This window comes from Micrasema longulum, unplaced genomic scaffold, assembly GCF_059751315.1.
Source record: "Micrasema longulum isolate JH-2025_06_02 unplaced genomic scaffold, ASM5975131v1 h1tg000163l, whole genome shotgun sequence".
Taxonomy (NCBI): domain Eukaryota; kingdom Metazoa; phylum Arthropoda; class Insecta; order Trichoptera; family Brachycentridae; genus Micrasema; species Micrasema longulum.
The window spans coordinates 2,022,574-3,016,307 of NW_028277368.1; the positions used below are offsets into that span (position 1 = coordinate 2,022,574).

The 993,734-nt window shown below is 31.6% G+C and overlaps 7 protein-coding genes and 2 long non-coding RNA genes across 41 annotated transcripts; 5 read left to right on the plus strand and 4 right to left on the minus strand.

The window, feature by feature from the left end:
- Positions 1-117,300: 117,300 nt before the first annotated feature.
- Positions 117,301-190,414, minus strand: mask (multiple ankyrin repeats single KH domain). 24 transcript variants are annotated; one of them, XM_088242763.1, is made up of 47 exons: positions 190,077-190,414; positions 189,125-189,166; positions 185,117-185,258; positions 178,566-178,722; positions 177,572-177,746; positions 172,837-172,984; positions 171,418-171,569; positions 167,286-167,510; positions 166,279-166,386; positions 163,283-163,441; positions 162,654-162,920; positions 162,035-162,356; positions 160,285-160,452; positions 158,684-159,030; positions 157,455-157,574; positions 156,923-157,043; positions 156,376-156,617; positions 155,339-155,653; positions 153,651-153,794; positions 150,944-151,055; positions 150,028-150,209; positions 148,547-148,727; positions 147,399-147,638; positions 145,998-146,554; positions 145,107-145,410; positions 144,715-144,869; positions 144,446-144,621; positions 144,225-144,357; positions 143,828-144,145; positions 142,980-143,500; positions 142,717-142,899; positions 142,082-142,204; positions 139,762-139,911; positions 138,993-139,146; positions 137,840-138,029; positions 134,402-134,625; positions 130,948-131,187; positions 128,180-128,467; positions 127,290-127,415; positions 126,204-126,348; positions 125,997-126,101; positions 125,442-125,533; positions 122,194-122,346; positions 121,717-121,872; positions 120,545-120,829; positions 118,782-118,907; positions 117,301-118,707 (listed from the first exon to the last, which is right to left on the minus strand). In XM_088242763.1, exons 1-47 carry the CDS (start codon positions 190,263-190,265, stop codon positions 118,681-118,683), a joined length of 9,189 nt encoding a protein of 3,062 aa, XP_088098889.1. In that variant the 5' UTR covers positions 190,266-190,414; the 3' UTR covers positions 117,301-118,680. The 24 variants fall into 24 exon arrangements, with proteins under 24 accessions (XP_088098889.1, XP_088098886.1, XP_088098888.1 ...); XM_088242760.1 differs by having other exon boundaries at positions 143,816-144,145; XM_088242762.1 differs by having other exon boundaries at positions 157,455-157,577.
- Positions 190,415-191,828: 1,414 nt separating this feature from the next.
- LOC148284055 (solute carrier family 35 member F3) lies at positions 191,829-210,566 on the plus strand. 3 transcript variants are annotated; one of them, XM_088242784.1, is made up of 12 exons: positions 191,858-192,264; positions 194,112-194,239; positions 196,866-197,030; positions 197,494-197,659; positions 198,306-198,484; positions 198,884-199,012; positions 200,002-200,191; positions 200,560-200,649; positions 201,810-201,939; positions 203,542-203,571; positions 206,783-206,869; positions 209,588-210,566. In XM_088242784.1, the coding sequence occupies exons 1-11, from the start codon at positions 192,126-192,128 to the stop codon at positions 206,841-206,843; spliced, it is 1,407 nt and encodes a 468-aa protein (XP_088098910.1). In that variant the 5' UTR covers positions 191,858-192,125; the 3' UTR covers positions 206,844-206,869; positions 209,588-210,566. The 3 variants fall into 3 exon arrangements, with proteins under 3 accessions (XP_088098911.1, XP_088098910.1, XP_088098909.1); XM_088242785.1 differs by lacking the exons at positions 203,542-203,571; positions 209,588-210,566 and having other exon boundaries at positions 191,829-192,264; positions 206,708-207,762; XM_088242783.1 differs by lacking the exons at positions 203,542-203,571; positions 206,783-206,869 and having other exon boundaries at positions 209,588-209,833.
- LOC148284056 (uncharacterized) lies at positions 206,863-209,357 on the minus strand. The gene is made up of 2 exons (XR_015825429.1): positions 209,236-209,357; positions 206,863-206,965 (listed from the first exon to the last, which is right to left on the minus strand). It is a non-coding gene; the product is annotated as an uncharacterized LOC148284056 (long non-coding RNA).
- Positions 210,567-219,775: 9,209 nt separating the features above from the next.
- Positions 219,776-246,230, minus strand: prtp (thioredoxin domain-containing protein pretaporter). Of its 2 annotated transcripts, none has more exons than XM_088242788.1 (8): positions 246,202-246,230; positions 234,070-234,209; positions 232,125-232,243; positions 229,004-229,147; positions 228,333-228,488; positions 224,855-225,057; positions 222,593-222,725; positions 219,776-220,167 (listed from the first exon to the last, which is right to left on the minus strand). In XM_088242788.1, the coding sequence occupies exons 1-8, from the start codon at positions 246,213-246,215 to the stop codon at positions 220,036-220,038; spliced, it is 1,041 nt and encodes a 346-aa protein (XP_088098914.1). In that variant the 5' UTR covers positions 246,216-246,230; the 3' UTR covers positions 219,776-220,035. The 2 variants fall into 2 exon arrangements, with proteins under 2 accessions (XP_088098914.1, XP_088098913.1); XM_088242787.1 differs by lacking the exon at positions 246,202-246,230 and adding an exon at positions 236,448-236,691.
- Positions 239,728-260,736, plus strand: LOC148284058 (uncharacterized). 2 transcript variants are annotated; one of them, XM_088242786.1, is made up of 7 exons: positions 239,728-240,198; positions 240,326-240,700; positions 253,113-253,268; positions 253,588-253,689; positions 254,260-254,604; positions 254,687-254,869; positions 258,639-260,736. In XM_088242786.1, the coding sequence occupies exons 1-7, from the start codon at positions 239,980-239,982 to the stop codon at positions 259,500-259,502; spliced, it is 2,244 nt and encodes a 747-aa protein (XP_088098912.1). In that variant the 5' UTR covers positions 239,728-239,979; the 3' UTR covers positions 259,503-260,736. The 2 variants fall into 2 exon arrangements, 1 of the variants encoding a protein (XP_088098912.1); XR_015825431.1 differs by lacking the exons at positions 239,728-240,198; positions 240,326-240,700 and adding an exon at positions 249,192-249,836 and having other exon boundaries at positions 258,639-259,383.
- Positions 260,737-300,326: 39,590 nt separating this feature from the next.
- Positions 300,327-309,112, plus strand: LOC148284059 (uncharacterized). Its single transcript, XM_088242789.1, has 3 exons — positions 300,327-300,468; positions 306,958-307,078; positions 307,801-309,112. The coding sequence occupies exons 1-3, from the start codon at positions 300,397-300,399 to the stop codon at positions 308,070-308,072; spliced, it is 465 nt and encodes a 154-aa protein (XP_088098915.1). The 5' UTR covers positions 300,327-300,396; the 3' UTR covers positions 308,073-309,112.
- A 30,924-nt stretch (positions 309,113-340,036) lies between these two features.
- On the plus strand, positions 340,037-433,755 carry Kal1 (anosmin-1 Kallmann syndrome 1). 5 transcript variants are annotated; one of them, XM_088242791.1, is made up of 10 exons: positions 340,037-340,322; positions 349,653-349,810; positions 349,921-350,179; positions 423,285-423,471; positions 425,534-425,726; positions 427,331-427,661; positions 428,641-428,782; positions 429,440-429,593; positions 432,449-432,518; positions 433,378-433,755. In XM_088242791.1, exons 3-10 carry the CDS (start codon positions 350,009-350,011, stop codon positions 433,543-433,545), a joined length of 1,416 nt encoding a protein of 471 aa, XP_088098917.1. In that variant the 5' UTR covers positions 340,037-340,322; positions 349,653-349,810; positions 349,921-350,008; the 3' UTR covers positions 433,546-433,755. The 5 variants fall into 5 exon arrangements, 3 of the variants coding, with proteins under 3 accessions (XP_088098917.1, XP_088098916.1, XP_088098918.1); XR_015825434.1 differs by having other exon boundaries at positions 340,043-340,322; positions 429,440-429,499; XM_088242792.1 differs by having other exon boundaries at positions 340,043-340,322; positions 349,926-350,179.
- LOC148284061 (uncharacterized) lies at positions 427,520-436,284 on the minus strand. The gene is made up of 3 exons (XR_015825435.1): positions 436,158-436,284; positions 433,402-433,489; positions 427,520-427,650 (listed from the first exon to the last, which is right to left on the minus strand). It is a non-coding gene; the product is annotated as an uncharacterized LOC148284061 (long non-coding RNA).
- A 661-nt stretch (positions 436,285-436,945) lies between these two features.
- Positions 436,946-868,485, plus strand: LOC148284062 (peripheral plasma membrane protein CASK-like). Of its 2 annotated transcripts, none has more exons than XM_088242793.1 (11): positions 436,946-437,078; positions 460,550-460,662; positions 577,131-577,236; positions 579,798-579,875; positions 625,916-626,097; positions 675,020-675,195; positions 678,893-679,015; positions 679,929-680,121; positions 684,342-684,457; positions 698,071-698,220; positions 866,352-868,485. In XM_088242793.1, exons 1-11 carry the CDS (start codon positions 437,020-437,022, stop codon positions 866,391-866,393), a joined length of 1,338 nt encoding a protein of 445 aa, XP_088098919.1. In that variant the 5' UTR covers positions 436,946-437,019; the 3' UTR covers positions 866,394-868,485. The 2 variants fall into 2 exon arrangements, with proteins under 2 accessions (XP_088098919.1, XP_088098920.1); XM_088242794.1 differs by lacking the exon at positions 866,352-868,485 and adding an exon at positions 760,107-760,457.
- The last annotated feature ends 125,249 nt before the right edge of the window (positions 868,486-993,734 follow it).

A 993,734-nucleotide genomic window follows, 5' to 3' on the forward strand; every position in this document is an offset into this window, starting at 1 on the left:
TTGATTTTAAAAGGCTAACTCGTTTATTGTCAAAAAACGTTGGTTTTTTGTATGTAGTGCAACCGATTGGAAGACCTACGATCTCGGATATTTAGAAAAATGTACTTTCAGTGAGTAGGTAGGTTGAACCGATCTCAAAATTTACAAGGTGTTTTGCCCAAAGATCTCAGTCTTTGAGCTAGTTACTCTACTTCCTTAAAATCAATTGATAACAAAACCCCCACAAATAGCCTCGAATATCGGCATCTCTCTTACTATACATTTCGTATATGATTAAATGTTAGCTTTTGATTGAATTATCGATTTTGTTTGTATTAAACCTCAAGAAACTTTGTGTAAATCATTATGCTAAAAATATGATGATTTGTGCATTGTCTGGATACCAAAAAGGGTAAAAATTTTACATGCTTTTGTAATATTTCATTCCAAACATCGTCCATTTTAGCTAGTCAAAAGTTAACTCTCATAGTCTAGAAATAGTCATGATAACAATAATTTGAGTATACGCAAAAGGTAAAAAATAAATGGAAATAAAAAACGAGTGACGAATAATTTTTTTTTAAAAAAAGTAACTAAAAATTTTCGCAAATGTTTTAAAAATTACTGGATATTTCTATCTTGGGAATTTATCAGATTTGTAGAAGTCACAACAGAGATGAAGAGAGGAAATAAATGAGTATTTTAATAGTGATCGGCGCATTTGCCTTTCATGCAAGAAGTTTTATATTTATCTAAAAAAATGTTTTTACTCTTGAATATTTTTTTTCATAGTACCTAGACTGCCACCTGAAGCGTGAGACTGATTATATTATCTTCATGTAATAAAAAAAATAATAAAATACGCTGCGATTGATGTACCGATGCAGTGCCCTATGCGCCATTATGTGTGGAAGGATGATGCTGATTTCAGTTGTTACACAAACTTTTCAAAAGGGCAATCACAACCTTAACCAAGGTTTCTTTTTCTTTACACTATGGTCAGTGCGTTTTCCTACCATGCAGTGGTCTCGGATTCGATTCTCGAAACCTTCATGTAACAAAAGTGATCAAGATACGCTGCGATTGGTGTACCATACAGCGTCCTATGTACCATTGGTGCGGAAGGGAATGACAATGATGACAATATTGATATTAATCCTAAAGGAAAAAAAACGAAAATTCATTTACAAAGTTTTGGATTTTTTATTTATTTCAAATACAATCAAATAAACAGGTTAAATGATTATAAAAAGGAACAATAAAAAATGTAAATATAAAAATAATAGGGCCTGCCATCCAATAATATAATTAATTAATCACTCAATTATGTTCAAATAAAGAAACGATGGTATAAATAATAAATATACAACAATATTTTGAGTTTGTCTAAATTTTTGTAGACAAGGACTGGATATAACTCCCTGGGGAACTGTTAACATTAACATATTACCTTCTCTTAAATGTTCTTAATCTCTGTTGTAATATGTTAATGTTAACAGCTCCCCAGGGAGTTGAATCCAGTCCTTGTCTACAAAAATTTGGACAAACTCAAAATATTGTTGATAAATCCACCTGGTCCATGAAGAAATATAGAAATTGAAAAAAAAAAAAAATTCAGGCATTGCTTAATATGTAGGTGAAATAATTCAATTAGATGAATCTCACCCGCATAAATAAAAGTTTTAGCTCTTTAACTTTACAAACATCAACAGATGAAAGAGTTGAAGGAATATAGATGTTCAAATATGGGCAGAATGGTGAATGGGGCACAGTGTGTAAAGTGGCCACTTAAACCAGCCAATGACAGGTCATAAGCCCTGTAGATGCCTAGACTTCTATTTTACCTTCTCTTAAATTTTCTTCTTCTCTGTTGTAATTTTCAATAGAAAATAACCATGTTAATTATACAATATGTTAAAACAAACGAAATATGGAAAAAACAAGGAGATAGAAGAAAGGAAAAGAAGGAAATTGATGAGGAGTGGTGAAGAAACAATGAAGGAAAGTAAGAATGGAAAAATTACACCCAAAACATGGTTGAATTGTCTTTCCCCGTTAAAATATCGATTAAACTTTTTTGTTTTCGCGTAACGGAGATACAACGTGCTAACGTGCACTTTCCTAATGTATCGCGCTCTATAGTAATAGTCATGATAGACGTTGAGCTGATGGAACTTTAGAGTTTTCTTTGTGCATTCTTCCTGCGTCCGCGTCCCCTAAGATGGATGGCGATGGCGGTGGTACTGGCCATTGTAGGTGACCGTAAATAAGTCGCATGCGCACGCGAAATGTTAATGGGGAGATACGGAATAATGGTACTTAACGACATTCCATACAACCCAAGACGGGGACTTTAAGAATGCACATACGAGTACATATTTATTAGGTCTTAATATAGGTTGTTTTCGTTTTTTTACAAATTTAAAAATGGGCACCAAAAATAAAAATATATGACAAAGGTTGTGTAGCGCGAGCGTAGCGGCGATGATGGGTTGAAGAGACTGCACATGAACTACATACTGGAGTTGAGTGACTTCACCTTGTCGTGCTGGACTGAAGTGAACTGAGCTTGTTGGGCTGACTGACTGGCGTTGCGTCTTGTGTTTTCTTTATAGGCCACGTTCCTTTAAAGTTCATTTTTTCATAGTAGGGATGATGTAAATTTACTGCAGAACGATGATCCCGATTTGATATGCAATACGGTTTGAGTTGCATTTTAATTTTGTACTGGATCATCGATTATGAACTTTGAACCTTACGCCTTTAATGCGATGAGGATGCTCTTTAATATCGATGGACTAGGTGATGATAGTTCACTGTAAATTATTATATTTAACGATTTATTATAATTACTTTTACAACAGCGCATGACGATTCCATGACTTCATATTAATTTTATGCAATGACAAAGGTTAAATGTCATTTTTTTTTAAAAAGTGTTTTACAAGACATTTATTATTTTATTTTTTTACACTTTATATACACTACTTCTGCCACTATTCCATGTCCGCTCCCTAGTTGGAACATATGGTGTCCACATAGATCCTCCAAGTATTTCTGTTGGCTGCCAACTCCTGTGCATCCGCATACGTCAGGTTCGCGTCCCGTAGTTCTGACACGAACAGTCAGCAGCGAACGTCTAGGACGCCGAGAAGCTGATGCCTTGTAAAGTAGGCGAGCGTGGTTAAAGCTCTCAGGAGGCATCCGCAGCACGCGGCCAAGCCAACCGTATCGCCTCCGCTTGATGACAGTTATCACCGAAGTTTGCTACGTTCGTTCTCTTATTACTTCATTCCTCACAAAGTCAAACCTCCACACACTTAAGATTCTTCTAAGACACCTATTCTCAAAATTCAAAATATTGCTGCTTAAGGCATTAGTGAGGTGCCACGATTCGCACCCGTATAGGAGAATTGTTATGCAGGCGTTATGTAGGCGACATTTAGTTTTCATTGAGTAAATATCCGATCCGCACAACTCGCTCGTTGATAGTTTGTGTTTGGCACTCTCATACGTTATTATTGTTGTGTGGAGAGGCACTAAGCGAATTGGAAATACTAGATTAGTGCATTTAAATTACCTATTGCATTTGAAGCGTCAGATTGATCACCTTACCTTCATGTAACAAATTAATAGAGATACGCAATACATGATGTTCTAACGCAGTGCCCTATGCAACATCGGGTGCATACAGTATGATTAAAAGTTTAGTTCATGTTTTTACTATATTTCAAAATTCATACAAAAAATATGAATTTAATGGCAAAATGATAATAAAATGTTGTATCTGAGCAAAAGTCGTATGAGTTTTGGGTACGACATAATTCGTACTCAGATTTTTTTTGCTGAGATCTCTCCTTATTGTTCGATAAGAAATGTGTAAATGCTTCTTTTAGGTACAGTTGTCTCATATTCAGCCCCGTCATGTATTGGAACAACTGTTCTGATGTTGGAAGGCTCCGGAATATTATTTAAAATAATAATTTCTGTAAATTAAGGGAGGTTTTAAGATGAAAACCGCACAGCCGCTCCAGCCAACTATTACATAGGTCGCAGATTGAAACAGAGCAAAGTACACATTTCTAAGATTGCCAATATAGATATAAATATAGATAATAGATCGGATTGTGGTCCCGTGAATAGTGTCTCGGACTCATGGACCAAAGGTCCGTGGTTCGAATCCCACTCTACCCCAACTTAATTCCATTTTCTAATAGTGAGTTATTTACAACTCGTTGAAAATGGCCCTCAAAATTAAATATTTGGGTAAATCATAAAAACACAAATATTTATTTAAAAAAAAAAAAAATTAAAAAATATCCGGAATTTCCCTTATATTCTATCTATCTTAGCTCTCAAGATGTTAGGAATCAACTTAATAAAGTATTAATTAATACATTTTCCCTTCTGACAAGGTTATGTTTCTCTGCTGAAAGTATCTATCTATCATATATAATTTATTTCTTTTAAAAAATAAAAGGGATAGCGTTTTTTTTGTTGTTTTCAAAAGGTCGCTTACTGAATAAAACCAAATGATTATTACATTATTAGTCAGCAGCCGACATCTCAAATAAGATGTTAGATCTAAACAGTAGTAGGTCAAAGTTCATAAGTTGAAATTTCTTAATCTTACTATCATTCTTTGTATTCTCTGAACTTTCCGCTGATCTCTTGTAGAGATATTGTAACATTATTGATTGTCTAAATATACGACTGTTGGTAAAATTGAAGAAGATTGAATAAGAAATTAATACAGAATTGGTTGCAACAAAGAAAAAAAACATTAATGAGAAAGGATTATAGAAGTCTAGGCATTTACAGGGCTTATGACCCGTCGCTGGCTGTTTATTTAAAATGTATTTTTTCCGTTTTTTTTTTAAATTTTTATATGTACATTACATTACAAAAAACACATTTTTATACATAGATTTAATATGTATTTGTATTTACTTCAAAAAATTAAAACTGGGGTGGAATCCAGTATTTTGTATACAAACATTTGAACAAACTCAAAATATTGTTTTCCATTACGTAAAAAAATAAATGTATTTAATTTATTTATTTAATGCACAAAATACACAATTTTACATAGACACAATTATATGTTTTTTATGTCCCGACTTGTTAGAAAATTCCGTGTTAAGTCGGGACTCTTCGATATATAAATCAAAAATATTTATTTACATACTGAAACAATATACAGGTAATCAAAACAATATGCAAAATAATCAAAACCAATATACAAAATAATAATAGAAAAATATACAAAATAATGATAGAAAAATAAAAATAATATAAATTTATAATACATGTCGAAAATGGAATCAAAAATAAATAATAATACGTATGACAGTGATGATATACACATATACGATATACGTATATGGATAATAATGAAAACAGCAGCGATGTTATGCATTTATTCCCGAAGCAATCTCATACAGTGGTCTCACCCCTCGATACAATCCAATTATGGATCTTCATCTTAAATATAGACGTTGTTTTGGGGAATAATTCTTCTGTACATATTTATTTAACATTTTTGAACATTATTTAAATTGTGCATTGCCGAATTTATTGCCAAATCTCCGCTTTAGTTTATTTTTGTTCAACATACAATTTTTAACGGAATTGAGTTCAGTATAAAGGAGTTCTGAGAAAGCCTTCATTTATAAAATTAAAATGAAAAAAATATGTTTTCCAAATTGTTTATTGAGTTTTTCAACGGATTTCGTCTTAAGTTGTGTTCATTATTTATCCCTACTTCGTAAAAAAAACTTTATTGCTCTATTTTTGCAGATTTATGTTTTAATATGTTGGACAAAAACAAACTGAAGCAACAACAAGTAAACACAGTTTTTGCTCCCATTCGTGTTTGCAATATCGTCACGAGGAAGAGTGACAATATCCGATAAAGGTCCTCCATACAATTTTTCAATTTCTAATTTCAGACAAAAAAACATTGTATTTTTGTACGAGTGAAATCAATAGGAAGACTTACGGTTTTGCAAACGATTTTCGGATATGTGGAGGAAATATTTTCACTGCAATGTTTTACTGTTCCTGTACTGACCTGACTGATCACTTTATTTTCCTGTAACACATGATCGAGATACATTGCATGTACCTTTTCAGTGGAGTGCCCTATGCAGAATGAGGTACGAATTAGGGTTTATTTATTTATTTTACAGAAACAAACAGTCGACAATAATAAAGTAACATAAAAAAGATACGGTTTAAGGACAGACCAGCGAAGTTTCTAAATAAAATTCATACATTATAAAATGTGGTACAACAAAAGGGTGTGTTTATGTGTATTTGTATGTTAGTAAGTGTATAGGTATGTCTGTGTATATGTGGGAGTAGGTGTTGTAGGTGTGAGCATCATTAAATAGCAAGTGGGATCGTATCGCAGCCTGAAAGAATCAGTCTTCATTTATTTTAAAATAAATTAAGGAGCGTGTTAAATATATCAATAGATGAAAAAAAATCATTATAGTTAGAGCAAGAACTATAAAGGAAAGAGTGTTGTGCATAGTTAGTGCTACGGACTGGCAAACGTAATAAATACTTATTTCTTGTCGGGGACATTAAGATTAATTTTGGAGAGTAGGTTAAAAGAGACTACTTTATTATTTAATAGTTTATATAAATAGCATAATTCAGATATAGTGCGTCTATTTTCAAGTGAAAAATATCAATTTTGTTTGGCAGATTGGCTTTTTTATTTTATTTTTTTTATATGGGAGTTACTTTATTATTTACCTCGCTTAGAATATACAAAAAGGTGGATTTTTCTGCAATTAAACTTCTTTAAATTTATCTAAACTATTAGGATCAGGAGGGATATACTTTTGTGGACCAACCGGGAACTTCTGAGCATTTGCTCATGTGGAGAGGAAACCACTTAAAACTCTTTAACAGGGAGGGTCCGATGTCTTGCAGGGTACCCGCTGGCACAGCGCGGGTTTAAACTGTGTAACTCGGTTATAAACTTAGACTATACCCTGTCTGCGTAATCTATAAGTGTGAAAGCACTACAATTAATGATATGAATCATTCACGTATAAAACATGTGAGTCGAGGTCCTGTAGCAGATTGGCTGTAAGTGCAAAGCGTTTTATTGTTTTTGTAATCTAGGTTTGATGATGATGATCATATTTTGTTTTTCTATTTACAAATGAGGTAAAGAAAATTGAAGTGAAGCTCTGGCATACCTGTTGCTTGGAACTTGGAATTATCAAGCGCAAAATATTTAATATCATCTATTACAGGTATATGTAATTTGAAACAGTTTATACTTAAATTGGTAGCGTTATATCTGTTTCCAATATTGATCGATAGATTTTATTTCTTTGAATCACTATTATTAGCATGTTACGTGATTACTATCGGCCCCCAATTACTTGGGTGGTCCTAATAAAAAATACTATGTTTTTAAACTACTAAGGTAGGCTTCGCTAACACACACATATAAACTGAATATATATCTACGGGGGAAATGTGTTGTATTAGTGGCTTACTTCCCTCCCATATAAGTAAAGAAATAACACAAATAAGAGGTAACGGTCCGAATAAACGACACATTTTATTTATAGAGTTGATGTTTATTTTAACAACACCGTGTTTGAACTTAACATTCAATCAAACATTGTTTTTAATTTTTGCATTGTCCTAATAAGGCAAAACAATTGTCTTATTTTATAAAAAAAATCACATAGATTTAAAATCAGTGTTTAATTTTATATTACGTTCCTTTTAGTTAGTTTATTTTTTATGATTGCTGTAATACAAAAGAGAGCTTTTTAACTATTGCTTTAAATTATCAATATTGTCACATGACTTGGAATTTTTTGGGATAGATCTTCCGGCTTTTCGTAGATCTCTTTGCGACTAAACAGTGTGGGATGACGTTGGATTGGCATGGTTTAGCTCAAAGTTTTTGGTCTTTCGTTTTTTTGAATATATTGTGTACAATTATTGTTTTGCTTTTGTTTGTTTGTAAATAGTTTTATGTTCTTTTTGTTCAGTTTCTTGCATTTATGTTTCTTCATGTAACTGTTGTAATTGGCTTAGGCCGTATATATTTAATAAATAAATAAATAAATATTAATGGTCCCGTCCCCGATGCATGGGAGCAAAGTATGGACGAAAAACAGGGATGAAAGTAGGCTGAATGCTGTTGAAATACGATCTCTTAGGCAAATGTGTGGTAAAACTATGTACGATAGATGCACAAATGTTGAGATCCGTACTTCATGTAAGGCTGAGACAAGCATTATCGACAAAATAAAGAAATGGCGCTCTGCGCTGGTTCGGACATGTAGAACGAATGGACAGTGAAAGAACGCCTAAGAATATTTACAATACGAATGCTGATGGATGCAGAAATAGAGGAAGACCGAGAAAGACATGGCATGACCAAATCCAACAAATACTTGAAGATGGACATGTCAAAAGTCGGAAAAAAGCATGTCAGTGGGTAACTGTCGTCCTGAGTAGCGCCGCAGTCACACAATTCATTTAGCATTTAGTGCTGTCATAGATTATTTGTATATATATACACTTATTACACAACTGTAATGAAGATGCATATTTTGAAAAAAGCGAAAAAATAATGTAAGAAAATGAATATTTATTTATTGTATTGAATACGTTTTGTAACTAAAATAATATAAATAAAACTTTTGTTTTATTGGTTAGTTGGAAGAAATTGCCATTTGGCAATAAGCCCGCTAATATACAATTTATCATAAAATTGTGAAAAATCACCCGAACGACTGTGTTTATAGTAAGACTAATTTTGTAGCTAACCTTAACCTTTTGGTTTGATTGAAATATCACTTAAAAATATTTTCTTAAGTCTGTTCATTATTACAAGAATTTTCGAATAAACAAACCAGCCGCTTGATACCTAACGGAGAACAGCCTATTTCACACATATCATCTTAATCTAAACGGCATGGTAAAATTATATTGGATTGACATTTATTCGATTCGTTAGTACCTATTTAAATTAGATAATATGTATGTTTTACGTTTTTTTTATAAAACTCCATAGTTAATGCCTTTAATTAAAATATCAATAAAAACGCCTTGGTTTGTATATATATATTTTTTAAATTGGTAGATATAAAGTATCTAATAAAAACACGCTAACCTAATCATCTTTATTTTAATGATATTTTTAAAGGTTTTCGATATTTTTCAAGAATATTGAGAAATTTCGCATGATTTTCATAACACAATATACCTTTATTTAAACAAATGTAAGAAAAAATGTTTTTTTTGCGCGATGCTAGCATAAATTCCTCAAACGGTGAATAGTTGAGCTGGATTCTTTATTTGCGCAAAATATCTCGGTAATTGGCTCACTTGCCTTAGTTGGTATAAAGATCAGCGATAAGGAAGACAAAAGCGCAGTTCAAGCGTCTTGTAAAAATTAAATTAACTAAACTCAAAATAATACGTTGGTAAAAAAATGGATGGCAAAAATAGATTGATGGCTTCCGGATCATGAGTTCGATCGCTTGTTGTAACATTGCCGACAAGTTATTTTTCATGTGTATCGCTAGATTTTTTTCCAAGAATTATTTGCATGCAATTTATTTAGTTTACCGGTCTGTTGTAACGAAATTAGAATTAAACTCGTTTTTTTCATCCTGTTAAAATTATATTTAATTCATCTCATCAATTTCTCTCTCAAATCAACTTGTCTTGTCGGGGGATAATGATCACGCTGTGACTCCAGGTATGCCTCACCTGTGGACAATATTACTTCAAACGGTCCTGCGCTGCTCTGTAAGTAGTTGTAAATACAAATTAATTCGCAAATTCGTTTTTTTCTTGATCCAGTTATTCATTTTTTTGCCTATCATGTAAAGCTGTAAAGTTTTTTTCCAATATTTTTTTGTGCTTTAGTTTGTTTTTACGGATCCTTCTTTCATTAATTTTTATCACCGGGGTTCTCAAAATATACTTACGCAGTGACCTCGTTTCTTATGAATTCCTATGTAATTTTTGAAATTCGGGCCATACTGCCCCTATATTTGCCTGCAAATTAACCGCTCGGCATCAAACTTAGTCAAATTTGAATTTGAGTTCTATCAAAAGTTATATATCTCGTTTATCTTTTAACGAAAAACGTTATCATTAGGTGTACAACTTTACTTCCGCGGTTTTTATGTAGACGATTTTAGCGGAAAGTAGTGCTTAAAATAAATAGATCATAAACTACATGCAATAAATTTGGTCAACTCTCAACATAACCTAATAGAAATATTAGTCAAATTATATCTACTTTTGTAAAATCATTACTACTACCATTCTAAATTACGCTGATGTTTCCATGACTGATTTAAGCTGTGAGCAACTCGATAAACTTGAACGACTTCAGAATACATGCATAAGGTACATTTTTGTCTTAGGAAATATGTCCACATTTCTGATTATCGTAGGCAACTGAAATGGCTCAAAATTAGACAGCGGAGAGACTATTACTCCCTCTCACTTCCGTTCAATGTACTTCATAGTCCTAACGCTTCTTTATACCTGCGTGGAAAATTTCAACGCTTATCAATTTGTGGTTTACCTCTTCGTTCTTATTCTCAATACACACTCCTAAAACCCATCCACAATTCCTCTTTCTTTTCTAGTTCATATAGTGTCCATGCGGCTCGACTGTGGAATCATCTCCCATCCACCACCAAAGATGTTACTACATTATCTCTATTTAAATCACGTCTGAAGAAACATCTCCTTTCTCTTCCTTAATCTCTCCTCCTTTCCTCTTTCCTCTCTTTTTCTATTCCCCATTGAGTAATAGTTTTTATTATGGTAATTTATAAACAAACACAATTTTTTCTATTTTATATATATTTACCTATTAAATTTTATTTTCTATTAAATATGTTCTGTAACTTGAATTATAAAAATAAACCTATTATATTATTGGTTGGTTGGAATAAATTGCCATTTGGCAATAAACCCGCCAATGTAAAAATAATATTAAGTATAAAAAGTTAAATAAATAAGTATATTTTAAAGTTATACTAGATTGAAAATGTCAGTTTACAAGCCAGATTTTCGATAATGCAGAATTGGAGGTATTACTTAATGAGGACTTGATGAAGAATTTCACTCGTCCATGCACTTTGTAGCTGCAAGACGATTAGTAATCTAGCTTCAATAGATATATGTTATATAAATTAGGGCTATCAAATATCCTAATTTAGTAAATGAGGTCCAGAATTCCAACCGTCCATGCGCTCAGTAGCTGCAAGACTTGTTGAAATCTTACTTCTATTTTTACAAATTGTTTTTTTTTTTTTAAATATCACTAAATCTCTAAACTTTATTGTCAAATAAAAAATCTAAATAGGGGCTAGATTTCTTATTCTCTATGCGCTCTGTAGCTGCAAGACGTGCTGTAATCTAGCTCCTGTTTATCATAATTGGAGAGACCGTCCATGCGCTCTGTAGCTGCAAGACGTAGTGGGATATTTATTTATTGTACAGCGCTCTTGAGGTGATTTTCACAAAAACGACGCTGTATAAATTATCCAAATATAAATAAATAAATAAATAAGACTTGTGTCAAAGTCAAGAAGAATTAACACGATCGAGAGATGTTGAACGGTGTTTGTTTGCTTGTGAACAGTTGCTAAAAGGCAAAGACGATAGGGATTTTTTTAACGCATTGTGACTGGGGATAAAAAATGGGTCCATTACAACAACTCCAAGCGAACAAAATCCTGAGGATTTTATTTTTTTAATTTTATTAATGATGATGATAAAATTATAAATAAACTTATCAATGAATCTTCTTGGTTTAGATTTACTTTTTATTATTTTGACCAACGAGCGCTTTCGCTTGTTTCGTTGATAGGTTTATTTATAATTTTATCATCATCATTAACTATGGAGTTTTATCAAGAAATTTCAACAAAAAAATCAATATTTTATTTTATTGATTGGGGAAATCAACAGTAATACATGTGAAAAAATATAGCAAACATAATATAAGAGGACAAAACCAATGGCAGATATCCACAGAAATACATGAAATATACATAAATCGGTTTCTTTTCGTGTGTAAAATATGTTTAAAAAATTTGTTGTGAAGGTCACTATATTTGGGTGAGTGTCAGTGTGTGAGAGGGTGGATGAGTGGCTGTTATAATTTAATGAGGGTGGACATGTGTGTGATTATATTTCCCGGCCAAGCTTCCAGGTCGACGGCCAAACCGAATGCTCACGGCTCTAAGGTCATGCTCTGTACATTTTAACCGTTGTTACGTTTCCTCCTAGATTTAAATGTTTCGAAATAAGCAACACTAAAAAAAATCTGAAAAAAAAGATGTTTTTTTTCAAATTAAAAGATGAAAAATATTATCACCAAATATTTAATGTAATGTTTTTACTATTGCGGGCATCGTGTATCGGTAGAACATTTAACGTTATTTGATTTACACATTTTTAATACCTAATTGCTTTTTAATTTGTATAAGTAATAATGATCAATTCATACATGTGAATTTCGAATATTTTTTTAATTTTTTTTTTTATTTATTTTATTTTGTTCTATGATTAACATAGTCTAATATATATTTACAACACAATATTTACATCTCTACTCATTCTAACATTATTTATCACTATTATACACTTAATATCCTAATTTATAATATTAACTGTTTCAAATGTACATTTTCATTAATTATATTTACTATTTTCACTATATACTACCTAATCTTTTTCACATATATACTTTTTACATTTAATTTTAAATATATTTACATTAATTTCATTTTTTATGCTTTCTGGCATTTCCTCAAATAGTTGTATTCCCTTGTACATAAGTCAGTTCTGGGACATTGCTTTTGATTTCTTTTCCAGTCTTTTTTAGATCCTCTTGTTGCATAGTTATGAAAGAACTCATTATTTTTTTAGTCTTTTTTGAAAATATCTCGGAACTATTCCTTTAATAATATTGTTTATTTCATTGGCAACATTGAATTTGATTCTTTGATCAATTGTCATGATATCTAGAAGTTGAATCATTTTCTTAACTTTTGTTCGTCTCCCACATCTTAATATTATCCTCATTGCTTTGTTTTGTATTATTTGGAGTCTCTTTAGATCTCCTTCATTACTTAAATATAAAATACTTGAGCAATAATCAATGTGGGGAACGATAATACTTTTAAATATCAGCAGAGAGGTTTTAATGTCTAATTTATTCCTTATCCTTCCTGACAGGGATACCTTCTTTGCGATTTTCTTACTCGTATAGTCTACATTTTTTGAAAAAGATAATTTAGAGTCAATCCAAACTCCTAGATATTTTATGCTTTCAACATTCTCAAGAACTTCTCCATCTAATTCAACACTGTGATCACTGTTAAAACAGCGTTTCTTACCCATTATCATACATTTTGTTTTTCCTACATTTAGTTTTAGCTTATTTGCTTTAAGCCATTTGGAGACTGTTTTTAATTCTGCATTTATTTTTCTTATTGCTGAATCATATTCGTTATCAGCTACATAAATTAAGGTATCATCTGCAAAAAGTCGAACTTGGCAATCAGACAATGTTAAAGTCTTTAACTTAACTTGTTAATACAGACCTACAGCAGTATAATGATTCGTCATAGCCATAAGGATCATAATTATATTAATAGTTTTACAAGGCGTTGAATTTATGCCAGAAAGTTTTTATGCCCCTTTACTCATTCCACCGCACCGCGCCGCGGCCGATTCTAAGGAAAATTTCAAGTACCTGAGCATCGAATGTTGTACTCAACGAGCGGAAAAGAACGAAAATTTATTTATTTATTTATTATGTATATATACGGCCTAAGCCAATTACAACAGTTACATGAAGAAACATAAATGCAAGAAACTGAACAAAAAGAACATAAAACTATTTAGCAAAGACAAACAAGGGCAAAACAATAATTGTATACAATATATTCAAAAAAATGAAAGACCAAAAACTTTGAGCTAAACCATGCCAATCCAACTTCATCCCACACTGTTTAGTCGCGAAGAGATCTACGAAAGGCCGGAAGATCTATCCCAATATTAATAACAATAATATTAATGATAATATTAATAATTTAAAGCAATAGTTAAAAAGCTCTCTTTTGTATTACAGCAATCATAAAAAAAAACTAACTGAAAGGAACGTAATATAAAATTAAACACTGATTTTAAATCTATGTGATTTTTAAAAATATAAAAAGTCTAAGTATAAATAAAGTCATGTGATGAATTGACTAATCTACACATTCTGGACATTGGGGCATAAAAACCAAAGTTGCTCTTAGAAGATTTTATAAATAGCAGATTTTGACTTCTGGTGACACGGTTGGGAACATGAAAAGAAATTGATTGCAATTTATGAAAGAAAAATCATTCATTTTCATTATTATTTAATGTATTTATGTAATAATGTTTTTAATAATGAGGCTTTCGATTGAATTTCAATAACTATTTTATTAGTTAATTTAAATAGCGTTATGTTATGCCTACATCTTATATTTTCTATTATTTTTCTTAATGATTTGGAACTGCCGGTTAAAAATATAAAAATTTCGTTTTTTTACAAAATTTTTAAAAATCTTTTCTCAAATTCCTAATTTCACAATTTTACTTCTACACTAATAACAAAGTTTCATTTTCATAATTATTTATGCAAAAATGTTTGAAATAATGTTTATTTTTATTATCATTGCCTTTCCTCACCTAATGGTACATGAGGAACTGCATTAGTATACCAATCACAGCCATATGAACTGCATTAATATAACATCGCACCATATCTTAATCATTTTTGTTACATGAAGGTAAGATGATCAGTCTTACGCCCAAAGTAACAGTCCGGGGACTATAAAATATTCTAGGGTGAACACAATTTTTTATCAACAATGTTTTGTGTATGCCCAAATGTTTTTAATTTTCAGGCTGGATTTCCTCCCTGGGGAGTAACTTAGAACTTAATATGTTCCAACAGAGAGGGAAAACTTTTTGAGAAGAGAATATGGAAGTCTAGGCGTTTACAGGGCTTATGACCTGTTATTTACTGGTTTAAGTGGCCACTTTACACACTGTGTAACATTCACTATTCTGCCTATGTCAGGTCATATGTCATCATTTGCTAATTATTAGCAGCATAAAAAACATTTTTAAATTTGTAATCTTGAATTCCCGCGAAAACGATTATTCCATTGGCCACCTCCTAATTCGTCACGATTCGTGTTAATTTGTTCCTGGCCATTCAAATTTGTTAAGAACATGATGACAAATCTTGACGTCACAACAACCAGGGCCAAACACGTCGCGTTTTTCTAGCCACGTATTTTTATTAAATTTATTTTTTACATTTATGTATGAAAACATATCTCCACTGTATCCATATTGATTTTTAAAATACAACTATTTATTCTTAATCCATTTCATTTATTTTTATCGGTATTTGTATTAGGTATGTGATATTTCATTATTAATGGCATGTTTGTTTTCAATCATTTATTGAACTATCTCTCTCTGCCTTTATCGGCTTGTTCACACCATGAATTATTTGCTTTTTAAGTTGGTAGTCCACTCGAATATTTAAAATTAATGATTTCTGATCATGCAAATGAACGTTTATGTGAATCACTATTGTTTTAAGAAATGACATTGTCGAAATGTTACCAATTATTGCCATCGATAAAAAAAGTTCGATACGTGTACCTATTTAGACATGTATTAAGATTACGTTTATCGCAACCTACTTTTCTCTGTTATTTCTTTTATCACGTGATAATCACTATTTATTTAATTAATTATAATTTTAATTAAGTCATAGTTGGGCATTTGGGCAGTTTTTTATGGCGGTACAAAGTATGTATTAATTTATTATCCCTTCACGGCACAATATTGCAAATGGCAAGACTCTAGTAGATTTGTCTCAGGTGTGTGAGAACCAGCTAGATACATATTAGTATGATGGAATAATAATTAACATTAGCATCGAAAAATCATTGTTCATTTTAATCTCAAAAGCAAATGCTAATAGTACCTACTGAATACAAATAACAAGAGATATCCAAATTTGCCTATTCAATAATATTTTTTTACCAAATTTTTTTGTGATTTACAAAATAAAATAGTTTCGTTATTGTTTCATGGTGACATTTTGTTACTTTTTGATTTTTTTATACTTTTTTTTAATTTTACTTTTTATTGTTTTTTTTTTAATCACTCTTTATTCACATCAAGCAAATTTTTTCGATGAATATTAATTTTGTTTTATTTTTATTATTTTTTATATTTTTTTGATATTTTTTTCTCAATATGTATATCGCAGGCTGAGACGTTTATTTTGGTAGACCAGTTTGGTCATTTATCCGACATCGTCAGTAAACATAATTTATATTATTTCATTTAAATTATTTATTGACAATTCGCTAATTAGTCAAAATAAATAAGTGGAAGTGTACCAAGTATTTTTTAAATTAATAACTTATATGTAAATATAAGTTATAACATCATTATTTATATTGTTAACAATGGATTTATATTTCATTAGTTAATATTCAATAATATCAATATTAACAATATTTTGTGTTTGTCCAAATTTTTGTAGACAAGGACTGGATTCAACTCCCTGGGGAACTGTTATCTGTGGAAATCAAACAAAAATATGATTTTCAGGTGTTGCCTGGTAAAAAAAAAAGGTTTCAGCTCTTCATGTTCAAATATGGGCAGAATGGTGAATGTTACATAGTATGTAAAGTGGCCACTTAAACCAGCCAATGACAGGTCATAAGCCCTGAAGGTGCCTAGACTTCTTTGTTTGCTTCTCTAAAATGTTCTTCATCTCTGTTGTAATTTGTTAATAACAATATTATTTCGAAATATCCCTCCCCCCTCCCCCCCCCAGATACTTAAATTTTACATCCCATATACAATTTAAACTTTTTTTTAATCGATACTAGTCGTGAGAGTAATGAAACCAGTTGTTGGTCTATCAAGTGGATTAAAGTATCAACCTGTCGATCATTTAAAAAAAATGGTGTTCATCAATATCCCTTTTTCACACAGTGTTGCAATTAGCAGAGTTGTTCAATCATTTATGACAATTATAAAAGATACTTTTTTTTACATTAATGAACCTTTTTATATTTTAGTTTTTTTTTAATGTATTTTTACAGTAGCTAAAATCCCACTGAAACACTTTCTGTGGCTTCATCAGTCTTACTCTTCAGAAGCCAGTCCAAAAACAATCACTGGTATAGTTTAAAATAGGTTTAAGGTCTTGGATTAGCATGGAAGGAGCAGACAGACAAATTCTTTAAAAAAAAAAAGAAAATAAATGCTTTCCTTTTCCTTTCTTTTCTTTCCTTTCTTTTCTTTTCATAGTTATATCATACCATTAATAATTGCTATAATTTGTTCAATAATTAAAAAAGAAATGGCTCACGCTCAGACGCTGTAGTCTTTGTGGGCATTTTTTCCAATTCATGTTATAGCTTAATTTTAAGATGTATTTTTCTAAAATGTATTTTTGTAATTTTATTTCAATGTAAATAATATATGTATTGAAAAATAAACAAATAAAACAAAAATATTCAAAAATCCCTCACAATAAATATTTCACGTCCACTACGATAGGAATTTAACCCAAGACCTCAAGAATGGTAATCGAACACGTCAACCGCTATACAACGAAGCGAACTTATTTTCACACGATTTCCTCATTCGAAACTTTTACCTGAGAGCACCCATCGAAAATTCTATTATAACTAGTTAAAAATGGTCCGGTCTGTCTATTAAAATATTTCATTAAATCATAAGTACACTTTTTTTAATAGCGTTTCACACGCTATTGCTTCACGTGCTAATACAATCACATAAAAATAGCAGTAATTGCCATCACTCGTACTCAGCCACCTGGTCTGATATGAATGGAGGCTTGGGTGAACGGCTTTGATGGTTTTTTGTGGTCAAACATTGCCTTGAACCGCTGAAATAATCAGTCAAAAACCAAGCCGAAACTTTTTTACTTGTACATAAATACCTACATCCAAACGAACACAATATAAAGAAGGCCAACTTAAAACATGACTGTATTTTATCGAGTTTTTATAACCAGGGACATCTGGATATGTAAGTACTTCGTTTTGCTAAAAACAAACTAAGTCACTAGCTGATTTTTAAACCGTATTTTCAAATCTTTTGTATTCAGCGGCAATCTTGTTCTATTCTAATTTTAATCGTCATTGGCATTCCCTTATCCCAACTCCTCTCCTATCTATCGATAAAGGAAGCAATTTGAATGTAAATTGAGGCAAAAAGATCATACTTACGCTTCAGGTGCCAGATCTGGGGCTTTGAATTATTGCCGAGCATTATTTTATTTTATTTATTCAGTTAACAAACTGATAAACTGGTTAAATGTGTATACATAGAGACTTTTATTATATATATATTTATATTTAAAGTAGGGCCTGCCATCCAATTACATGTATTTATTTATTTCATACATAAGTTTATTGTACATTATTTGAGAAATATGTCTTAACTCTATGGGACTAAAAGTCCTGTGTTGAGATGGAACGAGCAATTATATGACACAGACACATGAGTATATCAGAACGCGCGCCGATTATTTAAACTTTTAACATGTCTAACATCAAGTATTTGTTGAATTTGGTCATACCATGTCTTTCTCGGTCTTCCTCTATTTCTGCATCCATCAACATTCGCATTGTAAATATTTTTGACGTACTTTTGCTGTCTCTTTCTTGATTTTGTCGATAATGCTTATCTCAGTCTTACATGATGTACGGATCTCAAGATGTGTGCATCTATCGTGCATAGTTTTACCACACATTTGCCTGAGAGATCGCATTTCACGGCCTACTTTCATCCCTGTTTTTAGTCCATACTTCGCTCCCATATATCAAGTTCGAGACCAGGACTCCATTGCGAACTGCTTATTTTGCCTCTTGCGACAAACATTTATTTGCTAAGGTTTATTTAAGTGCTCTGTTCACTCTGTTCCCGGCACTAACCCGCCTTTTAATATTTTTCTTAGTCATTCCATCCTAAGTTACACACTTATTAGATACACAAATTCCTCTACTACTCATTTTCCGTCGCTTAAAATTAATAATTAAGACTTAGAAACAGAATTTGAACTAATCAATATTATGGTTCATTAATGTTCTGTATGTAAAATAAAATCAGATATCTGCACGAGTATTTTTCATTTGAGTAGTTTTGGCGTTTGCCTACCATGATGAGATTTAGGGTCCGTTTTCTACAAGGAGGACGTAAAATATTAGTTTTCAAGATGGTTTTAAAATGCAATATTTAATTTTGCAGGACTTGGACTTTCTGCGTAAGACGCCTTACCGTCTATGTTATAAAAATGAAGTATTTTATATGTTTTGTTTCATGGTAACATATTTTAATTTATAATTCATTCGGGTTGTGGTCCTGTGGCTAGTGTCTCGGACACACGGACCAAAAGTCTGTGGTTCGAATCCCACTCTACCCCAACTTGATTCCATTTTCTAATAGTAAGTTATTTACAACTCGTTAAAATGGCCCTCAAAATGGAATATTTTGGTAAATCATAAGAACGCAAATATTTCTTTTTATTATTATTTTTTTTTTTTAATGAATAATAATAATAATATTCGAAATCAAACACTGATTTGAGTCTACTGAATACTTTATTTTATTTTTACAAATATAAAAACAAAAATTTCGACACGATTGTTTCGCCTTGTTAGGGCATTTTCAAACGAATTTGAAGATTAGATGGATTGAATGTCTTTATATAGTTATATAATGCAAGGTACTTAAGTAGAAAATAAAAATAATCTTATGAACGATAGCATGTACATTAATCATAAGTGAGGGAAAAACCAATGGTTAAGGGCGAGACTACGTGTTTAATAGGTAATGGGGAATTTAGGTATTTATATTTGAATTTCGGGAAAAATATAACAAAGTAAGTATTTATTGACATACATGTATGTATTGTGAGATAATTAATTAAGCTTTATAGTTTAATAACTTAAGATAATTGTTGTCAAAAATATATCAATATAAAAATGTATAATAGGTTCTTGTCCATTTTAATTTTAAAACATGATTGAAATATTATAAATCAATTTATAGAAACGTAAATGTATTATACGATAGTTCTATTTTTAAGAATTTCTTAAGACGACCACGGTATCTGCCTTTCTAGATAAGCTGCAATTGTAGTGTCAATGCAGTGCCTTGTGTACCACTGTGTGGGGATTCCCCTATCATTTGATTATCTTGGAATATTTTCCTCAGTTCAATATATTCGGGAGTTGCGCGCGCACCCAATAATTAGGTAGGCATAACATGAGAAGCGGCGTATTGCATAAGAGCATGATTTGCAAAGTACAGGAATAGATAAATCTGGTATACCTGATAGCGCTTCCATAGCCGCGGGCGCTGTGGAGCGGCCGGCTTCACAGCCAGGCCTACACACCTATACTAGGACTCCTCTATACTGAGACCCAGTAAACTTCATTGTGATGAAAACACATCGAAACATCCAACAAATGAACGTTGTAGATAACCTAACTGGGCCCGTATTTTAATAAAAAGTTACCACAGTTATCTTTAGTTCAGTGACGAAAATCGGCATTTATTTCAGTAAATAATGCAATGTTTTCAAAACAGTGAAAAGGATACAATGGGTACGAACATATTAGACACTGTCTATCCTCACTAGGTATAGTTAATACCTGTTCTGAGGTAGGCCGCATTTTTTAAATATAATAGAGTGTATTTAGTCTTAGTATTTTCTAGAGATGATTTAATTATTAAAATCTTATAAAAAAGGAAATAATAAAATATGAAATTCAGAAAAAAATAATGTAACTAAAAAAATCAAAACTGCACTGAAAAAATCATCATCATCAGTGGCGCTTCAGCCCGTTGTGGACCCTGGCCTCCTCCAGAATCTTTCTCCATTCCTCCCTGCACACCCTGCCGCTCTTCTCCAGTTCATCAGGCCAATTGCTCTAATGTCACTTTCCACACTATCCAGCCATCTTAATTTTTGTCTGCCTGCCGGAGTAGTATAAAGAATCTTTACGATTATCATTCATTCTGTGCACATAGCCCAACCATTGTAATTTTCTTATTTTTATACATTGCGCAATGTTGGGTTCACCATACAGTGCCTCTTATTCATGACTAAACCGTCTCCTCCACACTCCGTTTTGGTTGACAGCACCAAATATCTTCCTTAATATTTTTCTTTAAAATACCAGTACCTTGTTTTCATCTATTTTGGTCATGACCCAGCATTCGGTACCATATGCAATGTCCGGTCAGAGGAGAGTTTTGTAAATAATTGTCTCAGTTTTTCTAGTGAGCAGTTTGGGACCCAGATGTTTAAACAAGCTATAGCTATAGCTATAATAAAATGCCAATAGCCATGCTCTCATCTCGGTACTATAATTGTTATCATAAGTTATTTCAGTACCTAAATATTTAAAGGAATTGACACTATGTATGTGGTGTGACACAACATCAATTGCCTGGTGTGCATAGTTTATTTGTGACTTTTTTGCTATCGAAGATTTATTTTAAATGTATTTATTTTAAGACCCATGTCACTTACAGCCACTTCTATCTTAAGGACATCATTTTTGATCCTTCTTGTTTCCACTCTTGCATCTATTATAGATTTTTCTAGAGCAATATTGTGTTTTAGACATTATCTTTTTAGTAAGTTGTATTAGCTTTTTATGAATGAAAAATATTTTTTTTTATTAATAAATTTTATATACATGTTTTTCTTAAATTCTAAACATATCTACTTTTACACATCTAGTAAATGTTATCACTGTAACTCTCTAAAAAAAGAGACTAACTCTTTTGCTTGGAGAGTGACTTACACTGTTTTAGTTGTTTATTTATGAGAGTTTATATAAATTTATATTATAAAAGATTATATTTAAAACAAATTATTTAGTTTAATTTTAATGTAAAAATCAAATACTGATTGGAGTAAACATTTTAAAACGAATAATGATTTGAAACAACACGTTTGTTTGAAAATACCCTGACAAGCAGGCAAAACGATCGTCTGTTTTTTTTCTTTTTATTATAAAAAATAAAACAAAACAAATAAGTAGACTCAAATTAGTGTTTGAGTTTAGTATAAAAATTATGTTATAGAGTTCTACAAAATAAACACCAAGTCAACAAATAATTCAATTTAATCTTACTTACAAATATGAAAGTTTGTTTATTTTTTTCAACAAACTTTATATTATTTCAGTTGTGTATGTACTTCGACATTTTATTTTCTCTTATTAAAAAATCAATTAATCCCGGGTTTCTGAATGTACCGTTGGTGATATTTACTCCTTCTTTTAAAAATAAAATTTTAAGTAGGAAAATTTTATATTTCAGGCTCGAATTAAAAGTTTTCTCCCGTCTCCGGAAAGGGTAAAACTAATATATGATGATTGAGGTTCATAGTTAAATGTTTAAGATCCAGTGTATACATAAAAAAAATAATCAAAGCTTCGCTTTTGTGGTCAAACATTTAAATAAATATTATTGTATATATCAGTAGGTTCGCAGTGAGTCACATCTTGCTGGAGGGTGGGATTCTATAAAATGCCGCGAACGCCCAGTTGCATTCCACTGGCAACACAACTGACTAGTCCAACTCGTTAGCGTCCACGTCGCGAACCCCGGGCAATGGGATCACATTCGTAACGGTGTGATCACAGCAGATGACGAGAGGATGAAAGGCGAGTTTCTGGCCCATCCAAACCAGAACCAACTAGCTAAGGGAAGGTTACCCCGACAGAAAAATCTACCAGAAAAGGCAATGGAAAACCACTCTAGTCATATTTTCCCAGGAATTACCATGGCAAGTACATCCAATGGGCAGTTGTCCTGGCTGCGGAATATAAGAGTAGCGCAGGATCGAGATGCTTTCGCTGCAGTGATCGCCAACGTCGGGCGGACCCGATCAGGCTTCGCAAGAAGAAGATATAACCACTTACCGATTTTTCACGGCGTACTCAACAGGACGTTAATTACACTTAGATGCACACTAAATAGCTTACTATAGCGTGTGTCCTGTAAGCACGTTGATTTTGTTTTTTCTGCAACTACTATGGTGAACATGTGGAATGGAATTTGCATATTAGTGTCTTGATAAAGAGACGGTTACTTCCTGGTACCGGTAAACATGTTAAAGTTGGAATTTAGCTATGGAATTGTTTGAGATCCGTTTATACTCGTATGTTCCACCAAAATTTGAAATAGTGAGCATAAATAACTACTGACATTTTAATATAATATACAAATTAATTAAGTCAACTGGGTTCAATCTAAACGATGAGGCCTGATAAAATTTAAGGGCAACTTAGCTTACACTTTGTACGATCGTACAAAGTGCAGGGAGCAGTGTGGAAATTATAGGCCTCTAATAAAAATGCCATAACAGGAAAACGTTAGATTTTTTAAAGCATTATATAACGTAATTTTCCCTCTTAAAAAACAAGTTTCAAATTTGTATTCAGTTATTTATCATAAACCGTCGTTGATAAGAATATATTTGTTTGTTTATTCAACGGCCTATACCTCAAAAAAACAAAATATTTAAAAAATAATCATAAAAACAAAACACAAAACAATTGGGTATATAAACAAAATGAACAAAAAGTAAACTTGTAATTAAACAGTGGTATATATAGAAATTACGACAAAAAAATCATAAACATTTAAACCCATTACTTAGTCATGCATAGCAAAAAAACAGAAGATTAAAAAAAAATGTGTTTCAGTTATTCAATATTTATTGCTTTATATTAAAGTAATTAGCACTAGACACTGTACTACACATATATTTTGGAAAATAAATGCTCAAAAGGTATCGATTTTTATTTGAAGAAGGATACACGAAATAAATTTACACTTCCATCTAAAATATAAAATAAATATGATTAACTTTTTTTTTATTCTCCATAGAAAAAAAATTGACAATCATCATCATCGTCAGCGTATCTTGATCGCCTGTTACCATATTTTTAAAAAATTTATAGAGCCCTCCAAATTTTTCAAACATACCGATGCGCAACAAATTGCGCATCTAAAAATCATATTTTTCCATTCTTAATTTCGAACGTGCCATAGTGTAACGTACCTTTTAAGGGACAGTTTTGAAAAAGAGCAACAATTAAAATGCATTCATTTTTAATCATATTAAAACAAAGCATTTTTTAACACATCTTATGTATGTAAACGAATTGGTTATCTTACTGGACACAAAGTGAACTCAATCATCATCATTCTCTTTTCGCACCTAGTGGGGCATAAGTACACCAATCTCAGCGTATCTTGAACATTTTAGTCTTATGAAGGTAACATAATCACTCACACACTTAAGGTACCAGTCCAGCGACTGTAAAATATTCTAGTGTGAAAACACCCTTTTTAAAATTTACTTTCACCCATTTATTTATTTATTTATTCATATACACGGCACGCAGTGCCTTTTACCTCAAAAATATACATATAATAAATAAACATTTCAATATAATGTGAAAAACTTAAAATTAAATACAAAAGTATTATTTTACATAAATACTATATATATAACATACGAGTAGCAGTTTTGTATAAAGAATATATTAAGATATAAAAAAATAATTAAACAATGTGTGCAGATAAAATTTTAAAAGGAAAAGAATTTATATACATTTTTATTGAAAAGTATATTAAATAAAAAATAATTCTTTAGTCTCAAAAAAAAATAAAATAGTTATAATAATGACAATTGAAGTTATAATAATGACAATAACGGGAATTGAACCCGAGACCTCTTGCATGGTGGGCAAACGCGCTGACAAGTACACCACTGGGCCGAATAATGGTACGCAAATATTAAACTTATTAAAATATTTAACTTATATTTTGTACGAGTCAATATCATGCTCGAATTTACTCAAAAATATCTGTTATACGCCGCGTTCGGTAACATGCAGCAGATTTTTGGCCAAAAAGATGTGATAAATAAAACAAAATAAGGGTAGGAATAAGAACCAAAACTGATTTTAGTTGTAAATGGGAAAATATAATTTTTGCCTTATTGCAAATTACCCACCGCCCCCTAGACTGCCTTAATGCCCCCCGATTTTCTCTGGGCCTAATAATTACCACGTCGTCATACACTGTATGTTACGCATTCCGATATATCTCTAAAGATGTTTAACCACTCAAGTAATTTCGACAACAAATTATAAAATAACAATATGACATTAAACCCTAATTATTTTGTTCTCGAATGTAACCAGTTAGCAAAAACCACAAAGCGTCTGTCTCATTTCTTAATTAAAACATTAAGGCATGTTGGCAAGTACTCTTAATTATCTTTTGGGATATTTAGACATATCATCGTACATAAAAATGTTACGTTTTTTATAGTAATGTAATGGTATTGTGTATAAAATTATTTAACAATGGGCGTGTGAGTTTATCTTTGTTATCAAATTTGACTGGCCGGTTAAGTAAAAAAAAGTTTAAAGAAGAGTTTCCGTCAAAATATAATGAGTTCTAAGAATGTTTCGAGTTTGTCCAAATTTTGGTAAACAAGGACTGGATTCCACCCCTTAGAAAACTGTTTCAGTTTCAGTGCTGCAGAGCAGCGTTTATTTTATAATTAAAACATACATATAAGAATTTGTTACCCACTAAATCCAAAGAGTTTTCGGTTGGACACATTTTTTTATATTTTTTATGACAGGTTTATATTACATTTATTTTATTTATATTTTACAGATTTATTTATAAACAGGCACTATAAAGTATCTAGAAAATATTACTTCAGTTCTTTTTTTTTCATTTGAAGATTTTTCATGTTAATGATGGTTTGTGAGATCATTGAAGAATCTTGGAACAACGCAATTTAATGTTCGCTCTCCGGAGTAATTTGTAATTCGGGGAACAAACAGGGAGCCCTTAGTTTTTAATCTAGTGTTGTGAGTGTGGGAAACTCTTTTTTATATTCCGGATCAACAAAATGATCTACAATCAATTTGTCGTCACAAAGTTGTTTTACCGGCAGGACATTACAGAATTTAAAATATACACATTCGCCCGTATGTTTCCGATATCTATCTATACAATCCCCCCCAACAGTCTCACCTATTAATATTAACATTTTACAACAGAGATAAGGAGCATTTAACAGAAAATAATTAAGAAGTCTAGGATCTACAGGACTTATAACCGGTCGTTATTTAAGATTACAACAGAGATGAAGAGCAGTTTAGAGAAGGTAATATAGAAGTCTAGGTATCTACAGGGCTTATGACCTGTCATTGGCTGGTTTAAGTGGCCACTTTACACACTGTGTAAAATCCACCATTCTGCCCATATTTCAACACCTATATTCCTTAATTTTTTTATCTGTTAATGTTTGTGAAGTTAAAGAGCTGAAACCTTTCTTTATGCGGGTGAGATCCTAATAATCTTATTTTTGTTCAATTTCTATACTTCTTCATGGGCCAGGTAGATTTATCAATAATATTTTGAGTTTGTCTAAATTTTTGTAGACTAAGACTGCATTCAACTCCTTGGAGAGCTCTTAATATTAACACATTACAACAGAGATGAAAAGCATTTTAAAGAAGGTAATATAGATATCTAGGCATCTACAGGGCTTATGACCTGTCATTGGCTGGTTTAAGTGACCACTTTACACACTGTGTAACATTTACCATTCTGCTCATATTTGAACATCTATATTCCTTCAATTTTTTTATCTGTTGATGTTTGTGACGTTAAAGAGCTGAAGCCTTCATTTATGCGGGTGCGATTCATCTAATTGAATTATTTCATCTACATACTAGGCAACGCCTGATAATCTTATTTTTATTCAATTTCTATGCTTCTTCATAGACCAGGTGGATTTATCAATAATATTTTGAGTTTGTCTAAATTTTTGTAGACTAGGACTGGATTCAACTCCTTGGGGAGCTGTTAATATTAACAGATTACAATGTTAATATTAACAGATTACAACAGAGATGAAAAGAATTTTAGAGACGGTAATATAGATGTATAGGCATCTACAGGGCTTATGACCTGTCATACTTTTATATTACTTTATCTAAAATTCTCTTCATCTCTGTTGTATTCTTTTAATTTTATTTTTATTTTATTTTCATTTTATTTATTTGGATAACCAACAGCTATAATTATTTCATATTTATATAACAAATAAGCCAATTACAGGTTTTCACAAGTAGCATCACAGTAAGTTAAAAAAGATTCTCGAACATAAAATGAATAGTAATTAAATGTAAATTTAAAAGAAAAGAAAAAAATACTACGAGTTATTTCGAAAGCAAACGCCGCACGTTATTAAGATTATTTTCAAATAAATCTATGTTAAATGATTTATTTATTACATTAAAATTATTAAAAGTTCGCCATAAATATGAATTTTGCCTTTAATTAGATGAAACAAGAGGTATGTGAAGAAGAGGGTTATTTCTTAAAACTTTGGAAGGAACATTGATAGAAAGTTTGCAAAGTAGTTCGGGACAGTCAATTGAACCAGAGGCAATTTTAAGTAAATAAATTAAATCCGCTATTTCACGACGTTTTTGCAGAGGCAGTAGGTGATGTTTTTTACAAATATGAATATACTGGTCAGATTTAAACTCAAGTTTCAACCGGAAACACATGAACTTTACGAATTTTTTTTGAGTATTTTTAATGCGTGATATCTGCACATTGTACATAGGATTCCATATATGTGATGCATATTCTAAGTTGCTTCGCACTAATGTACAGTAAAGGATTTTAAGTGTATAAGTAAATATTAACAGTGTATTCTTAATCGGAATTTTAACCGAAAATTATTAAGTTGGGTTTTAATTCCAGGATGCTTAGAGCATTTGAATAATGAATAACGTCTGTTTTGATTTGATTAACGATGAAGTTTGTTACATATATGTAAGGCTCATTGACGCAAAAATCTCCTCGGAATGTCATCTAATTATATCGTGCTGATGACCGGAAATCACAAATCATCGATTCTGAGAAACTGCAGCGAGAACATTTTATAGTAATGGGCACCGAATACTCCAAATGTCTTTCTTTTCCGAGAACTCAAAAACTCTAATTAACTAGTAAAAAATATTCGCGGTAAACCCACCGCAGGAGTAGATCATGGGTCTTAAGCTCGTATTACATGGGTCAGAAATGGAACAAAATCTTGAGGAGTTTCTTGTTAATAATTATTGTGCCAAATCTTGGGCCATTTTATTTACTGCTCTACTTGGAGCAGTTTCTCGGATTGAAAATTGCGTGTAAGCATGCGCAGTACGTTGATATTTTTGGTGCATGACAGATAACGGGCAGTTTCACATTTGACAAAACAAGCTTTCTTGTGACGACGCAACTACTGACAACCAACAATATATTATTCTGTTAAATCATGTACATAATATTATACATATAAATGATTCTGACAAAAATATACAAGATAATGCCACTAACGTCTTAATCTCTATTTCTCAGCTATCGTTAACATCAAACTAATTTTATCTTTAGATTCAGTAGATATTATCACTAACAAATAAACAGAGAGAGAGAGTGAACCTTTCTGTGTTTTTGTCCAAAAAACTGTTCTTCCTTACTCATATTTTTCATTAAATGTCATCCAACTTGGCAAATTTTTGTATTTTTTTAATATCATCAATATCACACCTTGTGCGGGAATAAAATCTTTAGACCAAAACTGCGTATTTGTACAATTTGTCGACTTTTTAGCGGCAAACACTTTTATGGATGATAATCGTTTGAAAACTCGTGGGTTTAAATTGTTTATTCATTTCATATGGTCTTTTGCATGGGTCTGGTCAGAGGTATTCCTTAAAAAAAGACTCATGAGAAGATAATTTTAAATGATGAATTGCTAAATGACACTGGGAAAATTCTGAAATCTCGCAGACCATCGAGAAAGGTGACTTTGTCTGTCGATCAAAAAATTTTTTGGGTTCCCACCCAAACAGTCGTTCTATTTTTCCAAGGACAGATTCTACGAAAGAAAATATTCGCTTTTTATTCGACAATAGATGTTGAACAATACATGTACCCAACAATTCTTTGTTTTTCGTGTTATTGGTTGTAGATATGGACACGCCAAGACAATTAAGACATCCACCATCAAAGATGTTACTACATTATCTCTGTTTAAATCACGACTGAAGAAACATCTCCTTTTTCTTCCTTAATCTCTCCTCCTTTCCTTTTTCCTCTTTCCGCTTTTTTCCTTTTTCCCATTGAGTAATAGTTTTGATTTAAGGTAATTTATAAACAAATACGTTTATTTCTATTTTTATATATTTTTAACTTTTTTTTTTTTTTTCTATTGAATATGTTCTTTAACTTGAATTATAAAAATAAAACTTTATTTTATTGGTTGGAAGAAATTGCCATTTGGCAATAAGCCCGCCAATGTACAAATAACATTATGTACAAAAAGTTAAATAAATAAATTAGTAGTTCTAAACTTAGATGTTTTACGTGTGGATTGGAGCATCTGAAAAAGACTTAAGAAGTTGAAATTCAAAATGCCATATGTTTCAACTGTTCAGAAAATCATTTAGCTACAAACAGAAACTATTCACTATTATCCTAAGACTTATATTCATCCTAAGACAAAATATCATCAAAAAGTAGATGACAGAGCAAAATATTTTTTATGGTGAACCAGCTAAATTCCCATTCAGCAAAGGAAAATCATACGCTGATGTTGTATGGTCTTCCTCTTCTTTACAATCCAGCAATACCCAACAACAATTTTCTCGTCCACAGTCTTCGTCCACAATCTTCGTCAAATCAACATCAGGTTTCTGAAATAACGTGTTTCGTAAACCTTATTTAAATTAAAATTTTTTCAGATAAGGAAGACTTACGTGAAGTGCAAAAATGCAGTGAAACAAATAAGACTTAGTGCAAATAAAGTTATATAAGCAGCAACAGATACGCGTAGACAGTTGGAATTGCAAGTTAACATACAGTATTACTGGCGCAGGTCTTGGTCTAAATGTTGGTCTAAAAATAGGATGTGTTCTTATTTTGCTGAAATTGACAACTGAGTTTTAGTCCCCGTAGAGTTTTAGTGCACAATAGAGTTTTAGTCCCAACACTTACGTATGGAACGGACAGAGTAAGGATAAAAACAGAGAAAATGCGTTTTTTTTTATTGGACCACAAATTGCTTCCAATTATTGTATTACATGACACAATATTTAAATCTTTAAAAAAAATCGTATCATTTTTTGATCCGTGAAATACAAGCTTTAGTTAAAATACTGACATTATTCGTTTATTGTTTCACATATTTACAATAATTTATTTGTTGAGGGGCTAAAATTGTAAGAGTTGTTAAATAAATAAATAATACTCCAGTTTTATTTATTTTTGTATCTGAGTGGATTAAGAATACAGGCATATACATAAAATAGAACCAAATCCCTGGACGAGTGTTTCCGACTCGATAGCCGGCTGCTCTCAGGTAAAAATTCTAAAAAAAATAATTTAAGTGGAGATAATTTTGCCTGGTAGTGTAGTGGTTGACGCGTTCATCTACCCCACTTGAGGTTCTAGGTTCAATTCCTGACAGGGTGGACATTTAATATTGTTTATTTTTGTGGTTCTACAATATTTAATAATTCCTGATTACAAGCGTAACACTAAAATATTGATCAGCTTACCTTCAATGTAAAAACAAAGAAATTATTGTGATTATTTTCTCAAATCTCGATCCGGGTTGTTGTCCCGTGGCTGGTTTCGCGGACTCGCGGTCCGAGGTTTGCACCCCGCACTACTAAAAGCTGGTTCTCGTTTTCTAATATCGATTTATTCACAACTCGTTGAAAATGGCTCCCAAAATTAAAACATGCAGGTAAACCATAAGAACGTAAATATTTATTTTTTTATTTAATAAACAATATAATGAATGGTGGTATTAAATGTAATATATTGAATGGTACCTAAGTGTAACGTCGAAAGCTTAATTATCTCAACTTGCTACGGTTACGGCTTTATTTAAGTATAGTAATATGGGTTGAAATTGTTTTAGTTTAATTTTGTTGTTAAAGAAGTTGTTTTGAAAGTTGTTGTTAAAGTTGTTTTGTTTTAAATAAAACAAAAAAAAATATTTTATCCAAATATTTCAATTTTAGGAGGCATTTTTAGTGAATTGTATATAACTCCTTATTATTATTGTGAATTAAGTTAGGGTAAAGCCGGATTCGGACCTTGGACCAAAGATTCTCAAGTCTCAACACTAACCACGGGACCAAAGCCCGGTTCATTCTAATTTATTTTGTTTAATCAATAAATATGATAAATTTTAAACATTTAAATCAATCAGTCAATAACAGGTCATAAGCTCTGTTGGCGTTGCCTAGTATGCATGTGAAATAATTCAATTAGATGAATTTCACTCGCATAAATAAAGGTTTCAGCTCTTTAACTTCACAAACATCAACAGATGAAAGAATTGAAGGAATATAGATGTTCAAATATAGGCAGAATGGTGAATGTTACACGGTGTGTAAAGTTGCCACTCAAACCAGCTATTGACAGGTCATAAGCCCTGTAGATGCCTAGACTTCTATATTACCTTCTCTTAAATGTTCTTTATCTCTGTTGTAATATGTTAATTAATAATAATTGTCTATGTATAAATGTGTCCATAAAAATGTCCACTGGGCGTATATATTAATAAATATTTTTTTTTTAAATACCTTATTATTGTATTTTGAACTTATCTATTTGAAATCAATAGAAGTTATTTATTTACTTATTTTTAAATATGATTACCAGACGCTCAATGACTGATGGTTTATACTAACACAAAAAAGTGCTTACGTACATGCAACGTTATTTATTTTACAACCCTCAAAATAATATTTTTTGACTTACTGTACTTCAGTAGTTAACATGAAACATTGTTGTTCGACATCACATTAATAATTATTTCTGAAATAATTATTTTACAGGGGATAATAAAAGGTAATAAAACTCATCAAGTTCCGGTATCATTATGATGCTCATTTATAAGGGCTAAAACGATTATAAATCAACCATCTTAAGTGCTTTTGTAGTATCAATATTGAATGTACAAAATATATACAATAATTATTTTTCGGGTACATAGTATGAACGTCTACATTGTTGTGTAGTAATTGGCAAGCACATTTCATTTATTTATTTTCATTTTCATTTATTTATTCAGATAATTAGAACATTAAAGAGAAAAGACCCAACTCATTCTAAATGCAATAAAAGATTACAAATTAGAGTACATAGTTATGTTATTAAAATAATATAACAAAATGTAAAAGGAAAAATTAAAAGTTAGAAAGTGCTTTTCTAAGGGAAGATCCATTGTCGTGAAATATGGCGACATCCGAGACGATGCGGTTAAGTAGCAAGATTGCTTTACCAACCGGCATAACCTTTGGCAGGTTGGTTCTGCATCGTGGTAGGTAAAACAATCGATGCTGTCTTTGTCGAAGATAGTTATCTGGTACGAACAGACCTACATCCATCGGAATTTCTGAGTTATGTATGCGACCACCAATCACCTGGAAAAAGTGAACACCCAAATGAACGTCCCTCCTCCTCCATATTGACTGATTTCCTAGTAAAAAGTCGGTTGTGAAGAGCCAAGAATAATGTCCACACTCTCTTAGGTACAGATGGCGCAGAACTTCAAACGATTTCTTACCGAGGAATTTTACTATGTCCTCATAATCTGAGTGTAAGAAAATATCTTAGCATTTCTAAGAACTAAACCAAGCATTTTAAGGGAGTCATATCATAGATAAACATTTGCTACCGTGCGTAAAATTTCGAGTTCCCTAATCCCGAGTAAGTTTGACATGAAATAATTATAAAAACAGAAGTAATTTTTAATTAAGCTGATAACAGCGTTACACCTTTTTTTCTTTTGAAATAAAAAAGTAAATTTCGAACACGCATAATTTTTTTTTATTTTAGTCGTAAAAAACTGTGTTAGAAAATGGGAAATTATGGTAGGACTTAATTTTATCCGTGTCGATATGCGCGTTTGCCTACCATGCGAGAGGTCCCGGGTTCGATTTCTAACATGGTTTTTTAATATTTTTTATAAAATAGTTGCTTTATTTTTTACCTTGCTTATAATATACAAGGTTTATATTTCAAAAGTGGATTTTTCTGCAATTAAATTTCTTTAAATTTATCTAAACTGTTGGGAACAGGAGGGATATACTAATGTGGGCCAATCGGGAACTTCTCAGCATTTGCTCTTGAGGAGAGGAAACCACTCAAAACTCTTCAGAAGAAGTCGGCCTGTTGGCAGCAGTCAACAGGCCTTCCGTTCCACTAGAGGAGTGTTTGGCATTTTCTTCCCTACTTTGGTTTATTTTACCAATTGCCTGCACTATATTGACCATGTATAATACTACCTCTCGTGTGAGTTCTTTATTACCGATGGGATGTCGCATAGATCTTCACCCGAGCTTCTGCATCGCGCCTCCAGCTGTTGTCTTTGAAAGCTAAAAAGGGGGCAATGCATCAACAAGTGAGGGACATCTTGAGGAGTTTCATCGTCGCATGGGCAGCTGTCGATCTCGGAGAGCTTGAAGCGATGTCCTAAGATGGTTGACATGCAATCTTTTTTTTCAAGGTGTTTATACACTGGAATATTATTCAGGGTATCTGGACTCTCACCAGTAGCTTGAGGCTACTACTTAGACTACATTACTGAACAATGACAAATGTAACACCAGAGCAGCTCAGAACTCTCCATTAGGAAGAGCAATAATTAGTCATTTTCAGAAGATGTACGATCTTGACTTATTTAACGACTCAGCTACAAACGAAAGCTTTTTATAGAGTCATATTGTCAACAATCATATTTAGCCTTTCATTTTTAGCCACAATTAATAACATTTTGCCTCTTTTTTTAAAAAAAAAAAGGATAAAAACAAAGATAAAGTATACCTTATCTCCTATACATATAAAACAAACCCACATTTTACACACATCACTCCATGAGCCACACTCCTTATTCTTAACCATGGAGATACCAACACAAATAGTCACGTGTTATTCATATCCTTGTCATATTTTGTTGTCCTGTTCAGAAGTTGTATTATATTATATTGTGTTGTGTACGTAATAAGTGCTGTGTTGGGTTCATGTTTTTTTTATAATAATATTGCTGTTTAATACCAATTAAGCACTGTGTAACAATACATATAAACAAATAAATAAATAAAAAAAATGTATTTAATAAATGTTGCAATTGACAACAAGGGGAGATCCTTAAGCCCACCATCCGCCCGCAGCTGTTATAGAGTCCTGGGGGACTCTCTATTAGCTGCGCATAGATGAAAGTTATTATAAATATTCCTAAGGAATACAAAATCTATGCAGATTAAGGATGAGGGAGGAGGACGTATGGACAGAGGCCAACACGTCGTCTCCACCCCTCAGGATCTCCTCAACGCCTCTGTTTTTTTTATTCAAAAAATATGTACGGAAACAATTTACATAACTAAACGTATCCAAATATACAAAAACAATTTCTTAAAACTATAGTAACATAACAAATATAACTTACCCAAAAACATAAGTAAAAACACGGATATTTACAATAAAAGAACGGCTTTGAATAAAGAAGGACTTCCTGGGTGGTCAGATGCAGAGGATCCAAATTCCAAAACAAAAGGACAAAACAAAAGAACGTGTGCGTTTCGCTCGGAAGGAAGCACAGTCCCAACTGAATGAGCATCCCACAGGAACAGTTGGAATTGACAGTGCTCTACGCACCACTATAAGTGGAAAAGGGAATGATCATTATCATATACGTATGAACATAAATGTGATATTATAGTGACAGGCGCCGTGGCGCAGTTGGTCAAACGCCTTACTATGAAACTGTCGACGCGGGTTCGATTCCCACCAGTTGTAAGAAAAAATCTATGAAAGATTTGTTCTCAATTGGTTTGGGTATTGTGGTGCATTTTTCATAATTTCCTTGCAGTTCCTTTACTTCCTATTTTCTAACAAATAGAGGCATAGCGGGTTACTCCTTCAAAAATATGCCTATAATATAAATAAACATAAATTAATAATACTTAATTTAAAAAAATTGACGCACTAAGGTTATGTCTTATATGTCATACATATTCAATTTAATAATAAAAAAATATTTATAAAAAATCATATATACGTTACAGAACTAAAATTCAAGAGGTACATATTATAAAAGGACAAAAAATACTTAAATAAACTCTCGTTAAAATAGTAACAATATCCAGAGCGATGTTGTTCCGCATAGCGGTAGCCCTTCCAACAGGCAGAACCAGCGGCAGGTTGGTCCTGTATATCGGAATATGAAACAATCTATGCTGACGCCGTCTTAGGTAATTATCAGGAACATACAAACCAATGCTCATCATAATTTCAAAATTATCAACCATAGCGCGCAACAATCGATAAAAACGTGTAGTCAAATACACATTTCTTCTAGTCTCTAAACTGTTGTGGCCAAGCATACCCTGGAAAAACTTGGTCGAGTAGAGCTAAGGATAATACCCGCACTGTCTCATGTAGAGATATCTCAGAAACTTGTTGGGTTTCCTCTATCATAAGAGAGTACTTCAGTTCATGTATTCGTCCCAACTCATCGCAAGACTTTGGTTCCACGGAGTCGGGATTTGTGTCTTAATAAATGTTACTTAAATATATTGTGAATAAAATGAAATAATAAAATCGCCAGTGGAAATGAAAAATTTACTAAACGACATGTAACCAATTTTACAGAAAAGACAATTATTGAAAAAAGAATAATAAGAAACAGGGGTTCGAACTGTCAGTAGGGTCGCAGTGAGTCACATCTTGCTGGAGGGTGGGATTCTATAAAATGCTGCAAACGCCCACTTGCATTCCACCGGCAACACTACTGACTAGTCCTACTCGTTAGCATCCACGTCGCGAACCCCGGGCAATGGGATCACACTCAAAACGGTGTAATCACACCGGATAACGAGGGGATGAAAGGCGAGTTTTTAGCGCCTCAAAACCAAAACCAACCGGCTAAGGGAAGGTAACCCCGATAGAAAATCCACCAGAGAAGGCAACGGAAAACCACTCTGGTCATCTTTTCCCAGGAATTACTACGGCGAGTACATCAATGAGCAGTCGTCCTGGCTGCGAAATGCAAAATTAGGGCAGGACAAATACATATGCTTTCGCTGTAGTGATCGCTGACGTCGGGGGAATCCGGCAAGGCACTAGAAGAAGAAGAAGAAGAAATATCATATTCAAATTTGTTAAGTAAATAACAGCATTTATCAATGTTTTTCTTGGCCAATAACCTTTCCCCCGCCCTTTCATGACCCATCCTTACCTAATATCAAGATAGAAGAAATACAAAATTGGATGATTTGGATTTGGAATAAAACAATATTACATTTTGACACTTCACATTCAATTGCATAAATAGTTCTTGAATCGTCGCGCGTCGTTGTAAACATCGTTACATTTCACGTGCATTTCGTCATCCAGTGCCCGAAATTGAACAACATTCACATCATATCAAAGGTAGGTGTCCATTTCATGTTCCTACCCTTTCTTCAAATATACTCAACCTATCACAAAACTGAATGAATTTCGATTTTTCCATTACAGTCCGCCTTTTCGTTAGCAAAATATTTTTTTTTAATTACGTAGGAATTACGCCAATACACGTAATACGTGTACGAGTTTTTTTTATTTATTCAAATAAAACTTTAATTGGCTCCTCTGTAATGTTGCTAGTGAATTCTGCCTTTCCACCGTCATTGTATTCATGAAATTGGATTGATACAGCGATATTAATTTCATAAATCAAGAACATTTTTGAGACGCGATAGATATGATTTCAATCCGTGATCTAGACACGACGCGCGTCGTTAGTACCGGCCTCACGCAAAGTAAGTAAAGCATCATGAACCTCACGAATAGTGGTAAATACAATCAACTCGAAGTGCGTTTCATATTTAGGCTGTCATAAATCATTCTAGAGAGCTCGAACATTGTTGTGTGGAACAGGTGGTAGGCGATAATATAGACCTACTCCATATAAAATGGCCATTTACCTAATTTCCACAAATGCACTTAACTGCACGACCGATATGACGTGTTTTATAATGACTGTGCACTTTGCTTTATTTTATAATACTCCTATGTTTATGTAGATTCGTAGGAATTTGAGCTTGACACGCACATGCGATACTTAGTCAAATAATTGTGCATATAAATTTAACATTGTGCATATAAATATTACAACAGTGATGAAGAACACTTTAGAGGACGTAGTATAGAAGTCTTGGCATCTACAGGGCTTACGACCTGTCAACGGCTGGTTTAAGTGACCACTTTACACACTGTGTAACATTCACCATTCTGACCATATTCGAACACCTATATTCCTTCAATTCTTTCATCCGTTGATGTTTGTGGAGTTAAAGAGCTAAACTCTTATGAGAGAAACCCTGGTGAGATTCATCTAATTGAATTATTTCACCTACATACTAGGCAACGCCTGAACGACTTAGGTTTTCTACATACTTAAATACAATTGATATAATATTTTATTTATTTATTTATAAATTTTATCATATATACATTTTTTTGTAAACTTTGCTAACAGAGGTCCATACCCCGTTCTAAGCTAAGCAATTGCATTTTAATCCATAACAATAATTTACAGTTTAATGGAACGAACAGACAAATAAAATATCAACCTACTAGTATACTCATATTAATATATACATATATACATTCATACAAATACATATATATATATATATATGTCTAAATACTGTCATGGAATTGGATACCGATATTTTTTTCAAATTTTCGACAGAAATTGTTATCCAAGCATTAGAAATATATATTTGTGCAAGGTGTTTGAAGTATTTTTGATATAAAATGTTATTTTCATTCAAATGTCATAAACGTATGAAATTTTGTACAGTCGGGGTCTACGTTCAGGCGCGCGAAAGTAATGCAGTAGTACATTAAAATTTAATTGTTGAAACGGTACTCTTGTTTATTAATTGCAAATACATTAAAATGCATACATGTAAGTGGAATTATAAGTAAAATGCAGTTTTTAAAACAATGGACTTGTTATTTACAAATTAAGAAGTAAAAAAAAAGATACGCACCATTAAAATTTCATTGCCTGTTATAAAAATATTGATAAAAAATAAAATATTTGGTCATTGAAATATTTTAAACTAGTAAAAAAACAAATAAAGCAATGTATGTTAATAAATAGATAAAATTAATTTTGAATAACATTAAAAGATTTTTAAAAATATGTATTATTATTTGAAACTATTACTTAGGTAACTAGTATAAATATACATAAAAATACATACTGATATTTAAAAATTGTTAAAAAAATTATTATGTACTCATAAATTAAATCAAGGAAAGAAAAGACAAAAATAAAATCAAAAAATTTTTTTTTACATGTATTTTATTATTGGTAGGTTGGAAGAAATTGTCATTTGGCTATAAGCACGCAGTATGTACAAAACGTTCGGTAAATTTAAAAAACGCAACAATTTAAATCTTGTAGGGAATCAAACCTAGGACCTCCTGAATGGTAGTCAAACACGCTAACCAAAAATTGTAAAAGTTTTGTAACCTGCTATAAAATTAACTCTTATTTCATTTTGTTATGGGTATCTTTATTTCTTAACAACTGAATGTCGTAGTTTTTTTTAAAAATAATATGCGTTCATCTTATTAGTATGCTAGGAATTTCTGATTAATGGCGTTTTTTGAAAAAACATCTTTGCGGGGTACCATTAGGAAACACTACCTACTCTAGTGTATGATTATATGAACACCAATAATTTACGAATACGAATAAATAAATCTCTATCTTGGACTTTAAAGCAAATTTCATAAATAAAAAAACGCTTAGAAAATTTTGTTCCGGGATATCATTATTTATAGGTATTTACGCACACAATAAATTTATATAAACATATGACTGATTGTACGTATGTGCATATATCCAAATAGCAGGGGCGAATCGTGTATAGAAGCGATTATGCGCAGCGTACCATTATATTTGACTATCCATAATAATGTTTTAATTAACTTTATTTACAGAAAAACAAACAAATAATTACTACTTCTTGTAAATCATTGCCATTATTTGTAGTTTTTCCCAAATATTAATAAAGCGCGCCCAACGTTTGCAATGAGCTAAGGAACTAGCCGATTACTCCAGCTTATTTCTGAATACAAATAAGTGTATTATATTTTAAACACCTTAAACCCAATTGCGGAATTTTTCTCCCAGAGTATACTTTCAGATTACACAAATTCTTTGAAGATTCTCGATTTGGAAAGCAATATTTCAAACATTATTTCTTAAGGACTGTTTTTCTTTGAGATGATACTTTTGACATATGACTCGCAACACATGTGGCTCTCGACGCAGCCGTTTTTGGCATTATTTATTTCCAGAACAAATCGGCCAGTTGACATTTCAATCGTTATGTTAATAGATAATACTGACTGAATTAATTGTGTTATTATTTATAAACTTTTTTGTTAAGTTATGTGTTAAATTAGTGGATTACATTATAGCTACACAATATAATAGATCACGAAGTAACGTCGTTTGAGTTGATTTCATAGATGAGAATTGTTGTATTACACAGAACCACAGAAAAAAATAAAAACATTTATTTACACCTACATAGTAGGTACAAATAAATGTTTTTTTTATTGCTTACCTGTAAACAAAATCACCGTTCGTCACTGCCAAATAGTCTATAAATGATCGAAACGTACCATCAAAATTGACAGTGTTGTTTTAAGAGTATTTCCTCATTCTTAAAAAGTGTTTTTGGATTGTTAAAAATATTTGGAACGCATGTCATAGACATTACCAAACTTACTGACACTCTCCCATTTTTGGTCATACCGTAATATGGGATCGCAAAAACGGTGCTTCAAATCATAAATAAAAACTCTCTCACTAATATTGACCATACCGTCAATTGTGACAATCGGTAAAACCAAGAAATAATATTTCTAAAACCAATTAATACAGTCAACCAATCCTGCCATAATCTTATATAGTTGTAGTTAGTCCGTAAACATTCTGCGGTATTGAATTTAAAAAATATATATTTTTGGTATGTATTAAAAAAAACAACCTGCACTTTTTAAAGGCATGTCAGCATGTGGCAAAGAGAGGATTTGGCACGAAGTTATGAAAAACATACCACAAAACCCAGACTAATTGAGAAAATCTTTCTTTGATTTTTTTCTTGCAATTGGCGGGAATCAAACACATAAAGCCTGTTTCACAGTTGGCCTTCTAATCAACTGCGCCACGGCGCCTGTCTCACTTAAATATCTTTTTACTCTACCGATTACATGTGCGCCTTCATTTTCAGATCGGAATTCAATTGCCTAGTTGCGTTTGCGGTCAACGCGGTGCATTGATTAGCGGACAGACTTGTTTTATAGGGGAATTCAGTACGTACATCAGTGGGGCACCATGCCATCATGCTCCATGGAGTCTCCTACATCGCGTGCCGCTACTCCTAGTGAAGGGGCTGACTGCTCAGTCTTGGTCCAATGGCCACCGCATCCGATACACCAGGACTTATTGAGTTCTGCGGAAACCGGGCCAAGCTTCAAGCGTAATATGGTGAGAAATTGTGAAATAAGATAGAGAAATCAAATCTAATATAGGTCCTATTTGATCTCAGAGTAATAATGCGCGACCCGCGTATAAATATGACATTTCACTTTATTTGCATACAATAAAAGTATTTCCAATTTTTTATTTAGTTTTTGGTTTAACGACAGGCATGTAACGGACGGTTTTATCGATGTGCTTGCAATTTTCGAGTTGAGTACCTACGGACCATTGTTTTGCTGCAAACTGAAGCTAACTTCGTGATTGATAATCCTAGAATAGTTTTTGTCCGTATGGAGGGCTCTACAAGCGGTAGAGCGTTATTACTCCGAGTATTTAATACGTACTTACAATTTTAAAAAAAAACATTTCCTGGGAAGATTAAAGACTAGTATGTTTATATATATCATGTAAAACAATCATATACTTATTTGTAAATTACCGTTTATCGATACTTTTTTTAAGTATTGAAGAGGAAATAAATATAATCAACCCTCCTATAACGCGATTATTTTTACCGTGTTATATGGAATCCTCGCTATAAGAAACCCTGAATTAATACTTATCAGATTATTCACACCGCACTTTATAATAAACCACTGCCGCGTTTTATGAAAGCCGCGGTATAAGAAACTAAAAATTTGTAAAAATTAATTATTCGTACTGCGTTATAAAAAAAACCACGTTAATTGAATTTCAGAAATAATGAAATTGTTTATAAATCAGAAAAATGTGTTTTGGATTACGTACATATAAAAAAATTCATTCTCAATGTCAAAGTTTTGAAAAATACGTTTTCTAAATAAAATGACAACAAATATTTATAAATGTACATATTTGAGTGTAGGTTTATAGAACATACAAACATTTCTTTAATTTATTTATTTATTTAACACTTCATAAGCATATACAATTTATATACATATAAGGGCGGGCGGGCATGTTGCCTCATCGCAATTTCTTCCTACCTACCCAAAACGTTCAGTTGAGGAAATTACAAGTACACGAACATGTTGACTCTTACAATTATTGACAAAAATTAAAGACAAAGATTAAGAAAATAAAAATCCATAAAAAAGCACTTTACTATGAAGAGTGGAGAGGGGATGGGAAGGAAAGATGAAGGATAAAGGAAAAACTTAAATATTTTGATAGTAACATTTCAATCTTGACATAAATGTAAATAAAGAAGGGGCGTCTCTAACATTAGTGGGTAGATTATTCCACAGTCGAACAGCTACTACTGTGAAAGAGGAGGCAAGAAAATTAGAGCGATGAAAGGGTATTACAAGAATTCTCTCGTCACTAGAACATTGTTCATTTAATAAAATTATAAACAAATACATTTGTTTCAAATGTTTTTTTCAATTGGCTTCAAAAGAATACGAGTAGATATGATTTTTTGTGTAATTTTCATGTAATTATCATGTGATTTCACATTATATAAATAATAAACAATATTTTGAGTTTGTCCAAATTTTTGTAGATGAGGACTGGATTCAACTCCCTGGGGAGCTGCTTATATTAACATATTACAACAGAGATGAAGAACATTTAAGAAAAGGTAATATAGAAGTCTAGGCATCTACAGGGCTTATGACCTGTCAATGGCTGGTTTTAGTGGCCACTTTACACACTGTGTAACATTCACCATTCTGCCTTTATTTGAACATTTATATTCCTTCAATTCTTTCACCTGTTGATGTTTGTGAAGTTAAAGAGCTGAAACCTTTATTTATGCGGGTGAGATTCATCTAATTGAATTATTTCACCTATATACTAGGCAACGCCTGAAAATGTTATTTTTTCAATTTCTGTACTTCTTCATGGACCAGGTAATTTATCAACAATATTTTGAACATTTAATAATAAAATAAGTCATAAGCCCTGTAGATGCCTAGACTTCTATATTACCTTTTCTTAAATGTTCTTCATCTCTGTTGTAATATGTTAATATAAATAATATGTTACGTATTTTTGCACAAAAACGTGATTTCTTTTGCTCAAGATGCCCATCATTCCTTATTGCAGGGGAAATCTAGAGTTATTCCTCGTTATACACGAAAACAGTTTATCTGCAGATACGAGTTGGATTTTCACTTTATTAACAAAATCAAGAGTATTATGAACACAACTAACAACTAACATTATTATGACCTACTCACATACTTTGATTCGACCTACTACTTTCAACGCGTATAACTGATCTATTACTTTTGTGAACAGAATTTTAAGTTTTACTATGTGGAAGTTCCGTGGTTTTTTTTATTTATTAATTGACAATTAAACTTAGCCAAAACTTTTTTTTTTTTTAATTATTTAAAGTTTTGTATTTTTTAAATTACTTCGCGTGAGATGTCTCATTCACCTTCTTGATGAGTTCGGTGATTTGTCAGTTCACTTACCGTAAAACTAAAAGATATCACAGCTTTCTTATCATTGGTTGTTTCGGGTGAACTAGTGACGTCATCCAAAGTAAAACGATTAAATTAAAAATCATAAAATTTATTTTTTTTAATTTTTTTTTAATTTTTACCGCGCGTAAGAATACATTTTTTTACATCCAATTTCTCGAAGCGGTGAATTTTCTTATTATTTTAACAAATCTATTGCTACTGTCACTATTTTTACCCAGAGAAAAAAAAAATATCTACCCTCATATTTCAATACTACGGCTAGTAGCTTGAAGAAATAAAAATAAAAAAATGGATTTTTTTAAATGTGTATTACAACAGACGTGAAAAACATTTTACAGAAGGAATATAGAAACCTAGGCATTAACAGGGCATGTGACTTGTCATTAGCTGGTCTTAGTGGCCACTTTACACACTGTTTAATACTAACCATTCTGCCCATGTTTAATCATCTACATGTTCTCAATTCTTCCGCCTGTAAAATTTTGCGAAGTAAAAGAGCTGAAACCTTTATAATATGGGTGAGATTTCTCCGGCTGAACCAATTCACCTACTAGACAACGCTCAGAAACGATTTCTTAATTTTTATACTTGTTAGTTTAATCAGCAATGTTTCGAGTATGTCCAAAGTTTGAAGATACCTAGACTTCTATATTCCTTTCTCAAGAATCTTTTCCCACTCTGTTACAACAAATTTAGATCTAATTAACTCCCTAGGGAGGAAATCAAGCCTGTCTGAAATACTCGAAACATTGTTGATCAAACAAATTAAGTTCAAGCCTTTTTTATTTCAGCTTCAGTACCGTAATGGAATTGCAATTATTAAAAAATCGTCTCAAGCCTGCCTTCCTATATCGGGAAGAAAAAGAAGAGGAAGAGGAAAAAAGTACAGGTCCTCCCACGGCTACAACGACAACCATAACCAGGTCAGGTCGAAAAATTCATTTTCCGGACCGCTAAAGACCTTAGCTAATACAGAATTCTGGAGACCACTCCCACTCTTCTTCCATGGCGTTATCGCTTGGGAGGGAAGTGTGTGGGGACCAAAAAGTTGTTGTCTATGGCCACAGTGCCCAATGGACCTATATAAGGGCGCGTAACACGTCACTCGCCCTTCTCTGTCTTCACCAGTATTCAAATTCACTCTAAAATATTATGTCTGTAATCTTTGTATTTTCGTGTGTAATAAACCAAAAATTGTAAGTAACTTGAATTATTTTATTTATTTATTCCTTGAGGTTAAATCCATTTAATCATAATATGTTTTACATGAACTAACAAATAGCTACTATCAAGTACAGTATAATAATAAATTCTCTACAATAATGAGATTTTTCTTAAAATTAATTACAATTCTACATATATATTTGTACTGTGTTTAATATTATGTGTGCCTATAACTGTGCTAATACTTTTTATCAAAAAAACATAAAATGTCTTGCTCTCATTACTAGGTGCATTACCATATGTTTCACTGACGTACGTAATGTTATATACTACGTCCATATAGGTACTCTCGCATTGTACATCCTCAGTACTTCGTAGTGGCTAATAGCATTATCTACGCAATGATAACGGTTTCTTCATAAGCTTATTAACACTTTGTACCCATATATTATTCAGAACGCCCTTCAAGACATACATGTACATTTTAGAAATAATATCCAAAAAATCAACTTTTTAACATCAATGGCACGTATCTCCAAAAACGTAAAAAATAAAAAAGTTCACTATTTTCTTTTTGTGGTTCTGCTTAAAAGTTAATGTTGGCTATTTATTTATTTATTCATTTAAAATTTCACTTGTTTAAATATTAATGAACTTATTAAGGCTTTTTAGGCTATGCCCATGTCAAGCCACAATAAAAATACATAGTTTACAAATAAACAAAATAAGAGTATCATTGAAATCAACAGAAAAAGAATAACGCTATCATCTGTACATCAGTAAGGATGGAGCTAATGTGAAATCATTATTTTATGTTTTTAAGCCAAAATACATATTGCCAAACTGTATAGGTACAGACAAAGGCGCCTTTTTTCTGTACTGGACCAATTTTTGCTCTTTAAAATACATCACGCTATGAAACCATTTTTTTTCCATACATATATTTTCATAATTTTTTTATTACATTAATACATCTTAAAATTAAGCTAAAACATTATTTGGAAAAAATGCTTACAACGGCTTCAGCGTCTGAGCGTGGGCCATTCCTTTTTGAATAATTTTGAAAGTTTATGGCCCATAAATATGGTATGACATAACCATTAAAAAAACTCAAGATTAACATATGCTGATATCACAAAAACAGAATTTATTTACAGTACGTATTTTATTTTGATTTTTTTTTCAATTGTGTCTATCTGTTCTTGTACCAGTGATTTAATGTTTTGTCATTCCTTAGGTAAAAGATTAAAGGATCTTGGACCAATATGTAAGAGTGCCTCTGTGCGAACTTAGTTCTGCATCCTGGAACTGACAGTACACTATCGGATCTATTGCTAATCCGATTTAAATTATTGCAAAATAATTTCCTATTTAAGCAAACATATTTCGGGCACTGAAATAAATATAATCTTCTGAAACTAAGGAATCCACTCTCTACGTATAGTTTATTACTAGTAATAGAACTAATATAGAACAATCTGTACTGGTACCTATAATATATTTATCACGCATGTATATAAAGAACTCCGTAGGTTTTTATTTATTTATTTTATTTAGAAAACATACAGTCATTCAAAATAAGTACTAAAAACAAAAAAATTTTAACATAAAAAGACCAATTAAGTTTTCATAAATTAAAAAGATATAAACGTTAAATGTGACAAAAAATAAAAAATGAATGAGAATTTTAAGTGAGAAAAGGATAATTGTTGACATTTGCGTTTTCCATGGAGGTAATAAATTAAAATAAATAAAAATACCGAATGTACACTCCGAGCCATCCACGCACACACATGAACGCACATTTAAAACATACACAAACATATACATTACATGCGGCACATATACATAGCATAAACCACTCAAGATGTACATTCAGCAACTATCCCAAATAATCGACCCCATGAAGAAATTTTCTGTACAAATGCAACGTGCAGTTAAAAATGTCTACATCAATACTGAGTCCGTTATAATTTCTACAGGTACGTCTAATGAATGAATTCGAGGTATAATTGTTTTTACAAGTTTATTGTATATATGATAAAATTATATTTTTAAAAAGTAAATTAATCAATTTATTTAATTTAATATAAGCTATTAAAATAATTTTTTGCATACTGTATGTAAATTAAACTGGTTTTGTTTATTAAAATATATTAAGAAATGTGATTGATTTACTAAAAGCTAACCAAAATGTTATTTTAATCAGAAACATGACTTTTATTTAAGCATTTAATGAGTTTGGTACACTAGCAGTTATACAATTTAATATATATGCATTATTTAAATATTATTAATTCATACATAACTATGCAATTGCAACAAAACAAAAATAACCACTTCTAGTAAGCACCCTAACTTATCATATCTAAACCAAAACCTATTCTAACTAGCAGAATCGCTGTTACATTCTTTGCTCTTATGTATTTTGCTAAAATATTTTGACGCTAAGTGAATTTCAACTCAGATATTTTCCGTATTGAGTGTGTTTTTTATTTATAGAGCAATCTGATGTCCATTGCGGAACAACTTTGTTCTGTTTTTGCAGTTTAGCAATATGCAGTAAGGATATCTGCAGTCTTCTCCTTAATCTGCGTTAATTTTTTCTTGTAATATAAAACTTTAACTTTAATATACTACTTTTTACTCATGGCTTATGTATATACCTATTTACTGTTTTTCCATTTTTTCTTTTTTTAATAAATGCAATGTGGAGATTACTTCATATGATTCTGCGTTGAATTCAGTTTTGGTGTATTTTAACGGGAATTTTATGGTGTATATTTCAGACCATAACTAATTAATTACCTAAGTCCCTTTTACTATAATTCGTCATTATTATTTATTATCCGAATTATCTATTTGTTTTTGCGTCAAGCATAAAAAATATATGTTTTTATGTGCATAATTTGTGTATTAGATATTTTTTTCGTTTAATTGCCTTTAAAAGCCTTATAATTAACGGTTTTTACTTTTATAAACCTTTAAATGAGAAATATTTTATCTTAATTGTGTTAAAATTAACTGTTTAACTCTTATCAATATGCGATATGACTGTCTTGCCACTTACAAGGCATAAATCATATCAATAGCTGTTTTGACTGTATTTTTTTAAAGTTTTTTTTTAAATGTATGTATAGAAACATTTCTCCACAATAACCATATTTATTTTGAAAATACAATTAATTATTCCTAGTCCATTTCATATATTTTTATCGTTATTCGTAGTATGTGATATTTCCCTATTTAAGATAACTCTTTTTTTTACCAAAGCATTTTACTCTGCTTTCTAGCCCATGGTCTAACTTAATGAGAAAGTGAATTTTTTTGTTGTTATTAGACTAACAAACTATGCAAAAAAAATATTTTTGCTATGTATGGCATTATCAACGTTACGACGTTTTTAAGTTTTTGTAATTTTTTAGTTACTTCCAGCGTGACGTCACTAGTTTTTTTCGGTGAGTTGTCCTGATTCTGTCCTGAAATCTAACACAACACCACCATTCGTTATTTTAAAAGAACTTGTGACGTCATTTAAAATAATTTGTTTTTATTAAAATAATTTTTCTTTCCGTATATTTAAGAGAAACTTTGACGTACAATGAAAGCCTTGCGGGAAATCGGATGCAATAAATGTTTTCTTACGCGTGGTAAAAATTTAAGCTTTAAATTGTACCAAAAAATTCCTGAAAACGTACGAAAAAAATAATAACAAACATTTTAATAAAAACGGACTACTTTGAACGACATCACTGGTTCATATAAATCAACCAATGAAAAGACAGTTGTGGGAGGTTTTCGGTTTGCTTGCCGTGAATCGACCAATGGGCAGAACTGATCGAGAATAAGCGAAAGAGAGCCTTTGACGTCACGAGCGGAGTTATTTTAGAAACAAGAAATTTCAAAAATCGTAGCGCTAATAATACGGTATTTAAAAATTGGAAAAAAAATGCCTTCATTTAATTTTTTTTTAATAAACCACAGAACTTACTCATAAAATGCTTTAATTTTCACTATCTGTAAGTTTTTTTTTGTTATATCCAATTACTCATAGCACTCAACTTCCTCATGAAGAAAAGCACATGTATGTAACTCACAGTTGCGCTCAGGGCCCAAATTTCAATGGAATGTTAACAGAGTTATCTTTGACTGTCCATAAAGAAAAATCAATATTTGTGTATGAAAATGAGTATATTTGAATAAACATTGGAAATATCTTCATCGGTAACCTAAAATTAAACATTTTTAAAAGAAAAAATTGTATGCATATTCTGCGTTTCATACAAAAACTTAATTTAACTTTGTAGATAAAAATTGAAGATAAATGTTGACTTCCCATTGGAATTGTCTGTCTCCGCTCCCAAGGGATGATGGCTTCCTTTTTTTATTCAATTGAATGATCACTGTACTATGTACGTGTGCAAAATCTATGGTACAATTTAAAAATCGTAACCTGCTCTAGAATCTTCGTTTTCGTATATTATGAAAACATTAAAGAAAAGTACTTAGCTTCTGAGTACGGTGATTTTGTAATTCGAGTAACGAACGAGAAGTGAGACAACGATATACAGTGCGTGAATGTGTTATAAAAATGACTTTTCGCGAGAGTGAGCGGGACGCAGGGAGGCGGGAGCCTGTGTGCGAGACAGATACAAATAAAGTTCATCGACACTAAGGTTAGTGATTGCCATACACTTGACATTGGCGTATACAATCAATTTATTTTAGGCGCTGTCTGTTCATAAAACGACGCTTTTTAAATGAGTTTATTTACTAAAACTTAAATTGGGCCTCACTCATGAACTAGATATAAAGTTACGCCTAGTCATAGCGGAAGAATTAGGATGTAAATAACATCTTTTTTCTACCACTATAGTATGCCTAGTAGGCGTAACTTTATACCAGGTTTATAAATCGAGGCTTTACTGACAATGCAACACTAAGTCATGAAAACAAGTTGCCGGATAAACGCATTTAAAGATCTTTTTTCTTTCAACGCATTTTTTCTTCCACAATTCTCTTTTATTTAATTTTTTACAAATTTTTAATATAGTCATCTTTATTTCCAAATTTTCGCAACAGAGAGGGAAAACATTTTTGAGAAGGGAATATGGAAGTCTAGGTATTTAAGCTTATAACCTGTCATTGGCTGGTTTAAGTGGCCACTTCACACACTGTGTAACATTCACCATTCTGCCTATGTTTGAACATCCACATTTCATCAACTCATCTCCAATCCAATATCAAAGATGTCTATGTTATGTGGTCTCTACGGTATCTCTATACAAATCATGTCCAAGGAAACATCTTCATTCTCTTCCTTAATATATCCTCCTTTCGTCTTTCCTTTTAATTCCCATTTAGTATTAGTATTGATTTAAGGTTATTTATATACAAATATTATTACTTCTATATTTGTGTATTTTAAGTTTTTTTACATTTTATTTTCCATTGAAAAAACAAAAAGAAAAATTGAATTTTAAAATCCCTTTAAAATCAATATTTTACGTTCACCCTGCCAGAAATTAAACCCATCACCTCAAAGAATTTTTGGCAAATGCGTTGACCAATACACAATTAAGCATCATCAAAATTACCATCATTTATTTATTTATTTATTCATATTTTTCGCTTACAAACTATAATTAATAATAAAAATAATGTGACCTCACTGGGGTTTCCCGTGCCGAGGACACTTAACAATTTAGTTTTTTGAAATTGCATTTAAGAATAAACAAAGAAGACTAACATAAAAAACAAACATAGTTAACAAATATTCAGACTGTTTTAAAAACAAGGTATTTATATACATCTATATTATTTATATTACAAAACACACAATGAAAAAAACAAAAACCTAACATAAGCTATACAGTTGTGGAGCAGTTGAATCAGTATTGGTATGGGCGAATGAGACAATCCATTTTACTTCTACCTAGCTCCACTATCCATTTTTAATAGCTTTTTTAAACATTTTCTCATTACTAATTGCTTTAATAGATAGTGGAAGTAGGTTATAGATTTTCATTGAATAATACTCAAAATCCCTTTGTCCGAAAGTGGTATTAGTTTGTATTTGTTTAAGTTGTCTATGTGTTGAGGATCTAGTGATTATATTATTTGTATGTGATGTATTGTGGGGGTTATGTCTTTCATTTGAGTAAGAGTAGTTTTTGAATCTATAAGTGAGTATTGTTTTAGCGTATAATTGTTAACTAATGCAGTGCACTATGTACCACTTGGTGCGACAAGGTGAATAATGATAATAATAATTAAGACTTACCTTTCTTATTTTTGTTTGGTGATTTAGCCTTCTGTATTTTTTTAATAAAAAGACAAATAGTCTCACATTAATTATATCAACTATTTTTCAAGCACTGTCGTCAAAGTGATTTATTTCAGTGAATCAAGTATACCTTTCTTCAAAGACGGCGACGTCACTACCTAATTTCATTAATAAATATAGCCTTTATTATTTATTTATTCATAAAGGTTTTAGAGATGTGGCTCATAAATAAATTCAGCAGTGATGAATTGACTTTTATTTTGACTTTAAAGTGATACACCTGTTATATTGTATGTAAATAGGTTCAAAGAAATAGTGCGTATAATCAAATCAGCTTTAGTTGAGGCCAACGCACACGTAGCATTTTACTTGTATTAGTTTATTTGTTTAAAACTTTAAGTACAAAGACATAAGTACTTTCGCGGACTTATTTCTAAAAGCAATATCTTCCAGCCAACCAATAAACAGACTGATCAAAAGAAGAGATTGGTTAAAGTTTTGTACTAAAAAACCATAAATATACATCAAAAGATACATACATATGCTAAAATAAAATCTTTAAAAAACCTAATTAATTAAAAATAACTGCTGTTTTTTTAATTAGTAGATAAGGCTTGCAAATATGAACATAAAAAAAAAGTACGTTCTATTATACGTATTATAAATTATGAGAAAATGTGGAATCAGATAATGAGTTTGGAAGGAGAGAAACAGAGGGACCTGGAAAAAAAAAGGATAAAAAAATCATTTGAGGAAAAAAGAAGCAGTAAAAACTCAAGAAGCTCAGGATTCTGGGGATATGTAATAATTAACAAATAACAACAGGGATGGAGAATACCTTAAATAAGGGAATATGGAAGTCTAGGCATTTACAGGGCTTATGACCTGTCATTGGCTGGTTCAAGTGGCCACTTTACACGCTGTGTAACATTCACCATTTTGCCTATGTTTGAACATCCAAATTTCTTCAATTCTTCCATCTTTTGATTTAAGTAAAATTAAAGAGCTGAAACCTTTATTGTTGGGAAAAGATTCATCTGACTGAATTATTTCACATAATAGGCAACGCCTAAAAACAAATTTCCAATTTTTAAACTTCTTCTTGGACCAGTTGGTTTCATTACAATATTTGAGTTTGTCCAAATGTTCGTAGACAAAAGACTGGATTTCTCCCCTTCGGGAGTCATTAAGATTAACAAATTACAACAGGGATGGAGAATACCTTAAATAAGGGAATATGGTAATCTAGGTATTAGTATGTGAAATAATTCAGTCAGATGAATCTCTTCGCAACAATAAAGGTTTAAGCTCTTTAACTTCACTAAAATCAACAGATGGGAGAATTGAAGAAATATGGATGTTCAAACATAGGCAAAATGGTGAATGTTACACAGTGTGTAAAGTGGCCACTTAAACCAGCCAATGACAGGTCATAAGCCCTGTAAATGCCTTGACTTCCATATTCCCTTATTTAAGGTATCCTCCATCCCTGTTGTAATTTGTTAAACTTAATGACTCCCGAGGGGGTGAAATCCAGTCTTTTGTCTACGAACATTTGGACAAACTCAAATATTGTGATATGTAATAATGTTTCAGGCGTTTCTTGAAAGTGGCTAGTTATGTTAGCTAATTTATATTTTTATACGTTCCGCAGCGTACAAAAGTGTGTTTTTATTGAACATGTAGGCCCAATTTACACGTATCGTTGAAATCCACACAGGACGGTAAAATTAAATTGGATTGACATTTATTATATAACTCAGTATATATTTATTTTATTTATGCTTTATTAAGTTAGTTCATAACATTTTCAGAACTAATATATACTTTTAATAACATTTCAATTTTTTATCAAAATTTCTCAAAAACATATTTTTTCAAATCAATTTTGAATATCTCAATGCTTTTTTTTCTTTTATTTCTTCTAATACCTCATTGTGCGGCTTTACATAGCTTCAAATACATGCGTTCAAAAAGAGATGAGTCAGCTTCATGCGTTTGCCTGACGTTAAAAAATATATGTAATTTTAAAAAATAATTAGAATACTATAAATATCAATCCACCCTCTTTTATATTATTGTGCCGTAAATAAAAATATTTCATAAACATTTAATTGAATAAACATCTGGACAACACGCTTAATGGTATATAAATCTATGCAATATCTCGCAGCAGCCTCCTGCAATGGTTTCTTCCCTTAGACAAAATTCAAGCTTGTTTATTTCTCCTGAAATTGGTTTTCGTTTTGCAGAATTCAATATGTTCATTGATTCCCGTATTCATACACATAACTCAATGTAAGGAATGTACATTTTAATCTCAGTTGCATAGAATAGCTTTCATGTACGGATTGCAGAATGCACTTCACCCATCATGAGGTTTGTCCATGAATACAGGCATAAATTAATTCAAACATAAATTTAATAGCTTGATTACTAATGCAATTAATATGTTATGAATTAAGAAAGGCCATTGGACATGTTAGTTAAATAATAAATCGTCTCTATAGAACGATTGCCGCTTCATTCGTCTCTCTAAAAACAGAATATTAAATTTTAAATCGGAGCATTTATAATATTTATTACGAAATCGAATACTATTGGTCCTCATTATTCTTTCATGACAACCATATAAGTTGTATACCACTTAATAAAAATCCTCCCACAATAAACGCTCTCGTTTGATTCAGCCAGATAAAATTAATCACTTGGTATTCCTAGAAACAAAAAAATCTATTTAGAAAATTAACGTATCGCTGTCGGCCAATCGATGCCTACCTTTTATTGCAAATGTATGATTTATATAACGTGTCCATCTTCAACTATTTGAAAATAAAGACTCTTATTTATTTATCAGTGCTTTATTATGTTAGTTCACAACATCTAAAGAACTGATACAAACTTTTAATCACATTACAATTTTTCAAAAAAAATAATCAAAAACTTATTTTTTCAATTTTTTTTTGGCAGCCTCAATCGTGCGGATTGGTTTGCAGCAAAGTCCTGCATCTCGTCCTCTATTTGTCTCTATTTTCTACAGCCCTCTTCAGCTCGACATATTTGTTATTTGCCCCCTCAGCCACTCCCTCTATTATGTCATGCAGGAGACCCTCATGGCGTAAAATGTAGCTAATCCATTAGGCTCGCCTCTCTAAGATGGCTTTGGTTAGGTGCTTCTCTTCTTCGATTCTGCTGAGAACTCGTTTTTAGTGATGTGGTCTATGTTTCCAATATTTTTCTGTAGCACCACATCTCATAGACTTCTAGTTTATTTTTTCTGTAAGCCACCATGTCTCACAATCATACATCAATATGCTCCATACATATATCTTGGCAAGTTGCTTGCGGAGTTTTAGATTTATATTATTTGTTTGTTTATAAATTTGTATAAACCACTTTAATTTTTTTAATTACACTTCGACCGGTTACGAGGTTACTACCTCATCGTCAGGAATTTAACCAACTTATAATTACACGCGTTGCTATTTATATAATAAAATATTGTACGAAAGAGACAGAAAATTGAAAGAAAGAGAGAGAAAAAAGATAAAATAAATCATAACGGGAATAGTTTTAAAAGAGGACTCGAAGTTAAATTTAATTGATTATTTATTATTTGAAGTTTTTGATTAATGGCTTTTAAAATTTATTATTACTCAGACATCTTATATGTTCTTTGATTCTAACTTTAAATTTACGTGAAGTTTTTCCAATATAGAAATTTGGACCATTTAAACAATTTAATTTATAAATTCCCGAATGATTTAATTTATCATCCTTATCTTTACAATTTGTTAATATTTTACCTATGTTATTATTAGTATAAAAAGCTGGCCTAATGTTGTTAGGAAAAATTTGTGCTATATTATTAGAAAATGAATTGATGTACAAAATTCTACGCCAGTTCTCATTTTTATTGGAAATATTTTGGGAACTGTATAAGTATTTTTTCCTATAGTTTAATTTAAGTTTTTTATTCAAAATATTGTAAATTAAATTTAGTTCACAGCCATTATTGAAAGCAATACTCTTTATAGTATTTAATTCTAAGTCAAAATTATTTTTATTTAGTGGTATTGAAGTAAGCCGATGTATCATAGAATGGAAAGCAGTGTTTATGTGATAAATAATGATTAGAAGATTTATGGATGACCGTATCTGTATATGTCGGTTTTCTAAATATTTAAAATTCAGTTTTATTTTTTGTATTAATTAAAGTTAAATCTAAAAAGTTAAGTTGCGAATTTGATTCAATTTCTAGTAAAAAAAAACTGAATAAATTTTCATGCTCACTATTTACCAAAAAAAAAAATATGCAAATAATGAGATATGTACGTAAAAAAGAAAGCTCATAATTTATACAATAAACATAAGTTTTTAAAGATGTGTGGAGAACGCTGAAAATCAGGTATCAGGATTGCCTACTATTTTCTTGTACAAACTAGAAATTTAATAATTATTAAAGAAGCTTAGGCATAAAACGTATATTTCATTTTGAAATATGTCCATTATTTTTCTTAAAATTCGTTACAGAATTGAAATGCAACCAAATGTGTACAACCTAGATAAAAATAAGATAAGCTGTACCACATGATATAATTTGCGATTCTGTGAAATTAACCTAATTAAAGATTGTTTTTATACTTCCACTTTTCTTTATTTAACTACCAGTGAAATAACTTGTTTGCTTTTTTAAAATTGGAGATTGATAGCGTCTATAAATATGATTAAAATTGAAAGTAGGGCGTTTTTTAAAACAATTTTCGAAACGTTTTTTAGGCAAGTAAAATCGCCTTAAACGATATTCGTTAATTAAGCTAATGGAGTTTTAGAAGAAAATGGGCATCTTTGCAGATACGGAGACATGTGGTCACACCTGACACATTACAAGATGTGGGGTAAGACGGACATATGTGCAAGATCATCACAGCAGATAAGTGGAGGCACTTTATCCGTTATTCTAGAAGTAGTCGATTGTTGAATTCATGATTAAATTCCATGATTTTGTTACACGCGCAAGAGACTATTAATTATTTGCCGATGTCAATTTAAATGTTCCAAAGGCTATTTACTTTTTTTTGTGCCACAACAGACTTCGAACTTCCTAAACTCTCCAGTATTTTATTGTTTTTTAAATATTTTTTTTTATCCCTTTACTTTCTTTGGTTCCTTTCTTTCTCTCTTTCCAAACTCATTATCTGCTCTGGTATTCCGAACGCAATTATGGCACGGTATTGCGCGTTTTTACTTACTAAATAGGCGTTAATGCGTTTGGAATATCATTCTTCATCCTTTAATACGTATAACATAACGTATTTTTTTTAAAGTTAATATGTGCAAGCCTTATTCCCTTTAGAAAACAGCTGTTATTTTTAATTAATTAGTTTTTGTTTCATGTATGTATCTTTTAACATATACGAGTATTTTTGTTTTTTAGTACATATTGAACTTTTTCGAAGATGGTGAATTGTAATTATATTTATTTATTCATGCATTTCATAATATATACAGTTTTTTGTTCACTTTGCCCAGCTGTATGAAACAGTACTTATGTTTTTCTTGTTGTATTACTGTAGATGTTTTATTATTTAAACTTTCTACTGAATATGCTGTATAATTTTTAGGTTAATTTTTTTAAATATAAATCTTGTATAATGTTTAGGTTAATTTTTTTTTATAAATCTTAGGTATTAGGAAATTTATGTTTTTTTTTAAATAAAAATAAATATTAAGCCAAATATGTTAGTATTATAAATGTTTGTAAAAGGCAGATTTGCCGTTTATGTTAATAAAATAAATAAAATATTTTTGGCCAATTCTTCTTTGAGCTGTCTGTTTTTTGGTTGGCTGGAAGATTTTGCTTTTAGCAATAAGTCCGCTAAAGTATTTACCTGTTCTTTGTACTAGAAGATTTAAATAAATAAATTATGAATACCACAGCACAGAATACCCAGGTTTAAGAAAAATCACATTTAATTATTAAAATATCACCGTTTATTCGTACGCAAAGCAGGCTTTTTATCTATTTCACCAAAAGGGGCCTTTAATTTTTCATTATTTAGGATTAGCTGGTCAAACCTGAAAAAGATCTTTCGCGGAAAATTCGGTTCGTAGAATAATTATGTGTATTTTATTTTTGCATTATTTATAAAAATCTGGAAGTCTATATTCTGGTGGTCAAAGAATACAGTTCGTGCAATAGAATCAGAATCATAGACGAGTGCTTTTGACGCCATGGCTACTCTCGGTTATATAACCTGAAAAAAAAATCGAACAAAGAAAAGTCCGCCTCATGGGGGTTAGTACGTTTGCCTGCCATTAAATAAATAAAAATAATGATAATACAAAACAACTTATCTGATTTTATTTATTTATTTATTCAAATATAAAAACTCAGTTACATTGGGTTGATCATATTTCAATTCTTTGGGTAAAAACCTTTGGTGAGCTAAAATGTATTATTTTATTTATTTTATTTTATCAACATAAACTGCAAATCTGCCTTTTACAAACATTTATAATACTAACATATTTAGCTTTTTTTTTTTTTAATTGAAAATGTAAAAATTAAATATGATATAATACTAAACATGTTATATCAGATATTCTATATAATAATGACAAATTATAATTATGAAAACGTTGTTTAAGATTGTACGTTTTTTTGTTTCTTTATTTATATCTACATTCATTTATTAAGTACCTTTGTCTTTACACAGTTTATAGTTACACAACCAGGAACGACCCATTCTTGGCCCAAAATTGTTTAAAAATTCGTGTTGAGTCAGAGACTTGTAATGCATCCATAAAAATACATTTCCATTTTAACATACCAGATTACCGATTCAGCAAGTTAAAGGTTCTTGGACTTACCACTAAAAAACACCTCTTAGCCAAATTTGTTCTGCTTTCGGTAAATAGTAATTTTTACTAGATGAATATCTCCTTATTATTCGTTAAATAGCACTAGTCTTGCTGCCGACCCTCATGTATGGGAGCGAAGTGTGAAATTGGAAGAACAGGGATAAACGTAGGCTGAGATAAGCATCATCGACAAAATAAAAAAAGGAGTTCAGCGTTGGTTTGAACATTTAGAGCGAATGGACAGCGAAAAAAGGGCTAAAAAGGTTGACGATGCGAATGTTGATGGATGCAGAATTGAGAAAGACCGAGAAAGATATCATCATCATCATTCCCTTTTCGCACTTAATGGTGCATAGGACATTCATTGGTACACCAATCGCTACGAATATTGATCTTTTTTTTGGTTACATGAAGATAAGATGATCAGTCTTACGCTTCAGGTACCAGTCCAGGGACTATGAAATATTCTAGTGTGAAAACACCCTTTTAAATAAATATTTTAAATCAATCATGTCGGGAATCGAACCCGAGACATCTTGCATGGTAGGCAAACGCGCTGACCATTACACCACGAGGCCGACAAGATATGGCATGACCAAATCCAATAAATGCTTGAAAATGGACATGTCAAAAGTTCTAATAATCGGTACGCGTTATGACCTTCTATCCTCTCTACCTACCCTTGCGGAGAAACAACGTGTTGTTTTGTTGTTTGTTTTCTAAATATAAATATAACTCACTCGAGTTCGTTTTCTCGGATTTCCATCTGAGAGTAAAATTAAAAAGAATACCATAAAAATTAATCCTCTTTAACAGTCCCATGTCGTGTGGATTTCTACTTACGATCTTTGTGAAAACGATCATTCGTGATGTTTTCATTTATTAAAATTATTTACAAGTATGCGTAGAAGCGTAATAACAGTTTTACCCATGTGAATATTAAACGTACAGTAGTAAAATTATATCATAATCGTGTCCCGTTATAAAACGAATCATTTTGTTTTATTTAAATTTAATTATGTATTTTTTTTTGACAAAATAAATAAGCAGACATTTTCTCACAGTCGTTTCGTCAAGTATTTTTCTTTAATTCTTATTATTTTGTGTTTTTCCTGAGCTTGATTCTCGGCAAGATGGATGTCAAATATTTATGCCGATCCTTTCAAACCCGAATGACGAAGTTCATTGCAACGGGAAATTGGACATAAAAATTGTTCAACAAATTACAACAGAGATAGAGAACATTTTAGAGAAGGGAATATGAATGAAAAAAACTGAAAATGCCTAAACTTTCATATTCCTTTCTCTAAAATGTTCTCCGTCTCTTTTGTAATTTGTATTTTGTCTACAAGCATTCGGACAAACACAAAATATTGTTTTTTTTTCTTACGCGCGGTAAAAATTAGAGCATTTCCCGGTGAAGTTTCTCGAAAATACATGAAAAAAATAATCAAAATAATTTTGATTAAAATAAACTACTTTGAACGACGTCACTAATTTTCCAAAATCAGGACAAGTCACCATAGAGAACTTGAAACGTCACAGGCGGAGTGATTTCGAAATCAGACAATTTACAAAAATCACATTGCTGATAACACTAACTGCAAGTTTAGTTCCGGAACTTAAGTTGAATAGAATACACGACGGGTGCTTAGTGCTGCATCTAGTGTTCACTTTATAGTATTAATGCAACTAACAGAGCTTAATGGAAGTTCAAAAGAGAATTCGACGTACAAAACTTATGAACTGAGATGTGGACTTTGAAAAAATATATACCTTTCAGATGCATTTTAATTTATACAATTGGCAAATACAAATTTCGGTAATCACTTAATATTGTGCAACTAATAGAAACGAAATCTTTATAAAAAATATTCCATTTAAATGTAACCTATAATAAACTTATAAACAAAGAAATGTTTGATCATTGTAAGGCAAACATACATGACAGATTATCGTGAGGAATCCGTTGGCGATGTTCCGCGACGAGAGTGCCTATAGCAATAACGTGATATTGCCATGCCTTATTTCGTGATAACATTCATATAAACATCATAATATCGTGATATTTTTGTCACGTACTTTTCGAATCCCGCAACTACAATGTATGAAAAGACAAAATACCAAACACGCATTACAAAACAGGTCCTGTCTAAACACGAGAAATTCTTAGCTAGCCGGGACCTCGAACTAAGAACCTTTGTATATTGCAAAAACAATAAATAAATTAAATTTTATTTAAAATACTTTTACAAATTATTTTCAATATGTTAACATCGATAAATCTCTTGTCGTCTTTGTGATACGGCCTCTATTGTCTAAGAAAATTTATTTTAGAAACTTAAATTATAATGGACTCAGTATTGATGTAGACATTTTTAACTGCATGTACAGAAAATTTCTGCATGGGGTCGATTATTTGGAACAGTTGCCGAATGTGCATCTTGAGTGGTTTATGCTATGTATATGTGCCGCATATAATGTATATGTTTGTGTATGTTTTATATGTGCGTTCATGTGTGTGCGTGGATGGCTCGGAGTGTACATTCGGTATTTTTATTTATTTTAATTTATTACCTCCATGGAAAACGCAAATGTCAACAATTATCCTTTTCTCACTTAAAATTCTTATTTATTTTTTATTTTTTGTCACATTTAATGTTTATATCTTTTGCATAATTTATGAAAACTTAATTGGTATTTTTATGTTAAAAAAATGTTGTTTTTAATACTTATTATGTACGACTGTATGTTTTCTGAATAAAATAAAAATAAATAAATAAATAAAATAAAAATTTCAATGTGTTACCGTATTATTTTATTAATTTCCTGCTTCATTCAACTAATACAATGCATTTTTAAAAATAAACAATACTGTATTTTCGCTTTCTGAACATCTTTATATTGACATGATTATGTTCTTCTAATAAAATATTTTTCTTCAAAACAAAGGTAAATTATTCGACAGAGTTACTCCGTTCGGATTCTTCGCTGTATTAAAAAGCGATTTCAGAATACAATAGAATAATGGTTATCTCACAGCCAATTATTTACGAAAAATGCCCTTAATTATGACATAAATTCAGTTTAAAGTTACTCCGAGATTACAGTAAATCATAACTCGGAAATAACGAACACAGAAACCCGTGGCCAATTTATAAATTGAGAGTTTCATTGTTTTTCGATCATTTGTTTTGTTTTGTTAATTTTTTGCACGTCTGAAATCAAGAATATAAAAACTACGAACCAACGCAACGCACTGTATTAATGAATATATTATCAAATAAAACATCAGTTTGTTTTTTTAATAACAGTGTTTCAGTGTTATATTTATTGACTTGGTATATTTATTTATGCATCTTTTTTCCACGGACAACAATAATTGATAGTAAAAATAATGTAACCTCACTGGGGTAACCCGTGCCGAAGACACTTAAACTTAACAATACTTTTTTTTCAATATTTTTACATTTGACAACATACGAAGAAGACCTTATAATATACAGAGATAATTGACAAGAATATGTTTATTATTTAATGTAATTATATTTTTTTACTCTCTCTCTTTCTACTGTTTAAAAATTTATCTGATTTTGGTGAGTTTTTTCTTTTTCCTAATACTATTTTTTTTATTTTTCAAAGCATTAAAACTAAATGAACATGTGTTAATTATTTTATACGTTTACAATATTATGTCTGTAATCTTTTATTTGAATCTTATTTAAAACTAATGTCTGAGCACCGGATGACACACCATTATTAAAAAATTTACCTCGACAAAAATAAAGTATGTTTTAATACTTCGTGTTTTTCTTTTTATAATGTACAAATATTGTAACAACTGTGTATTTTATTCAACAAAGACTCTAGAATATATTATACAGATATGTGTTATTTAAATAAACATAAAAAAATTATAAAAACCATAAATATCGGTCGAGAGGCCCGGCCCACACATTATTTAATACGTTAATTGTTTACTACAAATTGCGAGTGTTAAGGTGCGGAGAAAATTTGTTTCGCTGTTTTTTTTTTCGTTTTTTTACTTTTTTCAAACAAAGGCATCGTAAAAATATAAATAATCATAGCGTATTTTAAATATTTGTATTTTTTTAATGATTTAAAATTTTCTGAGCGTTAAAAAATTCCTTTAAAAAAAAAGTGATGTACAGATCTGGGTATGTAAATGTTAGGATATCTTGAAATTCTGAAACGTTGCTTAGTTTCTTTAACAACTTATCGTATTGAGCTTCCTTAAAATACATCATCAACTTTTATTTTTATTTTATTTTATTTTATTTGGGATTTTTACAGCTATTACATAAACAAAATAAGTAGAAAAATCTTAACAATGCTAGAGCCAATTTAAAAAATCCACTGTAAATATAATGACACATAATATATAAGAAAAGAAGTTTAGTAATTGTATTTGTGTGACGTTTGTATTCATGTGTATGTGAATGTGTGTATGCGTGAATGCATGAGGGAGAGGATACATGTGCGTGTGGGAATGAATGAGGGAGAGGGTGCGTGTATGTGGGTGTGGGTGCGTAAGTATAAAAAAATAATTGTTCAAAACTTGTAATTGTATTAAAAATGGCACAATAAAGAGCTTAGTAAAAAGTTAGAAACCTTTTTGTTAAAATGCAAATCAAGAAATGATATAAATTGTATTTTTTTTTAAAGTATGTTAAATTTCAAAACCGTATTCTGAAAAAAAAAAAGCATTTATTTTAAAATTTAACTGATACACATCGAATGAATAATGTGCGACGGGTCCTATACAATACGGTAGGTAACCACAAAATGCAGTAAATACGAAATAATGACAACAATAAAATAAGGTTTCCAATTTTCGATTACCTTCTTTTGGAAGGATATATTGTACAATAGCATGATAAACATTGTTTAATTTGTAAGAGTTTTGCGAAGTCTTATCAAAATATAATTGAGTATCAGAATACTCAATTATAAGAATCAAAATTCTTTTAAAAAACAAATTATTGCAATCTTCTCTGCATGTTTTTGTATCACAAAACCCAATATAATGTCGCAATATAAGTTATCCAAGACTGAAACACATTTTTATTTTGAAACAGCTATGTCAATATATAACTTCTATGTACAATGGACACACGCCTCTTATTAGGAAACTTATTTCCCAATACGGCATAAGTCAAAGATCTTAAGCATTTTCATGTGTTTGCTTTTCTAGTTATGCGTTTTGGACCTGCCAATGCAACAATGCGGTGAAACGGCAAAACGTAAAGAATTTATATACTGTTAAATGTTTGAACAATCAAAGGAAACTCTTATACGGGAATCGTCGTGTCATCATCATTTCCATATAGGTGCATAGGGCACTAAATTGTCACTTCAATTGTGGCGTATCTAGATCACTTTTATCAGCCTTACGTTTCAGATGCCTGTCCAGGAACAATAAAATTGAAATTGAACCATCGTTAAAACGAGTGTTTCAAGTCCATCCCCCAGGAATCGATCTCAGGACCTTTTAAAATACGCATATTCTTAGTAACCGGAAAACAAGACGATTCGCGCCCTATGAGACAAACGGCACGTATTACGTTAGCGCGTCATTCTCGTACGCAATTTTTGTTAGAAGCTTACTCTGCGGGCATGAAGTGTGACGTCAAAATGACATGACGCCAACTGCAATCCGTTTAGTATTAGCTCGTTTTTAAACCAGTAATTATCAATGAAATCTTATTTTTCATACATTGATAGCTATACTGTTAGACTTGTAAAAATCCGCTCAAAAATATGTGTATATTCAAGTTTATTCCCAATTTATGATAATACTTTATTGAGAATTAAAAATTGTTGCCGTTATCTATCGTGGAAACCCATCTTATACGCTATATATTTTTTTAAATATTTTTCTACGCCTTCAAGATCTAGACTCTCACCGTCGCTACCTCAAAGAATGATTGAAGATATTGAAAATATTGAAGCATTTGAAACGTGGTATAGAAGCATGCTTAAATTATCGTGAGTAGACGCAGCTCACAATGAACAAGTTTTAGTATGAAAACGCTAGAAAAAAATAAGAATAGTAAATAAATTTGAGAAAACAAAGGTAGAATAGATAGAGTAGAGTAGGTAGAGAATAAAATGACTCGCCTACATTCTGCTTTCAATGCCGCAGCGAGACTGATTTTCGGAATCTCTAAGTTCAATCATATCACTCCACTACTTCGGGATTTACACTGGCCACGTTTTCCACAGAAGGTGGAATACAAACTCTGTTGCCTTATGTAAAAGTCACTGCACTGCAATAATTGGATGGGGTGCAGAATTTAACAATCATGTCCAACCTTTAATTATATTACAAAAACTAATAGTAAAAATTATGCTTAAAAAAAATAAAACATATCCCTCTATCCGATTATTTCAAGAAGCCAAACTTTTAAATATAAGACAATCGTATTGTCTCCAATGTCTAAAATTTGTTGCGAACCGTCAGTACTTGTTTCCTCAAAACCCAAACCGCCATAGTCAAAGAAGGAAGCAAGAGCTGGAGATTCCGTTTCATAAATCAACACTAGGACAGAGGTATGCAAATGTCCTTGCCCCTAAACTGTATTACTCATACTTTATATACACAACGGAAAATGATAAATTAAGCCTCTCTTCTACTTATAATTCATTTATAAACTAGGTCAAAAATAGAAATGTCAATGTTTTCTTTTCCTGATAAACTTATAATTTGCTCTCCTATTTTTTCCTAATTTAATTATCAACTATAAATTCTTATTTTTTTGTTCTACATGTAGTCTTTATCTTTTCTTTTTCTTATATTAAGATTCTAAATTTAAAAAAAAAACTATTATTCAATTTTTACTTATGGGTTTTTTTTAAAAATGTAATATGCATTTACACCATAGATTTACGTATTCTAGATCAAGTATATCCACGCACAGGCTATGCCCATGTGGGATTTTTTTCTGTTTTCATGTATGTTGTAAAGTTATATATTGTGCAATAAAAAATGTACCAAATGTAAACGAAAAAAATTGCAAATATAATTTTAAAAATTAGAAAAAGACAAAATGAAAATTGCCATGATGAAAACCTACCCCCATTGTAGAGTGACACAATAAAAAATAGGTGGTAAAATCTTGGGTTTATCTACAAACATTTTTACAATCTCAAAATTCTTTTGTAACTCCATGGTTCCTATCACTTACTGCTTTTTTAAAATTCAATCAATTAATTGATTTGATCTTCAAACAGTGCTCCTAACGCGGTATTTATTTACGTGTAGAACTGTGGGTATACCAATAAGCTAAATATAATTCATGTTCGCCTAAGGACAATTCACTGGACATCAATCATGTATACCTAATGTAACAGGTTCTTGGCAAGTATTCAAGGCGGCCGTCGTCTGTTAAACATTAGTGAACACTAAATAGTCATGTATATAATTCATTCATTCCAACAGCTAATCCCTTTGAAAGAAACAGTTTTTTAATTGACATAAATGCGCAAACTATTTTATTTTATGTTATTTAGGAAACCGACAGCTTTACATACATATTTATAGTAAACAAACAGATATAGAGTATAAACTCGGAACTAATAACGGATTTCCACAAAGTATACAAAGTTAGTAAAGAAAATACATTACATATTAAATAAATACATATAAGTTATACATATAAAAATGTTATTTTCATGTACTCGTAAATATTTTTCAATGATCAAATTTATATATATTTTTTTTTAGAACAGAAAGTTATTGTAAATTGTGCGGGATTAGACAAGGATGCTTGATGAGAGGATAAGGAGGGGAAGGGAGAGTACATATTTATTATTATAATGTCTACCAAGTTACATAACGCATTTTAGCACCGAAATGTCACCTCTTTGCTTGGAAGGCTAACACACTGACCATTAGGCCACAAAACGAACGAAAAAATAATATAATCTAGGACTCAAAATGCCGACCAGTCTTCTGGTGGAACGGAAGGCCTGTCGATGACTGTCAACAGACCGGCTTCTTCTGAAGAGTTTGTTCTGTTGACTTCTGGAAATACTGAGACCACCATAAGGACATAAAGTATGATTATTTATTTTATTTCATATAACTTATTTTTTATATATTTTTTTTTTTTATTTCAATTAAAGTTCATTTTTTTATTCATTTCTGTTTTGTGCTTTTTTTTATTTTTATTTATTTACAATTTTAAAAAACCCGTTAGGGTTACATTAGAAATTTAATATTGTCTAGTCATTTTATGTCTCGTCTAGTCTAGTTAGTTCAGTCATCATGTGCTTTTTCAGATTGATTTTAAATTTGTCTCCATTAAAAGTTTTCAAGTAGTAAGGTAGGTCGTTGTAGTGTTTAAGTCCATTATGTAGTATTTTTGACTGTCCTGTGTTTGTCTTTGCTTTTTCAATATGATAGTGTTTTTGTTGTCTGGTGTTATATTTATGTATGTCAGCATTTTTGACTAATATTATGTCGTCGTCTTGTATGTTTCCCAGTGTTAAGTGCTTAAGTTTAAATTTTAAGTTGATTTAAAAAAAAAGAAGAAATATTTGCTGTCTTATAATTTACCCATTTATTTTATTTTAATGGCCATTTTCAACAAAGTTGTAAGTAACTCACTACTAGAAAATTAAAAGCAAGTTGGGGTAGTAGGATTCGAACCACAGACCTATGATCTGTGAGTCCAAGACACTAGCCACGGGACAACAATCCGGTTTGGGTAAAATTGGCTCTGCACTATCTAGCCATTTTGTTGGATTTAAAAAAAAAATATTATTAAGTAGTTTCCTCTTCTTCTTCTTCTTCTTCGTTTTTTCATGGCCTTTTCACATCTCAATTCGGGTGTTCTGGCCAGTGTCGAGTATTTTTGTTTTTTACATATATACACATGTTTTAGTAATATAATATGTACAAGTTAGTATGTTAGTATTTAATTTAATATATACATATAATAATAAAACACATTTACAACTTTACACCATTTACAACTAGATATTTACATAAGATTTTAGATACACGTTTATTAGGTGGGGACAGGAGAGTTAGAATATGAATAGGGAATGGGATATTAATATCAGAGAGGTCGGATAGGAAATCAGGATAACAATCATTTGTCCAAAAGATTAATAGATTAATAGATTAACTAATCCAAAAATAATATGGTTTAAATCTTCCTCATCTTGCTGACATTCGCAAATGGCAGAGTCCCGGACATGGATTCTGAACAGGGGAGAACCATTGCAGCAGTGCCCAATGCGCATTCTGCATATGGAGGATGTCTCAAACTTGTTCAGAATTACTTTGGAAAACCAAGGCTTTTCTGTTACATTTGGTTTCAGTTTGAAAAGATGTTTACCCTTGTAGTTTCCTCTTCACTAAAACAAATGCTAGAGATGTTCCTGATTGGCTCACTATAGAATATACCTCCTGATCCCTACACTCATAAAATAGAAGCTTATTAAAAGCGGATGAATCCACTTTTATGCATTATAAACCTTGTACAAAACAATCAAGGTAAATAATGTATGCAACTTCCATATAAAAAATAAAAATAAGACTACAATCCGCTACACATGACAACGCATTTGGGGGCGTTGGGTCACCGTGTGGGGTCACCAATTAGGTACTCCTGTCACCTAACTCTTCTGGCCAGTAACGGTTATCCGCGCGACAAGCGACAACCGACAACCGACAACTTCTTGTGTCTAGCTAGCGGCACCGTGAGAAATGTATGGACAATGTTTGACTTTCTTCTGAGGTGCATTCATCGTAAAACCATTTATAGGCGTGGGTGAATTCTCTTTGTATATCTATTTACAACTGGGGTCAAAAGTCGCGGGGTTTCTTTGGCATCGTATCAGCAGTGCGCGTAACTGATTGGCAATCGAATGAGATATTGTGAGAATATTGGGTAATCGAATAACTGACGTGTTAACACTCATAGGCTCAGATCAAAGGTCCATAGGATAATTAGTTATGCCAAATTTTAATATGCACTCACACCATAGCTATTTATTGAACAGCGTTAGGTACAAGAGGGAAAACTTAAACCACTTTATTTTAAAATACTTTGAGATCGGATATTTACTCAGTGAAAACCAAATGCCACCTCTTCCCCTCTACGGATGCGAATCGTGGCACCTCACTAGGGCTCGAAACAGCAAAATTCAAAGTTTTGAGAATAGGTGTCTCAGAAGAATCTCGGGTATGCGGTAGTTTGGCTTTGTGAGGGATGAGGTAATAAGAGAACGGACGCAGCAAACTCTGCTGACCACTGTTGTCAAGCATAGACGATACGGTTGGCTAGGTCATATACTGCGGATGCCTCCTGGGAGTCTTAACCAAGCTTGCCTATTGTACAAGGTATCAGGTTCTCGACGTCCTGGACGTCCACTGCAGACTGTTTGTCGGCAGTTTATGTCAGAACTTCGGGACGAGAACCTGACTTGGGAGGTCACAATGGAGTTGGCAGCCGACACAGATGCATGGAAGCTCTTTGTAGATACCATATGCTCAATCTTGCAAGCGAACATGGAATGATGATGATGGTTTTAATAATTAAATCAGCCGAGAGATATTTCTTTCTCTTAAATATCCTAAAAATATAGCTGATTTAACCAACTGGTTGAAGAAGAAGCATAAGAAAATCAGATGAATCTCACCCACGTAAATAAATGTTTCAGCTCTTTAACTTCTCAAAAATTGACAGTTTTTTTTAATTTTTTTATTTTATTTTATTTTATTTAGAAAACATACAGTCATACAAAATCAGTATTAAAAACAACAATTTTTTAACATAAAAAGACCAATTAAGTTTTCATAAATTAAAAAGATATAAACATTAAATGTGACAAAAAATAAAAAATAAATAAGAATTTTAAGTGAAAAAAAGATAATTGTTGACATTTGCGTTTTCCATGGAGGTAATAAATTAAAATAAATAAAAATACCGAATGTACACTCCGAGCCATCCACGCACACACATGAACGCACATATAAAACATACACAAACATATACATTACATGCGGCACATATGCATAGCATAAACCACTCAAGATGTACATTCAGCAACTATCCCAAATAATCGACCCCATGAAGAAATTTTCTGTACAAATGCAACGTGCAGTTAAAAATGGCTACATCAATACTGAGTCCGTTATAATTTCTACAGGTGCGTCTAATGAATGAATTCGAGGTATAATTGTTTTTACAAGTTGGTACATAAAAAAGGGAATTTAATCTAGTATAGCGAAGAGGACAACGGAAACCAATATTTTGTAAAAGATACGGCGAATCAACTATGTTATTGAGAATTTTGAAAAGAAAAATTAAATCATATCTAAGGCGCCTTTTTTGTAGTGATTCTATATTAAAATTGATCAAAGATGCGCCGTAATCATTTTCAATGTTACCAAAACGATATTCCAGGCTCCTTATAAATTTCTTTTGAATGTTTTCAATTTGATTAATATATACATTATATTGAGGGGACCATACTAATGAAGCGAATTCGAGTTGACTTCGCACATAAGTATAGTAAAGAAGTTTTAATGTATTTGGTGATGAGAATGGCTTGGAGATTCGTAAGATAAACCCTAGAAGTCTGTACGCCTTATCTACTATTGTATTTATGTGATCTCTAAATAAAAGCTTATCATCCATCAGTACACCCAAATCTCTCGCTTTCATTGAACGATTGACAATTTTCCCAGATAGTTTGTAGTCAAATAGTATACTTTTTTTCTTTCGAGTAAATGACATGACAAGACATTTATCAGAATTCAATAATAACTGATTGTCCTTGCAATAGCAACAGATTCTATCTAAGTCAGCTTGAAGAACTTCGCAATCATTTATTGAAGACACAATTTTAAATACTTTATTGTCATCAGCGTATAGCAAAAAATTTGAGTTTTGAATGCATAAACTTATATCATTGATATAAATAATAAAAAATAAGGGTCCAAGATGCGAACCTTGAGGGACACCTGATGGGATTGGTTTAAATGATGAATTAAATCCCTTTTGAACATCAGTATTTTAAAAGTTAGAAGAATTTATAAAATACTGATGTTCAAACGTAGGCATAATGGTGAATGTTACACTGTGTGTAAAGTGGAACACCTGAAATGACCCTTTCGATTTGGAATATGAAAAATTATCCTCATTCTTTTAATAAAAAATCTTTAATTAACTTACCTGCGAAATTCGCTTTATGGCGCATTAGTAATTTGACATTTTCACTATCGATATATATTGATAGTATAAATTAGCTTTTTATTTACCTTTTAGTGATACTCCGTACGCACGAATAGTCATTTGTACGTGTACAATCCACAAGTGCAGACACATTTGTCTAATGGGCATTGTTTGTTCCGTGGACAGACATTGATGTTCACTCACTGCTTTTCTGGACCCGCAATACAATAAGACGATAAAACAATCCGTTAGGACACAATAATAAATTACATTAATTTGATTTGAAAAACGTTGCAAAATGGTCCAAAGAAAACATATACCCCAAGTATACGATATTAACACTTCTGGGCGCGATTACATTGGGAAGTTAACAGAGTTATATTCGACTGTCTATAAAGAAAAACCGATATTTGTGTATATATACCGATATTGAAGATGAATGTTAACTTCTCATTGTTATCAGGTCCCTGATAAGGCTTTATTTTGTGGGTAGTATAAAACACCTCGGAGTGTATTTAAATAGAAAATTAAATTTTTAAACAAATTTCCAATACGTGATAATTTCTTTTCAATATATAATTTATGGCTAGATGAAAGATACAAACAATAGAATACTTTTATATCTGATAAAATTAATACACCCACACTTTAATCAGGAAGTTCAGCCCTACAGGAAATCGGATATAAAAATATATTATTAAATATTACGTAAAAAGTACTGCGTAGTATGTCGAAAATGTATGGAAAAACTCATAAAAATGATTTTACCAAAAACGAACTAATTTGAACGACGTCATTAGATCATCCAAATTAACCAACGATAAGAGATTTGTGAAAAATTTCCGGTTTACGGTAAGTCAACTGACCAATCAGCAGATCTTACTGAGAAGAAGGAAAAGAGAATTTGAGACGTCACACACGGAGTAATTAAAAAAAAAAAAACACTTTATAAAAGCACAGCACTGATTTTTTTTTTTAATTTTGGGTCAGTTTAATTTTAATTAACAAATGAAAAAAAAAAAACCACTGAACTTCCTCATTAGTGGCCTTTGATACTATTTTATCTGATGATGGTGAGAATGAACAGTAACGTAGGACGCGGACGACCAAAGGAGACGTGAAATGATCAGAAAAACCAAAATCTTAAGTCTGGTATGACAAGATGTATGAGTGTGGAAGAAGCTAGGAATGCATATCAGGATGGACGTGTGTGGCAGTCTATCTTCTCTGCCTACCTCAACAGTGAAATGGTGTGATGGTAGCAGTAATAGAAGAGGAAATAAAAAACATTCAAACTCTGCAAAATTAGCAGAAATTAGCTTTCTTGCTGTAAAGCAATATACGAAATATTATAATGTGACAATTGTCGTTAATAATATAATTAAATCTAAAACAAATATAAAAACATAATTTCATTTTAAAAACAATTTCAAATGAAACTAGAAATATTAAATTACAATTCAGGAAAAAATAAGTGCGTCAAATCTCATTGTTCAGGAGTTTTAAATAAATTAAAACTTTACTTTACTTTACTAAACCTCATCAGGATTTTTTTTTTTTTAAAGAAATATTAGCGTTCTTATTATTGACCCAAATACTTCGATTTTGGTGACCATCTTCAACGAGTTCCTAACTCACTATTGGAAAATGGAAACCAAGTTGGGTTAGAGTGGAATTCGAACCTCGGACCTCTGATCCGTGAGTCCGCAACCCTATCCACGGGACCACAACCCGATTCACGCCAGAACCTCGAGCATGATAAGCAAACGCGCCTATCACTACGCTACACGTCGGACTCATCGCCACTCAATTTCCTTTTCCAAGTTTTTTTTCTGAGAGCAGCCATCGAGTAGAAAACACTCGTCCAGGGTTCTTGTTCTATTAACAGGTTAAGTTTCTTAACTAACATTTCTCGGTGATAGGGAAAATAGTTTATTTAGTTTTAAATATCGCAAATACGGAATTATAAATCTGGCTCTATTTTATACACAGAACTGTATTTTTTATCCGCCTACACACGAATAAAACTTTATCGACAAATGCCGGTAAATCTTTTACCGTATCTTTGAAATAGAGGCCCTGGTACGTAATAGAATTGCAGTAGTTGGATGATCTTCAGGAATGACACAATCCTACGCATTTCCGGCCACAAGAGACAAGTACAAATTAAAGTACCTACACAGCTGGAAAATTAATTACAAAATATAGAAACATGCATTCGTTTATATCTGTTTTCTTTTAATTAGCGGATTAAAACTATAAACATGGAAACACAGTTTTTAAAATTACGCGTGTATTAGTACTTACCTGCATACATTTTCATGAGAAAATATACAATTATAATGTAAAAGTAAACCATTATAATAACACGACGAAAGGAATACGATGTAAAAACTGTAAATATTAAATAAATCATTTAATTCATCATGAGGGTAAAACTGAATTTTAGTATTCATTTATTTAAACGCCATGTAGGCTTTTACATTTTTTACGTATATTTATATTTAAAGAACAGACATATATTTTACACAAAAGTAGCAAAAAAACGAAAATAAAGTAATTAGAAAAAGAAAATAAAAATAAAAAAGAGATAATAAATTGATACACTGCCTTTTAAAATTCAAAAGTGTTGTATTAAATATATCTATTTCATTTGCGTATTCATTTGCAAACACATGAATTCTCTTTATAGGCGAGTGTGCACTGTAGTTTGTTGTATATGCATTTATATAGAAGAGTTTATTAAATCGAGTAATCCGGCCGGGCACTCGCAAGTTAATTAGTTTTAACAGTTCGGCACAGTCAAATATTGAATTAAATATTTTAAATAAAAATAACGAATCATTTAATTTTCCTTTAGTTTCTAATGTGTGTAAATTTAAATATTTATTTAAGTATGTTTAATTAATATGTTCAACTGGAATACCTAATTAAAAATTAACGAAACGTAAAAATTCATGTTGAATTCTTAGGATATAATTTATATGCACTTTATAATATGGTGACCATATAACCGGATTGTATTCAAGTTGGCTACGTACTAAAGTAACATATAAAGTTTTCATTACATAGACTGAGTCAAGGTCTCTAATCTTTCGCGACAGATATCCGAGAGTTTTCATGCTTTTATTAGTCATGATCTGTATATGTTTAATGAAGTTTAATTTTTCATCAAATAAAATACCAATATCAGTCATTTCAGTCACTTGCTCTAAATTTATAGAATTGAAAGTATAAGTTGAAAACAATTGGGTTCTTATTTCGGCAAAAAATCAAAACTTTGCATTTGTCAACATTAAGGAATAAATTGTTCTTTCCACACCATACATTCAAACACTATAAGTTAGATTGCAGATTTTCGCAATGACCTGTTTGTTAGCTCTCTATAAGTTTTAATATCATCAGCAAACAGCAAAATTTCAGCATTTCGGAAACATAGTATAAATATATTACAACAGAGATGAAGAACGTTTTAAAGAAGGTAATTAAGAATTATATTTTATTTATTTGATTTTTTGTTCATAATTTTAATAGTACATTGGCAGCCTTATTGCCAAATGGCAATTTCTTCCAACTAACCAATAAAATAAACGTTTTATTTGTTTTATTTATTTATTTACACTCTTTATCAAAATGCAATTCCATGTTCACTTTGCCCAGCTAACAAGGGTACATACCCCGTTCCAAGCTAGGCAATTACATTTTAATATATTATAATAGTTAACTAATTAATATAGAGCACAGACAAACAAAATATAAACTTATTCGTATACACATTTTGATACATATACATACAGACATACACATATATATATATATACATATATACACATGTACATACACACACACGTACATACACCCATGCGCATACACATACATACATTCATAAAAACATATGTGTGTAACCACTACCATTCTCAATATATATTGTTGAATCATATTCAGTACTCTGAATTCTTTGAAGAGCGAGTTATTTTTATAATTCAAGTTAAAACATATTCAAAAGAAAAAAAAAAAAAAAAAACTAAAGATATTTTTAAAAAAAAATGAATGTATTTTTATATAAATTACATTTAATCAATACTATTACTCAATGGGAAAAAGGAAAAAAGATGAAAGAGGAAAGGAGGAGCGATTAAGGAAGAGAAAGGAGATATTTCTTGCGACGTGATTCAAACCGAGATAACGTGGTAACGTCTTTGATGGTGGAGGGGAGATGATTTCACAGTCAAGCGGCATGGACACTATATGAATTAGAGAAGAAAGAGGAATTGTGGATAGGTATTAAAAGAGTGTCTTGAAAAGTAGAACGAAGAGGTAAACCATAAACTGATAAGCGTTAAAAAAATTCACGCAGGTATACCTATAGGAGCGTTAGGACAATGAAGTACATTGAACAGAAGTGAGAGGGAGTGATAGTCTCTCCGCTGTCTAATTTTGAGCCATTACAGTTGCCTACGATAATAAGAAATGTGGTCATATTTCCTATGTAAGTCTAGGCATCTACAGGGCTTATGACCTGTCATTGGCTGGTTTAAGTGGCCACTATACTTACATACTGTGTAACATTCACCATTCTGCTCATATTTGAACATTTATTTTCTATTTCTTCGATTATTTCATTTTTTGATTTTTGTGAAGTCAAAGAGCTGAAACCTTTATTTATGCGGGTGAGATTCCTCTAATCGAACTATGTCACCTACATACTGGGCAAAGCCTGAAAAAAAATTTTTTTCCATTTCTATATTTCTTCCATTCCATTGCTATACTGTTGATAAATTCACCTGGTCCATGAAGAAGTATTGAAATGGAAAAAAATAACATTTTCAGGCGTTGCAATGTTGATGAAATAATTCGATTATATGAATCTCACCCGCATAAATGAAGGTTTAAGCTCTTCACAAACATCAACAGATGAAAGAATTGAAGGAATATAAATGTTCAAATATAGGTAGAATGGTGAATGTTACAGTGTGTAAAGTGGCCACTAAACCAGCCAATGACAGGTCATAAGCCCTGTAGATGCCTAGACTTCTATATAACCTTCTCTAAAATGTTCTTCATCTCTGTTGTAATATGTTAATGTTAACAGCTCCCCAGGGAGTTGAATCCAGTCCTTGTCTACAAAAATTTGGACAAACTCAAAATATTGTTGAATTTTAATAGTCAGGAATTTTCTTTCATTTTATTACCCGGTGTCTTTTTTTTTTTTTTAAATCATTCTGTGAAAGAAAACGATACAGTAATGTTTTAGTTCAAGAGTTTTTCTCACGATTTATTGTGAATCTCAGCATTGTTTTTTTATCCACGCCTTTCAGAAAAGCATGAGACTCTTGAAATGGGTAAAACAAAAATGTGTAATGTGTAATGAGTAGAACTCCATATAAGGGAGACTAAGTAATGTAAGCCCGAACCGTCAAATAATACACAAAACTTGTCAAATTTGAAAGAAAACGTGTAACAATTCAAAACAGAAAACAAAACTTAGCGTTAAAGCTAGTTCTTTTCTCGGTGGTAGGATTTGGTCTCCTCGACGCGTGTTTTTCATCGACTACTGTCTCTGGCCATTTTTCTCCAGTTTCTGGTCCCTCTAGTTCTCTTTCACACGATATATAAATATCTTCCTTGATCTGTCGCTACCATTGGGGTACGCGCATATTGAATCGTCCGACCCGTTGCAATATTGGCGCTTTAAGAATCACAAAATTATTTCAACCTTTACAAAATTTCAAATCTCGATTAGAAGACATTATGCTATGTGCTGATGAGGTCATACACTTCTTCTTCTTGCAGTGCCTTGTCAGGTACTCCCGATGTTGACGATCACTACAGCGAAAGCATCTCGGTCCAGTGCTACTCTTATATTCCGCAGCCAGGCGACTGCTTATTGGATGTACTCGTCATGGTGATTCCTATGAAAAGATGACCAGAGGCGTTTCCCGTTACCTTCTCTGGTGGGTTTTCCTGCCGGGGTTACCTTCCCTTAGCTGGTTGGTTTTGGTTTTGAAGTGCCAGATACTCGCCTTCATCTTCCCGTTATCTGCTGTGATCACACCACTATGAGAGTAATCCCATTGCCCGGAGTTCGCGACATGGACGCCAACGAGTTGGACTACTCATTAGATTTTATAGAATCACACCCTACAGCATATGACTCACTGTGGTACTACTTACAGTTCGAGCCCCGGGTCGCACACAGATGGATTCATCGTCGTCGACTCTATCAATTGATAAGACGAAAAACAATTTTACTATATTATTTATTGTTTCCATATTTACTTTGTCTAAAAACATTTTGAATTTATTTAAAAAGAAACACAAAGTAATTTTTACTACAAAAGAGTTTATCAACAATATTTTGAGTTTGTCCAAATTTTTGTTGACTAGGACTGGATTCGACTCCTGGGGAGCTGATAACATTAACATATAACAACAGAGATGAAGAACATTTCAGAAAAGGTGATATAGAAGTCTAAGCATCTACAGGGCTTATGACCTGTCATTGGCTGGTTTATTTATTTATTAATGAAATCATACAGTCTTTATATAAAACAAGTTACAAAAGAACAATTAAAAAAAGTAAGACCAATTACAGATTTCACACTAATGAATGCAGGAGGAGAGGGGAAAAATAATTTAATTCTAAAAAAGTAAAAATAAAAATATTTCATAAAAAGTTCATGAGTTTAAGTGGCCACTTTACACACTGTGTAACATTCATCATTCTGCCCATATTTGAACATCTATACTCCTTTAATTCTTTCATATCTTTATGTTTGTGAAGTTAAATTAAAAAATGATAAATTCACCTGGTCCATGAAGAAGTATTTGAATTGAAAAAATAAATTTTTCAGGCGTTGCCTAGTATGTAGGTGAAATAATTCAATCACACGAGTCTCACCCGCATAAATAAAGGTTTTAGCTCTTTAACTTCACAAACATCAACAGATGAAAGAATTGAAGGAATATAGATGTTCAAATATGGGCAGAATGGTGAATGTTACACAGTGTGTAAAGTGGCCACTTAAACCAGCCAATGACAGATCATAAGCCCTGTAGATGCCACACAGTGTGTAAAGTGGCCACTTAAACCAGCCAATGACAGGTCATAAGCCCTGTAGATGCCTAGCCTTCTATACGACCTTTTCTGAAATGTTCTTCATCTCTGTTGTAATATGTTAACAAAAGCAATATGTTAACCAAATACATGAAAACTTCTTTACTATACTTATGTGCGAAGTCAACTCGAATTCGCTTCATTAGTATGGTCCCTCAATATAATGTATATATTAATCAAATTGAAAACATTTAAAAGAAATTTATAAGGAGCCTGGAATATCGTTTTGGCAACATTGAAAATGATTACGGCGCATCTTTGATCAATTTTAATATCGAATCACTACAAAAAAGGCGCCTTACATATGATTTAATTTTTCTTTTCAAAATTCTCAATAATATAGTTGATTCGCCGTACCTTTTACAAAATATTGGTTTCCGTTGTCCTCTTCGCTATACTAGATTAAATTCCCTTTTTTATGTACCAACTTGTAAAAACAATTATACCTCGAATTCATTCATTAGACGTACCTGTAGAAATTATAACGGACTCAGTATTGATGTAGACATTTTTAACTGCACGTTGCATTTGTACAGAAAATTTCTTCATGGGGTCGATTATTTGGGATAGTTGCTGAAAGTGCATCTTGAGTGGTTTATGCTATGTATATGTGCCGCATGTAATGTATATGTTTGTGTATGTTTTATATGTGCGTTCATGTGTGTGCGTGGATGGCTCGGAGTGTACATTCGGAATTTTTATTTATTTTAGTTTATTACCTCCATGGAAAACGCAAATGTTTAACTATTCTTTTCTCACTTAAAATTCTTATTTATTTAATTTTTTTGTCACATTTAATTATTATATCTTTTTAATTTATGAAAACTTAATTGGTCTTTTTATGTTTAAAAAAATGTTTTTTTGTTTTTAATACTTATTTTGTATGACTGTATGTTTTCTGAATTCTGAAAATTCTTATTTATTTAAATTTTTTTTGTCACATTTAATGTTCATATCTTTTTAATTTATGAAAACTTAATTGGTCTTTTTATGTTAAAAAAAATGTTGTTTTTAATACTTATTTTGTATGACTGTATGTTTTCTGAATAAAATAAAAAAATAAAAAAGAGTTTAGTACATTATAACACAACTAGTTTCAGGTATTCTGAATTACCTATCACCAGGTGTAAATCATCATGTAAATCATCAGTTTATATTTACAAGTGATGATGGCTAATTGGACGTAGTTATGTAGAAAGCGTCCAACCCTTAAAATGATAAAAATTATCAATTGGCTATTTCGATAGCAGAGTACGATAGCTTTATGTGCTGTAAACGTTCAAGCTCCAAGTGATATACTTTTTTTGTCAATTAAAAAATTTTCTAACCCACATCATGGCTACCGCTATTATATTAACTTTAAAAACGTCCAACTGGTTTGACTATTTTCTGCGGTTCTTTTTTTTTTTAATTTCTTTAATCGGCAAAAAAAGGATAGCACTTTGAGCTTGGACGTTTTCAGAACATAAAGAGATCGTAGTATGCTGTCGAAATCGCCATTAAACTCATTTTTAGCATTTTGAGGGTTGGACGCTTTCTGCATATCTAAGTCCAATTCAGAATACCTGAAACTATGATGATGGGTAATTCAGAATACCTGAAACTGGTTGTGTTATAAAATATTAAACTCTTATGTGGAAAAATTACAAAGTGCATTTTAAATAAACAATTTTAGTACGCTTGAAAGCCAGCGTATTTCTAAGGAAGTTTAAAAACTAAATGTAACGTCATACTGACGTAGTAACCGCAAAATATTACATTTCTAATTGCCTCCAGGGACTCGCGTATGGAATTGCATATTGCAGTTTTGAGTCCTTATGGAGATAGGTTGATTGGATGCCATTAGTGGCTATTTTTTAGTAGAAGCACCGGATTATAGAATTAAAAATACACTATTGGTATATCTAATAATCTAAAATAAATATTCCCATAAGGAAATGCTTTAATTTACCAAGTGGCTAAATGCTATGTGCATCTGATTATTAGATACTTTTCATCATGTAGGGAACGTTATTTTTTACCACGTGGTAATTCAACTCAATCCAATTCAATTCATTTATTTTAAATATTACATATACGTTACAAAAATATATTCAATACGTACATATTATAAAAAAGATAAAAAATACACGAAAGAGACTCATGTCAAAGTAGTAGAAGAATCCTGCTCCGGAAAACCCCTTCGGATACATGGAACAAATCAATATCCAGAGCGATGTTGTTCAGCATAGCGGTAGCCCTTCCAACAGGCATAACCATAGGAAAGTTGGTCCTGAATATCGGAATATGAAACAATCCATGCTGACGCTGTTTTAGGTAATTATCAGGAACATACAAACCAATGCTAATCATAATTTCAGAATTATCGATCATACCGCGCAACAATCGATAAAAATGTGTAGTCAAATACACATTCCTTCTAGTCTCTGAACTGTTGTAGCCAAGCATACCCTGGAGAAACTCGGTCGGGTAAAGCCAAGGATAATTTATTAATTATTATCTTTTTCTGAAATTAATGTATCAAATATTTTTGTTTACCAGATATTATGTTAATATCTTATATATACTTACTGTAAACTAATTTTTATCATTTGTTTTTAACAATAAGTTGTTAATACCATTTTTTTTAGACGTATAAGTATATGTAAATGTATATATTTTTTCTTCAAATTATTTACAAGTTATTTGCAATTTGCTTTTTAATTCAATTACTTTTCTTATATCCATATTTTTTTTTTCTTTTTTACTATGAAAAGTTTCACTTTTTATTTTGCATGGCAGTGTGCTTTTTATCATTTCTACATGTATACAAAAAAGCGTTGTTTATCTTTTAAATTATTACTATGTTTGTACTTACCTGTTTATTTTTTTGTAAATGGCCCTTGGGCGTATTGTAAAATTAAATAAATAAAAAATAAATAAATAATACCCGCATGTAGAGATATCTCAGAAACTTCTTTTGGATTTTCTCTATCATAAGAGAGTACTTCAGTTCATGTGGCCCCCAAATCATCGAGCCACTCTCGAGTCTACTTCGCACCAAAGAGTTGTGAAGAGTTCTCAGTGCGCGGGTATTTTCGAAAACCCCGGCAGTACGCAGAACAAATCCTAACATCTTCAATGCATTACCACTGATTGTCTCTATGTGTTCATGAAATGTCAGAGTGTTCACAAATCTAATCAAATGCAATATGTTCATACATATCAAAGCTAAATCCATTACTATTTCGACTTTTGTTTTCGTATTACAAGACTGTCATTTTTTTGCATTTTCGATAGTTACTTTAGTTTTCTATGATACATTTTGTATGTTTGTGTTTGACATTTTTTAATTTGATAATTATGAGAAAGCCTGTAATTTTACTTTTATGGTATATTTTATCAATAAAAAAACGTATGTTTCTTGGCCATCCAGTATAAAATAATAAAAATAATATAAAGATCTCGCCTAAAAACTTCCCCTGAAAAAACAAGGATGTATCTGTGTTGAAAATTGTACCAGTGTAACTTTTTCCAATCGAGTAATAAAACTTCCTGCCGCAGACCCAGGAACGATCTGTCTTATTATTGCTGATACGCAGGGGGGTTATTTGAACCGAGGTGCATTGGATCTGTGCATTTGTGGAGCTCAAAAGATGGCCCATCATCGGCAAGCTGCAATGACCAGCTATTGGCGAACAGCAGAGTGACGGTGCGAGTTGCCTGTCCCTGGGCAAATGCCTATAATATGGCTGAGCAAAGAGGATACCCCAAACTGCTATCCGTGTAGCTTAAATGAATTTAGTATTGTATATGTGGGCACATCAAACGGATTTTTGGTTTTTTTATTTTGTTTGTCAATAGCCATGGCTTGTATAAATGCGGGCTGCATATAGAGTACACTTCAAGATACCACCACCGCAAGTGCTTCGTGTAGAGGCAATAATTGTTACTAGTATTTAGAAGAGTACAATGCGCAACAATGATAATTAAATGGTTTCCTAGAAGCATTAGGAACTCAATGGAAAACATTACCTCCTTCTACTCCAGCACTAAAACAATATATCGCGCGTATTCAGTTTTATGACTGCGCAATAACTCCATTTTAACGCTTTTACTATATTAGATACTTTTTGAACTTAAGTGAACCAACAATAGTCGGGTTATTGTCTCGTATCCAGGAGGATGAAGAACACAGTTCTGTCTGTGAAATAGAACCAAAACCCGGGACGAATATTTTCGACTCTATTACTATTCTCAGAAAATCCGAAAACGGGAATGATAAAGTATTAAAAATCGGTCCACCTTGTTATGCCGTGGTTGGCGTCTTTGCCTACCATTCTTAAGGACCTGAGTTCGATTCCTAACAGGGTCAATGTGAAATATTGATTTTTAATTTCAAAAATATTTTTTATTTGTGGTATGATATTTTACACTATTTGTTTTAAAAATTTGTATAAACCACTTTAATTTTTAGTCATTCGTCAACCTGTCTCGAGGTTACTTCCTCATCATCAGGACTTAAACTAACTTAGAATTACTCGCGTTTCTATTTATATTATAAACTATTCTTATAAAATACATGACATTGGTCGTAATGAGTCGGAGCGGTTGATGCATTCCGTGGATTGGAGATTCTTACTGGATGGTGAAAATAAAATATAAAAATAAATAATAATAAAAAAAATACTAGGGTGCAGAAAAGGGAATGATGATGATATGATTCCTGTTGACTCCTGATCATAAGTCCGAGGTTAGATTTCCATTTTACGGCAATTTAATTTCCATAATCCAACACGCTTATTTACCTAGTACTAACTGAAAGTATCTACAAAATATAAATATTTGGTCAATTGAAAAAATTCAATAATTAATGGAACCTGAATTTCTTACAATCTTAAAGATATCGTCCCATCGGCTCAGATGATAAATGCTGCTAACCCCTTAAAAACATCTACAAAAAGTGCTACAAACACAATGCATAACAACCCAAAAGAACATCAGTAGAAAAATTTGTGAAATTAATTTAGATTAAATAATATTTACAATATTTTGTTGAGTTTGTCCAAACGTTTGTAGACAAAATACTGGATTTCACCCTCTTATGATTCATTAAGATTAAAAAAATACAGCTGAGATGGCGAACATTTTAGAGAAGATAATATGGAATTCTAGGCATTTACCAGGCTTATGACATATCGTTGGCTAGTTTAAGTGGCCACTTTACACCCCGTGTAATGTTATCAATTTTGTCTATAAAAAAAACTGAAATTCGCAATTTATTATTTTTACAATTTTTATTATTTCTTCTTCCTTTTCATTTTCTTCTTCAACCTTGTTCTCTCCACTGCTGGATAAAGACTTCTTTCAAACGTCCATTCTCCATTCCTTCCTATCACCCGCTTTTGTCATCCATGTTTTACCGGCTATCGAGGCAATGCCATCGACGACTCATCTTTTTTGTGGCTTTCAAACACTTCTTTTGTTTGCATTTTTATTATTTGTGTTAGTTTTTTATATTTTTTATTAATATTCGTATGAAACTATGTGCAAGCGATCGTTGCTTTCTCATACACACTTGATTGTATAATTTAAAACAAAGAAAAAATCATTAAATAAAGCTTTTAAGAAATATACGCTTAAATCAAAATGGTAAGCAATAAATAAACATTATATCCTGGATTGTGATAACCGAAAATTTTATAGAATCATCGACCATATGAATTACGCCTTTGTGAAAACCAAAACTAAATACCGTTATTAATCAAAATTAGTTGAATTTACAACATTGAGTTAAAAGGTCGTATCTCAAATTTGACTTTTGCCATTAATTTATAGTTTCCTTATGAGGGCAGTAATCAACTAATCGTTTTAACTACGTGGTATGAGCTTTAAAGACGGTAAACTGTGCAATTTTCGTAGAATCGAAACAAGTACATATGTTAAATATTAAGGCTCTGTGTGGAATTGAGTCCTAGACCTTCCCACAGAGATATAGTAATTATCTAGTCCCATGAATGATATGTCTGTACGAGTCTCCTAGAATCGTAGGGCTAGGGCGCTGCCCTATTTTCCTAATGTCTTATGACGTCTCTAAACATATTGATTTTTTTCACTATTGTTCAAAGGGGAGGGATTTTCAGCTGTGGACCTTTAACTTCTCCGCATTTGGCTAATGAAGAAAAACTCACAGAAAACTTATTTAAATTATGCCGGACTATTGATAATCATCAGTAGGCCTTCCGTTACACGTGGAGAGATCACTGCATTTTGTGTCCAGTTATTATTTATTTATAATCATTGGTGGTGATCTAAGGCACATGTACACTGGATCAGTATCAGGCATAGAAGAAACATTCACATTCTATCACTTCTTCACAGTATTAAAAATAACCCCACTTCGCCTGTTTATCTGAGAAAGCTCATCCAACCTCTTTCACATTACGGACTATCTCTTCGTTCTAGTAACGAGAGAACCTTTTTAATACCCTGTCATCGCTCTAATTGTCTTGCCTCCTCTTTCACAGTAGTAGCCGCTCGATTGTGGAATGTTAGAGACGCCCCTTCTTCATTTACATTTAAGTCAAGATTGAAATGTCACTATCTAAATATTTAAATTGTTCCTTTATCCTTCTTCTTTCCTTCTCATCCCCTCTCCTCTCTTCATAGTATAGTGTTAATTTATTTTATTTATTTTTATTTTGTTAATCATTGTTTTTAATTTTTGTATAAAATTGTAAGATTTAATATGTCCGTGTATTTATAATTTTCTCGAACTGAACGGTTTGGGTAGGTAGGAAGAAATGGCCTTAGGGCAATATGCCCGCCCTTATATGTATATATATTGTATATGTATATTAAGTGTCAAATAAAATAAATAAATAAATATTCTGTAATTAGTTGCATTGACTTATAACAAGAGGTAGGTAGTATCTTAGATGATTAGAACAGTAATGAAAACGTGGGAACCAGAGAGTGAGAGACGAGGATGTGTTGTTGTCTATGGCCGCAGTGCCCTGGACCTATATAAGGGCGCGTAACACGTCACTCGCCCTTCTCTGCCTCCACCAGTATTCAAATTCATTTTAAAGTATTCTTTGTTTAATTTCCTTATTTTCGTGTGTAATGAACCAAAATTGTGAGTAACTTAAATTATTAAGGAAAAATACGAAACTAGTCTTAAATAGGAAAAAGGAATAAAATGAGAGACATAAAGTGTTTAAAGAAAAAGAATGGTTTCTTCGGGCGTGGTTTAAATGTATTCGCTGTCCCTTGAAGCCAACATTTTTTCAATGTTGATTTCTTTATTTGTAACTACAATCATAGTAATGTATTATATAAATAAAAGACGAGTGATTCTTTAATCCACAATTTTTTTGGATTAAATTATCACTCATCTTTTATTTATATAATAAATTACAATAAACTTCAATCAAGAATTTTCACTTACAAACTTAAATCATAGTAATTAATCAATTGTTATTATTATGTCACATCGATTATACAATAACACTTCAATCTATGCATCATATTAAAATGAACATATTACAACAGAGATGAAGAACATTCAAGAGAATGTAACATAGAAGTCTAGGCATCTACCTGTCATTGGCTGGTTAAATTTGGAAAAAACTCAAAATATTGTTGATTAATCAACCTGGTCCACGAAGATGAATTGAAATTGAAAAAATAAAATTTTTAGGCGTTGCCTAGTATTTAGGTGAAATAATTCAATTTGATGAACCTCACCCGTATAGATAAGGTTTCAGCTCTTTAACTTCACAAACATCAACAGATGAAAAAATGGAATAAATATAGATGTTGAAATATGGGCAGAATGGTGAATGTTACACAGCGTGTAAAGTGGCCACTTAAACCAGCCAATGACAGGTCATAAGCCCAGTAGATGCCTAGACTTCTATATTACCTTCTCTTAAATTTTCTCCATCTCTGTTGTAATATGTTAATGTTAACAGCTCTCCGGGGAGTTGAATCCAGTCCCTGTCTACAAAAATTTGGATAAACTCAAAATATAGTTGATTTAATAATTTCACCTACATACTAGGCAATGCCCGTAATTTTTTATTTTTTTAAATTTCTATACTTCTTCATGGGCCAGGTGGATTTATCAACAATATTTTAAGTTTGTCCAAACTTTTGTAGACAAGATCTGGTCATAAGGTCATAAACCCTGTAGATGCCTAGACTTCTATATCACCTTCTATAAAGTGTTCTTCATCTGTGTAATATGTTAATTTATATTTCACAATAAATCGATTGACTAAACTTAATTATAAATTGTTTTCAAAATTTAAGACCTAAAGCGTAATTCAAAAAAGATGTAATTAAATACAAAGTCAAACATACAAACAATTTAATGTTCATTCTAAGATTACCACATTTTAATAATTTGAATTATTTATTCAATTTATGCATCTTGTTTCTAGTGAATTATTACGGACATGGCTCACTATCATCCTGGAGCCATATCAATAATTTAGAAAAATTTAACGTACGTACCTAACAAATTTATTGGACTTATTAAAATCACGTGAATATGTAATTTGTACTTGAACTATAGAGGAAACTGGGAATTGTTGAATAATAATTTGTGAAGAAGTTCAGTTCTACGGAAAATCGGATTGGTAGAAATAAAAAACTGGGTAAAAATAAAAGCATTTTATTCTCCGGCGCAGTTTCTTAAAAATGTACGAAAAAAGTGATAAAAATAAACTACTTTACTTTCAGCGCTGCGGAGCATTGTTTATTCATTACATTTTTTAGTCAGCCTCCGTGGTGTGATGGTTAAGACGCATGACTCACGCACGGAAGGTTTCGGGTTTGATTCCCGGCGAGAACACAAAATTAAATGTGATTTTTCTCAAGCCTGGGTGTTCTGTGCTGTAATTTTCTACTACAATTGGGCCACCTGGCTTGTTGTATTGTATAATCGTAGCGTTGTTATGTTGTTGAGATAGATTTCCGGTTCTAGCCTGTTTTTCGATGTTTTGCTTATTTTGACATTTAGTCAGTACAAATTAGCGTCATAAATGTCAGAAAAACTTATTGAATTGATCTCGTGACGTTTTGTCACGGGCGGTATATTTTTAAAGTTTTGATAGGAATTTAAAAAAAAAACTATTGAAATACTAATTATTTAATCAATTAAATACGACATGTTTATCTTTTTTTTAAAATTATTTTTTGCTTTAAAATGAAACCAAGAAAACGTATTTATAAGAGACAACTTAACTCCCTCGTGTCATTTTCTTTAAATATTTTTTCAAATCTTTAGTATCAAAAAATAATAATAATAGTTATATTATAACAAGCAAATGATAAATTATTTTATTTTCATTTTGTTTTATAATATTTAAGGTCATTGATACAGGAAACTCCTACCTCAGTTGGAAATGACAGTAAAAAAATTACGTTTTGCTTCGATGTGCATTAATTACGTATTGAATAATTTAACAGAATCGGAAATAACTAATTAAGGGTTCTACTGCTTTTATAAAAATGTCCAGTGTTGTCTTTACTTCCGAGGGGAGAATCGAGGTCATCTTCTATTTCCCTCGCTGTTAGCAATTTGATAACCGTGATACCAAACAAAATGTGATTTTCACAACCTAATGTGTTCTTGGATGAAATTGATCATTTGATTTGATAGCGGCGTTAAAAAGTGGAGAAATGTTCCCTGATTTCCCCAATTATTTTGGATTGGTAGACACCGGTAAAAAGACCCGCGCCAAGGGGTCACGTAATCTCCAATCACTTGGGAAGGTACTTTATGGTAAATTTATTGTTATTGCTTATGGTGCCCGCACCATAGATATTCAATAATAATACTACTTAAATACCATGGCGCTTACTTCTGGGAGAGTACTCCTCTGTCAGTACGAAGCTGTGGCCCATTCCAGACGGATCGGATCGGATCGTAGAAATCCACACGGCACCGTGGATTTATTTTTACTGTACCGTTATTTATCTTCTTCATATGTGTATATTGATGTGCCATACGAGATACCTTTTTTGTGTTTCTGATATATTTGTGGTAATATACTCATGTGTCTGTGTCAACTAATTGCTCGTCCTATCTCAACACAGGACTTTCAGTTCCATAGAGTTGGGACTAATGTTTCAAATAATGTGTAATAAACTACACGCATGTAAATAAACAAATACATATTTTATATTTACCTAATAATAATATAATAATAATTAGCATATTTCATACCCATGAATTTTGTTTTTATGTTTTAATGTAAAATATATTTTTTTCTTTAGAATCAATTTTTATTCTAAATTTTAATATAATATATTATTTTTTCCTTATAACATTTTTTAAATGCTTTTTACAGTATTATATTATGTTTGTAGGTACTAACCAATAATGTGTATGTTATTTATCTTATTATTGATTTGAGTTTCACTTTTTGTTTGAATTACAGCATACTTTTTTGGTCCTAAGTTGTTACAAACGTTTTTTAACTTATTATGTTATTTTTTTAATTGTTGAAATACCAGATCTGTAAATCTGACAGGTTATTTAAAAAGGTCAGAGATTGAAGCGAGAAACTCCATTCGATATTTATAGAAAAAGAAATAAAAAATATTTAGCAGCTTGTCCACCACATACCGCACACCGCATCTGAGGGCATAAGTCTCACTACATACACAGAAAATTTGCTCGTTGCCGAACGAGAAAAACTGCCCGAAGGAGCTCTCTGTAATCTGGTAGCTTTAGCATATTTGTGCTGAAAGCAGGTAATCCAGAAGAACATAATATGCACTTCATTGGATTGAGAAAAGGGGGAAATGAATTTTTAACTGGCTGGGATTAAATTGACTGGACAAGATCAATTCGCTGAAATAATTACAAAACTTTTTAAAAGCTTCGAAATTCTTTTTGGAAGCCACCAGATCTGCATATCTGACAGGACACATAGCAGGGCCACGGATAGTAGCGAGAAGCTCCATCCGGTAATCATAGAGAAGGAGAAAGGGACAAGACTACAAAATGTGTTCAGAAGATAACAATTAATAATTGAGGGTACTACTTGCAAACCCGGCAAAATTCATCTTTCTTTATTTTGAACAAATCACAAAAAACTGATAACTTCAACTTTTTTTTAAACTTATTTTTTTTTATTAAAATCAGTAAATCTTTTATACGTAAGCAGTGATGACATAAGCATGATTATGTCAAAAAACAGTAGTGAGATAGTAAATTTAACTTTATACATTGCCAACTTTGCAATATTTAAGTAGAGGTTGCCATGTTTGCAACAAAGCCGATAATTTAAAAGCTAAGTCTTACAAATTAAGCCATATTTTTAACTGACAATGTTAAAAGTATTGTAAAAAATTGTATTTTGAATAAGTTATAATTAATATCTCTTTTTTTTTAATTTTGGATTTTGCCGGGTTTGCAAGTAGTACCCTCAATTAGCAACAAAAATTTTAAAAAATCTACCTTGTATCTTTATGATAATTTACCCATCTGAACTCAGTGATGCACAAGGCGCTGCTTGAGTACTCCGACCGGAGCGTATCTGGATTATTTTCGTTACAAGGAAGGTAAGGCGATTAGTCATACGCTTCAGATGACAATCCAGGAACAATGAAATATCGTAGTGTAGAACCTCATTTCAAACCAATATCTCACATCTACCTTGTCAGAAATCGAACCCAGAACTTTAAGCATGGTAGGCGATAGCGCCACTACATTACGAGACGGACTATCTCCATTCGATTTACTTTTTCATGATTTTTGCCTGTGAGTAGCCATCGAGTCAAAAACGCTCGTCCAGAGTTCTTGTTTTAATTTCACACACCGAACTGTTTCGGACTAAATTTAAGTTGCTTTTGGATCTATTGAATCAACTTTAATTCTAAATAATCTATTGTCTAAATAAGATCACGAATGAGAAACTAAAATCGGATATCGATGGATCAGTAAAACAAGTTAAAGTACTGATTGTTATAGGTTCCTTAGAACAAAGCCGACAACCCGCGGGTTAAATAAGGAGCGATAAACCACCACGTTGTATGTAGATGTGTTATTAACTTAACAACCACATTCAGTATTCAGTACTGGCTAAAGCTTCGGGTAGAGAGAATTATTTATTAAGGCACATTATGTGTCCGAGTTAGTTTTGTGGTCGACACAACTCAACTTCATCAAGAGAAGAAAATTAATGCTAATAATTACAATTTCAAAATTAATTATTGGCATAACATTGTCATGTGGAATCCTCACGCCACAAGAAGAGGCTTGAAACTATATTCATACAGTTTTAAAAAATAGCAGGGTGAAAATTGAATCCACTATGCTGGGTAAACCAATAACCGGTTTCATCGCTCTCGCGACATCGTCTGACAGATATTGTTTTTAAATACTTTAACTCTAAGCAGGGTAGCCAGACACTCGAGGTAAAAATAAATAAAAATAATAATAGTTAAATAAAGGTCAGTCATATTTAGTAAAATTTCGTTTTCGGGATAATATCGACGCTGGAAAAATAATAAGTTACCAAGTGATCTAAAACATTTAAGTTTGTAAGTGAAAATTCTTGATCGAACTTCATTGTAATTTATTATCATACATACATAGCAGACATACCGGTCACTGGATATTCCAAATTTGTGGATTAAAGTATCACTCGTGTTTTATTTATATAATAAGTTACCAAGTGACATGTAACAATTTTACGGAAGAGCCAATTAAAGATTTTTGAAATTTGTTTTATTATTTTTTTTAATTTTAAAGTATTTAGTATATATTTTTTATTTTGATTATGTAGGAATCACGCCAAAGTAATACGTAGGGTAAACCAGAGTATTGTCGGCACCCCCCAGTAATTGGCACTCTCTTATTCAAACTAGGTTATTAATTTTAGTATTGAAAACGGAGTACTTAAATTTATCTAGTTTAATTGTATTCTTGAATACTGGCCACAATTAATCGTAGTTATTATTTTGATATTCCTATTTAAAACCACAAGTCAATGTGTTCTTCTAAAACGTGCGAGAAATCGAGAGTTTCTTAAAAATGTTTTAATAATAGAGCTGTGTTGAACTTTAATTTTTAGCAAGGTTAATACAAAACTTAACTACATCATGTTTACCAATGATTGAAAACATGTTTATTAAGCTATTTTTGTATCAAGTGTGATTATTTTACTAAGAAATTATGTTTTTTAATAGTTGCCAACTATACATTTTTTTTTTTACAAAATCAGAGATTGGTACTGTGCCAAAAACTAACATGTTGTAGTGTTATTCGTTAATATTTGAATTATTGGCACATGCCAATCAGTATTTTACATGCATTATTGATAGTTTGTTTGTTTGTTACTTGCGACAAATAGAGTTAATTATTTTAGCATTTAGTACAAAAAGGATTGGCTTATATATAAAAAGAAATACTCCGAAGAATTTTTTTTAAGACAAATTTTTAAATAGAAAGAGCGTTGCTATCTTCATCTGATTCAGATTGAATTATACAACAACAACAAACCATCATTTCTTTTCCCCGTGGGGGTAGGCAGAGAGGATAGAACCCCATATCACTCTGTCTTTGCATACAGACATCACTTCGTCTACATTTATACATCTTCTCATGCACGCACGCCGATTATTACTACTCTTGACATGTCCATCTTCAAGTATTTGATGGACTTGATCGTGCCATGTCTTTTTCGGTTTTTCTCGTTTTCTGCATCCATCAACATTAAGATTGAGTTATATTTTGTCTTTTTGTAATAATATTAAATCCATTCAATAATTATAAAAAATACCTCGTCTTTTATTTTTTTCCATATACACGGAAATTTTAAAGGTGTCAATAACTGACAAAATTCCTGTACCAATAAATGGCTGAAATAGTATATTTTCAATCATCTTTATTTATCTTAAAAAATTAAAAGATTATCTTAATATCAATAAAAAGTTTAAAACCAACTAACATTTGTTGATGAGAAAAAAAATGTTTACTTTACCCAAAATATTTTTTTTACTGGATTTTTACTTCATTTTCCGTAATTATAAAGTATTAAATGTAATGTACCTTTTTAGAAAATAGGTCATGTCACTAACGGAAGTATTTTTTATTTATTAAGAAGATAATGTTCCTTAACAAGCGTGTCTGAGATTCGTCAGAACCGCCAGATCAGTTTTAGTTTATTTTTCTTCAAAGCAAATGCACAAAAAAAAATAATACAAAACAGTTAATCCAAATATAAACGAAATTACAAAATAAGCATATCATCATTCCATATCCGCTCCCTATTTGGAGCATATGATATCCAAAAAGCGCCTCCGTGCATCTCCATTAGCTGCCAACTCTTTTGCGTCCTCCCAAGTCAGGTTTCCGGCCCAAAGTTCTGACATAAACTCCCAACGAACAGTCAGCAGTGGACATCTAGGACGTCGAGTGAGTAAATATCCGATCTCCAGACAACCTTCATACTGTTGAATGTGGCATCTGCTACTCCTAACCGCGCTCGAAGTTCTTTTTGAATGCTACCATTTTCTGTTACGTATACTCCCAGGTATTTGAAACACTCGACCCTTTCGATGATTTGGTTTGACAGAGTCAGAGGAGTTTAAGCATCAATGCACTGAATACTACATGGTACATTGTTTTTCGCATTATTTATTTTTAAACCCATGCCTGTGGAGTACCAATTTAGCTTATCTACAGTGACCTGAAGACCCCCGACTGAATCGTCAACTATAACCGAATCATCGGCATACGCATAGTTTTTTGGAGGGGGAGATGACTATTCCTCGATCAAGTGGAAAGCTAAGGGTGAAGACCAAAAGGATTATAAAAAAGAACGGTGCAAGGACGCAACCTTGGCGAACTCCGTAATCAGTATATAATGCATCGTAAAATCCAAATATGTATCGCACATCCGATTAAATAGTTTTTTTTTGCTTTTTCCAGACCACTGACCACTGTCAAAAGAAAAAAAGGCCTCATGCTTTGATCACATATTTTGGCTTGAGATATATGCCCTTCTTTAACTTATTATGGAAGTAAAGATAGAAGCCAGGTGGGGTACGGAACGGAAAAGAGCAGCATGGCTCAGAGATCTCAGACAGTGGTGCGGTGTGCCGGATGCAGCAGCGTTGATTAGACTGACCCAGGAACGAGACGTATTCGTTATGATGGTCGTCAACCTTACCTCCGACGCCTTTCGTACAAGTCGCCAAAAGATAAAACTCGATAATAGGGAAATATCACCTTTTTTAAGATTTTTAAAGTAATAAGGTCTATTAAATACTGTCCAGTAAAAAAAAAATATTATAATTATTAGTAGCATAAAAAATACACTTTAAATTTGTAATTATCACGAATCTTGACGTCACAACAATAAGGCCAAACACGTCGCATTTTTCTAGCAACGTATTTTTATTAAATTTATTTTTTACATATAAGTATAAAAACATTTCTCCACAATATCCATATTGATTTTGAAAATACAATTAATTATTCTCAATCCATTTTTTTTTTTTCGGTATTCGTAGTATGGGATATTTCCCTATTGGGATTAAGTCCTGGTAGTTTTTTTATTTATTATTATTTAAAAGATAAGAAAATAATATACGGAAGAATACAATAGAGTAACAGAATGGAAAATATACTTTTAGCAAATTAACTTAGCGCAATACCTTGATTTTATAAAGTGAAACTAAACCAGGAAGTTTTACGGATAATTTTATCTAAATCATGGGTACAGTGAAATGCAGTTAAAATTGCGATATTCGAAATTGAAATTTTAAAAAGATTAATTCGTTTATTGACAAAAAACATTGTTTTTTTGTATAAGTGAAACCGATAGGATGACCCACGGTCTTTAAAACGGTTTCGAGTATGTGGAAGAAGTACTTTCACCAAACGAATAGGTTACATCAAATTTCATCATCATCTAATGAATCGTATATAATGTCTGGGTAGGTGATAATTTCATACGAAATTGTCAGAACTGTATTTTATTACTGTAAAAGAATTAATTACACTTGATACACGTCTTCAATAAATAATTGAATTTCATAAAGCACTTAAGATTGTTATCATAAAATTGATGTAGGTATGTTGACAGCCCTGTTGCGCATTGTATGAAGACATCACACGAGGGATAAACTTCTAACTCCCAAAGAGAAACAATACTTCTGATACACTATGTTCAATTGGCTAACATATGTACGGCCGGAATTTAAATTAAACAACTGGACAAATAATTTTAATATTTTTCCCAACAATTTTTCATACCTTTGATTTCAGGAAAACGCAGCAAGTCGGCTAGGAACGGACTCGAATACTCACGCATAGCTATATCTTTACCGCTTGAAGCTCTCAGAAATCAACAGCTGTCCATGTGATGACGATACACCCCAAGATGTCCCTCATTTGTTGATGTATGGTCCCTTTTTCAGCTTAGAGCGCACGCAGCTAGAGACGCGATGTAGAAGTTTGAATGAGGACCTGATAGATATCGCAACCGCAATAAGTCATAAGGACTTAGCACATGAATGAATATCATATAATATGGTAAATAGGAAAGATAATTGTCAAAATAAATAAAAATAGGACACAAAATGCCGAACCAGTGTTCAAAGTGGTACGGAAGGCCTGTTGATGTCTGTCAATAGACCGTCTTTTCCCGAATGATTTTTCTATGGTTTCCTCTTCAGCAAGCAAATGCGGAAAAGTTCCTTAACAAGGCAGCAGCCGAGTATCTCGCCAGATCCTCATACAATAGTCGGAGCAGTTAGAAAGAACATATCTCTCGCAGTAATTAAAAGCTTTGTACATAATACGCAAAGAAAAATTGAGCAACTCCCATTTAAAAAACAATTAAAAAATACCGACAGCATGTTCATTGTCTCTGGACTGAAACCTGAAATGCCTTATGCATTATTTGTTTTATAATGCCTCATTTGGTGAGAACAAGGATATGATAATGCCTTTTAAAAAGTTTGCAAAAAATGTTTGTAATATTATTACCTACTTTTCTCGTGTCTAGGCAAAAAATGAAAACAGTTTTGCGTGTGGAATAGAACCAGAATCATGAACCAGTACTTCGACTCGATTACCCTCAGGAAAAATCCTGAGAAAATCGCGTAAAGATAAATCCGTCTTGTGGTGTAGTGATTGGCGCGTTCCCCTACCTTGTCCTGGATTCGATTCCTGTTAAGGTCAACATGAAATATTGGTTTAAAATGTGGTTTCACAATGAAATATTTCAGTTTCTACTCTGTCTTATTTATTTCTGGTTTAATATTTAAGAAATTTTGTTATTAATTATTTTATATACAGAATGTTGGCTTAAAATTTCGCACTGTTTTATTCTGTAGAATTTGAATGCTTTAATTTCCCCTTCATTATATAAAAAAAGTATCGACAAACAGTAGATATTTTATAAATGTGTATAAAATTATTTTATAGGTAATAGTGCGAGTAGTTTTATTTATCATGTTTCCTAATCTACCCATGAATAGTATTTATTTTATTATTAAAATTAATTAGGTACCTATTAGGAATGTGAGTGCTATGAGATATTTAATTTCACAAAACTTATAATATTGTATCCTTGTGGTATATTTTATCTCCGAATATTGATGATGCATTAATAAAGCTTATGAGCTGTCATTGACAGGTTAAAGTGATTAATTTCCATACTGTAACACTCGTCTCTATGTTCGTGGTTTTAACACAGGATAATGATCCTATCCGTTTTTATTACAATATTTGAGTTTGTCTAAATATTCGTCGACAAAAAACTGGATTTCTCCTCCTCGGGAGTCATTAAGATTAACAAATTACGACAGGGATGGAGAATACCTTAAATAAGGGAATATGGAAGTCTAGGCGTTTACAGGGCTTATGACCTGTCATTGGCCGGTTTAAGTGGTCACTTTACACACTGTGTAACATTCACCATTTTGCCTATGTTTGAACATCCATATTTCTTCAATTCTTCCATTTGTTGATTTAAGTGAAGTTAAAGAGCTGAAACCTTTATTGTTGTGAAGAGATTCATCTGACTGAATTATTTCACATACTAGGCAACGCCTGAAAACCATTTTTCAATTTTTAAACTTCTACTTGGACCAGCTGGTTTCATTACAATATTTGAGTTTGTCCAAATGTTCGTAGACAAAAGACTGGATTTCACCCCCTCGGGAATCATTAAGATTAACAAATTACGACAGGGATGGAGAGCCAATGACAGGTCATAAGCCCTGTAAATGCCTAGACTTCCATATTTCCTTATTTAAGGTATTCTCCATCCTTGTCGTAATTTGTTCATCTGTTTTTAAGTTAAAAAGTTGACCCCTTACTTTGAGTGCTGCAATACGGTGTTATTTTAAATAATTAGTTACTTTTTACAATTTTAGTTACTCACTAGGTCTACGGACTTTTAGATGGAACGCAATTATTAGCATGTCTAGCCTTCGTTTCGTATGTTCGTTCGTCTGCCATACACTTTTCTCACTTTAGTACTATCAAAATCATTTTTCGCTCTCATTTTAGCTACGATACGAACGAACACTCTGTGATGGGCTAACTACTCAAGAAATCTTTATTGCTTATTCAAAATATTGCGCAAAAACCCGTGTGGGCGTTAACAGAAAAATTAATAAATAATTTGAACAAAATATATGTGAATCCATTTGACCCATTGACCCGAAGTGGGAACTCTAATGATAATCAGTAATTTCTGGTCAGAATATAATGAAATAATCAGTTCCTAGTTCCGTTGCTTGTTGGTTGAGTTGTTAGCTCGAGGTATGATGAGTATGTAGGTTAATGCATCGACAGTAAAGCTGTTAACTCAGCAATCTTTTTACTTAATATGCAATGTGTTAGACACGATAATGTACGCGCATGCGTCTTTATTAGCTTTTCTTTTTACCTGTGTCACTGAACTCGATGCTCGACTAACGATTTATTCTGAAAAAACACATTTTTTAAAAGTAATAATCGGCTAAGTCTCTAATTTGAAGGCTTGTCACAAGGTACGAAAGAGAATATATGGAAGGAAGTTATGAAAAATACACCATAAGACCCAGACTAATTCAGAAAAACTCAAACTGGCGGGAATCGCACTCGGACAGTTGGCCGTCTAACCAATTGCACCACGGTGCCCGTCAAGCTTACAATTCGTATTTTTCATAATTAATATTACTCTAACCATTTCAAACAACAATTTCAATTTAAAAAAAATTACGTGTTAGATAAAATTGCTAAACTACGTAAACTTCTAACGTAGATAATTAATAAATAATATATGCAGGTACTAAAGTCCGCCTCGCGGTCAAATGGTCAGCACGTTTGCATACCATGCAAGAGGTCCCGACATGGTTAATTAAAAATATTTATTTTAAAAGCTGCTGTACCTTAATCGTAAGAGTGATAATATGACCTTCGTGTTACAAAAATGATCAAGACACGGTGCGTTTTGTGTACCAATGGAGTGCCTTATGCACTATAAGGTACGCAAAAGAAATTATAATTATCACCATAAAAAACCGAATCAACTATTCATGAGGATGTTTACAGCTACCTAAAATTGTTTTTAAAAAATCAAAACGCACTAACTAGTAAACCGCGGGCCGACTAATATCCACTCGATTTCCTGTTTCAAGATTTTTACCTGAGAGTAGCCATCGAATAAAAAAAACTAATTCTTTGGTTCTATCGAGTTGCCAAAAGAAATTAGGGATGCTGGATCTATCGCATCGTTTCGTGGGATGGCGATGGTTTTCGTTAAAAACAAACATCCATATGGCTAGTCATTAGAAAGCGTCTGAATAAATTAAATTTAAAAAATTGTTTTGTATTTTGCAAATTTATTTATTTACTTACAGTTTATTACACGTTTTTTGAGACACAAGTCCCAACCCAATGGTATGAAAAGTTCTATGTTGCATTGGGATGATTAATCAGTTAGAACAGACATATATCACCACAAATATTATATAGTTTCGAAAATATAATAAAATTTTTAAAAGAAATATATGGCACAAACATTCGTTTTAAGTTGAACAAAAAAGAGAGATAAATGTATTCGAAAAATCATCAAAGAGTTTCCTACCAAATCCCTCATAGATAAATGAGACAATATTTATTTGCTAAGGAATAACTGATTGTTAAAATTAATTTTGTACAACTATCTACATAACAATCAACTCCCAGGAATCGAACGAATCTCAACTTTTATGCTTCTTATGCCGGTTGTTTTAATCAACAATATTATAAATGTTTATAGTTTGGGACTGGATTCTACCCTCTAGGGAGTTATCGAGATGTATGTTTATTGCAACAGAGATGGAAAAAGTCGTGTTTTATAATAAACTGCATTGTTAGAATTGGCTGCGTCATATGGAATAATTGGATGAGGTGGTTGTTTCTAGTCGATTTCAAAACCATTGGCCATTCTCCAAAAAACACAATTGAAAATAATCCTAAAACTGCCACGCACCTACCTCTCATATTTTATTTTAAAGAACATATTTACGGTCAGACGGTTTTATGTTAGGGAGGTTCTAAGAAGTATAACTTCTAGTCATCAGTAAAAAAATAGGGGTCCGTCAGTAAGGTCGTAATGAGTCACATCTCGCTAGAGGATGTGATTCTATAAAATGCAGCGAACGCCTAGTTGACACTACTGACTAGTCCAACTCGTTAGCGTCCACATCGCAAACCCTGGGCAATGGGATCACAATAACGAGAGGATGAAAGTCGGGCTTTTCACGCCTTAAAACCAAAACAAACCAGCTAAGAGAAGGTAATCCCGACAGAAAATCCACCAGAGAAGGCAACGAGAAACCACTCTGGTCATCTTTTCCCAGGAATCACTACGGCGGGTACATCAATAAGCAGTCGTCCTGGCTGCGAAATGTAGAATTAGGGCAGGACAGATACATATGCTTTCCCTGTAGTGATCGCCAACGTCGGGGGGACCCGACAAGGCACTAGATGAAGACAAAAAATAGAACCCTACAAAATATGAATACAAGATGTGCAATATCATGAACTTTAGGGTACAAAGCAGAACTGCCTTTTTTCAAAAGCATTTTATAGTATTGGGCCCCAGGGTTTTTAAAATGTTGGACCCTGGCATAAAGTGATCTGTCAGCTACAATGTTTATAAGATGATTGGGTTGTGGTCCTGTGGCTAGTGTCTCGGACTCACGGACCAAAGGTCTGTGGTTCGAATCCCACTTTACCCCAACTTGATTCCATTTTCTAATAGTGAGTTATTTACAACTCGTTGAAAATGGCCCTCAAAATTAAATATTTGGGTAAATCATAAGAACGCAAATATTTCTTTTTTAAAAAAAAAAAAAAAAAAAAAAGATGACGGTAAACATGTGGATAAGGAGTAGATCTTTTTATATCCTGTTAATTATTTCTATGTTTATAATTTTTCAATATCTCATTGTTCTTTTTATTTATATTTATTTATGTTTTATAATTTACGTTTGTTTTAGTTTTCTCATTATTATTAATTTTTACATTTGGGGTTTTTTTTATTATTAACGGTATATTTTCTCATTTATATTTATGCTTCAATTATTATCGGTATTTTTTCTAATTCACGTTAATTTTTAATTTTTCAATTTTATTATCATTGATTTGAATTGATTAAGCATCATTTAATTAACAAACACATGTAAAAAAAAAAGGTCCTTCCTAAACACAGAAAAATTCCCAGCTAGTCGGGACTTGAAACAAAGAATCTCTGTGCATTTTAAAACTGCTAAATAAATAAATGAAGACATTGTAAAAAATAACAAATAAGTAAAACGTGTCTGAGTACGCCATAAGCCACAGATTCCGGAGTGTCCTTACTCTGCTCCCAGTCAGGTACTAATATGGATAATCATATACTACCGCGCAGTGGTTCTTTATGTACAGTTATACAATATTCTACAAGTTCACTATTCACCTGCGTACCATAATATAACTAGTCGTATAGTAGATTCTTAAACAATCAAAACAATGCAATAAATGAAGATGATTCCAATGGTCCAGCATAGTCGACCACAGGGTCGACTATGCTGGGAAGTCTGAGGTTTAAAAGACTGTGAGGAAAGCAGCTACCTACTACCTACTGGAGACAGCTCCAGCAGAAAGTGGGAAAATAATGAGAAGGAAATATGGAAATCTAAGCATATACATGGCTTATGACCTCTCAAGACAAGCCTTGTCTAAAAATATTTGGACAAAATTAAAATATTTTTTATTCAACTTACTGATATAAGAAGTATTAAAATTAAAAAGTATTTTCAGGCCTTGTCTATCAGGGGACATAATTTCACCAGATGAATCTCAACTACATCAATAAACATTAACAAATTACAACAGGGATGGAAAACATTTTGGAGAAGGGGATATAGAAGTCTAGGCATTTACAGAGCTTATAACCTGTCATTGGTTGGTGTTATGCCCTATGGTGGTATGTGAAGTTCAATAATAAGACTTATTGTAGTTGACTGTGGTTTATTCTGAATGCTTATTATATTGTGGTAAGAGAGCGACTGTTTGCTAGGAGAGACAAATCTAGAATGACTTGCCAAGCTGTGTGGGTATGCAGACGACTGTAGACTGTAGATATATTGTTGTCACCAACAATAAACCTACATTCCTTACATATGAAGAAAAACTTTTCAGTCATTGAAAACCAAATGTCGCCTATATACCGCCTCCATAACACCTATTATCCTGTACGGATGCGAATCATGGTACCTCACTAGGGCCTAAAACAGCAAAATTCTGAATTTCATTAATAGATGTCTCAGAAGAATCTCGGGTGCGCGGTGGCTTGACTTGGTAAGAAATTAAAGAAGTTCTCTAACGGACGCGGACGAAACAAACTCCGGTGACAACTGTCATCAAGCGGAAGCGATACGGACGCGGACGGAACAAACTCCGGTAACAACTGTCATCAAGCGGAAGCGATACGGACGCGGACGGAACAAACTCCGGTAACAACTGTCATCAAGCGGAAGCGATACGGACGCGGACGGAACAAACTCCTGTGACAACTGTCATCAAGCGGAAGCGATACGGGGAAATTCGCGAAAAATGTGAATTCCGTATTGGTGGATTATATTGTAACAATCGCTCTAGTCTTTTCCATCAGATCAAAACCAACCAACGAAACTCTCGCTAAAATATAGTTAATAAATAGTTGGAATGGTTGCTAGATTAGTCCCAAAGTGTAAAGATCGATAGGTCTTCACAGAGACGAGTCGACTCACAATTTCGATAACTGTCCGATGATGATATTGGCCATTGGCCCATTTTAGACGACCGCGAAAATCCATGCGGCACGATAAACTTCCGTAGGGTGGATTCATTTTCATTGTATCATTTTGATTTATTAAATTGTTTATTTTATTTAGATTCAGCGCGATTCTTACCATCCTACCATGCAAGAGGTTTCGAGCTCGATTTCCGACATGTTTGTTATTTGATCAAATTATTTTTTTGATCATCTTACCTTCATGTAATAAAAAACATCAAGATACGCTACGGTTGGTCTACCAATGCAGTGCCCTAAACACCATAATTGTTTCGGTGGATAGAGAATATAGTATTGTGTGTAAAATAGAACCAAAACCCTGGATGAGTGTTTTCGTCCAACTGATCTTCACTTGATTTCTCTCTGCAGGATTTTCGAATGTAAATCGCTACTACATATTTTTTTGAAAATATTTATTGTAATTAACAACAGATTGAAACTTAAATCTACTTATTTTGATAAACAAATAACCGGTTTCATTGCGTTTGCGTCATTATCAGACTGGTGTGGTTTTTAAGTTCAAACTATATAAAAGGCTTTGAACTTTAATATGCGTGGAAAAAAACACTTTTATCCACCTTGATCTGAATTAATTACTCTGGATATAAAAAATATTTTTATTCCGTAAGGAATTTTTTGATATTTTTAATGATTTTTATCTTTTATACAAAAGAATTTCTTCAACGTTAATTTTTCAAAATCAATTGGTCTCAAACTGATAATTAACTGACAATATTCATTTCATATGTGTTATTATCTTACAGTATATATTTTTATTGAATTTTACAGAAATATGTTTTAAACTTGTCTTACAAATTTATAAGGGCGACAGAAATTCGCTCCGAAACAAACAAACCAGCCAGAATACAGATGTCAGATACATAAGTTAAAAACGATTACCGACGCGACGTATACAAAAAAAATAGAAAAATACGTAAGAGTTTAAAAAAAAAAATCGGTTCAGTTTTGAGGCGCGGACATCGGGACAGTGAAACGTCGATTTTGTCGATTTCAACCAGCCAAAATCAGTCGGTCGCGTCGCGCATTTGTCTTTTTCGCGTTGTATCGGGGAGGCAACTGCGAGAAAGTGACAAAAAGATCATGTTCAAATACGTATTCGCCAAAATTCTTACCTACCGCCTTTCCTCTTAACTCAAAAACGACAACTTTGAACTTGTTTCATGGTTATTATTAATAAGGTGCGAAATAAACAATATACGTATGTATCTATTAAATATATTTGAAAAATATCTGTACTGTTAAGAGGATACGCGATCTGAATTTTCTTCAAACAAACGTATTTTCTCCCGTGTTCATGCGGTACTAAAGCGATGATTTTCTTACAAACTACCTTCACGTAACAGCTGATTGAACTACGCTTCATTTGGGAGTGGAAATAGGATGATGATAATGATGATGAATTGTGTCGTGTCGCGTATCGCGTGTCGTGTGGATTCGTTCGGCCGACCGGTGTGAAGTCGGTCACCGGCTAGAGTGCTAGAGGCTAGCGGCTAGTGGCTAGTGGCTAGTGGCTAGTGGCTAGTGTCCACCTGGCCGGCGCGGTGCCGCGGGGAGGAGTGTCGGGAGTGCAGCCGACCCTACAAGGGCCGACTGGACCGGACGGGACGGTTCCCAGAAGGCTTCTGCCACTTTTTGCACCTCAGCCTTGCTCCTCGCAACTGTCCCGTAACGCCAACGCCACTGGCCCCCGCCACGGCCATCGACATAAAATAATGTATAAGTACGGGCGGGGTGGCGCGTAATTGATAAACCCATCATTTTATTTACAGATAAAAACGAGCGGAAGCACTGGCTTAGTGTTGACTACATAATTTATATACCACCATTTTTGTGAAAATTCCCTCAAGGGCGCTGTACAATAAACAAATATCCCAGCACGTCTTGCGTAGTTGAGATTCTTCTTCCTCGTCTCTAATTGAGTTAATAAATATCAAACCTTCAGGGCCTTCCTTGTCATTATTATCTAACAGACTTTCGTCGTGATCAGCCATGACGCTACGCAGAAAAACGTCGTCGTGTGTGATAAGAAAATGTTTCAATTTCGTTGCACTTATTAAAAACAGAACAGATAGTTACTCAATTCTTTGTTTCATTATTAACAAGTGGACCTGACAGACGTTGTCCTGCCCAAACGTTAGCTTGCCTGCTATTAGCTGGCTAAACAAACATTTTTTTCGTAATTAATTACACACGTTATTTATTTTGGACTTTTTTAAGCTATTTATATATTCATAATAAGGGTTAGTTTTTCGTTTTATCTCCTCATGCGATTGGCTAAGAGGCCTCGTCGCGCTCAAATCAAAATCATGCAAAAATCACTACTCTAGTACCAATAATCTATAGAGAAAATACAGGAATATGTGTTAATTAAGAAAATTGAGCCCTCTAAAATTATGGCCTTCAACCCATGCCTAACGCAAATTTAATCATTTATTATTTCATTTGTACCTGTATTTAGTATAAGAAAATGTTTTTACCATTCTTGGAATGGACTGTATAAGCCCGTCAATAAATAAATAAATAATAATAAAAGAAAAATGACTGTATCGTGAAAATGTGCAAAAACTTTCCGGAAAAAAGGAAAAATACTTTTCATTGATATGTAGGTACCTAAGTACTTGTTTATGATTGAATTCCAAAACTAAACATTTTTAATATTCAAATATTGGATTTAATTACATAGGTAGGTACCTTGGTACTTGTTTGTGATTGAATTCCAAAACATGAAATAATAATTTTTCAAATAAAGAATTCTTTTTGCAAATGTCAATTTCTACGCTACTTACCGGCAATGGTGGATTCTGTGTTAGAATTCGTTTTTCAAAAATGTCTAGAATGTCGGTTAAAATTTTTTACACATTACTTAAAATCCAACAAAAATATGTTAACATGTAGAAATTGTTAGGAAATTATTCAATTCAGTATCAATTGAAAATAACCGATGTTTGTAAACGTTAAAATATAAACTTTTTTAATTTCCAAAAAAATTACATTTTCCAATTTTTTTGGAATATGCATTTCAGTCGAATGCAACCCTGGAAAATTGATGAAAACACATATATGCTTCCAACATTTTTTCTACTCAATATATTGAAGATGTTATTATTTGTAAACCTTCAGTGCGTGAATTAGAAAGTTTTGCAAAAAACCGCATGTATCTGTCTAGCCATTTTCGAGTTTTTGCGAGACACAACACGGCGATTCATTTTTATATATTTAGATTATTTTTTTATTCATCTAAACCAACTGACATGTTATTTAATTATTTATAAATCTAATATAATAATAATAATAAAACTTTATCAACCATAATATAAACAATCTGATAAATACAAAAAAAAATATTTATTCTTAAATAAAACAAAAGCATACACTGTTAAATGGCGGACTTATTGCCACTAGCAATTTCTTACGAGGACAAAAAATTATACATATAGTATATGGCAGCCGTCCGTCTTCGGAATATGGTTGTGATGTATCACTTAATTTGAAAACTGAGAAAAACAGCTTTTTCCTTCACTAAATAGTCCTATACGGGAACAGCACAGTCGGCCAAAGCTCTCACATTTACTGTAGATAGCTGATTTCCTCGCAGTCTTTTAAGCCTTAGACTTTCCAGCCGAAGGTCGTCGTGTGCCGCTTTTCCCTCCTTTACGGCTCCTCTCCACACGTATCTATCCCTGGCGAGATCTTCCCAATGATCAGTGTCAATGCAAAAAGGCTTCATATCACGTTTACAGGCATCATCGCAATCGCGGACCACCGTGGGATCTTTTAGCATCACAAAGTTCTCCGTACATAATGTTTTTCGGTATTCGGCCATCTTCCATTCGACTTGTAGGGTCCACAGTCCATAGTCGATGACACACACGTGTTAAATTAGTTCACCTGAAGTAGACTAATGACCGACGATGCAATGTCATCATTTTCTATCGAATCCAATACAACTTGTATTACAACTCTAGCAATATTGCACATAAAGACGGGATCGTCGCCCTGCAGTACATTCACATCATCCCCACTATGAAGAAATGAACTACAAAGGAATATGGTCTATAAAGAGACCACAGGACGCAGACAATATCAGTCAGCTCATTCAATCAGCCTAACAAGATCAGTGGAGTTCACTCAGTTCCAGCATGTAGTTCAAGTGCAGTTACTTCTACCTATCATCGCCGCTACGCTCGCGCTATACAACCAAGTGCTGTATCTTATTCGCCATGTAATAAATACGCATTGAACACCAACCTCGTGTCTTCTCTGTCAATCTCTAACTGGGGTAGGAACTCCAACCAAACCCTCAGCAGCCTGTTCCTACATTGGTGACCCAGACTCACAAGACCGAGCCATCGCAGGCGTCTTTCTTTTCAGATCGCCATCGCTGAACACATCTAAATGCGGATTAGTACATCTGCATTTGTAACTCAGCCAAATGAAAAGCGCTGATTTTATTTATTCGGTATCTGTAAGTTGGCCAGGTTTGACCCGCAGTACAGGAGCGCGCTGAGCACACAGGATTATCATTTTTCCAAACTCTAATATTACTGTGCGTCTAGATTAGGCAGGCCATGCCTAATCTAGACGCACAATAATATTAAGTAAGCCCGTGGAACGCACAAAGTTGGCCTCTTAGTCGAAATAAAAACTCGGTCAAATTGCGATATTTCAATTATTCAATTAATCTAGTCATATATCTTCTACTATGTCGTATCTCATGACTGAGGAACGTGACCGGCATGTCGTATTCTCGAGACTGCAGTTCTCCACTTGTCTCTGCACCCCGCATTTCGGAGAGCTGCCACAAACAAAGTGCCTGTTGCAGTTTTTATCTGATCGAACCGACGCGTGCCGCGTGACTTCCCTCTGCGCTGCCGACCACAACAAACTTCTCCGGGCAATCTTCCTATCTCCTTGCGAGGTGACCAAAATATCTGAGAACTCGTCTGAGGCACGCGGTCGAGAGTTTGTTTATCATCTTCAGTACCTGAAGAATAGAGGCATTAGTGCGTCTGGCTATCGAGGATATTCTTAGCATACGTCTCCAGCACAACATCTCAACGGCATTTATAATGTTGCATTTTTTTTCTCTTTTTGACCAGATATATAACTTTTTAATATATATTTCTTCACGAAGAAATCGAAGCTTGCCCACCACACACCGCATCTGAGGACATGTCTCCTTGGCGGTGCCCACAAACACGGAAAAGTTGCTCGTTGCCGAACGAGAAAAGCTACCCGAAGGAGCTCTCTGTAATCCGGTAGCCTTAGCATATTTTTGCTGAAAGAAGGTAATCCAGAATAATAATATATTATCATATATAATATGCACTTCATTGGATCGATAAAAAAGGGAAGTGAATTCTTCACTGACTGGAATTCAACTGATTAGACTTAATCAATCCGCCGAAATGATTAAAAAACTTTTTAAAAGCCTTGAAATTCTTTTTGGAAGCCACCAGATCTGTATATCCAACAGGACCTATAAGGGGTCCACGGATAGTAGCGAGATCTTTCCATTCGGTTATCATAGAGAGGAGGAAAGGAAATCGATATATAGCTGCAAACCATCTACAAATACATTCTATCTAATATTGTGTATAGCACATTATTGTAGAGTTAGTACTCGTAAAATGTGCGACCGGCCACTAAATTCATCAAGAGAAACTGGCGCTTTGCGACAAAATTGTGAAATTGAACTTGGACCGGCCTATTCAAGATAATATATCCATATTTTCCCCACAAATGATCTCCATTAATTTTGGATTACAAGGTCTATAATATTCTTAAAAGGTTGCTAAAAGCTTTATTTCAAAGGATTTCTGTATCTTTTTTCCTGTTTTTTTCTTTTTACGTCTTAATTTATTGCGTTTAAAAAGGGCCTTCAAACGTATATGCATCGTACATAACAATGTAAAAATAGATATAAAATTAGTAAAAATTTAATTCTACCACGTAGCCAATAAATAAAAATATTGCTGTTAACGCTTAAGAGTTGCTGGCCACTCTGTGCATCTATTGGCAATGGTCAGTCCATACAACATGCAGTATAATGTATAATACGAATATATGTAATATGTACATTACACACACGCACAGTGAACATTCCTTGCCAATATAGTACGCTATTAGAGGAATCTCACTATGGTACAAGCGCGGTGTGAATCTGCACCGCGAGGTGATGGAAAATCGGACCCGAAGGAACTTCGCTTGTTTTAGAATATTCACTCACTGAACTTTATATATTATAATAGGGAAATATTACTTTTTTTACATTTTTAAAGTTATAAAGGTTTATGAAAAAGTTTTTTTTTTTAATTTTGAATTCCCGCAAAAACGGTCTTTCCATTGGCCACGCCTCTAATACGTCACGATTCATGTTTATTTGTTCCTGGCCATTAAAATTAATTTCGAACTTTATCACGAATCTTGAAGTTACAACAACCAAGGTCAAACACGTTGCATTTTTCTAGCAACGCATTTTTAGTAAATTTATTTTTTACTTTTATGTATGAAAACCTTTCTCCACAATATCCATATTGATTATCCAGATTGATTTGAAAATACAATTAATTATTGTAAATACATTTTAATCGGTATTCGTAGTATGTGATATTTCCCTATTGTATGTGTGTCCAGTCATATTGATAATATTTGTAGTTCTATGCTATTCGTCACTGCATCGTGTATCAATTATTTTTTATTACATGAATGTAAGACGACCTGTCTTACGCTTGGTGCCAGTCCGGGGACTGTAAAATATTGCAGTGAGGGGATCGAAAAGCCAACCGACAAAAATATTTCCAAGGAATACAATCTCAGTCTCGATAGCTGTCCAGGATTAGGGGGAGGAGGATGTATGGTCACTGGCCAACCCGTCGCGTCATTCCCACCCCTCAGGTCCCCCTAATGCCTCTTTTTTTTATTCAATAAAAATTATTCTTCTTCCCTTCCCATCCTTCATAGAACCTGTGGTGTAGATTTTTATTTTCGTTCGAAATTAATTTTAATGGCCAGGAACAAATAAACATGAATCGTGGCGTATTAGGGGCGTGACCAATGGAATGACCGTTTTTGCGGGAATTCAAAATAGCAAATTTAAAAGTATTTTTTATGCCACTAATGATTAGCAAAAATTTTTTTTTTGTTGGACAGTATTTCATAGACCTTTATTACTTTAAAAATGTTTTTAATAAAGCGATATTTCCCTATTGACTTGGTTTATCTATGGTTAGTTTGGTTTGCTTTTCGTTTTGATTTTGCTGTGGGATTTTGGATTTGTGAACAGAATAACGATGCTACATCGCCATAGACTAACGGATCGTCATATTTTTTTCATACTGATAGAGACCGGTAATAGAAAGAAGCTACTTTCTATCACGGAAAAATATTTTTTTCCATCCGGAACTTTTTTATTGATAAACAACAAAACTAAATTATTACCTCACTCATTTCTCCTTAATACCATGCGAGGTAAAAACTAGTACACGATTAAAGAAATAAACAATTAAATGAATACAAAAAAAACATTGCGGTTTGAAAGATTACAGTATAAGAACACCTTTTTAAATACATATTTCGTGTCAACCTTTCAGGGCACTGAACCTTCTGAGATCACTTGCACGGCACGCAAACGCTCTGACCAGTGGACTACGAGGCGAGAAAAAAATATAAACAGACAAGACTATCTCATTGAACTAGGGGGCGTAGGTAGGTATGAGTTAGTAATCAGAGATCGACCGAAACCAAGATTTTAAATAGTGTATAGATGTTTTTTGTAGATATTTCTGGATAAAACTCCATAGTTAATGATTTAGATAAAATTACTCGTATCATTAAAAGTTCTTGGTTTGGTTTTACTTTTTATTTAATTTTGACCAACGAGCGCTTTCGCCCACGAAGGCATCTTTAGGACTGGAGTGCTCCTTGGCCAAAATTAAATAAAAAGTTAAACTAAACAAAGAAGTTTTATTGATTATTTTATTTATAATTTTGTCTAAATCATTATTTAAATAGGTTAAAAGTCAGTACGCCCAAAATTAGGCATTTTTATTGGTAAACTTGACGAGTTCATTAATATAAGTGTTAAATAAAATGCGCAATTAAATAAAAGGCATAAATTTCATGAAAAAAAAATGTTTATTTTTAGCGCTTTTTGGTTTGTTATTTACGCATATAACTTATATGTAACAACAATGTTTTGAGTTTGTTCAATTTTTTATGGACAAGAACTGGATTCAACCCCCTAGGGAGCTGTTAATATTAATGTCTTCGTGAGAAGAAGAACGTGTGTTCTTCGAGTCTGTTGTAATATGTCAATATTACAACAGACACTTTCTAGGGGGTTGAATCCAGTCCTTGTCCACAAAAATTTGGACAAACTCAGGCGTGAGGCTAATCAAAGTACCTTCCTGTAACAGATGATCGAGATACGCTTCGTTTTATTTAACAATTGAGTGCCCTATGCACCATCTGCTGCGAATAAGGGTCAGGTGATGATGATGATTATCTGTGAGTAGCCATCGAGTCGTTGACCTTAAACACTGAACTAAACTTGTACACTTTAAAAATGAATGATTTAATACAATATTTTTTTCTGAATTCTATCCACAGTAGTTTATTAAGAAATAAACAAAATTTCTTTATAAACTTTATAGAAACAAAAATACATATGATACCTGATAAATCAGATAAAACATTGTAAAACAAACATCATTTGACGTAAGCGTGTAAAATAAGGTTTTTTAGTAATAATATTTGACGAATAGAGATATCGGTTTTATCTGCATCGCTTCGATCTTCTAAGCATATTTTTTAATTAGCAGTTAACCTGGTTCCGCGGAAACACGTAGATAATTCAAAATTATGATATGGGTGTCGAATTACGTGCCGTACAGCTTTCGTAACATTTCTTATGCAACTAATAAACTCATTTTGTACATCAAAAGTGCCGAGGTACTAAACTTGAAGAAGCTCGTAAGTACAACAGTACACTTGTATATTTTATCTCTTTAGCTGTTCTAGAGTTAGTTTGAAACACGGCTTACTTTATCGCGTGAAATGGCGTTTATGGTAACTGTCAGATGGTCTTTGAAGATAAGTTTTACCTAAGTATTTTATGATAAAGCATTGTTCGACGTGGGAAGTTTTCATATTCAATTGCTGCATTTCTTAAACGGAACTAAATAGTATTGTGGAAAAGGTAGGAAATAGACATTTTATCGCTATTCGAACATTCAGTAGCAGTTTACGCGCGTGACGCTTTTCCTACCGTTCAAAACCATTTACATCCCAGTCATTTATTTTACGTGTCAACGTCAAAAATCTGAATAGATTTTTAAAATCTTTTACATTTTTCCTTCATCCTGTATCAATTCAAAATGAAACAAAAACCATTTTTTTTTTATTTAGATAGGTTTTTTTCTAATCAAAACGTGATTTTGTTGACAGTGACTCGAGTGACTCATGGGTATTTTTTTCTTATTTTAGGTTATATTTTGTTTATTAAAATTCGGACTTTTTTTTAAAAAAAAAAGGAATAACCCGCTAAGCCTCTATTTTAAAGGTTTGTCAGCAGATGGAAAAGAAAGGATATGGAAGAAAATTATGAATAATACACCACAACACCCAGACCAATTTAGCAACTGCAACTGACGGGAATCGAACCCGCGACGTCAGTTTCACAGTTGGCCATTAAATCAACTGCGCTAAGTCGCCTGTCGACGAACAAACTAGTCCTAGATTCAAGGACTACAGCGTACAATGAAAATAAAAAGGAATTGTTTTGTGGTATTTTCTTATATTTGAGAGATGCCTATCATCTTTGCCTCCTAAGTTATAAGAAACCCTAAAAAATATGTTAAAGACAATAATTAATCTAAGAATATAGGGACTTAATGGAGGCAAATAAATTATTACTAAAATAATTTATAAAACATTTAAGTTTGTAAGTGAAAATTCTTGATGGAAGTTCATTATAATTTATTATATAAATAAACGATGAGTGATAATTTAATCCACAAATTTGGAATATCCAGTGACCGGTGTCATCGCTTTCGCGACATCTTCGAGACTGGTATCTTTATTAAGGAGTTCAATGTATTTATACAAAACAGAGGTAAGGATAGATAATTCAAAGTTATATGAAAGTAAATTAAATGGAGTTATTTTTATCTTAAGGATCATTATCAACATTTTTTCGGGTTAACTAATGAGGTGATATAATGCTATTTTAATGAGTTTAAGTATTTTATTTTATTCCAAATTTGTAGATTAAAGCATCACTCGTCTTTTATTTATATAATAAAATAATTTATACTTTAATACTTTACGAATGTAATAACCGATTTAAGTTTTGCACACAGCTGTGTGTTTCAAACGTGTGCACAGTTTGAAATTTAGTAATTGTCTATTCAAAATATATTTGTTAGGTAACCTACCCGCCAACTAAAGTATTTACCTTTAACATAATTTATATAATAAGTTTGTCAGTTTGTTTAAAGTTTTTTTTTGCGATTGTAAATAAGTCGATAAGATTAATTTAATTCGATTTTGTTACAGTGGGGGAGAAGTAGATTTGACCGGATAAATACATTAAATTATTGTTTACCGTTCCGTTCCATGGTCAACTGGGATGGAGTTAGCTTTCTTACTAATTTCTACAATTTACGTCGGCAACGATGTGTTTTACCAATACAATCCAATGTTAATATTTATTTTACTTATTTAATTGTATAAACAACATAAACAGAAATATGACTGATACAACGTGAATTGCGAGATAAATAATAAATCAAATCGTATAGCTAGATCACAAACAAAATATTTTTCCCTTATGTCACCCGGAACGAAGAGAGGCGCGGGTGGGGAGTGTTATATTGCAAGCACGTATTACACGTCGTACTCTCAACATACTGACTCCAAATAAATAATTATATTTTTAAGTACTATTATTTAGTGAACATTGACAGCAATGTTAGTTTTTATAGTTTCGCATAGTTACAAAACAAGTTTCATATTGTTATTATTTCAAATAAACGGCACTGTATGCCTTTTATATGTACGAAGAAAAATAAAATTTAAAATATGCATACAAAGAAGATTGTTAACAATTTTCGAATAGGTACTCAAAAAGTGTAAAAAACAAATGAATCAAATTCAAATGGAAATAAAGGGAAAAAGTTAAATGATCAATAATTTGAAAACACTCAGGAAGTGTGAACACATAAATAAAAAAAAGGATAAAGAAAAATATTTACCAAAGAAAAAATATATATAGGCAAATTGAGCGCCTACCTGCCATCTGGCTAGTGGCGCGATCATATTTGTTAAGTTTACATTTATCTCAATGTATTATTAGGGAATAACTTATATTTTCGTACAAGTCATAGATTGAAATACTTTGTACACTTCCAATAATTTAGTTGACCAATAAGCGTTTTCACCCTCTAACGGGCATCTTCAGGCTGGTCTGAAGTCACCAGTAATAAATTAATGGAAGTTTACAGAGTGTTTTCATTAAAAAATATATGGTATTGCCTAATTCAATGGAATTTCATTAAAAATGATAATGAATAATATAAATCTAATAAATGCATTATGTTATAAAAAATTAAATGAAAACAATAAAACTAACCTAACCCGAAATATGTACTGCCCTCTACAACCGAAATGTGAAAGTTTTCAAATTGAAATTTGTTGGTTAGTGTCACAATTAACGATAGAGGTCGTTAGTTTGAGTACGATTTATAAAATCGTAAATTTCCACTAGATATTGTGGCACCGTCGCGCTTTGGCAAAGTAAAAAACTTCATTAGCGCGTATTATTATGGTTGTCTCATACCCGTTTAATTTTTAAATGTATTTTGATTATCATACAACTATTAGAAACAATCAGGGATGACATTCATTTTGCATTGATATCGTTGATAATTTACTTTTGTTTTTTAAAATAATTTTTCAAATTGATTTAACAAAACTTTATAGGTACCTGCACAAACTGTTTAATTAGAGAAAATTCTGAATTTTAATAAAATTGTGTGTTCAAAAGGTTCTTTGTTAAGAATTGTTGTATTTTTATTATTGCAAAATAATGATTGAATCCTTGTTTTGTTTTTATTATATTAAGGAGTTCTAGTGCCAACTCTAATGTATGGGAGCGAAGTATATGGAATTGGAAAAATGATGATGAAAGTAGGTTAAATGCTATCGAAATGCGATCCCTCAGGCGAATATGTGGTAAAACGATGCATGATAGGTGCACAAATGTCGAGATCCGTGAACTGTGTAAGGCTGAGACGTGCATTATTGACAGAATCAAGAAAGGGGTGCTGCGTTGGTTTGGACATGTAGACCGAATGGACGACGAAAGAACAGATAAAAGGATGGATGCAGAAAACGAGAAAGGCCGAAAAGTCCATTAAATACTTGAAGATGGACATGTCAAAAGTAGAAAGAATCGGTGTGCATGCATGAGAAGATGTACGAATGTAGAGGAAGCGAGGTCTGTATGCAAAGGTAGAGTGATATGGCGTTCTATCCTCTCTGCCTATCCCTACGGGGAAATGGCGTGATGGTTTGTTTGTTTGTGCCCATTGTAATATTTTTGCCATTTTTTTTATATTTTTCGCATATATATAAAATACGAAAATGTTGCTATTGTCCCTTGGTCTTTTTTATTTTTAGGTCACATAAGATCCGGTTTGTAGAGTTTTGTTATAATCTAGTTTCTGATAAGTTTTCTTTATTTGTTATTTATTATAAGAATCCTTTTTAATGTTAAATAGGCAATATCAGAGTTTTCATAGATTTTTTCTTATTTTTTTCATGTTTTGTTAAAATTGTATACGTGGATTATGAGTACATTTGAGTATAACCTACTTTTTTGTTTTATTCTTGAATGAATATTTTATCATTATGTCCGTATTGTTGTCATTTAAGTGTTAATTGCAGTCTTTTTTGTTTAGTTTTGTTGTCTACATAATACACTTTTAATTTTTAATTGCATATATATGAATTTGTAAATATGTAACATATATTTCGGCTGATATTACAATGTTTTGATAAAACAACCTCAATAAATTATGCTTTTGATTTATTTAATTCTTACAGAATGTAAAATTTTCTTATATTTTTTAATATATTTTTAAAAAAAAATTTAAAATAAATATTTGCATTCTTATAATTTTTCCCAAATATTTCATTTTGAGGGCCATTTTCAATGAGTTGTAAATAACTCACAACTCATTATTAAAAAATGGAATCAAGTTGGGGTAGAGTGGGATTCGAACCACAGACCTTTGGTCCGTGAGTCCATATCATTTCTACAAGTGATAAATCATAACCTCAGTAAATATTTTCACTTCTAAATGCCAGTGTCGAGAATCGAACCTAGAAACTCATTATTTATTTCATTATCCTGGATAATTTTTTGAGAAAATCACCAGGCGGCTCCAATTATGTTAAATTTTAATAATATAAATACTACAGGAGCTAAACCACATCTCTCGCAAGATAACAGAGCGCATAGGCGATTAGAAATCTAGCCCTTATTTATACTTAACAATAAAAATGACTAAGTATTTTTAATTAAAAAAATATTGTTTAAAGAAATCATCTAGATTAAAACATGTTAAAAAAAAAAAAAGGCACTGATTGCGACACCACAAATATCTTACTGCTGGTTATTTAATTTATACAAATTAAACAATCGTTTTTAGCTTTGACCACTTTTTGTATTTATTCCTCAATGACTTCCGGTTCTCATCCAGTTTGATTTATAACCATGAATTTTTTTTAATAGATAGGTACTTACACTTTTACTCACATTTCCTTGTTTTGAGTTTTCCATACCGTTTTCCAATTGCAGAAAAATATGTTGTTAGTTTACGAGGAAAAGTTACATTTTAGTTCTATTTTTGTAGATGCTGGTAATGCAAGATTTTCCAGTTTGTTTTTTTTAAATCTTTGTTCATTATCAAAAACATGTTAGTCAGTAAAAAATAGTTGGTGCAAAATTCAGAAATTAAATATAAATACGAACATAAGTTAAGTGTTTCATCTATTGGTATATTTAACATGCCTCTTATATTATTTTGAAATAAAATAAGACTCATTCTTTCTGGCTGCGATATGCTCCCACTTGCTATTTAATTATGCTCACGCTTACACACACTTGAACACTTACTCTCACACAAATACAACTCTACACTTACTCTCATACAAAATACATACAAATACACACAAACACACCCTTTTGTTGCACCACAATTTAATATGTATGATTTTTATTTAGAAACTTAGCTGATCTGTCTGTAAACCGCATCTTTTTTATGTTATTATATTCATTGTTGACTGTTTGTTTCTATAAAATAAATAGAGATATAGATAATAAATAAAAAAATAGATAATAAATAAATAATATTGATATGCATATAAATAAATAAATGAGAATAGTAAATCGTCATTTTAATTCATTATGGATTGGTACTTATGTGTTATACTAATGCGAATGAGGAACTTCAGCCCTACGGGAAATTGGATACAAAAAATGTTTTCTTACGCGGGGTAAAAATTAGAGCATTAAATTGTACAGCAAAGTTTCTTGAAAATGTACAGAAAAAATAATAAAAAATATTTTGATAAAAACGCACTACTTTAAATGACGTCACTGGTTCATGTGAATCAACCTATGATCTGAGAGCTATGGAAGATTTCTGGTCTGCTTGTCGCTTTTGGACCAATAGGAAGAACTGAATGAGAATAAGCGGAAATGAACCTCTGACGTTACACGCGGAGTTATTTCAGAAATACAAAACTTTGAAAAATCGTAGCGCCGATAATACGATATATAAAAATTTAAAAAAAAAATTTTTGACTTAGTTTAACAGTCTATTAACAAATAAAAAAATTTAAAAAAACGACTGAACTTCCTCATTATGCGGGGGCAAGAGTGGCATCAACCACACTAGTGTCAGATCACAAACTCTGGACAGGGATGGAATGGGTGGAACCAAAAACTATACGATGCATGTGAAGGCCTTCGGCAACTGAGGTCCAGATTTGGCGCGATCAAACGCAGGTTATGGTTCCAGATTTAGAGGCAGTTAATTATTACGGACACCTGAGCAGTAGCGCAACCCAATGTTAAAGACTACCTCCCCGGCCCTTGCAAGAGCGTGTAAGACCTGCTCGATGGAAGCACTCTCAGTTCTAACAGGCTTTTCCCCTTTGAAACTAGTCCAGCAACAATCCGCAACAAAATAGAAAGAAAGCATTCCTCTGTGGTTTGTTACATTTGTCTTTAAATTTCAGCCCCGGGCTCACTGCTCGTTATTCCTACTTAGTGCAAACTACATATTAATACAATACTTCTAATCCAATGATGTCAGTTGCTTTCCAGCAACTGACATGCGCAAACATGATTACTTGTACCCATGCATACACAGAAGGCAATACGACAACCTTAACCCTCAGAACTCCTTTGACGGCAGCCAACCGCTGGAAATAAAAAAACGCTACAGCTTCAATGCCGGGAGACACCTGTCCCGAGCGAATTGTCATGTAAAAAACGCGGTATCTAAGTTTCTTATTTTTTCACATAAAATGATACTACATATTACTACCATCTATTGGTGAAAAATAAACCTTAAAAATACAGAGCAAAATAAATAAAAAATTTACAACTTTTATTTTAACGGTTGAAAAATACATGTCATGTCAGAACCGAAGATGTATGAATGTGGAAGAAGCTAGGAATATATGCCAGGATAGACGTCTGTGGCGGTCTATTCTCTCTGCCTACCCCTACGGAAAATGGCGTGATGGTAGTAGTAGTAGTATTTGAACGAGAATGTATGGAACAAAATGGGACCTAAACACTTCGACGAAAAAAGCAGGAAAACGTAAAATTGATGAACGTAAAACCGTAATGTTGACAAGTACTCGGCATATTTTTATACATCATCATCAGTGGCGCTACAGCCCGTTGCGGGCCCTGGCCTCCTCCAGAATATGTCTCCATTCCTCCCTGCACCCTGCGGCTCTTCTCCAATTCGTCAGGCCAATTGCTCTAATGTCACTTTCCACATTTTCGAGCCATCTTAATTTTTGTCTGCCTCTGCCTCGTCTGCCTTCCCGGAGTGGTATTTTTTGGTGTAGGATTATCATTCATTCTGTGGACATGGCCCGACCATTGTAATCTTCTTACATACGATTACGATACAATTCAGAAAAATTGCCCCATGCGCGCCGTCAAAACCTCTCGGTCTCTATTGTCATCAGTCTGAAAGAGATACGAATTCCTTATGGAATGAGCTTATATTTTCTCATCCTCATTCAAAAATTCTTATATTCGCAAGATTGAAATGAGCTTTGTTAATTATTATTATATTGTTCTCTCGTATGATAAATCTTTTTGCATGCAGCAAAGAAAGAAAAATAGATTTAATTTCCAAAAAGCCTTAAAAAAAACTGTGTTAAATATTCAATAATAAGTATCTAACATAAATTAATGGTTATTAAGTCCAACAATTCATTTAATTAATATTTTATGAATTTGTGTAACACATTGGAAACATCTATAAAGACAAAGTAACTGCCTCCTATAGATATATTTTTATTCGAATTTTTAATGTGAAAATTATTGTGAAATACACATGTAGACTTCGTAAAAAAAAAAAGATTCTCCCATTCTTAACCCCTTCAGCCGCGACTGTGCGCATATAAATTAAACAATATAGTAATAATTAAACTTAAATATTATGGAGGTATGGGAGAATGCAAAGAAAAAAACACACCTAAAAATAGGGAAATGTGTAAAGTTGTGACCATGGGTCTATCAACAGTGGCCTCCGTGGTGTAACGGCTAAAACGCTTGACGCGCGGAAGGCTTTAAGTTCAATTTCCGGTGAAAAAACAAATATTAAATGTGATTTTCCTCAAGTCTGGATGTTCTGTTCTGCGTATTTTGATGAGAAAAAAAAGAAAAAATATACAGAAATATGATAAGTGTAAATATACTTTTTAACTGTTCATTATATCAAATATATATTTATCTATACATATATATTGTTTTCCAGTAGAAGTACTCGACTAGATCGCTGGATGAAAAAATAAAAGATCAAATACGGTGCATAAAGTTTTATATGATATAATAGTCTTCATGTACAAGCAGAGTAATATTACATTCGAAATTGTCATCATCTAGATCTTCTCAAAACCGACTCATTATTATGCAAATATTTATTCTAAAATAATGAATAGAGCATTAGGGGCCGGGGGCGTGTGTCCGCACAGCAGCACATGCGGGCACACCGCTCGTCACCCCTGCTCCTCCCATTTCCAGTCTAAACCCGAAACATTCCCATTCAGCTAACACGTGAAATGCCAGCATCAAGTGCGAATCGCCTCAAGTTGTAAGTAGAACATCGCAACTTCTGTCTCTCGCGGTCTAGCCGCATGTCGCTAGACGCAGCGACTTAGATAGTAGTCCGTATAAAACAACAACGGGAAGTGTATATTATCCTTAACAACATCACCCTCGGCGCAAAACATACTATAAGGGCGAACCGTTAACGTATCGGCCTGAAAAATTATATCAAAATCTAATGAAAAATAAAGGCTCGTCTAAATAGATCTCTAAAAGCCGAACGTCTTTAGCGGTCTGAAAATATTCCGCCGGAACAAATAATCCTAACATACTGGGCTATATGGTCTCAGATCAGGAAACTCAATAAGGATTGCATTAGGGAGAACTATTCCGCAACACCTCTTCTATAGCGGGGTGTCCTAATAGCGCGCCTCAGTACGCAGCACTCCCACCACCCACCTCGGTGGGAGTAGACCGTAGACCGCCTTCCAATAATAGATATCTTTGTATATAACAACAAAATCCTTTTCCATAATAACTATGACCACTGTATTAAATAAAAACAGTGTAAATAAGATTCAATAATGCCATCTTTAATATTTTTATCCATATAATATCTTCCTATTTTCTACACCTCCTTCATAGCGAAAGGACCCTTTAGAATTCAATAACCGAAGCGTGCCGACCACTTCTAGGAATTATATAAAGTTAAAAAAACAACAAACGGTCGACAACGCCTCCACCAACTAACCTCCGTGGCCGGATGGTGTGGATCCTAACATTACATGACTAAAGTCGGTTATATTAATCCGTTCATTATGTTTGGCGAGCAAACATTGGCAGTGAATAGTGTCGGTAGAGGAACTAGTCTCTCCGGGCTGAGGCCACACGTAATAAGCGGAGTAGTCTATTCGCGTCGTGTACACACACTCGACGTGACTAACTCGGTAACAAAATTCATCTAGTAAAGCATCCAAAGAAACTCTCCATAAACGGATACATAAAGCATGTTGAAATGCAAAAATTGCCATTTAATGGAATAGGTTTTAAAATCCGGTGAAGCGACGTGAAGTAATCAAATGTAGGGCGTGTCAGCGGAGGTTGGAACCCGAGTCCTCAGGCTGAGCCCGGTACTGCTAGTGGCTCCACTTGCTCTGCCAACCCTGTGAACAAGTGAACGGTGTTAGTGAGGATTGTACCGGCGGTGGGAAGGAGAGTGTGAAAGAGTGGGGTGTACCTGTGGTTTCTCCGAAGTGTGGTGGTGCGGCGGTACAGACTCCCAGGGTGGAGGGAGCTGGTTGGTGGGGATGTAGGGGAGGTGGGGCATGGACAGCCCACTCGCACCAAATGCATCCATCTGGGTCTGTAAAATGTCATGTATGTTTATTATGAATACCATAAATGAGTCATAGAGTTACGAAACACAAAAAAAAATTGGGTGAGTTACAAAACTTACAGATAGCGACAATAAAAGGTCCGCACTTAAAATTCAATAATTATAATTTTTCCTGGAATTGACTATTGAACCCCCGGATCGAGGCTTTAACAGAGCATATTCCAGAAATAATATGATGATTCTGCACCTTGCCACTGAGCGCGTGCTGTGAGTTGTATTATTTATTTTGCTTAGTTCTATTGCTATTTTTTGTTTACTAATTTTAATAATATTAGATTCTAATAAGATTTTTTTTTTCAGATCACTGACTATAAAGAATCTTTAGGGATTAAGTCTCTCGCATGGCCTGGGAAATGTCCCCAATTTAAATTTGATCGAGAATCTATGGGCCATTATGAAGAGGAAAATGAAAATGAAACCTAGAAAAAATACTACTGATATGAAAGCTCTAATTATGGATATATGGGATAATGAAATATCATTGAATTTATTAAAAAACTTATATTCATCAATGCCCAAAAGAATTTCAGCTGTTATAAAAGCCAAGGGGGAACAACAAAATACTGATTTATTTTATTTTATGTATCATATGCACAAATTATTCGTTTTAATCTTTTTTATATAATATTAAATCATTTTCAAATAAAAAATTGTTTTAATAACTTTTTTCAGGTATAATATGAACTTCGAACATTTAGTGAAATCGTCAAATTCTTTTTGATGGTCAAATAGTGTTCCATTTTAATAAATAAAATAAAAAAACAAAAAGATTAATTAGGTAAAACATGTACCTAGGTATAATTTTAAAATACTAATTTTAAAAAAATATGTTGCATTAAGAGTACAAATCGAATTTTATAAGATTTTATGGATGCGGACTTTTTTTGTTACTCACTGTATAATAAATTGTTTTTTATCATTTACTTAAAAGCATAAAAAACTTCCGGAGCGGATTAGCTCTAAACAAGATAGATGGTTTTTTAGAATAATTCAGTTATAAAAAGAACAGATTGACATACAGGTGGAAGCAATAAAAATATTTCAATCCTATCCATTAATAACTATATGATGTTTTCCCACACATTCACCCGAGAGATTGCATTAAGGTTATAATTGAAATAAGGTTATGAAAAAATTCTAAATTTCACTATAATTTACAGGAATACAATTGAATCGTTTTTGAAGTCATAAGTGCCGATTATAGATTTTTATCTTTGTGATTAAAATTAGGAAATATAAAAAAAAAGTTGACTAAAAAATAATAATGGTGGATCCTTGTATAAAAATTATTTTTGGATTTAAAAAAAATAAAAAATATATTGTTTGTGATCCCAAAGATAAAAAATATTTTAACCATAAAATTTACATGGCTACACTTACACTCTTTAGCCATAAACTTATAAAGACATGTATTTTCAAATGTCAAAAATTATAACATAAACTTTGCAATTCGATATTAAGTATTATTCTGTCCATCTTTTTGTTTGCGGGCGCCTAAAATATAGGTCACGAGCTACCAGGTGCCCACGAACTACCGGTTGGACACCACTGCTCTATTGGATATTCTAGTAATAATGAACAGACAGAAGTCAAAAATGTCCCACCTGATACCGATCCATGTCGTCGTAGTGCTGGTGATGGGGAGGGGGCTGGTGGTGCGCGGGGGGCGGCTGATGCAGCAATGGCGGCGGCCCCGAGAACGAACCCCAGTCCTCGGCCATGTGCTGCTTCCAGGCGCGTTCCGTACCTATGGGGCGTGGTTTGCGCTCCTCCCCGTTGGCCTGCGGAGTCTCTCCGTCCGGCGAGCCCTGGAACCCGCCCCCGAAGGACGTCCAGCGGCTCATGCTGGACAGGCCACCCATGCCGCCAGACATCTGATTACGAGCCGGCTGAAAAATGTTACTACTGATTATACACCATTTAATGAGGAAGATCAGTGCTACGGAAAATCATACATAAAAAAAGGTTTTCTAACATGTGGTAAAAATTGGAGCATTTAATTGTAAGGTGAAGTTTCTCAAAAATGAATATAAAAGTAAAAAAGAAACAGATTTCCAGATTCCGGAGTAGCCATGTTTTTTGATGTTTAGCATGTTTGGGGTACAAATTATAATTGCATGGGGATTAACTTTTAAATATCAGAAAACTAATCCGATCATGTCTGTGCCTGCGATTGTACAATAAACGTCGGCGGATTGTACAATAAACGTCGGTTAAACCCGTGTTTTCATTTCTTCTTGAAAATTATGTTTCACGGTTTAGATGTGTTTTTTTGTTTTCCGACTAATAGAAAATTACCCAAAATTTAAATATTTGGGTAAATTATTAGACTGCAAATACATATTGTTTCTAAGAATTTAAGGAAAAAATAATAATTAGTGTCCTTAGTCCTTATTAAAATACACGAACATTGAGGTTTTTTAATTGAAATACTCATCCAAATTAACTACATTTTTAAGTTATTTATAAAAAAAATTAAACTTGCCTCAATACCAAAATTTGTACAAGTATAGACAAGAGTGAAAATAATAATAAATACAATATTTTATATTTTGTGAACATGCAGATTATTTTTAATTCTATAATGGTCACCATTTAAAAGGACTTGAAAGTCCCAGTTGTTTGATCATTATTACTATGTAGTTAAAAATCTACAATCCAACAACCAGCATTTAACACAGAAACTTTCCAAATAATTAAAGAGAAGAGTGGGAAAAGGGGTGGTTTAAAATACTAAAAAATAAAAATTGGAAGAGCATCAATTGGTAGTACTTACACTGACTTGGTGGAAAGTTGGTGGTGGTTGGTGGTGCTTGGGGGGTGGCGTGGAAGGAGGTGGGGGACGGTGGCTGTTGTATGCAGACGCCAGAAGCAACGCATGCAGCGGTCCCACTTCCACACCCCCGGGGTACGCAGATGGGAACATGGCATTCTGAAACAGACAGATTTGAAGATTAATCAGCTGCATATGTATAACGATGACAGCAACACAGTATTTCCTCGATTATAACATGCACGTTTTTTTCCTAATTTGGTGTTTCTGAATTCTAGGTGCGTCTTTTAATTGATGGCATCTTACGATCGGTGTAAAATTTCGTAGTGGAGATGAATCATCAAATGATTAAACACGTTTGAGTAAGAATAAAAATTTATATATCGAGGAAGACATCATTTAATTTTATTCTTTGTCAGTTTGTATAAAAAATGTTTATAGATTCATTAGCACTAAAGCATTGCGAATTCCTAGTGTTACCTGGGCAGAATGTTGCATGAGGTTGTTTTGCGGTGGTTGGCTGAAGTCGGGGGCACGGGGGTTCAGTCTCGAGGGCCCCCCGGGTAGGTTAGGGAATCCCACTAGGCCCCCGCTTGTCTCATACACATTACCCATGGACATTGGAACTTGTTGCTGTAATGACAATATTTAAATTACTATTGTGAATTGCGAACAATAAAAAATGCGTTTGAGATAATGACACACCAGCAAGAGCAGTTTGCTCAGAGTAATAACACGCTACCTCTATAGAGCCGGAAAAGCATTCTAGAACAATTATCAACCACGAATTAGCTATAGTTTAACACAAAATAACGGGCCGTAGGTACTTAGGTCGAGAATCGCAAGCACAGAGAAAAAACCATCGATTACAAAATTTGCTGTCAAATAAAAAAAAATTGTTTTATGCAATAGAGCAAAATGGCATCTCTATATCTATAGCGCATTATTACGTTAAGGCCATTTGCCTAAAATTGAGTACAATTATAATCATAAAAAATTATTGGTTTAATAAAAAATAATAATGAAAAACCTGTATCAAATTTGCTTGTTAGCACATAAATCTATATATACAGAGTGGCCGGAGAAGTGACGTCCAAAGAAAAAAATTTGTTGCCTCGTGTTAAAGGGTATTTGAATCACCCATATATATGGTTACGCGATATTGCATAGTTTTAGAGTTATGATTTTTTAAATTGGTTTTTGAAAATTTTCGACCGGATCGGTTTTAATATTTTTTTTTTAATTTGTAGGTTTTTTTGAAATTTTTTTTTGACAATTCCTTATAATTTCTACCCATTTATTTCTTTTTACTGGATTTTTGGTAAAACAAAAATAATATTAACTGCCATTCAACACATTTTTGAAAATCACATTCCTAAAAAAAGTGCACCTGTTGGTGAGCAGAGCAGAGTTTGACATTTGCAAGCAGAACTCTATATTTGAAAATTAGTTACCTGTATGTTTTGGAATTTAAACATAAATAAGTACTTAGGTACCTACTTATCAACAAAAAGTTACACCATTAAAGAAAACCGAACCTGTTTCTTTGGTTACGTCAACGCATCATGAATCAATCTTTGTATATATACTTAATAATGTTTTATCTTGAGAGGAAACGCAGTCTGAATTTTCTTAATACGAACGTATTTTTACCCTGGGTTATGGCACTATAAATATTTACCATCGGCGTGTCTCAATAGTTTTGTTTTATAGATTAATAGTTTATTATAAGAACTAGAACCATCCAAAAATCCATCAAAACGTCCAGTTTTATCAATTATTACAAACACACATTATAACTATTTTTGAAAAACATATAACGTACCAATTCAGAAAATTTAATTCTGATACTCTGTTTTAAAAAAATGATAAAATCGGTTTAGTTTTGCGGTGCGGTAAATGGGACAACAAAACATAGATTTTGTTTTTTTAGTTAAGCAAAAAAGGTCCGAAATGCAGTTGTTTTGTGCAGTTTTTACTGAATTTTTAGAAGTACTAAAATAATATTAACTGACATTCAACACATTTTTGATAATCGTATTCTTAAGAAGAGCAGAGTTTGACATTTGCAAAAAGAATTCTATATATGAAAATGAATTATTTTAAGTTTTGGAATTTAACCATAAACAAGTGCCTAACGGTTTTTGCACACTTTCACGAACCATCAGGTATTTTGGTTTCAAATTAACGTCAAGCTCACGTCAATACCCGGCTGGGGGTTAAAGAACGATGAAATATGCGTTAGGCATGACTGAGTGTTTGGGCATGAGTTAAGTGTCATAATTTTAGAGTGCTCGGGGTGCGTGTGCATTAATATGTCGATGGTTTTATTTAAGAATACCGAACATGTTGATATGGTTAAGTAAAAGTAAAGTTTAACATTAACGTTAACTTAATTCCATAAATTTTTGGTTGTGTTCATTTAATCTATATACGGGTCAAATCAAATCTAGCAATAGCAAAACTTTGCCGGGTTCAGCTCGTATATTATACAATTGATGACACAGGTGGAAGATGACCCAATGTCCATTAAGTCGTTTATCCGGCCAAAACATATTTGGTTTACTGCATGCCTTAGCTATCACCGCACAAAAAATGGTCACTCTAGGTTGTAAACAGATGCCTGGTTTTGGTATAGAAAATGTACAACTTGACTCATTATTACTCATGGGATGTAAGAACGCTTAAGACATTGACTCATTCAAGGGGCCATATTAACATGACCATATGCAAATATATAAATTTTTTTTACCTCATCAAATAGCTGAATAGCAAATACAATTTTATAAAAAAACAAAATATTTTTTGAAATTCCAATCACCGGTTGAAAACACTTAAAAAACTTTAACAGTGATTATCTCAAAACTCACTTTTGTGGGTTAGGTTGTTCATCCACCTGTGTCCTCAATTATAGAAATAAAAGACGAGTGATACTTAAACCCACAAATTGGGTCAGACTGTATACGAATAAATATTTGAAGATAGTATTTTGGACTCTTTTGTATAAATAATAATAGTTTAAAAAACCCAATCTTGCGCTGTTCCCTTATTACTGAGAACCGCAAACAACATTGATAGCTTCAAATCTTGTCAGCTTTACTTCTTCAGTTGACTAGGCGGATGGCGAAGAGCCTGTTTCAGTCCTGATTTGGTAAGTCCAACAAGATGGTGCTCTTCCTCACCAAACAACCAGGACAACTCTCCCAAGACTTCCTGATTAAGGTGCCCATAGAATTGAAGGTTATGCTTTAAACAGATAATGGAGTCTGCCTTTTTGTTAAATCTATTCCAGGATCGAGACATTTTTACATCTGGCCATCCATGAAATTCTCAGAATCACATTTCAAGTCTCCTGTCTGCTGCTGGTCCATGTTTCAGCAGTATACAAACAGAAATTACTAAATAGTATTAATCAACTGAATCAATTATTAAATAGATTTTATTAACATCAATGCTTTCGGCTCTGTTACACAAATACTTTTTTTCTTTGAACTTAACTCTCCTGTAGAATTAAAAAGAAGATAAAAATGTGTTTCTTACCAATTCCTTCCAACAGATCTTGAATGATGAAAAATATTCCCTTCACAGAAACTATTGTCAAGACTGATTAATTCATAACTAAATCAAGTCTCAACAATAGCTCCTGAGAGAAGAACAATCTCAAGTATGATATCTATAAAACAAATAAAAATGAAAATAAATTATAATTTATCCTAGTTATGACTCACCATCAAGTTGTGATTATTTCTGGGCACTTCGGATTGGTAGATTTGTCCATTACGCACCATGTTCCCCATGTCCACGGATCCTATTCCATTCCCTAAAACAAAAACATCCTATTTGATGAGAATGAGTAAACAAAAGGAGACAATAGGAATTTCGGAGCTAGATTTGTATCCATATAATGGCAACAGTGTATATCTGTGGTCAAACGCAAACCTATTGAACCTATTAATCCTACTAATTGGCCATCGTCGGCCTCTATACATATTACAGAAGAAGGAATAGTACTGAAACATTGCGTAATAATTTGACAATAATTATGTATATTTTGTATGCGAATGTCGGAAAAATTTGTGCTGGTAAATATATTTTTAGCATATAAAAAATATTTTTTTTTTAAATACAAATTATTTTACAACAAGAATCACAATAATTAGTTGTTCCCTAAACAACTAATTAACAATAACCCTGCTGATCTATAAAGATGAGTGAAAAAACAAAAATTGAGAAATATCAATGTCATTTATTTCAAAGACCACATTTTAAAACTGAAAACTCACCAGCAGCAGAGTTAGGCATTCTGATTGCCCCAATTGAAGAAGCTCCTTGTACTAAGTTGCCACCTATAGATACTAGCCCTGCACTCCGAATTCCCACTTGGGAGCCTGCAATTATTTGAAATCTCATTAATTAAGATAACGCTCCTTTGTAGTATTACGATGCAACAGCGAGTGACCATGTGTTAACGTTAGGATGAGAGCAATTACCGGGAGGCAGGTCGGAGTACTGGGCCATATAGGTAGGGCCGGGAGGGCCGGGGGGACTGCTGCTGTGGGAGGAGGTCCGAGAAGAGTGAGACACGGGGGAGCATCCGGCGGTACCTCTGTAACCGGGGGCCTTCGAAGCATCCACCTAAAACCAATAAGACGGTCAATAACTCCAAACATTCTTAAAAAATCATTTGAATCCAAGAAATAAATCAAACTTGATAATAAAAATTTATAATATAAGAATTTTTTGTTATTTTTAACATTTCAAATAACAACTTTTCCTTATGAAACTTAAAATGTCAGCTTAAGATAGCGGCGTAATTTATTGTTTGGCATTTAAAAATGTGAAGAAATTAAAAGACCCAATCAGAAGGTGACAAAAATCATGTCATTGAAAATTTTTGGCATTAAATTTGAGTGTTTATACAAAGTATGATAAAATTAATTGTAACCGCTAAAAATGAATGTTGAATTACGGGAATTTAAAGAGAGGTTTCACTGTAAATAAGTTACACATTTACTGTTATTTATATATAACAATGTTTTTCATTTGTAGGTTATATTACTTAGACTTACAAAAACCTATAAACAACCAGAAAAATTAACATTTTTTAATGATGCTATATTTGTGAAATGCTCTGTAGTGAGAGTGCAAATATGCAGTTTTTAAAAAAAAATGCAGTTTTGTGATGCAGCCTTTGTTTTGTCTGTTTTAAGTACAAAATTTTTGTTATTACTCTAAGAATGTTGTGCTCTTTTCCAATATGGGCATTATTGCAGAGATATAAAGAGGCCAACCAAGAATTGAAATCTATCAGCAATTACGCTCGGTTTTTACATGAAAATTCTCTAAAAAAAGTCTAAAAACGCGAAATGCACGGCAGTTGAGGTAATTTTATTTCCACATAAAAAATTAAAGTCGAGCAACAAAAAAAAAACTTCAAAAATATACATATTATTCGGCATCTACTGTGATGGAATAATCAGTTACTTCTTGCACTAAACTTCAGGATTGATTGCTGGTGTAATCGCAATAAATAATAAATGTGTTTTTTTCATGTACATAAACATAAAATATGTTACCTGAATGGGAGGGTTGGGATTGGTGTTCTGACTGTTTTCGGAGACTTCTGAATTTCCCCACATCATTCCACGAGAGAAATTCTTGAACAATGAGTATTCCAGTGTCGCACCACCACCTAAGTTTGGCTGGAAAAAAATATGCTTTGGATTAAAATCTAAATTACTTTCAAGATAATATGCATTTAAAAAATCTACCATTTCTACCAATTCAGTACCACAAAATGGTAGATAAACAAAACAAATTTATGTTTATATGATTCCACTAACCATAAATACAGTAAGTTATGGGTGGATTTCTATAGGTGTAATATCTAGTCGTATTAATTAATAAATTTATTTATTTTTTATGAAACAACTAGAAACATTAAATATTTATTGTAAAGTAATGACTTGACACCGAGTAAGGTGTTCATCTATAACAAACAAATTCAATATGTATAAAATAATTAACAAAGACCAAAACCACCTATCAATTGATCAATTCACTGATCAATCATAATAAGATATAACTTCTGGCTACAATTATTTACTAAAATAATGTTTTTTTAATATTTTTATTTTACTTTTTGTACATAATGTTAATTGTACATTGGTGGGCTTATAGCTAAATGGCAATTTCTTCCAACCAATCAATAAAACAAAAGTTTTATTTTTGTAATTCAAGTTACAAAACATATTCAATATAAAATAAAAACAAAAAATCTAAAAATATATAAAAATATAAATAACTACATTTGTAAATAAAAATAACCTTAAATTAGCCTTACAGTCTGAGAAAAGTACTAAAAAAAATGCTCATAGCATACCTCTCAAAAAAAAAATTGAGAATGTCATCTATGTTTTAACACGCCCCAATTGTCAAGCATAAGAGCGAAAATATTTTTTCTTACTTGATTGGAATATGGAGTAGAGGTGTTGATGGACAGTTGAGTGTTATGGTGCATCAGCTGCTGCATCATTTGCTGCTCTTGCTGCGAAGGTAGCTGTTGCTGTTGCTGGGGGGGTTGGGGGGGCGCCTGCTGGGGGGCAAACAGCGCTGGCGGCGACGGCACAGGGGCTGCCCTGCCGGGGGGAGGAAGGCAGCTGGTGGGGGGCGCGGGGATGGGGCTGAAAGACACCGGGGGCTCCTGGGCGGGAAGCACGGGGACCTGGGTCGGCTGAGGAACACTCACTGGACTCTGTTAACAAACAAAACAAACATACATTTAAGTTATATTGTACACTCCATATAGGCATTTAAGCATTGCCTACTGCCTACCTTACATAAATCTGTGATTTGGATGTGATCGCAATATTACAGGAGATTAATTTTTCTGGCGTTTTGTGGCGTTATAATGAACTGTTTGACGTGTTTGATAATGAATGTTAATAAAAAAACATTAACACCTATCAAGTTTAGTTCCATATGACAAATAAGTAAAAAAATTGAAGTTTTGAATTACATTTACATTAACATATTAAAAAAGCACTCTTTTTCAATTCTACAAAGGTACAAATCTTAATAATTATTGGTTTTCTTTTGTTAGACATATATTTTCATCAGGAAATAAATAAACTTAACAACCTCTCAGCTCCATAACTAATTAAAACGAGATCATTTGCATAACACCTTTAATCCTAAAACTAGTAACCATTGTTTACATGGTGCACGCACATATGTGTATACTTCACTTAAGGTGACATCAAAAAATATTTCTTACAAATTCATTTATTAGATGTGTCAAAACTTTGGTCAGCCATTTCTTAAAAATAATCATTTTTACTTATAGCTCTATGAAACTGAACCATCGATATGTATATAGAATAGTTATTTTTTTAATTGCATCGACCCTCTACAAAATGTTGACAAGAAAAAAACCCCTACCTTACCTAAGGTTTTAGACCCTACTCAACCAATCAACCAACCAATGAGGAACTTCAGCCCTACGGGAAATTGGATACAAAAAATGTTTTCTTACGCGGGGTAAAAATTAGAGCATTAAATTGTACAGCAAAGTTTCTTGAAAATGTACAGAAAAAATAATAAAAAATATTTTGATAAAAAAGCACTACTTTAAATGACGTCACTGGTTCATGTGAATCAATCTATGATCTGAGAACTATGGAAGATTTCCGGTCTGCTTGTCGCTTCTGGACCAATAGGAAGAACTGAATGAGAATAAGCGGAAATGAACCTTTGACGTCACACGCGCAGTTATTTCAGAAATACAAAACTTTAAAAAATCGTAGCGCCGATAATACGATATGTAAAAATTTTTAAAAAAAATTTTTGACTTAGTTTAACAGTCTATTAACAAATAAAAAAATTGAAAAAAACCACTGAACTTCCTCATTGGGATGTATTATTTTTATTATAAATCATTATTTTGGTATGGACGTTGTCCTAAAATCAGATTTGATAACAAATTTTGGCATCATTGATCTCAATAAAAAAGTTACTATGGTAACGTCATCTCAATTTTTTCTGTCCTCTTGCTTTATTTGCAGACTCTGTGACAAGTTTGACGCAGCTTTCAACAGCTTGAGTATGGCATGAAAAATAGAGAAAAATCAAACCAGTAGAGTTTTATCTTGCAAAACTGATCAAAATTTGTCGAAAAAGTCATAAAAGTTCTAACAGACAGTTCGTTCGTAAGACTTATTTGTGAATTGAATAACCATAAGACCCAGTTTGCACAAGCAAGCCATCGAAAGTGACTGAGGGGACCAGGTTCTCTTGCAGCCAGATCCGGAGCATATTGTCCCGCCTGAATTGTTCTGTTAATGTCCAGAAAGTACTGTCAGTCGTAACTTAGATAAGTTTTATTTATATTAATATCATCTAATATAATTTATTTAGTATTTAAAATAGGTAATTTCTCACAATCAGGCAGTTGTTCGGTAATTTTCCCAGAGAATGACGCTGGTCCCGTCGTCTCTTCAACTAAGTATTTGAATAAGTGTCTGAATGGTAGCTCATTAAAGTGAAGTAAGTAAATGAACCACTGCAATGGGGTGCCGAATTTAAACCCCTTTAATATTCATATTTCACTATAGCTATTACAGAAATAATTCATTCAAACCAACTGGAGATACTTGTAAACTACATTATGAAGACATATGAAATATGGTCCTAAACATTGATTGTTCAAACATCGATACATTTGCCATACAATATAAAAAGAATTATTGTCCCGTGATTAAGAGAAACACATTTTTCTGTCACATAGAGAACATGTCGATGGCTATGATAGAAGACAACACATACAAGAGTCGAGTTATTGAAGAGAACTTAAAGCAAGAACTCAAAATCCAAAGAGAAAGTCTTGTTAAAATTTTTACAACTCAATTTTCTATGCCATAAGTCGAAAGATGAGCCAAACTTAACACACGTCTGATCATGATGAAAGACCGTTAGAGAATGAAGACGTGGAAGGCGAATTGAAATGCTATCTTCCTTGCGCTAGTAATGTGTCTGTTTAGCCAGTCTAATTAGCCAGGTAAGAATAAGAAAGTTTTTTGTCAAATTAAAAATGCAGGATTTTTTCCCTGGTTATATTTTATCACTTGGTGTGACAGCAACTTCGCCGTACAAGTTAATGATCAACTCAAACTCTTATCAAGTGCCTACCTGATTTGAATGATTTCTATTTAGACCTATATTTTTAATAAAATGTACCTGGTGGGGGTGTATCTGCGCGACGGGCTTCCTCTCCTCCATCGGGGGAGGGGGTGCGATAGGGGTGGGAGCAGGCGCAGGGGCGGACTGGAGGGGGGCGGGCACAGGGGCAGGGGGCGCCTGCGATCCGGGGCCGACCAGCACAGAGCCAACGCTACTGGGAGGACTGTTGCTGGAGTTGCTGGTGGTGCTAGTGTTAGCACCGGTGCCGTTGTTGCTGTTGCCGCTGGTGCTCACCCACTGAAAAAAGTAATCATGTATTGATATGGAATTACAGTAAAACATTGTTTTTACGTTCCTCGATTTTACGTTTTCCCGCTTTTTACGCCGAAATGTTAAGGTCCCATTTTTTTCCATGCATTCTCATTCAAATTAATGTTTTTGTGTTTATCATAAGCCCCGGTTTTACGTTGAAATTTTTTCAAAACTCATTCAATCTGTCAAAAGATGTCGAGCCGCGCGCCGCCGCATGAATGGAGAATAAAATAGAGGCAAATAAAAAAATGTGTAAATTTTTGTTTAAAACTAAATTTAAAAGTAGGTGCAGTGTAATTGACCATTTTGTTGAAGTGTCTAATTTTGACATTTTACTAAATTGTGACATGCAGTTGACGCATGTTTAGGAAGAATAAAATATTTACATCAATTAATTATGGTGCAGAAAGTTTAAAAATTTGGTAACAGAAATATTATTTGAAGTTATAAACCTAATGTGAAAAGATGATATTTTAACAGCTAATTCTGTGGTACCATACTAAGAAAAGTGATACCTTATAAATAAAATTTCCCAATATTTAGGGAAAAAATAGTTGTATGCATTTTATGCAAATTAAAACTTTTATTTTCGTGTTTTTAAGGTTAAGTACCTATATAAAATTGGATTGTTTGTTTATTTTCACAAGTTCTTTTTTTAATTCAATAAAAAAAAACCAATATAGTATTGATTAAAAAAAAATTCAAAACATTGTTAATGAAATCATAGGTAAATATCAATAATCCCCAATTATGGCACTTTTTCAGCAGTAAATTTAGTATAGTCTAGTACAATAAATATATTTTCATGTAATTTCTTTTTTTCATACATTTTTCATTTCCTCACTTTAGCGTTTTCTTGGGTTTTACACTTTTTCTGTGGCTCCCTTGAAAAACATAAAACGGGGGTTTTACTGTATTTACCATATACGGGCAGAATAGAAAATATGGTTCTGAACAAATAAGGTTTTCTACTCAGTAACTACTAGCAGGTAAAAAATTATCAATTTATTCGCAATTTCATTTCTCAACTCAATCGGCAACAAAATATACATTTTACAACAGAGATGAAGAACATTTTAGAGAAGGTAATATAGAAGTCTAAACATCTACAGGGCTTATGACCTGTCATTGGCTGGTTTAAGTGGCCACTTTACACACTGAAACATTCACCATTCTGCCCATATTTGAACAACATTTCATCTCTGTTGTAATATGTTAATATTAACAGCTCCCCAGGAACAAACCCAAAATATTGTTGACGAAATATACATTTTAGTTCCTAAAATGCCCTTTTGAGGCAAAGACAAATGTATGCTAGGAACCATTGAATCACTCCTCATATTTTCACGAGCAGTATATGATGTTTGCGTTAAAGTTTTATTGCACTCTAGGTATTTAAATTAAGCTTATATTTACATTAGATAAATTTATGTTCTTCACATAGGTAAAAACAATCCTATGAATACTTGAGCATTAAAAATATCTCCGCATAATCATATCAATGGATTTAAAATGGGATGTTGAAATTATATCGCCACAAAAGCCAAGCTACACTAAAAAAATCAATCTACAGGGAAAAGTCCAAAAATGTACTACGAAAATACCCAAATTACTCTTGAAAGGGTGGCCTATCACGGTAGATTAAAAAAGCGGGCTATGTATAGCGTGTGAGCTCGCCAATATATGACAGTAAAATTTTTATTGTCTTTGAATTTCCTAGAGTTTTAACCATCGAAAAAAAAGAAGATTGCAAATAAAATCAACAGACAATGGAAATTTGATGTGTATTATTTTAATAGATTGTTTAGAACAGAAAAATACATAGAGAAATATGCATTTTTATTTTTTGTAATAAAAACAGTCTAGTAAATTCGAATAAATAAAAATACGCTTTATATTAACAATATTAATTAAAATGCAAAAATAACATTGAATACTTGAAAAATAAATATTACTGAGTGTTACAAATATAATTTAAAAAACGGATAGCGATTAAAAGTAAAAACTATCTTTAGTTTAATTCTTATAGCGATAAATACATAAACATTATAAAACAGGAGTTATACAAATACAAAAATAATATTGTAACTAGGCGGCTACCTACACGGTTAAATTTCGAAACACCACGCAATTTCTTATCTCGGCTACGCTATGTAAAATGAAAAAAATATTTAAATTAATAATTTCATCACGTCATGAAGTCACCCCTGGGTAGCGCCTGCTAACGTCAATCAACAAAAACATCCTCGTTTTAATTACAATATTTCGGCTACGCCATAAATCTCTTTTTTTAAATAATTTCTCACGTCACAAAGTCGCCCCTGGGTAGCGCCTGCTAACGTCAATCAACAAAAACATCCTCGTTTTAATTACAATATTTCGGCTACGCCATAAATCTCTTTTTTTAAATAATTTCTCACGTCACAAAGTCGCCCCTGGGTAGCGCCTGCTAACGTCAATCAACAAAAACATCCTCGTTTTTATAACAGTATTTCGGCTACGCCATGAATTTCTTTTAAAAAATGTCAAAACGTCACAAAGCCACTCTCTGAGTGTCGCTACTGACATCATTTACAAAAACATAATTATTTGTGCTTTTTTCAGGTACGCAACATTTTTTTTAAATACACCTACCTAACCAATAAAATACTATTAGTAATTAAACCAAGGTGTGCTTTAAAGTTCCGTATGGCCAAATAATATTATTTATTATTAGAATATTATTGACATGTAGTTCAAGCATTGCTGCATTCACGTTGCTTTACTTCTGAGAGCTCAACTGCTATGTTTTTCTATGGTTATGTTAATGTCATCTGTCATGTATTGGCGAGCTCACAGGCTATACTTACGCCAAAAAAGCACTAGGACTTATTTAATTGGAAAAATGACGGAAATTTAAATTAGAAAGAAAAAAAAGATACTAAATTTTTACGTAACACCAATTTACAGCATCCTAACTGGAAGCTCTAAAGTCCTCAATTACACCTCAATCCCAAAAAAAACATTCCTTTTCTGCAGGGTGGTCTCAGACTGGAATAAATTGCCAAGCCTGATTGTGTATTCTATTTCGGTCAACCAGTTCAAAAGCCGTTTGGATACTTTTTTGAAAAAAGAAGAATGCAGACAAAGAGCAGTACACGAGATATAGGCACACCAGCAAAGGCTGCCTGCCAATAACAAATAAAAATAATAAACTGACTGTTGACTGCTGTTTAGAAGGGCGGGTGTTCGTGGCTGGATCTGCAGATGCGAGCTTAGCAGCAAATGTACCCTGCTGCTGTTGTTGCTGCTGCTGCAGCTGCTGCTGGCGACCAGAGGCCATGATGGCCGAGGTGTAAGACATGGTGGTCTTGGTGGACAGCGGAGGGCCCGGGGGTTGGCTGGTCGGGGGAGCGCTGGCACTAGCAGCAGCGCGCTTTTCTGCTAAAATAAAAATTACCATATTCAGTAAACTTAGTATGCTTAAAATCGTGGTACGATTTGAAATATTGTAATATTTATTTAAAGGGAGATTTTTCACAAAAATATTTCAAAGTTACCCCTGGATTGGCATATAAGATATATATATGTATTAATCATCATTGAATCTTAAGACTGATAATATTGCTTTCATATATTATAATAAATCAAGATACGCTGAAATTTGTGTATTAATGCAGTGCCCTTTGCACCATATTAAAAATGTAAGTGACAGTGGCATATCTTAAGTTACATTTTGTATTTTTAGTACTTGCAGGGTTGTTTTTTCCGGTTAGTAAAAATATACTTATTGGAATCAAGTCAAACTTAAATTGCCGACAGTTTTTAAATATTTGACTATTTTTGTGGATTAATATTACCATATTTCAAAATCATTATTTACTATTTATGCAACAATAAGCTAAGAAACACAATCACAGTGGTGAATTACAGAACAAACCGACTGACAAATATAAACTTTTAATGTTCAATGCCAAATATTATTTGTGCATTTTTAATTTTTATTATTTATTTATTTATTTATTTTAAGAAAGGATTACAGGTAGGACAAAACACAGCAACCTCGGAACAAGATGTAGTCTATTTTAGTGATATTGTTTAAATCTAGAAAAACTTTCACCAAAAAAGCCCAGATTATCTCTCAAGTTTAAAATACGGCAGAGTCGGAACATTGGTGAATGCAAGCCATAGTTTATGCTGTGCTGATCGAGGAACAGCAAATCATTACATCACAACCGGTAGATCAGAACATTGAATGACACTCGATTCAGTAATAATGGTACTTAATAATGGGTATAACATAGGTATAATATAGAGTCAATATTGTTTTGACGTTTTTATGGACTTGAGATTTTTAGCACTGACTCCATATCTCAATAAGTGTAGTCTCCCCTCTCTAGGACTCGAGGCCAATCATCCATGCCATTTTTTTAGCATACAATGTTGCACCGATTCAACATGATTTATCCATTCAATTTTATTCTTGTATATTTATAACGTAAATAAAAACTTATTTATTGTGCATGCAGACAATTGGTAGAATTCCATATTTCATTTAGTAATGTATCCAAAATAAAACAAGTTTATTGGATTGTAATTCTACTTTATTTTTTATAAAATATACAAAACAAAGTTTTGTTTGAAAATGTCCTAACAAGACGAAACGCGTCACAATATACCCTTTGTATATTTTATAAAAAATAAAGTAGAATTATAATCCAATAAACTTGTTTTATTTTGGATACATTACCAAATTAAATAAAAACTGTTCTTCGTCCAGAAAAAAACATGTAAAATGTATTCCTCAGCGTGGGATTATTAATCCATCCAGTCAACAATGCAGTATAATTATTACTACTACTAGTATCACGCCACTTCGGTAGGCAGAGAGGATGGACCGCCACACACGCATATCCCGACATACCTTCCTAGCCTCTTTCATATTCATGCATGCCCTTTAGCTGTGTCTGCTTTTAACATGACCAGAATTTAGATTTTGGTTTAACTGATCATGTCACGTCTTTCTTGGTCATCCTCGTCCTATGTTATCATTCATTCTCACCATATACATTTGTTTTACTATTCTTTCGTCATCCATTCGTTCTACGTGATGATCATCATTATTATCAATCGATCAAAAAAGTTGATTGAGGATTATCTCAGTAACACTTTCTTAATCTCAATTATACCTGTCTCAGAATTGCACTCATTCATCATTCATAACCCTGTCGTACATCGATTTTTTAATTTAGAAAGTTTTAATATCAATAAATTGCGATTATTATTATTATGGATACCTTATATAGCGCCATTTTCGTAACAAAATACCTCAAGGGCGCTTTACATAGTGATTCTTTTAAATTTGTAATTTAATTAAAATAATTTATTTTGTTGTCACATGCTACGGATTTATTCAAATGATTTAGAGAACAAGTGAGTTTTAAGTTTTTTCCGAAAAATCACTTCACTTTCACAGCCTCGCACCTCTGCTGGGAGAGCATTCCATGCCATAGGGCCTGCGACCGCAAATGGGCGTTCACTAAATTTAGTGCGCTGTTTGCGTAGAGGTATAATAACTTTTCCTCTCGCCGTAGACGTAGCTGATCTAAGCGTTAGACGCCTGTCAGCTAGTTCATCTGGAATGCATAGTTCCCTTAGATATTCCGGAGCAGAGTTGTGCAGTGACTTATACATAAGCCAACAGAGTTTGTATTCGACCCTCTGTGGGAAGCGTAGCCAGTGTAGTTCCCGAAGTAGTGGAGTGATATGACTGAACTTAGAGATTCCGAAAATAAGTCTCGCTGCGGCATTCAATACAGATTGTAGGCGAGTCATTTTATTCATTGGTAGACCTGCATAGATACCATTACAATAATCGACTCTAGACACTACAAACGCATTTATTAATTGACGGGCGGCATCAACCGGCAAATTTTTGCGTATGCATTTAATTTGTCTCAGCATGAACTTATCGTTCTACTAGTTTGAGCAAGATGTTTAAAGCATAACAGTAGAAATATTTAGAGTTATAAAAAGGATGGTTTGAAAAGTTGTCATAAAAGTGTGAAACAATTTTGCAGCGATCTATATGACAATTGTTTTTAGTGATGCCATATAAATAAAATTTTCCAACATTTAGGGGAAAAACTATTGCAGGTTATTTTATGCAAATTCAAAATTTTATTTTTGTTTTATTTTTATTTACACATAAAATAATTTTAACATGCTGTTTTTAAATCAAAAACAGATTACATACTATTGTTTGAAAAATACAAAATATAAAAATATTTTTAGTGAAATCATTGAAAATGGTCAAAAAAATATTAACAATCCCCTACTATCACTGTTTTTACAACTTTTCTGGAAGTATATGTACAATTTAGTGTAGCAAATTATTTTTATGTAATTTCTATTTTATCCATACATTTTTCATTTCCTCACTTTATCATTTCCTTAGTTTTTTTTTTCTTGCTCCCTTTAAAAATGTAAAAAGGGAGTTTTACTGTAGTTTGTTTTTATGAAAATATATTTTTTTTTTTTGTACATTTTTAAAGCTCTAATTTTTACCGCGCGTAAGAAAACACTTTTGGCTGAAGTTCCTCATTAAAGAGGCATGTGTCTCGGCCACTACCCTATGGGTGGGGCTCTAGATGTTTACCTTGTGCTACGAGTCTGGGCGCTGTGGCAGCGCGGACCGTGTGGTGCGGGAGGGGGAACTGCTGGGCAGGGGCAGGGGCCTTAGGGGGCGCGGCAGGCGGGGGAGCAGGGTTGGCAGGCGCGGGCTTGGTCACCAGCGTCAGCAGACCCGGTACCTTGCCACCCACTGCCAGCTTTGTTTTCGTATTCAGCTGAAAAAAAACATTTGTTAATTCGGATATTGGATTAAAAAAGTAAACAGTGGTGAGAAATGAATTGTTTACAGGGATCAGAAAACTGAACAAAATTTGTGATACATGAAGGAAAATACTAAGAGCGCATTGGGTGCCTGTAAAACTAATCGAGCTTATCAAAGCCCTTCACTCGAATAGCGAAGACGGAATCAGAATTAAAGATATTATCACAGACCGGTTAAAGGTCAACACTGGAGTTTGTCAAGGTTACGCCATTGCGCCGTTCCTTTTTATAATCCTTATGGACTTCATTCTAAGAAAATCAATTTCACTAGATCGAGTAATATCCATCTCCACCTCCCAAAACTCTGCAACCTGCAGTATGCCGATGATGAGTTATAGTTCAAGATTCAGTCAGGGGTTTTCAAGTTTCTATTGATAGGCTAAATAAATAAGTACTCCACGTTCATGGGTTTAAAAACCAATACTGCAAAAACTCATGAGCTGTGTAACAGCTCATACCTTGATGCCCAAAATCCCCTGACTCCGTCAAAAGGGTCGAGAGTTTTAAGTACTATTGAGTATCGAGGTTCGATTTCACTCTACCATAACTTGATTTCCAATTTCTAAAAGTGAGTTATTTACTTACTCGTTACAAATGACCCCAAAAGTTTTAATATTTGGGTAAATCATAAACATGCAAATATTTCATTTTCAAGTATTAAGTTTATACATATGAATTTCAATTTACGGTGGGTGGATTTCAGTGTTTTTGTAAAAATTAATAATCAATAAGTTAAAACTCTTACAAAAATCACTTATATTTTCGCAACCAAAAATATGGCGTATTCAAAAATCTCATTAATGCAAAACATTAGAAACTACACCTTTACGAACATTTCATTCAGAATTAGTTTTTGTGTTTTCTTTTAATTTTCAATTTCTTTGGGCATATGAAAGCAAGATTTGTAGGATACTTACAGAGAGCTGGTGGGTTTTATCCCACACCGAAGACGGAGCAATGGGAACAACAGGTTTGGAGGTCCGAGGTAACATCTGCATGATGTCCACATCGGGGTCACGAATCATAGTCGCTATTAAAACATGTGCCTGCTTTGTTGCTTCTGCTGAGCCTCTGATAAAAGAAAAACAATGTGAATAAAACATTAAATTACATTTCACAGCATTGTAAAAATGAATGCAGTGGAAACTAGACTCAAATTCCATAGACTTTTATCCAATATTGATAACAGCATTTTTTCTCAGACCTGTAGGTATATGAAATTTTTAAAAAAACAGGTAATTTTTTTTTTAAAAACGGGTAAAATTTAAAACAGGTAGAAAATGACAAAAAACTTGAGCCGGGTTGTGATCCCGTGGTAGTTTAGTGGACTTACGGTTTAGAGGTCCAAGATTTGAACCCCACTCTTGACAAGTTGAATCCCATTTTCTAATATTAAGTTCATTACAACTAATTAAAAATGGCTTCAAAAATTTTAATATTATTATAAAAACACATCATTCTTTTTTAATTGAAAAAATATATATCCTGCCAAGAACAAGAAAATTCCTCAAGTTTTATTTGAATCAAAGAAAAAAATTAAATGCTTGTAAATGTGCTAAGCAAATTTTGTATGTTCTAAGAATGGAGTACCTATTTACTTGGCATTGTGCTTTGACAATGGTTGTTTGGAAATCGTCAGGAATAAATTTGTTGTTTTAGTGAATTAAATTGATATAAATAATTTACTTGATGGTGATTGTTCTCTCCCCTTGTCCCTTGCTCTGCTTCTCCACCTCAATGTGAGCTCCGGTGGCAGCTCGGATGGCGTTAATATTGCTGCCAGCTCGACCAATCACGCGAGAGATGGCGTGCAGCGGCACAGATACTTTTTTACACCTTAATTTGAAATATATACACTTTTATTCAGACATTTTGTTAGATAATTGTTTCAGAACACCACTGTTCCTTTGTTCAATTCGTAATGAAAAAAAATAATTGCTTGCTTGTATGAGTGAATCCGAAGAAAGACATTTAGTCTTTAAAACGGATTCAGGTATGTGGTGGATGCTTTCAATGTTCCTTTGTTAACTTTTTTATAAATAAATTTATTTATATTTACAAAATATATCTTTTAAATGGGGGATAAGTAGTAATGATTGCTGGTTTTGACAAAAAGCTATTGTTTTAACATGTCGTCTATTTAAGTTCAATACCGCGGATAAACCATTAAAAAATTTGTGAAAATGTTCGAGAGGGACAAAAAACCTTGTGATTTTGTAAAAAAAACAAAGATAAAAATAAATGTCAATGCAGTTAATTTTGTGTTGTTGATTTATATTAGAAACCTATTTTTATTACAGTATGCGTCTATGCGACATTAATTGTGGCAGTTGCGTATGGCTTATTCGCTATATTGCCTTTAAGTAAATCGAGTATGTCTTATCGCTGTATGAGATTTAGGGATATACACAGTACTACTGTTTTGCTTCTTTAGTAGGAAGGAATCATTCGCAGAACTAAATTTAATCGAAGCAGTTTATTAGTCAATTTTGAAATTCAAATATACCAATCAATACGGCTTGTCCATTCAATTTAAAATGCCAAAAAAAACCTATTTTGATATTGAACTTATATAGACGATGTTACAATATTAGTATATTGAAGTACAGTAAAACCTCGTTTTTACGTTTTCCTGCTTTTTACACCGAAATGTTCAAGACCCATTTTTCTTCATACATTATCATACAAATATTCCCCGCAATGAACGTTTTTTACATTTTTCATAACCCCGGTTTTACGCTTAAAATTTTTCGGAATTCATTTGATGTGTCAAAAAAGCCCAAATTATGTCATAATAATGATGCCGCGGCCCGCGCAACCACCTAAGAATAAAAACAGGTAAACAACTAATAAAAGATAAATTAATGTCTTAAACCAAATTCAAAGCAGGTACAGAGTAATTGACCTTTTTGTTTGAGTGTCTTCCTTTAGGGTTAGTCTTAGTTTTCATTCGAACAAAAACGTCATATTGACTTGTACAAATCATGGTACGCAGTTGACAAATGTTTAGAAACAATAAAGTTGTAATATCATCAAATTGCGATGTTTAAAACATAATAGAAATATTTAAAGTTGTAAAAAAGATGTTTTAAAAAGTTGTCATAAAAGTGGAAATAATTTTGCCGCGATCTATGACAGTTGTTTATAGTGGTGCCATAGAAAAAAAAGTGATACCATATAAATAAATTTCCCAACATTTATGGGGAAAATTATTTTAGGTTATTTTTATGCAAATTCAAAATTCTATTTTCGTTTTTTTTTTACACATAAAATAATTTTAACATGCTGTTTTTAAATAAAATTCAAAAAAAACAGATTAAGTAATATTGTTTGAAAAAATATAAAAATATTTTAGTGAAATCATTGAAAACAGGTGAAAAGAATATTGATAATTTCCACTTATCACCGTTTTTACAACTTTTCTGGAAGTATATGTACACTATAGTGTGATAAATCAATTTAATTTTTATGTAAATCCTATTTTTTCCATACATTTTTCATTTCCTCACTTAAGAGTTTTCTTCAGTTTTACACTTTTTTTCTTGCTCCCTTTAAAAACGAAAAATTATCTAAAAACGTAAAAAGGGGGTTTTACTGTTTTATTTTTTAAGAGGAATAACCCACTAGTCTTATATTTTTAAGAAGCTTGTCAGCAGGTGGGAAGAGAAGATATGAAAGCAAGTTATGAAAAATACACCACAACACCCAGACTAACTGAGAAATAATATTTCTTGGATTTTTTTATCGCTATTGGCGGGAATCGAACCTGCGACACTAGTTTCACAGTTAGCTATCTAACCAACTGCGCCACGACGCCTGCCTATAAAACAGATTTTGTTTTTTTTTCAACAAGCCACAAAGATATGGAACGGGGTAATATAATGGATTTTATGGCATTTTTATTTAAGTGTAAGATTAAAAAAAAACCATTAGGCTAAATGAATACACGATATACAAATACATAGTTTAGCAAGGTTCTATGCAAGGTAATAAAATATTTATTTACCCTGGATCAACTGAGGAGACTTGAACGCTAGATTTACGTACAACTTCCTTCCAGCCTTCTTCCCTTTTACCACTTTGCTTAGGACTTTGCACTTTTGTTGTGTTTACTATGTCATTCTCATAGCTGGAAAAAATAATTATCTTGAGGTAGAAAAACTTATAATACATTCAATTGTGAAAGGTCATAAATTCAAATGTTTACAATAAAGAACTGCAGTAAAATATGAATAATGTTTATGTATTTTTTTACACATTTTTTTTATACATATATATATATATATATACTTACAATAGAAATTGTAGGAAAAAAAATTAAAAGTGTATTTTTATATCTTTCAATCCTATATTTACTCACTTTTTAAAATACAAAATGAGAATTGACAATTAATCTCTATTATTACAAATTGCAAATTATTTTCTCTTATTAGGTAAGGCCTGGCCAAATTAAATTTATGCTCTTTACGAATATGTATGTACAAAAATATTTTTACAAGTTTTTAGTCGAGATATTGTTAGTAGAGGAGTAATATTATTAGTGAACAAATTATAGACCAGGATTTTTTAATATTAAGGTTAGTGTAATCTGATGAAAAAGTAAATCATTCTGGATATAAAAATAATATTTCAGATACTCACTGGTAAGCGACAACATTTTGCATTTTCTTTCCTTTGGAATTTGGCGATGTAAATAGATTTTCATTTCCAGTTGCTTCAAAATCTTCTCTGTCCGCAGGATGCCCGCTAGATTCGAAGAAATTTACTTTCCAATGGACATTGGCGTTGCTTTTCAATTTGGATTTCAGATCATCTTCTTCTTTCCTGTAAATACACAGCGTGAAAATCAATTCTCGACACAAGGGGTAAAAGGCGTTCAAGATTCCGGAATGCAGCATACTTACTTTTCGCTTTTTTCACATTTGTTTTGGGCCCAACTAAGAGCCAAGTCGCTGGATTTAGCCTGTTTTTCTTTGGGGAGTTTGCTCCGGACATCGTTCACTACTGCGTAGGCAACCGGGGCGACATTCTCTTTCTCCTGTTTAGTGTTTTTAGGTCCCTCGTTAGAAGTCACACCGATAACTTTGTCCACCTTTATTATCTTGCTGGGGACTTTGGTTTCAACATGTTTGGTATTTGAAGGCGCGGAAATTGCAGTGACGGGCGAAACTGCCTTCTTCTTCTTCTTATTCTTGGTCTTGTCTTGCGCCTTGACGTCACTGGAGGAGCAGGAGCCCTGAGAATTGGCGTCGATGCCCGAATCTCCTTCTTCCTTGTCATGTGGAGCGGGGGAAGGGGAAGGGTTGGGTCCCTTGAGACCGACCCGACTGACCACCTCATCTCTGTCACTATCTTCCTCCTCGACTTCGTTCTTTTCACTATATTCATTGGCTTCATTTTCTTCGTGGAATTTACGTTTTTCCTCCTAGAAATAAAACATTTTGAAATAAGATGCCATATTATGTTACGATTGATATTGAATAACCTGACAAACACAAATCATAATGTCTTTATTTCGCAATAAGAAAGGGCTGAATGATATAAGCTAGGTGCTGGATATAGAAGCCACAATCTCAAACTGGACAAAATCCAATGCGATCTAAACCTACAAACGTATATCCTGAGCAAGAGGGTTGTTTATAATTGGAACAAACTGACACAAGAACTGTTGATGATAATAAAAATGAACTGCTCAGTAAAATAATTATAATAAAACAATAAACAGAATAATCATACATACACTGATGTTTACCTTCTTTTCTAATTTCTTCTTCTTTTTGCGCTCTCTCCTTCGAGCAGCGGCGAGTCGCTTGGTCTCTTCCCGCGAGCGCTCCTGGTCCAGCTCCTCTAGGAGTATGGAGGCGTTCTTGTTGGCTCGAGCGGCTTGGGTCTCCTTGGCCGCGCGGATGGCGCGCACACACTCGTGGCACTTTTCTAGCAAATCCTTGTCCGACAGAGTACATATATACCTAGTCATTTCTTGGTCCGAGGGGAACTGCGTCACTACTCCCACCATCCATTTTACCGTCTTGACGTGACCTTTTCGGAATGCTGCCATTAAACAGGAAACCTAAAATTAAAAGTGATTATAGAACACGCATTCACGGACATAAATGTTCTTATGATCCAATATTCCACGTTTTTCTAACCTTCCTATTGTCTTGAGAGTCGATGTCTGCTCCCGCATTGTAAAGCATTTCAACTACACTGAGGTGTCCCCCATTGGCAGCTAACCACAGGGGAGAATTTCCTTTCTTATTTTTAACTTCAACTGCTGCACCCCTGAAATTAAAAAAAAAAATGAAGTCATCAACCACTGAATGTTCAAATAACAACCACAATTTATCAAAATTTAGGAGGAGATAATTACCTTTGCAACAAAAGTTCGACAAATCTAGAGTGGCCTTTATCAGCGGCAATGGTAAGGGCTGTATCCCTAGAGGAAGGAACCGGTGTGGCATTAACATCAGCTCCCTTCTCCATTAAAACTCTTCCAACTTCTACATAACCTCCCGACGCTGCTTCCATCAAAGGGGTAAGTCCAGTCTGTTAACAAAATTATCAGAATCAGCGAATACGGTTTAAGATTTGAATGGTATGCTTTCGTAAATAGCATTTTGCAAAAGGGTTTTGATTTACCTTGGCCCGATGCTCGACGTTAGCTTTTCTATCGAGCAACAAGCTAACTACTTCGTGTCGACCTTGAAAGCAGGCCAGGGTAAGGGCGGTATTTCGGTTAGTTTCTATCTGGGCGTTAATGTCGGATCCCATATCTAGAAGAAGTCTTACGGCGGCTAGAAATTTAAAAAAATACATTCATGAAGTTATAAAATAAATTAACACGCATTTGTGAAACTTAAAATTTAAATTAATTTACTAAAACCAATTTGTTAATACCCATTAGGAGAGAAATTACTTGTCTGTAATCTATTGAATAATTGCAGATAATAGAATATTTTATAATTGTTTCTTAACATCATTTCTAATGGTTAAAAATAATTGCAAATTGCTAAATTTAGATGAAGACTCACCGGTATGGCCGTTCATGGCGGCGAGCATGAGCGGCGAGATGCCGAGCTTGCTCCCGGTGCGGGAATTTATCTCAGCCTGGTAGTTGAGCAGCAGTCGGATGATGTTGACATAGCCTCCGCTGGCAGCCAGCGAAAGAGGTGTGTAGTCAGACACATTGCGGTGTTCCTTGTTGGCCCCCCGGTTGAGCACCAACTCCACCACCTCGTATCGCCCCCCGGAGCACGCCAAGGAGAGGGGAGTGTCCTTGGTACGCTCCGACTGTGCTTCCATGTCTGCGCCATGGTTCAGTAAAATATCCACCACCTAGAATATTATATTTTAACTTGAGATAAAATTCATATATGATAGAAGAAAATGGAATACAAAGTATGAACAAATAAATAACAAGATTTCATTATTTATTTGTTACAAATGACCAAATCTGACATACTTGAAGATGGACGTGTCAAAAGTCGGAACAATCGGGGCCTATGCATGAGAAGATGTATGAATGCAGGTGAAGTGGAGATCTTACACAAAGACAGAGTGATGTAACATTCTATCCTCTCAGCCTCCCCCTATGGGGAAACGCCGTGATGGTTTGTTGTTGTTGTAACAAATAATCTTATAACTCCTGCAGAATTGAGAGCATGCAATTCATTATCAGGTTCTTTTCTATTTTTTCGGTTGCTAAAACTATTTAAGATCTACTCGGTTCGTAATACGGTAAGAAATTAGATGTGTTTATGAGATGGATCTCCTAATAACTTCCCCTGAGGAGACAAGAATATAAACTGATAATGCAGAAACACTCGCGTAAAGATGTGCATCACTTGGCAAAGACTTATTATGCTGTAAACACGGAAAAGGAGAATGATCAAATGTAATTAGTATGATAAAAAAATCTTTACCTTATCGTGACCTGCTGTGGCAGCCAGGATAAGGGGCGTAAATCCCTTCTTGTCTCGGTGCTCAATGTCAGCCCCTCTAGACAGAAGTAGATCAACTAGCTCATCATGCCCACCGGCGCAAGCCAAGGTCAGTGCTGTATCGTGGTTGGAGTCTGTCTCGCTATCCACGTCCATGCATGACGTTGGTTGCTGCTGCTGTTGCTGATTTTGCTGTTGGTTTTGCTGCTGAATCTGCTGCTGTTGAATTTGTTGTTGTTGGGGTAGTTGCTGCTGCTGCTGCTGCTGCTGCTGCTGCTGCTGCTGCGGTTGCTGCTGTTGTTGCTGTTGCTGCTGTTGTTGCTGTTGCTGCTGTTGCTGCTGCTGTTGTTGCTGTTGTTGCTGTTGTTGCTGTTGTTGCTGTTGTTGCTGTTGTTGCTGTTGTTGTTGTTGCTGCTGCTGCTGGTGTGGTTGCTGCAGTTGTTGCTGCTGCTGGTGTTGAGGGTGTTGTTGTTGCTGCTGAGGGTGTGGCTGACTGGTACCTGCTGGTACATATGGCGTGTTGCTTAAATATTGTTGGGCTGAAAATAAATACAAAATATGAAACAGCAGGCAAACGTAAAAAATTTAATGTAATAGTTTAGGCTCCACTGTATCCACTGAAGAAAACAGGGATTATGGTTATCAAACATAGTTACACAAAATCCTAGCAGTTTGATGTGATGTACTAAGATTTAAACCAATATTCTATGAACAAGTAAGGTGATCAATACAATTTTATTTTGTAAGGGTAGGCAGAGAGGATAGAATGCCGTATCACTCTGTCTTTACACACAGATCTCGCTTCCTCTACATTCATACATCTTCTCATGCGTGTGCACAGATTATTATGACTTTTAACATGCCCAATTAAACCAATCCCATCAGGTGTCCCTCAAGGTTCGCATCTTGGACTCTTATTTTTTATTATTTATATCAATGATATAAGTTTATGCATTCAAAACTCAAATTTTTTGCTATACGCTGATGACAATAAAGTATTTAAAATTGTGTCTTCAATAAATGATTGCGAAGTTCTTCAAGCTGACTTAGATAGAATCTGTTGCTATTGCCAATCAAGGATGCCAATAAAGGACAATCAGTTATTATTGAATTCTGATAAATGTATTGTCATGTCATTAACTCCAATTTCCCGATGCACTGAACTTCCTCGTTAAACATGATGATAAACATTGAAAATGGATATCTCAAAAGCCAGAATAATCGGTGCGTGCACATGAGAAAATGTAAAAATGTAGAAGAAACAAGGTCTGTATGTGAAGACAAAGTAATAAAATAGTGTTCTATCAAGGTGCCTACCCATACGGTGAAGTACTTTACTTAGATGCATCAGTTACAACCTGTTTAGAGATAAAGAAGGCTCACCCTGCATGAGGTGATGCGCCGGATGCTGCTTGGAATCCAGCACCAGGTCGCACAGGCCGGGCTCCTCGTGTAGCCGCTTGAGGACAGACACGGGATGCAGGTGGTGGCGAGGGAGCGCCAGGAAGTCCGCCAGCTCCAGGGACGAGCAGTCAGCCCCGTCCAGAGCCTCCAGGGGTCCCATAGCCTCCAGGGCCTCCTCCAGACTAGCGCCCTCCAGCTTCTGCTCCGCCGCTGCCACCGCTGTAAAACAATAACATTTTGTTTAAAAAAACAGTCGCTAGTCTACCTGATAAATTACATTACAATTTTTAGAATTGAGACACTGCAAAATCCGCCTTTATATTCAACCTTAAGAAGTGTTAATTTGTTTAGTAATCAATTAGATGGTCAATAAAAGAACTAATTTAATAGATTTATGTTATTTATTGACAATTCTTGGTGGAATTCCATTGTTATTATATGATAACTCATATTTTAATCTACATTTTAAGGGTAATAGCGCTAATTGGTCTAATAAATTAGAGGAGGTGTTAAAAGTATTTTTAATTTATAACTTCAAGTTAAAACTAATTTTTCATTATTTAAAATCAAGTGCATTAGCTATTCACAAATAAATTCAATATTATTGTTCACCTCGTGGTCTAGTGGTTAGCGCACCTGCTTTCCATGCACGAGATCCGGGTTCGATTCCCGACAAGGTTAAAAAATATTATTTAAAATGGTGTCTCGGCCGCAATGTTTCAGTCTGGCACCTGAAAAGTTACACTGCATATGCACTACCATCATCATCGTTCTTCCTTTTCCGCACCTAACGGTGTATGCCTGCCCCTATGTTTCTCCGTGGGGGTAGGCGGAGAGCATAGAACGCAGAGGATAGAACACAGAGAGGATCACTCTGCCTTTGCATATAGATCTCGCTTTCTCTACATTAGTACATCTTCTCATGCACGCCAGCCATTATTCTGAGTTTTGTCATATCCATCTTAAAGTATTTGTTGGATTTGGCCACGCCATATCTTCCTCGGTCTTCTCTGTTTTCTGCACCTGTCAGAATTCGCCTCAAAAATCTTCAAAAATGTCCAAACCAATGCAGAAATCCTTTCGAGATTTGTTGGATTTCTCTAATAAAATTAAGTGAATGCAGTTACCGGTAGCGACGTCATCCAAGCTGAAGGGCTCGTCGGTGGCGGAGAGGGCCTGCAGGGCGGGGAGGGGGGCAGGGGGACTCCAGTCCGAGGCTGCCAAGGCCGCTAGAGCCTCCTCAGCAGCAGCAGCTATGAGCTGACAGCGCGCCTGCTGCTCCGCCAGGCTCACGCCGCCCATACTGCACTGTGAACATGATATTGGCCGTATATTACGGGTGAGCATACAGCATCGGCTGTAGAACAATTCAGACAAGTTATAGAGAAACTAGTGGGTGAGGATCACGGGTCCTCTCTAATACGCAAAATTAGAAAGTAAAAAACTTATGTTCTGAAACCATATCTCATAAATGGGTATGTATACAAGACTTTATGTTACTAATAAATTTGACATAGGATTGCCGAAACTGAATGTGACTCCAACATTTTTGTAATTAATCCCCAAATTGATCCCTTCGGTCCTAAACTCCTGAAAGATTAACAGATTATTGTTCCTGTAATTTTTATTTATTAATTTACTACACATTTTTTGGGATATATGTCCCAACTCCATGATGAGTAATTAGTCAACCCAGACATACGAGTATATCACCACAAATATAATATTGTATGAGAAACATAATTTTTTTTTTAAATAAATATATGGCACATTAATATGGTAACAGCAAACTCAAACATTCGGAAAATCATCAAGGAATTTCTCACTCAAATCCCTCCCACTAAGGAAAATCTAGTCCTTAACTCCTGTGCTGTATGTTGATCTTTGTAAAAGATCAATTATCTATATTAAAAGTTTAATAGTTTTGTAATGTAGGGAACTTATACTGTCATCATAGGAAAAAAGAACATGATTACGTCGAAGTAAATTCTGAGGAAATTAGCTTTTGTCAAAGCTAAAGATTTGAACTTGTGGTCGCTTTGTGGACAAAGATACTTCTTTTTTAACACTTGGAAAAACATATGAATCGGGTTGTGGTCCTGTGGCTAGTGTCTCGGACTCACGTATCAAATGTATGTGGTTCGAATCCCACTCTACCCCAACTTGATTCCCATTTTCTAATAGTGAGTTATTTACAACTCGTTGAAAATGGCCCTCAAAATTAAATATTTGGGTAAATCATAAGAACGCAAATAATTCTTTTACAAAAAAAATAAAATAATATATGCTAAATATTTTTTACTCCATTTCTTTTTATTGCAAGTTTTCCCTTTCATTTCTGTAGAAAAAAATATGGAATTGGTTTAACTGTGGTTTACAGTTTGGATTTTAAAAAAATATTGCCTTTTTTGGTCACATACCACTGACTGCGTCCCTATGGAAAATTGAAATATTTTTATTATCGTCAAACATTAGGAGTTCTCTGGCTGTTTCATTGTGGCCCCAAAATTAAATAAATAACTGTCCTTCCATTCTAAACTACGGTAACGATAACCTAAACTAAAATGCAAAAAAGGAGAAATTTTATATATTGCCAAACAGCACTTACTTTCTCCTGCAAGATCTCGTGGCTCTTCTGCTGCATGATGAGTAGCACAAGACTCCGCAGCTGAAGGGGGGGCATGTTCACAAGGGAGGGGACCTTCTTCTGCAGGTATGCTATCACATTGTTCAGATAGGGGATGTTGGACAAGGCATTGTTGTTGTTATTGTTGCCTGCATTCACCATCGCTACACAAGTGTACATAAAACAACTTTGAAATAAACAGACAAAAAAAAAATGTACAGTCAAACTTGGTTATTACGAGGAAGACAGTACTGACTGAATTTGCTTGTTATAAGCATTACTCGTTATACCAGAGAAAGGTTTAAGCAAATCCAATCGCCATTGCATATTGTCACATCGATGACTAAATGAAAAATATTATATTACATATTCAATTTAATTACAGCAAAAACCTCGGGAGCAACAAAAAAGTGTAAAACAGAAAAATTAAGTGAGGAAATAAAAAATGTAAGGAAAAAGAGGGAATTACAAAAAAAATTATGAATGATCTGGACCAGGGCTGTCCAAAACACAGTCCGCGTCTTATATTCGAGCAACCTGCGATGTTTTTTTTTATCTACAAACTAAAAATTTTATTTTCGTGTTTAAAATTATTCAAGCACGTTTTTTTTTAAATTTAATAATAATAAAAAAACACATTGTGGTATTAATTTTAAAAATTCAAAATAATTTTAATGAAATCATAGGTAAATATAAATAATCCCCAATTATGACCGTTTTTACAATTTTTCTGCAGTTTTTAATTTCCTCACTTTAGCGTTTTGTTTGTTTCTGCGGCCCTCGAATCTATTTAGTTATTTGGATTGGCCCGGGATCGTATCTGGTTTGGACACCCCTGATCTGGACTATAGGCCAGTAAAAAAGTAAATATTTCAGAGTTACAAGAAAACCGCCTTACCAGACTGGTTTTGCTGCTTGGTAGTCTGCAATGGTGCTGCGGCAATATTGGTGATGACGCTGACTTGTTGGGCGTGTGCTGCTGCTGGTGTCATCATATGCGCCCCGCCATGCTACAAGAGAAAACACGTTCTTCAAATCAAACTACTGCATATTGCACTTCTAAATGTAGATGCACGCAGTGGAATATCAATTTGAAATAAAGGCTTCAGCTCTTTAACTTCATTAAAATCAACAGATGGAAGGATTGAAAAAATATGGATATTCAAATATAGGCAGAAACGGGGAGATTCACATTGATTCATAAATTGAAAATAGTTATGCAGAAAGCAGCCAGCCATAGAAAAGTGAAACTGAGATAATAGCACGTTTGTGACGAGTGAATAATCTAATCTACTCGACAGTTTTTGTGATCGACACTATTTTAAGAAGGTGATTATTACAGTTTCTTGTATGAGAGCAGCCTGGCTGTTTTTAAAAGAATGTAGAACTTACCTTACTGCACCTAATAACACCAATATCTTATTTTTTTCAAAATTGTGGACTGGCTGCTTAATGCATAATTATGCATAATTATGTTCAATTAAATATTTTATTTTTTTCTTCATTAAAAATACAAATAACTTAAGTTCAATTATCCATCAATATTTATTTTGTCCCCTTGAAATATTCACCATTAGAGGCAATACACATATTACCAATGTTTTTCACATATTACCAATCTTCATGTCACTTCTTGTAGCCCGTAAAAATGCTCGACGCAGAGTGGTAATTTGAGTTTAGGGAACAAGAAAAAGTCACACAGCCAAATCTGGTGAATACGGTGCTTGGGGAATGACTTTTATATTGTTTTTGGCCAAATAATCGCGTACAAGGAGATATACATATGTGAGACAGCCAATATATGTGATACAAAAACCATGAGTCATCATTACATAAATCTGTCCTTTTTTTATGAATATTCCCCCTCAAAGGCTTCAATACGCCTAAATATATTTTTTTATCGACTGTCTGGCATGTAGGAAGGAACTCAGAAACTCGGAACTCGAAGGAAACCGTCAACATCATCTTTATTTTTGAGTGACTTTGGCGTGTTTTTTTGGGTTTTGGCTCAGTTGGCAAGAGCCACTCCGAAGATTGACAACATGCATACGAAATATCCCTTCAGTGACAGATTTGCGTTGATAATTTTGTAATCTTAGCACAAGTCGCCCCGCAACATGTCTCATGTTCAAAACATGGTGTATAATGCTGTGCGCTGATCCAGTTGATATCTCAAGGTTGGCAGCTAACTCTCTTATAATCACTGGACGATCTTCAAGCACTATTTTCTTTTCTTTTTTTATGTTTTCTTCCAAAATTGATGTGGTCGGATGAGGCAAGTCTTCAACCACTTCTCACGAAATTTCGTTGGAAAGAAAGTTTAAGGCAAATTTTTTGCTTAAGTAATTTTAACACACCAAAGATCGACTTGCTTACACAGCTGCCAGAAACAAACTACATGACAGATCATGCTAAAAATTGACACGCATGTCTATAACAGTCCTACAAACCTTTTGTCATTATCTTGAGTGCGGTTCTTTTAAATGACAAATTCCGGGTCATATTTGAACATAACAGTTTGTAAAATAGGTTAATTTTTTTACTAAAATTTCACTAAAATTAATTACTAAAATTAATAATAAATTTGAACTGCATGAAAGAACTGAAAGATTTAAGAATGGGAGAAAAAAATGAGTGGTATAATTGTTAACTGTCTTCTGTATGCAGATGATACCGTGTTTCTTGCTAGCAGCAAAGAAGACTGTAATTCTTGGTAACAAAAGTCTACGATGTAAGCAAGAAAAGCGATTTGCTTATGAATGTTGATAAATCGAAAGTGATGGTTTTTGAAAGGGATGAAAATATAATTAAATGTGAGATCGGTGTGAACGGAGATATTCTGAATCAGGTAGAAGAATTTTTGTATCTGGGAAGTATGTTTGTTTACTAGGGGGTGGAAAGACCGAGAAAGATATTGAAAGACGGGTGAGTGCCGGGAACAGTGTGAACGGTGCACTGAAATCTACTTTGGAAAAACAAATGTTTATCGCAGGAGGCTAAACTAGCAGTTCACAATGGAGTTCTAGTGCCAACTCTAATGTATGAGAGGAAAAGTATGGAATTGTAAAAATGATGATGAAAGTAGGTTAAATGTTGTCGAAATGCGATCCCTCAGGCGAATGTGTGGTAAAACGATGTATGATAGGTGCACAAATGTCGAGATCCGTGAACTGTGTAAGGCTGAGACATGCATTATCGACAGAATCAAGAAAGGGGTGCTGCGTTGGTTCGAATATGTACAGCGAATTGACAGCGAAAGAACGGCTAAAAGGATCTACGATGCGAATGTTGATGGGTGCAGAAAACAAGGAAGACTGAAAATGACATGGCACGATCAAGTCCATCAAATACTTGCAAAGATAGAGTGATATGGCGTTCTATCCTCTCTGCCTACCCCTACGGTGAAACGGCGTGATGGTTTGTTTGTTTGTTTGAAAATTTCACTGCTTTTCATTAGTAAAAGTGTGACAATATTATTGCAATGGGACTTTTTTCATGTAAGAACAAACACAGATATTGACATAAACACATTTCATTACTTATTTATGCCTTGACTGGTTCTATCCCCGGGATTCCCTAAATTATAAGAATAATATTGTAGTCACCATTTGTTGGTCTTCGAGCAGGGCTTGTTGATGGAGCATGAGGGCATTCCGCTGTTCCATCATCTGCTGTTGGTGCATGGCAAGGAGCTGTTGCTGTTGCTGCTGGATGGGCTGCTGTTGCAGTCCAGGGGGTGCCGAGATGTGCTGAGAGGGAAAATATCATAACAACAATTCTCACATTTATTTGGGGTAAAACAAAACTATCTCTGATGATGAAAACTAATATTCCATTTTCATAAAATGTTCTTATTTCGTTTTTGTCATCTTTACATCAAAGAAACAGATACTGCGTGAACCTGGTTTAGTTTTAAAATTCTACATTTTAACATCTTCAAACTAACCTTTAAACACAATAAGGAAATATCACATATTAGGAATACTGATAAAAATATAGGAAATGCATTCAGAAAAATTAATTGTATTTTCAAAATCAATATGGATATTGTGGAGAAATGTTTTCATACATAACTTTTAAAAATAAATTATTTAAAAATATTTCCCTACAAAATCGCGAAATGTTTGGCCTTGATAATGAGGAACTTCAGCCCTAAGGGAAATTGGATACAATAAATGTTTTCTTGTGCATGGTAAAAATTGGAGCATTAAATTGTATGGCAGTTTCCTGAAAATGTAGGAAAAAAATAATAAAAGACATTTTAATAAAAACGGCCTACTTTGAATGACGTCACTGGTTTATATGAATCAACCTATGATATGAGATTGACGTCACACGCTGATTTATTTCAGAAATACAAAACTTTTAAAAATTGTAGCACTATAATGCGATATATAAAAATTTAAAGCAAAAATTTTTGGCTTTGTTTGATAGTATATTAACAAATAAAAAAAAAAATACTGAACTTCCTTATTGTGACGCCAAGATATGTGATGATGTACTATTTAAATTTAAACTGTCACAAACAATGTTCAAAGTTTACACAAATCGTGACGTATTAGGGGCGCGGCCAATGCAATGGAGAGTTTACGTGGGAATTCTAAATTCTAAATTTAAAAAAAATAAAAATTATGCTACTAATAAGTAGTAAAAGAAAATTTTTTTTACTCAACAGTATTTAAAAAAAGTAACAGTGATATTTCCCTATTGAGTACTTGGTATTCATTTTATAATATAAAAAAATATTCTAAGGAATTTTACGGAGAGATCGGGCGATGAAAGTAAATCGAAAAAGAAACAAGGAAAAATTAAGATCAAGTATAATATATAATATGTATATATAATTAATAATTTACTCTATCTGAATAGAGCACAATCTACTGTACATTAAAAATAAAAATCATGAAAGAAAATAAAGGATTTTATAAGGGTATCTAGGTAACATTTTGAAATGTATTTATCAACATTTGGAAAATTAAATATGCAAAAATAAACCAAATTTTACTATTTGAATCCGAGATTTGGTAGAGAATCATAGTTTAGATTTAGAATTTTTAATAAAAATTAATTGCTTAGAAAAACTATGGTGCACCTTTAGAGGGGTCAAGATTGTCTGGGAAGGTAAGAACGTTTCTCGAAAATTTACAGAAAATTTTATAAAAAAGGTTAGTGATACACCTAATATTATTATGGGATTATAGGCAAGTGGTATTTGCTCAGAAACCTCTATCTTGTGCACTTTATGTATTTTTTCTTTCGTGTTTTAAATGAAATAATGAATGAGTCTACATACCTTGAGGGTCCGGGGTGGTTGCGGAAGTTGGTGCTGTAACTGCAGTTGCAACTGTTGTTGGGGATGAATTTGAGGTTGTTGGGCTAACTGCTGCTGCTGCTGCTGCTGCTGCTGCTGCTGCTGCTGCTGCTGCTGCTGCTGCTGCTGCTGCTGCAACAGTTGCTGCTGCTGTTGGTGCGTGGCATCGTGCGTGTGTTGCTGCTGCTGCGACACTGGTGGCACGACGCCCGGTGTTGGGTTACTCACCTTTCTTCCATTCTTTCCTTCCTTCTTCGATACTGGTTTCGCTTTCGGTCGATCTTGGATGGCTGTATTCTGTATGGAAGAAAAGACATGAACAGAATATTGCATGAAGTAAAAAATAATAATGCTCTACTACCGCAGAGGAAAACTGATGATAACGGAGGCTCATGAGCCAATCAATTCAATTTTGAATACTTTGATGTTTGTTATCGCATACTCCATCGCTTGCCAAATGCATTGAAGAAAATAATGGTTCAACAATATTATGACATACTCAAAATATTGTTGCTTATGCCAATTTATTGGTCTAGGATGAAGTATAAAAAATCTTAACAAGTATTATATGAGGCGCTAAGAGCCATAGGAGCTTGAACGACAATTGACATAAATTTAATCAAGTATGTAGGTTAGATAAAAAAAAAACATAAGTTTTAAGGCACACTAACTCAAGCGCCAAAAATATTAAATCAGGAATCTGGATAAACAAAATAAAAACTGTATGGCTAAATTTAAGTTGCAAAAAAATGCTAGACAAACAAATATAACCGCCAAATTTGTATGAGCTGTCAATAATGTATTTCCTTTTCATTTGTGTTAAGAAAAAATTGTAACATTAACAGTAGTTCTGTCATTTTATATATAAAAAAAAAAACAAAAGTCATAAATGTTTGGAACCTATTTTGCCAAAAACTATGAAAAAAAAAATGTCTCTTCAGTTTCCCTGGCTCTCAGTGCCTCATAAACTGATAAACAAATATATAAATTGGATTAACGTAAAGAGTGGTTGTATTTACCTGGCTAACTTGGCTGGCAGAGTTGGGTGTGGTGTGGTGGGGAGGGTGGTGTTGCTGCTGCTGCTGGAAAAGCTGCTGCTGCTGGAGTTGCTGCTGCTGCTGCGAGGTCGGGGGCTGCGGCGCTGGCTGCTGCTGCTGCAGGGCCTGCTGCTGCTGTTGCTGTTGCGTGTACTGTTGCTGCTGCTGGGGTATTTGGAATGCATTCGAGTACTGTCGCGCCAACTGCCTTCCCACTTTCAAACCTGGATAGACAAACAGGTATGTTTTAATAGAACACTCAACTTCATATTGATTGAACTGAGTCCTTTCAAATGAAAGTATTGTATCACATAACGGTGACCAATTTTATCCATGTTTACAAATTCCCCGAGAGGTTCACTTTTGATGGCTGTCAAATAAATACTAAACAACGCAGCGTCTTGAAACTTCAAACTTAAGCTTTTTAAGGTTAGTACTTTTTTTCAAAGAACGACTACAATCCCTCGAAGAATGAACAGATCAATGTGAGACCAAAAATCGAGATTGTAATTTGCTAAATGTGACATACCTTGTTGTTTGAGTGTAAGGTCCAACAGCGGGATGGGGGGTGTAATGGGCTCCAGTTGGTTATTCATGAGAGACATGGAACCACTGGGTAGCCCCTTTAAGGTTAACTCTCTCTCCACCCTCTGAGAAAAAATTCAGTTTATTTATTTACACATATGCAGCGAACTTTTTAAAACTTTTAAACAAAGAGGTTAAGTTAACTTAAAACTAGTTTAGATTTTTTTTCTGAGGATGATAACAATACCAACATTCAATTAGAAGGTGAAAAATATCTAAAAATTGCAACAAAAAAAATCATTTTAAATACATCCGCCCATTAGGAAAAAAACTACATAGATAAACAAGGTAACACACTGTGACATCAGGAGTAAAAACAAAAGCAGATTCATTAAAATATAATCATTGTGCCAAAATAACACTAAATTACAAGTAAATAAAAAAAATTACGTATTTTAATTTTTAAAAAACACATAACTGCCTTTTTATGAAATTTTTAGGAGGCTTAAGAGGTCAGAAATGAAATTTCAAATTACCTTCAATTCTTCTAATATTTGTTGTTTCTGGAATATTTGCTCCTCTCTAGATGGCTTCTTATCTTGCGTAGGGGCTGCTACTGACTCACTTTCGTTACCCATTGGATGCATTCGGACAACCTTCTGGAACATTTCATGTATTAGCATCACACTTACTAATATAGGTCTAAATATTGAAGAAGACGATAAATGAATAAAGGACAATTGACTATGCATAAAAGAATTAAGGAATCCATTAGTCGTTAAAGTAATGCGTGAAAAATAAGGTACAGTTAGCAAATATAAATAAATATCCCGTATTTATGATTTTATGAAAGTAATAATGCTGTGACTGAAAGAAATGTGCTGGAGAAGGGACAAGCATTAGACTTAGAATAGAAATTTAGCTAATCCAAAGTCTTAAAATAACATTTATGACCGTTAATATATTCTTGACAGACCACGAAAACTACTTAGTTTTAAAAAGATTACCCTAAAAAAATACATGAGATATTTCTCACGATCGAAACTCAGTGTGCCGATTGCCGAACGATACGGGTCGCACAGTCCGGTCAAATAAATGTATGGTTCACCGAAACACCACTAACACGCTGAGTCAGCTGACCTGATATTAAATTTTCTGTAAATCGTCGTATACACGTACGATGCAAACGAAACTCACAATATACCATTGTGAGCTGTGAGCCGCCTATTAGTAATTTGAGCAGCAGCTCAACAGCTAGCTCTAAGCGTTTGAATTGTATTTTTTAACTGGTTCAAAATTGAGTTACCCATGCCTAATACATTATGACACTGAATTGGTTCAATTTAAATATACATTGGACGTCTGTTTCACACTGATTTTTTTTATGTTTCAAGATAACGTGGTGCAAAAAAAAAGATTTTTCAGATTTAATAATGCAACGGCAATACTAAATATTTGTTTTTGATCTTTTCTATACCCCTTGCATATACTTACTACTCAGTGGGCAAGCTCAGTAGCGAGATATGCAGAAGGTTCTGGAAATCTCAAGAGATGAAATCTATGTTGTACCTATCTACCATTATTATATATTATAAGTATACTCTTTTTAATACGATATTTAATGGAACCATGGTGAGTCCAGCGTACTTAAAGTACCAGTTACGTATTTAAACCCTTCTGTTAAACAAATATTTTTGTAAATTTGTTTTGACGTTACAGGTAACATATAGAAATTGTTCAACATGTAACGTAATAAGATTGTTACCTGCGTCAAGTCAGGCGGAGGGGGGAGGTGGTGGTCCTGCGGGGGCGCCGCAGGCGGCAGGGACAGGCGGGACTTGCGCACCACCATCTTGTGCTTCCCTCCCGCACTGCCCCCGCCCGCCGCCTGCTGCTGTTGCTGGAGCTGCTGCAGCTGCTGCAACTGCTGCTGCTGGAGCTGCTGCTGCGCGAGCTGCTGCTGCTGTTGCTGCTGCAGCTGGAGCTGCTGCTGCTGCTGCTGAGGCGTCAGCTGCGGGGGGGGCTGCGGGGGCTGGGCGCCACCCGCCGCGGGAGGGGAATCCGGCCCTTCGTTCTGAGGGGAGGATAGGTAGAGGAAGCCGTCGTTCCATCCTGAAAAAAAACATTTTTAATCGCTTTTGCTTTTTTTTCCAGTTGAAAATGTGAGAGGGTTACAAACGTCCTGTCCACGATCACTGTTTTTGGGAAAACCATCAGCGAAAAGACTATTTCTTTAATTTGCAAATTGAACTTAAAGGAAATCGTTTTTTCGCCACTGGTTTTGTTGGTTTTCCCAAAAACAGTGACCGTGGACAGTAGCGTTTTTGCTTTTAACCCCATCATCAATACGCTTGGAAGTCTTGGAAAAAAGATACTCACCTTACCTAATCTTACAATTATCTTATAAATTATGATATAATTTACTCATTATTGCTAAAGTTAAACCTAAAACACATATGGAACTTGGCATCTTAACATTTTTACAACATATATTCCTAATATTCAATGAATATTGTTTAAAGTTTTTTAATCAAATTATAGAATACAATAATAATTTAAAAATAACTATCCTATGAAAATAATAGTTGTTGTTTACACAAAGGTGTAAAAGGTGTAAAAGAAAAATTATATTTTGATATCAAAACTCTAATATAAGAGTCGAAATGTGATGAAAAATTGTATGTACTGGTCAGAATGCTGCATGCGTGACTGAAAAGGAAATGTAATGAGGAAGTTCAGTGCTACGGGAAATCGGACATAAAAAATATTTTCTTACATGTGGTAAAAATGAAATATAAAGTTTGAGAAACTACACTTACGAATCGTTAATTTTGAAAATGACCAAGGCAAAAATTTATAATATCTATCAAAACCACATTGGAAGGTACAAATTAAGTCCGTGCAAGTCAAACTAGTTTTATTTTTATGGTTTTGACAATTAATTTTTTTATCAGGAGTATGTTTTTTCTTTCCCCTGTAAAATAATTGATTTTATTCTTTGGTATTAATGAAAAGAAATTATAGTGTTGTCATGTGTTGTAGCAACCGGCAACAGATTTCCGGTTTTCAGGGTAGCTGTGTTTTTTGACGTTTGGCGTGTTTTTACTTTTCGAGGGTACAAATAATTTGTTTTTAGAATTGTAAGCGGTTTTACTTTTAAATGTCAGAAAAACTCACGGAATTGAACTTGTGACGTCGCGGGCGGTATAATTATGATGTTTCAGCGGGAATTTTAAAAATTTCAAAACAAAAAAATCGTGGCGATGATAATATTTGTATTTATTTTTGCTTAGTTTGGGTCCAAACTTCCTCATCGGGGCGAATGGGAGGAGTATGTTGAGAGGAAGAGATCGGCGGTAGTCCTACCTTCCACATAGTACTGAGCTTCCTCGGGGTTCATGGGTAGCAGGTGTTGGGGGATCGGCACTAGGGGCTGCAGCGAGCGGGGGAAGCCCATGGGAGAGTACAGCCCTCCGCCAGCCGCCCCCGCACCGTCCTCACTACCTGCCGCCACTCCGCCACCCACATCCACCACTGGAAACATTTCAAGCTTATAACATCCTACACGTACAGCCGATAAACAAGAAAATGCTTATTATGTAAATACGATTTACACAAATATTTTAATTTGGTGAGCATTTTCAATTAGTCACAAATAACCGTGTTCGAAAGTTTTGGGAGAGAGTAAAGAAACTTCGACCTTACTCTCTCCTATCTCAGATCTGACCAAGGGAAACACTAAATTTTCCAAATTTTCATTCTGCCTTGTACTTATCTCAAATTTTATAAATAAATGACAAAATTAACAATTTACGTAAATAGTCAAGTAAGAGTTAACCAGATAAACATAAGCATATATAATTGAAGAGCGTATATGACAAAATTTATTAAAATATGGAAAAGGCCATGATTCCATTTGAAAATAAACACGTGTGATGTTACATGTAAAAGTAGTAGTAAGGAAAATAGTTTTTTTAAGAAACGCCTTCATTTCTAAGACAGAGGACATTTGAATAACAAAGTTTTAAATAATGTTACTACTGAGTCTGATTGCATTTCACTTACACACTTGACAACGCAAGAAAAATATAAAAATGGTGTATATACAAAGCGTTTACATGATTTTCACCCTGAGTATTTGTGGCACTCTGTATAACACAACAAGTAACATACTTACATATAAAAAATATTTACTTCGTTACAATTATTAAATTTAATTAAATTTAGGAATGTAATGCCGGGTTTATAAATATTAACATGCCAAGTTATTTTTGTTATTTCCATTGTAAAATTATCGTAATTAAATTGGTTTATTATTTACCATCCAGCTATAATAAGCTTTCTGAATGTTAAAAAGTAATTCCTCCTCCGTTGTGTTGGATAGGCCGAGCCAAACAAGGGGATTACGAGGCAGTCGCCAATAGACCTGAGGCTTCAGAAGCATAGGGCTGAACCTTAATCAGAAAAATGCTTCAGATACTGGTATCTTTTAAACCAGACTAGATAGGAAAGATTTGAAGACAATTGTTATTGCTACATGTTCAGTCAAGTAGTGTTCACACGAGGACTGGACAATATTATCCTGTCCCAGCATGCGACCTGTTGTCCTCGTGAACAGACATTTGGAGGATAGGACAGTGGACTGAGACAATACTCTAGAGATAGACGGGCAGGCTATCTCCGCAGGACAATGGATAACCCCCACGACTAGGCGTGGCCGCATGTCCCCGAGCACGAATAAGACAGTAGGAAAGTAGTAAATTACCTAGAGTGTGCGTATCACTCGTACGCAAATGTCGGCATAAAAAATGCCTTTTTAGTATTTAGTTTGTCCTCTAACAGTTCCAATATTTCTTGATATAAAAGAAATCATATCCAATACATCTAGGTATAAGAGAAATCGCCCTGTCGTGCACGGTGACTGATCATTGAGCTGGGACAGGACAATATCATATTATGATTTAAATGCATCACACGTCTGTTTGTAGCATTCATGGAGGAGGGTTTTTTAATGGTTAACTCAAAAATACTGATTTAGAAGATACCTAACCTAGTTGTAGTGATTACCCTACGATATTTTCCTGTCTATTGTATTGTCCTTTAGGGAGTGACTTACCAGCTTGCTGCTGGATGATCTGCAGGGGCGGCGGAGGCGGCAGGGGGGCGGGCGCCATCATGATGGAGTGCGGGAAGTCCAGCAGACACTGTACCACGGCCGTGTGGCCGCCCTTGGCCGCCTCGATGAGCATGGTGCTGTTGTCCTTGAGCTTGTGAAAGGGGTCGGCAGAGTGCGCCAACAGGAACTTGACGGTCTCATGATGGCCGCCCGCGCACGCCAGCGACAGGGGGGTGTGGTCATTGTTACTGGTGCCGCGGTTCACGTTCGCCCGCTTGCCCACCAGAAACTGGACTGTGCACAGGTGACCCGCTCGACAAGCCTAAAATGTTTAATTTATCCGATTATTAAAAGACTTAACTAATCACCGGAATGAATTCTAGAAGCCTTATGGTCTCTTTACGGATCCACACTAACAAATTTTTAAGCTACATACAATACATGTATATTTTTTTCAATCTGACTTAAATAAGGTCTCTGGCAAGTCATCAGTCGTCCTGTTACCATTTACTCTCGACATATCTATCATCGTTTTTTTTTTTTTCATTTCTATATGAACATTCTTTATCCGCATTGGCAGGGAGAAAATAACAAGAAATTAAATTGTTATTATTATTACCTTCATGAGCGGCGTGCGGCCACCCTCAGACTCGTGCTCGAGGTCAGCACCGTACTGCAGCAGCAGGTCCGCCACGTCCGTGTGGCCATTCTCCGCCGCGTACGTGAGCGCCGTGTCACCTGACTGCGTCTGCGCATGCACATCCGCGCCACCCGCCTCCAGCAGGTAGCGCACCAGCTCCAGATGACCCTCCTGCGAGGCCTCCATGAGCGGCGTGGAAGCGCCAAGCTCCATGTCGGCGCCTGCCTTGATCAAAAAGTCAGCCACCTGTGGGAACGGACAAACTGTAGCTACAATCAATGCCTTAAAAGGAACACTTTGTGTTCCCAAACCGGTTGGCATGTAAATTTTTAATTTATAAAATATTTTTTGCTTTTTAGAGTAAATGTTACAAATGAGGTGGCTCACAAACATGCAGAACTGAGATAATCGCATTCAAAGTTTAGCTATGTACATGACCCTGAGTACGAACGGGTAACGGTATGAAACAAATTTTCAATGGTGTAGGCAAGGTTCATAAAGTTAGCACTTCATTAACAAAACTGGTTTATTACTAAAGAATATTTTATTTAAAATTTTACTTCTAACATTTTGCACAAGATAAAATCTAATAAAACAGTATTGTTTACCTCGAGAAAGCCTCCGCAGCAGGCCAGGGTAAGTGCAGTCTCCTGCGTCTCCTCAGTTTGAGCGTTGATGTTGGCTCCTTGACTGAGTAGCAGAGCTACCATTTCTTCGTGCCCTTCGCGAGCGGCTTCCATCAGTGGGGTATACCCCTCATCATTCACCTGTAGGATAAAAAGAAACCGTTCAAAGAAAATTCACCCGAGTAGATGATAGGCGTGTAATCACTATTGCTGTTACAAAGTGTATAGAATTATGATAAAATCAAAACAATGTCGGCCTCGTGATGTAGTGGTCAGCGTGTTTGCCTACCATGCGCAACATTGTTGATATGAAATATTAGTCCCTGGACTGGTACCTGAAGCGTAAGATTGATCATGTAACAAAAATGATCAAGATACGCTGCGATCGTTGTACCAATGCAGTCCCAATGCACCATTAAGTGCAGAAAGGGAATGATGATGATAAAATATGTTGAAAATGGTATGTTTAACTTGGTTTGTATCGTTTATAATGTATCCAGAATGAAGTGTCAAAATGTTACATCGTTAAAACCTACTGTTAGGGAGGAACCCTAGAAACAATATTTTTTTTTTGTTTTGTACTATACACAATAAGAAAAGTTTATTTATTTATTTTTAAAGCACTGACTTAATAGTCAAACATTTGACTAATATTTATTTACATTAGTTGAATAAAGTATATGATAGATTTTACAATCAAAACAGATTATTTTTTTGAAAGGGAAATATGGAAGTCTGTGTCCAGGGGAACGAAGAATACAGATGTGTGTGTGTGAAATAGAACCTGAGCCCTGGATGAGTGTTTTCGACTCCGTGGCTACTTTTAGGTAAAAATCCTGAAATGGCAAATCGAGTGAAGAACAATACGTTCCGTAGTGCAGTGGGTAGCCTTCGCCTACTATGCTCGAGGCCCTAGGTTCTATTCCCGGCAGGGGAGATGAGACTGACGCTTGAAGCATAATACTGATCACCTTATCTTCTATGTAATAAGTTAATTTAATACTTAACCATTTTCTGCAATATGGTAAAAGTATTACATTTTGAAATACAATTCAATTCGAAATAAAGTACTCCGAAATTGACGATACACAACGCAGCATAATTTTTCAAGTTTATACAGCTGCCAGTTATAGTAAGGAAACACACTTGATAAGAAACTCGTGTCTACATTGACCTCCTTCCCAGCCAAGCTTAAAATCGCTCCTTGCACTTGTCACACTAAATTGATGCAATTAGTCACTGCAGCTAATAAATTCTGTGGAATATTTTTCTTACACAATGCATACATTCATTTTGCACCGAGTAAAACACATTTTATCGGCCTCTTGGTGCAGTGGTCGGCGCGTTTACCTACCATGCAACAGGTCTTGGGTTCGATTCCCGACATAATTGGCATGAAATATTTATTTTTGAAGGTTTTATATTTATTAGAATATTTCGTGGGTATACTGGCAAAAAACTTTAACTCCCTGATCCCTGTTTTGAGAATCCGTGTTTTGAGAATTTAAGCATTTAAGTTTTGTTCTAATTTTACTCTATTAACATCTTATTTAAATATAGTAAGATTGTGTTTTTAATTTATCTGTTTCTTAATTTTATATTGTTATTTAAGGCTTTTAGCCTGAATAAAATGCCCGGTATACAACTTAACCTTAAATTTATTTTTAAAACTACAGATATGTGAAATTTAATATGACTTAGTGTACTTTGCCAATTTATAGAGCGTTAAAAACATTACAAAACTGCATCATTAAGTCAAATGTGCATAATTTAAAGTTAACGTTTTGTGCCAGTATACCCATGATTTGATAGTCCCTGGACACCTGAGGCATAAGACTAATCATCTTGCCTTTACGTTACAAAAAATTAACAAGATACGCGGCGATTGGTGTATCAATTCAGTGTCCTATGCACCGTTAAGTGCGGAAAGGGAATGATGATGATTATGAAAAAACATTTTCCTTTTTTTTTAAATAGCTATATTTGTATTGCAAACCAAATATTTTTATAATAAAAACTTATATTTCCATTCGACTTTAAGCCCCCACAAATCATAAGCCCTCGGTTGATACTCCATAAATAAATCGAGCCAGAAACACTAATCCTTAAGAGATCTATGTTCATTAAAGTAATGTAATGCAAACAATTTATTTATGAAAAACATTATTTGTGGAATTTATTAAGAGTATAGATAGATACCCTGAATACACATCTGCGTGTTGCATTTTGTCGACTAAACAAACAATCAATTTAGATACACGAAAACACCCACTACACTTGACAGACATTACCATATGAATTTCTTCAGACTGAATCACATAACATTCTAACAAAACATAGTAGGCATTAATAATATTCCTTTAAAACACTAATTAACATCACTTTGTGAAGAAAAAACTAACAATATATGAGTAGTGTAGAATCAATACTCGCATTTTACAAAAAATAAGTTTTGAGAAAAATGCAAAAAACCTTTGTATTACAGAAATGATTTGATAATTAGATTGCATTTAATTTATATATTTAAATATGTATAATAATGTTTATATAAAGAAATAAGGACAGTTTCAAAAATGGGTAGCGTGAGTTTTGATCCCAAGTTTTGGTGTAATGTATATAGTGAAGACAAGGAAAAATAAGGTTCTGATAATAATGTCATATATGTCGCCGCCAAATAGTAAACTCGGCCATTTAAGCAGCTTGTTCATAACGCCACATTTTGACCGTTATAAAAGTAACAGTGGCATATTTTTCTCAATTTATGCATATTTTCCAAATTTGAGCTTAGATTCTTCACTACTCAAATATCAATATCAAATAATTAGTAGATATGTTTCTTCGATTTTTTTATTTTCCATTTTAAATTTTAAAAAAATGTAATGTTTTAAAATTCATATCCAAATAAATTTGTATATTGCTGTAAATTATAAATTTCTAATAAAGCATTAATAATCTGATTAAATAACATCGTAATTTACCTCTTCGATGTTTGCTCCCCTTTCGATGAGTAACATCGCCAACTCCACGTGACCTCCACAAGCGGCCAGGGTTAGTGGACTCTCGAAGCTGTCAGTGGGCATATTAACCTGAAAGAAAATATGGAATCATACTCATTCTTCGAGACTAGATTTTATTGTATGGTTATTTGTTTTGTTTTATTTATTTATATTGAAACAGTGGAAACTCTCGTGGTTTTATAACTGTGCTCATGTTCAAACTGCTTAAAAATGTGTTTATTTGTGACTATTCCGAACAATATCCAATATCAATATAAATAAATTTTAAGTAGCACAATGCTACTTATCTAGGTTTATTTAAAAATACAAATAACACTTTTTTTCCTGTATCACATAAAATTACTTGAATACGAAAAATAATACACACATTTATCAAAAATATAAATGAATGTAAAATAATTAGAATCAGAAATTTCGAGCGGGAAACTTGTTTTTTAAATGGACAAGAAACGGGCGGATCCTTCAGAACCTACACACATCTGCATCTACCATCTCCCAGGAAGCAAGCAGCTATGAGCCAAATGTTTTATATTTACTAGGCAGAATATAACGGACACTGAACACCTAATATACCTGCCATGCGCTCTGTAGCTGCAGGATATGTAATCTGGATTTGTAAACTATTAATTATAAATTAAAAGCACTACTTAGTAAAAAAAAATATGCAGTGTAAATGGGGGGGGGCTAGATTTTTAAACGTCCGTGTGCTCTGTAGCTGCAAGATGTGATGTAATCTAGCTCCTTGGTGACTATTGAAATTTAATCTTATTAGAAAGGGGACTAGAATCCCAACCGCATATGCGCTCCATAGCTGCAAGGTGTGTTGGAATGTTTATTGTACAGAGCCCGTGAGGTGATTTTCACAAAAATGACACTACATAAATAGCATTGAAGTTCCTCATTTGTGCTTAGCTTTTAAGGAAGGAATTTCCTAATGGGAATGGACGAGGAAGTTGTTATTATATTACCTGTGCCCCGCTGTCCAGTAGCAAGCGAGCCACCTCCACATGACCGTCCATGGAAGCCTCCATGAGTGCCGTGTGCATCTCATCAGTCTTGTGCTCCTGGTCAGCACCGGCCGCCAGCAGAAAGCGAACCATGTCCAGGTGCCCCTTGTAACAAGCCAGCGTCAGAGCTGACTCCTTGAACTCATTCGAGTGGGTGTTGATCCCTGCACCATTATTCAGTAAGATCTGAAAACATTTCATGAAGTGTTGAAACTCTTTTCAGGTTTAAAAAAAAGCATGTGCAAAAAGAAAATATCTTGCATCTTAAGATCGAATAAGCCGTAAAAAAATTCAAAATATTCTCCAAAAAAAACTAGTAGTGGTGAGGTAGATGAACCATTGCCACATGAAAAATTTTAAATGGGTGCAATGTAATTTATCTTTTTGATGTGCTGACCGATTTTCTTGAAAACTTCTTTGCATTGAATTTTGACACATTTTTAAAACTCACTATAGTGAAATTATTATTTATGTTTCAATAACATCTTTTCTAACCTAATACTGTTAAGAGCTAGCTGTAAGAGCTGTTATGATGCAGAAAATTCTTGAAGGTGTCAGTAGAAACATTATAGGAGATAACGACATACTGTGAAAAGGGAAAGCTTAAAAAAATCACAAAAATACCTGAGAAACTAATTTGCTGCCACCACAATAATAGGCTCATTGTAATTTAAGATATATTTAGTGAAACGATCATAAAGTGATACTACCATGCAGATAAAATTTCCCATCTTTTAAGAAAAAACCACCGTAATTCATATTTTTTGTGCAATTTGCAGTCCCCTGAATGAATTTTCATAGTAAATTCTACTGTTCATTCGCAAAACTATGTATTTCGTAAAGTTATTCGTAAAAATAAAAGGGTTTAATGAAATCTAAGAATTCTAAACTTATGGTTGGCAACTCCTTAAAATTTCATTATGATGTTTTATTTTGACTAAAGAATGCAGCCTGTGTGAAATATTCGAAGTTAAACAATGTCCTTATCTGGAACCTAAAAACTGTCACTACATGTTGTTCCTTTGTTTTTTTACAAAATTTTTCCACTAAGTGTCGCAAGGTAAAAGCATAAGTTCGAATTAATTGTTAAAAATGAAATTACGTCAACCCATAAATGTGAGCGAGACATCTAAAGTCTACGTAAACATGTGCTGGCCACTCCATACTGCATTATCGTAAAATGTAAAAGGTTGCAGCCCACGCGCAAGACTGATGACGAAACAATGTAAAAAGGGTACATTCAAAATACGAATATCAGTATTTGGTCATGTGTCATTTTTTACATTTTTACAAAGTAGTAAATATTCCTCATTTCACTGTTTCAACTTCAAGACAAAATTCACACCAAGGTACATGGCAAAAAACACATTCAATAATGCGTATAAGGTAAAAGGGCATTTTCTAAACTCGTTTTACGAATTCTGGTAAGGCTGCACTTAAACTTTTTTACAAAATTCACTAGTTTCCATAATACGATCTTTGAATTTACAGATAACATTTTTTTGTCGAAAGGTAGAACAGTTACGGAATTGAAAATATATTTGCACTATTTTTAGTAATGTTATTTTTAACCTTTTCATATGCATGCATATTTTATCTTCCAAATTTAATTCCTAATTATGAGAGGACACGGAAGAGGGATGGTTTTAGCTAGATTTTTATTGTATGTTTTTGTTATTGAAAAGACATATATTATTCTAAGTCTATAAGATCTCAGTTCTTTGTTGACATTCTCGAGAATAATCACATTTTTTTCTTTAATCTTTCATAAAATCATTTGTGAATCTTAGCATATAATACCGTTTGCACGCCATATTCGTATTTTGGATATTAAAAAGATAAACCCTATTTTGCTGAAATGTAATTTTTAAGTGTTTTTGTGCATTTTTCTGTTTTTTTGCGAGGTATTATATTATTGTTATTGTTTGCATATTAGTAACTTAAGATATTTTGTGATTTTACTGTCATATAGCAAATATGCCATCGTAACTGCCAGTGTAACCGCCACAATTAACTTCGTATCGATAGTAAAAATAGATTTTCAAAAATAAATCAACAACACAAAATAAACTGCGTTCAAATTTATTTTTTGTTTTTTTTACAAAATTGCAAGGTTTTTTGTCCTCCTAAACATATTGACAAATGATTCTTCCGCAGTATTGAACATAGACAATATTGTATTTAAAGATATATATATATTTAAAGGAGGAAAATATTTTATATTTTGACGGTTTTAACAATTGTAATTTCTCTAGCAGAGGTATCTATCTGATTTTCAAAAGTTTAAAAAAAAATTATGTCTTATTCATACAAAAAATAATGACTAATTTGAATAAAATTCTTTATTTATTTGCCTTATTGAACCTTTATTTATTTGCCTTATTGTTTTACAATGTACGAAGTAAAATAGGTAACTAATGTTTCATTTTAAAAATTACCATAGCACAATCTACTTCTAAAATACATATAACGAATTATATATATATTTTGTAATATTAATGTTACAATATATATAATTTTATATAGCTTATATTGTATAGGTACATAAAAGTAACTAATGCAGATTTTATGCTCTTGTATCTGAACCTTTCTAACAGTGTCCTTGAATAAATTTACTACGTATAAATAATTGCTGGTTCTGAATAATAATAATCTATTACTTTTCTTTATAATACAAACACTGGTTTTGTGAAAAAAAAAAAACACATTCAAAAATGTTTTATTTAAAAATTCTCAGAAATAAATTCCTGCGATCATTTCTTGAACATGGAATTCACATTAGGTATGAATCGGTGTAAGATAACATTTAGAAGGGTTATCTTTAAAAATGTAATTAAACACCATACATAACAAGTCATATCGCCTTTCATGAAATACTGTATAAAAGCCATTAAGAGTTCCCATGAATGTGGATATAATTTTCTGAACTGAACATTTTGTGCACATTCGCTTTAGAATATCTCAAAATAAATAATGAATGTGTGGAATTTACGAAAGATAGTCCCTTATAAACAGTTCTGGGAAACTGCAGGCGGTCGACACTTTCTCTATAGTAACTCATTTCTAAGCAAAATATCTACATACATGAACGTGGTGCAATTTTATTTTATTAAAACCCGCTTTATGGCTACTACATTTGGCTACCATGCAAAAGGTCCCAGGTGAGATTCCCGGAGTATTAACATGAAATATGTGTTTAAATATATTTTTTCACAGCAATATTTCATACATAGCATAATCTCACCTTCATACATGAAATGATTAAGATATATCATCGCCTTGAATACAATAATAACTTTACAGGAGAGAATAAAAACTTCATAAATCAGAGTTTTGTATGAAACTTAGGTGTTTTATTTTTAACCAAATATTTTGTAGGTATACATGATTATTAAGTGTTTTGTACAAACAAATATCAACTACTGACTTACTGTGTATTCCAAGATATGATTTTTAATTTTATCTTTCAATTTTAACTTTTTAATTTTAATTCTTAATTTTAACTTTTAATTTAAACTTTTAACTGAATTTTAATTTAAACTTTTCATTTTAACTTTAACTTTAACTTTTAATTTTAATCTTAACTTTTGATTTCCACTCTTAATTTATACTTACTTCCATCTACCACCTGTATCTAATAATTTATTGTTGGTTGTGATTTTTTACAAATAAATTTAAATGTTCATGGAAGCAGAGAGAGAGGGAGGAAAGTAGAGTAGCTATACAATGTCTTCTCCTTTTTATGTACTTTTTATGTAATATTTTTATTTTTACTTTTTTTAAAACACAATTATTTTTCCCCTCTCCTCCTGCATTCATAATAATTAGTGTGAAATCTGTAATTGGTCTTACTTTTTTTAATTGTTCTTTTGTACTTTGTTTTATATAAAGACTGTATGATTTCATTAATAAATAAATAATTATGCATTTTCTTTGAGATACACGTTACTTTGATTGTAATGTATTTTATATCTTTTCTGTCAACAATTTCTTCATTTAAATGACAGAGATAGATGCTAGGGAAGAAAGGGAAAGGAAAAGAATAGTTAATTCAAGGAGTGAGGAATATACTCTGTATGTATGTTTCTGTTACCTTTGCAACGGGGACATGGCCTGCAGAAGCAGCTTCCATGAGGGGGGTGTGGCCATTCTCATTGTGGTCCTCCACATTAGCTCCGGCCTCCAAGAGTGCGGCCACCACTCCTTCGTGGCCGCCGGCACATCCGTACATCAGGGGGGTGTTGCCTGCGCACATTTCTTCCGTTGTGACTTATTAACATTTATTTACTAATGATTTGACATACGAGTTCAAAAATATATATATTTATATATATATTGCTATTCTACTTTGGGGTTTCATGTGTAAACAGATCTATTTAAACTGTGCAATATGCATTATAAGAAAAACGGCAGAGGTGTAAGAAATATTTTTAGTTTAAATTAAAATATATTTATTTGCACTCATATATAAAAAAAAAATTTTACTTAGATTCTTTCCTCTATAAGAAAATTATCAATATGCGATATTTAAGGAAAGGTGTATATTTTTATCATTGAATATTGCAGTTAGTACAATTTAAATACACGTATGCATGCTAACAAGAAGTATTTAGAGAAAACAAAAGAAGTATATAGAGATCCAAAAATTAATGGTGAATTGGGGTAGGTACGTATGGAAGTGTTTTCATAACTACAGTTTTACAATTTTTTTAATTAATAAGATTTCATTGTTAAGATTGTCTTTTTCAGGTAAAATATTTTTTTTGAAATACACAAAAAACAAATAATCAAAAAAAAAGTCAACATCACGGTTCTTTTTAAAAATATTAAAGTGAATACCATTAACTGCACATACCTTTTTTCTACTAGAACGAGGACATTTATATATTTTTTTGGACCAGTTTCAAAATAACAAATATTACACATTATTTAGATACCCGAAACATATGAGAAAGTATTTATAGGTAAAATACCCAGTAGCAATTTATTCCCAATATAAGTGTAATAAAGGTTATAATAACATTTTCTGTGATTATAAGAACTTTGTACTAAATAACAATTTCCGAAAATAATATCTATACCCATTTATTTTACTATGGAAAAATCTAAATTTAAATATAAGTGTGCGTGCGAAACCATTAATTGGCCTAAGGAAAAAACAAGTATGTATACTCGGAACATGACTTTTCTTTTCAAGATATTCGTCTAACAATCAGAATAACCAAGCGGGTATTATTTTGAAAAAATGTTTAGTTTTTTTTTTTTAAGATTAAAGATACAAAAGAATATTGCATAGAACAAACCAAAATAAAAGGGTGGCCTTTTAGTATACATAACGTTGGGGCAGTGATATATCCATACATAGTGATTATGACATCTATGTATTATGAGAATTATAATTTTCTTTATTCCGATCACAAATAAAAAAATACGTTTATGTTACTGATTGGCTCCAGTTTTTATATTTTTGGTTTCCAGTGAATAAACAGTATTTATAATGAAAGATAGTTACCAGATGAGGATTGTGCATTGACATCAGCGCCGTGTGCGATGAGCAGCCTCACAATATCTTGGTGACCAGCACTGGCTGCCTCCATCAAGGGAGTACAGTCCCCCTTGATGCCACGGTCTTCTACGTTAGCGTGCATTGCTAGTAACACCTGTATAAATCACCAACAATTTATTTACTGCGCTTTACTAAATTCTAGGAGTCTACGGAAATCCTAAAATTATACATAAAATTATATAAGATAAATAAAATACTATAAGATACATAAAAAATGTTTAATTTTGTTCACAATTTGATTCAGAAGAATCTCTACATGAACAAATGTCTAAAAAATATAACAATATATGTCAGCTCTTAAAAAAACAGATGGAATAATTTTTAAAATATTTTTTATTTATTTTAACATACTATGTGAAAAAACTTCTTAAAGTCCCTGTGTGGTAACCTAAGGTTACCCATAATAAATACATTTTTCTTAGCCTTTAAAGTAAAATAATTGTGAAATCACCTTTACATACTCTTAGATTATAACCTTAATCATCATAATTATTCATTTTGTATTAGAAAACACCTAAAATATAGCATTAAAATGCAAATTATAACGCAATCGTCATAAAACAATATTTCAAGTGACAATTCGCACAGAGCGATATCTGCGAACTGCGTATTGTAGTGACCAATTCCTTATCTCTCGGACTCTCCGCAGAATAGAAATAATAACTTCTTGAACACTGTACAGCCGTTAAAAAATGTTGTCCAATTTTTTTTTAAAGTTTAATGACATCATCTTATTTAAGATTATTTTTTTATGGAAAGGGTCTTGTCTCAAGTGTAATGACATTATTGTTTATGTTTACAAAACACAACACTACAGAATAATAAAACTACTTGAGCGACGATTGATTTACTCTCCCAATGGAATCCCACAAAAAAAATATTCCTGCTTGAAATTCATTTAGGATAATAATGCTCAGTTCATTAACCTTCTTATAGACATTAATTATGTTAAAACTAACAATCTTCTTGCTCATGGTTATTTCGAGGTTTAAAAATAAGTTTATGAGATGTTCTTCAAACGAATTAGAATATTTAACTGAATCTTATTATTCAATAAAATACAAAATTTATATTTTTTAGTACCTATACGATATCGATCTTACTATTTTATTCCTCGGAAAATAAAACTAAAAATGGTACATGAATACACAACATATTTTTTTAAATAACAGTAATCAACAATACACCTTTTTAAATAACATATTACAACAGAGATGAAGAACACTTTAGAAGGTTATAGAGAAGCCTAGGCATCTGTAGGGCTTATGACCTGTCATTGGCTGGCTTAAGTGGCCACTTTACACACTGTGTACCATTCACCATTCTGCCCATATTTGAACATATATATCCATTCAATTCTTTCATCTGTTGATGTTTGTGTAGTTAAAGAGCTGAAACCTTACTTCTCTAAAATGTTCTTCATCTCTGTTGTAATATGTTAATATTAACAGCTCCCTAGGGAGTTAAATCCAATCCTTGTCTACAAAAATTTTAAAATACTCAAATTATTGTTGATAAATCCACCTGGTCAATGAAAAAGTAAAGAAATTGAAAAAATAAACATTTTCCGGCATTTCCTAGTATGTTGGTGAAATAATTCAATTAAACAAATCTCACCCACATAACTAATGGTTTCAGAGTACTTGACATTTTGTCATTTTCAGAGATCACGATGGACAAAATATTTCATTTAAAATTATCTAATAAACCTAAAAATATGATATCATTTGTTTCTGGTGCGTAAAAAAATCACTTGAAGATGACAAAAAATTTCATTGTTATATTCAAAGTAGTTGACGGGATATTAATTAATTAAGTGCAATTTGCAACGCCGGTTACATCATAGGAACGGGCGGGTTAATAAACCCCTAGAAGGCTCTTACGATATACAGTTAAAAGTACATAAAGCATTATTGAAAATAAAATCATAACTAAATATACACTAAATATCTAATTCATTCTAAAAAGAAGAAAAGGGAAATAAAGTGAAGATGAGTTGAGAAACATATTAAAAAGCGGAGAATTGAGGGATGGCTATTCGATGGATAGGATAGCTGACTCGATTGCAGCAGGAGTGGTGTGGAGCAAGTCCAACAGCTCAGCATAATTATTAGCAGTTCTGGGGATGCTCACTAGGGCAGGGGAGAGTGGTGGGTGAAGTTTGTCCTCTTGTATACACACTGGAACATGTGTTGGAGTCTAATGGTCCGCGTGGGTACACGAAGTTTATCAGAGACAGTAATTTTGGGCAATCTATTAGGGTGCATATAACTTTTTGCATTATAGTGAGGTCAGCAATGTTCCTTCTGGTGGAGAGTTGGTGTTTGGTATTGGTGGTATTAGTGGTATTGGTGGTGGTGTTGGTGGTGGTATTGGTGGTGGTATTGGTGGTGGTACTGGTGGTGGTATTCGTGGTGGTACTGCCCTTGTTTCTATTTGCTACGTAGTTTTATTTTCTTGTTGTTCAGTTTCTTGTATACGTTTCTTCATGTAACTGTTGTCATGGCTAAGGCCGTATATTTAATAAATAAATAAATTACCCACCTTTGTACCTGATAAGATACCAATTTATCTTTATAGAATACCCTCGAGGGTTCAATTAAGTAATAGTCTATTGTAACATACTTAAAATAATTATTGCTATTTCATATTTGTATGCATCAAATACATCCAATAATCTAAATTTCTACTGAAAATAAATTACTGATTTTATTTTCTATAAAAGTAAATAATAGTGTGGGCAGAGTGATTAAACACACTATTTTAGCAAATATAATTCGTGCAAATCAGAATTAATTTATATTAATCTTTGAATGGAAGAATTTCACAGATGAATATATTGTTTTGTGTTTATTTGTGAAGTCATAACATAGCTAATGCATTTATAGAGATAAGATAAATATTTACGAGATCAAACTGGATTAATATAGTGTAAAAGGTGCAAGAGAGCAACTTAAGTGATTATAAATTGGTATTTTATTTTATGCTAAATTTTTTCAGTGATATTTCTTTAAAAGATATGGACAACGGATAATAGACTAAATAATGAGACTGTTTCAATGTTAGAGGTAATTCAACTAACGAACACGGTGATACTGCAATACCGCGTAACTAACTATATAGGATTTTTAGGCAGGGGTTAAAAAGCATACTGTTAATATAATAATAAGAAAGCACGAAATTAAAGATCTTGGGATTGTTTTAGACTCGAAACTACTTTTTGAATCGCATATCAATAAAATTACCTCCAAAGCATTGAGCATGTTAGGTTTCATAATTCGAATGAGTAAACACTTTGATAATTTAAAGGCTCTAATTTCATTATATTATACGTTTGTCAGTAGCCATTTGGAATACGCATCTCAGATATGGAATCCCCAGTATGCCACATATATAACAGGAATAGAAAATATTCAAAACAAATTTATAAAGTACCTAAAATACAAAACCGGTATTTCTTATGTATCAACTCTCACTGCCTCCACCTTCCATGGAATCACTTCTCTACAATACCGAGTGTGTGCGGACCAACTACTGCTTCACAAAATTATGACAGAAATAGTTGACTGTACAGAACTACTTAGTTTAATAACAATACATGTACCAGCCAGGATTTGTAGACGGTACCACCTGTTTCATGTACCAATAAGAAAAACATTGTACGTTAAAAATACTTTTTTTTCGTAGGACTTTTTCAGTGTACAATACAAAATTAAAAGACATTACATTACAGATTACACAAACATCACTCTGTCAGAATAAAAATTTACACTAAAAATGAATTATGTAACTTGGTAGACATTATAATAATAAATATGTACATCTCCTTTCCCCTCCTTATCCTCTCTTCGAGCATTCTTGTTCTAATCCCGCCCGATTTTCAATAACTTACTGTTCTTCAAAAAATAAATCTTTTGATTATTGAAAAATATTTACGAGTATGAGTACATATTAAATAAATACATATGAAAATAACATTTTTATATGTATTTATTTAATATGTAATATATTTTCTTTACTAACTTTGTATACTTTGTGGAAATCTGTTATTAGTTCTGAGTTTATACACTATATCTGTTTGTTTACTATAAATATGTATGTAGAACTGTTGGTTTCCCAAATAAAATAAATGTATTACTTGTGATTTTAATGAACCAAAAATACCGCTGGAGTATAAGAAAAACTATAATTATTTTGAATAAAAAGAGTAATAATGAAAAACTAACATCTCTTAGTCCCTATAAAGAATTTTTTGCAGTAAAATATTTTTTGCAAAAAAAACAGGTTACGCGGTATTGTAGCATTACTGATGACATATTGAAAGAAGGCTATTCTTAAAGTTTCATAATGGAAATACATCAGAATACCCATAAAAATAGTTTTTGCATGCTCGAATATGACTGTAGGAAAAATTTATTAGAAGCTAAAGGAAATAAGTTCAGTTTTGTCAAACAAATATAAGGTAATCAGATGAACACCAAAATTCCTAACAGCTTATGCAGCCACAAATTGAATGTACCTAACTACTTATGAAAAACATCAAAAATTGAAATGTACTAATCAATTGAATATTAACAGCCTGATACCCGTTGATAAGAGTGGTGAAATTCCTGGATCAATACTGGCTCGTTTAGTATTAAACCAGTATTCAAAATGTGTGGTAAAAATGAATTAATTTAACCTGTGCCAGTTCGTAATATCCAGCGCTGCAGGCAAGAGACAGTAGACTCTCCCCTTCCTCTGTAGTCTCGTGTACCGATCTTCCCTCTGTGAGGAGTTTTCGTACTGTGCCAACGTCTCCGTCAGAACACGCTTCTGCTAAACTGGGAGCACACTCGCTGCTTCCACCTCCCCCACTAAAATAGCAAAGTATTTTATACATTTATTTGTACAATAATAAAATATTGAAAAGTAACAAAAGTAGATAAATTGGATGTTAAGATTTAATGATTCATTTGATCATATTTTATGTATTTAATATTAGAAAAGGTGCTATAATCAATTTCGAAAAGTATATGCATTTTTTCTATTCATTTCACTTGATTGTATAATGTTAACGATTTGTGGCGCGAATCTCATTTATTTATTAGGTGTCGGTACAACTTTGTTTCTGTTGTTTTTTTCCCAAAATTCGAGGCCTTATTGTAACAAACTGGGTATATATTTATGATTCAAAAAATTGTCCATTGCTAGCCACTACTTTCTCTCATCTTGCAGGCAGCGTACGAATCTCGCATTAAAAAAACTGGTCATCTTTTGAAGCGATCCACGAATCGATCTAATTTTTTACTTCTTCATAAGACCAGAAGTGCTGGTCGGCCAGGCCGTGTGCCATTGATCGAAACAAGTGATAGTCAGAGGAAGCAACGTCTGGATAATACAGCGGGTGGGGTAAGACTTCCCATTTCAATGTTCCAAGTATGTCTTAATCACTTTCGCAACATGGGGTCGAGCATTGTCATGCTGCAAAACCACTTTATTGTGTCTCTCGTTGTATTGTGGCTGTTTGTCATTCAATGCTCTTTATCTATTTATTTTGACTACTGATTACCGCTGAAGCCATCTACAGGAAAACGGCAAAAGAAAAGTTGAACACCTAATTTTTTAAATAATTATTATATTATCTTAATTGTAAATTTAGCATAACATTGTTTTTTATAGATTGGATGAGTTACCCTTTATCAGTGTTGGTGTTGCGCGGCTGGTCAGTGCGCATGCGCGTGAGAGCTGCTGCGGCCTCGTCCAAGGCACAAGACACTGAGGAGGTCAGGCGCCGCAGGACCTCGGGGTCTGCCAGGTGCTTGCCTTCCCCTTGGGACAACTTGCTGATACCTGTGCCAACAAAATATACATATTTATATCATGGATCAATAAAAAAAAGTAATCCAGAAAACTTATGGCATAAATAATGTATTCTGCGTGTCTTTGAAGGACACATTTTATATTCACAAAATGAGACAGAAAAAGGCGGATATTTTTCTTGTCTTCTCTACCACTCGTCATAATAACACTTTTTTATTTTTTAATGTATAGTATTAAGTTCCGTGCAGTAATTAAATTCTTCAGGTGTTGATAACATTTTGAAAGAAATTGGCAGCAGTTTGTGGAGAATTTATCCTGATAAAATGACGGAGTACAAATGGAACCAGTTATTAAGGCAAAGTATAGTCACTCAAAGGCGACGAGCATCCTGGAAGGCCAAACAACGCCACAACACATTAACACGTTCGGTGCGTCGGACACGACTTCTGTGTCCATGCGAAAATTGTAGCCCCGCATTGGTCAAGGGAGCCGTGTCATGTTGGTGCTTTCAGGGTTCCCAACCAAATATTCTACAGCATGTCTACAATTGCTGTTTTTTAGTAAAAAAAAAAAGTAGCACTGTAAAAAATCTGTCAGTGTTAGTAAGTTCTTGTCACAGTTCGGCTGTTTCGGGACATTTCATTGAAACTCTCACATAAAGGCATGTTCACACTAGTGTATTTGAAATATGTTCATCAAACGACTTATTATATTTTTAATTTATTTCAACAGAGGGAAAACATTTTTGAGAAGGGATATGGAAGTCTAGGCATTTACAGGGCTTATGACCTGTCATTGGCTGGTTTAAGTGGCCATTTTACACACTGTAACATTCACCATTCTTCCCATGTTTGAACATCCACATTTCCTCTTTTTTACTTCACAAAAGTCAACAGATGGAAGAGTTGAGGAAATGTGGATGTAGCCACTCTCTTATTTTGCTCTTGTTACATTGTGGGTTAAATTTAAGTTCTTTTGGCATCAAATTAAAAATGCCAGGTATTAAATAATTGAGTTAGTTAAAAATGAAAATAGGATAAGTGGTAGAAATGTCCATCACTTTCTATCTCATTTTGGGAATATAAAAGAACACCCCTCGTAGATATTTCAACAGCAAAAGACATCAAATGGCTGGAATTTTCAGATACTCACACATGAATGAATAAATAAATAAATAAATACGGATGTTCAACATAACGAATGCTAGACAGAGAAAATGATTGCTTGAAACAGTTAATAGGGTTTGACTAGTGTTTTCCAACTAGTAGGTCGCGACCCCCCAAGGGATCACGACCCACAAGTTAGTGCCAGATCTTTTAAGATTTGGCACTATCCCCCCCTTAGGACCTTAAAATTATTTAACTTTGACATATTAAAAAAACTTTAAACTCATTTCTTTAGACTTCGATATTCCAACATGTTACATAAAAACAACATGTAAAACATTCGAATTGATAGCAATAAAAGAAGGGAAGATATATTTTAAACAACCAGTGACCACTTTCATAGTTTCTGCGAAATCTGAAGGTTTAACTATTATTTCAACCATTTTGGAGAGCATCAATTTGATGTTCTCGATGGATATCTCAGACAGCTTCAGCACAGACTGTTGTAATTCTGGCTTCCAGAACCAACCTACCTCTGATTATGCCAATTGAAAAAGCAGTCAGGCGGCTGAATATGATCACTTTGGAGGTCAACATCTTTCACATCAGTGAAACTGTTTAAGATTATAAAGATATTATTTATGTTTAAGAGGAAAATACTCTTGCTATTGGAGAGTATTGTGCTTTTATAATTTCAAGCCATTACTCGAGGGTTGTTTTATTTGTAATGTTATTTGATCCAACAAAAATGCATTTCAATTATTGTTGTTGGCTATTTCATTAAAAATCCCTTAGATAAGAAGGAAAGGTTTTAGCTCTTTTATTTCACAAAAGTCAACAGATGGAAGAGTTTAGGAAATGTGGATGTTCAAACATAAGCAGAATGGTGCATATTACAGTGTGTAAAGTGGCCACTTCAACCAGCCAAAGACAGGTCGTAAGCCCTGTAAATGCCTAGGTTTCCATATCCTTTTTCAAAAATGTTTTTCCTCTCTGTTGCAACAAATTTAGGAAATCTTTCACTTGGAAAAGAGATACAAGTGGAAGAAAAACAAAAGAGTAGTGGGTGATAAATACGAGCCCGTGGACAGGATTATAGAATAAAGCCCAACACCTGCTCTCGGGCATGATACAGTAGAAGGAAAAGTACTGAAGTTTAAATACTTCAGGATTTGGAATATCTTGTTGGCACATACTGATACACTCATAACGGCGTTTCATAATAATTTCATAAATATATATATAGTTAATTTGCTTTAACAAATGAGCCTGTCACGCTGACACACCACTGCGCAAAACTGAACTAAAGAATGTACTCTTTACTAAAATGGCTGACATAGATATCATTTTACATCGTTTCTTATAATCAAAATTATTTTTATTATACTGTCAGTTTTCTAGTAGTCTGACTCAACACAAATGCCAGTTATATTTTGATGAGCTGTCCAACTCCAGTAAATACAGATATATTCTGATTATTAATTTTATAATAGTTTATGATATCATAAACAATACATTTTCCTCACTTATAATTACATATTTTTAGTTACTTTAGTTCCTAATTAATCAAAACGTTTTATATGAGCCCAATAATATAATTAATCTAATATTCTTAAACAACAATGTAATTGATGTACAAATATGATTGACTGGCAACAAAATTAATAATTTGACGAGAGTAAAATTTGTATGTTCTAAGTTTTATCATAAAAGAAAATGTATTTTTTCAAGGGATAACCCGCTAAGATTTTAGACTTGTCAGCAGAGAGAATACGGAAGGAAGTAATGAAAAATACACAACATCCAGACCAATAAAGAAAAATCTTAACTGATTTTTTTTTCTTGCAACTGGCGGGAATCGAACCCGCAACGCCAGTTTTACCAGCCACCTAACTAACTGCGCCATTTTACCAACTAACATACCAATTTGAACTTGCAACTGAACCTTTATGGTATGCAAATTAATCAACAGGAAGACAAATAATAAATCTAAATTAATGGATGGTGTACCAAAAAAGGTTTTTTTCTAAAGCTTTTATATTTTTTTCACAACGGACCAATATTTTTTATATTTTTATATTTTGGACACTTGTGCAATAATTATTTACACACATGTCCACCCTCATTCCATAAAAACAACCACTCACCCACCCTCTCACACACTTACACTAACACAAACCCACTTGCATGTATTGTACGAGTATTTGATGTATTTCTGTGGATATCTGTTATTGGTTTTATTCTCTGTATATTTTATTCGTTATATTTTTTTCACATGTATTACTGTTGATATCCTAATAAATAAAATTTAAAAAATATTAAAAGAGTCCAGTTACATCACAAAACGTCAAGGTTTGAGAAAAAAATACAGTCAATAATATGATCTTACAAGAAACCAAACCCAGAAATGTTTAAATCAAGTGTTAATTAAATTTTTAAAAAACAAATGTACTACTACATATTCTATCTTTGGGTTGAAATTATTAAATTATACATTGAATTGGGTTGTGGTCCCGTGGCTAGTGTTGCAGACTCACGGATCAGAGGTCCGAGGTTTGAACCCCACTCTACCTTGACTTGATTTCCATTTTCTAATAGTGAGTTATTTACAACTGGTTGAAAACGGCCACCACAATTGAAATATTCGGGTAAATTATAAGAACGCTAATTTCTTTTTCCTTAAAAAAAGTCTTATAAATGAGTTATTGTTGAGGCAATAAAACCTAATAATATGCAGTAATGGTGAGTGAAATGGCGGATTGGCTCAGACACCTCAAGGATTCACTGTCATTATGCATACCAAATCAAATACATCCACACATTCATTAACTGCTCAAGTTTCAGTTGTTAAGAATACAGAAAGTTTTATTAAATAACTCAGCCAATGATATTTTACCACAATATTTGGTGACTTCAGACCATAAGAATATGACTTTGATAATAATAATAAGGATAACATCTTAATATTTGTCAAGTTCAACATATTAAAAATGTTTCCATATTAAATCCTTTTTTGGATTTAGAAATTCCAAATAAAATTAATGCTAGAAGCACATCAGATTAAGATGGTTTTGCTAACTAAAATTACACGGTAAAACTAGAAGTAAGATTATTAAAATTAAATAATGATTCTTGGTAGAACTTTATTAATATTTAAAAAAATATAAATGAATAACAATGGATAACTCTATGCAACATTAGTACTCATATTATATTATAATAAATTTTATAATTAAATTTCTAATACAGAAAAAAATCACTGTTTTAATATATTGTCTACTTAAAAATCATGGCCTTTGCAGTTGCAAGACATGTACCTGCATGTTTTATAATTAATAAATAAATTTGTCCTCTATACATATTTTTTTATCAAAAGACTTGCTAGCGAAAACATAATTTAAAATGTAAATAGAAAGCAAAAATTTCAACCGGCCATGGGCTCTGTAGCTGCAAGACGTGTTGGGATAATAATAATTGTAAAGCGCCTTTGTGGTGATTTTTACGATAATGGCACTATATGAATCATTGTACTTTATAATAATGATAATAATCTAAAACACTATATTGGTATCATAAGTTCAACTTTAAATATGGGGTTGATAGAAAAAATATGCATTAAAAAAAAAGGTTTTTGCTAACACAATATAATACTTGATTAACATGAATGTTTAATTAGCATAGAACTGAGATAAAAAAAACTAATGTTATATGTATTATCATAAAAAAATTATCATATTTCAAACAGTTATTAGGTCAACATAAAATTCTTAAACAGAGTGACAAAGTTTTTTTACAAAGTGGTACTAAATTATGATAGATGTGTATGCAAGAAGTGATTGGATGGTTCCATAATGGCACAAACTGGATGGTATGATCAATGCCAAGACAGTAGCGAAACACTATATTATATAGTATGCATGTAGGTACATCACAGTGCACTTTACATAGAATAAGCTGTGACCTTATTTTTTAATCAAACAATGAAATGTGACAAGATTAATAAGAATATCTAGGTGGGGGGGTAAGTATTGAGTTCTTAAAAATTACTAAACAGCTGTTTTTTTTGTAAAATTGTGATGAATAATTTACATAAAATGAAATACCATTATTTAAGTATTTAACTGCCATGCTACTATTTATATTAGCTAACAGCGTTGTAATATTGTGCAAGTTTTCATAGGAACATTATAGGTTTTGTCGGGACAGACGGCACAATAACAATAACAGTGTCAGTCCCGATATATCCAGACGGATGGCGACCCTAGTCATAGGTATTTCATCCCGAAAAAAAATATCACTCCCTCGGGAAAATTAGTGGACAAATCTAATTATTATTTCACCCCACAAAGGAGCAACGTGGCACAAGCTACTTTTTATCCGGAAAAAAAACATTCCTGTGGAAAAATTCTTAGTGGAAAAATTAATTAATATTAAAACAGACTATCGATGCTACATTGCCATAAACTGACGAATGGTTGTGTTTTTTTTGCATAGCAATAGTTTAAGGACTAGCGTGATACAGGCTACATTTCATTCAGAAAAAATATATCATTCTATCTTGAAATTTTTTTATTGTTAAATATCAAAACAAATTCATTTACTAATTTCTCCCTAATACCAGATGAGCGAAGCCACAGGTAAAAGCTAGTATATTATAAATTTTGAATATTTTGAATATCTTACAATTTTGTAAGATTGGATCATCATAGATAAATCTACAATTCAAATTAAATTCCTTAATTCATTGTATTTTTGGCAAACTATTCATATTTTGGTTGAAATAATTCGCGTATAATTTAATAACTTCAGTATCATATTGGTCTAATTTTAATTAAATCAGCTTATATCTTAAATCACATGATAAAATTGGTTCTGAATGTAGGAAAATGTAAGCGAACAGATACCATATTTAATAAATTTAGTAGACATTCACATTTATTAAACATAGTGACATAAAGATCAATTTATTCCAAATGTTTATATAAGTTATCCATTTGATGTGCCTGAAGACTAGATATAAATTGCACTTTCTTATAGGTCAATGATCTATTTTATTATTTTTGTATTTTCTTTAGAACCCAGATAGTCTACATGTATAGCACTTATTTCATTTTACAAAACATACAGCAAATACAAAATCGTAGCAAGAGTATATAAAAAAGTACAGACCAACTATTTTTAAACGTAATTGAATTTACTGTTTTTCTATTTCATTTAGATTCATAACTAAAAGTGAACAATTTAAATGGGATTTAGAAAAGTGTTCTCGAATCAGATAGTTGTAATTAAAGACAGCTAAGTCTACAGTAAATAAATACCTGCTGCTTCCAATAAGGCCTCTAGTCGAGCTTGGGTCTCAGGATCGACAGTTCTTTCTGAATCATCGTGGGAAAGTAGAAAATTGGAGTTGTCACCGGTGGCGCCACTTTCTGACCCTTCCCCGTCCTCATCAAGTTCACCCTGGCAATACAGAAATCAAATGTTAGCATAATTCTAGGATACAATTAATTTTTTTATAGCCACAATAAAAGAAATGTCAGAAAAATTATCAATTATAAAAAATGAATATTATTTTAAGAATGTGATTTAAGACACAGTTGGCCAAACTTTTAAGAATTTCGACAAGAAAACCTAAATGTTAATCCTTTAGCAAGAAACATAGTTTTTTTCATATTTTTAAGATTTTTTTTCAAAATCATACCCCACACAGTTAATCTACTTATTTCCCATGCAAAATTTCAATACAAATTGTGTTCATGAATTAAAACGTATTCTCACTCTATATTTTTTGGAAAAGTAATGGATTTATTTTTAAATATATTATTAAATTTAACTTTGTTTCCTGGAATACGTGATTTTTTATTTCTTTATTTTAACATGTTAGAGATAATTTAAATTGTACATTGGTGGATTTATTGCCAAATGGCAACTTCTTCCGACCAACTGATGATGATGACTTCACCAAACAAAGGTATTTTTTATTTCATTTAAGTTCTTTTTATTTATTTTTTTATTGCTCTAAATAACTTATAATTTTTAAAACACTAATATTGTATTAATTTTTTTATTATTATTATCTAGTTATTCTCAACATAACTGTTATATTTATGTTTAGAACATAAGATTTTCTCATGGTTATTGTTATATTTTATTTAGGGATGTTATGTTTATTTTTTACTTTTTTGGTTTTTGTATTATATGTTCACTAAATTGTTTAGTTTTAATTATTCTATTATTTCATATTATGTACTACATTATTATAGTGCACTGCTGTGTTTATTTCTGTTCTATTATTTCTGTAAATATTTTTTTTGTAAAAGGTTCTTTGAACCCTTGATGTATAAAAATAAATAATTTTTTTTTTTTGGTTTAGCTAATTCAGTATCAACAAACACATTGAGCATTTTCATACATCTCATAAGCCAAAAGACAGCAATATATATAATTAACAACTGCAGTGTGGATTTCATAATAGTAGCATGCCAGAAAAATACAATAAACATGAATCATTTCGTCTTTAAACTGTATCTTTTTTACGTTATATCATTGTCGACTGTTTGTTTCTGTAAAATAAATAAACACAAATATCATAATCCTCGTGGAAGATTACAAAATAAAATCTGTAGATTGATAATAGTTTAAAAAAAAAACAAATGTTCAGTGGTATAAATTCCGTGACAAAAGAATTTTTTGCAGTCAATTTATGTTTATAGATATAAATAAGTTGACAATTTTCAAGACATGACACAATTTAGCTACAGACACTGTTGTAAGATTAAATGTTTTGTAATAGTTGCAAGAAAGTTATTGAAAGGCGAGTCTAAAATCTAATTTCGTTTTATTTAAATATTACCACTTCAATATTGCAATCTTTGTTATCGATGCTTCTACTGAAAATGTTCATAGAAGTTTAATGTTCAAACTTTCGGGTATTTTTAAAGGCCATCACAAATTATGCAATAATCATTTTAGTTAGCATCAAAATACAAATTTCAATTTTGTTTATTAAATCCAGATACTTTAAAATATTTTTTTTTATTCTGATAATATATGATACTATTTGGATGGTGTTTTGCAATAACCGACTAAGCAACAAAACACTGTTTTTTTATCGGTTTTTAAGTTTAACCGTAAGATTAATATGAATTTTTCATTCTGTAATAAACAGTTAAAGTTTTTTTAAACAAAGGTAAAACGCATATATATATACACATATTTATGTAAAAAACTAACCGTTTATTACAGAATGAAACATTCATATTAATCTTAAAGTTAAACTTAAAAATTGAAAAACAGCATTATGTTGCTTAATGGATTATTGCATAACACCGTCCAAATAGCATATTTTATTTACTTTAGTAATGTAGAATGTTACTAAAAGAAGAATAATTGAACTTATAATAGATATTCATGTTACAATTGAAATTTAATAAACCTAAAAACTAGGGGAATACCACCGTATATGTTTGAACTCCACATATAACTAATATGTTTTTTTTTTAAACAAGCACAGCAGAAAATCAATCATTATTATTTAATGATAAGAGTTGAACAAGTAAAAATTTATCAAAACATTTTTGTAGATAGACTGTCAAAAACGTTAAAACAACAAATATTAATTACAAACATTTATGCGAAAATGTTAATCATTTAATTTATTAGTTCATATTTTTATTTAGTTAATAGTTGAGCCTATTGACAACCTAATAAAAACTAGATTAGTTCAAGAAAAATGGTATAGGACTTTACAAAAATACAATTTCTGTATAGAATACAGAGAAAAGGCAAATGATATTACCAATCTCAAATGAAAATTTATTCAGTTTTGATAACCAATCAGCTCCATAGGGGTAAGTGAGGTTTGGATAAGTAGGCTGTTAGGTTATGTTAGATAACAAGAAGACATGTGCTTTTGACAAAACTACACCATATTTTTGTCGGTACAGTTTACTAATCTTGGTTGACCTATTTATGGATTGTGTATTCAATTTGCACAATTTTAGGCAACCATGCATGTTTTTATAAAGACAACTGTAATATTTGTTGTGAGTAAATTATCCAACTGTCATCTTATGAGTGCAATAATTTATTTGTTACTTTTGTCAAATCAATACTGACTATTATAGTAACAAAAAAGAATTTATTTCAGTATTTTTCAGCCACAACTAACAAGTTTTATTTAGAGGATTATCAATTAGGTTACTGGCAAAATGGGAGTATAAATATTTTGCGGAACAATAGCATAAATTATTGTTTATGCTTAAATGTTATATTATATGTTTGTAAAAGGAAAAAGAAGATGAGTGTATCGATAATCTCATGAATAGACAACCCAAGGTGAGTATTTGTATAAATACAAGGCCACATGATGTCAACTTCAAAAGTAATTCAAATCAATTTTTCTCGCTGCAAATCATTATCAATGTGACAAAAAAAAAATTACCAAAATCTTACAAGAGATATTTATTTTCAAAAATATACAGGCAAACATATATTATTTTTTAAAAATTCAACCTCATGAGTATGATTGCTTTGGAATATTTTTTATTAAAAATAAATTTTCCGAAGAAACAACACTTCTGCATTTGAAATGCGTAACTGTTTTTATTCCCCAATAAAATTTAATAAATCTCATATAAGTTGTAGTATCTGTGACAGTAGAAATCCTCGATTAAGTGGAACCTCGAAATGTGTTTTTTTACTTATCTCCCTTTTCCTTCACTTACAAATATTTCAGTATAAATTCATTTGGTCGCCATAAAAATAATGCAATAATATATAAGCAAACAACAGCCATAAAAAATAATATGTATAAATTCTTTACATGCATTTTCAAACCATGAAGAAAGACCAGATCAGAATGATTATTCAAAAAATACTGTTTTATTAAGTAACGGATTCTACGATAAGGCACCACCATTAGTTGAATCCACAACATTTGTATGGGAACAGCTATCGGGGAATACTATACAACTTCAGTCACAAATATTATTTGGGCAGACACGAAATGTATATTTGCCAAGAGGACACACAAAAATGTAGATTGTTAAAATGCACAATGCGTTGTTAACTTTGAAATCGCTACACTTCAAGAGGGAACAAATCCAATGTGTTAAAACAACCGGGTAATGTAAGAGAAAGAAACTCAAAATAAAACCTGTCTGTGCCCTTATTGAACAATTGAAAACACAAAATAGCTATGACATTTCCAAGTATTTAAATTTGGAACTGGTGAGCACAAACAAATATTATCCGAGAGTAGATTATTTAGCTTATTAGAGATGACAGTAGCGAGATTGAGTGTGAGAGGAGCCTCCGTCACTTACCAACAGGTCTGGCCTGCTAAGGCACAAACAAGCCAGCAAGATCTACAAACATCAGAACAAACATTACAACTTTGTCGGAGACAGTCAACGGTGCCAGCTATAGTCATATTGGTATTGGAAACATTTTCCCTGTGACAGTGCCGTGAGTTCAATAGACAAATCCTAATTTTTATTAAGTAGATCATCTTGGCAAACATACAATTAATTCAAAGAAATAAAAAATATCGAACACATTGGATGTCGGAAAATTTGATCGATTTTTTGTGCAAATAAACGTGCAAGTGCAAAGATACGTCGAATATTGCGCTACAAGGACGACATTACCACCTGCATAAGAAATGGAAACAGAAAATCCCAGCAATAAACGTCCTTTGTTCGGAATATTTTTCTAGTCTACTGACGTGTTGGTCACTTAACAAAAGTGACAGCTTGTCACGAATGAAGGAAATGATGTGTTTAAATACTTTCATCGAACTTTATTCTAGGTACGCTGTCATACGTAAAGTTCTATTCACGCCGAATAATGTCCATCGACTTATATAATGTGTGCATTATGAATGCATTTAAGCGACTTATTTGCCCGATACAAGGGTCAGCACTTTCCAGCGGCGACGTATCGTCGTAAAAATAATTAATTATACGATCATTCTCGGCATCCGCGGTACTGACGGTGTTATTCTGCCAGAATACCGAATTGTGCCATTACGACGTCGGACGGCTATCTAGATCTTTTGAGGGCATGAGATAATAAAATGGTCTTTATTCTGCCATAATTAGCCACACGCTACACTGCGCTATGAAAGTATTTATATTTAACCAGGTAAAAATAGTTACGTTGCAAGAAAAGTATTCACAGAACAGACAACATGTACGCAAGATGTCTCTCACTCAGCGGTACCAATATTTTTCGATAATTGTTAGTGGCTATATCCGTTAAACTAATTAGAATTACCTCAGAAACGGAATCTTCCTCACTTTCCGACGAATCCGTCATGAATCTGGGCTGTAATTCTGAAAAAGTCTCCGTTTCGGACTTGGCCGGACTCGACGTAAAACTTTGGGGAGTCGACGATTTAACTACATCAAGTTGCACATTCACCTTATCACGATTTTGATTTTCAGATTGTCCAACATTCTGCATTTTTCAACCTAAGAATAACTACAAAAAATCCTTTGGGAATAGACAATACTATTTCACAATAACACCACTTTAATATATTCGGTTAAACAAATCATTCTCCGTCATTTAGCCAGGTTGATGCCCGCCATGTCTACCACAATGTCCACTATGGCGAGTTCCCGGATGCTTCAAGTGGGCTGAGAACAAATTCGCTCTGGTGATAAAAAATAGTACTAGAAAGCGGTTCTCCTGCACTCTAGTGGTAATATATGGCGGCGGAAATATTTAGTATTGGGTGAGTAAAAAAATCACGATTCATATCAAGAGCCCAAGGGCATCGGATTTATTTTCTACTATTTACTGTGTAACCGTACCTACTATTTTATCATATGTATTTATACAAGTAGAAATAGTATAGTTTCAGGAAGAAAACATGCATGGCATTATTTGAAACAAAGAAAGTGCATAGGTACCTATTGTTTTTTTTTATTACTCTCATTCTATTATTTTTTAATTTTTTTAATTCATTAAATTATAATTAAATCTGATGTTTAAAATTATCGTTCATCTAATTTTCTCTATTTTCACTTAAAACCCATAGAGGAATATTGATTGTCTTAATTTATTTTCTTTTTTTAAAAGAGAGACACAAAAATATGTTTGTATGTTTACTGTACACACTTGTATATATAATTGTCTTAGAACCATAATTTATTCGGAAAATCTTTATTTGTTGGGTATACACCATGCCTTAGATGTACGGGATTTTGCCACTTAGATTTTTCAAAATTTATTTTAGCGTAATCTGTATCAGAATACGCGTTTAATTATTTAAAGAAAAAAAAATCTTGTATGAGTTTTCGAAGTACAAAAATTTTTGGTTGATTTTTTATCACATTTTAAATACCTTTGAGTAACCCTAGAAAATGATTGAAATCCAAACTCATTTATTCGTGTAATTTTTAACATTTCATTTTTCCTTACGTTTTGGATTTCTTTCTTTTTCTATTTCGTTGTTTTAAAAAAATAAATATATTTTTCTTTTTTACTTTTTAAACTTTCTTACTTTTTTATAACTTACTGTACAGAAGTTTCAACAATTTAAAATGATTTTGATCTTTAGAAGTCTTCGTAACAGCTTTTCATGACATTTTAGATAATATACTAATGTAATTTTATATCGTTTACGAGAATAGTTATTAATAATGAAAGCAATGATTTTTTTCTAAAAGAAATGGTAATACGTAAATAAAGACTAACTTAAACAAATCAAAATCGTTTTACTCAAACAATGCATCGTAAATTTCCTCAATATAGTAACTTTGCATACTTGATAGCTAATGAAACGCATTCACGAAATAGTACTCAGTGCACATTACTTTATCTAGTTAACGTTATAAATAGTTTATTATTTTATTTAAAATTTCTATTAATTTGATTTATTTGTGAGAAATTACACATAAATTTAAAAAAAGTACATTTACAAAAAACTCAATGATTATTGCATGATTTTCACATCCGGCACATCCCTATCAATCATATGGGTCGCCAACTAATGCTAACTTCATGCTATTCTTTTGTGACATAGAAAAAAATCTTGAAAATTTTATCTTACGCAAAACAAGAAATGAATAAAAGAGTTGATAATTAACGTTTTTATCAACATTTTATTGTGACAGATGATTATTTTATTTGGCTTCGTTTATAAATGTTGAATGTGGAACAGTGATATAAATCAGGTTATATATTTGTAAATATGTTAGCTTTATTTATTATAAAAGTAATGTAAATTGAACACTGGCCTTGATGCATTCATTAATATCGTTAGAGTGCTCGCATAATGATTTCTTTTCGTGTCTTTAAATACCAATTTACTTAAAAATGACGCGGGATGGTGATATTCCAACTATTTTTAATCCTAAAAGAGTGAGAGCACCTTCAGTGGTTGTTACCAGCGATTCAGATGGCAGAATAAATGGACCATTTGCGAATATTGCACAAATTCATCACGCTGATTCAGGTAATCTTGATAATAATCCACTATTTTATTTGCGCACACTAAATTTCCTTCTCGTATAATGTTATTTTGATGATTTTGTTTACTCTCCCCTAGCAAGTCTTAGTAATATTACTAGAGAATGTCATAATTTCACCGTTTGAAAATGCATACCTACTTAGTTTTTAAAATCAATAATTTTAAATTTATTACCATTTACACTTTATTGAACTATAAATTGTGAGTATTTTACTAAAGATTCTTATTGGATCAAAGATCCTCGAATTGATTTAGTGTCTGTGATTTAATTTGCCTTACATTTTTAACAAATCAACAAACGGATGTATGCATTTTGAACTGGATTGTGGTCTCGTGGCAAGTGTTGGGGACTCATGGATAAGAGATCTGAGGTTCAAATCCTGCTTTAACACAATTTGGTTCCCATTTTCTAATAGTGTGTTATTTACAACTCTTTGAAAATGGCCTCCAAAATTTAAATGTGGGGATAAATAAAAGGAATGCAAATATTTACTTAAAAAAAATATATGAATCTTCAAACATAAGTGAGATTTATCTTACTGAATTATAATACCAATATTTTTCAATGTATTTATATACTTCTTGGAGTAGTTGGTTGAATCAAACTTCCATATTTCCTTCTAAAAAATACTCCCCATATCTGTTTTAATAATATAAGTTAATGTATCTTCATTGAAAAATAAGCATAAAATCATTTTATATTATTTTTTACACTTATCAAACACAAGCCTGACTCGTTTTTGGCAAGTTCACCCTGAATTGTTATTTTATCTTTACATATGTTTTGATGTTAAATAAAGGTTTTTTATAAAAAATAAAATCATGTATGTAGTACTATTAATTTATTTATAAACAGTTTATTATACATTTTTTGAGATATAAGTACCAACTCCATGGGACTAAAAGTTCTGTGTTGAGTTGGGACGAGTAATTAGTTAATTACACTATGTGGAAAGTGGCCACTTAAACCAGCCAATATATAGTGACGGTGGAAAGGAAAAAGTTACCAAGCGACAGTAGCAACTTTCTCAGAAGGGTCGATCGTTTATTTTTTCAATTATTGAAAAAACTTAAATTTTAATTATGTTATGCCAAAATAATAGGTAAATATGAGATTTTTTTCCATTTAAAAAATACAAAAAAACTTTAATTGGCTCTTTTGTAAAGTTGCTACATGACGCTTAGTAACTTTTTCCTTTCCGACGTCAATATATATACATATACAGGATGTTCTTTAAACCCTGTCACATCCGAAACCAAGATGATCAGTATGGGCAAGAAGACATATTAGCATATTTAGAATGAAGAAAATTAAAAAAAAATAATATTTAAATAAAACAAATGGTTGCTTACCTCTGCAGGGGAGAAGCGAGGGGGCGCGGCCATGCCGTTAACGGTGTATCATACTCCCTCCTCGTTTCTCCCCTGCAGAAGTAAGCAACCATTTGTTTTTTTTCTATATTTTATTTTTTAAGATTTTAGTCATTCTAAAAAATATTTTAATGTGCCAATATGTCTTCTTGCCCATACTGATCATCCTGGTTTCGGATGTGACAGGGTTTAAAGAACACCCTGTATATATATGTCGATACAATAATCAACGTATGTGCATGAGAAGATTTGTAAATGTCGAAGAAGCTATGTCTGTTTGCAAAGACAGAGTGATGTGGAGTTCTATCCACTTTGCCTATCCCTCTGGAGAAACAGCATGATAGTGTGTTTGTTTGTAATTTGAAATAACAGTTTCTACTATTATTTATACTGTTGTTTAGACATAATAGAATTGGACTTGGTTACTGTATTTCTTGAAAATAAAGTTTTTTTTTTGTTAGTTGCTAGCAGTCAGCATGATGCGAGCGAGTGTCAAACTGATGTCCCCGACCAGCCGGGAAGTAATGGAGGAGTTCGGCACCAGTTTCAACTTTGCCGGAAATCGTGCTGCTCAGAACTCGCTCAAAAAGTAAATATTAGTTCATTAAAAAAGTAATACAATTTTACTTTGTCAAAAATAAATAAACAAATACTGGATCGAACCTTGGACGCTTAACCCTTTAATGCGCAAATGGTAAATGTGGTCACTTGAGATCACCTAAATCTTAAATCTTAAACTGATCGATGAATGTGTGGAAAATATGAGTATTGATGCAATGTGGGAATGTTTGAAAAATGGTATGTGTGAATCTGCTATGGAAATATGCGGTATAACGAAACAAGGAAGAAAGAAAGGTGATGCTTGGTGGGACGATGGAATAAAAAAACTAGTGCAAGAAAAGAAGGAAGCATGGTTAAATCTGCTGACAGTGAATAAAGCGATTGGTAATAGGTATGCAGAATTAAAAAGCATATATAATGAATGTAAGAAGAGAGTGAAACAAGGTGTGTGTGAACGAAAAAAATTGTTGAAAAAAAAAGAGGGAATCAAAATGACCGAGAACTTCCAAGAAAATATAAAGATATTCTGGAAAGCGGTGAAAAATTCCCGAAACAGTAATGAAAGTGGATGTATGACAGCTATAAAAGGAAAAGATGGGAAAATGGTGACAAATGATAGTGGAATAAAAACAAGATAGAAGGAATACTTTGAGGAGGTGTATGAAACACATACAGGAAATATAAGCACTGCAGCACCTCCTCAGGTAAGTTTAAATGCATATGATGGTACGACAGAGATAAGAATGGAAGAAATAAGAATTGCTGCCAAATATATGAAGAATGGAAAAGCGCAAGGTTTTGATAATGTTGCTACAGAATTTATAAAGGCGGGCGGTGAAATAATTTTTGTATGGCTGCACAAACTTTTCAACCGATGTTTAGAGGAGGAATACACTCCTCCAGACTGGAGAAGGGCTGTTGTTATGCCTCTATACAAGGGAAAAGGTTCAAGAGTAGAATGCGGAAATTATAGAGCAATCAGCCTTTTGAGCGCTGTTGGCAAAATGTATGGAAGAATACTGATTGATAGAGTAAGAAAAGTTACAAAGGATAGAGTGTGGGATATTCAGAGCGGTTTTATGAATGGAAGAGGATGTATGGATCAAATATTTGCTTTACGAAACATGACAGAAAAATTTCTTGCTAAAAACCAAAAGCTTTTCTGCGCATTTGTCGATCTGCAAAAAGCGTTTGATAGAGTTGACAGAGAAAAATTATGGAAGGTGTTATCGGAGTACGGAGTAAGCGTAAATCTAACACGTGCTATTGCTTCTCTGTATAAAGACAGCACAGCATGTGTTAGGGTAAATGGATCATACACATCGTGGTTTGACATTCATAAAGGAGTGAAGCAGGGATGTGTTATGTCACCATGGCTGTTCAACGTGTATATCGATAACTGCATGAAAGAACTGAAAGGCTTAAGAATGGGAGCAAAAATGGGTGATTTAAAAGTCAATTGTCTTTTGTATGCTGACGATGCTGTACTCCTTGCTAATAACAAAGAGGAACTGCAATTCTTGGTAACAAAGGTCTACGATGTATGCAAGAGAAGCGATTTGCTGATGAATGTCGATAAATCGAATGTGATGGTTTTTGAAAGAAATGAAATGACTAAATGTGAAATCACTGTGAATGGAGTTATACTAAAACAAGTAGAGGAATTTGTGTATCTGGGAAGTATGTTCACTAGGGATGGAATGACTGAGAAAGATATTGAAAGGAGGGTGAGTGCCGGGAACAGAGTGAACGGTGCACTTAAATCGACCTTGGAAAATAAATGGTTGTCACAAGAGGCAAAATTGGCAGTTCACAACGGAGTCCTGGTCCCATCCCTGATGTATGGGAGCGAAGTATGGACTTGGAAAAACAGGGATGAAAGTAAGCTGAATGCTGTCAAAATGCGATCTCTCAGGCGAATGTGTGGTAAAACTATGTACGATAGATGCACAAATGTTGAGATCCGTACATTATGTAAGGCTGAGACAAGCATTATCGACAAAATCAAGAAAGGAGCTCTGCGCTGGTTTGGACATGTAGAACGAATGGACAGCGAGAGAACAGCTAAGAATATTTACAATGCGAATGTTGATGGATGCAGAAATAGAGGAAGACCGAGAAAGACATGGCATGACCAAATCCAACAAATATTTAAAGATGGACATGTCAAAAGTCGGAATAATCGGCGCGCGTGCATGAGAAGATGTATGAATGTAGAGGAAGCGAGATCTGTGTGCAAAGATAGTGTTGTGGCGTTCTATCCTCTCTGCCTACCCTTACGGGGAAACGGCGTGATGGTTTGTTTGTTTGTTTGTTTGTTTTGAGATCACCTATTAAGCCTATATCTCATGTAATATTGTATTAAACTTGGTCCTTATTACTCATTTTTCTATAGATGACTCGGATAAAAAAAACTAAATTTCAAACCCCCTCTGCACAACTCGATCCCCATTTGTCTAGCATAAGAATGGACTACGTCTGTTAATAAATAAATAATATGTAATTTAGAAAATGGTCTTAAAATCTAAATATTTAAGTAAATAATATGAGAGAAAATATTTCTCTTCAAAAAAAATGTAACAAAATCTTTGTTAATCTGAGAGTACTCTAAAATGTGAACAATTATTTGTTAAAGTATGTTTAATTTATTTCAGATGTACTTTGGTATTTGTGTGACTGTTTTGCTAACGGCATCGTGGGTGGGCTCCACTCATTGCATTAAATATTTATACTTGAGACTCATAACATCTCGCAGTTTGGGTATTCCTGAGAACAAAAACCAATCCGTATACAACAGCAATCCACACCCTCTGCAATATGTAAGTACTTTGAGAATTGAAATACAAAATCCAATAAAAATTCAATATCAAATTTAACTTAATTTGAATTGACGCTTACACCCGCCCTTTTTTTTCCACTTCATGGTCAGTGTGTTTGCTTACCATTCAAGAATTCTCGGGTTCGATTCTTCGGGTTGAGATGAAATATTTAATTCAAAATGTGTTTTTGCACTGCAATATTTCATAGTCCCTGGTTGGTACCAGAAGTTTAAGACTGATCATCTTACATTTATGTAATAAAAAAAATATCTAGATACACTGCCATTGATATACTAATGCAGCGCCCTATTTACCTTTAGGTGCTGAAGGGGAAATGATTGATGGATTAAAAAAAGTTTGATATGTAATAATTTTAAAAAAAAATTTGGGTCCCATATATTTGTATACGATAAATAAAACTAAATGATATCCATAGATGTTAGATATATTTTTTACTTTGTAGAGTCCTTATAATGCGCCGTTCTTCACTACCTGGTTCTGTACCAACTTCAGTATATTATTTTTTCCCATCTATGTTATTGGAAGGATGATAAGGAATAGGTGTGATTCTCCCAGTGAAATTATATCAGAGAGTTTAAGGAATTTCCGAGACAAGGGATTTACTGCAGGTAATGTAACAAAACATTGCTTAACTTAAGTAGCAGAGAATTGAACATTTTTATTAAATGGTCAATGCCGAGAGGAGATGTGAAAGGCAGAGCGATTTTAAAAATTAATTTACTCTTAGTATCTACTATGGCAGACCTGATGTACAGGAAGAAAAATGAGGTTGAAAAACAATTTAATAAATTTGGTTATAACTTTATAATTCAAAATATAATATATCACCTAATTACAATAGAATTTCATCTAGAATGGCAAATATTTGTTTTGTTTTTTCATATTTAAAAAAAATATATATTTAGTGCCGTTAATTTACAATTAAATAAATATATAAAATTGCACTAAACATAATGATTTATTGTGGCTTTTTAAAAAAATAGGTATATTTTTAAAAAGCTAAGCTAACCTATGAGTTGAAAACTCTTTACTATTCGATTAGCGTAAATTGTACAAAATCTAATGGTATAAAACAGTATAAGCAATAAAAAATAAAAGATATAGCAGGTCCAAGTAGCATGAGTACAACATGAGTTGTGTGTAAAAAGAATAATAGGAACATTTGATTTTTAAATGCATGTTTTTGCTGCGGAAACAATATAATTTATAGATTTATCATATAATTGTCATTATTATGTTTAAATTTTCTTCTAGCACGGTTTTTGACAAGATGCAGTCTATTCTGTCTCCTTTGGGTAGCGACTACATACATGTACTTACATTCATTGCGTATCCTGTTAGCCACAGATGCGATGGCATTATTTGCCACAAATGTCTCCTGCGTCTATATGCTCTCCTGGGTCATTCTTCATGAACAATTTGTCGGTGTGCGGGTGAGTTGTGGATTATTATACACGCCTTTAAAAACCCTTGATCCTATGTCCAGGTGGAATCAAGAATACAGTTCTGCGTGTGAAATAGAACCGGAACTCTGGACTAATGTTTTTGGCTCGATGGCCACTCTTAGATTGGTTAATAATTGAGTAGAGATTAGTTTGCATTGTGATTGAAGTTTGTAGCTTAATTCCTTAGAAGATCGACATAAAATATTTATTTAAAGGTGGTTTTGCACTGCAACAATTCATAGTCCTTTGTTAATTATTTTACCTTCGTGTAACAAATTATAGAAATACACCATCAGGAACAGAAAAAGAAATGATGATGACGATTGAAAAACTTTAGCATTAAGTATAATTGAATTCTATCTATTATTGAGCACATTTTGTTTACAGATTGTTGCCGTTATTTTGTGTGACACCGGTATAGCCCTCTTGGCATATATGGACGGTATTACAAGCAGTCCTACCCTGGGTGGAGTTGTGATGGCAACATCCGCAGCTGCTGGTTATGCAGTATATAAGGTAAGTAATAATTTTAACCAATATTTACCCTAGCCGGACCGAAGGGGGGATTCAAATCTCTCATAGACTGATTTTAATTCGATAACTCAAATATTATTAAAGCTACGAGTATTTGCCCTATATTTTTTGTAATCTTGAAAATAATAGAAAGAAGCATTTTCCTGTTTTTGTTTTTAAATTTTCAAAGTTTTTTTTTTTTTTTAATATTCCAAAAAAAACCTAAATAATACACGGGTCAATTTCACTTTATGTACATAAGCATTCGGCAAACTAACAAAATTGAATAAAATACACAAATTAGTAAAATATTTGTACGTAAAAACATGAATAAATTATTACACGATCATAAACAGTTCCAACGTTTTATTCTCCTGTAAGTAGGCGCTGGGGTCGTTTGGTCCCCCCTGTTCGGATCATGTGTAATTTTTAGATGCTTAGTGAGGGAAAGGTTAATCGTGACTTATCACTCCTACAAAACACCAATATTATTTGTAATTAATTATTTTACTTAGTTTAAAACAAATTTTGTATAACTTGTCACTTTTCTGCATCAAATCAAATGTTGTAAGAAAATTACAATTACCATTTATTTAATCATTATTTAAACGCCAACATCATTAATATTCAATGAAGCCAAAAAGTAATTCACTCTAAAATTAATATCAAGTTTAGTGATATAATCTCTTTGAGAAGTGAAATTGAATTGAAGTGAAAAATTCCTTCTTGATAAAATCTTTTCCTATCCTATAAATATAACATCACTCTTCTCCTTCCTTGATCTTAAAATTAACCACCACATAGGAAACGTCTTGTGTGAGAATGGAGTCAAATTTGAGACCTTAGTCTTTTTCATAATTCTTTGAAGTAGGTGTTCTTCGTATGATTAATTGTCTACGAGTTGCGAACACAATACATTTATTTTGTAGCATAAATCATCCTTTTAGGATAGATTGCCTATCGTTGAAAATCTATTCTCGTTATCATTTTAGGTTTTGTTCCGGAAGGTTATTGGAGATGCTACATACGGGCAGGTGTCACTATTTTTCTCTATCATGGGACTACTGAATGCTTGGCTAATGTGGCCCCTTTGTCTCACTCTATACTTGACAGGTGTGGAGACACTATCTTGGGAAAGACTATCGTGGCCCATATTATTAGCAGCCAGTGGAATGTTGCTCGGTAGGATGTCCATATTTACCATATTATTTACCACTTTTCCTAATCAAAAATATATTGGAATTATCTCTTGTAAAACACCATGCTTTGAAGACTGAGAGACAAGTTTAGCATTATATGATTAGTCAAATTAATTGCTTAATTTGTTGGATATTGTTTTCTTAATATAATATCATCGTAGAAGTCTATAAAGTCTTTAACTTTATTTTATGATAGGTTTACCCAAAGCTGTGACAATGTAGCTAAATAGGAAATTATCTCATTCTCCCAGTCTCATTGCGTAATTCACATTGATATTTAAAAAATGAATTTCTTTTTTTTTTTTATTGTTCATTAACTACACATAACACAATTTTTTTCATTTCTTCCAGCTTTTAATTTACTCAGCCTTTTTGGAAAAGCCGTAACCTACGATCTCTTTATTACTCTAGGTCTTATTACAGCAGTTCCAGTATCCGCAGGTATTTTGAAAGCACTAGTATATGTAATTTTTTCTAATAGCTAACTGTCATAAAAATTGTACTTCATAATGATGTCATTGCATAGCTTAAGCAAATTATTTATATTATGTCATGCTATATGAGTTTGCTTTTAAAAGATTTTTACTTCATACATCGAGATGATGTAAATGAGACAAGGACAGTCGAGACTTATAAACCGTGGACTGAAATTAAACAGTAAACTACCGGACCAAATTAAACAAAACACTCGAAACAACCTATACAAAAGATGTTTGAAATATTATCATTAAAAATAGAGAATGAATTTAAAATAATATTTTTTTTGTTAAATTAATGTAATAATCAGTAAGGTTTTTAAACGTATATATTTTTTAAATATGAAATTTTTAAATTTATCATATGGATGTAATCAATATGCATTAAAAAATGTAATCGATATCCTTTTTTTTATACAATGCCCTAGTACAATATACATGGATGCAAAATCTGATTTGATTTAAAACTGTTAGTTTATCTCAATTTGTTGCAACAGAGAGAGAAAACATTTTTGAGAAAGGAATATGGAAGTCTAGGCATTTACAGGGCTTATGACCTGTCATTCGCCACTTTACACACTGTGTAACATTCACCATTCCCTCAACTCTTCTATCTGTTGACTTTTGTGAAGTAAAAGAGCTGAAACCTTTATCATGTGTGTGAGATTCATCCGGCTGAACCGATTCACCTACTAGGCAATGCCTGAAAACAATTTTTATACTTCTTCTTTTATCAGTTAGTTAATTCGACAAATTTAGATCTAAATAACTCCCTGGGGAGGAAATCCAGCCAGTCTGCAAGCATTTTGACACACCCAAAAGATTGGATCTATTCATCGAGAAGACAAAAAACCCCTAGTTAAATTAAACAGTGTTACATTAGAACAGTGTTTCTTCAGAAAGGGTCTTTCTTTAAAAACGGTGATTTTTTAGAACGCTTTTTCTTTAGAATGGTGTTTATTTAGATGTAATGATTGTTTCTTTGTTTTTTTTCAATTTGTTCTAATGAGGAAATTGAAAATCATAATTATAAAAGTATTATAAATTTTTACTAAACAAATATTTTAGGTTTTTAAATTTTCTTTTTAATAATAAACATTCTTATATAATTGTGTATATTTCCAGCATTGGATGTGGTGTTGTATGGTGCTAATTTCGCCGGCATGAAATTGGCGGGGATTATCCTTATAGCGGTTGGATTTTTTTTGGTCATGTTTCCAGATAATTGGCCAGACTATATTACGAGGCTGCTAAGGTATGTTTAATTATTAGATATAAAAATTATGATGACTTTTCTTCAGAAATATTAACATTTTCCAGCAATTAAAAGTTTTGGAAGGACCTAAACCATTATTTTATAAAAGAGAACAATCTTAATAAATATTCCATCATATTTTTATCATTGTTCAATGCTGAAATGGTCAAATTTCATTTATTCATAATTTCAACATGCGGTCTAATATTTCACTGTCACAGTACGTATTGATGAGTTTCATACCATACCATGTATTAAACAACCCCCTGTTGTAAATAATAGCTTAGTATGACTAGTTTCACAAGAGTTGTGTAAACTGCACAAAATATGTAGAGTAAGTTTGATATCTGCCAATGTAAAAAAAGCAATAACATTACAATTCTGAAAACAATTCACCCTTTACCTGAATATACCCTTTCAATTAATTATTGAAAAGAACAACATTCAATCCCAAATAAGTCTTTGAAGAGTAAACTTTGTATTCTAAAGCTTATCTCAATATCAAATACAATTTTAATAAATACAATAAAAAAAAACATTAAATTTTCGAAAATTATTTCATTTTTCTATTTTATAAGTTCTTTTATAATGAATCATTAAATTTTTGTGATGTCTTGGGTTTATTTATAGAAATGAATGAGTTTTATTTATTTATAAACATTACATTTTAGACATGCATTATTACAATAATTCCCTAATAACTTTTCTGTCTATTTTACACTATATTAATGATGGTCTATATTACTAGAGTTGGAACCCATGCTCTGTGACTAAATTTAATATCCCATTATAATTTTTTTGTAAATTACATATTATGTTACATATGTAAATTAATAATTGTATAAAAAAGTTTAAATTTGTAATATTTCAACTAAAGCATAGTATGGTTCATAAATATAAATATACAATACATATAAATATACCTCAAGCATCATCAAAAGCAGTGTATAATATATAAAACATACACATAATTTAATATTCCTCTTGTTTTATGTTAATATAAAAATGCTTTAAAATTTAGCTTCTAACCTCCAGATTTAAAAAAAAACTTTCTGATGTTTATTAGGATAACACATTTTTTAATAATTTTACTCTGCATTTATGAATGCAGGCAAACGTCAGATTTAATACTGCTAGACATGCTAGTGATAGCTTTAGTTGTCATCAATAGAATTACTTCATTTTTATTATCAAGTCAAACATCAGTTCTATTGTTCGGAAGGGAACAGCAAAATCGTTGTTTTGTCATCAGATTTAACATACTACATTATTATAATATTAATGAATACTATCATTAACCACTGCTTCACAATGTATATGTCTAAAAATTACTTTCTTGATTGAATGAAACTTGTTTTCTGTATTATTTATGAGGATATCATAAGGATTCTGGATATCCCCTTCGGAATAGAAAAAGTCAACATTATGAATTGTGAAATGATTTATAAATCTGACATGGCATTTGCATGACCCGAATAAGTCCCTGAATTTGTATTCTACCTCTAGTAATGTTATCCATCTGTTCTACTTGACCCATTCAACACTAACATTATTTCTGTTCTCATTTATTTTCAACTCCATTCTGAAAATAAATTGTTCCAGAAATATCATCATGTTGAGCCACAGTGCAAGGTGAGATAACAAAATTGATTTCGGCTATAGTTGTTTTTAAAATCTTATAGCTCAAAATTAAGAAGTCTAAGTGATGTACATAGTCAATTATAATAATCAAATCATTTAATTATTTAGATAGCTAATTTATTTGATTATCTTCATAATTGATCTAGTCACAACTCACAACAGATTATTCAGTTGGGAAACCTTGTATGAAAGGAACTCAAATAGTAAAAATAATTAATTAGATACTAATAAACGCCATGTATATTTGAATCTTTGATAAAATTTGGCTAGTAAAAACAGAAACAATAAAAATAATATATCAAAATAAATTAATCTTAAAGTATAGTTTTGGAAATAAAGGTCCTTTATGATAGGAATTATAGCCACTTAGAAATCAATTAGTTAACCTTTGTTCTTCACATATTATGATGTAGTTTGTTTATGAATATTGCATAATACAGCAACATCATCAGAACACTGCTATTCTGAATCTTCAAATATAGTACATATTTATATTTTTATGAGAAGAATGCGGGATAAAATAAAATAGGAGTAAATTTTTTTATTATTTGTAATTTTTTGGAGTTTCGATACAAATGTAAGTAAATACTTATCAAGTGTTTAGAAATTATCAATGTCGACGCCAACACAAAATAATTTTTAAATTATTTGATTATATTTATCAATAATTGGCCATGTACATCTTTAGAAATAAGTATATATTTATCAAAGACCATATAAATTCTAAACATGGGTAATTAATATTACTCAAGTGTTTTTTTAAGAAACATGTGTATTAGATAAATTATATTTTTTAAATCTTCAACGTACAAACTGTCTTAAACAATGAAGTGCACAGTAATTTCTTATCAACCAAATACATTTTGTGTATATTTTTACATACATATGAATACCTGATCCACTATACATTGGCGGTTTTATTTATAACAATTTAAATATTGTTTGTCTAATTTATGAAACTAAGATGTAAAATCATGTTTTTTACCCTGTCTAAAATTATGGCACTACTGCATCATAGTATTCCTTAATAACATACCCTAGTCTGGTACGTAAAATAGATATTTATTTAATTATATATATAATACTAATACTGTTGTTCCGACCAATGTGCTCTATGTTCTATTGTAAGCAGAAAATCTAAAAAATATAAACCAACAATCTTTTTAATTTTTTAAAATTAAAAACAGTTATTCTTTCTTCATTTTTCCCCTAACCATTTTTTTAATTCTGTGACCCCAGTGTTTTACTGTAAATTAAAATTCCTGCATCATTAAATCACTTAAAATAAAAAATAAATTAAAAAACACATTTTTTAATGCCTTGAAACAAATGGTTGACTTGAAATTACTGTAATTGAAGTTAAATCAGTTTTTATCAAAATCCCTATTTCTTTATATATGTAAATGTTAAAAGAATAATAATTTATTTTTGTCGTTACAGTTTAAAAAATATGTGATTATATTGAAGGCCTTTTATTTTTGTATTACCTCATCAAGCATGAACTTATAATTTAACATTTTTATTTTTAGTTTTCATCAAAAAACTAAATAAATATATTCATTGATACCACATCAATGTGTTCATTATATTAGTCTATTCACACTGAACAACATATATAATTATACATACTATTACATATTTATCCTAAAAGTATTATAAACTTATAATATTAGAAATCAAACACTGATTTGAGTCTACTGAACACTTGAATGAATTTTCAAATGAATTTTCAAACATTTGTTTGAAAATGCCCTAACAAGGCGAAACAATTGTCACGAAGTTTTTATTTTTATATGTTTATATTTGTAAAAATAAAATAAAGTGTTCAGTAGACTCAAATCAGTGTTTGATTTCTAATATTATAAGTTTAAATATGGAGTTCTACAAAATAAACACCAAATCAATCAATAAAAGTATTATGCATATGATACCACACAAATAATTATCACAAAGTAAACACCAGTTTCTTATTTTTGTAAAATTATTGTTTTTAATGCAGTCTTTAATTGTGCTTCTGATAAATAAATAAAAAGTATAGTGAATAAATAAAAAAATATAACCCTAATTGTGAAATGATTAATGTATGTAATGTTCACTTACACATTAAACTTACATAGAAAGCATTTTTGTGGGTATTACATTTACAAGAACATAAAAGTACTAGTAGTTTTCTATGATAGTTTAATTTTAAAAAATGTGATCCATCCTCGCAAGGATGATTTGTGCCATATTGGTATAACATTCCATTTTTTAAACTGTTTCTTGGGTTAAAAAATTATATCATTCAGAATAATAAATTTGAAAATGCCAAATAACCTCTGGCGAAAATGTTGAAGGAGTATGGGATGAATTTAAAGAAATAGGGAGATTTAATTTAAAATAAAGGGGGTATGGTTCCCAAATATCACAATAAATGCATAATTTTATGTATATATTATGATAATAAATAAATAAATAACCAAATACATTTATATGAATATTTGATTCATTTTAATTGTATTTTAACACATTCTTAAAAACGTTTTTTTTATTTTATTAAATTAAACATACAACACATGCGAATACATGAACACGTTATTTAAAATTTAAAGTATTGCACACCCATACGCACACCAAAACATCATAATATATATAATAAATATATTTTTTAATATAAAAAAGCAATTATGCTATAATTAGATAAAAAGTATTCAAATTTTATTTAAGAGCCCTCCTCACTAGGATAATGTGTTGAGGAGTTCTATATAGTTTTAAAAATTTTATTCACATGTTCAAATTTTTATTTTTATTTCTTTTTTGATACTTGTTTATTTCTAGTAACTTATCATTTTAGGAAGCATATTTATACAGTTTGGTAGAAAAGTAATCCTAGTCGTAAAAGGGAGGAATATTTACATGAATATTATTTGTTGTCCTTGTTATATATCATGTTTTATAACCATGTCCCTGAGCAGGGGATGATGAAACAAAAAATAAAGATACGAACACTTTATTTAGAATGAAATATATTTCTGTGGTATTGTTTTTAATTTATAGATATCATTTTGTTAATCGTAGAGCTTGCCCGATCATATTTTAGTTGCTTGCGTAGTGTTTTTAGTTTTGTGTTTTGATTTGGCCTTGTTAGATTGGGGTGATGCTTTGTCCTGTTCACTGACAGTACCGTTTTTGCTCCAACCATTGGTTGCCTTGGACTCGCAAGGCCGGCGTTCTTTCATCACCGAGACATACACCTGCCTGCTCAGGATCCATTCCCAAGCTAGTTTAGTTCAGCCACACCTCGTCACCAGTAAGTAATCATAGTCTCGTATTGTCTATGCTGCTGCAATATTTTAATATCAAAATTTGCTTTCAAACTGCGCTCGACCCATTCCATAAATGAAGCCTGCAAAATTACTTTTATATCATCTTTATTATACTGACTACTCTTTGTTAAAAATATTGAAAAATGAAATCAAGCGGGAATAACTAGTAGTGCAGTGGTTGGCACATCCGCCTACCATTCTTGAGGTCTCAGTCGAAGCCTGGCAGGGTCGATGTGAAATATTAGTTTTAATGGTGGTTTAACACTACAATATTTTGCTGTCCTTGGACTGGTACCTAAAGCCTGAGACTGATCACCTTACCCGCAATTTTAACAGCCATACTTAACCTGCGGCCCACCAAGTTTCTATTTGTGACCCGAAACGCATTCATTATCTTTAGATACGCATAGGGATATCGCTGCGAACTGACTGGAACTGACTGGAACTGACGCTGGCGGCACTTACCTACCCTTCCCGGACCTCGCGCTCAACCAGAGTATTGTACTCATAAGGTTTTTATTTGTTTAGCGCCGGTTGTTTAAAATTGCTTAAACGAGTTTAAAAGACAAACCCTGTCTAAAATAGTAAAAACATGATCTCGGTATAATTAATCGGAATTATTTTAAGCAAACACTCGAAAAAAAAATCATGTAGAGAAATACGTTATTGTTTGAGCTGGAATTGGCTGGTATGCTGATAAGCGATGGGTATTATCATCATTCTGTTTTAGTTAAAAAATATACTTGTTGATTTATCAAGTGGCGGCGCCCCAATCTTGAATGAAACGGGTTTCAACCAATATTGATTTTTTCAATCATATCAGTATAATATTGCGGCCTGCATAACATAATATGTATATGGCCCAAAGAAAAAAAAATATGTCTGGATCAGAATGCCAATTCAGTACCCTATGCATCACTGGGTGTAGATAGGGAAATGATTATGATGTTTTGCAAAACCGAAACATTTATGTACATTGTCCACCCCTCATTCATTCAATTAAAGTAGCATTATACATTCAATATTTTTTAAATGATGGCGCTTTGTAGTTTTCATTTTTAAAGACTAACCAACCATCAGCTTGTAGATAATTTTTACTAATATAACAAATTTTCCGTAATAATTATTGTGCAATAAGCTTCCGAAGAAAGTTGTCTTGTTAATCTCATGTAAAAAATTCAATAGATAAAATTAATTTCTATTGCCTATTTTACTACACATATATTTCAATATTGCAGCTGCATTGACATAATATTAACCCTCAAAAAATGTATAGCACATAATAGGAACTACATTGTATAACTCACTAATATTAGATTGTTATGTTTGTGAAATAATGATGAAAAAAATATTTGCTCAATGCATAACATAAGTTGGATTCATCACCACCGCTAGAATATAAAAACGTTTGATTAAATTTATTTTGTTTGCGTTTTAGCATTTTATCAATTAAATTAGGGTCATATTAATTATTATGGATAATAAGTTTAATAATGTTTAATTCCGTTTGGAAGTTGGAATGGCTCAGTGGAATATTGATCAACGGGTTAAGCATTGAGTGGAAGCTGGCCAATTTATGTTGCATAGGGTGTGAAGATGAAGCCGGAATGACAGAATCTTTATAAGTGGGTTTTCCGTAAATACTAAATGCAATTGTATTACTCTCTATTTTTAAAGTCAAATTGAGAAAGTTTATGGAATTGTCTTCCTTAGATTCTAGGGTGACCCTTAGACATGATTAATAATAAATAAATTTATGCATTGTCTTTCAGCAGTGTCCTGCAATGGTCTCCTGGAATGGCCTCTTCCCCTAGACAAAGTTGAATTTTGAATGTCACTTTTTTTTTAAACTACAAATTATTTATCTGTGAACCTTCCCACAATAATTATTGTAAGATATAAAATGACCGCGACATTTCAAGAAATTCTGATTTTTGTAAGTGCAGATAGAATTGTGGTTCAAGTAATAGAGAATATTATAGTGAATTATTGAAATCAACAGTTCTACATCTTTCATATTATTATTTTTTTACAAATAAATATTTACATTGCTATAACAGTGGGCCCTAAATAGGCAAATGAATGCCTATATTAAAAAATATTGCATGCACACATAATCAAAAGTCTTAAGTGTTATCAATGTCAACTTGGAGTACCAGCTATAGTTTTCTTATCCTTGTCTTTAAATAGACTTTTCATTTTAGTAATGTGAAAGAAAACCCAAAGTATTATCTTCGAAAACCAAGAGACCGCAGAACCTCCAAGATGGTCCAACTAGGTCAAGCAACACACGTCATGAAAGGCATTTATCATCACTTAAATGTATAAAAAACTCATCTGTTTTTCCTACCAAATATTCTATGCGGAGTATTAAACAGATTTCTTTTCTTTCTTTATTATGTGCGGCAATCTTTATATATAAGATCTGGATGCGGTTATATTCTGGTAAATGTTGACACATTATCATGTGGTGATATTGGCAGATATATTGATAAATCAAAAACAAAATGCGGATTGGAAGATTTTAAAATATAAATGGAATTTATAAAATATTGCACGGTAGGTACTGCAGGTTTCTCAGGTTCCTACTCCTTAAGGTAAAGCCGACAACCATCATAAATAGATGGCGGCAAACATTTACATATTGTATATTATAATAATTGAATGTAGATAGTATTTTGAGCTTAACGTAATGTTTTCAGGTGGTCGTTGCGTCGCCACGTTAGAACCTGCAGCAGCCGAAGAGAACTGATTGACTACAGAACCGGATACATTCGCTCCCACCTCCGCTCTCCTAGTGGGACGGTCCGGTGACCCTTCCTACCTCCCGCTACTCCAGTTTAATCCCTCCTCATCACCTTCACATTCAGGAAGAAAACAACGGGAGCAGTTGAGAAATCTCTATTGAGAATTATAAAGGTCGATCATTGTCAGAAAATGCACGGATAGCTATGGGAAAGGTTCAGTCTGTTCAAATATCTATGGAATTTTCACTGATATAGTTATGAATTAGTGTAACATTAAATTTCTTTAATTTTCTCAGCCATTCAGATGCAGTATGCTTATTGCGTCGTGTGGCTTTCTCATTCTTTTCCGGCGTTCGGAATCCCATTGCAGCATTCATCATCAGGTTTGACGTACATAATTTATGTTGGTATTTATGTAACCTTATGTACTTTGGACTTGTACTGAGTCGCAGTTATTATTTATATGCAGCTTATGATTTTAAAAACTGTTTCATATTACAGTGTATATCTTTCTATAATGTATCTATTACTCCGTGATTATAATCGCATTTCATCACACAAATACATCGACTCTGATGATGGGCGCTGCTGTGCCATCCGGAATGCTAGCAAAAAGTTTGAATAACACAAAAACTCGGAAAAACTGTATGGGTATTCACTATTACTAACACTCCATATTTGTTTTATTATTATTATTATGGATAACTTATAAAGCGCCATTTTCGTAATATAATACCTCAAGGGCGCTTTACATAGTGATTCTATAGTTATTTTTTTTTTTTATTGAAGCTTTTAAATTCGTAATTTAAACAATTTATTTTGTTGACACATGCTACGGATTTATTCAAATGATTGGTGCAAGATATAGGTCTCTTCCACTTCTGCCGATCCTGCGCTCTCCTAATTCATTGTCTTCTATCGCAGTAGTTAAAAACATAAATTAACTGTCTGTTATCAGTTTCATTGTCATAGTGGTGAGAATTTGAAATAAATCGGCAATCCAGTAGGACCACCATTCCCAAACTCTTTCCGTGCATATTTTTTCAATGGTCTATCTATAATAAATTAGGACATTTATAGCATATTGTCACATTCTTGCCAAAACTTTCAATGTATGTATGTATGTATTATATTATGTATTTTACATAATATATTTAGTGTTTTTTTTAAACAAATGCAATCTTCTGTACCATTGGGGCCTTACTTATAAACCTGGTATAAAGTTACGCCTAGGCATAGTGGTAGAATAAGGATGGTATTCTACCACTTTAATAAGGACGATATTCCCATCCGTATTCTACCCTATGCCTAGGCGAAGATGTTATACCATGTTTATATGTAAGGTCCTTGGTGTTTCAAATTTAAATTCAAATCCATTTGTTTTACCAAAATAACATTACAAATAACAAAATATTTTAGGCTTTATATTGGGACAACATATCAAACCAGGAACCCTTGAGCGATGGCTCGACATTATTAAGGTATAGAGGAGGCAGGTTGGTTCCGGAAGCCTGAGGTAAAACAGTATGTGCTGACGCTGTTGGAGATAACCATGAAGAACATAAAATTGATACTCTTAAATCGCTGAGTTCTCAATAAAACCAAGAGGTCATCAGTCTAAAAAAATGGGTCAATGTGAACCCATTCCTTCTAAATTGCAAACTGTTGGTCCCAAGCATGCCCGAGAGGAATGCAGTGGGATAGAGCCACGGACAACTACCATACTCGCTCATATAGATATACCTCAGAATTTTTTTTTTAACCCTCTCCAACATGAGGGAATATCTCGCCTCGTGCGGACTCCATATCACTCAAGCCTGGTCCAAACCAATGTTGGTACATTATCTTGAATCTGTGTCTGATTGTATTTTTATTTAAATTTTATGGGAAACTTTCATTAATTTTTTATTGCATTTTTTCTGACAAACTTATAAAGTTTTTTTTTTTAGTTATAATTTTTGAAAAGCTGTTTACATAAACATATTTTAAGGTCAAGTCATGTTTTACCTCGTCTGGTTAGTGTAGTCAATGTAATGATCGTGTGATTTTTAAGGTTGATTGTAAAGTTGTCTCCAATGTAATTTTTCAAGTAAGTAAACTAAGTCATTTTAATTTTTAAAAAAAACTTTATAGGCAAATTTTATCCATAGTATATATTTCATATTATAAATTAATTTAAAAAGAAACCCAAAAATGACTTTAAAAACTCCACTATCTACACGGCATAATTAAGTGCTTTGTTTTTATGGTACATCTTAAATGTGAAATTTTGGCCTGAATGTGACAGTATTCATTTCATTGCCAAATGCTAAAGTTCTTATGTTATACATCATTTTTCACTGTTGGGTAAAAAAAATCAGTTTTTGAAGTATTAAGCGTGTTTTTACAATAAGAAATGAACTGAAAACACGCTTAAAATATATTTTTGACTGTATAAATAATTATGTACATGTCCACGTATTCAAACAATATTCTTAAACCTACTGTACCTATAGGCTTCTTACTGTTAATCCTCCAATTCCCCATAGTATACATTCTCTTATAACTTAATCATGCTACAACCTACCACAGTATGCATATGTCTGCATCGATAGATTTTGTGCAAACTATCTTAAAATATTTACAGAAATACTTTCTGTAGTAACCAAAAAAGCCTGGCAGATCTTGTAAATGGTCATAAAAGGCAGTTATGTATTCTATTTTTTATTGTTGTTATTTTATCTGGTGTTTGCCCTTTTAAAATCTTTTCATTATAAATTTTAAGATCCTTGTTTATTTATTTTTTATTTTTCTTCAAAAAATCAATCAATTTTGATTTTATTATTCCTGAAGACTAAATACTGAGAACCATCTTTAATGTATTCGGTTCGAGTATACGCAGATTAGAAATATCAAAATTTTCGAGGATTCCTTACTCTCTACTATGTAAGTTTGCAATTATCGTATCTTCTCGTACATTATATGGAAATGAATATTCCAGAGCATCTGACTTTACCATTTCCTAAATATTAGGTACTATTTCTCACTTAGCTGTGCAATATTTCGACTAATTTTGGTAATTTAACACCCCAAACATAAGAATTTCCAATATGAACCACTTTTCATGGCGCTTGGTAAATGAAAACATGAAATCTTTAAGACAAAAGTGCTCATAAATAAACAAGGTAATTTGTTGCCTTGGGTCATTATGATGATGAATTATATTGACTTTAAGGTTACATCAAAGCCTGACTTAAATATTTCATACTTCACATTCCATTCACATTTATTTCAAAAAATTGTAGGCACTTTTATTTAAAGTTGTCTTTTATAATCTCGATGTTTCCTATTTACGACATTAATATAAAGTATTATAAGAATGTATTATCATAGTAGAAACATATATATTACACTGTTTCATTCAATATTCATTGCAATATGGGGTGACCTGAAGTTGGCTACTTTATTTTAAATTCCATATGTTTTTAATGAGCTCAATTTTCGGATCAATGAGACTGTTACAGTGGGTACTGCATACAGTAAATGTCTTATGCTTATTTTATAGCTTGGCAAGGTCGATTATTGGAATCATGCAGAAGTTTTATTCAAATTTGTTACTTCTACTGAAAATTGTGATATTTAAACTCTCTCACCTGTCTTCGAACCAATTGATTTAATATGATTAAGTTTCTCCTAATTCATTTCACGGCATATTGCGGTTAACATTGGTTTCATAATATAATATGGGATGTATGATCTAATTCTGTTTATCCCTTGTCCAAACCCTTTTCATACAGATGGGTAGAAATTGTTGTTGTGAACGTAAATTATCTAGTCATATTAGCTGTGAATTATTATTAAGATTTTTATTTAATTTACAATTGAAATACCAATTACATGTCTTTCTTCCAAGAATAATAACTTAAAGGCTATTTTTTTTCATTTAATATCTGTAAATCATGATATTTTTATTGTAGAAATGTAGATCATGTTATTTTTTAAAAAGTGGAAGAAGTTAAACTTACAAATTGATAGTTATCGAATTTTTGTATCTACTGCGAGAATTCAAATTCATGTTTTGTTTCTTCATTATAATCACCCAGATATCTCCTAAACATTATTTTTCTTACTGTTTTATATGTGCTTTTAATAATTTTAAACAAAAGCTTTTTACTCACTTCTTGTTTTTAAAAACTAGACACTGAAAATTTTGTAAAACAGTACATAATTTTATTTAAAAAAAAGTTTCCTTACCAGTATCTAACATAATTTACATATTTTTGTCAATCATTGATCGTCAAGACCTATGTCAAAGTAGTGAAACTGCATATCTGTCGGTTTAAATATGTATTAAACAAATAATTCACTACCACAAGAGCAAATATAAGTTTTTTCAACAAGACAAGATGTTTTGTTGTTGTGTGACATAATATTATGTTGTACGCAACTGGTTTAGTACAATTTGAATAATATATTTATTAATACATAGTTATAAGTTTTTGCAGATTCTTAATTTTATGCATTGACCCAACCTTTAAAACAATACAAAATATAGGTACTTTTAACTGTTGCTATAGTACGTAAACTTTCAATTATTATTTATAATCGAGTTGTGAAAATGCAGTTGATTAAAATAATTATTCACCCAAGTATTGAGTCATTATATTATAATATATTACTATAAATATCTAGTATCTACCTACACTGTTGCTAGAATCATATCGTGGGGTAATTACTACAAGTTGGCAACTTCAAAATCAGGATTCTTCAGTTAACCATTAATGTGTATCTTCCTCTATGGACGCTGCAGATAGACAAGTCATGATGCATTAAAATAATGTTATGATGATTTCAATGCACAACTCGTCTATTTGTAGCATCCATGGAGGATACCAAATTGTGTTTGAGTGGTTAACTCGAAAATGCTGATTTTAAAGTTACCTAGTTGTAGTAATTATCCCATGATATTACTTCATAATTATCCATTTTAAATGTATCTTAGATTGTTTTATACAAAACATAGTTATTCTAGTAAACGTTGCATCCATCTTTATGGATTTAAAAAAAGACTTAAAATGAGAATTTATTTTATTATTGTATCTAATACTTTAGTATGAATCATGAGTACAATGAAATTATACTCATTTTAATAAATTATTTTCAAACTTGTGATATATTATTTTTATATTACAAAATTATTAAGTGCATATTAAAAAAAAGATTAATTATTTTCTTTTAATAATTTAAGTTTATCCTTCTTTTTTATTTATTAAGTATTTCAGGTTATAAACATATTTATTGTGTATGCAGATAATTGGTAGAATTAAATCCAATAAAAGTATTTTATTTTGGATACCTTCCCAAATTTTTATAAACAAATATTGTTTATGATCGGTACATACATGTATGTACATATTATATCTCTTTATTGATCTAAATATTCCCTACCTCCATACCCATCTCGAGTCTCCCCTCGCTTCCCCCTATTCCTAGCGTAACTCCACGCTGCGATAATTATGCTTGCGGGTGCCTGACAGAGCTTTCAGTCTCTAGCACCCGTCTAACATTACCTGAGCGAAGTGCTCCTAACACATGTTCAAACGAAGCTGTGCCGGCATCCACCTTGACTGCCAGCTTCCCTCCAAGCAATCCAGCATCAGGTCACGCCTCAACACTACAGCAGGTTAGTGGAGTTGCGCAACCTTCCTTTCAACAATTAAGTCCACTCTCTAAATTCCTGGGACGAGATGTTTTTATACAACTCAATATTCAAACAGTACAACTAATCAAACACCGATTCGGGTCTATTAAAAATATAAAAAAATCGGACAATTCTTTCGCCTTTCAAACAAATGACAAAATAAAATTAATATGTTTTATTTAAAATTAAGATCCTAATATGGAGCCTAACAAAATAAACCTCAGCTGATTTAATTTTTCTGTACATCTCGTCCACCCCTCATTTTATAAAATAACATACATGAGTACTATTATTTCATAAATATGCTAAAAGTATATGTTATAAAAGATAATGTGTTTTTGTTTAGCTTTTCCTACATGTTTTTAAAATATTTTTGATAAGATTTAAGCATATTTTATTTTTAAATTCCATTAGCCTATCCATAGTAAGCCTCATTGAGTATTTCTCTATGTAGGATATTTATTTATTTACACCTTTTATCAAAAATACAATTTTACGTTCACTTTTCCCAGCTAACAAGGGTACATACCCCGTTCCAAGCTAGGAAATTACATTCTAATATATGATAATAGTTAACAAATTAATATGAAATATTACAAATGTTTCATTTGACCTAATATTTACATACTTACATAATAATTATTCCCTCTTGTAACTCCATATTATTATGAGTTTGGCTAGTAAGAGTTTTTTATTTAGCTATGTGATTTAGTATATTGTGACATATGAACTAGTTATTAATAGAAAAAAATCCTTTAAGTCTGTATTTACACTGGTTGAAAATTTTTAGTCATAATGCATTTTTTGTTTAGGACTCACGTATGTAATGCAAATGTAACATGCAAATGGTTATAATTGGGATATTATTTTTCAGATTTATGTCCATTTGCAACGACATGTATTCAATGTATCGTATTCAGGAGAAAGTAACATATTTTAATGGAGACTAGCATAAGAACTCATAGTCATTAGGATGGTGTAATTTAACTCTAGCCGAGGGATATGGTCCAGTTACCAAATGGAAACATTCAAACCAACCATTAAAGAATTCTTATTTATATTAAAATGTCAAATTTGATGTGTAATGAATATTTGAAGAACGCACTTTTGTTTTGTTTATTTAAATCACTTCAATAAATAACTAGTGCCAATCGGTTTCAGAACCACAACCTGTTCCTTTGCCGAGACAAATAAATAAATTGCTCCATGTAGTTAAGTAGGTACATAATATATATATAACCTCATGATTGTAGAACAACGATGCGTGTAATTTTCTTAAACTTTACACGAGAATGGTTTAATTTTTTTTTGACACTTAATGTCGACTCGATAAGTACAAAAGTTATATCCTTTGATACTTGGGTTAGTTATGTATATTTTCCAAGCCTGGAATATAAAGCTTTTATATACCTTTTCAAGGTTAAATATAAAAGGAAGTCAATGTCGCATTTTTCCCACATCTGTCTTTGTTCTACGATCATGTCTATCTTCATAATATTATGTGCTCAGAGTAATAACTCGCGACCCGCTTATAGAGTCTCCCGATTATCAATCACAAAGTTAGCTACAACTTACAGCAAAACAACAGGCTGTGGGTACTCAGGTTGAGAATTGCAAGCGCAGATACGAAACCGACCGTTACAAGTTTATTGTTAAACCAAACCATAAATGTGCAACGCTTTGTTCTATGCAAAAGAGTGTCTCTATAAGCGGATTGCGATTTATTACTCTGAAATTGTGTGTATGTTTTTTGTATTAAACTCAATAAATTTTCTTGGAATGGATAAATCAGGGTTCATTAAATAATGAAAAACATTTTAAATAATGTACAGTAAGAATACATTTTTAGATTTTCGCAGCCTTTACAATTCAGTTAGCATTTATATTAATGATTTTCTGTAGAGCAGGAGATCTTTTTACAGTGAAATGTTTTAAATTAGGTTGTTCAATTTGACATAGTTATGCAGAAAGCGTCCAACCCTCTAAATGCTAAAAATGAGTTCAATGCCAATTTTGATAGCATATTACAATGTCTTTATGTGCTGATAACATCCAAGCTCCAAGTGCTATACTTTTTTGACAATTAAAGAAATAAAAAATAAAAAAAAGAGCTGCAGAAAACAGTCAAACCACTTAGACGTTTTTAAAGTTATAGCAGTGATGTGGGTTAAAAATTTCTTTAATTGGCAAAAAAAGTATAGCACTTTGAGCTTGGACGTTTTCAGCACAAATATATCATAGTATGCTATTGAATCCGCCATTACTCATTTTTAACATTTTGAGGGTTGGACGCTTTCTGCATAACTACGTCAAATTTAATAGCAGTATTCAACTAGCAATTTATTATTCGTTGTATACGTGTTTATTGTAAGATTATATCATTATTTAGGTGTAGTCAGTAAACTGCAGAGTTTTTATTACCATATGTTGATGTTGGAAAAATATTCATTTGGTTAGTGAAATTAGACTTTAGTTTATATAAATGCAAAGAAATCACATGTTTGTCATTCTACAAATTACATCACCCTAATGAATATAAGTTCTGTTTGTCCATTGTATTAACTCAGCACCTGTTAAATTATATAATAAACAATATTTATCTTAAATACTTATTGATCCACATTTTTATATCTTGTTGTATAGTTTATAAATAGATTTAACACAAATGTATTACAAGGTAGGTTGTTAAGGCCACCAATAAGTGTTTAACTTTTCTTATATGTAATAATATTCCAACCCCTAACAACGTATGACTAACGATGGCATAATAGAGAAGCATATAAAATGTTATTCCCTTTATTTTTTTACTTAATAAGTTGTAGAGTAAATGCTAAAATTGTATACACATGCCCTATGCAAAATTATGCTTTGGAGCTCTAATTTCTCAAACGTAAACAAACATCACCATTTTATTTTACTTTAAATCAAAAAGTACAAAATGTTTATTATTGTTTCATTGCAATGGTGTATTTTTTATTCCAGAAATAATATAATGTAATCATTGAGGTACATTTTTAAAAGTATGTGTTTAAAAAGCGCAAGCAAAATAATAAAAAATGTTATTGTGTTATATATTTTTTTAAATATGTTTAAATGCTGCGCACAATTGGAAAAAAATATGCTTGGAAAATGTTACTAATATTTTTTTTAAATATGTTTAAATAATGTACATATTATAAATATTTTTTGTTGATCTAACAATGAGTTTGAATTATTTCCTGCAGCTAAAGCTTAAGTCCAATTTAGCACCAAATTTAATTAGATTATTTTGTATTTTGGTTCTTTTTTGTTTTTGGCCTTAAAATTTTTAATTCAGTCTACACAATTTTGAGAATCCTATGGTTTAAACAATACAGTTAACAAATTAACCTATGCTATGCATTGTAGGAGTTGTATTTCAAGAATATGTTTTCTATAAACAAAGTAGTCTAACGAAATTGTGATATTGAACCTAGTCGTTATTTCGGTGTTTTTAAATATTAGATTAGTATAAATTGTATACACTAAATTGTAATATATATATATATATGTGATAATCCTTGATAAAAATAAAAACCCTTCATTGAAGATTTTTGATTTCATTGCTCGCAATTTTAACATATTTATGAACATTTGAGATCGCCTCTGCAACAACACAGTATGCACATACATTTTGTAATGCTGTTCTCTTCCTGGACATAGATGTATTGAACTTGGACATTAATAAATCAAAAAAACTACTGTTTAAAAAAAAAGGTCAAACCAGTGCAGTGTACTAAAACTATTTGAACTTCAATAAAACGTTTTATTTACTCTATCAAACATTTGTCAAAATCAAATTGTTCCTGGACTGGCGTCAGAAGTGTAGAATTGAGCACCTGTCTTACCGTCATGTAAACGATGATTGAAATACACTGCATTTGGTTTACCCATGCCGTGCCCTATGTACTACTGGGTGCAGAAAGGGGTATGATAATGATGATAAGTACAAGAATACCTTCTTATTTAGAATAGGTCTTATTTATTGTCATACAAAATATGATCAAATAATTGAGAACTGTTTTTTCAAAGCTTCTCTTGAAACATAATTTTTCAGGAGAATGAAAAAATTACATCTTACATTTAAGCCTGAAGGTAATCTAATTTATAAATAGTTATAAAATAAATAGTCATTTTCTTATATATTTCATTAGCACCCAATATATATTATTGAAATTAGGGATCAATCAATATTATAAATATTATCAATCATACACAACAAAATATTTGTTTTGAAAAACAATTAGACTGATATTTTTCAAGCCAGTTTTTAGCATGTTTTTTGCAGGTTATCGATGTTTCTCAATACTGGCTTTAAATTATAAAAAAAACCCAAATCGCTATGTAGGGTAAACATTGTGTTTTGAAAAAACAAACTTCGATTGTCAATAGTAGCAGGATTCGTAAAAATTATATTAAAAATCTGTAGAAATAAAATAACCAGGTAAAATTCAATGATGTATTCATTTGATTCCGATACATAAAATTTAATAAAGACAAAAGTATATTTATATTTGTATGGAAAATGTAGACAAAAATCCTTGTTTCCTATTTGGTCTAAAATTCAGAATAATTATTTAGAGTTGGTGGTAATGGAATGAAAAGTAAGTACACAAAACATAAGAAAAAATACTGTAAAAATATAAAAATGTCTTTGTATAATGAATGCTCGGAAGCTCTAATCAGTACAATAATTATTAACTGGCTATAACTCATCGCGAGATTTTTCCATTTGTTCTATCACAAATTCGTAGAGATCATCCAGGGACCTGGTTCCCTCGTACTCTGAAATTTTGTCACCATTTCTGAATAGAATCAAAGAAGGGAAACTCTCAACCTAAAAAAAATAAAAAAATATTCGAGTTACATGTGAAAACATGCAGAAAAAAAGTGTGCAAGTATAGCAGAATTCAAAATAATGCTATGGGTTTGTGCTAGAGAAATGATACTGTTTATGTGCCGCTTCACAGTATTTTTCTGATTTTTTTCCCAAAATAAATAGGTAATAAATATATTAAAGTTAACTAGTCCAACTCCTTAGCGTTCACATCGCGAACGCCGGGCAGTGGGATTACACTCATAACGGTGTGAACACAGCAGATAACGAGAAGATGAATGGTTAGTTTCTGGCGCATCCAAACCAGAACTAACCAGCTAAGGGAAGGTAACCCCGACAGAAAAATCCACCAGAGAAAGAAACGGGAAACCACTCTGGTCATCTCCCAGGAATCACTACGGTGAGTACATCAATAAGCAGTCGTCCTGGCTGTGGAATATAATAGTGCAGGACAAAAATGCTTTCTCTGCAGTGATCACTAACTTTGGGGAGACCCGACAAGGCACCGTAAGATGAAGAATGTCAAGTTCTAAAAGAAGCTAAAAAATCCAACATTTTACCAATGAAAACTGTATATCCTTATTGCATATATCTAATATCCACAATTATTTGCCAGCACGGGGCGCAAAACATTATGATTATGGCAGCATTTTCTTCTCATTCAAATTTATAATAATTATATGGCATAGACATACTTTACCGATACAAAATTACGATCTTCTCTCTTACTTAGGGACAAACTACATATATGGAAAAAATATTGAATCATCAAATCTAGATTTGTCTGTGAATATTTTTATTTGTTGTTTCTTCTCTTCTTTCCAATAATACCGAAGGGGTTACTTTGTCAATTCGGCAATTGAAATGATTGGACACGTTCATTACATTCATGCAGAAACAATGAAACGACAAAACTAAAGTCGCATTTTACTCTCGGAATTACGATCTGTTATATGGCAATGGGCGCATTGTTTTCTCAAATAAATCATTATCATCTAAAGTGCTGTGATTTTTCTCAAGCCTGGGTGTTCTTATGTAGTTTAGAAATCGAATTAGGCCTGTAGTATTTTTTTTAAAATGTATTAGGTGTACAACTTTGCTTCAATATTTTTTTTTTTTACAAAATTCGAGGCCATATTATAAAAAACTTGTTATACATTTATGATTCAAAGTATTGTCCACCGTCGACCATTACTTTTACCCATCTTTCGGGCAGCATACAAATCCCGCATCGAAAAAACTGGTCATCTTTTGAAGCGATCCACAAATTGATTCAATTTAAGCTAAGCTAAGCATAAGCTATTGATTGAAACAAGTGATAGAGAAACGTCCGGAGAATACCGCGGGTAGGATAGGACTTCCCGTTTCTAAGTATGTATTTACTGCTTTCGCAATATGGGGTCGAGCATTGTCTTGCTGCAAAATCACTTTATCGTGTCTCTTGTTGTATTGCGGCCGTTTGGCTTTCAATGCTCGGCTCAAACGCATTAATTGCGGCCGATAACGATCACCTGTGATTGTTCCACTCGGTTTTAATAGCTCATAATACACTACGCCGAGCTGGCCCCACCAAATATAGAGCATGACCTTAGAGCCGTGAATATTCGGTTTGGCCGTCGACCTGGAAGCGCTTGGGGTTATAGTAATGGATCAATTTTTCTTCCCTAGGCATAATGCAATGCAGAAATTCTTTCCGTCTTTGGCCTTTCAAGCGTACACAAGGAAACAAATGCCATTCAACATCTCTCGGTTTCAACGCATACGGCACCCAATTTCCTTGCTTCTGAATCATTCCAATGGTTTTGAGGCGTTTCGAAATTGCTTGTTGAGTCACTCCCAATGATCTTGCCAATTCTTCTTGACTATGACACGAGTCTTCATCAATTAATATATCCAATTCTGCATCTTTGAAAATCATGTCTCTTTCATCGCTATGACTGCTTTGACGTGTAAATCATCTTTCTTGAAGTGTTGAAACCACTTACGACATGTTCTATCACCAATAGCGGCGTCACCATAAGTATTCGAGAGCATTCGATGAGCCTAAGCCGCAGATTTCTTAATATTGAAGCAGAAAATTAAAACCTCCCGCAAATTACGAGAATTTGACTCGTAAACTGACATTTTCAATTGAGAAAAACTTAATGATGCAGACACAAATCGACTAATGTTTCTATGAGGTTATGTTGACAGATGCCCAAGTTTATTGCACGACACCTAATAGTATAAAATTTACTAAGTTTATCACAAAAAGAAAATGAACTCAATTGTAAGATATTTTTAGTTTATTATTAGGTTGATTAATTACCTAAAAATTAATCGACTGATAACTAAACATTATGCTTATGTATACAATACACAAGACAGATATAGTAGTTTGTTGATTCAGTTTTATTACAAGGTTAATAAAGTAACATTTACTCACATTCTCGTTGGTGCACAGTTTCTTGTTTGTTTCCAACGTACAGTCAACTTTAGCAATGACTACTCTACCATCTCCCACAAACTTGCGACCCAACTCTTCCCAAGTTGGTGCTAAAGCCTTACAATGACCACACCTGCAATATAAAAAAACATATTCACATTTTGACCATACCGTCTAAAGAATCATTTGAACGTACTTAATATGTAGCACTTTTGTGAAGAGTGAATAATCAAATATACACAGCAGTTGGAATGTTTTTTACATTGACAAATAGTAAATAATGCGTACATTCGTTTTTTTTAATAATACTAAAAGGATTTAATTATGTATTTGACCACTTTAAATGATTTTTCAAATTTTGGCTGACCACATAACCTAAGATGTGTATTTTGCAGAAAACACCCAGTTCTAGTAAAACTATGATGTATGTTGTGTCATAATGTATTGAACATATTATTTTGTATTAGGGGGTACTTAATTGTCAAGAATTACTTAATTTATTTATTATTAATCTAAATTTAAATTTATTGCAACAGAAAGGGAAAACACTATTGAGAAGGGATATGGGAGTCTAGGCATTTAGAGGGCTTATGACTTGTCATTGGCTGGTTTAAGTGGCCACTTTACACACTGGGAAACATTCACCATTCTGCCCATATTTAAACATCCACATTTCCTCAACTCTTACATCTGTTGACTTTTGTGAAGTAATATGAATAACTCCCTAGGGAGGAAATCCAGCCAGTCTGCAAGCATTTGGACATACTCAAACATTGTTGAATTAATCTAAATAGTTATTACTCTAAAAATAATTTTATCATGTGTTAAAGGAATTTTAGTTATTTTTTAAGTCTGGCTGACCACACAACCTAAAATAAGGATTTTGCAGAAAACAGACAGATTTAATATTGAATGACACCTTATACAAAATCTGAATGTATGCGGTGACATTCTGTTTTAAAATACAAAAAATTATTACAGGTATTTTTAAATTAATGGATTTATAAAATTAAAATACGTATGTATTAATCTACTTTAAATTATTTAACAGAACTAGATTTCTGGAGACATTAATCCTCCCATCAGCAAGTTTAAATATTTTTTGACACCTCGTAGAATTTTATTTTTTCAGGGTTGGCTCCCAAAACTCGTAGTCCCTTAAAAATAATGTCAAGTGCCTCTTTTGTTTCATAATCTAAGTCAATTTTGAAACAAAAGAGGGTTTTTATAGTCACTATAATATTAAAACAAATAAAGTTTTCTACTTTGTTTCTACGACAGGCATAATGTTGAAAACAACCAATAATTGTGGATGTTTTCTGCTGATAATAAAAATTGTTGTAATTTAAGCTTTATTGCTGATGTTGAAAGGTTGTTTTGAATGTGTTATTAATAACCATCCATACCGTAAGATGTTTCTAGTGCTGTGGGTGTTTTCTGCAAATTGAGAAATGCCATTTTTGCGATCAACACTATTTTCAGAAAGTGAGTATTCAGATTCAGATTTTTCAATAGTTTAAAAAATTACAAAAGAAGTGTCACTAAAACCACTGTAACTTGTGAACTAAACGTCAGATTTTTATGAAATTTGGACACATTTTATTTGAAAGCTGGTACTTCCTAAAAATTATATGGGTTTTTGAATAGAGGCGCCAGCTATTTGTCAACTTATTTAGTGATGTATTAAGTACATTAATTTTTTTCTTTTCGACATCCGCTCCTAAATGGAGCATGTGGACATCACTAAATGCCTCCAGGAGATCCTATCGCCAGCCAGCACTCCTCCCGTGTCAATCCCGCCTCCCTCAGTTCTGCTGAATAAAACCGAAAGATCGTCATCGACGGTCTTCCAGGATGGCGGGAGCCTGTAGGTGCGAAGAAGGGGAAGTTGTGTATGCCACCATCCTCAGTTGTGTGAACTCCCAAGTATTTAAAGCTGTCAACTTTCTTGATCCTCTGCCCATTATCAAAGAGATGCTAATCAAGGTCAGGACAGGATTTTGTGAGCATAATCGTGTATTTTTGGTATTAATATTAAGATTCAGACAAGCTGAGTTTTCCTGCAGTCTGTCAACAATATCCTGAAGATCACCAATAGACTTTTCAAGAAAAACCTTATATCTTATTTTTTAAATTTATTTAAAATTACAATTAAACGAAAAATAACACAGTTTCCTGGAGCCATTTGATTTTGTCTACACAGCCCACTTAAAAGCAAATATAGAAAAAAAAAATATGGACATAACCTATGCACCTACTTACCAAGGAACAAAGAACTTTACGAAGACATGGCCCTTTGTAATGGCGTTTTCAAAGTTGTCATATGTGATGGTGATAACAGCATTAGAATCTGCTTCTGGTTTTTCTTTTTTTACTCTATCACCGGAACCATCTGCTCCAGTAATCATCTTATCAACGTAGGCCTTGAGAGTTTCGTGAGAGCGTTGGCCTGTATACTTCTCAATCTACAAAACAATAAAGACATTATATTATGCATGAAGAACTGCTTAAAATCTTAAAAATATAATTATTATTTTACCGTTATCACATTTAAATATAAATAACTAATACTGTCCTTCAATGTGCTAGTCGATTGTCGAGTGCTGGCGCGTTAACAAAACTTACACAAATGTATTGAGTAGTATCTGTGAATAAGCGTATGGTATGACATCACACGGCATACGCATTATGAAAATAATCTCTGTCTCTCTCGCGCTCAGATGTGCTTATGAGCACGACAGACAACTATTGTTTTGTTAGTTGCTAATGATATGGTAATAAAATATACATAGGAGGGATGCTTCTGCGTTCGTCTGAATTTCGCTGTGACTTTTAACAGTAAAAATATAATAATATGGATTTAATGTATGGGTATTAAGCTATGGATTACAAACATCGGTTTATAAATATGCACAATAAGTTTTTCTGGGTTATTATGCCGTGTGTCGTTCGTACTCTCTACCGACGTTTCGGATCGCGTTACAGCGTCCATCATCAGGGTTGATGTTATTTGTGTATAAATATGTGTTACGTTAGGTACTTAGAATTTTTACCGTGTCGTAGTCGTTTTTGTGTGATGTTATGTATTTGGGACTTGTACCGTGTCGTAGTCGTTTAGATTAATGTGTACCATTATGTACTTAGGATCTATACTGTATCACAAATCTGTGTTACATTGCAATCTTTATGCGATTTCTTTATGACTGGGTACCAGGATGTTTTTAATCGCATCCCATCATCTCTGTTTATGTTGTCGGGATGTTTGTAAATCTCAATTGCTTCTTTTACTAGTCGTGTTTGGTGGTTCTTTGGCCTCCCTAAGATTATCGGCTCAAAGGAAAACTTATGCCCCGTTTCTATGTGGTGCTCGGCCAAGGCCGATTTTTCGGGGTAGCCGAGCCTGCATGCACTCATGTGCTCCTTTACTCTCTTTGTTATATTTCTGGCAGTCTGCCCGATGTAAACCTTAGGGCAGTTTTTACAATCCAGTTTGTAAATGCCGTCGGTTTCGAGAGGATCCCGGTCCTTTGCTGATTTAAGAAAATCTCTTATTTTTGCCGACGTGCCGAAAACAGTTTTAATCTGGTGTTTTTTAAGGATTTTGGAAATTCTATCCGTAATATTCTTTACATATGGTAAACAAGCTATCCCTTTATAGTCATCGTTATTGCTGTCATACGTCTTGTTTGTGTTTGATATAGAAGCTATTCTAGCCAAAATCTCTTTCTTTTTGTATCCGTTTCCTTCCAGCGCGTTTGTTAATATGTTCAATTCAGTTTCTAAACTTGTTTCTTCACAAATACGAGTCGCCCTTCTGGCAAGTGTATTTATGAGACCCAGTTTTTGGGACGGATGATGGTGAGAGGTAGCATGAAGATACCGATTAGTATGAGTCGGCTTTCTATACACTTTATGGCCCAGGCTCCCGTCTTGTTTTCTCATAATTTCGACATCAAGGAATGGAAGGACCCGTTTTTGTTCTTTTTCCATTGTAAACTGTATAGAAGGATGCAGGCTATTCAGGTGTTCTAGGAACACTTTGAGTTTATCTGCTCCATGATCCCATATCGCAAAAACATCATCAACGTAACGCCGCCAGACTTTGGGGACGAAGGGAGCAGTATCCAAAGCGGTAATTTCAAAGCTCTCCATGAAAAAATTTGCTATTACGGGTGAAAGTGGATTACCCATAGCTACTCCTTCTATCTGTTTATAAATTTCCTTTTCAAAAGAGAAATATCCATTTGTCAAACAGTATTCAAATAAGGCACACATGTCCTTATCAAAAATCTCTCTTAAAAGGGCCATTGAGTCAGTTATTGGGACATTAGTAAACAATGATACTACATCGAAACTGACAAGGATGTCTCCTTCTGAGACATTTAATTCTTTTATTATGCTTACAAAGTGCGGTGAGTCCTTTATAAAGGACGACGTCTTTCCTGTGTGCACTTGTAAAAGGCCCGCTCGGCTACCCCGAAAAATCGGCCTTGGCCGAGCACCACATAGAAACGGGGCATAAGTTTTCCTTTGAGCCGATAATCTTAGGGAGGCCAAAGAACCACCAAACACGACTAGTAAAAGAAGCAATTGAGATTTACAAACATCCCGACAACATAAACAGAGATGATGGGATGCGATTAAAAACATCCTGGTACCCAGTCATAAAGAAATCGCATAAAGATTGCAATGTAACACAGATTTGTGATACAGTATAGATCCTAAGTACATAATGGTACACATTAATCTAAACGACTACGACACGGTACAAGTCCCAAATACATAACATCACACAAAAACGACTACGACACGGTAAAAATTCTAAGTACCTAACGTAACACATATTTATACACAAATAACATCAACCCTGATGATGGACGCTGTAACGCGATCCGAAACGTCGGTAGAGAGTACGAACGACACACGGCATAATAACCCAGAAAAACTTATTGTGCATCTTAACGGCCGTGAAAATCTAAGAGGTTTATAAATATATTTTTTCATTTAATCTAATCATGTACAGGTCGATTATCTAGTGCTGGCGCGTTTGCAAAACTTACACAGACACATTTTTAATGTACAGAATGTTTATTTAAAAAAACCTTAATATGAAATTTTAACCAAATGTGGTATCATTTCTTAAAATCTAAAAAGGGTTTATAACCTTTTTAAAATCAACATTTTGCAGATTTTGGATGCGTTTGTATAAGTTTTGCGAACACGCCAGCACTAGCTAATCGACCAGTACTCTATGTGAAATGTTCATCAGTAAAAGTTGAACCGGGTTGTGGTCTCGCGGTAGTATTGTGGACTCAGGGACCAAAGGTCTGAGGTTCAAATTCCACTCTACCACAACTCGATTTCCATTTTTCCAGCATAAGTTACGACTTTTAGGAAATGGTCTGAAAATTTAAATATTTGAGTAAATAATAAGAACTCAATGATTTCTCTCTTTTTTTGAAGAATAATTATTTCTGTATTTTTACTCATTTTCAGGCCAAAAATCAGACACAGGGAGTTAAAAAGCCACTGCACTCACTAGGCAAGGTCAAACTTGTAGTGTAGAGGATAATTCAATTTTGTAATATAAAAAATATAGTGATGATGCTCATAACGTTAGATTCAATAAATGCATGTATGTTGTCTTGGCTGGAAATTAAAATAATCGACACATTAAAAAAAAAATTATCATACAGAGCATTTCTATTATAAGACAGCCATAAAGATAAAAATAAATCACCTTTTTTCCATCTTCAATCCACAGGAGAGTCGGATATCCCTTGACTTCAAACTCGCTACAAACTGACCGATGTAGAGTACAATCGATCTTGCTAATTGAAACAGATTTATCATGATTCAGACTATTTGCGAGTTCTTCCCAAGTTACAGCAAGTTTCTGAAAATAATCATAAAAACCATTTATCTCCACACCAAACATTTCCTTTAAAAATATAGATAATAGCTAAATAAAAATTAACAATATTTAAAATTAAATTATTTATTTATGTGGAATTGTATTACATTTTGAAAATAAACTAATAAGATTTTTTATAAACCAAAAAGACAACATTTTTTACAAAGAGTACATCATACATGATGGTTTAAAATGATGTATTATTCGTAATAAATACACCTACCACATGAGTGAAGGAGAAACCATTAGAGTATATGCGGAAACCTCAACTGGAGTAATGCCGCATACTACGACAGCGTTATGTAGAGAGGATGGAACAACATAATGTCTATCTTAGCTTCTTTTAATAACATTTTAAAATGCATAGTGAAATTCCTAATTGGTTTAAAAATGTTTAATGCATCTTTTCAAGAGCCAGTTTGAATCGGATTTAATATGCATTGTTTATTGGGTAATGCTGCAAACCAAACAAGAGGTTAAGAGACAGGAAGACATACCTGACAGTGTCCACACCAAGGAGCGTAGAATTTAACAAAGTGATTTCCGCTAGAAACATGTTTGTTGAAGGTATCTTCCGTGAGGTCCACTAGACCATTTAATACTTGTAATTTCGGGAAAAGATCATCATCATCATCATCATTCTAAAAACAAAATATCAATCTATATTTATAACCTTGTCATTGAACATCTCATATGGACTTTCCACAGGCAGAATGGTAACATGTTACATAATTTATGGTTCAAGGAAGTTATTGACTGGTCACAAGTCTTTTTTAAATTTATTTTTTATACTGGAGTTGCTTTATTATTTACCTTACTTATAATATACAAGGTTTATATTTCAAAAGTGGATTTTTCTGCAATTAAATTTCTTTAAATTTATCTAAACCGTTGGGATCGGGAGGGATATACTAATGTGGGAAATCAGGAACTTCTCAGCATTTGCTCATGTGGAGAAGAAACCACTTAAAACTTTTAAGGAGAAGCCGGCCTGTTGGCAGTAGTAAACAGGCCTTCCGTTCCACTAGAGCAGTGTTCGGCATTTTGTTCCCTACTTTGGTTTATTTTACCAATTGCCTGCACTATATTGACCTTGTATGATACTACCTATCATGTGAATTCTTTATTACCTATAACACAAGCCTAGACTTCTACATTACAATCTCAAAACTTTTTTGTCTTCGATAAGATTTCTAGAACATAACATTTATAAATAATCTTTCAGGGCCCAATATAGTAATTGAAAAAAAATAAAATCAAATTTATATTTTTAAAAAACTGTTTTCAATGAGGTAGTAATGTAATTATAAAAATTATGCAAATTATACCAATTGTAGTGTAACTAAGATAACATGTTCTAATGTAAATTGTAAATGCATACAAGATAACATACTAGTTCAACATTTGTTTTATGCGAGTTATTATATTATGTATATTTAGGTGTTTATCTGCAATTAAAGAAAAAAAAACCCGCAAAGACATTATTAATCTTCGTGAATACATTTTCAAAACAAATGAAAATGAACACTAGCTGTAGGAATACTTATTTTTGTAGCTAGATAAAATACAACAATATTGTCAACTCAACTGTAAAAATCTCTCTTTCTCTCTTCATCTTCAACCTCCTTACAGTGCTCTTCTTTTGTTTTCTTATATTATCTTTCGTTTTTCCTCCTTCAACTATGTAATATCTCCTAAATTATCAGTTATTTTTTAATGAAATTTCGAACACACATTCACCATTTACTGCATCATGTAAGAGGAAGTAGAAGTCAAATATATTTATAACACGTCGTAAATAAATATATAGGTATTTGTCTATATTGGCATTCGCAGAACGGTGAATTAACAACAATCCATATTTTAAAAAATACAATCCGAAAATATCGCCTATCTGCTCACCAATCATATAAAAGTAATGTGGGAAAAGAATAATTTACTATTTGTTGACTAAATAAGTCATCTTACACACAAGCTCTCATATTTCTCATAAGAGCTATGCAAGAATATGCGTGTACGTAAATTAAACGACAGCTTGTCTTATTTTTTTATAGATGTCTGTCGAATCTTGAGGCATTTCCTTAAAATACTCAAATGAAATATTCGAGTAGATCTACCTCTCCTGTCTTTATAGTGGCGCTGGTATTTCTACCAATGATCACCAGTCGGCCGCGCGAGTAGACCTACTTTTCCCGCATAAAATGTGTTAATATAAGGTATATTGTTCTCCTAAAAAAATATGTAAATATTCCATTCGAAGCGTAAAATTATGTTATTGAAGAGGCAAACGTTACCAATATAACTTAGTTGGAAAAAAGTTACAAAAATCTGAAATATTTGTTTTTTACTATTTGTTTTCGTTTAAACATAAAAAAAAACATTTTAAAAAATATTTCTTTAAATAAAAAATAATTTTTAAACATGTTATAAATAATTATTTTTAATATTTCCTTGATTTAACTAATTTTTATAGTTTGCATTGTCCATATTATAACCAAGCAAAAGTTACTTAACCAAACCTTGACTCATTAAAAACCTTACAGATATTTTTTTATGTGATCAAAGAAATTTATTAAAAAGACGTGTGTACATAAAACATTATGTTGTGTACACAAAACCTCCAAAACACAAAAACCCGATTTTTCCTCTTGAAAATTGATCTCCAAACTTACAAATTGTGATTTCTTAAATTTGTGTTTTTTAGGTTAGCGACTTTTGCCTAAACGGAGATGATATATACCTAATAAAAACAAAATGCGTCCTTGACTTACGTGGTCTCTACTTACGCGGTTGGAAGTTTAGAAAAATGAGATCTGTTACATATACCAATGCGATAGAGTTGCGCGTGCTGTCGACATCCGGGGCCACAATTACAATTGGAGGTTAAGGATGTCATACCCTAACCATGACGGTGTAGTTGAAGATAAATTCTCCCGAGCGATTACGAAGATACACTACCGACTCTCTATCGGCGGCCACTGTGGTATAGTGGTCAAGACACTTGACTCACGCACGGAAGGTTCCGGGTTCGATTCCCGGTGAGAACGCAAAAATTGAAATGTGATTTTTCTCAAGCCTGGGTGCTTTGTGATGTAATTCACAACTGTAATTGGGCCTCCTGGCCTGTTGTGGTGCAAAAAAGAAAAAAAAAACTGTCAATCTTAAAGATTTGGGTAGGTTCATCAAATACAAAAGAGAAATGTAAATTTTGAAGTCGAATTAAATTCTGACATAACTGTTAATTTTGAAACCGAGCGTCTAGATACTGTTATAGCAGCAAGACGCGGGAAGCAGTCGACGCAGAAAACTGGAACATTCAGCTTGATTATAAAAACTAAATATTCTTTACATTAAGAATAAATTATTATATAATTTTTATTTCAATTTTAACCTAGTGTATGCATAAAAGAAGATGTCATGAACTTTATTTTAGGTATCATTTGGATGTTTGGGGGAATATATTTATATTAAAATAAGTATTCCTCTACTTATGCGATTTTCGACTTACGCGATTTTTTTTGGAACGAATTAACCGTGTAAGTCAAGGACCCACTGTACAAAAAATGTGCAGTACTTGTTCAAACAAAAAATAAAATCATATTACATAAAGATACTAACAGATGGTACTTCACCAAGTTGCTCATTGATAAAGTTGGTAAGGGCGGAGAGATCTCTAATGCCACGGAATTTGACTCCCTCAGCTTCGCCAACTTTGAAGAATTTAAGTGTGGGATAACCTGTGTAAAATAATATATTATGATATAGGTATGAACATAATATACTGCAAATAATTATTTTTGGAAGAATCAGTTTAGACGAGGTATGGCAATTAAAAAACGAGACTGGTGTGAGATATGGGATTTATTGCAAATAAACTTATATTTAATTTTTATCCCTTTTATACTCTCTTCGCCTATCTTTACACCGTTGCATATGTGTATTCCATTGTTTAAAATAATGCTGTAGCTCAGGGAACAGGTAGAAGTCACACAGTACGAGATCTGCCAAATACGGGGGATGATCAAGCACAGGAATGCTCTTGTCTGCTAAACACTGATTGTCTTTCTGTTCTTGAGTGATGTTTTTCGGCACCATTTTTGCAAAAAAACTTTTGTTGTTTAATTCATCATGAAAAATTTGTCTTACCGTCTCTTTGTTAGTGTCTACCATGTAGGCCACCATCCGAATGCTCAAATGTCGGATAGATTAGGGGTAGAACGGCCCACATAATCAGCCCAAAACATCGGGGCAGTAAGGCAGTCTTTTTTGCGATCTGCTCGGTGCTCTACATGCAAGCATGCAGCTGCTCTTGGAACTTCTGATCGTTCTGTGCGACGAATTTTTCATGATGACTTCCACTTTTATCTATACAAGTTGGCTATGATACGATAACTCACTGTATTTTTCTGCTTGGCAAAATGCACATGAAGCGTTTCTTTTCTTCAGTGGCCGCTCAATTGAGTTAATGATTTAACTATTTAGGGGCAACATATATACTGTTATGTAGAGTAAAGACCCACGCTCAAGATGTTTGTATTTTTTTCTTTTTAAGGTTGGTATAGGACTGTCATACAAATATGTGTTAATTTTTAGCGTGATATGTCATGTAGTTAGTTTATGACAGCAGTGTAAACAAGTCGATCTTTGGTGTATTCTGCGAATTTCGCTTAATTTTCTTCTAAAAGATCAACGCAAATCTGTCCCTGAAGGGTGCTTCCTATGGACGATACCATTCAGCACATCATTACAAACAAATCGACAATCTTCAAAGTGGCGCTTGCCAACTGAGCCAAAACCTCAAAAACCACACCAAAGACGCTTAAAAATCAATGATGTTGACTGTTTTCTTAAAATTTTATGATGTTGCGCACTCGGAGTTCATTCCTGTAGTCATAAGCAGTTCGCAGATGTTCTATTGCATTGTGTGAGTTGTCAATTGAAATATTGTTTTATGACAGTAGCGTTACAATTTGCATTTTAATGCTTTATTTTAGGTGTTTTCCAATACAAAATAAATAGTTATGATAAATAAGGTTATAATCTAAGAGTATGTGAAGGTTATTTCCCAATTATTATACTTTAAAGGCTAGGAAATACGAATTTAGTATGGGTAACCTTAGGCTACCACTCAGGGACTTTAGGAAGTTTTTTCGCCTAGTATGTTAAAGGTTAAGTACCAAATAAAATAACACAAAAGAAAACAAAATCTTACCGTTACAACAAAAGTAGAAAATCCAACTTTTGTTAACTCGTTACTGAGTAGGCCCATATACTTGGCGATATCAGTTTTTGGTACATAATCATAATTTACTCAATTATCCTAAGCTTTTGTAATTTCATTTTGACTTGTTTTTGTAACTAAATAAACTAATATGTTAATTATATCATTTTACAAAATAAGTTTTTTTTGTGTAATTTTACGACTTTATCATTAAAAAAAAAATACTATTAAATATAGTAATTAAGGTTTCTTTGAAATGTGGGTTTTTTATTGATCACAACTGTATATAAATACATTTTTCTCTTTTTATGTATAGATTTAATTAAATGAAATATTAGTAACCTGTGACATCATTTTCATTGCAAATGTCTTTTTCTTGTGTGCAGTCTACTTTTGCAACAGTTACCTTAGATTCCTCACCAACGTTTAAAAGTTCAGCTAATTGTCCCCAAGTTGGTGAAAGTCTTTGGCAGTGACCACACCTTTAACAGAAAATGAACGGAATATAAAATAAAGTAGTTAGGTAATACATATTTTAATTAAATATAAGCTATAAATTATTTGACAAATCACGGGTTCCATTAGGCTTGGATTAAGATGGGCCGGATATTATTATTATTATATTTATTTTAAATTAGCAGCTTAAAGCTGATAAGCTTAAATCTATTTTAAAGAAAGTTAGCTGTTGGCGCACTTCAACTTTTCAGAAAAAAATCTTATCCATTTTTGAACCCATTGAGACTACACATCAGCTCTTGTGGCAGCTTATTCCAACTATCAACAACCCTATTGCTCAGGAAATGCTTCCATGGATTTAGATTGAATCTCGTTTTCTCCTGCCTGAGACTGCGGCCTCGAAGACGAGCATCTTGTTTAAACTTGAACATGGGATCCGGATTTGGGCAGCTATAGTGACTGTCGAGTGAGTATCTTGCATTTCTCTATCAGGTCACCCCTTTCTCTCCGTTCCTGCAGCGTTGTGAGACTGAGGGTTTCCAGTCTCTTCACATATGGAAGCCGTTTTAGGCTCGGCAACAACTTTGTAGCTCGTCTTTGGACTCTTTCCAACAAGTTGATTTCCTTAACAAAATATTCAAGAGTGGATCTGATATAGGTTTAGTATATTTTTAGTAGCATATTCAGTGTTATGTATTAAGGTTTTTTTTAACAAGCAGATAATTGAATTGGATTTTTTGTTATGTTTAATATGTGACATTCCCATTTTAAATCATCCGTTATGGGTATGTTACAGCGACTGCCCGATTCACACGTCCCTAAAGCGGACACCCGGGTGGAAGGAAATAAGTGGGAAAACCCTGGCTGAGATGTGAGGATAAAGTGAGAAAGGATGCAGCGCAGCTTCTCCAAGTCGCAAATCGGAAGATGCCGGCTGAGGACGGATGGAGTTGGAGGAGGACGGAAGGAGGCCAAAGATTGATAAGGGCTGTAGCGCCATCAGAAAGAGAGTGGTCCCATGGCTAGTGCCGCAGGCTCACAGGTCCAAGGTTCAAACCCGTTATATCTAAACTTGACATTATTTTCTAATGCGAGTTATTTAGGATTTTATGAAAATGGGTCCAAAATTTTAATACTTGGGTAAATCATGATATATAATGTAAAATGCCTGGCTTTATGCGGTGAAAAAAAAAACATTTAGGTACATATTTCCTTAGTTCATATTGTTTTACAATTTGTTACTATAGCAACGACACTGACTGTCAGTGTATTATTTATGATGAAAGCATTCCAAATTTTGGTTTGGTTTTTAGTTTTACAACAAACAGGTTTCGGTTTGTGCTTGCAATTCTGGACACGAGTACTTACGAACCATTGTATTGCTGTTATCTGTAGCTAACTCCGTAATTAATAATCATAGTATGGTTTTTCTCCGTATTGGCGACTAGCCAATGGCGTGTTATTGCTCTAAAGGTTGTATGTACGTAAATCTATTAAACGTATTTAAGACTCACACACGGAAGGTTCCAGGTTCGATTCCCGGTGAGAACATAAAAAAGTGTGAATTTTTTTCAAGCCTGGGTGTTTTGCGCTGTACTTCTCCGCTGTAATTAGGCCTCCTGGCCTGTTGTGGTGGGAAAAAAAGAAAACTGTTTTTCACAGTTGCAGTGCAATAATTAAAGCATTTTCTCATCACACCCGATGACATCTTTCTGTGTAGCATCACTTCTAATCACGAAGACAATTACTCGAAAATTAAAATGCCATTTTCTTTGCTCTTGTAATGTATCCACAATGTGTATTTTCAATTACACGTCATTGGTAAAAACTGCAGAAGAATCACACATAAATTTCTATAGAAATGTCAAAAGACTAAAAACAAAAATACATGAAAATTTGAATAAATTCGATCTTTGGTTTTTGAAGGCATGAAAACTACTTATCTACCTAGATAGTAGATAGGTACCTACTAGATTTTGTAATCTAAATTTTCAAGCAAAATATTGTTTTGAAATTCAAAGATAGGTACATCACCTTATTATGGGGGCGGAAACCTATCACATGAAAAATTGATATCACAATAATAATAAAATAAACGTTTGAATTAAACGACGGCACTGTTAACCTATTTTACGAGAATACCTAGATAAATATAATACTGTCTTAGATTTGGTATTTTTCGAAGGTAAAGCGATGATATTTTTAGATGAGAAAGAAGAAATATGATATAAACCCAGTCTGCAAAATATCGATAAATAACTTACCAGGGAGCAAAGAACATCACAAAGTGATTCTTTTTTGGGACCTCAGATCTAAACAACTCGGACGTGTAATCAATTGTAAAAGGGTCATCATCGACACAAAATACGGATCCAAATAAAAGAAATGGAAGTAAAATAAAAATTGAATACATTCTGAAAATAATATAAGAGTCGTTTAAAAAACGCCTTTAATTCCGCCGGCACTCACACTTGGTCGCACTTCGCCGGCTGATAAAATATTAATGACATTTCGATTTCATCTTCCGGGCTTTTCACTATTCGTGATTACATGCTAATAATAATTCATTAGCACTTTGAAATCGTAATAAATTTGAGTATCATTTGCTAATTATTTTTCTATTAATGCAAAATTGATTAAATTATATGTTAAAATTTCATCAAAAAATATTTCATTAAATAACCAGTTTATAGGGGCATAGATTTTCTCAGTTCCTGTAATCATTATCTTCAGGATGTTTGCTGGGTCAACCCGTGTGGAATAAAATTGTTTCGAGTTTCGACCTCCGTTGCAGGGGTGTTGCTGAAACGGACCTTGAAACGTCGGAACCTCTGCACAATTTACCCGAAAACATTCCATATGTTGATGTGTTGATATTTTCTCGCAAATACATTCAATTGCCTTTCAATATGTTAAACCTTCGTCATCACTAATAGATTCTTAATGACATATTTAAATACAACACCCAAAGTTTCGGAATAAAAAAATACAAATTATGTTTAAAATATCTTACTTATACCTATTAAAACAATATTCTTAAAACGCGTTTATTAAAACACAATAAAAAAATCTAATTAATTCACCAGTATATTTTTAACTGCGATTGCGATAAAAAAAACCGAGAAATAACATGACCTGACCTTTTAATTTGTATCTATAACCCTAAAAGGTTGTTAAAATTATAAATAAATAAATATTTAAAAATATTAAAAAAAACTTGCAAAATTCAAACAGTTTATCAAAGTTGCGAGAGTAAGGAAACAGGTTATAAGTCTACAAAACTAATTGGGCTAAAGTATGATTTAAAAAAATAAAAAGACTGCCGAGATCCGAGAAATTTAATTAATTGGAATACATTAAATGCCGAGTAATTTCAACGTAGGTTCACTGTTATAAAATTATAAATAGCACATGCCATGTTATATGGCGAACTTTCCGACCAAAATTCCGGAAAATAATTTAGCAATAACATCCAACGCGTTATGCTATTTAGGTTAGCATGCAGTTAATTCCGCGTGTTGAACTAAAAAATAATATTTGTTCATGACACTTTAATTTTCAGGCCTGCGCTTGCAACCTTGCGCATGCGCAACAAAAGATAGGTAGCAGTGTTGCAATAATGTTTTTTTTTTTATCTGAACACACTAAAATATTATGAGTGGGCCAAAAGAAAAAGCTAACATCTCGGATGTGATTATAGGTAGGTACACATTGTTTGTTAACCTCATTATTCCCCTTCCGCACCTAATGGTGCATAGGGCACTGCATGGGTCCACCAATCGTAGTGTATCTTGATCTTTTTTGTTACATGAAGGTAAGATGATCAGTCCTACGCTTCAGATACCAGTACAGAAACTATGAAATATTCTAATGTAAAAACACCTCTTTAAATAGAAATTTCACGTCAACCATGTCCGGAATCGAACCTGAGACCTCTTGCATGATAGGCAAACACGTGCACTGACCATTACACTACGAGGCTGACTGTTGTTAACCTCTCAGAGCAATAATTATTTAGGAAGCCATTAAGCTCTATTGAATAGAACAAAAGCGTTCCAAAAAAAATTGGCTTGGTTTTAATGGACGGTTTCGGTTAGTGCTCGCAATTCTCAATTCAAGTACCCACGGCCCGTTGTATTACTGTAATATGTAGCTAAGTTTGAGGTCAATAATCATATAATTGTTTTTCTCCGTAAGGGCGACTCTATTAGGTTATAGCTCTAAGGTTAATCTCTTGATTACAATTATAATTTTGTATTACAGTAATAAATATATTTTAGATTAAAAAAAAAAAAAATAGTTAAAAAACGTTAATAAATATTTGTATTTAACCACTTACCGACTTTTTCATGTCTACCGGTTTCAAGACGTACCCGTTACTTCGTCAGGACACTCACTACACCAACAGGCGAATACTATTCTCCACATTCACCTTTACCATCACCACGCGTAGTATACAAAGTATTTACGAAAAATACATACATAAATTAAGTGTAAAGTTCAACTCCTAAGCTCCGCCCCTCTGTAATCCTCATCCCCATAAACATATCGCAGAATATTAACTTAATTTTAGTGCATGTGGACATGGTAGTGTTTGCATCCCTTTTAACTCTGCATGAATATGTAATTTATGTATTTTTTCGTCAATACTTTTTGTATACTATGATGATGGTAAAGGTGAATGTGTATTTTAGTATTTGCATGTTGGTGTAGTCAGTGTCCTGACAAAGAGACGGGTACGTCTCGAAAACGGTAGACATAAAAAAGTCGGCAAGTGGTTAAATCCAAATATTTACTAACATTGATTAATTAAAAATGTTTGACCACAAATTTAATGCTTTGAACATAAATAAAAAGCTGTTATTTAAAAAAAAAAACAAATCGAATTTTACGATATATAATTTTTGAATTAAGCTTTTGTTCAGGCGAATACATGTATTGATATTTGGTAAGGCATCCAAAATAAAACTCTTTATTGGATTTAATTAAATAAATATATGTGACGCGTTTTATCTTGTAAGGAAATTATCAATCTCTTAGCCGAGTTGGACAATGTCCTAACTAGACGAAACGCGTCAAATATGTTTTTTTTTAAAAAGTAAAATTAAATAAGTCTATGAAGACGTAGCATTGTTTTTCTGCTACAATATTAATTATTTTTTGCTAAGAATTCATTTTCCACTAAGAATTTTCAAAAAAGATTTTTTTTAGAATGATAAGTAGCCGGTGCCACTTCTTACCTCTCCGGCTATCCTTATTTTAAATTGATTATTAATCTCTTTATTATGTTTGTAATGCTAATATCTTATATCCTCCTTGCAATGTCAATAGTGTAAATACATCAATGCACATATTTTGGTACGGTTTTTTCCACAGATCTACCGCAATTTTTGCCTCTCTGTTTACTGACGTTCTTTTAGCTTAGTAGGTCTCTCTTTCGTCTTTCGTACCCTTATACTCTAAGTTTGTACCTCTTTCATTTAGTCGAGATGACTTTAGTCTATGGACATATTATCATTATTTATAATCTCTATTATTATTTTTAATCTATGGTCCTCAATTGACAGATTGACACGCATTTGGCATGAGCGTTTTTGATTTGAACAATGAAAAATAAAATTAAAAACGATTGTGTTGCATTGTGTTCGGTGATTGTGTTTATCTTACCGATTGTTGGTTTAATTTTAAGTGGTCGTTCTCGACAGTGTTTTTTATAAGCGCCGTCTAAACTGCATAATTTCATAATTATTTGTTTGGTTAGCCACCAGTAACTCGTTTAGTAATCAATTTATTACGATGGCTCCTAAGTCAGAAAGAAGCCGTTTCTCTGGAAAGAGAAAGGTTTGCTGTGTTCTTGTTTGTGAAAATACGTCTGTAAAAACACCGAACAAGATTTTTTTTGTCTGTCCACGGGATGATCGAAGGCAAAAATGGTTTAATGCAATAAAATTTTATAAAAATAATATTAATACCAATTCTAAAAACACATTTTACGTATGTGAAGACCATTTCAATGTAAGTTTAGGAACGTGTTTATAATTTCCAAACATTATATTATTTTCATTCTAATTACGATAAAACAGTTTTGTTATTTTGTTCACACAAAGTTTTCAATACAGTTAACATCAATACTTGTTTACAGCTTGAAGAAGATGCTCATAATTTTTTGATGTATAAATTTATCGGAACCAAACTTCGTCTTAAGCGGGACATTGTCCCCCACATATTTAAGGAGCAAAGCGGCAAGCCGAATGAACCAAAAACATTTGTGGAATATCTTCCCTACAAAATGGATTCTATTTTTCCAAATTGTAATTTATCTTCTATTAGAATACTTAAGTTTCGCAAATGCGTAGTACCGATGTGCGAAAATTCCACTAAATATGCACCTGATAAATTATTCATATTCATTCCAAGAAATGAGGAACTCAGGGAGAAATGGTCGATTGCTATGGGACTAGTAGCTTCGCCATGGTCAACTGAAAGCGTTCTGTTTATATGTGAAGATCATTTTGATGTAAGTAAAATAATATTTCGCTTAACAATATTTTGAAATCTTTGTAGACAGGTACTGGATTCAACCCTCTCGACTCTAGCTCTAGGGTAGGAAAAGGCAGCCCAGTACCTGAGGTTGAAGTGTTCGCGAAGCTGTTTTAATACTTAACAATAATTTTTGCTACTTTTTTCTTAATTTTTGTCTTCATGGTTAAATGGACGAAATACTAGCTTCTCTTGAGTTGGATTGTTGTTAAATTGCAACAAGTAAAATCCGATTTCTTTTCAAACCTGAACGCTGTTAACCAGTAGCGTGCCTAGGGTTTACCAGTAAGGCAAGCCCATATTTATACAGCTAAATGTCGATTTACTCCAATTTACAATTACGCCGGGCAGGGTCGGCATGGGATTCCCCGGTTCGGCCGACACTAGACGACAGTAGGCGCCGCGATTCTAATAGCAGACACACTTTTACACATTGTTTTATTATACTACCGTGTACACGAGCAGCTTATTGTGTGTGTGAAATTGTTTCCGAGCTTGTTTTCGTTTAGTTTTTAATAAAAATCAAAAGGTATGATTATATTTTTTATTTTATTATTATTAAAATTCAAATAATATTCAAATATTTGTAGTTTATACTATTATTCTGCAAGAAAGGAAGCAACAATCAAAATAAATGAAATTGGATGCTTTTTAAAAAAAAGTGTGAGAATTTAATTTAGTACCGATGAACTGGTGAGTAAGTATTTATTATGAAAAAAAAAACATTATTTATATCAAGAGATTATTATTTATTTTGTAAACGAATTTAAACTGAATTTATTAAACACATTTATAATTTATTTTGAATATGTATATGATATGTATTAAATAAACATGTTAGATTGTTCTTAGAATTTTGACACGGAACCTAACCTTCCTAACCTAAATCTTCCATTATATTTGTGTTCATTTTATGCAGATTTTTTTTGCGCTGGTGTCTCTCGGAACGGAACCCCGGGGTAAAACGACGTTTGCCTGTATTTTTAACTAACTTGTGGTGTAAATCAACCGTCGGCTTTGTGGTATAGTGGTTAGCGCGTTTGCCTACTGTGCAATAGGTCTAGGGTTTGATTCCCTACACGGTTGTCATGAAATATTTATTTATAAGGTGTTTTTACACTAGAATATTTCATAGCCCCTAGACTGGTACCTGAAGTGTAATACTGATCAACAAATATGATCAAGATACACTGCAATTGGTATACCAATGCAGTGCCCTATGCACCATTAGGTGCGGAAAGGGAATGATGATGAATTCACTTGTGTGACAACATGATGTATGCTTTTTTCACTACAGTAGTACAGTCTACAAAGCATCCAGAAGGCATATTATGACGAATAACAATACTTTATGAAAATATGCACAGGATAATCTTTCAGAGTTTGTTTAAAAAAATGAAACAAAGAAAACACAATATTATTTTATATAAAAGTTGTTCCTCAGATATCAACCATTACCAATAAGTAACATCAATATAATAAAGGATGCGTAGAGTTAAATAATAGTCATCGGAACCCATAGATACATAAATATAATAATGATAAATTATTATTGATATAGGAAAAGGCTAATTGTAGATACGCAAATAAAAAGGGAACTTCGGCCATCTCTGAACTCATTTGATATATTTGGTTTACGCAAATATGCTATTAAATTATTATAAATCTCAATCAGTACAGGTGTTTAATCAATTTAGAGAAAAATAACCGTTTCAAATTATCGAATTCCGTTAAAAAGACCATAATAAATAATCGTAAATTACGTTCGATATAACATGCGAGAGGCGCTCTCTGCTAACTTCACCCCAAAGAAGCTGGCTTCAAATCCTCATATAAAACACAACATATACTGACCAACATTTTATGAGTTTACTGTTTGCATCACATGCAAATTGTGCCATGACAAAAGCCCCATAAGAAGCCCACATGAGTGAGCGAGATAAGAAGACATGTCGTAGCGTTCTTTTTTAATATATATTTGGACCCCTGTATTTAGTAGCCTTACGTGTCATGTACAAGGCTAAGGTACTCAGAAAAAATCCTTTTTGTTTGTCTTGGAAATGGGGTTTTGATCACTGATTTTGGTTTATTACCTTTATGAGTCCAATCACCATTGTTGCAAAGTTCAAGAACAATGGCATGTGATAACTACTTTTAACTACAGTGTGGATATCTGTTAAGGATTTTCCATCTTTTCTGCATTCTGCTTCAAGATTATGGCGTTGTAAACTGAAAAATGGGCACTGAAATAACAGATGTTCGATACTCTGTGAAGAAATATCATCGTATGGACAATAGTCATCATTCCTTAATTTAAACCTATATAGGTAACTTCTCATAGCTCTGTGTCCGGTAAAAATTTGGGTCATTTCAAAAGTACTTTGGTGATGACGACGGAAGTTTGCTGCATCAGCCAGCGTTGGGAAAAACATTTTAGTGATTTTACCTGTAGAAGAAGCGCGGTAATGATCCTCCTAACGCTGTTGCGTATTTTGTTTTATACAGCATTTAGCAAAGCTAAGGGGAAATTCTGAGAAGAAAGGTGCCGTTCTTTTACAAGTTGCGGCTCTTGCTCGTTCATCCGCTCTCTCATTTCCTACGATACCAGCATATCCTCTTATCCAGCATATTTGATTAATCATCCCTCTGATTTTTAGATGCTTAATTTTACTCTGAATATCTACAATTAATGGATTTACCGACCGAGTATCAGTTATAGCTTGAATGCCCGAACGACAATCTGATAATATTTTTACGTCGTAGCGTTCGCGCACATGGATTTCCTGTAGTTCGGATCTCGGGATGCGAACAGTAGGAACGTCGAATAGGTCTCTAATTCTTATGCGGCGCGAAATTTAAACAATGAAATGAATTCTTTTTAAGCGTTTGGTCCATATTTGGTAATTTTTAAATGAAATTGTTAGGCAAGCCCGTGCCTTCTATGCTATGGGCTTCTATGGAAATACCGCCACTGCTGTTAACCTATATATTGTTGGTGTGTTGTATTAAGGGCGAATAAGCTATTTTTAGGAAAGGAAAATGAGATAAAAGGCAAAACATTCTCCTGTCACAGATTATTATATTTTTGAAATTTATATTTTAACATTAACTTTGTGGTTATTCGTTATAGTAAAATACATAAATAAAAAACGATTCATTGATTGTAATGATTGCGATTCAATCTACATTGGAAAAATTAAAAACAACTTAGTATTAGAGTAAAACAACACTTAGGTGCCTAAATGATAATAATTTTTCTGAATTCGCAAACCGTCTGATAGAAAATAATAATAATTTCAATGAATACACCGGATTACATGTTCTTCACATTGAAAATAAAATATCAAATTAGACAACTTGGAAATCTTAGAAATTAAAAAAGCGATTCATAATAAGAAAAAAATAACCAAAAAAAATAAATAAAGATTTCCATATTACATTCTTTAAGGTGTTAATAAATAACCAAACCGTACATTCACGGAGACTAAACCGCTGTGCACGTGCAAACCACGAGCCCACTGTGTGATATCACACGATTGGCCCATTTCACACCACGGAAAAAAACTACCCGGCATGATAAAATACAATACGGTGGATTGATATTTAGTTTTACAGTTAATTATTTATTTAATGCCTGGCAAATGCAATAACCAGTACACCATAAGACCGATTAATCTGCAGTCGATTTCCTTTTGCAGGATTTTTACCTGAGAGTACTTGCTAAATTTCAATAATGATTTTGATAAAATTATCATTAAAATCTCTTTTGTTAAGTTTTACTATATTATTTGAACCGGGTTGTGGTCCCGTGGCTAGTGTTGCGAACTCACGGATCACAAGGTTCGAACCCTACTCTACCCTTACTTGATTTCCATTTTCTAATAGTTAGTTATTTAGAACTCGTTGAAAATGGTCACCAAAATTGAAATATTTGGGCAAATTAAATTATAAGAACGCTAATATGTATTTTTTTTTTTAAATAATATATTATCCGAGGCGTTTTTATTCATAATTTTATTAAAATCATTTACTATAGAGTTTTATAAAAAAAAAAACAAAAATATAAATATTTTAAAATTTGAATAGGTACAAACGAATCTAATAAATGTCAATCCACAATTTTACCGTGCCGTCAATAGGCTATTCTCCATCGGATATCACGCGGTTGGTTTGTTTATTTGGAAATTCTTGTAAAAATGAACAGACTTTAGTTTTAAATATCGTATCCATCTCACTTCCTATCTTTGCAAGAACAACATGACAAAAAGACTTGACTTATTAGCTCCATATGTTTTAAAATGAAATAAAATAGGATAAGATTCATCAATTAATTATTATGCCTTGAAAAAAAAAAGTGGTTAAAAACAAAGTTGCTTTGTATTTATTTTATTATTATATTTATATTTTTTAGATGTTCAATGGCAAGAATTATGCCTAGACTATAATGTGAAAATGAACTTATTTTTGGCATTATGTAGCTCAAAAAATGATTGGAAAAGTTAAAAATGTTTCTTCTGTAAAATTGACATTTGGTTCATTTGCCCTTTCTATTAAACACCAACGATATGTAGGCTATTTGGCCTATTGAATTGTAAAATAAATAGAATAAAAGTTATTGTGTTCCATGTTGTTCATGCATTTCGATGAAGAACCTTTTTAATAAGGGGATATCGTCGCCTTAACTTGCAAATCCACAAATGGTCAAAAATGATAATTTAGAGTTTTCTTTTAGGACTTAAAATAATCTATATATGTGCAAAACTTGTATATCCATACAGTATTGCATTATTTTTTAAAAAATATATAAAAAAAACTATTTTGCTACCATTCACTACTGAAGCAAAAACATTTGATTTACGAGTTTTACAAGTTAGGCCGATGATATGATAGCTTATGCATTTATAGTGAATCTGTCATGAGCTCTGTAATGTAATGTAACATGGCGTTAGACATAGGTTAAGAAGGAATACATAAGTGAAGAATAAAATGTAGGTAAAAAAGTAATAACATATAGGGAAATTGTTAAATTTCTATTAACACACAAATTAAATAACTGTAGTGACTTTTTATTACATATTAGTCTAAAATATAAATTTTAAGGTATGCATTATAAAAAACCTTGAATTTTTATTCACCTGACTTTTTTTTTGCATTTTAAATAAATATTTGCGTTCTTTTAATTTACCCAAATGTTCAATTTTAGGGGGCGCTTTTAACGAGTTATAAATAATTCACTATTAGAAAACAGGAATCGAGTTGGGGTAGAGTGGGGTTCGAACCTCGGACCTTTGCCACTTAGGCACGGAACCACAACTCGATTCCCTTCAGTTTTATGATTTTGTAACTAAGTAATTACATGTATTGTTTGATTTTAATCGATTTGTACAAGTATGGTGTCATTATATTGAGTTATATGCAGAGGAATACCAAATACAAAACAGGTTTAATATTAGGTTTGAATTATTTATCTAATCTTACCTATAAGTTAACATTTTTTTTTGTTGCCATCTCATTTTTCTAAAATATGTAAATAGACAAGAATTTGGTTTTGTCATTCGATACAGCATTTTGTTGGTATACTCATAAGATATTTTATTGATAGCTTGACCTTTTATTATAATTGTATTAAACGTTGTCTGGCAAACAACAACAGGATAACCAAAACAATATACAATGTTATAAAAATAGTAATGTACAAGACAACACAAACTCCTAATTTGGACATGTCTAGATTTTTTGTTTTTTCACATTTATTAATTCACATTTATAGCAGGTAGGGACAGATATGTAGGAGCCATAAAACAAAAGAAACTGCAAACAGTTAACATTATTGTGTAGCCTAATATTATAATTGAGAATATTGTATTAGGAGGTTCATCTATTTATTTTGTGAAATACATTGATTCAACAAATAATGCCGGTTGATAGATACTGTGATAAAGCGTATAAAAATATAATTAAACTAGCAGGTTGTTGAAAAAAATAACAAAAGTGTAAAATTTCTAAACATAATTTTTGAGTGGAGAAAGGGGTCAATTGAGAATTTAAAAAATTAAATAATAGTAATAATATTAAAACACGCAATTAGGTGCAAACTGTTTGTAATTATATGTGTAATTTAATTACTATTTCAATCAATAAAATTTAAAAAAACATAAAAATTTTACCTACATTAGTTTTATAAAATTTAGTGAAAACAATATTTAGGCCATAGAATTAAGAATAGTCCAGAAGAAGCGTAGAATCATATTTTAATACATCGGACTGTGTCCAAAAATCCCCCCACTATGCTCCACTTTCGCCGCGCGCATTCGTGATGTCGCCGCGTAATGTTGCACGATGGGAAAAAATATAATCTTATCACAAATGTAAGGTTAAAAAAATGCAATCTGTTAATTTCTCTAATTTTTTTTTGTGCACGCGGAAATATTGATTGATACAACAGAGTAGATGAGTAAAGGGTCATTTAAAAAGAGAAATTTAATTAATGAACTTTAAACTTAAAATATAAAACAAATTTTATTTTACATAAAACGGATATTTTTATATCATGTTAAATAATAATTTATGTTTTAAAGATAATGTCGGTCAAATGTCCACCACAGAATTGTTTAATCCGAGGTCCAACTTTCATTAGTTCTCTCATTAGATGATCAAAAGTAGGGTAAAAAAAATACTACCCTGGCAACAATAACGAAATGTCTAACGAAATTTTGTTTCTTCGACAATCTGACAGATGGAATAATAATTTAATTTTTAAGTAATGCATTTGCTACTTACACATTCATTTGATAATTACTCATGAAATGTGATCCCATCCTGTTTCTTTGAGATCCTAGCAGTATTTCTACACTTTAAAAAGACACAACACGGTATAGTTAAAGACGTCTACAAAGAAACTAATGGGTCAAAACGTAAACCTACTCATTTATGAGTAGTTTAGTCGCCTTGTGTTTGATGTGCGTATGCGGTTTCTGGACTATTCTTAATTCTATGATTTAGGCATATTGGCGCAATTAAGTTTTTCAAATAAATTCAAATTACTCGATCAAGACACGCACAGTGACGTTACCTGTAAAAAAGAAAATTGGGATTTTAAATATATAAATCTTTAAAATATCACAGTCATAGAATTAAGAATAGTCCAGAAACCGCATACGCACATCAAATAGAAGGCGACTCAACTACTCATAAATGAGTAGGTTTATGTTTTGACCCATTAGTTTCTTTGTAGACGTCGCTCAGTACGCAACTCCTGCTTAGAATTTAACCATGCCGTGTTGTGTCCTTTTAAAGTGTAGAAATACTGCTAGGATCTTAAAGAAACAGGATGCAATCACATTTCACGTGTAATTATTAAATGAATGTATATGTCACAAATGCATTACTTAAAAATTTAATTATTTTTCCATCTGTCAGATTGTCGGAGAAACAAAATGGAAATTTCGTTAGTGTTGCCAGGGAAGTAATTTTTTTACCCTACTTTACTCGTATAATAAGAGAAATAATGAAAATTGAACCTCGGATTAAACAACGCCGTGGTGGACGTTTGACCGAAATTATCTTTAAAACATCAAATATTATTTAACATGATATTAAAATATCCATTTTATGTAATATAAAATTTGTTTTATATATTTAAGTTCAAAGTTCATTCATTCAATTAATCTTATTAAATGACCCTTTACTTATCTACTCTGTTGTGCCAATCAAAGTTTCCGAGTGCACAATAAAATTTCTGAAAAATTAACAAATAGTTTTTTTTTCACCTTACATTTGTGTTATGGTTATATTCTTCGCGATCTGGCAATATTACGCGGTCACTTCAAGTATGCGCGCGGCGAAAGTGTGTCTAAGTGGAGGAATTATTGGACACAGTCCGATGTATTCAAATATGATTCTACGCTCCTTCTGGACTATTCTTAATTCTATGAACACAGTAGTGTCAAAATAATATGGAAAAAATTAGAAATATAGTTTTGGTGTTTTGGCTTTGTAATATTTCGAAATATACTAATGACCCCCTCTCCCTCTTGGTCGGCTCGCCTCTCACCATTCCGCGGCTATTGACAGTTGACAGATCCATGCAATCGGCAATCGTTGCTTGCCAGCAGATATATTGATCGAATCAATTCAATAATCGAACTATTTAATATTCGATTGATGCAATGGGGAACGTTAGCTCTACGGGAAATTTGATACAATAAACGTTTTCTTGCGCGCGGTAAAAAATTGGAGCGTTTAATCGTACGGCAGAGTTTCGAAAGTGTACGAAAAAAAAGGCGGAGTTATAGTAGAGAATAATACGATATATAAAAATTGAAAAAAAATATTGTTGGTTCAGTTTAATAGTCTATTAACAAATAATTAAATAAAATAAGAAAAACCACCGATCTTCCTCATTCGTCGATTCGGTGTGAAGTTGAACTGATACAATAATCGAATTTATTCGAAATTCGAATGACCATCTCTACATCATGACCAGTGACGTCATACGCAGCGAGACCGCGTCTTCCGTTTTCGCTGGGAGTGAAGTGTCGAGGTTTACACAAAAAAATAATAGATTTACCGAATAACTTTACAGATTGTTTTTATTAAATAAAAAAAAAAACATTTTATTAGCCAATAAAAAATGAAATAAGTCTCGCAGTAGTGTAATTTGTGAGTGTCTTGAGTTTTTGTATATAGTTCTACATTATCTCGGTCTTGTATAGGTTTGTGACTTCATGGCGCGCTGTGCTCATTGGTTATGGCCATTTTCGTCATTTTGACTTCTAGTTTTTAGCTGTGGTTTCTATTTTTTTTAAATGTAACTTATAAATCACTAAACCAGTCAGAGAAATCAGTTTGACACTTGGTTTTCGTGTGGTCGATCGTTAAATTGACATTTTTTAATGAACTCGCTTATGATGACTTCAGTAATACGATACAAATATTGTTTAGTACCTTTGTGTAAAAATACTACATTTCGGACACCAAATAAAATATTTTTACCCTATCCCACAAATGAAATATTACGAAGTAATTGGTGTCTTGCTATGAAAAGAAACCTACCAAAATATAAAATTTTATCTCCAAGAAGTCGTCTTTATGTATGTGAAGATCATTTTAATGTAAGTACTCTTGTTTTAGCATGTGTAAAATAATAACTAGTAGCAATGAATCACTTCCCCATAGTCATTTCATCATCAGAGGGGATACGGTTGGCTTGACCAACTTCATGTTTTCTCTCACTGTACATTCACTCTACATGTCCTAACCGTGTGGGATTTTAGTTCTCTATCTAACTGTGGCTTAAAATTAAAAATATGTTTTGAATAATTAAAAAAAAACATTAAGTTAGTGTGTATAAGCTGTCAATGTGTACATATATTTTGGACAAAAAGTGAAAAAAGAAAACTGTTTGTTTTAAAGCATTGTTTTAGATAGTATATTATCATTGACGCTTTATTCCAAACCAAAATATGTGAAGAATTGTGTCATTTTAATTTAAATTCATGACTGTGCCGGATGCAGAAGTGCCTAAATTTAACTATCTGGAATACTACCTCTCATAATAAATTTATATAACAGTACAATACATCGAGAACAGTGTAATTTAAGTAAACATACTAACGTTTATTCATAAATACATAACATTCACAATGATAAAAAAAATACAATCAGAAATTTTGGGCGGGTTCCATTCTACTCTAGAGTTGCATCTCAAAATGGACGCAAAGCCCATGGAACAAAAGGCTTCATCCAACATGTGCATCTTTCTATCTACTAAGAATTAACTGAAAACTTATGGCTAATATCTTTTCGGTTACCAAGCCGAGGGTGTCGTACGCGGGACTACCTACCCCTCGGAGATCGGTAGTTGCTTTGATCTTGTGAGCAATAATATAATATGTAAAAACAGTGCTTTAGTTGTTTATTGATTTAGTTGCTTATTGTTTACCTTTTATTGTGTCAATGCGCTTTGTAGCTGCGAGACATTCGTTAAACTAGCTTCTGTGTGTAAATGTCATAAACTATCAAATTATTTCAAACTTAAAATTCAAAATTAGAGTCAAGAATTTCAACCGTCTGCAGGATGTGTTGTAATCCAGCTCTGATTTGTAAACAATTTTGAAAAAATAATTAGAAACACCAAAATTCAATTTTAAAAAATGTAAATGGGGGCTATGTAAATATCGTCCATGCGCTCTGTAGCTGCAAGACATGCTGTAATCTAGTTCTTATCTGTTGTTAAATTTTATTATAATTGGAATCAAGGAACTAAAATACCAACCGTCTATGCGCTATGTATCTGCAAGACGTGTTGGGACATTTATTGTACGGCGCCCTTGAGGTGATATATACATCTTCTCATGCACGCGCGCCGATTATTCCAACTTTTAACATGTCCATTTTCAAGTATTTGTTGGATTTGGTCATGCCATGTCTTTCTCGGTCTTCCTCTAATTCTGCATCCATCAACATTCGCATTATAAATACTTTTAGCTGTTCTTTCGCTGTCCATTCGCTCTACATGTCCAAACCAACGCAGAGCTGCTTTCTTGATTTTGTCGACAATGCTTATCTCAGCCTTACATAATGTACAGATTTCAACATTTGTGCATCTATCATACATAGTTTTACCACACATTCACCCGAGAGATCGCATTTCGACAGCATTCAGCCTACTTTCATCCCTGTTTCAAGTCCATACTTCACTCCCATACATCAAGGTCGGGACCAGGACTCCATTGTGAACTGCTAATTTTGTCTTTTGTGACAAACATTTATTTGCCACGGTTGATTTCAGTGCACCGTTCACTCTGTTCCCGGCACTCACCCTCCTTTCAATATCTTTCTCAGTCGTTCCATCCCTAGTAAACATACTTCCCAGGTACACAAATTCCTCTACCTGTTTTAGTATTCACAGTGATTTCACATTTAGTTATGCTTTCATTTCTTTCAAAAACCATCGCATTCGATTTATTGACATTCACCAGGAAATCGCTTGCCTCGCATACATCATAGACTGTATATAAACTATCCAAAATAATAATAATGTTGTGAAGAATGTTTACCAGTAATTTGGGAATTTCAGCAAGACAAAAAGCGGTTAATAGATAATTCTGTCACTGTGATCGATTGGTCATTGTGATCTCAACCCTATTGATAATTTATAGAATAATGTAAAATTAAAATTATGAAAAAAAAATTGTAGTAATTTAAATTGTTGTTTGAGAATAGAAAAAATATCTTTAACAATATTCCAGTTGAAAGATGCCAGAAGCTAATTAAATCAATGCCCAGAAGATGTATGTCAGTTTTAAAGGTAAAAGGGTACCATACTAAATATCAATTAAGAAATTAGAATAGGGTTTATTTTTAGTTTTTTATGAGAAAATATTCTTGTCCCTATTTAAATACTCTTAAGTAATGGTCATTATAAAACTATTATTAAAATAAATATATTTTAATTTACATGTTGCTTTATTTAATATCCAGTTGCATTACTAAAAAAATACTATGTACTGTAGATGATTTTATAGTTTTTGTACAAGTGTCCCTATTCCCGTGCTCGCCACTGCATATAGTTAATTTATAGTTTAACACCAGTGATAGACCGAAATAAGATTTTCAGCTAAAACTGAAACCGAATTTCGGCTTCTGTTCTAGTTTTGGCCGAAATCGAAACTTATTAAAATAAGTAAAAAGTCACTTCAAAATGCCCAAAATTAGGTGTTTTTTATTGTTGAACATTAGGAGTTCATTAAAATATGTATTAAATAAATTACACAATGAAATAAAAGACAAGTTTAATGTGACAAATAACAACACTCACTGGTCAAAAGACAAAACAAACTAAAAGTCGCAAGTCACGCGGCCGAATAACGAGCCATTATATGCTCTAGAGTACAACCGAATGTAATCCGGCGCATCTTGACCGCAGGTTTCGGCTGAGTCGAAAAACGTAAAAGCGTAAGCCTTAAAAACGAAACCGGCGGCCAAAATCAATTTTATTATCCGAAACTGAACCTTTGGTCGTTTACTATTTAACACAACATATAATTTTACTGCCATATATAAAATTTTAATTTTGAATTTGCATTTTTTCTAAATGGGAGTCTGATTTTTAGCTTTTCTCTTGTATTATGATCATGTTCAAGTTGGTTTTGATATTTTTTTTTCCATAAATTCTGTGTTTTTTTTAGAATTAATAAATTTATACACAAATATCGTTGTATTGTAAAATATTCATGATAGTATTTTTAATTGATTTAACATCAACTTGACCATTGTGTATATGTTTTTTTTTCAAAATAATTCTTTAGGCTTTGTTTTTATAGTATGGTTAATTTGCGTAATTAAAAATATATATATGTTTTAAAAATAGTTAATTTATATTACAGCTTGAAGAAGATACAAGAAACTACATGCAAGTAAAGTTAATGGGTGGTGCATTGTCTTTGAAAAAAGATGTTGTACCACATAAATTTGACTGCCAAAAAAACACCGATTCCAAACTAGAAATTAAACAACTGCTCCATAACAAGTCGGAAGCTACGGTAAGTGTTATTTAATTTAAAATTGATTCAACGGCAAAAATTATTTAACAAAAAATGCACTTTTTGTAGTTTAAATTTTTTTTGAGCCTTTATAAAATAAAGTCATAATTTTTGCAAGTTAAATGGAATGTAACAAATGCTTCAGTAGCGGTTTTGCATTTTCAAGCGACACTGCTCTGCAAGTGCATAACTCGTCACTTCGGGTTCAGTAATCTGATCTGTTTCTATTTGTATTTTCCACACATAAAACAAAACAAACAACAACAAACCACGTCTTAAGTAGAATCTGCTCCCTCTAAAAATTTTTTTGTGTCCACAGGATGGTCGAAGAACGAAATGGTTTGTAGCAAAAAAAAATCTTAAAAAAAAAAAGATTACTAAAACTAAAAACACCGACTACACACATAAAGAACGATTCAATGTAAGTAAAGTGATATTTTAAATGTGTATGCTGACATAGTTTTATGTTTTTATTTAATTTCTTTCACAAAGTAAATGTTTTATTTTCATTAATCATTTAATGCGTTCGCTATTTTATCGTAGGATGGACACATTACGTATAATATTATCATAACTTTATAATTATTTTGAATATTTCACTTCCAACTGAACCGTAGTTGATGGTTTAAAGGAAATCTTATTTGATTAACATACCGGGACACTTATGTTACTGAATAGAGACACAATATCTCTTACTACCATACAATTACTTCAGTTTCACGTAGGCTATAGCCAACTTTTCACTACCAATGTCTTTTGGACTGATTGCTATAGCCATCATTTCCTAAAAGAGAGACACGGTTGTAACGGCGATTGCCGGCATAGCCGCGAATGTGTTAATCACAGTTGTTTATGGAGAAAGGTAACCTCCATCAGTGCATGTTTGACAGTTTTAATAAGAAAATGTCGAAAATAAATAAACCTTTAATGTAACTTTGAATAGTTTTTAACATAGTTAATGTCAATATAATAATTCAGTGCTTGTTTTCAGCTTGAAGAGAATACTAATACTTTTATAGTGAATAAATCAATTAGAAACAAATTGGAAGTCAAGTCGGTCATTCTTCCGCACATACTACAAGAAGAATCGAGAATACCCATGGAATCTTCTCCCTCCAATATTGATTGTATTTCTTCACCTGCGAATTTATCTTCTCCTGGACTTAAGAAATGCCTAGTACCAATGTGCAATAATACCACTAGAAATGCGCCTAATAAAATATTTACATTAGTTCCAAGAAATACGGCTCTGAGGAAGAGGTGGGCGATTGCTGCGGGACTAGACTCGCCTTGGTCAATTAGCAGAACTCTGTTTATATGTCAAGATCATTTTGATGTGAGTAAAATAAGACAATGGTCTTGTGGTTACATACAGCATTTTTTAGTAAAATAATAAAATAATTCATGTAATGTTACAGCTTGAAAAAGACGCAAAAAACTACATGCAAGTAAAGTTAATGGGTGGTGCAATTTTATTTAAGCAAAATGTTATACCACATAAATTTGACTGCCAGAAGAATTTTAATTCCCCGTTAAAGTTAGGAGTCAAACAACAACTCCATAGCAAGTCGAGAAGCAAAGCAAGCAAGTCCAAAGTCATTGTAAGTGGCATTGAATTAATTTGTAGAAAAATATTTTATTTTAACATAAAAAGTGGTCAATAATGGTTTAAAATGGTTTGTATGTTTTGTTTATTCTTCGTAAAAAGGTTTATTTTAATAATGGCTGGTTTATTTATTGCCTCGAGGCAATTTCTTATTACCCAACCGAACAGTGGGACTTTCTGTGTTTTGCTTGAAATCAGTAGAGACGACCACCATTACAACCAGCTCCTGGTACCACTTAAAAATAAAGTCAATATGATTTCTTACAATTTTGATTGTGAGCTGGTGATTTCCATTTATGTAGTCTTCTTTTAGGAAATTTAAACATTATATCGGTGATAAACTTAGTTCTTCTTCTTGACAGAACGGAAAAAGTCTATCTCCTCTTTCATTTCTATCACCAAACTCGAAATGTCCAGTAATTCCTTTGGTTTCTTGTGTTCCTACTTTGTAATTGAAATCTCCCATAGTTATGATCTCATGTTTTTCTGTCTATCCCAAAATCCCCTGACTTTGTCAAACCAAATCATCGAAAGGGTCGAGAGTTTCAAATACCTGGGAGTATATGTTCCGGGAAATGGCAGCTTTCTAAAAAAACTGGGAGTGTGGCTAGGAATAGTAGGCGCCACATTCAACAGTACGAAGGCTGTCTGGAGATCGGATATTTACTTAGTGAAAAACAAATACCGACTATATAACGCCTGCATAATAATAATAATAATAATGTTTGGATAATTTATATAGCGCCATTTTTGTGAAAATCACCTCAAGGGCGCTGTACTATAAATAAATATCCCAACACGTCTTGCAGCTACTGAGCGCATGGACGGTTGGATTCTAGTTCCTCGTCTCCAATTACGATATATTACAATTATGATATATATGAGCTAGATAACAGAACGTCTTGCAGCTACAGAGCGCATGGACAATAAGAAATCTAGCCCCTATTTACATTTTTATTTTTAAATTTTTTATTTGACAATGAAGTTTAGAGTTTAAGTGATATTTTAAAAACGAAATAAAAAGCAGATTTATAAAATTAGAATTTAGATAGCAACAAGTCTTGCAGCTACTGAGCGCATGGACGGTTGAAATTCTAGACCCCATTTACTAAATTTAGATATTTGATAGTTGATAACATTTACATAATATGATAGCTAACATCACAAAAAGTCTTGCAGCTTCAAAACGCATCGAAAAATGGAATTTCAACAACATAAGAATGATTTTAAAAAGTTAATGATAAAAAATAATTTTAAGAAACGCAATAATAATACATTGAGCAAAGAACTAGTAAGTATGGCAATTAAGTGAACATGTAACAGCACAAAAAGTAAAATATAAAAAAGTAAACAAAGATAGCATTCCTTAACTTATTATTAGGGTTAACAAGACAATAGACGATATCCAAACTCAAACTCGTCCCTATTTTATTTTCGCATGCAGTAAACAGGATCTATTGTCTTTTTCCTAGTAAATAACTGTATAAACACTTGGTTCACATTTGGCTGTTCCCTGGGAGATGATAGTAGAAACGCATCTGCGTAGTGTAGAGTGTAGGTACCAAGGAATATATCCGCTTCTTTTTAGTTTTGTTTGTTATTACGCATGTTTCCCGCCTAAAATTTCTGATTATTATTATTTTACTTTGATTAAGATGTCAGATAAACTTGTGTATTACTTTTGATATTCAAGTAATTTTACCTGATTTTTCGAGGAAAAAAGGTATCATTTGTATTTTTAAATGAACATAGAGAGGTAGCACTATATCATACAGAAATTGTTTTATAATAAATAGTTAAATTTCGGCACTTGATCTTCACAAATAAACACTTTTTTTAAACAGTTTTAACAGAAGCACAGTTATACATCATAACAGCTATTCTTCTCTATAGATGCGAATCGTGGCACCTCAGTAGGGCTCCAAAAAGCAAAATACTGAGTTTTGAGAATAGGTGTCTCAGAAGAATCTTGGGTGTGCGGTGGTTTGACTTTGTGCGGAATGAAGTAATAAGAGGATGGACGCAGCAAACTCCGGTGACAATTGTCATCAAGCGGAGGCGATACGGTTGGCTTAGCCATGTACTGCGGATGCCTCCTGGGAGCCTTAACCACGCTTGCCTACTTTACAAGGCTCTGACCTCGTAATAATAATATAATAGGATTAAAATGCACGGTGACCATATTAGCTGATTATGTCACACTCCCTCAACGTGAATTTGAGGAGGAATTCTCTTCTTACCTTATTTTTGTACCTAATTGTGATGGGTTTTCTTCACGAATTGCATCAAATCTCGATAATTTGTTTTGTAAAGAGGTCTAGTCTACTACGCTACTACGCTACTAGTCCAAGGAAATTATCAAATTATAGTGAAACACTATTTCTACAGATTTTTGACCTTGTTATTCTTAATTATTGAAATTGTACCCGGGATCTCGCACATTTAAAAAATGTGTTAATCACACACAACAAGGTGGAGAATTATTATGATCATAAAAATTCTTGAATTTTCTATAGAAAAACATTCACAAGGAATTACAAATTTGTGCCTACCCATTTTTGTTCACAAAGTTTTTTTTTTACTAAATAGGTACATGTGTATTTCACGATAATTTTTACACATTTTTTTTTTGAAAAATACATAAATGTATCTGTGTATATAGATTTTTCTAATATGGTACACAAATTTACAAAATACCTAACGTAGCGAGTGTACTTTATCTTGGCTCATAGAGTTTCTTAAAAAGGCCTTAATTCGCTTTAGCGTAGAAAAATATCTTTCGATCTCAACAGTACAGGATTTAAATTCTACGAGTCAATATGAGTCTAGTGCATACGAAACAGGACCGTAACAAACACTAGGTAATTGGACATGTGCAAAAAACAATATATTATAATAATATTCATTCACAAAGCTCATTTCAATCTTGTAAAAAGGGACGAGAAAATATAAACTTATGATAATCTTTTCCATTAAGAATTCGTCCTTTTTAAGTGTAGGTATGTAAAATACATAGGAATTCATTTATCATCGTACCTCTTCCAGTATGTCTATACCAATGATATGATATTATTATTATCAATCTTATTCTTATCTTCCTTGTTTCATGTTGTTATTTTTACCGGGACAATGCCCGCGTTCGAATGAATTTTGGGTGAAATGTTCCGATGTTCATGTACGCACGGGACGTTTCATCTCTTTCTTTCTCATGAGAAAATTTAGAGATAAGCCATAAGCTTTGGGACAGTTGCAGAAATGACCCGTGCATTTGACATAACATGAATATTTGATGGCGCACATGCTTAATAGTATTCTAGATTACATCTATAAAAACATCAAGATAAATAGGTCCTTATATATATTTGAATGAATGATTTTGAAAAAAATATTACAAAACCTAATTGCATTTTATTATATACTTTCTTTATAATGTATTTTTAGTAAATTATTTTAATTGGTGGCAAATTTTGGGGGGTCATTTACCCAATGGACATAAGGGAAAGCTGCCACTGGTGTTAAGTGTATACAAGCGTTTTAATTTAATTAAAATGTTTACCCTGATTCTTATTGTGTTGTGTGTATGAAATAGGCTAAGCCAGTTAGTTACACAACATACAAAAATAAGACAAATCTTCTATGTAAACGTTTTGAAATTAAGGTTTACGTCTATCAATTCGGGAGTTAATTGGTACCTGAAATTGTTAGATATAAACTTTTTTATGTGGCAATGAATATAAAATTTAAACTTCTTTTTTGTTTTACAGAAAGAGTCCCCAGAATTAAACAGAAATAAGCCAGCAGAAGATGAAGTTTATATAAAAGAAGAAATTATTCCTCACTTAAATTCTGATGTTAATAATTATCGAGGTCCAGATATAAATATCAAGAAAGAAATTATTGAAAATTTGGATATGAAAATAAATCATTTAGATGTACATCATGAAAGAGATAGCCTATGTCATGATATTAAAAAAGAAATTCTCGATAATTACAATAGTGAAAGCGATTTACTTAATTTAAATGTACCTGAATATGAACACGCTATTGTCCAAAAAGAAGTTTACGAGTATTCCGCTGATGAACTGGAATATGATCCTTTAGATGTCAGATTAGAAAATAAAAAAAAAGAGTCAAAATCTCTTTACAAATGTTTGTTTTGTAATAGAATATTTAAAAAAGTTTCGTTCTTAAAAAAACATCTCATATCTCACTCTCAGGGAGGTTTAGCGGTATCTAATAAGTTATTGGGTTATTTAACACCTAACGATGGATTTTATACTTGTGACTGCGGAAAAAGATTTCGCTCACTTAAATTCTTTAGTTCTTGTGTAAAAAAGCATTCCACAAACAATGATAATTTAGACATAAAATATTTAACAAACATATGCTGCTTAAGAACTAAAGAGAGGAATGTGGCTTTAATGCACTGTGAATTTTGCAATTTCAGTTGTAAGAGTGCAAAAAATATGATCAAACATATGCATAATTGTAATCATAAAAGAAAAGAAATTGTCAATTTAGATACTGCAATATATTATAATAATTCAAATGAACCCGAATGTCAAAATTATAATGTAAAAAGGGAGCTTATTGGGTATTCTGATTTACAAATAGAATATGATCCTTAATATTTCAGATCAAAAACCAACAAACCAATACGCCGTTTCCCCGTAGTGGTAGGCAGAGAGGATAGAATGTTGTATCACTCGGTTTTTGCATACAGACCTTGATTTCTCTACCCTCGTACATCTTATGCAAGCACAGCAATTATTTCGACTTTTGACATGTCCATCTTCAAGTATTCAATTTCCGATCAGAATACAAAAAAATGAGTAATACAAATTAATAAAGCATTTACATATCTTTAATTTGTAATAGATTATATAAAAAAAACTTTCTTTAATAAATATCAGAAATTTCAGTCAAGTTATATAATTATTTTACAAGAGCAAAAGGTGGCCTCCATTGCGTAATAGCTATGACTACGTTTCCGGGTATCCCGGTGAGACTGCAATAATTAAATGTGACTTTTTCAAGCTTTGGTATTTTGTTCTATAATTCACCACTGTAATTGGGCTTCTTTGTTTGTTGTGGTGCAAAAATAAATACAAATATTTGTTAATGGTAAAAGGATTTAATTTACATATCCGTTTTATTTCTCACTTAAAAAATAATTATTTGATAGAAAAAAGTTTAAAAATATTTTTATCTAAGTTTGTAAACCACCACACGATTACGTATTGCTCAAAATATTTCACACATATTGTTTGTACATTCATTTGGTTTGTTCAGTTTTTTCTCAACTATATCTGACATTTATTTTTATGGTAAATTATCAATAGTTTACAAGAAAATAACAATATCAAAAAGAAGAAAGATTAACAAACAAATAATTTATTTGGATACTGTAACAATAAAAAAAAAAAACAATGATTTACCATTTCTTATGTAATATCAGCTTGTTCTGCATATAGCGGCAGCAGTATTTACAATTTTGCTATTTCACCTTTATTTTGAAATATTTTAATTGATTCCATTTTTGTATCTCATCATTTTCACAATGGTTGATAGTAGTTATAAAATATACACATTTCAATTGAGATCCATACTACATTAAACAGTACATTGTATTTTTTTTTACACATATGTATATATTTTTTGCATAGTGAAAACAAAAAAGTCCCACATAGATGTTGCCTGTGCAGTGTATACATACCACATTTATATTGTGAATTGAACATTTTTTATTTATTTTTTAAATGCATGTATTAGGTGTTAACATACGTCGTGTCCGTTTTTTTCCAAATTTAAAAATGAGTACCAAAAGTTTAAAGTAATGGTAAAGGTCATTCAAAAGAAAAATTTTTGCTTCACAAAAGATAGTGTTTGATTTTACATTACCAATATTATTTTATTTGATTACAAGCCTTCAAAATGGAATGTCAGGTAGATGAAAGTGAGCATTTTCGATCTTTTCTGGTCGCATGAAATCAAGGGAATAAAGCTGCCAAAGCTGCTTGCAATATTTGCGCAGTGTACGGTGAATATGCTGTGAATTATTGATTAGTTCGTTGGGAAATAATGAAGGAGAATATACTAATGGCTAATTTTATATTATTAATAATCACATTATTGAAAAATGTAATTTTTTGAATAGTGACATTTTTCTTCCGGACCAGCAATATGTTCTTGTATGTGCATAACATAAAATACACAAGGCACATGTGTATACATTAAAAAAATATTATTAAAATAAAAAACAAAATATTTAAATTTTTTATCAATGACTTTGTTTTTTTTAAAAATATGTATTATTTTATTTAAATGTTTTTATTTTATCATTTATAAATTGTTATTTTTTCATGTGCGTGTACACAATTATAAAATTTAGGTATTTATTAATCAATTAATATTTAAAAAAAATATTGTATTAGAATCTTGTATTGGTGCAACATTTTATCAAATTATATTCTTAATGGTACAAATATGTAAAGCATCGATATAATTTCAACCTTATATAAATATGTATTATTTTGCAGTTTTATGTATTTGTATTTTTTATAATAAAAAAAATATGTAGCAAATAATAAAAATAATATTTGTTAATAATTTAAAATGAATGTTAATAATACACAAACCATTATTGTATTTAAAATTATTACAATATATAAATATTACAATACATATTATAACAATATTTTTATTGTACTGTCGAAGGTGTATTTGATTTCGGCTTTCCTAGAAAATCTCAGGCTACTGGTGGGAGGCGATATCCGAAGTGGCTGCCTGGGAATATTGTTAGAGACATACATACTAAGCATTTCTATCATAAACAATGGAAAGTTCTGGTTGTAGCGGTTATTATGAGATGTTTGGGTGTTGCAGATCTGTCGTAAGACGTAGAATTCGATTGGCGTACCGGGAATTCATTTCCAGCATGGAAAACAATATTTTTCAAGATCCAAATACCTTTTGGGACCACATAAAGTCGCAAAAGGCAGTTGGCGGGAAAGTTGACTCCATGACATGGGGTGAAAAAATGGTTCGGGCTGCAAACATAGCCGAGGTGTTTGCAGGTCATTTTAAAACAGTTTATAGTAATGAACCTCTGCTTCATGACAACTTCTGACGATTTTTGTCTTCTCGAGCGGATAAATCTGAATGGGGAAGGCGAAACAAACTTAGGTTTAATGTTTCCAAGCATTCGGTCACGTCCTTCACTAGGGCCTAAAACATTCTGTTTTTTCACTACAAAATGAATAACCGGAGTCTGTTAAGGATCTGTGCGTTAGATTTGTGAGCACTCTGACATTTAATGAATATATAGAGACAATCAGTGGTAAGTTTGGGGGCCACATGAACTGAAGTACTCTCTTATGATAGAGAAAATCCAAAAGAAGATTCTGATATATCTCTACATGAGAGAGTGTGGGTATTATCCTTGGCTCTACCTGACCGAGTTTCTCCAGGGTATGCTTGGCTACAACAGTTTAAAGACTAGAAAGAATGTGTATTTGACTACACATTTTTATCGATTGTTGCGTATGTATGGTAAGTATGGTCAATAATTCTGAAATTATGATGAGCATTGATTTGTATGTTCCTGATAACCCAAGACAGCGTCAGCATATATTGTCTCACATTCCGAAATACAAGACCAACCTGCCGATGGTTATGTCCGTTGGAAGGGCTACTGCTATGCTGAACAACATCGCTCTGGATGTTGATCTGTTCCATGTATCCGAATTCTCCTACTATTTTGACGAGTCTCTATGTATTTTTTTGTCCTTTTTAATAAGTACGTCTTGAATTTTAGTTTGTAATGTACGTATTATTTTTAATAAATGAATTGAATTGATGTTGTGTGTATTATTAACATTCATTTTGATGGTTCAGTTCCATAAAGCTATAATTAAAAATGACTTGTTTTGAGAAATGTCATGTCAAAGTTTTGACTAATCTTAATTGATTTGTAAAAACTATTTATATCACACATATATTATATATATATATTCATGTGAAATATGTACACAATAATTAATAGTTTTAAGAGATTAATTTAGTTGAGAGATTGTTAAGTTTATTTATTTCTATATGAAAATATTTGTCCAACAAGAGAAAACTGACAATTTTTAAGATTTATACCTTTGTAGAACTAAAAAGGAGTGTTCTTTTAATATAATAGGTAATATATTCTCATATTAATATACTCATATTCTCATATTAATATTAATATACTCATATCAATTTTAACTTTTTAATTTTAATTATTAATTTTAACTTTTAATTTAAACCTTTAACTTAATTTTTTTTTTTTTTTTTAAGAAAAGAAATATTTGCGTTCTTATGATTTACCCAAATATTTAATTTTAAGGGGCCATTCTCAACGAGTTGTAAATAACTCACTATTAGAAAATGGAATCAAGTTGGGGTAGAGTGGGATTCGAACCTTTGGTCCGTGAGTCCGAGACACTAGCCACGGGACCACAACCCGATTTTAATTTAAACTTTTCATTTTAACTTTAACTTTTGATTTTAATTTTAACTTTTGATTTCAACTCTTAATTTATACTTACTTACATCTACTACCTGCATCTAATAATTTATTGTTGGTTGTGATTTTTTAACAAATAAATTTAAATGTTCATGGAAGCAGAGAGAGAGGGAGGAAAGTAGAGTAGCTATACAATGTCTTCTCCTTTTAATGTACTTTTAATGTAATATTTTTTTTTTACTTTTTTAGAATTCAATTATTTTTCCCCTCTCCTGCATTCATAATAAATTAGTGTGAAATCTGTAATTGGTCTTACTTTTTTTAATTGTTCTTTTGTACCTTGTTTTATATAAAGACTGTATGATTTCATCAATAAATAAATTACCCATTATATTTTTTTTAATTAGATACTCGCCATTCTATGGAACTGAGCCATTTATCCAAATATGTATTATTTATTTTTTGATAAGTTAATGGTTCTTGACTAAATTGTAAAAATGAAAGCAACAAAGTTACAAAACTTTAATTGTGATATATTTTCTACAATAAAAAAAACAACCCGCATTAGAAAATAGTTACAAATTTTCTTTAACATTACCTACATAAAATTACATTTCCATGACATTTTGTGTTTAGTTGCATTATTGACATGAAACATAGTTTAATTTCACTTTGTTTTTAACCACTTCTTTTTTATTTGAATTAAAAATAATTAATAACAAGAAAAAAAAAAAATAACCAAGCAAACAATATTTCCCTTAACACACTCGTGTCTAGTTTTAAAAATTATATCCACCTCACTCCACACCTCCCAGCTTTACAAGAACATGACAAAAAGACATGACTATAATATGTTTAGATTTAATATTTAGTGAACACTGTTAAAATAAAATAAGATAAGATTCATTAGCAAATTAACAATTAGTAATAACCACCAAGTTAAAGTGCTTCAAATATATATATGAGTACATATTTTTTTTACATAATATTTATATTAAAAAAGATAAATTAAGCAATTGATTGACTTGAAAAAACTGATTTGTGAACACTACCAATAATAAGTGACCATACTAAGAGTTTTCTAAGAATGGTCTTAACTATGAAATTTGTTGCTTCATGGTTGATAGTGATGTGAACATTTTTGTTGCGACACTTAAATCAATCTTTTTTGTAAATTTAAAAAAAAAATGATTTCAGTAATTTTCTTTTGTTATGAAATTATTTTTTAAATATTTGAAATTCTGAGTACCAAACAATTATGTGTACTTATACAAGCAGCCCAATGTTTTCCAAAAATATTTACAGAACTGAAATCTACTTTTCTTGGATGCCATTTGGGGTCATTTCTAAATGTGTAGAACTGCTGGACTCCCGTTCTATTATAAATATTTTGCCCCCTTATAAAATCAGAGCTTCTTAAAATTAATGCTATTTAGGCATGTGTGGCATTAGTAACATTACTTATAAAAGTACTGTTTCCCAACACGCCACTTGTCTTATGGGGGTCAGCTTGCATCAGTAAAACCGTATACGTAGCTACTGCACCAACCAAGGAGAGGACAAATGTCATATCAAAGGGAAAGAAATTACTAGCTGTTACAAACACTTCCCTAACTGATAGCAGTTGAATGAAGTTCTCAATGAGTTCACTATTCTTGGAATCTGGAAATGGATACAAGAATAAATCCGTGTGTTTTGCTATTTTGAGATACTTTAAGAAAGAAAATGTATAAAAATTTGGATTAGGTATACATAATAAAGAAATACTTTAAGTTCAAGATGCATATCGTGGGGTAATTACTACAACTACGTAGGTAACTTCAATCCTTCTCCATGAATGATACAAATAAACAAGTCGTATATTCAAATCATCATAATATTATTGGAATGCATCATGACCTGTCTATTTGTAGTATTTATGGAGGAAGAAACAAAGATGTGTTTTAGGGGTAAACTTAAAATCCTTATTTTGAAGTTACCTAGTTGTAGTAATTACCCCACGATATTAAGAAAATGACAAGTAATATATTATTTTGATGGTAAAAAGGCTAAACCACTTGCTGAAATTGGGTTATATACACCCTTTTTTTCAGAATTTTCAACGGCATCATATTAGCCGACACCCATGGATAATGGACGTAAATTTTGGTGTTTACATGGGAAACCCGCTTGTAAATATTAAAATCTGTTTTTGGTATTTATCCTACAAAACACCCGTACCTATTTTTATTACACTATTTTTTAATGTATTAGTAATATTTATAACAAATCTGCTTTTTTTTAAAATTTAATTACATCAGTCATTTGGTCTTACCGTCAATATGTTGAGACACTGCTAAAATATTTAATTAACACCCAGACCAATGGGAAGTTCAATGTTTTTTTTAAAAAACATTTGTTAATGGACTATTCAACTAATCCAAAATATTTTTTAATGCATCGTATTATCAGCACTATGATTTTTTTAGTTTTGTATTTTTAAAGTTACATTGTGTCTGACGTCTCAAATTCTCTTTCTCTTCTTCTCGATAAGTTCTGCTGATTGGTTAGTTGACTTACTGTAAACTGGAAACCTATAATGACTATCTTATCATTGGTTCATTCGGAAGAACTATTGACGTTGTGCGAAGTAATTCGTTTTTATTATTTTTTTTTTCTTTCATACATTTTCAAGAAACTCCACCGCACAATTTATTGCTCTAATTTTTACCACGCGTAAGAATACATTTTTTATATCCAATTTCCCGTATGGCTGAATTTCCTCACTGGGAAAAATCTTTCCTGGATTTTATTCATGCAACTGGCGGGAATCGAAACCGCGACGCATAGCACAGTTGGCCGTCTAACTGGTACAAAAAAGATGTAAATTAAAATACCATTTTCTGAATTAATGCTGAGTTTGTCAATGTAACTGTTAGTTTTTTCCACTTCATTTTTCATCGATTCGCTGATGTATGCTGCTGTCACTAAATACACGGTGTCAGGTAAGCACCAACCAATTATGTAAAGGTATGTGTGACTACTCTGAAAATTGAATGTTTTTTTTTATAATTAGCACTCGAATAGACTATTTGACTATTTAAATAATTCATTAAATTAACATAAATAAAATTATTGTCGATTCACTTACGTCTATAATAGATAAGTCTTCAAACATAATCAAACCATTTACTGTGGAGATTATGTACAAGAATGTTGACGTTGAAGCAAACAGAATCTGAAATATTCTCAACATGATTTAAAAAAATATATTTTGGCAATCACTCGACGACAGGGTGTTTTTTGCCAATATTATTGATAATGTATGTCTATGATTAATTTATTCAAAAGTTGCTTTTGTTATGCATTTTAATAATTTTTAAATTTAGGTACATACAAACAGTCGTATATTGATTACATAGTAAACATGATAGTTTGAGTTTAGCTTAATATAAAAATTTTATCTACAGGTTGCCTTTTGTCAAAATTTAAAAAAATTGCCTACAAGTAATACTTACTGAAAGCCCAAAACATGAACTGATTATATTAGCAATATCGGCAAGCTCGTCAAAAATTTTCATAAGTCTCATCATGTTTTCTGATATATTTTTTTGATTATATTTAATTTGTTGAAGCGGATTTGTCCTTATGAAAAAATCTGAAACCTTGTTAGGTTTATCAGAAGGAATGGATAGTTCACTATTAAATGGCGTTTCTAAGTCATTTTCATCACTGATTAGTGTAGACAATTGTGTATTGAATAATTTAAAGCGAGTTACGATAATCCAAATGAGTGTGCCAAAATCTAACCACTGCGTGTAAACAATAAAGTCTACTAGGTGCATTATTACAGTGCGCCCGTTTATGCTCCACTTATGAACGTTGATATATAATTCATATGCAAGGTGTATTATACTAAATGTTACGAGTATTGACTGTGCAATCATAATTCGCCTTTTTAAATAATTGTAATTCAGAGTTCCGACTATGCCTAGTTTCTCATCGATGGAGTCAAACCCTTGTAAAGCTCTCAACATGAACGGAGAAACTAGAAATGCAGAAATGAGAATTGAAACACACGTTGTTATAGTGATGCAGATATTTGACAGCATGTCCATGACATTCATGATAGGTGGTTCTACTTCTGATTTTTCTTTTAAATCTCTTAGTAGAAAGCAATTTTGGGTAATCAAAAGGGCTATTAATATAAAGGCGTATGTTTTTACCACCCAGCCCACCGGTTTGATATTTTTGCCTTCGTACGTAAGTTTTTGTAAACCAAATACTTTATTGAAAATATTATTTCCTCTGTATACATGACACATATTATATTCCTTTTCTGAGTTTGAACTTTTATTACTTTTCCTCTCATCTAAATTTAATGCAGATAATGCGGATATTTTTTTTGTCATTTTAGCCGTCAAAACAGACCTGTCTTATGACGATGCTAAGCCTTTACTATATTACTAAACTCTGACATTATTCATGCAATCAATTACTGGCAAATGTTAGGTAAAACATTAAATAAATAACTGTCTTTTATGATTGAAAAGGATAAGCTCAAAATAAATATTTCCCTAATGTATGTACTAAGTTTCTTTTGTGACAAATTGACACGAAGGTACATAATAATACATCATATTATTTAAAAAGCAATGAAAGTGGTATGTCAATGATTGTTCAAAATGAAATTTGAGATAATATTAATATGAGCAGGTAATATAAACTACTTTACATGGTGTGTCCAGAAAGTAATGTCAGTGATTTTTTTTGACGCGGCTGTACGTCGAAGCACGTGCGGACCGGTTGGGAGTGGTAGTGGGGAAGTCAGCTAACGAACGCTGGGTCGCTCAGTCTTTCAGACCATCCGGAGAGTGAGGACAGGCGTTTCCGCGGTAGTTGTTTTGTGCCCTTGTATAAGTCAAAATGCAGCACTTGGTAGAGTAAAGGATGATGATCAAGTTTTGCGTCAAACTTGGCATTACTGGGGCGACAACTGTTGAAATGATCAAGACAGCCTTTAAAGAAGAAGCCCTGTTGGATCGGCAAATCGGCATCCCCTCGCCCCAAGAAGGCCAGGATGAGCAGATCCAAAATCAAGACAATGCTCATTGCGTTTTTTTATATTAAAGGATTGGTCCATCATGAATTTGTACCACCTGGTACAACTGTAAACGGTAAATTTTACATCGAAGTGCTAAAAAGACTGAAACACAGGATTCAACGCGTCCGGTCAGACATCCCCATTTCTCCGGATTCCCCAGCCCTCCTACAGTCCTGGTGATCAATCCGGTTCCTCTCGACTTCCTTTTGTTTATACGCTTAAAAGGAAAGCATTCTGAGACTATCAAGGGGATCCAAGCTGCTGGTACCACGGCCTTAAAGAATCTTCCAGAGGAGGTCTACCGTGGCGCATTCGATGCCTGGAATAATCACTGGGGCCAACGCATTAATGCCGGAGGAGCCTATTTTGAAGAATTTTGATGTGTTGTAAGGAAAAGTTCAATAAATCCTTTGTAATCGACTCACTGACATTACTTTCTGGTTTTACCATGTACATCTGCAATATTTTGAATATGTCCAAATGTTTGAAAACAATTTTTTTAGTAGGAGTATGAAAGTCCAGGCATTTACATTTCCTGTCATAAGCCGGTTTGTGTTATTACTTTACATACTGTATAACATCCACAATTCTGCCTATTTGAACATCCACATTTCCTCAACTCTTCCACCTGTTGACTTTTGACAATTCATCATCAATTCACCCACATCAATACTTTACAAAGGTCACACAGGCAATGTTACACGTCATACAGTGAAAAGGTATTAAATCTTACAGCAGTTGAATATTTTTTTTTTTTATGATTCAATCAACTCAATAAGTTAACACTTATTTGTTTATAAATTTGTATAAACCACTTTAATTTTTTTAATTACACTTTGACCGGTTTTGAGGTAACTACCTCATCGTCAGGAATTTAACTAACTTATAATTACACGCGTTGCTATTCCTGACGATGAGGTAGTTACCTCGAAACCGGTCGAAGTGTAATTTAAAAAATTAAAGCGGTTTATACAAATTTATAAACAAATAAGTGTAAAATGTCATACCACAAAGTGAAAAATGTTTTTGATAACAATAATCAATAAGTTAAGTTTATTTGGATATTCTTTGCTTGTGGACTTGAAATAGTATTAAAGTGTATGAAACAATTGCACTAATGAGAGTCCACAGAAAGGAAAAGTCGTAGAAGAAGAAATTATTTGCTGTCACAGTGATATTTCTTTCATTCAGCAAATCTGAAAAACACTTCAAGACTTCAATGTCGGCATCACCTGCAAAATAATATATCTACCTATTTAAATTTGCTGTCAAATTTTGAATTTTTTACACAGCTCTCTAAATTAATCCCAAAAACACCATAAACATCTCAAACAATATATATTCATAACATAGTAATCCATAGGGGGGTTTAGAGTCCTATTAAGGGTTTAGAGTCCTCATGCACATTTAATTTGACTTATTTTTTATAATCATTTTTAGCAATAAATATGTCTTACTTACCAATAAACGGTTTTAATAATAACTTATTTATCGAGGTAGAGAGTTTGCTTACACTCTTATTTAATTTTTCACATACACATGCTCCAAAGATGAAAACAACGCATAATGGTAAAAATGCTACCAAAAGTGAAAGCGCCGTTGTATTTGGCTAAAATTATATAAAACAAGTTGGCATACCTATACATAGGTACATAAATTATCATATTTGTTTTTCAAACTTACATAAAGTTCATTTATTCGGTCAATCCAAATCAGACCGTTCACAACTAACAAGGTGTAGATAAATGTTGTGAGTGCGGTGAAAAGAAGCTAGAAAAAAGGTTTGTTTTACTAAGGTAGTGTACCTATGTGGGTTACTAATGCCTATCAAAAAGAGTAGAAATCAGTACAAATTAGAAGTACAACTCTGGCATCACTAAATTACTTTTATATTGTTAATGGAATACTTTCAATTTTTTTTCCATTTTTCTGTAATATTATTGAATTATTTTCTAATCTTTTAACGGACTATCGTGTTAGTTTGATAGATGTTAGATAATATCCACTTACAGAAATCCCAAACACGTTATTAATAATATCAATATTGTCTGCCAGTATATCAAACATATTAAGGCACATAAGGATGTCTTCATGAAATGATTTCTTTAGAAACTCTTTATTTCCTTGTACTGAATGATGAGTTACAATTTTGAAATCTTCTCTCAAGAGTTTGGCGGAAGGAGTTTCAATATTAATGTTGCTGTTTTTTTCAAGCCAAAATACAAATATTGTTTTTATTTCTTCCATTTTAATTATATTAATCCAAAGAACGCAAACAAAATCTAACATTTGTAGCGCAAGAATGATTTCAGATGTCGAGTTTATAATTTTTAAAAACAAATCGACAAAATGTTTATAATCTTCGTAGGAATAAACAATTTTTCCTAAAATCACTAAAATAATACACATTTCAAAACAACACAGCGAAAATTGTGTATCAATATACTCCTTTCTCTTATTTTTGACCAATTTTTGATTTAGAGTGTTAAAATTATTCATCATCTTTGAGTATTGATTTCCTGAACAGATGGATGTATATATTGCAATAAAAGATGTAACAACTAATGAGATAATCATTAGAATATCCATAATGTAAATAATAGGAGGTAAAATTTTGTCGTTATTCTGGTATTTTTTATTAATGTACAATATATTGGTAATTAGTATTACAATGAAAACTACTATGGACCAAAGTATAGATAAGTTGTTAGGTTTTACTGCCTCTTTTTCGGTAAAAGAACACTTATTGAGACCATAGCAAAACAACAGTATTTTAATAGGCCCGTATATTTTTGAAATATTGAATTGTTCTCCTGGATTCTGTTGCTTCATTGTTGCTATTTTATTATTTATGAGCAGATGCAATGAAAAGAGAAAAGTACACGGTGCTAACAACCCTCACTACAAATTGTCTAAAAGTGTTCAACTGATTAATTACTTTTGTAATATATAGAAACAACCACATTCAATTTAGAAAAAAAAACAATTATACTAATGGATACAAAATACTCAGTTACAATAATACACATTATACCTACTAAATAAAAAATAACATGGGCGTTGAAAAGGAAAAAGTTCCTAAGAGACATGTAGCCAACATCATAGAAGAGCCAATGAAAAATAAAAAATTATTTAAAAATTAAATCAATAAAAATCTCATTTTAAATTTTTATTTAAATTATGGAGGAATCATGCCAAAAAATTGGAGATATATGAGACTTTAATTGGCTCTTTTGTAAAGCTGCTACATGTCGCTTAGGAACTTTTTCCTTTCCATCTTTGATATAATATATAGGTATTCCAGGAATATTGCATTAAATTTTTAACAAAAAATATTTCATCATGATAATATTCCTGTCCGCAATCAATGATGTGTAGGGCACTAAATTGGTAGAACAAATGCAGCGTATTTTGTTTTTTTTTTTGTTACACTGAAGTAAGATGACCAGTCTTATGTTTTGGGTTTCAGTCCAGGATCTATGAAATAATATTCTAGTGTGAAAACACTTTAAATAAATATTTCATGTCAACCATGTCAGGAATCGTCAATAAATCAAAATGTTCAAATCTAAATTTGTTGCAACTGAGAGGGAAAACATTTTTGAGAAGGGAATATAGAAGGCATTTACAGGGCTTGTGACCTGTCATTGGTTGGTTTAAGTGGCCACTTTGTAACATTAATCATTCAGCCCATATTTAAACATCCACATTTTCCTAACTCTTCCATCTGTTGCTGAAACCTTTATCATGTGGGTGAGATGGCTGAGCAATTTTACCTACTAGGTAATGTTTAAAAAACATTTTTTTATACTTATACCAGTTAGTTTAATCAACAATGTTGAAGAAGAGACATAAAAATTGAAAAATGGTTTTCAGGAGTTGCCTAGTTGGTGAAATGGTTCTGCAGGATGAATCTCACCCACATGAAAAGGGTTTCTGAAATCTACTTTGGCAAACAAATGTTTATCGCAGGAGGAAAAACTAGTAGTTCACAATGGAGTTCAAGTGCCAACTCTAATGTATGGGAGCGAAGTATGGAATTGGAAAAATAATTATGAAACTAGGTTAAATTCTGTCAAAATCCAATCCCCCAGGCGAATGTGTGGTAAAACGATGTATGATAGGTGCACAAATGTTGAGATCCGTGAACTGTGTAAGGCTGAGACATGCATTATCGACAGAGTCAAGAAAGGGGTGATGCGTTGGTTTGGATATGTAGAGCAAATGAACAGCGAAAGAACGGCTAAAAGGATCTACGATGCGAATGTTGATGGATGCGGAAAATGAGGAAGACCGAGAAAGACATGGCATGATCAAGTCCATCAAATACTTGAAGATGGACATGTCAAGAGTAAGAATAATCGGCTTGCGTACATGAGAAGATGTATGAAAGTGGAGGAAGAGAGGTCTGTATGCAAAGATAGAGTTATATGACCTTCTATCCTCTCTGCTTATCCCTACGGAGAAACGGCGTGATGGTTTGTTGTTGTTGTTGTACTTTAAAAATGTCGACAAGGCTGGTATTCCAAACGCTCTTGCGGCCGTAGTATCTCGTGTATCTACATACAAAATACTCGAAAAAAACTGTTTTCTCGTGCCGCGAGAGTGGTTCAGAATAGCACCTCAGATAATAACGATGAGGAAATGTGGATGTTTACCATAGGCAGAATGGTGAATGTTACACAGTGTGTAAAGCGGCCACTTGAACTAGCCAATGACAAGTCATAAGCCCTCTAAATACTTATTCCCTTCTCTAAAATATTTTCCCTCTCCGATGCAACAAATTTAACTAATAATTTAATAACTCTCTAGGGAGGAAATCCAGCCGGTCTTATAACATTTGGACATACTCGAAACATTATTGATCAAAATATTCAATACCAAAAATTGTAATTTCCTTAATATACAATTAAGTCATTTACATCTAAATGTTCATAAAGTGACTACATACATAATATAAAAATAGACTATTCAAACAAAATAGAAATATAAGTGTTAGTTAATTATTTCACTAATTACATGGATGAATTCATTTTATTTTACTTTCTGACTAGAAAATTGCTATAAAAACAAAACAATGATTATTGTCCTTAATGGTATCTACCCAATACTTTGATATTCCACGCAAAGGTGTGAATGTAGTTGTTAATGGTTCTTATGCATTATTATTTGTATCATCAAAAATGTATTTCCTTTGCCCATTTGTAGGACATTAATGTATTATTTGATAGATTAGTTAAATTAATATTTTCAATTGACAGACATACAAATAACAAATACCTACTTGATGTTTATGTATGTAGATGATATACATATAAGATAATAATTATATTGAAATACTTTTCCCTTTTAATTGATGAGTTATTACTCGTATATTGACATTATTTTGTATTCTTTACATGTTACTAAAATATAACTATCATTTATACATTTTTGATATGTATTTTTTCATTGCAATATTTTGTAATTGAATATGACGAAGGGCCAGTTTCCGAAGTTAAGTAAAAAGATTTTTCACATTAAAAAAACCTTAAAAAATGATATTCCCGATAATCAAATAACTTTTCAGTACAGCCCTCTTTTTGAATTAAAAATTAACCCAACAATGTTTTGAGTATGTTCAAATGCTTGCAGACTGGCTGGATTTTCTTCCTAGGGAGTTGTTCATATTTTAATTTGTTGCAACAGAGAGGGAAAACATTTTTGAGGGGAATATGGGGGTCTAGGCATTTACAGGGCTTATGATCTGTCATTGGCTAGTTTAAGTGGCCACTTTACACACTGTTACACAGTGTGTGAATGTTACACAGTGTGTAAAGTGGCCACTTAAACTAGCCAATGACAGGCCCTGTAAATGCCTAGACTCCCATATTCCCTTCAAAAATGTTTTTCCGGTCAGTTGCAACAAATTAAAATAAAATTTAACCAATCGGGTAACCTCACCTCTACCCCCCCTTCCTCTCAACTCCCCACCAATACTTCAATACTTTAATCGTAGTTAAATGTAATTTTTATTTAAGCTTGGTGCATGTTTAGACATGGTGGTGTTCGCATCTCTATAAATCTGCATGTGGTTGATGTATTTTTGGAAATACTTTACATATACTACTGTGATGGTGAAGGTGGAGGTGTATTTTAGTATTTGCATGTTGGTGTAGTGAGTGTCCTGACGATTAGACAGGTACGTCTCGAAATCGGTAGACTAAAAAAGTCGGTAAGTGGTTATATACTAACATTTACTAACATTAGTTACGTAAATAAAAGCTTAAAGTTAAATAATTATTGCGTTTTTGTCAAAATGGCCAAGGCTGGTTGTTTTATCTTTTTTTGCATGAATTTATTTTGGTTCATTTTTACGAAAACGCAAAAATTGTGAATTTAACTTTAAACTTTTGTTAACTCAACTTTTTTTGGTGCAACTGGCTCTTAGCTATTAGTATCTTGTCCCCATGTACCTAATGGTGAATTTTTTTAAGCTGGCGCGTTTGCAATTAACGCAAACGCATTGTGTAGTATTTGTGAATAAGCCATGGTATGACATCGCACGGCATACGCATTATGAAAATAAGCTCTGTCTCTCTCGCGCTCAGACGCGCTTATGTGCGTGACATAGACAACTATTGCTTTGTTAGTCGCTAATGTGGTAATAAAATATATTTATTTATTTATTTAACTTTTTGTACATAATGATTATTTGTACATTGGCGGGCTTATTGCCAAATGGCAATTTCTTCCAACCAACCAATAAAATAAAAGTTTTATTTTTATAATTCAAGTTACAGTACATATTCAATAGAAAAAAAAAAAAGATTAAAAATTTAAAGATATATAAAAATAGAAATAAACGTATTTGTTTATAAATTACCTTAATATACACAGGATGTTTCTGCATTCGTCTGAATTTCGCTGCGATTCTTAATAGTCAAAATATAACAATATGTATTCGATGTATATTTATTAAGCTATGGATTAAAAACACTGGTTTATACATACATATTTTTATTTAATCAAATCATGTATAGGCCGATTATATAGTTCTGGCGCTTTCGCAAAACTTACACAAAAACATTTTTAATGGATACAATACTGATTTTAAAATCTTGATATTATATTAAATGTTTTAAAAAATGTCTTTTGGATTAGAGCGAAAATAAAGCAATCACTTAAGGAAATGTCTTAATTATTTTTAAACAATCATGTTTTTTATTTATTATTTTGTTTTTATTATATATTTTATTTTTTTGTTATTAAAACGCACAGTAGAAATTATATTGGAGAATATATGCATACACACTTATTGAGAAACATTTAATGTAACCTTTTTTAAATCAACATCCTGTAGATTTTAAACGCGTTTGTGTGAGTTTTGCGAACGCGCCAGCTTTAATTAAACAGCCAGTACTCGTAACAAACACTCAAATATCGCAGCAGATTGTTTATATTGCTTTTGTTTTTTATTTTTTTTTTATTTAAATTTTTTTGTTGTTTACAATAAACATAATAATAAAACAGAGTATTAAAAAAATAAAGCATAATTACATATCAATGAAATACATAGTAATAGAAAAATAGTAAACAAAAAATCCCACAAAGGCATGGCCTGTTCGTGGGTATACATGATTTTTTGCTCCTATAATAAATAATGGACAGTTATAATATTTTTGTGTAACATAAGAAAGAAAAAATAAAATATTCTGTAAAAGATAATATAGTATTTTTTTTATAGTAATTAAAAAAGGAAATAAAAAATATTACAGAAAACACTAAAATATTCCTTATTATTAAAGGGCAACAAAATAAATCACAGAAAAAAGAGTTTTATTTGTCCCAAATCAATACAAGACTTAAGTCCCACGGAGTTGAAATTAAAAAATTATTGGGTTATAAATAAATACATAGAATTAATGAAAAATGATAGGAGCATTATTATAACATTTCATACGTATTGTTTAAATATATTTTATTAGTTTATAAGATTATAAAAAAAGACTAATATGGTGAAACCACTTACGCGGCCTCCGTGGTGTAATGGCTGAGACACTTGACTCACGCCGGAAGGTTACGGGTTCGATTCCCGGTGAGAGCATAATCTACGAAATTCGTTCTAATTACGATGGAACAAAAATCAAGTCAGTATTAATAATGTTAAATAATAAATATAGGTACAATAGAATAGTGTGTGTCGTTAACAGACTAATACTCGTGTTGATTTAATTGATTTTTTTTCTATCGGGTTGTGGTCCTGTGGCTAGTGTCTCGAACTCACGGACCAAAGGTCTGTGGTTCAAATCCCACCCTACCCCAACTTGATTCCATTTCCTAATAGTGAGTTATTTATAACTCGTTGAAAATGGCTCTCAAAATTAAATATTTGAGTAAATAATAAGAACGCAAATAATTATTTAAAAATAAAAAAAAGCCCTAAAAATAACTTTGAAATATGTCAATATTTGATTTTTTAATCCTCGCCTCGTGACGACCATGTTAGGATTCGAATCTTGCAGGATAAAAGGCTTTTTATCACAATGGATGTTTGATGACATTCACATAGCGTCTCCTAGAGAGGATTCCTCTTATAAATGTACATGTTTAATGCAACGCGTCAAACTTTGCATTTACCTTCCTCGTGAAAAGCTTTAACACATTGAAACCGGGGTGAAAACAACAATTAGGATCTATCAATTCATATAATTTGTTAGAATTTTAATTAAATTTAATAAAAAAATTCTCAAACCTGGGTGCTCTGTGCCGTAATGAGGAATCCCACTGTTTTCTTTAATTTTTTTTTCTATTAGCGTACTATTTAACTAAGCAAAAAAATTTTTTTTTGTGCGTTATTTACAAAGATATGTTTTTTTTAAAGTTTTATTTATCAAATATCGCGCCAAATGACTGTAATCAGTGTGTCACTTTTCAGTAGTGACGTCATGAAACGGTTGGCGTTCTTACTTTCACTGACCTGAATCTATGGAATATTGCTTTGATAACTTCATTTAGTTGATCGCAATTTGCTCATTTCTATGTTATGGTTGTTTTTACGAACGTTTCGATTTATAAAAACATAAAAAGTTGACATAATTTCTGGTTGAAATGTCAAATTATACGTTTTTTTTCTATGGTCAAAACGTTCCTTACAAGGTGCGGGGGCTTTAAAGCGGAAACCGCAAATACTACACGTAGATATAAGGACTGACGTCATTATTTACGATTTTAAAATGAATACTATTTTTAACATTTTTTATTTATTTTTGCGTGCGTTTTTGAGATATTTTATCCTGCTTCAAAATTTTTAAATATTCACGTGTACACGAAAACCTTTTTAAAATTTAATTCCGGGTTGGGCTGGAATTCCTCATTCACCACTGTAATTGGGCCTTTGGCCTGTTGCGGTGCAAAAACAGTAAAAATATACAAATGCAATGCCCTATGTATCATCAGGTGTGGACAAGAGAATGATGATGGCGGTAATAAAATAAAATCATACTAACCTAGAGTTGTAAATACTAGATATTAGGTAATGATGTTTTTTCTCTTATACGGATTTTTCATATTTTTGCGATATTTGCTTCACAACAATAGTGTAGGAGACGATGGTACCGATCAGAGAGTACAACAGATTGTAGTTGAGGGAAAATAAATTCTGGGCCTTTATCCTGAGGTCTCTGTGCTGCAACAGCTTGGCAAATCTCTCCAGAAGTTCTGTATCAGAATCTAAAACATAAATGCATACTCTAACGAATGCGCGCAGTGCAATCTTAAGCAGTAGTGGCGTTAGGGTAGGGCGCCAGATATAAGCCCATTTTATCCTCTCGCTCATCGAGCGAGTCCAAATTACTCGTAAATTTCCTAAATCTAGCGACAAACTCGTTATAGTGGCCCATGATGAGCCTATAACTTCTCTAAAAAAGAAATTTTAATTTTTCTACAGCCTTTTGGACACTACCTTTATTTCACTCAATGAAAGATTTGAAAAGCTAAATGAGTACTCGTGGTCTTTTCTGTTCAATATAAAAAAAGATTCCGAAAAAACCAGACCTTCTCAAACTCTGTGGTAATTTCCAATTGAAATCAACAGTAGATTGTAAATCCGATGTAGATGATTGTATGTTGTGTGATGAACTCACAAGTCTGAAATTATTTTTGCCTGATCAGAATGTCGTTAATCCTGTCATTGTTTTGAATTTTATCAAAGATCGTAACTTACAAGAACTGTATCCAAATGTATGGATAGCGTTGCGAATATTGATCACTATACCTGTAACGGTTGCTAGTGGGGAAAGGAGTTTTTCTAAGCTTAAACTGATAAAAACTTATCTACGATCGACAATATATCAATCTAGATTGACAAACTTGGCATCTTTGCAATCGAAAACGAAATTTCGGAAGACATAAACTTAAGTATTTAAATAAAAGAGTTCGTTGATAGAAAGACTAGAAAAGTACAAGTTTATTAGTATTTTTTTAAATAAATGGTTATTTCATTATAAACCTTGCTTTTTTTCGTATTGGTTTAAAAGGGTGGAAGATAGGGGGCGCCGTAGAAATCCCCCCCCAGGGCGCTGGTACTGCTAAAACCGGCCCCGATTTTAGGAAACTTGGAGGTTATTAACGCACATTACTGCATTTATGTAAAAACTGACTTCTAGATTTATAATAATATTAATTTTAAGCCACCAGTTTAAAGCTATTATGCTTAAATTTATTTTAACAAATGTCAGTTGTCAGCGTGTTTTAACATTTCCAACACAAATCTAGCCCATTTTTTAAGTTGTAGAGACTACAAGTTGAGACCAGATCTTCTGGCAGCTTAATGATTTATTTATGCTTTATTAAGTTAGTTTATAACATCTTAAGAACTAATATAAACTTTTAATAATATTACAATTTTTTTATCGAAATTTCTCACAAACATATTTTTTCCAATTAATTTGAAATATTTCCATCTTTTCTATCTCCTTTATTTCTTCAGTCAACTCATTGTACAGCTTCAATCCCTTGTACAATGAGTTTTGGGATTCTGTTTTTCTCCTCATTGGTAATCTTGTCTTTTTTTTATCCCTTGTTTCATATGTATGACATTTTATTATTGTTTTTATTTTATTCATCCTCTTAGTTATTTTATGTATAAAAATTGCTACATTATATTTAATTTGCTGCTTTACTGGGAGGAAGCCAATTTCTTTGTGCATTCTTTGTACATTAGAACAGATATTTATTTTGAGTATAATCCTCATCGCCTTATTTGGAAGAATTGGTATATTTTTAATTTCTTCTTCATTACATGAAAAAATAATGGAAGAACAGTAATTTATGTGTGGACATATTATTGTTTTAAATATATAAGAACTGTTGGATGCTCGATACCTTCGACCTCGGGACTGTAAACAAGGCCTGCCCTCTCGCGATACGCGTGTTCGCAGAAAACAGAGAACGTTTGATTTTAGGTAAACAAACTAATTGACGTTACGGTTTTGAGTGTCAATCCTGGAATTAATGAAAGGAGTAAGGACTTACGATTTCCTCCCTTTGGCACTGGTCCAGAAAGACACCGTTATCGATTGCACTGGTCACTTTGATCGTTTTCTTGTATGTTGGAGATTCGAAATCACTGTCACGCTGGCGGTACGGTTTTCCTTGTGTGTTTTTTATTGTTTTTTTCACGCGTTGCTTTCTTGACTCGCCGTCAGGGAGAAGTAGGTACATTAGGATTTAAAACAAGGACCACCGGAATAAAAGGAAGGAATGGCTTGACACTTGAATAAAGATAATGAATCCGAAACAAGAACACTACTCTTTAAATCTATTACATTTCGCAATCTTCCCATAAATGATTTAAAATTTTTTTTTTTTTTTGTTACATATTGAGAATGTGTTTTGAAATTCAAATATCTATCCAAGTAAACCCCGAGATACTTTATTTCGTCCACAGAATTTATATTTAAATTATCAATATTAATATTGTATCCCTGGGGTATATTTTTTCTCTCAATATGAATATATTTTGGTTTTGAGATATTTAATTTTAACCAACCATCCAACCATTAACAACTCTATTGCTCAGAAAATGCTTCCGTGGGTTTAGGTTAAATCTGGTTTTCTCCTCCAGCTTGAGACAAATGCACACGTCAAAAATGAAATAGACCACTTAATCCTATAATCCAAAAATGAAATAGACCTATGACAGTTCATAAGCCCTGCAAATGCCTAGACTTCCATATACCATTTTCAAAAGTGCTATTCCTCTCTATTGGGCTAAATAAAAAATTGTTTTATGTGAATTGAAATCGTAGTAGATTAAATAATTATATATTTGATCCAGAGAAATCTATTACCTAAGTGTATATGTAGTAGATAAAGTAATTGTTATTTTGTTAATAAACTACGATTATTATTATTATTATTATTATTTAAAATAAATTTGCATACTCGTACATACCTACAGCAGAAGATGTCAGTAATTTGTTAATAATTACTCCCGTTTGAAAAGTCTCGTGCTGAAGTATTTCGCAACTAGTAGCTGTTATAAAGATTATCGATGCATTGTGAAGCACCCATGACAAAAACGCTAAGATTTTCATATACTCCTAGAAAGAAAGAATCGATTATATCAGAAAAAAAAAATTATTAAAATATTTATTGGTTTCTGAGAAAATAACGTTTCAAGAATTACCGAACTTTAAGAGACCTAACTCATATCAAAACAAAATCAAGAAAATAATTGATAAATTATTATAATATTTTTTAAGCCACATTGGTAGGTACTTACCTACGTTGGTAATACCAATTTTGAAAAATAAACGCTCAATCAAATACTTTTATTAGTTTTAACGCTGTTACTATATTATTTGAGTAATTAAAAAAAAAATAGAATTCCAAACGTCTATTCGTTTTGTAGCTGCAAAACGTGGTTGGGTATTTGAAATACAACTGTCTTAATGTGAGTTTCACGAAAACGACGCTTTATAAACCATTCTAAATAAAAATAATAAATGGTTACTGAATTTTTTCGTAACAATGTACGGGACAAAATTTACCCAAGGAAAAAAAAGTAAAACATATTGTTGACAAATTACAACAGGGATGGAGAATACCTTAAATAAGAGAATATGGAAGTCTAGGCATTCACAGGGCTTATGACTTGTCATTGGATGGTTTAAGTGGCCACTTTACACACTGTGTAACATTCACCATTTTGCCCATGTTTAAACATCCAAATTTCTTAAATTCTTCCATTTGTTGATTTTAGTGAAGTTAAAGAGCTGAAATCTTTATTATTGTTAATCTTATGACTCCCGAGGGGGTGAAATCTAGTCTTTTGTCTACGAACATTTGGACAAACTCAAATATTGTAAAAAAACATATTGGTTCAATATCAAATGGACTTTTTATTAATTAAGTTAAATTTTAATAATTTATTAAGTTTAATTATATTTCCAGTTTTTAGGCAAAGCAACAAAATATATATTTATTTATTTATTTGGTCCACCTTAGAATATGATCAGGCATGTCAAATAAGAGTGGCCAATGTAAAATAAACCGTCATGACAAATAAGATTTTTTAAAAGAAAAAAAATAATGATTTCATTCCTATGATTTGCATAAATATTTATTTGAAATTTTATGTCTACGTCCGACTATAATAGTCGGAAATACGTAGAAAATTGGAACTAATGTAAAACATTTTAATAAAAGTTTATTGTTAATTTAATGATCTATTTTGTGGTAGATGTTGGTGTAGGTACTCACAATAAGAGAGTTGTCTTGTAAAACAGCTATATTGATTGTCGATAATGAGTTCAAAAATCCATGGATTATTATGCACAAAACCTGAAAAATAGACTGATAATTAATTTGGAAAATATGAAATAAGACATTATTGTCAACTAAAATTTATTAAAGAAACTATTTCAACTAAAATTGCTTACCGCCAGTCCAAAGCATTTGTTTAATTTTTCAACGATACCAGAAAGCTCATTATAAACTATCAAAAGCTCTTCAATTTCACTTTGAGCGCTCGTATACGTTTTGTCTTCCGTTTTATTCGACTGATCATGCTTAAATTCTCGCTTTCCCCAAAGATTCATCAGAATGCCGAAGTTTCTTTCAAATTTCACAGCATTTTTTGGATTTAATTCCTCTTCGCTTAAGGTTAATTTGACGTTCTTAAGACGCAAGTTCAATAGTTGGAATCGTCTCGCAAGGACTGCAATATACACCGAGAACTGGAGTGCGCTAATTGCCATAATATAGGACTGAGCGCAGGTAAAAATACTGATCAAATCATCTTCCCAAAAACAAACAAAAGCGATTAAAATTATTAGTTCAATCAACAAGTTTGTCAGATGAAGAAGTATGGTACCGAATTTAAACGCTTTTAAATCGACTCGCTTCTTGGGGTATAACATTTTATCCACTGTGACAAAAGATTCGTGGATAGCGAGATATATTTTAGGGCTTACGAGTGAACTTTGTAGAATAATAGCCCAAGATGCAAATGATGAAACAGAAATTTGCAAAGCACTCGTCAGAGACACTGGTGGAGGAATATTTCCCAATAAATGATATTCTCGGGCCATTCCAAAAATGGGGAAAACTATCATGCAAACTAATATAAACATAGCGTACCATTTATACGCAGTGTTTATTACAGAAACCTTTTCTTTAGAAAATCTAAGCTTTCGGAGTCCCAAACATGAGCCGAAAATCGAGTATAGTTTCACTAGAAAAACTATATCTGACGTTTCTTTCAATATTTGATTTGTTCCGGTATTTGGCGAAATCTGGTGGCTTCCCATGATTCGTTGAAACATAGATCGTTTTTTATCAGCAAAAAAATAATTGTTATCTAACGTTTTCATATTGCGTTGTTTTTACAATAATTACGTGTTTAATAAAGGCTGAAGCCCTTAGCATTGAAAAAATAATCCACTGTTACCGCTATTTTTGTAACGCGAAATACAGGGTTGTAAAGAAATCACTAATCATGAATATCAAAAACAATCTAGTTATTTTTAAGCTTTTTCTCGTTTGCGAGTAATTACGGAATAATGGTATTTTATTAGAATAAATGTTAATAACTAAGGTAATTTCATTTCATTTGAAATAAATTGAAAAATTGAAAAATTGAAATTGAATTTCGTTAGATATAAAAGTTCTCCGATAAAATAAAGTCATAACTAAAAAAAATAGTTTTTGCGTAAAGTATCCAGAATAAATTGTAATAAAAATTCTCATTTGCTTGAAATATAGACAACTCTGGATTAACGATTTAACCGCTTGATGGCTTTATGACACGCTAACACTTATTTGAACGCGACTGTTATCAAACAGTGTCATATTATGTATGTTCGAACATAGGCATAATGATGAATGTTACAAAATGTGTAAATTGGTCACTCAAACCAGCCAATGACAGGTCATAAGATCTGTAAATTCCCAGCCATCCATTTTTCTCTCATGCGTCAATAAAGGTTTAGCTCTTTTATTTCATGAAAATCAACAAATGGAAGAATTTTAGAAATATAAATGTTTAAATTTTCAAAAAGGCAGAATGGTAAATAGTACACAGTATGTAAAGTGGTCACTTAAACTAGCCAATAACAGGTCATAGGCCCTGTTAATGCCTGTAGAGACATCTAATCCCTTTTCTAAAATGTTCATTGTCTGTTTTGAAGAAGATATTATATATTTTTTAATTTAAAAAAAAAACATCAACATTAAATTTTATTTTATTATATAAATAAAACACGAGTGATACTTTAATCCACAAATTTGGAATATCCAGTGACCGGTTTCATCGCTTTCGCGACATCTTCGAGACTGGTATCTTTATTAGAGAGTTAAATGTATTTATACAGAACAGAGGTAAGGATAGATAATTCAAAGTTATATGTAAGTAAATTAAATTAAGTTATTTTTATCTTAAGGATCATTATCAACAAATTTTCTTTGGGTTATATAATCCATATAATCTTTTACAGAACATTTTAATTTCTCTTTCTTATTATGTTACAAAAAATATTATAATTGTCTATTTATTATAGGAGCAAAAATTCACTAACATGAACAGGCCATGCCTTTGTAGATTTTTTGTTTACTATTTTTACTATTAATATGTATTTCATTGCTATGTAATTATCCTTTATTTTTTGAATACTTTGTTTTACCTCTTATGTATATTGTAAAAAAACAAAAAAAATAAAACAAAAAAAATGAATTAGTAATAAATTATAACACTCTGTAACCTCGAGAATTCAGAGAAGTGGGTTAGTTAATTACAAATTCAATATGCTGTCGCGTCCCTTTGTTTATTTAGTCACACAAGTATCATTAAACGGAAAATGTTAAGAGGGAAGTTCGCTTGCATTTTGTGACGTATCTATTCGTTATTTTTAAGGAAATATGGAAGACTAGTTGAAGCGATCACTTTACAATGTACATCTTTACATATATAATTTTTCTGTACGTGTGATATCACTGAACTCCCCCTAAACGGCTTAATCGATATAGAAAAAAAATTCTTCTAATGATAAAGAATTACTTAAAATATTAAATAATTTCTTCTAATAATAAAGAATGAAATAAAATATGATTTACGTGCGGTTTTCAGCGAAATGTAGATCTTTGCTCTGCGCGTGTTCGCAGATATTAAAATTTTCAATCGAATCTGTAAAAAAATGTTAGAACAATAAATCTTTTTTTCATCGACCTACCAGACGAGAATGCATGTACAAAAAAATGTAAGGATGTTGTTTTTTGTGTTTAAAAAAGGTTTGCGTTTTAATGTTTACAAACAACATTCGCTTTTTATGGATCCCAATCAGATTAAAACATACTAAAATAATATTAAGTGTCATTTTTTATAACAATACATTTTTAATAAACGTATTCATGAATAAAGAGGTCCCCGGTGGTGAGAAGAGCAGAGTTTGACATTTGCAAAAAATCTATATTTGAAAATGAATTATTTTATGTTTTGGAGTTCAACCATAAACAAGAACCTAGGTACCTACATAAATTCAATATTTGAACATTCATAATTTTTAGTATCGGAATTTAATCATAAACAAGTACCTCGGTACCTACTTATCAATGAAAAGTCTTTTTTCCAAGGTAATAGCAGGCAACCCAACGCTCGGGCAAGACAACGTCTGTCGGGTCAGCTAGTAATATATATATTTAGAGACTTTATATGCATGTACAGTTTAAATACTTATGCATAAGGGCGGGCATATTGCCTTAAGGCAATTTCTTTTTGCCTACCCAAACCGTTTAATTTGAGAAAATCAGTGGTATATGAACATATTCTTTATATATTTTAATATTTTCATTATAAAACAAAATATCAAAAACATATATATTTTTCAGAAATAAAAATAGACTAAATATGTACACTATACTATGAAGAGAGGAGGGGGTAAAGAGGGATGAAAAGAGGGAGGAGAAATGAAAAACTCAAATACTCAGGAAGTGACATTTCATACGTGATTTAAATGTAAATAAAGAAGGGGCGTCTCTGACATTAGTGGGAAGATTATTCCATAACCGAGCAGCTATAAATGTGAAAGAGGAGGTAAATAAATTCGAGCGGTGAGTGGATATTGAAAGGGTTTTCTCGTTACTAGAACGAAGAGATAGCCCATGCTGTAAATGGAGAAAAATCATATTTTAAAAATGATTTTCTATAAGAAAGAACAGCAAAATGACGAGACTCTCAAAAAGCAGACAGTTACAGGGGCAGTTGAGGGAAAACAAGCGAGAGAACGGTCTACTACAAGATGGAGAGACCAAATTTAATAAAATAACGAATAGAAGGTATGGGGTTTTTTTTTATTTTTTTATTTTTTTTTTATTTAAATCTTAAAGTAGGGCACACATATCATACATATTGTTATGTGTGTTCTAATAATAACATTGAAAATATATTTAATTTATAAATTGTTTATCACATATGTCTTGACCATTATTTTAAATTTTGATATGTTTTTTTCTTCATAAATATTTTTTTCCATTTCGTAATACTTTTTAATTGCTTTAAATAAAATTGAATTTTGTGACTTTGCCTTTTTCCTAAATGGAAGTCTAATTTTGTTCTTTTCTCTAGTATTGTGATCGTGTTCATGCTGGTTCCGATCAATTTTTTTCCAAAATTCTGTTTTTTTATTAGAGTTTATAATTTTATGAACAAATATCATTGTATTGTAAAATATTCTTTGTTTATATGTTAATAATTTCATTTCATTTACCATCGACTTTACCCTCGTATATCTGTTTTTTAAAAAAATGATTCTAAAGGCTTTATTTTGTAAAACAGTTAGTTTATCTATGTTTTCTTTGTTTGATAAAAATAGAATGCTACTACAGTAGTTAACGTGTGGTTCAATAATTGCTTTGTAAATAGTTTTGCAGGAGTCCTTATCAATAAATCTTCTGATCCTTCCCAAAATTGATATTTTTTTTGCAATCTTATTTATTACCATCTTAGCGTTATGGTGAAATGTAAGTTTTGAATCCAACATTACACCTAAATATTTAATTTCAGTGACTTCATTAAGTTTTTCATTTTCTATTACAATTGATGGTGTAATTTCTATTCTTTTGTTTCCTATATTCATATATTTAGTTTTGTTAACATTTAATTTTAATTTATTAATTTTTAGCCACAGTGATACACTATTAAGATCATGATTTAGTCTGTCCATAATTGTTTTATAATTTTCTCCCGATATATATATTAAGGCATCGTCTGCAAAGAGTCTTATTTTTGAATATTTTAATGTTTCGACAATATCATTTATGTATATAATAAACAAAACCGGTCCGAGAACCGATCCTTGTGGTACTCCCAATGAAATTTTGAGGGGCTCGGAAATTTCATCATTCACCTTCGTTATTTGGTATCTATCGCCAAGGTACTCTTCAAACCATTTTATAGTTTTTCCTTTTATTCCTATTTTTTTCAATTTTTTAATAATTATTTCTCGGTCTATTGTTTCGAAGGCTCTTTTAAAATCCAAAAAAACTGCAATTACGAACATGTTCTTATCGGTTTCCTCTTTCCAATCTTCTAAAACCAAGTTAATAGCCATTTCACAAGATTGATTGGTTCGAAATCCACATTGTTCTTTGCATAATACTTTCCATTGTTCCAAAAAATTAACTAACTCATTCTTTACAATATATTCCAATAATTGTTCATATTTTGGAAGGGTGTTTATGGGCCTGTATTCTTCACACTTCACTGAATTTTTTATTTTTGCTATTGAAATGACACATGATGTTTTCCATGATTTCGGGAAGACTCCATGCAATAACGATTCATTTATAATATCCAATAAGTAATTTCCTATGATGGGTAGAGTCTTTTCCAATAATTTAATTGTAATTCCACAGTCCAGAGACTAGGTTTTGCTTTAATTGTTTTAATTATTGCTTAAAGATCTTTTTGTGTTAATTTTTTGAATGTTAATTTTGTTTCCTGTTCTTCATCTAAGTTAAAATTATAATTTATCTCTTCCACGCTTCTTATAAAATATTTGTTAAATTTATTAGATATATTAGATCCCTCTATTCCATTAGGAAATTGTATGTTTTCATTTATTTGTTTTTCTTTACTTTTTAACAATGATTTAATTGTATTCCACATTTTTTTTGGATTCTCCTTTTCAGCTTCAATTTTTGTTTTAAAGTATTCATTTTTTGTCTTTTTTAATTCAATTAGGTATTTGTTTCTTTGCGATTTAAATTTATTCCAGTCTTCATTATTTTGAGTTCTTTTTGCTATTTTATATAGTCTGTCCCTTTCGAACTGCATATTTTTTAATTTATTATTGTACCATTTGTTATGTATACTGTTAATTTTTATTTGTTTTATTGGTACAATGCTATCAAGAGTAAGTTTTATATTTTCAATAAATTTTTCTACTTTTAAATTAAATTCTAATTGTGTTATTTAATCCCATTTACACTGTTCTAATTTATACTTAAGTTCCTTCTCATCATATTGATTATAATTTCTGTATACTTTAGAATATGATACAGTAGATTTCTCTGTATTAAGTTTCTTTAACAAAATTTGTATGATAGTATGGTCCGTAATTTTTGGAGTGTCAAGTAGATTTATTCTTAATTCAAATACATTTGTTATGACCAGATCTATTAATGTTTTTGACGTTTGAGTTACTCTTGTAGATTCTTGGACAAGTTGTTTCATTCCGTTTGCATTTATAATATCTGTCAGCTTTTTGGTATAAATATCATTATTACTATGCATATTAATATTAAAATCACCGACTATAATATTAGCTTCCTTCTCCCTGATGTTTTCTGTGCACCATCTTTCGAAATATGTTAAAAATCCACTTATACTTGTGCTTGGTGATCTATATAGTACAGATAAAAGCCCCTTTGTAAACCCTTTTTTAATATGAATTGCCAAATTCCAAGCTATTTTCTCATGTTGTTCATTTGTGACTATTTTATATACAATAAAATCTCTTATTAATATAATAACTCCTCCCGTGTGTCGACTGTGTGAGTTGCAGCGTATAGTTTTGTAGTTTGGAAAACTAATTTCGCAGTCTTCTATATTCTCCGTGATGTGGGTTTCGCTAAATATCATAATTTTAGGTTTATTCTTTTCCAAAAGTATTTCTATTTCTTCTTTGTGCGCAAGTAAGCTTTGTATATTTAGGTATATAATGTCATCAATTTGAGTTTTTTTCAAAAAAATGATATCTTTCCTTTTTCGATTACCATTTTTCTTTTATATACTGGACACTCATAACTCCGAACCCTACTCTACCCCAACTTGATTTCCATTTTCTAATAGTGAGTTATTTACAACTCGTTGAAAATGGTCACTAAAATTGAATTATTTAGGTACATTTTAAGAATTTTTGTCTATTGGCCTAATTTTTTGGACTTTTTTTGCCTCTAATTTATTTGTGTTTGTGATTTTTGTGTAAAAGATATTTTGCTTTATTATTCACAACCCTAAAACTGCAGTTTACTGAACCGAATGGGTCGTAGTAGACGATTGAGAGTTTTAAATTGAAATAAATTCGTAAAAAATATTTTTTTTAGATATATAGATTTCGCAGATAAATTTAAAAAATATCTATGTTTTATCAGCTATCCAACAAGGTATAACAAGCTAGGGTATTATCAGAATTCTTAGAAAAAAACTTTGATGAAAGGCTCCCAGTGCCTCGATTATGAACGCTATCTTCATCTGTAGAGCATTCCAGCTGGGAGAGCATTCCATGCCATAGGGCCTGCGACCGCAAATGCGCGTTCACTAAATTCAGTGCGCTGTTTGCGTAGAGGTATAATAACTTTTCCTCTCGCCGTAGACGTAGCTGATCTAAGCGTGAGACGCCTGTCAGCTAGTTCATCTGGAATGCATAGTTCCCTTAGATATTCCAGAGCAGAGTTGTGCAGTGACTTATACATAAGCCAACAGAGTTTGTATTCGACCCTCTGTGGAAAACGTAGCCAGTGTAGTTCCTGAAGTAGTGGAGTGATATGACTGAACTTAGAGATTCCGAAAATAAGTCTCGCTGCGGCATTCAATACAGATTGTAGGCGAGTCATTTTGTTCATTGGTAGACCTGCATAGATACCATTACAATAATCGACTCTAGACACTACAAACGCATTTATTAATTGACGGGTGGCATCAACCGGCAAATTTTTGCGTATGCATTTAATTTGTCTCAGCTGGTAGAAGCATGAAGTTATCGTTCTACTAATTTGAGCATCAAGAGATAGGTCAGAATTGAGTAAAACTCCCAGTTGTTTAACGGTGGGTAAAGCGGTACTCCCTACATTGGGTAGAGCCGTATCCTGGATCAAATTCTATCGTCTGGCTGAAGCCACCCACAGTTTTTCAGTTTTTTAAGGGTTTAATGTTAGTCTGTTTTCAGCCATCCAGTTTCCTATTTTCTTGATGCATCCATCAATTAAGTTGACAAGCACACTTCTCTCGCCTGGTTTGCAATAAAAATAAATCTGCGTATCATCTGCATAGCAGTGAGACCACAATCCACATTCTTTGATAATGCTCTCTATATCTTTAGTGTAAAGGAGATAGAGAAGTGGTCCGAGTACTGACCCTTGAGGCACTCCTGTAGACACCCGAGAGTTGGTTGAGCTTTTACCCTGGAACACAACTGCATTTTCTCTTTTATTAAGATATGAACTGAACCACATATGTGCCTGATCACGGATACCATAAGTTTTCTCCAGACGTTCAAGCAAAATATTATGGTCTACAGTATCGAATGCAGCACTCATGTCCAGAAGAGCCATCAACACCAGATTACCAGAGTCCACCGCCGTTATAATGTCAGACAGTACTCTTATCACTCCCGTCTTCGTGGAATGAAAACGTCGGTATGCCGATTGCCTTACCGAAAATAAAGAATTCCGCTCGATATAGTTAACGAGCCTATGAGAAGATTTGAAATAGTATTTTTTTCTAGTATTTTTGATACGATGAGAAGATTTGAAATAGGGCGAAAACTGGAAAGATCTTCCACATCTAGTTGTGAATTTTTTAAAAGTGGAGTTACATTTGCTTTCTTTATGGCTCTCGGAACAATGCTGCGCTCCATGGATGTATAAAATAAATCTGTTAAAAATGGAGCTAATACGTTAATGCATTTTTTCAAAAGCCACGTTGGCATCGGATCTAATATCTATCTGTATCTTACCTCGGTATATTCTACCTATTTGTCATATCGACATCATATGATCAAAACAATTAGTTGGCGTTCCTTACGTCATTAATATTAAAAATAGTTCTCATTTATATTTTAAATAGGTTTCTGTAATAAAAAGTGCTTACTTCAAAGCGATTATAAACTCCAATAAATCCGAATTCAAGCAAAAAATGATCGCTTGAACATTAATTTTGCATGACTTTTGAAAATCACCTATATGGTAGTATCTACCGATCGACTACAAAGCCGGCTCGTATAACGCCTCGACACATACACTCGGAAAGATAGTAAAACAAATGGAAAACATATAATAATTAAAATATTTTTTTAGAGTGGTAACTTTCTGACGCATATAATCTGTGTCTGACGCCTAGATACTCTTACTTGTTGATAGGACAGAACATAGCGACATTATTTTCACATCTAGGCGTTCGTTTTATTATAGTGACAGTTATGTCGGAATTTAATTCGACTTAAAAACTTACTTATTTATCTCTCATATTTTTAATAGACTTTTAAGAAAAAAAGTGCCAATCTCAAAACGATTAAAATTTTTAATAAATCATAATTAAAGGAAAAATTACTCGGTGGAATAAAATTTTTGACACTTTTAATGCGTAGATAAACGTATCGAGGGGTTCTAAAACCGGGTCTAGACCCGTCGGTATAAAATGATGTACTAACATCAACACTTAATGGTGGGGGGTATCGGTACTATACGTTTGTAGTCGGTCGGGAGACTTTTATCTTTAACTATGACGTCATACTATTGCTATGTCATTTTAGAGCGTAGATATGTGTACCGTGACGCACGCATCTCCTTGATTTATATCGATGTACCTACCCAAAACTAATCTAGACCCATAACTTGTCTAGACATTTACTGATTCAGACAATTATTACTAAATCTTTGTAGACAAGTTTTGGATGTGAGATAAATATCACTACGAAAACGGAGAGATTCTTTGAGAAGGGAAATTTCTTTATAGTTTACACAGCTTTGATTTAATTTATACTGATAACGTGACTACGTTAAACTTAAAATAATTACAGTACAAGAAATTCAAATAATTAGAACGATTAAATAATATTTAATGAATGCTCGATTTTTGGTCTATTAATTATTAAAATGGTCAGGTGATGTTTTTTTCGGTAAATAATGATGCATTGCAATTAAATTTGAAACAAAGAGGACAATTTGAAATCATTAAATATTCCATTTAGTCATTAAGAAAGATTGACGGTTATGAAGGAAAAGTATCACTGACATATTACTCTGCATCGGGATGCAGTGCCTTATGCACACCAATTGCACCCGATTTTGATAAATTATTGCAATTTATTTTGGACTACTTGTAACTAACCGTATTATATTTTATTAAATTTATTTTACAGAAACGTACAGTCAGCAATGATTAAATGACATAATAAAAAAAAAGTTTAAAGACAGACCAGCAGGTGATTTGGTTCAGCCGGATGAATCTCACTCACGTGATAATGGTTTCAGATCTTTTACTTCACAAATGTCAACAGATGAAAGAGTTGAGGAACCGTGGATGTTTAAACATGGGCAGAATGGTGAATGTTACGCATTACGTAAAGTGGCCACTGAAAACAGCCAATTACAGGTAAATGCCTAGGCTTCTATATTCCCTTCTCAAAAATGTTTTCCCTCTCTGTTGAAATAAATTTGAATATGAATAACTAGCTAGGGAGGAAATCCAGCCAGTCTGCAAGCATTTGGACTTACTCAAACATTGTAAAAAATCTCCCATTTTTTTGCGTGTGTATTGAATACATGGCACCGTAACGCGCGGATATTTTTGGCCCAGTAAAGGAAGGATTAAAACAACTCCTGTTGAAAAAAAGTTAACTTCCTAATGTAATCGAGGCTCGGGGGATTTCCAATAGTTTAGGTTCGAGTATTGGTCATATCAATAATAATTTCAGTGTTATGGTTTTCTAAATGTATGTCAGCTTTATTTTATGGATAACTTTCAACAGCAAAATTAGATTCGAGGTAACTTAGTTGCGCTGAGACAATAACGTGTTATCACTACAAATATGTACCTGTGAACGCAATGTTTGAAATCTATTCAATGTCATATTTAATGTAACTGTTATATTGTAAATATAATAAAAAAGTAAATGTATTTGAAAACTATATGGCTATAATACCGCCGTCATAAGAAAGAAGGACGTTTCTACATAAAACAAAAAAATGAGAAAATAAATATTTTGTAACTCGGAGATTGAAAAATTCGCTGTGTGAAAAATACTACAAAAAATAAGTATATTATTATGCGATAGTATGTATTATGATTTGTCCTAACGGAATATATGTATTAATTTTAATAAATTTTATGTTGTATATTTAAAAATTAACATTTTCATCTTCTTTTTAGTAAAAAAAATACAAGAAAATATGTTATACTTTAATAAAAATACGTTTCTAGCTAGAAACGCCCTTTTTATTTAGTAATCAAGTAAACGTTTTTCTTTTTTAGTGATTGATTCTACTCTCTACTCAACTTAATGAAATAGACATTACTGGCCATTTACTGCTTTTCAAACTAGTAACGCCGACCTAATAATCAATTTACTTCGAAATTACCAGCAGATCTTAAATTTTATTGAAAACGAGTAGGTACATCCATTTCAGATGTTTTTAAAAACGGAATAAAAAAATAAATAAGTATGTTAATCAGTCTTTAATAATTATATAAGCCAGAACAGCCTTTTATATTTAGTAAACTTCAAGACTTTTTGCAGTTTAGTCTTATTTATTAGTGAAAATAATAGGGTTTTGGTTTTTTTAGAAAGATAGCTATATTTTTAGTAGATGCGTATTTTTTTCCTGATTCCAAATATGTATTTAATTCATTTTCCAAAAAAATGTTTGTCATGTTGAAATAAATAAAAAAAACGAAGTTAATTACTATGTACAATCATATTTAAAAAAATAAAAAGGAATATTTGCGTTCTCGTGATTTACCCGAATATTTCATTTTAAGGGCCATTTTCAACGAGTTGTAAATAACTCACTATTAGAACATGGGAATCAATGGAGTAAGATTCGAATCACGGACCTTTGATCCGTAAGTCCGAGAACTAGCCGTGGCTACCACAACCTGATTCTTATAATTGTAATCATCATACCCCCTATTCCATGTTTTAGTAGTGCATAGGGCACTACTAAAATATCTATTTCAGCGTTTCTGGATCATTTTTGTTCCATGGAAGGTAAAGTCATCAGTCTTACGCTTTAGGTGCAGTAACTATGAAATATTGCTGCATATAACTTTCTTTAAATCAAATATTTTAAGTTCCATTGCATCTGCTATGAATTGAATATTTTACATCTGCTATGAATTGAATATTTTACATCTGCTATGAATTGAACGTCGAACTACTACGAGACGTTCTTATCTCCATTTGATATTCTTTTTCAGGATTTTTATCAGAGAGAAGTCTGCAAGTCGAAAACGTCGTCCACAATTCAAACTATAGTTATCACAAACAATTTTTTTATTCATTTGCCCTGACACAGAAAAATCAGTGGCTTGGGTCTAAAAGGGCCGGGCCACCGTCGAATTTAATTTTCTTCTTGCCAACATTTTGTAGAGGGTTGATATCAATTAAAAAATATAAATATCAATTTTATATACACACACACATGGGGTAGTGTTTTTCTATTGGTAATAGTTTCAAACAGTTTATTATAACGTTAAAAAAAACCTTCAATTATTCTTCTGTAATGTTGTGATTTACGAAATTGGCCCTTATTTGACCCAACCCACAGAAAATACTCGTTAAATCAATTATTTATGCTAATGCTTGATATATTTTTAAAATTTAAAAGTCGAAAACACTCGTTCAGGGTTCTGTTTCAATAAAACTCATAGAACTGTATTCTCCATACGCCCAGATACAGAAAAAAGGCCGAAATAAAAACAGTATTTTACCCACAGCTTGATAAAAAAAAATCATTCTTGTTTTAAAGATTCGCAAATGAATAAAATGCTATCATCATTATTCCTATTGGCAAATAAATAATATTTTTATATTATACATAAAACATGTTATAATTTCTACGAAAATATAAATTACAATAACAATTGAATGGCGAAATCAAGAACAATAAAGACATATGTCAACAAAATTCTAATTTAGTAAGTAGTAATAAAAACAGCGCATCGATTACCTTTTACTTAACATTGAAATGAGTTCCGCTGACTTTGAACATTTGTCCAATACGAAACTTCCACGTAATTAATTAAAATATTTCAGTATATTACGATTGATTAAAAAATATTTTGATAACCTTACTCGGTTTTTGTGACGTAATTGCGTTTAATTGAAAAATGAATTTTAAATTTTAATTTAAAAAAAAAACACAGTAAAAGGGGCTGATAAATTACGGTTAAAATGCCTGTCCAAAATAAAATGTAATACTTATTATCTATCTAATCCCAGATATATATATATCGGAATCGTTGAACAATAACGGATGTGCGAAAAATAGGACATTGACTTTCTTTTATATTTGATGGTGAAAAAGTAATATTAAGTCTTTTTTTCCAGGTTTGAAAATATATATAACTTACCCAAGTATCAAATGTTATACTTTTGCACTTATCAAGTCGTGACGTAAGGCGTCAAAAAAATAATTCAAACATCTCTAACGTAAAGTTCAAGAAAATCACATGCGTCGTTGTTCTACGATCCCGACGATATGTATTTATTTATTTATTTCGAAGGCTTACGCCTTTAACAAAAAAAAAATAAAAATAAATTATAGCAAAGGTATGCAGCACATTAACAATAAATAAAGTTTTACAAATTACTACAGGCATAAAGAATACCTTAAAGAAGTTAATCTTAATGACTCCTGAGGGGGTGAAATTCAGCCTTTTGTCTACAAACATTTGGATAAACTCAAATATTGTGATAAAACCAACTGGTCGAAGAAGAAGTTTTAAAATTGAAAGATTGTTTTCCGGCATTTTAGTATGTGGAATAATTCGTTCAGATGAATCTCTTCACAACAATAAAGGTTTCAGCTCTTTTACTTCACTAAAATCAACAAATGGAAGAATTTGAGAAATATAGATGTTCAAACATAGGCAAAATGGTGAATGTTACACAGTGTGTAAAGTGGCTACTTAAACCAACCAATGACAGGTCATAAGCCCTACAAATGCTTAGACTTCCATATTCCCTCGTTTAAGGTATTCTCCATCTCTGTTGTAATTTGTTAATCTTAATGACTCCCCAGGGGGTGAAATCCAGTATTTTGTCTATAAACATTTGGATAAGCTCAAATTTTGTAATAAATAAAGAGTTTAAATATAAAAAGGATTGAAGTAACAGAGATATGTGCACATGTTGATAATTTAACTTAATATGTATACCAGTTTTCAAAACAATTTGTCTGTGGTATTATATGTACGTAAATGATAATTTTAAATAGAGTAGAACTCCGTTTATCCGAACTCCAGTCATCCAGATTACCAAATTATCAGGAAATAAAAAATAAAGAATCCTTAGTTCCTCTTTCTTTTTCCTTCCGAATTCATTACCCGACTCCTTTAATATGTACAGTATAATGTGTTTTTTTAAAAGTTAATATGCGCAAGATTTATCTCACCATTAAAACAACAGCGGTTATTTTGAAATAATAAGGTTTTTTCGTGTATGTATCTTTTCATCCAGATTTTGTTTTATAGAACAAATTTTTGACCAGTCTGTCTTTTGGTTGCCTGGAAGATATTGCTTTTAGCAATATCTTCCAGACAACCAAAGTACCTATTCTTTATACTTGAAGATTCAAATATAAAATACAATAAAAGGGCGCTGGCGGCCGGCGTGTTTCTTCGTCAAAGCAATTAACTTTGCTGTAAGTTTTTATGTGATAACGTCTAGCACTTGTTAATCATAATAATTGGCGTTTTATTGTTTTTACTGATTTATTTCGATGCATTTTTTTTATTGGGTTGAGTGCATTTCAGCTCTTTGTCCAAAAATCCGCGTTGAGTGGAAAAATAAAAGAGAATAACTAAATAAATATGATATGAGTTACTGAGATATTTGCAAAAAACTTTGAAAAAAAATAGTGATATTTCTAATTATGCTTCATTAACTCACTGGAGAATGCTAAGTTTGCGGTGTCAAATTGTATAATTGAAATCGGTTTTTTGCAAGATTTAGAGACGGTTTTGAATTACGCTATTTTTTTGGTAGGTAGGTTTTTATGCATAGTTTATTTTAGCATCAATAATGCTTCTTATACCCTACCCTCATATACCGTAAATATAATTGACCCATTTAGTCAACAATGTTTTCAGTATGTCCAAATGTTTGAAGATTGGCTGGATTTCCTTCCTTGGGAGTTTTTAAGATCTTTATTTGTTTCAACAGAGAGATATTTTTTTTTTGAGAAAGGAATATGGATGTCTAGGCGTTTACAGGGCTAACGACTTGTCATTAGCTGGTTTGACCACTTTAAACACTATGTAACATAAAAAAATTGTTGATTAATCTAACTGGTATGTATACGAAAATCAAATAACTGTTTTCAGGCGTTCCCTAGTAGGTGAAATAATTCAGCCAGATGAATCTCACCTACATCAATACAAAGGTTTCGGGTCTTTTACTTAAAAAAAGTCAACAGATGGAAGAGTTAAAGAAATGTAGATATTTAAACAGAAGGGTGAATGTTACACAGTGTCACTTAAACCAGCCAACGACAGGTCATAAGTCTTGTAAAGTATAGTTTTTTTTTTATGAAAACAGTAATACTTGAGTTCTGACTATTTACTCAAATATTAAAATTTTTAGACCATTTCCCAAAAGTTGTAAATAACTTGCGCTGGAAAAATGAAAATCGAGTTGTGGTAGAGTAGGTTTTGAACCGCAGACTTTTGGCCCGTGAGTCCACAATACTACCGCGGGACCATAGCATGATTTTATATCCATAAATACCCTTCTCCAAAATGTTTTCCCTCTCTGTTGCAACAAATTGAAATATTTATTTTGATTAGACTTCAAATTTGTAAGATCTTTCAACAAAAAAAATATTCTGCCATTACGGAAAAATTAAAATTTTGCTAAAAAAATATCACTCGAAACCTATTTGAAAATGAAAAAAATGCATCAAGAAGATAAATTATGAAGAACTATTATCTTTGTCTTTGTTAATTTGTTGTCTTATTATTGATAATTAGAGAAGATAATTTATGCCCATCTGTATTACAATTATACGATAAAATAATACCGATGTGTGTCGATAAAGTAAACATGAATTTTCTATATGACAATATGAATGATTGAATGAAATAGTCGTTTTCATATCGTGAAAATTGAAAAGTTAGAAACTACGAGACCAATTACCAATTTCATGTATTTACGTACATCATATAATTTACAAAAATGTTTAGTCAGTCGGCGTCTGAGATCGCCTAGTACCTACCTTATATCTTCCAACTTTTACAAACAATATGGCATATTAAATTTCAATGCTTTTTCAATAATATATATATACATATGTATATTAACAAATTACAACAGGGATGGAAAACATTTTTGAGAAGAGAATATGGAAGTCTAGTCATTTACGGGGCTTATGACCTGTCGTTGGCTGGTTTAAGTGGCCACTTTACACACTGTGTAACGTTCATTATTTTGCCTATTTTGCTATTTAACTTCACTAAAATCAACAGATAGAAGAAATGAAGAAATATTGATGTTTAAACATAGGCAAATGGTTAATATTACACAGTGTGTAAAGTGGCCACTTAAACCAGCCAACGACATGTTATTAGTTAAAACAACTGTAGTGATCTAAATCGATTTGATAATACGATCTCGTGAGACATTTTTCCATAAACAAGTCAACGCCATGTTTGACACTTTCAGCGAAGGTTGCTAGAGTAAAACTAAAAATACGCTGAAATGAAAGCATTGTTTTGTAGGTAAATTGAGACTATGTCTCAAATTAGGTGCATAAGTCTCAATTATTTAGTCTCAAATTATCTCAAAACTCTACTGATAGTTATATTTAAAATTAAGGAGAAAATTACATTATTTTATAATTAGGTACGACTACAGTAGTTATTTTATTACATAAAAGTACAGAATGTGAAGATAGTTTATACATTTTAATACATGTCTCAAATTACACACAGTCTCAATTTCGAGTTTTGAATTTTAAAAAATTACGATTTTTAAAAGAGATTCAATTTTGTTTTGTTTGGATTTTTTTATTTGATAACGTAATCGTTTCAAATTATTGCAAGCTTTTTAATGCTGAAAATTTGTTTTATTTAATTTATCAAATTGCGCATGACATATTTACAATATTATTCGTGGAAACGGAACATTTAAAAAAAAAATGTCTCATGGTTAAAGCAGTAAAATACTTAATTTTTTTATTTTTTTTAATCTATATTTAGACCCCTCTATTAAGTAGCTTCACGTGTCATGTACAAGGCTAAGATACTTTTTAAAATAGTTTTTGTTTGTCTTGGAAATGGGATGTTCGGTCACTGATTTTGGTTTATTACCTTTATGAGTCCAATCACAATTGTTGCAAAGTTCAAGAACAATGGCGCGTGATAACTACTTTTAACGACAATGTGGATATCTGTCAAAAAAAAAGTAAAATGTTACATGGGAAATTACGACTTTCCTATTGGGTCTCATGTTTGCAACATTTGCAGGTAAATTGGGACAACAACAAAAAAAAAGAAAAAAGGAATTGAAGTATATTAATATGTCCACAAATGTGGTATGCTTCTGTAACCTAAAACATAGAGTCAAATTTGTGTTAAAATTGGAATAGCGTAATATTAAATATATAAAAATATATAAAGTCAGTTGAAGTTAAAAACTGTCTCTAGTTGTATGCTTTTACGGTACTGAAAATATTTGTTTTTACACATTAAAAAATGTATCGTTAAACTTCGATAATTATTTCATCGTCGTATTGTAATTGATGCTTTAGACGTCTTATCGTCACTATGGAAATGCGTATTTACACAAGTTACCAAATGCCTTATTGTTTATGGTTTATTTCGCGTGTGTATTAGTGTAGGTGCGTAAATAAATGTGCTATGAAATAGCTTAAAAGCCGAACAAAAAATATTTTAATATTAGTAGTGATAACTGAGTGCAGCAAGAACCTACAATCAAGATTCATATTTTTTATCTCAACCGTGAAAATGTTGGCCAAAAGTTTGATAATTTTTCTTGCTTTGGGGGTGATCACCAAAAACGGAATTGTCCTCTCAAAGGTAATTCATTATTTTATTGTGACTATTTTAATTTTATCCTGGATAATGTTTACATCCCTGTTTTTATAAAAATCGCCCCAAGGGCGCTTTACAATAAAATATCAAAATTATTGGTCTAGCAGCCACAGAGCGGTAGTGATTCTAGTTGCTCTTTTCTAATTATGGTAAAATTCAATAATACATAGGAGCTAGATTACAATACTTCTTGCAGCTAGCTATAAAGCCCCATTTTCATTTTCCAAAAAAATGCTTAAGTGTTCTGATTGAAATTTGTTGCAATAGAGAGGGAAAACATTTTTGAGAAGAGAATATGAAAGTCTTAGCATATACAGGGCTTATGACCTGTGGCTAGTTTAAGTGGCCACTTTACGCACTGTGTAACATTCGCCATTCCCTCAACTCTTCTATCTGTTGACTTTTGTCAAATAAAAGAGCTGAAACCTTTACCATTTGGGTGAGATTCATCCGGCTGAACCAATTCACTTACTAGGCAACGCCTGAAAACTATTTTCCGATTTGTACATTTCTTCTTTTACCAGTTAGTTGATTCAAAAATGTTTTGAGTATGTCCAAATGTTTGCAGACAGGCTGGATTTCCTTAGAGGGAGTTATTCAGGTCTAAATTTGTTGAAACAGAGAGTGAAAACATTTTTTGAGAAAATGATATGTAAGTCTAGGCATTTACAGGACTTATGACATGTCATTGGCTGGTTTCAGTGGCCTCTTAACACACTGTGTAACATTCACCACTATGTTTAAGCATCCACATTTTCGCAACTCTTCCATCTGTTGACTTTTGTGAAGTAATAGAGCTGAAACCTTTATCATGTCGGGGAGATTCATCCGGCGGAACCGATTCAGCTACTAGGCAACGCCTGAAAAATTTTGACAACGCCTGAAATTGCCGGGTTCAGCAAACGAGCTGAACTCGGCAATGCTTTGCTATTGCTAGATTTGGGTTCATACTCGTATATATATATTAAATGAACACAATCGAAAGTTTGGTATCAATTATTGTATTTAGTTAAAAATAGATATGTACATGTGCATTATTATTTATGTGTTTTGGATTACATAAATTGTGAGAATATGCAGTGACGGGGTATTGTGATAAATAGGTATTTGAGCATTGTCTTCCTGTTACTGTCTTGAAGATGCCTCCCCGATGCCGTGCAAAAAAGACTGCATTTTGGACGCTTTGTTGTCATAAAAAAAAATGGTATAACTTTTCGTCTATTTCGATAATTAGTAACCTAGGTACTTATTTATGATTGAATTCCAAAAAATATATATAACTAATTTTCAAATATAGAATTCTGATTGCAAATATCAAACTCTGCTTTTCTCACCAACAGGGGTGCATTTTTTTAGAAATGCGATTTTCAAAAATGTATTGAATGTCAGTTAATATTATTTTAGAATTACCAAAAAATTAAATAAAATAAATAAATGGGTAGAAATTATAAGGAATTTAAGGAAATAATCTGATTGGGATTCATAAAAAATGGAAGTTTTTTGTAAATATTCAACAACAAACTTTTTGACCTGGTTAACCAGTTTTAGTAAGGGTATACGGAGGTTGACCTGGTTGACCAGTTTTAATAAAGGTATAGGGAGGTCGACCAGTTTTAGTAAGTGTATAGGGAAGTTGACCTAATTGACCAGTTTAAATAAGGGCATAGGGAAGTTGACCTGGTTGACCAGTTTTAGTAATTGTATAGAGAAGTTGACCTAATTGACCAGTTTAAATAAGGGCATAGGGAAGTTGACCTGGTTGACCCGTTTTAGTAATTGTATAGGGAAGTTGACCTAATTGACCAGTTTAAATAAGGGCATAGGGAAGTTGACCTGGTTGACCAGTTTTAATAAGTATATAGGAAAGTTGAATTGGCTGACCAAGCTGACAAGAGCATAGAGAACTTGACCAATTAGAGCATTGAGCTCATTAAATAAATTGTACTTGATTCCTTGACAAATATTGGATAAGTGATAAAGAACTTTTAAAAGTAAAGTAAACATGGAAGTCTAGGCATTTACAGTGCATATAACCTGCCATTGGCTGATTTAACCGGTTCTACAATGACGATAAGTCCACTAGGGTATCGATTACAATACGACGATAAAAAAAAAAAAAAAGATTTATCGACCTATGCATAAAAAAAGTGTACGTACAAAAATAATAATTTTCAAGATTGACACTCAATTGTAAATTTACAATATAAATTTCCAATGCAGTAGAAAAATCAGAACTGGTTAAGTCGAATTACATATATTTTACTTCTACTTCTACCTGCATTAATTATATTTTTTATAGCCTTTTAAAATATTTTTTCTTTACTTACATGGAATCAGATTAAAGGTTATTACTAAGAACTCAAAGTTGATTTGACTAAAAGTGGTTTAGACTTTTTAAATTGATTTTATTTCACATAAAACGTTTTTTATTTTTTATATGAACACCTCACAGGGCATTACCCGTGTCGAAGCTTTCATTTACATGACTTTATTTTATGTTATGGTTCGGTTTATTTTTGTTTGATTTGTTTGTACGTCGAGGATCTTGTGATTGGTTTGAGACGTGTTTTTGATGATTTCAGTCATGATTTCATTGTATATTATTTAATTGCAGTTTATATCAGGTCTTGGTAAATTTATTAAAAAAACATTTGTTTTAAATATTGTTGATTCCCCTTCGTGCTGCTTCGGATATCCTAATCAGTCTTCTGAACACATCCTGAGGTCTTGTCCCTTTCCCCCTCTCTATGATTACCGAATGGAGCTTCTCGCTACTATCCGTGGCCCTGTTAAAGGTTCTGTCGGATATACAGATCTGGTGGCTTCCAAAAAGAATTTCAAGGCTTTTAAAAAGTTTTGTAATTATTTCGGCGAATTGATCATGTTCAATCAATTTAATCTCAGTCAGTGAAGAATTCACTTTCTTCTGTTCTCAATCTAATGAAGTGCATATAATGTAATTCTGGATGACTTTCTTTTAGCACAATGATGCTAAAGCTACCAGATTACAGAGAGCTCCCTCGGACAGCTTTTCTCGTTCAGCAACGAGCAAATTTTCCGTGTTTGTGTGCAACGCCAAGGAGACTTATGTCCTCAGATGCGGTGTGCGGTATGTGGCGAGCAAGCTGTATTTTATTTATTTTTATTTATTTACTTACAGCTTGTTGTACATTTTTTGAGACATAAGTCCCAACTCCGTGGGACCAAAGTCCGCTGATGATTTGGGATAAAGCTTTAAGTATAATTTAGTTAGTTATTTTTAATTATGGAAAGTTCCTTTCCAGTTTTTTTTCTTTTTCATAAAGATAAACTTAATTTTAAAACTTTCCATTTATTACTTCGTAACTGTTATTTTGTTTAATTTGGGTCCCGTTTTATTATAAAAAAAGTAAATATTTGTATTTTGGACAGATAATAAATATATTTATCTTATATTAATACTTTTTATCAATTTAAACTTTTTGATGATTTTGATTTTTTAAAAACCGTCATTTTTGTTGTCATTTTTTGTTGTATATTTAATTGAATAAGGACTATGAAAAAACATGTAAAAAAAATGTAATCAAAAACAAACTGGCGGAAAACTTGTCAAAATTTTAACTTATTTATTCCATATATTATATTGATTCCACCAAAGATTGTTAATTTAACTAACTGTAATAAAAATAAGTACATTTTTTTCCGGCGTTGCTTAGTAGATGAAATAAGCCAGCCAGATGAATTTCACACAGATCAATGAAGGTTTCAGGTCTTGCACTTTACAAAAGTCAACAGTTAGTAAAGATGAGGAAATATGGATATTATCTATAGGTAGCAATGGTGAATAAAGTGAGTGAAGTGGCCACTTTATCCAGTGAATGACAGATCATACGCCCAGTAAATGCCTAGACTTCCATATTCCCTTCTCTGAAATGTTCTCCATCTCTGTTCTCATAAATCATCGGGTTTCAGGCTCAAGTTTGTAACTAACACTTCACCAAGGGTGATATTCCAAACGCTCTCACGGCCGTAGAAAACACTTTTATGTCGCGTATTTACATACAAAATACGCGATATAAAAGTACTTTCTACGGCCGCGAGAGTGTTTCGGAATGGCCGCAGCTGTGAGATATTGCATCATTAAAGTTACTCGTAAAAGCTCATCCCAAATCAACAATTTAAATAAAACCACAAGTAAAATAATCTAAAACCTTATTTTTTGTCGGGTTGTGGTCTAGTGTCTAGTGTTGCGGACTCACGGATCAGAGATCCGAGGTTCGAACCCCACTATACCCCAACTTGATTTCAATTTTCTAATAGTGAGTAATTTAGAGCTCGTTGAAAATGGCCACCAAAATTTAAATATTTGGGTAAATTATAAGAACGCTAATATTTCTTTTCTTTTGAAAAATCAATAAAAAAATAAATCGATATTTATTTTTATTTTTAGAAAAGTTAATTTAACTTTGTAGATAAAAATGAAGATTAGTTTTAACTTCCTATTAGAATACGAGCCTTGGAGGGGCTTTGTTGACCGCATTGAAGATACAATGGGATGTTAATGTTTATCTTCAATTTCGTCTAAAAACAAAATTAAGTTTCTGTATGAAAAATTGAATGAGTATATATATTGGTAAACATGTTGAATTACAGGTTGCCGATGAAGATACTTTAAATTTTCATTCAAATAAACACATTTTCATACATACATATCGATTTTACTTTATACCGTATCGATATGTACCGATGAATAATGCGTTTGTATTTGCCCCCTAGGGGTGAAACTAAGTCTTTGTATACAAAATAAAAAAAAACACAAAATATATTAATTCAATGTCATATTTACAGTTTCATGTAAATAAAAAGATCTGGCGGAAGTTTAGTTATTAATAATAATGGAATTACAAACGATCTTCAAAAATATAATGACACAAGTGTTTTGTAAGTAATTAATCATTGTATGTCTATTTGCGTTAACACTATGCAAATTGATTGACTGTTAAATTGAATTCATATTTTTATTCTAAAGTAAATACATCAGATAATATTTATCCAATAAAATATAAGTCTGTAAACCCAGAATTCATCATCGGCATCATCATTTATCTATCTGAATACAGTGGTGCTTAGGGCACCGCGTAACACCGAATGCAGCGTATCTCAGTCATATTATAAGTTTCTTTAAGATAAATAGATATTTCATTTCAATCATATACACATTAAGAACTTTTACCGCAGAGTACAGAGTATTGAGTCAAAAATACTGACCCAGGATTGTAGCTCTTTTCTCACTCATAACTGTATTCTGACACAGACAAACCCAGAAAAATAAATTTCAATTACCTTAAGTATTTTTAACAAACATTAAACATGCTAAGCAATCAAAAAAACCTCGTCGACGATATTTTGAGTTTATCAAAATTTTTAAATACTAGAACTGGATTCAACTTATGCTCATTGTACATTTACTAATATTGGATAGGGTAGATAATGTTAAATACTTACTTTACATTCACGGAGACTGGACCGCTGTGCACGTGCAAACCACGAGCCCCCTGCGTGATATCACATGGTTGGTCCATTTCACACCACGGCAAACATATACACGGCACGATAAAATAAATACAATACAGTGGGTCGATATTTTTTGTTTGACAATAATATATTTATTTAATCCCTGGCGAGCGCAATAACCAGTACACCATAAGACCGACTAATCTTCAGTCGATTTCCTCTTGCAGGATTTTTACTTGAGAGTATTTGCTAAATTTAAATAATGATTTTGATCAAATTATAGACAACTTACAACAAATACAAACTAATACCACTTTCGGACTAAAGGATTTAGATTATTATGCAATTAAAATCTATAACCTACTTCAATTGTCCATCAAAACAATTATTAGTAACTAGCAAATGTTCAAAAAGGCTATAAAAATGGATAGTGGAGCTGGGTAGAAGTAAAATGGATTATCGCATTCGCCAAAACCAATATTGAATCGACTGCTCCACAAATGTATAGTTTTTCTGGTGTTTTTGTTATTTTATTGCTCGTTTTTTATATTAATAATAAAGGTATACATAAATATATATATGTATAACCAAGTACAACCAATAAAAAGTATAACCAAGATGAAAAACATTATTTTGAAGGGAAAGTGGCCACTTAAACCAGCCAATGACAAAAGCCCTGTAAATGCCCAGACTTCAATATTCCTTTCAAAAAGGTTTTTTATCTCTGATGTAATATATTAAAAAAATATTTCTTTAGACATTTAGAGAATTTTTAAGAAGGGAATTTGGAAGTCTACACATTATAGGGTTTATGACCTATCTCTGGCTGGTTTAAGCGATCACTTTATACACTGTGTAACATTCATCACTCTGCCTATATTTGAACATCCATAATCTTTTAATTCCTTCTTTTTTTGTAAAAAAAATACGATTTCTAAATTTTATTTGATATTTGATATTATATAAAATATTATGTTTCAGCCATGTTTTGGTATTCAAGCCCTGATAGAAAGCATGTTTGAAGAGGATTCTGAAGAAGACAGCAAGCCTGATGAGAAGCCTCCAGCTACTGTCCTCCCACCGAAGATCACAGTTTTGCTAAGTGAGAATGTTTTTTACACGACAGTTATGAATCTCAACAGAAACGGAAAATTGTGGACATTTACGGCCTTTTTATTACCCAGCCCATCTCTAAGTTTGGACTGAACCAAACCAAAGGATAAAAATGATCTCTTTAGAGCTGCTGTTGAGCATATTATTCGCCTTGCTCTTGGTAAAATGATATTTAAGTCCACAGCACATGCAACAAACGCGATTTTATGGTGACCGAGGAATCTCAGTAAGGAAACTCTGAGAAATGCGGAATTGTCTGTAAAAACAAACACACCCAACAAATTGTAAATATCATTGATCAGCAAAAAACATCATGATGTATATCGCGATATGTATCAGTGATATACATGCATAGCCTCGGCCTCGTGGTGCAGTGGTCAGCGCGTTTGCCTACGTTGCAAGAGGTCTCGGGTTCGATTCCCAGCTTTGTTAACATGAAATATTTATTTAAAAATGTGATTTATACTAGAATATTTCAAAGTGTCTGGTCTGGCACCTAAAGCGTAAGACTAATCATCTTACAAAAAACGATGTTATTAGTGTACCAATGCAGTGCCTTATGCACCATTAGGTGCGGAAAGGGAAATGACGATGGCATCCTTCGAACCCTGATTAAGATCATATAAACAGATAAACGAGTTTGATCAAGATTTTTTTTATCACAACATGAAGATGAGATGAAAATTTTTCAAACCTTATTTTCTATTGCAGCCCCCGTAGCGGATATCAGCAGTCTTCAATCCATGATCCAATCTTCCAATGGCAGCATCTTCCTGCTGCCCAGCCTGTTCCCGCTGGGCGCGAGCGTGCCCGCCAGCACGCCCAGCACGCCCGTCACGCCCAGCACGGCTAGCACGACCACGCCCGCGAGCACGACTGCCGCCGCCGCCACCACCGCTTCCACTACCACGGCCGCTCCCGCCAACGGCACGGCAACCACCCCCGCGGGAGCCGCCACACCCGCTCCCGCTGCCGCCGGATAATAAAAGAAAAGAAATAAAAAATAAATAAAAACAATTGGTCGCGAATAATTTTAAAAATCATTGACAGTATATACCGACCGTTGTAAGATGCTCGAAAATAGGTAGTAAAAAATAATAAATTAAAAAAGTTAACGTGAACAAATCAAACGAATTGAACACTTCAATTCAGTCCTTAAAAATTGGCCTCGATTATTAATATTACATTGGAAAGTATAAGAGTTATATCTAATAGTCTATAAAGTAAATCGAATTTAAATATGTATGAAAATATGTATAAATATTTGTATAAAAAATTGAAGCATTTACGTCGCTAACCTTGTAATAATTGAACACGTTAAAAAAAAGGACATTCAATTTCTTATACATCAATTTTGATTCTATTTTAGACAATTAAAGATAATTCTGTTAACCTCTCATCGTAATACGGGGCCCTGCAGTGCGATTCTTAACCCTCTCTAGGGTATAGAGAAAGGTTAATTTATTACGAAAAGTATTATGGTGGTTTATTAGTTGTCCTAAAGACGAGGACTATGTAAACCTGCTTTTACCACGTTTTGCAATTAATAAGTCCAAAAACTTAAGTAAAATATTATAAAGGTAACGCAGAGCTGCCGCGATTACAGTTTTCTTTGTTGATAGCCAGGCGAATATTATTTTTCTACCTATTTCGGCGCAACTTTTTACAATGGTCGACCTGTAGTATTTTTCATTTTTTCAAAAAATATAAAAAAATACCTATCACAAAAAAATCAGTAGCAAAACAAACAAATAATGGGATAGGGATACCTTGTATAAGAAAATACATATTTTTTATATTTCAAGTACACCATATTTTTATTTAAAAAGTATTTACAGATTTGCTTTTTTTCAAATTGGTAAGTTACGTCATACAAAAAGCACTTACTTATAAGCAGCTCAAGAACCTTATAAGTTTTAAGTGGACATTACCATGGTTGTATTGAAAATTATTTTATGAATTGAATTATATTTTTGTAGCTGTTTTTGTCAAATAAATAAAAAAAAACATGAAATGGTATCAATATCCCGTTTTTTCATTTGGAACAATTTATTGATGCGTCATGACTAAAGGTACGGAATTTTCGTAAATAAAAAATCGAAAATTCGGATAACAGCATTTTATTATTATTCCACAAGTTGTCCTTAACATTATGATCCTTATTTCGGTTTATTGATTGAAGCATTAGGCGTTGAAAGTGAGTATACCCATCAATGAGCTCATTTTGAGAAGGTAGGTACTCTGAAGAAAGCAATTTTTGAGAAGCTTTCGAGTAATGCATTTTGATTTAAGATGGTCATACTTGCCACCACAGATGGGCCAAATTAATTTATAAAAAACTAATATGAAATCAGGCTTTATTTCTTGTATTTAATCTCACGTGCGGAAAAAGATTATTAAAACTTTTTCCACATCTGTCATCTTAGATGATTCATCACTCTACCATTTTCCGCCCTGATTCATCTCTCAATATGATTAATATTTTTCGTAAAGAAAACACAAATTGGAATATTTTGCGTCTATTTCGTAAAAATAGAAAATTCCGTACCTTTAATCGTGATGCAATAATTCATAAAATCATTTTGGAAGGTTAGGTTATCGCAAAATAGAAACATGAAAATTACGATTTTAAACATTTTATAAAAAGTTTTTTTTTTTTTTTTGTTGAAACATTATTTTTTTTTCAAATCACTCAGCGTTAAATTTTGTAAATGTAATTACTTTTGACGATTTGCTTTGTTTTGATTTCTTTTGATTTATTTTAATGGTTGCTATAAAAGCATAGGTACAAAGCCGAATTGATAAGTTCCTCCATCTTCTTTTAAACGTGTTTATCATGGATAAAAAAACGGTTATCGGGAAAATCTACGCACCCATGTATAAAACTGTTCAAAAAACGGAAAATAAACGAATACGGTTTGGTCAATGCAATCTAATTAAGAGTTTTGGGTAATGCTTTAAGGTCGCAATAATGTTCTAAATAAAAATCACCATGTTTGATTTCAAGTGTTAAGCAAAAAGCAAAATGTAAACGCATGAAAAAAATAAAAATCTCCAAATTAATAATTTTTTAGGGGGTACAGATGATTCAGAATAGAAAATAGACGCTATGTACAGCGCACGGGCATAATACCACAGAAAATCTTCATCAAATTATCTTGTTACAATAAAATTAATTAACTACTCTCACAAAAAAAGGTTGTCTTTGTGTTTTTTAAATAAAGATAATAAATCGATCCTTTAGTGTCGTTATCGATAAGTAGGTTTCTATGTTAAGTGTCAGTACTTTACTAATGTATGTTTACTACCAATGTTTTAATGGACTTTTGAGGCTATTTTAACTTTTATGGTTATATAAACATGTTTTGTGTTTAACAATATAACAAATTATGTAATATTAGATGTTTATGTGTTATAAAACTTATAAATAGTTCAATGTTTTGTTGATAACATTAACTGTGTTTTTTATTGAGAATTTTGTAATAAGATAAAAATATTTTTGTAAAATCTATGTTGTCTGTCATGTGTTCGTATGTTTTGCATGGTTGGTTGGTATTTGTGTTTTTTAAAAATTATTTACCACGTTTATTCATTTGGTTTTGGAAAAATAACAGAATACCAGTAACACAAACAAAACAAAATATTACTGGGCCAGTAATCCAGCAATTTCTTCTGAATAGGACATGTGGACATCACCAGACGCCTCCAAGAGACCCTATCGCCAACCAGCACTATCCCGTGTCTCTGTGTTCCTCCGAATACAATCGAAATATTGAAATGCAAGGGAAGAAGAGAGTGGTTGAGGAGTGTTGAAGAGAGTGGCTTTCTTCAGGCACCGGCCCATTAAATAAACGATAAAATAACAAAGGGTGGATCGATTTATTGTTTTAGAATTATTTATGATACATGACAACAGTGATGAAAATCATTTTAAATAAGCAAATACAGGAATCTAGGCATTTATTGACTGAATTATAGGCGTTGCCTAGTACGGTGGTGATATAATTTAGTCGTTCAGATGTTTAAACATAGGTAGAATTGTGAATGTTACACAATCTGTAAACTGGCCACTTTAACGAGCCAATGACTTAACGCGTGAAACATAATGTACTTCAAAAAATAAAATATTATTTTTAATACGTGCAAGCCTTATCTCCCAATTAAAAAATGTTTTTCAACTCTGTTGTAATTCTTTGCAGTCTCAATCCTGGGGATTGTTTTGCAGCAAACTCCTGCATCTCGTCCTCCATTGGTCTCTATTTTCTGCAGCCCTCTTCAGCTCCACATAAGAGGCGCAGTTAAAATCTTCGCACACTTGCTCTAAATATTCCCGTCGGGGGCGCCCTCTATAATTTGTCCCCTCGGCCATTCCCCCTATGATGTCGTGCAAGAGACCCTCATGGCGCATAATGTGGCCGATCCATCGGGCTCGCCTCTCTGAGATGGTTTTGATTAGGTGCCTACCTTCTTCGATTTTATTGAGATGTTGTAATATATTAGTATTATTAGCTCTCAAGGGTGTAGAATTTAGCCCTTGTCTACTTGGATAAACTCGAAATATTTTGATAATTTGTTTTTTTTTAATGTCAGGCAAATGCAATAACCAGTACACCATGAGGTCGAATAATCTCCACTAGATTTCTATTTGTAGGATTTTTACCCGAGAAGTCACTGAATAATTTTTAAATAAATACAAAATAATAGAATAGAAAAAGAAGAAGAATAGAAGAAGAATAGAAAAAGTCAATTCCTAACTTGACCTAGCCGAGAAAATAAACCCAAGTAGGGAACAAAATGCCGAACACTCTTCTGAAGGAACGCAAGGCCTTTCGACTACTGCCAACAGGCCGGCTTCTCCTGAAGAGCTTTAAGTGGTTTCCTCTCCACGTGAGCAAATGCTGAGAAGTCCCTGATTGGCTCACTTTACTATATCCTTCTTGATCCCAACAGTTTAGCTAAATTTAAAGTAATATCCACCTATAAACCTTGTATCTTATAAGCAAGGTAAAAAATAAAGCAACTCCAATATAAAAAAAAAGATTTGGACGATGCCGATACGTGTGAAATGGGTCATCCGCAGCATGTGTCGTCACCACCATTTTCAAAAAAAAAAAATACAAGGATAACTTTACCGGTATAATGTTATCATCGTCATCATCATATCTTTATCGTTACCAAATGCAGCGTACCTTGTTCATCTGTTACACATTTTACATAAACTTTATAACATCCGGTTTAATATTCTTGCACAAATAATATCTAACTATATAGATGGCCATGATATATTTGCTCGGATTATCCTTAATGTACCAATGCTGTCTTTGCTGTGGGAAATTTTAGAACCAACGTCAGATTCTTTTCTCCTCTGCCAAGGATCCTCAGAACAGTCAACAAAATCACACCAAACAGTACTGCCGTCCTTACGATGAGTGCAGTATATAGCATTTTTGACGAAATTTTGTTAAATACACATTCGGAGTCACAAAGAAAATATCTCAATTTAAGTCTTACTCACGTGTCAATATTCCTTCAGGAAACATAATAATCCAGGAAGCAAAACTACAGTAACCAGGTTTTCCGTTCATAATCTTTAATTCAGTTTTATTTAAGTTTAATTTATCTTCTAATTTAAAATATGAATTTTAATATGAAAACTATAACATTATTTTCTTTCACCGCGTTTTCCTCAGACATATTGAGGAATATTTTTTTTTTCTCTGTTGTTCATCAGTTTTGACGGTCGTGAACGTTGGTACTCTCCCCAGCCATTCCATTGGCAATGCGTTTCCACCCTTGACGGCTTTGCGCCCTCTCCATAGCTCCCTGTAGAGTCGCCCGTGACATTGTTTTCACCTGGCCGTAGAACTGCAGAATACGTTGACAGCATACGGCTGATAGGCGAACTTTCACGTTGAGTTCCTTTAGTATGGAGACGTTTGTTTTTCTGGCTGTTCACAGGATTGTCAGCATGCGACGCCAACACGATAATTAAGATTCACTAATTCTTTAGTTTTCAATGATCAAATCTATAATGTTTTAGTAACTATAGTGATATTAAAAAAATAAGGTGATAATTAAAAAAATGTGCATTTTGATGGCAGTTTAAAAAAAATATACATTTAAGTTTATTTTGTTGAAACCAAATCGTTTAACCTTAAATTAAAAATACTTTTGAAAAAGAAAAATCACAAAACAGGACCCCGATTACAATGAAAAGTTAACAGAGTTATCTTCGGTTGTCCATACAGAAAAACCAAAATTTGTGTACGAAAATGACAAATTTGCATGAATATTTCAAGTATCTTCGTCGGTAACCTATATTTGAATATGTTTAGAAGAAAAAATTGTATGCATATTCTTCTTTTCATACAGAAAACTTAATTTAACTTTGTAGATAAAATTTAAAATTAAGGTTAACATTCCGTTGTAATCGGAGCCCGAATATAGCCGGCGCAACGACGATATAAAAATAAATTGATATCGACACTACTCTTTAATAGGAAAAGAAAATAAAAAGATAGGAAAATAGGATAGGTTAAAGAAGAGAAAAGAAAAGAAACATATTTTGTGGAAAATAATTGATAATTGACGTATACAGCAACAGTGATGAAGCACATTATTGAGAAATTAATGTAGAGGTCTAGGCATTTACTGGGCTTATGACCTGTCAATGGGTAGTTTAAGTGTTTGCTTTACACAAAATTAAAAGCGTTTTTAGGATGTTAATGCATAGGAAGAATGGTGAATGTTACAGTACGGAAAATGATCATAAAAACAGACCATAAGCGCTGTAAATGCGGAGTGTTCCATATTCCCTTCTCGAAAGTCTGCTCCATCACTGTTGTAATTTCTTGCAATATAATATTGCAACGTAATTTGATACTACTAGAGACATCTATGTATCGAAAGTCTTTTCAATTTGTAAACTTGATATGAAGTTTAGTTCCACGGTTTTCCGAGTACGTTTTCTAAAATGAACATAATATTTAATTTAAATTTATATAATAAAACGAAACAAACGTATACATATTTATTTATTGTTGTACGCGCAGTAGGTATTACGTTGGAATGAGGAAGTTCAGTGCTACGGGAAATTGGATTAAAAAATGTTTTCTTATGTGTGGTACATATGAGTGCGTTTGATCGCGAGTGAATTTTGACTTAAGTTAAGGTCGTTATTTATGCCTATTTCGCAAAAAAAAAAAAACTTTTATTTCTGCAGATTTGGGTTTCAGTCGTTGGACAAAAACGAACTGAAGCGACGTATTATTGACAGTTTATGTTAGTTTATTATTCCTGACTATTAATATTTTATTTTAATACTATAAGGATGTGATAAAGGCCTAATCCATAATCCACAATGGACACCAATCGCAGCGTATCTTGATCATTTTTGTTACATAAAGGTAAGGTGATCAGTCTTCTGCTTCAGGCTCAGTCCAAGGACTTTGAAATATTCCAGTGTATAAACACACTTTTTAATAAATATTTCGAATCAACCACGTCGGGAATCGAAAGCGAGACCTCTCGCATGGTAGGCAAAAAGGCCGACTTTATTATCTACTATGTCAACTATTACTACAAAGAGTGTCAATTACTGAAACTGAACGACACACGGCATAATAACCAAGAAATTAGTTGTGCACCATTACAATATTTTTTTCCCTTATTTCTATTTTATATATGTTGAAATACGCTTAAAAACATCCAATAGTATGTCGCGTTATTTAAAATAATAATTATTATAAGAGTGATACGTAAAGTGATCCAAACAGATATGCGAAGTTGTAAGGATAATATCATACTTTGTATTATAAAGCTGTTCGAAAGGGGGTGATTTATTCCTTCGTTTCCTACAAAAAAGTTAGTTGGTTTCATATCTAGTTGGCTGAACATAGACACAAGTTAATAGCTAGAAGACTATAGGCAATGAAATAATTATAAAGGGTTCATTTATTGACCCTTTGTCGTGGAGGGAACTGCAGTTTTATGGTAATGGCCGTGAACGTTCACTAGAAAATTATCATGAAATCAATAATATTTGTTATTTTTTGTGTGTGAATGTCTGTCTTATAGGGTAAAAGACTCACTAAGCCCGCTGAGGGTGTATGGAAAAAAACTTAAAGAGAATGGTTCCACTGTAGTAAAGCAGGTGTGGACAAATAAATAAAAAAAACATGATGTTAATCAACCTCCGCCACGGAGTGGCACAAGAAGTTCTTCTTCTTCTCATAGTTTAGCTCAATGGTGAGGGTTATGGTCTTTAGGGGGTGTCAGGCACTAAGAGCCTAGCTTATAAATCCTGTAAAAAGTTATGCATAGGCATAGTGGTAGACTTTTCCAACACTATTTCAAGGCATAGCTTTATAGCAGGTTTATAAGCAAGGCCCTAAGTTTATGATATGCCTCCATTCCTCGCAGTCTTGAACTAAGTTGAAGACAGGGTCTAACTCTCCCTTCCCGGTGATGTGAAGCCAGAACGCATTGCATCTGATAACTTTTATATCTCTGTTGACGTAATAGGGGTGGCGATTATAATTTTGCGTGGGTATTATTAGACTGAATCGTTTATTTGTGTTAATATTTGCGGGGTGAGAAAAGATGCGTTTGCGCGATGACGGCAGATGCAATAAATAACAGTATGTGGCCAAACAAACTACAGCAGACAAAAATCCTACCTTTGAGAAGTCAGGAAAAGGGACCAGGGACAGGAATCCGGTTGCTATCTCAAAGTCCTGGCTTCTGGGTAGTATTTCTCGTTTTCGGTGAACACAGCACTTTCACTATAGTTATTCGGGAAATATAAAGATGAATGTGGTGGCGCGGCGGTCAGAAAATGTAAAAGTGTTCAGATGCGGGCAGATGATTAAAGGACGAGAGGATGCGGGCAGATAAAATTATGAATAGGCGGTAGTTGACAATACAAATTGTCAAGAAGAAAAAATGTGATTGTTGATGTTCGTTGCTATGGATATGGAAAATTATTCTCATTGCAACCGTATTTACCCATGGCCATAGAGACGAGGAAAATAAAAAAAACATTGAAAGTTGTGATATCACAGGATGGGTAGGATAGGTGGATCTTCATTCACTGGTGGTCCATCCAGTCACAAACCACTCAATCCCACCAACCACTCGCTTAACCAGATACTAAGCTAAGATTTCCAGGATGCTTTCACTATGCATTTATGTATCGATTGAAATAATTTATTATTAAATAATAAATACTTATTGAGTGCAGAAAAAGCATCTTATCAAAAAATTAAGATAAATCACCTATGCAATCAAATGCTAACCGATACCGAAGCTTACAAAAAAATGACCAAATTCATTAAGCGATCCTTGAAACAGCTGTTTAGGATTGCATAATTTGACGAACAGATTTGCAAGAGTTTGTTGAAAAATATAGAACTTAGTGACATAAAGTCATTTTGAATTTTTTATATACTTTTTTAATGATTTTAAAATGGAGTAAATCTACAATTTTTTAAACTAGCATCCCTTCTGCAAACCCCTACCCCTCCCCGACAAAAAAAAGCGATAAAAACGTATTTGACCAACAAAGCGATACGCACCAGACGAGGACAAGGAAAGCGACTGGGTAGGAGATGGGTAGGGGTTATGGTGGGACTGCTTGTTCGAGAAATTAAGGATTCACTTCATTTTGAGATCACGTTTTTTAAAATTTATTTATTTATTTTTCGAGAAAAATTATTGAGATTTTTTTTAAAGCTTACTATGAGGAATGTTTGTCTGAAGTTTCGCGGTCTGGTCCTGAAAAACCATGTATGTAGGTGAAACAAATATTTATTTTTATTTTAACAATTTGGTAAAAAAAAATTTCAACCTACGGGTAAATATGAAATATTATTGTTTTGAATGAAAAATAATTAATTTTGCCTACTCCGTGGTGTCACAGCTTAGACTTTTGACTCGCGCATGGAGGGTTACAGATTCGAATTCTGATGAGATGACTAAAAACTTACATGTCTCATGTCTCGTTATTACGTGCTGTTTTTATTCAACAATATTATTGGACCTTCTGGTCTTAAGTGGTGCTAATAAAATACATAAATAAATAAAGAGACGTTTTTCTAATGGGCGTCTACAATGACTTTGTTGCACGCTATTTTCGGCTTCTGAGAATAAGATATTTATGGCTAGCTTGCTAAAATTTCGGTGGCGCCTTCTGTGTATACATATTTGGTTTCGTGGAACCTACGTAAATTAATATATAAGTTTCATGTTATATGTAAAAGGGAAACCTGGAGTGAAAGGGTACAATTTTATAATATTTTTTAGAAATATAAATATACACCGTGTTTCAGGGCCATACCGCGAAACTTCAGAGGAACATTTCTCATGGTAAACTTGAAAGAAAATGTAATAATTTTTTTTTCAACTCATTTTTTATTATGAAAAAAAAAACATTATTATAATTTGAAAATTGTGTCAATCCTTTGGTCAATTGCGTTTTTAGTCTTAGTTAGTTTTTTTTTTAAGCATTTTTCCCCAAAAATCGTTAAGATATTTTTTAAAGTATTTATTTGTTTATTTATTTAATGCACAAAATACACAATTTTATCATAGAGCACAATTATATTTTTTTGTGTCCTGGCTTGTTAGAAAATTCCGTCTTTAGTCGGGACACTTCTATACATAAATCAAAAACACTTATTAACATAATAAACAATATGCAAAATATTTAAATTTATTTCAACAGAGAGGGAAAAAAAAATTGAGAAGGAATATGGAAGTCTAGGCATTTACAGGGCTTATGACCTGTCATTGGCTGGTTTAAGTGGCCACTTTACACACTGTGTAACATTCACCATTCTGCCCATGTTTGAACGTCCACATTTCCTCAACTCTTCCATCTGTTGACTTTCGTGAAGTAAAAGAGCTGAAACCTTTATCAAGCCGGTGTGATTCATCCGGCTGAACCAAATCACCTACTAGGCAACGCTTGAAAACAATTTTCAAATTTTTATACTTCTTTTACCAGGTAGTTAATTCAACAATGTTTGAGTATGTCCGAATGCTTGCAGACTGGCTGGTTTTCCTCCCTAGGGAGATACAAAATAATCAAAACAATATACAAAATAATGATAGAAAAATATAAATAGTAAAAATTTATACATGTCGAAAAATGGAATGCAGAAAAGTTATATAATAATAATACATGGCAAATTTGTTATTAATAATTTAAAGTAATTTATGGTAAATCACAAAAAATGTTACCCTGAAGCGCGGCAATATTAAAGCTTTATTAGTTTTAAATATATTTGAAATACGCATATATCTTAAATTATCTGAAAACGAGATGTTTCACGCCCTACGGGACCAACGGGACGCATAACGTTACTGCGCAATACTCTACGCAATGTTTGTTAGAATGCAAATGATTTGACGCCAACTGCAAGCCGTTTTGCATGTGTTTTTTAATCCCGAAAATAATGAATTAAAACTCGTTTTTATCGTCAATTGTGACCTAAATAGAATATTAATACTATGTACATAGATAATAGGGAAGTTGAAGAAGATGTGAGGGATATGGAAAAGGTTATAGTTGAACGTGGTTCAATAAATAGTGATTGCGAGAATGTAAAAAGATTGTTACAAGGAAAGCCATTGTTTTATTATTTTAAATATTTATGCTTTCAGGTATCTCATCACGCGTTTTTATTCAGGCATACAGTAATTGCCAATACTAAATTGAAAACTAGAAAACATTTTCCGAAGAATTTGAAGGCGGAAGAAGAAAGAAGATCGCATAGCTGCAATCGATTTTGGTTTTATTGTCTTGCTGAGAGCCCTCTATTTTAGCTCCTGACTAATAGGGGAATATCACATACTACAAATACCGATAAAAATATATGAAATGGATTTAGAAAAAAAAATTGTATATTCAAAATCAATATGGATATTGTGGAGACATGTTTTCATAAATAAATATAAAAAAGAAATTTAAAAAAAAATACGTTCGTTGAAAAACGCGACGTGTTTGGCTTCTTCAAATTTTAACAGCTACGAACAAATAAACATGAATCGTGACGTATTAGGGGCGTGGCCAACGGAATCACAGTTTTTGCGGGAATACAAAATTACAAGTTTAGAAGTATTTTTTATGCTACTAATAATTTTCAAAAAAATATCATTTTTACTGGACAGTATTTTATAGACCTTTAGTTCTTAAAAAATGTAAACAAAAAAATACGTGATATTTCCATATTCTGCGCATTTTTGTTGGTCGGTAGAAATGAACGAATTGCTTTAAAAAACTGTTTATTGTTAGCAGTGTTTTGAATTGGTTTATTAAACTTTTTGTACTGTATGATATTGATATGCTAGTGCGGATTATAAAGATTAAAAATATGAGATTTGAAATATTTATTACTAGAAGTTACACAATAGATCAATATATAATATTTATCAAAAGGAATTTACAATATAGTTAAAATTTCCGAGGGCCTTGAGTGCAGGTAACACAAAAGATCGAAAAGAAATGCAGCGAACGACGCCTTTCAAGTGTCAAATAGAACCTCGTATAGAGTGAAGTTAGGTTCGTATCAGGTTTGAAAAAAGCGTTTCAGTGTTGGCAACCTAATAATGTTTATTCAAGTACTTCGCTCTCCGCTACAGTTCTCCATATTTGTACATTGGCGGGCTTATTGACAATTGGGAATTTCTACCAACCAACATTAAAATTTAATGTGTTATTAACATGATCATAGTTTTAAAACGCACGGGAGATTAAAAATACAGAAATAGAACTAGAAATATGTGTATATACACCCTCGGCAACATAAATAGCCGAGCCCGTAAAACATAGAACTTAGATGTTTATTTGTTTTTTCTGTTCCATTCTAACACATTTTCCAATTCTATGCTTATGCGTATACTTTACACCAATGAAACACTAATTTTGACATTTAAAAAAAAGTTTTGAGACTTTTTCTATTCGAGACAAAAAACATTAAAAAAATTAATAAAAAAATCTTCTTTAATTGTTATGCTTTAAATTCTTGAAACTGGTATATTGAACTTTAAAAACATCTATTTTGTAAATAAAACACCCTAAAGTATTACAATATTTGAGTTTGTCCAAATGTTTGTAGACAGAAGACCGGATTTCACCCCCTCGGGAGTCATTAAGATTAACAAATTACAACGGGGATGGAGAATACCTTAAATAAGGGAATATGGATGTCTTAAACCAGCCAATGACAGGTCATAAGCCCCGTAAATGCCTTGACTTCCATATTCCCTTATTTAAGGTATTCCCCATACCTGTTGTAATTTTTGAACCCTAAAGTATCTTAATTTTTTTAAAATTATTTGATTAGAACGACATTAATGTTTTTTATGACCGACTTTGGCCTTTATCACGATTATTATTTGTCTTGGCATGAATTTGTACAGCTTACTCAAAAATTCTGCGGACATTTTTTCATACCATATTTATTCTATTACTTTTTTTAACTCCTGCACCGTTTTCGGAGATTTCTTCCAAATTTTTTTTCCCATTTTGGCCCATAGATTTTCTTTTATGTTCAAATCTGGGTTATTTCCTTGCCATGAAAGGGAATTAATTCTCGATGATTCTTTGAGCTGCGATATCTGATGAAGAAAAACACCAAAATTAGTCTCAAAAATGTTAAATGCAATAAGGTAAACCATCAAGACGCATTTTAAAAAATTGCACACTCACAGAACGAGCCCGATGGCAAGGCGCAGAATCATCCCGAAATACATGGTCATCAATTTCTTAAGTTATGTTCTCAATTGTTGCCACAACACTCTCTAAAATTAATTCATTTTATTTTTCGGCATTCACCGACATTTACCGACATTTCTATCATTATTAAATTACTAGCACCCAATTTTGTGATGCATCCCCACACAATGATATAAAGCGAATGTTTAACTGTGGGTGCAAGACATTTGTCACTATATCGTTCTCCAGCTCGGCGGCGATCTGTCTGCAAACCGTCTGGACCAATCAAATTAAATTTTGATTAATTACAAAATACAACCTTTTCCCAATCATTCTCTGTCCATTTTTTTTTCTTTCGCCCATTCCAAACGATTTTTTTTTATTTTCTGTTTCAATTGAGGTTTTTTTTCGATGTACTGCATTTGCCTTGCTATATCACAATTAAAAAAGTATTTCTTAGATAACGCAACAATAACAGATTTTTTTAAAACGAAAGTTAAGGTCTGTAGACATTTTGCTTAAATAAGTTTAGGGCTTTCCAGGTTCGTAAGTAGCTATCAATTATTCCTGGAAGTGAAAACACATTACTCAAACCTAGGGTTCAATTGCTTTGAACACCTAACGGAAATCTTTGTATTTAATTAGTTATTCGGCTGTTTATGTTAATTAGTTATTCGGCTATTTATGTTGCCGGGGTGTAAATGAATTCATATCAATATTAGTCTTTAATTGGAAAATAGGAATAAAGATAGAAAAAAAAATAGATAAAGAAAGGGAAAGGGGATGTTCATGTGGGATGGTCAAGGCGGGATTTAAACAGAGTTACTGTAGAAAAATCTTTAATAATGTATGGTAGATAATTCTACAGTCGGCAACATGGACATATTGGACACTATACAATGTGTTTCATAAGGGCCAGACCGCGAAATTTATCTAATATATATTTTTTTAAAAATCCATATTTTAAAATTTGTTTTTAATTTTTTAGAGTAAATCCTCAATTTTTTGGACTAGCATCCCTTTCACAAACCCCTACCTCTCTCCTACCTTTCGCTTTCCTTGTCCGCGTACGATGCGTATCGCTTCTTTGATCATTTTTTTGTCTCGATGTTTCTTGTTGGGGTTGGGAAGGGGTTTGTAGAAGGAATGCTAGTCCGAGAGATTAAAGATTTATTATATTTTCAAATTATAAAAAAAATGTATAAAAAATTTTTTTTGGAAAAAAATACTAGGATTCAAAAACAAGATTATCATAAGAAATGTTCCTTGGAAGTTTCGCGGTCTGGCGCTGAAACACCGAGCATAAGCAGAAGAAGAAAGTGTAAGAGTAATGAATTTCAAAATATGTTATTATTCCATGCTCTTAGATCTTTTCTCAATCCAATGAAGTGCATATTATGAACTTCTGAATCACCTTATTTCAGTACAAAGATGCTTAGGCTACCAGCTTACAGAGAGCTCCTTCGGGCAGATTTTCTCGTTCGGCAACGAGTAAATTTTCCGTGTATGTGGGCACCGCCAAGGAGACTTACGAAAAATATGAATTTTAGTAAGTGTATTGAAACTTGTTACGTGAACGAATTTATCATTGACACGAAAAACCAAAGCTTATCGAAAATAAAACATTTCTCTTCAAATAGCTTGAGGTCCATTTCCTTAAATAAATCAAGATGAAAATGTATTTATTTACAAGAACAATGATGGAATGAATTAATTCTGATTGAACTTTATTTCAATTAAAGACACTGGCAGAATAATAAAATCAATTCAAGATTTATATCCGCATTCAAACAGAAAAGTAAATTACAAGTTAGTACTTCTTTCTTTTCAATTAAGGACCTCGCGTAGGTAGCGGATCTAAAAATACCTTAAATAACAAGGAAATGCCTTCATAAAAGTGTCATGAAAGTATTCGCATGTCAATTCCTCAGTAATTACAGTACTTCCTACAACTGAGTACACATTTTGTAGTTAAACCAAAACGTAAAGTGATTCTCATAATATTAAAAAAAAAACATTATAAATTCATTTATATCAATAGGTTCACACTTTTTAATATTGAATTTGTTTTATTACCTACTCATTTTATTTTAATACATATTTTTACTAAATTACAACAGGAGAATATCTTAAAAAAGGGAATACGGAAGTCTAGGCATTTACAGGGCTTATGACCAGTCATTGGCTGGTTTAAGTGGCCACTTTATACACTGTGTAACATTTTGCCTATATTTGAACATCCATATTTTTTCAATTCTTCCATTTGTTGATTTTAGTGAAGTTAAAGAGCTGAAACCTTTATTATTGTGAAGAGATTCATCTGACTGAATTATTTCACATATTAGGCAACGCCTAAAAATACATTTTCCAATTTTAGAACTTCACATATTTTTACAATTATTGGTTTAGCAGTAAGTAGATATTTATATAAGTAAAGTGCGTTCGAATGTTTAATAAGTCTATATATTTTTTAATTAGGACGTTTCATTATTGTTTACTTTGCTTACAAATTACATAGTTACTCCAAAGGGGTAGTTTTTTTATCTGTTTACTTAAAAAAATAACATACTTCTATATCTACTTCGAAGTAAAACTTTATAAAGTTTTTATATTTACAATATGCAAGGAACGGGTGGAATGTCTCGACTGTGGCCCGTTTTAGGAGCTTTTCCGCATTTGCTCTAATGACTAGGAAAGCACAGAAAACTCGTCAGGAAAAGGTGGACTTATGTTGTTCGTAGAACAGACCTTCAGATCCTCTTGAAGGGGTTTCGGCATTTAGTGTCCAGCTATCATTGACTTTTTATTGTCTTAAGGCTGTCGTCCGGTAAAATGCACGAAAAATGAGGAAATCATATGATTTTTTCCATTTTTAAAACGAATGTTTTTTTAAAATTGCGCAATAATAGTAATTAAAATAACGTAAATAAGATAAAAACATTAATTAAAAAGCGTTTCAATTAAAAAAACATACTTACAAGTTTTATCCTCGTATAACTGAAATATAATTACTTTTTGACCGGCAGATTACGCCATTTCAAATTTAAACTAAGCTAAGGGGCCTCGATTCTCCTATAAAAACTAATACCCGTATGCAGAGACAAAACTCAAGGTGAGGAAAGTACATTCTATTGTCTTCACCTTTGGGTTATTCTCCGCATTTGAGATTAGAATGTACTTTCCTTACCTTAAGTTTTGTCTCTGCATACGGGTATAAGTATTGAACTAATTTTTTTTATGTTGCGTATGTTGATGTGTTAATTCCAGTCGGTGAACCTAGAAAACATACATTTTTTGTTATATTAAGCACGCATATTTTAATGATTTATATCCATAAACTATTGCGTTATAACAAACCTAAATCAGTCCGTTTTTTTAATCGCGTTTATATAAACATATTATATAAAATAAAACAAAATATGTGAAGCCCCATTTCGAGGATTCAAGGTGGTTTGACTATATACTACTGTCTTAAAAAGACAATAAATCATTTCTAATTCTTAGAACTAGGCGACTCTGGTCAAGTATTATACAAATTTCAGAATAACTCTAACCCTTTTACTACAAAATTATTAGCAATACAAAATGTTAATATTAAACATTTGTAATCGTTATATTTTGAATTACGTTTTCATTAAAATTATTTTTTAGGATACTAATTTAACGAGCTCGTTCCATGATAATATGCCATTAACCGCTGATAATTGAACTAATTATTATTCATAAAATTGAAGAATTTAAAATGTGCCAACCTACTTTAGTAAAAACGGTTCTTTGCCCAAAATGCAAAATGGTAAAATGATCCAAGTAAGATAATAAAAATAACCATAATAATAATACATTAAGAGTTAAAAACGTCACATTTTTTATCTACCTGTGTTACCCGAAACATTGTTCTAAAACATACACATATAAAAAAACAATTAAGAGGTTCTATTAGTTAGCGAATACCTTATGAAAAAATCACAGTAATCAAACTTAACATTATGTGTACGTACGATGTACTCTGGATTTTAATAATTTTCTTGATAAATAATTGCAGTTCTAGTCTAGTAAAATCATATTAAACAGTTCACATACTGATGCGCCCTGTGGCTCTTAGTTAAAAACTGAATCTTGTAACTATTAAACATGATGTGGTATCTTTTTACGATAATTACAAACGATAATTTATGAAGGACTGTTTTCGTAAAAATTACCCAAGCTCGCTAAAAATGCTATTTGCCTAGGTATTATGAAAAAAAAAACATTGAATAAATCATACAATCGTTCGATGTATTGAGTGTATGAACAATTAAACGTAGTTATGCAGAAAACAGCCTGCCCACAATTACAATTAAAAAAAAAGAGATATTGGTATTACCGAGTGCAGTAAGGTCAATTCTATGTTTTGTTAAAAACAGCAAGACCGTTTTCACAAGAAAAACTGTAATAATAACCTTTTGAAAATAGTGTTGATCACAAAAACGGTATTTATCAATTTGCCGAAAACTCCCACAGCGCTAAAATCTCTTAAGGCACTGACGCTAATGGGAAGATTAATGCCCCCGGGTATTTAATTTGCTTAAAATAAAAATGGATGAAAATATTAGTATTTTTTTAATGAATTTAAACATACCTGTAGTCAAATTATATGTTTTAATACAGAATGTCACCTCATACATTCTATGTTTGAATAAGGTATCATTCAATATTAGGTGTGGCAGTTGTCTGCATATTTTAGATTGTGCGGTCAGTCAGACTTAAAAAAATAACAAAAAATCATTTAAGATAATTAAAAAAAATTATAACAAAGCGTTTCATAACAATTAAGTACCCTAATAAAAATATGAAATAATATATTCAATACATAATGACACAACATACATCAAAGTTTTAGTGGGGTTGGCTGTTTCCTGTAAATGTATATCTCGGGTTGTGTGGTCACCTAGACTTTAAAACTGATTAAAACTGGTCAAATGCATAATTCAATTCTTTTTTGTATTATAATAAAAACGAATGTATGCATTATTCATCGTTTGTCAAAGTAAAAAAAAACATTCCAATTATTACGTTGATTTAATTATTATGTCTTTTCACATAAGTGCTATTTTCTCAGTGCCAATTTTCTATGGCTGACTGCTTTCTGCCCAATTTTGGTACGATCAAAACCCCACATTTCACGGGGCCGCGGCCGGCTCAAAACGTCCTACAGACCAAACATCGAGAATATCCCTAACGTTAGATTTTGTTTTACAGCTAGTCATGAATGGTCCATCATTTTTGGTTAATGGGACAGCTTTAATTTACTGATATTTAAAAAAAATAATATTTAAAAAGTCTTCAGCCACAGAAAAAAACCTTTTCAATTGACGACTATTTGTTTCAACAATACGGGCTATGATTTAGAAAAACATATTCCTTTAAAAAATCGCCTCCTACGTATAGTGATCTTGTAATATAATTTCTTCCAAAAAAAACAAAATATGTTCATTAAACATTCGAAAAAAAAAAAAAAATTAGAAATTATGTTGAAGCGGGTTGTGGTCTTGTGGTAGTATTGTGGACTCACGGGCCAAAGGTCCGAGGTTCAAATCCCACTCTTCCACAACTCGATCTCTCAAGAACTAAAGTATTGATCTTTTTTACTTAAAAAAAAAGTTTTTAGGTAGCGAAGGGTTAACGTGATTATATTGTGTATTTTTGTCTTATTAAGTTAGTTCAAAACACCTTAGGAACTAATTTTAACTTTTAATACCATTACAGTTTTTTAATAAAATTTCTCAAGAACAATTTTTTTCAAATTAATTTGAAATATTTCAATGCTTTCTATTTCTTTAGGTAACTCATTGTACAGCTTCAATCCCTTGTACAATGAGTTTTGAGACTCTGTTTTTCTCCTCATTAATAATCTTATTTTTTTAATCCCTAGTTTCATATGTATGACATTGTTGGTTAAATATGACTACATTTTTAATTTTATTTTTCCCCTTAATGATTTTTTGTATAAAATGATATATGTATTCTATAAATAAAATATTTCGAAAAGATCAAATGCTAATTTCATTCTTTATTGTCTTATACATTAGTTATTGGCACTCAGGTGCCAATCCAGAAACAATTAAATATTTTAGAGTTGAACTATATTTAAACTTAAATTTATTTCAACAGAGAGGGAATTTTTTTTTTGAGAAGGGAATATGGAAGTCTGGGCATTTACAGGGCTTATGACCTGTCATTGGCTGGTTTAAGTGGCCACTTTACACACTGTATAACATTCACCATTCTGCCCATGTTTGAACATCCACATTTCCTAAATTCTTCCATCTGTAATTGTTGAATTACTACCTGGTAAAAGAAGAAGTATAAAAATTGGAAAATTGTTTTCAGGCGTTGCCTAGTAGGTGATTTGGTTCAGCCGGATGAATCTCACCCACGTGATAAAGGTTTCAGCTCTTTTACTTCACAAAAGTCAACAGATGGAAGAGTTTAAGAAATGTGGATGTTCAAACATGGGCAGAATGGTGAATGTTACACCGTGTGTGTGTAAAGTGGCCACTTAAACCAGCCAATGACAGGTTATAAGCCCTGTAAAAGCCTAGACTTCCATATTCCCTTCTCAGAATTTTTTTCCCTCTCTGTTGAAATAAATTTAAGTATGAACAACTCCCTAGGGAGGAAATCCAGCCAGGCTGCAAGCATTTGGACATAATCAAACATTGTTGAACTATATTTAAAACCATCCAGCAAGGCATCGAACACAGGGCCTCAAGAATGGTAAACGAAAGCAACAACCACTACTGAACAATGCTAATTTATCTCCTCTCTCCACTCAATTTCCTTTTTTAAGATTTTTACCCAAAAGTAGCCATCGAGTCAACAATACTCGTCCAGGGTTTTGGTAGTACTTTGAAGACTGAACTGTATTCTTCACCCACCGGGACACAGAATGATAAGCATGTTTTTAAGGGAGAAAAGAACTACGTGATAAATTTTGGAAATTTAATACTTAAATTGTTTCTGTTATATCTTTGTTTATACTATCGTTTTTATGTGTTCAATAATACTTTTTCTTTCATAATATCCTTCTTAATGTATTATTGTATTAAATAATATTATATCTCAATAAACATCAAAATAAACGGCGAGTGAACTTCTGATATTATGGTTTTACAAAATTGTTATTAAATTTCTTTCTACGGAGTGTATAATGAAACTGATGGGTTGTTTAATAGATATGTGGGTGTTCAAAACAGGCAGTGCCGTAGAGTGAACCGTAGAACAACTCAGGTAAAAAGCAAGAACTTTATATTATTGACTGAATCGGCAGTAACTTTGTGAAATAACATGATTAAATATATAATAATAAAAAAAACTTAGCTGTTAGACCACTTGGGTTTATGTTGAAGCACTATTAGATTCAGAAAGCACAGATCTTTCCATCTACACGTGATGTTTTAAAGTAAACATAAATATGAAACGATGGTATTGATAGGGGTAAGAAGAGGTAACAAAGAAGAGGAGGTTTTAGATAGTGAGAATATTGTTTGTAATGGTGAGGGATTTTTAAATATAGTATAATTTATTAACGTTTTTTCCAAATTAAAATTCATTATTTGGCCTTTACTTGTTATACATGAAGGAGTTTGAATTTGCTTTTCCATAATAGTAAGTTATTTACAACTCTTTAAAAATGTCCACAAAATTGGAAGATTTTAGTAGATCATAAGAAGGCAAATATATCTTTAAAAAAATATATATATGTATTTGAAATATATACTACTGTTATAAGTAGGTGTATCGTCTTAATGGTACTGGAACTAGGCAGTCTTGTTTATCGAAATGTAGAAGAACACTTTTAATTAAACATTCCTTTATTTCTCTCACAAATTTAAAAGTACAACAGAAACGAACAGGTAAATATCGACTGCGAAGATAAGGCGTTAGAAAGTAGAGGAAGCGAGGTCCATATACACAGACAGAGTAATACGGCGTTCTATCCTCTCCGCCTAACCCTGCGGGGGAACGGCGCGAATACCACTCTCCACTGGTCTAACTAACTGTTCCACTGTCTCTTAATTCTGACTCTGATTTCGATACGTTCGCCTTTTATATAGGAGAACAATTAGTTTTTTTACAAAGTAAATGACCGGTGGCGGCGCCAGGACGCGCCAGTTAAAATTAAAGTCTCCTAAACAAACGACATAATTCTAAAACATGAAATAAGTAGGTGTTTCTTTAAAAAATATAACCGGGTAGCAAATATACATATTTAAGTGCTTTCTTATTCGTTACAAAACAGTCTTAAAATAATATTTAGATAAAAATACATCTTTACAACATCCAAATTAAAATACAAGTATAAGGAATATGTTAGTATTAACTATATTATACAAAAAATATCCATATGCATACGCGATAAGACATTATCAGAATATTCTAGTAGGCCAAATTCAAAAATTATATATGTCTAGAAATCTACACATAAAAGGTCTAAATAGTAGGTATATCATAATATACACAAAGAAATTTATGACATCTAAAAAATTGATGTCATCAACTTGTTACAAAAACAACTAAGTCATAACAAAAAGTTACTACTAAGATTTAAATTTAATAGTCAATAAATAAATACATAATTATAAATATAATAAAAACATTGTATCTGGTGAACAATTATGCATGCATTATAAAAAAAGGAAAAAACAGTCGTTACATACTAGGAAATTTGGCCCTCCGCCTCATTTCATATTTTCCGAGGAAGTGAGGTGTTTTTTCGGAACGAAAAGTATTATAAAATATATTTCAGCTCTTTGACTATTTCTATGCAAAATATCTCGTCAATCAGTCGCTCCGCTGTTGCGTGAAAGAAACACAAACAAGTATACAAACACACATTCGCATTTATAATATTAGTGTAGATTATGCTTGGTTACATTTAATTTACAAATTTTCTAATTTTCCTTTGAAAATATGATTTTATGTATGTGAATAATAATAATAAAAATATTTTTATTTATGTTCAAAGCGTTAACTCTGTGGTCAAACATTTTAATAAATGTTAGTAAATATTAGTATATAACCACTAACTTGTAACTGTCAACCTCCTGCCCCTCCTCTTCTTAAACCCCACCTCCAGACATTCTGCAACATATCACTAAATATTATTAACCAAATTTTAGTGCATGTTCGGACATGGTGGTGTTCGCAATAATACTTTATATGCTATGGTGATAGTGAAGGTGAAAGTGTATTTTAGAAAGTGTGAATGATCTGATGAAGAGACGGGCACGTCTCAACAATATTATGAGTTTGTCCAAATTTTTGTAGACAAGGACTGGATTCAACTCCCTGGGGAGCTGTTTATATTAACGTATTACAACAGAGATGAAGAACATTTAAGATAATTAACATATTACAACAGAGATGAAGAACATTTAAGATACGATTATATAAGATTACAAAAATTTGGACAAACTCAAAATATTGTTGACAAATTACCTGGTCCATGAAAAAGTATAGAAATTGAAAAAAAAATATTTTTAGGCGTTGCCTAGTATGTAGGTGAAATAATTCAATTAGATGAATCTCATCCGCATAAATAAAGGTTTCAGCTCTTTAATTTCACAAACATCAACAGATGAAAGAATTGGAGGAATATAGATGTTAAAATATAAGCAGAATGGTGAATGTTACACAGTGTGTAAAGTGGCCACTTAAACCAGCCATTGACAGGTCATAAGCCCTGTAGATGCCTAGACTTCTAAATTACCTTATCTTAAATGTTCTTCATCTCTGTTGTAATATGTTACTAAAATTAATTAAAATATTTTTTCTTGTTTCAGGGTAATATTAACTGTATCAAAAACATTTTTCACTTTGTGGTATGACATTTTACACTTATTTGTTTATAAATTTGTATAAACCACTTAATTTTTTTTTTTTTTTTTAATTACACTTCGACCGGTTTCGAGGTTACTACCTCATCGTCAGGAATTTAACTAACTTATAATTACACGCGTTGCTATTTATATAATAAAATATTGTATGAAAGAGACAGAAAATTGAAATCTCATCATCTTTCATACAATATTTTATTATATAAATAGCAACGCGTGTAATTATAAGTTAGTTAAATTCCTGACGATGAGGTAGTAACCTCGAAACCAGTAGAAGCGTAATTAAAAAAAATTAAGTGGTTTATACAAATTTATAAACAAATAAGTGTAATACTAACTGCGCCATTGGTGTTCCTGTATTAAAAAAAATACTCAGTGGTTACATTTTGTAAAACGATTCTGAAATGTTAAGCTTTGATGTCTTGTATAAACGCAGTTAAATTACGCAGACAATTTCGGCGTGAATTGTATTTGGCACTCAAAGCCGCAAAACGCAAAGTTTCTTTAGAATGGAAAAAGCAGAATAAACGAAATTTTCCATATTCCGAGAAAATGAAGAAATGAGCATCTACATTTCTCATGTTTTAAGTGATGTAACTATACAGTACACTATTACTAATGCTCGGTTGTATTTAATCTCTGATGACATGACTACAGCTATACCCATTCAGCCGTTTTAACAAAGACAAAATCCACACTATACTATGAAGAGAGGAGGCGGTAAAGAGGGGAGGAAAGAGGAAAGGAAAGAGGGAGGAGAAAGGAAAAACTCAAATATTCAGAAAGTGGCATTTCACACGTGATTTGAATGTGAATAAAGAAGGTTGCTGATGTATGCAGAAATCGAGGAAGACCGAGAAAGACATGGCATGACAAAAAGTCGGAATAATCGGCGCGCGTGCATGATAGGATGTATGAATGTAGAGGAACCGAGATCTGTATGCAAAACAGCGTGATATTGCGTTCTATCCTCTCTGCCCACCCTTATAGAGAAACGGCGTGAAGGTGTGTTGTTGTTGTTGTGCATTTATGATTTGCAATGAAAAACATTTATTTCCATTTTTTTTAAACAACAACAATAGACATTTATTACATAATTAAAAAATATTGAGAACTATAAACTTTTAAAGTCAACTTTTTGTAATAATTTTTAATACTAAGAATGTTAGAAATCATTTTTTCAAAATCACTTTTGCTTTAAACCTTTTTTAACCTCAGAAAGATAGCCAAATTGTATTGAACATTGAAGATAATCATACGTTACTTCGACGCACTTTGACGTACAAAAGTAGTGTCGGCATAGGTGTCTCCCGCAAGCTCTGTGAGTCGACTGAGTTGGTATTCGACGATTCTCAGTCAATTACCTTTCATTGAGTTCTCATTCTGTGCTGTGAAGTTGCTTTTATTTTTAAACGTGATAAACATAATACAATAGTAAAATACATAATTAATTACTATCAAATTCGCACCTAATGGTGCATAGGATACTGGATTGGTACACCACTGCAGGTATATTGATCAATTACAGTAGTTAGTAGTAGTAACTAATATTTACAAACATTAGTTAAATGTTTGTAAATTATCGATAATATTTCGTTGAATAAAGATAAGATTATTAGTTTTACGCATCAGGTGCCAGTCCAGAGACTATACAAGACAGTATTCTAGTATAAAAACACCTTTGTAAATAAATATATCATATCAACCTTGCCGGGAATCGAATCCCAGACCAGTTGCATGGTAGGCACGACCATCGGATAGTTAATGAAGTTCTATCCTCTATGTCTTTCATGGATTGGTAATAAATTTAAGCACACTAACAATAAAATAACAATCACACGCAGGTACACAAAATCACACATCTATTTTTTATATACTAAAAGGACTATAATACTTAGTGGATAAATCTTTGATGGGCGGACATAATAGAATAACTGCAAAAGGGCAATTTTTCGGGAGTGCAAAAAAACGTTATTATGTACCCAATTATTTAGCTAGAGAACTCATATTTTGCAAAATGGGTTATTAATAACAAATAATTTCATTTGTTTAACAACATTTGAGTAATTTGAACAAATAACAGAAATATTCCAGTTATACTACTTAAACGATTAAAGATGGGACAGAAAAGAGTCTACTTATATTACTCAGACCATTTTGTACTATTTGTGCCAATTAAAATATAACTCAAATGTGCATACTTATTTTTTAAAACTAAAACTTAATAAGCACAAAGTTGTTTATTTATGTTTTGAGTAGTCATAGAAATGTACTGTTAATACCATTGATGCAGGCATATACAAGGAACATTTTCGCATATAAATCACAAAATGAACAAAAACGCAGTTACACTATTATGTCCGCCTAGTCATCACATCACGCCCATGAAAGAAATTTAATTGGCTTCCGTTTTGATACAAGCAAATCATATCTTTGATGGGCGGACATAAGAGTGTAACTGCACTATTGTTCATTTTATGATTCATATGAGAAAATATTCCTTTTGTATGCCTGCATTTATGGTATTTTTTTAATTTTATTTTATTTTTATTTTATTTTATTTCATTGGAAAGCCAACAGACATTTATACATTTATAAGAATCAATTATACCATAAATACATATCATAAAGTCCAATTAGAGGCTTCCACATAATATTGTTATTGTAAATGTTGTCACATAAAAATTATACATAACATAAAATAACTAATCATACAAAACTTATAATATTACTAGAAATATAAATGAATATTGGTCACACAGTTGCACATTACAATAAATAATACAACTATAGTTGACCATACAGTGTTCATTTATTATGTGCCTACATACATAACTGCACATCACCTGCATAATATAGGCTGCGGATTCAAGGCGCAACATCATAACTTGAATTATTTTTGGAAATTTTACTTTTAAAGGAAGTTAAAGATATGTTATTAATATCAATACAATTTAATTTTTGATTACACATTTGGCAGGTACTATTTTTTCTTCTTGTTTTATTTGTTAATAGAATATTTAACTTAGCCAATTCTATTTTTAATTTTTTTATATATGGTATTATCAGCGCTATGATTTTTTAAAGTTTTGTATTTCTGAAATAACTCCACATTTTCAGAGGTTGTTCTCTGACAGTTCTTCCGATTGGTATGTTTACGGTGACCAAACCGGATGTCCTTCAAAGCCCTCATATTATTGGATGGTTTATATGAACCAGTGAAATCTTTCAAAGTAGTGCGTTTTTATTGAAATATGTATAAAAAAAATTGGTACATTTTCAAGAAATTTTGACGTACAATTTAATGCTCTTTTTTTTACCGCGCGCAAGAAAACATTTTTTGTATCCAATTTCCCGTAGGGCTGAAGTTCCTCATTGAGTTTCTAGTATTTTCATTTGTTTTTAATACACATTTTTTTATTTTAAATTGTATTTTTTAATCGTTAAGTGTTTATAACCACTGAGAGCCCAATTAGAGGCTTTCTCTTAATTTAAATAATTGTCTTATAAATATAATAGGCGGCTCGAAGGATCATGTTAAGGAGTGGACGAGGTGTTAAGAATACGAGTATCTTCTCATGGGAAAAGGAAAATTCAGTACGTGGACTGTATTGTTAGGAAGGAAGGAATGTTGTACAACTCCACTAACCTGCTGATGATGAGGCGTGACGTGTGCTGGAACCTGGCTGGTGAAGTTGGCGGTCGTGAGACGCTGAAACAGCTTGTATGGAGCTGGCGGTCTAAAAAGACGCAGGCACAGCTCGCTTGAAGAAAGATTAGTTGAGCACTTCACTTGTTTGATGTTAGTTTAGTACTGATAGTATAATGTTTATTCCCGCACTCACGCGTATAATTATTGTTACATGGAGTGCGCTAGGAAATAGGAAGGACTGGTAGGTAGGTATAGATTAGTTTGAGAATTGGTCCAAACACATATTGTTAAATAACTTATCGTACTCGTAATATTATTTATATGTAAAAGTAACACATATTTGAAAAAAATAAAAAAAACATATTAATCTATACTCGAATATCGGTTGCACAGTTGCACATTATAATATGTATTATGAATATAAATGACCATACAGTGTAATCTTATTATGTGCCCACATACAGTTAAGTACAACACATCATAATCTCCATCTTAGAACAGGCTAAGCCATGTTAGATGGAGATTACCATAAACAGAGAACACTCTGTTTTCATTTTATATTAATTAGTTTTATATAGATTAACTGTTATTAAATATGTATACTAATTTTATGCAATAAATTTATAAAATAAAAAATATGTATAAAGGCTCCGGATTCAAGGCACAGCATCGTAACCTGAATTTGTTTTATAAATTTCATTTTTATATGTGCAACAACTATAGTGAAGGTGTGTAGCGTAAGAGCTGGGTACGTCCCAAAAACCAATAGATATATTTATTTATTTATTTATTTATTCCTATTTTTCGCTTACAAACTATAAATTAATAATAAAAATAATGTGACCTCACTGGGGTTTCCCGTGCCGAGGACACTTAACAATTTAGTTTTTTTTATCACATTTGAGAATAAACAAAGAAGACTCACTTAAAAAACAAACATAATTAACAAATATTCCGACAGTTTTAAAAACAAGGTATTTATATACATCTATATTATTTATATTACAAAACACACAATGAAAACAACAAAAACCTAACATAAGCCATACAGTTGTGGAACAGTTGATTCAGCATTGGTAGGGGCGAATGAGACAATCCATTTTACTTCTACCTAGCTCCACTATCCATTTTTTTATAGCCTTTTTAAACATTTTCTCATTACTAATTGCTTTAATAGATAGTGGAAGTAGGTTATAGATTTAAATTGAATAATACTCAAAATCCCTTTGTCTGAAAGTGGTATTAGTTTGTATTTGTTTAAGTTGTTTATGTGTTGAGGATCTAGTGATTATATTATTTGTATGTGATGTATTGTGGGGGTTTTGTCTTTCATTTGAGTAAGAGTAGTGTTTGAATCTATAAGTGAGTATTGTTTTAGCGTATAATTGTTTTGGTGTCATAAGTTGTGGGTAAGTGGTTATTAACATATATTTAGTAATTTAACAACTTACAACAACACATGCTCAAGCCTTCAAGGCGTTTAAATCAATATGCAGGTATAATTAATTTAGAAATAAGTTATAAGAATGTTTATATTTTCGAATATCTTTATTTATTTCGTTAACCATAATGTTGAAACAGTGCTCTATTCCTCAATTTTTTTACTGTCTACTTTTTAGCACGAACGCTTGACAAATTATCTTCTCAGCTCAATGTTTATTTTCTGTAAATTTAATGGCACAATTTTAAGTCGCTAGAATTCCACTCGTCTGTGCGCTTTGTAGCGGCAAGACGATCGATAATCTCGCTTCAATATGTAAATGTGATCAACGATAATATACTTAAATTTTGTGAATGGGGTCTGGAATTTCAACAGTGCATGCGCTTAGTAGCTGCAAGACTTGTTATAATCAAACTGCTATTTTTTAAATTATTAATTATTTTTATATCATTCAAACATTAAAATTCACGGTCAAATTGTAACACAATGTTAATGGGGGCTAGATTACTTAACATCCATGTGCTTTGTAGCTGCAAGACGTGCTGGGAAATTTATTTATTGTACAGCGCCCTTGAGGTGATTTTCACAAAAATGGTATTATATAAATTATCCAACTATAATAATAATAATTATGATTAACATTTAACAAACTTTGGTTATTTCATGTTTCTGATCCAATTCATTCATAAAATTTCTACGATTCTCAGAAATTTTATGAATGAAACACAAATTTTCCGCGCGAATTTTTTTACGAATAAAGATGTTAAATATTTTAGAAAACCAGCGTTATTTCGGCATCTCTTTTAAATTTAATCAAAACTTTATGTATTACTTCTGCAGGAAGTCGGAAAAATATGAAAGAATAAATTGATTTAATATTTTTGACATTTTGAACTAAAAGGGATAATGTGTGAGTAAAGCTTTTGCGTTCAGTGATAATTTGATTAATGATTTATTACAAAAAAGAAGAAAACAAAGGTTAAATAGTGTTAATGTTTTTACTAATAATAATATAAATGATAATACTTTTTTCCATTTCTCCTTTTTCTTTTCCATTTTTATTCCCATTTTCCCTTTTATCTTTTTTTCTCCATTCTCCATTCTCTGTTCTTTTTTCAAATTTTATGTTTACTCTTTACTCTTTGTTTTTTGCTTTTTCTTCTTTATTTTCCCCCTCTTCCCCATTTTCCTTTATCCTCTTTCCCTGTTCCGTTTCCTCTTTTAATTTTCATATATCCTTTACTCTTCCTCCTTACTTTTTTATATTTCCATTCCTCTATCCTGTTTCCCTTTGTCCGTTTTCCCTTTTCCTCTTCCCCTTAACCTCGTTAGTATTTGTTTACCCTTTACTCTTTCTCCTTTTTTAAAACCTGTTTCCTTTTCTCTTTACACTCTTACTCCTTTTCCCTTTATTGTTTCGTTCCGTTGTTCCTTTTCCCTTTTATTATTCCCTTTCCTTACCAATTTCCCTTTTTCTTTGTTCCTTTTTATTATGATTGTTTCTTTTCTTTCTCTTTTCTTCTTGATCTAATTTCTCCACTATCTTTTTCTTTCTCTGTTCTCTCTTTTCCATTTTTACTATTTCCATTTCCCAATTTTCCTTTTCTTCTTATCGTTTTTAGATTTATATTTGAAATTTTTCTCCGTATCTTTTTTTTGCTTTACAGTAATGTTGTAAAAACACATTTTTGCAAAAGGTTATTTACCAATTAAAAAAAGTATAATAAATGCAATTTCCATATTGTTTTTTTTAGTGTCAAGTTTAATGAACTATGTAGGTACAGTAGTTGTAAAAATACTTCTAAAAACATTTAATATTAATACAAACAATGTAACAATTCTTGTGACAACTATCATCAAGCGTAGGCAATACAGCTGGCTGCGTCAATACTGGTACTGTGGATGCCTCCCAAGAGCCTTATAAACTGTTGCCTACTTTACATTTACATCATGTCATTAGGTCCTAGTCGTCCACAGCTGACAATTTGACGACACTTCACATCTGAAATATGGGACTCAAACCTGACTATGGAGTTAAGAGAGAATTTGTAGATACCATATGCTCCAACTAGGAAGGGGTCATGGATTACGTATGTAAATATAAATCAAATCGTAATATTATTATTTTTTATTTGAAGCACAACCTTTGTGGTTATTCTTTATAATAAAACCATATATAAAACGACTTTGTATTTAACCACAAATTTTGAATTTTTTCTAACTATCTAAATTCATTGTATATAAAAATAAAATTTTCTTGACTTGTCTTTAGCAATAAAAAACAAAAAAAATTGATTTCAGTATCTACCGTAGACCAACATATACAGACAATGATTCATAATTCCTCAAATCATACAATTTCCCATAAACATTCCGAATTACATTTAAAATCACAAAGATAAAGTCTATACACATAATAAATCTGATAAATATCAATAAAATTGTAATGTAAATAAATTTTAAAAGGAATGGAGAACATTTTAAAGAAGGGAGTATGGAAGTCTAGGCGTTTACAGGGTTTATGACCTGTCATTGGCTGGTCTGAGTGGCCACAATGTGTAAAATATTTCTTCAATTCGGTTTTAATTTGTTAATTTTAACGAGTTCCTAGGGGGTGAAATCCAGTCTTTTGTCTACAAACATTTGGACAAACTCAAACTACTGTAAAATTGTAATGATTGCTATTCAATTTTAATTGGAAAAACTAAAAGAAACTTTAATAATAGAGTACAGATGCCTAAATAATAATACTTTTTATGAATTCGCAAAACAATAAAAACACTGGATTAAAATTTCTTCATGCTGAAAATAAAATATTAAAATTAGACAACTTGGAAATCATAGAAATTAAAATGCGATTTATAATGAGAAAAAAATAATAAACAATGTTTTTAATGTTAACTGTAAAGTGTTTTGCTTAAAAACTTGTTCATTAGTTAAATTATAAAAAATAAAAGTGGCACATACAAAAAAAAAGTTATTTTATTGTAATATATTCTACAACAATATTTTCTTTGGTCCACTCTTGTCTAGTTTTTAAGATCGTATTTATCTCAATCCATACCTCCAATCTTTACAAGAACAACACCACAAAAAGACTGGACTTATTAGTTCCATATTTGTAGATTTAATATTAAGTAAATATTGTTTAAATATTATATACATGTATATAATAAAATAGGATAATATTAATTAGAAAATTATACCTAGATAAAGAAGCATGTGAAGCTTTGAAAACGGCCGGTAGAAAAAAAATGCCTAAAAACAAAGTTGTTTTATATTTATTTTATTTTTATTTCACAAAAATTAAAACGTTTTGTTTAAAATTGAACGTAGTTATGCAGAAAGCAGCCAGCCATAGAAGAGTGAAACTGAATAGCACCTTTGTGAAAAGAGTGAAAAAACAAATCTACACTACAGTTGCAATGTTTTTGACTTGAAATGATAAACAAGGAATATATATCAGATTTTTTTTTGTATTACAAACAAGATTTTAATCATGTATTTGACAAGTTTTAATGATTTTTAAAATTCGTTAAGATTTTTCTCGTGCTGTGGGTGTTTTCTGAAAATTGAGAAATGCCGTTTTTGTGATAGACACCATTTTCAGAAGGTAATTAAAACAATGTTTTGTATGAAAGCGGTCTAGCTGTTTTAAGCAGAACATAGAATTGACCTTACTGCTCCCGATAACATCAATATCTCATTTTTTCAAAACTGTGGACTGGCTGCTTTCTGCATAACTACGTTCAGTTTGAGGACACGAAAATTTGAAGCCTGCGAGCATACAATAAAAATTAATGACATGGCACAAAATGTATTCAATGTATCAGTTAGATTTTCACGACAAAATTTATTCTTAACTTCGAGAATTCTAAATATGCACCAAGAATGTACAAAACAATCTGCATTCTACCTACCTACGAAGAATGTATAAGGATTGTTATCAGGAGATCAGCAATGTGAGAAGGTCTATTGTTTTACCTCCCACAGTGACACGTTATATTTTCATACGAAATGCAATATTCTACCAGATACTTGACCACCGAATTAAAAAAACTTAATCACATTTGTTTGGGCGCGAAAACCACGGGCACAAAATCTTAGCAACACGTTGCTTACAAAAAAGTGAATAACTCACCTTGAATAGATTTGGAGAACATATCAATATGGAGATATTTTCTACACGGTGATTTTAATTTACCTGTTCTTCAAGAAAGCATGATCCTCTATAATAGTAGCGTTTGACTTTGAGACGAGAGACCAGTGGCCGTTCGCCTTTCGCACGGGAAGCACGGAAGCAGCCTTCGGAATAAATCACGTTAACGGTTCGCGCCAAAATTTTCGCGCAATTTTCATTCAAGGTTCAATCCAAGAAAAAGTTTTTTACAACGCCAAAAACAAAAGTTATAATTCAAAATAATTACATTAAATTTACGTTTCTTGTTTATCATTTAAGTTCTATTATCTTATTAAAACATATATAATTTGATTTGTTTTCAAAGTTTTTGTGCTGTTTTGTTTTGATTTTCAATTAACAGAGAGGTAAATACAATTGCTTTTAATTAAAGCTAGTATATTTTGAAAATTATACACTTTTTGTTTTAAAATAACTCTTTTATATGTATTTCTTTTGTTAATTTGATACCTTTAAACTGCATCGAAAAATTCATAATAGTGTTTTTAATAACTCAATAGTTAAATTGAGTAATTTAAAAATTAATGCGGTATTTTACGATGTTAACCTTTAGGTATTTATAGCATTAGTTTTCCATTTAAGGCCTCAAAAAAGCAAAATTTGCACCTCAATATCAGGGTATCGGAGGTCAAAAACATAAATTATTTATATAAAATTATAAGTGTAATGACAAAAAAGCTGTAGTACGTCATAATAAAAACATTTTTAAGGGAAATTATTTATATATCTAATAAAAAAAAAAAATTGATATTTTAATTTTAATTATATGATAAATAATAATGTTTGTAAAAATAAGTATAAGTTCGTACTTTTAATACTAATATTTACTAACATTAGTAAAAATGTTTGACCACAAAGGTAATACTTTAAGCATACATAATATTAATTAAATAACCACAATTTTAACGCTTTGAATATAAAAAAATTTATTTACAAATGTTTTATTTATTTATGCTTTATTGTTAGTTCATACACCTGAAGAAATAATATAAACTTTTATAAACTTTACTATTTTTTTCAAAATTTCTCAAGAACGTATTTTTCAAATTAATTTTAAATAATTCAATTCCTTCTATTTCTTTTATTTCTTGAGGTAACTCATTGTAGAGATTTGATCCCTGGTACAATGAGTTTTGAGATTCTGTTTTTCTCTTTATTGGTAATCTTATCTTTTTTTATCCCTTGTTTCATAAATATGCATGACATTGTTCGCTAAATTTTATTATTGTTTTTATTTTATTCATCCCCTTAATTATTTTATGTTAAAAAACTGCTACATTATTTTTTATTTTCTGCTTCACTGAGAGCAAGCCAATTTTTTTTTCATTCTTTCTATATTAGAATACATATTTCTTTTGAGTATAATCCCCATCGCCTTATATCGAAGAATTTGTATATTTTTAATTTCCTCTTCATTGAATAAAAAAAGAATGGAAGAACAGTAATTTATGTGTGGATATATGATTGTTTTATAGATAAGAACACTACTCTTTATATCTATTACATTTCGTTATTTAGATATTTTTATATCCTTTTCTATTTTTATTGGTTTTTCTTTGAGAAACGATTTAATGGCATATTTACCAAAAATAGATTTGGCATAATTTATGATATAAAAAAACGAGAGTCAAATTAATACTATGGCACTAAAAAGTAAATATAATAATACTTTTCCATGCAGAAATTTACATTGATGTTTTGATACTCAAACTCCTTTTTTCACGAGAGAGAAAAATAATTTTAAATCCGAAAGAATAGTATTTTTGAAATTATGCTGAAAATCATAATGAATATGTTATTTATGTGATCAAAACGAGATTAAATTATTTATACTTGAATTTAATATTACTGTTTGTCGTTTTGTAGTACTTGAAAAGATATTTATTAAGTTATACGTGGAATCGGAATATCAATGTAATTTTTAAACACATAATGCGTTTTAAACATCGAAAATATTTAAAAACAAAATTTATTTAATTTCTACAAAAATAAAATGATCAACTATATTTTGAGTTTATAAAAAAGCGGGATTCAATACTCTTGGGATCCTCATTACTCAATAGGTTTATTTTTATAAAGCTACGAAACGACAAATAATATTAAATTCAACAATGAATATTTTATTCCTAAGGGGGTTGAATCCAGTTCTTGTCTACAAAAATTTAGATAGACTCAAAATATTGTTGATATAATCAGCTGGTCTAAGAAGCATAAAAATTGAAATTTTTTTTAATGCGTTTTCTAGTATGCAGGTGAAATCATTCGGTGAGAATGTCACCCGCATAAACAAGGGTTTCGCCTCTTTAACTTCACAAATATCAACAGATGGAAGAATTGAAGGATATAGATGTTCAGACACGGGCAGAATGGTGAATGTTACACAGTGTGTAAAATGGTTTCTCAAACCAGCCAATGACAGGTTATAAATCCTGGCAATGCTATAATGCCTGCTAAATGCCTAAAATTCTATATTTCCTTCTATCAAATGTTCTTCATCTCTATTGTCATACGTTATCTTTATTTATTTTTAATTTCATTTTGATTACATTTAAATTAAGTACGAATATTATTCAAATAAAATTATTTGTCAACTCTCCCTTTCCTGTGATGTGTAGCTAGTACACATTGCATATAATCATCATAGCGCGAGTATAATTTGTGCAACGCGGTTACGCTTTTACCATACATACTCAATGTAATCTATTAGTGTAAAATCACTTCACCTAATGAAATAAATCATGAACGTATAAGATCACGTGCGAAAAAATTAAAGAAATATGGACGTTCAATTCTAGGTAAAATGGTGAATGTTACACAATGTGTTTCAACCACTTAATGACAGGTCGTAATCCCCATAAATGTATTGACTTTCATATTTATTCAAAAAAACCTATTTTTTTTGCTTCTGTGGGTTTCGATTATCTCCCTGGTCCCCACCCAATAAACAGATATTTAAAATTTTATATAAATATGTAGTTATAAATGGAATTAAGTTGTAAATAAGTTATACATTATGTAAAGTGTATGTAATATCAAATACTAACCACAAGATATCTTAAACTCGACACTGGCTAGAACACCCCAGTTAAGGGTGAAAAAAGCCAAAAAAACTAAGAAGAAGAAGATTATGTCCCTGAATTTTGACATTCAGAACATATCTACAAACCTTTGAAGATAATTGAAATGTTGTTAAATTATACACAATGTCTTGTCATATTTGTGAGATTATTATTTTTCGTATCATTATTTTTTCCTCGAAACGTCGGATAAATTTTCTTCAATGGTTAAAAATACGCATATTTTTAATTACCCGAAAACGAGATGTTTTGCGCCTTATTAGACAAACAGGGTGGGGTGTATTACGTGGAAGTGACGTGACGCCAACTGCGAGCCGTTTAGTATTTACTCAAATTTGAACCCGAGAATTATAAAAGTTATTTTTTATTGAAATAATTAAGGTTGGTGGGCTCACATACCATTCTCGAGGTCCCGGGTTCAGTTTCAGACAGAATAGACGTGAAACATTGATTTTATCGTGTCTCTGTATGTGAAATTGAACCAAAACCCTGGATAAATATTTTTGACTAGATAGCTGCTCTAGGTAAAAATCCTGAAAAAGAAAATCGAATGAATATATCTTGGGTATACTGGCAAAAAACTTTAACTCGAAAATATGCGGATTTGACTTAATGATGCAGTTTTGTAAAGTTTTTTACGCTCTACATACTGGCAAAATACAGTCATATTAAATGTCATATATCTGTATTTTAAAAAATAAATTTCAGGTTTACTCGGTATTTTATTCAGGCTAAAAGCTTTAAATAACTTAATATTTACTAAATATAAGATTAAGAAACGGACAAATTAAAAACATGTTCTTAAATAAGCACTTAACATCTTACATATTTAAATAAGATATAAAATAGTAAAAAAAACTTAAATGCTTGATTTCTCAAAACAGGGATTTGAGAGTTAAAGCTTTTTGCCAGTATACCCACGATATGTCCGCCGTGTTGTATGGTGGTTCGTGCGAACGCTTACCATTCTTAAGGTTCTGGGTTCAATTCCTGGCAGGTAGGACGTAAAACATTGATTTCAAAGGTTGTTTAAACGAAAATACTCTATTGTTCATGGACTGGTACTTGAAGCGTGAGACCAATCATTTTACCTTCATGTAACATATGATCAAATTACGCTATATTTGATTTGACAATGCAGTGCCTTATGTATCACAAGATTCAGAAAGGAAAATGATGATGATGATGATTAATTTGACATTATTTCAAATTGCCATTTTAGGCGCAATTTGACATATATATTGGCGCTCCAACTTATCTGCTTACATCTGCGGAGAAACGGTGTGAAAGTAGCAGTCATAAGAGATAAATCAAAAACATTTTAAATTTATTTCGTAATCACTTTATGTAAAAAAAGATATTAGAATGTTTTAAGACGCACAAGTAATAGTACCGATAAAAAAGAAGAAAGATTAACTGGTTTACGTAATTTTATCGATCATTTTTTTTATTAGCTGTAGCTTATCATTTTAACTCTACGGTCACTAAGAAAACAGTTATAAGTCGAAAAGAGTACATTTAAATTAATCTTATTTCGAAATTAAGAACATACCGTATAAGTCCGAATATAACGCGATACCGAATATAACACTTGTTTTATATAACTTTAAGATTAGTGGATTTTTTCTTTCATTACTGCTCAAAATATATAGGTCACGTTATATTCGAAGCTGCGTTATATTCGGGCAAATACGTTACTTTTTACTTATTGATGATAATTAATAATCAACATGAAAAACAATAATAACACTAGCACAAATAAAATCATCTGATCTTATTACATCTTGTTAGTCTGTTTAGACATTTGTATTATACGTATATTGTGTTGTGGCCTGCGTCCTTCTTTGTAAGATTTTTTCTTGTTATATTACACCAACACAGAACTGTGTGCACAATAATATAAAGTAAATAAAAAAATATTCTTGGCAGAATCAAAACGATATTTCCTCTAAAATAGGTTATCAACCTCATCAAGCCACTTCTTGTGGCTTAAATATGATTTTATTTTTATTTTATGTATGCGTTATAAATTTGTGCCATATTTTATTAATAAATAAAATATGTTTGATATTTTGTTTGGTTAAAGGTCTATTAAAAAACCAACAATTCATAAACACTTACTCGCAATGTGTATCAAATTATATCTAGAAACTTAACTAACAAAAATATTTATATGGTCAAACTAAGCAGAACTTTCTTTTAATCTGAATTTTAACTTTCAAAATTATTAACAACAATAGCTTTCAAACCGGGAAACTATTTTCTTTATCTGAATTTTTCCCGTAGTGTGTTTTTGATGTTCAGTGATAGTTTTAGAGGTTTTAATTTTTATTTGATCTATTTAAGAATTTTTTGCTATGGTTTGTCTTTTACTATTTCAAAATAAATATTGTACTATCACAAAAAAACAACAATAAGTTATTGCATGTAAAAAAAACGGTGACCTCCGTATCGTAATGGCTAAAACGCTTAACTCACTCATTTATTTTTTTTACTTATATCGGTTTTCGTTAGACACAGTTGACACATATTAGCCCATTTCCGACGACCTTAAAAATCCCCACGGCACGATAATACGACATACAGTGGTTCAATTTTTATTGTATTTTAATATTTTTTTTATTGTTTTTATTTATTTAATTCCAGGCTAATGCACTAACCTGTACACCATGAGACCGACTAGCCTTAACTCTATTTCCTTTAGCAGGATTTTTACCTGAGAGTAGTCGCTGAATATACTTTTAAAAATACAAATCATGAATATACACTATAATTGAACGTAGTTATGCATAAAGCAGCCAGTTCACAATAAAAAAAAATGAGTTATTCGTCAAGTAGTAATGAGTCAATTCGATGTTCTGCTATAAACAACCAGACCGCTTTCATACAAAAGAAATGATTAAATCACTTTCTGAAAATAGCGTCCATCACAGAAACGGCATTTCTCAATTTCTAGAAAACCCCTAAAGCACTAGAAAATCTTAACGAATTAAAAAAATCATTAAAACTGGTCAAATACATAATCCAATTCTTGTGTGGAACGTAAAAAAAAACTAATTCATTCCTTGTTTATCATTTGTTAAAGTCAAAAACATTCCAACTGTTGTGGAGATTTGTTCATTCACTCTTTTCACAAAGGTGCTATTATCTCAGTTTCATTTTTCTATGGCTGGCTGCTTTCTGAATAACTAAGTTCAATTTATTGTCAATCCCTAATTTTACCGTGCCGCGTTAATTTGGACGGTATGTGTGAAATGGGCCGTTGAAATACTGACATACATACACATTCGTATTTTTTTATAATTTTAACACGATATCACTATTTAAATTCTAATATTACTAAAATAAATGCAGTGTGAGATTAGATACGTCAATCAAATAATTATGCAAATAAATTTAGCGACAACTTGTATCGACAATGATTCTTATCTCGTCACTTTTTAATATAAAAGGAATTCTACTTGTAATATAATATTACCTACATGTTAGATTAAAATGAGGTCGGGCTTTTAAACTTTGATTTTTTTATATTAGGATTAAAGTCAACATGCATCGCATAATGACGCAATAAAATATGATCAATAGATAACCCACATAAATTATGTTATATTATAACTGGTGGAATTTCCTCCCCAGGGAGTAATTTAGATCCACATTTATTGCAACATAGAGGAAAAACACTTTCGAGAAGAAAATATGGAAGTCAAGGCATTATCAGGGGTTATGACCTGTCACTGGCTGGTTTAAGCGATAAATTAAAGCATTTCAGTTTGTAAGTGAAAATTATTGATGGAAGTATATTGTTATTTATTTTAGAAATAAAAGACGAGTGATACTCTAACCCACAAATTTAGAATATCCAGAGACCGGTTTCATCGCTTTCACGACATCTTCGAGACTGGCACCTTCATTAAGAAGTTCAATGTATTTATACTAAACAGAGGTAAGGATAGAGAATTCAACATTACTACCGGTGACTGGATATTTCAAATTTGTGGATTAAAGTAGTACTCGTCTTTTATTTCTATAATAAATTAAAGATTTACTCCATTTTAGAATTATAATAAAAACCATTACAAAAGACGAGTGTCTGAAAAAAAAAAGTTTTTTTTTAAAGTTTGCAGCAAAAATTAAACAGCTACTGAGCGCATGGACGGTTGAAATTCTAGACCCATTTACTAAATTAAGATATTTGATAACATTTACATAACATGATAAATATAATATGATAGCTAACATCACAAAAAGTCTTGCAGCTACAAAACGCATCGACGAGTGGAATTTCAACAATATAAGAAAGATATTAAAAAGTTAACAATAAAAAAAACTAAAAAAAAACACAATAATAATACATCGAGCAAAGAACTAGTAAGTATGGCAATTAAGTGAACATGTAACAGCACAAAAAGTAAAATATAAAAACCTAAACAAAAAAACTTATTATTAAGGTTAACAAGATGATAGACGATACTCGAACTCGAAGGGTCGCTGTTTTATTTTGGTATGCAGTTTACAGGATCTATTAACCTTTTCCTAGTAAATAACTGTAAAAACATTTGGTTCACATTTGGCTGTTCCCTGGTAGATGATAATAGATGTGCACCTGTGTGCGTAGTGTAGGTACCAAGGGATCTATTCGCTTCTTGTTAATTTTGTTATTTTAAAACGCATGTTTCCCGCTTAAAATTTTATTAAATATAAACAAATTACAACAGGGATGGAGAACACTTAAGAGAAGTAAATATGGATGTCTAGGCATTTACAGGGCTTATGACCTGTCATTGGCTGGTTAAGTGGCCATTTTACACATTGTGTAACATTCACTATTTTACCTTTTTTTGAACATCCGTATTTCTTTAATTCTTCCACCTATTGTTTTGAGTTATGTTAAAGAGCTGAAACCTTTATTGTTGTGAAGAGATTCATCTAAACGAATTATTTCACGTACTTGGCAACGCTTGAAAACACTATTCCAATTTTCAAACTTCTTTCTGGACAAGTTGGTTTCGTTACAATATTTCCAGTTTGTCTAAACGTTTGTAGACAAAAGACTTGATTTCCCCTCCTAGGAAGTCATAAAGATGATCAAATTACAACAGGTATGGATAACACTTTTGAGAAGATAATATGTAAGTCTAGAAATATAGATATTCAAACATGGGAAAAATGGTGAATGTTACACAGTGTGTAAAGTGGCCACTTAAACCAGCTGATGACAGGTCATAAGCCCTGTAAATGCCTAGACTTCTATTTTTACTTCTCCAAAGTGTGCTCTATCCCTGTGGTAATTTGTTAATGATTTTAATGACTCCCTAGGGGGTGAAATCCAGTCTTTTGTCTACAAACGTTTGAACAAACTCAAAATATTGTAATTACGAGTATTATATATTATTATAAATGGTGACGAGGTCGTATCTTTGACATTTTTGTATAAACAATTGTTTGATATATTTTTTTATTATCACAAGATGTGTTTGTTTTTTTAAGACTATTGGGTGGTTAGATAACTTTACAAATACATTATGCCGAAGGCTCTCAAGCTGTTCAATCCAATTAATTAATTTATTTTTACACTTTATGTACAATTTGTATACACATAAGGGCGGGCATTTGGCCTTTGGCCAATTTCTTCCAACCTACCCAAACCGTTCAGTTTGAGAAAATTACAAGTAGACTTACATATTTTAACAGAATACAATTTTTTATAACCAATGTAAAACAGAAATGAGCTAAAAAAATTATACTGAACTATAAAGAAAGGAGAGGAAGGGTGATAGGTTGGAAAGAAGAAGGAGAAACAAACAACTCAAATATTTAAATCTTGATTTAAATGTAAATAAAGAAGGGCGTCTCTAACATTAGTAGGAGTCTTACATTTAATGTATAGTAAAAAAGAACTTAATCATTTTTTTCATCATTCCCGTTCCGCATCTAATGGTGCATAGGGAATTTTGGAAGGTAAGGTGGTCAGTCTTACGCTTCAGGTACCAGTTCAGGGACTATGAAATATTCTAGTGTGAAAACACCCTTTTAAATAAATATTTTACATCAACCATGACGGGAATCGAACCCGAGACCTCTTGTATAGTAGGCAAATGCGCCGACCATTACTCAGCGAGACCGAGAAAGGACTTTATGTATTGTGTTTTTTTATAAATTCTTTTTTTTTTATGAAATAAAAACGTATTTGAAAAACCTTTATATTACGATGAAATTATTACAATTGTTTTTATTGTTTCAATTACTTGATATTCATTTTTCAGTCGGCCTCGTGGTGTAATGGTCAGCGCGTTTGCCTATCATGTAAGAAGTCTCGGGTTCGATTCCCGACATGGTCATGAAATATTTATTTACATATGTGTTTTCACACCGTAATATTTCATAGTCCCTGGACTGGTACTTAAAGCGTAAGACTAATCATTTTACCTTAATGTAGCAAAAATAATCAAGATACGCTGCAATTGGTGAACCAATGCAGTGCTCTATGGACCATTAGGTGGGGAAAGGGAACGATGATATTTTTTTATATTTATTACAAGTTATTTATTTATCTCAGGTATCTAATTATACTAATTTAATAAAGATTTTTTCTTTTTTCAGTAAATGGAATCCCACTGTACATGAAAAAAAAAGATTGGAAAAGAGATCTCGGAAAGAGTTTTTAAATTTAATATTAGAGCATTCATTTTAAGTTAACGTGTTAAATATTGGTTTAAACTATTGGCAGTATCTACTTTGAAACCACCTTTATTAGATCGGTAATGAATAAAGGCATATTTAAATTATATTTAAAACAAATTTAATCAGTAAAACATTAAAATAAATATAATTTGGAGAATCTGTTTTATGATGTCTACGCTACCCCTAGATTAGAGTCGGTCCCGAAGACTTGATAAGACACGATTAGAATCCAGACCACCGACGAGAGCTTTAGACCATCTACGTCACAGCACAAGATGGCGGATGGCGACGCGTCGCACAAGATGTTGTCATTGCTCGTGGTTTTCGCGCTGGGTGTGCACGGCGTGCAATGCGGCCGCAGGATCATGCGCGAACAGCACGACGCGCTGAGGCTTGCGCACTGCGACGCTAAGTGCTGGAATTTGCAGAAGCCGGAGAAAGGAGAGGTGAGTTAAATCAATTTAATTATGAATCCTTATTTTTTGTGCACATTTTTAAAGAGGATATGCGGCGTTATTTCAGTATGGTTTTTCTGTCATTTTTTCGCAGGTGCCTTTCCAAATAATGTGGGAAAAAGACAACTGCACGTTGGACTGATTATGCATTGCTAAAGTTGTCAAAATTGAGATCTCGCATTCTCGTTTTCCGTAACCTAAAATTGAAAAGGTTTTTTTTTAAAGAAAGTATCAAAAATATTTTTACTGTGTCGACAAGATTTGGTTTTTGTTAAAAATAGCTATCATATTTGTATACTGCGCTTCTGAGACGGGAGATAAAACTGGGCGCTTTTAAGGGTTTTTGATTTAAAAGATAATTTTTTATTATTTGAAAAAAGCAAACAATAAAGACACGCCAATTGTGGATATTTAAGGTGTTTAATTATTTATTTATTAATTTACACGCCCTACGGGCTTTTACATATATTAGAAATCACATTCAAGTGCAGCAATGAAACATAAGTAAAATTAAAGATAACATAAGAAAAACATTAGTTAAAATTAAAGATAACATAAGAAAAACTAAAAGATACAATCACAAGTAAAAATAAGAAAATGTACCAACATAGGTATAGGGTACATAGAAAAATATTTAATAAATTTGCATATTAAAACATACACACATACATATAAGTTTATACATTATTATAGAGATACATGAGAAAAAAAAATTAAATAAAGAACAATATTAAGAAATTTTTTACAAATTAATTTATAACCTTTTGAATACTTAACCTATATTTGTATAAAGACAGACGAAATATATCAACTTCACCATACTCGTTACCTCGCCGGTGTAGTCTAGGTACTGGTGAATTGTAATAATAATTGTGACTGCCAGGAGATTAAAAAAATAACGTTAGCTGCCGAGTATTTCGAACAGGTACTTTTAAGCTGATAACACTAGTCAATTCCGGGACGTCCAATACGCCATTTGCTATTTTATATAAATTTAATAAATCATTTATAATTCTTCTTTTACAAAGAGTTGACATATTTAGTGTACATAATAAATTATCGTAATCAATATTTTCAGTGGGTATATTAAGTTTGTAATTGATGAATCTAAGGAATTTACGTTGTACTCTTTCTAACTTTAAAACGTTTACAAAATATATCGCTATTGTGCCATAATCCAGGGAAAAAATCCGAGAGTACATTTGTATGACAAAAAGTCACACCGTGCATCCTTTTTGATGACTGTAATACGTCTATTGATATAGTCAACGAAAATCTTAATATTTGTATGAAATTTTGAGTGTTTTGTCCCAGCAAATATTTTCTAATGTTTATATGTAAAATACTAGACAACTAGGTTATCGTAAATTATGATAAATCTTTTATCTTGTTTGTTTCAAATACAGAAGACCCGGAATATGGTACAATTTATGGAAAACGAAATATTGCCCTTGATCTTTCCAGGAATCGAACCTGGAACCTCAAGCATGGTAGACAAACGCGCACTACAAAACTACAAGGTGGAATTAGGTTGCGAATCGGGTTGTGGCCCTGTTGTTAGTGTCTCGGACTCACGGACCAAAGGTCCGTGGTTCGAATCCTACTCTACCCCTACTCGATTCCCATTTTCTAATAGTGAGTTATTTACAACTCGTTGAAAATGGCCCTCAAAATTAAATATTTGGGTAAATCATAAGAACGCAAATATTTCTTTTTATTTAAAAAAATAAATAAAAAATTAACTGTACTCGATTCCTTTTTATGATTTTTCTGCTAGTAACCATCGAGCCGGAATCACTTATTACCATCACACACCCAAAAACTAATTTAAAAACAGTCTAACCGTACCATTTTACGAGTGTCCTGAATTTTTAATAAACATGATAAATTTATTTATCAATCGGTAATCGATAATTCAATTATCTGGCATTTTATTTTGTTAATTTATTCAAAACGCCAAGTACAAGAATAAGTGCTCATTGGCGTGCTTATTGCTAAAAGTAAAAAAGTAAAAAGCTAAAAATATCTTCAGGAAAAAAAACAGATTTGTGAAAAGAAAAGTTAGTAAAAATTTGTCCATTAAAACATATAATAAATGATCATAATTATTTTTGAATTATAGCCGTTTTTTGGGCAGATTGAGCTTACACAAATAAAGATAACAATTCTTAAGGAGTACACGTGTCATTATCTATATGATAAGGACAGTAAGATGTGGTAATGAGTTTAGAAGGAGACCTGCAGCACAATCACAAATGACTATCGACGTGCTAATTAGCGGCGTGATAACAATTTTTCACCGTGGTTGTTTATCGTATGCGCGGTCACAATGAAACATCCGTGGAAGTTATCGATCGGGATTATTATATTTTTTTTAATATTGTTATACTTCAATTTGATGCTTGGCAACACCTAATATTAAATGTCAAAATTCAAAATATTTACGTTTTGCAACGCATAATCAATCACATATTTGAATTTTACCCTTGTAAATATGGAGAATATTCCTAAACTGTAAGTAAAATAATTTAGTTTTATTTTTTGTTCACAATTTATTATGCTATTTATTTGTTTTGAATCAAATTGAGAAAGCTATTAAAAGAAACAATTGTTGAAGGCGTTTGGCGTTTTGCAACGCGATCGCGATAACTTCAGCGTGTTCATAATTGTTCGTTGTGATCGCTCAAATACTTAGCACGTTTTTTAGCACATCGATAGTCATTTGTGATTGAGCCCCTGAGGTATTGATTACCATGGGAAGTTAACAGAGTTATCTTTAATAGTCTATAATCGTAGAATCGAAATTTTCTATACGAAGGACGAAAAATTAAAGTATTTTTATCAGAAATCTGTAATGAAACTCAATTATTTAATTATTTCTAATTACGAATATTCTATTTTTAATATCGAAAAATCTATTTTACTCTATAAACAATTGAAGATAACACTGTTAAATTACCATTGTGATTGGGGCTCAAGAAAGAAACGGAATTGATAAAAGTAGGGATAAAAAATGCGTATAAATTTTGGAATATGTTTGTTGGGACAAAAAACACGAAATTTCAAACAAATATTTACATTTTAGTTAACTAAATCCATTCACGTGTTTCAGTCTCCATTAAGGCCAAAAAGTCACAATAATTTGTGAATGAGAATATTTTTGTATTTATGCATTCCTTGGCATTGAAATTCTGTATGTTGTTTTTAGCGTACTCGGAGAGATAATACACTTATTAGTATCGCTAATTATTTCTGTATGAGAGTGTGCATTGTACGTTGACTCCTAGAACGTGTAACGGAATAAATTTAGGAAGAATAGTATATGGTAGGTATACAGTCAAGACAAAAAAATATGCTTTAAGAGCATTTTCATAGCAATTTCGGCAGCTTACGAGGCGACAAACATGAAATAATAATTATAAACACCGAAACAAAAGTAGTCCTGATCATAGTCTTTGGCTTCGTTCTTCTCAGGAAAGAAAACATTTATTACTCGACATAGCACATCATTTTTCAGTCATTTTTCTACATGTAAAAAATGCACCTACTCCGGCCACCTTAAAAAAACATCTAAAACATTACTATAAATCCTTAGAACTCTAACCTCTCTTCATTTTTTTTTTTCCTTTTCTTTCCCGGTTCTTTTTGCTCTCTCATTCCAAACTCATTATCTGATTACAAATTCCTTTCTCCATTCTCCATACTGTACTTTTATTAAGTTGATGTATGCAAACTTTATGTCCCCATTAAAAACAGCTGTTATTTTTAATTAATTAGGTTTTTTCATATGTGTATCTATTGATATATATTTGTTGTTTTAGTGAAAAAATTTACTAACTCTTCTTTTAACCAGATTATGTTTAGGTTGGCTGGAAGATATTGCTTTTAACAACAAGTCCGCTAAAAAACTTATTTTTTGTACTTGCAAATAAATAATTATATAGGTTGAACTAAAATTATATTTTCAGTGCAAAAACACGGCGTTTATTGACAAAAATGATTCATAGTGCATACTTGCAATACATTGCGTTTGAAATGTAAAATTGTAAGGAAATATTTCTGGTACGAAACTTTTTTTCCTCCTAGGCCATTTAAAACGCGTAGCTGGTTTTTGACAGATAAACTAAGACTCGTTTTTGTGTGATCGGCAAATTTAAAAGATTATTCCAGAGTGAAAATGACAGACGCTTACTTACGCCTCACGGCTTGTTAGCGACTTTGTGACAAAAAAACAGATCGTATTGATGCAGCAGCCACGGTATTCACCGGACTTGGCACCTTGCTTTTTTCTGATCCCAAAAATGATAAGAACAATAAAAGGACGACTAAAAGCTAGTATAAAAGGTTTTGAAGAAACGGAAAACAACGATATTATATAATAATAAAACCCCATGGGTACATACGTATTAAACATACATAAAATCTGTGTCTTGGGTCTAAAAGAGCCAATATCGGTTTTTTTTCTTCTAGATAACATTTCATAGAGGATTGGTTGGCAATTAATGAAAACAAGTATTAAAAAATATAAATACAAACATATGTTGTACCGTACATTCACGAAGACTAGACCGCTGTGCACGTGCAAACCACGAGCCCATTGCGTGATATCGCATAATTGGTCCATTTCACACTACTACAAAAATCTACACGGCATGATAAAATACAATACGGTGGTTCGATATTTATTGTTTTATAATTATTTATTTATTTAATGCCGGGCAAACACAATAACCAGTACACCATGAGACCGACTAATCTCCAGTCGATTTTCTTTTGCAGGATTTATACCTCAAAATACTAGCTAAATTTTAATGATGATTTTGACAAAATTTTATTAAAATCTCTTTTGTTAAGTTTTGCAATATTATTTGAATCGAGTTGTGGTCCCGTGGCTAGTTGTGCGGACTCACAGATCAGAGGTCCGAGGTTTGAACCCTACTCTACCCCAACTTTTTTTATAGGAAGTAATTGTAATTGAAATATTTGGTTTAATCATAAGAACGCTAATAATAAAAAAATAAAATTAACGTAGGCGTTTTTATTTATATTCTTATTAAAGTCATTAACAATGGAGTTTAAAAAAAATAAAAATATATCAAATTTAAATAGGTACTAACGAATCTAATAACTGTTAATCCACGATAATTCTACCGTGCCGAGATTAATATGATAATGTGTAAAATATGCTATTTTTCGTCACGTCGGATATCACTCGGCTGGTTTGTTTATTTGGAAGTTCTTGTAATAATGAACCGGCTTTAGCGTATTTTTATTGAAAATAGTTTCAAACACCTCAAACAGTTTATTATAACGTTACAAAATTGCTTTAAAGTTAATCTGCCGTAATGTGCTTTACAACGTTGGCCCTTTTAGACCCAAGCCACAGAAATTTTAGTTGAGATTGAATATCTCTTTCCTTCGTGAAACAAAATTACAGTAAACAGTGTTTTACCCACCTAAATTGGATCAATTATTTTCAAACTGAACAACGATTTTTTTATTCTAAATTTTGTGTCGTTAAAATTTACGAGCGTTAATTTGATTCGATTAGAAAGAGTGGATGTTGCGTACATTTTGTTGAGTTACATAAAATAGTAGCACAATAATTTGGAAGCATTGGATCAAGGAGCTAGAATGGACCTTAGTGATATTAGGTTATAATTATAGCAACAATTTAATCAAATAAGTATATATAACGCAGATCCAATTTTACAGAATAAAAAATATTATCATTTAAATTATAATTTTTTAATATTGTTATAATTAATTAGTTTAAAAATCTCAACTTTAAAAAAATATTATTAGGTGTTAACATAAGTTGCGTCCGTTTTTTTCCACATCCAAAAGTGAACACAAAAGTAAAACAAAATGGTTATGGCTATACGGCATTCCAATGAAAATTATCTGCTCTACAAGACATTGTATTTGCTTTTACGTTACATGTATTATTTTATTTGATTACAATCATTCAAGCAAAATATGTTATTTAAGTGTAGTCAAGTAAAATTCAAAAAATCAGAGTGCTGTAAGTTATTTTTAATCTAAAAACCGAGATTGGAAAGTGAAACGTATTAAGTTCTCTATACTCGTTTCCGCGCCGGTGTAGTCTGACGATTGGAGAATTCACAAAATTATTCCGCTCATCAGACGCCACAACAAAGGTAGACTGCAATCTTGTACATCTATTTGGGACATTGTTACTTTTCGGTTTCGTTAAATCAAGGACGTCCAGTGTGCCATTCACCATTTTATAAAATTGATTGCATCATTAAGAATTCTTTGCTTAGGAAGGGATGACAAATTTAAAAGGTTAAGTAAAAATTAAAGTCAGTCAGTTCAGGTGTAAAATTAAGTTTAAAGTTGATGAACTCAAGAAATATAAAAACATTACATGGAAATTGTAAAAATATACTATAGATGCACAAATAATACTTCGGACAGTCCATTACGCTGTTGTCAAAATACGTATTAATAATGTTATAGTATGTAGAGTCAGCCTCGTGGTGTAGTAGTCAGCGCATTTACCTACCATGCAAGAGGTCCCGTTGGATTTCCGACATGGTTGATATGAAATATTTATTTAAAAACGTGTTTTCACACCAGAATATTTCATAGTCCCTGGACTGGTACTTGAAGCGTAAGGCTGATTCTTTTACCGTCATGTAACAAAAATGATCCAGATACACTGCGATTGGTGTACCAATGCAGTGCCCTATGCACCATTAAATGCGGAAAGGGAATGATGATGATGTGTTTTGTTTTGAATGCTGGGAAGGTTTTTAATTAATAAATAAAATATAATACGATAAAAATAATCCGATCAACGGTAATTTCAAACACATTCAAAATAAAATCAATGCGTTAAATCATTGCTCAAGAATTTTCCAATGCTTACATTGGTCAAAACAAATAATGATTTTTTATTTTTTGTTATAAAAATGAATCAAATCAATTTAACTATTTATAGCCGTGGGTATAAATACGGTTTTAGAAACGTATACTGAAAGCCGGCAGAGACATTAGATATAAATTATCATAATTAAGCGGATTGCTTGTTTTAAAACGCTTTTAGCGTGTTAATTACTTAACAGGGTAAACAGTATTTTGAGTATTTCTAAATGTTTGCAGACAAGAACTCTTTAAATCATACCGGCTATCGCGGTGTCGGTTGTGACAGGGCTTAATTACTGACTCTTTAAATAGATTAACGTATTACAACAGAGATGAAGAACATTTCAAAGAAGGGAATATAGAAGTCCAGACATCTATAGGGCCTATGACCTGTCATTGGTTGGTTTAAGTGGTCACTTTAAACACTGTGTAACATTTACCACTCTGCGAATATTTGAACTCATGCGAGGGGTCAACACTGTTCTGGCATCGAGACAACACTATAACGTAGGCAAAAAGGTCCATAACCTTTTGCCAGAATCGTGGAAAGACGGGAGTGTTGTCAAGTTACGGAAGGTGTTGACCTCGTTCTTTCATGACATTGGTCGTAGGGAGTCAGAAAAGTTGATGCATGCCACGGATTGGAGAACCTTACTGGATGTCAAAAATAAAATATAAAAAAATAAGGAATAATTTAAAAAATATATATTTATACATACATAAATTGTCTATGTTTTTATAAATGTATGTACGTGTATGCGCATGGGCGTATGTACGTGTGTGTGTATATGTACATGTGTATATATGTGTATATTTACATATACATGTGTGTATATATGTGTATGTCTGTATGTATATGAATCAAAATATGTATCCGAATAAGTTTAATTTTGTTTGTCTGTGTTCTATATTAATTTGTTAAGTATTATAATATATTAAAATGTAATTGCCTAGCTTGGAACGGGGTATGTACCCTTGTTAGCTGGGCAAAGTGAATATGGAATTGTATTTTGATAAAGAGTGTGAATAAATAAAATAAAAAAATAAAATAATTGAAGGAATATAAATGTTCAAATATAGCACTATAGATCTTTTCAATGAAATAAAATTTTGTTTTATAAAACATATCATAATTCCGATAAAGACGTCGTATGTTGTCTGCGTACATTTATTAGGTAGAATATTACACAGTGTGCAAAGTGGCCACTTAAACCGGCTCATGAAAGGTAGATCTAGTAAAAATTAAAATTAAAAAGTAAAAATTATAAGGAATTTACGAAAAGAACGTGATTGGGATCCATTAAAAACGAATGTTGTTTGTAAACATTTAAAAAAAAACTTTTTTTGTACAAAAAAATAACATTTTCCCACTTTTTTAGGATATGCATTCTCGTTGAATGTAGCCCTGGTTGGTCGACGAATAAAACATTTACGCCCCAACTTTTTTCCATATATTACTCAACTACTACTACTAACTACACCATCACGCCATTTCCCCGTAGGGATAGGCAGAGAGAATGAACCGCTATACACTTCTATCCTGGCATACATTCCTAGCTTTTTCCACATTCATAGATCTTGTCATACATGCCCTTCGGTTCTGTCTGCTTTTGAGATAACCAGATTTTCGTTTATCTGATCATGCCACGTCTTCCTTGATCGTCCTCCTCTCAGGTTACCGTTCATTTTCGCCATATTTACTTGTTTTACCATTCTTACGTCGTCCATTCGTTCTACGTGACCAAACCATCTTAGAGACCCTTTTTTAATCTTATCAATTATACTTGCCTCAGATTTACACTCTCGCTTGATTTCATCATTCGTAACCCTGTCATACATTGATTTCCCACACATTCCTCTAAGAGATCGCATTTCAACCGCGTTTATTCGGCTTTTATCCTTCCTCTGCTAGTTCCATGTTTCACTTCCATTCATACGTGTTGGGACTAAAACTCCGTTGTGCACTGCCAGTTTAGCTTCGATTGAAATATTTTTATTAGCAACTACTGTGCTTAGTGCTCCGGTTATTTTGTTGCCCGCATTCACTCTCCTTTCAAAATCTTTTTATACTCTTCTATCTCTTGAACACATGCTTCCTAGATACACAAATTCCTCTACTTGTTCAAGACATTCGTTGTTTACATTTATTATGCAGTCAGTAACCTCACTTCCCCTTTCAAATACCATCGCTTTTGACTTACTTTCATTCATCACCAGTTCGCTCTCCAGGCATACAATTGACGATTTTAAGAGCTATAAAAATACCCAGCGCAAATATAATAATTTTGAAAAAAAACGCACGCAAATCGGCCAGTAGTTATTTAATCTATCGAGGACACACATTAAAACATTGCCATGTATATATATAAAAATATATGTGTGTATAAATATTAATTGGCTTCTATATTCCATACTCTAAAATGATGTTCTTCATCTCTGTTGTAATTTTTTAATAAAGTTTTTCTCTGTTTTTGATGTGTATTATTATCTTTTTCTGAAATTAATGTATCAAATATTTTTGTGTACCAGATATTATGTTATTATCTTATATATACTTACTGTAAACTAATTTTTATTATTTGTTTTTAACAATTATTTGTTGATACCATTTTTTTATATACGTATGAGTATATGTAAAAATATATTTTTTTGTTTAAATACTTTACAAGTTATTTACAATTTGCTTTTTAATTCAATTACTTTTCTTATATCCATATATATTTTTTTCTTTTTTACTATGTAAAGTTTCACTTTTTATTTTGCATGGCAGTATGCTTTTTATTGTTTCTACATGTATACAAAAAAGCGTTGTTTATCTTTTAAATTATTACTTACTATGTTTGTAATTACCCGTATATTTTTTGTGAATGCCCCTTGGGCGTATTGTAAAATTAATAAAAAAAAAAAAAAATTGTATTAAAAACTCCCTAGAGGATTGAATCCAGTCCCTGTCTACAAACATTTGGACAAACTCAAAATAGTGTTTAAATAGATACCTAAATTTTCGATCATTAAGTCACCACCTTGACTCACATTTGACAATTGTTTTTTTCCATAATTTCTTTCTGTGTCTGGGCGGATGAAAAATAAAGTTCTAAATGTGAAATAGAACCAGAGACATCCTTATTCTACCACTATAATAAGGATAATAGTATTGGCAAATACGCATTTCATAGATACATGTTTTTATTTCTTATTTTTTCGTGATAATATATGCTTGCTTGTTTATTAACTTAACTTAAAAATGTCTTTCTTGCTTACCGTAACACTTTATTTATTTTTTTGCTTTACAGAATTTATTTCATAAGCTTACATCTTTGCATTTTTTGTTTATATGCTTACTGTTTTTTCTTGCATACCTTTGTTATTATTGTTTTTTTTTTTTTTTTGTAAAACTTTTTATCATATCCTTTTTAACTAATTTCACAATTTTTTCTGTATATTCTGTTTATTATTTAGCATGTTAGCCTGTATTTTTTTTTTTGTAAATGCCTTTTGAGCGTTAATGAACAAAATAAATAAACAAATAAATAAATAATAAGCCCATCCGAATCATACCACAATACTTAGGCGTAACTTTACGCCAAGTTTATGAGTAAGGCCCAGTGTATACATGGTATACGTACAAACCGTATAAGGACTTTCAGTGTACTTAATCTTCAAAATCGTTTTAAAATAAAATTAGAATTCAAATCAGTGTTTGATTTCAATATTAAGATTTTTACGTTAGTAGATTCTTATTTAACTTGGTTCAGAGGTGTGGAGGTACCATAAAAGGACTTCGTCTTGTCTCGTTACCAATTTATAAGCAGATAACTTTAATTTTGTATCAAAGCAGATTACGCCGCCATCTTGTGGCATTTAAATCGTTTGCGTTTTCAATATTCATATTATGGGATTGAAGAGCGTCATTGAAATACTTTTATCGCATCTATTTACTCCTCGTGACCTTTCCCGAGAATCTCATTACGCTTTCGGGGATTATAATATCTAAATCCTTCCTTATTGGTATTAACGTCATTCGAGAACGCGCGATAAATTCCACGGAATCTGTATTGAGCTTACGAATCGTTTCATATTATCGGGAAATAATTTATTGAATCTTGACCACATGAAACATAAATGTCGATATTCGAAGTCTAAATTAATTATAAGACTTAAAATAATGAATTTATTATTTTAAACAACAGCATTACAGAAAATATTTCCATATTATATAATAATTTTATGAGCCATTTGTAGTTTTCCATTTGCAGATAAAAAAATAAACACTATGAATTATGTAAACTAGAAATTTAACACACAAAAGAAATAGCAACATTATTCAGTCTTTTTTCAATAATTAAAAACTTTGTTCCAAAAACAGAAAATTTCTTATGCACGAAGCCAGTGTCAAATCTAAAATATGTTATATGCAATATCCATGATGAACTGGAAACCAAGATGACATAAACAGACTACAAGGACAGCAAAGTAAAATATTGAAGCTATTATATGATATACACAAACTAAAAAACTTTTTTAAAACACTAAACAATCAAATGTTAATGAAGCTTTTAAAAGAGAAACTAACATTAAAGAACAAATAAGTTCTTAAATCTTCTTAATAAAAAAATCCATCCAAGTGTTATACTATTTCTTCTGTACCTATAAGTCATAACTTTGGCTAAAGGCGAAAGTTTTAGCAATCTTCGCAAATGTACAAAATGCTCTCAAGTTGCGTAAAACTTACATACATTCGCTTTTCTACAACACTCACATTACTTATATGGTTTGAGAACTATTTTAAAATCTACCATTGTAAAGGTGGTCCAAAAACCTAGATTATTAAAAAAAATGTTGAATATATTTACAATTTTTGAGTTTGTCCAAATGTTCGTAGACAAAAGACTGGATTTCACCCCCTCGAGAGTCATTAAGATATTTATTTTTATAATCCAATATGTAAAACTTTTTAGCTCGAAAGCTAAATACATTATTTAATTAAACGGATTTAGTGTAAAAAACCATAACAAAACCTTATCAATACACTTGAATAGCTTCTACCGTAAATTCACGGACACTGGACCGCAGTGCACGTGCAACCACGAGCCCACTGTGTGATATCGCATGATTGGCCCATTTCACACTGCGAAAATCTACACGGCATGATAAAATACAATACGGTGGATCGATATTTATTAACATATTACAACAGAGATGAAGAACATTTAAGAAAAGGTAATATAGAAGTCTAGGCATCTACAGGGCTTATAACCTGTCAATGGCTGGTTTTAAGTGGTCACTTGAAACACTGTGTAACATTTACATTCTGCCGCTATTTGAACATTTATATTCTTTCAATTCTTTCATCTGTTGATGTTTGTGAAGTTAAACCAGCCATTGACAGGTCATAAGCCTGTAGATGCCTATACTTCTATTTTAACTTTTCCTTTAATGTTCTTCATCTCTGTTGTGATATGTTAATATAAACGGCTCTCCAGGGAGTTGAATCCAGTCCTTGTATACAAAATCTGGACAAACTCAAAATATTGTCGATATTTATTGTTTCAAAGGATGATTTACACTAGAATATTTCATAGTCCTAAACCTAGTACCTGAAGCGTAAGACTGATCACCTTACTTTCATGTAACAACAACAATTAAGATACGCTGCGAGTGGTGTACTAATTCAGTGCTCTATGCACCATTAGGTGGGGAAAGGGAAGGATGATGATGAATAGCGAGTTATTTACAACTCGTTGAAAATGTCACTTAAATTGAATTATTTGTACAAAATAATAAAAAGTACCTAATTATGAATTTTTTTTAAATAAAAAAACAAAACAAAACATATGAAGTGTCTTCACAATAACAATTTCTACGAATTCGCAAATCACCTAATCAATTTTAATCATTACTTTATAAAAATACACGAGTTAAAATCTTACATACAAATAATAAAGGGTTAAAAGTAAATAATATGGAAATATTTCACATTAGGAAAGCTTAAAAAAAATGTTCCTTTGATCGGAATTATTGATTTGACAGGCGCCTTGGGCAGTTGGTTGGACGGCTAACTGTGAAACTGGCGTCGCGGGTTCGATTCCCGCCAGTTGCAAGAAAGATTTTTTCTCAATTGGTCTGGGTGTTGTGGTACATTTTTCATAGCCTCTTTCCATATCAAGCCTTTAAATAGAGGCTTAGCGGGGTTAATCCTTTAAAAGAAAAAAATAATCAAACAATCTTTCAATTTAGCCCGTTGTACGATGTTCCATTATAATTGTCACCCTAAACCTACTTAACTCAAGCCCCTCCTTCCATCCTCTCCCCCTTTTTAAAACTATTTCTCAAACAACATAAAATAATTTTCATAATCTACTCAGTGCATGTTCTTATTAAAATGCATGTCGTGTTTGTTTTATATTTTTGTGCAACAACTATGGTGAAGGTGTATAGTGGGTTTTGCATGTTGGTTTAATTGGTGTCCTAATGAAGAGGCGTGTACGTCTCGAAATCAATAGACATAGAAAAGTCGGTAAGTGGTTATATACAAATATTTCATAAAATTTAGTAAAAAAAATAATTGGCTCTTTTGCAAAGCTGCTACACGTCGCTTAGGAACTTTTTCCTTTCCACCGTCGAGATACAAATAATAAAAAAAGTAAATAAAATTAAATACATATAAAAAAACACGTAGGTATACATAATATCTTAAGAACAACAGGCGCCGTGGCGCAGTTGATTGGACGGCTAACTGTGAAACCGGCGTCGCAAGGTCTATTCCCACCAGTTGTAAGAAAAATCTTAAGTCTGGTCATGTCAAAAGCAGACAGAACCGAAGGGCATGTATGACAAGACGTATGAATGTGGAAGGAGCTAAGAATGTATGCCAGGATAGACGTGTGTGGCGGTCCTTTCTCTCTGCCTACCCCTAAGAGGAAATGGCGTGATGATAGTAATCTTGTAACGAAAACTCCCTCAGAGCCGCGAAATTAGTATTGAAGGTGGACTGTCTGACCTGCCTGTAGTCTTGACTCTTGACAGACTGTCGCTGGACTGGGATCTAAAGCGTAAGACATAACACCCTTTCATCGTGTAAAGATGATTTACATATGTTGAATTTAGTTTAGCGATGCATTGACCTATGCACTACTGGACGCAGATAGAAGAGCGATGAAAAAAAAGCTTCCGGAATAAAATAAAATTGAAGCAACATAAACTAAGTGGATTTCAAATGATTTCTGCAAGTGTATCTTATTGTATGAATGAGCATTACAGTAATGTTGCGAAGACAAGTTTTAGGTAACATTAGCGCGCAAAACGAGGTAACTTATTAAGGTAATTCGGACGATATTCTACGAAAGTTTTTTGTGCTTCCGGCAACGAAAAGTGCCATTTTGGCCGTAAAACTACACCCAAAATGGAAGAAACTTTGTTATTTCATTTCGCCAGCCGCCTTTATTTGGTAACTGACCTTCCCGGAAATGTACACTTGATCCTTGACAGAAATTTTATTTAATTTCGCGTCCTGAATCCTGACGTCAGAACTAAGTTTGGTAACTTACGCACGTACCTATATTTCTCGTAAATATACGCTCACGATGAATGTTTACTTATAATACGTAAGATTGAATGAAAAAAGTTTTGCATGTAAAACAGAACCAGAATTGATTGTAGAAATAATGGACGAGTGATACTTAAATCCACAAATTTTAAATAACAAGCGACCGGTTTCATCGCTTTCGCGACGTCATCGAGATTGATTGGTATCTTTATTATAAAATTAAATATATTATATATATTTTTTTAAATATCTAAATGACCTTTTAACAAAGTGCCAAGTGTTATTTACTGGGTTAAACACATACGTTTATTATTTTAGTTGTTTTATTTTTAAATCTTGAAGGGGTCAACACTGTTCTGGCATCGAGACAACACTATAACGTAGGCAAAAAGGTCCATAACCTTTTGCCAGAATCGTGGAAAGACGGGAGTGTTGTCAAGTTACGGAAGGTGTTGACCTCGCTCTTTCATGACATTGGTCGTAGGGAGTCAGAAAAGTTGATGCATGCCACGGATTGGAGAACCTTACTGGATGTCAAAAATAAAATATAAAAAAATAAGGAATAATTTAAAAAATATATATTTATACATACATAAATTGTCTATGTTTTTATGAATGTATGTACGTGTATGCGCATGGGCGTATGTACGTGTGTGTGTATGTACATGTATATATGTGTATATTTACATATACATGTGTGTATATATGTGTATGTCTGTATGTATATGAATCAAAATATGTATCCGAATAAGTTTAATTTTGTTTGTCTGTGTTCTATATTAATTTGTTAAGTATTATAATATATTAAAATGTAATTGCCTAGCTTGGAACGGGGTATGTACCCTTGTTAGCTGGGCAAAGTGAATATGGAATTGTATTGTAATAAATAAATAAAAAAAAAAAAATAAAAAAAAAAAATAAAAAAAAAGCACACTTAAATATATTATGTGTGCCCTCATAATAAAAATGTACATATATTTAATTTATAAGTTGTTTAACACATATCTCTTAACCTTCAGTTTACATTTTTATATATATTTTTTCCCACATCGAAATTTTTTTTTGCTGCCGGTTACATTTATAATTATTTTTTGTAAAGCACTGATTAAAAACACCGTTAATGAATTTTTTTGTAATTTATATTTGATCCTAAAATATTAATAGTTCAATACGTCACTCCCCATTATGTACACAAGAATTGTTTTTTCTTTTACGTAATGCGAAACGTTAATGTAAATATATGTATTTAATTAATATAAAAATTGCAATTAGTAGTAATATTGTTTACGCATATTTGCTATCCGAATTAAATAAATAAAATATATTTATATAAGTAATAAAATTCCAAAGAAAACAACGTCAAAAAATTATCAGATATAAAGATAAATTATACAAATTTAGCTACATGTCGGCCTCGTGGTGTAATGGTCAGCGCGTTTGCCTACCTAGGGAACTCTGCATTCCAGATGAACTAGCTGACATACGTCTTACGCTTAAATCAGCTACATCAACGTCGAAAGGAAAAGTTATTATACCTTTACGCAAACAGCGCACTAAATTTGGCGAACGCGCATTTGCGGTCGCAGGCCCTACGGCATGGAATGCTTCCCAGCAGAGGTCCGAAACAGTGAGAGTGAAGTGATGTTTCTGAAGAAACTTTAAACCCACTTGTTCTCTAAATCATTTGAATAAATTCTTAGCATGTGGTGACAAAGTACATTATTTTTCTTAAATTAAAAAGTCAAAATTAAATTTATATCTTTATATAATCACTTTGTAAAGCGCCCTTGAGTTATTATATTATGAAAATGGCGCTGTTTAAGTTATCCATAATTGTTGTTATTATTATTATTATTATTATTATCGCCTTTTTTCAAAATAGGAGTCCAATATGTTACCTTTTCTCAGTTATTGTGATCATGTTCATGTTCGATAATTTTTTTTTCAGGTAATAATATTGTTATTTTGAGTTTGTCTAATATAAACAGCTCCCCAAGGAGTTGAATCCAGTCCTTGTCTACAAAAATTTGGATAAACTCAAAATATTGTTGATAAATTACCTGGTCCATGAAAAAGTATAGAAATAGAAAAAATAATATTTTCAGGCGTTGCCTAGTATGTAGGTGAAATAATTCAATTAGATGAATCTCACCCGCATAAATAAAGGTTTCAGCTCTTTAACTTCACAAACATCAACAGGTGAAAGAATCGAAGGAATATAGATGTTCAAATATAGGCAGAATGGTGAATGTTACACAGTGTGTAAAGTGGCCACTTAAACCAGCCATTGACAGGTCATAAGCCCTGTAGATTCCTGGACTTCTATATTACCTTCTCTTAAATGTTCTTCATCTCTGTTGTAATGTGTTAACATATAAATTGAAAAAAAATGAATAAACGGTGTTTTCAATCAGTGCTTCACAAAAAAAATTATAATTGTAACTTTTTACTTTTTTCTTAAATATGTTGTATTCCTGACTACACTTTTTATTTTCTTTGTTAATAATAATTATTTTTTCTGAACGTATCATTCTATCGTATCACATGCTATTTTAATTGAATTAATTTTACTATTATTTTTAACTGCTTAGCGCGGGCAAAGTCTAAAAAGCCTTAATAAATTCATGATTTTGTAAACAAGTGTAATTTTGAATTAATTATTAATTTTTTTGAACCACAACAGGCCAGAAGGCCCAATTTTAGGGGTGAATTACATCATAGAACACCCAGGCTTAAGAAAAATCGCATGAGATTTTTTTTATTCTCACCGGGAATCGAGCCCCGTACCTTCCATGTGTGAGTCAATCGTCTTAACCACTACACCACGAAAGCCATTTTAAAAAGTCACCTTTCATGTGATAAAATTGATCCAGACACTCTGCATTTCATACAAATAAGGTACATTTCAGTCTCAGAAAATATTCAATTATGTTGTTTTTCCACTCAAACAAAGAGACAATTTTTTTCGCTCGGAGAGGGACTTTGAATCGGATTACCAATGAAGTGCCTTATGCACTATTACGTGCAAGTAGGGAAATGATGATGATGATGGTAATGTATTACAAACGAAGCCATTTTAGATGATGGGGCTTAATGATTCGATGGACAAAGTGTGTTGATTTAGTTTATTTATTGATTTAATAAGAAAAGGGTGAAACTTGATATGGTGGAAAGGAGATCCGCCGCCGTGAGGAGGTCGAGGGTGTTTGTAGTTGTAAAACGATCTCGGAGAAGAAATAATACACCACGGGCATGGTGCACATAAGAAACACATAGATATGCATAAAGAGGTGTCGAACGAAGCCTTATGACGGAAAAAAATCGCCAATTAAAATGTAGAACGAGTAATAACGGATGGTTTTTTTTATTTACTTCTTTATTTTTAAGAGTACGTAATATTCTAAATTTGTTGCAACAGAGCGTGAAAATATTTTTTAAAAGTAAATATGGAAGCCTAGGCATTTGCGGGGTTTATGACCTGTCATTAGCTGGTTTAAGTGGCCACTTTACACACATTAATCATTCTAACGTTTATCATTATGTCCATGTTTAAACATCCAAATCTCCTCAACTCTTCCATCTGCTGACTTTTGTGGAGTAAAATGTCAGACCAGAGACAAGTCATAGCCCTTGTCAACGCCTAGACTTCCATATTCCCATATCGAAAATGTTTTCCCTCTCTGTTGCAATAAATTTACATGTTAATTTTATTTAGATTGTTATTATTAATTTGAATATTGCATCATTTGTAGTTATCATTTATTTTAAGTTATGTGTGAAGCCTCTTCGTTGTACGAAAAAAAAATGTTAAAAAAAATAATGAAAAATACTAATTTTCATACAACGAAGTTAACAGACTTTGATCAAATTAATATGTTGGTATCTTCTTCCAAGTCGGTCCCCTCAATGCTGAGGACCGTGATCACCATGAACACTTCTAATTAGTCTGTTCCACTCCAGTCTGTCCTCAGCCCGACGAACTGATTCATCAAATTTTAGCCCCGTAGCCAGCTTTATTTGTTCAGTCCACCATACGGGATTCTACCCCGGCTTCTCCTACCTTCAAGTCGGCCAGACATTATTGCCTTTTCTAGATTGTCTGGCTCACGCCTAGCAATATGTCAAAAGAAAGACAGTATCCTCCTCAGACACACCATTGACAGACGAGTTGTAATATGGAGTTCTTCCAGTATCGATGCATTTGTCCTTCTGGGTGTCCAAGGCACACGCAGCAGCCTTTTCCAACACCACATCTCGAATGCATCGATCCTCTTTCTCTCGTTTGCACGCATTGTCCACGTTTGAGTCTCATTTAGGAAAACAAAGAATACCTTCCATCAACCGCTTTTTTGTTGGTATAAAGTAGGTAAAATTTACACATAACATGAAATTGTCCAAATTTCAGTTAACATGTTTTGACCTGATACCATCAATATGTATTTGATATTATGATATAATTATGTTTAATAAGGCATGATTCAAAATTATATAAAATGTCTCCCTCGCCCCAGGAACATTATCATTAATGTAAAGAAGTAATACACAAATTGTAAAAGAACAAATAAATAAATAACACTTAAGAGAACAAGAGGATACTGTGAAAAAAAAAATCTTTTGGCGCTCATTTATGTAAATTTGGAAAAAAACGGGCACAGCTTACGTTAACACTTAATATTGAACAAAAAACACATGCACCGAATACTGAATATTACAGTGTGTATTTATTTATTTGAGATAATTTATATAGCGCTGTTTTTGTGTAACGTGGCCATTAAAATCACACAATGATAGGTTACACAACATGTAAATGGCTAGACTTCCATATTACCTTCTCAAAAATGTTCTCCACCTCTGTTGTAATATGTTGAATTTAATAGCTCACTAAGAGGCTTAATTTAGTCCTTGTTTACAAAAATTTGTACGAACTCAAAATTGTGTTGCAAAATTCATTAATATTTTTTTTTTACAAACAGAACTGCATTCTTCACCCGCCGGGACACTGACATCTAACAATACGGTGAAAGCACTCTTTTCACATACCCAAAAACTGTATTAAAGACCTTAAGTCAACCTAACGGTTTACAAAAAAAAAAAATTCTGTCAATAAACGATTACTATTAAAAAAATCTGATTCCATTGCTCCTTCCACTCTGAGTTTGGAAAATTATACACAGAGATTATGTCAAATATTGTCATTCTTCCTCATGACCATGTTGCAAACACGAATGGGTAGCAAAAACTGTGTTTACTTGTATTAAATTCGGTGACAAAAAATATTTCCATTTCGGTTTTTTTTATAAATTTAATAATATCAATTTAGATTATTATTATCATTATATTGAAAATAATATTGAATTTTAAATTTTGAATTATTATTTTTTCATTAAAAAATATAGTGAAAAGAATCTGACAGTACGTTTTAAATACCGTATCTGTGTCATTTTTGCATAACAAATAGGATTTATGTTTTGTTAGGCGCGTTGTTCTTGCGGCCGCGGCCGTGGCGCGGCGCCGCGAATGGGTGGCGGCGCGTAAGGTGAAAACAAAGCCGCGATCCCGGGACCCGGAGTCGGGAGCCGGGAGCCGGGAACCCTCCGCACGCACACTGAGCTAACCGCTTCTCGGAAGTTCATTACGGAGCGTCAATACATAAAACGAACGCTCGGACTTTTGCGGTGAGCGGCTATTTCGCCGACTTTATACGCGCTGTGGGTGTAGTCGCGGCCGCCCGCTGCGAAAAAAAACAATATACCCACGAGAATATATATTTTCAATGGATAGCTCAATAAACTAGAAAGGAACCTGAGTAATATGTCTCATTCTCTGATCTATGATTCTTCATCAAGCTTTATAATTTTTAAAATATTTTTTATTGACAAAAATATATAATAGCTTTTATTCGTCGCTTCGTCCGCATGGTATTAGTGAGAAATTAGGTAGGTGATTAATTTAGTCTTTTATCAATAAAAAAATCCCGATGGAAGTATATAATATAAATATATTTTTTCGTGTTAGAAAGTAGCTTGCATCGATTGCCGGTTCTCCAACTATGATTACAAAAAAAATGACGATCCATTAGTCTATGGCGGCGTAGCATGGTTATTCTGTTCACAATTCCAAAATCCTACTACAAAACCAAAACGAAACGCAAATCAAACTAAGCATAGATAAAGAAAATCAATAATCTAAATTTGAAGAGTAAACTTAAATTTTATATTTGAAGCACTACCTTTGTGGTTATTTACTACAACAGCTAGCCACATACCGCACACCGCATCTGAGGACATAAGTCTCCTTGGCGGTGCCAAAAATAAAAAAAATACATCAAATCGTATTACCCTTCAGATAACATACGGGTATAAAATTGACATATTTCATTTTTTTCCATTTTTTTTGCATTGTATTTACTTGTATACAGAAAACTATAATAGACCTATAATTTTTGTTTTATTTGTAAATATTGTATTTTTATTGTTACATTAGCTGTTTTCTTTTAATAAGTAAAATAAAGTTTTTAGAGATTCTTTAATGTATTTTGAAATTTGTTACATAATTTTTAGAAAAGAAAGTATTGGACGCAGTATTTACTTGAATTCGCAAAACAATAATTTTGACTCCACCACTGTTTGTTTATGTTACCGAAGTGGTCCATTTCAGTAGGTAAATTTTTATGATTTAAATGTTTTGAAACTTAATCTTCTATTAAATAATAATAAATGTTTTATTCATTATCTGTTACTTTTTCGGAAAGATCGGAAATTAATAAACGAAAAAAAAATGGAATATAACCATTAACTATTTTGTTTGATTTTCTAATATAAATACATTTTTTTTTGTATTTTGTAAAAGTCACAACTATGATATGTATTTTGTGCAATGGTAATTATAGTATTCTAGTACAGTATATTATGCTAAAGTGGAATACTTAGAGATACTCTGTGTCCGGGCGCAATGAAGATAACATTTCTGTGAAATCATAATCCTGGACGAATGTTTTTGGCTCGATTGCTACTCTCAGGATAAAAGCGAGTCAATACGTTTTTTTCCTTTTCACCTGAAGCGCACGACTGATCACGTTTCTATCTTGAATCAGATTACATCAAAAAAAAAATAACCTATGGAAGTTATGAAAAAATATACCACAGCACCCAGACCAATTGATAAAAACTTTTTTGAAAATAAAAATTCTTCCAATTTTTTTGTTTGTTTTTGTTACTATTTTCCGATTAAGTATTCTTCTTTTTCTATATTTTGTAATAAATTTGTATTTTAATTTAAACAGCCATAAAGGATTTTTGTCCCAATATTGATTGTTTGGATGGTTTTGTGATACAAACATTTTTTACTTTTAGGGTCAGGTTATTTATTTTTGCAAAAGTAATTTCTCGATTTTATTACTTATGATGTATTAAGTTGGTATATAACATTTTAAGAACTAATGTAAACTTTGAACGAACATTACATTGTATGAAAATGTATCAAATACGTATTTTTGATAGTAATTTTAAATATTATTGTTTAGAAGGCAAATAATCATACATTTTCTGGGTACGTAGTCGTCGCTAGATAAAAATATCTACGTTCACATAGTGACCACAGTGTAAAAAATGTGCTAGCGTAGACATTCTTAGCTAGCGATAACTTTACGTTTTTAATTGATAAACGTAGCTATTTTAAATTAAGCGCCCAGATTTATAGAATTAAATGATAACAATTATAATTATAATAATCATCTACTCATACATATCTGTATATTTCTTTAAGATAATATTTTCTCTGTTTTAATTATATGTTGTCAATTTTTATTTTTATTTTTTAAATAATGTTATTTGTACATTGGCGGGCTTATTGTCAAATGGCAATTTCTTCCAACCAACCAATAAAATAATATTTTATTTTTATAATTCTAGTTACAAAACCTATTCAATACAAAATAAACAAAAAAAGGCTTAAGATATTTAAAAATATAAATAACTGTATTTGCATATAAGTAATATTAAATCAATACTATTTATTTATTTATTCATTCAAAATTACAAATATTTATGAACTTATTAAGGCTTTTTAGGCTATGCCCGTGTCAAGCCACAATAAATAACAATAAAAATACGTAGTAAAATTAATTAGATCAAATTATAATGACATAGAATCACAATCTAGAAAAAAAGGTAAATGTAATAAATAATCAAATTCCAAAGAATACAATGCAAAAAAGATAATCAGAAATAATTTTTAAAATATAAATTATACAAATTAAGAATCACACATAATCAAATATACAAAATAGTGGTATCATAAAAATCAACAAAATAATAGTAAAATATAGTAGTTTTAAAAAAATACAAAATAAGAGCAGCATTTAAATCAACAGAAAAAGAATATATATATATAAAAGCATAATTGAAATGATAATTGAGTTATGCTTTCTAGAAATTCACTCAATTATAGTAAGAAATGGGATGAGTTATTAATTATTGATTTGAATTATTTTAACATAATCGTTGTTCTTATTTTTATCATTTTTATTAAATGCTCTAATTTTTACCGCGGGTAAGAAAACATTTTTCATATCCAATTTCCCGTTACACTGAACTTCCTCATTATAGCGTAGTTTCCAAGTAGCCATTTTTTCAACGTTTAGTGTATTTTAGTAGCTACGGGGTTCTACTTTTATTTTATTTTATTTTTATTTATTTCAAAAGAGAAATACTTTAGTACTTATTATTTACTAAAAAAAAATCAGACCATTTCTTAAAAGTCGTAAATAACTTGTGCTGGAAAAATGAAAATCGAGTTGTGGTAGAGTGAGATTTGAACCTTTGGTCCCCGAGTCTACAATACTACCACAGAACCACAACCCGGTTCATGGTAGCACAACTCACTGACGACAACTTGTGACGTCACGAGAGGGGCAATTAAAAATAACAAAACAATAAGTAACCAACAATGATAATACGATACATAAAATATATTTGTAACGATAACTGTATGAAAGAGCTGAAAGATTTAAGAATGGGAGCAAAAATGAGTGATATAACTGTTAACTGTCTTCTGTGTGCTGATGATGCCGTGCTTCTTGCTAGCAGCAAAGAAGACTGCAATTTTTGGTAGCAAAAGTCTACGATGTATGCAAGAAAAGAGATTCGCTTATAAATGTTGATAAATCGAAAGTGATGGTTTTTGAAAGGGATGAAAATATAAGTAAACATGAGATCAGGGTGAACGGAGATATTCTGATCAGGTAGAAGAATTTTTGTATCTGGGAAGTATGTTTACTAGTAAAGTTAGTAGTTTCTTAGTCTTTCCATCCCTAGGGATGGAAAGACTAAGAAAGATATTGAAAGGAGGGTGAGGGCCGGGAACAGGGTGAATGGTGCACTGAAATCTACTTCAGCAAACAAATGTTTATCGCAGGAGGCAAAACTAGCAGTTCACAATGGAGTTCTAGTGCCAACTCTAATGTACGGAAGCGAAGTATGGAATTGGAAAAATAATGATGAAAGTAGGTTAAATGCTGTCGAGATGCAATCCCTCAGGCGAATGTGTGGTAAAACGATGTATGATAGGTGCACAAATGTCGAGATCCGTGAACTGTGTAAGGCTGGGGGATGCATTATCGACAGAATCAAGAAATGGGTGCTGCGTTGGTTTGGACAATAGAGCGCATGGAAAGCGAAAGACCGGTCAAAAGGATCTACCATGCGAATGATCATTGTTATGATCGGGTTGTGGTCCCGTGGCTAGTGTCTCGAACTCAAGGCTCAAAGGTCCGTGGTTCGGATCCCACTCTACCCCAACTTGATCCCATTTTCTGAAAGTGATTTATTTACAATTCGTTGAAAATGGCCCTCAAAATGAAATATTTGGGTAAATCATAAGAACGCAAATATTTCTTTTTTTAAGAAAAAAATAATTTGATGGATGCAGAAAACGAGGAAGACCGAGAAAGGCATGGCACGATCGATTCCATCAAATACTTGAAGATGGACATGTCGAGAGTAGGAATAATCGGCGTGCGTGCATGAGAAGATGTATGAATGTATAAGAAGCGAGGGCTGTATGCAAAGACAGAGTACGGAGAAACAGCGTGATGGTTTGTTTGTTTGTTTTTAGTTTGTTAGTCAATAAACAACTTTTTTTTTAAAACCACTTAACTTTCTCATTCGATTAACCTAATGTACTTATTAAAGTTTATTGACATTATTTGGTTAATTTTATTTTCTGCTTTTAATTTCAATTGACATCATTGCTTTGCTATCTAATATTGACAATCAATAAACAGAATAATGTGAAAAAAGTTTTATCGAATCTACCGGAAGTTGAATTTAGGACATTCTTTATTTAAAACCGTCGATTTTCATTAAAATACATAAACAGCATTACGCTGAGCTTTCCGCCAAACTATTTTTCATTTACAACTAGAGGCGTTTTGTTATTGTGTAAATTTCATTCAGCGTGAACTAAGAACCTTCCTATATGGAGTAAAGAATAAAATTAGTTCCTTGTAGACCAACAATGACTTATATGTCATTGTTTTCAATATCCAAGGTAACAAATAATAAATCCTAACGGTAATTCATGGTGTAACGGAATAATATATGACATTAATTTCATGATTTTAACAGCGCGGCGAGAGTTTTTTTCATTCCAAATTTAGATCTTGAACGTCTTGGAGTCATCTTGGAGTCATGGAAGCACATAGTCGCTCAGAAAAAAATGTACAGAGAAGCATAATCACGATCATATACAAAAAACATAGACTATTTCCTAGTAATAAACTTTACATAGAAAGTGGACTCCTTAGTATAAAGTTATTAATATATTACAACAGATATAAAGAACATTTTAGAGAAGGTAATATAGAAGTCTAAACATCCACAGGGCTTATGACCTGTCAATGGCAATATCTATAATATCTGGTAACACACTGCTCTACTCGCGCAATTAATCGCGACGCTCCGCACTTGTCATTTATCTTTCTATATAATGGACGATGAAACTGTGACAGCGTGCGCCCTATGCATTTTTAGTATGGCTAATTATATCAATGTCAATATCAAGAAATATACATCATTCAAAAATGACTCGTGCTTCTTGTGTGAGCGCTCGATGCGTACTGAAACCGCGTGATTATGTGGCCAACCACTCGCGCTCATATTGCCGGTCCTTTGACTCGCGCTCAAAAACCGACAAAATAGGGAGCGGTGGGCACGACGAGGAGCATGACGTACGGCATGACGAGTAATGTTGCCACACTACGTCTTTGCCTCCTTTCCTAGCTACTTCCCATGCCACTTGTTGAGTGGTGGCAGGCCCATTATAAATATATGATTAAGATAGGCTGCGGTTCATTCTGAGAAATATGGTTATATAAAGAGCATGAAACAAAAAATATAATTTTAAAGTTTTCAGAAACTTTCGGAATATCGATATGGAAAAATGTTTACAAATGTCTTCATTGGAGAACGGAGTTGGACCGTATATGTATTTTTAAAATACTGAGCCCAATAAATAATGTCCTTTCTTTGTTACAAACATACTCTTTCCACGTTTCCTCCCGTGTCACTGGAAACAATAATCTTTTGCATATCAAATCTTCCAAATCTAATTATAGATTTCAATCCTCAATGTCGAAAATGTGTAAACCCTTCCAGTGACTTTGATTTTCTTAGGCTGGATCTCTTGTTAATGTCAATAAGAGTGTGGAGGGCTGTCACGGCTAAACTTAGCTACTGTAAGACTATTTTTCAATACCTCTGTTCTAATTTACTGTCCTTATTCTCTGTCTTTAGCTTAAGCATTATTTTCTATATTTATAAATTCTTTTTTATTCAAATAACATGTATTTAAACTGTGCAAATTGGCTTAGGCCGTTAGTAAATAAAAAAATAAACAAATATCTAGATTTTTTTTAGAATAGCTCATATTCTGAAATCTCTTATACTTTTAGAGTATATAGTATTGAAAATTCATGCTAGAGTTTTTATAAAGGACTTGAAACATTGCAAATCACTTACAAAGTAAAAATGTTTTTTTAAATGATTCATTGATAAATGAGAGTTAAAAAGTAGTCAAAGCGAAATTCAATCAACGAAAGATGAATATCGTGTTCAAATAACCTGAGTCGTTTCCTTCCAACACCCTTCGCGATGGATATTGAATAAGACGAGATTGTAAAAAACAGTAAAAGCAAAATATTAGCTTTGAAGTCGTGTCGGCGTTTACCACAAAATGCCGGAGAGTGCATCACAACATAAATTTCAGCAAATAACTTAAAATGTAATTGACTTACCGGCGGACAGAAAACCAAACATGACTGACGACCCTTGCAACATTGTATGGCTAATATCCAAACCGAAATGTGTCGATGGATTCCGCAAGAAAAAGCTCTGAAATCAAAGGCAAATTTTAACATCCGTGTAAAAAAAACAACCGAAAGAACCTTCATAAAACAGACTGAGTGAAATGTTTTCTCCTTTTCTAAGAAAATTCGATTATGGGTAATATATTATCTGTCAATATTTGAAGCAGGATGGATTATTTACAGTAAAATTAAACCCCGATGTAATAAAAAGTTAATCATTTCTCCTTTTTTAATTTGACTCGACGAGGTTTTGCGTATTTTTTCAAACAAGTTCTTTCAGATTGAAATATTACTTAAGTGTTGTTATTTACGGTTGTAGACTTGATTTTCCCGTCAGTTGGTAATGGTAATTAAGAAAGATAACCACGGACGTTCGTCTCTTTGTTTGATTAATTCAATGAAGGTTCTCTCACCCAACATTCTGGCGGTGTAAGGTAATCACGAAGCACATTTTTACTGCTGCTACAGTCCAGAGTATGTGCTTCTTCCGCATACTATTTGCCAATTTTCTGTCGCTGTGCTTATTATTTTGAGACACGACCTTACATCATACGAGCTTATGTACAAATAAAATAAATATTTTATTTTATTAGGAACACAGGCAGATGTACAGGTTATAATACTTATTTATTTATTTATTTATTAATAAAACATATAAGACATGAATATCATGATATTATATTCCCAGGAGTTGTACGAGAAAACTCATTTGGGACGGTACATAAAAAAATAGTACATTTCTTGTAACAATACATAGTATACATTTAAACAATAAAAATTTAAACAAATTTTAACAATCTATGAACTTAATATTAAAAAAGGAAAGAAAACATTTAAACAATCTGTGAACTTAATATTAAAGAAGAAAATAAAAACATTCAAACAATCTGTGAACTTAATACTAAAAAAGAAAAGAAAAACATTTAAACATTCTGTGAAATTAATATTAAAAAAGAAAATAAAAACATTTAAACATTCTGTGAACTTAATATTAAAAAAAAAAAAGAAAAACATTTAAACCTAAAACCCAATATATAGACTATTCACAGAAACTGAGCTAAAAACTATCACTTTCAAAAAGATTCAAGAAATAGGTCTTCATTTCTGGTCTTTGAGATTTACCACTCGACATTTCATTTTTAAGGTCATCAGGCAGTTTATTAAATTGTATACGACCAATGTATTCCAGAGACCTTTTGCCGAACTTCGTGGAACAAAATTTAGAAATGTGAAGATTTTTTGCATGTCGTGTATTATAGTTGTGAATTTCATGATTAAATGTAAGTTTTAAATTTGTGTGAGCAGAAAAGTTTATGATGTTTGAAATAGTGTTAGTGATGTCATACAGTGCCATTACCTTGAAAGGAAGTATTTTTGTGTTACGATAAATATCCTTGACATGGGAATCCCATTTCAAACCAAGAATGCTTCTCAGAGCTCGGTTTTGAAGAACTTGAATCTCAGAAATCTGGTTTCATGGAAAAACAAATTTAGAATTCATAATGAGCCCCGCCATCCAATTAGATGCATTCTAATAATAGTTACTATATAAGACGACTATTTAAACAATATAAACAATGAATAATAAGTAATTAAAACAATATTCTCTATAACAAATGAAAAAACGGAAATACCTAATGAAACAACCGAATAATTTACATAACAAATAATAATATAGAAGGATTTAAAAAACACGAAAATAATAGAGAAGTGTTTAAGCTTACAGAAAAATTAAATTAGTATAAAAAATATACAGAGAGAATAATTACATTTATTGGAGGATTGGATGAAAACCTATAACTTAATTTAATTTTTTATTAAAAGGAAATATTTGCGTTCTGATGATTTACCCAAATATTTAGAATTATGGGGCCATTTTCAATGAGTTGTAAATAACTCACCATTACAAAATCAAGTTCGGATAGAGTGGGGTTCGAACCTCGGACCTCTGAGCCGTGCGTCCGAAACCCTAGCCACAGGAAACACAATCTGATTATTCCTTAAAAATACAAATAATGTAAAGATTAAAAGGAGACATTGAAGGTCACTAAACGTTTTTTAAAAATCCTTGGTAATGATTTAAAATATACACCCATAAAATTAAAATATAAAAGTAACATAATAATAAAATAAAAAAGTGAGAATACTATAGCTCGTGTAATATAATAATGAATAAAGACGAATCAGGTAGAAATATTAATTACTTATATATATTGAATAAATTCCGATATGAAAATAGAAAATGCGAAAGTAAATAATATAACTTATGAAATATTAATAACAGTTTGATACAATATTATACGTGAGTTAGAGTTGTATCATGGGAAATAAAAAACTTAAGTATTATTTTTTATGGTCTTCTAGAAGGCCGAGGCCATGGTCCAGGGTATCCATGTTTTTTTAAAAATATAGAATAGGGGAGATTCTGGTTTCTTCCTAAGTTTGCATATACATGTATTAACTGTGAAACGTAGACAAAATTAAAGTTTCGGTAAAAATAATTGTGAGATTTTAAAATACACGATCTGACAAAATAAATATGAACACTGTTTGTCGTAATGTACTTATTGCAGATAAAGTGAACTAACTGATAAAATTGTCAAACTTTTTTATTCAAAGTTTTATCTCCGAGCTTTTAGCCTAATTTTTTTCACAAAACTGATTTAATTCACAAATAACTACATATGTGGAGAACATCAACCGTTATTTTTGTGAAGAGATTCATCTGAATTATTTCACATACTACACAACGCCTGAAAACTATTTAATATTTTTTGTAATTTGCCTTGGATCAGCTTTTTTTCTTTAATAAAATCAACGGTTGGAAGAATGGAAGAAATGTGATGTTCAAATATAGGCAAAATAGCGAATGGTACATAGTGTGTAATGAGCCCACTTAAACCAGTTTTCCATATTTCCAAATGGCACGATGCTCTCGAACAGTGGGGCGCGCTTCACTCGGGGGGCGTAGAGTAACCCACAGAGAACCTGCATATTAAAAATTATGCCATTTGTCCTATTGTCGGCAAAGAAGCACTGCGTGACCTTTTGCCATTTTCATCTACCTGTCTTTGTGAACGTGGTTTTTCAACTCTGTTGGGAAATAAATAAAACAATGACATAGACTACATGTTGAAAACGATCTCCGCCATGCACTGACTCATATGAAGCCAAGGACCTACCAATTAAAATGATGGGAGTGGATTATTGATCTGTTATTTGATTAAAAATAAATTCAAAAACATTTGGACATACTTAAAACATTGTTGAATTAAATAACTGGTAAAATAAGAAGTATAAAAGTTGCCTAGTAGGTGAATTGGTTAAGCCGGATGAATCTCACCCACATGATAAAGGTTTCAGCTCATTTACTTCACAAAAGTCAACAGATGGAAGAGTTAAGGAAATGCGGATGTTCAAACATAGGCCAAATGGTAAATGATACATCGTGAACTTTGAGCCCACTTAAACCAACCAATGACAGGTCATAATCTAGGTAAATGTTTAGACTTCCATATTCCCTTCTCATTTTTCCCCCTCTGTTGTATAAATATTGCGATAAAAATAAATACGCCCGGTATTATTCAATCATTTGATTAGTTCTATTAAAATTAAGAATGTAGGCGGGGAGAGTGGGACGTTGCGATTTTAGGAGAAAATTGCGGGGGGCACGCATGGTAAAAGGTTGGAAACAGCTGCCTTATATGAAGTGTTTTCCATCTCTGTTGTTATTTGTTTTTCTTAATAACTTCCTAAGGGGTGAAATTCAGACAAACCCAAAATAAACCGTTTTGATGTTTTTATTTAACACGAACGTTTTGTTCATAAAAAAACAAGGAAAAAAATATTTTTAAATTGATTTTTAATTTATTTCACGTAATTTTTTATATTTTTTCTTTTCTATATAAATACCTCACTGAGCATAGCCCATGTCAAGGCATTCATCTCTCCCACAGAATAAAGGTTTCACTTTTTTACTTCTCAAAAGTCAACAGATGGAAGAGTCGGTAAAATATGGATGTTCAAACATAGGCAGAATGGTGAGTCTAAGACAGTGTTTAAAGTGACCACCAAAACCAGCCAATGGCAGGTCATAAGCCCTGTAAATGCCTAAACTCCATATTCCATTCTCAAAGGAGTTTTTCCTTTTCGTTGCATCAAATTTAGATCCAAATATTTTACGTTTACCCTGGCAGGAATCGATCTCGGGACCTCAAGTATGGTAAGTTACGCGCCAACCACTACACAACGAGGCGAATCGCTTTTTGATGGTTTTAACTGAGGGTAGCCATCGAGTCGTAAACACTAGTCCATGGTTCGGGTTCCATTTCACAGAAATGTTTGTATTTTTTTCCGCCCGGACACAGAATTACAAGTTATAAATCTGCAATGTATTTAATAACGAAAAAACGTTCTACAATTGCTTATTTTTTTATATATTTATTTACAATTTTAAAAAACCCGTTAGGGTTACATTAGAAATTAAATATTGTCTAGTCATTTATGTCTCGTCTAGTCTAGTTATAGTTCAGTCATCATGTGCTTTTTCAGATTGATTTTAAATTTGTTTCCAGTAAAAGTTTTCAAGTAGTAAGGTAGGTCGTTGTAGTATTTAAGTCCATTATGTAGTATTTTTGACTGTCCTGTGTTTGTCTTTGCTTTTTCAATATGATAGTGTTGTTGTTGTCTGGTGTTATATTTGTGTATGTCAGCATTTTTGACTAATATTATGTCGTCGTCTTGTATGTTTCCCAGTGTTATTTTGTGCACAATTTTTAAGGTCTCAATTTTAGTCAAGTAGTTTATGTCAAACTGGTGTGTTTTTTTGTACAGTTCAGTCAAAGAGGTCAGGTAGGGTAGGTTGTATGTAAGTTTAAGAAATTTATTTTGTTGTCTTTGTATTCTTGTTATGTCTGTCTTGTTACCAGTTGCCCAGAAGGCGATCATATAACTCAATTTACTTTTGACATAGGCTTCGTACATCATAATTTTTTCCTTTCTCGGTATAAAATCTTTAATTTTGTAGAAGAGGCTATGTAGTGATGCCATTACTTTAGTGAGTCCGTCTATGTGTTTTGTCCATTTTAATTGTCTGTCCATTGTGAGTCCTAGGTAAGTCACATGTTCTAGTTCTTTAAGAGTTTCGTTGTTTATTTTTATGTTCATGTTATGGTTCTTCTTTTGTGTTTCGAAATGTATTATATTGCATTTCTTGGCATTTAGTGTTAAGAAGTTTGTTTAATTTATTTAGGAATATTCATAAGAATATGTTTAATTATTCAGAATAATACTCTCTAGTATTGGTTTTTGTAATGTTTGTAAAATCTACATTTATTAAAAACAAATGCGTTCTTAGACTTCCTGTCAGATTTGTGGCTTGATACCAATATCAATTCTTTGAATATTGGTGAAAAACACAATATTCTCTCTGTATTGTCGTATAATTTATAAATATCATCGACGCAAGAAAAAATAAATAGCTCCACGTTCCATATAATAAGAAATCCGATAGTTTCTCCAAAAACATAAGAAGAAATAATTACCCATAAGCCATTATCATGGGTTATTTATTATAACAAGTCCCACGCTGATTTCATCGACACTCGTGTCTTGTGTCGTGTGTTCAATATAGGTGATAATATACTCGGGATCTGGTGGCAAAGGCGAAACTTTTATGTCTCCTTTGAAGAGGAACAATGGACAAAAAGCTCCCACTCGATAGCAAATGTTTAATAAAATTCACTAAAAAAGCTCGACGTATTGGCGACAGAGGCGTGCCGTATTTCGTTATAGAACTTAAATCTTAAATAATTACTTTGTTTATTTGTAGTGTTAGTTATATGATAAACGTACGAGTCGAAGTAAAATTTCATTAGGTACCTAGGGCATGAATTAAAACTATGTAAAATGTTTCGCACCACATTATTAAAAATACAAAAAATTGTTATAGAATAAATATTATATTACATTAACCTTTTTGAGAACAGAATATATTATGACTAAGGGTATGAAATTTTCGTTTTTACGAAATCGACGCGAATTTATGCGAAATATTCTTATATTTGCGAGTTGAATCAAAATATACCATTTTGTGTCTTTTTTACGAAAATGGTGGGGAGAGACGAATCATCTAAGATGACCCATCCGAAAAAAATAACGCTTCTAGTAACAATTTTTCGATTAATTTTAAACCTTTTTTTTTATATTTAGTCAACCTATATGCATGTTTGAAGATGTACTTGTTCTTACTTTTTATTTTTTATATACACTTACTTATCGATTTAGAAACTGCTTTGTTCTAATATATGTTTATGTAAAAAAAAAAAATGTGGCACAATGTTGGCACGGCGTGCTGTATATATTTAATCATCATCATCGTTACCTCCCGCACCTAATGGTGCATAGGGCACTGTATTGGTACACCAATCGCAGCGTATCTTGATCATTTTTTTTTACATAAAGGTAAGGTGATCTACGGTACGCTTCAGGTCCCAGTTTTTATATACACTTGAAATGAAAAATGAAATATTCTAGTGTAAAAACACCTTTTTAAATAATATTTCATATCAACCATGTCGGGAATCAAACCCGACACCTCTTGCATATTAGCCAAATGCGCTGAACATTACACCACGAGGCCGATGAAAACAATTTTCAATTTTTTATACTTCTTCGTATCCCAGTTGGTTTAATCAACAATATTTTGAGTAAAACAGTTTCAGGCGTTGCCTGGTAGGTAAATTGGTTCAGCTGAATTTCTCCCACACGATAAAGGTTTCAGCTGTTTCACTTCACAAAAGTCAATAGGTGGAAGAGTTGGAAAATGTGGATGTTTAAACACACCCAGAATGGTGAAAAGTGTGTAAACTGGCCACTTAAACCTGCCAATGACAGGTTATAAACCCTGTAAAGGCCTAGACTTTAATATTCCCTTCTCAAAAATATTTTCCCTCTGTTGTAACAAATAAATATTTATGTTTTAAAAATAAATGTTTCCTGTAATATAGTAAGAAGTTAATTTCAATTCTATCTACAAAGTGAAATTATGTTTTCTGTATCAAAAAAAGAAAATATCGTTCACATTTTTTGTTCTAAGTAAGTTTGATTACAGGTTACCGACGAAGATACTTGTAATTTTTGTACAAATATGTATAAGTTCGTACATAAATATCTATTTTAATTTAAAACGTCTCGATATGTACCGATAAAGATAGCGTTTGTAATCGCGGCTGTCGCCTTATTCAGGAAATCTTAGCCTGTTTCTCTTCAAGGATGCGGTTTTTTTCTTTTCATAATTCAATAAACTCTAGATTGCTTCTGTAAAAAGTCCTCGCACGCCCCTGGGCGCCAGTTTTCATTGAGACGCGTGCTCTGAATCGATCTCTGATTAAAATCATAAATAATTTATATATAATAAATAAATAGTTCTTGTATCAAAGGGTTAATCGTTCGGCACTTGAAGGTAGGGCAGTAATGATTTAAGTGAATGTCCGTTCATTACTTTAGCGCGAGGGTGGGTGGAGAGGAAGGGGTAAAGGTTCTCAGAAATGCCGCAAACGAGAAAAAGTGGTCATGGGGTCCTTTCAACACTTATTGACTGACAAGTAGGTGTTGAGAGATATCCTGGCGGGGTAAAACGAAAATTGCTTCTCGGAAACACGACTATTTTTTATGGAATACGATTTATCTTATGTTTTAATTGGGATGCTTAACACTGAAGAAGATCTCATTCAGAACATTTATTTATCTAAGACATTTATTTGCAAAGACTTTTATATTTCTCTGTGGCCGGGCGGATTAACAATACAGTTATGTGTGTGAAATAGTTTAAATTCATAGATCAAATTATATTGTCCCAAAATGCATTTTGTATAAAACTCATTAAGAAAACTAAGAGTATAATATGCCATATAATATTATAAATATATGTATAATATTATATGGCATATTATACTCTTAGTTTTATTAATGAGTTTTATACAAAATGCATTTTGGGACAATATAATTTGATCTATGAATTTAAACTATTTCACACACATAACTGTATTGTTAATCCGCCCGGCCACAGAGAAATATAAAAGTCTTTGCAAATAAATGTCTTAGATAAATAAATGTTCTGAATGAGATCTTCTTCAGTGTTAAGCATCCCAATTAAAACATAAGATAAATCGTATTCCATAAATATAAATCATCACTGTATTGATTTGCAAGTCGCTGCATGTGAATAATTAGTAAATATACGAGTATGTACACAATCTGTGTCTTTGGTCTAAAAGCGCCAATATCGGATTTCTTTTTACGATGTTAATTAAAAATAAATAATATAAATAACACACATATTTGGTTGTGTTTTTTAATTGAACATAGTTTCATACACCTCAAAACAGTTCATTACAACGTCACAAAATTACTGTAAAATTATTTATTTATTTACCACTTTATATACATGTACAGTATATATATATATATTAACATATAAGGGCGGGCATATTGCCTTAAGGCAATTTCTACGTACCTACCAAACCGTTCAGTTTGAGAAAATTATAACTACATGGACATATTCAATCTTACAATTTTATACAAAAATTAAAAACAAAGATTAACAAAATAAAAATACATTAAAAAATAACACTATACTATGAAGAGAGGAGAGGAGATGGGAAGGAAAGAAGAATGATAAAGGAACAATTTAAATATTTAGATAGTGACATTTCAATCTTGACTTAAATGTAAATAAAGAAGGGGCGTCTCTAACATGAGTGGGTAGATTATTCCACAATCGAGCGGCTACTACTGTGAAAGAGAATTATTCTGCCGTAATGATTTGCTTTTACGAAATTGACCCTTTTAGACCACGGATATATGATATAACTATACACGTACTATATTTTAATATGCCTTTCTGATAAAAAAAAAATAGAACCAGAATCTAGGACTTCGACTAGATGTCTGCTCTCACGTGAAAATCCGGGATAATAAAATCGAGAGGAGGTAGTAATTGGCGCATTCACCTACAATTCTTAAGGTCCTGGGTTCGATTCTTAGCAGGGTGGGCGTAAAATATTGATATTTTTTTGTTCCTGGACTGGCACATGAAGTGTAGGATTGATCACCTTACCTTTGTTTTACATATCGAAATACGCTGCATTTCCTTTTCACATGCAGTTCTCTATGCACCACTGGGTGGAATAAGGAGAATGCTGATGACGATTCCGTGATTGTGAATCTATTTTTCAATGTAAAAACTAGACTTCAAAATGATTTTTTTAATACAAAACTCAACTTACTGCTTCATTCGACAAGCTTTTAAATTTGTTTAATAAAAAAAAAACTTGTTTTTTGACTAGCTTTGAAAAATGCATTTTTTTTTATTTTCAATAAAAAAAAATAAAAGCGTTATCTACAAAAATTATCATTTTAGAAAAATCATCATTTCTCTTCCCCACCCAGTGGTGCATAGGGAATCGCATTGGAAAAGCAAATGCAGATTATTTGGATCATCATCAAAGGTAAAATGATCAGTCCAGAAACAATGGAATTTTGCAGTACAAACCACTTTTAAAATCAATATTTACGTCCACCCTGCCAAGATTCGATGTCAGGATCTCAAGAAAGGTAGACGAACGCGTTAACTATATTACAACGAGGCGGACTTATCTGAAAAAAAGACCTAAAATGATCTATTTGAAAAATCAATTAGAAGTTACTTGATCGATAGCAAGGCGATTTTAGAACACCAATCTTATTATTAAGGTTTAAGAAATCAAATTATATTTTACTGCTCCTTAAAGCAAAATTAATACATTTTTTCGTTATCCATAAGAAAATAAATAATTTATCATATTTGATGTTTGAAGTACGTTTTATTTGTAATTATTTGGATTATTATATGGCATTTCTCATTTAAGTCGTGAAAGATAAAACGCCGATATTTTGTTTGTAATATGAATTAAATTATGGCGAAATCAAGTTCCGATAAATATTGTTGATTTAAAGTTCATAAAACGACCCTAAATGACTATGCAACTCATATACGAGTATTTTTTATACATTCTTTGAAATTTGCCAGCATAAACACATTACAGTAAATCGTGTACACTTTTATAAACAAATTGTGGATTATTTTGATTAGGAATAAAATCTGTGACATTATTTTAAATACTCCTAATACACAAGTAGTGTATAAACAATATTTCATTGCAGACGATTATTTATTTTAACCAACCTATGTTACTTTAAATAAATATATTTTACTTCTTGTACATATATATATTGTGAGAAATAAAACAAACAGAATGGAACTAGCAATGTGAGTATGTTATTTATTTTTCTTAGTAGTAACATTTCTACCAAATCTCAAAGGTCACGTGATCATTACGCATTCGCTGTAATTACCCCTAGCTATCAAATTGAATTACTAGACGCTGTGTTGGAATTTGATTCCTTCAATGAAATTTTAAAATGAACTCAGTTCTCTTTCGAATTTTTAGTAGACTTTTGAGGGAACAGGAAATCAAAATGACATAAACAGACTACAAAGACAGCAAAACAAAATATTAAATCTAGTAAATGACCTACCCTATCTAACAGCAACTAAAGAACTTTTTAAACAAACTAAACAATTAAATGTAACAGAACTCTTTAAACTAGAACCCTTAAAAATTATTAATAAATTAGCCACTGATGTAATTGTAGACGAAGAATTAAAACTTGAAAAAAACTGTAGTAAACATGAATACAATACGAGAATATCAGAATAATATCATATACATTACATTTTTTTTTACATTTTTTTTTTTGCACCACAACAGGCCAGGAGGCCTAATTACAGTGGTAAATTACATCACAGAGCACCCAGGCTTGAGAAAATTTACATTTTAATTTTTATGTTCTCACCGGGAATCGAACCCGGAACCTTCCGTGCGTGAATCAAGCGTCTTGACCACTACACCACGGAGGCCGCCTTCTACCTTCTATACAACTTTCTAAAACGAAAAAAGGACAATCGAGACTAATAATCCATGGACTGAAATTATACAATAAACTACCAGGCAAAACTAAACAAAAGACTTAGACAACCTTTACAAAAGATGTTGAAAATATTATTATTAACAGTAGAATATGAATTATAAAAGTAAAAATATTTTGTTGAATGCATGTAACCGGTAAGGGTTTATCAATGAAAAAAAATTATATATTTTTTTAATTTTTTTAAAGTAGCCACCGAGGGGTTGGTAGTATATCTTCGTGATCGCTCGAGAGAATTTATTTTCAACTATACTATCACGGTGAAGATATGACTTCCGTATCTTCCGATTGTAATTGCCCCCTGCCCCTAGTGAGATTTAAACAAATATATTGTTTTGCTTTATTGTGCACGATCGTTTTCACTTATTTTTAAATACAAAAAAAAAACAGTCAAATCGCTCTCTTTTCCAAGCTGACAGCCTCCCTAGAAATACGCTTAACCTTTAAAGCTCTTGATTAAAAATTATTATTGCCATTGTAAACTCAGTGAAACATAAATCTTATATACGTTTTTTTTCATCGCGTATCATGGTATAATCAAGACTAACATAATACAAAATAACTGTAGGTACTAATATAAATTGGGAGAACCTTGTAATGGATCATATTCCAACAAATACATATAAAAAGTACAAATGACACGATGAAATAAAAATTAAAAACCTATTTGTACTTTTCATCACAGACGAGTTTATGAACCAAACAAAACTAGGTTTGGATAGTTAAGTCCATACACCTTCATATGTAAATTCGGCCCCTAAGAGTCAGAGAAATGTAACATGATTTTGCCTACTTTACAGGAGATACAAATACAAAAAAAAACAGGTTAATAAAATGGTAAAAATTTTACCTGTTTTTAAACACTCGACATTTTTTCAAAACTGAAGTCTCATTAGTTTTTTATTTGTTTGAAAACAAGTAAAAAATTTACTGCTTTTTAAACCTGTTTTTGATCTCTCCTATAAAGTAGGCAAAATCGAGATACGTTGCTCTAATTCTATGGGGTTGAATTTAAACTAACAAAATAGATAAATAATGTAATAAGGTATAGAAGTGGGTGGAGCTAAATGTGGAGGGTGTACGGAATAAGGTGGGATATTTTGGAAAATTTTAATTATTGAGGGTAGAGTTGAAGCATTTTGAAATAGGTAGTTACTCAATTAACGTTAGTAAGTATTTGTATGTATATAACCATTTAACGACTTATGTCTATCGGTTTTAAGACATACCTGTCTCTTCATCAGGACACTAACTACACTAACATGCAAATCCCACTTTATCCCTACACCATAGTAGTTGCACAAAAATTAAACCAACATTCTGATAGGACGCATGTCTAGTAAAAAGCCATTTATACATGAGAAGTTGAATGAATGTAGAAGAAACGAGGTCTGAATGCAAAGAAAGGATGATATAGCGTTCTGTCTTCTCTGCCTTTTTCTTCTTCTTCAGCCTTCTGTCCTCCACTGCTGAATATAGGCCTCTTCCATATCCTTCCATTTTTTTCGTTTGGTTGCTACTTGCAGCCAATTTTTACCCCCCACAGCAGCTATGTCATCGGACCTTCTTTTTTGAGGTCTTCCGTCGCCTCGCTTCTTCTCCCAAGGTCTCCATCTTAAAATTTTCGGGGTCCATCTTGTCTCGCAACATGTCCTGCCCATTGCCACTTCAGTGCTGCTACGTGAGATGAGTTTAAGTTTTAACATTGATTAAAATAATAATAAATGGAAACATTTTGATGATGGGTGAATTCGGGACCAACCAGTCCCTGCAGTGTTGGTCTCTTTAGTACGTACGCGAGGATTTGCCAGCGATTATTAGCGTGACAGTCACACGATACGGAAAATGTCATGGGAAAATTGCGCCGTGGACCATTTGAACCGGTAAATTGCGCGGCTGGACTCGAGACTCGAGACGAGTCGAGTCGAGAGTCGAGTGTTGGAGAGTAGTGAAGAGACGAGACTGGAGATTTTGTACTAAGCCTAACTCGGATTAGCTACTGCTCTGATCGAGACGGCCTTAATTTTATTTTATTTGCTTTTATTTCATTTTACTATCACATATATTTATTTATTTGGTTTACAAAAAATGATGAGAAAAAAAAACATAAAAATAATAAAAACACACTACTTATTTATCATCAATTACATGTAAACACTTTTAAAATACATATTTAAATAAAATTAACAATATAAATGATAAATTATTAAAATTAAATTATTGTAAAAATTGATTTACTAATAAAACAGAACTTATAAACACATGTTGACATAATTAAAATACACATTGAAATGTTTAAAAAAAAAAAAAAATATTTCAGCAGAGAGGGAAAATATTTTTGAGTAAGGAATATGGAAGTCTAGGCATTTACTTTACAAAAGACAACAGATGGAAGAGTTGAGGAAATGTGGATGTTCAAACATGGGCAGAATGGTGAATGTTACACAGTGTGTAAAGTGGCCACTTAAACCAGCCAATGACAGGTCGTAAGCCCTGTAAATGCCTAGATTTCCATATTCCCTTCTCAAAAATGTTTTCCCGCTCTGTTGAAATAAATATAAATAACAACTTAGGGAGGAAATCCAGCCAGTCTCCAAGCATTTGGACATACTCAAACAATGCTGTTTTTTTTTTTTGTATTTATTTTTATTTAAGAAGTTAAACACGAAGAGAACATATAAGATGAAAATGAATGAAACCCGCTAAACCAGCTTGCCAGAGGTTTCTTATTTTTTCTTTACAAAGAAAAAAGTTAAAGAAATTATATTATATATTTATTAACGGACAATGTCCATTTATACAATTTACAGGGTTTAAATATTACAATAAAAGAATAGTTAAAAACATTTATGAAAAAAAAGAAGCATTGGCAAACATAAGGGACACCAAGAGAAGATCTGGACTATTTATTTAGTGCTTGGTTGAATCGCTGTGAACCTAAACCAAAAAAGTCCAGATCTTGTCTTGAGTTAACAATACGACAAAGACGTAAAAAAAGTCATATAAACATTATTAAAAACTAAAAGCATCCGTATTTTTCACACTAAGTATATTTACAAAATTTTATATTAAATTTAAAGCATAAATTATTAAAATTAAATTAATGTAAAAATTAATTAATTATTATAAAAGTAATCATCATCATCATTCCCTTTCCACATAAGACACTGCACTAGTATACCAATCGTAGCGTATCTTAATATTTTTTTGTTACATGAAGGTAAGATGATCAGTCTCACGCTTCAGGTACCAGTCCAGGGACTATGAAATATTCTAAGTAAAAACACCCTTTTAAACAAATATTTCATAACAACTATGTCGAGAATCGAACCCAAGATCTCTCGCATGGTAGGCAAACTCACGAACCATTACGCCATGCGGCCGACGAGACGATATAAAACTAATAAAAACAATAAATAAAAGACTAATATAATACGCATAGAAATAAAACTAGCGATGCAAATGATCAACTTAATTATTACCTTATCTTCCATGTAACTGAAATGATTTAAATACGCTACAATTTTGGCACCAATGCAGTGCCCTATGCACCACTGGGTGCAGATAGTGAAATTATAGAGATTAAAAGTTTATATTAAAAATAATGCTTCACAAAAATTGCACTTTTCCCTCTTTCGAAATGTTCCAAGAAACAAAACTTTTAGACATAAGACAAATATATTGTTTTCAATGTTTAAAATATATATTTTAAAACCAAAATTTATTTACAAGTAATTCAAATAGATCAAGTCAGAGAAAGAATCGTGTGTTAGAAATACTACATTGCAAAACATGACATACATATTTTATAGGCCCAAAAATTTTAAATTATTTTTTACTGGTAACATTTCATTGATTCCAAACTTTCAATTTTTTCCTTCTTTTAAAAAATACGCACTATCCTGGATTCAAACTAACGATATGAATAATTTTTTTCTATGATATATTTTGTTGCCCTTTAATAATAAGGAATATTTTTATGTTTTAGATTTTTTATTTCCTTTTAATTACTATAAAAAAAATACTCTATAATCTTTTACATAACATTTTATTTTCTCTTTCTTATGTTACACAAAAATATTATAACTGTATATTTATTATAGGAGAGAAAATTCATTAACATTTTCTTGTATACCCACGAACAGGCCATGCCTTTGTGGGATTGTTTGTTTACTATTTTTACTATTAAAATGTATTTCATTGCCATGTAACTATCCTCTATTTTTGAATACTCTGTTTTACCTCTATGTATATTGTAAAAAAAAAAAACAATTTATTTTATAAAAATATTTAAAAAAATTACAGTACCTAGTTTGCAGTCATGTTTTTGTAAATTATTTAACGTTAAATATTTCATATCAAACGCTAGAAGCACGGTTGACTAAATTTTACTTAAGATGATCGATGGTCAGTTTTACTACTACAAAAACAGGTCCGTAGTAAAATAAACAAGTAATAATTGTTGTTGTATTTAATTAACGGTAAAAGTAATTATTCCAAGTCAATTTCTATAAACAATAAATCACTTCATCGGTAATATAAATAGGAATCTCAACCACTCTACGCCTAGAACAACATTTATCAGAAGAAATATTTTTTCTAAAGGAAAACCAGTCGTAGCACGTGAAGATATTTACTAGTGATGCGCGTATTCGATTGATGTGAACAACCGGTTATGGAAACACCTAACTGATTGGTTTCTAGATTACAGTTACAAACTAGGGATGTGTCATATCTACCGAAACATCTCTGCATTCAGATCGATGGAGATGTTTAAAGTAAAAAAATCTTTTTTTTTTCATGGTCAATTTTAAAAGAAAAAACATATTATAAAGTTTTTTTTAGAAAATTATAAAACATATATTAATTATAATAAACCACTTTTCAAGTTCAAATATAAGTTGAATTTAAGTTAACGGACACAAATGCAAAAAGTGCAAGGTAAAAAAATATCTTATTTTTCTTTTTTTGCTCCTACCGGAAGTTGGTGACCATAATTTTGAATTCACCACGATCCTTGGCCAGTCTAATTAGCGCTGCTGCATCCAGCACACTGAACCACTGTCTAAGATTCATTTATTTATCAAAAGAAAACAACAGCCATTACAACAAAAAAAATATTTACAAATAAACCAAAATTATAGGCCAATTATAGTTTTCTATACATTACTAAATACAATGTCAAATAAAGTCGTACACTGAAATAGCCACTCCGTATCATTCCGCACGTAAAAAATAAATAAAATATTACAATAATAATGAAATAATAAAAAATAAAAAATATTTTTTTTGTTTAATCGAACTTTAAAATCCTTTCGCCGGCGGATCCATACGGAGTAATACGGAGCTATGAGTCTTCCCTTCTTTCAGCTTTCAAACAAGAGAAAATAATTACAGTATTAAAGTGCACAAAAAAACAAAATATTAGGTAGGTACAGTTAGATTAAATTATAATTACTGTTTTTAATTAGGGTTCTAGAATTTTCTTTAAATTTGTTTAAAGTGAGGAAATATATATTTATTTCAGCAAAAAACGTGTTATAATTATTTAAAATTCTAGTCAAAGATGCATTCTTATTATTATTCGTGTTTGAAATACCAACATGAAATAATTGTTGCAGCCGAGTTGTACGTTGAGGAATACGAATTTTAATTTTTTCAAGTAGTTGAGGGCAATCTCATTTCTAAGTTATGATGTTTTTTCTTATCCCATACCCGGCCTGCCCTCTATCTTTCCTTCCATAATAAGTTCAACAAGGGTATACCTCTCTTTGCGGAATATGTATATGATCAAAGTATGAGGTTTTTCTTCTTGTGACAGTGATTAAAGTAGAAGAATGTGTGTATCTCGGAAGCACGATTTCAAGAGATGGAAGAGTAGAAAAAGATGTTGAAAGGAGAGTGAATGCGGGCAACAAAATGAACGGAGCACTAAGCACAGTAATTGCTAATAAAAATATGTCAATCGAAGCTAAACTTGCTGTGCATAACGGAGTTTTAGTCTCAAAACTTATGTATGGAAGTGAAACATGGAACTGGCAGAGGAAGGATGAAAGCCGAGTGAACGCGATTGAAATGCGATCTCTCTCTCTTCTGAGTCAAGTATAATTGATAAGATTAAGAAAGGGTCTCTGAGATGGTTTGGTCACGTAGAACGAATGTACGACGAAAAAATGGTGAAACAAGTTTATATGGCGAGAATGAACGGTAACGTAAGACGAGAATGATCAAGGAAGATGTGGCATGATCAGATAAACCAAAATCTTAAGTCTGATCATGTCAAAAGCAGACAGAACCGAAGAGTACGTATGACAAGATGTATGAATGTAGAAGAAGCTAGGAATATATGCCAGGATAGACGTGTGTGGCGGTCTATTCTCTCTGCCTACCTCTACAGCGAAATGACGTGATGATAGTAGTAGTAGACAGTGGTCAGTAACTACATCTCTTTGTTGATGCTTAAAATTGTTTCATTGGAGACACGATCAGTCCATGCAGTTAGATGCATTTTTCTGCACCACCGAAGTTCGAAGACCTGAATTTCGTTCATCTTCGAGACTTTGAAAGTCCAATCCTTCACTCCATACAGCAACACTGGCAATACATAGGCATTTATTTCTCTCCACCTTGTGATTAGTATCAGATCTCGGTTGCATGAGAGTTTCTGCATTTCATAGTAGGTTGATCTTGCAAAACCAACTCTGGTCTCCTGAATCCGAGCGGTATCCGGATTTAAAAAATAAATTATACACATAAAATCAAAAGGATAAAAGAAAGATATATACATGTCTTCTAAACTTATCATCTAGGTACAAGTAGCGAAATAAAAAGTTTTAAAAAATGCAAATCAGTACAAAAAAAATCTCTCTCCTGACTCATGAGGAAGTTCAGTGGCTTGAAGGGAAATTTGTCATTTACTGTCGAACTAAGCCATTTATTTATTTTTATGTATCGTATTATCATCGCTTTGATCTTTTAAAATTTCGTAATTACTCCACCCGTGACGTAACAAATTGCCGTTGGTAAGTTGTCTTGATATTTAAAAAGTGAACCCCGCACGTATGAAAACACGCTGAACACGGCTTTTCTGAAACCGGAAATAGGTATATCAAACACATAATTGATAAGCTATTCTAAACAGCTGTTCACTAAAACTTGTGACGCTAAGTAATTCATTTTTAATGAAACATATTTTTATGAATTTTTTCATACATTTTGATTAAATTTTCTAATAAAAAAAAAAAGCATTTATATACAATTTCTCACAGAAATGAGCTTCTTCATTACGCAACTTAGGTATCCAACATTTTATTTAACTCTGGACAACTTTTTGAATCATTTGGCAACATATTTAACATTTTAGGTACGATGTGCTCTAATGTTCTTTGACCATATTAATCTTTAAATTTAGGTATTAAATATGCCCTATGCACCATCGGATGCGGATAGGATGATAATGATTATTATTTTCATGGACAAATAACTCAATCGATTTTTTCCTTCAACAATATTTTTAATTTTGTCCAAATTGTTAAAGACAAGGATTAGACTTAACCCCCTAGAGAGTTATAAAAATTAAAATATTATAACAGTGGTGAAGAGGTCTAGGCATTTACAGAGCTTACGACCTCTCATTGGCTGGTTTAAGTGGCCACTTTACATACTGTGTAACTGTAAAGATTTCTTCTAATATTACTGTAGCTGTGGACGGTCATCAAAGGCGTCGCTACTCTGTATATCATTTTTCTAGGAAGTTTGAAATTTAAAATTTAATTCGGGTTGTGGTCCCGTGGCTAGTGTTGCGGACTCACGACTCAGAGATCCAAGGTTCGAACACCATTGTACCCCAACTTGATTCACATGTTTTAAAAGTGCGTTATTTTCAACTCGATGACCTCAAAAAATGAAATATTTGGGTAAATCATAAGAACGCAAAGATTTATAATTTTAAAAAATCAGGACAGCTCTGGTAATGCAGGGACTTGCAAACATGGGATCAATGAACAGTTCTGTTGTTTCGGTAGCTAGGCAAGCAAGGCAGGAGCTGGAGCTGGAGCGAGGAACAGAACCTTTTTAACGGCCTTATATAGCCGCTGTGGTAGCTCAGCATATAAACCAAAATATGCATCTAATGCACTGGAACCTTCCCACACAGGAGCAATAAATCTTATTCACATTTCTTTAATTTTACCAACTGTTGATTTTGTGAAATTAAAGATATGGCCTTTATTGCTGCAGATGAGATTCTAATTGCTATAATTTATGCAACAGAACCCTAAATCTACACAGTAACATTCATCATAATGCCCATGTTTGATCATTCACATTTCTTTAATTTTCCCAACTCTTGAATTTGTGAAATTAAAGAAATTAACTTATTTGATGCGGATGAGATTCTAATTTATATAACAGGGAAAGTGAAAATAGTTTTTGGTTCAGTATATCACATACTTCGAATACCGGTAAAAATATATGAAACGGATTAAGAATAATTAATTATATTTTCAAAATCAATATGGATATTGTGGAGAAATGTTTTCATATATATTTTTTTTTAAATACGTCACTAGAAAAACGCGACCTGTTTGGCCTTGATAGTTGTGACGTCAAGATTCACGACAATGTTCTAAACAAATATACAAGTTTTGCACACATATGGATTACTTGAAGTCCTAAAAGAGAATGCCAAAATATAATTTTTGACCATTTGTGGACATACAAGTTTTACAAGTTAGGGTGAAGATATGTGATTATTTTTTTTATCGTAATAGTATGTTATACATAAAATGAATACTAATAATGATTTATATTTGTTCATTTGATGATATATCTTTCACAAATAAATTGATAGTATAAATCAGCGTAACCATAATACCATTTCTTAGTTTATTTTTCATAAAAAAATGCGAATTTAAAGCCAAGCACGCGAAGGTGTCATTACTTTGATTTATTTTATTGCCTTTTACTATATAGGTACATATTACATATTATTTCCACAAGAATATAATTCATCTTGTGTCCAGAATATTGCTAATTTATTTTATGTTTTGCATCGAATTTATTATTGATCTTCATTTGTATTAAACAGGTTCATTTGACTAAATGAGAACGTTTTGAGGGTTTGATCCTACCTATATTGATTCAGGAAAAAAGAGTAATGGTCATATAAATAATTAGATTGAATAGGGTATTATCATAAACAGGGAATAAGATTTTAAATATATTGAGTATTTAAATAATATTTTTATGACTGCGAGCATTTTACTATAAACATCTGAAACTTATGTTTTCATTTAAAATTGTCCAACAGGTTGATGACGTCACGCGTGACTTACAAATTCTACGTTCAATCAAATCCTATTCGGAGATCGTCTGACGCGGGCGGCTTGTGGCTTTTTATTTGTTTTTATAGCTAAATTTTGTATTTTCCGTCGATTTTTTATAAGTTTTCATGTATAAGCTTCCATAGCATTACGTCTGACATTGGTTGTTTTCAAGGAAAATCTGATAAGTTGCCCAAAAAAAAAAATCATGATGGCTATTTTTTTCCATCCACTACAAACTTTTTAAGTTCCGAGTATGGAAACGGAAAGGCCGCAAGGTAAGGAAATATTTTATATTTGCTTCCAGAATGTATCCATTTAAATAATTGTGTTATTTGAATGTACTATAAATATATTGGTTCGCGTACATTGAATGCAAAAGAGAAGTAACGTGACTTTGACACAACGTAACATATAATACCATTCCTACCACATCTCGTTTCATAACGTTCAACCATTTTAACGCATTTATTCATTATTAGGAATTTATTAAAAAGACATTTATAAATTATGTTGTGTACATAAAACCTCCAAAACACAAACATCTTTTTTTCGCTTGGTCTCCAATCTTTCAAATTGCAATTTCTTAAAATTATATTTTTGGGTTAGTGACTTTTGTCTGAACGGCGACGGTTTGCACTCTTTTGGCGGGTTTGTAATATGTCAAGAAATCTGACGTAAAACAACGCTTGTTCTAATGTGGCGTGGTCCATTGTTTACTGGAGGCTGTAGTGTGTAATGGGCCATGGACAGTGGAGTAGAAGACAGAAGGCAGTGAAAACGGGGACACTCAAGGCCTAAGGTGGAAAACATATGCGACTATTTTTATCCAGTGGCGTCGTATTTAATGTGCATGCAAATTTTTGTAATAGAGATTTTGACGTTGATAATAATGGCCAATGGTCAGTGTATCATACAAGAGGTCTCGGGTTAGATTAAATATTAATTTTAAAATATGTTTTTACCGACCTTAATGTATGGGAGCAAAGTGTGGATTTGAAAAATGATAAAAGTAGGTTGATAGCTGTAAAAATGCGATGTCTCAGGCGAATGTGTGGTAAAACGATGTATGATAGGTGCACTAATGTCGAGAACCGTGCATTATGTAAGGCTGAGACAAGCATCGACTAAATCAAGAAAGGAACGCTGCGTTGGTTTGAACATGGAGAGCGAATGGACGGCGAAAGAATAACTAAAATGATTCACGATGCAAATGTTGATGGGATGCTGAAAATAGGAAGACTTAAAAAGACATGGCACGATCAAACCCAACAAATACTTGAGGATGGACATGTCATGAGTAGGAATAATCGGAGTGCGAGCATAAGAAGATGTATGAATGTAGAGGAAACCAGATCTGTATGGAAAGACAGAGTGATTTGGCGTTTTATCATCTAAGACTACTCCTACGGGGAAACGGCGTGATAGTTTATTGTTGTTTGTAGTTGTTTTTACTGGGCAATATTTCGTAGTTTGTGAACTGGCACGTGAAGCGTAGGACTGGTTATTGTTCATCATACCTTCATGTATTAATAAATATTATTTGTTTAAATACTTTATGTACATATTATCTACTCTTTCATCCCTTGAAATTCTTGAAATTCTTCTACTTATTAAATACATTCGTTGTTTACATTTATTATGCAATCAGTAACCTCATTTCCCCTTTCAAATACAATCACTTTTGACTTAATTTCGTTCATCACCAATTCGCTCTCAAATCCTACTTGCAGCCTGCTAAAAGAACTGCACCATCTTTTTTCATAGTTTCTAAAACGAAAGATGGCGCCTGAGAAGTACGAGCGCCACTGCGCATCTTATCCGCGGGTAGCCAATATTGCCGTAATGGACGTCAATAAATCTTCATATAGTAGGAATGAAAGAGGGAACAACATTGTTTTCGATATATTTATCGATGCAGTCCCGCGCATAAATCAGTCTTGGGCATGTACGGTGGGCGAGGGGCAGGGAGAGGAGAGGGCACGGGGGAGAGAAGACGTTCATTATCGACTCCATGGAGGTTCAAATTGGAGTACGCTATGCTTTGCTCGTTCCGCGAAGGTCAGTTTTACATGCACACAAGAAGCTAGTTAAGGGACTTAGCCAAGTATCGATTTACATATTGATCACTTCCAGGGGTATCGAGATCTCTTTCGGCTCGTAAAATCCACCCATCATATTTTAATTGCCCGACATTCATTACGCATATTCAGTTCTATCAATCCTAGAAGCACGACATGTTTATTTATTTATTCATTCAAAATTACTCTAGTTTAAATATTTATGCTATGCTATAAAAATACGTAGTAAACTTAATAAATTATAATGACATAGAATAACAATCTAGAAAAAAAAGGTAAATGTAATAAATAATACAATTCCAAAGAATATAATGCAAAAAAGATAATCAGAAATAATTTTTAAAATATAAATTATATAAATTATACAAATTAAGAATCACACATAATCAAATATAAAAAATAGTGGTATCATAAAATCAACAAAATAATAGTAAAATATAGTAGTATAAAAAAAAAACTATTTTTATAATATTTTACTTAATGTTTTTTTATATTTTTTATTTCAAAATACAAAAATGTAATAAACATAATTGTATTCCCATGAGTTAGAAACTCATTCTGGGATAGATACAATTAAAGATTATCAGATAAAAATACATTTAGTTGAACGTAATTAAAACAAAAATGGACAAATCTCGGAGATCTTTTTAAAACAAATTATAATATATTATTTAACATTAACTTACATAGGTCAAGGGATATCGAGAAATAATTTAAAGAAACAATTTTTATTGTTATTTGATTTCCATTCGTAGACTGGTAAGAAATTGATTTAAGATGAATAGGTTATGTTGAGAAGAGGCAATGTAGAGGAGTGACCTCAATCCGAATTTAGAGGAGTTTAAAGTGTACAGGGGGTAAATGTAGACAGTTATGAGATCGTGTGCGATGGTTATGTATATCACTTGTGTGTAAGCGCTAAATTTGAGTTTAATTTATGTTGTAATATGTGTAAAAAAGTGTTAGTTATTTCATATGAAGGTAAAATACTAAATGGAATTATGTTTGTCTCGGAATATATCTCTTTTACGTTGATTGATGATGATGTATTTTATGTACCAGATCAAATTTTTTGCTAAATTTTTCTAAATTTCTTATGATTTTTGTAACTCGCATACTGTGGGTAGCAAGTTTTTTGTTACAAAGAATTACTGGCCCAGTTACAATTTTTTTTGTATGGTTGCAAGTAATTTGTGAATGTTTCAATAAAATTATCAAAATACAATGATTAACAAATTACAACAGATACGGAGAACATTAAAGTTAAGGGAATATGGAAGTCTAGGCATTTACATAGCTGATGACCTGTCATTGACTGGTTTAAGTAGCCACTTTACACACTGTATGATATTCATCGTTTCGCCTATGTTAAAATCCAGCCTTTTGTCTGCAAACATTTAGACAAACTTAAAATATTATAATAAAACTGGTCCAAGACAAAGTTTGAATATTGGAAAATTGTTCTCATCTGATGAACTAATCTGATTGAAGTATGTGAAATACTTCAATCACATGAGTTTCTTTGCAACAATAAAGTTTTTAGCTCTGTTTTTTTATTTAGTCTAAAAATAGTACAAACATAATACACGAATGTTCTAACATTTATTTATCTATTTATATATACGCCCAATGGGCATTTTTAAGGACATATTTATACAAAAAAAAATATAAAGGAAGAAATACACAATGGTATATAGTATACTTGGTGGGAGTGGAAGCGGGAGAGAGGTGATTATAATTGAATTTGATTCAGTGATCATTTGAAAGAAGACAACTTGTTATCAAAGAAATCAAGACTGGTATGTTTGTTGGCAGACCTAAGAATTCTTCAGAATTCTTCTATGTTCACATAGGAGAATGAAAACATAGTTCTATGGTTATTAGTATGAAAGAGTAAGTTTTGTCTGAGGTTTCTAGTTAGGATATTAATTTTTATTGAGCTCAGTAGTTCAGGCGCATCAAAGAGTGAGTTGAGAATTTTAAGTAGGACTAGAAGGTCGGATTTATTTCGACGGTCTTGAAGAGAAGATATATTTAAGCTAGTTTCAAACTCATTATACGTATATTGGTCTCTGGATAAGCCCAACCTCAAGCCTGTTTTGTTAAAAATCGATGTTGAACTGATTCAATATTTTTGATGTGAACATCATAATATTGAGACCAGATAACAAAAGAATACTTTAGGTGCGGGTGAACTAGGGAACAAAAGAGAGTTTTAAGGGTCTAGATATTTTTGAAGTCAGTTGTGCATCTGTTAATAAATCCAAGAAGTTTTAAGGATTTATTGATAACATGTTCTATATGAATTGAAAAAGAAAGTTTAGTGTCAAGTATAATACCTAAATCTCGAATACATACGTAAATTATATCTAATTATCATTGAAATATGTACTAATTTTTAACATTTCCAAACGATATACGTAAACTTGAAAGCTATAACGAAAAATATTGCTGAGAAAAAAATATTTTTAATTAAAAATTTGGAAAGAACCAGAAGATTTGTTGATATGGGCTCATGAAAAATCACCTTTAACCTAATCACTGAACCACTCACTCATCACCGCAGCAGCACATTATCCTATCATCCAAGACAAATTTGAAACAAATTCACCATACTACAAAAAAAAACGACGAGAAAAAATACAGAAGAGTAGTCGATGCTAAATTACTTAATTAAAGTTCTTTCATTGTAAACAAACAAAATCCTTCAATACAATGATTTTCGTTCAAAAAAACAACATTCACTCATAATTTTGGAAAACCTTAACTTCACTTAAATCAACAGAGGGGAGAATTGAAGGAATATGAATGATCAAACTAAGACAAAAAGGTGAACGCTATACAGTGTGTCAAGTGGCCATTTAAATCAGCCAATTGCAGGTCATAAGCCCTGTAAATGTCTAGACTTCCATATTCCCTTTTCTAAAATGTTGTTCATATCTGTCGTGATTAAATTATTATTACTAGATTATCAAATTTTGTTAATCTTAATGACTCCCTAGGGAGTGAAATCCAGCTTTTTGCCTGCAAACATTTGACAAACCTAAAATTTTGTTATAATTTTATATTGAAATAAAATCCGCGATTCTTTCAAAACCAAGTTGATTTGTTGTTTTACTGTGCGTACGTCATTCTCTGAAACTCGGTACAGAAGTGTAATTTAACTTTCTCGGTGGGCAGATGGCAAAATACATTTTGGATCACCTTTAAACTTTGTAAGTCAAGAAAGTCAAACTAAAGTGCACGTTTACCGAGTACATTGAACAAATCTACTTTAAATTACTTTGATTATGGCTCACCGCAAAACTTTGTAAAAAACAAAAAAACACCACGCAAAAAATGGTATCCATTTGACTACATCGTGGTCTAAGGCTAAGCGCTTTTGCGCACAATGCAAGAGGTCTCGGCTATTGTTCTAGACAAGATTACCTAAACTCAAATTCCCGACAGATATTTTATAGTATATGCTGTAGGTTTGTTTCCATACACCGTGGACTTAACGTAGCTCCCGAGAGTGACATAATCGAGTGTCTTTATTGAAGGAGAAGCTCATTAGAGATCGAGGCTCGTCGCCAACAAAAATATAGATAAAATTAACACATTGGAGTTAAAAAAACAAAAGTCCCGTAGCGCGCGGATAAGGCGCTCCGCTCACTGCGCAGTGTTGAGACCCCGAGAAGGACCGCTGCGCTGGCGCGGCAGCATCTAGCCGGCTACGAGCTACCGCCACGCAGTGCATAGGCCCTATCCTGGGACGTCCAGCGCGCGGCGCCAAATTCAGCGAATTCAAACAACAATTAATAAATAAAAATGAACAATATGAAACAAATCATCAAATTAAACAAAATAAGAAACCACGAATCTACTCCAAGCTGTATTGTCTTGGAAATACTCTGCGACAACCCCCTTTAAATAGCCCGTGGTTGACAAAATCCTTAAATGTCTTAGTTGACAAAGCCCGAATAGTAAAAGGTAATTTATTATGGAATCGTATGCAGTTTGGGACAAACGAATTATTTATTTTTTTACATTCTAGTGCTGGGCATTTTTAGTCAGTCTAAACTTCAGAGAAAAACTGTTTTTTATGAAGTTTTGAATGAAATGTGTATATGCGTCTTCCTGAAATTAAAAAATCTAGCTCATATCGTATTTGTTTATAATTTACATTTATTTTTTATTAAACATTGATTTCTTAACTGAATGAAGCGCGTTTTAAGTCCTGTCACATCCGCCATTAACCTGACTTGTGCGGTTTCTCAAATGACTGATTCAATTTTTAGAAAGTTTTAAGAAGGACTGTAAAGGGTTGTCAGCCACCAGCTTTGGTGAATCTGAGAATAGTACTCGTATAGTTATTGCAAGCCACAGAGCTCTTCGTTCGGGGCGTTTTATAGCGCAGCGATGTCCGATACATGTCATTATTATTATGTGAATGTCTAGAATTATATGTACTCACTATAAAAAGGTTATCTATTTCAGTTTCAAAATCTATTTACTCCATTTTCAAGTGTTTTTAAGCCTTACCTCAGGTGTAACTTCCTAGAATTCAAAAAGTCCGAATTTATTTTTTACCTTTGGATTTCAAGTGATTTATTTTTATTCGGTTGGTCCATACAGAATTTTCCCATACTATCGCCTCGAGGGATGCAATAATGATTGTAAAATGATGCAAAGGAAAGGATCTAATCGTGGTCCGAGGGCGTACCTTAATGAGTTCAACCATTTCCATAATTAGATACTTTTTATCTGAAAGGAGGTTTAAATAAACTTTGATGCCTACAGAATATTTCCCCACGAATTTTGACTTAACAAATATAAAAATACCCTGTAAAGATCTGAAAGTATTTAAAGAATTCCCGGAAGATATCAAAACATTAAAGAGTAATACCGGAAGATATTTACTTTAAAAAAAATTTAAAAAATACATTTTTTAAATGTGAATAAGTTTTTTAATAAGGATAAAACCACCTCCCTTCATTTCCCTTTCCTATTTGAAGACCTATCTATATCAAATAATTAGGAAACAAATTTTGTTAGTTAGATTTTCTATCCATTTAAAAAAAATATCTGGCATAAACATTAAAAAAAATAAAACTTTTTATTTTATTGCTTAGTTGGAATAAATTTCCATTTTGCAATAAACCCGTTCATGTACAGCAACTATAAAATAATTCCGCGTCGTAGACTATTGGTCAGCGCGTTTGCCTACCGTGTAAGGGGTCTCAGGCTCGATTTTTGACGTGGTTGACACGAAATAATTATTTGAAAATTTGTTTTTCACTGGAATATTTTATAATCCCTGGACTGGTACCCGAAGCGCAAGACTGATTATCTTACCTTAAAAAATTATCAAGATACATTTCATTTCATTTCATTTATTTATTCAGATATTTAGAACATTACAGAAAAAAGACCCAATTCATTCTAAATACAATAATAGATCACAAATTACAGTAGATAGTTATGTTTTTAAAATAATATAACAAAATGTAAAAAGAAAAATTAAAAGTTAGAAAGTGCTTTCCTGAAGGAAGGCCCACTGTCGTGAAATATGTCGACATCCGAGGCGATGCGATTAAGTAGCAAGATTGCTCTACCAACCGGCATAACCATTGGCAGGTTGGTTCTGCATCGCGGTAAGTAAAACAATCGATGCTGTCTTTGTCGAAGATAGTTATCAGGTACGAACAGACCTACATCCATCAGAATTTCTGAGTTATGTATGCGACCACCAATCACCTGGAAAAAGTGAACACCCAAATGAACGTCCCTCCTCCTCCATAATGACTGATAGCCTAGCATCCCCAGTAAAAAGTCGGTTGGGTTATACGCTGTAGTTGGCGTACCAATGGAGTACCCATTGGACTAATATGTGCGGAAAGGGAACGACGATAGTGACAGATTTTTTTGTATCGCTAAATGCACCAAAGTAAGTTGATTACACATGTTTTCGGTACCAGTCCTTGGTTATTATGTACAACAAAATAATAATGAAAAAAAAATCATGTTTACTCGATCCCAGGGCCTCGATTATGAACGCTATCTTCATCTGAACATTGAGACGGTATACTTAACTTCTGTACTATCTGTATCTTCCTCGGTATGTTCTACCTACTTGTCATTTCGACATCATATGATCGAAATCAACCAATAATTATTATTTTTTCTTTTTTTACTTATTTTTTTTTGTTTTTTTACAATAAACATAAATGATAAAACAGAGTATTAAAAAAAAAGCATAATTATGTAAGAATGAAATACATATTAATAGTAAAAATAGTAAACAAAAAATCCCACAAAGGCATGGCCTGTTCGTGGGTATACAAGAAAATATTGATGAAATTTTGCTCCTATAATAAATAATGGAGAGTTATAATATTGTTGTGTAACAGAGAGAAAAAATAAGATATTCTGTAAAAGATAATATGGTATTTTTTTTATAGTAATTAAAAAATGAAATAAAAAATATTTTTAAAAAACACAAAAATATTCCTTATTATTAAAGGGCAACAAAATAAATCATAGAAAAAAAGAGTTCGTATTTTTAGTTTGAATCCAGGATAGTGCATGTTTTTTAAAAGAAGGAAAATTTCGAAAGTTTGTTATCAATGAAAAAAAGAATTAAAAATTTTTGGGCCTATAAAATATGCATGTCTCTGTACGAGCCTGTGAATGACCTCAAAGATTTAGTCCACGTTCCTTACTTCATTAAAATTTAAAATAGTTCTTATTTATATTTTAAATAGGCTTCTGTGATAAAAATTGCCCACTTCAAAGCGATTATAAACTCCAATAGATCCCAGTTCAGGCAAAAAATGCTCGATTGAACATAATTTTTGTACGACTTTTGACAATTACCAAGACGGTTTGCTTAACGATCGTTTGTATCGGTCTACTGAGCGATTACAAGGCCGTTTTCGATACATTCACTCAGAAAGATAGTAAAACAGATGGAAAAACTATAATAACCAAATTATTTTTTCAGAGTGGTAACTTTCTGAAGCATATAATCTGTGTCTGACGCCTAGATACTCTTATTTGTTAATAGGAGAGAACCTAGCGACATTATTTCCACATCTAGGCATTCGTTTTATTAAAGTGACAGTTTTTTTTACATTTTTTACAGTGGTAACATTTGAACCTATTTACATACAGGAGCATCTAGCCTTAAATTAAATAAACTTATAAATATAAAGGAACCTGCAAAATGTAAACAGCCTATTCTGTTTGACACCATTTTTTTATGTTAAGGATTACAAGGGAGTAACTACAAAAATGCGTATAGTAAGTTAAGCTTAGATTCAGTAATATCATAATCACATTTCGGGGTTTAGGATCACAAGGGGGTTACTACAAAAATATAAATTTGTGACAAATACAAATATAGATTTTGAGCCTACGAAACTCAGCAAATATTATTATTTGGTAAGGTATCCAAAATAAAAATAAAACACCTTTACTGGATAGTATATGTGACGCGTTTCCTCTTGTTAGGACGTTATCAAACTGACTTAAATATTTACAAAGCATCCTTATACAAGGTGTTCATTAAACCCTGTCACATCCGAAACCACGATGATCAGTATGAGCAAAAAGACATATTGGCACATTAAAAAAAGTTTTTAAAACGAATAATTTTTTTAAAAATAAAATGTCAAAAAACCAAATGGTTGCTTACTTCTGCAGGGGAGTAACGAGAAGGGGGGAGGGGGGAGTTTGATACGCCGACAACCGTGCGTCCGCGCTCCCCTCGCTTCTCCCCTGCAGAAGTAAGCAACCATTTGTTTTTTTAAATATTTTTTTTTTTAAATTCTTTGTTCTATTTTTTTTTTTAAATATGCTAATATGTCTTCTTGCCCATACTGATCATCGTGATTTAGGGTTTGACAGGGTTTAAAAAACACCTGTATATTAACAATAATTGCTGTATAATGATACAGGTGTATAATAGTGCCAGTAGTTTATGGGGGTATTTAACAAGTATTGAGGATTTTTATGTAGACCAAGAAAAGTAATGTAATTAAAAATCAATTAAGGTATACTAAGTGCATTTTATTGGGTACATTATGGGTTTATTTGGATAGCCTATCCATTATTTAAAATATTTGTAGGGGTACAGATTTAAAGTTAATATAATAATTAGATTTTAATATTGATTTAATTACTTTACTTTTCTAGGTCTATATAAAAATCTTCTATACTTGTTAAATACCCCTATAAACTACAAGCACTAGTATATACCTATATCATTAAACAGTAATTATTGTTAGTATACAAGGATACTTTGTAAATATTTAAATCAATTTGATGTCGTAACAAGACGAAAAGCGTCAAATTTATTTAAAAATAATAAAAGTAGAATTAAATCCAATAAAAGTGTTTTATTTTTATTTTGGGTACCTTCCGAATTTCATTATAGAATTCTACCAATTATCTGAATACACAATTAATATTATTGTCGGCTTCGTGGTGTAATGGTTAGCGCGTTTGCCTACCATGCAAGAGGTCTCGTTCGATTCGTGACATGGTTGACATGAAATATTAATTTAAAACGATGTTTTTACACTAGAATATTTCATAGTCCCTGGACTGGTACCTGAAGCGTAAGACCGATCGCCTTACCTTCATGTAACAAAATTGATCAAGATATGTTGCGATTGGTGTACCAATCCAGTGCCCTGTGCACCATTAGGTGCGGAAAGGGAATGATGATGATGGCATTACTGAAATTGAGCTTAAGTAAAAATTCTTATCGCCAAACTATCTAAACTAGGAATAAGTGGTCCTATGATTAAATGGTTTCAAAGCTACTTGACTGATAGAACATTAACGGTAAAAATTTGTGACACTTTGTCCCAAACTTTCTGTGCTACTAGTGGAGTTCCACAGGGCTCCCATTTGGGCCCAATACTTTTCATCATCTTTGTTAATGATGTAATGGATGTATTTGATGATGTGGAGATATTGCTGTTTGCCGATGACATGAAGATTTTTAAAATAATCAATACTGTAAATGATTGTAATATTCTGCAGCGTAATTTAGATAAAATGTTTCAGTGGTGCTCTGCTAATAAACTGCAATTGAATATTAAAAAATGCCAGGTAATGAGATTTTTTAGAATAAAAAATCCCATATTATTCGATTATCTGATGGGAAATACTCAATTAATCTCAACTTCTGAGGTGCGCGACTTAGGCGTCATTTTCGACCAAAAATTATCCTTCATTAGTCACATTAACAACATAACTAGTAAATCTCTGAAAATGTTGGGATTCGTGTTACGTGTGACTAATGAATTCAAAAACATAGGCACTTTGAAGTTGATGTATACTTCTTTAGTGAGAAGTCAGTTAGAGTACAACTCGACAATTTGGACTCCTTACTACAATTGTCATCAAAATTCTCTGGAAAGGGTCCAAAAAAAATTCTTAAGATACATAAATTTTAAACTTGGAATTAGTCATGAATTTTTAAATTACGATTTTTTATTAAAAACATTAAATTTGCTTAAACTTAACGATAGAAGAAAAATTATAGACCTGTTAAATTTGTATAAAATTGTGCATTCTATATGGGATTGCCCAGAACTTTTGTCACTCGTCAACTTCAGGGTACCTGGAAGGATAACTAGGCGGGTGCCACCGTTTTGCAGTAATAACTCACGCACAGTATATAATTGTAATGCCGTATTAAGCCGACTTCATGAACTCGGCAATAGTTGTTCCCACACATCGGATATATTTAATGTGGGGTATTGTTCTTATAGAACAAACCTTATAAACTTTTTCAAAGATGAGCAGTAATCATATTTAATGTAGTTACTTCATATATGATTTTCTGTTTTTTTTTTTATATATATTTTTATTATAAACCTTATTATGTTTAAAATTTGATTTACTTTTTATATTAATTTTTAAAGTTCTCGTATACTTTTTAATTCAAACTTTTGTTTTATTTAAACTTTTTTTTTTTTTAAATATTATGTTATATAATTTTTAGGCTTGATTATTGTTCCTTAGTTTTGAGTGCAAATATGTAGTTAAAAAAATATCAAACCTTACATGTTTATATTATAAATTTGTAAAAGGCAATTATGCCGTGTATGTTAATAAAAAAAAAAAAATTAAAAAAAAAAAATCGATTTTTTGTAGTTATCCACTATAATCCAAAACCCGAGTAAAATGGTTATCATTAATTTAACTGACTTTATCCACTGTATGCATGTTTTTTTCTTGTTCAATTATCCTGGAAAGTAGAGCCTTTATGTCAAATTGTACTAACAGAAATGTAGGACATGTAAACTGACGTCAGATGCAATTATTAGTTTAAAACACATTAAAAATGACATTTATTTTTTTATATAAATTAAAAGCGTTTTTTTAAATATATTTATTCTGCTTGTGTAAGAAAAGGTTTTTGGCGTATATATTGTTGTGCTATATTTAGTTAACTTGCTTTGTTTCTTTGTTGTTCTCATTATGTGTTATTTTCTAAATGTTAATATTATTTAGGTCCCGAATTGAGTTGTTGTAACTCCTGGGAATGTAATTCAACGTATTATACTGGTAAAATACTTTGTGTTAAATGATTTATAAAAAAAATATATTGTACCCTTCACATGTTATTTACTAAACCACGAGCCTGACAATTTAAAGTCATAAATAAGACCTTAATATATCGCAATATTTCGCATTACATTTTAACGAAGGAGATTGAGATACATTTTGTTATAAAATCGGTTTAATTAATTACTAAAATGATTTATTATTATCAGTCCACACCTTGCTGTCTATCCCGCCAACAATATCATGATGATTAAATTAAGATCTTTTCATCAAACATCGCATCACTTTTTACTCTACTAACAAGTCAATTAATCGCGGTAAAATTGCTTTTAGGGCATCCAACCTGAGACGGTTTTACATATAAATTAGCAATATTTTAATCGGCTTTGTTGCGTGTCGATCAAATCGTAAGGCGACGAGAGTTCGTAAAGGACTTTCGTCTTTAAAACAGCGGGAATTAGAGGTGTATTCGAGTGGATTGTAAATTGAAGGAGGAATGGGTTGAAATGTTGGCCAAATGGTTATTGTTTATACGCTTATTATAAAGTCTGTTCACACAAGGCAGACCGCCCACATCGACGGAGGCCTAATTGCATATTGCTATTGCACTATTTATTTTTCACTTAGTAAAATGGGGAACAACATTGCGTGGGGGCAAAAGAAACATAATTACTCGAATTCTTGTTACTTTCGCAGGTAAAGATATTTAAAAATAAGTACTTAAGGCCGTAGTCTGATAAAAAGTAAGGAAATCACATGATTAAGCCGTTTTAAAACGCTGTTTTTTTAAAATAGCGCATTTAAAAAAATAAAAAAATCATTTCATAAAAAAACAAAGGTATTTTTGGAAAAAATATTTTTAAAAGTTTTAAATAACTAAAATATAATCACTTTTCAACTAGCAGATTAAATTTAGACCAAACTTTGGTACGTTGATACTCATGTGAAGACTCTGCTTTAAATACAAACATTTTAATAAAATAAATAAAAGTACTTTGTTTTTAACCACTACTTTTTTTTTCCACCGACCGGTTTCAAAGCAAACAAGCTTCTTCGTCAAAGTTTACGTAACTAATAAATGAATGCCTATTTTATTTTTATCGTGTTCACTAAATACTACACGTGGACCAAATAAATCAAATTGTTTAAGAAAAAAATCATTAACAACCAAATAAACAATATATCTTTTAGTCCTCTTCTGTCTAGCTTCAAAAATATTGATATCAAATTACCACCCTTGTAAGGAAAAAACGACTTGATTTATTGGGTCCACGTGTAGTATTTAATGAACATGATAAAAATAAAATTAGAATTAATTCATTAGGTACGTAAACCTTGACGAAGAAGGTTGATTGCTTTGAAACCGGTCGCTGAAAAAAAAATTAGTTTAAAACAAAGTTGTTTTATTTATTTTATCATAATGAATAACCACAAAGTTAGTGCTTCAAATATAAACAAACGTTTTAAATTACATACATTTTGTGTCATATTTCTTTGATTCTACGTAAAATTATGACTTCAATAATCATTTTTAAAAAATAAAACAATTATAATATTTGAGATCATACCCTTTTTTATGCAAATATATTGTGCATTTTTTTTAAAGAAGAAGGTTTCAGTTGTAAATATTTCATTTCTACATTATGTTTTAAGTTATTTTGAAGGACATACGACGGCCGATGTGAACATTAATATTTTGTTGACAACTTACCGTAGAAATTAAAAACCGTACCACCAAAACATTTTTCTAAGAAACAATTAAAAATATGTAATTCCATAAATCAGTTAAAAACTAAAATATTTCTACTAATTTGCTTTTTTAAAACGATTATTGAAGGCATAATTGCAGGTAGAATAAAAAAAAATACCAAGAGATTTATGTATTTTAAATGTTTGTATTTCTTTTCGAAAACAAACATTTTAGATTTTGTGAAAACAACTCTATTGTTCAACTAATTATTTTTAAATAACTTTGGTCTAAATTTTAAGAGGCCTAATCTGCTAATATTTTTTTGTATACATTCATAACATCATGGGGTAGGATTACGCAGTTAAGCAGAAATTTTTCCAATTCCATACTTCGCTCCCATACATTAGAGTTGGAACTAGAACTCCGTTGTGAACTGCTAGTTTAGCCTCCTGCGATAAACATTTGTTTGCCAAAGTAGATTTTAGTGCACCGTGAAAATATAACAATAATAAATATGATAATGATTGGTTTAAGAAAACTAGTTTTTAAAATTATTTTTGTTTATGTTTCTGCGAAATACAAGCAGAGCCCCGGACAAAAGTTTTTGACACGATTGCTACACTCAGGTTACAATCCTGAAATAGGAAATCGAGTGGGGATTAATCAGTCTAGTATTTTCCAGTATTTTTAGTAGGCTCCGGTTCTATTCCTGGCGGAAATAATGTAATAATTTTTTAAAGGGTGGTTTTAAGATTTCAATATGTCACTGTTCCTGAACTGCGGGTGTAAAGTATCTAAAGCGTAAAACTGATTACATTACCTTAATTTAACAGATGATCAAAATAAGCTGCATTCGGTGTTCCAATGTAGTGCTCGATGCACTATTGGGCGTTGAAGGGTGTAGGATGTTGATAAAATAACAAGAACTCAAATATTTATTTCATGTAAAAAATGATGATAAACAGGTATCAAGGTTGAATGGATATAGGACCTCAATCTCGAGAGTCATAAAAACTACTTTGAGACCACAACCCGACTCAGTAATTGGGTAGTTTATTACCCGAGAATGCTTTCTACGTTTTAGAAATGGAATTTGAATGCACAAATATGCAGTTAATTAAAATACAAACCGGTAATCATAAATTAACGTTTAGCATAATTTGAATACTAAATAGTTACTGGTTCATCAACCCGCGGCAAGCCCTTGAAACGTCATCAACTGCCATCATGCTTATTAATAGTTGTAGTTATCTGGATGCTGTACAGGGTCAGAACATAAAATTATACAATTTTTCAACAATATTTTAAGTATGTCGAAATTTTTGTAGACCCTTAAGGACTGGATTCAACCCCCCGGGGAGTTAAGATGAACGTATTATAAAAGACAAGAAAAACATTTTTGAGAAGAGAATATCAAATGCAAGGCATTTACAGGCCACTTTACGCTCTGTATACAATTCACCACAAATATATAATATTTTTTGTTCAAATAAAGAGTTTTATTTGAACAAAAAATAATAATCATAATGCAATAATGGATTGTCTCATTTATCCAAGCCAATATTGAATCAACTGCTCCACAAATGTATAGCTTATGTTATGTTTTTGTTCTTTCATTGCGCGTTTTGTAATATACATATGATAAACATAAATGAATTATAAACATAAATACGTAGTGTTTAAATCTGTCTGAACATTTTGTTAATTATCTCTATTAAGTCTTTGTATATTGTTAAGTGTCCTCGGCACGGGTAACCACAGTGAGGTCACATTTTTTTTTGTCATCACAGTTTATAACGCAAAAAATGAATAAATAAATAAAAATAACAATAAATTAATCAATAATATATTCGCCGTTGCTGTTCACGACCTGTTCCCACCTCTCAACCAATTGGTTGATCCCATTCCGCCAAAATTCACCCAGCCAACCTCTTTGTCGATGAAGGTGATGCTTCTCATTTGGTTCGACATTGAGCGGAACAGGTGGTAATCGCTTAGCGCCAGATCCGGAGAGTACGGCGGATGCTGAAGAACCTTCCACTCGAACTCTTAGAGTGCGGCTTCGACGACTTGTGCAACATGGGGCCCGGCTTTGTCTTGAAGGAGAATGGTTCGGCCTTTTCGAATGGGTTATTTAAATTGAATTGCCTCATTTACGCGGCGCAGTTGGGATGTTACATGTAAGGATTTGTTCTGCGTACTGCCAGGGTTTTCGAAAATACCCGCGTACTGAGAACTCACAACTCCTTGGTGCGAAGTAGACTCGAGAGTGGCTCGAAGATTTGGGGGCCACATGAACTGAAGTTCTCTATTATGATAAATAAAATCCAAAAGAAGTTTCCGATATATCTCTACATGAGAGATTGCGGGTATTGTCCTAGGCTCTACCCGACCGAGTTTCTCCAGGGTTGCTTGGCTACAATTGTTAAAAGACTAGAAGGAATGTGTATTTGACTACATATTTTTATCGATTGTTGCGCGGTATGATCGATAATTCTGAGATTATGATGATCATTGGTTTGTATGTTTCTGATAGTTACCTAAGACAGCGTCAGCATAGATTGTTTCATATTCCAATATATAGGATCAACCTGCCTATGGTTATGCTTGTTGGAAAGGCTACCGCTATGCTGAACAACATCGCTCTGGATATTGATATGTTCCATCTATCCGAAGGGGTTTTACGGAACAAGATTCTCCTACTATTTTGACACGAGTCTTTCATGTATTTTTTCTTTTTTATAATATGTACGTATTGAATATATGTTTGTAATGTATATGTTATATTTAAAATAAATTAATTGAATTGAAAAAAAAAAAAAAAAGTTCCTTGTTTTTTCTCATTTTCCGTGACGATTCGGTACAAAAAACGTTCCTGGCGTCCGCGTGTTGCAAGATGTTGAGAAGCAATTTGAAGACGACTTTTTTGTTTGTCTAGGTCAGCTCACGGGGCACCCAGGCTCCCAATTTTTCTGAAAATCCCATTGAATGAAGATGATTGAGAATTGTCTTCTGATCGAAGTTAATTTTTTTGGCCAATTCACGACTTGTTTGGCAACCGTCCTCCTTCAAAGGTACTTTGAAACGAAAACATAAAACGCAACGAACTTATTCCTTAACCCAATCCATTCACGGGATCAGCCCTTAGCTCCCTGGAGGTACATATTTGTCTAGGAGCAAAATAACTCATAGACCTCTTATTTGAGAATGCATTTGATATAACTAATCACTGTGGGTACATATTTGGACATTTTTTAGTAATTTCGGCCATTTTGGAGTAGTTATGTAGTTCCAAAAAATGACTCCTGGTGACTAGTTTTGCGTAGAGCTGTCATCCGTTTGGTAGTGTAAAATAACTACTCTTTTACAAACCTAAATATTATAATTATGATAGCAAGTAAGTTATTAAAAAAAAAACATTTTTGTTGGTCGGGTTGAAAAACAGGTTGATCGGGGAATATAATAAAAATTACAAAAATATATATCATATATTTTTGTATTTTTTTTATTTATCTTAAAGGAAAAAATAACAACTGAAGGTACACATTTATGCAACTATTTATTTTTCATATAAAGAGTTGCGCAAGAAAAATACGTAATCGTGTTCAAGCTGTAAATAACATAATTCAAAAAGAAAAAGTTTGAAAACTCTACTAAATGTGTGTTCAAGGAACAAAGGGTTAAACCAGCAAATGACAGATTATAAAGCCCTGTTAATGCCTAGGTTTCCAAAGGACCTTATTAAAATGTTATCCACTTCTGTTGAAATATGTTAGTCTTAATATCTCTCGAGGCTCTAGGGGGTTAAATCTAGTCTTTGTTGTTAAATATTGATTTCTGGATTTTATTTACGATTACGAACTAAATAACGAACGATTCGGTCCTGGTATTACCTGCAATGTTCATACACTGGGCACTGGACACTGGAACGATGGACATTCCAGGCTACTCCATCGTAAAATGATGCTGATTCATTTATTGCGGAGGATAATCTTGCGTAGTAAATGCAAAAACACGAAGTGACATACAGGAAGAATAAAAACATTTATATTCTATCACTTCTTCACAACATTTTAAATAATCCCACTCCGCCTGTTTATCTGTGAGAGCTCATCCAACCTCTTTCACAACACGGACTATCTCTTTGTTCTAGTAACGAGAGAACCCTTTTAATACCCTGTAATAGCTCTAATTTTCTTGCCTCCTCTTTCACAGTAGTAGCTGCTCGATTGTGGAATAATCTACCCACTAATGTTAGAGACCCCTTCTTTATTTACATTTAACTATCTAAATATTTAAATTGTTCCTTTATCCTCCTTCTTTCCTTCCCATCCCCTCTTCTCTCTTCATAGTATAGTGTATTTTTTTTATATATTTTTATTTTGTTAATCTCTGTTTTTAATTTTTGTATAAAATTGTAAGATTCAATATGTCTATGTATTTATAATTTTCTCAAACTGAACGGTTTGGGTAGGTAGGGAGAAATTGCCTTAAGGCAATATGCCCGCCCTTATATGTATATATATATATATATATATAAATATATATTGTATATGTATATAAAGTGTCAAATAAATAAAGAAAGGGCTTCTCTGACATAAATGGGCAGATTATTCCAAAATCGAGCGGCGACAACTGTGAAAGAGGAGGCTAAAAAAATAGAGCGGTGAATGGGTATTGAAAGGGTTCTCTCGTTACTAGAACGAAGAGATGCTGTGATAGAGGAAGAGCGCTCTCAGATAAACAGGGAATTTATCCCAATCGCAGAGAATTTAAGACGCAAATATTGTCATCCTAACTTGTAAAGCTCGTATGTCTACCAATGGTTAAAAATGACATTTTGCCGTTTTCTGTTAGGATTTCAAATTATTTTTTATGTGTCTAAAACTCGTATATTCGTAATATTCCGTGATTTTTTTAATATCGAACAAAAAATTTTTGCCGCCATTCGCTACAGAAATAAAAACTGTTTTTACTTTCCCCTGAACAAAGGTATGCTTGGGATTTTGTAAGTTAGGCCGACGATATTTATCGTATTGTATTAATATGTATTATATCGTATCGCATACCGCGTTTACGTAATAACGCTCGTCATCGCGACGCGAAGACTAATAAAGCGAAGCGGCATATTGGCATTTATATTTTATAGCAAAACGCACCGATGGCGTATTCCTTTGCAGTACCAGGGCCAGCACTAATCACGTGAAGGCTTGTTAACGTTTGCCCGCGGCCGAAGTTACCTTCCTACGTCACAGGCTCCACCCTTTGCATGTCCAGTCGGCAAAACTATCTTATTAATTATTTCAGCGTTTCTTGGAAAGCCACAAACCCTTCTACCGCCTCATGGCAGCCTGCACCGACCGACTCGGGCAGCTATACAAACTATAACACACATCTAGGAAGACATTTTGAAAATGAAATACATCGACAGACAATCATATATTTCTGAATGAGGAAAGCACGCGGACGGTCTGCCGATGTTCCCAGACCACACTGGAATCCTGAATTAGTTAAAAACCGTAGAAATTTCAGATTGTTTACTCAGTTTGTTGGCTCTTGGGTTGAGGAATGGGAGATTCTCAGGGATGCCCCGTAATGTAGCGACCGATACTTGCGAAATACTCGCCTTTAAAAGAACGTGCAGAATGGTTGGTAATTTAAATTTTACATGCCCAATGTCTCTCTGTATGAATTGAACTAATATTTTGAGCCATACCCATCAAAGGGAAGTAGTTTTGCTAACCTTTGGTGGTGAAATTGTCAAACGTAGTACCTACCTATTAACAATCCTTTTACTATGTCTGGATTAAATTGATGTAGTTAATAACCTTTAAATAAGTCACATGTATAATCATAGAATTTACTTTTTTGTGCCTAATATGAAGGGCCTCGAAGTTGAGAAATTTTAAAATAAAGATAATTATAATTAAATCTAACGTCTTAATTTTTTTAAAATTACTATCATAGAAAAAGGCTATTGTCTTACAAGTAAATACAGTTTTTGCTCAGTTTACTCGTCTTTGCAATATGGTGATGAGGATGAATGACAATATCCGACAAAAGCCCTCCATATGATTTACACAAATTCACTGTAAAATAGTGAAAGTTGTAGATTTAAATTCAATTAAAATCGCGATATACGAAATTGAAAACTTTAAAACAGTAACTCGTTTATTGACAAAATAAAACTGCTTTTTTGTATGAGTGAAACCGATACAGATACCGATATACAGATCTACCGTCTTTAAAACGGTTTCGGGTATGTGGAGGAATATACTTTTAAATCATTTGTATTTTATTAAGTGAGTTCGATAGAGCCATGTTAGGATTTTACAAGTATTGTTTTGATAATTTGATGCTCTTGTGTACTTTGGATTACGACTTGTTTTTCTTTTGGTGTTTGAGTGCGTGTTGTATTGGGCGAATTCTTTGAATGTTTTCTTGATGTATATAGGTTTTGTGTTGTATTTTATCTTATTTTTATTACTACGTTCTTTTTCCTTTCAAAGTGGAATCTGGGAAGTAAAGCAGCGGTCCCAATTTGGAATTAATGCCGTGTTCTTTCACTGTCGTACAGGGAAACTATAATAAGGTGAATGCGTGTTGAATGTGTGTTTGATTGATCACAAATTGACAATACTGCAAGGAAAGGTACAACGAAAGCTTAAGATTCTATCTGTTTGGCCAGACATTTTCATTTACAATAATAAAATCGAAGTGGTTGATATATATCAAGGACATAAATTCAAACTTGGTAAAGATTACCAGACAGCAAAGTTGCCAAGAAGAACAGGGCTAAGTTGGGATGCTTTTGGCAAGTAGTAAGTATTTTTGAAAATAAACAAGTCTCTTTATACTTAAAACGACAAGAAACCATGTCCTTAACATGGCAAAAGAAAACAATCAGAAAAATAGCCTGAAACTAAATTGCACGAACGATCCATTGAAAGACAGATGCTCGGTGTATGTCTAAGAGACAGAATAAGAAATGAAGAAATAAGGTGCCGAATCGGAGTTGTGGATATCATGGATCGTGTAGCAAAGTTAAAATGGCAGTGAGTAGGACTCTTGGCGAGGTAAAATGATGGCAAGTGGACACCCAGAATAATAAACTGGAGACCATGGGTAAACAAAAGAAGTGTTGGACGGTCGCAGAAAAGATGGGTCGATGACATTGCCTCGATTGCCGGTAAAATATGTATGATGAAAGCGGGTGATAGGAAGGAATAGAGATGTTCGGAAGAGGTTTTTATCTAAGCAGTGGAGAGAAAAAGGTTGAAGAAGAAGAAGAAGATTCGAATTCATAGAGACTTGAGTTAAAAATGTCGATATGAGAGGTACAGTCATTCCGGGCAACATTGGAATTCAATATAACGTTGGACAAAAACCTGACTTACTCGTATATATGACTGATTACTTTCTTACTTTTACTAAAAGAATAAAAAAAGCTTTATCAAAATATTTTTTTTATTTGTGTGGTACCACCGCTCAAGCCCAAGAGTAAGTATGTTTGGGGTAATGGACACAAATTCATGTTTCTTTAAAAATGCTTAAGATCAGAAGAGTATTTTATATCAAAAAAATATAGTTCAATGTTACCCGGAGAGATGTTTTAGTAAAAAATCAAGAAATTCGTTCATCGAAAGTACTAAGGACACAAATTCATGTTTCTTTAAAAATGCTTAAGATCAGAAGAGTATTTTATATCAAAAAAATATAGTTCAATGTTACCCGGAGAGATGTTTTAGTAAAAAATCAAGAAATTCGTTCATCGAAAGTACTTAAGTCTAAAGTTACCCAAATATCAATATAACATTGGACCACCCATAAAAACATCATTACAGTTATGTTTTCATGTAATTTTATAAATTTTGTGGTTAAATTTAGTTATATGGAGCATTCAGAACACCAAATAATTCATAAATTTGCAGCTGGCTCAATCCAATAAAAAAAATATTAGGAAAAACTTGTTGAAGTGGTCCAATGTTACCCAAAATGGCTGTACATTCATTTTTGTATAAAAAATACCATCTCTTTTGCCATGGATGTATGCAGATATTTTGTAATATTTATTATGTATTTGTCAGCTTTAGCTAGTGAGTTATTATACACAACACCTTTTATTTTATTGGTTGGTCGGAAAAAATACCATTTTGGCAAATGCACAAATATGTACGTATCAGGCGCGTGCGGTGAATATTATCAGTAGGGATGCTGACAACAAATAATCATATTATTACTTTTAGTAAGTATGATAGTAGATATAGGTACACATCTAATTGAAATCGATATTGCATAGAATCACTTTTGTTAAGCGCGCTTTAGGTATTATATTACGAATATGGTGCTTTATAAGTTTTCCATTTTAATAACAACAATTCATAGATGATCTTTTATAAACTAACGGAGCACAGCAGCAGGCGTGTCTAGCGGTGAAACAGTAAACATTACGACAATACTTAAAACTTAAGATGTTCCTAAATGTAGGCCATTTAGAATAAAACAAAAAAAATAATAATATAATAATAATAATAATACGCTATTTGAAATTTTATGCAATACGTTATTAGGGTATTGTTTTCTTCGCATTACACGAGTTGGATGCTCTTATCTCTATGAGTCTCGTAGAACAATACCACAACGTTATGAACCTTAATACGCGTGCGCGGAAATTCGAACATGTGTAATACGACTGGACTCAAAATGAAGAGCAGTATCTAGATTTCAGCGTATATAACAAATACTATCAAGGCTAAGGTACCTTGATATTCGGAACATCGATATGGAAAATAAGCCTACATAAATACATATAGGTAGGTTTGTATACTTAAAGTATTATTTAAATTTGTAAATCACACGCGCATAAACATTTTCGGCAATAATTTTAGTAATATTTGTAGATTATTATTTTTATATTTATATTATAAAAATACGTGTAATTATTTTCAAATATTTAAGGGACGCGCCGCATCCACAGTATGTATGGGCGGAACGCGCCTGGTACGCATGTATAAACAGTTAAATAAATAAATAATATTATTTTTCAAAACTACGCATCGTTGTCCGTTGAATAAAGGCGTTATCAGCTGAAAATGTTTTCCGTTGTAAAATTTCCAATACAGGGACCTAATAAAGATAATAGATTTCACATTAAAAACAATTAAACGGAATTAATTAAAGTTTGCACTTACACATTTGATCAAAAGCTCATCTCATCACTTCTTGAACACCAATTAATCACGTATTATCGCATGGCTAATATTCTCTATAATGGCCAATTAATTGCACGACGTAAAATAAATTAAAACCATACAAATATAATATAACCCAACAATTCAATTAAAAAAAACACTGGCAAAAAACACCCTCGTGTTATGTGATTCCCAAAACAAAATTAATTAAAAATAACAATTAAATAAGTCAAATGAGGAACAAAAACGAAGTCGTACGGTTAATTGCTAGCCATAGAATTAAGAGTCAATTCTATGTTGCTAGCCTTCATACTTATTTGTGTTTATTCTGGAAAATATTGTTGCAATTATTGTCGTAATTATCGCAAAACCTACCTAATAATAATATTTATTATTTTTCAAGCTCCATAGATTATTTTATTTTTATTTTTTACTTTTATTTTTATTTTATTCAGAAAACATACAGTCATACATAAAAAGTATCAAAAACAAAGTATGTTATTATGATAGAATTAAGAATAGTCCAGAAACCGCATACGCACATCAAATGAAAGATATGAACTATTTTTTTCTATGATTTATTTTGTTGCCCTTTAAAAAAATAAGGAATATTTTGTGTTTTTCTTAATATTTTTTATTTCCTTTTTTAATTACTAAAAAAATACCATTTTATCTTTTCCAGAATATTTTTTTTTCTTATGTTACACAAAAATATTATAGCTGTCCATTATTTATTATAGGAGCAAAAATTTATTAACATTTTCTTGTATACCCACGAACAGGCCATGCCTTTGTAGGATATTTTTGTTTACTATTTTTACTATTAACATGTATTTCATTGCTGTGTAATTATGCTTTATTTTTTTAATACTCTGTTTTATCACTTATGTTTATTGTAAAAAACCAAAAAAAAAAAAAAAAGGAGTTGCGTACTGAGCGACGTCTACAAAGAAACTAATGGGTCAAAACGTAAACTTACTCATTTATGAGTAGTTGAGTCGCCTTCTGTTTGATGTGCGTATGCGGTTTCTGGACTAATCTTAATTCTATAGTTTCTTCTGTAATGCCAACAAAGTGCGTGCTTAAACAGCAGAATATATGCGTCTTCGCTCTCGATTTAAACTAGAAATTCTTTGAATGGGCGACGATAAAAAGCTTGAGCTGAAATTGTTATAACAATATTTATCATTTAAATATTTCTTCTGGAAATGTCTGCGCACGAAGCGGTTCTTGATGAATGATGCAATGGCAAAGAAGAAGGTATCTCGTGATTAATTTTCGACTTCAAAATATTTAAAAAAAACATTTTGTCCCATCTGCATCATTAATACAATTTCATAATGTTTTTCCATGCATTTAATGATAGCATTTGCAATATCCTCGCCACATGTTGGCCAGTGGCAATAATCCTGAAAGTTCTTCTTTAGAACCGGTCGACGAAATAAACAGAATAAAGGTGAGAATTGCGCAGTGTGAGCCACGTTCAAGTGGTTAAAGAGCCGCATGTGGCTCGCGAGCCGCAGTTTGCCGACCCAGAGTTGAAGAAATTGTCAAAAATGAAAGGAAAAAAAACGACCAATGTACAAAAACTTATTTTATTTATGTATTATTTTGTATCATTTTCCTTATTTAGTCATAAAAAATACACCCTTATGAACAATAATTAATACGACTTTAATTTACCATTATGTGGCTATGGTGTCACAAGAGTCTGCATGGAAAATAAGAATTGATACAGGTATCTCTTATGTTTTTAAAAGTCCTATTTTACCATAGTGTTCGGACCAAATCTATACCTACCTACCCGTCCTTCCCATTTCCTAGCGCACTCCATGTAACGATAATACTACGTGTGAGTGCCGGTGACAACATTAAAAATCAGTACAAAATCTAACATGAACGAGTGAAGTACTCAACTAATCTATCATCAAGCGAACTGTGCCAGCGTCCTTTTAGACCGCCAGCTCTATACACACTGTGCCAGCGTCTCACGACCGCCAGCTTCACCAGCTAGGTTCCAGCACTCATTATGCCTCATCATCAGCAGGTTAGTGGAGTTGCGCAACCTTCCTTCCTAACAACACAGTCCACTCTAAATTTTCCTTCTCCTAGGACGAGGTATTCTTCACACCTCGTCCACTCCTCAACACAAAGTAAGGCTTAAAATTATCAGACTATTTTTATACATTATGACAATGCATTAAATTTTCATTTTTAAAAAGCTGTATTTCAAATCATTGGTTTTTTTGCATGCAACCCGGCGTTACCTCACCGATTCCAGAGGTTTTTGGGACAGTCTTTTAAGAGTTGAATAAAAATCACAATTTATCCTAGACAGATCGTAAATAAAGACCAACTCCCTTTTATAGATATTTGTGCTATTTTTGGGTAATTTCCGTAAACTATTTTTTTCTAGTGCGTGTCCCGCTGTTTGTCCTCGCACCAGAAGGCCGGACGGTGCGCGCGCACGGAGCTGAGCGCGTGGGACACGGCGTGCGTGCGCGCGTGCGAGCACGACTCGGGCTGCCCGGGCGTGTCCAAGTGCTGCCGGCACGACTGCGGCGCGACGTGCCAGCTGCCGCGAGGGTTGGACGACGCCCCTGGTGACAAGATTTTATATAAATTTATTACAAATAACTCGATCCACCAATTTCACATATGTTTCATTGTTCCTGTTATCTTCAACTGTCTATAAAGTAAGATATAAATTTCTGTACTAAAATATGTATGTTTGTATAATTGTAACAGTAACCTGTAATTGAACATGGTTAAAAAAAAAACTCTACACGGTTTCCAGGGCCATACCACGAAACCTCAGATGAACATTTTTTATGATGTACTTAAAAAAATATAAAAAAATTGACCAACGAAACAATACGCACAGGATGCGGACTAGGGAAGCGGTCAGGTAGGGGAGGGGTGGGGGTTTGTGTAAGAGATGCTAGTCTGAGACATAAAGGATTTTTTCAATGTTCAAATCATAATAATTAATAAATGAGTTTCTGAAAAAAATCATTAGGGTTTTATAAAAAAGTTTACCCTGAGGCCCTGAGGAGTTTTCATCTGAAGTTTCGCAGTCTGGCCCTGAAACACCATGTATACATTTTCGTAAGGAAAATTGAAATAATATGTGGGATGAAGATGGATTGGCATGGGTAAGCTCAAAGTCTTATATGTTGATTGTGTTTTTGAATATATCGTATGCTATTATTTTATTGCCCTTGTTTTTCTTTGTATTATTTTGGTTCAGTTTTTTGTACGTGTTTTTTCATGTAACTATTATAATTTAATAACTAGATAAATATTAGATTAATAACTTAATAACTTAACTTAAATGGAAAATAATTAGATTAATAACTTAATAGAATTATTTTCAATTGTCTATAATGTAAAATCGAATTTTCTGTACGAAAATATGAAGGTGTAATATTGCAATAAATATATTATGCAAACTATGTTGAGAATCGTACCGGTGACCTTTTTCGCGGCAGGCAAACGGTACGGTACATATGAACACCAATTATTATTATCTTTATAAATCATAACTAAAATAATTTTAGTCTAGATTTCCAAAAAAGTTACTGCCATCTATAGGCAAATAGCTGAAACATGTTAGTGAATATGGCTCTGATCCAAACAATAATAAATAATTTAGATAAATAATACTATTATCTAAAAAATTAGATACCTTCATTAATTTATTGAAAAGTTATACAAAATATGAATTGTATGATTTTGGGAACTGTTAAAAGGGTTGTAAATGATAAAGTTAAATATGTTTTTTGGTTTTGACGATTTTTATTTATTTAGAATTGTTCATCAGTAACCAGGTTTCTTCGCAACCTAGATCTCTAGATCTAGGTTGCGAAGAGGTTGCGTCTAGAGGGCTCTAGCCCTCCTTACGTTAGATTTAGTTAGCATAACGTACTAAGCACTTGCTTACAAGGGAGGGAAGAATAATATGCTCCTATTAATTTACAAATGTGTATATTCCCGTCCCTTTTCAGTAAGTGACGGAGAGCTAGATCCAGGGCTTTCAAGGTCCTCAGACTGATAGGAGACTGAAAAAAACCTATTTTACTCATCATATAGATCATATTTTAATACTAATTAGGGTTAGGACAGTGTTTTTTGCACATAATAAGTTGCCATTTCTTAACAAATGTGGGCTCCCGCCGTCCTATAAGGCCTTCAATAAACGATCTTTCGGCTTTATTTGGTGGAACCAAGAGATGCAGAATTGATATAGGAGGAGGCAATAGTGCTGGCTGGTGAAAGGGTCGGGTCTCCTGGAGGTATCTGGTGATACCCACATACTCTTATTATTAGCGGATGTGAAAAAAAAATATATAGATCATCTTAAACTCACCTTTTGATATTATTCTATACATGTTTATGAGTTTCTTTCTCAATATTTGTGTTATTTTTATTTTTATGCTTCATTTCTTATCCTTCTTATAATTCTTGTATCTTGCAAGCTGTGGATTAGGATTACATACCCAGTTATATTTTACTTGTATGTATGTAAATGTAACTGATATTTTTTTACAGTTAAAAAAGTTAATAAATTGTAATTAAAATGAATTTCCACCAAACAGTAAAGCTTCAACTAAAAACTGTCATTAATGAAAATCAATAATAAATGGGTATTTTATTTGTTTGTAGGCTTGCCAAGTATACCCAAGAACATCACAGTTTGGGAGAGGAGGCGAGGTCGTGCGGTACGTGTCCGTTGGTCATACTCGACAGCGTATGATTCCTTACCATTACTGTTTGTCATTGAAGAACGACATCATGTTGGGAAACATTTCACGGAGTCTAGAATGGGAGAGTGGACACCGAGGCAACGCTCACAAAGGTATGATGTATTATGTACTTTTGATTAGACTTAAATCATCTTAGGATTCAGATATATCAACCTAAATTTTAAATATCTGTTATGTTAAATAAATTCAATTATGAATAACAACATAAAAGATGACACAGAAATGAAATACGTTAGGTAGTAATTTAAATACAACATGAGAAAAAACATACTTGATCTATAATACTTATAGTTTAGTTAGCAATAATTAGTATTAGATAAATACCGACTCTAAAATATTTACTTACAACCCATATAAATTGACTTGGTGAGTCTTGTAATTAACATTATATTCGTTATTGTATTTATATATGTTTTAAATAAAATAAAATAATTTGCAGCAAAACAATGGGTCGTAAGTAATCAGGTCGAGAATCGGTATAATTTGCATTGCAATGACTTTTTAAAATTTTGAAAAAAGAAACATTGCTATCAGTTCTCATGTAATGGTAAATAAAATTAATTGATTTATTTATTTTACAGAAACAAACAGCCAACAATGATGTAATAACAAATAAAAAAGATATGGTTTCAAGACAGACCAGTAAAGTTTCTAAATAAAAATCATACATATTAAATTGTGGTACAAAAAAGGGTGTGTTTGTGTATATTTGTATGATAGTAAGTGTAGAGGTATATTTGTGTAGGAGTAAGGGAGTGTTCAGGTATGTGTAAACGTGAGCATCATTAAATAGCAAGCGGGAGCGTATCACAGGCAGAAAGAATGATTCTTAATTTATTTTAAAATAAATTAAAGGGCATGTTAACTATATCAAAAGATTAAAAAAAACATTATGGTTTGAGCAAGAACGATAGAGGAAAGATTGTTGTGTAACGATAGAGAAAGGAGTTCTACAGACTGGCAGATGGAATAAATACTTATTACTGACATAATTTGACGGAATTTAATGTTATATCACATAATTGGACATAAAAGATTATGAATTTGATAATTAACCTCCCCAAAACCTTTTTTAATTTTTTTGAAAGTTTTTTTTGTTTTTTTACAATATACATAAGAGGTAAAACAGAGTATTCAAAAAATAAAGGATAATTACATAGCAATAAAATACATATTAATAGTAAACAAAAAAATCCCACAAAGGTATGGCCTGTTCGTGGGTATACAAGAAAATGTTAATGAATTTTTCCCCTTATAATAAATAGACAGTTATAATATTTTTGTGTAACATAAAAAAGAGAAAATAAAATATTCTGTAAAAGATTATATGGTTTTTTTATAGTAATTAAAAAAGGAAATAAAAAATATTAAAAAAAAAACAGAAATATTCCTTATTATTAAACGGCAACAAAATATATGATAGAAAAAAAGAGTTTATATCTAAACAATTGTGTATTTACTTAAAACAGTTAAATTGTTAAACAATGTTTATTTTTATTTGTTATTATTATGTATATTTATTTATTATTTTTTTTAAAAGATAGTGTTTGCATAATTTATTTTCTTTTATTACTATAAACAATAACTTACCAGTAAAAATAATGAAGTTTAAATCTAACAATCTATAAATCAAAAGTAAAAATATCTGTATTTATGCTGATTATGATATTAATAAAAATGTTGTTTTTTAATACAGGTCTAATATTTCCTTGAAGAATGTCGTAAAACCAGGACGATGGTATCAGTTTCGTGTTGCTGCTGTCAATGAAAATGGAACCAGGGGTTTCTCCAAACCAACAATTCCCTTCACCACGTCTCATGGTCCTCGACCTCCAGGCAGTCCCAAGGAGTTGGCAGTAGATGCACTGAGATATGTGAATGGATCTCTCGGAGGGACATTAAGATGGAAGGCTCCAGCATTCTCAGACCTTCCTGTTCACAAGTATAAAGTGTACTGGAGTAGACGACTCAAAGGAGTAGAGGATCTGTTAGATTCAGTTCTTGTTCGTCATCAAACTGTTGGGAAGGTAAAAAAAACATATTAAATTAAATTTAGACACTTTAAAAGAGCGAATTAAAAAAAAATTGCATAAAATTGACAAAAAGTATGTTACCTGTAGAATGCAAACAAATAATATGTGAATTCCGTTTGAACAATGTAATGGGCGCTATCATCTTTATTTTTACTTTAAGATATGATTTATTCACTGGTAAGTTAGAAAATGTTTTCCCCAAGTTTAAACAGACTTGTTTTTTTTGCATAATCAGTACATACACATTGTAAGAGAGCACAAAGTAAGAATCTTTAGATTCTTCTAAAGGTGTATTTATTGAAATGTTTTAAAACTTTAATCCATTAAATATATTAGCTCAGAATAACTAAAAATTAAGCTGCTTTATTAATTTACTTAGGTATGTTTAATCATTTTATTTCAAATATTCTTACACTGCTATAACAGTATGTGCATCTTCACTCAATTTATTGGCACAATAATGAATTATCTTAGAAGCAGTTTAAAAATGCTTATTGAGTGGTGAAAGCAATAAATAAAATATATGTTACAGTGTGCCTCAGAAATAATGGTTTAAAATGCAACAATTCAACGTTGTTATTGTATTTTCAATAATTGCATCAATCATTGGAAACATTACTACACCAATAGCATAATAGGAGGGTGGGTGCCATATAGTAATTAGACACTCTAAATCTAAAAGTCAAAAATATGTAAATGAATTTATCTCCACCAACAAAATAAATACATTTTTGTGTTTTTTTTTTAAATGAACGCATTACTTCTTTTTTTCCATTAGATTCAGAGTGTCTAATTACTTAAGCATGTTCAATTACTATAGCACCCACCTGTATAAATAAAGTTATCAACTTTTAACTGTGTTAACAGGATTCATTTCTGATGGTATTTAATTATGTTCTAATGATGAAATAAATACAAATAAGCAATGGTTTGTTGATGCATTGCATTAATTAATGGAATAACTGTTTTTTAGGACCAGACCATGTTTGATTTGACTGATCTCCAGCCACGATCACTTTACTTTCTGCAAGTTCAAGCATTGGCTCAGTTTGGAACTACAAGACTGAAAAGTGAGAAGTCAGCGATAGTCCTAAATACAACTAATTACGCAAACGGTATGTAGACCTAAAAAAAGTAGTGAAAATATGCAGTAATATTGTATGTTTAAGCAAGTATGGCTTGTCATTTTTGATTTTACTGACAAATAACATTATATCACAAGATAATACATTTGTTGCAATTCAACTCTTTTAGTGAATCCTTAAATAAAAAGTCAGTTTGCCTGTGTGTAATTGTATAGTCTAGGTAGAATGCAACTATCTTGTCTCTAAAGCAGGCATTATACGTGAAATAAGATGCTGAACTTTGTAGGGTCTGTCGGGTATTACAATTATGTACCTACATAGTTAAAATATAATTTAGTAAAAATTACTTATACGAAGAGGGCAATTTTGGTGAAAAATAACTTAAGTTGTATTAATTATAATATATAATAACCAGAAATAGTAAATACGAATTCAACATTATTACTTTTGAAACAAAATACATGTCTTCTCGAATTTATTTTAAGGGGAAGCATCATGTTCTTTTCAAAGCAATGTTTATGACTATTCAATATAAATAAAAAACGTATCCGAATTTTCAGTTTTTTAGAATACTAACACCATGAATACTAAAAGTAATTATATAAATCATTGATATACAAAAACTATGTTAAAATTGTGATTTTCAATAATTTTATTAATGTTATATAAGACATACTTTTGTTTTAGAATCTGCTGTTCATACAGACGGAAGCAGTTCCAAGAGGAGTGCAGAAACACGAATAGAAGGTCTTTATCTACAGGATTTGTATTGGCAAAATGATCAGCTGGTGGCTTATATAGCTTGGAGGCCAGTTCGTGCTAGACCAGGAAGACAAGAAAAGTAAAAAGAGAACAGACACTATTTCGATGTTATCAATTTTGATTGAAATTATTCCTTATTTACAAATATATACAGCTTATAGATTGTAGATGGGGAAGTTTAAATACGAGTAATAATTGAGACAACAATGAATGGACAAAAATAACTTTCTAAAACCAAAGTATTTGTTACATGTCTTCTGTTATTTCTAAATCTGATAACAGTATTTTAAAGTATTCTAAAACTCTAATTTTTTTATTGCAATAATCCTAATTGTGATGAGTCATTTTATATATTTAAAAAAAGTATGGAATCAAAACTAAATATGTTTTTGTTTGGGAAAATAATATTTGACAAATGAAACAAGAATACCATAAATATATGGTTAAATATGAGTAGCAAATTGTTTTCACCAAAAACATTCAACAAAAAATAATATTGAAGTTTTAAATTATGGGAGTATTTAACACCTATTTATTATTTTACTGTAGAATGCATGGTAATAAAGTTAGGGCAGTTAAAAAAAAACATTTCATTAATAATACAAAAGTAATTTAAAAACGAGCATATATTATATAGTTTTTCAAAATATTTTACTTTATGCATGCGCAGGGTACCTGAATTTATTTTAATGCATTTTTATGCAGTATGTACTCTTTATGCTGTGTGTGTATATATGTACATAATTTTATATGTGTATGCATTAAGCATGATTCATATCTTAAAATTGAATTAATCAATGGGTTTATTTTATTATAATGATGACATATTTACTTTGAAAAGTAAAGTTAAATGATATTTATACTGTTTTGAGTTCAGTTCAGTGCAGAAATACTGCATTTATTGGCAAAAAAATATATTGTTTTAAAACCATTGATTGATTTAATTAGCCTGAAGTGAAGGTTTGTAGAAAGTTTGCTGTTGTTAACAAATTAACTTTGATTATTTATCTAATTTCTAAATTGTAATTAATTTATTTAATTAATATTTGCTTTTCAATAAATAATGATGTATTTTTTATCTTTGTTAGTAAGTGTACTTTGTATGTGGATTGTTAATATTTGTGTTTCTTAACATGATACTAATATTTTTTTTACATTTATAATATATTTCATGCGACAAGTAAATATTATTATTAAATTATGTGAAATATTATTGCTTGCTTCATAAATGTGAATTTATTTTTCATATAATAAACAGCGCCCAAAAGGGCACCGAAGTGATTCTGCCATATAAATACACGAGGACAAATGCACAGATATTAGAAAATAGTCATTTTTACATGTAACACCTTTTGAATTCTATCCCTTTATCACTACTTATCATCACTCAGAAATCCACCTCCACACTCGTTCATTATCATTACATTATTATGTTTCAGTTTCATATATTGTTTAGAAATGGCGTCATCACCTCCACAACAACTAGCACAAAAATTGTAATATGTAAATCTTTAAATACAAAATAATCTGTTGCTACTCTTGAATTTTTATGGTGGCAAAAACGAATGTAGGTTGTGTTATCTTACAAGCGATATTCTTTTGTTTTTTGTTATGCTTTTGCTTTGAAATGCAGCTAAACTTATCATTGTGATCACAGAACAACAACGGATGTGCAAAAATGCGACACTAGCTTTTTAAAAAATATTTGATCTTGAAATAGTTTTATGAAGGCCCGGCTTGAAAAAAATAAAATCTATTTAACTAACCCGAGTATCAAAGGATATACTTTGTACTTATCGAGTTAACATAAAGTGTCGACAATTAAACCGCTCTCATGAAAAGTTGAAATAAATCACATGCGTTGGAGTTCTATGATCATGACGATATTTCATGAGTTTATTAATTTGTATGTTTTTTCTTTATTCAATAACAGTCTCTGTTTACTAAGGGAAACTTTGATCTAGATATATTTTAACAATTTTATGTAGGTGTATTTAAACTTTTGTTTTCATTAATTTTATACATTCCTAATTCTCATATAATTATACTATATACTAGTTCTTTATTGATTTATTTTGAATCATGAAATAGGGCACACATTAATATATTCTTATGTGTGCTTTAATAAAAAAAGCACAAATATTTCATAAAAGAAAAGAAAAATTATAATTTGGAAATGAAGCTGAATCAGAAATATACAGATTAAGGTGATTTCAAACCAAAATATGAAACTTATTATTCATAGATGGCGCTTTTATATTTTTTTATTGAAAAATGACATTTTTACATTTATTTTCAATGGAAATTAAAAAAAACTTGGCATGCGGAAACTTAACGCTATATTTATTGTAACAAATACCATAACAATATAATTTAGGTGCTTTTCACAAAATGGTGTACAAAACGAAAAATAAGATAACTTATGTTTTGAAAAATGATAAAAGCGCCATCTATGAATAATTTGTTTCATATTTTCGTTTTGAATCCCATTATGATTTTAGTCTAATAAACACTATTCAAATGGAATAAAAAAATATATACATAAAGAAATCACTTTCAGTTAGGTATTTTAATGTAATATATAATTTTATTATGGGTGGGAAACAAGTTATTATAACCATGCTCAAATTTTGTAAGACTTGCTTAACTTTTTTTGAATGAAAATGATTGTTATACCCGTATGCAGAGACAAAACTTAAGGTGAGGAAAGTAAATTCTAATTTTATATGCAGAGAATAACCCGAAGGTGACGAGAATAGAATGTACTTTCCTCACCTTAAGGTTTGTCTCTGCATACGGGTATTAGAATTTCCATAAAATAAAATAACTAATCAATACAATAAAAGAAAGCAGTAATTTTTATAGACATGTGTGGGCAACAATAATTTCAGTTTTGCTACATTACTAATCAATATGTTTTATATTTTAATCCAGATACTTAGTTCAATGGTGGCCAGGGCAGTGTGAGAGTGGTAGCAAAGCTAATTTGGGTGCTACATCCAATGTAAGTATAAACTGATAAGTAAATATTTTAACATACGTTTCATACAAAGTATAAGTATAATAACCTGCATACGAATTTCATATTGTCTTTACTAAGATAACCAGTTCTGAGGAGGAGTGTACAAGGTTCAATTATGATTTCTTGTTTACAAGACACTCAAAACATTTTTTAAGTTTCTCAGATTGAGTCAAACTTTTATTCCTTTATTGAAAACTTCTTTACTATCCATTTAATTAACCCTTCTGGTGCCACAAGTGAGCTATTTTGCACGTAGTACAGTGTAACATAAACATTTGTACGTATATATCTAGAATATGTTTTACCGCCAATTTAACACACAGCCTAAAATGAATAGAGATACCATTCCAGTTTTGACTCAGGATGATATCCTTTAGAAAAACTTATACCCATTGACAGTATTTTTCCTTCCTATGCTTATAAGCATTCCAAAATCTGTTGAATGTGTCTTGACATTTATACAGTTAATTATAAGGGAAAGCATTATGAATAATTTTGCAGAAAAATAATCCTCGTGTCACGGACAAAATGACGTTGAAAAGGAACATAAAGATGCCATAAATAGTGGCATATGCATTATTACTTGATTCTGTTATAAATAAACATATTTAATAAAATCTTTAAATTTCAAGAAAACTTGGCTCAGCAGCTTGGTACAGGTAGCTGTTTAGAATCTTGGAAAGACACAAAACATAATTATTATTTTCAAAATATTGACTTGTGATCATACCAACCGAGTTCCACTCAAATTGTTTCAACCACTGAAGATATTTCCTCCTAATCTTAAATATAGAACACCATTGGATATTAAAACAAAATTTGTATTTTACTTTATTTACAGGTCCCAAGATTTAAATTAATTTACCTGAATTTCGGATGCAAATACTTGGTTCGTGTAGCTTGGATTGGTGATAAAATTAACAGGCATGCTTCCGAGTTGTCTTTCAAGTCACCTTCGTGCGAACAATTCCAGAAAAAAACAAAAAGGCAGAAGATTAAATGTACTTAAACAGCCCTCAATGTTTTATGTTGTTATCTTGTTGTTTTATATTATGTGTTATTTTAGTATTAGTTTCTGAGTTACTGTAATGAATTATTTGTAAGGTAATTTTAAGCTAATGTAATGTTTGTGATTGCCATTGAAATTTTAAGTTTAAATTAGTTTTTTTGTAAAATAAATATCTCTGTACACAAAGCCACTGTTGCTTCAGAATAAGAAGATTGTGTTTTGATTACCTCCCCATTATTTAAAAATATAATTTAAAAAAAAAATTATAAACACAGAGAAATTTGATGTCTGATATTTACAAAACGTGTATTTGAATTCAAAATATTCGTAACCATTGAACGTAGTTATGTAGAAAGAAGCCAGTCCACAATTGTGAAAAAATGAGATATTGGTGATATCAGGTGCAGTAAGATCAATTCTATGTTTTGCTAAAAATAGCCAAACCGCTTTCATACAAAGAACTGTAATAATCACCTTCTGAAAATAGTGTAGTGAATTTCTCAATTTGCAGAAAACACCCACAGAACTAGAAAAATCTTATGGTACTTTAAAATTCATTAACACTGTTCAAATATATAAGAAGATTCTTGTTTGTAATATCAAAAAAACTAATGTGTTTATTGTTCATCATTTGTCAAAGTCAAAAATATTCCAACTGTTGTGTAGGTTTGATTATTTACTCTTCGCACAAAGGTGCTATTATCTCTGTTTCACTTTTCTATGGCTGGCTACTTTCTGCATAAATACGTTCAATTGATACCACAGTTAAATTTTGAGTTTTAATAATGAAATACCTATAGATGGGGTCTACATTCAAGAAGGAATGCGGTAATGTGTTTTGACGCTACCCAATTGAGTTTTGATAAAAAATAGTGTCGATATTTGCAAATATATTACATTCTATAATATCGATGAGCCAATTTTTATCATCACTGCGTTCTTTTCTCTTTCTCTTCCTAGAAAATAAGTCTTGTGGGGCACGAAATTCAAATCTTGCCAGAGGCGCTCATGACCCTAGCTGTTACGCTACAAGAGGTTTGGCTGCTTCGTAAATCTATGTAGTTTAAATTAAAAGTCATTATGAAATACTACTATTTTAATAATGAACACAGTATTGCTTATTCATTTTATTTGTTTATGAACATTTCGATACATGTACATATTATACATATTGTACACTTTTAACATTAAAATTTTTACAAAAACTAATATCTCACAAAGCCACTTTCTGTGGCTTGTTCAAGTTGTGGTTCTGTGGCTAGTGTCACAGACATATAAATCAAAGGTCAGAGGCTCGAACCCCACTCGAACACAACTCGGTTCCCATTTTCTAATAGCAAGTTATTTACAATTCGTTGAAGCGGTCCTTAAATTTAAAAGTTTGGGTAAATCACAAAAACGCAAATATTTTTGTTTAAAATAGAAAAAGGGATTTTTCGTTAATTTTGGGAACAGAGTTCAGGTTCAGATTCAGAATTTTAGTTCCGAAATAAAACAGTATTTATTGGTTAAAATACATACAAGCAATGAGGAACATCAGCTCTACCGGAAATTGTAAACAATAAATGTTTTCTTACGCGGAATAGAGCCTTGAGACGTCACACATGGAATAATTTCAGAAATACAAAACTTCTCATTGAGCTTATAATACGATACACAAAAGTTAATAAAAAAAAATTGTCTTAGTTTAAGAGTCTATTAACAAATAAAAAAAAAAACAGCTAAACTGTCTCATTTACAATGCAATATTTTTTGGTAGAAAATAATATAAAAAATAAAAAAGCTTCATGTATAATACAAATAAATTATTGATTACTTCAGATACCTGCAATTGGAGTAGCTACCGATTTCGTGCCTTACGGAAAAGGGAATAATGGTAATAAATAGGATGCGAGATGTGAGCTAAACATCCCTCATATCAAATAGCAAAGTAGTCGGAGTACTCTATGTACAAATAGAAGAAGTAAAAACGAGAACACTTTAGGTGCGCGTCATTGATAACGCGCAAGCTGTATATTAACAAAAGATGGCGCTAATATTTTTCTAAAAAAAACAAAAAAACAAAATAAACTTTTAGATAAAAAACATAAATATTTAAGTACAAAGGTATTTATGATAATGAAAATTAAGAAAAAAATTGCTTCATAAAAACACCTTTACTAAGCATTCATTTTTATTAAATACGTTACAAATAATAATTGAATACGGTTTTAGTTTGGAAAAAAAAGAAGAAATTTATCATAGGAAGTACATGAGTATTAAAAATGAGTAAATTAGAAACAGCTTGAAATATGCAGAATCTTAAAGATAACACAAGTAAATTTCATTAGCTAGATTTGGTTAGTAGGATTATCAGTTTAATTAATTTCATTAAAAAATATATTGAAAAAATCGACAAGAAACAATAAAAGAGATACGAGTATTGAATTTAAGTACGTATTTATTATTTTTCTCTGAACTCAGTGAACGTATTAATTACTTATGCTATCGTAACTAAACAAGCGAAGACGTATTATGAAAACAATAAAAAATTAACTATATAATATTTAAAAAGTCCATATATATTTATGAATCTACCATTTGCAAAGAAAAGCAGAAAGAAACCATTTTACCTTGACACAAATTTTGGGGGTGCAGATTATTGGAATCGTTGCAGTTCTCTTAAGAATACGTCTAGATTTAGTTTAATCTTCCGTGTCCTAGATAGGTCCTGGATTATAATAAAATTATGTACGGCGGCATGTACGTACAGTCATAAATACATAACCGAGGACCAAACCTTCCAGCTCACACGTGCATTTGCGCATACCTATTGCGCAATATACCTAGGCCCAACCGCAACTAACTTCACGTAGCTCCAATGTCATTTCTCAGTTTCGTCGGCGGTGGAGTATAGTTTCGCCTTTTAATGTTTCGCCGTGATGAAATTCCGACCCGCGGGTATGTCTATGTAATTAGAAAAAAACAAACACGTTTATAGCGATCTCAGTGTGATAATTTCGTGTCATAAACCGCGCAATGTTTTGGTGAAACAGTGAAGTGACAGCGCAGCCATGTTAGCGATTGAACCGGGCTCGCTCGTCGAGCTGCAATAGACGGGATTTCTAGTAGATCGACACGCCCCACCCCACCGCCCTATTCGTACATAACAAACGTCAAAATATACTTTTGACAGATAATTTCAGCACATAGTTCAACACAATATTCAGCTTATTCTCACCATTTACACTTAACACGTAGCTAGCACTAATGACACAGTTAAGATACCAATAAGATTCTTGTTAGAAACACTATTATATCGATTCTATTTAGATTTGACAACATATTTGCGTGGGCGTAACCTAACCTATAAAGTGCGGCTAATCGTTATCACGCGACTGTGTTTTTGTTTGTTGTGAGTGGCAAAGTGATACTTGGTAGTGAAATAGTGAATATTTGTGAATTTTTTATCAATTGTTGATAAAATTTGTGATAATGGCCGACGATGAAGTTTTGTTTGACGATGTTTACGAGTTGTGTGAAATTATTGGAAAGTAAGTAAATAATCAGTTTTTTGTAATGGAAATTTAAAATTGAGGGTCTTTATCACGGGTTACTGTATTGAAAGTATACGCTATTTTTAGATGTTATTTTTTAAATTGTTGAATTGAAGAATATTTTGAATAATAAGAAACTAAAACCATAAATAAAAATTAACAACAAAAATAATGTTATTAAATATGCCTAATACAAAGAAATATAGAGAACAACAGTTATTTAAAAAATCTTATAAACATATACTCGTATATTACCTTTATATAAACATAGAAAATGTTTTAACAAAGAACGGAACAAAATGCCTACAAAATTCCCCACGCTAAAAACATTCAACAGTTTTTTTTCATTATAAATATAATATTTATTTATTTAACAATGAGGAAGTTCAGTCGCTTTTTATTGTTATAGTTGTTTTTATACTTGTTATGAGACATGAGACTAAGCCAAAAAAGTTTTTTTTATTTTTTTTATTTATCGTATTTTAAAAATTTTGTACGTATTGTATTTTTTTAAAATTTCAATATATTTACATAAATACCTATACATTTTTACACTTGAATTGTTTAATCATTTATTTTTATTAGTAACCTACTAAGCCACTTTCTGTGGCTTGTTGGTGTTGTGATATAAAATATTATTTAGAAACTTCCACATTACCTTCATTAAAATATCTGAATTGCTAACATATTACAACAGAGATAAATAACATTTTACAGAAGCTAATATAGACGTCTAGGCATTTACAAGGCTTATGACCTGTCATTGGCTGGTTTAAGTGGCCACTTTACACTCTGTAACATTCACCATTCTGCCTATATTTGAACATCTAAATTCCTTCAATTCTTTTACCAGTTGATGTTTGTGAAGTGAAAGAGCTAAAACCTTTATCTATATTACCATCTGTAAAATGTTCTTCACCTCTGTTGTAATATGTTAATATTAACAGCTGCCCAGGGAGTTGAATCCAGATCTTGTCTGCAAAAATTTGGACAAACTCAAAATATTGTTGATCTGACTTTCTATTGAAATGACTATTAAGAATATCATTGTATACAATGTATTTCTCACTGGGACGTCCCGTGCCTAGGAACAATACATTTTACAATGTAAAAAGAATAGTGATGCTCAAATTCTTACAAATATTTTTATCCAAATTTTTGCTGTTACACAATTTATCAAATACTTGTAATAGTATAATATGCAATTATTACACGGAGTGCATTTCAGTAAAGTATTATTTGTGTGCTAGTTATTTCATTAACATAAGTTCAGATTGTGTTATAAATATATTAAACAACAGAAATGGAATGATTTTTTTATTGTAACCATACATTCATCCAAATTAAGCAATACATTCAAAGTTACAATAAATAACCTATACCAATTACGGGTTTTACATTAAACGGGAACAATAATATTAAAAAAACCCTAACATATTTAACAAGCAGTTCAACAGGAGGTGTCGAAAATGCTCATTTTTGTCTGTTTGATATTCCATTTTAAAGGCTTGCAATATAATACAATATCTGTACCTACCAGGAGCGTGCGGTGACTATTGCTGGGAGGCTCACTGACAGTATTTATTTTAAAAATATTAAGATTTTTATTAATTTACGTGTTTCTTATCTAAATACTTGTCACCGTGAAATGAAGAAATCATAAAAATAAATAAATGATTTTTTTAATTACCTGTAAGTACGAGTAAATCCATCTATTTGAACTTCAGATTGAACCGACGTTCTTTCTTCGAAAAATCGTCGATCACTCGATCATTAAAAAAAAAATTCCTTTATATAACATAAATTCTTTCTCAATAGAAACAATAACGAGAGATGAAAGCCTGTCCTCACCAACTGTACTGCGATTGTATGTTTTCACTCTTTTCATTGTTGAAAATGAGCGCTCAGTTGATGCACTTGTTGCGGGAACGATTATAATAAGATTTAACAATCTGTACACTTCGAGGAGAACCTCTTTTCGCTCATTTTATAACTACTTAACAAAATAATGAGAAAAAACACAACCGTTATAGATTCATCTTAGACAGAATTACTGATAAAGGACAAGGACAAGACAACTAATAACTAGGTACATAATATAACAAAACAAAACACACGATGTCCAAGATAACTTACCGAATTTAAATAATAAGCAATTTCACACTTTATGCCAATTTATAATTGAGTCGAGTTTTCATTGCGTTACGCAAAATTGGATGCTATAATTCCTGGCGAGTCTTGTAGATCAAATAAACAAGATATTGAACTTAATACGCATGCGCGGGATCGGATTTTGAAGTAAAGAATCAGACTCAATTTTAACTGCAGAATCCAGCTTATCTTAAAATACAAGGCGACTGTTAGTATAGCGGGTATAGAAATTGCGTGTTCGCGTACATACCTAAGTAGTAAATAAACAGTGAAATTATTGTTCGAGTTTGGGAATCGTTCGATTTAAATTTATATCAAGGATATTTCGAGGACTTTTTCCCTTTCAATCTAATTTATTTAAAAACAGATATACATTATTCTACATATTTTTCAAGGGATGCGCCGCATCCACAGTATCTATAGACAGAACGCGCCTGGTACCTACCTCAGTGGTAGACGGATGCAAATCCAGGATTTGGTGAAATGACATTTCGATTTTCGTATCCAGTTTATGATCGTGTCCATTGATTTTGAAGAAATGTAAGTCTTATAATGAAAGAACCAATGTATTGAGATACTGAACATACAAATTAATGTTCGAGTTATTAGAAATCACTTAGAGAAAGTATATTCTTTAGGCTATTGTTGAACGTTTGACGTTTGGATTTGCATCCGTCTGCCTCTGAGGTTCAGATATATTATGTAACGTAAAAGCAAACACAATTCCTTGGACAAAATAAATTTTTCTTTCGAATGTCGCATAACCTTGGTGCTCATTTTTAAATTTGAAAAAAAGGACGTAACTTATATTAACACCCAATATTTAGTTTCACTGAAAAGGTCCATTATACAAAAAGTATTGTTATATGACGAAAAATTCTGGTTCTGAAAAATGGGGGGTCAGTGATTATAGGGTCCCGACGCTACTGCGACCTGTGTTGATATTTTTTGACGAGCATATCAGATTAATTTGTTATCTTAAATATTGTACTTAATTTGTGTAAGGGCCATTTGCACCAAAAAAGTTAAGTTAAAAAAAAGTAAAATAAGTTAACCCATTTACCCATTAGTCATTTAACTGGTACTTTTTTAAATTTGGGTGTTCCAATCTCTCTCTCTGGTTTCAACCCTCTCATATAGATTGGTTTGCAGCAAAGCTCTGCATCTCTTCTGCCATTCTCGTTCAGAAAGAGGTTCTAAAGTGAGGGAAGGAGCTGGCGGGAGAGTTCTCCGAGGAGGGCATAAAGAAGCTTGTACCACGGCTTACCACATGCGTTGAAAGTGATGGCGATTATGTGGATAAATAGTCAATCTGTTTTTTTTTCAAATACACCCTTTATAAAAAAATATAAAAATCTAGTTTACTTACTTTCTGAACATGCCTCGTATGTTAGTAGATTTGTGGCTTCCGTGGTGTAGTGGTCAAGACGCTTGACTCACGCACGGAAGGTTCCGGGTTCGATTCCCGGTGAGAACACAAAAATTAAAATGTGATTTTTCTCAAGCCTGGTTGTTCTGTAATGTAATTCACCACTGTAATTGGGCCTCTTGGTCTGTTGTGGTGTAAAAAAAGTGCAAGTGCAAGTAGGTAATAGGTAACTATTATGTGTGTGAATAAGAACCAAAACCCTGGACGAGCGTTTTCGATTCGTTAGCTACTTTCAGATAAATATCTCGAAAAGGAAATCGAGGGGAGATAAGTCCTCTTCGAGGTGTAAAGGTTGGTGCCTTCGCAAACCATCATTGACGTCCTAGGTTAGATCCCTGGCAGGATTAACGTAAATTATTTATTTTTATGGTGATTCACTGCAATATTTTACTATATCTGAAGTGGTACCTGAAGCGTATGACCGATCACCTTGCCTTTATGTAATAAATTATCGAAATACTCTGCATTATTAGTGTACGATTGCAGTGCCCTATGCACCACTGGGCGTGGAAAGGAAAATTATGATGAGGTATATTATTAAAGTTTTTTAAAAAAGACAGAAAATATTAGCGTTTTTATAATAAACCCAAAAAATTCAATTTTGGTGGTCATTTTCAATTAATTGTAAATAACTCACTATTGGAACATGGAATCAAGTTGGGGTAGAGCGGGCTCGAATCTCGGACCTCTGATCCGTGAGTCCACAACACTAACCACGGGATCACAACCCGATTAACAAAATATGTGTTTTAAAAGTGACTTTGAATTTTGAATTTGCTCTGAAAAATATTTTTAAATCATGAAAATTATTTCGTTTTTCTCAAGTAATTTCATCACGAAAAATGAATAGAAAAGCCCGAATAATCTCTTAGATTCTTCTTAAAATATTCATATCCACGAACAAATTTAAATCTTTTCGTTTCAAAGGAAGAAAATATGGTTTTTAAGACCATCTAAAAAATGTAGGGTTGAATAATTTACTATTGAAATAGGTTACATTTATTAAATTATGTCGGGCAAGTACCGAAGAACAATTAAAATTGTAAGTAAGGTATACATATTAATAGGTGTATATATATATATATAAATAAGAATTGGATACTTTCAATACATATTAATAATATATATAGATATATATATATACATATATATATATATATATAAATAAGAATTGGATACTTTAAAATGTACGTAATTTCTTATTTATAAGTATTAAATAATATTTTTTCTCTACAAATATCGACCGAAACGTAAGTTAAAAAAAATGAAACAACACATGTACATACTCGTATCTAAAAACAAAAAACGAAAAAAATACAATGGATACAAAAGGGTAAAGTTGGTTTGAAATGAATTTAAAATATTGACAGAATGACAAAAAAATGATATTTGTGTATAAAATTATTGACTCTAAAAAAAACACCAAATTTTGTTATTTTTCCTGCCAAAGCCTCCTAGAACATGATCATAATACCAGAGATAAGGACTTTATTCACAGACGGAAGGTTCCGGGTTCGATTCCCGGTGAGAACACAAATATTAAATTTGATTTTTCTCCAGCCTGGGTGTTCTGTGATGTAATTCACTACTGTAATTAAGCCTCCTCGCCTATTGTGGTGAAAAACAAAAAACAGACTCCCATTAAAAAAATGCTAAGTCACAAAATACAATTTTATATAACGCAATGAAAAAAAAAATATGTGAAAAAAGATTTATGAAAAAAAAAATCTAAATTCAAACATAAGGTTAAGACATATGTGTTATGTTTATATTAAAAATATATAGATTCATTCATAATGTACATATGTACAATAAGGTGGTTCGATTTCTTATTTTTTGGAAATTCAAAACGGCACTATGCGGAAAAGATGTTCTATGACCTACAGATTAAGGGAAAAAGATACAAAAAAACATATTTTCATGACAATATTTGCCGCTAGGCTGTTGATATTTAGGTTTTTTCGCATTAACATGGTAGTATTAAAGGGTTTTTTTGAGTTAGCAAATTTTTAAGACAAAACATAAGGAAAATGGATACATTTAAAAACAATTTATTTCTTAAAATCACATCAAAATTACAGTTGACGGTTATTACTAGTGTTAAACACAGGCAATAATTTTCTTGATTTTTGCCGTTTTTGTATAAACCTGTTTCTTTTTTGGTTTCTGCAGACAGAAACTGACGCTTTCTTAAGTATTTTTACAATTCCTTTGGCTTGACTGTGACAGGAAAACCCCTTTATGAAAGGTAGTATGGTTTCCTGAATAATTAATGTGTCTCCGAATGCTTCTGAAATCTTCATATATGTAAATTGTTTAATCATTCGAGGCTGTGTTAGATTATCTCACTTAATCAAATCCACATAATCTGTTGAACAAGTATCTCTTTCTGTAATTAGAATATTTGGATACTTGTTGCAATTGCAGTCCGTTTTATTTTGCAGGTTCTCGGAATTCTCCTTTTCAGCATTTTTCTTACGGTTTTTCTAACGTGTCTTCTCTCGTCAGCTAGCACTGATGAAATAGCATTCTAAGGATACGAAGTCAGTTTTTTTTATTAACAGGGTAACAATAATTAATCATTAAATTCCACTTTTCGTTTCCCTGTCTCAACGTATGATTCCTTATCTTGCCTCCGTGAAACAAATGAATGAAAACCTTTGCAATTAATGTATCATTGTGGTGCCCTATTTACCATTATATGCGAGTAAGTCGAAGAAGGTAACGTAGTCAAAGTATCAACCTGTTTTTACAAAAGCAAATTTGTCTGTTAGTATTAATTTTGTACTTTTAATACTTGCTTACTTTTTGACTATGTTGATTTTTTTCATCAGTACTTTTATGTATCAGTTTCTCATTTCTCATTTATTTTTCTGTAACCATGGCAACGTGATTCTTTACCCTTTATCGATAGTACAGTTACTTCGAAATCAGCCAATTAAATGGGAAAATTTACATTAAACCCTTTTCAAAGCCTCAAAAATAAACGTAGATTTACACTCTTTACTTCAAAAAATTAATCTGTCAATATTTTCCCAATATTTTGGCACAAGGTTTTAATCCGAATGGAAAATTGTTTTCCCGTTTCCGCTCAAAGGAAGAAAATTCAAAAGAAAATTTCAAAGTTAACGCCACTGTATCGACTCGGTGTTTAAGAATTTAAAGGTGACTTCATTTTATATTTAAAATATTGATTGACTATGCGGAGGAATTTTAACTGTATGTAAACTCTTGATAGAGGCTCGCGTTAAAAGAAAATTTAAAAAATGTTTGTACCCCACTTAAAATAGTTTTAAAGACCAAAATGATAAACGTTTTGTTTTGAAGTAGCTATGTGATTAAATTATTTAAGGTTCTCTACACTGACATTTAAGGCGAATTTGCATTTCCATTGTTTTTTTAATATATTATGGTTTTGGGTATATATTTTTTTTATGTTTTTGTACTTTTATCGTGTACTTTGTTTTTACTGCGTATTTTACTGAGTTTTTGAATATGTTTTTTACTATATCTTTTACTACATTTTTTGATATGTATTTTGCTTTGAATTTACTATGTTTTTCAATATGTATTGATTACTGTTTTTAAATTTTTTTTTACTGTTTTAGAACTGGATAAATAACCTTAGTGAGACAGTCAAAGCAATTTTGTATAAATATATAATTTTATGTATGATAATAAATAAATAATAATACTATACTGCTTTTTTTTCATCAATTCATATATATAACACGCCCCTTCATTTATTTAAAAATAAATTAAGACTCATTCTTTCTGGCTGCGATACGATCCTACTTGCTATTTAATGATGCTCACACTTACACACACCTGAACACTTAATTCCACACAAATACACACACACACACCTTTACACTTACTCTCATACAAATACACATAAACACACCTTTGTGTTGTACCTATGGTCTCACTGCTATGCAGATGATACGCAGATTTATTTTTATTGCAAACTAGGCGAGAGAAGTGTGCTTGTCAATTTAATTGATGGATGCATCAAGAAAATAGGAAACTGGATGGCTGAAAACAGACTAACATTAAACCCATCAAAAACTGAACAACTGTCTGTGGTTTCAGCCAGACGACAGAATTTGATCCAGGATACGGCTATACCCAATGTAGGGAGTACCGCTTTACCCACCGTTAAACTACTGGGAGTTTTACTCAATTCTGACCTATCTCTTGACGCTCAAATTAGTAGAACGATAAGTTCATGCTTCTACCAGCTGAGACAAATTAAATGCATACGCAAAAAATTGCCGGTTGATGCCACCCGTCAATTAATAAATGCGTTTGTAGTGTCTAGAGTCGATTATTGTAATGGTATCTACGCAGGTCTACCAATGAACAAAATGACTCGCCTACAATCTGTATTGAATGCCGCAGCGAGACTTATTTTCGGAATCTCTAAGTTCAGTCATATCACTCCACTACTTCAGGAACTACACTGGCTACGTTTTCCACAGAGGGTCGAATACAAACTCTGTTGGCTTATGTATAAGTCACTGCACAACTCTGCTCCGGAATATCTAAGGGAACTATGCATTCCAGATGAACTAGCTGACAGGCGTCTCACGCTTAGATCAGCTACGTCTACGGCGAGAGGAAAAGTTATTATACCTCTACGCAAACAGCGCACTAAATTTAGTGAACGCGCATTTGCGGTCGCAGGCCCTATGGCATGGAATGCTCTCCCAGCAGAGGTGCGAGGCTGTGAAAGTGAAGTGATGTTTCGGAAAAAACTTAAAACCCACTTGTTCTCTAAATCATTTGAATAAATCCGTAGCACGTGACAACAAAATAAATTGTTTTAATTAAATCACAAATTTAAATTTAACAATAGAATCACTATGTAAAGCGCCCTTGAGGTATTTTATTACGAAAATGGCTCTATATAAGTTATCCATAATAATAATAAGTACCACAATTTAATATGTATTATTTTTATTTAGAAACTTCGCTGGTCTGTCTTTTAACCGTATCTTTTTTATGTTATTACATCAATGTCGACTGTTTCTGTAAAATGAATAAATAATAATATTTTTTTATTTCCATTATGACACATTTCCCAAAATCTTATATTTGTTTGTTTTTAAATCTGTTTTTGAATTATCATTGCTTCCCTAATTAGATATAACTGTGCAGGCATTAAAAATAATATAATTATAATATGTCGCAGTAGGATTCTCATTTTAGCCGGAATACATAGTGACTCACCATTACTACATTGAATATTTACTAACATTTATTAGAATGTTTGGTATTTGTATATTTTTTACACCTCAACAGGCTAAGAGGTCCAATCACAGTGGTGAATTACAGCACAGAACCAGGCTTCAGAAAAAACATATTGAATTTTTGTGTTCTCTCCGGGAATCGAACCCGGAACCTTCCGTGCGTGGATCAAGTATTAGTAGTTAATATTAAATACTAACTGATAAAAGTTAGATTTAAAAATGTTTTTTTTTTCTGTTTGTCTTTAAAATGAATTTAAATAATCATCTTCGTTTGAGTCTTAAATTTATAGTTTACATGTTCTTTCAATTTCACTGTCGCGATCGGTAAAAATATCGCTGATACTTTTCTACTTGGCAAAAGTTGGTGTGATGCATCCCTATGCAAAGCCATTTTGGGAGATTTACAATTAATTATAATGATACATAATTAAAAATAAATACGCGTAGGCATGCAATTCGATATAAACAAATTATGTAGTGGACAACTCCCGGAAATATTTAAGGACAAATTAGCATAACATTATGCTAATTACACTAGCATAAGTCAAGGGTTATCGAAAAACAGTTTCACGGCTCAGATTACAATGGGAAGTTAACAGAGTTATCTCCAGTTGTCTATCATGTAAAATATAATTAGGTAATTTGTGATTGAACATGTTTTAAAACATACTTTATATGAATATTCAATTGTTTGTAGAGAAAATTTGATTTTATTTTATAGAAAATTAAATATATAACTCCATTAACTTCCCATTGCAATCCGGGCCCTGAAAATATTTTTTAATGGGACAAGATGATTATTTTTAGATAATATCTAAGTTTGTTTGAAATTAATAGGCAGAAGGTTCTATTTAGTAGACGCATTGACATATAAATATGCATAGACATACCCTGAGCCCTCAAAAATTTTGACACTTAACTCACGCCAAAACGCTTAGTCATGCCCAACGCGTATTTAGTCGTTTTTCGTCCGCCGGCCTGGCGTGATGTTTATAATCGAAACCAAAATGCCCGCTTGTGTCATAAAAGCGTGTAAAAACCTTTCGGATTAACATTGTAAAAAGGATCGTGTAACTTTTCATTGGTAAATATTGGTTCATGATTGATTAACAAAGCTTAAAACAATTAATATTCAAATTTAAATATTGTTTTTTGTAAACGTCAAACTACGCCTAGCAGCGCAATCGTGAAGCTCTTAGTTACAGGGATGCACTGAGAAAAATACGTTTTTTAAGTTCCCTAAAATCCAGTATAAAGAAATAGATGGGTCGAAATTGTATGGAATTTAAGGAAAGAACCTGATTGGAATTTTTATTTACGAAAAATGAGTATCCTCCAATTTTTTGTGGTATATGCATGATCGTTGAATGCAGCCCTGGTATAAATAAAGAAACTAAGTAACTAGAGATACGTTTTCGTATCACTACTTAAAAAAACATTTTACTCTATAGGGCGGGTGTATGTATTAATATGTCAATGAGCAAACGCAATGTATAGGAGTGACCTTAATCCGAATTTAGCCTAATTTCGCTCAAAATGGAGTTGCAAAAGAAAGACTAAAACAGGTTAATCATTTTTCCCAAGATCATCAACAATGGTAATTTGGATCTGAACCTGCCCGGGTAGGACAAAAAGCCCATGCTTTCTGGTTTCAGATTAATTGTCAGGGACTTCAAAATGTTAGAACTGTGATTCAAAGCAACAATGAGTTTTAAGGACTATCAAAAACAAGGAAACTCCTCAGTTATTCGTTCGTGATTTTGTCCTTGTAATTGGCACTGTAAAGTTTGGGCGTCAAAGAAAAACATTTATTTCTGATATTAAACTCACTTTATGTCAAGTCTTTAAACCGTTGGTATTGTGTGAATAATGATTGTTAAAAACAGGATAAAACATTTGAAAGCAAATTGAATTTACTGCTTATTAACAGGAACATTACGTATTTTTTAAATAGCTGTAAAAATCATCGAAAAAGGGTCGACACTTACATAAATGAATAAGGCATTAGTATCGTATCAAAGTATCGGATTAAAACGTAGGGAAAGTATTGACTTTTGAGAATAAGTGCCTTAGGAGAATACTGGGTGGACGCGGACCTAACTTGGGAGGACACACAAGAGTTGACCTGGATAGATTTCGTGGATTCCATATCCTTCTGTTAGGGAGTAGACATGGGTTAACTAACTAATCACATTAAATAAGCTAAGACAAACGCAGGACTGTCAAAAATAATATACAACGGATTTAAACACTACAGTGACTTACCTTACCACTTGAAAAATTACACGGAGACAAATTTAAAATGAACCTAAAAAAGCACACGATGACTACACTAAACAGAAGAGACATAATGTGACTAGATCTTATAAAATTTTTCAAACAACCCTAACGGGTTTTAGAAATAATAAATAAACCGATAAAAAAAATAAAAAAATCCTATAAGAAATTGAAATCTCAATTTTATCTTATTTAATAATAAAATAATACAAAAATTACTCAACAACAATATATTTTCGAGCGCGCGTACTGTTTATTTAGCTCCGAAACATTTACACGCAAAATGTTTTTTTTTCTCATACTATTTAATGTTATGTTTGTATGTATGCTATGTAAAATTTAAATTTCCAAAATCGTTAATATTTAGAATTGGATCAAATACTTTCATAATCAACTATTATGATCGTCTAAAGAACTTTCATATCTTTAGTTTAGAATTCAGAAGGATTTTGGCTGGTTTGATATTCTTGCTCAAATGAATATCTAACTGTATAGATGCCCATGTTATCCTTGCTCAGATAAACATTAATGTACCTCGCCGTAACTTGCGTACCAATCCTGCCTTTGCCGTGGGAAATTATAAAGCTAACATCGGATTCTTTTCCCCTCTGCCAAGGATCCTCAGAACAGTGAACGAAATCTCACTAAACGGCACTGTCGATGTGTTCCTACAGCAAGGGCAGGCATTTAAGAAGCAAGCGGTGTTGTCTCTCCTGACTCGCGATGTCACACTTGCCATTTCCGCCTAGATTATGCTATATACATACCTTTTGTCAATTAAACACTTTGTTAATTTAAGTAGATTTTAAGAATGCTTAGATTAAGTATTACTCATTAATGCCAATCTATTAGGGCTTACTTAAGCCTGTTGATTGGCTTAAAAATATATATATAAGCAAAAAATCTATGAATAAATAATGCAAATTGTCGTAGGTATTTATTTTACTTATTTTTTTATACTGTTCATTTTATTTTTATGTCAGGTGGCCATAGAGAGTAGTGAACGTATATGAATTCACCATGAAATGAAGATTTCCATTCTGATACAATTAGGCTTCTAATAATAACCTAAGGCGTGAACAATAATAATAGACTTTAAATGAAAGGTGTTTTTCAGAGATCACATTACAATAGGAAGGGTCTGATGAAAAAATTATATACCTAAATACCATAAGTTAATACTTTATTTATTTATTATATTAACGGCCTAAGCCAATTTATTTATTTATTTATACGTTTACATTGTTTGTATTCTTTTTTTATACAGAATAATGTTTCCTCACTGGAGTGTCCCGTGCCGAGGGAAACATTTTACAAAATGTGAAAATGCCTTTAATTAGCTATTTAACAAAGTTCACATAATAATAACAATAAAAAAAACGTAATTGATCCAATCAACCTGATTATCATTAACATAATAAACAATATAAATTAAAATAATCATAAAAAACATAACCAATTTATATAGACCGATAGAACAAATTTCATGAACAGTACGCACATTTTACCTATTTGGCTTGATCCACTTATCTATCCGTGTGCAACCCACCTCCACTATCCATTTCTTAATAAAAAAATATATTGTGAGAACTTACTAATGGTCCTTATGGATAATGGAAGTAGATTGTACACTTTAACCGAGTAGTAGGCCAATCGTCTTTGACCGAAGGCTGTATATTTTTTTGCAGCATCAGGGTGGAGTATTAAGTAACTCTTGTATTTGTAACGGAAGGTAGAGAATAATGTTTACGTGCGTATAGTAACAGAGCTTTTACATAAAGTTGTTTTATAGATTTTACATGAAGATTTTCAAATATACCGAGGGAGTTAGTTCTGATTGGGACTCTTAAGATCATTTTTATTCAAGCTTTTTGTGCAATTATTATTTGCTTGATCAGTGTGTCATTTGCACATCAATTATCAATTTTTAATTACACCAATTATCCCATATTCCAAAACTGATTGAGTTATTGCGTTATTTATTTTTACAAGTTCTTTTAGGCTAATTATATTTCTTATAGTTTTAAAAAAGTAAATTTGCTTTTTCAATTTATTGTTAATATGTTCAATTTGATTAGTCCATCTTAAATTCCCATTCATATAAATTCCTAAATATTTAATTAAGTCTACTCTGTCCAACGATTTACAAATACATTTAATATTTGGAATTTGGTTATTGTAATTACAGCAGTTATATGAAGAAACATATTATGAACAAGAAACTGAATAAAAGAACATTAAACTATGTAGCAAAGACAAACAAGGGCAAAAAAATAATGTTAAACAATAAATACGATCAACATATAAAACTTTAAGCTAACCCACACCAATTCATCTTTACCCCACATTGTGTTAATGGCGAAGAGATCTACGAAAAGCCGGAAGATCTATCCCAAAGAATTCCAAGTTGTGTGACGAATTGACTAATCTACCCATTCTGAACATTGAAACATAAAAACAAAAGTTGCCCTTAGAAGATTTGGTAAATATCAGATTTTTACTTCTGGTGACACGGTTGGGAATATAAAAATAAATTGATTGCAATTATTCAAATAATGCGTATAAGGTCCATCTCCGTTCTACGTTTCTCAGAATAAGACAAATAGAGAGAATCCAAGTTTAACGATATTATCACTTTAAACATGATTACACAAATGAACATTGTTTATGTAAAGATTTTGCGGGAGTTTTCTAAAAGTAAAATGATATTTGTCGGCCTCGTGGTGTCGTAGTCAGCGCGTTTGCCTAGCACGGAAGAGTTTGGGCGTTGATGTTGGCTCCTTGACTGAGTAGCAGAGCTACCATCTCTTCGTGCCCTTCACGAGCGGCTTCCATCAGTGGAGTATACCCCTCATCGTTCACCCGTAGGATAAAAAGAAACCGCTCAAAGAAAATTCACCCGAGTAGATGATAGGCGTGTAATCACTATTGCCGTTACAAAATATACAGAAGAATGATAAAATTAAAAAAATGTCGGCCTCGTGGTGTAATGGTCAGCGCGTTTGCCTACCATGGGAGAGGTCTCAGGTTCGATTCCTGGCATGGTCGACATGAAATATTGGTTTTAAAAAATGTGTTTTTACACTAGAATATTTCATAGCCCCTGGACTGGTACCTGAAGCGTAAGACTTATCATCTTACCTTTATATAACAAAAGTGATCAAGATACACTGCGATGGATGTACCAATGCAGCGCCCTATGTACCATTACGTACGGAAAGGGAATGATGATAATGAAAATTATATTTAAAGAAAAATTTTAACTTTCAAATTTATTTTCTCCGTATTTGCGAGTTTCAATGCTAAATCCACGTATTTAATCTTGAAAAATAAACATTTTTAAAAACCTGCGCTTAAGGGTTTGTAGAAATATTAAAATTTTAGAAAGGGTAGTCTTCTTTTGATGTCTCATAGTACATATTTTAGGAAGCCAGTCGGCTTGAAATATAACAAACATATATTTGTGTACAGAAAAATATTTCGCTTTTCCCAAGGAATATAAAACACAAAAGTATGCATCATATAATGTATATAAACATACTATCAAATAATGTAATTTTTGTATTCATAAATTGTGTAGTATTAATATAATTGGTTATTTACGTTCAAAATGACTAGTTCAAATTTTATTTTAACCTAGGTACTTTTTTTTACAAAATTCGTAATATAAGTATTATTACCTTCATCCCCCTTTCCGTACCCAGTGGTGCATAGGGCATAACACGAGTAAACCAAATGCAGCGTAGTTCGATTATTTGTAACAAGTAGGTAAGGTAGAGCCAATCTTACGCATCAGGTGCCAGTCCAGGAAGAATGACATATTGCTGTTCAAAAAAACCTTTAAAATCAACATTTTACGTTCACTCTACCAGGAATCGAACCAAGGACCTTAAGAATGGTACTATGGTAGGCGGACACGTATAATTTATCTTAGGTAGACCTTACTTCCAAATTTAAGTATGTCCGAATCTTTGTAGTCCCAAAAAGGATTATCTGTCTCTGTTAAGATATCGACTTGCCTTCATTGAAGAAGTAATAGAATCGGTCATTTTATCAAAAAAACAACTCGTTTCAAAATTATGACTGAAATATTTATATTTAACTTATGTAAAGAAGTAGCTTATAGACTGTTCTATTATTCAATTTTTCGATAAAATTGTCAGTCTCGTGGTGTAATGGTCAGGGCGAATGCCTACCATGCAAGAGGTCTCGGGTTCGATTCCCGATATGGTTGATATGAAATATTTATTAAAAGGGTGTTTTCACACTAGAATATTTCATAGTCCCTGAACTGGTACCTGAAGCGTAAGACTAATCATCTTACCTTCATTTAACAAAAAACGATCATGATACGCTGAAATTGGTGTACCAATGCAGTGTCCTATGCACCATTAGGTGAGGAAACGGAATGATAATGATGATGATTTTTCGATAAATCATTGGTGTGCATTTTAAATTAAAGTCACATCTTCCGAAAACCTGACTTATGGGGTATCTCAAATGACCTCTTTCCAATTGTTTCAAGAAGCTAATCTTGTAGACATAAGACAAATATATTGTTTTAAATGTTTAAAATATATACTTTAGAAGCAAAATTTATTTACAAGTAATTCAAATAGATCAAGTCAAAGAAGGAATCGTGTGTTAGAAATACCAAATTGTAAAACGAGGCTCGCACAGAGATATGCATATTTTATAGGCCCAAAATTTTTAAATTTAAATTATTTTTTTTACTGGTATTTCATTGATTCCAAACTTTCAAAATTTTTCTTCTTTTAAAAAACACGCACTATCCTGGATTTAAACTAAAGATATGAACCATTTTTTCTATGATATATTTTGTTGCCGTTTAATTATAATGAATATTTTTATGTTTTATTTCCCTTTTTAATCACTATAAAAAAAAAAAAATATGTAATCTTTTACAGAATATTTTATTTTATCTTTCTTATGTTACACAAAAATACTATAACTGTCTATTTATTATAGGAACAAAAATTCATTAACATTTTTTTGGATACCCACGAACAGACCATGCCTTTGTGGGATTTTTTGTTTACTATTTTTACTATTAATATGTATTTCATTGCTATCTAATTATCTTTTATTTTTTTAACACTCTGTTTTACCTTTAACGTATATTGTAAAATAAAAAACAAAAAAAAAAAAAATAAAAAATAAAAAAGATTAAGCTAACTTTCCGATTCCTAAAATAGTTGTTAAAATGTGTAAAATTAATCTGAACTGCGCATATTGACAGGTGTTTTGACTATCACCTGGTTAAATACTCTTGTATTTTGAAATAAATCGCAGTTAGAAATGGATTTATTTTATTTATTTCACACAAAACTTTATATTTTTTTCTTTTCTATATGAACACCTCACTGGACATAACCCGTGTCCAGGTATTCTTCTACATAATTTTGATATTATGTTCTAGTTACAGTAGTTGGTAGTTTTATTAATATATGCGCATACATACACAAAAATGTATGCATGGTACAAAAACATATATAAGTAAACAGTAACATTGATAATAATAATAACAAAAAATCATAAAAGTAGTGATTAAATACACATAGGTTCTATGCAGTTATTTGGCCGAGAAGCATGCTACCGTCGGCGTCGCGGGCTATTAGGCTCCTCTACACCGGCCAGCTGCCGGTCCTCCAACATCCGCACAAATACCTATATACATATACGACAGTGTTTAATATGATAATCAAAAACATAAATTATTAATAGCAATATATTGCAACAGAGGGGAAACACATTTTAGAGAAGGAAATATAGAAGTCTAAGCATTTACAGGGCTTATGACCTGTTATTGGCTGGTTTATGTGGCCGCATTGCGCGCCTCCATTACATCCTCAAACTTTCTATCTGTTGACTTTTGTGAGTCTGAGTACGAATTGGACACATATTTTGTGCCGTCCTTGACCATCAAAGGGAAGTAGTATTGCCAACCCTTGGTGTTGAAATTTTCAAACGTAGTACCTATCTACTAACAACCCTTTCACTGTGACTTGATTAAATTGACATAGTTAATAATCTTTAAATAAGATACATGCATGATAACGATTATAAAGGGCGTTGGAGGTAGGAAATTTAAAAATAATGATTATAATCTAATCTAACGTCATTAAATTTATTAAATTTATTAAATTAAAGCTTTTCTCATACAAGTAAATACATTTTTTGCTATCACTCGTCTTTGCAATATGGTCATGAGGATGATTTTTTATGACAATGTATGTAAATTTAGGTCAAAAATCATAGAAATATTGAGAGAAGCAGATATTTTTTCATTATATACATATTTTTTCATTTCTTTTCTTTTACATTTGTTATATGTAACACGATTAAAATTATTGTATTAAGTGTAAACATTTTTTTTGGTGTGTGCATGAGTGTCATACACTAATATACAAAGAAATGGTCAATATTAGAGTACATACTGTTTGTTTTCCTAATAAAATATATAAATAAAAATAAAAAATGAGGATGAATGACAATATCCGACAAAAGCCCTCCATATAATTAGCCAAATTCACTGTAAAATGGGCAGTGAAAGTAGTAGATTTAAATAAAATAAAAATCGCGATACTTAGAAGAAATTGAAAATTTTAAAAGAGTGACTCGTTTGTTGAAAAAAAAACATTGCTTTTTCGTATGAGGGTAATCGATAGGAAGATTCACGGTCTTTTAAAGGATTTCGGGTTTGTGGAGGAATGTACTTACACTCTAGATTTTTTTGAAGTAAAAGAGCTGGAACCTTTATTGGTGTGGGTGAGTTTCTTTGTTTTTTTAAAATTATTTTTTTTAAGATCAACTATTTTTTGTTATTGTTTGTACTTATTTCTTTAAGCGCGAACTTGTTAATAACTAGCGAAAATTTCGTGTATTGTATAATTCACGAAGGTTTCGGCGTAATCTATAAACTTTTGAAACAATCTATGAAGTTTGGAATACATTATAAAGTTGTACTAAGCTATGATGTAATGATAATATCGTCGGGTCAATGCCAAAGTCGCGAATCTGCGTTTTTGCCAGGTTTGAGTTAAATATACCATGAAAGTTCATTTCAAATGGATCACACTCCATAAGCATAAAATTTTGAGAATTGTCATATAAAAATCATGTTGAAGTGAACATTTTTTGCTTTAACAGCAATTTAGTTAAATTGTAAATCATTTTAAAGGCGCTACTATTTATCACAGAAGCCTATTTAAAATACGAAAAAAAAAACTTTAATTTTAATTTAGCATTGAAACACGAAGTAAAGTTTCTGCTGCATAAGATGTCTGAGATGACGTAATGAAAACACGTATCGACATGTCGGTAGATCAACTAGTAGTATGTAGTCGGTAGATCTCTACCAAAACAGCGAATTTGAAATTGTGTAACAGGACTGAAATCTGACCACCTACCGTTTCACCAATCTGACTAAATACCCATCTATGCAATGCCAAATTGGCGAATATTTCTTTCGAGACTTTGGCACTGAATACATTTTACCCATTTGCCTAATTTATTACGTTACAATTACGAATTTGGTGGATTCGCGATTTCAGTGCCTTTTACTGAATGTTATCTATAACACGTTGTTCTTTCCCTTTTTAGTAAAAAATAAACATTTAAATGATTTTAAAACAATAATTATTAATAATACATTGGTATACTTGTTATTTAAGATTTATTAATATATCTAAGTCAAATTCCCATATTAATTCTCTGTTTCCAAAAATACATTATTTCAGGAACAAACACACTCATGACCAAAAAATAGATGTATTTGCAACATTATCAAATTTCAAGAGTCAATTATTATTAATTAAAAAAAAAAAGAGTTTCTAGTTTTTTCATTTGTTTTTATATATAAATATATTTACATATTTTTCATTTTAAATTGTATTTTTATAAATGTAAATTGTTTATAACCTCTGTATATGTAAAAGCCCCTTGAGCGTTAGTAAATAAATAATGTTAGTAAAATAAAACAAAAATATTCTTTTAAAAAACATTTAAAACCCCATACGAAAACTCCGCAAAAAAAAAAATTAATTTCCACCAAATGTTAATTAATATAATTTTTAAAAAGTCATCTTAATTAATTGCCTTTAAACTTTTGAACCGGTTAATTTATAATCCCAAAATTTTGGAGCGCATGAAATTATATGTACCGACGTACCGAGCAACTATTTAAGAGCTAGGCAACACAGACCATTTGTTCTTCCTGAATGTAGGACAAATTTACCGTTGATGATGCCTGTGCGGATGATGATTGGTCTGAACAGCCTTCCGAGAAAGGTATAGACTCTTCCTCCATATAATCTATTGTTTTTTTTTAAAGCATGTTTTTTAACTAATCAATGTACATTGTAATTGGCAGTCATGCTGTATTGTATAATGGATTTATATAAAATAAATAAATAAAAAATTTATTTAACTTTTAATTATTATAAAGCTAGTTTAGTTATATAATAATAATAATAACAATATATCTTTATTAACCTTAATATACAATGTCATAGATACAAAAATAATTCTCAAAATGATGTTTTTGCACATTCGCGATTTTGGCATTGGCCCGACGATATATAGTACTGGCGTATCTAAGGGGACTACCACTACACAGCCGAGTAGGTAAACATGACCAGCCTAAATAAATCTGCGGTTGAACTATACGAGTTGAAATAGTAATTATACAGAACATGAACTTTTGAAATTGAAACTCGTACGTATTTCAATTTTATCAAATCAAAACAAAAACCTCTCTTAGCTAAATTATTAAACGTATTGCGGTGGGAAAACGAATTCCCACGCGGGTGCCGGGCGCAAATTAGCGGGTCGAAGCCTTAAGCTAGGGTTTCCTAGGACAGCGGTGCCCGTATTTTAACGGCCGTAGTGAACGGTGATGCAGTAGACAGCCCTTCGTAAAGGTGATTAGAGAGTGGTTTCCTAGGAAAACGGTGTTAAATGATGTTGATAACACCGTTTTCCTAGAAAACCACACTCTAGTCACCTTTAAGACGGCTGTCCACTGCATCACCGTTCACTACGGCCGTTAAAATACGGGCACCGCTGTCGTAGGAAACCCTAGCTTTAGGGTTTCTACAATATTATTGAGCAGAGTGGACTGTTATCAAATTTAATGTAGTGTAGTGATGAGAACAAGTGTAAATTTATAAATAAAGTTGATGATATACAATATTATGGAGTAATCATAGATTCGCATTTAGACTGGGCTGCTCAAATTGACAATTTAACGACAAAAATTTTAAAAAACTTGTGTTTGTTTTCAACTCTCTAAGAAACATTCTGGACAAAAAAACATCGAAAAAAGTGTATTTCTCATTATGTCAAAGTCTTATTGAGTATGGTATTATTTCGTGGGGTGGGGCCAGGAAAAATGCTATTCAAGCATTAGAAATTGCATAAAAGTGTGTTCTCAAGACTATACTCGGGGTCCCTACCAGGACACCTACAGCTGAAGTGTGAACAAGTAGGTGTTCTGAACGTCAGGCAACTGTATGCTAAGGCACTTCTCGTTCACACTCATAAGCACGGTGGAAATAAAATTTATAATACTAGCTATGAAACGCGTCTTAAAAGAAAACAGCTATACATGACACCTAAAATGACAACATCATTTGGTTAAAGTCGTCAAATATACCCCGGACCAAGTATATATAACAATATACCATTTGCCACAAAAGCAGATAAAACTCTTGAGAAATTTAAACTATTTGTAAAAAAATGGCTACTTGATTTGGGTCCCGAGAACTGTCTTGAGATGGTCACCCCACCAAAGCAGTAAACTTGTTAATATATAATTCTTTTTGCTTTTCGTGTTTTGTATTTGTATCCACACAGTGTCCATATGAATATATATCATATACTCGTAAATTTGGCATTTGTGCGGATGTTGGGCCACCGGGAGCTGACAGTAGCTTGTTACTTGACCTAATGTCTGCACTGTAGTTAAATGTGTGAGCTGTACTAATAATATAATGTTGTTTTCTTTTTCTTTCATTTTTAATTTTTTTTTCTCTCTCTTACTGTTAAATATGTATATATATCTGTGTGGATTTAAATGTGAATATGTAAAATTTTATATGTGTTTTATATTATTTTTTTATACACTATAGGTAATAAAATATATTAAGTCATGTAAATAAATGCCTCGACACGGGTTGTGCCCAGTGAGGTATTCATATTTTTTAAAAAGTTTTATGTAAAACGTGAAATAATAAATAAATAAAAAAATATAAATATAAATGAAATTAAGTAAGTATCCTCGATGCAGTGTCAATCGGTCACAAACCTAGCAAATGAGATGGATTAGGAAGGGATGCCACAAACCTGGTTCTCGTTTTTGATGGACTTGTCGGATCCGACTTGACACTTGTGGCGGCGCTAATACGAAGGCAGGCCCCGATCTGGAGCTCAACACTGGTGGTTGGTGGAAATAAAGTTTTATAATGCGGCACACACGTTCAACTAAATAAACGCACAATGTACGACACGAGGTATTAATGTGGCGGGATCAAAAGACACTAAAGTGGGAAGTGAACGGTGGTTGTGGGTAAAATGATGTATAAGTTGTGACAATACTTGACCCATGCATACCCACATAATTCGCAACCATATTGTTTTATTAGATTTTGAACCTTTTTAGTATAAGCCTACATTTTTTGTGATAATTATTTCGGTTTTATTTGAAATTTCACACCAACATTTCATGTTATATCCCAAAGGTCTTTAAATAAATGGATTTGGTAAAGTAACTTAACTCTTGTATGGCTGTGATGTCACATAATATACCAATGTAAGTCTACATATAATACATAGCGTCATGATTGTAGAACAACATATATGAGAGCGATTTATTTATTTTTTAAATAAAAAATAAATATATGCAAAAGTATACTGTTTGATACTTTGGATAGTTATACATATTAAATTTTTTCAAACCTGGGCCCCGATTACTATGGGAAGTTAACAGAGTTATCTTCGACTGTCTATAAATAAAAATCGATATTTGTACACGAAAATGAGTATATTTGCATAAACATTTAAACTATCTTCACCGGTAACCTATGATTGAATATGTTTAGAAGAAAAAATTGAATGCATATTCTCCTTATGATACAGAAAACTTAATTTTACTTTGTAGATAAAATTGAAGATACATGTTAACTTCCCATCGTAATTGGGACCCTGAAATATAAAGCCTTTATAAATCCTTTTCAAGATCAAATATAAAATAAAGTCAATGTTGCATTTTTCGCACATCCGTCTTTGTTCTACGATTACAACTATATATCTCTCTCATTAAAAGAAAATGCAATTGTATTTTTCTATAACAGTCCGAAACTACCTATATAGGAAGTATTTTTTTTTAAATAATGGAAAAAAGATGATTTAATAATAAAAGGATGTTAAATTTTGGTTTTTGAATACCTGTATTTCAAAATACGAGTATATCGTCTTTTACTTAATGTAACACGATGTTACAGCACCGTTTGCAGAGGGATTTTTTAGCACAGTCTTTTAACGCTCTAATTTAATAATAAAGCGGTGTCGTTATATAGCGGCCATGATATTCCTGATGTGGTGGGCGTAACAAGACGGCCGTCTGAACGGCCACCATAGATATCAACTTAGAAAGAGAAGTGCCGTTATAAAGCGGCCGTCGTCATCTAATTTTATTAACTGATCAACTAATTTCACTGACTTATTTTTTATAAAAGGTCAATCGAGACGTTTTTGGCATTATTAGTATGTATATTTAAAATCGGGTTGTGATCCTGTGGCAAGTGTCTCGGACTCACGGACCAAAGGTCTGTGGTTTGAATCCCACTATACCCCAACTTGATTCAATTTTCTAACAGTGAGTTATTTACAACTAGTTGAAAATGGCCCTCAAAATTGAATTTTGGGTAAATCATAAGAACGCAAATATTTCTTTTTTACAAAAAATGAATAAAAATATTTGAAAGATAAGGGGTCAACGGAAGCCAAAAACTATTGTTTGGAAAAGAGTGAGATGCTACAGAGTGTGCATTTTAAGGTTTAGGGAAAATGTCTAATTTTTCATGATTTTCTTACTTTTTCAATTTCATCATTTTTGGTAGTTTTAATTTAATTACATGTTACCGTCGAAGATACTTAAAATTTCCGTACAAACACTTACATTTTCGTACATAAATTTCGATTTTCCTTTATAGACAGTCGAGTATAATTCTGTTACCTTCCCACTGTAATCGGGGCCCAGGTCCCGTATTACAGCGAAAGAAACGAAATATTTATTTAATGTTCAAATGTCTTATAAATATTATTTTTTTCATGTCAAGGGGCCCATTCAGCCTCGTGAGGAGATGCATCCACCGCCAGACTCAGCAGCAGTTTGCTGTGAAGATAGTGGACGTAGCCAAATTCACAGCCAGCCCTGGACTTAGCACCTCTGGTAAGAAAAACATTTATTTAATTTATTTATTAAGAGTGTGTATAAGTACCACCATAAATCGAAACGTAATGATACCTGGCTTTTAGCGCATATGAAATTGTCTGCCAATGGTTTCGTTATCTTTCGATTTGTATGCATTGACGTATAAAAAATATACACGTTACTTCTATACTAGCCACATTTAATATATAACAAATTTTGCGTTGCCCTCAACAATTTTTATTTTTTTATATATTTATTTAAACGCCTTGTAGGCTTTTACATATTTTACGTATATACGTATAAATTAAGACATGTTTTTTATGAAAATGTAGCAATTAAAAATGAATGAAAAAGAATACGAAAAATGAAAAACAAAAACTTGCAAATTGGTAAAAAAATATATGGCAATACATATAATAAATACACACTTTATATTGCAGTGGAGAGAAAAAAGTGCATTTTTTCCCTCCAGTTATATTAAAATAATCTTAAAATTAGAAGAAGTTAGAAAAATAATAATTTATAATACAGATATAAGTTAATGAAAGTAACAAAATTAAAGTCAACCTAGTATTACATATGTATTTAAATTTTAAGATAGTAAATTGATGCATTGTATTTTTAAATTCATAAGTGTTTAAAAAATATATCTACATCATTTGCGTATTCATTTGCAAACGCATGAATTCTCATTATTGGCGAGTGTGCACTGTAGCTTGTTGTAGTTACATTAACAAAGAAGAGTTTATTTAATCAGGTAACGTGGCCAGGCACTCGCAAGTTGATTATTTGTAAAAGTTGGGAAATATCAAACATTGAATTTAATATTTTAAATAAAATAACGAATCATTTAGTTTCTTCTATTTTCTAATGTTTGTAACTTAAATATTTATTTGAGAATGTATAATTAATATATTCCACTGGAATGCCTAATTTAAAATTAACGAAACGTAAAAAATTATGTTGAACTCTTTCGATATTATTTATATGCACTTTATAATATGGTGACCATATAACCGAGTTGTATCCAAGTTGGCTACGTACTAAGGCGAAATATGAAATTTAAATTACATAGACTTAGTCAGAATCTCTAATCGTTCGCAACAGAAATTCCAGAGGTTTCATGCTTCAATTTGAAAAAAAAAGAGATTGCAAATCACTACACACTTGCAATTTTTCACGTAAGAAAGAGATAAACATTCTTCGGTTCATATTATTTTTGTGTTTCGTAACGATTAATATGGCAATAGCTGGGACCTGCCAAATTTTGAATAATATATAGAATTATCTACTTATTCCATAAATTGAATTGTATTTACTAATGAAACGACGCATCTGTTTCGTTTTTCACAGTTTTTTTACAGTGCAATTAAAGCATTTTTTCATCACGCGCGACGGCATATTTCCGAGTCGCATCACGTCTGACCACGATGAAAGTCCGTTAAAGTATGAAGGCACGGAAGGCAATTACCCACGAATTGAAATACAATTTTCTTTACGCTAGTGTGAGACGTATTGTCGGGGCCACCAGTTGTGTTGGTCGCCAATTTGTCGACTCTACTATTGTCTCTGTAGGTAGGTCGACCAGCGTGTATACGCTACACGGAGATGTTTTTATTCCTGCACTGCAGGATAAAATGTGGTAAAAGAAATCGTCTGAAGTCCTACATCCAACATCTCACGGGTGGTCCTCACTTTGCTCTTCAAAAGGTTCCTTCAAACTTCGTATATAAAAGGAAGTCAGTACTTACACGAGTTTTAAACACTATTTATTAAGGCTGTAGTCTGGTAAAATGAACGCCAAATTAAGAAATCATACGACTTTCGAACCTGCCCTTATCGTTTTCGGTAAGAGCCGGTACGAAGGTCATAAAAACTTAAATAAGATGTTGTTTTAAATAAAATATTACAACCAGAATTATCTTTTTCTTTCAAAAAAAGAGAATACAATTCTATAAAAAAATGTTTCAACTAAAAGATATTTTTTTAAAGTATTACCGAAGGCATAATTTTGTGTAGAAATTAAGAAAATGTCACAAAAATGTATGTGATTTAAAATGCTTGTATTTCTTTTCAAAATAAAAAAAAAAAAAAATTAGCTTCGGCCACTTTCATGTTCAAAGTATTTGTTCAATACTTAGTCTTTATTGAGATCCCAGATACCTAAGTTTAGTCTTAATTTGAAATGGCGTAATCTGTCGGTCTAAAAGAAATTATATTTCAGTTACGTAAAACATTTAAGTATACTTTTTAACAGAAATACCTTTAATAAATATTGTTTTTATGTAATTTATGTTTTTTATTTTTTTATTATTGCGCGATTAAAAAAAAACATTAGTTTTTAAAATGGCAAAATCGTATGATTTCCTAATTTTGCGTTCGTTTTACCAGACTACAGCCTTAAAGCCAAAATAAAATACAATATAATGAACGAAATATGTTATAGGATATTTAACTAATAAAATTGAACACTGAAGTTAAGATTATACGAATATTTTCTACTACGCGGTTGACAATAATTTCGGAAGACGTAGATCTTGGATCTTGGTAGTAGGTGGCGGGCTGCAGAGGTAGAGAAGGAAGAGCGATCAGTGCGTCGGTGCTTTTATATGCTTATCTACGTCACCGATCCTCTGTGTTGTCTATGCTCGACGGTTGGCAGCAGGGCCGGTTTTAGCACTACCAGCGCCCTGACCGGGATTTCTGCGGCGCCCCCTATCTTCCACCCCTTAAACCCATACGAAAAAAGGCAAGGTTTATAAAGAAATAACCATTTATTTAAAAAAAAAGAATAAAATTTTACTTTTCTAGCATTTCTACCGACAAACTCTTTTATTAAAATACTAAAGTTTAGGTTTTCCGCAATTTCGTTTTCGAATGACAAAGATGCTAAGTTTGTCAATCTAGATTGAGATATTGTCGATCGTAGATAATTTTTTCTTCAGTTAAAGCTTCCCGAGATTATCACACCTCAAACATGTGAACAAACAAACAAAACAAATGTTACCTCTTTACTATACTAAGTACATATAGTAAGATAAAGTTGTACGTACCTAATTAATCGATCCGGAAAAAAATTGCCTTTGCACTATTTATAATTCAACGTTTTATAAAAAAAATCGATTAACGTTTCTCAATCGCAATTCGCAACGTAGCGCGGATAATCACTGTCTGTTTGTTAATTTTACTATAATTCGAATGTCATAAGTTTGTGCACCGGTTAATGAATGAGTTATGCGTTCCAATTCGTAAAAAATAACGCCAACTCAGTTTCTACCTCAAATGTCGAAAAGAGATAGATGATGTGTTTTGTTTATGGTCGGAGATTCCCGGTAAAATGAACAGCAGACACTACGTTAAGAGACATTTAGCGTTTCCACTATTACGAGTTTGTCGTTAGATTTAAGAAATTTGCGAGTTAGTTGGACTCGGTCGATGAGTGAGAGGATAAAATGGGACGCCTGCAGCGCCCCTTTATATCTGGCGCCCTGGGCGGTCGCCCAACCACGCCCTACCCTAACGCCGCTACTGGTTGGCAGGACCTATTTCTGAGGCGCTACGCTAGCAACGTGTGTATTTAATTATACGTTATTGTTTGTATGACACTACCGCGATATCACGTTATTTTCTCAAGCAATGCTGAGTCTGCTAGATACGAGTACATTTCACAATATTCAAAACCTTAAAGGCAGACGCATTACTTATCGCAAAACCGTATCGGCTGTCCGTTAATAATTTATTGAAAACATTTTACACCGGATATCTGTTAACAGAATTCGTCACCGTGCACTTTGCCGCGTACCATTTTACTAAGAACTATATGAAAAATACTGTTCCTGAGTGCTTACAATGAGTGTGTGAGGACGATCACCAGTTCTGGCGATGGGTTGTATTCAGTATCAGGTATCAAGGCCACCGGCTTGTGGGACCCGTACCTCGTGGAGTTACCAGTGCGTGGTGTCCACTGTTTCACGGCGTTACCATACGCTTCGTATGCATGACTTTATCGTGCGTGCTTGGCACTCTCGCGCGGATGCGTTTAGTCTGATTTACAAACTAAACACGATATACAATTACATCGAACAAATGGTGAAAAAACTAAGATGCTTTTTCCAAAACTTTAGAGGATCTAAAACAAAACTACATAATTTTAGAAATGAAATTTATTTATTTTATTTTTATTTATTTTTATTTTATTAATTTTTCACGCCCATAAGGCTTTTACATACATGAAAGTTATATAAAATATGAATATATAAACAACATTAAATTGAAAAAATACAATATAAAGCAACAAAATATAGAACAGTGTTTAGAAGTAAAGTTGGTATAAAAAAAAGAAGATGAGTATATATATATGTATGTATATGTATGTGTGTATGTTTTCATATGTAAATTTATTAAATTTTTTTCTATGTACTCTATACCTATGTTGGTACATTTCCTTATTTTTACTTATTATTGTATCTTTTAGCTTTTCTTATGTTATCTTTAATTTTAACTAAATTTACATACTTATGTTTCACTGCTGCACTTGAATGTAATTTCTAATATATGTAAAAGCCCGTAGGGCGTGTAAATTAATAATTAAATAAATAAAATAAATAAACAACATAAATTAAAATAAATACAATATAAAGTGATAAAATATAGAACTGTGTTTAGAAGTTAAGTTGATTTAAAAAAAATAAAAATAAAAACTAAAGAAATGCAGTTAAAGGTTTAAAGCAGCTAGGTACATAATGTTATAAAATACAATATGAACAGAATATTAAGTTCTATTTGATATGGAACATATACATTGATATTTAAAATTTACAAGACTCACGTTAAAGACATCGATGTTGTTAGCATATTGGTTCGCGAGTACATGCATGCGCATTACTTACATTACTCATTATTCTCTCGATCGTGATATTATATTTCTAACAGAAACATGGTTGGTTAGTAAAATAGCCTTAAATGAGTTAGGACCTACTAACTTTATAATATACCGATTTGACTAAAACCCGAGTACCAGTTTAAAATCAAGGGAAGGTTGAGTGATTATTAGTATAAATAAAAGTTTTGCGTATAAAAAAAATCCGAGTAAAAAAACAAATTATTGAACATGTGGACATCTCTCTAAAATAAAGTTATTACACTATTATTCTAGGATGTGTTTATATTCCACTGTCGTCGGATGTAAAGAAATATGGAGAACATTGTTACGTGGTGACGGTTTTGTGAATTTAATACCCCTAAGCTAAATTTGTAATAGTGGGAGATTACAATATTCCAGAAGTGATGTGGTCGTCGGATGAATCTTGAAATTCTTGAATCGATGCAGAGAAAAATTCTAAGATACATTAACTATAGGTACAGTAGAACGCCAATTATCCTAACTTCGATTATACGAATCGCTTTCAGAATTTCTGAAAAAAAAATGAAGACGGGAAAGTACCGTGATTCGCAAAATAGCGATGACGACAGTCAAACAGCTTACTTTAACCGAGATGTTTAGCAAACAATGACTTGCAATTACAGTACTGTACGTACATACTGTACTAATGTACAGCACTTGTAACTACGCAAGTGCTGTACATGCAAGTGTAACTATATGTAAAAGTTTTGCCTTTTCATTTAATTTATTAAAAGCTCATTTTATATCATTCATTTTAAACACACATACGGCAATAAATTATAAAATAACCTTTTTTTGAAAAAAGAAAAACAATTATTCGAATTTTAAATTATCCGAATTTATTTATTGAACACTTTATATACATAAACAATATATACACATTTAAGGGCGGGCATATTGCCTTAAAGCAATTTCTTCCTACCTACCCAAACCGTTCAGTTTCAGAAAATTACAAATACATAGACATATTGAATCTTACAATTTTATACAAAAATTAAAAACAAAGATTAACAAAATAAAAATATATTTAAAAAATATCACTATACTATGAAGAAAGGAGAGGCGATGAAAAGGAAAGAAGAAGGATTAAGGAACAATTTTAATATTTAGATAGTGACATTTTTAACTTGACTTCAATGTAAATAAAGGGGGCGTCTCTAACATTAGTGGGTAGAATATTCCACAATCGAGTGGCTATTACTGTGAAAGAGCAGGCAAGAAAATTAGAGCGATGACATGGTATTAAAAGTTCTGGGTTCGATCCCAATTGATTCGGATAATTGGAGTTCTACTGTAAAAGCTTAATATCCCAATACATATGATTAACTTTAAAGAATTACAAGCAGAACTAAAACTACCTTCATTATATAATAGAAGAGAAATGTATAGTTCAATGGTACTAAATAAAATAATCAACTCTCGGTTTGATTGCCCAGAAATTGTACAATCAATAAGGTTTAATGTGTCACAAAAATGTACAAGGCAACAAATGTTATTTCTGGAAGAAAATTGCCGAACCATCGTTCGTCGTAATAAATTTGAAAATATTGCTGAAATTTTAAACATGAGTATTCACAAATCAAAAATGTCTAGAAAATCACTTTTTACTTTAAATTTACGTTAATTATGTTTCGTTTTCTCTTTATATACAAATGTATCTTTATTTTGTTTTTTTTTTTAAATTTTATACTCCAATTGTATTTGCTTTATTCTCCAATTTTTAATGTAATTATTTTTATTTTATCATCATGTAGTAATAAATTAATGCTTTAATTTTTACCGCGCGCAAGAAAACATTTTTTGTATCCAATTTCCCGTAGGGCTGAAATTCCTCATTACAAACAAATTAGATGCTAATGAAAATATTGTTTGATTTGTCAATTTTGCACATGCTAATGGCCCAAGAACTGAGAAGTTTCATGGCTAGTCAATTTACTTGATTATTTAATCAACGCCTATTAACGCTTATTATAATTGATTCCACGAAGAGAAATCACCTTCAACGTTTATGATTATTAGACAAATTTGCATACATTTAGACATAATTTCAATCGAGTAATTCAAATTACAATTTTTTGAAGACAAAAGAAGTGTCCTACGAAATACTAACTCAATGTTCGTACGCAATATGTAAGTATGTAACTTTCTATGCAATTAATTGTTTGTTTGTTTCAATTGATGATTTTTCCGTTTATTACGCTATTCATACTTTTAAATTAATTAACTATACCAACAGGAACGCATGCTGGTACTTTTGATGTTTGTACGCTCGTAAAGTACTGTAAATACTAACAGCTTAGTGTAGGGAACAAATGCCGTACTTTATTGTCGTAGGCGCCGGAGCTTTGATTTATCGAATATTTCACTATCGAGTGATAAAATCAACATTGTACATATATTCACCATCGAGTGAATATCGATTTATTTTGTGTGTGTTCATTATGGAAATGTACTGCGATTTGCAAATTACGACGGATGATGACAGTCAAATAGCTTACTTTGACTGAGATGTTTTTTTTTTAACTTTTTTTTTTTTTTTGCACCACAACAGGCCAGGCGGCCTAATTACAGTGGTGAATTACATCACAGAGCACCCAGGCTTAAGAAAAATCACATTTTAATTTTTGTGTTCTCACCGGGAATCGAACCCGGAACCTTCCGTGCGAGAATCAAGCGTCTTGACCACTACACCACGGAGTTCGTAATACTGTTCATTCAATTAATCGCGCTCCCGCGTTTATCTATTGAAATTGCCCGTATGTTCTACGCGCAATTAAAAACAGTTTGTAAAATAAAATATAATGCACTATTTTGCGTGCTCCTATTTCTTACTATAGTATTGAGTGAGTTTTTAGAAAACATATCTCAATTATAATTTTAATTATGTTTTTATGTATATATATATTCTTTTTCTGTTGATTTAAATGATACTCTCATTTTGTTTTTTTAATACTACTATATTTTACTATTATTTTGTTGATTTTAATGATACCATTATTATGTATATTTTATTATGTGTGATTCTTAATTTGTATAATTTATATTTTAAAAATTATTTCTGATTATCTTTGCATTGTATTATTTGGAATTTTATTATTTATTACATTTACCTTTTTTTCTAGATTGTTATTCTATGTCATTATAATTTGATCTAATTAATTTTACTATGTATTTTTATTGTGGCTTGACACGGGCATAGCCTAAAAAGCCTTAATAAGTTCATTAATATTTAAACTAGTGTAATTTTGAATGAATAAATAAATAAATATATATATATATATATATATAATTTAATTTAGCATGTTAAAAGATAACACCCCGAGTTGATCGAAATAAATTATATTTCGATAACAGATTCACTGTTTATTACTTTTTGATAATTTATTTATTTATTTATACTTTTACATTGTTTGTTTTCTTTTTTTTTACTGTTACTATCTTTGTCTACCTTTATTATTGTAGATGGCGTATAACTTTTTATTTTGTATTCTTTTTGTCTTATCTTATATTTATATATCTTGTTGAATGACCAAAAAGAATAAACTACTTCTTAAATACAGTAATACTCCAATTATCTGGATGAATGAGCGCCAGAAGTTACCCGGATACGCATTTGGATTAAACATTAAATTAAGGCAATGTTTTGAAAGAAAACGCAAAATTTAAACACGTTTTTACTGCTTTTGATACAATACCACGAATTGGAATAAAAACACCGATGCACTGATCGCTCTTCCGTCTCTGCTTCTGCAGCCCGCCACCTACGACCAAGATCCAAGATCTACGTCTTCCGAAATTATTGTCAACCGCGTAGTAGAAAATATTGATATAATTTTAACTTCAGTCTGTCTGACGGGAAATAGTCTAAAATGGAAAAAATTATGTCGAAAGTCGAATGAATTAAAAATGCCACATTGTTGTAATCTATCGAATGCCACCATATGTTACCGGTGGTATAGGTACCATTAATATTTTTTTTCATTACAAATTCAGTTTTTGCGTAACGTTTGTTTTAAATACCATTTTATTTGTACCAGCAGGAAGTTGTCAAGTTTGACTTAATTAATATCACGTTATAATCTCAGTTGCGCAATCAAAAAGGACATTATTTTTTATGATACTTTTATACGCTGACATAACTTATATCTCATTAAAAAAAACATGCAACGTGAACGTTGAATACATCTATAATTATTATTATTTGTGTGTATCATAATTCTATCATTATATTCAATTTGATATCATCATCATTATTTTCTTATTCGCACCTTGAGGTGCGGTGCATATGGCACATCATTTTTGGTGCATGGAAGGTAAGGTGACAGTCTTACGTTTCAGATGCCAGTCCAGGAACATCGAAGTATTGCAGTGTAGAACCACCTTTAAAACCAATATTTCATGCCTTGCCAGTAAAAGAACCCGGGATCTGAAAAGTTGACGAGCTCACCAACCTCTACACTATAAAGCGAACTTATATCCACTCTCTTTCCTTTTTCGTGATATTTACCTGAGGTTCTGGTTCTATTTCACACACAGTATTGTATTTTTTATCAGGCTGAATGCAAATAAGCAAAAAACCCCTACTAGGTTTTGAATGCGACCTTTGATTGGTCAAAAAACTCTTAGTGAGCTTTGTCACGAACTGCAACTCCGAGGGTAGAATTTGTATGCACGCTTTCGCGGTTGATTTTGTCTAAGAACAAAAACTGCGCTAGTGGATACTGTAAAGTCGCCCCTAAGAAGCGCCTACTAACGTCACTCAACAAAAATATCATAGTTTTTATTGAAGTATTTCGGCTACACCATAAATTTCCTCACTACCACGCGGTCTCTTCTTGGTGGAGACTCGATAATCGCGCGAAGAGAGTCGTAGATTAACCAATCAGAGGTCGTATTCAAAACTCGGTTGGTGGATTTTGCTTATATATGCCGCCCGGACAAGGAAAAATAAGAAGGCTTACAATATATATATGCATATACATATTTTTTTTAAATGATCTTGAACAATTTAAGTATTTAATTTGATGTGTTCAAATGTGTTTAAAATGTTACGAACCATCCAGTTTTTAGTCTACAAACATTTGGACAAATTAAAAATATTGTAATAAAACCAACTGGTCCAAGAAGAAGTTAAAAATTTTTAAATTGTTTTCAGGCGTTGCCTATAGTCCTGAAAATGTAAGATGATTAGAATGACAGTTGTCAGAAAAACTGACGACATAACTTTGTAGTAATGTCTAAGGAGTGATTTATATTGACACACGAAAAAAAATTGTTTGATAATGTTCACGAAAAAAGTATAAATGTCTTATTTTTGGTGAATAAGTATATCCAATACACTATAGGCTCGTTTTTGCGTTTTTTTAATAAATTTTCGGAAACAGAGTTTCATGTTTGCATGAAAAAACTGATAAAATCGGTTTGATCGGTACATGATCAGTGATCAGTAATTTCCCATCGTTATTGATTTGAGTCTGACAGCTGTCATTCTAATCATCTTCCATTTTAAGGACTATAGTACCTGATATAATTCAATCAAATGAATCTCTTACAACAATAGAGGTTTCAGCTCTTTAACTTCAATAAATCAACAGATGGAAGAATTGAAGAAATATGGATGTTCAAACATTAGGAAAATGGTGAATGTTACAGAGTGTATGAAGTCGCCACTTAAACCAGCCAACGACAGGTCATACGTCCTCTAAATGCCTAGACTTCCATATTCCCTTTTCTAAAATGTTCTCCATCTCTGCTGTAATTTGTTAATGTTATGAATCAACTTAGTAAATCATAAACAAATAAGTAAATAAAAAAACATTAAATTATCTTTTTGTTTTATAAAGTTTATATTTGAAGCACTAACTTTGTGGTTATTTATTATATTAAACATAAATAAAACAACTTTGTTTTTAATCGCTAATTTTTATTTTTCACCGACCAGTTTCAAAGCAAACAAGCTTCTTTGTCAAGGTTTACGTAACTAATGAATTGATTCCTTTTTATTTTATTTCTATCATATTCACTAAATACTACACGTGGACCCAATAAATCAAGTGTTTTTTTCCTTACACGGGTGGTAATCTGATATCATTATTTTCGAAGTAAGCCGGGAGAGGACTAAAAGAAATATTGTTTAGTTAGTTATTAATTATTGTTTTCTTATTATTAATCGCTTTTTTAATTTCTAAAATTTCTAAGTTGTCTAATTTTAATATTTTATTTTCATCACGAAGTACTTTTAATCCAGTGTCTTTATTGAAGTTATGATTATTTTCTATCAGATGATTTGCGAATTCAGAAAAATTATTATTATTTAAGCATCTTAAGTGTTCTTTTACTCTAATATTAAAGTTTCTTTTAGTTTTTTTTGGGTCCACGTGTAGTATTTAGTGAACATGATAGAAATAAAATAAAAAGGAATCAATTCATTAGTTACGTAAACCTTGACAAAAAAGCTTGTTTGCTTTGAAACTGGTCGGTGAAAAATAAAAAATAGTATTTAAAAACAAAGTTGTTTTATTTATTTTATTATCTTTGTTGTTTGGGCGACCCTTGTCCACTCACAAACATGTATACGTATATTACATACATTTATGTATAAGCATGTGGGTTATGTAATGAGGATACCTATGAAGGGTAGTATTTGATAACGGTTGGATGGTTCCCTTTTCTCTGATAATGAAGACAGATTCACATTTCACCCCGATATATATGTCCGCACTAGTCCGCGGTATACCGCAAATACGCACGCGTATGTCAGCTGAAAGTGGCTCTGAAAACATGGCCAGTGCCTCGAATAAATGGTCAAGAAAATCCAATAACAACGTTTATAAAAACCGAACTGGTCAGTTATATTTTACTTCTTTTTAGACCAGTTGATTTTATTAAAAATAAATGTTTTTTACAAACACTACGTATCTTCAAGACCGTCGAAATAAATCCGACCTTCTAGTCCTGTTTAAAATTCTTAACTCGCTTTTTGATGCGCCGGAACTACTGAGCTCAATAAAATGAAATATCTCAACTATAAACCTCAGACAAAACATACTTTTCATACCGATAACTATAGAACTAACCATGGTTTTCATTTCCTTATGCCCAGAATTCTTAGGTCTGCCAACAAACATACTTACCAGTCTTGATTTCTTTGATAACAAGTTGTCTTCTTTCAAACGATCACTGAATCAAATTCAATTATAAACACCTCTCTCCCGCTTCCACTCCCACCGAGTCTACTATATACCATTGTGTCTTTCTACTTTCTTTTATAATAATTTTCTTTATATTCATATATCCTTAAAAATGCTTCTTGGGCGTATAAATATTATTTTAATAAAATAAGTCAAATAATAATAATCTGCTAACACGTTTTCCCGGAAGATTAAATGCTAACTAACGAAAAAACCAATAAATTAGAAACAAAACGCTATTAAAAGATAACACCAACGTCCATTGCTTAGATTATTTTTTTTGCTTTTTCCGACTGTTGTTCTCACGAGATTAAACATTTTTTACTATAATCAGTGAACGTTGGTGTTAGCTTCTAATAGCATGTGTATTAACAGCACGTTGGTTTTATATTTTCTTTGCATCTACTATGGTAAAGACGCGTAGGTAGATAAGCATGTTAGTGTGATTAGTGTCCTGACGAAAATACGTGTACGCCTCGAAACCGGTAGACATAGAAAAGTCTTTGAATATTTATTTAGAATATAAACATATGTATAGGTTAAATGATCAAAAATAAAAACTATATGTATAGGTTAAATGATCAAAAATAAAAACTCAAAAAATAAATATATAGAACGTAGAACTGAGATGGACCTTATATGCATTTTCAAAATACTTAATGCTTTAAGTGATGTCCCATCTCTGTTGCAATCAATTTCTTTTCATGTTCCCAACCGTGTCACCAGAAGTCAAAATCTGCCATTTATAAAATCTTCTAAGAACAACTTTGGTTTTTATGCCCCAATGTCCAGAATGTGAAGATAAGTCAATTCATCACACGACATGGAATTTTTTGGGATAGATCTTCCGGCTTTTCGTAGATCTCTTCGCGACTAAACAGTGTGGGTGAAGTTGGATTGGCATGGTTTAGCTCAAAGTTTTAGGTCTTTCGTTTTTTTGAATATATTGTATACAATTATTGTTTTGCCCTTGTTTGTCTTTGCTAAATAGTTTTACGTTCTTTTTGTTCAGTTTATTGCATTTATGTTTCTTCATGTAACTGTTGTAATTGGCTTAGGCAGTATGTCTATAATAAATAAATAAATATATTTATATAAATAGTGGGGCCTGACATCCAATAACATGTATTCACTTAATTATGCCAAAATAAAGCAACGACAGTTTAAACTATATAAAAAATACATACACTATAAATAAAAGAAATATGGACAATATAAGGAGATAGTGGGAAGGAAATTGATGAGTGGTAGAGGATGAATGAAGGAAAGTAGGAGTGGAAAAAATCATTTGATTTTAATGGAAAATATGCTTTTATGTATGTATAATACATTTGAATAAAAAAATATGAACGTGAAACGCAAAAAATGTATTTTTAAATTTGGAAAAATAATGCGCGGAATATTAAAGGGAAATATTAACCTTACCTAACATAACGATTTTCCCCTTTTACTTAAAGCGATGAGCGCCAATACCACGTTTTCATCATAATCTGAGTTCGGAATCTTAATCAATAAATTCGATTAAGTATCAGAATGCTTAAGGCAGGTATCAAGATCACCTGAAGATAAAACTTTCCCTAGTTGTAAGAGGAATATTAGTGAAAATGATACTCGTCGTCCATTCACACTTGGCCATAAAATACTTAGGTAAGGCATTTAGATGCCCTAAGAAATATAAGAGAGATTTTAGCAAAGGGTTGCTTAAATGATAATGAAATTAAATATAAATTGTCTGTAAGATCTCAAGAAGTTAAAAAATATATGCATATTTAGACGGTATATTTTATTTTATAAGGTTATTCAACAAACATACATACTAGAAAACATACAATTTGAAGGGTTTTCGTCGTTACAATTTCACATGCATATATGTAAATGTGTATGTATATCTTCAATTAAAGAATTCTACAAAATAGATAGAATTACATTTATTGTTTTTTTTTTTTTTTAATTTCATATACAGTACACAATACAATGAAAAAAAAGTTGTACGTGTGTACTTACGACTATTAACTCAGATTTCATAAGGCAGAGGTCCCTAAACTTTTTTGTCGCGTTCGTCACTTGCTGATTTTTTCTATTTTGGGTAGACCTTTTTAAAAATTTATTAGCTTTAAATATTTTTTTAAGCTGACACAGATTATTGATAACTTATAAACTGGTTTATCAAAGATGGACGCTAATTTCGTTCATCGTCGTGCACAGTATCACGAACTTCATTGAACTAAATTAAATCATGTCCTCACCGTTGTTGATAAATGTGGACTGGTTTAATGTTCTTCGCATTAAGGAAACGGGCCTTATTTCACAAGTGGCGGTTTTTTTTTTTTTTTGGCATTTCAAACAAGCTCTATGAAGCTCACACAACAGTCAGCAAACATATAATTGCATCAAATCTTTCTAATTAAGTCAGCGTAAATACCACCCAAGCGCGAAATTGCCACCACAACGGCAGCGCTGCGATTGCAAGAAATACAAATGGAACTTGGGCCTCCTGGCCTGTTGTGGTGCAAAAATAAAATAAAATAAAAATAAAAAACTTACTTTCTGGATATACTGGTAGATACAAAGTTTATATGTCTGTTTTAAGAAAGTTTAACGTAAATACTTATATAGGTACTATCCTCAGAGTAATTATTCGCTCCCGCTTATAGAGATGCCCTTTTCCAAACACATTCTGTTGTCTTGTATTTTTCCCTCTCTCTACGATAGCTGAATGGAGCTTCTCGCTACTACCCATGTCCCTTTTATAGGTCCCTTTGGATACACAGACTGGTGGTACTGGTGGCTTCCAAAAAGAATTCCTAAAAATTAAAAAAAAGTTTTGTAATCATTCACTTCCCTCTTTTTCTCTATTCATTGAAGCTCATGTTATGTATTTCTGGATTAACTTCGTTCAACATAAGGATGCCAAGGCTACTGGATTAAAAATAGCTACTTCAGGCAGCTTCTCTTGTCTGGCATTTTTTTTCTTATATGTGGGCACCGCCAAGGAGACTTAAGTCTTCAGATGCTGTGTGGTATGTGGTGGGCAAGCATATATTTTTTTCAATTGGTTGAGGTCAACGCAATATTGGCATATCTTAGATGTAGCTAGTAAAGGAATAGCATGTATTTTCAAACGCACTTTATTATCTATTATCGTTGACCTGGCGGTTGAAAATTAATTGGGTAGATCATTCTCGAGAATTCACTTTATCATGGTGTAAATGTCGTAACCTACTTAGTAGAAAATAGCTTATTTCTTGACCGTCAATTTTACAGACTTTGCGCAAAAAGACATTCCTTCAGTGCTCATTATTAAGGAACGGTCATACAATCAGTTGGGTATTTTGCGCAAGGTGGCGTTGATTCGATCGCTGTTGGAGATTTACCTACTCCCGGAGGTGTAAATGACGGTGTTTGACGTCACTATCATTTATTGTAATGTGTGTCCAGGCGGGAGAAGTATACATTTCTGTGTCTGAAATAGAGCCAGAACCTTGAACTAGTATTTTTACTCGATGACTACTCTCAGGTTACAAAATCTGAAAAAGGAAATCTAGTAGAGGTTGGTAGATTCCTGGCAGTGGACGTAAAATATTGGTTTTAAAAGTGATTTTACGCTGCAGTATTTCATATCCTAATTTTCTTTTAAAAACACTGATACATATATGATTCATATTAAACAATTTGAAATGCAAATATTTGGTGTATTAATTTATTATTGGTTTAAACTTAATATAAAGACGACCGTTTTTTTATAATTTTCGTTTATTTACATGTAAAATGTATATTTACTCATATACTTTTTTTTGTTTACCAGCTTAAATAAATGCAAAGAATAAATAAAAAAATACAGTCAAAATGTAAAATTTGGCCAAAACTATGAAATATGCGTAAGCTGAAAAAAAAATTAGACAGATTTTGGTTAATGTTAGTAAAATACCGATTGTTTTAACCGGTCGATGACCTCTATTAAAAAAAATAAATATGTAAAATCAACATTATTTTATTCTGCGGACATTCTGGTTTAATATGGTGGTATTTGTAGTGTAAACAAAACAGTATCAACGTATTAACCATCTTTGATATTATATTTTCTGTTTATTATATACCTTGTTTCATGTCTATTTGCCTTTTACAACGATCAATTACGTCGGCAGTTTTATAATTACTCTCAATATCATTCGCGCGTGTTGCTAATCATGAACAGTGTTTTTCAACCTTTTTGAATACGTGACCCCTTTAAGAGTAAAAAAAACTGGCGACCCCCCAGGATTTTAATTTAATGGTACTACTCTTATATTCGCAAATTCAACAACAACGTATTTATTATTTTTTCTTTTGAGACCAGGGTGAGTGCTATAGTTATTGGACGCTCTAATTCAGGTGAAAAATAAGTAAACATAAAAATTTGTCTCCACCATAAAATATACACTTTTTTGTGTGGTCTTTCTTATAATAAACGCATTACTGCATTGCTGATATTGAGAGTAATTATGGCGGCCTCCGTGGTGTAGTGGTCAAGACGCTTGACTCACAGACGGAAGGTTCCGGGTTCGATTCACGGTGAGAACACAAAAATTAAAAATGTGATTTTTTTCAAGCCTGGGTGTTCTGTGATGTAATTCACCGCTGTAATTGGGCCTCCTGGCCTGTTGTGGTGCAAAAATAAAATAAATAAATAAATTACATTTATTTATTTTTAGCCATTAGATTTAAAATTTTCAACTACTGTAGCATGTCTAATTACTATAGCACCCACCCAATACAATTATGAATGAGGAAGTTTAGTGTTACGGGAAATAATACGAGTATAAAAAAAAAATCTTACACGCGGTAAAATTAGAGCTTTTAATATTGTATGGCGTAGTTTCTCGAAAATGTACGAATAAAAAAATTAACTACTTCGAACTACGTCACATGTTCTTCCAAATCAAACAATGATAGAGTGTTGTGATGAATTTCCGGTTTCTGAGAAGCTAACTCACCAATCAGCAGAAAGTATTTTAACGCATAAAAAAAGTGTGTATTTTTAAAGCCATCTCGTAAATAATTGTATTCTTTCTAACAAAACACATCACTCCCTTTCCGTACCTAATTGTGCATAGGGCACTGCATTGGTACACCAATCGCAGCGTATCTTGACCATTTTTGTTACATGAAGGTAAGATGATCAGTCTCACGCTTCAGGGACTATACAATATTCTGGTGTGAAAACACCCTTTTTAAGAAATATTTATATCAACCATGTCGGGAATCAAACCCGAGACCTCTCGCATAATAGGTAAACGCGCTGACCATCACACAACGAGGGCAACAAAACACTTTTGCTAGATGCTTTTTTGCTTAGAACGGCAGTATAAATTTCATATGTGGATTCTGCCGCTGACGCGTGCTTAAAATGGAATTTAGTTCGCACAAAATTGTATTTTTTTGGACGAAGAGAAAAAATAATATCTTGAGCTGGCAAAGGAAGCTTTGAAATTGCCTGCCATTTACCACATCCTACCTATCTGAACTAACGTAGGTTATTTGCGTCTCCAAAATTGAACTACGATTCGACAAATTGTTAAAAAACATGAACAGGCACAGCTTTTTCACCGAAATGATTGTTTTTTTGTTATAGCGTAAGACATAAGACTCTTGCCTTTTACTTTTACCTTATTTGCGACCGCAACTCCTCAAGCAAGGCTTTGAAAAACACTGATAGAATATTGAGCGTTTATCTGCCGCATAGCGTGATGGATTTGTTGGCATTTCATTTGATATTCAAATGTTGACGACCCCGATAAAAAAGTTATTATTGTGAACAAATTACAACAGAGATGGAAAACATTTGAGCGAAGGAACACGAATGTCTATATAGTCATTAACAGGACTTATTACCTGTGATTGGCCGGTTTAAATGGCCACTGTACATATTGTTTAACATTATTTTTAGGTAGCATGAGTTAGTGAAATAATCTCAGAGTAATAATGCGCCAAGCTATAGAGGAGCTCAAACGTAGGAAAACCATTCTATGAATATTGGGTATTAAGTTAGCTACAGTTCGCAGCAAAACAATGGGCCAGGTCGAGAACTGTTAAAGATATATTAATTTGCATTGTAAATACTTTTAAATATGTACCTGTGTATTTATTATTGCAGGGTTATTCCAATTTATTTTTCTATAATTCGCCTATATTTATTTTATAAAACTGAAAATATATGTGTGTGTTTATTTTTTTATTTATTCACTTTATTCACAATATACTAATGTTACATTTATTGAGACATAAATCCCAACTCGATGGAACCAAAGTCCTGTGTTGAGTTTGTTTGTTTGTCCATCACATCTCCGTAACGGCGAGTCGTAGCGGCCCAAAATTTAGACAAGTCATTTTAGATTTTAGATGCGATTTCAAGGTTAATGTTGCTGTTTTCGAGGAAAATTTGAATCGACCTCTACTTGATAAAGACTCAAACTTTATATGGATGCCTAGTGCGGCCCCGACATATTGCCCGTAATCAACTGTCATTTCAACAGTAAACATACTTTAATTCACAAATGTATCCCCTAAATTGAGAAAAAATAGTACCTGAAGAAAATATGTTGATATAAAAAAGGTTTAAGGCAACACAATACACGTTTCAGGACAATAAATGCCAATAATCAATGTAAATCATCGGAAAATTTTCGAAATCAATTGCCTGTGAAAACTGACTCCTTAACACCTTTGACGCTCCTGTTGTAACCAAACATACTGCAAGTCACCATTGTCGATGTTTATTTATTATAACGTAAATATCCAAGTTATTTACAAACAAAACCAAGCACAGCGACAAAAGCATCCGATTAAACCGTTATGTTTATGTTATCAAATTAATCAAAATGGTCGCCAATTTGTTGCTAACAAACATCGCTTGCGTTCTATGAAACACAGTAATAGGGCTTCTCTGTTGTCGCATTATTACTCTAAAGAAATAACCCATTTTTACCAATAAACCAGTCCCTAAAATCTAAAAACATCACACAGGTTTTAACAATGCTTAAACTACAGTATGTACTTAGTACTTACATATAGACTTTTTCACTTTCTTGTTAAACGATTTCTTACAGGGTGAACATGGCATTTTGATTTTAAAGGTGGTTTTACTCTGCAATGTTTCGTAGTTTCTGGACGGGCGCGTGAGCAGCTATTACAAACGCTATCTTCATCGGTAAATATCGAGACGGTATACACTAACACCGATGTTTATGTACGAAAACGTATATATTTGTATGGAAATTCAAAATATCTTCGTCGGTAACTTGTAACTGAACATTTTTAGAAAAATAAGTTTGAAAAATCTTCTATTTTTTATACAGAAATCTTCAATTTGATGATACATTTTAACATCTTATTAGAATACAATCCCTGACGTGATTACCTTTCCTTCTATGTAACAAAATAATCGAGTTTACCCTGCAATTCAAGCACCTACTTAGTGCTTTATGCACCAATGGGTAATGAAGATATGTTCATATAAGTTTTTATTCCATGACAACTAATATCTTTATTACAATATTTGAGTTTGTACAAAAGACTGGTGAAGACATAGGCAAAATAGTTAATGTTACACAGTGTGTAAAGTGATTACCTAAACCAGCCATTGACAGGTCATAAGCCCCTTAGACTTCCATATTCCCTTCTTTAAGATATTCTCCATCCCTGTTGTAATTTGTTAATCTTAACGACTCCCGAGGGGGTGAAATCCAGTCTTGTGTCAACAAACATTTGAACAAACTCAAATATTGTAATAAAACCAACTGGTCCAAGAAGAAGTTTAAAAATTTGAAAATTGTTTTCAGGCGTTGCCTAGTATGTGAAATAATTCAGTCAAATAAATCTCTTCACAACAATAAAGGTTTCAGCTCTTCAACTTCACTAAAATCAACTAATGGAAGAATTGAAGAAATATGGATGTTAAACATAGGCAAAATGGTGAATGTTACACAGTGTGTAAAGTGGCCATTTAAACCAGCCATTGACAGGTCATAAATGCCTAGACTTCCATATTCCCTTCTTTAAGGTATGCTCCATCCCTGTTGTAATTTGTTAATATCTTTGTAGTAAGCTTTTTTTTGTTGGTTTATATCTTGTTTTTTTAGTTGGTTTCATATATTTTGAGTTGGTTTATATCTTGATTTTTAGTTGATTTATATCTTGTATTTTTAGTTCGTTTATATTTTGTATTTTTGGTTGGTTTATATCTTGTATTTTTAATTGGTTTATATCTTGTTTTTTAGTTGGATTCATATATTTTAAGTTGGTTTATATCTTGTATTTTTACTTGGTTTATATTTTGTAATTTAAGTTGGTTTATATTTAGTTTATAAACACATTTTTAAAAACTCTAGTGGAAATATTGTACTCTCAATTAAAACAAAGTTATTTTGCAATAATTGAGTATTTCCGGTTTTTTTCAGTCTTTTTGTTAAATTATTAACGCCTATAGGGCTTTTACGTAAATAATGTAGGTACTATGTATACCTACTGTACAAATAATAATAAAAAAATACAACAGTAAGTTATGATACGCTCTATATGATTTTTTTTGCTAAAATGGCAGTTACGCAGTATTCGCACAGACCTTACGATATAATGGGCGCTCTGCACGCCACTCCAGTGCACTCTAAAACCTGAATTGTTGAAACTTGGCCGGGGGAGCAACCTTTATGCTTACAGTCGGTCAATTTTTGAGGGTTTTCGTTTTTATAATAATTTATGGTGCGCGGATTTGTTTGCAAGTGGAAACGACATCAATTGATTGGCAAATAGCCGAAATGGAACTGGAAACTCATTCAGCATATTTATTTATGAAGTATGTATAAACGGGGTCTACGTTCAAGGCGCATGGAAGGAATCGATAATGTGTTTTGACGCTGACTGGTTGAGTTTCGATAATCATCGGTACGTCGGTATTCAAGAGTATAATGTATTCGTGAGTATTGTAGAGCTAATTTTTATCTAAACTCAACCAGACAGTCTCAACACACTACTGCATCCCTTCCGTGCGCCTTGAACGTAGACCCGATATTATAGTTATAAATCAAAGTGAATACCACCTTAATTATTCCCCTTTCCGCACCCAGTGGTGCATAGGGCACTGCATTAGTAAACCAAAGTTACTAAAGGTATACAAAGTGAAATACTCGAAAGTTAATTAAAATTGTAAAATTATTTGTTTAAATCAATGTAACATATTTGATAAAAAATCGAAACCCGCTTATCCGTACCTGGGGTGATATTCCAAACGTTCTCGCGGTCGTTGAAAACACTTTTGTCTCGCGTATTTTGTATGTAAATGCGCGAGATAAAAGTGTTTTCCACGGCCGCGAGAGCGATTCAGAGTAGGCACCGCTGGTAGCGCATACGACACTACGTTGGTACACCACGTTTGAAATCAATACTTCATGTCAAACCTGCCAGAAACCGAATCCGTGACCTCGAGCTTTGGCAAATGCTCCAAACAACATTGGTTGGCCATGGCGCAGTTTGTCAGACGGCCAACTGTGAAACTGGCGTCACGGGTTCGATTCCCGCCAGTTGCAAGAAAAAATCCAAAAAAGGTTTTTTTCCTCAATAAGTCTGAGTGCTGTGTTGTATTTTCCATAACCTTCTTCCATATCCACTCATTCCTAACTGTCAACAAGCTTTTAAAATAGAAACTTAGCAGGTTAAAAAAAAAAAAAAAAATACAAAGCTGACTTATCTTCACCCAATTTTTTTTATTGAGATTTTTATAGTAAATTATATTAATAAAATATAGATATTCAAATACGAAAAATATTAATCAGGATTAAAAAAAGTAATTCTAATTATTTAAAAAAATCTCTTTATGTTTTAGTAGAGGTAATTATTAAGAATAAACTAAAAATACCAAATACACCCACCGCCGCGCCGTCTACAAATAATAATAAAAATAATAGAATAAACATTGAGTTTGTATTATATACTTTTTTTAATTTTATTTATATTGAAATTGTATCTGTAAGAGAGCTCAGAGGCAGACGGATGCAAAAATTTGATGAAATGACATTTCGATTTACTTATCCAGTTTATGAGCATCTCCATTGATTTTGAAAAATTATAAGTTTTATAATGAAAGAACCAATGTATTAAGACACTGAACATACAAATTGATGCTATAAATTATTATAAATCACTTAGATCAGTGTTTCCCAAGGTGGGGCATAACGCCTCAGAGGTGGGGCACAACGCATCAGAGGTGGGGCACCAGGCCTCAGAGATGAACACGTCGGCATTCCACATATAAAGGGGAATACTCATCGGTCATACAAAAAAAACGCCTAATGCTGTTTAAGTATTTATGTTGATTTTTAAAAATTCTGTTTTTATTTATTTTTTAAAAATTAAATGTTGAATTTAATGTTTTGACTATGATGATTTATTTAATAATTACATGATCTTTTAAACCTTTTTTATTTTACATCAAGGTTTACTTTCTCGTGAAATACCCCAATTACCTTCATACATATATCTAAATAAACAATTATTGTATTAAATCACATCATTTTGAAATCTCAAATTACACTTTTAGACCAAAGACATGGATATTATTGGAATAATATGGATGACAATAATAAGGGTAGGACTTCTCATGTTGAATTATTATGCCCCTTTCACCCGAAGGGGCTTCCATTCATCCCACATTAAACATTGTGTGAAATTGATTCAACATTTTGTGGTCGGCTAGATTCAACTTTATCCGACCTACCAATATTTCTGACACGAATCCAACATCATTGTGTTTGAGGTTGAGGTAACAGTAATTGTTTATCCTCTCTTAATTGTGGATCTCGGTAAAGTCGATTTCCTCCATCGATTAATTATTTAATTACATTCAGCGTGTTGTGTGTACGAGTAAAAACAAATATTTATTTTTAAATTTATTTCAACAGAGAGGGAAAACATTTTTGAGAAGGGAATCTGGAAGTCTAGGCGTTTACAGGGCTTATGACCTGTCATTGGCTGGTTTAAGTGGCCACTTTACACACTGTAACATTCACCATTTTGCCCATGTTTGAACATCCACATTTCGTCAACTCTTCCATCTGTTGACTTTTGTAAAGTAAAAGAGCTGAAACCTTTATCACGTGGGTGAGATTCATCCGGCTGAACCAAATCACCTACTAGGCAACGCCTGAAAACAATTCCAATTTTTATACCTCTTCTTTTACCAGGTAGTAATTCAACAATGTTTGAGTATGTCCAAATGCTTGCAGACTGGCTGGATTTCCTCCCTAGGGAGTTGTTCATATTGAAATTTATTTCAACAGAGAGGGAAAACATTTTTGAGAAGGGAATATCAAACATTGACAAATATTTATAATCGAAATTGGCTTTATTGTTTTTCAAAATATTTTCCTTGATGATCAATACACCTTTGCATTGGTTCTACTAATTTTCGAAGCACTTTTTTCTGTCTGATTGAGGTACCTCTAAAACATATGATTTGAACGCATCAACCGCTTCTTCAGGAGTCGAAAAACGTTGACCTCGCAATTTAAATCATTGGGTGTCAAATAAGGACTGTACGGAAGATGACCCATCAATTCAATTTGAATGCTAAAAAATTCACTATTTTGAGCTGATGTGTGACAGCTTGCATTGTCGTAGAACGATTCGTCTTCTGCAATTGATTTCCCTTATTTTTAATTCTATGGATATTAATACCTGAATTCGGGGTTAAACAATCTGTATGCTTGCAATTTTTGTTATCAATTCGTTTTTATTTTGAATTGTTTGTTTTACAACCCTCTCCCCTCTCCCCATCCCCATCCCCTCACCCCTCTTCATAGTATAGTGTTATTTTTTTTAATGTATTTTTTTTTATTTTGTTAATCTTTGTTTTTAATTTTTGTATAAAATTGTAAGATTCAATATGTCCATGTATTCATAATTTTCTCAAACTGAACGGTTTGGGAAGGTAGGAAGAAATCGCCTTAAGTCAATATGCCCGCCCTTTTATGTCTCTCTTCAATCCGTGCCTCATGTCTGAGGATGGTGATTACGCCTGACTCCAGGCATGGCTCGTCTGTGGAGAGTCTCCCTCCATCTGGAACGGTGTTGTGCTCTTCTATGGGCATTCGTCAGTGATGATTCTGATAACTCAGTGACTGTACCGCTCCATCTTGTCGGTTGACGTCCACGCGACCTTGTCCCTTCGACACTTCCCAGGAGAATAGTTTTCTCCAAACTATCAGAATCTCCCCTGGAAATATGCCCAAAGAACTGCAGGATTCTTTTCTCGCACATGGATATCAGTCTTTCTCCTATGTCCAGTTCCTGGAGAATAGATGCATTCGTACGTCTGGCCGTCCACGAAATCTGCAGCACTCACCGCCAACACCACATCTCGAAAGCTTCGATTTTTTTCTTTTCAGATTCCCTCAGTGTCCAACACTCCACACCATACATGAACACTGAGAAAACCAAGGCCTTCGCCAGTCTCTTTTTGGTGTTAATGGTTATACTGCGATTCTTCCAGATCTTCACCAGCCGACTCATAGCACTTTTGGCAACACCAACACGTCGCCGTATTTCACCTTCACACCCACCGCCATCGCTAATGAGAGAACCTAGATAAATGAAATTGTTGACTCTTTCTAAGTTGCCCTTTTATGTATATATATTGAATATGTATATAAAGTGTCAAATAAATAAATAAAGCCTTTAATAACCCTATGTTAATGTGGTGACAGATCATTTACAAATAAAATATTATAATGAGCCTACTAACACAAAATAAATTAGTATGTCTGTTTGGTTGACTAACTCGTAAACATAGAGTTATAAAACATTCGAACGCGCCACAAATTCTTGTAAAAAAAAGGTGGCAGCCACATTTGCACCTCAAGTACTGTGAACGTCTCGCTTTGTGTTTCAAAAGTGAATCTTGTAAAATTTATTTTGTTGCAGAAGGATACCTATCAATGATTAAAGTTTTTGTAAACATTTTGTCACGACCCGACTCTATGGCGGATACCGTCCGCTTATCGCATTGTGTATTCCTGACACGATGTGACGCGATTGGTTACGTGTCCCAACCGTCAATATTCATTTGCCATTTTGTCGATTTACATTTTTCAAGAGGGCTATAGACCCTTCCTTTCTTGGATGGTGTTATGCAAAAATGTGTTAAGCCACACTAACCTCAAACTGAGATAATTGATGTTTAACATCAGGCGCATTTTTCATTATTTAGCTTGGCTGTGAAGTGTAATATGTAAAAAAGGATTTTATAGAACATAAAAAGTTGATAAATTTTTTATATTTATTATTTTTTACTATAAAAATTTAATGAAAAAGTTAGAGAACACATTTTTACAGAACACATTAAAAACTATTACCCATAAAATTTCAATAGTCCAGAATCCGTGTACTCGCATCAAACTGAACCCGACTTAACTACTCTTAAATGGGTAGTTTTACGTTTAGGATATTAGTTACTCTAAAGGCGTCTCTTGTACGCAACTGCCGATTTAAATTCAACTATGCCGTGTGTCGTTTTTCAGTGCCAAAATACTGCTGAGATTAAATGGGGATAGGGTGGGATCACATTTATGTGTGAGTAGCGAATTCACAAATAATATTATTTAAGAATTAGATTATTTTACTGTCTGTCAGATTTTGAAATAGAACAAAGTGGACATTTTGTTAGTATTGCCAAGGTAGTCGATTTTTTTACCAGGCTTTCTATTAATAAGCCTTTGTATAATATTAAAAGGCATTGACTTAATTACTAAATTGTTATTTTTTTTACGTTTGCCTAATTAATGTACATGTTTTTTTTTTATAGTCCAGTTAGTAAAATATTGTTTGTGATAAAACACAACATGACATAACACAAAATTGTCTTATATTTGTGCTATGATAATATTTTGTTCGCGGTCTGGCAACATTACGCGGCCACTTTACGCATGCGCGCAGATGGGATGTCGTGCAGGAGGGGGTAGTTAAAAAAAAATTAGACCCAGTGCAATGTACGCAAACTTGGTTTTACGCGCCTTCTGGTATATTATAGGTAATTTTATGCTATTTATTACTTTTATAATAACAATTACGCAAAAATGATTTTAACTATTTTACTTCACAAAAAAAAAAAAATTAAAACTTCATGTTCTAAACCAGACGATAAAATACATTGGGATTTACTTGCAACATGAATCCTCAAATTATTATATTTACTGCTGCCATTTGTAATAAACAAAACTTGTCGGCAATTCTGGCAAAGAAAGCGTCTTTTGCGGGGTTTAAAAATTTTTGCAATATTATTATCATGTTAGCCACATATTGATCTTAATTCGCAACAATACGCCAAGCATTTTTAAGCACTGTTACATTGTTTTAAATCCAGTTGCATGGATTTAGGTTAACACATCAAGGTATATGTGGTATTTTTTCAAAGTATGAATATTATTTTTGGATCATGATTCTGACATTATTATTTTTTTCAATTTTTTAGCTTGAAAATTTTTTGCATAACACCATCAAGTTGTATTTTAGAAAATGTTGGACAAAGAAACGTTAAAATAGGTACGACCTGATAATTACATTTTTATATCAAACGCTATGAATGGTGAAAACTTGTGTGTCAATATTATATCGATTGTTGATTACGCGTGAATGTTTTATTGGCGTAAGTATAGCCTGTGAGCTCGCCAATACATGACAGATGACATTAACATAACCATAGAAAAACATAACAGTTTAGCTCTCAGAAGTAAAGCAACGTGAATGCAGCAATACTTGAACTACATGTCAATAATATTCTAATAATAAATAATATTATTTGGCCATACGGAACTTTAAAGCACACCTTGGTTTAATTACTAATAGTATTTTATCGGTTAGGTAAGTGTATTTGAAAAAAATGTTACGTACCTGAAAAAAGCACAAATAATTATGTTTTTGTAAATGATGTCAGTAGCGACACTCAGAGAGTGGCTTTGTGACGTTTTGACATTTTTTATAAGAAATTCATGGCGTAGCCGAAATACTGTTATAAAAACGAGGATGTTTTTGTTGATTGACGTTAGCAGGCGCTACCCAGGGGCGACTTTGTGACGTGAGAAATTATTAAAAAAAAGAGATTCATGGCGTAGCCGAAATATTGTAATTAAAACGAGGATGTTTTTGTTGATTGACGTTAGCAGGCGCTACCCAGGGGCGACTTTGTGACGTGAGAAATTATTTAAAAAAATAGATTTATGGCGTAGCCGAAATATTTTAATTAAAACGAGGATGTTTTTGTTGATTGACGTTAGCAGGCGCTACCCAGGGGCGACTTCATGACGTGATGAAATTATTAATTTAAATATTTTTTTTCATTTTACATAGCGTAGCCGAAATAAAAAATTGCGTGGTGTTTCGAAATTTAACCGTGTAGGTAGCCGCCTAGTTACAATATTATTTTTGTATTTGTATAACTCCTGTTTTATAATGTTTATGTATTTATCGCTATAAGAATTAAACTAAAGATAGTTTTTACTTTTAATCGCTATCCGTTTTTTAAATTATGTTTGTAACACTCAGTAATATTTATTTTTCAAGTATTCAATGTTATTTTTGCATTTTAATTAATATTGTTAATATAAAGCGTATTTTTATTTATTCGAATTTACTAGACTGTTTTTATTACAAAAAATAAAAATGCATATTTCTCTATGTATTTTTCTGTTATAAACAATCTATTAAAATAATATACATCAAATTTCCATTGTCTGTTGATTTTATTTGCAATCTTCTTTTTTTTCGATGGTTAAAACTCTAGGAAATTCAAAGACAATAAAAATTTTACTGTCATATATTGGCGAGCTCACACGCTATACATAGCCCGTTTTATTATCATAATTATCCTCTTTCCGCACCCAGTGGCGCAAAGGGCACGGCATTAAAAAACCAAATGTGTGTGAAATAGAACCAGGACCCTGGACGGGTGTTTCCGACCTAATATCGATGGTTCAATTCTCAGGTAAAATCCTGATTAAGGAAATCGAAAGGAGATACGCCCGCCTCGTCGTGTCGTAGTGGTGGTGCGTTCGCCTACCATTCTTGGAGTCTTAGGTTCGATTCCCACCATGGTTGATGTGAAATATTGATTTCAAAGCGTTTAAACTGCAGCATTTCATTGTTCCTGGACTGGCATCTAAAGCGCCGCACTGAATACTCTGCAATGTTTTGAGTATATCCACATGTTTGTAGACAGGCTGGATATAAGATGTGTGAAAATTGTTTTCAGGTGTTGCCTAGTAGGTGAAATGGTTCAGTCGGATAAATATCTCCCACTTGATAAAGTTTCAGATCTTTCACTTCACAAAATCAACGGATGGAAGAGTTGAGGAAATTTAGACGTTTAAACATAGGCAGAATAGTAAATGTTACACAGTGTGTTAAGTGGTCACTTAAACAAACATGGACAGGAGGTTAGGACTAACAATAGACAGACAATTGACATGGACAACTCATATCAATAATGTAATTAGCAAAACAGCTAAATTATCGAGTCTTTTTTAAAAAATGAAAAACTTTGTTCCAAAAACGGAAAAAAATATTATGTATGAAGCTTATGTCTAATCTAAAATATGTTATATGCAACAACTACATAATATGGGGAACAGGAAACCAAAATGACATGAACAGATTACAACGAAAGCAAAAAAATATTGAAGCTAGTATATGACATCCTTTATTTAACACCAAATAAATAACTCTTTAAAAACACTAAACAAATAAGTGTTAATGAACTTTTTCAACTAGAATCTTTAAAATTTATTAGTAAGTTAGCCACTGATATCATTGTAGACAAAAAACTAAAGCTTGAAAAAAATTGTAATAAACATGGACAAAATACAAGAATATCAGAACAATATCACATACAACATTCCAAAACGAGACGAGGACAATCGAGACTAACAAATCAGGGACTGAAATTATACAATAAACTACCGGACAAAACTAAACAAAAGACTCAAACAATTTTTTTAATGATGTAAAAAACATTATTATCAACAACAGAATATGAATAAAAAATTATGTTTAATTTTTATAAAATAAATATAATAATCCGTAAGGGTTAATAAATACATTTTTTAATATAAAAAAAACAGCCAATGACAGGTAATAAGCCCTGTAAATGCTTAGACTTACATATTTCACTCTTAAACATGTTTTCCCTCTCTGTTGCAAAAACTTTGTAGACAAAAGATTGATGGTATTCAATTTTCCACAATGTTTAGAACTATATTACAAATCCCAACATCTTAGAAATATAACGACTCTGGACTTTAAACAAAAATTTTGATCGAAATACTCTGCATTTGGTTTACCGATGCAGTTCCTTATGCACCGCTGGGTGCGAAAAGGGGAATTACGATGATGATGATGTTTTGCTCATTGTATTGTTAGCTGAACTAAATGTATTTTAATCAAACAACCCAAATTGTATTACAGCTATTAAGCTAAAATTGAAAGGTATTTTTTGTAATGTATAGATTTTTTATTTATTTATTTGTTTAATGCACAAAATACACAATTTTATCATAGAGCACAATTATATTTTTTTTATGTCCCGACTTGTTGGAAAATTCCGTGTTAAGTCGGGACTCTTCTAAATATAAAACAAAAACACTTATTAACATATTAAACAATATACAAAATAATCAGAACAATATATAAAATAACAATAGAAAAATATATATTATAAAAAGATAAAAGAACTTTGTTTTTTATTTTTTTCTACCAACCGGTTTCAAAGCTACACAAGCTTATATATCAAAGTATACTATTAGTTGAATATACCTCGATTAGAAAGCTCAGGTAGCTTTGAAATCGGTCGGTATAAAATCTAAAAATTAAGTTGTTGAATACAAAGTTGTTTTTTATTTATTTTATTATAATGAATAACCACAAAGTTAATACTTCAAATATTTTTGTTTGTTTTATCCAAAACGTACATCTTATAGTAGGTAATAGGACTTCAGAATACATCCATAAGGTACATTTTTGGTCTTAGAGAATATGACCACATTTCTGATTATCGTAGGCAACTGAAATGGCTCAAAATTAGACAGCGGAGAGATTATCTCTCCCTCTCACTTCTGTTCGATGTACTCCATAGTCCTAACGCTCCTATATACCTGCGTGAAAAATTTCAACGCTTATCAATTCATGGTTTACCTCTTCGTTCTAATTCTCAAAGCACTCTCTTAATACCCATCCACAATTCCTTCTTCTTCTCTTACTCATACAGTGTCCATGCGGCTCGACTGTGGAATCATCTCCCACCCCCCATCAAAGATGTTACCACAGTATCTCTGTTTAAATCACGTCAGAAAAAAGATCTCCTTTCTCTTCTTCAATCTCTCCTCCTTTCCTCTTTCCTCTTTTTTCCCTTTTCCCATTGAGTAATAGTTTTGATTTAAGTTAATTTATAAACGAAAACGTTTATTTCTTTTTTTCTTTTATATATCTTTAGCTTGTTAATCATTATTTTCTATTGAATGTGTTCTGTAACTTGAATTATAGAAATGAAACTATTATTTTATTGGTTGGTTGGAAGAAATTGCCATTTGGCAATAAGCCCGCCAATGTACAAATAACATTATGTACAAAAAGTTAAATAAAATAAAAAAATAAAAAAAAATATCCCTCCTCAAAGCACTTTAAAGTAATCTGGTTCTAGTCTGGGATCGGCAATTAGGGGTAATAGCCTTAATTTCGTACATCCCCATGATTGTCCTCACTACACACGAAGACAAAAACCATGCAGACTATAAAGTGCCGATAATGTACCATTTACCTTAATTAAAAGTATTCGACACGCTTCCCCTCCCTTAAGTGAATTGACGTAGGTAGCAACTGCCCCCAGTGATTTAAACTTCCACTGACCGGGGAATGTGAACCATGATTGCCTCCAAACAGGGTTGGCATGATTTAAAGCCTTAAAGTAGGGATGCATCGGTACGCACTTTTCCCAATTTCAATTTTCAATTTATTTATTTAATACGTTTATGTACATTACAAAAATATATTCAAGGCATACAAAACACGAGAAAAAAAATTACCCACACAAATTAAATGTGATAAAATGGTAAAATAATATTACCCAGTAATTAGAGTAAAAGGAAGCTATGTTCTTTAAACTTTCTTTCAGTAACACGAAAGATGTTGATATCCGAAGAGATTCAGTTGAGTAGACATTGCTCTTCCTACTGGCATTAACGTTGGCAGGCTGGTTCTGCAAGCAGGAAGATAAAACTGCTTAAACTGCCTATTATTGTTAATTGAATCGGCTTTCACTTGAGGGGACCATACTAATGAAGCGAATTCGAGTTGACTTCGCACATAAGTATAGTAAAGAAGTTTTGAAGTTTTATAAAACTTCTTTACTATAAAACTTCAAAACTTCTTTACTATACTTATGTGCGAAGTCAACTCGAATTCGCTTCATTAGTATGGTCCCCTCAATATAATGTATATATTAATCAAATTGAAAACATTCAAAAGAAATTTATAAGGAGCCTGGAATATCGTTTTGGTAACATTGAAAATGATTACGGCGCATCTTTGATCAATTTTAATATAGAATCACTACAAAAAAGGCGCCTTAGATATGATTTAATTTTTCTTTTCAAAATTCTCAATAACATAGTTGATTCGCCGTATCTTTTACAGAATATTGGTTTCCGTTGTCCTCTTCGCTATACTAGATTAAATTCCCTTTTTTATGTACCAACTTGTAAAAACAATTATACCTCGAATTCATTCATTAGACGTAGCTGTAGAAATTATAACGGACTCAGTATTGATGTAGACATTTTTAACTGCACGTTGCATTTGTACAGAAAATTTCTTCATGGGGTCGATTATTTGGGATAGTTGCTGAATGTACATCTTGAGTGGTTTATGCTATGTATATGTGCCGCATGTAATGTATATGTTTGTGTATGTTTTATATGTGCGTTCATGTGTGTGCGTGGATGGCTCGGAGTGTACATTCGGTATTTTTATTTATTTTAATTTATTACCTCCATGGAAAACGCAAATGTCAACAATTATCCTTTTTTCACTTAAAATTCTTATTTATTTTTTATTTTTTGTCACATTTAATGTTTATATCTTTTCAATTTATGAAAACTTAATTGGTCTTTTTATGTTAAAAAATTGTTGTTTTTAATACTGATTTTGTATGACTGTATGTTTTCTAAATAAAATAAAATAAAAATAAAATAAACACTTCATTATAAATTATTAAAAAAATAAAACTTTGTCATTAGTGTTACACAATTTTTATTCTTTTACCAGAACACTACTATAGTTTCGGGAGAGCACTACTGCTCTAAACTCACTGATTGATTTGTTTATTTTTTGTTTAAATTCTATGATATTGTGAACTTTTGTGTTTACTATACTTGTTTTATATCACCCGTCGATGGGATAAGTTTTCTCCCGAAACTGTAGTAGTGTTTAAGGATAAAAATTGTATAACACTAAAAACAAAGTGTTATTTTCATAATAATTTAAGCTGCCTATGTCTAAGGTAGTTATAAGGACAATGAAGAAAAATACTCTGCATTACACCTAAGTTGATCGTAATATCACAGATCAATCGGAAGAAACACATAAGCAAATATGCATTTCTTTTTTTCTCCGAACTGCTGTAGCCAAGTATACCCAGTATGAAATCCGACGAGTACAACCACGGATAGTATTTAACTTCTTTATACTATTTTATTATTGCGTTTTGAAAAAAAAACTAAATATTTATTACGTTTATAAACTTAAGAACATTTACTGTGTTAGAGGTATAAATGCCTCGCATATTTTTTGTTAGTTAATTTCTTGATTTGTTTTGTAAACAATTTTTATCAGAGTTCTTAGATTCTCACGGCTGTTTAGATGCAGAATATGTTTTTCTGGATTATTATGCCGTGTGTCGTTCGTACTAAAAAAATGAAAGTAAAGCAATTGCTGCTTTTTTGTCGAAATGGTCAAAACTGGTCGTTTAATTTTATTTTTTTAAAAAACAATCGTGACATTTCCGTCAATATAGGTTGTAAGAAAAAAGTTGAAATGCAACCAGTTTTACCAAAAATGCGAAGATTATTCAACCAAAAAAATTGCGACGGCGCAAATTTATGACTCCACACATGACTAGTTATGGCATGGCATTCATTCGCTTTTGCCCGGAAAGCTCAGGCTGGTAAATACTTTTCACAATCTTACAATATATTTTTTAATAATTTCTAGCAAAATATTCCAACCCTGCTTTCATCCTCACACTCCCCTCCTCTCATGCGTGTACACGACGATTTCGAGTTTACCACTTTCACCCTAATATTTATATTGAAAAAAATATACGTATTTTGTATTTTGTGAACTGAAGCAAGGGTCAGTAGGTGCTTAAAACAGTTACGGTTTAAGAGGAGGGGTTTAACTATTTAGTACCTTCCTGAGTTTACCTGCATAGTTAAATATTGCAACACTAGCTTTTTTGAACAAATATTTTCATAGTTTCTAATGTCGTTTATTTGTGGTAGAATTTCTGATTGATTCGAATGATTTTTTAAAAGTAAACTAATAAAATATTTGTCATTTAATTTGAATAATAAAACAAGATTTTTTTCTATTGATTCAGGATAAAAAATAAGCTCTCGTCCGATGTTCGAAGTCTAAAAAAAAACATAGTGTTTATAGGGGGAATCTTAAAAAGTATCCGGTGTGTGTTAAAAAAATCAGCGACATACTAATATTATTTATATTTATATACATTTAAGTCAAGATTGAAATGTCACTATCTAAATATTAAAATTTTTCCTTTATCCTTCTTCTTTCCTTCCCATCCCCTTTCCTCTCTTCATAGTATAGTGTTATTTTTTTATATAAATTATTTATTTTTGTTAATCTTTGCTTTTAATTTTTGTATAAAATTGTAAGATTCAATATGTCCATGTATTTTTAATTTTCTCAAACTGAACGGTTTGGGTAGGTAGGAAGAAATTGCCTAAAGGCAATATGCCCGCCCTTATATGTATATTTATTGTGTATGTATATAAAGTGTCAAATAAATAATATTTCAGTAGAAATTTTCGGTGTTGATTAAAAATATTTTTACTGTAGTAAAATTTTCTTAAAATATTATTATATATTTTGTTATCGGTACAAAGCGTTTAATATATCATATTATGTACGTTTTACGGAATACGAAGCAACGTAAATTTTTATTGATTTTAACTGATAAATGGTAGAATTTATAATTCAGATATTAAAGTGAATTTGATCTAAATAAGGACAGAGACAAAACAGGTTGTTTTGTCTACTACAATGCAGAACCAACCCGCCAATGGGTGTGCTGGTGGTAAAGCAATCCTGTTATTTGTTGTATCGCCTCAAATGTCGATATATTTCATGACATTGGGATTTCTCTTCGAAAGCAATTTTTATATTGTAATGTAAGTTAAATATACATGAATTTCTTTTTCTTTAATTTATCTGTTTTGTATATTTTGTAATGTTTTGATAATGAATTTGATGTATATTCTGTATGTTCACAATAGTGTTGTTAAAAATAAATTAAATGAAATAGAGTCAGTTCGCGTGCGGGAGTTTATTTCAATTAACTTTTTCACGCAAGACGTGAGTTTGTACAGGGAAAACACGGCTTATCGTATGTTGACGGTAAACACCTATTTATAAATAGACTTTTAACAGTTTTTAAGCATATCTCGCGATAATCGCTAAAAACATAAAAAAAGCCGAAGGTAATTTTTTTCAATTGTGAATTGAATTTACCAGGAAAAAGGTTCACATAGAAATACAGAATCATCATTTTAATTCGATTTAGTATTCCTTTTCTTAAGGTGTAGGGACTCATATCATCATCGTCATTCCCTTTCCGTACCTAATGGTGCATAGAGAACTGTATTGGTAAACTGATTGCAACGTATCTTAATCATTTTTTGTTACATGAAGGTAAGATGATCAACACCAGTATCGTATCAGGCACCGGTCCATGGACTTTGAAATAGTCTAGTGTAATAACACCCTTTTAAATAAATATTTTATATGGAATCGAACCCGAGACCTCTTGCATGATAGGAGAACGCGCTGACAATTACGCCACGAGGCCGGTACCATTACCATTCAAATAACATTAAAATATTTAATCATATGCCACATGCAAATATAATATATACTTCTTGTTGTAAAGTAGCAAATAAGTAAATATATGATTATTATTGTGTTCGAAAGCCTACAATATTCTTTGTAAGATGCTTTTCAATATTATTATCTCTCGGATAGCCATTTGATTTTATGCCATGACTCGAGACTTTTCATAAAACATGTTAGAAAAAATATCGCATAGTTACTTATTCATATTTTAATGACAACCTCGCCCTTAACCGTCAGTAAAAATGATTTAACTAAATAATAAATAATATATGTATTTTTTTTGAACCATCAACAATCTAATTATCAACCGCATTTTTTAAAACTTTTCTAGTGTACAGAGAAACAGTAGTTTTTAAATGAATAAATATGACCAATTAACCCTATTTTTTACATCTAAAATAAGTAAAAAATGATTTACAAAAACTTAGTTTGAAAATTTGTGTAAAAAAAAAGAGGGTGTTAGTACAGAAAATATAGTCATTAATGTGTTCTGAGGATGTATGTAATATGAACAATGTAATACCATTAATTCAAATGAAATATGTATGTTCATTGTGATGGATGTCTCGGATAATACCAAACACACATAAAATATACTTCGTGTGTTGTATAATTCTAGTTATCCCGAATAATTGGTCTTGAAAAGTTCCAGAAAACTTTTAATTAAAATCAATATCCGGAAATAAATGCTCCGAGTAATCCTTTGAATAAAACAAACTTTGTGACTAGGTAGGTCCTGATTCTGCTTCTGATGCGGAGTATTTTTAGCCAAATATAATTTTCGTTCAAATTGAATCGACTTTTAATTTATTGTGGGCCTTACTTATAAACCTGGAATAAACTTACGCCTAGACGAAGTGGTAAAATAAGGATCGGAATACCATCATTATTCTACCACTGTAATATTGATTTATTTTTTAACGGCCGTAGCCATTTTGTACAAATTATTAATATAATGCATTTTAAGTTTATAAATTTAACATACATATTATTTAAATACAATTAAGGCAACTAATAACGAACAATATTTCAAAAGAGAAATCAAAATCCGGCTAGAGAAAATTACGACAAAAGAAATAAAAAAAATATTCGAATGACGCAATTTGATTCTTGGTTTAAAAGTAAGACCTTGTATATAATGAATTTGTAAACTATTTTAATTTAATAATGATTAACGTTATTTTCCATTTGAATATGAGTATTTTGTATGGAAAATGAAACATTTAAATAGTACTAGCCTAAAACATTTTTTGACCTTTCAAATATGACGTTTTGGTTTCTGAACCCCGATGATGGGTGCTGTAGTGCTATCCAAATTGTCGGAAAAGAATGCAAACGATACATAGCATAATTTTAAAAAAATGTTAGGATTCTCAACGGCCATGAAATTATAAGAAATTCAATTATTGCTGTAATTTCACCACTTCCCTTAAAATTTTCACTAGTCCCAAATGTTGCAATAACATTTTATTATTTTTTTAATTAAAATTATCCAACAAAATAAATATGAATATTTATAAGGCTTACAAAAAAATACATACGTATATAAAACATTTACATTTTTTTTGTTGATGTAGCCACTCCTCTGTCCCCGTAGACACGTTTTGGAGTGTCGGCGTATGATTTATTTTATATATATATAAGAGATTTTCGCATCAATTATAGTTATAGTCTATGGTCTATGGTATTGGTTATGTTTTTGGTTATGTTTGGTTATGATTATTTTAGTTTATATTGCTCATTATGTTAATGAAAATCAGGTTTAAAAGATTAATTACGTTTTTTTAAAATTATTATGTTGACTTTGTTAAATAACTAATTTAAGGCATGTTTCACTTTTTGTAAAATGTTTCCCTCGGCACGGGACACCCCCGTGAGGGAACATTATTCTGTATAAAAAAAGAATACAAACATTGTAAAAGTATAAATAAATAAATAAAATAGTTTAAATTTTAAAAATTAAAAGTGATCAGAAAATTAATTTTTAAAATACGCACATGAAATTAAAATAGAAAAAAAGAGAAAAGAATCGCATATGTTTACATTTCGTTCGTGGCATACTGTAGGTTCAGTTCAATATAACTTATTAGGTTTTCTTACTCTGCAGTAAATATTCATAGCAAATACGTATATTATGATTGCGGTATGAATTTCCATATAATTTGCATGATTTGATACGTATGTATGAAGAGAAGACAAGAAACAAGCTTCTATAATCGTTGGGCTCTTTTTCAAAGTTGACTATTTCCAAAATATCACACCATATAGATTTGGGGACGCAAAACATGTCAAAATATATTATTTTCACCAAAACGAATTAATTTTGGGTTGATTTGTTGTTTTCAAAACGAACTGTTTTCGTAATCTGAGAAATTTATTTAAAATCTTAAAAATTTGATTATCGATATGGACATTAAAATATTGTTTTTAAATAGGAGTGACCCGCTTAGTTTCTATTGTAGAGGCTTCTCAGCAGCTGAAGGGGATATGAAAGAAAGATTTGAAAAATAACACCAAGATCCTTAGACCAATTGAGAACAAATCTTCCTTAGATTTTGTTCTTGCAACTGGCAGGAGTCGAACCTGCGATACCAATTCAATAATTAGTCGTCTTACCAACTGCGCTATGGCGCCTTTAAAAAATATTATCAGGAAACTGAAAAATTCAAACAAAAACATGATATTTCAAATATTTATCGGTGTGTTTTGCGGATCTGCGTATTTTCTGTATCATAATAATAAAAAATACCGATTCGTTAAACAGTGAACCACTGGAACAATTATAGAAATAGCCAATTTCGGAAACGAGCTCCCCAGTTAAAACTAAAGATAATATAGAGCGTGACAATGGCTTAAAAGATTTATTACTTTATAATTATTACATTTTGCTTGTATTCAAAATGGATTGATATTTTTTAAGAAAAGGGAGTAAAGATATGTTAGCATTTACAGGCTAATGACATGTTATCAGCTGGTTTAAATGACCACTTAACACACATTTAATGTTTTCCACCTCATGTTAATGTTGTAATATTTTGAACTTAAAAATTCTCTAGGGAGTTAAATCTAGTAATAAAATAAATGCAATAAATGAAATAAATAATAAAAAAATAAAAATAATAATAAAAATAAAATAATCATAAATAATAATATTAATAAAATTAATTCAATAAATGAAATAAATAAAAAAAAAACAAATAAAAAAAAAAAAATAAAAAAAAATAAATAATAAAATAAATAAAATAAATAAAATAAATAAAATAAATAAAATAAATAAAATAAATAAAATAAATAAAATAAATAAAGTAAATAAAGTAAATAAAATAAATAAAATAAATAAAATAAATAAAATAAATTAAATAAATTAAATAAATTAAATAAATAAAATAAATAAAATAAATAAAATAAATAAAATAAATAAAATAAATAAAATAAATTAAATAAATTAAATAAATTAAATAAATAAAATAAATAAAATGAATAAAATGAATAAAATAAAAATAATTTTATATATTTCAAAATTATATAAACTTTAATAAATAAATAACTATAATAGTGAAAGTCACTCTCCAAGCACAAGAGTTAGTCTCTTTTTTTGGAGAGTTACAGTTACAACATTTACTAGATGTATTAAAGTAGATTTGTATACAATTTAAAAAAAACCTGTACTATTTATGAAATTTATTAACACTTTGTATCGCGAAGCCGTGTAAACACGTTATCATATAACCACGCGTCGTGTCCTGGTCCCGTGTTTTCACGTGATTTACCAGCTGTTCAAAAAAGTGGATTTTATTGACATCTGGTGACTTTTATTAGGTAACTTGTATTATGACACGTTTAAGAAACTCTTCACAAAGCATGAAATTTCACAAAAATGGACCGGGCACAGAGAAAATTCAATGTGTACTCGGCCGGTGTTCAAAGTGTTAATAAAAAATATAAAAAATCAAAGAAATAAAATATATAAAATAAATTGAATCAAACGAATAAAAAAAATAAAAATAAAATGAAATGAACTGAATAAATAACAATCCAGTTTTATAAAAAAGTAGGAAAACGATTTTCCCTAATTCTTTTTTTTGCAGAAATTTTGGGCAATGTCTGTGCGACTCAATTTTGCGATATTCGATGCCATATGCCGTTTTCTGATAGCGAGGAAAGAATGTACAATGATCGCGCCTATTACATTTTTTGTCTCTAAATATTCGGGTTTCCAATATTCTCTAAGGGAAAAAAATGTCTCTGGTTGAATATTGAATTCGATAAAGAGCCATTGTTTTTACCTTTGATATAAAAAAAACTTATTATCGTAGTCGACAGGTTTTTCAGCCTTTGAGTTTATTGAAATTCTTGAATAATATTTTATCTGTGGCCTGGCGGATGAGTAACAGATATGACGCAAAAGATAACCAGAAATCTAGATGGGTGACATGGGCTACTCTCAGGTAAAAATCCTCAAAAAGGGAATCGAGTGGAGAGATGTAATGTCAGCCTACAAGCGTAGTGGCTGGCGCGTTTGCCTACCATGCTTGAGGTCCTAGGTTCTATTCCTAGGAGGATGAACTGCAATTAGGGAATGCGATCCCGTAAGATAATTTCAATCCAGGTATTTGCGGGGCCGAGCCATCTTTGTCCCGCTGGATTTAGGTATTAGCGGGATCCAGCAGTGTGAACCACGTGTGAACTTAGACCTCGGAAATCAATCGTAATAAAGACCTAATAGACCTCGTTTTCGTGGTTTTAATTTTAACCAAAATCAAACAAAGTTTTTGGTACATCTTAAGTGGTTTATTAATACTTTTAGACATAAAGATTAAATTGACGTGAATAAAATAACGCACAGGGAATAAATTGACATTACAATATAAACATTAAAAAACTTAAAAATAAGTGTATATCGATGGCCATAAGTTGACAGCTCGTAGCTGACATTTCAGAAATAAAGCTACCGACATTATTGTCACTAGTCAATAAACAATATAAAAAACCTAGAATGTTCAGTTTACTTTGATTTATCTAAAACAATGAATATTCAATAAATAAATCACTGCGTTGCGTCATAATTACCAGTTGTAAAGCTAGGGTTTCCTAGGACAGCGGTGCCCGTATCTTAACAGCCGTAGTGAACGGTGATGCGGTGGACAGCCGTCGCAACGGTGACTAGAGACTAGAGAGTGGTTTACTAGGAAAATGGTGTTGATAACATTAACGGCCGTTAAGATACCGGCACCGCTGTCCTAGAAAACCCTAGATTTAGCCAGTCCACGGGCCACCGCGTGCAGAGTAACGCGCATGATTCACGCTTCTCTGTAATCCTGCCAGTCCAGCGGGATCCCGCTAAAATTTCGACCGAGATTAGCCCCGCAAAATGTTGCAGGACCCCGGTATTTCGGGATCCCGGAATACCGGGATTGCATTCCCTAACTGCAATATTTCGTTACTAATTTTTATAAAATTCACGATCTCGCCACTCGGCGTATCATGTTGGATATGAGCTTTCTGTATAAAATTGTTAATAACCTAATCGATACCCCACAAATTGTTGAAAACATTTCATATGGAGTCCCTGTCCGTAGAACTCATTCTGTACTCTTCGACATCCCGCGCTCACAGACTTATTATATGAAACAAAGCACCTTCGAAGAATACAGACTACCTATAATGACAGTTTCAGTCACATCAACATATTACACTGTAAATACTATAGTAATATCAGGTCTGTTAAATACATTTTAAATTGATCTTCTAATTAACTTTTACCTATACCTACTGTATACTACCTGTATCTAATAAATTGTTAAGATGTGAAATTTTAGTTATAAATATAAGTGTTTATGGAAATAGAGAAAAAGAAGAGGAGAGTAGGGACGGCACTATACCATGTCTTCTCCCTTTTATGTACTTTTTATTGAATTTTTAACCATGTAATTTTTTTAAAGTATTGTTTATTTTTTCCCCTCTCCTTCTGTATTCATAATAAATCATAATCATTCCCTTTCTGCACCTAATGGTGTATCGGGCACTGGATTGGTACACCAATTGCAGCATATCTCGATCAATTTTGTTACATAAAGTTAAGGTGATCAGTCTCACGCTACAGGTACCAGTCCAGGGACTATGAAATATTCTCATGTGAAAACACCCTTTTAAATAAATATTTCATATCAACCATGTCGAATATCGAACTAGAGATCTCTTGCATGGTAGACAAATGCGCTGACCATTAAACCACGAGGCCGACATAATAAATATGAATGTGAAATCTGTAATAGGTCTTACTTTTTTAATTGTTAACTTATACCGTATGATTTCCATAATAAATAAATAAATTACTTCACCAATATTTTGTGCCGTCTTATCGTATCAAAGGGACGTAGTGTTGCTAACCCTTGGTATTGAAATTGTCAAACGTAGTACATACGTACTGACAATTCTTTCACTGTGACTTGATTAAATTTATGTAGTTAATAACCTTTAAATAATCGGTGCTAAATACATGACTATGGGATTTATCTTTTTGTGACTCACATGAAAAGCGCGTTAAGAAATTTTAAATTAGTGACAATAATCTAATCTGACGTTATTAAATTTATAGAAATACTATAATGGACGTAATCTATTGTGATACAAGTAAATATAGTTTTTGCTACCATTAATGTTTGCAATATGGTCGTGGGGATGAATGACAATACGCGACAAAGGCCCTCCATATAATTTGCCAATCACACAGTGAAAGTAGTATAGTTAAATTAAATTAAAATCGCGATAAATGAAATCCTCATTTTTAAAAGGGTGACTTGTTAATTGTGCAATATTTTATTGTTAGGGAAGACCGAGGAGAGTTGTAACAGAGGAGAGTTGAAACAATGACGATTTCGAGAAATATATGATCGATGGCAAACTGGCAATATTGCACATTTATTGTTTTTTCTACGTGCCACTTGATGGAGTCGGCAACAGCAGTCTACAAGGAGTGATTGTGTGTATACGACATCTGGACGGAAAAAAATACCAAAAGTAAGTTTTTGGCCAGTATTTTAATAGCCTATTATTCGATACGTATTAAGTTAACGCCTACGTGATATTATTTCCAATATGCACTGACTATTCAAGTTTCAAAGCGTGATATTGTTTTTTATAGCTCGCCTCTAGTTTAAAGGTAAAAAGCCATTTTTCTGAACAAGGCCTGATTTTTTGGCCCTAGGAGAGTTGGAAAACCTTATTTCAACTCTCCTCTGTTATTTATTTTATTACTATAATGTTTTGTGGTGTAAATTTGAACACCGAATTGTTAATTGTTCTTGTTTCAGAATGCCTTATAAATATGTACGAAATACTTTATTGCTATAATTTATGAATACTGCACGATAAAGCCTAACCAATATATTTTTATTGACAAACATAGCAACGGTTGATTACAGCAGTTAAATTTGTTTCACGCGTATTTTTCTAAATAAATTATCTTATTTTTTAAAACAGAATTGTTTTTATTTAAAAAATAATTATAATCCCCAAATACCAAACTGTTACAACTTACCTTAACCTCTGTTTCAACTTACCTCGGTACTAGGAGAGTTGTAACGTAGGGAGTTTTATCAGTTTTAGCTGATTTTCTCATTGACCCCGATTATTTTTTCCTGTTAGTTTGTTAAGATTATAAAATATATAAAATTGGCTACGTTAAGATGTAAAGTTCATTGAGGCAGGTTTATTTTAGGCTGAGATATACTAGGTAACGTGAAAATCTATTTTAACTCTCCTCGGTCTCCCCTACTGAACCGGCACTCAAAGCACAAGACCGATCACCTCACTTTCCATGTAACAGAAATAATGATGGCACAATAATAACATATTTTACGTAGCGTAATCAGTATCTACTAAACAAATTATCTTCATATCATATCCTCTTATGTCACATTCTCGACCAAAACATAAAAATGTTATTGGTTATAGATACTTTCCTCTATCTTTTATTGACTTTGCGAACAAATAACAACGTTTCTCCCTAAACTTAATAATTCTGTTATTATTGTACAGTTCATATTATCAGGCCTTCGAGCAGGAGCATGTTGTGACGTAAGTGAGTTGTCCTGTGTTAATGTTAGTATGTACCTATATACAGGGTAGCCAGATACTCCGGGTGTAGTGATAAAACACCCTTAGACATGTAAAATAAATGTTAATCATGTTCAGTAAAAAGTTTACAGTTTTTGGAATATTAAAATTTTATTGTTTTTTCCCTTGGTTTCGCTTAAGTTACCTACAATTATATTTAAGTTTACTTGACTTTTTCTTTATTTATAATATTAATGTATCAAATTGTATTTCATGTACATAATAGTTCCAGCTGTTTTTTTTTTTATCTTGGGATTGTTCTAAATTGTTCTAGATTGTTTTTTAAAGGAATAAATAAAATTACTTTTTTATGAACCAATTTTTTTTACTGTCATAACCGACTAGTTTCTGCAACTCACGTTGCCTTCTACAGGGTTATATAATAAATTTTTCTTATATATTTGGGGGTTTTTTTTAGACATTACTACAAAAAACTTGGGTTTGACAATTTAAATACATTCTCCCTCCTAACTTCTAGTTTTTACGCCTCGCTAACGCGTAGTGAGAATTAAAATCAATGCTGTTCAACGTTTTTCTAAGAGAGCAACGCGAGTCATATAGTACCCTCTCGCAACAGTATTTTATGATAAAATGTATGAATTTCGCAGAAAACTCGAAATACCAAGGAACCGTTTTATAAACATTGCTACGACAATCATAATGACTTCTTTTTTTTACAGTTGTACATATAGCATTTTAACTGGGGTATTCCTGGGCCGGGTTATGAACGGCTATCTTCATCGGTATGTAATGAGACAGTATACACTAATATCTATATTTATGTACGAAAGTGTGTCTATTTGTATGAAAATTCAAAGTTCCTTCGTCTGTAACCGCTAATTGAACATGTTTAGAAAAAACAAATTGAAAACATTTTCTATTTTTCATACTGAAAACTTAATTTTACTTTGCAGATAAAATTGAAGATAAATTTTAACTTCCCATCATACTTTTAGGCTCGAAAACAAAATAGTTTTTTTTGGTAGGTGTTATTAGTATATTTATCTTTTTGAAATACCAAGAACATATTTTTTAAATAACAAGATCTAAAAATATTTTTTAAAATCTCCGACACGCTTGTCGAGGAACACTTTTTTCACACTTAGCCACCAAACTTCTGGGTTTTGAGAATAAGTGTTAAGGAGAATATTAGGCATAAAGTGGTTCAATTTCATTACTAACATTGAAGTCCGAGAACGGACGCAGCCGCCTCCCATAACAAACGTCTTAAGGATGCGACGGTAGACCTGGCATGGACACGTGCTGCGCTTACCTCAGCTAACCTAAACCCGAGTTTCCTCTTCTTTACATTTGCGGGCTCCCGTCGTCCTGGAAGGCCTTCGATCTTTCGACTTTGTTCGGTGGAACTAAAGGACGCGGGACTAAGACGCGAACCACCACCGTTTATATCTTCCTGTAAAAAAATATCTATAAAGTGCGCCCAGCGCCCAGCCCAGCTCGTTCTCAGTGAACGATGAAACTAGCCGATTACCTCAGCTTATTCCCTCATACAAAAAAACTACACTATATTTTATATATTTAACCCAGTCGCGGTTTTTTAGTATTAAAACAAGCTTGCAGATTACAAATATTATTTAATGATTCTCTATTTAGAAACTAGTATTTTGAACATTATTTCCGAAGTACTTTCTTTTTTTTATATGATACCGTTGAGATATTATTATGTATCACACAGGACATGTGGCGTTCGAAGTGACCATTTTTGGTATTACTCATTTTAAAAAGAATTGGCGAGTACTCAGTGTTGACATTTCAATCATAATGGAAATATCTTTTGAATGTCATTGTGGTATTTTTGAATAAACTTTTGTACAAGTGTTGTATTAAAATGGTGTAGACTAAAGTTATGTATATCGCGACGTTCATAAACATTGTTGTTTGAGTTGATTTTTATAGAACCACAGAAAAAAATGCCAATAATAATTATATAACTTATGTATTATGTATTTATATGTAGGTACAAATTAAGGAATATTTTTTGTAGCTTTCCTATAAAATAAATAACCGCTCGCCACTGCTATATCTAAACGGTTAACATTTTAGTTAATATAATTTACCAATTTTTTACAGGTCTAAAGATGTTCTATATCCACATTTTTTTTTCACCTCGAATGTCTGACCATCCTGTATGTGTCTAAGTATCTGCATACATCATATGCCAAATTTTCTTTCGAGAACTTTACACACTGACGGGTCTTCGGAAGGGAAATTCTGGCTGTTGAATAACTCCAGCCTATTAAACTTCCTAACTCACTTGTGCTTTCAAATTAAACAAAAGCTGCCTAGTTTCCTGTTCGTCGTGTATTTTTAGCTGAATAATGCTACTAGTTATTTTAGGATCGTATGCTTTAGATCGGAGATACTTAGTAAAAAAATATCTGAAGTTAATGGTAATTATGTTACAAAAAAATATCAAATCAGAATGATGTCAAGTACCTTCTTGAATTGATTCAAGTATTAATTTTGTCTTTTCCGTCAATTAAAAATTGTCCCAATAAAAATGACTGATTTAAATTAAAAAATAATTCATTGCTTTGACTTTACTAGTCTCGATGTCATTTCATTAAATGAAAAAATGTTTAAATATTAAAAAATAAATAAAGTTATTATATTACAACAGAGATGAATAACATTTTATAGAAGGAAATATATAAGTTTACGCATTTACTGTCATTGGCTGGACTGGTCACTTCTATGACTTCAAATGTTCTTCATCTCTGTTGAAATATATTAATGTTAATAACTCCCGAGGGCGTTGAATTCAGTTCTTGTCTACGAAAATTTGGACTAACTCTAAATATTATTGAATTAAATATTTGCGATGATTCCATCATCACCATAGTTTTCCTATCTGACTCCAGTGGTGCATATGGCACAATTGCAGCGTATCTGGATAAATTAATTACATGGATGGTAAGGTGATCAGTTTTACGTTTCAGGGGCCGGTCCTGTGTAATATGTAATGGCTAATGTAATATTGCAGTTTGAAGAGAATTTGAAATCAACATTTCACTTCTACATCCCAGCAATTGAACCCAAGACCTCAAAAATAGTAGCTAGGTAGGTCGCGCCAGTCACAACATAACGAAGTGGATTTATATCCGAGTCGAAAACACTCGTTCGCGGCTCTGGGCTGGTATTCTGGACGGAATTGCGTTCGAAGAGATCGCTTTGTTAGCGTGTGTTTAGTACGTAAATATGCGTTTTTTCTTTTTTTTTTTCTTACAAAATACATAATTGTATTCTTATGAGTTAGAAAACTCATTCTGAGATATGTATAATTACAGAATATTAGATAAAAAATATTTAGTTAAACATGAATGGACAAATCTCAGAAACCTTTTTAAAAACAAATTATAATATATTATTTAACATTTACTTACAAAAGTCAAGGGTTATCGAGAAACAATTTAAGGTTTTTGTGATTCCCTTCATCGCTCTTTTCTTTTCTAGGCGTGCATTGTACAATGTTAATTATTGCGAATAATCTTTGTTTGGATTTTTTATAGTATTTTGTGTCATGTTATATTTATCTATGTTGATGGATGCAGGAAACGAGAAAGACCGAGAAAGACATGGCATGACCTTTCTTCTTTCAAACAAGAGAAAATAAGTATAATGTAATGTAATATGAAAGTATACAAAAACATGAAGCATGTGAAACCTTTTTAAATAGGTACAGTTAGATTATATTATAATTAGTATTTGCAATTGAACGTAGTTATGCAGAAAGCAGCCAGCCATAGAAAAATGAAACTGAGATTATAGCACCTCTGTAAAAAGAGTGAATGAACAAATCTCAACAACAGTTGAAATGTTTTTGAATTTAACAAATGATAAACAAGGAAATTAGTTTTTTTTTACATTACACACAAGAATTAAATTATGTATTTGACCAGTTTGAATGATTTTTAAAATTCGTTAAGATTTTCTAGTGCTTTACTTGTTTTCTGGAAATTGAGAAATGCCGTTTCTGTGATGGACGCCATTTTCAGAAGGTGGTTTAAACATTTTTTGTATAAAAGCGGTCTGGCTGTTTTTAGAGGACATGTAATTTACCTTACTGCACCCGATAACATCAATATCTCATTTTTCCAAAATTGTGGACTGGCTGCTTTCTGCATAACTATGTTCAATTAAGGTTCTAGCATTTTCTTTATAGTTGTTTAGAGTGAGGAAATATGATAAATATTGATATCAGAAAAAAATGCAGATTCTAGTAAAAGATCCTTTAGTAAATGACTCACTAGAACAAGAAAAGAAGCGTACACTTTATTTACGGTAGCCAAACCTGCGTAAACCACTCCACCGCGAGACGGATAGAATAATCCGTAAAATACGTGCTGTAATCACTTTATAGGGACAACACGGCATTGCTAGCATCGCCCGTCGGCGTCGTTGAGAATCCCTGCCGCACTATAGGTATGGAATATAGAACACACCCTTCGAGGGAAACTTTGAAACCCTTCTACCCCGTCCGCGTCTCTGGGATACCGCTAGTCGCACACATTTAATAAAGTTCCCGCCGTTTTATGTCACTTTGTTTTACAGTAACCTCTTGAATTTCCACCGCAAGTATTACTTTACACGCGAAAATGTGAAAAAATATCATGAAGTCTCCGGAGTAAATGTTTCAAAATGTGGCGAAGAAAAAAACCCGGATGTTTTTATCAATTTGTAAAGTGTGAACATACGGTCGCCAGTCGCTACGAGAACATTTTGCTAATAAATTTTCGCACATAAAACCCTTTTAATGAAGTAAAAGGTTAAATTTACCCGGTGAAAAGGCTCTTTTAGTTTGAGCAAAATTTTCAGCCATTACGCTCTAAAAATATTTATTTTGGATAGCCAAAGGCCGGTGAAGTTTATTAAGTATTATTATACAAATCGACCTTTATCGACCTTGTTTGACAGTTTATGAAGTAAAGACTCGAAATAACATACCAAAATTAGTCACTGATACCTGACGATGTTTATTTAACTATTGGAACCCTTTGAAAACAAAATAAGTTAAATAATATTAAGCAACCTAATCAAAATGGAATTACTCTTATTTATATATTTTAAAAAATATGACAAATTATGTTATTAACTTATCAATTTAAAAAATATTTTTTATTTTTCATAAATTCCTTACGCCGAAAATCAACCTGTAGCTCAATAACAAATAACTATCGAGGTGCTTAAATCGTGAGCGATCACAATGTACAATAATGAACATGCTTAAGTTATCGCAGTCATAAGTCAACGCGTGTGTAATCTCTAAATCAACGCTCGTGTCGGTTTGTTATTTTGTTTTCCTCGTAAATTCATTGGCGAAAAATCGGCGTTTGCTATAAAAAATAATACAATATATTGCATTTGCAAAATAATAAGGAGTATCTAATACAAAAAAGTAAAAATTAAATTACAATTACTATGGCGGCTGCTTTTCTTGACATTTGGCTTGCCAACCGCCGCACACTGGAGCCGAATTACGAATTGTCGGAATAAATTATTTTAGTGGTATTTTAAATATGAAATAAATAAAACAATGTATATAAATTGTTATAAAGTAGTTTTAAAAAGAAAAACATGATTTTTTAAAACTTTATTCACTATCTGAAGAATTTTCGGCTTCGTTTTCACCGATTGTGGATTGCGTGGAAGCGTCGGACGTTATAATATTAGGTGGAGCTAATAAATCCAAAGTATCCTTTTCAAAATTTACGTCTTACTTTACAGGTACTTTTCGCAAACTGGTAATAAGAGGGTCCGAAGATATTAAAAGTAAATTTAAAACATCTTCATTAGTTTTGATACGAGACATTTTTCGCGAGAAGCATTCTCTGTATCTATTGAACTCTTTGTTCCTTGCTTCTTGTGCCTCTTCACTTAGCTGGCCTATAGGTAATAAAGCATGTTTTATTATTTCTGGTTCGTGAATTAAAACTTTGTGAACAGGTGGAGGTATCGGGTACCACGCATATTTTTCAGCAAAGAGTTTTGCAGTTTCCATGGCGTATATCCGAAACTTATTCACGTTTATTTCATGGCCACTGGAAATTATTTGTAAGACAATTTTGAATCTCCTAATTATTTCTTTGTCTATTTCAGTAATACAAGCAGCAACTTCCGGATTACTGAAAAAACGCCTGGATGTATTGCCATCATTTCTATTTCCAAAACCGGGTTTTGGTTTGTCGACAGGCAAACCCATTTCGGTCTTAAATTTATCTTGAATATTTTTTTTTGTTACCGCAACCATTTTCTTGTCATCGTCTCCACGCGCTTACCCCTTCTTAAGAGGTATTTTATAACTAAGAGGTAACAAACATTCATTCATTAAAGGTACTAAAGACGATATAAAATATTATTATCCTTAGAATTTGGATCGTTACTAAACATTTGTTTGTATTCTGACTATGCAGATCCGTCTAAGCCTCATTTGCATATAAGGGTCATATTTTTTATATTTTTAGATTTCTGACCTTCTAAAATTTCTTTATGAGCTTCTAAAAGATGAATGGCAGTATGGTCAAGTAAACTTTGCAGTTTAATTTCAGCAAAAGTATCTGTGACTACAATGCTTTCCTTTAGAGGGTAACATTCCTTTTTCGCCCGTTGTATTTTTTTGTAAGATGGAAATAGGAATTTGTCATGTTCTCGAATTATATTATATTGATGTGTGGTGAGTTTTGCTTCAATAAACATTGAAAGAGCTTCTCTTCCTGTAAGCTGCTTTTTTTAGAGATGTTAAATTTCTTGTATGCATTTCTGTATGTGGCAGATCTTGTGGGCAAAGTTGTCGTAACTTCCTTCAAAACTTTGGGTGCATCTACTTGACCAGCAGCTCGCAAACTTACCTGTGCTGCGAATGACAATTTCTTAGGAGAGTGCTTTGATCTCAAAGATTTAGTCTTTTGGCGTTTAGCTCTATCACAAGATTCTTCAAAATTTGTTTGAGGGCGACCCACTTTTTTACTTAGGACAACATAATAGTTATGAAAACCTATTGAAGTATCTAGCCAGTCATTATTACAAACCGAGAATCTGTTTTCTCTTCTATTGGCCTTTTGCCACCTCTTCTTAAAATCAGACACAAAAAGTGATTTTTTTTATGAAGGCTTAGTAATTGGTCTTTTGGACATTTAGTACGTGTTTCGACAATTTTTTTCAATCATGATATTTGATCAGCCAATTTAACGTGGCCAGATTGTTTCATTTGATCAAATAAGGTACGTCTACTTATAAAAATATTAGTTGTACCTGATCCTTAAACAAAAAATTATGATGGAAATTAATGAATAAATGCTTACTTTTTACTATGTTTCCACATCCTTGACAAAAGTGACGCTTTATGTGAAAAAGCGCAAACATGCGCAAGATGTTTTTTGTATTTCCTTAAGAACAGTGAATACGTAAACAAATAAGCTAAAAACTATAGACATGATATGAACTGATATCAACTAAAACTTTACATATAAAATCAATAAACTAAAAAAAAGCAAATATATTCCCCAGTAATTTAAAAACCCCTTTAAAATATTTCAATTCAAAATATCCGAACGAAATTTTCAAAAAAACAATAGTCTAACCTGTGAGTAATAACGCCATATAAAAATAATAACAAAATTTGGAAGCACCATAAAGTAATTACAATTAACACAAGGAGACTTTTCATATTAAAATCGCAGACGGCCCAAGTTTCACCAATGACGGACAAGTTTCGACTGAAACAGGGATAAAAGTTGACTTGCACCGTGACTTTAGACTACTGAGCTGTATGCCAGGTATATTCAACTATCGATTCCAGGAATTATTTGTGAACTAATATTATTTTTCAAAAAAGGGTTTATTCCAACTATTCGTGATTCGGCTTCAGTGTGCGCCGGCTGAATGCAATGGATAGCATGATAAATAATAAATATAAAAACAAACATAGCAGTTTTGGAATATTTTTCATATTTACACCGGTGAAATTCAAATACGTGATTGCTCAACAGGATTAAACGTCGCAAAACGTAAATATTTTGACATTTAATATTCGGTGTTCACTGATGTTCCATTGTGATCGCGAATACGATAAATAACCATGGTGAGAAACTGTTATCACGTCGCTTATTACCACGCTGATAGTTATTTGTGTTTGAGTTACTGGATCCCATAATATTTGTCTATTATATTTACTTGTTTTCGCTTTATATTTTTCTTTTCTCGTTTCTTTTTTCTTTTTACATTACTGTGCATAATATGATCATTGTCGTTTTCGTTATAACCTATTTTTATAATTGGCTTTGTTCATAAACTTTTTAAAATAAAAACAAAATAAACAACTTTAATTTTTCCTACCATAAGATTATGTTAAATACTGTCATAACAAACGCGTTTTCAAAATGTTTTAAATTTTACATTTTCTCAGTACACAATACATGTAATATTAGATCTGTAATGAACTTTGTGTACTAACACAATATTATGTATCGTCAAACATCCTAATCCTTAAGATTAGTAAAAGCTGACAAAGTTCTTCTAGGCTAATCCTTCGTAAAAAGGATTTATCACTTAAAACCGCGTCGTATATATGATTTGTCTTTTAAAATTTATTTTTTTTGCGGGTTCCGTGAATGTGGCGAATTTTTATCACGGTTTTGTCACAAAATGTAACCATTTTGTCACTGAAACATTACGATGTTATAAATCCAGTGAGTATTTAAAGAAAATATTGAAATAAACCTGCATGTAGAATAATTATTTCGATGTTATATAAGCCTTCAAACTATTTTTTTTATATTTATTTTTTTAAAGAAATATTTGCCATCCTTTGATTTAACCAAATATTTGATTTTGAGGGCAATTTTCAACGAGTTGTAAATAACTCACTATTAGAAAATGGGAATCAAGTTAGGATAGAGTAGGATTCGAATCACGGACCTTTGGTCCGTGAGTCCGAAACACTAGCCACAGGACCACAACCCGATTCCCATCCATTCCTCTATTCGGTCGGTCATCTTGTAGGTGATCGTCCGCGTTTTATTTCAACTGTACATGTAACTACCACTTTTCGAGGCTGTTTGGTGGGAAAACGAATTCCCACGCGGATGCGGGGCGAGAAATTACAGGGGCAAAGCCCTAGGGCTTCTATGATATTATTTAGCAGAGTGGACTGTATTTTTAATTTTAATGAAATAAATGAATATCCTCGATATGCGATATGCAGTGTCAATCGGTCACAACCTCAACGAATGAGATGGATTAGGAATGGATGCCACTAACCGGGTTCGTTCTTGATGGAATTGCGGTGGTCCGACTGGTCGATTGCGAGCGGCACCAACACTAAGACAGGCCCCTGATCTGGAGCTAAACACTGGTGGTTGGTAGAAACCAAGTCTATGATGCGGCACAAGTTCAACAAAATAAACGCGCGATTCACTACACGAGGTCTTATTGTGGCGGATGATCAAAGGATACTAAGGTGGGAAGTGAACAGTGGCTGCGGGTAAAAGGATGTTGAAGTTGTGACAATAAGCATTATTAACAATGCGTACCCACATAATTCGCCACCAATGTTTATTGATAATTTCTGACGTAAATATGTTTGTGCGTCTTGCGCAGCTCTGATATAAAATATATTATTATTGCTTGTGGTTCTGTCTATATCTGAGCGTATAAAGATTACAATTGTGTGTGTGAAATAAACCCTGACATTTTCATTGACCCTGGACTGGCACCCGAAGCGTAAGACTGATCACCTTGCCTTCATGTAACAGATGATCAAATTTAGATGCATTTGGTTGACCAATACAGTACCCTATGCATTAATTGGTGCGGAAACGGGGATGATGATGACGACGATGTGTAAATCTTTAACTGTTTAATTTTCTTCCCTTTTTGTTGTTTTTTTTTTTGTTAGAGTGAATAGCAATAAACCTACTAAGGTACTTGGTACAAAAGTTTTAAATAAATGTTAGATAAAGAATTGCGAATGCGTTAAAATAAATGGATTTTTTCCCAATGCTTGTTAATATTGGTAGAGCAAATAAAAGTCGTCTGAACCCTTTAAATCTATACCCATCCCTTAAATAAATCCGCTGCCGTTGACTGTAATATTTTCTTACGGTCAAGAGCTATTTAATTTTTGAATTCGGTGAGATAAAATGGGTATTTTTAAAGGGTAAAATAAAAATCTCCTCTATTAACGTTATGTTGGCTTATTTTTAGCATGAAATGTTCTAAAAATGAATTTATTTATATACGCGGTTTATGTACGTCCAATATCTCTGTTGAGATATCAGTTTATTTGGATGAATCCCTTTATTAGTCTGTAAATATTTGACTCTACGTAAAATATTATTGATAATATGTGGTCAGCAAGGGATATTTAACATATTGTAAAAAAATAATTAAAAATCTTTCAGACATACTGAAATAGTAGACACTATTCATTTGACAACGTATTAAATTATGTGAAAGCACGCTTGTAGCTCAATCACAAATCTATCAAAGTGCTTAAAAACATGCTATGCATTTGAGCGATCACAGGAACAATAATTTTTTTTTTATTTTTTTTATTTATTTCTTAAGTTACCTTATATTAAAACTAATATAAACTATTATGTACATTTACATCATCTATATATATATTTACATTTCCTTACAGTAACTGATACATTTATTTTTAAATTCTTTCAGACACTTTTCATTCTTCATACATTCAGGCATCTCATCATACATTTTTAAACCCTTATACATCAAACAATTTTGCGACTCAGCTCTTTTCAATAATGGTAGTCTTATTTTATCCTTTTGTCTAGTAGCATATTCATGACAATTTTTGTTTAAGACAACTTTATCCTTAAAATATTTTGGTAATTTATCGTGAAAAAATTTATGTATAAATATCAACATATTAAATTTAAGTCTCCTTCTTACAGATAACCATTTTAGTTCATCTCTCATTTTTTTTTACATTGTTATATTTATTTTTCTTAAGAACTATTCTCATCGCTTTATTTTGTAAAATTTCTAGTTTATTTATAATGAACATGCTTTAGTTATCGCTGTCATAAGTCAACGCGTGTGTAATCTCTAAGTCAACGCTCGTGTCGGTTTGTTTTTTGTTTTCCTTGTTAATAAATACAGTTCATTGGCGAAAAATCGGCGATTACTTTAAAAAATAATATAATGTATTGCATTTGCAAAATAGTGAGTAGTATCTTATAGAAAAAAGTAATAATTAAATTACAATTACTATGACGACTGCTTTTCTTGACATTTGGCTTGCCAACCGCCGGCTAAATGCAATAAATAGCGTGATAAATAAATACAAATAGCAGTTTTTGAATATTTTCTATATTAACACCGGCGAAATTCAAATATGTGATTACGCAGCAGGATTATACGTCGCAAAATGTAAATTTTTTGACATTTAATATTCGGTGTTCACGGATGTTCCATTGTGATCGCGAATACGATAAACAACCATGGTTAGAAATTGTTATCACGTCGCTTATTAGCACGTCTATAGTTATTTGTGATTGAGCTACTGCTTTGAGAAGTTATTTACAACTATTGGGAGGTGTCAAACTCACAAACATTGCTAAAAGACAAATAAAGTTGGCAAATTAATGTATTGTCTTTCAAAATGAGCTGCACAGTAACAGAATGTTCATCATACAAGGGTTTAATGAAACAGCAAAGTCACATCTTATTATTAATAAAATTAAAGAGCTTGCCGAAAAAAATGCTCGATTTGTAAAAAAAATGCGACGATAACATGGAAAATTAGCGAGCGGATGAATAACCGAAAAAGCCTCCAAAATAAAAACTCCCCTTGCCTATGACCATATTCCCATGTGATATGATAAATAAATGGTGCGAGAAAAAGACATATAATACTTGGAACAAAAAATATTTAGCTCGTCTTGGTGATACAGGCAAAATAACAATATTGATTTTAAAATTTTTAAAATATGCTAAAATATTGAATACTTTCGGACGGACATACGAGCTAACACAAATGGTGTCGGTCATGGTGCTTTAAAAAAAAGATAATCTCTTTCAAGTTCAAAAAAAGAGATGCTGTCCTTGCGATGGACGAATGTCACAGAACGTCCTCCATGTTCGACGCCGAGAGGTTGAACTGCAAATAAATGTGTGGCACACAATAAGGTACACAGCATGGCGTATTTTTTGACTATCCAGAAGAAATACAGAGAAAGTCAAATTACCCGGATTAATGAGTACCAGATTATATGCTTTTGAAATAATACAGCGAATTGAAATCACATTCAAAATTTACTTAAACATGTGCAGCAAAGATAGTTGCAAAATTAAAATATTTTCCTTTATTTTTATTTCCCGACAAAGATCTGGATATTTAGCGATTCGGATGACTGGAGTTCCGATAAACGGAGTTCTACTTTAATAAGAAACGAGACCGCTGCGGGAAGATATTGCGACTTTTTGAGGACTCTAGTGATAGCATAAAAATAATAATAAAAGAACGTGAAAACTAATTGAAGTACAAAAAAAAAATAGAAAAAGACATTGTATTTACGTACGTATTTAATTAAAGTTAAGGCAAACGTTAGGCAGAATGGCCAATGTTACACGGTTCGTTAAGTAATTACCTAGATATTAACATTCCACAATTGAAGACATGAGTGGATGAAGGTGTTATGTCGTAAATTCTTAAAAATGTAGTTTTTTACACAAACGAAAATTTTATTTACAGCCCTTTCTCATAAAACCAATTACACCATCAAAAAGTAGCAGAATAATAATTTTGAGAGCGAATGAAGGTGTTATTTTACTGTGTTGGTGTTCAAAAATTCTCACCTCAGTCTAGGTTTTCCAATTATTCTTTTACCCGTTGGTTGTCCAGTCGTGACTCTCTTAGTTACTCGCGCATCAGCCGTTCTTTGTATGTGTCCCGTCCATCTCAACCTGAGCAGGTTTATGTGCGTTGAGATACTAGAGGCTTCATATTTACTGTACTATTCGGCATTTTACCCAGTGCGCTACTCTCGAAGAACTCTCCTTAAGAACTTTAAGAACTCCGAAGAACCTTACTGTCAGGGTCAGTGCCTCGCATCCATACGCCAATACCGTCCTAATAATGGTCTTATCTTGGTTATCTTAGTTTTTTTTTTATGTACTTTTTTACACAAATGATCATTTTATTTACAGCCCTTTCTCATAAAACCAACTACACCATCAAAAAGTAGCAGAAGTAACGAAGGTGTTATTTTTACTAAAAATTGTATTGGTGTTCAAAATTTAAGACCCAGATATCTGTATTTTGTTTTGGTCATATAATACCTTTATCAACCCATGTCTTCAATTATTCCTTTGTATTGTCGCCTGGCGGTTATTAAACTTTGCCGGTTTTCGGCCAGGCAGACTAACACCCTCATTTCGTTTCAATATCTCTCAAAGTAATTTTAATTTCTTTACATATTTAATTTTTCAAAAAAGTGTATAACACGACACAGCCTTTTTGAGTCCAAACCGGATCAGTTGTTACGGACATAAGGGGAGAGAGGGTAGTATGTATGAACATACGTACCGTGTACATGGACAAGAGTGATACTGATATGCAACTTAGCTTTTGCTTTAGGGATGCCTGAAATAAAATAACCCTTTTACCACCGACATACGGTTTTCTCGATCGATTTATTGGAGGCGATATTCATTTACCAGGCAACGTTTTGCGAGGCAATAAACTTTTTACTATTAGGTTCTCGGTTTTCAGGAAATTGATTTTCGTAAAGTTGACCCCGAAAAAGTAAGCAGAAACACTTAAAATTTATTTACTCGTGTAAACATAAACTTTTGAAAGTTAGATTAAATTATTTTTTTTATATTAAATACATTTTTCACTTTATGGTATGACATTATATATTTATTTCTTCATAAATATGTTTGTAAATTGTTTATAAAAAAAAGATTTTATAACGATTCTATTTTCAGTTTTACGTCGACCTGTTTTGAGGTTACTACCTCATCACGAGAACTTGTACTAACTTATAACAAAATATTTATGAAATATTGTAAGAAAAGAAAACAGGATAATTAAAGAATTTTAAAAAAAAGAAGATAATATGAATCTAAACAGGGATATTTTTAGAAGAAGACGCTAAGTTAAATTTAATATGAAATTTTTTTGTGGAAAGTTATTGAGTAATAGATTTACTTGTTCCTAATCTTTCAAGATTGTCTAAACTAGCATCACATTTATTAATATGTAAAATTTCTTTGCCCTTTTCTTGATCAAATTTGGATATCGTCTTCTAAAAATGTTCCACTCATAATTCATATTATCTTCTCATATTCTTTTGTTTTTTTCTTACAATATTTCATAATAAAAAAATAACGAAAGGGATTCTTAGTTAGTATAAGTCCTAATGATGAGTTAGTTATCTCGAAACCGATCGACGTATAACTAAAATTTAAATAAAATAAAAATTATGGTGAATTCGGGGACGATTACAAAGCTTTAACTTGTAATTAATTAGTCGGTTTACGTGATGACTTAATAATATGTGTGTTGCAAAGGATATAAACAGATATCAGAGCTTGATTTTAAAGCAATGATTTTAAATCATTATTTTTATAAAATAAATATTTGCGTTCTTATGATTTACCAAATATTTAATTTTTAAGGCCATTTTTAACTAGTTGTAAATAACTTACAATCGGAAAATGGGAATCGATTTGGGGCAGGGTGGGATTTGAATCACGGACCTTTGATCCATTAGTCCGAATTTATATGGTACCCTTTTTACAAAATTCACATAAATAATGCTGAAAGAGTCCAACGAATTTTTTTAAAGATTTATCAATTTCAATCTGCATATTCATATACAACAAATTCACTACATGTCTTTGTCAAATTTTTTGAATTAGCCTACTCTGGAAGATCGCAGGAAAATAACTGACCTAATATTTTGATATAAAATCATTTATTCTAAATTCGATTGTTGCAAACTACTGGATTTAATAAATTTTAATATACCAACACGTAGAACTAGACAAAATAGCCCATATTATTTTAACCCTTCTCAAACCAACTATCTTTGTCACTCACCTATACCGCGTATACACAGATGAGAAATGAATATATGTACCTCTCATATCGACATTTTTAATTCAAGTCTGTGAATTTAAATCATCTCTTTATAAATATTTTATGATTTTCTTTAGTAACAATTTACGAATTATTAGCAAAAGCTACATATGCTAATGATCTGGTGTTAATTCATTCAATATTTTTTATATCTTTTGTATGCTGACATACATACATGTATGTACCAGTGACGAATGGTGATTTTATATACAAGTAAGCTATAAAAAAATATCATATATGTGTACCTACATCGAAGGTACATAATATAATGTAAGTAACATATAAAATAAATTGATATTTTCTGTGGTTCTGTGTGATACAACAACTCTCATCCATTAAATCAACTCAAACGACGTAACTTCGTTATTTATTGTATTATATAGATAAATTAATATAAATTATTTTCATACATAACTCATTAAAAAATAAATAAAAAATAGCACTATCAATTTAGTCGATATTAGGTGAGGGATCATTATTCTGTATAAAAAAAATACAAACAATGTAAATGTATAAATAAATTGAAATGTCAACTGGCCGAATTATTGTTCTAGAAATTAATAGTGCTGAAAACGGCCACGACGAGCGCCATATGTCCTGTAATATGATGCATGAAAGTAATTATGGTCCTATGTCAAAAGTACCATCTCAAAGAAAAGTAGGCCTTACGAAAAAAGGTTTGAAATACAGTTTTCCAAGTCAAGAATCTTTAAATAATTTGTATAATCTGCAAGTTTAATCTAAGAGAAATAACCCGCACTGGGGTTAAGACATTCAAAATATAGTATACTTATTTGTATGAAAAAATAAGCTGGAATAATTGGCTAATTTCTTAGCTCACCGCAGGCGCTGGGCGCGCTTTGTTAATATTAATATTTATATTAGGATAAAAATACAAAGGGTGGAAATTATTTAAAATGAATAGTAATTATTTATTTGTTTTTCTTTAAATAAAGTTACATTAAAACATTGATGGTTAGTCAAATATAATGGTAAGCTGAGCATAATCGCTTCTATACACGGTTTGCCCCTTGTATGTACATATTTTTCTTGTTATATTTTTTTTTTTACCCATGTTTGAATATTGTTTTTTAGTTTTTTGTATATCTAACTAACTCATTATATTGTAAAAGGCACTTGTGCCGTATAGTAAATAAATAAATAAAATAATAAATAAATACCAATATCCTAGCGTCCATTGTAATAAGTTTGATCTGCATGATTCCTCGTCTGTTAGAGCGCATGCGCACGGTGGAAAATGTATCCACAAACTAAAAGTCTCACTTAATGAAGTTAATTGTAGCTGTTTCCTAGTAGTAACATTCATTCGGGGACTGCTTTCACAGCGCCAAATCATTGAATTTTACATGAGTTCCCGAAAATGTTTTCGAACATAGACATGCAAATACGCAAAAACATACCTACATTTAATTAAGTTGTAAATTTACACGAAAAAAAATTACAGTAAAGTAAAGTGGAGATTAAATTGTTTTTATTAATTAAATACTGTTAATTTCAGCCCAAATATTAGATAATTTTTTTGTACTGTGTACCTACATAATAAGAGTATTATCATTATTTACTATCTATATGTTAAAGTGTACAATCTACTTCCATTATCCATAAGGACAATTAGCAAGTACTCACAATATAAAATAGCTATTAAGAACTGGATAGTGGAGGTGGGTTGCGCACGGATCGATGAGTGGATCAAGCCAAATAGGTAAAAATTTGTGTACTGTTTATGGAAATTGGTCTACAGGTCTACTTATATAAATTGGTCATGTTTTTTGTGATTATTTTAGTTTATATTACTTATTATTATAATGACATTAAGGTAAATAAGATTAATTGCGTTTTTTTTTATTATTATGTTAACTTTGTTAAAAAACTAATTTAAGGCATGTTTCACTTATTGTAAAATGTTTCCCTCGGCACGGGACACCCCACCCCAGTGAGGAACATTATTCTGTTTAATAAAAGGATACAAACATTGTAAAATTATAAATAAATATTTATTTATTTATTGATTTACACGCCCAATGGGCTTTTACATATTTTAGAAATTACATTTAAGTGCAGCAGTGAAACATAAGTATGTAAATTTGGTAAAAATAAAAGATAACATAAGAAAAGCTAAAAGATACAATAATAAGTAAAAATCAGGAAATGTACCAACATAGGTATATGGTACATAGAAAAATATTTAAAAAATTTACATATGAAAACATACACGCATACATATACATACATTTAAGTTTATACATTATTAAAGAGATACATGAGAAAAAGAAATAGTAAAAAAAGAAAAATATTAAGAAATTTTACATAAATTAATTTATAACCTTTTGAATACTTAACCTATATTTATATAAAGACAGACAAAATATATCAACTTCACCATACTCGTTACCTAGCCGGTGTAGTCTAGGTATTGGTGAATTGTAATAATAATTGTGACTGCCAGGAGATTCAAAGAATAACGTTAGCTGCCGAGTATTTCGAAGAGGTACTTTCAAGCTGATAACACTAGTTAATTCCGGGACGTCCAATACGCCATTCGCTATTTTATATAAATTTAATAAGTCATTTATAATTCTTCTTTTACATAGAGTTGACATATTTAGTGTACATAATAAATTATCATAATCAATATTTTCAGCGGGTATATTAAGTTTGTAATTGATGAATCTAAGGAATTTACGTTGTACTCTTTCTAACTTTAAAATATGAACATTGTAATAAGGTGACCAAATTGTTGAATTGAATTCTAAATTACTTCTAACCAAGGCAGTAAATAGCACTTTAAGGGTAGTGATGGAATTAAAATCCTTTACGGTTCGCTGCAAATATCCAAGACATTTCATTGCCTTATTAGTGATGGTATCAATGTGAGGAATAAATGTCAATTTTTCGTCAAAAACTATCCCCAAATCCTTTATTTGTGTAACTCTTCCCAGATTGATATTATTGATGTTGTAATCGAATATTATGGGTTTTTTACTTCTTGTAAATGATATTACACAACACTTGTCGACATTTAAATAAAGTTCATTTTTCTGGCACCAGTTGTACAGCCTTACTAAATTAGACTGAAGAACTCCACAATCGGTATCAGAGGTAACAGTTTTTGAAATTTTAAGATCGTCGGCAAAGAGAAGAATGTCTACTTTCTCAAATATAAGTACTGGTCCCAGGTGGGAGCCTTGGGGTACCCCACTAGATGCCTCAAACTGATACGAGTTATAACCGAATACTTTTACTAAGATTTTCCTTGATGACAGGTAGCTTTTAAACCATTCCAAGATATTACCAGTAATTCCCAATGAACTAAGTTTGTGTATTAAAATTGTATGAGAAACCTTGTCGAACGCTTTACTAAAGTCAGTATAAATTGTATCAGTCTGATGACGTCTCTCCATTGATGTGATCAACCGATTCTGATGCAACATAAGGTTTGTAAGAGTTGATCTACCAGTTATGAAACCATGTTGTAACGGAGTGATAACTTTACTAATTTCATTGGTGAACTTAGTTAGCAAAACAGATTCCAGTAACTTTGGAATGGCTGACTGAATACAAATGGGTCGGTAATTGGAGACGTCAGTTTTATCTCCTTTTTTATAAATGGGGGTTAAGTATGAGATCTTCCATTTCTTGGGAAAGTTTCCAGTTTTCAAGGACAAGTTAAAAATTTTTGTAAGTGGACCAGTTAAAGAGGGACAACATTGTATAAGAAGAAGTGTAGGGATATTGTCTGGCCCAGCGCTTTTTTTTGGATCTAAGGCACAAATCCCCTTTTTTACATCAGAATCAGTAAATACACAGTCGTTAAAATCAATTAAATCTGTATTATCAATACTGTGTAACCTAGAATTAGAAGTAGAACTATAAACACTGCTAAAGTAATCAGCAAATAAATTGGCAACTTCCTGTGGTGTGTCTGCCATTTTGCGTTTGTAATACACTGTGGACGGAATTCCAGATTCCCTACTGTTAAGAATCTTGGAAAATTTAAAAATATGTTGCGGCTTAGATGCAGCATCGACTTCAAATTTACTTACACAGTCTTGATAACAGGTTTTAGAAAGCTGCTTAGACAAAATTCTCAATTTCGAAAATTCTTCATAATCTTTAATGTCTCGAGACCTTTTAAAATTACTATGAGCAATCTTTTTATGTAGTGTAACTTCAATAAGTTTTTTACTAAACCATTTAGGAAAATGACTTGCTATGAATTTAGTTTTAGGCACAGATGACTCAATGGCAGTATCAAGGATATGATAAAATTGTGCAATTATATCGTCTACATTTAAATTTTGATTTAAAAAGTTCCAATCACTGCTAAGGATAAATGAGTTAATGGCAGGAAAATCAGCTTTAAAAAAATTTAATCTAACATATAAATATACGCCCAGATGGCTTTCATATGACGCTTATGACCTGTTATTGGCTGGTTTATGTGGCCACTTTACACACTGTGTAACATTTACAATTCTGCCTATATTTAAACATCTACGAGTGTATTTCTTCTATTCTTCCATCTGTTGAAGTTTTTGAAGTTAGAGAGCTGAAATCTTTATTGTTACGGGTGAGATTCAGCTTATTGATTTAATTCACCTACACACTAGGCAACGCCTGAAAATATTTCAAAATTATTATACTTCTTCTTGGACCAGGTGGATTTATCAACAATGTTTTGAGTTTGTCCAAATCCAAGTAAACAAGAAAATAAGGCATTGTTGGTAAATATAATTTTACTTAGAAAACAAAGGATTTACAGGCTTCACGATCTATGCATTATTATGCTAATTTTTGAACATTCATATTTGCTATATTTTCGTAACTTTAATTTAAGTACAAATAATACACGTGCGAGTTTCTACTGACATCTGTTCAATAATAATAAAAAAAGAATATTGTTTTTTTTTTTGTTGTTATTAATATTTGGTTGAGGGATTAAAAGATCGGTCTTCGTTTCGAAGTTTAGACAAACTGCTAACCGTGGAAGTCTAGGACATGTCCCAGTAAGCCGTATTGCCTCAGCTTAATGACAGTTGCTGCGTCCATTTTCTTATTTCAACATTCTTAACAAAGTAAAACATTAGGTATATCGAATTCACAAGTGAATAAAATATCTTTGTACCCTTTTTTCTCCCCCAGTAGTGCACAGAGCACTGCATTGGTAAACCAAATGCAGTGTATTTCGATCGTCTGTTACATGCAGGTAAGGTGATCAGTATTGCTCTTCCGGTACCAATCCAGCAACAATAAAATATTGCAGTTTAAACAAATATTTTAATTTAATATTTCGCATCCACTATATCGGGAATCGAACCGAGGACCTCAAAACGCTAGGCGAAGACGTCATCCACTGCACAAGGCGGACTTATCTCTACTAGATTTTCTTATTCATAACTTTTACCCGAGAGTAGCCATCAAGTCGAAAATACTCGTTCTCGGCTCTGATTCTACGTCGCATACAGAACTGTATTTTTTATCCGTCTGGGCACAGAGCAAACAAAACTTATGACGTTAAAAATATTTATCAACAGTGGAAAGGCAAAATTAACCAAGCGACATTTAGCAACTTTACAGAAAAGCGATTTTTTTTTGTTTTGTTATTTATTTAATTATTAAAAATATTCTCATGTGGTATTCTTAGCGCACCACTTGTTTGTTGGCAAATGAACGTTCAAAATGGTCTGGTTCGCGGAATGCGTTATCTTTATCTACTTTGCCACCGAACCCTAAAACAATGAATGCAATTACCTTCCTTGTACTGGGACGTTGGCACCGTATTGTTTGGAACTTCTCTCCCCGCAGTCAGGATCAGATAAGATCAGATCCTGTGGTCAGGAAGAAGGGGTGCTTGACGTTGTTTCTTGATTATTATATGCGATTAAACTACACAGTAGATTAAATGAGTTGTTTATCGCAAAGATAACTTATTCGCGATCGCGGTGAGAGAATTAAAGGCACATGCACACATATAGACAGTTAAGTTGTTATTATAGAGCCGGGACAATATTGGTACTAACGGTAGGCATTGTAACATCTCAACCAAGGCCCAGTAGGTAGCATATAAATTTGAACGCCTCAACCAAGTAAATGTGATATCCCTGCATATAATAAATGTGGCGTAACTACCGACGTTTTATACTCGCATTATTTTCACATTATTTCAAATAAAAAATCATTTGATATATGAGATTTTTATAAATTAAAAAAAAATAAAAAAATATTTGCTCTCCTGTAAAGTTGGCTTCACGTCACTTAGTAAATTTTCCCCTTCCACCTTCGGTATGCGCTTAATTGTTTTAGGTTCTTTTTTCCTTGATTACCTACGCTATATTTAACATATTTACGTCAAATGCTGTATCGAAAGCACCTAACGGCTGGCAAAATGTGACCTAAAGCTTATACGAGTGTTGTTGCGCTCCTTTCCACCCCACACCCCCTTCGGTAGTACTACACCACACCCCTCTATCGACCGCCCCCTTCCCCGACCCGCGCTCCTCGTCATTCCTACCATCTCTCACACCATCCCTGTCGAACGCTTGTATAGATATCTGAAGCAGTGACTGAAGAACTAACGTGTATTCTAGGTGTTACATCTAAGATGTAGAACATTTTACAAATAATGTTGTAAATGTGTTTTTGCGAATATTACGAACCCCCAGAAGTGCACTTTTGTATTTCTTAACGGGTCATTTTGCGGGAGAGCAAAACAAAAAAACCTTTATAAACTATTTAATGCTTGTAACAGTCGTAATCTAATGTAAATACGAGTATATTGACATTGCAATGCACTGTGGTATTTGGTCATTTCGTCATGATCGCAGAACAACGACGCATGTGATTTTCTTAAGCTTTACATGAGAGCGCTAGCGACTTAATTTTTTTTGACACTGTCACAACTTGCTAAGTACAAAAGTAAATAATTTGATACTTGGGTTCATCATCATCATCATCATCCTTTGCTGCACCTAATGGTGCATAAAGCACTGAATTGGTAAACCAATCGCAGCGTATCTTAATCATTTTTGTTACTTGAAGGTAAGATGATCAGTCGTACGCATCAGGTACCAGTCCAGGGACTATGAAATATTTTAGTGTAAAAACTTAGTAAGATACTTGGGTTAGTAATATGTTTATTTTTTTAATCGCATTGTCGCATTTTTCGTATATCCGTCGTTGTTTTACGATCACGATGATTAGACTGTTAGAATATGAGAATAACACTGTTAGTTGCAGTATTCTTTTCGAAATTTTACTCAATGAGGAAGTAAAGTAGGTTGAAAAAAAAATTTGACTATCAAACAATGCTAAAATTAAATTATCCGATCTTTAAAAATTTTGTAATTTTGCAAAGACTGTGCACGTGACGTCACAAGCTCGCGTCGGGGAGTTTTGCTGATTGGTGAGTTGGCTTCCTGGAAACCGGAAATGTTTTGTTGGTTTATTTGAATGAACTTATGACGTAGCTCTTTTTTTATACGTTTTCGAGAAACTTCACTCTAGGGGAGGGGAGGGCTAGTTGTTACAAAAAGATAAAAAGTTGAATATCTGACAACTGTTTATTTTGAGACACATCATATTGATTATATCTTAATGTACATATATTAAAATATAGTCAAACAATTTACATGTGTTCATACAAAGTCCACAAAAATAATTGTATCATTTAAAAAAATATGTTAAAACTGTAACAATGTGCCCCACACAGGGGCAAGTTGTTACAAGATGGGGGCATGTTGTTACGAACTAAAAAAAACAAACATGTTTGTAATTGTTGACAATAATATCTAGAATAAATATAATAACATGTAATGATATAATAGCATAAGCTTTTGTATGCTGTAAGCTCCTTTTCCTGATCGACAGAAAATATTTGCTAAGGTTTGTTGTAACCCACTATGTTAGATGTGGTTGGACCATTCTCTTGACGTTTTATGTAACGATGTAATGTCATAAAATTTACTTTGTATGTTACGGCAGCTCTTCGAATAGATATTTTTTTTGTTACTTCTTTAGCCGCTCTTTTGTAGGTCTCCTCAGAAATTTCACCTCTATTTTTTTTTTACATAATAATAATTTTATATAAATATGCCATTTGAAGTAAAAGGGTAACGTCGTGGAACTAATTGTTACAGTAACAACTTGCCCCCTCATTGTTGTAACAACTAGCCCCTCTGACCCAAAATAAATTGTTATAGCATTAACACGGAAAGTGTTATAATTTCAATATATTATCTAAATGTAAGCAGAGAATGTTGAAAAAAAAATAGCAGAACATGTCGGAGTAAACATTTTTTAGACCTGTTTAAAACGCAAAATCTAAAGTGATATTCGAAATCATTTTTCATTATTTAAAAATTAATTTTCTAAGACAAAACATTAAACAATAATGCCTGGTAGTTGTCGAGGAACTCCTTGCTATCGATATGAAGATAAAGGCTCGCCCATAAAAAAGCTTCCATTGTCGGCTAGACATGTAGAGTTTTACCAATTTACTTTAAATCAACTTACCTTTTATAGTTGGTGAACAATCAATCTTCAAAATCAATCAACGAAAGTTACTTTCAGATACGAAATACACTATAATCGATTTTATTTGAATTACGCACGACTGGCAAGAGTGTCGTTCCGTCGAGTATTGCGGACACTATACCTAGACATGCTGTGCGACACGCACGTCACAGAACCTAGTGGTGAAGGAATTATTTAGATTGTAACAACTTGCCCCCGTAACAACTAGCCCCGCCTTCCCCTACAATGAAACGTTCTAATTTTTACCAAGAGTAAAAAAGCTTTTTTTTTTTAATTTCCCCTAGAACTGAACTTCCTAATTCATTTAAACGAATACTGAAGTTTGTGGTATATTCCATTAAAAAAAGTAAATATACGCGAGTATTCTTCTCCTTAGAAAAAAATAGGTTAATTTACATTCATAATTCAAAACAGCCAGGGCGCAGGGGTGCTATTGATCTTCACGCGGGTGAGAGTGGTTAATTTTTGGATTTGTTATTTTTTGCATGCGACTACACTTTGTTTCATATATGGCCTCACTGACGATTAAACGTCGAATGACGTAAAATAAACAGCTTTACATCTCATATATCATTCTTAGTTCGACATTATAAAACGGTTTTAAAAACGGAATAAAATGAATGCGGTTTGATCAATTTAACCTAATTTAGTGATTTGGGTAATGCTTAAGGTACGCACCCACATGTCAGCATCTGACGGATTGTATCAAACGGATTTTAGATTTTTTTATAAAGTCATACAAGTGCGTCCACTGATTCGTATCGGACGGACCGCACTTATATGATGAACTATTTAAAGAATAGGGTCTTTTCTTGTTTTTTTATTATTTCTTTTTTTAAATAAGCAAAAAATCGATTGTAACGGTATTAATATTTTTTTCGTGCGACGACGAATAAGTTTTTTTATTTTTTTATTTATTTATTTAACTTTTTGTACATAATATTATTTGTACATTGGAGGGCTTATTGCCAAATGGCAATTTCTTCCAACCAACCAATAAAATAAAAGTTTTATTTTTATAATTGAAGTTACAGAACATATTCAATAGAAAAATAGATTAAAAAGCTAAAGATATATAAAAATAGAAAAACGCATTTGTTTATAAATTACCTCAAATCAAAACTATTACTCAATGGGAAAAAGGAAAAAAGAGGAAAGAGGAAAAGGGAAAGGAGGAGAGATTAAGGAAGAGAAAGGAGATGTTTCTTCAGACGTGATTTAAACAGAGATAATGTAGTAACATCTTTGATGGTGGATGGGAGATGATTCCACAGTCGAGCCGCATGGACACTATATGAGCAAGAGAAAAAAGAGGAATTGTGGATGGGTATTAAGATAGTGCCTTGAGAATTAGAACGAAGAGGTGAACCATGAACTGATAAGCGTTGAAGTTTTCTACAAAGGTTTAAAATATGCATATTATGAATTACCCGAAAACGAGATGTTACGCGCCCTGTGGGACAAACGGCACGTTTGACGTGTTGGCGCCAAACTTACGTAAACTTTTACGTGCTCGTATTTATCTGACGTTTAATCATCAGTATGGCCATATACGTAGCAAAGAGTAGTCGCGTGCAAAAAAATAAAATTCTCAAATGTCTTTCTTCTGTACCACCGCGAGAAGATTCAGAATAGCACCCCGGGGGTGCAATTATGAATTAAGGGCGTATATTGCGCGCGAAGAGATCGCTCTGTGAGCATGTACGAGTATTTAGTACGTAAATGCGCGTTAAATGCGTTTTCTACGCGCGCTTTTGCATTCATAATACGACCCCGGGGTTTTGCCTTAATTTACACACAGAACTTTATTCCTTATTCGCCCGGCATGACAAAATTAGTATTATTGCTTCGTACAATAAATTTGTTATTCATATTTATTATTCACACACAAATTTCTTTTGCTTATTAAAAACTGCTTTACTTCGAGGGCAAACGTTGAGTCCTTATTTTTTATTTCATCGGGTGAAGCATTGTACAGCATAATTCCCTGCTTTGTAAATCTTGTTTGTCCGTGACTTGATTTTGAACATACATTCCAGTCATTTTTGTAATACGTAAATGTCTACTACTATTTTTTGTCATATATTTTTGTAAATCTTACAAATTATACATATGAATTACATTCCTTGTAGTTACTACAACTAAATTCGGGACTTAATATTACTAAATATATTTTTTTCAATAAGCACATGTTCAGAACACCAAAGAACCGAAGCAAGTTTAACACCTTTATAAATAAATATAACACAGCAATATTTATATATGGCTTATGCCAAAAGTTTTTCTTACAAAAATAATCAATATCAACCCTTTTAAGAATGGAGAAAGTGGTAAATCTGAAACAAAGGGAGATCAAGTCGTAATATAATTTAATCAGGAATCTGTCATTTAATTCTCAAATTAATACTTAAGTTCTAATAAACATAGTAATATATCTCACTCCGAGAAGTACTGTCACAAGTCTTAATTTGGCTGTTTTGATTTATGAATGCAGTTTACTACATTTAATTTTCTCTTTCTTGTGAAAACACTGACGTATGCCGATTTTATTTGAGCGAGATGTACCATAAACTTCAGTATTCTTAGAAATCAATTAAATAAAATATCAAGAAGATCACTGCAGTAACTATGAAGTTACACTATTATTCTTATGTTTTTAGTCAAATGAGTAAATACTAAAAAATAACTGGGCACAATACTGTTTATATACTATAAGTTACGAGTTTATAAAAAAAAATTGTTTTTGGTCTCCTACTAAATGGCTAATTTAGACATACCACAGTGCACTTTTGGGGATGTTATGTGTATGTTGTATTTATTTGTTCCCCCCGACTTATCTATTAGTCGGAGCTAGTCTTCTTATCTAGCTAGTCGGAGCAAGTTCACAGGCATGGGTCGTTCCTGATTGTGTCACTATAAACTCTGTCTCAGATTTTCACAGAAATAGCGCTATATAAATTATTCATAATATATATATATACATTGAGGTGATTTTCACAAAAATGGTGCTTTATAAATTATCCAAATACATATATGTATGTAAAATGTTATTAATAAATAAATAAAAAAGTTGTAAAAGCATGCAGTCAAAATGGATTAAACTATATAATAAATATACGATTGAAATACAGAGCAGTGATGTTTCTAAATAATAATCTTACATATTAAATTATGGTTTCATTCTTAAATGTGTGCGTGCGTATATACTCGTACATATTATTTTTATTTATTTATTTTATTTTATTTTTATAAACATAAACGGCAAATCTGCCTTTTACAAACAATTTTAATATTAACATATTTGGCTTAGTATTTTTTTTTTAAACATGAATTACCTTATACCCAAGATTTATAAAAAAAAAAAATAAACCAAAAATTATACAAGATTTATATAAAAAAAAAATAACCTAAAAATTATACAGCATATTCAGTAGAAAGTTTAAATAATAAAACATTCTACAGTAAAACAACAAGAAAATCGTAAGTACTGTTTCACACAGCTAGGCAAAGTGAACAAAAAACTGTATACATATATATATTATGAAATGCATGTATAAGCAAATATAATTACCATTCACCATCTTTGAAAAAGTTCAAAAGGTTTGTTCTATAGGAACAATACCCTACACTAAATATATCAGATACGTGGGAATAACTATTGGCGAGTTCATGAAGTCTATTTAATACGGCATTGCAAGTATACACTGTCCGTGAATTGTTGCTACAAAACGGTGGCACCTGTCTAGTCATTCTTCCATGCACCCTGAAGTTGATGAGAGACAATAGTTCAGGGCAATCCCATATTGAATTTACAATTTTGAATAAATTTAAAAGGTCTATAATTTTTCTTCTATCGACAAGTTTTAACAAATTTAATGTTTTTAGTAAAAAATCGTAATTTAAAAATTCAAGACTAATTCTAAGTTTAAAATTTATATACCGTAAGAATTTTTTTTGGACTCTTTCAAGAGAATTTTGGTGACAGTTGTAGTAAGGAGTCCATATTGTAGAGTTATACTCTAACTGGCTTCTTACTAATGAAGTATACCTCAACTTCAAAGTGCCTATGTTTTTGAATTCCTTAGTTTTTGAAGCCTAACATTTTTAGAGATTTACTAGTTATATTATTTATGTGCCTAATAAAGGATAATGTTTTATCAAAAACGATACCCATTATATACCCACTAATGATTCAAATCACGTATGAAATGTCACTTCCTGAATATTTCAGTTTTTCCTTCTTCCTCCCTCTTTTCTCTCCTCCTTACTCATTTCTCTTCATAGTATAGTGTAGATATTTAGTAAATTTTTACTTCTGAAAAATATGTATTTTTAACAATATTTTGTTCTATAAAGAAATTATTAATAAACCAACAATATCTTTATGTACCATTGATTCTCTCGAATTTAACGGTTTGAGTAAGTAGGAAAAAATTGCTTTAATGCAATATGCCCGCCCTTATGAACGTGTATGCAAATTGTATATGTATATAAAGCGTTTAGATAAATAAATATGTGCGATGGTGTGCTCGTGTCTTTTTGTATGAGAGTAAGCGTTCAGGTGTGTGTAAGCGTGTGCATCATTAAACAGCAAGTGGGAATGTGTCGCAGCCAGATAGAATGTGTTGTAATTTATTTTATAATTAGTGGCATGTTAAATATGTCAATAGATGAAAACGTGTCTGCATGTTTTTGTTTCTTAAATAAAATGAAAATTAAATAATCAATTAAAGTATGGCGTGCCCTACATTTTTAAAGTCATTGATCCGCCCTAATGAATCCTCGCTACTTACATACTAACCGTATACCTAGTATTGGCTCAGGCGGTCAAGGATTGTAAGACAATAGCTCAAGTTTTCTCCGGAGAGTTCGTTTTTCCTTCTGCATGTTAAATTGTTCGGCAGAACTACGGAAATATGATATTTTAACGATTTTCAATAAGTGATCAAAACTTTGTATTAGCCGAGTTATGTGTATTTTATCATAGACAAATACTTATTTTCCGCAGAAATGGAGAATTTCCTCCTAATAGAGAAAGGTGCTAATATGGAAGTTCGTTTTACAATCTTCAAGAAATGTATTTCTGTGATTTAGGATGGAAAAATAGCTGGATTTCAGCATCTCAGGAATTATCCTCTAGCCGATAACAGGTCAACTGATCTTGTCAAAAAATCATGTCAAATTTGTAAATCAAGCATCATTGTTCGTGGGACGAATTTTTACACAGCCGAAATGCCCAAATTTTTTTCTTTTTTGCGATGGAAGATTCTTTCTGACAGTGGCGAGCGTAGAGTTTTTAGATTGCTAAGCTTCGAAAATTCTGATAAAATGTCCATAGCGGTAGTATGGGACATCCAAAAAAATGACTATTATATATTTGATAAATAATCAAAAGCAAATGGCGCTCGCGGCTAAAAGTTTTAGTAAAAATATTTTCTAATTTAACATAAACATTTTATTAACAAAAAAGCATAAAAAATACGTAATTGCAAAAAACTAGAACCTGCGGGGACTCGAACCCTAACTTAAGTTACAAGGAAGCTAAAGATTCACCCGCACGGCTATTTCATGTACTTACGCAGCTGTCGAAGAAGTGATTAATAAAATTGTATTATTCATTAGCGCACCGATATATCTGTGTCTATACACTTTTACTTAGTGAATAATGATAAAAACTTAATTATTTTAAAGTATTCATTACCCAGTATTAAAGTTCACTAGACAAACAAAAAATTGCCCTTTTAGAATCATTCTTTTATCAATTTTTATATTACTTTAATTTTCACAAATCGATGTAACTTATACTTTATATAATTCTTTACATATATTTACCCTTAACACTATTCGCTATACTAATTCACTAGTAACGTTTTAAAACATTATTTTTAAAGTTCAAATAGGTACTGAAGTGGGTAGGTAATAGGAAGGAAGGAGAAGCATTTTATAACTTACGTATATTTTGTTTGGCGAATCTTTGTTTTTTCAAAACCCACCAAAGGATTTATACTGATACGCTGATATTAAGGATTAGAATATCAGTTTGAAATATTATTTATTTTACAATAAATTCAGTTTCAAACCACCGAAAAGGACTAGCCAAGTATTATTATTATCTTACTTCTTTGTTAAGGCATAATATATTCGTTATCTATTTCTCACAAATAACCGGTGCGTATAATGCTTCCTCCCTTGCACGGTCTTAAGTCAAACAGTTTTATTTTAAAGAATAATAGCCCTTATGAAGAAGTGTTGAAAGACTAAATTTCATTTCGGAAAACTGCAAGATTTAACAATAATCGTAAGTGTAATTTTTCTAAATAAATTTTCTTAATAAGTTATAATAAAAGAAGTAAATCTAAAATTTTTGATTAAAGGACGAAATAAAATTCATGTTTTTTCTTTGGCCGTGCAAGCTCGTGTTATCCAGTAGTAATCATTTTCGCCGATAGAGGCGCACTGGCTCGCTGTATGGACTGAAGTTTCAAACTAAATATGATTATATACTAACGCAAGAAATGCAAAAGATGGCTTGTGACGTATTTTTTCCAATAATAATGTAACATAAACTATTACTTTCGATGTCATAAAAATATGGTAAGCTGCAAATAATCGGTTATTAGGAGAATTCGCCCCTGCTATCTTACCTCTAGAACATTTTGTATTTTTGGATTCATTTAAAAGTCGTGCTGCGTGGTGATATTATTTTGGGATAACGCGCTATGTCACGTTAATTTCTCAATTCAATGTCTTTTTATGATTGAATAAAGTAAAATTTTACTACAGTCTCGCAGTGGTTTAAGACTAATAACATAAAATTGACTGTTGCGAGATAATTAGTTAGACACTAAATTGAGTTGATCCAAAATTGACAAAAGCGGCGCGGCTATTTTATATATTATAGACATATAACTATATGTTATTTAATTAATGTTTCGGTTCTAAAATTTCTGTTTTACATTAATTTCCCTCCAGATTACAAAGATACAGTGATACATTCAAAATTATTAATTTAATCAAATTGTTCGCTGATTCTAAACACTACGTAATCCAAATATAATCAGATTAAACGCTGTCTGTATTAATTATAATTTTGTAGAATAATTGAACAGTCACGAGCTTTAAGTTTTCATTAAGGCATTGTGAAATTTCCACATTTAGATTATGTTTTAACGCATTATAATTTGAAACTCAGTAAGCTCAAATTATTTTCGGATTTTCTATATTACATAAATAATACCATGTCATATTCCATTAAAGTAAATTGGCTTCTCAGAACTAATGCAGTTATTAATTCTTTATTCCCAAGACCACTTTCTTGGGAATGTGCATACTATAGATATCGATTTATTCAACTCTGCTTCGCGGCAATTTAAAAAGCAACATAATTTATTTTTTTTACAAATTTATCACAGCTGTGTTTTTATTTGTCGTTTTGAATAAAAACCAACTTCTTGTTAATTTTTTTATTTTTATTTTTAATTGTAGATATAACTATCAAGGGTTTGTTTTACAGGGTGTTCTTTAAACCCTGTCACATCCGAAACCTGGATGATCAGTATGGGCAAGAAGACATATTAGCATATTAAAAAAAAAATTATAACAAAGTAAATTAAAAAAAAAATATATTCAAAAAAACAAATGGTTGCTAACTTCTGCAGGGGAGAAGCGAGGGGGGCACGGTCGCGCGGTTGATGGTGTATCAGACTCCGCCTCCCCCCTCCTCGTTTCTCCCCTGCAGAAGTAAGCAACCATTTGTTTTTTTAAAATTTTTCAAGATTTTAGTTTATCGGGACAAATATGTTTTAGTACTTTATGTTTTTATTTTAATATTGTAATAACATGTGTGTTTTATTGAATAAAGACTTTTATTTATTGTATAGGGTAAAAGAACAGTATGAACATAAATATATAGTCAATTTCTTTTTATATTCGCGTAGGACACTCATGCACACACCAAAAAAATATTTACACTTTAGACAATAATTAAAATTAAGTGAAATATAGAATAGATGAGATATATAATAGATGTAAAAGATAAGAAATGAAAAATATGAAAATAATAATAAAATTAATTATATATCTGCTTAATAATCACATTCATGTGTGAAATTTGTATAAAATTGTATTTTGTAGTAATTATTTGTTTCTGAATAATAAAAATAACTTAAATTAATAATAATAAAATTATTTATTTTATATTTTTTTTTACCTATAATCCTAGCAGAAATGTTGAACTTACAAATTACGTAAACCAACTTATACTCTAAGTTTAGCTGAGTCTATAATAAATACATCCTGTAATTTGACAAAACTTAATTTAATATGTTACAACCGAGATGAAGAAATTGTTATTGTATCTGCTGGCCTTCCTTAAAGTAAACAAATATAATAGGTTGAAAAATAACGCAATATGAAGGCAACTCTTTATCCTCATCCTTCTCTATCCTGTTTTTCCTTCGGGAATACCGTTTGTTTTATTTTGTCTTATTGTTGTTTCTGAAGGGATTACGGAAATAATCTGTCCTCTTGTATTTCTGGCCCCGGCCCTTGGCTCCCGGTACTTTTCGTTTAATACTACATATTCTGCCCCGCTAAGCCAAAAAGCCGTAACAAAAAAAATCGTTTTTTGTTTTCTTTTATAAAAGATAAAAATATTTCGCTGATATGATTCCAAACCATAACACCAGAAGTCAAAATTTTGATGTTTTTTAAATCTTCTAAGAGCAACTTTTGTTTTTAAATCCCTTTGTCCAGAATGTGTAGATAAGTCAAATTGTCACACTACTTTGATCTCTTGGAGATAGATCTTTCGGCTTTTCGTAGATCTTTTCGCTATTTTTATTTTTTTTATTTTTATATATATTTGAACCCATGTATTCAGTAGCCTTACGTGTCATGTACAAGGCTAAGGTACTCGGAAAAAAACGTTTTTGTTTGTCTTGGAAATGGGATGTTCGATCACTGATTTTGGGTTATGAGTCCAATCACCATTGTTGCAAAGTTCAAGAACAATGGCGCGTGATAACTACTTTGAACTACAGTGTGGATATCTGTTAGGATATTCCATCTATCCTGCATTCTGCTTCAAGATTATGGCGTTGTAAACTGAAATAACAGATGTTCGGTACTCTGTGAAGAAATATCATCGCATGGACAACAGTCATCATTCCTTAATTTAAACCTTTATAAGTAACTTTTCATAGTTCAGTGTCCGGTAAAAACTTGGGTAGTTTCGAAAATACTTAGGTGATGACGACGGAAGTTTGCTGCATCAGCCAGCGTTGGGAAAAACAATTTTACCTGTAGAAGAAGCGCGGTAATGATCCTCCCAACGCTGTTGCGTGTTTTGTTTTATACAGTGTTTAGCAAAGCTTCGAGGAAATTCTGAGAAAAAAGGTGCCGTTCTTTTACAAGTTGCGTCTCTTGCTCGTTCATCCGCTCTCTCATTTCCTAAGATACTCACTTGTCCTCTTATCCAGCATATGTGAATAATCATCCCTCTGATTTTTAGATGCTTTATTTTACTCTGAATATCTACAATTAATGGATTTACCGACCGAGTATCGGTTATAGATTGAACGCCCGAACGACAATCTGATAATATTTTTGCAATAACCCACCTCTATGGTGGTTTTTTTAAAAACCAATCTAGAGTAGTTCAGCCTGAAAACCTGAGCAAAAGTTGTCTAATTCAAATGTTCTGCCTGGCAATTCTTTATCACCCTCAAAAGGAACGAATGCCGCTCTCACTTTGCCGTCGAGCAGGCTACCATCCGTAAAGATTCTTATTTCATTGGGAGCATAAGGAGGTATATCTTTGTCAAGTAAAAGAATACTTTCGGGAGTTCTTTCGAACGGGTGAGGTAAATCGAAAGACTTTGCAGTTTCTTGATACTTGCAATCATCTGGAATGGAATACAGCTTACCAAATTTCTTGACATTATAAATGTCCATCCTTTCTTGAATTTTAAGGTCTAACAGTGTAAACCCTGTTAGGGCTTGAGCTGAGATGCGTGAAATTAATCGGTATCCTCTACAAGATCTCATGGTAAATTGTCTTTGTAAGCTGTCGAGTTTTTTTTTATTGCATTATTTTCGCCATTAACACAGTGTGGGATGAGGATGGATTGGCATGAGCTAGCTTGAAGTTTTATATGATACCGTTATTTTATTGCCCTTGTTTGTATTTGCTACATAGTTTTATGTTATTTTTGTTCAGTTTCTTGTACATATGTTTCTTCATATAACTGTTGTAGTTGGTTAAGGCCGTATTTACAGTAAGTAAATTTAAAAAAAATGTACTTATATAAAGCGTCATTTTTGTCAAACATCACCTCAAAGGCGTTTAACAGATTTGTACGTAAACTTACATTCTAACTAAGCTAAAGTAACACATTATATTATCTGATTTAAAATTGAGGGTATGATAAACGGAAGAATTTAGATTTTTATTTGAAATCTGAACAGACTGTGACTGGGACTGCCGATGATTCGCAAGTGTGAAGGCAATTGGTTCCAGGCAAAGGGGCCGGAAACGGCAAAAACACAATCTCCGAACCTCGTGTCTCGCGAGCACCGGATTACGACAAGTTTTCCTCTGCCCAAATCAAATGTTGACCTAAGAGTAGATTTTTTTTGACATGTATTTTCCCTAATACATAGGTCTGTTTTGTATATTGGAGCCATTTCATGAAGGGATTTGAATACTGTCCAGCAAAGCTTGTATTTTAGTCTCTCTGGGCTTTTTAACCAGTGCAAATCTCGAAGATTAAGTCAATGTGAGAATATTTTTTTACTCCCTTAATAAGTCTTGCTACTGCATTAGAAAAAAAATGTGTATTTACTTAAAGACAGTTTCTTACACATTATTTGAGACATAAGTCACAACTCCATGGAACTAAAAGTCCTGTGTTGAGTTGGGACGAGCAATTAGTTGACACAGACACATGAGTATATCATAATAATTACCTAAGACAGTGTGAGCATAGATTTTTCATATTCTGATATACAGGACCAATCTGCCGATGGTTATGCTTGTTGGAAGGGCTACCGCTATACTGAACAACATCGCTCTGGATATTAATCTGTTCCATGTATCCGAAGGGGTTTTATGGAGCAGGATTCTCCTACTACTTTGACATGAATCCCTTTCATGTATTTTTTTTTCTTTTTTATAATACGTACGTATTGAATGTATGGTTGGAATGCATGTGTTATATTTAAATAAATGAATTTAATCGAATTGGAGTAGATAAATTAATTGAGTCACAAACACTTTATAGGACCAGAAACACAAAAATAATAATAACAATAAAAAAACAAGTATATGGCATATCAATATGGTAAACAGTAAACTAAAACATTCGAAAAATCATCAAGGAGTTTCTTACTCAAATCCCTCCCACTAAGGAAAATCCAGTCCTTAACTCCTCTCTTGAAAACAGTTTTTGTCCTCGAGAGCTTTATACGCCCTTCCAAAATATTGGAACACTCTCGGTGCGATAAAGGAGACATGTCTCTGAGCAAAAGAGAGCATTGAAAACAGATTGAAGTTTATCTGTTTGGTATTTTGGGAGATTTGCGTTTATTCCAATACAGTAATCTAGACGCGGAACGACATAATAATAGATATTCGATAGCCTCACATTTTTACCAAACGAACATATCGCACCTTTAGGACGAAAACGACTCAACTCAAAAAATTTACTTTTTGGGAAATTGCAAAAAAAAAGTGAATTGTGACACCTTCGTATTCTTTCGTCGATTGTTTCGTATTTTTCGAAGTAAGACCCAAATTTTGAGTAAAAAATTATACCGTAGGCTGTCAGCACGAATCCTTGAAAAAAAGCTTATTAAAAATAAATTATTATAAGTTTAAACGAGACATTTATTTAATGAGTCATTATTATAATGAAAAAAAACAAACAAAAGGACTTTGATAAATAAGATAAAAACATATTTTTTATAGGGTTGGATCAGGTCACCAAACACATGTTTTTATTTATTTACAAAATGATATTAACGTGATTTAAGTCAGTAAGATTATAGATAATTTAAATAATAAAATGACATTAACTTAAGTAAGTCACCAAGATTATCGGCAAGTCAGAACGAAACAATCACAAAGCTATATTGGTCGCTATAATATTTAAAAAAAAAGAAAACATGCCATTTGTATTGGAATGAAATCGACTCAACCGGCTTTCGGTCACTATATGTTTGTCTGCGTTGTGTCCTTCACAGAGCAATGTAAACACAACACTAATTGCGTCGCTTCCCTACTGACACGGAATCTAAATTCTCCGAGTAATAAAGAGACCAATGTAACGGTTTTGTCCTATTCCCACCTAAATGTTGCGTTTTTTTTAATGCGGAAAGATGGATAGTGTTCGTCTTTTTATGATTTTAAATAATTTTAAGCTTTTTTGAGTGAAGTCGTTTTCGTTCTAAAGGTGCAATATGTCATTTCTGCTTCTCTTATAAGATAAAAAAAGATGATAGAAAAAAAGAAATCAGGTCGGCAAAGCATTAAACTGTCATCTAATGTAAATTTTGCAATTCAGCAGATACGGCTTTTAGCCTTTGTTGGGCAGTATATTTATTTATTTAAACACTTTAAATACTAATACAGTTTACATATATATGCATAGGGGCGGGCATATTGCCTCGAGGCAATTTCTTCCCACCCACCCAAACCGTTCAATTTGAGAAAATAAGTGGTATATGAACATATTATTTGTATATTCTAATAGCGTCTGGCATGTTGTTTTGTACCCAAATCGGCGTTTGGAGAATACTCCCGCAACTGGCGACTTACCATTTGGGGAATATCAAATCAATCTGTATTCCCTGTTTTAAAATCAGGTGGTTTTCTGAATTTAAAGCACGAACATACCATTGAAGAAACACGCCGTACGGTAACACAATATTATTTTAAGGTTTACGTACCGATTCCGACCAAGTTTTCAATGATTTTATGTATGTACATACGATTAATTTGGTATTCTAATTTATCAAAAATATCATAAATCTAAGAATTTTTGACGTTCTGCCCTAAAAACGCATTTGGTATGTTTTGTTTTAAATTTATGTTGAAAACGGTTGACATGAAACATTCATTTAAAAAGGTGTTTTTACCTGCAGCGTAAGATTGATCATCTTACCGTCATGTAAAAAAAATATATAAAAAATGAAAAAAATATCAAAATACACTGCGGTTGGTGCACCGATGCAGTGCCCTATGCACCATTAGGTGTGGAATGATAATGATGATGAAATATATTTTTGAAAAAAGCAAGTTATTCCTTTAATAAGTGCAGAATAAAAAATATTTTTTGTACCCACTATTCATTTTTAAGGTGGTTTATTTTCTGTCGAGGATGTTTTGAAAATTCAGCAAATGGTTCGCTGTCCAGGATTTACTCCACCCGTGCTGCAGATGGACAGAGTTATTACTTGAATACTTACATGAATATGTATTCCACGATCCCCTCCCAATGCTTTGGATAAAGTTTATTTTATTTATAGCAGCGAGTACACATCACACCCGACTTCTGTGCTCAAACAGAATATTGGTTTGGTTCGTGTTACATGAAATAAATATCATATTCTATTGTGCACGAACTCCTACTTGATATTATTCACATATACAGTCAAATCGTTTTAGAGAATAAATATTATTCTAAAAACATGAAGGATATGAAACGTTTCAAATGCTTTTAACGTTTTGGCAAACATTTAAAGATAAAAGAAATCGAAGTGAAATTTATTTATTTATTTATACAAATATATATAGGTGCTACAAAAAAAAACGTATCCCTAACTCTATGAGGCTTAGAGCCATGTGTCAGTGGCGAATGGTGATTTTATTTACAGGTAAGCTATAAAAAAATATCATATATTTGTACCTACACAGAAGGTACATAATTTAATTATAACGGACTCAGTATTGATGTAGACATTTTTAACTGCACGTTGCATTTGTACAAAAAATTTCTTCATGGGGTCAATTATTTGGGATTGTTGCTGAATGTGCATCTTGAGTGGTTTATGCTATGTATATGTGCCGCATGTAATGTATATGTTTGTGTATGTTTTATATGTGCGTTCATGTGTGTGCGTGGATGGCTCGGAGTGTACATTCGGTATTTTTATTTATTTTAATTTATTACCTCCATGGAAAACGCAAATGTCAACAATTATTCTTTTCTCACTGAAAATTCTTATTTATTTTTTATTTTTTGTCACATTTAATGTTTATATCTTTTTAATTTATGAAAACTTAATTGGTCTTTTTATGTTAAAAAAATGTTGTTTTTAATACTTATTTTGTATGACTGTATGTTTTCTAATAAAATAAAATAAAAATAAACAATAATGTAAGTAATATATACCATAAATTGATATTTTTCTGTGGTTCTGTTCAACTCTCATCCATGAAATCAACTCAAACGACGTAACTTCGTGATGTATGATATTATATAGATATATTATCCATTACATTAATACATAACTCATTTAAAAAAAAGCGCTATGAATTCAGTCGATATTAGGTATTCAATTAAAATGTCAACTGGCCGAATTATTGTTCTAGAAATTAATAGTGCTAAAAACGGCCGCGTCGAGCGCCATATGTCTTGCAATATGACGCGTGAAAGTAATTATGGTCTTATGTCAAAAGTACCATCTCAAAGAAAAATAGGCCTTAAGAAAAAATGTTTTAAATGCTGTTTTCCAAGGCAAGAATTTTCAAATAATTTGTGTAATCTGCAAGTTTAATCTAAGAGAAAAAACCCGCATTGGGGTTAAGACATTCAAAATATAGTATACTTATTTGTATGAAAAAATATGCTGGAATAATCGGCCAATTTCTGCAGGCGCTGGGCGCGCTTTGTTAATATTAATATTTATATTAGGATAAAAATACAAAGGGTGGAAATGATTAAAAAGAAATAGTAATTATTTATTTGTTTTTCTTTATATAAAGTTACAGTAAAACATTATTATGGTTAGTCAAATATAATGGTAAGCTGCGCATAATCGCCACATGAGGCTCGACACTATTTGATGGTTGGGAGAGTGCAGAAAAAACTTCTGCGCTATCTGTACCTAAAATAGTGTGGATATTATCCTTAGCTCTTCCCAACCGACTTTTTACTGGGGATTCTAGGCTAGACATGTTGTCGTCCGTGGCTAGTATCGTTGACTCACGGATTACTGGTCCGAGGTAGTGACATAATAGTGAGTTATTTATAATCCTTTGAAAATGGCCACCAGAATTGGAAAACGTAAGAACCCAAATGTTTTTTTTTCCAAAGAGCATCCATGCATATCTATCGGCAGCTAGCTCTTGTGCGTCCTCCCAAGTCAGGTTCGCGTCCCGGGGTTCTGGCATAAACTACGGACGAATAGTCAGCAGTGGATGTCAAGGACGTCAAGAATCTAATGCCTTGTTAAGTAGGCAAGCGTGGTTAAGGCTCTCTGTTGTGGTATTTTGAAACTTTTCAACACCTTATAAAGTGGTTAATTTGGAGGTTTTTATTTTTTGCATGCGTTTATACTTTGCTTTATATCTGGCCACGCTGATTAAACGTCAAATAAATATAAACACGTAAAATCAAACATGATGATTTTCATTTTGAACATTATTGCGACCTTGAGCACTAAATAGGTTTAATTGACCACACCGTATTCGTTTTTTGAAAAGTTTTATACATCATTTGATGTTTAACCATCAGTGTGGCCACATATGAAGTAAAGTTTATTCGCATGCAAAAAACGAAAATCCCTAAATTTATTTATTTTCTACCCCCACGATAAAATTCATAATAGTACCCCAAGAGGCATTCACAATACATGGTCCTGGCAACGGTATCCATACAAGCCTTTCTTAGTTATTTAAAAATCACCACCAGGGTATAATTGTTTGATAATATTTGAAACAAAAAGTCAGTTGCACGTGTTCTGTCGAAAGTGTAATTTAGCTAAACATCAAATAGTGATTTCTTAAGTTTATTTTCAAATATTTGAAGGTATAATTGTTTTCACAACTTTCATTATTATATAAAAGATATTGATTAAAAACGTTATTTTATATTTTCCTTGTGTTTTTGTATTTTCTAACCTTTCATGCTCTATGTAGTTGTATTATAGTATTGTCTACGTACCTAAAATAGGAAAATATTTTCCGGATCTAACTAAAAATAATAATAATAAGAACTAAAGTATTTTCCTTTTTATTTGAATAAAAAATATCGTCATCCGTGCATTATGTAAGACTGAGACAAGTATTACTGAGTAAATCAAGAAAAGAGGACGCGTTGGTTTGAACATGCAGAGCGAATGGACTGCGAAAGAACGGCTAAAAGGATTTACAATGCGAATGTTGATGGATGCATAAAACGTGGAAGTGAAACGTGCATTTATATCATTTAAGTTTTAAAGTAAAACATTAAAAAAACTATGGCTCAACAAAAATTGAAATTAACATATTACAACAGAGATGAAGAACATTTAAGAAAAGGATATATAGAAGTCTAGGCATCTACAGGGCTTATGACCTCTCAATGACTGGTTTAAGTGGCCACTTTACACACTGTGTAACATTCACCATTCTGCCCATATTTGAACTTCTATATTCCTTCAATTCTTTCACCTGTTGATGTTTGTGATGTTAAAGAGTTGTAACATGTTAATATAAACAGCTCCCCGGGGAGTTGAATCCAGTCCTTGTCTACAAAAAATTCTCATAAAACTAAATTTTCAAATATTTGAAGGTATAATTGTTTTCACAACTTTCATTATTATATAAAAGATATTGATTAAAAACGTTATTTTATATTTTCCTTGTGTTTTTGTATTTTCTAACCTTTCATGCTCTATGTAGTTGTATTATAGTATTGTCTACGTACCTAAAATAGGAAAATATTTTCCGGATCTAACTAAAAAAAAAACTTGAATAAATATATATTTTTAGTTAGAATTGGAAGTGGTTTGATTGTTTATATTATTAAAATATTACTTAAGACCCGACCGTTACTTTGAGAGGCAAACCTTTTACGATAGTAAAACAAATTTTGCATTGAAAGCTACATTGTGATGCTAAACATAAAACCAGAATAAGAAAATCCATAGAGAATCGTAGAGATCCATTCCATTCTTTCTTAAGACGCATATTGGTTGGTTGGAAGAAATTGCCATTTGGCAATAAGCCCGCCAATGTACAAATAACATTATGTACAAAAAGTTAAATAAAATAAATATTATTCGCTATTAAATTATGTATAGATAAAAAAAATACGAATTATATATTTTAACCTATTTTATTGTCTCATGTTTGGAATTAATATAAACTGTAATGATAATATTATTTGAACAGGCTAAGCCATGTTAGATGGAGTCTATCCTAACCAGAGGATGCTCCGTATTTATTTTCTAATTCACTAGTTTTATTATATTTTAGAATCCTTGGTATTAAATATTTATACTTATTTATGCCATAAATTTATACAATAAATATTAAATCGTAAATATTTAGGCTGAAATATACTATCAAAATATAAATGAACTGTCTTAGTTTTTTGTGTACGTTTTATACTAGTTTCAATATGTTGTTTTTGCTACATCATACTCAGTTTCTTGTATTTATTTAGTGTAAAATCCATCAATAAAAATGTATCCTTTCAATGATAATTTAACTTTGCAAATGTTTTTCCAGCACTTGGCTTTAGAAATCTTTTCACAAATTCAACTACCAGATTATTTCCTCAAAGATCATAATAAATTGAATCTTCGCTCCCTCGTTTACATAAAGTTTTATGACCAAAGCTTTTTTTATTTTATTTGACAACCGAATTGTTTATGGGATGATGAAATATTATAGACTTCTCTTTATTTTCCGTTTATTTAGTCGTCTTTTTAAAAAAAAAGTGCTGGGGTTATTGGCGATTTATTTTTTACTCACACTTCAATAGATATGGAGAACCCCATTATATATTTGCAATTACTATGATTTACTAAAATATTTTCATTTTGCGGGCATTTTTCACGAGTTGTAAAAAACTCCTTGAAATCATGAACTGTAGGATTTTGGTTTTTGAGGGTTGGTGAAGCTCCTACCCCAGTAAGAAATTGACAGAAGACACGAGGTTGCAGTTTAATGCGTATTTATCAGATGGCAAATAAATAATGAATTGTGTCGCGTAAGTGTTACGGCGATGAGGAGCTGAAGTAACTGCACTTGAACTACGTGCTGGAAATGAGCGACTGATGCTAGGTGACTGGCTGACTGAACTGACTGAATTTCAATGGACTGGGCGTTGACTGCGCCCTGTGGTCTCTTTATTTTCCACGTTCACGCGACCACGTTCCTTTGTTCTTCATATTTACATGGTAGGAACGATGTTAATATACTCCAGGACGTTGATCTCTTCAATAACTGTGACTTTCTTCTTGGAGTGGTAACTATATTTCAGGTGAAATTATTTGACACGTGTGTGTCATCGATCTTGGACTATGAACCCCACAGAACTGTATTACTTATTCGACTAGACACAGGTTAAATTAATAATACGGGGTATTTGTTAATACAAATTTTATATTATTAATAACGAAGTTCATGTGCTCATTATTACACAAACTCATCATGCATACGGTGATCGTACGCTAAGAACTGTATAGCAAGTTTCTGTGCGAGATAAACTTTATTTAAAACAGAAGATAAACATTTCCCCTTTTAATAAAATATAATAAACCTCAAAGCAGACTAGAAGCAGTTCATTCAACACATAAATATAAAGCATATAATGTCTTAATTAAATGCGGCGTTTTTATGGCTCGGAAGATATTAGGCCTTCCATCGCCATTTAAGAAAATGGCTTTATTTAGATTTCTTTGTTACCGGAATACTCTAATTTACACCTTAATTTTAATTAAAATGAAGGTTCTACAATCAAAAACATTTATTTTGTTTCTTTAGATTTATTCTCACCAGAATCACCTTGAATTAAATCATTAAAAATAATAAAACGAATCAAGAAACACCTGTTATGAATTTTACGATTTAGATTTTCATTTACCCGAGTAATCGAGTTTTCCACTACTACACTAAAAAAAATTTTTGTTGATGTTAAGAATGTTTTTTTAAACTTTTACCATCTAAAAACAATATCCAAATTAGGAATACGTATTAATCGTATACTTTTATCAACAAAAATGTCACGCGAAATAAAATAATTTAGAGAATCCCAAATTAGTATAATATTAAAACTCAAACTTTATATGGATGCCTAGTGCGGCCCCGACATATTGCCCGTAATCAACTGTCATTATCATCAGTAATCATACTTTAATTCACAAATTTATCCCTTAAATTGAGAAAAAATAGTATCTGAAGTAAATATGTTGATATAAGGAAAGTTTTTAAGCAACATAATACACGTGTCGGGACAATAAATGCCAAAAATCAATGTAAATCATGGGAAAATATTTGAAATCAATTACCTGTTAAAACTGACTCCTTTAGCACCTTTGACGCTCCTATTTCTGCAACCAAACACACTGCAATTCACCATAGCTACTGAATGCCACATTTTCCGATCAAGGCGATGATCGCGTTTGAATGATTACCAATTTTATAAAAATTAATTATCTTTTATTAAACTTGAGTTTTCATGGCGCAGTTTCTTTTTACTTGTTCAGTATTGTTAATTAAAAATATTATTTTACCCCTATTTTCTATAAGTAATATTTAAGACTAGTTGAATATTTTAAGACACTGTTTAAATCAAAATATTTTTAAAAAGTCAACACAAAAAATAAATTTAATGTGTATGTTAAAATATAGGCAGAATATGTCAAGTTTAGTCCAACAGTTAAGGGCCAACCCAAAAATACGTTATTATTAAAAATTCTGCAAGGCCGACGAGCTCGTACAAAGCGCATGGTCGAATTAAATTCTAGCAACATAAACATGACTATCGGAAGGTTACAAATAACAAAGTATATCCGTTACTATGTTTTTTAAATTTGGTTAGGTTAATTCAATGTATGGAACATAATTTATGCCAATTAATAAGTGTTTTCATAAGCCCGTTGATTGGCTTAAAAAATATAGTTATAATGGATTTTAATAAAACTTAGTAAAAAAATATCTCTCTAAGTTTATTTGATGTCCAAATACATTTTTATCCTTCTCTCCCATTAAATCTCAATAATCTGTATCTATTTGATTTCTTTCCTCGTTGAAACGAAACTTTTTGTTTAATGTTGTTACATGTAGATATTTAACTTACTGTTTTATTTCAAAATTTATGTTGAAAAATATGAACTTAGATGTTATTCAATTTAACATGATTACTACGAAGAAAACACGTATTTTCATGATTTTGTATTGTTATCGTAAATATAATAATCGGGTTGTGGTCCCGTGGTTGTATTGTGGACTCACGTCACGAGCCAAAGGTCCGAGGTTTAAATTCTACTCAGCCACAACTCGATTTCCGTTTTTCCGACATTTAGGAAATGGTCCGAAGAATGAAATATTTGAGTTAATAATAAGAACTAAAGTATTTTCCTTTTTATTTGAATAAAAAATATCGTCATCCGTGCATTATGTAAGACTGAGACAAGTATTACTGAGTAAATCAAGAAAAGAGGACGCGTTGGTTTGAACATGCAGAGCGAATGGACTGCGAAAGAACGGCTAAAAGGATTTACAATGCGAATGTTGATGGATGCATAAAACGTGGAAGTGAAACGTGCATTTATATCATTTAAGTTTTAAAGTAAAACATTAAAAAAACTATGGCTCAACAAAAATTGAAATTAACATATTACAACAGAGATGAAGAACATTTAAGAAAAGGATATATAGAAGTCTAGGCATCTACAGGGCTTATGACCTCTCAATGACTGGTTTAAGTGGCCACTTTACACACTGTGTAACATTCACCATTCTGCCCATATTTGAACTTCTATATTCCTTCAATTCTTTCACCTGTTGATGTTTGTGATGTTAAAGAGTTGTAACATGTTAATATAAACAGCTCCCCGGGGAGTTGAATCCAGTCCTTGTCTACAAAAAATTCTCATAAAACTAAAAAAACTCGAAATATTGTTGAAAAATAGAAATAAAAATATTTGTATCCATATTATCTTATACGTTATGAATACAAGAACTCAATGGGAAAAAAAAGGTGATTAGATTAAGGAATAGTATGTGCGTGTGTGCTCTATTTAAGATTTTTTAAAGAAACCTTTGTTGATGCGGGTGAGATTCACTATTGGATGCTGATAAAGGCCTTAATATGGTATGATTGTTAAATATTTTTTATAAAGTCGATGACATAGAATATATTTAATATAATTGCAGAAAATATTTAAAATCCTTGCTGTCAATGCTTTGAAATATATTAATTGAAGCCCTAGGCTTTTTATCTTTGCCTACAGGGTAGACGTAAAGCCAGGAAATCTAGGCTGTTGTTTTGTTGGCATAATCGTTTATACTAGGGGTTGATTATTCTTCCGTAGTCGATTGCTAACTGAGCTACAAATTTAGTTAACTATGTCCACAGAGTTGTTGTGACAAAGATGGAGTCAAATATTTGAATTAAGTTACGATTCTTTATTTCAAACTTTTGAAATCAATTTCAAATAGACTATTTGCTCAGAGGTTTCAACTTAGATACGATTTTTCATATAATTTCGATCAAGACATCTTCCCTCGCCACGATTTGAAGCCGTAGATGTGAATTATGAATTGTTCCTCAATCAGCACGTCACAAACTATGGCTTGCAAGCACCGATGTCCCGATCGTGTCGTATTGTAAATTCAAGACAGGATCTGGACTTTTTTGAAGATTTTTTCTAATTTTAAGAATCTCTGGATCACTAAAATATCAGATAAGATCTTATCGCGAGTTAGTTGTTTTCTTTCTTCATAGTATAATTTATTTTAATCTGTACATGAATATCAAAAATTATAATGTATTTTATTTTAACTAGATAAAATTAATGAGTTCATGAAAAAAAAAATAAAAAAATAATTACAATGATTTATTATAAAATATAATAATACGATGATAGGAATGCTATCTCAAAAACGTTATTGAGTGATTTTGAAAGAATAAATTTGTAGCACTAACAAAAAACATTTTTTTGTGTTTTATTATAATTTATTATAAAGTGTAACTAAGGTCGGGTAATTGTATTAGTTAAAAATCAAAAGCAATACTAAAGTTTTTAAAAGTATTCCCCTTTCCATTAAAAAAAGATCATGTTTTAAAATTGTTACTATTACTTTCAATTTTTAACTATTAGAGCATTATCATAGTTGCGAGAATTTTGCAGCGCTAAGCGGGCGCGGTACACGGCGCCTTGCCGGGCCCGCGCGGTCTTTATGGACGCTACTCTTGTTACCATATGTTTGAGTTTACCGTATCCGCGCCGCGCCGCAAAACGCTCGCCATTATGGCCAAGCACTAGCCAATGATCAAACAACCTGGCCTTAGTAAATACCGATTTAATTACTAAGAATAATTGCAAGAATCCAATGTTTCCAAATTTAAATTCTGGAGAGAAAAAAAATATTGTGTTAAAAGAATTAAAAATTTTTGTTTCTCAATATATGAGAGTATATATTTGTTTATTTTCAGTTACCGAATCTTCTGCGTCTATCGGTTTCGAGACGTACCCATCTCTTCCTCAGGACACTAATTACGCTAACATTCAAATCCTTTTTACACCTTTATCATAGTAGTTGTACAAAAATTTAAAACCTTAATTAAAAAACTACCATGGCGAAGGTATATCAGCATTAAATCACCTGCTCCACAAAAGTAAAGTTTATGTTATGTTTTTGGTATTTTATTGTGCGTTTCACTATATAAATAATATAGATGTACATAAATGAATTATACACATAAATACGTAGTGTTTAAAACTGTATTAACATTTTGTTATTTCTTTGTATATTAAGTCTTCTTTGTATATTCTGACATGTAAAAATAATTGAAAAAGTATGTTGTTAAGTGTCCTTGGCATGGGTGACCTCAGCGAGGTCACATTATTTTTATTATGAGTCATTGTTTATAATGTGAAAAAAAATATTTTAAAAAAAATGAATAAATATAGGGGGTTTTGCATTTTTTTTTGCACTACAACAGACCAGGAGGACCAATTGCAGTAGTGAATTACATCACAGAACACCCAGGATTGAGAAAAATCATATTTTTATTTATTTTTGTGTTCTCCTTGGGAATCGAACCCGGAATCTACCGCGCGGGAGTCAAGCGCCTTGACCACTACACCACGGAGGCCGCCATCACTTTTACATTTTACTGTAATATATGTCCTAACGAAGAGACAGGTACGTCTCGGAATCGGTAGACATAGAAATGTCGGTGAGCGATGTACAATTATAAACAAACATTTAAATTACAATAGCTTGCATAAAGTTTCCAACATTTGGCGAGTCAGTGTTTATCAAGGCGTAAATCTACCCCTTAGCTGGTTAGGCAAGAATCTACGTAAATAACTCTAATAAGCATACTTGATGTGGACTTAAAAATAAACTAGCAATTGGTGCTGTGTATACATTATGTATCGGGCTGTAAATGTAGAAGTCTCATCATTTATTCAGGCGCTTGCCTCTCAAACGCCGACAGAAAGATGACACAAGCTACGCTAATGCCCGTATTCAGCACAAAACTCGATGTGAGGAAAGCACATTTTACTATCCCCATCTTCCAGTTATTCTCTGCTTATGAGATTAGAATATAGTGTATTAAGAGGGAACGCGGTCTGACTACTTCATACAATGGTCCAGTCTGCACACGTGCGTTTCCAGAAATTATCAAGCAGCCAGTGGGCCACATGGTGACGGTATCTACCTACTGTCTACAAAAGATTCTCTTCGGAAATCTATCTCCCTTTGTTAACCATGGAGTTGATACAGTGCTTTATTTATTTAGTTTTTTATTGCTTACTTCTTGGCATGAACACTTGACAAACATACTACTATGCTCTATTTTTGTAAATTTATTGATATCATTTTAACTTTTCTAGAATTCCACTCGTCCATGCGCTTTGTAGCCGCACGATGATTGGTTATCTAGCTTTCATATATCAAATTTAAAATACCTTAATTTTGTAAATGGGGTCTAGAATTCCAATCGTCTATGCGCTTAGTAGCTGCAAGACGTGTTGTAATCTTACTCCTTTTTATTATTCATATTATCATTTTTTTTAATATCATTAAAACACTAAATTTATTTGTCAATTTTTAAAATGTGTAAATGGGGGCTAAATTTCTAACTGTCTATGCGCTCTGTAGCTGCAAGACGTCCTGTAATCTAGCTCCTATCTGTTATAATTTTTGATTGATCTTAATTGAAAACGAGGAACTAGAATCCCAACCGTCCATGCGCTCTGTAGCTGCAAGACGTACTGGGATATTTATCAATTCTACAGCGCCCTTAAGGTGATTTTCACAAAAATGGCACTATATAAATTATCCAACTATATATATATACATATAAAGGTATTCACGCATTTTCTCTCTGGATTATGGCACTAGAGAAGCGATTTTTTTACACGCTATAGATATCGGCACATTTGGCGAATATATGGCGTAACGAAACGAAACGAAAATGCAGACTGTGATGGAAAAACGAATTGCATTCAGTTTTGTGACAGGTTGGGAATATTTGAAACAGTGGCGTGAAACAGGGATGTGTAATGTCACCATGGGTATTTAATCTATACACGGACAACTGTATGAAAGAGATAGAATGTATGGGTATTAGAGCAACAATTGATAATTTTTCAGTAAGCTGCTTGTTGTGTGCTGATGATGCAGTTCTGTTAGCAAGCAGCAAGGATGATTTGCAACAAATAGTCTCTAGAATGTATGATGCATGCCTTGAGAGTGAATTGGCGATGAACGAATGTAAGTCAAAAGTGATGGTATTTGAAAGGGGAAGTGAGGTTACTGACTGCATAATAAATGTAAACAACGAATGTCTCGAACAAGTAGAAGAATTCGTGTATCTGGGAAGCATGTTTTCAAGAGATGGAAGAGTGGAAAAAGATGTTAAAAGGAAAGTGAATGCGGGCAAAAAAATGAACGGAGCACTAAGCACAGTAATTGCTAATAAGAATATGTTAATCGAAGCTAAACTCGCAGTGCACAATGGAGTTTTAGTCCCAATACTTATGTATGGAAGTGAAACATGGAACTGGCAGAGGAAGGATGAAAGCCGAGTGGACGCGTTTGAAATGCGATCTCTTACACGAATGTGTGGGAAATCAATGTATGACAGGGTTACGAATGATGAAATCAGACGAGAGTGTAAATCTGAGTTTAGTATAATTGATAAGATTAAGAAAGGGTCTCTGAGATGGTTTGGTCACGCATAACGAATGGACGACGAAAGAAGTGTAAAACAAGTATAAATGGCGAAAATGAACGGTAACGTGAGATGAGGACGACCAAGGAAGACGTGGCATGATCAGATAAACCAAAATCTTAAGTCTGGTCATGTCAAAAGCAGACATAACCGAAGGGCATGTATGACAAGATGTATGAATGTGGAAGAAGCTAGGAATTTATGCCAGGATAGACGTGTCTGGCGGTCCATTCTCTGCCTATCCCTACGGGGAAATGGCGTGATGGTAGTAGTAGTAGTGGGTATATTTGAAAAAAGGCTAGTAACATGGAATTGACACCTACCTTTGATATGATGTGAATGTTCTTCAATTTCGGGCACTGGATGACGAAATGCACGTGAAATGTAACGATGTTCACAACGACGCGCGACGAATTCAAGAACTTTTATGCAATGTAATATACTGTCAATAATAATGTTTTGTTTTGTTCTTATTCCAAATCTTCTAATTTTGAATATCTTCCATCTTGATGTTAGGTAGGCACCATAAAGATGGGTCAAGGGAAGGATGGAAAAGAAAGGTAATTGGCCAGCGAAAACATTGATGAATGCTGTTATTAACTTAACAGGCGTGTCTCTATCGTTTTGCTTTTTTGATAATTATTTCTTACGAGAGCTCGGATCATCCAAAAACCCATAATAGCACCCGGTTTTATCTGCCGTCTTCGGACGTACGATTTACAAATATGATAAATAATTTAGAAAAACGGTTAAAAAAATGTAAAATCGTGTTAATTTACTGGTGCGAAAAACGGGACAAAGAAACGTCGATTTTGTTAATTTTCGTTGCTAGGCATAATCAGCCCGACTAACAGTTGTCTTGTTCGCACATTATCAAAGAGACATTAGCGAGAGAGTGAAAAACGATGTTCAAATACATATTTATCAAAATTGTCCGGCAGCGGATATCTTCTTAAATGACCACTAATAAATAGAGTAATTCCTGCTTCGATACAGGGTTACCTAGTGAGGGACGTAATTAGAAAATAAAATGTTGAGCTGCAAAAAAACAATTTCCTGAGCCAAACTGTTGTTTCCGGCTGTACTGTTTTCGGTTGATAAGAATTCAACATGTTTTTACTTTAAAGTATCTAATAATAAAATACCTTAAATGAAAACGTGTATTGATGTTTTTTTACACTGTAATATTTTAGTTCTTACACTGGCACCTGAAGCGAAAGACACATTATTCTACCTTCATGAAACAAAAAGATGATCAAACGCTGCTGTTGGTGAATTAATGTAGTGCCCTATACACCATTCGATACGGACAGAAAATTATGATAATGATTAGATGTGGTATTTTCAGTTTTTAGTAATACAAAAGTGTTTTGTTTTCAGTTGATAGTAACAAAGATTGTGTTATTTTTATCAATTTTGGAGATTACCTATTAGCAAACATGTGCTTAAAATTTTGTTTATTATAATACAGGCTTAACTATTTTACGTTATAATTTAAGACATGGCCTCCGTGGAGTAGTGGTCAGGACGCTTGACTCACACACGGAAGGTTCCGGGTTCGATACCCGGTGAGAACACATAAATTAAATGTGATTTTCATCAAGCCTGTGTGTTCTGTGATGTAATTCATCACTGTTATTGGGCTACCTGGCCTGTTATGGTGCAAAAAAAAATTAAAATCAAATATAATAAAAAAAAAATAAAAAATATTTTTGTTTTAAGGTACAAATTAAAAATGATAAATGACACTACAGATGAAGAACATTATAGATAAAGAAATATGGAAGTCGAGGCGTTTACAAGGCTCGTGACCTGTCATTGGCTTAATTAAATAATTTCACACTATCAGCTACGCAGGAAGGCTACCGGGTTGATACTGTATACAAGAATTTCACTATGACCTTTGACAAAATAAATTACAGTATCTTGATTTAAAAGGTATGGGAAATGGGCATTCGGGGTGATTCCGTATAGGTGACTTATTTCTTACGTCAAGCGCAGAAGCCAAGCAGTATTCGTTCAGGGATTCATATCAAATTACATTTTGATTTTCTTTGGGGTCCCCCAAGGTTCTCATCTGGGGCTATTGTTGTTCGTGATATATATCAATGATATTGATTTATTGATTGATTTGGTGTTTATTTTGCGTTTATGCGTTACAAAAGTTTATATATAGATCTAATAAATATGTATCTAATAAATAATTTATTTTTTAAGTATCGAATTATTTTATAAATATACATAAATACATATACAATATTAAATACAAGTAGGTAGGTACATAATTAAATATTTAAAAATAATATAGCAGTTAAATGCAAAAAAAAGTAATATAAGTGTAGATAAGTAAATACAAGAAGTAATTGATTTTAACAGCATTTAAATAAAGTTATTTTAATTTTATCGCCGTAAGAATTTTAAATCTAAAAACTGATAGTGGAAATCGGAACATATCAATTTCTCCATGTTGGTTTCCGAGCCAGTGTAGTCTGACGATTGGAGAATTTACAAAATAATTCTGTCTACCAGATGCCACAACAAAGGTAGACTGCATTCTTGTACGTCTATTTGGTACTTTGATACTATTTTTTATTTAAAAAATCAAAATAATAATATTAAAAATAAATGAATACTGCAAATAAATCATGTTTTCGTAATATCGGTATATGTTAATTTCTTTTTTCTTTTCTTTTCATGGTCATGTCATACCATATTTATATTCTATAAACTTTTTAATAATTAAAAAAGGAATGGCCCACGCTCAGACGCTGAAGTGTTTGAGGGCATTTTTTCCAATTTATGTTATAGCTTAATTTTAAGATGTATTTTTTTAAAGTGTATTTTTGTAATTATATTTCTATGTAAATAATATATGTATGGAAAAATAAACAAATAATATAAAAAATAAAAATAATAATAATAATTATTATTACATCTAACCAAATTTTCATATGTTTGCTGATGATACGTTGTTTTGTTATATAAGTTGTTTCTAAAAATCAAGTCTTTAGACGATTGTTTGAAATTGCAAAGTGACCTTGATAATTTAGTAAAAGATTATAATTGTACTTGAACAAAAAAGATTTTTACGTAATATGCGATTTGCGGTTATAACTAATACAGGTTATATTGTTTTTGTTAGTATAGGAGATGATTAACATACAGGCTGTCTTATTTTTGTTCATAGTTAATTAATTGGTAAAAACCGTGACTACGCTTTTTTTCGTGACTTATTTTGATGCAACTGACTTCGCATAGTTTATTTTACGCGAAAATGATTTTCTCTCCTACTAAAAGAGTACAATGTAGTTACCTAAATTGTGTACCTAATATTACATACCTTATTTTGTAGCTTAAGACCATTTTAGTTTTAGTAATCCCCTCGCGATTCTGTATAATGGAATCTCGAAAAGATATGACACTTGTTTAAACAATTTCGTCCATTTAAAATGTCGAGATTTATTAATGCATGCGTTTTGTTAGTTCAAAGTAATAGGAATTCATTACGACCCTAGAGCTTTTTACTCTCGTAAAGCGTCCTTTCCTCTTAAAACTTATTTAACGAGTATCCTTTGTTAAAATGAGTTATTTTCACAACTTTTGCAGTGCTTTGAAGGTACAATTTTTAAAACGGGACATCGAAGTTAAATTAATTAAATAAAACACTTTGTTATGAGATCATATGAATTTTTTTTGAGCGTTACTAGAATGTTTCGGAAAGCGCAGATTTTTCTTTCTACAGGTGTAAAAATCTAGGTCCTGACAGGAATGAAAGGAGCTTATTTTAATTAGGGGGGGTGGGTTTTTTTAATGAGAATACTGTGAGTAATGGTGAGGGAATTTTAAATTTAATATTATAATGCATTTAAGATTTGTTTGAATGTAAATAATAAAAACTGGTGTTAATTATATGATTTGATGAAGTTTTTCTTTTATTTCTCTGAAGAAGAAGAAACTTTTTTATTTCCATAATTATATAAAATCATGATTTACAACCCCTGCTTGCACTTGTATATAACATATATATAATTCAACAATATTTTACAAAATCTACAAAAATTTGGACAAATTCAAAATATTGTTGATAAATTCACCTGGTCCATGAAGAAGTATAGAAATTGAAAAAATAATATTTTCAGGCGTTGCCTAGTATGTAGGTAAAATAAATTAATTAGATGAACCTCACCCGCATTAGTAAAGGTTTCAGCTCTTTAACTTCACAAACATCAACAGATGAAATAATCGAAGAAATAGAAAATAGATGTTCAAATCTAGGCAGAATGGTGAATGTTTCACAGTGTGTAAAGTGGCCACTTAAACCAGCTATTGACAGGTCATAAACCCTGTAGATGCCTAGACTTCTATATTACCTTTTCTTGAATGTTCTTCATCTCTGTTGTAATATGTTAATAATTCATATATTAAAGGCGAGTAGAGGAGTGCAATACTCAGCTTTCCATGGATGTTTTTTTGTTCGTGACAGAATTTCTTAGGGAATGTTAGCAAGTACAAAAATTTCAATTATGAATTCAGCCATATTTTACACTGTTAGAATCAGAAGAAAAAATAAAGCAGCCTTACCGTCCCGGAACATTTACCTGGGCCGCAATTATAAACGCTATTTTCATCGGTACATTTCGAGACGGTATAAAGTAATATTGATATTTATATACGAAAATGTGTGTATTTGTTGTAAAATTTAAAGTATCTTCATCGCTTATCCATTATTTTCGGAAAAAACCTGGGCTTTTATTTTGAACGCTTTTTTAGCACGGTATAGAGCGTATTTAGTACGTAAATAAGCGATATACCGCGCTACACAAGCGTTCAGAATATCAGCCCTGATGATATTTTCTTAAATAACCCATTATTTTTCCAAATTGCCTTATGATATTTTCTTAAAATACCCAGCATTTTCTGAAAAAAAAACGAAGGATGTTCTAGATATTTAAAACAATTTTTTTATCTATATCATTAGCGTATTTAATGTAATCGGGTTGTGGTCCTGTGGCTAGTGTCTCGGACTCATGGACCAAAGTTCCGTGGTTCGAATCCCACTTTACCCCAACTTGATTCCATTTTCTAATAGTGAGTTATTTACAACCTTATTTACAACTCGTTGAAAATGGCCCTCAAAATTAAATATTTGCGTTAATCATAAGACATAAATATTTTTTTTAAATAAAAAAATAAATAAAATGTCTATGATTTGAGAGTCATCTGTTTTTCTCGCTAGAATTTTTTTGTTCTTAAACCAAACAAATTCATACTTTTTATCTTTTCACGTTATCTTTGTTTTCCAGAAAAGTTTCTTGTTATACTTAGTTTTTGCATCATTTATAAAAAAAATGGTGTAATCTGCACTATTTGTGGATTGGTTTTTTTTATTCATTAACTTCATTTTGAAACCTGATAATTATGTGAAGAGGTTTATTAGCAATCTTTTTTTCAAATATATTATATTTTTCATACAGAAAACTTAATTTTACTTTGTTGATAAAATTAAAGATAAATTTTTACTTTCCACTAGAATTCGAGCCCTGGACCCCGATAACAATGCAAAGTTAAAAGAGTTATCATTGATTATATATAAAGTTAAATCAAATTGTATGTACGAAAATGTGTATATTTGTAGGAAAATTTAAAGTATTTTTGTCTGTTACCTGTAATAAAACATGTTTTGTTTTTTTATGGATATTAAATTCTTCATACAGGAAATTTGAATTTTCTTTAAGGACATTGTAAGTTGCAATTTCTGAACGAAAATATGTAAAAATATTTGTAACAAATATTATAGTATTTTCGTCCCTAACCTGTAACGGAATTTTATTCACACAGAACAGAAGCGTGTAAATGCACATTTTTGTACAAAAAGTTTTTTTTTTACTTTATAAAAGATTGTGAACACCCAATAACTCCCCATTGTAATCGGGGTTCATACAGTTTGATGAGCTGTCTCTAAGCGTAATGTAACTAATCATTTTTATGCAACTATTTTATAACAACAGTACATATTTTATGTTTCTTTTGTTTCGAAACTACTCTGGTGATCCAGCTGACTTCCTAACTGCGGTTTTTAATCGACAAACTGGCGTAGATCTCGATCAGTAAATGTTATTTATTTTTCTCATTTTCATGTCTTTTTCTTCTTCAGATAAATGCTTAATATAAATGTAATCAATAAAAAATATTATGTTTCAAATATTTCAATTCCGAAATTATCTGAAGATAATTATTATCATTCATTATCGTATCCTGATTTTCTCGGTATTGAGAATAATACCTAATGTTGTTTGAATTTTTCATTTAATTTGTATGGATTTCATAAAATTACACTGACGATTGTTGTGAAGTAACCTGATTTGCCATTTTCTCTTTCCTTTAGTCATTTACATCGGAAGAAAATTGCGTGATGTCGCATTAAGTTAGTCGAAACCGGCCGATGTACAATAAATCTGTCAAGAAATAATAGGGGGCGGTAAAATATTATTAAGCTCTGCATTATTCCGTTGTAAAAGTATATTTACCATTACCGATTAAAGTAGGTTGATAATTCTCTAAACAAGTTGCATTGTTCATTTTCTAAAGAAATACTCGTCCATAGTTTATCACTTTTGTTTTCTTCTTCAAACTCTAGGAATCTACCTTGTCTACCATATTTCCTGTTTCCTAGGCCTTTTAAGGTATTAATAATTATGAGTTTATAACAAAAAACATATGTTTTAAGTTGTTAATGGAAATAAAAAACGAGTGAGATAGTTAAATCGTCACATTAAAACTATTTATTAAACCCAGTAGGATAGAAATTCGAAATTATATTTTTGTTTACGGGATATTTTTAGAAAGTGTGACTTTGTAAATTCAATCTTCCTTATTAAAGGACACTGTATTTGTAAACCAAATGTAGCGTAGTTTGATCGTCCTTAACATGAAAGTAAAATTATCAGTCTTACGCTTTAGGTGCCAGTCCTGAACAATGAAATATTGCGGTTCAAAAAACCCTTTAAATCAATATTTTATCTCAAGAATGGGAGGCGAATCACCCCCCTAATACTTCAAAATTGAAATCAGCTTGTTTTTATTTAAATATTGAATTTATGGCTGCTTTACAACCTAAATCATTAGGTTTGTTCATAGTAATTTATAAAATAAATATTTATATTATTATTGTGAAGGAATGTAGATTTTGATATATCTTCCGTTAAATCTTTTAATGATAGAAATAGTAGTCTTTAAGTCTTACAGTTACAATAACTAAATATGTATATATTGTTTATACTTTGCCGTTGCGCGTCGTGACAGTTTCGTCCATTTTACGGCATTATCTTGAAGCGGGTTTTAAGCTCTGGGAAAGAAAAATTCTTACGTTGTCAAGGTTTTTTTTGCAGCTTATATATAAATCTAGATGGAAAGGTCGGCAAGTAAACTAACGCCGCAGATAAGAGGTGTCATTTACTTCAATGGAAAATAAATGAGAATAATAGTTACGACAAATCTTTTTGGCGAGGAGCCGTTTGCTCAGGCTTTATGGCCCCTTTGTACGGTGGAAAATGTATCAGTATCAATTATTTTGGAGTACCTTCTTTGCGCTGTCGCTTTTGAAAAAAATATTTTTTCTTTTTAAAATGATTATTTAGTTAGTGGAAACGCTTTTCTTCACACAAACGTATGGCTCTAGAGCAATGATTTTTTACACACTGTTGATATTTACCATTGGTGTGTCCCTATTGTTTTGTTTTTCATTTTATTTCATAATGCTTCTATAAGCTAGAACCACCAAAAAACCATTAAAAGTGCCCAGTTTTTTCTGCCGTCTTTGCGACCGAAAACTTCTCTATCTTATAAAAAAAAAACATTTTTTTAAATAACGCCTATTAAACAGCAGCAAATAAATTTAAATGGAATAATATTTATCCACTTTAAAAAATGTAATTATTTCATGTTTTTGTGATTCCTTATATTATTTCTGTTTAGACGTATATTTTAACTAACTAACTAACTAACCATCACGCCATTTGTCCGGAGGGGTAGGCAGAGAGGATAGAACGCCACACCACTCTGTCCTGGCACACTTCCTTTGATTCCTTCACATTCATACATCTTCTCATGCACGCACGTCGATTATTCCGACTTTTCACATGACCACTTTCAAGAATTTGTTGTACTTGATCATGCCATGTCTTTCTCGGCCTTCCTCGACTTCTACAACCAGACACATTCTCATCATAAATCTTTTTAGCCGTTCTTTCATCATTCATTCGCTCCACATGACCGAACCATCGCAAAAGACCTTTCTTAATTTTGTCGATAATGCTTAACTCAGCCTTGCATTCTGCTCTAATTTCGACATTAGGGCACCTATCATACATTGTTTTTCCGCACATTCGCCTGAGGGATCGCATTTCAACAGCATTCAGTCTACTTTCGTCCCTTTTTTTCCAACTATATTTTATGTATAAGATACTTTTTATTTATGTATTAATTAATTATTTATTAATTACATTATACGTACATTTGTTAAGGACAGAGACACAGTTTATAGCGACACAATCAGGAACGACCCATGTCTGTGAACTTTCTCCGACTCGCTAGAAAATCCGTGTTGAGTCGGGGCACTTGTTATGCATTCTTAACCATACATTCACACACATATATACATATATATTCGCACATATATATTTTTATATTTTATAACTGTAACTGAGTAAGATATTTTTATACGTTTAGCCAGCTGGAAATTAAACTTTAAATCATTGCACAAACCACAAAAGTATTCAAGTTATTTTTTAAGTTAAATGATTTATTTATTCATATTTTTTTTGTTGTGCACACAGTTGATATAATAAAATAAAATAAATTTTAAAAAAAACATAAACCTTTCACAGCATCAATTACGTACACAACACAATATATAATACAATTTTCTTAACAGGACTACGAGATATAACGAGAATGTGTATACGTGATTTTATTTGTGTTGGTGTTTTTATTGTTGTGAATATGGAGTGAGGTGTGGAGTGATGTGTGTAAATTGTGGGGCTTATGTTATGTATATTATAGAAGTAGGTTTAGTTTATTTTATTTTTTTAAGAGGTTAAATATTATTATTGTCAATGATACTCAGCTTCCGTTTGTAGCGGAGAGCTGAGTCGTATAAAAATTGAACATCTTCTCATATTTTCTGTTCCTTGGGAGAATTCTGAGCTTTTCTGGATATATAATAATAATGTCTACTAGGACGTTCAATTAACGGACTTGAATGCTTAAGATGCACGTATATATTCGATTTCCCGGACTTCAATGATTTCGAATGCCATATCAATTCCTGTCACATTCCAATCTACCAGAACCGTAGTTTGATATACACACAATGACTAGCAGCTCTCAGTTTGCATCTAAACCCCCACTTAGACGTCAAAAGAAATTCGGCACGGAACTCGACAGGCAAAATGTCGAACGAAAATTGGCTAATTCTCAAAGGCGACCCGACGAAAGAACGAGAGGGAAACAAATCAATTTAACTTTATTTTAGATGAAATTTTTACACGTGAAAAGCTTCCGCCTGCATCCAAAGTTTCAGTATTACTACTGTTTTCTTAACTTTGTTCGTATTTCTGGCTTCTGTATTTTTGCCTAACGTCAGCTAAAAAAAATAAAAATGAATTTGTTCCCTGTGTTACGATATTAAAGCGGAAGTCTTAGCAAAAACTCATATATTAGCAGAAATCAGTCACATTTTTAAAATCTAGAAATCGTTGTTTTTAACTCTGGATACGACGAAACACTACGTGGTTTTGGTATTTTTAAACTGCACACTGTATTCAATCACGAGCTTTGAGACGGTTTGAGTAAAACATACATTATTTTAATAGTTAGTTTTTACTGACTAAAATTAATTTAACATTTTAAAACGGAGATGAAGAACATTTTTTAGAAGGTAATATAGAAGTCTAGGCATCTACATGGCTTACGGTTTGTCATTGGCCGGTTTATGTAACTACTTTACACACTGTGTAACATTCACCATTCCGCCCATATTTGAACATCTATTTTCTATTTCTTCGATTATTTCATCTGTTGATGTTGATGTTTTTGAAGTTAAAGGGCTGAAACCTTTATTTATGCGGGTGAGATTCATCTAATTGAATTATTTCACCTGCATACTAGACAACGCCTTAATTTTATTTTTTCAATTTCATTACTTCTTCATGGACCAGGTAGATTTATCAACATTTAACCAGCCAATGACAGGTCGTAAGCCCTGTAGATGCCTAAACTTCTATATTACCTTCTCCAAAATGTTATTTATCTCTGTTGTAATATGTCAATATTAACACCTCCCCAGGGAGTTGAGTCCAGTCCTTGTCTACAAACTCAAAATATTGTCGATAGAATTAATTTACTGATTAGACTAGAAAGGGTCCAACAAAAATTATTTAAACCGGTTGACTACCGGTTAATTTTAACGTATCTAAGTATGCTGAAAGTATTCAGTACCAAGAAATAAATTCTCTGTAAAATCGAAGAATAATCTTAGACCAAATACCTAATTTTAATCAAATTGATAAACCTTAAAATTGATTCTCTTAAACTTTTCGAAAGTATTCCATTCCATGTGCCATCTAGACAGACATGACAAACTCTTCTGTTCTACACTGACAATGCTTCAACAGACTATTTAAAACAATCTTCCAATACCTTAAATATTTATTTATACTTTTACATTGTTTTTATTCTTTTTTTTACAGAATAATTTTCCCTCACTGTTAATGTGTACAATCTACTTCCATTATCTATAAGGACAATTAGTAAGTACTCACAGTATAAAATTGCTATTAAGAAATGGATAGTAGAGGTGGGTTGCACACGGATCGATGAGTGGATCATGCCAAATAGGTAAAATGTGTGTACTGTTTATGAAATTTGGTCTATTGGTCTATATAAACTGGTTATGTTTTTTATGATTATTTTACTTTATATTGTTTATTATGTTTATGATAATTGGGTTATTAGATTAATTACCTTTTTTTATAATTATTATTACTATTTATTTATTTATTATATAAATATATAAATATACGGCCTAAGCCAATTACAACAGTTACATGAAGAAACATAAATGCAAGAAACTGAACAAAAAAACCAAATAACTATTTAGCAAAGACAAACATGGGCAAAACAATAATAGTATACAATATATAAAAAAAAACGTAAGACCAAAAACATTGAGCTAAACCATGCCAATCCAACTTCATCCCACACTGTTTAGTCGCGAAGAGATCTACGAAAAGCCGAAAGATCTATCCCAAAAAATTCCAAGTCGTGTGATGAATTGACTAATCTACACATTCTGGACATTGGGGCATAAAAACCAAAGTTGCTCTTAGAAGATTTTATAAATAGCAGATTTTGACTTCTGGTGACACGGTTGGGAACATGAAAAGAATTTGATTGCGACAGAGATGGGACATTACTTAAAGCATTAAGTATTTTGAAAATGCATATAAGGCCCACCTCAGTTCTACGTACTATGCTAACTTTGTTAAATAAATAATTTCAGGCATGTTCCACATTTTGTAAAATGTTTCCCTCAGCACGGGACACCCCGGTAAGGGAACATTATTCTGTATAAAAAAATACAAACAATGTAAAAGTATAAATAAATAAATATAAAATATATTAGTGTAGGTCACCCAAATACATTTAATATATTTTGTGTATACTGTTCGTTGACGCAAAAAAAAAGTTTTTAGGGATGCAAATTAACATTTTTAAACAGCATCGCAACCTCTCCTGGCTCTTATACAGAGTCCTTGTACATATTTCTAATAAATGTTTTTATTATTCTATAAATGTTGCCCTTTCCACTATTTTCCCGTTAAAGCTATAAGGTTTTTGCTTCATTCAGCTGTATTATCGTTCATAATGTGTGCTCGTAAGTTATTCAGCTATTTTTCATTTCATTCCAAAATATTCCCTCAGCATACTTTACTTTGACAAGGATAAAAATATTCGCTGGAGCATAAATGCTAGACAGATGATAGAACTTCTAAATGATCCCTTTGATTGTGAGAGTTTAGGACTTGAATGTTCTAACCCCTCTTGTCCTTAGCATTCCGGATAGGTCGTGCTGCGCTAGAATAGGTACGAGTAGTTCTAAGGTCCTACAAACGTGTGCCGACCTAGTCCAGTATACGGAGATAAAGATTTTCCACACCCACGTTTATTTTATTTTTATGTTTCCGTATTTTCCTATTCAACAGCGCCTTTTTCTTTTACATCGCAAATAATTGATTTATTTTAATATTTTTTGTTTACATTTGTTACATTTTTTATAGCATAATATTATGTGAGCAACTCGATAAACTTGAGTGACTTCTGAATACATGCATTAGGTACATTTTTGGTCTTAAGAAATATTACTACATTTCTGATTATCGTAGGCAACTGATATGGCTCAAAATTAGACAGCGGAGAGACTATCACTCCCTCTCACTTCTGTTCAATGAACTTCATCGTCATAACGCTCCTATATACCTGCGAGAAAAAATTCAACGCTTATCAGTTCATGGTTTACCTCTTCGTTCTAATTCTCAAACCGCTCTCTTAATACCCATCTACAATTCCTCTTTCTTCTCTAACTCATATAGTGTCCATACGGCTCGACTGTGGAATCATCTCCCATCTACCATCAAAGATGTTGCTACAGTATCGTTGTTTAAATCACGCCTGAAGAAATATCTCCTTTCTCTTCCTTAATTTCTCATTTTTTCCTCTTTCCTTTTTTTCCCTTTTCTTTTTGATTATTAGTATTGATCGAAGGTAATTTATAAACAAATACATTTATTTGTATTTTTATATATCTTGAGCTTTTTACTCTTTATTTTCTATTGAATATGTTTTGTAACTTGAATTATAAAAATAAAACTATTATTTTATTGGTGGGTTGGAAGAAATTGCTATTTGACACGAAGGCCGCCAATGTAAAAATAACATTATGTACAAAAAGTCAAATAAATTTTTAAAATAACTAAAATAAATAATAATCTAATAATAAAATGAATAAAAATAACACTTTATCTATAAAAACAAAAAAATCCCACATAGACATGGCCCGTGCTTGGGTATAATAAATCTCTATGACATTATATAATCTAAGGTGTAGATGCCTTTATAAATACTTTTGAAAAGATTTTTATTGTAAATATGAGTAAGTAGAAAATATGAAATAGAAAAAATAAAAAAAATACATGAAGAGTAAAAATAATTAAATTATAGTTATATAATTTAATTGAGAAAAAATACGAAAGCAAATAAAAAGTTAACCTGGAAAAGAAAACTTGGACAACAATAACAAACTATCACGCCGCTTCCCCGAAAGGGTAGGCAGTGAAGAAAGAACGCCACATCACTCTATCCTTGCATATAGATCTCGCTTCCTCTACATTCCGATATTTTTACATGCGCGCGCGCCGATTATTCTGACTTTTAACAAGTCCATATTCAAGTATTTATTTAGATTTAGATTTGGTCATGCCATGTCTTTATCAGTCTTCCTGTATTTCTGCATCCATCAACATTCGCATTGTAAATATTTTAGCCGTTCTTTCGCTGTCCATTCGCTTTACATGTCCAAACCAACGCAGAGCTCCTTTCTTGATTTTGTCGATAATGCTTACCTCCTCCGCCTTGCATAATGTACGGATCTCTACATTTGACACATTTTGACCCAGTTTATAAATGATTTATTAGAAGAAGAGAGGCTTAAATAATCATTTTACGTTGTGTCTTAAATCGCATTTCTATTTTTCAGTTTTTAATAGATATTTTTTTTGTTACTATGCCGTGTCTCAATTAGACGCCGCGCCGGTTGGCTAGAACACCCAGTTGGGAGGTAAAAAAGCAAATAACTAAGAAGACCAATTAGAAGCCGATGTTTCAGTCTTAATTGCATCGTCCATGATCTAAGTTAATGCAGTATGAAAATTAAAATAACATTTGTAAAAATAAATGGTTTATTAAAAAAAAAAGTTTTTTAAATAAATTACCCTGGTATTTTTAATATCGTTTTAAAGTAGTAGAAAAAAAAACATGTGCGGTTTAATTGTGCGCGATTTTTTATCACTCTCTTAATTAATAAATTAAATATAGTAATCATTAAATTTATCAGAACAGGTATATCTTTATACTTTATTAAATTTGCCATTGACTTTTCGCTTAAAATTCAATATTGTAATATTTTAATTCGAATTGCCAGTGTACCTACCTGTTATTCTATTAAGTTCAGAGGAAAAGCGTAATTTTTTTTATCTTCCTCTTTTTCTTGTCCTATCGGAGAGTAGGCGACCATCACTTGAAACTTCTCTCGATCCTAAGATAAAGTTAAAGACTCTTTAACTTCATAAACATCAACAGATGAAAGAATTGAAGGAATATATATCTGCCCAAATTTGAACAAATATATAAATGTTCAAATTTGCGCAGAATGGTGAATGTTACACGTTGTGTAAAGTGGTCTTTTAAACCAGCCAATGACAGATCATAAGCCCTGTAGATGCCTAGACTTATATATTACCTTCTCTAAAATGTTCTTTATCTCTGTTGTAATATGTTAATATTAACAGCTTCCCAGGGAGTTGAATCCAGTCCTTGTCTACAAAAATTTGGACAAACTCAAAATATTGTTGTCAAATATTGTAATAACTAGATATGTTATTTATTTTACGTTTTCTATTCTCTCTTAAACTATTTATAATTTCTTCTGTCTTCCAGCATTTTCAAATTTCCGTCGAGCGAAGCGACGTAATTTTTTTTATGGAATGAGACCTGTGTTTGGTAGCCTTTCACATATTATTTTCAGAATTTTTAAAATTATTTTATAAATTTATTTTACGTTAAAGTATTTCGAAAAGTATAAAGATTGATCTCTTAAGTATCTCTCTTCTAACTTTCGTGTGTGGTGAGATCGATCCGCCATTATACGACTGAGCCGTGTGATTTCATAAATGCCATAGTGATTTATTTAAATATTGAAAATTATATTTAAAGCTCTAAATTAGTGGTAATTGATTATGTTATTAAAATTAAAGTAAAACACTTTTAACCGCTTATTATTTATTTAATTACCGAGCAGTTTCCAAGGTACGCGTACTCAATTTACAAAGTAAAAACTAAACGAAACTAGAGTAAATTAACACTTCAGGGGCGCGATTATGAACGGCTATCTTCATCGGTATATACTGAGATGGTATTTATTTTTATTTTTTATTTTCTTTTATTCAGGAAACATACAGTACAGTTACAAAGTTTAATATTTTACACAATTGGACTTAATTCTAATGGACCAGTAAAGTTTCCATATTAAAAAGCAATTAAATCTAATGTTAATTATGAAAGTATAAAAAAGAGAAGGAAAAAGAAAACATAAATGAAAGTTGTTTAAAAATTTAAATTTAAGTGAAAAAAATATATTTTAAGGTTTGTAGTTTGTAATGAGTATTTACAAATGGAAATAATATTAAAAATGAAGAAAATTTGTAAGAGTAATTAAGAATTAAGAATGGAAATAAAGAATGAAAAACATGCTCAGATGTAAAAATAAAATAAAATACCAAAAACATTTTTTTTTAAAAAAGGAAAAACATAAACACATATTTATTTTAAGGGATTCAAAGAAACGATGAGAAGAATCTTTAAGTGAAATATAAGACAGTAAATTTAAATTTAGGTCAATTTAAAAAACATCTTCAAAATTAATGACACATTATAGTAAGAGCAGCAATATATTGATTTTATTAACAAATATAATATAAGTAATTAAAAGTAGTTTAAAAGTATAAAAAGAATAAAAACATGCCAATGGCAGCAGAGAAAAAAGAAAAAATAAAGAAGGAATAACAAGTATGGCAAGTAATCATTTAAAATTTGAAAAAACAATGGTATAAACTAATATCGATATTTATGTACGAAAGTGTGTATTTTTATATGAAAATTTAAAGTATCTAAAATAAATTTTAAATAACCGACGACGGTTACCGGTAATTGAACATGTTTAGAAAAAAAAAAACATATTTTATTTTTCATATAGAAAACATAAATTTACTTTGTTGATGAAATTGAAGATAAATTTTAACTTCCCATCAGAATACGTACCGAGGTGTCTTAATAACCAAACCATCTACAATTATAATTTTAAGAAGACCCTTGATTAAAAGGTCTACATGTTGAAAATAAAACAATAAAATCAGACAACTTAGAAATCTTAGAAATTAAAGAAGCTTTAAATAATAAAATAAACAATTTGTCATATTGTCCACTCCTATCTGTTGTGCCGAGTACATGTGTGAATGATCGAAATCAATCCTCCGTACTTCCACAAACACAAAATACATACTGTGCACTTGTAGCTCTAAATCCGGCTGGTAATGAAGTAATTAATAAGTGGTTGAAAACAAATAGTTTTTATTTGAACTTTAAACCCTGCTTTATATTTTTTTAATCAAATAGTTGTATATTTTATTGCTCAGTTGTAATGAAATATCACGCTATTTTCCAAATACTTCAATTTTAAGTCGAGTGCCAAGTCCCCTCCCCTACTCACGATTTTCGTCGGGTTTGTAGTTTCCTCGCGGAGGAAGTACGCACCGGAAAAGGAGTATTAAAACATCCTTCGACCTTACAGCTTTAATACCACCTTCCGATCTTTACAATGGCTAAAGGAACAATGTTGAAAAGATTTATCGCGCAAATTTATACAAAGTTGAAGCGAATAAATTACGGAGCTCGTCCGAGAAATACGTCACCTGGTAGATCACATTCCTTCATTTGCCTTAAAATTGAGCCTTTTGAGTCGAGATTTCTTTTTGATTCATTTTATTAAACAATATTTTTTCGCCTTTTAATGTAAGTTATTATTTGTGAAATAGCTTATAAGCAAAAAAAATGTGTTAAATGTATTTATATCTTAAGTTGTTATCACACGTATTTTCTTCAAATCTATAAGGTTTGGTAGTAAAAATAGCTTAATTCAAAACATTTAAGTTTGTAAGTAAAAATTATTGATGGAAGTTCATTGTGTACACAAAATACGAGTGATACTTTAAACCACAAGTTCGGAATATCCAGTGACCGGTTTCATCGCTTTCGCGACACCTTAGAGACTGGTATCTTTATTAAGGAGTTCAATGTATTTATACAAAACAGAGGTAAGGATAGATAATTCAAAGTTATATGAAAGTAAATTTAATAAAGTTATTTTTATCTTAAAGATCATTATCAAAAATTTTTCGGGTTAACGAATGCGTTGATAAAATGCTATTTTAATGAGTTTAAGTATTTTATTTTTGTATTATTTTAGTATTTGGATATTCCAAATTTGTGAATTAAAGTATATCGTCTTTTATTTAAATAATAATATAGATTAATTCGTTGATATTTTCAATACGTATTTGGGTAATAATTAAAAAGATAGATGTAAGATCTTTTAAAATAACGTATTTTATTTAAAATAAGGTATTTGTTGTTTGTTTTTAAAGTACTAAATGTATTTTTAATTATTTAAATAACACACAACGCATTCAAGTCATATTATTAATGAATCACCACCTGTCTATTTGTAGCATTCATGGTGGAGGCTGTGTGTTTAGTAATCAACTCTAAAATGCTGATTTTGAAGTTACCTATGTAGCTGTAGTAATTATCTTGCGATAATAATAATAATAATACTAATGTTTGGATAATTTATAAAGCGCCATTTTTGTGAAAATCACCCCAAGGGCGCTGATATCTGATGGATGCAAAAATTCAGAGTACCTCATTTTTTGTTTACATTCTACTGTTCACACATTGCTTTTGTGTGGGATTATTGGATAGGGAGGAGCGTATAATAGTATAATAAACTCCTTAAAAGTAGTAAGGAAAACAATTCTGCAAGTTAAATAAAAAAAAAAACATATTTCTCAACAAAAACACTATATTAATTATTCCATGTTCCCAACGTAGATAATTTTTATTAAAAAACATAATTATTCAGTCGACCAAAGAATACAAAAAAAAAATTTTTAACACTTTCACACCCATCTTTGAGATATGCAAATATTATAAGTTTACCAAAATAACTACTAACCGGTCCAAGCAAACTAACATATTATATATTTAGGTAAAAAAAACTTTAATAGCCGCACCCGTCACACGAATCTCTTTTCCATGTACCTACAGTTCGCACCAACTATGCACAGAACTCTCCTCTGATTCGCTTGACGCGTAATTATATTTTTTTTTCAATAACATAGACAAATTTAACTGCAGTACATTAACTTTTAAAACAAAAATGAAAAAACTATTATATGTTTATCCCGTTAATTATTGTTTTCATCCTGGTAAAATAGTATGTTTTAAAAAAAACTTATAACTTTTAACTATTTTTTATATTATTTAGCATTGGTCTCATTCTTCATATACGAATATATCCTGAAGTATAGAACTACACCATCTTTTATAAATTATATAAAATAATTATGTAGCTTAATTAAATATATTTAATTCATAAAAGAGATTATAAGATAATATGCAAATGCTAAAAAAAAAGAAATCTCATAAATAAATAAAAATTACATTTTTAGATGCTTTTTTTTTCTAAAATTCAACTATTTGTAAAATCTTCTTTTATTTACTTTTAACGCCATGTTTTATATATTTTCTATGTAGTTGTAGGTATGTGTTACTACGAATATGTATTTACATATTTCCTTCAAAAGGAATGTTTCAGTAAAAGAAAACATTTCTGGAAAAAGAAATCAACCCTTTCGGGGCAGTGGGGTGAGTAGTTGTGTGTCGGTAAGCAACCCTCACGTGTTCACTGGTGCGCTATTTGTGAGCGGATGGATTATTTGGTGGTCACGTGCGGACATAAGATCGAATGTACTTAGGTTCATTTGTACGAAACGTATACTTAACAAAGCAAAACACATTTTCTAAATTTTATTCGCTAAAACCACGTGCGGAATATATTTTGCGTCGTTTTATGCATACACGTGTTATGTTTTCATGTACAGATGCTAGTTTTACGAAGTTAGAAAAGTGAGATATTGGAAAAGAGGTGATTTTTTTTGACGAACGAACGGCCTAGCAATGTAGTCAAATGCCGGGGTTTAATGAACAGTTGAGTGGCTGAATTAACTATTATACGGCGGCGACAGATAAACCTACTCAAAACACGTTGAAAACTTTGTTATTTTTGTTACAAACGTGAGGTAACTTTTTTTGCTACAATAATTTATCACGAAGTGTTACGGAATGCCCAATCAATCAATTAAAAATCGATTTTTGTTTTTTTTTATATCTTAATTTAATAAAATACATTTATTTGTACATATATTTTGTTAATGAAGTAGTTCAGCGCCACGGAAAATTGGATATAATAAAGGTTTTCTTCCGCGCGGTAAAAATTAGAGCATTGAATTTCATGAAGAAGTTTTTTTAAAAAGTATGAAAAAAATCATTAAAACGATTTTAACTCTTAAAAGACTGTGGTAAATAATCCCTTTGCGCGCGGTGATGTAACATCGTGATACCACGAGTAAAATACAGAATATTCTAAAGCTCAGATATTTAAAAAAACAAAAAAAAAACATGAGGACATACAGTTTAAATATTCCTTTTCCATATCTATGCAAACAAAAATATAATTTAGCCCTATTGTAGCCAGTCTTCTTATCAGTTGTATCTTCGTGTTCTCTCTTATACAGATGTGTTGTTGAATTAGCGGACATTTATTCTTCTCGTAGCAAGGATAAATATTTTTTGGATTAACATCCAGCATAATAATACAAATTTTTCTTTTCAAATCTGGTGCGAAAATGTCCATTTGAAAATTTGAAAAAATACAAGTTCATCATTTAAAAAATAAGAGAGATATATCAAGTCTTGTGTCCTATGTCGACTAGTGTGACATCACAGCCACAAAAGAGTTAATAAAAACAAACGCCATCACTCAGTCTTCCAAATCAACTAATGATAGAGTGTTGGGATTTATTTCCGGCTAATAGGAAGCTGATTCACAAATTAGCAGAAGACACCGAAAAGAACTTATTTATTTATTAACGGACATTGTCCATGTATACAATTTATAAGGTATAAAAATATTACAACAAAAGAATAGTTTAAAACATAAAAAAAAAAGAAAGAAGCATTGACAAACATAAGGGACATCGAGACAAGATCTGGACTATTTATTTAGTGCTCGTTTAAATCGTTGTAAACTTAAACCAAAAAAGTCCAGATCTTGTCTTGAGTTAACAATACGACAAAGGCGGGTCATTGGAGAATTTAGGCCATAGTTGTAACTTTTAACTTTTTGGCGGCGACATATCCAAAACATAATATATCGTTCAGCAATTCTGCCGTCATGAGAAAGGAGGACGTTTCTACATAAGACATAAAACGGAGAAAATATATAATTGTAACTAGGAAATTGAAAAAATTCTCTGTGTGAAAAATACTACAAAAATTATGTTTATCATTAGGCGACAGTATGTATTATGGTTTGCTCTAACAGAATATATATATATTCATTTTAATAAATTAAAATTTTTTTAGATCTTAAATTTAATTGAATACGAGTAGAAACATTCATTTCAAATGTTTTTAAAAACGGAATAGAAGAAAAAACAATTATTTCAATCAGTTTTTTATAATAATAAGTCAGAACAGCCTTTTACATTTAGTAATCTTCAAGACTTTTTTGCAATTAAGTCTCATTTATTAGTGAAAATAATAGGGTTGTGGTTATTTTAGGAAGATAATTTAAGTACCAGTAGATGCGTATTTTTTCCTGATTCCGAATATGTATTTAAGGCTGTAGTCTGGTAAAACGCACGCAAAATTAAGAAATCATACAATTTTGCTGTTTTAAATCTAAGGTTTTTTTTTAATTGCGCAATAATAAAAAAATAAAAAAACATAAATTAGATAAAAACAATCTTCATTAAAGTTTTTCTGTTAAAAAATATACTTAAAAGTTTTATGTTACTAAACTATAATTACTTTTAGACCGACAGATTACGCCATTTCAAATTAAGATATCTGGGATCTCAATAAAGACTAAGTATCAAACTAAAATTTGTTGTAATAATTTAAAGATAACAAATTAAACATGAAAGTGGCCGAAGCCAAATTGTAATTTTTTGATTTAAAAAAAAATTAAAGCATTTTAAATCACATAAATTTTTGTCATTTTCTTTTATTTCTACGTAAAATTGTGCCTTCGGTAATACAAAAAAAAATTAAGTTGAAAATTTTTTTTGGGAAATTTGTACGTCTTTTTCTTCAAAAATGTTTTTTTCAAAATCATTTCTTCTAAATCAAGGGAGAGTTATCACTAGAGCCTTTAAAGCCCTCTGTTAATGCCAAATAATGAATAACAAAAAAACGAAAGAACATTAATTAATAATATTATATTTAAAAATCCCTCGCCATTATACAATATTCCCGTTATATAACCCCCTCCCCTCCTTTAATAGTTCCTCCCACCCCTGTCGGTACTTAGATTTTTAATTTCTGTATATTTATGTTAATGTTTAGTTTATGATAACACCTGTAGATGGAAGCCTCCCGAAACTAGACATATTTTGAAATAAACTCAAGAGGTATAAACATAGTGTTTTATTAATTATTATATACTCGTATTTGGTCTTAACCACGGACGCCACTTTGAATTATAATTGTACCATGCTTTTAATAAGTATGGTTTTAATATAAAATAAAAGGATGTTATGAAATCAAGTAAACCAAAAAGAGAAATAAAATAAAGATATTTTCATAACGTTTCTTGTTTCCTCTTTTTAACGGAGAAAATTGACATCTGTTCTGAGGTTAAGTTAATTAATTTTCCAAGAACTTAGACCGCTTACTCTGTTCCCTTGATTAAATACGCAAGCAATAGGGAGTTTTATTGTAATTGTATAAGACTAACTAATATATATTATAGTTGTTTCTGCCAAAGAAGAAGTGCTGTATTAACGACTATCTTCATCGAAAAGAAAAGCGAAATATGGAAGAAGAGAAAACGCGTTTAACGCTTAAAATATTGTGGTGAATAGTGATAAATAATTTAGTCCTCGAATTTTCTATCGTAGATATTTTTTTTTCATCATAAATTGTGCTCGAAATGTCATAGTTTTATAAGTCAAGGTTTTCCGTAATGCTAATAGCTATAACTTAACGTATCTGAATGGGGAAGACGAAATAAATAATTTTTCATTATATTCAAATGCTCAGTTATGTTTTTCACCAGGGTTTGTATTCTGAATCTTCTCTACCCCTAGAAAGTGGTTAATTTGGGGATGTTTATTTTATAAATGCGACGACACATTACTTCATAAAATGACCACACTGATGATTGAACGTCAAATGATGTATAAAACTGTTAAAAAAATGGAAAAAAACAAATACGGTTTGGTCAATTTGGGTAATGCTTAAGGTCGCAATAATGGTCTTAATGAAATTTTTCATATTTCATTCCATGTGTGCGTATTTTTTTGACGTTTATTCATCAGTGTGGCCATAAATGAAGCAAATTTTAGGTGCATGCAAAAAAAAAATCTCCAAATTAACCACTCTCTAGGGGATATAAAAGATTCAGAATACCACCACTGGGCCCACAAAATTCTTTTTTTCCGATTTAGAATAAATGAACAGAATCTTATTCGAACTGCTTACTTTCGTTAGGTTCCTGACATTTCGTGATCAGATCGAAACAGTTTGTAGTAGTTCGTTGAAGATGTTAGGATTTGTCCTGTGAACTTCCAGGGTTTTGGTAATACACGAATACTGAGAATTCTTTATAACTCGTTGGTGCGATATAGACTCGAGAGTGGCTCAATGATTTGGGGACCGAGTGAAGTACTCTCTTATGGTGGAGAGGGTTCAGAAGAAATTCCTTCGGTTTCTCTGTATGAGGAAGTGCGGACATTATCCATGGCTTTACCCACTGAGTTTCTCCAGGGTACGCTTGGTTTTAACAGTTTGAAGACCAGAAGGAATGTGTATTTAACTACGCATTTCTGTTGATTGTTGCGCGGTATTATTGACAACCCTGAAATTATGCGGAGCATTAGCTTTTATGTTCCGGACCTTAGACAGCGCCAACAAAGACTGTTCCACATTCCAATCTACAGGACCAACGTTACGCCAATGTATATGCCTGTTGGAAGGACTATCTTTATGTTGAACAATATGTATTTTTTAATTTAATTTTTTTATTTATTGATAGCATTGTTCATACACTTATAAGTCACAGAGACACAGTTTATAGCGACACAATCAGGAACGACTCATACCTGTAAGCATGCTTCGACTCGCTAGTAAATCTGAGTTGGGTAGGGGCCCTTTGGATATTAACATTTTTAACGTCTCTGAGGGAGTTTTTCGTTAGAAGATTCTCTTACTTTTGTAACATTTTATTCTCAAGAAATTATGTTTAGCTACGAGTTATTTTCATATAAACCTAATTTTATTGACTTTTTTAAAAATTATTTCTAAATAAATGAATTACGATACTCTGTTTTGTAAATAAAGTTAAGCCTATATTTTTTCAATAAAAGTTGCCGTTTTCGTTGAAAATTTAATGATCATAATTGTTCTCTCTAACAATTTTCTTGTAGCTTTTATAATTTTCCTAAAACATTTAACATGGACATATCGTCGGTGGCACTGTAATATCGCATAACTATCAATTGTTTTTTTTTTGGTAGGGGACTCTAAAAAGCGTACTGTATCAGAATATCAGAAAAACTATCATTAGGTATCATTTCACACTAGTTTTGAAACATTATTACTTCCCCATACATTGCATGCACTAAATGAATAAAGAGACGACTCATATTTTGATTTGTCAATTCGCCTTCAAATTTAAGTTGGTGGATTTTTTTTATTTGCCACCGGGTAAGGTCTACCTTTTACTGATTTTTGTAATGTTTTTTCAGATCTCAAAAGAGAAGCCACAATATGTCACATGTTGAAACACCCACATATAGTAGAGCTGTTAGAAACATATAGCTCTGAAGGAATGCTGTACATGGTGTTCGAATAGTAAGTACAACAAACCCATTATTTTTGGTTTGTTCTGTATCCCAGCGGATCAAGAACACAGTTATGTATGTGATATAAAACCAAAACTCTGGACACGAGCTTTCGATTTGATTGACTTTCAGGTAAAAATCCTGGAAAAGAAATCGAGCGGAGATAAGTCCGCCTCGTGGTGCAGTGGTTAATGCACCCGTCCACCGTGCTTTAGGTCCGAGGTTCGATTCCTGGCAGAGTGGATGTTGAATTATATGTTTAAATTGTGACTTTACAAAGAATGCACTCCCACCACATAGCCGAAAATCATTTTTAGCTATTGGTTTTGCTTATACTAAAAATGTTTTTTTTTGAAAAGGGCAAAAAAGCAGTTTAACTCGCTTTCGCTTATACTAAAAATGTTTTTTAGTATATGCGAGTTACTTTGCTTTTTAATTTCCGTTTTATAAACCGTGATTTTTATTGAATTTAATTCAACTGCTTTCTTGTCCTTTTCACTGTGGGTTTGCCAAATAATATGAAGGGCTTATGTCGCATTCGTTTTAAAATGCCGCAATAAGATGAAACAATTCCTAATAATAAAAATTGGTGACCTCAAATCATTTTTTTTATTTAATGTATTTATTTCAGTGCATTATAAATCATTTAATGAATAAACACGTGGGAAAAAAAAATCCTGCCTAACACAGGTAATTTCAAGCTAGTCCTGAAACAAATACCTCTGTACATTGCAAAACATAATAAGTAAGGGAAAATAATTGCGTTTTTTTTGTGCTATAAGCAAAGTTTTCTATTCATAAATATTTGAATTAGTCTAATGGACCAAAGAGGTAGGTTTATCTAGGATCTACGCGAGGGGAAGAAATTTGAAAGTTTTTCCAAGTACTAGGTATATTAAGGGTTGGGGCGTGTCTAAAGTACTTAAACTTCTACTTTATTTCTACATAAAAAAGCCTTGGAAAACTCTTCTCTTTGATACTTTTATGAATGCAAAAAATATAATATTTCAAATTAAATGTAGTGTTTTTAAAATAAAACACTTTGCATATATGGACCACACACGAGTTAAATGTTACAACAAAACTATTTTCAGGTATTCTTATTACCCATCATCAGTTCCAACTATTAACTAAACCTAAGTACAGAATGCAGAATATAAATGAGGTACTGATAGGGTTGGTTGGAGGGGGTAAGGCAGGGTGGGGTTAAGGCGGTAAGGCAGAGTTGGCAGAGAGGGTAAAGCATGGTGGGTTTTTCTATTTATTGGAAATATTGAAAGCTGCTGTGAAGAATTTTGGAATACCGTATTATTAATTAAAGTTTTGTCAGAATTGATATTTTTTTGGATTTTTTTATTTTCTAAATTATTATTTATTATACTTTTATTTGTAACATAATACAAAAGCTTAATTTTATCAACAATATTTTGAGTTTGTCCAAATTTTTGTAGACAAGGACTGGATTCAACTCCCTGGGGAGCTATGTGGAGTAATATGAACAGCTCCCCAGGGAGTTGAATCCAGTCCTTGTCTACAAAAATTTGGACAAACTCAAAATATTGTTGATAAATTACCTGGTCCATGAAGAAGTATAGAAATTGAATAAACAATATTTTCAGGCGTTGCCTAGTATGTAGGTGAAATAATTCAATTAGATGAATCTCACCCGCATAAATAAAGGTTTCAGCTCTTTAACTTCACAAACATCAACAGATGAAAGAATTGAAGGAATATAGATGTTCAAATATAGGCAGAATGGTGAATGTTACACAGTTTGTAAAGTGGCCACTTAAACCAGCCATTGACAGGTCATAAGCCCTGTAGATGCCTAGACTTCCATATTATAACCTTCTCCTCAATGTTCTTCATCTCTGTTGTAATATGCTTAATTTTATTTGAATGAAAATAGTGATTCGTATCTTAAATATGATTTGTGAATTCAGAGAAATTGTGTTATAATATAAAACTCGTGTGTGATCTAAAATATAAGAATAATAATAGTAATAATTTAATAATTCTTCATTACCCATAATAAATCAAATGTGATTAATACAAAAATAAATAAATAATTTGTTTTACTTCAAATATATATCTGAAATGTTATTCTACAAAGTAAATGCTGAAACATAAATAGTATTACTTTGAAAGTAGTTCATACAAGTATTTCATTTTGTATTTTTTTGGTAAAAGTAAACAATAATAATGTGAAATCTGTTTAAATATTTTTAACCATTTGGATATTAGATCTTAATCATCATTTTTTCTAGTATTTTAATCGACAATAGAAGCCTATCTCAAAAGATAAATTATATGTAGAAAGTCTACGCAATTTCAATTTAATTTAATGGTTTTAACAGATATAAAAACAAAAATTCCACATAGTTCAAACAAGGGCAGAATGGTGAATTTTAAAAATCAATGCTATATATTGTATCTTTATCATCAGAATCGTCATTATTATCATCATCATCATCATCATCATTGGCTAGTTTACATATATGTGTCATTTTTAGCATTGATGAAGTTCTTTAAAATATTCAATGTGCTCTAATAATTGTCTCCAATTTTCAGTATGGATGGATCAGACCTTTGTTTCGAGGTGGTCAGAAGAGCGATGGCTGGTTTTGTTTATAGCGAAGCTGTAGCTTGGTGAGTAAAATACTATTGTTATTGTCCTTACTTGTTAGTATATATGTATGTATAAGATCCATCAATGATTTTACTCATCCACATTTTGATTATCATTTTGTTCACACATGATTCTTATACATATGAAATATGATATGATATGAAAAAATATACATAGATTCTTTACGTAGAAAATTATGTAAAAAAAAAACCGGCTTGTGGTCCCGTACTTGTGTCGCGGACTCGCGAATAAGAGGTCCGAGGCTCAAACCCCACTTTAACAAAAACAAGTTACAGTTTATGAATAAAATAGTTTTATAAATTAGTTTTTCGACGGCTTAGCTGGTACATGAAATAGTCGCGTAGGTGAATCGTTCGTTTTCTAGCGATTGAGGTTGGGGTTCGAGTCCTCAAGATTTCCGCTTTTTTTGCAATTACCTTTTTGTAATGCATTTTTTTGTTTATCAAATGTTTGTATTAAATTATAGAATATTTCAACTGAAACTTTTAGTCGTTAGTGCCATTTGCCATGGATTATTTATAAAATATAAAATAGACCTTTTTTGGGCCGCCATACTGCTCTCGCCATCTTGCACCAAATACTACGGACGGATCATAGACGTATTAAATTTCATTTATTATAACTGTATGCGAGAGGTAAACTACAGTATCTCCAAAGATCCAAATTTTCAGCAGAGAAAAATGAGTGATTGTTTATACTTTAAACATCTAGTATTTTTAAATGAGAGGCTTTGATTAAATTTGTTACAGAAAAAAAAAAGAATCTTTGTAATTATTAAAATTAGGAGTTAATGCTATTGACCTTGTAATAGAGGACGAAAAATTTGGTTTCTGTATACCGCATGCAGACCTTTGTTCAAAGCCAAGTTTTGGACAAATAATGAATACTAAGGGAAAAAAAGGAACCTTTTTAATAATTAACGTTATAATTTCACCGAACATACATATTCTATGTTTTAAATACATCCTTTTTAGTAGGTTGTCAACATTTTTCAGTTGTTTCCGAAACGTTACAGTGATAATACTGATAATGATGTATCTTTTTAACTAACGGTGTTAAAATATAATAAAAAGCATTATTTTTCTCTTTTTTTATCTATTAAAACGTTGATGTTTTGTTTTGAAAATACTGATTCTACGCACACATACATAAGAAAGTTAAATTTTTTAATTCATTTGAAAAATCGAAATAACAGATTGTTAATACAACTGCGTCTACGAAAATTGGTTTGCGCTTAGCTAATTTTTCGGTAATTTTTTTAAAATACTGATTTCAAATGAAAAGTTTTTGTAAATACAAAGATTTGTACAACTGAAATTTGTATGGGCAAACACCGTTTCGTTTAACCTTAACTGTTTTACATAGGAACGGTAAAAAAATGTTTTGTTTTTAATTTTGGCATGTTTAAATTATTCTCGTGTTTTAATCCATGTGCTGAAATCGTGTCGTTGCCAACGTGTTAAAATATTTTACGTCGATATTGAAAATAAATGGGAAATCGTCAAAAAAGGTGGCCTGTTTTAATTGATTCCGTCACAAGAAAAGCGAATAGGAAAATTGAATTTCCTTTTAAAACTCACAGTAGCTGTTGCCATGTTAAAAAAGATGAAGTGTAACGAACTTGTCAGTAATTCAATTACAATATTTCAATCTTTCTTTTAGTGTTTTGTAAAATTATGCAGAGGAGAAAATTATTTTCAATGTATTTATTTTATGTCCATTGTTCATCTTATGAAGAATAATAAACGGAATGGTTAAAATTGTTTTTAGAATTTAAATAATATTTTTTTTTTTTATATTTGATATTTTTTGTACTTAAAACAAACATGTATTTCAATGTATAAACGCTGCATAAAAAAATAAGCTTTCTAACGGTAAAATGACAAATAAAGTATCATCAGCATCGTCATTCCCTTTCCGCAATTAATGGTGCATAGATACACTAATCGCAGCGTATCTCGATCTTATTTTTTTTCCGCATTAAGGTTAGGTGATCAGTGTTATGTTTCAGGTGCCAGTTCATGGACTATGAAATATTATAATCCAAAAACACCCCTTTTAAATAAATATTTCATGTAAACCATGGAGGGAATCGAACTCGAGACCTCTTATATGGTAGCCAAACGCGCGGACCATTACATGACGAGGCGGACAAAATAAAATAGAATGTTGCAATTTTCATTGAATAATAAAGGGGTTGAATTGAATAAAAAATCATTAAAATTTAACCAGCAATGCCATGCATGTAAAACTAAAGATAAAAAAGGTATGATTATAAATGGGAAAAAAACTGAGACTCAAAACTCATTGTACGCTTGAAGAAATGAAAGAAATTGATAGCTATGAAATACTAAAATAATGTATTTTTAATATTTTTGATATTTTTTAATATTAAATGTAATGTTATTTTTTATTTTATTTAAAAAAAAAATAATACGCCTCCACTCGTTTGCGAGTGATCTTATATTTTTCGTTTTTTTTTTATTGAAAAAAAAATATTTTAAAAGAAATACATATTTAAAAAAAATATTTTTTCCAAATTTAAAAAAAATATTTATTTATGTACTTTACTATGTTTTTCGCTATATTTCCACTATGTCTACTACCTTTATTATTGTTTCTATGTATTTAATACTTTTTTATTTATATATATTTGACCGGCTTAGAACGGGGTAGATAACCCTAGTCAAAGCAACTTTATTAAATGTAAAATTTTATGTTTCTAAAATAATAATAAATAAATATGTTTTTAAATTATCATTTAAATAATTAATCTTAAAATTGAAGTCTGAATTGGGTGCAACTCGTCAGCAGTTTCTTTTATAGTTTATAATAATTAATAAGACGTTATGCACTAACTCGATACAGGAGCATAAATAAATTTATACCAACAAACTGACGCCGGATTGGTCTGCCAATGTCAGTCTCAATCAAATCGATCTGGAATTTCTAGAACTATAAATAAATTAAAATACTTAAATATACAGATTCGAAAATCACGCGTTATTATATTTCATTCAAAAACCTTTCAATGTGGCAGAAAAAAATAATAGCATGGAAAATTGAAAATTATTTCTAATGAAATATACATTAATAAATTAAAAATGTTTATTAATTATCTTGTATCATAATATTCACGTAGATTAAAAAGATCAGTAATAATAAAAATACGTGTTAATTAACATAACAAAAATTCCTATAATCTACTACATTTTTGCGGCAATGGATTGTGTAGTCTGCATTACCAGGTAAAACTTGTTTTAAGGCAGACATTTTCATATGCAGTGCAACATAATAATAAACTTATTGTATATTTATTGTAAAAGATTTATAATCCACCCTTTTATTTATTAATATGTTTAATTCATTCTTCCCACTTCTGTCAACCCAAATCCACATTTTTTTGCAAATTTATTCAATCGAATCCGGGTCATGGTTTTTTTTATTTTTTTTTATTTAAATCTTAAAGTAGTAGTACATATCATACATATTGTTATGTGTGTTCTAATAATAACACTGCAAATATATTTAATTTATAAATTGTTTATCACATATGTCTTGACCATTATTTTAAATTTTGATATGTTTTTTTCTTCATAAATATTTTTTTCCATTTCGTAATACTTTTTAATTGCTTTAAATAAAATTGAATTTTGTGACTTTGCCTTTTTCCTAAATGGAAGTCTAATTTTGTTCTTTTCTCTAGTATTGTGATCGTGTTCATGCTGGTTCCGATCAATTTTTTTTCCAAAATTCTGTTTTTTTATTAGAGTTTATAATTTTATGAACAAATATCATTGTATTGTAAAATATTCTTTGTTTATAAGTTTTGCAATATAAGTTTATATTATGATTTTTTCTTTCTTTATTATTTTTGTTTTTTTAAGTTAACTTTTTTGATCGATTATAAAAGAGTATATTTCTTCTCCAAACAACAATTAATTAAGTCATTTTCGCTATGTTTTTTTGCACTGAAATTATAACGGAAACTGTATAAAAAGATCGATTAGAACAATACCGAACAAAATAATGATTAACCTTTTCATTAAAGCCGGATCACTATCATAAACAGGGTTTCGCGTGATGTGGTAATAAATATTTGAAAACAAAAATCGAACATGTGAGGTTTCCTACAAAGAAACTTTAGCATTGTGCTCCTTCAATACTGATTCATTCTATTGTTATGAATTTCAGGCTTCAAACAACACCCTAATAATTTTCTTCGTTCGCTTAAGAAACAAACGCGCAACGTATAGAAACAGACAAACAGGTTGTTTATTTATTAACTTTTACGATTGCGAAGATACACTACCGACCCCACCTTCAAGTTTTGGATTGGTGCATCGATATGAAACAAGGAAAGCGTACATCACGGTACACATATCTACGCATTGCAATAATATAGCTTCAGTATGACGTCATAGTTAAAGATAAAAGTCTCCCGACCGACTACTAAGATACACCGCCGATCGCCCCCCATCAAATTTTTGATGTTAGTACATCGGTTTATACCGACGACGGGTCTAGAACCTCTCGATATGTTTATCTACGCATTAAAAGTGACAAAAATTTTCTTCCACCTGGCAATTTTTTCTTTAACTACGATTTACTTAAATTTTAAATCGTTTTGAGGTTGGCGCTTTTTTTCTTAAGAGCCTATTTGAAATATAAGAGAAAAATAAGTAAATTTTGTAGTCGAATTAATTTCTGACATAACTGTCAGTTTCCGAAATGAGTGGCTAGATGCAAAAAGCCGGCTTTATAGTCGCTCGATAGATAAATACAGACGATCGTTAAGCATATCGTCTTGGCAAGTGTCAACAGTCTTAAAAATCATGTTCAAGCGAGCATTTTTTGCTTGAATTGGGATTTATTGGAGTTTATAATCGCTTTAAAGTGGGCTCTTTTTATCACAGAAGCCTATTTCAAATATAAATGAGAACTATTTTAAATGTTAAATAAGTAAGGAACGCGGACTAATAGTTTGCGGTCATTCATTGGTTCGTTTCGATCATATGATGTCGAGATGACAAGAAGGTAGAACATACCGAAAAAGATACAGATAGTACAGAAATTAAGTATACCGTCTCGATATGTACAGATAAAGGCAGCGTTCATAATTTAGCCCCCAGCATTTTATAATAAACTTCCCCTGAAGTAAAAGCAAAATTAACTCTCAAATCTCTCTTGAAGATGTAATTGACTCAACAAAAGTATTTTCCGGTCTTTCTTACTCATATTTTGCTCATGATACCATTTTAATTCCTGTAAATTGTTTCATTGGTTAATTTTTTTTTTAAATATCCGGTAAATGCACTGAGATATAATTAAATAGGCATTATGCTTCATAGAACGATAGTTAGAAAACAATAACGATAGTTTGAAAAATTAGCGTTGTCGCGTCAAATGTTGCCGTGCAAGACGCGTAGTAGAGTAAAAAAGACTGACTGTCTATGCCAGTTTTCTGTGAATTCAAAACTGTATGTCGCACCTTTTTACGCTGCTTCACATTTACTGACTTCAAGTTAAATTCCGGAACTTAAGTTGAATGGAACACAAGACAGGTGCTTAGAGCTGCATCTAGAGTAAACATACGTCAATGGGTAAATGGAACGATTTTTAAAAGTTTTTTAATGTTGAAATTACACCGCCCGTGACGTCACGTGTTCAAGTCGGTAAGTTTTCTGACGTTTAAAAAAAGATACCTTGCCCTTCAAAACACGCCAAACATGGCTACCCGGAAAGCGGAAATCTATCACAACACATAATTGATCGGCTATTCTTAATACATATACACCTGAATCTGTGACGTTTCAATGTAGCTCAATTTTATCAAAACGTATTTTTATTATTTTTTCTTTCATTTTTGAGAAACTAAAAAACCCGTACAATTCAATGCTCATATTTTTACCGCGCATATGAAAACATTTTTTATATCTAATGTCCCGTAGCTCTGATCTTTCCCATTATTTGCTTTGTTTTTTAAAAATGATTTATTAATTTAGTTTACAAACAATGAAAAATAATAAATAAAATAGTAAAAAACAAACAAATAATATTAATAAAATATTGTTTGTTATTGCACTAATTTTTAATTTATTAAGAAACATCCTTTACTTATATTTCGTTTCTTAATATTGAGTGGTGTATCAATAACGAATGGTTTCCTATGCCGACCGCAGTCTGGATTTACCCTCAATGTAGAAAAGTCGGTTAACTGTAACAGACAGTCATTCCCTGTCGAGCTCATGGTCTGTGGTTTAACGGGTCAAATAGACTAAACCGGGTTTAAAATAGAGTCCTCCCCTCACGTATGCCTAAGATCTATAAATATATTTATCGTCTTGTGGTGTCTTTGCACCGACTGCGACTGATTATACAGGGTTTTGTAAATAAATAGAATTACCGATTGATGATTAATTAAAAGGTGATGGGACACCCCTTTGAGAGAGGATTATGGCAGATTAATAATCTGTACGTCTAGTGACCTGTCATTTGATAGTTAACGTAATCATTTTACACCCTCTGTAAAATGAACTATTTTGCTTTTGTTCGAGCCAACAACAGGTCATAAGCTCTGTTAATACCTAGACATTTGTATACTCTTCTCAAAAAGATTTTTTATAACCATTTAAGTATCTATCAATCTTGATTGAAACACACTAGAGGGTTTAATTCAGTATTTTTCTACACGTATCTCAGCATGATTGATAAAGTTTCCATATAAGTAAAATATACAATTAATATATAACAATTTTCCTAACTAAAGAGTTCTGTAAACCTCAAATAATATTAATATTGGTTTGAGTTAAATGTCCCTAAGACTTCATGTCGAACTTTAATTTATTCTGATTTTCTATCTATTATGTTCTATTACCTGTTTATACATATAAATTTAATTTAATACCTCTTGAAATCATCGTCATCATAATCTTTCTGCACTTGATGGTGCTTAGGGCACTGCATTAGTACACCAATTGCAGCGTATCTGTTATATTTTTGTAACATGAAGGTAAGATGATCAGTCTTACGCTCCGGGTGCCAGTCCAGAGACTATGAAATATTTTAGTGTAAAAACACATTTAAATAAATATTTCAAGTCAACCATGTCGGGTGTCGAACCCAAGATCTCTTGCATAGTAGGCAAACGTGTTGACTATTACACCACGAGATCGGCCTCTTGGCATAGTGTAAATTAATTTTGTGAGAGATATGAACATGTCTATACCACCTTTATAATTATAATGTATTAACTTTTTTTATATTTTTTTTAGGTAACTAACTGTACCTGAACATTTAATAAAATGTAAGAACGGTCAACAGAGGGCACTGTCAAAACGTTATAAATCGAGAACACAAAAGAAACCGCTCTCTTTTCCATGCCAACAGCCTCTGAACGGATACGTGACGCTAAATCTTTAAAGTTCTTGATTAAAAATTATCACTATAACTATAAATCTCATTTAAGTAATCTTCATCGCGTATTATTTAATAATCATGAACCTCATAATTCTAAATAACTATATATATATATATATATATACAAAGTTTTAGGTCTTTCGTTTTTTTTAATATATTGTATACAATTTTTGTTTTGGCCTTGTTTGTCTTTGCTAAATAGTTTTATGTTCTTTTTGTTCAGTTTCATGCATTTATGTTTCTTCATGTAACTGTAGTATTTAGCTTTTTTTTTTTTTTTTTTTAATTTTTTTTTTAAAATTATTAGCTTAGGCCGTATATATAATAAATAAATAAATTAAAAAGGATTAACCCACTACACCTCTATTTAGAGGTTTGTCAGCAGGTGAGAAAGGAAATATGGAAAATGAAAATACCACAACACCCAAAACAATTAATGGAACTTGCAACTGGCGGGAATCGAACCCACGACACCAGTTTCACTGTTGGCCGTCTTACTAACTGCGCCATGGCGCCTGCCATATAATATATATATGATATACAAATAATAAATATTCCAATGGATTCACATACCAACCAGAGGCGGTTCCTTAATATGTGCATACTGCACTACGCTTTCAACTTAAATATGTGTCCAAAAATTATTAAAAATGAATTAAATTGTTATACCAAAAAAACAGGGGTTTAATGCAACATTACACTTGTAAAACATTACATTCAATACTAGCGCCAAAAGATCTAACAAGATCGACTCTTGAGGATGATTTTCCCATCTAGTCTACGCAAGCGCAGTCGTCACCGTGCGTATTTTGTTTTGCATCTTTCACCCTGAATTTGTTTGAAATCTGCTAAAACCGTAATTTGAGCGAGATAGACAACGCTTCATACACCGCTGAATCGTGCGTTAGAGTGAGAAGGCAATACTCGGGGCATTGCCAACGCATGCGCAGATTTTAAACGTGGAGTTCATTAATTTGTTACGCCACTTCGACCATGCGTAGTGACATAATATCGAGATGCAAATCCAGAATAAGATGAAATGACATTTCGACTTTTATATCCAGTTTATGATCATGTTCATTGATTTTGATGACATGTAAGTCTTAAAATGAAAGAACCAATGTATTCAGATACTGAAAATAAAAGTAAATGATCAATCTAATATCATTTTCATCCGACATTTAGGCATCTGTTAGCAAGGCTTACAGAAACTTGGGCTTTATCATACGCAACATAAAGTTATTTAAAACTACAGCTTCACTTAAAACTTTGTAAAACTCCTATGTTCGAAGCCATCTTGAATTTGGTTCTGTCGTATGGAATCCTCAATATCTTACCTACATAAATCAATTAGTTCGAATCCAAATAAATTCTTGAAAGTTCTCAACTGTAAAGCACGTGTAACAGTCGATTCGTATGATGACTCTTCCTCTTTCCATAATCTGACTTCTCTCACCAAACGAAGAACTGTTTCTGACTTGTGCTTCTTTTTACTATCTTGAATAATATATTTGAGAGTACTTATCTCTAAGAATACATCAATCTAAACTGCCTTACCAGATTTACCAGACAAGTCCGACTATTTTACAATCCGGTACCAACCAATAACTTCGCTCAAAATTTCTTCATGAACTGTAGCTGCACAGAATATAACAAAGTTGAATTCTCCCTTGATATAGGCATTTGATTCAAAACTTTCTCATTTAAAAAAAATATAAATAAGAACTACTCAAATAAATATGTATTACTATCACGTTATTCTCCTGCCTCAATTCTTTATAGGCGTTTTAAGGGTAATCTCCTCAACAGAACAGAATCTCTCCCTCCTTTTTCCTATTTTATCCTATTTTTTTTTTATCCTTTTCATCCCTCCTAACGCTTTGGGAACGAAATAATTATCATTTAATTTAAGTATCTCGTATGATATTCTTTAAGTATTATTATATAATAATATAATAATATACGAGTATATACTCGTCCATATATTTATTTTTTTATCTGTTTATTAGTACGTATACAAAAAGTATTATAAGTTTTAACTTTAACTTTAATTGGACCCATACACTATATCGTGGGTACACTGGCAAAAAACGTTAAAATATGCGGATTTGACTTAATGATGCAGTTTTGTAAACAATTTGTTTATTAAATAGGTGCGAAGGTTTTCATGGTCACTGTTTCTTTTTTGGGTGATACCGTGTGTGTTGGATTTATTCCGACGTTTCGGCTACCATTACAGTGGCTCCTTCAAAGCCACCTTCAAAGTAAGCTAAGCATTTTGTAGAAAAAAGTGTGTGTTTAAGTACTAGTAATTTGTACTGTGTCGCAGTCGGCAGTAGGCACATTTGTATTCGTTTTTGTAGAATGTAGTGCTGGAAACCATATTGAGTTTAATTTAAGCACGTCGTCTTTGTTAATGTTATTTGGGTGTCTGTGTATTTTAATTGCCTCTTTTATTATTCGTGCACTGTAATTACTGGGTTTATGCGAAATTTTCAGTTCAAATGCGAAAAAATGTCCGGTGTCTATAAAGTGTTCCGCCGTCGCAGATTTGTCAGGATGCCCAAGTTTACAAGATCTTTTGTGTTCGTCAATCCTTTTCTTTGCTGTGCGCCCTGTTTGCCCTATGTACACTTTATCACATCCTTGGCAACTTAGTTTATAAACAGCTACCGTTTCCAGGGGATTCTTATCTTTTGGGCTCAATAAATGGTTCTTTTACCGAAAAATTGAAGAATAATCTTTACATATTTTAATATTTACTTAATATAAAATTAAGAAACAAAAAAATAAAAACTTGTTCTTAAATGAGCACTTAACATCTTACTTTATTTAAATAAAATATGAAAGAGTAAAATTGGAACAAAACTTAAATACTTGAATTTTCAAAACAGAGATTTGAGAGTTAAAGTTTTTTGCCAGTATACCCACGATATTACAGTATGAATTGTTTGCAAATTTACTGTTGTTTTTCCAAATAAATATTTAAAAAAATATGAGAAATCACTTAGAGAAAGAAGATTCTTTGGGCTTTTTTTGGAACATTTAACGTTAGGATTTGCATCCGTCTGCCTCTGAGGTACATATTATACTAGTACGAATTTAGTTACGTAAAATGTGCGAATGATGTTAGTGGATATAAAGCAGTATGCAAACAAAAACAATGGCGAATTAGCGTTCCTTGTTCCGATGCGCGGGCTGTCATAATATATTTATAAATATAGAGATATTTTTAAAAATATAAATTAACTTATTACAAGGCCTCTTAGGCTATGCCCGTGTCAAGTCATAATAATTAACAATAAAAATGCATAGTAAAATTAATTAGATTGAATTATAACGACATGTGATGCAATAGAATAACAATCTAGAAAAAAAAGTATAAGTAATAAATAATAAAATTTCGAAGAATACAATGCAAAAAAGATAATCAGAAATAATTTTTAAAATATAAATTATACAAATTAAGATTAACACATAATCAAATAAACAAAATAATGGTATCATTCAAATCAACAAAACAATAGTAAAATATAGTAGTTTTAAAAAAAAACAGAATAATAGTATCATTGAAATCAACAGAAAAATAATGGATATATAAAAACATAATTGAAATAATAATTGAGATATTTTTTCTAGAAACTCACTCATTACTATAGTAAGAAAAAAATAAATAGGTGTAATAAATAATATGCCAAATAATACTACATACAAAATTAAATAATACAAAAATACATAATGAAAAAACACAAAAATATCAAGATATATAAATATAATATTATCGCTCGTTTGCCACGTCAGGCTTATCATATTGTTATAATCTCGTATTATTAAACTTAATACAGATATAAGTTGTCAATATTTAAAGAAATGCACTGCCAAGGATTTTGGTCAGGATCCGCCAGTGATACCAACACAAGCAAATAAAATAAAATACGCTCGCGGCTATCTGAAATCGTATGTACACAATGTATGGCAAACAAGGTGGGTAAAAAGCATAGCTGAACGAGCCGTTCGAACGAATATAATATTCGAGACGATTTATTTGCGTAATTTATTCTCAATCACGTATTGCCGCCCGTTCTTCTTTCTCCACATCTTGACGTTATTTGATAACTGTAGTAAGTGGTACAATTTCTTGTAACTGATTTATTATTTCCCCGCCTTGCGAATTTATTTGTATTGCCGTTATCGGCGATCCGTTTTTACTTTACTTCAAATAAAAACACATGTTAGAACATCGATCTATGTTTTGAGTTTGAGTCTGACGTTTTCAAAACACGCAACATCCATTTTTGACTAAAGTTTATAATTTATTTACGCGCGAGAAAATGACAACAATATTTGCGAAAACGAAGCTAAGTCAGGCATTGCTCTAATAAAATATGATCACAACTAAAACATAAACATACGTTTAAAGTCGGCCGGAAGAAAGCATTTTTTTTACAGAAAATTAACGGCATCGTTAATGCTTACTTTCTTGAACGAATAATTATAGGTTAACTGATCGTGTTTTTTGCATCAAAGCGCAGCGGTCAATTTCAGCACTGATAACCTACCCAACCCAGGCTTTAAAAAAATCACGTTTGATGTTGTGTTTTTACTGTAAATCGAACATGTAACGTAATTTATTAAAAATGTTTTCTTTTAAATATTTATGAATAAATATTTAAATTGATTATCATCATCATTATTCAATGTCCGCTCCCTAGTTGGAGCATATGGTGTCCACAAAAATCCTTCAGGCATTTCTTTCGGCAGCCAGCTCCTGTACATCCTCCCAAGTCAGTTTTGCGTCCCGTAGTTCTGACATGAACTGCCGACAAACAGTCAGCAGTGAACGTCGAGAACCTGATGCCTTGTAAAGTAGGCAAGCGTGGTTTAGGCTCTCAGGAGGCATCTGCAGTACATGGCCAAGCCAACCGTATCGTCTCCGCTTGGTGACAGTTGTCACCGAAGTTTGCTGTGTCCGTTCTCTTATTACTTCATTCTGCACAAAATAAAACCATCACTTACCCAAGATTCTTCTGAGACACCTAATCTCAAAACTCAGTATATTGCTGTTTTGGGCCCTAGTGAGGTGCCACGATTCGTATCCATTGAGGAAAATAGGTGTTATGCAGGCGTTATATACATAGGTGGCATTTGGTTTTCACTGAGTAAATCCGATCTCCAGACAGCCTTCATACTGTTGAGTGCGGCGCCTGCTATTCGTAGCCGCCCTCCCAGTATTTTTGCTGCCTTTTTTCTTAACATATACTCCCAGGTATTTGAAACTCTCGACACTTTGGATGACTTGGTTTGGCAGAGTCAGGGGATTTTGGGATTGATTAACTAACCTGTTTTTAATTAACAATTGTAGGTTATTTGGCTTTCAAAATAAAATCACGTATCATTTGACTGATGTTTAATTTCACATATATGAAATGGTAACTGTAAATTAATATTATTTTTACTTATGGGAAAAATATTTGATACACATATTTACCGCAACAAATCAGACATTTGGCCATATATAATCCGATTGCAACTTTAGGCATACTAATATTTCTTGCTTTCCGAACCTTTCATAAATTGAGCCTACTCCTATTACAAGATAAAATTGTCAGAGTGTTTTTTGTGCCATTTTATCTAATAGGTATGAAATGTATGTATTAATAAATAAATGAAAATAATAATCCCTTTCCACTATCTCTTATGTTTGTCTTGCAAAACACGTCAGAGTTTTGCAATTGTGTTTTTTTCAACTTATAAATTTTATTAAAAAATGGATGAGGCTTCTTTTGCGAATAGACCCTCCAGTAACGACGTGATTAGAATAATAATTTATAAGTTCCTAAACACGTACGCGAGTAGCCTCACGGAAGAACTTTTCTAAATGTATCATATAAAGATATATATGTATATATTTTTTATTTATTTTAATCAATGATGCATGTTTTTAATTTTTTCAATTCCAATCTACTTAAAATTGTTTATGTTATAACTAACTTTCCAAAAAAAGAGATTTAATTATTTATTTTATGTATATACGGCCTAAGCCAATTACAACAGTTACATGAAGAAACATATGTAAATACAAGAAACTGAACAAAAAGAATACAAAACTTTGTAGCAAAGACAAACAAAGGCAATAAAATAATGGCATATAATACGATCAACATATAAGACTTCTAGCTAAACCATGCTAATCCATCTTGATCATATATAATATATATGAAAACATATCGAAGAATGACTAGACAGGCGCCACCTATTTGTAGCAATAATTCACGGACAGTGTATACTTGTAATGCAGTATTAAATAGACTTCATGAACTCGGCAATAGTTGTTCCCACGTATCTGATATATTTATAGTAGGGTATTGTTCCTATAGAACAAACCTTTTGACCTTTTTCAAAGATGGTGAATGGTAATTATATTTATTTATTCATGCATTTAATATACAGTTTTTTGTTCACTTTGCCTAGCTGTGTGAAACAATACTTATGATTTTCTTGTTGTTTTATTGTAGAATGTTTTATTATTTAAACTTTCTATTGAATATGCTGTATAATTTTTAGGTTAATTTTTAAATATAAATCTTGTATAATTTTTGGTTTAATTTTTTTTAATAAATCTTGGGTATAAGGTAATTCATGTTTAAAAAAAAAATATTAAGCCAAATATGTTCATATTATAAATGTTTGTAAAAGGCGGATTTGCCGTTTATGTTAATAAAATAAAATAAAATAAAATATCGCATTACTTTCTTGATCATATTTTCTTTAAATTTCATATCCTTGTCGGCTATTTTATATTGTAGTGTTCGTCATTTTTCATGACTTCACTGACTTTTTACGAGTTGATCTTTTCATTTCGTTCAAAATATTTTATAAAGGCAGCCAATTTTATATGTAGGAAATGTTAAAATTGTAGGAAATGCTAAATTTGTAGGAAATGTTAAATTTTATGTTTAGAAAGGCTTTGGAATAGGAGCAAAAATGGGTGATTTAAATGTCAATTGTCTTTTGTATGCTGATAATGCCGTGCTTTTTCTTACAACAAAGAGGAACTGCAATTCTTGGTAATAAAGGTCTACGATGTATGCAAGGGAAGCGATTTGCTGTTGATAAATCGAATGTGATAGTTTTTGAAAGAAATTAAAGTATAAATGTTATACTAAACAATTAGAGGAATTTGTGTATCTGGGAATTAGGTTTACTAGAGATGGAATCACTGAAAAAGATATTTAAAAGAGAGTGAGTGCCGGGAACAGAGTGAACAGTGCACTTAAATCAACCTTGGTAAAGTCCTGGTCCCGACCCTGATGTGTGGGAGCGAAGTATGAACTTGGAAAAACAGGGATGAAAGGAGGCTGAATGCTGTCGAAATGCGATCTCTCAGGCGAATGTGTGGTAAAACTATCTATGATGCACAAATGTTACATCCGTACATTATATAAGGCTGAGATAAGCATTATTGACAAAATAAAAAAAGGAGCTCTGCGCTGATTTGGACATGTAGGGTGAATGGACAGCAAAAAAAAAACGGTTAAGAATATTTACAATGCGAATGTTGATGGATGCAGAAATAAAGGAAGGCCGAGAAAGATATGGAATGACTAAATACAACAAGTACTTGAAGATGGTCATGTCAAAATTCGGAATAATCGGCGCGCGTGCATAAGAAGATGTATGAATGTAGAGGAAGCGAGATCTGTATGCAAAGATAGAGTGATGTAGCGTTCTATTCTCTCTGCTTACCCTTATACGAAAACAGCGCCTAGGTTTGTTATTTTTAGGCATCTCATTTCTATTAAATTTTCCTTTGTCTTCTACCGGGTTTACGAGTTTTCATTTCTTCCTCTGTGGACATCGTTTTGAATGATTTATTTGTTTATCCCGCGGGTGGTACTTTAAATAAACCGAGTCTAATAAATGTTGTACGGCTAGAACCAATACGGCACCTACCCTTATACGTCAACCCTAATACGACTTTATGTCTTGCGCCGGTAGCGATTAAGTCCAAAATTGTCCACATTTTTTACAGGACTATAAATTATTCCTAACGTTTGAGGATACTACAAAAAAATAGTTTTATTTATTTCATAAGGAGGATTGTCTATGGCTTACTTTGGTGACGGTTGTTTTTGTGTCGTAGAAAATTATAATTTTATGTTTTTGATTAAAAGATCATCATCATCAGCATAGGTCTCTGTTCCAGACCTTCAAAGTTTTTGGTCTATCGCAAGTCTGTGCTGTTCGCGCCCTGCCACCTTCTTAATATCCTGCCTGCCTTGGTTTCTGTAGCCGGTTTTCGGTCGCCATTCCGGGTCCGTTTGTTAATCTATCATCTGTGGTTCTTATACAGCCCTGGTTACCCCAGTTCCACTTAAATGGGGCTGTTTTGTTTTCTACGTCTGGAACCCTAGTTTTTACTCTAATAATTATTTCCATTTTTTGTCCCGCAAACTAATATTCGACATCCTCTTTTTTCCTTCGTTTTTGCTTTGTGCGTTTTGTAAAGGTGTTGGGTTTAAAACCAAATATCAATATTGGGAATATGCAAATTTCAAATATTTTTTTCTTTCAATAGTTTGCAAAACGTTTGGACTTGAAAATATAGGACAGCTTTTCAAATGCAGCCCATGCCAGACCTCTCCTGCGTTCTATCTCCGCCTCTTGGTTGTCCCTGCAAAATTTTAGTGTATTGCCAAGGAAAAGATATTAATCTACATACAATAATATTCCTGTTTCGTAAAACTAATATGTAAAAATTAATAAAATAAAAAAATAACACACTAATTCGACAAGGCAGAAGTGTCTCACAGATTTAGTAAAGTTATCAAGGCTCAGCGACTGAATTACAGATACAGTCATGGTGATGAAATTGAATAGAAGTTCCAACCATTGAGTCCAAAGCTTTACCTTACCATATTTTTCAAATTTATATAATGTGTCCCTCCCCGCAGAACTCTACGTGTTCCTTACTATCCAGTGTTTAAATGCTGTAATTTAGTTTAGTATTGGTAACAGATCATCACCTTAATTCCATCTTAATCTGGAAATAAAATCCGATCGTACATGCCAGATTTTAAAAACTGCTGAGTACATTAAGTATCTGGGAATAATCTTTGACATCTACGATGGAAGGTTCAGGTCCAATCACTGGTTTCCATATAAAGAAAACTGTTTCATGTATTTTGCTCACTTAGGAACATCTTGGACATTGGTACTCTCAGAACTGTGTATTTTGTTATTTTTCAATCAGCGGCACCCTATGGTATAGTGGGCTGGGGAGGTTGCACTACGTCTGTCATGAACCCCCTAATAAACGTTTAAAAATTAATTCTAAGAGTGACGCTGCGTTGTCCCCCCACTTTCCCACCTGAGACATTGTTCAAATTTATGAAGGTACTGGATATTAGACAATTTAAAGAAAAAGAGTCATTGACACCTTTTTGGTCATGCGGTTACAGAAGTAGATCCCAGCAGAATACTCGTACAAGGTTTTCCTGTAATTTGAACTATTAAATTCCAAAAACACGTATGACCTTTGCTCAGAGGAATTTACCTTTTGTGGCCCCAAGAGTGTTCAATGTCCTGTTTGAACATATTAAGTTCTCCAAAACGAAACTTTTTTAGGAGGAGTGTATAAGTCTGGATTTTGTCTTAGGGAAGAGACCATTGCAAGAGATTGCTGCGAGATAGATTAATATACTAAAGATGCCCTTTGAAATATATGTATGTTTATGCAATAATATTTAATTTATATTTTTTGGTTATTATTTAATTATATAAGTGCTTCCACTTTTCATTGTGTTGTATCCCAACTCAACACAGGGCCCTTGGTCTCATAGAGTTTGGAATACGTTATTATTGTTTTTTTTGTAATATGTATGTATTTGTATGAATGAATAAAAAATAAATTTTGGGCATACGAATACTGTCTGCATATCCCTTGCTTGCTGCTACAAATGTGACTCCTCTTACAATACGGAGTCCTGCGCGGTAATGGTAGAAGACTTAAAATGTCCTAATTGTTCAGGTAACCTCTTTTCCACATCAAGATGTGCCCCTTAGCTAAAAAGGCAACAAAATATTAAACAAATGACTGTTGAAAGATAGGTGAAAAGCATACCGTACATAAAACCTTCTTAAATATTCAGAACAGCGAAAATTTCTTTTGCAGAAATCGCTTCTAAAAAAAAAGCTGAAAACGAGTGTTCAACCCTCCGTGCAAGAGAAAATCTAGGTCTAGAAATTTAATTGCAAATTTATTGTAGATAGTGTAAATTAGATATTATAATTCTTACTTGTATATCGTCGTTGCACATCAAATATAGGCCATGTGACTCGGAGCACATTCTGTAAAAATCGATAAAAACGATTTAAAAAAAAAACTAAACCGAAAATAACACTTCTGTGTATGGACGAAGTAGGAAAAATACATAGAAAAAATACATAATTCAATAAAGTTATATATTCAATTAAAATATTAATTACTTTATGCCAAAAAGTGGCACGATTTTATCAGAATGTGCTCCGAGTAACATGGCCCATATTTGATGTGCAACGACGATATGTAACTTAATACTATAAACATGCGTAAATATTAAAAAAAAAAAACACAACATGCATTGGCTCTAAAACATCCCAGTAGTGAGGTGAATAAAACCACCATAACAGAAATAAGAAGGATATGATATTTATTAATTAACGGACATTGTCTATTCTTACAATTTATAGGGTTTTTATATTACAATATAAGAACAAATAAAAACATTTTTTTAAAAAGGAAAGAAGCATTGACAAACGTAAGGGACGACATCAAGACAGGATCTGGACTATTTATTTAGTGCACGTTTAAATTGCTGTAAACCGAAACCAAAAAAGTCCAGATCTTGTCTTGAGTTAACAATATGACAAATAATTAATTAATTATTATTATTCACTGGAGAATTAAGGCCATATTTTGTTCTATATCAACCTAAGAGTCGGAATATGGAATTTCACTTGACACAGCAATGATGGCACATCGATTATACAATTAATCAATTAACTTTTTTGTATTAAAAAAAACTGGCGTTTTTACTCTTAAAATTCCACCCCATCCAATATTTATCTCTATTAGCACATATTTTCAATTTTCTTTGCAGTGAAAGCTGTGGAAAAAATAATAGTTAAAACGGTAACAAAACAAAGAAAAGAGAAGTCTTATGTTTTACTTGGTTTTTTATTATTATTTCACTTTACAGATACTTTTTATTTATTTTTCATATATTTAATTTCATTCCCATATTTTAAAAATATTCCTTTACAAATCATAAAATTTATTTTTTATTTCTTCGTTAAAAACTGCGTGGTTTCTATAAAGCATACTTTGTCTTTTTTTTTGGCAAATATAGCGGTAAAAATTCCGTTTTTTCTCAAACAAATGTTAAATATTTAATAAATCGTTGTCTGAACAAATTTAATAAATTTGAAATTTGTACAGCGAAAGGTTGAGGAATGAAATGTCGTCCCTATGGCGACCTTTCTCAGCTGTAAGTTATAAATTATTTATCACGTTCTCCTGTTCAGGTTTTGTACATCTATCTACCTTAGTTAGATCGTCCCGTATTACAATGGGAAGTTAACATTTATCTTCAATTTTATCTACAAAGCAAAATTAAGTTTTCTTATTGAAAATTGAACTTGCATTAAAATTTTCTAAACATGTTAATTACACAATGTTTGAGTATGTCCAAATGCTTGCAGTCTGGCTAGATTTCCTCCCTAGAGATTTATTCATATTTTAATTTATATCAACAGAGAAGGAACGAGTAGGGAATATGGACGTCTAGGCATTGCCTAGTAGGTGATTCGGTTCAGCCGGATGAATCTCACCCACGTGATAAAGGTTTCAGCTCTTTTACTTCACAAAAGTCAACAGATAGAAGAGTTGAGGAAATGTGGATGTTCAAACATGGGTAGAATGGTGAATGTTACACAGTGTTTAAAGTGGCCACTTAAACCAGCCAATGACAAGTCATAAGCCCTGTAAATGCCTAGACGTCCATATTCCCTTCTCAAAAATGTTTTCCCTCCCTGTTGAAATAAATTTAAATATGTTAATTACAGGTTACCGACGGATGTGCTTGAAATTTTCATATAAATACACACATTTTCGTACATAAATCTCGATTTTACCGTATAGACAGTCGAAGATAACTCTATTAACTGCCTATTGTAATGAGGAACTTCAGCCCTACGGGAAATGGGATGCAAAAAATGTTTTCTTGCGCGCGGTAAAAATTAGAGCATTAAATGGTGCGGCAAAGTTTCTTGAAAATTAACGAAAAAAATAATAAAAACGCACTACTTTGATTGATGTCACTGGTTCATATGAACTAACAAATGATGTGACAGCTGTGTAAGCGGACCAATGGGTAGAACTAACAGTGAACAACCTCTGACGTCACACGCGGAGTTTTCTTCAGAAATACAAAACTTTAAAAAATCATAGCGCTGACAATACGATATGTAAAAAATAAATTTTTTTTGGCTTAGTTTTATAGTCTATTAAAGAATAAAAAAATTTAAAAAATGAGACTGAACTTCTTCATTGCTCCCCTAAATTAAGGAATACAACAAACATCATTTATACGGGAAACATTAAATTTATTTGAACTAAATCGAACGGGTATACGATATACGCGATGAAGTCTCTGTAAACTAAAATTTACAAACATAACGCATGTTTTCTGGATATTGTTAAGCGCCATTTTTATAAATATCACCTCAAAGGCGTTTTACAATAAACATCCCAAAATGTCTTCTATCAGCTATAGAGCGCGTAGGCGGTTGAAATTGTAGTTCCCCGTCTCCAATCATGTTAAATTTATATAATACATAAGAGCTAGAATCCGCATGTCTTGCAGATGCAGAGTGCAAGGACGGTTAAAAATCTAGCTCCTATGTACATTTATTTGCTTATATAACATACGCACAAAAAACGTGGATATTGCAGTTGTTAAGGATTATTTTGTCACCTTGTATTGCTATTAAAAAATAATTTAAATATTTCATTTCTAACATCTTTTAAAATAAGTTATGTTGTATTATTGACGCCTCTTTACTCGATATTTTGATATTTACAGTTTACAATTGTTTTAAACCACATAAATTTTCACAACTTGATTTTTGGTTTTCGTGCCGTTTAGGTTGTTTTGTTCGGATTGCATTGCTGAATCCATAATTGACCCCGTAAACACCACAGACACATGCCACAATACCCCAGAAAAACTCAATCTGTATTTAAAAGGCCATGAAATTTATGAGATTTAATAGGAAAGAAAATACCGGAAGAAGGAATAATGGAAAAATACATGTTATAAAACGATGTTAAAAATGTTTTTTAAATTTTGATTCTTTCTTTTTCTTTACATTTATTTCTTTATTTTTCCTGCACCTTAATTTGTCAAGCCTCTTTGCATATAAATTTAACATAAAAATAAAATATAATAAATTACATGAACTTAATATGTATATAATGGGTTTCAAAAACCTAACAATATAATGTTATAAATTCGAGGAACACACTTTCTTTATTTAAACACCAAATTTGAATCTGTTGAAAAATATATTCAAGAATGATTTCTGTAACTATCGCTTTGTTCAGATTTCATTTGTATAAAGTTCCCACGACTTCTGAGTCACAACTTGATTAATTGACGAGACAAAAAACACCCGTTTTAACATAAATTCATCTCTGGACGATTAACTCTTACTTCTGTATAATTAAACAGGTGCCTACCTGGTTGGAATGGGGCTTTAAAATAAACATAAATGTATCAAACGTAAAATTTCAGAACGGGGAAAATAAATTTGTAATATTGTATAATGCTTTTTCAACGCGCGTTTCTCGGCAATGTATTTTTAACGTTTTGTTTGTGGAAATAAGTTTTCTGTGAAAATTTTGTAAAACGTGGTGGAGAGAGCAAAAAATGATTTACCCAAGATTTTCATCCCCCTTTCCCCCATCCTTCAGCCCTCCACTAAAGAAGACCCTCGGGCGCCGCGCCGCGCAGTGTTTCGTTTCATACAAGCTAGATGCCAAAAACTCTAAAAGGTTTCGAAACCCACTTATGTAATGTATTTCATCCTGCCATGATGAAAAATTGTGTTAAGTATGATGATTGTTTGAAAAAAAAAACACAAACGATAGTTAACTGAAACAGACATATTAAATTCTTAAGAATTTGAAATCTACGTGAAAATATGTGTTTAAATCGTAATATATTTGATCCTCGGTGGTCTTCCGGGCAGACAGAAAACGACCGGGATTTGTAGGCAATGGTATAGGGAATTTCAGAGCTGTCCATTAATGGAATTATTGACGTTATCTCTCCATAATATATTTACTATGCACTGGGTATCGCAAATCCGTCTAACTTCTTGACTCTAGATTCTGCTTCTTTTGGGTTTCCCTGCGATTGCCTTTAGTACTTTCATCTCTGACGTTCTGAGCAGTTATTTGGTTTTTCTATTTAGTTTTTCTATTTCGTTTTTCTACTTGGTTTTTCGTAATTTTTTTTCTCTGTATCTATCCTCGCCTCTGTTGTATACACCATGATTTGGTCTGACACACGTTTTGTACATCCGAATTATGTTTCCAATAATCGTGTGTTCATTGTACTATACGACTTTTCTTAGGCACCCAGATGTTTACTTACCGAGATGGATATGTTCTCATCATCACTATGGCAGAATCATCTGCATGGCATGTGATGTTAATGACCTTATCTCTCTTAGTTGATTCACTACTTTTTTTTCTTAAAAGCGTTTTTTTAAATATATTTATTCTGCTTGTGTAAGAAAAGGTTTTAGGCGTATATATTGTTGTGCTATATTTAGTTATAAAGGTGCTAAACTTGCTTTGTTTCTTTGTTAATATTATTTATGTCCCGAATTGAGTTGTTGTAACTCCTGGGAATGTAATTCAACGTATTATACTTGTAAAATACTTTGTGTAACCTTTACACTGCCACAAACTTGTCTTGCTTCAATTATCTCTTTCGTGTTAAAAAAAACCTCTTATCTGAAAGTCGTGTACGTAGTGTTTAAAAAAATAAACTTGATTCGAGGTAGGTGCGAAGGTTTTCACGGTCACTGTTATCAATATGTTTATTTTTTGGGTAATACCGTGTGTGTTGGATTTGTTCCGACGTTTCGGCCATCATTGCAGGAAAAACTAAAAGAATGTGGCCACTGCCGACTGCGACACGGTAGAAATTACTTATACTTAAACACATATTTTTGTCCACAAAACATTTAGTTTACCCTGAAGATGGCTCCTGCAATGGTAGCCGAAACGTCGGATCAAATTCAACACACCCGGTATCACCCAAAAATGAAACACATTGATGATTCGAGGTTTTGCGAAAAAAAAACGACAACAATTTAAATTGAACATTTATTAGTCGCTTTATATTACACAACATTTTAAAAAATACAATTATTGAAGTTTTCGAGAAAAACTCTCGGAAAGTCAAGAAACAAATAAATACGTACTTTAAATGAAAAATTACAGTAGTTACCACGTTTCAAAATAAAATATGAGAGAAAACTGTAGTACATCCTTTTCGAAGCAATATTTTTTTCTGATCAAAAATAAACACTTTAAACTAAAAATACAACCTTGACCGTAGCGCGATAATGAGCGAATGAACGCAACCACGTAAACACAAATAAATATATGTACTTTAGGATGCAATTATTAGTAAAGGCATAAATTAGTGTAGACTTATTAAGCATGCATTTGTCAAGCTGATTATCCTGGAATACTTTCATGACGTCAACTTTTAAAAATCTAAAGTGAATTTTAGCGCCTAGCTTGTATGAATCGACACAGTGTGCGCTGGTAGGGGTCTTCTCGCTTTGCCTTTTTAACGCAATTTTTACACGGTGTCTCCTCACGTTGCGAGAATTACAATGTGCCATATCTACGTACATAACAGGCTCGATGATTTATTTGTTGTGTTGTTTAGGTAGCAAAACTGCGTAAGTATTGAGGAATTTTCCAAAGTAAACTTTTAAATTATTGTTTATATCTGCGTAGGTACTATACTCACATGAGTTCTAAAACTAAATAATAACTATCATCACATCCTTATCCACACCCGGTGGTGCATAGGGCACTGCATTGTTAAATCAAATGCCGCGTATCTCGATCACCTGTTACAAGAAAGTTAAGTGATCAATTTTGCGCTTCAGGTGCCAGTCCAGGGACAGTAAAATTCTTTAGTGGAAAACCACAAATATAACAAATATTTTATGTGAACCTTTCCAGGAATCGAACTTGGGACCTGGTTGCATGGTTGGTAAACGTGCTAACTACTAACTTACACGTTTACTATAAAAAATAATATAATATATTACATTTGCTAAATAGTAAGGATTATCTAATACAAAAAGAGAAAATTAAATTCCTATTATTATGGTGACTGCTTTTCTTGACATTTGGCTTGCCAACCGCCGTCGCCGGCTAAATCCAATAAATAGCTTCATAAATAATAAGTAAATAAATAAAAATAGCAGTTTTGGAACATTTTCCATATTTACACCGGTGAAATTCAAATACGTGATTGCGTAGCAGGATTATACGCCGCGATACGTAAATATTTTGACATCTAATATTAGGTGTTCACGGATGTTCCACTGTGATGGCGAAAACGATGAATTATTAGCACGTCGATAGTTATTTGTGATTAAGCTACAGGTGAAATTATTATTCGCCTTTGTAATGCACATCTATGGTCGAGGCATCCACGAACGTAGATTAAAATTTATTGTATTTTTAAAATCTTGCAAAATATCTCGCTTGACTTAGAACCAACTGTTTTTCATTTACTCAACATCAGGTGAAGACCGTATAGAAATACAACCGTACACAAAGTGTCGTATATTTTTTACGGTGATACATGGAAAATATCTTATCGTCACTTTACAAATTTGAGTAGCTTTATACAAAGTATCAGATATTTCTGCGCTCAGCCACCTAAAAATGACTTGTTTATCAGGGTTTCTGTGGATATATGGAGACTTACCACTTTAATATATGTCATGTACGTTGTAAGCTGAAAAATTTATTTTTATTTAAGGTGTAAACGCAATTCGGTAAGATAGGGTATCTATCATTATTATGTAGTGTCTCATAAGGTGGCTCATAACATTCTTATCATGCTCCTATGTATGTGATCAATATTTCAAAGTTTTAAAATAAATAAATAAGGATGTACATGGTACATTTCAATTATTTTTCTTTTTCAATCCATAGATATTTAAATAAGTAATTGAGGCACTGTTGCAACCAGTATTTTTAGTTTAAAAAAATATGTTTTAAATTTAGTTAAATAGTTAAGTCCCAAACAGACAAAAAATGCCGTTATTCTAAAAGCCTCATTTTACGGAGTCACGTTTGCATTAAAATTGATATTTTATTTAATTCACTCAGAGATTATATGAAAATTACTTTTGAGCTTGGGGTAAAAACTTTTTCATTAAAAAATCAGACAGTGAAATGCGAAGTTAAACGCGAAGTAATTTGATATAAAACAGCAACAAAATATACATTCGTGCAAAATTAACCTTCTTTTTCTTCTTCTTATGATGCCTCTCCCCGATGGAGGTTGGAAATCATCATTGCGATTCTTACTTTATTGGCAGCTGCCCTGAACAAGGACTGAGTGCTGCAATGGAACTAGTCGCGCAAGTTCTTAAGCCAAGAGATGCGCCTTCTACCTGCACTGCGTCTCCCTTCAATCCCTGTAGAACGACTTGTAAAAATATATATTTTTCGCCTCTCATCACATGCCCAAAGTACTCAAGTTTTTTTTTCTTTATGGTCTTCAGTACCTCTTTATCATTTTCCATCCGTCGGAGAACATCATCGTTTCGGACTCTATCCACCCAGGAGATTTTCAATATCCTCCTGTAGCACCACATTTCCAAGGCTTCGATCTTTTTTGAAGTGTTTTGGGTGCGTGTCCACGTTTCGACACCGTAAAAAAGTACTGAGAAGACGTAACATCGAGTAATGCGCATTCGGAGGTCTAAATATAAGTCTCTACTGCAAAGAAGGTCACGCATCCTGAAAAAGCAGTCTCGCGCCACCTATATTCTGACTTTGATCTCTTGCGAGTGATCCCATTTATCATTCAGCCATCATCCTAAATATTTATAAAGATGAACTTGCTCAATTAACTGCGCTCCAAGTTTTAAAGTCATTGGGAAAGTTTGTGGCTTTTTCCGAATAACCATTAATTTAGTCTTGGAAATATTCATCTCTAGCCCTTTATTCAAACTTGCCGTGTAAACTTTGTCCAATAATAGTTGCAGGCTTTCCATACTATCTGCTAGAAGGACAGTATCATCCGCGTATCGGATATTGTTTTTAATTTGTCCATTTATGTTAATGCCGTTTGTTAGTTCATTTAGTGCATTTCTAAAAATGGCTTCCGAGTACGTATTAAAAAGGAGAGGAGACAGAATGCATCCTTGCCGGACTCCTCGACATATGTCTATATCCAAAATTAACAAAATTAACCAGTCACAAAAAATAAGTTTTAGTAGTAAACGTAAAATTTATTATTTATTTATTTATTTGCAATTTTTTGCAAACTTTAGTACATTTTTTATTATAATCAAAGTATGTGTTTAAGTATATACAGCCTTTGTAAACATGTTTTAAACTTTATTTATTTATTTTAAAAGAACATAATACGTAAACTTATTGAGATCAGAGATGCAGAATGGTTATTTTTTAAGGGTTTAACCCTTAAAACGGTTAACTTTAAATATGAAAAATTATTGTTTACGGCATGGAGTAATCTATAGATGAGCGACTAATTTTGAAAAATCTTTCAAAGTATTTAATTAAATTAATGTAAACAGTTGAAAAAAATTTTTACCTCAGTTTTATTTTTAAAATTATTATTCTACTCTTAATATTCTTTATTCAAAAAAATATAATACAGAAAAACAATATTGTCTACATTTTGGCTTCCTTTCATGTAAAATTAAAAAATTATGTTTTGAACAATAATAAACATCTTACAATAATACGGTCCTTTTTATTATCCTTTTAAAACTGCACTCAAAATTACAAATATTTATTAAATACAACGGGGATGGAGAATACCCTAAATAAGGGAATATGGAAATCTAGGCATTTACAGGGCTTATGACCTGTCAATGGCTGGTTTAGGTGGCCTCAAATAACTTAAATATTGTAATGAAACCAACTGCCAGAAACTCAAATATTGTAATGAAACCAACTGGTCAAAAAAAAGTTTAAAATTTGAAAAGTTGTTTTCAGGCGTTGCCTAGTATGTGAAATAATTCAGACATATGAATCTCTTCACAACAGTAAAGGTTGCAGCTCTTTAACTTCACTAAAATCAACAAATGGAAGAATTGAAGAAATATGGATGTTAAAACATAGGCACAATGGTGAATGTTACACAGTGTGTAAAGTGGCCACTTAAACCAGCCAATGACTGGTCATAAGCCCTGTAAATGCCTTGACTTCTATATTCCCTTTTTGAAGATATTCTCCATCCCTGTTGTAATTTATTGAAAATATGTATTAAAATAAAATGAGTAGGTTATAAAACAAATTCAATATTAAAAAGTGTGAACCTATTGTTATAAATGCATTTATAATGTTTTTTTTTTTAATATTGTGAGAATTACTTTACGTTTCGGATTAACTACAAAATGTGTACTCAGTTGCTGGAAGTACTGTAATTACTGAGGAATTGACATGCAAATACTTTCATGACACTTTTATGAAGGCATTTCCTTGTTATTTAAGGTATTTTTGGATCCGCTACCTAAATGGTGAATGTTACACAGTGTGTAAAGTAGCCACTTAAACCAACCAATGACAGATCATAGGCCCCGTAAATGCCTAGACTTCCATATTCCCTTATTTAAGGTATTCTCATCCCTGTTGTAATTTGTTTATATAAATATCATGCCTGTATTTTTTTGGTAATTTAATTTATTTCGTCGAATAAAAATAGTTCTTTATTTTTCGTGAACCTCAGAGTCAAGTGACACCGTGTACTGACAATACGAAGGTAAAGCGTTTATTTACTAGAATTATCCCAGGGTAAAATATGCTTTCGGGTTGACGACTTGCTAATTTTCATCCACCCAACCGACTGTGTTCCCTTTTAGATGATGCGATATCTTCAAATTAAATTACCAGCGTCAACCATTTATTTCCCGCTCTTTCTGTACCAAAAACTGCCGCTAAAATTGCGTTAAGTCAAATAAACTAATATTTTGGAAAAATGACAGTCGGCACACAAAAAAGAATATGAAACAAACAATTTTTTTAATATTGTTCTTACAGCTATTCCCTTTGCGAATTGTCAATCAAAGTCATGATTTTTTATTGTTTTTAGTAGGGTTCTACTGCCATTTCTAATGTATGGGAACAAAGTATGGAATTGGAAAAATAATTATGATAGTAGGTTAAATTCTGTCGAAATGCGATCCCTCAGGCGAATGTGTGGTAAAACGACGCATGGTAGGTGCACAAATGTCGAGATCCGTACATCATGTAAGGCTGAGACCTGCATTATCGACAGAATCAAGAAGGGGGTGCTGCGTTGGTTTGGACATGTAGAGTCAATGGACAGCGAAAGAACGGCTAAAAGGATCTACGATGCGAGTGTTGATGGAATGAAAGTAGGTAAAATTCTGTTTAAATGCGATCCTCCAGGCAAGTGTGGTAAAACTATGCGTGATAGGTGCACACATGTAGAGATTCGTGAACTATGTAAGGCTGAGACCTACATTATCGACATAATCAAGAAGGTTGTGCTGCGTTGGTTTGGACATGTAGAGCGAATGGACAGCGAGAGAACGGCTAAAAGGATCTACGATTCGAATGTTGATGGATGCAGAAAAAGAGGAAGACCGAGAAAGACATGACACGATCAAGTCCAACAAATACTTGAATATGGATATGTCAAAGTAGGAATAAGGAGGCAAGGTCTGTATGCAAAGGCGTTCTATTTTCTCTGCCAACCGTGACAGGCGCCGTGGCGCAGTTGGTTAGACAGCTAACTGTGAGACTGGCGTCGCGGGTTCGATTTCCGTCAGTTGCAAGAAAGAAAGTATTTTTTTTCAATTGTTCTGGGTGTTGTGGTGTATTTTTTATTGCTTCCTTCCATATCCTCTCTTTCCTATCTGCTGACAAGCCTTTGAAATAGAGGCTTAGCGGGTTACTCCTTTAAAAAATACAAAAAAAAACCCTAAACCGATCATGAAGAAAAGTCAGAAACGCATCCTGGGTATATTTGCTACGATTCCTCACTAGAATCATTATTGTTGGAGATGCTACAAATAGTGATTCCGCTGAATACCGAATATTCGGCAGCCAAATGTTCGGCAAAAGGTGTGTGCATTTCGCGCGTAACGGGGCGGGCGTATTCGTTTCATTTGCGAGTAGGATAATGTCGCGACACGCGTTATTCGTTTAATATTTTACTTCGTGTTACTAATGGTCTTTATTACAATTCAGACAATGTAATTAGGTACTTTTGACAGATTACAATGGTGTTGTGACAGTCTTTTTTCATTCGATTTTGAATTATTTTTCGTCAGATGGGGTAAATAAAAACAGGTTTTCATCACTAAATAGCTTAATACATAATAGTTCAACGGTGAAATTATCGTTGATTAATTTTAATCAATCCTATTGCGAACTGTTTAAAATGAATACGCACAATATAATTCAATATTCAAAATAAAGTCGATATAGTGGATCGATAGCGAAGTTTTCTGTAGCTCAATCACAAATAATTATCAACGTGCTTAAAAACATGCTAAGCATTTGAGCAATCACAATGAACAATAATGAACATGCTTAAGTTATCGCAGTCATAAGTCAACGCGTGTGTAATCTCTAAGTCAACGCTCTTGTCGGTTTGTTTTTGGTTTTCCGTGTAAATGAATACAGTTTATTGGCGAAAAACCCGCGTTTTCTATAAAAAATAATACAATATACTAGACATAAGACATATACATCAAGACAATTTTAAGACATTTCTTTCAAAATCCTGACAGACATAATGACGGACAACAAATTTACGACACTAGGCAAAGACAAAAAACAATACTTCTGCTCCCAAAGAAAAAAAAAATTACGGACAAAGGCATTATACTTTTCTGGTCCCTAAGCTATACAACTTTTTTTAGCAAGGACATATTGGTGAACAAAATTAAGAACAATATTTTCAAAGCTCGAGTCCATAAATGGATTGCTAAAATGACTAGACAGGAAGCTGAGGAATATGTTTCATATATAAGAATATAATTTTAGTTTCTTGAAAGTCCTTTCTCGTTTTATTGATGAAGGTATGTTTTAGTTTTTTTTTTTATTTCTTTTGAATTTTTACACAACAATTGATGTGAAAGTATGTACAATTATGTATAAAATACATAATACACTGACACTCCGCAACGTGCCTGTGGGCCAGCGGAGTGGCTACATCTATAAATAAATAAAAAAAATATATTTAATGTACCTATTGTATAAATATTTTCATTTGTAAACTATGTATTTGTATTTTATATTGGACTAAATAAATAAATTTTAAAAAAAATGCATTTGCAAAATAGTAGGAAGTACCTTATACAAAAAAGGGGAAATTAAATTAGAATTACTATGGCGACTGCTTTTTTTTTACATTTGGATTGCCAACCGCCGGCTAAATGCAACTTATAGCATGATAAATAATAAATAAAAATAGCAGTTTTGGAATATTTTCCATATTTACACCGGTGAAATTCAAATATGTGATTACGCAGCAGGATTATACGTCGCGAAACGTAAATATTTTGACATTTAATATTCGGTGTTCACGGATGTTCCATTGTAATACGATAAACAACCACGGTGAGAAGTTGTTATCACGTCGCTTATTGGCACATCGATAGTTATTTGTGATTGAAACTCAACAATGAAGTACGGTATTTGTTTTCTACACTTAACTGTCAATATTCACAGAACTTCATATGCGTGCTAATGCCAAAAGTCTTTTCCTAAGTTGACTGTAGAATAGTAACAATTATGTGTTCATTGTACATCATGGCACCATTCAATAAAAAATCGCCTATTTGGGAATGTTATGACATTCTCACTGCCTCCACCTTCCATGGAATCACTTCTCTACAATGCCGCAGAGTGTGTGCGGACCAACTACTGCTTTACAAAATTATGACAGGAATGGTTGACTGTACAGAGCTGCTTGGTTTAATAACAATACATGTGCCAGCCAGGATTTGTAGACGGTACCACCTGTTTCATGTACCAATAAACAAAACATCGTATGTTAAAAATGCTTTTTTTCGTAGGACTTTTTCAATGTACAATACAAAATTTAAAAATATAGATTACACAAACATCACTCTGTTAGATTTGAAATTTACACTAAAAATGCATTATGTAACTTAGTAGACATTATAATAACAAATATGTACATCTCCCCTCCCCTCCTTATCCTCTCTTCAAGCATTCTTGTCCTTATCCCGCCCAATTTACAGAAACTTAATGTTCTTAAAATAAATATTTAAAAAATCTTTGATTATTGAGTACATATAAATAATATTGTTATATGTATAAATTGTATGTATTTATTTGATATGTAATATATTTTCTTTACTAACTTTGTATAATATGTGGAAATCTGTTATTAGTTCTGAGTTTATACACTATTTTTGTTTGTTTACTATAAATATGTACGTAGAACTGTTGATTATCCAAATAAAAAAAATAAAAAAAAAATATAAAAAAAAAAATAATAATAAAAATAAATTTGTGGCAAAGATAAAAAACTGGCTGTGTTTGATGTGTAACACCAAGATCTCGTGAGGTATTATCTATGAGGAAAAGCGCAATCGTTTGCTACCAACAAATCCTTCATCACAACTTACCTCTGAGCATAAAAATAATAATTTGTGATTTTAAACAGATACATTTTTTAGTAATATTTGCGTTTTTTTTATGATTTGGTATTCGGTATTCGACGGAATACCGAATATTTAAGAAAGTAGCCGAATACAGAAAAGTTGCTGAATATTCGTGACATAATCTTCTTTTTACTAATCTTATTTGCTATTCATTATTTAGATACGATTCCAGATAGCCCTGAGCGTATTTTTTTTAATTGTGGTATGTAAATCCGTTAGAAGATTACCCTGATTTAATATTATTTTATTATAATTATTATGAATTATGTAGGTCATGATTATTTAATGATACGCGATGAAGAATACTTATATGAGATTACCAATGGTAGTAATTACTTCTAATCGAGAGCTTTAGTCATTATATGTCACATATTTGTTCAGCGGCTGTCGGCGTGGAAAGGAGAAAAAAGTAGCCGAACCGGCCGAATACCGAATAGTAGGCAAATATTTGTGGCATCTCTAATTATTATGCTTCTTGGCCTGGTGTGTTGGATTTTTTCTCTTCTCAAATCGTTAATTCTCAATTCACCCTCATTTAATTCTTAATTTGAGAATCGTTTTTGTAAAAGACCGAACCAGAATAACAATGTTGAGGTAAAAAAACTGTTCTTCGAAGAAAAGTAATTTTCTCTTCTGTAAACAATGAAGCTTCGAAAAAAACACTTTAAAAATCAGTTAAGCGCCGTACCTTTGAACGAAACTTTGTATTGAGTTACGTGGGTACCTAATTTTGTCGATACTGTCGCTTGATTCGTAATTGCATAACACGGTCCAGTTACTCGTCGATTAACTTGGGGAATTAAGGGTCTAACATTATTTAAAAGTTTGTTCGAGATCGGCAGATAATTCAGTATTTTTTTGAAAAAGTAATACATAAAGCCAGGCATTTATACGAACTACATATTTATTTATTTAAACGCCTTGTAGGCTTTTACATGTTTTACATATATTTATATATAAATAACAGACATATATTTTACACAGAAGTAGCAAAAAATTGAAAATAAGTAATAAGAAAAAGAAAATTAAAAATTATAAAAACTAATCTTACATATAGTACATACATACATATGTATATGTATTCCAGTAGAGAAAGCAGAGGTTCATTTTTTCCCATCAGTTATATTAAAAGAATCTTAAAATTAGAAGAATGTAGAAAAATAATAATTAAGAATACAGATATAAGTTAATAATAGGTATACAATTTATAAAACAACATAGTTTTATTTAAGTATTTTAATTTGGAGATAATAAATTGATACACTGCCTTTTAAAATTCAAAAGTGTTGTATTGAATATATCTATATCATTTGCGTATTCATATGCAAACACATGAATTCTCCTTATAGGCGAGTGTGCACTGTAGTTAGTTGTAGATACATTTATATGGAAGAGTTTATTAAATCGAGCAATCCGGCCAGGCACTCTCAAGTTAATTAGTTTTTACAGTTCGGAACAGTCAAATATTGAATTTAATACTCTAAATAAAAATAACAAATCATTTCATTTTCTTTTAGCTTCTAATGTGTGTAAATTTAAATATTTATTTAAGTATGTATAATTAATATGTTCAACTGGAATACCTAATTTAAAATTAACGAAACGTAAAAGTTTTATGTTAAATTCTTTTTTTTTTTTTTTAATTTTTTTTTTATAAAAATAAATATTTGCGTTCTTATAATTTACCGAAATATTTAATTTTGAGGGCCATTTTAAACGAGTTGTAAATAACTCACTATTAGAAAATGGAATCAAGTTGAGGTAAAGTGGGATTCGAACCACGGAACTTTGGTCCGTGAGTCCGAGACACTAGCCACAGGACCACAACCCGATCATAAATATGATTTATTTGCACTTTATTATTTGGTGACCATATAACCGAGTTGTATTCAAGTTGGCTACGTACTAAATCAACATATAAAATTTTCATTAGATAGACGAAGTCAAAGTCTAATCGTTCGCAACAGAAATCCGAGAGTTTTCATGATTTTTATTAGTTATTCTCTGTATATGTTTGATGAAGTAGAATTTTTCATCAAATATAATACCAAGATCAGTCATTTCGGTTACTCGCTCTAAATTTATAGAGTAGGTGAAAGCAATTGGGTTATTATTTCGGCAAAAAGTCAAAACTTTGCATTTGTCAACATTAAGGAATAAATTGTTCTTATCACACCATACATTCAAACACTTTAAGTTAGATTGCTGATTTTAGCAATGACCTATGTTCGCAATAACTTTGACCTGTCTTTAGCTGTTTTGTGATTTTAATAAATTAAAATCATCACCTATCATCTATCGGCTGGAAGCTTCTGTGCGTCCTTCCAAGTCAGGTTCGCGTCCCGTAGTTCTGACATAAACTTCCGACGAACATTCAGCAGCGGACGTCCAGGACGACGAGAACCTGATGCCTAACAAGGCATCAGGTAGGCAAGCGTGGTTAAGGCTATCAGGAGGCATTTGCAGTATATGGCACAGCCAACCGAATCGCTATAATAATATCGCCAGTAATCATTCATAAGAACTTATCGCGTGAGGTTATATCATGCATGGTAAAACAGTTGAGGTCATTGTTGAAATAAATAAAAAATAGGACACAAAATGCCGAACACTCTCAAAGTGGAACGGAAGGTCTGTTGATACCTGTTAATAGTCCGGCTTCTCCTGAATAAGTTTTCTGTGGTTTCCTGCTTTGAAACTAAATGCGAAGAAGTTTTTTATCAAGGCCACAGCCGTTAATTCCTTCAGGTCCTTACACTATAGCAAGAGTAATTATAAGGAACATACCTTTTGAAATATAAGCCTTGTACATAATTAGCGAGGCAAAAAGAAAAGCAACTCCCATTAAAAAAAAATATCGAGTCGCTTCTGCTTGACAACAGTTGTCACCGGATACATTAGTATACTCAAATAATATGAATAAATAATGTTTTAAAAGTATACCCAAATGTTGGTAGACAATGCTGGATTTCACTGCATGGGGGTTTGTAAAAATTGAAATTTATTGCAACAGAGAGAGAAAACATTTTCGAGAAGGGGATATGGAAGTCAATTCATTTACAGGGCTTATGAACAATCATCAGCTGGTATTATTGACCACTTCTCACACTGTGTAACATAACACGGCAAACAATTATTTGTCGTCTTCTATAGATTTGTAATCATAATCATTCCTTTTCCGCACCTAATGGTGGCATTGGTACACCGATCGCGGTGTATCTTGATCATTTTTGTTACATGAAGGTAAGATGATCAGTCTTACGCTTCGGGTACCAGTCCAGGGACTATGAAGTATTCTAGTGTAAAACATATTTTTGAATAAATATTTCGTGTCAACCATGTCGGGAATCGAATCCGAGACCTCTTACTTTGCAGGCAAACGCGCTGACCACGACACCACGGGGCTGACAAATAGATTTATAAAATAATAAAAATAATAATAATAATAATACTTAAAATTTTTATTCCAGCTCAATTAGGCAGATAATGTAATACTCAACCAGCCATATAACTATACCAACAAAAACAACAACAAACCATCACGCCGTTTCCCCGTAAGGGTAGGCAGAGAGGAGAGAATGCCACATCACTCTATATTTTCATACAAATCTAGCTTCCTCTATATTCATACATCTTCTTATGCACGCGCGCCGATTATTCCGACTCTTGACATGTCTATCTTCAAGTATTTGTTGCATTTGGTCATGCCATGTCTTTCTCGATCTTTCTCTATTTTTGCAGCCATCAACATTCGCATTCTAAATATTTTTAACCGTTCTTTCGCTGTCCATTCGCTCTGCATGTCCAAAGCAATGTAGAGCTCCTTTCTTGACTTTGACGGTAATGCTTATCTTAGCTTTGCATAATGTGGGGATCTCAACATTTGTGCGTTTATCGTATGTACGGGTAGTTTACCACAGCATTATCATTCGATTATTAATGAGTTATTTAGTAAATAAATAGAGTTTCATATTATAAAATGGTTTATCAATTGAAAGCCGGGTAAAAAATCGACTACCCTGGCAATAATAATAAGCTGTCTACCTTGTTTTATTTAACAATCTGACAGATGGTAAAATACTCGAACTCTTAAATAATATTATTTGTGAATTTGCTAGTTCCACATGAAATGTGATCCCACCCTATTCTCTTCTAATACCAGCAGTCTATTGACACTAACAAACGACACAACACGGCATAATTGAATTTAAATCGGCAGTTGTGTACTTAGTGACGTTTATAGAGTAATTAATATCTGAAACCTTTAGATAAGGTCAGGACACAGTAAAATATAAAGATGCGATAATCGGGAAGGATCAATTACCTTGGCCCTACCACTCACTCAAAGCTAGCTCAACTTCCTGGCTCCTAAATTTTTTTATCAACTTCCGGCAGCCACAAAAATCTCCACAATTGCCAATGTATTTAAGAAAAGTGTTTGCGATTAGTTGCTGCACGTCGATAGGGACGAGGTTGTCAATCTTTTTAAAGTCCGAGATTAGCGAAAATTGACTAATCTGCTGTTCTTCCATACTTTTATTTGCCTTTTTATAAATCTTGATATTTTATGTTTTTTCACTATGTATTTTTGTATTATTTAACTAAATATGTACTCACTGTTATTTTGCATATTATTTATTACCCTAATTTCTTTCTAAAGTACAGAATGAGCTTCTAGAAACCATTTCTCAATTATCATTTCAATTATGTTTTTGTATTGATTTCAATGATACTATTATTTTGTATATTTGATTATGTATGAATCTAAATTTGTATAATTTATATTTTAATACTTATATTTGATTAGGTTTTTATGTTGTCTTCTTTGGAATTTTATTATTTATTATTTATACCTTATTTTTCTGGATTATTATTATACTATTGCATCACATGTCATTAAAGTTTAATTGAATTAATTTTGTAAAGTATTTTTTAATGTTATTTTTTTTTTCTAATATTTTTATATTTTTAAACTAATATACAAAAGTAAACAAAATCTTGATCTTTTTGATGAGGAAATCCTTCAAAAGTTTGCTTTTTTGCTGCAAACTGGTAGAGTTCTTTACCTCGGCAGGAAGCTTATTAAATAGCTTTGGTACAATGTATTCTGTCGTCCTGCTTCTATAGAAGTTTTGTGCTCTAGACTCTACCAGGTTCATAGCTGTTATCGATCTTGTTCCATGTTGGTGACTGAGCAGGGTTTTTCCCTCATCAAAATGCTTTATTATTAGCTTAAAGTGGTAAAGTTGCTTCACCGGAAGTACCTCACAATGCTTAAATAGGATTGTGTCATCTTCTTTTCAAATCTTTTAGATTTCGCCATTTTCTATCATTATTTTGAGAAATATATTCTAAAGATTGTAAATTCTATCAACGTATGACTTGTGAGTTCCTCCCGACTGAATTCCGTATGATTAATTGATTCTGCAAGACTTATGTAAACTAACTGAAGTAATTTAAAAGGTAATATTTTCTTCAGCTGATGAATTGTTATGGCTTAACACGGGCACAGCCTAAAAAGTCTTAATAGGTTCATTAATATTTCTTTATTTGCAGTTTAAATCTTGAGGATTGGTTTATAGCAAAGTCCCGCATCTCGTCCTCCATTGGTCTCTATTCTCTGCAGCCCTCTTCAACTTGGTATATGAGCCGCAGGTTAAATCCTCTCACACTTGCTCTAAATACTCCCATGGGGAGTATGTTAATATTTAAACGAGTGTAATTTTGAATGAACCCCCGACTCGAGTATAATAATATTTAAAAGAGTGTAACTTTGAATAAGTTAATAAATAAATAATGGCCAAAACGTAAAACTTCTCGTTTATGAGTAGTTCAGTCGGCTTCAGGTTGATGCGCGTACGCGGTTTCTGAACTATTAAAATTCTATGTTTTTATGTATATTTTTTACACGGTTCTATGCATAACGTATCCCCCGTGAAAAAAGAGGTTCCAGTATGTACACCTTTTTTACTGTATCCTGTTTATCTTTTAATTAATCTGTTTCTACCGGTTAATCTATCCGATATTCGACATAGCGTAGGACAACGAACATTATTTTTTTAAAAATCAATCGAGACACTTTGTTCTATGTATTTATTGCTTTTGGTATCGCGATTCCGAATGAAGTATTTATAAAGAGGATCTCACATACATGCCAGCTCCTACTCTGGGATGAATTTATAAGGATTTCCAGTGAATTGTGGGATTTAAATGGATGTCCCTGGGCGAGGAACAAACCCTACTAATTCTGAATAACTAAAATGTTGACAAACTTGTGGATGTCCGGCCATCCGCAATCCAGAATAAATATACAAAGTTTACAACCTACCCACCCTTATTTTGTATTCGCGTTATGTTCTCAGTGACGTCTCTCGTGTCCTTATTTGCCCTTTTCCCATTTTTTTCCAGGACATTCACGTTTCTATCTTAAAACAGGCTGAGCCATGTTAGGAGACTAACCTAACCGGAGGATGTTATCTTCATGTTAGAAGACTAGTGTTTTATGGATTTTCTGGTAATAATGGCAATAAATTCATGAATGTGTGATAAATTAATAAAAAAAATGGAAAAATAAATACTAAAATATAGACTGAACAAATCCGAAAAATCCCTATTTATTTTCTGTTCGCAAACAGTAAAATATATCACAATATATATACAATTCATAAAATACGGTATTGCGCTTGGTCGCTTCAGTCGTGAACTATCGTGCGTCGAGTATGGAGGTCTCAAAAGAAGAAATTCGCCATATTTTACATTTTTACTATCTGAAAGGAAAACACGCGTCGAAAGCGACCAAAAGCGGCCGATATGCTTTCTGTTTGTGCTGCACAACAGTGGTTCGGGCGATTTTGTTCTGGTGTAGTGAATGTGAATGATGCACCACGCTCTTGCAGGCCTGTCCTCGAAAATGTCGATAAAATCATGGGAAATATTGAGATAGACCGCCTCGTTAGCAGTCGTAGCATTGCTCAAAAGCTGAATATTGATCTTTAAACCGTTTCGAACCATTTGCAGAAGGCTGAATAAAAAAAAAGCGCATTGTTGGGTGCCACGCAAGTTGACGCGAAAAAACCTTATGAACTGAATTTCCATCCTCGAATCGCAACAAAACCGACCCATTTCTGAAGCGGATGGTGACTTCTGATGAAAAGTGGGTCACTTACGACAATGTCAAGCGACAGAGATTGTGGTTGAAAGCCAACGAAGCGGCCCGGACCGTGGACAAGCCAGGACTGACGGCCAGGAAGGTGTTGCTGTGTGTGTGGGATTAACAAGGAATACTCTACTATAAGCTGCTTCCCTATGGCCAAACGCTCAATTCTGCCCTCTAAGGTGAAAAACTCGACTGTTTGAAGCTGGCGATCGAACAGAAGTGGCCAACATTTTTTTATTTTTTTTATAAAAAAAGAAATATTTGCGTTCTTATGATTTACCCTAATATTAAATTTTGAGGGCCATTTTCAACGAGCTGTAAATAACTCACTATTAGAAAATGGAATCAAGTTGGGGTAAAGTGGGATTCGAACCACAGACCTTTGGTCCGTGAGTCCGAGACACTAGCCACAGGACGACAACCCAATCTAAATTGGTGAATAGGAGAGGAATCGTGTTTCATCAGGACAATGCCAGGCCACACACATCTTTGATGAAGCGCCAGAAGCTCCGGGAGATCGGATGAGAAGTTCTAATGCATCTACCCTATAGTCCTAATCTGGCACCAAGTGACTACCACCTGTTCCTTTCTATGGCCAACGCGCTTGAGGATACAAATTTGGCCTCAATAGAGGCCTGTGAAAATTGGTTGTCCGAGTTTTTTGCCAATAGGGTCAAGGGCTTTTGCGAGAGGGACACTATAAAGTTAGATTCTTATTGGCAACGAGTAATCGAACAGAACGGCGCATATTCGACTTAAATCGGATGATTGTAACACTTTTTATAAAGCGTTGAAATAAAGCGAAAAATACGAATTTACTTTTTTCCCAACCTATTATTAATAATTAATAAACTGTCTTGTCATAATCCTAAGTTTTTTAAATGTATATTAAAACAATAGTAATAATAGTTACAAAAAATTTAAAAGATGAAGAAACCATAAATTATATAAAATTGATAAAAGGTATTGAACAATTCGAAACAAAAGCACGAAACATAATATTAGAGGAATAACAAATTACAACAGGATGAAGAATACCTTGAATGAGGGAATATGGAAGTATAGGCATTTTCAGGGCTTACGATCTGTCATTAGCTGGTTTAAGTGGCCACGTAGAGGAATAGTTGAATTTTTTTATTAAAGAAATTTTTATATTTGTGTGAACCATCACTACCTTAAGACGCAATTTTCTGGTGCCTCCAAACCAGAATCGACCAGCCAAGGGAAGATTATTCCGACAGAAAAATCCACCAGAGTAGGCAACGGGAAACCACTCTGGTCATTTCCCAGGAATCACTACAGCGAGTACATCAGTAAGCAGTCGTCTTGGCTGCGGAATATACAAGTAGCGCGGGACAAAAATGCTTTCGCTGGAGTGATCGCCAACGTCGGGGAGATTCGACAAGGCACCGAAAGAAGATTAAACCTTTTTTCAAATGTCTATTTCCCTTTAAATTCATATAAGGTAAATTACACTTTTTAATATACACGATTTTTCAGGGCCAGACCGCGAAACTTCAGAGGAGCATTCCTCTTGGTAAGCTTTAAAAAAAATCCTTACAAAATTTTTCCAAAAAGTCAGTATTTTTTTTAAAAAAGTGATCTCAAAATGTAGTAAATCTTTGATTTATCGTATAAGCATTCCTTCCGTAAACCTCTACCCCTCTCCGATAAAAAAAAATTGCGAAAAAAACGTATTTAAATTTAACCAACGAAGCAATACGCATTAGACGCCGTCAAAGGAAGCGGCTGGGTAGGAGAGGGGTGAGGGTTTGTGTAGGGACTGATTGTTCGAGAAATTAAGAGCTTACTACATTTTGAGATTACCATTTTTTTTTTAAATGACTGGAAAATTTTTATTAAGATTTTTTTTCAAAGCTTACCATGAGGAATGTTCCTCCGAAGTTTTGCGGTTTGGGCCTGAAAACCGTGTATATCGGATGTTTTGATATTTATATAAATATCATGATATTTTCTAACCCTGCCATAAACCGTTGGAAACGATGCGCACCGTTGATTCAAAGACCTGTAAAACATAAGTACTGAAAGATCCCCGAATTCCCTGTGTCCTAGTACCGACATGCGTATTTTTTAAGTAATGTATCGAGAAGCTTGTATTGAAATTCGTCAGATCGGAAAACTCGTTTCCGTTCTTTCAAAACAAAATGTTGGATCTCAGTCATGCGAAAAGTTATTCAAATTTTGGGTAAAAAGTTACAAGGGGCCTCTTACGTACGTACCTACTTACCTAATGTGTTATTTTTTTTAAACGCACACCCGATAAAATAGTCATAACTCAAAAAAGCTAAACTTTTCGACTATCCAAAAAATTAAATTAACGCGTTGTTCTAAAACTCATTGAGTTTTTAAATTTTATTTTCACCCTACAGACTTTAGAGTGTTTAGAGCAATGTCGATATGCCATAAATGTTATTCTAATTGACTTAAAAATGCTAAAATATTTTTTGGTTAAACTCTCGGCTGTCATTAACCTTTCCCTCCCAAAAAATACATATGATCCGAACGGGGGGACTAAACGACCCCAGCGCCAAATCGTATATGGCATCAGGAGAATAAAACATTAGAAGTGTTTATGACCGTGCAATAATTTATTCATGTTTTCGTGTACACATATTTTACTCATTCGTATATTTTATTCATTTTTGTTGTTTGCCGAATGCTTATGTACATAAAGTGAAATTGACCAAATCAGTCTATGGGAGATTTGAATCCTCCTCTTTGGTCCGGCTAGGTTAAGAAAACAGTTAAAATATGACACTGTTCGAGAACGGCGGCGTTCAAATAATGATTAGCAAATTTTCGCTATCAAGCGGGTAAATCGTAAAACTAGATTTATGTCAATTTTTAAGCATATGAAAGTTTCTTTTATAATTTATTCTGTGCGCTTAGATTTTTTTTTCCAAAAAATGTTAATTGATTTAAAAAAAAGTAAGTATAAAATTACAAATGTGTCGTACATAGTACATAATTAATAATAACGTTTTGGTTTGAGTAAAAGCTCGTGTTTAGAGGAGTTCGTTTTACGTTAATTTTTATTTATTTATATATTATATTTTATTTACATTTCATTTTTATTATCAAAAACTGGTTCCTTAAAATGAGATATTATATTTCAAAAGATACACATCTTTCTACTCTGTGGAGTTTTTTTAAAATTTATTTAAATATGAAAGTTTTTTTTCCAATATTTGAAAAATGATTTAAAGCTGCAGTTGAATTGCATCTACAAGGGCGGATTGAAAATAAAGTTACCTTAGTAGGAAAAAAACTTTTTTTTTCCAAAAACCATTTATTTCTCGACATAGTCTCCTTTTACTTCGACACACTTAGTAAGACGATATTCCAACTTTTTTATACCATCTGAATATTACGATTTCGGGAACCTCTCAAAATACGCGTTAGTTTCGGTAATCACTTCTTCGTTTGAGCTGAATCTTTTTCCTGCGAGCCAATTTTTCCAAGTTTGGAAACAGGAAAAAGTCACTAGGAGCTAAATCTGGACTATAAGGTAGATGATAAACTAATTCGAAGTGTATTTCACGTAATTTTAGCATAGTAACTAATGCTGTGTGAACCGGTGCGTTGTCTGGAAGAAAGATAACTTTTTTCTTCATTAAATGTGCTCGTTTTTCCTTGATTGCATCATTCAGTTGATCCAATAATGCACGATAATACTTTCTTGTGATTGTGGATCCTTTTTCAAGATAATCGATGAGCAATATTCCAAAATAAATTGGTTTTAACCTTGCCAGCCGAGTTTACTGCCTTTGCCTTCTTTGGAGCACTTCCACCAGCTTCCGACCATTGTTTTGATTGATTTTCGGTTTTAGGTGTATAGTGGTGCACTCACGTTTCATCAACAGTTATTAATCGACGCCAAAAATCAACAGGATTACTATTTATTATGTCCAAACACCGCTGTGAAGTGGTCTCTCGAACTCGTTTTTGTTCGACACTGAGCAAACGTGGCACCCATCTTGCCGATAGCTTTTTTATATTCAAATGTTCATACAAAATGTTGAACACACGTTTATATGAGATGTTTACCATTTTAACAATCTTACGCAACTCCACTCGGCGATCATTCATAACTATATCGAGGATTTTCTTGATATTTTCTTCAGTAACCACCTCTTTTGGCCTTCCTGTTGATGGTATTGTTGCAGTGCTTGTTCGGCCGCGTTTAAATTCAGCAATCCAATATTTTAACATGTTATATGACGGAGCAGACTCACCGTAATGTTTATCGAGCTTTTCTTTTGTCTCTTTTGCCGTTTTCTCTTTCAAATAAAAGTGTTTAATCACTGCACGAAATTCGCTTTTTTCCATTTTTCAAGAAACACAAAAGTTGTTTACTTCAAACGACTACAACAAATAAACTTATCGATGAATTTAGGTGAAATTTTAACAGCTGCCGTTTGACAGATCGCTATTTGGAAAAAAAAAATTGTTTGTGCTCCCATCTAGCGCTAGGTAGCTTCATTATCAATCCGCCCTCGTATGTGAAATTAAATTATTTGGAAATCTAGAGTTTCGAGAATTTTGTAAATTAGTGCGTTTTTTTAGTGACGACTAGATTTTATCGAATGTGCGAAAAGTGAATTGTACCTGTACAAAAACGTACCTATAAAAAATCCTGAGTGTTTTCGATTCTATGGTAACTTCCAAGTAAAATTCCTGAATTTATGATTAATCCGCCCCGTCGTAAAGCGGTTGGCGTGTTCGTCTACCATCCTTAAGGATTCCTGTCACGGTGGACGTGAAATTTTTGTTTTAAAAGTTATTCTCAACTGCAATATTTCTTAAGATTACCAAATTACAACACAGATGGAGAACATTTTAGAAAAGGAAATATAGAAGTTGAGGAATTTACGGGGCATATGACCTGTCATTGGTTGGATTAAATGGCCATTTTAAACACTGTGTAACAATCACCATTTTGGCTATATTTGAACATTCGCATTTGTTCAATACTTGCATTTGTTGATTTAAGCAAAGTTATAGTGTGTTAAGTGACCACTTAAACCAGCCAACAAAATTTAAATGCCTAGATTTCCATATTTTCTTCTCTAAAACTGTTCATCATCTCTGTTGTTATTTATTAATCTTAATATCTGTCCCAAGCGTTTGGACAAAATATTGCTATGTTTTTTTCTATTTTTGCTAACTGTGTAGTATTTACTACTTAAGTCTCAAAAGGATGATATCTACGATATATAATAAATAAATAAACAATGATAACCCTTGATAAGATATGCGGCCGAAGAGTGATTTGAAGGATAGGTACTTATTAAAATATAGTCTTTCTTTTACAGTTTCGCAGACGCCTCCTAGAACTTTGTGTGAAAAAGACAGCTCCGTGTCTGATTGATCATGTCTTACTTAAATCATTAAAATCGAGATCTCGCACTCCCGTTCTCCGCATCCCAAAACTAAACGGTTTTTTTTTAAAGAGTAGGGATCAAAAGTGTAAATTTTATCTTTAAAGCACTAACTTTGTGGTTATTCATTATAATTAAATAACGAAAGCAACTTTGTTTTTAACTACTTATTTAAAATTCAAATTAATATTAAAATTAGTGGTTCAAATCAAAATTGTTTTATTTATTTTATTATTTAGTTTCAGAAGTATATTTTTTTTATTAATTAATATAGTTACATAAAATGCTACATGTTTTTCTATTACAATCTACCTTTATAAAGGGTGTTCATTAAACCCTGTCACATCCGAAACTACGTGACTGATCAGTATGAGGAAAAAGACATATCGGCACATTAAAATAATTTTTTAGAATGAATAAAATTTAAAAACATTAAATATCAAAAAAAGCAAATGGTTGCTTGCTTCTTATCATTAAAACTATAACCTTCCAAAAAAGGGACTATCGATATAATTTCGAATTTACACGAGAATAAAAATAAAGAAAATATACGAAATAAATAGCAAAAGAGAAAATATTAACACAATAATACTAATTAAAATAGAATGCTGTATTTACTCGGGTTCAAAAGATTTCTTTAAATTTGCTTTGGATTTATTTAGTGAAATAATAGTTTTAATAGTTTATTGTTCATTGGGGAGATTGTTGTAATTTTTTATTCCTTTGAAAAAAAAACTATTTTGACCATAACAAGTGTGGAATTTAATTAAATGAATACAAAATTAAAAAAAGTTATCATATTTGTATACCGTACTTCCAGATAAAATGAGGCGCTTTTGAGGGTTTTTTGATGGCCCCTAGCTCCAATAATAGATATATATATATATATCATGCGTGGTCCGTTCATAGAACGCATGGAACTATTGGTTCCTTTACATTTTGGCAAATAATGTTTATAAAATAGCATATTTAATAAATTAATTATCAGTCATAATACCTAACGTTAATATTACTATAAACAAATTATGTAATAATAATTTTATTGATAATCGCGATAAATCGTGAAGGAATTTTACCATCGCCTTAAATAAAAAAACGTTAAAAAGCAACGTCGCCTCCGGCATAACCATTTACCAGCGCAGTCAAGAGCGTACTGATCGGCAAGTACTTGCTACTAACTGACTGGGTATCGATTTAAAGAACGATCGCGATGGAAGCAAATTCGAAATTCCGTTCCAGCGCCGTAATGAACGCGCAGTTCAGGCGCAGGCGCAGACTTAAATCCTCACTAGGCAATGGAAGCAATCGAAGCATAACAATACATTATTTTCCATGTGATGCAAACGCAATACCGCGCCGCGCCGCACAGCACAGAGGTGCGATTTTGGTATTTTGGTGCAGGACATAATACTTTAATAATTATTTTGTGGTAGATTAGGAATACAAAATTAAATCTAGAATTTAATTCAAACATAACATCAATATTATGTTGATTTGTTATAAGAAAAAAGTTTATAATCTACTATATATATTGATTTTTCGGGTTTAAATAATGACCAATTATTTTTCGTTGAAAAGCTTACAAGATAATATTTATTTTGGTTTCACTGCATTTTAGTCAAATAAAATATAATACGACAAAATACTTCGCAGTTTTTTACTATAGTATATATAGTAAAAAACAAAGTTGGTTAATTTGATATTACAATTTATTACTAGATATGTAAAATTATTGTTTTTATTTCTAATCATATGTATAAAGTATTAAGTTTGTCTTTAATTTTTTAAGGGCAGTGTATATTATTATGTACCAATTACTTGTATATTAATTGCTTCCCTAATCAAAAACCCCACCGCACGCCCCTGATATATATAAATAGATTATATATATATATATAAATATATAGTGGGTAAAAAACCATTGCCCTAGTGCCCTAGTGCCATAATACAGGAAGAAAATATTAAAATATGTTTGTATGACGAAAAGTCAGATTGCGCATTCTGTTAATGGAAAAAAAAAATATTTTTTAAATTTTGTTTTCGTTCGCAGTCACTACATGCGTCAGATCCTGGAGGCTCTGCGGTACTGTCACGAGAACGACATCATCCACCGGGACGTGAAGCCACACTGCGTGCTGCTCGCCAGTAGGGAGAACTCCGCCCCTGTTAAGCTGGGTGGCTTCGGTGTCGCCATCCAGCTGGCTGGGGGGCAGGCGGCTGCGGGACCACCAGGTAAGATAGTAAAAAAAAATTGAAATGACCCCTATTAGTTTTCCCACGCACCCGTGTATTGACAAATTTGTTAACATTTTGTTTAATAAAATTGCATTTAATATTCTTGACACTCAAGGCTATTTAGGTACGTATAAGAGTAAAATATAATATTTTTTCAGTTGTATGATAAAATAGTAAAATGTAACCTTAACAAGCTTAGAATCAAATCACATCACCTGAAAAACAACCTTATTTTAGTACTAAGTACATAATTTCAGATATATTTTTTTCTTTATACTAGTTTTTTTAAAAACAAATTTGTTTTTTTTTTTTAAACCATAAAGATATTTTGTGTAAGTACCGATAAATCGCTTTTTAATCAGCAATTTATCATTGGGTGCTTAAAAAGTAACATTAATGTTTTGCTAAAAACTAATAAAAAATTTATACAAAAGCTAAAATTGCAAGATATACACAATAATAAAAATATGAGTGGTGTACCTTAAAACCTTTTTGTTCTTCGCGTTTATTTTCTGTTCTTGTATGTTAACAAATATATATATATATTTTTATTCCTGTTTCAGATTTATAATTTATTGCCTAAAGCTAACTAATTTTTAAAATGCTAGAAATGGTACCCATTTAATTTTAAAGCGATAAAAAAAAAAATGTTTTTGACCACAGGTGAGTCACATATGAGTCTGTGGACATGTAGAGAAAAAAATAGTTTTAAACTTAACAGAAACAATATATTTTTTTTAAAACAATGTTTCGAATCGTGCATTGTCATGAAAGATTACACATATAAAACAATGTATAGGTAACCAGGTGCATTAAAAAAGTAAAAAAACGAATGACCTAGAATCTTTATTTTGGATGTGGGCATAATTTATAAAAGTACTCGGGGTACCCACTTATTTTGTTCTATAATATTTAAAAAAACTTTAATTAAAAAAAAATAATAAAAAAAGGGTCGCTACCAAATTTGAACTTTTAAAATAATTAAAAATATTGTAATTTTTTTAGTATCCCCTATTCTATTTCGTTTTTATTAATTACTTTTCTATTTAAATAATACTATTGTTAAACATAAATATGACCCACATCTTTATTCAATATAATTTTCTTTGCAATTTAACTATTAATTCCTACTCTTTCCCAACTTGCCCCTACCCATAAAATCAAAGGTTTAAAAGAAAGCTAGATCCACAGACATGCCTTTTATAAATACCATTATGGCTACAAACTTTAATTATTTTTTATTTGTGATTATATGTACATTTTTTTTTTAATTATGCAGAATGTATTTGGAATTATGATTTTGTTTTTGTAAATAGGTAGTACTTTAAAATTGTAGCTAGTGGAAATTAAATAAAATTATCAGTTTTAATAAGAGTAATAAAAAAAAGGTGCTATAAAACAGAGACATTAATTAAGTTTGTCAATATTCACATTGTTTATATTTGATTAATTGTTAATTTATTTATGTAATTTGGATATGGTCATATTTGTCACACAGCTTTAAATGTTGCATGCTTTTGCTTTGCTTAGTAAAATGTTTTTATTTTCCTTATATTGGTGCATATTGTTATTATATAAATATTTGGTCACGCATTGCTATGGATACATTTGGTGTAACAGATTTGTCATATTGATTTCAAAAGCATATTGGTATTTGGAATAATAAAGGATTTTAATAACACTTTAATTAAAATACATCTATTTTATAACGTAGGTGTATTGCTCACAAATTGTATTTCTCACAAATGCAAATATCCGTGTCGGGGCGGATGTCCTGGATGAGTGTTTATGACTCGATGGTTACTCTAAGGTAAACACCCTGAAAAAAATAATCGTGTGGAGAACAGTCCGCCTCGTAGTGTAGTGGTCGGTGCATTCTCGTGCCATTCTTGACGTTTTTGGTTTGATTCCTGCGCCGCAATTATGAACGCTATCTTCATCGGTAAATATTGAGACGGTATAAACTAACATCGATATTTATGTACGAAAATGTGTATATTTGTATAAAACCTCAAAGTGTTTTCTTTGGTAATCTGAAATCGAACATGTTAAAAAAAATTGCAAATATATTATATTTCTCTTACAGAAAACTTAATTTTTCTTAGAAGATGAAATTAAAGATAAATTTTAACTTCCCACTAGAATACGAACCCTGAAAAAGCGGACGTGATATGTGGTCAACATTGTTTCAAGTATCTCTAAATGTTTATAGACAGGCTAGTTTTCTCCCTAGGGAGTTATTAGGATCTAAATTTGTTGCAGCAGAGAGGGAAAACGTTTTTGCGAACGGAATATGAAAGTCTAGTCATTACAGCGCTTATGACCTCTCATTTACCATTTTGCCGATGTTTAAACATCCACATTTCCTCAACTCTTCATTCTGTTGACGTTTTTGGAATAAAAGAACTGAAACCTTTATCGTGTGGGTGAGATTGTTCCGGCTGAACCATATATTACTGACTTTTAGGTACTGAATTACATACGCTAAATCTTAAATTGATGATCGGCGTTTTATACATTTTGAACACGCGTAAGCGTTTCATACTTTATCAGTCAGTCGGTTTTTTTTATTTGTTTTAATATTAATCAACGCTAAGAATAGGTTTTCACAAAAGTACGTAGATCGTTCGTAAACGATGCCTGTCACCCAAAATGTCTTGGCCTGTCATAGGCTACCCATTACTGGCATAGAATGTGTATAGGTGTTTTATCACCTGCACTGCAGAACCTACATCTAGATCAATTTGTTTCTTATTTGGGTGATACTGTTGTGTTGGATTTGTTCCGACGTTTCGGCTACCATTGCAGGAGCTATCTTCAGGGTAAACTGAGTGTTTTGTAGAAAAAAATATGCGTTTAAGTACTAGTAAATTGTACCGTGTCGCAGTTGGCAGTAGGCACATTTCTAGACATCGTAAAAATTACTAGTACTTAAACACATCCTTTTTTTCTACAAAACACTCAGTTTACCCTGAAGATGACTCATGCAATGGTAGCCAAAACACCGGAAAATATCCAACACATACGGTATCACCCAAATAAGAAACAAATTAATAACAGTGACTGTAAAAACTTTCGCTTCTATCTACATCTAGATGTTTCAGAAAGACGTTATTTTCAGTTTGATTTATTTACTTAATTGTTGTAAATGGTAATATTAATTTATGTTAGAAAATTAGTAAATCGTGTAAAAAGTGCCTGCGTAAATCTCTCTTCGAAGATTCACACGACACTTCGGAAGTCGATAGACTCAATGACTAATCATGATACGTCCCCTTTTCTTCTTCCCCATAGCCGCCCCTTCTACGGCGCCCCCTTTAATTGATCGACTTCCATTAGAACTTGTAGCTCTAGTAGTTTCTTAGTCAATTTATTTTGTCGCGTCGTATTGCCAATTTGTTCGCGAACTTAATAGTTTCCGGTCGCCCTATTCTGAACTAGCGATAACGATACCATTAAAAAATGAAAGTGTGCCAAAAATACATCCAAATGTTTGGACAAAGCTCTGTGATAATTTTTTTGTTTTATCTCATTAAATATTTAAAAAATAAAATCGTTTTAATAGGTAACCGCTGTAGAAAAAAAAACACAATAGCTCAATGTATGTGTATGGGTGAATAAAAATAGTAATTTAAAAAAAGATGTTATGTTTATTGTAATAAACTTTAAACTTTTCATTTAACTTTTACTTTTGATTTTAATTTTAACTTTTGATTTCTACTCTTAATTTATACTTATACAATTGTACATCTACTACCTGTATCTAATTAATTATTGTTGGTTGTGAATTTTTACAAAGAAAAATAAATGTTCATGGAAGCAGAGAGCGAGGGAGGAAAGTAGAGTTGGAGCTATATAATGTCTTCTCCCTCTTATCTACTTTTTATTTAATATTCACATTTCAACTTTTTTAGAATTCATTTATTTTTCCCCTCTCCTCCGGCATTCATAGTAAATTAGTGTAAAATTTGTAATTGGTCTTACTTTTTTTATGATTTAAGACTGTATGATTTCCTTAATAATAAGTGAATAAATAATAATATTTACTGGACATTAAGCAAAAAATCACCTTTACATATTAAATATAATATTAATACAATGACATTAAAAAATATTTATAAATAATCCCTAAGATTACAAAGTTGTCTGTATATTTCCGAAATTATTTTTTTGTTGCATCTATCTTTGTATATAAAGATTTTAAAAGTCTGGCTGGCCACACAACCTTAAATGTTTATTTTGTAGAAAACAGCCAGCCCTAGTATTGAGGTATGTTGTGTTATTATGTATTGAACACATTGTTTTATATAAGGGTATTTAATTGTTAATAATCACATAGTTATTTTTTTATAATAACTTTTAAAAGAATTTAATTATGAGTTTAAAAAAATTCGGTGATATTTTTTTTTGTCTTACTGACAACGCAAGGTTAAAATATGCATTTTGCAAATAACAGCCAGATCTAATATTGAATAATACCTAATTCAAACTTTGAATGTATGACGTGACATTCTGTATTAAAGCATGTTTTTTGAATGCAGGTATTTTCAATTAATGTATTTGAAAAGTTAAAATATTCGTGTGTTTATCAATTTTAATTAATAAACGAGAACTTTATTTCTGGAGGCTTTGATCTTCCCATCCGCTTCTAAACCGTAAGATTTTTCTAGTGCTGTGGGTATTTTTTGCAAATTGAGATATGCCGTTTATATGATCAATACTATTTGAAGAAGGTTATTATTGCAGTTTTTTTGTATGAAAGCGGCCTAGCTGTTTTAAGCAGAACATAGAATTGACCCTGCTGCACCTGATAACATTAATATCAGTCTTCTTAAAAAAAAATGTAAACTGGTTGCTTTCTGCAGTACGACTTTCGATTATGCCTTGAATAGGAGCGCGCAGTAGCTCAAAAACCAGTCAGTAAAAAATAATAAGTGGTTAAAGCAAGGCGTTTTTAATTAAATTTTATTATTTTGCACTGAAAAATATTCTTAGTTTAAACATCAAATAACTTTCTACAGCATATTTTTTTATTGAATATTTAAGTTTACACGAAAATAGTACATATCGTATTAAAAAAAAATAGGTATACATTGCTCGTATATTTTTTGGGCCTTCTCCAAATAAAAAATAGGATATTCTTATGAAAACTCTCTTGATAATATTAAACACTTTTTTTTTCTTTTATTTTTAAACATATTTTTTAAGAAATGTTTTATAAATTATTTATTTATTTTTTGCACCACAACAGGCCATGAGAACCAATTACGGTGATGGATTACACTACAAAACACCTAGGCTTGAGAAAATCACATTTAAAATTTTTGTTTTCTCACCGGGAATCGAACCCGGAACCTTCCGTGCGTGACTCAAGCATCTTAATCACTACTCCACGGAGGCCGCTTTTTTATTTTTTTGATAATATCAGAATAAGATTTCTCTTATCTGGTTCAGATAGATAAGATGGCATCTTAAAACCGGCACCCTTAAGGGCCGCATTATTTAAGTTCGGCAAATATTTGACACCGGCCTTGTCAAGTGGAATAAAACTTTTTCAGCATAAACGTAGACATTTTGTCAATGTCGTTACTCTTATTGACACGAAAACTAGAGCCTTTTCTTTTAAACACCATCAAATCCATTAAACAAATAATATTGTTCTAGATCTAGGTGGATGTTTATACATAGGCATAATATAAATTTTAAACAGTGTGTATGTACATTTCAGTTGATTTTATTCGAAACGTTTATGTTATATGCATTAGTTTCGTTGAACGGAGCACTAAGCACAGTAATTCCTAATAAAAATATGTCAATCGAAGCTAAACTGGCAGTGCAGTTTTAGTTCCAATACTTATGTATGGAAGTGAAACATGGAACCGTAAGAGGAAGGATGAAAGCCGAGTGAACGCGGTTGAAATACGATCTCTTAGACGAATGTGTGGGAATCAATGTATGACAGGGTTACAAATGATAAAATCAGGCGAGAGTGTAAATCTGAGTCAAGTATAATTGATACGATTAAGAAAGGGTCTCTGAGATGGTTTGGTCACGTAGAACGAATGGACGACGAAAAAATGGTAAAACAAGTATATATGGCGAAAATGAACGACAACGTAAGACGAGAACGACCAAGGAAGACGTGGCATGATCAGATAAACCAAAATCTTAAATCTGGTCATGTCAAAAGCAGACAGAAAAGAAGGGCATGTATGACAAGATGTATGAATGTAGAAAAAGCTAGGAATGTTTGCCAGGATAGACGTGTGTGGCGGTCCATTCTCTCTGCCTACCCCTACGGGAAAATGGCGTGATGGTAGTAGTAGTAGTTTCATTAATGCAGTTAGCTGTAGAATTCGACTTTAATTTTAATGGTTAAGTATTCAGAATTATATTTCGCTAGATAAAGTTATACATTTATTTTTGAATAAACAAAAGCGGCCTCCGTGGTATAATGTGTAAGACTCACGCATCGAAGGCTCCGGGTTCGATTCCCAGTGAGAACACAAAACTTAAATATTATTTTTCTCAAGTCTGGGTTTTTGTCAAGTCATTAATACGCAACCGTAATTGGACCTTCTGGCCTATAGGGATGTAAAAAAAGAAACATAAAAAAACAATTATAATGTGAGACGTTTTGAATTATAAGGAAATATTATCATACTTTTGAGTAAAAAAACTAGAGTTTAATAATGTCCTAATAAGTCGAAACGCGTCACATTGTCCTTGTATATTAATAAATAAATGAAGAATTTAGTCGAATGAAATTTTATTTTGGACGCGTTACCAATAATATACATTTTAAGGTTTACACAGAACATGAAAAAATGTAAACAATACATTTAACAATACGTTATTATTTTTTATGATATGTATCTTTGTATGAATAAAAATAAATGTTTGAATGTAAAATTAATTAAAATAAAAATTTCCAGTAATAAGAGTAAAGAAAAGCTCTCGTCTCTGAACTTTCTTAATTCTTAATTCTTAATTTCTTAATTCTTCTTACTGAACACAAAATTCAAAGAGATAAAGACATTGATTTTTCTTCTAAAATGACCACTAAAACTAGCCAATGAGAAGTCATAAACTCTAGACTTCCATTATCTTTATAAATTATTAATAATTCATTTATAATATATTTAACATACCAAATATTATTTTGTTAAACAAGATAAGGTATTTTGTTATTATTTTATATGCGCAATATAATAAATATGTGGTTTTCTGTGTCCAGGCGTGTGAGAAATACAGTTCTGTATGTGAAATAGAACCAGAAGCCCGGACAAGTGTTTGAGACTCGATGGGTGCTCTCAGGTAAAAATCCCGAATAAGCTATTTGAGTGGAGATCAGTCCGCTTCGTTCTGTAGTTGTTGGCGCATTCGTCTACTATTTTCGAGGTTGTGACGAATAAATCAAGATAGGTATTTCATCACTTCGTTTTGTAGATTGTTTTGAGAAATCGTATTGTAGATTTTTTCGCTTGTATTTTTAAAATACAGAAGTGTTTTTAACGGTTTTTTAGATTGATTAAAGAAATATTTTTTGTTAGAACCATTATATCTACATTTAGTCTATATTATTCAAATTAGAGTTAACTATTATATTAAAATGATTCAATCTAAAAAGGTCTTGCTTCTGGAGCTATATATATTATATGTTAGATCAAGGTGTTTATAAAGATAGTAAAAGGACAGCAGAACTTTAAAGTTAAATTAAATCTCTTTAGGCAACATTTATTTATAAACATTTTTTATATTATAGTGTTCCTACGTGTATTATCTCAACCGAGAATGTATTATAGCTTTAAAATTTTGATACATCGTTACCATATTTTGTCTCAAGCAGAGTTTATATTTCATGATGATTCTTCTTCTTCTTCACGTGTCATGTCGGGTCCCCCCGACTTTGACGATCACTTGGGAGAAAGCTTCCCTATCCTGAGCAGTGCGAAACAGCTCCTCCACAGTCCTAATCCTGGTCCATGCTCGGATGTTTAAGATGATTAGAATAAACAAATGATGAATTCGAAAAATGTGTTTTTATTCGAGGATTCGTGTGGTGCATAGGTCACATGAGATGGAGGGGATTTGCTTTGGTAAAAGGTTTTATTGCTCTCATGTTTTACTTGGCCCATCTGGTCGGTTGATGGGAAAGTTCGGGTGCGTGCTTCGTCCCCGGAATTTCTTCACCGTAAGGTCCTGGGTTCAATTTCTAGCAGAGTGGACGTGAATTATTGATTTTAAAGATTGTTCAAACTGCGGTATTTCATTGTTTCTGGATTGAGACCTGTAGCGTAAAACTGATCAGTTTACCTAAGTGTAACACATGATCTAAATACGATGTATTTGGTTTACAAATGCAGTGCTATTTGCACTGCTGGGTGCGGAAAAGGATACGATGATGACTATATTGTGCAACAAAACTATTAAGAGGTCTTTGCAATTATAATACCTTAATTATTGTTAGGTCCAGTTACAAAACTGAGGAATTTCCAGGTTTTTTCTTCTCTTATCTGAAATCCATGGGTTTTGCGTTTCAGCAGCTCAATTAAAATGGCCGCACTTGTCGGTAATTACCGACGCGATAAAAAATTCTTGTGGATAAGTTTTCATTGACGTGATAAAAATCTTGATTGAGCACTGCGTGCTGATTGAGCTGCAAGAGAGAATCGTATGAAAGAACCTTACTGTCCTGAAACGTTTCTGTTGCGCAAAAGCGTCAGTGTCTATGTAAGTTGTACACTCGGTCACGCTATCGATTTCCAATTTGATATGAAATATTGATATGTATTCCCGGAATCTAACCCGGGACCAACATTGTAGGCAAATGCACCAATCAATACAAGAGACGGACGTTTATTGATAATTAATTATAACAAGTACATATGGAGTCATTGACACATTTCTGGTCATGCGGTTACAAAAGGAAATTGCAACAAAATTACCTTACTGGGTTTTCCTGTAATTTGAATGACTTAATACTAAAAACACGTACACTTTTTGCTCAGAAAAATTTCTCTTTTGAGGCCCCAAAAGTGTTAAATATCCTAGATGAGTATATTAATTCTCCAAAACGAAAGGCATTTTCCGGTGAAGTGTACAATTTTCGATTTTGTCTAAGGTAAGAGACCATTGCAGGATACTGTTGCGAGATATTGCATAGATTCATGTACTATTAAGTGTGCTGTCCAGATTTTTATTTAAATATCTGTTTATGTTATAACTTTTCGTTTTTATTTTTGGTATTCATTTATTAAAAGACAACAACAACCATTACAATAAAATACAATATTTACAAATAAATCAAAATTATAGGCCAATTATACTTTTCTATATATTACTCAATACAATGCCAAAAAATAAGAAAAAAAGCGTACCTTTGAAAAGACATTCCGTATCATTCCACTCGTTTTTTTTATTATTTCAATACTAATCAAATTAAAAAAGTAACTAAAAGAAAAAGTTTTTTGTTTACTCGGTCTTTAAAATCTTTGTTTAATAATATGCCTACTTCCACATGTTGTATCCCCAACACACAGGGCTCTTGGCCTCATAAAGTTAGGGATACGTTATTGTTTTTTTGTAGTACATATATTTGTATGAATAATCAAATAAATATACATATACACATATATTCACCTTGTATATTATAAGCAAGGTAAATAATAAAGCAACTCCCATATAAAAAAAAAATATTAAAAAAATATATACACACCATTTGGTTGCTCTCAGATAAAAAAAGGATTATTCCTATGACATATTGAATACTTTATATTTATTTATTTTGTACGCCCAGAAGGCGTTTTTACATAACAGGTACAAAATTACAATTCATGCGATTTTTGGTATTGCAAGTCAATATGTTGGTCTATGAGACTGATCGCTTAAGACAGGATTATATGTTACATAAATAGGCTGAAATATGCAACTTAAAATAAATAAAAAAATACTTTAATTGTTTTTTTATTAGGAAAAATTCAAACAATCTTTATTTTTATTTTTGTTTTTGTAGCTATTATGTATTTTCTAAATTTTCTTTTGTAAGGTTGCGCTTTCTATCCGTCAATTTTTTTTTAAATTTAGGATTCATGAACGTTTGGTCGTTTTCACACCTCAGAAAAAATCCACCCCGCCGGAATTCATTTTTAAATGATTTTATTCATTAATTGTCAGGTAAACGCACGAACCAGTACACCATGTAGCCGACTAATCTCCCCTCGCTTCTCATCCCTCTAGACGTTCTCCATATATTACGCACTTGTCCTGTGTTTGACTCCGAGAATTTTAACGGCAAACAAATGTGCGCACAATACGGCCAATTTTTTCAAAACCCAGAGGAAATTTTTAAAAATCAAGCCACTGTGGAAAAATACATTGACTTTCTGAAAACCTTAAATATTAAAATGAAAAAAATAATGAAGGTACGGACCCAGACCCGTGAAAAAAAAACTATTGTACGATTTATACATACTAGGAAATAAAGCTTTTATGCATAAGCAAAGCAATGAATAACCGGAACAAGGGAAAAAAATCTCCACTCGATTTCCTTTAGCAAAAGTTTTACTCACGAGTAGAAACTAAAGTTTAATGTTAAATGTTGAATGTGAAATGTTTAAAACGTATATTTAAGAACCAAAAATTATTTACAAGTAATTCAAATAGATCAAATCAAAGAAGGAATCGTGTGTTAGAAATACCACATTGTAAAACGAGGCTCGCACAGAGACATGTATATTTTATAGGCCCAAAAATGTTTAATTCTTTTTAGTGATAATATTTCATTGATTCCAAACTTTCAAAATTTTCCTTCTTTTAAAAAACAAGCACTATCCTGGATCCAAACTAAAGATATGAACTCTTTTTTTCAATGATAAATTTTGTTGCTCTTTAATAATTAGGAATATTTTTGTGTTTTTTAAAATATTTTTAATTACTATAAAAAAATACCGTAAAATATTTTACAGAAAATTTTAATTTTTCTTTCTTATGTTACACAAAAATATTATAACTGTCCATTATTTATTAAAGGAGCAAAAATTCATTAACATTTTTTTGTATACCTACAAACAGCCCATGCCCTTGTGGAATTTTTTTGCTTACTATTTTCACTATTAATATGTATTTCATTGCTATGTTATTATGCTTAATTTTTTTTATACTCTGTTTTATCACTTATGTTTATTGTAAAAAAAAAAAAAAAAACAATAACTATCAACTCACCTTAATTTTACCCGGCCGGGTGAGTTGGCACGATACATGTAAAATGGACCTTTCCCGTCCGCCTTGGTTATCGGGCAGTGCTTGAACTTAGATGATAATTAGTGCATATTGTTTTAGGGCGAAATTTCACCCGTGTTATTAATTTGACACAAGGTTCGAAGCTAGGGTTGTTTTTTAAAATGTTTTCAAACTTTTCTTCAAGCTTACAACAACTAACTGTATTTAGGAAAAAGCCGCGCGGCTGCTAAGACCGCTCTAGGGCTTATATGAGTCGTGTTTTCATTGTTTAGGTCGGTTACAATGCCCTGGAAAGGCTAAAAGCCGTATCTGCCGAATTGCAAATTTTATAGGAGATTACTGTTTTATGCTTTGCCGATCAGATTTCGTCTTTTCTTAAATTGTTTTTTTAAAGATAATATCTCACATTTGGGAAGCAGAAATGACTTTTTGGCTTATTAAATATGTGAGGTTATCAAATATCAATTTAAAAAAAATAATAATCAAAATGAACTTTTTTTCAGTTAAAACTTTTAGGGTGTACAAATATTAGGATCTATCAGCAAGTTTTCAGTAAGATATGCTTTACGCCGGAAATGTCAAGTGATTTTCTTTATTTAAGGTCTTTTTAAGATTTCACAATTTTGTTTCAAAAAAATATACTTAATCATAGTAAAATAAATAATAACACTTTGTTTTTAACCACTAATTTTTATTTTTCACCGACAGAGTTTTAAAGCATACAAGCTTCTTCGTCAAGGTTTACGTAACTAATGAATTGATTCCTTTTTTATTTTTATCGTGTTCATTAAATACTACGCGTGGACCCAATAAATCAAGTCGTTTTTTCCTTACACGGGTGGTAATTTGATATCATTATTTTTGAAGTTAGACATGTTATCAATATCCTTAAAACTCCGTGGATTTATTAACAGAAGGAGAACTGACTTCAAAAAAATCAATACCTTAAAAACTCTCTTCTGTTCCCTAGTTTGACCGCACCTAGAGTATTCCTGTGTTATCTGTTCTCCATATTATGATGTTCACATAAAACATATTGAATTAGTTCAACATCGGTTTTTAAGAAAGATAGGCTGAAAGTTGAGCTTATTCAGAGACCAATATACGTATGAGATAGAAACTAGCTTCAATATATTTTCTCTTCAAGACCGTCGAGAATCCGACCTTCTAGTCCTTTTTTAATTTCTTAACTCACTCTTTGATGCGCCTGAACTACTGAGCTTAGTAAAATAAAATATCCCAACTAGAAACCCCAGACAAAACTTACTCTTTCATACCAATAATTATAGAACTAACTATGGTTTTCATTCCCCCATGCCCAAAATTCTTAGGTCTGCCAACAAACATTCTAGTCTTGATTTCTTTGATAGCAAGTTGTCTTCTTTCAAACGATCACTGAATCAAATTCAATTATAAACACATCTCCCCCGCTTCCACTCCCACCAAGTCTACTCTATACCATTGTGTCTTTCTACTTTTCTTTATAATAATTTTCTATTTCTAAAAATTTTATATTTATAAATATGTCTTTAAAAATGCCCATTGGGAGTTTATGTAAATAAATAAATACATTTGTAAATTTTGTTTATCAATACGGTGCTCTGTGCACTTTTAAGTACGGATAGCGGTATGAAAATGATGAAATTATAATATCATCATCTCACTGCGAAAGCTGACAAGTAACACGGTGACTTAGTCATAGTTAGTTTCTAGTTGATTAGTTACTCACTTTGGTTATATTATATCTTATAATGTATATACGTAATCTTTAGAAATGAAAAAGTAAGAAGTTTGGCAAACTAACTTTATTCTTTGAAACGGTTGAAGTTTGACAAAATTATCTTAACAAGTTATTGTATAATAATGTTGACTCTCTCACCTTGTCCACCGCAGATTTAAACTTTAATAATACTCGTATAAGACATTTCTCAACCCTTTTCCACTGAGTGTCCCTTTGAAGCATCCTGAGATATAAATAAATATGAGATATTTTTTTCTACAAAAATATACCCGTTTTTAGTCGTACTTCTAATATAACTCGTTTGTGTTTTACAATAGGGAAATATCACATAATACGAATACCGATTAAATATATGAAATGGAATTAGAAAAATTAATTGTATTTTCAAAATCAAAATAATTCTTGTGGAGAAATAGTTTCTTACGTAACGTTGAAATATATATTTTTTTAATATGTCCTTACCAAAACGCGACATCTTTGGTCTTGATTATTGTGAAGTAAAGATTCGTGAGGATGTTCTATTTAAATTTATTTGGTCACAAACAAAATTAAAAATTTACACGAATCGTGAAGTATTAGGGGCGTGGCCAATGCGATGGACCGGTTTCGTGGGAATTTAAAATTATAAATTTAAAAATATTTTTTATGCTAATAATAAGAAGTAAAAAAAAAATTTTACTCGATTGTATTACACAGATCTTTCTTTTTTAAATTGTAAAAAAATGCATTTCAGTATTCAAATACATTTTTTTAGATTTATTGCAACAGAGAGGGAAAATATTTTTGAGAAGGGAATATGGGAGTCTAGGCATTTACATGACTTATGAACTGTCATTGGCTGGTTTAAGTGGCCACTTTACACACGGTCTAACATTCACCATTCTGCATATGTTTGAACATCCACATTTCCACAACTCTTCCATCTGTTGAGTTTTGTGAAGTAAAAGAGCTGAAACCTTTATCATGTGGTTGAGATTCATCCGGCTGAACCAATTCACCTACTAGGCAACGCCTAAAAGCAATTTTCCAATTTTTTATACTTCTTCTTTTACCAGGTTGTTAATTCAACAATATTTTGATTATGTCCAAATGCTTGCAGACTCGCTCGATTTTCTCCCTTGGGAGTTGTTCATATTGAAATTTATTGCAACAAAGAGGGAAAACATTTTTGAGAAGAAAGAGTAAGAAACGTGACCAAGGAGAAAGTATGGGATGTACAGAGTGGATTTATGAATGGTAGAGGATGTATGGATCAAATATTTGCATTACGCAATATGACAGTAAAGTTTTTGGCGAAAAACCAGAAGCTTTTTTGCGCTTTTGTTGATTTGCAAAAAGCATTTGATCGAGTTGATAGGAAAAAATTGTGGATGGTTCTATCGGAGTATGGAGTGAGTGACAACCTTGTCCGCGCTATTGCTTCCTTGTACAAAGATAGTGTAGCGTGTGTAAGGGTAAATGGGTCATTAACTTCCTGGTTTGACATCCCTAAAGGAGTCAAACAGGGATGTGTAATGTCACCGTGGTTATTCAACATATACATGGATAAATGTATGAAAGAATTGAAAAGTATGGATGTGGGAGCGAAAATGAGTAATTTAACTGTTAGTTGCCTTCTGTACGCCGATGACGCAGTCCTCCTAGCTGACAGCGAAGAGAAACTGCAATCCTTGGTTACAAAGGTTTACGAAGTGTGCAAGGAGAGTGATTTGCTAATGAATGTGCAAAAGTCGAACGTCATGGTCTTTGAAAGAAATGTAACTATGACTGAATGTAAGATTATAGTAAATGGAGATAGTTTGAAACAGGTCGAAGAATTTGTATATCTGGGTAGTATGTTTACTAGAGATGGAAATATGGACAAGGATATTGAAAGGAGGGTTAGTGCCGGTAACAGAGTTAATGGTGCCTTAAAGTCTGTCGTAGCAAATAAGTGTCTATCGCAAGAGGCTAAATTAGCAGTTCATAATGGAGTTCTGGTACCAACCCTAATGTATGGAAGCGAAGCATGGAGTTGGAAAAAAAGGGACGAAAGTAGACTGAATGCTGTTGAAATGCGATCCCTCAGGCGAATGTGCGGAAAAACAATGTATGATAGGTGCCCTAATGTCGAAATTAGAGCAGAATGCAAGGCTGAGTTAAGCATTATCGACAAAATTAAGAAAGGTCTTTTGCGATGGTTCGGTCATGTGGAGCGAATGAATGATGAAAGAACGGCTAAAAAGATTTATGATGCGAATGTGTCTGGTTGTAGAAGTCGAGGAAGGCCGAGAAAGACATGGCATGATCAAGTACAACAAATTCTTGAAAGTGGTCATGTGAAAAGTCGGAATAATCGACGTGCGTGCATGAGAAGATGTATGAATGTGAAGGAAGCAAAGGAAGTGCGCCAGGACAGAAAGGTGTGGCGTTCTATCCTCTCTGCCTACCCCTCTGGGGAAATGGCGTGATGGTTAGTTAGTTAGTTAGTTAGTTAGTTAGTTAGTTAGGAATAAAGTGGCCACTTAAACCAGCCAATGGCAGGTTATCAAGCCCTGAAAATGTCTACATTTCCATATTCCTTTTTCCCAATTTTTTCTACCTCTGTTGTTTGTTAAAATATTTTATTCAGAATAACTATGGGCCGTATTCATAAACTTGGCATGAAGTGTAACAATGATCATTCTGTCTTTATTTGAACATTCATATTTCTTGTGTCATGTATTATGAAGGTGAAATAATTTAGTCAAATAAATATTATCTAAATGTTATTAAATATTTGTACATAACCACTTACCGACTTTTCTATGTCTACCGGTTTCGAGACGTACCCGTCTCTTCGTCAGGACACCAATTAAACCAACTGCTGGGATATTTATTTATTGTAGAGCGCCCTGGAGGTGATGTTAGTTTGACATCAGTGTGATTGTACTCTAGAAAATAGATGATCGTTTGATGACAGATCAACTATTTTGAGAAGGGAATATAGAAGTGTACTACAGCAAAGAACCTTTTCTTTTCATGATTATGATAAAATTATAAATAAACTTATCAATGAAACTTCTTGGTTTAGTTTTACTTTTTATTATTTTGACCAACGAGCGCTTTCGCTAAGGTAGGCATCTTCAAGACTGGTGAATTGTTAACAACATTTACAGTTTTTATACTATGCTCAAAATATTAGGCGGCCTCCGTGGTGTAGTGGTCAAGACGCTTGACTCACACATGAAAGGCTCCGGGTTCGATTACCGGTGAGAACACAAAAAAATAAAATGTGATTTTTCTCAAGCTTGGGTGTTCTGTGATGTAATTCACCACTGTAATTGGGCCTCCTGGCCTGTTGTGGTGAAAAATAAATAAATATTTTGGAGATAAGATCAAATAAGTATTTTAACAGGAGACCTTAGAGCCTTAGAGATTTCATCAAAATCATTAACTATGGAGTTTTTTTAAGAAATATCAACAAAAAACATCAATATTATTTTCTTTTCATATTTATTAATTTTTTAATTTTTTTTTAAAGATGGAAAAATACTTGAATTCTTATTATTTACTCAAACATTTAAATTTTCAGACCATTTCCTGAAAGTCGTAAATAACTTGTGGCGGAAAAATGGAAATCGAGTTGTGGTAGAGTGGGTTTTGAACCTCGAACCTTTAGCCCGCGAGTCCACAATACTACAACGGGACCACAACCCGGTTCGATACTATTGATTTATTTTTTTACAAGTGTAGTTGTTTGGTCAGCTCAATGCCTTTCAGGCATTGTACACTGCTAACAGCGGGAATTAGAATTCAGTGGACTGTATGGAAATTGTTACTCACATGTAAAGTTCTTCCGATTGTTTCTTTTATGGAGCACTTTACTATTGCTGCAGCACGGATACCGGCGTGTAGATCAGTGTTTCCCAGCCTTTTTTATTCCATTCCCCTCCATAGTCTTTTCAAAAGTCAGTTGTCCCACCGGCATCTTTTTAAATTAAACAGCATGTAAATTTTCAAATCATATTGTAATATGTCTGTAAACATATGAACCCCTAATGAAATCAAATAAAACCTATTCTAATACATATATAATAAGTGACATTATTACAAAACACAAATTGAAAATGTAATTAAGTAGAATTCAATAAAAATGAAAACAATAATAAAACTCAAGTGAAAATTGAAATTGAGTACAAACACACACATATCTCGACGCCCAATTCACGATTAAATTCAGTTACGCTCGATACAAAGAAATTTGATGTCCGGATCTAACTTGGTTATTTCAGTCTTAGGTCCCGTTTATACCTCTATTAGTTATATCCAATCGATTTAGTTTTTAAATGAGTAAATCGCGTAGGGAGCTAAAACCACATTCCACCAAATAAGATGAGGGAAAGGGTAATAATCATTTTCTGGCATGCAAAGTAATATTAGGATATTTTGTGTTAGTTTTTTCGCAAGCAAATCCATGCCATTTTTCGTTTTATATTCAATAAATTCGTAATCGAATCATCATTTTGCATGTCTGAAAGTTTTTCTTGATACAGTTGTTCATTTGAAATATCTACCAGCATTGGTTGTGTCAACCGAGCTGGAAAAAATATTTCCTTTAAATCAGCACGTCGTTCTTTAAAATCAGTTAATTAAGTTTGCAGATGGTCGAAAACAACAAGTTTAGCATTATCAGTCACTTCACAAGTACAATGAGGCGTATATTTCAATTTTGTACATCTCAGGCATTTTTTTGTATGACCGATGAGTAAATATGTGGGATGCCGACCTGTCTCATTTCTGAAACGTGGTGCCCCCCCTCTAAGGCGCTATGCCCCACCGGTGGGGCGTACGCCCCACCAAGGGGAAACACTGGTGTAGATGATGATGAACTGTACAGTTTAGGCTGTTTATACAACACTAAACTCCACTTTGTACGATATATGCTGACGCAGGATATTATAAAAATTTATCAGAGACAACTTTTCACTTGTAAACGTTGTATTTTTGTTGCAATGGTTGTAGTTTTCTTGAAACAAAAAATAATAATTAATCCATGCAATCTCTTTCAGTATCTACTTTGAAAATTAACTGCACTGAAATATAATTTCCTTAAAATATTATTCTTATAGCTATCTTTGTGTAAGTATTTTAAGGATTGAATCTCGTACACAAGTAAGAATATTGCCGCGCCGTCTGCTTCTGTGTTCTCTGCTGATTTAAACTTTGCCTTAAACTCACTCCGGTAATAGTTTGGAGCGAAAATCACGAATTGCCGAATCACGACGTTTTCAAGAATAAAACTAACCGGGAGATATTTCGAGAACTTAGTTTGAATCCGAATATAAGTGACAGAGTATTGAACGCAAAGTTTTCAGCGACATTGCCGATATTAATCCAAGTCCTGGGAGGATATTTGGAGACGGAAGTATTCGGAAACAATGGCGGAAACTTCTTTTCTTTTTCTCTTTATGGCTTGTCGATATCGTCTGCCTGGGAATATTCCCCGCTAAAATATAACTCATTGGCTGTCAGCCACTGGAAGCCTATTGGCCATTGAAGACTTTCCCGGTCTCTTTTTGTAAAGTGTAGATATAATTCCGTTTAATGATGCCGATCTTTTATTTAACCAATATGGAAGATTTGTCAAAGTAAACCTTTTAGAAAATCTGGTCTTTTTTGGTAAACCCTTGTACATATAGCTATGATTAACATATTATAACAGATATGAAGAACATTTAAAAGAAGGTAATATAGAAGTCTAGGCATCTACAGGGCTTATGACCTGTCAAAGGTTTCAGCTCTTTAACTTCACAAACATCAACATATGAAAGTTGAAGGAATATAGATGTTCAAATATGGGCAGAATGGTGAATATTACACAGTGTGTAAAGTAGCCACTTAAACCAGCCATTGACAGGTCATAAGCCCTGTAGATACCTAGACTTCTATATTACCTTCTCTTAAATGTTCTTCATCTCTGTTGTAATATGTTAATATAAACAGCTTCCCAGGGAGTTGATTCCAGTCCTTGTCTACAAAAATTTGGACAAACTCAAAATATATAACTATGATGTTACAAGTCTATTAAAGACTTGTAACATCATAGCGAGTACAAGACTGATATATCTTTATTCTTTTTTATAACAATAAAAACGTATTTTGCTATAACACTTCTAAATATTATTATATGATAAAAATAATGGAAAACAGATTATTGCTTATGTTAAATTTTGATTTTTAAATACCGGTATTAAATAAATCCCGTGTTTTGAGTTATGTTACACGACGTTACAACACCGTTTGCAAATGAATTTTTCCAGGTCTACGCCTAGGTATTCCCATCGTTATTCTACCACTATGCTTGGGCGTAACTTTATACCAAGTTTAAAAGTAAGGCTCACAGTCTTTCAAGGGTTAAACGAAACTGAAAAAGTAATCTCCCAGTAAATATATATATAGGAGTATGCAGACGATGCGGTTCTTCTTGGAAAGTGTGTTGGTGATTTTCAGGAAATTGTTGATAAACTGCAGGAAAACTCTAAATATTTAACCATAAAGACTCAGATTATGCGGATGTAGAAAAGAAAAAGAAAAAATATTTTTTTAAATATCAATGTACTTTGCACCCCAGAAATAATCATAAATTTAATGAATAACAAATATATTTCAAAATTGTAAATGTAATTCATAAATATTTTTAATGAAGAGTGTCGCAACAATTGAATGAAAAAAAAAACAGAATAATCTTCTCTGGTTTCAATTCTCTGGATTGGTTTGCAGCAAATCCTTACATCTTCTCTGCCACTCCAGTATGTCCTGTGCCGGCCTCTTCAGGTCTTATATGACTTGCAACCAGCGTTGCCAACTTCCATTAAACTAAAATCGCTAGATTCAGAAAAATAAACTGTTATTTAGGATACAGTTTCAGGATTTTGCCACAATACTCTAAAAACTACTTCTGGGGGGCTCAAAACAAAAACCATAGGTGCCAGGGGGAAGGGGTGCATAAATCCTCGAGGTTTTCCCGGCAAGGGCGCACCCTGTAATGTATCCTCTCCAACATTCCCTCTATTACCTCATGTGGTAGACCCCAATGACACACTATGTCAATCACATCATAATAATCATGTCTTGCAGCCACACATTACATAGCATCAAAACACTTCATACATAGGTCTTGAATATAATCATTTACTCTCGATAACAATAAAACCGTATTACTATATAGCTATCAGGTAATAGGGAAATATCACATGCTACGAATACAGATAAAAATATATGAAATGAATTTCGAATAATAAATTGTATTTTTAATATCAATATGGATATAGTGGAGAAATGTTTTCATGCATAAATTATAAAAGGAGCTTAAAAAAAATAAGTCACTAGAAAAACGCAACATGTTTGGCGTTGACGGTTGTTACGTCAAGATTTGTGACAATATTCTAAACAAATTTGAATGACCTGGAACAAATAAACATGAATCGTTACGTATTGGGGGCGTGGCCAATGGAATGACAGTTTCTGCGGGAATTCAAAATTACAAATTTGAAATTAATTTTTATGGTACTAATAATATGCAATTTTTTTTTTACTGTACAGTATTTCATAGGCCTCTATCACTTTAAAATTTAAAAAAAAACCCCGATATATCCGTATTGCATTCATTTATAGAATAACCTAAAAATTTACTCAATTTAAAAAAAATATCTTTACGAATTATAATATTTTGCTGACATCTAGGAAATACGTAATATTAGTATAAAGGTTTATACCATTTTTAAAACCGGATTCCGGTTCCGTGTTTAGAAAGTGGGTTTAAGTTTATGCCTTATTTTTAAAGCTTCAGAAAGAAATCTGCGACGCATATACTCATCTTGTTTTGGCGATAAATATCTTTGTTTATGTATCGTACAAATTTATCCATAGCCTGTGTGACCTAGAATAATCTGTCCTTTGTAGATAATTAGACTTTTATTCTTTCTTGATTTTGTTTAACCCATTTAATTTAGTAAATATTATTTTTTCTTTTCTTTTTTCAGATTAACACTCTCCATCATTTTTCAAATTCGTAGAAAATTCAAGAAATTACCATGAAAACTTTCAAACAATAAAACGTTGTTTTTAAAAAATGAAAACAACGTTATTAAATTAATCCTTGTTTTAAATTAATTTTCATTTGTTTTGTGTAAATAACTTTAGTTCTACCTTTCTGTTTTTAAATTACTTATTTGTTTTTTTTAAATTATCTTTATGAATCAAATTTACATTTGTTTTAACGCACCTTGTTATTTACAAATTATTATAACCTGACGCAGAAGTTTGCCTTGTAGCGTGAGCCTTTACTTCTGCGTCAATATGTTTTTTACATTAAAAAAATACCCCGAAAATCACCGCATGCCGCTTATATTTTTGATGTAAATATTTTTAAAATAAATATTTCTTTTTAAATGTGTTTTATTTGTTTGCTTTTGGTTCTGGGAATTAAAAATATTATGTTGATAATTGTGTTTATTATTAATATGTATTTGGCTTTCGATGAAATAGGGAAGCTTTAAGGTGAATATAAACTAAACATTTAGGGAAATGGTATTAAAATGCTTAGTCCTAAGTGCCGTGATCATTCTGATTTATATTTTATCTTACTACTACATAATGTTTTGAGTTGGTGTTATGTTTTTGGTTTCTGGTAAATGAAATATAACAATTTTTATGCTTATTTATATTTGAAGCATTAACTCGGTGATTATAAAAATAAATTTTTGGTTAGTTTCCACAGACTATGGTCTTAATGTAACCCTGTTGGAAATAATCCAATGGCTTCAAATCACAGGATCATAGAGGCCAATCAATAGGGCCATTTCTGAAAATAATGCTATCGCCAAACTTTTCACTCTGTAAATTCGTTGTTTCGCGAAGAGCCCTATACGTTTGTCGAACCGAACACTGATTTTAAAATTTGATTTCTACAATATTCAAGCGTTGTTTGAGTGTGAGGCGTTTCATTATTAATTTGAGAATTGTTACAGAGCACAACTGTACAATAAAAGTCACCCGTTTTAAAATTATTTACCCGTATTTTATCGACTCTCAATGGTGATGGCTTTTATTAGACCTTTATAATTTTGTTCATATTTAAACGCTAGGTTGTGGTTCCGTGGTAGTGTCGCGGACTTACGGACCAGAGGTCCGAGGTTTTAACCCTGCCCTGCTACAAGTCGATTCCCATTTTTTATCACAGTTGTTGATAAATTTTATGGTCACAATTCTCGCAATTGAAATATTTTGGTTAATAATTAGAATGCAAATTTTTTACTTTAATATATAAGTAGAATGAAGTTCTATAGCTTGTTTTTAAAAGGGTTAATGTCGTCAATCGGAACTATACAAGAAAGTTATATATAGAAAAATAATAATCCGTTGACGTTATTTCATGTATTTATTTTTCATTATTGAATCAACGGTAGCACTTGTTAAGCGTTTAAAAAACGAAATCTGATATTGGCCCTTTTACATAGATCCATGCCACATAATTATTTGTCTTATTTGTAACTTGTCCATTTACAAGCCCGTTGATTTATTTGTATCAATTGAATATTCATTGGCGATATGATTTTTTAAATATCCATTTATAATTTTTAATCACCTGCATGAATCTGGTGATGTTCACATGATACATTTATGAGCCAACGTAAAAAAACATTAATTTTAGATTTAAATTTATTTTCATTATTAAATTCAAATTATACTAACATACATTATTTTTCTTTTTAAATTAGAAAATGTACAAATGTACATACAAATAAAAATAAACCATTTTATCTTTACCTTTGAGATATTTCCTTATACAGTGGGAATCGATTTATATTTTTAATATCGCATTCTGAATTTTGTATTTGAAGAATTGTCGATCAAGGGCAGAAAATATTCATAAGCCTCAGGCAGTTAAGAATGTTCGAGGCACTAAAGTGGTTTATAATATTCAAAATTTTCCCAACTTTCTGAATCTCGAACAAAGTAAAAAAGCAACAAAACATGTAAATTTCTTCGCCATATTCTAACTCACTTTCTAATAATTTTCATAAAGAGCGCTCACAAAAAACAAGAAAAATGCTGAAAAAGGTTTCCGTTTGTTTTTACATTATAGAGTACCAGATAAATATTATTTTACGATCATGTACGTAAAATTATTTATGTATCTACTTTATGTTTTTACTCTACGATTAAAAAAACTGCTGTATCGTTAGTTTTTTAACCCTTATTAATGTTAAAATAATCTAGTGTATCAAAGATTTAAAAGATAAAATATTTGCAAAAAAAATATTTAAAAAATAAACATATCGTAGACTGTGCTATGATCATCGTGTAATTATATGTTTGGAAGATCAAACACCAAATCTGCGCATTTGTTGATTTGCGAAAATCGTTTGCTAGAGTTGGCAATCTGATACGGGCTATTGCGTATCTGTATAATGACAGCACAGCATGTGTTAGGGGAAATGGATCATACACATCGTGGTTTGATATTTCTAAAGGAGTCAAACAAGAATGTGTGATGTCACCGTGGCTGTTCAACGTACATATCGATAACATTATGAAAGAAATTAAATGTGTTAGAACGGGAGCGAAAATGGGTGATATAACTGTCAATTGTCCTTTTCCCCAACAATGAGATCTGCAATTCTTGGTAACGAAGTATGCAAGAGGAGCGCTGATGAATGTTGATAAATCGAATGTGGTGGGTTTTTAAAGAAATGAAAGTATGACTTCATCTGAAATAACCGTAAATGGGGAAACATGTAGAGGAGTTTGTGTATCTTGGCAGAGGGATGGAAATACTGAGAAAGATATTGAAAGGAGGGTGAGTGCCGGAAGCAGGCTGAGCGGTGCATTAAAATCAACCTTGGCAAATAAATGTTTGTCCCATGAGGCGAAATAAGCCGTTCACTCAATATATTATTGAGACAATACCCTCTAAGTATTTTATCTAAAGATACTAATATTTCAATAAAGACGAAGGAAATAACTATTTGGTAAATGTCAGCCAATATGGAATATTTATTGGAATATGCGAATATCTAGGCATTTGCAGGGCCTATGAAATGTCGTTGGCTGGTTGAATCGATTACTTTACACACTGGTTAATATCCCGCCTAATGTTTGTGATTTCCATATCTAAAAAATCACTTAAAACATAAGAATACTATTATTAATATTTAAAGCATTAATTTTGTGGTCAAACATTTTATTAAATGTTAAACATTATTTGTATATAACCACTTATCGACTTTTCTATGTCTACCGGTTTCGAGACGTACCCGTCTCTTCGTCAGGACGCCAATTAAACCAACATGCACTAAGACGGTGACTGAGTGATGATGACTAAACGATAAGACGGGTACGTCTCGAAACCGGTAGACATCGAAAAGTTGGTAAGTGGTTATTTACAAATATTTAATAACATTTAGCATAAGAATACTGTTAAAATTTATTGCTTTATAATATTTATTCAATGACGAATAATAAATAGACACGTTATTTATATACTAGCTACGTCAGACTAAGCAAAAATACTGCGTTTCCCTTATAATTTGATAACTATTCACGATATACATGAAAACATTAATGTGAGAGAGATATATACTCGTATGTTCATATTTTAAAATTCATGCTTACATTTGTGTTATAAGTTATCATAAAAACGACAGAATCCAGCATTTGGCAGTATTTTTATTTATGTACTTCATGAAATGGCGAAAAATGGTCCAAAACTAATTATCTACTTATTCTTTAAATTGGATTGTATTTATGAACAAAACGATATATGTGCTGTTTATTTATAGTTAAAGTGTAAGTAAAGCATTTTATCATAACACTTCGCGGCAGTATTCTTCATAGCGTCACGTCTGATTAGGACGTAAGTCCCTTATGGAATGGAGGCGAGGAAGATACCCACGAATTGAAATGCCACTTTCTTTGGGATTGCAACGTGTCTATTTCATTATACGTTATTGGCTTTATTACCTTGTAGTACACTGAAACTTTTTTTTGCACGGGTGATGCGCTTCGCTCCACCCAGTACCAGATTACCGAAGTATCGAAGTAGTATAATAATAATAAAAAAAGATTTTTAGCATTATAACATCACATTAAGTACATTTAATAATTTGACTATCACTATCATATCTTTGATGGGACATAAAAGTTTAACTGCTAAAATGTAATTTTTTTTATGAAAGCATAAAAACATTATTGTGTACCGCTAAACCTTATTATTATTTAGTGTTACAAATAATTTCATCAATGTTACCACATTCGTGTAATTTGTACAAATAACAGGAATATTTTGCATATACTACTTTTTTAACATTTTTTTTTGCACCTCAACAGGCCAGGAGGCCTAGTTACAGTGGTGAATTAAATCACAGAGCACCCAGGCTTGAAAAAAATCACATAATATTTTTTTGTGTTCTCACCGTGAATCGAACCCGGAACCTTCCGTGCGTGAGTCAAGCGTCTTGGCCACTACACCACGGAGGCCGCCAAAACCGCCCTACAATGCCCAACGTAGACGATCTGCTACATACCGATAATTGGTGTATAAAAGCGATTTCAAACATGTTTATCACTCGGCGACTAGTTGTTTACATACTCGCTATTAAAACTTATTTTAAAAAGTCACCACCGGGATAAAATTTTTCGATAAAATTAGAAACAAAAAATCAGTTGCACATGTTCTATCAAAAATGTAATTTCGCTAAAGTTTAAAGGGGGATTTCTTTGTTTTTCTTAAATATTTGAAGTTATATTGTCTCCGAAACTTTCATTATTATATAAAAAGATCTTTATAAAAATCGTTAATTCTTTTTTTCCTTTCATTTTTGTATTTTTTAACCTTTTAATGCCCGATGTAGCATATTGTCCACATCAACTAAAATATGAAATTAAAATTGAAAAAAATTAACTTTTTTTTTTATTATTCAAAAGTGAGAATTAGAAAAATTGGGCATTAAAAGGTCAAAGATGTCACAAAAAGATCTTTTTGCTTCTCTAATATGATATATTGTCTTGTTAAAAAAAAAACTAATTGGGAAAGCATAAAACAGTAATGCTCTGTAAAATTTTCAATTGAGCAGATACGACTTTTAGACTTAGTGTAGTGTTGGGCATTCCAATAACGAAAAGTTTAATTTTATTTTTTCTACACATTTTAAAATAAATATTTTTTAAAAATCTGTTCTTGGACTGTGTTATTTCAAAACCATGTAAAACGAACTTTCAGAGTATAATGTAGACAATATTTACAAATATTTTTATTTTTTTGTTCTAGCTTTAATTTTATCTAGGTGTATTTTATTTCATTTGTACTTGTATTTATTATAAGAAAATGTATTTACTATTGTTATGAATGGACTGTATAAGTCCGTCAATAAATAAATAAATATGTAATCAAATATCAAAATAGATTGTTTTGTCGGTCTCAGAGCTGGTGTCCGACTGCAGGCCGGTACTAAGCGCCAAGGGTCAGCTATACATCAAGTCTGACGGTGAGGGTAAGGATAATGATTGGATCCTCAATCCTCACAGCATCCAAACCACACCAGTCACCCGTATTCTTTATGTTTATCACCACCAAAAGTATCTTACACCACACCTTACACCAATTCTCTGAACCCTCATGGATCACCTTTGGCTGAGTTGCATCCGCTTGTATCGCTTCATTGCATCATCATCATCATGGTAGTGCCATATTCTACGTATTTCTAAATTTTCAAATAAAATTTTGAGTTTGTCCAAATTTTTGTAGACTAGGACTGGATTTCACCCCCTAGAAAGTTGTAAAGATTGACCTATTACAAAAGACGGAGAACGTCAAAAAAAAGGGAATGTGGAAGTCTAAGCATTTACATGGCTTATGATCTCTTATTGACTGTTTTTTTATTTATAATTTTAAATACCCCTTTGGATTATAAACTTATCGTCGCTTTTGTTTAGTTTTGTCTCACATACCATTTTTAATCAAATTGAGTTAAGCGCACAAGAGTTTTGAGAAAGCCTTTATTTATAGATTTCAAATGAAAAAATATATATTTTGAAAATTGTTTAAGGGGTTTTTTTTAATGAATTTTGTCTCAAGTTGTTGTCACTATTTATTTAGTAAAAAAAACTTTAAAGTTTTATTTCTGAAGATTTGCGTTTTGGTCTGTTGGACAAAAACGAACTGAAGCGACGATATTATATTCTGTGTGTAAAAAAAACATGCAGATTCCCGGACGACTGTTTTTAATCGATGGCTTGTTAAAAAATCTAAAAATGAAAATCAAGAATTAACTATCCAAGGGAGATAAATGTTTCTCGTCATGATGGTAAGAGCATTCGTCTACCACGCTTGGCGTCCCGGGTTCGACTCCCGGCAAGTTTAACATTAGTTTAAATGGTGGTTTTGCAGCGCAATATTTTATTCTCCTTGGACCGGCATATAAAGCGAAATGCTGATTTTACCTTTATGTACCAATATGGTGCTCTTATAAACCATAAGGTCCAGATAAAGGTATTATGATGAAAATAGGTGAAATAGAATTACAACCCTAAGCAAGTTCTTTCGACTCGATGGCTCCTCTCAGGTAAAATTCTAATAAAGGAAATCGAGTGGAGATAAGTCCGCCGCGTTGTGTAGTAGTTGACGTGTTCGTCTACCTTTGTTGCGGTTCTGGGTTCGACTCCTAGCAGGGCGGACGTGGCCGTGGCGCAGTTGGTTAGACGGCCTAGAAAAAAATCGAATAAATATTTTTTTCAACTAATTTGGTGTTGTGGTGTATTCTTTATAACTCTTTTCCATATAGTTTCTTTCTCGCCTGCTGACAAGCCTCTAACGTTTAAAAGATTTTCAAACTTTGCTGCATTTGGTTTACAAATGCAGTGCCCTATGCATTATTAGGTGCAGAAAGGGAAATGACATTGATGTATGTTTTATTTTTAGGTGAAATTATGATTTCAAGTTGACCAAAATTAGGTGTCTTTGTCTGTATTAAGAGAAAACGCGGTCTGACTTTTCTTCATACAAAACGTATTTTCGTACTTTCTCCCTGTATTATCGTACTAGAGCCGTTGTTTTTTTTACAAAATATAGGTATTTACCATTGGCGCGTCTCTATTGTTCTGCTTTTTTGGTAAATTGTTTCTTATGGGAGCTATAGAACCATCCAGAAACCCAAAAAAGTGCCCAGCTTTATCTGATATAATATTACAAGATATAGGTATTTACCATTGGCTCGTCTCTATTGTTCTGCTTTTTTAATAAATTGTTTCCATTGGGAGCTATAGAACCATCCATAAACACTAAAAAGTGCCCAGTTTTATCTGCCGTCATGGGATGCACGGTATATGTCGTCTAATTCACAAATTGGGTGAAATCTGAGGTAAATTTCAGAAGAATTAGAATATTTCTTATTTTTCAACAGATATTTGAACCAAGATCTGCGCACGCTACTCACACCAGCGATACTGTTAACTGTCAACAACAACTGTCAACGCGCGTTTGTTGTTGCTTGTGTCACTTTATTTATTCTCGGTTTTATTTGTTTATCTGCACGTTTTCACTTCTCGCTTGACTTTCTTTTCTGGAAATACTGATTTTCAATAATGTTTTGTCCATTATTATTTTAGAAACCCGATATTGAATGCAGAATAAAGTGTTGTCAGTTTTCAGTAGTCACGTCATTTTTTTATTATTTGAAATTAATGTATTACCCTTACGGATTATTACATTCATTTTCCAAAAAAACACCTTTTTTTTAGTCCCTGATTTATTAGTCTCGATTTTGCCGTCGTTGTAGTCTGTTTATGTCATTTAGGTTTCCTGTTACCCATAGTTGTGGCATAAATCATATTTAAGATGCGACATAGGCTTCCTACATAAGAATTTTGATTGAATTTTGTAAAAAGACTCGATAGTGTAATTAAATTATTAATGTGAGTTGTCCATGTCAATTTTTTATCCATGTTTAGTCCTAAATATTTAACATGTTCAATTTCAATTACTCGTTCTTCGTTTATGTAAGCATCTATTTTATGTCTTTTTTTTCTAGATTCTAGTTCATTACAAGATAGCTCGTTTTGACTGCCGTTATCTGTCATGGCGCTGAAAAGATCTACGTACTGCGCAAGCTTACGTGTAATTTTCATCGTCTGAAACTGCCCCGTGTAAAATAGCAAATAAAATAGCACAAGATTTGACATAAGAATTATTGTACCAGAAACTACACAAGACCCATGTAATGCTAGCTCTACTTTGTTCATGCAACTGATTTGGTATGTTTTGACAGAATGCTGGATAGTAGTATTTATAGTAGTATTTCAATTGCAAAACTGCTCGCAAGAAAGAGTAATTGAATCTTTAATTTCTAAAATGATTAAAGTGGAAATTTATTATATCCATTTAAACCATATTAGAAGGTACAAATTAAATTATAGTACTGGCATTATACAAGAATAGAATAATCGGCATTTCATTTTTACCGAGCTTAGACTAGTTTGTCAGACAAAACGCATCATGTTAAGAGTTTCTCCAGCAATTCCTAGGTGGGCTGCGAGCTCTTTGTGCATGCCACCATCCTCAGTTATGTAAACTCTCAAGTAAATAAAGCTGTCAATTTTCTCGATCCTCTGTCCATCTATATACAGGACAGGTATTGTATAATGCTAGTACTCCTTTCTGGGTGGGAATTTTGGCACCTTACCAAAGCTCAAAACACCAAACTTCTGAGTTTTGGTTGGAGAATATTAGGCGTAAGGTTAAAACATTGAATTCTGAGAACAGCCGCAACTTCTATAACGAGCGTCTTGAAGATGCGACAGTGGACCTGACATAGACACGTGTTGACCATACCTCAGGTGCCATGCCTAAAAAAAATGCCTCAGTTGACTGAAAGGCCGTCAAAGACGATTTTTTAGCTTTAGTCGGCGGAACTAAGGGACGCGGGATTGACGTGGGAGGAGACGAGAGTGCTGGCTGGCGATAGGATCTCCTAGAGGCGTCTGGTCTCCATTTAATAGTAGATGTGGAAAAGAAGAAGAAGAATGTCAAATTTGTCTTTTTTTAAAAGTTTTTATACTACGACAATTAAATATACATTTTTTTTATCAGTATGTTTTTTTCTTTCTCCCTTAAAATCATTGATGGTATACTTTAGTCGTTTTCGAAATTAACGATTCAATTATTATAATTCACAACATAATGGCTTTTGTGATTGAAGTTAACTAAATGAAATTTCTAAGAAAAAATTCTTCAGAAATATTGAATTCACGTTTTCTCAATTCAGCGTTTTCAAGAAAGTAACTATATTTTTTTAAAATTCGCTTTGATTTTGTTAAATCTAAATAAATTCATGGTATCTAACTTGTTTTTCTCCCTAGAACTCGAGAGTTATTAAATCTGTTATTGTAGAATAGCCTGGGGTAGCCTTAGGGGATTATTTTATAACTAACCTCAAGGAACTTAAGTCTCGGATTTTACTTAACTCCTAACCCTTTACTTTAATATGCTTGGATTGAAAAACAACAAAGACATTTTAGGCTAAGTTTATGAGTTCGTTCGTTATTAATAACACTCACATCCATATATTTATTTATCTTGTACTTAAAATTTATTGTTGGTTTTTCTTATTCGCATAATTTATTTTTTGTTTACGGCATTTCTGCCATATACATCACATGTTAAAGAGCTTTTATAAATAAAAATAATAGGATAAAATGATCAAGATACGCTGCGACTGATGTACCAATGCAGTGCCCTATGCACTATTAGATGTAGAAAAGGAATGATAATGAATAAAAGGAGAAAATAAAATTAGAGTATATGTATATTAAAACATAATGTATGTCATATAAACAACATATAAACCAAATTATTAACAATATAATACAATTTTATTTCTTTGGCATTTAAAAAACTACATCCACATAGCGTTTTATTATAATTACAAAAAAAAAATGTATTTGTATATTGTTCCAAATAAAATAATACAATGTGCCATATATATTTTCACACGTTTGTTTTTTTTTTGCATCTATCGATGTATCTTAGTAAGAACATTAGACAAATTAGCACCACAGTAAATAAAAAGAATTGATGTAAAAATTTTAATGTGAACATTGCATCAAAAAAATTCAGGAAAAAAATATACCAATAGAAAAAAGAACTCACTTACCCCTTAAAATATTTATATGGCTACATATTCGCGAGCGCAGATTTGACAGTCGTATAGATGTGTTTATAACCTCAAAATTGACACACATTACGTTTTGTATATTGCGTTATTCGATAAACCATGAAACATTATTTAATGCTATTGATTCGAGAGGTTGAAATTTTATAATGTGCCATTTTAACTGTATTTAATTACAGATTAGAATAAAATAATACAAATTGTACTAAAATTTTGTGATTCTTTCATTGTGTCTTGATGTTTCTTAAAGTTTGAAAAAAATATTTCTATAATTACTATGTCAACATTTATTATTTCTCTCTTATATCAAACATACAAATTTGGAAATATTATATACGTGCATTTCAATTTCGTTTTGTTATTTATTAAAGCTAAAATCATAGAATTACGAATAGTCCAGAAACCGCATTCGAACATCAAACAGAAGGCGACTAAACTACTCATAAATGATCAGGTTTTCGTTTTGACCCATTAGTTTCTTTGCAGACGTCGCTCAGTACGCAACTCCTGATTTAAATTCAACTATGCCGTGTTGTGTCCTTTTAAAGTGTAGAAATACTGCTAGGATCTTAAAGAAACAGGATGCAATCACATTTTATGTGTTATTAGCAAACAAATGTGTATGTAACAAATGCATTACTTAAAAATTGAATTATTTTTCCATCTGTCAGATTGTCGAAGAAACAAAATGAACATTTCGTTAGTGTTGCCAGGGTCGTAAATTTGTTTACCCTACTTTTTTCTTCTGAGAGAACTAATGAAAATTGGATCTCGGATTAAACAACTCTATCGTGGACATTTCACCGACATTATCTTTAAAACATCAAATATTATTTAACCTGACCTAAAAATATCCGTTTTATGAAAAATAAAGTTTGTTTTATATTTTATGTTTAAAGTTCATTAATTCAATATTACTCTTATAAAATGACCCTTTACTTTTATCTACTCTGTTGTGCAAATCAATATTTCCGCGTGCACAATAAAATATTTGAGAAATTAACAGATTGCTTTTTTTTACCTTACATTCGTGTTATAATTATATTATTTCTTATCGCGCAACATTACGCGACGGCATCACGAATGCGCGCGGCGAAAGTGAGGCATAGTGGGGGAATTATTGGACACAGTCCGATGTATTCCAATATGATTCTACGCTCCTTCTGGACTATTCTTAATTCTATGGCTAAAATACTATGAACGGCTGTACGATGCTTTAACAAATTGATTGTGAATATAACTATAACTTCATTAATTATAAGATAAATCTTTTTGCTCCAGAGTTCAAATCTGGGTCACTTTGTCCGAAGGTTTACTGCTCTGTGCACTTTTACGGGAAATTGGATATAAAAAGGTATTCTTGCGTGCGGTAAAAATTAGAGCATTTAATTGTTACGCGAAGTTTCTTAAAAATGTTTTAAATTTTTTTTTAATTGTGTTAGATTTTTGGTTTACGGTCAGTCAACTGTAGAATAAGCAAAACTTATCGAGAAGAAAGGGAAAAGAACTTGAGACGTCACACGCGGAATAATTGCAAATTTACAAAACTTTAAAAAATCACACCGCTGATAATACGATAACTATACAAAAAAAGGTTAGCTTAGTTTTATTGCCTATAAACAAATAATAAAAAAAACACTGAACTTTTTCACTGTCTAAAATTTTTAACGAGATTTAATCACAAATTGCAAACTACATTTGAAATTTAAAAAATACTTTCGTAGTCAAAATATTATACAAATAATTTTAATGGACAGGGCCATTTTTAGAACCTTCACATAATATAAAGTGTGGAAAAATATGGTAAGGTACGCTTGTCAAGCGAGAGCTTGGGTAGGGCGTTTGGCTTGTCTTGCGTACGCTTGCGAGTGCTTACCGCGGTTTGAGGCGGCGTCGGTATTTGGTGCACAAATTAAAGAAAGCCATATTTTGAATTTATTACATTCCAGTAAGGTTTGAACCAATGATCGGTCAGGATTGACCGCCGCATTTGCAAACGTGTGGATGCTGACTTTTGGCTTGCGTACGTTTGCCAAGTTTTTCACCTAGCTGTTTGTGGCAAGCGTGTGGAGGTAGCATTATAAAATTAAAAAAAAAAATAACAAAATTACATTCAAATAAACAGAATTTTTTAGTATAATTTATATTATATAAAATATGCGTATGCATTTAAAATGTAATTGGAATCAAATCAATCCAATCGTGTTATATGAAAAACGATTTGCTACTGTAAATAATGAAATATTGTATGTTATGTAACAAACATATCAAACCCACTGACACAGTTAAAATCATTGAACTGGTATCCAAACCGCAATTATTGATTCATTTATTACCTTTAGGAGAATTTGATGCATTCACAAATTGATAGACACGGTGAATTCAAATGCAAACAATTAAAAATATCAGATAATTTCTCAACAGAGATAAAGCTGTGATTCGTTCAAATCATTAAAGTTTCATAACCACATTGTCAATGTGAGTTATTCATTTTCTAAGACGTTGGGATTTGTGATACACAATTCTAAACACTTCGCAGAATTGAATACCATCAAACTTTTGTACACCACTTTAGTGCGTAGCATTCTGGAGAGTGGTGCTTCGATGTGGGGGGCTGAAGAAACCAATTACTTACTAATGGTTGAGAGAACACAGAAGACGTTTCTTCGTTACCTCTACATGAGAGAGTATGGATACTACCCATTGCAATACCCATCATTGTTCCGATTTGTTCTTCCAGAATGCAGGACAAATTTACCGCTGTCGATGCCTGTGGGGAGAACGATTGGTCTGTTGAACAGCCTACCGAGAGAGGTGGATCTTTTCCATTCTGGGATTTCCAGTTTTAGATATTTCTTCTCTAACTATGTACCATAATGTGTATTAGTGACTTATTCGTCGTTTACTGTTGTTTTTATGGACCTAAATAATCTATTGCGCTTTTTTAAATGATATTTTTGTAGATACCTAATTGTATAATTTATGTACATTGTAATTGGCAAGAGTGCTGTATTGTACATTTAAATAAATAAATTGTATTACAATGATTTGAATTCACGACTTGTTTATTTGTAGCATTCACGGAGGAGAATAAAAAAAAAGGTTTTAGTGGTAAATCGCAAATGCTGATTTCGAATTTCCCTAATTGTAGAAATGACAAAGTTCATTGGTTTTTAATTTTATGAATCGTATTATCAGCGCTATGATTTTTTAAAGTTTTGTATTTCTGAAATTATTTCGCGTGTGACTTCTCAAGTTCTCTTCCGCTGCTTCTCGGTCAGTTCTACCGATTGTTCCGTTGACGGCAACTAAATCGAAAATTTTCCTCAACTCTCTTATCATTGGTTGATTCATATGAACTAGTGACGTGGTTCGAAGTAGCTCGTTTTTATTTTTAAAAAAATCGCACATATTCAATAAACTTTGTCGTACATTATCTTATTTTACCGCGCGTAAGAAAACATTTTTTGTATCCAATTTCCCGTAGGGCTGAAATTCCTCATTACTCCGCATTATATTGTTCACTGCTGTGATTTTAGTTTTTGTGATACAGTTTTGTAAACGGTTTTTTAATCCGTTAATAAATAAATAAAAATCTCATTATCTTAAAATAGATTGTAATAAAAATAAAAACTAGACGAAAACTATTAAATATGTCATCGTACAGACATAACCAAACGATTCAAATATCTTGCAATGCTGTCAACTTGCTATAATTGAATTACTCAAACTGCTTATGAGTATCCAAACTTTGAGACCTGTTTCATAAACCCATTGGCGAACACATTATAAATTAAATTTTGAACTTGCCTAATCAGCGAGTTCCCGTTAGGGGTTAGGCAATTAAAATGAATGGGGAATGTTCACTTAACCCTACAGTGGTCGTGCCTCAATATGTGACGCGAGTGATCTATCGGCACACATATGTATATTATGTCACCCAATTTGATTTGCGTGCATAGTAATTTTTGGTTGTTGTTAAAGTTATAACTAAAACTTATTCCCTTAATTTAAAAAAATATTTATCTCTCATTTTTGGACGCCAATTCGAGACAATCAATAAGAAACGAAGATAAACAATATTACTCCATGTTCCTTGTTAAGCTTACTCATTAGACCCTAGTGGTACATATACAATGTTATGCTATCGAGTCCTTCCTCTATTTGATGGCGTATTCTTTGACCAATGGGTACTATCAACGCTCTTATAAAAATCGCCTATCGGCACCTCACACTCTGAGAATTTGGGGCTAGCTGAAAGTATCTCACCTGAGTCATCTGCCTACTACTCTAATGCGGATTGATAATCCCTTTCCTCAAGGAAATGCTCATCATCAGAACTCGAAACCTCTAAATAATTTTTCCTCTTTGCTCGGTTCTCGAAGCCATGGTACAATTTGAGCGTCTTGTATTGTATCCATAGTTTCTCTATTTATAAAATATTATTAATAATAATAATTTATGTCTACATTTTATTATAAAATGTATATTGTGCAATATGTAAACATAATGTAACGTCATACAATCCATATTGAAAATATGAAATTTAATCAACATAAGATTAAAAAAAAGATTCTGAAAAAATGCTTATGCAACAGGTCACACGGGTTACATATGTACTTCAAGAATTTGAGAGATCTTCCTGACTCGTCAAAGTGACTCCAAAGCACGACTCGCTCTGAGCGGGGAACACGGATATTCTATATCACTGGAAATGTACTGACATGGAGTTCCAAGTTACACACTAACATAGATTTCGAGATGTGACAGTTCGAATGGGTGACATAAATGTACCCCGCGCGCCTACTGAAGGGTTAACTACGCTGAAATGAGCAATGCTTTGATTCAGTTTGTTTGCAAATAACAAGTCAAACATTGCATTATCCGTCTAATTGGTGAAATATTAAAAGTTCATTCATCATCATAATAATTAAATAATAATAATCTTGCAAACACTTTGTTAATATACTCGATGCACATATAACAAATGCTACAAGCATCACACGGAGAACATCGTCAAAGAAACGTAAAATCAAACCTTGGATAACAACAGGACTTATCAAATGTGTTAGAAAAAGAGACAAACTTCATCGATATTCTATTAATAATCCTACTGATCGAATTTTAAATTATTACTATAAGAAATATAGAAATAGATGCAACAAAACCATAAAAAATGTTAAAGAGGAATACTATAGAAATAAGATTCTCGATGCTAAAGGTGATGGAAAAAGAATATGGCAAATCATAAAAGAAATTTCATATACATCTGGGACAAGAAATTCTATAAACGATATTAACATAGATGAAAAACCGTATAACGTACTGAAAAACCCTGACCTAATTGCCAACCACTTTAACAAATTTTTCGCTAACATAGGATCTAATTTAGCTAATATTATCAAAAATAGACTGAAAAACTCCGAACAAGAATTGGCTTCGCGAATAAACGGCTCTAATATACCGTACCCTCCATTTAATATTTCACCCACTAATCATGTTGAGCTTAATGCGGTTATTTCCTCGCTAAAGAATTGTTGCTCTTCAGGTACTGACAATATTACTACTAAATGTGTTAAGCACCTAAAAAACATAATCGCTTTTCCTCTAACACATATTATAAACTGCAGCTTTAAGGAGGGAATTTTCCCTAATTGTCTGAAAAACTCTATTGTTATTCCTATTTTTAAATCCAAAGATAAGTGCTCAGTTAACAATTACCGACCAATTTCTCTTCTTAGTGTAGTTTCTAAAATCATAGAATTGATAGTTAAAACAAGGTTTAATTTCTTCCTAGAGAGCAATAGCATTTTATCAAATAATCAGTACGGTTTTAGACAAAAAAAGAGCACATCTGATGCGATAGCAAATTTATCAAAGATACTGTCCGAATGTTTAGATAGAAAAAGTAAAACTATAGCTGTGTTCCTTGATCTAGCTAAGGCTTTTGACACTGTGTCCTACTCGATACTGTGTAGAAGACTATCAGAAATAGGAGTCAATGGAACTGCATTAAAATGGTTTGAAAATTATCTGACAGGGAGAACTCAAACTACAAAAATAACGGATGAGACGGGAAAAGAAACTAGAAGCAAAAGTCAACCAGTCATAAACGGTGTGCCCCAAGGTAGTGTACTGGGTCCAATACTATTTCTTGTATACATTAATAATCTCTGTAACATGGAACTTGGCAAAGCCATTATTTCTTTCGCAGATGATACCGTAATCGTTTTCGATGGATGCTCATGGAACGATGTTTTTTGTAAGGCCACAGAAGGAATGGAAATGGTGAGAAAGTGGTTAGACATAAATTTACTTTCCCTCAATATTGATAAAACAAACTACATAACATTTAGCCTCAGTGGAGCTACCCAACCAGTCACCTCTTTCAATGTTATGCTTCATACTTGTGGTTTAAACCAAATTCCTGGACAAGATAAAGTGCCGTGTACCTGCTCTCCCTTGAAAAGAGTTAATGAAATTAAATATTTGGGAATTATGATTGACAGCCATCTTAAATGGGAATCTCACATTTCTATGACTGTCAAAAAACTCCGAAAACTGATACATGTGTTCTACTCATTGAGAGGTGTTTTAGACTACGGAGCAGTTAAATCGGTATATTTTGCACTGTTCCAGTCGGTTGCGTCATATGGAATAATTGGATGGGGTGGTTGTTCGGAGGTCATACTAAATCCATTGGTCATTCTCCAAAAAACAATATTGAAAATAATGCTAAAACTGCCATCTACTTACCCCTCTCATACTCTATTTGAAACAACAAATTTACTAACTGTCAGACAACTTTATGTTAGAGAAGTCCTTACAAATTTCTGGTCTTCAATAAAAAATAGAACACAACAAAATATTAAAACAAGATATGCAATGAGCATAAACTTTGGGGTACCTCTAAGTAGAACTGCCTTTTTTCAGAGACATTTTGCAGTATTGGGCCCTAGGTTTTTTAACATGTTGGACCCTGACATAAAGACGTCTGTCAGTTACAATGTTTATAAGAAGAAGGTGAGCAAGTGGATTAGGGGTAGACCTTTTTATATCCTATAATTATTTTCATGACTAAAAATTGTGTTGCTTTTAATTGAAAAAAATCTCTTATTGTTTTTATGTATATTTCATTTTTACTTTTTATGTTTATTCATTTACATATGTTTTTTTTTTCTTTTTAAAACTAGTATTTTAACCGTATCTTATTTTTAAAAAAAAATTATAAATGGTATATTCTGTAATTTATTTTTGTTCTTCAATTTTTATTATTATCGGTATGTTTTCCAATTTATATTTTTGTTTAATTTCTTAATTACTCATTTTATATATTATAATGTGTATTTGTGGTTCAATTTTTATTATTATCGGTATGTTTTATAATTTATAATAATTGTGTCTCATTTATTTACTATTAATTGCATATTTTCTAATCTATTTTTATGATTCAATTTTTATTATTATTACTTGCATGTTTTCTAATTTAAATTTATATTTATTTTTAATAATGTTATTATTATTCTTTGAATTTATTAAGCATCATTTAATGAAATTAAAAAAAAAAAAAAAACACATGAATAAAATAAGGTCCTTCCTAAACACAGGAATTTCCTAGCTAGTCGGGACCTGAAACAAATAAACTATGTACATTTTAAAACTGTGAAATGCTAAATAAATAAATAAATAAATAAATAAATAAAAAAATTCCGTTTCATCTCCCGAGTATACGCTGTCCACAAAGAACCTCCAGGCATCTCTGTCGGATGGCAGTTTCTGTCTACCCTTTCAAGTCAGGTTCGCGTCCCGTAGTTCTGACATGAACTGCTAACGGACAGTCTTCACTAAACAATACTGTTTTACATAAAAGTCAAAAGTTAGAAAGATTAGAAATTTTATAAATAAATAGGATAAAAAATAATAGCGATAGAATTTCAATAAATCAGCAGATAGAATTCAAAAACTTGACTTAATTAGCGATTATTGTCAAAACGCTGTTTTTTTTTTTTTGAAAGCAAATTAGGTGTTATGCTGACGTCATTATGTTCATACCTTTATGCAAATATTTCAGGATTTAAAAAATCAAATACAAATATTTATAAATGTGTTTTCAATATTATTAACCATGTTTCTAATGCACAACGTTAACATTTCACGTGTGTTTTTTGTTTTCTGGCTTCCTATATTTAGTAATTGTTTTACGATTTTGGTATTTATTTTTAATATAAACCAAAATCAAACAAAACAAAATAAACAAAAAAAATATTTTATAATTTATCACGAGTTTCCGTGTTCTTCATGTTTCAGGATGCTCTTCAACAATAGTTATACCACCATAAATATTTGGTTATTCCAAAATAAATGACTACAAAATTGTTCGCGCACCTACGTATCTACGTATGTGTTTTATATGCGTAGGTTTTGAGTGTGAAAACCGAAAAACTTTTGTTGATAACAGTTTAATAGTTTATTTTAACGGTCGTCGAAGAAAAGTTTAGTATTCCAGTTGTACTTGAAGTATTTAGACAGTTTGTTGCGTTAAAATTTTCGTTAAAATTGTGCCGAAGTGACGTGGGTGGGACCCCGTAGCGTAAATGGGGAAACTTTGTGCTGGTAATTATTAAAGGTAAATCTCATTTATTCACCGGCGCTTTATCAAAGGAAATTTCTCGCTCTACCACTTTCTGGTCCCGGAGTAATAGCTGCATAACTACCCCTGACTGCCGTTTTAAGTGTCGACATTAATGATCGCGCGACTTTCTCCCCGTCTTAAAATTATTCGGAGTTGATTAGTACACAGCGATAACCAATTATAATTTTAGAACAATATCAGTTTTGACGTAGCCTTTGTTTTATTAGATCTTCTTCGTCTTTGTGTGCCATGTCAGGTCCCCCCGACGTCGACTATCACCTGGTGCCCCTATCCTGAGCAGCTCTGAACAGCGCCTCGACTGTTTTAATCCCGGTCCCGTCTCGTAGGTTCCTGAGCTAGGAGATTTGCTTTCTGTCCACAGCTCGTCGACCGTCTGTTTTTCTTGTTATGATAGAGTGCAGTTGTTCGTACTTCTTTCCTCTAACCAGATGCCCCAGTTAGGACACCTTTCGAACTTTTGTATCAGTCAGCAACTGCATATCTACTCTTGCTCTTTGGAACATATTATTAGACAATTAACCTATCAATTGGTTTTGAAAAATGCGGTCACACAGATTTATGTATGCAACAATGCAACAGTGTAACAATATTTTTTTGTCTTTAAATTGCGAAATTTATCAATTTGTTAATTTGGTAAAAACTTTTGCTTCAATCACAAGTCATTATAATCATATTATATTTTTGTGCATTCGAATGGCGCAACATTACAATCTGTCCGCAAAACATAGAAATACGAGTAGTAACGTTTCACTTAAGAACATAATATTTTCTAATAACAACCATAATCGCACAATATAAGAGTTAATTTGTTGATGAAGAGCATATGGAAATAGACAATAAAAAATTGACTAAAACAGGTAATACCTATTTATTAGGTGAGTTCTTTTTGTTTTCTATCATAAGTTATTTGATGACACGGCAATAAATTATATCAACATTGATTTGGATTAACAAAATCAGCAACAGCGTGACTAATTTTATTTTTTATTTATGTAATCCAATATAAAATACAAATACATAGTTTACAAAATAAAATGTTTTTACAATAGGTACATTCAATATAATGTTATTTATATTTATGGATGTAGCCACTCCACTGGCCTACAGGCACGTTCCGGATTATTTATTCCATACATAATTGTACATACTTTTACATCAATTGTTGTGTGAAAATTCAAAAGAAATATGAACAAATATTCTAAAACATATCTACATCAATAAAACGAGAAAGGACTTTCAAGAAACTTAAATTATATTCTAAAACATGAAACATATTCTTCGGCTTCCTGTTTAGTCTTTAATATTTCCTTGCTTAAAACGTTGTAGGGGCCAGAAAAGTATAATGCCTTTGTCCGTAATTTGTTTTTTTTTGTTTTTTTTTATTAGTGCATTATTTTTTTGGCTAGGAATACGAGCATAAATGTATAAATATAAGAAATTATAACAAAGCAGCACAGAGTCGGCATTTTTTTTTACAATAATAACCAGCCGAGACTTATTTTCTTGGCGTTCATGTTAGTCAGTAAAAGTTTTTTATTTTACTAACATACGGCAAAATTGCATTTTATGAAACTAATTATATAAATATATATATGTTTTAAAGACAAACATGCCTTTTTACCCAAGATTAAGAAAAAAAAATTAAACCTAAAAATTATATAAACAAATTAAAAATAAATGTAAAAATCCAATTAAATAATAAAATCTTTTCAAGGATTAATATAACAAGAAAATCATAAAGCTACTGTTTCATACAATAATTATACTAAAGGTTTAATGACCATTCACCATCTTTTAAAAAGTTCGAAAGGTTTATTCTATAGATAGGAACGATACCGTAAATTAATTATATCCGATGCGTGGGAATATCTATTGCCGAATATAATTAAAATATAAAAAGGGTATATAACTTAATGTAATAAAATATTTTGAATACTACACCTAATATGTCGATTAACATCTAAGGTGTAAACATACATTTCGCCAGTTTTTTTCCAAATTTAAAAAATAGCACCAAAATTAAATAAAAAATGTTAAAGGTACGTCATTTGAAAGAGAACTTTTTTATTTACATGAAATTGTATTTACTTTAAAGATGTTTACCTAAATTATTTAATTTGATTACGAGTCTTCGAAATCAGAATGGCAAAGATAAGAAAGAGATCATTTTCGACATCTCTTTCGGTTCGCGTTCAATTGAGGAAATAAAACTGCCCAAGCTGCTCGCGATATTTGCGCAGCGTACCGCGAAGATGTTAATTTGTTGTAAAATAATAAGGGGGAATATATTATTGACTAATATTCGTATATTTTTTGTCGTGTACCCTAGTCCTTTTTATTACACCAACCAATTAGTAAATAAAGTATTCCCCTTAATTATTTTAAAACAAATTAGTCAATAATTCGTGGCACCTTGACCGTACACTGCGCAAATATTGCGAGCAGCTTAGGCAGCTTTATTCCCTCCGATTGAATGCAAACAGAAAGAGGTGTCAAAAATGTTCACTTTCGTTTACTTGACATTCCATTTTGAAGGCTTGTAATCAAATAAAATAATATATGTAACGTAAAAGTAAATGTAATTTCTTGTAGAGTATAAAAAAATGATTCGAATGTCGCACAAAATAACAATTTAAAACACAATAATTTGTTTCCATTATTACCTTTCCCCACCTAATGGTTCATAGGTCACTGCATTGATACAACAACCATTCATTCATTTTGTCACATGAAGGTAAAATAATCAACCTAATACTTCAGATGACACTCCAGTGACTAAAATATCCAAGTGTAGAAACGCATTTCAAAATAAATATTTCATTTTGATCATGTCGGGAATTGAACCCGATACCTCTTATATGGTAGGACAACGCACAGACCATTTGATAACGATGGGGACGTACCTATTAAATAAAAATAATAACTATCATCTATTAAGTTAAAATAACGAGTTAAAGAATATTTTTCTGCGAAAAGACTTAGAGGATGATTAAAATTAGAATCCCGGAACCTGAATCCACTTAAACATTATTAAATGGAATTATATTAAAATTTAATATAATATTCACGTTATTATTTATTGACTTTTATTTTGCTTGTCATGTTAAGAGGATACACGGTGTCAAAGAAGTTTTATAAATAGGTATTAGAACATATTATTTCTGTCACTCTCTCGCATATGCCTCCTTAATATTGTGCAAAAAAGACAACTGCACGTTAGACTGACAATGTCTAACTAAAATCGACAAAATCGAAATTTCGCTGTTCCATTTTCCGCACTCCAAAACTGAACCGTTTCGGTTTTTTTTTTAGAAAGTGTATGAGAATGAAATTTCCTGTGTTTATCTAAAATTTACCTTTTCCGTTTTTCAAAATTATTTATCATATTTGTATACTGTACGTCCGAAGACGGCAGATAAAACTAGGCGCTTTTTGGGTTATTGGATAGCTTAGCTTTCATAAGTAACAATTTATCAAAAAAGTTAAATGAAAACATTTCTCTAGTGCCATAATCCAGGGATAATATTGGGAATACGTTTGTATGAAGAAAAGTCAGACCGCATTTCCTCTTAAGGGTCTAATTTATTTGTGAAACATCCCAAAATCTCTGGATTCTAGATCATTCTCATTATACTCAATTAAAATTCATATCCTCGTTTTCATACATATTGGGTAAAATAACATGTATGATCTGCGACATCAAAGCAATTAACCCTTCGCTTCCTTGGAGACTAATATTCACAGATTGTCTACTAAGGAATTTATATCTTAAGAAATGTGCTGTACGACATGGCTTAACCACTTTTATAATTTAAAGATAAATTATTTTGACTGGAATATTGCTTTATTTTGCATTTTTCGCCTGATGTATTTATTATGTAAACTTTTGTATCTGCTTATAAAACATTAAAAAATATTTTTTTGTTACAGATTATAGTAATCTCGGAGTAATAATTCTCTAGAAAAGCCCTTAGGCTATACTGCATGCGTAAAAAACATTTGGTTTGGCATTTAGTTTTCATTATGTTCTTGCGATTCTCGACTTGAGTACCTACGGCCCGTTGTATTGCTGTAAACTGTAACTTACTTCGAGTTTGATAATCACATAATTTTTTTTTGTTCGTGCGGGTGACTATATATTATCAGCCAGTAGCGTATTATTACTCTAAGATAGTAACATTATCTATACGTGTCTCCTAAAGCAACCAATATCAAGCTATCGTTATATATTATCCTTGGCTCTACCCGACCGAGTTTCTCCAGGATATGTTTGGCTACATATGTGAAAATATATTGAAATTATAAAATTGATACTGCGAGCCTATAGTATTGATCAAATGGGTATTATAAAATGCAAAGTAAGCATGTGACACATTATAATATTGAAGTATAGAACCAAAGTCAATACTAAATGCATCACTATCATAATAGAAGAGCAATTATGACATAAAATAGTAGAGTAAAAACACATCAAGATTTCACAAAAATACCACTTTTAAATAATGCCATAATTCGGTCAAATTGTAAAATGATAATGCCATTAAATAACATAGATAAAACAAGAATTTCAAATAAATATCGTAATAAAATAATATCATAAAAACATGCAAAAATAATAATATAGTAAAGTACAACAATATGAACATATTTATATAATATAAGCATAAAGAAACATGATTTAACAAAATAATATAAATGTTGTTGAGTTTCATATATACTCGTATGACGTAATAGAATGTACAATAAAAAATATTGTCGGCCTCGTGGTTAAGTGGTCGGCGCATTTGCCTATCATGCAAGAGGTCTCGGATTCGATTACTGACGTGGTTGACATGAAATATTTATTTAAAAATGTGTTTTTACACTAGAATATTTCATAACCTGTAACTGAAGCGTAATACTGATCATCTTACCTTCCTCATAATTTTTTGTTACATAACAAAAATAAAATTGGGATACGCTGCGATTGATGTACCAATGCACCATTAGGTGCGGAAAGGGAATGATAATTATGATGAAATAAAAAAAAACATTTTAAAAGTATTTCTCTGAACTGAGGTAGAAACATGGTATGTTTAAATCAGTAACATAGTAATCCAATTAAATTTAATTTCAGAGGAACATAATTTTCTTATCCATAATATAATTTGAATGCGAGAAATCAGATTTATAAGTACCTCTAAAAAAAACACTTTATGTTAATATAGAATTACATATATAAATATTCGATTGAAAATAATATTAATTTTTAATTTCGATTCTTTAGCATACAGTACAACGCAAAATAATAATATGCAATACAAGAAAAAACGGAAAAATTAATACGTGAATAATTAATACTACAAATCTATGGTTCGATATAATTTGTTTTTGAATTTCTATGAATTTACTATGACCGTTTATCTTTCTATGGACATATTTGACAACAATACTATTTCTGTGTGCATTGCTCCGGTTGAATTTAAAGTGATGTAATCATGTTATATTATTATTAAACAAAAACAATATCTGAGACCACTTTGAGACTGGACTTGTGAATATAGAATCGGTTATGCCAAATTGAAAATACTTTTATTATTGAAAAGCACCAGTAATTTGCTCAATTTTATCAAAAATACTTCAAGATATCATGAAATTCATGACAAGCTCAATGATTAACGGATGTGCATGCTTCAACATTAAAGGTAAAGTATTACAAAATTTGCTTAACAATATAATAGAAAAATGGTTTAAATTATGTACATTACATTATCAGTTGGAGAATAGTTAACCAAACTCTAAGAATATTTGTGATGCTCGACAATTCGTGAATTATTTTTGGAATTTATAAATGAAGACTAAAAAAACACAATGAATGGCGAAATAACTCAAGTTTATTGCCTAAGTAGATCTGACTCTCTGGCTCATATTATAATGCCGCAAAATCGCTAAATAATTACTTTCCTTTAATATTACGATTTACTTCTTACGACATTGGCTTTTATAGATTCAAGCCACAGAATTATTGTCTGATATTTTCAAAAACGGTATTCAATAAAAACAATAAAAATGTTTAATTCATTAGGCCCGCATACGAGTATTACAGATTTCAAATTTTTCACTCATGTTTTGTTTGTATCTTGATAATAAAGGTTTTACTTTGATGAGTTATTTGGTAAGAGATTAAAAGGCTTTGTTATTCAAAATTTTCTAGTCATTTATCCTCTGTACCCTTCAGTTAATCTATAATGGACGTTCATACACCTGCGGGTTTGCAAAGGGAATAACGTATGCGTAAGTAATGAGTAATGTATGCGTCTCGTGTGATATTACCCAAGCCACCCAACAGGAGGTTTGATTAGATTAAATACACGATAAATGAAAATGTACGATTTAAATTAACAATCAACAATGTCTCAGGGCAAATTTAGAATTGCATTTATTTATAATAAACGAGTCACTTTTAAAGACTTACAAGGTATTACAATAAATGTTTTGTCAAAATTTGGATTGAATTGATTTATATGTGTTTATTTGTTGTAATATTTTACATAACCATGGAAGTGTGTGCCCTTTCCCGAAACTGTTCATAAATACTTTTTTTGTCTTTTTTCTTCGAACTTAGAAACTTCATAAGTGATCAAACAAAAATACACCTGGTCAGAACAGTCATTCACCTTATTCTAGGTATTTTTTTACCTAGGGCTTTTGCAGAAAATAGTATGATAAACGGAAATAAGTATATTTATCAAGTTGGTATATTTAAACCAGAGGAATCAAATCAAATAATTGAGTATGAATAGTCTCAGAAATTCAAAAACAAGTATGTTACAAAAATATAAGTATTTTTTTGTTGATGGATGTATACAGCGAGAAAGACCGAGAAAGTGATCGCATGACCGAATCCAAAAAATAGCTCAAGATGAACGTGTCAAAAGGAGTAGAAATCGGCGTGCGGGCATAAGAATATGTATGTAGAGAAAGTGAGGTCTATATAAAGTGTTCAACGTCCTGGATAAATATATTAAGTCATGCAAAACAAGGGCCATTTTCAGAAGTGTACAAGTGTGGGTATTGTCTAAGGGACGAGACTATTGCAGGAGACTGCTGCGAGACATTGCATAGATTTATATATATAATACCATTAAGCGTGTTGTCCAGATGCCTATTGAAATTTATGTATATGTAATATTTTTTATTTGTAGTATTCTTTAATAATATGCATGCTTCCAATTTATATTTTGTTGTATCCCAACTCAACACAGGGCTCTTGGCCTTATCGAGTTAGGGATACGTTATCATTTTTTTTGTAGTGTGTGTCTTTATATGAATAAATGATTTTAAAAAAAACATACATATGTTTGTACATATCGCTAGCCCAAAGCAATGGTAAGATAAACCAAAAATGTCTGATTTTGAGATACACACGCAGATATGTTAATATTTTTATAAAAAATGTTTTAAAATATTGAAGTTAGATAGATGACCAATGTGTAAATACAGTATTTATAATCTATTTGAAATAATTCAATTCAATAAGACCTTTTATATACCTCAAATTCCGATTATCTCAGAATATGTTGTTCAGAGATATCTCACTGTTGCTTTGTGCTAGCGATAGATGAAATGACGTGGCGTTACATTCTCTCCATTTGCTCCTACGGGGAAACGGCTTGATAGTTTTTCTATTTTTGTATTTGTTTCCTTAACTTAGGCTATGGTAAATATGCACTATTTATCCACTTTTAGTTTTGGTTAAAAAGCGTGTTTTTGTACACGCGGCGAATGTTAATGTATAATTTAAGTATCTTATACTATGGAAGGGAATCTTCAGACAAAGGAATCAACATTCGAAACTTTTAAGGAATGTTAGAAAAGTTTGAGGTAGGTAATCAACGACCAAATTGAAATTTGAAAATGTTTTTTTCAAGTTTTATGAAAGCTAAGGTGCTGAATCAAATAAGACAAATACTGTCAAAAAGCGGATTTTTTTCTCGTTTTTAAAATCTAAGAATAGCATTTGAGGGAAATGGATGTGGGGACATATTGTCATTTGACAGCTTGTCAAGTTCCACCCGAAACTTTTGCTATTATTCATCAAAAGTTTTGTGAAACTTTATGATAAGCCGAGAATTATGTTGAATTAAAATAGGTGAAATGGCGCAGCATTCATGAGCGTTATTCTATAACGATAAATGTATAAACAAATATAAAAAAGACTTCCTTATTCTTATCATATCCATTTATGAAAAAAAATACAATAATTACAAAATTGTACAAACTAATGTCATAATCAATTTCGATGTAAATGAAGTATCGATGTAATGTAAACTCTGTGCAGATTAAAAATACAGTTCCAAGTGTGAACAAATCCAGAACCCTGAACGAGCGTTTTTGACTCGATGGCCACTTTTAAAATCCTGCAAATGGAAATCGAATGTAGTTAAGTTCACACCGCCTGTGCCATCGGTTTATAGAGTCGCCCATACCTACTCATTATTAACAACAAAGTTAGACACAGTTTACATCAATAGAACAGGTCGTAAATACTCAGGTCGAGAATTGCAAGCGCAAACCAAAACCGTATGTTACATGTATGCTGTTACACTAAAATCCAAACCAAAAATTTTAAACGCTTTTGTTCTTTCCAAAAGAGCTAATGAGGAAGTTCAGTGGTTTTTTATGTTATTATTTTATTAACAGACTTTTAACTTAAGACAAAAATAAAAAAAATTATGTAGCGCTATGATTTTTTAAAGTTTTATGTATCTGAAATTATTCCACGTGTACTGTCCAAACTTCTCTTCCGCTTCTTCTCAGTAAGTTCTGGCGATTGGTCCGTTGACCTATCGTAACTATCTGTCATTGGTTGGGTTGATTTATATCAACTAGTGACGTCGTTCAAAGAAGTTCGTTATACTTTTTTTATTTTTTTCATACATTTTATAGAAACTTTTCAGTACAATATTTAATGCTCAAATTTTTACCGCGCGTAAGAAAACAGTTTTTTTATCCAATTTCCCGTAGAGCTAAACTTCCTTATTATGACTGTATGCTTACAACTAAGTTAACTATATTTTATAGTTCTATATTAATGGAGTTATTTTTCTGCTTCAGGTCGAATAGGAACTCCTCATTACATGGCCCCTGAAGTAGTTTCCAATCAGCTGTATGGGAAACCAGTGGACGTTTGGTCTGCTGGGGTTCTTCTTCATGTCCTGCTCAGTGGATCCCTCCCCTTCAATGGGACAAGAGATAGACTATTTGAAAGCATCTGCAGAGGAAGGTTACGGGTAAGTATTTTTAATACATTAGTTGTGTGACTTTTGTTAAGCATTTTGCCTTTATGTATATTTCAAACGATAGCTGGCGGATACACATCGGTTTGTGTACCAATACTGTGCCCTATGCACCATGTACATTTCTATTCATTAATAAATAAATTCAAATTGAAAAAAAATAATATTTTAGAGCGTTCAAATGTTTGTAGACAATCAATTTCGCAATAGTACCTATTGCTGGTTAAGTGGGTATGTCTATTTTTAAGGCCATTAGATTTTCTGGCCCTGGATTTTTCAGTCTACTGCTTAACTTATAAATTTAATGATTAAAATATCGCAACCGATACAAATTAATCTTTACCAACTTTTCTTTGTCTATCGGTTTTGAAACGTACCTGTCTCTAGGTCACGTCAATAATTACACTAACATGCAGATTCCACTATACACCTTCACCATAGTAGTTGCATAAAAATATACAATCAACGTGCTTATGGGACACATGCTTTAAAAAGTTGACTCCAACGTTTACTAATTAATATAAATAAATAAATAAAAAAAGCTTCTGGGAGGGTATGGCGGCATTTCCACGTTAGTCTAATTAGTGTCCTGACAAAACCGATGTTCGACCACAATATTTATACTTTAAATGTTAATAATAAACCAACATTATATTAAGATTCTATTGATAATTGTGTTATGCTTAAAAAAATATAATGCGTAAAAATCTATACAAATGACATACTTTAAATTTAAATAAGGTTTTAGTTACTCCTTGAAGAAGGTGCTCAGAGAAAATATTTATGTATTTTCTGAATGAATTTGTAAATGTCTCACTTTCTTATTTTGAGTGTGATGAATTGTAATCATTATGTAGCAGAGAAAGGTGATTGATAGACCAAACGAGAAATGAGAATCTAAAAAAATGAAATATTAGCCGGATTCCATTTGAAGCTAAATATTATTTGTTTCGTAAACTGGAAAATACGCATTTATTATCATCAGTTCAAATAACATATTATTGAAAAAAAACCTCTTTGGCCGGGTCGTAATAATTAAAAATCAGAATTAATAGTTCAGGCTTTTGTATTCCTTTTCTCATACAAAAAAGACTATCTTTTGGAAAATGGTTGCTGTTACTTTTGATTTTTAACTACTACGAATGATCAAACAACCGGGCATTAAAATACTAGTTCATAAGCATAAATATTTTAAAAATTTAACCCTTTTAAAAATTTATTCATGTTTTATAAATTTTATTTTTTATTTATAAATCATAAAACACATTGTATTTTACAAGTATAACAAATTGAATTACATTCCCAGGAGTTACAAAAACTCAATTCGGGACATAAATAATATTAACATTAAAAAAATATACACATATTGAGAACAACAAAGAAACAAAGCAAGTTTAGCACCCTTAAAACTCAAAATAGCACAATATATACGCCAAAAACCATTTCTTACACAAGCAAAATAAATATATATGTATATGTATAAAACGCTTTTAAAAATGAAGAAAGTGGTGAAACTACTAAGGGAAATAAGGTCATCCATCTCAGTTAGTACACATCTGGGTGCCTAAGAAATACGGACCAAAGGTCTATAGTTCGTATCCCACTTTACCCCAACCCGATTCGGAAGTTGCATCACGACAACGCGCCGGCCCAAAGCCCCTTCCTCGTCACAAACTACCTGGTAAAAGCAGGAGTTTCAATGATTCCCTAGCTCCCCAACAGTCCGGATCTGGTTCCCCCCGACTTTTTCCGCGCCTGAAAAGACCCATGAAAGGAAAGTATTTCGAGACTATCAAGGGGATCCAAGTAGCTTGTACCGCGGCCTTAAGAAGCATTTCGGAGGAGGCCTACCTTTTTTTTGTTTTTCATTTATTTTTGCACCGCAACAGGCCAGGAGGCCCAATTACAGTGGCGAATTGCATCACAGAACACCCAGGCTTGAGAAAAATCACATTTTTAATTTTTTTGTGTTCCCACCGGTAATCGAACCCGGAACCTTCCGCGCGTGAGTCAAGCGGCTTGACCACTACACCACGGAGGCCGCCAACCGTTGCGCATTCGACGCCTGGAAAAATCGCTGGAGTCGATGCATCTATTCAGAAGTAGCCTATTTTGAAGAAATTTGATGTGTCGTAACGAAAAGACCAACAACTTCTATGTAATTGACTCACTGATATAACTTTCCGGACACATCCTGTATACATGATTATCGCTTTTACTGTTAATAAACTAATTTAGCGAATACGTTTTCTGGAAATATAACTCGAGACGCCGTTGCGTGATGCAATAGAACGAAGAACATCGACCGATCTTACGACTTTATATAAAATAATAAAACCAATGTTTGATACCCCTGATCTACTGAAATCGATTTCATTCTATGTACCACCTAGATTAAGCAGAATGTCTACAATATTCTATTGTCAAAATTCTCGAACGGTAGCTCAATATAACTCACCTATTGTTAGATTACAGAATACCGGGAATGAATATGCATCACATTTTTATATATTTAGTTTATCTCTGCCTAACTTAAAAAATAAAGTGACCAACATATTTTTATCAAGAAGAGCAAATCATCTTCAGAAGATTGGGTTTGAATAGTTATAATTTGATTGAATTATGTATTTTGTTATTGTATAATTTCTTTAAAATATATATATGTATTTCAAGTAATTAAAATTGTGAACAGTACGAGTATATTAATATTTCATACTCGATTAAAAAAAAAAAAAAAATTTTTAAGCACTCTTTATACCACATATATGTAAATGGCAGAAATGCCGTATATAAATAAATAAATAAAGGCTTAACCGTTGCATTATTTTAATAATAATTACACAAAAAAGAGTTTAATTTTTTTGACATAATAAATAGGCATTGATCGAAACTTATAAGTATATTTCAGACTAGAACGAATTCGGTTTTGTAAATACAGTTTTAAAAATATTGTAGCAGATATGTATCCCTGTCCTTTCTAGAAATAAGGTAAACAAAAAAAATATTAAAAATAGTGAATCTGGTTTACCTTGTTGTTTTTGTATTTTTTAAGCTTGGCTAAAGTAACAAAAACTTTAAAAATAATTTTAAGGAAAATAAAGGTTTTTTTAACAAAGAAGCGCAACTTTATTATCCTTAGTTGCGAGTTGCGACACTTATAATCTGTTAGACACGCTTTTTGCATCAACAGCGTTATCTTTATTCATTAATTCTATGTTTTCAACATGAGGTTTCCTTTTTCATTTATAAAATGTACAGCAAACTAAAATTCGACCTGTTGAATTACCTCTCAGAAAACACACCTCATGGAATTAATATTTCGTATAACGTAACTCGTATAGTATAAACTCCATAGGGAAAGAATTATACCTGTAAAAGTCTACCTAATAATTCATAGTTCCCCCACAGTTCGCATTTCGCCAGTTTTGCTTTCCATTTGAAGCATGAAACATTATATTTAAGCCATAAACATTTACAAGTACAAGTGGGTGGAAAGCAGGCAAGTAATCATAAATTGTATCGGAGGAAAAAATGTACAAAAGTAATCCCCGGGAGACCCGCTCGTAAAGCGTTTCGTTAATTTTAGATGACGAAGATAAACAACGTTTTTCATGGCGCTTATAGAAATCAGTCCTTAATAAAACCCGATTTTCCCAGGGCAATTGAGTTAATCAAGATGTTTGATTTTCAGTTTGACTCTCCTAATTGGGACTGCGTCAGTGACTCTGCTAAAGATTTGGTCCAGCGGATGCTCACCGTGGATCACACCCACAGGATAACAATCCAAGAAGTTCTTAATCATCGATGGCTGAGGGTAAGTTTTATTTAAATGCACGAGAAATTACTAAGAAAAAGTGGACTGTATTATGTAAAGATGAATATCATTCAGCTTTGTGTGAAGTTGAAAGTATTCGAGATAGGAAGGAGCACAGAGGTGGAACTACCTTCAATATTGATAATAATGCTCTGATTTCCAGAGTACACTCGAGGATGAAAAGTATTGCAGAGTACCTATTTACAAATTTTAGCAACGATTCACTTTGACTTACAACTACGATTTCAAGAAACATAATATGTCAATTTTGAATGTATTGCACATCCAAAGTCTTCTGTTTTTCTATCTTGATGTTAAGTTATGTATCATGAGGATGTACCAAGGAAAGCTTAGAAATCAACGTTAATCGGTCAGGGGTGGTATTCTGGATCTTCTCTACACCCTAGAGAGTGATTAATTTGGAGATTTTATTTTTACCAGACCGTATTTTTTTTTCCGTTTTTGAAGCAGTTTTATATACCATTTGACGTTTAATCATCAGTGTGGCCATTACCTAAAGCAAAAAAAAGAATTAAATTCTTCAAATTCGTCACTCTCTAGGGGGTAGAGAAGATCCAGAATACCACCCCAGGAATATTGTACCTATCGAAAAATGTTGTTTTGTATTAAACACACTGTTTTGTAAAAAAAATTCATATGACCAAATTAAAAAACAAAAGTGGTTCGAAAATGAAAAAAAATATGCAATTAGGGGAGTAAAATTTGTTTCAAACAGGAGAAGTGGTATAGTGTGCACAATTATTTTATTGTGTCCAATGTTTCCTACTATGGATAATGCATTTCCTAAGTAATTGTTCATTTGAGTAAAAAAACCGTTCAGTTTTTCCTATTGTGTGATGCAAAATAATGATGGATTCCTATACCAACTAGTTTTAAAACCTTATTTTTTAAGGATCGAGACAAGCAGATGAGAATCCACCTTGGCGACACTGTTGAAGAACTAAAGAAATTCAACGCCCGGCGCAAACTTCGAGGAGCTGTCCTGGCTGCTGTGGCAAGTCCTCGCTGGGCAGAGTGTGAAGATCCTGACAGGGAACCGAGTGACGGCTTTTCTGACTGTGGAGACGATGAAGCCACATCATCAGGTTTGTACCAATGTTTATTATGCACCATCATTAATTGTGAATCTTTTATAATTACTGTCACCAAAATTATCTTGAAAGAGTCCAAAAAAAATTCTAAATTTTAAACATAGAATCAGTCATGAATTTTCATATTACGATTTTTTACTAAAAACATTAAATTTGTAAAAACTTAACGATATTAGAAAAAATTAAAATTTTAAATTAAATTTAAAACTTTTAAATTTATTCAAAATTGTAAATTCAATATGGGATTGCCCTGAACTATTATCTCTCATCAACTTCAGGGTGCCTGGAAGAATGACTAGACAGGTGCTACCGTTTCGTAGCAACAATTCACGGACAGTGTATACTTGTAATGCCATATTAAACAGACTTCATGAACTCAGCAATAGTTATTCCCACGTGTCTGATATATTTAGTGAAGGGTATTGTTCCTGTAGAACAAACCTTTTGAACTTTTTCAAAAATGGTGAATGGTAATTATATTCGTTTATTCATGCATTTCATATTGTAAACAGTTTTTTGTTCACTTTGCCCAGCTGTATGAAACAGTACTTATGATTTTCTTTTTGTATTACTGTAGAATGTTTTATTATTTAAACTTTCTACTGAATATCCTATATAATTTTAAGGTTAATTTTTGAAATATAAATCTTGTATAATTTTTAGGTTTAATTTTTTTTTTATAAATCTTGGGTATAGGGAAATTTTATGTTTAAAAAAAAGTAAAATATTATCCAAATATGTTTGTATTATAAATGTTTGTAAAGGGCAGATTTGCCGTTTATGTCAAAAAAATAAAATAAAATACAATAAAATAAAATAAAATAAAATAAAATAAAATAAAATAAAATAAAATAAAATAAAATAAAATAAAATAAAATAAAATAAAATAAAATAAAATAAAATAAAATAAAAGAAAATAAAAGAAAATAAAATAAAATAAAATAAAATAAAATAAAATAAAATAAAATAAAATAAAATAAAATAAAATAAAATAAAATAAAATAAAATAAAATAAAATAAAATAAAATAAAATAAAATAAAATAAAATAAAATAAAATAAAATAAAATAAAATAAATTAAAATAAAATAAAATAAAATAAAATAAAATAAAATAAAATAAAATAAAATAAAATAAAATAAAATAAAACAAAATAAAACAAAATAAAATAAAATAAAATAAAATAAAATAAAATAAATAAAAATAATAATTACTATTTTGACTCTTAATATGGCTCACTTTCAAACTGCCTCCTTCCAACTGGAATGTTCTTGTGTTGCTATATGAGCGTTTTTTACCATATACGCTTTAATCACAGTTTAAATTAAAACTGTGACACTCTTGCGTCTTCCTCGATTCCAAGCAGTGTTCCACCAGTTGATTGATTTTAACTTTTTGGCTTTTTCCCAGCCTTTCTCTAAGGCCTGTTTTACGATGTCGCAGCAGGCAATCCCAATTAGGATGTCCAGCAGCAACAAACACCCCACTAGCGAAGTAGTGTCGTGAAAGCTTGTTTAGGGCTCTAAAACTATTATTGTATAAAATTTTGCTGGTGCAATGTTGCGAGCATAGAACCCGAAAAAACATTTTCACCTCCACGGAACATTGAGAAAATCGGTAAATGCCACTCGTACCTCAACAAAAATAGTAGATATTTTAGATACAGAGACTCTACCTAAAGGTTTTTTTTTTATATTGACGGTAAATTTCTAACTTATGTTCAAAAAATCATAATTAATATCCAAGTGTAAAACTATTACAGTAATTTATCTTAGTCTGTCTTCTTTATTGTGATAACATATAGATTTATGTTATTGAAGTCTTTCTGGCTATGATTAATAATATTCTGATCCTTCGATATTATATCGAACGTTCCATTACGCTTAATCTCCATGCCAGTTCCATAGATAAATGAGGAACATTATCTGTAAGGGTCATCTATTATTTGGCAAGAAACCAAAAGCTGATCTCTGTTATGTAAGTCACAAGTTTTGACAAAGAAATTATACCACTCCCATGTTCCACCATGCCGATCACCTCGTGCGTGAAATTAATGTTATATTTTAATGATTGTGGTCTGAATTTGATTGAGTTGGAGTGGTGACGCAACGCTATGATTGGATGCTTTATTGCGGTCTTCGATAACGACATTTTTTTTTTGCTGAATGTATTTCAGATTCAAATTGTAAGCAATGTTTTCCAATAAACAAATAGAAAAAAAAATATTTACAATAAAATATTTTTCACATGAGTTTGTCTGAAAAAGACTGCATTGCACCTCCTAGGAAGTCAGTAAGATAAAAACTTTACAACAAGAATGGAGAACATTTTAGATAAAGGGAATAAATAAAATGGAAGTGGAGGCACTTAAAATAAAGGTTTCATCTATTTAACTTCACGAAATAAAAAAACGGAAGAATAGAAGAAATACGGATGTTCAAACATAGTATAAAGTGGCCACTTAAACCAGCCAATGACGTTCACAAGCCCTGTAAATGCCCGGACTTCCAAATTACCTTCTTTAATGTTTTCAATTCCTGTTGTAATTTGCTTATTATAGACACGTTGGTATAAGTAGATACAGAGTTGTTTAGATTATTGATTTATATTAGGTAGGTACCCACGGAAGTCAAGCCTTTGTAAAATTTACCTAAATTGGCCTAAGTCAATAACAACAGTTACATGAAGAAATACATATAAAAAAAACTGAAAAAAAAGAAAATAAAACTATCAAGCAAAGACAAACAAGGGTAGTAAAATAATGGTATACAATATATTTATAAGCACAATAAACATATAAAACTTTGAGCTTAACCATGCTGATCCGTTTTTATCCACACTGTTTAATGGCGAAGAGATTTACAAAACGGCGGAAGATTTATCCCAAAGAATTCCAAGTTGTGTGGCGAATTGATTAATCTACACATTCTGGACATTGGGGCAAAAAACAAAAGTTTCTCTTAGAAGATTTAATAAATAGCAGATTTTGACTTCTATTGACACGGTTGGGAACATGAAAATAAATTAATTGCAACAGAGATGGGACATCACTAATAGCATTAAGTATTTTGAAAATACACACAAGGTCCATCTCAGTTATACGTGTTTCCAGTGAAGACAGACTAAGAGATTGCATATTTGAGTTGGAATCTCCTTGATGATTTGAGTTGGTAGTTTCATGTAAATCAAATGTTTGTCATTGTTTGTTCTTTTATATTAATGTGCTATATTTGTTTGTAATGTTGTTTAAACTTGATTATCATAGTATATTATATGTCCGAACTTAGAATAATACTTTAGTCTCACGGAGTTAGGTTTCAAAAAATAATTGGTTAATAAATTAATTAAAAGCGATAGGAATATAATTATGACATTTCACACATATTGTTTAAAAATATTTTATTATTTTTTAAGTTTGTAAGTGAAAATTCTTGATGGAACCTAATTGTTATTTATTATAAAAATAAAAAACGAGTGACATCCACAAATTTAGAATATTCAGTCACCCGTTTCATCGCTATCAGTCGTCTTTTATTTATATAATAAATTTTATTAATTTACAAGATAAAAAAAAAAGACTCACACGGTGAATCCACTTAGGCGGCCTCCGTAGTGTAGTGGTTAAAACATTTGATTCGCGCACGGAAGGTTCCGGGTTCGATTCCCGGTGAGAACTCAAAAAAGAATAATATGATTTATCTCAGCCTGGGCATTCTGTGTCGTAATTCACCACTGTAATTGGGCCTTCTGGCCTATTTTGGTAAAAAAAAATAATAATACAATAACCTGTTTTGTCTCGTTTGCGACATCGTCATTTTCTATAATTATTTTTTAGGAGTTCATATTTATTTTATTAAAAATAATCGGTCGATCTAACTTATTAAACTAAATTATCAACTCTGTTACACAAAATACCTAATTGTAATGTTTTGTATTGCAATAATTGTAAAAAACAATAAATAAATAAAATGTTTGGGCACAAAGAGCTCTATAAAAAAACGTGTGCTATTTTAATACTTACACACGTGTTTTAATAACATGTGTTTGGTTATTTACGATGCCAAGGTGAATTTTCCTTGTTGTGAAATAATGTTTATATGTGAACTGAAATATAGAAAGCAGCTCATAGAAAATAATATTATTTGCTTCCCTGTATTAATTTACTTGCGATGTTTTAGGTGGTAAATTATGATGAATGTGTTATTGATAATTACAGCCGTCAACCTCATTCTGGAGTCCTTGGACGATATTGCCTGCCTGCAGGACCAATCTTGTGACGAAGACCTTTTTATGGGTCTTCTTGTGGACCGTCAACTACATTCATTACTTGAGGTAAGTCAAAATAAATATAAGTATACTTTAAATACATTTTTAAATTACTTTGTATGCTTAATATCAAATAAATTTTTTAATGAATAGATCGAATGACCAGGATTTAATAATTATATTTCTTCGACTATTTTTTTTGCGGATTTCAATTTTCAAATGTCTTTTTATTTTTTTATATTTTGTAATTTACAGTTTTTATTTTTCAATTTTTGTTGTCAGTATTTATACGAATGCTTAAATTTATATAACAAGTAATTATAATAATAAAAAAATCTTTTAAAAAAAAATACAACAATAAAATTTCGATAAAAAATGTTTTTCAGTTATGGAGTCTTTATTCAATAAAATACACATTATAACAATTTAAATACTTTATAAAAAGTAAACAAAGTATTGAATGATATTTTGTCCCGATAAACTATTAAATAATAGTTTGTCATCGGGCGTGCTTAGACATAAGTTTTAATTGAGAATCAAATAAAAGAGTACAGACATAATATTGTACATATATAAAATAATTAAAATGTATTATTTTGTTTTTGATGATTTGAAAAATAGAAGATATTTTTGGAAAATAAAAATGAAAAAACTCAACAAAATTAGATAAAAGTAGGAAAATAGAGAAAAATAATGAAATTAAAATAAAAAAATTGCCATTTACTTGAATAAAATTTAAACATAATAAAAAAATTATAAACATGTATAAAAAGTAAGTGTTTAAAAATTTAATGTAACCAAAACAAGATAAAAAATTAAACAAAGTAAACCGAAAATTTCAATTCATATATACAGAAAACATAAATTCAAAATAACTATTAAAATGAATGTCTAAAACATGTAAATAAGATAAGAAAGAAAGAAAAGAAGAGGTGAAAAAGAAAATAATAAAAAATAAGATTTAATGAATTGAGTAAAATATTTATTAGTTATGGTGCTTAGTAATTACATTATTTTAATTAAATGTATTTTAATTTACTATGTTTCATCTTCCAAATATTTATTAATACTAATAATCATCAGTGTGGCCATATATAAAGCAAAAATAATTTGCATGGAAAAAAAAAATATCCCGAAATTAACCACTCTCTAGGGGATAGAAAAGAATCATAAATGCATCCCTTGACTAGCACCTTAAGCGGGGGTCATATCACCTTATCTTGATGTAACAAATTATTTAAACACGCTGCAATTGGTTTACAAATGCAGTGTTTGGGTTTGGAATGAAAAACGACGACGGTAACGAAATATTTGTACATAATCACTTACCGACTTTTCTGCGTCTACTAGTTTCGAGATGTACCCTTCTCTTCATCAATACACCAATTACACTAACATGCAAATCCCACTATACACCTTCACCATAGTAGTTGCACAAAAATATGAAACCAACTTGCTGATAGGACACATGCTCATAGAAGCTAACACCAGCGTGCACTAATTATAATAAAAAATATTGATCTTGTGGGAGCAGTAGCTAAAAGAAGGGAGGAGTATGAATTTGATAGGTGTAGGGTGTCTATTATAATGGAGCATCGTAAGGGGCTTTATTGAAAGGGTATTGGATTATTAATTACAGGGCCAATATTATTATTTATTTTTGTCTAAATACGTAAAAAATTGTTTAATTCAATTAAACAAACAGAATTCTGATTATTTTCAAAGGTTTATTTATAAAGCAACACATTCAATAGAGATTGAAACACTCTGTAAATGGTATTTAACCTGTCATCGACTGGTTTGTAAAATGCCATTCTGCCCATGTTTTTTCCACTCGCGTAAAAATTACAAATTGTCCCAAATTTTACGATGCTTAAAATTGCCGGATAACTGTTATAAATCCTTCAATCTGACGCAGCTTAAATTTACACTGCTATGAGATTTTTACATTTACCGTTAAGAAATTTGAGGTCTTTGACAGAGGTTTACATAAAATATTTCGAGATTATAATTTTAATTTATGTTCTAGGTAGATAAAGGTTTTATAATATTTTTCATAGAATCTCACCCACGTCAATAAAGGTATTTCAATCGAAGTAGGCGTAAAAACAGAAGAACTCCACACCACTCTATATTTACAGACATAGTATGGGAGCGAAGTATGGAATTGGAAAAATAATGATGAAAGTAGGTTGAATGCTGTTGAAATGCAATCCCTCAGGCGAATGTGTGGTAAAACGATGTATGATAGGTGCACAAATGTCGAGATCCGTGAAGTATGTAAGGCTGAGACATGCATTATTGACAGAATCAAGAAAGGGGTGCTGCGTTGGTTTGGACATGTAGAGCGAATGGACAGCGAAAGAACGGCTAAAAGGATCTACGATGCAAACGTTGATGGATGCAGAAAACGAGGAAGACCGAGAAAGACACGGCACGATCAAGTCCATCAAATACTTGAATATGGACATGTCAAAAGTAGGAATAATCGGCGTGCGTGCATAAGAAGATGTATGAATGTAGAGGAAGCGAAGTCTGTATGCCAAGATAGAGTGTTATGGCGTTCTATCCTCTCTGCCTATCCCTACGGGGAAACGGCGTGATGGTTTGTTGTTGTTGTTGTTGTTGTTATTAGTTCATATATTTTTTCATGTTTGCGCTCCCCGCCGCACGCCGCGTTGTACGTAAAGAAATTATCTGTTAAGCCCACAGAGTAATAATGCGCCAAGCTATAGAGGAGCCCAAACGCAGGAAAACCATTATATTATTATTATTATTATTATATATTAGACTATTGGGTATTAAGTTAGCTACAGTTCGCAGCGAAACAACGGGCCGTACTCAGGTCGAAAATCGACAAATGGATATTAATTTGCATTGTAATTACTTTTAAATATTTACCTGTGTATTTATCATTGCAGGGTTATTCCAATTTATTTTTCTATAATTTACCCATATTTATTTTATAAAACTGAAAGTCCATTTGTGTGTTTATTTTTTTATTTATTTATTCATTTTATTCATAATACACTTATTTTGCATTTATAGAGACATAAATCCCAACTCCATTGAACCAAAGTCCTGTGTTGAGTTTGTTTGTTTGTCCGTCACATCTCCGAAACGACGATTCGAAGCGGCCTGAAATTTGGACACGTCATTTTAGATGCGATTTCAAGGTTAACTATGGTATTTTTGAGTAAAATTTGAATCGACCTCTACTCGATAAAAACTCAAATTTTATATGGATGCCAGTGCGGCTCTGACTTATTACCCGTAAATAACTGTCATTATAAACAGTAAACATACTTCATTCACAAATTGATATCCTTAATTTAGAAAAAATAGTATCCGAAGTAAATACGTTGATATAAGGAATGTTTTTAAGCGACATAATACACGTGTCGGGACAATAAATGCCAAAAATCTATGTAAATCATGGGAAAATATTCGAAATCAATTACCTGCGAAAACTGACTCCTTTAACACCTTTGACGCTCCTACTGGTACAACTAAACATATTGCAATTCACCATAGTTGATTTTTATTTATTAAAACGTAAATATCCAAGTTATTTACAAACAAAGCCAAGCACAGCTACAAAAGCATCCGATCAAATCGTTATGTTTATGTTGTCAAACAATACAAAAAGGCCACCAATTGGTTGCTAACCAACAAACCAACATCGCTGGTATTCTATGCAACATAGTGACAGGGCTTCTCTATAGGTTCACGCATTATTACTCTGTATATTTTAGAGCGTTGTCAGCAGGTGGTAAGGATCGTTATGAAAAATACATTACACTACCCAAATCAAATGTGAAAAAATATTCACGATTTTTTTTTGCAATCGGTGGGAATCGAGCCCGCGACGCTAGGTTTACAGTTGCGCCACTGTCAACATGTTAAAATGTGTATTTTCTAGTATTTATTCAATTTGTTCATGCTACGTTTTTCTTGGTCATTCTCGTTTTCAACATTTCTTGACATTCGCGTCGTTAATATTTTATGCGGTTCGGTTCTTTCGCTGTCCCTTTCTCATTTTTTAAAACCTTTTTTATGTATTTTTTATTTTATACGGCCAACCAGCTTTTATTGTACAAGTTAATTCAAAATAAAACAAACCTACTACATTGGTACACGTGATGATAAAATTAAAATCAAACAAATTACATCAATAATTATACACTTATTTGTTTATAAATTTGTATAAACCACTTATTTTTTTATTTACACTTCGACAAACGTTTTACATAACAGAATCCTGAAATTATGATTTCCTTAGAAATGAAATGAGATTACTTGAATTATCTGATCGTAGAGTTATGTCTGATTTGTTATTCTTATTTTAAATAATGAAATCGATAATTGACAGCCCTGCTCTGCTTGAACTAATTCAAATTTGAATACCTGGTAGGCACTAGAAGTAAGGAATTATTTTTTGCAACACTTCACGGACCAACTTCGGAATGCACTCACCTTTACTTAGAATACATAGGTATGGAAATGTATTAGAACAAATATTCGATATTTTCCATACAAATTCTGTTCATGAACTAAAACAAATTCTCATTCGTTATTTATTAGAAAAATAATGGATTTATTTACAAATATATTATAAATTTAACTTTGTTTCCTGGAATACGTGATTTTCTATTTCTTTATTTAAACATAATTTAAATCGAACATTGGTGGATTTATTGCCAAATGGCAACTTCTTCCAACCAAAGGATGGTGATGATTTCTCTAAATAAAGGTATTATTTAGTTTATTTAAGTTTTTTTATTTTATTGCTCAAAAAACTTTTTTCTATATTTTAAATACTAATGTTGTATTTTTTTTTTTAATTCTTATTATCTAGCTATTCTCAAGTTAACTTTGTTATTCAACAATGTTTGATTATGTCCAAATGCTTGCCGACTGGCTGGAATTCCTCCCTAGGGAGTTGATCATATTTAAATTTATTTCAACAGAGAGGGAAAATTTTTTGAGAAGGGAATATGGAAGTCTAGGCATTTACAGGGCTTATGACCTGTCATTGGCTGGTTTAAGTGGCCACTTTACACACTGTGTAACATTCACCATTCTGCCTATGTTTGAACATCCACATTACCTCAACTCTTCCATCTGTTGACTTTTGTGAAGTAAAAGAGCTGAAACCTTTATCACGTGGGTGAGATTCATCCGGCTGAACCAAATCACCTATTAGGCAACGCCTGAAAACAATTTTTCAATTTTTATACTTCTTCTTTTACCAGGTAGTAATTCAACAATGTTTGATTATGTCCAAATGCTTGCAGACTGGCTGGATTTTCTCCCTAGGGAGTTGTTCATATTTAAATTTATTTCAACAGAGAGGGAAAAAAATTTGAGAAGGGAATATGGAAGTCTAGGCATTTACAGGGCTTATGACCTGTCATTGGCTGGTTTAAGTGGCCACTTTACACACTGTGTTACACAGGCAGACAAACATAGGCAGAATGGTGAATGTTACACAGTGTGTAAAGTGGCCACTTAAACCAGCCAATGACAGGCCATAAGCCCTGTAAATGCCTAGACTTCCATATTCCCTTCTCAAAAATTTTTCCCTCTCTGTTGAAATAAATTTAAGTTTGTTATATTTATATTTAGAACATAAGATAGTTATTGTTATATTTTATTTAGAGATGTTATGTTTCTTTTTTATTTTTTGTTTTTTGTATTATATGTTCACTAAATTTTTTAGATTTAATTATTCTATTATTTCATAGTTTGTAATACATAATTATTGTGCACTGCTGTGATTATTTCTGTAAATTACTATTTTTTGTAAAAGGTTCTTTGAACCGTCGATGTATAAATAAATAAATAAATGTTTTTATAATTGCATTAATTTTACTTTGAATTTTTTATTGTAAATTTTTATGGCTTAGCACGTGCACAGCCTAAAAAACCTTTATAAGTTCATGAATATGTAAACGAGTGTAATTTTGAATGAATAAATAAGTAAAATTAACGTAAATTTAAAGTAAAAAGAGAGATTCGAAACATTTTTTGATACGTGAATCACTCGTGTTATTAATTGTATGTACAATCTCTAAGCAATCAAATAAGCTGACTATTTCATACAGTAACATTAAACTAAACATTTCTTTAATATCGTACAATGAAGGTAGTTTTAGGTCCGCTTGTAATTCTTTATAGTTAATTATATCTGTTGAGATATTGAGCTTGTAGTTAATGTGTTTTGGAATTTTTCTCTGAATCGATTCGAGATGTTTAATGTGTACGGATACATATTAAACTTTGGAGACCATATTTGACAGCAGTACTCCACTTGACTACGAACAAATTGATGCAGTGTAAAGAGTTTGTGTACTATCGACGTTTTTGAACATTCCCAATACAAACCCTAGCATTCTCTTTACTTTATCTCTGACATTTAAAATATGTTTAAGGACGTTAAGTTGTTCGTCAAAAGTAACTACTAAATCACGGAATATTTTTACTGATTCTAAAACTTCATTATGTAAAGGGTAATTAAACATTATTTTATTATTACCTCTGTCGAATCTAATTACTGAACAGTAAGAAATATAGCGCATTATTTTTAAACCATTCATATAATTCATATTTTCTTGAATAATAATTAAATTTGCTCAAGGCTGCTATTCTAAACGGTCTTGCGGCCATATAAACGCTTTCATAGAGCGTATTTACCTTCTAAATACGCGCTATAAAAGTGTTTTCTTCGGTTGCGAGAGAGTTTGGAATAGCATCGCAGGTTTGCGTACTGCACAGACCTTGGCGTTTATGCTCCATGTAATGGTTTAGCATACAATTGCCTAAAAGATCGCATTTCGACAGCGTTCTGTTGACTTTTGTCAACTTTTGTTTTAAGAATTTGAGACTTCACTGTCATAAATAAGACCGTTCATTACAGCTATAAAAACATGTTTTTGCAATGTGCGGTTCTGAAAAAGAGACCACAAGACCTTTCAAACAGATCCGTAAGTGGGTGGGTAACCTCAGAGCAATAATTCTCTAGAGAAGCTCCTAAACTCTATTACATAGAACAAAAGCTTTCCAAATTTTTGGTTTGGTTTTAGTTTGAGGCTTTCATTGTCATAGATAAGGGAACGGAATATTCAAGATTAAATTGTGCATTTTTGTGCACCAGCAAAATAAGTTTTAAGACAAATTTCCCTTAGATATCGTATTTTGACAGCACTAAGCGAGCTTTTATCCTAATTTTAAAGGTTTTATACTTAACTTCTACGCATCAGAGCCGTCACCAAAACTCGATTGCTAACAGCTTATTTCGCCTTTTAGGCCAAACATTTGTTCGCCCAGATGCTTATTTTAGCACACCATTTGCTGTGTTCCCGGCATTTCCCATTATTTCAATGTTTTGAATTTAAATGTCGTGAAATTAAACGATTGACAGGCTTTCAATTATATTTTTCCCTGTGTCCTTAGTAATAAGTATAAATGACGAACAACTTTGACTACGTAAAACGTTCGATATTCTAATCATATAAAAATATTGATTTTATTGATCGCTAAATATGTTTTAAATCAACTGTCGTGACGTCACAATCAAATTCAAACTACACGTTACAGTATCTTAGAGTAAAAGCTCGGGGTTAAAGAGTTAAAAGGGGCGTAATATGAAATGTTAATGTGTTGTTTAGTCTCAACGTGTTACCGGATAAGTTAAGTCGTTATAATGACTACACCGTTAACAGATTTTCCTTAGAGACACCTGAATGTGACTTGCTTACCTAAATTTCGAGGAGATAGAATTAAATCTCTTCACACTCCACACTTGTCACGTGGGCTGTCATGCTCCAGTTTGAGACGAACTTTGCTTTAAAAAATAAACCGCTTGAAATAAATAAACAAAGCCTTAAAAAAACAACATATCAGTTATTATTTTTTCGGTTTAAAAAAAAAACTTTCTTGCGAATATTCATATTTTAATTTTCGAGCTAATATATTTTATTCATTAAAAAACCATGTCAGAAAACGGGAAACAAGTTGTGGTAGAGCGGTATTCGAACTTTGGAACCCCTAATTCAAGACCAGCGACACTACCTATTACAACCCATATTATGAAAAAATGGCAGCTTTATAGCGCCTACCTGCCATTTTCTTTACTGAGTTTCAAATAAATATATGAACATGAAATCCTTAATGACGATTGAGTTTTTCAAGTGATATTTATTTATGATATTACACGGTATTTATTTTTTAAAATATAATGACCGCCATTATAACTAAAAAGTATTTACAAATAAACGAAAATTATAGGCCAATTATAGTGTTCTATATATGAAAAATGGCATAAAAAGCGTACCTGTATAAAGCTATTCCGCATCATTCCATTTGTTAAAAAAATTAAAATGTTACAGTAATAATGAAATAGAACATATGAAAAGACTTTTCATGGGTCTTACTCAGTCTTAAAAATTCTTTTCGCCAGCGGATCCGCACGGAGTAGCCCCCACCCCAGATCAGTCTTCTCCCCTTATTTTTAATTGGAATAAACTTTAATTAGAATAAACAAAGTATTTTAGGTTTTTCCTTCTAAAATTCCTTAAGCTATTTGTCTTAAAAAAATATGCATAGTACGGCTTGATATATACGTCTAAAATAAAAATAGTAATTCTTTTATTTCTTGCTTTTTCCCGCATAGTACCATGGTACATGTGTACAAAAATTATGGTGCATCTCAAACATTGCTACGGACAATGACAAGCTTTTCACTTCAAATGTAGTCGTAGGTTTATTTTATTTTTAATTTACACCACAAGTTAAGTAACGCAGTGAGTGAATGCTTAAAATGTCCAGGCTTGAGAATATACACTACTTTTTTCTCTAACTCATATAGTATTCATGCGGCTAGACTGTGGAATTATCTTTCATCCACCATCAAAGATGTTACTACATTATCTCTGTTTAAATCACGTCTGAAGAAACATCTCCTTTCTCTTTCTTAATCTCTCCTCCTTTCCTTTTTCCTCTTTTTTCCTTTTTCCCATCGAGTAATAGTTTTGATTTAAGGTAATTTATAAACAAATACGTTTATTTCTATTTTTATATATCTTTAGCTTTTAATCTTTATTTTCTATCGAATATGTTCTGTAACTTGAATTATAAAAAAAAAACTTTTATTTTATTGGTTGGTTGGAAGAAATTGCCATTTGGCAATAACCCCGCCAATCTATAAATAACTTTATGTACAAAAAGTTAAATAAATAAATGAAAAAAAAAAATATTTTTTTTAAAACTATCATCTCATAGAGATCGAATCCGGACTTCTATGCGTCAAGCAGAAATCTCAGCCACTCCGCTACGGCTATTATTGTCTTGATTTTTTAGTTTTTTACTGTTTTATGATAAAATATGTCTGAAGCGTAACACTGATAATAGGCAGAATTGTGAATTTTACTGATCGCGCCACTTGCCCGTTAGCAGATGAACGCCCGAATTGCTGGTTCTCGGAATGCGTTATCCTTTGTTTGCTTTGCCACAGAACCCTAAATACAATGACTGCAATTACCTACCTTATTCTTCTTCCGTTCGGTTCTGGCACCTTTATTGTCTGAACTTCTGTCGCGGCAGTCAGGACCAGATCCGATCTTGTGATCAGGAATGAGAGGCACTTGATGATTACACAACACAGTGAATTTAATAGTTAATGATCGCAAAATATGTTCTTTGCGATCGCGGTGAGAATATAAAAAGCACATGTATACACGATCAGTTCAGTTGTTATTCTAGCGCCGCGGCGTCGCCGGCGCTTTGGGACAATAGCGGTACCCACGGTAGGCAAATGCAACATCTTAACCAAGGCCCCGTAGGTAGCAAATAAATTTGAACGCCTCATCCTAGTAATTGCGCCATGTATATAGGTGTGTACACATAGAGTTGATGTGGCGTAATCAGTTACAAAGTGTGTAAAGTGGCCACTTAAACCAGCTAAGGGCAGGTCGTAAGCCCTGTAAATGCCTGGATTTCCATATTCCCTTCTCAAAAATGTTTTCCCTCTCTGTTGCAACAAATTTAGATCTAATAACTCCCTAGGGAGGTAATCCAGCCTGTCTACAAACATTTGGATACACCCAAAATATTTTTGTTTAAAAAATGTACTTTTTTTTCTTGTGGTAACACGATGTTACATCTCTGGCGCGGAGGAATTATTTACCACAGTCTTTTAAGAGTTTTAAATAACCTTTTAATTTCGTGTGGAGTACAACATACATATGTATATTATCTTAGCTTGTATTAAAGAAATTTGGAAATAACGCTATTTACCATGACTTTCGACATAGTAATAACTGAATTTCATCATATTTGGAGTTACCGTAGTTTACCTCTCGCGTACAGACATAAGGGTCGGCATTCACTAATGAAAATATCTTACCTACATTCATATATCGATACCACGTGCAAAAAATGTACCTACGTATAGCCAAAAGTTAATGACATAACTGCTGAACGAGTAAAAAGCAACATAACATAATCTCAATTCGCTTCTAATACACAAATCGAAAAAGAACCCTTTTACTATTTCTCGCCTGCGAAAAGAAAAACAGAATCCACGCATGCGCAAAAACATGTTTTTCGTTCGCGCATGTTTTGTATCTCATCTTCATGGCTTGTTGATTTTCACTTAATGTGTTTTGAGGACGATTCATCTTTAGGGGAGAACATAATTTCGTTAGTTCGTCGACCGAAAAATAGGGATTACATACAATAATTAAACAAACTTAATGATTTTTGATTTATACACCAGAACAACAACTAAAACCGTTTTCAATCTTTTTTTTTTTCACTTTTTATTGTTTAGTTATTTAAATCTTGATACTTAATTTACAGTTTTAAATTACTAGAATACGCTATCTTAAAAGATTGCCACTTTACTATAATATTACGTTATTTTATTTTAAAACACATTTGTCTATTTACATATATTTAATATGATTGTATTGAAAAATAAAACTGTTGTTGTTGTTATAATAATAAACGATTTCGTTTTATTAGTTAAAATTACAGTGTGCAATCAGTCTAGTTCGGATTGAATTGTGATTATAGACAATTTTTAATAGTAAATTTAATTTCCTTACCTTAAAAGTAATTTTTTTGCTTACAATCCATCTAATATAGAAGTTCTGCGTTTTTTAGACTATTATTTTAGACTATCAAACTAAGCAAAAAAATAATATTTTAATGTGTCATGTTATCAGCGCTATGATTTTTTGAAGTTTTCAGTTTTCCGGAAACAGGAAATTATTTGATTCGGAAGAACTTGTGAGGTCGATCAAAGTAGTTAATTTTTTTTTATACATTTTTGAGAAACTTCTCAGTACTATTTTAAATGCTCTAATTTTTACCGGGCGTAAGTAAACATTTTTTCCATCCAATTTTCTGTAGCACTGAACTTTATCGGTGTGGAATTGTTACTGTGCTTAAAAGCCACCTTTCTTTTTTTTCATAACTGTGGAAAAATAACATCGCCGGGCCATTCATGTAATGGCTGCGTTTGATTTAAATTTAGATACATAATTTATTAATTTGAAGTAGAAATTATTTGAAATAAAATTTGTTAAAGTAAAATTTTATTTGCGTTTTGCTACTTAACTCAATTTTCAACCCATTTTCAAGAGGAAATCTGCTTGCAGGTCTAAAGTTTTCCTTTGAGCTTCAGCTATTTGACGATAGATGTCCGCTGAAATACAAATATTTTAATACGCGACAATTAAATAAATACCATACATGACGTCTTCTACACAAAATAAAAAAAATATTCAAATAATCACTGTCGTGATTAATTATAATACTTCTAAATAATGAATTCAACAAAAAAAATAATAGGCGACTGAATGTTTCAAAAGGATGTTTCTTCATTTGTATTTGAGATATTATTGTTGATTACTTATTAATAAATGTTGTGAGGAAATTTAATCACATGTTTAAAATAAACTACGTATAATTAAAATATATTTAAAAATCAATTTGACACTTGAATACTAATCATAATGCAACAAAAAAAAAATTGATGCCTTGTTTATTAATTATAGTTTTTACTGATGCGCACACATTTTTATGATTCATAAACAGACACAAATTACAAAAATAAGAAAAGTTAAATGTAGCAGAGACCACTATATATATGTTCGTTAGTTCATACAGACTCATTTTATGAAAAATAGACAGCAAATTAAGAGTCTACACTCTCTATATATAGCTCTACAGCTATGTAAATTTAGAAAAAAAATGCTAAATTAAATAATAAGATATAAACATGCATTTTCATGTTCTGTTGGGCAATTAATTAAGTTTAGTCAAATAAATTAATCGATATAGTTTGTTGTCAGCCATTAACGATTATTACTAATTGCTCGACTTGAGTAATAAGGAAGTCCAGTGCTACCGGAAATTAGATATAAAAAATATTTTCTAACAGAAACCAACTACTTTAAATGACGTCACAAGTTCTTCTAAATCAACCAATGACAGAGTGTTGTGACAGATTTACAGTTTCCAGAAAGCCAGCCCTCTAATCCGAACCGCTCATTAAAAAGAACTAGTGACGCCACGCGCAGAGTAATTTAAAATTAGAATACTTTTAAAAATCGTAGCGATGATTATACGATACATGAAAATCAAAATATATAATATATCTTTTTGATTTAGTCTGATTCTCTATTAACAAAGAAGTAATAAATAAAAAACCATTGAACTTCTTTGAATTAAAAGTGTTAATGACCCAATATATTTCAATTTTCTAAATAGATCTTTTATCATTAACAATACATATAATTCGTGAATTAGGCATTTAACTCCCAGGAGTCATAAAAAAATTAGTTTGTTACGGTACATAAAATAAAAAAATATTAGTGACAATGCATAGTATCAGTTAATACAATCTAAAATAGTAAGAAAACATAATTTGAGAAACTTAAAACAAAAAAAAATATTTACAAATTACAACAGGGATGGAGAATACCTAAAATAAAGAATTATGGAAGTCTAGGCATTTATAGGACTTATGACCTGACATAGGCTGGTTTAAGTGGCCACTTTACACACTGTGTAACATTCACCATTTTGCGTATGTTTGAATATCCATCTTCCATTTGTTGATTTTAGTGAAGTAAAAGAGCTGAAACCTTTATTGTTGTGAAGAGATTCATCTGACTGAATTATTTCACATACTAGGCAACACCTGAAAACAATTTTCCAATTTTTAAACTTTTTCTTGGACCAGTTGGTTTTATTACAATATATGAGTTTGTCCAAATGTTTGTTGACAAAATACTGGATTTCACCCTATGGTGAAATCCAGTCTTTTGTTCTTCCATGGGGACATGAGGGTGATGTCTAGTATTTTGTTCTTCCATATTCCCTTATTTAAGGTATTTTCTATCCCTGTTGTAATTTGTTGATCTTAATGACTCCCGAAGGGGTGTAATCCAGTCTTGTGCCTTCCATATTCCCTTATTTAAGGTATTTTCCATCCATGTTGCAATTAGTTAATCTCAATGACTCCCGATGAGATGAAATCTAGTCTTTTGTGTACAAACTTTTTGACAAACTCAAATATTGTAAAATAATTTTTATTTTAGGAAATCAGAAATAAAAATGCGAACTTAGCAAATAAATTATTTTATGACCGAAATAATGTTTTTTTCTAGCTCTACGACAGAATTGGGAGCAGAGTCGTTGTGGCAAATAGAGCACCAGCTCCTGATGCTGCCGCTAGATGTCGCGAGTTGGTGGCGCGCTTAAGAACGTCACGGCACGCGAACGAGCTTCGGGAACTGCTCAATAGGCCGAACGTAAAGGTAGGAAACTTGACTTATTTTAGTTCCAACAACGGCCGATAGGAAGAAAGCAAGAATTTTTCAACCCTGTGCTTTGCTTTGAACCAGCGGCGGTTTTGGTATACAATTGAGGCAACAATAAAAGTGAGGCTACAATATAATTTTTCACTTTAATACTGCTAGACTTAAATAATTAATATAATATTAAATAATAAATACGGATCGGAGAATCTTACTGGATGTCAAAACTAAAATATAAAAAATAAGGAATAATTTAAAAAATATATATTTATAGATGACAACCACGAAGTTTCGCATAAATAAATTGTCTATGTTTTTATGAATGTATGTATGTGTATGCGCATGGGTGTATGTATGTGTGTGTGTATGTACATGTGTATATATGTGTATGTCTGTATGTATATGAATCAAAATGTGTATCCGAATAAGTTTTTATTTTGTTTGTCTGTGCTCTATATAAATTTGTTAACTTTTATAATTTATTAAAATGTAATTGCCTAGCTTGGAACGGGGTATGTACCCTTGTTAGCCGGGCAAAGTGAACATGGAATTGTATTTTGATAAAGAGTGTGAATAAATAAATAAATAAATAAAATTAATATTGCTTAGTACGTAGAATAGGCCTGGGTACTTCTTTTTGAGTTTTACGGAGTTATTCATTACTAGGTATATACGTACTCAATGCCAAAACGCGCGGTAGCGACAGCGGCTAAAGGAGACTAACACAACAGTAGATATTCCGCCCCCTTCTTCTTAATTGATCTATCAGACTCATCGTTTGAATGAATTATGGTCAAAAGTCACTCACGCTTTGACGTCCGGCGAGTATATTCTATCTTAACTTTTGAGGCCCGTTTACTTTCCGCCTAATCGATAAGAATGTACTCTAATTTCAACCTTTTGTACATTGAAATTAAGACATTTTTTACTTGCAGCACGTGTTGTCAGTAGGAATGCGACTTAAGTAATAGACTTGTAGAAGTTGTCGTGTGCATTGCCTGTGCGTTACAAAAAAAACTGTCCTTTAGATAATAAAGATAAGGGTTGGTTCTACGTTGACATATTTCTATATTAAAGCTAAAAAACTGACTGAACGAGTGGAGTACGATTTTAAGGGAGGCGGTAGTCACTTTTTACTAAGGTTATATTTCATTTATTTTTGTATCTGTTAGGTTGTCAGGTAGTGGGGTATTTACATATTTATTTATTTATTTATTCATATTCTTTGCTTACAAACTTTCATTAATAATAAAAATAATGTGATCTCACTGGGGTTTCCCGTGCCGAGAACACTTAACAATTTAGTTATTTGAAATTACATTTGAGAATAAACAAAGAAGACTAACTTAAAAAACAGACATAATTAATAAAAATTCAGACAGTTTTAAAAACATGGTATTTATGTACATCTATATTATTTACATTACAAAACACACAATGAAAATAACAAAAACCTAACATAAGCTATACAGTTGTGGAGCAGTTGTTTCAGTATTGGTATGGGTGAATGAGACAATCCATTTTACTTCTATTTTTTAAAAGCCTTTTTTGTTCACTATCCATTTTTTGAATAGCCTTTTTAAACATTTTCTCATTACTAATTGCTTTAATAGATAGTGGAAGTAGGTTATAGATTTTAATTTAATAATACTCAAAATCCCTTTGTCCGAAAGTGGTATTAGTTTGTATTTGTATGATACTATGATACGCCCCCATTCCTCCCGGCTCTGAGGTTGTTATTTTATCTGGCCTCTTGTATGAGACTGTCCTCTCGCTCGCTTTTTGATAAAAATATATGTTTAATAAATTCTACTATCTGACAAAAATTGTCCGGGCGGATGAAGCATACCGTTCTGTGTTTGAAATAGAACCAGAACCATGGATGAGCTTTTTTTTACTCGATGGCTGCTCTTGGGTTAAAGCCCTGCAAAAGGAAAAGTGGAGATAAGTCTGCCCCGTAGTGTAGTGGTAAGTGCGTTTGCCAACTATGATTTAGGTCTCGGGTTCGACTTCTGGTAGGGTCTACGTGAAATATTGAAGTTAAAGGTGGTAATTTTTTTCCTTAACTGGTGCTTGAAACGTAAGACTACGCTGCAATTATAGTACCTATCAATACAGTGCTAAATGCACTGAACAGTGCAAATATAGAAGTGAATGTGAAATATTTAATGAGGAATTCCAGTTTTGCGGCCATTTTCTACGTCTTTCTAAGTTTTGAATAAACCAAACCCAAGGATGAACAATTATGCTGTTGCCACATATTATTACCCGACTTCGAGTGAATCCTCATTCCGGTTCACAACACGACATGACACCTGCTAAACAAACAAAAAACAAACCATCATTCCGTTTCCGCTAAGTGGTAGATAGAGAGGATAGAACGCACAGAGGCACTCCTTACATGTTTGTCCAAGATCATTCAATCTTTTAACTAAGGCACTACAAAACATTTAATCACTGGTACAGTTTAAAGTAGGTTTAAGGTCTTGGATTAGCATGGAAGAACAAATACAAATTATTAAAAAAATATATATAATAATAAAAAATCAATGCATACTGCAAATAAATCATGTTTTAGCAATACAAAAACCAAAAACTGTAATTTTTTTAATAATTAAAAAAGGAATGGCCCACGCTCAGACCCTAAAGTCTTTGTTGGCATTTTTTCCAATTTATTTTATGCCTTAATTTTAAGAAGTATTTTTCTAAAGTGATTTTTGTAATTATATTTCTATGCAAATTATATATGTATGGAATAAAAAACATAAAAAAAAATAAAAACAAATAAAAACGCGATATAACTTTTTCTTTGCGCACATACCTCGCTATCTCTGCATTCAAACATCTTCTCATGCCCGCCCGCCGATTATTTCGACTTTTGACATGTCCATCTTTAAGCATTTATTTGATTAAGTCGTGTCATGTCTTTCTCGGTCTTCCTCAATTTCTGCATCCATTGACATTCGCATCGTTAATCTTTTTAGCCGTTCTTTCGCTGTCCATTCACTCTTAATGTCCAAACCAACTAATATTTCTTTCTTGATTTTGCCGATAATGCTAGTCTCAGCCTTACAATACAATACGCGTTATGGGACTTTTATAATAATTTTTCATCAATCTCATTTGAATCCAACAGAAAATAATGGCACCAAAATTTACCGTGTACGCCAATTTCCAATAAAAAAATTCACGCCAACCTTTAATTTGACTGGAATTTCGCGGTGTTTCCCAATGAATTTTTTTTCGGCGAGTTCTAAAATTAAAATATTGAAATTTGACCACCTACCTACATACATTTTGTTTTAGAAGTTGGAGGGGCATAGTACCTAGTGACAGCATCTGAGCGTTGCGCATTACCATAGAAAATTTACGGCCATTTTGGAATTGTGGCAACCTTAGGGACTTACGGGAGGGTGGGGGAAATGAAAGATTTAACCACTTTTCCATTTTCCAAATTTGAATACAATTTGGGAAAATTGTAAAATGCAAATAAGTACAATTTCGAACCTGTTTTTTTAAAGTAAAACGAATAAAAAAATATTATTATAATTTCTTGTAATGTTTTTTGCATTATTTTTATATTTGTGTTCATATTTTTATTCTTAGTCTTTTCCGCTTTTGTTGTTTATATGCTTACTATAATTTTTGCATGCATGTATTTACATAAGAAAAAAAATCTGTGTTGACATTGATATTTATTTATTTATTAAATATTGACTGAATTATGTACTTATTCAGTCCATTTAACAACTGTAAATACATTTTTTCTTTATTTAAATATGTATACAGGTACAATTGAAATAAATACAACCAAAGAAAATTAAATCTAACACCAAATAATTCTATCATAATTACTACCTCAGAACAAGATCTGGTCTATCTTGGTAATTGTTTAAATCAAGAAAGAGTTTCACCAAAAAAATCAAATCTCGTGTCGATATATATTTTATGCATACACCAAACATTCGTCTCGTGTTCCGTTCAACTTAACTTCTGGAACTGAACTTGTAGTCAGTAAATGTGAAGCAGCGTAAAAAAGCGCAACATACGACTTTGAATTCACAGTAAACTGACAATTTGTATTTTTTACTCTACTACGTGTTTTGCACGGCAATGTTGACGCGACACGCTCATTTTTTAGAGCAAGATTTCAAACTATCGTTCGATGAAGCTTCATCTCTTTTTAATTGTACCTCGTTGCACGTTGTTGGCCTGCACACCCCCGTTTGTACGTCCAACATTGTATGTATAATGTTTTTCTGTAAAAATCTACTACAAATATGTTTTTTTACATGTTAACATATCGCTAGCCTAAAGCAACAGTGAGATATCTCTGAAGAACATGTTTTGGGAATTTAATTATTTGAGGTAGATTATGAAAACTGTATTTTCTCATAGGTTAACTATAAAACTTAAATTTATTTTTTTTGAAAAAATTCAATTTATTTATTATATTATTAAGATATCTGCATGTGTAACTCAAAATTTTAAATTTCGGGTTAATCTCATTGTTGCTTTCGACCAGCGATATATTTGATTTGATTTATTTTTAACTTTGTACATTTTAATAGAATATACAATAAAATACTTCAAGAATTCTATTCACAGGGCCCCTGACCGGTAGTTGTTGGTTTAAAATGGTTGAAAACGATAATTGCGTTGATTAAATAAAATGATTTCAACTTACGTATTTACCTGGAGTTTTATTTTAAATTTAATTGACTATAACTAAATTAAATGAACACCGAATAATACTGAATAAAACTCAGCGTGATAATTGGAATAAATTTACCTTAAATGTTATAAGTAATTAACAACGTTGTTTTGAAGACAACCGGAATTAATACTGGGTAAAGAGAGAGTGAATTTAATTTTTCAGTCGTTGGTGACGTGTTGCGCTTTTGTGTTAGTAGGCCTGGCATCTGGAGTTGCAAGTGCTCATACAGTGTTAAACTAAATACAAGGTGATATTGCTTTTGAAAATTTACAATTTAAAAAACAAGACAACTTTCAAACTTCATATGTATAAATATACTATGGATAGAGAAGGAGAGTGAAAAAAACATCATTTTCTTATCTTTTCATTTAATTATCATCGTATTTTTTTATTCTTATAAAAATAACAGCAGTGAAACGGTATACACGTAAACATCTTAATACTGATCTCAAAGCACTAAGATTGTATCAAATTACTTTTGTCTACGAAGCATCACTCAATGGATATGTATTGTACATACCTATATTGTATTTATTTGGCCGTAAACTTCACGAACTGAACGAGATATATCTCTGATTTATTAGAGCCTTTTCATCAGGCTGTTTGAAAAACTCCAATAAATAAACAACTGATCATTTTTAATATAAGAATAATAAAACAGTATTGTAACACGTCGGTAAGGGTTATCACTTTTGTTGTCAGTAAAAAAAAGTACATTTATTGAAGGACTTACGTTTTAATTATTATATTATATCGAAATATCAAGCAATATTAATAATACTCAAATTAGTACACACAAAACTATTTATTGGCACAAAATTTTACCAATCAGCAGAAGTGTTGGTGTGAGAATATATATTATGACACTGTCATATTTATGACACTATTTAAATTAACAATATTTTGAGTTTGTCTAAATTTTTGTAGACAAGAACTAGATTCAACTCCCTGGGGAGCTGTTTATATTAACATATTACATATAATATTGTTGGTGTACCATAAATATGAAATATTGTTGATAAATTACCTGGTCCATGAAGAAGTATAGAAATTGAAAAAATAATATTTTCAGGTGTTGCCTAGTATGTAGGTGAAATAATTCAATTGGATGAATCTCACCCGCATAAATAAAGGTTTCAGCTCTTTAACTTTAAAAACATCAACAGATGAAAGAATTGAAGGAATATAGATGTTCAAATATAGGCAGAATGGTGAATGTTACACAGTGTGTAAAGTGGCCACTTAAACCAGCCATTGACAGGTCATAAGCCCTGTAGATGCCTAGACTTCTATATTACCTCCTCTTAAATGTTCTTCATGTCTGTTGTAATATGTTACTATTTAATTTAATTAACTAAAGATAAAATAACATTCACATACACAACTTATTTTCACTAGGCACTCGTCACATGGGCTGTAGTTTTTCTTAAGTTGTTCTTCAGTATGTTAATGTTTTGTATACCTTTTAAGTCTTTCGTAATTGAATTGTACAACTTTATCGCTGTATTCACAAAACCGTTTCTTTTTCACTTGTTCCTTGTTCCTAAGTTGTTCACAAATTACATTCTTTGACGCTCATGTATTTCTTAATTGTATGTGTACAGTAGTTCAAATTTATTTTAATATTAGTCTTTGTTTTATTGTTTGTACTCTTAAATATTATCCTTTTCTTTTCTGTGTAAATTAATTAATTTAAATTGAGCATTTTCATAAATTTTTATTTATCTGTAGTTATAGTATATAATATGTTACTTTTAGTACCTTATTCATTGTTATTTTTACTATGTCATTTTTTTTTTTTACTATTGCTGCGATTATATTATTAATCAACAAACAAAGTGTGGAAGTATGAAAGCATTCCATATCATTAATTTTATGAAGCCTTATCTCCTCATTAAAATAAGCTTTCATTTTTATTTATTAGGTTTTTTCACGTATGCATCTTATGATATATGTATATGTATATATATTGTTTTTTAGTACAATTTTTGATCAACTCTTCATTAAACCAGTCTGTTTTTTTGGTTGGCTGGAAGATATTGCTTTTTATCCGTAAGTCCGCTAAAGTACGTATTCTTTGTACTTGAAGATTTAAATTAATTAAATAATAATTTTTGAATTGAACTGTGAATTACCCATACTTTTGCGAACCCAACGCTGATCGGAGCTGAAACCGAAACGTGAAGTAAAATGAATTATGTGTAAAATAATGGTTAGATAAATAAAATTAAGATGACATTAGTGAAATAAGAGTAGCTAATTACAAAGAAGTTTTATTTTATTGTCATATTATGGAAAACCCGAGTTTAAATTGCCGATTATCCAATTAGATGAATTGAAATCCATTTTAAAAGGTGTTGCCACGAATTTTAAACATTTTAGCTGTATATATATTTTTTACTATTTATTCGTCCCCAATATAAACAATCCTTTTTCTGTGGCTTTTTGGTGTTATTATTTTATAATTTAGTTTAAAATTACGATGAACGTAAGAATTTACGTAAATTATTGTTATCTTACTGGAAATCGAATCCGAAACTCTATGTGCGTAAGCCTCAGCTATTAGTCCAAGGGGACCACCATTTGGTTAGATTAAAAAAAAGCACTTGCATGTTTAGCAAAATTTTGTAATGAAAAAAGGTAGGAGAAACTCAATACATCCCCTTACCCTCACCACCCCGCCCCTAGAGCAATGAATCTCCCGATTTACTTTTCTGTATCTACCGATATTCGTATGATGGAGGTTGATAACGCTGGAGTGATACCTGGTATTCAGCCGTTGGCTTTGTGATTTGCGTCGCGACGATATTTTATAACATACGGCATCGCTTGTAGATACATACAAGTACACTAGAACGAATTTTCGAAGGAATATTCATAAAGTTTATAAATAATATTATTAAAGTTCTATTGATTTAAATATAAAGATTTATTAATTAGTGATTGATTAATTGATTTTAAAGTAGGTATGCACAAATCTGATACGTATCAGAGTAGTAAAATTGTATTTTAAAGATATAAAATATTATAACTAATTATTTTTTTTTTCTTTGTTACATCAACTGTATTTTTTTTACATTACAAAGCATAAAAAACGTAACATTAAACAGAATAAAAATACAAGAAAAAAAAATCCACATAAGCATAGCCTGTGCGTAAGTATACACGATTTTATTAGTTTTACACGTATGTACACAATAAAAATACATAATATAAATATTTTAATATTAGTAACAAAAAATAAGCCTAAAAGAACAAATAAAAAATCAGTGTTTCCTAAAAAATAATATCTAGTAATTTATATAATCTATGTAATTTGTTTATAAAGACTTTACTATCTAGAGACCGTGGACGATGTTTAGTGAGGGTTGTATGTATTTTTTGATGCCTGTATATTTTTACCAATCTTGGCCCCGAATACGGAAAGTTAGCTTGTTGTATGTAAAGTATAATCAAATTTTCATACGAAAATCTGTAAATTTGTATGAAAATTTAAAATGTTCTAGCTAGTTTTTTGTAATTAAACGCATAAAAAATATTTCGATATTTAATTTTCTTCATGCAAAATAAGAATTCACTTTACAGATAAAAGAAGATAATTCTGAGAATTCTTAACTTTCTATTGTAATGGGGGCCCTGTTAACTAATAGGATAATTTATAATTAAAATACCCACTGAAATATTATATTATTATATATATGTCATTTCTGCTCCGGATAAATATTTTTTTAAAAATTGTAATATAAAGGTTTCTGCCGTTTCATCTCGTAACCCTTGACGTTTTCCCATATAAGCCCACCACATTCGTTGTAAAGATAGCAAAAATGGTTACACGCTAAGCAATTTCTTTTTATGGCACAACAATAATAATTATAGTGTCCATTTTGTGCCAGCGAAACGTAGTCTTTGGTAATTGGGTTCAACCATAATCGCGTCACCGAATTAGGAGGCGGTGATTAAGTCATTTGAGTATTTTACAAATTTAAGACAACAGATTGTTTTATTTTAAAGCCAGTGGTACGTTTGGGTTATTTTAATTAGAGCTCTGATTTCAGTAAGGTTTGATGGCTTTAAGTGCCATATAACTGTAGCCAATCACAGGGTATTTCGATTCGACAGATCCTTTTCTCTTCAAGCTCATTTATCGTATGAAACCGTCTGATTTATTGTCAGGGGTGGAAAGTCAGATTTCGGAAAATCTCAGCGTGAAGTAAAAACTTGTCGAACGAAGCTTTTATTGTGAGAAATATATTTTATTGACATTAAAATTTATAGAGGAATTTATTCCATTTCATTTAACAACAGCAAGATTTAAGAGTTTAAAGCTTTATTTCGAAAAACCAAAATGTTTAAGATAATTTTATTTTGGTCGATCTTTATATTTCGATAATATTTTTGAATAAACCGTTTGTTTTTTACGTACAAATAGAAATTAGTTTTTTTTTATCAGTAAATCTTTAATCCGTATGAAAGCTTGATTTTTGCAATTTTTTGGTCATGTAGTAAATCTAATCAGAAACCAATATTTTTATTACTTGCTTAACACGTAATCATACAAGTTATTTAACAAAGTTTCTTGCAGTGTTATATCATAGGCATGATAGGTTCAAATATATTTCATTTGATTTATTTTGCAATTTATATAAATACCTAATATTTTTCTGTATGAACACCTTACTGGGCACAACCCGTGTCAAGGCATTCATTTATATAATTTATTATTATGTATCTTGTTAAATTAGTTCCTTAATTTTCCTCTGCATTGACATATCAATGGCATCGCATCTCGATATTTTTTTACCCAAAGGTAAGGAAATTAGCACAACGCTTCAGTTTATCAGTCTAAAGGTATATTAGTACCTAAATTATATTTTTTAAATTAAAAAAAATTAAATTGTAAAATGACAAATGAAATTAAAAATTTAAAACTTTTTTTAAAGAGAAATAACAATAATAGAAAAATAAAAAGGGGTTTTCAGATATTGATCCGAAAAAGAGGAGACACTATCGCGGGCTTATCGTCCCTCACCTAGAACAGCTCCGAATGGCCCTACACCGGCACAAATATATGATATTATTACACATGTATAATTTAAAATATCATATTGATATAAATACAATTAATAATATAAACCAATGACATTATCATCTTTCTCACACCAATTGTCTTTGTTATTGAAAATGAGAGATTGACTGAAAATGAAAGAATTTAAGGAAAAAATATCTTATTAATTTTAATTAAATTGTTTAAGTTTTTCAGATTAAAATCTTTCAGAACATAGTTATGTAACATAAAATGTCATCAATATTTTTTTTAAAACACGCAAATGTCATCATTTTAAACAAAAAGTAAAACAGTAGAAAAAAACGTATTTTCAAAAAGTGCTCTTAATATGGGATATTCAGATATTTCAATTTTTCGTTCAGTAATCACGTCATATGAAATCGATACTATCAACCCCTGAATACTCAATATCGCAACAATAAAGGCTGGCTTTGTGCTGGATTCGCTCATTGCCTTTGATTTCGTGCCTTTTTCAAAATGTTCCTATTCTTTTGCAAGCCTTTCAGTACTGTTTAATAACGAGTCTGGAACCTGGATACCATACAAAATATAAATAATTTAAGCTTTACCAAAATTCCATATTAGAAAAATTGTTCTTAATTTCAGAGAGTATTTATGCGACCCTAATATCCTATATTAGAAACAGGATCAGTGCAAACAAATAAATTCACATAAAAAAATCTACTTGAACTTAACGTCAACACATTATGAAAACATAAAATTTAAACTTTGATATAGTCCATCAGTTATTGAGGATTCTGTAGAGAATAAATACTGGTAAATAATAAAATTAAAATACCATATATGTCAAATCGGAATGCCACAAAAATGTAATCACTGTCTCTGACGCTTGTGGTGCGTCTGCCATCCGGGCATGTACTAACATGTGTTGGTTGGTCGGTGGAGAAGTGAGTACGTTGAGTTAAAGAGGGCATTCTTGCTTAGTTTTTGAGGAAACTGTCATCTCATATTAGGGACACATGCCATATTCGGTACATTTCCTATAATAACAAAAATTGATGAAATAAAGCATGACGGAAGGATGGAGTAGGTTTCGTATGATTATTTTGTTTAGATTTAAAAACTCTTAAATCGTCGCTGTTTATCCAAAAGTCACCCAAAAACATCATTTTGAGAAATTTCTATCCGAAAGTTCAGTAAACTAAGAAAAACCTGATTTTTGTGTTGAAGTTTTATGAATACAACATAATTCCTTCATATCTTTTAAATAAATATTGATGTTGACTTTTCCATTGAGATTCATTTTCATATTTCTAAAAGGATTTGAATGTGGCAATCTGTCTAAAATTTGGTTTAGTAATTATAATCTGGATAATGCAACCCAAAATTAAATTTTGTAAAAATTTTTTTTTTTTAATTGATTTTTATTTTATCATGTTTATTGTTTTATCATATTAATACCTAAAAACGAACAAAATGTTGTTTTTAGGAAGAAAACAGCCGTACATAAAAAAGGTCAAAATCTACCTATACTGCCTCTCTGCCTCTTTAAATAGTTTATAAATTCTATCTGCCTTTAGCGATTTATGCTTGTTGAGATTTTGTTGACAGTCACATCACTGTTTATCACTAAAAACAAACCATTTCGAAATAGACAACTTTTTTTAGTGACTTACATTTTTTTTAAATTTTATTTTTTTTACATTTTTTTTTGCACCACAACAGGCCAGGAGGCCTAATTACAGTGGTGAATTACATCACAGAGCACCCAGGCTTGAGAAAAATCACATTTTAATTTTTGTGTTCTCACCGGGAATCGAACCCGGAACCTTCCGTGTGTGAGTCAAGCGTCTTGACCACTACACCACGGAGGCCGACCACTACTTCTTAAGCAACATAATTTTACGCTTTGAATGGCATATTCAACTAAAAAATAGACTTTTTTTAGGGGTTAGTGACTTTAGCCTGAACGGAGACGATATGTTCAATACTTTTGATTTTTAAAAGTAATTTATTAAAATTATTTTTTCCCAAGAAGGAATAATGATAACTGAACGTAGTTATGCAGAAAGCAGCCAGCCATAGAAAAGCGAAACTGAGATAATAACACTTTTATGAAAAGAGTGAATAATCGAATCTACACAACAGTTGGAATGTTTTTGACTTTGACAAATTATAAACGATGAATACATGAGTTTTCGTTATATTACAAACAAGAATCTTATGATGAAATTGACCAGTTTTAATGATTTTTTAAGTGCCGTAAGATTTTTCTAGTGTTGTGGGTGTTTCTTGCAAATTGAGATATGCCGTTTTTGTGATAGACACTATTTTCAGTAGGCGATTATTACAGTTTTTTTATATGAAAGCGGTCTGGCTGTTTTAAGCAGAACATAGAATCGATCTTACTGCACCCGATAACACCAATATCTCATTTTTCCAAAATTGTGGACCGACTGCTTTCTGCATAACTACGTTCAACTAATGTTGCACCCATGCACGCTTAAATTGAAGGGAAATCTTGTTTTTGAAATTTGGTAAAATATTGTTTTTTTTTAACTAAACATATTCAGTTATATTTTATATTGTAAAAAAATACCTTTACCGTATTGTTCATAAATAAATAAATAAATGTAATAAATTTAGTAAAGGTTCGTTATCGTTTGCTAAGTGGTAGAAGCCAATTCCGCGTCTTCAATATGAATCAGCCAATCCGGTAACGAGACGTTAAGGAAATTATGGTAACTATTAATTATGATTCCACGATCTTAAAAAACTGTATCAATTCTTGTTTTATGGCATTTTAAGTGGGTTGCGAGGACGCCCACAAATCCTTGCTTAAGATTGAACTGTCGTTAAATAGAATGGCACAAATTCATTGAATCAAGACCATACGTCTTGTTTCCTATCCACTGTTTTGAGAAAGGACGAACAGCCCGTTCCCTGGAGATTTTTGGTTTTCCAATAGTCTTTTGTTGAAGCTATTTCGTAAAACCCCCTGAGATCGCACCAAACTAAATTTTGTATATTCTCTGGTGGGAAATATGTTGAAAATCAAACCGTGGCCAGAATAAAAAGATTAATTTATTGATGCTTCCACAAGCGTTAAATAATTTAATCTTCCTACGTAATAAGCAGATTGAGTTAAAGTCGTCTATATTTAACCAAAATATATTAAATTGGAATTTTACTTCATTATTGATTAATTATTATTATTTTTAGATTTTTACAGCTAGCTATTTCATAAATTATTATTATCATGCTGTAATTTATCACTGTTATTGGGTTTTCTGGCCTATTGTCCTGTTGTCCTGCAAAACCAAAAAAACATTTGCTAAAATATGTTAAGAACACGAGTAAAAGAGTCAAATGATTATGTTATGCTATGTGTTTACATTCATCTTAAATACTTAATTTAGTGAATACATATTACGAAAATCTAGGTATCTATTAACAAATTACAACAGATACGGAGAACATTTCAGAAAAAAATAATTCATTTCATTGGCTTGTTTAACCTAGCCGCACCGAAATGGAAATCCGAATCCCCTATATTTTAAACAGATTTTAATTCGGTAACTCGAGTATTATAAAAGCCATTTACCCTATATTGTATATAACCGCAAAAATAACAGGAATATGCATTTTTCCGTTTTTGTTTTTAAATTTTCAAATCGCTTAATATTAAAACAAAAAAAGACGTCAATAATAAAGGGTCGATTTCACGTTTATGTACATTTGCATTCGGTAAATTAATAAAAATGAATAAAATACACGAGTAAGTAAAATATGTGTACGTGAAAAAATTAATAAATTATTGCCCGATCATTAAAACTTTCAATTTTTTATTCTCGTGACGCTATTATACAAGTAGGCGCAGGGTTCATTTGGTCCCCCGTTCAGATCATGTGTAATTTTTGGATGCTTAGTGAGAAAAAGGTTATGTGGTCAATTGTTTGTAACATAATTATTTGTTTATACAATTACGTTTCTTCAATTGTTCCATCTGTTGGTTTTTGCGTAAGTTAAAGAGCTTAAACCTTTATTGATGCGGGTGAGATTTATCTGACTGCATTATGTCACACATGGCCTGGAAAAATTAAACAATTTTTCTGCTTTTACTTTGACAGGCTCATTTAATCAATAATAAATGTTTGCACCCAAGGACTGAATTTTACCCTCTGGGGAGTTGTCAAAATTAACATATTACAACGGTAATTGAAACTCTTCAAGATAAGGGAATACGGAAGTCTAGGCATTTATAGGATTAATGAACTGTTATTGACTCGTTAACTGTCCATTTTACACGCAGTGTAACATTTACCATTTTTCCTCTGTTTTAAAATTTAAATTTCTTAAATTACTCTATCTGTTCATTTTGATTTTGATCTCTGTTGAAATAAATTAATAGTTATAACTCCATTAGAGGTGAAATAATGTCATTTGCTACAAAAATTTAGAAAAACTCAAAATATCGTAGGTATTTACTCTGCATTATTGAATAACGAACAATTCATTATTATATTCACTATTATATTATATGATACGAACATTTTATTATTATATTATATTTTTCTGTATATTTATGTAAAAAATCTAAAACAATTAATGATGTAAAAAATATATATCTCATACTTAAATAATATTGTAAAATGTTTTCCTCGGCACGGGTTTTCCCAGTGAGGAATACATTGTAAACTCAATTTTGTAATATATTTTTATGAAATATTAAATAAATAAATGTACGTAACGAAAATGGCTCTGAATTAACACTAAGTATTCAGGAAAAGCTTTTTTACTCGGATGCTTATTTCTTTCAATTGTGGAAGTCTTCAAAACTCTTGTGTTGTAAGATTCAATTCAAAGTTTTTCTTTACTCGAAACAACGAGAAAGTCTCGATGGGTTAAAAAAATTCCCATAGGACATCCGTAAGCTGAAATTTATCGTCTTTCTTGGCAGAGTTTGAAATCCGTTTGTACGACCGCTTAAATAATAAAAATTTAGAGCAGTTGATAAAATTTATTTCAGGTACTGAAACCACACTTTTAATTTACTGGAAGAAATGACAGAAAAAGCTAGGTACATTATTCGATACTGGAGTTAAACTAGAATTTATATTAAATCAAAACTCTTTACTGCTCACTAGTTCGAACCCCATCTAGAATACGATTCTCTAATTTGTTCGCCATACTAAAGGACTTATATTGTCCACATCGAGTCTGTCCATCACTGTTTTCTAAAAAAAATGGCATAATTGCTTGGATTGCAAAGGGGTAATTATTCTTATTTTGAAATAGAGCAATCTCTCAGTTTGTCTTCTTTGGAGAAATGTAGAACGGAGATGGAACTTAATTATATGCATTTTCAAAATAATGCTGTAAGTGATGTCCCATTATATTGCAATTTATTTCTTTTAATGTTCCCAATCATGTCACCAGAAGTCAAAATTTGCTATTTATCAAATCTTTTAAGAGCAACATTTGTTTTTATGCTCCAATATCCAGAATGTAAAGATTAGTCAATTTGTCGCAAAACTTGAAATTCTTTGGGATAGATCTCTTTGTTTTTCGTAGATCACTTTTCCATAAACGGCGTGGGATAAATATGAATTGGCATGGCTTATCTCGAAATTTTGTATGTTAATCATGTTCTTGAGTATATTGTATACCATTAATTTATTGCGCTGGTTTTCTTTGCTACATAGTTTGATGTTCTTTTTGTTCAGTTTCTTACACATACGTTTCTTCATATAACTGTTGCAAATGGCTTAGGCTATATTAGGTATGTATTTATTGCAACAGAGAGGGAAAAAATACAAAAAAAATTTAGAACACACACAGGTTTTTCACACAAGTAATGTGGATATTTAAACATATTCAGAATGCTGAATGTTATACAGTGTGTAAAGTGGCCACCTTAATTAGCCCATGACAGATCATAAGCCTCGTAAATGCATAGACTTCTATATTCCCTTCTCAAAAATGTTTTCCCTCTTTATTGCATTAAATTTAGAAAAATAATATGTTTAATACATAATGATACAACAAACATGAGAGTTAAATTAGGGCTGGCTGTTTTCTGCAAAATGCACATCTTAGGTAATGTAGTCAGCCAGACTTTAAAATCAATAAAATAGTTAAAATACTTTATAAAATATTTTTTTATATTAAAAAGAAAACAAATGCATGCATTATTTATCATTAATTTGTCAAAGTAAAAAATATTCTAACTGTTTCGACAACATTTCGACAATTTGGTTTCACAAAAGTGCTATTATCTTAGTTTTACTTTTCTATGGATGACTGCTTTCTGCATAACTAAGTTTAATTATGGAACAGTATTCTTGTTGGTTGTGGTTAAATATATTATACAATGTGCGTATTGTAGTTTTTTTTTTTAAAGATTAAGAGTTTCAAACTTCAAATTCAAGCATCTTACTTAATTTATCTACAAAACAATAAATATTTATTTATTTATTTATTTATTAACGGTTCCATGAATCTTTAACATAATTACAATAAAACCAGTGAAAAAATACAGCAAAAAATAGAATAGTATTAAAAAGAACAGAAACATCGAAAAAAACCTAACAGTAAACAGTATTTAAAAAAAAAACAAAGTACATATTTATATAAAAGAAAGGTAAATTAAATAAAAAAAGCAGTTCACTTTTTTTTAAAAAGGAAGATAATAGAAATAATTAAAAAAAAGCGCTTTAAAATGAAAGTTAACATGGTATAAATAAATATTGATACTAAACAATAATACATTTTAAAAATAATTTAAAACACAATAGTGAAGAAATAAAACTAAAGTAAAGAACTAATCATTCTTTGAATTAACAATTATTAATTCTTTTTCAAAACACAAGACTTCATCATCAGCGGCGTGGTATAAAATAAATTTTAATCATCACTGTATTGATTTGCAAGTCGCTGCATGCAAATAATTGGCGAATTCAATGAATAATTAGTACCATGATGATTACTGTAAAACAGAAAATTAAGTCTTGTCGATCTATGTGGAATACGAAAGTTTATTAAATTAAACAGTTCCGGGCAATTTGTTTTATCATTTAATAATTTATAAATAAACAAGCGGTCATTCTCTGTCCTCCTGCTTGACAGTAACGGTAAATTTAAATTAGTCACCAGAGATTTACAATTTATTTCTGACACAGGTAGACCTAATTTAAATTAAATGTATCTTTAAAAATATGGGCGTGGAGTTTGCTTAAAAAACAACAACAAGATCTGTATGATGTACAGCTCCCTATAGAGGCTATATTGTAAGGCAGTGAAATAGATATTCCGCTCTCTCGCTCTTGCTTTGACTGCCTTGCTCCCGAAACAACAGTCATGTTCAGCGGTCCCTATTTTCGCAGGTCTCCGCAGTACCAGAGCCTGATTTGAATTCTAATCTTCTTAAAATAATTTTCCACAAAAAATCAACGTCCTTCAATATAGTTCATAGTCACAGTAATATGAAAAGGGATGTATATAAAAAATACTTAATATCAAAGCTTCTTGTATTGAGAAATTGACATTTGATTTATAATCCTCCTTTTCGATACATCTATAAGTCAATATGATTTTATCGCCTTAAGCGCATGCCTTTGGCTTTTTGACTGTGTATATTTTCGATATTCGTTTGATTGTGCGGTATTTTTTTTTTATTTGAAAATTTATTTATAAACCCTTTCGGATTATTACATTCATTTTACATAAAATAATATATACATTTTTCATTTATACTCTGTTGTTCAAAATAATATTTTTTACATCTTTTGAAAAGTTTGTGTGAGTCTTTTGTTTAGTTTTGTCTGGTAGTTTATTGTATAATTTCAGTTCCTGGTTCATTAGTCTTGATTGTCCTTGTCTTGTTTTAGAAAGTTGTATATGGTATTTGTCTGATATTCTCGTATTATGTCCATGTTGACTACAATTTTTTACTAGTTTTAGTTCTTCGTCTACAATTACATTAGTGGCTAATTTATGGATAAATTTTAATGATTTTAGTTGAAAGAGTTCAGTTATATTTAATTGCTTAGTTTGTTTAAAAAGTTCTCTAGTTGCAGAACAATGAATTATTAGAACAATTAAGATATATCCAATGAAGAATTTTATCGCCTTTGAAATGTCTTCTGAAAATGTAATGTCTTTGAAAATATGATATAATACAAATCATTCAAGATAAATTTTATCACATTTCTATGTCCTTCATTTTAGTTTTAATAGATGATGGTATAAAAAACTATCAGAATAATAGATTTAAAGTTAGTTTTCAGATAGTTTGAATTGTAATGGAGAGTAGCGATATGTTACAGGCTGGTGTAAAATGGCTAAATAGTGCATTAGTCTACCATGCATGAGGCCTCGGGTTCGATTCCCGACATGGTTGATATGAAATATCACTAGAATATTTCATAGTGGTATTTCATGGTACCTGAAGCGTAAGACTGATCAACTTACCATCATGTAACGAAATTGATCGAGATATGCTGCAATTGGTGTACCAATCCAGTGCCCTATGCATCATTAGGTGCGGAAAAGGGAATAATGATGAAAAAAATTATGAAATAGTGCAGAGCTAATTCTACCATACAAAACAAAAACACATTTCATTTTAATATAACAATGCAGAGATTACTTACATTACATGTTTAATATATTTATCAAAAAATTGATAGATAAAAACTTCCCAAAAAACATAAACCAAAAAAACTTGTAAGGAAAGAAAAAAATATTGAATGAATTTTTGCATAAATAAGATTAAAAAAAATCCTAAAATAAAATGAATTTAAAATTAAAACTGCTGATAACTTATGAGCGATATTTTTCTAAAATGATACCAAAAAGGGTGCTTTTTAAAGTGATTATGTAAATATAGATTTTAATCGGAATTTATAAAAATTAAAGTAATAGTTTTTAGTAAAATAATGCCCAAAAAAGACAGGTATAATAAAATAGAACAAATGCGAGAAGAACTCATTTGGATAGCAATAAAAACAAAACTGATGCATTATATGCTTGTTTTTATATTTAAATTTTAAAACTATCGAATGCCCGAATAAGATAGTATTAAATAAAAAGTTTTATCAGTATGTTATTGAAAATAAGGATTGACATTGAAAAAAAAATAAAATCCCAAAATTGTATTTTGTATTAAAGCTTGAAAATGAACGAAGAATAAAAATAGTTAATATTAAAAATTAATGTTTTGTAAAATTATGTAAATTGATATGTAATTCAAGTAAGTGTAAATATTAGTTTACAAAATATGTAATATAAGCGAACTTAAGAAATGAATTTAATAAAATAATTATTATCACATGCTACGGATTTATTCAAATGATACATCACTTGACTCTCACAGTTTTGCACTTCTGCTAGGAGAGCATTCCATGCCATAGAGCCTGCAAACGCAAATGCGCGTTTACCGAATTTAGTGCGCTGGTTGTGTACAGGCTTAATTACTTATAATCGAATGCAAAGTTCTCCTAGATATACCGGAGCGGAGTGAATAATACGAGCAGATAAGCCGGCAGAGTTTGTATTTACATACGTCATCACGTACATCACTCAGATATATAAACAGTTGATTCATTTAAGATATGCAATGCATGTTCAAAATATTATTAAATTAGGTATTGTAAATTACATATAACAACAAAAGAGCCACAACAACCCTTGGCTTTGTAACCAGAACAACAAGAGAGTTTAAGTCTGTTAATGCATTAAAAATATTATACGAGTACATGACCCTAGGAAGAAATCAGTTAGAATATGGGTCCTCAGTTTGGTCTCTTCAGTATGTTACCCATATAATCTGTGTGGAGAAAGTCTAACACAAGTTTTTAAGATTCATGAATTTCAAATGGAACATTCCAATTGAAGAGCTAAACTATAAATGTTTAATGAAGCTGTTAAAATTAATATGTATTAGTGAAAGAAGGAACATTTCAGATTTAGTGCGGCTTTTCAAGTTATTAAATAATGTTGTTGACAATCCCGAACTTTTAAATTGTGTGAATTTTTATGTGAGACAGCATGGGACGAGACAGAATCCTACTTTTTTTGTTGATTTGCATAGTTTAAACTGTGCTAAACACTCATTTATTCCACGGCTTCACATGTTAGTAAACAAACATAGAAATTTAATTTTATTTCATTTATCTTTATGCAAATTAAAATCATTACATTTTAATAACTTATTATCTAAATTTTAAAAGATAGATAGATAGATACATCGCCTCTGTTACTTCAATTACTTAAATATTACTTATAGTCAAACTCTTTATATATTGTTAATTTTCTGCATATCTGTACTGTAATTTCTTGTTTAATTTTTCATTTGTTATTTTTTTATTTTCTGCTGATTGTATGTATCTATATTTTCTTCACTTGTTAACAGGTGTTTCGTATTTTGTTTCATTCTAATCATTTTTTCATTATTATTTTGTACTTTATTAAAGGTGTGAGCCGTCAAATAAATAATAAAAAAAAATATATGAAAATAAATAATTATTATGTCAGAGAGACAAGACGTTGTCCTGTCGCGTGTCGGTAAGTTTCATCTTTCAAAAAGTTAGCTGAATATTACTGTAGATATATTATCTAAATTTAAGTACCTACATATATACGTATATGTATATATTTTCTTGTATTAACTTATCTACTGTTTCAGAAACAATAACCTGAAGTGTATAGCCGTAGCGTTTATGTTAAAATGTATTTTTTTGTTTGTTCTCTCTCGCCTAAAAATCACAAGACATATTTTGCACTGAACGTCTCTTGATTGATAGCTCCAACGTATACATAGCATAGATTTTAACGATACCTTTTGTTATACGCCAAGATTAATCAGAGAATGGAAACCTGACGTTTGAAGAATATGTTTAATCGTGTGGGAGGTGATGGTAATCTAATTGTTATTGTGATAGTAGATTATATTGAAATAATCAATTAATCTTCGTCTCGCCAAGTAATTTATAAATTTACGAATTAAGTTACAGTTTAATTGGTTTTATAAAGTACGTCAGTGAATTGTATATTTGTTATATTTTTCAATTTGTTTTATTGTATCGCATCTTTATACATATTTGTCATTTAACAAAACTTTTAAAATTTATTTGACTTTTTGTACAAAAATATTGGTTAATTGTCGGGCTTATTACAAAATAACAATTTCTTCCAACCGATATAATAAAATTTATTATTTGTAAACTTTAAGTTTCAAAACGTATTGAAAAATAATAAAATACAATTCTACATATACAAAAATAGAGCTCGCAATGTCATTGTATCATCGATAATAGTCTTTAAAGAGAAAACAATTAAGATTAGTGAAAAGAAAAAAGATTAAGGAAGAGAATGGATATTTATTTATTTATTTACTTAAAAGCAGTTTATTACTCATTATTTGAAACATAAGTTCCAACTTCATGGGACTAAAAGTCCCGTGTTGAGTTGGGACAATAAATAATTATACATTACAAACTTTAATCAAGAGGTAGGACATTTTTCAATTAAAGCGTATTTCAATCAATTGTCCCGTAAAGTAAACACGAATAGTTCATTTTTTTATAATTCATTGCCCAAAAAAAATATGTTTAAAACTCGTTTATTTATCGTAGCTGCTCCAAATTCAATTTACTTTGTCCCCATTTAGATATTTTTAATACAAAATTTTGTGACTTAAAAATCAACTTTTTTAAACACTGTAAAATGAAACATTTGTCAGTGTGTAATAAGTTTATGTTCCTTTAATTATGTTAATTTTATTATGATTTCAAAATTTTTAATTGGTCAACTATATTATGAAAATCCCTCTCCTCCACTTCTCCACTCTATTTCCTCATCCCTTTACCTTCTTACGAGCTCTTTTTTTTTCTCATATCTTATATAATATATTATTTTTCTCTTTACCGTGTAACATGTTCTCTCAATTTATTTGTGAAAAACTTTAACTGGATGTATGTACTATTTTTTATATTTTGTATTCTTAAATAACAACTGTTGTTTTTCCTAAATAAATAAAAATAAAATAACGCTATTATGGTTTTATCAGGAACATACAAACCAATGCTCATAATAATCTCAGAATTATTGACCATACTACGCAACAATCGATTACAATTTTAGTCAAATACGCATTAGTGTCCTGATGAAGAGACGGGTACGTCTTGAAACCGGTAAACTAAAAAAGTCGGTAAGTGGTTATATACTAATATTAACTAATATTAGTTAATGAGTACGCTGGCGGACTTATCGCTAAAAGCAATATCTTCCAGCCAACCAATAAAAAGACTGGTCAAAAGAAGAGTAGGTCAAATATTTGTACTAAAAAAAATATATAAAAAAAAAAATACATGCGTGAAAAAAAATCTAATTGATTAAAAATAACAGATGTTTTTTGATGGGAAGATAAAGATTTAATAAAAGTACATTTTGTAATACGCATTAGAGAAATGTGGAATCAGATAGAGAAAGAGGAAAAGGAATAAAATATGTATTATTGAAAACAATAAATTACAGTGAGGTCAGGATTCAAAGACTATAAAGTAATGTTTCAGGCATTTTTTGAAGGTAGCTTAAAAAGGTGTATTTTTTATATGAAACGGTAGCTCGTTCTAAAGTCTAGCACCTTAAATAGAAAACATATAGCTGAGAAATGATGTGCTATGTCGAGAAATATAAAATGTTCTCTCCTGAGAAGAGCGAAGCGAAATACCATGATCAGAAAGGTAAACAAAATTCTCAGCAAGATATATACAATTGAAACTACCCAAAATCGACGAATCATATAAATTTTTTTCTAAAATGTTTATTTTTAAAATATTTTTTTTGAGGTTCAATGTCTTTGAGGTATTAAAGAGTGCTTATAAAGTGGTTGCAATGTATAGAGTTTTAAAATATATTTTTTCTTCTAAAAAATATCCCAAAGGTCCTTGTTAATCTGTGATCATTTTCTTAAAGCACACACGCCGGCTATTTTCCTGGGAAAAGCCACTCTTTTTTTTAATCAAACTAATGGAACGCGTTTGAAAACTCCAGGGAGTGTGGTTGACAACATTACTGGCGGAAATTACAATTAGTTTCATGTTAAAATCAAAAAGACCATGTTCAAATCTGTTATTCGTATTTAAAGCGTAATAATTGTGAGCTGCTAATTCGGCATATCGAATTTGTTCATATGTAGCTGGCGGACATGTGTAAATTATGAGTTAAAAAGTGGCGGATTATATCATTAATTAATAAAATTTTTACAATTTCATTTTCAAACTTTTGTTACAGAGCACAAAATAAAAGTTATTTACCTACAAAAAAAATATTTTAACGTGAAATTTGAGGCCTTTTTAAATTATATGTTGCATTTTTACATTCTCCCAATGTTAATTTTATTAAACTTTTTTTTCAAATTATCAAATAAACGACATAATTTTTTCTCGTTAAAGCTTTGGTTCAAGTATGCTAATTAAATTGGCATTCACTCTGTAATTCATCGAGATCCAATTATTATCTCCCTATTAAAAAACACCCGTTATTTTGAATTAATTTTTAGGTTTTTTTTCATGTGTGTATCTTTTATAAATATTTTCGTTTTTTAGGACAAATTTTTGACCAAATCTTTTTTTAACCAGCCTGTATTTTGTTTGGCTAAAAAACATTGCTTTTAGCAAATACTCCACCAAAGTACTTATTCTTTGTATTTAAAGTTTTAAATAAATAAATATATATTTTGAACTTAGTTTGAAAACAAATGTATATTTTTTGAAAACATTTTTTTTTCTTAAATGAGTACTTTGGTTGAAAATATTTTCAAAACTTTATCTGTTGGGTTTGGTTTTTAAATAAATAACAATTAATATTTATGGGATTTTTTGTTTTTTTTTTGTTTTAAACATATTATACAATTTTATACATCATTCCTAAGGAGTTTTTGTAAAAAAACTCATTTATGGACATGCAGATAACAATTTATTTATTATTATTCATTTATAAATTTATTCAAAAAATAATATACACACTAAATAACAGGGAATCTATATAAAACCAATTGATGTAAAATGAAAACGGAATGTTTTCTGTTTATGATAGTCTCCATCTAACATGGCACAGCCTGTTCTAAGGTGGAGATTTTCTATCTTTAGAGCATAAGTAGTCCTATACAAATAAAACAATAACATAAAAAAGAAAAACTAAAACTAGTCAATTATAAATACATAGCTAATAAAATGTAAGAAATTAAAAATCGTTATTATACAAATATAAAGTATATATATATGTGCCAAGAATACATGTTACTTAAACATAAATAGTATAGTATAATATATAATAAAACAAATCTAAAGCAATGAAATACATAAAAATATAAATAATATGTGTACCAATTATATAAAGTACTACGTTTTTTGATAAACATATATTTTTCAAAAAAAAATCTTGCTACAATATTTATATGTGCAGCTATTTTTATTTAAAAATTTTCTTTAACATTTTGAGTCTTTTATATTTGGCAATAAATTATTAAATATTATAATATTACAATATTTATTTACATACGTTTTTATATTTTAAACAATAGATATAACAATATTTAAAAAAGCAGAATAGAAATTGTAATATACTACAAATTAAAAGAGTGTGAAAAAGATTTAAAAATTACAAAAAAAATATAATACAAGGTATGGAAATGAATTCAAAATTATACAAACATAATACAATACATAAAAAAAATGAAAATGAAAATTTTTAAAAGTTTAAAAAAGACATGTATACGAGCTGAACGAGTATGAGAGTGCAAATGTTTTTAAAATTAACAACATATATGTATGTTACAGGTTAAGAAAGTATAAAAAGCGTATTAAAATTACATATAAATTCTATGACGTACGACAGGTGATAATTTTACATTGAAGATTAAGTCAATATAAATCAATTACTGTAATCAAGTACTCTACGCATCGTGGGCCCAACTTATCATCAATAAATAAATAAACATCGTTTGATAGAAAACACAATTTAAAATATTTATAAACTATACCTATTGACTTCCAAAGATTGAAATTGGTTTTAAATATGTAAAAACAACGAATTCTTGTTTACGTCTATCAGCGGTGATATGATAGGTATTGTTCCTAAATATTTCATTAAATACCGGAACATTTATAATATTTCTACCTCTGTCACTACGTAAACAAAGCAAGTCTATATTAGCGTATGAATTATTTCGATTATTTGATTACGAACACAAAACGCGTAAAACCATTCCTCATTTTTCTCTTTTGGGGAAACCGTAAGGCTATTGTAATAATTTTACTCTGAGAATCAATGAATAGAATCCCTGACCCTTCCGTATCATAAATTACTGGAGTTTTTCAACTTTTACTTGCCATGCGATTACGCACATTGTGTTATGTTTGGGTCAGAAAAGTGCCTTACTCGGAAGTATTCACAATAGCTGTCGGTTTTATCAAACAAATTAGATACAAAACTTTTTAATCCGGTGGTGTTCAGTTTATAAAAGTTAAAAAGACATGTGTTGAAAAAGGAAAAAGAAAGTAGTGAATTGTCAACTTTTTTCTTGTACCGAATTAATATTATTATTACAAATAAACCGTCACGCCATTTCTCCGCGAGGGCAGGCAGAGAGGATAAAACTCCATGTCACTCGGTCTTTGCATACAGATTTTGCTTTCTGTACATTTTTATTTATTTATTTATTTTATAAATTTATTGCAAAAAATTAGTGTACATACTCAATAACAGGGAATCTATATAAAACTAATAAATGTAAAATGAAAACACAGTATGCTCTGTTTATGATAGTCTCCATCTAACATGGCTCAGCCTGTTCTGAGATGGAGATTTTTTATCTTTAGAGCATAAGTAGTCTTATACTAATAAAACAATAATATAAAAAAGAAAAACTAAAACTACTTAAATATAAATGCCTAGTTCATCAAATGTAAGAAATTAAAAATCGTTATTATACAAATATAAAGTATATATATGTGCCAAGAATGCATGTTACTTAAACATTAATAATATATTAAAATATATATTAAAAAACAATATAAAGCAATGAAATAAATAAAAATATAAATAATATGTGTACCAATTATATGAAGTACTACGTGTTTTGATTTACATATATTTTTCAAAAAAATCTCTCGCTACAATATTTATATGTGCAGTTGTTTTTATTTTAAAATTTGTTTAAAATTTTGAGTCTTTTATATTTGGCAATAAATCATTTAATACTTTTGGAGCTATGACATTATATTGCTTTTTATCAAAGGCGGTTGATACAAATGATACAAAACAGTTAATTTATGTTGCTGAACGAGTGTACATATTTTCATGTATACACGCCGATTATCCCAAATTTCGATATGTCCATCTTCAAGTATTTGTTTGATTTGATCATGCCATGTCTTTTTCAGTCTTACTCGACTTCGACATCCATCAAAATTTGCATCGTAAATCTTTTAAGTCGTTTTTTTGCTGTCCATTTGCTCTTCATGTCCAAACCAGCGCCGCACTCCTTTCTTGATTTTGTCGATAAAGTCAGTCTCAGACTTACGTAATGCACGGATCTCGACATTTGTACACCTATCGTATATAATTTTACCGCACATTAGCCTGAAAGATCGCCGTTCGGCAGCATTAACTGTGTTAATGGCAAAGAGATCTACGAAAAGTGGGAGGATCTGTCCTACAAAGAAGATTTGATAAATAAGAAATTTTGACTTCCGGTGACACCCTGGATACATAAAAATAAATTGATTGCAATTGAGATGGGATATCACTACTAGCTTTAAGTATTTAAAAAATGCATATAAGGTTGTATATGCCGATATATAGTCAATTAATTTACATCAATCTAAAAATACTTTGAATGCTACAAATCGAAATTCGATAAAGTATCTCAAGTTTGACACATTTACACTTTGGCACTCTTGACGTGAAATATGATATATACGTATTGAAAACTTTTAAAATGATTTTTTTTTCTAAAAAATTATGTTTAGTTTTATAACTGACTTAAATTTTGAAGGCAAATTTAAAAAAAGATCTAGTTTAATGACTAAATAATTTGTTTGCAAACAGCATCGTATCCCTAATTATTTACCTTAGTGGATGTGGGTGTTTTTATTTATCCGGCGTATCATTAAACCCTAACACGTTTTGCTTTTAGAGGTAAATAAAAATAAACAAAAGCTTTACCCAATTAGAACAAAGCTTTGTTTACCCAAACCTACGTAAAACATCATTTGAACATCATAGTGTATTGTATTTGATTCAATGTCATAAGGGTGGAAGGTGGAAGTAATCCTACAAAGAAGCTTCAAAGTATTTTTACATTTTAAATCTACGGCATAAAAAAAATAAAAACATCGGTAAGCTCAAAGTCTTGGCTACAACGCTCACGGTTTATGGCGTAAGCAAGGAGAGCGATTTGCTGATGAATGTTAATTAATCGAATATGATGGTTTTTGAAAGAGATAAATGGATAATACATTTGATATCATTGTGAATGCATGTATCCTAAAACAAGTAGAGGAATTTGTGTCATGGGGATGTACGTTTACTATGGATAAAAGTACTATGAAAAATATTTAAAGTATGGCGTGAGTCAAGAACAGAGTAAACAGAGCACTGAACATTCATGACAAATTTGTCGTAGGAGGCGAAATTAGTAGAAATTCGTTGTAGTAATAACGCAGCCTTGTTTGAAGTTGGGATACAACACACAAAGAAGTAGAAGTATGCATTTTATTAAACAGTACCGAAAGTAAAAATTATTACATTAACATATACTCGTATTTCAATAAATATCTGGACAACACGCTTCTTACACAACATTATTTTTTGGTATGTGTATTTTTGTACATACACAAATCTGGATATTTCCCGAGGGGGAGTAGGTATATATTTTTTATTAATATCCCTACAGAGATGAGGTAGAATTTTTTCAAATTCAGGATTATGGATATTCGAGCGTTTACAGGGCTTATGACCTGTCATTGGCTGGGTTAAGTGGCCACTTTACGTTTTACAACATTCCCCATTCCGCTTATTAGCGAATATCGACACAGGTAACATTTTGATTTTTGTATATATCTTATTAAATGAGAAACCATTCACTAGCGTGTTGGAGCGCCATCTATGTATTGATATTGAAGTTAAGTATTTTTAATTAGCATATTACTTTATTTTATGTATTTAAGACTCTTCCGAGTTAAATTAAGTACTAGTAATCGCCTGCAGATGATTCTGCAACCCAGCCAATGACAGGTCATAAGCCCTGTAAACGCTCGAATATCCATAATCCTGAATTTGAAAAAATTCTACCTCATCTCTGTAGGGATATTGATAAAAAAAGCATAGCTTTTCGGACTGGCTGAAGATGGAGCATTGGCGAAGACACTTCTCTGCATCAGAGCGATTTTTTCTTTCAAGTAAGTCGTCTCTTGCTGCTGGGATTTTCTGGACATCGCGGAGGCCAAATCGATGATGTCTGTAAACAGATTCATCAGGCCTTCGCGGGTCTCTTTTGTAATATTCCCTTTCAAAGGGTCCACCATGCGCAAGCCTTTGGTCGAAAGGGTTATCATGTTCAAAGACATGGCGTCGAGAGGCATGTCTTCTGACTTACTTTCTTGGCTTATTTTCTGGCTCGAAGTGGGCGGGGGGGTCCTCTGGGAAGCGATTAGCGAAGTCGAAGGGGTTGGTACCTTTGACCTTGGTGCTGTTTGGGACGTTGTCCCAGAACAAGAGGGAGTCGGCTCCTTTGTATCGGCTGTCTTCGGGATTGCCTCTTTTGCCTTGGCTTGGGTCTGGCAAGTCGATTTCTTCAGTTGCTGCAGCTTCTTGGGTTGCTCGGGCTTTTTTTCCATGACGGGATTTCCTTTCTTCGGCTGGTCTTTCTTGATCTTCAGTTCCGGGCTGCTTTTCGATCTAATAATGACAGGGGGAGAACGAGGCGTCAAAATTGACGTCTCGAAGGGGTTTTTTGCAGGCGAAGGCGTCGCCGTGGCCTTTCTCTCCGGCGTCGACATTCCCAGCTGCTGATTTGCGGTCGGGATTGGACCTGGAAGGACGTCGGCGTCCCTCTTCAGCTGGAAGCTGGAGACGGAGTGTCTACACCCTCACTCGGAGATTCCGGGTGAGGTAAAACAATGCTCGACGGAAACCGTCCAATCACCTGCGCTGATTTGATCCTGTTAGTAAAAACAGGTCAAGCAGCTGAGGTGGTCGACCAGGAATGCGACCTTAACGAGGACCGGTGAATCTAATCTAAGCGAAAGCTGGTCACTGCAGGACTAGAGTGGGTACTCGACACCTGCGCGCCAACCCGTCACCAAACCTCGAGAATGGCCAAAAGAAAAATAAATTCCTTCCCGTCAACCGAGGGCAGTCGCAAAAACTAAACCCTAGCCCGAGGAGGATATAGCCGCACAGAAAATTCAGGGTTCAGAAAAATCACATTAATTTTTCTAAATGAGATAGTATTGAATAAATATGTATATCTACAGTAAAAATAAAGTTCCTAATATTTTGCGTGCTTTTCGTCATAATATATAGTCTTCACAATTTCACCATCCAGTACGTAATTTACGATCCTAATTAATAAATTATTAAACAAAATAAATCATTCTGATTTCACCAAAATTAACCTCTATTACTGACGCAGACATCTTCCTTCTTAAAACGTTTTTTATAGATAAGAAATGAAATATAGCGGAGAAGCTTTTACTGCTGACATCAGCATGAATAACCTTTTCTTCTGTTAAACAGCGAAAAGGGAATTTTACTTGCTATCGGATATTAAATAAACGAAGCTTTAAGAAATATTTTATTCTAGATAGTTAAACACTATAATATTTTAATGATTTTATTAGCTTTTTTCCGAAGATACGCTTTGATTAAGAATTTACCTACGATTTAAATGATAATAATAACTAAATTTGTTACAACAGAGAGGAAAAATATTTTTGAGAAAGGAATATGTGAGTCTAGGCATTTACAGGGCTTATGACCTGTCATTGGCTGGCCACTTTACACACTGTGTAACATTCACTATTCTGCCTATGTGTGAACATCCACATTTCCTCAAATCTCCCATCTGTTGAGCTTTGTAGTACTTTTTGGACTAGGGCTGGGAGGCGTGTATCGGTCGGGGGTCGGACTGTGCTGCTCATCGCCGCCGTGGTGGGTTATTGGGGACGCTGTCCTCGATAGAATTGGGTTTTCATATTGCACGTGGTTAATAAGGTATGTTGTTAGGTTGGTTTATAGGTCGGTTGATAAATTAGTTGATGGGTCTTGACTAGAATGCTAGATTTTAAATAGGTTGATGCTAGGTTTTCGTCTTGAATAGAGTGGTGGTAGGAATGGAGCAAATTTGTGATCAATGATTTTCTTTTTTTGGGCCTTATCGGTTTGAATTATTTAGCTGGTGAAAGGGTGGTAACGGTTCTGGTTCTCCCGATCGAACTTGTTTCTTCTGGTTTACTAACAAGCTAATGAACTAACATACCCCATCGCCGTCAGAATCGGGAAAATTTGATTGAGGGTGACAGACAAATTGACTGTATATACTTAGGTTGCTCTGACGGCGATCGGGGCATTGAAAGCAGTAAACACAAATAAAAAAATAAAAAATACGCAAATCTTTTGAAAACAAAGATTTTTTTGAAAAAGTAATAAATTTACCGTTCATTACAGCTAAAAAAATATTAATTGTTTTGGCAATGTGCGGGTCTGAAAAAAGCCACAAAACCCTTGAAACAGATTCGGGTAAGTGGGTGGGGCTTTCAATGTTGACTTTTGTGAAGTAAAAGAGCTGAAACCTTTATCATGTGGGTGAGATTCATCCGGCTGGACTAATTCACCTACTAGGCAACGCCTGAACACAATTTTATATAGTTATAGAAATAAAAGCACCGGGTGTTGCAAATGCTCATAGTCCATGCCTTTCAACATTTGCATATCCTTTGAGCTGTTATTTTGCCGTTTACACATCCAAACTAAGGCCAAAGTTTAGAAATGAATGGTAAAAAAGCATATATACGAGTAACATTAATTTATAAGCTCTAATACGATACGTGAAATTATATATAATTATGTTATCAGGTATATTGTGGTTCATTGTTGTTGTAATACAAAGTACCTCCACGTGGAATTATTCTCGTCAAGTGCTTACTTAATTGACACGACTCATTAACAGAGGTGTCCTTTGAGGACGGTTTACTAATTCATTTGTCCTGAAGCGAATTCGCGTGGTAAAGATATTTACGCTTATAACAAATGACAAATTATATAGCTTGTATCAACTTATTATATTAATTACTGCTAAAGCAGCAATTGATTATTTTTATGAATCCTATTTTTTGTATCAAACAATGAAATGATTAAACGCAATTGGTACAATCGTTTCGATACAGGATTTGTCAAATTAAAAATGTTTTGTACTTAATCCTTGCAACATATAGCAATTCGATTAATTGAATCAGTTGCTACATTGATTTAGGTTACTTATGTTTAAATACAAGGACTTTATTTAAGAAACGTTTTTTTGAAATAAATTCTGAATTATTGTGTGTAAACATTTTGAATTATTGTGTAAGTTAAGTCAGTTTTTTAACAAATTTAAAAATTAGCACCAAAAGTAAAAAAAAAATGGTTAAGGTTATACGTCATTCGAATGAAAAATTCCTATTCTACGAAATATTATGTTTGCTCTTAAGTTGCATCTTTACTTTTTTTTTCTTATAAGTCTTTTAAATGGAATGTCAAGTAGACAAAAAGGAGCGTTTTTCGCACCCTTTTCTGTTCGCGTGCAATCGAGGGAATCAAGCAGCCAAAGCTGCTTGCGATATTTGCGCAGCGTACGGCGAAGATGCTATGAAAACAAATTTGACTATAATGTATTACTTTTTATCACTTTACAACGGTATATAAATGTAACTAATTACTGACCATTGTCAAGAGTAAAAAAAGCCTCTTAATTTAGTCACATATTTCAGAATAAGAAGTATGCTCTTCGCCAACTTATCATGTAAAAAAAGATGGTGAGCAGCAGAGGCGTATCGTCTATTTAAGCGATTATGCGCAGCTTACTATTTTTTTTTACTATCCATTACAATGTTTTACGGTAACATAATTTACTGAAAAATGAACAAATAATCATTATTTCTTATAAATCGTTGCCACTGTATTTTTCTTCAAATATTAATTATTAATTAAGCGCCAGCCGTGAGCCACGAAACCAGCCGATTATTCCAGTTTATTTTATGATACAAATAAATATACTATAGTTCAAACATCTTCGTTGTGGTTTTTTTCTCCTGGAATAAGTTGCATATTACAATTTCGATTTGGGATACAAAATTTCGAACATTATTTCTTACGGGCTATTTTTCTATGACCACAATTACTTCCATGCAGTCATATCGCAAAAAATGTGGCGCTCGACGCGGCTGTTTGTGGAATTATTCATTTTAAGGACAAATCAGCCGGTTGACAGTTTAAAATTCAATCGTAATGGAAATTTAAAATACCTAATTAATTCGTTGTTTTTTTTTTATTAACTTTTATACAAGCCATGTATTAAAGTAATGGATAATAATATATATATAATATAATATGTCACGAAGTAAATTAAAATTGTCGTTTGAGTTGATTTCCTACATGAGAGGTGTTGTATCACACAGAACCACAGAAAATAATGCAATTTACAGTATTTATTACTTTTATTTTATTATGCAGGTACAAATGTTTGATACTTTTTTATAGCTTACCTGTAAATAAAATCACTGTTCGCCACTGGGGGCAGAAAATGTATGGAACCTTAAAGAGCATCATGGTTCAGAAATCTTTGGCAGTGGTTCGGTGTGCCGGATGCAGCAGCGCTGATTAGACTGGCCTAGGATCGTGACGTGTTCTATTCAGCAAAATATATGACAACCAGTATAAGTAAAGAGGAAAGGTGGTCTGACTTTCCTTCATACAGACGTATTCCCACATTTAACCCCTGGATTATGGTCGTGAGCAGTGATTTTTTGCACTGTATAAATATTTACCACAAGCGTGTATCTGTCGTTTAGCTTTTTTTAATAAATCGTTTCCATATAAATCGGCAGCTAGAACCACCTTAAAACTAAAAAAAAGCGCCCAGATTTATGTGCCGTCTTCGGACGAACGATATACAAATTGATAAATAATTTTGAAAAACAGAAAATGTGGTTTGATACTCTTTCATAAAAAAAAAACAACCAAATCGGTTCAGATTCGAAAATCAATCCGTCGCGTCGTTCAGGTCTTTTTCGCACAGTATTGATAAGGCAACAATTCTCAAATGCACATTCATTAAAATTACCAGACACTGCTTATCTTCTTAAGTACTTAAATCATGTATGCTGATACTTAGTGAAACATATTTATGTAAAAAATCCTTATGTAAAATCTATAAAACAACTTTCTGTAAAAGCTTTGTTACTATACGCACGTAAACATTATTCTCTACCTTTCGTTACAAATACAAGAGTTACTAGATACCACCCTAATACTGCAAAAAATAAAATAATAAATTCAACCTTCGGTCAAGGAGGATTGGCCTACTACTCGGTTTAAGTGCACAATCTACTTCCATTATCCATTAAGACAATTAGTAAGTTCTCACAATATAAAATTGCTACAAAGAAATGGATAGTGGAGGTGGATTGCGCACGGATCGATGAGTGGATCAAGTCAAATAGGTAAAATGTGTGTACTGTTTATGAAATTTGTTCTATTTGTCTATATAAATTGGTTTTGTTTTTTATAATTATTTTGGTTTTTTATTGTTTAATATGTTAATAATAATTAGGTTGATTAGATTAACTACGTTTTTTTATTGTTATTTTTTTTTTTTTTTTCTTTTATTCAGGAAACATACAGTATAGTTACAAAGTTTAAAATTTTACACAATTAGACTTAATTCTAATGGACCAGTGAATTTTCTATATAATAAAGCAATTATATGTAAGGTTAGTTATGAAAGTATAAAAAAGAGAAGGAAAAAGAAAAACATAAATGAAAGTTGTTTAAAAATTAAAATGTAAGTGAAAAAAAGATATTTTAAAGTTATAAATATTTTGTAGTTTGTAGTGAGTATTTACAAATGGAAATAATATTAAAAATGAAGAAAATTTCTATGAGTAATTAAAAATTAAGAATAAAGAATGAAAAACATGCTCAGATGTAAAAATAAAATAAAATAGTAATAACAGTTTTTAAAAAAAAAGGAAAAACATAAATATACACATATTTATTTTAAGGGATTCAAAGAAACGATGAGAAGAATCTTTAAGTGAAATATAAGACAGTAAATTAAGGTCAATTTAAAAAACATCTTCAAATCATCTTAATTATGTTAACTTTGTTAAATAGCTAATCTAAGGCATGTTTTACATTTTGTAAAATGTTTTCCTCGGCACGGGACACCAGTGAGGGAACATTATTCTGTATAAAAAAAAATACAAACAATGTTAAAGTATAAATAAATAAATAACAAATAATTAAGTAATGTTTTCGAGATACATGACAGTCAAATGTGATTCGTTAAGTCGTTATACATAAGGCGGAATTATCGTAATCTAAAGTAAAATTTCTTTTAAGCTAATTTCAAATGAGGTTCTGCAAGAAAAAAAACTCCCGATGCTCGTTTTACAAGTCAAGAATACATTTATAACAGGAACATAATATGCAGTGGTGTGTCATTCTCCAAATCAAGACCTTCTTTTTTTATTTGATTTCTTCGAAGATTAGTGTCAAAAAATCAAATCACATCAAAGAAAAAAAACGTATGGATCATCAAAAAGAAAACTAGAACAATGAAACATCTATATGCGAAGTAAATGATAGAAAATATCGTTTTGTGATGAAAGTAATTGACAATATCATGCGTAATAAGTTTTTTTTTTCATATTACAACAGAGATGAAGAACATATTAAAGAAGGTAACACAGATAGCCTAGTTTTCCATATTACCTTCTCTAAAATGTTCTTCATCTCTGTTGTAATATTTTAATATGAGCAACAACTCGAGTTGAATCTAGTCCTTGTGTACAAAAATTTTGACAAATTCAAAATATTGTTTAAAATATTTAACAAACAAACTAATAATGGTGTCCAACAACCCTTGCGTAAACTTAAAATTCAATGACATACAAAACTACTGAAAGAATTCAATAAAATAAAGAACTGAAAATACGAAAAAAAAATAATTATTAGGAAACATAATACATCTGAATCTATTAACTTGTAATATATAGTAACTGAAATTATCTTTGTTTATATTTATTTATTTATTTATTTATTTATTTCGACGGCTTACGCCTTTGACAAAGTATAAAATAATTTTGAAGAACAATTATAATAAAACAAAACACCTGAACACAGTATAAAAAATATAAAAACATAAAATAAACTTAAACATAAATAAACATAAAATAATTTGATCGGTTTGTGGTCCTGTGGCTAGTGTCTCGGACTCACGGACCAAAGGTCTGTGGTTCGAATCCCACTCTACCCCAACTTGATTCCATTTTCTAATAGTGAGTTATTCACAACTCGTTGAAAATGGCCCTCAAAATGAAATATTTGGGTAAATCATCAGAACGCAAATATTTCTTTAAAAAAAAAAAATCAGCAGAAAATAAGGAAATAATAAAGAAAAATTAAATAAGAAATTATAACAAAGATATGCAGCAAATTAACAATAAATAAATGGTTTAAATAAAAAAGCATTGAAGTAACAGAGGCGATGTATCATACGAGTAGCATAAACAGTAAAACAAGTATAACACTTAGTATATTTCAATAATTAAGAAAAGAAGTAATTAAAAAGTAATGAGTTTAATGTAAGTTTTAACTAGTTGTTTAAGTATTTTTTTATAATTATCTGAATAAATAGATTACATTTCAAGTACGCAGATAAAATTATGTATTTGTTACGCCTACACTTATCTTTTTTTTGTTTTTCGGCATGTTAAAGGCATATGTGTAAGATTTATCTCAATTTACACCAATGATGTTTTGTTTAAAACAAAAAGGAGCGTCCATTAAAATACGTCTACACGTAAAACCAATATCGGAAGACGAACAGATATCCGGAAAAGTTTTTATTCGCCCGAGAACGGAAGTAACGTCGATCTAAATGTATTGGATTCCATTGCCATACTGCATAGTAATAAAAGTAAAAATAAAGTCAACAAGACTGGAAGCTTCCGCCATGTTTACTTGTTGTACAAGCAACTTACATTGTTAGAGTTTGCAAATGTTAACAATACAACGAGGAAGTTTAGTGCTACGGAAAATTGGATACAAAAAATGTTTTCTCAAACGCGGTAAAAACTAGAGTATTTAGTTGTATGGCGAAGTTTCTGAAAATGGATAAAATATTATTTTTTAAAAATAAAAATAAAAAACGTTAGCTCTTGTGTGGCTATGATGTTACACTAGTCGACATAGGATAAAAGGGTTGATATATCTCTCTTATTTTTTAAATGATGAACTCGTCTTTTTTGTAATCTTCAAATTCACACCAGATTTGGAAAGTAAAATTTGTATAACTATGCTGGGTGTTAATACAAAAAATATTTGTCCTTGCTACGCGAAGAATGAATGTTCGCCAATTCAGCAACACATCTGTATAAGAGAGTGCACGAATATAGATCTCATAACAACTCATTTATATATATTTATGAATTTAATTTATCAAGCCCAGTAAATGCCTAGACTTCCATATTCTCTTATCAAAAATGTTTTCCTCTCTGTTAAAACAAATTTAAAAATGAATAACTCCCCAGAGAGGAGACTCAGCCAGTCTGCAAGCAATTGGACGTACTCATTGTTGAATTTTATTTTTATTTATTAAAGGGAGAAGCGCGTCTTACAAAGTTAGTTGTCAGTATGCAGAATACAAGATGGCTGAGGGCTGGAGTCACGACGCCTATTGCGCGTCGAGATTAGCAAAACGATTGTTTTCAAGAAAAAAAGTACGTTTTATATAGTTTAAGTACCTAATCAATCTAACCAAACAGTTTCCTTTACTAGTCACATTAGTTTGAATCACTATGCTGTAGGTAGTTAATATTGAAATTACCTAAGCTACATCAAATATCCAAATAAATGCTAAATTTATATGATGTATTTCTTATTTTTAATATAATGTATGCAATATATTGCTACGAAATCCTTCTTTTGAATATTTTTATATTTTCATTTATTACGGTTGCTACACTCGAAATGAAATCATTTTGGGCTCTATTTGATATTCTCGTAAATGCACTACTAGATAATTGCAAGTGATTTTTCAAGATACCGACATATTTAACTAGCAAATCAATAAGTTCCAAAAAAATACCCTTTTTTTTTTAAATGAACGCGAAACAAAAATACTCTCGATTGTATGATTTTATAACAGAAACCAATTTGAGGTTATTTATTCGACATGACTGTCTTTTATTAAATAATAATCGAAAAAAACGCTAGATGTCAGTAACGTATTCGTTTGTTCTTTCTTAAACAATGTACCTACCAACGTTCAAAAAGCACTGCCTACTAGCTTACACGCGTAATTACAACTGAAATAAAACCCACACATACACATATCGTTTCCGCATCGCGTTATGTTTATATGGTCGAAAAAGGCATTTGTAGTTCGTGCTTCTCCCGACCTAGGCCGATAGCGGCGCGCTGATCGGTACAATATATTACTTAACCGAATTATTTCTGGGGCGTTTTTCAAATTTTAAAAATAGTCACTAATATTTTTGATATATTTTTTTGCTATTATTTTAATGAAATTCTAGTAGGGTAGGCACTGCTTATATGCCTTTATGGAACGCACGCCACTGACGACATCTGATGGTTCCAAGGGAAAAATGTACTCGTATACACCGCGGAGGTCTTATTCATAATATTGTAATTTGATAATTAGCCATTACACGACAATATGCCTGCCCTTATATATATGTATATGGATATAAAGTTTTAAATAAATGAATTAATTAATACCTATCTCTTTGAAGCAAGTTCAGGTATTTTGTAATATTTTAAAACATAATCGCTATCCGTACAAGAATCTTGGCTTTCTTCCATATCTGGCAGTGGGATTCAATCCAAAACGTGTACTGAAAAGATAGATATGGCGATATTTTTGATAAAGTTCCGAACAATTCAAGAAAATTTCCTATCTACGAAGATATTAAAAATGAAATATTGCAGTCTTGGCTTGTAAGTCAAAAACATTTAAGTGAATGTTAGTAAATAATTGTACATAACCACTTACCGACTTTTCTATGTCTACCGGTTTTGAGACCCCGTCTCTTCATCAGGACACTAATTAAACTAATATGCGAAATTCACACGCTATAAGTTGCTAAAAAAGTGCACGCTAGTGTTAGCTAGTAATAGAACCAGAACCAGAGATGAGTTTGCTTTGCTTTTGTATTCCTTAGAACTGTTAACATATTTAATAAATGTCAAAAAACATTTGTGTATAACCACTTACCAACTTACCTATGTCTACCGGTTTCGAGATGTACCATCTCTTCGTCTAAAATTCTAAATTGATTACTTTACCTTTACTATAGAAGTTGTACAGAAATATAAAATCAGCGTTCTGATAGGACCCATCTTATAATAAGACAACACCAACCTGCTTAGAGTAAATACGAGCATATTTTTAAATATTGCTTTTTTTGGTCAACTGTAAAGAGAAAAATACATGTTTATCAGTGTGTAAAGTAGTTACACCTTCCACTGACAGGTCGTAAGTCCTGTAAATGCGTAGACTTCAACATACATTAAACTGCCATGTATCTTTGTTGTAATATGAATAATTATAATTCATATCACTCACAAAGATTGCGGAGGGTTTAAAATAAAAAACAAAATTAAGGAGACGCTGAAAATTTGTAAACATGAGTGCTGGTACTACTGGTGGATGCAGAGAAGGGCGCATATTCATAAATACCTGACTCATTATTCGTTCGGGATTTTTCGGAATCAGTCGAGCGCTCGTTATTGATGAGCGCTGCTCAATTTTGTAATATCACAAACTCGTCTCTGAGTAGCGCCTGCTTACGGCACTCAACAAAATTATTATTGTTTTCATGTCTTATAAACAATTTTGTTTATTTAGACTATTACTCAGAAAGGCCAGTCTTTCCAAACTGACAAATTTATTTTAAGTTATGTCGAATCTACTTTTGGGCCAGTAATCTGCAAAGAACACAACAGAAAATTCCAATAACCAGATATTCCTTTAGGGAAATGCTCCCCAAAGCTGAAATATTTGGGTAAATTTTATATGGTTGAAAAATATTGTAATTTATAAAAATTACTTGTAATAAACAACAAAGTGTAAAACGTTTGTATTGTTTATGGTAACTTTGCAGATTACTGACCCAAAAGTAGATCAGATATAACTTAAAATAAATTTGTCAGTTTGGAAAGACTTTGGCTTTTTTGGATAAAAGTCTAAATTAACAAAATGTTTATAAGACATAAAAACGAGAATGTTTATGTTAAGTGACGTAAGCAGGAGCTACTCAGGGGCGAGTTTGTGATATTACAAAATTGAGCAGTGCTAATCAATAACGAGCGCTCGAGTGATTCTGAAACATCCCGAACAAATAACGAGTCGGGTATTTATGAATATGCGCCCTTCTCTGCCTTAACACAGCAAAAAATAATAACCAGATATTCCTTTATGGAAATGCTCCCCAAAGCTGAAATATTTGGGTAAATTATATATGGTTGAAAGTTATTGTGATTTATAAAAATTACTTGTAATAAACAACAAAGTGTAAAATATGATGTCACGAAGAAAACATTTTTTTTGTTTAATAAAGATAAAGGTCAAATTAAAATGTTTGTATTGTTACCATAAACAAAAAAACATTTAGATGTCCAATTAAATTCCTTATTATTAAATTGGGACTTACACAAAAAGGTTTGCTCATGTATGCATAATTTTATAAGAATGCGGTGAATTATTTCAGGGTATAAACGGTTTAAATCTACCTAGTACCCCCTATTCTGTTTCGCCATTGTCCTTACACGGCACACAGAAATCATCTTACATAGATCCATTGAAATCCAAGAGGATATATTTATTATGTAGACATACTGTTCATACCCTTAGGTACTGGTGCGTGGTAGCGTAGAGAATAACTGCTTTTTAGAATTAATCGAATAATTCATAACTGGTTATGATAAAAAACAAATTATTTAACGTGAAACAAATGGCAAATAAAATAATTAATCATTTAATTTTTTTGTCTGTGCGTTGATTTCACGGTCACTGTTATCAATATGTATATTTTTTGGGTGACACCGTGTAAATTAGATTTGCTTCGACGTTCGGGCTACCATTGAAAGAACCATCTTCAAGATGAACTGTGTGTTTTGAAAAACAAAAAAAATGTGTTTATGTACTAGTAATTTGTACCGTCTCGGCGGTTGGCATATTCCGTTTCATTTTTGTAGTGTGTAGTGCTTATAATTAGTTTATTAGTCAGTATTGTTGTATGGCTGTGAGACTTGGACTCTGAAAGTGAACACTATGAATAGGCTAGAGGTTTTTGAGATGAGGTTGCATCGCAAAATGCTTAAGATATCTTGGACAGACCTGATAACGAACTCAGAAGTCTTAAGTTGAGCAAGAACGAATAGAGAACTCTTAGCTACCATAAAAGTTCGTTAAATTTTATATCTGGGGCATGTAATGCGCGGAAGGCAAGATTGAGAGTCACAGAGGGGCTGGAAGAAGACAAATGTCCTGGCTGCGAAATATACGAGACTGGACTAGCTTTTAACGTTACTAACTAACGTTGGAGATACCTGACAGGGCACAAAGAGAAGAAGAAGTGTGTAGTGCCGAGAACCATGGTGAGTTTAACTTCAGGCCGTCGCGTCGTCTCTGTTTATGTTATTTGGGTGTTTGTGTGTATTTAATGTCTCCTTTATTATTCGTGCAGTGTAATTTCTAGGTTAATGCAAAATCTTTGGTTTAAAAGCGAAAAGAAAAACCTACTGTCAACTGCGACAAGGTACAAATTCCTAGTATATAAACTCATTTTTTTAAATCCAAAAAACACAGTTTACCCTTAAGATGACTCCTGTTATGGTAACCGAAACGGCGGAACCAATTCACCTTACACTGGATCACCCAAAAAAAAGGAACATTTTTTTTTCGTATTTCGTAAAGTGTCATTTTCTGATTTTCTTATCTAGTTTTTTACTCTAGCTCAATTTCTTAATCAATTATTTAGCCACTACAATTCTTTTATTTTTTAAATTTTTATTTAATTTAATTTTATTGGAAAGTCAACAGACATTTATAAAGTTAAAAGTTACAATTATATTATAAATACATATCGTAAAGTCCAATTAGAGGCTTTCACATAAAATTGTAATTGTAAATGTTGTCACATAAAAACTATACATAACATAAAATAAATAATCACACGAAACTAATAATATTACTAAAAATGTACATGCAAAAATATATTTACTTTTGAATATTGGTCACACAGTTGCACATTATAATATATAATACAACTATAGTTGACTATACAGTTGAAACATTAAAGACAGTATGGACAGAAATAAGTTTACTTATACAACTAGAACTAACTAATACCATTTGTATTACTCAATGAATGATAGAAATGAGTCAAATCAACTGAGACCATCTTGTATTTTTTGTGCTACTGAAAATATGACCAAAATGTGCATGCTTATTTTATCAAAACCAAATTTTTATTGGCATCAAGTTGTTTATTTGCGTTTTGAGTAGTCGTATAAGTGTTCTGTTAATACCATGGTGGATCCATTCACCGTTGTTTGAGCGATGGCGCGATATGCTAAGACCACCATAAGTGCTGTAAATATAAATTTTAATTTTATGTTTATATTCATGTTTATTGTTATATTTATGTTTTTTGTTATGTTTATGTTTATATTTATATTTATGGTTATGTTTATAATTATGTTCATGTTTACATAATAGAATTGGCTCTGCACTATATAGCCATTTTACAGGAATAAAAAAAAAATACCATTGATGCAGGCATACACAACGAACATTTTCTCATATGCACGAACAAAAATGCAGTTATACTGTTAAGTCCGCTCACCAAAAATATTAAATATTAAGATCGAATATTTAATATATAAAAAAAACAAGTTTTCGGATTTAAAAACGAGCACATAAAAAAACTGGTCGCAGTTGGCTTCACGTTATTTTGATGTAACACGTCAGGCCAGCCGATTGCGCTTCTATCACGGTACCGCAATACGTGCCGTTTGCCCTGTAGGGCGCAAAACGTGTCATTTCAGGTAATCATTATAATAATAATAACTGTGATTATTAAAGTAACAGTCTTAAATATACTACATCTCATCATCATCTACCATATACCAGTATCCGTGCTATAGCAATAGTGAAGTGCTTCGTAAAAGAAACAATCGGAAGAACTTCTATTCTAATGTTCGCTGTTATCAGTGTGCAATTTGGCCTTATAGCTGACCATACAACCACTTTGAAATATAAAAAAAGTTGTGATTTGTAAGTAAACTTAACAAAGTTAGTACAGATATTCCTCCAGAATTTCACTTCGATACCAAAATTGCCAATAGTAATGAATCAATAGTCAATCTATTTGCTGAATTTTTCAAAGGTGTCAGTCACCAAGAAATTCTTGATGTTGACATACCATCATATACGAGTAGTTTTCATAAAACTACAAACTTATCTAGATGCCAAATCACTTATTCAATTCAAAGCTCGATTGTTGAACTCCTGAATCTTATTAACTTCAAAATACCGAATCGAGTTACTAGAAGTACCGAGTTGTTTGCAACTACAAACGTAATTACTAACTATGCACGACACTCCAATTCCACGTTTGCATTCTTTAGCCAACTAATTTACTTGTAAAATAGAGATTTTTAATACAACAATTATTATTGATTTTAAAACGTACTTAAATACATTGTTTAAAGCTTATTATTAAAGTCAATATAAAACGTTCCTTTTCACTAAATTTTTTCTCTATTTTTTATGTGTATCTTATCTCTCTCAGAATTAAAAAAATAATTTAATATGTGTACCATGTATTTATAATTTTATACACATAATCTCATGTATTTTTTCTTATTTATCAGTTTTTTTTTGTATCGAAAAAAAAATGCAATTCGTTTTTTATTTTTTCTTATTTACTTTATATTTCTATTGTTTTTTTTCAGTAGAATTTTGTACCTAACTATTAATTTTACATTATGTCCATATCTATATATATATATATATACTCGTATAATCCCACTTCGCCTGTTTATCTGAGAAAGTTCTTCCAATATCTATACAGTATGGGCTGAATCATCGTTCTAGTAACGAGAGAACCCTTTTAATACCCATTCATCGTTCTATTTTTTTTGCCTCCTTTTTCACAGCAGTAGCTGCTCGATTATTAAATAATCTGTTGACTAATGTCAGAGATGCCCCTTCTTTGTTTACATTCTAATCACGTATGAAATGTCACTTCCTGAATATTTGAGTTTTTTATTTCTCCTTCCTCTTTCCTTCCCTCTTTACCCCATCATCTCTTCAAAGTATAATGTAGATATTTAGTCGATTTTTATTTCTTAAAAAATATTAACGTTTATCAATATTTTGTTAGTATTGAAAATAATATAATATACCAACAATACCACAACAAATTGAATTAAATAAATAAATAAATAAATAAATAAATAAATAAATAAATAAATAAATAAATAAATAAATAAATAAATAAATAAATAAATAAATAAATAAATAAATAAATAAATAAATAAATAAATAAATAAATAAATAAATAAATAAATAAATAAATAAATAAATAAATAAATAAATAAATAAATAAATAAATAAATAAATAAATAAATAAATAAATAAATAAATAAATAAATAAATAAATAAATAAATAAATAAATCAATAAATCAATAAATCAATAAATCAATGAATCAATGAATCAATGAATCAATGAATCAATAAATCAATAAATCAATAAATAAATAAATGCCAATCTATTAGGACACTCATAAGCCTGTCGATTGGCTTAAAAAATAAATAAATTAGTAAACATTTTTAGTAAACTACTGTTATTTTAATCTTTATTTTGGTTATTTATCATTGGAAAATTATTTATCACAAATTTTCTAATTTTTGAAATAATTATCTTACTTTAGGCCCTTGTTACAAATACCGAAATTTTTCCTTTAGGTAATTAGCGAATTCAGAAAAGTTATTATTACTTAGGCACCTGATGTGTTTAAGTACTTATTTTACCGATATAGAAACTAGGGCACGAGTTTCATTAGAATTATTTAAGAGGTTACATAGAAACTAAATACATAATTATATAATTTAGTATGGAAAATCACGAAGTTAGTTCTCAAAATATTAATTTTATGAAAACTTTATCTTACGTACCTGCGTATAAATAAAGGCTTTTAAGGATTTAAATGGACAGAGCGAAATGAGGAAATTTGGTTGTTTTTTTATATTTTTTTATTTATTAATAAGCTATTAACCTAAGACAATAAAACAAATATATATTTATATTGTGTTATCAACACTTTGATTTTTTTAATAGTTTTGTAATTACTACGAGATGTTAGTGAGATTAGTGATTTGGCTTCCCTTCAAACGTAAATCTATTACAACAATTTACCATTGGTTGATTTGGAAGACCTGGTGACGTCGTTCAAAATAGTTTGTTTACATTTTAAAAAAACGTAAATTGTTATGTTTTGTATTATCAGCGCCATGATTTCTTATATTCCTGAAATTACTCCACGTGTGACGTCTCAAGTTCTCTTCCGCCACTTTTCGGTCAGTTCTGCCGATTGGTCCGTTGACTTACCGCGAACGTGAAATCTTTCACAACTCTTTTATCATTGGTTGATTCATATGAACAAGTGACGTCGTTCAAAGTACTTAATTTTTATTAAAATTATTTTTAATATTTGTTTTCTTTCATTTCCAACAAACTTATTCTTTAATTCTTACCACGCTTTAGAAAAACATTGTGTGCATCCAATTTCTCTTAGCACGGAACTTCCTCATTATAATCAGTGCCTGATTTAAGCTGATATTTCAGTTAGTCCACCTAGAATGTATACTTTGTTCAGATGCTCCGAGCAGCGCGAGCGTAGTATGCAATGACTCAGAAAATATTTCACTTGACTCAGTTATCGAAATAATGGTCTTAACATCACTAGACCAAAAGAATCTATCTCCTTGTTCTGTGGTCCCTGTACATAATCTCCGTTTAGTACGTCGTCCGTTGCCTTATGGCTGATTTAGGAGTCATCTCGCCTTCAATGCCTACATCAACATGAGAAATTTGCAATAAACTTTATTGCTGAGAATCTCATAAGACTTTAATATCCGAGGGTTCCGCGCCCCGATTAAGTTTGTGAATATTCCACTAACAAAACCTTTGTAATGGGATATCAAAGATTCATATTCGGGTCTAGTCGCTCTCGTACAATACCGTCTTATGTTCTTGAACAAAATGAAGGGTAAAAAATCTCATATTTTTATGAAAGCGAGATCTAAAATAATCTATTTTTTTATATAATTATTTTTATAAATTCATTGCGAAAAATAAGTATACATACCTAATAACGGGGAATCTATATAAAACTAAATAATGTAAAATTAAAACGGAGTGCTCTCTGTTTATGATAGTCTCCATCTAACATGGCTCAGCCTGTTCTAAGATGGAGATTTTTTATCTTTAGAGCATAAGTAGTCCTATACTAATAAAACGATAACATAAAAAAATAAAACTAAAACTACTTAATTATAAATGCCTAGCTAATCAAATGTAAGAAATTAAAAATCGTCATAATACAAATATAAAGTATATATATGTGCCAAGAATACATGTTACTTAAACATGAATAATGTAGTAAAATATACAATAAAAAACAATATAAAGCAATAAAATACATAAAAATATGAATAATATGTGAACCAATTATATAAAGAACTACGTGTTTTGATTTAAATATATTTTTCGAAAAAATCTCTCACTACATTATTTATATGTGCAGTTATTTTTATTTTAAAATTTGTTTTACATTTTGAGTCTTTTATATTTGTCCATAAATCATTAAATATTTTTGGAGCAATTACATTATATTGCTTTTTACCAAAGGTGGTTGATACAAATGGGACAATACTGTTAATGTGTGTTGCTGAACGAGTGTTTATATTTTATTAGGTTCTTTTGACCTCACTTAATTTATCATAAAATTTAAGTAGTAGGCACCTCAAAAGCAATTGTCTTTCAATATCTTTAGCTCAGCAAAAAGATCTTCCGTTAGATACCTCAAAGGTTTTTTGAGAATGATCTTCATGATCCTTTTTTGTGCTTTTTTTACTGGTTTAAGGATTGAACGAGAGCAACCTCCCCTATAATAATATAATATAATTTCATTTCAGTTTATTTATTAAATACATTTATTCACTTAACAAAAGTACATTCGAGGCATAAATTACAATAAAAAAAAAATAGCCATACGATTTTCATGTGATCCAGCAACAATGTGATAAAATGGCAAATTAAAAATAGCCGGTAATTAGAGTAAAGGAAAGCTATTCTCTAAGAAATATATGGTCTTTATAAAGAGAATATAGCCTTTAATTAGTTTTTTCAGAGTGGGATTGAAAGAATATCGGCTTTTCGACTTGAATCAATGTCTAACTCAAAAATGACAATTTCGGACTTATTTCCGTGTGGAACTGGGACAGTTATTTAACTAAATGCTTTACAAAACTTCATGAAGGAATTTCGCAGTAATAATAGGTCAGCGGGAATTAGTGAACATGAAGTATTGTAGTGAGGAACCTTACTATATTCAGACCAGAAACAATGCATTCTGTTCAATAAACATCCACTACTCGCCCGGTTCCACAAATCTGAATTCATCGTTTGTAAATGGGATAATGTGCGTTTTGCGTTGGTTCGTCGAGTGTGTTTTGTTTAGGCTGTGTTAATGTGCGGGACTAGCACGCAGTTCGCTATGCCACTCCATTTGTTAGCTAGTAATTCAGAGCTTTGCACTAAATGAAAAATAAATTGAATGCATTTGTAAATGTAATGTACACAAAAAAGCTTTAAACCGTTTTTACATTTAATCCAGCGTTGTTTGAACTAAACGTTCTTTAATATTTTTGTACACAATAATTAATTAACATATGTAGATTTTTATGTAAACTGGTTTAAATATGCCGTAAGAGAATGAAAGCGATAATTGATCAAATTAAAAAGTGGAAGAATAATAGGGAAATATCACATACTACTAATTCCTATAAAAATATAAGAAATATATTTAGAAAAATTATTTTTATTTTCAAAATCAAAATGGATATTGTGGAGAAATGTTTAAATACGAAAATATCAAAAAGACATTCAATAAAAACAGGTTGTTAGAAAAACGCGACGTGTTCTCGATTTTTAAGTGGATATGTAGTAGATAAATTAATTGTTATTTTTGTTAATAAACTATGATTAAAAAAAAAAAGACAATTTTCTCAAGCCCGGGTATTCTGCGCTGTAATTCACCACTTTGGTTGGACCTCTTGGCCTAAAAAAGGTGGTCCAAAAAAAAGGTTACAAAAACATTCAGTAGATAATTCAGTAATTTTAAACCATCTCACCTCAATTTAACGACTAACTAAATAAACCTCATGCACGCCCCGCCCCTTGTAGGGTCCGAATAATTTGCATAATTAACGTAGATACTTAACAATTTTACTAAGTTTCCTATGACCCTTTATTCCGAATAGACGTATAACGTGTTACCGTTTGGGGATAAGTTTGTCGATAAATCACAAGACGTCGCGTCTGTATTTAACATGTGAACTTGACGTTCCGGGCGTAGAGTGCGATAGAATTTATTGCTTTCTTCTGGGGAATTCACGCCCGCAATTTTTTATCTCCAGTTTTTCCTACACAAGAACATCTACTCTCGACATAAGGTCACCGAAATTAAATACAAAAAGTAGAATAATGGTTTACCTATTTTTATAACCATAAATTTAAATGAAATATAATTATTTAAATTTATTTCAACAGAGAGGGAAAATTTTTGAGAAGGGGATATGGAAGTCTAGGCATTTACAGGGCTGATGATCTGTCATTGGCTGGTTCTTAAACTTTATGAAACCACTTATGGCCACTTTACACACTGTGTAACATTCACCATTCTGCCCACGTTTGAACATCCACATTTCCTCAAATCTTCCATCTGTTGACTTTTGTGAAGTAAAAGGGCTGAAACCTTTATCACGTGGGTGAGATTCATCCGGCTGAACCAAATCACCTACTAGGCAACGCCTGAAAACAATTTTCCAATTTTTATACTTCTTCTTTTACCAGGTTTAAGAGCCAATGACAGGTCATAAGCCCTGTAAATGCCTAGACTTCCATATCCCCTTCTCAAAAATTTTCCCTCTCTGTTGAAACAAATTTAAATATGAACAACTCCCTAGGGATGAAATGCCGCCAGTCTGCAAGCATTTGGACATAATCAAACATTGTTGAAATATAATTAAATTATTATGAAAATAAAACTTTGTTATCAGTGTTACACAATTTTATTATTTTACAAGAACACAACTATAGTTTCGGGAGAGCACTCCTCCCATCGACGGGTGATATAAAACTAATATAATAAACACAGAATATTGTTCACAATGTCATCGAATCTAACATCGAATCTGTCATCGAATCTAACATTGTGAACAATATTCTGTGTTTATTATATTAGTTTTATATCATCCGTCGATGGGAGGAGTGCTCTCCCGAAACTATAGTTGTGTTCTTGTAAAAGAATATAATTGTGTAACACTGATAAGAAGGTTTTATTTTCATAATAATTTATAATGAAGTGTTACGAAGTGAATGCAGATTCAATTAGAATTATAATAAAATCATCTGGATTACACTGGAACCTTTTTTTACACCAGAGATACATTCCACGCAGTACCGTGAAAATAACCCGGGTAAAAAAGTACACCAAGAAAAGAAATGTTAACGTTTATATAGACACCAATTAAACGTATTTAATTAAATTACAACACTACTTTAGCGTTATTAAAAAAAAAAAAAGGTGTAAAGTCGGTTTTGCATGTTGGTTTAATATTTACTTATTTATTTATTTGTTTGCACCACAACAGGTCAGGAGGCCCAATAACAGTGGTGAATTATATCGCGGAATACCCAGGTCTGAGAAAAATCACATTTAATGACTCTTTTTGTGTTCTCACCGGGAATCGAACCCGGAATCTTCCGTGCGTTAGTTTGAGCGTCTTGACCACTACACCACGGAGGCCGCCAAATAAATGTCCCGATGAATAGACGGGTACGTCTCGAAACCGGTAGACATAGAAAAGTCGGTAAGTGGTTATATACAAATATTTAATAACATTTAGTGAAAAACATGTTCTGGCTGTGATCAACAGCAGGGTTATTAAACGAAAATATAAAACTAATTATTCATAGATTGCGCTTTTATCATTTTTTTTTGATTTTCAATGAAAATTTTACAAAACTTGGTTAGCGGAAACTGTACACTATATTGATTGTAACAAATACCATAGCAATGTAAATTGCTACTGCAAAAAACTGAGTAGTGTTTAAAGTATAAAATATCTTGGAATAACTATAGACCAGTATTTGAGGTGGGATGAACAAATTGAAACTATAACTCAAAAATTAAGCGCTTAATACATTTTTTCCTCCCACTTAGAAATATACTTAAAGTCCCGAACTTGAAACACCTATACCATACACTGGCAAATTTTGTATTGCCTTACGGTCTAATTGGTTGGGGAGCTTGCACAAAAACCGCCCTTGAACCTGTAGCAATTGCACAGAAATCTTTAATCCGAGTCATTTAAAAAAAAACATTTCGTTATCCAAGTGACTTGCTCTTCAAAGAATTCAGAGTACTGAATATTATTCAACAGTATATATTGAGAACGGTAGTGGTTACACACATAAATAAAGAAATTAACCCAAGCGTCAACCACAACTATAATACAAGATACTCTAATAGGGATCTAATACTAAATGAAGGGGTCAACACTGTTCTGGCATCGAGACAACACTATTACGTAGGCAAAAAGGTACATATAACCTTTTGCCAGAATCGTGGAAAGACGGGAGTGTTGTCAAGTTACGGAGGGTGTTGACCTCGCTTTTTCATGACATTGGTCGTAGGGAGTCAGAAAAGTTGATGCATGCCACGGATTCGAGATTCTTACTGGATGTCGAAAATAAAATATAAAAAATAAATAATGCTCTATATTAATTTGTTAACTATTATAATATATTAAAATGTAATTGCCTAGCTTGGAACGGGGTATGTACCCTTGTTAGCTGGGCAAAGTGAACATGGAATTGTATTTTTATAAAGAGAGTAAATACATAAATAAATAAATGTAATTTAGGTCCTTTTCACAAAACGGTGTACAAAACAAACAATAAGAAAAGTTATTTTTTTTTGTCCACCATTTTGTAAAAAGGACCTTTATTTTATTGTTATGGTATTTGTTACAATTAATATAGTGTAAAGTTTCTGCAAACCAAGTTTTGTAAAATTTTCATTGAAAATAAACGTAAAAATGTCATTTTTCAATAAAAAATTATAAAAGCGACATCTATAAATAATACGTTTTATATTTTATTTTGGACACTGCATTGGAACATCAACCGCGGCGTATCTTGATCATTTTTGTCACATGAATGTAAGATGATAAGTATTACGCTTCCCGTGTCAGTTCTAGGACAATGGAATATTATAATGTAGAAAAACCCTTTAAATTAAGCTCAACCAAGCTGGGAATCGACGCCGATGCCCGTAATTTCTCGCGTGATTGGGCAACTCGTTGACTACTAGACCACGAGGTGGATAATTTATTTTAGAAATAATAAAAAAGACATTCTTCAAACATTTATGTACGACGTATTTTGTAAGTTTTTTTGTTCTGACAGAATTTGATTTCAATGTGTTTTTATAAAAAAAATACACACAGGATCAATATATTTCGTTAGTTTTTTGATAAATCAAAATGATAAAGTCTAATACTTGTTATTTCAACGGAAAACCACCTTGAATTGTCAATAAAGAAGGATCGATTGAATGTACACCTTTCTTTTATGTCAATACTTTCAGATGGTAGAAGTTTTATGGGTCTTTTGGCAACAGAAACATTCTTTTTTCAATTTAAAATTATTGTACCAAAATACAATACTAAACAATTCTAGAAATACAATATTTATTTAGGCATAAAAAACTTAAATAGCCTTAACAAAAGTTAGGGAAATGAAAGAAAAAAATAAGTTAAGGAACATTTAAACAAACCTCGATAATATAATATAAATCACAGTTGAAATACGCCATTATTTTCATGTTTTTCCTACTATATATTTGTTCATTTATGCTTTTACATTATTTGTATTCTTTTTTTTATACAAAATAATGTTCCCTCACTGGGGTGTCCCGTGCCTAAGGAAACATTTTACAAAATGTGAAACATGCCTAAAATTAGTTATTTAACAAAGTTAACATAATAATAATAATAATAATAATAATAAAAAAACGTAATTTATCTAATTACTCTATTTATCATTAACATAATAAACAATATGAACTAAAATTATTCTAACTACATTATCAAGTAGTTTTAAATTAAAATAAAAAATAATTATTCGTCTAATTTTTTCAATTGAATTTAATATTTAGTATTAGCGTTTTCATCTACCTCGTGGTTTAATGGTTAGTGCATTTGCTTAGTATGCAGAAGGTCTCGGGTTCGATTCTCGACATGATTGCCATAAGAATAGAGGTACGCTGCGGTTGATGTACCGATACAGTACGCTATACACCATTTAGTGCGCATAGAGAAATGATGATGATTAACTTTTTATTAAATATATTATCAGTGCTTTTGACCATGTTCCCCTTTAAAAGGTTATCCGACCATGCCATTTTCCCATTTCGTGTCCCTCTTCAAGACTCCACCCCTTATGTGTCAACACCCTCGTCTTTGTTTGAACACCTTCTTAACATTGTCCCTTCTATCAATAATTTCTCAAACCTTTTATTTTGTTTTGATATTGAATTTGTTTTTTTTTTCCGTTCAATACCTATTCATAGAAAATCAATTGCATAACAGACAAATACCATAAAAATAGTTGCACAAAAATACAAAACAAAGGTGCTGATACGACACATGCTATCAAAAGTAAACACCAACGTGTTCTGATTATAATAAAACGCGTTTAATCTTGTAGAAACAACAGTTGTAAAAAGAGAAGTTAGGATAGGGAGAGGTATGAATTTTCTAGGTATATGGCGCAACATAATAAAATGGGCTTAATATGGCTTCTCATAGCATGTGTCCCATCAGCACGTTGTTGGTTTTATATTTTTTTGCAACTGATATGGTTAATTAAAATAATAAATTATACGTATATAGTTTTTTTCCACTTTTATTTATAATTTTTTACCAGTGACCGGGTTTCGTCGTGACCGACATCGTCAGACTGGTGGGAGACTAAACAAATTTCTTTGTTATATACAAGTGCAAGCAGGGGCTGTAAATCATGATTTTATATAACCATGGAAATAAAAGAATTTACATTAAAATCATTTAAGTATAAGGTAATAACAATTATAAGAATATAAGTTTTGTTTGAATGTATATAATAAAAACTAGTGTTAATTATATAAGTTTATGATGTTTTATAATTAGAATGTATTTGAAAAAATTAATTGAAACCATAATAGGGACCGCTGGTTGGTAGTTCCATCGACAGCTATGTCCTCCGGGCCCGAGGTAATTAAGTGATTTTCTGAAAGCAAAATTCCTGGCAGTTAATTATTATCGATTAATTTCATTGTTTTTATTTTAATGTATACAATAATAGGGAATGAACGTGTGTGAGCTGATCGTTTAATATTATTTTATGGGGGCAATTCATTACGCGGTTTATTTCAAAAATTTCAAGTTTATCTAATTTTTCGTCTTTGCTGCATGTGTGAAGGAATTGAAAATTTGTATTTTTATCAATAACATGATTTGACTCAATAAGTTTATTTAAAAAAATATATAAATAAAAGTGGAATAAGACTATATACGTATTTTTATTATTATAATTAAAATGCAGTTCCACCAAGAAATGTCAGTGGAAAAACTCAATATATTAATATGGTTAAGGTATATAATGGGATTTGCATGGCAGTGTAATTTATGTCCTCATACAAAAAATGGACGTTTTGAATACGCGTCACCTTTGTGAACAATGACAAGGGCCTGCTTGAAATACCAAAATAATTATATAGATTAGCATGAAACAGTCGGCTATTGAATGTTACATGCTACAAAATTCAACCCCTCGGGTGTCACGGAATCGGTCCTTCGAGCTTCGATTCATCGGCTCTGCAGGCCTCCGTTGTTTAATATTTCAGGCACCTAGAAACATCGCCTCCTAGAGTCTAAAATTTTATTTTTATTTTGAGCAAACGAAATGTAATGAAGATAATTCTGTCACTCAAAAAAATACTCCCAAAACCACACAATACAAATAAATTTGTTAAATGTCTACGCAAAAAGTTCGGTTAGTAGGCGATCAAAATTGAACAGTCAAGAATCTGAAATTGTAAATAATAAGTCAGCTGGCTAGTAAATTTGGCCCTTTGAGCCTCATTTATTCAACCCAGCGGGTGGGCCTCAATGAATCTATCATTTTTGCTTCAATAAAAAAGAAAAAAATACCTGGTTGAAAATGCAAGTATTACATTTAAGAGAAAAAAAAAAATATTCTTGTGACTCGTTTGAAAGTGAAGGGTAACTATTATCAGTTTAAAAAATATGTATTTATTTCATTTAAGAGCGATGTGATCTCTAAGACGAATGTGTGCAAAATCAATGTATGACAGGGTTACGAATGATGAAATCAGGCGAGAGTGTAAATCTGAGTCAAGTAATTGATAAGATTGAGAAAGGGTCTCTGAGATGGCTTGGTTACGTAGAATGAATATACGACGAAAGAATGGTAAAACAAGTATATGAATGGTAACGTGAGACGAGGACAACCAAGAAAGACGTAACATGATCAGCTAAATTGTCATATTTGGAAAAAAATGACATATTTTGTGTATTTTAGTTCTTTTAAATTCTATCCTATTGTTTTTAAAATTCAATTTATTAATTACTTTTTACGGGCGGGTTATGAATTTACTATCAAAATACCCGCAGCGTCCGTGGAAAAACACAAGAATGTTTAATGTAATATGTATTACAGAAACGTGGTAGTTGGATGGGCGAAAAAAAACACTTACCATGGTATACTAAAGCACTAATTAAAATCATTTAAAAAAATCAAAAATCCACAAAAATTGAAAAAATATAACTGTGCTGCAGATTATTAAACGCTACTAAGATCCCGTCAAAAGCCTGTAAATAAAACTTGTTTTGACAAATCCGTAGAAAATAAAGAGACTTTGCTGAAGACCAATCCAAAAGTTTTGTGGTCATTTTCAAATTTTAAAAGATCTAATAACAAAACCTTACCTAGAATAATGCACTGTGGAGGTGATTCTGTTAGTGACGGCATGTCTATTTGCAATAAATTCAATAATTATTTTAATTCTGTTTATATACTCGACTTCAAAAAAAACTTTTTGAAACACTGTAAAATGAAATATTTGTCAGTGTGTAATAAGTTTATGTTCCTTTTATTATGTTTATTTTATTATAATATCAAAATTATGAATTGGTCAACTATATTATGAAAATCCCTCTCTTTCACTCTACTTCCTCATCCCTTAACCTTCTTACGAGCTCTTTTTTTTCTCATGTCTTATATAATATATTTTTTTTCACTTTACTGTGTAACATGTTCTCTCATTATATTTGTGAAAAACTTTAACTGGATGTATGTTCTATTTTTTATGTTTTGTATTCTTATATAACAACTGTTGTTTTTCCTTAATTAATAAAAATAAAATAAAAGGCATAAAAATAGGGACTTTTGTCAGTAGTAGGAGAATCTTGCTTTTAAAAACCTCGTAGGATAACATGGAACAGGTCAACATTCAGAGCGACGTTGTTTAGCATGGCGGTAGCCCTTCCAACAGGTATAGCCATCGTTTTGTATTCTTATATAACAACTGTAGTTTTTTCTTAATACAATAAATATAACAAACAAATAAAATAAAAAATAAATCAAAATCTTAAGTCTGGTCATGTCAAAAGCAGGCAGAACAGAAGGGCATGTATGACAAGATGTATGAATGTGGAAGAAGCTTGGAATGTATGCCAGGATAGACGTGTGTGACGGTCCTTTCTATCTGCCTACCCCTACGGGGAAGTGGCGTGATGGAAGTAGTAGTAGTGGCACCTGTAATGGTTAATAAGTAAAAAAGGTCAACACATGTTTTGAACCTTTCTAGACAATTCGGAAACTTTTCGGCTTCTTTAATTTGTACTATTCACTCTGAACTTACTGGCATATTTATATTTCGGAGTAAGTATAGCCCCGTCATGAGCCAATAAAAGCTAATACGGGAAAAAATTATGCAAAAAATAAATAAAACGCGTCACCATTAAGGCCAGCGACCGGGTCTGCATTAATAAGAAGGATGATATATAAAGAGATATTGTATTTATATAAACGCATTACGTTTTTACGTGCGGTAGAAAAAAAGCAAAGAAGGCGTGGTTGGCATCACATTTCATTTTGCTCTGGTTTCCTGTTGTATATTTTCTGCAAAATAAAATACAAATTTACTATTTGTGATGGTCCATTTACGAACGTGCGTATATTTTTATTGTGTTTTTTCTATTACGGTTTTATTTGGGTCTGGGTAAATCTTAAAAATATTACTAAAAAAAATGAATAATACATTGGGTATGATAAAATATTATTTGTTTTATACATCATAAAATACAAATGATTATCATTCCCAGGATTCATGGATTCAGAACAATTCAATTCGGGTCTAAAATAATATTAACATTTAACAAAAAAGCACGTTCAAAGAACCAAAACAAATTGAACGCCTTTATTTCTAAACATATAACAATAAGATATATTAACCAAAATTCTGTCAGCTTCGTGGTGTAATGGTCAGCGCGTTTGCCTATTATGTAAGGGGTCACGGGTTCGATTCCCAACATGGTTGATATGCAATATTTATTTGAAAGGGTGTTTTTACACAAGATAGTCCCTGAACTGGTACCTGAAACGTTAGATTGATTATCTTGCATTAATGTAACAAAAATGATCAAGATGCGCTACGATTGGTGTACCAATGCATGCCTTATGCACCATTAGATCCGGAAAGGGAATGATGATGATGATTAACCAAAAAACTTTTCTTGCACTTTCATCTTCTTAAATAATAATAGAAAAACGCCTTCAAGAATGATGGAAGTGGTGTAAATCTAGAACTAAGGGAGATAAGGTCGTTAACATCACATGCTATGCAGACGATGCAACCAACGGTAAAGGTATCCAACGGAAGATCTATTCGCTGAGTTAAATATATTTGATGTAAGACAATTGTTTGTGAGGTGCCTACTACTTAAATTTTGAGATAAAATAAGTGAGGTTAAAAGAACCCAACAAAATATAAACACTCGTTCAGCAACACAAATTAACTGTATTGTCCCATTTGTGTCAACCGCCTTTGGTAAAAAGCAACATAATGTAATTGCTCCAAAAATATTTAATGATTTATTTCCATATATAAAAGACTCAAAATGTAAAACAAATTTTTAAATAAAAATAACTGCACTTGTAAATAGTGTAGCGAGATTTAAAAAAAATAATATATGTAGATCAATAAACGTAATACTTTCTATAATTAGTACACATATTGTTTTTATTTTTATGTATTTTAAAACTTTTTATTTGTTTTTTGTTAGATACTATATTATTTATGTTTAAGTAACATGTATTCTTGGCATATATATGTACTTTATATTTGTATAGTAACGATTATTAATTTCTAACATTTGATTGGCTAGGCATTTATAATTAAGTAGTTTTAGTTTTTCTTTTTGATGTTATTGTTTTATTAGTATAGGACTACTTATGCTCTATAGATAAGAAATCTCTAACTTAGAACATGCTGAGCCATGTTAGCACTCCGTTTTTATTTTACATTAATTAGTTTTATATAGATTCCCTGTTATTAAGTATGTATACTATTTTTATGTAACAAATTTACAAAATAAAAAAAGTGGCTGTTGCAATTCGTGATGATAAGAAAATATCTATTTCAGTTAGAAAAACAAAAAGAGGAATTATTTTTAATATTTAGGTTTTAAAATCTCGAGCCACAGCGTTTTTAAACTTTTAAGCCTGGGCAGCATAATATTTACAGAGCCCATTGAAAAATACCGAGAAATGTAACTTTTTCTGTGTAAATTATATTATTTGAGGGATTTTATCTAAATATTCATTTATTCTCCTAGCTAAGCTATATTGGCTAGTTTTACGTATAACGTTTAGCGAATCAATCAATATTTTGTCTGCTTCAATCGGACGAAAATTACAATTTCGTGTGTAAATTGAACCGGAAACCTGAACGAGCATTTACGACCCTTGGCTACTTTCACATAAAAATTCTGAAATATGATATCGAGTGAAGATAAGTCCACCTCGTAGTGTTGTGGTTAATGCGTATGATAAAAATGCTTGAGGTTCCGGGTTCGATTTCTAGCAAGTTTGCCGTATAGGATTTATTTATAAGGTGGTTGTAATGGAATATTTCACAGTTTCTAGACTGGCACCTGAAGCGTTAAATTGACTACGTTACATTAAGATATTACAACAGAGATGAAGAACATTTAAGAGGAGGTAATACAGAAGTCTAGGCATGTACAGGGCCTATGGCCTGTCATTGGCTGGTTTAAGTATCCACTTTACACACTTTGTAACATTCACCATTGTGCCCATATTTGAACATCTATATTCCTTCGATTCTTTCATCTGTTGATGTTTGTGAAGTTAAAGAGCTGAAACCTTTATTTATGCGGATCAGATTCATCTAATTTAATTATTTCACCTACATACTAGGCAACGCCTGAAAATGTTAATTTTTCAATTTCAATACTTCTTCATGGACCAGGTGGATTTATCAACAATATTTTGAGTTTGTCCAAATTTTTGTAGGCAAGGACTGGATTTACCGTAATTTAATACATATTAATTATATTTGGATAATTTATGTAGCGCCATTTTTGTGAAAACCCTCTCTGATATAGATACCCTGCATATGTGTTACATATGCAGTGCCCTATGCCTTGGTGGGTGTTGATAGAGAAATTGTGACGATATAATATTTTCTTCTTTTTATGGTAGGTCTTCATATTTATTTATTTATTTATTTATTTATTTATTCACACTCTTTATCAAAATACAATTCCATATATTTCAGTAGTATTGCTATCAAACAAAGAAATAGCTCTGATTTCTTATTTCCGAGTTGGAGCTGATGATGAAGAAAGTCCTCTTTGTGAAAAGACAAGCCTGATTAAGTTCAACAAACACTTGAAGATGAACATGTCAAAAGTCAGAGATTAATCTTCGTGCGTACGTAATATGAAAGTAGAGGACATTAAATTTTGTAATTCTAAGGTTGTTCAATAATCTATCGAAAATCTTTGTTAACATGGAAGATCCTTAGTACTAAAACTATAAAGTAAATATGTTTAAAGGTCTAAATTGGTTGCAACAGAGACAAGAAATTTTTTTGAGAAAGGAATATCGAAGTTTACGCATTGACAGGGTATAAAGCCTGTCGTTGGCTGGTTTATGTTGCCACTTCACTCACCGAGTAACATTCACCATTTTGCCTATGTTTAAACATCCACATTTCCTCTACTCTTCCATCTGTTGATTTTTTAAAAAGTACATTCCAACAAATTAAGATTTAAATAACTCCCCTGGGAGGTAATCCAGCCTGTCTACAAACATTTGGACACACATGAAACGTTGATGTTTAGAGGCAAAAAATTAATTTATTTTACATTTAGGTATGTTTATATTATATGACAATGTTTATGAGTAGAATGAACCCGTTTTAAAAATTTGTGTTCCACCGACAAGTCTCTAGACTATGTGGGTAAAAAAATAGACTATTTTATTGAATAATGAGCTGAGATCATGGGCTAGAAAACAGAGCGTGATGCTCTGGCAAAAAATACCTGATCAGCACCATACGAACGAATTTATAAAAGGGTACTAGTAAAGTTTTCCCTTTAACCTAATAAAGCTCAGCCCAAATCAAGTGACGATTATCACTAGAGCTCGCTCAGGGCATTGCAGATTGAACAAACACCTTGCTAGAATTAACTTTTCCAAAATTTCTAGATGAAGGTTCTGCAGTGGAGATGAAGAAACACATAAACACATAATATGTGAATGTGATGCTTTACATTATAAAATGAGCCTCATCCTCCGGGGATGTTAAAGAACTCGTCCCCTATCTATGTAATAGCCCGATATTTTACGGATATGGAGGGGTAGATATAGTAAAATGTTAACTCTCGCCTTCCAAGCTCTTTATAGACCTGAGCTTGGAAGGCGAGAACTATTCACGAGGACCTGTCACAATACATTTTCACAGGTTGTAGTGACGTCAGAAGCTTGCATAGCACTGATCCTCACCTCTAAGAATAAGAATAATGTCATTAAATGTAATAAGTAAACCCTCTTCTGCAGCACTGAAAGTAAATGGCAGCGAGATCTGTACGCAAGACAAGACAGATTGAAGTAACTGGGTAAAATTTATGATATTCAGGTTACACTGTCAAGGGGAATAGTACCAAATAGCATAATCCACGAGGCGAAACATATGGGCAGAAGTGTATATTTTTAAAATTCTGTAATGTCCTGCTGGTAAAACAACTACACATTGACTGTAGAACATTTTGTTGATCCGAAATTAAAAAAAAAAATTTCCCACGCTCACAAAAATATATTAAAAACTAAGGGTTCCCCGGTCGTTCCCCGAATTACAAATTTCTTCGGAGAACGATAATTAAATAGCTTTTTTCCAAGGTTGTTCAATCATCTCCCGCCAACCATCATTAGCATTGAAAATCATCAATTTGAGAGAAAAAAAAACTAAAAAAATGTCCGCTTAATACTTTAAAGTGAAAAGGTAAAAAATAAATGTACTGCATAAATATAATATAAACCCGTGTAAAATAAACCTGTCCTAAAATTTCTGTCCCACCGAAAAGTAATTGAAATTCGAAATACCAAATAAACGCAGTTTTGCAGGATCGAAACTAAAAAAGTTGTGTTCTTTTCTCTCTACCCTTACGAAAAAACAGCTTGATTGTTTTTTAATATTTTTGTTGACATCGTACGTTATCATTATTATATAGGGTTTAAAACGAATAATTAGAAAAAATAATGTCTTTTATTTCAATTGATTGATTCAATTGCTTGTTGAAAGATGCCGCGACATGAACGTAGATGTATATGCATTAGAGTGGGCCGATAATACATTATCGGAAGTTTTTTTTTTTTTAGATATCAAAATGAAAGGGGTCTAAAAATTTGTCTTTTGGATTGCATTGAACGTAAAAATTAATTAAAAAAAAATTCCATACTACTTTTGGCCCTCAACAGAAGTTGGAAGTTTATAACTGTCTGAACATTTTTTAATTATCTATATTGATAAAATTATTTTTTTGTTCGTAAATATATAACATAATCACATTACAAATCCGAACACGTTTTAAAACTACCGAAATGCAAAAAAATTACACTCCGCAGAACTGATTCCGTTGAGCGCCTGACAAAAATTGACGAAAACAATAACACATTAAAACATTGCTACCCATTTATTACAAAACAAAGTGCAACTCGCGCCCTTGGATGCTTATATAATAAGATTTAATGCAGATTATACAATTTAATGAAGAAATTGTGATACTATCGGCTCCTACATGCTGTGAAAATCCCTTTTAAAATCCCACTCCCGTGAATAATAATGAGCTCAAACGAATTCACTCGTGTTCAAGGCTACTAATAAATGTCATTATCTTATCGTGCTTGATAAAAATGGACCCCAAATTGCATTAAGGTGTTCCATCCAAGTGCATTTTACAATGTTACATACATATAAGAGAGAAATATTAAACTTTCTTAACTAATGGATAACCATAATTTCTTTAGAAATATTTTACATTAATGAATTGATTAACGTTAAGATCAACATTAATGATTGATTAACGAATGTTAACTTGAGTTTTCTTAATGACATTTCTTCGTGGAACTACATTTTCATAATAATAATAAAAATACGTATATCCAATTTTATTTATATATTTTTTCACCATAGCAAAATATATGTGTTTTTCATTATTACCCATATAATTTCAAAATTTTAAATAAAAGTTCAGTAACACAAAATTCGTATTTTTATTTTTATGATTTTATAAATTGAACAATATAAGAATATAAAAAATTTAAGAAAATATAAATTGAGCTCGTACCCATTTTGAAATTTATTTATTTTATTTTATTCATACAAATACATAGATATTACAAAAAAAATATTATAACGTATCCCAAACTTGATGAGGACAGAGGCCCTGTGTTGAGTTGGAACACTACATAATGGAAAGCTGAATAAGGATTTGAAATTTCACGTCGATATAACGTTAACATCTAATTTTATACCTAAAAAGTCCGAGAAAAAATTGAAACAAAAACGACATTTTGGATATTGGTTGGTTTATATTTGACGTCGCTACACTTACCGTTTAAAAGTTCGAATCTGAGGAAAATTAGACTCGAAAATAGCACTGTTAATTTAGAATCCGAATTTCACTTTGCTATAACCTTTCGTTTCGTAAGAGTTCCTGTGACGGACTAACAATCATATTCGTATTTTCAATTTCATAATATAGATTATAAATGTTCGTGTTTCCAGGATACTACCTTAAACTATCAACATGCTAATTAAATTATAATTGATTGTTACAGGTAAGATTTCAAATACTTCCAAGAGCCTGAGAGTTTAAGGCCAAGAATGTTTATAAGGTAAGTTCTGTATTTTTACTTTCTAATAAATAACTCATTTATGTTTCTTGTATATGTTTTTATTTTGAAATAAACAGACTGTATTTATATTAAATACATAGAAAAAATAAACTGTAATAATCACATTTATTGCACAATGAGTTTGTCTGGGTTATTATTCTGTAATTCGTTTGCACTCTTTTTCGACGTTTCGGATCACACGCGTCCATCATCAGCTGTAATACAATCTGAAATACAATCTGAAATACCTAAAAAGAAAGTGAACAACACGAGGCTTAATAAATCAGAAAAAAATCGAAGAAATTTTGGGTTTTTTAAGTTTATTTTTTTAACAGGAATAACCCGCTTAGACTTTATTTATAGGCTTGTCAGCAAATGGAATAGAGGGGGTAATAAAAAATACACCACAGAACCTAGAACAATTGAGAAAAAAATCTTTCTTTGATTTTTTTCTTGCAACTGGCGAGAATCGAACCCGCCACGCCAGTTTCACAGTTGGCCGTCTTACCAACTGCGCCACGACGCCTTTCTTATTATTTTTCGTTATTTGGGTTTTATTCAAACTTGGAAATGAAATGAAATTTTCTAAATTACTTTGTCGCCAAACCAAAAACAAATTTATTACAAACTCTTCAAAATTCTTCTAACACATTATTCGGCTTATTTCTGTCATATCAAAATACCCTAGTGAAATTTGAAAACCTTTTCAACTATTGCGGAATCCCTGAAAAAGCTTTTTTCTCGTTATCCTTGTCAATCAATAAAATAACATTGATTTAATATCCTTTAAACCATGTATTAATAAATTCTGGCATTATTGGATTTTCAATAAAAGAAATGATTATCCGGAAATAGTAAAATCGATATGTCTATTGAAATATAAAGTTATTTTATCATAATAAGCTAAATTCATATGTGTTGTATTTCTTGTATAATAACTGATGTTAATAAAAGCCGTTTGATCCAAATTAATAGTAACATCTCAAATAACTCTTTTGCTCGGGTGTTTATGAAAATATACACAAAATTAAAGATTTATTTACACACGTAGGTACTTACCGAAATTAAAAAGCGGGGAGTTATTATTTAATTGTTGGTACCCCGAAATACATTTTTTTTTATTTCTGTTTATGTAAGTAGTTGATATTACACAGAAAAGTTCGTTTTTGTTAGTTTGACGGCTGTTTTATTTGTTTTCAAAGCAAATTGTTGTGGTTACTTTAAATTATATTTTTGCACAGTTTATACAAATATCACATATATTTGATTGTCGTAAAATAAAACATGTTTGTTGAATTTACTAGGCAATTTCTGAAAATCTCACTCGCATCAATAAAGGTTTTAGCTCGTTTATTATGTGTTGATACGGTAAAGCGAGATAAGTCAACAAATAAACATTAATATATTCCTTGACTTAACTCTCTTTACCTTATCGACACCGAATTGACGAACTAAAACCTTTATTAATGCGGTTGAGATTTTCAGAAATTGCCTAGTAAATTCATCATATTATATTACTCCAATCAAATATACGTGATATTTGTATAAACTGTGTAAAAATATAATTTAAAGGAACCACAACAATTCGCTCTGAAAGCAAATAAAACAGCCGTCAAACTAACAAAAACGATTTTTTCTGTGTAACGTCAACTACTTATATAAACAGAAATAAATAGAAACGTATTTCGGGGTACCAGCAATAAAAAAATATCTTGCCGCGTTTTAATTTTGGTAAGTACCTGCGTGAGTAAATAAATCTTTTATTTTGTGTATATTTTAATAAATACCCGGGCAGAAGGGTTATTATATCAACACCAAATTGATTTCTCAAAAATCAACAGATGGAAGAAATGTGGATGTAGAAACAAAGGCAGAATGGAAATTATTACATTGTGTGTAAAATGGCGACTTAAATAGCCAGCCAATAACAGATCACAAGCTTGTAAATCTTTTCCGTTTCTTTCAAATTTCTTTGGTGCACTATTTTTTTTGTTTTTTTGTTAAGTGATAGTAAATTAATAACAATAATAATGATTTATTAACAATACATAATAATTCCTAAAATCTTTTATACTTTTGTGGTAAAAGATTTTTCTGGATTATTTATTCTGTAGTCAAGTAGGCAAAAATGAGAAATTTCGACACCTTCTTCTGTTCGCGTTCAATCGAGAGGCTAAAACTGCCAAAGCTGCAAAATTTGCGTAGTGTACGGTGAAGATTCAATTAATGATTGATTATTTTGTTGTAAAATAATGAAGGAGAATACATTTTTTTTATTGTGTCCTCCAAAACAGGCACCGTGGCGCCATGACACAGATAACTGTCTAGGTTAACTGTGATTCCCACCAGTTGCAAAAAAAAAATCCAAGATTTGTTTTCGCTCAATTAATCTTGGTATTGTGGTGTATATTTCATTACCTCTTTCCATTTCCCCTATTTCCTACCTGATAAAAAGCCTCCAAATAGAGGTTTAGCGAGTAATTTCTTTAAAAAAATTTTTTTTCTTTAAAAAGACCACTTTGAAATAAAATAACTTGTAAGTAAAGCTTAAATAATAGAAAAAAGTTAAGAAAACCGATTCAAAAAGTAAAAAAAGCGTTACGAGATATGACTTAATAATAAATTATGAAAGGTAGACCTATAGGTAATAAATTACCGTTAAATTCCCTTACATATCTTTATAATTTGTGTTATTATACTCGTATATCCCAAACCATATTGTACCGCCTGCATATGCAAGAATGATTATAATATCCTAAATCTAAAAAAAGCGCTTTCCAAAAAAATGTTCTTAAGAAAAGGTGTTTTTTGATGAATAAATTACACGAAATAATTCGACGACTACGTATTTTAATAACCACAATTATTTTTCGAATCGAGCCATAATTTTCCGCGCTAAAAAGCTTGCGCAGTGCCGCCTTCCGGACCACGCAGAAAGCGTTCTGTACGAGGCGTTGACAAACCTATCTTTCTACGTAGCCGTCAGTAGCCGAATTCCTCGTAGCCGGGTGGCCGTGCGGTCCGATCCGTAGAGATACCAGTCGAACAAAAATAATGACAGTTAAACGTCAAAATTAACAATAGATACGATCAAAATATCACAATCTTTCAAACGTAGAATTAAAGTAGATACGCCCATAGATATACTCTGAAAACTAAAGTTCCCTACACACAATAGTTTCAGAAATACAAACGTTCATGAATAGGTTCGCATTGCATTGTGAGTTGTTGGGCCTCTGTTTCAAAATGACATGTAATATAAGAATGACATTGTTTAAGTGAAGCTTTTTCTCGTTTGTGACACGTTTCAAGTGCTGTGAAGTGTTTTGAAGAGTCGGAATTATCTTACTTTGAAAAGTAGATTAAATTATTATTAATTGTAAAAGAATATTGAATTATTAAATAAGCATAATACTTCTTGTAGTGATTTTTATTAGATTTTAAACTAAATAAATTATTACATAATAAATAACGATTTCTTCGAATGGAGTACAAGCGTGAATTTTGCGTAAGTATATAAATTTAAAAATATTTTTGTTATGATTATTATTAATACATTTTGCATTTTCAAAACATGTATATTTTTTCTGATAAAAGATTTGTAAGTCGTGAATGTATTCTCTGTAAAGAAATATAATGTGTAAGCTTATTAAATTGCTATTATTTCCCGCAAAGTTTGGTTCATTTGACTTGATAACACTAAAATATTTCGATTTAAATTTTATTGACTTCCAAAAATTTTATATTCAATTATTAAAAATACTTTCTTCTGAAAAAATTTGCTTTTTTTTTGGAAAAAAAGAACAACAATATAAGAATATTACAAATAAAAATATAAATGTTGGAACAGAGAGGGAAGAAACTTTTGAATAGGGAATATGGAATCCTAGTCTTTTACAGGGTTTGTGACCTGTCATTGTGTCATGTGCCGGTTTACGTGGCTACTTTACATACTATTTAACATTCCCTATTCCGCCTATGTTAAAAAATCCATATTTCTTCATGAATTAATGTGGATTTTAAACATAGGTAGAATGGTATTTGTTTCACAGTGTGTGAAATTTCCACTTCAACCAGGCGATGATAGATTATCAGCCCTGTAAATGCCTAGAATTCCATATATCCCTTCTCAAAAATGTTTTCCCTCTGTGTTGCAACAGACATAGATCTCAATTACTTCCAAGGGAGGAGATCCAGCCTGTCTTCAAACAATTGGACATACTCAAAATATTGTTGATAAAAACATTATATCAAAATTAAAATAATTGCTTGTTATGTATGTTGCAAAAAAAATAATAGTGTCACCTGAAAACATACTAACCGCTTTGATTCCTTTTAAGTTACATTACGACTACCTTGGCTAATAAGAGAGAAGCAATGCGGTAAGATATGTTTTCCTACCCTTAGCGAAAGGGGTTGGTCTTGTTTATATAAGCCTCTCTAAAGCGCGCTCAAGTAGCGTGTGTGCTTTATGGAAAAACACGAGACAAATAAAAAAGTAAGGAAAATAAATACGTATAAGGTATAGCCACATTTTTTTTTGAGTGAAAAAGAGAAACAGTTCAAATTATTGACTCAAATTTTTAAATTTTCAGACCATTTTCTATAGGTCGTAAATAACTTGGGATTTGAACCTCGGACCTTTGGTCCGTAAGTCCACAATACTACCACGGGACCACAACCCGGTTCAATATTATATAATATTCTCTTTTGTATTCAAAGGAGGGTATAAACTGATCGTTACTATATTTTTAATCGGCAAAGTTAGGTCTATTTCACGCGGTGGTACAAATTTATAGTGCACGATAAAATCATGTACAGTACTCGGCAGTAAATAAAATACATCGGGCCGACTTTGTAGAGCGTCATCTCTGTCGCACGAGTCAGGTGTCTGTATGAATGAACGTATGACAAAGACGACGCATACATACATTCATACGGATGCATGACTCGTGCGACAGAGACGACGCTCTACAAAGAAGATAAGGCCGGCAGTATGTTTCTTAAACCCGATCTCCTTTTTTTAATTCCGGCTTATGTAGGTGGATTGATTTTATTGTACAATTACTGTTTTTGTAAATTATTTTGACTTATTAAATAGCACGTAAACACACTAACCAGAATTATGAGGCTAACTTATTTTTACGTAATTTCCTTTTGCAGGATTTTACCTGTGAGTAGTAGTAGTAAAAAATAAAAATGATGTTAAAATAAATCCACCCAAATTTTACCATGTCGGCCCAGGGCTTATTTTAGACGGGTGGCACTGTTCACACGGTGCGGCGCGTTAAAATAAGGGTGCATTGATCTTTGTTGTTTTTTTTTTATCATTGTGATCATAATTTGTCCGCACTCAGTGATGCATAGCGCACTGTATTGATATTTCACTGCATCGTATCCTTTTCATTTTATACGTTCGATGTTCCGATCCGCCGGTTGCGAAATAATAAGGTACTGTTCCTCAATCAGCACAGCACAAACTATGACTTGCATACACCAATGTCCCAATCGTGTCGGATCGTAAACTTGAGGACAAGATCTGGACTTTTTTGGTGTAAGTCTTTCTAGATTTAAACAATCATTAATATATACCAGATCTTGTATTGAGGTAGTCATTATTATTTCATGTTTGTCTTTTATTGAATTTTTTTAGTTGTATTTTATTGCAACTGTACCTGTTTAAATAATATTAGTAAATTAACAAATACGTACATGTGATGTGATTAGTCTTACGCTTTAGGTCCAGTCCAAAGAATGAAATACTGCAGCAAAAAGTAATGTTCATTTCCTTTGAGCTATTACTAATGCTTTTTTAAAATAAATCACATTGTAATATAATTTATTAATTATTCCATTAATGACCAATACGTTCTGATCGTACACAAATATGGTTGATAATATAAATCAAGTTGTAGTAGATTACAAGTTTAAATAAGCCGTGATGCTATTGTGCTTAAGGCGAATTGAGCCCAATTCACCATAAGTTCTTTAAAATTCATACACTATGTAAATATTATGAAATCGCAAAATTAATAAATAATTTGAAACGTAGCTGACCCTTCCTGTTTTAGCATATAGCACATATACGAGTGTATTAATTTTCATTGGGGAATTCGCGGTTTTATGAGATTTTCGCCTGAAAGGGAAAACAACCCTTCTCTCGATGCCCTTCAAATTTCTTGATGGTTTTGTTTATGATACAGCTGGAGTGTATTTGTTTTAATATCTTTAATGGTGACACTTTGGCTGGAAATTAGATAGGTTATTTTTTCCCCAGAGCATAATTTTAGCATTTATTGTGTCCATGAGACAAATGATATGGCTGTAAAATAGCGCGCTTGTTCTTTTCTATCGTTTTAACTTTTTATTAAATTTTTATTGTTGATGGATATTTCAACAAAGAATTTTTCGAAAATGGAATATGGTCAAGGTATTTACTGTACAATACTTATAACAGTACCTGGAAATATATATCGTACGTCGGCATTTAGAAAGAGATCTTTGGCTATATTTGGCTGTGTAGAGCTTAGTCTTTGTCATACACGTGTCACGGGTAATGTTCGCCAGTAGTTTTTAAGGATTCTTTAGGAGAGTTGGTACAATTTTAAATTAACTATCAATAAAATAAACCACCGGACTTAAATAAAAAATATCAAACTTAAATAAAATGAACTATCAGAAGTTTCGATAGTTAAATAACTGTAAGCATTTTTATAATCGATAACCTATGAAATGTCAAACGTAAGAGATTAAGTGATCGTTTACTTAAGTTTGATTTACAATTTTATACGGTATTTTTAGATTTATAAATTGTTTGGATCAAAAAAACCTAATTAGAGAGTCACAATGGAAAGTGATAATTGTTTTTTAATAATTGCTTATTGTGGATTTCCAAAATTGATTTAATATTAATGTACCACTTTTCTGAATCGTGAGGTGTTTTTCGTCACTCTTCATTATTACCCTTTGATAAGGTTTTTTTGTTCCATATAATTTGTAAATCTAAAAATATCGTATTAATTTAAACGATCACTTATTTTCTAACGTTTGACATCTAATAAATCATCAGTTATAAAAATTCTTGCAATTATTTATAATGTTATTTTTTATCTACAATGCTTACAATTATAAGTGTGACTTTAACAACTTTAACAGCCCTACTTGACTCGGATTTGAATCGTGTAACAGAGAACGCTCTTTAATATAAAGTTTTATGAAATGGCCGACAGACTCTTTCTAAGTGCCGATGTACGACACTCGTATATTATAATGCCGGAAACTGTGCATGTTTTTTTTTCCAATTTATGATTCAGGTTTTCGGATGCAAGCTCTTGTTTAGATTTGTTTTTTTTATGGTGCATCAAACATTTTTGCCAAGCGGGCATCTTCAAAGATAGTTACAATTATTTCAAAACATTTTTTTATGTAAGCATCTCATTCTTTAATGGACGGAGGGGGGGTTATGCAGGCAGAAATTTGTCAAGTCACAAAAAAAAACGTGTCAGAATCATGATCGAAAAGTGATAATCTTACTTTAAAAAAAAAATTTAATGAGTTAAAAGCATCGAATTCTCTGTTATATCCATTGAGGTATATAACTAGAGTAAACATTATAGTTCGAAATATGTTCCTTCAATATACAGCCGATTAGCAAATGTTTGATAGACCTGATTTGTCTTTTTTCTTTTTTAATTAAATAATTTTTCGCAAACCTTATTATGTGCAAGGCTTATATTAAAGTATGTTTCTTCTTATTTCTCTGAGGATCTGGTGGTGAAAACTCATACAAGAGAAGCCGGACTATTGAAAGGCATCAACAGACCTTCCGTTCCTCTTTGAGAGCGTTCGGCATTTTGAGTTCTATTTTTATTTATTTCAACATTAACCTTTACTATTTTTACCATGTATGATATTACTTCATCCTTATGACTTATTACTGCTACGATATCTTCTAAGTCCTCATCCAGACTTCTACATCGCGCCTCTAGCTGCCTTTGCTCTAAGCTGAAAATTGGGACAATGCATCAACTAATGAGGGACATCTTGGGGCGTCTCGTCATTACATGAACAGCTATTGATTTCTGAGAGCTTAAAACGGTGAAAATAGCTCATTAAACCTCCTTGGTCTGTAAAGATTTGAGTCAGTTTGTAGCCAACTTGCTGCGTTTTCTTGAAATAAAAAGCATGAAAGATTGTTGGAAAAAATATTTGAGTTATCTGTCCAGTAGTTTCACTTACCGGTCGTTTCAGAGCTTGAGAGTTCTGCCTCTTATTTTTTTTGGCAATACTAAAAGGAAATCTTTCAAAATCAGGAGCTGTTTTCTTGAGAGTAGCTTTTTGAGCCTTTTCATCTTTTTTTGCATTGTATTGAATTTTGCAGTGGCCTCTTATCCATCCAAAATACGCATTCTGTGATCTGGATTTTAGTTTTTGTATATCTGTATAAATGTCCATAATAAGATTTTAGTCTGTTGCGAGCGTTCGCCGGCTACTTTTCTCCTTGTAATTACTGAAATGCCTATATGTACGCTAAGATACAGCACAAATCGATATGGAAAAGATAGAAAAAGCGACGGTATAACTTTTCACCGGTAAGCAATGTTTTTATTTTAATCAACACTTATTTCAAATAGCTATTTTAATATTTAAAAACGTCTTAATTATATGTTACCAGTACTTATATATCCTGTCTCTTTCCTGCTCAGTTAATCGGGTGTATAGTAAAACGATAAACAAAGGTGATACGCATGCAGAAGGGAGCGACATACTGAATAGAATTAACAGTAGACCGATGTAAACAGTCCGTACTTTTTACTGTACTACTTGTTATGCTTGTCAAAGTCGGCCTGATACGACGTGACAATACTTGCTCCCTCCGCTGGCCATTCCTTTTCCTTCGGGGACGACCTTTTAGCTCAGATTTCTATGAAGTGTTTTCTCTATATATTATATCTCAATGTGTTAACCAAAAACCATGGAATAGGACTAGAACGATATAGCATTGATTTAAGGTGCTGAACATATTATAGCGAATTAAAATCAATATGTGGCTAGCATGGTAACAACATTGCAAAAATGTGTTAACCCCGACATAGACACTGTCTTTGCCAGAAATGCCGACAAGTTTTGTTTATTGCAAACGGCAGCTAACTTTTTGTAATTTGGGGTTTCGTATTGATAGTTAATCCCCAGGAACTTACGTTTGGGTTGTGGTAGCAAAAGGGATATAAAGTAAAATCGACATTTATGTACAAACATGTGTATATTTGTATAAAAAATTAAAATATTTTCGTCGGTAATATATAATTGAACATGTTAAAAAAATAAATCTGCATTTTCTATTTATCACACAGAAAACTTAATTTTACTTTTTAGATAAAATAACGAAATGTTTGGTCAGCTCAATACCTTTCAGGTATTGTACACTGATAACAGAGAGAATTAGAGTTTACTGGACTGTATGGAAATTGTTACTCACTTTTAAAGTTCTTCCGATTGTTTCTTATATGGAGCACTTCACTATTTTGCAGCACGGATACCGGCGTGTAGATGATGATGAACTGTTTAATTTAGCCTCACTTAGCAACACTTACTTCACTTGGTTCAAAATACGCTGATGCAGTATATGATAAAGATTTATCAGAGAGACAACTTTTCACATGTGACTTGCTCACAGGACGGTAGAAGAATAAGAGTTTGAAATTGAAATGATTTGATTTTAAAAAAATGTTAAATTCCGATTGTAATATAGGCCCTGGATTTAGAAAACGGAGCTTTATTTCAATTTTTTTATCACAATAAATGAAAATACAGAAAAAATTATATCACAGTTAAATATATTCTATTAAAACAAAATTTATTTTATTCTAAAGTACTGATTTATGAGTATATATATTTTTCGGAAAATAACATTGTTTAATCGATTTTTGCGTTATTATTATTAACGTAATTGTTTTTAAGGTTTTCTGTAAAAATGTGTAATCTCACTTATAAGATAAATTTTTATATAAAAAATAACACGTTGATACAAAAATTCAATCATCTTATTTTTTTATATACTTTTTATGTATGAAACTTTACAGCCAAGCTAAATTACTTTTGATATTTTCGAAAAATGCGCAGGATGTGTTCAACATCAATCATCTCAGTTTGAAATTGGTATGGCTTTACATATTTTTACATAACACTATCCAAATAGGTGGAAATTACTGTAAATTAATCACGTTATAATAAAACATTTTAAAAATTTAGTGGAGGCTCATAATAATTTATTATAGAAATTGAAGACAAGTGGTACTTGAATCCACAAATTTGAATTCACCAGTGACTGGTTTTATCACCTTTGTGACATCTTTAAAAGTAAAATATCTTTATTCATCATCATTTCCTTTTCCGCATCCAGTAGTGTATGGGGCTTTGCATTGGTCAACCAAATTCAACGTATTTTGATCATCTATTACATAAATGTTAGTTGATTAGTCCTACACTTCAGACTTCAGTCCAGGAAAAATGAAATATTAAGCTTCACCAACCAAATTCAACGTATTTTGATCTTCTATTACATTAAAGTTAGTTGATTAGTCCTACGTTTCAAGCTTCAGTCCAAAAACTATGAAATATTAAGCTTAAACAAACTTATGTATTAATATTTCACTTTAATCCTACGAAACATCGAACCCAGGACTTCAATAATGGTTAACGAACGTGCCAACCACTATATAAAAAGACGAACTTATCTCCACTCGATTTTCATATTCAGGATTTTTACCTGCATCAACCATCTAGTTAAAGATACTGGTCTTTGGTTATGGTTCTATTTCACATACATAACTGTACTTACCATCCGTCTGGGCACAAAATACAGATGAGAAAAAAATTATTAAATAAAAATATCACGAGTTTATGTTCAACAACATTAATGGAATGCAATATAATGTAGCATATTTCATACAGCGTTTTTTTGAATTTCTATTTAAAATAATTGACTCTAGGTAATTTATAGGCATTTAATATATAAAAATCTAAATTTACAATGCGTTAGTCATAGATGTAAATCAGGGAATGGCAATAAATGCAATTATGTGATAATACCACAAATAAAAATTAATATTTACTATCAGAAAAGCCGGATTAATAAACGTTTTTGCACATTAACACAATTAACTTTATTTTGTTTATGTTAAACTAATGCGATTTGCTTGAGTTTGAAATAAATATAAAAGGTTGCCGATATTTGAAATCATAAAGTTTTTTTTTTTTACTAAATTGTGCTGCATAATCTGAATAGTCAGCCTCGTGGTGTAATGGTCAGGGCATTTGCCTACCAAGTAAGAGGTCTCGGGTTTGATTTCCGACATGGTTTATATGAAATATTTATTTAAAACGGTGTGTTTACACTAAAAATATTACATAGTCCCTGGAATGGTACCTAAAGCGTAAGACTGATTATTTTACTTTCATGTTACAAATATGATCAAGATACGCTGCGATTGGTGTACCAATGCAGTACTCTATGCACCATTAGGTGCGGAAAGGGAATAATGATGACGATGAATAACCTGATCAACATTACAGAATTGGATAATATTTTAGTAAAGGAAACATGGAAGTCTACGCATTAACAGGGCTTATGGCCTATCGTTGTCTGGGCCAAGTGATCACTTTACAAACTTAGTGAAATTTACTTATTTGTATGAACTCGAAGATCCATATTTCTTCAATTCTTTTATCAGTTGGTTTTTGTAACGAAATTTAAAAAAGTAAATGAAAATATTTTTTGCTTTCATTTATGAAAAAGAAAGACAATATCCGACAAAAGCCTTTAAACAATTTACAAATCATCATCATTCCTTTTCCGCATTTAATGGTGCATAGGAAACTGCATTGGGTCACCAACCGTGGCGTAACTTGGATCATTTTTGTTACATGAAGGTAAGATTATAAGTCTTACGCTTCAGGTGTCAGTCCAGAGACTATGAAATATTGTTGTGTAAAAACACACTTTAAAGTCAACCATTTCGCAAATCCGACCATAGACCTCTTGCAACGTAGGCAAACGCGCTGACCACTACTCCACGAGGCCGATATTTTAACAACAATTTTAAAATACTTACAATTTACAAAACAAATGTGTGAGTGGCGATTAAAGCAGTACGTTTAAATTCAATCAAAATCGCGGTTTGTCTAAACTGTAATTTTCAAAAATAACTCGTTTATTGACAAAAAAACTTTCTCTCAATATAAAGAAAACCGATTGGAAGACCCTTTTGGTGTTTAAAACAGGTTTGTAAAATGTGAAAGGAGTGCTTTCACTGTTGTTTTTGTGTTTAAAGAGCTAAAGCCTTTATCAATGCGGATGAGATTCATTTGATTGTATTAGTAACGCAAATATTTTTCAATTTATCATATTTTATAAACATAAACGGCAAATCTGCCTTTTACAAACATTTATAATATGAACATATTTGGCTTAATAAATATATTTTTTTAAGTTTTAAAAATATTAAACCAAAAATTATACAAGATTTATATTTAAAAAATTTACCTAATTATTTATTATTATTATTATTGTTATTGTTATTCCATTTTTAATTTACAACAAATGAGTCAATGATGAATTCTCATTATTCGTTTTCTCCTTTTTTCCCTTGATTAAACGATAACAGAAGGAGATGTCGAAAATACTTAGTTTCGTCTTCTTGACATTCCATTTTGATGACTTAAAATCAAATAAAATTAAACATGTAACTTAAAAGCCAACACAATATATTATAAAGCTATAAATGTATTTTGACTGATATAATAAAAACCGGTATTTCTTATGTATCAACTCTCACTCCTTCCACCTACCATGGAATCACTTCCCTACAATACCGCAGAGTGTGTGCGGACCAATTACTGCTTCACAAAGTTATTTCAGGAATAGTTGACTGAACAGAACTACTTAGTTTAATAACAATAAATATGTCAGCCAGGATTTGTAGACGGTACCACTTGTTTCATGTACCAATAAGTAAAACATCGTATGTTAAAAATGCTTTTTTCGTAGGACTTTTTCAGTGTACAATACAAAAATTAAAGATATAGATTACACTCTGTCATCACTCTGTCAGATTTAAAATTTACACTAAAAATGCATTATATAACTTGGTAGACATTATAATAATAAATATGTACATCTCCTTTCCCCTCCTTATCCTATCTTCAAGCATCCTTGTCCTAATCCCGCCTAATTTACAATAACTTAATGTTCTTAAAAAAAAACGACTTCAATTATTGAAAAATATTTACGAGTACAAGGAAATAATATTTTTTATATGTATTTATTTAAAATGTAATATATTTTCTTAAATAACTTTTATTCTTTTTGGAAACCTGTTATTAGTTCTGAGTTTATACACTATATCTTTTTGTTTACTATAAATATATTTGTAGAACTGTTTATTTTCCAAATAAAATAAAATAAAATAACATATAACCTTTATAATTTCAACACATAAAAAATGTGAACACTTACCATAACAATATTATGAGTTATTCCATGATTTTGTAGACATCAATAATAAATAATAATAAAAATTAAATACTACTTGTGTTAAATACTACTTAACGACGTTTGCTACTTAATCCTTGTAAGACATGGCTTTTTACCGTATAATCAATGGTTCAAAAAGGTTTCAGAGTGCCAATTTTGGAATATAAGGACACGATGTGTAAATTGCAAATATATTATTTTAAAATGTACTTTGAATAAATAATGTTACTTTGATTGATCAAGAAAAAGTAAATCAGATACTTGTCGTTTTTGGTACATTTTTACTTTTGTATTTAGTAATGAGGTTCGTAACTATTTGTCACATGAAAATATCTTAATCTTGATTCTGATTTCGTAAATAATATTGTTAAAAGTACAAGTGTGGATACATCAATAAATACAAGTTCTTATCATTTTTTCCCCAAAACTTCTTAGGAATATTATATCAAATGGAATACGTAGAGTTAATAAAAACAAATTTCAATAATTTGCTAATTTAAATATTTTCACGTTAACAGCACCACTAAAATAAAAATGCCAGTAATCATGACGCAAAACTTTTAATCTTCTTGTATAAAATACCCTTAAGCGTTATTAAAAATATTCCATTAATGCGAACGCGAAAATACAATATTTTCTTTTTCCGTGAAAAATAATATTTCTTAATAAAGCCAATGATGAATGTCCACAGACGGAAATATTTTCGGGCCAGTTTCTTTTTTCTTTGTAAACGCCAAGTCATTTCAACTAATGAAATCATAGGTGTATTAAATATTGAATTTATTATGTTCAATTACCCATTTTCATTTGATTTAGAGCAAAGAATATGTATAAACTATTTATTTTATTTTATTTGTGTTAATAAATTAACTGTCAGAAGATATTAATTTTGTACTCTGTCAGAAGATATTAATTGTAAAAGTGTATTAAAGAAAAACGAAAAAAAATAACCATCACGCCAATTCTCAGTACGGGTAGGCAGAGAAAATAAAACGCCATATCACACTGTCTTTGTGTACATACCTTCCTTCTTTTACATTTATAATTCGTCTCATACACGCGCGCTGATTATTACATGTTTTGACCTGTAAATCTTTAATATGGAAATGTGTGCGGATGCGGGCAGACGATTAAAAGGCGAGCGGATGCGGGCAAATAAAATATTATACTTGCGGTTGTTGACAGAACAAAACTATAAAGATAGAAAAACGATATTATTGATGTTGGTTGCTATGGATATTGAAAATTTTCCTCATAGCAATCGTAGCTATCTATGGCCATAGCGACGAGGAGAATAAACACATAAATAAAGTTGGGAAATCACAGGATAGAATAGGTGGGTAGGATAGATGGACCCTTTTCAACTGGCAGTCCATCCAGACACAAACCACTTGCGCAACCATTATATAAAACGTATAATCAAAACTACGTATTAAAAAAAAAATCACTTCGGGATCAGACAATTTATCGAAATATTTTGATTTTGTAAATAACTAACTATTCGAAAATGGGAATAAATTTGTGGCAAAACGGGGTGCAAACCTTGGACCTTTGATCCGTGAGTCCACGATACTAGCCACCGGACCACAAACCAATATTGTCAACATCGTAATGCATGAAAGAAATGTACAAATAAAAAAATATTATCTTAGAGAGACAAAATGTTGCTCTGTCGCGTGTCGGTAAGTTTTATCTTCCGAAAAGTGAGTTAATGATTTATCTTTTGTATAACTCTTTTTGTTGTCGTAATACACAAACCAAGCTGTCTTAGGATACTTTGTTGTAAAGCCTAAGCATTTTTGGCATTGTTTTTTTTGGTCATTCTCTATTTCTGCATCCACCAACATTCGCGTCCTAAAGCCGTTTTAGCCGTTCTTTCACTGTCCAGTCCAACTCCTTGTACTTTAAAAATATACCTGTTTTTTTAATTTTTTTTATTATTTTTAAAGAATAAACCCGCTAATCCTCTACTAAAAGGCTTGTCAGCAGGTGAGAAAGAGGAGATATGGAAGGAGGTTATTAAAAATACACCACAATACCCAGACCAATTGAGAAAAAAATATTTCTTGAATTTTTTCTTGCAACTGGAGGGTATCGAAACCACGATGCCAGTTTCTCAGTTAGCAGTCTTACCAACTGTGCCACGGCGCCTGTCTTATTATCTACTTTGACTATATTCACATATAAAACAATATATCTGTTTTCACAGTGCAAGAGTAAGTAAATCATTTTCATTTCACACGACGCGCGACGTGACGACAGTTTTCTAGGTAGTGTCACGTCTTATCACGGTGAGGGTCCGTTGGTGCTTGGTCATAATGACGAAGCATTTGCGGCGCGGCGCGGGCGCGGTACGCGGCGCTTTGCTGCGCCCGCGCGCTCACTATGGACACTATACTTGTTTACTTAAAATGTTTGAATTCACCGCGCCCGCGCCGCGCCGCAAGAGCTTCGCAACTATGACCAAACACTTTAAGAATGAAGGCAAATATGACAATTGCCCACGGATTGAAATGCCATCTGTTACCTGCTTGTAACGTTTCTATTTAATGAAGCGTTATTGATTTAAACTATATAAATACCGAGTTTTTAAATGTCAATATTAAATATTAAAAAAAAAAAAAAACAAATTGTGTATTTTTTAATTTAACACAGGGTATTTTCGCAAATTTGGAATTACATTAAAAACATGTTAAATATTTACAGCGATTTTTTCTATTCCAATGATAAACTATCAATGTAAACGAAACGAGAATCAATTTATAATATTCAGGTTCAAAAACGAGCAAAAATAAAAACAACTCGCAGTCGGCGTCACGTCATTTTGACGTCACACGTCACGCCCTCCGAGTGCGTTTCTAAAAAAGATATTACCTTCTAGTATGGGTCAATAACGTTATACGTGCCGTTTGTCCCATAGGGTGCAAAACGTCTAGTTTTCAGGTAATTCAAAATGTGTATATTTTAAACCTGTGTGGAAATTTTATCCAATGTCGCACGGATAAAATAATAATTTCAGTATCATCGTATTTGTATGCTTATTTCTTATATATATTTATTTATACAAAAGTACATATATTATTATAAAAAATAAAAAAAAGCATATCCCTATCTCTGTGAGGCAAAAAGGCCTATGTTGAGTTGGGATGAAACATAGTGGAAAATGGAAGCATACATATTATGATAATATACAAAAAAATAACCATTATGACATAAACTTAAATTTTAATTAACACCTGGACAACACGATTAATAATATATAAATCAATGCAATGACTCGCAGCAGTCTCCTGCAATGATCTCTTACCTTAGACAAGTGTATTAATTTTAAAAAGAATGCAGTTGAAAATATAAAACGATAAAACGATAAAACAATCATTTATTGGATCAAATTTGAGCGTGGAGGTTTCTCCCCAATAAACACTATACAAAAGTTCCAAAAGTTAAGTAAGTATAAATCATCAAACATAGTTGGAATGGTATTATGTACACAGTCTGTAAAGTGAACTAAAATTTGACTATATCCGTCAGTAAATAAACACCCGGTGCAATATTTGCAAGATACATAGCTTTGCTTCAGTAAATCTACGTGAACTTTCTGCCTAACACGTTCATCATTACTTACAGGGCGATCACGTTCTTCACTATCAGAAATTGCTCTACTTAGCTAGGTCGTGTATTTTTTGTATTCTCTCTGTTCTTATTTTACGGGTTGTTCAAAAAACCTCTTCATTGTTAAATTGTCTCAAGGAAATTGCTTGTTTCATTTCTGTTATTTACCCAACTTCTTTTCATTTGTTCGTGTCAATTTCAACATAAAAGTATTAAATAAACGTTTGTTAAAAATACAGTACAATAAAACGTGAAGATTAAATCGAAATAAAGAGCAAAAAAAAATTCATAAACCTTTAAGATTCTTTAGGCTATCTCTTTTAGGGCGTCTTTTACAAATAATGTTTTCTTTTTAACAAGTTTTAAAATTAAAGCAAAACATTGTCTTAGTAATGTTGTGAATACAAAATTGCTTTTAAGTCTTGCAAAATAGATTTAACAATTTTAGCAAAAATTTTATTTCCTTAATATTATTTCCATTTGTAAATTCTCACTGCAAACTACAAACCTTAAAATATATTTTTTTCACTTAAATTTTAATTTTTAAACAACTTTCATTTATGTTTTCTTTTTCCTTCTCTTTTTTATACTTTCATAATTAACCTTACATTAAATTGCTTTTTAATATGAAAACTTCACTGGTCTATTAGAATTAAGTCCAATTGTGTAAAATATTAAACTTTGTTACTGTACTGTATGTTTCCTGAATAAAAGAAAATAAAATAAATAAAAATAAAATAATAAAATAATGGAAGAATGACTAGCCAGGTGCCACCGTTTTGTAGCAACAATTCACGGACAGTATATACTTGTAATACTGTATTAAACAGACTTCATGAACTGGGCAATAGTTATTCCCACGTATCTGATATATTTAGTGTAGGGTATTGTTTCTATAGAACAAACCTTTTAAACTTTTTCAAAGATGGTGAATGGTGATTGTATTTATTCATTTATGTTTTTCATAAGAAATACATCTTTTTTTTCACTTTGCCCAGCTGTATGAAATAGTACTTTCATTTTAAACAGGATTTTCTTGATATATTACTTTAAAATATTTTTTTATTTAATCTGTTTTTTACATTTATTCTTAAATTGTTTAAACTTTCTACTAAATATGTTGTATAATTTTGAAGTTAAATTTATGTTTAAAAAAAATAGAAAATTCAGCCAAATATGTTAGTATTATAAATTTTAGTAAATGGCAGATATGCCGTTTATGTTAATAAAATAAATTAATAAATAAATAACGTTCTTACATTCCAAAGCTTTATTCAATTAAACGTTGTTTGAATGTAATTTTTGTTTAGGTGAATAAAATATGTTGTCAGTATATAAAATATTGGAAAACTCTTTCTATCGGCCTTTTTTATAAACTTTATAAATATAAAATAGTTTATGCGTTATGTAGACGGTTGTGACATCAATGTGATGCGAGGTAACAACTTGAAAATTGTTAACAAACGTTTATCCGTGTAATTAAATTGTTCTTGTTGTTGATGGGGGTCAGTGAAGCTTCTGACGTCAATGCGACCTTCATAGAACGATTGTGACTACTGAATGGAGGGCAAGTTCTCAATACTATCTACGGCTAAATCTCCTCCTCCATGTCCAGGTCCTGAAAGTATCAGGCTATTAGGCAGTGGGGAGCGCTCATAAACCCTCAGGTTTAACTAGTGATGTGGTTTTCCGGAGATGCGACTTATTTTTTGATATGAAGTATCATATTTATATAAAATGTGTGTTTCATCATCTGCAATGTATAACCTAAGCACAAAAGTTTAAGAAAGGTTTATTCAATCTACATTGTCCCGTAAGGGCTATGGCGATAACCCTCACCCGGTTTCGGTATTAAAATTTCATAAAGTCGAAAGCAAACCTTTGCGAGTACCCCTAAAGTGTTCCTTGTCATGATGCTGACCGGATGCTTTTAGCCACAGCATTATACATATATATCTAAGTTTTTTACAAGGCTCACATTTAAGCAACCCACAATAGGGATCTGAATTTATTGCGGCTGTCTCAGCTCCCAGTCTTACCAATTCATCAGCTCTCTCGTTACAGTCGATGATTGTTCATCCAGGTACAATTAATCAACGTTAAATACGATTAAATTATTGCATATTATAATTAATTCATTGTAAACTAAAATAATTTATTAGAATAAAATAGTTTTTCAAAATTTTCAGTTGGGATGGTTGTGTAGACAATAAAGGAAATTAATTGACTTCACGAAATGAATTGAATGTCTTATCTTACGACATTGTTAGAACGTCAGCAACAAGAGATTATCGAAAGGGGTTTTTGCGTTCGGACTGCGGAAGTCAGTAGCGTAGTGCAATTTGTTAGTATTGACAGCCTGGCGTTGTTCAACTCCATTGTTTGCGACCAGGTAGCCCAAAACCTGCTTAAAAAACGCTGTACATATAACTAAAATATATTTATTTTTAAGAATAAGTTTCTTCGATAGATTTATTGCGGTTCCGTCCACACACTTGTAATTTTTTTTCATTAAATTTTATCTCAAAAGCGTTATATATTGTATTTTACTATTCGGATGTTATATTTGTCTTAACTTTTCTAATCAAGATGCTTTTTAGTTTTACAGTCTACTGGAACTCTACATTTTCAGTAGTTCATAAATAATTTCAGCGCTGAAAGTTTTCGAATTAGGTTTTTGCGAAAAACAGACAGTTGTCATAAATAATAAAAACGTGGAACGCAATGTTTGACAAATGTCTCAGGGAAAACCTGAAACTTGCGTATTATGTATTGTATGGGAAAAAAACAAAAATATATGATTTTTAAAGGCTAAATTTGGAAATGATATATTGTTGTTTACATGATTTGTTCTATTTTTCTTCGCAATGCTAACAAAGTTATTTAAATTAAAATATATCTCAAGAGAGACGGACGGACGAGTATTTTAGAATCGACGGCTACTGTCAGGTAAAAATCCTGAAAAAGAAATTGAGTGGAAAAATCCGCCTAGTAGTTTTAGTGGTTGGCGTGTTCGCATATCATGCTTTAGGTTCTGAGTTTTATTCCTAAAAAGATCGACATGAAATACTTGTTGAGAATATTATTTTACACTGCAATGTTCCACTGGTTCTGGACTGGTAACTAAAGCGTCAGACTGCTCACCCTATTTTTCTGTAAGAGATGGTCGAGATAAGCTTATCTACTTTATCGATGCAGTAGGAATAAGGGTTTGCTGATGACATTATTTGTACACGAGTTCCAATGACAAACTATTATATTGGGTGTTAACGTTAAGTTTTGTCTATTTTTTTTCAAATTTGAAAATGAGCACCAAAATAAAAACAAAACGATTAAGGTTTCTTCTCTACAAGATATATAGAAAGAAAACTTTCTTCTCTACGAGATATTGTGTTTGCTTTTTTTTGCTCTTTTACAATTCATTTATTATTTTCAATTAGTTGATCATCGCCTCATGTATGGTTTTTTAGAATAACAAAAGTAGTTTGTGTCACTTTTTAGTAAAAAAAATGAGACTTTTCACTGAATTGAAAAACCCGACGCATTATTTTTCTGATTTTAAATTGGATTTTACGCCTTGTTTGGTTTTCTTTGTCTCTTTTGTGATATGAAAAATACCGAAGCAGACGAAAGTTTCGATGGAATTTTCCGATACGCAAATCAACGTGTTGTGTATTTTGAATTTTCGCCTATTTCGCTGCGTCATCCTTAAATTGATAACAAATATTCTCCGATTTTCATGATCGCAAACAATTTGAATACAGCGTGGCTATGGCAGTTTGTGGTGCGAGTAAATATATAGGTACCATAAACTAGTGACATAATAAGCAGCTTTAGCATTAGCATTGATTGAAAGAATAATTTTATCAAATGCTAATTGAGCTTGCTAAATAAATGTTTTTATTGTTGTGGTTAATTTACATAGTGCTGATATGGTGTTAATTACCCCAAGGGTACAATAAAGATTCAATCACGTCTTGCAGCTATATACGTAGCGCATAAAAGGTCGGTCTAGTCCTGATTTCCAATTGTCATAGAACTTAATGACAGATATGAGCTTAGCACGCCTAAGGAAAATAAATTATTGAATTGTAAAATCACTTTTTAAAAAATATTTCAGATCAAATCTTTTAAGAATCGAATTCAGGACCTCGAACCAACAAGAACTCAGGCAACTTAGAACAGGGTGTGTCATGAAGGAGAGGAAAGGAGGAAACTGTTTAATGAGTTGTCAAAAGAGATTAGGGATGCTGCGTCTATCACATCGTTTTATGGGATGGCGATGGTTTTTGTTAAAAACAAACATCCATATTGGTCGATTGAGTGCCATCGGAAAGCATCTGAATTTTAAAACGATGTTTCGGTTTTCATTTTTTTTAACGTATATTGTTTATTGGTTAAGTTATAACAAGGTGTACAAATTTTATTTGTACAACTATCTATAAAGTAATATTATAAAAAAATAAAAAAAACAGTACAGTACAGGCATTGCAGGCGAACACTCGAGGCAGACTTTTCTTGAGTCCGTTTTTTTTTTGTTTATTTTTCCATACACATATTATTTACAAAGAGATTTAATTACAAAAATACAATTTAGAAAAATACATCTTAAAATTAAGCTATAATATGAATAGGAAAAAATGCCCATAAAGACTTCAGCGTCTGAGCGTGGGCTATTTCTTTTTTAATTATTAAAAAGTTAATAGCATATATATATGGTATGACATGAACATGAAAAAAAGAATAGCAAAATAAAAGAAAAACTAAATTACATATGCTGATATTACAAAAACATGATTTATTTGCAGAATGCATTTATTTTTAATTTTAATTAATTTTTTAAAGACTGTGTCTATCTGTTCCTATCATGCTGATCCAAGACCTCAAACCTACTTTAAAATATGCCAGTGATTTGATGTTTTGTAGTTCCTTGGTTAGAAAATTGAAGGATCTTTGACTAACATTTCTTTTATCAGGATTTTTACCTGAGAGAAGTCATCAAGTCGAAAGCCCTTGTCCCGGATTCTGGTTCTATTGCACGCACAGAACTTAGCACTTACTTTTAGCAAATATTATTGTTAACAAGATAAAGAAAGCGACAATCAATGTCTGAAGTATGTTTTTTGTGCATTTGACTATTGCTATGCTATTTCAGTAAGCATGCTAACAAAAAAGAATACCAAAATAGCAATAACTTTCTTTATTATACAACTTCCCCACCCTTAAGAGCTGATCATCCAATTCTACATGATGGACAGTGGGCACGTTGCCATCAGAGTTTCCCTATTCCTAAAATTATATTATTGACTTGTTGGCGTATTTTACTGCTGCTTATAATATGTTTCCGACACAAATGCTTATTCATTCGATTGAACTAAAGAATTAATTATTTATTTGATTAGACAGTGAATGAATAACGTTCCGGAAATTTATCAAACATAATATAATTAAGATATTGAAGTATATTAAATACAAGCTTTTACCTGCAAATTTGCTCACGCGGTATTCGGAAGAAATTATTTAGGTAATTAATTGATCGTGTCCTTTATCAATAAGGTTTCTGTTTATCAATTAGAATTTTCCTGATGGAATGATACATTTTATCGAGATTGAAAGTAGCACGGTTTTCCAACTATTTGTTAGTCTATTGTGACGTAGCATCGTTATCTGTTCTCAAATTCAAAATTCTACTACAAAACTAAAACGGAAAGAAAACCAAACTCACCATAGATAAAGCAAGTAAATTATAGAAATGTAGATAATTAATTTCAAATTGGTTATTTTTTACATCCCACCTTACCACCTACTCATTTTCAATTATGTTGCGTGTATTTGACATATTGTATATTTTTTTTAAATCTGGATGAAAAATAAGTATCCTTTTTTACTTTTCACTTCTCCGGCTATCTCCATGCAAAAAAATATGTCAATCGGTCGTTCTGGTGAGACGCGAAGGAAACACAAACAAGCACACTTTCGCATTTATAATATAAGTATGATTTTACAGTCTTTAAAATATAAAATTCAAAATATATATGCAAACATTGACATTGCTATTGACCGAGTTATAGTTTTCTGTTTAAAATAGTTTCAATTTAAGGCATTTTCATATCATTGAAAAAGTTAAACAGAAATAATGAAATTTTTAAACTTAAGTATTCGTTTTAAGTGTTTACACCACTCATGGGTTTTTCTATGTGTCCAAGCGGATAAGGAATACAGTTCTCTCTGTGAAATAGATCCGAAATCCTGGACGAGTGCTTTAGACTAGATGGCTGTGCTCAGGTAAACATTCTGAATAAGAAAATCAAGTAGAGATAAGTCCGTTTTGTCGTGTATTGGTTGGCGCATTTGCCTACCATGCTTGAGGACCCGGATTCGATTCTTGGAAAGTCGACATGAAATATGGTGGTGGTTCTACACTGCGATATTTCATGTTTCTGGACTGGAACCTGAACTATAAGGCTGAACATTATACCTTTATGATGCATATGGTTGATAGACGCTGCATTTTAGTGTAATGATGCAGTGTCCTATTTACCATCGGGTGCGGATAAAGATAATATGATGATGATGACTTGTGGGCTTTCGTTGCCAGATTTTCAATCCCGTTAAATATTTTTCAATCTCAATAAACTTTTAAAAGCGAACAGAATTCAGTACTTTTTAGTTTTCGTTTAAAGCTGTTGTAAATGAATATATTGTTTTTCATTTTATCGTTTTTTTTTTTTTTAAAGTATTTTTTACTCCCTTTCTTTACAAGTTCCTTTTTTTTTCCTTCTCAACTCACTTGATTCCACATTTTTCATCCTTTAATATGCATAACACAATGTACTTCTATTTATGTTTATTTATCCCCATACAAAAAACAGCTGTTATTTTGATTAATTAAGGTTTATTCGTGCGTGTATCATTGAAAAAAAAAATATTTTCATTTTTAGGACAAATTTTTGACCAATTATTCTTTTGACCCGTCTGTTTTTTGGTTGGCTTGAAGATATTGCTTTCGGCAATAAGTCCGCCAATGTACTTATTCTTTGTACTTAATGATTTAAATAAATAAATATGCTCACATATTACGATCGAAAGGGATTTTAAATTAATAAAAAACATTTTATGTGTATGAATTCACCCTAATAATGTTTTATTTGCATGAATACACCCTAATAATGTTTTTAAATACGACTGATCCTTACACAGTAAGCGTTTCCAACACATAAATCCTTAAACCTTTTTAAATTACATACGGCATGACTGTCTTCAAATATAATGTATGTCATTTTAGAGATTGACACTTCGAATAACCTTCGCTCTTTTTTTGACGCCATAAAGCTTTGTCACAATATGTAATAATATTATGAGAAAAAATATAAAAACGTATATTCTCATGTTGATTTTAAATATTATAAGGCTTTGCCAAATATATGTTTTATTGTGAAATCGTTGTGGTTAAAAAAAACGCACTTATACATCCACATGTACATTGTACGTATATATTCACATGTATTTTATAAAGTATTTAAAATTTATTATATAAGTCTATGAGACAGCAAGACTGTAAATTGGATATTATTTTTTTATATTTTTTGTTCACACGTGATTAAAATATTTTATTTATTATCTTTATGGTTAAAATATTTGAGAGAAATTTTGGTTTCTTCAATGAAAATTTAATTACAATGTATCGTAACGTATTGATTCTTTAAGAAAATACAATAAATATGTAAAACAATTTGAAATAAAATAATCCTTGCACCGTTAAAAGTAAAATGTCGTACGTTTTGTTCGTAGTATGTACAAATAACGAAAATAATTTTAGACGTATTATTTATTTAATTGTCAAAGATAGTAAAACAAACATAATATATTTTTTTAATGTACGAGTAGCAAATACATAGATGTCTCATATTTACGTTCGCAATTACTTTGCATTCGTTTGAAATTTTCCTAAAAAGGTGAAAAAAATTGTATACTCAAATTTCATTTAACTTTTCGTTTTTTTAGTTTTTTAAATACCTATTTAGGAATTCAGAGTGAAGGTCGGTATATGCTTGTGCATAATGGACACGCCTCAATCCAGGGAAAAATGCAGATCAAGCGACATTGAGATCGAACTGGAGGCCAAGCGACACAGAAAATCGCCTACTCATATTTTATTACCAAATATCCGAACTGATTGAATCAGACACTGGATCAGTTATTAAAAGTCCCTACAGAGGTGCAAATATCCTGGATGCAAGGGGTTTAGCCACCTTAAATTCAGCAGGGAGAGTGTATTTATGCCTAACTGAAGACAATAGCAAACACATTTTTTGCTTGTTAGGTTTTTGTAAACTAGCGACTTGCCTAGCGTTGCCCGGGTGACATCAAAAGTATCAATATTCATCTTATCAAATGTAACAATTATGGATTCGACACCAATATCGCCGCCCGTTTTCGTTAATTTTGATATGTTACCCCGCCTCCCCACTTCATCTTTAAAGGTTCTTTGGGGCCTTACCCCCACGATGTTTGTTTTCAGATACTACTATAAGTCTTACGTGTACCAAGTTTCGTTGAAATTGCTCAAGGCATTGAGTAGTTATGCTGGAACATAGATAAAAACATACACATCCACATATTTTTTTTTTTATAAAAAGAAAAAGAGGTTTATTTATTCCACTTTTATTTATAATTTTTACCAGTGACCAGGTTCGACCTACTTTGTCAGACTGATTGGTCACGATGGAACCAGCACACTGGTAAAAACAGGGCATAAATGTTTGTTTTTTTTAAAATTACAAATAAAGATTATTTATTTTGTATTTGTTAAAATCTTGGTAGATTTAAACCGCAAAAATCTTGTCTTGAGTTATATTGTAGGGTTCATAGTCCAAAATCGATGACACACACGTGCTAAAACGTTTCACCTGAAATAGTGTAACAACCAAATAAAGCAATGTCATCATTTTCTATAGAATCCAATACAACATATAATGCAACTTTAACAGTATTGCACACAAAATTAGGAGCATTATTTTGCAGTACATTCACATAGTTCCTACTATGAAAAAATAAACTAAAAAGGAACTTGGCCAGTCAGTCAGTCAGTCAGTCAACCCAACACATTCAGTTCAGTTCGACGAAGTCACTCGGTTCCAGCATGTAGTTCAAGCGCAGTCTCTTCAACCCATTATCATCTTAACACTCGCTCGACATAATTCATCCTTTAATCGCCATGTAATAAATAAACATTAAACAGCAACCTCGTGTCTTCTGTTAATCTCTAACTGGGATAGGAGCTCCAACTCTCGACTACCAAAACCCTACAAAAAAATATGAGAAAAATAGGACATTGATGTATTCAACCCATAGTTTTTTCTATACTGATCGAGAAACAACCTATTTTTTCAACCAACGGGTCGGAATTTGACACAAAAAAGAACTTCATTTATTCCAGTAGGTGATGGTACATCAATTTTCCCCATTTAATACTTTCAATATAAAAATAGAGTCAAAGTTAGTTTTACGTGTATGTTTAGATTGTTAAAAAAAGGCCTTCGATAACAATATATTTTATTTAGTTTTTGTACGTATCCAAATACTTTTGTATGTGAGTATACTATTCGTATCTTCATATTAAATAAGTTTATCTTAATTCATTTTTTTACTTCGCGCAATAATGTTTATACTAAAAAGACCATAAAAATGCCATAACCCTATTCCTAATGTTACATGCTCGCATAAAACAACGAATATTTTTATTAAATGAACATTACTTTATACTATATTTGAGAATGAGTTTTTAAAAAAAAAAATTCGTCTTCTTAGTTTTTACACTTGAGTTAATTTTGCGAGTTTCGTCTGTGAATACGGGCATCAGTGGTGACAAAAACTGACCAACAATATTAAAGTTTAAAATAAATAAAAAATATTCCAAATGCTTGCAGACTGGCTAGATTTCCTCCCTAGGGAGTAACCCATATTTAAATTTATTTCAACAGAGAGGGAAAACATTTTTGAGAAGAGAATATGAAAGTCTAGGCATTCACAGGGCTTATGACCTGTCATTGGCTGGTTTAAGTGGCCACTTTACACACTGTCTTTGTGTTTTTCTTTTTTGAAAATGTTTTTTTTTGCATTTGAGCAGGTATTTTCATTCTTATTTATTTCAATTCTTACCTTTTAATTATTTTATCTTGTTAAATTATTTCCATTTATGTAAATACTAACTTAAATTTTAAATTAACTTTTTTACTTTGATTTTAATTTTTATACCATTTTCATTAATGTTTTTTTCCTTCTTTTTTGTACCTGAAAAAATAAGAATAATGTTTGAGTAAGTCCAAATGCTTGCAGACTGGCTGGGTTTCGTCCCTAGTTGATAGGTAACCATAAATATATTGATAATATAATGATAATGTACCTGCTGTCAACACTAGGAGTACTTTATTATTTCATTGCTCCAGTACTTCTTCCAACCAACAAAACAATTCATTGATACCGAGACTGCATAGGTTAGGTAACACTTATGGAACGGCTGCAGAGATTCTGTCCAATTCTTTACTATCTTATAAGTCCACAATATCAAGTTTATTTGTAGCTGCTCGTCAAACTATTATTGACAATTCAATTCCATAAATTAAAAAAATACTTACTTGTTTATTTTTATTACCTTTTACTTGTTTTTTATTTTTTACTATTATATCAAATTGCATTGTAGTATTGGCAAATACGCATATCATAGATACATATTTTTATTTCTTATTTTTTCGTGATAATATATGCTTGCTTGTTTAATGATTAAAACTTAAAAATGTCTTTCTTGCTTACCGTAACACATTATTTATTGTTTGCTTTACAGAATTTATTTCATGAGATTATATCTTTACATTTTTTGTTTGGACGCTTACTGTTTTTTCTTGCATACCTTTGTTGTTATTGTTTTTTTTACTTTGTAAACCTTTTTATTATATCTTTTTTAACTAATTTCACATATTTTTTCTGTATATTCTGGGTTTATTATTTAGTATGTTAGCATGTATTTCATTTTTATTTTTTGAAAATGCCTTTTGGGCGTTAATGAATAAAATAAATAAATAAATAATGTAATATGAAAACTTCACTGATCCATAAGAGTTAAGTCAAACTGTTTATACTATAAAACTATGTAATTGTACTGTATGTTTCCCCAATAAAAGAAAATTAAATTTTTTAAATAATATATGAAAAACTGATTATAATTTAATTCTAAGTTCAATTTAGGTTACGCGTGGAAAAACTTTTTCTGTCGTCATCGTTTGTAAAACTGTACCGAGTTTGTTTTAAATTTACACGATTTATCAAAGCGTAATATTATAATTTGTATTTGTAAGTTTGTTTTACTGCAGTCATCCATCATTGTCACATGCGGCTTTTCTTCATATTTCAGTCGGTTTTTTTATTTACGTATCACCAAACAGCGTGATCATCATCTGTAAAGTACGAAATATAACAAATGAGCAACATCCTTTTACAGAATACATATATGGTAAAAATTACACCATGTTTTTTACATGTTTAATATTTAAAATGTATCACTGCTTTTATTGCAAGTCATTCGTTATCATTCTTCTGTACGCGCGTATGTCACTGAACTCCCCCTAAACGGCTGGACCAATTTCGACAAAATTCAACGGCAACGCCTGAGTGTGGGTTCTTGAATGGTTTAGATTCACAATTGAACGCAGTTATGCAGAAAGCAGCCGGTCCACAATTTTGCAAAAATGAGATATTGGTGTTATCGGGTGCAATAAGGTCGATTCTATGTTCAGCTAAAAACAACTAGCCCATTTTGATATAAAAAAACTCTTATAATCACCTACTGAAAATAGTGTCGATCACAAAAACGGTATTTTTTTATTTGCAAAATACAGTCACAATACTAGAAAACTCATACGGTACTTTAAAAATCATTAAAACTTATCAGATACACAATTAGATTCTTGTAAATAGTATAAAAAACTTATGCATTCATTGTTTCTCATTTGCCAAAGGCAAAAACATTCGAACTGTTGTGTAGATTCGATTTTTTTTTTTTTTCATAAAAGTGCTATTATCTCAGTTTCACTTCACTACGGCTGGCTGCTTTCTGCATAACTACGTTCAATTGGACCCGGTATATGGCAGTCTTTTTTTTATTTTTCTTCGGGCAACAGTAAATCACACAATGACGAAACAAAAAAGTTGAAATGTCAAATTCAATGCCTAACGTCACTCAGTATATAGTTTATCGAAAATTCGAATATCAAAAAAACTTTTGCTGAACCAGCTATGCCAACGTTCGGGCTGGACAACGTCTGTCGGGTCCACTGGTTACCGTATAAAATGCCATGGCTCGGTTTTATATTTTATCGATGATTAATTCATTTTGATAATGTAATAATTGTTTTTCGATAATCAGGTGACCATTGTCGTCATTAATCCCCTATTTACACCCAATGGTGCTTAGGTAACTACATTTATTGAAAAAAGGAATAACCCGTTATGCTTCCATTTTAGAGGCTTGTTAGCAGGTAAGAAAGAGAGGATATAGTAGAAAATTATAAAAATATACTGTTCAACACCTAAACCGATTGAAAAATATATTTTTTTATCTTTCTTCTATCTGGCGGGAATGGAACCCGTGAGGTCGATTCCAAAGATGGTTATTAAATCAACTGCGCCACTAAATGCGGCGAATCGCGATCATCAATTGCATGAAGGTGCGTTGATAATTCTTACGCTTTACATACCAGTCATCGTTATCATAATAGCCCAATTCGCACCTGATGGTGCAAAGGGCACTACATTTATAATTTGTTACATAAAAGTAAGGTGATCAGTCTAAAATCATATTTTAAACAAATATTTTGCGTCGACTCTGGCAGGAATCATCGAACCCGGGACCCAAGCGTGGAAGAAACGTGACCACTTACTCTGTGTTATATTAACCAAACATCTCAATTTCCTCAACTATTTTATTTGTTGACTTTTGTAAAGTTAAGCTGTGGTTGATTAGCAAGAACTTACAACGTAGTTTAAAGAGGTCAATTTCGATTATTTTTTTCACAAATTTTCTAGAAAATATCGCCTTACAACTAAATGCTATAATTTTTACCGCGTGTAAGAAAACCTTTTTTATATCCAACTTCCTATACCACTGATCCATCATTGTTTTTAGATATTATTATTGTAATATTTATCATTTTAAAAATCTAACATCTGAATAGGTATGTTGATAAATCGAAAGTAATGGTTTTTGAAAGGGATGAAAATATAACTAATTGTGAGATCAGCGTGAACGTAGATATTCTGAATCAGGTAGAAGAATTAGTATACCTGGGAAGTATGTTTACTAGGGACGGAAAGGCCGAGAAAGATATTAAAATGAAGGGTGAGTGCTGGGAACAGGGTGAACGGTGCACTAAAATCTACTTTGGCAAACAAATGTTTATCGCAGCAGGCTAAACTAGCAGCTCACAACGGAGTTCTAGTGCCAACTCTAATGTATGGGAGCGAAGTATGGAATTGGAAAAATGATGATGAAAGTAGGTTGAATGCTGTCGAAATGCGATTCCTCAGGCGAATGTGTGGTAAAACGATGTATGATAGGTGCACAAATGTCGAGATCCGTGAAGTGTGTAAGGCTGAGACATGCATTATTGACAGAATCAAGAAACGGTGCTGCGTTGGTTTGGACATGTAGAGTGAATGGACAGCGAAAGAACAGCAAAAAGGATCTACGATGCAAATGTTGATGGATGCAGAAAACGAGGAAGACCGAAAAAGACATGGCACGATCTAGTCCTTCAAATACTTGAAGATGGACATGTCATAAGTAGGAATAATCGTCGTGCGTGCGTGAGAAGATGTATGAATGTAGAGGAAGCGAGGTCTGTATGCCAAGATAGAGTGTTATGGCGTTCTTTCCTCTCTCCCTACTCCTACGGGGAAACGGCGTGATGGTTTGTTTGTTTTGAAAAATCTAAAAATAAACCCGTAAATGTATTTTACTACAAAAATCGATGAACACAAAAACTACTCGTATTATGTTTTATTGAATATTTTTGATTAGGCATTTATGAATCTGTTGAAATACTTGTCAGTAATTTATTATTTTATACCTCAATTTCCATAAAAATGCTTAGAGAGGTTCTCGTACACATGGAAATTTGATAGATTGCTTCTGTATTTTCTGACATTTTTATAGAAAATGAAATTATTTTCAGAATTTCCGTTAGCTTAAGTCTTCAATCTTCACGCAGATCATTTAAAATTATTTATGTATTGAAATGAAGTAAACCATGTTTGCAAACACACACAATATTTTACTTATACAGTTTTCTGTATTCGCAAGGGCGTATTATTCATATAAATTATAGCAATATAAAATAATGCTCAGATTAAAGTCGGTTTAATTTTGAATTACATCCTATCCACACAGACGAGCTCTGATCAAACAGTTACTCTTAACCAGTGTTTATTTTACCTTGATCTCCGAGTTCCCTGAAATACCAGGATGGGAGAGAGTCAATATTGAAGGCAAACTTTCTCAAACTTAGAACAACTCTAGTGTGCTAAATCAATGAAATCGTTTTTAGGGCACATTTAATTGCTGAGTTACTTACTAAATTAATGTCCGCTCCCCAGGCGGAGAATATGGAGTCCACGAAATGTCTCCCGGCTCACCTGTCTGCGGCCATTTCCCGTGTGTCCTCACAAGTCAGGTCGTGTCCCGTAGTTCAGACATGAACTGTCGACGAACAGCCGTGGACGTCCAGGACCTCGAAAACCTGATGCCTTGTAAAGTAGGCAAGCTGTTAAGCTCTCGAGAGGTATCCGTTATATTGCCTAGCCAGCCGTATCGCCTCCGCTTGATGACGGAGGTTGCTGGGTCTGTCATCCTATTTCCACATTCCGTACGAAGTCATACCACCGCACACACAGTGCTTTTTTGAGGCACCTGTTTTCAAAACTCAATAGTTTGATGTTTCGAGCCCCGATTGAGTGAGGTGCCACGATTTACATCTGTAAATGAAAATAGGTTCTGTAAAGGCATTTTATGGGGGACATTTAGTTTTCTCGATAAAAACTTCTGATCTCTAGACAGCTTTCATATTAGCAACCAGATTGTTTTTTTCTGGGAAAACAATGATATTACAAAATAAATAATAATAACAATATTTTGAGTTTGTCCAAATTTTTGTAGACAAGGAATGGATTCAACTCTCTGCGGAGCTGTTCATATTAACATATTACAAAAGAGATGAAGAACATTTAAGATAAAGTAATATGGAAGTCTAGGCATCTACAGGGCTTATGACCTGTCAATGGCTGGTTTAAGTGGCCTCTTTACACTCTGTGTAACATTCACTATTCTGCCCATATTCAAACATCTATATTCCTTCAATTCTTTCATATTTTAAGTTTGTGAAATTAAAGAACTGAAACCATTTATTTATGCCGGTGAGATTCATCTTATTGAATTATTTCACCTACATACTAGGCAACGCCTGAAAATCTTTTTTTTTCAACTTCTATACTTCTTCATGGACCGGGTGGATTTATCAAAAATATTTTGAGTTTTTGTAGACAAGGACTGGATTTAACTCCCCGGGGAGCTGTCAATATAAACATATAACAACAGAGATAAAGAACATTTTAGAGAAGATAATACAGAACTCTAGGTATCTACAGGGTTTATTACCTATAAATGGCAATGTTATCTGGTCTCCAAGTTCACATCAACAATTAAGAATCAGTTCAACTTCGATTTTTGGGAAGATAGGCTGAAGGTTGGGCTTATTTAGAGACCAATATACGTATAATGAGTTAGAAACTAGCTTAAATATATCTTCTCTTCAAGACCGTCAAAATAAATTCGACCTTCTAGTTTTTTTACAATTCTCAACTCACTATTTGATGTGACTGAACTACTGAGCTCAACAAAATTAAATATCCCAACTAGAAACCTCAGACAAAGCTTACTCTTTCATACCGATAACCATAGAACTAACTATGGTTTTTATTCCGCTATGCCCAGATTTTTTAGGTCTGCCAACAAACATACCAGTTTTGATTTCTTTGATAACAAGTTGTCTTCTTTTAAAAGATCACTGAATCACATTAAATTATAAACACATATCTCCCGCTTCCAATCCCACCAAGTCTACTAAATACAATTTTGTCTTTCTATTTATTTAAATAATAATTCTCTATGAATAAATATGTCCTTGAAAATGCCTATTAAGCGTGTATATAAATAAATGAAAATAATTTAAGAGTATTTATTGCAAAACTGTGTAGAATCAAAGCAAAAAAGATAAATCTACCAAATTTGGTAAGATGCTAATAATTATTAATTTTAATATAAATAACACCTTTGAGTTTACTTTCTTACATGAAAAAAAGTAGCTTTTTTTTTTTCATAAAATAGAGATTATTTTGTGTTAAGAAAGGCATGGGTATTTTTAATAATCAAATTAAGATTCGTAATAATAATTTAATGTATAGTTTTTAACAGTCAATAAATATTGATTAATTTGTTGCAACAGAGAGAAAACATTTTAAGAAGGGAGGAAATCCAGCCTGTCTGCAAACATTTGGACATATTCAAAACAAAGTTGAAATATTGATTAACCAGGCATTCCACTTTATGGTCGATTTCCCCATTTGAGACATTGTTTTAGTTTATGAAGGTACTGGACATTAGACATTTTTTTTCAAAAAAGTCATTGACACATTTCTGGTCATGCGGTTACAAAAAGAGATCCCAGCAAAATGCTCTTACTAGGTTTTCCTGTAATTTTAATTATTTAATACTAAAAACACGTACGACTTTTGCTCAGAGATATTCCTCGTTTGCGGCCCCATGAGTGTTCAATGTCCTAGATGAACCGATTAATTTCTCCAAAACGAAAGCCATTTTCAGAAGATGTATAGAGGTTTGGACTTAGTCTAAGGCAGGCCTGGCCAACCCAAATTTCACCCCAGGCCGCATTGACTACCTAAAATTTTTCAGGGCTGCACATACAGATATACAAAAATCATTTCATTTTTTATTACAACGAATTAAATACTAATTGTTTTTTTGTAAGTATTACGAAAAAAATTAAAGCAGAAGTAAATTAAAAGTACAATTAGAGTAATTGTGAAAAAAACAATACTTCGACCAAATGTTAAAAGAAAACACGCTTTGAACTAACAGAAAAATGTATTTGTATAGTAAAAAACATTTTTAACAATTTTTTTAATCAAAATTATTTATTAAAACACGTAAATCAAACAATATTGCATTTTTTTTTTAATAAAACCAATTATCAATGATCAATTCTTTCAGTGCAAGATTTGAGTTTCTTTTCGCTTACTTAATTTTTCTAAATCTATTTTAATAGTTGAAATCGCACACCTTAAATGGTTTTTCAAATTTTCGTCTGTTATTGACGCCCTATTTTTTTTTTTGTTTGATTTTAGAAAAAAAAAACCATCACAAACATATGTAGATTTAAAAGCACTAATAATTTTTTGGGCAAAACATCTTATCTTAGGAAATTTTCTTGATGTTATGTGCTTACTATTAATTCTATTTTTTTATTCTTGGGGTATATATTTTTTAGTTCAATATTGCATTGCAGTGGAAATATCAACACCAAACGGAAAAACTGAGCATCTTATATTTTATTAGTTCTAAAAAAAAATATTCGTCACACATGAACGCAGGCAGTACGTAAGGGCGCTGCTGGCCGCGGGTTGGCCAGGGCTGGTCTAAGGAAGACACCATTGCAGGAGACTGCGGCGAGATATTATATAGATTTACATACTGTTAAGCATCTCGTTCTGATGTTCATTGAAACACATGTTTATGTAATAATTTTAAATTTTTATTATTGCTATGATTTAATAATGTACATGCTTCCACTTTCTATAATATTGTATCTCATTTCAACTCAGTTCTCTTGGCCTCACTATGTTATGGATCCGTTATTATTGTTTATTGTTGGTTTGTAATATTATTTGTATGAATAAACAAATAAACAAAAATATTATCATATTCATTTTCGCCTGGGTCATTTCAGGTCTTCCTCACGTAGACGACCACTTAAGAGAAACCTCTCTATAGTGATGTCCTGGGGAATTTTTGAACTAAATGGTTTCACGTTGCCTTCTCCGGTGGAATTTGCTGTCGGGGTTACTTACTCTTAGCTGTAGGGGTCTCGTTTTATGGCGCCGGACACTCGCCATTTATCCTCTCATTTTCTGCTATTGCACTGATGTTAATGCCAGTGGCCACATTGCCAAGGGCTCGCGAGCCCTAAGAAACCACTCATGGGCGCTAGGGAGTAGGACTTTTGGTAGTCTTGCTGATGGTGTAAAACTGACGAATTACACGGCATTTTTTCTACAAATATTTTCCTGCAAAATACGCACCGTGACCCTACCAAAATTTGACCCTTGCGTTACAAACGTTTATTCTATTAAAATAACACGACTGTATAATAGAGAAATATCACGTAAGTTCAAAAAAACTGATATAATTAAATGAAATGGAATTTGAAAAATTCATTGTATTTTTAAAATCAATATAGATATTGTGGAGAAACGTTTTCATAATTAACTTTAAAAAAGAAAATATAAAAAAAAAATGTCATTAGAAAAACGCGACATGATAGTTGTGATTTCAAGATTCGTGACGATGTTCTTTAAAAAATTGAATGGTTTGAATCAAAGTTGATAATGAACATCGTGACGCATCAGGGGCGTGGCCAATGCAATGACAGTTTTTGCGGGAATTCAAAATTACAATTTTGAATATATTTTTTATGCTACTATTAAAAAGCAATAATTTATTTATTCCTGGACAGCATTTTTAAGACCCGTATTACTTAAGAAATGTTTTAAAAAAAGGTAATATTTCCCTTTTATAAAGCTGAGTATCCCTCCCATCGAAGGGTAGCACATTTTAAATAACGTAAATAAAAAGGTTTTAAGGTATGGTTTAGGGTTTTATAAGTTTTTTTTCAATATTTCCTGAAAGTATAATATCTTGTTCTTGGTTTTATAAACAAACAACGACAGGGAATGATGATGAAAAAAAATAATCAAAAACATAGTCACAAACTTACGAAAGAATAAAAACATATTACAAACATAGTAAAAAACGTAAGAAAAAGTTATGAAGACCTCAAAAATTTAATAAAAAAAAAACTTTTTGAATAAGAACATGCATGCATTGCAAATGATTTAAAAATAATACCTTTTCAAATGATACATTATTGAAAAAAAGTGTTAAGTTGTTTTTTTTTAACATATTGCTTATTCTGTTAATTAATATATTAAATATGAAGACACCCCACCTCTCTGGATAAAGGATCTGGTATGTATTAGTATCGCTCAAATTCCCACGTAAAGCTGTAAATAGTTAAGAGGGTCTCCCCATTTAATTTCTCCAAGGGCCGCTATGTATTGTATTGTGCAAGAATTTGATTTTATATGCCATGTACCGTCTACTTACTTTACCTTCATATATAGTACAGTCAACCCACTTAAAATAAATAGCTTCTTCGTGCAAAATCATGAATTAACTAGATAAGTAAGTAGTAGACTAATTTTACCTAGTGAAGAATTCGGAGAAAGGAGACTCAAATGTCGCACCCCGTCCAGAGTGCCACAACTCTAAAAGCGTCAATCTGGGGAAGACGACTCTAAAAATTTTTATATTTGCAATTTTAGACCACAAATCAATATTTTTATTTGTAAATTTATTGATTAAGATTTACATACATGCATGTATTGAAGAGAAGAAAAATAAGTGAAATAAATTTTTTTAAAAACAATTCACATGTGTGGATTTTTTTAAGCATTTGCAATTTACAATTTGTCACCCAACTAGACAATAATGTGTTCTCAGGCTAATCAATTATGAATTTACTAGTTTGAAATGAAACATAGTAATGATAAATAAATATTAAACCGTAGAGTCGATATAATTATACTGTAATATATTCGGTGTAAACATTAGTTGTGTCGGTTTTTTTCCCCAATTAAAAAATGAGCACCAAAAGTTTAAAAAAAATAGTAAAGGTTATACGTCGTTATATTATTAATATGTACATTATATTTTATCCACACTTAATTTCTATTATTTAAAACCGATTCCATAAAATTAGATATTTTATTGTAAAGATACCCAATTTTCTACGGTAAAGAGTTCAGGATAAGGTGGTTACGTATTTTTTAATTAAGATTTAAATGTTTTAATATTTGCTATTGATTTTAAAATTGCTAGAATAATATAAAAAAAAATTTTTTCCAACTTATAAATGATTTAATTATATTGATTTAAAGCTGTTAAATATTTTATATAAACGACAAATGCTCCAACAACATTTTATTTAATACTAGCTGAACCCGGCCACGCTTTACTGTGGCTTCGTCTGATATTAATTATTAGGGGAGTAAATAAAAATAGTCTTGCAACTATACGTTTACTGAAAAAATACTAATACCTTAATTTGCTGTAACTATGCTGTAGTATATAAAAAATACAACTTTCTTTAAAAAAATTTGAGTCAATCCATTTTTTATTTTGTGAGATTTGCGGCCACAAACATAGGGCACCTAAATTTATATATATATAGATTGTAGGGAAAATATTTTTTTGTAACTTTGGCTAAAATTGAAAAAATAGCAGCTCTGTGTAGAGCTGTTATTCAGTACTTGTTAACTATGACAATTATGAGTCAATTTAAAACGCATAAAATGTTCCGTTTTCGTTAGAACATTATAATAAAAATGTATAAAGAAACACCTTTCTGCTAAAATGCAATGTTCTGTAAATAAATTGAATCAATCTATATATTACTTTTCGAGATTTGTGGCCGCTAACATACGAAACCTAAATTTGTAAATATATAGATTTGAACATAAATATAATATTTATATTGTTGAGTGCTGTGCACCTAAAGCAAATCAGTGATTTTATTTTATTAAAAGCTATAAAAATTACAGTTCAACAGTGGTATACAGTTTAAACACTCTCCCGAAAAATGCTTGGTTCGTAACATTTTAGATTTTGAATACAAGGTCTTCAATTGTCCGAAGTACCTGGCGGAGTCATTGATATTTTACTACAAAATATTATATATTACGTATTGCTACGTCAAAAGTACTATTTCTGAGCTTCAATGTCTCGCGGTACAATTAATTTGGTATGAACTTTCAATAAAACGTCCCCTCTATCATTTGCGTTTGAAGGAAATGGCTCTTACAATTGGCTTGTAGCACATTTATCAGCCAAATCTTGATATATTAATACTGTCTGCCGTTCTTTCTGCCGCAGTTTCCAGAACACCCTTCCCTACCCTTATATTTCACTTTCTCTACAATTTGTTTTATTAAATCCACTCGTTCAATGAGATAGAAGTGTACTTCCCCTTTGTGTAATATACCTATGTAGCTCGAGTTTTAATAAATAACGTTTTCGTAAATCCCTTAAATCCCTCACTGAGCCACGATTACTTGATAGTTAAGCTTTCAGACCAGATATGTCAGATAACTTAAAAATAAACCATTATGCATTATAGTGGATCAAAGAAAGATATATTATTTATTCTGGAAAAGCAGTTCAGTTAACATTTTATTATTAAAAATCTGTGCTCCAAAATTTCTTTACACGCGGTGATGTAACATCGTGTTATCTCAAGCAAAAGACAAAATGTTCCGATGTTCAGATATTTGAAAAAATAAACATAGAAACGTATTGTTCAAAAGTTCCATTCCCATAATTTATAACAATTATGATAAAATTTAAGCATATTGTAGAAAAATATATTCAAAACCATAAATACGCCTGTCATACTAGCATGCACTTTCGTTGAGTGTCAATTACCGACAGATTGAACGAATTTCTTATTTTGTTTTTGTCTCTTTCACACAAACACCGGCCACGAAATAGCGTTTCTGTCTTTCTCATTATGAGTTTTATTCTCGCGCTCTTTCGTATACAGTAAAACAGATTTATTATTCGTATAATTATTCCTTACATAGTAAAGATAAATATTTTGTGTATTCAAATCCAGAATATTTATACGAATTCTTGCTTTCTAAATCCGAAGTGAAACTGTCTATTGGAAAATTAAAAAAAATACAACTTTATCATTTAAATAAATAAGAGAGATATTATGTCAAGTCTTTTATCCTATGTAGACTCGTGTTACACCACAGCCACACAAGAGCTACATTTTTAAATTTAATAGAAGTTTGGTTATTTTGATATATTATTAAGAATACAATTTTTTCTTTCGTACTCTCTCTGTGTTAGGCAAACACAGTTTTGCGTGTGAAATACAACCAGAATCCTGGACGAATGTTTTTGACTCGATGGCTACTCACAGATAAAAATGTTTTGAAATAAAAATTGGTTTCAAACAAAATATTTTAATATGAAGAGATAAATTATATTTTGGAGAAGGTAATATAAGTCTAGACATTTACAGATCCTATGAACTGTCATAAGTGGCTGTTTTACACACTGTGTAACATTTACTATTCTAACTATGTTGGAACCATTATATCCTTCAATTCTTCCATCTGTTGATTTTCGTAAATAATCATGGAAAAATTAAAGGAATGTGAATGTTCAAACATAGGGAGAATGGATGTTACACAGTATGTAAAGTGGCCACTTAAACCTGCCAAAGACAGATTATAAGCCTTGTAAATGCTAAGACTTCTATGATTCCTTCTCTTAAATGTTTTTATCTTTGTTGTAATATATTATGTAAGTGCTTACCGTGTCCTTTCCAGACCAACTAGACTGTCTGACAGTGGCGAATGGTGATTTTATTTACAGGTAGGCTATAAAAATATCATATATTTGTACCTACATAGGAGGTACATAATACAATGTCAGTAATATAATATACTATAAATTGATATTTTTTGTGGTTCTGTGTGATACAACAACTCTAATCCATGAAATCAACTCTAACGATGTAATTTCGTGATATATTATATTATAAAGATATGTTATCCATTACTTTAATATATAATTCATTAAAAAATAAATAAAAAATACCACCATGAATTCAGTCGATATTAGGTATTCAATTGAAATGTCAAATTGTTAACTGGCCGCATTGTTCTAATAATTACTAGTGCTAAAAACGGCCGCGTGGAGTGCTATATGTCCTGCAATATGACGCATGAAAGTAATTATGGTCTTATGTCAAAAGTACCATCTCAAAGAAAAATATTCCTTATGAAACAATGTTTGAAATACTGTTTTCCGAATCAAAAATCTTCAAATAATTTATGTAATCTGCAAGTTTAATCTTGGAGAAAAACCCCGCACTGGGGTTAATACATTCAAAATATAGTATACTTATTTGTGTGAAAAAATAAGCTGGAATAATCGGTTTCTTGGCTCACCGCATGCGCTAGGCGCGCTTTATTAAAATTTATATTTATATTTGGATAAAAATACAAACAGTGGAAAAGATTTAAAATAAATAGTAATTATTCATTTGTTTTTGTGTAAATAAAGTGACAATAAAACATTATTATGGTTAATCAAATACAATGGTTAACTGTTCATAATCGCTGCTATACACGGTTCGCCCCTGCTGTCTGATGTTTTCTATATTCTTAACATTAAAACTAATCATTGGAAACATTCTACCATCTCTCGTATATGTGAAACATTTAACAAGAATTTTAATAGTCTACATATAGTGGGTATACAAGGAAAACCGGTTAACTACGATTTTGGCATATTTGAATTGTGAATATTATTAATTTAAAAATTTTATTCTCTATCTACAGGTATAAATGTTTCAAAAACTTATCATTTAATTTTATATATAGTTAAAACCGTCGTCGCTTTATTTTTTATTTATTTCTGCTTTATTAAGTTAGTTCATAACATCTAATATAAACTTTTAATAATATTACATTTTTTTTACCAAAATTTCTCAATAACATATTTTTTCGAATTAATTAGAAATATTTAGATTTTTTCTACTTCCTTTATTTCTTTGGGTAACTCATTGTATAGCTTCAATCCCTTGTACAATGAGTTTTGATATTATATATTTCTCCTCATTGGTAATCTTACCTTTTTTTACCCCTTTTTTCATATGTATGACATTGTTGGTTAAATTTTGTTATTGTTTTTATTTTATTCAACCCCTTAATTGTTTTATGCATAAAAAATGCTATATTATATTTCATTTGTTGCTTTACTGTGAGCAAGACAATTTATTTGTGCATTCTTTCACAAAGAAATTGTATAATCCTCATCGCCTTATTTTGAAGAATTTGTATGTTGAATTAAAATTAAGTGAATATATGTTATTGAATGACAGGCCGTACTATTTTTATACACATTTAATAGTTTCAATGTTTAGTCATTTAACCTATACATCTTTTGGTATTCTCAATAAAATAAATGAACATTAGTCCTACTCACTCCCCAGAGGGTTGAATCCATTCCTTGTCTACAAAAAATTGTACGAAATCAAGTTGTTAAAATACTTCACCTTAAACCTTTAATTCTAGCCAAACTCACATATGTAAGTTGTTTGTTTAGTAAGTTGGGTACGTTTCTTCGTGTTTGGCGTCAAACAGACTCCCACACGGACTAAGCTAATTCTAAGTTTTCTCATTTTAACCAAGCTTTAGTTCTGAACTTAATAACTTATCTAGGTTTCAACATGTTTGTTCATTAAATTTATTTAGTTTTCAATATGGTTTGTGGACTATAATTATAATATTAATACTTACATACGTTATAATCAAATGTACATCACTTCTCTGTCAGCCGACAGCACCGGAGCGAAGCGGAAATAAAGGTTTCAGCTCTTAAACTTCACAAACATCAACAGATAAAAGAATTGAAGGAATATTGATGTTCAAATATGGACAGAATGGTGAATGTTACACAGTGTGTAAAATGGCCACTTAAACCAGCCGTTGACAGGTCATAAGCCCTGTAGATGCCTAGACTTCCATATTACCTTATCTTTAATGTTCTTCATCTCTGTTGTAATGTGTTAATAAATATTTTAATATAAGAAACAAAAAATAAAATTCAATGAACCAATTAAAACAGTATCTCTAAGAAATTTACTGTCTAGAGACGGTGGATGATATATATCGAGATTAACTGCATTCGATTTTTTAATGCGGTGCCCTTTGCACCATAAGGTGCGGATAGGGATTTGATAATTATTGATTAAATACACACGAATTACATATCAGTTATGTTTCCAATTACGTTGTGTATTGTTAAACTTAATCCAAACCTTTTCCATTTAAACAAGGGTAGTATTGCTCCACTGGGTATACTGTTTATACCCCAACCAGTACTGAGATGTTATTTCATTCGGTCTACTGGAGTTATACGATACCTCACGGGAGCTGGCGCACAAATGATTAACCTATACCAATTTATGATATATTTCAACACTGCATGACCATTGTATAAGAACCACTGATACAATTATCTTCACGATCCTTGCGCTCCAAAATATCTTGTGGAGAATTTCATTTACCTTTCTGATCATACATAGTCTTTCGCTTCGCTCTTCTCAGGAGATAACACTTTACATTCCTCGACATAGCACATATTTTTTTAGCTTTTCCTTTTCCATCCAAGCTGCTAGACTTTGGAATGAGCTACCTCTTCATATAAAAATGCACCTTCTCAAGCCACTTGTAAGAAATGCCTGAAACATTATTACATATCCACTGAATCCTAAACTCCCCGAGTTTAACAGTTTTTTTTTCTTTTTCTTAAACATGTATTTTTATCCGTTTTTTCTTTCCTTCGTTCCTTTTTCTCTCTCCTTCCAAACACATTATTCAATCCCACATTCCTCATTATTTTACATGTATAACATAATGTACTATTTTATTTTATTAAGTAAATATGTGCAAGCCTTATCTCCCAATTCAAAAACAGTTGTTATTTTTAATTAATTGTTTTTAAAAAAAATATTTTATTGATATACCTATCTTTTGGTAAATACTTATGTTTTTTTAGTACACAATTTCGACTGATCTCTTTTATTTGACCAATCTGTTTTTTGGATGGCTGGAAGATATTATTTTAAGCAATAAGTCCGCCAAATTACTTATTCTTTGTACGTTAAGTTTTAAATGAATAAATTTTACATTTTTAAAATCCAACTGCGACGCCACACCAATGCGTTATTTAGCTGCAAGACTTGTTGGGATGATTAATGTATAGCAATTTTGAGGTAATTTTAAACTAAAATAGCACCATTTTAATTATCTGTGATAATAACAGACATGAAAATATTTTTAGAGTAGTATTTCTTTAATTCCTCCGATAACTTTGGAATTGCAAAGCAAGGCTGCCTTTTCCCGAAACTTGTTTGAAGGAAATTGAGAACGTCAAATTTTGCGATATTGCGTTTAATATGTCAATCATAATAAATAAATTAACTAAGGGTTTTTTCCCTTTGGCACTGGTTTCAGAACCGTACTCGGTTGTTTTTATCAGCACTTTACGTTATTGGTTTTGTATTTGTTGATCCGTGTATGGCATGATTTTCTATCGATGTTTTGAAGAGCTTGGTTTTTCGCGTTGTTTTCTTTACTTTCTTGACTTAGGTGTTATTATTGATACGAAACTAATGTTTTATATTCATATTGAATCAGTCCTAAAAAAACATAAAATGGACGGACTTATTATGCGAGTATCAAAACCATTCAAACGTTCAGAGACAAATGAAAAACTCTACAAAACATTTGTTCGTCCCCAGGTAGAATTCTGTACTCCTATTTGGTCACCTTACTATAATGTAAGTATTAATAGACTAGAAAGGGTCCAGCAAATAATTTTTAAGCAGGTCGACTACCGGTTAAACATTAACTTTTCTAATCAAGCTGAAAGTATGCAGTACCATGGAATAAACTCTCTTAAAAATCGAAGAATAATGTTAGACCAGTTATTTTTATTCAGATTAATAAATAATAAAATTGATTCTCCAAACCTACTTGAAAGACTTCCATTCCGTGTGCCATCTAGACCGACAAGACAAAATTTTCTGTTTTACACTGAAAACGCGTCAACAAACTATTTTAAACAATCTACAATACTTAGAAATTGCGACCAATATATTTACCGAGGGTGATATTTTTTGTGACAATGTATGTAAATTTTGGTCAAAAATTATAGAAATTTTCAGAGAAGCAGACATTTATCTTTATTATCATTATATACATATTTTTTCATTTCGTTTCTTTTACATTTATTAAATTGAACATACTTGTCTTATGTGTAAACAATTTTTTTGGTGTGTGCATGAGTTTCTTACACTAATATACAAAGAAATTGGCAATATATGTGTACACACTGTTTGTTTATCTAATAAAATAAAAACATTTACAAAACGTTACAATTAAATTTTTCTTTCTTGACTCGTCGTTAGGAGATAGAGTGATGTCAGGACCGTAGGAATCAAAACAAGGACCGCAACAAAAAGTTTAACACTGCAATTTATACTTACCTGAAGCGAAGACACCTTACCTTCCATGCATTACAAGTTATATACGTACGCTGCAAGTGGAGTGCTAATGCAGAGTCCATAGACAAGATCAGGCAATGATGATAAAAATAGTAAAAATATTCGAACAAAGGCCTGAATTGTGCAGAACCAATTGTATAATAAAGTGAAAATATATTTTATCTTCATAAACTATCTTCAAATAACTGATTATATATGCGTATATAAAAAAGAAACATTAAATGATCTTTACAAAAATTAAATCGAAATAAACAATGCTGCAGAAAAAATCAGTAAAAAAGGGAAAGAAAATGAATGAATTTTTACAGAAAAAATCAAATCAATAAGGCGCTAGAATAATCAACGATATCCTAATGCCGGTCTCAAAATTTGTAGCAAATACGTGAACAGGGAGTGGATAATGATATCACGTAGATAGTTTTGGATTCAGATGAATACAAGATATTTTTTATTCAAAGATACCTTTATTTGGTAAAAAGCACAAACAAAATTCACTCCTCAGCAAGCTCTAATGACTAATTTTATAACACAGTACACCACCACCCCCGGCTTAACGATTTGATAAAAATATTTTTGAAGAAAAAATTTTCTAATTTTACATGTTTTCATTAATTTAACTCAAAAATAACATGAATAATTTTATTTAATTGAATTAAATTAGAAAATTCATAATAATTTTAATACCTGTATTTTCTCCGGAAATGAATAACGTTAGTTAGGCATGTGCGAGAAAAAAAATGTATATACAGGGCAGTTAATTATTATATATTTAAATAAAAATGGGTAAAACAACGCCTTAATATTTATACGAATCTGCATCAATAGAGTCATATTATTTCATTTAAAAATCAGCCAATGACAGCTCGTAAATCTTGTAAATGCCTAGACTTCCATCTTACCTTCTCAAAAATGTTTTCCTTGTGTGTTGCAACAAATTTAAATCTAAATAACTCCCTAGGGAGTAAATCCAAGCTGTCTGCAAACATTTGGATATACTCAAAACGTTGTTGAAAAAACATGTTTTTCAAACGTGTTGGGGTGGAAAATACTTTCAAATTCACTCTGACATAGTTTTCCTCTCGTATGTGCTAATTTTCTTTCAACTGCTGGATGATTTTTAGCTTATAGGGATAAAATAAAATATTAAAATTTAAAAATGTTGTGTACCGAAGTCTATTTAATGCCAGTAGATGCTGCAAACTTACTGTCAGATTTGCGAGGATTTTGCAAAATTTTGTATCTCACACGGTTTTCGTTTTCCAGACTCAAAACCTTTTCCGTTGAAGGTCCGGGTCGAGGTTCATTTCCAACTGGTCCTGTTCTTCAAAACTTCCCTACTCACGTCCATATTAACTGGTTCGTTGGTGATCATTCAATCTTCGGATATCGAACTGAGAACAAAATCGTTGCCTGGACACATTGGTCGAATTATTGTTCGCGATATACGCCTCAATTGCGAAAACCTGACGGGCTCCTTCCTGTCCACGAGCTCATGACTAATAAAAAATCCGCAACACTCCTGCTTTGAATGATACTCCTTTCTCATTACTGCCTTTATTAAAAGCAGAGATCGCGTAATTGTGTCAAATCTGACAGCGAACGTATTGTAAAATAAAAGTCTTGCTATTTATTTGAGCCATTTCCGTTATTTATATCGAATTTTATAAAAAATGTTTCCAATCTAGTAATTTCTCACATTTATAATATTCGCATTTTTAAAACAGGGTAAAAAGTCTGCAATTCATAAAACGACAGACAAAACATTTAGAAAATAATTCGCATTTTAAATCCAAGATGAAGTCTTTATTTTTTTAAAGGATTAATTTAAAATTACAAATATAAATAACGACCCTTATTTGATGGGCGCCTTCTGTAACCAGTGCGAAAGTGAGGTTTGATTGGATGTTTCTGTTCAAACTAAAAGGTCCCCCTGAGACCCGAACATATTTACTACCCCAGAGAGTGCTATCGTTCTTTTAAATTAAATTAATTTGAAAATATTTTTAGGGCGAGCACATTTTTCCCTGTTGAATCGCGTTCTCAGTTTTAGGTTAAACTGACTCAACATATTAGTGTAACGAGGAACACATTATTTCTAGTATCAATTTTTTATGTTGTAATGAGCATCAAATTTTTATTTAAAAAAAAAAAATCGCTTTGTTGTGATTCATAATTTAACATTCGTTAGAGGCGATTAAAAATTAATCGTTGCCTTTAAAAAATAAGAAAAGTATTTGAGTTCTTACGATTTATTCAAATATTACAATTTCGGAGCCATTTTTGGCGAATTGCAAAAAAAACACTACTAAAAAATGGGAATCATGTTAAAGTAGACTAAGACTTGAACTTCGGACGTCTGATCTGTGAGTTTGCAACATTAGTCACGGGATCACAAACCGTTTTTTTCAGTATGTAATTTTAAATGCGAAAAAAAACAAGAAACGTAAAATTTAATTAATTTAAAAAAAATAATTATCACCCGTTTTTTAATTTATATAATTAATTGATTCCAATGAACGTTCACCAATCATTTTCTCTAAAAAACTTGAATAAGAAAACAACTTATAAAGAAGCGATTAAAATTAATTTTACTAAACACGAATTAATTTATTAGCGTTGATTTTGATAGGCGAAGTATTTAGTCACAGAAATAATTGAGGTCTCTCCGGGCGGATGAAGAAATATGTATGTGTTTGAAAAAAAACCAGAATCCCGGACGAGTATTTTCGAATCGATGACTCCCTCAGATAAAAATCTAAATAAAGGAAATCGAGTAGACAAAAGTCCATCTCGTTGGTGCGTTCACCTACCGTTGAGGCCCCGGGTTCAATTTCTTAAAAGGCCTTAATATTCATTAGAAAGTTGATTGTACACTGCGATATTTCATGTTCCAGGACTGGCACCTAAAGCGTAAGGCTAATCATCTTACCTTGATGTATTTTTATATACGAGATACGCTGCATAAGGTACAATCTATTGTATCTTATGCAGTGTCTTATGCTTCACAAGGTGGGGATAAGAGTTTAATGATGATGATGATGATGCCTATTTTATAATGGCTTTATTTATTTTTTATTCAAAAAAAACATTTAAAAGTTGTATGGGCGTGCATTATTTCCTTGGTTATATTTTCATATATTTTTTTTTACATAAAATTAGTCACTCACATAATATTACCGCAGACCGAATGTAAAACGATTCGTGAAATGTTTATTATTTTTTTCCCTTTATATTTGTATGGATCAACAATTAATTAATTTATTTATTTAACACTTTATATACATATACAACATATATACATATAAGGGCGGGCATAAGGCAATTTCCTCCTACCTACCCAGAATTAATTTAAGTAGTTATTGATTCACAAATTGATAAAATAAAGTTAAAACATCTTTGTTTTTAACTACTTAGTCTCTAGAGTTCCATATGTTTTGATGTAATATTTAGTCACTGTTAAAATAAAAATCCGATAAGATTCATTAGTTAAATAACCTTGATAAGGAAACTTGTGTAGCTTTGAAACCGGTCAATAGGAAAAAAAAGTGGTTTAGAACAAAATTGTTTTATATTTTATATAAATAACCTCAAAATAGAGCTCCAAATGTAAATTTTATATTGACAAATTCATTGATGTTTCTATAATAAGTATTACATGTGAGCGGAAATTAAAATATATGTAAAAAAATATTACTCAAAATATTTATAAATATGATAATAAGCCGCAGTTGAACATTGAACTATCATAATAAACCTTAAGTAGAGGAAATATTGCGTGAGAAAAGATAGTATTCAATGGTATATAATATTATAGAGATAAACACGTGTTGATAATTTATTGGAATTACTTTCTTAACATGGTCACTTAAAGGATAAACATACCTTATCCTTTCACCACTATTTTGAATTATACACTTTATTTTATATTTAAAGATACTTTACGTTATATTCAGCACATAATACGAAAAACTTAAGTGTTCTAAATACTTTTTCTTCATTTCTTTATACTGGATGGTTCCGAAAAAATATTTGAAAAATGTTTTTAGAGAATAATAAAAGTATGTAATGAAAAAAAGAAAAATCCAATTGTTCACATTTGCATAAGTTTCTTTAATTTGGTAAACATAATATTGTGGTCCAAAAATAAAATTTTCCAAAAAATCTTTAAGCGGTGATCATAAATTGATTAAATATTTTTCGTTAAAATAAAATATTTTAGCTACATAATAAAACACGCATTGAAAGTAGTTTGTTTTGTTTTTATAAAAAAAATATTTAATTTAATTTATATTGATGGTTTGAAAAATTTTAATTACAAAAAAAACTGTCTTACGTTTTTTTAAAAGAGTGTCGAAATTTGAAATTTTAAAAAGGATTTTTAAAAATCCATTTAAAATAAATACCTAACAGTACGTATGTTGTTTAAGTATTTTTTTTATATCTTTTAAAAAAAAATCTAAAACAAATTTAGAGATGAAAATTTATTAATGTACTTTTATTTTTGATAATTTTTTGTTGTGTAGAAATTTGTAATTTATTTTAAAAGGATTCTTAGAAGAAACAGGAATTTAAAAAAATGAGTTCTCAAAAAGCCATTAAGAAATTGCTGAAAACGTAAAAAGGCTCTTGTTTAAAAAGTTTTGAATAAAATGCTTAATTTTCCTAAAAACGTCGAGGGTAGATTCCAACTAAAAGCCTATTAGAATTAATTGAAGGGACAGAAGTTAGTTATGTGTGTATGTGAGATGTTACAACTGAAAGCGGGGATTCTTTTGCTTTTATGGGACAAAATAAAGCCATTTCAGTTACAAAATAGAGTCTCACTTCTCACAATGAAATAGTTTCTTCTTCTTCGACTTGTCTCAAAGGTTTACTATTTAAGGCAATGTAAAGGACTGTAATAAAAATACGCCTGTTTCAGTATAAGAAACTGTCTAAACAAAATCTTAGGTAAAATAATTTAGTAAAATTCAGACACTGAGAGAGTCTGAAAACATCAATCATCATTTATTTATTCTTTAAGATACAATTTTTTTATGCGCTTACTAAATTATAAAATAATTTCTTTAAATGGTTAGAACTTTTTTCGGAAAGTAATCATTATTTGATGAAGGTTTGGTGTTATATCAAGCTCATTTAAAAAATAAGCTAAGCACACTGTAAAAAAATCTTCTTGAATTCAAAGTGTTTAACATATTATGATTAAAAATAACAATCTTTACCAAGTGGTTTCACAAAATTTTAATATATATTTGACCCATCTCTTTCATTCGCTATTTTAAAATTGAGTATAATTTTAATGAGAATAATCCATTATCAATTAATGGGATTCCAGTCTATTTATTGAAAAATGGTTTTTCTGATAATTTTGATAGTTTTATCACACACAATATTTTGTTATTTGATGCCTCCTATTTTTATGTTCCAAATATATGTACAATTACATAAAATAAAATTAATAGTGATTTTATAAATTACCAAAAAATTCAATCACTCTAAATTCATTTTTCACATCATCATATATAATTCCCTTTCTGCACCTAATGGTGCATAGGGCACTGAATTACTACACAAATCACAGTGTATCTTGATCATTTTAGTTACATGAAGGTAACATGATCAGTCTTCCGCTTAAGTTACCAGTCCAGGGACTAAAAAATATTCTAGAGTAAAAAAATATTTTTAAATAAATTTTTCTTAAATCATGTCGGGAATAGAACCCGAGACCTCTTGCATGGTAGGCAAACGCGCTAACCACTGCATCACGAGGCCGGCATTTTTCACATATAATGCATTGAATCTCCAATCGTCAATCAATTATACTTATAAAATTCAAGTTTACTATTTAATATCAAAAACATAAATTCTTTACTTACTTTTTTATTTTTTAATAATGTATAATGGCTTTTTCTAAACAACGTGTGTTTTTTTTTGAGCTGTTGAATTTGCCTGTAGACAAATCTTAAATATTAATCGGCATTTTGTTTTTTGCGTATACAGTTTCCCCGACAAGAATTACTGACCACCCAAAATGGGTACAGCTAGTTCTTCATAACTTCTAGCGTCCATCTATTTCTTTTAATATCATTAATATTTTTGTGTACGAAAATTACCTACATTTTCATAAATATATTAAGATGTGACCGCCAATACGTCAATTTATTTCAACTTATTTCTTTGTATAAAATGTAAGTAAAATGTTTCATAAAAATAAATATTTTATGAAACACAGTTATTACTTTAAAATATAAAGACTCGGACGTTTACGCGGTGTTACTTACGTGAACGGCCCTCGAGAAGTGTCTGGGATTTTGCTACTGAAGGATTAAATAAGGCTTTAAAAACTATTCGTTAATGTGTAAAAAAGACAAAGTCATTATTTTTAGCAAGTTGGAGGGAGATATACGAAAACAATATGTTAGTCATTTTAACGTGTTACCAAGGTGGCCATTGGTGACAGTAATATGAGAGGTTTGTTTGTGCAGAAATTTGAATGTATAACGGAAAGTTATTAAAGAAATACTTGTCCTATTTTCCATACTAAGGTGGTTCAGAAAATATGTTACTTTAAAAACAAGGATGTTTAAGATAATATGATATAGTTGCAAATAATTTTGTAACACTGTGAATATTTATTTACTTTAATGATTTTTTTAATTTCGTTTTGGGATTCATATGGGCAAATCAAATGCGTCAGCCTAATTCGTTACATATGAATCAAATAGCACCGTACAGCTTGATATTACGATTATGAAAGCAAAAAAAAAAGTAATATCAATTAAATCTTTACTTGTAATTATTTCTGTTACCTGAAATCATTTCTAGTAAATTCGTATGAATTATTCACTTTGAAGTAATTCCCTTTAAAAGGTTTTCCTTTTGAATTCAGCAGCTTTCACTGATCTGATAATACTTCTCAATTCAACCTCAGCTTAGTGCGAGTAAAGTAGATTTCAGAGATCGTTTAATCAAAATCTCATCTGAAAGAAGCCCTTTATATAACGTAAATAGAAAAATCACGTATTCACTGTATATTATAGCGTCGTTATACTGATAAAATCATCCAAATAACAAACAAGTAAATAATGCAGTTATACAAGTATGTCATTTTAAGAGCTTTTTTAACCAATAAAATCCTTCAAATCCTCTGAGGTTTACTTTTAAAGTGAGCAAGTATAAAAGCCCACTAAAAGCATTTGAAAAAAAAAATATTCAGGAAACCATTAATTCCATAATTTTTTTTTGCACGTCGCGTCGAGTTGATTATGCCTATTTAAAATCAACGCTTCCCTGTCCCGTTTTCCGCAACTCAATGATTTTACTGTATTTAAAAAAAAAAGAGTATCATAATGAAATTGACTGTCAGTACGTTTTGCGTTTTAAAAAATTAGTTGTCATATTTCTACATCATAGCACATATAAAGCAGCGTATTAGCAGATAAATCTGGGCGCTTTAAAGGGTTCGAAATGGTTCTATTTTTCATAATAAACACTTTATAAAAAAAATAAGACAACAGAAATACGCAGATGGTAAATATCTATAGTTTAAAAAAAACATTGCTCTAGCACCATAATCCAGGGAGAGAATTCGGGAATACGTGTGACAGCGTTTTCTCTTAATCATCATTCTTACCCCGTAATAGTTTTTAAATCCCAGCAATGCAGCACTGCCTTATTTTTTGTCACCCTTTTTAAAATGGCGGACAGAATAACCTTTTTTAAAATGATGGCGTGCTGAGCGCAGCTTTTACCGGGTGTGCCAAAATTCCGTTCACAATTTATTTTTTGCTTCGCAACGGATTGGTACCGAACATTTAACTGCACTTAAAAACTGCGTATAAAAATAACTAAACGGCTGATCTATTTTTACTACTAACAATGACAAACAAGCTTTATCATATTATGTACCGTTTAGTTTGGTAAATAAATGAGATTATAAGGATATAATTTTTAATTGATTAAATATATTTATCCTGCAAGCAATCTACAAATCGGAATGCAGACTGTTTTATTGAAATGACCCTTTAAAAAAAAAGTTTCTGTGTCCAAAATATTATATTATATACACGGAGAATCGAATAGAAAATTTTGAAAAAAAAAAGAATAAGTCTCTACAAAAACATCGTCAAATATATTATACTTAATTTAATTTACAAACGTTTCCCATAATGTAAAATAAATAAAAACTTTACTGTGTACATAGTAAAGAGTGATGTCTTACAATGATATTATATTTTTCATCATCATCATCGTTCCCTTTCCGCACATAATGGTGCACAGGGCACTGGATTGGTACACCAATCACAGCGTATCTTGATCATTTTTGTTACATAAAGGTAAGATAATCAGTCTAACGCTTCGGGTAGCAGTTTAGGGACTATGAAATATTCTAGTGTGAAAACAACCAAAATATTATATTTTTAAATAAATATTGTTAATAAAACAACACAATACTATGTAATTTTAGAATATTTTTTGTTATAAATAGCAACGCGTGTAATTCTAAGTTGATGTAATTCAAAGTCGATGTAATTTTATGTTGATGTAATTCTAAATTGACGTAATTTTAAGTCATTGTAAATTTGAGTTGATGTAATTTTAAGTCAATGTAAATTTGAGTTGATGTAATTTTAAGTCAATGTAAATTTGAGTTGATGTAATTTTAAGTCAATGTAAATTTGAGTTGATGTAACAGCAAGTTCCTATTGATGAGGAAGTTGCCTTGAAATCGGTCCACGTTTAACTCAAATGTTAAAGTGGTTTTAGCAAATTTATGAATAAATTTGTGTAAAATGTCATACCACAAAGTCAAAAATGTATTTGGTATTAAAAATATAAGGTTGCAGCTCTTTAACTTCACAGACATCAACAAATGAAAGAACTGAAAGAATATAGATGTTCAAATATGGGAAGAATGGTGAATGTTACACAGCGTGTAAAGTGGTCACTTAAACCGGCCAATGACCCGTAGATGTCATGTAGATGCCTAGTCTTCTATATTCATTATCATCATAATTCCCTTTCCGCACCTTATGGTGCATCTTCTTATTCTTTTTGTACCATATCAGGTCTCCCCGACGTTGGCAATCACTCTAAAGTAAGCATTCCGGTCCTGCGCCAACTGGAACAGCGCCTCAACCCCGCGCACTCCCGTCCAGTCGCGGATGTTTCTCATCCAGGACATCTGTCGTCTTCCAACTCCACGCTTTCCCTCGATCTTTCCCATCATAATCAGCCGTAAAAGCGCATATTATCTTCCGCGCATGATATGGCCCAGATTTGCGAGCTTTCTCTGTTTTATTGAGAACAGTAGTTCTTTTTCGGCACTGGCTCGTCTCAACACCTCCACGTTGGTCACTTAATCTGTCCACGTAATTCTCAGCATTCTCCGGTGAAGCTACATTTCAAAAATCTCTAATCGGTTCATGGAATTCACCTTGAGAGTCCATGTTTCAACCCCGTAGAGCAATATTGACCACACATAGCACTTGACCATCCTCTGTCTCAGTTTTAAATTAAGACTATCACTGCAGAAGAATGATTTCATGTCATTGAATGCTACATGGTGTATAGGGAACTGCATTGGAACACCAATCGCAGCTTTTTTTGATCAATTTTGTAACATGAAGGTAAGATGATCAGTCTTACGCTCCAGGTGCCAGTCCAGGGACTATGAAATATTCTAGTGTGAAAACACCCTTTTTCAATAAATGTTTCATATCAACCATCTCGGGAATCGAATCCGAGACCTCTTGCATGGTAGGCAAACACAATAATATTTTAGTCAACAAAATAATGATTAAAATAGAAATCGTTGTTACGGTAAAAAAAAAATGTAAATTATTCTCTTCTTCGATAATAATTTATCATTAATTTCACAATGCTTTGCAATACACGTTTCAAATCATCGTTTTTATTTACTAAAGCTTAGATACAAGCCATAAACGAAGGGTCTTTATGAATTATTAATATGATGTTTTTATTTGCAAAACAGAATATAAAAGAGGTTTTTTTAAAAAAAACAACTTTTTTTTCTTAGAACAATCTAGAATTATGCTAGAAAACAAATTTTTCTGAATTGTAAATTTCTAGGATTTGGTTTACAAAATTTGTTCCCATCCAATAAGTTGATTCATACAAATGATATTGCTTATGTATTTTAAATAAATGTCAAAAAATTATATCAAATACAATACTCGGCATAAAATGAAGTACATCGGGCTTAAAGATGAAACTTCCGGCTAACTACGTCTTTGCAGAACGTCGTATTTGTCATTCATCTATGTTACAGATACCAGACTCGTGTGACAGAGACGACGCTCTACAAAGTCGGCAATCTCTTTCTTATGCCCGATATACTTTATTTACTGACGGGTACTGTATGTAAATATATTAAAAAGGTCCCTAATACGCTGAATTTTTTCAGGATAATTTAATATACTTCATCAAAGTAATATTGATTCCATAACGATGCTCTAGTTTCTAGTACGTACACATAACGCCCAAAAGACATCTTTCAGGTGAAACTTTTATGATACTTTTAAAATATTAAATTTGAATAATACATCGATTAATATTTCGACAGGCGTCGTGGCGCAGTTGGTTAGACGGCCGACTGTGAAACTGGCGTCGCGGGTTCGATTCCCGCCAGTTGTAAGAAAAAAATCCATGAAAGATTTTCTTCTCAATTGGTCTGGGTGTTGTGGTGAATTTTTTACTTTCTCCTTCCATATCCCCTCTTTACCACCTGCTGACAAGCCTCTAAAATAGAGGCTTAGCGGGTTATTCCCTTTAAAAAAAAAAAAAAATATATATAATAAAAAAAGTCAATAGCGGACGTCCAGGATGTCGAGAACCTGACGCCTCGTAAAGTAGTCAAACGTGGCCCTCAAGCTCTCCGGAGGCATCCGCAGTAGATAGCCCCAGCTAACTGTATTGCCTCCACTTGTCACCGGAGTTTGCTACGTCCGTTCTTTTATTTCTGAATTCCTTTCAAAGTCAAAGATTAATATTTTCGAAACTCGGTATTTTGCTGTTTTGTGTATAGGAGATAATAGGTGTTATGCAGGCGCTATAAAGGCGGCATGTGGTTTTTTTTTACTCATGATTGTTCGTCGGCAATTTATGGCAGAACTACGAGACGCAAACTTGACATGGGAGGAAGCGCGAATGCTTGCAGACAACAAAGTTTCCTGGAGGCTCTTTGTAGACACCGTATGCTCCAACTAGGGAGCGGAGATGGAATGATGATCAATATAGTTTCATTTAAAATAAGATCAAAAAAATACTTTTTTGAGAAAGTGATAAAAATTTATGTAAATTATAATTGGATTAAGATGATATGTTTGTACCTTAGAGAAAAAAGATCGGGAGTTCACTTAAAGGCGTGGACTATTGCCAGGAAAGGCACTAAAAATAAATTTAAAAAAATAAAAAATAAATAATTATCATGCGATAGCTCACTTAAACAAAAGTTTCAAATTGAAACCTTAATTTTATTTTGGGTGAACCTTAGTGGAAGAGTATCTTTGTACCGCAAAGAAATGCAGGTACTTCTTCCGTTTGCAACGTCTTATTTATGCGAACCTGGCTATTCAGCACTGGCTGCAATGAAAACCCAATATCGAGCCAGGTTAGTAGTCGAAAAGGAGAAAAATTTATTTTTTTATTTCAAACATTTTGATTTTAGATAAAACGAATTTGGTTTTATTTTTGCACCACAACAGGCCAAGAAAGCCCAGTTACAGTTGAGAATTACATCACAAAAAATAGACTTGAGAAAAACCACATTTAATTTTTTTGTGATCTTACCGGGAATCGAACCCGAAACCTTCCGTGTGTAAGTCAAGGGCCTTGAACACTACACCACGGAGGCCACCGTGGTACTCTCCACATTGCTACCAAGATTTGATAAACTTTGTGCCGATAAACAACAACAACCCTCGCATTCAATTTTTAGATAATTCACTATCCTCCAAAATAAATATACATAAACGTTTATGTTATAGCATAACGGTGTTATTATTTCATTTTTTTTGTTAGAAAGTTTTTATTATTTTAAATGGGTCTATATTATTATAAATATTTTTGTTTAAAGATAGGGAGGTGCCGAAATTTATTTTTTTTGGGAAGGCTTAGTAGCATAAAGAGGATAAAACAAGAAAGTCCACTTTTTGCTATTTCAAAGTTTAAAATCCAAAAATTATCGCAATAAGCTATTTTATTCGTGAATAAAACACTTAAGTCTACTTTCGTCGTAAAAATACTTTCAGTAATTTGAGATACGCTATTTTAATATGATAATATGTAATATTATTATCTAAAAATCAGGCAACAGGAAACTTAGGAGACTGAAAAAAGTCAACAGATTCGACCTTCACAAAAATCAACAGACGGAAGAGTTGTTAGACCAGCCAATGACAGATCATAAGCCCTGTAAATGCCTAGACTATAATCCCTTCCCAATATATTTTTTTTCTCTGTTGCAATAATATTCAAGGTTCATCTGTTTTGAAAAATATGGAATAATAAACTTCACACGTGAAATTATATTTACATGTGAAATATTTTTATAATGTATAAATACCTTTGTAATGTATTTAAAAAATAAAACCATCCTTTCAATCTTGGCGTTTATACTCTGCCCGTGTTATTTTATCAATAAAAAAGGCATTAACTTCGAATAGATGCTGTAAACTTTTCAGAACTCTAATAAATGTTTGATTGCTCACTCGGTCAAATGTTATTTTTATTCAATATTTTCCTCCGCTTTCCCTAGCATTTTCCGTCGTTATTACTATCGTAATCTGCTTGCGAGATGGTAAACATAATATTTTATTGAAAGTAACCAGATTCTAGTGAAGTCATTAAATATAATGTAAATATCCGTAAATTCAATTCGGTATAAACAAAACAAAAAAAAACAAACCATCACGCCGTTTCCCCGTAAGGGTAGGCAGAGAGGATAGAACGCCACAACACTCTATTTTTGCATACAGATCTTGCTTCCTCTACATTCATACATCTTCTCATGCACGCAAGCCGATTATTCCGACTTTTGACATGTCCATCTTTAAGTATTTGTTGGATTTGGTCATGCCATGTCTTTCTCGGTCTTCCTTTATTTCTGCATCCATCAACATTCGCATTGTAAATATTCTTAGCCGTTCTCTCGGTATAAATATATGTATATATTATATAAATATATATATATATATATATTTGTATTTGTTTTTTTTAAATTTGGATTTTAGGCCGGAGCGTTCTTACTAAGTTTTTTTCTTCGTTTCCTCATTAAGGTTTTTTTTTTAAATAACAGATATTATTTTTATAATCATTGATCAATAAGTCCACTTATATTCACTACTCACTCTCGCATGCACACAATACTCATACACCCATACACATATTCACACACCCTCACACACTCTTAATATATATATATTCACCCTAACAAACATGTACAACAATAATAAAACGGATATACTAAATAAGAGTACGCATTGTTTTTAATTTATGTTATTTTATTGTGACTATTATTACTATAATTTATTGATATACATTTAAAAAAAACTTAAAACTACTACGAGACTTTATTAATAATCTAGTAAAATTATATTCGATTGTAAATTGCATCTATCTAAAATTAAATTTTATAAAAAATAATCTTTTAAAAATTCTAATAATTGCTTTAATAACATATTATGAAAACTAAATTTTGGTCTATTTATAATTTTGAATTTTTCTTTTGTGACTATTGGTGTTCACATTTAATTGGTGAAAGATGTTTAGTATTATAATTTTTTATTTTATTGTATTTATATTGTGATATCTTTTACTGTTTGTGAACTGAAAATAAATAAATAAATATAAATTATTATGCTTAAAATTAAAGGTATGGAATAAATGAAATAGCTTATTGAGCTCCAAACATTATTTATGGATGAAAAAAGAATTATCGACAAAATCAAGAAAAGAGTTCTGCGTTGGTTTGGACATGCAGAGCACATGAAATATAAGTAAAACCAATAAAAATGCAAATGTTGATGGTTGCCGAAAACGAAAAAGACAGAGAAAGACATGGCTTGATCAAATTTTACGTATGCTTAAAGATGAACATGTCAAAAGTCGGAATAATTGGCGCGTGCTCTCGAGAAGATGAAATAATGTAGAGGAATCTAGGTCTGCATGCAAAGACATACTGATATGGCGTTTTATCTTCTCTGCCTAACCCTACAAGGAAGTTGTTTGTGAAAAAAAAGTTGATTGCCAGTTTGATCCAATTAGCAGAAGGGATAATCTTTTTTGGTGTAACGATGTGATAATAGATTAAAAATATATATGATAAATAAATTTTACCTCGAAAAAGGTTTTTTTTTTCATTCATAAAACTGTTCAATTACCTAAGTGTAATATTTGTTGATAACAAACAATTGAAAAGTTTTTTATTCAATTTAAATGATGTCTCATTCAAAGGCACATTCAGTAACTGTTTAACTCGAATGACCATCGTTTGAGCTTTTTACAAAGCTCAGCTTTGTTACCCGAATTTGTTTCGGTCCCTTCAAATAAGGGTTGTATTTTCGTAAAAACAAAATCAAATTAAATGATACGTCGTATAATTTTTAGGGCAGGCAGTGATATACGAATACTAAACCGTCTTTATAGAGAGAAATGTTTTATTTTGATTGTATTTGGGTGTTTTTTATACGCATTTTCTCACTGCTCCAACGCGCTACGTTTCCACAATTTATGACGTACGGGCAAAATTATTTTGAGCCATATTTTATTATTATTCAAAACCCAATTTCACTCACACTAAGGTCAAATACCATGACAAAGTGAACGAATTCAGAATGAAATGATATTTTTTGGTGCTTTGTATTCCATTTTTAAAAATAATGTTTCTTTCACCCAATCGAAGTCTTTCTATAAAACGGTGAATGTTTTTGCAATATTTTTAAATCGGCTGTTCAAGAATATCAATGTGATCGACATATGGATATCTAAAAATACATTTTTTTATAAACCAAAATCAGTTCACATTTAAATGTCATAAACATTCGACAAAAACATCTATTTATATAAATTTTTGAGAAATTGAAATGAATGAACTAAGTCAGAAAAAAAAATAGAGAACTTTTTTATTTTTACTTTGGAATTATAATTATCATCACAATCTTTAAAAAAAAAAAAAAACGGTCTTTGCATAAAGACTTCACTTGCTCAACATTCATACATCTTCTCGTGCACGCGACCCGATTATTCCGGCCTTTGACATGTCCATCTTTAAGTGTTCATCTAATATTAACATCTAAAGAGTAAAAACCACAAAAAGATAGCTTTGTTAAATTTAAACAAAAAAATATCACAAAGTATGAGCTGAAGAATCAATAAAAATTGAAGAAGTTCAGTGCTACGGTAAATTGGACATAAAGTTTTATCTTACGCGCGGTTAAAATTATGGCGAAATTACTCAAAAATGTACGAAAAAAAAATATTACTTTGAACTACAAAATTTCTTCTGAATCAACTAATGACAGATTGTTGCCATAAATCTCCAACTTCCGGAAAGCAAACTCACCAATCAGCAGAACTCGCCGACGAGAACTTGTGACGTCACGGCCGAAGATTTTTGAAAATTACGAAACTTAAAAAAGTTACGGTGCTGTAATACGATACATAAAAATACATTTATTGGCAAAACATTCAGCAAATATTCGTTCAAAAATAATGTGTCCTTCAGCCCAGTGTCAAGAATGTGCAAATTGTATAACAGTATTGAAAAAACAGAGATTGTCATTTTTGACACTGGATTGTTTAGGGTTAATAAGTGTATACAAAATTAATAATTTATTTTGATCATTTACGTTGCTAATTTAATTTTAATGTGTTTTTTATTCGTATTTACATGTAAGACGTGTTTCATATAATTTAATATTTTTTTTCAATAATTGTTTTTAAATGTGAATTTTATTCATGTTAACATGCGATCCATTAAAAATAAGTAGTGTTTTATTATGTTTGGAATATTTCTGTATTTTAAATAATGTTTTTCGTTGTTTGTAAACAAAAAAAAATGCATGAAATTAATTTTATTTTTGTTTTTACCCTGTAGCCTAGATTTGCGTTATTTATGTAACTTCATGGATCATTAAAACATAAGATAATTCCAACGGGTGTATTTTTTGTTTTTTCTACACATTCATACACAAATCACAGGCCTTTAATGTAATTCATATCCCTGTGTTTCCTACTACTAGAATAAAATAAAAAGTCTATATCAAAGCTAAATATTCGTAAATCCGTACAGGCAACATTAAATGAATGTGGTTATGACTTTAATAGTTAAAATATGTATTCAACCATTTTTTAAATATAGATGTTGTTGTTTAATGCAGTTTTGAGCGATCTTTCAGGAAATCTTCTTTTATGTTTTGGAAAAAAGTGCTTCAAATCTTTGTATAAATGTAAGTACCAATCCCTTCTTTATGATGGAAAATATAATATAACATATTACAACACAGATGAAAAACACCTTTGAGAAGTAAAAATAGACGCCAAGGCATCCACAAAGCCTGTCATTGGCTGGTTTGAGTGGCCAATTTACACATTGTGTAACATTTACCATTCTGACTGTATTTAAACATCTATGTTCCTTCGATTCTTCCATCTGTTGACGTTTGTAATGCTGAAGAGCTAAAACCTTAATTGTTGCGGGTGAAATTCATCTGATTGAATGATTTCACCTACATTCTAGGCAACGCTTAAAAACATTTTTCGATTTTTAATATTCTTCCTAGACCAGGTGGATTTGTCAATTTTTTTTTTTCTTTGTCAATTTTTTTGTGAAAAAGACCGGGATTCAACCCTCTAGATAACCGTTTATATTACGTTTAAACAACAGAGATGTGGAACTTTGAAAACTCTACAAAATTTTGAAAAACTGGAAGAACTCTACAAAAATTTGGACAAATTCAAAACATTGTTGTTAAATATAATTTAGTTTGTGAAAGTGACAATAAACAAGATTCTGTTAAAAACTATAAACAATGTTCAAATACCTGTTTTTTCGTTAGTTAGTTATTAAAAGTGAATGTATTTTACTTACTAAATTGTTTTCGCTCAGTTGCAATATTTATCGTTCATAAAATTATTATCTGGAAATAAAGTATTTTTTTAATTATTTTTGTTTGAAAAATTAACTGAGTGATTAAACATTTAAATAAGTGTGAGAAAATATAAGTTTATTAACACTTACCGACTTTTTATGTCTACCGGTTTCAAGACGTACCCATCTCTTCGTCAGGACACGCGCTACACCAACATGCAAATACTCAAAAAGCCTTTACCATTTACAGATAGTATTACTTTTTGTCGTAAAAACTATGTGTATTATGTGATTTTCGACTGCTTTCAGATAAGAATCTGAAATGGGAAATCAAGGAAATATAAGCCTGCCTCGTGTGTAGCAATCGACGCGTTTGCTTACTTTTCCTAGCAAGCTGGAAACGAAATAAAGATTTTAAAGGTGTATTAAACTACAATATTTCATTGTTATTGGACTGGCACTTTAAGCGTAAGACTGATCAACTTACCTTTATTAATTTATTTTACAGAAATAAACAGTCCACAATGATATAATAACCTAAAAAGATATCGTTTCAAGACCGACGAGCGAAGATTCTAAATAAAAATCATACATATTAAATTGTGGTACTACAAATGGGTGTGTTTGTGTGTATTTGAATGAGAGTAAGTGTAGAAGTGTATTTGTGTGAGAGTAAGTGTTCAGGTGTGTGTAAGCGTGAACATCATTAAATATCAAGTGGGAGCGTATCGCAACCAGAAAAAATAAGTCTTAATCTATTTAATATGTAATATATTATCTAAATACACTACATTTGATTTACAAATGCAGTGCCCTTTGCGCTTCGGAAAGGGTAATGATGATAATGATTTGATATGTACTTACTTGTGCTATAGCTTATATCTTATTTTAATATTTCTTTTTAACACCTTAAAGGCTTTTTTGTATTCAGAAGTTATAAACAACTTACAATTATAAAAATTCAATTTTGTGAAAAAAAACAAATAAAATAATACTAGAAACTCAATTATTTTAAGTCAAATTGGATTTTAAAAGTTATAGCAAATACATGTTTTACTTAAATCTTTAATTAAGGTTACGCATATTATTGAAACGAACGTTTATATTTTTATATAATATGATCACTAGATTCTCAACATAAAGATAATTTAAACAAATACAAACTAATACCACTTTCAGACAAAAGTATTTTGAGTATTATGCAATTAAAATTTATAGCTTACTTCCACTGTCCATTAAAACAATTAGTAACGAGAAAATGTTCAAAAAGGCTACAAAAAATGGATCGTTGAGGTGGGTAAAAGTAAAATGAATTATTCTCTCATTTGCTCAAACCAATATTGAATCACCTCTTCTACAAACGTATAGTTTATGTAATGCTTTTGTTATTTTATTGTGCGTTTTGTAATACGAAATAATTTGGTATAGAGAAATGAAATATAAACATAAATACGGAAGGATGAAAACTGTCTTGATATTTTGTTATTTCTCTTTGTATTATGTCTTCTTTGAATACGATTATTCTCACATGTAAAAAAATCAAAAATTATTGTAAAGCGTCCTTGGCACGGGTAACTCTAGTGAAAAACTTTATGTTAATTTTTTATTTTTTGTTTATATTGTGATATTGATGAAATTAATTAATACATAAAAAATAATAATGATTTTTTATTAAATGTCGCCACGAGTCGCATTTCGATTTAAATTCAGAAGTGTTGGATCAAAATTTCGAATAAAATATATAATTAACAAATTGACAAAATCCCCAAGTCCGTTGTATTTGGTTTTCCCTTAAAACTGTTTTACAAGTTAACCAATAAACTGTTCTGAATTGGAATAAAACGTTAAACTTGTTTAATTAACAATTTTGCTTCAATGAGAATTTTGTCCAAATAACTGATCTAATATGAAAAGTTCTTTTAATTTCCTTTCTACTGTTTTAAGACTTACAAAATTGTAACGATTCATCATTAAATTTGAACTGAACCCGGAAATGCTTTGCTTTTGCTAGATTTTAGGATATACTCGTATATAGATTTAATTAAGACAATCGGAAATTTGATATCATAACAATTATTGTTATATTTAATTCGAATGGAACATGTACACATACGAGTACATTATTATTTTTGTGTTTCGTGTTGTGCTGCCATAAATCAAACCCAGGACCTTGATCTTGATCGCCAACGAGGTAGACTTACCATCACTCGATTTCCTTATTCAGGATTTCCACGTGAGAGCAGCGACTGAGTCGGAATACTCGTTTAGGGTTCTGGATCTATTTCACATACAGAACCGTATTTTTCATCCGCCTGGACACAAAGTTGTATGATATGCATCAATAATTTAGTTATTTTTAATATTTCACAGGCGCCGTGGCGCAGTTAGTAAAACGGCCAACCGTGAAACTGTGGTCGTAGATTTGGTTTTCGTTAATTGCATGAAAAAATCCAACAAAGATATTTCCTCAATTGGTCTTAGTGTTGTGGTGTATTTTTTTTCTTTTTTTTCTACCTGCTGACAAGCCTCTAAATTAGAAGATTAGCAGGTTAAAAATAAATGTATGTGATAAATGTTAAAAAGAAAAACCCCCAAGTTTTGCATAAAAAACTACACATCGACACTGGTTCGCAATAACAGGTAAAATTTGTACTAATTTGTACTACGAGATTAAAATACACAGACCTTATCAAAAACAAATCTTCCAAAAATACGAGCATGAAATATTTTCAAAAAAAATATATTCATTTAATTAAATGACTATACATGAAATTAATCAATAACAACGTTGCAAATCTTCTTCACCTCTCTTCCCTTTGATAACTCAATAATTACGATTGTTCTATTATGTGTTTGGCGAGCCGTGTATTCCAATATGGAGTAATCACAAAGTAGATTCCACTCTAAAGTTTCTATATTATAGAACAAAGGAGTCATTGAATCTGAAGGCAATTCTCACTCCTTCGACTTAAGGCATTACCAGCAGGAAATTGAACAATTCAAACAACCACATATTCCATTGGTGGCCAAAGTTTTAACCACTGCGGGCGACCTCCCTTTGACATTTTTGGCGGCGGTCCTCTAATACTGAAATAAATAATTTAAAGCCAAAAGTTTGTTTAAATTAAAAATAAACATAAGTTATCGAACACAAATTTAATATCAAGTTATTTTAATAACAGATCTCAATGATGATTTCACTCAAACATAAAATGGTTTGTTTATAAAACGAGATGTTATTTTATTTTAGTTTTATTAACGCAATCAATATGCATATTATCAGCTTTACAATTCGTAAATATTAACTATTTATATTGTATCAGAGGGTGCGCTGAAAACATGACACTGGATTTTTTCAGCAAGCTTACCATACTTTGGGTCATAGTTTCTTAAAGCTATTCGTTAACATTCTGCCAAATAGTCATCTGTCAAACAGGAGCAATATTTTGTTTTGATTGCGCTAATAAAACATATAGGTTCGCAAAGAAAAGCCGATCCAGAAAGGCGGCTGATGACTAGGAATGGATACGCGGTCAACGTTTTGGCCACCTATGTCATATTCAATTGAATGTAAGAAGGTCTTTAAAAACTTGAAAAGAAGCTCTTTTTGTATACGCGGTTTGATAAAATAGCTGCAGAAATTAATTGAAAAATAAGAAAAATAAAGACATTTTTTTTTAAATAACCAAAGAAATAAAATTAAATCAACTAAAAATTCATTAAAAAATAGCAAACAATAATAATTCATATTCGAAGAAGTATTAAATTTTTTTTTTTTTTTATTCAAAATTACACTCGTTTGAATAAAAGTTAACTAATCAAGGTTTTTTAGGATGTGCCCGTGTCAAGCCATAATAATTAACAATAAAAAATACGTAGTAAAGTTAATTAGATTCAATTAAAATGACATGTGATGCAATATTATTAAAATCCAGAAAAACAAGGCATAAGTAATAAATAATAAATTTCAAAGAATACGATATAAAAAAAGATAATCAGACTTAAGTATTGAAATATAAATTATACAAATTAAGATTCACACATAATCAAATATACAAAATAAATAATCATTAAAATCAGCAAAGTAATAGTATAATAGTAAAATATAGTTGAATTGAAAAAAAACAAAATAATCGTATCATTGAAATCAATAGAAAAATAATATAAATCATCATTCCATGCCCGCTCCATAGTTAGAGCATATGGTATCCACAAAGAGCCTTCATGCATTCCTATCGGCTGCCAACTCCTTTGTGTCCTCCCAAGTCATATTCTCGTCCCGAAGTTCTGACATCAACTGCCAACGAACGGTCAGCAGTGGACGTCCGGGGCGTCGAGAACCAAATGCCTTGTTAAAAAGGCAAGCGTGGTTAAGGCTCTCACGAGGCATCCGCAATACATGGCCAAGCCAACCGTATCGCCTCCGCTTGATGACAGTTGTCACCGTAGTTTGCTGCGTCCGTTCTCTTATTACTCCTATTACTTAATAATATATATAAACATAATTGAAACGATAGTTGAGATATGGTTTCTAGAAACTCACTCTATACTGTAGTAAGAAATAGAAGTATTAAATAATATGCCAAATAAGATTGAGTACTAAGATAAATAAAACAAAAATACATAATAAAAATAATTACTTACTTAGTTGGCTATAGTTGACTGATACTCGCAAGAAAGTTCAGTCATTTAAGGATAATTAAATCAGCCTTTCGGGCTTTGTTTTACTGACATCGTAAGCGATCAGAATGAAATAAAGAGGAATCTGTAATTCAAAATATTAATTCCACTCTCGCACTATAATATTATACTGGATAACTCATACAGCGCCGCATCGTAATATAATACCTTAAGTGCTCGATACTTAAGGTAAGACCTTAGCAACTTTTGAACTTGTCGACTTCGTAGTTTTTTATTACTATCCTGGATCTGACCGGCGGAAATTCCGGAGGAAATAATAAGTAGCGGCGTCAGCAAATGAATGCTGAACTAGAAGGAATCATATAAAAATTGAACATTCCAATACGAGTCAAAATTGCGGACAACTCAGGTCTGCATTGAATAGAATACACGGTAAAAATCTGAAAATATATTTTATCAATATAATTAAAATTACCCCAAGATTTTTACCTATCTTGTCGCATAATTATTATCTCACTACTGAATATACCCTCCTGCTCCGACTATATAGCACAATAACCTTTGAGCTTTGAAATCGCCTAACTTGCCAATTAGGACAGTGTCACACACACTTCATAAACATCGCATGGAGAATTCCATAACATTTCTCTTCACAAAATTATGAGAAAGGACTACACAAAGCCTTCAGAAGCAAATTAGAAAGAAATTAGCATGTTAAAACGATTTTACAACGCCATGAATAGTGATTAACTTATAACTTCAAAAAAAACTTTTCTGCTTTTTTATTGTTTTAGATCGCTTAAATACATTTTGTTATTCTGTTCGTGATTTTTCTTGAATACTTTACTAAATATGAATTTAAAAAAAAATTTAACACAAAAAAAAAAACTTTAAATGGAAGCTCTTTATTCCTGAAATATAGATTAAGTAGAGTTTCGGAACGTTTTCTTTTTGCATTTTGTTATTTATAGCTTAAAAAAAAAAGTATTTCTTCTGTTTTCATTTTCTTGAACACTCTTTAAACTGTTTAAATATAAAAAATATTGGTGCAAACTCGTACCGTCGTTGTAATTTTAACAAGTACGTGGGCCACCGCCATGGAGACAAATGTGGTACGTTGTAGCCATGTTGTAAATGCCCAGATTTACTATTTCTCTTCTTTAAAATGTGCTCTATTTCTGTTGTAATAACAAATAAATATTCTTTACTCATTTATTTTACGTCTTATGCCATAAGAACAATATTTGTTAAATAAATAAATAAGAACAGATGGAACCTTCACAACAAGAACAAAAATATACATATTATCAAAGACAAAACAAGGATAATAAAACAAACGTAGGCAGTTTTTAAACAAAGTAGGTACATGTTCTGCGCAAGATTTCGAGCTAAGCCGTATAATATAAAATCCAAAATATTTTTCCTGTTAAACCGATAAAAAATCTTTCAAAAATTTTGTTGAACAATTAAACATTAGAACCTTTTACTATATTGACGAGGTAAGCTTTTAATACAATCTTTAAAATCGATATTTCTAACATTTCAAAACTCTTCTAAACTTTTCCTTTGTAAAAAAGTCAGAGTTGGTTTGAATTGAAACCTCGTTAGATTGTCGCCGTTGGAAACAATTTTTCAATTGTTTCTCTCAAAATAAATCACTCGACGTACAAAGAACGCTCGATGAACATAAGAAAATGTTTTTTTTTCTAGTTAATAAATTTTCATCCGACATCTCTTACTACCAAATATTCGTACTTTTTCAAGTAAAAAGATGACACGATTATCTTTTCGAACGAATTAACTTAAATTATTCATGTTTAAAACCGCAACCCTCTTCTCCTTGCTAATTAATCTCCAAGTTTGTACAGTATCTGTTTCCTCTGGCCTTTAATGTAAATAATCTAACGGGCTTATACCTCTTACACCACTTTACATAATTTAGCGATAATTTTCTCTTTTTTTTCCCGTTTCTTACTAAATTTCTCCGCTGTCAACAACTTTTGCACACCTGTAGTGTACGTTTTTTTTATTTATTATGGAAATCTCAATTCTTTTGTTTAAAGTTTTTTTTAAATATACTTAAGTGTTTTAACTTTAAGTTAAAGCTATGAAAAAAACTGAACTTTGATGTACTTATAAATATATTAGCTATTTTTCTAATAGATAGTAATTTTACTAACCCTTAAACATTTAACATATTACAACAGAGATAAAAAACATTTTAGAGAAGGTGGTTTATTTTTATTTTTATATAATTAACATAAACGGCAAATTTGCTTTTTATAAAAATTTATAATATAGACATATTTGGTTAAATATTTTTTTTTTAAACATAAATATCTGTCCACCCAAAAATTATTTTAAAAAATAAACCTAAAAATTATACATCATATTTAGTAGAAAGTTTGAATAATTTAAGAATAAATGTAAAAAACAAGTTAAATAACGAAATATTTTAAAGTAATGTAATAAGAAAATCGTAAAATACTGCTTGATACTGCTGGGCAAAGCGAACAAAAATTGTATATACTACGAAATGAATAAATAAATAAATATAATTACCAATCACCATCTTTGAAAAAGTTCAAAAGGTTTGTTCTATAGGAAAAATATAAAAGTCTTGACATCTACAGGGCTTATGACCTGTCATTGGCTGGTTTAAGTGGCCACTTTAAACACTGTGTAACATTCACCATTCTGCTCATATTTGAACATCTATATCTCTTCAATTTTTTCATCTGTTGATGTTTGTGAAGTTAAAAAGCTGAAACCTCTATTTATGCGGGTGAGATTCATCTAATTGAATTATTTCACCTACAAACTAGGCAACGCCTGAAAAAAAAAATTATTTCAATTTCTATACGTCTTCATGGACTAGGTGAATTTATCAACAATATTTTGTTCATAAAAATGTTCAAAGATGAGCAAAATGGTAAATGTTACACAGTGTGTAAAGCGGTCACTTAAACCAGCCAATGGCAGGTTATAAGCCCTGTAGATGCCTAGTCTTCTATATTACCTTCTCTAAAATGTTCTTCATCTCTTTTGTAATATGTTAATATAAATAGCTCCCCAGGAAGTTGAATCCAGTCCTACAAAAATTAGGACAAACTCAAAATGTGGTTTTTAAACATTTAAGAAATCGATTTTTATTTTTAATTATTCTTATGTCAAATTAATTTTTTGAATACATTTTGTAAAGGTTTAGTTTGCTCTAAAAGTTTGATGTATAAATTTCAGTCCCCGGTTTGTTGGTCTCAACTTTCCTCATTTTGTAATAGAATAATGTTCGTGATAGTGTTCTGATTGTATGTTATAATTTATTTTAATTCAGTCAAAATTTAGCACTCATAATGAAAAACATCACATGTCCTAATCTAAGCGGATGTATATTGATATAATACATACAGCATATATTGACTATCTGTTATATAAAAGTAACGTTTCAGATGCCAGAAATAATGAAATATTGCACTGTTTAATGACTTTTTCAACTAATATCGTTCGTTAACGGTTCATTATTTTATTTTTCCATTTATATATTTACATAGAAATATAATTGCAAAAATACACCTTAATATTAAGCAATAACATAAATTGGAAAAAGTGCCCACAAAGACTTCAGCGTCTGAGCGTGGGCCATTCCTTTTTTAATTATAAAAAAGTGTATGGCAGATAAATGTGGTAGACGTGACCATGAAAAGAAAAAAAAAGAAAAAAGAAAAGAAAAGAAAAACCAAATTAACATATGCTGATATAACGAATACATGATTTATTTGCCGTATACATTTATTTTTAATTTATTTATTTTTTTCAAAGAAGGTGTCTATCTGTTTCTTCCATGCTTATCCAAGACCTTAAACCTACTATAAACTGTACCAGTGATTTAATGTTTTAAAGTTCCTTAGTTAGATGATTGTTCTAGTTCTATTTGACAAACACAGCTGTATTCTTCATGAAATAAAATAAAATCTATCGTTGTTGAATTAGACATAATTTAGAACAAAATATATTGGTTTTAAAAAACTCTTCGGGACATGTGTAATATTATAATTTATATTCGCATAAATGAATTGTTTTTCTCCAAAACAGTTTTTCGTTTTTCTGTTTGGTTTCTATAACTGGATTTTTTTACTTTTCTGTCTTTGTTTCCACGAGAAATTTTGCTTTTGGGCGCAATAAACGGCGAGCGGATAGATGTAAGATGTTTCGTATATTCGGCAAAATCCTAAGAAAAATCTTGAAAATATTTTATAGGCGATAAAAGCTGGCCAGGTCCGGAAAAGCTAAAGTTTGCCCGCATTTTAAAACTTCGGGCTGAAATAAAAACAAGGTCTTGATGTGTCGTCAACCACGGAGCTTAAGTGGTTTTTCCCCGTGTCTGCTTTTTACTCAAAGCAAAGAACCGTATTTTGTTTAAATTGCCTACGCATTTATAGCGATTAATGTGTCGGGAGTTTTCTTGAAATTACGGGTTAACAAGTTTTCTGCTAACAATGTTTTACGTCCAACTCATACACATCATACTTGAAATAAATTGTTGTTTTTTTAACTCTTAAAATACTCTTAAAAAACCCCCCTGGAAACTGCCGTAACGTCGTGTTACATTAAACAAAAGACGACATATTTTTAAATACAGGTTTTTAAAAACAAAAAATAAATCCATTATATAATTAATTAACTAAATATTATAATTAATCAATTTATGTTAGTAAATATTAGTATATAACCACTTGCGGACTTTTTTATGTCTACTGGTTTCGAGACGTACCCGTCTCCTCTTCAAGACACTCACTACTCAACATGCAAATACCAAAATACACTTTCAGCTGTACCATCACCGTAGTATGCATAGTATTTACGAAAAAATACATAAATTACATGCAAAGTTTAAGTATATTGGGAGAACGGCACGTAGCTTCAATATTTGCATTAAAGAATATCTGAAATGTTTAAATATGTGAATCGTCATTTTTTTAAGTCGCAGTAGATTTTTCTGTTTTTGGTCAGCGTATTTGCCTGCCATACAGGTCTTGGGTTCTATTATCGATATGAAAGGTATGAAATATTAATTTAAAAGGGTGTTTTTACACTAGAATGTTTCATGGCCCCTGAACTGGTAGCTGAAACGTAAGACTGATCATCTTACCTTTATGTAACAAAAATTATCAAGATATGTTTCAATTGGAGTACCAAAGCCGTCCCTTTGAACCATTAGGTGTGGGAATGGAATGATGATGATGAAATTTTTCTTATGGAAAGCACGTCGCGCGCTTCCGCCACTTCCCGTCCGTGCGAGATCCGCGTTATCATCCGTTTTTTGACTTTGGAGAACAATATAATAGGTATTTTTGTAAGTAATGAAGTTGCTATGATTATTTTTTTGCAATTCAATTCGATGTTAAATACTTATTTTGATTTATTTTGTACTGCATGTATTTAGTTTTATTTTTTGCCAATTAACGCCGTATTTTGGCACGGAACCTAAATACCACCGCAAATATCCATCGAAGGTCGTGGAAGTTTACGGTAGTAATGTCATGAGTCGACAAAATGTCACAAAGTGGGTAAGGTTGTTCAAAGAAGGCCGTACTGATACGACGAGGCAAGGAGTGGAAGACCATCAGTCATTTATGACGAATTTGTGCAAAAAATTAAGGAACAAGTGCGAAAGGACTGCCGTGTGACGCTTGACAACCTTCTCAAAAACATTCTTATGTCTTTTTGGTCAAAGTTTCCTTGGTGAACTGAGAAGCTGGATGCGAGGCGGGTGCTCAGAATGCTCACAACGGAGCATCGTCAAAATTGCGTGATCATTGCGTTTGAATTTTCGTACGTTTTGCAAAGGAAGGAGAAGTTTTTCTGGACTCTATCGTGACGAGATATGAGACGTGGGTATGTCACTTCACTCCAGAATCTAAAAGAAAATCACTTCAGTAGCGTCATTCATCTTCCCCATTCACCAAGAAGTTCAAAACGACCCATTCAGCAAGGAAAGTTATAGCATCAGTTCTCTGAGACCGTAAGGGGGTCCTTTGGTTGATTTTATGCCTAAAAGGACTACCATTAACGCAAAGGCATACTGCAAAACCATGAAAAAATCTCAAAAAAGCCATACAGAACTGAAGAACGGGAATACTTACCCGGGGAGTAAGCCTCCTGCATGACAACGCCAGTCCTCACACTACGCAAGTTACTCAGGAGTTGTTGACATCGTTTGGATGAGATATTGTCACTCGTTCCCCCTTTCTATTCACCCAACTTGACGCCTTTGTACTTTATATCACCATTTAAGTAAACTTTAAGAGTTTTTAGGTGGAAAACAATTTTCTAACGATCATGAGGTCGAAGAAGGAGTGAAGAAGCAGTGAAGAAGCACCTGGAATAGCTGGCGGCGGATTTCTATGACACTGGCATACAAAAAACTGGTGCCCTGACTTCAGGAATGTCTCGATATCAACGGCGCACAGAAGTTGAATCTGACAATTTAGATGGAAAAAACAATAAGATACTAAAATACATTTTTTAAAAGAAACGCATTTTTAGAATACTTCCGTTTATTAATTTAAAATACTTTTTAAGTAAAATACTATATAAACATAAAAGTAATGTATGACTCTGCAATCTGAATGTAAACAAAACGAGCAATATATATAAGAAAAAAATGGAACAGAAAAAACATATCTTAATTTTTCGGAACACGCAGTTTGTCCTAATTTAGTTTTTATGTAACGTATTAAATATTTGACACATTTATTTGGTGCTTGTTTTAGAAAAAAAAAAACTCTAAAAATAGCTCCATGCTAGTTCTATTCAATACTGCGTTAGAACGACCCAATCTGGCACCTAAATAAGCAAAGATAAAATTAATTATAACGCATGAAGAAAGGGTTGTAAATGGTTACGATTTTAATGCAACTTCAAAGAAGATAATACAAAAAATACATATATATTTTTTTTTTTGTAGAAGTCGCTGGTTTTTTTTTGTTTGCTTAAGTCCAAGTTATAACACAAAAAAGTTCTTTACATCATTAATTTCATGAACATTATTTTATGCACGAAAATAGTACATACCTTCAACAACGTTAGGTTTTTTAAAACATTCAACTTTTTGCCCACAGATTTAAGAAAACGTCTTACCACTTCGGAGAAATGTATGAAACTGAATAAAAATTTGGATCTCCGGCGAGACAACGCGCATGGTTGCCGCTGTTTAGAACGTTGCAAATTATTACAGATGGTTGTTTTATTTTTTTGTGTTTCGCTTTCTTAATTTCAAACAGTTTATAATAACGACATACTGATTTCTAAAAAAATAATTCATGGCAAATATAATTTCTTCTACGTAAATTTCCAATTTCGATGTCCGTGCGTCGATAACGCTGAAAAATAATTTAATGTATTCATTTGTGAATTTTAATTAAATACAAGCATTTAAGCCGACATAAATGTAAGAACTTAATTTTGTGAATAACCGAATAAATGAATAAATTGTAATCACAATAGATATTTTTTGAATCAAAAATTATGTTGTGAAGAAAAATTATCGTACAAACAAAATATCACGGTATTATTCTCATTCAAGGCTTTTGTTTAGTGTGGAGTTTAAGAATCCTCCTTCTCCTCTTCTGTATTCCCGGTAGATAGTGTGCCATTTGACATTTTATGAGACGCGCATGGCGAATAAATTTTCCTAAATAATGTCGTATACGTTTTTCACAAACATATTCCACGTATGTTTTACATTTCTTTTGCAGACTCCAAGGTATTGCGAGAAAATTAATATAAACAGATTTTTTATACGTGATTTTGCTATTTAATTCTCTTGGTAGCAAGTTTTCATAACTTTATTAACAAATTCTTGAAATGCTTCGCTCTAACGGTAATCCCTAACCATATAAAAGGAAAAATAATAATATTTTTTAATAAACCATAATACATCATCATCATTCTCTTTCCGCACCTAATGGTACATAGTTCACTGCATTGGTACACCAATCGCAGCGTATCTTGATCTTTATTTTCTTTGCCACGCGAAGGTAAGACAATCAGCTTTACACTTCAGGTACCAGTCTAAAGACAATGAAATATTCTGGTGTGAAAACACCCTTTTAAATAAATATTTCATATCAACCATATCGGGAATCGAACCCGATGCATAACATAATATGTACGAGTACAAAATGATAAATGCATTTTTTTTAAACCAGAGGTATACACGGTTAAATGGCGGACTTAATGCCACTCGCTACATCTAACAGTCTGGCCAAAAACAAATAAAAAAAGTAAAAACAAAATAATAAAAATAAAATAATTGTAAAGTAAATAAATAAAAAATAAAGAATATGAAGAAAAAGTTAAAACATCATTTTAGTTATTGTATATATTGCTTACGTTATTTACATTTTGGTCTAATAAATTGCATCTTCCAAATATTAATTTATATTATAGAAAACAATATTTTTTAGAAACACTTTAAACACTCTTGAAAAAATTAAAATTTAATTTATTTCTTTAATTTTTTTAGAAATCTTATTATTAATTTTGACTGCAATTTATGTCTGCCCTCTTTATATAAATGACTGTTTGGCCAATGAAACTTTTAATTTATCTTTATTTCTGGTGTTGTGAAGGTGGCTTTTTTCTTGTGTACTAAAATATTTAGGTCTCGATTTAACCATAGGACTAAGTTCCATTATATAAATACCCGTCACTGTCAATAAATTAAATCTAATCAAAATTGTCCTTAACGTTGCCCGGCAATCGGAATTTATCATTTTCTTTAATATATCTTCTTTAATATATCTTTTTTTAATTTTAAAAATATACCGTTTATTTGTTGAGCTACATCAAAAAATAATACTACATTTAAAAATTGAATATACATATGCATAATAAGAAGACATAACACATTTATTGCTTGCTATTTTATTCAGTTAACCTTATACAAATACGAAACTGTTTATTTTAGCGACAAGTCTTCATGTGTTTTTTTCACTTTAATTTGTTGTCTAATTTAACACCTAAAAGAGAACAATGTAAAGTTGTTTTTGTAATTTTACAATTAAATTCTATATTTCAATTTAATGGTGATGCAAAGAATTAAGAAGAGTCCAGAAGGAGCGTAGATTCATATTTGAATACATCGGACTGTGTCCAATAATTCCCCCACTATGCCCCACTTTCACTGCAAGCATTCGTGATGCCGCCGCGTAATGTTGCACGGTGGGAAAAAATATTTATTTATATATCAACGGTTCAAAGAACCTTTTACAATAAAAAGTTTTCTTTCTATTCACCCAACTTGACGAACTTGAAATTTTCATTTTGTTTCTTCGACAATCTGACAGGTGGAAAAATAATTCAATTTTTTAGTAATGCATTTGTTACATACACATTCATTTGCTAATAACACATAAAATGTTATTGCATCCTGTTTCTTTTAGATCTTAGCAGTATTTCTACACTTTAAAAGGACACAACACGGCATAGTTGAATTCAAATCAGGAGTTGCGTACTGAGCGACGTCTACAAAGAAATTAATGGGTCAAAACGTAAACCTACTCATTAATGAGTAGTTGAGTCGCCTTCTGTTTTATGTGCGTATGCTTTTTCTGGACTTTTCTTAATTCTATGTGGTGATGCTTAGTTTTGCCGAAAATGTGAAATTTTTGTTTTTTCTATATTTAATGATACGTTTATAAATGCAAACCAATTTGCTACTGAATTTAATTTTTTACTTACATCTATAGAAATATTATTTGAATCACCTGTACAGTAAAAAAAATGCTCTATTATCTTCAAAAAAAGTATCAAAAAACACATTTAAACTGAAACATCCTTGTTATTTCACTACTCCAACAGTGAAACCATCATTTTTAAAAATTATTTGTTTGTATGAGAAAATGTCTGAATCCGGGCGGATGAACAGTTCTGTGTGTGAAATTGATAAAAAATCCTGGACTGGGACCTGGGCTGCTCCCAAGTTGAAATCCTGAAAAAAGCAATTAAATGGATAAAAGTCCTCTCTATAGTGCAGTGGTTGGTGCGTACGTCGATCGCGGTTGAGGTCCCGGGTTTGATTCTTAGAAGGTAACATAAAATGTTTGTTATCGGGATTTTACACTGTAATATTTCATTGTCCTTAAACCCGTTCAGGTACCAGTAACTGAAACATGAGCCTGATCATTATAGCTTTTTGCAACAGATAATAACGAAAAGCTGCATTTGGTGTACCAGTGTAGTTTTTTACCACTGCACAAAAACACTCATGCTTGAGAAAAATTACATGTTATCACCGGGAATCGAACCAGGAACCTTACGTGCGTGAGTCGAATTTCCTATCTATTACATCACGGAGGCCGCCGAGTTTGATGATTATATTATGAAAATACAAAGAAAATAATTATACACGAATTGAAAGGGTTTCTTATTAAAATGCGTGGCATGTTGGTTTTACATTTTTGTGCAACGACAATGGTGAAGGTGTTTAGTGGGTTTTGCATGTTGGTTTAATTTCTGTCTTGACAAAGAGACGGATACCTCTCGAAACTAGTAGACATAGATAAATCGGTAAGCGGTTATATGCAAATATTAAATTAAATTTATTTTAAAGTTTGACCACAGTTCATCCTTTTAATATCGATAATAGTAATAATTATTATTTATTTATTTTAATTAAATAGGTATTTACGTCCTCTTCATATATTTCAATTTTAGGGACCATTGTCAACGATTTATTAATAATTCACTATCGGAAAATTATAATTATAATCCAGTTGTGATATAATGGAATTTGAACCTTGGGTCCATCATTTATGAGTTTGCGGCACTAGCCACGGGACTACAACCCGACATTTATATAAGTAATTAACTTTGTTGTCAAACATTTCAAACAGCATTCAAACATTCAATAAATATTTGTATAATTCAATAAGATGAAATTACGAAAAGTATTTTTTTTACGTGGCTTAAAATAGATCCAACTTAAAGGAAATTGACATGAAACCTAATCACCTCAATTCACTATTAATCGCCAACCTAAATATATTATATGTGTGTTAAAATGTAAGGTGAGTTTTCATTCAAAGAAAACCTTAAATGTAAATTACTTTAATTTTCTCTTTTGTGTTATGATTAAGAAATATTTTAAGCTTTGGCTTTGTGGAAACTTTTACTTAATTCGAATAACGCGTTTGTATATTAAATTATTTATTAGAATTTCTCATAGTAAAACTAGTATAAAGAGAAAATGTTAATTATTAAAATTAGATGTTTCAAAGTAAGTTGTAATTTTTAATTATTTTTATCCGATTTAAATTATTCAGTACGTCTAAAACATTGATAATATTGATGAAAAATCGAGTTTTTTGTTCGATTTTTTAAAATTATTTTATTTCCTATAGACAGGTGCCGTAGCGCAGTTGGTTAGACGTCCAACTGTGAAACAGGTGTCGTGGGTTCGATTCCCTGCCAGTTGCAAGAAATAATAAATCCAAAAGAGACTGTTTCTCATTGGACTGGGTGTTCTCATAATTTAAAAATAACAACAATTAAATTATGAAGAACATTTGAGAGAAGGAAATATAGAAGTCTAGGCATTTAAAGAACTTACGACCTGTCATTGGCTGGATTAGAAGAATTATAAGTTTTGTTAAGAAAATCTGCCATAAAGTCTATATGTGTAGAACGCTGTTAGTTTCGATTTTTTTAGTTTAATTTCACATTTTATACTTAAATTAACGAATTGTAACGCCGATAATGATTTCGGAAAATTGGTTTTTTGTTAGGGCCGGCAGAATGATACGAAACCCATTTTTCACCAAATTTATACATTTCTCATTATTTTCAAATTTTAATATTTCTTTTAATTGCTTTTATGATAATGATGAGCTATGCCATACACCAGGTAAAAAAGGCTTACTTATAATATTGAATTTGTATGCATCAATCTGCCCTTCTTCCCCCTATAATTATGTACTTGTTAATATTTCCATGAAATGTTTTATGTAAATTTTCCTTAAAAATGCCTAATGGACGAGGATTTAAATATAAGTTTTATCTTCCATTTTCAGTATGCAGAACCCAGGTAAAGGTATTTTTTGTGTTCTTTTACAATATTATTAAAGTTTCTTTTAGAATTTTCAATGGAAATTGAGTCGGTATCATTACAATTTAATTGGTATAAAATAAAACAATTAGCATATTTTATAATTCAAATAATCACATTTTTCACTCCCTAGGGAGGAAATCCAGCCAGTCTGCAAGCATTTGGACATACTCAAACATTGTTGAATCACTAGTTTCCCTGAGATACCTTCATCAAAGTGGAAACATTGAATTACATGTAATTTTATCGTATGTTGACGTGTTTAAACTCTTTAAAAATATATTTCTGTACCTTAAAGCTGAAAGGCTGAAAGTCACATTTTTTGTAAAATTAAGTTATGAATGTTATATTGTTCATATATTCAGATTCTATTTGCTAAAAACATTGGAGTCCTCCAGTATACCACTATTGAAAAAGCTTGTTCTAAAACACCAGTAGTGCAGTAATAATACTCATACTTTTAACAAAATTCAACGTTTTGCTGGTATTAAAGCAGTGGATACCGAATAAATTCCACAATTTCTAAAACAAACTACCTCTGACGCATCGGTGGATTTTTCACAAAATTAAGTCTTAACTGTCAAAACCAAACAAACTTAACCATTATATTATTTCTTTTGCAGTTAATTTAATTATTTTTATTTGCTTTTTTCCACATACTGTTTACTTTCAATAACTGTTTTATCGCTATTAATATCCTGTCGTTAAATTTATATTTACCAGTTATTTTCATAAATAATTTATAATTTTATTGATGGCACGTAATTAAATGTTTTTGCTTAAAGAAAGTTTAATAGTAACAATGTTTTTCATTCAATATTCTACATTAATTTGCAAACTAAAGCCCGAGAAGGGATTAGGAAGCGGGCTGGGCGGTTAGAACAAAAAACATTGAAATTCCATAGTTATTTGATAGTCCATATTTTAAAGGTTTTTTTTCTTAAATATTCTTATCAAAAGCCTTTAAATCCAATAAAAACAGCAATGAATTGTGTTTTTACTTCGAGAGATACATTTAAAACAGTTTTATGACTTTAAACCGCTCCACTAGGGTTCGATTAGAACATGCTAGCTAGACAAAATTATTTTTTGAGATTTTTTGTTTTTTTTGTAACCTGTTATGGTTACCTTATGCACTTTTAGGGTAATTAGAGGAAATGTGGTCATTGGGTTGATAAAAAAATATTTTTACTCAAATTCTATTGTCTAATATTAAAAACACACGACAAAGAACAACAATAAACCAGAATTATGTAGGTAGGTGTTTGACAGGTGTTAAAACATGACAAATACATATTACAAAAAATCTAACTGATAGAAAACACGTTAAAACAATAGGTACATAAAAAGAAGAAGGAGGAGGTCTAATAGGCAGTAGGTACGTGAAAACTCTTACAAAAAAAGTTGAAACACGTATAAAACAATAGACACAGGATAGGTATTGCAAAAAAGGTCTAACAGTTAAAAAACTAATGGTACAAGACAGGAATTACAATGAAGGTCGACATGCAAAAATAGGTAAACTACCTTCTGATATGTTAGACCTAATTACGCCTTTCTGAAATTAGCGATAGGAAAAGATTAGTAATTGTAACTTATCTTCGTCATAGCTAATTTTGTCCTCTTATGAATCATTAACAATACAGTCATGCATGCTAACATAAGGATTAGTTATCATTGTACTTTCAAAAGTATATACATGAGGTGGTTTTATCAATTCTAATATCACAGAAGGGAGTGCACCTGTGTTTTTTTAACCTCTCGTAGGCCGTTTAATTAAGGGTCAGATGTGATTATTAACATTTTCGACTTCGAGTCCACGTAATATGCCAAAGCCTCTTCTCTCGATAAGCACCTTTGACTGCTGTTTTCACTACTACCAAAACTATTTGTCATTGATTTGTACTTTTTGGGACTTTCATTTGCGTCCCTAATAACAACAGCAAGGCTCCGGTGCCCAGACGATCGCGTTGAGAATTCTGCTGCAGCCACTAACTCATTTGTGTCGCGTGTACTGAGCAGATCTTCAACTTTTCTCCTTTTCATTTTGTCACTGGACTCATCAAAATTGATTGAACGTCCAGCGTTTGAGAGTTTAGTGGGTGAAGATGGTTTGTAAAGCAACACTTTAATTACAAAGTCTTACGATATCCACTTTCCATTTTTTGTTGAAAACATATTGCGGCACTTTTTGTGAGATTACCACTTTTTCCAAATTAGTGGAAAATGCACTTATGGTTTTCTTCAGAGCCCTCTCGAAATCTCAAATAATACTAGAAAACACATGTTTTGACGATATGAATGCAAACAATCCACTATTCCGGTTTTTTTCCCGTGTTTAGCCACTCTTAAAAAATATTCCAATCTCGAGATTGAGAAGAGGTGCTCTAGAAAAAAAAAAAAAAATTAGTTCCACAGCCTAAATTTATTGCTGTTAGAAATGAACAAAAAACAATCTAAAATATTATATAATTTTAGCCCTTTGACTCGTTTTGGCAAGTCTTTCCGGGTTCAAAATATGTAAACATTACAGAAAAAATGTGAAAATGAACTTTGAGATAACATAAAAAAAACAAGCAGCAACATGTGTATTTGTTTTACAATAAAAAATAGCACATACCCTAAGCTTTAAAATCCATTACTAAGATAAACAAATACTACTATCAAAGTCAGTGTAATAAGTATTCGCGTCAAACGCAAAATTGCAAATGAATACTAGTACCCTTTTTTTTTTTACTTACCTGCTACCCTCATCTACCGCAGCATTTAGGGCACTAAAATTCATGGAATCCGAAGTTCGTGAATTTTGTCTATCAGATTAGGAATGTATTTTTGGGAAATTCGATTGTGAATTTTGTCTAGCTAGCATGTTCTAAACGAATCATAGTGCGCTCTTCTGAACGATTTACAAATGTGGCTTCCAGTATTTTAGCTTAAAGGTACAGATTTGTTTTTCAGGATAAATACGATTTTCCGTTTCTATGTCCGACTGACGAACCGGTTCATAAAACTTCCAAAACCGGACCATAAAGAGCGTAACAACACAACCAGAGGTCTTTTCTGCTATGCAGAAGCCCTCTAAATCATTTTTACCGGCTCCGCGAACCTAGTTTCACAATGAATATGCATTGGAAATGTGAATAGTAATGCCAAAGCTTAAATTTATTCTGTCTTCTGAATGCCGCGAATTTGAATAGTTTTGCGAACGGGTTAACCGCGAGAGTATTGGTATGGAATATTTACAAACATAGATTTAATATAAAGTTTTTTGTTATTGAAATATTTTGTTGGGTAAGCTTTGTCTTTGACGTATTTGTACTCGAGATGAAAGAAACAGTTTTATCAAGGAGTTTTCTAGAATAATCTAATATCTTCCTTGTACCAAAAGGCTACGCGCATAATATGTTAAATCTGCTCGTTTTACATTGGTTTTAAAATTTTTAAAGTTTTACAATTTTTCTAATTCCAACTAAAAAAATATTTTAAGGTATATCTTTTCATGCAAATACTGGGAAAAGTAATGAAAAAAAATTAGCCAATTTTTCTCAGTTTTTATTTCATATTTTAGTTTATGTAGACAATATGCTACGTAAGGCGGTTATATGTTAAAAAATACAAGAATGTAAGGAAAACGAGAAATAACGATTCTTATGAACATTTTTTATATTGTATAGTAATGAAAGTTGCAGAAACAATTATTATTTCAAATCTTTAAAAAAAACAAAGAAACCACCCTTTGAATATGAGCTCAATTACACTTTAACAGAATAAGTGCCGCGGACGTTTTAAATTTGAAAGAAAAATGTTTCCTAGTGGGGACTATACAATATAATAAACTAGTAGCCGAGTGATACATATGTTTGAAATCACTTTTATACACCGATTATCGGTATGTAGCAGATCGTCTACATTGGGCATTGCAGCATTAAGTACGAACAGACTAAACATGGAACTAATAAACAATCTACCTTGATTGATATGAAAGAAAACATCATGGGTTTAGTTGGATATGCAATAGAATTATTTGACACTTTCAGCTCTGGTGTTCAGATTGTCACAGGTCAATTATGTCTGACGTTAGACTCGTTAAATTTCATGTAAATATTGACCAACATTACTTAGTCACTTATACCCGTATGCAGAGACAAACCTTACGGTGCGGTAAGTATACTCTATTGTCTTGACCTTCGGGTTATTCTCTGCAAATGAGATTAGAATGTACTTTCCTCACCTTAAATTTTGTCTCTGGGTATTAATTTCACCCAAATTCACCGGTCTATGCTTCTAACCTGTAAGATTGTTTATGGCCTCGCGGCGATCTATACAAAAAAAAAATCCGTCTTCCCTCCTCGCCCGTCACACATTTTTGGTCGGTGAAAAATGGTCAACAGCTCGCGGAATCGTTCCTTCGAAACTTGAGTACTCCACAAATAAGCGTTCACGCAAACAATAATTGTCTGCGGAGAATTATTGTCTAGGAGAATTATTTAGATTCTCCCTCTCTTTAGATAGGGGTATAATTATTTAGAAAATAATTATCTTTGAGATTTATTTTCCTTGCACGGTAATTAAAACTCGTTAACTTTAAAATGGAATCGTTACAAAAGAGGTGACTTTAATTACGACTTAATAATTCTTTATAAAATCTTGAATGCTTTTGTAGACTCACCACTCACCACACTTAATTAAAAACATTGAATTACGCTGTCCTCTTCATCGTACTAGACTAACTTCACTTTTCCACGTACCTAAGTGCGAAATTTAAAAAATATATTTATTGATTAATATAATTACATAATTAATACATGTTTTTTTTTACTCTACAATCTACTGTTATAATCATATTAATGTCCAAGCTGTTACTCTCTAAACAAGAGACTAGCTCTTGTGCTTGGATAGAGACTTACACTTTTTTATTAATTTAGTTATTTGAAGTTATATAATTCCGAATATACTCGTATGTTACACAGTAAAAAAAATAACAGAAAACAATAATACAGTAATACTAATTACTGTTTGATTATTCTCACTTAATATTAACGCCCTTACTTTTTACCTTATACTCGGACAAGATATTTAAGAATGCTTTCTCTGATGTCAGGAAGAGAATAAGAATTAACGGCGAAATTATCAATAAAATCAAATATGTTGACGATACCGTTATCCTGGTTGATAACGTATGTGTTCTTTAAGAACTCCTTAGTAAAATGGACGAAGCTGGTAGAGTAATGGGCTTGAACATCAATGTGGCTAAAACAAAGATAATGGTGTTTAGCCGAAACCCTCACAATAATGCTGTATTGCGAATATGGTCAAACAATCGAGAGAGTGACTAACTTTAAATATCTCAGCAGTCAAATCACTTCTGATCTGGATCCAAATAGGGAAAAAATATGCAGAATAGAGATAGCACGATCAGTATTTAATGGTATGACATCATTCTTCTGCAGTGATAATCTAAATTTAAAACTGGGACAGAGGATAAGTGCTATGTGTGGTCAATACTGCTCTACGGGGTTGAAACATGGACTCTCAAGATAAACTCCATGAACCGATTAGAGGCTTTTGAAATGTTGCTTCACCGGAGAATGCTGAGAATTCCGTGGAGATATTTAGTGACCAACGTGAAGGTGCTGGGTCATATCATGTGCGGAAGCAAATATGCGCGTCTAAAACCAATCATGTAGGGAAGATCGCGTGGAGTTGGAAAGCGACATTTGTCCTGGCTGAGAAACGTCCGGAACTGGGCGGGAGTGCGCGGGGTTGAGACGCTGTTCCAGTTGCCACAGGACTGGAATGTCTACTCCAGAGTGATCGCCAACGTCGGGGGGACTGGATATGGCACAGAAAGAAGAATACTGATTTTTAAAAAAAGCTTTTTTTACTCGATTCCAAAAACTTTTTTTTTATTTTTTAATTTACTTTGAATTTATTTACGCACATAATTCATTATTAGACGTGCCTGTACGAAAACATACTATAATGACTATTGCCAAGAAAAAGACGTCTTTAGTAGTAGCATGCATGCAGAAAAGAAATTTATAGATTCCATTAAGAAATATATATCAATACTTTTTCTTTTCGCCCTTAACTCATATCTTTTTAATTGTATTTTTGTTTTGTACAAGTAGATATGTAAGTAATTTATGATAACGTAAGTGGTCATTTATTTTTAGTACCGATTTTTGTTTTTTTGAACGACTGTATGTTATCTAAAAAAAAAAAATACAAATAAAACTCCATTGCATTGCCACGCGATAATAAATGATACGTTCGTTAAACGCGCAACGTAGAACTCGCTCTGTGAAATGTGAACTTTGTTCAATGAAATTCTCACCTGTCACAAGACAATCTTCCCGGTGTTTCCATAGTTCATGAGTTAGAGTAGTGGTCTTTTGAATCAGGGATCGAGGGTTCAGATCTCTTCTTTTTTTTCTTTTTTTTAAACTTCATTAATAAACCCTTACTTACATTTACCAAAATATTTTTACTCTTGAAATTCACATTCTACTGTTAATGATAATATTCTTAAAATCTTTAATAAAGGTTGTCTGAGTTGTTTACTTAGTTTTGTCTGATAGTTGATTGTATAGTTTCAGTCCATGGTTTATTAGTCTCGACTGTCTTTGTCTAGTTTTAGAAGGTTGTTTATAATAGTTTTCTGATATTTTCGTATTGCGGCCATGTTTCCCACAATTTTTTTCAAGTTTTAGTTCTTCGTCTACAATTACATCAGAGGCTAATTTATGAATAAGTCTTTAGGATTCTAGTTTGAAGAGTTCAGTTACATTTAATTGCTTAGTTTGTTTAAAAAGTTCTTTTGTTAATGTTAGATAGGGTAGGTCATATACTAACTTTATTTTGCTGTCTTTGTAGTCTGTTTATGTCATTTTGATTTCCTGTTCCCATAGTAGTTACGTAAAACATATTTTAGTTTTTACAAAGGCTTCATACATATTTTTTTTTTCCTTTTTTGGAACAAAGTTTTTGATTTAAAAAAAAGACTCGATAATGTCGCCACTTTGCTAATTGAATTGTTGATATGGATTGTCCATGTCAATTGTCTGTCTATTTTTAGTCCTTAAAATATCAATATCTGAAATCAATACGGAAACTGTTACATTTTACCGTATTCCGATAGCACTTGTATTTAGAGGAACGCGTATTATGGAACTTGACAAACATGTTTTATACGTTTACGATTCAAATAATCAATTGTAGTTTCAAACTTATAGATTAAGCGGCTTTTAAACCAGTCAATGACAGATCAAAAGCCCTGTTAATGCCTAGACTTATATTCCCTTCTTAAAAATGTTTTCCCTCTCCGTTGCAATACATTAAGATGGCAAAAAAAAATTTTTGTTATGTTTTTTAAACCGCAATATTTTATTGTTCTTGAATTGGCCCCTGAAGTGTAAAACTGATCACCTTACCTTCGTGCAACAGATGATTGAACTACACTACATTTGGTTTACTAGTTCAGTGCCCTATGCACTAATGGTATGAAGAAGGGGATGATGATGATGATGGTTTTACGCAAAATAAATTCGTACTTGAAAAATTTTATATTTCATAATCATATATACTGAAGTAAAATTAGTAGCCATGTCAGGTAAATATTTTGTTCACTACGCATCCCTTGAGCTTAAGAATTTTGTCTCAGTCATGCTAACAAGTTGGTCCAGGTAGAATGTTGTTAATTCCAAGCACGTATTGTATGAACATGATATGAAGTTTTCCATGTCATTAAAGCACACCTTACGCTTTATATGAATACAGTGCTAAACAAAAAGCCTCTTATGGCATACTCTTCTACGGTTGACACGAAACTAAATAAAGACAGTCTCTTCTTCGTGGCTATATTTTCCTAGCATCTATGTCGCAGCCGAATGGTCATTTGAGGCCGTTTACATATTGGCTGACCAAATTACAAAATGGCTAATCGACGATTAGGCGTATTGTCAACGTTTGGAATTGTACATTTGGCCAGCCACGTTTACCTGCTTTGTAAATTGGCGAAGATGTTAGATACTTTAGAGAACTATTAGGGCCAATATAAATAAAATAAAGGTGAAAAAACAAATTCCCATGCGGATGCGGGGTGAGAAGTTGTGGAGGGCGAAGCCTTAGGGCTTCTATAATATTATTTAGCGGAGTGGACTGTATTTTAATTTTAACGAAATATGTAAATATATTTTTGATGCTTGTGTTCTCCCTGTACTGACATATAGCTGTGAAACTTTTGTGTTCATGAAAAAAAAATTACACAAATTATCAGTGACACAGAGAGCCATGGAAAGGAGAATGCTGGGTATTTTGTTGAGAGACAGAAAAAACCAGTACATGGATAAGAGCGAGAACAAAGATCACCGATGTGGTCCATAGGGCTGTCAACCAGAAATGGAGCTGGACTGGTCATATAATCAGAACCACAGACTTCAGATAGACCAAAAAAGTCCTGGAATGGCGACCCAGAAATGGTAGAAGAAGTGTTGGCAGGCCTCAGACAAGGTGGTCTGATGACATAAAACGAGTTGCAGGAAGTGGTTGGTTCCGGTTGGCTCCGGATAGGGAAATATGGAGACTAAAGGGGGAGGCCTATGTTCAACATTGGAAAAGAGACGGCTAATGATGATGATGATGAAGTGAATATCCTCGATATGCGGTATGCAGTGTCAATCGGTCACAACCCCAACGAATGAGATGGATTAGGAATGGATGCCACTAACCTGGTTTGTTCTTGATGGAATTGCGGTGGTCCAACAGGTCAATTGCGAGCGGCACCAACACTAGGACAGGCCTCCGATCTGGAGCTCAATACTGGTGGTTGGTGAAAACAAAGTCCATGATACGGCACACGTTCAACAACGAAACGCGCGATTCAGTACACGAGGTCTTATTGTGGCAGATGATCAAAAGATACTTAGGTGGGAAGTGATCAGTTGTTGTGGGTACAAAAGATGTTGAAGTTGTAACAGCAATTTGAACAATGCTTACCCACATAATTCGCAACCAAATATATTTTCAGTTTTGAAAACGAAACACGTTTTTAATCATTAATACGGGTAGGTTCGGTAAGTTGTTTTTCCTTTTTTTTTGTCTTCTTGAAGATCGGACGATCTGTTCTACTTAGACTACTCAGTCTCCCGTGATGAGGCCCAACTATCCTTCCATCGCTTATCAGGTCTTTTTTTTCTTTGCCTATTCTTTGGCTGCTGTTATCACCTGTCTATCGCTGCTCATTCAGTTTATATGGTCTCTCCAGAATCACGTACAGGATCTACTCCAGCGCACTATATCTTTGGTTTTGCGCGTTTTCTAAGTCATTTTTGACCCGTGGCGCAATGTTTCTAGTAATCTATTAGAGGACCCTCATCTCTGATGCTCCTAGCAAGTTCTTCGTTCTCGTAGTCTCTGCTTGTATTTTTACAAAATATGTTAAGATGGGTCTCACACATGTCTGATATATTTTAATATATAAAGTGTTTCCTGCTAGTTTTAATAAAACACTGATAAGTATTTTATTTTTATTTTTTTGGTATGTAAAATAAGGTTAGGTTAGAATGTGTTTGTTGGTTAGTAAAATTAAAAATACTAACCTATCCTTACTTCACACCTAACTGAATCTAACCTATCCTAATGTAACCCGATTTCACCTAACTGAATCTAACCTATCCTAATGTAACCCGATTTCACATAACAAAATAAATTCATAAATTGTAAAATAATTAATAAAATCAATAACACATAAAACTATCGTTACTGACCTTAAATTTTCACAAGAATCATTCAACGTTAGACTTTTTGTAGGTTCTAATAAAGAAAGTTACTCATATTTCCTTTGTGAATATAATAATGAGTCCTCTCATAGCGGGGTACAAAAAGCAAGCTTGAGTGACGTATAAGCTCAGGTTTTTGACATCTCTTCCCTTCTATCTCTAATATTTCTGAAGGAAATTTATCTATTGGAAACTTTTAGTACATTTTTTCTACATTATCTGTATTTTCGTTAAATATTTAAGTACTTAAACGCCAAACGAGTTTATAATTTATCGTTATTCTTTTTCCGCACGTTGTGGTGCACAGGGCACTGCATTAGTACATCGATTGCAGTGTATATTGATCATTTTTGTTGCATAAAGGCAAGATGATCAGACTTACATGTCACCTTCCAGTCCAGGGACAATAAAATATTGCTGAGTAAAAACAACTTTTTAAATTAATATTGTCAGAAATTGAACCCAAGTTCTCATGCGCGGTAGGCAAATGCGATGACCACTACACCACGAGGCCGATAAAATAATTTATGAAAAACCTTTTTTTTTCATTTTGTCACAGTATCATTCGTTGTTTATTTTCATGATCAAAAACATTAATATATTTTGAAAATAGATTCCAATGATAGTTAATGATAAAATTTAAATATGGGTAATTTTTAAATAAGATTGAAAAGCTTGCAATTACATTTTAAAAGTTAAATGAATAGTGTACAAAAAAACCTGATTAATGAATGTTTAAACATAGGCAGTAAAATTGATCACCTAAACTAGCCAATGATTGACCATGAATCCTGAAAAAAATTATTATCATCATTCCTCTTTCCGTACCTATTGTTGCATAGGGTGCTGTGTTAGTACATCAATTGTTCGTGCCTTGATAATTCATTAGATACATTAAGACAATATAATTTAACATAGTTATGCAGAAAGCAACCACGTCCAGAAAATAGTCCAGATTTTGAAAAAAATATGTATTGGGACTTTTATTATAAAAGTGAAATAAAACTAAATACGTATTTTTATTATTATAATTAATAGTTGAAGTCAAAAACGATAGTATTTTTAATCTATTGGCTGTCGTTCACAGTGAGAACAAAGAGACCTCCCTTAACAAAGGGCCGAAAGCAACTGCGCAAAACTGGCATATTGTACCAGTGGTACACGATACTTAACTACTAGCCTGCGTGACGTATAAATTTGTCTCTTTTGCGCGCGAATATACTTATAGCATCAAAAGTGAGACGTAAATAGTGTTTTAGACAATATATTCGATACGTTTACATACCACATACGTTATTTCGGTAAACTTTTGAATGTATTAGTGATTCATCTCCGATTAAAAAGTGCTTGATTAATTAAGTGTTTTTTAATTAAGTGTTTTTTATGTCCAATAATTATTTTATAATAAATTATTTCAATCGATACGTAAATTTAAAAAGAGGAATACCAACAAACTTAATCATTATACATTTAATTTCTCTGTACGTGTGATGTCACTAAACTTCTTCTTAACGGCTTAACTGATTGACGTGCGGTTTTCAGCGAAATGTAGATTTTTGCGCTGCGCGTGTTTGTATATATTAAAATTTTCAATCGAATCTGTAAAAACAAGGTAAGAAACATAAATCTTTTTTCCATCGACCTACCAGGGTTGCATTCGACGAGAAGGTTAATACTAAAAAAGGAAGGATGTTGTTTTTTGTGTTTAAAAAAAATTGTTTTCTTATATTTACAAACAACATTAGCTTTTTATGGATCCCAATCTAATTTTTTCTTTTCATTCCTTATAATTTCTTCTAATTTATTTCTTTTTAATGGATTTTTTATAATACAAAAATAATATTAACTGACATTCAATACATTTTTGAAAATTGCATTCATGTATAAAGTGCACTCCAGATAGTAAGAAGAGCCGAGTTTGACATTGGCAAAAATAATGATATATTTGGAAATGAATTATTTTATGTTTTGGAATTCAACCATAAACAAGTACCTAGGTACCTACTTAAAATCAATATTTGAAAATTATTAATTTTCAGTTTTGGAGTTCAATCATAAACAAGTACTTAGGTTCCTACTTATCAATGAAAAGTATTTTTCCGAGATAATAGCAGGCAAGCCAACGTTCATCAGGACAAATCTGTCGGGTCGGCTAGTTCAGTATATATTATATTAATTTATAGATATTTTGAGTTATAAGATGCAATGTGTAGTAGTTACACATCACTGGGAAGGGAGAGTTAAAAAAGAACATAAATTATTTTTACATTCAGTAAAGCGGTATTGGCTAAGACGCTTGACCCACGCACTGGAGGCTCTGGGTTAGATTGCCGCTAATACACAACAATGTAATGTGATTTTGCTCTGTGATTCGTACAGTACGCCTCTGTGATTGGGCCTGCTTGCCTTTTCTGGTGAAAAAAAATGTTTATGTACAGGTATGTTGCCGCCAAATGGTTAAATCGGCCACTCAAAGCGGCTAGGCTGTTCATTAAATGCCGGAATTTATCTGAATGGCTAAGCCATTTGTTGAATCAATTCAGATAACTCTACGTTATAAGCGAGTCCTTTGAAAACGGCCGAAAAAAAGCCGCCGGGTTAGGTAAGGATAGATTGGATAAGAATAATAGTAATTAAAAAAAAAAATCCTTTACTTTTAAAGTAAAGGATTAGTTATTATGTTAAATGAAGGATTAAGGTAAGTTAAAAAAAACCCTTTTTTTATTATTAAAATTAACCAAACTATCATAATGTACCTAACTTCACATAATAAATATTATTTTATTTTATTTATTTCGAATACAAACATGTACAGGTTAAATGAATATTTAAAAAAAAAACTATATAAAATGTATACATAGTAGGGCCTGCCATCCAATTATATGTATTCACTAAATAATACTGTAATAAAGCGACGACGGCTTGAAGTTTAAACTATATAAAAAAAATACTATATATTAAAATAAGATAAATATGGACAAAACAAAGAGATAGTGGAAAGGAAAAGAAGAAAATTGATAAGGAGTGGTAAAGGATGATTGAAGGAAAGTAAGAGTGGAAAATTGCATTTGATTTCACGATTAAATGAATTATGAATGAAGAGCATGAATCAAGCCTATTAATTCTCTTCTGTACATATTGTATGGAGTGTTAAATATATTTTTTGTAAAATGTTTCAACGAGGGATCGTAGAATGTTTCGGATGATTAGTTTTGAATTTACGAGTAAAGAAAATGTCAGAGAGTCTAGTTGGCCTGGAGGGGACACGGTAAGCAAGTAGATTAATGAGTTCCGGGGAATCGAATTTATTATTGACAATTTTATAAAGCAGGATCTGATCAAACATATGTATCTCTTCTGTGTGCTAATGAATCAAGGTTATAAAATTTTATTGAAACTGAATAATTTGGAAAATGCAAATGAAATTTGCATTCTAGTATCTTCAGGAATTTTTTTAACTTTTTGTATTATATTTTTACTAAATTGTTTAGTTTTAATTATTCTATTATTACTTACTATGTACTACATGATCATTGTGCACTGCTGTGATTATTTCTGCAAACTATTATTTTTTTGTAAAAGGTTCTTTGAACCGTTGATGTATAAATAAATAAATAACTAAATACATTAAAAAAAAATTCCAATAAAAGAGGCTAAGCGAAGTTCAAAACTTTGGTTAAACATTTATTCAACAAATAGCCTAGCCTTTCAATTGAATATTGGCATTTAATAAACAGCTTAGCCGTTCAGTTCAGTGGTTGATTGAACTATTTTACGGCGGTATATATATTTCCAAAGAGCTAGTAAGACAATATTTTCGTTATAACAAATACCGTTATTTTTTATTTGAAAAAAACTTTCGGGGACTCAGTGTATAAGGCGTTTTACTTCCTCGGTGCGTGGGACGCGAATGAAACGTCCATCGTTATCTGTTTTTTTTTGTATGGCGCCTTGTATAAGATTTTAATACAATTGAAATTGTGATAGTTTATGCGATATAATGATCCCACAAAGCTTATTTAAAATGAAAATCGATTACTGAAGGATAGAAAATAATTTCATCATTACGGTTAGCTAAAAAAAAGATCGTAGAATACCTTAAATATATCGGATTGAACTCTAAGAGTTTTCAGTGATTTCGTGATCTTTGAGATTTTTTTTACCTACAAGAAAAAATATAAAAAATCTAAAATTATTGAAGGATAGAAGATAAATTCAATTTTATCCACACATAGGCTAGAGCTTCTGTTAATACTTTGAATATGTGATTGAAATATCACATTTAATCATTTTTCACGCCACTTCCCCCTTAAAACGATCATATATTTTTTGTTTTTTTTGAGGAACGAGAAAATATGATGAATAAGGAAAGTTAAAGTGTTCCATTTTGTTTTTATTGATTGTTTGGAGTGATAGGTAACAAGGAAACTAGAGTGTTTTTGGAATTTTTTTGCGTATCAAAATCAAAGCATGGTGTCAAAACATTATACTTGATACTGAACTTTTTTTTACAATTCATATTAAACATGTTATCAATAAATCCTTAAAACTCCTTGAATTTATTAACAGAAGCACCATTGATTTCAAAATTATAAAAACTCTTAAAACTCTCTTCTGTTCTCTCGTTCGCTCGCATCTAGAGTATTTTTCTGTTATCTGGTCTTCAAATTATTATGTTCACATCAAAAATATTGAATCAGTTCAACATCGATTTTTGGGAAAGATAGGCTGGAAGTTAGGCTTATCCAGAGACCAATATTCGTATAATGAGTTAAAAACTACCTTAAATATGTATTTTTTTCAAGACCATCGAAATAAATTTGACCTTCTAGTCCTTTTCAAAATTCTCAACTCACTTTTTGATGCGCCTGAACTACTGAGACCAATAAAATTAAATATCCCAACTAGAAACCTCAGACAAAACTTAATCTTTCATACCGATAACCATAAAACTAACAATGGTTTTTATTTCCCTATGCCCAGAATTCTTAGGTCTGCAAACAACATACCAGTCTTGATTTTTTGAAAGCAAGTTGTCTTCTTTTAAACGATCACTAAATCAGATTCAATTATAAACACCTCTCTCCCGCTTCCACTCCCACAAAGTCTTCTTAATACTTGTACAATTGTGTCTTTTTACTTTTCTTTATAATTTTTTTCTATGTATAAATATGTCTTTAAAAATGCCCACTGGGCGTATATATAAATAAATAAAATTCTTAAAATGATAACATATGAATTGATTACACATACTTATGTAATTTACTATTATAATCGCCTAGAATAATATCACACTTAAATTTTGAATTTAGGAGGTTTTTGGCTAGTTTAAAATATTTGCACAAAATAAAACTTACTTGCCTATGATATTCTCGCTCAGATAAACTTTAAAGTAACCTCACCGCATTTTGCTAAATTGTGAGTGAATATTTTTTTATAATGCTGTCAACACCTATACTTCCACATTACCCTCTCTAAAATATTCTCCGCCTCGGTTGTTAAATGTTAATTTTACAAATAATAATAATGATATCACACAAATACGCTAGGTTTATTAAAGTGGTACCGTAAAAACGCTACAATATTTTTAATTAGTTTTTAAACAAAAACATTAGTTCGAAACACATTATCTCATTACTCAAAAGTAGAGATGAGAAATCATACAATTTATAATGTGCGCACGCCCATCACCACGCACACACATTTGTACCGCACAATTATTGTGCCTTGCAAACGTGTAATGTGTAAACACCTACCTGTTTAGACATTACACGTTTGCAAGGCACAATAATCTACCTGGCGGGAGTTTTACTGACTTAAATTGTATTATGTGACGTTAGCATCAATGTGCGGTAAATTATACATTATTTAACCTAGCGACCTGCCTAGCGGGTGTTTTAGTTACTAAAATCGTGTTGCATGAAGTTAGCTTCAGGGTGTTGTTGGCTAGAAATGTACTGTATGAAGTTGTTTAGCAAAGTTTTAATCGAGGTAATCAGTAATACCACCTTAAAATCTAGGTACAAAAAAAAACAGGAAAACAAATTGCAACGTATTTTCCTTCGTTATTTTATTACAATTTCTTTTTTTACATTTTTTACATTTTTTTTTGCACCACATCAAGCCAGGAGGCCTAATTACAGTGGTGAATTACATCACAGAGCACCCAGGCTTGAAAAAAATCACATTTTAATTTTTGTGTTCTCACCGGGAATCGAACCCGGAACCTCCCGTGCGTGAGTCAAGCGTCTTGACCACTACACCACGGAAGCCAACAATACATTCTCCTTCATTATTTTACAACGAATTAGTCAATAATTCATAGCATCTTCACCTTACACTGCTCAAAAATCGCGAACAGTTTTGATAGCTTTATTCCCTCATTTGAACGCTAATAGAAGCTGTCGTGTTTACTTGAAACGAAAAGCTTACTTTCGTCTTCTTGACAATCCGTTTTGTAATTTTCTTTCGCATGACGTATAATATTTACGATTTTGTTTTACATTTGATACTCATTTTTAAATTTGTAAAAAAACGGACGCAACTTATGTTAACACCTTATATATTTAAAAATATATTCACTTGCTTATTATTTGTCGATATATATTTGATTGCTTACTGGCTTCAATTTTTATTTGAAAAACCTGTAAAAGAAATTCTACATTCGTTTTACAATCGCACGATAATAAAATAAGGCATAAAAAGTTTTAATGACAGAACGGTAATAATTAATTAATGAACCTTTTTATGTCGATAATAATAAATTCAAATATATAAGTATATGCGCTGTAATAAATGTTTAATGTGAAGATTTAATGTTTTATTTTTTGCTACTAAACTAATCGAAAATTTTTTTTTTTTTGTAACTCTTTTTTTTATTACTTATTGGTAAATAAAACACGTTATGGCTAAAGTCTATTAAAAAGTAAGTATATCGTTCGATTTTGTCATTCTAAAACGCCGGTTTTTCAAAATTGCGCAATTATAAGATTATGTTAATAACATGAGATATAAATGAATTTGTGTCTTAGGTGTTTCTGATAAATAAATATACTTAAAAGCTTTATATAACCAAAATATAATTACTCTTCAACCAGCAGATTACTCTTCTTGAAATTAAAACTAAACTTAGGTACATTGTTTATTATATAAATGCAAAGTATTTGAGTATAAATTGTTCTAATGATTGAACAAGCGTGGATTAAATACGAATGCTATCAAAGAAAAATCTTGAAAAAATAAAAAAATTTGGCGTTCTTTGAGGGCAATTTTTAAGAAGTTGAAAATAACTCACGGTTAGAAAAAGTTAGGGTATAGTGAGATTCGAACCACGGATCTTTGAGCTGTAAGTCCGAGACCTATAACGTCTATAAATTTTATGCATTTATGTATTTAAAGCCAAGTTATACTACTAAACAAATTTATGAAAATATTATGGCTTTTTAGGCAGTACCCGTATTTTAAATTAAAAACCGTTAACCCTTCGTGCTTAAGTTATGTTTCTCAGTCATTACTCTACAAGGTTCCTATTTTCAATGTTCGTCATTGTTGTTGGGACTCTTGGCCTTTTGTGTTGGTAAAACAAATACAAAAATGAACGATTTGAATTGGGTTGTGTTCCTGTGGCTAGTATCTCAGACTCACGGATCAAAGGTCCGTGGTTCGAATCCTACTCTTTTCAGATTTTCTGATAGTGAGTTATTTACAACTCGTTGAAAACGGCCCTCATTATTGTGAATAAATAAAAAAACTCGGGTAAATCATAAGAATGCAAACATTTCTTTTTTAAAAAAACAACAACAAAAAAAAACCCAATAATTTCTTCTTATTTCTCCAACATAATTGAATTTAATATTTGATGGACACAAAAATAGTTTTTAGGCACTTAATGTACGATAAATTTTATTTTATTTGAGTTAAATCCATCACGTGTCCTGTTTTATTTAAGAAATTCCATCTCCCTTCGTTTAGTGCCATAAACAATAAATGACAATCAGTGTAAAAGTAGAAATATTATTTTACGAAGGAAACTCGAAGATTTTCTTAAATAAAATAATACTATGATTGAAAGTCATCTTTGTAATTCAGTTAAAAATTAAACCTTTTACGTGATAAAACATAAATTGTATTATTGATTAAATGTTCTAACATTAATTTCTTTTAAAATACGATCTAGAAAATTACTATTCCGTTGTTTTTATTTTTAAAACTGCATATTTTCCCAATACCTCATATATCACGCATTTTACCAATAATTAAAAGGTAACCTTTCGTCGCTTCAGTTTGTTTTTGTAAAACAGACCAAAATAAAAATCTGCAGAAATTGAGCTTCAAAGTCTTTTATACGAAATAGGCAAAAATAAAAACCACAACTTAAGACAAAATTCGTTAAAAAACTCCTTAAACAATTCAGTTTTTTATTTTTTTTTATTTGAATTTGTAGGGATTAGGTTGCTGCGGGTTGGCGTTCCTAACCCAGTAAGAGATTGACATAGAAGACACGAGGTTGCTGTTTATTGCGTATTTATTACATGACAAATAAATAGTGAATTGTGTTGCGCGAGTATTACGTCGATGATAGTTTGAAGAGACTGTACTTGAACAACATGCTGAAACTGTGTGACTTCGTCGAGCTGGACTGAGGGGAACTGAACTGCTCTTGTTTGGCTGACTGACTGGCGTTGCGTTCTGTGGTCTTTTTATAGACCACGTTTTTTGTTGTAAGTTCATTTCTTCATGGTAGAGACTATGTGAATGTACTGCAGAACGATGCTCTCGATTAATGTGCAATACTGTTAGAGTTGCTGTATTGGATTCTATAGGAAATGATGCCATTCATTTCTTTGGTTATCACACTATTTTAGGTGAAACGTTTTAGCACGCGTGTGTGTCATCGATGATGGACTATGATCCCTAAAAAAATCATAAATAAATGTTTTCGCAGAACTCCAGTACACTTAACTGAATTTCGTTAAAAGGGGCCTATTGGACAAAAACGAACTTATGTACTGATTTTGTTTTTAAACGTATGCGACAAAAAATAGAATAAATTGGTTACGAAAATTGAAATGGCAATATGTGTTTATAAATTAATTAACATCAGTATTAGCCTTCAATGGGAAATAGGAATAAGGAGACAGGAAAATAGGAGTGATAAAGTAATAGAAAGGGTATATTATCCTTCCTCAGGCGTGATTTAAACACAGCTGCTGCACACCGAAACGTGGTTGGAAGACGATTCCATAGTCAAGCAGCAGGGACATTATATATGAGTTAGAGAAAAAGTAGGAAAATCTTTCAAAACAAGAGTAAGAAGTAAACTACGAACTGAGAAGTGTTGAAATTTTTCACGGAATTTTAGTTTGTTTTTTATAATAACTTCGCTTTTATAAAAATATTCTACACTAGCTTTCACCCGCGGCTTCGCTCACTTGGTTTAAGGGAAGAATTATTTAGGTAATTAATTAGTTGTCATTTTTCAATAAGCGTTTTTGTTTTTGAATTTTCCCGATGGAATGATATGTTTTATTGGGATTTACAATAGCTTGGTCTTTCAACTATCACCATAAAAGAAACACGATAATCCGGTACCATCATTATTCTGTTTACAAATACAAAATTCTACTACAAAACCAAAACAAAAAGCAAATTCAAAAATAATAATAATAATATTTGGCTGATTTATATAGCGCCATTTTTGTAAAAAATCACCTTAAGGGCGCTTTGCAATTGTATATCTAAACTTACATTCTAACTAAACTTAAGTGATACATTATATTTACAGATTTAAAATTGAGGGTATGATAGTTTAAAGAAGTGGGATTTTAGTTGGGATCTGAACTGACTGGGACTGCCGATAATTCGTGAGTTTGAAGGCAATTGGTTCCAAGCAGAGGGGCCGGCGGTGACAAAAGCACGATCTCCAAATCTAGTGTTTGGGGAGCGCTGGATTTCAACAAGTTTTCCTCTTCCTGAATCAAATGGTGACCTAAGAAATGATTTTCTTTGACATGTATTTTCCCTAATACAAAGGTCCGATATGTATTTTGGAGCCATTTCATGAAGCGATTTGAATACTGTCCAGCACAGCTTGTATTTAACATAGATAAAGCAAGTCAATTATCGAAATTTAAAGAATTAATTTTAAAGTGATTATTTTTGACATCCCCCCTTACCGCCTCTCATTTAGAAATAATGTTGCTCATTGTTAATATATTTAATTTTTTTCATTGTACTTTTTAAAATTAGGAATAAAAAATGAGTATTCTGTTTTACTTCTCACCTCTCCAGCTGTCCCTATGCAAAAAATATGCCAAACGGTCGCTCCGTTGAGACTTGAAGGGAACACAAATATACAAAGAAGCATACTTTTGCCTTTATAGAATTTAGGCTTAAGTCTAGTAAATTGCAGGAAAAATTAGGAAATCAAAGAATTTTGCCATTTTCAAACGAACGGTTTTTAAAAATCACGCAATAATAAAAAAAAAAAACACAAATTAAATTGAAACAATTATTTTCTAAGGTATTTCTATTAACCAGTACATGTAAGGGCCGGTACGAAGGTAATAAAAACCTTAATAAGATATTGTTACAAATGAAATATTACAATCAAAATTATCGTCTTAAAAAAAAGATAATACGATTATACAAAGTAAAGTTTTAGATAAAATATTTCAATAACTAATTTAAAAAAAAGTATTACCGAAAGTATAATTTCACGTAGAAATAAAGGAAAATGTCACAATTTATGTGATTTAAAATGCTCGTATTTGTTTTTAAAAACAAAAATTAAAATTTTGTTTCGGTCATTTTATTTTTCAATCTTTAAATCATTTAAACAAGTTTTATTAGTCTTTATATGAGAATTGAGATACCAAAATTTGGTCATAATTTGAAATGAAATAATTTGCCGGCCGAAAAGTAAATATGTTTTATTTATATAAAACTTTTAAGTACATTTTTAAACGAAAATACCTTAAAAAATGATTGGTTGCCATCTAATTAATGTTTTATTATTGTGCGATTTTTAAAAAAAACATACGTTTTAAAATGGCAAAATCATATGATTTCCCAATTTTTCGTGCGTTTTACCCAACTACAGCCTTAATGCAGATGTAGATTATTATTAATAATTTTTATTTACAAAACTTACAGGTCAAAAAACGCTATTTTATTAGGTTGGTATTGAAAATCCTTCATAGCTAGTTAATTTATTTTTTATTTGTTGCTACCTAGTCTAGTATTGAACTTTGGTGGAGCTAATCTTCTGGTTAAACCATACCCGCTTGTTCCGCGTACTCCTGGTTTAGTTGATGGAACAATGTTTAAAAAAAAATAACTATTCCGCAAATTTCTCAATCAAATTTACTGTGTTTTATTTCAATTTCTAATCCTATCGTTCTTATTGGTAAACCCTATTTACTTAAAAGATTGATGATTGATATAAGTATACGTACAATAAAAATATATTTTTTAAGATTGTCATCTGCCTCTTTAACTTAACTGCTAAGGTTCGTGATCATCTTACCTCTTTGTCTTCAACACGTTATGAGTTAGCTTCCATCTCTCCTGACACACCGCCGCCCGCATCGCTCTAACCACTGATGCCCAGCCCGTCTTGTGGGGACCTCCTCTCTTCCTCTCTCGATCTTCCTCCGACCTCTCCCACGACCGTTAATTTATAAATCCATTTCAACACTGCTCTCGTTAAAACAGATGGAGAATAATTCATCTGCGTTCAGATTTTTTGAGATGTGAATATTTGTCCGTCTCGCGGTCCAGGATATTCGAAGCATACGTCTCCAGCACCACATTAAGAATGCCTTAACTAAACATTTTGGTTTTTACTTAGCCAATAAGTTGATTCTGATGTTGAAATGATATTTAAGTAATTCATACTTTAAAAAGTTCGGTTGCGATTAAATACTTTTGTATTTTAAACTATATTCATTAAAGCCGTAAAATTAAACTTGCCGGTTAATTTTATTTTCAAACGCTGTCTAGGGAGTCATTATGTATATTCACTTCCTTTTTGTAGAAAATTGAGGATTCAACTTTCTTTTATTGGAATACGCAAGGATTTTGGAGAAGATTTAAGAACCCAAAGGTTTATGGGCCAAATATAAGGGATGACGATTCCGAATTTGAATATGTATTCAACCGTCCCGCCAATAAAGTCTGATCGATTCCAACAAAAGGTATCCTTTGGCGGGAAGTAAATGCGTGTATAGTGCAACAAACTTCTCTGTAGACTCAAATATTTTTTTTTCAGTTCACAAACAGTAAAAGTTATCACAATATAATATATATGTATACACTTTATGAAATTAAAAATTAAAACACTATATATCTTTCACTAATTAAACATTACGTAAATACAAATAATGACGAAACAAAAATGAAAAATTATCGACTAAAATATTTTTTTTAATAAATGTAATTTATGCAATTCAATTTATTATAGATACGTTTCATGCTATTCAATTTATGATAGATATAATTCATATAATTTCATTTACATATTAATAATGTATAAACCATCTCGTAATGATGAGTTTTTTAAAAGTTAAGTTTTTAAGTAAAAACAGTAACAACGAACTTTAAAAAAAAATTCACAATAAATTATATTAAATTAATAAGGGTATTGAATAATTCAAAATAAATGCACGAAACATATAAGAGGTATGAATTAAATTTTTTAGTCAAGGAATTTTTATATTTATGTGAATCATCACTAAATAATATACATTAATATTAATATCCCGTTCTACACCATTATACAACCTCACGATTCGAATAAAGGAGTAACAATGCGTTGCTATTTTATTTTTTTTATTTCATTTTTTTCAGCAAACATACTTTAATTTTATGATTCAAAAGTAAACAAAATTAGACTTAATTTAAATAGACCAGTAAAGTTTCCATATTATATTACATGCAAAGGCTACCAATAAACTGTTTTTATAATTTCAATTGTAAACATAATAATTTAAGGGACAAAAACAAAACTGTAAGTACTTTAAAGCTTAAATTAAAGATGAAATCATTAAAAACATCAAATTAAAAACATGCTCAAAGTAATAACAAGAAACATCAAAATTTCAAGTAACCCAAAAACAATGGATAAAAAAGTTATGCTAAAAGTATCTTATCAGTATTTACATAAGTAAAAGTAGTATTAAAAATGGAAAAACAGACTAAAAGTAGTTAAAATATAAGATTTTAAATAAGTAAGAACAAAAAAACATACTCAAAATATATCTACTAGATTTGCTAGTTTTTTTCGAAAAAATGACAGTTATTTTAAGAAATAGTTTGAAATAAAATAGACAACAAATTCTCACTTGCTTAAACCGAATAATTTAGGGAGGGTTGATAAACAATATTTATTTGTATACGTTGATTTGTTTCGTCGAAAGTGATTAAGTGTTATGGTTTTGCGATTATTTTCTCTGAATCGTTGTTATGTCAATTGTTGTTTACAATAATAAGGATATTCGTATATTATCATGATCTGTTCAAAAATTAATGGCCTTGAAGTAAATAATTTATGTTGTTTAAATCAGATTGTGGTACAGTGGCTAGTATTGCAAATTCACGAATCAAAGGACCGAGGTTCACGCCCCTCCCTACTACAACTTGATTCCAATTTTTTAACAGTGAGTTATTTACAACTAGTTTAAAATGGCTTTCGAAATTTAAATATTCACGTTGATCAAATATTTCATTTTTACTTTTAAAAAAATCGTGATGAAAAATGAATATTCGAAGCAGTACTTTCGTGAGTTTTCATGTTTTGTAATACGATTACTTATTTACTTTGTAAAAAATCAGAAATACGAATAACTCTCAATAATTTTAATATACTGAAATTTATCTTTACTTTTTTATCCTTTCGATAATTAAAATTAAATTAAACATCATTATCATTCCCTTTCCACACCTAATGATGCATAGGGCACTGTATTGGTACACCAACCGCAGCGTATATAGATCTTTTTTCTTTTTTTTTTACATGAAGGTGAGATGATCAGTCTTACGCTCCAGGTACCAGTCCAGGGACTATGACATATTCTTGTGTGAAACGCGCCTTTAAATAAATATTTCATATCAATTATGTCGGGAATCGAACCCGAGACCTATTGAATGGTAGGAAAATGCGCTGATTATTACAACACGAGGCCGACAAAAACAAAAACCAAATTAATTATCAAAATAACAGTCCCTTTCAAAAAATGTTTAACAATTGAAAATATCGTTCAATGCGATACTTGCTACATACCTTTTTTTCTTTTTCTGTGAATTACTATCCTGGACGTAATACATTGGTCAGTTGTTGTCACATGGTGGATTTTGGTATTCACTTGTTATTTGTTAAGGTTGTTGTAAGTTAAAGTTTTTTGTAAGTTTGTTTTTTAGCCTTAACAAAGGAACAGTCGTGTTCTGAAACTGGTCAGCATATTAAATTTATTTTTTTGATTTTATACAATCAACATGATCAACAACTTGAAACAGGGATGAAGAAAACCTTAAAGAAGGGAATATGGATGTCTAGGCACTTACAGGGATTATGGTCATAGGTCTGTCATTGGCTGGTTTGCAATTGGTGACGTTGCTTAGTATGTGAAATAATTCAGTCAGCTGAATTTCTTCACAACAATAAAGGTTTCAGCTCTTTACTTCACTAAAATCAACAAATGGAAGAATTGGACAAATATGGATGTTGAAACATTGGCGAAGTGGTGAATTTTACACAGTGTGTAAAATGGCCACTTATACCAGCCAATGACAGGTCATAAGCCCTGTAAATGGCTTGACTTCCATATTCCCTTCTTTAAGGTATTTTCTATCACAGTTGTAATTTGTTAATCTTAATGACGCCCGAGGGGGGAAATCCAGTATTTTGTCTACAAACATTTGAACAAACTCAAATATTGTCAATAAATAGGACGTTATCTTCTTCTTGCGGTGCCTTGTCCGGAACCCCCGACGTTGGCGATAACTACAGCGAAAGCATCTCGTCCTGCGCTACTCTTATATTCCGCAGCCAGGCGACTGCTTATTGGATGTACTCGCCATAGGAATTCCTGGAAAAGGATAACCAGAGTGGTTTCCCGTTGCCTCCTCTGGTGGATTTTTCTGTCAGGGTTGCCTTCCCTTAGCTGATCGGTTTAAGCGCCAGGAACTCGCCTTTCATCCTCTCGCTATGCTGTGATCACACCGTTCCACGTGACGTGGACGCTAACGAGTTGGACCAGTCAGTAGAATCCGACTGGGGGTTTGCAACATTTTATAGAATCACACCCTCTAGCAAGATGTGGCCGACTGCGACCCTAATGACAGTTTAAACCCCAGTTACATACCTTAGTTATAGGTTCAGTATTATTTGATATCGTCGATCAGTGCATTTGACTACCATGCAAGAGGTCTCGTGTTTGATTCCCAACGCGGTTGAAATGAAATACTTATTTAAAAAATGTCTTTTTACACAGGAATATTTGAACGTAGTTATGCAGAAAGCAGCCAGCCATAGAAAAGTGAAACTGAGATAATAGCACCTTTGTTAGAAGAGTGAATAATCAAATTTACACAACAGTTGGAATGTTTTTGACTTTGACAAATGATTAACAATGAATACATTAGTTTTTTTGGTAATACAAACAAGAATCTTACTATGTATTTGAACAGTAATAATGAGTTTTTAAGTACCGTAAGATTTTTCTAGTTCTGTGGGTGTTTTTTGCAAATTAAGAAATGCCGTTTTTGAGATCGGCACTATTTTAAAAAGGTGATTTTTACAGTTTTTTGTATAAAAGCGGTCTGATTGTTTTTGGCAGACCATAGAATTGACCTTACTGCACCCGATAACATCAATATTTCATTTTTTCAAAATTGTGGACTAGCTGTTTTCTGCATAACATTCATTTCATAGTCCCTGGACTGGCACCTGAAGTGTAAGACTGATTATCTTACGTAACAAAAATGATTTAGATACGCCGCGATCGGTTTACCAATGCAGTGCCCCATGCACCATTAGGTGCGAAAAAGGAATGACGATGATTGTTGTTTTGTAAATAATGTATTGAACAGAAAAAAAACGTTTTAAATGCATGTCAATATTCGTAATTAAACATAATCTGACCGCAAAATGATGCACGAAAATGGCGTTCAGTTTTTTTTAGACTTTACATGTAAGTTTGTGGTACTATAATCTGATTCCCCATTTTTCATATTTCGGAGTCGCTTATTGTTCGAATCGCGGATTTTGCGTCGGTTTACCCGCCCATAAATCCCGGAATGGTAATATTTGCCATTTACGCCGCTATTTTGTGACAGCAATAGCGACCTATTGGTGGCAATATCTACCGTATATTATCCTATAATGTATATGTTAGGTTATGTTAGGTCAACGGTTTGGCAGTAAATTAAGTTATAATTATATTCTGATGAGGATTGTTTTTTTACCAAAGTAACAGAAACTTATCCTATAATGAAGTCAGTTTTTGAAAGGAAATTATTCTAAATAAAGATTTTTACGAGTCTTATGTTATTTATTTAATCCAATATAAAATACAAATACATAGTTAACAGAAATGTTTATGCAATAGGTACGGTACATTCAATACATTTTTATTTTTATTTATGGATGTAGCCACTCCACTGGCCCACAGGCACATTCTGGAGTGTCAGTGTATTATTTATTTTATACATAATTTCATATCGATTGTGTAAAAATTCAAAAGAAATAAAAAAAATAAAAAATTAAAGCTCACCTACATCAATAAAACGAAAAAGGATTTTCAAGAAACTAAAATTATATTCTTATACATGAAACATATTCCTCAGCTTCCTGTCTAGTTTTTTTAGCAATCCATTTATGGACTCTAGCTTTGAAAATATAGCTTTTCATTTTGTTCGCCAATATGTCCTTGCTTAAAAAGTTGTATAGCTTAGGGGCCAGAAAAATATAATGCCTATGTCCGTAATTTGTTTTTTTCTTTGGGAGCAGAAGTATTGTCTTTTGTCTTTGCCTAGTGTCGTAAATTTGTTGTCCGTCATTATGTCTATCAGGATTTTGATGAAAATGTCTTTAAATTGTCTTTATGTATATTCGTCTTATTTATAAAATAATTTCTTATTACTTTCTTAAATATGGACCATCGACAGTTGCATCGAAAAATGTTAAGTTTATGTAAAAAATAAATCATTGTAGCCGACGTTTTCGTCTATAACTATATTTTAGTTTATCAAAAGAAAGCAATATGTGCAAAATATAAGCAAATGTGAACTTAATTTTAAAAATATGTTTGTCGAATCTAATTTATTTTGTTTTTTTTTTTCATTTTGTCAAAAATGAAACAGTTTTACTTTATTCATTTATTTATTCAAAATACTGGCTTTTTTATGCAAAAAAACCCTAAAAATAGATTTTTGTCGACTTTTTTTAGTAACCGTTTACTAGTAAACGTTTACTGATGTGCATGTTTTATCTGTTCAGTTAAAATCAACTGTAATTTAAAATCAAAACACATTTTTTTTAAAAGTATAAATTAAGACCAATTTTTTTTGGCTGGAAGATATTGCCTTTAACAATATGCCCGCTGAAGTGAATATGTTTTTTGTATCTGACATTAAAATAAATAAAAAGGAAATACGAGGCATTCTGAAATTTAATAAATATATTGAGTATATTCGAGTGAACTTCCTTTTTATCCTGCAATATTTTTTATGAGATAAACCAAAATATGCATAAACTTATTTAAACTATTTGAAAATATAGGCACCATACTTTTTCAAATGATAATAATATGTCCGTTTGAATGCTTACTAATAACGCTTTTATTTTGTTTCAGGTAACTAACATACGATTTTTCAACGGTCCTCCACGTGTTTAAACGCTTTAAACACACAAGCTTTTATTCGGTAAATAGATTTTTTTATTAAATTGGTTTTATTTTTTATTTACAAACATCGTAAGTTTCGAGAATTAATGAATAAATAATATAAAAATTGAAAAAAATCATGAATTATGAAACATTGATAATTTGAAAATCTGCCTTTGCTAAACAAGAGACGACTGCGACACGTTACATAGATTTATGTACTATTAAGTGTGTTGTTAAGATATTTATAAAAATTAACATTTGTGTTGTAATTTATATTTTTAGTGTTCTTTAATAACATGTCTGCTTCCTCTTTCCATTTTGTTGTATTGAAATACTTTTGTTGAAACTTAACACCGGGTTCTTGGTCTCAGAGAGTTAGAGGGATACGTCATTATTTTTTTGTAATATGTGTCTCTATATGAATAAATAAAATAAATAAATATATGCCTAAAGTTAAAACATTCAGTAGAAAAATATTAATTGAATACTACGAAAAAGTCTTGCTGATTGAAGTGCAAAAGTAATTACTTATAAAATTCAGGTTTTGGTATGATGGTAGTGTCGTAAACTACTGATCATAGGTCTGAGATATATAATCCACTTTATCGCAAATTGATTTCCATTTTATCGAATTTTCAAAATAGCCCCATTTTTTAAAAAGTAAACCATTAGAACTCAAAAAGTGAGTTCTTTAAAAAATTCTCGACACAAACAAAGTTTAATTTTCAAAAAAATTATGGGTAAACCAATATATTGTCATATTAAAATAATTTGAAGAAATTGATTTAATCGCAAATATTAAAAAAAAAAAAAAGAATATTCACTTCATTCGATATTTTTTTCATTTGAAAAATTCACAACTTCATATCGCCGTAGCCCAGGAATGGAATGGGATGATTAAATTTTACAAAATCGTCGCGTATAACAAACGGCTTTAATTACGTTTTTCGTTAATCTGAAACTGATTTTGATTTATTTGTTCTATTACAATTTTACCTTTAAAAACTGCTCAATTTAAATTGAATTCAGCACACTGTCGAAACGAGCAATTATAACTGCTTTTAAAACAGTATGGATGAAACTGTAAAAAGTTTATGAAGATAATAAATTCTTCATTTAATAGGTTGATGCGTGCTTTTAATTATGAATATTAAAACTAAAAAAATAAGATTATATGATATATGATATGTTTTTTAGTATGCTCAAAATTGACGTCTTAACGTTAAGTATTTAGGTACAAGTATTTTACCTAAAAATCATTAAAACTGTTTAAAAGTCTAGATTAAACAAGTTGGTAAAAAATACAGAAGGGTTTTCATTTATTTTTACGTATATAAGTAAAAATCTGTAACCATTCATCAAGGGTTTAATTAATGCAATGATATATCAATAATTTCCACTATGATAGGAAATCGTTTGTTCTCTATACAATATGTTTTCTATGGTATAAATAAGTTAAATTAGTTTCGGAAAAGGGCTGAATATATAAGATCCTTAGATTTCTCCGTAAAATGTATTATGTTTTGGCCTGTTATTTTTGATTGCTTCTCCGTGGAAGCTGGCGGCTAGAGAATTGGCACTCATTAACCATTTTATAGGAACACAAAAAAAGTTTAAGTGTCTACAGGATGTTTCACCTTGACGTATGCTTAGTTAACTGTTTTTTTAAGAAACTTTCACAAATAGAATTTGTAAAAAAAAACAATCTTGTTTTTATTACTCACCCAAATGTTTGAAGTGTAGGGTTAATTTCTGTTACCGTAAATTGTAGTGGAGCGAGGTTCAAACCTTGCATCTTTAATCTGAAAATCTACTTTACTACCATTTATTTTTAATGTAGTTTACTTAAGTTTTGGGTAACCAAACCCATACTTGTAACAAGTTTGACTAATTAAAAGCGGTATATTGTTATTTCTGTAAAATTGTTCATTCGACTAGATATCTGGGGCGGATTCTGTCCAATTAAGCAATTATACACAGCTTACCATTATATTTGACTTTCGAGAATGTTTTATAGTAACTACGTTTATGGGAAGTTAAAAAATAAAAAATGTTTTTCATTATAAATCACCACTTCCGTTTATTCCATCTTCCAACAAAAAAAAAACCTGTAAAGTGCGCCCAGCACCCAGCCCGTTCTCAGTGAACGATAAAACTAGCAGATTACATCAGCTTATTCGTTCATACAAAAAATTCGTATTCTAGTCGCGGTTTTTGAGTACTAAAACAATCTTGCAGATTACAAATATTATTTGAACATTCTCAATTTGAAAACTAGTGTTTCGAACATTATTTCCGAAGGACTATTTTTCTTTGATATGATACCGTTTACATAAAATTATGTATCATATAGAATATGTGGCGTTTGAAGTTGCCGTTTTTGGTATTATTCATTTTAAAAGGAATCAGCCAGTACTCAGAGTTGACACTTCAATCATAATGGAAATATCTACTGAATGTCATTGCGGTATATTTTAATAAACTTTTGTACAAGTGTTCTATTAAAATTGTGTAGAATAAATTTGTTTTTCACAGAACTATAAAAAAATGCCATTTCAAATAATTGTATTACTTTTGTATTATGTATTTACATGTGGATACAAATGAATGAATTTTTTTTGTTGATTACCTTTTAAAAAAATCACCTCTCGCCACTGCCAAATATTTCTTTATCGTTAAAGTTTAAATATTTATTGTCATAAATTAAACTTTTCATATTGCAAAGTATATTCCCAATGATTGTATTTCATATATCTCTCCCAATTTAAGTCAAAAAATATGGATTGCGGGTTCGATTTCCGGTTAGATTAAAATAATGACGAACGTAATTTATTAAAAGTCTGGATGTTTTATGTTGTAATTTACTATTGTTAGAGTTCTTGGCTTTTTATGTCAATAATGGTTAAAACCAAGTAAATATTTTATTTTATTTTATAAACATAAACGGCAAGTATGCCTTTTACAAACATTTATAATACTAACATATTTGGCTGAGCATATATTTTTTTTAATCATAAATTTCCTTATACCCAAGATTTATTAAAAAAATTAAACCTAAAAATTTTACAAGATTTATATTTAAAAAATTAACCTGAAAATTATACAGCATATTCAGTAGAAAGTTTAAATAATATAACACTCTACAGTAAAACAACAAGAAAATCATAAGTACTGTTTCATATAGCTGGACAAAGTGAACAAAAAACTGTATATATTATGAAATGCATGAATAACTAAATATAATTAACATTTACCATCTTTGAGAAAGTTCAAAAGGTTTGTTCTATAGGAACAATACCCTACACTAAATATATCAGATACGTGGGAATAACTGTCGCTGAGTTCATGAAGTCTATTTAATATAGCATTAAAAGTATAAACTGTTCGTGAATTGTTTGCAACAAAACGGTGGCACCTGTCTAGTCATTTTTCCAGGCACCCTGAAGTTGATGAGAGATAATAGTTCAAGGTAATCCCATATTGAATTTACAATTTTGAAAAATTTAAAAGGTCTGTAATTTTTCTTCTATCGTTAAGTTTTAACAAATTGGTAGGTACTTCATATTTAATGTTCTATCGCTATGTTATCAACGCAAACGAATTTCTTAAAAGTTATCTAAACAAATCAGCCTGTATTTGTAAGGCAGGTCTGGACGAGAATAAAAGCACTTATTGTTTTTGTCATTGTAAAAGCATCGCGCATTTCTACATTTTTTGTACTAAAACCATTACAAAGCTACAATCTCTTTATCTTTAAAAAGCTCTTCACTAAATGAACTTCTCGTTTGAGCTTAATTTACCAAAAGAATTCCTAACGAACTGCGGTTCTGTTTCATGGGAATTTTCAATTTATCCCCGGCTTGTGTTTGAAGGGACAATCCAATAAAAGCTTTAATAGTGAAAAGGATGCTTTTAATATCATGTCGTTGATTGCCTAAACAAAGTTTTAAACTACTTAATTAAACGTATAAAGCAAACCAACTTTGAATTGTTATAATTTAAACTGTGTATTTCGGGTAATATTATTAAAATAATCGTCAAAGGTCCGAGGATCAAATCCCACTCTACCGCAACTCGATTTACATTTTTCCTGCAAAAGTTTTTTACTGCTTATAGAAAATGGTCTGAAATTGAAATATTTGAATAAATAATAAGTACTAATTTTTTTTTTATAAAAAAATTAAAACGTTTAATTTGAACCGTGTAGTATTGTGGATTCACGGATCTTTGGTCCAAAGTTCAAATCCCACTTAATCAAAACTCGTTTCCCATTATTTCGGAAGTTATCAAGGACTTTAATTAAATGGACAGAAAATATAAATATTGTACCAAAAAAAAAAATTTAATATATTTTTTTTTACAAATACATATCATTTTTTGATAAAAAAAAATACATACAAATTTTACCTATTATGGTTTTTCGTAGTAGTTTTATTATTTATATTTGGAAAAACAAGTATACAAATAGTAAATTAAATTTTTAAAAGTTGTACGTGAATTATGTTAAATTTCAAAGTGAATTGTTTTATACATATTTCAATGAAAAGGGGACGCAAACTTTCTTTTATTATTTTATCTCGCCTGGGCGTGTATTACAATGGGAAGTAAACAGAGTTATCTTATGTTGTAGACAATATAGTCAAACATTATCATCATTCCCTTTCCGCATCTTATGGTGCATAAGGCACTGGATTGGTACGCCAATCGCAACGCCATCTTGATATTTTTTGTAACTTAAAGGCAAAATGACTAGTCATACGCTTCAGATATCACTCTAGAGACTTTGAAATATTGTAGTGAAAAAACATCCCTTTAGATAAATGTTTCATAATGTAAAATATAGTAGATAGTAAAATGTAATATTCAGTAAAAAAAAATATTTCTGTAAAACATATTTTTAGACATGTTTTCGTCTGGTTTCCGACGATACTTCAAACTGTATATAAATATACATATTTTTAAAATTGAATATAACTGTTAAAATTCCATTGTAATCGAGACCCTGCACTTACCTTTATGTTATATTTTATCCTGAGTGGAAATAGTAGATACCTTGTTGAGTGATTTTTCCTAGTTTTGTTTGTATTTTCTATTAACGTAAAAAAGGTATGTGATAAGTAAAATCACGAATAAAGATGTCGTCGAAATCGGATTCCGATTCTTATTGACTTATTTCTTGTTATGGCTGTGAAAAAAACTCAGTTTAGTTTTGAGGAAAATGACATAAGTAAACTTGTTGTCACTTTAATAATTGAACATCTTTTCGCCGTAGAAAAGTGGTTTATTCAGCAAGGTAAATGATTAATTTAGAAAATATTCATAACTGTTTGTCGCAAAAAAGTTATTGAAAGGTCTTTTTCATTTTGGTGACTTTACTACTTAGACTACAAATTAACTTTAGAATGCTATTTTAAATTTAATTGAGGTTATCTCCTGACATAATTTAATCGGTAAAATGAATATTATTTGAAGCTTACTCTTTTTCAAATGCACAGTTTTAAAGTCTTCTCTAAGTAAACTGAATAAGCTTTTATTCTCTCTATTTTGTACCAGTGACTTTGAGCATCGTTTTGTCTTCATTCACAACTGTTCAAAACGGTTTAAAATTTCTTCCCGTAGGATTATGCACGCTCGCTTGGCACAGAAATTCCACTACAAGCTCAGTGCAATTATTTAGTGCTGCAGACATTAGTTCCAGAATGCCAGAAGCTGTGGAACCTAAATTATCTTCCAGGAATTATTTTGGACATTTTCAGCCTGTGAGATTCTGAACTCGTTACTCGGGCAATTAAGCGATTTGTATTGTAGTTCCTTTCAGAGCTTAGTGCATTTTTGTTAATATCACATGGATTCATGGTAAAATTTGCCACTGAGAATGAACAAAAACGCGATTGTTTGAATAGTCACCTCCTCAGAAATTAAATGTAGCAGTACTTGTATGATATGTATTTTTTAAATTAATATATTTATTTGAACATGCAATGTTCTTAGAAGGTGTATTGCGAGGAAGAAATTTCATCCACTTAATAAATATAACAATTTCGGCTATCAAAAGTAAATAATATTCAAAAAGACACACACAAAAAGTTTAATCAATCACACCTTTTAAAAACATGCAAAAAGTGGGTCATTGAAAGATATGTATTTAATTACTCCAGCTAAATTTCTAGTAAAATAGATTTCGTCATATTTTTCATACTCAAATATTTATATTTTATTTAAAAAAAATTCTCTCTTATTATTTTATATGTTTAAATATCTGTGTGGAATTAAATGTAAATTTGTTATATTTTATATGTATTTTATATATATTTTTTTAGACACTACACGTATAATATATTAAATCATGTAAATGAATGCCTCGACACGGGTTGTGCCCAGGTTGTGTTCATATTAAAAAAAAACGTTTTATGTAAAACGTGAAATAATAAATAAATAAATGAATACACGTGTCTGCATATACACGTGTATACACATATATATATATATATATATATATGTTTATGTGTACATATATATGTAAGGGATTGTATTTTGTGTAAATTTGGGCATAAACTCGTACTGTTTTTTTTTTCGTATCATTTTATCCTATGCTTTGATGATATTTATTGTCAATCTAGATAATAATAGGGGAAAAACAATGAATTTTAAAAAAGGCAAAAGTGATAGATTGCTAAAAACATCCCATTAAAACTTATCAGAAACTCCAAATTGAATTTTGTGTATTTTCACCTGGGAGTATGTTCTTAGTAAAAAGTAAGCCTGACATTGTTTTATCCTTAAGTTTTTATGTCCTTTGTTAAGTACTTCTTAACTTGCGAATCAAATAGAGCAAACACTACGAGCTCCGAATTGCAATTGTAGAACTTCTATACTACAGCAAACTCCTTAAATATTTTATCTTGTTCTCCCAAATCACGTTTATTGTCTCCGCGGTCGCAAATTGTATTCTTAAATTGCCGAAATAACGAAAATGTACTTTTGTGCGCACAAATTGCGTATATAATTATTTATTCTGATAAAACTTTTTGAAAATACCCCCAAAAAACTGGAGAACAGTATGCATTCAAAAAAAATTGTTTTATTTATTTATTTATACAATTTATCATATTTACAATTTTTTGTTTACTTTGCCCAGCTAACAGCTACATACCCCGTTCTAAGCTAAAAAATTACATTTTAATACATGAAATGGTTTACAAGTTGATAGAAAGCACAGACTAATAAAATATAAACTTACTTATATGTATTTTGATACGGGTATTTATTTAATTAATTTTTTTAACAATTTAAATGTGTTGTGAAGTGGATGAGGTGTGAAAAAATACCTTGTCCCGAAGAAATACCTTGTTCTGAAGACGATAATTTAGAGTAGACTGTTTGGTTGTAGGGAAAGGTTGTGCAACTCCACTAATCTGCTGTAGAACCAAAGTAGACAGCCCTCCATCATGCGAAAATCGGTAGATACGGAAAAATAAATCAGTTGTTTTCCGTAGATTTTTTTTGTTCTTGGGATAGAGGTAGCGTGGGAAAGGGGAGGGATGCACTAAAATACCTTTACCTTTTTTTATAACAAAATTTTGCTTTTTTATTTAAAGGAATAATCCGCTAAGCCTCTATTTTCGAGGCTTGTCAGCAGGTAGGAAAGAAAAGATACGAAAGGAAGTTATGAATTATACGTACACTTCAATACGCAGCACAATTGAGAAAAAATCTTTGTTGGATTTTTTTTGCTTGGAACTGGCGGGAATCGAACCCGCGACGCCAGTTTAACAGGTGGCTGTTTAACCAACTGAGCCACGACGCCTGTTAAACACGCTAGTGTTTCAAAAAAATAATCAAACCCAATGGCGGTCCCCTTGGACTAATGGCCGACGCTGACACGCGGAGAGTTCCGGATTTGATTTCCAGTTAGATCACAATAATTTTTGTACATTTTTGCGTTTATCATAATTTGCTCAGTGACACAATAATTACTACTCATTGCTGAAATACATAGGTTACTAAATTTTAGCAGAAAAGAGTTACAGGTGACAAAAACGTTTAATTATTACAAAGTGATTTGCTACATTCGAATTCATAAAATAGAAATTATGAAGAGAAATTACATCATTTATAACAATACGCACCAATCGAGTCGGCCTCATGGTGTAATGGTCAGCGCGTTTGCTTACTACGCAAGAGATCTTGGGTTCGATTCCCGACACGATTGATATAAAATGTTGATTTTAAAGGGTGTTTTTACCCTAGAATACTTCATTGTCCCTGGACTGGTACCTGAAGCGCAAGACTGATCATCTTACCTTCATGTAACCAAAATGATCAAGACAATATATTATTCTTATATAATAAATTATTTTCCTCTTTACGGTGTAACATGTTCTCTCATTATATTTGTGAAAAACTTTAACCAGATGTATGTACTATTTTTTATATTTTGTATTCTTATATGACAACTGTTGTTTTTCCTTAATAAATAAAAAAAATAAAAAAATTATAAGCTGCGATTGGTGTTCCAATGCAATGCCCTATGCACCATTAGGTGCGGTGATGATGTTGAACCAATCAACGTATGTATTATGTACGACCGCAGGATAAGCAGTACATATAATAAAAAACAGATAGTGAGTATTTGGTTTATTAATTTATAAGTGGATTGCCTATATTGGGGACGAATAAATAGTTAAAAAAAATAATTGTATGCTAAAAATTTAAATGTTCAAAAATTGGTAGACTTTGGATTCAGTAGATCAATAGGTTTCACCCGAAATCGGTAGATCTACCAAAAAATCTGTAGGGTTATTAACGCCTCCGGTGGAGAAGCTGGCGGTTTTGTGATGCTGGCACAGCTTGTGCTTGGAGCTCGTGGTCCGGGCGGACGCTTACAGGGATATTTATTATTTTAGAGATGTAAAGTAAATAAAGGACTTATGATCTCTCATTGGTTCGTTTGAATGATATTTGGATATCATTCACCATTCATGTTTGAAGAATTCTGTTTTTTTATTGTTCTTCCAGCTGTCAAAATTTTTAAGTAAAGTTTACATTTGCAAAGATAGACATATACGTAAAGATTAACGTAGATGCTAAATGAAAAATATAACAATAAAACACTTGTAAAATAAACAAATTAATTATATAAATTATTGAATTCTAATAATTGCTAAAATTATTATATATGTTTGTATAAAAACGTATCTTGTATTTATTTCTTAAACCTTAACAATCTGCCGTCAAAAATGTCGATCTCTGTGAAATATGACAGAAAAATTGATAAATCATAACATGTCCAGTTCACTTGTTAAAAAAGTGAGTTGATTTGGTTGAATTTTCGCTTTTTTTGATTTGATTACTTAAACTTTTCTAAATATTGTTTGAACGAATTTTTCCTCAATTATTCAAATTTTTATTGCCTCATTCAGACCAGTACTCGTTTTAAATTGACGCAGCATTGAGGGATTCCGGAAACTTTTTCAATACCAGGAAAAATAATAAACCCATAACTTTGACCGTTAGTAAAATATGTAGAGTTAAAGTTTTCCTTGCTTGTTCTAAATCGTTTTATGTAACCACTTCTCAGTAATGTTTTTACTTGTAGAACAAAACTTGAGCGAAAGTTCTTTGTTGGACTTCTAAGGTCATATAACATTGGCTTTAGTGTAACATTATTAAGCTCTTTTAATACAACATGTATTTATCATGCATCCATGCAAGGTAGCAAATGGGGTGTCTCTAATAATAAAATCCTTTTCCTTCCTTTAATTTTGATGAAAATCACTTTAAAATAACAAAACAAGGTAAAATTGTTGATATACCATGGCTGACAGACAGTCCTTCTAGGACTCTGTTATAGCTGGGCTGGTATTCTGAACGATATAGTGCGCCCAGAGAACAATTTTATATCATGTTTTACGTTCTAAATACACCTTAAAAAGGCATTCTCTACGTGCGCTCTACCGTTGAGAATACAATCATTGGGAGTGGAGGTATATTTTTTTCTCTAAAATAGCCAAACAAGACTGCAATATCATGCATACCTCTAAACATATCAAAAAATGAAAATAGTTTTTTTTGCACCACAACAGGCCAGGAGGCCCAATTACAGTGGTGAATTACATCACAGAACACCCAGGCTTAAGAAAACTCACATTTTAATTTTTGTGTTCTCACCCGGTTTCGAATCCGGAACCTTCCGTGTGTGAGTCAAGCGTCTTGACCATTACACCATGGAAGCCACCGTTTAAAAATAAAATGGTTTTAATTAGCTGTTGTTACTGACACCGCGAAAAAGATTTTGTATTTACATACATTTCCTATTTTCAGTAACAAATTTAAACATAAATATATATATATATATTTTAAATGTTCACGATACATTTAATTTTACGTAAATATGTATGTTTATTACTTACTTACCAACTAAACAATGCGTAAATAAATATTTAAAAAAAACAAATAAACACTATCATTTCTTTTCCGCATCTAATGGTGCATAGAACAATGCATTGCTTCACCAATCGCAGCCTATCTTGATCATTTTTGTTACCCGAAGTAAAGATTTTATCAGTCTTGCGCTTCAGGTACCAGTCTAGGGACTATGAATAAATATTTCATATCAACCCTGTCGGGAATCAAACCCGAGACCTCTTGCATGGTAGGCAAACGCGCTGACCTTTACACCATGAGGCTGACGAAATAACAAATATATTAATATAACGTGAAGGTAAATGAGGCATCTTGCAACGTGGCGCAGTTGGTTAGCCGACAAAGTATGAAACTGCTAGTCGTGTTTGACTCTCGCCAGTTGCAATAAAAAATAACAAAAAAAATTTTTTTTCATATCATCTCTTTTCCATTTGCTGCCTCTAAAATAGGGGCTGAGCGAGTGAAAGGTGTGTTCATAATTTATTAGAATTTTGTTTAATTTAAACACTGCAAATTATATGATATAAGTCTAAATTACACCAGAAGAATGCCTTGATTGAAGAAAATAGATGTACTCCATGGTACAATACTTTTCTGGACAGTACCGATTAACAAATGCAAACAATGGCATGTTTATTATGATGAACATTTTATAAAATGTTTTTGTGAAATATGGTTTATTTTTCTTTGAAAAAAATATATGGCATTCACTAATTATATAAATATTTAATCGAAATTTAAATTCTTTTGTTTTCAGTTGGTGGAATTTGGTCTTCTCTTTATGAATTTTCTATTTTTCTTTAGTGTCCATTCCCTTCTACCCTCCTTCCGTACTCTTAAAATCTATTTATCTCTTCCTTGGCCTGCCCGTAAGCTGCATCTATTGGGGCATCCTCTTGGTCAAGACTGATACTTTTCTGTCGTAGGTCCACGCGTCACGCCCATCGCTGTCTTTGCGACTTACTGAAGCGTAAAATTGTTTGATTCTTTACTAAAGTTGGTTTTATCTCTAACATATTATTTGCCTGTTGAGAAATAAGTGACTGAGTTTTCGCAATGCTAGGCTAGTAGTCAGTGAACTGTCTATAACTAGAGATACCAATACCTTGTTAATAAGGCAAACGTGTTAACGCGAGAGGAAAATAAATATTTCGTAAAAATTCATTGTAAGTCGATTATTTAAATCAATAAAATAAAGAGAATTTAAAATTAAATTGGTTTTAAATAAAATTAATCGATGTCGTAAATGCGAAACAAACTCTTTTTTCTGTAGTAAAAAGGATGGACAAAAATTGCTACTTAATTGTCCTTTTTTGTGATAAATCTTGTTTTATTTCTACGTAATATTTTACTTTAAGTGATAATGTTCATTTTGTTTGAGAATGGTCAAAGTTAATGGCCAGTTTCAATGAGTTTCTTTTAAAATAACGTTCATTGCTTTCTATCCTAAATAATTAAGAATTTATACGGATATACTCTACCTTTTACCTTAATGTACTAAAGAAGCACTTCTATTGGATTAAATTTAAATTACTCGTCAATTTAAATTTTAAATATCTCGTTTTCATCAAGTCGAAATAGTTCTAGTTCATAAATTAGATTAATTAAGTTTTTATTCAATAATTACGTTAACTTTGTTAAATAACTAATCAAATTTTGTGTTGCTTTTAATTGCCAAATATCTCCTTATTGGTTTAATTTATATTTTATTTTTGCTTTTTATTTATTTATTATTTATTTATTTATAAATTTATTGCAAAAAAAATAATATACATACTTAATAACAGGGAGTCTATATAAAACCAATTAATGTAAAATGAAAACGGAGTGTTCTCTGTTTATGATAGTCTCCATCTTACATGGCACAGCCTGTTTCAAGATGGAGATTTTTTATCTTTAGAGCGTAAGTAGTTCTATACTTATAAAACAATAACATAAAAAAGAAAAACTAAAACTACTTAATTATAAATGCCTTGCTAATCAAATGTAAGAAATTGAAAATAATTATTATACAAATATATAGTATATATATGTTCCAAGAATACATGTTACTTAAACATAAATAATTTGGTATAAAATATAATAAAACAAATATAAAGCAATGATATACATAAAAATATAAATAATATGTGTACCAATTATATAAAGTACTGCGTTTTTTGATTTACATATATTTTTCAAAAAAATCTCTCGCTACACTATTTATATGTGCAGTTATTATTTTTTTCAAATTTGTTTTACATTTTGAGTCATTTATATATGGCAATAAATCATTAAATATTTATGTTTCTTTATTGACATATGTTTTATTTTTCTGATAAACACTAGTATTTACACGTATGTTACATTTTCTAATTATAAATGGTTTATTCTCAAATTTTTTTTTGTTCTTAGAATTTTAATTATTAACGATATATTTTCAAATTTATATTTATGCTTCAATTTTTATTATTATCGGTATGTTTTTCAATTTATATTTTTGTTTAATTTGTTTATTATTAATGCTATATTTAATAATGTGTATTTATGCATCAATTTTTATGATTATCGGTATGGTATGTTAATAATTTTGTCTCATTTCTTTACTATTAATGACATATTTTCTAATTTATATTTATGATTCAATTTTTATTATTATTACCTGCATGTCTTCTATTTTATAAATATATTGTTTTTTTCTAATGTTATTATTATTCTTCAAATTTATTAAGCATCATCAATGAAATAAAAAAAAACACATGTAAAAAGCAGGTCTTCCCTAAACACAGGAATTTCCTAGCTAGTCGGGACCTGAAACAAAGAAACTCTGTACATTTTAAAACTGTGAAATACAAAAAAAAAAAAATTAAGGCATTTTTACTTATTGTAAAATGTTTCCCTCGGCACGGGACACCCCAGTGAGGGAACAATATTCTGTATGAAAAAAATAATACAAACCTTGTAAAAGTATAAATTTAAAAAAAGAAAAAAAAAACGTAAATTATTTATTTTTATAACAAAAAATACTGCGGATTAATATTTTGAAAACAACATGATCCAGATGTTCTCCCTTTTGTTGTCAATACTATTGTAATCGAGACTTCGTATTAGCAAAAACTTGCTCCCAGAGATCTGGACTGATAGCTGCAATCGCACGTCGCATATTTTCCTGTGGGGCACTTCTTGTTGAAAGCAAATTGTTGTGCATGCGAGATTCAAGGTAGTCTCATTAGAGAAAATTGCACGGGGTAAGATCAGTTCTACTGGTAAATGCTGTTGCTCTAGCCCGGTGAAAATGGGTTTTGTTATTTAAATTAACAAGTTGCTGTAGCGTCTGCATAAAAAAAATAACCACCATCGCGCAATAACGTCCTAAAGTCACTCTTTCACGATTACAAAAAAATGCCCAATAGCGTACCAAACAGCGGTCTTTAGGCTATTGAGTAGCATTTGAAAGACTTCTTGACAATTTTTCTGGCTTCAATAGTGTATATTCTGTTTATTGTCGTACTTTGCAATGTGAAAATGCGCCTCCTCACAAGTAGAAGTATTGTTCGGGATAAAAAATATCTTTCTTGCATAGTTTTTGCTTCGTATGTGCTCATTTTCATTGAAATGCTGGATGATTTTTAGCTTGTAAGGATATAATATCTAATTTTTTTTGACAAAATGTTATTGATCAAAGTCTTTTTAATACCAGTAGATGCTGCAACTAAGCAGCAGATTTGGAAATTCGCAAAATTTTGTATTTCACTCTGTTAACGTTTTCAAGATTCGAAACAGAAGTTGGCGATCTAAGTCGAGATTTATTTTCAACTGATCCTGTTCTTCAAAACTTCAAAACCCACATCCATATCGACTGGTTCAACAGTAATCACTTGATCTTCATATATCGAACTGAGAAGAAAAATGTTGCCTTACCACATTGATCAAATTCCTGTTCTTAAAATAAGCCTCAACCGTGAAAGCCCGAAGGGTTCTTGTCTACGGACCCATGAATATTAAAAATCTACAACACCCCCGCGTTGAATGATACCCCTTTGTCTCCGCTGCCTTTACTAAAACCAGAGACAATACGATTCAATGTGTCAAATCTGCCGGCGGACATACTTTACTGAAAATTCATTTAAGAAAAATTTTCATAGATTCTCCGTAAAACTGAAATTACAATTTTTTTGTATTTTGTGGTTTTATTAGATATTTCATAGTTTTTTCTCCAAGTAGATTTTCTTCGTAAACCAATCAATTTTCGATGCATTATTAGGTGCAGAGAAAAATAATAATGAGATTTTGTATTTTGTCTGGTTTTTGAGAAAGAAAATGTTTTTTCAATCTTTGACAATTGAAATTTTATTTACAATGTGTTCGTAACTTATATTGTCTTATTTTTGCATTATCACACAAACTTCCCAATTCTTTATTATGCTATTTTCTTGAATATCTATTTTTGTGGTAAGGAACCACTCTTTTTATCTCAATTGCAAATTTCAACGATTTTCAAACACTTTTGGGCACTAGACCAATCATTTTCCTTACTTGTTTATGAGAAAAGTTTCACGAAAACACTTTTTTATGATTTCTCTTACCACTACTCCTAGACAGTATTCAAATTTCTCCCCACTTTATCGAATATAACCATCGTTCATTCTTACCCGTCATATACTGAAGATTCTCATCGTTCCCCAATATGAAACGTGTAAAAAAAAATAGTTTCCTTAATTAATAATATTTTCGTTTCGTCCTAATTCGGCGATTTTCCATGAAAGATTTTTTTTCTTAATCAAATAACCCTCTAAGCCTTTATTTGAGAAGCTTTTAAAAAGAAAATAATGAAAAATGATTTTGAATGTAACGTGAAACAAATCCGAGACGTCAGTTTCACAGTCGGTCGCCTAACAAAGTCGGTGCGACACGGCGTATGTCTTTATTATTACTACAATATACTTGATATTATTTTAACAGAAATGAAGCGATTTTACGTTTGTTTTTGTTTTTTTTCTTATCTGTTTGAAAGGAATTTCTGGATAAAATAACTTATATTGAAATTTAAGTTACATATTAAAAAAACATTTTCACTTATTTTTGTGACCAATTAGCGTCTTCTAATGGGCATCTTCAGACAGGTAAATATTGCACAATGTAAGGATAATTTAAATAAAATTCAATATTATCTTAAGTGTGAGTATATTTAAAAAAATAGTCAAATTATATACAGCATTATATTTCAACGGAACAATATAATTCAATGAAACAAAGTGAGACAAAGTTATCGAAAACATCTGTTAATATATCATTATAATGGAATTCCACCATGAATTGTCAATAAACAACTTAAATAAAAGGAATAAAGCAGTTAAGAAATGGAAGTCAAGGCATTTATAGAACTTACGATCTATCGTTAGCTCGGTAGGAATTAAATGAAAGGCAAAATGGTGAATGTTACACGTAGCGTATAATGATATTTTAACATAGCCGATGACTCCAAAGGTAAAATGTAGGTGCCTCATATTGAGGAGCAACCGAATCACCCCCATGTATGTTCCGCGATTTTTCGTAGTTTTTGAGTCATGATTTTTTTAATGGGTTTTTGAAAATTTTCGACCTAATCGGTTATTTTTTTGATTTCAGGAAAGATTTTTCAGGATTTTTTCTTGAAACTCATTTTTTTTTAAATTGTACTTTCACGTGTAAAATAATCAGCTTCGTAATATTAACGAAAGCTACAAAAGTTTTGACCTAAAATGCAGAATTTAAGTTCAAGCAAATCAGACTTGAACTTTCAACATAAAATTAAAAATCTAAAAAGGCAATTTCTTAGTTTCAAAATAACTTTAAAAACAGCGCTAGACTCTAAGCTTTTGTAATAAGTTAATATTGTAAGTCTGACTCGCTTGAACTTAAATTTTGCATTTTAGCCAAAACTGTTGTATCTTTCATAAATATAACGAAGCTGATTAAAATAATAAAATATGCGTGATAATACAATAAAAAAATTGTGGTAAGAAAAAAAAACACTTTAAAAAAAATAACTCGAAAACTGCGCAAAATTGCGGAATATCCATAGAGGTGATTCGGAAACTCCTCAATATGAGGCACCTATATTTTACTTGTGGACGTCACATCTCCGGCCATCCTGTATATAAGCTCTGTAAATGACCAGACTTTCGTATTCTCAACTGCTTTGTATAAAATGTTAAAAAATACTGAATATTGAAAACAACCCCGTTAGTGGCACATCCAGGATTCACCTTTAGGCAAAATGGTGAATGTTATATAATTTTCAGTTATTTAAAATAAGACATACGGAAAAACTAAAAGAAGCTTGACGCACGTGTAATGTGAAAACGTGCTTATAGTATAAACGACAAAATTATTGAAATTAGTTTTTTCTAGTCTCTGAAACCTTTTAATTTCCAGTCTTTCAGAGATGTAAGAAGTATGAAAAAATATGGGCTCTATGATGTGGATACTTTTGAAATTGGTTATAATGGGAAGTTCAGTGTTTTTATTCTTTTTTATTGGTACCTAGACTATCAAACTAAATCAAAATAAAAATAAAAAAAGGATGTTCCTTTTTTTATAAGGTTTTGTAATTCTGAAATTACTCAGTCCATGACTATATATGCATTTTATATTTTTCACACAGAAAACTTAATTTTACTTTGTAGATAAAATTGACACTAACTGTTAACTTCCCATTGTCATTGAGGCCCAGGTTTGTATGCAGCATAGGTAATCGTTTGGAATGAACTTTAATAGGATATGCGGGTCAGAGCAATTTAATAAATATGCATTAGAACAATGGTTTTCTGTCACTCTCTCGCATATGCCTTTTCAATATTGTGCACAAAAGAGCTGCACGTAAGACTGATTATACCTTACTAAAATTGTCAAAATCGAGGTTTCATTATCCATTTTCTGCACCCAAAAAATTTAACCAATTTTGTTTTTTTTTCTAAGAAAGAGTATGAAATTAAAGTTATCTGTATTAATTTTATTTCCGTTTCTTAAAATTATTTATTATTTTAGTATACCGTGCGTCCGAAAACGGCAGATGCACCTTGGCATTTTTATGAGTTTTTGGATAATACTAACTTCCATAAAAACATTTTTTTAAAAATAAAACCATCACGATACGGCAATGATAAATATTTATGTTATGTAAAAAATCACTAATCTAGTGCCATAATCCAGGTAAAAAGTACGGAAATACGTTTGCATTAAGAAAAGTCACACTCCTTTTCTCTAAACAAGTAATGTTAGTAACTCTTGAGTTCAGAATATCTATTTTACTATGAAAAAAAAAACAACCAAATGAATGCAATGTGTTTTGGATCACACTGTACCACACGTACGATCATACTGTATTCTGACTGGCATCCTGTTTCATAACGAGTCTTTGGGTTACTATGCCGTGTGCTCGCACTTTTTTCCGACGTTTCGGATCGCATTACAGCGTCTTTTATGAGAATGGGTGATTTCAGATTAACAAGCGGCATATTATATAAGCGACTGCGACACATTACACGGTCGGTCACTACGAAACTTGGTCACTGGTAATTAAAAAATAATAATAGTGCAAAAAACGTACATTCAACAATAGACTCATATTATTTGTATTGAATCTATAAATGAATAAAATATTTTCAGAACGAAACTATAAAATATTTACTTGTTTATCGGTTGATTAATTTTTGAGACGATTGAAAACCAACTTAATTTATTAAGTACTTTTTATTTATTTTAAAATAAAAAATGCATATTAATTGGGTTGAGTGCATTTCAGCTCATTAACCTTAGATCACTTACCATACACTTATTCCGTATAATAGACTACGGGCACCCCGCGATTTAGAGTTTCGGTAAGTACGCCTTCCTCTGTACGTGTGATGTCAGGAAACTTCTCCTAAACGGCTTAAAGCTAGGGTTTCCTAGGACAGCGGTGCCCGTATTTTAACGGCCGTAGTGAACGGTGATGCAGTGGACAGCCGTCGTAGAGGTGACTAGAGTGTGGTTTTCTAGGAAAACGGTGTTATCAAGACCATTTAACACCGTTTTCCTAGGAAACCACTCTCTAATCACTTTTACGATGGCTGTCCACTGCATCACCGTTCACTACGGCCGTTAAAATACGGGCACCGCTGTCCTAGGAAACCCTAGCTTAACCGATTTACGTGCGGTTTTTAGAAAAATATAGATCTTTGCGCTGTGCGTGTTTGTAGATAATAAAATCTCCAATCGAATTGGTAAAAAAATAGTAAGAAGCATAAATGTTTTATTCATCAATCTACCAGGGTTAAATTTGAGGAGAATACATTTGTAAAAAAATAGAAAGATGTTGTTTTTTTGTAGATAAAAAAGTTTGTTTTTGAATGTTTACAAACGACATTTGTCTTTTGTAGAACTTCATCAGATCCCCTTTCCTTAAATTCCTTATTATTTTCACCCATTTATTTATTTTTACTGGATTTTTGAAAATACCAAAATAATAATCATTTAAATACATTTAAAAATCGTTTTCCTACATAAGTACACCCCTTGTTGGTGAAAAGACCGAAATTTGACGTTTGCAAAAAGAATGTCATATTTGAAAACACAAATATTTTATGTTTTGGAATTCAACCATAAACATGTACCTAGGTACCTACTTAAATTCAATATTTGAATATTAACAATTTTTAGTTTTGGAATTTAATCACATACAAGTACCTAGGTACCTACTTATCAATGAAAAGTCTTTTTCCAAGCTAATAGCAGGCAAGCCAACGTTCGGGCAGGACAACGTCTGTTGGGTCATCATTACTGTTAATTACCCATATATCACTAATTGAGTAAAATTTGCAGCTATTGCTCTGCCAAAAAATGTCGCATGATGATATACTTCTGCAAGGGCTGTAAAAGAGTCATTTGTATTGATCGCAATATTTGTATGTATAATAGCTTTACCGTGAATTTTAATTTTAAAATTATTTTATCTATTTGATAGCCTGAAAATCAAGATTGCTGTGCAAGGTAAATTTTTGTAAAAAAAATGTTTCAATAAATATTTATGCTTTCTTTCGTAGTCTGGCGGACGAAAGGTTAGTTACACCCTTACTTAAAGATAAAGTTTGTAAGCTAGGGTAAGTAAAAACCCGTGTTGAGCGGAAAGGTTTTTATGGGAAATAATAATACAGTATATAAATTTTAACGGCAAAGTGAATAATATGTTTAAATGTTCAAAAAAAGAAAATGGCTTAAGTAATTTAAAGTAATCATCGAAATAAGTTTAATATGTGGTACGAAGGTTGTTTGCTGGTTGTAATATAACAAAGGCAGCACATATATTTATATAAGAGATAGAAAGGTGACACTATTTAGAATTCTAAAGTAAAATGTTAAATTTACATGGAAAAAAAAAGTCAACGCAATAAGCTTTTAGACTTTATGTCCTATTCAGAACTCTCGGATGAGCTTTAATGTCGTTCCAGCTTAAAAAAATATAAAAAAGTCTGCTCGCTACCAAGCTCTTGGAAAGCTTTGAAAACATATTAAAATCAAACAAAGCTTTGATCAGTTTAATAAAATGGATAGGACGTTCGAAATCAAGAATTGATTTAGTTTTAATAAATGCTTTATTGGAACATAAGACTTTTTAAAAAGAAAGTTAAATCTAAAATTTAACAGAATTTCTAGACATCAGTATTTTTAATATTATAATAAAGACTTATTACCCTTCAATTTTTGTTATTTATTTGATTCTTGATGAAATTAAAATATCGCAAGTTTAATTTAAAAAAACTAATACCATGATCGGTCGAAAAACGCCCATTATGGGGTGGAAGCTCTTATTGGTCAAATAAATAAGTGGGACTGTAACAAGTATTTAAATTTAGGACTAGTTTGAAAATATAAATGATTACATTTTTTTTTTATTAATTTGGAATATCAACAGTAATACTGCAAATACAACTAGCACAAACGATAAAACATTAAATGAAACAATTAACAGATATCCACAAAATATACATTAAGCATGAACAAGTGTAGAATGAGATTGTTTTTGTGTGTGTGTGTGTATGTGTATTAGGGTGCAAAAGTGAGGGTGAGAGTGTGTGTCAGGGATGAATTGTATAAATATTAACATTATTAACATTGTCTTTCGATAATAATGTTCTATGGGAAATATGTTTATGCGAACATAAATAAAATAATTGTTTTTTATTATTAATTACCACCACCGTTTATATCTTCCTACAAAAAAATATCTATAAAGTGCGCCCAGCCCTTTCTCAGTAAACGATAAATTTATATTTCCTCAATATTTCCTCATCCCTTACTTTCTTACAAGCTCTTTTTTTTCCTCATGTCTTATATAATATATTATTTTTCTCTTTACTGTGTAACATGTTCTCTCATTATATTTGTGAAAAACTTTAACTGGATGTATGCACTATTTTTTATATTTTTTATTCCTATATAACAACTGGTGGTTTTTCCTTAATAAATAAAAATAAAAATTAAACTAGCTTATTACCTGAGCTTATTTCTCCGTATAAAAGTACACTATATTTTACGTCCTTAACCAAAGTCAGCTTTTTTAGTACTAAAACAAGCTAGCAGATAACTAATATTATTTGAAGATTCTCTATTTGGAAACTAGTATTTCTAACATTATTTTCGAAGGACTATTTTTCTTTGATATAGTATCTATGACATAGAACATGTGGCTTTCGTGGTAGCTGTTTTTGACAATATTCATTTTAAAAGGAATCGGCCAGTGCTCAGTGTTGACAGTTTGTGCTGAATGTCATTTTGGTATTTGTTAATAAATTTTTGTAGAAGTAATGTATTTAAATAGTGTAAAATAAAGCTACGTTTATCGCGGAATTAATAGCAATTATTGTTTGAGTAGATTTTTACAAAACGACAAAATAAAAAGTCATTTATAATTATACCTGTATTACTTACATATTATGTATTTATATGTAAGTACAAATAAATGTATTTTCTTTGTAGATTACCTATAAAATAAATCACGGCTTGCCACTGGTTTGTGTGTTTGTGAATAATTGCCAATTTAGTATTGAAATATATAGTGCTTAAGTATTTTTAACATTATGATATCACAAGATTAACACACTGTAGGAATTAATAATTTTTAAATGAACAATATTTGAGTGCGTTCAAATGCTTGTGCAAATGATAATTCTGGATTTAACTTTCTATGAAGTAAATAAGATTTTAAAAAAATTGCAAAGGAAAGAGAAAATATTTTTGGGTATGGAATATGGAATTCAAGGCATTTACAGAGCTTATGACAGTCACTGGTTTTTAATTCACAAACTTTGACAGATGGAAGAGCATGTTAAGGTGGAGGTCGGGAAAAACGAACGCAAAATTAGAAAATCATACGATTTTGCCATATTAAAATGAATGTTTTTTTTTAATCGAGCAATAATAAAAAAACTAAAAAATATAAATTACATATAAACAATATGTTCTACAGGTATTTCTGTTAAAAAATATACTTAAAAGTTTTATGTAACTAAAATATAATTACTTTTAGAACGGCTGGTTACGCCATTTCAAATTTAGACTAAACTTAGGTATCTGGGATCTCAATAAAGACAATGTATTGAGCAAAAATTATTTCACCTACATACTAGGCAACGCCTGAAAATTTTATTTTTTCGATTTCTATACTTCTTCGTGGACCAGGTGAATTTATCAACAATATTTTGAGTTTGTCCCAATTTTTGTAGACAAGGACTGGAAATAATTCAATTAGATGAATCTCACCCGCAAAAATACAGGTTTCAGCTCTTTAACTTCACAAACATCAACAGATGAAAGAATTGAAAGAATATAGATGTTCAAATATGGGCAGAATGGTGAATTTTACACAGTGTGTAAAGTGGCCACTTAAACCAGCCAATGCCAGGTCATAAGCCCTGTGGATGCCTAGACTTCTATATTACCTTTTCTGAAATGTTCTTCATCTCTGTTGTAATATGTTTAGTTTAGTAATTATTAATTAAAATATTTGCTCTGTTTAGAATAAAGGTAAAGAAGAATGAAAAGGCCGTTACGATCTTCCGTTGCTTTCGAATGTTATAATAATATTCGCCTCTTCAGTTCTTGCAAGTCTTTTCCTGAAAGGATCCGACTCTTAGTATGATAAAACGGGTGATAAAAAAGGTCTGCCTAAATAATTGCACACATAATGAGGGTGTGTCACAACCCATTATCACACAATATGTAGTGATAAAGCCCAAATGTTGCCTGTTTGTGTACTTTTTGTGTTAAACGGAGTTACGGTTCTTCCTGTTTATGAAGGTACTTAGATCCTAAATAAGTGACCCTCTTTTGTAAAGAACTAGTCAGAAAAACGAAAGCAAATAATATTTTTTATGTAAAAACGTATTTATAAAATACGGTGTTTTTAATTTTAATTTAACACTAACAACAAATCGATTTACATATTTTTTTGTGAGAGTAAAAATAAATCATAAAAAATTGAAACTTATCGTATTTTAAATTTTTTTAGTCATTCGTTTTTTTTAATCAAACATCAACAAATTTTTTATTTTAAATCTCATTAAATAACAAAAAATGGGTTTTGATTTAAACAATTCACACAAAGTGGCTTGGTGGCATTTAGTTTAAATAAGTTCTGCTCGTATGTTTATTTTTGTGTGTTTATATTTATGTTCCATTATTATTTATTTATTATCATTATTTACATTACATTACATTATTATTATTTATGTTCCATGTAAAATCAATAATTTTTTAAGTAATATCAAAAACGTGTTTATAGTTTTTTTAATATCTTAACAACAAAAAAATAATTATATGGTACTGTAGTAGTGCTATAACTTACATATCAGAGGTTGTAGGTGCTAATCCTGCTAAACTATAATTATTTGTTCCATTACCTATGTTTGAAGCTGAACGAAAGTAAGAAAATCTTACGGTTTTGCCATTTTTTAAAACTAAAATATAATTACGTTTCGACCGACAAATTACGCCTCTTGAAAATTGATCTTTACTTGAAGTACATTAATATTAACATAAATACAAAATATTTTTTTTTTAAATTGTTCTAATGATTCGATAATAGTTTAAATGAAGATAAAAATAAGTTTTAAAAAGTGATCCAACCAAAATATAAAATTTTTATCTTTAAAAACAAATAAAAGCATTTTAAAGCACACACATTTTGTGGAGTTTTAATGTATGCCTTTAATAATCGTTTAAAAAAAAAAATCGTTTAAATATCTTGATCAAATCCTCCAAACCTTTTTTGTGGATTTTTTTTAAACAGGAAAATTTTGGTTGTAAATATTTAACTTTTTCAGTATTTTTTTATTAAATATGTTCATATCGACTATTTGACGACATTCAGCATTTTTTATCTTCGAATCATTAGACTAAATTTAACTTTTAAACATTTTGTCTATGTAGGTATCGATAATTTTTAAACCAATCGAAAAATAATTATATATTAGTTACATGAAACTTAAAATAATATTTTCTATCAGAAATACCTTAGGAAATAATTGTTGTTAGCTTATGTTATTTTTTTAATAGCGCGATTAAAAAAAATGGCGTTTTAAAATGCCAAAATCATACGATTCTTTTAATACTCAATTTTGAATTTCTTATGAAATACTTATCTTGCTCATCAAATATTATCCAAAGCTATATTAATATTAAAATTTCTTAATATTAATATAGCTTTATATTTTCGAACTACTTCGGTATCTCTTTGAAGTGGTACAAATGGTATTCAACAATAATAAAATAAATTTACTAATACGCGTCTTGAGTGCTTTGAATAAATAATGGCCGTAATTTCTCGGAGTATTCAGGACAACTCAAGTGAACTTAAATTGGCACCCTAATCATTTTAATACGACTCTAAACTCGTATTCAATTTTGTCACAATATGTTTAGAGAATTTGAGTATTCAGTGTAAAATCTCCAAAGAGACAAGTAAACTCTTTGATTTCATATAAAGGTTTACGCATTTACAGGGCTTGTGACCTGTTTGGATTTGATAATTAGTTTACATGGTGTGTAACATCCGTTCTGTAGGTACTTGTCGGTAAATATTAAATGAGTTGGCTGTGAATGGGAATCAAACGGTAAGTGAGCGAAAGGCTAAAGTTCATTTTTACATTTAATGTTATTTTAGTATTTATTTTTAATCGTTATCGTCTTAATAAGCTATTGTCTCTAGTTAATTTATAAAATATTTGTATACAATCACTTGACTGACTTTTTTATGTTTACCGGTTTCGAGATGCCACCGTCTATTTGTCAGTATAATAATTAAACTTACATGCAAATCCCATGGTATTTTTAAAAATTATATCTTTCAAAAAAAATAACAAATATTTATTGGAACGACTGATCCCAAATTAAGTGCTTTAAATATTAATAACAGCTTTTCTATAAGATGTATAAGATTATTTAAGTTTATACTATATTTATTGATTTATTTATTCACAATTTTTCGTTTATAATTTGAAAAACAGAATTTAACTCATATGTTTTTTGTGCAGTTTTTTTTTAAAATTGAGTTTTTTTGTTACCTCTTCAACTAAGCACATTTTATAATAAATATTTCGGGGGAATTATTTGAGAAAATGTCAAGATTTCCATTAGATTTCCATAATATTTTCAAATATCTTTTCCTTGATTTTATTCAAATTGGCACCTTAAACCCCAGGTTATCTCTTAACTTTAGATTTTATCTCATGATTTGCGAATATTTTCGAAGAAATTCGACCCTCTTCGGATATTCTGACATGAGGTCATAATATATTCTTTGGAAAAATTCCAAATTACTTTTGGATAAATCTAGAATTCCCAATATTCACATGGAGTCAATATACAATATTAAAAAATATTTAAATTATATTTATTATTTTCTCACTTTTTCTTTTAAGCGTAAGCCTTAAATAAACGCAGCACTTTTTTCTTTCTGGTTATGACCTATCACTTAGCCCTTCTCAGGAGAGAACACTTTTAATTCCTCGACATACCATATCGTTTTTCAGTAATACCTTTTCAGTTCAAGGTGCTAAACGTAGGAATGAGCTATCTTTTCATATAAAAAAATGCACCTTACTTAATTAAGTAACGCCTGAAACAATATTATTTCCTTAGAACCCTTACATGCCTATATTTTTTATTCCTTTTCTTTCCTGTACTTGTATCTTCTTCTTGACGTCTTTCGAATGTCCGTTCTTTTTACCCGATCTCACACTCCTTATTATCTTATATTTATAACGAAAGTATTTTCATGAATAAATATGTAGGAATCTGAGGAAGCTCATCCAACCTCTTTCACAACACGGACTATCTCTTCGTTTCAGTAACGAGAGAACCTTTTTAATACCCTGTCATCGCTCTAATTTTCTTGCCTCCTCTTTCACAGTAGTAGCCGCTCGATTGTGGAATAATCTACCCACTAATGTCACATTTAAGTCAAGATTGAAGTGTCACTATTTAAATATTTAAATTGTTCCTTTATCCCTTTTCTTTCCTTCCCATCCTCTCTCCTCTCTTCATAGTATAGTGTTGTTTTTTTAAATATATACATTTTTGTTTAAGATTCAATATGTTCATGTGTTTATAATTTTCTCAAATTGAACGGTTTGTGTAGGTAGGAAAAAATGGCATTAAAGCAATATGCCCACCTTTATTCGTATATATATATTGTATATGTATATAAAGTGTCAAAAAAATAAAATAAATAAATAAGTACTGCTGTAATTTTGAAATATATTTTTTTTTACCACAAATTGAGTTTTTTACTAGCTGTTAGCTGAAAGTCCTTCAAAGCACGTATAAAGGTATTTTTGAACTTGCATTTAAAAAAAAAATGTTTTGGGTGTATCTCAATCTTTTAGAACATCATTTCAATAGGCCAATATCTCAACATAAATAAAGAAAATGACATTGATACAAATGTACTTATTTCAACTAAAATCAAATTATTTTTAGGAATTGTGTAAATATAGACATTTGAAGGCCTTGTGACCCATCGATGGCCGATTTCACCTTTAAATTTCACTAAAGTATCTACAAATGTCACCTTTAATAAACGTTTTAAGATTGTAAATTCACACATACTTTTACTAAATATTCTGAAAATTGGACAAATCACAAAGATTAGTTTGAATAGTAAATGTTACCCAGTATGTAAATATATCTGTTAAACCAGCCAATGATAGGTGACAAGCCTAGATAATGTGTCGATTTCCACATTCTCTGATAATTCCTTCATCTCGGTTGAGATATCGGTCTACACCCAGCATTTTAAAAATTGTAACTGATTATTTGACTTGGGTACAGAGAAGTCCTTTAAAAAAATAAAAAGAATACTTAAAATTGTACAAAAATTTACAAGTAGGTAGTTATTTTGTTTGTTTATTTTGCTCTGCAGGTTGTACCTACTTAGTAGGCAGACTATACTCAATCCACATTTTAAAATAAATTGATATATTTGTCAATAAACTATTATTATTACGTGTGGGCGAAAAAAACTTTGTTAAGGTCCTTCCCTAACCGTATTTGCGCAGAACATAACAAATTTTTTTCCTCCCTTGATATATTTGATTCAAAACTTTCTCATTAAAAAAATACATACATTTAAACTGTTTTAATTGAATATGTATTAAATACTTTCACGTTATTCTCCTGTCTCTATTCTTCATAGAAATTTTAAGGATAATCTTCTCAACAAAATCCCTTCTTTTTCCTATTTTATCAAAATCTTTTCTTATCCTTTTCATCCCTCCGAAAGCTATGGGATCGAAATTAATCTACATGATAGTATGAAATGTTTATAAATTTATTGTTGTTCTTCCATATAATAAAAAAAGGTCAATCTGCACTACAGATTATGTGCTCTTTAACGGCGCTGCGCGACAACATTTTGTATGGAGTGCCGCGCAGTGAAGTGCAGCTGTAGTGTAGTTTATTTCAACCAAAATACTCAAAATAATATTTCGCCTTGTCGCGAGTACCGTTCTTTTGCGGTTTGATTTTTGCGCTTCAGGTGTCAGATGGCTTATTCTGTCACAATTTTGTTTCATAAGTTCATTCGTTCTTCATATGCTCATCGCATTCTAACGCAATTAAAAGGATATTTTTTTCTCGTTCTCTCTCTCATACGATACAAATGAATAATGAAACGAATTAGTTGAAGCCAGTCTAGACTTTCAAATAACAATGGAGTAAAAAATATGTCGGTTGTAGGTGATATCTGTTATATAATTTTCTATACCAATTAAGTCAAAAATCGCATATTATGCACGAAAATATGTGCGATGATTAATAATCTGCTAATTGGTTCACCGATATATGAATTCTTTTAGGACCTACTCATAAACTTGGCATAAAGTTACACTTAAGTTTTGTTGTACAATACCATCCTTATTCTACCACTATAATCCTTATTATTGTGGTAGAATAAGGATGGTATTCCCATCCGAAAATTACCACTATACTTAGGCGTAACTTTACGCCGAGTTTATGAATAAGGCCTTTAGTGTTTTTTTATTGCATTATATTATGTTTAAGTAAGTCAGTAGCTCAAAAATAGTGATAATTTAAAGCATATTATAATATCTAAGCTAAAAAAACAAATAAAAAAGTTTAGTCCAACAGGAATCAAACGTAGTTCTCACATGACCAAAATTCGTTTATTTATTCGTAAATAATTTTATTTACATCTACATTAAAACCCAGTTTTGAACACTGTTAAAAGTAAATTTGGTCCTCAAAACTTAACACGCATTTTAAAAATGTTACACTCTCATTAGAACAACTAAAAAAATAAAAATAAAAGAACAGGAAAATATGTAATAAATGTAAAAAGCATTAACTCTGTGGAATACTATTAAAAAACATGGTAAAATAACTTTCATTATTTATTGCGCCACTTAATTTAGACTTTTTTTATAACAACTAGTTTCAGGAACTCATTGCCTTTTTTGCGGTTACTTAAAAACTTTGAATTACCCTAAAGAAAGTAAAGCGCTATGACAAAACTTCACAATTAAAAAAATGTGTAAATAAAGTGGTGCAATAAGAACAAACTTATGTTTAATTTTATCTGTTGACTGAAAAATATTGTTAGTAAAAGTATGCCAAATTTATCGTTTAAAAAATATCCATTTAGCAATATAATTGAAAATACAAAATGGTTTTCTACCCTCTATGAAATAACACGAAAACTAATACAAACACCTGTAATATCGTTTCAGAAAAAATACACACCATTTTCATTTTCACCCAATTTTCAAACCTTTTTTGCAGAGGTTGTAATTTCGTTACAACAAAACTTGAGAAAAGCTCCCAAATACCGCACTGGCTTTATACACCTCCCGCCAGATGTCTCACTCAATATTTTCTGATGAAACAAGAGTGCGAATCTAAAGTCTGGTTTGATTCTTGGCTAAATATTATATTGACTTTTTGTTAAAACGCATTTGGGCGTGGAAATTTGTATGTAATTAAGAAATATAAACCAAAGTGATTATAAAAAGAAATTAGGATTTGTCCATCACTTACATCTGATAAATAAATACGTTAGCTATGTACATTTAAGATTTACCGAAAATTGCGTTGAATTAAAAAAGGCATATCACAATACATATGCAAAACATTTATGTGAGAAAGATAATTGAATTATGCCCACGTAGAATGGTAAACGTGATTATTTTTGTATACGTGATTATTTTTTTAGATTAATTCAACAAAAAAAATAAGGCAAGGCTCTATTGAGTCATTTTTATATAAAACAATGCTTATTTAGTAATATTGAACGATTGTCAACAGTACACTGTATCTATTTATACCATTTTACGTTAAAAAATCCAATTGTTTTTGATATTTTCGTTTGTATAGTATGTGTCCTTCTACGCGGGCACAATTGTAATGTTTGTTTACCAGCGACACTATTAAGCATCTTTTATACAGAAGAAGTTGTGTTTCTAAAATATTACAAATTATCTATTTATTTAATAAATTGGATTATGTTTATAAATAAAACGATATTCAGTTTTCCACAGTTCCAGTGTAACTAAAGCATTTCCTCATTACACGCGATACTATTTTTCTGCGTAGTGTCACGTGTAATCACGATGTTCGTTCAAGAATAACGAAAGGAAGGCGAGATGATGTTTGCGCTTGCAATGTGACTATTTAATTTTACGTTAATGAATTCCACTCACGCCTTGAATATTGAAATGCGCATTTTTTTGGTCGATGGGGGCGTTCAAATGCACTTGTTATGTAAAAGCGTTAATTTCAAGAAAACAGCAAGTATTTTTTTGTTTGTTATTTTTATTTCATTGAAATAAACGGCACTTAGTGCCTTTTACATATAAGTTGCATATACAATAAAATACATACATGTAAGTGGAATAAGTAAAATAAAGTATTTAAATCAAATTATTACTAAACAGTTATTTACAAATTAAGGAGTCAAAAAAAAGATACAGTTTAAAAATTATATTACCAGTTATAAAAATATTAAAAAAATAAAGTATCTGGTCATCGAAATATTTTGAACTTGTTAAAAAAAAGCAACACATTTAAATAAAAAAATAAAAACAATTTTGAATAACACTAAACGATTTTTTTAATATTTTTGAATTACATGTATTAGAAATAAATTGAACTGAAACAGGGAAGCTTTATGATACCCTAAATTGCATTATTAAAATGATCTATGTGATATTCTAACAACACAAATATTTAATTATGTGTCGAAATTTTACCTAAGCATTTCCTGCGCGGGAAAATAATTCAAATCAATGGAAACATTAAACTAATTTAAAATGCACACGTGCACCCAACTCATGACCATTCACCAATTAGCATGCCATGCAAATACCTGTTTAACCAAATAAAAAAATTACATGTTATATAGAACAACGAAACATGAAAATCAGAATTGGAAAAGGAAAACCCACCGAAACTTAATATTTCTTCTACAAATTTCCAATTTATTAATGTTGCCTATAAAAAAATTGTTAATGCCGTTAGTTGTTGATAAAAATTCTTACCTTTTATAACAAAATAATTTTATTTTTTATATGTGCAAACATATGGTAATCAAACTAATATTCATATCTAAATTAAACAGTAAATAGACACTTCTTAAGTTAAGCCATAATCTTGCACTTTTCACATTTTCATTCCTTTAAACATGAAATGATTTTTTTAATTATTAAAAAAAAATCATTTAAAGTAGTGGTCATGACGCGTGACACGGAAGGTTCCGGGTTCGATTCCCGGTGAGAACACAAAACAATTAATGTGATTTATCTCAAGCCTGGGTTTTTTGTGATGTAATTCACAACTGCAATTGGGCCTCCTGGCCCGTTGTTGTGCAAAAAAAAGAAAAGAAAATGAAATAAATATAGTAGTCTTATACTATTCTTATTTGAGCGGGTTAAAAGTTAAACCGCTACTGTCCATGATCACTGTTTTGGGAAGACTAACACAACCAGTAGCCAATTGACTATTTCTTTTAAGTTTAATGTGCACATTGAATTATAAATAGTAGTTTTGCTGCTGGTTTTGTTTTTCTTCCCATAAACAGTGATCATGGACAATGGCGGTTTTGATTTTGATTTTAACCCGCTCTTGTTGTAATATAATAATGTACATTAAAACAATTTTTATTTCAAACTTTTTTATTAATGAAGTATTAAGGCACTTGACAGTCAAAGATATTATTATACAACTCAACGAATTATTCTCTTAGTTTTCTATTTACTATTTTCTTAACCATGTTTTTTTTTTTTGATTTTATTTAATTTTTTTAATATAAACGGCAAAAATTCCTTTTACAAAAAATATATTATAAACAAACTTGGTTGTTTTAAAGCAAACAATACTTTTTACCCAAGATTTAGAAACATAAATTAAACCTTTAAATTATTTAACACATTCAAAAGAAGTTTAAAACAACAAAAAAAAAAGAAAAAATCAAATCAAATGGTATTCATGAAATATTCATAATTTATTCAAATTTTGTACTGAGAAAGTGTAGAGCAAAAATCGAAATGTAAATGGGTTTTTATAGTAATATTGAATTTACAAATAATTTGCATATTAACTTAACATGAATACAGCCTTATTTTCCGTCTTCTTTTTGTTAGAAATTCGACAGGTCTCGTTAATGTATTATTTACATCTAAATCAGGAAATTCATTACGTACCTTTTGTTTAATTTATTTATTTTCAAGAATTAACGGTACAAGTACCTTTTACGTTACATACATACATAAGTATTTACAGTGGAGTATATACAGTAGCAACTTTTTCAATGCTTACTTAGAAAGAACATAATTAAAATATTGATTCCACACTAAAATGTTTATAAGCTGGAAATTTCAATAAAAATATGTCACCTAAGTCCGAATGTTCGTTACCCAGCGCATGTAGACGATTCAGTACTGAATTGCTAGATTATATTGATATATGATTGTTGCAGTGATAAAGTTGAACTAGCCTAGTCACTCTAACTGGTACTTTAAAACCAATGAAGGCCAAAATTTCAGGGCTGTCCAATACTGAGTTAACGATTTTAAATAGAACTAATAAATCATTAATAGTTCTCCTGTCCATTAATTTAATCAAATTTAATATATTTAATAAATAATCATAGTTATGAAATTCGTATTACGTATTCGTATTCATTAATTTTGTTGTTTTCTGTTCTTCGAAAAGATAAAATAAAACATTAAGGGTACCACAGTATCCAATGCATTATCATAAAGAGTTCGTGAACAATGCTAGTTTAAGTTTGAAAAATCAATAGTCGGGTTTGGTACTTGTCAAGATGAAAGTATCAATACGCTAGAATCCAAAGTGCAAAAATAATGAAATTACTCCAGAAAAGTATTTTACCGAGTCCCTGCATACACTTGTTATAAGTTTGCTTAAAAATAAAACACCTTTTCTTCTTTAAAAGCTTTTAGACAGGTATTGAAGGTTTTTGAAGCTTTATTATCAATATTTTTTGTATTACTCATAGTCAATATTATGTATCTTTTTTGGGTGATACCGTGTATGTTGGATTTGATCCGACGTTCAATCTGAATCCTCTGGAAACTGAAGCCGTGTACAAACTAAGTCGCCAAGGATGTGATAAAGTGTATATTGGACAAACAGGGCGGACAGCAAAGAAGAGAATTGACGAACACAAAAGAGCGTGTAAACTTGGGCATCCAGACAAATCCGCAATAGCGGAACACTTTATAGACACAGGACATTTTTTCGCCCTTGAACCAAAAATTCTACATAAACCTAGTAATTATAGTGCACGAATAATAAAAGAGGCAATTGAAATACACAGACATCCAAATAATATAAACAAAGACGACGGGCTTAAATTAAATTCAACATGGTTCCCAGCACTACATATGACAAAAACGAATAGAAATGTGCCTACTGCCGGCTGCGACACAGTACAAATTACTAGTACATAAACATAATTATTCTTTCCTACAAAACTAGAAATGTGCCTACTGCTGACTGTGACACGGTATAAATTACTAGTACATAAACACATACATTTTTCTATAAAACACACAGTTTTCCCTGAAGATGGCTCCTGCAATGGTAGCCGAAACGTCGGATCAAATCCAACATACACGGAATCACCCAAAAAAGATACATAATATTTTTAACAGTGACCGTGAAAACCTTCGCACCTATTTTACTCATAGTCAATTCATTTGTATCTCAACTCAACACAAAGTTTTTGTTCTCAGCGTTTTTGATACGATACTATTTTATGGAATTTAATATATGTTTGTACCATGCGCCGTCCGTTCATAGAATGCATAAAACCATTGGTTCCCCTAAATTTAGACTAGTAATGTTTAAAAAATAGCATGTTTAATAAAATAATTATCAGTCATAATACCTAACATTTAAATTACTATAAAAAAATTATGTAATAATAATTGTATTAATAGTCGCGATAAATTAGCAGTTAAAGGCAGTTAAAAAAATATGTTTAACATACTTAATTTAGCAGCAATATTTTGAGTTTGTCCGAATTTTTGTAGACAAGGACTGGAACTGAGGAGCTGTTCTTACTAACAAATTACAACAGATATGAAGATTATTTTTAGGTAGTTAATATAGAAGTCTAGGCATCTACAGGGCTTATGACCTGTCATTGGTTGGTTTAAGTGGCCACTTTACACACTGTGTAACATTTACCATTCTGCCCATATTTGAACATCTTTATTCCTTCAATTCTTTCATTTGTTGATGTTTGAGAAGTTAAAAGGCTGAAACCTTTATTCATGCGGGTGAGATTCATCTTATTGAATTTTTTCACCTACATACTAGGCAACGCCTAAAAACAATTTTCCAATTTTTAAACTTTTTCTTGGACCAGTTGGTTTTATTACAATATTTGAGTTTGTCCAAATGTTTGTAAACAAAAGACTGGATTTCACCCCCTCGGGAGTCATTAAGTTTAACAAATTACAACAAGGATGGAGAATACCTTATAAAAGAGAATATGAAAGTCTAGCCATTTACAAGGCTTATGACCTGTCATTGGCTGGTTTAAGTGGCCACTTTACACCCTGTGCAATATTCACCATTTTGCCTATGTTTGAACATCCATATTTCTTCATTTATGTTTTCATTATGTGAAATAATTCATTTAGGTATGTGAAATAATTCATTTCAGTTTGTGAAATAATTCGGTCAGATGAATCTCTTCACAACAATAAAGGTTTCAGCTCTTCAACTTAACTAAAATCAACAAATAGAAGAATTGAAGAAATATGGATGTTCAAACATAGGCAAAATTGTGAATGTTACACAGTGTGTAAAGTGGCCACTTAAACCAGCCAATGACAGGCCATTAGCCCTATAAATGCCTAGACTTACATATTCCCTTTTTAAGGTATTCTTCATCCCTGTTGTAATTTGTTAATTATGTAAACAGTTAAAAAAAACTCTTTATTTTAACAATGTATGTATGTGTCAAATTAATTTTATTGATATTATTTAAAAAATATTTTTAATGGAAACCTTTAAAATTTTAATATCTTTCATTAAAATCGCGTGTTTCTGATTGTGCAAATAATGAATTTCGTTCATTCGTTTGTTTTTGACATAACCATCTCTACCGGATAAACTATTACGCTCTGAAATGTCCGAGGTTTGAATTAAATAAGTTTGAAGGGTATCATATTAAGGCTGGGTTGTTCGTTCGTTGCTAGGGCAATTTTTATATGGTTTTCTGCGGCCGTGAGCAGTTTATTTTTGATTTCATATCCGATCAATACATTCCACAGAACGGGATCTTGTCCTTTGGAGACCCTGGAAGGTGAAAGCAAAACGTCAAAAGAAATTATTCGCACGCCTACGCAAGGATATTAATTTAGTTGACGTTTTATGCTTCTTTTTATTAATACATTTTTTTTATTAGAAACATTACCGTAACGGGTACATACCCCGTTCCGAGCTAGGCAATAACATTTGAATACATAATCATTTACATGTTTATTAATTAATTTATTTTAAATAAAATAAATACATCGTCATAATATTCATCATCCCCTTTACGCACCTAATGATGCATAGGAGATTACATCGGTACACCAATTGCAACGTATCTTGATCATTTTTATTACATAAAGGTGAGATGATCAGTCTTTTGCTTCAGGTACCAGTCCAGGGACTATGAAAAATACCCCTTTAAAAAAAGTGTTTATTTATTTATTTATTTTTGCACCACAACAGGCCATTGGGCCTAATTACAATGGTGAATTACATCACAGAAAATCGAGGCTTGAGAAAAATCACATTTTCTTTTTTTGTGTTCTCACCGAGAATCGAACCCGGAACCTTTCGTATGTGAGTCAAGCGTGTTGACCACTACACCACGGAGGTCACCGTTTTATACCAACCATGTCGGGAATCGAACCCGACACCTCTTGCATGATAGGCAAACGTGCTGACCTACGAGAAACTACGAGGCTGAAAGAAAATACAAATAAAATAAAACTATAGTATAAATATATATATGTATACATATATATCAGCAGCGTGTGGTAGGTTTTCGATTATGGAAGCAGTCACAGAAATTCGAATCACGTGCTTTGAAATAAACTAAAAAGCAATTTCATGCCATAATTTCAACGCAAAAGAGTTATTTTTCATGGTTTTATATTATAATACCATCATGTCAACCGATTTAAGTGCTAACTTTGTTATAAAACCGTCACAATATAATATGGAAAATAAACCTGGATTGGTTTGTTAGACTTGGTTCCACAGATATGCTAATGATCTCAATTCGCGCATGCGTTGACTTCTGAAATTCGGTACTAGGGGACCGCTTTATCGAGTCGAAACACTTACGCAGTTCCGTTTTCCCGAATTACACTGAACTAGAGTGTATTTTACATCGGTCCGCGTGCGCAGTTGGAAAGTTGCGTGTGGGTTTGCTGCAATTTTTAGAAGTTATTAATTAATAAATATCGATCCCATCTCAGGTCACTACAATTGGTAGTTATTTAAAAGATGAGTTAACTTATAGCTGGTTTTATGAAAAAAATAAACGAAAATAATGATTATTTAGAGGTAAAGTTTTTAGGGAAGCAATTGCTCCATCCAATATATGGACGAACCGCGCGCGATAAATATATGTTTAAATATAAAGAGTACACAATTTTACTTAAAGATAAAAACTTCAATTCAACCATCAAAGGCTGTATGAGTAGACGGTAGTTTTAGTTCATTTCCATATTTGTAGACAGGTTGGTAAGTATAAAATTATTTCCTAGAAAATTCAACAAGATTGATATGTATTTCAAGAAACAGAAAACTTTATTATAAAGATAATACTGAAATCTCGGAATGCATCATGCAAATTACTTTACTTACTCCTTTATGTTCATTAACTCTTTAATCATTGACATAATAATACATAGACCTATATAAAGTAAAATAGTTTCAAAAGTAGTGATATGAAAACATACACCCAGCTACCAGGTTAGTTTAATTAAACCAGGGCTGCATTCAACGAGCATGCATATACAATAAAAAAATGTAGGATACTCATACTTATTGGTATGTATGTAAAAAAGTGTGTATTTTAATGTTAACAATCAACAACAGTTTTTGGTAGATCCCGATCAGATTTTGTCCTTAAATTGTTTTTAATTTCGATTAATTTATTTCTTTTCACTGGATTTTGGGGAATGTAAAAATAATATTGACTCGCGTTTATTAAATTTTAAAAACGTATTTCTATCAGTGCATTCCTGTAACTAAGAAGAGCTTCGCAATTGCGCCGCTAGGCGGAGTTTGAAGTTTACAAAAAATAACATTTATACTTTAATATGAATTGTTTTAAGCTTTGTTATAATAAATAATATGAATAAATAATATTTAGCAATGAAAATTTACACAAAAGTTTTTGCAATGTTTATCGAAAAGATTTTTATACGTTTTTATAACACAATTATTTTTGTTTTAATGCTAAACGTCACACCTGGCTGACGGTCTGAGAATAACTAAATACTCGTTAAGCATGTTCAAGGCATATCAACGTATTTATTTGTCAATGTCTCTAATATTATGTACGTATTATAGGGGTTCGAACATATACAGGATGTTTTTCAAACTCTGTCACATCCGAAACCACAATGATCAGTATGGGCAAGAAGACATATTGGCACATTAAAAAAAATATTTAGATCGAAGAAAATTTGTAAAAATAAAATATTAAAAAGAACAAATGGTTGCTAACTTCCGCAGGAGAGAAGCGATGGGGGTGCGGCCGCGCGGTTAACGGTGTGTCAGACTCCGTCCTCCTTGTTTCTCTCCTGCAGAAGTTAGCAACCATTTGTTTTTTTAAATATTTTATTTTAAAAAAACTTTATTCGTTCTAAAAATTAATTTTAATGTGCCAATATGTCTTGTTGCTCATACTGATCATCGTGGTTTCGGATATAACAGGGTTTAAAGAACACCCTGTTTAACGGTAAAAAAACGTAAGAATCAATGACTATCCGTGTTTGGGTAGTTAAAAATTACAGTTCTGTTTGTAGAATAGATTCAGAACCCTACCCTGGTCGAGCGTTTGCGACTCAACGGCTACTCAATATTAATGCAGTACCTTATGGACTAGTGGGTGCGGATAGAAAAATGACGATAATTTTTATCTCAATAAAAGTTTCATCGTTTTTATTTCACAAATTCAACGAAAGGATTTTTAAAAATATTCCTTGTTTTACCTATATTAAAAAAAAATTAAACACTGGTATCATAAAAACATATTTTTAATTTATTAATTTATACATATTTTTATATTACATATATTTTTTGTACACTTTGCCCAGCTAACAAGGGTGCATATTCCGTTTCATACTAAATCAGTTGCGTTTTATATAATCTGAAAGAAAAATTGATTGAAAAGGAAAAATGTGCCTTAAAACTTTTATTTATGATTTAAATTTTCTGTAAGAGGATAAAAAAAAGATAATTCTTAAATATTTTTTTTAAATAGTGTAAATCATTTTTTAAAGTAGTATTGTTACCGATTTGTTCCATAAAATAAATGTAAATGTAATAAATGTATCTTTTTTTGGCCACGATAAGCACTAAAAAATCGTTTTTTGGAAGTCTTTCCCCACAATAATAAAATGTATTTTCTTTTGTTTGCTTATTTTAGAAAAATTATGTGAGAGATTTACAAAGGTCGCCGAGAAGAAAAGAGTTAAACAAATGATGAAAGTAAATAGTGGCTAGAATAAAAGAAAAAATGCTGAAAAGCAAATCTTAAAAATATGTAGGTGGATACGTTTTCATTTCTTAGTAAAAATGTTGATTAGAAAACATTTTTTTGGAATTTGGTCGTTATGTGGTATACTTTAAAATTCCATTATTTTTTTATTTTATTTGACATGATAATTTTTGGAAACAAAAAAAGGTTAATTTCATTATTTTTTCTTTGGGTATCAATTCTCAGAAGGCACAAGGTATTTGAAAATGAAATAATTTAAAATTTTGTCAAACTGAGATGAAACTGTAGAGATTATATAAGTTTTTTGATTTATAAAGCTTATGATTGGGATATCATCCACTTAAATTAGATAATTTGATAATAATATCAATTTAGTCAGTGAAAAATCCGGATATTTTTTATATGTATAAACTATTATATGATTTTAATATTTAATACCAAAATCTAGTTTCATTGAGTTGGGACTTGTGTCTCAATTAATTTATATAACTCAATATATTATTCAATCACATTCGAATGAATAAATAAATATCATGATTTTTACTCAATAGAAAACCCCTTACATCTTTTAATTGAAAGATATCGCTAGTTTTCTTAATATTTTTAATCTGTAACCATCACGCATTTCTGTAAAAAATAAACCACGCACATAGAAAAATTAACTAAATACAGAAACGTAAATGTTAAATGATTGCTTAACCCATCCAATGACAGATCATACGCCCTGTAAATGCAGAGATTTCTATATTCTAAACAATTTTATCTTTGCTGAAAAAATATACAGTATTGAAACCTACACTGTCGCGTGAGTGCAAAATCTACAATTTGTCTACAGAATTTGGATATACCCGAAAAATTGTAAATTTAGTTAGCTGCTATGAGCCAAAGAACATAAAATTAGAACTGTTTACGTTAAAAACAATATCCTCTAAAATTGAACTGCAAATAATTAAAAATACTGGAAAGTATAATCTTGTTTGATTTTAAATCTAAACATTAAGAAATAGTAAGGTATGTGTTAAAAAAAAAAAATATGAAATCATACATTTTCGATGTGACGAAATAAGAATAAATAAATATTGCAAATATTATTAAAAAAAAAACTATTTTAAAATATTTTATCTAGCGTACCTAACCGGCAAACTAAAAATCATTTATTAAAAATGATTTTAAATTTTACGTGAAATTTCATTTATCAAATGAAATATGATGTTAAATTAAATAAACATAAAAACTTTGTGTTTTAAGACTTTTTTTTTCCACCGACCGGTTTCAAAGCTACACAAGCTTTTTTGTCAAGATGTACTTAACTAACTAATTCTATCATATTTTATTTTTTACATCTTTACTTTGAAATATGATAGAATTCGTAAGTTAATTATATATAATTATTGATCGAAATAGTCGGTAGAAAAAAATAAAAAACTAGCGGTTTAAACAGTTGTCATATGTTTATTTTATTATAATGAATAACAACAAAGTAAGTGCTTCAAAAATAATTTGTGTAAATATTATGTATTTATTATCACCACTTTAAAATACATTTAAAAGTACATCAACCACAGGGAACCCAGATCGTTTTTTACGCTTCAGATACCAGAAATTTAAATTTGAAAAAATGTTTATACTGTTGAAATATCAAAAACATATTACCCATTATGTTATACAATTTTTAAACTTTCTCGGTAGCAAAATACAGAAAATAAAAAAATAATTATCGTAGAGTCGTTCAGCTACGTATTAGTATGAAAATGTATTATTTAAAGCCACCTTTATTTGAGCTCTGTATTATTACGAAGCCTTCAAATTTCTCATCTTTTGTGTCCCGCACAGCATTCAGCCCTGTATAAATATTCTGAAAACTGAAAATAAACGAGACCTTTTGATATATTTTTTTCGTTCTTAACAAATATCAAGGCGTTTCGGAAAAAAAAAAATTGAGGCGCCTTTTTATAAAATTACTAACGTTAGTTTAACGAATATGTTTCTGTTTGTTTTTGATTGAATATTATATAACTATGTTAACTTAATAATTTTCCGTTGTTTGATTTGTTAAAATACCTATGTAAAATGGCAAGTTTTTTTTAACCCTTTTCTTAGTAATATATATTTTACTTCATTGTCATAATTTATACTTTGATCAAAACAAAAAAAAACTTGTTTGGGATTTTAAACTCCTTCTCAACCATCAAATGTGAACAACATTTTTTTTTGTTGCTATCCCGAGATGATGGTTAACATAACAACTGAGATGATGAATGCTTTAAAGAAGAAAATATGGAAGTCAAGGTAAGGGGTTCATAGTCCATGATCGATGACACACACACGTGCTAAATCATTTCACCTGAAATATAGAGCGACGACTGATGAAGCAAGTTATTATTTGTTAATAAATAAAATGCATCATTTTACGCAAGACATAAAAGCTGCAGCGCATTCACGCCACAAAGACACGAAGAACAGAGGAACGTGGCATATAAAGTTACCACAGGGCGTGCTAACGCTCAGTCAACCCAAGAAAATCAGCCCAAACAGTCAGCTTAAACAGCCATCATAACGCAGTCACTTAGTTCCAGCATGTAGCTCAAGTGTAGTCACTTCAACTTCTTATCTCCGTAACACTCGCGCGTATTACATAATTTGATTAATTATTTATTTGCCATGTAACAAATACACATAATAAAAATATCAGCAACTCAATATCGTAAACTTTATAGCAGTTTGGACTCACTTAAAAGATTGCAGAATTTCTTACCAATTAATGTTAAGCAAACATCAGTCCAGAGCTTACTTCTTCCACTCCTTGACTATGCGGATGTATGCTATACAGATGCTAACTCTGAATTACTTGATAAGTTACCACGATTGCCCAATATTTGTATTCGTTATATCTTTGATCTTTGCCAATTTGATCACATAACCGAGTATCGCACGCAACTACATTGGCTCAGTATCAGGCAAAGAAGAAACATTCACATTATATCACTTCTTTACAATATTTTAAATAAACCCGATTCGCCTGTTTATCTGAGAGAGCTCATCCTACCTCTTTCACAACACGGACTATCTCTTCGTTCTAGTAACTAGAGAACCTTTTTGATACCCTGTCATCGCTCTAATTTTCTTGCCTCCTCTTTCACAGTAGTAGCTGCTCGATTGTGGAATAATCTACCCACTAATGTTAGAAACGCCCCTCTTCTTTATTCACATTTAAGTCAAGATTGAAATGTCACTATGTAAATGTTTAAATTGTTCTTTTATCCTTCTTCTCTCCTTCCCATACCCTCTCATCTCTTCATAGTAAAGTGTTATTTTTTTTTCTATATTTTTATTTAATTTTTTTTTATTTTTTATTTTTGTATAAAATCGTACGATTCAATATGTCCACGTATTTATAATTTTCTCAAACTGAACGGTTTGTGTAGGTAGGAAGAAATTGCCTTAAGACAATATGCCCGCCCTTATATGTATATATATTGTATATGTATATAAAGTATCTAATAAATAAATGTCTTCTGATAATTTTCAACTGGGGTAGGAGTTCCAACAACCTTCAACAACCTTCAACTACCAAACTTCAACAAGGCATTTATTTACAGGGCTTATAACCTGTTAAAGTTGGCTCGATTAAGTGGCCACTTTACACACTGTGTAACATTCACCATTCTGTTTTTTTCATCAGTTAATTTGGTAAGGTAAGGTAGTAGCGTTTCTATTTGCTTAACGTCAGTAATACTAACTGTGAACTTAAGATACGACTGGTAATTTATGGCACTACCGGTCCAACCAGGCTGAATTAAAAATTATATTAAATTATGTTAGTTACTTTAAGTATGTACCCACTTACCGATTTTTATTTCTACCGATTTCGAGACGTACCTGTCTCTTCGTCAGGACACTCACTAAACCAACATGCAAATACTGAACTACATAATACTATTTTCGAATACTATGTATATTACAGTGATAGCAAAGGTGAAAGTGTAGAGAGTGTCCTGACAGAGAGACAAGTACATTAAAAGTCAGTAAGTGGTTATATACTTACACTAACGAACATTAATTAAAATGTTTGACCACAAAGTTGATGCTTTGAACATAAACAAAAATAATATTTATTTTATTATTATTTTTATCATAATTTTCTTATTTGGTGCATAGGGCACTGCATTGGCGCTCCAATTGCAGCATAACTAGGTGATTTTTGCTACACACAAGAAAAGGCAATCAATCTTTCGCTTCAGGTGTCAGTCCAGGAAAATTTTAATTTGCTGTGAAGAACCACATTTGAAACCAGAATATCATGTCCTTCTAGTCAGTTATCCAATTCAGGCCTCAAGAATGGTAAGCGAACGGGATGGACTTATTTCCGCTCGATTTCCTTTTTCAGGATTTTTACCTGAGTTGAAAACGTTCGTCCAGGGTGGTTCTGGTTCTTTTTTACATTTGGAACTGTATTTTTTAAGATCCTGAACTCAGACAAATATTTTTTTCGTTTGTCTTAAAAATAACTAAGAAACAATATAAAGTTAGTAAATAAATCAAATATAAATCAAATAACAAAATAAAATCGATCCAAAAGTGCGTTGCTGTTAAACGGGACGTAAAAAAGTGTCCAAGTGGTGAAATTAAATTTAGTGTCAGTTATTCATGTGCATAGTCTATGGTGGAGCACCTGGAGGGGGGGCACTGTAGCGGGGGAGGGGCGGCCATGCCCCCCCCTCTGGTGCGGGACTTGTACCCCCCTCCGCCCCGCGAAGCCAGCTGGATCGGTACGGAGACCAAGAGATGTATGCCGCCACATATCTACAAATACTACCTCGCCAGGACCAAAGAGTACCGGAGACAGAGTATGATGCATCACAAGGTGAGTAAAGAGACACATCATCTATCGTTCCGTTCAGTAAGATAATTTCCTCGTTGGAATTGTCAAACTTAGTACTAACAATCCTTTCACTCTGAATCGATCAAATTGAAGTATTAAATGCTATTCTTCTTTTTACGGTGCCTTGTCAGGTCCCCCCGACGTTGGCGATCACTACAACGAAAGCATCTCGGTCCTGCGTTACTTTTATATTCCGCAGCCATGGCGACTGCTTATTGGATGTTCTCGCCATAGTGATTCCTGGAAAAAGATGACCAGAGTGATTTTTCGTTGCCTTCTCTGGTGAATTTTTCTATCAGAGTTACCTTCTCTTAGCTGGTTCGTTCTGGTTTGGAGGCGCCAGAAACTCGCCTTTCATACTCTCATTATCTGCTGTGATCACATTGTTATGAGTGTAATTCCATTGCCCAGGGTTCGCGACATGGACGTTAACGAGTAGGACTAGTCATTGCTCGTGGAATACAACTGGGCGTTCGCAGCATTTTATAGAATCACACCCTCCAGCAAGATTTAATTTCATTTTTTTTTGATACATTGAGAACGTAACAGAGTATTCAATCAATCTTCAACACATCACAAAATTATACATATCAAATTTATTGAATAGAACAGAGAAAAAAAATGTAAATTGTCGTGTAAAATTGACTTACATATTACAATTTGGAAATTGCCCTCCTAAGAGAAATCTTACTGTCTTGAAATATATCGACATCCGAGGCGATACAATTGAACAACACGATGACTCTACCTTCTGACATAACCATTGGCAGGTTGGTTCTAAATCGTGGTAGGTTAGTGTGTTGCCTTTATCGAAGATAATTATCAGGGACAAATAGACCAAATTCATTCAGAATATTGGAATTATGTATGCGGCCACCAATAAGTTGAAAAAAGTGAACGCCCAAATGAATATCCCTTCTCCCCAACAATGACTTGTAGCCCAGCATTCCTATCGAGAAGTCAACCAGGAAAAGCCACTGGTAAAATTCATACACCCTGAGATACAGATAACGCATAATTTTTTTCTGCACCCTCTCTATCATTAAGGAATACATGGTTTCATTTGATGAGACTCACTGCGACCCTACTGACAGTTTGAATCCGAGAATCCGAGTTTGAATGTTCACTAAAGAGAATCACAAAAGTTAACAGTTAACAGATGGAATAATTGAAGAAATATGGATGTTCAAACGCATGCAGAATATTATCTTACGCAGCGTGTTGAGTGGCCATTTCAACAAGCCAATGATAGGCCATAATCCATGTAATTACCTAGAATTTCATATCCCCTTCTCTTAAATGTCTTTCCCTCTGTTGTATGTTAATACATTAGTATATTTAGCTTTGCCTATTATTTGCAGTCCAAACCCACAGAGGATTTCACTAATGCTTACCAACATTTTGCGGTTTCTTTTACTGAATATAATTCTAATATTTACAATTACCATCAGGTTAAAGTATATTGAATTTGAGAACAGGGCCGTACTTTAAATTAATATGTATGTATTTAAAAAAATATTTTGAAACAGATTTTTTTTCTTTTTCTTCGTTTATTAAATTTCAATAATAAACATATATCCACTTTGGTGAGATTTTTGTTAATTTCGAGGTGGATATGTATAAATTTTATTTTTCAATAATTTTTTGTCAACCTGTGGCGTAGTGGTCAGCGCATAAGCTTACCATGCCAGAGGTTTCGTGTTTAATTCCCGACATAGTTGACATTTTTTTTTTTTTTAATTCTATGATTAACATAGTCTAATATATATTTACAACACAATATTTAAATCGATACTTATTCTAACATTATTTATCACTATTATATACTATTATACACTTAATATCCTAATTTATAATATTCACTGTTTCATATGTACATTTTCATTAATTATATTCACTATTTACACTATATATTACCTAATATTTTTCACAAATATACTTTTTACATTTAATTTTATATATATTTACATTTATTTAATTTTTTATGCTTTCTGGCATTTCCTCAAATAATTTTGTTCCCTTGTACATAAGGCAGTTCTGGGACATTGCTTTTGATTTCTTTTCCAGTCCTATATTTTTAGATCCTCTTGTTGCATAGTTATGAAAGAACTCATTTTTTTTTAGTTTATTTTGAAAATATCTCCAAACTGTTCCTTCAATATTTTTTTTTATTTCATTAGCAACATCGAATTTAATTCTTTGATCAATTGTCATGATATCTAGAAGTTGAATCATTTTCTTAACTTTTGTTTGTCTCCCACATCTTAATATTATCCTCATCGCTTTGTTTTGTATTATTTGGAGTCTCTTTAGATCTCCTTTATTACTTAAATATAAAATACTGGAGCAATAGTCAATGTGGGGAACTATAATACATTTAAATATCAGCAGAGAAGTTTTAATGTCTAATGTATTCCTTATCCTTCCTAACAGGGATACCTTCTTTGCGATTTTCTTACTCGTATAGTCTGCATTTTTTGAAAAAGATAATTTAGAGTCGATCCAAACTCCTAGATATTTTATGCTTTCAACATTTTCAAGAACCTTTCCATCTAATTCAACACTGTGATCACTGTTAAAACAGCGTTTCTTACTCATTATCATACATTTTGTTTTTTCTACATTTAGTTTAAGCTTATTTGCTTAAAGCCATTTGGAGATTGTTTTTAATTTTGTATTTATTTTCCTTATTGCTGAATCATATTTGTTATCAGCTACATAAATTAAAGTATCATCTGCAAAAAGTCGAACTTGGCAATCAGACAATGTTAAAGTCATATCATTTATGTACAAAATAAACATTAGTGGTCCCAGAACAGATCCTTGTGGAACTCCCAAATCATTTTTTTGTTAATCTGACGTTTCATTACTTACCTTTGTCATTTGCATGCGATTGTTGAGGTTATTTTCAAACCATTTTATTTCCGTGTTTTGAATACCAATATTTTTAATTTTTTCAATCATTATATTTCTTTCAATGGTTTCAAACGCTCTTTTAAAATCTAAAAACACTGCAATTACATATTAATTTTTATCAAAGTTCTCTTTCCAGTCATCTATAATAATATTAAGGGACATTTCACATAAATTTTCACACCTAAATCCCGATTGTTGATCACACAGAATATTATTTACATCTAAAAATTTTGTAAGCTGCATCTTTACTACTTTTTCCAGAACTTGTTCTTATTTTGGTATTTATAGGTCTAAAATCGTCACATTTTTTTGGTTGTTTTATTTTTGGTATAAGAACTACTGTAGATATCTTCCACATGAAACATTATTTTCAAAAGGTGTTTTTACACTAAAGTATTTCATAGAGCAAAAATGATATTTAATAAAATGATCAAGATACGCTGCGATTGATGTACCAATGCAGGGCTTTATATTTTATATTATATTTATATTTTATAAACATAAACGGCAAATCTGCCTTTTACAAACATTTATAATATTAACATATTTGGCTTAATATTTTATTTTTTTAATGATCAATTATCTTATACCCAAGATTAATAAAAAAAAAAATTAAACCTAAAATTAAACAAGATTTATATTAAAAAAATTAACCTAATAATTATAAAGCATATTCAGTAGAAAGTTTAAATAATAAAACATTCTACAGAAAAACAACAAGAAAATCATAAGTACTGTTTCACACAGCTAGGCAAAGTGAACAAAAAACTGTAAATATATATATATTATGAAATGCATGAATAAATAAATATAATTACCATTCATCATCTTTGAAAAAGTTTTTTTTTTTTTTTTTTTTGTAGAAAAAAAGAAATATTTGCGTTCTTATGATTTACCCAAATATTTAATTTTGAGGGCCATTTTCAACGAGTTGTAAATAACTCACTATTAGAAAATGGAATCGAGTTGGGGTAGAGTGGGATTCGAACCGCGGACCTTCGGTCCGTCAGTCCGAGACACTAGCCACAGGACCACAACCCGATTTAAATTCAAAAGGTTTGTTCCATAGGAACAATACCCTACACTAAATATATCAGATACGTGGGAATAACTGTTGCCGAGTTCATGAAGTTTATTTAATACAGCATTACAAGTATATACTGTCCGTGAATTGTTGCTACAAAACGGTGGCACCTGTCTAGTCATTTTCCAGGCACCCTAAAGTTGATGAGAGATAATAGTTCAGAGCAATCCCATATTGAATTTACAATTTTAAATAAATTTAAAAGGACTTTAATTTTTCTTCGATCGTTAAGTTTTAACAAATTTAATGTTTTTAGTAAATAATCGTAATTTAAAAATTCATGACTGATTCTAAGTTTAAAATTAATATACTGTAAGAATTTTTTTTGTTCTCTTTCAAACAAATTTTGGTGACAGTTGTAGTAAGGAGTCCATATTATAGAGTTATACTCTAACTGGCTTCTCAGTATACATCAACTTCAAAGTGCCTATGTTTTTGAATTCCTTAGTCACACGTAACATGAAGCCTAACATTTTTAGAGATTTACTAGTTATATTATTTATGTGCCTAATAAAGGGTAATTTTTGATCAAAAACGATACCCAGGTCGCGCACCTCAAAAGTTAAGCCTAATTGCATATTACCCATCAAATAATCAAATAAAATTGGGTTTTTATTCTAAAAAATCTCATTATGTGACATTTTTTGATATTTAATTGTAGTTAATTGGTGGAGCACCACTGGAACATTTTATCTAAATTACGTTGCAGAGTCACACAATCATTTACGGAATTAATAACTTTAAAAATCTTCATGTCATCGGCAAACAGTAATATTTCCACATCATCAAATACATCCATTATATCATTAACAAAGATGATGAACAGTATTGGGCCCAGCTGGGAACCCTGAAGAACACCACTAGTAGCACAGAAAGATTGGGATAAAGTGTTACAAATTTTTCACCCTTAGTGTTCTATCAGTCAAGTAGCTTTGAAACCATTTAATCATGGGACCACTTATTCCTAGATTTGATAGTTTGGCGACCAAAACGTTTAAACACACCATATCAAAGGCCTTGCTAAAGTCTGTGTAAATATAATCTACCTGTTCTCTCAATGTAAATGAATTTGCAATGACATTTTCGTATAACATTAAATTAGTTAGTGTAGATTTAGCAGACATGAATCCATGCTGAGAGGTTATTATAATATGCTTTAAATTTGTTGATGCAAGTAGTTTATTTAATACAATTTTTTCGAAGAGTTTAGGGATGGCAGATAATATGCATATTGGACGATAGTTTGTTATGTCACTCCCATCACCACTCTTACAAATTGGGGTTAGAAAACTGGATTTCCATGCATTGGGAAATTGTCCCTCTGACAGTGATTTATGCACCATTAGGTGCGGAAAGAGAATAATGATGATGATGTATGTAAGTTGTGAAACTTTTTAACATTTACATTTTTTTTTATTATTATTGGTCGCTAAATTAAATAACGTTCATGTTTTTGAATTCGTTAAATGTTAATCTTGTTTCTAGTTAATATTTTTTCACCTCTACTTTACAAAATATCATTTTAAAAATTGAAATGAATGATGGAACAAAAACTGACGAATGGCGATAAAATGAAAACACGAACTATGTTGCAATGTCTATGAAAATAATGCATGTGCTTTAAAATTGCTCATTGATCGAAATACACCGGGTGCAACTTCTTACCATCAGCACTTTTCTCCCCACCCAACGCTACTTTGTTTAAATTTTGGTCTCATGTTTTAATTTTACTAATATACTTGTATGTATATGCCTTTTTGAGTACTCAGTGTTGTAAATTATAATGTTATTTTATTTGATAAAAATTAAAATAGATATTTACGAAGTCAAACAATATTTTGATGTTTTATCTATTTGACAATAATATTATTATAGAGCAGAGGTAATTTGTTTATTTATTCGACAAATTGTTGTCTGCATTAATTTATGGACTGTTAAACAATGGTTAATGACGTACAGACTGTTAAAATAAGTCAAAAGTTAATAAAATGAAAGCAGACTGCTGCTAAACATCTGATATGAACCGAATAATATATCTATATTTACCGCAAAAGCCGTATTCAGCAAGCGAATTGTTCTATTAACTGCCCTATTTTATGTATATAACTCAAACACATAAAATTAACCCTGTGCCCAGCCCATTTTCGTAAAATTTCATTCTTTGTTAAGGGTTTCTTAAAAGTTTCATAATTATAAAAATACTATGTTAAATCAATTAAAACTTCTCATGTTTATTTGAAATAATTTAAAAAGTCATTTTTGTATGATTTTTTGCTAACATTGGCCTTTATGGAGAGTGTGGAGAGCCACATAGCAATGTTTGCACATATACAGGGTCTTACTCCTTTTTTTGTGCTTTGTTTCCCGGAGCCGTGTAAACACGTGATTATAATAACCACGCGTTCTCAGTCCCGTGTTTTTACGTGGTTTACCAGCAGCAAAAAAGTACTTATAAAAGTCACTAAATGTCAATAAAATGCACTTCTTTTGACAGCTGGTAAACCACGTGAAAACACAGGACCGGGACACAACGCAAGGTTATATAATCACTTGTTTACACGGCTCCGGGATACAAAGTGTTAATCTCTCTCTGGTATTAAGTCTTGATTCCAGTTGAAATAAACAGAATAACGTTTAACATGTTTTGCGAGCCTATACAAACCAGTTTAATAGTTCTAAGTGGAATATGTTTATTTCTGGATAGCTCTATAATCTGATACAATAAAACTGATTCGAAATGTTTATTTGATATGTTATTCATTACTAATGGAAAACCGTTTTATGGAAATGTGAAAGTTTAAGCTTTTACCTTATAATTTTGAACGTTTTGGTGATCACTGAGTAAAATTTACCATTTTATTTTTAGGCGGGAGTTTGATAGAAAGCACGTGAGTTATAAGATTTTGTCATTTTCTGACCCCTTCATTAAAAATTGCGCCATTAAAAAAATTAAGTCAATAAACATTGGTGTTTCCTATTAGCGTACTTTTGAAATTTAAATTGAATTTAGGTTTATTTGTGCCCACATAATATCGAAGTATTTAAGTAATATTGGTTTAATTTATGACGTTAATATTTAAACAATTTAAAAACCTTATTATTACACGACTTTTTGTCCTTTTTACGAAGAATATTCTAATTAAATATGTGCGTTGTTTCTCATGGTCACTGTTATCAATATATATTGTATTTTTTGGGTAATCCCCTGTGAGTTGGATTAGTTCTGACCTTTTTAAAAAATATGACTTGTTTGCTTTCGAACCAGAGATTCTGAAAACAATCAGAAATGACAGCGCATAAATAGTAATGGAGGCAATTCAAATACACAGACACCTTAAACTCAACATGGTTCCCAGCACTACATAAGACAAAAATTATACTAAATGTACCGGCTGCGACGTAGCTCAAATGACTATAGTCCTTAAAATAAAGCTTGATTAGAATGACAGCTGTCAAACTAATTTCATTAATGATGGGAAATTACTGTTCACTGATCAAATCGATTTTATCAGTTATTTAATGCAATCATAAAACTCTGTTTCCAAAAATTGATATTAAAAACGCAAAAACAAGCCTAATATAGTGTGTTTAACACAGTTATTCACCAAAAAATAAGACATTTATACTTTTTATATGAACAAAATCAAATGAACTATTTTTTTATTCGATCAATTTACATTGATCAATTTGTCCCATCTCTAATGTTTTTGCAAAATTATGTAACCTTGTAAGAACGTCGTGAATAATTAGGTTTATTAGTTTTAAAGCTGATTTTATGTAATATTAATGTTGATTTATGTGTCAAGCATTGTATTAAAAAAAAAATAACACGCCTGATACGAATGATTTTTCGTGTGTCAATATAAATAACTCCTTTGTCGTTACTACTAAGTTATGTCGTCACTTTTTCTGACAAATGTCATTCTAATCAAGCTATGTTTTAAGAACGTTCATACATAAAAAAATATTTTTTTCTACACAGTACATAGTTAACCCCGAAGATAGCTTCTGTAACGATCGCCGAAACGTTGGAACGAATCTATGTAACTTACATGAGATCGCATAAACAATATAATACAAATTAATATTTAGGTTGTAAATAAATTCTACAGAGCGTTTTGATCAAAATTGTAATTTCATATCGGGCATTCGACTGCATTGAAATTGCTCAGCAGCTCAATCACAATAGCCGCACTTGTCAATAATTACCGACGCTATCAAAGTATCTTTTGAATAGTGTTGATAAAGACTTTTTATCGACGTGATGAACATTTGTGATTGAGATTAAATTATCCGTGTATGGTAGGTATAGGAAGGAATGTGTGCATGTGTGAGGATTTGTGTTCATCAGTATATTGTAAGGATGCCTAAATGTGGAATTGTGTTTTCTGTTTGCGACAATCTGTGCGTACTTAGTATAGTAAAAAAATAATCTTTTGCATACCTTTAAAAAGCGGGTGCAAGTTCTTACATAAAATGATTTAAGCGAAAAATAAACCTGCTTCCTATTATAGTACCATGATAAACGATTCAGGCCGCAATATATTTGCAGTCAATTTTAAACACCTATAAGAAGGGTTGAGCCACAAGCCTTGGGACATTTTTATGGGCAATTTGTCTTGTTGTAATTGGTTTCTTTCTTTTGTAAAATGCCCGCCACGAGCGCGCCACAGCAATACGTTTTAAAAAGACACCGGGCTTAAGCGTTAGATGGTATATATTTAGCTTAAAAAACTTTTCGTTTTATCATTTGATAAAATTGATTAAATATTACAATTGTAGACCGTCTTGTTGTTTTATGAAAAAACAAGTATTTTGACTGTGTTATGCCTATGCAAGAAAACAACAATTATCGTCGTCGCTACAATAGAGACCTATACTATACAATATCGATCGAGCGCCCAATGTAATCAACTCCATCAAGGTAGGACGCTCGAGGTAGGCTGGCCACATAATTAGAATGGATGACGAAAACCCTATAAAACGCCTAACTCTATCTGTGCCACAAGGATGATGAAGACCACGAAGGCCCAAAATTCGATGGATTGACTGCATAAGCTCAGATACGACAATGTTGGAAGTGAGGAAGGGCAGCAGACCGGCAAGAGCGGAGGAGACTCTTGGATTCAACCGAGGTCCACCCAGGGCTGTCGAGCTCTTGATAATTATAATACATATTTCTTGACAAAACTACAACAGAAATATGTATAGTATATTAGTGTTAACATAAATTTTCAAATAAGCACTAAAAGTTTAACAATATGGTTTAGGGTACACCTTATTCTAAATATTTTTTTTTTGCTTTACATGATTTTGTAAATGCTTTTACGTTACATATGTTATTTTTAATAACTTTTTCCATTTATTTAAACATTTTATAACATTTTTTTTTGTTAAAAACTTTGCCCAGCTCACAAGGGTACATAAAAACATACCTCGTTCCAAGCTAGGCAATTTCATTTTAATACATAATTATATTTAATTTACGATTTCATTAATTTTGAAGAAAGAACAGACAAATAAAATATGAACTTGGTAGTACACACATATTTACACACACACACATACATAAACTTATGCACATATACATACGTAAATACGTAATTTGTTTATAGAACTTTAAATGTTATGTCAAGTAGACGTAAGTGTTCAGTTTCGACACCCGTTTCAGTTGGCGTTCAATCGAGGGTATAAAAAACAAAACAAATAAGGAGAAAAATTATAATAAGGAGGATACATTATTGACTAGTAAGTTGTAAAAAAATGAAGAAAACTTATCAGGCTCGGTATTAAATAAGAACACCTTTCTCAAAAATTGCTTGAAAGGTTAAATATAAAACTTTTACTTTAAGTATTGATGTTAACATAGGACGTGTCTGTTTTTTTTCAAATAAGAAGAACAAGACAGCAAATCTTATTTACCCTATTGATAAAGGGTAGATGATGAATTACTCGTAGAAACGTTCCGATATCCGTAGTCATTTAAGAGTTTTGAAATTTTTTGGTTCAGTGCAGTGGTTCGCAATATTTTATAGTTTAGTTTCAGAACAGGTTATGCCTAGTAAGATGGGTAGGTAATAATAATAACAATTGGTGTGATGAAACATTTTTATTTTATTTTATGCACGAGTATTTTGAACGTACTTAGCCGGTTTTCACATTTTTAAAAATAATATAAGGAAGAAGGTTAATATTTTAAAATTAAACAATCAAAACAATCCAAAATAAACGAATTTAAAATATGAATGGCAAAAAATATATTTGGTACCTATAAATAAAATTAAAAAAAGTAATGGGACTCGAACACACAATGGCTAAATGCCCCAATAAATTATTTTACAATCAATAAAAGTCTTTCTTTAAATTTATATTTTATAATCGGTATCGAACAGCAAAATATATTAATGGAGTTAAATTTATTGCCAATTTTATGAAATCTCTGAATAAACGAGTGGATAAAGTAATCATTACTAGATTTGTTTTGACTTCCAATCAGGGATTTAAAAAAATAAATAAAAAACAAGCGGCCTCTGAAGTGCAGTGGTAAAGACGCTTGATTCACACAGAGAAGGTTCCGTGTTCGGTTTCCGGTGAGAACACCAAAATTAAAATGTGATTTTTCTCATGCCTGGGTGTGCTGTGATGTAAATCAGTACTGTTATTGGGCCCCCTGGCTTGTTGTGGTGCAAAAAAAACCACTAATTACCCTTTTACTAGATAATGTTTTAAAATTATGTTTACATGATGAATCAATGTGAATGAATCAACCTTGGTAAATAAATGTGTCACAAGAGGCAAATTTAGCAGTTCACAACGGAGTCCTGGTCCCGACGTTGATGTATGAGAGCGAAGTATGGACTTGGAAAAACAAGGAAGGAAGAAGGCTAAAGGCTGTCGAAATGTGATCTCTCAGGCAAATGTGTGGTAAAACTGTACGATAGATGCACAAATGTTGAGCTCCGTACATTATGTAAGGCTGAGACAAGCATTATCGACAAAATCAAGAAAAGAGCTCTGCGCTGGTTTGAACATGTAGAACAAATGAACAGCAAAAGAACGGATAAGAATATTTACAATGCAAATGTTGATAGATGCAGAAATAGAGGAAAACCGAGAAAGACATGGCACGACTAAATCCAACAAAAACTTGAAGATGGACATGTCAAAAGTCGGAATAATCGGCGCGCGTGCATGAGAAGATGTATGAATGTAGACGAAGCGAGATCTGTATGCAAAGATAGAGTGATGTGGCGTTCTATTCTCTCTGCCTATCCCTACGTTTTTTATTAATGAACGAGGAAGTTTAGTGCTACGGAAGATGAGATATAAAAATGTTTTCATGTACGAGGTAAAAATTACAGCATTTAATTGTACGGTGAAATTTCTGGTAAATGTATAAAAAAATTAATAACCATCATCATCAATCCCTTTCCGCACCTATTGGTGCATAGGGGACTGCATTGGTACACAAATTGCAGGGTATCTTAATATTTTTCATGATTACCTGTAGAAGCGCATGTTTGCTTCCACACACAATATGGCCCAGATATGCGAGTTTTCTCTGTTGTATTGAGAACAGTAATTATTTTTTGGCACAGGCTCGTCTCATCACCCCCACGTTGGTAACTAAATATATCCACGTGATTCTCAGCATTCTACGGTGAAGTCACATTTCAAAAACCTCTAATCGGTTCATGGAGTTTATCTTGAGAGTCCATGTTTCAACCCTGTGGGGCAGTATATACCATACTTGGCTCTCGTCTATCCTCTGTCTTAGTTTTAAATTAAGACTATCACTTCAGAAAAATGATTTCATATCATAGAATGCCGATCGTGCTATCTCTATTCCGCATCCTATTTCCCTATCTGGGTTCAGATCAGAAGTGATTTGACTACCGAGGTATTTGTAGTTAGTCACTCTCTCGATTGTTTGACTATTCAGTCGTTAATCAGCACTATTGTGAGGGTTTTGGCTTAACACTATCATCTTTGTTTTAGCCACTCCGATGTTCAAGCTCAGTACTCTACTAGCAAGTTATTTATCAATTTTATTACTGAGTTCCTGAAGGGCAAATGTATTGTCAGCTATGATAACAATATCGTCAGCATATGTGATATTATTGTCAATTTTTCCGTTAGTTATTATTCCTTTACTGACATCAGAGAGAGAATTCTTAAAGATTTTGTCCGAGTATAAGTTAAATAGTAAGGGAGATAATATGCAGCCTTGTCTCACTCCACGCTTTGTTGCAATATCTCTTATTACATTCTGATTTAATCTTACCACAGCTGTCTACACTTTCTCACTGTTTTTAATTTGTTAAAGAGGAATCAATAGTTGAATCTTAAAAACCTTAGGAATTTATGTTTATTTGTATTACGTATTATAATAATAAAGCTTAACTCAAAAAAATTACACACCGGTTTTGTTGGCACTGAAATTGAAATTGTTACATTAGTTTTTTCAGCAATTTTAATCCTGATATTCGTTGACACATACTCAATAGAAACCATAAATAATATTGAAAATAAATGTATTTTTCTCAATAAACACGAAATACGACGTCTAAACGCCCCTTTTCTTATAAATAATATAAATGTCAAATAAGACTTGTGTGAATGTTTTCTCGGTCGATTTAGGTCCTATTTCCCGGCATCGGGGGGTAGCTAACTATTCAAAATGGCCGCCCTGAGACGAGTATGGCAATACAATAAACCCTTTGAGCATAACGACCGATAGTAATGTTTGAGGCTTCCATTCGCTTTCAGAAGGAGAAATCCCTATTAACCTTCTTTAGAGGACTAACATTTTGTAAACAGCCTTCATCTCATGGTGTTTCATCTTTGAATCACATACTCATATCAAACAGCCTACCAATTGATTCGAATTGTCTGGTAGGTGTTTATTAATTCCAATTTATGCTTCACCTTCTTCGCTTTCATATTTATACTTCAAAGCATGTGATTTTATATTTATTTACTTATTACATATACACATATACAGCCTATGCCAATTACAACTGTTACATTAAGAAAAATATGTACAAGAAACCGAACGAAAAAGAACATAAAACTATGTGGCAAAGACTAACAAGAGGGATAAATAATAGTAAACAATATATTCATAAACATTATTAAAATATAAGACTTCGAGCTAACAAATTTCAATCCATCTTCATCCCATACTGTGTTAATGGCGAAGAGATTTACGAAAAGCCGGAAGATCTATCTCAAAGAATTCCAGATTGTGTGACGTGTTGATTAATCTACACATTCTGAACATTGGGGCATAAAAACAAAAGTTGCTCTTAGAAGATTAGATAAGTAGCAGAGTTTGACTTCTAGTGACACAGTTGAGAAAATAAATTGATTGCAACAGAGATAGGACATCACTTAGTAATCTTTTTTTTTACTCAATGTTATTAGTCTTAGAGCATTCAGTATTTTGAAAATGCATATAAGGTCCATCTCTATTCTACGTTTTTCCAATAAAAACAGATTGAGAGATTGCTCTTTTTTAAAATAGAAATGTTAACCCCTGATTGCGCCACTCGCCAGAAGCAGATGGACGATCGAATATTACTAGTTCGCGGATTTGCGTTTAACTTTGTATTCTTTGCCACCGAACCCTTATACAAATGAATGTCATTAGCTACCTTGTACTGGGATTCTTGGTACCCTATTGTTCAAACTTCTTCTTTCGCGACAGACTCTCTCTGATCTAGATAAGCACTTGTCGGTTTCTTGATTATTATTATGCGATAACACGACACAATGACTTATTGATCGCTACAAAAAATCGTTTGCAATCGCTCTGGGAATATCAATAATCACGTGTACACTCGGTGACAGTTCAGTCAATATTACGCCGGAGAGAAAAATATTGTATCCACAGTAGGATAATTACAACATTTTTAACAGGACTCAATTGGTAGCAATAAATTGAACATAGCAACCTACAAGTAAATGTGCAATACATATAAACATAGTATATGTGGCGCAACCAATCCATTTGCTATATGTAATATTTTCTTATAATTCCCTTATCGGTTTTCTATGGTGCATAGGGTGGTTCACCAAATGCAGCACATTTCGACAATTTGCCAAAAGTAACTATAATTTAGAAGGCTCAGTATTTATTTATGTAAGATGATCAGTAAATGTTAGTTAATATTTGTATATAATTATTTACCGATTTTTCTTTGTTTACCGGTTTTAAGACATATTTTTCTCGTATTCATGGCACTTATTACACTTACATCACTAAATATACACGAATTTAAATTGTACATTCAAATAATAAATACTGAAATGTAAATAATGAGTAAATATTTCACATAAAAATGACATTAAAAATGATGTCCCTTTAATCAATAAATAATCAAACAACCTTTCAATGAAGCTCATGATGCATTATTCTTTTGTAATGGTTACCTTATACCCAGTAAATTCATACTTTTCCCTTCTTGTCATCTAAGATGGTAATAAATTTTTATCTCAGATATAATAAGTAAGCGATAAAAAGTCAGCTCGCCTTTGTAAAAAAATGTGCCATTAAAATTAAAATGCTAAAGACAATTCATTAAGCTGATTAATAATCTGATGATTGTATTGTACCGAAAATATTGCGACACATTCAACATAAGAGTACCTACGTACGAAGTACTTGGTTGTGATAGAAACGTCATACGATAATTTCATCAGGCGCATGAGTATGTTCACGTCCCCTCTTCCCAAATGCAATGACAATTAATCGGAAGCTAAAGATAAACAACTAACCCGTTTCGGAAACAATAATTCAAACTTCAATCCGATGAATTAGCAGTCTAGACTTTGGGGTTGCATAATTAAATATTGTTTTGGTGCATCCGGAGTCCTGCAGCACTCAGCCCTAAGTTGTTTCGTATTGATAATACAAACCGGCATAACTTACAAATCTGTTGTTCGTAGCAATATTCGGTGTTAACATATTTTAAGTTTAGGCCGTTTTTTTTCAAGTAATGAAAACAATACGACAAATTGCGACAAGTAAATCAAATGTTTTATTTGTTTCACTATTTTATTTAAAAAAATAGTAAAACATATTTTTGTATTATTCTTCTTTATTCCCTCGATTGAAAGTAGTTGTCGAATATTCTTACTTTCGTCTACTCAACATTCCATTTGAAGACTTGTAATCAAATGAAATCATATATGTAACGTAAAAACAAATAAAACTTCTTGTTAAGCAGAAAATTAAAATTCAAAAGACATAAAATGTTTTAAAAAATTAAACTTGCTCCTTATTTTTTAATTTGGAAACAAACGGACACAATTTATGTTAACAATTAAAATAATAAGAACGTAGTTATATATAAAAAAATAAGCAACTTCTAATATTGTATTAACTCTTGTGTGGCTGTGATGTCACACTCGTCGACATAGGACACAAAACTTGATATATCTCTCTTATTTTTTTAAATGATGAACTCGTGTTTTTTTTTAATCTTAAAATGGATATTTTTACACCGGATTAAGAAAGTAAATTTTGTATTACTATGCTGGATGTTAATACAAGATAACAAGATACTTAAGCTAATTAAAAATATTGATGACTGTGTCAGACTCCAAGAAGACATAAATGCATTTCATACTTGGTGCAAAACTAATAACATGGAACTTAACATCGATAAATGCAAAATTATTTCATACCATAAATGTAAACATCCTTTTATTTTTGATTATAAACTTAATGGCCAAGTTCTTTCGATTGTCACCTCTATAAGAGATCTTGGAGTGATCCTAGATAATAAACTAACTTTTCTGGAACACTTTGATAATATAGTAAACAGATCCTTAAAAATTTTAGGCTTTATTAATAGAACTACGTCTGATTTCCAAAGTATGCTTACACTTAAAACACTTTATTGCTCTTTAGTTCGCCCTATTCTTGAATATGCATCTGTAATCTGGTCCCCTCATTATGCTGTTCATATCAAGCGCCTTGAATCAGTTCAACATCGTTTTATAGGAAAAATTGCATGGAAGATGGGATTGGAAAGAGGAGACTATTCATATTCTGATATGGAGAGGTTTTTAAGCATATCAAGTCTTGAAAAACGCAGATGCATTGCAGATATAATCTGCATGTATAAAATTATGAACTGTCTCATTGATGCCCCTGAAATTTTGCAAAAGATTCTTTTTAACGTTCCCACCCGTAGACTAAGAAATAATGAAATGCTTTTCCTCGGTCACTACAGGACCAATTATGGTGCACAGTCGCCTTTGCCCAGAATGATCAGGCGGGTGAACGATCATCAAGATCTTGATTATTATGGTGTAAGGATGTCTTTCTTTACAAATCAGCTAAAGAATCTGTATAGTTAGCCTATGCTTTTTACTTAATCTAAAAAATCTATCATCTGTCTTTGCTGCTTATTTCTGTTCCTTATATTTTTTTTATTCCTTTGTAAAAATTTCTTTTAATTGTAATGTTTATAATGGACTTTGTCCGTAAATAAATAAATAAATAAATAAATAATAAATACAAAAAAATATATCCTTACCACGCGACGTATGAATTTCCGCTAATTCAGTAACACATATGTATAAGAGAGAGCACGAAGATATAACTCATAACAACGAAGACAGAGACGCTTTTCTGTAGCGAGTGTTGTGTCAAACAGATTAAGTTTTTGGTCGGTTGATGACAGTGATGTGGGACGCACGCGCGTAATATTTATAATTTTTTTTTTGCTATAACAGAACTAAATCATATGTTTATTTTCATAAATTACGAAATAGGAATTATTAAACAGTATCTCTCCATGTTTGTTTTTTATTCAAACGTCTGAACTTTAAAATATTCCGTCTTTTACTAGTGGTAACATGATGTTACATCACCGCGCGCAAAGGGATGATTTACCACAGTCTTTTAAGAGTTAAGGGGATTTTGGAGCCCATCGTTTACCTGCAGCTGTTTGAAAAAATAGTCCTAGAGGTCTCTTGTTAGCTGCGTATAGAAGAAAGTTAAATAAATTAATCCTTATTAATTCAAACTCTATGCAGATTTATGAGGACGGAGGAATATATTATTATATATAGGCAGACGCCCACTCCTCAGTTATAAGAAGCAATTTGTACTAGCTACACATCACCGGTAAGAATGGGTTAGGAACGTAAAATAACTATGTAGATTTAGCTTAGTTAGGTTATTAGTTCAAGTATAGAACTGTAAACTTTCTTGAAGTGATTTAGGACAAAAATTGCGCCATAAAAATTACCCAATTATTATTATTCTTATTACTATTATTAATTGAAATGAACCAATCATTAAATTAATAGTATAGAAGGCAAAAGAGTATTTCAATCAGAGGAAGAAAAAATATTACAATTATTAAAAATATTTTTTAAATTGGAAAATTTAGCTGATTTCTTCTTCTGATTTTTTCTTTCTTCCGTTAATTTTAGTTCATTTTTTTTTCACATAAAAATAATAAAAAGCCTGAAACGCAGTTTATTTATTCATGAATAGACACGTTACTTTCTTACTAAATGCATTTCAGTTATAACTTAAACATGTCGTTGGCCTTGAATCACAATAAAACATAAAGAAAACGAAGTCTTTCTTTTTTTTATATAAAAAATGATTAATGGGTTAAATAAAATAAATTTTAACCTACAAACAATGCTTTACATATGTAACCAGAGGTTAAAAAAGATAAGATTACTAATGAGGAGAAAAAAAGAGCCCCAAAACTCATTATACAAGAATAAAAAATTGAGAACTGTACAATAAGTTAGTAATAATAATTAAGTTAAAAGGGAAAAGAAATGTCAAGCAATAAAATATTAAAAACAAATTTTGAAAAAATTTGTTTTTTATTAATTTTGATATGAAATGTTAACATAAAATAAATAATACAACTTTGTTTTCAACCATTAATTTTTTATTTGTTTCCACCGACCGGTTTCACAGCAAACAAGCTTTTTCGTCACGGTTTACGTAACTAATGAATTATTTCTTACTTTATTTTATCCATGTTTACGAAATTCTTCACGTTCAGCTTATTTTTTTCCCTAAAATAGTGGTTATTTCAGATGAATACTTTCAAAACGAATTCATTCATTCACTAAGAAAAAGACAGGAGTGGACTAAAATAAACATTGTTTATTTGGTTACTAATTATTTTTTTCTTATTGTGCATTGCTTTTTTGATTTATAAGATTTACACGTTGTCTTATTAAAATATTTTATTTTCAACATGATGTTCTTTTAATCCAGTGGCTTTTTTGAAATTATAATTATTTTATCAGATGGTTTGCAAATTAAATTTTTAAAATTTTTTTAGGCTCCTTAAGTGTTCTTTTACTCTAATATTGTGTTTTTTTAGTTTTTCAATTACAGTTGGCATATGTCAGATTCATTATATTTATGAACTTTGACTTTGTCTTTGTGATGAACTTTGTCTTTCAACAACGCTCCTATATTATAAGTTCAGTAAAATACAGGTTTTATGTTTAAAAAAAAAATGTGGTTAAAAACAAATTTGTTTATTTATTTTATTAAAATGAACAACCACAAAGTTAAAAAAAATCAATAAAAAAATTAATTAAAAAAAAGTCGAATGTAAAATGTTTAAACACAATGTTATTTCAAGTTTATATTGAGGCGTAATAAACTAACTTAAAAAGCTTTAAAAAAACATTCAAATATAAAACTACTCATGAATTGCAACGCATTTTCTTCGCTCTGGTAAAATGTCCATTTTATTTTATTAGTTCTGTATAATGTTATGTTTCGAGTAAAATATCCTCTAATTGGGTTTAAAAACAACATTTATTCATATTCTATTAATTATGTAACAACATTAAAGTTTACAAATTTATCCACGGATTATACAGTATTGAATCTGCGTTGTGATTTATTAATGTTACCATCAAAACTTCTATTCCAAGTTGCCTAAACTTCTGTTTTGATAATGGTCTTAAGTGATAGGCTTGAAACTCATGTTAGCAATTAATATGCGTCATCCGTTGATTTATTGAGTAAGTACAATATCATAACTCTTTTTAGATCTTCGGATTGTTAATTGATGAATTTTTTGCTAAATACTTTTTCTACTGTTGTGATTCAAAAACAGTATTTTTTGTTCAAAAAATACTTCAAATTAAAAAAAAAACAACACATAAAGCCTTTATTCTAGAGTCTTTATTCGACAAAATAAACACATTATTACAATATTAATACATTATAAAGAAAACAAAGTATTCAAATTTATTTTGTCCCGATAAACTATTCATTAAAAGTTTGTCATCTCATTATATTTGTTGTCAACATAAGTTGTATACTTTCTTTCCAAATTTTAAAAGAGCACAAAAAGTTGAAAAAAGGTAAAGCTTTACATGTCATTCGAAAGAAAATTTTCAGTTTTACAAAACGTTGTGTTTGCATTTAGGTTATAAATTGATATTTAAGGTAAGCGAAAGTGAGCATTTTCGACATCTCCTTTTAATCGCGTTCAATCGACAGAATAAAGCTGCTAAGGCTGCTTGCGATATTTGTCTCAAATTTTCAATTTATTATTAAATATTTGTTTGACTTAATATATTTCTGGGTAAAATTTTAAAGAACGTATTCTAGGAACTTTATTTGCAACTTTTCATTCTTTCGAATTTTGTAGTGGAACTAAGATAAAATTTCGTTTCAATTGAATGAACTCCAAATGGATTTAGAATGACGTGCATACGTCTCAAGTCATTCAATATTGAAATTCTTTAAAAAGTTCCTTGTTTCTGGTATTAAATTTTTGTGTTTGGAGAATTTTATGTCAAAAATGTGAATTTTATGTCAAACATCTGTCATTGGCTGGTTAAAAAAACTTAAACCAGCCAATGACAGGTCATAAGCCCTGTAGATGCCTAGACTTCTATATTGCCTTCATTAAAATGTTCTTCATCTCTGTTGTAATATGTAAATGACGTTTTTGCATTTTTGAAATATTTAGTGTGTCATTATTCCTCTTTCTATACCCAATGGTGCATAGGTCACTTAATTGGGAAACCAAACGCAACGAACTTCGATTTTTACTGATTAAAAAAAAGATATCTATTAAAATTTACAGATTTAAAATTATAATCATCATTATCATTCCCTTTTCGCACCTAATGGTGCATAGGGCACTAGATTAGTACACCAATCGCAGCATATCTCGATCAATTTTATAATATAAAGGTAAGGTGATCGCTTCAGGTACCAGTCCAGGGACTATGAAATATTTTAGAAACCACCCTTTAACTAAATATTTTATATCAACCATGTCGGGAATTTAACCAGAAACCTCGTGCGTGGTAGGCAAACGCGCTGACCATTACACCACGAAGCCGACAAAATTATAATAATTTATAGATAATTGACCCGTTTCTAATACGAATAAAAAAGAGTCATAAATCATAAATTAATTTATGAACCTTTTAATGCTTATTTTATAGTCGTAAGTGAATTTTGAATTGGTCAACCATAATATTACACAAATATATTCCTACAGTGCTATTATTTACTTTTCTTATATAAAATTTTATATTTTCTATTTATTGTATGAAAATTTACATTGAATTTTCGAAAAACCCTAACTGAATGTATGTATAATTTTGATGCTTTATTATCTATATGTTGGCCAAGTGATTTAATGGGAAAGGAAGTGATCATGATGATGATTATTTATGTAACGTCTATCAAAAATAAAAATAAAAAATGACTATTCGAATAAACACAAAAATAAAAGTATGCTATCAATTAAAAAAAACATTTCTACAAATTTTCAAAGAGGAGATGTGATTTGAAAAAAAAAACGTTGGTTTGTTGTAAGGTGATCATTCTTCTTAAAATCAATATTTGACGTCTCTCTTAGGAGAAATCAAACTCCAGGACCTTAAGGCAAATGGGCCAATCACTACATAATGAGGCAAATTTATCTCCATTCGATTTCCTGACAGTACCTGGTTGTGAAAGTTATTGCCAATTTGACCAAAAAAATCTTAAGCGTGTTGTTTAGTCGTTTATCAAAGAACCTTTTTTAATAAATTAAATAAAAATATTTGTTATAAAATTTTGGTTTAGTAATTTTTCATGTTTACTAGTTTTTAACAGCGGCTTCCGCGTGATCATAAGTAAAAACACGTTTATTAATTATTTTTGTAATTTAACAATATTTTTTCCGATGGAATGATATATTGTTTGGGGTCAAAAAGTAGCCTGCATCTGTTGCCGGACCTCCAAATTTCACTATGAAAAAATACCACGATCCGTAAGTCTTTGGCGACGTAGCGCCGTTATTCTGTTTCAAGATTGATACAATTTTTCATAGAGAATTTTTCCGAAACAGTATTTTTTTTAGATGAAACGTAGCCTATGACACTTCTCAGCTCACCGGCTATTTCTATCCTAAAAATCACGCTGATTGGTTGCTCCGTTGCGACGTGTAAAAACACAAACAAACCGACTAACACGCTAACAAACTATATAATTCTTCTATATACTCTGAATTTTCATAACCCTGTTGTCCAGAAACGGAAGCGTTCTTTACGTTCAGTTTTTTTTAACAAACCCGTTAAAAAAACTCATAACAATTACGTCACGGTGTCAGAAACCCGCTTGCGACGTCACATTTCAGTGAATATGAAGGCACTTGGTTGGGGCTGGCGCGACTGGAATTTACCCAATGACGTGCCGAAATTTAAACATTCATTTCGAATACGTTCTGTGAACGTTTCAAAATGGTGAATTTCTCGTTGAAATATTTTTTTATGACGTAGTAAAATGATATTTTACAAATTAAACGAGTAAATATTGAACAAATATTAATAATTATGGTTTTCGTAAAAAGAACTAAAAAACCCTTATAATGAGATACTCATATGTTATATAGTTTGAATAACTGTTTTTAATAAATTTTCCAAACTAATTCAATTGCATTTTTGCTTCTTTTTTAGAAAATTTATATTTATCTTTTTCAACATGGAATATTTAATATTATTTAAAGCATTAATTTCGTGGTCACCTCAGAGTAATAATGCGTCAACCTATAGATAAGTCCAATCATTGGCGGCCATTTTGTTTTGTTTGACAACATAGGTATAACGGTTCTATCAGATGCTTTTGTCGCTAATTTAGCTTTGTTTGTAAATAACTTGGATATTTACATTATAATAAATAAAAATCGACTATGGTGAACTGCAGTATGTTTGGTTGCAGCAGTGGGAGCGTCAAAGGTATTTAAGAAGTCAGTTTTCACAGTTAATTAATTTCGAAGATTTTCCCATGATATACATTGATTTTCCTGTGAATTCGTTGAAAAAAATTGATGAAAATCACAGAATAATGGTAGGTGCACAAAAATATAAAACCGACGTGCTGATCGGAAATTCTGTTAGAAGTTAACTCCAACGTGTCATACAGTTATTTACTAACATTGATTTTATTACAACATTTTGAGCGCGTCCAAATGTTTGTAGATATAATACTGGATTTCGCCCTCTAAGGAGTTAGTAAGATTTACAAATAACAACAAAGATGGAAAACATTTTGGAGAAGAAAATGTGGAAGACTAGGCATTGACAGGGCTAAATATGTTCAAATATAAGCAGAATGGTGAATGTTACACAGTTTATAAAGAGACCACTCAAACGAGCCAATGACAGGTCATAAGTCCTGTAGATGCCTAGACTTTTATATTCACTTCTCTAAAATGTTCTTCATGTCTGTTGTGAAACGTTAATATTAACAGCTCCCTAAGGGGTCAAATCTAGTCCTTGTCAACAAAAAATTGGACAAACTAAAAACATTGTTTAAACTGGTTATGTTATCAAAAAAGTAATAACAGAATTACTTTTTCTTCTTATTCTTCTTTTCCACATCCGCTCCTAAGTGGAGCATGTGGACATTACCAGTTGTCTCCAGGAGACTCCATCGCCAGCCAGCATTTTTGCCTCTTCCCACGTCAATCCAGCGCCCTTTAATTCCGCCAAATAAAGTCTAAAGATCGTCATTGACGGCCTCCTAGGTTTAAAAAGAGGCAATTTGAGTTTAGTTTCTCCTGAGGCATGTGCAGCATGTGCAGCATGTGTCCAAGCCAGGTTCATCGCCGCATCCTCAAGACGCTCGTTATAGGAGGCTGCTGCGTCCGTTTTCGGACTTAGTTATAAAATCAAACCACCTTATACCTAATATTATTCTCAAGCACTTACTTTCAAAACTCAGAAGTTTGGTGTTTTGAGCTTCGGTAAGGTGCCAAGATTCGCACCTATATAGGAGTACTGGCATTATACAAGAGTTGAATAACCGGTATTTCGTTTGTTTATTAAGTTTTTTTTTACCGTAAGTTAAAAATTGATTTTCAGAAACACTGTTTTTTTATTTTGTTTTCACATCAATAGTTTGGTTATTTTATGCAAAAAAATGTTGTATGGTTGTCCTAAAATCAGTTTTTTACTCCTTGGTAACGATTAGTAACTAGATTTTTCTCTCGTCAGTTCTTATTAACCCACTTTTGAAAGAAATATTAGATTATTCGTTGAATTTTAATTTTAAGTATATCTAGCATCTTAAGTTTTAAAGTTTTGTCAGATAGACACTATTTAGACAACTAAGTTATTCTACAAGGTGAATGTGTCATTTTTAAAGTATTATGCTCAGAGACACTTCAAGTTTCTTATGTAGATTTTAAGAAAAGAGAGATTTTCTGTTTCTTGTCAAGCGCTTAGTTTTATGAACAACGCAGGTATCAGGTAGATATAATAATTAAAATGTAACCAAGTTTAAAACGCGAGGCATTTCGAGCTCACTAACACAGTTTGCGAGATTTTGAAGATAAATTTAACGTATTATAAGCAAATCATGTACATTCTTCTTCCAGTAGATTAAATATTGGTATACAACCATTTACCGACTTTTTTATGCCTACCGGTTTCGAGAGGAACCCGTCTCTTCGCAGGACACCAATTAAACCAACATGCCAAACTCCATATACACCTTTGCTATGGTTATTGCACACAATTAAAATACCAACATTCCGATTTGAAACCACATGCTTTTAGTAGGCAACCCTTACATGCACTGATACGTCTCGAAACCGGTAGACATGGAAAAGTTTGTAAGTGGTTTTTTACAAATATTTTATAACATTAGTTATTTAAAATAAATTTAAGTAAATATGTTGTATTGTATTGTTATCAAATGTTTATCAATATAATTACGTCAGTTTCGTAGCGTAATGGTTGGCGCATTTTTCTACCATGCAAGAGATCTCGGGTTCGATTCCCGATATGGTTAATATGAAATATGATTTGAAAGGGTGTTTTCACGACTAGACTATTTCATAATCTCCGTACTGGTACCCGAAGCGTAAGACTGATCACGTTACATTGATGAAACAAAAAATATCGAGATACTCTGCAATTGGTGTACCAATGCAGTGCCCTATGCACCATTAAGTGCGGAAAGATAATGATGATATGCTTTTGATAAATAAGCTTTTATTAACAGCTGTACCACTGGGTGCGCTTAGAGAAATGACGAGAAATAAATTATCAAATCTTCCATTTGTGAATTTATTATTTTATAAAATAAGCGCTTGTTTTCTTTTTTACATAATTTTGTTATCGGTGAGCCATATAATATATTCCTAACTTAAATATTTCCAAAGTATCTATTTATTAGTTTCTGATTTATTGTAAATTTTATTAACATGAACATTTGACGTTTAAATCATCTGACATTCAGTTGAATTTTTGTCATGTTTCAGAAAATGTAAAATAAATGGCAAATGTACGCAATAAAGCTTTTAAAAGGGTCGAACACTAAATTATCTATAATTAACCAGCGCATACACGTCAATACATCTTACCTCCCTAAACCATAAATAAAAACGGTGTTTTTGGCGTAATATTACCCATATTACCCACATTGAGGTAAATGTAGAAGGATAGCAATAGTTGACATGGCCAGGTGGCCGTAATGTAATACACAATCAATTTTGAGTTAGAATGAACATCCTTTAAAAGTAAGATTTAAGACGGAGTAAGATTTAAAAAATATAAACTTACATAACACTGACGCTTTCAATTCATTACACTGATCAATAATGATTTTGTTACATAAACAATGACAGTTGATTTTTCTGTAATTTTACCCGTTGAATCCGAATAAACTATTATAATTTGTGTATCATCGTTTGTTTTTTGTTTTTTTGTTATTTTACGTTTTACTCCCAAAAACCATATCTCGCTTTTTTATTAAATTGTAGGAAAACCTAATTTTGTATCCTTTTTAAAAAATATTGCTTCAACTATGCGCTTTTATTAACTGAATATCGTATTTAAATTACTTAACTAACTATCCCAATCGAAATTATTTGTTGTATATTTAACTCAAAGCTGGTAAAATACAGATTCGTGACCACAAAATTGCCCTGACGATATAGGTTTATTCAATTCAAAAACAAAACAATGGTTTTGAGAAAGCACTCATTTTATTGAAGGCCGATGAAAGAACTATGCCAAAACTTAAATTTTGTTATTTTAATACAATATACTTGCGTAACACTTGTAACAAATTTATTATGAAAATGGAAGGTGATTGATACTTAAATCCAAAAACTTGGAATTACCAATACTTTTCAGACGTCCTCATAATTGAAAATCATTAGGATGGTCAAGAACCCTATAAAGGAAAAGCCACCACAACAAATGTATTTGATCACTATTTGAAGAACTGTGGCAACAATATAGACGTCACACGTGACGTCGCGCGCCAGGTCCGAGCGACGGCGACGGACAGGACGAGAAACGTTTTGGCTGTTTGGTGACACACATTCTTTAGACCAAAACTTCGAATTAATTTTAATTGTTACGATTCCATACTTTTTCTAAACTGCTTTATTTTACGTTTTACAAATTAGATTCTTTGAGTTATTTTTAAGTATTTTCATTCTCTAATATATTTAGTTTAGTTACGTTTATATGTTATAACTTGTGTATTAATAAAATGAAATAAAAATGTAAGTACAATCTTTTACTCTATCTGTGCATAACACGGACCATATTAGTTTGAAAATTTATCCAAAACAAGCGTGAAGTAAAAACGTTCTCACGAAACGATTTTTACGGAACGATATCAACGCGGATAAATATTTAGCAATTTATGTGGAACCTACTAGGCAGTCGACATAACCCGACGTTTAGTAGGTAACAAACATCACCATAGGACCTTTGGAGAAAAATAATTAAAACAAATCACTTTAACTTGCATATTTTTTTTGTGTAATACGTTTAATTTTATTATAACGATTCCAGTCTCGAAAATGTTACGAAAGCGATTAAACCGATCATTGGTTATTAAATTTTTGTGAATTTAAGTATTTCTCATCTTTTATTTCTTTAATATACTTAAAGTTTGATAAAAAATAAATCAACCAATTATTAAATACGAAATCACTTGTAAGTAATATTTTGAAAAAAGAATCATACAGTGGATAAAATAGACATGTTTTAAATAAAAGTAATAATCCTGTACTACTAAAATTGCTTTTTTTTTTGTCGCAACAATCGGTTTCTTAGAAAATTCGTCAAATATAAACCGATAGATACCTAAAAGTATTCTGCTAAATCGCAACTGCTTCGAATCTTTAAAATATCATTAATACATAAGTAAAAAATTAATAATAATGAGTAGAATAATTGTTTGTTTTTTTGCATAAGCGATTTTTCAAATGTATAAATAAATAATGTAAATCCTGATGATGAAGCAGTTTCTTTGAAACCGATAAATTTATAACTAAAAAAAAGCTTACTACACATTTTTGCATAAATAATTGTTATTTTATTCTTTCTTATTTTGCAATGTTGCCATGCTTACGTTTTAAACATTATATTCCTTATATAATTATAATCAGTATACACTGTACGGAATAACACAAACATGGGGGTAGGTACTAGGTGGGTGTTGAAGGGTTTTCTGCCTAGTAAGCCGTTTGAGAAATATTTAGTAATCAAAATTACAGGACCAAGTATACCGTAAAATATCCATTCAAGTAGATACTAAAATAAACGAATTTGCCACGAAAACATGAATTAAATTCATTTGGACGTATTTTTAAAATACTCCGTGTCCAGGCGGATGATGAATACAGTTATCTGTGTGAAAGAACCAGAACTTGTGGACAAGTGTTTTCGATTTGATGGCTTCTCTTAGGTAAAAATCCTGAAAAAGGAAATCTAGTGAAAAAAAGTCCATCCCAAATGAAGTCGTAGGAGCATTTGCCAACCATAATTGAGAATTGAAATTTATGAGAAGGTGGACAGGAAATATTTATTTGAAATATTGTTTTTCATTTGAATATTTTATTGTTCCCGGACTGGCACCTGAAGCGTAAGACAGTACCTTACTTTCATATACCATATGATCAATATACTCAGCATTTAGTGTGCTGATGCAGTGTCCTATTTACCACAGGGTATGGATAGGAATATAATCATGATGAAATTATGTAATTGAACATCCACATCCATGGTTCAGCCGGTAAATCTCACCTGCATAATAAAGGTTTCAGCTTATTTACTTCTTAAAAATCAACAGATGGAAGAGTTGAGGTAATGTGGATGTTCAAACATGGGCAGAATGGTGAATGTTACACAGTGTGTAAAATTGCCACCTAAACCAGCCAATAACAGATCATAAGCCCTGTAAATGCTTAGACTTCCATATTCCCTTCTTAAAATTGTTTTCCCTCCCTGTTGCAATAAATTTAAATATGAATAGCTCCCTAGGGAGGAAATCCAGACAATCTGACAGGATTTGGACATAATAAAACTTTGTTGCATTATTTTATTTTAATTTATTAAAATACCTAATTTATTCGATCACTAGGGCCCAAAATAGTAACATTCTGAGTTTCGAGAATCGGTGGTTTGACTTTGTATGGCATAAAGTAAAAAGAGAACAGACGGAATAAACTTTGTTGACAACTGTCGTCAAGCGGAGGCGATACGGCTGGCTTGGCCATGTACTCTAGATTTCTTCTGAGAGCATTAACCACGCTTGCCTATTTTACTAGGTACCAGGTTCTCGACGTCATTAACGTCCATTGCCAACTGTTCGTCGGCAGTTCGTGTCAGAATTACGGGACGCGAACCTGACTTGGGAGGGTGCACGGCAGCTGGCATCTGACAGAGATGATTGAAGGATCTTTGTGGGCACCATATGCTCCAACTAGGGAGCGGACATGGAACGATGATGATGATGGCAGTACTAAAACACATTTGTATCTACTCGTTAACTTGATTTAGCCAAAAAAAAACATACAATATTATTTCAGATTTTAAAAGATTTCTTAAATTATATGTGAACATTATATTTTGAAATTCCACAAATTCCTAGTTCTCTTATGGAAGTACTGAACGACGCACATAGGAGTATTTCCAGGCGAAAAGCGGGCGAAAGTAAAAAAATATTAAAATCGTTAATTACAAAAAATCACAATTTGATCACGAAGTCAACTGAAATCATGGCATGGAATCGTCACCTACAACCCTCTCTCTTACCATCTCTGCATGCCACGTTAATTGTAACCCAAGCGTTGTGGCGATCGTACACGCCGTCAGTTTTTATTTTTTATTTAGAGCGTTACGTAACATACTGTCTTTCGTTTAGTTTTTGTTGTTTCACTTTTTTTTTCTAATGGAAAAAGATGCTAAAGGTGCATTTAAAAAAATATATATTTTTTGTTTTTTTAAAGTACAGTTATATTATATGTTTTGATAGTAAAAAACCGAAAAATAGTCAGTATTTTTTCTGTTTTTTTTTTGAAAACTGGTGAATATGTTTATTTGCTGGGCTGTGCTGGGCAATTAAACCCTTACCAGAGATAAATATAGTCTTTGTTTGTACTGGATTAGTAAAAAAACCTTCCGCATGTTTTCGCTTTTTCGAAAAAAAAACAAAAAGTAAAAAAGTCTATCAAAGAAATAAAAAAGAAAATACATTATTATTCTTCTTTTGTTGACAGAGACAGACAGGAGAATAGAAAACATTAGAAAGGTTACAAAAAATACATGTTTGACATCATGCAAAGATGATGTTTTTAGGAAAAAAACTTATAAAACATATAAAATGTCTTGGTAAAAATCTTTTGATTCTGAGTCGTTCATTACGAAATTTTAGATACGACTTTACAAAAAAGGTAAGCTGCTGTAACTTATAAAAAAGACCGTTTCATAAAAAAAAGGAATAGCTTTCGTATTGTGTTTTTTTGCCTACCAATAAATTATTTAAATTTGGCTGAACCACAAAAGATTTCTCGGAAATTTATGCGAAAGTAGAAAGTGACGAAATACAAAAGATTTGAGGGGAAATGTTTTAACTGATAAATTGAGCTTTGCAACTATTATGAGTCAACAATCTACTGGGCACAGTGAGGTTTCAAAACTGTTCAATAACATCACAGCTACTCCAATACGGGCATCCAAGTATAAAAAAAATTCACTCTGCAAACCAAAAAATTTGCACACAAACTCACCCCATCTGAAGCTTTAGAAATATTTGTAGAAGCTGATTTAATCAGAAAACAATAAGAAATCATTCAAGGAACTTATAAATAAATATAGAAAGTCTTTAGGGCACTCCCTGTAAAAGAAGTAGAAGAACTTGAAAAGCTCACGAAATGGGGTTGTGACGGATCCAAACAACAACAGTTCAAACAAAAATTCCAGAATAATACAGACAGTGACGCTAATATTTTTCAAAGCTCACTAGTCTCTACAAAACTCCAAACAATTGTTAATAACAAACAATCGGTAGTTTCATAGAACCCTTGCTTTTCTACAGCAAGATAAATTTACTCTTGCCCGAATGAGCAGATGAAGATAGTGGAGAAGAAGATTCTGAAACTGAAAATTCAACAGATTCTGTTTTTTTTATTGATTTAAATCAAATTTCTAATTAATATTTTAGTTAAGTATCTTGTATGCTCATACAAATTATTATAATTAATTGTGCTTCTAAAATAAATACCAAAATGAAACATCAAAATTACCTATTTTTTGTTTACCTAAATTATGAAATCCAAGTACATAATTAACTCTTTAAAGTATGTTATATTAGCGTTTAGTTAGGAGAATGAATATTAAACTATTTATTTATTAATTTTTAAAACATATTTTATTTAAATAATTTCGCGCATTTCTTGACTGGTAATACTCCTCTGTGCGACGTCAACGAAATAAATTGCGGATAATTATTATTGCGACTTTGTAGTCTTTATTTCATTAATGTTTTTCTATGACCAAAGTAGAATTATGAAGAAAATACAAACTTATGAATCTGTGACATATTTATATGCACAAGAAAAAACCACATTACCACTCACCATGTGGTTTTTTCATTAACCAATTCATTTTCATTTGGAATGAGTGGGATTTTTCAAATAAAATGTTTACCTATAATTTTAGAAACAAAAATCTATAAGGCTATCTGATTTTTTAGGCTAAATCAAGTTAACGACTAGATAATGAGTATACGTACAGTTGTACATTAAAATAAAACAGTAAATACTTTAATATTTTACAGAGTAACACCACATTACACTTATGCTTTTGCTACGAACCGTCCGGGTCCTACCTATGTATTAAATCGAAATATATGTATATTATACTGGTTTGAAAGCTAGTTCCTTTTTTAAAATGTTGGTTATAAGACACTATTAGATATATGTATATTTTTTTTTATTTGATGTTTCACACCAATAATGTCCCTTTCATGCAAAAAAATGCATATTTTTTTCAGTATTGTATCTGTCTAATAGCTAAATTAACAGAACAACATAATTTAACTAGCAAAATTTATCACTGCAGCCAAACGCCCAACTGCCAAGCCACTCGATTCTCTTTTTCAGGCTTTTGTTTGAGAGAACCCAAAGCGTCGAAAACATCGTCCTTTATCGATTTGTCTTCTTAAATTTCCCTGGCTTTCAATAGTGCTTGTTTCATCAGATATTTGTTGTATTTTCCAAGAGTTTTGGCAATTTTCCATCGAGTAAATGTTCACAGGTTTTTCGTCTTGCAAAGAATCGTAGTCACCTGGAAATGGAAATACGAACCCTGAGATAATCATGCTTTGATCTACGCTATATCCCACCGTGAGGTTATTTTGTTTGATGGTGTTTTTTAAATCACTCATTTATTGCCTAATTGTTCTAGGTCATAGGTTCTCAAACCAATTTCCTCCTCTATCTGCTTTGAGAACGACTTTTTTTAAAGCTTGTCATTGGCTAGTGTTAATGACCACCACTGTGTAACACTTACCGTTCTGCCCGTGTTTAAACATCCACATTTCCTTTACTCTTCCATTTGTTGATTATTGTGAAGTAAAAAAGCTGAAACCTTTATTTCATTTTTATTTTATTTTATTTTATTTATTTTTTTATTTTTTATTTATTCAGGAAACATATAGTAGAGTTACAAAGTTTAATATTATACACAATTAGACTTAATTCTAATGGACCAGTGAAGTTTCCATATTAAAAAGCAATTATGTGTAAGGTTAATTATGAAAGTATAAAAAAGAGAAGGAAAAAGAAAAACATAAATGAAAGTTGTTTTAAAATTAAAATTTAAGTGAAAAAAAGATATTTGAAAGTTTGTAGTTTGTAGTGAGTATTTACAAATGGAAATAGTATTAAAAATGATGAAAATTTGTAAGAGTAATTAAAAATTAAGAATGGAAATAAAGAATGAAAAACATGCTCAGATGTAAAAATAAAATAAAATTGTAATAACATTTTTTTCAAAAAGGAAAAACATAAATATAAACATATTTATTTTAAGGGATTCAAAGAAACGATGAGAAGAATCCTTAAGTGGAATATAAGACGGTAAATCATCATTTCTCTTGTAGGTTCATCATCGTTTCTCAATCTTTATCATGTAGGTGAGGTTTATCCGGCTGAACCAACGCAATCTACTAGGCAACGCCTGAACACAATTTTCCAATTTTTACACTTCTTCAGTTAGTTTAATCAACAATGTTTTAAGTATGATGAAATGTTTGTGGATAGGCTGGATTTTCTCGCTCAGGAGTTATTCGCATCTAATTTATTGCAACAGAGAAGGAAAACCTTAAGGAGAAAATCTAGCCTGTCTTCAATCATTTGGACTTACTCAAAACATTGTTGATCTTAATCAAATCTATCTTGAATGTTTTTTCTATTTAATCAGCCATTGCCCCTCTAAACCGCCTCAATGCCCCTCAATTTTCTCTGGGCCTTCTACCACCCCCCTGAAGGTCTTCAGCGCCCACAGAGGGGACGTTATCGCTCACTTTGAGAAAGACTGATGTAGAAACATTAACAGTATCTTTTTGATCTAGTAAATACATTTTCTTGATATATTTATTTTTATTTTTACTACGAAATTCGCAAATAAATTTACTAGGTATAAATATATATTTTTTTCATTCTTTTACAATCACCTAAAAAAATGTCATGAGTGCACTTAAGTGCTCAATAATAAATGCAACGTTTTGTAAGTACAATTGTAAAGGTGGATATTGGAATTCGTATATTAGTGTAATTAGTGTCCTGATGAAGAGACGGTTTATTTCGAGACCGGTAGATATAGAAAAGTCAAAAAGTGGTTATATATAATGTTATTTATTAATCAATTTATTGCAAAAAAAATAATAAACATACTTAATAACAGGGAATCTATATAAAACAAATTAATGTAAAATGAAAACGGAGTATTCTCTGTTTATGATAGTTTCCATCTAACATGGCATAGTCTGTTATAAGATGGAGATTTTTTTTTATCTTTAGAGTGTTAGTAGTTCTATACTTATAAAACAATAACATAAAAAAGAAAAACTTAAACAACTAAATTATAAATGCCTAGCTAGTCAAATGTAAGAAATTAAAAATCATTATTATACAAATATAAAGTAAATATATCGGTGGTCAGATGGCAGTAGGGACCATCTGTATTTTTGTCTATGTTTTAGTTTTCAAATGTTTTAATTAATATTTCAGTAAATACACGCAGCAAAAAAATAAAAAAATCAGCGTCATTTCGAATGGTAATTTATTATTGAAAAGCAACACTAAAATATTTTAGTTTGTGGATTAAAGTCTTGAAATTGAGACGTATTTCCGCTCTCCTGAACATTTTTGAAAATTACAGTTGGTCCCTTCTGCCATCTGACTACCGATATGTGCCAAGAGTACATGTTACTTAAACATAAATAATATAGTATTATATATAATAAAACAAATATAAAGCAGCGAAAAACATAAAAATATAAATAATATGCGTACCAATTATATAAAGTACTACGTTTATTGATTTACATTTATTTTTCAAAAAAATGTCTCGCTACACTATTTATATGTGCAGTATTATTAATATTATTAACGTTCATTTCATAAAATGTTTGACCGCAAATTTCATGCCTTGAATATTAATTATAAAGCATTTTCTAATTACACACGACGACATTTTAATGCGAAGCCTCGCGTGTTACCACGGTTAAGGTCTGTTGGATAATGAAGACAGGAAAAGCAATTTCCCTCGAATTGAAATGCCGTTTTTTTCGCGCTTGTAAGGTGTCTTTTCAATTATTCGTCTTTTTTTATGTCAGAATTCAAAGGTCACAATTGCCAATTAAAAAATAATTAAGCCCGTATCCAATTATAAAATTGGATTTTTTTCTTAAGAATCAATAAACTCGGCAAATAACAATGCCTACCTTTGTCTTTCAACTTATCGTTATAACGATCACCCACTCTAAGTAAAATCTATAGAAATAATATTTTACCGTGACATACTCGTAGTAGTCGTCTCAAACGAAAACCCGGTAACGTATATTATTTAAACACTTTTATTCTTTTTGCTTTATTGAAGTTTTTATAATATTTATGTACATATATATTATGTAATCTTTATTCAAACACCAAATTTTTTAATTATTTATTCTTTCTTATACAAACTCCTATTTTACGGGGTCGTATTTTTTATAAATTTTTTTTATTTATAAATCATGTAACACAAAATATTTTACAGGTATAGTACATTAAACTATATTTCCAGGAGTTACAACAACTCTTTTTGGGACATAAATAATATTAACATAAAAAAAACACATATTGAGAACAACAAAGTAACACAGAAAGTTTTACCTTTATGACTAAATATAGCACAATATATACGCCACAAACCCTTTCTTACAAAAGCAGAATAAACATATAAAAAAAACGCTTTTTTTATATATTTATATTAGTTTAACTTCGTTTTTTACAGATGTACAAGTATACTTTTAAGCATTTGTAAACAGGTTTAAAAGTTGTAAATATATTCGAATGTACCAAATACTATATTTTATTTCCTATTTTGTATCTTTTTTTCTTTGCACCATACTTGTAAAAGCCCTCCGGGCGTGAATTGAATCAATAAATAAAAATTAAAAAACATTTTTAAAAGTATATTTTTCCTTATACTTAACAAAAAATATGATTGTTTTTTAAGGGGTAATACCTCTGCAAAAAAATAATATTTATGGGTTTAATGTAAGTGCGTTATTTATCTTACTTTTTCAATGCAATCCATTTCGAAAAAAATGTAGCGATTTCCTTTACACTTTTTTAACTTAACTTTTTTTGGTGCAACTGGCCTTAAGTTAATTAGATAAATAACCAACCTTCACGTTTATTATCTCGCTTTATGTGTCAGGCACCGTGACGCAGTTGGTAAGACGACCAACTTTGTAACTTGCATCGCGGGTTCGACTCCCGTCAGTTGCAAGAGAAGAAATATGTAAATATTTTTTCTCAATGAGGAAGGACAACGGTTTTTTTTTATTTATGATAATCAAACTAAGCCAAATAATTTAATTTTTATAGGTCATGTTATTATCGCTACGATTTTTTAAAGTTTTGTTCTCTTCAGTGAAATGTTCTGATTTGTGTGTTGGCTTTCCGGAAACCAGAAATCTGTCAAAGCCCTATCATTGTTTGATTTACAAAATCTTTACGTCATTTAAAGCAGTTCGTTTTCTGTAAAATCATTTTTATTATTATTTTTTACATTTTAAAGAAACTTTGCCTTACAATTAAATGCTCTAATTTCCATTAGAAAATGAAACGGACAATGTAGATGAATATCTTACTTGAATTTGATTAAGGTGTTCAAGTCAAGTATTTGGATAAATTTAAATAAAAAACGCAACCTTTTTTTTCCAACAACCTTGTTTTGTAAATAAAACTTAAAAGATTTTAAATTCTGTTACAAATCTTACGATTTTATGTCGATTACTTTGTTCTGAGCAGTGACCGCCGCAGTTCTTACTTCCTACCGCTCTTGCGGAAGTCGTTCTCCTGGCAGATTTACGGCGCCGTCAATCTTTCTTTCTCCACTAGTGTTGGTAATTTTCCGCCATATTGGCGCTATATAAATTACCAAACATTTGGTATAAGCCACTTGCACGCTGGATTATCGATGGGGTCACATGGCTTCATAAACTGCTTGTGCATTTCAGACAATATTTTAGCACGATGACCTAGGCTTGTTATTTTATTAAAACGTTAAATTGTTATTTATTTTACAATAGAGATGCAAAAACATCTTCGAGATTTGTTATTCTCTGTGTCCAGGCGGATGAAAAATACGGTTTTTTGTGTGTTTATTGGTGCCGTGGCGCAGTTGGTTAGACGGCTAACTGGGAAACTGCGTCGCAGTTTCAATTCCCGCCAGTTGCAAGAAAGATTTCAAAAAAATATTTTTTCCCAATTGGTCTGGGTGTTGTGGTGTATTTTTCATATTTTCTTTTCATATCCTAACTTTTCCAACTCTGAGAACCCTCTAAAAAAGAGGCTAATCGGGTTATTCCATTTAAAAAAAAAAATAACCAGGACCCTGGACTTGTGTTTTTGACTCGATGCCCACTATTTGTGGTAATTTTCGGTTTCAGTTTAGGTTTCGGCCAGTTCTAGCCAGTAAAACGAGTTTCGACTGCGGTTTTGGTTTTGGCCATAAATTGGCCATAAAGTGGTCAAAACTTGGACGCAGCTGAAATCTGCAGTCGGGATGTGAAGGATACCGTTCAGTTTTACTCGGGTGCATCCTTTGGCTCGTGATCTTAATTTCCTGTGAGTCCTAAGATCTTTCATATTTATGTTGTTGTAATCCCTTTATAGATAATTAGTTAATGTTCCTAAAGCGTGCATTGAATTGCTGTTACATATGTTATAAGTTATAAATATGTATAACCTAACATAACCATGAACCAAAAAGCTCGATAAATTTACAAATTTATGAAATTAATTTATGCCTTTCATTTCATTGTATATTTTATTTAACACGTTAAATTGACTCGTACTGTTTAAAATATGTAAATAAAAAAAATGCTTAATTTTGGGCGTTTTGAAGTGACTTTAAACTTATTTAAATAAGTTTCATTTTCGGCCAAAACTAGAACAGAAGCCGAAATTCGGTTTCGGTTTAGGGGTAAAAATCTTATTTCGGCTGATTACAACTTGACAACCCCTAAAAATACGTATTTTTCAATTTTTGTGCTTCTTCTTAGACCATTTTGTTTAATCAAAAATAAATTTAGTTTGGGATTTTTTTGTAGACATGGACTGGATTTGACCGTCAAGGGAGTTATCAGTTATAAAATCTTATCTGGATGTCTAGGGATTTGCAAGGCTTGTTATCTGTCATTATCTGGATCATTCCCATCTCTCAAATGTTTTCTATCTATGTTGTAATATGTTAATCTTTATAACTCTACATTATTATTATTATGGATAACTTATACAGCGCCATTTTCGTAATATAATACCTCAAAAGCGCTTTACGAAAGTGAGTATATGAATATTAATTAAATTTTAAAATGAAATCCTCTCCTCCCAAAAATTTGGAAGAACTAAGAATATTGTTTATGAGAATTATATTCATTTCTGTCCTCTTTTTTGCGTCATTTCTACCAAAGAAATCGTTTTTATTCAAATCTTATTTGGGTTCCCGTTTAGCGATTTACAATAGAATTTTGATCGTGGATTCAGATTGAATACGTAATTTTTAAATCCGTCATCTTTTATCTTTCTATCACACCCTTCTCAAACAATTTCTTTCTCTCCAGATAATTATTATTTATTGTTATCGTAATGAAAGGAGGAATGATAAATTAACAATAGTTAAAGTATAATTATTTTTATTTTAATAAGCAATTAAAGGAAGTAATTATAGAAATTATTATCAAATATTAATAAAAAAGTAAAAAAAAAAATACTATCATGTTCAAAAATGTTTAACTCTTTGAGACTTAATTAACTCTTAATTATTTTGCGCGCCTTGCTCTAATATCGTATTACCATAAGAAAAAGACTGAATATTCAAAAGTTCAGACGTTTGAAAAAAAAAATGAGACATCAAACTGTTTAATAAGTAAAAATGTAAATAAAACAACTCTGTTTTTAACCACTAATTTTTATTTTCCAACGACCGGTTTTATTTGTAGTCCTCTCCTGTCTAACTTCGAAAATAATTATATCAAATTACCACCCGTGTAAGGAAAGAACGACTTGATTTATTGGGTCCATGTGTAGTATTTAATGAACATGATAAAAATTAAAAAAATGAATCAATTCATTAGTTACGTAAAACTTGACGAAGAAGCTTATTTGCTTTGAAACCGGTCGGTGGAAAATAAAAATTAGTGGTTAAAAACAAAGTGGTTTTATTTATTTAATTATAATGAATTACCACAAAGTTAGTTCTTCAAATAAAAACTTTATGTTCAATAAGTCCTTTTCTATAATTTATAAAAATAAACAGATTTAGCTCTGTTATAGCAAAAATGATACATCATAATTACGCCGGTTATTTTACATGTGTGCGTCCCCCCTTCGTTGTCAATAACCGACTGAATCTGTTTCACACTAACATCGGCCACAGAACAGCGTCTCTATCGTCCTTGTTATGAGTTCTTCTTCGCGCTCTTTCTCACACAGATTTATTGCTGCTACTAGCAGGAAACGATTTAATGATACCAAAACCTCGCACAGCATTACTTCAAAAATCATTTCTGTTGAACGGGCTTGAGCTATGTAACCTGAAATCGTGTGTTTTGATAAAAAATATCGAAAAAAAGAATTGAGACTTTGTCGACGGACATTGAAAGTAAGGAATCAGATTATTTCGTCATCATCATTTCCTTTTCACACCCAATGGTGCATAGGGTACACCAATCGCAGGGTATCTTGATCATTTTTGTTACATAAAGGTAAAATGATCAGTCTTACGCTTCAGGTACCAGTCCAGGGACTATGAAATATTCCAGTGTAAAAACAGCATTTTTAAGAAAGATTACTTCTTATTCTTATTATTATGGATAATTTATAAAACGCTATTTTCGTAATATAGTACTTCACGGGCGATTTACAAAGTGATTATATAAGAATATAAATTTAATTTTAGCTTTTTTAATTTAAGAAAAACAATGTACTTGGTCACCACATTCTAAGTTTTTTTTCAAATGATTTAGAGAACAAGTGGGTTTTTAAGTTTCTTCAGAAACGTCACTTCACTCTTACAGTTTCGCGCATCTGCTGGAAGAGCATTCCATGCCGTAGGGCCTGCAATCGCAAATGCGCGTTCGCGGAATCTGTTTGCGTAGAAGTATAATAACTTTTCCTTTCGACGTAGATGTAGCTGATGTAAGCGTAAATCGTCTGTCAGTTAGTTCATCTGGAATGCAGAGTTCCATTAGATATTCTGGAGCAGAGTTGTGCAGTGACTTATACGTAAGCCAACAGAGTTTGTATTCTACCCTCTATATCAACTATGTCGGTAATCGAACAGTAGGCAAACACGCTGACCATTACATCACTAGGCCGACATTTTCTTAAAGATGGTGAACTCAATATAATGCGAATGAATGATTTTATTTATTTTTTGTTAACAAGTATTTTGCCGTAACAAATCAGTTAGAACAAGCATTAGCTCAGTTAGTTTTAGAATAGGCATTAGCCCATAAAGGAATAAATTGAAACTTTAAGCGTATCAATACTTGCCAAACCCTACGTATATTGGGCCAATTCCTAGAAAATGCGTATTTTGTCTGTGTTTTTTTTGCCATTTTGTCTCATTAATCCCAACTCCAACTATCTGAATCGCTTTCAGCAAGTTATGAGATGGGTAACCCACAGTACTGGGAAGTTTGTAGTTGCCGGGTCCGGGACCTATTGGTTTGCCCATCTTAGTATTTCTTAATTTATATTTTTATATGAAGTTACAGAGAATTTAAGGCCGGAAGAACACTTTTTTTGGGTTTTATTGTTTTTAATTTTTTGCTGTACTAGCATTTTTTATATTTTTCGCCTCCCTCACCAAACATGTCTGCGCAGAGTCACAGCACTTTGAACAATGACTTTCATTTTAATAACATTATTTTCAATTTCATTAAATTTCATTACAATATTTTCAATATTTTGGAGAGCGTATTAAGATCTTAAGGACAAAAACTATTTTCAAGAAAGGGGTTAAGGACTTGACTTTTCTTAGTGGGAGGGATTTGAGCAGGAAACTCCTCGATGATTTTTCGAATGTTTTGGTTTACTGTTTACCATATTGATGTGCCATATATATGTTTTTTTAAATATATTTTTTATGTTTTTGATCCTATATTTGTGGTGATATACTCATGTGTTTGTGTCAACTTATTGCTAGTTCCATCTCAACACAGGACTTTAAGTCCCATGGAGTTGGAACTTATGTCTCAAATAATGTTCAATAAATTGACGTTTGTAAATAAATAAATAAAGAAAATAAATTTGCTTTACGGTATGTATATACTTTGAATGTATGGCGAACCCAACACTGCACAATTCATCAAAATAATAAGATTACAATGGTTGGGCCATGTGCACCTCATAAAAGATTTTTTATACCACTCCGAAAGGCAGACAAAGCAGAGGCAGGCCAAAATTAAGATGGCTGGATAGTGCGAAAAGTGACGTAAGAGCGATTGGCCTGACGAACTGGAGAAGAGACGCAGGGTGTGGGGAGGAATGGAGACAAATTCTGGAGGAGGCCAGGGCCCACAACGGGCTGTAGCGCCATTGATGATGATGATGATGATTTATATACCATTCTAATGTAGAACTATTTTTCTTGGCGTAAGTATAGCCTGTGAGCTCGCCAATACATGACAGATGACATTAACATAACCATAGAAAAACATAGCAGTTGAGCTCTAAGAAGTAAAGCAACGTGAATGCAGCAATGCTTGAACTACATGTCAATAATATTCTAATAATAAATAATATTATTTGGACATACGGAACTTTAAAGCACACCTTGGTTTAATTACTAATAGTATTTTATCGGTTAGGTAGGTGTATTTAAAAAAAATGTTGCGTACCTGAAAAAAGCACAAATAATTATGTTTTTGTAAATGATGTCAGTAGCGACACTCAGAGAGTGGCTTTGTGACGTTTTGACATTTTTTATAAGAAATTCATGGCGTAGCCGAAATACTGTTATAAAAACGAGGATGTTTTTGTTGATTGACGTTAGCAGGCGCTACCCAGGGGCGACTTTGTGACGTGAGAAATTATTTAAAAAAAGAGATTTATGGCGTAGCCGAAATATTGTAATTAAAACGAGGATGTTTTTGTTGATTGACGTTAGCAGGCGCTACCCAGGGGTGACTTCATGACGTGATGAAATTATTAATTTAAATATTTTTTTTCATTTTACATAGCGTAGCCGAGATAAGAAATTGCGTGGTGTTTCAAAATTTAACCGTGTAGGTAGCCGCCTAGTTACAATATTATTTTTGTATTTGTATAACTCCTGTTTTATAATGTTTATGTATTTATCGCTATAAGAATTAAACTAAAGATAGTTTTTACTTTTAATCGCTATCCGTTTTTTAAATTATGTTTGTAACACTCAGTAATATTTTTTTTTCAAGTATTCAATGTTATTTTTGCATTTTAATTAATATTGTTAATATAAAGCGTATTTTTATTTATTCGAATTTACTAGACTGTTTTTATTACAAAAAATAAAAATGCATATTTCTCTATGTATTTTTCTGTTATAAACAATCTATTAAAATAATACACATCAAATTTCCATTGTCTGTTGATTTTATTTGCAATCTTCTTTTTTTTCGATGGTTAAAACTCTAGGAAATTCAAAGACAATAAAATTTTTACTGTCACATATTGGCGAGCTCACACGCTATACATAGCCCTTTTTCTTTAAAAACAATTTTTCCTCCGGTTTTCAACATTCAAAAAAAACGAAAAAAAAAACAACTATCCTAAATTTTTATTATTCGAATAGAGTCCGGTCCCGTATGTATAAATAAATAAATGAAAAATACGACCGATCATCTTATAGACATGTATTGAAAAATATTAAGATGCGCTACGGTTGGGGTACCAACGCAGTGACCTATGCATCGTTTAGTGCGCAATGATATTTTTTATGTTTTATTAACACTCTGCATGTGCACATGGAAACTTCGATAGTTTTATTTTAATAATTGAAACATTCATTAATATTTCTCAATTTTAATAGAAATTGAATTCTCCATATCTTCTTACAAAACCATTTAGTACGGAAACCAAAGGAGTGAAATTGCTTCACGTAACCAACCCTTAACTTTTCTTTCTTTGCTTAACCCTGCGATGGTCGAACGGTCGACCGGTCAAGAACGGTCGCAATGTATCTGGGAGAAACACTATTTATTCTCATTTTCAACCTCCTTAAGAGAAATACATTAAATTAAAACACATTGAATTATAGTATTTTATTGTTTAATATATGATTAAAGAAAATACAAAAAAAAATTTAAGAAAAAACTGAAAATTTTACGAATTCTAGTAAACACCAGATTTTTGATATATCGTTTTAAGCTTAAGTAATATTGGCTAAAGTACAGTAATTTCAGGGAAAAATAAAAATAAAGAAATACTTTTTTGAGTCTTCAGCTATAGATCGAAATTATAAGTGATAAAGAGTTTGGCCTTGACATCAACTATGGCGTATATTTTAATGCCATATTTATTGAGTTTAGAAAGTTAACTGACGGAATGGACACCTCCCGCGGAAATTTTACATTTTTTCGTCTAACCTTGTAATTTTAATTGGATATTCTTTAAAAAAATCTATTACTTAAGAAAATTTATAAGAAGTAAGTTATAATATATATTTTTAAAAATAACAAAAATTATAAAATTAAATATTTTGATGACATACTAATAGTATGACCTGAACGCTCACAATGTATTTCACGGAACAAACTTGAATGCATTTTAATTTTTTTTTCTCTTAAACATTTTGAAAACACAAATGTGCACATATTATTTCTTTTTAATAAATATCAAAAACCGAATTCACAAAATATTACACAAATGGTCGCAATGTGTCTCACAGAATTTCGCACTAAAAAAATCGTCGTTCGCTCGCCATACGAATCCAAATTTCTGACTAACAGGAGCATTACCTAAACTTATGAAGGGGTGCAATATTGTCACGGAAAGACGAATGAGCGACAGAAAAAAATATACCATGTATCTTATAAATATATTGCGACCATTGGAGGGTTAAGTCAAGGGTTAACTTTCCTTTCCTGTTTCAATCGAGCAGATGATAAAATTAATTTTAACAACGCGTGATAATTGCCCAAGAAAATTTAATCTTACCTCGCATTTAAGAAATTTCAATTTTGTATGGAATACAATTTTACTATTCGAATTTTATAGGTTAATAAAACTAAAAAACAATTTGTTTCAATTTTCGATACAAATAAATTGATTATGCAAAAAAATTCAAGCCAATTTTTTATTTAACTGTTTCCCTTTGAATTTCACGATTATATTATTTAAACTGTTATATGTAAACTGTTTGTTTCAGTAGTGAATTATTTTTAGATGTTATATTTTACAAATAACTTAACTTCATTTTAACGGTCCCTACGTATATTGTCGAATCTGTATTTTCCGAGGTTCACAGGAGAGCATAAACAAAACTTTTTTTTTTAAAGATTCTATCAGATACTGTATACTTGCCAAACGTGGTTCAATTGATATACTGCATGTAATAATATTTACTTGTATGTACATATATTGTAAATTTAATATATTTTTTTTTCCTTACAAGTAAAAGGTATAAAAAAAAGCTTGCGATTAAAGTTTTAAACACCAGTACAATAATTAATAAAATAACACCTTCATTCGCTCCCAAAATCGTTTTTATGCGTCCTTTCGATGGTGTAGTTGGCTTTATGCGAAAAAACTGTACATGGAATCTTCGCATAAGTAAAAAAAGTGTATTTTCAAAATTTTGCCACATCAAGCCTTCATCAACGTATTGTTTCAATTATTAAAGGACGATCTTAATAATAAAAATGTTTTTTTTCTGCCGCCGTTTTCGGTAGAATTTGTTTTTTGGGAGCGACGTGTTCACTTTAAGCAAGTCGCTATTGTCAAAAGCTCCTGTCCGTACATGTTTACACGAGGACAATGCAGTGCAGCCGCGAGCGGCGGTGTGGGTAATAATTGTTCAGCGGATCGGATTCAGCGTGTATCGTGGAGGCGATGTCTCGGAACAATTTTTGTTGTCCTTTAAATTGCTGATTACACCTAGACATTTTTGCCTTGTGGGACATACCAATATTGTGTTGTCTACGTGAAAACGGCCTTTAATACTTCATTCTTGTAAACTTTGTCTTCTCATGACAATTTTAACATTTTATATCACCTAATTTCGAATGATTTAATCTTCTGTGTGGAATCTTGGGTGACAGTACATCAATGCCACGCTGTAGAAAAATACGGGTTACTTTATAATGGTTTTGTTTCATCATCATCGTGTCTCTACGAACACACAGTGGTACATAAGGCACTGCATTAGTACATTAAATGCAATGCATATCGATCATGTGTTACATACAAGTAAGGTAATCAGGTTTATGATTCAGGTACTAGTCCAGGAACAATTGAATATTTCAGTTCAAAAAACCTTCCAAATCAATATTTTACGTTGATTCTGCCCAGAACCAAATCAATTTATTTTTATTTTATTTGATTTTATTTTATTTAGAAAACATACAGTCATACAAAATCAGTATTAAAAACAACAATTTTTTAACATAAAAAGACCAATTAAGTTTTCATAAATTAAAAAGATATAAACATTAAATGTGATCAAAAATAAAAAATAAATAAGAATTTTAAGTGAAAAAAGGATAATTGTTGACATTTCCATTCCAATAAATTAAAATAAATAAAAATACCGAATGTACACTCCGAGCCATCCACGCACACACATGAACGCACATATAAAACATACACAAACATATACATTACATGCGGCACATATACATAGCATAAACCACTCAAGATGTACATTCAGCAACTATCCCAAATAATCGACCCCATGAAGAAATTTTCATAGTAGGCAAACGCGTCAACTACTACAGAATAAGTGGGACTCATATTATCTCTACTCCTTATTCGTACAGGGTTCTGGATTTATTTTACGCACAAAAAAACATTTTTTTTACACAATTAGATGCAGATATTAAATAAACTTACAGTAAAAACTACCTGTATGAAAAAAAAAATCTAAAGATTTTTCTTAAAAAACGTTTTTATCTCTACAGAAGAAATAACATAACTTGGTCACAAATCCGACCTAAGAAACTTCAGTCCGTACGAGCCGACAAACTTCGCTGTCTTACCATTTAATCATATTAATTCCCTGTCTTAAGGGTGCAGTAATATCATTATCTCCCTTAAGCGATCGATCGAGTTAGGTTCGAGTCAGCAATTGCTAAAGTGCAAGGAACTAACCGATTTATCAAAGCTTCCGTTCTGAGTGTAAAACTTTTGAATCCGCATTGTGGTTTTGGAAAGCTTCCGGGGGTTTTTTCGTACGTTTAGAAAAATTATTTTTCACCAAATTATGCTAAATTATTACTGCTGACATAGCGCACAAGATTTAATGTACTTCGACAGAAATATTTCACACTATTCTCCACCTTTTTACTAATAATAATTAAGGCTGTAGTCTGGTAAAACGAACGCAAAATTAGGAAGTCATACGATTTTGCCATTTTAAAATAAATGTTTTTTTTAAATCACGCAATGAAAAAAAAATAATAATCACAAATTAGATAAAAACAATACTTTGTCAAGATATTTCTGTTAAAAAATATACTTAAAAGTTTTATGTAACTAAAATATATTTACTTTCAGACCGGCAGATTACGCCATTCCAAATATAGACTAAACTAAAGTATCTGAGATCCCAATAAAGACTAAGTATTGAACTAAAATTTGTTGCAATAATTTAAAGATAACAAATCAAACATGAAAATGCCTGAAATAAAATTTGAATTTTTTGATTTCGAAAAGAAATACAAGCATTTTAAATCACTTACATTTTTGTAACATTTTCATTTATTTTTACTTAAATTTATTCCTTCGGTAATACTTTTTAAAAAAATGTAACGAAGAACTTTAGTTGAAACCTTTTTAAATAGAATCGTATTCTCTTTTTTTTAAAAAAGAAGATAATTTAAGATAAGGTTGAAATATTTCATTTAAAACAAAATCTTATTTACGTTTTTATGACCTTCATACCTGCTCTTACCGAAAACGATAAAGACAGGTCTGAAGGTTATAAAAAAGTCAATAAGACATTATATATTGACATATATTTTTATTTTTTAAAATTTAAATTTCATTGATAAATCCCTACGGGTTACATACATTTAACAAAATATTTTCACTTTTAAAATTCACATTCTACTGTTAATATTAATTTTTTTAACATCTTTTGTAAAGGTTGTCTGAGTATTTTGTTTAGTTTTGTCTGGTAGTTTATTGTATAATTTCAGTCCATGGATTATTAGTCTCGATTGTCCTTGTCTTGTTTTAGAAAGTTGTATATGGTATTTGTCTGATATTCTAGTTTATGTCCATTTTGACTACAATTTTATACGAGTTTTAGTTCTTCGTCTACAATTACATTTGTGGCTAATTTATGGATAAATTTTAATGATTCCAGTTGAAAGAGTTTAGTTATATTTAATTGCTTGGTTTGTTTAAAAAGTTCTCTAGTTGCAGTTAGATAGGAAAGGTCATATACTAACTTTAATATTTTATTTTGTTGTCTTTGTAGTCTGTTCATGTCATTTTGATATCCTGCTCCCCATAGTAGTTGCGTTTAACATATTTTAGTTTTCACATAGGCTTAATACATTTTTTTTCCTTTATTGGAACAAAGTTTTTGATTTTAAAAAATAGACTCGATAAAGTCGCGCTAATTAAATTGTTGATATGAATTGTCCATGTCAATTGTCTGTCTATTGTTAGTCCTAAGTATTTAACATGTTCAATTTCAGTTAGTCGTTCATTATTTATGTAAGCATCTACTTTGTGACATTTTTTTCTAGATTCAAAATGGATAATATTGCATTTTTTTTCATTCAGTGTAGATAAGTTTGTGTTGGTCCATTTAGTCAACATAGTAAGGTCTTTGTTTATGTCATTGTTTCTTAATACGTCAGTTTGATTTTTATAGAATATTCCAATGTCGTCGGCATACATAATAATTTTCCCTTTAAAACTATTTAGTGATTAGTCATTAATATATAAAATATATAATAGTGGACCCAAAATAGATCCTTGTGCGAAGGTTGTGGGTGGATGGAATTTTAGCATCCATATTTGTTTGAATATAATTAATTAAATTTACTAGAGCGGTTCCAGTTCTTTTTTTTTTCTTGAAAACCGTGTTGGTTTAAGCATATTATATTGAGATTTTTTATATGTCCCATTAATCGTTCATGAATATATTTATTAAAGATTTTATTAAATGCAGTTAAATTTGCTATAGGTCTATAGTTACACTAAATATAGGAGTTATTCTTGCAGTCTTTAATTCTTCCCGGTAGATTCCTAACTTTATATGCATGTTAATTAATTTTGATATGACCGGGCTTAAAATATCTTTGAGATTTTTTATGAGTGAAGGTTTGATTTGATCATTTCCTGGCGATGCATTTTTTTTAAGATTGTCAATTATTTTACACGCTTCTTTTGTCGTTGTTGGTCTAAGAAAAAAGGTACTATTTATTTTTCTTCTTCGTTTTTCTGATATGTTTAGACATGGTCCGTCTAATTTACTTGCAAGGTTTTGGCCTACATTGGAGTAATATTAATTGAAAATATTTGATATTTCTTCTTCATCATTTGTGAAAATCCCATCTTTTATATCTATTTCTTTTATATTAGCTGACTGTTATTTTTTTCCAGACTTGATATTTTTTATTATTTTCCAAAGTTTATTGCTGCTGCCTTCTGCTGATTTTATATAATTCTGGTAATATTGTTTTTTTAATTTTCTGATTTCATTTCTTAAATATTTTTAAATATTTTTTAGTTCGGTTACAATCTGACTGTTATTTCTTTCTTTGATCCTTTTTTATATACTTGATTTTTATTTTTTATTTTTTGAAATATGTTTTTAGTTAGCCAACCCTCCTTTATTGACGTTGTGAAGTTTCTCACCTTGGTTTTTGTGTTCTTTTTTATTTCGTTTTGGATAATGTCTTACTACTGTTTAAAACTATTAACTTCTTGTATTTTTGCCATGAGATTTTCTTTTAATTTGACGTTATCTGTTAATTCTGAGGTGTATTTTTGATTAGATTTTTTTGTCTTTCGATAGGTTTATCTTTATTTAGATAGAGTGCTCTGTGATCACTGTGATATGTTTTGAGAAATATTATATTATGAAAATGTACAACAAAATATGAAGAACATTGTATCAGGGGCGAACCGTGTATAGAAGCGATTATACGCAGCATACTTTTATATTTTATTATAAATAATAATGTTTTACGGTAACTTTATTTACAGAAAAACAAACGAATAATTAATATTTCTTATAAATCTTGTATTTTTCTCGAAATATAAATAAAAAAAATAATAAAATGCACCCAGCGACAGCAATGAGCCAAAAAACTAGCCTATTACTACAGTTTATTTCTTCATACAAATAAGTATACCAAAATTTATCTATTTTTCTATTGATCTATACTAATAGAGGAAAAACTTGAATTAAGAGAGGTAGATCGTCTTAAATAAATATTTGTTTTCTAAACAAGTTCCTTAAATTGAGATAATGACATACTAAAAAAACTTTTTTTTTCTGTATGGAGTTAAAAAACGACGATGACCCCATAAAACTTAAAAATCGTATAAGCGAGTATATGTACACGCAAAATTTACCATCGAAATCGTTTAAATTCACTCGCCCACTTTAAAAAGTTAAACGTCAGATGTAATCGAAAAATAAATATGCAATTTAAGTTTCAACATGCTGCATGCTAGTACGCTTGGAAGACAAATATAACAAATTGTTCCAGAGATAGTTCAGATAAATCCGATTGCGGTTCTAGTAAAGGTTTCTCTTTGATTTTCAAATCAGATCTGCGGCAACAAATTGAATTACTTACATAACTGTTTTTATGAACTAAAAAAAAAGTGAGGCTGAAATCGACAACTGGCTTTATAAAATAATTCTAAAGACAAATGATAAATGTCAGAAATGTGTTTATTTTGTCAATTTTTTTATTTGTATTTTTGTTTCAAAGAACAGTGTATTATAACTTTTATTATTAGCGTACCCTGAACATTTGTCACTTCAAAACATAATTTAAAAAAATAATTTAATGACCGACCGAAACTAAATTTTCAGCCGAAACCGAAACTTATTTAAAAACGTTAAAAGTCACTTCAAAACGTCCAAAATAAGGGCAACAAAATAATAATATGCAATAAAATAAAAGGCCTAAATTTAATGTGACAAATAACAACACTCACGGGCCTAAAGTCGAAACAATCTAAAGGTCACAGGTCACGCGGCCGAGTCACTAGCCACAATATGCACCCAAATATAGCCGAACGTAACCCGACACATCCCGAACGCAGGTTTCGGCTGAGCCGAAGTTTCTGCCAATTTTTGTCAAAAACGAAACCGCGGCCAAAACAAGATTTATTGCTCGAAACTGGCTCGAACTCGAAAAAGAACCTTATTTTAATTACAATTAAACAATTTGACATATGGTGGGTGCTAAAGTAATTGGACACTTAAGAACCTTACTATAAAGTAACTCCTAGTATGAGAATACCATCCATATTCTATCACTATAATAAGGATGGTAATCCTATCCTTATATTACCACTATACCTAGGTGCTATTTTTTACAAAGTTTCTAAGGCCGTTTATCGAATGGGTAAAAATAAGTAAACAATAATTTATCTCCACCATAAAATAAACACTATTTTTGTGTGTTTTTTTATGAACAATTTTTTACCAAGTTTGTAAGGCCCTTTATCTCATAGGTAAAAATAAGTAAACATAATCATTTATCTCCACAATAAAATATACATTTTTTTTTGTGTGTTTTTTTTTATGAACAATTTTTTACCAAGTTTGTAAGGCCCTTTATCTAATAGGTAAAAATAAGTAAACATAATAATTTATCTCCACCATAAAATATCCACTATTTTTGTGTTTTTTTTATGAACAATTTTTTACCAAGTTTGTAAGGCCCTTTATCTAATAGGTAAAAATAAGTAAACATAATAATTTATCTCCACCATAAAATATCCACTATTTTTGTGTTTTTTTTATGAACAATTTTTTACCAAGTTTGTAAGGCCCTTTATCTAATAGGTAAAAATAAGTAAACATAATAATTTATCTCCACCATAAAATATCCACTATTTTTGTGTTTTTTTTATGAACAATTTTTTACCAAGTTTGTAAGGCCCTTTATCTAATAGGTAAAAATAAGTAAACACAATAATTTATCTCCACCATAAAATATCCACTATTTTTGTGTTTTTTTTATGAACAATTTTTTACCAAGTTTGTAAGACCCTTTATCTAATGGGTAAAAGTCAGAAAACTTAATAATTTATCTCCACCATAAAATGTACACTATTTTTGTGTGTTTTTTTAATGAACGCATTTCATTTATTTATTTTTGAGCATTAGATTTATAATATCCAATTACCGTCGCAAGTCCAATTACTGTAGCACCTATCCTAATCATTTATATACTTTTCTTTGTCTACCGGTTTCAAGACGGGTACTTCTTGAAACTGGTGGACGGAAAAGTATGTAAATGGTTTTATAAAATTATTCCACAAAGTGAATGCTGTAGAGGTGGACCTCGGCTTTAAGCTCCATCGGAGAAATCTACGGGCGTGGCTTTTGACCCTTTCATCATATTCTGCCTTGCTTTCTCACAAGTTTGATTACACGTGTCCAAGGTACAACAATTAGATGGTTAATAAGAAATAGAAATCCAATTTAGGTTAAGCTCTGGTGGAGCATGTTTATTTAGGTAACCAACTAAAATTAGGCTTAAGATCGCATCTGTTATAATAAAGTGTACGAATACATGACGGGGAGGTCAATCCCTGCGAGCTAAATAATTGCCACAGCTAACCTAAACTACCAAATCATATTGCCCTGATAAGAAATTGTTTGGAAGACAAAAAAGACTCACGGCTGACTATAGTTTCCTGGCCAGAACTAGGGTAGAGCTTCAGGTCGATTATGCAGTCTCCAAAGTCTGGGGAACGGCTGGGCACTGGCTCTTCCACTCGTAACTTTTTGACGGATTTATTTGTACAATTGCGCGTCGGCAATTATCCATGCAATTAGTTTACCGCTCGTAGTCTTATTTAGACGTTCGAGTTTAGTGGTTGGGGTAATGATTTACATACCCCATTTACAAATATTATTGCCGGTAGACAGCGATAACTAAAATCCCTGATTCCAGTCTTTAGATGACAGAATCGAAGGTAAGGAATTGCAGGCGGAGAAAATAATATTTAATAATATTTTCACGGAGTGTATTTAATTAATCAATTCCACACTTAGCAATTTTCGGAGAAATAGGATTTTGTCCATCTTCAACATGATGGAATCCAAACTATTCAGCGGGAATAAGTCCGCGATACGACAAGATTAAACTACTAACACAAACCGATGTTAGAAGAACTTAGAATCATAGAATCCTTCTAAAATTTAAGTTTTCGCTTTTATAGCATTTAATTAAAAAAATATTACGCTTGGCAGTGTGAGTGGCCAATAACAAGAGCTAGACCTGTAACTGTCTTAGTGTAAACTTAAATGTCCAATGAGAGACTAGATAATACATACTTAAAATGGCCGCTAGGATTCTATCCATAAGTAAGCCAAAAAGATCTATTGGCGGTCCATTTAAAAATATGTTGAGTTATGGTCACGTCCACTTCCTCTGTGTGTGTGTGCATAATTCCCTGAAATTCTGGGCGATCGGCGAAGTTGACGTAATGCAAAAAGGAACAGATCCTTACTATGGTAAACGCTTGTAGATTTGAACATCTGGCAGCTATATTTTATTGTGAGTTATTATTTCCTTGATCATAAAACTGCCTAAGCGAACATGTCCTTGATTCTATAGATAGGGTGACCATAATTTTAGTATTTTTGTAATAATATTCCCTTGAGTCTAATTATTTCTTAATTTTACAAATTAAATCTATACTAATCTATTTATAGGTAGGTTAAATCTGTATGAAAGTTATGTAAATCTACCACATAACAATGCTTAAAATCATATTAATGAAGAAATTCGTATTAACTGTCGAATCTCGTGTAAGTTTTATTTAAGATCGTGTTAATGTATTGAACTTATTAAAACAGTGCCTTGTTCACAGTAAAATATGGATTTGTATCATAAGAAATAAATTTAACATTCATCTATAGCTTAGTTTCACAGAGAGATGAATAAAAAAATGAAGTTTTGAGTTACACTATTCATTATATTAAAAAAATACATACATTTTCAATTCTACTAAGGTTTAATTCTTAAAAATGATTGGTTTTCTCTTGTTAGACAAATGTTTTCATGTGTAAAGAAAGAACGTTCACAATCTTTCAGCTCCGTAACTAATTAAAACGTTGTGATAACTGGCATTACAACTTTTACCCAAAAACTAGTTATCATTGTGTATATATTTAAGTAAATTATATAAATAATTATATGTTACATATTAATTCAGGTCTGTCAAAACTTTGGGCAGCTATTTGTCAAAACTACATAGTAATCTAGTTCAGTCGGCCTCGCGGTGTAATGGTCAGCGCGTTTGCCTACCATGCGACGAGAGGTCTTGGGTTCGATTCCCAACATGGTTGATATAAAATATATATTTAAAGGGGTATTTTTACAACAGAATATTTCATACTCCCTGGACTGGTACCTGAAGCGTAAGACTAATTATCTTACCTTTATGTAACAAAAATAATCAAGATAAGCTACGATTGGTGTACCAATGCGGTGCCCTATCCACCATTAGGTGCGGAAAGGTGATGGAATGAAGATGATGATGATGAATATCTGGTTATCTCTGTATGGAATAAAGCCATCTATAAGTTAACCATCATTATAAAAGCTTCTTTCGTTCAGCAAAATGTAAAAGGCTTTTCGCCTTCCCTGTAAATTGCCTTCTTTTTAAATAGTCCATTTTGCAATATAACCCCTCAATAATTATTTGCTGAAATCGACAATTTGATCATAAAATCTAATCTAATTGCTTCGGAACACGGCTGTGCGGAGATTAAAATCGGTTGACTGATTTTTATTTGTTTCTTTTGATTGATTCCATAAAACAATCTGCACTTCATCTCAAAGGGGAGATATAAAGCTTTACCTTGAGATTATAAGTTTATATTTCCTTTCGTTTCGTAGTTTCTGCAAACAACTGGTTATTGAATTGACAAAAAAAGTTTAAAATTACACATTTTGAAAAATCCTGCGAATTTTTTACTTTTATAACATAAATTTTCTCCCTGACCGTTTTCACAAAGGGAAATATCTGTCAAGAAGTAAAAATTTTGGGAAAAGGTTTTAAGATAACTACATCCTAGCTTATTTACCGGAAATCAATAATAAAGAATGAACTAAAACTATTCATTCGCAAAATCCAACCTTTCCGAATTTTTGATAAAACGATATGTCCAAATATTTTGTGGTAGGAATGTATAATAAAGTTATGTTTTGAACATAACATATAAGTTAAATTTTGAGTGAAATCATATTTTACTGTTTTTTTGTTATATTTTAATGCCTATATATACCTTTGAATAGGTATGTTATTTTTGAAATATTTTCATATTATTTCACTATTTTTTTTATTTTTTTTGTTTACTTTTCCATACTGTTACATATTATGCATGTATTAAATTACATATTTTATACATTATATTTATTAAACATTAGAAGAGAAAAAGAGAAAAAATACATATTCTAAAAATAAACATAGCCTTAAATTTGGAAAAAATGCCCACAAAGAAATAAATAATTATCTAATCCAATTCGACTCGCTGCTATTTCGCACTTATATATATTGTTTTGCTAAAATTAAAATTCATCAATCGAAAGACTTCATACAAAAGAACCGATTTTCGTAAAAAAACATATTTTAGTTTTTGTGTAGATGTTTTTTGTGTAGGACAGATCATAAGCCCTGTAAATGATTAGACTTCCATATTCCTTTCTCAAAAATGTTTTTTCTCTCTATTAGGAAGGAAATCCAGAGAGTCTGCAAACATTTGGACATACTCAAATTTTTGTATGCTGTTTCGTGTTTTATTTGCAAAGGTGTCGAATGTTGTTTGTCAAGCCACCATGTGAATCGGTAATTAGCTCTTAATTGTAAATAGACTGTAAGATATTTTTTTTTAATTAAGGTTATTTGTAATAAATATTCGATTTTTTTCGTGTTCATGTTCCAAATTGATAAAAATTAAACCCGTGTTAAGTCTGAAGGTAGGTGTGATTTTTTGATTTAACGATTTTAAAGAGAGTGGATGATTGGTCTCGCGCTCTCGAGACCTATACCACAAGTTCGGTTTTCCAAGCGCGGAAGATTCGGCTTCATGTTTTGCTGTTGGCTATAATAATGCTGCATTGCCCGGTGGTTGCTACGAGGAGTGGCTTTATTGGAATAAGCTACGGGACGCGGGATAAATTTGATTTAAAAAAGGACATAAATATATTTTTTAAATCGTTCATATTTCGTAATGAATTCTTAAGACGTATGGCTGATAAATTCGATATGTAACTCTAGTTTAAAATATTCGTTTATTATGTTTAAATAAGGATACAATTATGATCTGCTATAGTCGGTAACGTAACATAGCACACTATCGTTTTTTTTTACTCCTTGTGTAAACCTAAAGTTGTTTGCTAAACCTATAGAATAACTCGCTTCTATTGGCAACCATGTTTTTGCGGCCACTGTCTATCATATTTGACAAGTCACTCAAAAATTAGTCACCTGATAAGACAACGCTATCAAATTATTATCAATAAAATACAAGATTGAAATTTGTTTCAACATAGGTAAAACATTTTTGATAAGATATATGGGCCTCAGGCGCGTTCCGTCCATAGATACTGTAGATGCGGCGCATCCCTTGAAATTTAAAAAATAATAGGAATTTTACAAAAAAAACATTATAAAGAAGAAAAAAAGCCTTCAAATTGGTATTCCTAAAATTCTCTCTGAGAACGTTCGGGTGCACGCGATTCAAACAATATCTTCAGTACCAAGCTACAGATGCGTATTTCCTATATCAACCTACGTTCTGAATATCTAAGTATCTTGTTCTTGATAATATTTGTTGTATATACAAGATGCTGCTTGTCGAGTTGCATCTAGTCCCCATAGCATATGTCCAAATTTTTGCGCATGCGCTTTGGGTTCATAAGGTTTTAAATTTTTTTTTCGAGACTCGGAGAGATAAGAAGCATCTAACTTGTATAATGCAAAGAAAATACGACTCTAATACCGTTTATCATAAAGTTTGAAGTAGCGTATTATTGACACTTGGCTCAAATTTAAGAACGATTGCCTCGGGTCTTGTTTTAGGTGTTTTGATGTTTATATTGTTATCTCCTTTTCACACCTACGGGAACCGTCCTGAAAGACCATCGATGATAATTTTTCAGCTTGTTCGGCTGAATTAAAGGACGCGGATTTGACGTTGGAGAAGGCGAGTGTGCTGGCCTACAATAAAGTCTCCCGGAAGCGTCTAGTGATGTCCACATGCTTCACTTAGGAGAGGAAAAAGAAGAAGAAAATAAGAAAATTTCTAGCTTTATCTCTAGACGTGCCTGTGCTCCGTCAATTTATTGATTGTCAACTATTTATTATTATTACTCTAATGGATAACTTATAAAACTAATTAAATAATTCTGAATAAACCAACTAAAATAAGGAACGTGATGGTTTTTGTCAGCATTGATTTTTGTCAGCACTGATAAAAGTCACCACACGCGCCTGATGGGCTTATTACCTGTCATTGGCTGGTTTAAGTGGACATTTGACGGTGTGTTACATTCATCTAGCCTGTCTAGAAACATTTGAACCTACTCAAAATACGGTTTAAATACATGTTTATATAAAATATGAATTTCACCCTAATCTTATAACAAATATCCGAATTTATCTAGTTTTTCAATTGTGTTTTTTCCCAAATATACGAGTATATCGAAGTTTTAAGCTGTCATTTTGCTGGTAGATGATTTTATTTATGGTGTTTAATAATAGTTTTATTTACATGCAAATGCTTTTTTCGAATATAAAATGGAATATTTTTGTACGATGTGGGTTATTTTTCTGTCGAAAAATGATACTAACTAAAGTGATATAGGTTTTGAACGTGACGTTAAGTTAAATTATTCAGTTGGGTATAATTTTGTATTTGGATCTAGCCAACCAAAAGGTTTGAAATAGAAAATAACAGTAAAATTCTAATTATGTTCCTTAAACAAATAATATCTCCCACAAATGTCGTGGTCCGACAGTATTAGAGGTTGATTATTATTATATACTAGCGGACCCGACAGACGTTGTCCTGCTCGAATGTTGGTTTGCCTGCTATCATCTTGGAAAAATACTTTTCATCTAGGAACTTGTTTGTGATTAAATTCCAAAACTGAAAATTGTTTATATTAAAAAAAATATTGAATTTAAGTAGGTACTTGTTTATGGTTGAATTCCAAAACATAAAATAAATATCTTTTCAAATGTGGGATTCTTTTTGCAAACGTCAAACTCCGGTCGTCTAACCAACAAAGTAGTGTTCTTATGTAGAAATACGATTTTTGAAAATGTTTTAAATTTGATATTATTTAAGTGTTACCAAAAATCAAAAAAATAAAAAAAATAAATAGAAATTATAAGGAATTTAAGGAAAGAATCTGATTGAGATCCACAAAAAAATGCTGTTTGTAAACTTTCAAAAACAAACTTTTTTTACACCCAAAAAAAAAACATCTTTCAATTTTTTTGCAAAGGCATTCTCCTCGAATGCAACCCCGGTAGATTGATGAATAAAACATTTACGCTCTTAATCTATTTTTTACATATTTGATTGTAAATTTTAATATCTACGAACACGAACAGCGCAAAGATCTTTATTTCTCTGAAAATCGCACGTAAATCGATTTTGCCGTTTAAGAGGAGTTCGGTGACATCACACACACGTACAGAGGAATAATATTTATAAAGATATTTTTTTCGGGAACGTTATTCTCGCACAAAGCCAAAAAAATACATGGATTTAATGAAAACATGTTTTAATTTAAAATTTCTATTGATACAAAGTAAACCGCATTAAAATCGGCCAGTTTGTGAAAACGGCAATTTTGTTGGTAAGTACTTTATACATTTTTTTAAAGTACCGAATTACATTATGCTTTATAAGATATACATAAATGAAGATTAAATATTATATAAATTTAATCGGGTACACAATTAAATGTTTGAAATTATAACTGTTTTAGACATATTTTTTTTATTTTGTTATGTAATATTTTTTATTATTTTTTATTGTTCATTGGTTTTGTTTTTTTATTTAATAAATTACAAACTGTTAGTTGGTTACATTAATTATTACTTTAATATTTATTTATGTTTTTGTATTCATTTCAATGATTCTGTTATTTTGTATATTTAATTACGTCTGTAAGTAAATATGTATAATTTATATTTTATTATTTTAATTCAATCGTTTTCAATGTTCTTCCTTTTAAATGTTATTTTTAATGTCACTATTGTATTTCATAGAATTTTTATTTATTTTAAAATACTGTGTTTTAGGGTGTTTCACGTTCCATACAAAATATATATTTTTTTTTGTTTGCGTAATAATTTTCAAAATTTGTATTAGGCCTCTGGCAAGAAAAAATTAAAAAATAACTCCTTAAAAAATGATCTTTGGCTCGCTAAAATAAGAAAATTATTGCTCTGAAAGAAAAAAAATGCATGAAAAAAACGAAAAGTTTTTAAGGTTTTTTTTTGTTTTCAAAACATAAAACATTATTGATTGATTAACCCATTAAAAATAAAAATAAATTAATCACATATTAGACGTATTGAAAACAAACACATGAAATTTTACACCTGTTTTTAGGCAGTTATTAGATCTTTTAAAGCTTAAAAATAAATTATGAAATAAAATATAAAGATCTTATACGTATAAAAACGAGCATTGATAAAAAATAAGCAAACAAACTTAATTTAAAATATTTCTTACAATTAAACGTCGGCATAATTTTTTTCGAATTTTGTGTGGCGAATATAAAAACTGATGGCATTTTTCCCCCAAGATATCGCGTTTTTCCACTGACGGTGTGACAGACTTGGAATCTTCAAAAAATCCAACACATTGTCTTGGTTTACATGTTGCATTAACACTACTGACGTCATAACTTACAAAAGCGTTAGTTCTGTCAAAACAACGTCTGTATCATGCCGGTCAATTAAACCATGATAATTATCACTTTTAAAATTTAATGTAGGAGTGGAAAATGCTTTTATTAATCCTGAAGAAACTAAAAGAACAGAATTGTTTGATTCTTATGCAAAAAAGTTCTTTTATTTTTAGTCGTTATCGGTTATCATTAATAATAACAGATCCTGTGTATGGGTAAAATTGCAACAGCAACTAATAGCTTTCTCGAACATTCTAGTTGTGCCTTCTAAAGGAGAAACATGGCTAAAATAAACTGATCCAGGTTCCTGCACGAGAGTTATGTGCTTTTCATATTTTATTCGTTAATAATAGTAAAGATATCTTTGCGTCCGATGAAAAACAATACATCAATGTTTGGATAGTTAGTTTTTTTTTATTAAAACGTTTTTGGCTCTCATTTTTTCTTTTGTTATGGTTTAATATAATACAGTAAAAAATAAAAAAATTTGAAACAGAGTTTACAGGTTGTAGGGTAGCGGATGCAATTGCAACTGCTTCCCTGTATGAAACCTCTTAACAATCACTTATCTGAGAGAGTTTATTGAAATTGATTGGGTTTTGATTTTGAGTTTGATCATCATTTACATGACTGCAAGTTGACGAAACGAAATCTTCGTTTTTTTGTTTTACTTTTCCTCTCTCATCTGAAGAACTATCAGAAAGATGCAAACAAATTGAAGACTTTGAAAAAAAGTTTATCGAAATTGATTGGGTTTTTATTTTGGGTTTGATCATTATATACATGACTGCAAGTTGACGAAACGAAATCTCAATTATTTTAGTTGTACTTTTCCTCTCTCATGTAAAGTTCTATCAGAAAGTTCCAAACAAATCGAAGAGTTTGAAAAATTGTTTGATTCATTTGTTTTTCCTCTCACTTTTCTTGCGGATAAAAGTTGTGAGAAGTTTATCAATACCACCAATAATCATTTTTCGGAAAGTTCGTTGGTCTCCAAGAAAATACCGCTCTACTTGAGCGACATATTTATTTTTACTGCATCTATAAAAAAGAATATCTGTGAATTTACACGGGGCAACATAAAAGAGTTTTAGATTTTTTAAAAGAAATCTCCGCACTTTTTTTTTATAAATATCAACACTTTTGTTCAATGTTTTCTGATTTTTCAATAAATTTGGATACTTTTTCCATAAAAATTACTTAATTTTTTGATTCTTAAACTTGAAACCTCGGAAATGAAGACTTTTTGCTATATTAAAATTATTTTTATAGAAACTCTTAAATATATTTCTGACGCCGCGCCGGCGGCTGTTGCAACGAAGAATTTTTCATTTAATATCTCACCCATTTTTTTAAAGTTTAGTTCAATAAGTGGGATTTTGTTTTTTTTTTTTTAACAAACATTTTGATTAATTTAGTTAAAGTAAGCAATAGAAGTAATCGCACAAAAACAATTGAAACTTTTAAAACACGTGATGTTTTTAAAACTAGTGAATCAAAATGTAGTGACAGGTGTCAGATAACCGTCACGGATAAATCAGAGATTTGATAGATTTCTTTGACCTTCTGTTCTGTGACATGTGACCTGACGAGCTGCGCGTAAGTTATTGCGCAAATGAGGATGGAAAAAGGGTCCTGGAGGGATGTGGAGGAGAGGAAAAAAATATAAAATAGCTTTAAAAACTTAAAAAAAAAAAAAAAGTGAAATAATAATTATTGTGTGAACAAAATTAAAAATTCCTTAATAATGCAATTTTTTAAAATTATTTTCTAAATTCACATTTTTCTTTCTGGTCACCTGTTCTAAGGAGGGCTGTACACTACTGTACAGTGTTCAGTACTTTTATGTATTTCACATGTCACAAATTTGATTTTTTTTATTTCTTCTATCCTAAATTACTCCAGCCAGATTTTGATTTATTTTCGATATTACTATTGTATTTCTTGTATTTTTTTTAAATTTTAAGTTACTATGTACATATATTTGGTACAGATTTTAGATGTTTTTAACATATGATCTTACATACATACAGAACGTGTCTGACTTACTCGGCACTTTGCTTCTAAGCCTCACTGACAGTTCTAGTTAGTAGTCTAAATGCATAGCGTCTATTGGCGTATTTGTAACAGTCGATTTAGCAAGAATTGTGAATCATTACAAACGTGATCTAATTTTTGTTTTACGAAAGAAAATAAAATGGATTTGCAGAATAAATCATCACGATTTTTGTTTGCACCCTCGTTGGAGCATATGATGTCTACAAGTATCTCCTCGCATAAACTGTTGGTGTTGGACGTCCAGGACGTCAACAATATATATATTCATAAAATTCCTTTGAAAATTGCCTTCCAGGTATTATATTACAAAAATGGAAGTATATACCCACGTTATCCATAATAATAATAACAAAGTCATAATGGCAATTGTTACAAAGTGAGAAAAGTTTTGTTTTTTTTAATTTTATGTACATTCGTATTAAAACAAAAAACGTATTTACGTTTTTTATTTTAACATTATTTTGAGTTCCAAAAATATTAACTCCTTTAATTTTAACAATATTTTGAGTTTGTCCAAATTTTTGTCAATTTTCTAAACTCACTGTGAAAGGGGCAATTAAAACAGAAGAATTACATTCAATCGAAGTCCCTGTCTATAAAATTTTTTTAAATAAAGTAACTCCACTTTTGTCATTTTTTTAGTATGAGTGAAACCGATAGGAAGGTCCTTGTTATTTAAAACAGTTTTCAGGTATGTCGAAGAAGTGCTTTTACTGTTGTTACTTATGCCAATCTTGATAACTCTCCTGGTGTTGGAAGCTAATCCTGATCTACAAACATTTATACAAACTGAAAAAAGGTTGAGTAACCCTTATCTTGGCAGAAATACAAATGTTTTTTTTTACGTATTTGATTGCTGTAAAGGCTTCAGAATCCCCAAAGAAATAATTTGTTTTTTTAATAAAATTTTACAATAAATTGTGATAGTGCAGATCGTAAAGAATTTTGAACTAAATGCTGTTTTTCTCGTATTTTAGTTATCATATGTTTCCTACAGAATAAATGATTATTTTATATTTATTTTTAGGCCCTAAGGGCTTTTACCTTTAGTTGTAATACATTCAAGTGCAGCAGTGTAACATAGGTATATACGTTAGGTTAAAAGTAAAAATAACATAAAAAAACTATAAGAAACAATAATAAGTAAAAATAAGCAAATGTACCCACATAGGGGTATTCAGAAAGATGTTTAATATATTTACATACATAAAAATACACAAATGCATACACACCCACATATACATACATGCATATATATAAATATGATATATACATACACATACACATAAATATATTATTTTATAAAGATACATTAAAAAAGATAAATATTGAAAATTAATAAATTCAGAACAATATTAAGAAATTTAATACCGATTAATTTAAGGCTTTTAGAATACTTAACCTATAATTAAATAAAGACAGAGAAAATATATCAACTTCACCATACTCGTAACCTTGCCGCTGGCTAGTGTAGTCTAGATATTCATGAATTTTATTTCCAAGAAAAAGGTTAAAGCAGCCGGTACAAGAAGTATAAAAATTGAAATGTATTTTTTAGAGTTGCATGGTGTCATTTTTTTAAGCAAATGCCGTTTTGTGACACTGAGCTGAAAACCAGAAAATTAAAGGCTTTAAGACGTATAAATGCCTTAGTTTTTATATTTCCTATTCAATAATTTTCATTTCTGTTTGGTAAAACGTATCAGGGATAGTTCTTATACTTGTAGAAACTAAATTTATAGCCTTGTAGCTACATCTTCAAAGTGTCACTAACAGTCTCTCGGCTTTAAATTATTTCATCTCGAAACTGAAATAGGATTCGTTAGCTAGGACATTTTCAATTGAAATAGTTTCAAGCGGGTATCTTAGCTTTAGGTCAAGTAATAAAATGTTTTTATAAAGAGTTACAGGAGTTTTAAAATCGGGTGGAAATTCGTAAAATTTAAACGAATAAGATTGAATGTTTTTAATTAAATCCATTTATTTATCTACATAAAATATAATATTTATCAAGTCCTTCTGAGCTGCATGACTGCAGTTCGTGAGTAGGTGCTTATAATTACATACCTCGACACTTACAATCATACAAATACATACAAACACACCTCATTGTTGTACCATAATTTAATATGTATGATTTTTATTTAGTAACTTTGCTGGTCTGTCTATAAACCAATTTTTTTTAATGTCATCTTTGACTTAATGTTCCTGTTAAATAAATCAAATAACTTATAAATAATTAGAATCTTACATACATACATATTTTTATTTCTAATTCATATAACAAGTGAAAAATCTTACGACCATAAAAACCAAAAAGTCAACATTGAAAATATTTAACAAAAGTAAATTAAAAACAATTAATGGGCCAAATAAAAAAAAATAAAAAACACAAATAACTCAATATAGAACATCACGTTCTTAAAGTCCGATCTTTAGGATACATCTCTCTTTTGAGCCTGTAAATGTTTGGGTTTCTTAAATTTTTAATAGGGGCAATTTCGCTAATTATATAAATCAACCGTAAATTTGACGTTTTATAAGGTGATTTTTTACTGAATTTTTTCATGATTAAGTTTTAAAAAAATAATTCATTCTTCAATTCTCGTGGAATACTTAGCTCCATATTTACAAATACGCCTTCTAGAAACCCGAGACAGAAAATTGTGGATATCGGAATAAAAATTTTGAACTAATTAATTTATTTTTATGAAAGGGGTTCAGGACTGAGTTTTTCCCGAGAAAGGGATTTAAATTGGAGATTCCTTGTGGATTAAAAAAATATTTGATTTGTTTGTTTTATTTAATTTAAATGTTTGTCTTTGTTTTTATATTGATATGTTATGTGTTTTCTTTTGATGGTGTTCTTGTTTTGTAGAATATATTTGTTCAATTATATTAGTTTAGTATATTAATTTGACCTCGTCGAAGAACTTAGGTCTCATAGATTCAAGACTTTAGTCTCGATAAATGTAAATAAAATTATGTGTAAATGAATGAATAGAATATTATTATGGTTTTAACTCTTACACGTAATTCTCAGTAAACTTATAATGAGGAACTTCAGCCCTATGGGAAATTGGATACAAAAAATGTTTTCTTACGTGGGGTAAAAATGAGAGCATTAAATTGTACGGCAAAGTTTCTTGAAAATGTACAGAAAAAATAATAACAAATATTTTGATAAAAACGCACTACTTTAAATGACGTCACTGGTTCATGTGAATCGACCTATGGAAGATTTCCGGTATGCTTGTCGCTTCTGGACCAATGGGAAGAACTGAATGAGAATAAGCGGAAATGAACCTCTGACGTTACACGCGGAGTTATTTCAGAAATACAAAACTTTGAAAAATCGTAGCGCTGATAATACGATATATAAAAATTTGAAAAAAAAATTGACTTAGTTTGACAGTCTATTAACAAATTATTTTTTTTTAAAAAACCACTGAACTTCCTTATTGACATAGTATTAAGTTCCACCTAAGAGTAGCCTTCAAGTCAATACACACTTGTTCAGGGTCTATTTCATCCATATAACTGTATTATTTATCTATCTTGACCCAGAATTGATTTGTAATCAACTGTTATTTTGACATAGAAAAATAATTGCAATGAAACACAACAATGTATTATTATATAAAGTAAATAAATAAAACAACTTTGTTTTTAGCCACAATTTTTTTTACACGGACTGGTTTCATTTTTTAAATTTTTTTTTGCACCACAACAGGCCAGGAGGCCTAATTACAGCAAACAAGCAAACAAGCTTCTTTGTCAAGGTTTACGTAACTAACGACCTTGACAAAGAAGCTTGTTTGCTTTGAAGCCGGTCAGTGGAAAAAAAATTAGTTGTTAAAAACAAAGTTGTTTTATTTATTTCATTATAATAAACAACCGAAAAGCTAGTGCTTTCAATGTAAAATGTATATGATATATTTGAAATTAAAATTTAAAATTAAAATAATTTGAAATTTAAGAAATAGTTTCGTATACTGAGAACCTGGCGTAAATTTTTATACTGTGGATTAAGGTGTTTAAGAAAAAAAAAGTGTTTTCTATATTTTGTTCGTACTTAAAGATTTTCGTTCTTGTTCGAACAAGTTATTATGTAAAAGATAGGTTGAAAATTGTATCTTCTGACCAATGATTAATAATTTGCAGTTCAGTCGAACTTTTAGAAAGATATACATATTTTATAATAAATGGATGGAGTAAAGTAAAGTAGCTTTAAATCTTTAGGTACTCTACAAAAAACCAACAAATCATTTTAATATTTTAATTTCATCGTACGTTGGTATATAATTAACCCAGAAAACAGTCGTACCCAATTTTAATTATTTTCTGAAAGGCTAAGAAACGAGCTTAGTGACTGCTTCTTTTTTATGCTTTCATTAAGCTTTTTTTTAACAGATACTTTAAGCTTCTCTTCACCCGCTTGCCTATTAGTTCATCCCCCAAAATGAACATCCAATAATGAACAGTTTATTATGTTACTCAAAATAAGGTCTGAGGTCGTGACGTGAATGATAAACCTTTGTTTTGTTTTCTAAAGATAACTAAGGAAACAGAGGAAATTTTCTGAAGTATACCATTTTAAGTTCCGTGGAATACAGTTCAATATAAACATAAAAAAGAGAAAATAATGTTTTAAGAAGGAAATAACATCAGGGCATTATCAGGACTTATAGTATTTGAAGACATGAGTGGAAGATTGTATGAACATTCCTTTCACATAAAGTCAATTTCATCACCAAATAGTAGCAGAAAAACAATTTTGCGAGCAAATGGTTGTGTTATTTTATCAACAATAATTTTACTGGTGCTTAAAAATTTTACCACAAATGTCTCTGCTTCTTTTTTCTGTCACTTAACAACTTTATTCACTCATGTCTTCAATTGTCTATATTTTAACATGAATTTTTCACAATCTGTTGGTTTTTTATGAACCAAAATGGCTTAGTTTCAATTGCTGTAGGTGTCATCATCATCATTCCATGTCTGCTCCCTAGTTGGAGCATATGATGTCCACGAAGATCTTCCAGGCATCTTTGTTGGATACCAGCACTAGTGCATCCTTCCAAGTCAGATTCGCGTCCCATAGTTCTGATATAAACTGCCGACGAACAGTCAGCAGTAAACGTCCCGGATGTCGAGAACCTGATGATTTGTAAAGTAGGCAAGCGTGGTTAAGGCAGTCAGGTGGCATTTGCAGTGGAAAAAGCCAAACCAACCGTATCACCTCCGCTTGATGACAGTTATCACCGGAGTTTGCTGTCTCCGTTCTCTGATTACTATTACAAAGTCAAACCACCGCACATCCAAGATTCTGCTGAGAGATCTATTCTCGAAACACTGAATTTTGCTGTTTAAGGCCCTGGAGAGGTGCCACGATTCGCATCCGTAGATGAGAATCGGTGTTTTACATGCGTTATATCTTACGCATTTGGTTTTCACTGAGTAAATAACCATTCTCCAGACAGTCTTCATAGTGGTGAATGTGGCGACTGCTATTCCTAGCCGCACTGTGGGTTTAGTAGGTTTCATTATTTTTCCTTTTATATTTTCTGTTCATGTTTATCTTCTAAAATAAAAAATAATAAATGATAAAAACTCCCAGCTCTTTTTAAAAGCTACCGTTTTCCGTAACATATTTATTTGACACTTTATATACAAATACAATATATATATATAAATATAAGGGCGGGCAAATTGCCTTAAGGCAAATTTTTCCTACCTACACAAAACCGTTCAGTTTGAGAAAATTATAAATACATGGACATATTGAATCTTTTACTTTTATACAAAAATTAAAAGCAAAGATTAACAAAAATAAATATAAATAAAAAAATAAAATTAACGGATGGAAAAGAAAGAATAAGGAACAATTCACATATTTAGATAGTGACATTTTAATCTTGATTTTAATGTAAATAAAGAAGGGGCGTCTCTAACATTAGCGAGTAGATTATTCCACAATCGAGCGGCTACTACTGTGAAAGAAGAGGCAAAAAAATAAGAGCTATGACAGGGTATGAAAAGGGTTCTCTCGTTACTAGAACGAAGAGATAGAACGAAGAGATAGAACGAAGAGATAGAACGAAGGGATAGAACGAAGAGATAGAACGAAGAATAACATATTCTCCCAAGTATTTAAAACTCTCAAACCTTTCAATGACTTGGTTTGAGAGTCAGGAGGTTCTGGGCGTCAAGGCACGCGTCTTACACAGTACACGTTTTTTGCAATATTGCTTGCTGTAGGTGTGGTTCATACAAATTATTTAATTTATTAAGAAAAAACAAAAAATTCCTTTTGATTTTTATATTTTTCTTGAGCCAAGGTTTGCAGATTCTTATCCCTCACTCACGATGTCAATCGTCTGATTATACCCTAAAGGCAGCTTTTCATGCTGACCAATACGTCGGGCAGTACGCTGATGCGCGTATTCAGTATCTATCCGTGCAAGACAATTTGCGGACGTCAAAAGCGCAGAAAAAATTACGTATATCTACCACGGTAGTTCATAACGTACTAAAAGCTGGGGTAACTGGTTCCGCCAGCGCCCTTTAATCGGCGTTGAAAAACCGACAATAGGTGGATCGCCAGCGCATATGCCAGCGCGTGTGCTAGATCTGCTAGACACAAATATACCCCCCTGTACACGTCTACCAACGCGTATTTGAAAATTTACTAGCAAACGTATTAGCGAACGTAGAGTGGGTATTTGTGACTGGCAGTGCTGGCACACGCGCTGGCACATAAGCTGGCGCGCGATCCGCACATTGTCAGTTTTTCCACGTTAATTAATACCTGACTTGACAAATTTAATATTCACTTTCAATTTTATTATATTCAAGTTAAGTGCCATCGACTTGAAGGTATTATTTGCAAAATATCCGGCAAAATCCGAATTCACAAAAAAAGGAAGATACGAATTGAAACTTATTCAGAACACAATTGTTCACAATAGTTTTAAGGTTGTCAGTTTAAAATACGGTTTATTTGTGAAAATCTGACTTTCAAATTATTAAGTAGCACACTTAATTAACCTTTTACCCACTAAGCATCCAAAAATTACACATGATCCGAACGGAGGGACCAAACGACCCCAGCGCCTACTTGTATATAGCGTCACGAAAGTAAAAACTTGGAAGTGGTTATGATCGTGTAATAATTTACTTATGTTTTCACGTACACATATTTTACTCATTTGTGTATTTTATTCATTTTTGCTAGTTTGCCGAATGCTTATGTACATACAGTGAAATCGACCTTTGTATTATTTACGACTTTTTTTTGTTTTAATATTAAACGATTTGAAAATTACTATTTTCTGAAACTATTATTTTCCCAATAACAAAAAATAATTATCAAATTAAAATCGGTATATGGGGGATTCGAATCCCCCCCTTCGGTCCGGCTAGGTTAAATAAATTGTTTCACTCTTGTTTCTTGACATAATCATGATTATTTTATCACTAGTTAGATATAAAACAAATGAGTGAGTACATATTCATATGACTGTGTTAGTACACGATCGATGACACACACACCGATGAAGCAAGTCATCGTTTTCTATTAAATCCAATACATACATATTATGCAAGTCTAACAGTATTTAACATAACGAAGAGAGCGTCGTTCTGCAGTACACTATAATGTTTCTTCTATGGAGATATGAAGAACAAAGCAACGTGGCTTATAAAGAGACCACAAGGCGTGGTAAAGCCCAGTCAATTAGCACCACTCAGCCAACCTAAAAACTCAGCTCAATGCCGTCACTTAGTTCCAGCATGTAGTTCAAGTGCAGCCAATTCAACTTTTCATTGCTGTAACACTCGCGCGACACAATTCATGATTTGTTCGCCCCGTAATAAATACGCATTAAACAGCAACCTCCTGTTTTCTGTCAATCTCTTACTGGGGTAAGAGCTCCAATCCTTAGCAACCTCATCCTACATATATATGAGTGTAAGATTTACACACTGTCTATGTTTTTAAAATGTGATATTGAAATGAGTAGGCTCATTGAATATTGACGGGAAATTGTGAGAAATAATATATATTTTTTTAAATCTCATCGTGTACAATAGCATCAATGGAAAAATGAAAAACATGATCCAAAAAAAGCGTTTCACAGCATTATTATTTTTTTAATGATTTTTGTCTTTTTATTTAAAAGTAATATTTTACCAATTTATTTATTGTATTACTGTAACAAAATTAACGCATGTCAACAAATTCCGATGATCGACTTTTTGACATAAACTTTACTTCATAATCATCATTTTTTTATCTGAACCCGGTGGTGCACAGGGCACAGCATTGGCAATGTAGCAAATCTATTTAATTTTACATTCATGAGATAAAAGGTGATTAGTTTTAACCATCAGCTGCCAGTCCAAGAAAATTGAATTATTGCAGCGTAGAACCACCTTTAAAATAAACGTTTCATAACCACACTACCAGGGATCAAACCTAATGCCTTTTGCATGGTAAGAACACATACCGACCATTTATCCATTTGGTTTGTATACTTCTAATATCCTATTTAAAATATATAATTTATGGCGACGGTGTAATGGCTGAGGCATTTACCTCACATACGGGGCATATATTTTGATTCCCGATGAGATCACAGAATTTTAAGTATAATTTTGCTTATATTTGGGCATTTTGGAACTCACAGCATTAATTTCGCTTTTTAGCCGAGCGCAAGAATGATAAAATATGACTTTCATATCGATCTTTTGCGACAGCTGTCTGGTCCAGATGTGTAGGCAAAAGGTGATATATTTCTGATATCGAATATTTATATCAAAACGCTTGAGCTGTTTTTAATCATGGCTTTATTCTTGAATACAATACACCTAATCCTTCAGGTATTGAGAATAATGCAGGATTGCATGTTAAACCAGTGGGTTGTATGCAAGTAGTGTGATGCATCTTCCTGTGTGCAGGTGGATGCATTTCCGATGTTAGTGCAACAATACACCGCCTATATCTCTATCCAGGTCATCTGAATAGGCTATATCCATTGGCAATGATATATACCTTATTGTATTCAAGCATTAAGTACCATTTTGCATCAGCCTCACTATGAAATAAATCAGGCTTTGTTGTATAATTTATTTTAAACCAGATTAAATAGCGACGTTTTTTTGTTTGTTTATTGGTAGAGTAAATAAGTTCCCTAAAACAGATTTGAAAGTGAAATGTTTTAACAAATATACGAAACAAACTCTTAATAAAAATTACTGCATTGACAAAAAATACAAGACAAGTTGGAGTGACTGATTTTATTTGTTTTTTTTTTTATTGGAATTTTAACAGACAACAATTCTAAGGCTTGGATATATAAGGTCCGGTGTTGTAAATTGTAATATTACAGGAGAGTAATTATTTTTCTATTTTGTGACATTAAAATGAACTGTTCGAAATCTTTGATATTGAATCTTAATTAAAAATATTACCACACATATTTATATGTATGTGTATAAAGTTGTCAAATGTATAAGTTTAAGTCATTTATCTTCAATAAAATAATGGCAAGAAAAGTACGAAATCTGACATTGGCCCTTTTAAATGAAAGCCACACAATGAGGAAGTTCAGTCCTGCGGGAAATTGGAGGTTGCTATCTTTGCTTCCAATGCCCTCATATAACAAAGAAATTGGTTTAGTCTCTCACCAGTCTGACGATGTTGGTCACGACAAAACCCGGTCTCTGATAACAATTGTAGATAAAGTGAAATAAAACTATACACGTATTTATAATGCATTACGTTTAATTAAAAATTCATTTTAAGAAAAAACACAAAAAATTGTATGTTTTGTGGTAGAGATAAATTCTTACATTATTAACTTTTTTTTTACAATTAGATTTAGATTGTCCAATTCCTACAGCAAGTTTATCTTCTGTAGCGCTCGCCCTACATTTATTTGAATAGATATATTTAAATATTTTTGGTAAATAAAGAGTTTTATTATGCATGGCATCGTTTATGTTGATTTACAATCCTTTTGGGAATAGTTGCATGTGCACTGAGGGTATCTAAAAGAAACCCCTTGAATTTATCACGACGAATTTACTACAGTCTTGTATCTAGTTAAGTGACTCAGTTTCTTGTATAAACATGTTGTTCCCTTGAGTAATTTGAACTTGTAACTGCAGTAATCTATCACCGCCGCATAATGCAGCTTAAACTATTATTCATCAAAGGCTGTTGCTGAATATCTAATATAGAAGAGCTTCTAGTATCTAAATTTGTTGTAACGGATGACCTGTTATTGGTTGGTTTATGTGGCTACTTTTTATACTGTGCAACATTTATTTACCACCAAGGTTCTCTTTTTTTTACTGGTTGAGTTTTGAATAAGGTATAAGATAAAATCATGATGCCATTCAACAAGAACCAATATCAAAATGATGCAGGATCTACAGTATTCCATTATTAAGAAAGTTGTTGCACTGGAATTATTCAATCAGAGAAATAACAAAAGACTCCTTTACAAATCACTCAAAACTCTGCTAGTTTAAAGAGTGTTGCGGTTCTGAATTATTTTAGAGCAGTATCATACTAATATTAAAAAAAAAAACAAATTTTAATTAAAACGTTGAATAAAACGACTAAATAAACGAATTATAATAAATTAATTAAAATAACTGCTGTTTTGATATAAGCTATTTTGAAAACCGAATAATGGTGTATATAACATAATTTAGAAATTTGTTCCTTTAAAAAATATGAAAGTAGTTATAAATATTTTTATGAAATTTTTAGTAATCGAAAACGAATCTAACTTAAATTCTTAGGAATTATTTACCCAAATATTTCAATTTTAAGAGACATATTCAAAAATTTGTAAATAACGTACTATTGGAAAATGCTAATCAAGTTGGGGTAGAGTGTAGTTCGAGACTTGTCCTCTGATGTATGAATCCGTGATACTAGCTGCGGGATCGTAACACATTTTTTTACAATCATCATCATCATTTCCCTTTCGAAACTCAGTGGAGCATAGGACGCTGCATTCGTAAACGAATTTCAGCGTATTTCGATAATTTGTTGCATGAAGGTAAAGTGAAAAAGTCCTTCGCTTCAATTTTCCGTCTGGGAATTCTTCCTCGCAGTCGAAATCTTGAGGATTGGTTTGCAGCAAAGTCCTTCATCTTGTCCTCCACTGCTCTCTATTTTCTGCAGCCCTCTTCAGATCAACACACGAGGCACAATTAAAATTCTCGCACACTTGCTCCAAATACTTCTGTCGGGGGCGTCCTCTCTGTTTTGTCTCCTCAGCCATTCCCGCTATTATGTCATGCAGGAGACTCTCATGGCGCACAATGTGGCCGATCTACTGGGCTCGCCTCTCTAAGATGGTTTTGATTGGGTGCCTCCCTTCTTCGATTCCGCTGTTAACCTCGTCATTAGTGATTTGGTCTCTCCCGGAAATTTCGAATATTGTTCTGTAGCACCACATCTCAAAGGCCTCTAGTTTTTTTTATTTCTTTCCATAAGGCACCATGTCTCACAACCGTACATCAATATGCTCCATACTGGGCAAGTTGCTTGCAGAGTTTAAGGTTTATATTATTTGAACAGAAAATCTTTGATTTTTTTGGTAAACTCAAGCCTTATATGATATATGCGACAGTCGAGTTCTCTTTTTGTTTACTATCCCAAGTGATCCTGCTTCCAAAGTACACAAACTCTTTTGCATTAATCAGAGTTCCCTCAAATTTCTTCATTTATTCGCTGCTTATAACAGGCCTCAGTCTAGGAATTACAAACTCCAAAATACTGAAAACATTTAGAATCAGATCAGTTACATTGATCTAATTCGATATGTCTATATTACATACCTCATCAATAATGTCGCGCCAGGACCGCGATTACAATCGAAGCTTAAAAACCTCATACTATTACCATGACGGTATAGTTGAAGATAAATATATTCTCCTTAGAAATTACAAAGATGTACTCCCGACTCTTTATCCTTTAAGTTTTAGGTAGGTACACTGATATGCACTTTTTTAAGCCATTAACTTGCTTATTAAATTTAAATAGATGCATTGATTATATAAAATACATTGAATTCATAAGGAATTGGAATTAATGTTCAATAGTTATAGTCATACCATGATCTAGGTGGACATAGCAAGTGTGTTATCTCAAGTATTTAATTGCAATTTATTTGAATTTCCAATAGGTTTGAAGTGAATACTTCTGATTTAAAGCATAATCTGTGATAACAAAAGCCGATTACAGAATACAAATCATGATACAATTATTTAGCATCAAACGCGGAGTAAAATTTCAGCGCCGCTTAATGGTTTAATCGATCATACGACGTCCGAGTTGAGGTTATGAATACGCGTATCGACATGTTGGCAAATAAAAATTCGTCGCACATTGTGGCTCAAAATGGCTTAATCTCTATCCTGTAAATATATTATTTTAATACTAGGATACAGATAAACATGACTACCCTGGAAAAAAAAAACTCGAATCAGATGCGTATTTACTAAGTAAATTTAAATAAACAGAAGAGTTGCAGATATTTGCATAGCTATGTTTATTCGGAAAATGTTTAAAACGTCGACGCTTTGGTTGAAGCTCAGTTGATGTAAAGCTGCCTTAGAGGATTTCTCAGAATATTTTTATATTTAAAATATTATTTTATGTTTCGTATGAGAGGTGTAATAGGAAAACTCTACAAACTTTAAATAAAAGTAAAAAAAAAGAACACCTTTATTTTATTAATTTATTCCTATAAAGCTACATATATAACAAAAAAATAATAATGTATCCCTGACCTCTATTCCTAAGCCTTCAAACGAATACGTCCCATTTAGTATTTAAAGCTCTTGATTATTAAATTATTTTTACCATTGTAAACTTGGTTGAAAATAAATTACACGTATGTTATTTTTATCGCGTATCATTTAATAATCACGACCTACATAATAGGGAAATATGACATATTAGAATGCCGATAAAAATATGCGCAATGATTTTTATTAAAATGATTTTTATTTTCAAAATCAATATGAATACTGTAGAGAAAATCATGGTACATATTTTTAAAATGAAATTGATAAAAAAGTTGTCTTCAAAAACGTGACCTGTTTAGCCCTGACAATTGTGACGTCAAGATTTGTATTTTAAATTTGAACGCTTACAAAGTTCCAAATTTAACCGAATCGTGACGTATTAGGGGCGTGGACACTGTGATGAACCGTTTTCTTCTCATACACGTGTGCCGATTATTCCAACTTTTGACATGTCCATCTTAAAATGATGGTTGAATTCAGTCATGCCATATATATCTCGGTCTTCCTCGTTTTCTGCATTTATCAAGAATCGCATCATAAAAATGTTTCACCATTCTTTTGCTATCCATTCGCTCTACATGACCAAATCAACATGAAACTCCTTTCTAAATTTTGATGAAAATGCTTATCTCTTTATATTTTTTTTTAAAGAAACAACCCGCCAATACCCGTATGCAGAGACAAACCTTTAGGTGAGGAAAGTACATTCTATTGTCTTCACCTTCGGGTTATTCTCTGCATTTGAAATTAGAATGTACTTTCCTCACCTTAAGTTTTGTCTCTGCATACGGGTATAAGCCTCTATTTGAGATGCTCTTCAGTAGGTGGGAAAGTAAGGATGCAAAATAAAATTATGAAAAATACGCCACAAAACCCAGACCAATCAAGAAAAAAAAAATTATAAAAATATTTCCTTCTTGCAACTGGCGGGAGTCGAATCCGTGACGCCAGTTTCACAATTAGCTGTTTTACCAACTGCTCCACGGCGCTGACGTGATTAAAACAACTGATTGTTAATTTTTCGGTTATTTGTACAATTAACGAGAAATGTTTATAAGTGTTATTTAGTCATAAAAAGAAGAAATTAAGAAAACTAAACTCAAGTGATCGTCTTATCCTTGAACATCTTATAAATAAACATGAAATAAACCAATGCCCCTCAAAGTAAGCAAAAACGCCCCCAAACAGCTCTGAAGGCCTTGAAAGGGGCAGTAGAAGGCCCAGAAAAAGTTTTGGGGCCGACATACTGCTGTTTTTTAGTAAATTTGAGCCTAATATTAACAAGCTTATTAAAGAGCATCAACTTGACATTAGATACGTTTTGAAGTGCTTTCAAAATTTTGATGAAAATATTTTTAAATATCAAGTATCCGTTTTTATTTTTTTTATTGAAAAAGCTTCTTAGAATTGTAGGTTTAAACCCAGAAATAGGATAAAGCACATTAAAAAAGAATAATCGAAAAGGCTGTTTTTTTAGATGCACAACATATTTTTTAACATTTAAGAAATTTTTCAAACTCAAAGTGGGCGGTGAGTGAAACAAATTTTAGAACCCACGAAGTGAACGTAGTAACTGCTTAACAAAATAAAAATAAACCTACAAACAAAACAATTAGTATTTTTAAACATTTTGAAAACAATCTCATGATTTTCATTTACTTGTGTCTCGTTTAAAAGATTATTTTTAAAATTTACTCCAGGATAATTTTTATAATGTTTTTTTACTCGTACCTCTACTCACGGAAATTGCAAAGAAATATAAATTAATACAAAATAACTAATATATAAATTAAGACAAGACCAGCGGCTGTTTTAAAATAATTATTCTTGTTTGTTTACAAAGAAATGTGAAGTAATATTTCTTAACAATCCTTTTCTATGGAATTTTGCTGAGCATTTGGTTTTCCGAAAACACGTTGATATTTTAATATTCACACTGGTTAAGAAAGTGCCAAGATTTATGTTGTCTGCTCCAAATTTTTCCTTCTTGATACATAAAATATATTGGTGTACTCGGTGACTACAATTTTGTAGAGTTTCATGTAAAATATTTTTAAATCATGCCTAATTGTGAGTATTAATATTTGTATTAAATTATTAACATAAATTTAATATGTCGACCGATTACAGAACACGGCTGTATTTCTTTGCCACGGCTTAGAAGTATTATGTTGTTTTATTTATTATCTTTATACGATAATATAAAATATTTTTTATACAAAATTGATTTAGGAGTCCACTTCACTACGGAAACCTGTTCTAAAGAGGACTGTAAAATATTCAAAATTTAAAAATAAAATCAAAATTCATTCAAATTTTTTTATTTCTTAATTTTTTCAGCGAGATTTTCATTCTTCTTTTTGAATACTGTTTGTTGTCGGCTATATCTTTTACTTATTTTTATATGGAACCATAATACACAATTTGAATAAATATAATCTTTAGACTTTAATTATACTTAATATTTTAAGTCTAACCAAATGACAAGTGGACAATCAAAACACATAATCTACCAAAAAGTGTTTAGTGTTTTATGTCCAGGTTATAGATTTTTAGAAAAAAAGGGTGATATTTTATCAAACTAGCTAAATAAAAACGAAATGAATTAATAAAAAAACGCTTGAATTACCCGTGGAGTGTAATTCAGTCATATAAAAATACACTTGGACATATTAGGCGTGTTGTAGATTTAACTCAAATTCGTATACGAAGAAGTATAAACATTTAAAAGTTCTTTCAAGTGTTGTCTTATAGGTGAAATAAGCCAGATGAATCTCATCCATATCAATACAGGTTCAGCTTTTTTACTTCACAAGATATAACAGTTGGAAGAATCAAAAAAATCTGGATTTCCTGGTATTGACAAGTCATAAACCATAAAAGGTCTAGACTTTCATATTGCCTTCTCAAAAACATTTTCCTTTCCTGTTGCAATAAAATGAAAAATGATAGTCCCTTATTGAAAATGTTAATTGATTAAAAAAGCATTGCATTTTTACTTCGAATCTCTTAACGCACTAAAGTAGAACTGCGCGGCGAATTTTCTTTTACTGTTTTAGATGAAACAAACCTCCCTCTAACTGCGCTAAACTGTGCGGAACTCCATACAAAATTTTGTCGCGCAGACCCATTGAAGTGCAGCGACGCTGTACTTTTTCTTTTTGCAGTGCCTTGTCAGGTCCTCCCAACGTTGGCGATCAGTACAGCGAAAGCATATTGGTCCTGCGCTACTCTTGTATTCTGCAGCCAGGACAACTGCGTATTGGATATACTCGCCATAGTTATTCCTGGGAAAATATGGACAGAGTGGTTCTCCGTTGCTTTCTCTGGTGGATTTTTCTGTCGGGATTACCTTCCCTTAGCTGGTTAGTTCTGGTTTGGAGGCGCCAGAAACTCGCCTTTCATTTTCTCGTTATCTGCTGTGATTACACCGTAATGAGAGTGATACTATCGCCCAGGGTTCACGACATGAACGCTAACGAGTTGGACCAGTCAGTAGTGTTGCCGGCGAAATGCAACTGAGCATTCGCAGCATTTTATAGAACCACACCCTCCAGCAAGATGTGACTTACTTCGATCTTACTCACAGTTTTAAACCCTGATTATCTTTTTCTTAATTTGCCGATGTGTTTTGTCCTTCCCTGTATCTTAAATTCTTTCCCGGATTCCCTTTATTTCAAACCACGTAACGTTGCGATACGTCACCATCCTTTTGGCAAGTTTTCCGAAACTTCTTGTCAATGTATTTCTACATTTATAGTCCAATCTCGTATCCATTTGCAGTGACGATTCTCTTACCTAAGATAAATATCCGCTTCGTGTACTAAATAGATTATTTTATTAAAAGAAAATACGAAAAGGCCTGTGCTTGCTTAAAATCAAGAATGAGTTTTGCGTCGGTTTGGCCACGTAGAGCGAATAGACTGCAAAGAATGGCTAAAAAGATTAACGATGCGAATATTAATGGATGCAGAAAAAGAGACCAAATTTAACAAACACTTGAAGATGGACATCTTAATTATCAGTTTCCGGGAAATGGGGACGTAAAATATTTATTCGATAGGTTGTCCCAACTAAGAGTAAGACTGATCACCTTACCTTCATGTAATACATAATCAAAATATGCTGCATTTGGTTTAAAAATGCATGCCATATGCATCAATGGGTGCGGAGAAAAATAAAACGACTTCTTAATCAAAGTATAAATAACTGGAAGTATAAAAAAAAAGTAAATTTGTTGCAACCATGAGGGAAAATATTTTTGAGAAGTCTAGGTATTTACAAGGCTTATGACCTGACATAGGCTGGTTTAAGTGGCCACTTATACACTGTGTAACACTCACCATTTTACCTATGTTTGAACATCCACATTTCCTCATTTCTTCCATCTGTTGACTTTTGTGAAGCACAAATTTCAATATAAATAGCTCTCTAGGGAGAAAATCCTGCCAGTCTGCAAGCATTTGGATATATTTAAAACATTTTTGATCAAACTAACTGTGGTAAAAAGAAGTTTAAAATTTGCAAATTGTTTTCAAGCGTTGCATAGTAGGTCAATTGGTTCAGCCGAATAAATCTCACCCACATGATAAAGATTTCAGCTCTTTTACTTCACGAAAGTCAACAAATGGAAGAGTTAAAGCAAAAAATTTAAATATGAATGGGAAAGAAATCCAGCCAGCCTGCAAGCATTTGGACATGAATAAGTGGTTAAAAACAAAATTGTTCTTTATTTATTTACCTTAAAGTATATAAACCATGGAAGTCACATTAAACGAATTTTTTTAACCAAATGAGATAACTTCAATAAACTATAAAGGGCTTTTAGTGTGAAATAATGATAAGTACATATTTAAATAGCGTACCTAGAATCACTGATTTTTTTTGCAGTAAAACAAAGTGGACTTTAGTTTTTTATTTCAGCTTAAAAAGCACTTTTACAACGAGAGTGGATTTTGGTGTTTTATATACGTATAAAATAGCTTATTGTGATAATTTCTGCATTTTTAACTTCAAAACAGAAAAAAATAGATTCCCGTCTTTTATCCTCTAAGTTACAGATTACTTTTATCATTATGAATAACCACAATGCTAGTGGTTCAAATATGCATTTTGTATTTATTTTAATGTCGAAAATTTGTGATCATTTTCAATAACTTTTAAACTGTTCTAAAATATGGATTAAGTATTCATATTGTGATGTTCAAGCCTCGTACTTGTGATTTTTAAGTTTGTAATACCACGTGGATACAACCTGGTTTATACAATTATACTGAATATGCATATTACGACCCCTCTACATTTACTTTGTTACGATTCTGATATATACGCCAATACGGAAATATCACTTGTATTTACAATTTAAAATTAATAAAAGTCTATGAAATATTGTCAAATACTTCATAGAATTTTACTACTTATTACTAGCATAAAAAATATTTAATTTAATAATTTTAAATTCCCGCGAAAATGGTTCATTGATTGGCGCTGCAATACGTCACGATTTGGTTAAATTTAAAACATTGTTTGTGAGTGTTTAAATTAAATTATAGATCATCGTAACGAATCTTGACATTACATTTGTCAAGGTCAAACATGTCGCATTTTCGACGAGGTGTGTTTTTCAGCAAAATTATTTTAAAAGTTGTGCATGAAATCATTTTTCCGCAATATCTATATTGATTTAGAAAATACAATATTTTTTTCTCATATTATTATCGGTATTCGTATTATGTGATATTTCCCTATAATTATTCCGATTTTTATTAGACGGAAGGGTAAAGTCCCCTTATTTTGGCATCCAATACTTTGATATAAAAATTTGAACACTCATAATATTACACTATTTGTTTATAAATTCGTATTAACCACTTAAATTTTTAGATATATTTTGAATGGTTTTGAGGGTATTTCCTCATCATCAGGACTTGTATTACCTTAGAATTACTCGCGAACAGATCAATGAAAGAAAAAAAAAGAAACGAATCCTCCTTTAAAAATATTCCTGTTATGTTTTATATTATCTCATTTTTTCTCTTTCTTTCACTCTTCTATCCTCTCTAACAATATTTTATATTATAAATTGTAATGCAAGTGATGATGAGTGAAAAATGGAACTGGTTTGTACAAATTTACTCAGGGTAATAAATAACTTGCTACAACTAGATGTTATTTCGCTCTTTTGCATAGAACAAAAACGTTCCAAATGTTTACTTAAGTTTTTGGTTTCACAATAAACGCGCAACGGACGGTTTTGTTGCTATGCTTGCCTTTCTTGACCTGCGGTCTATTGTTTTGCTGTAAACTATAACTAACTTCGTGATTGATAATCCAAGAAAGATTTTTATCCGAGTTGGCGACTCTATGACAGTAGCGCGTTATTACTCTGAACAAATAGTGTAAACAAATATCAAAAAAAGTAAAAAATGTTTTTAATATTAACCATACGTTAACTCAAAATATTATCAGTATTTTAAGCACTACACTTTTTCCCAATAGACATGTCCATTATGTTCTTGTGCATGTGGCCTTGCTCCAATATGTGTTTTGAAACATGATATTTTTTTATATTTTCAGCGGATATTAAAGCATGGAGGCATTGCAAAATGTCGGTCATGACCTACTGCAGTAGTCAAATTCTGAAATTTTCGTATTACGTAACTTTTTGCATTTAAAATACAGCGAAAACAAAACTTAATTTACGTATCGAACCATGCACAAAAGATAAATAAACTATATAATTATAATTCTAAAACCTTTTTTTACTTTGATAAAATACTGATTGGCCATATTTGTCATGCTCTTAATTTTTTACTTTTTCCATTGCCATGTAAGGAACTTTAATGATATCAATAATGATAAAAATAAGATTGATATGTCACTATCTAAATATTTAAATTGAACTCCCTAGTGAGGAAATACAGCCAGTCTGCAAGCATTTGGATATAATCAAACATTGTTTAATATGCAGTTAACCAAAAACTATTTAAGATTTCATATTTTTGTTCAGAGTACCTACTATGAAAAACAATCTACCGAAGGAAAACAAATAATAAAATTTATTCAATGCTTTCGTGGACTACTATAGCAGTCCATTTGATTTATCATCAAATTTAATACTCGTGGGCGTGAGCCCATTCTCGAACTCAGCGTCTGCGTGGCACTGATTTTAAGGAACATTTGTCCTTGAAAAATACATGGACGCTCAACTTGCAAATTTCTGTAGGTTAAAAAATATGGATAAAAGTGTCACTCTGGATTACAGTATTGCCCTGCTAAGCCAAAAAATCGTAACTGAAAAAAAACGTTTTGCGTTTTTTTTTCGTTATACATATTCGATAGCTTCGCATATTTACTTAGCCAAGAAGTCATTTTTGCTTCTCAAATTAAAAAATAATGTTTTTTAAAAAAAAAAAAAACTCATTGGCAAAGCATAACACAGTTATGCCCTGTAAAATTTTCAATTTAGCTGAAACGGTGTTTCGCCTGAGCAGGGCAGTAAAGTAATTCGTGCGAGTACTCTGGTGTTAGAGTAAATGTAATTTTGCTCTAAAATCAACCTTAGCAGATCAACGTTAGTCACAGGAGGCTAAAGTAGCAGTAAACGGAGGAGTCCTGGTGTGCTGATTTTAATTTGTGAAATTCGAAAAATAAGCATACACCATGCTTCATGTGGAAAAATTAGATCTCTCGGGTGAATGTGTAGTAAAACTACCTGAGATTGGTGCGCAAACGTCGAGATTTGTGAATTATATAAGGTTGACACAAGCATAAGCGCCAAATCACAAAAGCAGTGTTGCGTTGGTTTGGACATGTAGAGCGAATGGACAGTGGAAGAACGACTAAAAACATTTACGTGAGAATGTTCGATCATGCAGATGTATGTTACCCAGATGCTAATTTTGAACTGTTTGATAACTTGGAACGATTGCTGAATGTTTGTATACGTTATATTTTATTTTTTTGTAAATACTATTTATACTACGGTGACGGTTAAGGTGTATTTTAGCATTTACATGTCATTTTAGTGTAGTGAGTGTCCTGACGAAGAGACGGGTACGAATCGAAACCGGTGGACATTAAAAGTCGGAAAGTGGTTAAATACTAATATTTGCTAACAATTATTATTTTAATTTAACTTGGATTTAGAAAATGGGAGTCTTGTTGCAAAAGACCAGAGTTCAGACCTTGGTCCTCTATTTTAAAACATAATTATTATTACATATATATACCTTGTAATAAAGCCTACCCCTACATATAAAGTAGTCTCCAAATACGAGGGTTAGTGTGTCAGTGGAGCGATGGCGTCGTGCTAATTCCGGTTGTTCGGTTTCCATGGCAACCGCTTCCCGCCCTTGTCCCGGAAGTTTGGAGGGGGGCGCAGTGGCGGGGGAGGGGAGGATTCCCAACAACCAACCCCTCCCACCAGCATCCGTGCAATAACTTATTAACGAAGGACTTGAATTAAACTTCAAATATTGTTTGCAAAAAAGTGCACTAAAATATCATCATCATTTACTTTATCCGCATTCAGTAGTGCATAAGGCACTCCATTGGTATTTCAATAAAGATGTTAGGTGCCATGAGAAGTTAGATAAAAAATAAGTTTTCTCACTTAAAAAACGTTATTGTTTGACGTCTCTCGGCCTCAATCCGTATAGCACCCAATTTTCTTGGTTTTTAATCATTCCGAATACTAAGATCTAAATTTGTTGCAACAGAGAGGGAAACCATTTTTGACAAAGGAATATGGAAGTCATATTTACTTCTCAAAAATGTTTTCCCTTATAAACTAATTTAATAATATATTTTCCAGTCTCGAAGATGTAGCATAAGCGATGAAACGTTAATGGACTGAAATGGGATTCCCGTGTCAAGGATATTTACTGACAGACAAAAATACTTCCATCTAATATAAAGTTTACATTTGAAGCACTAACTTTGTGGTTATTCATTATAATCAAATAAATAAAACAACTTTGTTTTTAACCACTAATTTTTATTTTTCACTGACCGGTTTCAAAGCAAACAAGCTTCTTTGTCAACTAGTTACGTAAACTTTGACAAAGAAGCTTGTTTGCTTTGAAACCGGTCGGTGAAAAATAAAAATTAGTGGTTAAAAACAAAGAAGTTTTATTTATTTTATTAAAAGTACTTTCTTTTAAGAAAATTCCACTGCATGACATCACCCAACCTGTTTTAAATATCATAAGTTTTTCTGCTCCACAAATTTAAAATACACATTTAATCAGGAATTCACAACCACAATATACGAATTTAAAAAAATCTTGAAGTATCTAAATAAAGCCGTTCCAATTTAATGAAATGCCCGATGAATAAAGTACTAAAAGTCGAATTGCAAATCTAAAAGTTCCGCAACGAAATATTACATAAGTATTTTTGATAGTAATAGTTTTTAATGTAATTTATACAGGCAGTTTATAACACTGTGTTTTATGTTTCTTATATTATGTTTTCTTAATGTTTTGGATTGTATTTACTGATATTATGTATTGTCACTAAAATATTATCATTTTATTTACTGTCCCAAATAATATATTTTTATAATTCCTGCGACTGAAATGATTATCGACGTGCTTAAAAACATGCTTAGCATTTGAGCGATCACAATGAACAATAATGAACATGCTTGAGTTATCGCGGTCATAAGTCAACCTGTATGTAATCTCTATGTCAACGCTCGTGTCAGTCTGTTTTTTGTTTTCATCGTAAATAAATACAGTTCATTGGCGAAGAATCGGCGTTTACTATAAAAAATAATACAATACATTGCATTTGCAAAACAGTAAGGAGTATCTAATACAAAAAAGTGAAAATTAAATTTTAATTACCATGGCGACTTCTTTTCTTGACACTTGGCTTGCCAACCGCCGGCTAAATACAATAAATAGCTCGATAAATAATAAATAAATAAATAAAAATAGCGATTCCGAATATTTTCCATATTTACATCGATGAAATTCAAATATGTGATTGCGCAGCAGGATTATACGACGCGAAACGTAAATATTTTTTTATTTAATATTAGGTGTTCACGGATGTTGCATTGTGATCGTGAATATGATAAGCAAACATGGTGAGAAATTGTTGTCACGTCGCTTATTAGCACATCGATAGTTATTTGTAATTTATACTGGGAGTATAATACGCTCATCGTTCATATATTATATGCTTTATTGAAATAAAAAAAAAAACCCGTCACTGGTAATTCCTAATAAGTGGATTTAATTATCGCTTATCTTTTATTTCTATTATACGTAAATGAAGTAATCTAAATTGAAACTGTAGCGGTGTTTTCGTGAAAGTGACATGTCCTTCTAAAAATATTTTATTGTTTCATCCTGCCCCGTCGTTGAGGCAGACAGGGGTGTTCCTGACTCAATAATACGAGGACGCTGAAGGAATAACGTTTCAAAACCTCCCGTGATATGAGAGTTGATGAGCAGGTGATTGGTGGGGAAATAATTACGAGAAAAGGTAACTAATTTAACCTAAACCTTCCTTGAAAAGGCTCGTCGTTACCGGACCTTTACACCTTTTTGGCCAGTTACTGAATTAATCATAACCAAATGATAATTTATTCAACAATAATTTGAGTAAATTCGAATGTTTGAATACAAAGCTGGATTTTACCAAATGCCTAGACTTCCATATTCCATTTTTTAGCTCTCCGTTACAATTTATTTCAAAAGCGGTATATAGTACCCTTAGCATACATATATTGGTTAGGGAAAAAGTAATTTAGTATTTTTGGCTTTATTTCAACGCTTCATAGAATGTGTTAAAATCATTCAATTTAAGTCAAATATGCGCCGTTCTGTTTGATAACTTATTGCCAACGAGAATTTTATTTTATAATGCTCCTTTCGTAGAAGCGCTTGTCCCTATTGGCAAAAAACTCGGACAAACAATTTTCACAGACCTCTATTGAGGCCAAATTTGTACACCCAAGCGTGTTAGCCATAGACAGAAAAGAATAATATTCACTTTGCGCCAAATTTGGACTATAGGTTTGATGCATAAGAACTTTCCATCCGAGCTCCAGGAGTTTCTGGCGCGTCATCAAAGATGTGTGCGGCCTGGCGTTGTCCTGATGAAACACGATTTCTCTCCCATTCACCAAAGCTGGCCGCTTCTGTTTGATCACCAGCTTCAAACGGTCGAGTTGTTCACAAAAGAAGACAGAATTGAGCGTTTGGTCATAGGAAAGCAGCTCATAGTAGAGTATTCCCTGCCAATCCAACCAAACACACAGCAACACCTTCCTGGCCGTCAGTCCTGGCTTGGCCACGGTCTGGGCCGCTTCGTCGGCTTTCGACCACGATCTCTGTCGCTTGACATTGTCGTAAGTGACTCATTGTCATCGCCAGTCACCATCTGCTTCAGAAACGGGTCGATTTTGTGATGACGATCTATCTCGATATTTTCCATGATTTTTTCGACATTTTCGACGACAGGCA

Bases quoted from the DNA above. Each gene is read 5' to 3' on its own strand.
- mask (XM_088242756.1), bottom strand. From the start codon at position 190,265: ATGCAGAATGTTGGACAATCTGAAAATCAAAATCGTGATAAGGTGAAT. The intron at 144,146-144,224 runs GTTAGAAAAACG...TTTTAATTTTAG, and splicing joins ACTCTCAAGACAATAGGAAG to GTTTCCTGTTTAATGGCAGC. The intron at 142,900-142,979 runs GTAAGTATGCTG...GTGTATTTACAG, and splicing joins AAATGTGAAAAAAGCGAAAA to GAAAGAAGAAGATGATCTGA.
- LOC148284055 (XM_088242783.1), top strand. From the start codon at position 192,126: ATGACGCGGGATGGTGATATTCCAACTATTTTTAATCCTAAAAGAGTG. The intron at 197,660-198,305 runs GTAATGTAACAA...ATTTTCTTCTAG, and splicing joins AGACAAGGGATTTACTGCAG to CACGGTTTTTGACAAGATGC. The intron at 198,485-198,883 runs GTGAGTTGTGGA...TTTTGTTTACAG, and splicing joins AACAATTTGTCGGTGTGCGG to ATTGTTGCCGTTATTTTGTG.
- prtp (XM_088242787.1), bottom strand. From the start codon at position 236,596: ATGTATTCAATTTTTATTTTACTTCCATTTCTTTTATTTGGATCCGTA. The intron at 232,244-234,069 runs GTTACTAATATT...TATTTTACACAG, and splicing joins CAATGAAAATGATGTCACAG to GTTATCCCACACTTAAATTC. The intron at 222,726-224,854 runs GTAAGTAGGTGC...TTTATATTGCAG, and splicing joins GTAAAGTTCTTTGTTCCTTG to GTGTGGTCATTGTAAGGCTT.
- LOC148284058 (XM_088242786.1), top strand. From the start codon at position 239,980: ATGGCTCCTAAGTCAGAAAGAAGCCGTTTCTCTGGAAAGAGAAAGGTT. The intron at 240,701-253,112 runs GTAAGTAAAATA...TTTATATTACAG, and splicing joins TATGTGAAGATCATTTTGAT to CTTGAAGAAGATACAAGAAA. The intron at 253,269-253,587 runs GTAAGTGTTATT...TTGTGTCCACAG, and splicing joins ATAACAAGTCGGAAGCTACG to GATGGTCGAAGAACGAAATG.
- LOC148284059 (XM_088242789.1), top strand. From the start codon at position 300,397: ATGTTGGCCAAAAGTTTGATAATTTTTCTTGCTTTGGGGGTGATCACC. The intron at 300,469-306,957 runs GTAATTCATTAT...ATTATGTTTCAG, and splicing joins ACGGAATTGTCCTCTCAAAG to CCATGTTTTGGTATTCAAGC. The intron at 307,079-307,800 runs GTGAGAATGTTT...TTTCTATTGCAG, and splicing joins GAAGATCACAGTTTTGCTAA to CCCCCGTAGCGGATATCAGC.
- Kal1 (XM_088242791.1), top strand. From the start codon at position 350,009: ATGGCGGATGGCGACGCGTCGCACAAGATGTTGTCATTGCTCGTGGTT. The intron at 423,472-425,533 runs GTGACAAGATTT...ATTTGTTTGTAG, and splicing joins AGGGTTGGACGACGCCCCTG to GCTTGCCAAGTATACCCAAG. The intron at 427,662-428,640 runs GTAAAAAAAACA...ACTGTTTTTTAG, and splicing joins GTCATCAAACTGTTGGGAAG to GACCAGACCATGTTTGATTT.
- LOC148284062 (XM_088242793.1), top strand. From the start codon at position 437,020: ATGGCCGACGATGAAGTTTTGTTTGACGATGTTTACGAGTTGTGTGAA. The intron at 680,122-684,341 runs GTTTGTACCAAT...TGATAATTACAG, and splicing joins CGATGAAGCCACATCATCAG to CCGTCAACCTCATTCTGGAG. The intron at 698,221-866,351 runs GTAGGAAACTTG...ATTTTGTTTCAG, and splicing joins TCAATAGGCCGAACGTAAAG to GTAACTAACATACGATTTTT.